Source organism: Neofelis nebulosa, chromosome 9, assembly GCF_028018385.1.
Source record: "Neofelis nebulosa isolate mNeoNeb1 chromosome 9, mNeoNeb1.pri, whole genome shotgun sequence".
NCBI classification, from domain to species: domain Eukaryota; kingdom Metazoa; phylum Chordata; class Mammalia; order Carnivora; family Felidae; genus Neofelis; species Neofelis nebulosa.
Window position 1 is genome coordinate 117,783,563 of NC_080790.1, and position 850,964 is coordinate 118,634,526.

The 850,964-nt window shown below is 44.2% G+C and overlaps 18 protein-coding genes, 4 long non-coding RNA genes, 4 other non-coding genes and 3 pseudogenes across 102 annotated transcripts; 12 read left to right on the forward strand and 17 right to left on the reverse strand.

The window, feature by feature from the left end:
• Positions 1 to 3,013: 3,013 nt before the first annotated feature.
• LOC131485678 (ubiquinol-cytochrome-c reductase complex assembly factor 1) lies at positions 3,014 to 107,370 on the reverse strand. 6 transcript variants are annotated; one of them, XM_058685394.1, is made up of 11 exons: positions 107,305 to 107,370; positions 91,946 to 92,044; positions 82,330 to 82,425; positions 80,730 to 80,837; positions 77,784 to 77,924; positions 72,435 to 72,507; positions 64,260 to 64,317; positions 48,656 to 48,764; positions 14,055 to 14,132; positions 7,458 to 7,571; positions 3,014 to 4,522 (listed from the first exon to the last, which is right to left on the reverse strand). In XM_058685394.1, exons 1-11 carry the CDS (start codon positions 107,353 to 107,355, stop codon positions 4,388 to 4,390), a joined length of 1,062 nt encoding a protein of 353 aa, XP_058541377.1. In that variant the 5' UTR covers positions 107,356 to 107,370; the 3' UTR covers positions 3,014 to 4,387. The 6 variants fall into 6 exon arrangements, with proteins under 6 accessions (XP_058541377.1, XP_058541379.1, XP_058541380.1 ...); XM_058685396.1 differs by lacking the exon at positions 107,305 to 107,370 and adding an exon at positions 107,072 to 107,226; XM_058685397.1 differs by lacking the exon at positions 77,784 to 77,924.
• Positions 42,397 to 42,465, forward strand: LOC131486497 (U4 spliceosomal RNA; annotated as a pseudogene).
• LOC131485684 (uncharacterized) lies at positions 107,304 to 122,438 on the forward strand. Of its 2 annotated transcripts, none has more exons than XR_009248964.1 (3): positions 107,304 to 107,648; positions 118,033 to 118,108; positions 122,211 to 122,438. It is a non-coding gene; the product is annotated as an uncharacterized LOC131485684 (long non-coding RNA). The 2 variants fall into 2 exon arrangements; XR_009248963.1 differs by lacking the exon at positions 122,211 to 122,438 and adding an exon at positions 121,231 to 121,320.
• Positions 121,333 to 125,888, reverse strand: GDF5 (growth differentiation factor 5). The gene is made up of 2 exons (XM_058685393.1): positions 124,810 to 125,888; positions 121,333 to 122,222 (listed from the first exon to the last, which is right to left on the reverse strand). The coding sequence occupies exons 1-2, from the start codon at positions 125,432 to 125,434 to the stop codon at positions 121,348 to 121,350; spliced, it is 1,500 nt and encodes a 499-aa protein (XP_058541376.1). The 5' UTR covers positions 125,435 to 125,888; the 3' UTR covers positions 121,333 to 121,347.
• A 12,621-nt stretch (positions 125,889 to 138,509) lies between these two features.
• Positions 138,510 to 193,909, forward strand: CEP250 (centrosomal protein 250). 9 transcript variants are annotated; one of them, XM_058685407.1, is made up of 33 exons: positions 138,510 to 138,639; positions 146,760 to 147,049; positions 148,224 to 148,280; positions 149,242 to 149,324; positions 149,556 to 149,721; positions 150,508 to 150,614; positions 150,853 to 151,104; positions 152,965 to 153,061; positions 154,966 to 155,073; positions 155,590 to 155,751; positions 159,645 to 159,823; positions 160,326 to 160,508; positions 162,252 to 162,396; positions 163,225 to 163,371; positions 164,080 to 164,310; positions 166,102 to 166,295; positions 166,518 to 166,645; positions 166,876 to 167,045; positions 173,261 to 173,428; positions 173,827 to 173,961; positions 175,555 to 175,698; positions 176,597 to 176,730; positions 178,531 to 178,669; positions 179,646 to 179,985; positions 181,187 to 181,308; positions 182,251 to 182,371; positions 183,411 to 183,532; positions 184,016 to 186,625; positions 189,130 to 189,222; positions 189,429 to 189,584; positions 190,408 to 190,494; positions 191,463 to 191,525; positions 193,385 to 193,909. In XM_058685407.1, exons 2-33 carry the CDS (start codon positions 146,864 to 146,866, stop codon positions 193,640 to 193,642), a joined length of 7,287 nt encoding a protein of 2,428 aa, XP_058541390.1. In that variant the 5' UTR covers positions 138,510 to 138,639; positions 146,760 to 146,863; the 3' UTR covers positions 193,643 to 193,909. The 9 variants fall into 9 exon arrangements, with proteins under 9 accessions (XP_058541390.1, XP_058541388.1, XP_058541391.1 ...); XM_058685405.1 differs by having other exon boundaries at positions 138,511 to 138,644; XM_058685408.1 differs by having other exon boundaries at positions 138,511 to 138,644; positions 154,966 to 155,067.
• On the reverse strand, positions 156,330 to 159,307 carry LOC131485687 (twinfilin-1). The gene has a single exon (XM_058685418.1). It carries the CDS (start codon positions 159,269 to 159,271, stop codon positions 158,219 to 158,221), a length of 1,053 nt encoding a protein of 350 aa, XP_058541401.1. The 5' UTR covers positions 159,272 to 159,307; the 3' UTR covers positions 156,330 to 158,218.
• Positions 188,657 to 189,454, reverse strand: LOC131485692 (uncharacterized). The gene is made up of 2 exons (XR_009248968.1): positions 189,365 to 189,454; positions 188,657 to 188,967 (listed from the first exon to the last, which is right to left on the reverse strand). It is a non-coding gene; the product is annotated as an uncharacterized LOC131485692 (long non-coding RNA).
• A 1,624-nt stretch (positions 193,910 to 195,533) lies between the features above and the next one.
• LOC131485689 (CMP-N-acetylneuraminate-beta-galactosamide-alpha-2,3-sialyltransferase 1-like) lies at positions 195,534 to 215,194 on the reverse strand. 5 transcript variants are annotated; one of them, XR_009248965.1, is made up of 6 exons: positions 214,189 to 215,194; positions 206,758 to 206,983; positions 202,161 to 202,355; positions 201,961 to 202,009; positions 201,741 to 201,860; positions 195,534 to 196,201 (listed from the first exon to the last, which is right to left on the reverse strand). XR_009248965.1 is itself a non-coding variant. In XM_058685421.1 (5 exons), the coding sequence occupies exons 1-5, from the start codon at positions 202,660 to 202,662 to the stop codon at positions 196,142 to 196,144; spliced, it is 645 nt and encodes a 214-aa protein (XP_058541404.1). In that variant the 5' UTR covers positions 202,663 to 203,242; the 3' UTR covers positions 195,534 to 196,141. The 5 variants fall into 5 exon arrangements, 3 of the variants coding, with proteins under 3 accessions (XP_058541404.1, XP_058541405.1, XP_058541403.1); XR_009248966.1 differs by lacking the exons at positions 206,758 to 206,983; positions 214,189 to 215,194 and adding an exon at positions 203,252 to 204,097; XM_058685421.1 differs by lacking the exons at positions 206,758 to 206,983; positions 214,189 to 215,194 and adding an exon at positions 202,442 to 203,242.
• A 3,308-nt stretch (positions 215,195 to 218,502) lies between these two features.
• On the reverse strand, positions 218,503 to 221,031 carry C9H20orf173 (chromosome 9 C20orf173 homolog). Its single transcript, XM_058685419.1, has 4 exons — positions 220,591 to 221,031; positions 219,952 to 220,130; positions 219,686 to 219,872; positions 218,503 to 218,801 (listed from the first exon to the last, which is right to left on the reverse strand). Exons 1-4 carry the CDS (start codon positions 220,987 to 220,989, stop codon positions 218,745 to 218,747), a joined length of 822 nt encoding a protein of 273 aa, XP_058541402.1. The 5' UTR covers positions 220,990 to 221,031; the 3' UTR covers positions 218,503 to 218,744.
• A 1,630-nt stretch (positions 221,032 to 222,661) lies between these two features.
• Positions 222,662 to 224,844, reverse strand: LOC131485691 (uncharacterized). Its single transcript, XR_009248967.1, has 2 exons — positions 224,366 to 224,844; positions 222,662 to 222,972 (listed from the first exon to the last, which is right to left on the reverse strand). It is a non-coding gene; the product is annotated as an uncharacterized LOC131485691 (long non-coding RNA).
• On the forward strand, positions 224,827 to 239,018 carry ERGIC3 (ERGIC and golgi 3). 2 transcript variants are annotated; one of them, XM_058685415.1, is made up of 14 exons: positions 224,827 to 224,985; positions 225,124 to 225,194; positions 225,300 to 225,387; positions 225,598 to 225,717; positions 230,679 to 230,772; positions 231,597 to 231,762; positions 231,884 to 231,941; positions 236,013 to 236,027; positions 236,651 to 236,682; positions 237,493 to 237,589; positions 237,667 to 237,731; positions 238,333 to 238,469; positions 238,550 to 238,605; positions 238,807 to 239,018. In XM_058685415.1, the coding sequence occupies exons 1-14, from the start codon at positions 224,898 to 224,900 to the stop codon at positions 238,884 to 238,886; spliced, it is 1,167 nt and encodes a 388-aa protein (XP_058541398.1). In that variant the 5' UTR covers positions 224,827 to 224,897; the 3' UTR covers positions 238,887 to 239,018. The 2 variants fall into 2 exon arrangements, with proteins under 2 accessions (XP_058541398.1, XP_058541399.1); XM_058685416.1 differs by lacking the exon at positions 236,013 to 236,027.
• A 1,608-nt stretch (positions 239,019 to 240,626) lies between these two features.
• Positions 240,627 to 274,563, reverse strand: LOC131485690 (fer-1-like protein 4). Its single transcript, XM_058685423.1, has 45 exons — positions 274,423 to 274,563; positions 274,105 to 274,160; positions 273,650 to 273,738; positions 273,450 to 273,549; positions 272,223 to 272,314; positions 271,986 to 272,027; positions 271,525 to 271,689; positions 270,960 to 271,020; positions 270,702 to 270,833; positions 270,377 to 270,439; positions 270,212 to 270,296; positions 269,841 to 270,000; positions 269,537 to 269,720; positions 269,273 to 269,459; positions 268,308 to 268,666; positions 267,890 to 267,998; positions 267,524 to 267,698; positions 267,285 to 267,405; positions 266,757 to 266,857; positions 262,136 to 262,223; positions 261,946 to 262,062; positions 261,429 to 261,581; positions 260,153 to 260,306; positions 259,903 to 260,027; positions 259,354 to 259,488; positions 259,054 to 259,227; positions 258,486 to 258,602; positions 258,205 to 258,366; positions 251,930 to 252,128; positions 251,729 to 251,787; positions 251,521 to 251,652; positions 250,876 to 250,918; positions 250,676 to 250,782; positions 250,462 to 250,599; positions 250,250 to 250,366; positions 246,041 to 246,168; positions 245,671 to 245,841; positions 245,095 to 245,249; positions 244,355 to 244,515; positions 243,710 to 243,795; positions 242,447 to 242,545; positions 241,958 to 242,199; positions 241,238 to 241,515; positions 241,041 to 241,141; positions 240,627 to 240,944 (listed from the first exon to the last, which is right to left on the reverse strand). The coding sequence occupies exons 1-45, from the start codon at positions 274,499 to 274,501 to the stop codon at positions 240,740 to 240,742; spliced, it is 6,006 nt and encodes a 2,001-aa protein (XP_058541406.1). The 5' UTR covers positions 274,502 to 274,563; the 3' UTR covers positions 240,627 to 240,739.
• A 2,644-nt stretch (positions 274,564 to 277,207) lies between these two features.
• Positions 277,208 to 282,078, forward strand: SPAG4 (sperm associated antigen 4). 7 transcript variants are annotated; one of them, XM_058685442.1, is made up of 12 exons: positions 277,214 to 278,013; positions 278,517 to 278,621; positions 278,909 to 278,975; positions 279,193 to 279,254; positions 279,468 to 279,511; positions 279,818 to 279,843; positions 279,966 to 280,074; positions 280,328 to 280,403; positions 280,575 to 280,690; positions 281,029 to 281,196; positions 281,710 to 281,799; positions 281,912 to 282,078. In XM_058685442.1, exons 1-12 carry the CDS (start codon positions 277,704 to 277,706, stop codon positions 282,059 to 282,061), a joined length of 1,323 nt encoding a protein of 440 aa, XP_058541425.1. In that variant the 5' UTR covers positions 277,214 to 277,703; the 3' UTR covers positions 282,062 to 282,078. The 7 variants fall into 7 exon arrangements, with proteins under 7 accessions (XP_058541423.1, XP_058541422.1, XP_058541425.1 ...); XM_058685445.1 differs by having other exon boundaries at positions 277,788 to 277,994; XM_058685439.1 differs by having other exon boundaries at positions 277,212 to 278,013; positions 279,193 to 279,511.
• A 1,793-nt stretch (positions 282,079 to 283,871) lies between these two features.
• LOC131485693 (RNA-binding protein 12) lies at positions 283,872 to 319,166 on the reverse strand. 14 transcript variants are annotated; one of them, XM_058685438.1, is made up of 18 exons: positions 318,926 to 319,076; positions 313,150 to 313,234; positions 307,081 to 309,922; positions 288,902 to 289,030; positions 288,623 to 288,802; positions 288,392 to 288,466; positions 288,239 to 288,310; positions 288,024 to 288,104; positions 287,765 to 287,854; positions 287,571 to 287,657; positions 287,351 to 287,437; positions 287,198 to 287,257; positions 286,985 to 287,118; positions 286,826 to 286,880; positions 286,528 to 286,579; positions 284,791 to 284,924; positions 284,402 to 284,638; positions 283,872 to 284,203 (listed from the first exon to the last, which is right to left on the reverse strand). In XM_058685438.1, the coding sequence occupies exons 3-18, from the start codon at positions 309,898 to 309,900 to the stop codon at positions 284,063 to 284,065; spliced, it is 4,434 nt and encodes a 1,477-aa protein (XP_058541421.1). In that variant the 5' UTR covers positions 309,901 to 309,922; positions 313,150 to 313,234; positions 318,926 to 319,076; the 3' UTR covers positions 283,872 to 284,062. The 14 variants fall into 14 exon arrangements, with proteins under 14 accessions (XP_058541421.1, XP_058541416.1, XP_058541420.1 ...); XM_058685433.1 differs by lacking the exon at positions 307,081 to 309,922 and having other exon boundaries at positions 318,926 to 319,075; XM_058685437.1 differs by lacking the exon at positions 307,081 to 309,922 and having other exon boundaries at positions 319,044 to 319,073.
• A 2,761-nt stretch (positions 319,167 to 321,927) lies between these two features.
• On the reverse strand, positions 321,928 to 343,782 carry NFS1 (NFS1 cysteine desulfurase). 2 transcript variants are annotated; one of them, XM_058685468.1, is made up of 13 exons: positions 343,652 to 343,782; positions 342,915 to 343,024; positions 342,073 to 342,189; positions 340,936 to 341,019; positions 335,605 to 335,757; positions 331,912 to 332,005; positions 331,105 to 331,239; positions 327,225 to 327,382; positions 326,694 to 326,799; positions 326,533 to 326,614; positions 325,821 to 325,904; positions 325,201 to 325,290; positions 321,928 to 322,593 (listed from the first exon to the last, which is right to left on the reverse strand). In XM_058685468.1, exons 1-13 carry the CDS (start codon positions 343,746 to 343,748, stop codon positions 322,530 to 322,532), a joined length of 1,374 nt encoding a protein of 457 aa, XP_058541451.1. In that variant the 5' UTR covers positions 343,749 to 343,782; the 3' UTR covers positions 321,928 to 322,529. The 2 variants fall into 2 exon arrangements, with proteins under 2 accessions (XP_058541451.1, XP_058541452.1); XM_058685469.1 differs by lacking the exon at positions 335,605 to 335,757.
• A 3-nt stretch (positions 343,783 to 343,785) lies between these two features.
• On the forward strand, positions 343,786 to 345,406 carry ROMO1 (reactive oxygen species modulator 1). The gene is made up of 3 exons (XM_058685472.1): positions 343,786 to 343,911; positions 344,099 to 344,229; positions 345,214 to 345,406. The coding sequence occupies exons 2-3, from the start codon at positions 344,099 to 344,101 to the stop codon at positions 345,320 to 345,322; spliced, it is 240 nt and encodes a 79-aa protein (XP_058541455.1). The 5' UTR covers positions 343,786 to 343,911; the 3' UTR covers positions 345,323 to 345,406.
• A 2,028-nt stretch (positions 345,407 to 347,434) lies between these two features.
• On the reverse strand, positions 347,435 to 379,352 carry RBM39 (RNA binding motif protein 39). Of its 7 annotated transcripts, XM_058685465.1 has the most exons (18): positions 379,047 to 379,352; positions 378,367 to 378,430; positions 378,069 to 378,141; positions 376,537 to 376,590; positions 371,538 to 371,729; positions 369,138 to 369,203; positions 368,988 to 369,041; positions 367,108 to 367,225; positions 365,854 to 366,006; positions 362,756 to 362,893; positions 361,584 to 361,649; positions 359,145 to 359,349; positions 357,774 to 357,851; positions 353,727 to 353,777; positions 351,326 to 351,407; positions 349,106 to 349,211; positions 348,515 to 348,593; positions 347,435 to 348,422 (listed from the first exon to the last, which is right to left on the reverse strand). In XM_058685465.1, exons 4-18 carry the CDS (start codon positions 376,557 to 376,559, stop codon positions 348,322 to 348,324), a joined length of 1,512 nt encoding a protein of 503 aa, XP_058541448.1. In that variant the 5' UTR covers positions 376,560 to 376,590; positions 378,069 to 378,141; positions 378,367 to 378,430; positions 379,047 to 379,352; the 3' UTR covers positions 347,435 to 348,321. The 7 variants fall into 7 exon arrangements, with proteins under 7 accessions (XP_058541448.1, XP_058541445.1, XP_058541444.1 ...); XM_058685462.1 differs by lacking the exon at positions 378,069 to 378,141 and having other exon boundaries at positions 353,727 to 353,759; positions 371,538 to 371,732; positions 376,541 to 376,590; XM_058685461.1 differs by lacking the exon at positions 378,069 to 378,141 and having other exon boundaries at positions 371,538 to 371,732; positions 376,541 to 376,590.
• A 151-nt stretch (positions 379,353 to 379,503) lies between these two features.
• PHF20 (PHD finger protein 20) lies at positions 379,504 to 553,239 on the forward strand. 6 transcript variants are annotated; one of them, XM_058685446.1, is made up of 18 exons: positions 379,504 to 379,607; positions 426,881 to 426,995; positions 459,105 to 459,276; positions 461,234 to 461,318; positions 470,362 to 470,441; positions 474,549 to 474,936; positions 479,110 to 479,223; positions 480,357 to 480,545; positions 481,073 to 481,252; positions 505,872 to 506,150; positions 523,211 to 523,309; positions 524,646 to 524,810; positions 525,777 to 525,955; positions 533,786 to 533,885; positions 536,791 to 536,986; positions 542,923 to 543,328; positions 545,334 to 545,517; positions 550,670 to 553,239. In XM_058685446.1, the coding sequence occupies exons 2-18, from the start codon at positions 426,913 to 426,915 to the stop codon at positions 550,810 to 550,812; spliced, it is 3,042 nt and encodes a 1,013-aa protein (XP_058541429.1). In that variant the 5' UTR covers positions 379,504 to 379,607; positions 426,881 to 426,912; the 3' UTR covers positions 550,813 to 553,239. The 6 variants fall into 6 exon arrangements, with proteins under 6 accessions (XP_058541429.1, XP_058541433.1, XP_058541432.1 ...); XM_058685449.1 differs by having other exon boundaries at positions 379,513 to 379,603; XM_058685447.1 differs by lacking the exon at positions 379,504 to 379,607 and adding an exon at positions 403,837 to 403,947.
• On the reverse strand, positions 402,330 to 402,442 carry LOC131486425 (U6 spliceosomal RNA; annotated as a pseudogene).
• LOC131486389 (U6 spliceosomal RNA) lies at positions 410,427 to 410,530 on the reverse strand. Its single transcript, XR_009249303.1, has one exon. It is a non-coding gene; the product is annotated as a U6 spliceosomal RNA (small nuclear RNA).
• On the reverse strand, positions 434,146 to 434,276 carry LOC131486468 (small Cajal body-specific RNA 20). The gene has a single exon (XR_009249368.1). It is a non-coding gene; the product is annotated as a small Cajal body-specific RNA 20 (non-coding RNA).
• Positions 472,521 to 473,876, reverse strand: LOC131486141 (transmembrane protein 256-like; annotated as a pseudogene).
• LOC131486403 (U6 spliceosomal RNA) lies at positions 534,252 to 534,358 on the reverse strand. Its single transcript, XR_009249314.1, has one exon. It is a non-coding gene; the product is annotated as a U6 spliceosomal RNA (small nuclear RNA).
• Positions 541,780 to 541,886, forward strand: LOC131486417 (U6 spliceosomal RNA). Its single transcript, XR_009249326.1, has one exon. It is a non-coding gene; the product is annotated as a U6 spliceosomal RNA (small nuclear RNA).
• Positions 553,240 to 554,217: 978 nt separating the features above from the next.
• SCAND1 (SCAN domain containing 1) lies at positions 554,218 to 555,064 on the reverse strand. Its single transcript, XM_058685470.1, has one exon. The coding sequence runs from the start codon at positions 555,010 to 555,012 to the stop codon at positions 554,473 to 554,475; it is 540 nt and encodes a 179-aa protein (XP_058541453.1). The 5' UTR covers positions 555,013 to 555,064; the 3' UTR covers positions 554,218 to 554,472.
• A 1,873-nt stretch (positions 555,065 to 556,937) lies between these two features.
• On the forward strand, positions 556,938 to 625,376 carry CNBD2 (cyclic nucleotide binding domain containing 2). 8 transcript variants are annotated; one of them, XM_058685456.1, is made up of 12 exons: positions 556,938 to 557,836; positions 573,951 to 573,992; positions 576,547 to 576,600; positions 580,783 to 580,946; positions 586,319 to 586,475; positions 586,998 to 587,149; positions 589,730 to 589,868; positions 598,526 to 598,640; positions 604,871 to 605,048; positions 607,275 to 607,395; positions 613,669 to 613,832; positions 620,279 to 625,376. In XM_058685456.1, the coding sequence occupies exons 1-12, from the start codon at positions 557,810 to 557,812 to the stop codon at positions 620,595 to 620,597; spliced, it is 1,632 nt and encodes a 543-aa protein (XP_058541439.1). In that variant the 5' UTR covers positions 556,938 to 557,809; the 3' UTR covers positions 620,598 to 625,376. The 8 variants fall into 8 exon arrangements, with proteins under 8 accessions (XP_058541439.1, XP_058541436.1, XP_058541441.1 ...); XM_058685453.1 differs by having other exon boundaries at positions 556,939 to 557,836; positions 573,951 to 574,088; XM_058685452.1 differs by lacking the exon at positions 556,938 to 557,836 and adding an exon at positions 569,255 to 570,002 and having other exon boundaries at positions 573,951 to 574,088.
• A 108,923-nt stretch (positions 625,377 to 734,299) lies between these two features.
• Positions 734,300 to 790,065, forward strand: EPB41L1 (erythrocyte membrane protein band 4.1 like 1). 16 transcript variants are annotated; one of them, XM_058685481.1, is made up of 23 exons: positions 734,300 to 734,490; positions 735,753 to 735,917; positions 737,865 to 737,969; positions 738,566 to 738,608; positions 742,142 to 742,217; positions 745,032 to 745,250; positions 747,608 to 747,695; positions 748,180 to 748,332; positions 749,712 to 749,809; positions 750,029 to 750,204; positions 752,896 to 753,044; positions 753,947 to 753,982; positions 756,418 to 756,600; positions 765,366 to 765,449; positions 765,961 to 766,068; positions 767,128 to 767,538; positions 769,372 to 769,476; positions 771,621 to 771,704; positions 777,627 to 777,713; positions 778,513 to 778,596; positions 780,605 to 780,685; positions 781,013 to 781,129; positions 786,609 to 790,065. In XM_058685481.1, the coding sequence occupies exons 1-23, from the start codon at positions 734,314 to 734,316 to the stop codon at positions 786,615 to 786,617; spliced, it is 2,838 nt and encodes a 945-aa protein (XP_058541464.1). In that variant the 5' UTR covers positions 734,300 to 734,313; the 3' UTR covers positions 786,618 to 790,065. The 16 variants fall into 16 exon arrangements, with proteins under 16 accessions (XP_058541464.1, XP_058541458.1, XP_058541459.1 ...); XM_058685475.1 differs by lacking the exon at positions 786,609 to 790,065 and adding an exon at positions 782,084 to 782,267 and having other exon boundaries at positions 777,630 to 777,713; XM_058685476.1 differs by lacking the exon at positions 786,609 to 790,065 and adding an exon at positions 782,084 to 782,262 and having other exon boundaries at positions 771,624 to 771,704; positions 777,630 to 777,713.
• A 2,554-nt stretch (positions 790,066 to 792,619) lies between these two features.
• AAR2 (AAR2 splicing factor) lies at positions 792,620 to 817,080 on the forward strand. 5 transcript variants are annotated; one of them, XM_058685492.1, is made up of 4 exons: positions 792,620 to 792,678; positions 795,419 to 796,224; positions 799,556 to 799,785; positions 809,128 to 810,483. In XM_058685492.1, the coding sequence occupies exons 2-4, from the start codon at positions 795,468 to 795,470 to the stop codon at positions 809,293 to 809,295; spliced, it is 1,155 nt and encodes a 384-aa protein (XP_058541475.1). In that variant the 5' UTR covers positions 792,620 to 792,678; positions 795,419 to 795,467; the 3' UTR covers positions 809,296 to 810,483. The 5 variants fall into 5 exon arrangements, with proteins under 5 accessions (XP_058541475.1, XP_058541477.1, XP_058541478.1 ...); XM_058685494.1 differs by lacking the exon at positions 792,620 to 792,678 and adding an exon at positions 792,697 to 792,908; XM_058685495.1 differs by lacking the exons at positions 792,620 to 792,678; positions 809,128 to 810,483 and adding exons at positions 792,940 to 793,001; positions 816,972 to 817,080.
• A 10,377-nt stretch (positions 817,081 to 827,457) lies between these two features.
• LOC131485707 (uncharacterized) lies at positions 827,458 to 849,913 on the forward strand. The gene is made up of 3 exons (XR_009248972.1): positions 827,458 to 833,412; positions 833,967 to 834,140; positions 848,750 to 849,913. It is a non-coding gene; the product is annotated as an uncharacterized LOC131485707 (long non-coding RNA).
• Positions 849,914 to 850,964: the final 1,051 nt, after the last annotated feature.

Below are 850,964 nucleotides of genomic sequence, written 5' to 3' on the forward strand. Positions count from 1 at the left end.
GTCGGTTAAGCGTCCGACTTCAGCCAGGTCATGATCTCGCGGTCAGTGAGTTCGAGCCCCGCGTCAGGCTCTGGGCTGATGGCTGGGAGCCTGGAGCCTGTTTCCGATTCTGTGTCTCCCTCTCTCTCTGCCCCTCCCCCGTTCATGCTCTGTCTCTCTCTGTCCCAAAAATAAATAAAAAACGTTGAAAAAAAAAATTAAAAAAAAAAAAAAAGAAACAGCAATTATTTATGGTTCTCAAACTTTTAGGCAAAACTCTAATCTTAAGAGGTACTATTCACAACGTTGTTCAGTGTTTCTCATTTATAACCCATACAGTATGTATGTTCTTCTCTGAAAAGAAACAATTTATTTCTTCTGATGAAGAAGTGTACTTCCTTTTATGTGACAATGGGACCTATATAACCTTGACTCCCATTTCTGCTTTTGGCTGCCAGGAATCTCAGAGCACGGTTTTATATTGTTGCAGATTTCTTCGCTAACCTGTGGGAGGCAGTGTGGGATGGAGAAAGAACAAGGACCCGAGGGTTGGAAGATGTGGACCAGGGCACCCTGGGTCCCTTCTTCCTCTGTCTGGATGAGCCTCCAGGTCTCTGTGACCCTTGGTCCCTTCACCTGTGCAAAGGGGATAAGAACGATGAGGATACCTATTTTACAGGACTGCTGTGAGAAAATGCATTAAAACCACTTCATAGGGGCGCCTGGGTGGCGCAGTCGGTTAAGCGTCCGACTTCAGCCAGGTCACGATCTCGCGGTCCGTGAGTTCGAGCCCCGCATCAGGCTCTGGGCCGATGGCTCGGAGCCTGGAGCCTGTTTCCAATTCTGTGTCTCCCTCTCTCTCTGCCCCTCCCCCGTTCATGCTCTGTCTCTCTCTGTCCCAAAAATAAATAAAAAACGTTGGGAAAAAAAAAAAAAAAAAAAAACCACTTCATAAATTACCCCAAAAATCCTATGAAAGTTGGTTATTAGCAGCACAGGTTCTTTCTTTTTTTTTTATTTAATATTTTTGAGGGGGACGGGCAGAGACAGGGAGACACAGAATCTGAAGCAGGTTCCAGGCTCTGCGCTGTCAGCACAGAGCCTGACACGGGGCTCAAACTCACAGACCGCCAGATCATGACCTGAGCCGAAGTTGGATGTCTAACCGAGTAAGCCACCCAGCCACCCCATTCTTTTTCTTTTTTTTTTTTTAACTTTTAAAATTTATTTTTTATTATTTTTATTTTTTAGATGTTTCTTTTGGAGACAGAGCATGAGCGAGGGAGAGGCAGAGAGGGAGACACAGAATCTGAAGCAGGCACCAGGCCCCAAGCTGTCAGCACAGAGCCCGATGCAGGGCTCGAACTCATGAACCACAAGATCATGACCTAAGTCAAAGTCGAACATTTAACCAACTGAGCCCCCCAGGCGCCCCATTAATTTTTATTTTAGAGAGAGAGCCAGCATTGAGTGAGGGGAGAGAGGCAGAGAGGGAGAGAGAATCTTAAACTGGCTCCACATTCAGGGTGGAGCCGGACTCAGGGGTCAATCCCCCAGCCCCAGGATCAAGGCCTGAGCCAAAATCAAGAGACTGATGCTCAACCGACTGAGCCACCCAGGTGCCCTTAGCAGCACAGGTTTTCTAACATGATTATTTCCCTTCCCCGCCTCCCAATATTTGCACCTTATCTTTTAAACTTTGTTCTAATCATTTTGCAGTTTTATTGTAACTATGTCTCTGAATTTGCTGTGATCCTTTCAGGAAATATACAGAGTACAAATAAATGACAAAATTATTTCTAGAGAGTATTCTCCCTGAGGGCAAGAAACATCCTTCATTTGTTTTGTATAATAACAATTTACAGTAGAAAAACATGTAGCTAGGGGTGCCTGGCTGGCCCAGTGCATAGAGTGTTGACTCTTGGTCTTGGGGGGTCATGAATTCGAGCCCCACATTGTAGAGATCACTTAAAAAAGAAAGAAAGAAAGAAAAACATGTAGCTACAGAAAGAACATTTAGCTCTCATTCCTATGCAAAAGCCAACAGAGGTACTTTGTACTGAATTGTTAAAATAAGCTGAACTGTGGGTCAGAGAATGATCCAGAAAGGGACTTTTTTTTTGTTGGGCTTGTACTAATAATGACTGATGATCTAGTCATTCATTCCTTCTGTCATTTAGCAAAGCTTATTCTGATGCCTACCATGAGTCAGGCACTCCTGGGACACTAGAAAATCAAAGGTGACTGACGTCACAGTGCCCATTCTGAGGGAGCTAATGGTGCAGGATGAAGGGTGTGTATGTAAAAACTAGTTTCCACCTGGGACAGACCAGGTAGGATGGGGGGTGGGTATTTGAGGACACACAGGATTTCTCTAGTCTAAAGAGGAAACAAGGATTCCAGGTAGAGGAAACATACAGGGTGGTCTCTTCAGGTAACCCCAAATGGTCCAGTTTCCTCGGAGAAGAAATGAGTTAGAGACTCAGAAACAAGCACAGGTCAAATTAAGAAGAGCCTTGCAGCCTCGAGGAGCCTCGATTTTATCTTGAAGGGGAGGGGGTCGTGTACTCGGTGAAAGATGCCGGCAGGCAGGAAGTGAGGGCTCTGGGACATCCCCAACATGACAGATCCAATTTGGCTCTTTAAAACGCAGCTCCGTATTACAAGTTGCAGTGTTTGATGATTACTCATCTTATGGAGACAGGACTTGGCTCTGCAGGCAGGACCATCTGCTGCTGGAGACATTCATAAACGGCCTGTATGAACATAGGCCAACTGGGATGCTGAGAAAGGGAGTCAAGTTCTGGACCAGGGTTGGACTAAGAGACCTCTAAAGTTTCTTCTAAATCTGCAATTCCGTGATTCTCATGCAAGCCCAGTAGCTGAACTGGTGCTGTGGGCTGGGATCTGCGGCTGGGGAGCTGCCCTGGGCAGCAAATGGGTTAAGGCTCAAGTAACTTTTATATATGAATTAATGTGTGGAGTTGGGAGCCAAAATCTGTTCCATTAATTTTTCCATCCATTCCAGGAGCAGTTAGGTACACACAGTAAAGTTTATTTTGGTGCATGGTATACTTCACTCCATTAAAAATAAATTAATCAGCAAATTCCTGCCTGGCTCAGCTCTGGTTTATGTAAATAGTGCCCAGCTGTAATGAGTTACAAGGTGTTATTATCTCACACACACAGAGGAGGCTTCACTCTAGAACTCCGCTTGCAACAAAAGCATCTTAAATAAACTCAGAGAAGGCGGTCTGATTTGTAATGTTTTCACAGAAGTGGGATATACCTCACCCATATAGAATTTCTTTATATGACTCATTTTATAGCAAGTTAAATGAAGGAAGTTTGATGGGGGAAGGAGGGGCAATATGGTTCCCCGCCCCCTTCCTTCAATGCAAAGAAAATCCCCCGAGATGACCCATAGTCAGGGAGGAGGCAACTGACCCTCAAGAGCACAGACCAAGGTGGCTCTGTAGCACACGCTCTAGAAGTTAGGAAGGAGCTAGAAAGCTGGGCATGGGGTTGGGCCCTGGGATGGTACAACTAAGCCAGAAGAAAATATTCTCTTTGCCCCAGTATCTCACATAAAGGAGTCAAGAGAGGAAAAGACAGCATGTCCCTCACCCCATTCAATAGGGAAGTGACAAAGAGGCCTATGTTCTTGGGTCTTCTTTCCAAACAACTCAGGATGTGACAAGCCCCTTGGCCATCAGAAGCCTCCTGGGTCCCAGAGGATGGAGCCTGGCAGGCTATGCCTTGGCCACAACAGTGACATCTCCATGAATTGGAGGCAAGAACAGCAGCAGAGATCCTCTTGACCCTCTCCCCATCCTGTCTCTGAGCTGGGTGATGCTCCTCAGCTTATGGCAAATGCCATCTCAGATAAGTTTCTAAAAAACCCTGGAATAAAGAGTCATTGCAGAGATATGTCTCTGTGTCTTTTAATGGCCAACTCAACCCCATGGCTCAAAACCAGAGGACAGAGCGTGGTTACCCGTCTTGACTCAGCAGCATTCCAAACTGCTCCTTTGCCATGGTGGGCCCTTGGTGGAAGTGTACCGTTTCTAACTTACCACCATCCCTCTGCAGCCTTTGGGAAAAGCTGTCAATCACATAGTTACTGGAAGGGATCAGGGGAGTGTGTGCTGGGGAGCTCTTGCTCAGGGCTTCTCTTGGGGGAGATGATATCTCAGAAGAACTAAGGGTTCTCCCAGCACTGTACCCCACCAGATCAGGCTCCTGGGCATATTAAAAGGAAAATCAACACAAATGGGGCCAGGTATTTGACAGATGCTGTTCAAAGGTCAGTTCAGGCCACTTTCTGCAGGGTTCTGGGCCAAACAAGCACCTCTCTCCTGGCAGTTCTTCAAAGCCAGCTGGCCAGCTGTTCAGAGGGACCAGTCCATCAAAGACCCTCGTCGTTATAAGTTGGGGAATGGGGCTTCAGGACACTCTGAGGATTCTTCTCCACTAGAGGGCGCCAGCTCACCTCCCCTGTCAGAAGCAGATCCTCCCCATTCATGGAGTCCAGGTACTGCATCTGCAACAGGGACAGCAAGAAACAGAGGGCAGGGACAAGGGCAGGACAGACATGAGACGGCAGAAGGAATCAGTCTTCCAATGGAGAGGACGGGGAGGGAGTTTGTGGGGGGTTCTGACCATACCAGCTCCCAGTCATTAGGTCTCTGATCTTCCAGATTATTTCCTTAGAGAGGGTTGGGAGAAACTAATCACTGGGGAAGCTCACTGGGAAGGCTTTAGAGAATTCCCCATCATACCTCTAATAACCAAAACAGACACACAAGCCCTGACTTTCTGGACTGCAAGAACTTTTCAGGGAGGATGTATTGGGGGAGACATGTCCTTGGGATGTGTGCATGTGTGTGTAAGTTTATCTGTCCATTCAGGGTAGTGATGTTACTCAAAGTGAGCCAATTCCCTTCTCTGAGGTTTAAGTCTCCTTGTGTGAAAACAGGGAATAGTAACATGTACCCCCACAGGACTCATGAAAAGATTAAATGCTTGTAACTGCTAGTCGCTGGAACTTTTTCTGGGGCCTTGACCACACGATTAGTGGGCAGCCATGCTTGCCAGTGGGCCCAGCTTCACCCACCATGACGACTGGCAGTTTCTCTGAGAGAAATGTGGAGAAGGGACACCTGTGATGGACAATGGGCGCAGCTTCAGGGAAGGTGAGGTTGGGCAGTTCCACAAGAAGCAAGTGATCTAATGAGAGGCCAAGTCTCAGGAGGTAAAAGTGGTCTCTGGGAGAATTCCCTTCGCTGCTGCTAGTAGGGAGAACAGAGGAATGAGAAATGCTTTCAAGGGAACAGGCAAAATTTACAGTGGGAGCTGGATCACATCAGGAGTGAGCATTGTATTCAGAAAGCTGAGGCTCCACTGTGGGGTGAGAAGGCATTTGGGAGAAAAGGAGAAGGGATGGAAGTCCAGAGGCCTCATCTTAGGCTTTGGATCATCCTCCTCTTCCAAGAATTCCTCCATTCCTGTTGTTTCACCATCAGGCTGCTGACCCTGAAACCTAACCTCAGTCTCTCACATATACCTCAGGTCTAGATTTCTATACATCATGCTGTCTTCCGGTGCAAGGAGAGCAACTGACCCATTATCTCCCCTAAAATACTCTCCTCTTTCCAACAACTCCATTTCTATGCCTAATGCAGCCACTCTGCCCATCTTCAGCATTGAAAATCTCAACATAACCTCTGACTGGGTCTTGGGCTACCCACCAGACGAACCAGGATCATGGCACAGGACTAATCTGTTCAGGGCCCCTCCTGGTCTTTCCCGAGCTGCTAAGTTATACTGAGTCTTGCCTGTCTTTGGCCTTTCACAGCCTTTGTTTCTACCCTGTATCACATCACAGGCTGATTTATTCCAGGGTTAGCTTGTGCCTGACTGGCTTCCTCACCAAACCATAAGTTGGCTCGCGGGTAGGACTGGGTCCTGTGAATCTCTGCTTTCTCAGGAGAGTGCCTGGCACAGCAGGTACTCAGAAGTTTTGCTGATACCACCGGGTCCCATGAAAGCTCCCTGCTTCCCTAAGTGCCCTATCACTGTTTTTCTATTGCCTGCCTCTCACTAGACAATATAGGATTTTTTCTAGAGGCACTGGTGTGGTAACTCCTTCTTTTAGGGCCCTCAGAGAGGTCCCAGCTGTGCCCTTGTTGTGGCCTCTGCCACAAGCCCACCATGGCAGATGGAAAAGCTGGGCTGGTCTCTCAAAAAACACAGCATTTGCTTTGCCAGTTGCTACTTCTGTCTGACAGTGAGTCCAGTCAACAGTGAGTCTCAAGAGTTCTGTGTGGGTGGAGCCCTCTGGCCACAGTGCCTTCTTCCAGCTCTAGCAGATTTGAAGAATGGTCAAACAGAAGTCCTGGCTTCTGGGGTTCTCTACCCTCTGGGTCTGAAAAGCCCCACTGTGTGGTTTTTCCAGCCATCAACAAGCTGTTCCTGCTGGCTTCTACCCAAGAGCCAGGGCCTGGCCTTCCCATCCCTGGCTGTTGAAGGCTTAAAGGCTATGGACACAGGTGAATAAGAGAATAACTGTGGGGTGAGGCCCCTTCAGCTCCAGAGGCCAAGCCCATGAAGCAGAGATGTGACTCATGGGACAGCCTGAGCTGATGAGCTGTCTGGAGCAGCTAAGGCTTCTAGTGGCTACATGAATCACCAGCTTGGGGTTCTAGGCCAGCTGTGCAGGCTGACTCACTGGGAGACCCTGGAAAAGCCTCTATGTTCCTCTTCCTTGCCATTCAGCTCACTCGTCTATAAAGTATGGATTTCCCATCAATACAGGATCAAGGAGCAGAGAGATCAAGAGGTGAAGTAGCCATGGTTTCAAGAAAAACTATGTAGTGAAGCAGTCCTCACTCTGGAGTTTTCTCTTAGAAGCTCTGGTGTTAGGGAGCCCTGGGGGACCAGGGGGATGGTAAATGAAGTAGGAGGACGCTGTTTGATTGTGGATAGCATTCAGTGGGCAGAGGCTTGAGGGTTTTTTATGGAATTCTGCCTGGAGCCCAGTCCTGCTAGAAATCAGGAACAGGAAACATGAACCTTGGAGCTTCAATGTGAGCACAGAGAGGGCTACAGTGGGCAACTGCACTGTACCCCATTCCCATATCCTACAGGACTATGCACACCCAGGGTCTCCCACTGCACTGGGCATACAACAGACAATCAAATGTGTAGTGAATGAACGCCTAAAAGTGTTTGAAAGCAGGAGATTACTCAGCGCCTCTTCTTCTTCTATCCCATACCCCACCCCCTGCCTAGCTCATGGCTGGATACAGAGAGGCTGTTCTCTATCAGTGCCTGGTGTGGACATGATGTGGTCAGAATTCCCTCAGACTGGCCTCTGGGAACTCAACCTCTCATGATCCTCTGAAAGTCCAGCATCTACAGACCTCAGGAAGGACCTGCTTTCCATGAGCCTCTGGAAGAGGTGTAAGGCTGCTCACCTGTTTCCTCACATACTCCACCAATAATTCAAGCTGTCGAGGATCTTCACATTTCTGGTTGAAGAAGGTTCTCCAGAGCGCAGCAGCTAGCCCATGGTCATCTGAAAGGATTCCCTGGAACACAGAAGACAACTGGTCTCCTGGGGACCATGGCAGAGCCACAATACAAAAGCTGGGACTATTGTAAACATAATGGCAAGCACCGCATTGGCTTGGAAGGACCTTACAGATACCACAAAAAGGCCTTGTGGACCTTATATACACCACAAGAACGAACAGGGCAGCTACACAATAGAACTGGAAGAGGTCTTCAGAGAGCATCTGATCCAACCCTTTCATTTCATACAGAGGAAGGACACGGAATCCAGAGGGGCCAAGTGCCTGGCTAAGATTGATGCAGAGATGGGGTTCATGTCTGGTCGCCTTCCCAGGCTATAGTTCCCTCTACTCTCCTGTACTGTACTCGACCCAGCGATACCTGTGAAGCTAAGAAGAGAAACAGTGGCACATTGCTCCCACCATCGTCCACAAGGAACAGGCACAGAGTATTCTGAGGGGGTATTTCCCCCCAGAAACAGAGGTGGGAATACACTGCACCTTCTCTCCTAGTGCATGGACACATATGCAAGGCAGCCGGCTCTCCGGGGAAGGAAACCAGGCACCATGACCTCACTGTCACCCATCTCTGGGTTGGCCATGGCTTGTCCTGCCTCTCCTCAAGTAGAGGAACAGGCTCACTGTCATGGGCCACAGAGGGCATGCTCAGACACTGTGTGCATGTGTGCCTAACATTGTCCTTCCCAGCAGACACAGGGGCTCCGTTGGGAAGTCCAAATATCAGAGACTAATCGGCACTTGGGCCATGGACTAGGGCCATTTACTAGTTTGGATCTCTAAGGGAAGGAGAGGGGAGGTTCCTGCTTCCTGGGGTGAGGGTGACTGAAGGGAAAGGCCCCAAGAAGTTGCTCTGTCCAGGTGCCAAGGTAATGTGGAACCAGACAAAGCACTGGTTGAGATTTACAAGTCATAAGGCTGGATCAAGTCCTGGCTCTGCTACTACGAAGCTCAGAGATGGTGGGCAATTCAATACACCTGAGTCTCAACTTGCTCCTCTATCATAAACAGAGATGAAAATGCTTTCCCTACATCTTTGCATTATGAAAGTGAGATCATGTAAAGGTACTCTGTTAAGTGTAGTACAGTCAGATACAAAGACCAGGAGCTTGCTTTGGCAGGCAGCTGTGGATATAGTTGAAACAACAGTGAGATCTAGGGATCAGGCCACCTAGGTTCAAACAGCAGCTCTGTCACTTGACAGTTGTGTGGCCCTTCGAAAGCCAGCCCTTCCTGAGTCTCAGCTTCTCATGAGCTGAAAAAAACACAGTAAGACCAAGCCCACAGCATTGTTGTGAGAATTTGGAGATAATGGCCATGAAAGGCTCTGTAAATGGCAAATCACTGCACAAAGACCCCAGATCGTGTATTCAATGTGATGTTGTGGACTGGTCTCTGGGACATGGCAGCATATGAGGTCTGACTTCAGGCCTGCTGCCAGGAAGGGCCAAGTCTAGGATGGGGTGCTGACAGTTTGGTGGAAAAACATTCTACCTGTTCCAAATGCTCCCTGCTAAACACCCCTACAATTCCACAGCTAAAGAGACTGTGCTGGCACAATGGCTGAGTCAGGAGAACCAGCTTCTTCTGGCAGATGGGGACAGGGCCCAAGGACAAGCTCAGGCACATCACCATTCTCCAAGTTATTTGCTAACCCAACAGCCTGCCTGTGTCCACAGTGCCCTGGGCACATGCCAGAGTGCTGCTGGAAGCGACCTACATGTGCTACATGGGAAGGAACAGGCGTGAGAACAGGTGTCGTGAGGACTTAAGAGTATGAGCACAGAGCACAGGACAGTGAAAGCCCTGGGAGCCATGGCCTGCTGCAAACAGGCACCCTTGGCAATGGGTGAGATGGTTGGGAAGGGGCAAGTCCATAATCAGTCCGAAAGAAAAAGATGACTCAGGACTCAGATTAACAGTGAAAACAACCTGACTATTCCACTCTGTCAGAGTACCTTCACATACCTGGCTCCTAATGCCTATGTACATTGAGAGGAACAGATTCTATTATCCCCATTTGAAAGATAAGTACACAGAGGCTTAGAGGTTATCTAGCTAAATGGTGGTAGACTTAGGACCAGAACACACTTGTGAAGTCAAGGGATGGTGCCTGACTAACTCTGGTTAGGACGCAGTACCTGCACAGAGTGGGAGTGCGATAAAATTGGCTGAATAAATCAATAAACCCAACTTTAGCCTTCTTTCCACCAAACCAGCGTAAGTCAGAGAGAAAGCAGGAAAGGAAAAAGGGTACTTGGCAGCCAAATATTAGTTTGCAGAGTAAACTTCCCACAATCTACTAGGGGCCTACTTATTTTGCCTCGCAACACAAAAAAGCAGCATCCTTCAGAGATTAAGAGACCTAGGCCTAGAGTAATTGAGAGGGAGCCTGTGGCTCGAAGGCCCTGGTTATGATTAAGGGTTTGGAATGGCAGTCTCACTCAGAGAAGACTGACTTGTGACACCACTATGTGCTTAGCATGATGCTGAGAACACAGAATCACAGCAAAATGGTCTCAGCCCGCAGGCAGCTTGCAATCTAGTTGAAGGGACAAAGCTAGTGCACATTAAACAGAAGCACAGGATCAAATCCTGGAGAATGAACAACTGCCAATCTGTATAGGGTGACTCCAATGTATACTCTGTACATGGTTGGCTCCTCATTATTCAGTCTTAGCTTCTAGGACACTCTATTTGAAATTAGATATTTATTTGCTTGTTTACTTGTTTACTACCTGTCTCCCCATTTGAAGGTAAGCTCCAGTGGGAAAGAACCAGACCATGTTTGTTTTATTCACCAATACATTCCCAGTGCATCCCACATGGTAGGCATTTAATATATACCTGTTAATGGATGGATGGATAGATGATATTGAAATTCAGAGTAAACAAATACAGATCTAGAGAGGTCAGGGAAAGCTTTGTGGAGAAGGAGGCCTTAGAGAATAGAGAATATTTGGAGAGCTACAGGATATTCTAAGCAAGAGAGAATATATTAATTCACTGAACATTTACAGAAAGAGTATCTACAAGGCCTGATTCAGGCCTTGAATCAGGTTCTCAGGCCCAAAGCTGACAGACTTGGCTACTGCCCTCCATACTTAGTTGTCCAGGAGAGTCTCAGTCAGGCACAGACAGTCACAGCATGTCTGTGGGGCAGTGGGGCAAATGGCCTCACTTTGGAAAGGTTACACACTAGGAAACAATGGGAGATACCAGTGGATAGGTCACACTGGGGACCACTGACAGAAGGCTTGGAAATTCCATGGAGGAATTTGAACTTAACGGAGTAGCAAACAGGAAAGTTCCAAAAGTGGCCATTGTCAGGGCACAACCCAAGCAACATTCTAGGAAAAGGTTGCTGTAGAACAGCACTGTCCAATGGAACTTTCTGTAATGATGGAAATGTTCTGTCCAGTAGAGCAGCCACCAGCCACATAAAGTTATTGAGCACCTGAAATGTAGCCAGTGGGACTGAATTTTCAATTTTATTTAAGGAATTTAAATCAAAATAGCTGCATGTGACTAGTCTTAGGACAGCTCTCGAACCCATGACTCGCAGTGTGGTGTGCAGATGGCTGCACCATGTCACCTGCGGCTTGTCTGCCACGCAGAATCTCAGGTCTCACTCCAGACTTGCTGAGTCAGAATCTGTGTTTTACCTAGGTGATTTGTATGCACATTAAAATTACCTGGGCAACTTTCACAACAGATGCCCACCTAGAGCAGTTAAATTAGAACTTTTGGGAGATAGGGCCCAAACAATGGTATTTCTAAAAAGTGTCCCAGGTAATTAGTATATTTCCCAAACTTTCCCACTCTAAACAGTCACCTGGGGTGCTTGCTAAAATACCAGGCCTCACTCCTATTGAACTGGAACCTTGAGGGAGGTGCTCAAGAATTTGATTTGAAGAGCTCCCCAGGTGACTCTTGTGATCAGGCATGTCTATAAGATGGCTCTGCCAGGATGGACTGGGATAGGAGGGACAGAAAAGAGACACAATTCAGAACACCTTTATTAATATTGGTGAAAGGAATCAACTGAGCCATATGCAATAAAGGACTCAAAAAAATGCTAACTAATAGTTCTATTTCTTCAATTCTAAGTCTCATTCTTCTATACACTGTAAGCTTTCTGAAGTCAGAATGCAATTAATTTAACAATTAACGTGTAGGGGTGCCTGGATGGCTCAGTCACTTAGGCGTCTTACTTTAGCTCAGGTCATGATCTCATAATTTGTGGGTTTGAGCCCTGTGTTGGGCTCTGTGCTGACAGCTCAGAGCCTGGAACTTGCTTCGGATTCTGTGTCTCCCTCTCTTTCTGCACCTCTCCCACTCACACACTATCTTTCTCTCTCAAAAAATAAATAAACATTAAAAAAAACAAAAACAAAAACAATGTGTAGATCTAAGCAGTTTTTCTCAACTCCCATCCCACTCCTGCAAGGCTCATGTTCAGTCAATGTTATGTGTGGTAGGCTATGGTTCAATGTGTGGTATGCAATCTAAATTGCTCTCCGATAACTGAAGATATCTGGCAGACTGAGAATCAAGATCCTAACCAAATCCCTTAATTTTTTTGTAAGCTTATCTCCTGGCTTTAATTATTATCTTCAGGCTGATGACACTTCCCCCAGCCTGAACTCCAGTTTCCTATTTTCATCCTTTATGCATTTTCTCCCTTCCTCATTCTTCCCCTACAACACGCCAAGTATCATGCTACTAGGCAGTAGAAATGCAAACACAGTAGAGACTGCCACTACCCAGAAGGAGTCCCCACCCAGCCAGGATGACAGTTAACACTAATGTAGCAAGTGAAGTCCAGGGAAGGTGGAAGGAACTGAGCCTAGGACGGTTCCAGGCCTGTTTCCCAGAAGGGGTGATGCTTGCATTCAATCTGGAGGTCACCACAAAATGAGCATAAAAGCACATGTTTTGTTAAATAGATGAGGTATGATGAATACTGGCAGTGCACGTATAGGTGTTCATTACACCATTCTTTCATCTTTTCGATGTGTTTGAAATTTCTGTAGTAACAGCTAAGGGGAAAAGATGAGACACATGCTCTAACATGGATGAAGCTTGACAACATTACACTAAGTGAAGTAAGCCAGGAGCAAAAGAATAAAACCTGTATGATTCCACTAACATGAGGTACTCAAGAGTATTCAAATTCATGGAGACAGAAAGTAGGTGGTGGTGGTTACTAGGGCCTGGGAGGAGGCTGAGGGAAGAGTAAGGGTTTTAAAGGGGACAGAGCTTCAGTTTGGGAAGATGGAAAAGTTCTGGAAACACATGGTGGTGACTGTTGCTCAACAATGTGAATGTACTTAAGGCCACTGACATGTGCACTTAAAAATGGTAAATTTGAAGGGCATCTGGGTGGCTCAGTCAGTTAAGCATCCGACTTCGGCTCAGGTCATGATCTCATAGGTTGTGGGTTCAAGCACCACATCAGGCTCTGTGCTGACAGTTCAGAGCCTAGAGCCTGCTTCGGATTCTGTGTCTCCTTCTCCCTCTCTCTCAAAAATAAATAAACATTAAAAATTTTTTTTTAAATGGTAAATTGGATGAGACAGATCTAAATGTTCTGACATGGATGGATGTCAAAGATACATTGTTCACTGAAAAAGGCAAGGTACAGGATAGTGTATGCAGTGTAACTTCCATTTGTGTAAAGAAAATAAATATCTAAGTGCTTGTGCATGCAAAGGTAACGTCTGGCAGGACACCCAGTAAACTGTTAACAAAGTTTTCCTCTGGGGCAGGGAATTGGGTAGGAGAGAAAGGGGCCTTCTATTTTCTACTTCAACCACTTATGTACAGTGTTACGAGTTTCTGATGAGTATATATTGCTTTTATTTCATTTTTAAAATTATTTAAATGTATTATTTACTTTTGAGAGACAGAAAGAACGTGAGTGGGAGTGAAAGAGAGGTAGACATAGAATCCAAAGCAGGTTCCAGGCTCTAAGCTGTCAGCACAGAGCCCGATGCAGGGCTCGAACTCATTAGCCGTGAGATCATGGCCCGAGCCAAAGTCGGTCGCTTTACTGACTGAGCCACCCAGACACCCCTACAGATTGCTTTTATAATTAAAGTTAAAAGACTGTGTGATTTGTCTGGCAGACCATGCTGTTTACACGTGTATGTCTTCCTGTCTCTGGTGGCACCCGGGGCCAAGAGAATGACTGATTTGCCTCTGTCGCTACATCCAGCACCTGACAAGGACTCAAGAAATGCTTGTAGTTGAATGATTTGACCATATTCTATAGTGCTTTCTTTCCCAAGCACTAGGCAAACTTCTGGGCAGAGTCATTCCTGTTGCCAAGTCAATGAAGATGAGGAAATAAATACCAAGCCATAATAGTGGGTAGTGAGTGATGATGTCTCCTTGAAGGTTTCCTCAGAGTTTCTCATCAAAAAAGTCTTTTGTTGGGGGAAGCCCATGTTCTGCTTAAGGCTTGGCAAATGACCTTACCTCATCATATCCCAAGATGGCTGCATAGAAATTGTTTGTCATAAGGATCATATTCTTCTTCAGGATATAAGAATTAACCTACAGAAACAAAATGACAAAAACAAAACTATGAAAAAAGGGGAAAGAAACAAAAAATATGATTTTTGCCTCTTAACTATCATAGACTCTTAGTAGAACCAAGAGAGAAGGCCCCTAACAGAGCGAACTGCTAGTCCACCCTCATTTCCCTGATCTGTCTGGATTCTCCCCCTCCCCCATTTGACAGTTTCTTTTAGATTTTGATCCTACATTACACAAATCAGTAAGTCACTTTAGTGAACTGAGCCACAGGTATGTGTCAGGCTTTTTGCTAGACCCTATGAACACAAAGTGTAAGAAATGTTTCTCAGCTGAAGGAGCAAACCATCTAGTATGGGAAAACAGGTATGTAAAAAACAATTAAACTGCAGTATGTTACCTCAAATTCTATTCCAGAAGTGGTGAGCAATAGAGGAATTTTAGTACAAACGATCTCTGCTCTGGGAGCAGGGAAAGAGTTCTCCCGGAGGTAAGACTTACGTGGACCATGAAGGAGAGAGGATATTCTAGACAGAGGGAACATGGTGTGCCAAGGTGCAGAGGCAGGGAAGAAAATATTTGGGAAGTGCCAGGGAAGGCAAATGGGAAGAAACTGGAAAGGTATGGTGGAACCAGGTTAGGAAATGTCGAAGGGCTACTGAAAGGAGCCTGTGGTGGTGAAAGACAGAAGGAAGTTGTCAGAGGTGCAAAGAGGAGGGAGAGAGGCAGGACCAGGAGACAGGAGGAGAAAGGAGAGCCCCTGAGGCTATGCAGAGGAGAAGAGAACAAGGTGGGCTGAAGCAGTAAGGCTGTTAATCTTGAGAGACTGCTTTCAAATACAATTGCAGTGAGACCACTGACACCATGGAGGAACTCCTCTCAGAGCACGGCCAGGTGGGCCCTCACCAAATGTCTTCAGTAGGGTCAAAACTCTGACCTCCAGACCTCTAGGAATATGCTTGAGCAGGGTCTGTTTCATTCCTCGCTGGGCAGAGCAGAAAGCCTGGTGTAATGTGCAATAAGCACTGAGTATTTAAACTGACAGGTTTTAGAAACAGCCAAAAGTTATATGGAACTTTACATGGAGAGTAAGATTCGTGGTTAACAATCCTGACCATTTACTGAGCAGCTGGTATGCGCCACGTGCTTTATGGACATCATCTCCTCTAACTGACACTGGAACTCAGGTGGTAGATGTGCTATAGTCACATGTTTATGGACAAAGAAAACTGGGCCTGAAGCAGGTAAAGTGACTGGCCCAAGGTGCCACAGCAAATTAATGATAAAGCTGAGATGAGTATCCAGTCAGTTTGAATCCAAAGTCCATGTGCTTATATTTCATCAGATTCCTGCCTTCAGGAAGATGATTTTATTTTGGATCAAAAATCAAAGACTGATTGATTTAATCCTGTGGTTCATAACTGGTCTCTGAAGAAGAGCAGAAAGAAGTAGTGAAAGGACCTGGATTTAGTCAGAAAACCTGGGTTGAAGTTCTAATTCCGCTATATTCACAGGATGCGATGATCTTGGGCAAATCCAATAACCTTTCTGAGTCTATTTCCTTGCCTTTCAAATGCCCTGCACACATCACTGGTTTAAATAGCAAGTGAATTAGCACGTATTCATTCATTAATTCAACAATGTATGCCGAAAGCCTCAGTAAGCTGTAAAGTGCTCTGCCAATGCAATGAATTATGAGTAATACCTTCTGGTTTGTTTACGAAAACTAAAACCAGTTCCATAGTCAGGGATAATTTTCAAAAGGAAGAGAGAATGGTGACACTCAAGACTGGAAACTGTGAGACTGGATGCAGCTGGTAGTACAATCCATGATCCTTCCCTCCTACACTCAACCCAAGCCAAACCAGACCTCCAGCCTTCATGTTCCCAGAGCTCTGTCCACACTCTTCCTCTGGATGCACAATACGGTTTAGAGTTGCTTATGTACCTGTTTCTCCCACTAGTCTGTGAGCTACTCAAGGGTCATAACAAACTCTGTCTGATTAACCTTGGCACCCTTGGCACCTAGTCCAGGGCCTGGCCCAGAGCAGGGTTTAAGACTGGCAGGTGGATGACTGCATCCTTACAAGGGTCTGAGCGCCAAGCATAGCATGTTTTGTCCAATGACACCCTTTTGTTTCCCCTTTTTTGCTGCTTGAGTACCCTGCATGTTTCTGAAATTTCAAAAATATATACTGCCTAACTTCTTTTTTTTTTTTTTTTTTTTTTTTTTTTTTTTTTTTTTAAATTTTTTTTTCAACGTTTTTTATTTATTTTTGGGACAGAGAGAGACAGAGCATGAACGGGGGAGGGGCAGAGAGAGAGAGAGGGAGACACAGAATCGGAAACAGGCTCCAGGCTCCGAGCCGTCAGCCCAGAGCCTGACGCCCAGAGCCTGACGCCCAGAGCCTGACGCCCAGAGCCTGACGCCCAGAGCCTGACGCGGGGCTCGAACTCACGGACCGCGAGATCATGACCTGAGCCGAAGTTGGACGCTTAACCGACTGCGCCACCCAGGCGCCCCAATACTGCCTAACTTCTTACACCATCTTCCAGAATGGGCTGAGGCGAAAGGAAGAGTCCAGAAACAAGCCAGAGCTAGAGTTCATTCCTACTGAAATATGAGGATGGGACTACAACCCACACCTGCTGATACCCATTTTGGAGCTCTCCCTACTCCCATACAAGTTATTCTCCTAATCGTGCAAGAAAAATCAGAGCCACCGACAGACGTCAGAGATGTCAAACACAAAGGCATCTCTCTGAGGCAAACATTCACTGAACCTGCTCAGCAGAACTGGTTTATGTGTTGCATCTAACTAGTGAGCTGTAGAGCTGGAAGGCCCTTCAGAGATCACCTAGCTCGATTCCTCTGAGGAAATAGTGAACTGGCACCCAAAAAGGGGTAGGCACTTGTCTGAGGTCACACATAAAGTTAATGTCAGAGCCAGGATGAGAACCTGATTTCTAGATGAATGCTTTACCTATTTCACCATCTGTAGGGCATTTTCAGAGATCACCAACACATTAATCTGCAAACCTCAGTTTTCAGCAAGGTCCAGTTACATACATACATACACACTTTCTCCTCTTGGGATGCACCTGCATTCTGGCTGGCTATGACCCAGGAAGAATGGACAGCGGGACAAGAATTCCCTATTAGCAAGGCTCCAGCTACCTCCAGTCCCATATTCTAACTCCAGTTGCCTCTCCCTCTCCCCTCTAACTGAGATGGCAGGCAGCCACAGCTAGGAATGGCTTTCAGATATCATCACCCAGGCTAGATTAGATCATGAAAAGGGCCCTTCCTGGAAGAGGGTGGAAGCTCGATCAGTGCAGACACATGATCTGCAGGCAACAGGTGAGGGTGAGTGAGAACAGCTTCCTGAAGTACTGGACTCATCCCAAAGGGGCCTTTCTAGCCAGTCCAGCAGCTACAGGCAGGGAGCTGGATATTCCCTCCGGTGAAACTCTGTTGGGATTTTACTTCCTCACTGAAGCTTTTGTTTGTTGGTGTGCAGGTTCTGTGTCCCCACTGCCAGATGATTCTGTACGGAGCGCCCTGCCCATGAATACACAGATGGGACACACCAAATGAGAAACTCCTCCCAGATAGCATTGGGCTGTTCTCCTAGTAAACTCTTATCCTTTTCATAATGCTTTGCTTTTCATAAAAAACCCATACATACAGTACCACCACAAGGAAAAGGTTCCTTTTATATCAGTTACTCATATTTTCCCATTTATTTAAGCTATTAAAATTCATGCAGATATTTTATAAGCCATCAGGATTTGGTGACTGGTATTACTGAATGTTTAATAATAAACTAAACAGAAGAAATCAGAGGGTTAAATGATGACTGCAATTCCTGTAATGACTTAATTAAATTTTTATTGAGTACATAAACTATGATGTCATTTCTAGCCAACCATGGGTCTGCTTTCCCAGCATGTCACAGGGTGGGAGCACTCAATAGGAGGCGAGGCTAAATGAGCAGCAAGTCTCAGATGAAATGGGGAGGGGAGCAAGGCTCATGTAACACACTCAATAAATTATCCGTTCATTTTTAAACAAAGTCCATGAGTTATAATATATTTGCCATGCACTTTTTATGACATAATAAAAATGTTACCTTAAGGATTACTTAACACATACTACAAATGTTATAGCAGAGGCAGGCACAAGGGGCAAAGAAAACAAACACGAGCAGGCCAGGGACGGGTCCTGGAGTTTACGTCCCAGGGGGAACAGCATAGTATATTAAAAAGGGAATGCCAAAAAGGGGATGGGGAGATGCAAGAGTTCAGGGTTACTAATCAGCAGATTAATGAATGAGACAACCAACAGGGAACACAAGCAAAACAATAATGAATCTTGCAAGGCACATGTTTAATTAATATCGTATTTGCAAGGAGGAATATTAGCTTTAAAGACATGCCAGTTCATTTGAGGCCAATTCGCTGCCCTCTTTCCCCTTTTTGCTGTTGCTGCTCTTAAAGACGTTTATGTGACTGCTTAACAGAGGAACCAGATTATGTGGATGGAGGGAATGACGGAGGATCAAGTTTAAACTCCTCCATGAGCTCTACAAGGTTCTTTGTGATCTGGTTCTTGGTCATCTTTCCTGCCTCACCTCCTCCCACCTCCCCACTTTCGGCTGACTCTTCAGTCAGAGTAAACTATGTGCTACTTCCACAAATACGCCTTGCTCTCTTAAGCATATTGTTGCTGGCAATCTTTCTGCCTTCGTTATCTACTGGGATGCTAACTCCTTCTTATCCTCTAAGACATAGTTTATAAATTATACCTTCTGCAAAGCCTCCTCTCTCCTCAGTTTATGGTACCACAAAAATTCCAGAAACAGGTCCCATTGCTCACTGTTTACCATGTGCCAAGAACCATGCAAAAAGCTCCAAGCATGCGAGCTCACTTAATCCTTCCCAATGACTAACTCTGTGAGACAGGTACTGTTACTATCCCCACTTTAGAGAAGAGGAAACTGACATTTGAGAAGCTAGGAAATAGTGGGTCAAAATCAGAACACAGAGCAGTCTGACTCCAATGCTATCTATGGCGAAACAAACACAATAAATAATGTGGCCACCCTTCATGTACCTACAACTTAGGTCATCTGTAGAGGCAGGACTAAGAACAGCTAATAGAGTCTTGGGTAAACACAACTCAGAGATTCCCAATTCCAATGGTGGCTAGAGATGGGTCACCCGATGGGTCATCAGTGGCCGATTACTGATATCCATCAGACATCGCTAGTAAGCTAAGCCTCACTTCTGGGAAAACTGGGCCGGGGGTGGAGGTGTAGGGGAGGGAGCAATGGTGTGACTGTGATGTGAGAGGACAGAATGGAAGAAGGCTGGTATGGACAACACAACTGATGCACATGAAAGGTAAGAAGAAGCTTTGCAGCTACTGGCTTGAGGCAAAGTTGCTAACAGTAACAAGTTAATAAGAATTAGTTGGAATCCGGGCACCTGGCTGGTGGAGCATGGCGGAGCATGTGACTCCTGATCTTGGGGGTTGTGAGTTCGAGATCCACACTGGGCGTAAAGGTTACTTAAAAAACAAAATCTTTAAAAAACAAAAACAAAGGGGCGCCTGGGTGGCGCAGTCGGTTAAGCGTCCGACTTCAGCCAGGTCACGATCTCGCGGTCCGTGAGTTCGAGCCCCGCGTCGGGCTCTGGGCCGATGGCTCGGAGCCTGGAGCCTGTTTCCGATTCTGTGTCTCCCTCTCTCTCTGCCCCTCCCCCGTTCATGCTCTGTCTCTCTCTGTCCCAAAAATAAATAAAAAACGTTGAAAAAAAAAAAAATTTAAAAAAAAAAAAAACAAAAAACAAAAACAGAATTTGTTGAAATGAACGAATGATAAAATGGGGCTAGAGTTGCTGACTAAAGCATAAGGAATATACCAAATTCATCATAAAGCTACAACACAGTACAAAAGATTGCAAGTCAGGTCTTTCTAGCAGTCAGAAATGGCATCAGCAATGCTTTCCAGCGTCAACACCATGGGCCACACTGATTGCATGGCAATAGGCTAATGTGCATTGATCATCAACCAGTCTATTAAATTTAATTTTAGAAATGAGCTCACTGTAGAATATTATGTGAAACACACAGAAACGGGTGAGAGGAGAAAGAAAGAGAGAAAGGGTATATGGAGAGACCAAACACATGGGTGCAGATAACTCACTTACTTGCATTATGACTAAATGATTTACCGAGGCTCTTTTAGCAATGACTACAAAATACAACGAATAAAATTCTGTGTGTCTGCTGTGTGTATGTGTGTGTTAGGCAGATCCAGAGAAAACTGTATTAATACCAAGAAGAAATAGAAAAATAATAAAACATGAAAAGATGGACAGTTTCAATGTCTTCCTCCCTCTTTAGAAAATGATGTGAACATCTGAGTAAAGCATATTTCAGCTGTGATGAAAAGCCAACCTAAAACAGGAGATAATCCTTACATCTCATTTTAATAAATGATTTCCAACTTTTAATGGCACAGAGAAGCTTACTACACTGAAATGCCTTTTTTCAATTATTTATTTATTGGGATACCTGGGTGGCTCAGTTGGCTGAGCAGTCGACTATTGATTTCAGCTCAGGTCATGACCCCAAAGTCATGGGATCAAGCCCCTTATTAGGATCAAGCCCTGCGTTGGGCTCCGTGCTGAGTGTGGAGCCTGCTTAAGATTCTCTCTCCCTCTCTGCCCCTTCCCCGTTCTCGCACGCTCTGTCTCCAAATACATATATACATCCATACATTATTTATTTACTTACTTATTTATTTAAAAAATCCCAGCCTTGCAGCTTGGAATCTGCATATTCAAAATTTGTATAGCCTGATCATGTCATAAAAAATGAGGTACGTGGTTTGGCAGGCATACCTGCTGAACCACTGGCTTTAATTTCTGATGGTTATAAAGTACAGGAGCCTTTTCCTCAGGCTTGGAAAACAGCAAAGCAAGAGCCAGCCATCCTTGAAAATTACAGTCATTTACCCACTTGACAAGGCATTCAAACACCTCAGTAAGTCTGTAACTATGTTGAAAAGAGCTGATGAGGGACCTTATGGTCCTGGGAAGATCAAACTACCCACACCAATTGAATTTGCTTCTATGTCAGAACATACAGATAAGAGGAGGGTAACAGCTATAATCTACTCTGATTTCTGAAATTTTTGATTGCATCCCACATGACAAGTCTCATGCATACTCCAGTTATAAGGGTTATATTAACATAGACTTCAAAGAGTCACCTTTACCAACAGCACTGACAGCACAGCACCAAATTCTAAAGGAAATAATTCTGGGGTCTCCACTGAAAATGTGTGCTGATAGTAATTACGATAGTGGTAGTGGTAATATGAACACATATCACATATCACATTTGATTTGATAATGAGTTCATATATACAATCTTATTTGTGCCTCACAATCATAACCTTGCCCTTCTAGGAGTTCACAGCCTAACTGCTACTGTTGTCCTGATTCTATAAACAAGAAAACAAAAGTTCAAAAATGTTAAATGACTTTCCCCAAAGTCACACCCTGCTTTTGACAGTGCTAGGACTTTTATCTCAGACAGCTGGACCCTAAATCTAGTGTCTTCCCTAAAATGTCATACATTTCTGCTTCTGATGAATCATATCAGAAATGGAGAAATCACACAAGCAAAAAAGTTAAAACTGCTAATTTTGGTACTTTGAAAAACAAGAGTAAAATGCAAAGAACTATGAATTATTGAAAAGTTATCCTAGAAACAAGATGAGATTCAACAAGGTCAAATACACTGTGGCATGTCTAGGCCAAAATAATAATAAATAACAGGATGAAGGAAGGGTTTGACTACAGATGTAGTTATAATAAAGTCCCAGAGCAGATCTCTGATCATGAACTGACAAATGAGAAATTTTTAAAGTAACGTGGACATATGAAAAGAAATTCCATGTACAAAGGTCAAAAACTTTTCTTTCCTCTATCACTGTAATAGTCAAGAGTCTTTGTTTTAGCTACCATACTTAAGAATAAACAAGGAGAAACCTGAGAAATTTCAATGAAGCGTATCAGACAGGTATGGTCACACTGGGTTACCATTGGTCACAAGCCAAGACATTCATGATTCTACAGATGAAAGAAACACCAAGAGGCTGTACCATGACTTGGCCTGTTTGCTTCCATCATCAGTCTCAATGGATCAGCAGATCTTGGAAGTACTACTCTAATACTGCCTGAGGTGAGTATCACTCACTCTGGGCATCCCTTCCTTAGGGCCCAGATCTACCCCTCCCCAACTTCATAAGAGTCGGCAGGCTGCTGACCCTGGAAACCTGTCCCTTCATCACAGAGATGGGCAGAGGAGTCCCAGCTAACCTAATCTGACTCTTACTTCTGAGCAGAGATAACTAAAGATAAAAGGCAGCTAAAGTTGGATCATCCCAAAGAGACTACTAAATTCCTGTCAGTTAATACTACAATCCCTGAGCTTCCTGAGGCCTGTTGTTAAACTCTCCTTTCCATTCTGTGAGCACTAGTTAGCCTCCAATAAATGCCTTTGTTTGCTTAAATTAGCTGAAGTCAGTTTCTGTTGCTTGCAATCAATGGATATATTGTCATTCATCAATTCAGTATAACCTCTCCATAATAATATAACAACAACATTAGCTAACATTCGTTGAATGCCAACCATGTGCCAGCAACTGTATTAAAAGCTTTTAATCTTAAAAGAGGGTACAATTGTCCTCATTTTACACAAGAGGCATTACCTTATTTTCTTTGAAGCCTTTCAAGTTCCCTAAAGCTTGTTGCTTTTTCATTCACGTGGTTTTTAACATTTCCACCAGGAAGGCATATTGTACTATTTTCCTAATCTGTTTATAGTTTGCCCCCCACACTCCCTCACTGCATCAGACTGTGAGCTCCTTGATGGCAAAGATGGTGCACTACTCAGCACACGTCTGCAGAATGAATCAATATAGTATTTCCTCTTAATTACCTCTTGTATTTCCTCATAATTCCTCCATAATTACACAATATGGTAATTCCTCATAATTACCTCTTGTATTAGTGACGTCCATCCACCTTTACAAATTTCAGGAAAGCTCCCTTGAATACAAAGATTGAGTACAAGGGTTTGGGGAAGGGTTGAGCAGATTTGTGTACTTGCTGCTGCTGTTTTCATGGTTTCCAAACACTACTGTAGCCTGAAGAGGCCCGACTCCCATCCTTTCAGTGTGTTCCTCACATGGCCTCTAAAACCCCACACCTCTCTCAGAGCAGTCTCTTCCACTGGAATATTTCAAGACCACCTCTAGTTCCATGACTCCCATCTGCTAGCATTCTAGACTTGAAGTCAAAATACTTATATAGAAGTTTGAAGTAAGGAGGAGAGCTTCTGATTGAACAGAGAAAGAACTTCATGATCGTCAGGGTAAGAAAACACAAAGTGGGCAATTGAGTTTTTCCTCTCTCGCTGATCATTCTTTTTTTTTTTTTTTTTTAAATGTGTATTTATTTGTGAGAGAGAGAGAGAGAGAGAGAGAGCGGGTGAGGGGCAAAGAGAGAGGGGATGAGAGGATCTGAAGCAGGCCCAGTGCTGACAGCAGAGAGCCCAATGCGGGTTCAAACTCACCAACTGTGAGATTATGACCTGAGCTGAAGTCAGACGCTTTACTGACTGAGCTACCCACGTGCCCCTCTCACTGAACATTCTAACGAGATAATAGTGTCTCTCAGGTGAACAGGCTAAACTTTACCAGACCTTTGATCCCTGCCTGCTCTATAACAAGCGCTATGGAAGACTAACTAGGAAACTTTCTAAGAAGTGCCCTTCTGCTATACTTCCAAGTTTAAGAAAGGGCTTATGCTCTGCTAACAAGTGCCAGTGCATGAAAGTTTTGATCAGACTTTGGTTTCCTGTTGTTAAATACAAGATTTGGGAAGTGAAAACAGTTTAATTTATTAATGGTCATTTATGACCCAAATCAAGGTAGAACCAATCTGTAAGACAATTACCTGAAGTATAAGCAAAGGACAATTCCATTCACACCCACTAGTATGGCTATAATTTTAAAAAAAGGAAAATACCATGTGTTAGGGAGGATGTAGAAAAACTGGAACTCTCATGCATTGCTGGTGAGAATGTAACATAGTACAGTGTTGTGAAAAATAGTTTGATGATATTTCATAAAGTTAAACACAGAATGACCCTATGACCTAGCGATTCCACTCCTAAGTATATATCCCAAAGAATCGAGGCCGAGACTGAAACAGATATTTGTACACCAATGTTCATAACGGCATAATTTACAATAGCCAAAGGGTGGAAACAACCTACGCATACATCAACAGATGAACAGATACACAAAATGTGGTATCTACATGCAATGGAATACTATTCAGCCCTAAAAAGGAATGGAATGGATATATGCTACAACATAGATGTACCTTGAAAATATTACACTTGAGGGGCGACTGGGTGGCTCAGTCGGTTAGGCGTCTGACTTCAACTCAGGTCGCGATCTCGCGGCCCATAAGTTTGAGCCCCGCGTCGGGCTCTGGGCTGATGGCTCAGAGCCTGGAGCCTGCTTCCGATTCTGTGTCTCCCTCTCTCTCTGCCCCTCCCCCGTTCATGCTCTGTCTCTCTGTCTCAAAAATAAATAAACGTTAAAAAAGAATTTTTTTAAAAAAGAAAGAAAGAAAGAAAGAAAGAAAGAAAGAAAGAAAGAAAGAAAGAAAGAAAGAAAATATTACACTTGATGAAATAACTCAGACAGAGAAGGACAAATGTTGTATGATTTCCCCTTATATGAAGTACCTAGGATAGGCAGAGAGGCTACAAGGCGTTGGCGGAAGTGGAAATGAGGGGATTTTTGTTGGGGATGATAAAAAAATTGGGATAGACAGGTGATGGCTACATAATATTGTGAATACATTTAATGCCACCAAATTGTACACTTATGAATGGTTAAAATGACAAATACTATGTCATGTATATTTTACTACAATAAGAAAAAAGAAAATTCCAATTACAAATGATTCTTCTCACACAAGAATTTCAATCTGTGACTTAACCATGTACATACATTAAAGCCTCTCTTACAATACCTATCCCATTCTGAGCAGTAGTTTCATGAAGTAACTTACATTCCTTGCTAGACTGTAAGCTGTCTGGGTGCAGAATTCTACACTGCCTTGTACATGTTCAATAAGGATATACTGAGTGCCTACTATATTCAAGGGATTACGGTATGCAGTAGACATGAAGGATGAACGAAACATAGTACCTATCCTGAAGAAGTCTGTGGTCTCATGTGAAAGAGATTCCACACACAAATGATTCTAACACCTAGCACACTGTAAAAAATGGCAAAGGTGAGTCTCAGGGCTAAGAGGCTTCAGAGATGAAGCAACATTTATTATATTAGGTATTAAAGGGTCAACAGGGATTATTACTTTTCAGACTGAAAGAATGGTATGTGCAAAGCCACAGAGAGGTGAACAAATACTGCATTTTCAGAGAAAAATCTGTAACAGAGATGCCATGAGGGGAAGAAGCAGAAGGCAGAACTGGAGAAAGGCAGTCAGTATATGTTTGACTGGAAATGGCCCTGAATGCCACATGAAGAGGTCTAAGCACAGGGAAGTTGCATCGACGGATTTGTTCCTGAAAATTAACCGTAGAAGTATAAAGTACAGACCACAAAGTTGGGGGAAAGACCAGAGGCAGGAACACCAGAAGAGATAGGGTGCCTGGGTGATTCAGTTGAGCATATGACTCTTGATTTCGGCTTCAGTCATGATCCCAGGGTTGTGGGATTGAGCCCCATGTCAGGCTCCACACTGAGCATGGAGCCTGCTGAGAGCCTGCTTGAGATTCTCTCTCCTTCTGCCCCTCTCCGCCTGCTCACGTGCACTCTCGTGCACATGCACGTGCTCTCTCTCTCTCTCTCTCTCTCAAAAAAAAGGAATACTAGAGGAGGCAGCAATGGTGTGAGAGTTGGTAAGGAACTGAATTAGCATAAATGGCAACGGGAATAAAGAGGAAGGAATGCTTTTAAGAGAAATGTCTATAGCAGGATCAGCAGTGGGTGTGGAGGGGAAAAGGTGAGGAGGCCATGACTTGCACATAATCAGACCTCACTAAATGCTAGCTGAAAAAAGAATATAACAGTTATATGTAATCATAAGCTGATGACTTTCTGACCCTGGTAGCACTAAGGGCAGACAACCAGTCATGTAGGGTTTTAGCAATCACAGTGCCCTCAATGTCTCCTGTGTTGTGGTAATGGAAAATCTTACTTGAACAAGATGTAATATGAGCAAGATGTGTACTTAGCTAGAGCCCGGCAGGCGTCTCCAGCGGAGCAGGAGTACAAAACATCAGGGCCTAGAGCTGATCCCCGTTCCCAGTAATATGTTCACTACCAGTCAAGGGATATCATCCCTCTGGGGCCTCTGCATTCTACCTGCAGTCATGAGGTCTGATTACTGTCAGCGGATGCTGACATACCTTAGGTTTCCAGAGACACTTGCGGGCTCCCAAATGCACCATGGACCTCATGACTGCACTTACGAGTGCAGAAAAGCTGCAGGCATGATGTTGCTTTTTAAATAATTTTTTTAAAAAAAGTTTTAATGTTTATTCATTTTTTTTTTAATTTTTTTTTTAACGTTTATTTATTTTTGAGACAGAGAGAGACAGAGCATGAACGGGGGAGGGGCAGAGAGAGAGGGAGACACAGAATCGGAAACAGGCTCCAGGCTCTGAGCCATCAGCCCAGAGCCTGACGCGGGGCTCAAACTCACGGACCGCGAGATCGTGACCTGAGCTGAAGTCGGACGCTTAACTGACTGAGCCACCCAGGCGCCCCTAATGTTTATTCATTTTTGAGAGAGAGAGAGAGAGAGAGAGACAAAGCATGAGTGGGGAGGGGCAAAGTTAGAGGGAGACTCAGAATCTGAAGCAGCTCCAGGCTGAGCTGAGATGCCTGCACAGAGCCCAACGTGGGGCTTGAACCCCGGACCGGACCGCGAGATCATGATCTGAGCTGAAGTCCAGACCGAGCCGCCCAGGCACCCCTAAATGACTTTTTATTAAATTTAGGCAGACTGGGGACTGTAGAACACTACAGGATGCTTGTTCCCCATCAATAACCAGCTATCTCAAAAGCACAGACTTATAAACGAAACAGATGAAAATGGATAATTAACAAATTAGTAAGTTCTTTGCTAATGGAGCCTGGGCACTGTCACTTGTCCTGTGTACTGAAGATCTAAATATCCCAGAAGACCTGGAGGCAACACTGAGCTCACTGACTCCAGCCACAATCCTTTCCCACTCAGCAATTCCAAGACAGACATCATGTTGCCTGGAAAACATTTCCTGAGGATCTATGCCCTTCCCAATCTTGAGATTTCTAGCATTTTTTACAAAACAGTCCTGTCTTCTCCTTCTCTCCAGTAATGGGGAGCAAAAGAGATGGGCCGCCCTAATCAACTGAATCACACATGTTAACTAGTGACTCCAGCTGAGGAGAGGAGGTCAGACCAAAGTCTACAGCCCCAAACAGGTCAGACCAAGTCTACATACAGCTCCAAACAGTAAGGTGGACATTTCCATTGTTCTCTACAGGTCATAAAGAATGCTGGTCTTTCACTGCTGTTTCCTTACTGTTTATTGCTCAGAACCATACAATTTCCAAAACACTGATCCTGTGGTAACCTGAGAAAGAGGCTGTTCCCTGCTGTAGAAATGCAGAAATGCATATGAGCAGGGGGAGAGAGTAGAGGGAGAGAAATGAGTCAGAAAGGTGACTTACAAATTATCACCCAGCTCATAGATGGTCAAGATGTTCAGAGAAACAATGTCATCTGATTCCTAGTCCAACATTCTTTTTGTCTTAAGGCTCAAACAGAACTGCCATCCACCTGATAGAATCCTGCTGAAGTATCCTGGGAATGGCTGAGCCTGAATTCTAGTAGAGGTACTCTTGGGCAAGTAATGAGGCGGTCAATGGTGAGACAAACAGGAACGTTCAGATTCCCAGGAAATGGAATGGACACTTGTCTCTATAGGCTAATTCTTTTTGGCTTCTTTTTTCAGTAAAAGGTTACTAAAAGGGTAAACATTTTATCCAAAGAAAAAAGAAAGCCTCAGTTGGAATGCTGTATCTGTTAAAAAGTTGCTCTCTCTAGTGATTTGTCTTCAACAAGTCCCACTCAGACCTTAGAAATGCTTTGAAATCTAAGTAAATTCTGGGCTCAGTCAGCTCCATTTTGCCACCTTGTGACTCTCAAAGACAAATCTCTGAAACTCAGTTTTTCCATCTAAATTACGCAAAACTGCCTTTATTTTTTCTTTCTACATTACCATGTGACATAAAAATACTTAACAATAAGTAACAAAATGAGTATCTGCAAACATCTGCCTAGCCCCCAGGCACTGTTCAAAAATTCCCACACGTGATAACTCTCTTAAACCTCCATAATGCTCTAAGGTGAGGTAGGTACTATAGCTATCCCTATTTTACAGAGAAAAAAAAATGGAGGCACAGAGACTAAGGACCTTACCCAAGGTCACACGGCTGGGATGGCATCTGAGCCCAGTCTGACTTTGGTGCCCGAGGGCTCTCAACCACTGTGATTCTGCCTTAGAAAGCAAGTTACAAACCCAACCCACTCCTCCACTGGAGCCAGGGCTGCCAGTCTCCATCCCTCTCTTCAGCCTCTGGGGGCTGCCTAGTTTCCAGTACCATCCCGCCATCACACTCAGCCCTGGGCTGGGCCAGCTTCTCCAGAAGGCTGCAGCAAAAATACAACAAAACAAGCAAAAAAACAGGTGAACTCAAATCTTACTTGTTTATCTATTTAGTTTAGAACCTAACCCAGGAAAAATTCAATTTCATTTCTCTTTTTGGTATAGGCTAGAGACTGTAAGCCCTGTAAGATCTCTCTGGTGCACTCTCTACCAACAGCATTTGCAGATTAGCACACAGTGAGGATGTTCCCTAAATGTTCCCTATATATGGGGCACCTGGGCGGTTCAGTCAGTTGGGCGTCCGACTTCAGCTCAGGTCGTGATCTCGCGGTTCGTGGATTCGAGCCTCGCATCAGGCTCTGTGCTGACAGCTCAGAGCCTGGAGCCTGCTTCGGATTCTGTGTCTCCCTCTTTCTCTCTGTCCCTCCCCGACTCGCGCTCTGCCTCTCTCCTCAAAAATAAACAAACATTAAAAAAAATTGAAAAAAAATGTTCCCTAAATAAGTGAATAAAAAAATCCTTAATAGAGCCATAAAATTAATAATGATGCTGAACCTGAAGGGAAAAAGAAATTCAATAGTGCCTTCATCATCAACAAATGTATATTCAGTGTTAACCATCCCCTAAACACTGTTCTAGGAGTTGAAGCTACAGCAATAAATATGAGACAATACAGGGCTGCTCGGCAGGCTCAGTCTATAGAGCGTGCAACTCTTGATCTCGGGGTTGTGAGTTCAAGCCCCACAATGGGTGTAGAGATTACTTAAAAATAAAATCTTAAGGGGCGCCTAGGTGGCTCTGTCAGCTAAGTGTCCGACTTCGGCTCAGGTCATGATCTCACGGTTTGTGGGTTCAAGCCCTGGATCGGGCTCTGTGCTAACACTGGAGCCTGGAGCCTGGAGCCTGGAGCCTGGAGCCTGCTTCGGATCTCGTGTCTCCCTTTCTCTCTGCCCCTCCCCTGCTCGCACTCTGCCTCTGTCTCTCTCTCTCAAAAATAAATAAACATTAAAAAGAAATTTTTTTTAATCTTAAGAAAAAGAGAGAGAGAGAGAGACAATACTTGAACTCCTGGAGCTTGCATTCTAGGAAGTAGAATGTACTTGCCTATTGTGAAATAGGCAATAGGCAAAATAGGCAAAATAAAATACATAGAATGTTAAATAATAATTTTAGTGCTATTGCCCTAATCCTGTCATTCAAGGCTCATAATATGAATACTGCCCAGTGCTGTGTATGGTGTCCTGATGTGGGGATAGGATGGGAGCCCACTGATTCTCATTCTGATAATGAGTTAGGAATAGACTCTGTGATTTCACTCACTCAACCACTAACACTTGATAAAGGCCTATTATGTACTAAACACTGTGCTAGACACTAGAACACTGACCTAAAGAGAAAAGGATCAAAAGAGATCTGTATCACAAGAAGGTAAATGGAGGGTATGTATGGGAGCTCCAGGGAATGGCAAGGGTAATAATATGATGTAATGAAAAGAATAGAGTTGGGGCTGACTCGGTGGCTCAGTCAGTTAAGTGTCTGACTCTAGATTTTGGCTTAGGTCATAATCTCATGGTCTATAGGTTTGAGCACTGCGTCGGGCTCTGCAGTGGCAGTGCAGAGCCTATTTGGGAATCTCTCTCCCTCTCTCTCTGCCCCTCCCTCGCTTGCAGGCTGTTTCTCTCTCTCAAAATAAATACATAAACAAGAAAAGAAAAGAAAAGAAAAGAAAAGAAAAGAAAAGAAAAGAAAAGAAAAGAAAAGAAAAGAAAAGAAAAGAAAAGAAAAGAAAAGAAAAGAAAAGAAAAGAAAAGAAAAGAAAAGAAAAGAAAAGAAAAAAGAATCAATCAGCGGTAAGTTTTAATCTCTGCCCTACTACTAATATAGGACTCCAAACAAGCCATTTTTTCTTGCCAGGACTAAGTGTCCTCAATTGAAAAGATTAAATGAGGATCATCTTTGTGCCTATCAAACTTCTAGGAGATTGCCGGCCATTGAAGTGACACAAAATATAAACTGACTGCTTTGCAATCCTGACCAGTGAGGGCTAGCCCTGAATGGGGCTTCCTGTCATCAACCAGAGCAGTCTGGACTTCCTTTACACAGTTCCTGGCCGTCACCACCAAGCGGAATTCTTCTGCCATCCATGTCTACCCATGGCTTCAGACCACAACTCCAGCATGTTACAAACCCCAAATTGGTCCCCAAATCCACTCAAGTCTCTTCTGGGCCTCTGAGCTGAGGATAATAGGAAAAGGGCCAGTTCTTTCAGGGCTAGAGCAAAAGAAGCTTACAGAATAAGTAGGAAGTCTGGTAAACTGCTGTTCCCCTACTTTGAATACTACCCTGGACTGGAAAACTCTTAACTCAGATTTTTTTCAAGTTGGAAGGGCTCTTAGAAATAATCTGGTCTAGTCTCTTCAACTTGAAGCTGCTGGTTAATGGTGGAACTAAGTTTAATTCCCTACTCTTTTGACTCCAAGACTAGTGAGTGGTTTTTCAACTCTCCCATCCTCTCCTTCCTCCAGAAGGAGGATCCTCTTTGGCAGGCAACTCAGCTTGGGACCCAAAGCACAGCAGATGATAAACACCTTCTGTCTTTGAAAGAGAAGAAGCATAGTCATAAATTATCTGTACTCAAAATACCATAGACACTAGAATTCATTTGAAATCCAAAGAATCTCAGCAAAAGGGCATAGGACAGGGATGAAAGGAGTAGTGTGGGAGACACAGAGAATGCCACGGAGTGCTTAATGGGAACCGTCTCCTACTTCCCCCATAACCAGGCACAAACCACAAGCCTGCTGATTCTTAACCCTAGCAGCTGAACTACCCAAGGCCCACAAAAGGGGCAACACACACAGTTTACACCTTTTATTATTCTGATAGAAATTTCTCTCCTGGGAGCAGAAAGAGGTCAAAAGTCCAAAACCAAAAATATATATCTTTGTAAGTCAGAGCAAAAGAAGCAGTACAGCAGACAGTTATTTAAAAAAAAAAAAAAAAAAAAAAAGCAGAGTAGGAGGTGTTAGAAAACTCACTCCAAGTAATTTATTCACTAGGAACCACAAAGGGCTTTCCCAAGAAAAGCAAAAACACCATTAATTTCCCCAGTACCCTCCTTTCAAAGGGCCCCAAACACTTCACACATATCGTTTTAAATTGTCCTCAAAGACTCCAAAATAAGGAGTTACTATTTCCCCAAGTTCAGATGGAGAAACTAAAATATTCATGCCCACCCTGCTCTGTCCAAGTCATCCTAACAGATTTAGCCAACTTCGACTGAGTGCCTGCAAGGCACATGACCTATGCCAGGCAGAATAAGCGAGACAAAGATGAAAGATATGATCTCTGTCCTCCAGAAAGTCAGAATCCAGTGAGGCATAACAGATGTATACATAAATCTTCAAATAAGGCAGCCTACGCTGGGTGCCATAGAAAGGTTCCAAACAGTGCCTATTTTATCAAGTGACTAAAATGTGCCAAGCACTGTACTAAGTCATTACTAGCATCATATTTTTTAAGTCACATGCTATGTGTGACTTATCTTATAGAGAAAGAAATGTAGACAATGAAAGGTAAAGAGAGTTGCCTAGGGTCTCAAGGTTATGGCACAGCATGGATTAGAACCCAGGTCTGTCTGGCTCCAAAGCCCATGTGATGAGAGGTAAGTGCTTGGGAAGTTACACACATACATATATGATAGCAGAGCATCCTTTTCTCAGAGCCAGATAGAACTCCTATAGGGGAAGGAGCCCCCTGCTAGAGATCCCTGGCTAGAGAAGGGCCTGGCTTGGTGATACCTCTATAGAGCTCATAGAGCTCACCTGGTGGGGGTAACCTCTGCCTCTTTTGCCAAGGCTCCACTTTGGAGGCCAAGGAAGAAAGATCTGGAGGAAGAAGAGCTTATGAGGCCACTGTTCACAGACCAGATAGGTTAGAGAGAGCATGATCAGCCTTGGGGAATCCCTGGATCTGAGCAAGGCTAGGTTAATATAAATAGCTCTATTTTAAAACCTCAGGACATGAAACAGATGGGGGAAAAGAGAAGATCCTCCAAATTCTAGGAGCAAAGTTGAGCCTGGAACTATGGATGCCCAATCACCATGCCAGTATTCTTCCCATTTAATAATGGGATCCTTCTATAATTATTTTCAAATCTTAATTTCAACCTAACAAAACAACATCAACAATAACAACAGCCCTTTGATGGAGCCAGGTACTTCTGTCTATTACTATCTCAATCAACACAACTGACTTTACTCCTATCAATGGACAGGTTAGTCATTAGTTCATTCACTTGTTCTTATATTCTACCTACTTCCAAAAAAGGTTCAAATTGGCTTATAACAAAAGGTATGTGGTATGGCCAAAAGAGCAAAAGTTTGAAAGTCAGTCAGATCTGGGCTTGTGACTTTTTGTGGTGGCCACAACCAAGTTCTTCAACTTTTCTGCCCCTCAGTTCTCCTCAGCTACAAAATGGGTACACTCACCTCTCTAACCAGGCAATTTGTGATTGAGATGGTATCTGTAAAATGTCTGCCAGAATCTGGCCCACAGTATACATCTCAACCAAAAGAAGAAAAGAAAAAAAAAGTAAGAGAAAAGGGTTAAGTAATAAACTGTCTGTGTGAGAGAGAGAGAGAGAGAGAGAGAGAGAGAGAGAGGATAATGAAAAATTATATCAAATACCTAAATAAGGGAAGCTCTGTACTTTCTGGCAGCCCTGGCAACAGGAAAAAAGGATTGTTCTACCACTCTCATTGTTAAATAAAGGTATGCATATAAGTTCATCAAGACAGAGAAAGTTCTTGTTTCTAAATGCAAAAAGGTTCATGTATACTTGAGCGAACGTGTATGTGCACACACATACACACACACGCACGCTTACACCGTTTTTCTCTCCAACAGGAACAGGGCAAATGGCTCTCCAGAGCCCTGCTGCCCCTCTGACACCACACTACTGCTGCTTGCAATGAAGTACTTCAACAGTTAAAACATTTTTGTGCCAATATTTTAAGAGTGCAGAAGGTTCCAAATTACATGTAAAATAAACAATGCCAGACTGTGAAAACTCTTGGCTGCAACGTTCTCTGATGTTAACAAGAGTTTCTTTATTACTGTAACCTTTCAGAAGTGAATAAAAATTATTTCTCTGCCCTAGTTTTGCCCTCCAGTAAAAGGGAAGAGAACAGTGACCATGGAAAGAGCTGTACAATGACCTCTCATGAAGGCTAGGAGGCTGGGAAGGGGGCAGTTTAAAACACAAAGCCTTCCATATATGTTTCTAGTCAAAGGTTAGAAATTTAGTTTGTGCTGTGCTGATCATATTGTAAAATTTTATGTTCCTAATATTTTTATGTAACTAAAACCCTCAGGGAGACCAGAGGGCATTTGCAAGAGCCCAAACTAAGCTTAAGTTAAGAAAAAACCCAAATCTTGATCAAGGCTCCTTAGCCACTTAGGGAACTTCATTACTCTGAAATTGAGTCTGAAGTGCCCTTAAAAAGGGGGGGGGAGGGGGGGAGAAATTCTATAGGTGGCCAGGACTTAGACAAAATATGTTATTTTGCAGACCTTTGAGTCAAGGAGTCTCTGAATACTGGACACCCAAAATGATCTCAAAATGGAGCTAGTCTGAATAAAGAGAGTCTGATTTCAGCACTGCAGGAAAAGGACAAAAGTCACCATACAAAGGCAAACATGCTTTGTCCTCACACAATCCTGCCTCTACCTACACTATTCCTCTGCCTGGAAGGTTCCTCTCATCTGTCACTTATCTGAAAAGATACAACCCAAATGTCATCTACTCCAAGCTTCTCTCCTCTGGGCCTTCTCAGCAATTTTTTTTTTTTTTTTTTTTTTTTTAAATTTTTTTTTTTCAATGTTTTTTATTTATTTTTGGGACAGAGAGAGACAGAGCATGAACGGGGGAGGGGCAGAGAGAGAGGGAGACACAGAATCGGAAACAGGCTCCAGGCTCCGAGCCATCAGCCCGGAGCCCGACGCGGGGCTCGAACTCACGGACCGCGAGATCGTGACCTGGCTGAAGTCGGACGCTTAACCGACTGCGCCACCCAGGCGCCCCTCTCAGCAATTTTTAAATATCACAATCTCTTAATACTGTAATCACCTGCTTATATGTTTGTCTTTTCCTACTAGACCGGGGAGCCAGGGACAGTATCTTCATCATCTGTGTATCTCCAGTGCCTAGCAGAGTACATGGAAGCTAGCAGGCCACAATAAAATGGATGGATAGATGGGTAAAACCTTGTTTGTGTCTGGGAACAGAAATCAGACAGAGAATGATGAACTGCTAAAAAAACAGAACACAAGCTCTGGGATTTAACACAAGGCTAGCTTTTCAGACTCTCACAGAGTTGCGGAATGTTAAGTCTGGAAGAGAATTTAGAAATCATCTAGCTCTCCTCCCCAGAGAGGTGAGGTGATTTGACTTACTTGAGCTCACCCAGAGAGTGGTCATGCTGGCCAGAACTCCCTCCGTTGTACCATACCGTCCATTCTCTCTACTGTAAACAGTTACAGGTATAAAAATTTTTTGGCAGTAAGATGAGAAATATGATTAAGACTACATATTATGAGGATGCTATTTGTTACAAACAAATAACAATAGATGTCACACTGAAATTCAAATAACTTGATACAAAATGCAATACCGGAGTTGCTCAAAAAGTTAAACATAGCATCACTGTATGCCCCAGCAATTCCACCCCTAAGTAATATACCCAAGAGAACTGAAAACCTATGTTCAGACAAAAACCTGTACATGAATTTCACAGTAACATTATTCATAAAAGCCAAAAAATGGAAAACTACCCAAATGTCCATCAATTGATAAATGGATAATCAAATGTGGCATATCCATACAATAGACTACCCCATAGAAAGGAATGAAGAACTGGGGCGCCCAGGTGGCTCAGTCAGTTGAGCGTCTGACTCTTGATTTCGGCTCAGGTCATGATCTCAAGGTTCGTGAGACTGAGTCCCAAGGCAGGTTCTGCACTGTCAGCTTGGGATTCTCTCTCTCCCTCTCTCTCTGCCCCTCCCCGGCTTGCCTTGTACACTCATACACGCACTCTCTCTCTCTCTCTCTCTCTCTCTCAAAATAAATAAACATTTAAAAAAAAAAAAGGAATGGCGTACTGACACACACCACAACATGGATACACCTTGAAAACATTATGCTAGGTGAAAGACAGATAGAAAAGGCCACATATTATATGGTTCCATTTATATGAAATGCCTCATTATAGGTAAATCTATGGAGACAGAAAGTAGAGTAGGGGTTGTCAGGGGCTGAGGGAAGAAAGGAATGGGGAGTGGCTGCTAATGGGCACAGAGTTTCTTTTTGAGATGATGAAAATGTTCTGGAATTAGACAGTGATGGTTGCATAACACTGTGAATTTACTTAAAAAATTAAATTAAAAAAATATATAGGGGCGCCTGGGTGGCGCAGTCGGTTAAGCGTCCGACTTCAGCCAGGTCACGATCTCGCGGTCCGTGAGTTCGAGCCCCGCGTCAGGCTCTGGGCTGATGGCTCGGAGCCTGGAGCCTGTTTCCGATTCTGTGTCTCCCTCTCTCTCTGCCCCTCCCCCGTTCATGCTCTGTCTCTCTCTGTCCCAAAAATGAATAAAAAACGTTGAAAAAAAAAATTAAAATATATATATATATATATATATATATATATACTAAAAATGGTGGATTTTATGGTAGATGAATTATAACTCCATTTTTTTAAATGGAAGAAAAAAGATACAATCTCTACCCTCTAGGAGCTAACAATTTAACTGAAGGAGTCCAGACCAACATACAGGCATACTTCAGTGTTATGTGACAAGTAATGTTATATAAGATAGAGGAAGAAGGAAACAACACTTGGGTTAAAAATCTCAATGCTTATGTTAGAGCCATAGTTCCTAGTAATGATGACCTTTTCAGGCAGTACAGGGTAGTGATTAAGAGCATGGTCTCTCGAGTCTGGCAGATTTGGGTTCCAATCCAGGCTCATATTTACTGTGTAAGACTGGTTAAGTTACCTTACTGGTAGGTGGAATAATGGTCTCCCAAGAGATCTACATTCTAATTCCTGGAACCTGGGAATGTACCTTATATGGGGGAAAAGGACTTTGTTGTTATGATTAGATTAAGGGTCTTCAGATACGGAGGTTACCCTGAATTATTCAGGTGGGCCCTGAATATAATTACATGTACCCATATAAGAGGGAGGCAGAAGTCCCCTAGACCCAGATAGCAGAGGAGAAGGCAATATGACCACAGAGGGAGTGATGTGGCCATAAGCCAAAGAATGCCAGCAGCCACCAGAAGCTGGAGAGGGCAAAGAACAGAGTCTCCCCTAAAGCCTCCAGAAGGAGCACAGCCCTGCTAATACCTTGATTTTGGCCCAGTGAAGCTGATTTCTGGCCTCCAGAACTATGGAGAATAAATTTGTGTTGTTTTAAGCCACCAAGTTTGTGGTAAGTTGTTACAGCAGCTACAGGAAACTAATAACTAACCTCTGATTCTAGTGTCTTCATCTATAAAACAAGGATAGATATATGACCTCGCAAGAAAGATTGTGGTTAATGTAAAACTCATATGGTATTTATAAAGTGCACATCAAAGAGAAAGTTCTAGGTAAACGTTAGCTACTACGTTTCTGTATTATGCTGAAATCCTCTTTCACAGGGCACCTGCCCATGCCCAGACCCTGCTCCCCTCAGCAGGGAGAACAGTAAGAGCTGGCACTCAGGAGACTTGAGTTCCTCTCTTTAGTTGATTTCTAACTTAAATTTATCCAGCTCTCCTTGAGCCAGTTTCTCCATCAGTTAAATGACAGGATGAGACTAGAGCAGTGGCCCTCTAACTGGGGAGTCTGTTAAAACAGACTGCTGGTGGGACCCCTGGGTGGCTCAGTCGTTTAAGTGTCTGACTCTTGATTTCGGCTCAGGTCATGATCTCACAATTTGTGAGATTGAGCCCTGTGTCAGGCTCAACATGACAGCGCAGAGCCTGCTTGGAATTCTCTCTCTCCCTCTTTCTCTGCCCCTCCCCTGTGTGCGTGCTCTCTGTCTCTCTCAAAATAAACGTTTAAAAAAAACCCAAAAAACAGATTGCTGGGCCCTACCACCGGAGTTTCTGATTCAGCAGATCCAGGGTGGAGCCCTAAACTTGCATTTTTAACAAGTTCCTAAATGATGTTGAGACTGCTGGTCTGAGGACCACACTTTGAAACTCTCTGGACTAGCTTATTTCAGGTTCCTTTCCAGTTTCAATAGTCTAAGACATCCAATAGATGTAGCATTCAAACAATAAACACTGCTGTATCAGACTGAAATAGTTTTACAACTAAATTCTTTTCTGATGTTAAGAAAGTGGGGGATGGGAGAGTATGAAGTACATGGTTAAAGACTAGTTTTAACTTTTGAACTAAACAGAATGAAAAATCTTAAGCAACAGTGGGAACAGGAAGAGGCTGTCCCCTTATCCAGCATGCTGGCCCCATTTTAATTTATTTTAATCCCACCTTTCTGCCTTTTCACCAGACCCCTCCCCCTCACGCCCTCCACGAGAAACACATCTAGGTGTCTCCTGAATTCATTTATTGGGTCGGCAGCGCACAGTATAATACCGCCTTTGTTAGTCTCCTAGCCCAGCTTCTCCTAGCACAGTGTTCAGTCTCCGTGTTCCTCTACTCTTAAAAAAACACAACCAAGGAGTCTCTGAAAAATAATTGTAAAATCAACTAAGGCAAATTCAGACTATGTGGAGACGTTCAGACTCTAAATGCTGGAAAAAGAAACAAATTCAGAACATTGTTAGCATTCTCACCTGTCCTTTTTTCCCCTTAATCTCTGTTAGTCCTATTGAGTAGGAAACCTCTGCCGTATTGGATTAGAAAGTCTGAATAAAAGGGGCCTCAGCCTGGGGACTGTGCTGAAGAAATGGAATGCCTCGAGATTCGAGAAAAGCTGTCCTCTTGGCCTTTGGAAGTCCTTGGTAAGAAGACCAGGGAGAAGGAAACTGCCATGAAACTGATCCCCCGCCCACACCCCCAGTGAGGGATCACAGTATAATAAACTGGATACTGGACTGGGAACTAGCATCCCCTAGTTTGGGTACTCATTCTGCTATTTTCTAGCTGCATGACCTCGGGCAAATCAATTAACTTCTCTGGGACCGCATTTTCTCACCACATAAATTAAAACAGTGGGACCAGATCTATAGTCCTCACCCTGAGATGTACATCAGAAATTTTCTGGGGAGATGTTTCAAAATTAACACATCTGAGCCCCTTCAGATTGAGAACCATTGAATGAGAGATATCTGAGGCACTCCATCTAACATCCTAAGGTTCATTTATCCCATAAAGTGAATTAGAAATATAAATGATGAGAGAGCCAAAGAACCCAGGAGGGAGGTCAGGGAGAGAAAAATGAAACTCTTTTCAGGGAGAGGGTGGTCAGAGAAATTGAATCCAGGTGTGATAAGAGACCATTCATTAAGTCAGTATTTGAAAGATAGTGCTGCCCAGTCACTAATAATAGAAGCAAGGACGTGTGTACACTCAACAGGTATCTGAGGGTTGACTGTGTCAGGCACTCTGTGTAAGACACCAGGAATCCTAGGATCCTCATCCCATCTAATGGGCATGACCTACACAAACCCACAATTACAGCAGAGCATGGTAAGCCCTCTCTCAGAAGTTTGTGCAAAGTGCTACAGCAATAGAGAGAAGGGAGTGGCCAAATATACCAATTATTATGGTGGGGGAGGGAATGCTGGGAAAAGCTGCATGTAAGAGGTACTATCCAGATGCATACTATAGCATCAGTGACAATCTGGCACGTATGTGTGCGTATAGATGCGCTTGAGCATGAACATTTGTGTATTAGAGGTTTGTTGGCAATCAGACTAAAGAGGTAGGCGGGGTCTAGAATATGAAGATTTCTTCCCCCCCCCCCGCCCCGTTTTTCACTTTGAAAATCAAACTTAAAAAATGTAAGAGTAGTAAAACAAAAATTTGTATGATTTTTAGATTCACAATTGTTAATATTTTGTAATATTTGCTTCATGTCTCTCTCTGCGCACGCGCACACACACACACACACACCCTTTTTTCTTTTGCTAAACTATGTGAAAATATCAAAACACTTCAATCCTAAATACTGTATCTTCTAAGAACATTCTCCTATATAACTATGAAGAGTTCTACATACCATTGCTAAGATGTTTGAATTTTGTTCCTCAGATTTCTAGACAGAGGAGGGATCCAATCAGATGTAGAAATTGGAAAAACCTCTGGTGGTTTATGTGGTGACAGGGTTCACTAGAGTAGAGAAAGTCCAGGAACTAGTTAGGAGGCCGTGTGCAATAAAGGAGAGATGATGAGGGTGGATATAAGCAATGGAACAGAAGGGAGGATAAAATCCAAAGATATTTTCGGCAGAAAAGTGACAGGACAATTTGGGTGCAGAGGATGAGGCAGGGGTTGAGGAAGACTAAGAATTCCAGCGGGTGGGGGGGGGGGGGTGAGGGATTGATAGAGATGACAGCAGAAGCAAGACAAGGAACCTAAGAAGAACAGGTTCATGGGGCTATTTATCCCGTCTCCTGAGGGAGATGTGTTTATTTATTTTTAATGTTTTGTTTTTCTTTTTGAGAAACAGAGAGAGAAGACCACGAGCAGGGGAGGGGCAGAGTGAGAGGGAGACACAGAATCTGAAGCAGGCTCCAGGCTCTGAGCAGTCAGCACAGAGCCCAATGCTGGGCTCGAACCCATGAACCGTGAGATCATGACCTGAATTAAAGTCAAATGCTTAACCGACTGAGCCACCCAGGAGCTCCCAGAGATTTATTTAGAAGAACCATTAACCCCTGAAAGGGAGATGTGGAAAATGGCGGGGTGCTCAGTACACACAGGTCTAAGCAGTATTAGAATCTATGGTACAAAAGATGTCAAAGGGAACTGGGCACTTAGAGAGACTGGAGGCAATAAATAAATGAATGAATGAATGAATATGTATATACACACATATATATACATATATATATACATACATATATATATCGTGTATATATATATATATCGTGTATATATATATATACATATACATATATATGTATATATATATATATATATATATATATATATATATATATATACACGATAGGTTGGAGAGGTAAACAGTTCTGAAATGATGAACTGAATTAGGAGTATGAAGAGTATTTAAGAAGTGTATCTTAGGTGTCCATGCACCAAGGCAGCCAGGGCTTTCAAAATGGTTCAAAATGGTTCACTGAATGGTTTCAAAAAGTTCACTGTCTTTCTCCTACAGAAATTCCATGAGGGAAACTGAAGATAACAAAGGGGATCATATTCACTTACCGATTTACTCAGTCAAGAAACATTTACTTAATGCCTACTGAGTATAAAGCTCCATTTTAGGTACCACAGGAATACAAAGATAAACAAATATGAATCAGACCTCAGTTAATTCACAATCTATAACTGGGATGTAAAAACAGCCATGAGAGAGATAAATGATCGTGTGCATAGATAGAATTAGATTCAATTTAAATTCAATTCAGAAAGGTTTATAACTTCTTTTTCAGGGACAATCCCTGAAATAAAGTGAGTCCAATATGCAACCCAGAAGGACAGGCCAACCAAGCCAGCAGACTAGCATTCCGAATGTGTGCTCCCAGGGATCTGATCAGTGACAAAACTGCCTAAAGCATGTACTCCAAGCACTCTTGCTACTTCTTTTTTTTATAAATTTTTTTTTCAACGTTTATTTATTTATTTTTTTTGGGACAGAGAGAGACAGAGCATGAACGGGGGAGGGGCAGAGAGAGAGGGAGACACAGAATCGGAAACAGGCTCCAGGCTCCGAGCCATCAGCCCAGAGCCTGACGCGGGGCTCTAACTCACGGACCGCGAGATCGTGACCTGGCTGAAGTCGGACGCTTAACCGACTGCGCCACCCAGGCGCCCCCACTCTTGCTACTTCTTAAGACCTGAGGTTAGGAAACTTGTGTGAAAAATGCATCTACTAAAGATACATCTCAGTTGGACCCTGCTAAAGTTTATGAGCCAATCCCAAAATGAAATTGCTCTGCCTTCTAAGAATTTAGGCTTCTCTCACCTAATAAACAAATATCCACTCCAACAGCTTAGGACATTTTTTTTTTTTTTTTTTTTGAGAGAGAGAGAGTGCGTGCACATGAGTGTCCATGCACATGTGAGCAGGAAAGGGACAGAGGGAGAGAGAGAGAATACCAAGCAGGCTCCACACCCAGCGCAGAGCCTTATGGACTCTGGGATCATGATCTGAGCAGAAATCAAGAATCCAACACCTAAAAGACTAGCCACCCAGGTATCCCCCAGCTTAGGATATTTAAAAACAAAAACAAAAACTTCCCAAAAGAAGGACTGATTTCTGAGAACATGTCTTATTTAAAAAAAAATTTTAAAAGAGAGGTTAGAAGCTTTTGCGCAGTGGCAGTATCATAGCCAATGAGGTTTATCTGAGGTACGATTATTGCTAATTAAAAGAGAGGTTAGAGTGGGAGAGAACCAAAGCATAAGAGACTCTTAAAAACTGAGAACAAACTGAGGGCTGATGGAGGGTGGGAGGGAGGGGAGGGTGGGTATGGGTATTGAAGAGGGCATCTTTTGGGATGAGCACTGGGTGTTGTATGGAAACCAATTTGACAATAAATTTCATATATTTAAATTAATTAATTAAAAATATTTTTTTTTTATTTTTTATTTAAAAAAAATTTTTTTTAACGTTTATTTATTTTTGAGACAGGGAGAGACAGAGCATGAACGGGGGAGGGTCAGAGAGAGGGAGACACAGAATCCGAAACAGGCTCCAGGCTCTGAGCTGTCAGCACAGAGCCCGACGCGGGGCTCGAACTCACGGACCACGAAATCATGACCCGAGCGAAGTCGGCCGCCCAACCGACTAAGCCACCCAGGCGCCCCTACATTTTTTTTTTTTTTTTAATGTTCATTTATTTTTGAGAGAGAGAGACAGAGCACAAGCGGGGGAGGGGCAGAGACAGAGAGTGACACAGAATCCGATGCAGGCTCCAGGCTCTGAGCTGTCAGCACAGACGCAGAGCTCGAACTCACAAACTGTGAGATCATGTCCTGAGCCAAAGTCAGACGCTTAAACAACTGAGTCACCCAGGAGCCCCAAAAATGTCTTATTTTAAAGGCCTCAAGCCCAAAGAATTGCTCTGTATTTACACTCCACTATTCATATCATTGGCAGCAAAACTATACCCTTAAAGTGGTCCTTGCCTTTTAAACAATACCTTTGGCAGCGAGTTTTAATTCCGACCTAGAGATGCAAAGGATAGCAAAATTTTTACCTCCTGGTAATAAAACAGAAGTTTGAAGATTTTTGTGGGGAGGTAGGAAGGAGAAGGGAATGGAATTACAGCAGCCTGGAAGAAAATTTCCAGAAAAACTAAAGTATGTGTAATTCTTATTTTTACCATCCTTTATAGATTTAAACTCTTTGTTAGTTTAAAAACATAAAATGCCTCATGTATAAATTGTTTTTTTAAGTCAAATCTATTAGAAGATCAGAAAGCATGGAAAAAGAAAAAAAAACAGGGTAAAGGAAACAATTTCTCATTTCTTTTTCTTCCAATATTTAAGACTAACAGAGCAAACACATATGTTCAAAATGAAAAAGGATACTTCTCCACCACACTTTTTCCAATACATCCAGTGGGCTTCCAGAATGGTCTTCTGTTATCAGTTATTTACTGGGCAAGCATTCAGCCAAGGGGCAATGACAAGCACTTTGGAGAATACAAAGGATACAACTGATGCAGCCCCCAGGCAATTCACTTGGATGATAGTCAATACACACTAGTAACAATGATACAAAATAGTAAGAGCCAGAAGAAGGGCACATATAAATTACTAAGGTACTTCCAGCTAGGGACAACTGGGATTGTCTTCTAGTATGGGGTGGAGGGATGTAAAGGAATTGGGGCTATGGTGTTTAGGCAACCTAGAGTGGTATCTCACGGGGAAAGACACAAGACAGGAAGATCAAGGCATTCAGCTTGGCTGGGGTGAAGAGTATGTGAAGCAAGGATGGAATGTGATGTTCACTGAGTGCTTCCTATGTGCCAGGCACATGTGCTAGAAGGTTTCACATATTTACAGTTCACAAAGAGCTAGAGGAAATGAGTTTGGAAAGGTAGTCTGGAGTATGATCACAGAGGACCTTGCAAAGCAAAATGCTGGTTCTAAAAAGCAAAGTAGAATTTTACAAAGGAGTCCAGTTCAGCCCACAGCTCCTCCACCTCTTTCTAGGCCCTTTGCACCACCCCATGAAGCAGCTCTGTTACAGAAGAGAACAGAAGACCTTGAGGTGATGAGAGGTTCATCCTTATTCTGGAAACGTGCTAGCAAGAAATCATCTGAAGTCCAGAGGAGACACCTGGCATGCCAGGGACCACTGATAAGGATAAACTTGGAATTTCTTACCTACTCCTTCCCACCCGTCTCCAAAGCTTGGAAAGCTTAAACCTGCTCATTGTAAGCCACAAGGTGGAGATGTCTGGCAGGGCAGAACTGAGAGGAAGTCGTTTAGCCAGCCTAAGGTTACCATTAACACTTTGAGCCACTGCCTTGAGCTAATTTTTATGTTTGTTTTTTAAGTTTGGTTGAAATGTCACAAATGGAAAAATTAACTAAAGCGCCCCGGTTAGCCACAAGACTGGACACACCTGGCTGCAAACCCAGCAAAAGAAACTTACTTCATTAGTAGGAGAGGCAGAAAGTGAAATTTACATCTGAAATGTGCCTGCACCAGGAGAAAGTGCTGAGGCCAAAGGCGCTGTCTGTTTTTACAGCTGCGTCAAGTCTTAGTTCTCTACTCTTACCAACACTCAGGAGTGAGGCAAGGGCCCAAGGAAAAATGGTCTCCAACCTCTTCAGCTGCAACTCAGCTCACAAAGGTTTTTAAGAACCAGTTAATGAAATAAAACAAGACCAGATGAGGTGATATAATGAACTTTATTTCCACAGCTAATTTATATGTTTAAATCCCAAATAATTTTTTTTTAGTTAGAACGCTCTAAATTATTGATGTGATTTTTGTAACCTCAAATTTAACACTTATATTTTATACCGACTTCACTAATGATATATGAGTCTGCCTTGTTTTTCACAATAGTTGGGCTCCTAAAAGCCGATAAAAAGCAAAAATGTTTTAAATGAAAATGTCCTCACCAAATGAGACTGCAATTCTAAGTTCAAGGGAGTTCTTGATTCAAATTTCTGATTCATCATTAATTGCAAATGGCTCCACTCAAAGTAATAGCCTCTAAGAATTCTTTGGCATGTAAAAAATCACCACTTCGTTGATCAGTCTTATGAATTCTACTTTTTATATGAGTTTTCTTAAAGATGTACACCTGGGATGGCAAATTACACAGAGAAAGATTTACAAATTACCACCTTCAAATCACAGATTTTCAAAGCACCCCAATAATCCACATGTTTTTAAAGGAAATTGAAGCACAGAGGAGGAAAGACTTGGCAGCCAGGGTCAGAACAAAGCCACACTGGCTCCCTACTACTTTCTCCAGCCACATGTTCCTAACTTTCCCATTTCTGTAGGCTGTACGCACACAGAAGCCTGGGACCCCCTCTATACATACAATCACACTCACAACAGAGAAGTAGTTAACAATTTTCTAGCCTGCATAAAGGGAGTCTGCCTGTTTATACCATGAGTTGGGCGGGGGAGGATCAAGTCAATTATAACAGAAAAGCAATAATAGTAATTTCCCAACTCTTCCAAACCTCTGTTATTTTTAAACCACCATCTTTTATTTATAGTCTTTGTAACTAAACTGGGGCTTGGCATTTCTCTTCATGCAGGTGAACTCACAAGTCTGTAACTTGTGAGAGTGTTATGGATCATCGAAAACTTTACTATTCAAAGTGTGGTTGCCCTATTCTCACCCTGCTCCACCTGTGGCACTGGCATCACTTGAAGCTCTCTAGAAATGTAGACTCTCTGTCTCTGGCTCCACCCCAACCTACAGAATCAGAATCTGTATTTTAACAAGATCCCCAGGTGGACTACAGGCACATAAAAAGTGAGACACTGATCTAACACTTCTCTGTAGGGCAACACCATATGTAGAACAATCCAGAAAGAAGAATGGTTGGATAAAATGGGAAGGGGGGTGCGGAGGAAAAACTAATTCCTGCAGGACTGCACTGATGTATATGTGGACTAGAAACAAATCAAGTATCATCTATCTGATAAGTTGGCTTTAAAATAGAATTCCAGAGGCTTAAGTTCAATTCATTCATTCAACAAGTATTTATTCATCTGATGTTTACTATGTAAGCAAAAAAGTATTAAGACAGGTCTCCTGCCTTCATTAAGCATGCAGTCAAGTAAAAGTGACATTATAAAGTAACAGAAAAAGGTTCAAAGTGTTGGAGATTGTGATGGAGATATATATGGAGGTCCAAAGGAAATTCATGGTGGAAGGGTAATAACTAAGAGGTTTCTGTAGTTCAAGAGTCAGTACCTATGGTTCATGAAGCTATTCACGTTGTAGACAGCTGTGGTCCACATAGCTCCAGCAGTCCAATGTCCAGCAGGGTTTAGTCAATAGTGATAAGAAAAACAAGCTAACTAATAGAAGAGCTACTGTGTCACTGTACGTCAGACAGCCGAGGCTTTGGCTGGCCAGGGGTGTCACTGGTTACCATTAAGTGATCTGAAACTAGCAGCACCACCCATGTCCACTGTGTGCTGCCACAGCGTTGGACAGTAAGTACTTGAGGGCATGCAGAATGCCAAGCTGCATATAGCTTAAAGGCTGACGATCCATTCTGGGCAGCAAAGACAGCAGAAAGTTTAGTCACATGAACAAGGAACCAAAGAACACAATTACAAAGACAGTCAATTCACACTATCTCCAAAACAAATGATGATGATGACGATAGCAGCTAAAACTGTGACATATGCTATCATCTTAGAATGAACATAAATACCAACATTCTATTGTCCCAGAGAAAGGCATGTAAATGTTATTGAAGACATCTAAAAACAAACCCATGTCCACTGTGCTTCCTATATATGCAGTTCCTCCAAAGACATGAGAATTTGGAAATACGCTCTCAATGGGCAACCATCATTTCCATGATTTAGTCTCAAAGACCACAATTTTACAAAGGGTAAGCACATGATACCATCAGACAATAACACAGGAGTGTGTGAAAATAATTACAATAAATAAAACATGGGGGACAACCTCCCCATGCAACATAGGTTAACTCCTATGCAACATGGAAAAACCTCCAAGACATATTGTTGAGTGAAAAAACTAAGTACATATTTATTACACATTAGCACATAGAGGATGATATCATGTATAATAAAATATATAAACACAAAACCAATACTACATATTTTCTGTAAGAAGTTACACAGAAAAAAGCCTTAAAAGATATACACTAAAATGGATCAGTAACTACTTCTTGAAAGGAGATAACTGGCCAGGAATGAGATTGAGGAGTATGGAGATTTCAATCTCAGTTAAAATATTTTGAATTTTAAAAATAATTGTAAAGTAAGAACATACCTAATATATATTAAGTTAAAAAGCCAAGATGCAAAACTGTGTGTAGTAGAATCCCATCTGTGTTGTGTTAAAAGAGTATACATTTATACATTTACATTTGTATAGAAAACAACCAGAAGGATACACATCAACTATTAACAAAGGTTACTCTGGGGGAGCTCGCCTGGGTAAGAGACACTTGTTTCTACATTAAACGCTTGTTACTCTTTGATTTTTATTCTATGAATATGTATGAGTTTTATAATACATACATAAACTTTGTTTACTCCTCAGTCCATAGGGAGAACTTTGTAATGAAAAAAAAAAAAAAAAAAAAAAACCAAAACCAAAACCAAAAAATAAATTAACCCATTTCATGACCCCTTCTGATGGTTCTGCTTTAGATGGTCCCAACTGGGAGGCAATGAAATGGGAAAAAAACAAGGATTACAATCTATTAAAATATGGTCTAGACACAAAAACACATAATATACAAAGGAAAAGATTACTCTTTGTATAACCAACTGTATTCTAATGTTTTGGTGTCATGTTTCTATTATCATTACCTTCTATGTTATATATATGCTATATATTCTCCTTTCTCAGGTTAATTATTAAATGTACTAATGTACATTTTCAGCAGATATGATGCTGAATTAGTCTAGGTTAAGCGATCAAGGACTTGTTTTTCAGTTCCTGAGGACAGTGTAGGCCCAATGCCAGGGTATTTCCATCAAAACTAATTTAGAGGAGAACTGGTTCAAACACTGAATTGGTGTCAAAGGCATAGTGTCCTAAAATTCAATTATTATCTGATTTCCTCCATTCAACCAACCCATCCCTTCCCTCCTACCACCATTATTTGGGCTTAACAATTTCATTTCCATGCACAGGATGTCCTCACATTGACAAAACATAATAATGTGTGCAAACACATAAAGTGTCCACGGCATGTCAGTCTCCACAGAAGCAGAAGCAACTCTAGCTGAATTACCACTTGACATTAGGCAGCATTACACAGAAATCTAAAAGCAAAGCCCTTCTAGCACAGATAAAACTTCAACTCAAGTCAGGCAATCCCTCATTGGAGTTGTCCAGGATCAGAATCTGATAGCATTTACTTACCCCCATGACTCTGCCACGCTGCTCAACATCCTCCCACATGAAATGAACTATGATACGACACATGTATTTCCCACTCCGGCCTTCCTGTTTCATTCGGACTAGACACATCCTGGATGGAAAAAAGACATAAAGAGTAACTGGTTGTTTGCATTTTTTATATCACACGTGTGTAATGGGTAATTTCAGCAAAGAACACAGAATCAAAAAAACTGGAAATGATCTTATTAAAAAAAACAACACTTTTATTGAGGTATAACATAGATACTGTAAAGCACACAAATCTTAAGTATATAGCTTGATGGATGTTTACATGTTATATATAGCCATGTAAGCAACCCAGATCAAGAGAGAGATTATTTACAGTACCTCAGAAGGCACTCTCATACATGAAAAGGACACACATTTAATTGTTAGAAGATAACCAAGTCAAAATCCGTCATTTTACTGAATGAAAACAGGAGTCCTAAAGATGGAAAGTAATTTGCCCAATACCATAGAGTAGTCTGTAAAGATGGGTATAATGCTGTGCTGTCCAACACAGAAGCTACTAGCTACGTGTGGCTATTAGGCACTTTAAATGTGACCGGTTCCAACTAACATGTGGTATAAGTTTAAGATTTGAAGATCTAGTTCAACAAAAAGACTACATATATCTCAAATTTTTTTATACTGCTTACATGCTTACATATTATTTCAGATATAAGTGGAGTTAAATATAACTGAGTTAAATAAAACCTTCTATTAAAATTAATTTTAGAATATTTTCTTTTTACTTTTTAAAATGGAGCTACTAGAAGTGTTTAAATTAAATATATGACTTGTGTTGTTTGTCATACACAATACATACAAGGTGTGTGTCTAGGCATGGTACCTACCTAGAACACAGATCACAGAAAGTATGATGATTTTACCTATGTAATTATCAAATCATTTCCCCCATGAGAATATAAGTTCCACTGAAGGCAAAGATGAAGCCTGAATTTTTTTTAATTTTTAACCATTCTATATCCAGGGCTTAAGTATAGTAGGCACTTAGTAATTATTTGCTAAATAAGTAAGTGAATAAAACATCTCAGGGCAAAGTTTAGGGCTTCTCCTATACCACATTGCCTCTAATTAGCCCATAAAGCTTTCTTCTTAAGACCTTCCATAAGAATATAAGAATTATATTTTATTTTATTAATTAGTAAATATAATATTATACTTAATTATATATAAGAATATAAACAGGGTCATCAACTTTCCAAACTAGTCCCTAATCTCAATGAACATCCCTATTTCTATTATCTCTTATTTAAATTAAAAAAAAATTTTTTTTAATCTTTATTTTTGAGGGAGAGAGAGAGGCAGTGCGAGCAAGGGAAGGGCAGAGAGAGAGGGAGACACAGAATCTGAAGCAGGCTCCAGGCTCTGAGCCGTCAGCACAGAGCCCAATGCAGGGCACAAACCCACAAACCGTGAGATCATGACCTGAGCCGAAGTCAGACACTAAACCAACTGAACCACCCGGGCGCCCCATATTATCTCTTATTTAAATTTTTAAGCAGCTACAACTGGGCTACTCACCAAAAGATAATTCCTGCTATAGTTATGGAATAGTCATTCTAAACTGACAATTAATCCTGCCCGTTAAAATCTACTAGCAATCGTATGGTACAATGGAATGATTCCAGCCTGGCCTGTGTCAACATCTCTGTTAACAACTAAAGATGTAGAAAAGAAAACATACTTACCAAATTTGCAGATGACAAGGGGCTGGGCAGGAAGACAAATATGCTGGATGACCCTACCATGAACCAAAAATACTCCAAGAGACCGTTTCAATGGGCTGAATCTAACAGAATGAATTCGAACAGGGATAAACCTAAGGTCCTGCCCTTGGGTCTAAACGAACTGTAGGTACAAGATAGGTGAGTCATGCCCATTTACATGTGAAAAAGCCTTATAGGCTTAAGTTGACAACTGACTTCAAAGGATGTCAAGGTAATGATGAGGTTACCCCCCAAATAAATGTGATTTTAGATACAATAATGGAAATACAGTGTCTTCGATGTGCAAAGTGACATTTTTGTTCCATTCAGCACAGGTCAGACTCTGCTTGAAATACTGTCCATAGTTTTGAATATCATTTTATATATACGTATCTATTTTTTAATATTTACTTATTTTGGGTGGGAGAGTGCAAGCAGGTAGGGGCAGAGAGAGGGGAACAGAGGATCTGAAGCAGGCTCTGCACTGATAGGCTGACAGCAGTGAGCCTGATGTGGGGCTTGAACCCATGAACTGCGAGATCATGACCTGAGCCAAAGTTGGATGCTCTACTGACTGAGCTACCTAGGTGCCCCTGAATATTACATTTTAAGAGACAAAAGGAAGAGATGAAAGATCAGAAGATCTATAACCTGGAGAAAAACAGGTGAGTTGCCTTAAATATTGTAGGAAAGCAATTAGACTATTTGTCCAAGAGTTAAGAGTCAGAATCAATGGGTAAGCCACAGGGGAAGAAAGAATCACTCAACACTGAACACTGAAAACAATAACTTTCTAGCAGAAGTTTCTGAAGATTTGAATGATGGAATGAATAAGCCCAAGACACAGAACGTGCCTACTTCTGAAGAGTGAACAAATGCTTTGTGAGAACTCAGCTATCTAACAAGTTCACTACATGATCTTTAATATCCCTTCCAACCAGGAGATTGGCTTATGCTGTGATTTTAAATTTGTAACCTCTGAACCCAGTTAGTGCCTAAGAAATAATACTTTATAACAATAAAAACAGGTCATGGAAAAAGACTTGGCTTCTTCACATGATACAGAATGTATTCCAAAGCAGCAACAAACCAGGGAAAGTTCAATAGTCCTTTTCCATAAAATTTTCTTTTTTTTTTTTTTCCATAAAATTTTCTTAATCAAATCACTCATGTCAGCCTCTCACCTGAAAAGACACTGTGTGTTTTGATGCTTAAGTGTCGTCAGAGGCTAATTCATCAACAGCAATAGTGAGGTAATGGAATTCTTCATTTATTTGAAAATTCTGTAGTTTGTTAATACACCTGCCTTCTGAGGTTTAAAAGGCACAGATTTCCTCAGACCATAAAGTATACATTATGCTATGTTCCCAAGTGTAGCTACCATCTGTCACTATCCAACCCTATTACGATACCATTTTGACTATGTTCTCTATGATGTATCCTTTATCTCCATGATTTATTCATTCCATAAACTGGAAGCCTGTATCTCCTACTCCTCCCTCAGCCATTTTGCCCATCCCCCAACCTCTCTCCCCTCTGGCAACCATCAGTTTGTTTGGTGTACTTATGAAGCTATTTCTGCTTTTTATTTGTTTATTCATTTGGTTTTTTTAGATATTCCATACATAAGTGAAGTCATATGGTATTTGTATTTTTCTGACTTATTTCACTTAGTATATACCCTCTAGGTCCATCCTTGTTGTGAAAACTGGCAAGATCTCATCCTTTTTATGGCTGAGTAATATTCCATTGCATACACACACACACACACACACACACACCACATCTTCTTTATCCATTCATCTACGAATGGACACTTCAGCTGCTTCCATATATTGGCTATTGTAGATAATACTGCAATAAACACAGAGGTGCATATATATTTTCAAATTTGTGTTTTCATTTTTTAGGTAAATACCCAATAGTGGAATTCCTGGACCATATGGGATTTCTGTTTTCAATTTTTTGAGGAACCTCCATACTGTTTTCCACAGTGGCTATACCAATTTACATTCCTGCCAACAGTACATGAGGGTTCCTTTTTCTCCACAGCCTTGCCAACACTTGTTATTTCTTGTCTTTTTGATGCTAGCCATTCTCACAGCTGTAAAGTGTTATCTCACTGCAGTTTTGATTTGCACTGCCCTGACGATGAGTGAGGCTGAACATCTTTCCATGTGTCTGTTGGCCATCTACATGTCTTTTTTGGCAAAATGTCTATTTGGGTCCTCTGCCCATTTTTAATTGGATTATTTATTTGTGGTGGAATGCTGGGTCATAGAAGTTCTTTATAGACTTTGGACATTAACCTCTTATCATATAGATTATTTGTCAATATCTTCTCCCTTCCATTCAGTAGGTTGCCTTTTTATTTTGTTAATGGTTTCCTTCACTATGCAAAAGATTTTTCTTTTGGTGTAGTCCAAGGCTGGTCTTCCTACTGTCCCGACTTTTTAAATGAGGAAACTGAGTCTTTGAGAAGTAACTTGTCCAGAGTTACAAACCACTAGATTTATAGGTGAGATCTGAACACTGATAATCTTGTCCCAGAGTTGTACTGTTTTTCTGCTGCCTCTAATGACTAGTACATATCTTAGAATCCATTTACTCTCTTTTTCTTTCATTTAATCTTCACAAGGGCAGTAATAGTTTCAAAACTAGCATCACATTAGAAATAGCCTATCAGGGGCGCCTGGGTGGCTCAGTCGGTTGGGCAGCCGACTTCGGCTCAGGTCATGATCTCGCGGTCCGTGAGTTCAAGCCCCACGTCGGGCTCTGTGCTGACAGCTCAGAGCCTGGAGCCTGTTTCGGATTCTGTGTCTCCCTCTCTCTGACCCTCCCCCATTCATGCTCTGTCTCTCTCTCTATCTCAAAAATAAATAAACGTTAAAAAAAAAAAAAAAGGGGGCGCCTGGGTGGCGCAGTCGGTTAAGCGTCCGACTTCAGCCAGGTCACGATCTCGCGGTCTGTGAGTTCGAGCCCCGCGTCAGGCTCTGGGCTGATGGCTCGGAGCCTGGAGCCTGTTTCCAATTCTGTGTCTCCCTCTCTCTCTGCCCCTCCCCCGTTCATGCTCTGTCTCTCTCTGTCCCAAAAATAAATAAAAAACGTTGAAAAAAAAAAAAAATTTATAAAAAAAAAAAAAAAGAAATAGCCTATCAGAAGAGGAAGACTGGCTAACTTGAGGCAAGAATACCTACAACAACAAAAAGTAACTATTGGCAGCCTAACAGGAAAGAAAGAAACTAAAAATATATTGAAAACAAACACACACACACACAAACAATAGCACAGTAACTGAGGTTCAACAACCCAGCGCAACTCAAAGACAGTCTGGCAAATTACAGTTAAGCATTACCAGGACCCCCCCAAATCATCCGGAAAAGGTTAAAGTACACTGGCAGGTGAAAAGACAATGAATGAAGCAAATCCAAAATGGTAAACAAACACGAAAAAGACATGATGACCCTGGTGCCCACCACAAAACAAAGCCAGCACCCGTCACAGGCTCTGACTGTACAACAGTTAAGTCTGAGTCACTAAGGAAACTACATTCCACAACAACTGAGAACACTAGGTTTAAGTAACAGAACAGGACAGCTCTATTTCAATTTCCATCATGGATACATTCCTCATAATAAATGTTTAAATTAAATGTTGAGAAGCCAAATTACATTTTACTACTGACTCAACTTCATAATTTCAGAGCTCTGTTCTAGGGAAAGTGGAGAAGAAAGTGGGGCGGGGGGGGGGGGCGGGGAAACACCTCCCTGCTAAATAAAACATAATAAAAAGTGCTCTTAAGAATGCAAAATAAACTTTAAAAAGAGATAACCTTCTGCTCAAACCTAAAACTCCTCAAAAAAGAAATTATTTTTAGGGGCAGCTGGGTGGCTGAGTTGGTTAAGCATCCAACTTCAGCTCAGGTCATGATCTCATGGCTCGTGGGTTAGAGTCCAGAGCCTCCTTCAGATTCTGTCTCTGTCTCTCTCTGCCCCTCCCCAGCTCACGAGTGCGTGCGTGCATTCTCTCTCTCTCTCTCTGAAATATAAATAAACATTAAAAAAATTAAAGAATAGATTTTTTTTATTTTTACCTTTTATAAACTTTTTTTTTTTTATGTTTCTGAAAAAGAAAGAGCTCACACACACAGGGGAGGGGGAAAGAGGGCGGGGACAGAGGATCCAAAGCAGGCTCTGCGCTGACAGCAGAGAGCCCAATGCGGGGCTCAAACTCATGTACCCATGAGATCATGAGCTGAGCCAAAGTCAGATGCTTAACCAATTCTACCACCCAGGTGACCAAAAATAGATTACTTTTAAAAATCTTTTTACAAAGAGAGACTCTAGTAATAAAAACATTCCTGTTATTAAATAAATAATTTAATCATTTATTTAACAAGTATCTACTAAGCACCTACCCTGAGTGTGGACTTAGTCTGTATATAAACTACTCTCTGTTTAGGAGCAATTCCAGTTACCCCTCCCAAGTTTGATGATGCTCTTAAACCCACAACTTATTATTGAGGTTTTGAGCTTCACAGTACATCCTTGTCGCTCAGTGATCCCAGTGGCTCATAAATAATACTGATATCTTTTACACATAAGGAAAGCAAATAACTCAGCTAGCAAAGTAAAGAAAAAAAAGAGTGGTCAAGCCCTAGTCCTGACTCCCAACTATCACTGAAAGGTAAGCACAGAGACAAGGGGAAAAGGGAAAAAGACTCACTCACTAGGAGTTTCAAAAGACAAAGGGCTAAGATAAAAATTTTACCTTAAGGCAAATAATAATAATGATTACTGTCACTGATGGCGCCCTCTAATATCAGACTTGTCACTCAAAAATGCATTTGCATTCACTCTTTAAACCTAGTTTAACTGTTCTCATTTCACAAAAAAGAACACTCATGCTCTGAGGAAAGCAGAGAAGGAAGTAAAAAGGCTTCTTCCTTGGGGTGCCTGGGTGGTTCAGTCAGTTAAGTGTTCGACTTCGGCTCAGGTCATGATCTCATGGTTTGTGGGTTCAAGCCCCACATCAGGGTCTGTGCTGACAGCTCAGAGCCTGGAGCCTGCTCCGGATTGTGTCCCCCTCTCTCTCTACTCCTCTCCTACTCGTTTTCTCTCTCTCTCTCTCTCTCTCTAAAGTGAATAAACACCAAAAAACATTTTTTAAATAAAATTTTTTTAAAAAGGCTTCTACCTCTAGACTTATAAAATGTTTCAGTGTTTCCCTATCTTAAAATAAAAAATTTTTAGAAAGTTTCCCTTCCATCCTGTTTCTCCCTTTAGTGATCACCTTTCTTAATCACTTGGAAAGTCTTAAAATGTATTTTATAATTACTTAAGTAACTTAAAAGAGCAGAGCTAGAATGCAGCCTGAACTTCTGCTTTCCCCTAAGCCACAGTGTCTCCCAGGTCAGTGTCCCTATCAGCTATTTCCCCCATTCTGTGACAGCACAGTTCCAAGAGCCTCTCCCTGCTAGATCAGACAAGGAAGAAGACAGCGACACTGCCTGCAGAGTTCGAAGGAACAACAGTCGTAGCCATGCTTTCCTCCTCTCTACCTAAATCTGGGAGGGAAGAATTCTTGTTATTCTTGACGCTGACCTCCTGCCATGTAGTGGCAGCTCCGAGTATCCTGTACCACTCGCTCTGTTTGGGCCTTCTGACAATACCAGTTGTGTTTTGGCCTTCTTTCTCCCTCATGGTAGTTTATAAGCTGCTCAGAGTGGATCTGATTTGGAATTCAATGAAGACTGGTGGGCATTCAAGACAGGTCTGTCACTCTGGCTGCTAATGAAGGAATCCCAAAGGGGACTTTCACATAGTTTGTTTCCCTTATTCTGCCATCAGCCGAGGCCAAGGAAGCAGAGCCTACATGCCCACACTCAAGCCTCAGCAGTGTGCTAATGAATGAGTTTATTTATTTGTGAGCTGGCATGCTTACCCTTTCCTGGGGCTGTGTACATGGCTATCTCCACCTGGTTTCCTAAACTCCCTCCCGATGAAGCCTAACCTTTATGTGGGGAGCATGGGGGCCACAGGACCGTCTGTGGGCAAACAGACAAGTGGGGTGAGGCACTTCCTGAAGCCATCTCACCTGACAGTGAGCCTCCTCCAAGAACTACACCCGGCCTGTGGCCTGCCTGTCGGACCCAAGAGACCAAGCTCCTGGGTAGCAGGTACCAGTGCTTTTAGTTTATGCGGTGTTGACAAAATGATGCTGCATAGGCCTCTGGTTTGGGCAAAAACTACTTGTGTGTTTGAACAGAATGACTGGCTGGGGGAGGGAGAGAAAGGATGTGCACATGGCCAGGGCTCACCATATATAGCAGATCTGAAGTTGCTGGAATCCAGCATGAGCTTGAAAGCCCTACAGCTGCATCAAAACTGCTGTGGCGATTTTGAAGAGCCCTCTTGCAAAGGCCGGGAGTGTCTGCCAAGGCAGTTCTCTGGCTGGACTGAGACTGGGACCAGTCTGTTTTCCAACCCCTTCCCACCTGCACAATTTATTTCCTTGTCTTCTTTGTCAGAGGCTTCTTCCCCCAGACTTATAAAAATGTTCCAGTATTTCCCCATCTTAAAATTAAAAAATAAAAACAGGGACACCTACGTGGCTCAGTCAGTTGAGCGTCCAACTCTTGATTTCAGCTCAGGTCATGATCTCACAGTTGAGGGATTGAGCCCCAAGTTGGGCTCCTCGCTGGGCATGGAGTCTGCTTAAAATTCTCTCTCTCTTTCTCTCTCTCTCCCTGCTCCACCATTATCCTTCCCCCACTTATGCTCTCTCTCTCTCAAACAAAATAAAAGTAAAAAACAAATAACAAAATGTTTCCCTTCTGTCCTGTTTCTGACTATCAATCAGTGATTATCAATCTTAATCACTTGGAGTATCTTAAAAAGTAGCTTACAATTACTTCTTAATCTCCTAATAACTCCTTAAGATCCCATGTCCTCTGGTTCTAGACCCCAGGAGGCCAATGCAACTGCTTGTCTTGACAATCCCCAGGCAGTCCCCCTTCCCCTGTGTTCCCATAAGATCTGTGGGCCTGCTATACACAGAGCTTATCACCCTGAACTGTTCTCAGGTCTACTTTACTTGTGGCCTCTCCCAGGACAAAGACAGGGAGTACCAAGAAACAATTTCATATCATTGGCGATCAGTGCCATGCTATTCATATTCATGGGAAGAAACCCCCATCTCCATGACCACCAAAGGGGAACACTCAAGCAGGAAGCCAAGTATTGAATGGAGAAGGAGCAGGTAGCTTCAGATTTGGATCTCAGGTCCTCCATTACAGATGAAGAGGCCTGTGAACAAATTCCTTAAAATTGCCAAAATCGTCTCCCCATTGTAATCATGAGAGGGTTGAACTGGATCTGTGGTTTTTAAACTGTGGTCTGAGTTTCCACAGAGCTACATAAGAGTCCCTTACCAGTGCATACATTGTGAAGACCTGAGTGAACAGGTCATTCTCACTTCCTCAACCCAAACAGCAATTCTTTTTTTTTTTTTTTTTTTTAATTTTTTTTTCAACGTTTTTTATTTATTTTTGGGACAGAGAGAGACAGAGCATGAACGGGGGAGGGGCAGAGAGAGAGGGAGACACAGAATCGGAAACAGGCTCCAGGCTCCGAGCCATCAGCCCAGAGCCTGACGCGGGGCTCGAACTCACGGACCGCGAGATCGTGACCTGGCTGAAGTCGGACGCTTAACCGACTGCGCCACCCAGGTGCCCCAGCAATTCTTTATCTATGCATATATGGTACTGGGTATAAAATTTCATATTTAAAAAGGGCCCAGCTGGTAAAAGGATTGAACCACTAGATCTCTTCACTTGCAATGTTTTTCATGTACCTTTTGACTTGCTAACTTCTACTCATTAGTTTAGACGTCATTTCTTCAGTGAAGCCCTCCCTGAATGACCCATCCCCCCATCTAAATTATGTACCCCTCTTCTCCCTGCCATTTCCTCTCATCATGCTATTTCAGCTGTATTCTATTAATGATTTAATATCTCTCTCCCACACTCTGGCCCTGTGAGGACAGGTTCAATTGGAGAACAGATGTAATAATTTTATGGATTTAAGATGTTTTTAATGTTTATTTATTTATTTTGAGAGAGAAAGTGCAAGCTTGTGTGATGGAGGAAGGACAGAGAGGGAGAGAGAATCCCAAGCAGGCTCCATATTGTCAGTGCAGAGCCCAACTCAGGACTTGAACTCATGAACCATGGGATCATGACCTGAGATGAAATCTAGAGTTGGACGCTTAACCAACTGAGCCACCCAGGCAGCATCCCCCTCCTCCCTTTTTAAAGTATTCTCTACACCCTATGGAGGCTAGAACCCACAACCCTGAGATCAAGAGTTGCATGCTCCAGAGACTGAGCCAGCCAGGTGCCCCTAAAATTTTATGGATTTATGTTTAATAATGAGCTGGTACTGGGGCGCCAGTCAGTTAAGCATCAAACTCTTGATTTCTCCTCAGGTCATGATCTCAAGATTCATGAATTCAAGACAGTTCGGAGCCTGCTTGGAATTCTCTCTCTCCCTGTCTTTCTGCCCCTGTCCCACTTGCTCACTCTCTCTCTAAATAAACTTTAAAAAAAAGAATAAGCAGGTACTTTAAATAATAAATAGTATTAATAAATATTAAATAGTATTAGTATCAATCAGCAATTCTTTAATTACTTTGGTAGTTTTAATTACCAATGAGGAAAGCAACTTAACACTGTTGAGTTAGCCAGATTCACACTTAGAATTTTCTCTCCACCATGTACTAACTAGTTCTTTGGACAAGTTCTTTGACTTCTCTAAACCTCTGATCCCTCACATATAAAACCTCTGATCCCTCATATAAAACAAGAATAAAGTAGTTGTAACAATGAGTGAGATAATACATGTAAATAAATAAAAGATAACATTTTTGGAAAGGGCTTGGTAATTATATTTATGACACACCTGACTTTAAAATAATTTTTTTAAGATTTTTTAAAAATGTTTATCTATATATGAGAGAGACAGAGACAGAATCTGAAGCAGGCTCCAGGCTCTGAGCTGACAGCACAGAGCCCGATGAGGGGCCCGAACTCACAAGCCGTGAGATCATGACCTGAGCTGAAGTTGGACGCTTAACTGATGAGCTACCCAGTCGCCCCTAAAATAATTTTTAAAAATCCAACTGCAGGACGCCTGGGTGGCTCAGTCGGTTAATTGTCTGACTTCAGCTCAGGTCATGATCTCATGGTTTGTGAGTTTGAGCCCCACATCGGGCTCTGTGCTGACACCTTGGAGCCTGGAGCCTGCTTTGGACTCTCCCTCTCTCTCTCTGCCCCTCGCCCACTCACACCCTCTCTCTTAAAAATAAACATTAAAAAATTTTTTTAATTTAAAAAATAAAAAATTAAAATTAAAATACAAACTGCATTTTACTCCCTCCCCATTCCATCTCCATCATAGGCATACTCTAATTTTATTTATCCCATTCCATCTTCTAAAATTAACTTCTGCATTTGGAAGGTACTAGCGTTCCATGACAAATTTTGAGAGGAGTCTCTACAAATCTATTAACACTTGTAACGCCAACATAAATTCCAGCTACATACATGTAACAACCCAGAGAAACTTAAGCAGGAGCAGAGCTTCGCCACTCTCACCCAACCAAAAGACAGTGCCAGGACCCTTCCAAATGCCGTGCGAGTCAAGTTAGATCTGAGAACATCAATTATTGATGAACACTTATTGATACAAATTAAGAGTAATACACAGAACTGTGACAAGTAATATCTCATTTTCATATCTTTCCAAAAAGATAAAAATAATTCTTGCTTTCAATAAAGTCACCATCCACAAAGAAGACTGATACAATAAAACATAAAAATGTTACGTGATGAGTGCTATGATAGAGGTCCCTAAAATACTAAGTAAACACAGAAGAGGAACTAACTCTTGCTTTCAAAGGAAAGGGAAGGTTTCAAACAGAAATGATACCTGAGTTAGATACTGAATGAAAAAACAGGAGTTTTGTCAGGTAAAGAGGAGAGAGAAGGGCTTTCTGGACAGAAGAAAACTTGGTATTTCTATTATATAATATTATATAATATTGTTTTATCTTGCAGAGGAGGGAGTGGTGGTGATAGCAGTACCTAGAATAGGACCATATGAGAGTAGCAGGGGTGGCATATTTGGTGGAATCTGAATGCCATGCTAAGAAATATACTTTGTCCTGAGAATAATGGAGAACAATTAGGGAGAGTGTGTGTGTGTGCACGTGCATGCATGCTGATTTAATTTGTATTGAGAAGATCAATGGCATGTGAAGATGGAAGTTGGAGGCCAAAGACCAGTTTTCAAGTACTGTTTCTTATAATCCAGTAAAATCAATTTAACAGGTGACATGTTAAATTTTTTCTTTAAAATGAATTCAAATGGAATAGAAAATATCAGAGATTATCTGACATTTTAAGGACAAGTTTTACAAAACCGTAGTATCAGAGACATGTGTGTTCTGGGTTGCAAAGTAAAATTCATTTGTTACTGTGGGTCATGGGCAAAAAAGTCTGAAGGGGTGACTGGTGACTGACCAGATGAGGGGGGTAAGGGAAGAGTCAGGGAGGTCTCCCCAGTTTCTGGTGTGGACACCTGAATGGATTGCAGTGCCACTGCCCAAAACAGTAAACAGAGGAGGAGGCCTGCTTTTATCAAGTACGCATTTGGATGCAGGAAAGCCTAGACAGCAACCTCTCTCAACAATTTTTCAGCAGCCACATTCAATACTAACCTTGTTCAGCAAAGACAAAGGACACACAGTCATTGCAGCTGCTACAAGTTCACGTGAATACACAACTGATAAGGCCCCTCTAGAAACTGGACATACACAGAAAAACTTGGGAACTAGAGAAGGCAGATAGGATAAGGGAATCATCAACACCTCCTCCAGGGGAACTAAAAGGATGTGAGAAATCCTGTCCCTATTCTAAAGGCCAACAGGGAGCCATCACCTTTGGGAACCCAAGCAAGCTTTCTGAAAAGTCCACTGCCAGGGTATTCTGTTTAGTAGGGGTTTTTTTCCCCCCTTTGGGGGATGGGGCAGATTCTTTCTACTTTTATGACTGCTTTCTAAGCCTCCCAACCTCTCCCTCATACTACCACCTTCAGGAGGTATTTCAACCCTATACATCTCTAGGAAGTCCACTGGGCCCTGTAATACTGGACTTGGCTATCCTTCAGTTACCCTCTTGGAGCTTCAGGCTAAGAGAACAGGGCTGGAAGAACATAGCTTCTCCACAGACTTGGGTGGAATGATTACTCCTCCTAATACCCCTATCCCTTAGAAGAGAAAGTCTCCCCAATTCTTCTTGGAGGATAACAGCACAAGTGGGCCCCAAAACAGCACAAGTTTTACAAAACTGTAGTTCAGGCAGGAAGTACAGTTGCCTATAATGGATGACGGTGAAAGAAGTGCCGTGCCCAAGGCACAAGCAGATACTCTGGAAGTACAAGGAAGTATAACTAAATCCAAATTTGGTGGTGGTTGCAGCGTGGGGGGCAGTATTGGATAAAGAGTGCTCTGTGGCAGAGATGACATTGAGATGTACCATGAAAGGTGAGGAGAATTTCTATCAGAGAAAACATGGGCATTTTAGGTTTAGGGAATATCAGGAACAACACCCAGGACATATGAGTAAAGACATGGGAGTATTTGAGGACAGCCAGTTGTCTGAAGTGTCTGGGGCAGGTTTGTAGAGGAATTCAGTGGGAAAGGTTGCCATAAAGTATACTTCCTGCCTGTTATCTGCTAGACAATGCACATCATGTCATACCCATCTCTCCAAAGCCCCACAGTCCTTAACACACAGTAGGTCCCCAATAAAAGTTTGTGGATTCAAACTGGAAAGCTACTGATTCATTCCACTGAAGACTGCAGATCGTGAGAACTAAAGAGAAAGGGTGGAGGTGAGACCAAATGTAGATTTGAAGCAGACAGCTTCCCTCCCGCTACTTAACTGGTAATAGTAGTACTCCCCATTCCTCTGAGAAATGAAACCAACCTCAGCAAGGAAGACACAGCAAGCATGTCTGGAAACGGTGGCTATCTTGAGAGAACTGTAAGTAGTTTCAAGGTTCTCCTGGCTACTATTAGGGATTGACCTTGGGATGTGGTCACAGGGATTATATATTTGATTTTGCCATCCACTCCCTCTAACACTCTGATACCTCTAGTTATATAGGCAATAAAGAGCCTTTCATACAAGCTCTGAATATTATCTTTGAGCTCCTCTGGGAATAGCCTCGCCTCTTCTGAACCCTCCCACCTTTCCAGTGAGTAATTCTACAGTGCAACTTCTGCAGTACTCTCCTCTTGAAAAAGTAGTTTTCCTCTCAGTATACCCAGCTGCCCTCCCTAAGCCTTTTCCTAACCTTCACCATTCAGACAGAAGGTAGTTTGCCTTCACAGCTATGTGACTAAAAGACATGGTACATTTCAAAGAAGAGGCAGAACTAGTAATGGTTTTGATAGTTGCAGGTTCCTCTATGATCCCATGGGCACTACTTACTCAGATTTATTACAGAACTTAGCCATTCTCCGATTTGTCACTGACTATTTTAAATATCTTCTCTCCTGAGGCTCCTGGGTGGCTCAGTCAGTTGAACATCTGACTCTTGATTTCAGCTCGGGTCATGATCTCATGGTGCATGGGATTGAGCCCCACGTCAGGCTCTGTGCTCAAAGTGCAAAGCCTGCTTGGAATTCTCTCTCTCCTTCTTTCTCTGCCCCTCCCCGTGCTTGCATGCGTGCGCGCGCTCTCTCTCTCTCTCAAAATAAATAAATAAAATTTTGAAAAAGAAAAAACTTAAATGTCTTATCTCCCTCACTCGACTGTGAGCTTCTTGAGAACCACAGCCAGTTCCCAGCAAACTGCCCGGGACATAGTGTGCACTCAATGAAGTACTCGCTTAGAAAAAAAATAACATAAAATAAATTGCCACCTTATGCCCCTTAGCCAATCTCAGTGACTATGTGAGTTCAGGAGAAATATTTCAGAGGTGATCAAAACCAAAAAGTCTTTATATAGTAGTCAGTTCTGTGATGCAAAGCTCAGCTGAAGGCAGTCTCAAACAAGGGTCCTTTTGACAGGGCAACCATTCCCCACGTTCCTCAGATACTCACTATGGTCAAAGTAGTAAACTTAATTCTCCAGAATTTACTTTCCTGAGATCTGGCAGTTCAATAAATGCATTCCCCAGCCCCCACTTCAACGTCTCTCCTATATCCTTCTGACCTTTAATACTGTGTAACATTAGATGAAAAATTGATTTTTTTGGCTACTTAATTTGCAGCTGAAGAAAAAATATACTGTTTAAGGTGTTAAATATTTTTACACGCAACAAACCTGGCACGAATCTAACCTGTATGCACATTTTAGAGGTACAGGCGTAAATGTCAGTGCTATAATTTGTTATAAGTTTCTGATGACCAGCAATGAAAATGACCACGGATTCTCACAATTCAAACCACTTTTACGTAAATGTGAACTTTCCTAAAACAGCCAAGGGAGAGAACTTTCCATCCAAGCTCATAGAGTCTCTAAGAGATACTGATAGCATTGTTCACTGGGGTAGGTGTTCTTTGAGAAAAGCCTACAAATATTAGGTTCTTTCTGGGACTATGCTTTGACCTTTAGTAAAAATGTGCTTTAAGACATTAGTTATTAAAATGAAAGGAACAGTTTTTAATGCCTGAACAACTGCCATTTCATATATTCAGCCCTGCTGAAGGCTATACCTTACAAGTCAGCAGTGTTTAAAAAAAAAAAAAAAAATTTGGTGACTTCACTTAAATTGCTCACTTACCAGACGTGAAGCAGAGTTATAAGAAACCATGAATTGAATGTATCAGGCATCTGACACCCTAGAAAATAATAATAAAGTATAAATATGTGAGGGTTCAGAGGAAAAATATCGCCTATATTTTAAATATTGGTAGGAATCTGCTCAACTAAATATATGGCAGTTATAGTGCTCTCTGATTATACTACCATAGAGAGGGCCAGTAGAACCACAGAATAAGACTACGAGTTGAAAGAGTATTGAATGCAGTCAGACAACCAGCCCTCTAGTTCCAGCCCTGTTACCACTTTGCTGTGTGGCCTTGGGCAAATCACTTTTCTTCTCAGAGGCTGTTTTCTCACTTTGTATAATGTGGCCTAGATGATCTCTATGGTTCCTTCCAACTAACATGTTATTTTCCCTTCCTGGTCTCAAATTCTTCTGGAAAGCTAGGAAGACACTACTTTGCCTACCCAAATTAAGTACAGGCTTTTTTTACTTGAGCCCTGCTAAGTCTAAGTTCTAGTTTCTTTTTCCTGTCTTCCTTAAGGTGACCCAGTGTGCTAGGAACATGGGAATGCTGAATGACTCATCCAAAATAAATGACCAGGAGAAAGAAATGGGGCTGTAGGGAGCTGTAGTTGAATAAAAAAGCAGATTATATCTAATGAAAGGCCATTCATCAACCTGTAGGAATGATAAAACTGGGCTTTAAGTTACCAAAACTCAGGTCAGTGCTTAGCCATCCAAACCTCTCAATTCTCAGATCTCTAGGAAATGCCCCTGGCTAGATGAGGGGTCCTCCACTGAATGCTGAATGTGCCCATCCTGTTACATGACAGGGAGAAAAGCAAAAGCAAGAGGACAAAGAAAATGAGTAACAGTGGGAAATGCAGGCCCTTCGGGTACAATCAGTCCTTTGGAGAAATGACTCAAGATAAAAGGGATATATACTGCCTTGCAGCAAACAATGAAGTATACAATGTACTAAATGATAACACAAAGGGGCCATTCGGAGAGAAAACACAGGGTAGGACCTCTGTGAGGGACACTAACACCGCCAGTAATAATAAAGAGCAGTAATTCCTTATAGGCTTACTACGTGTGACATTATAATTGGTGCTTACAGGCATAAGCTCAATGAATCCTACCAGGCCTATGAGGTGGGTATTAATATTACCCTCATTTGACAGGTGAGAAAATGGACTCCTAGAGAGATCATGACAACTGCCTAAGGTCACACAGCCACGAAATGAAACACCTGGGATCAAACTCAGATCTGCTTGATTCCAGGCACCATGTTCTTAATCACTAACTGCTTCTCTAACACTATAATCAGAACCTAACATTCACTAAGGGCCCATACTTCCTGCCAGGTCCACTGCTAGTCATGTCAATAATTTTCTCACTTAATCCTCACTTTAACCCTGAAGGGAGGTATTATAACACTCATTTAGAGGCTCAAAAAGGCTAAGTAACTTGAGGGCAGCCACAATATTAACAAGCTCGCGGTTGGGCAGGAGTTTAAGTCCAAGTCCGTCACAAAGTGACACCAAAATACTCTGGTGAGTGTACTGGGAGGTGCCCAGCAGTTGTCAAGTGGACTTCCTCTTGGAACCCAGCAGGAGGGAGGTGAAGGCTGGCCTGGCCAACCATACAGCTATTAAGATACATGCCATCTGAGAGTGGGCCAACCACCCTCCACCTAGAACAAGAATAGCCATGAGAAACTCTCAAGCCCAGATCTGAAGTTGGGTCTTTTTTGGATGCTAGAACAAAACATTAAAAAGAAAAGTTTTCTTGGAAGTCTGTCTTTCAATCTGGAAAATGAAATTTGGCTGCTTCTAAAGGACAATCTGTTCAATTGCTACCTCTACATCAAAGTTTCTCAGCAGCCTCCAGGAGCCTTTCCAATTTTCTCAGAGAGGGAATCAGTTCTTGGGCTGGAAAGCAAAGACAGGCCAGCAGCTGGACTTGGGTCACAATTTTCCATTCTGGGGGTCGGCTCAGGGCTGAGGATGGGAAAAGAGCTGCATATTGACTCCCTGTATCCACTGGGGTCAGAACAGAAACCCAGAGTAAAGCCCTAAAAAACAAGACCACTAAATGTCTGAGCATGAGCAACACAAAAGCACAGCAGATCTTTAGCTCAATGAACTATGTTTAAACACTTCAAAGCTAAAATCTGTTACTGTCTTCTGCCATGATCACACTCTTACAACAATATACACTCAGTGCATTATTTTCTGAGGCTATGTACTTTCTTCCTCACTACCAAGTTGGATAAAATTAAATAATTCATTGCTGTTATGGAGTGGCAGTATTAACACAGTTGTTTGTTTAATGCAGGTTTTAGGGTCAGACCTCCTGATTCAAAACCTTGACTCTACCTCTTACTTGCTATTTGACTCTGGGTAAAGTTATTTAGCCTTCTCTGTGCCTCAGCTGTCTTCTCTGTAAAAATGGGGAGAACAAGAGAACCTACCTTATAGGGATTTGTGAGGACTAAATGAGATAAGGCCTGTAAAACGTTTAGCAAAATGGTTAATAGTTAATACGTACTCAATAAATATTCACTATGGTTGTTTCTCAGTGAATTATTTAAACACTAGGGTTTAAAATATCTTAAATAGGTCACTATTTAAGACTGTGTCAATAAAATGATGAACCTCAATCACTGACTCAGAACTTACTCATTAAGGAGCCTCCTCTCCAAGGTAGTAAGTCTTTTAAGAGCTAAAAACAAAGCAGTTTTCAGGCAGTATGGAATTAAACTTTACTGATTGGCCCCCTCTGCTCCAAAGTGCTCTTCATAACAGTACTGATCTCCAGAAGACCAGTTAGCAAACCACTGTATGCTCACAGAGGGTATGCTCATTTATGTCACAAATGATAGACACCATCAGAACATCTTGAAAACAACAGGTGGCTGGCTGTTAAGGTTATCTCACCAGTCAGAATCCCCAACGTGTAGGCCTCTGGATCAAGACCTTTGAACACCTTGGCTCTGAGATGACAGAGAGTCTATAACTTGGGGCCTACCCACTAGGCTATTATAGGCCTAGTGTTTATTCACAAGCACACTGTTAGTGAACAACTCATTCTTATACCATCTTCATGAATTAACACTGGCTTCGCTTTTGTTGGAAGAGTGAGGATGATAGTGTTGAGCTACCTAAGCCTCTCTATCCTTTTAAAAAATTACTGAATGCTCAGGACTCTAAAAAGTCAAGTCCTTGGGGCGCCTGGGTGGCTCAGTCGGTTGAGTGTCCGACTTCAGCTCAGGTCACGATCTCGCGGTCCGTGGGTTCGAGCCCCGCGTCGGGCTCTGGGCTGATGGCTCAGAGCCTGGAGCCTGCTTCCGGTTCTGTGTCTCCCTCTCTCTCTGCCCCTTCCCCGTTCATGCTCTGTCTCTCTCTGTCTCAAAAATAAATAAACGTTAAAAAAAAAAAAAAAAATTTAAAAAGTCAAGTCCTTAAATACCAAAAGTCCAAGAGAGCAACAGCCATTTTAAAGGTGTAATCTTGGAGGTGGCTGGGTGGCTCAGTCCATTGAGCGTCCGACTTCGGCTCAGGTCGGGATTTCACAGTTCGTGAGTTCGAGCCCTGCATCGGGCTCTGTGCTGACAGCTCAGAGCCTGGAGCCTGTTTCAGATTCTGTGTCTCCCTCTCTGCCCCTTCCCCATTCATGCTCTGTCTCTCTGTGTCTCTCAAAAATAAATAATGTTATAAATAAATAAATAAATAAATAAATAAATAAATAATACAGGTGTAATCTTGGAACCAATATATATATTCTCTTCCTTTACCCCAAACCTATCTGGCCTACTCTTTAGAATCTTTCTTTAGAAGATGCAAGGGTGAGAGCACCTGGGTGGCTCAGTCGGTTAAGCATCCGACTTCGGCTCAGGTCATGATCTCACGGTTTGTGAGTTCGAGCCCCGCTTCAGGCTCTGTGCTGACAGCTCAGAGCCTGGAGCCTGCTTTGGATTCTGTGTCTCCCTCTCTCTCTGCCCCTCCCTGCTCGTGTTCTATCTCTCTCTCTCTCTCTCTCAAAAATAAACATTAAAAAAAATTAAAAATAGAAGATGCAAGGGGCACCTGGGTGGCTCAGTCAGTTAAGCATCTGACTTTGGCTCAGGCCATAATCTCATGGTTTGTGAGTTCGAGTCCCACATCAGGCTCTGTGCTGACAGCTTGGAGCATGGATCCTGCTTCAGATTCTGTGTCTCCGTCTCTCTCTGCCCCTCCCCTGCTGGTGCTCTATCTCTCTCACTCTCTCTCTCAAAAATAAATAAACATTAAAAAAAAAAATTTTTTTTTTTAAAAAGAAGATGCAAGAAAGTCAGTCTCATTGTTTCATAGATATTTATCTGCCTCCAAATAGATTGGATCCCTTTTTTATTCACTTGCCACAGTTTGGAACCACTATGGTTTGATTTTAAATTTTAACCTACCCATAAATTACAAAGATGGACCACAATGGAGCATAATACAAATGAACAAGCTGTAAGTCTAAAAGGCAACTCTCAGGGCACCTGGGTGGCTCAGTCTGTTAAGTGTCTGACTTCAGCTCACATCATGATCTCACAGTTCATAAGTTTGAGCCCCACATCAGGGGTTGTGCTGTGCTGTGCTGTGCTGACAGCTGGGAGCCTGGAACCTGCTTCAGATTCTGGGCCTCCCTCTCTCTCCACCCCTCACTTCCCTCCACCCTCAAAAATACATAAAACATTAAAAATAATAATGAATGGGTGCCTGGGTGGCTCAGTCAGTTTAAGTGTCCAACTTTGGCTCAGGTCCTGATCTTGCAGTCCATGAGTTTGAGCTCCACATCGGGCTTTGTTGCTGACAGCTCAGAGCCTGGAGCCTGCTTCAGATTCTGCATCTCCTGCTCCTCCCCCATTCACACTCTGTCTCTGTCTCTCACTCTCAAAAGTAAATAAACATTAAAAAAAATTTTTTTAATAATAATAATGAAAAAAAATAAAAAGCAATTCTCAAACTGAGTCCAAAAAAACCTTCAGCAAGGGGCACCTGGCTGGCTCAGTCAGTAGAACATCGGACTCTTGATCCAGGGTCATGAATTCAAGCCCCACATTGGGCAGGGAGCCTACTTAAAAAAAAAACAAAAATAAAAAATAAAACAAAAAAACCCAAAAACAAACAAACAAAAAACTTAAGTAAGTGGGGTGTCACTGAAAAAATGTACTGCCTCCCCAGGTAACATTCAAAAGGCAAAGCTAGAACAAAGCTCAATGAAGCGTTTGTCCTCTAATACATATAAACATCAGTTTACAATATTAATAGAATATCTCCTAGAGGAGTTCTCATTTAAAAACAATAAAATACAAAAATATTAAGATGGATTACAGTTTATAATTTACAATTACATTTATTCATAGGCAGTATGTTACAGGCAGTATGTTACAGTGGAAAAATTTCTGGCCTTTAACCTAGACAACACAGGATCAAGCCTTAGCTAGGCAATTTTGGGAAATCATGTAGTCTCTTTAAGTTTCAACTATTTCTGAAAAGAAAATAAAAATGAAAATAATACAAGTCTTTCCTATCCTACAAGGCTTTGTAACTTCTAAATGAGACAAATGTAAAAGTATATCATGTAAATGTGAATTATTAACATATAAACTCTTATTTTTATAGTTTACAACAGATTATAAATTGAAACATAATATGTTGCCTTAAATATCTAATAATAATCTCATTATGCAATCTATAATATTAACTCAAGGATCTTCAATAATGAAGACTGGCTAAGACAGATAGCAAGTAAACATCCCTTCAAAATAATTATAAATAATTTATGAGTTACTTATGAAATCAAATATTAAATAGATATCTGAAGATGAGGTTTTAAAAAGATCTGATGAGGGGTGTTTGGGTGGCTCAGTTGGTTCAGTGTCTGACTCTTGGTTTTGCCTCAAGTCATGTTTCACAGTTCATGGGATGAAGCCCCATGTTGGGCTCTGTGCTAACAGCATCGGGCCTGCTTGGGATTCTCTCCTTCTCTCTCTCTACCCCTCCGTTTGTGCATGCACGTTCTCTCTAAAACTAAACAGTTATAAATAAATAAATGAAAGAAAGAAAGAAAGAAAGAAAGAAAGAAAGAAAGAAAGAAAAGAAAAGAAAAGAAAAGAAAAGAAAAGAAAAGAAAAGAAAAGAAAAGAAAAGAAAAGAAAAGAAAAGAAAAGAAAAGAAAAGAAAAGAAAGAAAGAAAAAGAAAAAGATCTGATGAGTGGCGCCTGGGTGGCTGTTGGTTAACCATCCGACTTTGGCTCAGGTCATGTTCTCAGTTTGTGGGTTCTAGCTCCACGTCAGGCTCTGTGCCCTGAAGCCTGCTTCAGATTCTGTGTCTCCCTCTCTCTCTGCCCCTTTTCTGCTCAGGCTCTTGTCTCTCTGTCTCTCTCTCTCTCAAAAATAAACAAACATTAAAAAAAAAAAGATCTGGTGAAAAATAATTGGGGACAGGTATTCCAAAAACCATTTAAGAAAAATCCAGGGACACCTGGGTGTCTCAGTTGGTTAAGCATCCAACTCAGTTTTGGCTCAGGTCATGATCTCACAGTTTCGTGAGTTCAAGCCCTGTATCAGGCTCTGTGTTGACAGTGCAGAGCCTACTTGGGATTCTTTCTCTCTCCCCAACTCTCTCTGCCCCTCCCCCACTTGTACTATCTCTTTCAAAATAAATAAACTTTAAAAAAGTATTGAAAAATCCAACTTCTAATATCAACAGTTTCTTCATCAAGCAGAGAAAATATTTTCTCCTTTCAGACTAAACTCTCCCCAAATGAGAAATTTTTAGAGATTAAAAAGAAGCAGGGAAGTTTTGTCACTATAATAAATAAGAAACAGAAGGTAGACACTAAATCAGGATTACAACTCAGTAGGGTATTTTAAGTTTCTAATATTAACATCAATCTGCTGAAATTGTAAAAATCACCAAAACAACTTGCATTTGGTTTTAAAAATCCAAAATAGTTATTAAATAATCAAAACTGCATCTACCTATCTTCCTTGTTATTAACATAATTATATATGAACAATTGCTGTCTGTGAAAAATATCAAGTAGGTGTTTGTGGCTTGCAGGATAATGGTGGTTATGTACACAGCACATACACATTTCTTTCCAAAATCTGTAGGACTAGAAACAGCTTAAACTTTCCCAATTACTTTATAAGTACCTGCTTTAACTAAACTTAATAACTAAACAGTTTACAGCATCAAAATGAACACTGTATTGATATAATCAACTGCTAATGGTGGTCTAAACCAGTAAAACTCTTTGGGAAAGCAAGTTTTCTTTTTTTTTTTTTATTTTAAGAGAGAGAGTGCAAGCAGGGGAGAAGGGCAGAGGGAGAGAGAGAGAGAAAGAAAGAAAGCGAAAGAGATCGAGAGAGAGAGAGAGAGAGAGAGAGAGAGAAGAGAGAATCTCATGCAGGCTCCACACTCAGCATGGAGCCCAACACGGGGCTTGATCCCACAATCCTGGGATCATGACCTGAGCCAAAATCAAGAGTTAGATGCTTAACTGACTGAGCCACCCAGGTGCCCTGGAAAGCAATTTATCAATGGGATATAAATAATAAAATTATATGTACCTTTTGACCTAATCATCCTTCAACAGAAAGAAAAAAAAAAAATCATTAGGCATATGCCAGGATTAACCAAAACAATTAAAAACTAGAAATAAAAGAGCAATGATTGGCAGAAAGCTCATTTCATGTCAAAATGCTAAGTAAAACATCCAGAACGTAGAACAGGATTTGTTTTACTATGACTACTCATACGTAAAAAGATACATGTGTAGAAAAATGTCAAAGTAGTGGACAAATTTTTAGGTTTCTTTTTTTTCAAACTTGTTAAAATGTCTAATCTATAGGGTTCTTTTGGCCTTTGTTTATTCTATTAAAAGAGAAAAATAAACAGCTTTTATTATATACTTTATGCAGAAAAAACTGCTTCACCAATGACTCAAAACCTATTCCACGAAGATATTAACAGTCATAAAAATGAAAAGTAGAATCTTTTTTTTTTTAAAGATTTTATTTTTAAGTAATCTCTACACCCAATTTGGGGCTCATGACCAAAAGTCACATGCTCTACCAACTGAGCCAGCCAGGCACCCCATGAAAAGTAGATTCATTTTCCTTTTCAGAACTATCAAAAACAGTAACTTACTTAGAAAGAATTCCTCGAAGTCAGTTTTCTCCACACAGCTAGTATACATGCGCAGGGCCGCAATCTTAATCTTCTAGACAAAAAAAATAAAACCAAACTCAAGATATGACCAAGTGGATATTCTAATGCTATTAGATGTAGGTCACAAAATCTTATATTTGTCTAACTAGAATGATGAGTCCAAACCTGTCACTAGGCAGATTTAACAGCTTAACCAACATCAATTATTTCTTTTTCTTAAAGCCAACCATTCACAGACTTCAAACAATTTTTATATTTATGATTTAGCATCAAAATGTCAAAAAGATTTTTCCAATATTTAAATGAAATCTTTCCTTTAATTCAACTCATTTCATCACATTTGAGCCTCTATACCACTGTTCAGCATCATTCACATTAACTCTTTATAATCTGAAACCCTTTACTTTAAAAAATTACCCATTCTTCTGACCAAAATCAAACAAGCCAAACAAAAAACAAACAAAAACAAAAACAAAAACTCTTAATCTTTCAATCTTTCCTCAGAAGCACTACTATCCATTCTGTAAAAGTTTTTTTTTTTTTTATGCCTTGGGGAAGGGGTCATTTTTTTCTATATTTTCCCTAGTTTTATAGTTTGCTGATTAAGAAGACTGTGCTTACAAATAAGGGTTTTTAATGAATGTAAAATAAAATACAGTAAAAGGATCAACTGTTTACTATTCCCCAAAGCACTAAGAACTCTCTTAGTACCCTTAAAAAAATTTTTTTTTAATGTTTATTTATTTTTGAGAGACAAAGAGAGCACAAGCAGCACAAGCTGGAGAGGGGCAGAGAGAGAGAGAGGACAGAGGATCTGAAGCAAGCTCCGAGCTGACAGCAGACAGCCGGATGAAGAGCTTGACCTCACAAACCACGAGATCATGACTTGAGCTGAAATCAAGAGTCATGCTTAACCAACTCAGCTACACAGGTGCCCCAAATTCTCTTAGAATCTTGATCTGAGTGGTGGTTTTAATTTAGTCACTGACTTATATACTTAAGATTTGTATATTTTACTGTATGTACATTATGCCTTCATAAAAATAAATCTAAAAGTGAAAAATAAATTCTTTTATGAGGTGAATTGTAGGCCTGAAGACCAACTCAGTGCTCAAGTAAGGAAGTATTTCTAAGGACTGTGAATTAAATAAATTAGCCCATCCACAAAAGGCTTACAGAAGCTTATTTTTTCTTAAAATGACAGAGAATTACAAATGCAAATATGCAGACTAAAATAATCTACACAAACTGAGAATGAAATAGCAAATGAAGACAAAACAATCTAGAATTTTAGTAAAGCTATGTTTTTAAGGTTCAAAGTCACCAAAAATATACTATACCCAATACTATATAATGGTCATATTTCTCTATACAATCTAGAGTCAAAATAACAATGTCTCTGATGGGCAGAAATACCTCGAATAAATTAAAGAAGGATTATGTCTCAAATTATAATTAAGATTTTTTTTCTTTGCTAATTTGATATCTGTCATGTTTTTAAGGCTTTCAGAGTAAAGCTCAAATAGGGGGAAACAGCATAAACATATAACAACTGGAAAACAGACATACCTACATGGGGAATAAATCAGCATTAGAAGCCAATTTAAACAAACCCATGGTAAGAAACTAAAAAAGAAAAGCAAATTAAACCTAAAAGCAAGCAAAAAGAAAGATATAATAAAGATCAGAGACCAATAAAATTGGAAACAGAAAAATAGCACAGAAAATCAAAGAAGCCAAAGCTGGTTCCTTGAAAATATCAATAAAATTGACAAAACATTAGTAGAACCGATCAAGACAAGAAAAAACAGAAAAGATAAAAATTAGCAGTATCAAGAATCAGAAAGGAGGGGCACCTGGGTGGCTCAGTCGGTTAAGCGTCCAACTTCAGCTCAGGTCATGATTTCCAGGTTCCCGAGAGTTCGAGCCCCACAACAGAGCCCAGAGCCTGCTTCAGATTCTGTGTCTCCCTCTCTCTCTGCCCTCCCCTGCTTGCACTCTGTCTCTCTCTCCAAATAAATAAACATTAAAAAAAAACATTTTTTTTTTTAATTTTTTTTTCAACTTTTTTTTTTTTTTTTTTTAATTTTTGGGACAGAGAGAGACAGAGCATGAACGGGGGAGGGGCAGAGAGAGAGGGAGACACAGAATCGGAAACAGGCTCCAGGCTCCGAGCCATCAGCCCAGAGCCCGACGAGGGGCTCGAACTCACTGACCGCGAGATCGTGACCTGGCTGAAGTAGGACGCTTAACCGACTGCGCCACCCAGGCGCCCCCCAATTTTTTTTTTTTTTAAAAGAGGGGTGCCTGGGTGGCTCAGTCGGTTGGGCGTCTGACTTCGGCTCAGGTCATGATCTCACAGTTTGTGAGTTCGAGCGCCATGTCAGGCTCTGTGCTAACAGCTCACAGCCTGGAGTCTGCTTCAGATTCTGTGTCTCCCTCTCTCTCTGCCCCTCCACTGCTCACACTCTGTCTCTCTCTCTCTCTCTCAAAAATAAACATTAAAAAAAAAAAAAAGATACTAAATCTACATAAACTCTTCCAGAAAACAGGAGGGAAGAATACTTTCTAGCTCTTCTATAACGCCAAGATTACCCTGAAATCAAAACCAAAGTCATCAGAAGAAAATAAAATTATAGAAACATAGCCTTCATGAACATAGATGTAAAAATCCTTGGCAAAATATTAACAAATCAAATCCAGCAATATTTTCTTAAGATTTCTTATTTTTAAGTATCTCTACACCCAACATGGGGTTCAAACTCAACCCCAAAATCAAGAGGTGCATGCTCTACCAACTTAGCCAGCCAGGTACCCCAAATCCAGCAATATATTTTTTTGAGAGAAAGAGAGAGAGAGACAGAGAGAGAGAGAGAGAGAGAGAGAGTGAGTATGAACAGGGGAGAGGGGCAGAGGAAAAGAGAGAATCTTAAGTAGGCTCCACGTTCAATGCAGAGCCCAATGCAGGGCTCGATCCCACAACCTTGGGATCATGACCTGAGCTGAAATCTAGTATAGGACACTCAACCAGCTGAGCCACCCAGGCACCCTAATCCAGCAATATTGCAAAAGGGCAATAAATCATGACCAGCTGGGATGTATCCCTGGAATGCAAAGCTGATCCAACATTCACAAAGCAATCAATGTAATTCACCATATCAGCAGGCTAAAAAAGAAGCCTATTCACCTTTGCTAACATCTGCAGCTCTTGGGAGTATTTGACACAACACATTTTGGGAAGTACTGGTCTATACCATCATTAAACTAATGATATACTAATATGATCGTCCTAATCCTTTGGCTTTGAAGGGCCTATTTCCATTCTCAAGACAGAGCATTTAAGATATCTGTTAGCTCTTCACTTCAGTCAACAAATAATTTATTGAGTACCCAACTCAGTGCCTGACATGGATTTGGATATTGGGAATACAGCAGTGAACAAAGAAGTCAAAAACTCCTGCTTTCATGAAACTTATGGCCTACTTCGACTACAGACACATTTATAATTTTTTTTTTTTTTGCCTATAAACATAAGAGAAGACATACAACTTTACTGGTAACCAAAGGAATGCAAATTAAATTAAAATATACCATTTCACACCATCTAATTTGTAAACATTAAACAGCTTGACTGTATCAAGCGATGGAAATGGTATCGAACATTTAAATCCTACTTACAGATATATAAACTGATATAACAACTGATAAGTATAATTTAACAGCTGATAAATATAAGTTAATGGTGCACCTAGCTGGCTAAATCGGTGCAGCATGCGACTCTTGATCTTGGGGTTGTGAGTTGGGTGTACAGATTACTTAAAAATAAAATCTTAAAAAAAAAAATACTGTTAAAAATGTTCATACACTGGTACCCAATAATTCTATTTCTCTTTCTCAAGAAACTCCTGCACAATTTAAATGGTACTATTATTATGAAAAGCCTAAAACAAGTGTCTTTAGTAGAGGAATAGTTAAGCTGTAGCTTCATTATACAGGGTGAAGCTAATCAGCAGTTGAAATGACAAAAATCAGGTCTCCACTCAAAAACATGTTTACTAATAAAAACAGGTTGAAAAGATACCACTTATATAGTTTACATATGAACACAAAATAATAGTATATATGTTGTTTATGGGTAATATATGAGTGGCAAAAGAACAGCATTTTACAAGAGGATGACAAAAACCAACTTTAGAACAGTAGTTATCTCGGTGGAGAAAGAAGGGAAGAAATGGAAGGGAAGAAAGGAGAAATGGGCTGGAGTTTTTTCTGTAAAATTTTATCTTGGAAAAAACAAAACTAAGGCAAATATGGTAAAAATTAATATCTGTCAAATATGGGTACTGGTATATAAATATCAACACATTTACAATTTTAAGTAAAATTCCTAATGGTCTATTTCTTGATTTTTAACTCCGCATTTTCCTTCAGATTCTTACACAGAAAGTCCTCTAAGTTCATAATTAATTATTCTGCCTGAGGAAAGGCAGATTTGCCACCAAGACCCAAGTCATCCCTTGAGAAGGTTTTCTCACATGTTCATGAAGAAAGCCTTCATCACAAATAATGAAGACCTCAGCAGATTGGCCAGTGCATTTACACAGCGCTCATAATATGGCAATCAGGAGCATTTTATAGTTCCTCGCTTTTCCTGCAGTGAAGCCAAACCTTTATACTTGGGTGAGCCATTAGCCTGGACAAATGTCTAAAGCAAGTCCCCTAAGACCATCACAGAGGGACTGGAAATAACTTGGGGAAAGGATTTCTTCAAGATTCACACAGTAATTTAAGTTAAAGAGGTAGGTCAGACTAAATTCCATCCTGTTAATACAGATTGTTCTGGTTCTCAGATGACTTCATGTTTATTTCATTCTAACTTTGGAAGACCTCATCAGTGTACCTGATGAAAACACAAGCACCTAAGACAGCTTTAAGAAATGCAGATCAGCTCTCCCACTGACTGAGGCATCTCATACCATCTTACAAGATGAAAAATGAATGTAGTAAAAAGTTTGCACTAACAGCTGTGTGAGTTGGAGGGGCTTTGAAGTCATTTGAACCTTCTATTTCATACTGGAATTCCTTCTACAACATTCTTGATTCACAGTCAACCATCTGGGCCACTGTTAAAACAAGTCCAATGACCTTGTGAGGTTACCTATCCCCCGAAAGGACAATTCTTATTGTTAGATTTTTGTTTTGTTGAATGTAAATCTGCTTCATGAAACATTCATGAAACATCCACTGCCCACTGGAATACCTTAGTTAGATTAAGTCTCTCTCTCTAAGTCTCTCTCTCTCTCTCTCTCTCTCTCTTTTTACAAATACCTGAGAAGAACCGTCATCATGTCTTCTCTTTTCCAGGTTAAGCATTCCTATTTCTTTCAACCACTCTTCATTCAACACACTTTCTGAAGCATTCACAAAACTCACTGCCCACTTCTGAGTACATTCCAGTTTGTCAGTGTCCTTCTGAACAGAAAGAATTTTTTGGTTTTATGTTAATCTGGAAACTGCCTATTCTATGGCATGTGGCTGAACATGATAAACATTGTCCTTGTTTTATCTGATACTGCCACATAAAGATAATGGGAAAGAATGTTTATTTTAGGACAAATAGGTAAGGAAAAGCTACATTTAAATTCCTAAATATGAATCTAGAAGAAAAATGAAACTACACATGAAAATGTTACGGAAAAAAAAATGGAGGAAAGACAGTTGATATTGCTGTCAAACAGATATTTTTCTCCCTAATGAAAGACATACGAAAACACAAAACTCAAAGAATCTTTCCAGGGCAATCCAATCCAAGGGTCTAGCCATAGATTTCTGAGTCAACATTTGCTGAAAAGGGCTTGCAATCTCTCAAAATGGAAAGTTATACCTATGTTTTCCCACCTATATTTTACTAGAATGTTATACTTTGATGTTTCTATCACAAACTAAAAAAAATAAAGGTTACAGAAAGTAGATACTACCACATCACAAAAGACTTTAAAATGCAAATATTAAGCACTTTGTTGAGGTCACAAAGGAACCAACAAAAATCAAAGGCTAACTTAAACTACAACAGTGAAGAAATTTTCCTGATGATTTAGTAATCCTTCAAATGGTAGCCAACTTTCCCTCTGGAATCATAAAAAAACAGACTAGACAAAGCAATGGTAGCAACCAAGTGGAACTCAACCATCAAGAAATAAATAAAACAGTAAATTTTTCCCTTTTTTTCTTTCTTTCTGCTCTCATTTCCCTTCTCTTTTAATTAATTTCTAACTTTCAAACAAAATACACTAGCTTTTAAATCCACATGCCATAATCACAAACATTTTTTAATAAGGGAAAAGATTCTTATTAAAAACATTACCAAATATACCAATGATTATCATTTGCCAAAAAATTAAGATGTAAAAAAGATAACTTTAATGAATATAATTAATATTTCACTGATGATTAAGAAGGCACTTCATAGTCTTAGGGTCTCAAGAACATCATCATTACCTAGGATATGTGTTATCTTTTTTTCTAATTTTTTTTGATGTTTATTTATTTTTGAGGGAGACAGGGAGAGGCAAGAGCATGAGTAGGAGAGGGCAGAGAGAGGGAGACACAGAATCCGAAGCAGGCTCTGGGCTCTGAGCTGTCTGTACAGAGCCCGGTGGGGGGGGCTCAAACTCACGAACCACAAGATCATGACCTGAGCCGAGGTTGGACACTTAACCGACTGAGCTACCTAGGTGCCTGATGTGTGTTATCTTCTATACTTTTCAAAGCCCCTTAAAAACAAAATGCTTGAGGCACTGGTTGAGCATCTGACTCTTGGTTTCAGCTCAGGTCATAATCTCGTGGTTTCATGGGTTCGAGCCCCACACTGGGCTCTGCACTGGCAATGCACAGCCTGCCTGGGGTTCCCTCTTTCCCTCTCTATCTGCCCTTCCCCACCTGTGCTGTCTCTGCCTCTCTCAAAAATAAATAAATAAACTTAAAAAAAAATTTTTTTTAATATGCTTGTGGAATCACGATTTGCTTTTCAGAATTTATGTAAAAAGGAGATACAGAGAGAAGCCTGTACTTGCTGTAATGAGAACTGTTAGGAAGAGAACCAGACATTCCAAGAAGAAACTACAAGTAAAGTCTGTAATAAAATTCAAATTCTAATTTGAATTCACCCTGTTAAAATGGTATAACTGTCATTATTTGATCATTTAGGGCAAAGCTATGTTTTCTAGAAAAGCCCTCCTTACTGCTTTGCATTGATTTGCTTTTGATTAATACAGAACTTATGACTGATTAGGCTTATCCAACATTCTAACAACCTTGAAAAGCATTAAAAGGCATTCTGCTATAGAGAGAAATGCCAGCATCAGGAGATAACTGGGCTGAGAAAAACTCAATGATTAATGTTTTATTATTTTAATTAGAGGCACTGTTATAAAAACCCACGGGCAATATGCACCTGATGCAGAGAAGATATTCATTCATATATAGCAATTACTATAAAACAGATAACGTGCTAGGCCAAGGCTTGACTACGAATGATACAGCTAGCAAATAACCCTCCATAATAAGAATTACAATAAATTGCAGAATTGACTAATTTAAAACATGCTTATTAATAAAATTTTAACAAAAATCACTACAATGACCTAGTGAAAAAATGATTTATGAATATGGATTCATCAGAGAGTAATATTTTCTTAAGAATGCTGCCCTTCAGGGGCGCCTGGGTGGCGCAGTCGGTTAAGCGTCCGACTTCAGCCAGGTCACGATCTCGCGGTCTGTGAGTTTGAGCCCCCCGTCAGGCTCTGGGCTGACGGCTCGGAGCCTGGAGCCTGTTTCCGATTCTGTGTCTCCCTCTCTCTCTGCCCCTCCCCCGTTCATGCTCTGTCTCTCTCTGTCCCAAAAATAAATAAAAATAAAAAATAAAAAGTTGAAAAAAAAAAAAAAAAAAGAATGCTGCCCTTCAGAACATTTGGCCCATCTACTTCCTTAGAACTCATTTGTATGGCATATCATGTAACAAGATCCTGGAAAGCCCAGTCTTAGCTTGCACTGAGATACTTCTAAGGAATCAGGCTAAAGGAATGAGGGAGTAGTTCAGCCCCACATGTTACATAGATTTAGAATGGGAAGGTAGAGGGAGACAACACATTTTCAAGTTCTCAAAATAATATATGAATTTCACAAAAGCAAAACAGAAGCTTTAAAAAATCTTCTATGAGGAGCAGAAAGCACAAAGCCCAAAAAGAAAATGAGAAGAACTTAAAAAGACTTTACCCATTTACTGTATTTCAAAGGTCCTGTAAATCCCATGGCTTCTATTATTTTTGTGAAGGTACCAACTTTCTCCTCAACAGGCTGTGGGGAATCCTTGGTAGTAAAAAGCTATTTAATCAAAAAGAAGGGGACAAAATTAGTTGCAAAATAATTTTTTAAAAAGAATGCTTTTGTTTCTCATTAGGCCTAAGCGCATTTTTATTGCTTAGATTTTTTTTTTTCACCTAGAATTTTTAATTCTCATTTTTCTGGGCATCTTATCACTCAGTACAAACACATCTGGAATTCTATTTGATATGTGTCCTCAAAATTTCAGAGCCATCTCACTGACCATATGCCTATGAACCCATGTCTAGAAAATGATAGATTTGGGCTATCAGAATAAAAATTCTATGGAAAAGAATACTTTTAAAAGGATATCTTGACCCTCATCTCCCAAAGAATTCTGAGAAGAATGTTGTATGTTTTTGACATAACAGGAAAAGGAAAGAGAACTACTGTCTGAAAGCAGTCAAAAGTCATTCAAAATCATAGTCACCCAAAGCAAGCACTGAATAAATGTTTCTAAACTCATATTTTTTAGCATAACAAATTTTATTAATAACTATAGAAGATATGAGTCTTATAGTTTGCAAATAAACTCCAAGAAAAACTTATTCTAATGCTAAGCCTCTCCAAATGAAAGCAAGCTATATAATCAATAAGAAATTCTCCAGAGGGCACCTGGGTGGCTCGCTCAATTAGTTGAGCATCTGACTCTTGATTTCGGCTCAGGTCATAATCCCAGGGTCACGGGATTGAGCCCCTTGTCGGGCTCCACACTGAACATGAAGTCTGCTTGAAATTTTCTTTCTTCTTTCTTTCTTTTTCTTTCTTTCTTTTTCTTTCTTTCTTTCTTTTCTTTCTTTCTTTCTTTCTTTCTTTCTTTCTTTCTTTCTTTCTTTCTTTCTCTCTCTTTCTCTCTCTCTCCCTCCCTCCCCCTCTACCTTCTTCTCTGCTTGTGAACATTTGTTCTAAAAATAAATAAATTAAAATTCTAAAAAAAAAATAAGAAAGAAATTCCGCAAAAGTTAAATATTATTTTATTTTTAGCATAAAAAATCCACAACAACTTTCTTCTCTAAAGTGTTTTCCAGGGGCACCTGAGAGGCTCAGTCGGTTAAGCATCTGACTTTGGCTCAGGTCATGATCTCATGGTTTTTTGAATTTAAGCCCCACCGTGGGCTCTGGGCTGACAACTCAGAGCCTGGAGCCTGCTTTGTATTCTGTGTCTCCCTCTTTGCGCCTCTCCCACACTCTCTCTCTCTCAAAAATAAGTAAACATTTTTTAAAAATTAAAAAAATAATAGTGTTTTCCAAGCAAGACACTACAGTGGAAGAAATACAGGACACTGGATCAGAAGTCTTAGGTTCAATCAAATATTCAGTTGGTCTGTCACTTATCCTTGTGACCTTGGCAAGTCAGTTCACTTCCTTGAGCCTCACTTTCTGCATTCAATAAAATTCCTTTCCTCATCCAGCTAACAATTTTACTGAGATTCAGACAAGAACACCTGTGTGAAAACAATCTATAAATGTAGAAAGCACTAATAATTCTCACCTTATTTGTGGTATGATACTTCCTATTCCACTGTACATCTATCCCAGGAATCTGTTCTGATCCACCACACGCTAGGGACTGGCTTATCTGAGGCCACTAGGGATTAAAAAAAAAACAGATGTAAGCAACAGAGAGTATTCACTTAGTTAATCTGAGTAGAGCTACTTCAAAGTAAAGACCATAGAATCTTTCCAACCTTGTTTAACCTAGCTCCTGGTCATGTGATCACCAAACGAATCCAAGATGGGCACTAAAATGGTATCTGATACATGGTAGATATTCAATAATCATCTCCTAGATTCATGAATAAATAAAAGGATTCTGTCCTGGAAACCTGGAACTAAATAAATCTGAGTCAATTCTAGGAACCAGAATTGCAATAAATACCTATCTAAACATTAGTAGCAGTGTGGAATATGGGGGGGAAAAAGACTCTTAACAGTCCATTTTAAGTTTAAAACCTGCTTCTGCCACTTACAAGCTGGGTGGCCATGAGCAACTTACTGAACCTCAGTTGTAGGGAGGATTAAAGAAGATAACACATGTAAAGTACCTTTCACAAAATAATAAATAGTGGAAACTTCCATCATCACCATCATCACCAACATTACTGTTGTTCAGATCAGAATTGCCTCCCTTTTATGTTCACATTGCATTTGAATGCACTTTGGCAATAAAATAACCATTATTTTCAACTATCATGTGCCAGGTACTATGCTAAGCGCCTTACATGTATTACCTTATTTAATTCTCACCATAACACTATTAGGTTGGTATTAAAATCAAGACTAATAGGGGCGTCTGGGTGGCTCAGTCGGTTGAGTGGCCGCCTTCGGCTCAGGTCACAATCTCACGGCTTGTGAGTTCAAGCCCCGCGTCAGGCTCTGTGCTGACAGCTCAGAGCCTGGAGCCTGCTTCATATTCTGGGTCTCCCTCTCTCTCTCTCTGCCCTCTCCTGCTCATGCTGTCTCTCTCTGTCTCTCAAAAATAAATAAAATAAACATTAAAAAAAAATTTAAAAAAAAATCAAGACTAATAAACATAGCTTTGAAAATAAATTCCTAAGGGAAAAAATTTTCAAGTAAGAGAGCCTCACTGTAGCATTTTTCACAAGAGTGAAAAGTTGGGGGGAAAAAAGTCCAATAAGATTTCCAATAAGATGGTTAATTAAATTACAGTAAAATTATTCAATGGAAAAATCAGGTAGTCCCTGAGATTTTTTAATAGACTTTATTTTTTCAAACAGCTTTAGCTTCACAGCAAAATTGAGGAGGAAATACAGAGAGCTCCCATAAACCCCTTCTCTATACACTTATCTGCCACTATCACCATCTCCCAGCAGTGGTGCATTTGTTACAACAGATGAACCTACCCGGACACATCATTATCACCCAAAGTCCATAGTTTACATTAAAGCTCATTATTTCTGACAACATGGAAACACTTATATGTATAAAATTATAGGTAAAAACAAGAACATATATGGGCATCTCTAGAAAGAAACATACAGAAATGAAAGAGTTATGTTGTTAAATTAGAATTATGGATGAATTTAGGAATATAGTTTCCAAAATCTCAATACTATTATATTACCTTTACCAAAGAAGGGGTGAGAGGAAGCAGAAGGAGGGTCACCCCTTTAATTCTGGTTTATTCCAAGAAGAGAGGAGACACATGAAATGAAAATGATTTTTTTCTTTAATCCTAATGAGGGAAAGATGGAATTTCTAATCAAGAATTACCATTTACTTTTCTTTCCAAATAAAGATATTAAAAAACTAGTTAGGATTCTTCTGGTCAGTCCCAGGAATACTTATGCTTTAACTCATAGGTACTAAGTAGGCTTTGTAAAACAGACTAAATACAGACTACCTCCCATTACATCACATACATCAACGTAATGGTCCACCTAGAACACAAAGCACTTAAAACAGGTTCAAAGAACACAATTGACAACAATTGCAACTAGCAAGTTCTCTTCTACTAGATTACATGATCCTATATATAGATTATATAGCTCCAGGAGTAACCAATGGATTCCCTATGTGACTTCTCAACTGCTGTATTTCTGTCTGACCATTATTCATGAGCTAACATTTAACACTATTTGAACTACTGAAGTACCCAGGTACCTAACAGCAAGGACACCACCTAGTTTCCCCATACCTACACATATATATAAATACACACATTTACTTACTTGCCCCTCAAAAAAGACTCCCTTGACCTTTAAAGACATCAATTTTTTCCTTTATTTAAATTGAAAAGATACCAACAAATAACTTTTGTAGAAAAAAAAAAACAAAAAACACTACTACTCTGAAATATTCAAATGTCACTTTTTCAAAGAGGCCTTCTCTGACCATTTTATCTAAAAACAGTTTTGGTAGAAACTAGGTATATTGGGGCGCCTGGGTGGCGCAGTCGGTTAAGCGTCCGACTTCAGCCAGGTCACGATCTCGCGGTCTGTGAGTTCGAGCCCCGCGTCAGGCTCTGGGCTGATGGCTCGGAGCCTGGAGCCTGTTTCCGATTCTGTGTCTCCCTCTCTCTCTGCCCCTCCCCCGTTCATGCTCTGTCTCTCTCTGTCCCAAAAATAAAAAAAAATTTTAAAAAAAGTTGGAAAAAAAAAAAGAAACTAGGTATATTACCAGAATCAAGTATAGCATGTTAGATATGGGAAACACTCAAGCATGTGTTGAATGAACAAACTCAACCACTTACATGGTTATTTCTTATTTCCTTCTTGTCCTTATCTACATACATGCCATGCATACATGCTGCACTCACCCAACCTTTATTAAATGCACACAATATGCCAGTCTTTATGTCCAGTTTTAGAATACAGACAATCCCTATCCTCGAAGAATTCATAGTCTTGTGGAGAAAAGAAAGAAGACTCACTACACAAGAAACAGAACCAAGTATCATATTTTAAAATGGTTAAAGATCATACACAAACACACACACACACACACACACACACACACACACACACACACACACACAGAAGTGTTAGCAAAGCTGCAGAGCAACCAGAACTCTCACACACTTCTGGTGGAAGTGTAAAATGGTACAATCACTCTGAAAAATTATTTGGCTGTATCCAAAGAAGCTGAATGTATACACATTCTATAAAACTCAGCAATTCAACTTCTAAGTATACAGCCCAACAGAAATGTGTTTACAAAAAAAAACATATACAAGAATGTTCATAGCAGCACTATTAATAATAGCCCAAACTGGAAATAATCCAAGTACCCATCAATGGATAAATGGATAAATGAATCATGGTATATTTATATAATAGTATACTACACAATAATGAGAATGAATAAATTATAACTACACAGAATAATATTGATGAATTTCTAAAACAAAGTTGAATGAAAGCAGACAAACACAAGAGAGTATATACTGTATGTATAAAAGATAAAATTATTTTATGATATTCAAAGTGAAGACTGGTTAAACTTGGTTATGGGTGGTGACTGGGGGGATCAAGGAGCTTCTTGGGTTCTATGTCTTGATCTGGGTGCTGGTTAGCTCACTTTGTAATGATTAATTCAGCTGTACACTTATGATTTATGCCTTTTTCTGTATTTTTATTATACTTCAATAAAATGTACAAAAATGCTTAAAGGTATATAATGAACAGTGTTAACAACAGAAATTTGGAGGGAGAAAAGAATTACCTAGAGTCATCCAAAAAGACTTCACAAAGAAGCCTTAAGAAGTGGGCAGGATATGGGGGCACCTGAGTGGCTCAGTAGGTTGGGTGTCCAACTTCGACTCAGGTCATGATCTATGGTTTGTGGGTTTGAGCCCCGCATCGGGCTCTGTGCTGACAGCTCAGAGCCTGGAGCCTGCTTCAGATTTTGTGTCTCCCTCTCTCTCTGACCCTCCCCCACTCATGCTCACTCACCCTCTCTCTCTCTCTCTCTCTCTCTCTGTCTAAAATAAACAAACATTAAAAAGTAATTAAGAAAAAAAAAGAAGTGGGCAGGATAGAGAAGGTGAGTGAGAAGACAAAGTTGAGAAAGCACAGTATGGTAGAAGAGAAAACACTGAGTCAGAAGCCCCAGCTCTGCCTATCATAAATTTGTTTTGAGAACCAAATAAAACAATGTGAAAAAGATAAGCAAACTACAATGCATAACATAAATGCAAAGACCTGCTCCAGACAACTCCAATAATACTCTTTTGCAGACAGCCCCTCATTAAAATGAATATAAGATTTCACTTTTATTTTTTGTTTTCAAAAAATTCTAAAAGTAGAGACCTCCCTGATCTGAAAGAGGAAGGGAGGGGGGAAGGGGAAGGGGAGGAGGAGAAGGAGGGCAAGAAGGGAAGGGAAGGGGGAAAAGAAGGGAAAGAGGAAGAGAAGGGAAGGAGGAAGGGGATAGGGTAGAGGAGGGAGGGGAAGGGGAGAGAAGGAGAAAGGAAAGAAAGAAGGGAAGGGGAAAGGGGAGAGAAGGGGAAAGGTAAGAGAAGGAAAGGGGGAAAGGAAGGGGCAAGGGGAGAGAAGGGGAAAGGGAAGGGTAGGAAAGGAGGACGGGAAGGGTAGGAAAGGGGGACGGGAAGGGTAGGAAAGGGGGAAGGGAAGGGGAAAGGAGGAAAGGAAGAGGAAGGGGGAAGGGAAGAGGAAGGGGAAAAAAGAAAAAAGGAAGGAAAGGAGGGAAGGACTCAAGCAATTATTGAATATTGTGGGTGTATGTATCTGTTCTTTTAAAAAGCTCTACCAAGGCACAGTCTACCTTACACCTCTTATTTTCTGTCCCATTGCTCAATATCATTCTGGGCATAGAGTCGGCACTCAATAAAACTTAGGTAGACTTTTTTTTCTTTTTTTCTTTTTTTTTTAAACAGAAGGACAATCTGGAGAAGGTCCAGAAAATAACCACAGGAGTGATCAAAGAGATGAATAAAAGGTCCTAGTGGAAAGGTTAAAAGGAATTAAAATGAAAGGCTAAAATGTTTAGCTTGGAGAAAAAGCAACTGAAGAACTAAGGAGTAACTCAGAATAACAACACTTGAGCTGGAAGAAATCTGAGATCTAAGTCCAAACTTTTCGTTTCACAGATGAGGAAACTAAGAACTAGGGAGAGTTTGCAACTTGCTTAAGGTAGTTTTAGGACAATATTTTTGTTTGTTTGTTTCAGTATATACAGTAAGGATGAAATTTACCCAAGTAGCAATGAACATACAAATAGCAACAAAACAGCAGTTACAATTTATTGAAGATCTCCTATATGCCCAGGACGTATATGCTTGATGTTTTACTTGCATCATCTCGCAACAATTTTGCAAGGTTGGTAGTATTTTTTCCTATTTTGGAAATGAGGACACTTAAGCCCAAAGAAGTAAAGTTCATTAAGGGATTAAACATATATTCAGAGCTATCTTTTTTCCCCTACATCAAGCTGCTTTCAAAAACCTAAATAGGGGTCAATAACATATGCTCATGCACACCTAGCACAAAGATGTGGATTTCTAAACATTCCAAATATCATTCTCCAATTAAAGGAATCAGGGCTCCTTAGGAGAAACTGTTGAATCTAGGACTAAAGCAAAGAAAATACAAGATAAACCTGAAACATCTTGTGGTGCTAGGAAATAAAGAATGTTCAAAAATATAATGAAAGCATGTAGAAAAGGAACTTGAAGGAGTTCCTAACAGCCAAACCTGGGACAATCTGATCAACAAAATAAATAATAGGCATAATAAATTATAACTCATAGAAGGAAATAAATATCTATGAGCTCATACTCATATAAATAGTTGAATAAATAAATGGAGAAGTGACACCTCTTCCTTACAGTACAATTCCAAGCAATAAATATAGTAGTAATGATGGAAATAGAAAATGATCATTATACAAACACCAGAGTAATGATTACTGCAGTCAAGAACCATCAACAGAATTACTATGCAGCAATCTCACTTCTGGGTATATATCCAAAAGAATTCAAAGCAGGGTCTTGAAGAGATATTTGCACACTATATTAATACAGCATTATGCACAATAGCCCAGATGTGGAAGCAACCCAAATATCCATCAAAATGGACAAAGCAAATGTGGTATATACATATAATGAAATATTATGTAGCCTTAAAAAGGAAGGAAATCCTGTCACATACTACAACATGGATGAATCTTAAGGACATTATGCTAAGCAACATAAGTCAGAAAAGGACAAATAATATATGATTCCACCCATATGTAATATCTAAAATAGTCAAAATCATAGAAACAGAAAGTAGAATGTGGTTGCCAAGGGTAGGGTGGGGTAGAATTAGTGTGTAACAGGTATAGAATTTCAGTTCAGCAAGATGAAAAAATTCAAGAGATCTATTGTAGGACAATGTGAATATACTTCACACTACTAAACTATATACTTCAAATGGTTAACATAGTAAATTTAATGTTATGTGGGGTTTTTTAAACTACAACTTTCAAAATAATTAATTAATGTTATGTACCTTAACAACAACAAAAAAAGAACGATTGATGGATGCCTAAAAGTAGTGAGCAAAAGTATGATGAGAAACAAGATATCTGCATAGTCTCTAAGTATCTGCTCACATGGTACTTACTAATTACAAAAGGGAAAATAGTAACTTCATAGTAGGGAAACCTGACAGGCACCAATTTAATAATCAAGTGATTAAAGTCAATGTCACCAGTAATAAGACACACTGGCATTATATATCCCCGGATATTATACACTAAGAAGGGAATATCACTTTTGCCAAAAATGTATGACCTAATTATAAGAAACCCAATTGAAGAAACAAAAAAAGGACATTAGTAGAAAAGACTGGTAAAATTGGACTGAGTTGCATAGATTAGTTAATAGCATTATATCAATGTTAATTTCCTGGTTTCAATAACTACACTATAATTATATAAGACACTTAACATTAGAGAAAGCTAGACAAAGGGTATTTGGGAACCCTACTGTTTTTACAACTTTTCTGTAGGTGTAAATTATTTCAAAATAAAAAAAATTTTAAGTACACTCACCAAAATATGACAGAAATTTAAAATGTTTTTGTAAGTTTATTTATTTATTTTGAGAGAGAGAGAGAGAGAGAGAGAGAAACAACGAGGGAGGAGCAGAGAGAGAGGCAGGGGGAGAAAGGATCCAAAGTGGGCTCTGTGCTGACAGCAGCAAGCCCAATTTGGGACCCAAACTCATGAACTCCAAGATCACGACCTGAGCCAAAGTCAGACGCTTAATCAACCAAGCCACTCAGGCGCCCCAAAATATGACACAATGTTAAGTTTATGTAGGAAAGACAGACATGATGGGGTGCCTGGTGGCTCAGCTGGTTAAGTGTTGGGACTCTTGATTTCAGCTCAGATCATAATCTCACGGTTTGTGGGGTCAAGACCTGCATTGGACTCCACACTGACTCCAGCGGGGAGAGCCTGCTTAAGATTCTCTCTCTCTGTTCCTCCCTCTCTAAATAAATAAATAAATAAATAAATAAATAAATAAATACTTACTTACTTACTTAAAAAAAAAAAAAAGAGATGAGAATACAACGTCCCCTCGCTTTTTGAAAATGGTTAACAGGATTATAGCATAGGACATTATCTTAGAGATCATGTGATACTATTACTCAACAAATGAAGGTTTCTTTTATGTCATGCCCTTAGTATACACTCTTCGAACTATTGCCTGAATATTTCCAGTAACAGGAAATTTACTATGTAAAAATTTAGCCCACCCATTCCATGACACCACAATTCTAATTAACATAAAGCTCTTCTTAATTCTGAACTAAATACACCTCCTAGTCAGACATGTACCTGAGGAAAATCAGAGTTTTCCAACCAGGGGTCCTCGAAGTGGGAAGATGTGCCAATAAAGCACATGTCTAGTTTATTTACCCTGGCTAAAATTACATCCTGTCAGCATGAAATAAACCACTCTAAGTTATTTACATGGATGTTTTGCTATAATGATGTCTCAGAACCTAATATAGTACCTGATACATATTAGGTAGTCAATAAATGTTTATTGATTCAAAGAATGAGGCACAAGTCAGAGATTGACACAATGAGTTCCGCCTCCACCAACTATATACACACAAAAACAAATGACTTAGAACTCTATGATAATTCTATTAAAATTTTCCATGCACAAAAAGTAACAGAATGTTGCCCACTCTGAAAAGAAATACCTGCATGCCTACACAAAGTAGATGCCTCTTCTGTATAGGCATATTCTTCATTCATTCAACATACACTCAATGCCTACTCCGTGCCAGGGTTAGTGAGCTCAGGAAATACAGGCACAAACAATACATGTCCTCAGAAGGGCAAGGTTTACACACTAATTAGGGGGAATTACACTATATTTTAAATAGTTGTAATATATTTATATGAATAAATTATATAATATATCAAAAATAATTTTAATCACATCACATATGAAAAAGAAGTTAATGGCTACAGAAGGAATTCATATAAATTGGTAAGAGTTTATATGAATAAATTCCCATAGATAAATGTAGAAAAGATATAAGCATATATGATTTTACAAACTGGAATACAACTGGTAAACAGAAAAATGTTTAACCTTGACAGATAAAGAAATACAAAGCAAAACAAGATAACATTTTCTACCCTGTTAAAATTTTTTTTAAACACCCAATTTAGAGGAAGTTAATGAAAAACTAGTTATATATACATTGCTGATGGCAATATAAACTAAAACCACCTTTTGGAGAGAGAAACTGCCCATACTCATTGACCCAGGGTATACCCTCCTAGGAATTCATCTTTAATAAAGTAAAAATTTTTTAAACTATCAAGAAATAGTAACTACACTAAAGCCTACGACAAAAAAATTTTTTTGCAAATAATTTTAGTATCAAACAAAGTCTAAGTAAATAGAATAACAGGTAGCCATCAAAAAATATAATTATGCAATCTATCTAACATGAATAATGTCTGCTCCAATAAGTGAAAAGGCACCAGAAAATAAAATTCTGTGGATATTTGTTAAGGTATCTACGGAAAAAATTAGTATGCACACACTGGAGTCCTACATAAGGACTGGAAAAAAACCAGCAGATGTTTTCACGTTTGAGGTCATGGGTGACTTTTATTTCCTTTATTACTAAATTATTTGTATAATTAACAAAAATCAGGAGAAAAAACTCTCAAAGAGGGTCCAAAGTAATGAATCATGTGGTCAATGATAAACAAAGGCCTCAAATAATTGTTCCTTGGATTCTGTGTTCATAAAAAGAAAAAAAAAGAAAGGAAGAAACATTTCTTACCCCAAATAAAAGTGGCACAATGTGGCTACAAAAAGAAACCTGCAGTTAACTCTGAGATGAATATCTGGAAACATTCCCAACAGTAAAAATCATCAGACTGTAGCATGGTATCCTAGGCTAAGTTCCACTGCTGGGGTATTTAGAAGCAACGCCCTAGACACCATACTGTAGGAATCAGTCCTGAGCTGGCACCACAGAGACCCAGAAGTGGTCTCATGAGGTTTTTCCATCACACAATTTGTTTGGCTAATCTATAAATATATGACATTTGAAAATAAACACTAAGGTTTTCATACCAAGCAAAGGAACAACAAACCTTACCTGGAAAGTACCAGACAGAGCCCTGCCCCACTGTGCCTGTGTAGAGGACACAGGTACCAATAGGCTGCATACTGGAACCCACTGGGAAATCCGGTTTCTCTAGAGAAAGAAAAAAGGCTGTCAAGAATCTATATCCAACTCCATGAGTAGAAGTTTAGAAATTCTGCCAGAACAGGGTACATGAAAAGAGAACTTCCAAACCAGGGCCAGGAACAAGCTTCCTCCTGCTCATCTCTCCAAGGATAAAATGTACCCCTACCTATTCCTGATTCACGGACTAAAACAACTCTAGTAAAGGCTGACTCAAGCAGGGGGACAAGGGCTCCCTCTCAGGAGAGTAACAAAATAAGTAGACTTCAGGCATTTTACAATTAGATTATCATTTAAATTGAGAGTCTGCAATGCCTTTTCATAAACACTGATTTATCTGATCTTCATAGAATCCCTTTATAGTAAGCAGTGTCATCCCCAAAAGGATGAAGAAACTAGGGCTGACATTTTTAGGGTAGGAAAACACTAAGCCAATTTGATTTCCAAAACAAAAGAGAGAGATTAAATGGCTGTTAGAGTTAATGACTGAAGTTCAGTTTCCCCCTAGGGTATTAACCAACCTCAAAAGGGTCTTTGGGCCAAAGTGAAAGGCTGGGCTGGGGAAAGGAAGAGCTATCTTGCTACATGAGAAGCCTACTCTATTTTATGAACCTGAAATACATGACACTGTATAAATGGCATTAGTGTACACAGGACTGGAGATGTCTATTCTAGGAACCAACTCTGAGGGATCCAAGGGTCTCTTTCATTTGACCTATATAAAACTTATAGGGCCACAATGAGGGCTGAATATAAAATTATTTAAAAACACTTTGCCAAACATAAACTACAATACTAGGAGTCAAAGATCTGGATTCCAGTTTTAGCTCAGCTATTCTAATATGATCTTTACAAGTAATTTAACTTCTACAATGCACAGGTTCCTTATAGCAATTATTAGTAATACTTATGAGCATTTGTTCTGTGACAGGTACTTTCCTAGGTACTTTACATATATAAACTCACTTAAAACTCACAATCATCACCGAATGACCTAGGAATATTGCCTTTATCCCACTTATATGGATAAAGAAACTGAGGTATACATAGGATAAGGAATTTCCCAAGGCCACATAGTTAATACAATGGCAGGGTTAAGATCTGAACCCAGACAGCCCAACTTCAGGATCCATGCTCATTTACGGGATGAAAGGGTAAAAGGAATATCTCCAAAGTATCTTCTAACACTCTATGAACTAGTCTTGAAACAACTAAAACACAGTATAGTATTGTGGCAAGAGCCATGTACTTGGAATCAGAAAACACTGATTTGACTCTTGGCTCCAGTGAAAGCTACAAGCCTTTGTTGTCTCTTCTATAAAATAAAGGAAGGGGCGCCTGGGTGGCGTAGTCGGTTAAGCGTCCGACTTCAGCCAGGTCACGATCTCGCGGTCCGTGAGTTCGAGCCCCGCATCAGGCTCTGGGCTGATGGCTCAGAGCCTGGAGCCTGTTTCCGATTCTGTGTCTCCCTCTCTCTCTGCCCCTCCCCTGTTCATGCTCTGTCTCTCTCTGTCCCAAAAATAAATTAAAAAAAAAATAAAATAAAATAAAATAAAATAAAGGAAAAAATCCCTACTTCTCAGGACTTAAGAAAAATCAACAAATGTACCTTGTAACATGTCCAACTCAATAAATATTTAAGTTGAATCTGAATCTCCATTTCCTCATGAGTAGGCAACAAGTGATAGGGATAAAGTACATGGAGAAAGGTGCAGGAATTTTAAACGTAGAGAGGCCTTCTAAAATGTCTCACAGTTTTAAAATTGTGTAAATGTTTTTCATAGGCTACTCACAACACCTTATGTTTCAAATGAAAAGTAAAGTTTCAAAATATTTTATTTCAGCTGAGGTTCGATCTGTTGGGATAATGTTCAAATAAGAGACCATTACTGGCTTTTTGTTTACTAATGCTGAATCATTTGCCAGAATCATTCAATGTTAGATGTTCCTTTCCTAAAAATGTAAATATGGGATAAGATGAAACTTCTGCAGATTCAAGCCAAGGGAGGAGGGGGAAGTAAGAGGAAATTACAAGTAGGAACAATGCAAACTTTTGGAAGATCTTCTGAAGAATTTCATCATATTTTTCCCCACATCAACAAAATTTTTCTCTGTAATTTTGGTTCTACTTGGTTTTATGCCAATACATTAAATCAGTTCTTATTAGAAGAAAGAAGCAATCAGCTCTGTTCTTTCCTTCTCCAATCCTACAACAACAACTCTTGTTCAAACCCTTAATTGAAACTGAGCAGAAAGGGTATATAGCAGAAAGGGTATTTGAATCCCAAGATTCTTATTGAATAGCTGTGTGACCCTGAACTAGCTACTCAACATTCTGGACCTCCATTTCCCTTATGTAAAGTGGGAATAATAAAAGCTACCTCACAGGAGTGTTCCAAGGATCATATGCAAAAGCACCTTGAGAATACTAAAATATACACAAAAGCATCATTACTGTTATTAACAACTGTTACTGAATTATGTAAATAAGCTTCTCTTTCTTTTTTTTTTATTTTTCAACGTTTTTTATTTATTTTTGGGACAGAGAGAGACAGAGCATGAACGGGGGAGGGGCAGAGAGAGAGGGAGACACAGAAGCGGATACAGGCTCCAGGCTCCGAGCCATCAGCCCAGAGCCTGACGCGGGGCTCGAACTCACGGACCGCGAGATAGTGACCTGGCTGAAGTCGGACGCTTAACCGACTGCGCCACCCAGGCGCCCCAAATAAGCTTCTCTTTCACCAGCAAACTGTCATAGAAGCAAGAACTATTTTCTTAAAATATTATTTTTAACCTGGAATTCCCTTTCTCAAAAGCTTGCAGTGCCTCCAAGTGCCTCTTTAATCAAACGTCAACACCTGATCTTTACCAACTAGACCCCTCTAGACTCATCTTTATATTTACATACCCTGCCTTGTATTCTCCATTCAGCAGTTCCAAAACCTGACTCAGATTCTCTGGTTTGGGAATTACTACTCCTCTCCACACAAGCTAATTCCCTTCTAGTCAGTTCCTCTGGGACTCTCTTCTTCCCTCCTACCCAACCCATGAGTTAATTAGCTTCAAAAAGTCTCCTCAGGGGCACGTGGGTGGCTCAGAACGTTAAGCGACCAACTCTTGGTTTCAGCTCAGGTCATGATCTCAGTTTGTGAATTCAAGCCCTGCATTGGGCTCTGCTCTGACAGTGCGGAGTCTGCTTGGGATTCTCTTTCTCCCTCTCTCTCTGCCCCTTCCCACCTTGCACTCTCTCTCTCTCTCAAAATAAATCAATAATCTTTAAAAAAAAAAAAAAAAAAAAAGGTCTCCCCAGACTCCAGGTACTGGTTCTACTGACTCTACTTGGTCCATATCCCTTCCCACTTCTCCCAGTACTTCATTTATAAATATAAATCTGGGGGGGGGGGGGGGGGGGGTGCTGGGTGGCTCAGTCAGTTAAGCGTCTGACTTAGGCTCACTCAGGTCATGATCTCATAGTTTGTGGGTTCGGTCCTGTGTCGGGCTCTGTGCTAACAGCTTAAAGCCCGGAGCCTGCTTCGGATTCTGTCTCCCTCTCTCTCTGCCCCTCCCCTGCTTGCTTGCTCTCTCTCTCTCTTTCAACCTCCCTCTCAAAAATAAATTTTAAAAATTTCTAAATAAGAAAGGAAGGAAGGAAGGAAGGAAGGAAGGAAGGAAGGAAGGAAGGAAGGAAGGAAGAAAAGGAAAGAAAGAAAAGAAAAGAAAAGAAATTTTTTTTTTAATTTTTTTTTTCAACTTTTTTTTTTTTTTTTTTGGGGGGACAGAGAGAGACAGAGCATGAACGGGGGACGGTCAGAGAGAGGGAGACACAGAATCGGAAACAGGCTCCAGGCTCCGAGCCGTCAGCCCAGAGCCCGACGCGGGGCTCGAACTCACGGACCGCGAGATCGTGACCTGGCTGAAGTCGGATGCTTAACCGACTGCGCCACCCAGGCGCCCCAAGAAAAGAAATTTTTAAAAATCTGTGGAAGTACTTAGCTCCCTCTTACAGGTACTAACATATCAGGCCTATAACAATTAGCAAACCTCAACTTCCAAGTTCAGGAAAACATTTACAGCCATTTCCAATGGTTAGAATTACTGCCTTAACTTAGACTAATATACACACCATTATTAAGTGGGAAGAGGTTTTATTGTCTTTTTACCTCACCAACACTTCAAAACCAAAATCTTAAAGACAGGTTTCATGTTTTTACTTTCTGTACATATTGTTAACTGCAGGTGATTTTACATTTGTATTTCAAAATATTCTGACAGACCAGTTTTTCAACTACAGCTTTAATCAGTCCATTGACCAGCCTGTTGCTGCATGTGTTTTTTAAGATACTGTACATAGTATTTTCCTTGGCTTACTCATGAATTGGAAAAGGCTTTACAGGTAGTCCATTCTCCTACTGTCCGTAGTTTTGCTTTATAAAGTGACTATAAACACTGAGTTAGCAAATACTGAACCATTGCTCCTAGAGAAAATACAGGGTTAGGTTCCTGCAAGCCTCTGGTCACAACATTTTCATAAACCAATCAATACATAACCTTGTGTGTTTCTCTTTAAAGACATCTTATTATTTATAAATATACAATTAACTCATTAACATTGAACTCATGGACAATAGCACTGTAACTCACTCCTGAACGAAACTTATCTAACACATAAGTTTTCTCTATAAGGAATATCACAGCCTTCTTGCACTTAGTAACACTAGATAACTACATTTAGGGGCCATATTAAACAGGGAAATCACCAACAAGGCACAAAAATACAAAAACTTTAGCATTAAATAGACTGTGAAAACAATACTTATTTACAGTATAAGAGCTGAAATAAGTCAGCATATCGATCTCAGCAAGGACTTGCATGTTGCAGCTCAAATTTTTCACTCCTCTGCACATACCCGTAAATGACCATTGAAAGTGCCATGAATATTGATTTGGGAATTACAAATAAATCTTGGCAAGTATAATGAACTCAAAAATACAGAATCTTGAATAATGAAGATCAACCATAGTCACCAAATCTACTCTAAATGTTCACTGGTTCCTGTAGTCTGAATGCCATGGATACTAATTTAATTCCATAATCCAGAGGATAAACACTATTGTAGCAAACTATCCTGCAAGTTATGAAGTGGCATGCTACAAAAGGATACTTAGACATACCAGAGGAGCAGAGAATGTTCAACAATTCCTTCCATCATTACTGAATCCTCTGCCTCCTCCCACTTTGTTGGGGGTTCCAATCTGAGCTTTAAAAGATTGATTACGGGGTGCCTGGGTGGCTCAGTCAGTTGAGCATCCGACTTCGGCTCAGGTCATGATCTCACGTGAGTTCCAGCCCCGCGCCGGGCTCTGTGCTGACAGCTCGGAACCTGGAGCCTGCTTTGGATTCTGTGCCTCCCTCTCTCTCTGCCCCAACCCACTCGCATTCCATCTCTGTCTCTCTCAAAAATAAACATTAAAAAAATGTATATATAAAAAAAAAAAAAAAAAAGATTGATTACATCCGGGAAAGATTTGAGCAAATCATTAAATATATTAAGATTGGGCATATCAGTAAATATATGTATTAATTATTATGTACATTAAAATTTCTATTATAGAAAGGCAGAAAGGTACAATAAACCCCAAGGTACTAGTATGAATTTAGAGTTATTGGTATGGGTTATTAATATGTATAGACAAATACAGAAATAGATGTGTGTTTATGTAAATATATACACATACATGTGTTTCCTATTCCTGTCCCGATAGGTCCTGGAAGCAATGACCACATCCAGCATCCAGACTTGGTTTCTAAATAGTACTAGTCACTAAAAAGAACTAGTCGTCTCTGGAAAAAAGTTGACTTCAGAATGGGGTTGATGCTCCTTAAAGCCTTACTTGCAAAGAAATGGCATTATTTGATCTGTTTAGTAGCTCTTTAGAAGACTCCATCCAATGTAAAGCTCATTCAACATGAAAAAACTGAAAAAAACGTTTCTGCAGGAGCACTCGTTGAAAACAATTGTTTAACTTCATGACTGCCTGAGGCAATGGATAATACATGCAGAAAACAATAGGCTAACAAAAGAAGCTTAAAAGGAAAAGCAAGAGAATGAGCTTTGAAAAGGTATGACATATTCCTGGGAATCTGAAGGCCATGCGTATGCAAAGGGCTGTGCACAAGAACAGGAAAGACCTGAGACCTCTGGTTAACCTTGAGGCTCTGCACAAGCAGAAAGTAAAGTTTAAGGCAGAGATGTTAAATGATTGTAAGACTGTTGATGGTGTACCGCAACATGTGCACAGAGCCCCTCAGCAAAAAACAGAAGACTTACTGGTTCCAGGTATTTAAGAACTCTCCAATTGTTACCTGACCACTAAGCTAACTGAGCTGAGACCATATAACAAAGAATATAGACTTTACAGGGTTAATTCAGAAATATCACTAAACAGAAAAACAATAACAAACTCTGGGAAAGGACAGACCTGACTTCCAGAGTTGCCACATATTATTTAAAATGTCCAGTTTTCAACCAAAAAAAAAAAAAAGTATGAAACATGTAAAGAAACATAAAAGCATGGTCCATACACAGAAGGGGAAAAAAAATCTACAGAAACTGTCCCTGAAGAAGCTCACATGTTAGATAAACTAGACAAAGACTGTGAAACTATTTATTTATTTTGAGTGGAAGCACAAGCAGGAGAGGGACAGAGAATCCCAAGCAGGCTCCACGCTGTCAATGCACAGCTCGACGCAGGGCACAATCCCATGAACCATGAGATCATGACCAGAGTCAAAATCAGGAGTCAGACACTTAACCTACTGAGCCACCCAGGCACCCCTAAATATGTTTAAAATCTAGAGGAAACCATTCTAAAGAACTATAGCAAAGTATAAGAATGCTATCTCACAAAATAGAGAATATCATCAGAGAAATTATTTAAAAAAAAACAAATTCTTGTGTTGAAAAGAACAATAAATAAAATGAAAATTTCCCTAAAGGGGTTAAACCGCAGATTTGAGCAGAAGAGAAAATCAGTGACCGTGAAAATAGATCAACCAAGATTATCCAAACTAAGGAACAGAAAGAAAAAAGAATGAAAAAATTTTAACAGAGCTTCAGAGACCTACGAGATACCATCAAATGTACCAACTTATGTATAAGGGGAGTCTCAGAAGGACAAGAGGAAATCAAGGGAAACAAAAAATATTTGAAGAAATACTGGCAAAAAATATCCCAAATTTGATGAAAAACATCAATCTATAAATCCAAGAAACTCAACTAACTCCAACAGCATAAATGCAGAGAAATCTATAAATAGATATATCTTGGGTGCCTCAGTGGCTCAGTCGGTTAAGCATCCAACTTCAGCTCAGGTCATGATCTCACAGTTCGTGAGTTGAAGCCCCACATCAGGCCCTCTGCTATCAGCACAGAGACTGCTTCAGATCCTCTGTCTCCCTCTCTCTGCCCCTCCCCAGCTCACGTGGTACACACACAAGTGTTCTCTCTCAATCTCTCTCTCTCTCTCTCTCTCTCTCTCTCTCTCAAAAATAAGATAAAACAGGGGCACATCAGTGGCTCAGTTGGTTAAACGTCCAACTCTTGGTTTCAGCTCAGGTCATAATCTCACAGTTCATGAATTCAAGCCCTGCATCTGCTGTCAGCACAGAGCCTGCTTGAGATTCTGTCTCTCCCACTCTCTCTCTGCCCCTCCCTGCCTCTCCCTCTCTTGCTCTCAAAATAAATAAACTTAAAAAATTTTTTTAAATAATTATAATAAAATAAATACAGTGTTAAAAAAAAGACATCATAATCAAGCTGTTGAAAAACAAAGACACAGAATCTTGAAAGCAGCCAGAGAAGCTATTCAACATGTACAAGAGATCTTTGATAACATTAATAGCTGATTTCTCCTCAGAAACCATGGAAGACAGAAGGCAATGGGATGAAAAATTAGGACTTTCTAGATAAACAAAAACTGAGAAAACCAACAGCAGACCTGCTCTACAGCAAACACTAAAAGGAGAACTTCAGGCTGAAATGAGACCTCTGACAGTACAGTAACTCAAATCCACATGAAGAAATAAAGTACACTGATAAAAGCAACTACTTGGATAAATTAAAAAAATACAGCATAAGTATATTTTTTGTTTTTAATTATTTTTATTTAATTTTTTTTTAATGTTTTATTTATGAGAGAGAGGCAGAGTGTGAGAGGAGGAGGGGCAGAGAGGGAGGGAGACACAGAATCGGAAGCAGGCTCCAGGCTCTGAACTGTCAGCACAGAGCCCCACACAGGGCTCAAACCCACAAACAGTGAGATCATGACCTGAGATGAAGTCAGAGCTCAACCAGTTGAGCCACCCAGGCACTCCTCTATTTTTATTTTTAACTTAAAAGGCAACAGTATAAAGCAAAAATTGTAAATCTATGCTGATGGGCACACAATGTTTAAATATATAATTTGAATGACATTAATGGCACAAGGGAACCAGGAAGGAATGGAGCTAAATGGAATCACAGGGTTGTTTTTTTTTTTATGTTTATTTATTTTTTTTTTAATTTTTTTTTAACGTTTTATTTATTTTTGAGACAGAGAGAGACAGAGCATGAATGGGGGAGGGGCAGAGAGAGAGGGAGACACAGAATCGGAAGCAGGCTCCAGGCTCTGAGCCATCAGCCCAGAGCCCGATGCGGGGCTGGAACTCACGGGCCGCGAGATCGTGACCTGAGCCGAAGTCGGACGCCCAACCGACTGAGCCACCCAGGCGCCCCTATTTATTTATTTTTGAAAGAGTGTGCGCGTGCGGGTGTGTGTGCGCGCGCGCAAACATGGAGGCAAGAGGAAGGAGGGAGGGGCAGAGATAATCCCAATCAGGCTCCATCTGTGCTGTCAGCGCAGAGCCCAACGTGGGGCTTGAACCACAAGATCATGACCTGAGCTGAAGTTAGACACTTAACCAACTGAGCCACCCAGGACCCCCAAAGTTTTTTATATTACTGAAATTAAGTTGATATTAATTCAAACTGGATTGTTATAAATCAAGATGTTAATTGTAATCACCACAGCAAACACAAGGAAAATAATAAAAAATACAATAAAACCTTATACCATATACAAAAATTAATTCAAAATGGATCAAAGATCTAAACATAAGACCTAAAACTATGAAACTCCTAGAAGGAAACATAAGGGAAAAGCTTCATGACATCAGATTTGGCGATGATTTCTTGGCTATGACACCAAAGCCCAGACAACAAAAGAAAAAATAGTTAAGTTGGACTTCATCAAAATTAAAAACTTTTGTGCATCAAAGACTACTATCAACAAAGTAAAAAGATAACCCATGGAATGGGACAGAGTATTTGCAAATCATAGATGTGATAAGGCACTGATTCCAGAATATAAAAAAAAATTCCTACAGCTCAACAACAAACAACTCAATTAAAAAATGGGCAAAGGACTCAAATAGACATTTGTCCAAAGATATACAAACGGCCAATTTGCATATAAAATATGCTCAACATCATTAATCATTAGAGAAATGCAAATCAAAACTACAACGAGATATCACCTCACACCTATTAAGATGGCCACTATGAAGGAAAAAAAAGAAAGAAAGAAAATAATAAGCATTAACAAAGATGTACAGAAACTGGAGCCCTTATGCTTTCCTGGTGGGAATGTAAACTGGTGCAACCACTGTGGAAAATAAAATGGCAAATGCTCAAAAAATTAAATATAGAATTACCATATGATCCATATGATCTACTTCTGAATATATACCCAAACGAAGTAAAAACAGGGACTTGAAAAAATATAAATAGTGGCAGCACTACTTCATAATAGCCAAGAGATGGAAGCAACCCAAGTGTCTATCCTCAAAAGAATGGGTAAACAAAATGTGGTTTATACATACAATGGAATATTATTCAGCCCTAAAAAGGAAGGAAACTCTGACACATGCTACAACATGGAAGAACCTTGAAGACATTATGCTGAGTGAAATACACCAGTCACAAAAGGACAAATACCCTATGATTCCACTTATATGAGTATCTACAGTAGTCAAAATCATAAAGACAGAAAGAATGATAGCTGCTTGGGACTAAGTAGAGGGGGGCATAATGATTTATCATTTAATAGGCAGAATTTCAGTTTTGCAAGATAAAAAGAGTTCTGTGAATGACGGTGTGATGGCAGCATAACAATGTGAATACATTTAATACCATTCTGAACTGTATAGTTAAAAACTATTAAAATGGTACATTTTATATTATCTATATTTTACTACAATTTTTTTTTTAAAAAGCACAAGAGTGGGGGCACTTGGGTGGCTCAGTCAGTTGACCGACTGCTTCGGCTCAGGTCATGATCTCACGGTTTGTGAGTTCAAGCCCCGCATCAGGCCCTGTGTTGACAGCTCAGAGCCTGGAGCCTGCTTCAGATTGTGTCTCCCTCTCTCTCTGCCTCTCCCCCACTCACACTTCGTCTCTGTCTCTCAAAAATGAATAAACAGTAAAAAAAAAATTTTTTAATAATAAATAAATAAATAGCTAGCACAAGAGTGGCTTTCTGCGGTTTCTAATACTGTCAAAATAAAGCAAAAATGACCACCAATGCCCAGGACAGCTCATAAACCATAAACAAGTCCCACTGTATTACTCAAATACCCAGTTCCTCTGCTGGAGCTACTTAGCAATAGCAATGTTTTAGCTTCCTCTTCCTTCTTAAACCCATTATTGGAGAAGGGAAAAAAGAGTAAAAAATAAGGGGAAACTAATGAGAATGTTTCAGGAATATTACTTCTCTGTGGTTCAAATTTCTTATCTTAAAATGGGGGAAATAATAGTGCCTACCTTGTCAAAGGGCTAGTGTAAGGATTAAGTAAGTTCACATATATACAGTATACAAGAGTGCTTACCACATGGTAAGTGCCCTATAAATGTTAGCTATCCATATTACTCCCCAGGAAAACTCAACATCTGATTTCAACTACAACCTATATCTCTGCTTGTTTAGTCTCTCCTGAACACCAACTCACGAGCTGCTTAAAAAAAAAAAAAAAAAAAAAAAACCACTTAGGGCACCTGGATGCCTCAGTCAGTTAAGCCTCCAACTCTTGATCTGAGTTCAGGTCTTGATCTCAGGGTGGTTACTTAAAGCACCATGCTGGGTGTGAAGCCTACTTAAAAACAAACAATAAAACACCACCATCTCCAACTGGATATTCTCAGTGAAGGACACTGCTATATTAACTCAGTCATCCAAGGCAGACCTAGGACTCACTGTTAGACACCCCTCTCCCTCACCCTCAATATCTAACCTTCCACCAAACCCTGTAGACTCTGTTTCCTCAATACTTGTTGAAATCATCCCTTCCTCACACTTTCCTCCACACTTTCCCTGCCTCCTCTTAGTACAGGCCTTCTACTTCTTCCAAGATTACGTGAGTAGTTCTGGCTGGACTTTGGGACCCGAACCTCAGCCCACTCTGACTGATCCTTCCACAACTGCTACAGGGATATATTAAAGCAAAAATCTCCTAGTGGATATAAGTGTTTATATGGGGTTTTTTTTTTTTTACTTTTTTTACACTTTCAAAATGAAAATTGTAAATTTCAATTTAAAAATGATAAAAGAAACTAGGGGCAACTGGGTGGCTCAGTTGGTTAAGTGTCCAACTTTGCCTCAGGTCATGATCTCATGGTTCATGAGTTTGAGCCCTGTGTTGGGCTCTGTGCTGAAAGCTCAGAGCCTAGAGCCCGTTTCAGATTCTGTGTCTCCCTCTCTCTCTGCACTTCCCCCCTCACACTCTGCCTCTCTCTCGAAAATAAATAAATATTTTAAATTTTTTTTTAATGAAAAAAAGAAAGAAAGAAAGAAACTAAAGTGTTCCCCTCATCAGTGGTGGTGCAGGAGAGAAGAGGAGAAAAGGACTGCAAAAGAGTACAAAGAAATTTTGGAGACTGACAGATATGTTCATTATTTTTATTGTGGTGATAGCTTTTCAAGTATATACCTATGTTAACAGTTATCAGGGGTTAAGCGTCCGACTTCGGTTCAGGTTATGATCTGAGTTTGAGCCCTGCATTTGGCTCCATGCTGACAGTTCAGAGCCTGGAGCCTGCTTCGGATTCTGTGTCTCCCTCTCTCTCTGCCCCTCCCCTGCTTGCACTCTGTCTCTCTCTCTCTCTCTCAAAAATAAAATAAAACATTAAAAAAAATTTTTTAAACAGTTATCAAATTATATAATTAAATAAGTGCAACACTGTACATCAATTATTCTTTAACTTTAAAAATTTAAATGAAAAAAGAGTAAATATCAAAAAAACCCTTTAAAAACAAACTCTTTTGCATTAAAAACAGAAGCTTTGACATAGATGCCATCTACAGCATGATAGATGACACCAAGTAATATGTATACATCGCCATCAAGGACTACCTGTCTGTATCCAGCACAAGTACCAAAAGGTCAGGGAGTGCATAACCTTGTCCTAGAACCCAGTCTCCAGGGCCAGGCGCAAACTGGCAACCACAGGAAACCAGCCTAGACACTGAGCTGCTATCAGCTCAAAGCTGATGGCACTATTCAAAGCTCCTCAGTGTGCATTTGTAGTTTACCCATGATGCAACTCCTCAACCCATTTGAAGGACTCAAGGTCTCAGCCTATAGAAGTAACCCAGTGGTTTATACTATAGGCAGGAGAGAAGCTTTAAAATGAAGATTGGGTTGGTTTCAACTTGAAAATTATTTGAAAAATAAAATACAAAAATGAAAATTATTTGAAAAAAAAAAAAAACTTTAAAAATAAATCTTCCCTTGCTTAAAACATTTCAAAGGGTCCCCTGTGCCTCAGGATAAACCTCTAATCCTAACCATGAGACACAAGGCCCTGAATCCTGCCATTTCACCGTAAGTGCCCAAGTCAAGCCAAACAGAGTCACATACAGTTCTTGGTTATCTGGCATTAGTAGCATATGCTCTCTTTCCCCTTCTCTAATGCTCTCATTTAGTTCAGGCATCACTCCCTGATGGATGCTTATCCTCAAGCTGGTTTAGTATGTCTCTACTCTGCTCCTAAAGCACCTGGTACAAACTTCTATCACAGCATTTCAAGTATTGTATTAGGAGTTCTCTTTTCTGTCTCTCCTGTTAGACTATAAACTTCAGACAGAGGTCTATGATTTTCATCCTCAGTTCCTTGGATAGTTCCCAGAATGCAGTACTCTCAAAACAGGTGCTGAACTAAAAGGAAGAGAAGAAAAGCACTTAAATGTCACCTGTATCAACTGATTTTCTGATCAATCCTATCAAACTTACTGTTAAGGAAATCTGAGGCTCAGAGAAGTTAGGGGACTGGCTCCAGGTAACACATAATAAGTAATAGAGCCACACTTTCAACCAAGGCTCTTCAGACTCCTAGAAGGTAGATTCCCTATATTTGTGAATTCCTCAGCACCTAACCCAAATGCCTCTTCAGAACAGGTAATCAATAAATATCTGCTGCTTTCATGTTTACTGTCACTTTCAACTAGTATTAGGGGAGATTCCATTGCTTTGTCACACAGCACATTATAACATATAATAAGAAACTTTTAAAGATTCATAGTATAAAGTAAAAGTGACTTTTCCTTATCTAAACTTGCTTTTTATCTAAAAGGATGAACAGAAAGGAATAAATAGCAAAAAATATGACAAACAGAGGGCAGTTAGGTGGTGTCTATGGATGCTACCACCTAAGAAGAAATAAACCTGCAAGGGTCCACACACTCAGGAGCAAGAATATTTAATATATCAGGCAGGCCCTAACTTCCAAGATAAATCAAGGTGTTCATCTCAGGTATATAGCCCAATAAACTTTTCATCTTTTTCCTGACATATCCATCTTAAAAGTGTAATAATTTAGGACATCCTACTTGCCATTTCTCCTGCAGTTCTCAGATCTGAATCAATTTCTGCCCTGGCATCAACAATTACTTCACTAAGTGAATCTTTCTGTAGGTTATATGAGCTATTCTTCAAACAATTACTGAGCAGGAACAGAGAGTACCGCACTTTGCTAGGCTGACAAGAAATACAAGACATAAAATTGCAGTTCTTATAAACCATATATAAAAAGATTAGAAACATAAGTGTAAATAACTCACACGATAGCCAGAGGCAGGAATGGGCAGTGTCTGCTACGAAAAACAATGTCCTTGACCCAATTTCTGAAAGACTAACTAAAATGATAAACCCTCCCATCACTCAATGATTAGTAACTAGGTTCTGTATCATCCTAACCTTTTCCTGCTGCCACTTTCTTTCTCCTTGAATTCCCAGATGTCAGAGTATGCTAGAAGGATAGGGGCTGAATCACAAGGGCCGTAGTTTCTCACAAGAGTGCTAAGAAGTCAAGTAATTCCTTCCTCACTTCGTTAATTCCTTCAACATTTATTGAACACCTACAGTGTGCCATACACTGTGCTCGGCAGAGTATGAGCTCGGTTTGCGTGCAGCTTTCAATCTCATAACCTGAAACAGTATTCCACTTAACTGTACAGTTAAGAATCGTCTTACTGATTGGTCTCGGAAACAAACCCAGAGAATCTCGGAAACCGAAGGAACTGCAGATTAACGTCCTCATTTTTCCCGTCGGGACACTGAGACCCGAAAGTGATTTGCCCAAGGTCACACTGGGAATCAGTGACAGAACAGAAACAGGAACCCAGGCCTCCCGAAAACTCCCATCAGTGCCCCCACGTGCTGCCTCTCCTTGAGGGAGAGCGGTCGCCAAGAGGTAAGTGAGGAAAAGCAAACTTCGCCAGATTTAGGTCCGATGTCACTCTCTCCCTCCTCTAAAAACGGGGAAGCCACCACCAAACCGAGGGTAGGGGAAAGTGGGCAGCTGCCTCAGTTTCCCCGCAGAAAGGCGACCGCGCAGCCTCGCTGCCACCCAAGCTCCCCTCCTGCACTCTCCTCCAGCTTCTCCCGCCCTGCCCTTTCCGACTCCAACCCTGGGGGCGACCGCAGAAAATTACTCCCTCACTCACAAGGACTCGCACCAGCAACGCCATGTTCCTCGGCAACCACTTCCGGGTAAAGAGTGGCCTTCCGGAGTCCCCCGCTGCCCCCTCCCCTTGTTGTTGTCCTTTCGCCGGCGGTACCTGGCAACGGCAGCGCAGGCGCACAGAGGCGCCTGCGCTCAAGAGCGCGCACTTTCCCCGACCTGGCGCGCGCCTCCCGTTCTCCCGTCTTACCCCTGTGACACGTCACAGAGACTCACGTCTTCCCCGCTGCACCTGTCCTCCTTGACCAATAGCCTTGCGCTTTTCATAGCTCTCTCCTTAACCACTTACGTCTCCCTCACCCAGCCTCACTCCTCAGCGCCCCGTTGTCAGAATTCTTTCCCAGACTCTTCCCCCACGGGAATACCTCCCCTTTTCACTGGGGGGTGAAAAAAAACAGGACTTTGGGGGATCCCATTATTGAAGAGCTCCCAAAAAACGAGTCTGAGAAGTTGTTGTAGAGGAACACAGGAGAGTGTTCAGCTGAGTCCTGAAAGTCAAGAGGGCAGTCACGTGCTGACCCGAGGCCTGAAGAGGAAGGAACTTTTGGGGTTTCTGGCCGGTTGGTTGTTTAATGTGAACATCTTTGAGTTTTGATAGGAAATAATTGTGAAGGTGAAGGCACAGAAGAAGGAATCAAGGATACAAGGAGTTTCTTGAGGAGGTGGGAGAGAATCACCTTGGCTGGTGGACCTCTTCCACTGTATCCCAAGAGCAGTAGATGCTCCTGGGGTTGACTGGGAGCAGATGGGCAGGATGTTAAAAGACTTCCTCTCCATTCAGTCAACAAAGACCCAGTGAATGTTCACTATGTGCTGGTCACAAGACAGGTGTATAATGGCTTTGTGGAGCTCTAGACTGGTGAAGGGGGCACACAAAATCTAGTAAACCAAGGAAAAAATAAAATAATTAAAAATCGTGGGAAGTGCTTTGAAGGAAACAAAGAGCTAAACTTGAGAATAATATGGGAAACTACACTTTAGATAACATGGCCAGGTAAGGCCTGTCTGAGGAGGTGACATGTAAGTTGAGACCCAAAGGATGAGAAGGAGCTAGCCATGGGAAGTGACTTTGAACATGCTATTTTATCAGCAAATGTTGGGTGATGAGAGAGCGAAGAAAGATTCCAGGACAAGAGTCCCGAGATAGGAAAGAATAAGGGTTTATTTCAAGAAGCGAAAGAATTGGGTATTTACCAGAAAGAAAAACACTAATGCAAAAAGATATATGCACCCCTATGTTTATTGCAACATTATTTACAATAGTCAAGATATGGAAGCAACCTAAGTGTCTATCCACAAAGGAATAAAGAAGATGTAGGGTATATGCAATGAAATGTTACTCAGCCATAAAAAAGACTGAGATCTTACCATCTTCAACAACATGAATAAAGCTAGGGGGTATTATGTTAAGTGAAATAGTATGACAGAGAAAAACAAATACCATAGGATTTCACTTGTATGTGGAATCTAAAAACAAAACAAGTACGAAAGCAGAAACAGAGTCATAAATACAGAAAACTGGTAGCTGCCAGTGGGGGCGGGAGGATGGGTAAAATAGGTGAAGGGAATTAAGAGGTTAAAAAAATCCCAGTTATAGGCCCAGTTGAGTGTCTGACTTCGGCTCAGAACACGTACAAGCCCAGCATCGGGCTCACTGCTGTCAGGCTTGCTGCTATCAGCATAGAGCCCACTTCAAATCCTCTGTCCTCCTTTCTCTCTGCTCCTCCCTTGCTCATTCACTCTCTCTCTCTCTCTCTCTCTCTCTTTCAAAAATAAACATTTAAACAAATTCCAGGTATGAAATAAGTCACAGAGATGAAAAGTACAACATATTAATCAATAATATTGTGGGGTGCCTGGTGGCTCAGTCAGTTAAAGCACCCAACTCTTGAATTTGGCTCAGGTCATGATCTCACGGTTAGTGAGTTCAAGCCCCACGTCAGGCTCTGTACTGACAGCATGGAACCTGCTTGGGATTCTCTCTCTGCTTCGCACTCTCTCTCTCTCTCTCAAAATAAATAAACTTAAAAAAAACAATATTGTAACTTTGTATGGTGACAGATGGTGACTGCACTTACCATGGTAAGCATCGAGTAACGTGTAGAGTTGTGAAATCACTATGTTGTACATTTATGTACATTATGTTGTACATTATGTACATTAAGTACATTTATGTACATTATGTTGAAGTATATGTCAACTATACTTCAATTTTTAAAAACAGGGGTGTCTTGGTGGCTCAGTCCTGAGTGTCTGACTGTTGATTTTGGCTCAGGTCATGATCTCACAGTGAGTTTGAGCCCCACGTCAGGCTCTGCACTGACAGTCAGATCCTGCTTGAGATTCTCTATCCCTCTCCCTCTGCCCTTCTCCCCTGCTCATGCATGTGCTCTCTCTCTCTCTCTCTCTCTCTGTCTCTCTCACTCTCTCTCTAATAAAAAATATTAAAAATTTTTTTAAAAGAATCCAAAGAAGGGGCACCTGGGTGGTTCTGGCTCAGTCAGTTGAGCGTTCCACTCTTGATTTAAGCTCAGGTCATGATCCCAGGGTCATGGGATTGAGCCCCATGTTGGGCTCCAAACCAGGTATGGAACCTGCTTAAGATTCTCTCCCTCCATCTCTCTGCCCCTCCCCTGCTCTCCCTCTCTCTCTCTCTCTCAAAATAAATAAACATTTAAAAAAAGAATCCAAAGAAAATCAGTGTGGCATTAAAATTAATCTGAATTAATTTAAAGAGATAAGACAGGCAGAGACTAAATTGTGCAAGGACTTCTAGATGAAGTCTGTATTTTATTCTAAGTATAGTTGGAACCATTGGAGGATAATAAGCAGGGGAGGGCTAACTGGCTCACATTTAAGAAGCTGACATTGACTACTATATAGAGATGGATCAGAGAGGGGTAAATGTGAAAAGAGAAGATCTATTAGCAGACTAATAGTCTCCAAATACTAATAATTTTTATTTTGTAAATAAATTTAGTTTTGTTTTTATATAAAATGGAAGATTTCCCTCATCAATCTTCCATATGAAGGATTTTATAAGCCAAAATAAAGATGCTTCCTGCATTCAAATCAGTAGCTTATGTGTAGTATTACAATGGTGTAATGCTTCTACACATACATTAAGACAAGTGGCATCATATATTAAAAGGAGATAAGAGAGGGGCACCTGAGTGGCTCAGTGGGTTGAGTGTCTGACTCTTGATTTTGGCTCAGGTCATGATCTCACCATTTGTGAGATCTCTCTCTCTCTCTCTCGCTCAAAATAAATAAATAAATATTTTAAAAGGAAGAAGAACAAAAGAAAAAGGGGCCAGTGGAACATGGAGGATCTAGTGAAGTTGATAATTCTTCATTTTTTAAATTTTATTAATTAATTTTAAATTAAAAGGTGATGTATGATTACATTCTTTTCTATAAAAATTAGCCTGCTGGGGCGCCTGGGTGGCTCAGTCGGTTGAGCGTCCGACTTCGGCTCAGGTCATGATCTCGCTATCTGTGAGTTCGAGCCCCGCGTCGGGCTCTGTGCTGACAGCTCAGAGCCTGGAGCCTGCTTCGGATTCTGTGTCTCCCTCTCTCTCTGACCCTCCCCCATTCATGCTCTGTCTCTCTCTGTCTCAAAAATAAATAAACATTAAAAAAAATTTTTTTTTAATTAGCCTGCTAAAGTTCCTTATATGACCACCTTGCATCCCAATCCTTTCCACCCTCTCTAAAATTTAATTTCCTTCCAGATATTTTTTAAATTTTTTTAACATTTATTTATTTTTGAGAGACAGAGTGTGTGTGTGTTGGGGGGGGGGGGGGAGCACAGAGAAGGAGACACAGAATCTGAAACAGGCTCCAGTCTCCGAGCTGTCAGCACAGAGCCCGACACTGGGCTCAAACCCACAGACCACAAGATCATGACCTGAGCCGAAGTCAGACGCCTAGCCAACTGAGCCACCCAGGTGCTCCTCCAGATATTTTTTTAAAGTTTATTTTTATTTATTCTGAGCAAGCAGGGGAAGGGCAGAGAAAGAGCAGACAGAATCCCAAGCAGGTTCTGTGCTGCCAGAGCAGAGCCCAAGGCGGGCTCTAAATCACAAACCATTAGATCATGCTCTGAGCCAAAGTCAAGAGCTGGACACTCAACATACTGAGCTACCTAGGCACCTCACCTTCCAGATATTTTTTAATGCTTTCACATACATATATGTATTTCCTTGGAAAATATGTCACTCTGGCTGGTGTGGATTTTCTTTCTTTTTTTTTTTTTTAAACTTAACTGACAGCATTCTTATGTTTTATTTTGCTGTTTCCTTTTTTTCACTCAACAGTTGTTTTTTTATTCTATATATGTTGCTCTATATATATCCAGTTCATTTCCTTTTATTAGCTGTTCTATCATATGATACAGTTGACAGGTATTTGTTTCCTTTTTGTTGTTGTTGTTCTTATGAATGTTCTGTGAATATTCTTGTACATTTAAGAGCAAAAATTTTAATAGCACCAACCTACCTCTATGTGATTTTTCTTCAAAATCATCTGCCAGCCTGGGAATAGCAGAGGAGAGAGCTGATAGTTGGATTCAATAAAGGATTAAGGTTTTTCCAGGTCATGGAATGGATATCATCAGCACAAAGAAAATAATGATATTGTCAAGAAAAAGGTTCAGGTGATAGGCCAGGAAATCTGTATAGTGAAGGATTTATAGAGACAAAGAAGCTGTTAGGAAAGAAGAGGAGACAAATGAGTAAAAGAAAAATGTAATGAGAAAACTCAGAGAGAGGTTAAAGGATAAGAAGTTGCAGCAGTGAGATTATTTATTTATTTATTTTTAGAGAAACAGCACACGCGAGCAGGGTAGGGGACACAGAGAGAGGGAGAGAGAGTCTCAAGCTGGCTCCATGCTTAGCAGGCAGCCCATTGTGGAGCTCAGTCCCACAACTCTGGGGTCATGACCTGAACCAAAATCAAGAATCAGACACTCACTGACTGAGCCACCCAGGCACCTGGAAATTTTTTTAATTTAAAGTTTTAGGGTAAGAATTGTTCTGAGTGATGACCAAATGCAGGGGGTGACTGTGGAAGAAAGTGGCTAAAGTAAAGGAGAGGTTAAAATCCCTGGGGTGGAGGCCTGCAAAGAATCGAGGGCCTACGTTTTAGGCGTCATCCATACAGACATTGAGGTTACCTAGGATGATGCTTGGATTTGGAATGAAGAGGCATATTCTATGTCTGAAGCCAAAGTCTACGATAAACAGAGAGTGTCCATGAGTGTGGAAGTAGTGTGAACATATAGCACGAGCCATGAAGGAGCAGCAGGTAGAGGGGTAATAGATTGAAGGTAGTATTGGAAAGCAAGTGGTTGAAAACTCAACTGTCAGTCTTAACACCCACAGGGTATAGAATAATGACAAGCACCCTCCCAGAGAAGGAAAGCTACAGGGGAAATAATATTCAAAGAGGAAGGCCAAGTTTCAGTTAGGACAGAAAGTAGAAGGAACTTTCTGGGAACAGGCTGAGGGTATGGACAGGTTTATCTAACTTGGAACCCATGGAGATTGCAGGGTTCCATAAGGCCCTTCACAGCACTCCACCCCCTGCTCCTTGGTCTCAACTCCCCAGGGCTGCTTAGCTGCTTTCCACTGCCAGCGCTTGCCAGCAACTTGCATCCTAAACCCTCGGGCTGAAGCCTCGGCAATCTCCATTGTTCTGCCAAAGCTCCCTCTCCCTCTCTGTTTCATCTTCCTCTGTACTGCTTCCACCCCTCAGGATCCCCATGATTGCCCTTAGAGGCTCCACATTGAAGTTCAGACATTTGAGGCACCTCGGTGGCTCAATTGGTTAAGCATCTGACTGTTGATTTCGGCTCAGGTCATAATCTCACAGTTCTGCCGTGACAGCACTGGGCCTGTTTGGGATTCTGTCTCTCCCTCTCTCTCTGTCTCTGCTCCTCCCCCACTGGTGTGTATGTGCTCTCTCACTCACTCTCTCTCTCAAAATAAACATTTAAAAAATAATAAAAGAAAAAAGAAAAGAAAAGAGAAATAAAAACATTCATGCCACTCTCACAATTGTATTCCACAAAAAAAATTTACGCATTGGTTTTACGGACAGTGCAAAGAACTATGGGGCACCCGGGTGACTCAGTCAGTTAAGCAACCAACTCCTGATTTCAGCTCGGGTCATGATCGCATGGTTCATGAGTTCAAGACCTCAAGCCCCGCGTTGTGCTCCATGCTGACAGTGTGGAACCTGCTTGGGATTCTCTCTCTCCCTCTCTCTCTGCCCCTCCCCTACTGACATATGGGCACTGTCACACACACACACACACACTCTCTCTCTCTTTCTCTCTCAAAATAAATAGTTTAATTTTAAAAAAAAGAAAATACAAGGAACTAGAACTTGGCCCTTGCCCTCAAGGATATTATAGTTGGGGGAGGGGTGTAATACATATTTGCAATTTAATTTTTTTTTAACGTTTTATTTATTTTTGAGACAGAGAGAGACAGAGCATGAACAGGGGAGGGTGAGAGAGAGAGAGGGAGACACAGAATCCGAAACAGGCTCCAGGCTCTGAGCTGTCAGCACAGAGCCCGACGCGGGGCTCGAACTCACGGACTGCGAGATCACGACCTGAGCTGAAGTCAGACGCTTAACCGACTGAGCCACCCAGGCACCCCTACATATTTGCAATTAAAAAAAAAACAACGCAAAAGAATGAAGTTGGACTCCTATCCCACACCATATGGAAAGTTAACTCAAAATGGATCATAGACCTAAATGTAAAAGCTAAACTATAAAACTGTTAGAAAATACAACATTAAAGTAAATTTTCGTGATCTTGTGCTCAATAAAACCTTCTCAAATACAGTATCAAAAACATGGATAACAAAAGAAAAATAAATTGGACTGCATAAAAATTTTAAATTTTGTGTTACAAAATACCATCAAGAGGGGCGCCTGGGTGGCTCAGTCGGTTAAGCGTCCGACTTCGGCTCAGGTCATGATCTCACGGTCTGTGAGTTTGAGCCCCGCGTCGGGCTCTGTGCTGACAGCTCAGAGCCTGGAGCCTGTTTCGGATTCTGTGTCTCCCTCTCTCTCTCTCACCCTCCCCTGTTCATGCTCTGTCTCTGTCTCAAAAATAAATAAATGTTAAAAAAAATCACAAAAAAAAAAATATATATATATATACATATATATATATATACGTATATATACGTATACGTATATTTATATATATATAAAATACCATCAAGAAAGTAAAGGGGCACCTGGGTGGCTCAATCAGTTAAGCCTCTGACTCTTGATTTCAGCTTCAGTCATGATCTCATGAGTCGTGAATTAGAGCCCTGCTTAGGCTTCACGCTATCAGCATGGAGCCTGCTTGGGATTCTCTCTCTCTGCCCCTCCCCAACAGCCACGCTCACACACACACTCTGTCTCTGAAAATAAAAAATAAACTTTAAAAAAAAACGAAGAGGGGCACCTGGGTGGCTCTGTTGGTTAAGCGTTTGGCTCAGGTCATGATCTCCCAGTTTGTGAGTTTGAGCCCCACATTGAGCTTCTCTCAAGCTTGCTTGGGATACCCTCTCTCTCCCTCTCTCTCTCTGTCTCTCTCTGTCTCTCTCTGTCTCTCTCTTTCTCTGTCTCTGCCTCTCCCGCATTTGTGCTCTCTATCAAAATAACTTTTTTTAAAGTTTATTTATTTGAGAGAGAGAGAGAGAAAGAGAGGGAGAAAAGCAGAAAGAGAGGGAGAGAGAGACTCCCAAGCAGACTCCAAACCATCAGTACAGAGTCTGATGCGGGGCTTGAACTCATGAACCACCATGAGATCATGACCTGAGACAAAACCAAGAGTCAGACGCTTAACCAACTGAGGTGCCCCAATAAATAAACTTTAAAAAAAGAAAAAAGAAAGTAAAAAGATACAGAATGGGAGAAAATATTTACAAATCAAATATCAGATAAGGGATTTGTACCTAGAATATATAAAGAACTCTACAACTCGATAAAAAATAAATAAACACTCAATTAAAAATGGGCAAAGGATTTGAATGGACATTTCTCCAAAGAAGGTATACAAATGGTCAATAAGCTAATGAAAAGATGATCCTCAGCAGTCATTAGGGAAATATAAACAATATACATATACATACACACACACACACACACACACACACACACACACACACACATGCAATGAGATATCACTTCTCATATCGACTAGATGCCTTATAACCAAGCAGACATATAATAAAAATTGCTAGCAAGGATGTGGAAAAACTTGATCCCTCATACATTACTGATGGAAACGTAAAATGGTACAGCTGTTCTGGAAAAGTCTGGTTGGCTGTTCTTTGGAATGAAAACACAGAATTACCATATAAGCCACTAATTCAATTCCTAGGTCAAAATTAAAACATATGTCCACACAAAAACTTGTACATGAATGTTCATCACTGCATTATTCATAATAGCCAAAAACTGGAAACAACCTAAATATTCATTACCTGATGAATAGATAAATAAAATGTGGCATATTCAGAAAATGGATTGTTATTCAGCAATAAAAAGGAATGAAATACTGATAAGTGCTACAATATGGATGACCCTGGAAAACATGCTAAATGAAAAAGTCAATCACAAGAAGCTACATATTATATGATTATAGTTCCATTTTTATGAAGTGTCCAGCCACCCACTCCCATGGACAATTCCTGGACTTTATCACTGGAATCATTTTAATTCTGAAATTTTTAATTTATGCCATTCTGTGTTCTCACCATCCTATTCTTTCAGTTTTCAGTTATTACTGCTAATAAACTGTCATTTTACCCCAATGAGACCTCCAGGCTTTATCTTCTTTCTTTATAGTCTGTCAACCTTCTCCTCTCTATACTTCTATCTAGCTCAGACCCTATGGTCTATCACTTTAATTGTTCTCTTACCAATATCGACTCCCTTGCTCAAACATCCTTCTATCCTGTTCATCTAGAAAGACTCCAACCCTGTAATTGTTCATTTATTCCATGCCTGCATCCAAATTATTGACTACTATTGAAGAAAATCACGCAAAGGGCTTATTAGTACCACCAAATATGGTATCCAAACTCTGTTATGTTCAACTAGGCTTGCTATCTCCAGAACTGCTATTTATAACTATATTAGTTTCCTGGGGCTACCATGGCAACAATAACAACAACAACAACAACAACAACAACAACAACACAAACCAGGTGGTTTAAAACAATGGAAACGTATTGTTTCACAGTTCTGGAGGCTAGAAGTCCAAAATCAAGGTGTTGGCAGGACCATGCTCTATCTGAAGGCTCTAGGGGAGGATCTCTCCTTGGTTTTTCCTAGCTTCTGGCAATTGCCTGCAATCCTTGATGTTTCTTAGTTTACAGTTGCATAACTCCAATCTCTTCATCTGTCATCACATGATCTTCTCCCTATCTGTCAGTCTCTGTGTCTCTTCTCTTCTAAGAACTCCAGTCATATTGGGCCCAGCCTAACGACCTCACCTTAACTTGATTACATCTGCAAAGACCCTTTTGCCAAATAAGGTCATAGTCACAAGTATGAGGGTTAGGGCTTTAACATACCTTTTTGAACGATACAATTAAACCCATAATAGGAACCTTTTCTACATTCTACATTTTTCAAACCTTGACTCTGACCTCTCTGAACAGATGGCCTGATCTCCTATTTCACAGAGAAAATAGAAATTAGAAGCCATCAGGGGCACCTGGGTGGCTCAGTCAGTTGAGCGTCCGACTTTGGCTCAGGTCATGATCTCGTAGTCTGTGAGTTTGAGCCCCACATCGGACTCTGTGCTGACAGCCCAGAGCCTAGAGCCTGCTTCGGATTCTGTCTCTCTGCCCCTTCCCCGCTTGTGCTCTGTCTCTGTCTCTGTCTCTGTCTCTCTCTCTCTCTCAAAAATAAATAAACATTTAAAAATTAAAAAAAAAAAGAAATTAGAAGCCATCAGAATGAAACTTGACTTCCCACCACACAACCAACAAACCTGCTTTTATCCTGTGTGTGTATCCTTTCTTCCTTTTATCATTTCATGAAAGAATTCTGCTTTTCCTATTTAAAGTTAATGTCTTAAGAGTTCTTAAAACCTGACATGTCCAAAACTGACCTCATCATCTTCCTCTCAAAATCTGTTCCTCCTTCTGTGTTCTTTTTTGTTGTTGTTATATGGCACACCTTCTACCCAGTTGCCCAAGCAAAACAACCATAGGATTCATCCTTGACTTTGCTTCTCCCTTACTCTCTCCATCCCGACACTTCCCAAGTCCTGCCTCACAGAGCAGAACCAAAACTTCCTTGGGTTTGTATATTACATGTTTATTAATGAAGCCCACACTTATATTTTCATTGAAGCATCCACATTATATTCAGTTGATTCAACTCCGTTCAGAGCTACCTGTAACACTATCTCTTTCCCATCTGAAGTTGTGAAATCACATTTTTTTTTTTTACATCCTGTACTTGTATGCTGGGTTTCATGCATTCTGATGGGTAATTTTATATGTTTACATTATATATATTAATAAGTACACAAATATTAAATAATTTTAATTCTCATTTTATTTCATCTCCTTTGATTCAGCCTATTATGCTATCATCCTAGCATCCTTCAAGATCTTTATATTCTCTTTCATTCTTGCATGGAACTTGAGGACATGGTCATGGAAAGATAAGAGAATCCAGATAAAGTGCTAAGCACAGTACCTGGCACATAATAAGCCCTTGATAAACATTTACAGTTGTGGTTGTTATTATTATCCCAATGCTCAGCACAGCATCTGGGTCATAGTAGACCCTCAATAAATATTTACTCATTAAGGAATGAATGAATGGATCAAAGGTTGATGGAATGAATAAATAACCCCTCTCCCAAATCCCAAGCCCATTAAATTTGATATTATTATCCCTCTTTTACAGACAGAGAGATCAAGAGAGGGTCAGCCGGCAAGTGTTAGAACTGGAACTGAAACCCAGATCCACTCGACTCCCAAGCGTATGTGACTAAGCCTTTCTTACTCTGTTTCCTTATGTGTGTATACAGATGCAAAGAACTAGTTGTGGAGTCAAAATGAAGTCTGAGAGCCTTCCCAAAGTTGTGTGTTCCAAGCCCTAGAAAAGCAGATTCTCCTGCTTATGGGCCTGGGACATAGAGAGGTGGAAAGGACTAAGAGGTGGCATCAGAGCACTAGGAGCCTCACCTCTTTCCACCCCTATGGGCCTCTCATCTTTCCTGCCCTAACCTATATGCTTAGCTATTTCTCCCCAGAAACTAACATACCGTGTGCCTCCAAGGAGAAGCTTTTAGGAACAGGAAGGTAAGCTCTAGGCAGGTAATTTGACTACTTGCCAGGACTGGAGTCAGTGGAATTGGGGGGTCAGAGAAGTAGCAAGAATGGTACAAAGAATACTGAGACATGCAGGAGGCCTGCAGTCGCCTCTCTGGGTTTCAGCTTCCTCGTCTATAAAAATGGAGAGTAATAGTCCTTGCCCTGCTTGCTTCACAGGACTGTTGAAGGCACAATAATGATAACAGTTAATATTTATCGAGTGCTACCTCTGTGCTGGCCATTGTGTTGAGTGTCCTTCATATCCTCCCCAGTTAGCCTTATGAAATAGGCATATTGTCTACCCCTTCCCCCTCTCCCACCCTCCCCCCCCCCAACAAATGAGGAAACCAAGGTTCATGGAATTAAGTTACTTGCCCAAGGCCTCTAACTCTAAGTGACAGATCTGAAATTTGAAACTGGGCTGCCTTTTGAGCCCTTCAGAGCCGTGAGCATGTTTGTGAACCTCAGCTGAGAGCCTGTTTGTGAACCCTGAAGAATGATACAAACCTTGTGCCCTTCTGCACAGAAGTGTCCTATACAAGTATGCAACTTGTTCTGACTGGCACTGGAGGTGGATGCCTGGTGAAAATAATTGTCCAAGGAGGCAGCTGATGGGATGGCTAGCATGGAAGGGCTTATACCCCACACTGATCTGATTGGATCCCCATAGTCTGGGGAGGAAAGGGGGGGGATACACAGTCTGAGTGGCTCTTTTGTGAAAGCAAGTTCTAGAGCAGGTTGAGGTGGGAAAGGAAGCTCCTAGGTACCAAGCCAGACCACAACAGTCGATTCAGTGCCCGGGCCTTCAGCAGGAAGAACACAGAGGCTGAGATGACAGGAAGCTCTCTGACAGGGCTCAGGCAGGGTGCCACTCCAGTCTGTCAGACTTTCCAAGAAAGTAGGGACACACAGCCCAGAAAATCAGTGCGTGTAGGAGCCAGCCCCACCTGTGACCCCTCTGTCCTCTGCTTCTCTGCCCTTGGGTTTCCAGCCACCCTGCTTCTACACTGCTCTCCCTGTGTCCACAACCTATGGGTTGGCCTCCCCGGCACTGCCTCCAGGCTCACTCTCCTCTTTCACACCAGAACTCTGTCTGCTGTGGCAGCTCCTTTGTTTACTGCCAGAGCTCGAAGGCCTGCCACCAGCCAAACACAACGAAGCCTGGCCAGGGAGGGCTAAGTTCCAGGTTCAGACTGGCCCCTCAGGGACAGGTAATGGCCTCCAAGCCAGGGAGGCAGCTCAAAGGTAGGCTGCCCCCTGCACCGGGCTCTTGTTTCAGGTCCTGACAACACAGGTTTTGGGCCTAGAGGGAAGGGACACAAGATCTGCCCATAGCTGGGCAGGAATCCTTACTGTTGAAACAGCTTTGGCTAGGAGCCCTGGGAATCAAAGACCCAGCTGGAGAAAGATGGGGAAAATGTTGGGGCCCCCTGGGTGGGAAGGGGAGGCCTAGACTCCCTTCTCTTAGTCTTCCCTCTCTTTGGCCAGGCAGAGCCTGGTCCTAAGCCCTTAGAAAGAGGACTTAGGTGCCCAAATTCCCCTACCAGAGGGCTGTGTTCCCCTCCCAAGCATTCATGCCTCATGCCCCCAACTAAGAATTCTAGTGGATACAGAGAAGTGGGCATTTACTCTGGGCCAAGCCCCAAGCAGGAAACGTCAGGATGTGTCTGGCGTTGGTCTGCCTAAGGTTAGTGGGGAGGTTGCTTATCAAATGTATAATTATGTACTTGTATAATATAAAATGTAAAGGGGAAGGACTCCAGCTCTGTTTCTGGAGCTGGGGTGATGGGTAGTAAGTGATGGATGAGCGGGGAGGAGTGATAAAGGTGCTAAGCTGGAGGGTAGTGGAGCTACAGAAGATCATTCAAGAAACAGTGGTCAGTGGCAAAAAGAAGATGCCTCAACAGGGGAGGAGATCTCTGGCAGCCCAGGTTCCCCCACGGAAAGGTAGAGGGCCCTCTAAATGGTGGCCAGTGGATTCTGTGAGTATATGGGGAGGGGGGCAGGTAGTGAATGAGGTGGGGATGATGTTAGAGGAAATGAAACCCCCAATTTCCCTCCCATGTAGGGTTCCATTTAGGAGACAATAAGCTTGATTGAGGAATGTCAAAAAGAAAACCTAAGTCTGTTGCCAGACCCCAGAGAAGCAGACGGAGATCCAGACCAAAAGGCCTTTGGAAGGAACGGGAGTGGGGTTAGAGGTAGCATTGGCCCTACTCAGCTTGTACTGTCTGTCCTGATTTGCTTCAGGCAACCCACCTCCCCTCCGTGGGTCAGTCATGCTTTGAGGAGGTCACTGGGTCCCCTGGAGTAAACAAGAAATTTGCCACCGTTTTAGTAACAGTTTTGCTTTTTATCTCATCAATGTACATTTTAATCTAACAGTCTAACAGCCTCACACTCCTCACCCCTGCCCGAGCCCTCTCCCCGTCTTGCCCACCCCTGCCCAATCAGCATCTCATCTGCCCCAGGGGCAGAAAGTCGCCAGGCACAATGGTGATTCAAGGCGGGGATGGCAGGTGTGGCTTTCCCCGAGAGGAGCCCTCCCTGGAGAGTCCAGAAGCCAACAAGGCCCAAGTAAGGAGAAGTTGTGGGCTGGGTCTCAGGGGAAAACAAGATCTCCTGGGTCTCAGTCCCATTCAGTCTGTCTCCCTGGGTCTGTCCCGGCAGTCAGAGCAGCAGAAGGGCAGAAATCCTCAGACAAGGGGACTTGTGGCTAGAAAGGAATCTCTAACCCAGTCCCACTCAGAGAGTAAGAGCAAGGCTGTTGGAATCCCCTTTCGTGCAGGCTGTATAGACGTCCCGGCTGTATTTTCCCGACTTCTCTGATTCTGGGAGTGCAGGGAGGGGCTCTTGTGACCAGCATCCTGGATGTGCCAGCCAGGAAGACAGAAGGCTAGTGCTGCTACCTGCAGCCACAAGACTCCACAACCATGTCCTCATACTGCTTATAGACCACGTTGTTGGCAGAGTCAATGAAGAGGATGCTGATGGGACTCAGTCGTGTGGGCACACAGCAGGTCGGTGGCGTGGACTCAGGGTCCATGGAGTTCATCAGGGTCTGGATGACTGCATGGTTCGTGGGCTCCAGATGGGAGCGCAAGGGGAACTCACATAGCCCTTCACAGTGGAAGGCCTCATACTCAAGGGGCGCGATGATCCAGTCATCCCAGCCCATGTCCTTGAAGTTGACATGCAGTGCCTTCCGACTGCAGCGGGCCTTGGGGCTCTTGCTGGGCCGTTTGCCCTGGCCCGTGGCCAGTGGGGCCCGCCTTTTTCGCCGCTGGCTGAACAGGTACTCATACACAGTCTTATCATCCTGGCCGGAGCGGGCCTTAATCTCATTAAAGAACAGGTCCCGTTTCTTGGTGCGGCCAAACACCAGGAACAGGGCCTTCTCGTGGACCTGCCTGGCAGCCCGGTCGAAGCCCAGGCCACGGAGGTCCATGGCCCGGCCCCGTTCCCAGGCCTCCAGCTCCAGGCACAGCTGGGCTGAGTTCTTAAAGTTTCGGAAGAGCTTCCAGATGTCGAACACCTCCCAGCCAGATCCGTCCAGGCCTGGCACGGAGCGCACATCCAGCAAGGCTGCCGGCTGCCGGCCGCTGGGGCAGCTGGACAGCTTCAGCTGGGCAGCCCGCCTGATGCCGGGGGCCACTGGCTTGGCCGCGTCTGAGGGCTTCTTCCGCAAGATCCGCAGCTCGGCCCCTAGCAGCCCATCCTTCTCCAGGGCACTAATGTCAAACACGTACCTCTGCTTTCTGACCACAGGACTTCGGTCATCTAGAGAGAACACCCAGAAGTCATTCCCTGCAACCTCACCAAGGGAGCCAGTCACCTCGAGGCCTCAGGGAAGGGCCACAGCTCTCTCCCCTCTGGAGATAGCTTTCTTTGACCTCTCCCCGACTCTGACAGAGGCCAAGACCCAAACCACGAGAGGCTTTTTCAAAATAAGGGAGCTTCTGAAACAGCCTACCAAAATAAACAAGGGTTGTTCATCTGTAACTGTGGCTGTGGTGATTTGAAAGATTCTGGGTGTTTGTGTCAAAGACAGTGTGTATCAGAGATGCCTCTAGCTGTCCCTCTCCCATCTATTATTTTATATGATATCTCATTGGAGAGATAGGTGGGGTGGGTATTATAATTAGCCCTATTTTCCAGAGGAGGAACCTGAGGCTCAGAGAAATTAGGTGACTTGCCCAAGATCACCCAGCTAGGAAAAAGCAGAGCTGGAACTCTAGAACTTTTTTTTCTTAATGCTTATTTTTATTTTTGAGAGACAGAGAGACAGAGCATGAGCAGGGGAGGGCAGAGAAAGAGGGAAACACAGAATCTAAAGCAGGCTCCAGGCTCCAGTCTCTGAGCTGTCAGCACAGAGCCTGATGCAGGGCTTGAACTCATGAACTGTGAGATCATGACCTGAGCTGAAGTCGGACGCTTAACCGACTGAGCCACCCGGGTGCCCCTAGTCTAGAACTTTTTATACTGAATCCTGAACTGCTTCCACTATACCTTAAAGAAGATCTTGGTGTTCTCATTTTACAGATGAGGCACAGAGAGGGAAAAGTGACTTGTGTAAATTTGCAGGTAGGTAATGATAAAGTTACAATCCAATTTCCCTTGCTTCCTAGTCCAATGATTTTGGTGTGTACATGTCTTACCATGCTGGGTATATGAGCATGTGTGTAAGTGACAGTTTGTGCATGTGTGTGTGTGTGTGTGTGTGTGTGTGTGTGTATGATTGGGTTTATATGTGAGTATGAAAGGTAAAGTATACATGAGTGACATGTGCATGTGTGATTGTGCTTGCGTATATATGTGTATCTGTAAGAAGGTTCCGTGTGTACATGTAAGAAGGTGTGTGTTCACATGCATACATGTGTGTGTGATTCAGCATATATGTATAAACATACGGCTGTGTACGAGAAACTCTGCCGTGTGTCTGAATCAGCATACTCTCTTTCCTAAATACCAATTTGCCATTGGGAAGCATTCATACATTGCTCTAGAAGGTGACTAATTAGGCCTTTAAACTCCCCATCTCCCCCTCTGCAAGTTCCCTTAGAGCTGGGGGGCACAAGGACTTATTTTATGAGCCCCCAAGGGGTCACAGCTTTCCCCGGCTGGGCAGGCGGCCAGGCCACCTCCCCCACCCCAGCCAGACCTGCTGCCTCCTGCTTCCTCCCACCCTGTCATTCCCCCACCGGCCGGCAGGCTGGCTCTAATGAGGAGCCTCTCCCAATATCTGACCCCTCCCCCACCCTGCCAGCAAAGTCTTAAGACTCACAGAACCAGAGCATATGAACGGCAAGCAACCATGGCAATAAGTAATCCATCTCTCTTTTCACACTTAGGGAGAAACTGAGGCCCTGAGAGGGGAAGGGACTTGCTGAGATCACACAGCAAGTAGAGAGAGAAACACCAAAACAGTAATGCTAACCAAGCATAAGGAGAAGTGAAGGAACAGATACCCTCCTGGGCTGATGATAAAAATGATGTGTTTAGGACAGGACACAAAGTGTTCATATTTGAATGGCTCTCAGAAATCACCCAGTCTTGGGGTGCCTGAGTGGCTCAGACAGTTAAGCATCCAACTCTCGGTTTCAGCTCAGAGGGTCATGATCTCACGGTTTGTGAGTTCGAGCCCCACATCAGGCTCTGCACTAGCCGTGCAGAGCCTGCTTGGGATTCTCTCTCTCACCTTTTCTCTCTGCCCCTCACCCCCTGTAAATAAACTTTAAAAAAAAAAAAAAAAAAGAAAGGAAGAAATCACCCAGTCCAATACCCATATAGTTGTGCAGATGGGGAAACTGAGACACCAAAGAGAAAAGGGACTCCCTCAAGGTCACATTGTGAGTTAAGACCCTAAGTCTGTTGCACCCCCCACATCATACATTTAAATGTCGTTCCATGACTCCCAGATGCCTCATTTGCTGTCTTCACCTATCCTGCCTCCTCTGCCCCCTAGCTTGAAGGCAGATTTGCTGAACCACGGGTTTCTAGAGATTAATCTCTCTCTCTGCCATCTGAGAAAACCTACAAACCTCTGGAGCCTGGAAAGTCTGGCTAGCCCACATAGGAACAGAGCATGGCCTGGTAAGAGTCTTAGAGTGTGGTCCCCGACTCTGCCACCAACTGGCAGTTCTTGTCCCCTCTCTGGGCTTCAGTAACCCCCTCTGCACCTTGCAGGGATTGGCTCTGACTTGCCAGCAGCCTCAGACCCGGTACGTGGGGGGTCAGTTCCAGATACTACCCCAGGCCGATACATGTGCTATCTCCCACCGGTGCAGTGTCAGGGCTCTGAAAGGCCCCTCCACGCATGCAGATGCCCCTCCCTCTCAGCCGTGCCCCTGCCCCCCCACCCCCTCACCTTGCCCTTTGTCAATAAAGCTGGTGATGGTGTTGGCCAGGCCAGCCTCCAACTTCACGCTGCTGTTGCCTCCCTTTCTGTCAGCATCGGACAGCGTCCTGTACAGCGAGAGCATGTACTCGTGGGGTGTGATGGGGGGCGGGCGGAACGGCTCCTTGGGCTCTTGAGGGGGCCCAGTCTCCCTGGCCTTCTTCAGCAGGAAGGGGCTGGGGACAGATCCTGCCTTTGGGGGTGACTTACCCCCAGGAAGCTGTCCTTTTGGGGTCACAGTCCGCGTTGCAGCCTGCCTTGTCTGGGAAGGGTGTCCTGGCTTGGGTTCAGGGCCACCCGATCTGGGGGGCAGCTTTTTGGGTTCATCCTTCTTGGGCTGTGTCAGGCCTGCTGTCTGCCCGGTGCCCCCCTTTGCCCTGGCATTGGTGGCCCCCCCACCATAGCTGTGACCCCCTGGCCTAAAGATGCTCCGGGCCAGAGGGGGCCTCTCCTTGGCTTCTGCTTTGGCCAATCCTGGCCTGGCCCCCTGGGGTCTCTGGCCCAAGTCAGGGGCACCCAACACAGTGCAGATGAATTCCAGGTCCAGCCAAGCCAGGTGCCAAAGCAAGAAAGTGAGGAGTTTGGGGAGTCTCATCCTCTGGCCAGCCGCTGAATGACACCAAAGAGAACGGCGGCAGGAGCGAAGGTGCCTCTGGTTTGGCAGGAAAAACCATGAAAGGAGTGGACCCTCAAAAGCAGCGGCAGCAGCAGTAGCAGCAGAAGGAAAGGCTTTCTCCTCAGTCTGAGACTCTTTAAGTCTGCCGGGTGTGTGTTTGTATCCAATCCCATAGTGGAAATGCTCTCGTATCCAGACGTGCACCGTCTCCAGTCAGCAGCTGAAAATAACTCGTTCTTGAAAGGAGAAAGCCGACCGCCCCCTTTCTCCTGCACAACTGACTGAGGGCTTGAAGGAGGCTTGTATAAGGCTGAGGGATTTTTCCAAGAAGGAAGAATGGCGTAATGCTGCCTGTGTGCTCCAGGTTTTTTTTTTTTTTTTTAAGTTTTGAATCCTTTCCAGTGAAAATACTTCACACACACACACACACACACACACACACACACATACGCCTGCAGGTGCTCAGAAAAATCTTTTACAAACCTGAACTCAGGAATTGGAAACGGAATTCCAACCCAAACCAATTTAATTACTCTCTGATGTCATGCTGTCTAAACTCATTTAAGTGCGATATATTTATGTGAAAAAAATCACTGCTGCCCTTTCGAGGCCATGGCTCATGGGGGCTCTTGGCACAGAGCCCCGCAGCAGGGCTCTAGGCTTAGGGGGCCTCTCAGTCTGTGGAGCAGACTCAGGGGTCTTCACCTCCACCTCACGGGGCAGCCCACCCCACCTTCCTGAGGAGAGATACTGAGGAATGAGCTCAAGATCTTAAGCCCCAGAAGCATGGGGAGTGTGGGTTTTCAGTTAAGTCCTTGGGGTGTTTTAAAGCAGCTTCAACCCCTGCGTCTAGTCTGGGGCCTTATTTGTTGGGGGGGGGGCAGCACAGATGGCAGCATTTACCCACAGTTGCTTTTATTTTAATAAACTTGTGGTGACCCAGAGACAGAAAAATATCTGTACCTACTACACCCCTCCCCCCAAGTGCCATTGACAGAGCTCAGATGATTTCTTCAGGCTTCAGGGGGGACTGCTACCCCTGAGCCCACTCCTTCGATGGAAGCAGGTCCAGAGTGTACCTCACTACTACTACCCCAGCAAAGACAGACTCTGAGTTCTGTTGGAAAGAACTTGGGCAGTCGAGAGGTGGCAGCCTCAGCCTGGGGCAGCAGCGACCCCTGCAGGAGACTGGAAAAATTATTTCCCGCATGATGTTTTTTTTGGTAGCTCTGGGAGAAGTCTGAATTCCAGCCGGACTCATGGGGGAGAGCTGTTCCCTTCACCTGAAATATCAACTCCCACAACTGAAGGAGGTCCTCCTCAATCCGAAAGCTTCAGCTGAAAATTCACCTCCTCGGGGAAGCCTTCCCTGATCCCCAGACAGAGCCAACTACCCCTTCCTGTATGTTTCTCTATAACACTAACAAAGTGTTATAGTTGTTACAGTGTAAGAAGCAGTGTAGAAGTAGTAATCAGGAAAGCTTCTTTTCTTTTTAAATCACTTTGAGAGAGACAGAGAGAGAGAGAGAGAGAGAGAGAGAGAGAGAGAGAATCCCAAGCAGGCTCCGTGCTGCCGGTGTGGAACCTGACTCCTGGCTCAATCTCACAAACCGTGAGATCACTACCTGAGCTGAAATCAAGAGTCAGATGCTTAACAGACTGACCCAACCAGAGGCCCCAGGAAATCCTCCTTCTTAATCTGAGATTTTTTGAGCCTGCCTAATGGAGATCTGTTTGCACCATAAGGTCACCCAGATTGGTTTCCCAGCACCACCTGACACAGAGTAGAAGCACATGGAGTGTTTGATGAAGGAAAGATGAAACTGGGCTGGGGTGTGCAGGTGCCCGACCAGCCTTTTCATGGTGATGCTCCCAGGTCCTCTATGATCTTCAGAGCACAGCAGCATGACTTGGCCATTTCAAGCTTCATGAGGTGGTCCTGGGTCAGAACACCCAGCAGAGCTCTACCTCCCCATCTCAGAAGGCCAAGGCACCATCACCCTTTTGGGGGAGCTTTCAGGAAGAGCTGGATTCATTACTATCCCTCTAATTACCCAGATTCACAACACTTCACTCCCCCTTTGACTTGTCCCCATTTAAGCAGTTATCCTTAACACTCCTCCCTCCTCTCCATCCCCCAATTACCTCACTATCTCTGTTCTCCTCGCCGCCTGTCCTACTATAATTACCTGATAACTGGCTTCTAGGTCTCCAGGATATCTCTGTTCTAATTCTTCCCCTCTAAAACTTACCTGTTGAAAAGTGCCAGCTCATGTGCCCTCTCCTCCATGAAGCCTTCCCTCATCCACCAGAAAATACATGCTCCTGAATTGTCATCACACATTTTCTGTGCTCCTTTCTGCTTTGGTGGCTCAGAGGTTACCTATTTCTGCCTCTGTCCCCTGTCTCGAACACAACTCATTTCTTCTACTCTATTTATGTACTTTTTGCACATTTCTTAAAGTTTATTTATTTATTTTGAGAGAGATAGAGAGAGCATGAGTGGGGTGAAGGGCAGAGAGAGAGGGAGAATCCCAAGCAGGCTCCCATGGCCAGCACAGAGCCCAACACGGGGCTTGAACTCATAAAACTGTGAGATCATGACTTGAGCCAAAATCAAGAGTCAGACACTTAACTGACTGAGCTACCCAGGTGCCCATTTACTGTTTTCCTACTTTTAAAATCACAACTTAATTCCTTACAACTGTAATAACGTATTTAAATTTCTGTCTACCCCATTAGATTATGATTAGATTGTGCCATATTTATCTTTCACTTATTCCCAGTGCTGGGCGTAGTGTTCAGTACATAGCAGATTCTCAGTGTGTGTTATATAGATAAATAAATCTCCACTGGCCCTTATATACAAAAGCCATAATTTTCTACTTCCAGGTGTGATTACTTGTGGACATATCACACCTTCCCTGCTGGACTCTGAGTTCCTTAGAGGGAGGGATTCTATCTTGCTACTTATTAGGCACTTTGTAAACTTGATTGAGTGAATAAATGAACGGATGAATGAATCAAACCACTAAGATGTCCCTGTACACAGTTTGATAAAGAGTAAGGGCCCTGGAGGCAAACACACCTGGTTTAGACTTCTGGTTCTGCAAAATGGCTTAGTGTGCTGTGCGATTTTTAGAAGCTTCCAAACCTCTCTGAAACTCTAAATGAGGATCATTACAGTACTTACCTCATAGGGTTTTTGTGGGGATACGATTAAATTAATCATAAAAAGTGATTAGCTTAGCACCTGACAAATAATAATAGCTAGTATTAATTGAGCAGGTACTCAAGTAAACTAGACTCTAGGCTTTTTTTTTTTTTTTTTTAAAGTAGACTTCATGCCCAGTGCGGAGCCCAACACGGGGCTTGAACTCATGACCCTGAGATCAAGACCTGACCTGAGATCAAGAGTTGGTTGCTTAAACAACTGAGCCACCCAGGCACCCCTAGACTCTAGCCTTGGTATTTTTGCCTTGTTTATCTTCACAATAATCCTGTGATGAAGGTGCTCCTGGTAGCCACATTTTGCAGATGAAGAAATTGAAGTTCAGGAGGGTTAAATTACTTTTTAAGCCTAATTCCTGCTTTGATACATTTTGTACCCAAGAATCCTAACCTGGCCTCTAGAAACACAAGAAATAAAAAGTGTTGGGGGCAATTCTGGTATTCTTGGCTTTCAGTCAAGGTCTCATCCAATGCACTGGGACTTTGGGGACATGGGGGAGTCCCAGAGCAGGGCTGGGACTTTGGGGACATGAAGGAGTCTCAGAGCAGGGGCTATTGTTTGAGGATCAGGGAACTCCAGAAATGGGGTGGGAGCAGGAAAAGGGGACTCTGAGCTTGCTGAGAAGGCTCTCTCCAGGGAGAAACCCAGGGGACCGACCTGGCTCTCACTATAAAGGTGACTAATCACTTCAGTCCCCTCTGGTAATTACAACCAGATGCTGCTGCTGGCAATGCTTCAGTCCCAACATGTTTAATTATTGGGACGCAGAGTCCCTTGGTCCCTCATGTCCCCCTACTTCCCCCACTCCTGTCAGCAATATTAATGTCAAACTCTAGGTAGAGGATGGGAGCCTTGGGAAGCCACTGGCATGGAAATAATCTGTACAGTCCCTTCTACCATGTAAAGCCTTTAACTTTTATATGTTTCCCCATCCATTATCTCATTGGCACTCCACAAAACATCATCTTAAAGTTGGCAGGCCAGAGTATTATCCCCATTTCACAGATGAGTAAGCAGTGAACTGAGTAATAATAATAATAATAATCCTTAGCTTTTTTTTCCAGGCACTTAGCAATTTTCAAAGTGGTTTCACATTCATTATACTATCTGAACCTCCCAGCATCTCTCAGAGCCAGTCTAGCACAGCACAATGGCTAACAGCATAGCCTCCAGGACCAGACAACTCAGTTTGTTGTCTTGCCTTTGCCTCTAACCAATTGTGTGACCTTGGGGGAACCTGGGTGGCTCAGTCAGTTAAGCATCTGACTTCAGCTCAGGTCATGATCTCACAGTTCATGAGTTCGAGCCCTGCATCAGGCTCTGTGCTGACAGCTTGGAGCCTGGAGCCTGCTTCGGATTCTACGTCTCCCTCTCTCTCTGCCTCTTTCCTGTTCGTGCTTTGTCTCTCCCTCTCTCAAAAATAAATAAACATTTTTTTAAAAATTTAAAATTGTGTCACCTTGGGTATTCATTCATTTATGTACCTAATTATTCAGCAACTATATATTGGGTGCCTATCGTGTGGTGGGTCCCACACCTGAGCACTGAATATCTAGCAGTGGACAAGACAACCAAGTCTGTGCTTGCATTCTGGTGGAAGAGACAAATAAGCAAACAAACACATAATTTCAGAGAATTCTAAGTGCTGTGAAGAAAGATTAAGCAGGATTAAAGGAATGTTTATTTTAGATAGGAATATCTCTTTGAGGGGGATGAAGTTTGAGTAGAGATCTGGATGTAGTGAGAGAATGAGCCATGCAAAGGTCTGGGGGATGATCATTCCAGGTGGAAGGAACAGTGAATGCCAAGGTCCTGAGGCAGGAATGTGCTCCACAAATCTAGGAACCAAGAGAAGTTGGTGCTGCTGAAGCAGAGTGAACAAGGGGGAGAATGATAGGACATGAGGTCAGATCATGCCTGAATCACTTTGAGTATGCCCTTGCAAACCAGAGAAAAGGAAGTTAGATTTTATTTTTAGTGAGGTGAGAAACCCAGTGGAGAGTTTTATGAAGGAAAGATTGACATGTAACATGATTAAGAGCCAGGCTACCTACCTTCAATTTCTGGCTCCTCAATTCACCATCTGTGGAATCTTAGGCTAGTTTAATCTCTCCATCCCTCAGTTTCCTCCCATATAAAATGAGAATAATGTTAATATACCTACCTTATAAGAGTTGTTATCAATTGTTGTAACTTCTCAGAACAGTGTCTCATGCTGGGGCGCCTGGGTGGCTCAGCTGGCTGGGCATCTGACTTTGGCTCTGGTCATGATCTTGCAGCTTGCGGGTTTGAGCCCCGTGACGGGCTGTGTGCTGACAGCTCAGAGCCTGGAGCATGCTTCGGATTCTGTGTCTCCCTCTCTCTCTGTTCCTCCCCCATTCATGCTTTGTCTCTGTCTTTCTCAGATATAAAGCTTAAAAAGTTAAAAAAAAAAAAAAAAGAATAGTGTTTCATGCATAGTAAGTAGTACATAAATGTTACCTATCATCTATAGTTGTTTTTTTTAATTTTTTTAACGTTTATTTATTTTTGAGACAGAGAGAGACAGAGCATGAATGGGGAGGGTCAGAGAGAGGGAGACACAGAATCTGAAACAGGCTCCAGGCTCTGAGCTGTCAGCACAGACCCCGACTCGGGGCTCAAACTCACAGACCGCGAGATCATGACCTGAGCCGAAGTCGGCTGCTTAACCGACTGAGCCACCCAGGCACTCCTATCATCTATACTTTTTTAAAAAATCACTTCTCGGGGCACCTGGCTAGCTGAGTCAGCAGAGCATGTGAGTCTTGATCTTGGGGTTGTGAGTTCAAGCCCCACAATGAGGAGAGCAATTACTTAAAAATAATCACTTCTCTGAATCTGTTTCTTTATGTCTAAAATTACGATAAAAATACCTTCTTTTAAGAACTAAATTATATTTACATACATATAAAGCACCTTTCTTTCAGTGACCAGCATACAGAAGTTCCAAAAATTATAGTTTGAAAAAAAGGATTCAGTTATTAATATGCTATCTTTGTTCACAAATGAGGACATTGAGTTTCAGAAAAGTTAAGTGACCAACAGTAGGTCACATAGTTAGAAATGATAGAGGCAGGACTCAACCCATATACATGACTCTGAATCCATAGCGCGTCCCACGAGGAAGGATTGATCTTTCCTGGTATCATCACTCTGCATATTAAGGATAGTTGGGAAGAGGGCCCAAAGCCCCTGACCCTCCCCCTGTGTTTCTTCTGATTTGTGGGGCCTACGCTGTTCCCATCTAGGGTGCCCAGAGAGCCCTCCCACCCCGAAGAACACAGCCACCTAATCCTTCCTCTAAATATCATTCTGTTTTGTTTTTTTTTTCAACGTTTAGTTATTTTTGAGAGACAGAAGGAGACAGCACTAGCAGGGGAGGGGCAGAGAGAGAGGGGCAGAGAGAGAGGGACACACAGAATCTGAAGCAGGTCCCAGGCTCTGAGCTGTCAGCACAGAGCCCGACGCAGGGCCGAACTTACCAACTGTGAGATCATGACCTGAGCCAAAGTTGGATGCTCAACTGGGTGAGCCACCCAGGTGCCCTCGGTTTGTATTGTTCAGACTTCCCAAGAGCTGCCACTCCTAGGGGCTCTTCTGCAGTGAGCTCTCAATGGCTCCCCCACCTGATCTTCTCGGGAACTGCACCTTTCCATAGGGAGGGCCTAGGTCAATCCGTACCATTCCCTGAGATACTATAATCTGGAAACTGTGTGCAGGTGTATGTGTGTTTGTGTCCGTTCCAGGTGTGGGGCATGAGTAAAGTAACCATACATTTTTCACTTTTATTCTTTAAATTTTTTTTTAATATTTTTATTTTAAAAGTAACTTTGGGGCGCCTGAGTGACTCAGTCAGTTGAGTGCCAGACTTCTACTCAGGTCATGATCTCACAGTTCCAGCCGCTCTGTCAGGCTCTATGCTGACAGCTCAGAGACTGAACCCTGCTTTGGATTCTGTGTCTCTCTCTGCCCCTCGCCTGCTTGTGCACGTGCTCTCTCTCCCTCAAAAATAAATAAAACTTAAAAAAATAAAAGTAATTTAAAAACCCTTTTAAAATTATACATATTAGCGAAATAATAGAAATTTATGATAAAAAAAGTTCAAAGAGTACAAAAGAATACACAGAAAGGCCTAGTTCTTCCAGTCTTTCCCAGAAGCAAATGCTCTTATCAGTCTCCTGGATGACTTTCTATGCAATATTTTTAAAAACTTTTTATTGAAGTATGATATCCATACTGAATATATTTTTTTTAATTTTTTTTAACGTTTATTTATTTTTGAGACAGAGAGAGACAGAGCATGAACGGGGGAGGGTCAGAGAGAGGGAGACACAGAATCTGAAACAGGCTCCAGGCTCTGAGCTGTCAGCACAGAGTCCCACGCGGGGCTCGAACTCACGGACGGCGAGATCATGACCTGAGCCGAAGTCGGCCACTTAACCGACTGAGCCACCCAGGTGCCCCATACTGAATATATTTTAATTACAAAATAAAGTCATGCTCGTTGTAAAAAAAAAAAAAATCAAACAACAGCAAAGCTTTTTAATTAAAAGAGCAAGTCCCCTCCACAGTGCTCCCTAGTGTCTCTCCCTAGAGGTCATCACTGTTAATATTTGGGACCTGAAAACCTTATTGTCATTCTTTTTTTTTTTTTCTTCTTATTGTCATTCTCGAACTCAGAAAGTTCAGATTCTTGCTAGACTTCTACTCCTCCCTCCCTTCATCTAATTTTATCTCTCATTTTGCATATAAAATCCTAATGGGTGAGTATTATTACCCTTATTTTGCACTTAGGGATTTGAGGCTCAGAGATGGGAGGTTGATTGCTTAAAGACATAAAGCAGGACCAGTTCAAACCCAGGCGAGTGTGACTGCCTCCAAGCCTAATGCTCTTTTGACTATGTTCTTCCATCTGATTCCTGTTTGGAATATCTTATTTTATTATTTTATTTTATTTTATTTTATTTTATTTTATTTTATATATAGAGAGAGCCAGGGAGAAGTCCAGAGGAAGAGAGAGAATCCCAAGCAAGCTCCATGCTCAGCACAGAACCCGATGTGGGGCTCAATCCCATAACCCTAGGATCCTGACCTGAGCCGAAATCAAGAGTCAGATGCTCAACTGACTGAGCCACTCAGGCGCCCCTCCTGCCTGGAATCTTAGAGCTTAGTTGTTGTGTCACATGAGGCAGCAGATAAAGTCTCGGGTTAAAATATAACTAAGGGCTCATTTTTTGAGGAAGGAGAGGACCTGGTCCTGTGGGAGCTGTCAACAAACATCCTTTGCTGCCCAAGTCCTGAGTGGTGGTACAAAGATGCCACCCACTTCAAGAAATGTCAGGCTTGGATGAGTCAGTTACTTAGAGCTTGACTTTGTCAAGCTGAGGCAGGGTGGGGCCAGGGGGGGAAATATCCAGCAGATGAAAGGGACTGTATTATTATCTAATAATCCAGTCCAAGAAAATTCATACAATCCAACCAAGTGGTAGAATCAGCAAGAGGAGTGCCCAGAGAAAATCCCCACATTCCCCAAACATGCTATGCCCTTGCACACCATTCTGCTGTGCACATTGTTTGGAATGCCCTCCCTGCCTTTCTCTGCTCAGCAGATTTACCCTTCACAATCAGGTTGTAGTATCACCACCTCTATGAAGCCAGCAACTCCCTCTTTATAAGAGTTAGTGTGTTTGTGTGTGCAGTATGCATGTATTTGCCTGCCTCCCATGTGAGTCTGTGAACTGAAGCAGGGTCCATGTGTTTATTGTTCTTTGGGTCTCTTCCAGGGTCTAGCTCAGGATTTGGCACATAGTAGGTACTCAATCAATATTTGCTTAATGAGGAATGAATAGACTCAGATGGACAGGAGCAAGTTGCTCACAATCTACTTCAAGATACTATATTCTTTTTGTGCCTCTAGCTCTGCTTCAGACTGTTAGCTTGTAGTGAGAAAGAGGGGAATGGTCAGGATTTTTCCTCAGTTTTTTCCCCTCCTTGCTTCTGTCACTCAAGGTGTTGATATGGAGTGGGAAAAGTCTTCTTTGAACTAGTAATGTCATTGGCTTTATGCTTTCTGGGCCTGGCAGATGTTTATAGCTGTTCCTTTCCATCATCAAAGCTTCATGGGATACTTTTCCAGGCTCTTTAGGGGTTCCCTGCTGGGCCCCCTCTCCTGAATTCCCCTTAGCAAAGGCTTCTCTATTGCCAGTGGTCATTTGTCTTCTGACTTCTGGGGTCTCTTTACCCTTCTAGGAGGCCCTACTGAACAGGACCTAGGACAGGCCTAGGCAGGCTTTCTCTTACTGAGCCCACATCTGGCCTACAGAAAACATTTCTTGACAAATTCTGGGAGAGCATGCCAACCCCAACACAGCAGCACTCTCCTTAGCCTGCTACCAAAGCAGTTATCAGGCTTGTCCCTTGTTGCTAAATTTCCCAGGCAGGAGGTAGATCCAGTCACTATGTTCTCTAACTGCAATGGGGACGGATTTGGTACCTCAAACCCTCTGGAAGTCCCCTCTTCCAGTCACCTGGCTTGAGCCATTAAATCTTCTCCAAGAAGGGTGGAGACTCACAGCCAGAAATAGCTCCACAAAAATTTTCTATCCTCCACTCTCTTGACCCCATAGATAAGGGATTTAAGAACTTTAAAATAGATTTTAGGTCACTAGAAAAAAATACATATGGTGTTTTATCACCTCCCTTTGAAATTTCACATATATAATTTTAGAAAGAAAAGTCAGTCACTCCAGGCAGCCTCTTGGCATGGGGGGTGGGAGGGGAGGAAATATCTATAAATAATGAACAAGGCTGGGGTGCAGGATCCATATGATAGCCCTGGGAGAGGGTTAGGATATAAAGCATGTTCCCAGAGATGGAATTTGGAGCATAGAGGAAGAAGCCTGGAGGGGACTCATGTTGGTTTTCTTCCCACCGATTTACTGTCTTTCCCTCCAATCCAGCCTCCTTTGAGAACTTCTTCCCACTCTGGTTCATCAGACAGATTTGAACATGGCCAGACTCTAATTGTGTCTGGATTAAGTCTTTTCTCAGAGGGCACTTGGGCCTCAAGCAATTCAAGTGATGTGTATGATTACTAGTTTCTTTGTCCCAAAAGTTCCTGGCACTTTGAAGAGCACTTGAAGGCTGATGTACTTTCAAAGTCTAGAGAACAGACTCTAGGGGATAATGTTACTCCGTTCACACATCAGTTAACTCTACGTTCTGCTCTGGCCCACACAAAATACCCAGTTGTACTACTATTTTTTTTTTAATGTTTATTTATTTTTGAGAGAGAGGAAGAGACAAAGTGCAAGCAGGGGAGGGGCAGAGAGAGAGGGAGACACAGAATCTGAAGCAGGCTCCAGGCTCCTAGCTGTTAGCACAGAGCCCGACGCTGGGCTCGAACCCACAGACCACGAGATCATGACCTGAGCTGGAGTTGGATGCTTAACCAACTGATTTACCCAAGTGCCCCCCAGTTGTACTACTTTATCTTTTAACACAATTTCCAATGTATTCTGTTAATACATTGTATTAATATCCAATATGAGTACACAATAGATGTTCAGTAAATGTTTGCAGGGTGAATGAATAAACAAACGAGGGAAAGAGTGAACAAATCTCCTTTACAAAGATTGAAGATCTGTTTGGTGTTAATGCCCGTCTACTCTTTACCCTTCATAGGTAGTCTGAAAGCTATATTTGCTTCTCATGGTCTTAAAACATATTGTGTAGTTTTCTGATGGATTCTATGCTATTAACCTTCATAACACTAACGCTGACTTGATTCATTCATTGAATGGATGCTTATTTAGCACCTACAATGTATCAGGCTCTGTGCTAAATGCTGGAAATAAGTCAGATATAGTCTCCTGTCCTCATGAAACTTAAATTTTAGAGGGGGAGAAAGATAATAAGTAAACAAAAAATGTTAGTAAGTGGAAAATACTATGAAAGAGGGTACTATGATAGAAAATGATAGGATATTATTTTAATTTTTTTTATATTTATTTTTGAGACAGAGAGAAAGCACGAGTCAGGGAGGGGCAGAGGGAGGAGACAGGATTTGAAGCAGGCTCCACGCTGACAGCAGAGAGCCCAATGTGGGTGGGGCTCAAACTCACAAACTGCGAGATCATGACCTGAGTTGAAGTCAGATGCTTAGCCAACTGAGCCACCCAGGAGCCCTGATAGGATATTATTTTAGATAGCATGGTCAGGGAAGACCTACCTGAGGAAGTATCATTTAGCTGAGGACTGAAGGAGGGGAAAGTATCAGTTAAGCCTAGAGCTAGGGGAAAACAGTCTAAGTAGAAGGCCTAGTATATGCAAAGGCCCTGAGGCAAAGAAATTGTTTCTTTTCTCTTTATTCCAAATATGGTTGTATTGAACATTCTTGCACAGTACTTGTTGCAGGAGTATTTCCCTGGGGGTGGATTCCCACACCACTGATTCTTTGCATCTTTTTCTCTGTCCAGTGTCTGTGATGTTTCTTCCTTTCTCCCTAATTTGCCTTTCACTTTGGGGTCCTCTTCTCCCCCATTTACTTTCTCTTTTTCTCAAAGTAACCATTAAGAACTTTTTGTTGTTGTTCTTATAGGAGAAAAGAAACAATATAGCTCTTATCAAAGGGTTCCCTTCTCAGGTTCCTTTGGCTGCAGATTGTCTGTTTCACTCCAACTGTCCATTCATCCATCCATCTATTCACCCAGTACTTACTGAGGACCTATTTTTGTAGGCCTTGTGATGGGTGCTAGAAATACACAGTCTTATGCAATGCTTCTCAGTCACCTAAGGTATTTGCCAAAATGCAGATTCCTGGGCTCCACTCTTGGTTTACTCACTCCCTATGGGTGGAACCTAAGACTTTGCATTTTAAGAATTTCCTTTTTTTGAGAGAGAGAGAGAGAGAGCGCGCACAGAGGGAGAGGGAGAGAATTTCAAGCAGGCTCCATGCCCAGCAAAAAACTCTCATCTCACCACCTTGAGATCACGACCTGAGCCGAAATCAAGAGTCTGACGTCCAACAACTGAGCCACTCAGGCACCCGTTTTTGTTTTGCTTTTTAATCCCAACTAAATATTTAGAACCACTGAGTGGAAAAGAGGCAGGTAAATTAAATTTATAACTCTAATAAAACGTTTTGGTTGATAATGCATTGATAATTTGAGCACAAAATGCTATGGGAATAACACTTGGGCCATAGAGGTAAGAAAGAGTCCTCTAGAGGAAGTCAGGCTTACACAGAAAATTAGACCAACTGCGGTTCTCCGAATGGATATAAGACATTCAGGCAGAGATCACCTTGTGCAAAGACGTGAGTGAACACAGTGCTGCGTGTTCAAACGACACTAAGTTGTGTTGCCTGAGTCGGCTTGGAACTACGAGGTCTGAATACGAGAAACCCCACAACTCTTCACCCTACAGGTTTTATCCAGATCCAGAGGCGGGTTTCCTCTTTCCTCGTTAATTGCATTCGGATTTGTGGGTGGAGCAGTGAGCAGACGCACGTAGAACTAAGCCCCACACACATGCGCAATGTGTAACCCCGAAGCCAAAAGGGGGATTTTTGAGGGCAAGATTTTTCTGTTACCAAGACTTCCCTTGCTCGAATCTAGCAACCCTGGCTGTCCTCATTTCTGCCCAGGGAATCTTACACCTCTTAATGTAATCCCGCCTTTCCATCTGGGCCACTCCAGTAAATCGGGTGCCAGTACTCAACATGGCGGCAGGCGCCGAGGTGGCGCAATCCGCTTAGGGGCACGCTACTTGGCGTGGGGGGTGGGGGGAGGGCTCTGCCAGGGCGGGAGTCTGGGGGGCGGGGTCTGGGCCTGGGCCCGGTGCCGGGCCCCCGCCCCCCGCCGGGCCCTAGTGGCTGCATCTCCCGCTCCGGCGCTGAGGATCACGCTGGAAATCGCGGGAGCCGAGCGTGGTGAGGTGGGGCCTCAAGGGCAGGCGGGAGGTGCCTGGGTTAACGGTCTGAGGCCCAGAGACCTGCCAGCCTCGGGCGCCTTAGGGAATCCCGTTGGAGCAGCGGCCTCCCGTTTCGGGAGGAACCCGAGGCCCAGAGGGGGGCTGGGACCAGTCCCAGGGATTCGGGCCCCTTGCCTCCGCATGCGGCTGCGGCCACCACTCAGGGCTCCAATCCGTACAGAAAAGGATCTTCCCGATCCTCGTGTCCAATAACTGACGAGCCCGCTGCGCTCTGCTGCGCGTCTTGTTCCCAGTTCCCAGAATTTTGCTGCTCCCTCTGCCCTTGGGGATTTGCACGTGATTTGTCCCAAAGCCCAGTCCCACTCCCGCCCTACTCCGGAACTTTGGTTCTCCGCGACCCAACTCAAGTATCACTTCCTTGGAAACCATTCCCAACCGCTTTCTGCAGGCAATGTTAATCTCACTGCTTGGTTTTTGCACTCGTTGCACGGAGTTAGTTTTCCTGCCCTTCTTTCCACACGTGCACTTGGGCGTTTATGCCTTGCCTTTTTCATCCCTATATTCCAGAGTCTAGTGCTTGATGATAGTAATACTAATATTTTGCTAAATAGTCATAAGTGTCAAGTGCTACTAAATGCATTACATGTGAAGGCCCATTTAATCCTCAGCAATTTCATGAAGTGGATTCTGTATCTTCACATTTTATGCATGTAGAAACTGAGGCATTCGTAGATCATTTTGCGTAGTTTCACAGCTAATAAGTGAGTGGGGCTGGGAAATGAATTCTAGGCTGTCTGTCCCTAGAGCATGTGATGATTTCACTAGATTGCCTTTGGGTTTGATAAATGTCTGTTGAATTGGTCTTTACATTAACCCCATGAGTTGTGGAGGCCACCATTATGATGCACATTTGACTGAGAAGGCTTGGAAAGGAGAATTGATATTCCCAAATGTACAGAGTGAGTTCATGACAAAACCAGGGGTAGAACCTACTGCCAGCCCTCTGTTCCTTCACACTCTACCTTTCTTTGCCCCTTTTCCGTCAGAGAGCTGCAGACCTAGGACTCATCATTTCACACCCTTTAAGGTGCCCCTCACAGAACTGTGATTTACTATTTCATTATTTGGGAGGCAGCTTAATGTAATGGAGAGGGCCAAGAGTTTGGAAGCAGATTGGGGTTTCATGCTTGTCTGCTACCGATCAGTTATATCCCTTCCATTTTTTGAGCCTAGTTTTCTCGTCTGCAAAATGAAGACAATATCTTATCTCAAAGGGTTTTTTTTTTTAAGTTTATTTATTTTGAGAGAGTGTGAGACAGAGCACGTGAGTGGGGGAGGGGCAGAGAGGAGAGAGAGAATCCCAAGCAGGTCTGTCTGCGCTGTCAGCGCAGAGCCCAATGCGGGGCTCTAACTCACGAACTTCAAGATGGCGACCTGAAACCAAGAGTCGAACACTTAACTGACTGAGCCACCCAGGTGCCCCTTATCTCAAAGGTTTTTTTGTGAAGATTGCAAATAATTGTTTTGAGAGAGTAAAGTGCTATATGATCAGTTTTTTACCTTTTAGAAGGTTATAGAGCTGTCAGCGTTTTGTAAGACCATTGGTAATATGGGTCGTGTTACCTAATGCTCTCATATTCTTTCATTCATTCAGCCAAATAGTTAATGAGTACCTGCTGTATACCAAGCACTGTTTTAGGAGCTGGGTATATAATGGTCAATAAAACTGTTCTTGCACTTGGGAAATTTATATTCTGATAAGTATATTACATGTAATAATCAGATAAGGACAGATAACACATGATAAGGTAAATAGAAATACCAGTGTGTGTGGAGGAGTGGTGGCATTTTACATAGGGTTAAGGAACAATTTTAACTGAGACAGTGACACTTGAACAGAGGCCTGAAGGTGGTAAGGGTGAGCAAGCAAATCAAGAAGATACCTGGAGGAAGAGGCCAGGGGTGGGTGGGTGGCTTGGTGTGTTCCAATAAGAGAAGCAAGGAGGGCTGTGTGGCTGGAGAGGAGTAGGAAATGGAATTAAAATGATTAGAGGCTGGGATCAAATAATTAGGAGCCTGGAGGCCATGATGATGATTTTGGTTTTTACTCTGAGGAGCCACTGGAGGGTTCTGAGTTGCATAATCTGTCACTGTTTTGAAAGGATCACTCAGATTACTCTGTTGAGAAGAAACAAATTCTAGAAGCAAGGGTGGAAGCATTGCTACCGTCTAGGAAGCTTTTGCAGTAATCCAGATGTATTAATTCTCTGTCTCTGGGCAAGGAATCACTCCCAAATTTAGCAGCTTGAAATAGCAATTGTTATCTCATTCAGTTGTGGATTAGAAATCTAGGAGCAATTTAGCAGGGTGTTTTTGGTTTCCGATCTCCCAGGAGACTGCAGTCAGGCTGATGGCTGCACTGCTCCCAGGATTGTTCCTTGCTGCTGCTGGGCCTTCTCACAGGGCTGCCTGAGTGTCCTCAGGACATAGGGGAGAGAGGGAAAGAGAGGTCGTAGTGCCTTTTATGACCTTGTCTTGGCAGCCATTTCTACTTTATTCAGCTTCATTAACTTTATTGCGGTTCATACTCAAGGGGAGAGAATTAGGCTCCACCTCTTGAAAGAAGGTGAGTCAAAGAATTGGTGGGCATACCTTATTCCACCCCACTCGGGCTTCGCCCGGGATCGTGGTGGTTAGGGGTTGAAATGTGATAGGATCTAGTAGAGCCAACAGGGTTTGCCGATAGATTGGTTGCAGGGTGTGGGAGAATGGAATAAGTATGACTTTAGGCTTTTGGTTTGAGCATTCAGAATGATGGCATTGCGATGAACTGAAATGGGAAAGATTGGAGGAGCAGAAGTTCACTTTTGGACAAGTTAGCTTTGAGGTGCCTTTTAGACACTGATGTGGAGAGGTTATAAGTGTTTGGACTTAGTCTGAGAATGTGAAATCCCAGAGGGAAGTGTGGGCTGGAGATGTAACATGGCGAGTCATGCGTGTCTAGGTGCTATTTTACGTTATGAAACTGGATGAGGGTGCCTAGGAAATGAATGTAAATGGAGACGAGGCCTGAAGCCTGAGCCCTGGGACCTCCAACCTTCAGATGTTGGGGAGATGAGAAGCCAGCAAAGGAGAAAAAAGGAGAGGCCAGAGAGGTGAGGAGGAGAACAGAAAGGGGCCCCACATAGGAGATTTATGTAAGGGGGCCACATGCTAAATTTTTTTGTGTGGAATAAGAAACAGATCATTTCTGCAGACAAATGTATATAGTTTCTTCACTCAGGAAGTAGACTGTGCTCTTAAGCGGTTTTCCTTTTTTGCTTTAAGTGACAAATTCTATTTAATAAGACCAGTCCCCATCATAGTCCTTGCAGTATGTACACTTCCAAGTCTAGGTGGTAATGCTTCTGTTTGAATCTTTATTTAGGGGCACCTGGTTGGCTCAGTAGGTTAAGCATCCTCCTTTGGCCCAGGTCATGATCTTGCAGTCCATGGGTTCGAACCCTGTTCATGGGTTCGAGCCTCACATGGAGCTGTCTGCTGTCAGCACAGAGCCTGCTTTGGATCCTCTGTCCCCCTCTCTCTCTGCCCCTCCCCTGCTCCCTCTCTCTTTCTCTCTCAAAAAAAAAAAAACATTAAAATAAAAAGATTTTTGAAACTTTATTTAAGTACTGCTTTTGGAGTATTTCGAATGAGGGGAACTAAATACATAATGTAGATCACTCTTCTGTCACTCTCCACCTTAGGTTCAGAGGTCACTGCCCTTCCATTCTGGTCCTAGTAAGAGGAGGAAGTCAGCCTTGCTCATGTCTGTATCACTGGGGCAGACTGCTAGGAACTGAGCTGAAATTCATGAGCATTTATGAGATACATTAATGCATGAAAGAAGTGGGTCTTTTTCCTTTTCCTGCAGAAATGACTGTCTATTCAGTGCTTTACAATTTCCAAAGCACACTGACACCCATTATCTTATGTGAATGTAATTCAGTCTGTCACCATTTGCCAACTACTGACCTTTTCCTTTTCTGGGGGACACTGAAACCCACCTTTCTTTTGACACTGCTAGTTTCTTCTCTGACAGATCTTTCCTCTGTTCCCTCCCTCTTTTTATTCTAGTTTTAATGAATTTCAGTTTTATGGGGATTTTTTTTTGTTTTAATCATAAAACACTTCAAATCATTTTTAAAATAAACTTTTTTAGAACAATTTTAGATTTATAGAAAAATTGCACAATACAGAGAGTTCCCATATACTTTGCATTCCATTTCCCCTATTAGTAATGTCTTACATTCGTGTGGTCTATTTGCTACAATTCCAAATCATTTTTTGAGATAAATGGGGCATATAAATAAAACGAACAAAATGAAGTTACTGCCTTTCTGGAGGCCTCAGTTTCCTTATCTGTAAAATGAGAGGAGGGTTGGACTAAATTTTTAAATAGCTCTAGAGATTTTTAATTATCTGCTAAAGTAAAATAATCATATAATTCTGATATAATCCCGCTCTTTTTAAAATTATTTTTTACAGAGAGATCGAGTAGGGGAGAGGGGCAGGGGGAGAGACATGGAGAATCCCAAGTAGGCTCCACACTCAGCACAGAGCTTGACATGGGGCTCGATCTCAGGATCCTGGGATCATGACCTGAGCTGAAATCAAGTCAGATGCTCCACTGACTGAGCTGCCCAGATGCCCCTAGTTCCACTTCTTTACTGAAGTATCACTATCACCTTCCCAAATAATGTGTATGTGTTAACAGCAGCCTTAGCCTTAGCCTTATCCTAAGAGATGGTTTAGTAGGAGAATTCTGGGGAGTGTAGCAGAGCTGCTTATAGAGATAGTAGGTTGAACTATATGACATTACCATTTTTATAGGTTAAAAAATGGGCACCAAACATTGGGGGGTAGGGGTTCCCAGGAGGGAGGGGAGCCCTTGGGGCCTCTGAGACTCCTACTTCATGCAAAAGCCCAGCCCAGCCCTCACACTATTAGGGGAGAAAAGGCTCATCAGGTCCCGTGGAGCAGTTCAGAGCTACTCTTGCTGGCACTGTTGGCCCCAAGAGTGGTTTCCTGGCAGGTTTTTGCCTCCAACTAGCACAGAGAGACTGAGCCAGCATTTCACAGAGCCACGGTGAGCTGGTTGACACAGCCCTGGTATAAAGGAAAGGCAGAAAGAGAGGATGTTTGGAGTGTGAGGGAAGACTGTATTCACCCGGGTTCTAGGTTAGGAGAGGCAGCCTGGGGTATTGGTGCCACTCTATTCTTCCTGCTTTGTGCACTTTCCTTACTGTCTACTACAGGCTTTGCAAACTCTGCTATCTTCTGTTGCCCAGGAGGTGATGTGAATTAGGAAACTGAGTTTTCCGCTGTAACTCTGTTATAAAAAAAGCAACAGCACGGGGGCATCTGGGTGGCTCAGTCAGTTAAGCGTCCTACTCTTGGTTTTGGCTCAGGTCATGATCTCACGGTTCGTGAGATCAAGTCCCTGTGCTGACAGGGAGAGATTCTCTCTCTTCCTCTCTCTCTGCCTCTCTCTCTCAAAATAAATAAACATTAAAAAAAAAAAGAAAGAAAGAAAGAAAAACAACAGCACAAGTGCAAGGATAAATGGCAACTAGAATCTGCTATCAGTGTGAGGAAGAGGATAGGCTGGGGAGCGGGGTGGAGACTGGTGAGCTGGAAAGCATATGCCTTGTCTCAGGGAGTAGATACTTACTTACTTACTTATTTATTTATTTATTTATTTATTTATTTATTTATTTATTTATTTTTGAGAGTGAGCAAGAGCGTGAGTGGGGGAGGGCAGAGAAAGAGGGAGACACAGGATCCAAAGCAGGCTCCAGGCTCTGAGCTGTCAGCACAGAGCCCGATGCAGGGCTCGAACTCTTGAACTGTGAGATCATGACCTGAGCTGAAGTCGGATTTTTAACCAACTGAGCCACTCAGGTGCCCCAGACACTCTTCACTGCAGCTGGTTGTTGCCTTATAGGAATGTGAGTCCTGGGTCACTAGATATTCTGATTTTCCAAAGGAGCCAGAGGTAAGAATTTTTAAAAATTACTTAAATTATTATTATTTTTTATTTGAGAGAGAGAGCAAGGGAGGCAACAGGCAAAGGGGAGAGAGAGAGAGAGAGAAAGAAAATCCTAAGCAGGTTCCATGTCCAGCGAGGAGCCTGATGCAGGTCTTGATCCCACAACCTTGGGATCATGACCTGAGCCAAAATTAAAAGTCAGACACTCAACCGACTGAGCCACCCAGGCACCCCTAGAAATAAAATTTTTTATATGTGTTCTCCCAATGGTAAATGTTGATACCTAATTTTAACTCTTAAAAGCATGATATAGGCCACATAATGGTTGAAAAGAACCAGCAGGCCACATTTGTAACCTCTGCTAAGGGTTTAGATCTGCCTGGAGTGAGGCCCACATGCATTTCTTCAACCTACTAATGACCAAAATGAATTAGACAGCTTCTGCTTTTAAGGAATTCACAGATTAGTAGAGAAGATAGATAATAATGATAAAATGTAGTATAGACATTAGACTCTCTCTCTGTATTGTATATAGTTATATACAAATGTCTTCTGTATAACAGTGTCATATATGTGCAAGTACATATATACATATATTTATGTATATATAGCTATAAAAGTGATTAACTCTTCCTGTGTACATCTGGCCTGACATGATAAGAGGTGGCATTTGAGCCAGGATGTAGATCAACAGTTTGGTGCATGAAAGGGATTTGGGGCCCCTGAAATTCCCACTGTATATGCAAATGTTAGATTTCCATTTGCTGTATATACTACTTTCTTCAGATGTTTACACTGATGGTCTGCTGGCTAGACCAAGAGGGCAGCTCTAATATTCCGTTTTCTTGATAGGTAATTGGAAAATCAAATATTCCTTAACCCTTCTGGTGGGTGTCTCATGTCTCAGGGTTAATAAAACGAGAACTCTAACCCACCCGCCTCCTCCCACGTTATCATGTGCTTTAGAGGCCTCAGAAACTCAGAGGTCACATAGCTGGGAGCCCTAATTTTTGGATGAGGAGACTGGAAGGAAAGTAGTATGTCCAAGGTCACTGAGCCCATTAGAGGCAGAGCTTAATCCCAAACTCTTCCTGACCACTGTGCCTCTCTCTCTCCTGAATATCTCTCAAGGTCACTGGTTAGGCTGGTCCCCGTCCCTCTCAGCCAGTCTCCCCTCCTCCCCCACAGGTGGCCCATTGCCCTGTTTGGCCCAGCTCCTGGTGGGTGAGGAGGGTTTGCTATCCTACTGAGGCTGATTTTCCCTCCCTCTCTTAATGGATCCCCTGTCTGAAATGCCTGCTACTCCATTTCTTTGTCAGAGAGTCAGGCTGCTTGTATTCAAATCCCTAATCAACCAAATGCCAACTGTATGAACTTGGACAAATTGTTTAAGCTTTCTAATTTTTTAACTGAAGCTTAACCTTGTAAGCCTCAATTTTATCATCCATGTACAAAGAGTTATAACATGATCTACCCTGAAGTGTAATAGAAAGGTTTCGAGATTCTCATGGTGACAAAAATGACATAGTATGTGTAAAGCACTTAACAGTGTGACTGACCTGCAGACGTACTTAACATGTATTAACTATGATGATGTTGAGTCCCATAGCTCACAGACCCCCAGAATGGGTTAAATGCCCTTCCACTGTTTTCCCATACTATCCTATAATGTCTCTGTTATTATTACACACACTACGTTGTGTCATGATTGTGTCTTTCTCCCCTACTAGACTAGAAACACCTTCAGTGATTCATTCAACAAATGTTTATTAAGCACTGTGCCAAGCACTAGGGACGCAATGGTAAACCAGGAACTCTTGGTCTAGTGCAGAGTTCCAGAAGACATGCCAGGAAACACTGGTCCTGTGAGCTTGTCTCATGGTCCAATACATTTGGCAAATGATGCTTATCATAGCCTCCCTGCTCCTAATCCTAGAGATTAGGGCCCATGTTAGTATTTTAAAGGCGCTGATGGGTCCTATAGTAAAGGAACCCACTTATCCAGCTTTGCCGGATAAGTGAGCATTTGATGAGTAAATTTGAACCACCTAGACATTCCTTTCAACTCTGTGTGTTTTGGTCCCCAGCTCAAGAGGAGGTCCAAGTGGCACAACAATGATCAGAGACCTTACTGGGTGTGAACAGCCTCTGGCTGAATAGGGGCCTGAGGGCTTACCTGTCTGGTGCCCCCATGGAGACAGGAGGCCCTGGGTCGAACAATATGAAGCCCCAGTCACTGCAGCTGGTGCTGGAGAAGCAAGTACTGGCACTACAGCAGCAGATGGCAGAGAACCAAGCCATCTCCTGGCGGAAGCTGAAAAGCTCCCAGGAGGCCCAGCAGAGGCAAGCAGCCCTCGTGAGGAAGCTGCAGGCCAAGGTGAGGCAGCTGCCCTTCCAGGGAGGGGGAGAGAACACCTCTGAGCACTGGGTGCTGAGGTGGAACAAGGGTTACAGGAGACAGGACAGCCTCTCCCATGATGCTCACAACTTCACAAGAGATACATCCTGTCCCTTTATTTATTTATTTATTTATTTAATTAATTATTATTTTTTTTTAACGTTTATTTATTTTTGAGACAGAGAGACACAGAGCATGAACGGGGGAGGGGCAGAGAGAGAGGGAGACGCAGAATCGGAAGCAGGCTCCAGGCTCTGAGCCGTCAGCCCAGAGCCCGACGCGGGGCTCGAACTCACGGACCGCGAGATCGTGACCTGAGCTGAAGTCGGACACCCAACCGACTGAGCCACCCAGGCGCCCCCATCCTGTCCCTTTAAAAAAAATTTTTGTTTAATGTTTATTTATTTTTGAGAGAGACAGAGACAGAATGTGAGCAGGGGAGGGGCAGAGAGAGAAGGAGACACAGAATCTGAAGCAGGCTCCAGGCTCTGAGCTGTCAGCACAGAACCCGACTCGGGGCTTGAACTCAGACTGCAAGATCATGACCTGAGCTGAAGTCGAACGCTTAACCAACTGAGCCACCCAGGCGCCCCTATCCTGTCCCCTTTAAAGATGGTGGCCATTGGGGCGCCTGGGTGGCTCGATCGGTTGGGCGCCCGACTTCGGCTCAGGTCATGATCTCACGGTCCGTGGGTTCGAGCCCCGCGTCGGGCTCTGTGCTGACAGCTCAGAGCCTGGAGCCTGCTTCGGATCCTGTGTCTCCCTCTCTCTGTGACCCTCCCCCATTCATGCTCTGTCTCTCTCTGTCTCAAAAATAAATAAACATTAAAAAAATTAAAAATATATATATATTTAAAGATGGTGGCCACAAGGGCTAAATTAGTTGTCTATGTTTGCTCTCCTAGGATAGAGCTAGGACCTGAGCCTGTGTTTTCTGGTTCCAAAGTCCATAATCTTACCTCTCCAATATGAGAGGCATAGAGAAAGTATTATTAATGGACCAGATAGAAGCAACAAGATGTTCTGGCCCTACCTCACTGTTATCACTCGGACCCTGTTCACAGCAGGTTTGCCCAAGATCCTCCAGGGCCTTTGTTTTGGGCTGTTTGTACCAGGCTTGCCCATTGCCCACATCCTGCTCTGTTTGCCTCAGGTGTTACAGTACCGGACCTGGTGCCAAGAGCTGGAGAAGCGGCTGGAAGCCTCTGGGGTGAGTGAGGCTGTTTTGGGTTCCCCCTGAGCCCTCAGTGAGTATGCTTGTAAGGAAGGCCTTGTTTGCTGGCTAAGGGAGGTTGGGGTGTGATAAGGCAGTGTTTGGTGGAAGTCTCTTTCTGTGTTCAGCCCCTGAGAGCTTTATCACACAGATACTTTCATTGGACTAGCTATTCCGGGCCTGTCAGACGCCAACCTTTGGCTCTCTAAGGACAAAATGCAGCTTCGGGAGACTTAATCAGATTGGAAAGGATGTGGAATCAGAAGGAAGAAATGCATTTTTCCTCCAGAAGGTGTCAGTGTTTATCTGTCTTAGCAGTGGGCCTTTGCAGGCCTAAAAAGCATGTTTGTGGCAGAGGGATTTATTTGTGCTGTTGGCTGGGTTGACCTGGCTTTGAAAGACCCATTTGCCTTTGTTCCAGCTCTCTCTCGGCACCTTCTCACATTACTCTCAGGAAAGTTCTCTCAGAGGAGGGAAAGAACCAAAACTTACTGAGCACCATTCTATGTAGGCCAGGCACCATTCAGCATTGTCATGTTATGATGTCACTTAACCTGCAAGGCAACTTTCTGAGAGGAATGGTAACTCCTTCATTTTGTAGTGAAGACTTTGTGGCTCAGAGAAGTTGAATAACTTCCTGAGGTCCAAAATGTAGTGTTATAGAAGTCAAGGCCATTAGTGAAAGATATGTCTTATGCTTCTTAGGTTGAAAACTCTTTTCATTACCAAATGCCACCTTTGAGGAGAGGTCACTGGTTCACTTTTAGAAAAGGGGATGCAATGGATTTACCTTCAGGATGTAGCGATCGAGAAAAGAGACATATTGCTAACAGAGGAGAGAAGGAATCAAAAGAATAAAAAGAAGGAATAAAAAGGTTGTGCAGAAGGGGGCATCAGGGAATTGATCTGAGTGGTCTTCTCTTTGGAGGTAAATAAGACTTGTTTCTATCTGGCTAAGGGACCAATCTCTCCGAGGTGGGAAAGTGTGGAGGAGCCAAGCCTGGAACAGCTGCTGGTCCGATTGGAAGAGGAGCAACAGAGGTGATGAACCCCATGTTCTCTGGCTGGGGGTGATGCTGGTAGCCAGTGGGTTCTGAAGGCTGAGAGGAAACCTCTGCCCTGAGGGCCAACATGGATAAAACCATGCACCTCAGCCTTAGCCCTCCAGTTCCGGGCAGTGGAAAATTCCAATGTTTGTCATCTTACTCCAAGAGGTCCGAGGGTTGGATCAAGCCTTTATTTTGCACTTGTTCCCGCCCCTCCCCAGTGCAGGTGTGAGAGTCTAGCAGAGGTGAACACCCAGCTTCGACTGCACATGGAAAAAGCTGACATGGTGAATAAAGCACTTCGGGAAGATGTGGAAAAACTGACAGTGGACTGGAGCCGAGCCCGGGATGAGCTAATGAGGAAGGAGAGCCAGTGGCAGATGGAGCAGGAGGTAGGAGGAATAAGGGGTTGTAACCACGAGGCTGGGGGGGCTTATGCTTGGGGCACCACCATCCCCGTCAGTGCTGGGAAAGGTTAACTTAGGAACCTGGATGGAAGCTGAACTGTTGCTAAAGTCCCTGAGCCTCCTCCCTACTCGGGCCGGCCGCTTTGCCCTGCTGCGGCTCTTGGCTGACTACTGTCCTTATCTACCTAGTCGAGGTTTTACTGGCAAGTGAAATGACACTCAGGGCAGCTCTGTCCCTGCATAAGTGGCCAGCTTTGGTTTTAGACAGAGCTGAAATCTCGCTGACTCCCCTCTTCCGGAGGCGTGTATATTTAGATGCTCAAAAGGTAGCTAGTAAACGTGAATGGAGAAGAAAAAACGGATACAGACCTTGAGGAATTTTCAGATCCCAGCTAATGAAACTAATGTCTCCTAAGCCTTTGCTGCATGACAGGTATTTTGTTAGGCGATTTGCATGTGGTATGCCCTTGGATCTTTATTCTAAGTCGGTGGTAATAATGGCAATGGTTCCCGTTTGTTGAGGAACTACTGTTTATCTTTTTATGATCAGCTCAAAGGAAGGTCATATACCGTCTCAGGCCCTTTGACCTCCTGAATACCACTGATAACTTAAACTCTTAAGCGTGACCTGAATATAGGTACCCAGTCGTAAGCTGTCTCCCGTGAGTCCGTCTTTCCCTACCCCGGGGAGCCAGGAGGAGTCCTAGACTCCTGCGCTGGCAAAAGACAGACTTCTGCCCTTTGATATGACCTGGATTTCTGAATATGCAGTTCTTCAAGGGCTACCTGAAAGGGGAGCACGGTCGCCTTCTTGGTCTGTGGCGGGAGGTGGTGACCTTCCGACGCCACTTCCTGGAAATGAAGTCAGCCACTGACAGGTTAGTGTGGGGATAAGAGGGGAGGTTTGCCCCTACTGATTCTAGACTTAATGAGAGTGGGTTGCTGTAGAAGTGGGGGACAGGGGAAGGGGGGGTAGAAGAGTGGGTGGGGAGGGATGATATTGTTGGATTCAGATGACTTTCCCCAGAACCTGCTCCTCAGGCTTCCCTGGGCCTGATCTCCATGCTCCCTTCCTCGGTCCCTACTGGAGTCTGCTCTTTCCTTGCTTGTACTCAGAGATCTGACGGAGCTCAAGGCTGAGCATGTGAGGCTTTCAGGGTCCCTGTTGACCTGTTGTCTCCGCTTGACTGTGGGTGCCCGGTCTGGAGAACCTGATGGATCTGGGAGACTGGATGGGAGTGAGCCAACTCAGCTGCTGCTTCTACTAACCAAGACCCAGAAGCTGGAGAAGGAAGTCCATGAAAGGAGCCAGGAGTTAATACAGCTGAAGAGTCAAGGGGATCTGGAGAAGGCTGGGCTGCAGGATCGGTGAGATGGGCTAGGGTCCTAGGAAGGGGTTGTTGAGGGTGTTGACTCCTTTAGAGAGATAGAGATGGGTGGTGGGGGGTGGAAGGTGTGAAGAGCATTCCTCCCACAAGAAGGAAGTTGCGGAGGGAGTTTAGTTTGGAACCCGGTGCCCCAGTTGAGGCCATGTCACTGTCCTCTGCCCTCACACCATCCTGCAGCTCAGTGTCTCTCATGTTGATTTATAGAGCTAGCTACGACTGTCTTCAGTCAACACTAAACTACTCACCATTCCCAGAACAGCCAAGCTCTTCCACACCCCCCTGCCTTTGTACATGCTGACCTTAGCCTGGAAGGCCTCTTTCCCTTCTCCCTCTGCCTCATCCCTTAAGGCAAATGTCACCTCTTCTGTGAAGCTTTCCCTGACCTCAGTAGCCTGTTGAATTACTATGCCTTGGTGTGGTCTTTTGACCTGCTGGTTATAATATTGATCTCACTGTTTCTCACTGATTATTAACCTTTTTTTTGTTGTTAGGTTCTTCTGTTTTTTGGATTTTGATAAAATAGGCTTTTTAAAAATAATGTAAGAAGGGCAGAGACATAAGCAAAGAGCCCCATTTGAATTTCAGTGCAGAGTTGGGTTTATACCCCATGGCTAGGGTTGTGTCACCACCTATTGGTGATGTATGTAAATAGCAGTCTGTTTTGTTCTGGGTTGTGAAGCGCTGGGAGGCGCCAAGGACAGAGACCACGTCTTAGTACGTTTATGTCTCTAGTGCTTTGCACTTCGTCTGCCATACACTAACATTCAATGGATGTTTGTTTAAAGATACAATCATTAAATTAATGGCCATACGGTGAATAGAGGCTCTTAGAGATGATACAGAATATAATTATTAAGACTAAAAAAAAAAAAAAAAAAAAAAAGAAAGAAAGAAAAGAAATTTAACTCCCGGATAGCATTCATTCAAGAAATATTTATTTAGGGGTGCCTGGCCGGCTCAGCTAATAGAGCATACGACTCTTGATCTTGGGGTTGTGAGCTTGAGCCCCATGTTGGGTGTAGAGGTTACTTAAAAAAATAAAATCTTTTTTTTTTTTTTAGCGTTTATTTATTTTTGAGACAGAGACAAAGCATGAACGGGGGAGGGTCAGAGAGAGGGAGACACAGAATCTGAAACAGGCTCCAGGCTCTGAGCTGTCAGCACAGAGCCCGACGCGGGGCTCAAACTCACAGACCTGTGAGATCATGACCTGGGCCGAAGTCAGCCGCTTAACCGACTGAGCCACCCAGGCGCCCCAAAAAATAAAATCTTAAAAAAGAAAAAAAGAAATGTTTATTTAGCTACCCATATAATACCAGATACTGAACTCCAGGATATAGCATAAAGTAATAAAGATGTATGATGATTTCCCTGAACCTTAAGGTTAATATCACAGAGGTTGACCATAATCTTCCTGAATGGCCCCTCCTCTTTCCTTATCAGAGTCAGACCCTTGGGCTGGAGGGACCTTGGGACTGTCCAATGTGGCAATTCTGATGTTCTTATTGGCTTCAGGGTGCTTGACTTCAAGATCAAGCGGGGCCTGGAAGGGCCCGGGCCAGGGCTTTCCTTCAGCTCTCGGGCCCCTAAACACGTGTTCCAGCCTTGAGATGTGGTAAATCTCTGCATGTGTCTGAGTGGCTTTTGACTACCCCCCCAACCCCCCCAGTTCAAGACTGTAGTATCATATGGTCTTCAGGGAGTGCAGGGGCCAGGGGCACCCAAGTGACTCTGGGGAGGCTGTAGTGGGAATGTCTGGGTTGGGGCTGGGGCGTGCTGCATAGTAGCTCTGTCACCTCAGTGCACTGCCCAAATGACAGTGCTATGCTCTTCTCTTCAGGGTGACCGAGCTCTCTGTTCTACTGACCCAGGCTCAGAAGCAAAATGAAGATTATGAGAAGATGTTAAAGGCTCTGAGAGAGGCAATGGAGATCCTGGTACATGATCCTTTGTTCGGGAAAGGAGTTGGGAGTGGGCCTATAGGTTCCTTGTCCTTTATGGATAGATAATGCAAGATACCAGTTAAATGTTCCTTGACAAAATGCTAAAAAATAAATTTTGGCTGAATCTGAATACTTATTCATTCATTCATTTTTGCATTCACCAGTAAATACTGGTATATTCCTGGGGAAACTACAACGATGTATGCATGTGGTGTGTCCTCATCGGAGAGAGTGGGACATACATTAAGAGGCACCTGGCAAAGGATGGGGATGTGTGATTCAAAACCTAGTCATATGGGAAACAACTGAGGAATATAGCAATGGTTAGCTTGGAGCAAAAAGGGCTTGAGGAAGATATGATGGCTGCCATCACAAATCTGAAGGACTGACATTGGGGAAAAGAGTTGACTTGTTTGATGTTTTCCAGGCGGGCACAAGCAATGTTGATGACTAGAAGTCACAGGGTGGTAGAGTTTGTCTAACAGCTAAAGCTGCTCAGTAGGTGAACAGTCTGCCCTGTGGAAGAGTGAGGTTTGTGTCTCTGGCTTCACATTTGCCAGAGATATTATCAAAGGGACTCTCTAAAGTTGGACGTGAGAACCTCTGGCTTGATTCCACATTTCCTTTCGTTTCTAAGAATTTGATCTCTTTTATTAGGCGGGTCCTGTATGCCTATCCTCATGCAAACCCCTGGTATTATCTGAGCTGGCATCTACAGGGATTCAGAGTTGTTTATGCCTTTTTGGTTCCTTTTGATCAGGAATTTGCAAATTCAAATGTCCATAGTACCCAGATAATGCCAAAGAGTGAAGTGGGTTCCCTTGTAAGGATTTGGGTTTTCTAGCGCTATCGTAGTTAGTTTTGAGTACTACAGGGGACACTTGATTTCAATATTGAGAAAATGACGAGGCATAGTAGGGACTCCAGACCCTAAAGAATACATGTCTCATCTGGAGGAGACACCCGCTGTTCAACTTCAGGAAATTATTGCCATGTAGGAATGGGGGCTGGTCTGGCCCATCTGTTAACTTTTTATTTTTTATTTGTATTTGTATTTATTTCTTTTTTTTTTTTTAAGTAGGCTTCACACCCAGCATGGAGCCCAATTCATTGCCCAAACTCACGACCCTGAGATTAAGACCTGAGCTGAGATCAGGAGTCGGATGCTTAACCAACTGAGCCACCCAGGCGCCCCTAGCATCTGTTAACTTTTTGAGAAGAGCCAGAAAGTCAGAATTTCTCAATTCATAAAATCTCTCAATGTATAAACGATGGTTCAAATTTTGTGTAGGCCAAAGAAAACACAGCTGCAGGTCTGTGTCTTGAGGTCTTCGCTAACAATGTGATCAGAAGGAACTGAGGAAATCTTGAGTCTTCAAGTTTACTGCTAGCTCTGAGGCTTAGGGGTTTCTCTTGTCTAGCCTTAGATCTCAAGCATCTGTTTGCTGTACAGAGGCAGCTGCCATTCTCCCTCCAATGATAGCTGATATTCATTGAGCATTTCTTTTGTGCCAGGCACTATGTTGAGTAATTTATATGCATCTTTTTCATTCAAGCCTCAACAAAAATGTGTGAAGTGGTTGCTGTTAATTATTCCTATGTTAAAGAGAATGAAGCTCATAGAAGCAGTTGCCTAAGGTTACCAATCTTAGGAAGGTGATAGAGCAAGAACTCTAATCCAGGCCGTCTAATTTGGACCTCTGACTCACTCAGTCTGAACTCTTAATCACCACATCACACTGTCTTCAGAGTCCTGGGACATTAGTAGCACTCACGTGTGGTCAGAGAAAAAGTGGGGTTGACAGAAGAGACAGAATGAGATTCTGGTTGATTTGGAGGGTGGAATGATAGATGCTTCTGAGAGGTTGGCTCACAGCTCTATCTTGTTCCCTGTTCAGGAGAAAAACCATGCAGAATTAATGGACCATGAGACATCACTTAGTAGGAATGCCCAAGAGGAGAAGCTGTCTTTACAGCAGGTGATCAGGGATATAACCCAGGTACTGGTAAGCCTTCTGTTTGTGGTAACTGGGCTATGGCTCACTCCTCCCCAGGCCTCCATGTCCTCTTAGTCATGCTTAGATATTCACTCTCTGAGGTACTTGGGCTTAGGGACTTTGGGTAATGAGTTCTCTGAATGTATTTGAAGACTGGCACCCTAAGGGGTAGCTAAGCATTCATGTGCTAGCACTGCCTGCTGGAACAGGCCCTCTTAGTGCCGGCTGCAGTTCTCAGACCGGTGGCTAGATTCTGGTCTTTGTTATGTCGGTATCCCCTTTCTTCATTTCTTCATTTCTTATTACCTCAGAAAGTGCTCTTGTTGCTAGTCCTAGGTTTGGGTGACCAAAGGTGAGGAGTTGGAGAAATCAATCCTTTTTGCTCTTAGATACCCTCCTCCCACCCCCCTGGGAGAGGAGCTGAGAAGGAAAACATCAGGTTGGCCCAGCCTGTAGTATCACGTCTTCTGTGTGGACTCTAGGCCTTGGTCGGCAGGGTGGTGACTGTGCTGTGGTGGGTTTCAGGTCATGGTGGAAGAAGGGGACGGTATGACCCCAGGCTGTGGTCACGAGAGCTCCTTGGAGTTGGACCCTAGTGGCGACTCCTCCCAGTTTGATTCCCAGGACCCAGGCAAGGCTCTTACTCTGGTGCGTTCAGTGGTGACTCGAAGACGCCAGGCTGTGCAGGTGAGAGCCCCACCATTCCTCCTCAGCCACGGGACTGGGTGTCTAAATTGATTTGTGCCCCAGGCACCCTCCTGGCCTGGACTGCCCCTTTCACTATGTTGACTAGTCATGAGGTGTTTGGTCAATACCCCCAAAGTGCTCTTTAGAAGCTCTCAGTGTCTGCCCAGTTGTACTTGTGGGTAACGGGCACCATTTTCTGTGCGTTTCACTTTGCACGCAACTTTCGTATAGCATTACACAAAGGTACACAACTGGAGCCCTGGGAGACCGTGGGTAAGTGTTCTCCAGCTCTGATGGTCCCAGCCACACTAAACTATCTCCATGACTGCCCCCACTCCCCCAATTCACATGTGAAGATGATGGACTCTGAGACTCTGGGAACCACAGAAGCCCAGTAATCTTTGATCCTCTGTCTTCTCGACTGGCTAAAACTGGGCACATCTCTTTTTTCTTTTTTTATTTTTTTATTTTTTTATTTTTTTTTTTTTTTTTTTTTTTTAAAGAGAAAAAAATTTTATTGCAATATAAAATGCACTTATAAAATGTCCACAGAAGGCATGTAATTCTTTACTGCTATATAAATTTACTGGGAATATTTTATTCACCTTTGATTGTTATGATGTCACCAAAACATATTGTAAACACTGAGTTATACTCTATAACAAATGCATCACTGATTTTCAGCAATCTTGGTTTAATAATAATTAAAGACTATATAATCACATCTATATTCTGGAATGTCCATTTACTTTCATGTAGTGTAAAATTTAGACTATAATTGCACATGAATGGTACAAAAAAACATTCACTACCAAATTATTTTATACCTTCATTACAGGCTTAATGTTCTTTCTGATTGAAAATACAGCTTCAGCTATGGCCTGCAACACAACTCTAGGATTCTCAACGCAGTAATTTGTGTATATGTGTGTCTACGTGGGCACCCATGAAACAACTAAAGTGTATCTTTAGAAAACAAGTGCAACATTACTGCCAATTATTTTGCATGTTTAAATATTATAGTCTGATTAACTGTAAACAAACAAAACCCCACACAAATACTCTTAACTCTAGAAAAAAATCCTGTCAACCCATAATTATTCTAATATGCTTTACTTGAACACACATGGAATTTTTGAAAGGTGCATATAGTACCTTAGATAATAAGGTATAAAAATGTGTTTCATATTTTATACTATGAAATGTGCATTTCTAATATGTTTTATGCAGCATAAAGTTTAGATCAAGAAATTCGAAATCCTGGATCCCCATCGTTCATTTAGAAAACTCCTCCCAGTTATGGCTCTTGCAGCAGGTTTATCAGATTTAACATGACGAAGTGTTCTATCTAACTCCTTCCTTATTTCAAGTATCAAAAAAAAAAAAGGCTCAAAATTTCTAAATTTCTGTAGGTTGTAGTTGAAATGCAAAGCTTTAAAAACAGTTAAATGTGTTTTGAAATAAGATATAAATTGAAACCAGATTCTTAAGTGTTTAATTTGTGTTAGGCTGTTAAGTACTAGGACTTTCCAACAATTTTATTAAATCTGAGTATGCTTAAAAGTAATAAAGAACACAATTTGCCTATAAATATGTGGTTCTGGAGAAAAATCAGTCTTGATATTTAAAACTCTTTCAACATTGTTGACTTTTGTTTTTTTAAGGATATTAATATTCAATCTAAACATAAATGTTTGGCCTCACACTATATAAGGAAATGACTTTTGAAAAGGTAATTTTGTAAAGCATTAGAGAGAGAATTTACTAAAGCTGTTCAAATAGGTCTTCCAACGTCATCAGAAATCCTGCAGTATAGAAAATATCTGGTACCCTTAAGGTTTCAGAGTGAACTGATCTTCTGAAACTTTAATGCCATTTAAAAACAAAAAAGTCAAATAGAAAAGACTGCTGCCATGAAACAGTGTTTCTACAAGTTGCAGACGTGACCCCACAGGCTGAGTTAAGCGTTGCTTCTCAGAGTCAGCAACTTTCCACCTTTACCCAGGCACACTAAATTCTCAGTTTAGAAAATAACTAACCTGGTCCTTAACATATTCATAAGTAGTATGAATATTTTAAGGTCTTTCTTCCTTACAGAAAAAATTTGATGTCTCACTAAAGAGTAGTAAGGAGTGTATCTTACTTTGAGACATTAGACTTTCTGGAGTTGGCCCAAGTGTATAAAATTTTAAGAATTATGTGAAAGCATGGAATCGTTATTACTCTGTGAAAACAGTGTGACCAAATTAAACATCACTATGACAAACCCTCTACTACCTTTAACTCAAAAATAGAAATCATGAGTCTTCTATAACCTTAATTTTAAAAACACACAGAAGTGAAAAGTGCTATTTTTCAAAAAGTACATTTTTTCCCTACTATGTGTCAACGTGGAATGATTTCAGTTCTCCTGTACTAAAAGCTGGACTTTAAAAAAACTAGTATTCTAATGTTTAATATAGTGATTTTAATCAGCAGTGGCTTCACTTTCAGCTGGACCCCTAATAAGTCTTCGAATTCCTCTTTTTCCTGCAGGACCTTTGGGTTTTGCAAAACTTTGCTTATGTGCATGCTGCTTTGGGTGTACTTCTTCATAAAGGAAGTCTGCTGTCAACTCATCCCCATTGTCTATCTCGATCTTTCTAATGACATCCATTTGTAATTGTCTTTCTACAATTTCTAACAGAGGGCTCTTGCAGCTAGAATACAGCATCCGTTCTCTTATACTGCATGTGTATCCAGGCATTGAATAAATAAAAACTATGGACTCCAAATAGTCTCCTTCATGGGAATGTTTATACAGAAAGAAATGGTAACGTGCTGAATCCTTGGGAATCCTCTTTGGCAAATCTTTCAGTTCTGTATTTGTCGTACTGGCCAAAATTATAATTTCATTTTTTATGTCTATTTCCAATTGCACATAGTTGAGCTGTCTGTTACTTAATTTTTCCAAAGCCTGGAAAGCTTCTCGAGAAATAGGAAATGCTACTCCTTGTAGTGTTTGATGCTTAGTGTCCACACCCACGTCTGTTTGTACCTCATTAATTTTAATTTGTCGTAATTCTTCCTCAGCTGCAGTCAATGGGGCAGGAGATGACTGTGAAAGCAAGTATTTTTTATATCCATGTAATGATACATCTTCCTTTACTGTTCCAAATACTTCATCTTTAATGTGGCCACCTCCAAACTCCTTTTTCAGAGTTGCTCTTGTTGCTGCATATAGCATTTTTTGACGAACATGAGAATGATCTGGAGACCAAGCAATGAATATCCATTCATATCCCTGGGCATTCTGAGAATCTAACCTGAATAATATATAGCACGGTTGTTTGTCCTCCAATAGGGGTAAAACAAAGGTATCATAATCCTTATCCCAGGAATCTGAAGGCTGACTACATGAGCCAATCACAAGTTTCTCATTTTCAATAGATATTTTTAGAAGTCTGTATTTTCCATTTCTTGCTCTTGCAAAGATATCTTTAACATCTTCACTTGCTTGGATGCCGGTCTGATGGGACATGGCGGTGGCCGCGGGCTCCCGGCGCCGAATCTAAGTGCAGAGCTCTTTTTTCTTTTTTTAAATGTGTATTTATTTTTGAGAGTGAGAGCAGGAGCAGAGGGGGGCAGAGAGAGGGAGACAGAAAACCCAAAGCGGACTCTGTACTGACAGCAGTGAGCTTGATGCGGGGCTCGAACTCATGAACCATGAGATCATGACCTGAGCCAACCGACTGAGCCACCCAGGCGCCCCTTGACCAGCCAGATCTCTATTCTTAGCTTACCCCTGTACCACCCTCAGCCCCCTCGCCCAGCCCCACTCTCAGGCCCCTGACGCCCCTCCTTTGCTCTTTCCTCTTGCTCACCATCTCACTTCTGTCACTCTCCCTCCCCAGGACCTGAGGCAGCAGCTTTCTGGCTGTCAGGAAGCTGTGAGCTCCTTGCGGAGGCAGCATGATCAGTGGGAGGAGGAGGTCAAGGCCTTGAGACAGAGGCTGCAGAAACTCACCGGGGAACGTGACACTCTGGCAGGGCAGACCACGGACCTCCAGGGAGAGGTGGAGTCTCTCAGCAAGTAAGCAGGGGGCTGTTCATCCCGCCCCTCCCCCCGAAGTGACTCTGTGGTCACACAGTTCTGGACTGTCTTGCTTTGTGTTCTGCTTATTCCTGCTCACTCAGTTTTGGATCTTTGTGATGACAAAAACAAACAAACAACAGTTTCCCGCCTAAAAGGAAAGATGAGGGTTTTTTTTTTATGTTTATTTATTGTTGAGAGAGAGAGAGAGAGAGAGAGAGAGAATGTGAGTGAGGGAGGAGCAGAGAGAGAGGGAATCAAAGAATCCGAAGGAGGCTCCGCGCCATTAGTGCAAAGCCTGACGTGCGGCTCGAACCCACGAACCGTGATATCATGACCTGAGCCGAAGTTGGACGCTTAACTGACTGAGCCACCCAGGTGCCCTGGAAGATGAGGTTTTTAAAGGAAACAGACACCTCTGTCCTTTGACCCTGTGACATCTGCTTCCGGGAAGGATTTGAGGTTCCAAGGTTTCTGCTCATCTCTGGACTCCATGTTCTAGGGAGCGAGAGCTCCTGCAGAAGACCAGGGAGGAGCTGCAGCAGCAGCTGGAGGTACTGGAGCAGGAGGCGTGGCGACTGCGAAGGACCAACATGGAGCTTCAGCTGCAGGGGGACTCTGCTCAGGGCGAGAAGGAGGAACAGCAGGAAGAGCTGCACCTGGCTGTCCGTGAAAGGAAGCGCCTGTGAGTGACCGGTCCCCTCCTTCCTAGGGCTTGATTTTCCCTTCGGTTCCACACCCTCCTCCACCCCACCCCCATCTCTTAGGAAGTGGAGTGAATCACAGCCTGGCGTGCAGTGGGCTCACATTAGCTTCCCGCTCCTTCTTTTGCAAAAAGATGAATACAGAAAGTTCACCCAGGCTTTTCTGAGCACCCATAAGGGCTGCGGGGGATACAGAAGGAAATAAGACACAAGCACTGATCTCAAGCAGTTTGTGGTCTACTGGGGGAAAACAGACAAGTAAATAGCAAACTGTGCATGAGGCCAGATGAAGTATGAATGAGACAGAGCTTCAGGCTGCGTCCTCTGGGAGCATGGGAGTGAGAGTTAACAATTGAAAGTTTCATGGAGGAGATGGTGGCCTTTGAGCTGGGCCTTGACATGTTTTGATTGCGGAGAGGGGCGAAAGGGACAGATCAGCAAAGATGTTCAAGGTGGGCTGGGCTGGGTGAGGGGTAGGACTTAATTCTGGGAAGTCATGGGAAATGAGTTGGTCTAGGAAGGGAATTCCAGAGTCAAGAGACCAGCTAATCTGTAAATTCCCCTATATAACGTCATAGAGAAAGCAAGGACTTTCGAGCTGGCAAAAGTGTGGTTTAAATTATGGTCCTGCCACTTGGGCAGATTACTTTATTTGTAAGATGGAGATGATAGCATTTACCTTGAAGGATCACAGGGAGATTAGAATGCTGTTTTGCAAAATGCTGGCATAGAGCCTGGCATGTGGTATGTCTTCGGTAACTGGTGCCAGTTACAGGTACAGGTACAGTTACACTTTTGGCATATGTATCCCCCTCCTCTCCTGTGCCCTAGCTCCTTGCAGCCAGTAGGCACAAAAGGACTTCTGTAAGGGTCGTGACTCGTGCAAGTAATGGTCTCCCCTGTATCAAGGAGGAGAAAAGACAACCCACAAAGATGATTGTTTTTAAATTTAATGAGTGTGAATTGATAATACGTTTATCAATATTTATAACGATCTGGGGGCGCCTGGGTGGCTCAGTTGGTTAAGCAGCCAACTTCAGCTCAGGTCATGATCTCACAGTCTGTGGGTTCAAGCTCCGCGTCGGGCTCTGTGCTGACAGCTCAGAGCCTGGAGCCTGCTTTGGATTCTGTGTCTCCCTCTCTCTCTCTGCCCTTCCCCACTCATTCTTCTCTCTCTCTCTCTCTTTCAAAAATGAATAAACATTAAAAAAATTTAAAAAAATATTTATAACGATCTGAAAGTCAAAGCTACTTAAAAAGACAAACACAGAGATACACCTCTCTGCTTCATCCATCCCATTTCCCTTCCTTCCCATTTAGATTGCTCTCTTGGGGTGCCTGGGTGGCTCAGTTGGTTAAGCATCCTCTTGATTTCACCTTAAGTCATGATCTCACGGTTTGTGGGTTAGAGCCCCACATCAGGCTCTGCGCTGGGCATGGTGTCTGCTTAAGATTCTCTCTCCCTCCCCCTGTGCCCCTTCTCCCCTCAAAAAAAAAATAATTAATTGCTTTCTCTTTATCTTTCCAGCTACTTTATGCAAATATATGTATATTTTCTTATTTCTCCCAATTTCTTGCCTTTTTCACTGTATATGTCATGGAGGTCATATCAGTTTTTAGAGAGCTTCATTCTTTTGCTTGGCAAAGGTAATTACACTCCTGTTCCCTTCTGGGGTGTGACCACTCCCTGAGATGGCCCCCAGCCTCCTCTCTTTCCTTTGTAGTCAGGAGACGCTGGCAGGCCTGGAAGCCAAACAGTCTGAATCACTCAGTGAGCTGATCACACTTCGGGAAGCCTTGGAGTCCAGTCACCTGGAAAGGGAGCTGCTGAGGCAAGAGCAAACAGAAGTGACCGCGGCACTGGCCAGGGTGCGTGGGCCTCCACCCCTCACTTGCTGGGTGGTGTGGGTGGCTTGGAAAGTTATGTTTCTAGGCAAAGGCCATACGGCCTGCCTCATTCTTCACCCTTCAAGCCTCGACCCTTCATATTTCCTGCATCACTTACTAGTCTCTGCTTTTGGGTTCTGTCCCTCCCAGTGTACTCTACACTGGAGTTAGAATGCTTTTCAAAAGTATAAATCTGGTTACATCAGTCTCCTTCCTGTAACCATTCAGTGGCTTCCCAGCTGCTTGGTGCCACATTCAAAGCCCTTTGCCTTCTGGCTTCCTCCTCGGTCTATAACCTGGCCTGACTCCCCATATACCTGGAGTCCTGCCACATCTTCAGTTTCGCCATGCATTTTCATGACTCTGCTGCTTTCCACGTACTCTTCACTTCCCACGGACTGCTTCTTTCCTCTCTCTCTCACCACAAACCGCTTCTCGCCTCTCAATACCCAACTTAATCGCCAGCTCTCCTACCAAGCACTTTTGGTTCCCCCAACCTCAATGAATGCCTTTTTTTTTTTTTTTTTTGAGTTTCCAGAGCACTTTGTGCTGACATTGTGTATGAAGTCATCACAGCGATAGTTGTTTCTACATCCTGATGTCTGTGCCTCTGTACTATGAGCTCCTCTCTCACTTCTCAATGAATGAACAAAGGAGTGAATGAATGAAGGGAAAACTTGTTTCAAATATAAGGGAAGGATTGGAGCGTTAACTGATCTCTGTACAAGGACGGCAGCAATTGTTGGGGATGTGAGCTGTTCACCGTGGTGGGAAAACGTGAACACGGAAACCCTTTAACTCTGTTTTTAGGCAGAACGGTGTGTTGCGGAGCTGTCTAGTTCTGAGAACAGCCTGAAGGCAGAGGTCGCTGACCTTCGGGCTGCAGCTGCAAAGCTCAGTGCCTTAAATGAGGCTTTGGCCTTAGATAAAGTTGGACTGAACCAGCAGCTTCTCCAGGTGAGCACAGATTTCTCTGATCCACAGAGTAAGGGCTGGGCCCTGACAGAAGGCAAGCCAGTGACTGGTAAAGCTCATGCCCATGACAGGGAAGAGTCCTTAATGGATCAGTGCAAGATGGATCAGTTCCCAAATGTCCTAAAATGAGCAAAAGGAACATTGACGGAACAGAGGGCAGCAAAGACTATAAGGCCTGGGCTTAGCCATTAAAAATAGTCTGCTCCCACACCTACAGCAGAACCACCTTTGGGCTGGAGGGTAAAATCTCCAGGGCTGGGAAGAAGGCCTGTGTCCTCTGGAAGGAAGACTCAGTTTTTAATCCCATTGTGTGAGATAATAGCAATCTCGAGAAAAGGATCTGCTGAAGAGCCTGCATCTCAAAGAGTGTGTTTCTTATAGGTTGCAAAGTTAACATGTCTCTTCACTGCTCCTATTCCCTTGAGCCCTAGAAATGTTCCAGATTCCCTTTATTCTGAATTCTTTAAGAGGAGGGTTTTGCCTTTTTAATCTCCATCCCCAGCATCAACCCATCTAGTACCTGGAAAACAGGCACCAGACCAAATGAATGCATAGTCCCCCTCTCTTACAAGCCCTCCTGTGTTTCTCCTATGAGTCATAGATTCATGTCTTACTTGGACTTCCGTCTTAGCACTTGGTCTATAAACTGTAACCATTTGTCTTTGATGCCTTTCCCCTTTTGACCAGTAGTTGGAACAGGAGAACCAATCTATGTGCAGCAGAATGGAAGCAGCTGAGCAGGCAAGAAGCACTTTGCAGTTGGGCCTGGCAGAAGCCGAGAGGAGTAGGGACGCCCTGCAGGAGAAGAACACTCACCTGGAGGTTCAGCTGCAGAAAGCAGAGGAGACTGGGGCTGAGCTGCGGGCAGATCTCAGGGGCATCCAGGAAGAGAAGGAAGAAATTCAAGAGAAATTAAGCGAGGTGAGAACACAAAACTGATACATCCCATTAAGATACCACACGTACTCAATGTAGAAAATGAAAACTCGACAGAAATGATTCAGGAAGTGAAAAGGTCTTACTTCCTAAAAGTGACCAGTGTTACTGGTTTCAGGTACATCTTCCCTTTTTTTTTTTTAATCTTTTATTTTTATTACTTTTGAGAGAGAGACAGAGCATGAACAGGGGAGGGTGAGAGAGAGAGAGGGAGACACAGAATCTGAAACACGCTCCAGGCTCTGAGCTGTCAGCACAGAGCCCGATGTGGGGCTCGAACTCACGGACTGCGAGATCATGACCTGAGCCAAAGTCGGACGCTTAACCGACTGAGCCACCCAGGCGCCCCATATCTTCCCCCTTTTTTTTTTTTTTTTAATTTTTTTTTTGTAACGTTTATTTATTTTTGAGACAGAGAGAGACAGAGCATGAGCGGGGGAGGGTCAGAGAGAGGGAGACACAGAATCTGAAACAGGCTCCAGGCTCCGAGCTGTCAGCACAGAGCCCGATGCGGGGCTTGAACTCACGGACCGTGAGATCATGACCTGAGCCAAAGTCGGCCGCTTAACCGACTGAGCCACCCAGGCGCCCCATCTTCCCCTTTTTTAAAACAATTCCCAGGGGCGCCTGGGTGGCTCAGTTGGTTAGGCGACTGACTTTGGCTCAGATAGTGATCTCACAGTTCGTGAGTTCAAGCCCCGCGTCGGGCTCTGTGCTGACAGCTCGGAGCCTGGAACCTACTTCAGATTCTGTGTCTTCCCTCTCTCTACCCCTCCCCTGCTCACACTCTGTGTCTCTTTGTCTCTCAATAATAAATAAACGTTAAAAAAGATTTTTTTTTAAACAATTCCCATAAGAATCCTTCAGATTCCTTACTACTTCACACTTTCCAGTTTGAATTAGATGTCTTTTCCTGGATGCTCTAACAGTACCTCCTGCATGTTCCAGCCGCCACAGCCTCCTTACTGTATTATAATTATCCATTTACAGTCTCCAGCGTTAGACCAAAAGCTCTTTGAAGGCAAGGCTGGGTCTTAGTTGTTTTTATTCCTCCATCTTTTATTTTATTTTATTTTATTTATTTATTTATTTATTTATTTATTTATTTATTTTTTAACGTTTATTTATTTTTGAGACAGAGAGAGACAGAGCATGAACGGGGGAGGGGCAGAGAGAGAGGGAGACACAGAATCGGAAGCAGGCTCCAGGCTCCGAGCCATCAGCCCAGAGCCCGACGCGGGGCTCGAACTCACAGACCGTGAGATCATGACCTGAGTTGAAGTCGACGCCTAACCGACTGAGCCACCCAGGCGCCCCTATTCCTCCATCTTTTGGCACAATGTCCAGCACATAGCAGCGGCTCAGTAAATTTTTTCTGAACCAATGACACAGCTCAAAGATCATCTTTTGCCTCTACCAAACTTCTCACTGCCCTAAAATGATACAAATTTTCCTTCCCAGAATCCCTTTCTCAGAGACTGATTGCTTTCTTCCTGATGATATACATGTTTTAATTCTAAAGACTAAAAGCTCCTTAGAGGTAGTTCTCTTGCAGCCCTAACCCCGGGTCTTGCACAAAGGAGAACATGCTTCCTGGGCTGGGAGTTCTACAGGTTGATGAGGGAAGTAGATAAATGCCACTTATATGAGTGGGCAATGCTCAGGACTCACAGAGCTGGGTCCAGAGTCTCTGAAGGGCCAATGCCCCAACCTGGTGATAGCAGCCCCAGGGGATCCTGCCTCTGCCCTATAATCTCCCCGATTTCTCCCTCTCAGGCTCACCATCAACAGGAGGCAGCCTTCGCTCAGCTGGAGCAGCTGCATCAGGAGATGAAGCGACAGGACGAAGTGCTTGCTCGGGAAGTGCAGGAGAAGGAGGCCCTAGTACGGGAGAGAGCAGGCCTAGAGGTGCGGCTGCAGGCTGTGGAGCGAGACCGGCAGGACCTCTCTGAACAACTACTAGGGCTCAGGTAGGGCCCACACGCAGTTCAGCCAAGGACAGAGAGAGTTCTGCAAGGCAAGGAGTAGCCAACCTAAGCTCCCTGCCCAAAGTAAACGGGTCCTAAATGAGTTATGAATTTGTAATTGCCGCCTAATTTCTCTGGGTAGTCAGTACTTAGAATCCAACTCCTCTTAAGGAAGGTTAAGGGGCTGGATGGGTAAGAACTCTTCCTTATTCCTGAACCTGACAGCTCAGCCAAGGAGCAACTGGAGAGCAATCTGTTCGAGGCCCAACAACAAAATTCTCTGATAGAGGTCACCAAGGGACAGCTGGAGGTCCAGATTCAAACTGTCACTCGAGCCAAGGAAGTAATTCAAGGTGAGACCCCTCCTCTCCTCCCCCCAACCCCACCCCAGTCCCTGCAACTGGGATGGGGACTCTTCATTCCATGGAGATCTTGAAAGCCTGGAAGCAAATGGGAAGCTCAGAGGTCCTCCTCCAGCCAGGCTCAGGGCTTCCCAGATGGAAATTGTTTATGAGATCTGGGGAGAAGGGAGAGGGGAAGAGGGCAGAGGCCCAGCGAGAGATACCTGTCCCTGGCTTCTTAGGGGAAGTGAGGTGCCTGAAGCTGGAACTGGACACTGAACGGAGCCGGGCAGAGCAGGAGCGGGAGAACGCAGCCAGACAGCTGGCCCACGCTGAGCAAGAGGGGCACAGTGCCCTGCAGCAGCAGAAGTCAGCCCATGAAGAGGAGGTGAACCGGCTCCAGGAGAAATGGGTAGGTCATGGATGTGGCTGGGGACAGGAGAGGCAGATGTGGCCTCCCTTCAGTGAGTGCTCCACCCACTGACTCTTGGGACAGATATTGCTGCTTATAAGAGTGAAATCTGAGCAGGACTAGCCTGGTCCCATGGTGTAAAATCCAGCTTCTAGCTAGTAATTGAGCAATATATGAAAAACACTAAGAACAATTCCTGACATGTGTGTAGTAAGCTCTATATTTGTGTTAACTATTATTGTTGTTTGAGTATGTACAGAGAATTAAACATGGATCCTGGGATTTAGGATTGTTATACTGGCCCCAGGATTTAAAGGGAGCAGAGGAATGCCTTGGACCCCTTCTTGTCTAATTCAGAACCGTATTTCTTTTATCTTTTAATTATATAACTTAGTCTATTTGCTTTTATTGTGACTATAGGTATATTTGGATTTATTTCTACTATCTGATGCTATTTTTCCTGCCTTTTTATATCTTTTGGGGCAGGGAAGTCACCTTTCTTAACTTCTTTTAGGGAGTTCAATTGGATGATTAAGTTGTATTCTTTTCTGGGTTCTTTTTCTCTCTTTACTACTTTGGGTGGTTCTCTATTTTTAAAAAAATTTTAGTTGTTTCCTTTAATATTTAAAAATACGTACTTAATAGGGGCACCTGGGTGGGTCAGTTGGTTAAGCAGCTGACTTCGGCTCAGGTCATAATCTTGTGGTTCACGAATTCAAGCCCCACATCGGGCTCTGTGCTGACAGCTCAGAGCCTGGAGCCTACCTCAGATTCTGTGTTTCTGTCTCTCTCTCTGCCTCTCCCCTGCTCATGCTCTCTCTCTTTGTCAAAAATAAATTAAAAAACAAAAACATTAAAAAATTTTAAAAAATACATACTTAATAAAATCATAAGTTAATCAGTATGGACTGCATTCACTCCTCCCGACCTATGTACTGTTTTATTCAATGTGTTTTGTTTTAACTAGTTTGTTAACACCACAAATTATTTTGACTTGTTTTCAACCATGAATATTTGTTTAGATACACTGAAAAAATTACAAATGATTTTCACTCATCATCCCTTCTTGCATATCAGACATTCTATTTGGATTTATTTTCCTCCTTGAAATAGAATTTCTTTGGTGAGGGTCTGTTGGTAATTAATTGTCTGAAAATATTTCTATTTTACTTTTATTCTTGAAAGATAGTTTCATTGGGTATAAAATTCTAGGATGATAGTTATTTTCTGTCAGCATATGCATTATTCTATTATTTGTGTCGAGAAGACCCTGATTAGTTGTTTGTCAGACCTTCTTACTGTATTTTCCATGTATCTTGACTATTACATTTTCTACATTCATTTTTCTTTTTCTATACTGTATTGTAGATGATTTTCAGATCTGTCTTCTACTCACTAACTCCCTTTCAGCTGTGTCTAATCTGCTATGTAGTCTATTCACCAAGTTTTATATTTCACTTATTAAATTTTTTTATTTCTAGACATTCTATTCAGTTTTTTTTTTTTTTCAAATCTTCTTGGTCATATTTTAGTTTCTTTCCTTAATTTATATTTTCATCCACTCTTTTATTCTTTAAACACATGAAACATATTTTTATGCTATTTAATAACACCAATAACTAAAGTCATTTCGGGCAGGGGCTCCTGAGTGACTCATTCGGTTAAGCGCCCAACTCCTGATTTCAGCTCAGGTCATGATTTCATGGTTAGTGGGATCAAGCTCCACATCAAGTTCTGCACTGATAGTGCGGAGTCTTCTTGGGATTCTCTCTCTCTCTCTGCTCCTCCCCTGCTCATGCACTTGCTCTCTCTCTCTCAAAATTAAATAAAATAAATTAATTTAAAAAAATTAAAAATAAAATAAAAATAAAATCTTTTCGAGCCTGACTCTGCTACATGTTTTTTCCACTGGTTCTCACTCCTGTGTTTTATGATTCTTGACTCTGAGCTCACATTCTTTAGAAATTTTTCTGTGGGAATCCTTTTGGCCTAAGGTGGAAGAGTTTTTCTTCAGAGAATTTGCTTTTGCTTCTGTTAGGAATTTCCTAGCAGAAGAGGAGGACACTGTTGTTATCCCCATTTTTATAGATGAGGAAACTGAGGCACAGAAATATGATAGAAATTAACTGAGGTCACTTGTACTAATAGTGTTGGATTAAAGGTTCTATCATCCCAGAACCATCTCAAAATAAAATTTTAAAATGAAGTGAAATAAAATTTTGGTTGAAAGTATTTGGGGTCACATTCAAGCCCTATGCCCACATGAAGACCAGGTTGTGGTTGACTTCTCAATGGAGATTTTTTTTTTTTAATCCTGTGTAAAAGTTGAAGCAAATAAATGTTCTTGCTATTTCCTTCTGTGGGATTTGTTTTGTTTTGTTTTCTCTCCCCCTACTTTCTGTCCCTTTCTCTTCCCCATTTCTCTCTTTCTTTCTCTCTCTCAAGTTTATGCTTCTACTGAGAGTACTATAGCCCAGGGATAGGCAAGGTTTTTTTGTAAAGGGCCACATATTAGGTTTTGTGGACCTTATGGTCTCTGTCGTAATTATTCACCTCTGCTATTGTAGTACAAAAGTAGCCAGAGATACCATGTAAACAAATGAGCATGTCTGTGTTCAAATAAAACTTTAAGTGTGGACACTGAAATTTTAATTTCACATAATTTTCACATGTCACAAAAATCTCTCTCTCTCTTTCTCTCTTTTTTTTTTTTTTTTTTTTTTTTTGCTCCTTTTCAACCATTAAAAGTATTAAAACCACTGTTAGTTCACAGGCCATACAGCAACAGGAGTCTGGCCAGATTTTGCTCACGTGCCATAGTTTATTGACCCCTGATTAGCCCTTTGGAGGTCCAGTTTTATGTAGGAGTCTTCTACTGGACTCCCCACCCCTGTGTTCTGTTTTCTTTTTCCCATGTAGCCTTAAAATGAATTTCAGTTATTAGATATAGCAGATACCTCCAGTGGAAAGCCAGTCTGTACTCATTTACCATTTATAAAGCACAAGTCTTGCTTTGATTTTGACTCCTGTGAAATTTTCATTATTTTCCTGCTGGCTCACTTATACATTAAAACATACACTGGGGCATCTGGATGACTCAGTCAGTTAAGTGTCTGACTCTTGGTTTCAACTCGGGTCATGATGTCATGGTTTCTGAGATCAAGCCCTGCATTGGGCACTGTGCTGATGGCCAAGGCCTGCTTGGGATTCTCTCTCCCTCTCTCTCTGCCCTTTCCCTGTTTGCACTGTCTCTGTCTCTCTCAAAATAAATAAATAAACATTGCAAAAAAACCCACAACATATATTTAATATTTTATCAGTATTTTTTGCCATTTTGCAGCTGGAAGGTTCAGAAATCTTGTTTTTCAGGTCTCTGAAAATAGAAGTTGATTTGTGCTTTGTGTGTATTTGTGATTTGACTGTTATTACAAGGCAGACTTGTTGGTAAAATGGTAGCTAGAAGTTTGCTTGTTTTGAAATTATATGCCTAAAGTAAGTAATTTAATTATTCGTTGAACAGTGTCCAAAAGGGACTTTCCCCAGCAAGAATTAGGCATATCACCCCGGGAAAATCCTCCAAGTGAAAGATGCAATAAAGTTCCAAAATAATGAGTAACCACCTGACATAATCTAGGCTTCTCTGGAAGGATTGACCATCTCATGGCCATACCTGAGTCATGGGAGGGCGTGTTCCATTTTTTCCTTTCCTCGCATTCAGACAATCCCACTGAATTCTGATCATCTGACTTTATGATCTCCCTACTGATTGAAAAGGTTGACTACTCTCATAACTCTTGGGGTCTGTTAGTTTGACTGATTGATTGATTGATTGATTGATTGTAAGCTCTACACCTAATGTGGGGGGTTGAACTCACAACCCCGAGATCAAGAGTCACATGCTCTACCAACTTAGCCAGCCAGGCACCCCTGAGAGTCTGTTAGTTTTAACTATGACTGCCTTCTCCTGGAATCCTAACAATTAGAAAAACTCTTAGGGGCTCTAGTCTTCATTCTTTCACCTAGTGCATGTACCCCCTTTAATTGTAGTGATAGTGGACACTCATCAACCACTTCCCCATGCCACATGCCTTGCTAAATGCTATTTACATTATTTCAGATAGCCTACCTACTACTAGCTAGTGAGGAAATTGAGATGTAGAGAAATCACTCAAGGTCACATGGCTAATAAGCAGTAGAACAGGAATTAACCATCTCTCAACCATTTATGCTGTGGTCATTCCTGCAATATCCCTTTCATATGGTCACTTAGCTTCTGTTGTATTCCACCAATGGCTGCCCATTCATTTCTAGATAGATCTAGTTATTGAAAAATTATTCCTTATGTCAAGCCAAAATCTATTACGTGAAACAAATCACATCTTAGGTTTGCTTGAAATACCTCACCAACATGCTTGCTTTCCTCTAGACATGTTACACGTTACTCATGACCCAATGTGCAGAATATTCTGATCCACAACCTAACTGGCAACCCTAGCCTGTTACTTCCTGGACATCATGGAATTGGCTCTTTTGGTAGCTATAACACACTTCTAATCAAATTGAGTGAATAGGCCAGTTTTGTTTTTTTTTTAAACACTTACTATTAAAATTCATCTTTCTCATATTTTCACAGCTGGCTTTTTAAATCAGAGGGAATGATTTGATGTTCGTAGCTGTTTGATAACTGTGGCTTTATGGATTGCTATTCTTAGGCATCTTAACAGTCCAGCAACGGAAATGTGATTCATTCGTGCAATGTTGAGTGTTTACTGTGTGGGGGGTGTTGAGGGGACGGTGCAGAGCAAAGTAGACGTGGTTCTCCTTATGGAGCTTAAAACCTCAAAGGAGAAGACAAGTATTAAACAAGTTAATATGTGAGCGTGTAAGTTATTATGGAAGATCCATGAAGAATAAGAACTGGGTGTTATAAGAGCAACAGCAAGGGGGCAACAGCAAGAGCAATAGCAACTTATAACAGCAAGTTATAAGAGCAACAGAACTGTTTCGAGTGTGTGGTCTGGGAAGGCCTCTCCGGGGAAGCATTAGTTAAGCTGTGAGGAACAATGGTGTGGGAGGCAGGCAGGGGTGTTCTAAGGAGCAGGAAAGCATGAGGAAAGAAAGGCCTTAAAGGTATGAGAGTGTGTAGTGTGCTCAAGGTCCTGAAAGGACGTCAGTGTGGCCAATGAGGGGGAAGCTGTACAAGATGATGTTGGAAAGGGGTGAAACCCTAGAGGCATTCCCATTAAATGAATGCATAATTCGAGCAAAAATATGTAAATATTTTTATTAATTTATTTTTAGTAGGCTACATGCCCAACATGGGGCTTGAACTCACGACCCTGAGGTTGAGAGTTGCATGCTCTACCAATTGAGCCAGCCAGCACCTTGAGAGCTTGTAAATATTTTAAAGGAAAGGTGCAGGGAACTTCTCTCTTAATGCTAATGATAAAAGGTGTTAAGTAAGGTGATAAAAGGTGATAAAAGATGGCTTTCCACCATCTAAAGTGCTGTACGTGACTTATCTCAGTCCTTAAAGCAACCGAAATTGTTATGCCTATTTTTATAGATGAGGAAACTGAGTAACAGAGATGAGATTGAAATTAACCCAGGTCACTCACTAGTGGTGTTGGATTAAATAAAAACTGTAACCCAGGCAGCCTGGCTCTAGAGCCCTTCACCAACTATCCTGAGAAGCTAAGAGAGGGTGCCGGGTTAGTCTGGGGGATTGGGGAAGGCATTGGTCACTGGCTGACCTCCGGGAGGACCAGGATGCCCTGTCCTCATGTCCTTGTATAACAGGAGACATCCTAGCTAGGCACAGCCTGACTTTTTGGGAGGCTAACTCTACCACCTTGGACAGGGCAGAGTGGGCAGCAGAGAACCAATCTGCCACCTCAGTTCATTGTTACAACTGTCAACCATAAGTGGTGTGGTTGCTTGAAAATAACATATCTGTAGCCTATGTTAGGGACAATTGCACTTTAGAAAATGCTTTCTTGGGTATTTTTTCATTTGATTTTTTACAACTCTTATTTGGTTCTCATAAAATTTGGTGAGACAGATAAGCCAAGAGTTAGCAACCTCACTTTGTCGATGGGGAGACAGGCTGAGAGAGGTACCAAGGACACCCAGCTGAGACCTTCTCTGCTCCAGCCCTCCTTTTGCCTCCTGTCCTGACCCACTGGGTTCTAACCGTGAGTCCTTCACACGACCAGGAGAAAGAGCGCTCCCGGCACCAGCAGGAACTGGGAAAGGCTCTGGAGAGCCTAGAGAGGGAGAAAATGGAGCTGGAAATGAGGCTGACGGAACAGCAGGCAGAAACCGAGGCCATCCGGACACAGAGGGAGGAAGAGAGGGCGGAGGCAGAGAGCGCCCTCTGCCAGGTGGGAAGCTGGGGAGATGGGAGCTGTGATCCCCCTACCTCCGACCACTTCCTTTTCCACTCCCAGGAGTATTGCTGCAGGGGGGCTTCCAGAAGAGACGTACATGCCCACTTTGCTGCTTAGTGAGAAGGGGTGACCGGCGCTATTAGCTGTGGGGCCGACAGTATGCCACACTTCCTGAGGGAGGGCTGATGTTCACCACATCCTGTCAGCTTGCAAACCAGTGACAATCTTTGTACTTCCTGGTTCTTAACCAGTGGGTCCAGATCTTCTTTGGCCCTCAGCCCCCACCCCACATTCTGGAAGAACCCTTGAGCAGCTGGGCTGTGTCTGTGGCCTAGAGGGTGAGCATGGTCACCCCTGATGCAGCAAGCCCTTGCCCTCCTGCCTATCCACAGATGCAGCTCGAAACTGAGAAGGAGAGGGTGTCCCTCCTGGAGACACTGCTGCAGACGCAGAAGGAGCTGGCAGAAGCCAGCCAACAACTGGAACGGCTGAGGCAGGACATGAAGGTTCAGAAGTTAAAGGAGCAGGTATGGAGGGTGGTCCTGGGCAGAGAGGAAAGGCGGTATTGATGTGCTCCTTCAACATTGGCCAGTTCTCTGTTGCTTCTTTGCACCAGGTCCTGGGCTAGGTGCTGTCACATGACAAACATAAAGGTGAAGCACAGCAGTGAAATGACAGACACGGTCCCTGCCCTCAACGAGCTCGCATTCACTCGCATAGAGTGGATGAAAACAAGCAGACACAGAATAAAGGAGACAATTACAGATTATGATAAGTGCCGTAAAGGAAATGGATAGGGTGAAATCATTGAGAGTGAGTCAAAGGAGGCCACTTTGCACAAGGTGGTCGGGGTGTTCACTGAGAAAGCGACATTTGAGCTGAGACATGAAGGTTAGAAAGAGCCAACGACATGTAACAGTAGGGATGAATCCTGAAAGCATTGTGCTTCATGTAAGAAGCCAGTCACAAGAGGCCACACAGTGTATGATTCCATTTGTAGGAAGTGTCCAGGATAAGCAAGTGTACAGAGTCAGAGAGCAGATGAGTGGTTGGACGTAGGGATGGGGTTAGGGAGGGTACAGTCTTGCTTTCTGGGATGATAAAAATGTTCTAAAATGGATTGTGGTGATAGTTGTACAACTCTGTGAATATACTGAAAACCATCGAATTGCATGCTTAAATGGGTGAATTGTACGGTATATGACCTATATCTTAGTAAAGTCCTTTATTTTTTTAAATTTTTTTAACGTTTACTTATTTTTGAGAGAGAGAGAGAGAGACAGAGCATGAGCAAGCGAGGGTCAGAAAGAGAGGGAGACACAGAATCCGAAGCACGCTCCAGGCTCTGAGTTGTCAGCACAGAGCCCGACGCGGGGCTCGAACTCACAGACTGTGAGATCATGACCTGAGCAAAGTTGGGCGCTTAACCGACTGAGCCACCCAGGTGGTCCTCAGTAAAGCCCTTTAAAAAAAGAGAGAAGCCAGCTGTTTGAAAAACTGTTTAAGCAGAGGAGATAGCCACCATAAGGGCTGTGGCACAGACAGAAAAGGGCTCGGGGAAGGGCCAGGGCAGAAAGGAGGCCCTGTGGCTCCAGCTCAACAGGCTCAGGGGCCAGTGGAGAGGTAAGCGGGAGCCCTTCGTCAGCCATGGTAGGAGCTTAGAATTTGTTCTAAGGGCAGTGGGAAACTGTTGGATGGTATTTAAAAAGAAGAGTAGGACATGATTTATTATATATATTTTAAGAAATGCTTCAGCTGCTGAGTGGAGAAGTGTGTGTGTGTGTGTGTGCGTGCGCACACACATGCTCACATGTAGGGGGTGGTGGCCTGAAGTGGAAGTAGGGATATGCGACAGGAGGCCACTGCAATGGTCTGGGTGAGGGACTGCTACCAACTGAGGGGCCCTGACCAAGAAAGCCTGGGTGAGCCAGCAGGCTTTGTGGGGGAGGGGAGGGAACGGGAGGTGAGGGTTGAGGTGACATTGTGGAAACAGCGTGGATTGCGGCATCCTGCCTCAGCTTTTGCCAACCCAGTTGAAAAACCAGTGTTAATGTGACATGGGTTTCAAGACGCAGGCCCCAGCGTTTCCCTCTGCTCACCACAGTCTTCTCTTTTTGCAGGAGACCACCGAGCTGCTGCAGACCCAGCTCCGGGATGCTCGGCAGGAACTGGAGCAGGCAGCCCAACGGGACAGGGGTGACCTTGCTGGTCTCCGAGAAGAGTGCAGGGCCCTGCTGCAGGCCAAGACAGACCTGCAGGAGCAGGTGCCCCCTCCTGTCTCCCAGCCCTGCAGCCCTTCCCCAGCGTAGCCAGCCTCTCCCGTGACTCCAGTAGGAAAGGGGAACCCTGGCCTGCTGCCTGAGCTTGGGAAGGAGGGAAAACAGAGCGGGGCTGAGAGCTGCACATGTGTCCTCAGAGCCCCAGGATAGTCCTCTCTCCCTGTGTTAACCACAGAACTTAGATTTTCTCCGGTGCCCATCGGTCTTCCCACCCTCCCCAGAGATCCAGTATTTTTTTTCCAAAACTTTTTAATGTTTATTTATTTTTGAGAGACAGAATGAGAGAGAGAGAGAGAGAGAGAGACAGAGCATGAACAGAGGAGGGGCAGAGAGAGAGAGAGAGAGAGGGAGACACAGAATCCAAAGCAGGCTCCAGGCCGAGCTGTCAGCACAGAGCCCGATATTGGACTCGAACCCATGAGAACCCTGAAAGCATGACCTAGGCCAAAGTCGGATGCTTAACTGACTGAGCCACGCAGGCGCCCTGAGATACGGTATTTTTTATACCAGGTTGCTTTTCCTACTCTGATTGCTTTTCCTTCTCAGAATCCTGTATCAGCTGGTGTTCTGACTGTTTATTTTTTAAAAATACAATCACAATACACTTTCCCATCACTTTGCCTTTGGGTAGTTACATTCAGGCAAGATTTTAATTTGCACCTGCCTTTACACAGCAGGTGTGGGGCTAAGGGATGAGGGTGAGGCTGAACGGTACTGGGGGAGGGGCAGTAAGAATAGTGTGTAAGGGTTGGAGAAGCCCCAGAGCATGGGACATGGGCCAGTAACTAAGGTAAACCTTGAAGGACCCCGGAGCCCCAGGCGGAGTGAGAAGCCTCCTCCTGCTAGCCACCCGCCCTTTGTCCTCATGCCTTTATCATCCCAGGTGGAGGACTTGAAGTCTCAGCTGGCTTCCAAGGATGACTCCCAGAGGCTGGTGGAGCAGGAGATTAAGGAGAAGCTGAGAGAGGCCCAGGAGTATAGCCAAATCCAGAAGGAGCTGGAGAGCGAGAAAGCCAGGTAGGCTTGATGGGCTGTGGAGTGGGCTTTAGCCTGTCACGCTGCTGTGGTCACGTTGAGGTGGACAGTTCTTTGCTCAGGTAACCTAGCCTCTTGTGTCTCCAGCCCTGGACTATACAGGTAGCCATGTGGAGAGGATGTGGTCCCTGTCTTCAAGCTTACACTTCATTCACTTAGTATATATATGCTTGTGTGAATACCAGATGCTGTGCCAGGGGTGGGGGATGCAGGGATAAACAAGACAGCATGGTCCCTGCCCCAGTAGAATTATAGTTTTGTGGGGGAAGACATCAATAAAATAATCCCCCAGATAAATCATTCCAGATTATGTTACCTGGTATGGAGGGAAGAAATAGGATGCTGAAGTAGAAATGGGAGTTGAGGATATATATTTTAGATAAGATTTTAGGGAAGGGAAGGTCTTCCTCAAGGAGATTGCTTTTAATTTTGTTTTTTATGTTTATTTATTTATTTTTGAGAGAGACAGAGACAGTTTGAGTGGAGGAGGGGCAGAGAGAGAGAATCCCAAGCAGGCTTTGCGCCGTCAGCACAGAGCCCGATGCGGGGCTCGAACTCATGAATCTGAGATCATGACCCGAGCCAAAACCAAGAGTTGTTTAACTGACTGATACACCCAGGTGCCCCAGAGGTTGTATTAAAACTGATCACCAAGGGGGCGCCTGGGTGGCTCAGTCAGTTGGGCATCTGGCTCTCAATTTCAGCTCAGGTCATGATCTCACAGGTTATGAGATCGAGCCATGTTGGGCTCTGTGTGTTGGGTGTGGAGCCTGTTTGGGATTCTCTCTCTCTCTCTCTCTCTCTCTCTCTCTCTCTCTCTCTCTCTCTCTCTTGCTCTGCCCCTTCCCTGCTTGCACATGTGTGCATGTGCTCTCTCTCTCCCTAAATAAATAAATAAATAAACAAACAAACAAACAAACAAACAAACTGATCGCTGAAGATGAACTGGAGCCAGCCATGCAAAGGAGTGGGAGAGCTCTGTGGTGGGAGTAGAAATCTCACAATGGCCCGGAGGTGGATCAGAACTCGGGGTATTTGGTTGGGGACTCTGGAAGCACTGTATGACCAGAGCCCAGTGAATGACGAGACGGTGTGTGACCTGGAAAGTCTATGTCACTCAAGACTTATGGGCCATGGCCAGAAGTTTGCATTTTATTTTAGGTTTAGTAGTAAACCACTGAAGGGTTTTAAGCAGAGAAATGGACACGATCCAGTTTACGACATATCAGAAGGGGTAGTGATGGCAAAAAACATCAGGAGTGAGATATGGCCATTCAGGCGAAGTGCAGCGTGTCTCAGTGATGCAGAAGTTTGAAAAAGAGCAGATCCTCTTGTTGATGAAACTATAGGCAGCAAGATAGTTTAAGAGGTGGGTATGGTTGTCTGGGTGAGAGATACTAAGGCTGCACCAGGGTAGAGTAGTGGAGAAGAGGAGGGAAGGGGCTCAAGGGACGTTAAGGGAGTTGGACTCCATTATATGTTATCATAGATTGGACATAGGTGGGAGGTGCAGAGGGGATGGACAGAATTGGACACGTTGAATCTGAGGTATTGCTTAGGTATTTCCGGAATCTACCAGAGAAGAATAAACTGTGCAGCTGCAGGCAAGTATCATATGCATGAAGTATGTAGGAGTACTCAGTCGGTGCTCAATAAATGCTAGCTTTTATTGTTTCACTATAATTATTGTTAGTTTTTCTCTCTAATTATGAATGCTGTGTTTAGCACAGTCAGTTCTTCATTCCCTGAGAGAATGACCTTAGACCTCTGACCTCTCTTTAGCCTGATTCAGTCGCTGGTGGAAAAGGAGCAGAGACTCCTTGTTTTACAAGAAGCGGACTCTGTTCGACAACAAGAGCTGAGCTCCCTGCGCCAGGACTTGCAGGAGGCCCAGGGAGGGCAGAAGGAGCTCAGTGCCCAGGTACTTCCCATGCTGGTGATGGGCCCCATTCCTTGGTGGAAGCCCACTCCTGGAGTAGAGAGGGTGACTGTTTAGGATTCTCTCATAAAGAGGGCCGTTCTCTTTTTTGATATTACAGGGTGTGCTGGGACTTCAGCCACCCTGGCAGGAGAGGCAAGTCAGAACTGGGCAGGGTGGGGGCTTGGGAACCTGGCCCAGAGTTGAGAATGGCCCCTGTGAGGAATCTGACAGCCCAAAACGTGGCGCCCAAAGGAGCAGAGCCACACAGGCCCGGTTCAAGCATGGCCACGTCTAAGTGCGCTTGGTCAGCCTGGCAAGACACAGCAGTGGAATAGGTTATTATGCAGATCAAGTAGGCAGCAGCAAGAAAACTTTGGGACTTGGTCTGCTCACTGCAGGACCCCAGACCTCGGATGCCAAGGAAAGCCAGAACCGGGATGGGAAGGGTGAGCCAGGAAGAGCTAGATGGTAGACTGGGGCAGAGAAGGACCAGGTCTGGTCATTAGTGCTGGATTTGGCTCCCAGCTCTACTGCTTCCAGGTTGTGTGAGCATCAGTTTCTTCATCCATAAAACAAGGATGATAATTCTTAACTACTATAAGAATGTATAAAGTGTCAGGAACACAGTAAGCTCTCTATAAGTGGTAGCCATTATTATTGTGACTGGTCTTATTTAGGCTCAGTGTCAGGGTTTCAGGAAGAGCTCTGATGATAGCAGGGATCTGGCATCACTGCCTGGTGGACCAGGCCACAACCCATTTGCGTTGCCCAGGCCCGTGGGTCAGGAGTCAGTAGGTGGACATTGCAGGTCAGATCGAGGGTAACACTCATTCCAGAGCTCTCCTTGCCTGCTGGGGAGCTGAGCCTCCCAGCGCCAATCAAGACGTGCATAGGGATTGAGTGGGGTCAGGCCGGGAGGGTCTGACGAGAGGGTGTCCGCTCCCTGCTCAGAGTGACAACACTTCCTTCCTGGCAGGTGGAATTACTAAAGCAGGAGGTGAAGGAAAAGGAGGCTGACTTTCTGGCCCAGGAAGCACAACTGCTAGAGGAGCTGGAGGCATCTCGAGTAACAGAGCAGCAGCTGCGAGCTTCCTTGTGGGCCCTGGAAACCAAGGCGGCCCAAGTCCAGCTCCGGCTGCGCAGCACAGAGAACCAGCTGGCGGCCCTGACAGCAGAGCAGCAGCCCGGGCAGCAGGCGCAAGCCCAGCTGGCCAGCCTCTGTTCTGTCCTGCAGCAGGCCCTGGGGTCTGCTTGTGAGAACAGGCCTGAGCTGCATGGCGGGGGGGACTCTGCTTCCGTCGGGGGCCCAGAGCCAGGTAAGACCACCCAAGAACTCAGGCCTGGCTCCCTGGATAAGGAAGGGGCATGTGGTTTCTTAGGCAATGTTGCAGCAAGGCTAAGGTCACAGACTCCGGAATTAATTCGATCAGAGTTTGAATCACCACTCTGCCGTTTGATAGACATGTGTGCCTGGGCAAGTCGCCTATCCTTTGGGCTTGATTTTCTTTAAACTTTAAAATGAGGATGAGGAAAAATAATAAATAAATAAATAAATAAAATGAGGATGAGGTCACAGTGCCTGGGTAGCTCAGTCGGTTAAGTGTCCGACTTCGGCTCAGGCCACGATCTTGCAATTCATGGGTTCAAGCCTCACATCGGGCTCTGTGCTGACAGCTGGGAGCCTGCAGCCTGCTTCGGATTCTGTGTCTCCCTTTCTGCCCCTCCCCCACTCACACTCTGTCTTCCTCTCTCTCAAAAATAAACAAACATTAAAATGAGGATGGGGCATCTGGGTGGCTCAGTTGGTTGAGCACCTGACTGTTGATTTCAGCTCTGGTCATGATCTCATGGTTCGTGAGATTGTGCAGAGTCTGCTTGGGATTCTGTCTCCCTCCCTCTCTCTGCTCCTCCCCTGCTCACACTCTATCTCTCAAAATAAATAAAGTTATAAAATAAAATAAAATGAAATAAAATGAGGATGTTCAAAGTACATACCTCTGGGGATTTTTCTAAGGAGTTAATGAGATTATGTAGTAAAATAGGCATTTACTAAATGCTTACTTAACAAATGATAGCTAGCATTATCTAGTGCCTGCCATAGCTCCTGGCACATAGGAATGCAGAAAGTGGATGATGTAAGCACCTGCGTGTCTCAGTCAGTTAAGCATCTGACTCTTGGCTTTGGCTCAGGTCATGGTCTCACGGTTAGTGGGATTGAGCACAGCATGGCGCTGTGGGCTGACTTGTAGGAGAAACCTCTCTGTCTCTTCCTCTCTCAGCAGGAATTCTCTCTCCCCGCCTCTCTGCCCCTCCCCCGCTTGCACACGTGCGCGTGCTCTCTCTCTCTCTCTCTCAAAATAAATAAACTTAAAAAAAAGTGCATGATAAATGAACTGCTCAGAAGGGGTTCTTTGGGGGAAAGGAGGGATGGGGGAAGGCCAAGGCCGTACCAGGGGAGGTTTGGCCGTTTCCTTTCATAGTGCCGCCAAGTCAGGAGGTGTTTCCTCATTTTTTCAGACCAGAATGGAGCCAGGATTCTCTTTAAGAGAGGGCCCCTCCTGACAGCTCTGTCAGCTGAGGCCGTGGCATCTGCCCTCCACAAGCTTCACCAAGACCTGTGGAAGACCCAGCAGGCTCGGGTACGATTCTCTGCTCTTCTTCCTTGAACTCTTCCCTCCCGAGACTCGGTTTGAACTGTTTTATTCCCCAGATCAAGTTGCGATGAGTTCCACTTCCATCACTTACTGCCTGGCAAGCACGAGCACAGAATGTGGTTTCCTGGGCCTGGGCTTCGCTAGTTAACTGGGGCAAATCATGTCTGCTCCCCAGGGGTGTGAGGATTAAGTGAGTGAGGGATTTGAGTGGGCTCTGTGAGCTTGAAAAGCCTGCGCAGATGAGGGATATTGTTTGTATCATTTTCCTCTCAGCCATGAATTATTTATTCTTGGTGCCAAGATGTCCAAGAAAAACCCAACAAATTGGGGACTGCTGAAATTTCAGGTTGCCATTTATAGGAACATTGTGGGCCTAAGACTGAACCAAAAGTCCCGTAAATTCCACCCCTTGGTGACCCTATCATTCAATAAAAAGTGAGTATGCCAGCCACTGTGAGCTGATGGTACAGAAAGGAGAACGACCAACTCTCCACCCTCAAGGAGGCCAAGGAAGCAAACTGCATTCTAAGATAGAACTGATAGAATTGATCGGATCAATAACAGATACAAATGATGATAATGGGAGGAAGGGACAGTTCATTCCAGCTTGGAGAGGGACACAGGGAGGGAAGAAGTGACACTTGAACTGATCTTTGAAGTAGGAGTTTGGGGAAAGGAGGGGGGACCCCAGGCTAAGACATCAGCAAGTTGTATTTCAAAAGGCACACAGAGGGTCACAGGGTGATTCTAGGCTCCAGCCAGTTGGAGCAGAGTCTGTCATCACTCCCAGGAGCTATCAGGGACTAGATCCGCAGTGGCAGACCCCACAAGGGCTGAGAGGAAGGAGGGGGCAGCTTGGGTATGGGGCTGGGATAGCTTTGTGGAAGAAGAGGCACTTGGGGGTCAGCTTCGCCCTTCCTTTCCCAGGATGACCTGAGGGAGCAGGCCCAGAAGCTGGAACAGCGTCTTACTGATACAGAGGCAGAGAAAAGTCAGGTCTGCACAGAATTACAGCATCTGCAGAGAAAGCTCTCCCAGAACCAGGAAGGTGAGAAGCTCAAGGCAGGGAGATTTGGAGGGAAGAGAGAGGAAACACCAGAAGCCCAGAACAGGCAGCCACTCTTCACTGCTCGCTAACAAGTGTGAGAATAGATACCTAGAGACATCTCCAAAGGAGTGATGACCCTGTGAACTAGTTTTCTGCTTTGTTTGGCCTTTGTGGGCCATCCTAGAAGAAGGGATTCAGGGGGACAGATTGGATGAACTGAGAGAAGTTCCTGGCTAGGCTTCCACTTTCTCTGTGTGTTTAAAAACTGGCAACCTAGGGCCAGGGCTATTTGAGAACATTATAAAATTATGTATCTTTTGCCATTTATCCATATTATTTATTTTTATCATCTCCAACTGTGTCCTCAAAATTATTAAACTTTGACAACAGAAGGATTATGGGCTTGTTTGAGAGACAGCGAAGTGGGGCTATCTGGGGAGAACGTACCCCTGCCACAGCCAAGGGCTGGAAAGGGTGGGGACTACTCGGAAAGGAAAGGAAACGGAGGGTCTTGAGGGCCAAGCTCCATTGTAGAAGAGAAGAGGACAACTTAGGGAGGGAGTCTGGGTCTTGAAAGTGTCCGCAAAGGGCTTCCTGAGAGCCACACACATAGAGCTGGGTTCTGGTATCTTTTGCAGAAATGGGGGACAGCCAGCAGAGCGAGCCTAGTTTCTAGCAACCTCTCCAAACCATAGAACTGGAGACCAGCAACGATTTCCAACATCATTGAGCTCCACCCTGTTGGGAGCCCAGGGGTGGAGAGCTGTGTGTGATCAGGATGAGGTGTATTGGGAGGGCAGTCGGGCAAGTGCTCGCACTGGGCAGCAGATCCAGACGTGAGTCTGGAGGCAGCAGGGAGCCTAGACCACCAGGAGCAGCTGGAAGATGGGTGATGTCTCTATGAAACTGGATGTAATTCTCTCCTTCTTGGCCTTCTCCCCCTTTGATTCTGTGCCTCACCTTCCATCTGCCCCTATATCCCTCTTTTCCTCCACCCTCAATCATGGGCCTCGCTCTACCACCTCCCCTCTTCCCAAAGAGAAATCCAGGTGGGAAGGAAAACAGAACTCCCTTGAATGTGAGCTGACGGAACTGCATGAGACTGTGGCATCATTACAGAGTCGTCTATGGCAAGCAGAGCTGCAGGGAATAGAGGCCCAGGTGAGGCAGCCCTGGTTTGGGGTAGGGGATTTCTTTCGGGATACTCCTCGGGGGCCAGGTCTGCAGCTCCAGACTCACCTTGGCCAGTGGCCATACCTCATCCATATGTAGTGCCCAACTTCCTTAAGCAAGGCTCTGTGTTTCCCTGGCTGTCTCTGTGGCTATGAGGGCCATTATTAAGGCCCCAGTGAATCCTCCTCCAATGAGTTTTTCCAAATTAAGGTAGAAATTTTTGTCCCTTGCCCTGAAGGACCAGAGTCTGAGATGGCTCATTTGCCTCTAGCTTTCTCCTCTGGGCCTAGCAGAGCCCTGGAATGTGGTAGGGATGATCGTTTACAGTATCAGCTTAAGGGGAATGCACAGGTTCTTTTTGTCACTCCTTGACATTGCTGGTGCTGCAGAGGTAAGGCGAGGAAGGGCCTGTGCAGGGGTGACCGCATCGGGGAAGTGTAGTCTAAGGTGGTTTTGCATCTTGTTTTCTAGAATGAGCGAGAGTTACTTCAGGCAGCCAAGGAGAACCTGATGGCCCAGGTGGAAAGGCTGCAGGCATCTGTGGCAGAAGCCAGGGCTCAGGCCAGTGCTGCCGGGGCCCTGGAGGAGGACTTGAGAAATGCTCGTTCGGCCCTGAAACTCAAGAGTGAGGAAGCGGAGACCGCGCGTGAGCGAGCCCAGGCTCTGCAGGAGCAGGGTGAGCTGAAGGTGGCCCATGACAAGGCTCTGCAGGAGAATTTAGCTATCCTGGCCCAGACCCTATCCGAAAGAGAAGGGGAGGTAGAGACTTTGCGGGGAAATATCCAGGAACTGGAGAAACAACGGGAAATGCAAAAGGCTGCCTTGGAAGTCCTATCTCTGGACCTGAAGAAGAGGAACCAAGAGGTGGATGTGCAACAAGAACAGATCCAGGAGCTGGAGAAGTGCAGGTCTGTTTTAGAGCATCTGCCCATGGCCGTCCAGGAGCGGGAACAGAAGCTGGCTGTGCAGAGGGAGCAGATCAAAGAGCTCGAGAAGGATCGAGAGACACAGAGGAACATCTTGGAGCATCAGCTTCTCGAACTTGAGAAGAAGGCCCAGGTGATCGAGTCCCAGAAGGGACAGATTCAGGATCTGAAGAAGCAGCTGGTTACACTGGAATGCCTGGCCCTGGAACTAGAAGAAAACCACCACAAAATGGAGTGCCAGCAAAAGGCAATCGAGGAGCTGGAGGACCAGAGGGAGGTGCAGAGGCTGGCTCTGACCCACCTTACACTGGACCTGGAGGAAAGGAGCCAGGAGCTGCAGGCACAGAGCAGCCAGATCCACGAGCTGGAGAGCCGCAGCACCCTTCTGGCCAGAGAGCTCCAGGACAAGGACCAGGAGCTGCAGTCCCAGCAAGAACAGATCGAGGAGCTGCAGAGGCAGAAGGAGCACCTGACTCAGGACCTTGAGAGGAGGGACCAGGACATGGTGCTGCAGAGAGAGAGGATTCAGGTCCTAGAGGATCAGAGGACGCTGCAGACCAAGATCCTAGAGGAGGACCTGGGACAGATCAAACTATCCTTGAGAGAGCGGGGCCGGGAGCTGGCCTCCCAGAGGCCACTGATGCAGGAGCGGGCAGAGGAAGGGAAGGGCCAGAGTAAAGCACAGCGCGGGAGCCTGGAGCACATGAAACTGATCCTGCGTGATAAGGAGAAGGAGGTGGAATGCCAGCAGGAACGTATCCAAGAACTGAAGGAGCACAAGGGCCATCTGGAGCAGCAGCTCCAGGGCCTACACAGGAAGGTGGGTGAGACCAGCCTCCTCCTGACCCAACGGGAGCAGGAGATCGTGGTCCTGCAGCGGCACCTGCAGGAAGCCAGGGAACAGGGGCAGCTGAAAGAGCAGTCACTTCAGGGTCACCTGGAAGAGACCCAGAGAGCCCTGGCTCAGAGGGACCAGGAGCTCGAGGCCCTGCAGCAGCAGCAGCAGCAGGCACAGGGACAGGAGGAGAGCATGAAGGAAAAGGCAAGCACGCTGCAGAGAGCCCTGGAGCAAGCCCACGCAGCACTGAAAGAGCGCCAGGGGGAGCTTGAGGACCACAAGGAGCATGTGCGAAGGCTCCGGGAAGAGCTGGTGGTGGAGGGACAGAGGGTGCAGGCCCTGGAGGAGGTGCTGGGGGACCTCAGGGCTGAGTCTCGGGAACAGGAGGAGGCTCTGCTGACGCTCCGGCAGCAGTGTGCGGAGCGTGCACAGGAGCACGAGGTAGAGATCCAGAGCCTGCAGGACAGCCTGCTGCAGGCAGAGGCCATGGTCAAGGAGCGGAGCCGGGAGCTGGAGGCCGTGCAAGCAGATGGCCGGTCCTCCCAGCATCGGGAAGAGACGGCCCGGGCCCGGGCTGAGGCTCTGCAGGAGGCCCTCAGCGAGGCTCAGGCTACCCTGCAGGAGAAGGAGCAGCGTCTCCTTGGCCAGGCAGAATTGAGCCGCAACCTGGAGGCCAGCACAGCCACCTTGCAGGCTGCCCTGGACTCCTGCCAGGCACAAGCCCGGCAGCTGGAGGAGGCCCTGAGAAGGCGGGAAGGGGAGATCCGGGACCGGGATCTCCGACATCAGGAGGCTGTGCAGCAGCTCCAGCGGGCACTTGCCCGGAGGGATGATGAGCTGAGTCATCAGAAGAGACAGGGGCAGCTGCTAGAGCAGTCTCTGGCCCAGAGGGACCGAGAAGATCAAGGGAAGCAAGGTGCAGGGCGGGAGAGAGAAGAGGAAGAGATGAGGGGCCTCCGGGAAAGCCTAAGGGAATTGCAGCTGACTCTAGCCCAAAAGGAAGAGGAGATTCTGGGGCTGAGGGAGGCCCAGCAAAGGAAGAATCTGGAGGACTCACCGCACAGCCACACAGCCTCCCCAGCGCAGGAGCCCTCTACACAATTTGATGCTTTAGGGCCCCGGCTTCAGCAAGAGCTGGAGCGACTCCAGGCAGCCCTGAGGCAGACAGAGGCCAGGGAGATTGAGTGGAGGGAAAAGGCCCAGGATTTGGCACTGTCCCTGGCCCAGAGCAAGGCTAGCGTCAGCAATCTGCAGGAGGTGGCCATGCTCCTACAAGCCTCTGTTCTGGAGCGGGACTCAGAACGCCAGAGGTTGCAGGTGAGTTCCTCCCCGGCAGTAACGGCCGGTCTGACTGAGCCCAGGGGGGCTGTCTGGCACCCTGGGCTTGTGGCACCTCAGGGTGCAAGAGACCTAAGTGGGATCCAGATTATCGTGCTAGTCTGGGGGGATATGGAGAGAATAAGCCACCCACAGTTCCTGCCCTGAGTCTAGAAGATATGCAATTAGAATGCAATGTCTAGTTATATTTAGTGCCTCATTAGAGAAGTTTAGTATGCTCTGAGCACACTAGAGGGACACTCAGCCTTTCCCTAGTGGAAAGCTTTCCTGAAAGGCTTCCCAGTAAAAGTGGGGTTTAAGATTAGATCTGAAGGGACCAGTAAGGAATTAGCCAAGCACAGGTTGGGGGAGGAGCTTTTTGGGGAAGAAGAAAGAGGAAGGAGGGTGTGGAGTATCTGTGCAGGGACTTCAGGCTGACTGGGACACAGAGGGACAGTTGGCAACAGAAGACAAGGTGACAGGGGCCCCTCGTTCCATGCTTCTAAGTTATGTTAAGGACCTGGGTGACCAGCGGAACTTGGATGAAGTGTTTGGCGCGGATCAGGTGTGTGTGTGTGTGTGTGTGTGTGTGTGTGTGTGTGTGTATGTATAGGACACAATCCGATGTACAGTTCAGAGAATCGTTCAGGCTGCCATGTGGAGCAACAAATCTAAGGAGACCAATGAGGAGGCTGTCATCCAAGTCCGAAGACAGATGATGGCCTAAGATAGTAAGGGTGGATGGTGACATGAGGGTGGACCTAGGGGCTCATGGGACTTCTGGCAGTTGACTAAGAGACAGGGGAGTGAAGAGTGGGAAGAAGGAAACCAAACCCCCAGATCTCTGCTCAGAGGCAGGTTTCAGGAACGCTATGGAATGGCAGTGGAGTGAGGTGCCTGTGGGACATGCATGGGGAGATGTCCATTGGGCAGGTCTGTAAAGTGATCTGAGGTTGAAGGATGAGACTGGAGACAGAGACTCAAAGTCCTCCACAGTTAGGGATAAGTGCACTAGTCTAGGTGGAATGTTGAGTGAGAGAAGTGGACCTTAGGGTATAGCATTCAACCTCAAGGTCAGGGGCCATGTCTTTGTCCCCTTCACACCCCCAGCACTGAGCACCAGCCCTGTACAGAGTAGGCAGTCAGGAGAGCAAGGTTGACTTGGCCATAGAGAAGCATTATCTCTTTTGCCAAGAGCAACCCAGCTCATTTTTCCCAGGAAATTGACTCTACATCCTGGTGCCTTGACCAGGGCTGAGCCCCAGAGAACCCCACTCAGACACCCAACACTGCTGGGACTTGCCTTCTGGAAGCAATATGCAGAGAAGGGGATACATTTGTGAATTTTGGAGTCAAGTTCCTGGGTTTGCAATATAGTCCTGCAGTTTATGGGCTGTGTGACCCTAGATAAGTGCCTTCATTTCTCTGACTCATGGTTTTCTCTTCGATAAAATAGGGAATGACAGTAACCAGCCCTGTAGGGCCATCTTGAGTATGAAGTGAGATAATACATAGAAAGTGCATAGGAAAGAAGCATTCACCATGTAGAATTCCTTTCCTATTTCTAGGCTTATACGTATAGGCACAGAAAAAGTAAAGTGCTTAGCTGGGCAGGACGGTCACTAAGCAGTATTGTAGCTCAGGTCAGGCTCCCCCTGCACCCCCCTCCAAACACTCAAGAACATTTCTTAGATGCTGCCCTTCATTGCAGTGCTACCATTTTTTTTTATTTTAAGCATTTTCCATGCCGGGCACTGTTACTCTCACTTCCTTCCACAACAACTCTGAGAACTAGGAATTGTTAGCTTCAGTTTATAGTTCAGAGAGGCTAAGCAACTTGTCCAAGGTCATATGGCCAGTCAGTGGCAGAACTAGCTCTAAGGAGTCTGACTCTAGAACGCAGCCTGTTTACTGCTAGGCTCTTCCTGTCTCCCAGACACTCTCCACCCGCACACATACATTCATTTCCTCTTACCTGTCTCTCTTCTTGATCGTTACCATTTGTGTGACATATGGCACCTAGAAAATATCTAGCACTGGGGTCACCATTTATCAAGAGGGATTTAATGCCAAAGGCTCAATCTATGCTTCGTGGAGCATATAGTCATTTTACAAGTGAGGAAACTGGGTTTTGGAGAGTGCTTGTTTCTTGACCCAAGTCACATAGCCAGTAAGTGGTGACATAATGCCCAGCTCTACTGAGTCCATGCTCTCGTGTCTACAACACCTCAGTGCTCCAAGTTGTTGCTTAGCTTGTGGGAGATCTCAGATGAGCCAGGTTTTAGTCGTAGCCCACCATGTATCCTTGAAGAGACCCCTCTCTGCTTCTTTGCTTTGTCCATCTGTAAAATAAAGATTCTGCACTAGAATAGCTCAGAGTCTCCAGGAACAATAAGACTATAACCTGATGAGAAAATTAACTGGCTTTCATGAGGATGGAAGGTAGGGTGGGTCTGGATATGAGGTTGCCATGGTGTAATTTGCTCCACATCTTGATATCCCAGGATGAGTTGGAGCTCACCAGGCAGGCTCTAGAGAAGGAGCGACTCCTCAGCCCCAGCTCGACCAGCAGAGCAGAACGGGGGCCCAGAGAAGAGGTAGGTGTACAGCTGGAAGAGGTGAGCTGGAGGCCCAGTGGGAAGAAATGGCCAGGAGGAAGCTCCTTTACAGGGGGCTTGTCCCTCCCTCTTTTGGGAATTGGGTCCCTGAAGCTCAGACCTGTCAGATTGGTCCCTTAACCCGCTATCTATTCCCCATCTGTCTATGGGGCTGCCCAGGTGAGAGTCACAGGTCTCTCCTGCAGGTCTCTGGAGTGGAGGCTGAACCAAGTCCTGGGATGGAGGAGAAGCAGCTGTGGGGACAAAGGCTGGAACAACTCCAGCAAGCAGTGGCACAGCTAGAGATTGACCGGAGCAAGCTGCAGCGCCACAATGTCCAGCTGCGGGCCACCTTGGAGCAGGTAGGTCGTTTCTCCTGTCCTCAGCTCCCTCGTCTAGGGTCCGATGGGCAGGCATCTCCACTTCTTGTGTGGCCCCCAGAGCCGAGTGGTAAACCCTAGCCCAAGGGCCACATTCGGCTTGCTGCCCACTGCTGAGAAGAAAGTTTCATGGGAACACCACAGTAGTGGAGTTGAATAGTTGTGACAGAGATCTAAAGGCCCGCAAAGCCAAAACGCTACAGAAAATGTTTGCTAAGCCTACTCTGAAAGCCTGAGAGGCCAGCCCTACCTCCTCTGCCCCATCAGCACATCTCTGCTCTCAGGGCTGCCCTGGCATGTGCTCTCCTCAACCCAGGAGCTTACCTTCTCATGGTTGCTGTCCCTGTGCTCACACCCACCCCCACACCAGCTTTCTCTCGAAAAAGGCACTTCTGGGGCACCTGGGTGGCTCAGTCGGTTAAATGTCTCGCTCTGTTTTGTTTGTTTGTTTGTTTTTTGAGAGAGAGCACAAGTAGGGGAGGGGCAGAGAGAGAAGAGGGCTCTGCGCTGACAGCGGTGAGCCCGATGTGGGGCTTGAACTCACGAACCATGAAATCATGACCTGAGCCGAAGTTGGACACTCAACCCACTGAGCCACCCAAGGGCCCCAGGTATCTGACTCTTGATCTCAGCTCAGGTCATGATCTCAGGGTCGTGAGTTCAAGTCCTGAGTTGGTCTCCACTCTGGCAGGGGGCCTACTTAGAGAGAGAGAGAGAGAGAGAGAGAGAGAGAGAGAGAGAAAGGCAGTTCTGCTCCAGCCCCATAGCCAAGCCAAGCCCTGACTTCTCATCTGCATCTCGGCAGGTAGAGCGAGAGCGCAGGAGGCTGAAGAGGGACTCCATGCGTGCATTGCGGACGGGCATCCTGGAGGTCAGCGAAGCCACACAGCAGGTTTGCTTCTTTTTATTGACTGCAGCCTCCAGAGGATCAGAAACAGCTGCCTGCAGAGCATATCTCAGGCTACCCTCGCAAGGGGAGACGCCCACGTTAGCTGATCCAGATAGCCCCTCCTGGCTTGGTTCTGGCCAGCCTAGCACAGCTCAGTGTGTCCCGGACCCAGGAAGGGGTGGGGATGGAGTCATGGCTGGCAGCCCTGCATTATCAGAAACTCAGTAAGCCTTCACTGACGTATAACCTTCCTGCTCCCAGACCAGGGTCTCAGGCTTACCCAGGAGTGGGGCTCATCAGGCTTCTGGTCGGAATCCCTGGCATATGTGTGACGGGTGATGCTGGCCAGACCCTGAGGTGCCTTGGAAGCTTGATAGCAACTTTGTGGGCCTCTTGGATCTCCTCTCTTGTAGTACTGAATTTACAAGATTAGGGTCCATGGTACTCCCTTTTTCGGGTAAGGAATTGGGGGAAGACTCCCCAAACCAGCACTCTTTTAGCTGAGTTATGCCCATCAGTCAACAGCGCTGCAGCCTGTCAGGGAGAGACTGCTTCTGGTGGCTGAGCATCCCTCAGGCTCTCTGTCTCTCCCCCTTTATGAAAGCTTCCCAAAGGCAGGTACCCTGTCTTCCTTTCTGCATCCCTAGCTCACAGCCCAGGGCTAGCACAAACCAGATGTGTGGTGTACTTCTATAAATGAAAAGGTGACTCAAGCCAATGCCATTCAAGCCTTCTGGATGTTCAGCATCAGGTCTCCATGGGTGTCCATTAAGCTGGCTTGGGCCCTCCTGGGCTTCCTTGCCCCAGGGTCATGGTACCACCTGGAGTCCAGTCTGGGTTCAGACACTTCTGAACTGGGACCATAGCCCTTGCCTTGGTCCCCAGGACTGGGATGAGCTGGCTGAGGTTGCCTAGAGAACCCACAGGGTGGGAAGGCTTGTTCCAACAGGAATGGCATTTATCTTCCATAGGATGCAAGAGGAGGACAGAAGGGCGCCTCAGATGCCAAGCACATGGCTGAATTGCAGAAAGAGGTATGTTCTGGAAGGATCAGCTTTCTAAGTCCCCTTTCCCTCTGCTGCAGACAGGCAACAAGGCGATAGTGTCTGCTGTGTGCTTGACCCTTTGTGTGCCTCCAGCAGGGGGAGGGGAAATGGTTTCTCCCTCACAGAACTTCAGTCTATGTGGAAGGCAAGAAGGGCCCAGTCCTGACTCAACCTCCCATCTGCTTAGGGCAAGAGTGGGAAAGGAAGCATGTTCCAGACCCCAGACTTCCAGGTTCCTCCTTAGGAAGGGAAAGGAGAAGGAAGAGGGCTGAGGGGCACACAGAAGATTCTAGGAGGAAAGACAAAAGCAAACAGAAGCATCCTGGCCTCCTGTGCCCTCAAATGCACCTTTGCAGGCAGAACTGCAAAGAACTGCAGCACAGCAGGCAAAGTAGTCTGGGACCAGTGCCAAGATCCATACCTCAGCTCAAGCTGCCATGCTCAGGGAAACCAGTATTGAGTGACTTCTTGCCTCTTTGGCCTCACCTAGAGGTTCACCCTGTCTTTCAAGACCCAGGAGTAATAAGAACTGTGGAATTTTTATTTCTAAGCCTCTTTCAGGAATTAATAGTCACTACTGGCAGAACCTATCTCTACAGCTAGACTTAGCTATCACTCTGAATTCAGACAAAGCAGTCCTGAGATGGAGCCCGGACTAGGGTGAGGCAAGGGAAGCACGTTGGGTGGAGAATTTAAGGAGGTGCTCACTATCAACCTGGAGTCCCTCATTAAATTTTGTACCCCAGGAGCCTCTCTACCTCACCCTAGTCCTGGACCTGCCCTGAGCTCCCAGTAACCACTTCCTCGTAGTTTCAGTGTACTCAGAGAAATGGAAGGGTTAATTAAGCAGGGATTCTCATCCCTGGCTGCACATTAGAACCACCTGGGGAGCTTTGAAAAAAATGCTGATGCCCAGGCCTCACTGCAGTCTAAGTGAGAGTATTTTTTTTTAACTTTTTTTTTAAGGTTTATTTATTTTGAGAGACAGAGAGAGAGAGAGAGAGAGAGCATGAGCAGGGGAGGGGCAAAGAGAGAGATAGAGTGAGAATCCCAAGCAGGCTCTGCACTGTCAGCTCAGAGCCCTGCATGGGGCTTCAACTCACAAACTGCAAGATCATGACCTGAGCTGAAACCAAGAGTCGGATGCTTAACTGACTGAGCCACCCAGGTGCCCCAAGTCAGAGTATTTCTTAAAAGCTTCCAAAAGGGCACAGAAATACTTTCTGCACTGATTAAAATATTCTGTATCTTGATCAGGATGGTGGTTATACATGCGTATGTACATTATGAAACTCATCAAAATTTACACTTAAAATCTGGGCATTTTATTACATATAAATGAGCCCTCAATAAAGTTGATGAATAGTTTTGTTGCTGTTGTTTTTAAAGTCCCTATTTGAGCCCCCTGTGCAGCCACGGTTGAGAATCATTGGATTTTTCCATGATTCCCAGGGGCCCTTGCCCTAAACACTAAAGCCTGATCCTGAGATCTGTGCGTGGTAGTTGCTTCAAATGCACTGTCACAGGGGCGCCTGGGTGGCTCAGTCGGTTAAGCGTCCGACTTCAGCTCAGGTCACGATCTTGCAGTCCGTGAGTTCGAGCCCCGCGTCGGGCTCTGGGCTGATGGCTCAGGGCCTGGAGCCTGCTTCTGGTTCTGTGTCTCCCTCTCTCTCTGCCCCTCCCCCGTTCATGCTCTGTCTCTCTCTGTCTCAAAAATAAATAAACGTTAATAAAAAAAATGCGCTGTCTCAAAAGACACAGGAGCAGATCGGGAAGGCGTGGGGCAGCCTCGAGGCACTTAATTACTCTTTCCCTCTTGATTTTCCTGCCCCCCCCCCCTCCCGCAGGTGGCCCTGCTGCGCGCCCAGCTGGCCTTGGAGCGGAAGCAGAGGCAGGACTACATTGCTCGCTCGACGCAGACGAGCCGTGAGCTGGCAGGCCTGCACCACAGCCTGTCCCACTCACTTCTGGCCGTGGCCCAGACCCCTGAGGCCACTGTCCTGGAGGCTGAAACCCGCAAGCTAGATGAGTCCCTGACTCAAAGTCTGACATCCCCAGGGCCGGTCCTGCTATGCCCCAGCCCTACCCAAGCCACCTCCAGGTAGCAGCCACAGCCAGGGCAGGATACGGACACACCAGGGAACACACACACAGATGGCTGCTATGGCCCAGGAAGAGGGAAGGAAGTCTGCAAGGCTGGAAACAAGGCAAGTTACACCTGCCTGTAGCCCATGGAGTCACCCTAGAGGAGTGCTTTGCTCTGGCCAAGGGACCTTTACTGCCTCTTGTCTAGAATGTATTATCCCAGCACTTCACCCAATCTTTCTCCTCCCTGTCAACAATAAACCCCAGGTCTCTGTGTTTGTTCTCTGCTGCTGTCTCCACTTGTGTCACTGGGCGGCAACAGCATGTCAGGGTTTCTGTTAAAGAAGAATTTCCTGAAGATTCCGGTCAGATGGCATGAATTTGTTGTCTGCCTGCATTCTGATAGAGAAGACTTATAGCAGATGGAACAAGTCAAAGCCCCTGTCCATAGGGAGCTGGAGTCCAATGGACAAGAACAGATGAGCACTCGTCAATGAGTCACAGACAGTACTGTGTACTGACTAGAAGTACGTAGGGGACTGGGGACTGAGGCAAGAGGGCATGAGCTGGCCCTTGAAGGATGGAGGAGTTGGCATGCTGGTGAGATTGGTCGGCCTGTGGCAGAGTGTGCTGGGGCCAAGGTTGGATGGGGAGGGAGGGAGATTATGGAGGGCCTTGGGATCCAGATTCGAACTCATGGATAATAAGGAACTATCATATGTTCTTGACTTAAAACCACTTCTGGGGCTTCAAAAACACTGAGTTGACCTTTGGCTAAAGTCAGTCTGTAGAGTTCAGACATTCCACGGAGCCTCATTCTCCTTCTGCTCTGGGTGAATGCCCTTGGCATCCCTTCCTGGACACACCAGCTGGAACCAACTCTGGTCCTCTGCAGTCCAACCACGTGTCAAGCCAGTAAAGAGGATAGACTATGGCAGAATTCGTCACTAATAGACTCACCCTGGTGGAGGCACCCTGGACTGAACCCAGTTCACAGACTTAAGAGTTAACTGTTGGCAACTTCCTTGAAGCCTAAGAGAACAGCTTCTCTAAAATAGCAGGGCATGGCCTTTCTCTGGCCCTTCAACTGATTTCCTTCTGGAATTCCTTTTCCTAAGCCTGAGGATGGAGCTAAGGCCAGTTAAGAATGCAGGGGTTTGAGGGCAGCACCGCACTCCCCCAACCTGTTTACTCAGGGCTCAGGCCCCATCTGTTTCATCACATCACACAGTAGACAGGGTGCTGTTCACCACTGCTGAAGTTTTGTTCTAAAAATTCATGGCATGGGACTCAGCAACAGATACTTAGTAAAAAGTTACAGCGTAGAGCTCCCCAGAATTGTATCTGGAGCCCCAGAGATGCTGGCCTGGACCCTGCCTCTATTCAGATTCCCTGTGGCTCAGAATCCTCACCTGGCCTTTCCTATGCTAGGAGTTCTCAAGGACAAACAGGACCTCTCTTGGTTCCTTACTTTTTGGTCCTTCACCTCTGGTTCTCTAGCTTAGAGAAGAGTGTGAATCTTCTAGGCAGGACCCAACCTTGCCTAAAGGCATCAGGCCAGACCTTCCTTTCCTTCTCCACCCCACATGCCACAGCGAATCTGGTGGTTGGGAAATGTCTCTGACCAGCAAGGTCTCGTGGATGCACTTGAGGATGGTGACATTGGTCACCAGAATCTGGGGGGAAAGGTCAGAGCTGAGGTCAGAGGCCTCCTTTCACAAAACTTTTCTCCTCTGTTCCAGCCTCTTCTTGTCTCCTTTGCTAGAGGCTGGTACAGAACAGAAAGTCTTGAGAGTCGAAGAGGACAAGAGCTGAGTCAGAGTCTGGGCAATGTTCCTAGGGAGTGCCTGGGTCTGCCGGGTGCGGCACCCCATTCTCTCAGCCTCCATAGTTTGCATGTTACAGCAACGATCACCAGAGCACAATTCAATTACCTTGACTCATATGCTTCCCTACACGGGACTAGTAGAAGCGTGAAGGCAGAAAAGCATGAAGTAGAGAAGGAAAAACTGGTTGTAGGTTAGGGAGGTGGGGAGTATACAGTCACACACTGCAGAGTGACGACAAGATCAACATTTACACCAAAAAGCCAGGGCTGTCTGCTCCAGGCCTGGGGCCTCCACCCTCACACCACCTGGTAAAAGATGCCCTTTTCCACCTTGGCTCAAGACCACTACAGTCCACCCTATATCTGGTGGCTGCGACAACACCAGCAGTGTGTGGATATTCTCTCCAGGTCATGGGCATTCTCAGGTGCATTATGTGCAGGTAGATTCTGTTTGTTGCCTTTGTTGTTCTCTGGACCTAAAACTGGGGCCTGGTTCATTCTGCAGAGATAGGAAAGGAAGTCAGGAAGGCTTTGGGGCTCACAGGCTGGCACTGCTCACCACCCTCACCCTCTGAGCACAGGTGGTGCTCCTCAGTGGATACTCCATATTGTGAAGACTTCAGATTCCCCGAGTTCCACGTTGCATAGCACAGGACTGGCATGGGCGGGTCTCAGGGCTTCGCTGTGGGGATCAGCTGAAAAGTTCCTCCTTGGCCAGCTGGAATGGGGTTAGGTCTCCTAGCATCAGTGCCTACAAAGAAGAGCACAGACCAGTTACCACTTCACCCCCATGTTCTAACACAGAGGAGGCTGGGTCCCATCAGAGTAGAGAAAGGAGTCAGGGAGGGGATACAGCCCAGAGCCCAGGAACTCTGGAAATCGTGGTCTCCAACTCCACAAGGAGCTTCGGGGCTCATCTGGAAGCGCTGGTCAAACTAGGCAGACACTGCTGGTGGAATCAGGCCATCCAGACGAGCAACCTCAGGGCCTCTGCAGCTCTGGGGCCAGTAGTAGAACTTCCAGAAGTACCAGTGGAGGGGGGGATACCTCACCTACAAAAGCAGCAAGGCAATCTGCAGCCTAAGACTTGGCATGCAGGCCTCATCTCAGCCCATGGAACAGGTCCCTTTTCAGCCAGATGGTTGGTTAGTTGTCTGGTCTTAAGACAGATGACACCTTCAGCTGCCTGCCCCCCACCCCTGCAATACCTCACCTCCTCCCTCTGGCCCACTAAACACCTATTCACTCCCCAGGGCTGAGGATGGAGCAGCCGAGCTCTGTGCAAACACTAGGCCCTGCAGAGCGGGGGCAGTGGTGTGCGGAGGCAGGGAGCAGAAAGAAGCAGGGGCTGTCGGTGTGCTGCAAGCAGTGATCCCTCAGGCGCAGTGGGGAAGACATGCAGACTCGGCTCTGCTCACCACACTTAGAAAGTAGGCAAGGGAGGAGGAAGTCCAAGAACATGGGGTCTCAACTTGGGGCCCTAGAATTTACTCCCTCTACCCTGCTGAGACCAGGGGTTGTCCAGACCCCGATGGAGGTGAGGATGAGAAGAGAGGCTCCTCCAGAGAAAGTAGGCCTGTGCTCCCACTTCATTTACATCAGTCGCCTGTCACAGTATGCACATTTTGACCTCTTTTCTCTTGGTCCTTTGTTAACCAATGCTACCAGCTCTTTATAGCCTCCATAGGCCCTGAAACCTGACACAGCTGGGATGGCTTGGAGGTAAAAAGGTGAATGGGTCAGTGATCAAAGAGAAATGAGCCTCTCTACTAGGGCTATGCGATGTGCTCCTCAGAGTGGGTGCTCTCTGTTCCCAGCACATGGCCATATGTGTGGACGTAGGGAGGGAGAGAAGAATAAGCATTCAAATCTGGTTCTTTTTAATGTCTACAAGTCCTTGAGGTGAGGGAATCTGGGAAGGCTTATACCAGTGCCTGATAATCCACACATCTCTCCTGGACTTCCTGTCTTAGTTTCCTGTTATGTCTCCTAGATCTGAGGATTCCAGCCCTACCAGTCAGATCCAAGGGTCTAAGGCTTGTTGCTGGCCAAGAATAGCCTCACATTCGAGCTGGCCAATTCCCTTGCCTTCTGCTGTTGTATTGTGGCTCGACATGTCAGGCTGCAGCCTTTAGAAGTAACTGCCTTCCCTGTATAAGGGCCCACTTCTTGTCTGCCCAACTCCAGATACAGAATCCTTACGGATAAAATGGCTGGTTGCTGCCCCTTGCCCTGAATCCAACTGTCCATTCACTTGGAAATACTCATTAAACCTGTGTGTCATGAAGCACCGTAAAGAGGAGCTCTTCTCCAGGGGGGACAGAGTCTGCACCTAAACAAACACTTGCAGAATGACCTGGATGTCCAGAAGAGACTCACTGGCCACTCAAATGAAGCCAGAGGAAGTGTCACAGAATATCCTGGAGGCAGAGAGGCCTGGAGAGCCCTTTCAGAGTGTTTTTAAGCTGATCAGATAGATAACACTGCGTTTATGGGGTCCAGAGGTGTGCCTGTGGGTCCCAAGAGCGATAGCAGGCTCTTGGAGCTATACCAGCTAGCCTGTTCAGTTTAGATCTTTCCTACTAGAGCTGAAGCATCAGCCACAGGTGAACTTGATGTTCAGCCCACAAGCCTAAAACCCACCATTAAGGTCTCATTCTTTTCCCGTGGGGCAATGCATAGGACGAGTGGCTGGCTGACTCAGACACCAAACACTGGGAAAAGTAGGAAGCTATAGTCACAGACTTCAGCACCACATAGCCCTGGCGGCCTCCATCACAGCTCCATAGTCACCTGCTAAGCCCTACAGGGTGCTCCACTAGAGGCTGAGTGGAGGGAGGGGAGAGGCAACATTTAGTGTATCCTGTGGCCTCCTGGAGAAGGGGTTGATGCTCAATGGGGTTCTTCATGCCAGCCCAGTATCAGGACCCCACCACACAAGTCACATTGTGAATTCCTGCATGGAGGCCTTGTGGGTAACCGCCTTCACCTTGGCATTCACCTCAGGGTCCAGCTGGCAAGGGTGGGCTTGGCAATCAAGCATAATGGGGACAGGAATAAAGAGTGAGAATATGTGCCAAGACTAATGTGGTGCATCTCTTAGAGATGGACGCCATCTATTGCCAGTGTGGGGTTGTTAAGCATAAGGCAGAAAAGGTAAAGGAAGAGACTTTGGCCCCTCTTTTTAAAAAAAAAAAATTTTCTAATGTTTATTTTTGAGAGAGAGAACGAGCTGGGGAGAGGCAGAGAGAGAGAAGAAGCCAGGATCTGAAGCAGGCTCTGCACTGTCGGCGCAGAGCCCGATGCAGAGCTCAAACCCACAAACTGTGAGATCATGACCTGAACCCAAGTCGAACACTTGACTGACTGTGCCACCCAGGTGTCCCTTTTTGACCCCTCTTGAGGAAAGAATCTACAGGAAAACTTTTTGATGTGGTTAAAAGTAAATTTCTATCTAACCAAACTTTTTTTTGTTTGCTTCTTTTATTTAAAATGAAACCAATGCATGTACATGGTTATAAAATGAAGTAGAAAAGAAGGTAGCAGTTTCCCATCCAGTTTTTTTCAACCTCTCTCCAGGGGCAACCAATTTTTTAAGACTCTATTTATAGGGTGCCTGGGTGGCTCAGCCAGATGAGCATCTTTCTCTTGATTTTGGCTCAGGTCATGGTCCCAGGGTCACAGGATCAAGCCCACATTGGGCTCCACAGTGAGCTTGGAGCCTGCTTGAGATTCTCTCTCTTTCTCCCTCTGCCCCTCTCCCGAACACTCTCTCACTCTCTCTCTAAAATAAAAAAATTTTAAAGACTCTATTTTTACACTTGACCTTATCCAAAAGGCTGAGAAGCGATAAAGACTCTATTTTTAGAGTGGCCAACTTTATTCCTCTAAATACCTGTAATGTTTTATGATGTCATAATAGGTCCAGTATCCAGAATAACATGGTAATAGGTAGTAGCACTGCTCACACCTTTGGGGATTCTTGGGCTCTGGCTCCAAACTAGACATCCCATACACCTCAGTGCCCTTGGGGAGGCGGGTACGTGTGCTCTTGGCTGTATGAGGGATATTTGCATTATGTTAGTGTGTGTATGTGCTTTGGGGGCAGCCAAGGAGGTAGAACATAGTGGATATTTGCTTTGTATACCCAGCAACCAAACACCCTCATTAGCGGAGGCTGTTTGGTTACCCTGAACTACTGTTTCTATAAAAACAGCAGGATAAATGCTCCCTCTCCCCCGAGTTGATGGTTTCCTCTAACGAATTGTTTTTATTTCTGAGTATCATTATGGACTCAAGGATTCTTTGTATATTCACTGTGATTCCATCATGACAATGGCTGTTTTTAATGTTGAAATCTTCCCAACTATGATGTCTAGATTTTCCTGGTACTTTTCCTCTACAGATCTAGAATCGTTTCATGGGAAAGAAGTATTTAGAAAACAAAATCTGAGTTCCAGGATTGATCATTTCTACAGATATGTTATGGCTTTTAGACCATTCAGATAACAGAGCAGAAAATGTATTTGGAAAATCGTGAGTTTATGGTGATGTGGGTTGCACAGCAATGTGAATGTACTTAGTGCCACTGAACTATACACTTTAGAATGATAAAAATGTAAATCTTACGTATATTTTGCCACAATAAAAAATAATTTAAAAATTGAGTTTATAATATTTCCAGTTTGAATTTAATGTCACAGAGTTTTTACTATACCTGTTTGACTTTGTACTTGGTTCCTAATATTAATATAATTACTTATTTACTTTATTCCATGATACCCATTATATAGTTTCAAAAATAATACTAATATTATAATAAATCTGCTAAGTGAAGTGAAAATTTTTTTCAATGCTTACTTATTTTTGAGAGAGAGAGAGAGAGACAGAGCACGATTTGGGGAGGAGCAGAGAGAGAGGGAGACACAGAATCTGAAGCAGGCTCCAGTCTCTGAGTTGTCAGCACAGAGCCCAACATGGGGCTCGAACTCACCAGCCATGAGATCATGACCTAAGCTGAAGTTGGACACCCAACCGACTGAGCCACCCAGGTGCCCCGCTAAGTGAAGTTTAAATTTTCTTTATAGTTCTTTTTGTCTACAGAATATATCCTGTAAAGGATACATAGTGTATTGAGTTCCAAAGGAACTTGAAATAATTCTTTTCCCTGGTGCTTATATTACCAATCTGATAGGCAGTTAGGTCCATTTGATTTGTTCTCAACTTTAGGGTTTGCTTTTTCCTCTTTTTCATTTGATTATATTTTTTGGTTATACACACACACACACACACACATATACACATATAATGTGACATATGTATATAAATGTCATATGGGGACATGTTTGCTGTATACACACACACACACACACACACACATATACACACATACACACATATAATGTGACATATGCATATAAATGTCATATGGGGACATATTTGCTGTTAGAATGCAGCCTTTAATACCACCAGGAATCCATTGGGAGGAATAAGCTACAGTTTTATTTAGCAGCAGAGTGATTTATATCCAGGGTCAACTGAAACCCTAGTCCCTCTCTGATACTCCATGGTCCCCTTGACTACCTGTCAGTCTCCTGGGGCTTCCAATGGGCTGAACAGGCTGGAAAACATCTCAGTTGTAGACAACAACTTTCCCCTCACACTCCAGCTTAAAGATGACCTTTTGCTCTTCTTTGAAACTGTGCATGTTACTCTTGAACCAATATTTATCATCCCAGTAATGGGACAACCTCATGAGCTTCTCTGTCCCAAAAACCAAATAAGGATACCTGGGAAATAGGATATGACAGGAGAGGGGCACAGGGTCACAGCCTGGATCCTGTCCTGCCTCCATGCCCACCAATCATCCTTTAGCAAATATTCATTTAACATCTAGCGTGATAGTCTTCCTTTTGGACCTCGGAGGAGAACAGAGCTCACCTTCTCCAGGGAAGACACACTCTGAACACACAGTATGACCCCGGAGCCCAGTAAAGAGAGTGTCAATGAGTTGTTCCTGATTATATTGGCGGAAAAGAGGATTCCCCAGGGAAACAAGAGAAGGGCATTCCAGGCAGAGGCAGCAGTGTGTGAGAAGGCAGGAGGGATCTAGTGTGTTTGGGGAATGCCAAGAAGCACAGTGTGTGTTTAGGGAGAGAAGGCAGTGGTGGTTAGATCATGAAGGGTCTTAAAAGCCAGGCAAAGAACTTTAGACTCAACCTGAAGCCCCTGGGAAAATGGACATTTTTGGCAGAAGGATGAAGGTCAGTGAGTTGAAGAAGTTGTCTTACCTGGTCACATGTGTGCAGGGCATACAACAAACCCACGAACCCCAAGGATGGAAACCAACTGTGTTTCCCCAGCCAACAATGCTGGACATACTGGAGAAAGTTGAGGCTGATCACCAAGACCTAGAGAATATAAGGGAGAGTGCTGACCTGAAGGGCATCCGGTGGCTGCCCACAGCCACATCATCCTGCTCCTCCCCCTTTACCCTCCTGGATCCCTCACCTTGTCTTTGCTCTTGTTACTTCCACCGGGGACCTGGACTATCTGAAATCTAAAAAGGGATTGGGATGTGGGAATTTTAGAGTCATTTGACACAGAAGCCCCCAAGCTTAGGTAAGCCTTGAGGGTGCCCCAAAATTCAGCAAGGGTCCCTCTGGAGTCCCCACTGTCACCCTCTGCAATGGCTCCACTCACTGCCATACCCAGGGTTTACTGGGCTTCTGAAGCTCTGTTCCCGCAGCACTTCCATAAACCACTTTAGACCAGATGAATTCAGAGGAAGCAGCAGCAGTTGGGTGCCAGGATCCTGTGCGCTAGCCATCTCAGGGTACATAATGCGCATGGTGGTTTTGTTCCTCACATCCATCTCAAAGCCTTGGACAGGGGCCTGGTTCATCCTAGAAAGGAGAGCAGAGGGGAGATTTGGGGGAAGAAGGGGATTTGGTCTGACCTTCCTGGTCTCCACCTCCTACTCTGCACCCACCTGAGGACCATGCCATGTTGGTTAATCCTGAATCCATGGCCAGAGCCCCATAGGAACCTTGAGTTTCCAACCACTGCACAGGTCCGACAGCTGGGCCCTGCATAGCCCTGTGCATGTCTGGGAGACTTTTCTACTGGCTGCTGGTCCTGATCCTCAAACTCTTTCTTTGACTTGACATCCTGAAGTTCAGAAAAGCATAGGAGGGAGGAATAGGGGCTCATCTCAGACTCACTATCTTTGGAAGAAGATTAGAGCTTGGGACCGTGAAGGGAGAGATGGGCAGAGCATGGTGTTGGGAGCAGGGACTGGACAGAGACCAATACTGTGTACTGACCAACCACAATATCAGAGCATCAGAGGACATGGGCTCTTCTGACTTCTGCACAGGCTCAACGGCCCTTTCGAAGCATTCATCAAACCGGTCAGATCCTCCAGGTGTGTGGAGGCAGGCAGGGCACTCGAAGATCTCAGATGAACACATACACTTTCTGAAAGATCTGAAGCATTGGCCGGATTCTGGCCTTGACTGTATTCTGGCCTTTTCATGGAGGTCATTCTGGCTGAATTCCTGGCTCAGGAAGGAGGCTATCAGCCACAATGTAAGCATACAGGCAGCTACCAGACTCCGCTTCAAGTATCGAACCCTCATCTCTGGCATCCACGATGGTGCCCCAGCAGACAGTAGTTTAGCTCTGACACCTGGTACTGGGAAGGAGGAGGGGCTGGGGCCAACAGACCAGTGCCCCCTGTCCTGATGGCTTCCGTTCCTCCCCTAACCCTTCACACCACATCTCAGTCCCAACACCTCACCTCTTGCTTCCTCAGCCACCTGCTAAATGCTAAAAGGAAATCTGCTAAGGCCTGGGGTGGAGGTTGAGAAGAAGGGAGAGGTGACACCTGTGTTCTGTGGTCTCCCAGAGGAGATTGATACCCAGTGAGGTCTTTCATGCCAGCCCAGTTATAACAGGGACCTCATCACAGACACCACATTGTGACCTCCACTATGAAGGCTTATTGGCAAGTCCCCCTTCTTCACTTTGGCATTCAGCCCAGAGCCCAGCTGACAAGGGAGGCTTGGAAGTCAAGTGTCAAGGGAACAAGAGGGTGAGGAGGGAATGGATATGTGCCAAGTCTGATGTAGACGAGCAGGAGACAGAGAAGGGAAAGGAAGGGCCATTTGGAACCATCTGGGTCAGAGAAAATTTATCATATTGACGAATTCATGATAGATGAATACTTGGTCTATTTAACCCTTTTTTAAAACTTTTTAATGTTTATTTATTTTTGAGAGAGAGAGAATGAGTTGGGGAAGGGCAGAGGGAGAGAGAGACACAGAATCTAAAGCAGGCTCCAGGCTCTGAGCTGTCAGCACAGAGCCCGACGCGGAGCTCAAATTCACGAACAGTGAGATCATGACCTGAACCTAAGTCAGGTGCTTAACCGACTGAGCCACCCAGGTGCCCCTGGTCTCTTCTACTCTTAAAACCTCTCAAGCATTGAATTCATTTTCTTTTTGACAATTATCACCAAGGTAAATACCCGCAAATTATTTTTTCAAAACAAAACCAAAACAAATCACATTGTCCACAAAGGCTTTTAACATGAAGCAACTGCCCTTATTCCTCTTTACCTGAGGCCTCTCCTCAGAGGCATCTTCTTTTTTTAAAAAAATTTTTTTAATGTTTTATTTATTTTTGAGACAGAGAGAGACAGAGCGTAAGCAGGGGAGGGGCAGAGAGAAAGTGAGACACAGAATCCGAAGCAGGCTCCAGGCTCTGAGCTGTCAGCACAGAGCCAGATGCAGGGCTCGAACTCCAACTCACAGACAGTGAGATCATGACCTGAGCTGAAGTCGGACATTTAACCAACTGAGCCACCCAGGCGCCCCAGAGACATCCTCTTCTAACTGTTCTTCAACATTTGCTTCCGTATCTCTAAATGATTTAAAAAAAAAAAAAAATTGAGGGAGGGCACCTGGGTGGTTCAGTCGGTTGAGTGTCTGACTTCGGCTCAGGTCATGATCTCAAGGTTTGTGAGCTCGAGCCCTGCGTCGGGCTCTGTGCTGTCAGCTCAGAGCCTGGAGCCTGCTTGGGATTCTGTGTCACCTCCTCTCTCTGCCCCTCTCCCACTTGTGATCTGTCTCTCTCTGTCTCTCAAAAATAAATAAATGTAAAAAAAAATGATATGCTCATACCACTGTATCGTGATACTATGTGTACTCTACCTGCTATATACATCATATCATTATGTTTAGTAGTACCCTCTTGGTTACTTTGTAATTTTATATAATGGACCCTAACATCTATTTCTCATTCTGCAGCTACAAGACAAGATTTCTTGAAGCCCTTCTCTCTGAGAATGTTGTGCCATACACTTCTATTTGTCAATTATCTTCCCTTTACACGTCCCAACATTGGTATTTTGAACTTCTACATCAAGGATAATATTTACATTCTGTTGTGTCATTAAGCTTCATGTGCTTTGTCTCTAGCGGTGCTATCCCAAAGAAATATGTGAACCAATATTTAATGTCTAAATATTGTCATTTCAACATGTATGCAATATAAAAGTATTATTGAGATATTTTGCATTCTCCTTGCTTGAAACTTGTCTCCTTTTTTAAAAAATATATTTATTTTGGAGAGAGTGCAAGCAGGGCAAGAGGCAGAGAGAGGGGGACAGAGAATCCCAAGCAGGCTCTGCACTGACAGGCTGACAGCAGCGAGCCCAAAGTGAGGCTTGAATTCATGAACTGCAAGATCATGACCCGATCTGAAGTCAGACACTCAACCGACTGAGCCACCCAGGCACTCTGAAACAAAGTCTTCTAAATCCAAATTGTATTTTACACTCACGATATATCTAAATTTGAGTACTCAGTTTTCATCAAATACATGATCTATACATTTTATAAAATTTTATAATATAAAAAGATTTACATATCCAAGTTATAACAAGTATACTTAAAGGTATACTTAACTGAATTGTGTTCACTTTTAAATTCAGACTAATGAAAATTTTTATTTCTTACTTGCACTAGCTACATTTCACATGCTCATCCACCATATTGGATGGCAGAGAACTATAGTCCATAACTATATAGAACTATATAGTCCATAACTATAGATTCTAAAAGTCCAAATTCTATTATCATGTTCACATTATTGTGACTAGACAAATATTGTTTCCTATAGAGTCTAGTAGTGAACTAGGACTACTTTCCTTTTATTTATTTTTTATTTTTTTAAATGTTTTTTATTTATTTTTGAGACAGAGATAGACAGAGCATGAACAGGGGAGGGGCAGAGAGAGAGGGAGACACAGAATCTGAAGCAGGCTCCAGGCTCTGAGCTGTCAGCACAGAGCCCGACACGGGGCTCAAACTCATGAACCGTGAGATCATGACCTGAGCCGAAGTCAGACGCTTAACCGACTGAGCCACCCAGGCGCCCCAAGGACTACTTTCCTTTTACTGTTCATTATAATTTCCTAAGAAAGGCTATATAGAAGATAAACGTTTTGAATCCTTGCATGTCTAGAAAAGCCATTATTCTGCTTACAGTGGGTAGAATTGTGTCCCTGAAAAAAATATGTTCAGGTCCTGGCCCCTGGTACCTGTAAATGTGACCTTATTTGGAAATAGGGTATTTGCAAATGTAATTGAGCTAGAAAAAAATTCATGCTGGATTAGGATTGGCCTTAATCCAATGACTGGTGTCCTTATAAAATGAGGAAAATTTGGGAACCAAAGACACAGGGGAGAGTTCCATAGAACAGATTCCCCCTCAGAACCTCCAGAAGGGACCAACCTGAATTTTGGACTTCTAGCTTCCAGAACTATGAGAGAATATAAATTTCTGTTGTTTTAAGCTACCTAGGGGTGCCTGGGTGGCTCAGTCGGTTAAGCATCCGACTTCAGCTCAGGTCACGAACTCACTGTGAGTTCAAGTCCCATATAAGGCTCTGCATTGACAACTTGGAGCCTGCTTGGGATTCTTTCTCTTCCCTCTCTCTACCCCTCCCCTGATTAAGCTCACACATGCTCTCTCTCAAAATTAATTAATTAAAATAAAATAAAATAAAATAAAGGATAAAAGAGAGGATTTGTGGGGACCTAGGTGGCTCAGTCAATTAGGCATCAAGTCTTGGTTTTGGTTCAGGTCATGATCTTGCTGTTCGTGAGTTCAAGCCCCACACTGGGCTCAGTGCAGAGCCTACTTGGGATTCTCTCTCTCTTTCTCTCTCTCTCTCTCTCTTTCTCTCTTTCTTCCCCCCTACCTCTCAAAATAAATAAGTGAACTTAAAAACAAAGTTACCTATTTTGTGCTAATTTGTTATGGGAGCCCTGGAGACCACAATGTCCTTAGGTTTGATTGATAGTTTGGCTGGGTGTAAAAGATCCTAGGTTGCAAAAGTAGCTCCAGAGCCTGATGGCATGTTCCATTATCTTCCAGACTCCAGTGCTGTTGGCAGAAGTGTGATGTTTGATCCTTGCTATCTGTGTTAGTTGGAATTCTTGGTCTCAGAAACAGAAACAAACTGCTAAAAATTTAAGCAGAAAAACAACTCATTGGTTAAACATCTAACAGTTTACAGAATAGTTATGAAATCTAGAGAATCAGTCTGAGGCAAGACATAGCCAAAGACGACCCCAGGAATGACCAACCTGGAATGTCACAACTATTGCCACCACAACCAGATTCTCGATGTTGTGGGACACTATAGTAGTTTCAACATGGTGACAAATTCTTTTCAGGTCCTTCCATGAGGAAGAGGAGTCCATTTCTCCATTTCTTGAACCTGAGGTCATGTTATGACTTCATCTAACTAATACCATGCTGCAGAAGTGACATTGTGTGACTTCATAGCCTCAGCCTTAACAGGCCTTGCATCTCCTAATCTCATTCTCTGGTAATGCCTCCACCAAGAAGTCCAGGATCAAAAATTATGTTGAGAGGGAAGCCCAGCAACCTAGCAATCCCAGCCATCCCAGCTAGGGCACAGACATGCAAGTGAGGCCATCGGAGACCATGCAGCCTCAACTAAGCCACAAGCTATCAGCACCTGCATAAGGGACCACTAGAAAAACTGCCCTATTGATCCATATCATTGCAATAAATAATAATTGTTGTGTTAAGTCACTACATCTTCAGGGAAGTTTCCTATGAAATAATACATAATGGATACAGACATTCTGCCCAGTTCAGACTAGCTATAGAGAATAATCTCTTACCCTGCACTTTCACATCATGACATCAAGTTTCAAAGTTCATGAAAGAACCATATGATTGAACCCACGTAGGTCACATGCCCATGTTCTCACTTCGATGAGGCAGGAAGGGGAACTACAGGACCCATTTTGCATTCATTGGTGGGAGGCAGAACCCTGACTCCACTTATCTTGGGTTAGTCTCCAGTAGAAAGAGGCATTGTTTCTCTCTCTCTCATCATAGTGTGTGTTGGAATAGCTATCCTTCCGCCTCTAATTTTTTCTCCCCTCTTTTTGTTGATAGTATGACAAGAGTACTTTTCTGTCATGGACAGCAAGTTACAAATGGCTAAACAGAAATTTATTTCTTATTCATACAAATTCAGAATAGATAGGAATAGGGTAGTGCCTCTATTTCATGAAGTATCCAGGCACTCAATAAAACAGTAACCAAGTCTCCGTCATCTTCAACACAGTGATTCTGAGATTTTCATGGGCATCCACATACAGCTGGGTGTTAGGAGAAGAGGAAGAAAATGGTAAGTGGGAGGGAGACTATTTAGACCAGGCACAGAAGTAGCACACAAGATATATGTATGCATACACTGAACAGAAATCAATTACATTGCCATACTAAGTACAAGACAACAGGGAAAACACAGTCTTGTGTTTTCTCAGGAATAACAGATGAGTTTGCTTAACATCAAGCCTGTCTCTGCTGCATTACTATCTCTGTTTCCACATTCACCTTGCTGTATGTCTACTCTCAGCATCAGTTCTTGTTCAGAATACCAGATCAAACTTGCTACCTGGTGACTTCTGAGTGTTTCCCCAAGATTTGTTTGTTTTTTAACCTCCAGTTGAATTAGTTTCACCAAATCTAAGGTTTTGTTTTGTTTTGTTTTGTTTTAAGGCCCCAGCACAGGGGCCTGACGTGCGTCCTGACACAGGTCCCGATGCAGGGCCCAAACTCGTGACCCTGAGATCAAGACCTGAGCAGAGATCAAGAGTCAGGTGCCTAACTGAATGAACCACCCAGGAGCCCTCAAATTTAAGCTTTTGACACATGAGGATGTTGTTACATTTTTCTGAAAAATTAACCATTCTAAGGGTTGTTTTTTTCAGTCTCTGCCTGATTTTCCTTCAAAAACATTAGGCTGCTTTTTAAAATCTTAATGCTTATCTGTAAGATTAAAACTACTTTGAGGGTGCCCTGCTGGCTCAGTCAGTGGAGCATGTGACTCGATCTTGGGGGTGTGAGTTCCAGTCCTACATTGCGTGTGGAGATTAGTTAAAAAATTTAAAAATCTATAAAAAGACCCTACTCTGTATATGAAGATATTCTGCTTTTTATCTCAATGAAATTTTTTCTATTTCATCTTTTTCCAGTTTCATTGATACAATTGTCATATAACGTTGTATTAGCTTAAGGTATTCAACAAAATGATTTAATATATGTTTATGTTGTGAAATAGTTGCCACAATAAGTTTAGTTAACATCCATCACCTCACATAGTTAGAATTTTTTTTCTTGGGATGAAGACTTTCAAGATCTACTTTCTTAGATTCAAATATACAATATCATACTGTTAACTATAGTTACCATGATGTACATAACATCCCCAGAATTTATAACTGGAAGTTTGTGCCTTTTGACCACCTTTACCCATTTCCCCCACCCCCATCACTCACTTCTGATAACCACCAATCTGCTCTCTATTTCTATGAGTTTGGTGTTTTTAGTCTCCACGTATAAGTGAGATCATGTGATATTTATCTTTCTCTGTCTGAATTATTTCACTTAGGATAATGCCCTCAAAGTCTATCCATGTTGTTGCAAATGGCAGGATTTCCTTCTTTTGTGGCTAAATTTTAGATAGATAGTTATAGTTAGATATAGTTAGACAGATATAGTTAGATATAGATATACAGATATACAGATATGTACAGATATACATATATATATAATATATATATATACATATATAATATTTTCTTTATTCATCCATTGATGGACTCTTAGGTTGTCTCAATGTCTTAGCAATTGTAAATAATGCTGCAGTAAATGTGGAGGTGCAGATATCTCTTTGAGGTCCTGTTTTTCCTCTGGATATATACCCATAGTGGAATTTCTAGATTATAAGGTAGTTCTATTTTCAACTTTTGAGGAAACCCCATACTGTTTTCCACAGCAGCTGCACCAATTTACATTGCTACCAACAGTGTACAAGAGTTCTCTTTTCTCTGTAGCCTCGCCAACACTTGTTATCTTGTCTTTTTTATGATAATCATTCTCTTTAAGTCCTCCTCCCTTTCATTTAATTTTTTTTTTTTTATTTGACAGAGCGGAAGCAGGAGAGAGGAGCAGAGGGCAGAGAGTGAGGGAGAGAGAACCTCTCCATGCCCAGCATGGAGCCCAACATGAGGCTGGATCCCACGACCCTGGGATCATGACCTGAGCCAAAATCAAGAGTCAGACGCCCAACTGACTGAGCCACCAGGGCACCCCAAAGAGTTATTCTGACAGGTGTGAGGTGATATCTTGCTGTGTGTGTATTTTTTATTTAAGATTTTATTTATTTAATTTTTAAGTAGGCTCTATGCCCATCGTGGAAATCATACTCACAGCCTGAGATCAAGAGTCCCATGCTCTACTGACTGAATCAGTCAGGCACCCTGTACACTATAGTTTTGATTTGCATTTCCCTGATGATGAGTGATGCTGAGCATTTTTATGTACCTGTTGGCAATTTGTAGGTCTTTAGAAAACTGTCTATTTAGTTTCTATGCCTATTTTTCAATTGGATTGTTCATTTTTTTTGCTATTGAGTTGTAGGAGTTCTTTATATATTTTGGATATTAACTCCTTATCAGATACATGATTTGCAAATATTTTCTCCTATTCTGTAGTTTCCCTTTTCATTTTGTTGATTTCCTTTGCTGTGCAGAAGCTTTTTAGTTTGATGTGGTCCCACTTGTTTCTATTTGCCTGTATTGCCTTTGACAAAAGGCTAGTATTATAGCTAGAAAGCTATTAGCCTCGCATGCAACTTTCCTTAGGTGAGTTCATGCATATCTGAACTTGTCAGCAGTTCTTCCACACATCTAAAATTAAATTCTAATTACTGGGGCACCTGGGTGGCTCAGTTGGTTGAGCGCCCGACTTCGGCTCAGGTCATGATCTCACAGCTCGTGAGATCGAGCCCTGCGTCAGGCTTTGTGCTGACAGCTCGGAGGCTGGGGCCTGCTTCAGATTCTGTGCCTTGCTCTCTCTCTGCCCCAACCCACTCACATTCTGTCTCTGTCTCTCTCAAAAATAAACATTAAAAAAAATCTAATTACTGTAATTTTTTTGTTATGGTAAAAACTATATAACATAAAATTTACCATCTAAACCATTTTTAAGTGTGCAGTTCAGTATGTTTACATTTTGAAAGAGATCTCCAGAACTTTTTCATCTTGCAAAATTGAACAATAATTTCCCATTCCCACCTCCCCACCAGCCCCTGGAAACCACCATTATACTTTCTGTTCCTATGAATTTAACTACTCTAGATACTTCGTGTAAGAGGAATCATACAGTATTTGTCTTTTTGTGTGTGCTTTATTTCACTTAGTATGTCTTCAAATTGTATTAAAATATTAAATACATATAAAAGAATATAACAAGAAAAAATACCCATGTACCTATCTTTTTTAAAATTTTTATATTTTTTAGCGTTTTTCATTTTTGAGAGACGGAAAGAGACAGAGCATCTGGGCAAGGGGCAGAGAGGCAAAGAGGGAGACACAGAAATCTAAGCAAGCTCCAGGCCCTGAGGCCTGAGGCAGAGCTTGAACTCATAGACCCCAAGATCATGACCTGAGCTGAAGTCAGACCCTTAACCGACTAAGCTATGCCCCTCCCACGTACCTATCTTAATGAATATAACATCATAAATATCATTGAAGGCCCTTGGTGTTCCTTCTTCCTTGCCAGATGTTAACACTATGGAGAATTTTGTATTTATCATTCCCTTGGCTTTTTCTTTTTACAATATCTATGTGTATCTAAACATTATTTAATTTTGTATGTTTTTGAACATTGTATATGCAATCACACTATATGCACTTTTGTGCAACTGCTTTTTTTGTTGAGGTGAAAGTCACATAACATACAATGAACATACATAACACAATGAACCATTTAGGAGTACAATTCAGTGGCATTTAGTTATTCACAATGTTACATAGCCACCAGCTCTCTCTACTTACAAGACTTTTTCAACACCCCATACAAACACTCTGTACCCATTAAATAATCACTTACTAGTCTCTCCTGTCCCCAGCCCCTGGTTACCATTGATTTTTCTGTTTCTATGGATTTTCCTGTTCCAGATATATCATATAAAAGGGATCATACAAAATGTGATCTTTTGCGTATGGCTTCTTTCACTTAGCTCAATGTTTTTGAGGTTCTTCTAAGATGTAGCACGTATTAATACTTTACCGCTTTTTAAGTTTATTTATTTTGAAAGAGAGCGAGTGTGCGCATACACATCAGAGAGGGGCAGAGACAAAGGGAGAGAGAGAATCCCAAACTGACAGCGTGGAGTCCAACGTGGGGCTCAGTCCCATGAACCGTGAGATCATGACCTGAGCTGAAATCAAGAGTCAGACGCTTAACTGACTTAAGCCACCCAGGAGCCCCAGTACTTGGCTCCTTTTGATGGCTGAATAATATCACATTGTATGCACATACATTCGTTTATCCATTCACCCACCAATAGTCATTTGGGTTGTTTCCACCTTTTTTAACTATTTTAAATAATGCCGCTGATAAACATTTGTGTACATGTGTCTGTGTGAACATATGTTTCTGTTTCTCTTGGGTATCCGTGGAAAAGTAGAACTGCTGGTGAATATGGTAATTCTATGTTCAACTTTCTGAGGAACTGCCAAACTGTTTTCCACAGCAGGAAGGCAATGAGCTGCTGCGCAGGAGCTCGCTGGCCTTATCACATACTCACCACGCTCATGGCACTGCCGGACAGCGATGAAGACTTAGTTTGGGCTCCAGTTCTAGCAAAACATAACCTGAAAGCTCTCCTGCTACAGAAATCCAGAACTGCTGGTCAAAATACAGTATTACATTTTTTTAGTTGTATTCATTTTTTAATGTGTAAGATGGGTCTGTGGTATATAGTCCAAAAGGTACAGAAAGTAAGTGAAAGGAAAGACTCCATCCCCACCTTATTCCCCGCTTATTCTCCAGAGATAACTTCCATCCCCAGACACAACCACCATTCCTAATTAGTCTTGTGTATCGTTCCTGAATTCGTTGAAAATTTTATGAACATACATATTGTTTTAATAAAAACTTTTTTGTTTTCTAAATTTTTTATGTTTTATTTATTTTGGAGAGAGAGACAGAGACAGAGTATGAGTTGGAGAGGGGCAGAGAGAGAAGGAGATAGAAACTGAAGCAGGCTCCAAGCTCTGAGCTGTCAGCACAGAGCCAGACGCTGGGCTCAAACTCATGAACCATAAGATCATGACCTGGGCCGAAGTTGGGTGCTTAACCGACTAGGCCATCCAGATGCCCCTAGTAAAAACTATTTTAAATGCAGAGCAGAGGTCAAACAAAAAACATTTGGAAGTCTCCAGATGAAAAAAGAACTGAAAAACAGTACAGAGAGTGCTTGCGCTGCCTGAGGGGCCCAGGAATTTAGGAGGTAAATGCCTGTGTGGGCAGAGGACCTTGAGCCCAGGGGAGGCAGAGAAGGAATGGGGGCCCCTACAAAACATTGGGAGCCACATGGAGCTGAACCTTCAGCAAAAAGCTAAGCTAGAAACCACACCCCTCCCCCAACTTGGGAATGCAAGCTGGTGCAGCCACTCTGGAAAACAGTATGGAGGTTCCTCAAAAAACTAAAAATAGAGCTACCCTACGACCCAGCAATTGTACTACTAGGCATTTATCCACGGGATACAGGTGTGCTGTTTCGAAGGGACACATGCACCCCCATGTTTATGGCAGCACTATCAACAATGGCCAAAGTATGGAAAGAGCCCAAATGTTCATCGATGGATAAATGGGTAAAGAAGATGTGGTATAGAAAGAGGAGGAGCCAAGATGGCGGAACAGCATGGAAATTTTTTGTGTGTCTCACGTCCATGAAATACAGCCAGACCAACACTAAACCATCCTACACACCTAGAAAACTGATTGGAGAATTAACACAACAATCTGCACAACCTGAGCCACAGAATTCAGCAGGTATGCGGCGCGGAATGGTAAATTTGGGGAGTGAGAAGCAGCGGAGGGTAGGGAACCACTTTTGTGGGCGGAGAGACGACAGAGACTGGGGAGCAGGGTGGAGAATACGGGGAAAGCACCCCTCCCCAAAAGCAGCTGGAGACAAAGTGGAAAATTGGAAATAGCCACAGGGACTAAACAAAAAAGGGATAAAGGAGAAAGGGGAGGGTTTAAATTCCATTAAGACTGTAAACAAGGGGAGCACAAAGGCTGCAACCGCGCAGCTCCGCAGCTCGATACCTGGCGGTGCTCTGGTGGGAAGGGCGAATCCTCAGGAGAAGAGTGGGGTCCGGGAGGTTCTTGAGCCACACTGGGAAAAGTGGTTCCACTGCTGGAAGGACATTTGATAAAGACTGTTGAAGCCACCTGGTCCCAGCAGACCCCGGAAGGCGGCCACATTTGCTGGTGCTCGGGCAAGGTTGGTAAGGGTGAAGCCAGGTACCAGATGTGTGTTGTGATTTTCCATAATCCCTGAAATGCTGCTGCTACACTGTCTCACGAGCTTCTTCTGGGGTGGGCTGGCACCTGGCCTCAGTCTCCGGGCACCGGCAGCAGCAGCGTCCAGCAAGCGTTCTTGGGTGCAGCCGACATTCTGCCATTGCTCATTCGGCCATTGCTTGGTGAGACCCTCCCACAGAGGGGCGGAACGGGTCAAAGCCGCAGTCCTTCGGAAATAAGGGGCCAGGAAAAACAGCCGCATCTGAGACAAAACTCGTTAGAGAAGTACTGCCTGGGGCCTGGTCACAGTGAAAAAGCAGGGAGTGGACAAGAGCTGAATACAGAGGACGGGTGTCCAGGGCACATGGACCATTCTCCAGAATAGACCATATACTAGGACACAAAGCCCTATGTAAGTACAAAAAGATCGAGATCATACCATGCATATTTTCAGACCACAACGCTATGAAACTCGAAATCAGCCACAAGAAAATTGTGGAAAGGTAACAAATACTTGGAGACTGAAGAACATCCTACTAAAGAACGAATGGGCTAACCAAGCAGTTAAAGAGGAAATTAAAAAGTATATGGAAGTCAATGAAAATGATACCACCACCACCCAAAACCTCTGGGACGCAGCAAAGGCAGTCATAAGAGGAAAGTATATAGCAATCCAGGCCTTCCTAAAGAAGGAAGAAAGATCTCAGATATACAACCTAACCTGACACCTTGAGGAGCTGGAAAAAGAACAGCAAATAAAACCCAAAACCAGCAGAAGACAGGAAATAATAAAGATTAGAGCAGAAATTAATGCTATCAAAACCAAAAAAAAAAAAAAAAAAAAACAGTAGAAGAGATCAATGAAACCAGAAGCTGGTTCTTTGAAAGAATTAACCAAATTGATAAACCACTAGCCAGTTTGATCAAAAAGAAAAAGGAAAGAACCCAAGTAAATAAAATCAAGAATGAAAGAGGAGAGGTCACAACCAACACAACAGAAATAAAAACAATAAGAAGAGAATATTATGAGCAATTATATGCCAATAAAATGGGTAATCTGGAAGAAATGGACAAATTTCTAGAAACATATACACTACCAAAACTGAAACAGAAAGAAATAGAAAATTTGAACAGACCCATAACCAGTAAGGAAATTGAATTAGTAATCAAAAATCTGCCAAAAAACAAAAGTCCAGGGTCAGATGGCTTTCCAGGGGAATTCTACCAAACATTTAAGGAAGAGTTAACACCTATTCTCTTAAAACTGTTCCAAAAAATAGAAACAGAAGGAAAACTTCCAAACTCTTTCTATGAAGCCAGCACTACCTTGATTCCAAAACCAGACAGAGATCCCACTAAAAAGGAGAACTATACACCAATTTCCCTGATGAACATGGATGCAAAAATCCTCAACAAGATATTAGCCAACCGGATCCAACAATACATTAAAAAAAATTATTCACCACGACAAAGCGGGATTTATACCTGGGATGCAGGGCTGGTTCAATATCCACAAAACAATTAGCGTGATTCATCACATCAATAAAAGAAAGGACAAGAACTATATGATCCTCTCAATAGATGCAGAGAAAGCATTTGACAAAATACAGCATCCTTTCCTGATTAAAAAAAAAAAAACTCAAGAAAGTAGGGATAGAAGGAGCATACCTCGAGAATATAAAAGCCATATATGAACAACCCAATGCTAATATCATCCTCAATGGGGAAAAACTGAGAGCTTTCCTGCTAAGGTCAGGAACAAGACAGGGATGTCCACTTGCCACTGTTACTCAACATAGTATTGGAAGTCTTAGCCTCTGTAATCAGACAACACAAAGAAATAAAAGGCATCCAAATCAGCCAGGAGGAAGTCAAACTTTCACTCTTCGCAGGTGACATGATACTCTACATGGAAAACCCAAAAGATTCCACCAAAAAACTGCTAGAATTGATTCATGAATTCAGCAAAGTTGTAGGATATAAAATCAATGCACAGAAATCGGTTGCATTCCTATACATCAACAATGAAGCGACAGAAAGAGAAATCAAGGAATCGATCCCATTTACAGTTGCACAAAAAAACATAAAATACCTAGGAATAAATCTAACCAAAGAGGTGAAAAATCTATACACTGAAAACTATAGAAAGCTTATGAAAGAAGTTGAAGAAAAAGATGGAAAAAGATTCCATGCTTCTGGATAGGAAGAACAAATATTGTTAAAATTTTGATACTACCCAAAGCAATCTACATATTCAATGCAATCCCTATCAAAGTAACACCAGCATTCTTCACAGAGCTAGAACAAATAATCCTAAAATTTGTATGGAACCAGAAAAGACCCCGAAGAGCCAAAGCGATCTTGAAAAAGAAAACCAAAGCAGGAGGCATCACAATCCCAGACTTCAAGCCATACTACAAAGCTGTAATCATCAAGACAGTATGGTACTGGCACAAGAACAGACACTCAGATCAATGGAACAGAATAGAGAACCCAGAAATGGACCCACAAACGTAAGGCCAACTCATCTTTGACAAAGCAGGAAAGAATATCCAATGAAATAAAGACAGTCTCTTCAGCAAGTGGTGCTGGGAAAACTGGAGAGCAACATGCAGAAGAATGAACCTGGACCATTTTCTTATACCATACACAAAAATAAACTCAAAATGAATGAAAGACCTAAGTGTAATACAGGAAGCCATCAAAATCCTCGAGGAGAAAGCAGGCAAAAACCTCTTTGATCTTGGCCGCAGCAACTTACTCAACACGTCTCCGGAGGCAAGGGAAACAAAAGCAAAAACGAACTACTGAGACCTCATCAAAATAAAAAGCTTCTGCACGGTGAAGGAAACAATCAGCAACACTAAAAGGCAACCGACAGAATGGGAGAAGATATTTGCAAATGACATATCAGATAAAGGGTTAGTATCCAAAATCTATAAAGAACTTATCAAACTCAACACCCAAAAAAACAAATAATCCAGTGAAGAAATGGGCAAAAGACATGAATAGACACTTCTCCAAAGAAGACATCCAGATGGCCAACCGACACATGAAAAAATGCTCAACATCACTCATCATCAGGGAAATACAAATCAAAACCACAATGAGATACCACCTTACACCTGTCAGAATGGCTCACATTAACAACTCAGGCAACAACAGATGTTGGTGAGGATGCGGAGAAAAAGGATCTCTTTTGCATTGTTGGTGAGAATGCACGCTGGTGCAGCCACTCTGGAAAACAGTATGGAGGTTCCTCAAAAAACTAAAAATAGAACTACCCTACGACCCAGGAATTGCACTACTAGGCATTTATCCACAGGATACAGGTGTGCTGTTTCAAAGGGACACATGTACCCCCATGTTTATAGCAGCACTATCAACAATAGCCAAAGTATGGAAAGAGCCCAAATGTCCATCGATGGATGAATGGATAAAGAAGATGTGGTGTATATATATATATATATATATATATATATATATATACACACACACACACACAATGGAGTATTACTCGGCAATCAAAAAGAACGAAATCTTGCCATTTGCAACTACGTGGATGGAACTGGAGGGTATTATGCTAAGTGAAATTAGAGAAAGACAAATATCATATGACTTCACTCATATGAGGACTTTAAGAGACAAAACAGATGAACATAAGGGAAGGGAAACAAAAATAATATAAAAACAGGGAGGGGTCAAAACAGAAGAGACTCATAAATATGGTGGGTTACTGGAGGGGTTGTGGGAGGGGGGATGGGCTAAATGGGTAAGGGTCACTAAGGAATCTACTCCTGAAATCATTGTTGCACTATATGCTAACTAATTTGGATATAAATTTTAAAAAATAAAAAATAAAATTAAAAAAAAAAAAAAAGAAAAAAGAAAAAACCCACCCCCAGCATAGGATGAAACACGAAGCCTTATCTCTTCATCAGGTAGGAAAAGAGCTTCCCCCAAGAACTCAGTCTGGCCTCGCACTTTGTGTGAGCTTGGGTCTAAATGTACACCGCCTCGCATGACCTGGGATCAGACAAAAATTAATGAAAATATTGCCCCTGAGATCTGGATATCAAGATATTCTCCCCTGACATTGTCCTTGTAGGCAACAGATACGACCAGAATTTTATTCAGCACCAGACTGATCTCCATATAATTTCTTTTTACCTGTTACCCCCGCTGCTGCTGCTGTCATCCCAACAACCTGCTTTGTTGAGGTCCAAAGGACTAGGACTTGCATGAACTGTGCAGGGTGTCACGTGTGGACAGTGAGCTTGCCCAACACACTGTAGCTGACTTCCATTTCTGCTTCCATGCTCTGCATGGACAAAATCTCCTTGTAATCATTGGTCTGATTAACAGTCATTGCACCCCTTTCTTTGCTTTTCTGATCCAAATCCAAAGCAGGCATCCTGGTGAATGAGAGAGGAATGTATGTGTCAGTAAGCTGAATCCTGTCTTTGTCCCAGCTCCCCTCATTCAACATCAAGTGTGACAGACTGCCTCCTGGAGCTGGGAGAACAGAGCTCATATTCTCCAGGGAAGACACACTCTGAACACACAGAGGGGTCCCCTGAGCCCAGAAAACAGAGTATCAACTAGCTGCTCCTCATCATATTAGAGGAAGAGAGGATTCCCCAGGGACACAAGAGAAGGGTATCCCAGGAAAAGGCAGCAGTGTGTGAAAAGGCAGAAGGCAGCTGGTATTTGGGGAACACCAAGAAGCCCACTGTGTGAGCCTGGGAGAGAAGAAGGGAGGGGAGGGGTCAGATTATACACAATCTTGAAAGCCAGATAGAAATTTTTAGACTCTATGCTGAAGGTATGGAGGAGAGAAGTCTTGTGTGAGAAATGGACAAGACACTTTCCTAACCTGGTCACAGATGCGCAAGGCACAGACAGAGCCATGAGCCCCAGGAAGGCATACTAGCCCTGGTCATCCAGCCAGCTGCCTTTGTTATACCTAAGGAAGGTGGGGCTGATCACCAGGAGGTGGGGAAAAAGGGAGAGGGGGCTGATCTGGACCCCTTCCCACAGCACCCCACAGCCACATCTTACTCCCTCCCATGCCCTTACTGGGTCTTTGCTGTCTTCCATTCCACTAGGAAACTGGACCACCTTCCAAAATCTAAGAGAATTGGGAAGTGGGGGAAGGTTCAGCAGGCTGAGACCTGGGGAGATTCTGCAGATGTCCCTAATTAGCCAGCAGAGGGTGTCCCTGGAGTTCCTCTGTCCTCCCCTGCAATGACCTCCCCTCATCCCCAAACTAAGAACATCTGGGGTCCCAGACCATGACCTCCTCACTTGGAGCATCTGAAGTCCACGCCAGACCAGAAAGCTTCAGCAGCAGCAGCAGCAGCAGCAGCAGCAGCAGCAGCAGCTGTCTCCAAGAGCCCTGGCTGCTGGCATTCCCAGGATAGATGAAGCATCCTATGGTTTGGTTCCCCACCTTTTCAAGGCTCTGGACAGGGCCCTGGTTCATCCTGGAAAGAGAGCAGGAACTGCCAGAACTCTGAGGGCACCCTTGACCTTCCCATGTCCTGCCTTCTCCCCAGCACACACCCGAAGGCTAGGGTCCACTGGTTGATATTGTTGCCAAGGCCGGAGGCCCGCAGGATCTTGGAGTTCCCCACCAAAGTACGAGTCCCACAGTAGAAATGGAAATGGCTCACTGAGAGTCTGAGAATCCCCTTGAACACCTTTTTCCACATTTTGCCAAAACCACTTGCTGAGTTCATGCCCTGGAAACAGCAGAAGGGAAGAGATTGGGGGTTGGGACCTGGGTATCAGCTCTAGTGGAAGGAAAGCAGATCCAGAGGGTGAGATCCCAGACCTGGCGGTCAGGGGTTGAGGTTGTGAAGATGAGAGGTGTGGGGCATCTGGGTGGCTCAGTCGGTTAAGCGTCTGGCTCTTGATTTTGGCTCAGGTCATGATCTCATGGTTTGTAGGTTTGAGCCCCACATCAGACTCTGTACTGTCAGTGCAGAGCCTTCTTGCGATTCTTTCTCTCCTCTCTCTCTACCCCTCACCCACTCAAGCTTGTGCTCTCTCTCAAAATAAATAAATAAACTTAAAAAAAAAAAAAAAAGATTAGAGGTGCACTAAGCCAGGACTGAGGGCAGGGGTTTGGTGGGAATGTGGGATATAGGCTAGGCTTTGGAAGGACAAGGCAAGGGACCAGGCCCAGGGCTGACCACTAGCCAGCCACCAGAGCACAGCATGAGGAGTCCTGGACTCTGTTGCCCTCTTCAGGTACTCCATCATCTTCCCATAGCATTCAGCATACCAGCCCCATTCTTGAACTCTGTGGTAGCAGAGGGAGGAGTTTAGTGTTTCAGATGGGCAGCCACTCTTCCTGAATTTGAACCAAGGGCAGTTGCAATGCCCCAGTACCAAGACCTGGGGTGCCGATTCAGGTTTTGGATCCAGGCAGGGGGCCATCAGCCACAAGATGAGCACCCAGAAGCCCCACAGGACAAAAATCTGCCACAAGTGCTTCATGTTCAGCCCAGATGACGAGTCTCGTGGCAGGCAGCAGACTGACTTCTCTACCCGGGACTGAGAAGGAGGAACTGAGGCTCCAGCATCTCTCTGTTCCATTGGCCCCCGTGGCTCCTCAACCCTCCACACCACACCTCCTCCCAGTCTATCATCTCCCGCCTCCATATCCATTTGCTCACCTCCAAAGAGGACTCTGGCTGGCCCTAGGATGGCAGATGCAGGGACAGAGAGATAACTTATGGCAGGTCCCGTATCCTCCCCACAGGAGGAAGGCTTAGCTCTCCGTGGGGTTCTCCATGCCACCAGTTACTCCATAGATGTCATCACGAAGTACACATTGTGACCTCCCTCTTGTCGCCTACCTGGGCAAAGCTGCCACTCTATCCTGTCTGGAATACACCAGCGACCTACACTAAACATAAGATCTATGAGAATGGGGACTTAGAATCATTTAAAAAATATTTATGGGATACATGAATGGAGTTGAGAGGGAACTAAAATACTGAGCCACCCAGGTGACCCTGCTTTCTTTAACTCTTTCAATTTTAGCCCCTGGGAATTTCCCTTACTTTTTCATGAGTCAGCTATATGTTCAAAGAGATCATTGTTATTTAGCATTTCAAGATGTTTTTCACCAGGAAGGTTTCCAGGATTAAGTCTACATATTACTGAAACTAGAACCTTTATTTTTGCATTTTTTGAAAAATGTTTATTGATTTATTTTTAGAGAGACAGAGAACACGGGAGGGGGAGGGACAGAAAAAGAGGGAGAGGGAGGACCCCAAACAGGCTTTGCACTGTCAGTGAAGATCTCACGAACCGTGAGATCATGACCTGAGCTGAAATCAAGAGTTGGACACTTAACCAACTGTGCCAACCAGGTGCTCTGAACTAGAACCTTTATAATTAGCTTTCACACTGGTTATAAAAACACAGAATGCTGAGCCTCATCCCCACAGTCTCTCATTTGGTTTTTCTGGGGTGTGCCTGAGAATTTGCATTTCTAACAAATTCTCAGGTAATGACAATGCTGCTGGTCCAGGGACCACACTTTAAGAACCACTGTCTTAGCTTAATAGATCGATCTAGCCAGAAAAGTATTTTACAGGAAAAAAACAAACAAACCCAATTCCTTTATTAAAATGGAAGATCATTTTCTAATTATATTTTTGTTTTCTAAAGAAAAGCTTGTGTTTTCCTCCTACAACCTGCAATAGCATCCTAACTGGTATATCTGCTTCTGTTCTATCCATCCCTCACCCATTCTTCAGCTAGCAACTGACATGATCTTAAATTAATTTCCTGCTTAAATCCTTAAAATGGTATCAGAATAAAATCCATACAGAATAAAAACCAAAATTCTCACTCATCTCACAGTTTTCAGCCATTCTGGCTTTTTCTCGTTTCTACAACTTTCCAAGTTCTATCTCACCCCAGGACCTTTGCACTTGCAACTCCTCTTCCTGGAACACATTTCTCCCTCTCACTCAGTACTTCACCTGTCTGGTTTCTTCCCTTTCAAGTCTCATTTTAAATGGCATTCATCTTAGGGTTCATTCCCTGACCTCAGTATTATTAAAGTGTATAAGAACCTCTACTAATTGGACTCTGAGACCCACTGACACAGCTATATTATGATTCTTCCTTCTCAGGGTAAGTAGTGGGATTTCTACACTGTGATTATTATTTTCAATCCAGATACACCAAGGTCCCCGTATTTCTCCCAAGAGAAAATTGGTCCATTTGCACTGGGAAAGAAGAACATGTAACATCTGCAAATATATTTATTTCTTTAACAATTAGGGAAAGTTTATCAGTGTGGATATAAGGTAAAAGAAGACTGTGACAGGGCAGAAGGAACTAACGAAAGGGCCTGAAAACTTCCTCTTCTCTGGTTGGGCTTATAGGCTGTAGCTGCAAGGGACCAGTGCAGCCCCATGTGCAGTGAATGAGTCCAGTATAGGCCCCACTTGCTCCAAAGGTTGAAGGATCCCACTTGACAGAGAAGGTTGAAGCATCAGTATAAAGCCTGACATTATGAAGAGTGAAGTCTCTAGTCAGTGTCCTGGTCTCCTTGGCCACCTAAAAGAATTCCAAAAAGGGAAGGACCATCTAATTCTGGAATTCCTAAAACAGAAGGTTCCCCCACCCCTGTTGTCCCTGTTACAGTGCCCTGTTTATTTGCTTCAGAGTACAAGGCACATTATGCTTTTTAATTATTATTTACTTTTTTCCAATTGTTTATGTGGTAAAATACACATAACAAAATTTACCATCTTAATCATTTCTAAGTGGTATGTATACACATTTTTTTGTCTGCCTCTTTCTACCCCATACTGAAAGTTTCTTGAGGGAGACATGAGCCCTATCTTATTTACCATGGTATTCCCATAACCCAGGGGAGATCTGGGAAATAGGAAGAGCTCAATAAATATGTGTTGAAGAAGTGAATGAGGGTCATTAAGCCTGGAGCCCCACTGAGGAGAGAGGGTTAGGAAGTTAAACGTGGAAGAGCACCAAATGGGCACAAGCCAGAGAATAAAGGATAATTCCTGCTAACATCCTTGGTCATTCATCCAAGAATGATGCCACTCGCACTTGGTGGTGGTAACTAATGTGTGGAAAGGACCCAGACTCTGGAGCCAGAAAAAACAGGCCTTGAACCCCAGCTGTCCCGTTAACCTTAGGCAAAGTCAACTCACTTCTTGGCTTCCTCATCTATAAATGGGGTTTGAAACAGTGCCTACCTCCCAGGGTTGTTCTGAGGGTAAAACAGATTAGAGCGGTTGGCATACTGTCAGTTTCCAGTTCCCATGAGCTAGTTGTTCTTTCCCCCCTTCCCTAGAAAACTGCAGCCTGAGGGCAGAAGGCGGACTCCGACATTGCTCAGCTTCTCCTGAGTCAGGCTGCCAAAAAGCAACCAGCTCTGGTGTCCCTTCTCCTCTTCCTGGAAGCCTTCCCTAACCCAGTGCGTCAGTCAGTTTCTCCTACAGACTACCACAGTCTCCTGTGCCACCTTTTATCAAAGTTCTGGTCTTACATCACTAAAATGACCTGAGCCAAGCACCTTCATGCGCCATGTTCAGAAGCACGGAGAGGCTGTTTGAGTAAAATCAACCCAATAGGTCCTGGCTCCCAGGGTACTTCGAGGTCCAGAAGAATGGGCTGTGATATAGGGCAAGTTACTCACCTTCTCCAGGGCAGTTGCTCTTTCAGAAAATGGATATAAACATCACACCTTTCTTTTTTTTTCTTTTCTTTCTCTTTTTCTCTCTCCCTCTCTCCCTCCCTTTTTTTTCTTCCTTCCTTTCTCTCTTTTTTTTTTTTGAGAGAGAGAGAGAGAGAACAGGAGAGGAGCAGAGAGAGAGGAGAGGGAGAATCCCACGCGAGGCTGCATCTAAACTGAGAGACCATGACCTGAGCCAAAAATCAAGAGGGTTAACCAACTGAGCCACCCAGGCGCCTCCACACCTACTTTCTGTAGCGGTGATTCTCAAACTTAACTGCAGGAAATCACCTGGGAGCCACTCCTAGAGTTTCTGATTCAGCAAGTCTGTGGTGGGGCCCCATAACACGCATTTTTAACCAGTGCCCAGGTGATGAGGTTGCTGGTTGGGACGCTTTGAAAGTCACTGTTCTAGGAGGTTCCAAGTTGTTCCAAGAATCTCATGTGAGGTTCTTGGCGCAGTTCTTCGGTCAACATAAGCAAATGGGGCTCTTACTGTTTCTGCGGGGCAACCACGCCTCCAGGTACCTGGTCCACGGAAGACCGCCCACAGGGTGGGAGCGGCTCCCACTCCCCACAACTGCGTTTAGACTCCGCAGCCCTCAGCACCCGACCGCTGGAGGGGAGGGTGGGGCCTGAGTGAGAACACCGGCGAGGGGTGGGGCCAAGCGTGCGCGTTGCTGCGCCTGCGTGCGGGGAGGGGGCGTGGCTCAAAGCTCCGGGCCGGAAGCAGGAGGCTGTAGGGGCGGGCCGGCTGGTGTCCCCTTTCCGGCTGGTCCCCATGGAGGCGCTAGGGAAGCTCAAGCAGTTCGATGCCTACCCCAAGACTCTGGAGGACTTCCGGGTCAAGACCTGCGGGGGCGCCACGGGTAGGCCGCAGCGGGGCCGGGGTTGCGGGGACAGGGGTGTCGAAGAGCTTGGCCGGGCGCCTGGACCCTGCCTGGCCTATGGGGGAGCTTGAGAGAGTGGAGCAGAGGCCATTCTGACCCTCGCTCCCTTCCCCGCAGTGACCATTGTCAGTGGCCTTCTCATGCTGCTACTGTTTCTGTCCGAGCTTCAGTATTACCTCACCACTGAGGTAAGGGGGGGGGGGGGCACTACGTGGGCGGGGCTCGGTATTCTAGGGATGGGAGTGGGAAGGAGAGGTAGGGGGTCGAATCTTACTGAGGTAGTGCTGCTCCAGGTGCATCCTGAACTCTACGTGGACAAGTCACGGGGAGACAAACTGAAGATCAACATCGACGTACTTTTTCCGCACATGCCTTGTGCCTGTGAGTACCCACCAGGCGTGGGAGTTACAAGTTCTGAGGTGGGCTTCCAGATTCACACCTCCAGCCTTAGATTCTGGACGGGACCCCAGGACAACCTTCTTTCCTTAACCTCTGCAGCCCCAAGATAGTCCCAGCATCCCCTTTCCCTCCAAAACCCAGATTCCTTTGCTCCTAGGATCCAAGTACCTTACCCTGACTTCCTGCTTCCAGATCTGAGCATTGATGCCATGGATGTGGCTGGGGAGCAGCAGCTGGATGTGGAACACAACCTGTTCAAGCAACGGCTGGATAAGGATGGCATCCCCGTGAGCTCAGAGGCAGAGCGTCATGGTAACTGTGAGGAGGAGGCCAGATCTCAGATCCCTGAGCTGGACATGCCCAACCCCTTCCTTCTGACAAGTGGGATGTGGTTGGCCAAGTGACAGATGAAGCAACTAAGACCCAGAGAAGTCAAATGGCTTGCTTAGGGTCCCCCAGCTATTAAGGATCAGAGTGGACTGAAATCCAGGCTTCTAGCCTCTGTACATTGAGTAGAGTACTCTACCTGACTATCACTCTCAGAGGTCTCCAATCTCTGCCTATCACTGTTGAGTGACAGAAGTTTGAGGATGGGTCTTATGTGCTCTCGTCGTGGCAGAACTCCTCTAGATGGATCCAAGCTTCTCTAGGTGTTTTCTTCCCCATCCCGTTAGCTGAATTCAGCCCTTAATGCTCTTCCCCTTTGGAATGCAGGGTGGCTTATGGTTAAGAGTTTACGTTCTTGACTTAGATTGCCTAAATTCAGATGTAACTTTGTCTCTTGCAGTCTGTGACCTCAGCTATAAAGTGGTGATATACAGTAGTACCCACCACATGGAATTATAGGATCAAATGAAGTCATGTGTATGATGCCTGGCACAAAGTAGCTGTTCACCCTAGCTTCCTTTCCTGTCTCTAGGCAGCCTCCCAGTGCCTACATTAACTCAGTTTCCCACCATAACAAAACCCTCCTCAAAGCTGTGATTTCTCACACCTTAGGGATGGCTGTGTTGTGAGTTTTATCAGTTGTTCATTCAACAGATATATGTTGAACACCAGTAAAACGAGAGAATTTGCTGTAGGATTGGATGTAGGGTATAAGACAGCAGAGTCAAGGTTCATTCCAAGGCTTGTGGCCTGAGCAAATGAATGACTTGAAATAGGGATGACCAGGGAGGAGGAGGAGGATTTTGTGTGGGTGTGTGAGAGAGGTGGGGGAATATTCTATATCTGCTATTATGTAACAAATTACCCCCAAAATTAGTGGCTTAGAGCAAAAACATTTGTTTTTATCAGTTGCTATGGGTTAGGAATTCAAGAGTGGTGTGGTTGGCTTACAGTCTCTCAGGAGATTGCAGTCAAGCTGTTGGCTGGGTCTGCAGTCATCTGAAGGCTTGACTGGGGTTGGAGGATCTGCTTCTAAGAGGGCTCACATGTATGGCTGTTGGCAAGATGCCTCAGGGCTTTCACCACATAGGCCTCTCAGTGAATATCCTCATAGCATGGCATCTGGCTTCTCCCTGTGCATGTGATCTGGGAGAACACAAAGTAGAAATTATCACAACTTCTTTTATAACCAAACCTCAGAAGTTACACACCATCATTTCTGCAATATGCAAGTGGTTACCCAGATCAGCCTTATTCACTGTGGGAGGCGGAGGCTACATAAAGATGTGAATACCAGGAGGTGATGATTGTTGGAGACGTCTTGGGGACTGGTCCCCCAGGAAAAGATGAGGATTTGGGGGTAGATTTCAGGTTTGAGTCATGTTAAATTTGGGAAATGCTTTTTTTTTTTTTAATTTGAGAGAGAGAGCATGAGTGGGGGAAAGCAGAGGGAGAGAGAAAATCTTAAGCAGGCTCCACACTGAGCACAGAGGCCATGACCTGGGATCTCATGACCTGAGCCAAAATCAAGAGTCTCACGCTCAACTGACTGAGCCACCCAGGCACCACCTGGAATGTCCATTTTATACCCTAGTTTTATGCCAAGTTAGATATACCAGTATAGATGTTAGAGAAGGGATGGAGAAACAAATGTAGTTATCAGCATAGAGATGGCATTCAAAGCTATTGGACTAGAGGAGAAAACCTAGGGAGTAAATATAGGTAGAGGAGAGGTCTAGGGACTGTACCCTGAGCCCCACCAATATTTAGAAGTCAGAAAATGAGGATCTAGGAAGGAAGATTAAGCCATTAAAGTAGAAGAGAACCAAAGATGTTGCAAAAGCCAAGTGGAAGAAGAGTTTTAAGGAGAGTGAACAACTGTCAAAAGTCCCTGAGAGTCCAGTAAAATGTAAGATCTGACCATTGCAGTTGGCAACATGGAGGCCACTGGAGGCTTTAAAAAGAATAGTTTCGATAGTGTTGAGGATGAAAATCTGACCAAAGGACAAAAAAGGAAATAGAGACATTGACTAAAAACAACACTTTCAGGAGTTTTGTCAGAAGAGAAAGCAGAGAAGTAGGGGAGGCTGGCGGAGAATGCAGGTGACGTGGTGGATTTGGTGGTGAGATTAATCCACATGGTGGATTCTGTTGCTTCTCTGTTCTTCGTGGAAATCGAAAGCAAGGTCATTAGCTAAGAGTGAAGAAAGGGAAAGGAATTATGGAAGCCAAAGATGAGAGGCAGAAATAAATTTAGTCATCTCAGATAATGGAAAGTGAGCTGATTAGTGAAATGAGGCAGGATTGCCAGGCAGCCTTTCTTTTTTTTTTTTTTTTTTTTTAATGTTTATTTATTTTTGAGAGAGAGAGCACAAGCAAGGGAGGGGCAGAGAGAGAGAGAGGAAGACACAGAATCCGAAGCAGGCTCCTGGCTCTGAGCTGTCAGAACGAGCCAGACATGGGGTCAAACTCACGAACCGTGAGATCATGACCTGAGCCAAAGTCAGACACTTAACTGACTGAGCCACCCAGGTGCCCCTGTCAGGCGGTCTTAAAGGAGGCACAGGCAAGAAGTAGGCACAGAGAGTTGAATTTAACTAGGGTTTGGGTTTTGCGAGGCTGGTACAACAAAGAGAGAGAGGAACAGATGGGTTCTGGCTATGTGCAAGACAATAATTACAGCAGTGGACCATGGCATTTATTTCCCACCTTTGTCAAGATATAATTGAAATACATTGTGTAAAATTAGGGTGTACAGTGTGATGATTTGGTTACATATATGAGACAATTAACACAATATGGTTAGCTAATTATCCATCACTTCACATAGTTACATTTTGTGTGTGTGTGTGTGTGTGTGTGTGGTGAGAACATTTAAGATCTACTCTCTTAGCAGATTTCAAGTATACAATATAGTATTGTTAACTGTAGTCACCATTCTGTACATGAGATCCCAGAATTTATTCATCTTCTAACTGGAAGTTTGTACCCTTTGACCAACATTTCCCCATTTCTCCCACCCCAGCTTCTGGCAACCACCATTCTACTCTGTTTCTATAGTTAGGCTTTTTTAGATTGCACTTGTGAGTTCATGAAGTTGACTTTCTTTATCTGACTTACTTTACTTAGTGTAATGTCCTCAAGGTTTATCCATGTTGTTGCAAATAATAGAATTCCCTTTTAATGGCTGAATAATACTCCATTATATATATTTACCACATTTTCTTTATCCATTCCTCTGTTAACAGACACTTAGATTGTTTCCATATCTTGGCTGTTGTAAATAATGCTGCAATGAACATGGGGCTGCAGATAACTCTTCAAGATAAAATTTCTTTTTTCTTTTCTTTTCTTTCCTTTTTTTTTTTTTTTTTTTGGATATACCCAGAAGTGGGATTGCTAGAACATATGGTAGTTCTCTTTTTAATTTTTCAAGGAACTTCCATACTGTTTTCCATAGTAGTTGTACCAATTTACATTCCCGCCAACAGTGCACAAGTGTTCCCTTTTCTCCACATCTTCGTCAATACTGGTTTTTCCTTGTTTTCATTTATTTTTTATTTTTTGGATTCAAACAGGTGTGAGGTGTATCTCATGGTTTTATTCTGCCTTCCCTGATGATTAATGATGTTGAGCTCTTTTCCACGTATCTATTGGCCATTTGTATGTTTTCTTTTGAAATAATGTCTATTCAGGTTCTTTGCCCATTTTTAATTGTATTGTGTGTTTGTTTTGCTGTTGAGTTGTATGAGTTCCTTATATATTTTGAATATTAACACCTTATCAGATATATCTTTTGTGAATATTTTATTTTACTCCATTCTGTTAATTGTTTTTTCTGTGCAGATTTTTATTTTGATGTAATCCCACGTGTTTATTTTTGCTGTTGTTATCTGTACTTTTGGTATCATAACCAAAAAATTATTGCCAAAACCAGTATCAGGGAGTTCTTTACCTATTTTCTTTGAGGAGTTTTACAGTATCAAGTCTTACATTTAAGTCTTTATTTCAAGTTGATTTTTGTGAGTTGTGTAAGATAGGGGTCTAGTTTCATTTTTGGCATGTGAATATGCAGTTTTCCCAGCAGCGTTTATTAAAGACACTGTCCATTCCCCATTTGGACCATGGAATTTAGATAAGGAGGGAAGTAAGGGCATGAAGGGGTCATGGTGTTAGTGGTGTCAAAAAATTGGTGGATTCTGGGTACCAGAGATAGTGAACTGGGAAAATAAGGATAAGTAGTTGAAGATTGGGATACTTGAAATTGAATTTTGGAAGGTTTGCGGTAATTGGTCAAAACAAAGTGTAGGTATGTGTGTGGAAATGAAGTGGGATCAGGCTGAGATGAGATGACAAAATAAAAAGATTGTTGGAAGATAGGAGGTCAAGATATTAACTATTGAAATCACCAGTTATGATGAGGCAGGGAGTCAGGTGCAGGGAGAGAGGCCTGAGGAGAAGCACCACGGTGAAGTGGTTAAAGGCTTGGGAACTGGGGCTGAAGTCTACCACTTACTGTGTTGCGTTGGGCAAAGTCACTCCTCGTCTCTGAGCCTCAGCGCCTTTGCAGGTACAATGGGGATAATAACCCCCACCTTCCTGAAGTCCTTGTGGGGGTGACAAGAGACATTCTGTGTATGGCGATCTGTACTCAGCTAACATTTAGTATTTGCTGTTACTATTTTTATTACTGTTACTTTTATTTAAAGAAATACGTGTGGAAGTGTTTAGTGCCTGGCACGTAGTATGTGCCATATAAATATTAGCTATTAGTATAATTTTTATTATTCCTAAGCCACAGGTCAGAGGGCCTGTGCAGGGGTCAGGGGTGGAGATTTCATGATGTCTGCTCCCAGCTGATGCCCCTGCCTCTGCCCTTTCCGTAGAGCTTGGGAAAGTCGAGGTAAAGGTGTTTGACCCTGACTCCCTGGACCCTGATCGCTGTGAGAGCTGCTATGGTGCCGAGACTGAAGACATCAAGTGAGCTGGACCCCGGGGACCCAGGGTTGTGGGAGCTCCCACCAGGTGCTGTGTGCCGGCCATCCTCAGCCTGTGTCAGACTCCCACAGGTGGAGGAAGTGGGACCAAGAATTTAGCGGAGATGGGGTGGGTGCCTCAGTCACTCATCCTGGTGCAAGTGACTGAGGCTCTGTGGCCAGGCCCTGCCTGGGCCACAGCTGCGCACGAGGCTGAAGCGGCCCCTGCTCTGGTTCAGAAGTGGTCTCAGAATTCAACTGCCTGGGTTCCACCCTTGCATCCTTGGGCAAAGCCACATAACCTCTCTTGTGAAGGGGGGGGTGATGATAACCTTTCCCATAATAGTCACATGAAGATTAAATGTATACTGTGTGTAAAGCACTGAGGTTGAAGGCCCAACCCAGGTAATTAGGCCCTTGATACGTGGCAACTGCTGTTATATTCCTCAGGCCCTGGCCCCTGAGAAGCTGATTCAGAGGGTCTAGGGTAGGGGCTGGGAATATGTATTTAAAATTTTTTGTATTGTAAAATATATGACTTATAAAACTTACCACATTCACGTGTACAGTTCATTGGTACTAACTACATTCATAGTGTCGTGCAACCAGCATGACTTTGTTGTAAAACTTTTCATCACCCCAAACAGAATGGGAATATACATTTTTAACAGTCCTGATGCCTCTGAGGAAACATACTTTGAGAACATCAGTGGTCAAAGGATGAGGCTGGCAGAGGCTTTGTTAGTGGACAGAACTGCTTTATTTCCCAAGGTATCAGCTCTGTTTTCGTGCTTCTTTGACACTCACCCTGCACCCCCTCTCCTGCAGGTGCTGTAACACCTGTGAGGATGTTCGGGAGGCTTATCGCCGTCGGGGCTGGGCCTTCAAGAACCCAGACACTATCGAGCAGTGCCGGCGAGAAGGCTTCAGCCAGAAGATGCAGGAGCAGAAGAATGAAGGCTGCCAGGTGTATGGCTTCTTAGAGGTCAACAAGGTACAGGAGGGACTCAGGCGGGAAAGGGCCAGCCGAGCTTCGGGTTGGCCCCACTCGGGCCCTCAGGAGACCAAGAGAAGGGGGAAAATGGCTGGAGAATGAGAGGGAATATCCCCTACAGGTGGCTGGAAACTTCCACTTTGCTCCTGGGAAAAGCTTCCAGCAGTCCCATGTGCACGGTGAGTGACACCACCTCCACTGGGGAGTTTTAGACCCTGGATACCCCTGCACTTGCCTGATGTTCTGTGTCTTTGGCCCAGAAGAGACCCTCATCTCGGGCAGCAGTTTGGCACACAGTTAAGAGCACAGGCTGAGGAGCAAGACTGCCTAGGTTCAGACATCGGTCTCACACTAACGGCTGTGTGGAACTTTGAGGAACTTCCTTAACCTTTTTGAGCTTGTTTCCTACTGTATAAAATGGAGACGATAGTACTTATTTCCTAGGGTGTTTGTGCAGGTTAAAGATTGCAGCACATGGGGCTCCTGGGTGGCTCAATCAGTTAAGCATCTGACTTCAGCTCAGGTCATGATCTCTCAGTTCGTAGGTCTGGGATTCTCTCTCTCCCCCTCACTCTCTGCCCCTCTCCCTCCCTCCCTCCCTCTCTCTCTCTCAAAATAAATAAACTTAAAAAAAAAAAAAAGATTGCAGCACAGAGCCCAGCTTGTGGTAGGCACTTGTCCAAAATGTAGACCCCAATATCGGATGACCCATGTGTGAGGCTTTGGGATCAGCAGACCTGGGTTGGAACACTGGTTCTGCCACTCCTGAGTTATATCAGATTTGGGAAATACTGAGCCCTACTCAGTTTTTCCTCCTGTAAAATGGGGCTGAAGATACTGATACCACCCTCACAGGGTTGTTCACAGGGATGAATAAATGGGATTTATTTTCATTCATTTATTCACCCGTACATTCACTAGATACTTAGTAGTCACCTACCGTGTGCCCCATTGTAGTCTGGGTGCTAACAATACAGCAACGAACAAAACAAAGTCCCTGTCCTCAGAACATTATATAGTAAAGAAACACCATGAACAAGCTGTAAAATATATGGACTATCAGATGCTATTAAGTACCATGAAGCAAAGAAAGTCAGGACAAAGATGACAGAGGCGAGGGGCTCTGGTGAGATGGTGCGTGTGCGCTGCTGTGTATTGGGGGCAGAGAGACTCTAACGGGGTGGCATTTGAGTAAAGACCTGAAGAAAGTGAAGGAGCTGGCCGTAAGGATGTCTGGGCGAAGGATTTGAAGCAGAGAGAAGAGCAAATGCAAATCTCTGAGGAGAGAGTGTGCTTGGCAAGTTCAAGGTGCAGTAAGAAAGCTGGGGGCTGGAGCAGGCTGGTGTGGTTAGTGATAAGGTGAACCAGGTAACAGGGCCATGGCGGGCAGGGCGTGGAAGGACACCACAGGGACAAGGGCTCTTACTCTCCATGAGATACAAGGCCATCCGAGGGATCTGAGGAGATGCTTCATGATGTGACTTGACTTTCAGAAGTAGGCGGCACTCTGCTGTATGGATAATATGGGGAAGAGGGGCAGGACAGAACCAGAGAGGCCAATGGGAGGCCATTGCGATGGTCCATCCCAGCACAGGATGATGGGGGCCAGGCCAGGCTGGTAGTGGAGGGCCAAGCAGTAATTACTTACGTTTGAGGGTAATGCCAAGAGGAGTGGCTGATGGGTGTGAAGGGTGAGGGAAGGGAAGCAGTCAAGGATGACTCTGAAGTTTTGTGCCTGAGTAGTGAGGATGAAGCTGCCATTTAGGGGGAGGGGAAGATTCAGAGGAACAAGTTTAGATGGCTGGATGAGTAAAGTGAAATTCAGCTTTGTACGTGTTCAGAGCAGTGGGATTTGGGCATCCTTTTAGACCACCCAGATGCAAGTCAGTCAGTTGGCTGTTCAATGTGGAGGTCAGGGGAGAGGTCTGGCACAGAGATACAGATGTGGGAGTCCTCAGGCATGTAAAACCATGGAACTGGGTGAGGGCCCCCTGGAGGTGAGGGTAGGTGGAGAGGAGGACTCAAAGGACTGAGCATGGCACCTCCACTATCAGAGTGCGGGCAGGGGGAGAAGGGGGGGGAACGTGGAGAGGTGGGGTATACGGGGCGGAGGGGGGGTTGGGAGCAGGGGAAGACATGGCAAGAAGACCAGTAAGAAACACTTGTGAGGCGCCTGGGTGGCTTGGTCGGTTAATCGTCCGACTCTGGCTCAGGTCATGATCTCACGGTCCGTGAGTTCGAGCCCCGTGTCGGGCTCTGTGCTGACAGCTCAGAGCCTGGAGCCTGTTTCAGATTCTGTGTCTCCCTCTCTCTCTGCTCCTCCCCTGTTCATGCTCTGTCTCTCTCTGTCTCAAAAATAAATAAACGTTAAAAAAATATTAAAAAAAAAAAAAGAAACACTTGTGAGAGGAGAATGCCCGCCAGGAGGTGGTGTCCTGAAAGCCTGGGGATGGAGGTGTTTCCAAAACCGTATCAGATGCTTCCGGACATCAAGTACGAGTTGCCCATTGGGTGTATGACATGGTGGTAGTCATTGTGACCTTGACAGTAGTTTTTGTGGAGTGATAGGGAGCACCCATTGCGTGGGCTCTGGAGAGAATGGGAGAGGAGTTGAGCCGGTGAGTAAGGACAGCTCTTTTGGAGAGTTTGCTGTAAAGGGAGGAGAGTGTGCGGATGCTGGAGGGAAATGTGGGCTCAACGGCGTGGTTTTGCCAGAGGTGCGACATGTGACGTAGGTTAACATGCTGTGGGAAATAGTCTGCTGAATAGTTAGCAGAAGTCCTGCTCCATGGGTGGGAGGGACAGTTGTCAGAGTGAAGTCCTTGAGAAGGAAAAAGACAGAATCTAGTACCTCAGAAGTGTAGAATAAAGCCCAAATTCGGCAACAGGAGGAAAGGCAGACTACGTCTGGACAGGTAGGATGGCAGCCGGGTGATGGGGACACCATCGGGCAGTGTGACAGGGTTGTGAGGAGTGAGTTGTGGCCAGAGGCTAGAACCACTGAGAAGAGGCATGGAAGGGCTGACCTGCTGTTCTGGGTGGATCTGATAGTGATTAAAATAAGTAGGGATAGTTGGGATAGTTTGCCACGAGCTGCAAAGCTAGGAATTTTAGGGCAGCTCGAGGGTCAGTGATCTGGAAGTGGCATTAAGGAGCAAGGAGGGCCTCACTTCATGCCACAAAGGAGGATAAATGTGGGGAAGAAACTGTCGCCACTAAGAGGGCTACAGGGCGCCTTCGAGGGAGAGCCAGGCTGCGGTTGGAGCAAGAAGGTGAGTGGAATGTGTAGAGGTTGAAGATGTAGGGGTTTCGCTGATGAGTGATGGAGCCCCCTGGGAGGGATGGGAGTCGGGGTCATATTGGGGGATGTACAGAGCCACAGTGTGACAGGAGTCCAGGGGATGAGAGATGAATTGGCGGTCCTGAGATGCCTCGTCACTACGGGAAGCAGGAGTAAAGGGCCTGCTGGAGATAGCCCTGCTGGTCTTGAAAGGGTGTGGGGGGGCGGGGGGGCTGAGTGTTGGGGAGGGGCAGGAGGTGGGTCTGGAGCCCCCTCTCTATTCTGGAGGGGGTTGGGGGAAAGGTGGTCTCACTGGGATGGTGGGAAGACCACCAGTGTCGAGCTGTTGGCACAGGGTCTGGAGGCATTCAGTAGGAGGTGGTCTGGCAGGCAGCAGCCTCTCTTCTCCACCTAGGCTGCCTTAGAGTCAGGGAACCCAGGGCAAAGGGTATTCCATATCCTGGGAGGATATTTAAAACACAAAGCTGCAATTGCCTGAGGCCAGAGATCTGACCGAATTGAAGGTCAGGAAGCTAGTTTCTGACACCCTTGTTGCTTTGGGTGGGGGAGGGGGGGAAGATTATAAAGTTCACTTAGTGCTTTTCCATCTTAGATCCTACCTGGTCCTCAGGACAGCCCTTTGTAAAGATCACTGAGGTCCAGCGAGGGCAAGTGACTTGCCCAAGGTCACACAGCTAGGAAAGTGGCTTATTGGGCTCTAGGTCTTTTGTTCTTCCTAGGCCACCATATTTCTGCCCCAAGACCCCTCGTATTTTTCCTTGGCTGGGGAGGAGTTACCCTGGAGATTAGTGCAGGAGGACTTGTTAGCTAGGTCCAGACCCTACTGCCAAGGCAGGAATATTCCAGTCTTCCTTTCTACCACGTTATTTTGCTCCATGGTTCTCATTGTGAAGCTCTCAATCTTTTTTCTCTTCCTCCCTTCTCTCTCCTTCCCTCCCCCATGCTGCAGTACATGCTGTGGAGAGTAAGTGGCCCTGCCCCCCAGGGAGGCCAAGCCCCCACTTCTGGGGCAGCCTACCCTCCCAGGAAGGGGGGAGGTTTGGATGGGCCTGGAATAGGGGTCTTATTTTTCAGGTAGGGTTTCTTGAAGCAGGAGGGATCAGGGCCAGAGGGCAGGAAGTACTTGTTCTGGAATAGATGGTATGGACTACCCATGGCATTTCCTTTGGGGGCTGTAGGGGGGTAGGGGCAGGGGGGCAGGGAAAGTGCTTGGATGGCATTCTCTGGTCTCGCCTCACCTTGGGGTTCAGCAGTTGTCCATCAGCTCTATTTAGTGGGAGATAGAGTCAGTGGGGTTTGTTTCCTGAGGTGCAAGCAGGGACTTGGTGGGAATGAAAACCTGGTGTGATGCCTGTAAAGGGCTCCCTGTATATGTCAGGGAAGATATGGGGTCTGTTCTTAAGGCCCAGGAGGGTGTGTACTTGCACACAGGCTCCAGCAGAGCCAGGCTGAGGGGAATGAAGGGTCAAAGAGGAGCTGGGCAGTCGCATTCCAGAAGGAGGGGTGAGGAGGCCTGAGCAAGGATGCTGAGGGAGCCAGGAGGCCAGTCCTACTCCACCTGGTGACACCTTCTCCCTTCTCTCCTAGTCCATGACTTGCAGAGCTTTGGCCTGGACAATGTAAGTACCAGAGACCACGCAGGGCAGATGAGGGTGGGAGATGGATGCTGCCTTCATTTCTCCACAGGGATGTCCTGGGATGGGGGAGCAGATAAAAACACACCATATTCGGCCAGGGAATCAGTCTGAGGGTCAAGAACTGAGATCTGCGCAGGCTGGAGATAGGGGATGGGGTTGGACAGGAGCATCCTGGGCAGAGGGAGCCTCCAGCAAAGTCAGGAGGGAGCGGGGCACTTCTCAGCAACTGTAGGGGCTGGTGTGGCTGGAGAGGTTGGCGGGGACCAGACCACATAGGACTCAGGCAGAGCTGCAGTCTGGTCTTCCTCCTGAGAGCCTCCTGGAGGCTGTTGGCCCTTTAACCAGTGTCATGATGTAATCAAGTTTGCACGTTTTTAAAGATCCCTCTAATAGCTGAGGTTGATAAAGACCGAATCAGGACAGGAGTCGGGAGCTGGGAAATCTGGGGCCCCTCCAGCCTAGGCTTCCCTGGCTCAAGACTTGCAGGCAAATCTGGCACCTACCACAACAGGTCCATGCCCGGTCTTTATTTGCCGTATGTTTGGATGCAGCCAGAACCTCAGACTGTGGAGGTCCAGAGGCCATAGACTCTGTTCCCTGGTGGGGCATGAGGGTTCTGCCTGTCTTGATCAGATTCTCCCAGGCAGGACCCTGCCCTCCCTCCTGCCTCACCACACATCCATTCCCCAAGCCCAGGCATCCCTGTCTGCCATTGTACCGCGGAACCTTTGATGGGGTGAGGCCTGTTGGGGCCTTGAGCGCTCGAGGCTCAGGTGCTGGTATTGCTTGCAGATCAACATGACCCACTACATCCGGCACCTGTCATTCGGGGAAGACTACCCAGGCATTGTGAACCCCCTAGACCGCACCAACGTCACCGCACCCCAAGGTACCAGCCTGGGAGGTAGCCCCCAGTTAGGAGAGCCCTACCCAGCACCCATGCCCAGTGCTCTCTTCTCCCTGCAGCCTCCATGATGTTCCAGTACTTTGTGAAGGTGGTACCTACAGTGTACATGAAGGTAGACGGGGAGGTAAGTCGGCAGGAGCTCAGGTATCAGGGTCCCTCTTGGTGACAAGCAGAGGCTCAGAGAGGGTAGGTGATTTACTCTCACAGCGAGAGTGCAGGGCCCACACTGTCGGACTTCGAAGCGCTTGCACTTTCTACTTGTCCAAACTGCCTCCATCCATTCCATGGGTGCTCACTGTCCCCGGGGTCTCCCCTGGGTTGGGGGCTAACCCTTCCTGGGTCCCCTCCTCCCCTTTCTGCTGTCACCAGTGGAGCAACAGCTCGGCAGATAGGAAGTCCGGCCCGGCCTTGCCAGGAGCTCGTGATGCAGCCTTGGAGAGTTCCTTCCCATCCCTAAACCCCCACTGAGAGAATCCACCAGATGTAGCTGGGATTGGTGAACTGTAAAGAGCCAGTGACTGAGGGGCAGCTGGGGTGGTGAGGCCAAGGGAGGGTGCCTAGGTGGTCCCCGGGCCTTGCAGTGTTCATAAGTGAGCTGGGGCCTTGTTTTCTCCTCTGCATAGTCAAGGCACTACGGACAAGGGGTGGGAGCAGGGGTAGGGCTGAGGGGGATTGGGAGCCAGGTTATAGAGTCGGCCCTGGCCCAGACTCCCTTCCTGTCCCAGGTGCTGAGGACAAATCAGTTCTCTGTGACCAGACACGAGAAAGTTGCCAATGGGCTGATGGGTGACCAGGGACTTCCCGGAGTCTTTGTGCTCTATGAGCTCTCGCCCATGATGGTGAAGCTGACGGAGAAGCACAGGTGAGGGTGGGGAAAGGGAGGGGCCTGGGCCTGCAGGGAGCAGGGGTACCTGCTGATCCCCTGCCCTGTCCCTCTACTAGGTCCTTCACCCACTTCCTGACTGGTGTGTGCGCTATCATTGGGGGCATGTTCACAGGTTAGAAGCTCGAGGGCGTGTTTGGGGTTGGGGCATGGCAGGGAATGTAAAGCCCGGGCTCCCTGCGGATTTTGGGTTGGGGGGAGGAGGAGCACCTCCATGGTGAAGGGGACTTGCTGGCCTAGCCAGTCAGGTGACACGGCTCTGGGGTTCAGCCAAGGGCCCAACTAGGCCCGTGTCAGCCCTTGTCTCTGTCCCCAGTGGCTGGACTCATCGATTCACTCATCTACCACTCGGCTCGAGCCATCCAGAAGAAAATTGATCTCGGGAAAACAACGTAGCTGTCTCCTTCCCCTCCGTTGTTCCCTTTCTCTTTGGCCTTGTGGTCATTTCCCAGCCTTCTCCCCACCCCTCCGACCCCCTCAGAGCGTCGGTCTCAGCACAGGTTGATAAATCTATTGATTGTGATAGTACTTGCTGGTCTTCATGTGCTTCTTGTGTGGCCAGGGCCTGGAAACAAACCCTTTGCACAGCCATGAACTGAAGGCAATCGGAACTGACAGATCGGGCCAGATGTCCTCTGGGAGCCCCATGTGGACATCCCCTAGCTAATTGGGCTTTATTCAAACAAAACTGATATCCACCCCAATGCCCCATCCTCAGTCCCTCCTCTGCTGTGGTCTTTGGGCCTTTTGGGTTCAGCTCCAGGGTTGAGATGGACCTTTCCAGTATGAGCTTCCTGGGGCCACCATGGCCCACAGGCTCATGAGTGTCTGACCCCCGTGGTGCTAGGGCCGTGGGTGCAGGCTGGGGCTTGCCACCTCTTCAGTGATGGCTAAAGCTAGGGCTTCTCCCTGCCACCCTGGGTTCAATCACCTGATCCCTCATCCTCACTGACCATGCTCTATGCCAAGCCCCTGCTGATTCCTAGCACTAAGAGGGGTCCAGGCACGTCCTGTACAGTCTTCTAGGAGGAGGCAGAACTGAAAAATGGAGGGAAGTTAGCAGTGGCCATTCTGGAGCAAGGCTGGCTTCAGACCCCCAGCTCTGGACCTCATCAGGGCTTCCCAGTATAGCCCTTAATAAGTGTGGAGGACCAGGCCCAACACCACACCATGCTGCAGCCCAGGGAAGCAGGGACATTGACAGCTGGTCAGTTCATCCGATTGTTTCTCAGGGAGTGTGCGGGTAAGACAGTAGTAGGGGTTCGAGTAGAAAGGACAGGAAGCCAACTAGGGTGATGATAGCAAAATCTCTAGAGGCAGACCTGAGATCCAGCTCTGATGTGATCACCCACGAGCTATGTGACCTTGGACATGTCTCATTTATAAGTTGCAGATGATACTGCCGGTTGTAGTGAGCCTTGTTTTTTTTTTTTTTTTAGGTCAGCCAGAAACCATTCCTGCTTGTTAATAGTATCCTGAATTTCCTCTAGGAACCTCCCTACTTTCTCAGCATATGTGTTTGGGAGAAGGTTTGACCTCCCAGGACTAGGAAAGCTTTCTTCTAGGTGTGAACATGGGGAGATACAAGGCTGGTGCTGCCATCCTGCAGCTCCCAGGGGGAACTCTATGTGCAAATGAGCTGGCCCCAGAGGACAGCAGAGCTGAGTCCAGAGGCAGAAAACCGGTCCTATTGACATCATTTGAGCCCTGTGACAAGCTGCCAGCTAAACACTGGGAATTGCAGCTATGCAAGACACACACACACACACACACACACACACACCCCGCCCCCCGCCAAGCCCTTTTTGTTTAATCCAATAGGGTTGGGATTTCTGTTACTTGCAACCAAAAATGTTCTGGCTGATATGCCTACTCTCAGGGCTGAAGAATAAACAAGCTAATGAAGTATGTAAAGTGCTTAGCTGTCACTAAGTGACCCTGCCATTATCAGGAGCAGGAGCAACAGGTGGACTACTCGGCATGACAGCTTGGCGGCCAGGGTCCTCGGCCTGAGCCCTGAGCTTCCTGCCAGGTCCCATTCTTCCTAGTGGCAGCCACCCATCCCCAGCACCTGTTACCCAAGGGCAGCTCTGTTTTCTGCCCCTTGTATCATCATGCACAGCCTATGTTCAGGTGTCAGAGTGGAGGCACAGTCAAGTTCATTCGAAGAAAGCAGTGAACTCAAACAGTCGTGTTGGTGAGAAGGACCCCCAGAGGTTATACGGTTGGTAGGGGAAGAGTGTGCAGGGTCAGTTAGGGTCAGGGGGCTGGTGGAGGGGGCGGAAGATGACCTGGCTGATCTGGCCGGGCATGGTGTAGAAGACCAGGAGAAGGAAGATGGTGACCAATGCCAGCAGCAGCAGCAGCACCAGGATGCGCCAGTACCGGCGCCAGATGAAGAAGACAAAGGTCTTCAGCGGGTTCACAAACCAGTTGAAGGAGGTTTTAGGGCGGCTGTTGGGACAGAGGTGGTGTCAGAATGACGAGGAAGCTCCTGGGCCGCCCCCACCTACCTCGGGCTCTGGCCCAGCCTCCTGTGTCGCCCCTCACTTGGGCTTCTCCAAGGGCTCAGGCTCCTTCCGCCCCTTCCCCACTGGCCGCTTCTCTGCCTCCTCCACGGTCAGCAGCTCAAACTCTGCCTCCACCTTCCCCTAGAGAAAGGAGGGAACAGAGGCTGAGCTCTTAGGTGGTCTCAGACCCCACCTCATACCCCCACCCACCCGGGGCCCTGCCCCGGCCACACCCACCGTGAGGATGTAGACGCTGCCTCCAGGGTCTGTGAACGCTAGGTCTTCTGGCCTGCCCTTCCTCCTCTTCTTCTGCCTCTTGCCAGCTCGCACCTCCCGCTGCTCCCGATCCTCATCCTCTGGCTCCCGCAGCTTCACTACTGGCCACCAGCCCCGCAGGCGGCGGCAGCGAAACAGGTTGCACCTCGGCCCTGCCCCATCGCGGGCCAGGTGCACAGAGCAGAGCTCGGGGCCCCGGGCCCCCCGCACCATGTCTGGCAACTGCAGCTCCAAGGATCCTGCGAGTGCAGAGCTCTCTGGGTTAGGTAGGAGATCAAGGTCTGTCTGGGCCTGGGGTGGTGGGGAGCCACAGCAGGACTGTGCCTCAGGGCATCAGGAACTAAGACGTGGTGCGCCACAGCTGGGGGCCACACAAGCACAGCCACATGTCAGCAGGTTGTCAGACCCTGGTGAAACGACCAAGGATGGGACCAGACTGCCAAAGTGGGGCCATGGTTTCAGAGTCCAAAGTGACCTGAGTTCAGGTCATGTCAGAAGATTGAGTCAGGGACTTTGGGTGGGAACGGAGGTCAGTAATGAGGCCAGAAAGGTTAGTGACCTAGGGTCTGAAACCCAGGACTCAGGGTTGGGTTACAATAGGGAACCAAGGGCCAGGGGGCACTGGCAATGAGGACAGAAAGTAGGGCCAGGGTTTGAGGTAGGAGGGAGGCAAAGCCCTACCAAGGAAGTCGTTGGCAGAGATGCGGTCATAGTCCCAGACCTGCAGGACCAGCACGGCTGGCTGCCGGAACTCGGCCTCCTCCAGGGCGAAGGGTCCAGGCCGGCGCCTGACGCTCACCTCCCGTTCCGTGGGCAGGTAGTCGAAGCGGAACACAAAGCGCCAGTTAAAATTCCCCTCCCCAGTCAGAGAGTTGAAGTGAACGTCTGTCTCCTGCTTGTCATGCTCCAGTCCCTTCACCCAGCTGGAGCCAGGAGAGAGGTACAGGCGGAAGAGTAGGCTTCAGCACTGGGGCCAAACCCAGAACCCAGCTCGCCAACCACCCCCCCCCCCAACCCCTGACCACCGGAGGGAGGGGGGGGCCCTCCACCAACTTCAGGTGCCAGAGAAGGCCCAGAAGACAGGGCTGTGGCTCAGCCTGAAGCCCATGCCCCTGACTGCAGTCTCACCTTGGTTCTCAGCCATTTGCCCAGCCTAGCCCACAGGCTCACCTTTTCACGTAGATGTCACTTGACATCTCTCCAGTGAGTGGGTTCACATCATCCAGAACCACATCCTCCGTGTTCCAGATGATGACTCTGAGCTCATAGCTGGGGGAGGTATCAGAAGAGAGTTTTCAGACTCTTGGGGTCTTGAGAGGGGCTGCAGGAAGCACCTAGGCCATGGCCGTGACATTCATTGAGCACCTCCATGTGCCCAGCTGGGTGATCAGGATGTCTGTGGTACTTACATGGGCAGTCCCAGCTATCACTGACCACTCCCACCACAGCAGATGGCACCAGGAATGGTCTATTGACCAAAGCTGGGCCAAGTTTCCCCCATAAATTTTGAATCAGGATGCTGAAAGGTTGAGTAACGTCAGATGCCACCACATTTGGAGTTGGAGCCACCACGAGCCAGGGTGATGTGCAAGCTGAAGTTTTAGGGCACAGGGGAGAGAAAGCCAGTTTGCAGTGACAAGTGAGAGGGAGAGCTACAGAGTGGGGATGAGAGCATGCAGCACCTGAGTGGCAGAAGGAGGGGCAGCAGCTTTCCTGATTCTACCCCAGATAGCCATGGATTTTTCTGGGTATCTGTTGTTTTCTCTTACCCAGCATCAGTTTCCTCTCATTTGCTGACGGCACCATGATTTTGTGTTGGTGAGCACCCACTACCCTCACCCCTATGCTGTCAATCTGTGTGATTCTGGTGGGGAAGACTCACCTCTACCTGGCTCCAGAGGTGGGTACATCACCTAGGACATCACCCAGGGTTAGCCAATGAGCGGATTACAGCCCCCTACCCACAAAGGTTGGTTAAGAGACCAGGATTTGACGCATGCTGATCCAATGAGAGTCAGCCCTGATACTTCTGCTTTTACTGGCAAACAGGTGTTTGTTTTTCTGCTCAAGTAGTCTAGTTGATGAGATATAAGCCTTGTACCATTAGCAGCCATCTTGCCCCCAGACTGCAGAAGCCTCCCTGAGAGTGACACCAAGGGAAGCAGAGCCCAGAGGTGGAAAGTGTAGATTGCTGACAATATCTGAAGTACATAGAGCCTACGCAGAACTCCACTCAGACCAGCTCCAGTTGGAAGGGGGCAGACACCCAACTCACAATGGCTTAAGAAAAGAAAGGGAACTTAATAGCTCACCTAGTTGAAAAGGCTGGCTCAGCAGCCTCTGGCTGCTTCACTGGAGGCCCAGGTTTTCAGAGAGCCCTGGTGCTGGCAGTCCAAATGTGCCTGCCCCAGGGGAGACAGGGCCAGAACTCACCTGATGGGCTGCCGAGGCTTGATGTCAACTGGGGGTGGGGCAGGCACATCGCGGGGGAAGATGTCAATCCACATGTGAAGGGATCCCTGGGAACACAGGATCAGGCTGAAGGGGTTTGCTGAGGTCCCCACCTCCTGTGATAGCCTTGTGGCCAGAGGCTGTGCCTTGCCCCAGATGGAGAGGAGCTGGAGTCAAGAGGGCACAGTCAGGTAGATCCTGGAGGATGAGGTCGAAGGTGGGGTCTGAAGTGGGCGTTCCAGGTCTAAGGTTAGGTTAAGGATAAGGCCCTGGGAGTGGAAGGTTGGGATCAAAAGTAAGATCTGGTGTTCCCAAAGTCCAGAGCCTAGGGACCTGGGGTTGAGGTCAGATCGAGAGTGCCAGGTCTGACCCCTTGGTGGCCAGGGGTGGGGATCCTGCAGGACCAAAGTCAAGGTGGAGGTATGGAGTCCAGGATGGGGGTCTAAGACTGGAGTGGGGATGCTGGGAACCAGGATCAGGAGCCAGAATCAGAAGTGGGAGTGCAGTGCCCAGTTAAAGGTGTTGGGGAAGGTGCATCCTGAGGGCCCAGGGTCCAGGAGCAGGTGGGAGTCCTGGGATTCTGGGAACCCCGGGGGTTCTGGGGTTGGGTGCTGAGCCCTCCCTCACCTGCAGCAGCCCTGGGCTGCGGGGATGGTAGAGGGGCCGAGTTTCTACGTGCTCGGGCACCAGCTGGATCCCAAGCTCCGGCATCTCTTGCCAGCGCTGCAGCACCAGCAATGCCTGTACCTCCTCGGGGACCTCGCTTGCCACTTTGGGGCCCCCCCTACCTGCGAGAAGAGGTGTATGAGCTTGGGTCCCTCACAGGTCCCGAATCTCCCACTTTCCACTCCCACCCCTCAACAGAAGTGCAAAGCTGAGGCAGCTGCTTTGTTGGACAAAGCCCATGGTCCGGGAGGTCAAGTCCACAAGGCACAGAAAGTGGGGAGATGCTTCTCTAACAACTTTTGCCTGTAAAAATCCAGCAGTGGAAGGACAGTGGGATTGGAGGGGCTATGACTTTGCACAGACTCTGTTTAGAGAAAGACCGCCAGCCACTTATGAGGTGTGAGCTCAATTCTGCATCTACATTTTGTCATGTGGGACCCCTATGTGGGCCACCCTATGTTCTGGAAACTTGATTAGCTATGGCTCTGAGGGGTCCACTTTGACTCTTTGGGGATCATGCTCACCAACAAAGACCATTTTCTCCCCACCATCCAAGAATCTCATCCTTAGCCAAACTCACCACCTCTGCTTGCAGAAGGAGGCAAGTTCTTTTGGGGGACACACTAGAGTGGGCACCAGGGGGCCCCTGTACCTTAACAATCTTGCTCCCTATGGAGTGTTCGTCAGAGAGGGGCTGGTACCTGGGGGCAGGGTCTCAGGCGATGTCAGAAAGACTTTGCTGCCCACCTTGACAGCCCCGGCTCGGTATTCAGGGCCAGGGAGGCCACAGCGTTGGCACAGCCCCGCCAGGATCTGGGAAGGCTGGAGCGCATCACGCCAGGCATTGTACCCGTCCCTGCGGGCAGAAAGGGAAAATGCTTCAGTTGGAGTCAGCATATGGACACAAGGTGGGCACAGGGGCAGGGATGGGGACCCTTGAAGACATAGGATCCAGGTTCATAACTCCAGTACAAGACAGATTAGACCTTGCTTATGGTAACCAAGAAAATCAAAGATGTATTGCCCATGCTCCAATGGAGGAGATAACTGATATTATCTCCATTTTGCAGATGAGGAAACTGAGGCTCAGAGAGATCAAATGACTTATTATAGGATACCAAATCCCAAGCCCAGGTATTGACCACTATGCTATAAGGTCCTGGTCATAGGGAGGTCCCCTTCTATGAAATCAAAGGATCTGGGGACATCAACAAGAATGTGACCTTAAATGTCTTTGGTCAGACTCAGAATGGCTCCTGAGGGTCTGTGGGACTCACGTGTCATATTGGGAGGCCAGCCCACAGTTCGCCCTGTGATGGCTATAGAATCGGTTTTCCAGATCAATGTGGGTCTCCCCAATGAGGTCATCAGAACCCACAAGGTCGTGATCATACACGGCCACAGTCAGCTCTGGCTCGGCAGGAAGAGAGATGCTGAGCTCCAGCACCCTGGCCAGGAGAGAGAATGGCTGAGGACACCTCCATCCCCTAGGAGATGGTCTTGTTGGGGGACAGGGGTTCCAGGGGGCTCAGCAGCCTTTGTCCATTCCCTCACCATCACCATGCCAGCTGCCTGAATGGGATGCCTTGGGCCACAGGGTCAGATGGTAAAAGTGCTCCCACTCCCAAGCCCAGGGCCCAGCCTCACTCTCCAAAGATGGGGTTCAGCTGCTTGGGGATGTAGCGCTCCTTGGTGTCCTGCCGCTCCCGGCCAGCACTCACCACCACGTAAGGGTCTGCCTTGCCATTGGGGTCCGCAGGAGCCAGGTTGGTAGCCTAGGGGGACAATGTGGGTGGGGCTGAGAGAAGTATCACTGTCATAACCCAAGGTTACCCTTGCTGGACCAAATCTCAGGTTATGTGTAAGCAAGAAGTTACTGAGGAGGTATCTCGCACCACGAGGAATCAACTGAAAGGTTGCACAAGATGACTTTTTTCTTCTTTTAAGTTAATTATGAAATATTTAAGACATGCAAATAGGTATAATGAAAAATATAATGAGGGGAGCCTGGGTGGCTCAGTCGGTTAAACATCAGACTTAGGCTCAGGTCATGATCTTGCAGTCTGTGGGTTCAGGCCCTGCATCAGGCTCTGTGCTGACAGCTCGGAGCCTGGAGCTTGTTTGAGATTCTGTGTCTCCCTCTCTCTGCCCTTGTCCCACTCATGCTCTGTCTCACTCTGTCTCTCAAAAATAAATGTTAAAAAAAATTTTTTAATATAAAATGAAACAAAATATGTGGAAAGATGTATAGGACTTTGATGTTCAAATCATAACTTTCTATGTTCACTTTTATTTTTTACAATGATAAAGATATTTTAACTAATATAAAAAGAATAATACAATGAACATGTGTATGCCCAGCTTAATAAATAAAACACTACCAACAAATGGAAACTCCCTGAATCCCCTTACCTGATTTAATTTCCTTTTCATCACTGAAGTTGCCAGAACCCTTTACTTGAGGTTTATGACTCACACAAAAAAAGTAAAAATACTTTTACTACATATGCATGCATCCTGAAGCAATATATAGCACCATTTTGCATGTTTTTTAACTATATGTATTAAACTTACTTTTCTGTTTTGGTAACTACATAATGTAGTAAATATATAACCTATGCATAAATTATTGAAGTATAATTTATATATACGAATATATTTTTAGTGTTTTTTTACCCTCCTGTCTACAGTGAATGAGCATCCCGGTTGCTCCACATCTTTATAAACACTTGGTATTGTCAATCTTTTTTATTTTAGCCATTCTAGCATAGGCAAAACTGTAGCTCATCGTGGTTTTAATTTGCATTTCCCTGATAACTAGGCGTGTTGAGCATCTTTGGATGTGGTTATTCACCTTGTGTATAGAATTTGGTGAGGTGTCTGTTCATATCTTTCGCTCCACCACTGAGTTTTTAATTTTAAATATTAGACTTTTGGGGCGCCTAGGTGGCTCAGTCGGTTGGGCGTCCGACTTCAGCTCAGGTCATGATCTCACGGTTCATGAGTTCGAGCCCCGCATCCAGCTCTGTGCTGACAGTTCAGAGCCTGGAGCCTGCTTCAGATTCTGACTCCTTTTTTCTCTGCCCCTCCCCTGCTCATTCTTTCTCTCTCTCTCTCTCTCTCTCTCTCTCTTTCAAAAATAAATAAAAATTAAAAGAAAAATGTGTCTGGTTTTTTTTAAATTTTTTTTTTTCAACGTTTTTTATTTATTTTTGGGACAGAGAGAGACAGAGCATGAATGGGGGAGGGGCAGAGAGAGAGGGAGACACAGAATCGGAAACAGGCTCCAGGCTCCGAGCCATCAGCCCAGAGCCTGACGCGGGGCTCGAACTCATGGACCGCGAGATCGTGACCTGGCTGAAGTCGGACGCTTAACCGACTGCGCCACCCAGGTGCCCCTGGTTTTTTTTTAATTAAGAAAAAATTTTTAAGTGTTTATGTTTTGAGGGAGAGAGAGACAGAGCATAAGTGGGGGAGGGGCAGAGAGAGGGAGACACAGAATCTGTGTCCGAAGCAGGCTCCAGACTCTGAGCTGTCAGCACAGAGCCCGATGCGGGGCTTGAACTCATGAACAGATAGATCATGACCTGAGCTGAAGTTGGATGACCAACTGACGGAACCATCCTGGCGCCCCTCCCCCCCCCAATTTTTTAAATTATACTTTTAATTTCTAAAAATTCTTGGGGTGCCTGGGTGGCTCAGGTGGTTAAGCAACCAACTTGGGCTCAGGTCATGATCTCATGGTTTGTGGGTTCAAGCTCCCACATCAGGCTCTATGCTGACAGTTCAGAGCCTAGAGCCTGCTTCGGATTCTGTGTCTCCCTCTCTCTCTGCCCCTCCCCTGCTCATGCTCGCTCTCTCTCAAAAATAAATATTAAAAAATCTAATTTCTAAAAGTTCTATCTACTCCTTCAAATTGGCTGTTTATTTTTAATTTAATGTCTTGTTCCTTAGGTATTTTAATATATTCTTTATTTCTTTAAACATTCTCTATATAGTTATTTATATTTTCTATCTGGTCATTCCAATATCACTGACCCCGGGAGTCTGAATCTGTTGTTATTTTTGCTATTCTTATTCATTGTGGCTTGTTTCTTTGTATATTGGCACTTTTTACCATGACTCATGTTTGGTTTAACTCATCCTGAGGGCCCAAATTGCATGTGCTCTCTGCCAGAGACGGCTTGCTTTTGCTTCTAACAGTTTCCTGGGCAAACTACCAACCTGCAGCCACTTTATTATTTTTTTTTAATGTTTATTTATTTTGAGAGAGAGAGAGAGCACACGTGGGCACACAAGTGGGGGAGGGGCAGAGAGAAAGAGAATAAATCCCAAGCAGCCTCCATGCTCAGTGCAGAGCACATGAAGTGCTCGATCTCACAACTGAAGGATCATGACCTGAGCCAAAATCAAGAGTCGGACGCCCAACCGACTGAGTCACCCAGGTGCCCCTAATTTTATTATTTTCAAAACTTCCAGTCACTCTTGAAAGCCTCTTGTTCTCCATTTGGGAAATATATTAGATGGTTGTTTTACATTTTAATATTTGAAAATTCTAACATCCAAAACCCTTAAAAGTTTCATTCTCCTTTGTGTTGTTTTTTTTCTAGCATTTTTTTCTCATAGTTTTTTTTTTTTTCTTTTTTTCTTTTTTAATTTGGGATTTTGAGCCCAAACTTAGCTGTCTAAATCTATGAAACCAGGGGAAACTTGGGACCATTTTAAGCCAATTTCTCAGCTTTGAGTTTTCTGGAGTGAGCAGATAATATAAATTCAAGTCTTAAATCAATGTGAGAGCAAAACTCTAATTATAAATTCTCAGGGAAGACATTGTTTTCTACTTCCCCCAGTTGGAGAAGAGGCTGAAACAGACCATTTACTTAACAAGCTCCTTTTCCAGTGAGTAGAATTCCTCTTGCCCACCTTTCACTAAGCGCAGAGCCCTCACTGGATGCTGCTTCACGCAAGGGTCTTGGCTGTGGCTCCCATCTTAGACAGGCTATTAGAACCTAAGCCTCTGGGTCCAAGCCTCTGGTACCTCTTGAGAGGTAGAACCTCTCAAGACAACCTGTGTTTCAGGGCTTCCACGTGGGATTCCTTCTGCCTCTTCATCTTAGATCCACTGGGGATTCCCTTTCTTATGAGCTTAGCATTCATTTAAGATTGTTTATCTAGCATTTCTAGATGAATTACATCAGGAAGTTATTTCCAACCATCTAGTCTGTGATACTGCGAGAAGCAGAAGATCAAGATGACTCCTACTATCAAATTATGCACTAGGATGTGCCACAGAACATTTATTTGAATTATGTCTTAGTCATAATCCTTATATTTAAACCAGATAGAAACACAGAATCTATTCCGGTGCTGAGATCGAAGTAGGCAGAGAAACCCACTCATTCCTCTCATTCCCTGAGATGCCTTTTGGGAAACTTCAGGACCCTGCTGAGTGCTGTGTGAAAACCACAGCAAGGCAAGAACCTGTGTGAAGGTTTGTTTTTTATTTTGTTTTGTTTTTTTACCCCTCTCCCCTGTGTGAAGGTATTTGATGACAAGCCGTTGTGAAACTTGAGGTTAAGAGCTCTGCTCTCCCTGGAGTTATATTCCACGTTCTATAAACTAAGGGTTTAGAACTATGAATAAGGAGTCAGAAGACCTAAGCTCTAAAGTCTGGTTCTACCATGTGTGAGCTTTGTAACCCTGGGGAATCTTTTAACTTGTGCCTAAGATTTCCCACCTGAAAAATGAAGAAGGTGGACTCTAATCCCTGAGATTCCTTCCAAATCCTCAGTCTGTAGCTTTCATGTACATTACCTTCACTGGAATTGGAGGCATGCTGGGGCGACGGATGCTCACCTTTACCACATATACTCTGACCAGGAGCTTAATGGGCCGGTTCTGCGGAACCCCTCGGGAGATCTGGGGCTCAGAGAACGACACTGCCTCTGATTCAGGGTAAATAAGGAACGAGCCCTGGTTGGGGGAAGACAGAAAAGTCTCTGGGAAGAGAGTCTTCCTGCTGCCTCCCCACCTGTACTCCTTGGCCACCCTTCCTTCCCCAAACATACCTTGAACTTGCCCACAAGGTGTCCAGACCTTTCTTCCTCTGCATCTCCATCCTGGCCCCCTTGCCCTCGGTACAGGGGAAATACATTCAGCCAGTCTTCAAAGTTGTTAAACTCTTCTTCCAGGGTGCTGTTGTAGATCTGAAAGGCAAGGGCCTCAGTGATAGACCAATGTCCAGAATCCTAGCAGAATCCCCTTTCTCTGACCCCCACTCACCTTCAGGGTGGCTATCGCTTTCTTCTGGGACACAGAGCCTTTAACTTCAGCCTCACCCTGACCCTGGTCTTGGACCTCCCCATCCACAGAAATGAGGTTGACCCCATCTGGGAACAGCAGAAATGCCACAATTTGAAATACTGGTGTCACGGGAGGGAGAGAGACACACAGAGTAGGAACAAGAAAGCCAAATCTCCTACCTGACTCCCCAGGATCATCCATCTCATCCTCATCAAAGTTGGTCTGAAATCAAAGGGCAAGTCAGAGATTCTTCCCTACCTTCACCTCCTTAATCTACCCCTTTTCCAGGATAGGGAGTTGGGAAACCTTAGTCCCAGTTCAGCCATGTGAACCACTTACATTTGGCTAGCAGTTTGGCTAGTCCTGCACTGCCCAAGACAGTAACCCCAGCTCCGTGTGTCTAGTGAGCACTTGAAATTGAAAATTGAGATGTGCCGTAAGTGTAAAATACCAAATTTTAAAGACTTAGTATAAAATAAGAATGTCAAATGTTCCATTGTTTTTTATAAAGGTTACTTGTTGGAATATTTTAGATATATTAGGTTAAATAAAATATATTATTAAAGTCCATTTCACCTCTTTCCTTTTACTTTTTTTTTTTAATTTGTCCACTTTAAAAGTTAGAACTACATATGTGGTTCACATGATATTTCTGACAGCACACCTATCAGTAATTCTCAGCTTCCAGAACTGTTATGAAGGTGAGAAAAGACATGCAATGAAGAGCTCTGAAAAGCTGTGGAGCTCCACATCTGATGAGATCCTTCTTGCCATTTATACCCCTGGGCCTCCAGCTGCAGTCTGGGACCTGCCTCTGCACCCACCTGCCCCTGGAGCTCCTGCAGCGAGGCATAGTACTTGGACCACCAGTCAAGCTCTTCAGGATCTGGGATGTCTTCCTCCAGCTCGGGGCCTTGGTTCAGGAGGCTTCCCAAAGGGAGCTTCTTCAGAGGAGTCTGAGGAAGAGAGAACTGAGCGCCCCTAACCCAGCATCACCCAGTCCCTTCTCCACCCATCTCCATACCCCATCACCTTGAGAAGCCGTCTGGGCATCCCCACTTCAGCCAAGAAGGGATCCAGAGACCTCTGTTCTGGGAGAGAGGAAATGACACCAGGAGGAGGTCAGGTGAAATCAGACTCCATGCCCCATGGGAGGGTCCCCTGGAGCCATCTCAACCGGGGAACTGAGGGGCTTCTGTCTGGTGGCCCTTAAGGGGAAGGAGGGCCCCTTACCTTTTGGTCCCTTAGGCACTAGGTCCGCTGTCTCTTCCTCTTCTCCTTCCTCCTTGGGGGGATCCTCATGAGCCCGGAGTATGAATCGCAGCATGTGGGAGACAACATGGGAACCCACAAGCACGGTGCGGCCAAAGGCCCGGCGCTCGATCACCAGGATGCTGAGTGGGGGCTGTAGGTAAGGCTGCTCAGGCAGGTCCTGGGGGTGGGGAGAGAGAAACTGGGTCTCTGAAGACCTGGGGAGGAGGGAGAGGCAGCAGCACAGGCAGACAGAAGAGTGGAGCTAAAGCTGCTTTCCCAGCTCAGCTCTGCCACAGCCTCATTGTGTCATGTCTGGTAAGTCACCGAGCCTGTTTCCCTGGCCAAAAAGGGATACGATCCTGCACTCAAAAGACTGTTGTAAATATCAAAAGACATAATAGATACAAAACTACTTTGGAGCCAACAAAGTGCTATCAGAAACATGTGGTGGTGGTGGTTGTTATTATATAAAGGATCAATGCTCAGTTTGCTAATGTAGATTTAAAGCCTTAACAATATGTATGCCCTTTAATATGGGAATTCTATATCTATCAATGGATCCTAAGGGGGAGGGAAAAATTAAAATACTGTATTGTTGGGTTTATTTTATACGTATGTGACAATTATCACACAAAGGAGGGAAGAAGGAATGGCCCTATAGTACAGAAAAATTTTACTGTAATTGAATTAGTATTAATCTGAAGTAGATTGTGAAAAATCAGCACACATACTGCGATCCCTAGAGCAACTACTAAGCAAAGATCAACAAAGGAATTAAAGTAGTACGCTAATAAATATCTAATACAAAAGAAAGCAGTAAAGGAGGAACAAAAAATATATGAGACATATAGAAAACAAATACCAGGGGGGCCTAGGTGGCTCAGTCAGTTGAAAGTCTGATTCTTGGTTTAGGCTCAGGTCATGATCTCACAGTTTGTGGGATCAAGCCCCACTGTCAGGCTCTGCGCTGGCTGGCATGGAGTCTACTTGGGATTCTCTCTCTCCCTCTCTCTCTGCCCCTCCCCTGCTTGTGGAGTTATTTTTAGAGAGTGTATCGTAAGCCCCGGGAAAGTAAATGGGGTAATTGATGAAATGTCAGCAATGTTCTGGTCTCAAGGCTGTCGAATGCGATAGCACTACAAGATCCAGAGCCCCACGATCTCCCAGGAGCCAGTTAGGAAACAGACCCACTGCAATTGCCTAGCAGTCCTTGAAACTGCACATCTTCCCTGCATGCTTTCGCGTAAACACCAGATGTGTCTTTGGTCTATGTGTGGAGGCTCTTTGTGTTTTCCTCCCATGCTTTGACATTCTTTGATGTTTATATCTGGCGAACATGAAATAAAGACCAAGTGCAGTTTGCTGCTGTTTCACTGGCAGAGGCAGCCCTGCATATCTGCTCTAAGAGTCTGAGAACTTTTTCTTCAGTGTGTGGCTACACCTGCAAGTGCTCTGTATCTCTCTCTCTCTCTCTCTCAATATAAATAAACATTAAAAAAAAGAAAAAGAAAACAAATAGCAAAATGGCAGATGTAAATCCCAACCATGTCAATAATTACTTCAAATGTGACTTTGATTTGTAAAACAAAGACAAAAGAAATGCAGAAAAAAATTAAATTTCCTTTGCCTTGGCAAAGTGCTTAAGACAGGCAGGGTGACCTTTCTTCAGGAACTCAACTGCCTCTATTGCTAGAGGCAAAAGGCAACCTTAGCTTGACATTAGCCTTACCTGTAAAAATCCCTTTGGAAACTTCCTTTATTCTACCCCACCCCCCAAAGATATATGTTAGCAGTCATCCTCCAAGCAAATGGCCCACTGATATCATCTGAAGGGTCTCATGACTAAGGTTTTACCAGACAGTAGTAAATGACAGCAGCTAGCCCCTCAAGGTCCTGGAAACTTGGCTTCCAAATTCCTCAGAGATTTACACTATTCCTAACCCTCTTCCAACCTGAAGGTATATAATCAGTCACTCCTCACAACCCCAGTGCAGCTCTTTCTGCCCACAATTCCTGTCCCTGTGCTTTAATAAAACCACCTGTTTTGCACCAAAGATGTCTCAAGAATTCTTTCTTGACCATTAGCTCCAGGACCCCAACACTTCACATTAACTTTATTAAACACTTTAAGCAAAAGGCAGAGATTGTCAATGGATTTTTTTTTTAAATATGCAACTACGTGCTAAAAGATACTCTTTAAAAAGACACATATTGGTTGAAAGGAAAAGGATGGGGAAAGATACATCATGCATCCAGTAATCATAGAGAGCTGGAACGGCTTTACTATCAGACAAAATGAACTTTAAGACACAAAATTTTACTAGAGGCAAAGACAGACATTTTATGATGATAAACAGATCAACTCATAGGAAGCTATAGCAATTGTAAACATATATGTACCTAACAACAGAACCTCAAAATACAAGTAGACTGTGACAAAATTGAAGGGAAAAAAAACGATTCAACAATAATAGCTGGAGACTTCAATATCATATTCTCAATAACGGATGGAACAACTAGTTAGAAAATCACCAAGAAGGCTTTTTTTTCATTGTTTATTTATTTATTTTGAGAGAGAGAGAGAGTGAGAGAGGGAGAGGGAATGAAGCCCAAGCAGGTCCCATGCTGTCAGCGGAGTCCAACTCGCTCAGTCTCACTAACCATGAGATCATGACCTTGAGTCAAAATCAAGATCCAATGCTCAACTGACTGAGCCACTCAGGCACCCCAAGAAGGCTTTTTTTTTTAAATTTTTTTAAATGTTTGTTTATTTTTGAGAGAGAGAGTGTGTGAGCAGGGGAGGGGCAGAGAGAGGGAGCCACAGAATCTGAAGCAGGCTTCAGGCTCTCAGCTGTCAGCACAGAGCCTGATGTGGGGTTCAAACCCAAGAACTGTGAGATCATGACCTGAACTGAAGTCAGATGCTCAACTGACTGAGCCACACAGGCACCCCTAAAGAAGGCTTTTTTTAAGAAGGCTTGCATAACACTATTAACCCAGCCTGACCTAACTGACATCTATAGGTCACTCTACCTAAACAACAGAAGAATACTTAGTCATTCTTTTCAAGTGCACAATGGAGAGAGGTGGAGACAGGGATATGATTTCCTCAATTTGCGCTGTGAAATAAGAAATGAAAGGAAACACTCCCTAGAAGTTCAATGGGCAAACTGCTTCCAGCTTCACCATCTTATAGCACAATGAAGTTTCCAAACTGAAAACTCCTGCAGGTGAAACAGAGTCAAGAATGTGTTAGGGTTTTTGTTGTTTTTGTTTTTTGTTTGTTTGTTCTTGTGGGGTTTTATCCCCTTGCAGTCTGGAACCACTATGCTTTGTCCCGGTCTCCCCCTCACATAGGCACAGCACTTTTCAGTTTACAAAGCCCTTTCACCAAGATCCTTTCTCTCACTGGCTCCCTACAGCACTCCTGCAAGAAGCATTTGATATATTTCCTTCAATCTTCAATATTTCTTCAAATCAGAAATAGGTTTTTCTTTTATACAAACAAATAGGGACACCTGGGTGGCTCAATCAGTTAAGTGTCTGACTCTGGGTTTCAGCTCAGGTCATGATCTCATGGTTCATGAGTTTGAGCCCTGCATCATCAGGCTCTGCACTGTCAGCACCAAGCCTGCTTGAGATTCTCTCTCTCTTCCTCCTCTGCCTCTCCCCCACTGTGCTAGCACTCTCTCTCTCAAAATAAATAAATAAGCTTTAAAAACATCATTAAACAAACAAAGCACTAAAGCTCAACTAAGACAAGTGATTTGACAAGCTCCTAAGTGGCACTGCCAGAATTTGAATCCAAAGTCCATACTACAGAAATTACAAATTACACAAAGAATGCATTTCTTTGCCCCTGGTGTCTCAGACACTAGATAGATTCTTTGTGACCTATATTGCATGACACTTACCTAAGCCACTCATTCAACAGAGCCAAGAGAGTACCACCAGTTCATGGATTAATCCAGAGATCAGCAAACTATAACCTGTAAGCCAAATCTGGCCCACTGCCTGTTTTTATAAATAAAGTTCTATTGGAACACTGTCATACTTATTCATTTACTTGCTGTTTATGTCTGTTTTCATGCTACTATTACAGAGTTGAGTAATTGCAACTGAAACTGGCCCACAAAGCCTAAAATATTTACTATCTGTCTTTTTATAGAAAATTTGCTCCAGACTTCAAGCTGTATTACAAAGCTGTAATTATCAAGACAGTATGGTACTGGCACAAAAACAGACACATAGGGGCACCTGGGTGGCTCAGTCAGTTGAGCGTTCGGCTTCAGCTCAGGTCATGATCTCGTGGTTCTTGGGTTTAAGCTCTACATCGGGCTCTGTGCTGACAGCTTAGAGCCTGGAGCCTGCTTTGGATTCTGTGTCTCCCTCCCTCTCTGCCCCTCCTCTGCTTGTGCTCTGACTCACACTCTCTCTCTCTCTTAAAAAATAAACATTAAAAAAATTTTTTAATTAAAAAAAAAGACACATAGATCAATAGAACAGAATAGAGAACCAGAAATGGACCCATAAATGTACGGCCAACTAATCTTTGACAAACCAGGAAAGAATGCAATGGAAAAAAGACAGTCTCTTCAGCAAATGGTGTTGGGAAACCTGGACAACAACATGCAGAAGAATGAACCTGGACCACTTGCTTACACCATACACAAAAACAAACTCAAAATGGATGAAAGACCTAAATGTAAGACAAGAAGCCATCAAAATCCTAGAGGAGAAAACAGTCAACAACCTCTGTGACCTGGGCTGCAGCAACTTCTTACTTGACATGTCTCCAGAGGCAAGGGAAACAAAAGCAAAAATGAACTACTGGGACCTCATCAAAATAAAAACCTTCTGCACAGCGAAGGAAACAATCAGCAAAACTAAAAGGCAACTGACAGAATGGGAGAAGATATTTGCAAATGACATATCAGATAAAGGGTTATATCTTTATAAAGAACTGATCAAACTCAACACCCAAAAAACAAATAATCCAGTGAAGAAACGGGCAAAAGACATGAATAGATGCTTTTCCAAAGAAGACATCCAGATGGCTAACAGACACATGAAAAAATGCTCAACATCACTCATCATCAGGGAAATACAAATCCAAACCACAATGAGATACCACCTCATACCTGTCAGAATGGCAACATTAACAGCTCAGGCAACAACAGATGTTGACAAGGCTGTAGAGAAAGAGGAACCCTTTTGCACTGCTGGTGGGAATGCAAACTGGTACAGCCACTCTGGAAAATAGTATGGAGGTTCCTCAAAAAGTTAAAAATAGAACGACCCTACGACCCAGCAATTGCACTACTAAGTATTTATCCAAAGGATACAGAAGAGCTGATTCAAAGGGGCACATGCACCCCAATGCTTATAGTAGCACTATCAACAATAGTCAAAGTATGGAAAGAGCCCAGATGTCCATCGAATAATGAATGAATAAAGATGAATGATGCCTGGGTGGCTCAGTCGGTTAAGTGTCTGACTTTGGCTCAGGTCATGATCTCGCAGTTCATGAGTTTGAGCCCTGCATCAGGCTCTGTGCTGACAGCTTGGAGTCCGGAGCCTGCTTCGGATTCTGTGTCTTCCTCTCTCTCTCTGCCCCTCTCCCACTCATGTTCTGTCTCTCTCTCTCAAAAATAAGCATTAAAAAAGAAGAAGAAGATGTGGTATACATATACAGTGGAGTATTACTTGGAAATCAAAAAGAATGCAATCTTGCCATTTGCAACAACATGGATGGAACTAGAATGTATTACTCTAGCAATAAGTGAAATAAGTCAGTCAGAGAGAGACAAATATGATTTCAGTCTTATGTGGAATTTAAGATATAAAATAGATGAACGTAAGGGAAGGGAAGCAAAAACAGTATAAAAACAGGAAGGGAGACAAACCATAAGAGACTTAAATACAGAGGGCGAACTGAGGGTTGCTGGAGGGGTTTGGGGTGGGGGGATGGGCTAAATGGGCAAGGGACATTAAGGAGGACATTTGTTGGGATGAGCACTGGGTGTTATATGTAAGTGATGAATCACTAAATTCTATTCCTGAAGTTATCATTATACTATATGTTAACTAATTTGGATGTAAATTAAAAATAATAATAATTATTAATTTAAAAATAAATTTAAAAATATTTGCTGATCCCTTGATTAACCTAAGATGACTGGTTAGGAATTCACCATCCCACTGCCCTTTCACTTCTTAACCCAGCATTTCTTGCTCCCAGCGCATGTCCTCACCACTGTCAGATGCCTGACAAGCTCAGTGAAATTGGGGTTCTCACGGTAACTGGCCAGGACCTCCGACTCCACACGTCGCCCAGCCACCTCCAGCACAACCTGGGGCTGCTCCACTTCAAACAGATGCACACGGCCGAGACCCCTCAGACCCCAGAACAGCACCTGGGGTCAGGAAGTGAGAAATTCAGGGGCCTGCACTTGACAGAAGGCACCCAGGTGTGTGTGTGTGTGTGTGTGTGTGGTGTGTGGTGGGGGTGGGAGGGATGTGTGACTGACGATACCTCAACACGGAACTCCCTGAGTACTGGACGCACGTTAGGTGGCAGGGACAGGCGCCCGGAGAGGGGCTCGGCCAGTGGTGTCAGATCCTGGGGCTCTACATCACTGGGCACTGAGGGCTGCAGGGGACAAGAGATCAGAGGTCAAGGAGGAATCAGGCCAAAGGAGGGAAATGTGGGCTTGGGGAAGGGATATTGAGAGCTGCCAGTGAAATATAAATCCAGAGGAACTAAAAAGGCTGGATGGGCAGGAGGGGCATATCTCAGGAAGCAGTCACACACAGGAAGGTGGGTGTCTGAGGCATGAGGATCAAGCTGCAGCCTAGGGTCTGTCTCTAGGGTGGAAGCCCTGGCAAAAGGAACCCACGATATGTGTACTTCTAATGTTCCCTGAAGTTGGGAAGTCCAATGAGGTGACTGCAAGACAGATCTGCAGCCTGCATTTTCTGGGGGTAAAATACTTGGAGGGGTAATCCCAGGACATGCCCATGTTCCATATTCTCTGGAGGCAGACAACCTGACAGAATATAAGAGTCCACAGCCTGTGCCGGCTAGGCCAGGGTACTCTGACCTCAAACCGGCCACTGTAGTCCAGTTCAATGAGTTCAAAGGTGGCAATGAGCTCTCCAGCTGCCCGGGGCCCCTTTCTTAGGGGGAAGAACTGTAGCTCAGGGCGTTGGTAAGGGTCCTCTGTCAGCTTCACCCTCGGGGTGGCCAGTGCCCTTCCCAGGAACACAGGGGGGCCCTGCAGAGAGCAGGGCAGTTAAGACAAAACTAGAAGATGCTCCAGAGCCAGGGGAAGGGAGCATCAAGATGAGGAGTGGGGGGCACTCGGGGGTGGGAACACAGATGGGGCCCAGGCCACACTCACAAACTTATTGTGGTCAAAGACACTGACGACCACCAATGGAGGCTCCTCCTGCAGATGCTCCCTCCTCCCGTCTACAATCAGCTGATCAAACACCAAGAGCTCATCCCACAGGGGACTCAGCGTCTGCTCCAGGACCTTGGGGGCCATGCAGAGAGGGAGTCAAAGGCAGGCATCAAAGGAATCTCCAACATACATCCCACATGAGCACTCTTGCCCTGAAGTGATACTTTAAGCAGCTGTTTATCACAAAAAGAGGGAGAGTGAGGTGAAGATGAAACAGCCCGCCAGAGTGGGGTTGGAGCCTGGTCCCCCTAACTGTAAACTGCCACCCTTGGGGCTAGTCCTACAGTCAACCCTCAAAACAATTCCTCATCCGGAAGGCCCTCTAGTTCTACACCACCCTCTAAACCAGGGCGGCTCAATCCAGTATCCTGTCCTGAAAATCCAGAGCAGGAAAAGAGACTTAGGGCCCGAGGAAAAGCTCAGCCCTCACCCCACTCTGTCTCCCAGAGCCCCCCGCTTCCCACAACATCCCAGTGCAGCCCTCACCCGTGTGGTCTGGCACTGGGTAGAGATGAGGACTCGAGCAAATGGGTCCGAAAGCCCACTGTCATCTGCTGCCAACACCCCTCGGGCCTGGTACAAGTGGGCCCGGAGCTGGAAGTAGCTGAAGTCTGCGGTGGGGGCAGGAAAGAGATGTTTGTTCAGGGGACCACCGGAGTCCCTGACCCCAGACCCCTCCAAGCCCCCAGCTGAGCATCTAGCCCCACACGTGAGGCAAGCGTCGAGCTGTACTCACCATCCCGGCACAGGTGGTGGGGCAGCCCCGCAGAGGGCTCAGGCAGCAGGTCCTGGGGGAGCTCTGAGGTGCAGGCCTTGGCTTGTTTGCCCAGCCCTAGCCACAGGAAGAGCTCCAGCTTGGCACAGACTTCGCCTGGAGCTGCCCCAGGTGCCTATTGCAGGGAGGTGGCATGTTAGGGCCCACCTCTTACCACCCCCCTAGACCTGTCCCTGCACCCCCAGGGTGTGCCCATACTCTCTGTATCACTAGACCACTTCCCAGTGCCGAAGCCAGAGTACTCCCTGTACCCTATCCCTACACCCCACTCCATGCCGTCTATCCAGTACCCATTACCCTGAACACTCCCATAACCTAGTCCTCTGGCCCCAACACCGTCACTTCCTATACCAAACCCCATTCCCCCAAAATGCACTCTAAGCTCTTCACTGCCACACCCCACGCTTACCCCCTCTGTCCTCTGAGCCCCAACACATTTAGATGCCCTGTTCCCTACCCCAAAAGTCACTGCTTCTTAGCACTAGGGACCTTTGCTGGCATCTATTCCAGGGACACCTTGATTAGAAGCATTTTGCCCCCAAACCAGCTGTACTTATAAGGAACAGACTCATCACTCTCCCATTCTGGTCACCTGACGGTCTATCAGAGCCTGGTCAGCAAAAGGGCCAGGGCAGGCCCAGAGCTGACAAAACTTGGTGTTTTTCTCACATCAAAGTGGACCTAGGTAGGGGCGCCTGGGTGGCACAGTCGGTTAAGCGTCCGACTTCAGCCAGGTCACGATCTCGCGGTCCGTGAGTTCGAGCCCCGCATCAGGCTCTGGGCTGATGGCTCGGAGCCTGGAGCCTGTTTCCGATTCTGTGTCTCCCTCTCTCTCTGACCCTCCCCCGTTCATGCTCTGTCTCTCTCTGTCCCAAAAATAAATAAAAAACGTTGAAAAAAAAAATTAAAAAAAAAAAAAAAGTGGACCTAGGTAAAGGTACAATCTCCTTTTGGCTTTTAGGATAATTGAAAAGAGTTCACGTATACTTTTAAAAAGAATAATAATCTTTAAGTAAATATTAAATGTAAAAAAATTAAAAATTAAAATAAGACATTTTATAACTTAAAATTTTTTTAATTGAAAAAAAATTTTAAATAAGAAAATTTTAAGTGTTTTTAAATACAACAAAGAGTTTGGGGACACCCTGATGGGAACCACAGCCTTCCACCTCATGCCCCCTGCCCCCACCCTAGGAGCCTCACCCCACTCCAGTCTCCAGCAACCCACACCCCTCACCGAGAGCAGCAGACTCTGGATCTTCCCGCAGTCCCGGCCTCGCTCCTCCTCGACCACAGAGAACAGCACATCCTGGGCAGGGATCCGGGCCCAGGCCACTCGGCGCCGCCCACTGAGCATCCAGACTAGCACATCTGGGAGGGGTGGCTGGGGCTGCAGGCAGAGAACTGGGTCATGGATGGAGCTGAGACCACCTGTGCTGCAGCTTCCACTGGTCCGATGGACAAAGCATCCATCTTAGCCCTGACACATATCCTTAAACCCCAGATCCATATAGCCACCTGCCTCCTAGACATATCTCTCTTGGATGCCCCACAGGCAACCTCAAAGTCCAACCTGACTTCTTTTTTTTTTCCTGTTTTTTTTTAATTGTGGTAAAATACACATTGCATAAAACTTACCTCTGCAACCATTTTTAAGTGTACAGTTCAGTAGTACATTGTTGTGCATCAACCAGTGTTGTGCAACCATCACCACCAGGGTATGCAGGGTAGGGAAATAGGTGGCCAGGTGTTACCTCCTGGGCCAGGAAGCGCAGTTTGGCCAAGAGCTTCTTGGACAAGGCCACCTTCTCTTGCACGTTGCCCTGCCTCAGACCCCGTAGAAGCCGCAGTCCTTGCTTTGCCAACAGGTTCTGGAAGGGCAGGAAGAAACATGAGTGAAGGGCCCCAGCTAGGTGCCCCTGATCCCACTTCCCCAGACCGTACCAGGCTGTGCACGAGCAGTTTCCCTCGGCATCGATCCAGGGCATTGGGCCGGGTCATTGTCCTGCGCTCAGCACCGTGGCAAAACTGTCTGCAGTGAGCAGGAGCGGGCATGGCAGGTGGGAGTCAGAGGAGGGAACGCTGACCCCTAGGGGACCACCTCCCTCAGAGCAGGCCTCCCACCACCTCCCAGACTCCCTCACAGCTCCTGTCAGTCATGTTCTCAAAGACCTCCCTTTCCTAAGCCAAGGATGGCTTCTGTACATGGACCACTCCCAACTTCATAGAGGCCAGCCTCACTTTGGAGCCCCAGAAGGCACTACTGTGTAACTATCTACTGCCCTGGCTACTCAAAGCTGGCCCAGGACCAACAGCAGTGGTATCACCTAGTTAGAAATGCAGAATCTCCGCCCTGCCCCAGACCTGCTGCTAGAATCTGCATGCTGGTTCTGGTGGATTCCAATGAACATTAAAGGCTCAGATGGGCTTTATAGTCCCAACATTAACTAATGGTAGCTCAAACATTACATGCCCATACCAAGTGCATAATTTCCAATTACCGCCCCCACACACACCTCTCCCCTGCCAAAATCTGTTTTACTTTAAAACTTCAGAGACATCCTTCACTACTCTTTCTTTCATTCCTATTCCACATCAATCCACCAGCATATTGTTCAGGCTCCATCTTCAAAATATGTTCAGCATCTGACCACTTTTCTCCTTTTCCAGGACCATCCTAGTCCAAGCCTAGAACTATTGCAGCAGCTTCCTAGCTGGTCTTACTATGCTCCTTCCCTACTCTCCCCACGAATGTTCTCAATATGGCATCCAGAGAGATATTTTCAATGCTTTTCCAGACCATTTCATTCCTCTCCAGAGGTTTCTCATCTCAAACAACAGAATTTTTAAGAAAGCCCTACATAATCAGGCTCCCTTTATCTCCCCTATCCTCATCAAACATTCCTCTCCCCTCGTGCACAATCCATCCATCAATATCACACTGGCCTTTCTGCTCCTCCGTGAATACACCCAGCCCATCACCACCTCAAGGCCTTTGTATTAGCTGCTCCCTCTGCTAGAATGTTCGGTCCCTAGATCTTCGCATGGCTCGCTTCCCTTCTTCATTCAGGTCTCTACTCAAATGTTACCTCCTCTCAGATCTTCCCTGGTCATCCCTTCTAAACAGCCCCTGCCACTTTCTCCATTCTCATATTCTGCTTTATCTGTGTCTCAAAATAAAAAGTATTAGAAAGTCCCTAAGGCAGGGACTTCATTTTGATTACCACTTGTACCCCCAGGCCCTGGCACCTAATCGATGCTGAAAAAATATTTTCTGGGTAAATTAAAATGATTTTTGAGACATAATATTTTGGGCCCTTTATGACCTATGGTTATTTCTTAAGCTTTTATTATGCAAATTTTCAAAAAGATAGAAAATAAATGACTCCAAGGATTTTTCATCTAATGCTGCTTCCAGAGGTTACACTTTTGGCTTAGTAACTGCTCTTTGCCCCAAGGCTTCTATGGGTAGAAATAAGCAACATAAAATAAAACTGAATCAAATTTTCTTGATAAGATTTAGGTCCACAAGATGAGATTTAGGGAAATGGGATCTGGTAGAATAATAGCCAAAAAAGAAAACCATACTTGCCAAAACTATACATAGCAAAATATGACACAGACAAATCTTTCATTGAAATTTCCCTGCCAAAGGATAATTTCAGTAATAAAATCATTTCAGTAAAGTGAAAAGAAAAACAGTTTAATGGCACTATATAGAAAGTCAAACAAGGAATTAAACTGGATTAAGGGTGGTAGCTCTTGTGGAACAAATGTAGAGAATGTAGACAGAGAAAAGAGCTTTAGAATGAAGCGCTGGAACATAATCACATGAACCTTTAGACTATGTAGAGGTCAAGAAGAGACAAGGAGCAAGTGAAAGAGAAAGAACAGCAAGGGAAGCAGAAGGAAAACCAGGGGCATAGAAGTCAACAGCAGAGTCTTTCAAGAAGGAGTGTGGGGTCAAGTGCATCTGCTCACACTGAGAGGCTGAAATATGGGGACAGAAAAGTGACCACTTACAAGCAGTCCCTTGCCTGAGTCCTCCTCTCATCCGACCTCCACATGCTGGAGCCCTCCAGATCCTCAGTTTCTCTCTCTCTTTTTTTTTAATATATATATTTTTAAACGTTTATTTATTTTTGAGAGACAGAGAGGGAAACAGAAAACGAGCAGGGGAGGGGCAGAGAGAGAAGGAGACACAGAATCCGAAACAGGCTCCAGGCTCTGAGCTGTCAGCACAGAGCCTAACACAGGGCTGGAACCCACGAACCATGAAATCATGACCTGAGCCAAAGTTGGATGCTTAACCGACTGAGCCACTCAGGCTCCCCTCAGTTTCTCTTTTCTCTGCTTCCTAGACAGTCATATCCAGCTCCATCTATGTATTTACAGCTCCCAGTTTTTCATTTCCAGTCTAGAAGTCTTCCCAGACCTCAACTCATACAGCTAACAGCCTAACAGACACATCTGCTTATAAGTCTAATAGAAATCTCAAAGTTAACATACCCCAAAATGAGCTTCTGATATTCCCTTCGCTGCCATCAGACCTCCTCCTTCTCTTGCTTTCCATAGCTCAGTAAATAGCACCATCTACACAGTTGTGCAAGCCAAGATCTTGAGGGTCATTCATGACTCCTTCCTGTACATTTTTCCTCATCCCCTATATCTTCTATTCACAAGTACTGAGGTGTCACCTTCAAAGTCCAAATTGCTCTTGAATCCATTCATGTCATTCTATGTCCACTGCAACCACCCTAAATTAGATTCATCAATATTGGTCACCTGGATTATTACAATGTTCTATTTAGTAATCTCTTTGCTTCCTCTCTTATATCATCCCTTCCCCACTGACCTTTTTAAAGGATAAGACAGACCATATCCCTTCCCTTCTCCTTTCAAAACCTTCAGTGGCGGCTCTTCAAATAAATCGGAGAAGAAGCCACGGACAGTCATTACAATGGCGATTGAGGCTTCCACATGCCTCTCCCCACCATTATCTTCCTTTCCCCACACACACTGCAGCCTCATCTACTCTCCTCACTGTGCTAGAGTCACACCGGTTCCCTTCCTCCTCCTCAAACACACCAGGAATATTTCACCACAGTGCCTTTGCACATGCTATCCCTTCTGTCTGGAACACCCTTACAGATACAGCTTGCTCCTTCAACTTCTTCATATCAACTTCACAGTGGCCCCTCTTTGCCACCCTTTCTAAAATTGCAACACCTCTCTCTAATATTTCCTAGCTTTATTTTCTCCCTAACACTATCCTTATCATAATTCTTATATTTCTTCTTTATTGTTTATATGTTTATTACTTGTTTCTATCCAACCTCCACACTATCCCCCACCAGAATATAAGTTTCAGGAATTTTTGTGGGCAAGAATGCTTTTTCACTGGGCACCTGGGAGCTCAGTCAATTAAGCGTCTGGCTCTTGGTTTCAGATCAGGTCATGATCTCACAGTTTGTTATTTGAGCCCCGCATTGGGCTCTGTGCTGACAGCGTGGAGCCTGCTTGGGATTCTCCCCCACTTTCTCTACCCCTCCTTTGCTTGCTCTGTCTCTGTCAAAATAAATAAATAAACTTAAAAAAAAAAAAAAAGAATGCTTTTTCACTGTTATTTCTGCACCTAAAACAGTGTCTGGCATAGTAAGTGCCATAAATATTATTGAATAAATGGATTAATAACTCTTTTGAGAAGAGGATCAGAAAAACACTTATGGGGTGCCTGGGTGACTCGGTTAAGCGTCCAACTCTTGGTTTCGGCTCAGGTCATGATCTCACAGTTTGTGGGATCAAGCCCTGCGTGGGGCTCTGTGCTGACAGCATGGAGCCTACTTGGAATTCTCTCTCTCTCCCTTTCTCTCTGCCCCTCCCCAGAGCACTCGCATGATCTCTTGCTCTCTCTCTCTCTCTCTCTCTCAGAATAAATAAACATGAAAGAAAGAAGGAAAGAAAGAAAGAAAGAAAGAAAGAAAGAAAGAAAGAAAGAAAGAAAGAAAGAAGAAAAAGACCCAAGTACTTGGAGCAGGGAGCATGTTATGGAATTCAGGGCAGTGAAGGTCAAAGATGGAAGTCATTAGAACAAGTTTACATGGTTACAGTAATGACCTGGTAACTAGGGACCAGTTGATGCTGCAGGAGAGAAAGTGGACAATTGCAGAGCTAGTTCCTCCGTAGATGAGAGATGAAATCAAGATCACAGCCATGACTGTGGAAGCAGGGACCCTTCCTCCACTATAGCAAGAGGGAAGGTGAGCAGATGGGTGCAGAAGCTGGCAAGGTGGTAGACTTGCTGGAGGAAGGTGAAGCTTCTATGTTCTCCATGAAGTAGGGGGGGAGATTAGCTGGAAGGGAGTTTACTGGAGGGGAGTGGCCTAACCCCCAATAGTTTCTATGACGCTCCCTTGATGGGGATCGTCATCTCCTTATTCTCCTGTGAAGAGCGGAGCAAACGCAGCCTCCAGCCACCCTGGCTCCAAACAGCCACCACGAATTTCCCTCACCCTGGAGTTTGACGCGAAGCCCCGCAGCAGTGAGGCTGAGGCTCCCAGCTCACCTGCTCCCTGCCACCAACTCTTCCAGTGCCTGCTTGAGCCGTGTGCAGGCAACAGGCCCCGGCCTGCGCTGCAGAGTCTCAACCTCCTGCAGCCCCTGGTCCTGCGCGACAGGGCCAGAGGGTCAGAGTCAAAGGGTTGCAGACTCCCTCTTTTAGACCACATCCCCACTCCAGAGCCTCTCCCACTCACTGCCGCACTTCCATGACCAGGGCTTCTTCAGCTCCATCCAGGTCATGGTTCCATTTTTTTCTCTACCAGCTCCACGGCAGTGGGGCTGGGCCCCCAGTAGCTCTACCCATGGCCTTCACCTGGCCCCTTTCTGGGTGTATCAATTCTGAAGCCCTGTCTTCCCACAATTTCTGGTCTCCTCTGTTCCACCGGAGAGCTCTTTGGCTCTTTAGCCCTGCACCTAGGGCATGCTGGCTCCCAGGTGCTCTACCTATTAGCCTCGCTCCAGAGCTCCTTTCAAAGGCCACAGTCTTCCCGACATCCCAGCCTCTCCCTGTGGGCACCCGCCTCGCTCTCACCAGCCTCTCGGCCACTTTCCGCACACAGTTAGTGCTCTGCAGGCGCCACGTGTGATCTTCCCAGCGGCTCCACACGTGCACACATGGCTTTCGGTGACGCAGGGGCAAGCAGAAATACGGCCTGTACCAGAGGGGCGGGGGGGGGGGGGGGGAGGGTAGAAGAGCAGAGGCTGCGAGGGGCAGTCCTGGGCCACTGAAGATCTCCCAACACCCTCCTTCCAGACACCAGGAGTACTCACCCATTGCCATCCATGGGCTCAGGCCGCTGAGCAGGGGTCCCTAGCTCCTCCTCCAACACTAGCCCGGCTCCCATTTCCGTCTCCAGCAGAGGCTGTGCCTCCTCGGCCTTGCCCTCCGCTCCCTCCCCAGCCCTGGCCCTTGGGCCCAATTGCTCCTCCAGGCGGCCTGCACGACCTGCCCAGAGCAGCAAGGGTCAGGGGGAACCCAGCTTAGGGTCTGACCCTTCCTTCAAACTAACTCTGCCTCAATAAAAGCCAGAGCCCACCCCTTACTGAAGGTCAATTTCCCTTCCAGGGGCCTAAGTCTGGAACAAGAATCCCCACCCTTAAACCCATGACCCTCAGGGGTTCAGCTAGGCCACACACCGATAGATATCTCAAAGCTGATGGGCTGGGAGGCCAAGGCAGGGTCAATCATGGTGGCCTCAAAAAGCACACCGAAGAGCAGGAAATCTTGCAAGGGCGCCAGGGCATTCTGAGGAAGGAGGGTCAGACGGCAGTCAGCCCCCACCCACCCAGGTTGCAATCCGAACTTTGCTTGGCCACATGCTGATAGAAAGACTGCAACCAAGACCTAGAAATATCACTACAAGTATGCTACCTCTCAGTGCTCAGCCCCCCCGCCCCCAACATATGTATATACACAAGAGCACATGTATACACACACTGCATTCTTTATCCAGGCCCAGAAATTCAGACTCCACCCCTGTAGTTTAACGCCAGGGAGCCAGTTACTCCAGAGCTAAGAGTGACCCCCTCCCTTTGCTAAAACCCCAGCTCCCACCTCTGGCAGAGGCAGCAAGTCCTCCACCTCCACCTCCATGGCACCAGGAATCTCAGGACCATCACCATTGGGACTGGCATCCAGGTGCTGTGGGATCCCGGTTGGGGTCTGGCCCCCCCTGGCTTTCTTCTTCTTTCTCATGAGCCTGGACAATCTGGGCCCCTGTGGGGCCTGAGGAGGCTCAGGTTCAGCTCTCCCTTCCGATACTTCCATGGACACAGCAACCAGCAGGCGGCCGCGGAACCAAATGCCTTGGCCAAGTCCTTCATTGAGACTTTGAAGACCATCCCGGAGTCCCCCACTGGGGGGAGAGCCATAGAGAGGCACCCATGCCGGGCCGAAAGTGGGGTTAAACCCCGCTGTGGGGGACAAGAACAGCGTTTTGGAGGAAAGCACGGGGCAGATGGGTACTAGGTCAGTCTATGCAGCATACTCTTATCTCCTGCAAGTCCAAGGGGGCAGGGAGTCGAATTGGGCTTTGGCAGCTCTGAGAGGGAAGTCTGAGAACAGCTGCGGACCGACAGCTACGGACCAAAACCCGAGAGCACATCTAATCCACCCCAGCTCCCAAAGGCCCTTGGGACAAACAACCCGTTGCTCTACTGCGGAAGCCCGAGTTCTGGGGGTGGAGTCACGATTGGGGCGGAGCTATAGGTGATCCCGTGAGGGGCGGGGTGAACGCAAGATGTGAGTGGGTTCATTTTCTCTGCGTGCAAATCTTCAGGGAGAGCACAGCTGGCGCGGCTACTGGATATGCGGCTGTCCTTAGGTTTTTGTCAACAGAGGCAAACCGAGAGTGGGGTTTGTAGTCTGGGGACGACAGGTGAGGCCCCGAAGGGCGGGGACGGCTTGGTGCTGGGTGGAGGGGCGGAGCGGGATCGCAGGGCTGGAGTTTGCGGCCAGGGGAGGGACCCAGGGCGGGCAGGACCAGGCGGAGGCAGCAAACGCTGGCCGCAGGCGCTCACCCGTGCGGCCCGGGTGTGAGATCTGCCTCAGGTCTAGCACGTGCGTGGCGACGGCCATATCGACCAAGGGTGCGTCGTCCCGCAGCTGCAGACGGAGGCCGCGCGTCAGCGGCGGGAAGAGCTCCACGAAGCTCAGCTGCTCGTTCCACTCGGGCGCCGCCGCCTCGCCGCGCACAGACGTCTCGCCCTGGGGGCCGCGGCGGAGTGGGGTCAGCACGGCACCGGGGCCCGCGCCTCGGCCGAGTGGGGACGGGAGGGACTTACCTGCTGCCCCAGGAAAGACACCCGCACGTAGGGGTCCATGAGGACGCGCTGGTCCTGCAGGGCGCGGGCCAGACTGCCTAGCAGCCCCGGGCGCAGCGCGGGCAGCCCCTCGGCCCGGTACACGCGCACGCGCAGCCGCGCCCACGGCCTCGCGGCCGGCACCCCGCGTGGCAGGAGCAGGTTCCTAAGGGAGTGGGGCGCTGAGGCCGCGGAACGCCGCGGTGTCGGGCTTCACCACACCCCCTACGGCGTCCCGGAGGCCACGCCCGGTCTTATTCTTACCCCCACCCTCACCCCAGCTCACTTCTCGATGTCGGAACTGTGACCTGGGCCCGGGGCTGGTAGCGGAGGAGGCAGGTCCCCGCGCGCCCGCACGGACAAAGTGACTTTGACGAAGCCTTTGGTCCCAGCACGGGTGTCCCGAGGGTCGTGCAGCGGAGCCCATTTCTGGTAGAAGTGGCCATCTGGGGGCGGAGGGGCAGGCCACGGGTCAGAGGAGACCGGCGGGCTGCACTGACCCGCATTCGTGTCGGACTCGGTAGGGAGGAGAGGCAGTACATGGAAGTCCACCTTCCCAAGAGGCTTCTCTCTCCGAAGTTAGTATCTAGGGATCAGTGTCCGGAGGGTCAGTTCCCCTTGGTGCAGATGAGTCTAAAGCAGGAGAGGGTTCGCTACCTGGCTGGTCGAAGATAATGCCCAGGTCCATCCTGAAGGTGCCTATCTGGGAGGCCATAAAGGGGAGGGCCTGCGAATGGAAAGCCTGGGGGAAAATGGTGTTAGTTTTGGAGCTTCGGTATCCTCCGTTCTCTGGCGGAAACCCCTCATCCCTACCCGCCTTACCGTGATCTCCAGCAGCAAGTCTTGGAGGTGAAGCCGGGTCTCATGAAATTCGAACAAGAAGTACTAGGTTGAAGTGGGGAAACAAGAGAGGCGAAAGAACATTGGTTATATGCGAAGGGTTCACGCCAGCTGGCCCCTGCCTCTTGCAAAAAGAACGCCCTCCTTCCCCTGCTGGCGCCTCTTTGTACCCTCTCCTTCATCAAGCCCCTCTTGACCGCAGGCACTTGCTCAATTCCACCTAGGCCACGTCCCCTCCGCGGACTGAGTACATGCTGGGTCTTTCCCATTCTCTTGTCAAGCCCCATTCTTCCTTGGTCGCACACACCTCGTTGTAGAAGGGGCAATTAGTCCCGCGTTGCGTGGCGGTCACTCGGCGCTGGTCCCCCACACGCACTGCCACATAGGGGTTAATGTTGACTCCAACCAGCTTCTGGGCCTCCAGCACTGTAACCCCTACCTGAATGGTGCAGAAGGAGGAGAAAAGGAAGCCATCCCTGCCAAGTAAGGAGGAGGGCGGGGGAACCACGTGTGTGGAGAGTGAGTGGTATTCACCAAAGGCTAGGGTCTAGAGGAAGAGTGGTACCTGGAAGTCCTGAGCTCTGGACATCTGGAAAGGATCCCCTCGAGCCAGGCCCCGGGTGCGACTGCCAGAAGTACAAGGTAAGCTCTCACTTCACTTCCTCTCCCCTATCACCTACGTACTTTTGCTCAGTGCTAGGGATAAGATCTCCTCTCTTCTGGATTCTGAATCCTTCCAGTCTGTCTTGCATCCATCTCAACCCTACACCCAGAATGTGACTCATTCCTGGAGCCCTGAAACCATTCATTCATTCAACAAAGATTTGTTGGGCACCTACTATGTACCAACAAACACTATTCTAGGTCCTGGGACACTGCAGTGAACAAAAGAGACAAAATTCCCTACCCTCCTCAAGCTTCCATCCCCTACATGGGCTCCAGAAGCTCCTATGTGTGCCAGTGTAACTGTGTGTGTGAATGTGGCAGTGTCTATGCCTTAACTCCAGGACATCCACTCCTCACCCATACCCTGGGGCTGTTTGTGAGTGTGGATGAGCATGGGCCTACACGAATAAGCGCCTGAGGTTGACACACTGGTGGGTATGGGAGCAGGTGTGGGTACAAGTTACCTCCTGAGGTGGCTGAACACAACTCCAGAAAGCTCCACATCAGGCTCATCCTCCAGCTCCATCTCCAGCTCCAGCTCACCATCTTCATTGTCCTGCTGAGCTAGGCCTCGAACTAGCCTGTGGCCCAATGCCACTGCCTGCCGCTCCAGCCGGGCCTCCCCAGGCCTGATGGGAAAGGCCTTCAAGAGACATGTCTGGAACCTGTCCCTCATCTCTGGGCACCCTTGATTTCCCTGACCCTAGGACTGACCTCTGACCCTTAGGCTGACCCCACTATTTCCAGGACTGACCCCTAATCTGGGATCCCTAATTCCGGAATTGACCCCTGATTCTAGGACTGACTTCTCACCCTGGAATTGATCCAATACTGATCCCAGATGGTGGGACTGACCCCATATCACTGACTCCTAAATCCCAACCAAGACTGACTTGGTAACCCCAGACCATCCCCACATACTTACTCCAGCTCCTGGAAGCCCACGTTGGGGATGATCAGCTCTGAGCTAGAAGGAGGATAAATGAAAGGAGTGAGGGGCCAGCCTTGACTACAGAGCTGCAACCCAGGCAGCACAGGGCCAAGGGTCACCACATCCAGCAGATCCAGAGAGGAATTAGGTACCCCTTCTGCCTTCCCAAGGCCTACCTGGGCTGGGACAATCAGGCCTTGCTTAGATTGCAGGGGGCAAGAGGTGGGGTACCTGTCCCGGATGGATGCTCCAAAGTCCTCCTCTGCCCAGGCTCCAGCTGCACCCTCTGGGGGCTGATACTTCAGGTCAAGTTCCACCTGGATCTGAAAACAGACACACAATGTGCCCTAGAGCCCCCCGAACTGTCTCGGGCTAAGAGAAGTCCAAGGACAATGCCTTTTACTCCACCTATAAACAGAGACCCTCCTGGCCTGCATCCGTGGTGACTTTGTGGTTCCTCTCTGGTCATTAATAATATTGACTAACTACAACCTATGAAAAACTTAGCATGAGCAAGTTACCTCTTGAAGAGGGTAAACATGACTCCAAAATTCTCTCGTTGCTCTTGGAAATTCATTACTGTGGCCCTCATAGCTCTGCATGGTCTGACTCCTGCCAACCCTTCCAGTCCTATCTAATATGGGGTCTGCTCCTGCCCTGCACCCCAGTTATGCTCTCTCAGAGCACTGGGATTTTGCATATGCCAGTTCTTCTGCCTGAAACCTTCTCCCCTCCCACTTAGTTAACTCCTGTCATCCTTCCATTCCAAGTTCAACCAGTACTTCCTCAGGGAATTTTTGCTGACCCCCATATAGGTTACATCCCTTGGTTATACCCTTTCCCAGGGTCCTACCAGCTCTTTTGTAACACACATCTGTGACAATTTTGCATTTATTTGTGTGAATATTTGTTTAATATTTGCCTCTCTCTTTAGATACAGAACTCTAAGAGGGCAAATCCTTATCTGGTTTTGCTCACCATTCAATCCTTATTGCCCAACACAACACACACGGCACAGCTTATAATCAGAGCTCAACAAACAACAGACTGATTGAAAAGTTCAACATTTCCTATGACTCCATATAAGGTAAATGAGGAAACAGTTTGGTGAAGCTAAATAACTTGTTCAGGTTATCAGTAGGGAAATGGTGGATCTGAGATTTGAACCCAGGTCCATTCCTACCAGGTTAGATGACCCTCCATGAAACACTAGGAAAATTCAGTCAGGTTCATCTCTGCCTCCCACAAGAACGGAGTCTATACCGGGTAGGGAGCAGCACAGAATGGCTCTTGGCCCATGTGGGACTAAGGCAGGGGCTACAATGAAAGGAGCCTTGGCTGGGAGGCCTTGTTACCACTCCTGTCTGGATCTGGGTTTTCCTCTCTGAAAAATGGAACTCTCTATCTAGAAGGACACTCAAGCTTGAGGGTGGCAGGCTGAGGACTGGTGAGACTCACCGGGGATACCCGCAGATTCTCATCCACTAGGGCCTCCCGTAGCACCAAATGCCCAGTATGCTGTAGCTGCTGCAGGGAGATCACCAGGGTCCCCAGAGACCTGGGGATGTGGCATGGGGGTAAAAGAATGACCTAGGGGAATATCCCCTCTTACTATGTCCAGCCCCACCTGCATTCTTGGCTTCCCCAGGCCTACTCACCTGGGGCTGAACACACGGCTGCAGTTAACCACCTGCACAGACAGACATTCCGCAGCCAGCGGAGCCCCGTAGTGTGGCCAGTGGAACAGCTGGAGATAAGAGGAATCTTGTGACACACAATGCTGGACTTACCCTGACCCCCAATCCAGAGCCTATCCTAGCCAGGAGATAGGATCCAGCCCTCCAAAGTTGGAGCTTACATGATGACCAAAGTCCCAAACCTGGAACAACCCCTCCCCCCAACACAGGATTGACTGCAAACTAGGGCTGATCTGAGGGTAACTACCAATCAAGAACTAATCCCCCCAGTCTTGGCTTCTCAAGCCTGAGAGACTAACCCCACTTCCTGAGAGCACAGCCCCCCAAAACCAGGAATATGCCCCCCAACTCATCTGAGGAGGGACTTACATGAGCACAGATCAATGTCTCCCTATCCAGGACCCAACCCCACTCACCTCACCAATATCTGCTTCTTGACCACAGTGAATTTTCCTTGTTTTCTGGGTGAAGCCTGCTCAGAATCAAAACTAATCAGTTATCAGCCCCTTCCCACAAATCACACACATACACACCCAGCACAGGGTCCAGTCCCCCTGGGCTGGGCTTACCCATGGAGAAAGGTAGTAGATGGAGGGGAGAGAGGCAGAGAAATGGGCTAGAGGAGAGAAGAGACAGGCTGGAGAGATGCCTAGGCACTGGATTGGGGGGCCTAAGGAGGAGGACTGGGAACCCTCCAGTTGCAAAAATCCTTAGAGCACCCCTACAAGCCTCACCCCGAAAGCTGAGCCTCACTTGTCGGTCATGGCTGCCTGGCAGCCCCGTCAGTCGCCGCACACGCACAATCAGAGCCATTGTCCCAGGGCCACTGGCTCTCCCTCTGCCCGTCTGCCCTCCTGCCAACCTGCCTGTTCACCTGAATCACCTCTGACTCACTGGACTCACCCAGCAAGTTCAGCAATCCCTGCCCTTTAGTCAAACACACAGGCAGGCTTGGGGGGTCATGGGTGAAGAGAGAGCTGAAGGACTGAGAGAAGGAGGTAAGGTCGCTGTGGTCTGCTCTGTCCTCCCTGCCTCTTCCAGCTTCAGCCTCCACCCTGCATCCACCCTTGTGAAGTGGGAGCTGGGATAGGGTGGGGATGGAACCAAGGGGAAAGACAGGACCCTAGTTTGTCTCCACTAGCCAATGAGGCCTCAAGGGCACGGGTCTCATGGTGCTCCTTTTTCATCTCTCTGTCCTCAATGCCAAGCTCAGGGTCTGGTGCATGGTAGACCCTCAAAAAGCTTTTTAAATAAATGGGCGGATTGATAAATGAATCCCCGAGCCCCCAGCATTAGTACTACAGGCATTCAACACATTTGAAATAATGAGTGGTTGAATGTGTGTCCCTAGCTTGCACATAGCAGGTATTCAAAACACTTCCTAACCAGAAAACAGAGGTCCTTAACTTGGGGTCTTACATAGATAGGCTGCAGGGAGTCTGCAAACTCTTGAACTTGCCTATAAAATATTGAGTAATTGTGCATGCTGCGCATTAAGCTCCTCCCATATCCTTAAACAGATGCGCAATATTTTTACTGAATGAAGGAATGAATGTATCTGATAGTTTGAACCCATGTGTGATTGTAACTATGTGTTGAGTGTGTATCCTGGCCATCTATTTAGTTATTCTATTTAATGACACCTCCTATATGTAGGACTTGTGCTATGCTACCCTGTGGGGGAAGGGGTGCAGCCACAGCAGTGAATTGGACATGTTCTCTGTCTTCCAGTAGCTTCATGGACTCCCAACATCAAACAAGGCCTAGAAAGACTGTAATTCCCATCAGAGCAGGAAAGGGTCAGGACTCAGGAGCTCAAGAAGAGGGAGGCCAGAGGTGCTTAAAATGGGCTTTGAGGGGGCACCTGTTTGGCTCAGTCAGTACAGCATACGACTCTTGATCCAGGGTGATGAGTTCAAGCCCCATACTGGGCATGGAGCCTACTTTAAAAAAGAGATAATAAAAGAAATAAAATGGACTTTAAGGACAGGAGTTGAGCAGAGAAGGACATCCAGGCAGTGGGAAGGAATGCAGGGTGTGTTTTGGGACCTGTGATTTGTCATTTTGACCTGTGTACGAGGAATGTATTAGGTGGCAGCAGACATAAAATTTAGACCATCAGAGGAGCTAGACCATCTTGTTGTGTGGCCTTAAGCCAGACATGATGCCTCCTTGTGCTTCAGCTTCTTCAACTCAATAGTGGGGTTGGAAAGCCCTGTTCTGTGTCCCAGGTGTTAGCTGCTCAATTGAGTTTTGAGGTCTATAAAACACCAAACAGGCATAGGTTGTTCTGTTTCTAAGCAAGGTCCAGGTTAGACCTCAAGATTCCAGATGTTGGGGGAGGGCTTCCCCTCCTCCACTGATGTATGGGGGCACTGAGATCCAAAGGAGGCCAAAAGGGGGACCAGAATTCTTAGTTCACAGTGCCCTGGCCTTTCCCTCCCTTTACCCCTGAACTCTGTGACATCTAATCAAGCAAGGTATTGAAGCCACCCCTTCTGGAAACTAATGCAGGCACCTCCCCTTCTGGGCAGGAACACAACCTGGCAAGTTCTCGCTCCCCCCCCCCCCCCAAGAACTGACACTTCACTTCCTAACATTCCAAAGAAGATGGGATGTGGCAGAAAGAGTACTAGGCTCTAGGGCAGGATTTTGGAATTCTAATCTCTATCATGCACTGTGTGGTGTCTGGAAAGTCCTTTCCCCTTTCTGGACCTATTTGCCTAGCTATAAATGTGCATATGCACTGCATTACTTTCCCTCCCTCCTTCCTTCCTTCCTTCCTTCCTTCCTTCCTTCCTTCCTTCCTTCCTTCCTTCCTTCCTTCTTCCTTTCTCTCTCTTTCTTTCTGCATTGCTTTTCAAAGTGTGGTCCTTAATGAGGATCACACATGTGGTTGTTAAAAATGCACATTCCTGCACCCACTCAAGAAATGCTAAAGTAGATTCTTAAATTGTACCTGGAAACCTGAATTTCTATTCTGTTGCAGGAGTTCTGGGAACTCTGGTCTCCTGTCTGTGACTTTCTGTGATTCCTCATTGCATTTTCAGTATCTCAGATGGTTGGTTTGAGTGTGGGTATGGTGTTTGGTGCATACTGAATGAAGTCTTAGCCCACAGACCTTTGGTGAATATGGGTCTGGGAGAAGGAACCACGGATCCTAAGGTCAGAGTTTCCTAGCCTGATGACAAGGATGAAAAGAGGGGCCTGAAGGGTTTGCAGAGCAAAAGAAACTGAGTATTTTCTTAGATGTGCCCTGGGTGACATTCATTCATTAGGCCTATCTAGGTCCTGGGTATACACTAGTGAACAAAACAAAAATACCTGCCTTCATAAGTTTTTATGTTCTAGTGAGTGTGATAGGCAATGAAGAAATATATAAGTAAAATATATAGCATGTTGGTGATATGAGCTGAGGAGAAAAACAAAGCAGGAAGGGGGATAGAAATTCTTTCACGCCAAGTGCAGAAGATGGGAAGTGATGTGATGTCATCACTTGCTTTTTTTTTTTTTAATTTTTTTTTTAACGTTTATTTATTTTTGAGACAGAGAGAGACAGAGCATGAACAGGGGAGGGTCAGAGAGAGGGAGACACAGAATCTGAAACAGGCTCCAGGCTCTGAGCTGTCAGCACAGAACCCGATGCGGGACTCGAACCCACGGACTGCGAGATCATGACCTGAGCCAAAGTCGGACGCTCAACCGACTGAGCCACCCAGGCGCCCCTGTCATCACTTGCTTTAACATGGGAAAGAATGAGACTGCCAGGCTCCCAGGGACGTCACGACTAGCTCTGTGACGCATCGTCAGGGAGTTCCGTAGAGATCACGGGCTCCTTTATGACGTCAGCAGCCGGGCCCAGATAACAGAGGAGGTTAGATCCCGCCGGGGGGCCCGCCAGCTGCACGCAGGGTCCGTGAGGTCTCCGCGGCGCACATTGGCTGAAGGAGGGCCGAGAGCCTTGGCAGCTGCGGCGGCGACTTTGGTGTCCGTGACAGGGTGCCCCGGGGTCAGGATGCGGCGGAGCCCCCGCCCGGGCTCGGCGGCGTCCCCGCATAAGCGCACGCCCAACTTCTACAGCGACAACAGCAACAGCTCAGTGAGCGTCACCTCGGGGGACAGCAGCGGGCACCGGTCAGCTGGGCCGGGGCCCGGGGAGCCCGAGGGCAGAAGAGCCCGGGGCTCGAGCTGCGGTGAGCCCGTCTTGAGCGCAGGAGTGCCCGGAGGAACCACATGGGCTGGAAGCCCTCGGCAGAAGCCTGCGCCTCGGAGCTACAAAGGGCCGACCGCCTGTGGCGCGGCAACCGTGAGGGGCGGGGCCTCGGGTGCGGGCGGGGTCGAACCGGGAGAGCTGAGGGAGGGGGCAGGGCATAAGGGGCGGGGCTTGGCACGGAATGGGGATAAATATCTGGGCACCTCCTAAGGGGCGGGGCCTATGGGGTGAAGAGGGGAGACACCAAATAAAATTCTCTAAGGGGCGGGATCTAGGTGTGATGGACGGTCCTGGGAAGGGGCGGGGAAAGTTTTGATTGGACAACACTGAGAAAGCGCGGCCTTGGTGTTATAAGTGGCTACCAGAGAAATGGGGCAGCACCAACACTTGTCTGGGGGCGGGGCCTCCGTTTGGCCCGGGGACCGATGTCTTGACCGAGCATCCCAGAGGGGCGGGCTCAGAGTGCTGAGCACACCTGGGGTGTGCATGCAGTGGGACCAATGCCGGTTGGGGGGTGCTGCCCCGCTTCTGGGCTGGGGAACCTGCGGCCTGGTCCCGCGGAAAGAGTGGACCTGCCTTGCGCAAGGCCCCAATGGCGCCCTTGGGCTCCCGCAGAACCGGCTGGCTCTCCCGTAGTCTCTGAGGAGCAGTTCGACCTTCTCCCGACCCTGGATCTGAGGCAGGAGATGCCTCCACCGCGCGTGTCCAAGAGCTTCTTGAGTACGGGCCAGATCAGCCCGGAAACCCTCTGACCTTCCAGCTCCCCTCTCTGAACTCCGGTTCTCATTTCTGAGACCCTGTTCGTTTTGAGTCCTTGGCCCATGTCAGTCTCCAGCCCCTTCCCTGAGCCCGATCCACCTTCTCTGAGCCTGAACTCATTCTCCGTGCCCCCATCTAATGCTCCTAGCCCACTCCCCTCTTCATGAGCCTCTTCTGAACCTCGAACCCCACGCTTACCTAGCCCTTCTTCACCTCTTCCCCCTCTGAGGCCCCTCTCCTCTCCCCAGGCCTGCTGCTTCGGGTGCTGAGCGTGTTGTTGTCCCTGGTAGGAGACGTGCTGGTCATTGTGTACAGGTCAGAGGGAGGGAATGGGGAGCTCCAGGGACTGCTTTTTGGAGGGGATAGGGAGCAGAGCCGGGCCAGCAAAGGCTTGACCCTGACTCAGATCTGGCTGTTGAGTCTGACTCAGATCTGGCTGAGTCCTGTCGGCGGGAGCTGGGTCTAGTACCTTGGCGTGAGGGCTGTGGGGTTCACGAGGGTCTGGGTCCTCAGCTTCCCTCCGGTTCTTCAGGGAGGTCTGTTCCATCCGCTTCCTGCTCACGGCCCTGTCACTGCTGAGCCTCTTTCTGGCAGGTGAGGGGGTGGCGAATCCCCTGGGGCCCCCGCCCTGGATGCTTTGGAGCCAAACCCGGCACATTTTCTCCTGTATCCCTCAACACCCTGAGCACCTTCAACTGCTCACGGTCCCCTTCAGAGCCCCCTCAAGGCTTTTCTCTCCTCACTGTCCCTTTATGCCAAGGAAACCCTCTCCCTTGGCTCCCCCTGAGACTACCCCTCTTTCCCCAGCACTGTGGTGGGGGCTGCTGTATCTGGTCCCTCCTTTGGAGAATGTGAGTCAGGGCGTCTGTATCCTAGGGTGGGTGCGTGAACCTGGAGGTTTTGTGGGTCCCCTGGCCTGGTGGGAGGGGGACAAGTGCTGGAGGGTCTAATCCTAAGGAAGGGCTGGATATAGACAGATCCCTGAGGGATTGTGCCCAGAGGCAGCTGGGGGTCTCTGAGGGGTCCTGGCAGGTCGGGGGGTGGGGACAGTCCTCAAAAAGAAGGCCCTTTGAGTCCGGCTGCTCCCAGGCTGAAGTGGGAGAAGGGAGTGGGTGGGACTGAGCTGTGCTGTCTTTTGTGCCTCCCTCCCTCCATAGGAACCTAAGGAGATGCTGACTCTAAGGTGAAAGTGGGCACCTGGGGTGGGGAATTAGGGGGCTCAAAGGTGTTTCTGTGCGGGGCCTTACGAGAAGCGCCCAGGGGGACCGGGAGCCAACCCCACCCGTGCCGACCTCCCGCCTGCAGCGAGTATCACGAGCGCGTGCGCTCCCAGGGGCAGCAGCTGCAGCAGCTCCAGGCCCAGCTGGATAAACTACACAAGGAGGTGTCCAGCGTTCGCGCAGCCAACAGCGAGGTGAGCCCCGCAGCCCGCGGCTGTCCAGCGCACCGCCCCGTGTCTCGGCCCGCCGCTCGGTCCACCTCGGAAGCCCCCTGCGGAGCGCCGCTCCCTGGGTCGCAAGCCGTAAACCCCGCCCCGGAGTCCCTACTTTGGAGTTTCTCCCAGGACCCACAAAGTCTATAGCAGAGAACCTAGCCCCAGAACTTTGCCTCCCTGTAAACCTGCCCGCTAGCTCCGTCCCTCCAGGCCCCGTCCTCCCTCTTTTCAGAGAGTGGCCAAGCTCGTATTCCAGAGGTTGAATGAAGACTTTGTGAGGAAACCTGACTATGCGCTGAGCTCTGTGGGTAAGACCCAGAGACACTGCGAGACTGAGACTCAGAGACACGGGAAGAGACGGAGACCCTGACACAGACAGACCTACGCACATGACCGGTCCGAAGAGACCGACCTCAGAGACCCTGCCCCACCTGTCGGTCAGGCCTGGGAGCCTGAATGATTGCTTCTCCCTGCTCCAGGGGCCTCCATCGACCTAGAGAAGACATCACACGACTATGAGGATGCGAACACTGCCTACTTCTGGAATCGCTTCAGCTTCTGGAACTACGCTCGGCCGCCAACAGTTATCCTGGAGGTGGGCCTGGAACTTGGATCCCAGAACGGGGCAAGGGACGGGTTGCTGGGGAAAGGACTCAACAGCTCGCTGGAGGTGGGACCCGGCTGAGCTGGGGGCGTGGCGATGGGCGGGGCCCTGCCTGAGGGAGGATGGGCCCGGCTGGAGGCGGGGCCTGGCGCTGCGAGGGACTGGGACACCGGACAGGATCTGGCTGCATATAGACCCGGGTGGAGGACTGGGCGGGGCCGATGGAGGGGTTGAGCTGAGGGCGGGGCCTATCAGAACCAATGGCCAGGCTGGGAAGGGCCGCAGTCGCTCGGTCCGTGGGTTCTGAAGGTCTACCTGCTCGCCTGCAGCCAGATGTGTTCCCTGGGAATTGCTGGGCTTTTGAAGGCGACCAGGGTCAGGTGGTAATCCGGCTACCGGGTCGCGTGCAACTGAGTGACATCACCCTGCAGCACCCACCGCCCAGTGTGGCACACACCGAGGGAGCCAACAGCGCCCCCCGCGACTTCGCAGTCTATGTGAGTGAGGCTAGGGCTACGGGAGGTGGGGCGGATTTTGCCTAGTAAGCACCAGTCATGAAAATTGGTGTCACTGAGTCTTCGCTTGCTCATCTACATAATGGAGATACTACCACTCGCCTCTCAGGCCTACAGGTTATAAATAATTATAACCATATCCAAACTTTAGTTATGGCTTTATTGAGACCTTAGTCTGTACTGAGTACTTTACATGGATCATCTTGCACCCACTCAACAACCTATGAAGTGCCCTCATCTCCCCCATCACTGATGAGAAAAGTAATGATCAGAAAGGCAATCTTATTTGCCAAGGTCACACAGCTAACAATTGGCAAGACTAAACTTTGCAACCTGGTTTCTTGGAGCCCACATTCCACACTACACTATCCTAAAACCAAAAAATAAAGGAGAGAGTGCAGCTATTGCACACCATAGTAGGTCCTCAATAAAGTTGCTTTCTCCCTCTTCCACCTGTGCCTCACCGTTCCCCCCTGCTCACTCTTCACCTACCAGGGCCTCCAGGTTGATGATGAGACTGAAGTTTTCTTGGGGAAATTCACCTTCGATGTGGAGAAATCAGAGATTCAGACTTTCCACCTACAGGTGTGTGTCTCTGGGGGTGAGGGTGCTAAAGGAATAGGACAGTGAGGGAAGATTGGGGAGGAAGGCAGCCCTTGGGACAGCAGGCCTTGGCATGATCCATTTGTCTCCCCAGAATGACCCCCCAACTGCCTTTCCCAAGGTGAAGATCCAGATTCTAAGCAACTGGGGCCACCCCCGTTTCACATGCTTGTATCGAGTCCGAGCCCATGGCATGCGAACTTCAGAGGGAGCAGGGGACAGTGCCACGGGGGAACCCCATTAAACATGCTGATTGTTGGAGTAGAGTGCAGGTCTGTGCTGAAAGAAGCTGGAATCATACTGAGGTGTTTCTTGGGGGAAATCTGATTGCCTTTGGCCTATTGGTTGGGGGAGTCTACTTTCCAATGCGCTCTCTTATTGGAGAAGTTCAGATCAATACAGTAGCAGCAGCTCATGTTTATGGAGTACTTACCACATGCAAGAGATGGTGCTCTGGATATTTTACACATCGTCTAACTAATCCTCACAACCGTGGAAGGGGAAACCACTTGGGTCAGGGAATGCTCAAGAACATACAGTTAGTGAGGAACAGTGGCACAGGATTCAAATCTACCTTCCCCCAGAGGCCACCCTCTTTAACTCAGAGCTGCCAGTCAGCCTGAAGCCATGTTTGTACAGCTCAATTCCTACCCCCAACCTCTGGGAAAGTCCCCTCAACTCCTGCTAGGTGCAGGTGGAGAGGTTAACTACTTTTTTTAGGTTAACACTCAAAAACTAAGGAGAACTGAGAACCTCTAGGAAGCATCTGAGAGTAGATGCAGGCCTGGTACCCCTACTCAGGTTGTCTTTACTGCTAGGCACAGGCAGTCTAGTGTTCAATCTGTCCCTGCCCTCAGGGAGCCCGGTAGGGGAGAGTGTTAACCTAAAAAAAGCCTATAAACAGGCTATTCAGAAGAAATATAACCATAAACACATGAATGATATCTAGCCTTCAAAATTAAATAGATCCAAGCTAAAAATGACAAATTTTTTTTTGCCTGTCAGATTAACAGAAAAGGGGTAAAAAAATTTAAAAAATTTAAAAAAACCTGTTATGGAGAGCATTTTACAATATCTATTAAAATTTTAAATATTCTTATCCTTTGATCTAGCATTTCTACTTCCAGGAACCAATCCTTCAGAAATATTGCTGCACAGATAACTGTACAAGGATATTCATTACAGCACTTTGTAGCAGAACAAAATCGGATGGGACCCAAATCTCAATAATGGACTGGCTAAATAAGCTACAATACGCTCATACAAATAATACATAGGCATTAAAAAGAATAAGGTCACCAAAAGTTCTAATGGGCAAGACACCCAATATAACAAAAACAAGGTACAAAGAGTATGTATAATATCCTACTTAGAAAAAAAATGTCAGACTTAGGAAACACATGAACCTTCACCTCTCATTATCTATTTTTATATTTCAAATAATTTTGTAGTAACTAGCATACATTTTAAAGCATGTTAAAATAGTATACACAATATGATCCCATTTTTGTAAAATAAAAAACATGTATACATTATAAATCTGCATTATGGACTAAAAAATCTGTACCAAATACTTTATTGGCACATTGGAGTTTAGATGATAATATTTTTTGTGTATTTTTTCTCTTACAATGAATACACATATTAATTTTCTAGTGAGAAAAAAATAGCTGTTAAAAATTTCAGGCTTGTGGTCTATCTTTAGGATTAGAACCACCACTGCTCTCTCCTGCAGGAAGTCTAGCATGATCCATGCACCATCATAAAACTCCTCCCTCCCCTCGCACTTTCCACCTTGTCTTCGTTCCCAGCTCAGCTCTGTCCTAAGGCAGTGCAGGCTGGGTGTTTGGCTTACTTGATCCTTGTATTTTTTAAAAACAGAGTCAGTGTCTCTACACATCTAGCGAGGAATATCCAATTTCTTTGATTGGGGCTATGCTGTCAGAGGTATCCTTTATTCAACAACCCCTAAGGTGGACAAACTGAGGCTCAGGAGAAATAAACATGGTTAACAGCAGATTTCCACTTAAAAACACAGAGTGGTGGCAAAGCAGTGATCTTCATTGATTTTTATTGAATAAAGGACTCCAGGGGCAAGCAGGAGAGATCAAAAGCAACAATAGCAGGAACAAATATAAAAATATAAAATGTAAAGTGCAAGCACTGGGGAATGTGTGCAGGGTTGAGTTGTGTCCTTGGGGGACACAAGGCTGAGGACTAGCCACAGCCTACCCCCTAAAGGAATCTAGGTCTGAGCGGCCTGTGCAGGGCCCTTGGCTGGGGGTGGAAGTGGCTTGAATGGGGCCCAACCTTGGGCCTTGAAGTAGGAGACCAGTTGTATAGGTACCTCTGCGAGCACAGTCTGTGCCAGTGCCTCCCGAGGGGCCTGCCAGGAGAAGAAGGGCAAGGTCAGTGGTGGCCCCCTAAAAGCATCCCATAGTTTACATTTCATAGCAAAGAAAGGATACAAATCCCAACACCCAAACTTGCCCAGACTTAGATGAAAGGGTAAGTATCCCCACTCAGACAGAGGTGGAGGGGTAAGCTCCCAGATCTGATCTGCCCCCAAACTTGCCCCACTCACATTCTGGAAGCGACGGTAGGGCACAAACTGCACTATATCACGGGCAGCTGCCTCCCCGGAGCGCGTATGCAGGGGTCCACCATCAGCATCCAGCTGCTCCATGGCCTCAAAGTCAGCACCACCCACACCCACGATGATCACCGACATGGGAAGGTGTGAGGCACGCACCACAGCCTCACGTGTAGCCTCCACATCTGTCACAGCACCGTCGGTCAGCAGCAGCAGCACAAAGTATTGCTGGGGATAAGCCCATTCATAAACTGAGGCAGACCCTCCAAACACCCCAGCTACACATCCCCACATTGACAAGAAGTCCCTTGTTACATAGTCCTAAAGGGAGCCCTTGACCAAGACTGCCCACCACTACCTCTACCTCTCATGATCCTCACCGAGGCAGTCCTCTGATGTGCAGCCTGGGTTGCAAACCTGGCCACATGGTTGATAATGGGTGCAAAGTTGGTGGGGCCATAGAGGCGAACTTGGGGCAGGGCTTGGCGATAGGCATCCACAATGCCCTGGATGCCTAGAAAAGGAGGGCAAAAAAAAAAAAAACCACACTAAAATACTGAGCCTCTTCAGGGTTGAGTCAGTCCTGACATCACCCCATCCTGGCCAAGGAGATTTGAGAACCTGGGTGCATTTCGTTTGGTCACCCCTATAACCCAAGGTACTTAACCTTATCCTACAGATGGAAAAATTAAGACCAAAGAGAAAAAGAGCACTTGCCCTAAATCACAACTTGAGTTAACACTAATTAAGGGGTCTCCTAAACAAATCTAGGACAGTTGAGCATCAGATTACAACCCACTTAATAATGAATTATAATCTAATTACTAAAATAAGAATCTATAGATATTAAATAATTACCGGGAAGGAAGAAGCTCTTAATTTTTTTTTCCAACCTCCCTCCTCCCCCCATAACTCAGTCTAAGAAGCTCTTAATAAATGTAGGAGGAATTACAAAATCATTTGGCAATCTTAGAGATAACTGATTCACGCAAAGATCAATATGAGCTAAAACCAGAGAATCCTAGTTAATGAGTAACTGGATATTTATATAGCCTCAAAGTATCTTCCCAAAAGATATTTATTAATCACAAATAGTGGAGAAACCTGGTAGTAGACTCTACCTTAACCAAGTGATCAAAGTTAACATGATTGGTAGTAGGATAAATCAACATCATGGGCCTTCTGACATGGTGCACTGAGAAGAACGCCCACCACAAGTACATAATTTGGATCTATCATAAGGAAATACTAGGTAAACCCAAACTGTGAGACATTCTACAAATTACCTAGCCTATAATCTTAAAAAATTTCAGTTATCATGACAGACATGAAGAATTCTGGAAGACAAAACAAGTGAATGCATTACACGATCTGAGATTTTCTTTATGCTGTAAAAGACAACTGGCAAAACATGAATAAATTCTAGACTTGATAATAGTATTGATGTTAACTTGCTGATTTTGGGAATTGTACTGTAGTTACATAAGAGAATATCTTTGACTTTAGGAAACACACACTTAACTATTTAGGGATAAAGGGAGCAAAGTTGGTGGGGTCTCAGAGGCAAACTTGGGATAGGACTTATTCACTATAATTCTCAAAACATTTCAGGAAAAAAAATATGTGTGTGTTTATATATACAGACCACTTTAGTTTGTTGTCCATGTTGGGGGAGCCACGAGGTTTGGAACCTCTCTAGACAAAAGAGTTTGGGTAAAAGTACCCTAAAAAGAGCTGAACGAAGGCTTCCACTGATGCCCAGATAAGTACCAGTGAGCTTCCAGGCAAAGATGATAATAGAGAGCACTTGGTATTTGCCGAGGCTTACTTCTTCAAACTTGACATATATCTTCTCCTTAAATATTCAATATCTTATAGTATTTATCCTTTTTATGAAGCCAAAGCACACTGGCCCCAAGTCACATGGTTTTAGCAAGACACAAGATAAAGATCTGAGACCTAGATTTGAGTCTCTTAGAGACGTAGCTCTAAAATCCACTCCTCTGGACAACAGGATCAGATACCTGCCTCTATTACCCCACACTCCCTTGTCTGCACAGGCTTGGCCCTCTAGGTGTGGACAGATCTGCCTTATGTTGGAGGTTGGAGGAACTTACCTGTGCAGTAGGGGTTATTGGGGTTGAAGTTCAAGGCAAATTCATGGGAGACCTGAAGGCAAGAATGAAAATGAGGTTCTTTCTCTATGGTCATATTTGTGTAAAGAAACAGGACATTATGGTATATGCCAAGCATTGTATAGGAACTATTTAGTCCTGAGTACTTGTTGTGCATATGCCTATAGGGATATATCCCTGCATCTCCACATAAAGCTGGGTGCCAGACAGCAAATCTACGTCATCCCCCCAAATCAGGACCCTGACACTGAAAATAGAGGAGTTGGGGAGGAGTGCTCACCTGCCAATCAGGGGGCACCTGGGCCCCAAATCCAAATGCTGGGAAAAGCTTGTCCCTGTGGAAAGACAGTGAGTTGGAGAAGAGGCAGAGAGGGGACTGTGACCCTAGAGGCTGAAACATCTGCAGGGAGGAGGGCGGGCAAGAGAACAAGTTACTCACGAATCATAGTCCTGAATCACGCTGCCCACACTCCACAGTGCTGTCAGGTACTCGTTGACCCCTGTTGGGCTCAGGTAGTGCAGGGAGTCCGGGGAGGAAGGGTCTCCATTGGAGCCTGTGAAGTCTATACCAACCTGGGAGGAAGGGAGGAGGGGAGCTGAAGGCCACTTTGAGCTCCAGATCTGTTCTGTTGCCCCTGATAAAGCAACTTACAGTGAAGTTGATTTGACAGCCTCCCATCACATAGTCCAGGAAGGAATACTGTGTTTCTACCTGTAGATGAAACCAGGGTCACAGCTGAGGTGAAGAAATTGGGGCTATGGAGCACAGGGGTCAGAGCCTGGGTCACACGGGCTAGTGTCTCACCTGGCAAATCTTGACACAGACAGTCCCAGAGTTCTTGTAGCTTTTCTTTTTCTGCTGTTTCTCAGGGTGGATGCATTCAAAATTGGCCTGGTGAGGAAAGAAAAACTAGGGTAGGAAACTCCCAGAGCATCAGCCAGAACTAGAGCTGCTCTGCCCTCCCTCCCTGGGGCTGCAGTCCTTTAGGCCCACCTCAACACCCTTGAGCTGGGCCAGCACTCACCGGGACTGCTTGCAGCTGGGCCAAGCTGGTGTAGAAGGTACCAATGAGATCATGTGAACCATCACTGTCATAGTCTGAGCATCGCACCTGAGGCAGGGGGAGGAGGGGGAGGTGAGTATGTATATATAGTGAGAATAAATCCCTCCCCAGGCTGTCTGCCCCTGGTCGGTCCATTCAGGAGGCAAACTCCTCACCTGGATGGGTGTGCTGGGGTCTCCCCCACAGAAATGCTGAAGGGGAACAGAGAAGCGCTTCCATGTAGGGTTCAAGTTGTTCTTGATTACCTGAAGGTGGAGGGCAAGGCCTCTAGTAAGTTCTGGGCTGGCATATGGGGAGCTGTCATCCTTCCTTATCCATGTACAGTCTTGCTCTCCCTATGTTCCAAACCTTGATAATCACAAGCCCCAGGGATTCTCTCATAACCCACTCAGCCCAACACCAGGGGTCTCACACCTCAGATCTGTATACCAGGTGCCATTTCCCATCACTCTGACGGAAGAACTCCAAGAATGGATCCGATTTTCCCAGGAAGTCCTGTCAATGCCACAGAGACCCCAGTGTAAGACTAAGGGAGAGACAACTATACCAGTCCTCACCCCTGCCCCCCAACATACCATCCCTGTCCCCTTAATTCTTAAATCCCCAAGGCCGCCTCCTTCCAGACACACCTTCTTATCTAGGTTTCTGGCCTCCACCTCCATGGTCACTACACGACTATCCTTCATCTCCTGAGCTGATACCTAGGAAAGGGAGGCAGGAGACTGTATCACCTCATGAATTCCTCTTTGACGTAACCCCCTTCCCCCAGAGTTCTTCCTTACCGTGATGGTCCCCTGTCCAGCAGGTTTTCCAGGCTTCAGCATCAAGGGCAGAGTTATTATCTGGCTGGACACAATCTGGGGCAGAGCAGGGGTGGGTGAGAGAGCAAAATCTCAGACAGGGTTAGGTCTTGCTTGACCCCCACCTCCTCCATGTTCCAGACAGTCTGGGTGGTCTGTTAGGGCTCTTACTGAACATGTGTCTGAAAGATTTTAATCCCTAGCCCTACATACCTGTCCTAGGGAACACTCAGCCCCTCCTAGGAAGTCATCATCCCCCAGCTCAGGTGTCTTGTTGTCTATGTCATAGATGCCAAATCGGAGCTTCTGAACTGTTTCAAAGTGGTACTCAAGCTGCAGAGTCTTGGAGAACTCGGGGCTCGAGCAGTTCCGTACTCGCTCAGTTCGGCCAAGCTGTGGGCAGAGGCCAATTAGCGTAACAGTCATACACTCTTCAACCCCCAAAATAGTTCTAGCCTCCCTCCACAACCTTAAACCCACAGTCCTTCTCACCTCAGCCCAGTTGCCCCCTCCCACATCCTGTAAAAGGACGCAGAGTGGGTCAGACTTAGAGCCGATGTCCTTGTCAATGAGATGGTCACAGGAAATGGACAGCTGAACCAAGGTCACACAGTGGGCCATCTGGGAAGAAAGGACCTAAGTCAAGCACTGAGGGCCCTTTCCACCCTTCCCTGACTACAGGTCCCAGCTTAGGAAGGCCAGCAGGCTTCACCCAGGCAGGGCTGAGCCTGTATCCAGCTCCATGACACCCAAGGAAGAGAAGATCCTAGAGCCTCCATACTCCTCTAATTCCTTAGGTGAACTCCACGGGACAGGACATGGTGGGTACAACCAACCCTGGTATGATGGGAAGATGCAGAAAAAGTATACTGGCCTCCATCAACAACTTTGACCCCAAACTAGTCCTCACCCTAAAATCACTAAAATGCTCCTAAGACCCAGAATCCAACCCTGATCTTCTCAGAGACCAATGAATCTCACTCTGACCCTCTTACTGGCCCCAGATCAGATCCTAATCCAAGTTCCAGTCCCAACATTGTCTCAAACATGACCATGATACAGATACTACTCCCCAAAAAGTTTCTTCCTCCAATGATTTCTCACGAACTGTGGGGCCCTGCATCTTGCGATGGTGTTAGGATCCCCAACTCAATCTCCTAGCCTAAAATCAGCTGCTCATGTCCAACTCCTCACTACTCTCACTGCCGCTACCCAGTCCAAGCCATCATTTGTCACCAGGCTTATCGCATTAGCCTCTTTAACTTGTCTCCCTTATCCTATGCCATCCCCACCTCCACCTCCATCCTCACGTTAACAGACTATTCCCAATACGGCAACCAGGGTGATTCTGTTAAGTCAGGTCATGTCACACCTCTGCCCAAATCCTCTAATGATTTCCTATTATTTAGAAAACATCCAAACTCTACCATGGTCTACAAGGTCTTGAAAGATCTAGACCTCTCTAACCTAATTCCCTAACATCTCTCTTGCTCATTCCATTCTGTTCACACAGGTCTGCTTGCCTGCTATTCCTCAAATAAGCTTGTTTCTTCCCTCATATTATCCACATGACTTGTTTCCTCACTCCCTCTAGGTCTTCATTCAAAATCATCATCTCCATTATGAAGAAAAAGGCTCTCCTTTTCTAGGTACTTAAAATTTTAACCCTACTAATACTGACATTGCATACCCTTTTCCTGCTTTTTCTCTTTGGCATTTATCAGTGTCTAATATACTATATATAATGTTTTCCCAACTAGAATGGAAACTGAGGGAATATAAACATGAGGGAAGGGATATTTGTTTGTTCTGTTCACTGCTGTATCCCAAGCACCTAGATAATAAATATTTGCTGAATGAAATCCAAAAGGCTATCTCCAGCCTCAGCTCCCAGCCCAGCCACCTCCAAACTGACTGGCAATCAAGGACCAAGTTTCTCCAATCCATCCATTTCCTCAGCTGAAACATTATCTTCTTGCATGGATCACCATGACTCCCAAGGAACCCCTCCTCCTACAGTCCCCATAATAATTACCCTCAGACTTGTTACTACCTCTGTGTCCTTGCTGACCCATACACCTGCAGACCATCTGTACCAGCACTATACCCCAGGATGCCTCCAGCCTTAGCCTCCCCTAAACTGACCCTCAGTCAATTCTTCCCCCAACCTAGTTCACAGATAGTGCTGTTCCCATCTTGGTGCCCTGTGTTCTCCATCTGGAGTGCTATTATCAACTGATGTTGGAACAATTATTACACTTTAGCTTGCGTCACAAAGTGCCTGCCTATTCATATCATCTCAGTCCCTACTTGAAAGCATCCAATGATGGAAAACCCACCACTCTCCTAATCTATTTTTAAAAAATATTTTAGAGAAAGAGGCAGGGGCGGGGGGCAGGGGGAGAAAATCTTAAGTAGGCTCTAAGCTCAGTGCAGAGCCCAGTGTGGGGCTCAATCCCACGACCCTGGTATCATGACCTGAGCTGAACTCAAGACTCATATGCTCAACTGACTGAGCCACCCAGGCGCTCCTCTCTTAATCCATTTAGATAGTCCTGTTCCATAAAGTCCCACCCAAACCAACTCAAGTCTGCTGAATCCTCATTTCTACATATTTGTCCTGTATCTCCCCAGTCTAAATTTCCACAGGAAAGCCTTATTCCATCTCTCTCTGAGAACCCATCTGACCTGGAAGCAGTGAAACCCCCAGCTAATATCTGGAAAAAGAGCCCCAGTTCTTTTGAATGTTGCCCCTAGAATGTGGCTTGTAGACTCTGAGCAACCTGATCTTCCCTTTGAAAGTTCCCCAAGGAAAAGACACAGAGAACACATTCTCCCAAAGAAGTGGGACCACAACTTCCCCAAGTCACAGTCTGACTCCATGCTTCTCACTTTACATGTTCTCTGCAGAGCAGAAACAAATGAAGGATGTTCATTTCACTATTGCTGAGAATAGTAAAACACCTGAGACAGCTTAAAGGTCTATTATGTACTAAGTAAACTATGATACATTAAAACAATGGAATGTTGAGCAGCAGCGGGTAAAATATAAGGCAGAACTATATTATATTGGTATTATATGAAAAAATGGTAAGAAAAGTAGGACTCCATGTTAAACTTCAATTGTATGTGTATATACAATAGATTTGAATATGTTGATAAAATACACACACACACACACACACACACACACACACGGAAAAGTGGACAACACACCAAAGAAATGCAACTTTTAGGTGTACCTCAGAGAAGTGGGATGAAGGTAAGGATTTTACATGATCCTTACACTTCTGTAATACACTTCTGTATTGTTTCCATATTTTAGTTTATTTTGTAATTTTTAAAGGGCTTCATTATTTTTTTTCCCCAAACCACAACTCAAGTCCTCTTCACTATTCAAAGCCCAAAGCCTCTACCTCCGGTTCAACAACTTGTACCTAAATCCAGAGTTCTCTTGCCTCCTCTCTGGCTTCTCCTTAAGCACTGCCTCAGCTAGTCTTCCTTGATGTCAGCTTCCAGAGTCTCCACCTTAATTAGAAGCCTTGCATAGCTGCCCACGGCCCTTAGATTCAGAGCCAAAATTCCTAGCAAGGTCACCTTAAGGCACAACTCCAGAGGGCACATCTACACAGAATGCAGTAGTTGTAACAATATGGTGCCCCTGCATCCCTAAAAATTCAACCTTCAAACCCCTTCCCAGTCTGCTCTACCTCCTACCATTCTACCACCCAACCAAGTAGTAATCCAAAGCTATTTCTGGTTCCTCAAACACACGCACAAGCTGAAACCTCTGAGTTTCTGCCTAAAAAAATGTATTGTCATCCAAAGTTCTGCTATGACATCATTGCTTTATGAAGCCTCACCCACAATCCCAAAGTAAAATTTATCATCTCTCCTCTGGATGATTACATGGCTTCATCATCTTCCTGCAAGCAAGCAAACACACACACACACACACACACACACACACACACACACACACACACACAGTGTTTTATTAACCAAACAGAAACTAGGTCATACCACTTCTCTGCTCAAAACTCTGGAATGGCATCACAAAACACTCAAAGTCCAAAGTTCTTACAATGGTCTATAAGGCTCTCCCTGCAAGACCTGACCCTTATCTAACTAATCATCTAGCCACATAAGTATGTTCCAATCAGGTTTCACTTCTGACACACATACACATCAATCTCATTCCCTGTATCAAAGCTTTTGCATGGTCTTCATCCATATACAGAAAATAAGAAAGTAAGCTGTATTAGAGTAGGAACCACATCTGGTTTGCCTATTTCCAGTACCTACAACAGGACCTACCCTATGGTGGGTATTCAGTAAATTAAATATTAGTGATTTAACACTGAAACTGCCACCAAAATTTCGATTTTTGTCTGTCTACCCTCATAATCTATGGGCTCCTTGGAACTAGGACTGGGTATTATTTCTGTATCCCTAATATCAGTGGCTTAGTACATGGTACTTATAACCATTTGTTGAATAAATGGTAACATGCTTTTGCTCAACTCAAACTTTCAGGCCTTTTCCATTTGAACTACTGTCCAGCAGTAAATCTTCTCTATTCTTATCTTGTACAACTGAGCTTTAAAATTTAAATGCAGGACCCCTGGAACTCAAAACTAAGTGACAATTTAAAAATGGGCAAAGAATTTGATCAGATATTTCGTAAAAGAAAATATATGGATTGGAAAAATACAAAGGAAGAGTGATCGACAGCACTAGTCATCAGGGGAATGCAAATTAAAACCACAATGAGATACTATCACATATCCACCACAACAGTTAAAAGTAGAAAAACTGACAACACCAAATGTTGTCAAGGATGTGGAGATCTCATACATCGCTAGTGAAAGCATTAAATATACCACTTTGGAAACAGTTTGGCAGCTTATTAGAAAACCAAATACACATCTAGTCAAACAGCAATTCCACTCCCAGATTTTTATCCAAAAGAAAACGTTATGTCCACAAAAAGATTTATACAAGAATGTTCATAGCTGCTTTATTTATAATAGCCAAAATTTTGAAACAGCCCAAGTGTCCATCAATATGAGAATGAATAAACCTTAATATTTATACATGTAAGAGAAAACTACGCAATAACAAAAAGAAACTATTAATATCTGTAACATAGATGAATCTGAAGCATAAAATACATAGACTCCACTTACAAAGTTTTAAGGCAAGCGAAACTAATCTATAATGAAAAAATTCAGAATAGTGGTTATTCTTCCCATGTCCCCCAGGGGAGGGGCAGGTATTAACTGAAGAGAGAACTCTAGAGGGAATCGAAAAGTTCCTCATCTTGATAGGAATGTGAACCACAAATGCATTTTTCATTGCCATCTAATGATACACTTAAGATGTATACATCTTACTGTATGTAAATGTTACCACCCCCCCCAAAAAACCTATAGGAAATGATGAACTCAAGACATGTTGAAATATTTATGGATGAAGTGTGCTGATACTTGCAATTTCTTTTAAATCCACAATAAATCAATCAATCAATCAATAAATAAATAAACAAATGGTATGTTGAATGGATATGTGGTAAAACAAATATAGAAACATTTAAATTGTAGAACTTAAATAGTAGATATATGGATATTTACTGTATAATTTTTTCAACTTTTCTGTATACTCAATGTTTTCACAATAAAATGTTGAGCAAAAGTTTAAGTGGAGGACTTATAATGGAGAACTACGGGTTTATCTCTGATACTTTGTTGAGAACTACAAAGTATTAGCAGTAATTATCTGTGGTGGTGAAGTTACAGGCAACTGGAGCTGCGGCCTTTTCCCTCCCTCCAGGGCTTCTCTAAGATCCCAGAGACAAAGAGGCTTTGGGGAAGACACTTTGGCAGTGGGACAGGCGCTTCTTCTTGTGCTAGGCCTCAATTTCTGGCAGATTAGAGCATTCTTTCCTAGTCTATTACCATTTGCACCCCTTCCCCACAGCTAGTCCTATTCTATCTTTTCTTAAGTTTCTTCTCTGACCAGACTAAAACCCCAATCAGAATTCTGTGGACCTACATGTGCAAATGGGATGGGATTCCATTTCTGAGAGTCAGAGCTTCCTGTGCTACCACAGTTGTTTTTCACAAATCTGCCCCCTTGGCTTCTCGTTGGAATAAGCAAATCCTTATAATGTGCCGTTTTCTATCCTTTGAATCACATTCCCTTTACATTATCTAATGCCTGGGAGTAGTATTCTCTCCCAAATCCTGTTGATCTCCTTTAAAATCTAGCTCCAAGCCTACCTGTTTGGAAATCTTACATAATTAAAACTCCTAGTTCATGTCACTCTTCTATTCCATATCCTTTGAACAGCTACATCCTTAAGCCAGACTCCTTTACTTTTCATCTGGTGCCATTATAATTAATCCCATAGGACTTTCAGCATCCTTTATAGGACTGAAATTTTATAAAACCATATTAAATATCACATTTAAGTGAGTCAATAAAAGCCTCTAAAACTTTCTCATTTATTTTTGTAAAAGAGGTCTAATATTTGCCAATATTCTGAACCAGCATATCTTGCCTGGATGTCTATAAGAGTCTGCATTTCTTAACTGGTCTCATTTCCACTCTCAGTTCAACAAAGTCAGAGACCTTCCCTGACTCCAACCCAACAATACCCAGCTTCTCATAAACCTATCAAAATGTGTAACTTGTTTATTTACTTGCTTATTATCTATTACCTCTAGTAGACTATAAATTCAACATGGGAAGAAACCAAATCTGTCTTGTTCCTATTTTAGTGACTCACACATAGCAGGTACTTTGCAAATATCTGTTGAATTAATACTAGGAAAGGAGTGATAATCCAGGGATCCTCAGAAACGACCCAAATCTAGTCCTAGCCTACTGCTTGAAACCATCAAGAAATGAGCTTTCTAGAACACTCAACACAAGACTAGCTTATTTCTATGTGCCCCCAGCACCCCCAAGCCTTCCATTCTGTGCTAGTCAGGAACTGCAAACAGAAACAACTAAGTATATATAGCACCAATCTTTTCTTCCTTTGTCTTCTACCACTTGAAGCCTCCTTCTCTTGTGCTCTCCCCTGTAGGCTGCTTTCTTCTATTGACAGAAATAAAAAAGAACTGAGTGAGCATCTAATCCAAGTCCCTCAATTCAAGGCGGAGAGGTAAAATGTGATTTAGATAAGGCCACACACATCAGGTTCAACAAAATGAGGACCAAACTCAAATATTCTGACTTCTACATCGTCTAGAACCTTGATTTTTTTTTAACATTTATTTATTTTTGAGACAGAGTGCGAGCGGGGGAGGTGCAGAGAGGGAGACATAGAATCCGAAGCAGGCTCCAGGCTCTGAGCTGTCAGCACAGAGCCGGATGCAGGGCTCAAACCCACAGATCATGAGATCATGACATGAGCCGAAGTCGGCTGCTTAACCAACTGAGCCACCCCGGTGCTCCTCTCCTCTAGAACTTTGGACTACAGTCATATCCTTCTCTTCTGAAGAACTTTCCTTCTTGTATCCAACAGCAACATGATGTAGTGGGCAAGAGTATGGGTTCTGCAGTCAAGAGACCAGGCTCCAAATACTGGCCTTACTCCTCTCCCTGGCCACAATGAGGTACTACTAATGCACCCACCAGAACAATGTCCTACCTATGTAATTTGGGCAAAATACTCTCTAAGGCTCAGGTTCTTCGAGAGTAAAGTGGGGGTATAATCTTTTTCTAAAGCTGTATATAATGTATGCAAGGTGCTTATCACATCCTGCAACTATTATTACCAATAACTATTAGCTATTATTTATCCTTCAAGTCTACCTCTTATATGTTCTCTTTTTCACAATATTTCGATCACTCAACAACTTCTCACCCTGGACTACTATACTCAATCTACACCATAACTGTCAATGTTTCCAGCTCCTTGACTGTCCATAAAATAACAAACATCTGTAGAACAAACACTGCTTCAGCATCTCCTATTTCACACAGCACAGACCTAAGCACAGGACAGCAATTCAAAACACCTTGAGGGAGGCTTGTAGCAGTGTGCTGGAGCAGGCCTGTATGGTTTGCAAGAGATGAGTGGTACATATGACATAATTTTGTAAGTGAATTTGGTAAAGGTTTAGGTTTAAGCCACAGAGATGGGGCAAATCTTAAAAATCAGGGCTTCCCTTCCCGCAGCTAGCCAGTTTATTATTGTTCATAGGGAATCCCACTTTGCCAATAGGGAGTAACTTGTCCTTTGTTTTCTATGGCATCCCCTGCCCTGCCTTGGAGATTCTAACTCTGCCCTTCAAAATTCCAAGAACAGATCTGTTCTCCTGGATCCACCTGGATCCATTCAGTGCCAGTTGAGCACTCCTTCATGTTTAGGAACTACACTGCCCTCTTCCCTTCCCAAAGTCCTAACAAAGAAAAAAAAAACAGATTTCAATCCCATTTTCGGGCTTCGAAGAGGAGAATAGAGCACCAAAATGTATGGGTGGCAGGATCACTCCAACAAACCAAAGCCATGCTCACACTCCTGTTGCCTACCTTGGCATGCTGGAGCAGCTCAGATGCTAGATCAAGTCCTGAAAGCCAATCAGGAAATTCTCCACAGGCTCCCAATGGGCAGAACACCACGGATGGAATACTCCTTTCCCTTCAGATTAAAAAGACAAACTATGCCCACCACCACTGTTCCTTTCCTTCTCTGCCTCATCAAGAGACATGGATACAGTAGACAAGTTTTTCTTTAACCCCTGCTTCTCCTTCTGTATAACACAGAGATTTCCCAAATTTAAATTAGCAGCCCCAAAGACAGCCTCACAGGTCACAAACTGAACAAAGTATGTAAATCCTTACTTAAAAATCCTTACTATAAAACTACACAGTCTTTATTAATACATATGACCATAGGCTACTCAAATTGTGTTTAAAACTAAAATGTTAAGCAATAATTTGGTTTAGATCCATATGATACTTAGAAGTCTGGTTGCCACTGTATTTGGCAATACTATAAAGCTTAAAATGTGAATGTCACACAAAAAGTGAAAAGGGGGAAAATATGGTACAATAAACAGTCACAGGGTTTCTCCTGTGACTATATTCTGTGACAGTCAAAAAAGTTTGAAAGTCAAACTACATCAATATCCCCAAAAGACTTATCGAAAGTTGAACAAATACAACTGGTGTCCAACTCTTCAAAAAGAACCTAGCTTGAGGAGTGAATTTGATAGGGGGAAAAGAAGCAAACTGAGGAAGAACACGTAGCCTTCAAGCAAAATAGGACTGTACTGGTGGGAGTTCTGTGCCCTAGGACTCTGATGTGTTTACACAAAGCCTCCAACTGCCTACTTCAAAATAAACAGAGTATTGGAGCAAGGTCAGAGTCCCTTCCCCAGCAAGCTCAAGACCCCTGACAGAAGGGTGCTGCCAGTGGCCCTTCACATCTCCCAAAAGTAAGGGACAGGCACTAGTTAAAGGAGGAGCTCTGCCTCTGGAGTCATGCAGACAGCTTATGACTGAATATTATCTGCTTATCCTTACTATTAATGAAACTGAGCAAGTCACTTTGCTTCTTTTCCCCTGGATTTCCCCCAATTGTAAGGTGGGGATAATAACAATAGTGCCAACTTTACAGGGTTATTTTGAGGATTAAATGAGGCCAACGATGGAAAAGTATGCCCTGCCTGACACTAATACAGTAAGTGCCCAATAATGTGTTAACTGATCCTATTCTCAGTACTCATAAATGGATCCTCTTGTGGCATCATCATCAAACTTGTCGGTTCATGGGACAACCAAGAAAAATGTTGCTGGTCCACCTGCCCCAGAGGACCTAACTGGCAGGAATGAAGGCCCTCCCTACTTTTCTCTCCTAATGAAATTCTCAAGCTGCAGTGTGAGACTGCTGTCACACTCAGAAAAAGCAGCAGAGCCATCACCAGACCAAAATTTTGAGTTCCACTGGCCTTTCTTTAGTTTTAAGGTTCAAATTACCTACAAACTTCCAGAAACAGAAAGGCTGGGTACACAGGCTCACAGAAGCTTGAAACTGGGTATAATCAGATTATCTAGCTTAATCTAATTTTCTAAAACACTAAGACCAGAGAAAGGAAATGATTAGCCCTGGGACACACGATAACTAATGAACCACAACCAAACTGCCTAAAAATGTGTTCTTTTCCATCCATTTTAGCAACAGCTCACACCTTGCAATCCAGTCCAATCTGAAATCCACCTGGCCACTCCACATGAGCAGTGAGCCTCATGTGGTCTCTTCCCATGACCTGTACCAACTAGACTTATACACTGATGGAAAATAATTCTGCATCTACCACATGCTCTATTTGTCCGTCAGGGCAGGAATACAGGAACTGCTGGACTCCACGTTTATAGGACTTATCAAAGAAATAAACTTTAAATAACAAGCACAAATTCTGCAAGGTAGAACTCAGGAAAATGTGATTTATACCAAAATTTACATAGAACACCTACTAGGCCGCCAATTCTGCCCACCAGCCTGCCCTGCTGGAATCTACATTCTTTTAATCTACCTTCTTTTAACGAGACTCCTGCCTATTGCCTGCGGAGTGTAGAAGACAACAGTACTGGACCACCTTCCTGAGCAACTCCAGGAAAAGGGTATTGGTAAGAGCGAGTGCATTTCCAGTGTGCAATGTGAGGTATGGTATAAAGAAGCCAAGTGAACAGCAGCAGACCAGAGCCTTAGAAAAAGAAACCTACCTACTGTTCATAATGCAAGCACCCCTTACTGGAATAAATCCACTTGGGATACACAGGAGGTCTTAAAATGGGTTATTCTTCAGAATTTGTATGTTAGAGAAGTTGGGAAATAAAAGAGAGGACTTGAACAATAAGGAAACCACATTACAGACACACACTGATCTGCCCACTTGCCACTGTAGATGGGGTGTAGGATGGGGTGGGGTGGGGAGAAGGGAAAAGATTCTAGTTCTGCTGCTGGATTCTGATGCAGGATTAATAAGTTTATAATGTAAGACCTAGTTAGTCAGTGAAAAAGGTAACTGTAGCCCATAAAAATGTTAACTGAGGCAAATAAACTGCCTCAAAAAAACATGCCAACATAAGAGGAAGGGGAAAGGTTAGGAGGAACACAACAAAATTCAAATACTCAAAAGTAAACACACAGCTGAAAGAGGCAGCACAGCTAAGAGAAATGACAGGGGATAACTTTTCTTATATTCTAAATCTGTACTGTCCAAAAGGATGGCTTCCTACCCACAAGCGGATATTGAGCACCTGAAATATGCTTAATTCAAATCACAATATGCTATAAAATACACATTAAAAATTTGGTAAAAAAACTCAATAATTTTTAAAGAGTATATACTGAAATGGTAACATTTCAGGATATACTGAGTTAAATAAAATGTATTATTAACTTGTTTTTTTTGTTTTGTTTTACCTTTTTCGTGGCTACTAGAAAAATTTAAATAGCATAAGTGACTCTTATTTCTATTGGACAGTGTTGCCTAACATGGGGAATCTCCAAAGATCAGACATGGAAAAGCAAATTTTCTGTTGTTCTGTGAACGTAGAATTGTGCTGTTTGATACAGTAGCCACTAGCCACATGTGGCTTATTAAATTTAATACTAGCTACTACAGGGGCACCTGGGTGGCTCAGTCAGTTAAGTGGTCCAACTCTTGATTTCAGCTCAGGTCATAATCTCATGGTTGGTGGGATGGAGCCCCATGTCTGGCTCTGCACTGTCAGTGGAGCCTACTTGGAATTCACTCTCCCTCTCTCTCAAAATAAATAAACTTAAAAAAAAATAGTAGCTACTACAGTGGCTAATAATCAGCATATGAATGCAGATGAGAACATTTCCATTGGACAAAACTCTACTGGACAGTGCTGATCTGGAATAACAAGAACAAAGTAGTGGACATCTCATTCAGAAAAGCTAAAAATATCAAATCAATGTAAAACTAGAAAAGAATGAATTTCAGATAGTCAACTACATACAACTGGTTAAATTGATGGAGGAATTCACTTAATTCTGGACCATTTATGAATGTCTTATTAGGCCATTTGTTTATAAGAAGTGGTATACGGCAGCTAGTCAAAAGGTCATTAAAAAGATAAAAGATTCTATCCCTCTGCTAGGTCAGGACACTCCTAGTACCAACCCTTACCTGCCTGCCTTACTCACCATTCAGCTCAGTCACACCACTCAGGCTACACTGTTATGGAACAATTTTAAGAGCCTCCAGAACAAATACCATTTTAGGTAGTGCCACTGTGTTCCCGCACACAATCATTTCATTTTACTAAATTAATATTACGTCCCCAAGAACCTTGGTTAGAGATCATGCCTTCCCTCAGCTTACACACAAGGCTTCCATTACACTTGTTCTGTCTGACCATTTAGCAACTGGCCAGGAAACCCTTTATCCATTTCCTGTGGGACATGAGTGTACCCTGTACATGCACAAGTACAATGGAGCACTTACTTGTATAATTTAAGACCTTAGGTCTTTAAAAACAGGCATTTTATTTTGTTTCCTTTTCTACCACAGCATGGAAGTACTGGGCGCATAACACTGCTCAAAAAATTTAGTTAGCATGGGTTACTGCTAGGGCTAAGCTGATTATCCATGTGAAACGGTCTTAAAAGCTTAGAGGCAAAAGACATTTCCAATTCCAACCTGTCAATTCAATGATCATCAAAGCAAGGTAACTGGAAGCATCTACTTCAGAAAGAGCTGCATTAGTCTTTCCACTTTAGCCAGATTTATAGCAGAGGGACCCTGATGGTCCCATAGGCCCACACCACAGAAAGCGAGTTCTGTATAAAGGACATGACCATCTCTGTACAGCAACACTGTATGTGGGGGAGTGTAGTGGAGGATGGCATTAACTCACTTCCAAGTGGAACAAAAGGAAAATGAAATCAGCAACAGCACCAGTTAGTATGATTTAAGACCCCTTAATAAAGTAGCTGAATTTCTTTACCCTTAAGCCTTCCCCACTCTGCAAGGACTAACAGGTGACTTATGGTAGCACAATGTGGTTGTTATATTTGGTATGTAGCACAAATGCTTAAATGACAAATCTTATTTATGAAGAATGGTGAGTGAGGTCACATCTCCCCCCCCCCCCAGCCCCCCACCATTAAGAGTCTAGACTACAGAGATAGCAGTGAGAAACTCATGGCCCTGGTTACCAGCAGATTTAGTATTGTAAGCAGGTAAAAGGCGGGAAACAGGCAGTATCAGAATGTAGAGAGAATCAAACACTAAGGGCAGCCTGTTTGAATATAGCACAACTTACTCCTGGGAGTGTTACAATTCTTCAACATCTGACTCTGTCCATATTGAATTACGTTCCACTGCTGGTCATACCTCTATTTTCCCCAAATAGTCACCTCCTCCTTCTCTCAGCATGAAACAGCCTTTGGCTGACTGGGAAAAATGACTTGAAATATTAAGTTACTAAAATCAGAATCCAGATGTCTGGTTCAGCTGGGATGCCAATTCCAATGTCTGTTGTGTCATTTAGCCACTTCTCTACAACTTTTCTTAGTATCTATGATTTAACTATCAACATTTTCACTAGGGAAAGGTTCCTGGGCCTCTTAAAAGAATTCAAAGATAACAGCTAATGAGATTTGCCTCAGCACTATTTCCTGCCACCAGATTTCTGCCCCTGGGGCTAGAATGCTTTCATCAAGTGGCTTTATTTTTTTTTGCCCCTTCTGTACTCTTCAGTAGTAGAGCAATATGTAGAAAAGCAGTGCCACCTTAGTTGCTCATTGTTAGTTACGCTGATCCAGAAAAGGAGCCATATTCTAAGAAGCTTCTGAGATCATCTGGCATAAAGTAGCTCAAGGCAACAAGAATAAATCCAGGAAGCACAGTAAAGAATTAACATTTACATGAACAGGTACAAACAGAAGGGGTTTTCCAGAAAAGTCACTATAGCATCAAAGAATTGTGCCACCACCAGAGTATACTCTTTCCAGAACATTTTAGATAAGTCAATGCAATCTATCAGATTTTATACTAAAAAGACAAAACTGACACCAAGCAATTTTTTAATTAAAAAGCATATTCTTAGATTCGGATTCTCATATCCCATAAAAGCTCTACTTTGGGGGGGTAAGGAGAATGGTGGCGATGCACAAACTGATAAACCACTTCTTGCTGTAAAACACTGGAAAGCAGACAACAATGAGTCAAAGTGAGGGCTCTCTCCTGAACAAGAAAACGAAATGTATTATTAGCATACGGTCTATCCCTTTAAGATGGTAAGGGCCATTCTGGGTATCTGTAGGCAGCTGATTTAACCCTGTGATTTTTCAAATGCTTAGTCAAACCGTCATAATTTTAGAACAGTTCAGCAACCACCTGGAATTAAGTATGTTTAAGTCTAAACCCCTCTAAAACAACTTCAGTATTGAAACTCAAAACAGACTAAAAACTTTCGTGATAAAGGTAAAAGTTATATTATTCAAGAGCTTTGGTTAAAAGAAATAGCCCACTAGTTTATCTGCAACTCCAATCCAGATTTTTTAAAGGCCTCTGGAGTTTATGGAAACTTTTCATTTGCTAATTTTTTTTAGCAGTTGAACAAATGTGGAAGGGACAAAACCAGAGCATCAATGTCAGAAAGCAGCAGTATTTTTGATTCCTCTCCCACACCTCAAAACACCTCACATACTAATACAAGAATAAGTAAACAAAAAAGAAAAAGCTTTAGAAGTATGTGCAACTGACAATGCATTCTGAAGATTTCTTTTTCCATTTCTTAATCAGTTTTTTAAAAAGACAATTCACAGCCCCCTTTAAGACTCCCTCTGTAAAAAGATCTGGTTTCTCATACTTTCTGAGTCCACATAACGAAGTGGCTTGCTAGCAAAGCACACAAGATAAAAGTCTGAAAAGGTGGATACCACAGATTTGACCTAGAATCAAGTTTCCTCCCTGCCGTTCCAGGTATCTTCTTTCCACACTTCAGCATTAGCAGACAAGGATAAGCAACAATGGTTACCTCCAAGATCACCAAATCCATCTTTCCAAAGGCACAAAGTATTTGTAGGAGTTAAAAACAAAACAAAACAAATAAACAAAAAACCCTGATGGTATAGCTCAATAGAGTACTCTTGTGTAAAGCATTAAAAGCATCAGCCTCTTTTATTTTGTGACAAGTTTATTGAACAGTATTGAAGACTTCATCTTTATAAACAAAAACCTCTGCTGAATGATGCCAAGGCAGTATTTGCTGGCAATGTTGTGGCCATACTGGCAATGAATCGTTTTATTGTGTTTGGTTTCTAAAGCTTGGACTACTGTAGAACTGCCGGTAAAACTACTTAAATGTGGTAATTTTGCAAGAGTGGGAAAGTTTTAAAAGTGATCACTGCCAGGAATTCTTACAGAAGATTTAACTAGCAGCAACTTTACAGTTTCTTTACTCATTTTTAAATGTTCTTGAAATTGATGAGTGGATTTATTTTTAAACACTTGACCCATGCCTGTACACAATGACAGAATCCAATAAAAAGGACTTTGAGTTTCATTAAGGCTTTCATGGATCCTTATTTTATCCAAGGTATGTTTGCTTACGTACATACACGACCCTAGATTTTCATCCAGTGTGTTAAGACTGACCTAATTACGCTGAACATTACTCTCTGAAATTGTGAATAAAAAGTTTCCTAATGCAATTTTCACGGTTGATGCTTTGACAACTTGGAGCACAAAGCTAGGAACTACATTTCACTTAACAGTGTTGCGTTAAAAAAAAAAAAACAAACAAAAAACAAAAAACACCACTAATAATTATACATCCAAACTACAGTATTAAACACAGAATACACCTCCAAATTTTGCTTGTGAACTAAACGTTTCACCCGAGTTCAGAAAAAGTTTACAAAATTGCTTATTTATAAAATACATTTTGTAGATTTCTCTAATCCTTTAAACTAAAAAAACCAAAACACCCCAGCAAGGGGGTGGGGAGGGAATTAATCCTAAAGGAAAAGATTCTCTTCCGTTCATGTCACCAAAAACAGAAAAAATTTACACAGAAAATTGAAAATATCATGATAGTGTTTACAAATGCACACAACTTTAAGCAAAGCTTTACAAATCCTTCATACTATACAAAGCAAATGAGAAAGAAATTCATTTTTACCCCAAACCTAGTTATAAGAAAATTTGCAGGAAGAGAGGTATGAATAATTTCACAGAGCATATTTTCAAGAATTTTTTAAAACTCAAACTCCAATGCCCAGAACAAGATGAACAGTATGTTTAGCAGTTAGCACTATATTAATAAGTCTCAGATACACAAAAATCAAGTTCCAGAGGGCAAAGCATTTAATTACATTTCACAACGAGAAGCACTGTTGTGACTCAACCAAATATGAAACACAGTTCTCTCCAATTTCTACACAAACCACTATTTTCTTAATTTATTTAATTTGATGAACAATGAAATCAAGTTTTCCTTTTCAGCATTTATCTGAGATGTAGAAATAACAAAGTAGTTGCAATAAAGTATATGAAATATTTAATAAGATTGTACGAACATATAACCAAAATAAACTGTGGAAAAAAGATAAAAGGCTTTCTTCAAACAACCCATTTTTCTAAAATGAAAATAGTCAGCTCTCCAATGGGGAAAATAAACTGCAGTTGAAATAAGACTCCCAAGCAGCGCTGAAGTTTTCTGCACTTGGTCTTTGGAATGAGAAATGATTACTTAATAGAAAACTTAAATTGAACAGCATATATAAACATCATATTGCTTTTTTAGTTGAGGAGGCAATATCTAGTGATCTGTCAAAGCGAATATGCATTCATGAATTGTCAAAAGACCCACAACACAGCCATGTCTTCTTTGAAAGTCTAAATAATCCTCTCCCTAAACAAAAAATCCTGTACTGTCAATCCTCTAAGATTGTAGTGATGAAAAGTCTCTCCAAATCTTATCACACAAATGAAACTGTTACCACTCTTAACTCTAAATTATACGAGACTCTGTATTTCAGTGTTCCACTGACTTGCAACACCAAAAAGGCACTATTTTTTTTTTTTTAACAGGAAATACTTCTTTTAAAAGGCTGACCCCTTTGTAAGTACATTGATTTGCAAGAAATGTTGGGAATGTTTCAAACCAAGACAGAGGCCCAAGTAAGACAAAATTTGTTTTTCATGATATCTCACCAATCTCCCATTCCACATGTTTATAATATAATGTGACACATCTTTAGAGCATTTTAACTAAGAAGGAAAGTAACCATAAGTAGAGCCTTTTGTATCAGTGAGCAGGATGTTGTAAGGCAAATGTTTTCATGACAAGGACACTTACCAACCAGAACCCATGTGGTCCTCCTGCCTTAGTGTCCTGAATGCCAAAGAAAAGAGTATGAAAGGGCAAAGAGTCTCAATTCTCTCCCCTCTGGCAGCTGCACTTGTACTCTGCACTTGTACTCCTTATGAAGAATTTTTATAAATAGGCTCCTGATCAAACAACTAGACCAAAAAGCCCCCAAAGTAACAGGATTAAATGCACATCTATGGAACCACTTATGGATCTTTTATTCTATAACACTATTGCTAACAAAGCTAACAATTTCAACTTCAGTTAAAAAAAAAAACAAAACTAGATATAATAATGCTCTTTCTTATAAATGGACCCTCTTTGTTTAGTTACAGGCCAAAATTTCACACAAATTTGGGACAGAACAAAATTGCCAGAATATCAGTCCATCATGGAAAGGACTTCAAATCCAGCATCTTAAGCAATGATTATTACAAGTGGTTTCGGGTTTTTGATGCCATCCAAACAACATGAACAATTTTTAAACTGACTAAACTAAAACGTGGCGGTCAAACCAAAAAGGCTCTGGTAGGTAGAGGACTCCATATTTTATTTTTGTGGCAAAAGTACTTATTTCACACAGTTTTAAGTGTGACATTAGAAATCAAAGTTCAAGGTTATAGCACAAACCAAGTGTGGAATTTTATATTAAAACAACAACAACAGAACAGTTCTGCTCATTTACAAATGAGTCAATTAGGCAAACAAAAAAGCAGCAACTTCAGAAGCAGGACTGTCTATACAGCAAGAACCCTCAAGAAGCAATAAAGGTACATACAGTGAATCTGTATACAGAGATTTTATTCAATTTTAAAAGAAAATGAGGACTTTAGACAAAGCTTTGACCCTATAACAAAGCAAATCTGTCCAGCTTTAAACCAAATTCCAAGAGTAGCCAACTTCTATTTTTCAGCAGCTGGCAAGAGCACCCTTAATGAGCTCTATTGACATTTCTATTTTCTTCATCTCATATGATATAAAACAAAACCAATCTAGAGACTCCTTGATAAGCTTTATATGGTCATTTGTGTTTTACAAATGGTTTCTCTAATGGTATGCCAAAATCATTTTTGTGTTCTCTCCAGATAGCTTTACTGTAACATACAGCAATATTTATACTGGTAGTGAATCTTCTGTAAACAGTCAACCAATGCTCTATGTTATAGAAACCAATCTATATGCAATTGAAACAATCCACAGGTTCTAACCTGGAAATACTAGGAAAACAATCTGGATGCATTAATCACAGCACTATGAAGATCTACCCTATAAAGAATTGATGTGAACAGCTACCCTAAGACAAGTTTTACTTTCCTTGAGCCTATAGGTCTGTCATTTAAGTCAATGACAGCGGCTGTGGCTTCATCCCGAGATTCAAAGGCCACCATGGCTTCGCCTGTGGGCATACCTTTTTCATTGTATTTTAAACACACTGAGCCTGGGATCACTTGATAGCCATAAAAGAAATCTAAAATCTCATCAATAGACACAGTAAAGGGCATATTCTGCACTTTAATTACTGTTGGTCCTGGTTTTCCAGAACTAGATCCAAAGCCAGGGGGTCCACCAATGTGAATTGGGCCAGGCCCAGGCCCAGGGCCAGGCCCAAAGGCTGGCGGCCCACTCAAATGCCCAGGTGCACTTCCAAGACCAGGAGGGCCACTTCCAAAACCTGGGGGGCCACCTAAACTACCAGGGCCATTTCCAAAATTCTGAGGGCCTCCTGCAAATCCTGGCCCACTTAAATTATTTGGTCCACCTCCAAAACCTGGAACATCCAGTCCTAGACCAGGCAAACCACTATTTCCAACTGAAGGCATACCAGGCCTAGCATCACCAAAGGCCCCTCCTAATCCTGGAGGAGGGAGTGGTGGCCCAAAGGCATTCGACCCGCCAAAATTACCAGGAAAGTTAAATGGAGGCCCATTGTTGGCCTCCTTAGATCCTACAGTCAGGAAGGCATGTTCTTCACCTCCTGCACCAGGCATTCCTCCACCGGGCATTCCCGCACCAGGCATTCCGGCACCGGGCATTCCGGCACCAGGCATTCCAGCACCGGGCATTCCTGTACCAGGCATTCCCGCACCGGGCATTCCTGTACCGGGCATTCCTGTACTGGGCATTCCCGCATTGGGCATTCCCGCATTGGGCATTCCCACACTGGGCACTCCTGGAACTGCAGGATTACCTGGCACAGGTATCTTTAACCCTTTTTTTCCTTGGGCAGGGGGATTTTTCTCAATTTCTCTCATATCTTCTAGAGTAACTACATGAACAAAAGCTTCTCTCCCGTTAAGTTTTTTACGGTGTAAGCGTTCAGACTTACGTGCATCATCTTCATTTTTAAACTGAACCAATGCCTGTCCTAGACCTTGCCCATTGTTATCAACAAGAACATGTACAGCATTTTCATCCACTGGGATTCCTTCTAGGAACTGAAGAACATCCATCTTGGTAATGCTGAATGGAATATTTGTTATGTGAGCACAGACTTTGGCAGAGCTGACATCCCCCTCCGGATTTAACATCATTTCCCTCTGGTCATAGCTGAAGTTCTGCAGTCTTTTACGAATCATATCTATCTTTTCTAGCATACCTTTCTTAGTAATTGGATGAACTTGAATAAAGCGATTGCCCATGTATTGTTTATGACGACACAGAGCAGCCTTATAGTCAGCCTCATTTCTGAATTCTACGAAGCCTTCACCAGTTGCTTTCCCATTGGGTCCATAAGCGATATAAATACTATCTTCCACAATATCCAACTTTTTAAAAAAATCAATGACATGTTTGTTTTCTGCTTCAAATGGTAGCCCTTTCAAGTAAACACAAAAACCAGCCTCATGTGGTGATCTTGACCTCGACCTTTTCTGCCCACTGGGCGATTTTGACCTGGGAAGTGTCTGAGGTGGGGGATGGGTTTGTCCAGAAGGTCCTATACTTTGCTTAAAAGTGATATGGCCTCCAGCAGCTACCCACTGTCTCTCTGTGGCAGGACTAACTTCCACATAGCGTTGAATCATCAGCATTCTGTTTCTTTTCAAAGCTTCAAATGTATCTTGAGGGGAGAGAAATTTAACCAATCCGTTCCCATTATTTCGACCTACATGATCTTTCAACAAATGCACTGCATCAACACGGAGCCCATGGAAAAAATCTCTGACATCATTTTCCATTGCAGAAAAGGGCATACCATGTACACTGACATACAGATCATCGGGGTTGATGGGAAGTGGTTTCACACTGCTTTGAGAGTTCATCTGGATAGGGTTAACAGGATTCAATGGACCCAGAAACACAGGGTTCAGGTTATTGTTCAGATTCATAGGTGCTCCAGAGCCATTCATTCCAGCAGGTAGAGGGGCCACAGGTGGCGGGTTCAAGGGTGGCATGCCTGACATGGGTGGCAGTGGGGTCATGGGTGGCACAGAAGGGACTGGGGGGATTGGGGGCACAGGAGGCACAGGAGGCAATGTAGGTACCGGAGGAGGAACTGGTATTGGGGGAATGGACGGCATTGGTGGCAAAGATGGCATCGCTGGGATTGGAGGAATTGGTGGTGGTGGGACTGTGTTCATTGGAGACGCTGTGCTTGGAATGGTTGAGCTAAACGTTGGGCTCCCAAAAGAAGCCCCCATATTTGGAGGAGCCGTTCCTATGCTGGCTGTGGAAAATGTCTGTATGTTTTTGTTGCTTTCATGAACCGATGTAGCGGCAGTAACTACACTGGGTGAAGGATTATTAAAGTTAGGTACTGTTGTAGGCAAGTTTACCCTGCCACCCATTCCTGAGCTAGGTGGCGGTCCTGATCTACTAGCATTTGCTGGTGGTATATCTAAGTTGGCAGTTTCAAAACGCCTACGACTCAGTTCAATCATATTCTGCATTTCCGTTTTACTACTCAACAAAAGTGTTACTTTTGACCCTTTAATTGTACCACCTGTGCGCATCATACCAAGCCTTGCATCTTCATCAGTGGCAAAAACGATGAAAGCCTCACCCAGTTCACCCCCTACAATATGCACGCCCCCATCAGGGATGGTCAATCCAGAGAAGAAGTGGCGAATGTCCATGGTCCCCGCCACAATTGGGAGACCTTGCAAACGGATGACCACAGCCATGCTGCGCTGAAACCACACACACCTGCAGATGAGAAAAGGCAACGGCCAGGTCAGACTCCTGTTCATCACACCAAGTTTTTAGCTACAAGAATGACCAGCTACCTTATTAGGCCCTCAAACTATCTCAAGCAATGTAGGGTTTGTTTTTTTTTTAATTTGAATATTCTAAAAACTGAATATTATGTGCTATTTACAATGTAAAACCTAGACAATTTCAACTTCCAAAAGGCATTAATTCTGTAAACAGAAGTTCAGTCCTATGACTCAAAAGTTTCAGGAAAGGGGCGCCTGGGTGGCACAGTCGGTTAAGCGGCCGACTTCAGCCAGGTCACGATCTTGCCTCTGTGAGTTCGAGCCCCGCGTCGGGCTCTGTGCTGACAGCTCGGAGCCTGGAGCCTGTTTCCAATTCTGTGTCTCCCTCTCTCTCTGCCCCTCCCCCGTTCATGCTCTGTGTCTCTCTGTCCCAAAAATAAAAAACATTGAAAAAAAAAATTAAAAAAAAAAAAAAAAAAAAAAAAGTTTCAGGAAAAAAAACCACCATAATGAAAGTAAAATCACCAATTATATCACTCAGACCACTAATTATTCAGTAAGATTTAAAAGAAATGCGTAAGTCAGATCAGGACACAAAGTTTAACAGTCTGCAGGGGGAAAGCATGCAAAGGATGTATCAAAGTTAATATTTAAAAGTGACTTAGCATTTTCCTTTATAAACTTGACAACTTTGTAGAATTATCAGTGTCATTTTATATGACTCAATCTCAAAATGCAAAAGAGAAACAGAAAACTGAATACTAATGAATTACAAATAATTAACACTAAAGTAGATTCAAGTCTCAAATGAGAACTGATTCCATATTTCATCCTAAAACTCTTCAATCTGCATTACAGCTCTATTTATTAAAGAAAACTACATATGGAATTAGTTACTACAAACAAGGTTAATACATACTAAGAATCCAAAGAACTACTGAATAAAATAGCCAAAATCTTAGTTATCCATAGTCGTCACTCCAAAAAATAGAACCTAGTTACAGTGCCATTCACCAAAGCTATTTTAATTAAAACTCAGATCCAATGACTCATTCCCAAACCTACCAATACACACACACACATTCATTTTTCTCACAGAAGGCTGATAATTAAAAAAAAAAAAAAAAAAAAGGGTATTTTTTTGTTTTAAAAAGAACTAGGGTATATAAACTTTATTCAGTGATTGTTATAGTCTCCTACCCAATGTAATTACTGTGGAATTTCTGGGAGCTCACTGATCTCCTTAGATGTCTCATGTTTAACTAGTCGAAAAGAAAAGTTTCTCCCAGATTTAAGTAAAATTTCACTATTTCAGTTCTTACGGCTTTCAAGTGTAAATGCAAGGGCAGCCCTTTGTAAACTGATACAAAACAAATTCTTCGGACTAGAAAAAATATTAATTTGAAATTTATGTGGTCAATAACATAGGGTATTTTCCAATCCATCTTAAATATCAACTTTTAAATATAAAACCTATTAGAGGCACCTGGGTGGCTCTGTCAGTTGGTTAAGGGTCTGACTTTTACTCAGGTCATGATCTCACAGTTTGTAAATTTGAGCCCCATGATCAGTCTTCACGCTGACAACATGGAGCCTGTTTAGGATTCTCTCTCTCTGGTCCTCCCCGACTCTCTCTCAAAATAAATAAACTTTAAAAAACATATACATATATAACTAGCTCTGTGACCTCAGGAAAATTATAAATGACTTGAGTTTGGGGTTTTTTTTTTGTTTTTTTTTTTTAAAGGGAGGGAAGGAGAGGGAAAAACAAAAACTAAAAACAAAACAAAAACAAACCGACTTGAGTTTGGTTTTAACACTTTTCAAACAGGAACATTAAAAGACCAAAGTTTCCTGCTGCAAGCTCTAAGAATCCTGTAAACCTCATGAAAAGAGTTTTTCATGTCAAATATTATGTGAATATCAATTTGATGAAATAAAATCTGTAATTATATCTCAACCATTATGACTGCTGTACACAAAACAGAATACTGTTTGGCTTTGACAGTTTTCTCACACACATACACAAAAATAAAAGCTACTTTCAAATTTAATCCAGAAAGATGGACTGGCAAACAGAAAATGCTCTTATGAGACCATTATAAAACACTAGAAATCTGGGTGAGGAGGGAAGCCTTTCGTTTTTTGTTTGCAAGAGTCAGCAAGAAAAATTAATACTAAAAAAATTAATCACACCAACAAACTCTTTTCTCTTATTTACTACTTAGCAATCTATATGAAAGCTCATCAAGACAACTCCAAGTCATTAAATTCTCATTCCTTACTATCTCTAGCATATTAGCTATATGCAAAATTAAGACAGTATTCCCGTTCAACTTAAAAAAAAGCTTTATCATTTAATCACTATATGGGGGAAACATCATGGATAAGTATCTAGGCACCCAAAAAGACTTGAGAGAGAGAGAGATGTTAGTTTACACTGGGACAGTAAAATGGGAATTTGATATGGTCCCAAGAACAGAAAAATTAAACACAGGGCTAAAGTGACACACACAGCAACTCTTCAAAAGCCATCTGCTACTAAGAGAAGGGATGTAGTGAAAGTCTGCGCAAAGTACATACGAAAACATGACACTGAAAATCTGCCCAGATTACCAGCTAGAAAAAGGGTTGAGGATTAAACCAAAGTAGAGCATAAGACTTACTCATAAAGCCATCTAAAGTGAAAAACAGTTTCGAGGTTCCAAAAAAATATGAAGATCTGCTATTCTGCTACTAAGCGCCTGTTTGACAGGTAAGTCATTTCAACTACCTTGAGCCTACCTTTGTTATTTAACAAGAGGGTTAGATTCCAATCACTAAAGTTCCATCTAAAGTCAAAATATGTATTCTAAAACATATGACCCATTATCTATACCTATACCTCAAAGGAATATTAAAAAACCATACCAATAACAAGCACCTATATTTGTAATTAGTCTAGAATGCTACAATGAGGGAAAAAAACAGCTACTTACTGCCTAATAATCAGGAATTCAGCAGGAGAAATGCATCTAAATAAGACTGACCCCCAAAGAAAGCAACAACTGTTCAAAGCACCCAGTCCACCCCACCCCCATCCCTCAGATAAGACTGTTAAAAAAAAGCAAAAGAAAATCCCCCACAATTCAGCTGCTACACAAATTTTCATGTTACTAAATAAGCTATCTCATTTTAATTTGTATAAAAACAAACCCTCTATTCAAAATCTCTTACCTGATAAAACAAGAGATGTATTTTCTTAACAAGAAGTAGAGGCCAAGTCAATCCTGTGGGCAACCAATTAAAACCAACTTTTAGACTGCAATAGAGAATAAATGGAGGCAAAAATCAATGCAGGAAACACAAAACAACACGCACAGGCCACACTGAACTGTACATTATGAAGGCGAGTCTGAAACCACCAGAGTACTTCATTAGAATGCATATAAAAAAAAAAAAAAAAAAAAAGAAGAAAGAAAGAAACACATGTACCAAAATCCCACACATGCTTCTTACTTGGTATTGCTTTCAAATTTGAGTATCTCTCAAAACATAATATATTTACATACATTAAGAATGTGCCATAAATTAGTCCAAGAATGAATCAATTAAAAACGAAAACAATCATAAAGCTCAGATTCACAGTTGATAATTACTTTTATTACTTGATGATTAAACCAGTCCAGAAAATTCCATCAACACAAGTCCAACTACGACCTATTTCCTTAGGTCCCACCAAATGTTTGATGAAGAAGCACAAGTTTGCACAATAACAGTTCCAAGACAAATGACAGTCATCAATTCAAGTGTACTTATAGAAATTCTTGGAATTACTTTCAAAATATTTTCCTTTGCACCAAAATAGCATCAAGAACCAAGAAATATAAATGAAGAGAAAGTTCAGGCTCTAAGGACTAATTCCTATTTAAAACCAGTGGGGTTCAAAATCTTAAAAGTGCTTTTTCCTTCTAACATCAAAACTGTTCCAAGAAACTGATAAAAACAAAAAACAAACAAACAAAAAAACTAAACTAAAAATGTCTGGCATATTAAGAATACCTCCCAAAGTAAAAACGAGTCACTCATGTCTTACTGGAATTTCTCCCAAACCATGAAGTTATAAACAATTCACAAGCAACACAGAAGACCAAATGATCAATTACTTTCAAAAGATCATTTTTTAATTTAGAGAAACAGAGAAAAAAATTGTCACTGTTAAGTATTAAGATTACCAATAGAACACTACTTAGAATGATGCACATTTTTAACTATCTTTCAAGATACCACCAGTGCTTAATATTCATCACCAAAAAGTAAAACTTTAAAAACTTTTAGTGTTACTCTAAACTTTTTCTAAAGGACGAGCTAAACATCTTGTAAACAATTACTCAAATTACTTAAGAATGAGATTTTTTTTTTGCCACAAAAGCTATGCAAATGTCATTAACAATGCTTTCAAAAGCCCAGAGCACTGTACCATTCTTTTATATGTTGTACAAATCAGTTCTAATTATGTTTAAAGAGTTTTAAAACTCTTTATTTAAAAGCCACACCTAAAAGTTTATCTAACAGGTCACAAAGGGAAGCATGAAATAGAAAAAAGCCTGCTTTAGGTAAAGGCTGTGCTCAATGAGAAGAGCAAGAATTTCTGCAATATTATTTTCTAAATGTACTAGTTGGACTCTATGACCAACAGAACCAGAATAATTTTCTAGTTAAGCATTTGTGATTAACAGATGATCTCCTACTGGAGATTCCAATTCAAAATGTCTGGTATGGGGCCAGGACATGTGCCCTGAAGATAATAAGGGAAACAGGTTCCCCAGCTTCTTCCCTTCCAGACCCAACAAGGTTCCATATGTCCATCTGGAGAGGAACAAGATCAGAGTCAGCCAGTTAAGCCCAAAGGAACACACCAGGCCTACATTCAAAAAATTTCTAAAGGGTTGCCAGAAATTACTATAACAAGGAAATGTCTCATTCCACAAGAAAAAGTTGAAAGGCCCAGGTGAATTTGGCAGATGCCTCGTTCAAATTTTACATTGTTCAATTTAAATTCCAAAGTCAGGGGGGCGCCTGGGTGGCTCAGCTGATTAAGCATCCAACTCCAGCTCAGGTCACAATCTCATGGCTTGTGGGTTTCAAGGCTTGTGGGTTTGAGCCCCGTTTGGATCCTCTGTACCCCCCTCTCTCTGCCCCTCCCTTGCTTGAGCTCTCTCTCTCAAAATAAATAAACATTTAAAAATAAATAATAAAAATAAAATACAAAATCAATCTAGGCATAAATTTGTGAATCTTTTCTATTTAAGCAAAGGGGAAGGCCCATATCCATATCAATCCATACCAAGGAAAAGTATGCAGAAAAGTTCAGGCTAGAAGCTAGAAGCTCACAACTCTTGGTGTTCCACCTCTTCCTTCAAATGGACAAAGTAAATCAAAACTGAGAACTGAGTGCTTTTGTTTTCAACACCTCACTTTGTAAAGAGCACAACAATTTAAGAGGCACCACTGTTTTCCAAGAACCTACTCATCCCTGGGTTCTAAATTATCAGCTAGCAATGGAATGAAGGATCCCAACATGAAAAATCCACTCCAACCAGCTTAAGCTTTCGTGAATTTTAGAAGGGTAAGACTGAAAACAATTCTATGAAACAAAACATCTAAAGCACATATTTTTTAAACCTATTCATAAAGCATAAAGATAGGAAGGAGAAAATGGGCCCAAAGTGCCATTAAATTCACTTGTATCAGAAGATCTAAAACAAGAAGATTGCTCTAGTATATTTTTCTGCTTTATGTTAGGAATTAATCCTAACATAGTGGCTTTACTTCAGCTTTACAAATACCAGAAACATGAACAAATTACAAATACTTGCTATGAACATTTAGCATATTATGACACGACATATTTTCTTATTTACTAGCCATTTCAACCATTTGAGATTTCAGAATAAAATGACAACAATCCTCTTTATCAGGAAGTCAAGGTACAAACCAGAACTTAACCATTTCCACTCTTCATCTGGTGATAAACATCAAAAAGTGAATTTTAACTTTGTTCAGTAATCAGATACAGAAGAGCCAAAGTTCTTTAGATTCAAAAAATACAAAAAGCAGCACCCCTCAAATGTCACCTCAGACATGAGCAACAGAGAACCAATCATAATGGGTACAATGCCATAAGCCGAATAATCACAGTATGGTAGGCATTACAGAAAAAACAAACAAACAAAAAAAAAAACAACCCAACAGCTTCATCCACTTGATTGTGTTCCCAACCCCAAATGGATCACACTTCACATTCTGGAATCATTCTTAACGAAACAATTCTTCTGACACTGAGGGACATGAATCCTTTAGATAGCTCGTTACTCAACTTTCCCATTAGCCTGCAGTCAGTTATCAAAAGCAGCAAACCAAAAGACATTTCTAAATAAGAGATATATTCCTCCTGCCAAAACGACTATATTATTTTTCAATCCCCCCCCATGCCAATAAATATGTCCATCATCTTACTTGATTTAAACTTAAAAGCAACAATATTACTTCTAACCTAGCCAACCATGTAAACCCTCCCTATCGGTCTTAAGACTTGAAAGTGGCTTGAAATTTAATAAACTCTTTGCAAACCAGAAGGTATATGAGCGATGGTAGTAAAGTGTGTTAAACTATCAATTAGGTGAAGTTATTTTTCTGTTTAGCTGACCTAAAATATTTAACATTCATTTATATCATGAACATTTATTAAGCACTTGTGGCCGGGGCAGAAGATACAGAAATGGACGACAGTCTCTAGATTTTAGGGATAGATATCTAAAAAGCATTTTTTTGTGCAACCATTACTGACTCTTAGAAGTTCTTTCTACAACATCTACGGAGGGAAACATTCATTCAAGCTGAAAGATGAAGTGGCTCTCTACAAAATGGAATAAAAACAGTATGAACATGGTCACCAAATTCCAGGAACACACTGGCTGACAAAATCAAGTTTCACATCTAAAAATTGTATCAATAACCCCCAAACTCTCAATATGCAACCACTGAAACATATGGCATGTCACAAGAAAGTGAAAGAAGCCAGAAGTATACTGATATTAGCACATAACAATATGTCCCAAGTAATCACCACAATGGTTTCTCAACCTTCACATTTTTCACCTAACAGATATCATAAGAAAAATACAAATGATGCATTACAATCCATAAAATACTTAATTGAGCATATAAAGATAATATAAATGCATTCCCTGTTACGTTAAAAAAAATTTCCAGTAATAATACTGAGCACATCCTTCAACCTTTATACAAACAGGGCAAACATTTCATTTTCTTAAAAAATTACCATAAAATTATTATTAACCACCTGTAACAGTTCTTTCAACTTTTTATAATCTTGGAAGATGCCTGAACACAATTACTTCCCACAAAGTCCAGAAATCCTCCTTTCGTTCAAAACCACCAAATTTCAAAAACAAGTACAACCCAGTCTTGTATATTTCTGTAATTAAACAAACAAACACGAAACAATAAGCCTGTATGTGCAGACTTGTAGGACACTTTTCAACTGCAAACGCTCTGAAATACATTAACAATAGAAACTAGATTACAAAGTCCAAGGCAATACATGTTACTAATACTGCATTTTACAAAAATCACACCATTTTAAACCATTCAATCAAGAAGCTGTAAGAGAAATACTCCAGTCATAAGTCTCTCCTTCAACAGTCCTTCAGTTGCAATTACTTTTTCTCTCGGGTTATATTGAGCGGAATTACACTATTCTTGAATAATACAGAATGGTTCCGAACAACTACCACAATTTACATTAGGTCACCTCTGGAAACCCAGGGTTTTAGGACGGTTCTAGGGTCCAGAAACCTCTCCTACGGAGCCTGCAACACAGTATACAAAACTCCCAGCATGTTTTGTGCTGAATAACCCAAAGTAACCTTCACCGTAGCCGCTTAGATTTTTCACTATAAAGCACACATTACAGGCACACATAAAGTCCATGCATTTGCAATCTGGCAGCTAAGCCTCCTGCACTGGAATCCAACCCCAACACTAACCTGTAGATCCTCAAAGCCCCTCCCACCTATTTCACGTGGCTGCCAACTAGCACCTCCAGCTTCAGCTAGACGAACTCAACTCACTCATCAAAAGCACCCAACCTCCATTCTATTGCACCTCCTCCTCTTTCAGGGCGGGAGGCTCTCTCCCAGGGGATATGTAAAGGTGGTCCTCACTGCAGCCCCTTCCCTACTTGGGGACCAAAGATCTGGTACCTCACTACAATTCTCAGAGGCCTGGGAGGCGTACTCACCCCCACTTTTCTCGCTACAGAGGCCGGCTTCTCAAATTGCCGACACCCTCGAGGGTAAGCCCCGCCCAGCGCTGAGCCTGGGAAGCATTTCCCTGCAACCCCCTCCACCTTCAGGCCACGAAGGCGACCAGTTTTGACTTCCTTCCTAGACTCAGAGGAGTGTAACGACTACAGCTTCCTCTCCATACATGTGTCCTGACTGTAGTCCCCTTTTCCTGTTAGGCCACCGGGGCCTCCTTTCCACTTCGGAAGAAGGGAGTGTCCTCACTACGTTTATCTCCTCAGTTCGGGACACAGAGATGGAGTTACAATCTCTGTCTCTTTTGGGAGGCGCAGAAAATCTGGCTAATTCGGGATGTAGGTGTGTTTTCACTGCAATCCCCGTTAGTTCGCAGGCCGCTGGGCCACCCAGCTGTGGCCTCCTCCCTCAGACCACGGGGGCGTCCTCACTATGGCCTCGTCCCCACTTCGGTATGCAGGCTTATCCTCTCTTGCGTCCTTCCTGCATCCTCTCAGGCTTCAAAGGCGCACACGGCGCCCCAAGCCCCCCGCAGCCATGCCGCGACCCTTTTGTGTGGAGCGCTCGCTGCGGCGGGCTCGGAGGCCTCCGAAGGCCCCGCCCCGGGCCACCAAGGGGCGGCTCGAGCCCCGCACAGCCCCGCCCGTTCCGGGCTGCGGGAGTCTTACCGGGGAGAGCTGCGCGGCACCCGAACCCAGACCCGAGTTACCCCCCGCGCGAGTGCCTCCGCCCCGCGGCCGACAGCCCCAGCCCGAACGGCTTCCCGGAGCCCACAGCAGCCACCACCTCTTTCGCCGCTTCACAAAATGGCCGACAGCCCGCTCGGCAGCTCCGCGTTCCAGCAGGGGCGGGACGGAGTGGTGACATCACGGGGCGGCGCGGCGCAAGCGCCGGGACGTTCTTGAGCAATCTCCCGGAAGTTACAGGTATTTGTGGCGAGAGGAGCTTTGAGTCCGTACGCCCGACGTTTGCGCACTAGCCCCGCCTTAGGAGAAAGGCGCTGCTCGGTGAGATGGGGAAGAGTACCTGGGTGGCCCGTTCACTGCGGAACGTTGTGCATATTGCTTCACTTCTTCGAGCTCTACGAAAGGGAAGAAATAATGCCTTCTTCGCGCAGTGTGTCGAGGATGAAATGGACCACAAAGTAGTGCCCGGTTCTGTTGGCGATGCCCTAACAAAAGAACCAAAACCTAATTTTTTTTTTCCCAGTTAAAAATGTAAATCCAGGGAGCCTTACCCACTAGTGTTCATTAACGGACTGCATCTTAGTATTCAGTATTGTATTTAGTATTTAGTATTACTATATTATAGAAAAAATTATTCTCATGCTGTGCACTCCCCCTGCCTATACTCAATTATCGTGATTGAAACCATTATAGAAATGTAAAGATGGATAGAAATTAAGATGGATACATTCATGCTTCAGCAAGGCTTGACTTTGAACAATATTTTCCCTCTCTTCCTCATTCTTAAAGCTTCTGCCTACCCTCTTTTTGTTTTGTTTTTGTTTTTGTTTTTTTGTTTTGGTAGAATCATTTGTTCCAGGAACTCCGCATCAATGTTGACCTCTCGCTTACCTCAATGTATGTCTAGTAATGAGACTCAGATGGCCATTGCCAGCGCTAGTCATGAGACCACGATGAAGACCTAACCAATACGGCTCGAGTGCTACCAGGTTCCTATCCAAACCACCCAGATCCTGTATTTTCCTATAAAACTCCTTAGCCTTTTATCCAGAGCGGGTCTGCAGTTTTGAAGGCATTAAGTCTGCTGCAGCCTCCTTTGCCTGGAAGTAATAAAACTACCTTTCCTCTTTATCCCCAAACTCTGTCTTCCTGTTATTTTTAAATTTTTTTTTCAACGTTTTTTATTTATTTTTGGGACAGAGAGAGACAGAGCATGAACGGGGGAGGGGCAGAGAGAGAGGGAGACACAGAATCGGAAACAGGCTCCAGGCTCCGAGCCATCAGCCCAGAGCCTGACGCGGGGCTCGAACTCACGGACCGCGAGATCGTGACCTGGCTGAAGTCAGACGCTTAACCGACTGCGCCACCCAGGCGCCCCTGTCTTCCTGTTATATTACAGCTCTGGAGTACAGAGGCTAGTTTTCAACATGATGACTATTACCAAAATTGAACTAATCTTCCAAATCAGCAAGTGAGAAGTCAACTGAGTAAAAAAATCAGGGACTAAATTTCCACAGCTCCAACAAGCTTTTGGGAAGATTTGCGTGGCAAACTTGCCTGGTGCTAGCTCAGTATGCCAAAAACACAAATTAGAAAACCCTGTCTCACTTTTAAACCAGACCTATTCTTCATTATATATCCTCTTTGTAGCTATAATATAGTGCATTAAAAATGAAACCTACTAAATGCAATTTGGTATCCAGGATTGGTTTCTGGAATAGAAATAGGGCATTAGTGGGAAAGTTGGTGAAATCTGAATAAAATCTGAAGTTTAGTTAATACTAATGTACAGATGTTAATAATCCCTTAGTTTTGACAAATATGCCAAGTTTTATACTAGATGTTAAAATTAGAGGATATTGGGTAATGGACATCTAACTGTACTATCTTTGCAAACTTTCTCTAAATCTAAAACTATTCAAAATGGTGTCTCCTGGGTAGCTCAATCACTTAAGCACCAGACTCTTCATTTTGGCCTGGGTCAAGATCTCACAGTTTGTGAGATTGAGCCACGTGTCAGGCTTTGTGCTGACAGTGTGAAGCCTGCTTGGGATTCTCTCTCTCTCTGCCTCTCCGTTTGAGTGCTCTCTCTCAAAATAAATAAACTTTAAAGAAATTATTCATAGTGAAAAATTTATTTAAAATTTTCCTCCTCCTGTCTACCTGTATTTACCATACTTCTAGCTAGTAGCTTTCAAACTTTTTTGACCATCACTCACATAATACATTTGCAACCAGGTATACACATTCAAATATATAATACAAATAAAATACTTAAGGGTTACCAGGCTGGCTCAGTCATGAGCATGAGACTATTGATCTCCAGGTTGTATTTCTAGCCCCACATGGGTGTAGAGATTACTTAAAAATAAATAAACTTTTTTTTAAAAAGTAAAAAACAAAAAAAATACTTAAAATATGCCAATGTAATCTATTTTTTCTCTTGATTTTTTAGTGCTGGTAACTATCCACCTACAGTGTCAGACCCACAAATGGAAACTGCATTTGCCCTCTACAGGTTTCTCAAACACATCATGCTTTTTCATACCTCAGGCCCTTTGCTCTTCCAGTTGCTTCTAATTTCTCATTCATCTCTAGTTCTTTCATGGCTGGGAATCAGGTTTTTGCTTAAGTAACATTCCTTAGAAAAGGTTTCCTAGCATACCTAGCATAGTAGTTTCTCCCTGTTATTTCCTCTTACCATTATATTTCTTCTATAGCACCCATCACAATCAATAATAGCTTTATTTGTTTATTTATTTTTTGTTTCTCTACTAGAATGAAAGCTCAATGAGGGCAGGGTCTTTTGGTCCAATACTCAGAAGAATTTTGGGCTCCTGACAGCCACTCAAATAACTGATGAATGAAGAGCTATACAAGCAGACAGTCATCTATGGAAATCAAGTGGAGTGTATTCTGCTCCATGATTCCCAAGCACGGCATGGAATTTTCCCTGAGACTTTCATAAAGTCACAAATTAAATGGAGGAAGGTTATTTTATTTCTCTAATCTGCAAATTAACAATTTTTAAAAAAGAAACATAAATTATTAGAAGAGTAGATGGAGGCATATAGATATTTTTAGCTTCATTAGGTCAAAAGAAATGAAGGACAAGAACAGGAGACAAGCCTTCTAAGAAACTTGCTGTTCAGTCTACAACATGAAGAGGTGGCCTTTGGGACCAAAAAAGAAATTAAATAGTTGATTATGCTTGCTCCTGAAGGAATCAGTCTTGCTGAGCAGTAGTAAGCAACATTCAAAAGTCCACATAGATCACTGAGGCCCCTGAACAAAGAAACTTCTTCTAGTTCCTCGGGCTCTCCCCACCAAGAATATCCATTCACTGTAAGACCAGAGAAGGACTCCTGAAGAGAAATGTTGAGTGTTCTCCAACAAAGGAGCTGAGGCTCAGGAAAGATAGTTTTCTTGTTGTTTCTATCTTGGAGGTGGACAAATGCTGAAGTCAACTGGGCTACACCAATTGTGGTTTGAACATGAAGCGCCCACTGGGTGTAACAAGATACCCAGGTGAGAATGGGTTGGTGAGGCAGAAGCCAGGTCAGCACAAAGTCAGAGGCCTACTCTTCTAGTGTTGTGTCCACTTGATGCTCTTGAGGTCAATGCCATCCTGTACCATCTCCCAGAGAGGGCTGCCAAAGAAAAGAGAAACTGAGTGAGTTAGGGCTTAGATAGGAAATAGCCAACATTGGTCTCTGACCCCTGAGCCCTGACTTGTCTCCATCTCTTCTTGTCTCTCCACTTCCTTGCCCTGACAGACCCAACATAGTTAGCAAGTCTTTCCCAGCTCTCTCTAAATCCTTGTCAGCTCTAACATCTCCACAGCTGCCAGCAAATAATAACTGGGTACCCTAGGCTCAGCTCCAGTGGGGCCAAGCCAATGGCATCAGGTTGTGGTCACATTCAAGAAGCTCTCATCCCATTCATGAGAGACTATGGACACAGTCTCCCTGGTGGAACCAAGACCCTTAGGACCTGTGTAAGCAAGTTTCAGCCTCTCTATTCATCCCCACCACACATGGATCACTTTTCAATACTTCTTTCTGGGTTTTACTCTATTTCTCAGGTGGGGCTAGAGCTTAGCCTTAATTTATCTGGGTATATAGCACTCTTATCCAATTCCTACCAGCCTCATCGTCCCAGAGTTTGACTGTGATTCCAATTCAAAAGTAACTCTTGGATCTTAGACCTGAGCATTCCATCTCATACAAGAACAACTGCTGAGAAATAACTACTAAGCTCTGATTCCCTTCAGCTTGAATGCCTTAGACAATATTCCCAGACCAGATATTACTTCAATGTATTTTGACCATGGAATGTGTGGTTTGTATTTCCCCAGTTACTTTTTTTCTATGCAATTTCATTCTGTTCTTGACTTATCCCTCTCCTTTACACCATGTATTCCCAGCATGCCTTTCTATGTGTGACATTTTTCATGGCTCCTTAAAGTTAGCCACCTCCTTCCTGTCTTTTTTTTTTTTTTTTTAATGTTTATTTATTTTTGAGAGAGAGAGAGAGAGAGAGAGAGAGAGCACAAGTGGGGGAAGGGCAGAGAGAGAAGGAGACACAGAATCTGAAGCAGGCTCCAGGCTCTGAGCTGTCAGCACAGAGTCCGATGCGGGGCTTGAACTCATGAACCATGAGATCATGACCTGAGCCAAAGTCCGACGCTTAACCGACTGAGCCACCCAAATGCCCCGGTCTTTTCTTTTTAGAGGTCTCTTATTGTCATAGACTCACAAAATAAAGCTTTAGGGGTGCTTGGGTGTCTCAGCTGGTTAAGTGTCCGACTTGATTTTGGTTCAGGTCATGATCTCACAGTTGTGAGATTGAGCCCTACATAGGCTCCGCACTGAGCACAGAGCTGCTTGAGATTCTCTCCCTCTCTCCCTTTGCCCCTCTCCCCTCCTCGTGCTATCTCTAAAATAAAATAAATTAAAACAAAATAAAGCTTTAGCTGAGGGCTAATGAAACTAGGTTCAATTCAGTTTGTAAAGGTCACAAGGAATAGGGGGAAGATGCTGAAGCCACACAGATAAGAAGAATAAGGCTTTGCGGCATGGTCTAGTAGAAATGCCCTTTGAGTGTGCCAGAGTACCAAAAAATCAAGCCAAGGAGGAATCTTGAGCCTAAGAAAATTAAGGAAGCAGTAGATATTTAAGCAATACAACTAGACCCTGGGAAGGAAAATTGAGAGCCCAGAAAGGCCTCAGAAAGTTTGTCAAAGGAAGGAGAGTATATATATGAACTTTCTCACTCTCAATAACTAGACCAAGAGAATCTTGAAAGTTGAATTTAACCAGGACAGAGCTCTGAAAAAATCCAGAGGCCTCAATGTCTCCAGGAAGAAGTGGAGCTCTATGGCTACTAAGGGAAGCCCTAGTGGCAGTTGGCTGACAAAGCATCTCTTGACCTTACAAAGAACACTCTGAGTAGTAGTTCTTAATCTTTGAGAATTTGATGAAAACTATGGACTTTCTTTCAAAGAAAATGCATAACAAAACAACACTTAGCGTACAATTTCAGGGCTATCATATACCTCCTGAAGTCTAGTCGCAGAACCCAAAGTAAGAATCTCTATCTTAAAGGGAGATTTTTCTCTAGTTAGTCTACAAATCCCTAAGTTTGTATTGATATTGCTGCAATGACAACTATTAATACTGTAATAATGAAAAACATCTGAATTTATGTAGTTGTTTAGTTTTTTTTTAAATGTTTATTTATTTTGATAGAGAAAGTGCACACACAGGAGTAGGGGCAGAAAGAGAGGGAGAGAGAGAATCCCAAGGAGGCTCCACACTAATAGTGCAAAGCCTGATGCAGGGCTCGATTCTCATGAACCACAAGATCATGACCTGAGCCTCAATCAAGATTCGGATGCTTAACCAACTGAGCCATGCAGGCACCCCAGTTCTTTAGTTTTTAAAACTACTTTGTCATATTCTGAAAACAAGTAGCCAAGGAGATTCACCTTCTTGCTTTGTGGAACTTTTTTTTTTTTTTTTTTTTTAAGTAAGCTCTACACCCAACATGGGGCTTGAACTCATAACCCCAAGATCAAGAGTCACATGTTCTACCAACTGAGCCAGCCAGCAGCCCCAATTTTGTGGAACTTCTAAATCCTAAGATCCATGTGTTCTCAAAGGCTGGTTTCTGTCAGTGTGAACACATAGCCTGAGAGCAAGAGAAGGGTCAGCACTTCAATTTCTTCCACAGGGTCTCTGGGGCATAGTGCATACCTCATTTCTCGAAGACGCTTCACATGGTGAATGCACTTTTCCACTGTATAGTCTACTTCCTCCTCTGTAGTGAAACGGCCAATGCCAAACCTGAAAAAAGGCATAAGAGAAGAGCTCCACATCTGAACTCTGGCACCAGGGTAAATTCATTCAGCAAATACTCAATGAAAATCTATTCCACAAAAAACATGGGAAAAGAACATGGTCAGAGTTTCTCAGAACATGGGTTTGTGGATCACCTATATTAGAGTCACCGAGAGGTTTCCTATTTCTCTTCCAGTCCTAGTGAGTCAGAATCTCTGAGTGTGAGACTCAGAAATCTTCAACTTTCCTATATGCTAACTAACTTGGATGTAAATTAAAAAAATAAATAAAAGTCAAAAAATAAATAAATAAAAATAAATTATTACAAACTGAAATAAATAAATAAATAAATAAAATAAATCTTCAACTTGCACAAACTTCCAGAGGATACTCAATAAGGTCTGAGAATTGCTGCTCTAGGAACTTTCAAGAAGAATCAAGAAGGGATAAGAAAAACAAGTATGAGGAGACTATAACAGGAAGTGAAGAATACAAAAGAGGATGCTTTCATAAATGTTGCAGCTCAACCGACTGACCTGATAGAAGAGTGAGCTAAATCCTCATCAGTGCCAATTGCTCGAAGGACATAAGAGGGCTCCAGGGATGCAGACGTGCAGGCACTGAGAAGAAAGACAAGGAGTCTTGCTCAATTCATCATCAACATCTGCTTTTAGCCACAAATCTCTCATCTTGCTCCCACCCCAGGTCCCTGAAGTCATTATATGGAGATACAAGAGACATTCTAATCTGGTAGAGCTAAAGGGCCCAATGCTGCCTGCATTTTCTGGGATGCGACCCTAGCTCCTCTGACCCTTCAGCAAGGACACTGCCAAAGCATGACAGAGCACGATACCACATAAACTGGGACTGACAACCACAGGCAGCAGAGAACCAGGTGCTCACTCTCCTATTGTTGAACACACCATCAGTACCAGCCTAGATGGCAGCTAAACCCTTGGTGGCCTTTGGAGCATCCTTCAATTCTAGGGTTCTGCAACAGAACTGCTAGTATAACATTAGAGCAGATGCATGCATCTCCTGGGACCACAAAAGGCACAAAGTCCTACCCCAGGAAGCCCTCCTAAGATCACAAACTTCAGCGAGTGCCAAGCCAGCTAAAAAACAGGCACTTACAAGATGACCAGGAGCTCTTGTGCCTGACATCTCCACACTAGGAAGCCTAATAATGTCTTATACCACTTAGAGGCCAGGCTGATGAGCCCTTCCTGTCTATCCAGTCCAACTCACCTCCCCGAGGATAAGGCAACATCCTTGAGTGCCATCAGCAGACTCTCCCCTTCCACGTATGCAAAGGAGAGGTTGATACAGCCTGGAGAGAGAATCACTGTGAGAGGAGTTGCAAAGTCTCAGGCTCTTCCAGAATGGAGATAGAAAGGGCATGTCCATACCTGGGTAATGGTGCTCAGGGTCCCCATTCATCACCACATCGGGAAGGCTATTCATTATTTTCTTTGTCAGTCGCTCTGCTAACTTTGAGATCCACTTATGGTCATACTGAGGAGCAGGCAAGGGAGGACTAAGCATAGTGACCATTAGCAGCTCAGAAATACACAAGACAAGGAGTCCTATTCCAGTGCCCAGAAGTGACTATGCATCAGACCCACCTATCATCCTGTGTTACTCATGGAGACCACTGTATCCCCAGCACTGAGCACAGCACCTGGCATGCAAAGGTGCTCAATAACTGGACACATGGTTCCAATAAGCTACCAATAAGTGAGCCAATAATTTCTGAAAAGGCCTGGATTTTGGAGCCCATAACACCTCCCTCCGAACAAGATGTCAGCAGCACTGGGACAAGGATGGATTTCTTAAACCTCCTCTTCCGGCAGAAGTCTGACTCAGTTGTGCTGAGAACCCTCTAAGTGGAGACCCAGCACAGGGGAAGAAGTTGAGGAAGGGAACTGCTCTCCCCATACCTCCATCTCTTGCTGTGCCACCTCACATGCGGCCCCCAGCCCCACCACCAAGGGTGTGGGCACTGTCCCAGACCGCATACCCCGCTCCTGCCCCCCTCCACTCTGCAGGGCCTCCACACGTACACGGGGTCGGCGGCGAATGTAGATGGCACCAACCCCTGGGAAACAAAGTTTGTTACAAAAGAGAAAAAAAGAAAAAGGCAGATGAAACAAAATCTCACTTTCAAAAGCGGTCAAAATATTCTTTCAACTTTTCTGTAAGCTTGAAATTTTTCAAAATAAAAAAAGTTAGAGGAAAAGGAGAAATAGAAGTAAAAGCATGATATTTATCAAAATTATTTAACATCATGAGGTAACTACCAGGAGTCATGACCGAATGGTTTAAAGTAGCTTCCTATGCATGTCTGAAATAACATCATGAAATACAGCATTAGTCATAATAGCAAAATACCAGAAACAACTCACATATTCATCATCAAGGCAATGGGCAAATAAATTATGATACTGTCAACACAATGGATTACAAAGTTGGTATATAAAACAAAAAGGAAGCTCCTTTTGTATTGCCACTTTAAAATCTCCAAGATACACTGTTGGAAAACTGGTGAAATCTGAATAAAATTTGTACTTTACTTAAAAAAAGGCGGGGGTTGGTGCCTGGGTGGCTCAGTTGATTAAGCGTCTGACTCATGATTTTGGCTCAGGTCATGATCTCAGGGTTCATGAGTTCGAGCCCCATGTTGGGCTCCACACTGACAGCACAGAGCCTGCTTGGAATTCTCTCTCTCCCTCTCTCTGCCCCTCCCTAGCATGCTTGCTCGTTCGCTCTCTCACTCTCTTTCAAAACAAATAAGTAAATAAACATTTAAAAAATAATTAGGTGGAAAAAAAGGAAGAAATAGAACAATGAGTATAATAAGCTATTTTCTGAGTAAAAACAGAGGAGGAGGAGGGGGAAAAATACATATATATATATATATATATATATATATATATATATATATATATATATATATATATATATATATATATATATATCTCCTTGTAAATGCATAGAATAATCCTAGAAAAATATTCAAAAAATAGCTTCCCCAGAGGAGAACTACATGAGTGGTAGACAGAAGTGAGAGACTTTCTGGCCTTGTACTTGTTTGTAGCTTTTGAATTTAGAACTTTGTAAATATACTACCTTGTCTAAATAGAATAAAATTGTTAAAAAGCGGGTGGGGGCATGGCTGGCTCAGTCAGTGGAGCATGCGAGTCTCGATCTAGGGGATGTTCAAATTTGAGCCCACGCTGGGTATACAGAGTACTTAAAAATAAAATCTTAAAAAAAGAAAAAAAAACTTTGAGGAAAATACAGGGATAGATCAGAATAGAATTAAAAATTAGTACAATCTCCCAGTGTATCAAAGTTTAAAAATGTACGTAACTTAAGGGGCACCTGGGTAGCTCAGTTGGTTAAACACCCAACTTTGGCTCAAGTCATGATCTCCTGGTTCGTGGGTTTGAGCCCTGCATCAGGCTCTCTGCTGTCAGCATAGAGCCCACTTTGGATCTCCTGTTACCCTCTCTCTCTGCCCCTCCCCTGCGCGTGCATGCTCTCTCTCTCAAAAATAGACATTAAAAAAATGTATATAACTTAATAGCCATCAAACCCACTTACAGGAATTTCATGCCAAATATGAGCATGAATGTGCAAAGATACTCACAAAGTAGTCAAAGGTTTTAAACAGTGTGGCCACTCGGTAAAGTTCATCTTCTTCCACAAAGAACAATTCCTTAGGCAGAGATTGTAGGTACTATCAAAACTAAGGCAGTACTTCCCAAATTTATTACCAAGGACCCCAGTTTTGAAATAATTTATGTAACAAATGATACTTAATCAAGAAATATTTCATTTCCTCATCAAATTCAAATATCCTTACTATATGAATCTCTGTGGTTCCCAAGTTCAGAGAGCATATGCACAGACCCCTGTCTGCATAGCGAAGAACATAATGTTATCTAAATCAACTGAGTCCCCTTCTTTCTGAAAGCATAAGTTTGGGTAGTGAGAGACCTCTACACATTTAATTGCTGATCAGAGCTTCTGCTCAATTGGTTTTGTCAAAATAGATACATCTACAATAAAAGCCAATAAAGGCAACATTTTAATAAAAGATAGAATGCCTGTTATACTTTTTATTACTTTTTATAATGTTTATTTCTTTTTGAGAGAGAGAGAGAGAGAGAGAGTGAGTGTGCACATATGCACAAGCAGGGGAGGGGGAGAGAAAGGGGAAGTGGACACAGGGTCTGAAGCAGGCTCTGCGCTGACAGCAGTGAGCCCCATGCAGGGCTAGAACTCACAAACCGTGAAATCATGGCCTGAGCCAAAGCTGGACGCTCAACGTGCCCCAACCTGTTGTGCTTTTAAAATAATAGCTCATAAGGCGACTGGGTGGCTCAGTCGGTTGAGCGCCCAACTCTTGATTTCCTCACAAGTCATGACCTCATGAGATCATGATCTCAGGAGCCCACTAAGGCTGGGTGCTGACAGAAGGGAGCCTGCTTGGGATTCTCTATCTGCCCCTCTCCCACTCCTGTGCAAGCTCATTCACAAGCTCTCTCTCTCTCTCAAAATAAATAAACTTAATAAATAAATAAATAATAGCTCACAAGGGACGCCCGGGTGGCTCAGTTGGTTAAGTGTCCAACTTCGGCTTAGGTCATGATCTCAGTTTGTGAGTTCGAGCCCCATGTCGGGCTCTGTGCTGACAACTCAGAGCCTGGAGCCTGCTTCGGATTCTGTGTCTCCCTCTCGCTCTGCCCCTCCCCCGCTCATGCTCTCTCAAAAAATAAATAAACGTTAAAAAAAATTTTTTTTTCAATAATAGCTCACAAAAACATTCTTTATAACCTCTGGGAACCTTGAAAAGAAGGTATCTTACATACTTCCAGGAGCTATCACAGCTTTTTCTTCAGGGTGTGCAGCTCAGGGTGTACACAGAATGTGTACCAGCATTATCAACCCCCATAGGCCCTCACCCCAGAGACAGAGGAGTTGTTGTTTGTTTTTATGGCTACCTCCATAAAATAGAAAACAAAAGTCTCTTCCCAAAGACTGGAGTGACAAGACAGAATTCTAGCTAGGAAACATTCCTAGGCCAATAGGACCAAAGGAAACACACTCTTGAGAGGCTAACAGGAATAAAGACTATTAAATCTAGGAATAAACACCAAGAGGGGAGCCTGGGTGGCTCAGTCAGCTGAGTGTCCGACTTTGGCTCAGGTCATGATCTTGTGGTTTGTGAGTTTGAGCCCAGTGTCAGGCTCTGTGCTGACAGCTCAGAGCCTGGAGCCTACTTCAGATTTTGTGTCTTCCTCTCTCTCTGCCCCTCCCCGGCTCTCTCTCTCCCTCTCTCTCTTAAAAATAAACAAACATTAAAAAAAAATAAAAAATAAAAAAAGTAATAAATACTAAGAGATATAAAAGTGCAATCTTCCTCAGGCTACAGAAACACATAGGGAATAAAGGACTCAAAGAACATTGCTATCACAGTGGGGAAGACAAGACAGCTGGACTTATTTAGCTTAATTTGATATGACAAAACCCTTTGTTCCTCAACCAAATTAAACTATTTGCCTTCTAAGGATTTTCTAAAGAGACCATGCAACAATAGACTGCTATACACAGTTAGCTGCAAGAGTCTACAAATAGGCAAGCATTCTTGGTTATTGTTAAAGGACACTTGCATTAGCAATTCTGCATTCTGCAAAGCACTATGAATGTACAGCTTCCTCTGACAGCAATGGTAATTCCAAATGAGTTCAAGGAACATCTATCTAGGGTTTTAATAGGAGGTCTGAGAAAAGGAACTCAAGGAGGGGCTGGTACCTTTGGGACCATAGATTTTATGACCACTGATGCTCATGAGATCAATTTTCATGTCATTGACGTCAAGTGGGATTTTTCCAACAGCCTGGGCTGCATCGGTATGGAAATATACCCTTCTGGAACTGCAAATCTGTCCTGAGGAAACAACAAAGGGGAAATCATAGCACAATGCTGGAAAGTCACCTGGCAGTGATCCTACAATGTACCATGAGTTCTAAAGCAAAACTGCATCTGGCATTAGCCTCTAGCCATATAGTAAATAACTTCTCTCTTTCTCTTCCTCTCTTTCCCTCTCTCCCTCTCACTCTGTCATTCTCAGCTAGCTTCCTTGATTAAATAAGGGCAAATACAAATCACCAAATCAAAACATGCCTGATATCCTGATGCATAAAACTCTTCCTACCTTGTTAACACTGGTCTTTCAATACATCAAATTGACTTTTACATCCTTTTTAATTTCCAGGAAGCAAAGATTAGCAGATCTTTTCCTAATGTGTCCTAGGAGTTACAGTGAGTCTCTGACTCTAAGTGAGCACAATAACAAGATGTTCTAAAGTAACAAAGGTGAAAGAGGAAGAGAAAAAAACGGTAGTGTTTTGTTTCGGCACCAACTGCAGTTAAATGAAAAGAACATAAAGAATACTAGACCTGGATTCAAATACTGGCTATGCCATATACAATAGGTCTTTAAACAAGGAACTGAAACTCCCTTTCCCTTGATCTCCCTCCCACTCCCAGGAGACCACTCCTGCTCCTCAGATGGATCCCAGAGGTGGGCAAGCATCAAGGTCCACCCAAGATACTCACCTATTTCTGCAATGGGCTGCTTCACTCCAATCTCATTGTTCACAGTCATGACTGAGACCAGGCTGGTATCTGGCTGGATGGCAGCCTCTAGTTCCTAAGAGTATCAGGAGCAAGAAGACTATATAGTACCAACAAAATCCTCCCTAACTCAGAACACGGGCAAGCTCAGTCTTAAAACGGGGCCTTTTACTAAACACCTATCAGAGTGGTTAAAAAAAAAATAGTGACAACACAATGCTGGCAAGGATTCAAAGAAACTACATCATTGAAACACTTGGTTATTACTACTAATACAAACGTAAAATGATAAAGCCATGCCGGAAAACAGTCTGGCAGTTTTTGCATCTTATAAAACTAAACATGAGATTACCTATGATGTAGTAATTGCACTGTTGTGCATTTATCTCAGGGAAATGAAAACAGATTCACACAAAAAACCTATACATAAATGTTCATACCAGCTTTCGGCATAACAGCCAAAACCCAGAAACAACCCAGATGTCCTTCAATGGGTGACTGGCTAAACAAACTGGTGCCTCCATACCACGGAATACGACTAACTGATAGAAAGGAACAAACTACTGAGACACGTAACAAACTAAATGGCTTGCCAGACTTACCCTAAGTGAAAAAAGCCAGTCCCGAAAGGTTACATACTTTATGATTCCATTTATGTAACATTATTGAAATGACAAATTAAAGAAATGGAGATCAAATTAGTGGTTTTAACAGAACATGAAGCATCACTACAGTGAGGAAACTATAATTTGACAGTGATGGTAGTTACACAAACCTACACATGACGAGTAAGCACAAGTGAAACTGGGAAAATGAGAACAAGATTGGGAGACTCTATCCAAGTCATTACCCTGTGTGAGAAATAAGGGAGATGATTCATTTTCAGAAATACCAAATAAAAGTTCTGCTATCTAATTAACAATAGGATTACAACACACTGGAAATATACGAAACCCACCCCTCCACAATGGAGTCCCAAACCTTTAGACACTTCACTTTCTGGTTCTTCTTCCCCTCTCTGTTTCGTGGGCTTATTTTTGCGGGCTTTGCAATGAGTATGCACCAAAGAACAAAGGGAGGAGGGACTGAACGTCTCTGCGTCACCTCAGGGAATGTACATTTGTTGCAACCAGACTACTTTTTGCCTTACGTGTGCATAGGCAATGTCCAGATAAGGCAGTAACCTCTGTAGTATTCAGCCAATGAGGAACCAGGGGAGGGACTTGCATGCTACGAGATAAATTGTCTGCTGTAACTGCCCTAAGTATGACTGTCCATCAGATACCTGCTCTTGGAAGAACACTGATAAAAGCCTCACATCACTGTGCTCTGAGTCTCTGCATCCCTCCTTTGATAGAGTCGATGGGCTTATTTTTAACACCTGGTTGGATACTGGATTATACTTTTGCAAGATATTATCATGGGGGAAACTGGGTAAAGGGTACATGAGATCTCATTGTATTATTTCTTAAAACCACATGTGAATCTACAATTATTTAAAAAGTTTAGGGGCAAGACCTGTGTCCTCCCCTACCCCGGGAGTGGAGCCTGCTTAAGATTCTCTCTCTCCCTTTCCTTCTGTCATTACCTTCCACCCCTCTCTCTCTCAAAAAAAATAAAATAAAACAAATAAATAAAAACAGCCTGGGTGGCTCAGCCAGCTGAGCATCTGGCTCTGTATTTCAGCTGAGGTCATGATCCCAGAATTGTGGGATCGAGCCCCACATCAGACTCTGTGCTGAGGGTGGAACCTACTTGAGATTCTCTCTCTCCCTTTGCCCCTCTCCCCCATTTGTGCTCTCTCTCTCTAAAATAAAAAAAAATAATAAAAACTATCTTTATTAAAAATTACAAGTTTAATTAAAAAAGGGACAGCCTTTCCTATATAAGGTGATCAGAGTAAGCTGCAAACAACAAAGTAAGTAGCAAAAAACAAGGTTACTGGTAACAGCACTGAGGCAGGGACCTCATCTGACTAAAATGTTATCTTAAAGGAATTATTAATCAGCCTACCAACATCCTGCTTTCCCTGACACTGGTCTAATAGAGGTTCTCAATGTCATGTTTCTCTCAGTTTCTTGTTTGCTTCCTTCATAGCAGTTATCCCAATTTGTAATTATTTCATTTGTTTCTATGTTAACTGTCCTCTTCACTAGAATGTAAGCTCCCTGAAGGCAGGGACTGAGCTTGTCTTGTTAATCCTTGTGTCCCTAGTGCCAGACGCTAAGGCATAATAAATACTATGAGGTGGAAAAAGACACATGTGAAGTATTATGAGGAATAAAAAGGCAGAAAAAAAGTGCTCCTAGCATTCAAGAGACTTAATCTAGTGGAGAGATAGGCATAAACATACAACAGAGCACAGAAGTAAAAAGCCATTAAGGAATTTAAGGAATCTGGAAAAAAAAAACAACAAAGAAAACCCCAACGTATTTAAAGGGGTTGGAGCATCCAAAAAGACTTCAGCGAAGAAGTGAGCCTGAGCTAACTTTTTTAAAAGAGGGAGAAAATTAAGGTATGTGCAAAGAAAAGGACAACAGATCAAAGGTGAGGGGATATGTGAGACAGGCCCACAGCAGGACTGACCAGGGCATATCAAGGAGTTGTGCAGGCAGTGTGGCTGAAATGGAGGGTTGTATGAAGGGTGCAGTGGTCATCAATACTGAAACAGTAGGTTAGAACCAACATGTCTATTCTGAGACCAGTATTACCCTGATATCAAAACCAGACAAAGATACCACACAACTACAGATCAATATCCCTAATGAATATAGATATACAAAAATCTTTAACAAAATACTAGGAAACCAAATCCAGCAACCTATCAATGTATACACCATATTAATAGAGAAAAAAAACATATGACTACCTCAATAAGCACCAAAAAAAATTCATAAAACCAAAATGCTTTCATGATAACAACACCAACAATAACAAAATCAAAAAACTTGGAAGAGAACTTCTTCAGTCTAACAAAGGACATTTATGCAAGAGCAACTATGAAAAATCCAGTTAACATCATATTTATGGGGAAAGCTTTCATCCAAGATCAGGAGCAAAACAGGGTGTCTATTCTCACCACTTCTATTCAACTTTGTACTAGTAGGTTTTGCCAGGGCAACTGGGCAAGAAGAAAAAAAGGCATCCAGGTTGGCAACAAAGAAATGAAACTATCTCTACTTGCATATGACAGGACTCTGTCCACAAACTGTATCTTAGGATTTGACTAGGGATGCTGGTATCCAAAATCTGGTGGACAAGATGCATGAACTCACTACCCAAAATGTACATATAAGGATATGGGCCACAAAGGGAAATATTCTTCACAAAAACTACAGCTCTTCTTTAGAGGGATGAGAAACTAAGTACAGGGAAGGAGGAGGCCAGAGCTTTGCCATGGTGAGTGTTGAGTCCCTGGCATCCTGCACAGACACCCAGTGGTCCTCATATAAACCAGGAAGCACTGACCAAGCTGAGAAATCCTCCAGAGAAAAGGAAGACAATACACACTCAAGGGGAAACATATGCTCAGTTTCTCTCCCAGGCCTATTTCTCTAAGTTCCCCCTCACCATTAGGTCTAGTCCTTCAAGCTCTGACTGAGGCTAAAAACACAAATTTACAGGCTGAAACCAAGCCCCTCCTATGTTGCCCCTTCTGCCAGTAGCCACTCCTACCTTCAGGTCGATGATCCCACTCTTCTTCACCGGGAGGTATGTGACCTGAAAGCCCTCAGCTTCCAGTGAACGGCAGGAGTCCAAGACACATTTGTGCTCCGTCTGAGTGGTGATCAAGTGTTTTTTCCGTGACCTGTAGAACCTGGCCACCCCCTAGAGATTGGTGGTGGTGAAAGGAAGGAGAATATGCTCAGAGAGACAGCAAGCACTTCAATCCCACTTGAAAGAAAAAGTAGGCAAGGGTTCTGTGCTCCAACATTAACTCTGTGACACCAAGTATATATCCTACAATTCAACTTAATTCTGACATTAACTACCCTAAGTTAGTGCAAACCCCACAGATGAAGGGACTCATGTCCACAAGACTAACCCCACTTCAGATGTCAGCCACAAGGCCCAGGTGTCACAAGCCACTCCCCAGGACTTTTGCCTAGCTGGCTACAAATTCAGGACTTCCCACAGCCCCTTAAGGTTCAATAATTCACCAGAATGACTCCCAGAACTCACTGAAAGCACTACACTATTAGAGTTTTATTATAAAGGATATAATTCAGGAACAGACAAATGGAAGAGATGCATAGGCGAGGTCTGAGGAGGGGAAGGGCAAAGTTTCCATGCCCTGTCTTTGTAAATCCAGGCATGCCACCTGCCCAGCACATCCATGAGTTCACCAACCTGGAAGATCCTCCGAGCCTTATTGTCCAGAGTTTTTATGGGGGTTTTGTTACAGAGACATGACTGATTAAATCACTGGCCACAGGACTGAACTCAATCTCGAGTCCCCCTCTCTTGCCCTGAGGAAAGTAGAGCTGAAAGTTCCAATCCTCTAATCACATGCTTTGTCCTTCTGGAGTGGCAGCCTGTCCTTTGCAACTAAGGGGCCACCATGAGTCACTTCGTTACTATAACGTTAGATTATGGTCCAAAGGGGTTTGTAATAAATAACAAAAGACATTTCTATTATTCAGGAAACTCCAAGGATTTTTGAGGCTCTGTGCCAGGAACAGAAGAAAGACCAAATATATTTATTATACCACAGGTAGAAAATATCCCACAGGTTGGGGCACCTGGGTGGCTCAGTCAGTTAAGCGTCCAACTTCAGCTCACGTCATGATCTCATGGTCCGTGAGTTAGAGCCCCGTGTTGGGCTCTGTGCTGTCAGTTCAGAGCCTGGAGCTTGCTTGGGATTATGTGTCTCCCTCTCTCTCTGCCCCTCCCCCACTCATGCTCTATCAAAAAATGAATAAACGTCAAAAAAAATTAAAAAAAGAAAATATACCCCTGGTAGATTTCCTCGCATCCCAGGAAAAAGCCCCTCTCTTTATTTCTACTTAAATAGCAAAACATGCAAATATGTTGATACTGATACCCAAAGCTGTCAGTGTAAAAGTGAAACTCATGAACTCATTCCTTGCTAATGGCAGTATTTATGCTACAATCTTTTCAGAAAATCATTTAGAAAGATGTCTTAAAAGCTGTATTCACACTGTTTAACTGTGATTCCTCTTTTGGAAATTTACCTTAGGGGAATATTTCAAAAGACAGATCAAGCCATAAAGATGAAATATGTTCTCATATTTACAATCTTTAAAAAAATGGAAAAATTAAACACATCCAACAATAAAGTAGTGAATAGTAAACTATGATAACACAACTCCATGAAAAAGAATGTAGTTATATCAAAAATTATGGAGTTTGAAATGGAAGAACATAGAGTATGTTATCAATAGTTACAAAAGAATAGGGGTGCTTGGGAGGCTCAGTTGGTTGAGTGTCAGACTCCTGACTTTGGTTCAGGTCATGATCTCATGGTTCATTAGATGGAGCCCCACATCGGGCTCTGCACTGAGATTCTCTCTCCCTCTTTCTCTCTCTCTGCCCCTCACCCACTTGCACATGCTCACTCTCTCTCACAAAATAAATATTTTTTAAAAATGGTTACAGAAGAGGGCACCTGGGTGGCTTAGTCGGTTAAGCATCTGATTTTGGCTCAGGTCATGATCTCACAGTCCATGAGTTCACACCCCACATCAGGCTCTATGCTGACAGCTTGGGGCCTGGAGCCTGCTTCAAATTCTGCGTCTCCTTCTCTCTCTGCCCCTCCCCCACTTGCACTCTGTCTTTCAAAAATAAATAAACATTAAAAAATAAATTTTTAAAAGAGCATAAAAGCTCAATTTGTAAAAAAAAAAAAAAAAAAAAAGCTCAATTTGTTTTAAAAAAATGGTTACAGGGGCGCCTGGGTGGCTCAGTTGGTTAAGCGGCCGACTTCGGCTCAGGTCATGATCTCGCGGTCTGTGAGTTTGAGCCCCGAGTCGGGCTCTGTGCTGACAGCTCAGAGCCTGGAGCCTGTTTCAGATTCTGTGTCTCCCTCTCTCTCACCCTCCCCCGTTCATGCTCTGTCTCTCTCTATCGCAAAAATAAATAAACTTTAAAAAAAAATTTAAAAAAAAAATGGTTACAGAAGAATAAATATGGCATGCTACAGTTTGTGAAAATATTAAAATTACATATGTATGGATAATGATTAAATTATTAAATATTAAAATACAATATATGTATGTATAATTCTTTTTCTTGGAACAATACTAAACAGAATTAGTTTAGAATTAACTTTGCAGAACAGGATTCAGGGCCAGAATAAGAGGGAAAGAAGAGGAAGACTTACACTTTTTTTTAATTATTATTTCTTTTTAAATTATTTTCTAATGTTTATTTATTTTTCAGACAGAGAGAGAGAATCCTAAGCAGGCTCTGTGCTCAGCACAGAACCCAAGAGGCGCTCAATCCCAATCTAAGCTGAAATCAAGAGTTGCAGATGCTTAAGTGACTGAGCCGCCCAGGCTCTAGATACTTTATGTTAAACTTTTCTATAGGGTTAAAAAAATCTCATCACATATACACTGATTACCTTTATTTTTTTATTTTTATTTTTTTAAGATGTATTTATTTACTTATTTTACCTCCACATCCAATGTGGGGCTTGAACTCATGACCCCACAATCAAGAGTTGCATGCTCTAAGGACTGAGCCAGCCAGGAGCATCCGTGCACAGATTACCTTTAAAAGTTAAGGAGAGGCCCCTGGGTGGTTCAGTCAGTTGAGTGTCCATCTGACTTTGGCTCAGGTCATGATTTCACAGGTCATGGATTCGAGCTCTGTGTCAGGCTCTATGCTGACAGTTTGGAGCCTGGAGCCTGGAGCCTGCTTCAGATTCCGGGTCTCCCTCTCCCTCTCTCTGTCCCTCCCCAGCTTGTGCTCTCTCTCAAAAATAAATAAACAAACACTGAAAAAAAAGTGAAAGGAGGGGTGCCTAGCGGCTCAGTCGGTTAAGCGTCCGACTTTGGCTCAGGTCATGATCTCACATTTCATGAGTTCAAATCCCGCATTGGGCTCTGTGCGGACAGCCCAGAGCTGGGAGCCTGCTTTGGATTCTGTGTGTGTGTCTCTCTCTCTCTGCCTCTCCCCTGCTCGCACTCTGTCTCTCTCTCTCTCTCTCAAAAATAAATTAAAAAAACACTTAAAAATTTTAAAAAAGGAGTTAAAGGAAATAAAATGTGCCACCCCATTACCCCCACAAGCTTATAGAATACTACCTTAAAAGCAGAATATAAAACTAATTAGGCCAAAATTATAACTACATGAAAACTATGTTCTTGAGGATAAGGAACATAAAAAGGAAACATTTAAAAGTTCCCCACCTCCTTCCACTCTCTCCTATCTGTTACCCACAGTGTCAAATCCTCTGTCTAAACAGACAGACAGAATAGTCTCCTATTCAGGAGACTAAGGGGAAAACTCACAACTATTCTTAGCAATCCCTCACCTCTAGGTTTGGGAACAGCAGAGACTTTCAAAGCAAACATTTTCAAAGTTTTAAAAAATATTCCCCATTCCAGAAATCATCCCCATTTTTGGAAGGATCTCCGCTTTGGGTCTGGTTTCTGCATTCCAAAGGAAGGACACCTTCCTGCTAACAGAATCAGGCAGAGTACTGATGACTCTGGAGCCTGTCCCAGGCCTCCTACACCCAATCTAAGCTCAGAAAAACCAATACTGGCAGCACAGTTGAGAGATGAAGGTGAGAAGTGAGGGAGACAGTTGAACCTACAGTAGTCCACACTTTCTCAGAGCCTTGGTATTTACACAAGTGGTCCTGGCAACCAAGCCCAGTCCAATATGATTAAGTTATATGAAACACCAGCATGACTATTGAGAGTTGAATTTTACTTATGTTAGCACCACAAACCCAAGGATAGAGTGACTGATCTCAGAATGGGTGATGAATGAAGAGACCTCTTTTAGACAACAGGCTTGAGCAATAGAAACCTGATCCAGGCAAAAGGACCCACCATGACCACCTGGCTGAATACAGACAGGCCCATTAGGCGACCCACCTCGAAATATCCATAGGCCCTAACTAACAAAAGGGCTACTTCCAACAACGCATAGTTACCAAAAAAGGGAAAACTGCATAAGCGCCCCTAGCTCCTCACCTTCCCCCTTTAAAAACAGCCCCCACCCACTGCCTCCTTCTATCTCCTTTGTTCTGACTTGGGTGAATCCTTTCACTGCCTATGCCACCAGCTTCCATGGATTGGTTCCCCATCACCACATGTTGGGGGACCCATCTGATTGGGAGAGACACCACAATGAAGTGAATGCCTGCAGAGGCATAGCAACCAGTACTTCAAGATGGGAGCATCTAAATAAACAGGAGGGACACCTGGCTGGCTCAGTCAGTGGAGTATGCAATTTTTGATCTCAGGGTTGTAAGTTCGAGCCCCACATTGGGTGTAGAGATTATTTAAAAATAAAATCTAAGAAAGGTAGGAAGGGAGGGAGGGAAGAAAACTGTTGCAAACAGATCTCATTAGAAAAAAAAGGGAAGGCTGAGAGGAAGGCAGCCCTCAAATCACATATGTAAGGGTGTAGCTGGTAACCAGAAGCAGAGAAGCACTCCCAACTGCAAGTGGATGCTGGACTTCTCTGTGACTAAATCAGAAGGATGGGGAAAAAGTCTGAGTCACCATCATCTACTCCCCGAAATAGCTGCCATCCAAAACACCAGTGGTCAATGGCTAAAGAGCCACCTCCTTTCATGCCCAACTATCTCAATGAACTCAGTTCAACAGAAGCAAAGACTTAGATGGAGTAGATCACAAAGGGTTGAAGGAAGCAACAAATCAGAAAGAGCACATGTTTGTCTGTGTCTTTTATTCACAATAAGGTAGGCATGGGTGGCTGGGAAATACATATACGAGTCCAGATGATGGAGGGACACCATCTCCCAAGTCAGGAAAGCCCAGATATGCCCTCTGGTTCTCTTACCTTAACTGCTATGTTGTTAGATTCAGTAGCGCCACTGGTGAAAATGATCTCACGAGGATCAGCCCCAATCAGAGATGCTACTTGCTGCAAACCAAGAAACAGAGATAAATAACACCAGTTTCCCAGGCAAGAATGCAACTGCAGACACAGCTGGGACAGAGCTCTGGATCAAAAAGTATGCCACTACATTCTATCAACTGTCCAAGAAGCTCTGCACCCTCTAGGGTCAGAAAAGGGGTAGATTCGGGGCGCCTGGGTGGCTCAGTCAGTTAAGCGTCCGACTTCAGCTCAGGTCACGATCTCGCGGTCCGTGAGTTCGAGCCCCGCGTCGAGCTCTGGGCTGATGGCTCAGAGCCTGGAGCCTGCTTCCGATTCTGTCTCCTCTCTCTCTGCCCTTCCCCCATTCATGCTCTGTCTCTCTCTGTCTCAAAAATAAATAAACGTTAAAAAAAAAAAAATTTTAAAAAAAGAAAAGGGGTAGATTCAGTTACATCCCAGATCTGAGGCTCTTTTCACATCTGATAAAAAATGATAATAGGGGTGCCTGGGTGGCTTAGTGGATTAAGCTTCCAACTCTTGACTTCAGCTCAGATCCTGATCTTGTGGTTGTGGGATCAAGGCCCGAGTCGGGCTCCACACTGAGCAGGGAGCCTGCTTTGGATTCTCTCTCTCTTTCTCTGCCCCTCCTCCACTCATGCACAGGCTCTCTTTCTCTCTCTCAAAGATAAATAAATAAACTTAAAAAAAACACAAAATAATAATAATATTGATTTCTTAAAAATCACTTGTTGAGCTCCTAGTATGTATAAGCATTGTGGCATTGTGTTAATAAACACATCACCAGCAAGATCTCATTTAACCACACAATAATCCTAACAAGCAGGAACTATTACAATCTCCACTTCGACGTGAGGAAATTGAGGTTTAGAGAAATTACATAAAATTCCAAAGATCATTTAGTTAGGAAAAATAAAAACTAATAAAATGCTTTCAGAGGGACTCCAAGGCCTGCTCACTAAATCTCCTCCAGAAAGAGCCCCAAACCACTTCCACCTCCACCCAGAGTTACCAAGGAAATGCCTCCCACAGTCCACTGAACCTCTGACATCAGAATCTCTTAGAGTCTTCTATACCAACCTGGCGAGCACGTTCCATGGCTGCCTCACTCTCCCAGCCATAAGCATGTGTCCGGGAGTGTGGGTTTCCATAGTAGTTGACCAGGTAAGGGAGCATGGCATCCAACACCCGAGGGTCCTGAGCACGACAGAATATATCAGTGTCTTTGAGTCCATAGGTAACTCAAGCCCCACTCCATCCCCTCAGACTTGCCCAACCTACCTCAACACACTCCCAACCCTTCAGACACTGCTTAGACAAAGCCTCATTCTTCTATCCCCTTAGATACTAAACAAACATCAGCCTAACATACTCCCACTCTCAACCCATCTTAAATCATTCTACCAGATGATTCTTCTACCATCTCCTCAGGTAATCTACAAACATTGCCTTGTCCTGATAGATATTTCTGCATGTTTCCATTCCTGCCAGGCTATGTGATCTACAAGGGCCAGGACATGACAAGAGTCCACATGTTGATGAAACCTTCCATTAATATCGAAGTGCTTATCATGTGCCAGGCTCTGTTTAAAGGGCTGCTTTATGTCTTTTAACCCACGTAATACTTGCCCAAATTCACACAGTTATTAGTAAGTGGCAATCCAGCTAATTCCAGAGCCTATGCATTTAACTACTACCAAAGTGCCTACATTGAAGTGATCTCACCAAGGTCAACAGCTGGTAAGTAGCAGAGCCATTTTTAGTGGATTACAAATTAAGCCTCCTGACTCCTGGCTCATTGCTTTTCCCAACACACACTTCTCAGTGTCTCTCTCTTCTGCAGGATCCAGTCATTTATGTGCATTGTCACTTCTGCAACATGTTATAAATAGCCTTGGGGAAAGCTGCCCCTCTATCCTTACCAGAGGAGTTGTAGCTTGGACGTCCATATACAAAGGTCGCAGCACTGACTCCACGTCCGGAGCAGTGGCTGTATCTGAGGGAACAGCGGACTGGGGGGCATTATCTACAACTGACAAAAAAAAAAAAAAAAAAAAGGTATGAAGTGGCCAAGCGTGGAAGAACGCAACTATGGCCACAGGGTATCCAAAACAGTAAAAACAGCAGGTGAACGTTGGATGTAGGTGAGATAAGCTAAAAGGATGCTGGGGTTGAATCTCAATGGAAAAGGAAACAAAACATCAGCGAACTTAAACTGTAAAAGGAGGGAAGGGAGAGAGACCATGTTTTTGGAAGGGGATGCTGGGTCAATATTCCAATTGCCTGGTTGGGAGGGGGGAGGGTTCGAAAAGGGCAAAGCCATTTAGAAGGGGTGTGGAGACGGCGTAGCTAGGATCCCCTTCAAAGATGACTGGCTGGACGACTAGCATCTCCAAAAGTGCAGGAGAGATCTGAAGGCCGACGGAGCCTCCAAGCCTCCGAGGGCCTGTGGGGCAGAATCTGAAGGGTGACGCGGAGAAGTCAACCGTACTGAGGGCCGGCCTGAGAAAGTTTGAGGGGTGCAGCGAGGAAGCAGGGTCAGGGGGTCCGGGCAGCGGACGGAAGACGGAGACTCGGTAATATTCCGGTGCGTCGCCACGCCAAGGGGGAAGGTCCGCGCTAGTAGGGAGGGTGGCGGTGAGTGGGGCCCGGAGCGTACCGCGCAGGCGCAGCCCCCGAGCGGGCGCCTCGGACCTGGGTCCCGGAGCGGCCCGCACAGCCGCGGCCGCCCGCCTCCAAGCGGTTCGCAGCAGCATGGTCCCGCTAGCAGAGCCCCCCACCCGAAGCAGCGGCACTACTCTGCTACACGCTCCCGGAAGTTTTGCCTCGCGCCCCGGAAGCAATTCCTCAGGCCGCGGGCGTGCTCCGCCTCGCGTTTGGTGTGAGACGTAGAACTGAGCGACCGAAGCCGCGAACGAGGTGAGGTGGGGGCACAGCGGCGCGGGGACCCGAACGCTAAGAGGGTGATGGAGTCGGGTTACGCGCTTATTTTCCTCCCTGGACTTCCCCGAACCCTTGGATCCGCTCCCCACCCCGCCTCCTCCAGCCCCCGCTCGACTCGGGCTGGCGGCTAGGCCCACACTCCTTTAACCCTCGAACCCCGCAGATGCCGGTGGCCGTGGGGCCCTACGGACAGTCCCAGCCGAGCTGCTTCGACCGCGTGAAGATGGGCTTTGTGATGGGCTGCGCAGTGGGCATGGCGGCTGGGGCGCTCTTCGGCACCTTTTCCTGTCTCAGGTGAGGGGCGAGGGCGGTGATCTCTGGGCGGAACTACCGGATCTTTTCGTCCCGCGCCACTTGGCCTGCAGCCTGGATAGAACCTACTTCATTTCAGTTACCTCGCTTTTAATGAGTGAGACTGATTTCCTATCCACCTTCAGTCTGGATGGAAAGGTTGGAAGCCTTGGCGCTAGAGAATATGAGCTCTCACTCAAACTGAAAGTCTCTTTACTCCTTCTGTAACCTTAAGCAAATTGGAGTCTGGGTACCTAAGTGTAGAATGAGGTCAGTAACATCTACTTCATGGAGTTGTAAGGATCAAATCAGAGCACACTTCGCACAGAATGTAGCACATATTAAGTGCCCAATAAATGGTTGTTACTACTGTTGCTGCCATTATTTCTAGTTCTGCATAGTGAAACTTATGGAGAGCAATTTTACTGTACTGGAAACAGGATATAGATACGAAGTAGATAAACTCTACACCCTGAATGTCATTTTCACATGTAATAGAGACTATTATTTCCATTTTTCCATATTGTAAATTACCATTTACTGAGCACTGTTCTAAATGTTGAATGTGTTATCAACAATCCTATGAACCTTTTGATCCCCATCTTACAGTTGACATAGCCTGTAAATTGCAGAGCTGGGACATAAACACGTCTGACCCCACATTCATTGCTTTAATGCCAGGAAACCATCAGAGGGTCAAATGTCTTTATATATACCAGAAAAAAACTAGTTTCTCTAGGTACTTTGCCTCAGCTGCCTCCCCCAAACTGAAGTCTGGTCATAATACTATTCCTCAGAAAAGCCCAGAGACCAAGATGCATGCTTTTTTTGCTAGTCATTACCCATCTCAGGTGGAAAGAGATAACGTACTGCCAGACTTCAAGAGGGCTTGATTTACTACTCAAGTAATTTGGGAAAGGGCAGTTAATGCCATTTCTTGTATTTTTTGTTCCTGGTTTGCCGCATCTTGGTTTCCTCTTCTCTTAGGATTGGAATGCGGGGCCGGGAGCTGATGGGCGGCATCGGGAAAACCATGATGCAGAGTGGAGGCACCTTTGGCACGTTCATGGCCATTGGGATGGGCATCCGATGTTAATCAGGGCAATGGTTGTCCACTACAGCTACTCCTTCCCATCAGTGCCAGCTCATGTACTATAATAAAAGAAATCTTTGAGTAGTCTGAGTGTTTTTTCTGCCTATATTCAGCTTAGAGCTTCTAAGGTGGGCCAATGAGTAGGTTGCATGTTTTTCAAATCCTGTTAATCCAAAATTACAAAAATTTTCCATACATGAACTGTCCATAGATTCTAGTAAACTCTTGTTATTCAGCCTCATAAGGTTGATGTTACTGTCACCATTTTAAAGGTTAAAAACTAAGTCCAGATTTCCTCAAGGTCACACTGCAAAAGGTAGTGTTAACCCAAGTCTCATTTCCAAAGCTATGTTCATTCAAAAATTGTCCTTCAGGGCACCTGGGTGGCTCAGTCTGAGTGTCCTGACTTCAGCTCATGATCTCACAGCTTGTGAGTTCGAGCCCCACGTTGGGCTCTGTGCTGACAGCTCAGAGCCTGGAGCCTGCTTTCGATTCTGTGTCTCCCTCTCTCTCTGCCCCTAACCCAGTTGCATTCTGTCTCTGTCTCTCAAAAATAAACCTTAAAAAAAAAAAAAAAAAAATTGCCCTTCAAGGTTTGACTTAATGAAGAAAATAATAAATCATCCATGGGGAAACAAACTATCAGACATTTCTGTAGCTTAACAGCACAAAATTCACATAATTTCCTAACCAGCCATCTGTGAGGATACCAATTGTGTAACACTGACCCCCGCCCCCAACACTGGTAATTGGTTTCATAAGATAGGTTCCTTGTAATAAGGCCAAGTGTCCCTCACCTACTCCCGCCACATAACCCTTGACAAACTGTGCTTTAAAACTGCACTGCCCCTTGGGGCACCTGAGCGGCTCAGTAGGTTAAATGTCTTGATCTCAAGTTCAAATCCTGCATTGGGCTCAACTCTGAACATGGAACCTACTTTGAAAAAGAATCATTACCCCTCAACGAAAACGGTAAGGTTATGACAGACATATTTTGGGAATATTTGGGTGTCATAAGGACACTCCTGCAGCTGCAACCAAGACACTACACTAACCAGAGTAACTACAGCAGCTAGATTTCCCAGAGTGGGATGCTGTCTCAGGAATGGATTACCTGAAGGATCTCACTTGAATTCATTGGACTATTTTCTGTCCCTTACACTATTCCAATTACTTGTACATTTCCCTTAACATCATTTACAACATCTCATTCTGCAGCAGTGGGCAAATTTTTGCCACCTCTATCACCTATGAGGTTAATTAAATGCCTAAGTTGGCCCAGCTCCCAGAAAGGAATGATAGAACAAACCTGATAGGACATGAATCTAGAATAGAAATTATGAAGATACTAGATTTCAAATGAACATTGACAGAAGTCTGCCCCAAGGAATACTGCTGCCTAGAGTTGAAAAATAATTGAATCTTGAAAATTTCCTTTGGGTTAAGTAACTGAAGCAATCAAGGGAAGAAATTCTAAGTATCCATCAAAAGGACTGGTAGAAAATCATACCTCCAAACTGATTACTTGGATATCCAACTAAACCTATTAAAACTTGGGCCTTAACACTAACGAATCAATATAGTAGAAAGAAATAAGCAGGTGAAGAAATTGGTACTGGAAAGTAATCATTCCATTTGGGGTAACAACTGAAAGGTTCAAGGTAGATAAACCTGAAACAGTTCGGAATATAATGGTGATGGCTCATTCCAAGTTCAAATTCCTTTATAAAGTAACAAATGCAGTTAAACCGGGAAATCACTTAAATCTGTTTGAACTTACACCATTTTGTTCAGTGTTCAAATACAGAAACATTTCTCACAAAGATGCCCAGACACAAGAAAGAATTAAGACTACCCAGGTTTAAGGTGTGGGCAGATTTGTTTGGTTTTCTTGATGGAAAATCCCTAAAGTTTTGATGCATTACCCTAAGGAAGTACAGTGCTAAGATGGAGATATGGAGCAATGTAGAGACAACTTGAGGACAACAGTTTCCCCAGACTCTGCACACTAAGTATTTTCCCAAAGAAGCAAGTCTTCATTAACTACCAAAAGTCAAAGAAACTACTATGCTATTTTGAAGTTTCTATGACTTTAAAACATTTCAAAAATGAAGATTTCTTGTGGCCTTTTTAAGAGAATTTTATTTGAGTGGTTCTTACAAAGGTTGTTGCAATATGAAAGTCATTTGTTTGATAGAAATATCAAGCTGTCTTGTCAAACACACTGAAGTAACCCAAAAATATATTTCAGAGCTCACAGAGCTTAAAAAGAGCAAAGATTATATGCAACCAGACAAAACCTATTTCTGCATTTCCTATTTCTTGCTCAGACTGCTTTGCTTACCAGACTGCCACTAAACATTTTGAGGAAATGCAGGGATCATTTTGTTTGGAATCTTAAGACACACCAGAACACATAATATTTACAAAGAAACTTTTACAGATACATTAAATTGAAAAGATACCATCTGGAAATGTAATCTTGAAATCTCCTTTTCTTGCCAATTGATCATGATGCAAGATGAGATGTTAATCATACAGCCCTTTAGCTGTCTTGAATTCCCATACACTAAAAGTGTACTCCAGAAACCTCTGCCAAACCATTAGCCAAATATCAACATTAGTGAAACGTGAAATGTAACTGCTGTGTAAAAAGTTAGGCTTCTGAAACATTAAAAACATAATTACATCCCTGTCTGCCTTTTTACATTAAGCACATTTGTTCCCCCCTAGAGCTATTCCTATAGATCCTTAATGTAATTTTCTACATGTACATTTAAAAGGCAGAACAAGAGAACAGCTTTGTATACAGTGGGATTTGCTAGTTAGGGATAATGAGCACACTGCATTCCTGTTAACATTTTTATTTTTTCAAGGTAACAGGAATTGTATACAAATGACAGTAGACCCTTGCCTCTTTATTTTTATCTAAATAAAAGATAACTCAAGATGAATTCTCAAGAAAGAAAAAAAGCTATGTACATAAGGGACTATATCTTCCTTCATCGTCTACTTGGAACCAGTAGTTGCGTTGCTGTCATAGAATCAGGGAAGAGGTTGTGATAAGTTGGAAGAGGTACATATGCTGCTGTTATCATTTTACCTGTTGAAAGAAACAGATAGGGTTTAAGCATGTTCACTTAAATTACATCCTTCATCATAATAATCAAGCAGAAAAAAACACATCAAACTCACCAGCAAACCACCGGCCATGCAATGCATTGACAGCAGCAATGGCTGCAGCAATTGATGGGCACTTCACATACACATTGCCCTGAAAGACAACAAAAAAGGTTAAGGGCATGTAGGAAATAACATGAATTTGAATAGGTTTACTCAAATTGCCTGTAAAAATAACTGCTCTTCAACCAAATAATTGTTTCATTAGCTAGTATGTACACCTAGAGTTGCATTGAAATCATTTTATCCTCCAAAAGACTTGTTCTACACTTTTTCTCTATCATTTCAAAGCAATTAAAGAATGAATCAAGAGGCCAGGATTTCATGGCAAGCTTTCAACACTAACCAGCAACACAGCTATAAAATGGCCTAGTCTACTCTTCAATTATTACAAACACACCCATATTTTGAAGGGTGTATATTTAGTATGTTAAAGTTTCTTTCAGAATTAAACAAAAACTTAAGACTGGGAATATGCCCCGAGTATATGTGAAGGCTAAGTCACAAAATATTAACAACATCTTATATTTATTAAGATCAAAATACCGGAGGCACTTAAAGGGCAGATTAAACTTCTCTCGCTCTAGGGAATAAAGAAAAAAATACCTGAGCTGAATTTTTGTCAACGTAAATATGAATAACTCCTCCATGTTTATTACATTCTTCAATCACATCATCCTTAATCTCTGTATCCCATCCAACTTCTTCTTCTCTGTAAGAAATTATTAAGCTCTATCAGACACCAACCTTGTAAAATGTTACATATGTAGGCTCACCTGTATAAAAATATTTGAAATATGAATTCTTTTATTTAAAAATCATTCATATTTAGCAGTGTAGTACACTGGAGAAAATAAAAACCAAGATATAAAGAACTGTTTGCAACAAAGCTTATGAATTTAACTCTATCTTTTACATTATTTATTGATATATATCAATTTATACTTATACCAAATATATACCAAAAATAGAATATACTTATACAAAATGTCTATAATCATTTCACAGATAAAGCTAAAATAAAGAATTTGATGTTACCAAAAGAACACAAGAATGAAGGGCTCCTTCTATGGTAAACCATGATTATAAACAATGCAAACAGCATGATACAAATTACTACTGTATAAAACAATGCTTCATAAAATAGGTTATTAAATCAATTGAACAGGATATCTACATTTACCTTGGAGTGTATTATAAATGATTTATAAAACAAACAAGAGTTTGGACTGATAAATGAAATTCTAATCATTACCTAGGCATTAGGAAAGAGAAATTCCCTTTTTCTATTTCCCCGCCCCAAGATCAAGAGTCACATGCTCTACCAACTGAGCCACCAAGGCACCTCAGGAAAGAGAAATTCCTAATTTCCAGCCTGTACTTATCTTTAGGAAGAAAATTTTTGAAGATCCTCTTCTCCTATGTAAGATTAAAATTTCAAAACCAGTAACTGATAAGAGTAAACTAGCAATAGAAATAAACACAAATACACATATGAACAACCAAAAAAAAGTACAAACAGACCCATAAATACAGAGAACAAAAAGGTGATTGACAGAGGTGAGCAGGGTCCGGGGATGGGTAAAACAGATGAAGGGGAGTGGGAAGTACAGGTTTTCAGTTATGGAATAAGTCAACAGGGACGAAAAGTACAGGATAGGAAATATAGTCAACGGTACTGTAATAGAAGTGTATGTTGACAGATCTACACCTTTGGTGAACATAAGGTACAGAGCTGAAGAACTATCTTATGAGCTTGTAACTAATGTAACACATTATGTATAAACTACAATTAAAAAATAAACACTGATACAAAATATCATATAAAATTACTTAGATGTAATTGGAAAATAAAACCTACATACCTTTCAATTCAATTCCAATCTTACAAACACACCCAAAGGAGTTAGTAATATAAAAGTTAGCATTAAAATACCCCAAAAGGATCAAAATCGTTTTATTATTTCAACTATGAAATATACTGAAACATCATAAAAGTTAACTTAGGAAAACGGAATATTGGGGCGCCTTGGAAGCTCAGTTGGTTAAACATCTGACTCTTGGTTTTGGCTTAAGTCATGATCTTGGCACTTTATGATTTCGAGCCCCATGTCGGGCTCTGCGCCTACAGCCAGAAGCCTGCTTGGGATTCTCTTTCTCCTCTCTCTGCCCCTCTCCTGTGTACGCACTGTTTGGTCTCTCAAAATAAAAACTTTTTTTAAAAGCTGAATACTAAACATTTCACAGTACAGCTGACCACCGAACAACAGTTTGAACTGCATGGGTCCACTTATACATGAATTTTTCTGAGAAAATACAATACAGTACTATAAATGTAGTTTCTCTTCCTTAGGCTTTTCTCTAGCTTATTGTAAGAATGCACTATATAAGACTTATACAAAACATGTGTTATCAACTTTGGGTTACTATAAGGCTTTTAGTCAACATTAGGCTGTTAGTAAACTTTTGGCAGATTCAGAAGTTACACCTGGATTTCGACTGTGCAGGCAGTTATCAGTGCCTTCTAATCCTTGCAACTGTTGAGTTGTCAATTGTATATACCATTTTCTTTTCTTTTTTTTTTAACGTTTATTTATTTTTGAGACAGAGAGAGACAGCATGAACGGGGGAGGGGCAGAGAGAGAGGGAGACACAGAATCGGAAGCAAGCTCCAGGCTCTGAGCCATCAGCCCAGAGCCCGACGCGGGGCTCGAACTCGCGGACCGCAAGATCGTGACCTAAGCTGAAGTCGGACGCTTAACCAACTGAGCCACCCAGGCGCCCCTGTATATACCATTTTCAATTTGACCAAAGTATATTACTTACGTTTGAGGGTTAAACATGTTAGAGAGTTGAAAACACTGTGTTGCAAGAGGCTGGACAGAGGCAGCTGCAGCTAAAGCTGAAGCTAAAAAAAAAAAAAACAAAAAAAACAAAAAAAAAACAAAAAAAAAAAAAAAAAAAAAGAGAGAGAGAGAAATAAATTAGTTTCTTGGAAAATGCATGAGAATATCCCTAATGAATAAAACAAAACCAGGAAACACCAACTTTGAAACTACGATAGTCAGTCACTTCACTAATTTACTTAATAATACTATCAAAGTGTGGAACAGTACCCAATTTGAGTTGCCAAAATCGGGGGCAACCTAACATTTGAAATACCCAATCTTGAGTTGGAAAATTTTTTATTTTTAGAACGGAAACTTTACGTGTAATCAAAATCCGTTCACTTAGACAAATATCAATAGAAACCAATCCAGAAAGGTAAAGGATAATAAAACAGATTGATTCTGTAGAACTGCTGCTGGAGTTTATTCCCCAAGAAGCAGGGGATGATGAAAATGCAGCCTTTAAAATGCCAAATAAATCTATACCCTTTTGTATTCCTTAGGTTTCTGCCCATGATAATAGTTATATATTTTCTTTCAAATAAAACATTATAAAAGGATTGTTTAAAAATAAGATGCACAAAACAATCCAACCATTTAAAATCTAATATCCCAGAAATATAAACCCTATTACGAAATTAAATGAGGGTTTTAGTAGGCTCCATGCCCAATGTGGGGCTTAAACTCACAACCCTTAGCTCAAGGCCAGAGATCAAGAGTCGTACAACTTCACCAACTGAGCCACCCAGTCACCCCTCAAATGAGAATTTTTTAATGATTAGGTGTGTTATAGCACAATAAACACTAAAAGTAGCATATTACCTATAATATTCGCTATTAAAAATGAAAAACTACTGGACACTAATATCCAGGAAGAACATTTAAAACTCACACTGGTTTGAAGTTTCAAGTGAGCACTGTCAAGACAGGTGCCCCACTGCTTTTATGATATTCACAAACATTACCAGTAGCTGTTACAGAACTCACCGTAATCATTATATTTGACCAAATTTCATTCCAATATATAACAACAAACAAAGCTAAGGATAAAACAGCGCATTAGAAATTAGGGTAATTAAAACGAACAATCACCTGAGAAGTATGAGAAATTATTTCACTGAATAGAACTTAGGGCCATGCATGAAATGCATCATTAAAGATTATTATTTTTGATAATTACAAGTGCTCTTTGCTCCTTTATTACTTATTTTTCTTTCAAGAAGATTCATATTAAAATAAATAAGCTAAAACAGCTTACAAATGTCAAACTCTATTCAGAAAAGTTACAGATGTAACCATGCTTATGTGACAATGAAGATAGAAATGAGGCCCACTGTGTACCTGTACCATAAACAAATGGAAGTACTCTTGGAAATAAACACTAGGTCATTTATAAAACTGAAGAGTACTTTGTTTTCCATTTTCTCAAATGAAGTATATTATGAATACTGAAAAATATTTAGAAAATATATGATAGAAACATTCCAGCTCAATCTAGATGAATGCAAACACAATGAATTCAGCATAGAAATCTAATAGAAAAATTCACTAGTTCTACTTTTTAAAATCTGTAAACTCCTGAAACCAATATTGCACTGTATATTAAATAATATTTATTTAAAAATAGTAATAGAATCTGTTAAAAAAAAAAAAGGGTGAGTGCAAATGTCTCACTTGCTGGAAAAGAATTAAAATATACATTTAATTCCTATCAAGGAACATGGTAGACCTTTTTCCATAAAGAATCATTCTCCAAAATAACTCGTGTAAATACAACCTATTAAAGATGGATACCGATTTTGCTCAGAAGTGAAATGCTCTAACAAATAGCAGAGATTTACTTGGTAATCAAAACAAGAAAAAATACCCTACTTTAGAAATAATTTCAGCTCTTTGAAATATGCATGCAATTTAGTTCTGGGTAATTGTCTCATTGCTTGGCACTATTAATACAAATCATTAACATTAGAGTCCTTGACCTTATGTTAAGTTCAGACTCCTTAAAGATTTGTGTACTGAAACAATAAATTCTGTTTTCCAACTTTTAATTATACAAAACTAATAACAGGAACACAAAGATAAGCATATAAGGCTAAAAATAATTCTAAGCAGACTAAAGCAAAAAATAGACATTTTCATTTTCTTTATCCATGGAATTGTAATGATTCGGATTAGCCCAACTGAAATACACATTAAACAGATGGGAATTTTATGTCATTCTCTAAAAACTGAATCCAAAATACAAAATGTAACAAATGATATATTAAATATAAACAAACAACTATGTCTGGCTACTACATTAACATCTATTTCAAAGACAAATAAAAAGCTCAACTCACCTTCAGTCTGTTGAGAAAGTCTTGTTTGCAAATCTATAACAAAAGAGAATTCTACAGCTCAGTGCAGGAACAATGAAGAGCCTCAACTAACAGGGTAAATGTCAGGAAAGTATTAATAAAAGAGGACTACAGTAGCAGGGTTTATCAAAATAAACTTATAGTAAAACCTGGCAGCCAAACCTCCTTCCCCATTCCTCATTGACAAGGCTCTGGGGCCTTTTTCTTTCCTCCTATGCTGGGAAACTTACTTATGCCTCTTTCTTCCTACTCCTACACTACTCTACCAAATCTCCAATGAATTCCACTATACTACTCTTCGTATGGGAATAATGGGAAATGGGGAAAGGGAAGCACACCAGTCAGAAAATACATGAAAACCCTGATCTTGAGAATTCAATTCCAAGTACTTGGGATATTTAGCCCAGAAGGTGACAGTTTAATTATGTCTGGTTTTCTGGCTTAGTCTGCAAACTTAATGAAGCAGGAATAAATTCTAACCAAGTTTACTATCATCTATGAAATACAAGACAAATTTAATCATCTAGTCACTATTAAAAATAAACAGAATGGGGATTTTTACCAGTGTATTTTCTCATATAATCATTAAATTCTCCATTGGAAGGCAAGTTATTAGAAAGCTGCTAGACAGTAAATCTAAATTATCTAAATAACAAAGAAAATGGCATTGTGTTGTAAAGCTATCTTGAAGCTTAAAAGTTTTAATACACAACATAAGAACTGTTCAGATACAGCAACCTAATTTTCATTAACATGTGATTCAATTGCAACACTTCATCTGGGTTTCTTGCTGAGTACAGAAAAACTTAAAAATGGACAAAAATGGGTGGGGGGGTTGGGTGGCTCAGTCGGTTAAGCATCCGACTTTTGGATTCAGCTCAGATCATGATCCTGTGGTTTCAGGAGTTCAAGCCCCCAATTAGGCTCTGAACTGGCAGCAGGGAGCCTGCTTGGGATTCTCTCTCTATGCCCCTCCCCACTCGCACTCTCTCTCAAAATAGGGGGAAAAATGGGCAAAAATGGGGGGGCCTAGCTGGCTCAATCAGTGGAGTGGGTGACTCTTGAACTCAGGGTTGAGTTTGTGGCCCACACTAGGTATAATGATTACTTAGAAGTAAAAATTTAAAAAGCTGGGGCGGGGGGGGGGGGGAATGAGAAAGAATCTGCAGCCCAAGTTATACTGGGATCTTAAAAATACCTGGGTCCTAGGTGCTCAAAATTGGGACCTCAAGGAGTTTAAGTATCTGGTTTATACTGAAGGAACTTGAAGACAGGACCATAGGAACAGTGTCCAACAAAACACACAATGTCTTTTTCCCCCCTAAAATGGGAAAAAATATGTAATCACAAATCCATGCTATGGGGTGCCTGGCTGCTCTGTCAGAAGACCATGTAACTTGGGGCGCCTGGGTGGCGCAGTCGGTTAAGCGTCCGACTTCAGCCAGGTCACGATCTCGCGGTCCGTGAGTTAGAGCCCCGCGGCAGGCTCTGGGCTGATGGCTCAGAGCCTGGAGCTTGCTTCCGATTCTGTGTCTCCCTCTCTCTCTGCCCCTCCCCCGTTCATGCTCTGTCTCTCTCTGTCCCAAAAATAAATAAAAAACGTTGGAAAAAAAAAAAAAAAAAGACGACCATGTAACTCTTGATCTCTGGGACGTGAGTTCAAGGCCCACGTTGGGTATAGATTACTTAAGTATTTGAAAAAGAGGGGAGCCTGGGTGGCTCAGTTGGTTGAGCATCCGACTTCAGCTCAGGTAATGATCTCCCAGTTCATGAGTCTGACCCTGCACAGGCCTTTGTGCTGACAGCTCAGAGCCTGGAGGCTCCTTAGGATTCTGTCTCTGCCTCTCTCTCAAAAATAAGCAAAGGTTAAAAGATAAATACATACATACACACACATACACAAAGAAGCCCATGCTATTTTAAGTGTATGTAAGTAAATCCCTATCAAAGTGTCAAAAATCACTTTTAAGATCATTTGTGTTAGTAAGTTAGTAAACAAGGCATGGGTTTCATAAAGTTAAGGATTCCCATCTTAGAAACAACTAATTGTTAAACTTTCAAATAAGATCCTGGATAGAGTGCTGACTCACCCTTGGTTTCAAAGAGCAGTTCTAAAGAGCTTAGGGGAAAGGGCTTTAGACACATTAACACTCAGCAATTTATTTCATTTCAACAAGAAATGTGTAAGGTTTTAATGATGACTATCTGGAGAAAAATACCAAGTTATGTAAATAAACATTTACCTAAAACTTGAGTGTTAATTACTAATTTGGTAGCAATAGCATTTTATATGTAGTTAAAGACAGAATCAAACTTGATAATCATCTCAATCAACAAAAAGGGGGAGGGTAACAAATACAGCTAAGTGGCTTTTTTAACCAATCCATATGGACATTTATAGTTTTAATTAATCACAATCAGCCCACCTTAAAATAAAGGTGAGTAATAATAAATAATAAATAATAAAATGAGTAAGTGTGCTCATACTTCCATGTATCGAGAAATAATGGCAAAGAATAGCAATGATGTCTAACTTTTGAAAATCTTCAATTAGGTTGCAATATTATTTATGAAAAACATAGAATCAACATATTTGATACTGCATCCAGGTTATTACATAAGAATGTTTAGAAATGAATCATATGCATCAAATCCCGGAAGACAACGTATAAACCTTCACTAGCCTCTAATGAAACACTTAGAATATGGTAAACAATCAAGCATTTTCTAAATTAATAAAGAATGACCTGAACAATGAGAAGCAATATAAAAGTAGTTTTCAGATTAAATAGTAATTTTCAAACCATAGACTAGGTTACATTTCTAGAAGGGATGGGTTCTCCTTTAATGTCTCTGATTACACCAAGTGGCATGCTAGGCCTCTTTCATCACTCAAGAAATTTAAAGTCTAATACTTGTTTATAAAGTCTAAACAACTTAGTGATCCCTGAGGGAGTTAACCAGTGACTCAAAATACAGAAATGTGTTAATGGTTGTAATTTTTCTTCACGTAAGGACAACGTTGGTAGGGTTTGGTCAGAAATTTTATAGAGCACCTATCAGATTTCAAAATAAGTAACAATCTGGCAGGAGATACACAAAAGGCAGACTTTCTAAAGGTACTTCAACTTGTGAACATCTACTAAACAGGAAAACACTGAAAAATCCCTTCTCTCTTAATACCAAGTATAATAGAAAAGCAAAAATAATCCTCTCCTTTAATTAATGATCTTTTGATTTAAACGGAAATCCTGAATCAACTACATGGACTTTTAAGTGTATTTAGATGCAGTACTGTGGTCTTACTCTTACCTCTTACTTCACAGAGGAGATCAAAGGACCAATTCATAATACAAAGTGCTATACTTTCTTAGGATATAAATTTGTTCCTTTTAGATGCCCTAAGATAGCAAGGTCTTCCAACACTTCAAAATTAAATGCTATCCTAGCTCATGGATTTGGGTTAGCATCAAGGTTTATAAAAGCAAATCTGAGGTACTTAAGCCATAAAGAAAGAAAAAGAAGATTTCATAACCTGAACTCTTTGTCACATAACTGTAATAAAACCACTCTTCTTTTCCTGCCCTCTTCGGAAGCTATTACCCTAACTCATTATCTCAAAATTGTATGTATTTTTTAAAGGAAAGCAGTTTTCTTTGCACTCTTGATACTGAAATTATTTTACATACAGCTTGATTTAAAGGCCTCTGACAGTTTTCTAAACTCAAACATTACAAAGAAACTTTTTTGAAACAATATAAACTTGCTGGTGTTCAAGAAAAGTCACATTTTAAAAAGTCTAATTTCTAGGCAATTTCAAACTAAAAATTGGTAGGTAGGGTACAAAAAAATGCCCTAACAGCCTGTTATGATTACTGAATAATTCTCTCCATTTCCTTGAAATTTATAGGCTAAAAGTACTTGATGAATTGAATTCTCAGTAAGTCCTTTTAAATGCAAAAATTTGGCAAATTTTCGAATTAGGTGAAAAAAACAATGATTTCAAATTAGAAAAGATTCAATTCCTACCTGCCACAGCACCAAATGCCAAAGAGCCACTCATTTGTAGAGCCTGCTGTGCTGCTGGTGGGATCTGCAAACCTGTACCTGTGTAAAAGAACACATCTTGAAGTCCTTATGTTAAGGGAAGAAAAACACAGTTTTCCAGGTGCTCACTACTACCAAAGTCACTTCACTAAAAGTATTTAAAAGCAGGGGTAGGGGCGCCTGGGTGGCGCAGTCGGTTAAGCGTCCGACTTCAGCCAGGTCACGATCTCGCGGTCCGTGAGTTCGAGCCCCGCGTCAGGCTCTGGGCTGATGGCTCGGAGCCTGGAGCCTGTTTCCGATTCTGTGTCTCCCTCTCTCTCTGCCCCTCCCCCGTTCATGCTTTGTCTCTCTCTGTCCCAAAAATAAATAAAAAAAACGTTGAAAAAAAAAATTAAAAAAAAAAAAAAAAAAAAAAAAAATAAATAAAAGCAGGGGTAACTGGGTGGCTCAGTGGGTAAGTGACTGGACTCAATTCATGATCTCAAGGTTCTTGAGTTCAAGCCCTACATCTGACTCCACACTGGCAGTGTGCAACCCTGCTTAGGATTCTTGCTCTCTCCTCTCTCTGTCCCTTCCCTGCTCATGCTTTTTTTGCTGCTCCTTCAAAAGCAAAATTTGGAAGGGGTGAGGGGAAGCCTGGGTGGCTCAGTCGGTTAAGCGTCTAAGTTTGACTCAGTTCATGATCTCACAGCTTGGGAGTTCAAGCACTGCACTGGGCTCTGTGCTGACAGCTCAGGGCCTGGAGCCTGCCTGATTGTGTCTCCCTCTCTCTGTCTCAAAAATAAACCAACATTAAAAAATATTTTTAATTAAAAAAAAAAAAGCATTTACAAGAAAAACATAGTATGATAGCTGGCACTGCATTTATTAAGTATGAAGATATGATAATCATACGAAAGCAAAAGGATGGGGCGCCTGGGTGGCTCAGATGGTTGAACATCTGACTTCGGTTAGGTCATATCTCACAGCTTATGGGTTTGGGCCCTGTGTTGAGCTCTGTGCTGATAGCTCAGAGCCTGGAGCCTGCTTCTGATTCTGTGTCTCCCTCTCTCTCTCTGCCCTTCCCCTATGTCTACTCTCTCTCTCTCTCAAAAAAAAAAAAAAAAGCAGCAGTAAGCAAAAAAAATCATATAATGTATGCTATGGTTCTCAAAAGGCACCACCATAAAGTAGATTCCATTAGAACTTTTAAGGCAATAACTTCACCTATAAAACTATATACACCACTCAAGAATAGATAATAAGCTTGACTCCAAAATAAGAAAAATATTTTTTCACTTATCAGTCTGTGTGGGTTACCTTTTTCATTACTATCCCAACAATAAATCATTCACAACACTAGGAAAAACTTACCCTCTGCGAGTCTTGCCATTAATTGGAGACGACCAGTTGTTCCCAAGTCAATTCCAGTCCTTTCCAGTTCATCACTGTCCAAAAATGAGCTAGCACTGGAAGCATCAGTACGTTCAGTAACATGACCAACTTTCATTGGTCTCCCTGCTAGTTCAAATCCATTAAGTTGTTCCAGAGCCTTCTTAGCACATTCTGAATCGGAAAACTGTATAATTGAGAGGGGGATTAAAAAGTCCTGTATGTAAGTTCGCATATATACCAAAGGTAAAGAAATGCTTATTAAATCTAGTATATTTAATAATCACAGAACTGAATAGACAATAAAGTATAAATTTCTAACTTTAAGTAACATAATCTATATGATCAAACCACAAGCTCATGCGAATCCGTTTTGTTGATGTGATGGTTTCAACTCCAAGAAATTACCATGTAATGGCACCTATCCTTGGAAATAAGGAATCTTAGTAACAAAACGTGTGAAGTTATTTTTCAAACTTCAAATTTTAATGTGCCGAGATAAACACGGTGCTATCTTCTCTTTATAAAAAGAACTATTTAGAAAAATTAAAACATCACTCAAATGTTATTTAAAAAAAAAAAAATCCTGGGTCATTTTATTGCCAATAACATCATGAAAACTGTTAATTCCCAGGATGCAAACACAAACTGATTTGCACTCTGTATTTCACTTAATGGAAGAAAAATATACTCTCATGAATTCCATACTTAATATTTTACCAGTATGTTGCAAAATAATTTTTTTTCTCTTTTATCAAGACAGGAAGAAATAATGGAGAGTCACAAAACAGAAAATATTTACCAATACACAGCACCATATAGATTTACATAATCTAGCTTTGTACCAGATCTTAGTAAATAGCATATGTATAGTTGATAATTAAAAATTTTTTGAGGAGCACTTGGGTGGCTCAGTTGGTTAAGCATCAGACTTCAGCTCAGGTCAAGATGTCATAGCTTGAAGTTTGAGCCCTACATTGGGCTGTGTGTGGACAGCTCAGAGCCTGGAGCTGCCTCAGACTGTGTCTCCCTCTCTCTCTCTCTGCCCACCACCCCACAACTGGCATTTGGTCTCTGTCTCAAATATAAACATTAAAAAAATTTTTTTTAATAATAATAGGCCTGCATGTTTTATCTGACATTTAGTAAGATTTCTATGAAAAATGTGCCTGGCCACTAACCAAATATTCAAGCACCAAACCTATCACATAAAAAAAATATTTTAGGGAACACATGATGAAATACTCAATTTAGTAGAAGTGACACGTAAAATGTCTTGACCACACACAGAGGAAAATAACCACACTAATGTTATTAGAAGCAAAATAAAAAATTAGTTTAAAAAAAGTGACTTGGGGCGCCTGGGTGGCTAGGTCAGTTAAGCGTCCAACTTCGGCTCAGGTCATGATCTCACGGTCCGTGAGTTTGAGCCCTGAGTTGGGCTCTGTGCTGACAGCTCAGAGCCTGGAGCCTGTTTCAGATTCTGTGTTTCCCTCTCTCTCTGCCCCTCCCCTGTTCATGCTCTGTCTCAAAAATAAATAAACATTAAAAAAAAAAATTTTTTAAGTGACTTAACAGCTATAATTTATAAGTAACTTTTCTCCTTTCACTAATACATATTGAGAAAGATAAAATCCCAATTACCAATAAAACTTTATCACTAAATAACATTTAAATTTTGCTGAAATTTGAACACAATACAATTATAATTTCTTGATTAGAATTCAGACCTATTTGTATTTAAAAAATTTTTTTCAGGGTGCCTGAGTGGCTCAGTCAGTTAAGCATCCAACCTCAGCTCCGGTCTTGATCTCACTCACAGTCCATGTGTTTGAGCCCTGCATCAGGCTCTGTGCCTCCCTCTCTCTGCCTCTCCCCTGTGCTCAAGCTCTGTCTGTCTCTCTTTCAAAAACAAATAAACCTTAAAAAAACTTTTTCTTTTTTTTTTTTGCAATAGCAGCTATGGTGCCAATTCACATTTGCTCTAGAAATAGTTTCCAGAACCTCCTGAAGATATATGATGATGTAATTGAATTACATTGGGAAATACAGAAGAGAATTTACTTTTAAAGGGGCCCCTCCATTCAATTATCCCAAGTGCCACATCAAAACTCTATTCTCATCAAGGAATGGGCTATGCTGGTTAACCACAAACTCTTATAATAAAACAATTCTGACCATGGTTTTGAGGTGATGACACACAAAAAGAATTTTAAGTAAAACAGAATTTCAAGAGACTTTTCATTCAACTCACAAAAACACGTAATAAAATGTACTAAGAAACTGAAGAACTCATAATGGAATCATAAACTTCAATGACACAGAGATTTAGCTATGGAAATTAATGACCATATACAGAATAGGAAACTGGCTAAACATCAACATTTGGTAAACATGATGTTAATCATGGTAATTGCTTACCGTAATAAAACCATATCCCTTAGATCGACCTGTTTCACTATCCATCATGAGTTGGATACTTTCAATCTAAAAATGAAAATCATGATTATTTATTGAAGCAAAAAGGAGGAAACAAAAGCATTTTATTCCTTGAAACATGATTTTTTAAAAAAATCTCATCCGGGGCGCCTGGGTGGCTCAGTCGGTTAAGTGTCTGACTTCCGCTCATATCATGATCTCGCAGTTTGTGGGTTAGAGTCCCGCGTCAGGCTTTATGCCGACAGCGCAGAGCCGGGAGCCCATTTAGGATTCTGTGTCTCCCTCTCTGCCCCTCCCACACTCACGCTCTGTCTCTACTTCAAAACTAAACAAACGTTAAAAATATTCCTCTTCAATAAAAAAAACTCATCCAGGGGCGCCTGGATGGCTCATTCAGTTAATCATCCGACTCTTGGTTTCAGCTCAGATTATGACCTTACAGTTTCATGAGTTTGAGCCCATCAGGCTCTGCACTACTAGTGGAGAGCCTGCTTTGAGACTCACTCTCTCTTTCTCCTTTTCTGTCCCTCCCTCCCTCACTCTCTCAAATTAAATAAACTTAAAAAAAAAAAAAAAAAGTCATCCCCACCACGGAACTGAGGGGTTCCTGGGTGGCTCAGTCTGTTGAACAACTATTGATTTTGCCTTAGGCCGTCATCCCAGGTCAAGGGATTGAGCCCTGTGTCAGGCTCAAAGCTGGGTGCAAAGCCTGCTTAAGATTTTCTCTCTCTCCCTGTTCTGTTTGTGCTCTCTCAGATTTAGGAAAGAAAAAAAAAACTTTTTTTTGAAAATACATCACAACCCTCATTTCCAAAATATCTTCTAAAAGCCTAGAAACATCCCAAACAAGAAGTTATGCACTGTGGAACAAGGGGGAAAAAAAAAAGTATGATCTTATTCTTTTGCCTCAAAAACAAACCACTAAAAACCAAAGTTCCTTTGTAAACCTACAATCAGGTATTAGAAATAATTAACAATTTGCTTCCTTTCCACCATTATGCTAAAAACACCAAACGTTAATTCTCAGTAACAGCACACATGATAAATTGCCCAAGATGCTGGAATAACTAAACTCAACGCTGAATGTAGTTGATCACTGCACAACTGTGAATACATGAAAAGGCAATGAATTGTATGAAGATACTGGGACTTACCCTTCCAAAAGGCTCAAAGATCCCCCGAAGCATATCTTCAGTTATGTTAAAGTGTAACGAGCCCACATAAAGCCTCATAGGTCCAGCACTTCCCTTTTGTAGATTGTTTGCCATTGCTGCAGCTCTGTTTTTTTCTGCCTACAAGTTGGACAGGACAAAATGCACATCACGCAGCACTAATTCAAATCATTTCAATCAAAGTAAAATCCCATTCACTTTAGATTTGCTTAATGACAAGTGATGTCAAAGGATAGTGATGACATCATGATAAGGTGAGTCACACACAGAAGTATAAATATTGTATGATTCCACTCACCTGCCACTGTGATTAACAGCGCAGAGTTCAAATTAATTTTAAGAATATGGTTCAAATGCCCAATTTCTAAACACAAACTGCAATATTTCATTCAAGAAGTTTTAAAACAAGTTTTAAGCCCCTATACAAGACATATACAAACCAACACTATGCTGTATTTCCTATGTAAGTTGAAATCAATTCTAAAAGTACACTCTATCATCTAAATTAGATGCATGCTGACACCAAACATGCTAAATGTGGGAAATAAGACTTTCCTAGAATTTAGGTAAATACATTCATTATTCATTAAAATTGATGCACCCTCAAAATCACTGTTACTCAAAGTACAGTACACCAACTGGCTGGCTGTCATAAAGAGCATTTGTCAATATAAAATCCAATCAAGCAAACCATTCAGTTTAGCTGTCATTTTTTTTTTTTTTAACTTTTTTTTAATTTATTTTTGGGACAGAGAGAGACAGAGCATGAATGGGGGAGGGGCAGAGAGAGAGGGAGACACAGAATCGAAACAGGCTCCAGGCTCCAGGCTCCGAGCCATCAGCCCAGAGCCTGACGCGGGGCTCGAACTCACGGACCGCGAGATCGTGACCTGGCTGAAGTCGGACACTTAACCGACTGCGCCACCCAGGCGCCCCAGCTGTCACTTTTTCTAAAGGTAGTTTTTCTCAAAGGTAATGATTATCAATTTATACTCTAACACATGTTCCTTTTCTTATTAATAAACTGGGGCACCATGAGCAGTAAATATCCCAAAGGAAGCTTAAAAGTTAAATGAATTCAAAACCTCATTTAATTTGAGGATTCTCAGCCCTCTGTCTACATGCTATTAAGTTTGTCCTTCATTACGGGAAATCAAGGAATTACTTTTACCCATTTCCCAATAATTGCCTATTTTTTTAAACAGACATTCAAGTGATAAATACCCACTATCAAGTTACTTCTAAAACATTAAATAGGATAGGGGCGCCTGGGTGGCGCAGTCGGTTAAGCGTCCGACTTCAGCCAGGTCGCGATCTCGCGGTCCGTGAGTTCGAGCCCCGCGTCAGGCTCTGGGCTGATGGCTCGGAGCCTGGAGCCTGTTTCCGATTCTGTGTCTCCCTCTCTCTCTGCCCCTCCCCCGTTCATGCTCTGTCTCTCTCTGTCCCAAAAATAAAAAAAAAAAAAAAAATAAAAAAAAATGTTGAAAAAAAAAAAAATTTAAAACATTAAATAGGATATATTATTGCCTTTTAGATATGACGTAAGTGAATAACTTAGTTACAAACAACTTATTAGCAGTGAAACTGGATGGAATTTCATGTCAGATCTGGTTCCAAGGCTGGTGCCTTTTTTACTTATTTTATAAATAAAATCACTGAAGTTGATGAAGTAACTATACTATTTAGGAATTCCAGAGTATTAACTTCAGTGGTTCGAAAAGCAACCAACAGGACTTATTTTTTTTTTAACACAACTTTTATATTGCTCAAAGTATTTAATTTTTTTTCAGTGTTTATTTTTGAGAGGGACAGAGAGGGTGAGCAGGGGAGGGGCAGAGAAAGAGGGAGACAGAATCTGAAGCAGGCTCTATGTTCTGAGCTGTCAGCACAGAGCCCAACACAGGGCTCGAACTCACGAACCGTGAGATCATGACGTGAACAATCCAGATGCCCCTCAAAAATATTCTTTGAGTTCTATATTCTCCATTAAAAAGAAAAAACTGAGCTACCAGTGACAGATATGTTTCTTAATAAAAATAAGTATGGATACAGAATCCTAAAAATACTTTAACAGAATGATACATACCAATTTTTTCACCTTTACTGTATTGCTAATGCTAATTTCATTTCCCAAAGGCATTACTCACTATAAAGTACCAGCAAAAAGGAACAGAAGACATTTTAACCAGAAGACTTTCTGAAAATTAGTTTGAAACATCTTACCTTCAAGAAATGCTAATAACTGATAGTTATTCAAACTACTCTTAACATTTTATAAAACCTTATACATTATACATCGTAAGATGCATTATAAAACAATAAAAATATTAAAATTTATTAGAAGTGTCAAAATCACTCCATTTTAAAAAGCAGCGGTAAACATGCTCTTCAACGCTTCTATACTCAATGAATCACCACAAATCAATAAAATTATAGACCACGGTCTCAAGTCTTTTTCATGAAATAGATATTCAAGACTTATATTAGAACAAGATGGGGGTGCCTGGATAGCTCAGTAAGTTAAGCATCTGACTCGGCTCAGGTCATGATTTCACGGTTTGTGAGTTCAAGCCCCACATTGGGCACTATGCTGACAGAGCAGTCTGCTTGGGAATCTCTCTCTGCCCCTCTCTCAAAATTACATAAACAAAAAAAAAACACGAACAGAATATTGTTAAAATTATACTTTTATCGGGGCGCCTGGGTGGCGCAGTCGGTTAAGCGTCCGACTTCAGCCAGGTCACGATCTCGCGGTCTGTGAGTTCGAGCCCCGCGTCAGGCTCTGGGCTGATGGCTCGGAGCCTGGAGCCTGTTTCCGATTCTGTGTCTCCCTCTCTCTCTGCCCCTCCCCCGTTCATGCTCTGTCTCTCTCTGTCCCAAAAATAAATAAAAAACGTTGAAAAAAAAATTAAAAAAAAAAATTATACTTTTATCAAAGTAATGAAGACAAAAAAGAAACAAACCTGTTCTGAGAACATCTAACTCAATAATTCACGATTATATAAGGTACTACAGCATAACATTAAGAGCAGGTTTCTTGTACTATCGCTAATCAAATTCCTAACCAAGAAAAAAATTACCTGTGATGCTTGTACTATGATTGGCACTCCTAAAACACGTTGGCCAGTTAATCCTATTGCTAGAGGCACCGAGCTAACATCAACAAACTCCACATATGCAATTCCTTTGGAACGTCTTGAATTTCTATCAGAAATCATTCTCACATCTCGAACCTAAAAAGAAAACAAACACTTAATACAAGGTTCTCTTTATGCAACCATCCACTATAAACCATTATTTATTTTACTGACAATGTGGTTTTATTTGCTTACTTTTAAATAATCTCTACGCCCAATGTGGGGCAAGAATTGATGACCCTGCAATTAAGAGTCATATATCTTCTAGACTAAGTCAGCCAGGCACCCTCCCCTCCCCAACAATGGTTTAAAATAAGTAAAATTGTCAGTCCACTTCTACTTCTCATGAATGTGTGATAATGGTTATTATTTCCAATACTATTAACTTCCAAGTGAAGTAAAACAGAAATGCTGCGCAAAAAAATTCCCTAACTGAATTTCAAACAAATCAAAAGATTTGATGTTTAAATATTCTCTAGTTCAACCTAACATATTAACGTTATTATTAAAATGTTTTTTTGGGGCGCCTGGGTGGCTCAGTCGGTTAAGCGTCCGACTTCGGCTCAGGTCAGGATCTCGCGGTCCGTGGGTTCGAGCCCCGTGTCGGGCTCTGTGCTGACAGCTCGGAGCCTGTTTAGGATTCTGTGTCTCCCTCTTTCTCTGACCCTCCCCTGTTCATGCTGTCTCAAAAATAAATAAACGTTAAAAAAAAAATTTGGGGGGCGCCTGGGTGGCTCAGTTGGTTAAGCGTCCAACTTCGGCTCAGGTCATGATCTCGCAGTCCGTCATTTCAAGCCCCGCGTCGGGTTCTGTGCTGACAGCTCGGAGCCTGGAGCCTGTTTCAGATTCTGTGTCTCCCTCTCTCTCTCTGACTCTCCCCCATTCGTGCTCTCTGTCTCAATAAATAAACGTTTAAAAAAAAAATTTTTTTTTTTTAATAAATAAATAAAATTAAAAAAAAAAAATGTTTTTTTGTTGGGACACCTGGGTGGCTCAGTTGGTTGTGTCTGACTCTTGATTTTGGCTCAGGACATGATCCCAGGGTTGTGGGATCGAGCCCTGCATTGGAGATCAGAACTGAGTGTGCACCCTACGTAAGATTCTCTCTACCTCACCAGTGCTCTCTAAAGAGAAGTAATAAAAATATTGTTTGCACTTCTCACATACTTGATCTCCCTGAATAAACTAAAAACTTACCTTTCCTACTGTAGAGAAAAACTCTTCCAAATCCCTTGGGCGAATTCTTGCTGCCAGCTGCATGCAGAATACTGTCCTTGCATCTCTTTCCTCAGGAGTTAGATTATCAATAGGTTCCCTAACAGGAATAAAAATTAATTTTATAACTTACGCTCTTATTTTTACTTTTTAAAATTCATTTTCAATAAATAGAATAAACTTTAACAAAAGTAGTTTGTCACTATTCACAAAATGAATATTTCACTAAGATTTATACAAAACATCCATAAAATAATTCACTGTGACTCAATTCCTTCAACAAGACGACAGTTACTAGATGTTTCTTCTGATAATACCTCACATGGTACCAGGACAAAAGTCCATTGGCCTGGCAATTTTAGAAACAGTAATTTATACAGAATAATAAAAAAAACTATCAGAAGCCCGAGTTTAATAAGAGTCACTAAAAATAACTAACTACAAGTATCAGACTGTAGTGGAAGGAATGATTTCCCAAAACAAAATCATACAGTGAAATAGTCTGACAATCACAAATGCTGAACTCCAAGTTATGAGAACTATTTTATTCTGAAATTTTTTCCTGATTTTTTTAATTTAACAAACTGAGATAAATATATGGAATAACGAGCTGGTTGTTTATTAGATCAGTCTCGTAAGACTCTACAAATTTAGTATCCAAAAGAATGTTTCTTGACGGTTATAAAATACAGAAACAGTACGCATAAGCAAATCAAAAATGAAAAGCAGGAAATTATATAGACAAATTATCAGCAGTGGAATTCAACTTAATTATTTTTACATATAGCCTTGATAACTGACAGCATTTCTGATTATATGGAGGGAACTAAAGTGCCTGAGTTAAGTAAAAAAGCACAAGAGATGAAACTTAATTTCATGAATTTTGAGGAAGAAACACAAGCGTCTATTAACATTATTTATTAGAAAACATCACTAAGGTTAAGGTTCTAAGTGAATCCTTAGAGACAGAAGCACAAATATGCTCTTATCCGCATTCTAAGCATTGTCAGGAAGTACTTTTGAAGTATTCTACCTACAAAATTCTGGCACATTTCCTTGAGGAATCAGCTAATTTTAAACATATAAAACAGAGGTACAAAGCTAGACTGCTTCCATAAAATAAGAACTAAAGGGGATTTTCTTAGGAAAGTAAATATTAAAGAGTGAAAAGCTCCGTGTTACAAAAAAGAGCTTTTAAAAATATTAAGGTTTTCATCAAATCTTAGGATTACAATATATCAAACAAATATAACAAGTAATAACCTCTAAGTTAAAAGGTGCCCTTTAAGGGAAGCCAGAATATCAGTAAAGAATAATGCTGCCATATACCAAAGTGTTCCTTGAGCCAAAATAAATAGAAGGTGTGATAGGGAGGTCTTATATTTAAGAGGAAAATTAACTCAAAGATTCGAGAACATTAAGATTACTACTTAGAAACAAACAAACCTGGCTAAAACTTTGGAAATGGAAGTACTTTATCTCAGTAAAGACAGCCAAATGATAAAACTTGTGATAGTTACAACCACTTTCCCATGAAGCTACTTTAGTAAAATTTATTAATTCCAAAGATAAGCAAAGTCTACTTAAAATTTTCTATAGCTACCATTAAAAAAATTTACTTACAAGTGATTTAAGAACACATGTAAGATCTACAAATTACTGCTCCATTCTTAGTAATACGAAATTAAAATGAAAACTTACAAATCCACACTGATTTAACAGTATCCCAGTACTACCCACAGAAGATATAGTACAAATACTGTCCAAATTACAAAATGTTAATTAATAGTAACATACACTGTAAAAGCTTTATAAAAGCTTAAAGTGCTAAAGGAAAAAAAAAAAATAGGGACAACAGCTACCTCACAGGGCTCTTGTCTTTTCTGAATGGACTTTTGCTTCGGGAGCGTCGTCTGCTGCAAAGTTAAAAAGTTTCAGAAATTACCCAAACAAGTACACCACATCAGTTCCTTGAAAAACAATTTAAACAATTCAGAAGTATGTTTAAAAACCTTAATTTGATGCTATGAGGCAACCCAATCTTTCCTCGGATGGCACTGTTAAATTTTGGTCCGGAGCTAAAAAGGAAACACAAAATTACACTAGTTACAGGGTTAGGGTCTTGCTAAGATCGCGTTCATGCGCTCTCCAGCAAGTTTAACATTGTTCAGGCTGATTCTTTTCCACCTCAATTATGAAGAGGAAATAGAGACTTTTTCTCTTAATTATCCCAGGCAAACTGCTCTTATATTTATCCATCCTGGACCACTGAGAGGTGCCGAGACCAAAGGTTACAGCCTCAAGATTGTTAAGAATCTAAAAAATCTCACCCTCATTTTCAGTCTATAATTCTTTTTACACTATGAATACATTCCTGAGAAGAAAAAAAAAAAAAAAGCAGAAGTGAAAATAAGTCACCCTGAACTTCCCTCACACCAGAATAACTGCAGTTAACAATTTGGTGTGTATTTTTGCAGATCCTTTCTCAGGAATACATTTGTATGCACGTACATATACAATATTCATACGTGTTTTCTTGTTTGAGGAATGTTTAAAAACAAGGAACTAATTCTTTAACATCATGAAAACTTCTTTTCCATATAACAGTTAAGTCTCGGAGACTGCATGAAAGAAGTTTATGTGTCATACTTCTCTTTGTGGCAAAATATTCCATAGTAAAGATGTGAAGAAAGTTATTATTTCAAAAAATGTTTTATGAACTTGACATAATAAAAGCATGTTTTCGAAAATATCATAAAGGTAACTGTTATAACACAATTTTATTCTGAATCTTAAAAAGGCCCAATAGTTTCTGGATCTTTTATTCTGAAAGACCAAACTAACTTAAAGGGACAGGTCAGATGTCCTTTAGTGCTCATCCTACTATCCTTTTCAGGAAGGGTAACAAAACAAAACAGTGGTATGTGATCCACATTTGGACTCGTTTTCATGGACTCTATGCACACCTGCAACATCCAAGCAGTTCCAAATAAAGTTATATGTTAAATGGGTCCTTTGCCATTCAGACTAATAACCAGAATTAAGAGTATACATTTAATGGATAAATTAAAGATCACATGAAAACAAATGTGAGAACTAAATCACTTTGAAGTCAGACTAGGATTCAAGCTTTCATTACTCTAGATAAACCATATTAAGAATTTATTAAAGTAACCCTCCCCCATTTAATTCATTCTGGTAAAAATGAATATGGTAATTTTTGATAAATTGGACAAAAAAACAAAGTACTTTTTAATACAGCATCTGGAATTAAAGCAACATTGTGTCCTCTTTCAGCTCTTAAATTGTTTATGAGATAAGCAGCTAGGAAGAAAGTAGAAAACAAGGAGTTCAATCCTTTTTATTTTAAAGGTTAAAGACCCAGAATCAGGATCCAAAGTGTTAATAACTTTAATGGCTTCAAATAATACTAAAACATTTCATGAATAGCAGTTAATGTGGGTGCTTTATTTTCATTCTCTTCTCAATTCAACTCATTAAATTTATCTGTCAGTTATTACCTTCTTCCTAAAAGATGAGAAAGCTCAAGCTTGGAGTGTTAACTTGCACAAGTGAAAGAGCCAAATGTCTTATTGTGGTCTGTTTGTCTTTGAATTCCATCTCCAACCATTCAAGAGTGTTAATTTTAAAATAACTCCCAGTTTACAACAGTATGTTCATTAAGAGGAAAGAACATCTTAAAGCACTAAGAATTGCTAGCTAGAAGCAATCCTTAAGAGTTGTAGGTAGGTTCCTTCCAAACTTTATTAATATAGTTTTTAAAATGACCATAATAAAATATATTTCCAACTTGTTACATAACCACATTCAAATTTCCAGAGTAATTTCAAAGCATTTTTATCAGCGTCTTACTATTTTTAAAAACCTTAAATATAAATGTGATGAGCCCCAAGTTGATCATTATCAAGGAGCATACACCAAATTCACAAATGGTCTGTCATTTCAGCTGAAAACAGCCAGACAAGATTAACTACATATTTGACTAATTACATTTATAACTGATCTATTTGAGCTTTAAAATTTTTAATTTATGTTCCGTAAAGAAAATTTAAATAGCTCACACACCTTTAAGCTTTCAAATATTTGGTACTACAATATCAAGTTTTTTAAGCACTGCAGTGCTTTGGTCTAGTTTACATGGCATACAGTTAAAATATTTTAGATGGAGTAACAGAAAATCTGTATGCTTAGTAATACAAATGTTATATACTGGTCCACATGCTGTATTTCTACTTTGCTAGACTTTTCAATGCCAATACCTCATCTAATGCTTTTTAACTAGTCGTACTGAAAAACAAAATTTTACAATGCAAATTTTCCAGGTTAAATTGTTTTATGTACACCCAGAGAATGACTCTAAAACCAAAATCACTGTAACTATAGTTACATACTAAGGACTTCTGTAGCGGCCTCTGAATCTGCGATCTCGACTTCTTGAGCGGCTTCGTCTCCTTTCTTTGCTTCTACTTCGCTTCCTTTCACGGCTTTTACTCTTTTTCCTTTCTCTATCTCTACTTCGTTTCCGTTCCTTACTTTTGCTTCTTTTACGTTCATGACTACGACTTCTGCTCTTGCTTTTTTTCCTCCTGAGAAGAAAAAAATTACTATTATCTTGCTAGCTTAAGATTACTTCCTTTTATGGTCAGAAATCTTTTTAAAAATTTATCTTGCTATTTTTACCACTATGATACATAATCATACTTATGGAAAAGTAATTCCTAGGTAAGGTAAATAGCACCCCACCTTTGCTTTCTTTCTACTACTTAAAATCAGCAGATAGTGACAATCATTTGAGAGAGCAGGGACTATTAATGATCTCTCTTGAGTCAGTTACAGCTTTAACAAGGAAATGATTTATTGGGAGGAAGAAGATCAAAACTTGAACTCTTAAAGTGTGACCAACATAACTGGCCAACAAAGAAATTTACTGTAATCTACAAGATACAGTAATAAAATCAAATTTACAATAGAATGTTAACATTGAAGAAACAGTGGGTCATACACAAAAATTTACATAAAAATAAACTTAATTTCCCTTACATGAGCCAAATTTGACCCAATTTACATGTATGAATACGAGTATTTTATACTCTCAAAGGGCCATACAAGCATCAATATTTTGGTTTTCCTGGGAAAATTACAAGTAATGACAAAGGACGATAGAACTAATGCAATAAAACGCATTCTGATACATCTAGACTTTAATGTGATCTTTCTCAGATTTTTTTTTAAAATATAATTTATTGTCAAATTGGTTTCCATACAACACCCAATGCTCATCCCAACAAGTGCCCTCCTCCCTGTTTTTCAGATATTTTCTATTAAAAGTTATAATGAGTACACCAGAAAATGGGGAGGATGCCATTTTACACAAGCCTGTGGGGTGCAATCAAAAACAAGGATCAACACCTTTATCAGTCTTTATAAAATCTCAAACTCTGAAAGGTAAAAAAGCCAGTCAGTCATATCTGTCATTTCTGTGTTCTTCACAGTATACCAACCATTCGTTTCATAATTAAATCTTACCATCTGTACCTCTGTGTCATCACCCAAATTTTAGAGGTGCCTTCAGATATTTCAATATAAACCGAAAGACATTTCAAAATAAACTTATTCCGCTAAAATGTCAATTTGTAGTGGCTAAAAGATCATTAAAACATTTTGACAACTCTACATCATTTGGAAAATTTAATTAAACTGTTTAGGGGGCGCCTGGGTGGCGCAGTCGGTTAAGCGTCCGACTTCAGCCAGGTCACGATCTCGCGGTCCGTGAGTTCGAGCCCCGCGTCAGGCTCTGGGCTGATGGCTCAGAGCCTGGAGCCTGTTTCCGATTCTGTGTCTCCCTCTCTCTCTGCCCCTCCCCCGTTCATGCTCTGTCTCTCTCTGTCCCAAAAAAAATAAATTAAAAAAAATTAAAAAAAAAAAAGATTTTTTTTTTTTTAATTAAACTGTTTAGTCCTTATCAAAGCAAAGTTAGCACAAGAGCAATTGAAGTCTGCCTCAGAGAACCTGTAAGCAGGTCATCTTAGAGTGCATTGAAAATAGAAAATGAAGACACCCACCTTCTGGAATCTTGAAACCCACACTCCAATCACAAGGAGATGTAGAGCTTTCCAAGGAGGCAGAAACTTTGTCTAAAATTTCAAGATAATCCACCTGACTGTCAGAAATGTATATGCTAGGTAGCACATGACAGAAAATTAGGCTACACTCATTATTTATATAGAAGTCATCAAAGCAATGCCCAGAAGGGCAACAGATAACATTCCAACTCTGTTGCCTGAAACACCTGACCCTATGTCTTAGCCTTAAAAGAATTCTGTGAGATAGCTATAATCAGAAGTCCTACATATAATCCATCAGGGGACAAAGTAAAAAGTAACTCCATCCCCCACAAAAAGGACAAATAAAGTTTTGCTCTGCTCCTAGATGGCCCATAACAGAGAGGCAGCCAACCTCCCAATCTACCTTTTTTAGGCCCCAAACTTCCTCTGCCAAAGGAAAGGACTGGTAAATTGGAGAGCTAACTTCAACTAAAAGTCTTCCTAGAACTTTTTACAATGAGTTCCCACCCACATCTGAAGGCAACCCCAGACAGGTAAAAAGACAACAACATACTAAGACATTCAGAAGCACGATCCTCTTCATAAAAGCCCAGACAAAAATTTAAGAAAGCAGTATACTTCTCCATAACAAACTGCAGCTTGAAAGAACATTAAGTTAACTAAAGAAGGGTTATCATAATCCACACTAATAGTCAAATCCTGTTACAACTTAAAAGGGACTTTCCAAAGTCTTTAGTGGCAGTGGAATTTTGTACTGAACATCATTGAAGTAAATGGTCCACTGGGCTGGGCCTTTGGACTTTTTGGTTATATGGCCTCTGCTGTAAAGGTGTTTTGCTATAACTGGATTTGACCTCTTCCATGTAAGAAGATCTAAAATTTAAATGCAAAGTACTCTGGAAAATAAGAAAAAAAATAGAAAAGTCATTTATTCCAAAATTTATAGATAATCCACACACAGTAGCCAATATATTTCAACTGTGTCATTTTATTGCTATCCTTTGAGTAATTCCTAAAGAGCTTAACTGAATGGACACTGGTTCAGACTTTCCAAAAATGATTACACTAGTAATATTCCCATGAAGGCAAGCTCAGGCATACTTTGAGATCTTGCCAAACTCAGGGGTATAGTTCTTCAGAAGGTAGGCTAATTGATAACCAGTTTGTGTTAAACTTAGTTCTTTTTACTACTACCAGAATACAACTGAGTGTACAGACTGAAAATCAGAACTATTTTTTAAAACATTTACTAGTTATTAGTCAAGTCTCGATTTCTCAAAAAGTGCATTTTCTTACTACCTTAAAATTGCATCCCAATACTCAATTGCTTTTAAGACAACGAAGTTTTAGGATGAAAAATGCAACATGGCACTTTCCTTTGATTAACAGAACATAACACTAAAGCACAGAACATTGTACTTGTTCTATATCTCATCTAACCTTACATAGAAAATTTTCTAAATAACTTCCAAATTAATTTGAAAGATTAATTCCCTTTAGAAAAATGGGAGCAAAGTTTCTGATTGAACAAAAAAGCCATTTATTTAAGCAGCTTAAATGGAGACTGAGAAGTCTGACAGAAATAACTTCTACATTTAAAAAAATACTAGATGGTAGTTGGGCTATTTTAAGAAGACATTCCCTTAAATTGGCTATCCTATAGCCAATGAAAGAAAATTACCCATTCTTCTATTCAGTGTCAGAAAACTCTTTAGATAAAGGTCATAAACCATTAGTCATGGAGAGCTTAATACTAAATGTCCTGTGTAAGCTTGGTAGCCTTAATGAGCTTAGATGCAGGATAAAAATAAGTATAAACTGCAGACTGAGTTAGAAGCAAGGAGTGACAGCTGAGAATGGTTGAACAAAGAAAGTCTGTGCCCTAAAGTACATTGTTCTCATCCTGCTGGCACTCAGGATGAGATCCTTACCCACACCTAGATTAGATAATTTAAATTTACATGGATACTCCTTCCTAGTTTTCATTATGAATTGAAGAACTGTGAATTAGAGTCATTAATTAGGAAACTGACTTTAGTAAAAGGTCTAAAAGTAGGCAACATTAAACCACACAAAGGTTGGTTGATTGCCTCAAACTATAAAAATTCAAGACTAAACCCAGTATGATTAATTCCCAAAATCTGTTGTGATTAGTGAGGAACTATAACAGATCCTCCACCTAGCTTTGTACCAAAATAAAATATAAGACATTTTCCACAAATTGCATTTTAGTTCAATGCATTACTATATTACTTTAGAGGAAGTGTAAGAATAAAAAAAAAAAAAAAAAAAAAAAGAACAAAGCCTGCATAATCCAAACTAAGAATTTTCTCATCTATTTTGCGAAACTCTATCAACCTACCAAATAAGAATTGTTGTGAGGATGTTAAGGTGGTGTACTATGAAGCACTCTGAGCTCTTACTAGGATAAGAGCCAAAAAAATCAAATAAACAGCTATGTTATCACTTTTTCTTTACGTATTATCAGGTCATGTACGTTCACAAAATAGGCTACTAAAACAATTTAATGCTTGTAACATGACCAAGTGATGTTAAGAATGATTAATTTTAAAGCTGAAAGAAAACTCCAAAAACAGGATCAAACCTTATAAACTGGTTCTGCTTACAATTTTATTGAAACTTATCCTATACTATATTCTGCACTATGGAGCACTGAGTTCTTGTTATGGGTTACTCATTTAACCTAGTAACTTGTATAAACAAATAAAACTTTAAAAAAACTCCATTCTATTTAAGGCTTAAAGTTTAAAAAGCTTAAGATAACAAAAACCATGTAAGAAGCACCTAAGAAGTACTTAACTATGCTATAACGTTACTATAAAAAGGGCCTTTAAGCAGCAAGGAGCATAAATAATTCACAGCTCTGATTCCTTCAGTGGTGATTTAGAGCAAATAATATTTTCCATGGCCTGGTTATTTATTACCTTTTCTTCTTCCTAACCCATCTTCAGTAGATTGTAACAGTTTTATTGATAACACACACCAAAATATTAAGCCAAAGTTAATAAATTTAAGACAGAAGACAAGCTGTAATACAGGAACTCTTATCCAGATTGTCATGGACACATTTGGAAGGGAAGGTGTCCAAAAGGTCCCTGACACTATATCCCGAAATCTAGGGAAAGAGTCCATAGTTTCATATCCTCAAATAGTTTCTTGTCCCAGAAGGTAAAGAACAACTTTTCTAAAAGAGACAAAAGCTTTTGAAGAGAACTTTTAGTTTGATGCTATAGCCACAGGAACACAACTTAAGATCTCAATCACATAAAGGTTCCCCCCCCCACCCCAGGTCCCTTGTTATAACTTACTTTTTGCTACGTTCTTCATGGCCGTTAGCACTGCTCAACTTGTTCTCATCCTAAGCAGGGTTGATAGAAGAACATCATGAGGACGAAGTGGTAACATTTCAAGTTGTCAAAGGGTAAAGGGAATAGGAATAAGAAAATACAAAACAATTTTAAAACTAATTACTTGCTTATAATTTAACATGGAAGGCTATAAAAAAATTTAGATGGGTATGTGTTTAACCACTTTGTTGCTTACAATTAAGTCATCGTGATACAAAAATAAAAATGCATATTAACATGTTAAATTTTACTTTCTTATATAGTTAGATATTAAGTTATCCAGATTTACAGTGTTCAAGTGGTTAAATAGAATTTCTATAAAACATGAATGAAGTCCTGTTTTGAGTTTTATTCCATGTGCTATGGTCCCTTTGGTCAGTACCATGGCTCTATTTCTGCCTAAGCCCCAAGTGGCCATGCTAGCAGCCAGCCACTATCGATTTCCTGTGACCGATGCCATTCCTGAGATCTTCGCCCATTTCCGTTGGAGGGTTGGGACTGTAAGAGCTTGATGCCACCTCTGTCACACATCTCGCCCTGAAGCAAACAGGGATTCACACTGCTTTAGTAATGTTGACTCCCAAGAACCCAAGAAAGTCAATTAATAATCCACCAGTCCAGCCTAAACATTTCCTACTTCCATACCTGTTTACATGGAACTACATCCATGTTAAACTAAGACACAAGAATCTTAACATTAAAATAGAAAGTAGTTCTTCAAGAGTCTAAGCATTATACAACTACATACACCATTTAAAGTTAGAAAGAATTCATCCATATTGGTACCACATGGTCGTGCTATACAATCCAAAACAGATGTATTATTTTTAAAAGGTTTAGTGCAATGTTTATTTTCAAAGTTTGATCACATCAGTTATAGAAGTATAAGTCCTAACTTACAAAGCTTACAGTTTGTGACACCAGTGATAATGCATGCATACTGCTATTTTCACCACCAACTGGTGAAAGAATGAAAAGACACTTTACTTTTACTGTGATACTGAAATGGGTCAAAGACTATACTATTAGCCAAAATAATTCCTCTGTAGCTTTTAGTGTGAAATATTATGGCAGGGACTAATTAAAAATAAAATATGGAGAACAGTAAAAACAGTCATCAAGTGACTTTAAGTTTGTGATACTGCCTCCTTTGCTTTAAAAAAAAAATTTCTATTCAGGGATCCAAGAATTTAATAATTTTTAACTGAGCAGCAGATCATCACCTGCCTGTTTCAATATTTACTATCACCAGTCATATATATATGTATATATATAGAAGAAAATTTAAATCTCACCCATTTCTTCTTGTAAAACTTATTTAAAGATTTGCTTGCCACAGACTGGTTATGCTTTGTTATTCTTGGACCCCTGCTATTTTCCCAAACCACTACATTCACCTTTTTGCTATACCAAACTGGAGCTGGTAATTCTTAGTTGAGTCATTTTACCTAGGGGACCACGGTACAGCGATAAGTCACTCAATTACTACCTTATGATTGACAGTTCACACTGGAATCAAAGGTGAATTCATGGGAGTAGAGGTGAGATATCGTTAGGCAAGTCTACAAAGAGAGATAGATGGGCATTTATTCATCACGCTGAAGTGAAACTACTGCACAATATTATTACATCAATAGCATATATTTACTTTTGTAAGTTACACGTAATGCATCTCTGATAAGGTAAATCAAGAGGGCTCCGGGGAGGTTAGTTTACATTTCAGCAGTAGTTTCGTGATAATGCTAAATTAAGAAATAAATAAACCTCACCGACATGTTTTTTCTCACCTTCTTGTAAGGAGCCTCAAGCATTGCTTCAATATCAATATCGTCTGCCATTTTCTCTAAACGCCTAGAAAATAAAGGTAATTCAGTGAGTAAACATTTTTCAATTCTGCCCTATTTCCTTCTTACACGACCAACTCCGAAACTTCAGAAAATACTTCAAAAACCCTGGAATAACCAAAGGGGATGCACTTTACCAGTCTTGGTAACTAAATCTGAAATGCCTCCAAGACTGAACAGACAGAAATACATTAAACGTACATTCAAAAAGCAGCTTACAATTAACTCCAAAAACAACGCGCGCGACTCGAGCGAGAGCGCCTCTTTCCGCGCAAAACCCGCGCTGCCATTTTAGGGGCAAAGGGAAACTCCCTCGGTTGGGAGGGGTTGTGTGCCATGGTAGCGTTCGGCTGGCGCCATGTTGGGAGGTCGCGGCCGCCCCAGGCCTCTAAGGGACCAGTCTCTATCCGCCCTAGGCCTCTCTGGGGTCCCTGCCACCCAAAAAACCTGAAATCTACACGACCGGAAAATAAGGGCGCGGTCGCCGAAATGGAACCGATTTCTCGAGAACCTGCCCCCCCCACCAAGTCGTTAAACACCGACTAAGGAGTGCCCCTCAACCCAGACGAAAACTAAACCTCTGAAAAGCTCTGACAATACTCAGGCCCGCGACACCTCCTTACCTGTGCGGGCTTTCGGGCCCCTGGGGTGCTTGTATTCGGAAAGACGGGGGCTGCTGCTGTTGCTGCCGCCGCTGTTGCTACTGTTAAGCCGCTAGGCCCAGGCCGCGGTACCGCCCAGCCCGAATTTCGGGCTCCGAGGGCGGATAGGCCCGAGCGAATCTAAAAGAAACAATGGGATTAGAGGAGCCCGCGCGGAAGTGCAGGACGGCGGCTTCGGCAGCTCAGGATCCACCCCTGCGACAGCTTCGACAAGCTCTCTGAAATGGCGGCCGCTGCTTCCTCGTACTCACATCCACCAACACACATACACACACACAAACACACGGGGTCTCACAGAGCCCTCAGCACGGGCTCTCGCGAGAAGTTGCCCGTAGTTCCAGACCGTACCGGCCGAAATATCGCGAGATGTAAGCATGGCCCGAGCGACCATGGCCCAATCTCGCGCAATGATTGCGCCACAGATACTCCCATCCCCCACTCAGAGAGGAGCCTTTGACACCCCCTCTACATGGACGTCCGTATCTCGCGAGACCGCGCAAGTAGCTAGAGCAAAGACAGTTGGTACACTTCCTGTCAATCTTTTTAAAAATTGAACGCTAAGTGGAGCTCTGTGGTTGCCTCCTCCCGGTGGCGTCTCCTCAACAGTTATCTGAAGGTTTTTCTCTCAGAGCTGACTGCCTCTCCCCTCCCCCGGGCTTCCCACCCTGGTGTCTGTCAAGGTCGCCATAAGGCAATCTAGTCCATATGGCGATAGAATAAAACAAAAAGCGTCATGTATAGATCATCCGCCAAAGGTGAAGAAGTGAAAGGCACGTGAGAAGAAAGGCAAGAAGAGACCGTACAGGGGTAGGGGCTAGGGAGATACGGGTGTAGAATAAAAACTAGGTTTTTCCGGCATTTTGGAGTCAGTGGGCTAGACACTGCTAACAAAACACGCTTGGAAATAGTGGAGAAAGGGAATGAGGAGGTGAAAAAAAATAAACTTCCTTTGGCGGTGAATCAGCTTTCTGCTCGGGATTTTACAGTCTGGCCTTGTGTCGGGGTTGCTATTTCTTCAAAAAAAAAAAAAAATGTCCCCCATTCCCCTGGGACTCGACTCCTCGCCCCTCAAGCTCCCCAGATACCTGGCAGTTACAGTGTAAAAGCACCACTTGCTCTTTGGTCAACGCTGTGAAAAAGAAGGCAGCAGAGAGGTCGTTGGCTCTAAGGCTTCCTCCTCTAAGATAAAAATGTTTGAAAAAAATCGAGGCATTAGAAGCAAAAAATCTTACAGATAAGTCTATTAATAGCTTAATAATCGAGGGTAAGATTTGACATGAGATAATTTGGTTCGCGTAGCTGCTCCAACACTGTATGACCTTGGACTTGGACAAGTAAGTTAATCTCTTAGAGCCTATCCTCCCATCTCCTCTTGTGAAGAAGGGGGTAGTAATAATTACTAGGCTAAGCTTCTTGAGACTGCCCTAGGCTGATAATGCTCACTAACTGAATTCCCCCAGGGGGACCCTCGATAAATGAGTGCAGACCTAGTGGGGCTATAGTGAGGATTACATGAGATAATGTCTATAATGTGCCTGGCAAATATTTCATCCTCAGAAAAGTGAACTTCTGTTACTGCTAAACAATTATTTGAAGGAAATGTAGGTGTAAAGGGGCTTTACATTTCTGGTTAACCTCCCACACAGGTGTTTCTCTTAGAGGATTAGATTTTACATAGTAATATTCCCTTACTCCTTTTCCTGATAATTCATATCCTCTTAATTTTTTGTGTTGAAAATCCCAAAACACTGAATCATAATATGTTCAAGCTAACAAACAAAGTTAACTTTTGCTTTCTCTTTTCCCGTTTGGTTTTCATTATTGTGACTTGTTAATTGTGCAAATATCAAAGTATAAAGGTGGCTGGCCCCTTATTAATTTGTTTGTTCGTTTAGGAACATGACAGCACAAAATTTGACTTGAACCTCTAGACTTATTTGGGAATAGGAAGGCTGTAAGCCTTCAGTCACTTGATTATTGAATATTTCTTAAATTGTTTTCTGTTCAAGGATGACCAGAGAGAACCTGGAAATTTAGAGCACAAACACGAGCTGGAAAACTCAGTCTCTAAAACAAATATATTTTTTATGTTTTAAAAGAAGATATTCGAAACAAAATATGCTTTTCATGCATTTTGCAAAACCTTTCTCTGTATGGCTCACTGACTTTCTCTGTAAATTAATTCCCCTTTCATCATTTTTCCCCCTTTCATCATTTTATTCTTGAGTCATTTGAAGCAGAAGGTCATTGGTTTAAATCATCACCACCATCGAGAATATTATTATGTTCTGTAATGTATAGAGAGGAGTACACAATAGCCAAAAGCTTGGGATACAGGATGTAATAGATACTAATCTTAGAGAATTTTAAAATTCAAAAAATTATTTTGCTGATGTCAGATGTCAGGGTGCCTGGCTGGCTCAGTCTGTGGAGCATGCGACTCTTTTTTTTTTTTTTTTTTTAATGTTTATTTATATTTGAGAAAGAGAGAAAGAGAGACAGAGCATGAGTGGGGAAGGGGCAGAGAGCAGGAAAGAGACACAGCATTTGAAACAGGCTCCAGGCTCTTAGCTGTCAGCACACAGCCCAACTTGGGGCCCGAACTTGGGACTAGCAAAATCATGACCTGAGCCTTAGTCGGATGCTTAACCAACAGCCACCTAGGCTCCCTCGACTGACCATGCGACTCTTGATCTCAGGATTGTGAGATCAAGCCCCATATTGGATATAGAGATTACTTGAAAGTAAAATCTTTTGGGTGCGTGGGAGATAGGCTAGATGGGTGAGGGGTAACTAAAGAGAGCACTTTTTATGATGAGCACTGAGCGTTGAATATAAGGGATGAATCATTGAATTCTACTCCTGAAACCAATATTGCACTATATGTTAACCAAAATTTAAATAAATGAATACTAAAATATTTTTGTATTACATAAAATCTTTTAAAAAATATATTTTGCCTGGACACCTGGCAGTTAAGCATTTGACTCTTGGTTTCAGCTCAGGTAATGATCTCATGGTTTGTGAGTTCTAGCTCCAAGTCAGGCTCCATGATGACAGTGCAGGTGCCGCTTGGGATTCTCTCTCTCTCTCTTTCTCTGCCCCTCCCATACGCATGTGCCTGAGCAGCGCAGTCTCTCTCCCTCTCTCAAAAGTAAATAAACATTAAAAGTATATATATTTTGCCAATGTGAGTTTTTTGATGTCAGTGTATGACTTTTATGGACAGAAAATGCTATTTTTAGGGCGCCTGGGTGGCTCAGTCAGTTAAGTGTCCAACTTCAGCTCAGGGCATAATCTCACAGTTTGTGGGTGCAAGCCCCGCATCCGGCTCTGTGCTGACAACTCAGAGCCTGGAACCATGCTTCAGACTCTGTGTCTCCTTCTCTCTCTGCCCCTCCCCAACTCACACTCTGTCTTTCTCTTTCTAAAAAATAAATAAATAAATTTTAATGCTATTTTTGATATTTGCATTTTTTAAGTAAATAAAATCTTTTTTTTTTTTGTAAATAAAATCTTTTTAAAAAAAATAGCAAGTATAAGGGCGCCTGGGTGGCTCAGTCAGTTAAGCATCTGACTTTAGCTCAGATCATGATCTCAAGGTTTGTGAGTTCAAGCCCCGCATTGGGCTCTGTGATGACAGCTCAGAGCCTAGAGCCTGCTTTGGATTCTATGTCTCCTCCCCCCCCTCTCTGTTCCTCTCCCGCTTGCACTCTGTCTCTCTCTCAAAAATAAATAAAGATTAAAAAAAAATTTTTTTTGATAAGTATAGTCAGTCTTAGTTTCTTAAAATTTTCTGGCATTAGGGAATCTACACCTGAAATCATTGTTGCACTATGTTCTAACTAATTTGGATGTAAATTTAAAAAATAAGATTAAAAATAGTATCCAAGAAAATTTTCTTTTTCTTAAAATTTTCTAATGTAGTCTCCTATACCTTTCCAATTAAAATCATAAGTCTCAACTCAATTACTCAATTACACATATTTAATTAGAATCTTAAATATGCAAAATTCTCTTAAACATTACAACTTAATTATACATACAAAGTATCCTTGGGGTGCCTGGGTGGCTCAGTCTGTTCAGCATTTGATTTTGGCTCAGGTCATGATCTCACTTTTCGTGGGATCAAGCCCCATGTTGAGCCCCAAATCCGGCTCCAAGCTGAAAACACAGCCTGCTTGGGATTCTCTCTCTCCCCTCTCTGCCCCACCCCCATCCACACATACACTCTTTCTAAATAAATAAATAAACTTAAAATTTTTAAGAATGGTTCAAAATATCTCAAAACAACATAAATGTTTTAAGACATTATATATATATATATATATATATATATATATATATTTAAATTTAAACCTCTCTTTGTAAAAACACACCCATAAGAGAAGATTTTATTATCTCAAAAAACTTGAGATTGACATCCCAAAAGAATTCATACACTATCTCAGAAGACCAAGGTTCCTTTTTGGCCAGAGTTTTTGACCTGGACCAAAGACTGTGGTTGCATAACCTGCCTGATAGATTCTGGCAATATTCTTGAGCCACTGACAGGCATAATGAACCTTTTTGTTTTCTTTCCCAAGTCATTATGACATCAAGAATCTCAAGGCTCTTCATATAGATAGAAATAATTTTGCCACCCCTATGATTTTGCCTGATTTGGGTATATGAAACTATCAATCCTTCCCCTTAGTACTTTGTTATCTAATCAATTTACTGATTGAATTTGGCATTTGTTTCAAAGATTTGTCTGTCTACTGGCCATAATGTCAGGGACATTTTAGTGACATATCCTAAAGGAATGTTCATCAGCTTGAGAATGATTAGTCCTTCAAAGAAGAGATTTTTCAGGGGTACATTACTAACCATGTATTTCAGGTTGATGCCATGTACTCTCATAATAATTTTGCTTGATATCACCAACAAAGAATCCTGTTCCTCAAACTTAAGATACAGTTTCTTAAGATCCTGTGTAAACTAGATAAGGAAGCAACAATCAATGTTTTTGCCAGAGTTTAATATTTGGTCACAAAAATACAGTGTTTTAAACTCCCATAGTTAAGGAAATCAAGAACATTAAGAGGCACTCATGAATAAGATGACAATACAGCCCATCTGTCCATCCCATGGGCAACAGGATTTCCCAAAACACTATTTTACCTTGAAAATAAAAATGAAAATATTCAATACACTATACCAAAATAGAATTTAGAACATTCTTTTGGAGTTTTATCAGTGAAATATGCCATTTACTGATTGATTCAATAAATATTTAGAACTCCAGTGCCTGGGTGGCTCACTCAGTTAAGTGTCCAACTTCAGCTCAAGTCATGGTCTCACTATTGATGATTTCGAGCCCTGCATCAGGCTCTGTGCTGACACTTCAGAGCCTGGAGCCTGTTTCAGATTCTGTGTCTCCTTCCTGCTCTCTGCCCCTCCCCCACTCACACTCTGTCTCTGTCTCTGTCTCTATCTCAAAAATAAACCTTAAAAATTTTTTTTAAATATATATAGAAAATAAAAATTTAGAGGCTTCAGTATTTTCAGCACTCTGCAGGCTGATTTGTGGGTACAAAATAAAGGCACAGTCTCAAGGCATCGCTGGGTAGTTTAGTTGGTGAAACACCCAACTCTTGATTTCAGCTCAGGTCACAATCTCAGGGTCCTGAGATTGAATCTCAAATAGGCCTCCACCCTGAGCATGGAGCCTGCTTAAGATTCTGTCTCCCTGGGGCACATGGATGGCTCAGTCAGTGAAGCTTCTGACTTTGGCTCAGGTCATGATCTCATAGTTTGTGGGTTCAAGCCCTGACTTAGGCTCTCTGCTGTCAGCTTGGAGTCTGCTCTGGATCCTCTGTCCCTCCTCTCTGCCCCTCCCCGTGCTCTCCCTCTCTCTCCCTCTCTCTCTATCTCTCAAAAAAAAAAAAAAAAAGATTCTCTCCCTCTCTCTCTAAAATCAGTTTCCAGTTTAGTTAGGAAACACCTGAAGGAACAAAAATCATGTTCAACATAGTGTTTTGTATTAAAATTTTGCATGAACTCAATACCTTGAACATCATACTATAAATAATAGCATATTTAAATGACAATAGTTTGTAAACTATTTTCTATACATTATCCCATTTATTCCTCTAAATCTGTTTATTTATTTATATCAAATGAAATTAATTGATGGGATCAGACTATGATGCAAGTGGTCACAGAATCTTCTGGAAGGAGCTGATTGATGTAGATCATTATAGAGTTAAGGAGTATTTTTTCAACATTTTATTATGAAAATTATCAGTTGAGATCATTGTATATGTGCCTACCACCTATTTTCATTTTTTTAAGTTTATTTATTTATTTTGAGAGAGAGAAAAAGAGAGAGAGAACTCACACAGGGAAGGGGCAGAGAGACAGAGAGAGAGAGAGAGAGAGAGAGAGAGAAAGAGAGAATTCCAAGCAGGCTCTGTGCTGTTTGCATGAAACCCGACATAGAGCTCCTTCTTATGAACCATGAGATAATGACCTGAGCCGAAATCAAATGTTGAATGCTTAACCAACTGAGCCCTCCTGGTGCCCCCACCTATTTTACATTTAATATTTTGTAATGTTTGCTTTATCACATAACTATGTACCAACCCTCTGTCTATCCCTTCATCCAGCTTAATTTTCAATTTTTTTAATTTTTTATTTTTAAGATTTTATCTTTGGGGCACCTGGGCAGCTCAGTTGGTTAAGCATCCAACTTCAGCTGAGGTCATGATCTCAAGGTTCATGAATTTGAGCCCTGCATTGGGCTCTTCAGAACCCACTTGAAATCTTCTGTCTGCCTCTCTCTCTGCCCCTCCCTGCCTTTCAAAAATAAACACTGAAAAAAATCTTAAAAGCGACTGACTTCAGCTCAGATCATGATCACTGGGTTCGTGGGTTCCTTGGGCTCTGTGCTGACAGTTCGGAGCCTGGATCCTGCTTCAGATTCTGTGTCTCCCTCTCACTCACTCTGCCCCTCCCCCTCCTCCTCCCTCTCTCTCTCTCTCAAAAATAAATATTAAAAAATATATATTTTAAGAAAAAAAGTCTTAAAAACATTTTATCTTTAAGTGATCTCTACACCCATTGTGGAGGTCAAACTCACAACCCCGAGATCAAGAGTTGAGTACTCCACCGACTGAGCCAGCCAAGCACCCCTTTAATACTTTTTGAATAAATTATAGACATCAGTACATTTATCACTAAACACTTCAGCATTGCATATTCTTTTATTTTTTATTTTTTTAATGTTTATTATTTACTTTTGCAGAGGGGAGGGGCAGAGAGAGAGGGAGAAACATCTGAAGCAGGCTCCAGGCTCTGAGCTGTCAACACAGAGCCCGATCCTGGGCTTGAACTCACAGACTGTGAGATCATGACCTAAGCCGAAGTCGGAAACTTAACAGACTGAGCCACCCTGGCGCTCCAGCATTGCCTATTCTTAGCTAGAATTTAGTAGTTATGATTTTTTTAATGAGGTAAATTTTACAGTGATATGCACAAATCTTAACTGTACTAATAGATGAGTTTGACAAATGCATACAAATCAAGTAATATTTAAAGTGAAGGAATGGTAGAAGCAGGAATAGAGGAACCAGACAAAGCAATATGTATTTATCCTAAAATATCCTGATTTGACTACCAGAGAACTGAATAAAACATTGCAATTTAGGAGGCAGTGTATTGTTTAAAAATGTCTGCTAATGAGGCTAAAAATGGCTCAGTTGGCTGAGCATCAGACTCTTGATTTTGGCTCAGGTCATGATCTCACAATTTGTAGGTTCAAGCCCCATATCGGGCTCTGTGCTGACAGCATGGTACCTGCTTCAGATTCTCTCTCTCCCCCTCTCTCTCCCTGTTCCTCCCCATACTCTCTAAATAAATAAATAAATAAATAAGTTTAAATAAATAAACATTTTTTAAAAATGTATTTGTTAATAGGGGGGCACCTGGTAGAGCATGAAATTCTTGATCCCAGGGTTATAAAGTCGAGCCCCACATTGGGTTTAGAGATTACTTAAAAGTAATAAACAATCTTGGGACTCCGTCAGTTGAGTGACTGACTTTGGCTCAGGTTATGATCTCACAGTTCATGGGTTCAGGCCCTGCCCCGTGTCAGGCTCTGTGCTGACAGCTCAGAGCCTGGAGCCTGCTTCAGATTCTGCATCTCCTTCTCTCTTTGCCCCTCTCCTGCTCACACTCTGTCTCTCTTTCTCTCTCTCAAAAATGAAGAAACAATGATAATAATAAATCTTGAAAAAATTATCTGCTAACAGGTCACCCTGAAGGGAGGAAAGGAAAGTACAGCAGGTCAGAACCTCCCCCACAGCAGTCCTTGGGTCCAGATAACTTCTCTCCTGAACCTCACTATTTTCTGGGAAATGGGTTTGATGCTCGGATGACCCATTCATTTGGCTGGCAGACATATACGGACACTTGATGTCGGTCCTGCGGCAGAACAGGGCCTCAAGCTGCAGTCACTGTCTAGCCCCCTCCTGTCCCTCCTCTGTAGGGCCCAGTGTAAGGATGCTGTGGAGTTGAAACAGGCTCATGATGGATCCTCAATAAACAGTAGTCAAGTGGAAAAAAAAATCTGTTAACGGAAGCAAAAAGAAATGCAATCAAGCATAACACTGCAAAAGATTTGGGATTTAAGCGAATCTAGCAATAGGAGGATCCTGCTGACGAGGCATCACAAGATGGAGATATACCTTGAAAATCATGGATGAAAAACAAAAGAAGCATCAACACACAATGATTTTGAATGAAAGCATGTGATTACATGATATGAGTGAATGGTCCTGTACAATGAACAGCCCAGAAAAAAAAGGATGTATTTAGTAGGCTCATTCATTCTTTTTTGGAGCCGGAAAAAAATAAGTCCTTAGCAATTATTTTCTGGAGGAAGCCCAAAGAGACATTATACGTCTAAATATCTCTAAATAACCAAGCCCTACATCCTTATATAAGTGAAACATCTGAGTTGGAATCTATGCAGCATGAACATGACTTGTATGCAGTGGTTGCAAAAGAAAATAGAGATGTTAGCAAGAATGTGGAAAAAGTAAAACACTCAGACATCACTGGTGGAAATGTAAAATGGTGCAACTCCTGTGGAAAACAGTTTGGCAAGTTTCTCTAAAGGTGAAATACAGAATTACCACGTGACCCAGTAATTTCACTCTTAGGTATAGACCTGAGCACTGAAGATGTATTTTCAGGGGACCTGTCTGACTCAGTTGGTAGACCATGTGACTCTTGATCTTGTTTCAAAAATACTTAATATGTTTTCAAACAAATACTATACACAAATTTTCATAGCACTACTATTTGTTATAACCGAAAAAATGGACACAATCCAAATGTTTATCAACTGATGAATGCATAAACTGTGTTTATATCCAAATAATGGAATATTATTCAGCCATAAAAGGGAAGTACTGATACATGCTACAAAGTAAATGAACCTCAAAAACATTATGCTAAATGAAAGAAGCCAGACACAATGTATTATCATAGGAAATGTATTATCATAGGAAACATTCAGGGACACCTGGGTCGCTCAGTCATTTAAGCATCCAACTCTTGATTTGGGCTCAGGTCATGAACTCACAATTTGTGAGATTGAGCCCTGCATCATTTTTCGTGCTGACAACCTGCTTGGGATTCTCTCTCCCCCAACATCAACATAAATAAAAAGAAAGAAAGGGAAAAAAGAAAGGAAAAAAGAAAAGGAAAGAAACATTCAGAATACGTAATTCCATAAAGATGGAAAGCTGACCAGTGGTTGCCAGGGAGTGTGGGGAGGGAAGTATGGGGAGTGACTATTTAATGGGTATGAGATTTCCTTTTGGTATGATGAAAATGTTCTGGAACTAGCTAGTGGTTATGGTTGCATAACATTGTGAATGTACTAAATGCCAAAAATTAGACATATTAGCATGGTTAATGATTAATTTTATGTTATATGAATTTTACCTCAGTAAAAAAGAAGGGAAAAAAAGAAAAAAAAAAGAATCCTCTAGAACAATATGCTGGAGGGAGAAAATGGAAATAAAAAGGCCCCAAATCTCTGCTTTCTAATACATATATCTTATCGTGTAATGGCTTCATTCTCCATTTCCAGGATATTGAAATATTTCCTTTAACGAATATATACTGAATTTTTACTATGTGGCAGTCCCAGGCACTGGGAAAACAAAGGAGGACAAAAACAGTCATGGCCCCTGCCCTCCTGGAACTTACAATCTAGTTGGAGGAGGCAGGAGTTAATCAAAAGACTGTAACGAGTAAAAAGATGTACAACTGCGACAAATGCTACAAGAGAAGTCTAAGGTGTTATGAAAACATTTTAAAGGAAGATTTAGTGCAAGGAATAGCATTTAATAGGTAAAGAACAGTTCAGTCAAAGAATAGAATATGCAAAAGGCCTGGTAGCAGGAGGAAGTATGCTGTCTTTAAGGATCTGCCAGAAGGTTATGTGACTGTAGCAAAGAAGCTTATGAAAAGCCAGACCATGCAAAGCCTGCCTATCAGATGAGTCAGTTATTAGGTATTTTTTCAGCTCCAAATCTACCCTCTGCTTTATGATTTTGGGGTTGGGACTCTGCAAATACTTTGCCTTTGCCTACTGGCTCTCTGTTAAGCTCGTCTAATAGAGACTACTAGAAGAACACTACAAGGCTCACAAGGAACGATGGAAGCCTTCCTGCTTGCTTTCTGTTGCCCTCTGTGGCACCCAGCAAAGCTTCAATTCTAGCAGTGGCAGCTCCTTCCCATTACAGAAGCTCAATCAGTTTGCAGTTTTTACAACACTCATAGAACCAGTCTCATTATTCCCTCTTCAGAGACACTGGCACTGACTGCCCAGTGTCTTCTACTGGCCGGTCTGGGTCCGAACCCATGGGGCCCTTCCTCTGAATTCACAGACACAAGCACCTGCCAAGCAGCACCTTCTCTTCAGACATCTGAATTTCAGCTCTGTTTGACCCTTCCTTTATTTGTTTGTTTATTTATTTATTTGTTTATTTTTAAGTTTTGTGTTTTAATAATTCCAACCTCTTCCCTTTGTTTCCTAAGCCCTAGGAGTGGTAGCTGTTCCTGCAATTACTACCAATGTGATACCTTAGATTTCTCATTTTGCTTCCTCAGTTATATAGTTAACAATCCATTATATTAAATTCTCTTTGGTAAAATGTGGTTTCTGCCTCCTTAACATGAATGACATTTACCCGTATGTAAGGATCTGATATTTAGTCTTCAAGGTCCAGTTCAAATGCTACCTTCTATGTGTGTCTTTCCCCATCACCCTCAATTAAAATTATTCTTTTAGTTAATTCATTTTTCTTCCCTTCAGTTATTTTTTTTTTACTTTTTTTAATGTTTATTTATTTTTGAAAGAGAGAGAGAGCACGCGCGGGGTGGGGGGAGGGGTAGAGAGAGAGGGATAGGGGATCTGAAGTGGCTCTCTGACAGCAGAGAGCCCAATGTGGGGCTCAAACTCACAAACTGTGAAATCATGACCTGAGCTGAAAGTAGGATGCTTAACCGACTGAGCCACACCCAGGTGCCCTTCCTTCAGTTAATTCTTAATGCCTTTCTTAAGGGCTATAGGTTTTTGTTTTTCTAATCATAAGCCAAATCACACCCACATACCTAATAACATCCTTCAGTTGCCCTACAATTACATTGAAACCTCTTCACTCAAATTAACTCTGTGGATCTAAGAAATTCACCTACCAATTCAATCTAGTAGAGAAGGGTAGAGAAGAGTAGGTGTAGAGCAGACAGGAACAGGCATGGCTTCTCATCCATTCTCCTACATATTGTAATTCTGTATAATTTATTTAATCTTTTAGTTAGGTTTCACTTTTCCCAGCCTCACAGACGGCTATGAGGATTAAGTAAAATGATATGAAGAAGACTAAGTAAGATAATGTATGTGAATAACTTAGCACAGTGTTCAACTCACAGTAAACATTCAAAAACATGAGCTATATTATTCAAAAAAACCCCAAAACATTAGCTATTATTTTTGCTAAAGTTTCTGATTTATCCAGCTATGAATACCAAGATAAAATGTTTGTTTAGATAAAAAAAAAAAAAAAAAACAATGCCTATGTATATTTATCACACTCTTCCTTACAGATTCCCCTTTACTCTCTCTGTTCCAGGCAACTGGCTTCCTTGTTGTTCCTTAAATACCCAACCTACATTTGTACCTATAAGAACCTTGCATTTATGAAGTTTAGCTTAGGACATTCTTCAAGACAGATGCAAGTCTGCCTCCTTACTATTTCCTTAAAGTCACTAATCAGATGTTAACTTATTTAAAAAATTTTTTTTTTAATTTTAGAGAGAAAGTGTGAACAGGGGAAAGGGGCAGAGGGGATTGGAGAAAGAGAGAGAGACAGAGACAAAAAGAGAGACAGAATCCCAAGCAGGCTCCACACTCAGCTAGGAGCCTGCCTCTGGGCTTGATCCTATAACCCCAGGATCATGACCCAAGGAGCTGAAATCAAGAGTCAGGTGCTCAACCGGCTGAGCCACCCAAGGGCCCTTCTGTTTTAAATTCTTTTTCTCTTAGAGAGAAAGAGCATGAGTGCGGGAGAAGGGCAGAGGGAGAGAGAGAATATTCTTTTTAATATTTATTTGGAGAGAGAGAGTGCAAATGGGGAGGAGCAGAGAGAGATTTTTTAATGTTTATTTATCTGGAGAGAGAGTGCAAATGGGGAGGGGCAGAGAGACAGGGAGGCAAAGAATCTCAAGCAGTCTTTCACAAGGGTTGCTGCAGGGCTCGATCTCACAAACTGCAAGATCATGGCCTGCGTTGAAACCAAGTCAGATGCTTAACCAAGTGAGCCACCTAGGCACCTGAGAGAGAAAGACTCTTAAGCAGGCTCCATGCTCAGCACAGAGCTTAAATGTGGGGCTCGATTCCATGACCCTGGATCATGATCAAGTGTTGAAATCTCAACTGACTAAGCCATCCAAGCACGCCTAGATGTTACCTTCTCTGTGAGGCTTTCCCTGACCATCCTCTAACTCTCTCTAACTACTTATTCCCCTTTCCTGTTTATTTTTCTTCATAACATTTGTCATCATCTAACATACCTTATATTTTACTTATTTGTTCATTGCCCATCTCTTACCATTAGTCTACAAACTCCATGAAGGCAGGTACTTTTGTTCATTTTGTTCATTATTTTGTCTCCAGGGCCTTGAATAATACCCAAGACTACCAATGGTATGCTGATAAATTGTCTCTCTAAAAAAAACAAAAACAGGGGCGCCTGGGTGGCTCAGTTGGTTAAGCATCTGACTTCGGCTCAGGTCATGATCTCACAGTCTGTGAGTTTGAGCCCCGTGTCGGGCTCTGTGCTGACAGCTCAGAGCCTGGAGCCTGCTTCCGATTCTGAGTCTCCCTCTCTCTCTCTGACCCTCCCCTATTCATGCTCTGTCTCTCTCTGTCTCAAAAATAAATAAACATTAAACATTTAAAAAAAAAATTTTTTTAAATAAAAAAAACCAAAAACAAAAACAAGAAAGCCTGATGTGTAATATTTGCCATAATGTAAATATTCCCACTGTTGCCTATTTTAAGCTCCAACTGAATATTTATCAGCTCTTGCAAGCCAGTATGTCAGTAACACTGAGGGACTCATTTAACTTGTCTTAAGTCTCAGTTTTCCCATCTGTGAAATATCTGTGGGATAATAATAATACCTACTTTATCAAGTTGAGACAAAAGTTAAGTAATTTAATACAAGTAAGGCACATAAATCAGTAGCTGTAACATAGTGTTAGTTTTATTGTTTTTTATTATTTATATATTTATCACGTTTACTCTTCTCTATATGCCACCAACATTTATTTGTCATTTCCGATATTTTTTTTTTTGCTACATTTTCCAATGCTTGTATTGATTGAAACAGGGCTATCAAGTTCTATGGTGTTCTTTGATCCATCAACAGAATACCTAGTTTGCTGGCCATGGATTTGATGATAAGCAACAGGTACAAAATTTTGGCAAACATTTCTCAAGATGATGACTTATTTCTTAAAGTTTATTTTTATCTATTTTGAGAAAGAGAAAGAGAGGGTGCAAATGGGGTAGACAGAGAATCCCAAGCAGGCTCTGCACTGACAGCAGGAAGCCTCATGTGGGGCTCACACTCAGAAACCGTGAGATCATGATCTGAGCTGAAATCAAGACTTGGATGCTTAACCAACTGAGCCACCCAGGTGCCCCTCAAGATGGTGACTTATTATCATATTTCTCCTTGTGTTCATGATTTTTTAAAAAATATTTTATTAAAAAATTTTTTAAAGTTTTTATTTACTTACTGAGAGAGAGAAAGAGAGAGTAGGGGAGGGGCAGAGAGAGAGGGAGAGAGAAAATCCTTAGTAGGCTCCACACAGCATAGGGCCTGACGCAGGACTCAAACCCATAAACCATGAGATCATAACCTGTGCTGAAGTCAGACACTTAACCAACTGAGCCACCCAGGTACCCCTTTAAGATTTTGTTTTTAAGTATTTTCTACACCCAACATGAGACTTGAATCACAGCCCAGAGATCAAGAGTTGCATGCTCTACTGAATGAGCCAGCCAGGCACCCCATTTTTTAAAAGGATTTGGGGCACCTGGGTCGCTCAGTCAGTTAAGCGTCTGAATCTTAATTTTGGCTCTTGGTTTCAGCTTAGGTCATGATCTCACGGGTCGTGGGTTTGAGCCCTGCATGGGTCTCTGCATTGATAGTTCAGGAACTGCTTGGGATTCTTTCTCTCTCCCTCTCTCTCTGCCTTTCCCCTGCTTGTGCTCTCTCTCTCTTTCTCAAAATAAACTTAAAAAAAGATTTTATTTTGAAGTCCTGTGTTCATAATCTATTCATTGATTTTGATCATTTTCTTATTGGAGATTCTCCTATAATGGAGTGCAGTGGTTTCCCACTGACAGTTTGGGGAGCACAGAGGAATCCAGAATGCCCTATCATCTGTTTTACCCCACTTTTTAATCTGTTTGTAAAGTCTCAGATGGCCTGTATCTCCATGCCTAGAAAATATCTGTCCTTAAATACGTTCGTGTTTTATCCTCTAGGAAGTTGGCCATTATCCTGCCTACACTTGTTAGACTCCATCAATCTCTCATTATTGCTCTTATTGGATTGTAATCCAGCTTACACATTTGCCTTTACTACCAGATTGTGAGCTACTCTGAGAACATGGACTGCTTCTCCTTTATCTCTATCCTTCCCCTCTCCCCCAGCTCCTAGCATCCTGCCTGGAATGTACTGGTTGTTTAACAACTATTTGTTGAATTGGTTGGGGGTGCTTTGGAGATGCATCAATGTAAAGCCGGGATATAAAAAGGAAAGATGAAAGATCTTCTCAGATATAGAGCACGTTGCCCAATGACAATTAAGTATAGACAAGCAGGGCATGTTCTCACACAGACAGGAATTCTGTACAATTCGATTGCGTGGGTGAGTTGAAAAGTCAGAGACGATTTCTTTGGAAAGATACATAAGTACTAATTTGTGAAAGGTCTTCCATGCTCTGCTAGCCAGTGATGTGCTGGAGGGTTTGTTCCAGCTCATGAACCAATTATTAAATGTCCAGGAATTTGTGGAGCCAGTTGATCTCACACTGGTAGTTTGAAATCAGCCCCAGTGTGAATATTTACACTACAGATCTGCACATGCTTAAAATCGACCTGTTATTTTTTTCTCAGTTGTTCACAGGCCACTGAAAAGTTTGGGACATCACATTTAAAGAGTTGTTAAATCTTATAAGGTTGTTATAAAGATTAGGTGAGAAAATAAATGTGTAAAGAAACTTAGAATAGAGGGCATAATGGAAGTACTCCAAAAACATTGTTTGATATTGCCATCCATGAGAAATTTTAAGTACCTCTTTCATGCTAGACATTATTCCATGCACTGGGGATATAGCAGTAAACAAAACAAAGTCCTCACCCTTATCAATTTTAAATTCTGAGGATATGAAAGATTATTATTTATTCATTTATTTTTATTCGTTTATTTTAATGTTTATTTATTTTACAGAGAGAGAGAGTGCATGAGCAGGGGAGGGACAGGGAGAAAGGGCGACAGAAGATCCAAAGCCAGCTCTGCTGACAGCAGAGAGCCCAATGTGGGCCTTGAAGTCACAAACTGTGAGATCATGACCTGAGCTGGAATTGGGTGCTAAACCGACTGAACCATCCAGGCACACCTGAAACAGATCTTAAATTTTTTTTTTTAATTTTTAAAAATTTTTATTTATTTTAAAGAGAGAGAGAGAGAGAGAGAGTGCGTGAGCAGGGGAGGAACACAGAGAGGGAGACACAGAATCCTAAGCAGACTCCAGTCTCTGAGCTGTCATTGCAGAGCCTGACACTGGGCTCGAACTCAGGAACTGTGAGATCATGACCTAGGGCCGAAGTCAGACACTTAACTGACTGAGCAACCCAGCGCCCCTTAAAAAAAAAAAAAAAAAGTTTTATTTGTTTAAGTAATCTCTTCCCCCAACATGGGGCTGGAACTCAAGACCCTGAGATGAAGAGTTGCATGCTCTTCTGACTGAACCAGCCAGGCACCCTAAATACATATTAAAAAAGGGGGGAGGGTAAGATAAAGATTTGAAATACAATAGGAAGGGGAGATAGGCAAAGGTGAGTGTGTAGGAGTGAAAGAAAAAAATGGAAATCTATAGGGAATATAAATATAAATTTTATTTCCCCATCTGGCCTTTGAAAAGTCAGAGGTCCTACCCCAAGGCATCTGATGGGAGGACAGAAGCCTTCTGGGGCAGGGAGAGTTAAATGTGGGCAGGATCCAACTCTCTTGTAATTGTCAGGTTTTGTCATTTGGGTTTTTATGGCAATTTTCGTCTCTACTTTAGCCAAGTATGCAGAGGTTTTTGCCTCTATTTTACCTCTTGCAATGAAAAGCCTCCCCTGAAAATAAGAGGAGGAGGGATGATGATTTAGCAACTAGGATAAATAAACCTTTGAAAAGTATAGAGACCCAGAGGCGCCTGGCTGGCTCAGTCAGAGGAGCATGTGACTCTTGATCTTGGGATCATGAGTTTGAGCCCCACTTTGGGTGTAGAGATTGCTTAAACAAATAAGTAAACTTTAAAAAAAAGCATCAAGACCTGAAAAGGGTTTATGAAGAAGCAAGGAAAAAAAAAAGACAATGATATAGTCAAAGAGAGCAGAAAAAGTGGAATAAGGTGTGAGAGTACCTGGGACTACCTGTTGCTCCATAATTATCACCCAGTGACTTTTAGAGTGCTATTTAGAGCCTGGAATTTGGAATTAAGATTGGATGTGAGATATGGTTTTAGTCCCAAGGGAACTGTGGGCTGTGCTGGGTTGGGTGAAGTCACGGAGGTGAGATTTCAAACGCACAAGTGTGGGGCAGCAAGGTGAAGAGAGCTTTTGGGTCTTAGTGAGTCAATAAGCAGGCAAGAAGAAATCCAGTGGGATTTGGGCAGCAGAATGTCAGTTATTAACGTTCTTCACCATCACCACCATCATCATCACTTTTTTTTTAAACTTCAAATACATGTAATTACACGGATATACTCAGGATATACTCATATTCTTGGTTCACTATTTTCATTAAGCCAGCCCAACTCCACTTTTTCTCTTTTTCTCCTGTATTGAATATACAAGGCTGTTTAATGAAACATTGTTTATAACAATTGGAAACGTTATGAATGATCATCACTAAGAATTAAAAAAAATTTTTTAATGTTTTATTATTTGTTTTTGGGAGAGAGAGACAGAGACAGAGTGCGAGCAGGGGAGGGGCAGAGAGAGGGAGACACAGAGTCTGAAGTAGTCTCCAGGCTTTGAGTTGTTAGCACAGAGCCCAACTCGGGCTCAAACTCACAAGCTGTGAGATTATGACCTGAGCCAAAGTCGGAAACTTAACTGATTGAGCCACCCAGGCACCCCACTAAGAGAATTATTTGTTGCAACATTGTTTCTCTTCCCCCCTTTTTTAAAATAAAATATCTCCCCAAACCATCATTTAAATAATTTAAAATTTTTTTTTAACATTTATTTATTTTTGAGACAGAAAGAGACAGAGCATGAATGGGGGAGGGTCAGAGAGAGGGAGGGAGACACAGAATCTGAAACAGGCTCCAGGCTCTGAGTGGTCAGCACAGAGCCCTACGCGGGGCTCGAACTCACGGACCGCGAGATCATGACCTGAGCTGAAGTCGGAGGCTTAGCTGACTGAGCCATCCAGGCGCCCCTTTTTTTTTTTTTAAATAATTTTTTTTAAACGTTTATTTATTTTTGAGACAGAAAGAGACAGAGCATGAATTAATTTTTAAAAATATTTATTTATTTTTGACAGAGAGACAGAGCATGATGGGGGGAAGGGCAGAGAGAGAGGGAGACACAGAATCTGAAGCAGGTTCCAGGCTCTGAGCTGTCAGGACAGAGCCCAATGTGGGGCTCAAACCCATGAACCTCAAGATCATGATCTGAGCCAAAGTTGGACGCTCAACCGACTGACCCACCCAGGCACCCTCATCATCAATTTTTTAATCCTCCCGAGACTGGGCTTCATTTTAGCCAAAACCATGTTCTATCTTAAGTAGGTTTTCTTTTTTACCCCCTTTTCACTTTTTCTTAATGCAGCATCGTTTATGAACATTGGAAACAAAGTGAATGGCCCCTCTTTGTTTGAGTTACACTTCCTTAGCCTCCATTCTCAGTCTCATTTCCCTACATACCTGAAACTATCTGTTTATGTATGTTATATTTGTGGATAGAATAGAATTTTTAAATGTTGTTCAATATATAATATTTTCTTTAATGGCTTGTCCTTTCATGCTTAAGGATATTTTATTCTACATCAAAATCATCAAGATAATTTCTGATATATCTCTTTTAACGACACATGGGGGGGTGACATTGACATATATGATACACACAATTGTGCAGTGTGTTATACACATTTGTAAGTAGAAACTAGAACATTACTCATTTCTTTCCTTACTGGGAATGAAAGTAAATGAGACTAAGATAATGGGAATAATTTTGAAACTGCTTCTGTCGCTTAAACTATAAATAAATTGCTGGATTTTAATTATTGCAAGTAACAGATTACTTGTGACACATTTTGCAACTGTGGAGTTATATATCTTTGTGGAATCTATAGAGGGCAAATTGCAATCTCTAACAAAGTTATAAATGCATATATTGCTGTGGCTCATAGCTTCCATTTCTGAGAATTTAGAGTACAGTTTGTCTGTGCACATGTGCTTTACAATTTGTAAATGGAACATTGTTTTTAAACTGCAAAAGATTGGAAGTACCTGGGTGGCTCAGTCAGTTAAGCATCTGATTCTTGATTTCTGCTCAGGTCATGATCTCATGGTTCATGAGATTGAGCCCTGCATCAGGCTCTGCACTGACAGCTCAGAACCTGCTTGGGATTCTCTCTCTCCCTCTTTGCCCCTCTCCCACTCACACGTGCATGCTTTCTCTCTCAAAATAAATAAATAAACATTTAAAAAGAAATAAATTGCAAAAGATTGAAAGCAACCCAAATTTCCTTCAATAAGGGACTGATGAAGCAAATTATAGTACATCCACACAAGGAATACTATGCAGCAATAAAGTAAAACAAGATAATGAGGAAATTATTTTTATGCCATTGTACAAAATGTATTCTAGGGTGTCTAACCTTGCTTAGCAAAAAAAAGTAAGATGGAGGACAACATATATAAATGCTTCCTTTTGTGGGCCCCTGACTAGCTCAGTGAGTAGATCACGTGACTCTTGATCTTGGGATTGTGAGTTGAAGCCCCACATTGGTGTAGAGATTACTTAGAAAAAAAAATCTTAAAAAAATGCTTCCTTTTGAATAAAAGAGTCAGAATATATTTGAATTTATATACATATATATATAGAGAGAAATCCTGAAAGGGGGTGCCTGGGTGGCTCAGTCAGTTAAGTGTCTGACAGCCTGTTTGGGATTCTCTTTCTTCTCTCTCTGCCCTCCCCTGCTTATGCTTTCTCTCTCTCTCTCAGAATAATTAAAGAAACTTAAAAAAAAAAAAAAAAAAAAAAAAAACCTGTGTGGCATTAAAAAAAAAAAAAAAGAAATCCTTGAAGTCTTCCTAAGAAAGTAAGAATAGTGATTAACCAGTGGAAATAGGACCAATGACAGGAATTTGAGGGAACTTTGTATTGTATACCTTTTATATAGTTTCTGGCATTTGAACCATATGACAAACCATTAACTATTTAAAATTAAATTATAAGACTTTTGGGGAGTGGAGCACCAGCAGATTTAGAGACTGTTCATTTCATCAACTTTTTAAACCTCCATTCCATTCTTTTAGTCCCTAGGGCTAAACTCCTTCCCCCTTTCTCTTTATCTCTGATTGGCATGAGTTTCAACTCACAAGAAATATGCATTAAGTATGCTTAAAGTACAGGGAACAGTGCTAGGTATTGGGGTCCCCAAGGTACAGCGCTGAACAGGACATAGTCCCTTGAAGTGGTCCAGAGGAATTTTATCACTCTTTTTAGTAGCTAGGACAAGAATAAAAAAATGTTCTCTCCTTTTCCTCTTCTCCCTCCCTTCTTATAATCTTGCAAAATGCTGGAAATTCCTACTTAATTCTCCTCCCCCTCACCTGGAGAGCACTAAGGCTCAAGAACTTTCCATCAGGTCCAGACTGGAAGACCTCAGGCCAGGGCCAAGACTCAACTTGCTTCCCTTGGGCCCCTGGCGCCTTGTGAAGGTTCTTGGACCTCTCAGATGCTGCTGTGACTGTGGTTTCCGGCTTCCTGAGTTCTCACACTCAGCTGGGTGCTGCAGATATCATGCCCCAGTTCCTGCTCTGGAGACTGACAGGCTCAAGCTTGGTGATGCTCTGAGTATATGGGGTCTGTTCAGTATGAGTCACAGCTAAGGGGCTTGATTTCTATTTTAGTTTTCCCCTTTACTCTGGACAGACTCATTGTAAATACCTTGGGGTTGCATAAGGACAGAGTGTAAAGGTTTGCTAGCTAGAGGCTGAGAAAGATTAGTTTTCTCTAATTGAATATCCTATCTCACTTAAGGCCTTTAGTTCTGCTTCTCTTTAGTCAAGGACATTTCGAATACTCCAGGTGATGACGAATCTAGGAAGGAAGCAATCAGAAAATCATTTATATAGAGCTTTGCAGTTTATAATACATTTTCTCATATGCTATTTAACCTAAATGTGACAATTTAAGAAAAAAAGTAATGAAGAGTAATGAAGAGTAATGAAGAGATGCTTAGGGAGTGAGAGGACTTTCCGTGTAGCTACTGAATGCCTCTTGTGCTGCTGTATACCTTGGGTGTATGCACAATTTTGTTGTGGAGCTGTCATTTTACAGGCTGAAGCCGGGGTTCTAAATTGGTTAGATACTTAGCAGGAGAGATTCTACTCTGTGGAATTGAGGCTGCTTTACATTCATTCACTTATTCACTAATTACAACTATTAGTTGAATGCCTATTTTGTATGAAGAAAGGATGTAAGAAATAATTGGGAGGTTGAGACCAACTACTAGTGAGATGCTGAAGAGGTTGGTTCTTAAGGCCCAAAGATGGATGCTGCCAGGGAGGCAGTGGTAAGACCAGGCTTTTGATCAGAATTTGGCAAATGGAGTTCTGTGACTAGCAGCCAGTGAACATCCAGTTTAGAAGAAGCTGGCAAACCAGGTTTTGCAGGAATCAGAAAGAGTTTAACTCTCAAGATACTTTATTCATATCTGCATCAAGTTATTTTTGCCTGACCAGCATCAGTTCTCCCCTCCCTCCCCAATTTGCGGGAATATCCTTAGGGGCAGATTGCGCCTCTCCTCTTTCCCTGGCAGCTTGAACTAATTCATGTGACCTGAGATTGACCAATCAACAGCGGCTCCTGGCCAATATTTTTTTTTTTTTTTTTTTTTTTGCCTTTTAAGTGAGTGACTCAAAGACAAAAGGATGTTAGGATTGAATCCCAGCTGTGGTGTGTAGTGCTGCTGGCAGAAGCAGCTGCTTCCTGGTGAAGCTCCTTTTCTGTCTGCTGATTTTCCAAGCCTGCCCTCCTCCATGCTCTAGGCCCTCGATATCCTTTTTTTTTTTTTTTTTTTAATTAATTTATTTATTTAGAGAGAGCGAGAGCGCATGTGTGAGCAGGGGAGGGGTAGAGAGAGAATCCCAACCAGGCTCCGTGCTGTCAGTGTAGAACCCCAGGTGGGGCTCGATCTCACGATTGTGAGGTCATGACCTGAGCCAAAATCAAGAGTTCAGCTGCTTAATGTACTGAGCCACCCAGGTGCCCAGTCCTCAATATTTCTGTAATATAGTTCTCTTCTGCTTGTGTTGGCAACAGTGTCAGTGATTGTACTTGCAACAGCCAAAGAGAATTTTAACTTACAGGGGTGCCTGGGTGGCTCAGCCGGGCAAACATCCGACTTTGGCTCATATTATGATCTCACAGTTTGTGAGTTTGAGCCCTGTGTCGGACTCTGTGCTGACAGCTGGGAGCCTGGAGCCTGCTTCAGATTCTGTGTCTCCCTCTCTGCCCCTTCCCCGCTCACGCTCTGTCAATCTGTCTCTCAAAAATAAACATTAAAAAAATTTTTTTTAAGAATTTTAACTTACTAATTGTGATGATTTTTTTAAACTTTTTTTAAAGTTTATGTATTTATTTCAAGACAGAGAGAGTGAGCAGGGGAGGGCTAAGAGAGAGACAGAGAGAGAGAATCCCAAGCAGGCTCCTCACTCTCAGTGCAGAGCCTGATGTGGGGCTCAAACCCATGAACCGCGAGATCATGACCTGAGCTGAAACCGAGAGTCGGACACTCAACCGACTGAGCCACCCAGATGCCCCCAAACTGTGATGATTTCTTTTCCAGGCTTTGAGATCCTTGACAGTAGGGCCCAAATGTCATTCTGCCCTGTGTCTTTGGTGCCCAGTTCAAGCGTGGATCTCAATGCATACATGTTGAATAAGTGAAGAAACATGTTGTATTTATGCAGGAGTATTGAGTCTGGGATTCTTGACATTACTGTGGTTGTGGGACAATAAATTCTCCATATGCCACAACAGCCACTAACATTTGAATGATTTCGTGTTAAACCAAGAAGATCCTGGGAAGGTCCTTTCTTAGCTGTATTGGAGCACTTAGCTGCGTTTATGCAGGTGGTTCTGGTCCTCAGATTCCTGAAAAAAATTTGTTTACAATGGAATATTTCACTAATTTGCATGCTATCCTTGGGCAGGGGCCACACTAATCTCAGTATTGTTATAATTTTTGTATATGTGCTGCCAAAGTGAACACAACTGAAGCTTTTGTCCCTGGTTTCCCAGAACCTCTTCCTAAGAGCACTGCCCTCTGCCCCAAAGTAATGCTCTCTTCAAGCCTGATAGGCTTCTCTTTCCCTTTCATTCTTTCCACAGATACACATTGAATATCTATTATTTGTCAGGTTTGACAATTCAGTTAATATAAGACAGCCCCTAATTCTAATTTAGGAAATAGACAAATACAATCAAGAGAACAAATGAAATAATTAAAACTGTGTTAAGTGCTTTGTTGAAAATGAACAGTGATAAGGCAGAGAGTAATTGTCACGGGGCAGGCATGTGATGGAGGGAAGCTCTTCTAGATAATGTAGCCGAAGAGAGTTTCACTGAGGAGATGATAAACTGAGACCTGCATGATGAAGAGTCAGCTTTGCAAAAAGCAACAGCTTATTCAATGACCCAGGAGCTGGAAAAGAACTTAGAGCCATAGAAACTGACAGAAAGTGTGGCCAGAGGATGAGCAAGGGTGAAGGATGCAGATGAATAGACAGATTTGTTGTTTTAAGCAGTACAGTGACATAATCGGACTTACATTTTACAAAGTGCAATCTGGCTGGTTGGTCTTTCCAATGTAAAATAAAGTCCTCATTGGCTCATAAATAACAATTGTTTAGCACCTCTCCTTGGGACTTCCAAATTCCTTTGGGAAAACATATCATACCCTTTTGGTGTGGTTGCAACTCTGATCTCGCTCCCCAGAGGCAAACTACAGGTCCTCTCCACACCAGCAGTTGGAATCCTTTCCTAGGAGTTAATGAGGCGAAGTAGAGAAGGTATTAGTGCAAAGACCCCGAGGCGGCAAGCAACCTGGCTTGAGCAGAGAACGTTTGGAAAGCGGGATGTGAGAAAATGTGAGACAGGTAGGTTAGGTTCAGCCTTTGAAAAGCCTGGTTGATAGGCTACCATGAAGATTAAGATTTCAATCCGAAGAACAGTGAGCAACGGGCTTTGAGTCGGGGATGGCTGTGATTATACTTGAGTTTTGAAAAGCTTCCACCTCTGTATGTGAAGAACAGATTGTAAAGGAAAAGGGTAATGCGATGGAGGGGACCACCATCATCCAAGAGAGAGGTGGTTTAGACTGCAGTGTTGGCAATGGGATGGAGAAAAGTGGGAGGCTTCGAGACGCATTTAGGAGACATTATTCACAGGTGATGCATAGTGTCCAGTCGCAGGCTTCGTGTAACCTCAGTGGTTATGGGTGAGTGGGGACTTCGTGCTGTGGATCCGGGCGCCAGCGTGGTTCCCGCGCGTCAGGGCAGGGGGCGTGGCCCGCCGGAGCCGTCGCCACGGGGATCGGGCGGGGCGGGGCCGAGGGCGGGGCAGCTGGGGCGCTGCGTCACTCGGTGGTGGCGATGGTGCGTGTGTGTGGGGGGCGGGGGATACGCTGGGCGCGTCCCGGGCGTCACGTGGTGCGCAGCACGCAGAGTCCTTCTGTCGGTTGGTCCTGGAGCGGCGCAGCCGGAGCGGGGCTGTGAGGTGAGCTCGCGGCGAGGCGCGGCGAGGAGAAGCCGGCTGGCTGGGGCCGGGTTGGGCCGGGCCCACGCCGTGCGCGCCGTGCTAGCGGGAGCGGTGACGGCCTCCACCGCTGCTCGGGTTCCCTGCCCGGCCTCGCTCCCGTCCCGGCCCCGCTCGCCCAGCCCGGAGGGAGGCCCCGGGACCGCTGTTGAGAGCGTGGCGGGCGTGCGAGCGGCGCCCAATCCCCAGGGCTGCCCTAGGGAATGACGGCGGCCGCGGCCAATCAGCGCCGCCCGAGGGGGCTGGGCCGCGGGGTGCGGGCTTGGGGCGCGGAGCGGGCCGTGTTGGGGGTGGGGGGTAAGGGCTAGGGCTAGAACCTGTGCTGTTGTGGCCCCCGAGAGCTCCACCACCAGCCTCTGCTGTTGCCTTGTGCTTTGGGAACGCGTTTTCTTTTATTGGCTCTTTTATCCTATTCTGGGGAGCACACCCCTTTCTCAAGCCCCTGACTATGGGAGTGTCCCCTTTCTCTATAGTTTAGAAAATGTGGTGCACCCCCTTTCTTAAACTCCAGCCCTGGGGTTTTATCTTAATTTCCAAAGCCCCTCAAACTGAGGATGTACCCCATTTCCCAAGCACCCACCCCCAAACTGGGAGGACACTGCCTTTTCCGAGCCTCAATTCTGAATACGCACTCCATTTCAAATTTTGGGGTTTGCCCCATTATTGAGTCTCAGATCTGGGGTCCAATAGCCAACGTTTTGGGGATATCTATATTCCCATAAATCCAAGGAAGAATCCCGTTCTCCAGGCCCCAGATCTTGCAATATGCTTTCCAAGATTTCTTAAATTTGGGGGCCACTTCATTTCCCCAGCCCTTCAAAGGTGGGGGGGTGCACCTCATTTCCAGAGTCTGCGATCCAAATCCTGAAGTTTAAAGATAGATATTTGCAGTTGCACAAATAAAGGAATTCACTGCTTTTTCTAGTCACTGTATTCTTGGGGTTGCACCCATTTTCATGAGTTCCTCAAATTGAACTACCTTATTTCCTGGAGAGATTGGTTTTCATTCTGAAAGTGTATTTATTTCCTGTGCCTTCAAGATGTACAGAGTCCACCCTTTTTGGTTACACAGTTCTCAGGGTGCAGCCACCTTCCTGATGCTTATTAAATCTCAGAGGGCACACATTTTTTCTGTCCTCTCATTTCCCGGCCATGATCCTTGGTTCTTGAGCATGCCTCCTGTTCTTTTTAGCTTTTCTGCTATCCAAGACATTCTCATTCCTCAGTTTCCTTTCCTCTTTGGAACCCCATTTCCCTTTTAGGTGCTCTCCCTGTTGGTCAGGGCACCCATTTCCTCTTCCTTTGGTGAATGCGTATCTTTCTTCAGCACAGCACTTTCTCTGCTTCTGTGGCCTTTTTTCTGAGCACACTTCCTATAGTCACACCTCCTGAATTCCCCTCCCCTAAGGGGAAGATTCCCCCTCCTAAAGGGTGCCTGCATGTGTGTCTACTTTATCTTTTATCTTTCTGTTTTCTACTAACAGAAACTCTTCTGTCTTGGTTCGCCTTATCCCATTTTCTGCATTTTTCTGAATCCTAACTCTCTTTGGACGCCGCTCTGCTTACTGGTGTGTTTAGAGGTTTTCCCTTTTCTACTCATATGGGAGGTGTGGCCTCAGGTCCAGGACTGCCTTACCCCCCAGCATGGGTTTAAACTGGAAAGGAATCCCTTTGCATTTCTTTGGTTGTTCACAGGACTCTTTATTATCTGGGTAGTTTGCTTCCTATAAGATTCTGGTTAGATGGGTACTGTTTTCTTCTTTGCTTTTTTCCCCAGTATTGGGAAAAAAATCTGAAGAGATTCTTCTAGTCTTGCTTCCAGCTCATTAAGCTTCCTCCCTACTTTGGCTTTCTTCCTTCCTTTTATCAAGAAAAGAGGTCATTTGGAGGAATCTCTTCTTCACTCTTTTTGTTCTTGTCTCTGAGGTGCAGGTGGGGGATGGATACTTATCTCCCCCCATCATTTTCTCACATGTCTGCCAAGCCTTGTTCCCAGTCCCCACCTTAAAATCTCTAAGTATCTGGGACCTCTTGTCTCTTAAAAGCCTCTCAGTAGGTTCTTTCTTTTGTATTACCCTCTGCCTTTCCGGATCTTATTCAGGGCTTCTCTGCCTGCACCCCTAACCGGATTAATTTCTCCACAGCTGGAATCCCAAGTGCTTATGGGATAATGATACATCTGACCTTTCTCCCTTTTGGGAAGTACTTGAGTGTGCAGCTGTATGAGGCCTCAGTGGGGGAGAGAGTTTGGGCCTGAGAAGCTACACTGTCAGGCAATGAAGGTACTGCATTTTCAGGACCAGGTCCTTCTGAATCTCATTTGGAGATTGGATGTTTGCCAAGCACCTGCTTCTTAGGGATGCTGGGGGATTTAATGATACTCCCAGGAACCTGTGGAATTAATGGGGCTTGTGGAGAAGTGCTCTGAACTCAATGTTGGAACTTGAATAAAATTAACCATTATTGTATTTCAGAACAACTAAGCTGTTTCATATTTCATGTTCATGAAGGCCCTAGAGCTAAGGTGTTTTATTTCAGGAAGTGAAATGTATGCCACATTTAGATCATATGGTCGTTAGTAAGTACCAAATTGATTAAAAAACATTGGAGGTCTGTCTCAGCAGTACCCAATAAAATATGATTACAGAAAGTGAGCAGGTATTTTGTCTCTTTATATGCCTGTTTGGTACTTTGTTTTTTACTGCTATATACGGTGCATTTTTAAAGTATTCTATGTCACTGCTTCTCAAACTTGAACGTGCACATAAATTGTCTGTGGGGGGAGGGTCTTACTAACATGCTTATTTTTATCTAGTAGGTTAGGGTGGGACCTTAGTAGCTGCATTTCTAATTCCCAGGTGATGCTAATGTTACTGAACTACACTTGGAGTAGTGGGGTTCTATACACAAAGCCACGGATATCTCTGGAAACAAAAAGGTGGTGGTTAGCCTTTTGCTGGAGTATTATTTTCCACTTTCTCTTTATCCAGACACATCCCTTCAAGTTTGTACAAGGCCATGGTCCCCTTCTGAAGACTAGGGGGTTATACTTAATTACAGTTATTCTAGCATTTAGCTTTTAAAACCATGGTTAAAATTTCTTTGGGAGTTTGAATTTCTATGTATTTTGTCAAATTTAAATGCTTAAATATTTGTTTCTTAATTGTGAATATAATTCTTTTTTTTTTAAGTTTATTTATTTATTTTGAGAGAGAGAGAGAATGAGCAAGGGAGGGGCAGAGAGAGGGGTAGACACAGAATCCCAAGTAGGCTCTGCACTGTCTGTGGGGCTCGATCTTGAGAACCGTGAGATTGTGACTTAAGCCAAAATCAAGAGTCGGACGATTAGCCAACTGAGCTACCCAGCCACCTCTAATTTTTTTTTTTTTTTTAAAGTAAACTTTGTGCCCAACGTGAGGCTCAAATATACAACCCTGAGATCAAGAGGTGAGTGCTCTACTGACTGAGCCAGCCAGTCTAGTTGTCAACATCATTCTTGACATGAAGTCTTCTAGTAAATAAATACTTCAGAGCCGATATAGTAGTTAGCCATCTTGTGTCTCTAATTCCTCACTTGTCATCCTACTATGGGTTGGAAGGAAGTCTGAGATACCCCAGGTTATCAGGCTGATAGGTGTTGGAATTTCCAAGGAGTCCTTCTTGGTTTTCTAGGTTCTGGAAATTGGCCTGGGAAAGGCAGGTGCCTGGACCTTGGATAGAAGCTCCTGGCTTATCTCTGTATGAGAACTTCACAAAGGGGAATGCTGGTGGGAAGGTGACATTCTTTGATGGGGATTCTATGCTGGGGATGCTCTCTCTGTTTTTGTACCAACATCTCTATTTCTGAGTTTTAGTGGGTTTTTCCTCCCTAAATGTCTTGAGTCATCTGTACCTATTTCCCTGGCTGTCATCTGTCATGGCCTTTTCCAGCATGATCCTGTTCTGGGCCCTAATCAGGACAAACCTGAATGACTAGACTATTTTGTGTCCTGTGCCTCCCCCTCCCTCTCATCCTTCACATGAATGTCAGATCCTCTTCAGTAACGGATTTGATCTGGATTTGGCTCTAGTCCCAGCTCTTCCACTCACTGTGAGACCCGAGGCAAGTCACTTAATGCTAGTGGGCCTCATTTTCCCCGTTTGCAAAATGAGGGGCTGATTATCTCCAAGGTTTGCCCTGCTCTGAGTCTTTGTTAGTACCTTGCTTAGAAACCCAGTGTCTGTGGGAGCATGTTGTTAGATCTGATTTCCTTCACGTGCTCTGTTGGGCAGGCTGCCAATCATTCCCTCGTCCGAGTCACTCCTGCCACTGCCTCTTTTCTAGCCTAGGCAGCCAGCTTGTCCTCACACCCAACTTCAGCATACTTCTGCCTCCATGTCCTCTGCCAGTTCTATGCTTCATTCAAAATTGCCTAACCTTCTCAGTGTTCTTCAGTGTTCCTTCAACGTTAGGTACGTCCCTGAATCACTAAGAGGGAGTCTTGTAGTTTACATACAACCATGTTTGTATCTCTTATCTGATATATATTTAAAAAGTGTTTTCTTCTCCTCCCCACCCCAACTTTCTTTTTTGCTTTCAATTAGCAGGCTAGGCAGAATGAAATTTAAAAGGGAAGCAGGCAGTTTGCTTTTGGCTGGAGTATGAGGAAAGTGAGATGTAATGCTTTTAGTCCTCTTCTCCCAAAGGTCTTGCATATCAGTGGGGAATCAGCTACCTGGTACTTCTTCCGGGACTTGAAAGGTGCTCAGACTCCCTGCCTGTAATTTGAAAGTGTATCCTGAGTCCAAACACTATTTAAAAATGACTTCTAAGTGCTTTTCTTCTTAATGACACACTCAGCCATAAAACCTCAGACAAGAGTTTGCTAAGGGGGATGACAAGTAATCTAGATTTCAAATAATTTCATCAGTGAGTAAAACTAATAGTTCTTTGAGAACACCTGATTATCTTCAAAGGCAGTTGCTGACACTGCCTAGAAATCAGGGCTCAAGGTTGTCTCTAACTCCCCAGTCTCCCTTCCTTTTTAGGAGCTACTGGGGGGAAGTTTACAGTTTTCATGATAAACATTCTTTAACCAAAACGTGTGCTTAGTTAGAGCCTCCTTGGTTGGATTGTAAGCTCAGAGAAAGGGAGGATGTTCCTGTTTTATTCATCTCTCTCGGCAATTGCCCCTTATAGGTTGTTAACTGACTAACCTTAACTTAGGGTAACCTACTGAAAATTGAAACCCCAATTTATAATGCTGTGACAGCTTTGCTAGGTCTTAGGCTAGGTATCCAGCTGTTCTTTGCTTTCTTTGACCAAATAATGGAAGTAACAAGCTTGCAGAAATCCCATAAAATTTTAGGAGCCTGGTGTGAGTCACTGAGCATAAATAGGGCAGTTTGTATGAAAGGGAGGTGGTGGATCCATGGACTTTGGGGAAGGATTTAAAATGATGGTTTGTGGGTGCCTGCCTGGCTCAGTTTGTAGAGCATGTGACTCTTAACCTCGGGGTCGTGAGTTCTAGCCCCACACTAGGCATAGACCTTACATTAAAAAAGAAAAAAAATGAGGGCGCCTGGGTGGCTTAGTTAAGCGTCTGACTCTCGGTTTTGGCTTTGGTCATGATCTTGAGGCTTATGGTTTTGAGCCCTAAGTTGGGCTGTGTGCTGGCAATGCGGAGCCTGCTTGGGATTTTCTCTCTTATTCTCTCTCTCTGCCCCTTCCTTGCTCACACTATGTGTCAAAATAAATAAACTTAAAAAAAAAAAAAAAGATTTGATTTGTTGAGAACTTATCCCATGTCAGGAACATAATTCTAGGATTTTAAAGGCTGACTCCCAGGCATCTAAGGTGACAATTTCAAGCTCTTTTCGTCTTAGTAGAGACCTGATTTTAAAAAAAAAAATTTTTAACGTTTTACTTTATTTTTTAAGAGACAGAGAAGGACAGAGCATGAGCAGGGGAGGGGCAGAGGGAGAGGGAGACACAGAATCTGAAGCAGGCTCCAGGCTCTGAGCTGTCAGCACAGAGCCCGATGCAGGGCTCGAACTCGTGAACTGCGAGATCATGGCGTGAGCCGAAGTTGGACGCTCACCTGACTGAGCCACCCAGGTGCCCCAATAGAGACATGATTTTTTAAAGGTCTCTTTCCCACATGGAAAAAGTGCACAGCAAGGTGGATTGACATACCTTTGTTGCTTCTACAGGTGGACAGATGTTGGGATTTCTAGATTGTGGAAACCTGGCTTGGAAATAGGGACATTTTACAATAATAATAAACATAGTGTTTTTTTGAGCACTCTGTTGGAGCTTATTGAATCTTTACAATTTATCTATTATCCTCACCTAGTAGATGTGGAAACTGAGATTAAATAACTTGTCCAAGGTCATTTGGCTAATGGAGTCCAAGTTTCTTTGCCTGCAATCCTGGTGCTCTTTTTTTTTTTTTTTTTTTTTAAATATGGAACAGTTCACAAATTTGAGTGTCATCCTTGCACAGGGGCCATGCTAATCTCTGTATTGTTCCAATTTTCGTGTATAAGCATGATCCCAGTGCTCTTACATCCTTATTTAAATGCCTTACTTTTCTACCCAGAGGTTTGATTAAACTTTAATTATAATATCAAACAGGTGTCAGTCTGGAACCCAGAACTGAAGTACTACTGAGAGAAGAGGTGGCCTTGCCATTTCATCCCAGATTTTGTTCCTGACCATGCAAACATGCCTCAGTTGTAGAAGCCAAACTCTTCTAGCTCAGGCTGCCTTTTTTCCCTTTCTTGAGGCTCCTGGGCATGGCTGAGTTGTGCTGGTTGATTGTCCCTTGGTCCCATGGAGTGGTGAATGCTGTCCGATGTCTTTTTTTTTTTTATTTTTTATTTTTATTTTTTATTTAAAGAAAAAAAAATTTTAACGTTTATTTATTTTTGAGACAGAGACAGAGCATGAATGGGGGAGGGGCAGAGAGAGAGGGAGACACAGAATCGGAAGCAGGCTCCAGGCTCTGAGCCATCAGCCCAGAGCCCGATGCGGGGCTCGAACTCACGGACCGTGAGATTGTGACCTGAGCTGAAGTCGGACGGTTAACCAACTGAGCCACCCAGGCGCCCCTGTCTTTTTTTTTTTTTTTTTTAAAGTAGGCTCCATGCCCATCATGGAGCCCAACATGGGGCTTGAGCTCACGACCCTGAGATCAAGACCTGAACTGAGATTAAGAGTTGCCTGCTCAACCGACTGAGTCACCCTGGTGCCCCCAATGTGCTTGGATGAGTAGGACATTGGTTGTGTTGTGATCTATATAAGAATTGTACCTCTGTAATTCAGAAAGGCAAGATAGTTAAAGAGGCACCAATCTGTATGGCTGTATGGGATGTGGTGGGAAGGACCAGGATTTGGAGGCAAAATGCCCGAGTTTGAGTTCTATCACCTGCCATTATCTTGGGACTACACATAACTTGGGCATGTGGCTTAAACCTCTTGGGCTTCTCACCATGGCATGGGCAGTGGAGGCAGACTTCCAGCATAAGTAGTTACTTAACCTCCCTGGACCTCTGTTCCCTTACTCAAGTATCATCATAACTGCCTCACATTGATCATTGGAGGTATCAGTAAATGTTACCCTTTCCTTCCATTCCCTAATCTTTAAAAATGGGAGTAAGAAAACCTAATGTATAGGGTTATCAAAATTTGGTAAACTGTGAAGAGTTGAGTGTATGTTATTGTTATTCTGTTTTATTTCTCACAAATTATTTTTAAAATCTCTTCATGTTTGCTAGTTGTATTTTATCTGTAACTATATCAGTAGTATCTATAAGAGGGAAAGATACTTAATTTTTTTTTCATTTTTACACAAAACATCTTAATAGTAATCCCTTACTATCATTAGTATGCAGATATCCCAAGGCCTCATTTATTTTTATTTCCAAAGGCCTTACTATTATTATTATTATTAATTTTTTTTAATGTTTATTTATTTTTTTTCGAGAGAGACAGAGCGTGAGCAGGGGAGGGGCAGAGAGAGGGAGACACAGAATCTGAAGCAGGCTCCAGGCTCTGAGCTGTCAGCACAGACCCCTATGCAGGGCTCAAACCCACGAACCATGAGATAATGACCTGAGCTGAAGTCTGTTGCTCAACTGACTGAGCCACCCAGGCGCCCCACTATTATTATTATTTTAAGTTTATTTATTTTGAGAGAGAGTGCAAGCACATACACACACGTGTGTGCACGAGTGGGGTAGGGGCAGAGAGAGGGAGAGAGAGAATCCTAAGCAAGCTCTCTGCTGTCAGGACAGAGTCCAACGTGGGGCTTGAGCTCATGAACTGTGAGATCATGACCTGAGTTGAAATCAGGAGTTGGATGCTTAACTGACTGAGCTACCCAGGTGCCCCACCAAAGGTCTTACTTTTAGAAGTAGTATAAGTATAGGGGGTCTTAGAGGAGGTCCTGGCTCTTAAAGCCCAGCTCTTCTGCCTGGCTAGGTGACCATGGGCAAGTTATTTGCTCTAATTCTCCTATTCTTCTGTAAAATGGGATAATACTGCCAAATAATCTGCATTGTTGAGAATAAGATATTTGTCAAGGATTTAGCCTGTGAAGTAGATGTTAGCCATTTCCTGCTATGAATGAAGGCCACGGGGCACCTGGCTAGCTCAGTTGGTAGAGCATGTGACTCTTGACCTCAGGGTTGTGAGTTTGAGCCCCATATTGGGTGTGGAACTTGCTTAAAATTTTTTTAAAAAATATTATATATATGTTTATATATTCCATGAATATAAGTTAATATTTAAAGAATAAGGCTAAGTGAAGACTGACACTTAGCCGGCTGAGCCACCCAGGTGCTCCAATGATGTGTTTGTCTTTAAAACCCCATACACAGCCAAACAGTTGTAATTCAGGAAAATGTCTTTGTATCCCCCATGGAGTAATGGCTCCATATCTAAATTGTTTGCTTGGGGCACCTGAGTGGCTTAGCCGTTTAAGCGTCCAACTTTTGCTCATGTTATGATCTCCTGGTTCACGAGTTTGAGCCCCGCATCTGGCTCTGTGCTGACAGCTTGGAGCTTGGAGCCTGCTTTGGATTTTGTGTTCCCCTCTCTCTCTGCTTCTCCCCAACTCATGCTCTTTGTCTCTCTCTCAAAAATAAAAACATTAAAGAAATTAAAACAAAGTTTTATGATATAGTGATACCTCAATTAAGGAGTTATGTAAGAACAGCTTAGTTGGGTATGTTTTTAAAGACTCCCTTATCTGAAAGGAAGCCACACTAACCCACTCCACAGTTACCAACATTTATAGATAGACTGGAGCTTCCTGTCACTGAATATAACTTTTCTTAGGCCAGGGAGCAAAATTGTAGTCTTGTCTTCAGGTGCCTCATTCCCTGTGCCTTGCCTTCCTCCCCCTGCCCCTAAAGAGTGGTAATGGTTCCTACATTTGCCCGTGGAGCCTCCGAGTGATGGTTGTCTTGAATCCCTACCTCCGTCTAGGGGAATGATACTTGTCTTTTTTCTTGTTTTTGATACTATTGTGTCAGTGAGGAAGTTGACATTTAACAAGCACCTGACCACCACATAAGGACACTGCTTGTTGAATGCTGAGGGTTCCAGTGAGGGTGTTTAGGGCCTTGTGAGAGATCATTCAGAGACCTGCAGTTTCAGTGTAGCATGTTGAGTGCTCTGGCCCAGAGAGTGGGCCAGACTGCCGTGGGAGAAAACCAGAGTGGGCTGCTGGCCCAGCAAGCCCTTCAAGGAGGTGCGGAAGGACTGGGTAGAGGAATCAGCTTGTTTGAGCAAAGGTCCTGGAGGTTGGAACTACAAGGAGTCTGGCTGTGTGGCTGCAAGAGCAGTACTTTGAGAGCCAGGCTGTGTGCTAAGTAATTTCTCTCTTCCCAGCACCCGTATGAAGGCATGAAGTTGGTACTGTACTGTTCCTATTTTACAGATGAGGAGCCGGATGCTCAGAGAGAAAACTTGTGCAAGTTATCTGGAAAATGTTGGAGCTGGGATCGAAACCCAGGCTGTCCCACTCCCAAGAATTCTGACATCTAGCCATTGTGTGCTACTGCCCCTCTGTTAAGCTTGCCTACTTTCCTATGAAAAAACAGTATTTTATTTATTTATTCTTAAAAGTTTACTTATTTTGAGAGAGAGAGAGAGAGAGAGAGAGAGCACACGAAAGCATGAGCAGGGGAGGGGCAGAGAGAAGAGAAGTCCAAGCCAGCTCTGCACTGGCAACATGGAGCCCTGCTTGAGGTTCAAACTCATGAATTGTGAGATCGTGACCTGAGCCGAAATAAAGAGTTGGATCCTTAACCGATTGCCACCTAGGTGCCCTAAGAAAAATTTTAAAAAGTTTTATTTATTTAAGTAATCTCTACACGTCACATGGGACTTGAACTCACAACCCCAAGATCAAGAGTCTCAGCCTACTTTCCTATGTTTTTTAAAGCTTTTTTTAAAAAAAGTTTATATATTTTGAGGGAGGGAGAGTGTGAACCTGTGTGTGGGGGAGGGGCAGAGAGAGAGTCCCAAACAGGCTCCACGCTGTTTGCACTGTTAGTGGGGTTCAAACCCATGAACTGTGAGGTCATGGCTTGAGCCGAGATTGGGAGTCAGATGCTCAACTGATTGAGTCACCCAGATGCCCCAACAGCTTAGTTTTTTTATTTAAAAAATGAGAATTGGGGCACCTGGGTGGCCAGTCGGGTGAGTATCTGACTTTGGTTTAGGTCATGATTTCATGGTCTTTGAGTTCAAAAACCCTGCATTGGTCTCTGTGCTGACAGCTCAGAGCCTGGAGCCTGCTTCAGATTTTGTGTCTCCCTCTTTCTATACCCCTCACCTCTCACCTCTGTCTCTTTCAAAAATAAATAAAAATTTTGGGGCGCCTGGGTGGCGCAGTCGGTTAAGCGTCCGACTTCAGCCAGGTCACGATCTCGCGGTCCGTGAGTTCGAGCCCCGCGTCAGGCTCTGGGCTGATGGCTCGGAGCCTGGAGCCTGTTTCCGATTCTGTGTCTCCCTCTCTCTCTGCCCCTCCCCCGTTCATGCTCTGTCTCTCTCTGTCCCAAAAATAAATAAAAAAAAAAAAGTTGAAAAAAATAAATAAAAATTAAAAAAAATAAGAACCGAGAATCATCATCATCATCATTATAAACCTAAAAGACACTAAATGGAATGATGGTTATACACAGCACATAGAAGAGGGTCTGTAATAAAATAGGCAGTCGGAAGATGTCAGTTTATAAGACAATATTGATTTGGATCTGGGGAGGTTGTGGCTAGGGGCTTTGAGCTCCACTGAAAGAAAGCTGTTGTAGTAATTGGATTAGAACTGGTGGGGGCCAGAATTGGAAGAGACTTAGAAGTAGGTGTTACAAAGTGGTGACTGTGAGTTGGAGGCAAGGGTGATGCCTCCGTTTCTAGCTTGGCATGTTGGCCAGTCTCCGTCCTTAAACTGTGATGAAAAAAGAAGGAACTTGTGAGGGTAGGCTGGTTAGTTCAGTGAGGTTGAGTAAGGTGCCAAAGGTCATTGAACAAATATATTCTGGAGCCAGTCCTGGGCGTGAGGCTCTTTACACTGCTTCTGGGAAGATCCACTGATTTGACCAGCTCATTCTCAGTAATTTGGAATGAGTAAACTCAACTTGTGTTTGCTCTCTGAATTTTAATTGTGGAAGGAAAAGCTTGGCTTTTGGAGAAAGCATTTCTAGTATCTGTAAAGAGGGTAGAGAATTTTCGGCTTATTTCTTTTTTTCCCTTCCACCTTTCCTGATTTCCCCCTTGTCCTTTGCTTCCTTCCTTCCTCCTTCAAATAAAAGAGGTTAATTCAGCTCTTAACAGTGTGACCTGGGGAAGGGCCTGAGGAATGGAACTGGTCTTTACTTTAGACTCAGTCTTCCTTCTGTGTCCTTGAGGAAATGAGGGTAGTGGTAGAGGGGCCCTTGCCCCTACTTCAACCAACTTGTCATCTCCCCAGGCTAAAGACATACTTCTTACGTTCCTTAGTATATTGGATATTTTTTGTTAATATTCCATGATAATATTGACTGTAATCCTTTGTGTCTGATGTCCTTTTTGCTAGTACTACTATTACACAACCATAATATCACTAGTACTGGATATTTAGTGTTTACTGTGCTCAGTATTAGACGTCTATTAACTCACTTATTTCTCACAACAACCCCAGGAGGTAGGGGTTGGGTTATCAATTCCATTTTGTAGATGGGCAAGTAGAGAGAGATTCAGTGATTTTTCTCATCTTAACTCAGCCAACAATAAGTGGAGCCAGGATTGGTCAGAATGTGAGTCTGAAACCTGACTGTGCTCCCATCCTTAAGCACTCCTGACTGTCCTCCAAGACAGAACTTTGGCAAAGAGTCCCCTTGGAAACTTCCTCCTGTGAGATTGCCATGTCACTGGACCTGCTGATACTGTTTATGCTTTTATGGGACAGCACGATGGGCTGCAGGGTAGTCAGTTTCCATCTCCTAGGGCTGTGAAGGAGAGGGGAGCTCATTCCCACCCGAGGCACCTTGCCTCTAGGACTTCCCTTTGCTGAAAATTTTCCCTTGGATCTTCTCATGGTTGTCTCCTGGTCATTTAGAACTCTGCTAAGACCTCAGCTTCTCAGAGTACTTTGTAACACTTATCTAAAGTGGTCCTCCCATGTCACTGGTTCACATAATTTTGTTGGGTTTTTCCCCACAGTGCTTATCCTGACAGAAGTTATTTTCTTTGTGTAACTTGTTTATTGCCTGCCTTCTCCATTAGAGAACAGGGTTGGGGTAGTCTTCCCTTCCCAGTATCTATCTCCAGAACCTGGCACATAGGCATTTAGTAAATATTTATTGAGTGAAGGAGGCATGAAGATTTAAGCTGGTCTTTCACTTGAAGTGTCCCTCCATTGAAAGGGGGTTGAATTAAGTTTCAGAGGCACCATCACCACTAAATGGAGGTTGAATGCAGGCCTGGTGGTAAGCACTGTTGAGTTATCACAAAGCTTGTTCTATAGTTTCTGGTGATTGACATTCTTCCCTTGAGTGTCCCAGGGTTTATTTTTCCCTATATCTCAGCTGACTTGTTGAAAGGTCTTGTTCCATACCCATCTATCACTTTAATTCTTTATTACTTTAAGTCCTTGGTTCCTTCTTGAGCATAATGGGGTTGCTGAGGGCATGACCTCCATTTACCATGGCTGCAGTACTCTTTCACCTCTCCCAAAATGAAACCCAGAGTTTTTGTCAGTACAACATTAACTGTAAATGTATTCTAAGTTTGGAAAATTCTGCTGCCATTTTTTGAGTACCTACTTTGAGTTAGAGAAGTAAGGACTTTGCAGATCTTTTCTCACTTGATCCTTATAGCACCCAAGACAGAGGCCATTATTAAACCTCATTTGATGAGTGAAGAGAACTCAAAGATGTAGCTCATAAATAAGCATATGTGGTGGTTAAGAATCTGAAGCTGCAGGGTCTAAGGTTCAAATCCTGGCTCAGCCTCTTACCAAATGGGTGTCCTAGGATGTCCCTAATTTTGTTCCTGTTTTCTCATCTTTACAATGAGAATTAATGCCACCTACCTCTGCAGTTGTTTTAAAGATTACATGAGTTAATATATGTAGAGTTAATTAGCTATTGTTATTATAAATGTTTTTCAAGTAGGTCTTGTTAGTCTGCCTAAGGGTATTTTCTATCCTTTTGTAAGGTTAGCTCACATCACCATCATTTTATTTTTTAATTCATTTATTTGGCATCTGTGAGCATTAGTCCTTCCTTTCCCTAATGGAGCTTGTAGTGTAGTCCTACTACATTAGGTTAATTTAAAACTTTTTTTTAATGTTTATTTATATTTGAGAGAGAGAGACAGAGACAGAGCATGAGTGGGGGAGGGGCACAGAGCGACTGAGACTGAATCTGAAGTAGGCTCCGGGTTCTGAGCTTTCAGCACAGAGCCCCATGTGGTGCTTGAACTCAGGAGCTGTGAGATCATGACCTGAGCCAAAGTCAACGCTTAACTGACTGAGCCACCTGGGCGCTCCTACATTAGGTTTTATTTAAACATACTCTTGTTTTTAGGGGCATCTAGGTGGCTCAGTTGGTTAAGCTCCCAATGGTTTCAGCTCTGGTCATGATCTCATAGTTCATGAGTTCGAGCTCCATGTTGGTCTCCATGCTGCCAGCGTGGAGCCTGCTTGGGATTCGATCTCCCTCTCTCACTGCCCCTTCCCCCACCTCTTGTTTTTAAATTGTTTTTTAATGTTGATTTGATTTTAATGTTGATTATTTTTTTATTTTTGAGAGAGAGAGAGAGAGAGAGAGCATGAGCAGGGGAGAGGCAGAGAGAGAGGGAGACACAGAATCTAAAGCAGCTCCAGGCTCGGAGCTGTCAGCACAGAGCCCAATGTGGCGCTCGAACTCATGGACCATGAGATCATGACCTGAGCCAAAGTCAGACGCTCAACTGATTGAGCCACCCAGATGCCCCTTAAACATGTGAACTAAATCTACTTTCCCCAGAGTTTTATCTAAACAGCTATTTTTTTTTTTTCATTTTCACAAATGATTTATTTTTATCCTGGGCTGTATTCTTCACATTAAGGTTACTGAGTCCAAGTGTATAAGCAGTTTTACAGCATGTTCCTTGCTTGCAGATTGAGGTGTAAAAAGACAGCCCTGGTGAGGGCCCTAGGCAATAGTTCAGATGTTCAGTTTCCTCACAGCTGGGCCAGTCTTAGGTTTTGGCCTTTCTGAAAAATTAAATATTCTTGCTTGTTATGTAATGGTGTGATAATTCTGACACAACATCTGGAAAGCAGCCAATTACTTGATCTTCCTGCCTGTATTCAAATTGTGTTTGTATCTAAAGGCATGAATATAAGCATAGCAACAACTTTGGTAAAGGAGAGAGGAAGGCCCTTTTTCTTTTTTCTTTTTTCCTTAAATGTTTCTTTATTTTGATAGAGAGCATGTTCACAGGCAGGGGAAGGTACAGAGAGAGAGGGAGAGAGAATCCCAAGGTGACAGTGCAGAGCCTGTTGTGGGGCTCAAACTCATGAACTGTGAGATCATGACCTGAGCTAAAATCAGGAGTCGGATGCTTAACTGATTGAGCCACACAGGAGCCCCTAGAGGAATAGCCTTTGAGAAGTGGTTGGTGTATCTCTGGGAAAATCTTGTTACCTGTTGTAAGTATCTCCTGCTTTGGAGGACCTGCAAAGCTGCTGGCTGCTCTGCATCTCGGTTTTCTGTCTGTGCCACAGCACTATCACATGTAGTCTTAACTAGATCACATGGCAGTTGTGAAGGTCTGGTAAGACAGTATAAGAATGAAAGGACTTTTGTATATTTAAATGTTATGAAGAAATATGAAGAAATAACAAAGAAGGAACCCAAAATTAAAATCTTACTGACTAGATAATCCCTGTTGACAATGAAAAAAAAAGTAAATTCTTGGGACGCCTAGGTGGCTCAGTTGGTTAAGCATCCAACTCTTGATTTCAGCTTGGGTCATAATCTCATGGTTCGTGAGATTCAGCCCCTTGTCAGGCTCTGTCCTGACAGCACAGAGCCTGCTTGGGATTCTCTCTCTCCCTCTCTCTCTCTCTCTGTTCTTCCCCTGCTTATGTTCCCCCCACCCCCCATCTCTCATGTGTGCTTTTTCTTTCTCTTTCAAAAAATACATTTAAAAAATTACTTTTTATTTCTATTTATTTATTTATTTATTTATTTATTTATTAGGCTCCATACCCTGAGTGGAGCCCAATGTGAGGCTTGAACTTGTGACCCTGAGATCAAGACCTGAATTGAGGGGGCGCCTGGGTGGCGCAGTCGGTTGGGCGTCCGACTTCAGCCAGGTCACGATCTCGCGGTCCGTGAGTTCGAGCCCCGCGTCAGGCTCTGGGCTGATGGCTCAGAGCCTGGAGCCTGGTTCCGATTCTGTGTCTCCCTCTCTCTCTGCCCCTCCCCCGTTCATGCTCTGTCTCTCTCTGTCCCAAAAAAAAATAAATAAATGTTGAAAAAAAAATTAAAAAAAAAAAAAGACCTGAATTGAGATCTAGAGTTGGATGCTTGGGGTGCCTGGGTGGCTCAGTTGGTTGAACTTCTGACTCTTGACTTTGGCTCAGGTCATGATCTCACGGTTCGGTTCATGGGATCGAGCCCTGCATAGGGCTCTGTGCTGAGCATTGAGCCTTCTTAAGAGTCTTTGTCTTTATTTGCCCCTCTCCTGTGTGTTCTTTCTCATAATAAATAAATAAACATTTAAAAAAAAAAAAGTCAGATGCTTAACTGACTGAGCCATCCAGTTGCCCCTTAATTTTTTAAAGTTATTTTTCATTTTTTTACTTTGAGAGAGAGTGTGCGTGCATGTGCACACCAGCAGAGGATGTGCAGAGAGAGAATCCCAAGCAGGTTCCAAGCTGTCAGTGTGGAGTCCAGTGCTGGGCTCCATCTCACAAACCATGAGATCATGACCTGAGCTGAGATCTAATGTCCTGATGCTTAACCGACTGAGCCACCCAGGCCCCCTACCCTTGCAAATACATTCTTAAGGTTAGAAAATTCTACCAAAATAGTAAGATAAAAAATGAAAGGTTAAATTTTCATGCTCCGTTCCTCTCATTAAGGGAATGTCCTTAAATAGTTTCTTGGTTCCTTCTAAGAAATAATTTTATACATATGCTGTGATAGTTGTGTCTAGGGACGCCTGGGTGGCTCGGTTGGGTGTCCAACTTCAGCTCAGGTCATGATCTCACCATTTGTGAGTTTGAGCCCCACATTGGGCTCTGTGCTGACAGCTCGGAGCCTGGAGCTTATTTCAGATTCTGTGTCTCCCTCTCTCTCTGCCCCTCCCCCACTTGCACTCTGTCTAAAAAATAAATAAACATAAAAAAATAGTTGTGTCCATATGTCTGTTTGTTTACATTAAAGGGATAGTACCATACACATGCCTCTACATCATGTCCTTTTTACTTGACAGTAAGTCTTGCGGATGGTTCCATATCAGCATCTACAGATTGCCATTTTTCCTTTTAATGGCTATACAATATTCTGTTGTCTGGATGAACCATAATTCACTTAATGAAGCTTCTTTTGATGGATATACTAGCTGTAGAAATTTCAAAGCTATATTAATCATCGTTACAGGTAATTGGGCAGACTTTGGGGGATATATCTGTAGGGTAAGTTACTGGCAGTGGGACAGCTGGGTTGCAAGTAAATGTATTTTTGTAGATAGTGCCAAGTTGCCTTTAGAAAAGCTTTTCCAATTTATGCTTCTACCAACAGTGTATAAGCATGCTTTATTCGCCTCATCCCTGCAAATATTAGTTATCCTACCTTTACATTTTTTGCCTTAGAAGTGAAAAATTGTTATTTTGATTTGCATTTCCTTTAATAAGTTAGTTGTTTGGCATTTTTGTTCTGGTTTGTATGCAGTCTTTGTTAATATGGGAAGTTAGCTCCTTGTCACATGCTCTGCAGTTATTTTCCCCCATGTTGAGAAAGTGCCCTGTAAATAGTATTACAAGGCACACAATTAAAGCTTTCATTTTATTGATATAGGAGCATTGACTGCAAATACTGTATTTAAGGAAATAAGTCTTTCTATCTCCTTTGTGGCAGTGGGTTCCCATTGTAGGGAAATTTGAATGTAAAGGAGTAATTTGAAGTCCTGACAAGGTCTTTAAAATGGAATCCTAGGGGCATCTGGGTGGCTCAGTTGGATGCTCAACTTATGGTTCCTGAGTTTGAGCCCCACATCAGGCTCTGTGCTGACAGCTCAGGGTCTGGAGTCTGCTTCAGATTCTGTGTCTCCCTCTGTCTCTGCCCCTCCCCTGGTCACTCTCTGTGTGTGTCTCTCTCTTTCAAAAATAAATATTAAAACAATTAAAAAAGTATGGAATCCAATATAAATACAGATTGCGTTAGGTTTTTTTTCTCTCTTAGTTTTTCTCAGTGTCCTTATTGAACATATTCCCTTTAACTCTTAACTTGGAAGTTGGAGCTTTTTGGAAGAAAAAGCTAAGGGCCTGAAGAATGGATAAGTTAAAAACCTTAGAATCTTAGCCTTTTTGAAAATAATTGTGTTTGAAACTAAATGTGAGAGGTAAAAAAAAAAAAAAGACTTATGTAATTTTTTTTTTTTTAATTTCCTGCTTCTGTCTGGACTTTTTTGTTAGTAGTTGTCAAATTATTTTTTTTTTATGTTCGTTTATTTATTTATTGAGAGAGAGAGAAAGAGACAGTGTACGCATGTAGGGGAGGGGCAGAGAGAGAGAGAGAATCCCAAGCAGGCTCTGCGGTGTCAGCCCAGAGTCCAATGCTCGGCTCAATCTCTCACCTGAGATCATCACCTGAGCCAGTTTCAAGAGTTGGATGCTTAACTGACTGAGCCACCCAGGTGCCCTGTTGCCAAATTAAATTGGAATTTTGGGGTACCTGGGTGGCTCAGTCTGTAGAACATATGATTCACGATCTCAGGGTTGTGAGTTCGAGCCCCATGTTAGGCGTAGAGCTTACTTAACAACAACAACAAAATTAAATTGAGGCTTTCAGATGATTTCTTGGGTGGCACTCCCCTTGCCCTTTGTTAGAGCTTGTTCATCTCTTCCAGTGTTTGTCTTTCTGGGTGGACTGGAGCGGGGACTGAGTTGGATTTCTTACTCCTAATTTCCAGCACAATGCCTTACTGATAGTACTAACTAATCATTTATTGAATGATTTAACGTGAAATCGAAAAACAAATGCTGCCACCCCAGAACAGTGGTAGGAAGATTGGAGATGGGACACAAAAGTCAGATTAGTCCTTAGTCTTATTCTTTGTGATACCAGGGAGTGAAACCTCAAACAAGTGGGTCAGAGTCAGAAACAGGTTTTTAGTTCATTTGTAAGGAAGACCTTCTGACAATTCAGCCTCAAGAGTAATTGTTTCCTTCATTTCAGCCACTGGGAATAGTTTGCTCATCTTCATTCATTTACTGCCTCGTTCCCACACTCCTCCTGTATTTTAGTGGGAAGCCTCCTTGGGTACCTGAGGAGAATTTGTGTGGTGAAAGAATTAATTTAGAAATCAAGCAGACTTGAGCTTTTTGTTCTGGGGTTTGTCACTTGGCACCTGAACCTTAGCCAAATTATGCTAAGCCTAATTTTCTCATTTGTGATAATAGAATTATCTATTATCTAGGGGTGCCTGGCTGGCTCAGTTGGTGGAGCATGCAACTCTTGATCTTGAGGTTGTGAATTTGAGCTCCGCATTGGGAGAGATTGCTTAAAAAATAAAATCTTTGGGGTGCCTGGGTAGCTAAGTCGGTTAGGTGTCTGACTCTTTATCTCAGCTTAGGTTGTCATCTCATGGTTTGTGGGATCGAGCCCCGCATCCAGCTCTTCATTAACAGCATGGAGCCTGGTTGGGATTCTCTCTCTTCCTCTCTCTCCCTTCTTTCTCAGCTCGCACGCCTGTGTTCTGTCTTAAAGTAAATAAACGTTAAAAAAATAAAATCTTTAAAAGAAGAATTATTAATAGCTAATAACTCTTTTATAGTCCTTACTTTGTACCAGCCCTGTGCCCCTTACATGGATTATCTCATTTAATCCTCACACCTGCTGCCTGGAGATAGGTACTATTACCACCACTAACCCCTTTTAAGGAGAGGAAACAAATTCAGAGGGGTAATTTACCCAAATTCATTCAGCTAGTAAAGGATGGATCTGGGGATTCAAACCCAAGCATTTAATCCCATTACATTATGTTACATACATGGCGTCTGTAAAAGGGAGCTGTCCCCCTGCATGAAGTCTGACAAATGCTAGTAGCTCAGTGAGTGTTCAGTGCCACTCTGCCTTTCTTGTTTGGCATCACTTTTTTTTTTAATTTCTTTTATAAGTTTATTTATTTATTTATTTATTTATTTATTTATTTAGAGAGAGGGAGAGTGCGCGCTCATACTTGCACCCTGGAGTGTGTGAGGGAGGGACAGAGGAAGGAGAAAGAATCCCCAGATCAGGAGTTGCATGCTCAGGCATCTGGGTGGCTCAGTTGTTAAGCATCTGACTCTGGTTCAAGTCATGATCTCACAGTTCATGAGTTCCAGTCCCACATCAGGTGAGCTCATGGCCCTGCTTCAGGTGAGCCCCTCTTCTCTCTATCTTTCTGCCCCTCCTGGGATTTTCTCTTTGTCTGCCCCTCACTCGTGCGTATGCTCTCTCTCTCCAAAAAAAAAAAAAAAAAAAAAAAAAAGTTGTTTGCTTTACCTACTGAGCCAGCCAGTATCACATTTTCATATAATCTGGGAGGCCAAACTGTTAATCTGTATATTACCTATTGTGCATGAAGTCAGAGGTAAAAAGATAATTTGAGTGGTATTTGGGCCAAGCCAAAATGAAGACTTTTATACTGATTGGATTTACTTATATCAGATTTGATATTTTCCTGGAGAATGTTAGGTAAAGCCAGTCAAACCTCTGACTCTCCCTTTCCTAGGGTCCTTATAGTGGAAACACTCCTTAACATAACTTTCCAGTTGATTAGAATGTTTCAGCTTCCTTAAACTGTCAACCATTTCTGCCTTCATTTGACTTGGTTTGCAGCTTTCCCCAGTATCAGCTCATCAGAATTGGTTGTTTAATGCTTAACTCATCCTTCAAATTACATGTTTTGTTTTTTTCTTGGAATATTTCCGTTGTGAAAAATTTTAAATTTATGAAACTGTTTGAAAGGAAAAGAACAGGGACACCTAGTTGGTTCAGTTGGTAGAGCATATGCCTCTTGATCTCAGGGTTGTTAGTTCCAGTCCTATGTTGGGTAGAGCTTACTTAAAAAAGAAATAAAAGGAAAACAATCACCTATACCCCCCCCCCCCCTTTTTTTTTTAAAGCAGGCTCTACGCCCAGTTTGGGGCTTGAACTCATGACCCGGAGATCAAGGGTTGTATGCTCTACTGACTGAGCCAGCTAGGCTCCCCTGTACACACATGAGTTTGTTTGTTTGTTTTTTAGAGAGAGATTGTGAGTGTGGGAGAGGGCCAAAAGGAGAGAGAGAGAAAGAATAAGAATTCTAAGCAGGCTTCACGCTCAGTGCAGAGCCCAAGTGCCCCCAACATGACCCTGGGATCATGACCTGAGCAAAAATCTAGAGTTGGATGCTCAACTGACAGCCACCCAGGTGCCCGCCCCAACACACGAGTTTTAATGTGAGCTCAACGTGCTGTAATTTAGGATTCTGTCTTTTCATGTAATGTATTGCAAACAAATTCTTCCTAGGATGTGGTGGCATTACACATCAGATATGAGGATCCACTTCTGTTATTTTTCCACATTCAGTCCATGGCAGAGATTTTGCTTCTGGTATGAGGCGGATGTTGCCCTTGGCAGTACTCTTACGTTGCTTGGGCAGTGTAGGCTTTTGAGACCCAAAGTTTAGTGGGAGAAGATGTAGCGAGATATAGCTTGCTGTATGGAGGTGGCCTGCTTAAGTGCCCCGAGAACTCAGAGTGGCTACATCTCATCTCCATTAGAACCGTCATTGGCCCCTAAAGATAAATTTTATTCATACAGAAAATGACCACCAATCCATACCCAAAGGTTTGATAAAGAGTTACTTAGGAAAAATATAAATTGTCAGAATGAACTCAAGAACAGGCAGAAAATATAAATATATCAAAGAAAGTACAAATAGATCTTGTCTAGCCTTCCAGATAGGGCCAGAAGTCAATGTCTCAGCTTTTGTTTACTTCTTATGTAGTACTTAAAATTCATAGAAGTTGCAGATTGCAGTTATTCCATTAATCTATTTTTTTAATAACACTACTTTTTTTTTTTTTTTAAGTGTATTTTGAGAGAGAGCAAAAGAGAAAACGAACGTGAGCGGGGGAGGGGCAGAGAGAGAGGAGAGAAACAGAATCCCAAGCAGGCTCCACATTGACAGTGTGGAGTCCAACTCGCGGCTTGAAAATCTGAACATTTAACCAACTGAGCCAGCCAGGTGCTTCTGTTTATCTGTTTAGTGGCTATATTTTTGTCTTTCCCTAGTGGACAGAGGCTTCATGTGGGCTTATGTCCCTTTTGGTCTTGGCTGTTTTTTTTTTTTTTTTTTTTTTTTCAACGTTTTTTAATTTATTTTTGGGACAGAGAGAGACAGAGCATGAACGGGGGAGGGGCAGAGAGAGAGGGAGACACAGAATCGGAAACAGGCTCCAGGCTCCGAGCCATCAGCCCAGAGCCTGACGCGGGGCTCGAACTCACGGACCGCGAGATCGTGACCTGGCTGAAGTCGGACGCTTAACCGACTGCGCCACCCAGGTGCCCCAATTGGCTGTTTTTTTTAAATAGTCTCTCAGCAGATACTTGTTGAATGCATTAGCAAATGATTGAATTTAACCTGGAGAGTAATTGTTTTGGAGTTCTGAGAGGTGCCCCTTATAGGTGAGTCCTTGGTAAGCAGTGTTGAGTGGGGGTCTCCTCACAGTCCTAGAACTACAGGATGCTGCATAATAGAGGAGGAACCAGTGGAGGACACATCTATGTTAGAATGAGAGCAGGCATGAAAGAAGGCACTGACAGGGTTTCCTGGAGCTTTGTGTTTTGAATAATTCCTGTTTGTCTTTTTTCAACGTTTTTTAATTAATTAATTAATTAATTTTTGGGACAGAGAGAGACAGAGCATGAACGGGGGAGGGGCAGAGAGAGAGGGAGACACAGAATCGGAAAACAGGCTCCAGGCTCCGAGCCATCAGCCCAGAGCCTGACGCGGGGCTCGAACTCACAGACCGCGAGATCGTGACCTGGCTGAAGTCGGACGCTTAACTGACTGCGCCACCCAGGCGCCCCTCCTGTTTGTCTTTTATGTGTAGTGAGTGATGCTACACTCTGGGCAGACTTTCCCTAAGTTTCATAAATATTTAATTGCCTTTTTCAGGAGAATAAAGGCAGCCCCGCTGATGACTGAAAATGACAAAGCATCCACCTAACAGAAGAGGAATCAGCTTTGAAGTGGGAGCCCAGTTGGAAGCCCGGGACCGATTAAAAAACTGGTACTTTTACATTTTTCTGTTAATTAAATTCCTTCAGTAAAGGATTTTTGCTAGCACTGATAAAGAGGGCTTTTCTTAAGTGTTCTGTAGTTTTTTCCTGCTCCCTGACTCTTGGAAGGTGGAAGGAGACTTAAGCCTAGAGCCGGGGGAATGTCCTTTCTCTTTGGTGCTGGGATCCATCTGTCATGGAGAGCATCCAGTGACTATTTGTTAATATTTGTTTCCCCTTTCTGTGTGTTTGTGTGAAGGAGTTACGGGACAAAGAAGCATAGATGGCTATAAGGAAGGGACGAATTAATAGTGGCAGCTCTCTTGATCTTGGGTACCTGTCTGGAAGAAGAGAGGAGAGAAAAATCAGGGATGGAAGAATGAAGGAAAGGGATTAGCTTGGAATAACTTGTGTGTTGTGAACACCCCATCCTGTTTTCAGAGTATGTGGTATGGTTGAAATTTAACATCACTCTGAAGAGGTGATTAAATTTAGACTGAGGGCTTGTAATCCTGACTTGTCATTGGTTTATGACCTCTGACTTGTAATTAGCCTCTTTGAGCATCAGCTTTATCTATAAATGTGTGGGTACTAGTAGTATCAACCTCCAAGTTTATTTGAGAATCACGTAGTAGAATGTGGGGAAAGACCTTTCTTATCAACTATAAAATGACGGTTGTTGTTGAGGACATCCTAGAATCTGGCCATTTGTTAATGCTTAAGGGAAAGGTGGGGGTTTCAGAACTCAAACCTTTCTTAGTTGTTGTTGTTGTTGTTTTTTTAAAGTTTATTTATTTATAATCTGCACCCAAAATGGGACTCGAACTCATGACCCCGAGATCAAGAGTCACATGCTCCACCAGCTGAACCAGTCACATGCTCCCCTTTCTGAGTTTTTATAAGGAAGAGTGTAGCTCTTTTGGGGAGTTTTCTGAAAATAAGCTGACCAGTTCCTGGGGTGTAGGTAGAGAAGACAGGGGAAAGAGAAGCGAGGAAGTGGCTGGGGCAGAAATGTCTCTGCTGCTTTTTGGGGCTGGACGAATTGATATATGAATTACAAACACTTTGAACACCTAGTTGTTGTAAGCTGTTTGTATCATCTATAATTATTTCCCTTTTTGGTTTCTCTTAACACTTTTTAAGGCAGCTTAATCAAGGGAGGGAATTCTTTTTAAATGTGGAAAAAAAGTAAAATATAGAAAAAGTAAAAAGTACATCTAGCTGTAAAATAATCTGTGTACTTGTCACTCAGAATAAATATCAATAAAATACACTAATATATAAAATTTAATAATAAAATTTAACAAATTAGTAAATATCACTCAGAATAAATAAAACATTTTTATTATATTTATGTTTTAAAAGATAAAAGACATAAAACATTTCTTATATAATAGAAGTATATTTTATACCCTTACCAGTTCAGTTCCCCTTCTGTATTCCATGGAGGCAACCAGCATCCCAGACTTATCCTTATCCCAGTTGTATCCTTTCTGTCCACGTTTTTACATTTTTACTATGTATATGTATGCGTAAATAATAGAAATATTTTAGGTATTAAAAATTAATATAAGTAGTAGTATATTATTTTTTTCTTTATGTTTTTGTGATTTAGCTATACTGATACATAAGATACTTATCCTATATTTATTTATATTTAATTTTTTTGTACTTTACTAAAACATTTTTTTTAACTTTTTTTTAAATGTTTTTATTTATTTTTGAGACAGAGAGAGGCAGAGCATGAGCAGGGGAGGGGCAGAGAGAGAGAGGGAGACACAGAATCTGAAGTAGGCTCCCGGCTCTGTGCTGTCAGCACAGAGTCCGACGCGGGGCTCGAACTCACAGACTATGAGATCATGACCTGAGCCGAAGCCGGCCGCTTAACCGACTGAGCCACCCAGGCGCCCCTAAAACATTTTTTTTAATGTTTACTTTTGAGAGAGAGACAGAGTGTGAGCGGGGGAGGGGCAGAGAGAGAGGGAGACACAGAATCTGAAGCAGACCAGGCTCTGGGCTGTTAGCACAGAGCCTGATGTGGGACTCAAACTCACGAACTGGGAGACCATGACCTGAGCTGAAGTTGGACGCTTAACCAACTGAGCCACCCAGGCACCCCTCATTTTATCTTATTTTATTTTATTTTATTTTATTTTTATTTATTTATTTCAAGTAAGCTCTAGGCCCATCATGGGGCTTGAACTCATGACCCTGAGATCAAGAGTCTCACACTCTTCTGACTGAGCCAGCCAGGCACCTCAGCAGCACTGTGTTTAAAGTGAAAAACTGGATGCCTCCCTGGCTCAGTCGGTACAGCATGCAGTTCTTGACCTTGGGGCCATGAGTTTGAGCCCTACATTGGGTGTAGAGATTACTAAAAAGAATAAATAAAAAAAAAGTAAACACAGTGCTACTGTGAACATCTCTGTAAATGCCTTTTTGTGTCCATTTGCAAGAATATTTATTGGGCAGTGACTTTTCAAACTTGTTTTATGGCAATTTATAGTAAGAAATATATTTTAAATCCAGGGTAGTAACCATCCGTATACACATACAAATTTCAGGGAAGCAAAATTCTTTAGTAACCTTTCTTAACCTTAGTACATGCATTATACTTTGATGTTTTTCTTCTATGTTGTGTGTTTCCTGACCATATGCACAAATGCTGGTCTAGAATCATTAATTTCATTTTATAATTGAATGGGTCATGAACTACTGTTTGGTAAGTCCTACTCCAGTGAATTCGTTGAGTAATATACACATTTTCAGTTTTATTGGAACTTGCAAAATTTATCTCCAAAATGCTTCTACTAAATTGCTCCCACCAGTAGTACATAAAACTTCTTGTTTTTCTACATTCTTATCAATTTTTGCCTTTGACAGACTTTCTGATTTGTCAGTCTGTTGGTTATAAAACTTTTATTCTTTGTTCCCTGTACATCTGGTGAAGTTGAGCATTTTCTAATATCTGTGTTTTGTGGCTTGCTCTTGACTATTTTTCTATTGGATTGTTTGTCTTTTCTTAAGGATTATCAGTATTTTACTAATATGTTATCGATTCCAATTCTTTGTTAGTTTGTATTGCAGAAATCTTCTAGTCTGTAGCTTGTCTTTTCAGCTTACTTCTGATATCTTTCATGGGATGTAATATTCTCTGAAATTCTTCTAAAAGTTTTAAAGGTTTGCTTTTTACATTTTGATCTTTATCTACCTAGAATTAATTTTATGTATGTGATGAACTTGGTCTAATACTCGTTTTTATTCACCATATAAATAATCAGTTGCCCCAGCATCTTTTATAGGATAGTCTGTCCTTTCCCCACTGATCTGCAATACTACTTCTATATATCAAATCCCATAACATGGGTCTCTTCTTAGCTCTTTATTTTATTAATTTATATTTACTCTGGTGCTACTAGCAACACATAATCCAATAGATATTGCTTTAAAATAAATCTTTTAAAATTAATTAATTGTGAGAGAGAGAGCGAGTGAGCGAGCACGAATGGGGAAGGGGCAGAGAGAGAGGGGGAAAGAGAGAATTCCAACCAAGCTCCACATTGCCAGTGTAGAGCCCGATGCAGGGCTCAAACCTATGAACCGAACTGTGAGATTATGTCCTGAGCCAAAATCAAGAGTTGGATGTTCAACCGACTGAGCCACCCAGGCGCCCCTAAAGTAAGTCTTGATATCTGTTAAGACAGGTTTTGCCTTTTTGTGCTTTATTTTCTTTGTTGTATTCTTAGACCTTTATTCTTATTTTTTAAACAGTTGAAGTATAATTGACAGTCAGTGTTACATTAGTTTCAGGTGTAGACATTTGCTTTTAACATGAATAGCTGTATTTGTGTAGTTTCTTAAAAACTGTTGTAGTTTCACAATAAATTGCATTGGATTTATAATTAATTTGGGGGAATTAACATCTTTATGATAGAGTTTTTACTTATGAAAATATTATTTTTTTGTATTTATTCACATTTTCTTTTATGAACTTGTTTTATAACCTCCATTTTGCATATTATCTGTTAGACTTATTCCTAAGTACCTTCTAGTTTTTGTTGGTTCTGTGAATGGATCTTTTTATATTATATCTTTTCTTTGGTTATTGGTGGTGTGTAGTAATGCTGTTGAGTTTTTATTGTTGTTGACCAAATTCAGTGTGTGGACTTTACTGAGATCATAGCTCAAAAACAATTGCTTAAAAAAAGATTTATGACATTTATGATATTGTTGGATATTTGAACATTGATTAATGATATTAAAGGATCATTGTTAACTTTTGTAGGTATGGAAATGATATAGCTATGTTTTTAAAAAGTCCTCATTTTTTAGAGATTATATACTGGCATATTAATGACTACAATGAGGTGTTGTCTGGGACTTGCTTCAAAGGAAATAGGAAATGAGGAAAAGATGGAGAATGGGGAAAGCAAAAGTGGCAGTGAGTGATGGGTACGTGAGGGTTTATTGCTGTTGAGTTTTATATACTAATCTTGTATCTAGAAACCTTGCTGCATTTTCGTATTTGTCCTACTCGTTCTTTTAAATTTTATTATTATTTAAAAAATATTTATTTTGAGAGAGAGAAAGAGAGAGACATTCCCAAGCAGGTTCTGCGCTGTCAGTGCTGAGTCTGACATGGGGCTCAATCTCAGGTACCTGAGAGGTCGTGATCTTATGACCTGAGCTGAAATCAAGAGTCAGATGCTTAACCAACTGGGCCACCCAGGCGCCCCTTGACCATATGCATTTTTGTCTCTTCAGTCTGTTAGTATGGTATATGACATTAGTAGAGTTTCTAAGCTTGAACGATTCTTTTTTTTTCCTTCCAAGATTTTATTTAAATTCAAGGTAGTTAACGAATAGTGTAGTATTGGTTTTAGGAGTAGAATTTAGTGATTCATTACTTAATATAATACCCAGTGCTCATCACAAGTGCCCTCCTTAATGTCCATTGCATTTAGCCCATTCCCCCACCCACCTCCCCTCCAGCAACCCTCAGTTTGTTCTCTATAGTTAAGAGTCTGTTAGGTTTGTCTCCTTCTCTGTTTTTATCTTACTTTATTTTTCCTTCCCTTCTCATATGTTCATCTATTTTGTTTCTTAAATTCCACATATGAGTGAAATCATATATTTATCTTTCTCTGACTGACTTTTTTTGCTTAGTATGATATACTCTAGTTTCATCCATGTCGTTGCAAATGGCAAAATTTCATTCTTTTTGATGGCTGAGTAATATTCAATTGTATACATGTATGTGTGTAAATATATATACGTGTATATATTATGTGTGTGTATAATCAATATACATACACACCACATCTTCATTATCTGTTCATCAGTTGATGGACATTTGGGCTCTTTCCATAATTTGGCTATTGTTGATAGTGTAATGTTGAATAAGTCTTGACTATGTTCCTGGATAAATCCTATTAGATCGTTTATATAATAAATTATATAAACGTTTGCTAATATTTTATTTGAGATTTTCATATCCATGTTCACTAGTACTTTTGGTTTTGATCTTTTCTTGCCCTATCCTTGTCTAGTGTCAGTGTGTTATAGAAATCTTAGAAAATGAGGTAGTTTTTTATTTATTTCCTCTGGAAAAGTCTCTTGAAGCTCTGCTAAATCTTGCTAATACCCTTTTTTGCAAAAATAAAAAAAAATTTTTTTTGAGAGAGAGAGAAAGAGTGGGCAAGAGTGCAGGGAAAGGGCAGAGGGAGAGGGAGAGATCGAATCTTAAGCGGGTTCCTCGCTCAGCACGCAGCTCAATCTCATGACCTTGAGATTATGACCTGAGCCGAAATCAGGAGTCAGACACTTAACCAACTGAGTGAGCTTTACAGGTGCCCTTGAAAATAAATTTTAGACTCTCAAATCAAATACTTTAATAGTTACTGTTCTGCTGTGTTCTTTTTCTTGAGTAAATTATGTCAATTTTATTTATGCTTATGTCATATCTTTTTCAAGTATGTTAGCAATATAACACTATTTATATAATAAATAGTAAGTAACATAGGAGAAAGTTACTTGTAAATCTACCATCCTAACTACTTAGTCTTTTCTGTAATTGCTTATGTATGAAATAGGTATGACCACGGGGTGCCTGGCTGGCTTAGTTGGTAGAGCATACAACTCTTGATCTCGTGGTCATGAGTTCAAGTCCCATGGTGGGTGTAGTGATTACTTAAAAAAAATTCTGTTAAAATAAAATAGGCATGATCAGTGTGTACATAAGACTTCTGTACTTTTACTTTTTTAGTCATTATGAAAGCATAATACAGTAGATACTTGTTCTCTTAAGTGGGTAAACAATATTTCAGATTGTTATTCTACCTGTGTAGAACTTTTTGCTTCCAATTTTTTTTTCACATTTCCACAGAAAGTGGTGTATTGCCTTTAGAACAAAATAAGATACTTTCAGAACTTTTGTTAGTGGGGGCACCTGGGTGGCTTAGTCGGTTGAGTGTCCGACTTCAGCTCAGGTCATGATCTTGCGGTTTGTGAGGTTGAGCCCCGTGTCGGGCTCTGTGCTGACAGCTCACAGCCTGGAGCCTGCTTCAGATTCTGCGTCTCCCTGTCTCTCTGCCCCTCCCATGCTCATGCTCTGTCTCTCAATAATAAATAAACATTAAAAAAAAATTAAAAAAAAAAGCTTTTGTTAGTGAAGAAAAACCGTTAGAAATTGAAAACTTTTCTAAAATATTATTTGGCAGCTGATCAAGTAGGCCCTTTAACTTAGCAAACTTACTACCTGCAACTGTGTGGAGCCCAAGCTGTCCGATTAGATACAGCTAACTGCTTAGAAGTGTGGCTTGCGCTTGTGGCCAGAGTACCAGCTATCACGTCTGACCTCCTTGGCCTTGACACCAGCAGTACTTTTTCTCCAGCACCCACTCACAGCTCTTCCTCACCACCCCCTGCCTCGCAGCCCTGTCCAGGACCCTGTTGAGGTGTGTTTGTTAGGTGTTGCCTATGGGGCAGGCAGGGGGCCAGGCTACTTTGGGGGGCAACAGAGGCCAGGATCAGCTCCTGAGAGCCTGGCACTATCCAAGGAGAGCCAGAGGCCCCACTGCCAGTGCTGCCACTTCAAACCTTCGTCTGGCTGTGGGGCCACCATGCCTGGTGTAGAGCAGGTGGGGGGCTCCCAGCAACTACAGATGTCTGAGGTAGGAAAACAAGGCTGCCAGCTTGTGGCAGCCCCAACAGTGATCCTCAAGGGCTGATCTTGGCCTCCAACCCTGGCTGAGGAGAAAAGGGACCACCCATTGTCCCATAGGAGAGAGGCCCTCCATTTTTTTTTACTTATTTACTCACTTCTGTGGTAATTTAGCAAACTATCTCAGGCAGTGAATAGAATGCTGTCCTACCCACTTTTACTCTAGTTAGGGGAACAGGATCTTGTCAAGGGGATAGAGGGACCTCCTTGTGGCTAGAGTGGTCTGTTTTTAGAGTGGAATGTGGATGGGGCTAAGGGAAGGGATGTGTATAGGCCCAGGGGAGGATGAGCTATGCTCTGCCTGGGGAGTTGGGAAAGCCTTCTCGGAAAAGGTGAGAGTGGAGCCATACATAAAGCTGCAGTGAACATTTGGGCAAAAACAGAGTTTTTTCAGAGGGGTAGGATATCCGGTCATAGAATCAGTTCTAAGGATTGAATGGTTAGGTCCCTTTGAGTGCAGGTCACTGTACCAAGAAATCCAGTTGTCCTTGAGTCACATTCAGGTAAATTTGCTACCTCGAATGCCTTTTTCAAACAAATATAGCAAATCAACAGCCCAGCCTGTGAACTTAAAGTTGTAAGCATTTCTACAAATGTTTTTAAGCTCTTATCTGGTGTACTGACAAATGATTATAACTGAGGGTGAAGAGATGTGGATTAGAGTCTCATATACTCTAATTACTTGGGTTTACTCGGTCAAGTTACTTTACCTCTCCGAGTCTCAGTTTCCATGTAGGCAAAATGGGGAATTATAATTGGATTATGTGGATTAGATAGGATTATTCCTGTGGGAGCATTTTGTATTCATTACCAGGAAAATACAGCTACTAGTTTTCTTCTTAATCATGTCTACTATAAAAATGAAAACATTATGGCCAGTTTGTAAGAAGTTTTAGGACCAAAAGTATATAAACTTAACATTTATAGTCCTGTATCCACTTCATGGATTATCTAGTTTAATTTTCCAGTTAACAGTACCATGAGGTATGGGTGCTGTTATTTACCTTATTTTAAAAGTAAGACAAAGGGGGCTCAGAGAGGTAATGTTATTTGCTTAAGGTCACACAGGATTAGGACTGGGATTTGAACCCAGATAGACTGAATTCATGGCTTCTCTGAAAAACCCAAATTCTCTGGAGTGTTTAATGTTAGACTCCTAAATTCTATCTATCTATCTATTTATTCATTCATTCATTCATTCATTCAGTCTCCTGACTCCTGTTTCCATTATCAGAAACAAATTCTGATAATGTTCATTTGAATTCCTAATGCAGAGGACTGGACATTTGTTTGACTCTGAATGCTTTGAGAAATAATGGAGGAGGGACGCCTGGATGGCTCAGTGGTTAAAATGTCCAACTCTTGATTTCTGCTCAGGTCATGATCTCAGGGTTCCTGAGATTGAGCCCTGAGTTGGGCTCAGTGCTGACAGTGCAGCACCTGCTTGGATTCTCTCTCTCCCTCTCTCTCTGTCCCTCCCCTGCTCACACTGTCTCTCTTTCTCTCCAAATGAATAAATAAACCTTAAAAAAAAAAAAAATATCAGAGGATTTGTGGCCCCTGGTGGCTGGTTCAGTTGGTAGAACATGCGATTTTTCTTCATCTTGGGGTTGTTTGACCCCCATTATGGGTGTAGAGATCATTTAAAAAGAAATAAAGAGGCAGTGACTTAAAAAATAATAATGGAGGATTTGTTTTATTATCTTTATTATTTATTATCTTTGTTATTTATTTATCTTTAGAAGTGGTGGTGTTTTTACCCTGATAAATGATTTGTTTATATTACAATAAGTAGTATATCTGCAGGGCAGAGCCACATGTTGAATGTGTGTTTTTAGTACATTGGGATAAGATGCGGTAATGGGATTAGGGTCTAACTCTTCATCACTTACTTCCTTTTGATTTTTAACTTCTGAATCCTTGGATTTTTTGTTCTTATTTTGAAGAGACTAAAGTAAATGAGTGTCAGCTTTTTTATTATGAAATTTTTCAAACAATGAAAAATTGAAAGAACAGTGAGATAAGCATTATACTTTCCACTTGTATTTACTAATTGTTAACATGTAGCCAATTTGATTCATACACTTTTTATAATTTTATTAATCATGATTAGTAATAATTCCATAATATTTAGTGTCTAGACCATATTCAGATTTTCCTATTGTCCCAAGAATGTCATTTTTCAAGGTTTCTTTATTTTAGAGAAAGAGAGCATGAGTTGGGGAAAGGGGCAGGGGGGACAGAGAGAGAGAGAGAGAGAGAGAATTCCAAGCAGGCTCCACGCTCAGCTCAGAGCCTGACACAGGGCTCAATCCCACAACCCTGGAATCAGAACCTGAGCCGAAATCAAGAGTTGGATGCTCAACTGACTGAGCCACCCAGACACCAAGAATTTTTAAAAAAAATTTTTTTTAATGTTTACTTATTTTTGAGACAGAGAGAGACAGAGCGTGAACAGGGGAGGGGTAGAGAGAGAGGGAGACACAGAATCTGAAACAGGCTCCAGGCTCTGAGCTGTCAGCACAGAGCCCGACGCGGGGCTGGAACTCACAGACTGTGAGATCATGACCTGAGCTGAAGTCGGACACTTAACCGACCGAGCCACCCAGGCACCCCAAGAATGTTGTTTTTAGAAATCGAGGTTTACTCAATCAAGATTGGCACATTACATTTTTTTTAACATTTTAAAAAAAGTTTATTAATTTTAGGAGAGAGAGAGAGAGAGAGAGAGTGTGTGTGTGTGTGTGTGTGTGTGTGTGAGTGTGTGAGAGAGAGAGAGGTGGGGAGAAGCAGAGAGAGAGAGGGAGAATCCCAAGCAGGATCTGTATTGTCAGGGCAGAGCCTGATGTGGGGCTTGACCTCATGAACTGTGAGATCATGACCTGAGCTGAAGTCAAGAGTTGAACGTTTAACAGACTGAGCCATCCAGGTACCCCCATTTTTTTTTAAAGATTTTATTTTTAAGTAATCTCTGCACCCAATGTGGGGCTCAACTTACACCCTGAGATCAAGAGTTGCATGCTCTTCCGACCGAGCTAGCCAGGCACCCCTACGTTTTTGGTTTTATGTCTCTTTAGTTGCTTTTATTCCATAATAATCCTTCACCCCTTTCCTAATCCCTCCCCCACCATGGCATTATTTATTTATTTATTTATTTATTTTCCAACTTTTTTATTTATTTTATTTTTTTTATTTTTGGGACAGAGAGAGACAGAGCATGAATGGGGGAGGGGCAGAGAGAGAGGGAGACACAGAAGCGGAAACAGGCTCCAGGCTCCGAGCCATCAGCCCACAGCCTGACGCGGGGCTCGAACTCACGGACCGCGAGATCGTGACCTGGCTGAAGTCGGACGCTTAACCGACTGTGCCACCCAGGCGCCCCTATTTATTTATTTTTAAGAGACCTGAACAGTTTCGTAGAATATTCCATATGTGGGGTTGGTCACATTGTTTTCTCATGTTGAATTCAGCTTGATTCATGTATTCTCTTATACTTTCTGTAAACTGGAAGTTAGATCTAGACAAAAGAGTAAACATTTTTTTGCAGTGTTTCAGTGGTAATGATGTGTGTTTCATATTGTATCACATCAGGGGACACACAAAACTGGGTTGTCCCACTGTTCCATGTGGTGACTGCCATCCCTCACCATTTTAAAGGTACATGTTTCTCTGTGAAAGTAGTAAGCAGTTTGTGGGGATGCTTTGGTATGTTTCAATATCCTGTTACCCCACACCCTTTACCTAATGATTTCAGCATCCATTGATAATCCTTACCTGAGTAAGTTATTACACTGGCAGTGGAAGAATAATGATTTTCTACCTTTGTCATTCCCTTTATGTTTTGTGTTTTATTGGTTGACATTCTCCTGCAAGAAGAACTTTTCTTTTTTCTTTTTTCATTGTTAAGAATCACCAAGACTGAGATTATTTAGTGTGGTGTTGTAGTCAGTTACATTCATTATTCTCTTTGGTGCTAAAATTATCCCAGAGTTAGCCAGTGGGAGGCCTTTTAACTGGGTTCTTTGTACTTTCGACACACTCCTATTAGTCCTCGAAGTATTTTCTTATTTTCTGGTACTGCTAGAAGCCCCAGATTTATCTTGCACATGCCCCGATCCAGACCCTGGACTCCGCCATTTCTCCAAGGAGTCCTAATTCCTTTCAGTTGGAAGTAGTATTTAGAAATTAAGCTTTGGACATTGGTGTGTTTATTCCCGCTACAATGTTACTGCTTTTTGGCCTTTTCAGTGGATAAAGCTAAGAAATAAAATTTTTGAAAAATTGTGAGTTCATTTTGGTATTTCCAATTTAAATTTAATATTTGGTAATTTATATTTTGATTTTTCTTTTTGCCTTTTTTCTCTTACATTGAAAATTTTTATTTCTTTTTTTTTAAGGTTTTATTTTTTAAGTAATCTCTATGCCCAGTGTGGGGCTTGAACTCACAAGCCCGAGATCCGAAGTCACATGCTCATAAGGAACACCTAACGGATTCTCTTATGCTACGCTTTTGCCAGTCTATAATTATTTGATTTGATTATTTTTTATTTTTTATTTTTGTTCTTTTAAAAGTTTTTTACAAATTTATTTTGAGGAGGGGAGGGGCAGAGAGAAAGAGGGAGAGAGGGAGAATCCCAAGCAGGGTCTGTACCGTGGCCAGTGTGCAGAGCCCAACTTGGGGCTCAAACCCATGAAACCACGAGATCATGACCTGAGCTGAAATCAGAGCTGGATGCTCAACCAGTTGAGCCACCCAGGCACCCTTCTTTAAGACTTTATTTTATTTTTACTTATTTATTTAAAAAAAACTTTAATATTTATTTATTTTGAGAGAGACAGAGAAAATGTATGCACACATGTGAGTGGGTGAGTGGCAGAGAGAAAGGAGAGAGAGAATCCCAAGCATGTTCCTCACTGATAGCATGGAGCCCAGTATGGGGCTCGATCTCATGAACTGTGAGATTATGACCTGAGCCCAAACCAAGAGTTGGATGCTTAACTGGCTGAGCCACCCAGGCGCCTCAGAGAAATTATTTATTTAATTAAAAAAATCGTTTTTTTAATGTTTATTTTTGAGAGAGAGAGAGAGAGAGAGAGAGAGAGAGACTGAGCGTGAGTCGGGGAGGAGCAGAGAGAGGGAGACACAGAAGCTGAAACAGGCTCCAGGCTCTGAGCTGTCAGCACAGAGCCCGATGCAGGGCTTGAACCCACAGACCGTGAGATCATGACCTGAGCCAAAGTTGGACGCTTAACTGACTGAGCCACCCAGGTGCCCCTAATTTTTTTTATTTTTAATTAGTTTTGAGAGAGAGAGAGAGCATGAATGGGTGATGGGGGGAAAGAGAGAGGGAACCCCGGGCACCCCGAGAAATTTTTTTAATATTGTAGAATTAGATAGTTATGTGAAGGACTGACCATGCCAGGCTCTCCATATGCAGCTTCTCCATTAAATCTCAGGAAGCTATGTTGTTATGTTGTTTATTGTTTCAATTTTATAAATGAAGGAAGAAACCAAGGCTCACAGAGGTAAGTCCTTTGTTCCTAATTTCACAGCTGGTGACTGGTGGAGCTAGGATTGAACCCCTGTTGATCTGACTCCAAAGCCTGGGTATGCCTCCTAGGTGATTCCTTTCCCTAGTGATATTTTCCTGAGTGCTCTTCCATGTTTTCTGAATTTGCTGCTAGGTTGCCAAAAAACAAAAAAGACATGAAAAGGGTTAAAGTATTTTTCGAATCTCATGTGACAGTAGATGTGTAGGGAGATAGATACAAATGTGATCCAGAGTGGGTGAGAGGTCTTTCTTGATTAATGCTGTGATATTTTTAATAGGTCTGTATCTTTGATTTATTTGATCTGAAATGCTTATACAGAAGCCTAGTTTCTCTCTTGTCTACTACACATATTATACTCCTGTTAAACAACAGTAGTAATGGCAGCTAACATTTGTCAGAGATTTGCTTTGTGTCAGGTATGATGCTAATTGCCTTAATTGCTTAGGCAAGCCCATTTAGAACTGAAGCTCAGAAGTAAAATGACTTGCCCAAGATCACAGATTAATCACTGATGAATCTGAGACTTAACCTGTTTTTTTATTTTATTTTTTTTTTTTAATTTTTTTTTTTTCAACGTTTTTTATTTATTTTTGGGACAGAGAGAGACAGAGCATGAACGGGGGAGGGGCAGAGAGAGAGGGAGACACAGAATCGGAAACAGGCTCCAGGCTCCGAGCCATCAGCCCAGAGCCTGACGCGGGGCTCGAACCCACGGACCGCGAGATCGTGACCTGGCTGAAGTCGGACGCTTAACCGACTGCGCCACCCAGGCGCCCCTTAACCTGTTTTTTTAAAAAATGTTTATTTATTGGGGTGCCTGGGTGGCTCAGTTTAAGTGTCTGACTTTGGCTCAGGTCAGGATCTCACAGTCTGTGGGTTTGAGCCACATGTCCTGCTCTGTGCTGACAGCTCAGAGCCTAGAGCCTGGTTCAGATTCTGTCTCCATCTCTCTCTGCCCCTCTGCCACTTGCGCGCTCTCTCTCTCTCTCTCAAAAATAAATAAGAGAGAGAGAGAGAGAGGTAGAGTGGCAGAGAGAGGGAGAGAAAAAGAATCCCAAGCAGGCTCCACACTGTCAGCACAGAGCCGGACGCGGGGCTTGATCCCACAAACTGTGAGATTATGACCTGAGCCTAAATCAAGAGTTGGATACTCAACCTACTGAGCTACCCAAGCGCCCCTAACTTGGTTGTGTTAGACAACTGTTTTATGTATCTTACCAGAAATCATTTGTAAATCATCTAAGCCAGTTTTTCTTAAATTCTAGGGTCCCAAAGAAATCATAGATTTAGGATTTTTATTATTTAGGGAGGGGAATTTGTAAAATAAAGATTTAGATTTTCCATGGAGGTTGTTACTTCTTAAAAAAGTTTATCTCACCAAACAGGCTGTGGAGTACTGATAAGAATTCATCTTCTAATTTTGGACCTACCACTTTGGGACACACTTTCCAGATATCCATTTCCTACTCTCTGGATGGCATAATCCTGCCTGCCTCTTTACCTTGTGCAGATGAACTGACTTAAGATGTGAGAGGCTTCAGTCTCCTAGCAGTGATGTTTGGTGGATAGAACAGAAACTGCTAGTTCTGCCACCCTCCGCCTTTTTCCTATCATCTATCAGGAGCACACCATCTGCCTTGAACAGTAGGCCTCGCCTTCTCTGTTCTACCCAGAACATGGTGAAAAACTCCTTCTGTCTGTTGCTTTCCTAACTCTTTGGCATGTTTCCACTGCTTTGTTTCCATTTAAGTTGATCATGGTCTCTTTCCATTTTTTTGTACAAAGGATTTTAAAATCTGAGTTTCATTGTGTCCTTAGCTCTTGTCTCACTTTTTTTTTTAAATTATATTTAAGCACTGGGGTGCTTGGGTGGCTTACTTGGTTAAGCATCTGACTCTTGATTTTGGCTCAGGTCATGATCTTACGGTTTGTGGGATCGAGCCCCACATCAGCACAGATCCCATTTGAAATTTTCTGTCTTCCTTTCTTCTCTGCCTCTCCCCTGCTCTCTTTCAAAATAAATAAATAAAAAAGATTATATTAGAATTATTTGCACTGATCAAGTCTGAGTTTCTGGTTCTTATCTCTTCACTTCTTGTACCATCTTTTTTTTTTTTTTTTGGTACATCCTTTTTTTAAATGTTTATTAATTTTGAGAGAGAGGCACATGCAGGGGAAGGGCAGAGAGAGAGGAGAGAGAGTGAATCCCAAGCAGGCTCCACACTGTCAGCAGAAAGCCCAATGGCAGGGTTTGAACTCTGGAACCATGAGATTATGACCTGAGCCGAAATAGTCAGTTGCTTAACCAACCGAGCCACCCAGGCGTCCCATGGTAATTCTATTTTTAACTTTTTGAGGAACCTCCACACTGTTTTCCAGAGTGGCTGCACCAGTTTGCATTCCCACCAACAGTGCAAGAGGGTTCCCCTTTCTCCGCATCTTCGCCAACACCTGTTGTTTGTTGTGTTGTTAATTTTAGACAAGAGTTGTTTTAGTGGAGCACTGGGGACAAAATCCTGATGGGCATGAGTTCAAGAAAAATGGGAGAGAGAGCTGGTGTGGTGCACAAATGGAGGAATTGGCCATTTATAGGAGCAGATAGTTCATTTATTATAAAGGGAAGAGGAAGACTGGGTGTACAGATGGAAATGAAGGTTGACTTGTGGGATTGATGATGGGAGCATGTGTTTTTTCTTTTTCTTGTGTGTGTTTTCTATTTTAAAATTGAGTTATAATTTATATACTGTACAGTTATAGGAGTCTTGCCAAACTCATAGTCATGCATGCACCACCACAAAATGTAGAGCGCTTTTATTACCCCACAAAATTTCCTTGGATGCCTTTCTACTCCTTCTGCCATTTCCAGCATCTGTTACCCACTGATCCTGTCCTTGTCCATGTAGTTTTACTTTCTCCAGAATGTCATATAAATGGAATTGGACAGTGTGTAGCCTTTTAAATTTGTGTTATCATATTCACTTACCATAATGCATTTGAAATTCATCCACACCTTTGCATGAATCAGTAATTTCTTCATTTTATTGCTGAGTAGAATTCCATTATATGGATGTACCACAATTTATCCATTTACCTGTTCAAAGATATGAATTGTTTCCAGGTTTTACTAAATAGGAATACACTTTTGCTTACAGATTTTGTGAGAACATAAGTTCTCATTGTCTTGGGCAAATGCCAAGGAGTGTGATTGCTGGGTTATAGGTTAAATGTATGTTTAACTTGTTGAAAAACTGCCAGACTGTTTTCCAGTGTGGCTATTCCATGTTTGCATTTCCACTGGCAATGCGTGTGAGTCCCAGTTGCTCTATGTCTTTGCCAGCACTTGGTGGGATTCTTTTGTTTCCCTCCTTTTTTATTTTTCTAAATTGAGTTATAATTTATATACCATAAATTTACTCTTTTAAACCATACAAATCAGTGGTTTGTAGCATATTCACAAAGTTGTACAATTGTTGCTACTCTAATTTCAGAATATTTTTGTCACCCCGAAAAGAAACCCTGCATGCATTAGCAGTCATTCCTTTTTCCCCTCAGCTTGCCCCAGCCCTAGGCAATTACTAATGTACTTTCTGTCTCTATAGATTTGTCTATTCTGGGCATTTGCTCAGAAACTGAATCATACAGTGTTTTTCTTTGTGACTGGCTTCTTTCACTTAATACATATATTTTTTTAAATTAAATTTTTTTTTCAAGAATCATTTTTGTCGTAGAATATATCAACATTTTTTTTAAGTTTATTTGAGAGAGAGATAGGAGAGCAGATGGGGGAGGGGGCAGAGAGAGAGGGAGACTCTGAGGTCTGAGGTGTCAGTGCAGAGCCTTATGCAGGGCTCGAACTCACGAATTGTGAGGTCATGACCTGAGCTGAAATTAAGAGTTGGATGGTTAACACACTGAGCCACCCAGGTGCCCCAATAAACATTCTTTTTGATGGGCGAGTAACAATATTCCATTACAGGGATATACTATATTTTGTTTATCCATTTATCAGTTGATGAGTGTTTGTGTTGTTTTCACTATTTGGTTATTAGGAATAATGCTGCTATGAACATTTGTGTATGAGTTTGTATGTAGACATATATTTTCATATTTCTTGTGTATCTACCTAAGAATAGAATGGCTGGGTCATATGCTAATTATCCTGTTTAATCTTTTGAGGAATTGCCAAATTTTCCCCTACAGCAGTTGCGCTGTTTTACATTCCCACCAGCAGTGGGATTCTTTTTTTGATTGATTTTATTTTTTAAATGAAATAAGGAAATCCTCAGCTAAGGTTGAAAATCAAAAGGAGGAGGGCTTGGGTTTGAGGAAAGAAGATATTAGGTATGAAATGTCATTTAGGAGAGTGAAGAGGGATTGGATATGAGAAATGTGGTAGGATTGCTGATGCCATCAAATGCCACTAAAGTCCCACTGGAGGTTGGTGGTCATGGAGTTTTTCAGTAAGCTTTTTATGTTATTTTATTTTTTTAAGACTTTATTTTTAAGCAGTCTCCATGCCTAACATGGAGCCCACACTCAACCCTGAGATCTAGAGTTGTATGTTCCACTGACTCAGCCAGTCAGCGTCCCAGCTTTTTATTTTAGAATAGTTTTAGATTTACAGAAAAATTCCGAAGATAATACAGAGTGTTCCCATATATGACACACCCAGTATTCACCACTCTTAACTTTGTACATTAATAATACAGAAATGTAAGGTACATTTGTTACAATTTATGAACCAATATTGGTATATTATAATTGACTGAAGTCCATACTTTATTCATACTTCCTTAGTTTTCCCCTAATGTCCTTTTTCTGTTCCAAGAACTCATCCTGGATACAACATTGCATTTAGTAGTCCTGTCTCCTTAGGCTGCTTTTGGCTGTGTCAGTTTCTAGATTTTACTTGTTTTTGATGACGTTTTATTTATATCAATGTGGACTCCTACTTCTTTTACACTTTGTGTTGTAATCCAGTACTGCTTTATTTTGTTGCTCTTGTTGTATTGGGAGCTCTTTCAGTTGGCTCTTGTGTCCTTTTTTTTTTTTTTTTTTTTTTTAAGATTTTATTTTTTTTTTTTTCAACGTTTTTTTTTTTTTATTTATTTTTGGGACAGAGAGAGACAGAGCATGAACGGGGAGGGGCAGAGAGAGAGGGAGACACAGAATCGGAAACAGGCTCCAGGCTCCGAGCCATCAGCCCAGAGCCCGACGCGGGGCTCGAACTCACGGACCGCGAGATCGTGACCTGGCTGAAGTCGGACGCTCAACCGACTGCGCCACCCAGGCGCCCCTTTAAGATTTTATTTTGAAGTAATCTCTGTACCTAATGTGGAGCTTGAACTTTACAACCCTGAGATCAAGAGTGGCATGCTCTATGGACTGAGCCATCCAGGTGCCCCTCTTGTATTCTTTTGACATACTCCAATGATCACTGTGTGTGTGTGTGTGTGTGTGTGTGTGTGTGTGTGTGTAACACTTCCTTATTTCTGTCATTACAAAATATTCTAGGCTCATCTTGTATATTTCCTGTCCCAATCCTAGAATCAGCTAAGACCTCTGGTACCTTTTATTGGAAAATGGTATTAGACACAGAGATTTGGGTGCTAGGTATGCTCATTGCTACTGAGGAATTGTTGGTTCTAGTCTCTGGATTATTATTATTCTTAGAGTAAAAGACAATATCTGTATTTTTTTATTTTTGAGAGAGAGAGTTCAAGTAGGGGAGAGGGGCAGGGTGGGGGGGGGGGAGAGAGAGAGAGAGAGAGAGAGAGAGAGAGAGAGAGAATATGAGGATCTTAAGCAGGTTCCATGCTCAGTGTGGAACCCTGTATAGGGCTCGATCCCACAACCGTGAGATCAAGACTTGAGCTGAGATCGAGTTGGATGCTTAACTCACTGGGCCACCCAGATGCCCGCTCCCTTTTTTAAACGGTCAAGTTCAAACAGTTTTAAACAAGTTTTTTTTTTTTTTTAAATTTTTTTTTTTTCAACTTTTTTTTTTTTATTTATTTATTTTTGGGACAGAGAGACAGAGCATGAACGGGGGAGGGGCAGAGAGAGAGGGAGACACAGAATCGGAAACAGGCTCCAGGCTCCGAGCCATCAGCCCAGAGCCCGACGCGGGGCTCGAACTCACGGACCGCGAGATCGTGACCTGGCTGAAGTCGGACGCTCAACCGACTGCGCCACCCAGGCGCCCCTAAACAAGTTTTAAACAGCTCAACAAGCTAGAATGTCTAGAACCCCCTTGGAGTTTCCCTAACTCTTTTCTTCACCCCATCATCTACTCCATCAGCTAATCCTGTCAGATTCACCTGCAGAATCTGTCCTGACTTTTACACTGGCTGCCACCTCCACCCTCCTGCTCTGGCCTCAAGCTTCCATCATGGATCTTCTAGACCTTGGCACTAGCCACCTAACAGGTCTCTTGCATCCTTCTGTACTGAGCTTCCTCCTGAGGCTCTTTTCCACTCAACAGCCAGTGGTAGGCCCTGGATTTTTATTTTTTATTTTTTTTTCCTTCCCACTCTCTCCTTTTATTTTTACTTCTATTTTTTCTTCCCTTCAACCCTGAATTTCTATTTATTTTTATTTTTTATTTTTTTTGAGAGAGAGAGCATGAGTGAGCTAGGCACAGAGAGAGAGGGAGAAAGAGAGAGAATCCCACAAGGGGCAGAGAGAGAGGGAGAGGGAGAGGGAGAGAGAGAGAGAGAGAGAGAGAGAGAGAATGAGAACCCTGAATCCTGAAGTGGGGCTTGAGCTCACCTAGTGTGGGGCTTGCAGTCACAAACTGTGAGACCATGACCTAAGCCAAAGTCGGATGCTTAACTGACTGAGCCATCCAAGTGCCAAACTCCTGAATTAAAAAAAACAACACTTTGAAAAAAAAAACTTCTCAACGTTTATTTATTTTTGAGAGACAGAGAGAGGATAAGTGGGGGAGAGGCAGAGAGAGAGAGGGAAACACAGAATCTGAAGCAGGTTCCAGGCTCTGAGCTGTCAGCACAGAGCCTGATACGGGGCTTGAACCCACAAACAGTGAGATCATAACCTGTGCTGAAGTTGGACACTTAACTGACTGAACCACCCAGGCGCCCCCAAAAAACTTATTTGATACTAATTTTCATGGTCGTTTACAGTTGTAAGACTTTGATTGAATTAATAAAAGAGCAAAGATGCTACTCTTTTTAAAATTAAAAAAAAAAAATTTTTTTTTAAAGTAATCTCTGTACCCAACATGGGGCTCAAACTCACAACCCCGAAATCAAGAGTTGCACACTCCAGAGGCACCTGGGTGGCTTAAGTCGGTTAAGCATCTGACTCTAGATTTCAGCTCAGGATTGATCTTACAGTTTGTGCGTCCAAGCCCCGTGGTTCATGGGTTCGATCCCTGCATCAGGCTCTGCACTGTCCGCATGGAGCCTGCTTGGGATTCTCTCTCTCCCTCTCTCTGCCGCTCCCCTGTGTTCTCTCTGTCTCAAAATAAATAAATAAACATTAAAAAAAAAAAAAGAGTTGCACACTCAACTGACTAAGCCAACCAGGCACTCCATTTAAAAAAACTTTTTATTGAAGTATAATTTATATTAGAGTGCACAGATCTTAAGTGTGTAGCTTGATGAACTTTTATACATGGATACACGTGTATAACCACCACCCAGATCAAGATACAGACCTGTTGGGCACCTTAGAAGACCCTTTTTCCCTACACTGAGTCATACTGCCTGCTCCGTATCCAAGGAGACCACCTTTGGTGGTCTTGCATTTCAAATGAGACCCATTAGCATGTTGAGTACGTTCTCTAGCCCTAATCAGCTGCCTGGGTGGAGAATGTGGAGAATCTGATTTACCTAGGGTTAGGGTTTATCCAGGCAGGTCTGATGGAGGGGGAGAAGAGGCCAGGGAGTTGGAAGGAAGTGACATCAAAGGATAGGATTTCCAGGATGAGAGTGAAGGTGAGAGCAGGCAGAAGGAACGATGTGAGCAAAAGTATTCAGGGCTCAAGAAATATGTGTTCTCAGAATCTGGCCAGGGAACACATCAGGAGTGCTCGGAGATTGGGCAAAGAAAGGAAAATGTTAAGCAAGAGAGAGAGACATAGATTCTTCTTAGGAACAGAAAAATAGTGATGTTTATTCAGTTACCAAATATTTACTGAGTGTCGCTGTATCAGGCCCTTTGCCAGTGCTGATAGAGGGGCATAGGTTGCTTGGACGCACTGATTGTTCAACTGTTGCTGGTGAGGAATGATTCGGATGGAGAAGGGAGATGAATTCAAGACACTTCCGGAGTTAGAAGTGTCAGATGTTGATTAATGGAAGTGATGAAGGAGTAGGGAAAGAGTTAAGGCATCCAAAACAGTACAGTTTTTCTGCAGCTTAATAGTCAGCCTTTTGTTTTTCACTAAATACAACTTCCATTTCCATCCTCTCTCCAGCAAAGGCTGGGGATGGCTTAGAATGTTACTTTTGTGCATAGAACTCTTTTGCTTCTGGTGTCGTGCACAGAGCCAAGAATAAAGGCACACTCTGATTCTTGAAGTAAATGCGTGCTGTATATTTGCAGAAAGGGTGATTATTTATTTATTTTAATTTAATTAATTAATTTTTTTAACGTTTATTTTTGAGACAGAGAGAGACAGAGCATGAATGGGGGAGGGTCAGAGAGAGAGAGGGAGACACAGAATCTGAAACAGGCTCTAGGCTCTGAGCGGTCAGCACAGAGCCCGACGCGGGGCTCGAACTCACGGACCGCGAGATCATGACCTGAGCTGAAGTCGGCCGCTTAACTGACTGAGCCACCCAGGCACCCCAATTTTTTTTTAAATGCTTATTTATTTTTGGGAGAAAGTGCACATGCATGCCAGTGGGGGAGGGGCAGAGAGGGAGGGGGACAGAGCATATGAAGTGGGCTCTGTGCTGACAGTAGGGAGCCCTATGGGAGGCTTGAACTCACAAACCACGAGATCATGACCTGAGCCAAAGTTGGATCCTTAACTAACTGAGCCATCTAAAGCACCTCAGAAAGCTGTTTATATATATAGTAAGAATATGGAAGCAGCCTGAATGCCCAACCCCTGCAGGAAAGTTTAGGCAAATTTTGAGCTAACCATCAGGTAGATTATTGGATGGCCAAGACAAAAGACATTTTTATGGACCTGTGTCACTGCAAGGATATTTACACGTGAAGTCAAATTAAGAGAAGTCCTCACTGACTTAGTCGGAAGATCTGGATACTGATCTTGGTTACACCTCTTCCTAGTCCCTCTTTTTTTTTCCTTTTTTTAAAAGTTTACTTACTTATTTTGAAAGAGAGGGAGAGAGCGAGCGAGCGAGCAGGGGAGGGGAAGAGAGAGGGAGAGACAGAATTCCAAGCAGGCTCTGCACTGTCAGCACAGACCAACTCGGGGCTTGAACTTACAAACTGTGACATCATGACCTGAGCTGAGATCAAGAGGGGGATGCTGGGGCACCTGGGTGGCTCGGGTGGTTAAGCATCTGACCTCAGCTCAGGTCATGATCTCTCAGTTTGTGAGTTGAAGCGTCATGTTGGGCTCTGTGCTGACAGCTCAAAGCCTGGAGGCTGCCTTGGATTCTGTGTTTCCCTCTCTCTCTGCCCCTCCCCCATTCATGCGCTCTCTCTCCCTCTCTCTCTCTCTCTCTCTCTCTCTCTCTCTCAAAAATAAATAAACATTTATTGGCTTAACCAACTAAGCCACCCAGGCGCCCCTCCTAGTCACTGTTTTGAGTCTTAATTTCCATATATGTAAAATGCGTGCAGTGATAATGACAACTGCTTAAGTGCTCATGAAATTGTGGTAAAGATCCAGTGAGATACCTTATGTAATAGCAGTTATAACTCCCACAGTAAGTGACACACATCTGTTATTAATAGCCATGTTAGTGAGTGCTGACCAGTTGGAGTGGGAACTCAGAGGGAAATTTCTATCCTTTCTGGTCCTCTCCCCTACCCCCACACCCTGTAATGTTTCTTCAGTTTGTATTTCTGGTGTGTGTGTGGCGGGACCAAATAGATTCCTGCCAAGCACTGTCTAGCTGCTCTAATTTAAGCATGTGCACAGTGTGTAGGGTTGGGCAGCTTAATTTCACTCATAGGACTGAGCAGCAGGCCTTCTGGGATTTGAAGTCATTTACTGTGGACAAACCAAATATTGTCTCCCTGTGTTAGATCTGCACTGTTCTCTGCCTTTCTGGACATGTACATGGCATTATTCTCTCTCATTTGGTGTGAGCTTCACTCTCCCAGAGTCCTCTCCTTACCTTGGTGGAGCTCTAGAGTAGGTTGACTTATCTGTTAGCTTAGAGCAGTGTTTCTCAAACTCAAAAATAGGACTGGTGCCTCTGACCTGTATACTATTTATGGATCCCACTTTTGGTAGCATTGGAGCAAAATGCTACTACATTAGCTCTGATAAAGATGGAAAAGCACAGCAAAACATTCTTCATGGAGACTTTGTGGACCACTAACTCTGTTCACCAGCACCCTGTGGTCTATGGGCTGCTATTGGGAAATAGTCACTTACGGCCCAGCTGCCCGTCCTTTCAAGAGCTATGGAATCCATATGGTTCCTGTGCAGCTCTCTGCATAGTTTTCTGTTTCCTTTGTCACTTTCAGTTTTCTGCACTACTTTGTCCTCTTTTGTGCTTCCATTCCTCTGTACCTATGCTGATTTACTCATACTATACCCAGAAATACTCGCTAGCCTCACTGCCTCCTTGATCACCTGGAAAATGCCTCTTCATCTTTCAGAATTGAAATCGAGTGTCTCCTCTTCACTAGCATTGTCTTGACCTCTCTCCTTCTTCCTTGGCCTCTTAATTTCCCTCTGGTCCTAGAACTGGTCTTTTGCTCCTCTGCACCATGCTTAACCTTAAGTAGTCTTCTGTTGTTGCACTTCATTATAATTACTTCGGCGTATAGACAGGTTTATTCCCCTGAGGATACTGTAGTGACTACGAAACAGATACTTTATGGTTTTCTGTAGTCTCTTAGGGAATTAGATCATAAACATAAGCAAGTAAATGGAGAAACACATGAAATAATTATACATTGGGGTAAATGCTATGAAGGAAGCAAATGGGAAACTGACATAGACTGGAAGGAGATGGGAGCTACTTGAGATATGGTAGTTAGGGACTCCAATGCTGTAGGAATGTTAGGCTGTTGCCTAGGAAGAGTAAGTAGGCAGGGAGAAATGTTTCAAGTAAAAGGAGCACACTGGGTATGGGAAGGTATGTGGTATGTCTGAGGAAATGAAAGGCCCAGTGTGTTTTATAACATAGAATCTGTCTTCCTTTGCCAGCTGCTATGATCACACATCTTCATAGATTTGACTCTGTATTTCCAAACCCTGGCATACTTCCTGGCCCAGAGTAGGTATTCAGAAAATGTCTGTTGAATTGATGAATTTCCGTCCCCCCTTCCCCCTTTTTTTGGTCAATTTTCCTTGTCCCTTTATATTTGTTTGGCTACACTGGTGTTCTGTGGCTTGGTTGACTTAGTGAATAGTTATGTCCCTTGCCTAAAATAAAGTCACCATAGTAACCTAATTTACTATGAAACTTATGTTATCTGTCTTTTCTAAGTTGAATTCTAGGTAAGTATGAGTTTTCAGTATTTGTTTGGCTTTGGTAGAGAGCTATTTTGTAACTAATTTTGTCATGGTGATCATAGCACTTGTGCATAAATCCCCTCCAATTTGACAGTTGTTATGCTGGGGTCTGTTTGTCTTTTTGACATTTGCAACATGGATATCATTGGTTTATTTTGATGATTCACCTTGCTTTGTGTATATATTCCTTTTTTAAAAAATGTTTATTAATTTTTGAGAGAGAGACAGAGTCAGAAACAGAGAGAGACAGAGAGAGAGAGAGAGCAGGGGAAGGGAGACACAGAATCCAAAGCAGGCTCCAGGCAGAGCTGTCAACAGAGCCTGATGCAGGGCTCAAACCCACGGACTGGAAGATCATGACCTGTGCAGAAGTCGGATGTCCAACTGACTGAGTCACCCAGGTGCCCCTGTGTATATATTCCTATTGCTGTTTTGTGGCTCTAGGTATTCATGTTCAAATCTTTTTAAAAAGTACATTTGGGGGCACCTGGCTGGCTCAGTTGGTGGAGCATGTGACTTTTGATCTTGGGGCTGTGAGTTCGAGCCCTGTGTTGAGTGTGGATTGTTCAAAAATAAAATATTTTTAAAAAGTACATTTGATGAACATTTATTGAATGCATAGGCATTGGGTGTAGATTACATAAAAATAAAAAATCCTTACAAGAAAAGAAAAATAAAAAAAGAAGGGTCCACTCAGGTGCTTTAGAAGAAGGGTAGGGGAGAGCATGTAGAAACTCAGTCTCCAGCCCAGGTATGCTATAAGAAATACTGTCTTTCTTCTGTCTGGTTCTGGTTATAGGGTATAGGTATAGGTAGGCCAGATAATTCTAGGCTTATTACTACTTTACTCTTTTCCTTCCAGAGATCAAGAATATTCTTGGTCTCTTTGTAGGGAGGCAGAGGAGCCCACCATACTTCTTTTTGGGCCCTTGGCACTACAGAAGCCCTAATGCTTGGTCATCTATTTTGTATCTCCACAACCTAGCTGTTTGTCTCAGAATACAAATTTAGGAATGTATGTTGAATAATGGAATTGATAGGGCATAATTTCTGCCTTATAAAGTGCTTAGCATTTAGTGTTCGTATTTGCCATTTAAAAATCCTGTTTGTGGGGCGCCTGAGTGGCTCAGTCAGTTGAGAGTCCAACTTCGGCTCAGATCATGGTCTCATGGTTCGTGAGTTCGAGCCCCACGTCGGGCTCTGGGCTGATAGCTCAGAGCCTGGAGCCCGCTTCAGATTCTGTGTCTGCCCCTCTGCTGCTTGCACTCTGTCTCTCGCATTGTCTCAAAAGTAAATAAACATTAAAAAAAAAAAAAATTAAAAATCCTGTTTGTGACTTGAGTCTGAAATGTTTTTATTGAGCCTTCTGAGCCTTTTCTTTAAAGGAAAACTATTGAACAATTAAATTATATCCGATGATCATTTCAAACTCTCTTAGGCAAAATTAACTCAAGAAGAGGTAGAAAGCATGACTGGATTAATAATCATAGAAGTGATGGAAAAGGTCAATAAAGAATTGTCTTGTGAAAAAGTTTCAGACTAGGCAGTTTCATAGAAAATGAAATCAAGCTTTCAAGTCCTTTCTTTGAGCTTAGCATAGCCTAATCCTGAAATTGGGCAGGAAGGACATAACACAAGGAAACTTGGACAAGTCCTACTTATAAAAGAGACACAAAACTTGTCAGTAAAATACTAGAACTCCCAATAGACACTTACTAAATGAATGGCACACACAACCAAATATGATTTATTTTATAGGGTAATGATAACTTAAACTTAGGAAATTTGTTATTTCATTTTATTCATAGAGTAAAAGAGAAAAGTTGTACAATCATCTTGACAAAGACTGAGAAGTCTCAAAATTTATTCTTTTTTAAAAAATGTATTTTTTAAATTTACATCCAAGTTAGTGAGCATATAGTGCAACAGTGATTTCAGGAGTAGATTCCTTAATGCCCCTTACGCATTTAGCCCACCCCCTTCCCACAACCCCTCCAGTAACCTTCTGTTCTCCATATTTAAGAGTCTCTTATGTTTTGTCCCCCTCCCTGTTTTTATATTATTTTTGCTTCACTTCTCTTATGTTCATCTGTTTTGTATCTTAAAGTCCTCTTATGAGTGAAGTCATATGATATTTGTCTTCCTCTGACTAATTTCTCTTAGCATAATACTCTAGTTTCGTCAATGCAGTTGCAAATGGCAAGATTTCATTCTTTTTGATTGCAGAGTAATACTGCGTTTTGTGTGTGTGTGTGTGTGTGTGTGTGTATACACATACATACATACCACATCTTTATCCATTCATCCATTGATGGACATTTGGTCAAAATTTATTCTTGAATCCTTGTTAAGTAAGTATGAGGAAAACTTCACATTAAAGGCATTAATTAGAAAACTCTACAGACTTCACACTTAATGATGAAACATTGGAGATATTTTCATTAAAAGAGAAGGATGCCAACTATCTGCTAATTTTCAACATCATCTTAGAAGCACTAATCAATGTCATAATGCAAGAAAAATAAATGGTAGTATCAGTATTATACTGATAATACAAATTATTATAATCATAATTTGGATAGGATATGGTAGTCTACCTGTGAAATGCAAGGCAATTAATTGATAATCCATTAGCGAGAGTTTGAGTAGGTTCAGAAATCAAAACAGAATAAGAAAGTATACAGTGAGAGTGCTGCTTCTACTTCTTCATCCTATACCTGCTCTGTTCTCTATGGGTAACCAGTTTATTAGTTTCTGTCCATCCTACCAGTGTTTCTTTATTTAAATACACAACGTAACACAGAAAGTATTATAAGATATGCACTATTCAGTAGCTTGCCTTTTTTTTTTTTTTTTAATTTGATTTTGAGAGCCAGAGAGTGCATGTACATTTGAGCAGGAGAGGGACAGACAGAGGGGAAGAGAGAGAATCCCAAGCAGGCTCTGTGCTGCCATCAGCATGCAGGCTCTGTGGGGCTAGATCCCATGAGCCATGAAATCACGACCTGGGCTGAAATCAAGAGTTGGAGGCTTAACCGATTGAGCCACCCAGGTCCCCCTGTAGCTTGCCTTTTTTAAAGTTAATATGTCTTGGGGCGCCTGGGTGGCTCGGTCGGTTAAGCGTCCGACTTCGGCTCAGGTCATGATCTCACGGTCTGTGGGTTCGAGCCCCGCGTCGGGCTCTGTGCTGACAGCTCAGAGCCTGGAGCCTGTTTCAGATTCTGTGTCTCCCTCTCTCTGTGACCCTCCCCCGTTCACGCTCTGTCTCTCTCTGTCTCAAAAATAAATAAACGTTAAAAAAAAAAAAATTTAAAGTTAATATGTCTTGGAAATCTTTCTGTATCAATTCATAGGGTATGGTTTCTCACTTTCTGTCTTTTGTTTTATAGCTGCATCATATTCTATTTTGTGGATGTGCCAAGCAGCATACATATAAATCCAATAACCACAAAGCTGTTGGTTGATAATCTGCCCATTAAATACTCAAAACTTTTAATTTAAAGGTATTTATTTTTATATGCACAAGTATTATGTAACTAAATCTTTGTAAAAATTCAAACTACAGGCAAAAGTCTCTTGACCATTTCTAATACCTGTTCGACCTTCCCTAGAGCTAACTTTTGTTATCAGTTTAGTGTTCAATATCTGTTCCTTTCTGGCTAATATTTCCATTAGAAATGTGACTCCCAGCTGCAGTGTTACTTTGTAAACTAGAGTCTCATCAGTGACTGTTAGTTACATGTTGAAGCAGGAAATTCTTGCTCCTCTTTCCTGTCTATACACAGTCTGTTCACAACTTCTCTTTTGTTAACCTTGTCACATCTTCTCTAGCTCCCCCTGTGGTTATCCAGATATTTAGGTTGCACTAGTACAATTACTGTTTTGTAGGTAAAAAGTAGTTAATTATCAGTAATTTCATGTAGTTTCACTTAATAGTGTTAAAACTTAATTGGTTCGGGGCGCCTGGGTGGCGCAGTCGGTTAAGCGTCCGACTTCAGCCAGGTCACGATCTCGCGGTCCGTGAGTTCGAGCCCCGCGTCAGGCTCTGGGCCGATGGCTCGGAGCCTGGAGCCTGTTTCCGATTCTGTGTCTCCCTCTCTCTCTGCCCCTCCCCCGTTCATGCTCTGTCTCTCTCTGTCCCAAAAATAAATAAAAAACGTTGAAAAAAAAATTAAAAAAAAAAACAAACAAAAAAACTTAATTGGTTCATGTGTCTGATTCTCCTCAAGGACAGGAGCCAGAGCACTTATGTCTTATAATCCCTTTCAAGACCTGGAATTGACTGGGCAGGTCAAAGTCACTTAATAAAGTTCTGTTGACTGATGAAGCTGAGCTGTTTCCAAGGCAACCAGCAATTTTGATCCACCAAGTCTTCTCTGTTCTTTGAAATGCAGTTGGGTTTCCCCATTCTCAGTGAGTGCCTCTCATCCTTGTCACACTTTAGAAAAGTAGGAGAAAACTGCCTTCTCCTTAGGAAACCTTGTTGACCCCGTTGTTACTATTGATCCTCTTGGTGAGGTTTATGTAGTTTATGTACTGCAGACAGTAGGATGCCTGTGCCCTGTAAAGTTTTTTGAGCAAGGAAGGGCTTTAGAGTAGCCAAGGGCCTAGAAGACCTTCTTCAGGCTCCCGAGCAGGTGCATTGGAGTTGCTAGCCTAGGAATTTGGAGTTGATCTGTGGATCTGGACTTACCAGACTTTTAGAAGGTACTGACCAAATTCAAAATAATTTGGGATTTGTCCTGAGGTTGCACTTTTTATTTTGCCAAATAAGGATATTTAAAATAAGTATCTAGTTATATACTCTTTATAGTTGGTACATGCTCATGGTACAACATTCAAAACATACAAAAAGATATATATTGAATAAAATAAGTCTCATACTTCCTCTCCAGTTCCTTAACTATCCAGTTCCCTTCCCAAGAGGCAAACCGGGTTGCTTGATCATCCTTCCAGAGATAGCCCACGCATTTAAAAACAGGTATGAATGTATTGGCTCTCTCTCCTCTCCCAAATAAATGGTAGTGCATTCAGTACACTTTGCACCTTTAGTTGTTGGGTTTTTTCCCCACTTTTCTTAGAGATCTCTTAAAATCAGTACATAGAAGGCTGACATACTCTTTTAAATGGCTACATAATATTAGTAAGAGACCAACAGTTACCACTGTTTTAATTTAAAAAGTATATTTACACACCAAAAATTTAGAAAGAATGTGATTTTAGTATAAAGAAAAGTTCTGCAAATTAAATAAATTTAGTTCTGTGAGAAATTAATTCCATGCATTGGTCCAAAGCCTTGTGTTTGAAAACTACTGCTAGAGATAGTAAACCATTAAAGCAAGAGCTTTTGAATAGGAGTGCGTTAGGCCAGCTTGTGTTATTTTAGGGAGGCTCCCTAGTCTCTGGTAAGCTGTACAGATGAGAGGGCAAAAGGAATATGATTGAGATGCCCATGTCCTTCTCTCTGCTTTATGGAGAGGAATAGATTTAGGGAATCCTTTTGTTTTCTACAGTTGTATTTCACAGTTCATCACATTGTATAGTTAGCTAGTCTGCTGTCAAGATATCTTCTGTTTGTAGCAGCTGTATGTCAGTTGTATCAGAGTAGGGAGACTAGGTTCAGGGCTGTTTATTCTGTTAACATTTTTTGGGGAATTGATGTATGTTTAGTACCATTCAGAATTTTATCAGTCCTGTGTGAAAAATACCCACATGAAGTGATGGGAGCCTGAACTTGGAGAGTGACTGAAATTGGAATGGGTAGCTGGAGTCTGGAGCTTTGGGACTGAAGAATTGACAGGACACTTGACCTTTGGGAAGACTAGGGAGAGCAGAATTCATTTGCTGAACATTTACTGAATGCCCAGTGTCTGCAACCTACTGTGATAGGTTAACGGCAAACAAACTGCCTTAGAGGTTACTGGTGTAGGATTGAAGAGGACATAGTATTCAGACAGAAGGAAGCAGGCCTGTTTATTTAGGTAGCACATGTTTGTTAGGATAGCGGGGTACTAGGTGCTGGGTATAAGGCAGGCAGGTAGAATCTAAACTTTCTCAATCTAGAATAGCAATCTGATTAATACAAGTGTATTTAAGGAACAATATTATTTATTTTTAACCATTTATTTTTGGGTTTTTTTTTCAACGTTTTTTTTTTAAATTTTTTTTAATTTTTGGGACAGAGAGAGACAGAGCATGAACGGGGGAGGGGCAGAGAGAGAGGGAGACACAGAATCGGAAACAGGCTCCAGGCTCCGAGCCATCAGCCCAGAGCCTGACGGGGGGCTCGAACTCACGGACCGCGAGATCGTGACCTGGCTGAAGTCGGACGCTTAACCGACTGCGCCACCCAGGCGCCCCTAACCATTTATTTTTGGAATGAGCAGTATAATAATATGGTTGAAAAAAAAATATTAAAAGGCATGCTACAAAAATTCTGTCTCCCACTTTTGTCCCTCCCCTCCCCCAATACTCAGTTCCCCTGTTGTGTCAGTTAGGTTTCAGTGCTGGAAACAAAACCACTTTGGGTACTTTAACCACAAAAGGATTTAACACAAGAAATTGGGTACTTAGAAAATTGTTGGAAGGGTTGGAGGAGTGGGACTCAAGGTTGCTGCCCTTAAGTATCAATTTGAAGGACCCAGCCCGGAGCTGTGTTCTGGAGGTCAGGAAGTTACTGCTGCCACTGGCCCACTGCCACCACCACCCTCAACACTGCTGCTTGATACTTAAGAAGCTGGTAACTAGACATTAGATCCTTGCTTATGCAGACCAGTACATCAGTATCACCAGATTGTTTAAAGCTCTTAGGCCCTAACTTCATCTGCTGAATCAAAATCTACATTTCAACAGGATCCTCTGATGATTTGCATTCCATGAAAGTTTGAGAGGTCCTTCACTGGAGCCCTGGGGTTTGGCCACTACAGTTGCCTCTAAACCCATAGGTCTCCATGACCTTGACTGCCAATTGTTGGGGAGTCAGGGAAATGCAGTTGGTTTTTCCAACTCTCAGTCTAGAAGAAATGGAGATTGAAAGAGCCCATCTTTTGAAGTGACCGTACTTCTTTATGTAACCATTGTTAGTTTCTTATGTAAGATATTTTTATGCATAGTTAAACATATATGAATATACTTTTTCATCTTAAAGAAAATAAACAGTTGTTTACACAATGTCCTGCACCTTGTTCTTTTCATTTAATAGTTCATCTTGAGAGAGCTTTCCGTATCATAACATAGAATATATTTTTTTTAACAGCTGCATGGTATGCTACTATATGGATTACAAAATTCTTAAATTGAAGCTATATAATACAATCTGGGTTGCATGGTCATTCTAATTTATTGGCATATGTAAAGTGTAATCAAGTTAAATGTTTGCTTCCTGCCTCCTTTGTGTTTTGGTCTTGTGTGTATGTCAACTTGTTTAACTTGCCTTATAACCCACTGTGCTGGGTATCCTTCCTCCACTCTACATGACAGAACTCAGGTCTGAAAGGTCAGGTTAATAGTTCATAAACTAAGGAATATCCAGGTTGGGATTTGAACCCCAAGTCTGTTAGCCTCCATAATTTGTGATTTAACACAATTGCACGAGCCTTTACATGGTAGGCTTTGGTAATCTAGTCCTTTGGGAAGAGGTTTGGAAGAGTACTGTTTTGGATATTTTGGGTGGGTATTAAAGGCATTTAACTTTTTTTTCTGACTCAGGTATCCAGCTCACATAGAAGACATTGACTACGAAGAAGGAAAAGTACTCATCCATTTCAAGCGTTGGAACCATCGTTATGATGAGTGGTTCTGCTGGGACAGTCCTTATTTACGCCCTTTAGAGAAAATACAGCTGAGGAAAGAGGGCTTACATGAAGAGGAAGGATCTTCTGTGAGTATCAGATCTGTAATGAGCTGGGTCAGCCATTGGGTATTTTATGTTCCAGCCTTTGATGTTCAGTGTGAAAGTCAGTAGCAGCTGGGGACCAATCCTTATTTAGGTCTGTAGTTACAACTCTGAGATCTCCATGGCACCTGGGGTTCTTGAAGAATCCTAGTTGTCAATTGTCTCCATGATGTGATTGATGTGACAGGTCATTGAGAGAAACACTGAGGATGCATGGGGACCTTATCTCTTTCTTTTATACCACTGTATCCCTTTAGATTGATTATTTATTTATTTATAAGTATCTCTAAATTTTTTTTTAATGTTTATTTATTTTTGAGAGAGAGAGAGAGAGGGAGGGAGACACAGAATCCAAAGCAGGCTCCAGGCTCTGAGCTGTCAGCACAGAGCCCAACGCGCGGCTTGACCTCACGGACTGTGAGATCATGACCTGAGCTAAAGTTGGATGCTTAACTGACTGAGTCACCCAGATACCCTTATAAATATCTTTTATTTTTTATTTATTTTTTAAAATTATTATATTTTAATGTTTATTCATTTTTGAGAGAGAGAGAGAGAGAGCGTGTGCACCCCCCCCCACACACACATGTGCAAGTGGGGGAGGGGCAGAGAGAGAGGGAGACACAGAATCTGAAGCAGGCTCCAGGTTCTGAGCTGTTAGCACAGAGCTCGACACAGGGCTCCAACCCACGAACTGTGAGATTATGACCTCAGTTGGACGCTTAACCGACTGAGCCACCTAGGTGCCCCATAAATATCTTTTTTTAAACGTTTGTTTATTTCTAAGAGAGGTGTGAGCAGGAGAGAGGCAGAGAGGAAAGGAGAGAGAGAATCCCAAGCGGCTCCGTGCTATCAGTGCGGAGCCCAATGGGGGGCTCAGTCTCATGAAATGGAGATCATAACCTGAGCTGAAATCAAGAGTCAGATGCTTAGCCAACTGAGCCACCCAGGCGCCCCCCATTTTAGATCATTTATTAAACTGGTTTGTTGTATGACCATTTATTAAGCAATCATTCCCTGTGGAGCCTCATTTCAAGGTCTTTTAAAGGTCTTAAACACTTGGAATTGGACTATATTCCTTTTTCCTGTTATCACTATACCTGGAGCTTTTACTGATTTCAGAATGAAGGATGAAGTATTCGTTTTGAGGTTTTAATTTTTTAAATATTTATAAGAATTTTTTAAAGATTTTATTTTAGTTTTTTAAGTAATCCCTCTACCCAATATGGGGCTTGAACTCACAACCCTGAGATCAGGAGTCACATGTTCCACCGACTAAGCCAGCCAGGCGCCCTAAGTTTTGAGTTTTTTAAACAAGCATTGAGACATCTGTAGAACTCATGCTGCCTTTGGATCTGCCTCAGCCCTGGATTCTGTTTTTCATTTTAGCCCTGGCCAGGAAACTTGAACTCTTGTTTTCTGTGTGTGTTGTTCTACCACTCCTCTCCCCTCCTCCCTGCCCCTGCCATTTATTGTTTTATGTTGTTCAGTTTGCTCAATATTCATTCTATAAACTGTATTAATGCAAACTGTTTGCTGGAAAAACAGTATGAAATATTAAAGTTGAATGGGTGCTTCCTTTGGCAAAAGATCCTTTAAAAGTGTGGTTGGCATGAATGCTGCTCCCCTAAAGATGAGGTGGCTTCCCTCCTTCTAACTTGTATACTGGGTGTGTTTTTAGTGGTCCTGGGCTCAGGGACAGAGCAGGGACTATCATCAGTGCTGTGCTATGCTTGCCCAGACCTCCTAGGATAGGAAAAGTCTTGTGTCTAACCCTTTTGTTGTGACTCCCAGTGCCTCTGTCTCAGTAGCCATCTCCCCTTCCCACTATTGTCAATCCAGCTTCTCTTATGAAATCTGGTACTGTGTATGTCCTATGAAATTGGATTGGTAACAGGTTTTTTTTGTTTTTTGTTTTTTTGTCTTTTTTAATGTTTTTTAGGAGTTTCAAATAAACGAGCAGGTCCTTGCTTGCTGGTCTGATTGTCGTTTTTACCCAGCCAAAGTCACTGCTGTTAACAAGGATGGTAAGGCATTTGAGTTGTAATTATTTTTACTCATGAAGTAGGGGGGAGTTTGTAATATTAGAGTCTGATAGTATATTTTGAGTATGTATTTATTGCCTAGGAATCCTCTCTCTTCAAGTTAATCACTATGTCAGGAATTAGGAAGAAATTATAAATGGAGACAAATTTGGGTTAAAAAGAGGAATTTGATTCTTTGCCTCCTAAATTCTAGTAATTGTTTTCTAAAACAGTTATGGTTCTAAAAAAACAGTAAAATAATTATGGGTCATCCGTCCCTCTGCTGGTAAGTGTGCAGGTTCTTGTCCAGGAGTTCCTAAGAGATGAAAAATAAGCTTTAATATGCCTTTTACTTATTTGTAAATAGCCTAGAAATGAAGTGAACATTACTAAACATTTCTTAAAAATATGCTTTGTGAGGGGCACCTGGCTGGCTCAGTCAGTAGAGCATGTGACTCTTCAACTCAGTCATGAGTTCAGGCCCCACATTGGGCATGGAGCCTACTTAAAAAAAAAAATGCTTTGTGGATGCAAGGTGATTGAAGGTGGTCTGTAGCATCAAAGTTGCTAGTTGAAACTGGGGCCCTGGGATTTAGAGCACCGAGTTGGGATGCCTTTGCCAAGTTTATAACCCGTGAGGAGTCAAGACTGGGAACATGACCCAGAGAGGCTGTTTTTGCTAGTACAAAGGCGGGAGGATGGTTAAGAAAATAATATGTATGGTCAGCATCCTGACACTGAGAGAACAGACTCTGGATCTGAGTGATACATTTTTTTTTTGTAGTATTTTCTATCAGGTTGTTTGTGGTATGTCCATGACCTCTTAGTACCGCTGTTTGTGGCGGCTATGTGGCCAGATTGACTTTTTATTCAGTGAAGTTTTTCAGGTATTCATTCAGCACTCTTGTTAAATGCTGGACCTGGGGCTGATCAAGTTTTGTTTGAGAATGGGTTGAAATGGTAAAAAAACATGTATTTGCATGTAGCAGAAATTTCTGTTTCTCTTTTGCTCTATTCACTCCCTCCCCACGCTGCGCCCCCCCCCCCGTCCCCCAGCTGTTAGGCCAGTGTGGGTTAATTCTGCTACCAGATGTAGGTTATCCTAAAAGCACAGTCCTCTTGCTTCAGGCTTCCAAAACAAGGTTGTATCTTTTAAGATGTCTGAGCAGTTACTGACTACTCCAGTTCATGGTTGATTCAGCCTTTTTGAATAGTCCTTGTTTCCCTAAATTTCTTTCTTTCTTTTTTTAACGTTTATTTATTTTTGAGACAGAGCATGAACGGGGGAGGGTCAGAGAGAGGGAGACACAGAATCTGAAACAGGCTCCAGGCTCCAAGCTGTCAGCACAGAGCCTGACGCGGGGCTCGAGCCCATGGACCGTGAAATCATGACCTGTGCCGAAGTCGGCCGCTCAACCGACTGAGCCACCCGGGCGCCCCATAATTTATTCATTTTTTATAATTTACATCGAAGTTAGCGCATGGTGCAACAATGATTTCAGGAGTAGATTCCTTAAGCCCCTTACCCATTTAGCCAGTCACTCTCCCACAACCCCTCCGGCAACCCTCTGTTCTCTATATTTAAGAGTCTCTTATGTTTTGTCCCCCCCCCCTTTTTATATTACTTTTCCTTCCCTTATGTGCATCTGTTATATCCTAAAGTCCTCATATGAGTGAAGTCTTATGATATCTGTCTTCCTCTGACTAATTTCGCTTAGCATAATACCCTCTAGTTTTTCTAAATTTCTTTTATAAGTTTGTGTTCAAAATAGAATTCTCTGTTATTATTTTTCATATGTATCACTTTATTTTTTTATTTTTATTTTTTTTTATTTTTTTATTTTTTTAACATTTATTTATTTTTGAGACAGAGAGAGACAGAGCATGAACGGGGGAGGGGCAGAGAGAGAGGGAGACACAGAATCGGAAGCAGGCTCCAGGCTCTGAGCTGTCAGCCCAGAGCCCGACGCGGGGCTCGAACTCACAGACCGTGAGATCGTGACCTGAGCTGAAGTCGGACGCTCAACCGACTGAGCCACCCAGGCGCCCCTCATATGTATCACTTTAATCTAAAAATGTATTTTAAAGGAGAGCTCACATGTTATTAAACTGCTTTTTAGTAAAGGACAGTTTACTTTTTAAGTCTTATTTTCAAGATTAAAATTTTTTCTGCTCTTACTACATTTAAATCATATGATATGAAATGTAGGTGTTCTATGTGTACATAGATGTGTTCCTGAAGGTCTATTATGTTGATTTATGCTGATCAATTGAGTGTATTCCCCCTGAATGATATCCATTGGAGGTGTGCTCCCTTGGGGAAATGGCTGTCCCTTAGATCACATAAAAGTTGTGAGTAGTAACATGGGTAACTCTGTAGATAAAGGAGGTTGTAGAAAGGAAGCAACATTTGTCTTTTGATCCAGTGATGTCTCAGAGTCACATGGAGCACAGAAATGGGGCCAAGGGTGTTGGATGAGGGAGTATCAAAGGAGAAAAGGCAGATTGAAGAAGAACGGTTTGGGGAGCCCGGGAGCAGTCTTTTAGAGGGGTAGGATGGGGTCTTGGTGGAAGGAGGCTGTTTGCATCTATGCAGATCCTAGATTTGGGTATCATGGATTTAAAAAAAGAAAAAAAGAGAAAAGACCTAGTTCAAGGCTGCATGAAGTGGGTGTTGATATAGAGCAACCAGGAGGAGGCAGTACAGGAATAGAATGGTGCAGATAAATCATGAGGGGAGCGGGGAAGGACCCCTGTCTGTAGTTACTGTTGTTTTTGTTTTTGTTTTTTTATGTGTGGATGAGTGGAATATTTTGAAATAATCATTTAAGGACTAAAAATCATTTGCCACATTATTAGGCATAGTTAAGATTTTTAAATGTCTCTTAAACTTTTTTGAACTGGGGCAACCAGAGCTTTGCAGGTTGTTTTAAAAAAATATTTTCTGTTTATTTCCTCTATGTGCTAAAATTATAGGAGGGGGAGTCTTCAGATAATGATTGTCCCTAAAATAGCCATTTGCCACCCTAATAATATTGGTTCTGTAAGCTCTGAATTCTGTCCAGTAAATTTTAATTATTTGAAAGACATTGAAAATGAGTGGAGGGGCACCTGGGTGGCTCAGTTGGTTAAGTGTCCAACCTTGGCTCAGGTCATGATCTCCTGATTTGTGAGTTTGAGCCCTGAATGAGGCTCTCTGTTGTCAGCACAGTGGCTACTTTGGATCTTGTTTTGGATCCTCTGTCTCCCTCTCTCTCTGCCCTCCACTGCTGGTTCTCTCTCTCAAAATAATAAATAAACTTGAAAGAAAAAAAAATGAGTGGAGATTTCTGCCAGAATCAGTTTTCCCCAGAGTTTTTGGTCTGAAGTCCTTACTGGTTCTTGAGACTAATTGGAAGGGAGAGAAGAGGAAGGTCACGGGGCAGGGGAAATCCTGAAAGGTAGTGGAATCGGCTGGGTGGTATTATGGTCACATTGTGGATTGTGAAGGAAAGCTAGCCTTTGTGGGAGTTCAGATCTGTGCCTGATTTTGAAGAGATAATGACTCTTTGGTGCTGCCTTTGGGTTAGATTTTATCCATGGGAGCTGGTGGGCAGTTTCTAGTTCAGTGTGACTGTAGTCCTTGCAGGATGTGGGGAGGACAATGCTAGACTCTTTTTTCATTCTTTCCCTGGTATTTTCTGCTTGCTCTGCCTCATTTCCATCTGCAGCAGAGGCTATCACAGTTTCATGGCTCTGTGAGGAGGAGCTCTGCTGGCAAGGTGCCCCCTTTATTTCCTGTAAAAGTCATTTTGTCTTGTTGGTGCTGCTAGAAGCTGGGCATATAGTGAAATCACACCTTGTAGATTCATCTTTGGGAGGCTTGGTCTCATTTTCTTGCCACTCTCAACCTCCTTGGTGGTTTTCCTGAGACTGAGCATTGAGGTTGCTGGCATTGGGAGTCTGGTGTGAAACACAACTAAATGGTAACTTTAGAGTTTCTTATGGGAGTTATTTAGCACTTAGAAACTGGGGAGGGCAGTGCAATGTTATTTAGCCCTTTTCACCTGGAATAGTTCTTTGGCAGTGGTAATTAAGCATCATTTCATGTGAAGGTAGCCACACCTGGTTAGCTTTGTTAGCCCCTTTGTCTGTGTTTGGAGTAAAGGACAGGATTCTGCTTCCAGAGAATCTTTGTTCAGAAGCCATCTCTGGTGAGTTGACCTCAGCTCTTTGCTGCGGCTGCTCAGCTTCCCTTTTTCACACTGGGTATGGCAGAGCCACAAGTGTCAGGGCTATATGTCCCCATCATGGACTAAGACCACGCTGCTCTGCAAGGCATTCTCTGGGGGAAACTGAAAGTAGGTTTGCATTTACAACAAAATGAGGAATTGTTCCTTCCTGTTGATCTGTGGTTCTTTAACTTGAGTGAACAGGCAAATCAGGCCTTAAGGCCTCTTCCTTAAAATTATACGTATTCTTAGGTTATGTGTTCTCTGTTCCCTCAGTTCAGTCTTTGGTCTAGTGCCTGAAGTCTGCATTTGTAAGAGGAGATTCTTTGGAAATGCTTTTATTTCTAGAGTCTCTTGTTGAAGCAGTTACTATTTTTTGTCTTCATGCTGTAACTGATCCTATATTTGAAATGTGGGGATGTTGGGACTGTGTGAAGAGCTTTGCACAGAGATAAAAGGAAGATTTAGGCCCACACACGCAGGTGCTAGCTTGGCTCTTACCTTCTAAGTGGGGAAGGGGTTCGTGCTTCCCTTTTAAAGTGATTGGTGGATAGTAGTAATTGGAACCACTTATTGATCCCTTGCTCTGTAAGGGTTACTTTGCTAAGCAGTTTCCATATCTGATCTGATTTAGTAGTATTCAGACAGACATGGAAAGGTTGTTGCCATCAACCCTATCATTTTACAGATGAGCAGCTAAGCTAACAGCAGAAGCTGCTTGAGGTTACAGAGCAGGTACATAAATGACAGAACTGCGACCTGGATGTAGGTCTGGGGGGGCTCCAAAGTTCCTGAACTGCAGTTCCTAAAGTCCTAGACTATCTCTCTGAGGCAGAGTTTTCCTAAAATGGCAAAAGTTGTCAGGGGCAGGTGTTTATTGGGAGTGTGTACACACATGCCTGATACGATGGTAGGGTGGGTGTAGATGGTCAGTATTTTCTGGAGCATGGTGGTATCTTGAGGGCCCTGACTAGGACTCTGGATCTGGTCCCAGTCCCTGCTCCTTGATTACTGGCAGTTTACTACCCTTTCTCTGGACGCTTGTGCAGTTAGAACTCGAAGAAGGAATTGGAACAGATGAGCATTTTTAGAAATTGTTGGCTACAGAACCTAAGCCCATTATGTAAAATTGCCTAAGAAGAAATGATGGGGGAGGGGAAGATATACTTGCAAACTTGTGTGTATTTCTCTGCCCACCCCAGAAGGCACATCTGTGAGCACATCAGGACTTTGAGAATCCATGTTTGAAAACTTTGAGTTTCCTATCCTTGGCATTCTGGAAATCTCTGACTCTCGGAGAATGAGTGGGATAGAGAAAAGGCCTTCAAGTCATAGTTATGTTAGATTTCAAGAGCAACAGAAATCTATCCAGAGTCACTTGTGCCATCCCGTTTCCTTGGCCCTAGAGAAGATCAGTTTGCTATGCATCTCTAGTTTTTTTTCTTACATCCCTTCTGTACTTAACTGACTGCTATAAGGTTGTCCAGTATACTGAGTTTTTAACCCCCAGAGGCCCATGTTTATTTATTTATTTTGAGGGGGAGAGAGAGGGAGAGAGAGAGAGAGAGCTCGAGGCATGAGTGGGTAGGGGCAGAGAGAGAGAGAGGGAGAGAATCCCAAGCAGGCTCCGTACTGTCAGTGTGGCCCAGCTTGGGGCTCGAACTCACTAACCATGAGATCATGACCTGAGCCGAAATCAAGAGTTGGATGCTTAACTGACTGAGCCACCTAGGTGTCCCAGGACAGGGGCTTCTTAAAGGAGACTGAGGCAGGGGGATGCACTTATTTTTTTCTGTAATTTACATGTTATTTGTTAGATATTATTTGTGGCTGTGGGAGAACTCTATTGTCAGCCACCTGCGGGAGGATTCCAGGGGAAGACATTCTTTTAGTTGTACAGGAACCATTAAAGTAGATTTGGGGCCTCTCTCCAGAAGTGGGCCTAGGCCACTGTTGTCTATGGGATGTATTGTTATTTTCCTTCTGATTTATTGAAGCCCAGGTTAGGCTGTGTACATGATCAAGGAAACAAGTTTTGAGATGATCCCTTGTAGTTCTTTGGAAGTAAAAAGGGTCAGGGCCAGGATATTGCTGTCTAAGTAAGGATGGTGATCCATGAGTACCTTACCATAGTGCAAGTCATTTCAGAGTGGTCATTGATGCTCTGGGTCGGTATTTTGGACTAAAGGCTGAGGGACTTGGGAAATAGGCAGTTTGGGGTAGTGGAAGAAGAATTGGTCAGAGGTCAGCAGAGAGGCTTAGATGTTTGTTGTTGTTGTTGTTATTGTTTTTAGAGAGGCTTAGGTTCTAATCCTACCTCTATTTAGCTCTGTTTTAGCTCTTTTTGGAACTCAGTGCACACCTCTTCATTTAAGGCCTCCTTTTTGAATGTGCCATCAAGAGTAAGCTTCAGAATTGACCTCAAATAGCTGAAAATGTTGGACTGTTGGGTAACATTACTAAATGTTATCCTTCTGGATGTTTGAAATGTCTGTAAAAGTGAACAGTTTTCATTTTGATGTAATTGGTGCTAACTTTCTTGGTAAGATAGATGGAGGGGTGTAGGCTTGGGTGGCTTGTTGGCATACTTGATCTTTTAAGATTTCATGAGAGGTGGGTTCTTAATGCCCCTATCCCCAGGCTGGCCAGAACTGTGTCATGGTTGCTTGGAAAGGGTATGTTTAGAGTCCATAGCATTACTTAGCATTGCTTCTGGGCTTGCCAGTGCTCTCACAATAGAGGCAGGAAGACAGGATCCCAGGCCTTTGTTGTAAGAACTCATCAACCATTGGTGAGCTGTCTTATGTAGAATCCTTTAACCAACCCAGCATAACGATATATCCTTGTATCTAGTTTTCTAGCCACTTTGCTCTGTTTGGTGACACTTGTGACAAATAATCAACTTTATTTTGTAATTACTGGGAATACAGTTTAGTACGTAATTACTAATTGTCTATAGCAGTGGTTCTCAGACTTTAGTGTGTACCAGAATTACCAGAGACACTTGTTAAAATTTATTTCTGTGACGCACTCTCAGAGTTTTTGATTCAGTTTATCAGGTGTGGTGCTGGTAACTTATATTTCTAACAAGTTCTCAAGAGTTGCTGATATTCCTGGTCTGGGCACCATACTTTGAGAAGCCCTGGTCTACGGTTAACCAGGTATTGTGTGAGAGAGACTGGTGTGGGATGTGGTCCCTGGCCTTGGAGAGCCTGCCTTTGATTTGGGATCTGCCTTCTACATGAAGGTAGGCCTAAGTTGAGACTCTGCAGGCAAGGGGACAAAATGAGTCTTTGAGAAGTTCAGAGCAGGGAAAAGTCTCTCTAAGTAGGAAGTCAGGAAGCTTTTACAGAACATATTGTGGTCATATGAACTGAGCACATTCCAGGCAGAAAATACTTTCATAAAGATGTGGAGGTGAAAATATCACAAGGCAGTTTCATTGGGTGGCAAGTAGCTCATTACTTTGAGTTGGTGGTTTTTGTATGGTGGTAATGAGAAACAAAGTTTGGAAAATAATTGGGCTCAGATTGCATTGGACTTTGAACACTACAGAATGAGGCTTTCATTAGAGGTGGCTAGCCATTGACAGGGCCCTGTTTAGGACTGGAGGAGAGGTGGCGTGGGGTGGAGAGAGAATGTATAAGAAGAAAGTAACTAGCCAGAAGGTCTTAGACTTCCTTGTTGCATTCTTTTGCTCCCAGCCCTTGGGATTTTTTTCCCCCTTCCTGTTTGGTGGGAAATTGATCCTGAAAGCTGACTGATCATGTTTACGGGTAGTAAACCATTACATGATTACCAGAAGTTCACCGACAATCTTGACAAGGTTAACGGATTATTTTTTTTTTATCTCTGGGGCAAAAAAAAAGGGAGGGGGGGAGGTGGGTTCTAAGATGTAAAAGTTTGAAAATGTTGGTTTGAGTGCAACTAATGAGAAGTTTTGTATTATAGTTGGATGCCTCATTTGGGGAGAAGATTATTTGGATTTTCAGCTTCAGTCTTATAGCAGTAATTTTTGTTAGATTTTTTTTTCCTAATGGAATAACTGACAACGTAGTGGCCCCATTAAGTGTTTTGGCCAAGTCTCTATTTTTAAATATTGTAACATGAAGGTCATTCATATAGATTACGAGATTAATGTTACCTCCAAAAACATGATACGTTTAGTTAGCAGTCATGTTTCTTTTGAAGTTTAACAGTTACTACCACTCTGAAGCCTAGAACATATTGATAAAAATTAATAATTCACCAAACAATAAATAAATCTGCATTTTCCTCACATTTTTAATTGTTTTATTGCTGTTTGTTCTTGGCCTAAATTCAGTGCATTTTTTTTCTTTTAATGAAACATCATAAAAATGAGCTGTTTTTTTTTCTTAAGTTTATTTATTTTGAGAGAGAGAGAGAGAGAGAGAGAGAGAGAGAGAGAGAACATGAGCAGAGAGGGAGGGGCAGAGAGAGAATCCCTAAGCAGGCTCTGGTCAGTGTGGAGCCCAACGTGAGGCTCAAACTCACGAACTGAGAGATCATGACCTGAACCAAAACCAAGAGTCAGGATGCCCAACCAACTGAGCCACCCAGCCATCCCCAAAATGAGCTGTTTTTGATGGATTTTGATTTGTATAGATTAAGAGAAAACTTACTATGTAATGTTGACTAAGAAATGAAGGCATGCATATTAGTTATTATCTTGGACATAAATAAGACTGATTCCTAATATTGTAATTCTCATACATTTATTGTTGTGGTTGGAGCTCCCTTGTATTTATGCTTTGAAAAGTTTTGTTGCTTTCATGAAACTGCAACTTAAATCATGGTATCTCCTTGAATTTTAGGTACTTACACTGTGAAATTTTATGATGGAGTAGTTCAGACTGTCAAACATATTCATGTCAAAGCTTTTTCCAAAGATCAGGTGAGAAATGTGGTTTTGTGCTTTGTGGTATGAATAATACATTGTAATTTTGTTTCTCAAATAAAGGCATTATATTTGTTTATGATGGCAAAGTCTTTATTTCCTTTACCTGACACAATTTCACTAGAAAGCAATATGCAGGTTTTCAGAAATTGTTAATATTTTTCCCTCTCTGCCATTTCCTGTTATCTGTTTTCCTCATCTTTTCTCAAAAGTGTCTCCTTATTACTCTTTTTTTTCTCTCTCCCTGTGCCCTGTCCCCAGAGCTGTTACTCATCATAGGGAACGTGCTGAAATGCTTGAGGAAACCTAGAGTGTATTTTCTCCTCATCTAGCTCAGGATCATGACTTGGTGGTTTCAAAACTGTAGTTTGGTGTGTATTTGGCAATCATTTGTGCTACATATGCCTGGTTTGAAAATTTTGTTTCCTTTTGTGCTGGTCACCATGCACTTGTTTGCTTTAGCATGGGACAAGAGTTTTGATACTAGAAATGTGGTCCATCTAGACATGACCATCTAGAAATTGTTGCCTACTCTTTTCATTTTTTCCCCTTTAGTCTTTTTTTCATGTTTATGCCCTAATGAAATAGTTGAGGGGAAAGCAAGATCAAAATTTGGATATTAATGTTTTAACAATTCTGATCATTAATAATTGTTACTCACCTCTTTGGGTAGTTTTTGATGTGACAGTATTTGGTGATGCTGGGACCTGTCTTTTCTTATGATCAAATGCTTATCACAAGTTTTAGTAAATTCTTCTGTACCTATATTTAACATTTTCAAAGGATTATGATACTTGGTATCTTTAAAGGTAGCCTTAAGAATGTTTTTGCCTTTTGCTGGTTTTCCTTTTCAGAAAATTGAAACAGTTATAAAGCTTTAGCCTTGAGGTTTTTTCTCTTCCATCGTTTGCTGCTTAGGCATCTAAGGAAGTGCTATACAGTACACTAAAATCGAATTTTGTGTGCTGCTTGGATGGCTCAGTCAGAGCATGTGACTCTTGATCACAGGGTTGTGAATTTGAGCCCCATGTGTGGCGTAGAGTTTATTTAAAATTTAAAAAGTGATTTTGGCCTTAAATTTGACAACTTTTTTTTTTTTCAACGTTTATTTATTTATTTATTTATTTATTTATTTATTTATTTATTTTTGGGACAGAGAGAGACAGAGCATGAACGGGGGAGGGGCAGAGAGAGAGGGAGACACAGAATCGGAAACAGGCTCCAGGCTCCGAGCCATCAGCCCAGAGCCCGACACGGGGCTCGAACTCACGGACCGCGAGATCGTGACCTGGCTGAAGTCGGACGCCTAACCGACTGCGCCACCCAGGCGCCCCTAAATTTGACAACTTTTTAAAAAGTTTTTAAAAGTTTAAAAGTTTTTATTTGTTTCTTTTGAGAGAGACAGAGACAGAGTGAGTGGGGGAGGGCCAGAGAGAGAGAAAGAGAATCCCAAGCAGGCTCCATGCTGTTAGCACGGAGCCTGATGCAGGGCGCGAACTCATGAAACCGTGAGATCATGACCTGAGCTCAAAACAAGAGTTGGCTGGACTCTTAACCAACTGAGCCACTCAGGCGCCCCTTTGGCAGTTTTTGTGTTGAGTTTGTGGAGTAAGTTAATAATAGAGGACCGTATTAAGAATTTGTTCAGAATTGTCAGATTGTACCCAGAATCTCCCCAAATGGAAATGTAGGGCTCCAGATAACATTCAACTGTTTACTTTGCTGTACTGAATAAATTGATTGATAGCACTTGAGATGCTTTGGGTTGGAGATAAGCACCTTACCCACTGTGGATTTGTGGGTGCTTCATTTCCCAATTCCCAGCTGTCCCTGAGTGTCTCACTTCATCTCAGACCTGGTGGGTAGTCAGGTGCAGACCCATGGCTCCTGCTTGTATTTGTTTTTTCAACGAGGGCATCATATTTAGTTAAAAGACTTCTCAGGTCTCTTCAGCCCTAAGAATGTAGGGTTCCATAAGGCTATATACAGAGCTTAACTTTCAATTTGCCTTTCTCTTTTAATCTTCTCCCTGCTCCAACTCTCAAAAAAGTACCCAGAAATTAAATACAAGGAAGCTCAAAGAGCTAAGGCAAGCCAGCCCAAGATTATCAGGCTCCCTCCCATAGGGACCAAAGTCTGGACGCTGGGGTTTCTACTCACAACTTGGTATCAAAAGCTGGTACAGAATAAGGTGGTTTCAAAGGCTAGCAGTAACTTGGCTCCAAGGGCCTTTCTGCAGTGGAGCACACCTAACAGGGCCAGGCTGGGTAAGAAGCGGTGTTTGTTGGCCTTGTTAAAAAGCTTCTTCCCTTAGGCATCTGGAAACTGAGTGCCCTGCACCCCCATAGGAGACCAGCCCCAAGGCCCTAGCTCCAGATAAGGCACCCAAGCGTTGGAGAGCAGCCCCTGGCCTGCAGCCATGGCAGTGGATGGTTATGTACCTCCAAAGCTTAACTCATTAAAAGTATCTGTCACAGACAATTTCTAAAGGTATTTTCATATATTACTAGAATAGATTGAGGTTTTTTTCTGTATGACCATACTCTTCTAAATGTTTTGATAATTTATATATTAGGGATATTTATCTTTTTTGAAGTTATAAAAATGACACATTAACTGTAGAAAATTTGGGAACTATAGAAAAGCACAACGAAAGTAAAAATGATGTAATTCTATTATCTAAATACAATTGCTCTTAACAGATTGGCATATATCCTTCTGTGTTTTTTGTAAATATTAATATATATTTTCAAAATTGGGGTCATATGGTTATATTAGTATTCTATATCTTGCTCTTTTTTTAATATGGGGGTTATATCTTGCTCTTTTAACAAAATAGCATTTTCTTAAGTTCTTAATAGTATATGATAATATGGCTTTTCCTGGCTATTTAGTATTGTGTAATATGTATATAACTCTGCTTTGTGTAATTAATTCCCTAATGGTCATTTATAAGGATATTTGTAAATTTGAATATATAAGTCTGATTATTCTGTCAGAAAATTTAATTTCTATGAATTCATTCTAGTTCTAATTCTTTGACACAGATTGCCAACATGCTGCCCCTCCCCCTAAGGTGGTTGTCATTTATGATTCTGCCAGCAGTTACTGAGGAGTGCTTGCTCTCAAACCTGACTGCTTTCAGAAAATTTTGGGGATCTGAAAAATTTTCTTCCAGGGTCTAACCTTGTTTATTATTTATCCTTATGGGACAAATTAAACTTTCACTTACTGAATATTTAGGTACTCCTTCCAGCTTTTGTGAGAGATCTGCATGCCTAGTGCGTGCTTGGTGCTGGGAATTCCATATGCACTTGATATGGTGGTCCCTGCTGTTCTCTTGAGGTCTTGGAAGAGAGATACACATACAAATTTAATTGTAGTTTTGCAAACTCTAGAGCTTTCAGAGCTGACTTTATTAGGAGCAGTCATATTAGGACACACGATTTTTAGGATGCTTTAAAAAGTCATTTAGGAGGAAAGTAACCAAGAAGTAATACTTCTGTCCAGTGGACAAAAACTCAGTAGCTTAGGAGCACAGTAGGTGATTTATTGGCTTGGGCATAGCCTTTACCTGATTAAGGAAGCAAAGACCCTGCTTCTGGGTTAGACAGTCTTTACAGCTTTCCTGTTCAGCTTCCATTTATCAGTTTGTGTTCTTCTCTACACAGGGCATCAGCATCCACTGGCAAACTGAGCCAGGCCTCTGAAAGGCCCTGGGTCTGTGTAGTCATGCTTGGGACGAGAAGGATGTAGCTTGGAGACATTTTCTTAGAATACCTCTGTCAGAAAGATTGCTTTGCAGAAGAGGTCCCTGGGGTATTTGTCCCTTTAATTATCCAGTGACTTAATCAAAATATAGATCATTCTGTCTCAGAAGGAATTGACCACGACTTTTTTTTTTTTTTTAAATTTAGGATTGGTTCTCAAGCCTCAGAGTATGGAAGGGTATTTTCAGTGGTTCTTTCCATTTTGTGACATAGCATATGTCCTGTTTTAATTTGTTTGTCTTCATATGTTTGCAAAAAAAAAAAAAAACCCCACCTGATTTTATATTTGCAAGTAATTACAAAGTGTGTTTCATCGCTATTTTGCTCATTTTAGAATATTGTGGGTAATGCTAGGCCTAAAGAAACAGACCACAAAAGTCTTCCATCATCTCCTGATAAACGAGAGAAGTTTAAAGAACAAAGAAAAGCCACTGTCAACGTGAAGAAAGACAAAGAGGACAAAGCCTTAAAGACAGAAAAGCGACCCAAGCAGCCTGATAAAGAAGGAAAGTTAATCTGTTCTGAAAAGGGGAAGGTGTCAGAGAAAAGCCTCCCCAAGAACGAGAAGGAAGATAAGGAGAACATTTCAGAAAATGACAGGGAGTACTCTGGAGATGCTCAAGTGGATAAGAAACCTGAAAATGACATTGTGAAGAGTCCACAAGAAAACTTGAGGGAGCCAAAAAGAAAACGAGGCAGGCCTCCTTCCATAGCTCCTGCTGGTGAGTTTCCCATGTGGGGTCTGCAGTGGCAATGCCAGAGTGTTGTTCTGTGGCTCTTTGTGGTTCTCTGTCACTTCCATACTTCAATCCTTAATTTTTGTGCCTGACTTTGAATCGTTCTGTGATCTGTGGAGCAGAATTTAAGGGAGGTGTGTAGCCAGATGAATGTAAGTTGGGACACATGTCCTTTACTGAGCTTCTGGAGTGGTGTGTAACTGTCCACTAGATGCTTCAGCTTATGTGGTAAAACCTAACAAGCTAAGGCCTTTTGCCTGTGCCTATTCAACTGATCTCAATATAAGGAAGCTTAAAAGAACCTGGGATTAGGAAATAATAGTTTTCTTGAGAGACATGAAGGAGGAAAGGAGAAGTAAATACATGTGGGCATCAGATAGAGGCAGGGCCAAAGAACACTGGACCTAGGAAGGCATATGTACATTTTGAAGTTGAGCTCTCTGGAGAGTGATTATTGATTGGACATTTTCACAGTCTAAGTAAAAAGCTGAGTTGGGTACTTGGTAAGAGTTAAGGTTAAAGGTACAGATTTAGGGAAGAATGTATAGTTATTCTAAAAAGTTGAAATTTGGAATTCTTTAGAATAACCAAGAATGAAGCACATCCTGAATTTCTTCCTAGGCCAAATACTCCTTCTCTAGTCAATGCAGTGGCATGAAGAACACTTAGAATGTCTAGACTAAATGCTGGCTGTGATCATCTGGCAGTGGTCTTCAGACATTCTTGCTTGCATATTTCCTACATGAATATTGAAAAATTATGAATCCCCTAGTATGTTTTAGAGGGTATCTATTTTTATCACAAGTTTAAATAGGTGCAAATGATATATTTAAAATACAAAATAAGACACAAAATGTATTTTCATCATAACTGCACAACTATAGAGTTAGCTCATTCATTGGACAAGTTTAAATAGGTGCAAATGATATATTTAAAATATAAAATATGACATAAAATGTATTTTCATCACAACTGCGCAACTATAGAGTTAGCTTATTCATTGGTCCTGCGTGATGTGGAATGCAAAGCCAGTCCTGTTGATCCAGGCAGCTACATCAGACTTCATTTCTGTGGGAAAAAAAAGTCTGTCTGAATTTACTTCAAATAAATGTATTAATACTCATTCCCAGTAGACAACCTTTTCACATCTGAGTTCTAATTCTAAGATAGGAAATTAGATATAAAAGGATTTCTTCCCAGATGAATGAAGGCACCACGTCCTTCAGAGGATGTTTAACTGAATTTTGCTCTCAAAAGCTAAAGCATGCTGGCATTGTCCCTAGGCCTAATGATGGCCTAGACCTGTACTGTCCAGTATGGTAGCCACTGGCCACAGGTGGTTATTGAGCACTTGAAATGTGGCTAGTCTGAATTGAGATGTACTGTGAGTGTAAAATATACTCTGGAATTCAAATACTGGGTGCAAAAAAAACAAAAGGAATGTAAAATATCTCATTAATCATTTTATGTTAAAATGATGTTTTTAGATGTGTTGGGTTAAGTAAAATTATAAATTCACTTTTTTTGAACTAAAAAATTGAAAATTACACGTATAGCTTGCATTTGTGGCTCTCCTATTTCTATTAGTACTCGTATAAATTCACTACTTCCTCTGCAGGGTTCTGGGAGAGAATTAAACCCCACTGCCCAAGGCATCCGTAATGAATTGACATCTCCATGCATTGAGAATGCTACTAGTTATAAACCATCCTTGGGAGAATTGAGAAAATTATCTCTTGTGTTCTGTGTTCAGATGAGGAATCCCAGTTGAGAAAGTCTGGAGGTTTTTAAACCTCTGGGCAGTGTACCGTGTTAAGATGTAGGATGTGTGTTATGCAGGCCTTTTTATTTAAGTAGGAGAAGGGCACTTGTGCAAGAAGAGGTGGAAAATGAGAACTAGTGGAAATCTTATGTGTCCTCATCTCAGCTTAGGAAAGCATGTCTATGAGAAGTGAGTGCTCTGAAACTGATTCCCCTTCAGCTGTTCATGCTCTGGCTTATACCCTCCCGAAAGTATATACTGGGGTGGTTGCACTCAACGTTGCTGACTGCGCTTTGAAGCCACTTGGCTTCACTCAGATTAAAAATGGTGGGGAGGCATTCAGTTTATTGCTTTTATTTTGTAAGTGTAAGATCTCATATCAAATAGGATCGATTTGATAGAGAAATGGTGTTTTCCAAGTTTGCCTCAGGCATTTCTCTCCAGTCAGAATCTCTGAAATTGTTAATAGCCTTCCCAGAGGATTCTTATTGTAAGAAGAGTTTGGAAAACACTACTGTTCTATGTAGTCAGCCCTGGATTGTATGTGGTATCAAAGTAAAAATGTTTGTCAAATATGTCCTATGTAGTTCAAATCTCCTTTAAAAATTAATTAGCACAAGTTCATTGACCCAGTGAAGCATTGAGCTCTCTAAATTTTACAGACTTAATTGGAACAGGATCTGAGCTATTTAAGGAGGGTTGTTTGTAGTTGTGTTTAATTTGGAATGTTTGTGATTCCAAGTTCTAACCACTTGGAACAAAATAATGTTGGCATATTGGGAAGATTGAACACAGGAAGAGCCAAGAAGTTTAGCACACTCTTCAGGTTTGCCTCCTCAGACCTCAGCCCTGTCTCTTGTTTGGTTTTTCGCCACGGCCAATCTGAAGCTACTGGTCTTCAAGGAGTCTTCTTCTTGCGTGCGCGCCCCCCCCCCCCCCACTCCCCTTATTCCTTTTCCCTTTCTTCCTTTCTCCTTTCAGCCTTCATCAGACACCGCGCCCTGGCCTTCCCCCCCCCCCCCCCCCCCAAGCTCTATCTTCCCCACAAGCTTCCTGGTTTCATTTCTTTTTGTTTTTTCTTCTGCCTGTTTTGGATTCTCATCTTTTGTGATTGGGGAGAGCTTCTTAAGTGTTGGGTTTAAAAATAAAGAGTGGGTACTATCCAAGGGTTTAGAGTCTGCACTGCTAAATTGTGTCAGAGCTGGATTTGTTGGGGATCAGCAGCCTTGCCTGGAACACTGACTATCAAATAGTGTAGTCTCCTGAGATTTTTCTGGAATTGTTTTTAAGAGGTTATAAATGTTGACATTCTTTTTGGTCCCTCACAACTAGGACCAATGCCAACCTAACTAATTTAGCAAGTAGAGATTGAAAACAATATTCAGGCTGTAGTCCCAGGTATATATCTTAGGAATTAGCCTGCATGGTGAATTTCCTGAGTATTGGATAAATCAAGTTTTGTTTTATTTTAATGTTTATTTATTTTTGAGAGAGTGCAAGGGGGGGAGGGGCAGATAGAGGGGGACAGAGGAATCCAAAATGGGCACTGTGCTAACGGCAGCGAGCCTGATGTGGGTCTTGAACTCACGAACCATGAGATCATGACCTGAGCCAAAGTTGGATGTTCAACTGACTGAGCCATCCAGGTGCCACAGATAAGTCAAGTTTTGGTGAGGAGATTTGATGGTGGTAAAAATGACTTTTTTATTGCCCTTGCACTGTCATGTTTTTTTAAAAATTTTTTATTTTTTTAACGTTTATTTATTTTTGAGACAGAGAGGGACAGAGCATGAACAGGGGAGGGGCAGAGAGAGAGGGAGAAACAGAATCTGAAACAGTCTCCAGGCTATGAGCAGTCAGCACAGAGCCCGATGCGGGGCTCGAACTCACGGACCATGAGATCATGACCTGAGCCGAAGTCGGACGCTTAACTGACCGAGCCACCCAGGCGCCCCTGCACTGTCATGTTTTAAAGTAGTCATGTTGGGGTGTAGGGTTTTAAAGAGAGGATTTTAGGAGAGAAGTGTATGTAGAGCTGAGTCATAGGAGAAACCAAAAAAAGAGATGAAGGAAGGGGCGTTTGGCTGGCTCAGTCGGTAGAGCATGTGACTCTTGATTTCGGGGCCTTGTGTTTGAACCCCACAATGGGTGTAGAGATTACTTAAATGAAGAAATAAATCTTTAAAAAAGAGATGAAGGATGTCAGTCTACAGGTATCAGCATCTCATGTTAAGGAAGTAGTGTCTTACCCATTACACTTTTGTTTTTTTATTAGCCCTTTGAGGGTCTGTTTATTATGTGAGTGTGTGTGTGCATGTGTTTTATTTATATATAATCATGAGGACTGAGCACTAAGAAATTGCATAATTTTTTTGTGTGTTTTATATACACTGTAGCTGTGGATTCAAACTCTCAAACTTTGCAACCAATAACATTGGAATTGAGAAGACGGAAAATATCAAAAGGAAGTGACGTCCCATTAAAACGTTCTCGGCTTGACAAAAATTCATGTGAGTCTCCAGTTTGTGTATGTGCGGCTAGAACTTGATGTTGATTGGGTTAGTTTCCCCTGTACTCCTGTTGTTTCCTATTTTCAATATATAGACTCTAATGCTGTTTTTGATCATAGGAGCTGATGTGGATGATTTGGGTTGGATCAGAAGGAGTTTTGCCTGAAGAAAAATAAATCCCAAAGCACAAACTATATTAATGTTGGGCTTAGTGGTGTCATCTTCATGCCCATAAACTACATTTCCATTGGAAATTTAATGGTTTAGGAAGGGACGGATTTCATATGCTAAGTGAAACTTTAAAAATGCTATTTATGGGGCACCTGAGTGGCTCAGTTGGTTAAACATCCGACTTCGGCTCAGGTCATGATCTCGTGATTCGTGAGTTTGAGCCCCGTATTGGACTGTCTTGTCAGCATGGAGCCCACTTCAGATCCTCTGTACCCCTCTCTCTCTGCCCCTCCCCTTTGCATGCATGCTGTCTCTTTCTCTCTCAAAAATAAACATTAAAAAATCTTATTTATTGATTAAAAAGTGCTTTGGCTCTGAAAAGGATTTGTAATGGTTCTAAGGCTTTATAAACTTTATTGACTTTGAAAATTAGTACACAAACTTTTAAGTTGGGATGCCCTAAAATAGAACTTAGTTGTCAAGATAGGTGTGACCTTGGGGCACCTGGGTGGCTTAGTTGGTTAAGCATCCGACTTCAGCTCAGGTCATGATCTCACAGCTCGTGAGTTCAAGCCCTGCATCGGACTCGGTGCTGACAGCTCAGAGCCTGGAGCCTGCTTCAGATTCTGTGTCTCCCTCTCTCTCTGCCCATCCCCAGCTTGTGCTGTATCTCTTGAAAATAAATAAATGCTAAAAAAAATTTGAAAAAAAATGGATTAAAAGATAGGGCGTGATCTCAAAACAAATTTTCAAACCATGAACAAGGATAATTCTATCCTGGCAGAGAGACTGTGCCTTTACTTAAAACTACAAATTAAGAAAGGATATTTCCTTTTATTACTGGCCTAATATTCCAGAAGTCTCTTTAAGCCCTTGTAGGGGTAACCAGCCCAGAAATTTGGAATAGCAGAGTTGTTTCTTCTTCTTGGGTTCTTGACTATGACTCTCTTAATGGTTTATAGCCCAGGAAAAGTCAAAAACCTACTCGGAAACCACTGACAAAGACTTATCGAGGAGACGGTCCTCCAGGCTGTCCACTAATGGGACGCATGAAATCCTAGATCCTGAATTGGTTGTATCAGATTTGGTTGATACGGTTAATACTGATCCTTTGCAAAACACATCATCCGTTAACAAGGAATCTGAAGAAGGTGAGTCAGAATCTGTTCTGGAATTGTCTTACCAGCTTGCCTGTCTAGGAAGAACCCATCTAAATCATTGTATACTACCTTCCACAAGTTTTAGATGGTGTTGAAATCAAATTTTTGAATGAGTTGCAGTGTTTATTATACTATTCTTCACTGATGATTCAGTAGACAAACTTCCTGTACACGTTTGTGATTGGTTTTACTTGTATGTGTCTGAATGTTTCGTTGGAGGTACAGTGCTTGAAGAGTCCTGTCCCTCTGTCTGTCTTTCTGGTGCTATCTCTCTTCAGTGCTTCTGCCTTTTTGTTAACACTTCAAGAAAAATATATTCACTTTGGTCTCTTATTAGCCTTTTTCTTTGAGATGCTCAAAACTCTGGCTCTATGTGCTGGAACCTGTGAATGAATTCTTGTATGCTGCGAGGTGAATGGCTTCTTATCAAAAGTCCCTGGATTTCTTAGTCTGCTGTGGGACTTTTGGTTGATTATATAAATGTGTATGTTCCCTAGGTTTTCTTTTTTTTCTTCTAGGTCAGTTGAAATCTCCTTTGGAAGCTGACCAGGTCTCATCTGCATTGACTTGCCACTCCTTTGGTGATGGATTGGGGGCTGCAGGCTTGGAGTTGAACTGCAAGTCAATGGGAGAAAACAGCATGAAGACAGAATCGGCTTCTCCTCTTGCTGAGTTACAAGAGATTTCTACTGTGGCAGGTTCCTATTTAGTGTTAAGATAATTCTCTTCTCTATATGCTTTTGCTTCTGCTTTGTGAACTAAAAAAAAAGACAAGACGTTTCTAATGATGTTTTTTCACCTTTTATTAATAACTTTTCCTTATTTTAATGCTATATCCTTTTCATTTCTGATATTGCTAATTTGTGTTCCATCTCTTTTGATTAGTATACTTAGGGATTTATCAATTTTGTTGATAGTTTCAAAGAACCAACCTTCTATCTTAATTTTCTCTATTTGTCTTTTTAAATGGTCATTGATTTCTATTGCGATCTTATTTTCTTCCCTTACATTTTTCTAGAAACTTAGGTCATTGATTTTAGATTTTCTTTTCCAGTATTAACATTTAAAATTACAAACAAAATAAAATTACAAATTTCCCATTAAGCACTACTTTAGCTACATCCTACAGATTTTGATACGTTGTTGTATTTTCAGTTTCTTTCAATTTAAGATATCTTGTGATTTATTTGCTGATAATGGCTTACTTTGAAGCATGTTGTTTCATTTCCTAATATTGGACTTTTTAGAGATACCTTATTGGTACTGATTTCTAATGTAATTCCATTGTAGTCAGAGAACATACTTTGTAGGATTTCAGTCTTCTAATATTTGTTGGGATTTATTTTATGGCCAAGCATATGATCTGTCTTGGTGAATGTTCCATATATATTTGAAAAAAAAAAATGTGTGTGCTGCCATTTTATATCTGTTCTATCAGTTACCAAGAGAGGGGTGTTAAAAATCTCTAACCATGATTGTGGATTTGTCTATTTCTCCAAAGAATTCTGTCAGTTTTGCTTCATGTATTTTGAAGTTTTGTTATTAGGTGCATATGTATTTATAATTGTTATGTCCTCATGATGAATTGTCCTCTTTGTAATGTGAAATATCATGCTATTTTTGGTAATGATCTTTGACTTAAAGTCTACTTTACCTGCTATTAGTACAGGTACTTTTGCTTTCTGTATGCACGGTGTATCTATTTCTATCACTTTTCTTTCAACATAACAGTGTCTTTAAATTCAAATTGTGTCTTTTATAGGTGGCATATACCTATTTTGATTTTAAACTGCAGTGTGTAGTCTGTTTACATTAAATATGAGTATTGATATTATTGCTTTTAGGTTTACTACCATTTTGCTTTTTGTTTCCTGTTTATCCTGTGTTTTGTTCTTTTCCTCCCTTCCTGTTTTTTTAGGTTAATTGAGTTTTTTTCAAATTTCATTTTAATTTTTTCTATTAGCTTCTAGGTATACTTCTTAGAATTTGTTTTAGAGGTTAGTGTAGGAATTATGATATATATCCTAAGCTTTTTGCAGTTTACTTTTAATATTGAACCACTTTATCTAAAACGTGTAGTCATTGAATCCTTCCCTCTTTTGTGCTCTAGTTGCCTCTTGGAAGCTGTAAAATCCACAGAACAGTATTATAATTTTTGCTCTTAATAATTCTGTATTACAAAGGTGATGAAGACACAAGAGTCTTATTTATGCACATATTTACCATTCCCACTTCTTCATATCTTCCTGAAGATTACATTTCAGCCTGAAAACTTTCCTGTACTTTTTTCTTGGTAGCGTAGGTTTCCTGGTGACAAATTCTTTTGGTTTTTGTTTATCTGGACATGACTTTATTTAACTTTCAATCTTGAAGGATATTTTCTTCACTGGGTATAGAATTTGGGGTTTACAATTTTGTTTTGTTTTTCTTTTTAAGTACTGTAAAGGTGTTGTTCATGGTCCTCTGGCCTCTGTTGTTTGTTTTTTTTTTTTTTTTTTTTTTTTTTTTTTTTTTTTGAGACAGAGAGAGACAGAGTATGAGCAGGGGAGGGGCAGAGAGAGAGGGAGACACAGAATCTGAAGCAGGCTCCAGTCTCTGAGCTGTCAGCACAGAGCTCAACGCGGGGCTCAAATTCACAGACTGTGAGATCATGACCTGAGCTGAACTCGGACGCTTAGCCCACTGAGCCACCCAGGCGCCCCTGGCCTCTGTTGTTTCTGAAGAGAAGTTAGTAATCATTCATATCATTGTTTCTGTTTGTAATGTGTTATTTTCTTTTTGGTTTCTTTTAAGATTTCTCTCTCTGCTTTTTAGCAGTTTGACTATAATGTATTTAGCTTTTGTGTTTTTTTAAACCTACTTGAGAGTGAGTTTGAATTTGAAAATTAGTGGTTTTTGTCAAGTTTCAACCATTATTTCTGTGAATATTGTGTCCCATTCTCTCTGTCTTCTTTGGTGATTCACATTATGCTTATGTTAGACCTTTTGATATTGTGCCACAGGTCCTTGGGATTTGTTGATTTTTTCTTTTCTTTTTCACTCTTTTCCTCCTCTTTTTCCCCTCTTTTTCAGATTGAATAATTTCTGTTTTCAAATTCTTTCTTCTCTTGATTCCAATCTGCTCTTAACCCCATCCTGTGAACTTTTTTATTTTTGATGCTTTTTTAGTTCTAGAATTCCCTTTTTTCTCACTAGACTCTCTGCTGAGATATTGGGAGTCTGTATGTTCATTATGAGCGTAGTTTTTATAGTTGCATTAAAGTCCCTGATAATCTGCCACCTAGATTATCTTGAAGCTAATCTCCATTGATCTTTCTCTTGACTGTAGGTCACATTTTCCCTTTTCTTCATGTGTCTAATGTTTTGGATTGCATCCTGCACATGGTGTCTGATATGTTGTAGAGCCTGGCTTATGTTTATTTCCTCTGAAGAATGCTGATCTCTTTGTTTGAAAGGGCAATTAACTTGGCTGAACTCACATTCCAAATTCTTTTTCTCTGCAGGGGACAGTAGCTGAAACTTTTGCTCAGTTCTTTTAGCTTTAATTGGGCTGCTTGAAACTGTTCATTCAAAGATCAGCCAGAGATTTAGGCAGAGTTTATGTGTAGAAATTGAAGCCACCCTTTTGTGACTCTCTTCTTTTTTAGGACTTTCTCCCTCATTTGCCAGCTGTTGTAGTTGCACTGAAGTTTGCCTTTTGTTTCTTGAACCAGTAAGTCTAAAGATGTCTTACTTGAGTTTTAGCTGCCCAGTGTTACTGACTGGAGCCTGCCTTTAGGTGAAAAGACTTAAGAGATGGGAAAGTTACCTAGTGCCCTTCTCTTATTCCAGATATACAACTCCTGTTTCTGCCTGCTTTTTGTTGCTCTTTATTGCCTTTTCATATTTGTTTTTAAATATTTTTTCCAGTTTAAAATGGTTGCATGCAAAAGGGATGTTCTAGTATGAGCTATTCTATCATTACTGAAAGAGAAAACTTTACGTTATGGTAATAGCTTAGGAAGTTGTACACGTTTATGTCTACACAGAGATTTTTTTTTTTTTAAAGTAGTGATTGCTTGTTGCATTAATAGCTACTTGGATGTTACATTTCTATAATGTTATGTTTGTGGTAAATGTTCAGAGTCCGGGATGGTGCTGACCATGAATAAATCTTGATCTTTGCCTTTTAAAGTGAAGAACATCTAAACCACTTTTTTGTGTGTATGTGTATTTATTTTTTTTTTCCTTTTAAAAAAGCAGTAAAAAAAATAATATATACTGTTCATAAAAATGTCAATATAGAGGTATTAGGAGTTAAAGTGAGAAGTGTCTTCTATCTTGCTTCTTTTCTCCTTGGATAACCCTCTTGTTATTAGTTTGTTATTTTTCTAGATCCTTTTCTATATGTTTATAGGTAGGGAGGCAATTAAGATTTTATTATTTAATTTAAATTAAATTAAATTTAATTTAAATGTAATTGGGTTAATTCTAGGCTTATTGTTTTCTGACTTATTTTCAGTTTTCTTGAGATCTATCTTTGTAAGTACACTTGTTTCATTCTTTTTAATGATAGAGTAATGGTGTCTTGTAAGAATGTTCCATCATATATTTAGCCATTTCCCTTTTGACAGACATTTAGAGTGTTTCTGAGCAGTTGATATTTCAAACAACGATGGCAATGGTATTCCTTGAACATACATAAATATATATCTGCACTGTATATACACATATATTTTAAATTTATTTTGAGAGAGAGAGAGTGCACAAGTAGGAGAGGGGCAGAGGGAGAAGGAGAGAGAGAATACCATACAGGTTCTGCGTTGCCAGCACAGAGCCCCATCTGAGGCTCGAACTCAGGAATCATGAGAACGACCTGAGCCGAAATCAAGAGTTGGATGCCTAACCGACTGAGCCACTGAGGTGCCCCACCTTGAACATGTATTTTTGACCACTTGGTGAATAGCCCTTAAGGATAACTTGCTGTGAGTGTAATTGCTGGGTTTGAGAGAATGTACATTTTCTTTTTTTTTTTTTTTTTTTTTTTAATTTTTTTTTTCAACGTTTTTTATTTATTTATTTTTGGGACAGAGAGAGACAGAGCATGAACGGGGGAGGGGCAGAGAGAGAGGGAGACACAGAATCGGAAACAGGCTCCAGGCTCTGAGCCATCAGCCCAGAGCCTGACGCGGGGCTCGAACTCACGGACCGCGAGATCGTGACCTGGCTGAAGTCGGACGCTTAACCGACTGCGCCACCCAGGCGCCCCGAGAATGTACATTTTCAATTGCATTAACAAATTACCCTCCAAAGACCATTCTACTTAATATTTTGACCAAGAGTATGATAGAGTACATTTTCCCTTACATCTTTGCTTTCTATGGATATTATACATCTTTTAAATTTTCTTTATGTTAATATTGGAAATAAGACTTTGTCTTTTAAGCTCTGTGTTTTTTTTAAATGGGAGTAAACAGTTTTTCATGGGTTTATTGAATATTTTAATCTTTTTCTGCAAATTGTCTTTATTGCATTTTATTTGCCCATTTCCTGTTGTGTTGTTTGTTTTTATTATGGATTTGCCAGGTTTCCTTTGTATAGTTTTGATGTTGATATTTTGTCTTTTCTATACATTATACTTTAATTTCTCTTGGTCATTTGTCTTTTATATATTGTAACTTACAACACTGAAATTAAAAAAAAAATTAAATGTTTATTTATTTTGAAAGAGAGAACGTGTGTGTGAGCAGGGGAAGGGCAGAGAGACAGGGGGAGAGAGAATCGCAACCAGGCTCTGTGCTGTCAGCGCAGAGCTGGATGTGGGGCTCAGTTTCCTGAACCATGAGATCATGACCTGAGCCAAAATCAAGAGTCAAATGCTTAACCTACTAAGCGACCCAGGTGCCCCTAAAATTAAAATTTTAAATGTACTGTATTTTCCTTCAGTATTTAGAAAAAATAGTTATGATCATAATATGTGTATAATAAATATTATTACATATGTATTTTATCATATTAAAAAAAAATCACTGGAGCACCTGGGTGGTTCAGTCGGTTAAGCGTCCTACTCTTTTTTTTTTTTTTTTTTAATGTTTATTTATTTTTTGAAGGAGATAGGAGGGGCAGTGAGAGAGGGAGACAGAATCCGAAGCAGGCTCCAGGCTCTGAGCTGTGAGCACAGAGCCCGATGTGGGGGACTCAAACCCACGGACTGTGAGATCATGACCTGAGCTGAAGTTGGATTCTGAACCTACTGAGCCACCCAGGTGCCCCTACTCTTTTTTTTTTTTTTTTTTTTTTAACATTTATTTTAAAAAATTTTTAATGTTTGTTTATTTTTGACAGAGACAGCACGAGTGGGGTAGGGGCAGAGAGAGAGGGAGACACAGAATCCAGAGCAGGCTCCAGGCTCTGAGCTGTCAGCACAGAGCCCGATGCGGGGCTCGAACCCATAGACTGCGAGATCATGACCTGAGCTGAAGGAGGATGCTCAACCTACTGAGCCACCCAGGCGCCCCTTATTTATTTATTTTTGAGAGAGAGAGAGAAAGCACAAGCTGAGGTGGGGCAGAGAGAGAGGGAGACGCAGAATCCGAAGCAGGCTCCAGGCTCTGACCTGTCAGCACAGAGCCGGACACGGGGCTTGAACTCATAAACTGTGAGATCATGATCTGAGCTGAAGTCGGATGTTTAACCATCTGAGCCACCAGGTGCCCCAAATACCCTACTCTTTTTTTTTTTTTAATTTTTTTAATGTTTATTTATTTTTGAGAGAGACCTGAGCCACCAGGTGCCCCAAATACCCTACTCTTTTTTTTTTTTTAATTTTTTTAATGTTTATTTATTTTTGAGAGAGACCTGAGCCACCAGGTGCCCCAAATACCCTACTCTTTTTTCTTTTTTCTTTTTTTTAAATTTTTTTAATGTTTGTTTATTTTTGAGAGACAGTGAGAGAGAGTGTGAGTGGAGGAGGGGCAGAGAGAGAGGGAGATACAGAATCTGAAGCAGGCTCCAGGGTCTGAACTGTCAGCACAGAGCCCGACACGGGGTTCGAACTCACAAACCGCAAGATCATGACCTGAGCTGGAGTCGGAAGCTTAACTGACTGAGCCACCCAGGTGCCCCCCAAGCATCTTACTCTTGATCTTGGCTTAGGATCAAACCCTGTGTTAAGCTCTCTGCTGACAGGATGAAGCTTGCTTGTGATTCTCTTTTCCCCTCTCTCTCTGCCCCTTCCCTGCTTGTGCTCTCTCTCTCAAGGTAAATGAATAAAGACATTAAAAAGGTCACTTTAATTATTGTATAAGTCACCATTTAAAAATTTTTATGAAATAAATTTTTCCTACCCATAGCTCATACCCCAAAGTTCTTGATCAGCATTCATCTTTAAAACATTCTTCTCTAACCTCTTTTTTTTTTTTTCTTCCCCTCCCGCATGGACTTCTGTTAAGTTTCTCAAAAAAAAGAAGTTAGAGAGGGAGGGAGCCAAAGCATAAGAGACTCTTAAAAACTGAGAACAACCTGAGGGTTGATGAGGGGTGGGAGGGTGGGGAAGGTGGGTGATGGGTATTGAAGAGGGCATCTTTTGGGATGAGCACTGGGTGTTGTATGGAAACCAGTTTGACAATAAATTTCATATTAAAAAAAAATTCTTTATTTTGGGGGCGCATGTTGGTTAAGTGTCCAGCTTCGGCGCAGGTCATGATCTCCTGGTTTCTGGGTTTGAGTCCTGCGTTTGGCTCTGTGCTGACAGTGTGGAGCCTGCTTGGGATTCTCTCTTGCTCTCTTTCTGCCCCTGTCCGTTCTCTCCCTCCCCTCCATTCTCTTTCTCTCTAAATAAATAAATTTTAAAAATTTGTTTATTTTGTAAAATTTGACTTACCATGAATTGAAATGGGTAGAGTAAGGGAGAAGGGAATTAAGTGTAGGTAAAATTTGGCATTTCCTAGATGTCTGTGAAGGTCTAAGTACTTATGGGGTAGCTCTCTTCTAGACTCAACTGTATCCTGAACTAGCGCAGACTTAATGAGGGGAAGACATGGCCCTTTGGTGAATTTAGCCAGAAATGAGCTGTGGAATCAAATCTCATGAGTTTTTATTGATGACATGGTTCTGGACCTGAAAAGTGTTCTTTTGGCAAATATAGATGGTCTGTAACCTTCTCCCTTTCCACTGTGTGGAGAGTATGGGCTCTATAGTTCCCAGAGCAGAGCTTATGTATGTATGAGCCCAGAGAAAGAATGAAGAAGCTTGTGGAGGTTTGTGGATTGCCCATTGTTCCTTGGAGAAGAATATGCTGAGAAGTTCTTTTAGTGAGAGCCTTGGGGAAATGGTAAATGTTAAATGAAGTGGTCTTCCTGCACTTAGGGCAGAAAAGGTGAGAAGAGATTCTGCAGACATGGGTGTGGAAGCTCCGGTTGCACATCTTTTCTTGCCCAGTTGGAATATCCTGTGAACCTGCTAGATACCATGCACTGTGCTGAAATAAGTAACACTGACACAAGATTAGTATGACTTAGTGCCTGCCTGAAGACCATCTCAACCTGGGAGATATTACATTTAAGCTGAATCTCGATGGGTAAATAGTACTGTCCTGTGAGAAATAGATGGGGGCTAGGTATTCCAGCAGAGTAAACAGTATGAGCAAAGGTGTAGCCCATTTCCTAGTGTGTTATTTTACTGGAGAGAAGGAGGGTAGTTGAATATTTGGTGATTCTGTATTTTGACGCTACATACTTGTGACTTCATTTAGTTTTAGCTGTCATGAAATCTGCACATCTGTACCCTCATTTGTGTTACACTAAATACGTCTATAATTTATATGTTTAACAATGAATATAAGATTTGAAATTCTTTGCTTTTCTTTAGAAGGGCATATTCCAAATATTAGGAGTAGTATAAATTACAAATAGAAAAATTTTACTTTGTTAAAAGGTGAGTGACATTTAAATAGTTTTGTTTTTAATGGGGTCGTTTATAAAACTGACACCACAATGACTGTATGTCTTCAGAATTGCATACTTTTATTTGGATAATTTCAATTGGGGTGGGTCTTGCTGTATTGTACAGGGGTCTTGATAGCATGCCGTGTGGTTAACATAAATGCTATAGCAGAGGAGCTTTCTGAAAATAGTAAAGTGAGAGTACTCACATATTCACTCCTGGCTCATCCGTGGTGCCTTTAGGTTGGTCTTTTGTCCTGCTGGGTCCAGAGTGTTATGCTTCAGCCTTGTGGGCTCTTGGGTGTAAGCGATCTCCCTTTTCTGGCTGAGCCTTCTGTCAGTGGCAGGGCTTCTCTCCTCCCAAGCTACTTTTCTGTCATGTGGGGGAAAGGGACTTGATGTACAAATGAGGTGGAAATTTAATCTCAGAACTTGGTGTGGAGAGCTCTAGGTGACAGCCATGTTCCTTATAATTCAGCAGACTAAGCTATTATATTGTCTTGAAGGTGGGGTTATATTAGACATCAGTGGAAATTAGTAATGAATTGTTCCTACATCACCAAGAAATATGCTGTGCAGAGGAGAGGAGTGAGGAGGTTAGGTTAGAGGCTAAATTCAATGCCTGTTTTAAGGTTAATTCATTTTGTGGGGCTTGGGGCTCTTTCCAAAACACACACGTGTACAGTTTCTGTTGTGTCAGTTAATTTAGCTGTGTTTCTGGTTTGTGGGGGATGGAAATAAGATCAAGTGAGAGTAGGACAGATGAGCTTTGGGAATCGATGATGGTAAGATTTGATGTCTTCTTCTGCCTCAGGTTGCACAGGGCATTTTCTGGGGAATAATTTTGCAACCAGTGTAAATAACTGAAGCACTTGCCCATTTTCTAAGCGTTTATAGTAATGGTAGAGGTCAGATTACCTTGAGTTTGAGCTAGGAGGAATAAGTGCTCTGAGCTATTTGCTTTGATGACTTAGAAGTCAGAGGAAAATGCAGTTGAAATTCTGCTACTTGGGTAGGCATTTGTTTAAGTTGTAAAATAGAATAGATGCCCTTCGAAGTTCAGAGATCTCAGATTATTCTCTAAATCTGGGCTTAGCCTGTTTGGTCATACTCAGGTTACCAGGGCCTTTTGAAAATGGGCTGCGGTCCATTCGTTTTAGTCAAGAGTATTTATTGTCTATGAAGTGCCAGACTATTCTAAGCTCTCTCATTTGTGAATATTCTACATGAACCACAAAGTAAATAGGGGAGAAGACCTAATAGAAGTTATAGGCTTATTCAGCTTTTTTTTTTTTTTTAAACTATGTACCTGTTAGAAATGGGATATTTGCTGCATGGTTTAGGTCAGTGATTCTAACCCCCGGAGTCTTGATATGTTGTCAGTTATAAAGTGAGTAGGAAGTTATTTGTCACTAAAATACTGAATGTTTACAAATGATTTACTTGTAAGTTAACCAGGTAAGTTTTAGAGTAATGCCTGTAGTAGTTTTTGCAGATGATTTATTTTTAAATTAACCAGGTTTAATTTAGTTAATGCCTACAATAGTTTAGCTTTTGTGCACTTGTGTTCTCTTATGTTTTCTTGAGTAAAAGAGTCATAGGGTAATAGCCATTGTAGTTTGGAAAGTTGTGTCTGTGGTTTGCCATCAGGCATGTTTTGGTGGAGAATTGGTTGAGAATTCATTGTTTTGAGGTTAGAGAAATGAATGAGACATCTGGTCAGTGCCCTAGGTCTTTCTGTGCAGGGGCATTGATAAGGCTCCAGGTGCCTGTAATACAGGAAGTAAGGTGGCATCATAAGAAATACCTAAAACTATGGGAGAGAAGACTGGCAGTAATAATGTGTGCTTGCCACATGAAAATTGAACTCAGGACTCAACTTGAGTCCTTACTGTATGCCCAAGGAGCTCTGCTAACTGTTGAGTATACAGAGATGAATGGGGCACTTGTGGTCTTAGTGTTCATTAAATGTTATTTGGATCTGACTCTGGGGGAGAGGTGAAATTTAGGTTGGTGGTTTGGGGGCAGGGGTGGAAGAAGGTGGTACTTTCACAGGGCCTTGAAGGATGAGTAGCAATTAGGCATTTGGAGATGGAGGCAGAGCAACATCAACAGTGTAATCATAGAGCCTTTTCTGAAACTGTTAGGTGTGCTTTCTGACTTAATTGCAGGCTTCCTGAACTGGGTTAAGGCTGAGCTGATTAGTTGCTGCTAAAGTGAGGTCAGTTGCTTTGAGGAGTTGATGGAACTACTGACAGTGCCTTGTTCTGAGAGAGGGGGCTAGCCCTCAAGTGTTCACCTGGATCTCTGTATTGGTAAGGTTGCTTTCCTCCTACTTAGCTAGTATTCTTTGGCCTTATCTTATTTCCAAGTATTTTTTCTGAATTGTTTTAAAATAAGTTGCAGAATTCTGCTCCTAAATACTTTGGTGTGTATTTATTACAATACCATGATACAATTCTCAAAATCAGGACCTTATTCGAACTTCACCAAGGATTTTGTTGGTATCTTTTACCTTATTTATGGAAGTGATCTTGTCTTCATTCAGTATACTCTTTTTGGGAACTTGGTTTTTTTATATTCATAAATTAGAAAAGAAATCCAGAAGAGAATAAGAATAATAAAGCTAGCACTCATGTCTTGCACTGTCCAGAAATGTTGGTATTTGTTCATGCATGCCACAAGTCCTTACATTGGCCTGTAGTGACCCTGCTTCTTCTGGTCACCTGTTACCTCTCTTCACTCTCTCCTTTCTGCTGACTTTGCTGCAGCCACATGGCCTTCTTGCTGTCCTGCAAGCACAGCAGGTATGCTCTTATCTGTCGGCTTTCGTTTTGCACACTTTTAGTGAACATCTTTTTTTTTTTTTAATTTTTTTAAATGTTTGTTTATTTTTGAGAGGGAGACAGAGACAGAGCGCAAACTGGGGGAGGGGCAGAGAGAGAAGGAGACACAGAATCCAAAGCAGGCTCTGTGCTGACAGAAGAGAGCCAGATGCAGGGCTCGAACCCCAACCGTGAGATCATGACCTGGGCTGAAACCAAGATTTGGATGCTTAACCGACTGAGCCACCTAGGCACCCCTCACTTTTGTTTTCTTTTACTTGGTTTTAATTTCTCCTGGCATGTATTATTTTTGAAATTTATGGGGGGAAAATCTGCAAAATGACTCTTTATAAAATAATTTTTTATTAAAAAAATTTTTATTTTAGAGAGTAAGAGCACGCACACGTGGGGGAGAGAGACAGAGGGAAGGAGAGGAGGTGGGGAGACAGAGGGATATAGAGAGAGAAGGAGAGAGAGAAGGAGAGAGGAAGAGAGAGAGAGAGAGAGAGGGAGAGAGAGAGAGAGGGAGAGAGAGAGAGAGAGGGAGAGAGAGAGGGAGAGAGAGGGAGAGAGAGGGAGAGAGAGAGAGAATATATCCCAAGCAGGCTCCACGCTAAGCGTGGTGCCCGACATGGGGCTCGATCCCATGACCCTGGGGTCCCTACCTGAGCCAAGATCAAGAGTTAGACACTCAACCGACTGAGTCACCCAGGCACCCCTAAAATAATTTTTTAAAAGAGTCCCAGCTGCCTTAATTCAGAGTAGTTATAAAAATTCATCAAGAACTAATACTCATAAAGAATTAGTGTTCTGATTGTAAGAAATCACATTTCATTTTAAAAATCAACATTAAGAAAAACTTGCTGTCTCCTCATTACTCAAAAGTGATGGTTATACTAAGTCCACACAGTCTGGGATGACCTTTTGTTCTTGCTATGTTATGTTTTTCAATGAAAAAAATTAATAAATAACTGAAGTGATTTAGTTAAATACATTAGAAAACAAAATAAAATGCCTTTTCAACGTTTTTTTTTTTTTTTTTTTAATTTATTTTTGGGACAGAGAGAGACAGAGCATGAACGGGGGAGGGGCAGAGAGAGAGGGAGACACAGAATCGGAAACAGGCTCCAGGCTCCGAGCCATCGGCCCAGAGCCTGACGCGGGGCTCGAACTCACGGACCGCGAGATCGTGACCTGGCTGAAGTCGGACGCTTAACCGACTGCGCCACCCAGGCGCCCCTAAAATGCCTTTTCACATTAATTTTCAAAACAGATTCTTTCTCTGTTCATATATGTTGATTTTTTTCATCCCCGTATCCAACAGGAATCTTTAAAAAAAAAGAACCACTACATCAAAAATTAGGACTTACTTGGGGCATTTGGGTGACCCAGTCAGTTAAGCATTCAATTTCTGTTCAGTAATGATCTCGCAGTTCGTGAGTTTGAGCCCCGCATCGGGCTCTCTGCTGTCAGCACAGAGCCTGCTTCAGGCTCTCTCTCCCTGCCCCTCCCCCACTCATGTGCACAAGAGAAAAGAATCTTTAAAAAAAAAAGGAGTTACTTGAAATTTTGTTTTGAAAAAGAGTTTTCAACATTATGGCAGATCTAGAAATATTTAAGCTGGGCAGTCAATCAATAATGCTATTCATCATTTATCAACTGGGAGTATCGAGGACAATCCATTCCTAGAAGTGCCTCCCTGAGGTCAAAGAAATCTGTTATGTAACTTTCTGTGTTTTCCTAACCTCCTGCAGCTTTCCTTTCTTCCTCTCAAAGTTTTGGTACCTAAGAAATGCTCAAGTAATTGACTTGAATTACTTGAGGTAATGGAATGAATGATCCAATTAATTAAATATTACTACTTAACTGAAGAAATAAGTCTTCCAATGGATCTGTTTGCTCTGGTCAAGTATAAAAGGTATTCAGTAGGGGCACCTGGGTGGCTCAGTTGGTTGGGTGTCCAACTTTGGCTCAGGTCATGATCTCACGGCTTGTGAGTTCAAGCCCTGCATCGGGCTCTGTGCTGACAGAAGAGATCCTCTGTCTCCTCCCCCTGCTTTCCCACCCCCCCCCCCTCCAAAAAAAAAAGAAAAAGAAAAGAAAACAAGTGAAATGTCCTCCTTTATATGGATAGCATTCTCACTCTTGAAGGAGCCATGGTACAATTTGGTGTATGGCCGGCCTTCCATCCTTCCAGACATGGTTCTGGTGCATATACAAACATACATGTATAGGGATAAGTTTTAAAAAACACAATAATGGAATCATATTCTTATACTATTTGATGGCTTGCCATTTTCATTTATGGTATTTTTCCACATCAGTTCTTATCTCCTTTCACAATTACATATAATTTATTTTATTGTATGGGTATTCCATGATTTATTTAACTATCCCCTCCTGAAAAATATTTAAACTCTTTCTAATTTTTCACTACTAATTCTGTTTTATGGGCAAAGAGCCTAATAGTTGGCAAAAGGAGTGACTTAGCCACAGTTGCACATTTTCTACTTGCTGGTGATACAGTCTGTGACTCCCATTTTCCAACTGAGTGCCTAAAGCCCTCTGATGAAATGCTGGGTGCTATATAAATTGAGAAGTGAACATAGTCCCTGTCTTTAGAGAAGTTGCATAGTATGTGACACAAGATTCCCACAGCTCTTGAAGGTACTTGTTAAAAGTAGTGTGTATACTTTTTTTTTTTTTTTAAATATTTTTTTAACGTTTATTTATTTTTGAGACAGAGAGAGACAGAGCATGAACGGGGGAGGGGCAGAGAGAGAGGGAGACACAGAATCGGAAGCAGGCTCCAGGCTCTGAGCCATCAGCCCAGAGCCCGACGCGGGGCTCGAACTCACGGACTGCGAGATCGTGACCTGAGCTGAAGTCGGACGCTTAACTGACTGCGCCACCCAGGCGCCCCAAAAGTAGTGTGTATACTTTAAGAGGCGTAGTAGGGTGGCCAGGTTTGAAGAGTGTGTGGTACAAGTGATGACAGTACTCCAGACAGGACGGTGCTTTTGGAATTCTTTAATTTGAGGGAGGAAGATGTGTTGATCTGGAAATGGAATGATGTTTCTGGTGTTTCTTTTGGAACATGGACTTAGTGGTGAGTACAGGATGATCTAGAAGATGGCTGGGAGAGAGAGTTTTGTTGAGGACTCATTCATCAGGAATGTATTATGTAAGTAAGCAGGAAGGAGGGCGGTATCATCGTCAGAAACATCCAACAGGGTCCCTTGAGGTCAGGATGCTGTCACATTAGTCACTATTTAGTGATCGTGTCCTGAGCTGGTGCCAGTGTTAGAATTTCTAGCCTGGGACGGAGTCACAATCTAGGAAATCTGTGTGAAGGAAGCTCTTGAACAGCAGGAGGAGGAGCCAAGGAAGGCAGCACACCTCTAGTCCAGAGAGGCATTATCAGCTCCAAACACAGCTCTGGCATTTGGGGCAACTCTGCCATCTTGTGGAATAAATGCTCAGTGATTTTTGTGAGCACTGAGTGCAGAGGTTTGCACCTAGGGGATAGCCTTGGTGGGGTGGTTTTCCTCCCACACTTAGCTATTCTGTGGCCTCAGAGTAGTTTTCCTGTGTATATAGATTTTTTTCTGCATATATTATTATTTTTTTAATTAAATAAACTCTGTCTCTAACATGGGGCTTGAACTCACAACTCCAAGATCGAGAGTTCCAACTGAGCCAGCCAGGTGCCCATCTGTAGGTATATATTTGTTTATTTTTGAGAGAGAATGAGAAACAGAGCAAGTGGGAGAGGAACAGAGAGAGAGAGAGGGAGAAGGAAGATCCAAAGCAGGCTTTTTTGTGCTGACGGCAGAGAGCCCAATATGGGGCTCGAACTGATGAACTGTGAAGTTATGACCTGAGCTGAAGTTGGACGCTTAACTGACCGAGCCACTCAGGCGCCCCTCTGCATATATTTTTAGCAAGTTTTTACTTTGAAATAATTTCAAATTATTTCAACTTGTAAAAAAGTTGGAGGGGCACCTGGGTGGTTCAGTTGGTTAAGCGTCCAACTCTTGATTTCGGCTCAAGTCATGATCTCACTGTTCGTGGGGTTGAGCCCCGTATCAGGCTCTTCACTGACAGCGGTGAGCCTGCTTGGGATTCTCTCTCTCTCCTTCTCTCTGTCCCTCCCCAACTCTCTCTCTCAAAATAAATAAAGAAACTTAAAAAAAAAGTTGGAAAATTAGTACAAAAAATTCCTATATGTCTTCAGCCTGATTCCCCACTAGTTAGCAATTTGCTGTGTTTGCTTTATTATTTTTTAAAAGTATTTTTTTCTGAGTTGTCTTGCCATAAGTTGCAGAATTTTACCCCTAAATACTCCAGTGCATATTTCCTAAAAACAAGGACATTCTCCTGTATTACTGCAGTGTGATTATCAAAATAAGGACCTTATTCAGACTTCCTCAGTTCCAATAATGTCCATTATGGCAAAAGTGGGAAAACCTTTTTTCTGACCAGGATCCAATCCAGGATGATACATTGGATTTCATCATCATGTTTCTTTAGTCCCCTTTCATCTGAAATAATTCTTCAGCCTTTCTTCTTCTTATTTTTTTCTAATGTTTATTTATTTTTGAGAGAGACAGAGACAGGATGCGAGTGGGTTAGGGGCAGAGAGAGAGGGAGACACAGAATTGAATCAGGCTCCAGGCTCCGAGCTGTCCGCACAGAGCCCAATGTGGGGCTCGAACTCAATGAGCTGTGAGATCATGACCTGAGCCCAATTCTTCAGTCTTTCTTTGTCTTTCATGAACTTGACATTTCTAAAGGATATGATGTCCCTTAATTTGGTGTTTTCTGCTCTATCCTCAGGATTAGCTTTAGGTTATTGACTTTTAGAAGAAATACCATGTAAGTGATATGTTCTTTTTAAGTGCATTCTATCAAGAGGCACATGATACCTGTTTGTCCCATTTATTGGTGATGTCAACTTTGATCACTTGGCTAGGGTTTTATCTGTTCTGTAAAGCTATTATTTTTCCCTTTATAATTAATAAATTTCTTGTGAGAGGTTATTTTGAGGCTATATAAATATTTTGTTTCTCCATGAAACATTCACCTATTATTTTAGCATCTGTTAGTATTTTTTATTTTCTTAATTTTTTTTAAATGTTTTTTTTTTTTTTTTTTTTTTTTTTTTAATTTTTGAGAGAGAGAGAGAGAGAGAGACAGAGTACAAGCAGGGGAGGGGCAGAGAGAGAGGGAGATACAGAATCTGAAGCAGGCTCCAGGCTCCGAGCTGTCAGCACAAAGCCTGATGCAGAGCTTGAACTCATGGACTGCAAGATCATGACCTGAAGTCAGATGCTTAACCTACTGAGCTACCCAGGCATCCTGGTATTTCTTGTCTGAAACAAATGAAAAAAAAATTTTTTTATAATGTTTATTTATTTTTGGAGAGAGAGACAGAGACAGAGACAGAGACAGAGTGTGAGTGGGGGAGGGGCAGAGACAGACAGAATCTGAAGCAGGCCCCAGGCTCCGAGCTGTTAGCACAGAACCTGATGTGGGGCTGGAACCCACGAACCATGAGATCATGACTTGAGCCACCCAGGTGCCCCTGTCTGAAATAATTTTTACTGTAATGGCTGCCAACTGGTGATTTCTAACTTTAATAATTTCTTCTACATTTTATTGGTTGTATTTTTTATTATGAAGAGCTTTTCCCTCTTTCCTTATTTGTATCTACATGGACTCATGGATTCTTTCTTCTGTGGGTTATAATCTGTGTGTCATTATTTTAATACCCACCACTGTTCCAGATTTGGACAGTGGGAGCCTTTTAAACTGGGTCCTGTATCTTTTTCATTCTGTGAGCACTTTTTAAAAAATGTTTATTTTTTTAAAATATTTTATTTTTAAGTAATCTCTATACCCCATGTGGGGCTCAAACTCAGAACCTTGATATCAAGAGTTGCATGCTCCCCCGATTGAGCCAGCCAGGCAACCCCCTGCATTTTTATATATGCATTTTTATAATATCTTTTTTCCCCACTTGTCACCATACGTAGGGTCATACACTATGGTATGGACTGGGCAACTTTTTTTTTTTTTAATCCTTAGGGATAAGTTGTTTTGTTTTTTTTTTTAAATGTTTAGTTTTGAGAGAGACAGAGTGTGAGTGGGGGAGGGACAAAGAAAGACAGAGACACAGAATCTGAAGCAGGCTTCAGGCTCTGAGCTATCAGCACAGAGCCTGATGCAGGGCTCAAATTCATGAGCTATGAGATTATGACCTGAGCCAAATCAGACCCTTAACTGACTGAGCCACCCAGGTGCCCCTGGACTAGGCAACTTTCTGTTTTCACTTAGTATATCTTGAAATTATCTATATCAGTAAATACAGAGCTGCCTCATTCTTTTAAATTTTTTTTTTTTTCAACGTTTTTTATTTATTTTTGGGACAGAGAGAGACAAAGCATGAACGGGGCAGGGGCAGAGAGAGAGGGAGACACAGAATCGGAAACAGGCTCCAGGCTCCGAGCCATCAGCCCAGAGCCTGACGCGGGGCTCGAACTCACGGACCGCGAGATCGTGACCTGGCTGAAGTCGGACGCTTAACCGACTGCGCCACCCAGGCGCCCCTGCCTCATTCTTTTAAATAGCTGATTAGAATTACATAATGCAGACTTCCCATAATTTATTTAACTGTTTTTCTAATTAAGGACATTTTTGTTTTTTTATTTGATGCATTTGACTGGACTTGCTGTGAATATTTAAATCTGTTCATGTTTCTTTTTGATTGCCTTTTGTTGCTTCAGAGCTGATAAAATTGTTCCTTCACAGACCTGAAAAATGTTTTACCTATTATAGTATTTGAAGTACATGTCAAAAAATTATTAAACTATTGGGATCACATGGTGTCATTGCTAGTAAAAATACCAACTGTATTGGGGCATGGTGCTGAGGGTACATATACAAGACAATGAGAAATGGCCCTTATTCTTTGGCTGGAGAAGTCATAAAGGATAGGATATAGGAACAGATCTGAAGTGCCAAAGATGGGGTGCATCAGGTAGTCATTTGTGCCAGGAGTTGATGGCATGTGGTCCCTGAGAGCCAGGGCCATCTGGACACCTTCCTGCTCATGGAGTGAGCTGAGTTTGGATAGAATTGAGTACTCGGCCAAGCCTGCGAGGGATGGCAGGGAGAGGGCAAAGCCTGAGTGGAGGTATGAGCCATGAGAGCATGAAGCAGTTGTTGGGGCCAGCAGTTGGCTGGGCAGCTACTAAGGCCTCATGGTGGATTATTAATGGGAGATGAATTTGGAAAGCAAGATGGTATTTAGATTGACATGGGCTTGGAATGCCAGATTGAGTATGGTCAACAAGACTAAATATCACCATCATAATCTTCTAAATGTGAGGATTGAGGAACTAGCAATGGGGGTGTTTAAAAAAGGGTCAAACAGGATATTATTTCTAAGCCATGTTTCAGAAAACATAGTTTAAAAACTTTTTTAAGTTTAAGATTAATGTATGCTTATCATAAAAGGGAAAGTATAAAGCTTTACTCAAGTATATAGAAAATGAGAGGGCTTCTGATCCTATTCTGGATTATCTGTCACTGTGTAACCGTGTTACCACATACATAGTGGTTTAAAACAACACATTTATTTTCTCATAGTTTCTGTGGATGAGGAGTCCAGGCAGAATTTACCTGTGTCCTCTGCAAGACTGCAGTCAAGGGGTTGACCAGGGCTGCATTCTCATCTGAAAACTCTACTGGAGAAAGATTTGCTTCCAGGCTTACATGGTTGTTGGCAGCATTCAATTCGTTGTGGGCTGTCATTGTGGGCTGTCATTCAAGGCCACGTTCTTGCTGGCACTCTCAGTTACAAGTTACTTGTCTTCTCTGGAGAGTAGCTCACAACATAGCAGCTTGTTTCATCAGGACTTCAAAGGAGAATACCTGCTAGTAAAGTACATGTTAAATATTACATAATATAATCACAAAAGTGACTTTGCTTATTCTATTAGAGGCAAGTTACAGGTTCTGCCCACACTCAAGGGAAAAGGATTACACTTGGATGTGAATACTTGGAGGCAGGGATTATTAGGATAAATTTTGTAATTTATTTTCCTCCCAAAAGTAAAGGAAATAGTCCTTAAGAGTTACCATTCTTAAAAGCAAATTCAAATTCTGTGGACCATTTTTCTCTGCATAGCAATGTATAGAAGTAATTTTGAAAGAGGCAAGAGCCAAGAGTGACTCTTGAGATTTTTGAGGCTGGGAGCCCAGGGGAGAGTTCTGTGCTTTGCCTTGATTTCTTCAAACAGAAATCTATTAAACATGAGGAAGAGCACAGACCATTTAAACGATAATACCGGTAACTACTTGGAAATACTGATTTCCATACCATTTCCTTAAAAAACTGGAGTAACTTGGTTCCAGTGATTTACCCACTACCCAGAGGGTAGCTTTTGAATCCGGCTCCCTGGAGGATTTAATTTACATATTTTCTGCTTTTTGTCTCCTGGTAACTGCTCCCAATGTTGACAAAAAACTCTAGTTTCCCAGAGTGGATGATGTCACTTAGCTGGCTGGTGCCATCAGTGACATATGTTACAGATAAAGTCCTATTGGGACCCAAGTTACACACCTGTGTGAGACGTGGGATCCGTGCAGATTGTGGCCCAGTGGGCCCTTAGGGCAGCCAGCTGCTCTCCTGGTTCTTGACCATGCTTCCAGCACCATGTTTCTTTGGTTATAGGAACACTGTTCTGGGGAGTAGTATAATACAGAAATATGAAAACATTGTGTTATTCTTTCTATTGTGAGGACAGTAATGGCTATTATACCTTATTAGCAAGCATGGAAAAGTAGACAACAGTTCTTTTTACTTGAAGTCTCATAAGCAAAAGGTTGCCATTACTTATATTATTATATTGTATATCATATTTCTGTGCATAATGTTTTGGTTTTTTTTTTTTTTAATTTTTTTTTTTAATGTTTATTTATTTTTGAGACAGAGAGAGACAGAGCATGAATGGGGGAGGGTCAGAGAGAGGGAGACACAGAATCTGAAACAGGCTCCGGGCTCTGAGCTGTCAGCACAGAGCCCAATGCGGGGCTCGAACTCACGGACCGCGAGATCGTGACCTGAGCCGAAGTCGGCGCTCAACCGACTGAGCCACCCAGGCGCCCCCATAATGTTTTGTTTTGATCGTATTTCTCTTGTGGGTTTTCTTTAACATAGTCATACTGTGCATATTCTAATATTAAATTCTTTGAAAATGTAAAACATTTTGCTGGGTGTATCATTTTACTATCTCTTTTGTGCTTTTATTAGCATTAACACTTCAGTGTTTGATTAATAAAGGGCAGTTGGATGTTAAAATTTCTCAGGTTGTGCCACTGATACATGGCTTCCTGGCTGGGATCCTTGTGTACACACCACCGGTAACTTTGGTTGTTTTAAACAGACAGCTATAAGGTCAGTGTTAACCATGATGACAACTAATGTTCAAGTAACTTGCTGTAGTTAATAATGGGTTTTCAGGGAAACATGTAGGGGCCTTGTGAAATAAGTATTTTTCTTCCCATTTGGTGAGGAAATGGTCTTAAAAGAGGCCAGCTCTCTTGTTTAATGTTGTGATACACTAAGGTAAGTATCATAGGAGAAGTAAAGAATGGGACCTGTCCCCCATTTCAACATTTTAGAATAAAGAAGGCAGAACCACCTGTAATAGAGATAGAAAGGGATAGATACCACAAGATTTATTTTCCATAAAGTACTTACGGGAATTCAGAGAAAGCAGGATAAAATCTTTTCTTCTGAGAGGCCAAGGCAAAAGCTTTATGTAAGTAGGTGGCAATTGAAGGATGAGCAGGGCTTGGTTTGCATGGGAGAGAGGTGTGCCAAACAGAGAACCATGTGACCTATCCTGGCTGAACTGGCAACTTTCATTGTGCATACAGAGGGCTTGTGTTGCCTGTCCTATGCAAAAACTAGGATATAGCACCTGGATCGTTCAGTCAGTTGAGCATCTGACTCCTGACTTTTGCTCAGGTCATGATCCTGGGGTAGTGAGATTGAGCCCCATGTTGGACTCCATTCTGAGCCTGGAGCCTGCGTAAGATACTGTCTCTCTCTCCCTCTGCCCCTCACTTCCACTCATGCTCGCTCGCTCTCTCTCTTTCTTAAAAACAAAATTAAAGACCTAAATGTATAGAATTACAGCATCAAGAGTTACAAAATTCTTGGATTAAAATAACCTGATGGAGTTTGTTCGGGATAAGTGTGTAACTTCCAACATGTAGTTTGACAAAACTATTTGAGGAAAATGGAAATCCACTTCAATTAGTGTTTTAAAAAGGCAGACAAAACAGGGATGCCTGATAGGTCAGTTGGTTAAGTGGCTGACTCTTCGTCTCGGCTCAGGTCATGATTTCATGGTTCGTGGGATTGAGCCCCATGTTGGGCTTTGTGCTGGCAGTGGAGCCTGGTTGGGATTCTCGCTCTCCCTCTCTCTCTCTGCCCCTTCCCCACTAGTGTACTCTTTCTCTCTCAAAATAAACTTAAAAAAAAAAAAAAAAAAAGGCAGACAGCACATAGTTCAGGATTTTGGTGGACTAAGCTGGCACTTTCCAGCACCATGTAATGTGACTATTTAAAAAAACAAAACCAAAAACCTTTTGTCTATGTTTGTAAAAGTAAGATGTTCTGAAAGGTGGGGGTAATAATCCTACTGAGTGGCCAGACTAGGAATCTTGTGGTTCATTTGGATTTCACATTTGTAGAAGGATGCAGAAAAATGGGAGTGCTTACAGAGTGATATGTCCTCAGCCAGAGCTTATGAGGGCTGTTTTCACTTTGGTTGATAATTATAATTGCTGTCTCTAGCCTCATTCCATAAATGACATAAGTCTGTTTACCAAGATGTATTTAATATTTGAAATGAACTGCTTTGTGCCAAGCACATATATATATATGTTATAGCCTTCTCTCATCTCTTTGAAATAGGTGGTATATATTCCCTTTCATAGATGAGAAACCAAATCCGAAATAGTTTGAAAAGTATCTACAATTTATTTATACAGCTAATGAAAGAGCTGGAATTTAAAGTTGAACTGATTCCATTATGCCATATTGCCGCTAGCATGAGTGTTCAGTGAGGCTGAGAATGGTGTGGACTTCTATCCTGCTTATGAGCAGGTTAATTCCTGAAAAGCTGTTCATAAGTCCCATTTGTAAACAATGGGACTATAAGTCTAAAATTATACTATATAATAGTAAGGACCAATATTTATTGAGCACTTAGTATATGCCAGACATTTTTCTAGGATCTTTGCATGTAATTCATTTAAGTCTCACAGCTCTGTGAAGGAGTTACCCTTAATCTCGCCACCCTGCACTAGAAGAAGCAGAGGCAGGAGGAGTAAGTAAAGGAGTCAGGATTTGAACCAGGCTGTCCAGCTGCAGAGCCCACACTTTTAGCCACTGTCCTGTCTTTTCCTTATGCAAATGTCCAGTGGTGTGTACACAAAGGTCCAGTGTGTTTGAATAGAGAGAATGGTAATTTTTCATGGAATTGGTTTGGAGTTCTCATTATTTTCAACCCTTAATATTTTTTTTTTTTAACTCAAAGATGTTTGTATTTTGGCATTGTTCTTTTCCATTATAAGTCAACTTATCACAATAACCACAGCTTACAAACACAAGCCAAAGGATGCATGAGTTTACTATAGCTGAGCTTGACTGCTGTAGTTCTCAGATGGCAGGTGGTGTTGATGCTCTCTGATGTTGGACCTTACCTTATTCATATGATGGTTAGTGGGGTTGTCTGCAGTGATTTTGGAGACCGTCAAAATGGAAAAGGAATTATTAGGTTGAACCATATGAAATAGCCAATATTTAACTTTATTAATCTATAAAAATGGCAAATTCATATGGTTCAGCCTAATAGGCTCAAAAGGAGGAAATTCCAGAGAAACCACTTGTAATTTAAGAAATAATTTTAGGATGTATTGGAGGTTTGAGGTGGTTTTTGTTGTTGTTGTTGTTTTTAGAATGAGTGTGTGTGAGCGGTGGGAGGGGCAGAGGGAGAGGGAGAGAGAATCTTAGGCTCCTTGCTTAGTGTGGAGCCCAATGTGGGGCTCAATCTCACCACCCTGAGATCATGACCTGAGCTGAAATCAAGAGTCAGACGCTTAACCAACTGAGCTACTCAGGTGCCCCTGGAGGTTTGAGTTTTGAATTTCTCCACTGACACGCTTTTTCAGTACACCCATGTTTCTAAGTATGTATTCCATTTGGTTTCATGTTAGTTTTCTTCTCTTAACTGCATCTTATTGATTTGAACCTCTTTCTTTTATCTCTTGTCATAGATAGAAAGTGATTTTAAGGCATTCTGCTTTAGGATGTGTGTGTGTATGTGTATTTTTTTTTTTTAACTTGTTTAAAATGCCCATATAGTGGCATCCATCAGATCATCAAACGTACCAGTTTTGTAATCTTACCCTAGTGCTGATTTGGAAATGTTGACTTGATTTAGATTGAGTTTAAGAATTTTATTTCTTCTGATTGTGGAATGGTATTTGAAAATGTAATCCTAATATTTACCAAAGGTTCAGTATGCTATCTGCTTCTAATGGAAATTGTATCATTGTATTTGGGAAATACTTGATTCACCCAAGAAAAGTCTTTTTAGGATATTCTTGGGTGACCTAATCAAGAGTGTAGGAAAATTTGAATTTAAGGGGATTACTCTCATTGGGGTGAGGGCATTATGAAAGGAGTCTTCAATAAACTGTTTCCAACACACATGAATTTCTTGTTACAGCTTTATTTTTTGTCATTGATACATGGCAAATTGTTGCCTTCTGTTTGTTTTTTGGGGCAGAGGGCGCATTTCAAACTGTTTTTGCCTCTTTAAATTTGATCATGGAGTCCTCCTGAGTTCTCCTCATGCCTTTCAGCTCCACTCATTTGGTTATCTTTTTTTTTTCTTACTGAGTCCTTTGTTCAAACAAAGTACATAGTAGCAAAATATCAAAAACTTTTGTAACAGTTACACTCTCTTTGTACAAAAATCATTGTGAGATCCCTTTGGTTTTATAAAAAGATCCCCCCAGAATATTCCCTAGTTTGGGCCACACACACAAGTATTAGGATCGTAGTAAGTTTGAATCTGTTCTAAGTCAAGAGTATTAAGTACTGGGTTGGGTTTCTGATTTTTTTTTTTTTTTTTAAGGATTTTTCCTGTTCTTTCCCTATAGTCTACAACCTTGAGAAGTTGTGTGGCTGCCTAATAAGCAAACACTTGATCTTAGCCAAAAGGCCGAGAAGCGATCTAATAAGCAAACAAAAACATGTTGATCTTCTCATTCAGAAGATGAATCTTGGTTGAGTGTCTGTTATTTATCCTGAAGTTGTATCCTTTCTTTCCAAACAGTAATCTGGGGAGGTGATGGCTGCCTGATGTCTCTGTCTCCATATGCTTTCTGCTCTTTCACTTTTTGTTGCCGTGTGTAATGCATGTATTGTCATAAGTAGGATAAGCACGAGGAATCTTTGTTTTTGTTTCTGTTCTGTTTTTCAGTAACAAATACTTTTAAGAAAACAGATGATTTTGTGACATGTAAAGCCCCAGCTGTCGACCTAGATCACAAGTTCAGGTGCAAGGTTGTGGATTGTTTAAAATTTTTCCGCAAGGCCAAACTGTTGCACTATCACATGAAGTATTTCCACGGGATGGAGAAGTCACCAGAGCCAGATGAGAACCCAGGAAAGAGGCAGGTCCAAACGAGGGGCTCTTCAGCTTCAGACAAGGCCAGCCAGGAGAGCCTGACCAGGAAGCGGGTCTCTGCCAGTTCCCCAAGTAAGTATTTTGGTTCTATGTTGTATCTATATTATAGAGTACTCTCTGTTGCTCAGGTCACACTGCTTGCATTTCTGACACAGAAGAAGGTGTTAAGTTGGTTTGGTCCAATTGAATCTTAAAAGATGAAAACGGACAAGTGATCCTCAGGAATTACATCGAAGGGCTGTGACCCTCCTGGAGGAACGAGAACTACAGTAGTGGGGGCACCTGGGGGCTCGGTCATCGAGCACCTGACTTGGACTCAGGTCATGATCTCACGGTTCGTGAGTTTGAGTCCCACATTGGGTGAGCTTGTGCCCGCTTCAGGTGAGGCCCTCTTCTCTCTCTCTCTGCCCCTTGTGGGATTCTATCTCTCTCTCTCTCTCTCTCTCTGCCCCTCGCTCACTTGCACGTGTGTGCTCTCTCTTTCTCAAAAAAAACAACAACAAAAAACCCAAAACAAAAAAATTGTAATGGAGGTAGTAAGGATTACCACAAAGTCTCGTCTTCATGTCTTAGTACAAAGAACCTTTTTGGTGGCCTTTCCTTCCTTCCTGCCTTCCTCCCTTCTTCCCTTCCTTCCTTTCCTTCCTTCCTCCTTCCTTCCTCACTCCCTCCCTCCTTCCTTTCCCTCCCTCCTTTCCTTCCTTCCTTCCTTCCTTCCTTCCTTCCTTCCTTCCTTCCCTTCCTTCCCTTCCTTCCCTTCCTTTCCTTCCTTTCTTTCCTTCCTCCTCCCTCTCTCCCTCCCTCCTCTCTTTCCCTCCCTCCTTTCCCTTCCTTCCTTCCTTCCTTCCTTCCTTCCTTCCTTCCTTCCTTCCTTCCTTCCTTCCTTCCTTCCTTCCTTCCCTTTCATCTAAGTAATCTCTAGCCAGTATGGGTTTCAAACTCACAACCCTGAGATTGACAGTTGCATGCTCCACCATATGCCAACCAGGTGCCCCTGGAGATTTTTTTCTAAAACTTAAGAGATTGAAAAATTACAAATTTCTGGGGGAATTTCAGAAGACTTTTTAAAATTTTAAAATTTTGTTTAATGTTTATTTTTGAGAGACAGAGTGTGAGTGGGGACGGGGGGGTTGGGGGGGGCAGAGAGAGAGGGAGACACAGAATCCGAAGCAGGCTCCAGGCTCTGAGCTGTCAGCGCAGAGCCCGATGCGGGGCTCGGACTCACCGCGAGGTCATGACCTGAGCCTAAGTCGGACGGTTAACTGACTGAGCCAGCCAGCACCACCCCCCTCACCTTTTATTTCTTAAAAAAATTTTTTTTAATGTTTTTTATTTATTTTTGAGAGAGAGAGGAGGTGGGGAGGGGCAGAGAGAGAGGGAGACACAGAATCCAAAGCAGGTTCCAGGCTCTGAGCTGTCAGCACAGAGCCCGATGTGGGGCTCGAACTCACAAACTGCAAGATCATGACCTGAGCCGAAGTCAGATGCTTAACCGGCTGAGCCACCCAGATGCCCCATTTTTTTTTAAAGTAATCTCTTGGGGCGCCTGGGTGGCTCAGTTGGTTAAGCGTCTGACTTCAGCTCAGGTCATGATCTCGCGGTCCGCGAGTTTGAGCCCCGCATTGGGCTCTGGGCTGATGGCTCAGAGCCTGAAGCCTGCTTCCGATTCTGTGTCTCCCTCTCTCTCTGCCCCTCCCCCGTTCATGCTGTGTCTCTCTCTGTCTCAAAAATAAACGTTAAAAAAAAAAGAAATTAAAGTAATCTCTATGCCCAACGTGGGGCTCAAACTCATGCCCCTAGATCAATAGTCACATGCTCTACTGACTGAGCCACATGCCTGCAGAAGCCTTTTTAATGAATTTCCAGTAAATTCTACAAGCCCTCCAGCTTCTTTTTACCTGAAATTGTAACATCATTATATATTACTGGCTGATATAATACCTAGGTATTAAATGATATGTGGAACTCCTAGGACATGTGACAGTATTCCCAAGAAAGTATGAAATCAGGTTTCAGGACAATGGGGCAGGGCTGTGTCAACTAAGGTGATCTCTGACCCTGTGAGAGATCAGTCCTCGGCCATGTTTTGAAGATTTAGTGAATGAAGGTCAAGGTAGAATCTTTTAGTCATATATGATGCATTATTTATTAAAAGTATAATGTGAACCACATGTAACTTTTTCTAATAGCCACATTTTATTTTATTATTTAATTTTTAATTTTTATTTTTTTAAATGTTTATTTTTGAGAGAGAGCGTGAGCATGGGGGAGGGGCAGAGAGACAGGGGGACAGAGGATCTGAAATGGGCTCCACACTGACAGCAATGAGCCCATTGTGGGGCTCAAACTCTCAGACTGCAAGATCAAATGCTCAACTGACTGAGCCACCCAGGTGCTCCTAATAGCCACATTTTAAAATGTCAAAGGAAACAGATGAAATCATTCTTAATGTATTTTATTAATTTACTATATCCAAAATGCTATCGTTTCAGCATTAAGTTGGTATAGAAATGTCTTTTTTTTGAAGTTTATTTATTTATTTTTTTAATTTCTTTATTTGAGGTGGGGAGGGGCAGCGAGAGAAGGAGAGAGAATCCCAAGCAGGCTCTGCAGTCTCACCACAGAGTCTGCTGTGGGGATCGATCTCATGAACCATGAGATCATGACCTGAGCCCAAATCAAGAGTTAGAGGCTTAACTGACTGAGGCATCCCAGTATAAAAGTTTCTAGTGAGCTGTTTTATATTCTTTTTCTTAGTGTTTAGTGTGTATTTTATGTTTACTGTTTAGTGTGTATTTTAAATGAATGAATACAGTTACAGTTTAGTGTGTATTTTATGTTTACTGAACATTTCACTTCAGACTAGCCACATTTCAGGTGCTCAGTAGCTGCATATGGCTAGTAGCCTCTGTATTGGGCTCTATTACCCTCTGTTGTAGGTAGTCTAGCTGTGCACTTGGCGAGCCTGAGCATTGAGCTAACAGGAGCTGCCTGAGGAAGGCCAGCTGGCCAGTAGTCACCCAGGAGGAGACTCCCCATGAGGGCCGCAGGGCATGGCAGCACTCACCACCTTAGTGACTTCACCAGAGTGTTGCTCGGGTACCCATCAGTGGTTAGATGTCTCTCAGAGCAGGCTCGTATGAACCAAATGGCAGTAGACTGATGCTCAAGGCCACGTGCCAGTTATTTATTTGAGACGAAGCCCACAGCTGTCAAAACTCCTTTCCTGTGTAGGAACAGTTTGCTTATTGAGCATTGGATCAGAGCACTGGAGTTAGAAGTGCTTCATACTAAAATAGATTGACTTGTCCATTCAGTACCTCTTTATTGAGTGCTTATTAAGTGCCAGGCTCTGTTCTGGGCATTTCAGAAGAGACCTGAGTCCTGTTTTGCTTGAGATCTTGGTTGTGAGTATTCCTGGCACAAGGAAGAAAAGACTGGCTCAGTCCTCAGACCAGAGCATTCTCTTGCCTGGGCATTGCTTGTTTCATTTAGGGCCAAACATTGATTCCTTAGGGATGTTAATGTCTATTCCTGGCCAGTCCTACTGGCTTTGGTGGCCACTCTGTATCTTTCAGGTGAGTATATCTCTCTGTCATTGAATACATGGTTAATTATGGGGGCAAGCTTATTTCCTAGGACATAAGATACCTGTCACTGAGATCTTCTGCTTCCCCAAAATGCCACCTGGCCCACGTCTCACCTAGAGCAGTGGCTAACTAACCCAGCTGCCTGGGAGTCACACTTGGTGACTTGTTAAAATATGGATTTATTGGGCCCTGCTTTCCAGACACATTCCAATTCAGTGGTTCTAAGTTTAGAATCTGTAACATTTTTACAACCCATCCCCAAGTACAAAAGTGACATATGATTGCTGTATAAATCAGTACAACAGAGTTAAGGGAAAAGGTATCCCTCCCCTTGGCATTCCCACCCTCTTTGCAAATGTCACTATTTTTATTTAACAAACTCTTTTCAGATATTTTCTGTGCATATCCAAACACGTCTACATAGAAAATATCTTTTACACAGTATCACCTGTCACTTGTTTTTTTTTTTTTTTTCATTAAAGATATCTTGGACATCATTTCATATCAGTGTTGATATGTGGTTCTACCAATTTTGACAGTTGTCATTTTTCATTGTATGAGTGTACTGTACTATAAACATTCTTCCTATAAAAAGTTTATATTTTGCCATTTTTTTCACTCTATCAAGTGCTAAAATAAAGTAAACCTCCCAAAGATTAATTTCCCCTTGTGTACAAATAAACCCATGGGATAAATTCCTGGAGGTGGTTGCCTTCAGCAAAGGGTATGTGCATATCTAAACTTCTGATAGATGATACCAAATCACCTTTTGAAAACTTTGTTTCAGTTTATAATCTCTCTCCAACTAGTCATGTGTGTCAGTTTTTTAATATTATCAATATTACCAAATTTTAAATTATTGTGAGTCTGATAGGTAAACATATTTCAGTGATTTTAGTATTTTATTTTTAAATTTCTGAAGTATTTTTGGGGCGCCTGGGTGGCTCAGTCGGTTAAGCGTCTGACTTTGGCTCGGATCATGATATCACTGCTTGTGAGTTTGAGCCACAAGTTGGGCTCTATGCTAACAGCTCAGAGCCTGGATCCTGTTTTGCATTCTGTGTCTCCCTCTGTGCCCCTCCCCTGCTCACACTCTGTGTGTGTGTCTCTCTCTCAAAAATAAACATTAAAAAAATTAAAATTCTGAAATATTTAAAATATACAGTTCATAACTTATGCCCATTTTTAAATTGGATTATTTGGGGTTTTTTTGAGTTTTGAGGTTTAGAAGTTCTTTACATATTTTGGATACTAACCCTTTATCGGATCCCTCCCCTGTCATTTGCATGTCATTTGCAAATACTTTCTCCCATTCAATAGGTTACTTTTTAGTTCTGTTGATTGTTTCCTTTGCTGCTCAGAAGCTTTTTATTTTGATCTAGTCTCAATAGTTTATTTTTCTTTTATTTACCTTGCCTGAGGAGATATGTGTAGAAAAATGTTGCTATGGCTGATGTCAGAGATACTACTTCCTGTTCTTTATTCTAGGATTTTTATGGTTTCAGGTCTCACATTTAGGCCTGTAATCCATTTTGAGTTTTTTTTTAGGGGGGGGGTGGTGTGAGGAGAGTGCATGCAAATGGGACAGGCATGGGGGAGAGTGAGAGAATCCCAAGCAGGCTCCAAGCCCATCTTGTAGCATGATGTAGGGCTTGAATTCTTGACCTGGGAGATCATGACCTTAGCTGAAATCAGCAGTCAGATCAGACTCTTAGCCAGCTGAGCCACCCAGGCGCCCCTGAGTTTATTTTTGTGTATGGTGAAAGAAAGTGGTCCTTTTTCATTCTTTTACATGTTGCTGTCCAGTTTTCCCAGTACCATTTATTGAAGAGCCTTTTTCCCATTGCATATTCTTGCCTCCTTTGCTGAAGATTAATTGACCATATAATTGTGGGTGTATTTCTGAGTTATCTGTTCTGTTCCATTGACCTATGTGTCTATTCAAACTTTTTTCAATATTATTGTATCTGTTATGGTGATGTGTGATCAGTGATTATGACTCACTGAAAACTCAGATGATGGTTAGCATTTTTTTTTACCCATAAAATATTAAAAAACTTTTTTTACAATATTCATTTATTTTTGAGACAGCGTGAGTGTGGGAGGGGCACACAGAGAGGGGGGTACAGAGGCTCCAGTGTGGGCTCTGTGCTGACAGCAGAGAGTTCAGTGTGGGGCTCGAACTCACAAACCATGAGCTCATGACCTGAGCCTAATTTGGAGGCTCCAATAAAGTGTTTCTTGTTTGAATGTTTATTTATTTTCAGAGAGAGAGCAGAGGAGGGGCAGAGAGAGAGGAGGTAGAGAATCCCAAGCAGGCTCTGAGTGGCCAGCACAGAGCCTAATATGGGGCTTGAACTTACAAACTGTGACATCATGACCTGAACTGAAATTAAGAGTCCGACACTTAACAGACCGAGCCACCCAGGTGCCCCCAATTGAGTATTTTTTAATTTAGGTGTGTACTTTGTTTTTTTTTTTTAAAGACATAATGCGATTGCATACTTAGTAGACTATAGTATAGTGTAAACATAACTTTTATATGCGCTGGGAAACCAAAAAATACATTCAACTCACTTTATTGCGACCTTTGTTTTGTTGTGGTAATCTGGAACCACGCCTGCAGTATCTCTGAGGTATATCTGTAAATGTGTGAATAGAGTAAATAAATTGTGATATCTTGATCCAGTGGAATACCACACAGCAGTGAGTGGACCACAGCCCTCCCACCAACTTTGGTACATGTCACAAATACAGTGTTGAGCTAGTGTAAACTCATAACCTATGTGATACGGTTTTATATAAAGTTCAAAACCAGATAAAAATGAATCTGTGCTGTTTGAGGGTATGACAGTGGTTAGTTACCCTTGTGGGGTGGTAGGTGGATGAATGAATGGTGGGGGCAGGAGGGAGACTTTTGGCCTGCTTGTATCAATCATACATTTATTATGTGTGTAGTTTTCTCTGTATGTTTTAGGCCTCAATAAAAGGCCTACATAAAACAGACACTTCGAAAATATTAAAATTGCTATAAGAATGCAAGAAAATAAAGTACAAGGAGATGCTGAGATAAAAGATCAGTCTTTTCACTTGAAATAATGGTAACTGAGGAGCTTTTAATTTTTTGTTTATTTACATCTGCTTTATCCCCAAATGGATCCCTTTTTTCTCTGTCCCCCAGCAGTAATCCAGGTTTTCCTGTCTTGCCTTGATTGTTGTAATAGTTTCTCAACCAGTTTTCTTCTCTCCGTCCTTTACTCACTATGGTTTATCTTTTATTTTGCTGTAAGGGAACTTGGAGAATACAAACCTGATCATATCACTCATCTGCTAAGAAATATTTAAGGATGGAATGATGGTTTTTGCAGAGCATAATGTTGGTGCTGGGCATGTGGGTTGTGAATCCTATCCAATTCTTATAACTGTTGTTGGACTTTTTGTAGGTTTCCCCACTTCTCTGTCTCTGTGTAAACTGGATGAGTTCTTGGGATGAGTCTGTGAGCTAATGTATTGAGCCTGTTTTATAGGGTCCCATATGTGGGAGGTGCATTTCCTTCTTCCCCTTGACTATGATTTTATTTGTCTCATCCAGCCATGTATGACTGAAGTTAGTGCATTGATATGAGCTTTTCAGCTGGACTGTAACTACTGTTGGAGAGGAATGAATGTTGTTGCTGCAGTATCCCGTGGGCTCTGCTCAGAGCTGTGAACACGGCCGGCGCTCAGGGATTGGTGATTGTGCATATTGATGTGTTGGGACCTAGTAGAAATGGATCCGGTGATGGAGTGACATCTGGGCAGGCAGAACTAGGGAGCAACTGGAGGTGGATTTAGCCTATCACAGTGACACAGAGTGTCTAGAACCAAGTTATTCCAGAGGCTGAGTCTTGACAGACAGGAGGCCATAAGGGGACTGAGGAAAGATGTGTTTGCTTGGCTACCATGGTGTGTGCCCTCTGAGCTAGGCATAGTTCTCCTTGTCCCTGGTCATGGTAATTGTCTGAGGAGGGACCTTGCCCAGTGTAACACACCTGAGTTCAGGATGGGCATTCTTGGCCATGTGTAGATTGCTTGTCTGGTTTGGCGATTCCTGATTAACTATACTTGAGGTTTGTGATTTGTGTTGAGTAATATGTGCAGGCTCAGAGTCAGCCCATCTGAATTTGAACCCCCTCCCCCCCCCAAACTTCCCTACTTGCTTTGCTATGTGACTTTGGGCAAAGAACTTGCTGAACTTCAGTTTTCTCATCTGTGAAATGGAAATAATACTACTACTTACCTTGGAGCTTTGTTACATTAAATATAATGTAATGTAAAATGCTTAACACAATATCTGGCCTACAGTAAACTCTTAATAAGCAGTAGCTCTTTGTTTCAGTGAAAACATTATCCCAGGTAGTCAGAGATCTAGTTCTAAATTCAGCTGACCACTAATGAGCTGCAAAATCAATAGGTTGTTGCCATTTTGGTATAAGAAACCTCAGTGATTGATTTTCTACTTTTGTGTACTGCTTTTGGATCTCATACCAATATAGCCACCTGGGATTTGATTCTCTCTCTTAACTAAAAGATCCATTTCATTGTGATTTGGAAATTTGATGAACTTGGGAATTTTTGCCTGCCAGTTTTCTTTTTAATAACATGATCTGCTGAGGTGCCTGGGTGGCTCAGTCTGTTAAACCATCTGATTCTTGATCTCAGGTCAGGTCTTGATCTCAGGGTCATGAGTTCAAGCCTTGCATTGGGCTCTGCGATGGGCATGAATACTACTTAAACAAACAGGGGTGTCTGGGTGGCTCAGTCAGTTAAGGGTCCAACTTGATTTCGTGGGATTGAGCTCTGTGTCAGGCTCTGCACTGAGAGTGCAGAGCCTGCTTGGGATTCTCTCTCTCCCTCTCTCTTTACCCCTTTCCCACTTGTGCACGTGTACTCTCTCTCTCACAAAATAAATAAACATTTAGAAAACAAAAAACAAAAAAACACAAGACTGACAGGGGTGGACGATATAAAATGCTTTAGGGGGTGCCTGGCCGGCACCATTGGGAGAGTGTGCAACTCTTGGTCTTAGGGTCATGAGTCTGAGCCCTATGTTGGGTGTAGAGGTTACTAAAAATAAAATAAATAAGATAATAAAAAATAAAAATAAAATAAAAGCTTTAGGGTGAACAGATGGGTGTTTTAAATCACTATGCTTTATCTTGTTGCTCCCCTGCTGGTCCTTTGTAAAACTGGTCAGTTTGGTGGCAGAATGGGCCACATAGGCCACTCACCCACTGTCTGGGGTATAGCCTGGTCATTCCCGTACCCTCTTAGATGGTAGAGCGGTTTTGCGCAGCCAGGAAGGAACACATAACTCTGTCCTCCTGTCAAGTGGACACAGACCTCATGGATGATTTCACAATTCTCATGTGCGTGGTTGCTGAGATGGCCAGCAGTTATCAGGCTGAAAGAAACCAGCTGGTTTACCTTGCTATATTCTAGGTGGGAAATGAAAACCCTGGCCCCTAGTCCTGCCTGTGCCAGTAACCAGAAGGACCCTAAGTTATCATCATCAGTGAACTGGGGTCAGGAAACATGTTCATCCTTTACCATGACGCTGGCTGTCAATGAGAGCAAACATAGGAGGGTATTTAGAAGATTCCATAGACCTCCAGAGGGCACCCCCTGTTCCAGGCCTCCAGAGGGCACCCCCTGTTCCAGGCATCTCCCCTCACTGTCTCCCGTCAAAGTCTCCTTCTGTTTCCTCATGGTTTTGCTGGTTACTTGACTAATCCAGTAACTAAATTTCTCAAGATTTGAAAGATTAAAACCAGCATATGTCACCTATTCTCAACATACCTAGGTTTCACTCAGACTTCTAAGAAATTCTGGTATTCAGGGGTGGCATTTCAGATGGGGTGGGTTCAGGTGGAGAGATGTTTCAAGGTGAGACTCTGACACCAGGCAACCTGTGTCCTAGTTCATAGGCATTGCGAACTTGACATTATGCATAAGTGAAAAACACATATAATATTACAGAAATTATGCTGTTTGGTGAAAATTATTGTAAAGAAGTACTCTCTTTATGCTGAGTGCTCTGGTTGTGGCAAATGGAACCTTGAGATCTAATGGAGTTCTCACGTGGAGATTCCTGGTGCTTCTGTTCCATGAGAACCAGAAAATGCTCTGCAGAGATTATTTTTCAATCCTCTCAATTTCCCTGTTGGGTTGGTTGACCAGAAGAAACAGTTCTGGTCTGAGAGTCCATAGACTGAATCTTAGTAGCAGTCTTGCTACTGTTCACTTGTGATCTGAGCTCTTTACAGATGTGATTTCCTCATTTTTAAAGTGATGATGTACGATCAGGTATGAATGAGACAAGGCCCTTTCACGTGAGGAGAAAAGCCCATAATCAGATGCAGGGAAAAGAGCTAAGTTTTATATTAGGAACATATAAAGTGCTGTGGAAACAAAGATTCAGATTTTGTTTGTAGAGCAGGAGCTGGGACGTTAAGAGGACAAGGTGACATTCGAGTTAAACCTTAAAGTGTGAGGGTAGAGGGTTTGGACCAAGGCCAGGGGATAGGAAAGGTATTCCCATGCTGGGACCAAGCAGGGTAGAGGTTCAAAGGCATCGAGGAGAATAAATGGCTATGATCGTTTGTCCCTGAGATGCCTCTTCTGACTCTGGTCTCCAGATGTTTCCCTTTCCCTCAGCCAGGCCTTTCATCACATAAGTGAATTTGGAAGGTCAGTTTAGGTTTGCATTTCCAAATTAGGTTTCTCAGAATACCAGAATCCATTTAATGAATTCTCTTCCAGTGGCAAGTTCAGGCTTCTTTGGTATCTGGATTTGTTTCTTCATAAATGAGTTCAGTTGTGAGTAGCGGTTCGTACCAGAAAGAATACTCTAGAATCAAAGGGGACCTCACTTGTGCTTACTACCTGTTGTTACATCCATTTGGTTCTCACTCTGGGTAACCCTTGTCTGTAGGCCGAAGTGAGTCTTGGGGCACTGGAGTGGGCCCTTCTTTGTTGCCATCTATACCTTGTGGCTTTAGACTGGCCTTCTTACAAGGGCATGCTCTCTCTCTCCTTAAAGGGAAGAGAGCCCTCTGAGCTTAATTAGATTATGGTGTCTGAAAGAGAGAACCAAGGTGGCCTGCTTCAACAAGACAGAGGTTTATTTCCCTCTCAGGTCAAACTGGAAGCAGTTGTCTGATGTCCTTCTGCTCTCATAGCTTAGTGATGATCTGGTGGAGAAATAGGGAGCAGGCTGTTCAGAGGGAAAAAAGAAGGGCTGTAGTACTTTTTTTTTTGGTGGAAGATGCGGGCATCAAGTGCTCTAATACTTATGGACACGTGCAGCCTGAGGAGACGACAAGTGGCCGTCCTAGAAGAGCCTCACCCTCCTCAGGTGACAAGCTGCTCTCTGATCCAGAGCCTTGCAGGAAGTTGCTCTTTGTGCAGCCAAGCCTGAGCATTTGGGAAGTAGCTCTGTAGTCAGGCCATACTGTGTGGCTCATGGAACAATTGGCCAAGCTGTCTAAGAGAGCTCAACAGCAGACCACCATCACCCTCCAGGGAGAGAGTATCGCAAGCAAGATAACAACAGCTAACATGTGAGAACTTGCCATGTGCTAGGCACTGTTCCAAGTTCTTTCTTGTATTGTTTTATTTAATCCTCAGAACAAATCCTATGAGGTGGGGGTACTGTTGTGCCCAGTTGATTATAAACTGGGTTGCAGGTGAGATGAATTAACTTGAACTGATACCTATACATCTAGCAGGTGGTGGAGCCACAATTTGAATCTAGTTGCAGAGCCTATACCCTCACTCTAGGCTCTGTGTCTGCTGTCTTTTAGGATTCCAGGGAAGGATGCCCTGCTTCTGGGTCCTGGAGTGGGCAGTGGGAGTGCCTCTCTACAGGAGACCTCTGTGCACATGGGTAATCTGAATTAGTTCGGCCTCTGGTCTCCTTGACGGCCCCTTTACCTCAGGGAATCACCAGCATTAGCTTAGTACCTGCTGGACAGTTCTCTCTGTGAGCTCTGCCATTTTAGGCCACATTTGACTTCCCAGTTTTCAGCTGGAAGTCAGCGTGAGCCTCTGAAGGCTTTCTCTCTTCCCCCTGCTCTCAGAGAACACGGGCCTCTTTATAGAACAACTTCCTACGGTATCTCTTCTTTGTATCTTCATTGTTTACCCCTCTAATTGAAGCCTCAGGAAGAACTCTTTAAAGCTTAAAGTGACCATATTTCTGACCAGCTGCAACACTTGGGATCCTTTTAGTTACAAGTAACAGGAAACTCTATTTCAATTGACTCTACAATAAAGAGGGTGTGTTGGTTCACATAGTGGGGAAGTCCAGGGGATGTATGGCTCTGGGACTATCTTATCATGTTGCCTGTCAGTGCTATTTTCAGGTTGGATACCCTTGTATCATTTGGATAGCCAAGTATCATTTAAGCCTCCATACTGCTTCATTCAAATCTAACGAGAATAAGAGTATATATCCTTTTTATGAATGTTGGGCCAGAGTCCTACAGTTGGGTCACATCAGTCCATTCCGATCCCTGCCTTGAACCAACTGGTCAGGCTCAGGTTATCTAAGCCTAAGACTGCAACCAGGGAATTACTGGTTAACTGAATGTGGAGTTAGTCCTGTTCAAAGCCCTTACATGCTGCACAGTGAAGGAGGGATAGAAGAAACTCTGGGAGATACCCACAATGTCTCCTACGTGCAGCAGATACAAAGTGAGAAAAGAAAACAGCATAACCTGGGAGCGAGTGAGTGGTGGTGCTGTTGAACTGCAGAGCAGATCTGTGCCTTGGGCTGGTTTCCTATTTCAAGGACAATGCTCAGTACCCAAGACTTGGAGGCCCAAGTCCTCTCACAGGTTTGAGTTCACCCTTTCTGTTTAGTAATGTATGTGATCTTGTAGCTTCTCTGAATTTCACTTCCTCCTCTGTTGAAGGGTAATGTTATTAAGGTATAGCTACATTTTATGCACAATTACCAGTTTGAAGTTATATGATAGAAAATCTTATACGCAAAATTTGAATTAAAGCAAATCCTAAAAAGTTGGGAAAATTCATTAATCACGTGATGTCACAGTTGGTAGGCCAGTGAGAGTGTTCATTATGTCTTCATTTTTTGGGAATGTTAGTCATGAATTAACCTGAGTTTGAGTAACGTGGGAACTTCAGGAATCCCTGGTATGGAATGAAGTCCCCCATCCTTCTCTTATTGCTTATTGGGTTCCCTAGAGGATGTGATTCTGTTTTATGAAATGTGAAATGAGAAACTACTGTTGTTAGAGAAGCCCAAAGGAACTCCCATACTTAGATGATAACCGGGTATGCCCTGGCATTTTGCAGTTTATACCCTATATTCAGATCTTTCTCGAGGATGCAGGACCAAGGTGGTCTCCTCTTCAGTTGCTTCTGCTACTGATGGGATTAATGCTGTTAGCTTTCCAATAAATTAATGGCTATAGTTACTTTAGTTTGGAGGTCATTAAAACTTGAATTTACAAATAAAAAACTGGATTGGGCAACAGTTTCTATATGTGTGTGGGTGAAGATACATCAGCTTAAATCACACCTTTGCTCAGATGTTTCCAGTGGCCAACTTTTTTATAAGGCCTTATACGATCTGCTTCTAGCCACATCATCTTCTCTCCCTCAACCTAATTCTAATTTCACTTACAGCGAAGACATACAAGCTTCCTTGCTATTTATTGACTTCAAATTCCAATTGTTCATTGCTAACATATGAGAAAGCAGTGGGCTTTTGTATATTAACCTGGTTTCTTTACGACCTTGCTATAATCACTATTAGTTCCAGCGTTTTTGTTTTTTGTTCTTGGTCAGTTCTTTGAGATTTTCTACATAGTCATGTCTATGCAAACAAAGATAGTTTTATTTCTTCTTTTCCAACCTGTGTAATATTTTCTTCTCTTATTGTACTACTTAGGATGTCTAGCACAATGGTGAATGGAAATGTTGAGAGAGGACATCCTTGCCTTGTTTCTGATCTTAAGGAGAAAGCATTCAGTTCTTACCATTAAACATAAACTTAGCCATAGACTTTTGTAGATGTCCTTTGTTAAGGAAGATTCCCTCTTCTTAATTTTCTGAGGGTTTTTATCATGAGGAGTGTTGGATTTTGTCAAATGCTTTTTTTGCATCTTTGTCACAGGATTTTTCTTCTTTGGCCTGGTATAGTGGATTACATTAATTGATTTTTGAATGTTGAGCCAGCCTTGTGTACCTGGAATAAATCCCACTTGGTCGTAGTATATCATTTTTTCATACATTGGTGGGTTCAGTTTGCCAATATTTTTGCACCTGGGTTCATGAGAGATACTGATCTGCAGTTTTCCTTTCTCGTAATGTCTTTGTCTGATTAGAGTAATGCTGGCTGCATAAAAAGACTTAGGAAGTAGTCCCTGTGCCTGTTTCTTCAACACCAAAAGCCAACCCTTTGAGTCATCCACTTGCTGGCCCCCTGCCTGGAAAAGTCTTCTCCCCAGATTTCCATATGTTTCATGCTCTCCTTTCAAGTCTGTGCTCAGATATCCTTTTCTCAGTGAGGTGATCTCTGATTACATACTATTAAAATTGCAAATCTCCTCTTCTCTCATCTCTACTATTCCCCTTCCCTCCTTTATTTTTTCCATAGCACTGATCATCTTCTAAAATACTATATAACTTACTTGTTTTCTGCTGCCACCTACTAAGTATAGCTCTGTGAGGGTAGAGGTTTTGTCTTTTTTGTTGTTGTTGTTCATTGTTGTATTCTTCCTCCCTAGAATACCGCCTGGAACATAGTAGATGCTCAAATATTTGTTGAGTAAATGGATTTAAGCCATGACTAATAATGTAGTTATAGCCAAGAGGATCTGCAAAAATGAGTTATGTGTTTATATCTGAGGAGGAATGTTCCCAGGATCAGAGGAAAGTAAATATTGTTGATAGCTTTTATAAAATTTGGGAGGCATTTGACTACGTTTTGCTAATGAACTGTATCAACTTGGCCAAGTCAACTTATTTCTCTGGGCTTTGGTTTCTTCTTTTATTTTTTATTTATTTACTTTTATTTATTTAAAAAATTTTTTGTTTTTAAGTTTATTTTTGAGACAGAGAGAGACAAAGCATGAATGGGGGAGGGTCAGAGAGAGGGAGACACAGAATCTGAAACAGGCTCCAGGCTCTGAGCTGTCAGCACAGAGCCCGACGCGGGGCTTGAACTGACAGACCGCGAGATCATGACCTGGGCCGAAGTTGGCCGCTTAACCGACTGAGCCACCCAGGCGCCCCTATTTTTTATTTTTTAAATGTTTATTTATTTTTTTTCAACGTTTTTTATTTATTTTTGGGACAGAGAGAGACAGAGCATGAACGGGGGAGGGGCAGAGAGAGAGGGAGACACAGAAGCGGAAACAGGCTCCAGGCTCTGAGCCATCAGCCCAGAGCCCGACGCGGGGCTCGAACTCACGGACCGTGAGATCGTGACCTGGCTGAAGTCGGACGCTTAACCGACTGCGCCACCCAGGCGCCCCTAAATGTTTATTTATTTTTGAGAAAGAGACAGAGCATGAGTGGGGGAGGAGCAGAGACTGAGGGAGACACAGAATTCGAAGCAGGCTCCAGGCTCTGAGCTGTCAGCACAGAGCCCGATACAGGGCTCAAACTCACAAACCAAACTCAGAAACTGTGAGATCATGACCTGAGCTGAAGTCGGACGCTTAACCAACTGAGCCATCCAGGCGCCCCTGGGCCTTGGTTTCTTAATCTTAAATTGTATTTTTGTAAATTAGATTTAAGGTCTTTTCTAAAGTTCTTGTTTGTTGAACTTAGTTTCTCAGTTGCAGAGTATTTTAACAAGGAGGGAACTTAGAGACCCTTAATTCCTGTGTTCTTTAGCCAGCAGATTAACTTCTGCCTGGAGAGCCCAGGCTTAACAGCTAGTATGGCAGCCCGATATCCTCTCTGATGGTTCTTGGGTGCCCCTTTGGGAGAGAGGCCTGGGTTGCGGTGCTGACATGGTGCTGAAGAGCTAGATGAACCTGCTGATAAGTATTCCATTGTATGGACACAGCACAAATGATTCATTCACCTGCTGATGGAGGTTTGGGTAGTTTCCACTTTGGGGGATTACAACTACAGCTTCAGTGGGCTTTCATGTACAAGTCTTAGTATGGACACATTATCCCTTCTCTTGAGTAAATATCTAGGGGTAGAGTGGTTAGGTCACAGAATATGTTTGCTTAAACACTTCTTAATATCTACAGAGTAAGGCGTGATCAATTATTAGCTTATACATTGAATAAGCTAAACAACTGGATTTTTGCAATAGTAAGGCTGTTGTTAACTTTGAAAACTGAAAACAGTCTCAGTAGAGTGGTAGGTGGGAAGTTTTTAGAATGGAATTAGGAAAAATTGTGAAGTGAGAAGTTTGGACAAGGGAGTGTTGATGACTTGAGTTTACTTACTGTGAAGATTAGCAGAGAATGAAGTTGTGGTATTTGGAAGGTGCAAATTGTTCATTTTTTTCCTAAGATTTAAAAAAATGTTTATTTTTGAGAGAGCAAGTTCACACAAGCAGGGGAGAGGGATAGGGTGGGGGACAGAGGATGTGAAGCGGGTTCTGAACTGACAGCTGCGAGCCCCATGTGGAGCTTGAACTCACAAACCCATGAGATCATTACCTGAGCTGAAGTTGGACGCTTAACTGACTGAGCCACCCAGGTGCCCTGTGAATTGTTTATTTTTAAATGGGTTATTTCATGTTATGTGAATTGTACTGCAATTATTAAAAAAAAAAAAAAAAAAAAAAGAAAGAAAGAACAAATTCCTGACACGCTGGTCACGCCTCAAGCCAATTAAATCTGAATCTCTGGGGGTGGGACCTGGACTTTCACTTTTTTTTTTTTTTTTTAAGTTTGTTTATCCTGAGAGAGGGAAAGTGCACATGCATGAGTGCGAGCAGGGGAGGGGCAGAGAGAGAGAATCCCCACTTGGAGCTCAAACCCATGAACCGTGAGATCATGACCTAAACTGAAATCAAGAGTTGGATGCTTAACCAACTGAGCCACCCTGGCATTCATTTTTTAAAAACCTCCCCCGGTGATTGCATATGTAGCCACTGAGGATCCGTGATCTAAGTAGGGTTGGCAAACTTAATCTGTAAAGGGCCAGATAAATATTTTCAGCATTGAGAGCCATAAAGTCTCCATCTTCACTCTTTACCTCTGCTGTTGAAGCATGAAAGCACCCATCATCAACAAATGCTCATCAACAAATGAGCATAGTGTGTTTCAATAAAACTTAAAATAACAGGCAATAGGCCAGAGTTTGCCCACCATGGATCTAAAGGCTAGATGATGGGAGAAGGGTTTCTAGAGCCTTGAGGGGTTGGAAGGTGACCTAGGCAGAACCAGATCCAGAACTCTGTTTTGTTGCCAATTTTAATTCTTCACATTGGACATACACTTGAGAATAAACATCTCAGTGTTAAAAACAAAATGTTAAGCCAATACTTGTATTTAATTCCAGCTGCAAAAGACAAGGAAAAGAATAAAGAGAAGAAATTCAAAGAATTTGTGAGAGTGAAGCCAAAGAAAAAAAAGAAAAAGAAAAAGAAAACCAAACCTGGTAATTTTCCCCTTCACTTGGGTTTCCTACCATGGGATTAGGAGGGGTTACTTTCTCCCCATTCCTGGCCTCTGAGCCTGCACTGAGGAGAGGAGGGGCCAGTGGGCCTTTACTGGAGTTTGTGGGATCAGCTTAGCATGAACCCTGGCAGGGCAGGAGTCTGCTCAACCTGGGTGTTACAAGGCCACATTGACATTTAGGAAGGCCTTCTTTCTTGGCTGCGTTGGCCACCATGCCCTGTCATAGGATAGTGCACATGAAAGCATTATAATAGGAGAGGATATGCAGATTAATGGCTATTTGCATACACAACTCCTTTTTGTTGTTTATTTTAAAGATTTTATTTTATTTTATTTTTATTTTTTAAGTAGGCTTCATGCCCAATGCAGGGCATGAACTCATGACCCTGAGATCAAGATTTGCATGCTTCACCAACTGAGCCAGCCATGCACCCTTAAAGATTTTATTTATTTTTATTTATTTTTTAATGTTTATTTATTTTTGAGAAAGAGAGAGCCCAAGTCAGGGAAGGGCAGAGAAAGGGAGACACAGAATCCAAAGCGGGCTCCAGGCTCTGACCTGTCAGCACAGAGCCCTACTCAGGGCTTGAACTCACAAGCCGTGAGATCATGACCTGAGCCGAAGTTGGACACTTAACCAATTGAATCAACTAGGTGCCCATAAAGATTTTGTTTTTAAGTAATCTACACCTAACATGGGGCTTGAACTCATGATTCTGAGATTGAGTCGCATGCTCCACTGACTCAACCAGCCAGGCTCCCCTTTTAAAATTTGTTTTGTTTTGTTTTTGTTTTTGTTTTTGTTTAAATAATCTCTATACCCAGCACAACATGGGGCTTGAACTCACAACCCCGAGATCAAGAATCACAGGTTCTAGCGACTAAGCCAGGCAGGCACCCCTTACATACACAATTCTTAAACACATACCTCTAAATCTTTCAAGAAAGGATTACTTCTTGAAAATTGTGTGTCTAGCTCCCACAAAAATGTTGATTAAGAAAATCAGGGTTCCAACCTTGGGAGCTAAAGGGATGCCATGTTTTATTTTCAGTGTTATCTTCTGGCTTAGAAAACCAGTCTTACCAGGAAAAGAGGGAGAAGGGTGATGGTGAGGAGGAAGCTTTTGGTTTTCAGGTTTTTCAAGGTAGCTGGAAGTATTAATCCCTAAATCTGTCCTCCACACCCCTTTGTCGTTGACTTGCTCCTCAGACTTTGAGTTGTTTGAACAGCAGTGCTGTTGGTTGGATGGGATTGATTCTGGAATGCCTTGATGATGTATTGGGGTACTAATTCCTTCCTCATCCTGTTCTTTCAGAATGCCCTTGCAGTGAGGAAATCAGTGATACATCTCAGGAACCTTCTCCACCCAAGGCATTTGCTGTCACCAGGTGTGGGTCCTCACATAAGCCTGGGGTCCATATGAGCCCGCAGCTCCATAGCTCAGAATCTGGAAACCATAAAGGGAAAGTGAAAGTAACTGGTAAGGAGGCTGTCTGCTGGCTTCATCATTTGAATAGGACCACAGTCTGAGAAGGCTGGATTTATATTGACACTGTAACTTACTTCCCAGGTCCTCTGCAAGTACAGTGGGTTATATTTTCAAAATAAAAAACTACATCAAATAAAAGAAAGGCTATTAGCTGTGCCTTTCCTAAACTTCCCTTTTCTCTAACTTTGGTCTATTTTGGTCTTGGTTGAATGCCATTCCAGTGTGTCTATAACCAAATCCATTATACCCCATCCTCTTGCACACTTGCCCTTCTCAAGCCTTCATTTCTTATTGATGGACTCTGCATTTAACCTGGTTGCTTGTGGAAATCTGAGTCAACCTTGAAACCTCCTCTTCTGTAGCAATTTAGAGGGTGATTGTGAGTTTGGAAGGGATTAATAAGTATATGGAAACTACTTCGAACGGTATCTGGTACAAAATAAGTGGTCAGTAAAGGTTAGCTGTAATTATAACTTATGAGGCACCAAGATCTAGTGATTCTAGTTCTGATTATCCCTGGAATCTACCCACTTCATTTCCCACTGTCTACAGAGTTTTTAAGGTGGATCTGGATATAGACTTGATGGTAAGTCAGTTCCTGGCTGGAGGGGATGAGATGGAGGAACATATTTGAGTCATTAGGATGATCTGTGTAGTTGATGGGGAGTTGGACCTTCTCTGCTGTTGTGCTCTGTGACCTTGAGTAGCCACTTACCTCTGGCCTCACTCAGTAAAATGAGGAAATGGAGTTCAGTTCATTGCCAGGTAGCATACATCATTTAGGCTGTCATTAGATGACAGGCCCAAGGAGTAGATTGGAGTTCCCATTTCTGAGTTCTGTGAAAGTTCATAGAGGAGTGGGGCTGTAAGGTCATTTCCACTCTTGACATCCTAGGTTTTTAGAAAGATTATAACTATAATTTAAAATAGTGACTGTTGTTTTCCTTTTCCTCTCAGAGGAGGATAATCTGAGTGAGTCCTCTTCTGAGAGCTTTCTTTGGAGTGATGAGGAGTATGGCCAAGATGTTGATGTGACTACCAACCCAGACGAGGAACTCGATGGGGACGACCGCTATGATTTTGAAGTGGTCCGCTGCATCTGTGAGGTTCAGGAAGAAAATGACTTCATGATTCAGGTAGGTAGAGCTTCCAGGAGACAGACGTTGAGAAACACAAACTAGTCCTTAGAGGGAATTTTGAGCAACTGCAGTTTGAGGCCAATAAACACAATAGGTCATGTTAGAAGCCTCAGCCAGATAGGCAGTAATAGTAGAAGCACTTGAGCTTTACTTTGTAGTGCAGCTTCCTCTGAATCTCAGACTGGTGTAAGTAGCCCATTAGTAGAGTAAGAGAAGACTTGAGATACCACCGAGTCTGAAAGTCTCCTGCTCTGCTTGGGGCAGCTGGGACCCACCAATGGAAGAGGCTTGCCTGTGGTCACACAGTAAGGAGTTGAATAACAGGGATCCAAATCTCTGGAGTGGCAGCTGAATCTTCCTATGGTCCCTTACTTTCTCTCTGATATAAAATTTCTGTATGGCCTAAAGAAATGGAGGCCAGTTTTATAACTTGTCTGTTTCTTATTATTTTCCTAACATTTGTATCTGTCATCTCCATCCCTGGATTTGCCTATGGGGTAGGCCTCCTCCGCTGCTTGGGGAGACCGTCACTGGCCAGAGCCTGCTTGCCTCTGGCCCTTCTCTTGCTCTTAATGACAGTTCTGGTGAAGGTGGCTGCTGTCTGGCTGACTCTAAAGGCTGTTGTAAATACCCTGCGTGTCTTGGCAGCTGCCTGGACTGTCCAAGGAACCTGAGTTTTTAAAGTAAGTCATGGTTATATTGGTTAGGATTCTTTGGGTATTTGTTTTTGAATAGCCTTCATGGTAATCTCTGGGAATTCAGAGTACATGAATGGTTTCAAATAGTACCTTGTATTTATGACCTTTAGTAAGCCTCAGGTCACTGGTTTTCAGACCTTTTCAACATCAGAACCACTTTTCCTATGAATTCTTTCATAGAATCACAAAATGTCTAACAAGTTAAATGCAGTAGTTTTGAAAATTCAGAATAAGTCGTCTTCACTTTTGAGTTCAGAAATGTGAATGTTATGCTTTTCCTTTTTTTTTTTTTTAATGGCATGCTTTTCCCTATGAAGTCTCATATGCCATCAGGGTTCTGAGTGACAGTTGCCAACTTGGAGCATTTCAGTGATTCAGTAGGTTTTCTCTTTTTGTGACATGGCCATTTGTATAGGTGACTCTTCCTAAACAGCAGGCTGTGTGGTCATTTTGGTTAAACAGAGATGGGAGGGAAAGCTTTGTTCCGAGTATAGTACAATAGTGAGCAAGCCTAGCAGTACAGAATTATATGTACTGGTGGGTTGTGTTGTCTTAGTCTTGACTGCAAGTTTGGAATACATTTGAATGTGCATTTTTTGTTTTAGTTTTGAAAAATAGACCTATTTTTAAAAAGACACCCATTTGCAGAAGCTCAGTAGACTAGAACTTGAAAACTAATACAACATGGAAACTATTGTTTTAGTAGAATATTTTTTTAAGTTTGGTTTTTAAAAGGATGTCGAGGGGTGCCTGGGTGGCTTGGTCGGTTAAGTGTCCGACTTTGGCTCAGGTCATGATCTCACGGTCTGTGAGTTCAAGCCCCGCGTCGGGCTCTGTGCTGACAGCTCAGAGCCTGGAGCCTGTTTCAGATTCTGTGTCTCCCTCTCTCTCTGCCCCTCCCCTGTTCATGCTCTGTCTCAAAAATAAATAAACGTTAAAAAAAATAATAAATTAAAAAAATAATAATAAAAGGATGTTGATTGGGAAATGTGGGTGGCTCAGTTGGTTAAGCGTCTGACTTCGGCTCAGGTCATGATCTCACCAGCTCATGAGTTCAAGCCCCACGTCGAGCTCTGTGCTGACAGCTCAGAGCCTGGAGCCCACTTTGGATTCTGTGTCTCCCCCTCTCTCTGCTCCTCCCCCACTCATGCTCTGTCTCTCTCACTCACTCTCTCCTTCAAAAATAAACAAACATTAAAAAAAATTAAAAAAAAAAAAAGGATGTTGATTGTTAGTTTTTATCTTTACTCTGTGGGCGTGTGCTCAGTTCTGGGCTTTGGAAGCCTGGTTTGGTCTTCATTTGTCCATAGGAATCTTTAGTGGGTGAGTAATGAAGGGTCTTCCTGGCAAGACTATTCTAGTTAATTAGTATAAGAGACCTGCTTCTGATTCACTGTACTTTTTCCATTGATTTTCCTATAAGTAGCAAGGATTAGAGGGGGTTTGGGCAGGGGGAGAACTTTGTGTGTCATTATGTGCTAAATGAAGAAACTTACTTAGGTTTGGAGCTGTTGAGGCCATACCAGCTGTTACAAGGCAGAGCCTGGAAGTGACTTCCATCTCCAACTTCCTAGGCTCTACATGGTCATCTCCTAGCTCAGCTCAGCTCAGCTCAATGCTTGTGACTTCCTGTCTGGTATTGTGGTGATGATGAGCTCACTTCGGAACACCTTGGATTTTGCTGTGGAAGACTTTTCTGTGCTGTCTGCTTGCTGTCCAGCTGGTTTTATGGCATAGAAGGACAGTTTTGACTTCCTGTCATGAGCAATATACCTTTTCCACTCAGTAACTTTAGCAAAAGGCATACATTTGGAGGGAGCTAACTGGAACAAATATAATTTAAACTTCATAAATGTATTCATTTACATGTGTTCATCACCTAGGAAGATGCAATAATTATTTTTTAAATAAATTTTTAACTGACATTGATAATTTGCACCACCCTAGAATACATTTAGAGTTAGTTATGTAGAAGAGGCATACCTTACTTTAAAGGAATAATTTTCTCTAATCATTTTAATTACTTTATTGGTATTAGATTTTATTTGCCAGTGCTAATAATTTATATCATTGGGAGGTTAATAATCATGAATATTTGATAAATCTTTGTGCCGCATAAAAAATGAACATCAGGAAATCCATTTGATACTCAAATTATTTTAATTGCTTTAGGGCAGGTTTGGGCAAACTTTTTCTTAAAGGGCTAGGTGATAAATTTTGTAGGCTTTGAGGGCCATGTGGTCTTTGTTGCAACTACTCAGCTCTGCCTCAATCATGTGTAGGCATTATGTAATGAATGAACATGGCTGTGTTCATATGAGACTTTATTTACAAAAACAGGACTTGAACTGAATTTAGCCTCTGGGCAGTAGTTTGCCCTAGACTAATAATATTTGTTAGGTTATGTGCCAAACCCAGTAAAAATTGTGTAGCAGTTTTAAACAGAAGCCCATTTTAAAAGCTTTGTTTGTTTTAAAATTTATATTGTTTATTTGTTGCTGGCTAATGCATTCACATAGTTCAAAGTCCAAAAGGTATATACATAGATATACAGGGGAAATCTGACCCCCCACTTCTCCTTCCCTCAAAGCAGCCCTTATCAACTTCTCATGTAGCATTCTGGAAACACTCTGTGACTAATCAAGCAATAACAAATATATTCTCTACATTTTTTTCCTTTTTTTTTGGTGTAAAATAACAAAATTTACCATTTTAAACCATTTTTAAGTGTATGTGGCATTAGGTGAATTGACATTGAGTACATTCACATTGCTGTGCAACTATCTTTTTTTTTTTTAAACACAAATGTTGTTTTATATGTAGTATTTTCAGTATCTTCTCATTTAACAATAGTTGAAGACTATTCCATTTTCAAACATAAAAAAGCTTTTTCATTTTTTTTAATGTTTTATTTTTTGAGAGAGAGTACAGGTGGGGGAGGGGCACAGAGAGAGAGGAGGACAGAGGATCCGAAGCAGGTTCTGCACTGACAGGCTTACAGCAGCGAGCCCAATGCAGGGCTCAAACCCATGAACTGTGAGATCATGGCCTGAGCCGAAGTTGGATGCTTAACTGACTGAGCCACCCAGGAGCCCCTTCATTTTTTTTTTTTTTTTTTTTTAATGGCTGCATAATGAATGGATAGATCATCATTTATTTAACCCTTCCCCTGTTGATGACATATAGATTGTTTCTAACCTTAACAGTAATGTAATGAATAATTTTGTGTAGGTGTATCTATGAGACCAAGTTTTGGAAGTAGAATTCCTGGGCCACAGGTTATGTGCATGTCTAAATTTGACAAATGTTATTTTTTCTCATAGCAATATTATATAAACCCTCCCTGAAGGTTGTACCAAAGAACAGTCTTAGGAGCACCTTGTTCAGTACAGAGTATTATCAGACTTTATCTTTGCTTTTCAGATAAGTGAAAAAATAGTCTTATTGGTATAACCATTTTGTAATTTATTTTTAAATACACTTAAAAAAAAGTTTCGTACTTGTAGCATTTGGAAAATGCAGAAAATCACGAAGAAGAAAACAATCACCCGTATTATTTTTACCCCAGGGATAACTGCTGTTAATATTTTGGAACACACATATACATGTGTATATAAATGAAAATTATGCTCTATAAATAGTTTTTTATGAGACTAACACATTTATGAAAGTAGCAAATGTTTATTATAAAAACTTCAGACAGTGCATAAATGTATAAAGAATTAGTTGATATTTATAGGGGCATCTGACTGGCTCAGTCAGTAGAGCATTTGACTCTTGATCTTGGGGTCATCAGTTTGAGCCCCATGTTGGGTATAGATATCACTGAAATAAACTAAAAAAAAAAAGGATTACTTGATATTTTTATGTAATCCCCAAACCTAGAAATGCTAATGTGTATTGCATATTATTAGTTGGGTTTATTTGAACATCTTTTTATTTAAGAATTAGATTTTTTTTTAAATATTCATTTAGTTTTGAGAGAGAGAGTACAAGTGGGGCAGGGGCACAGAGGTAGGCAGAAGATCTGAAGATAGCTGTTCACAGACAGCAGACAGCCCAATGTGGGGCTCAAACCCACGAGCCACGAGATTATGATTTAAGCCAAAGTCAGACACTTAACCGAATGAGCCACCCAGGTGCCCCCAAAGAATCTAATTCTTGGGGCGCCTGGGTAGCTCAGTTGGTTGAGCATCTGACTTCAGCTCAGGTCATGATCTTACCACTTGTGTGTTCATACCCTGCATCGGGCTTTGTGCTGACAGCTCAGAGCCTAGAGTCTGCTTTGGATTCTGTGTCTCCCTCTCTCTCTGTCCCTCCCCCACTCGCACATTGTCTTTCTCTCTCTCTCAAAAATAAATAGACATTTTAAGAAAAAGATTTTTTTCCTTTGACTTGTCTGTTCATGTCCTTTATCCATCTTTCTGTGTATGGTTGGTTGTTTTCCTACTTGTTTGTATAGCCTTTTTGTAGACACATTCTTGTATCAGTTGTGAGAAGAGTTAAAAATATTTGAATATTTGTATCTGCTTTGTCATCTTTTGACTTCCAGATTTTTTTTTTTTAATTTTTTTTTTCAACGTTTTTTATTTATTTTTGGGACAGAGAGAGACAGAGCATGAACGGGGGAGGGGCAGAGAGAGAGGCAGACACAGAATCGGAAACAGGCTCCAGGCTCCGAGCCATCAGCCCAGAGCCTGACGTGGGGCTCGAACTCACGGACCGCGAGATCGTGACCTGGCTGAAGTCGGACGCTTAACCGACTGCGCCACCCAGGCGCCCCTGACTTCCAGATTTTTTGAATCAACTATATCAAACTTTTCTTTGATGGCTTCTGAGATTTGAATAACAATTGTTTCCTCATTAGAAGTTCATAAAAATTTATAACAATTCTCTCATGGTTGATTCTGATACTTTTGAAGTTTCACTTATTTTTCCTAAAGCTGTATAAATATTTGAACCACCTGGAATTTTTCTTGGTATAAGGTGTGAGAGCTATGGCTACCCAGTTGTCCCAACACATGCCTCATTATTGAGATGTTACCTTTTCTTACTTTATTTCCATATGTATTTTGGATTGCTTTTTTGGATTCTCCTTTTCCATTGATCCATCTGTTTATATATTGCTTGGACAATTCTATTTTATTTTATCTTTGTAATATTTTTTAAATATCTGATAGGGCTAGTACCCCCTTTTATTCTTTTTTTAACAAATTTCCTGGCTGTTAATTTTAGGATCAGCTTCTATCCAGTTCCACAGCTATTCATTTATTGCTTATTTTTATTATTTTTTAAATTTTTGTTATTTTCATAAATTTAACCTAAGGACAAAAGACATCATTATGATGACTCTTGCTATCCAGGAATAAGATATACCTTACCGTTGAATTAAATCTTTGTGTCCTTTAAATAGTATTTTAGAATTTTCTTCATGAGGTTTTGCATGTTTTATTCTTAGATATTCTTGGATATCTTATCTTAGATATTCTGTTCTTAGATAGTCTTAGGTTTATTCTTAGATATTTTACCCTTTCTGTTATTATTCTTGTTCATTTCTAAATTTAAACTTCTAAAAATGAATGCCAAAGCCATATGTAAAAAGTTATTTTAAAGTTTTCAACTTAGCTATATTTGATTGAATTTTAGTGAACCCTAGTTCTCAAGACACTTAAAAACTCATTGGTGAGACAGACTTTCATTCTTAATTCTCTTTTCTGCTACTAACTCCCTGTGTTATTGTGCACTCTTTACTTTCCCTCTCAGCCCTAGTTCCCTCATCTGTCAGTTGAAGAATTTGGATCGGTTCTGCATCTGTCTTCCAGCTTTTCTTCCAGCTATTGATTCTGATGCAGTTAGCCTTCTAGAGGATTCATATTTGCCCACGAAAGCCCTCTTGATGCCAGGGCCTGTCTGACTCCAAATAGATGAGGACTTTAGTTCCTTGTGGCTAGGCTGGTGGCCCACCCTCAAGGCCATGCTGGGAAGGAAGGAAGCTCATTGTCCACCTTCCAGAGCTGTCCACTTGGTTGGGTAGTTAAAGGCTTAGGGTCCTGATTTGAGATTGTATGAAGTGTCCTAGTATCTGATTTGGTATCACTTTTCCTTTCCAGTCCCTCCTCTGGACCCTTAGCCCTCAGGCTTACTATCCTCAGGCCATCCACACAACTCCCAGTGCTGCCCTCATTCATTGTCGTCTTCTTTCTTTCCCCCTTTGGCTCCTCCCCCTTCTTCTCCCCACTTTCCCTATAGCCCCTTACCCAAATAAGGCAGTGGAGCCTCAGGGAAAAAGAACTAGCTTTGCCATGAGCCAGGCCTGTGTTCTGACAGGCTTCTCTTCACCATTGCTTCTCTTCAGCTGTGTGACCTTTGGTAAGATTTAGAGAGAATAAACTTGAAGTGCTAACATGTGATTACTCCAGGAGCTAGCAGAGTAAATTAGGTTGTCCATTAGTAGTAGTAATAGGTGCCTAATACATAAAGGCTATGTGCTGGACTCTGTGATGGGAACTTTTATATATATGACTGGTGGTTCCTCACAAACAGCCCCACATGGTCAGTAGGAATAGTACCCGATTTTGTAAATGGAGAAAACTGAAGCCCCAGGAGGAGAAGTGACCTATGCAAGGTCATACAGCTAATGAATGTCTGAGCTAGAATTCAAACTTGGGTTTTGTCATTCCAAGTTAAATCTTCCTCTGAGGACTTGAACAGTTTTTCCTCTGTTCTCATAAAGCAATCAGAAAAGTGAAGCCTCTAGAAATGGAGAGAAAACAGTCATTTTTGTAAGATCACACTATTTTATACATCTAAAAATGATCTTCATCTGTGCTGTCCGGTGCAAAAGCCACCAACCTCATGTGGCTGTTGAGCACTTAGGATGTGGCTAATAGGACCAAGGAACTGAATTTTAACTTAATTTGTTAAATGTAAAGAGCCACAGGTGGCCAGTGGCTGCCATAGTGGCAGGCACAGTTGTAGATGAGGGATTGCAGCTCAGCTCCTGAGTAGGTCAATTGGGAGTGCTCTCCCTCCCTGATCCTTCTCCTGCCCCTCCCCTTATAGTGGGTCTTATTTTTGGACAGAGGATACCTTCTGAGTTTAATTTTTATTGCTTCTTTAATTCTAACAGTGTGAAGAGTGCCAGTGCTGGCAGCATGGGGTCTGCATGGGATTACTGGAAGAAAATGTGCCAGAGAAATACACCTGTTATGTTTGCCAAGACCCTCCAGGTAGAGATTTCTGGAGTCAGGGATGTTAACAAATGTAGCCTTTTCCACAGCTGGCCGTGAAGCAGCCTGTCTGTGGTCTTGAGACTAATTTCTTCGACATTGGCTAGACTGACTCCTCCTTGCCCCTGCTGCTAGCTCACTTGGCCTGCTGTCCTGAACTTAGCAGTGAGAGAGTATGTGTAAAGCCTGTGGAAGGCCTGGCCTGGAGCTAGAATTATTTTTTTATTGTTATGAAAATGGTATAAGATAAGATCTATCCTCTTAACAAATTTTTAAGTATACAATACACTATTGTTTATAAACTGTGAACACAGCATTGTACAGCAGGTCTCTAGAACTTTTTCATCTTGCATGACTGAAACTCTAAAAACTGTGTAATGCCTTACAGATATGTGTGTCATCCTTGCTTAGGGGCCATGCCAGTCTTGTCTGTATTGTGCCAGTTTTAGAATATGTGCTGCTGGAGCAAGCACCTTTTCCTTTTATTGAGGGTTCATGAAGAAGTGGGCTCTGTCTTTGGCTTTTTGGGGCTGTTGGAGGTTAGGAATATGCCTCTGCTCCCTCTGGTGGCACCTGCCCTCCCTTGCATCACCTGGAAGAGAGATCTGCCCTTGAGGAGAAGGGGAAAGGTATATATAGTTGGTAGAGCTTGACTGCTACCCAAAGCAGTGAATTAATTCCTTAGCAGAATCAGTTAAGTTTCATTGTTCATGGCCTCATGGCTGGCCTGTGGCTCTTAGGTGCCCCTTTCCAGAAGTCTTAAATCTGTGGTTCTTGTCTTGCTGTCAGTGGAGTGGTTACATCTTCTCCCTTCACCACCGGTAAAGTTTCTCCCCTTGGCTCCAGTCCCATGATCCCCTTACAAGGCTAGACAGTGTTCAAGAGCCTCTACTTCTGTTGATTCTTTTAGTCCTATGAGGTGGGTCTGGTAGGAGCTCCTATTCCTGTTTTTACTTATGAGGAAGAAATTGGTGCCTAGGGACATGAATGACTTTCCCAATCTCATAAAGAAAATTGGAATTAGAACTGGCTTGTGGGGCCAAATCTTGATTTTGTTGGTTGTGTAGGGAGGGTCTAGTCACCATAGTTTGTTTTCTAGCAAGTGTGTCCCTTTGGGACCTGATGACCTCAGTCATGGTACTGTATCTCCTTGTGCTGGATGAGTCTATAGATGGAGAGGAATCTGACCACTTGCTGCTTTTTCCCGAGGAAAGAATATGGTCAGAAGATTAGTCTGTGAATCATAGAATACTATCCATGGGCAGGATCTCAGAGACCACTCAGTTTAGCCCTGATATTTGATAGGTGAGCAAATATAGGCCCAGAAGGAACATGAAGGGGCCAAGGTCAGTCAGCCAGATAATGCTAGATAGGAGAGGAGAACCACTGCCTTGACCTTTGTCTTGTAAAACAGGTGTTACTGCTCTGAATCCTGCTGCTCAGGCCTTTCCTGCAGCAGCTGCCTCTGAGAGGCCACACATAATCCCTGGGGCGCCTTGGCACTGTTTACAAATCTGTTTATTATCTCTCACTCCTTCCCTCCATTTCCCCCTTTTTACAAATCATACACACCATCTTCATCAACTCCTCTGCACTCCTTTGAACTTTTACAACTCTAATTGCCAACACTGCAAATAGACTCCTCCTTGAATTGAGTGCTGTCTTTTACATTTAAAGGCAGTGTTTGACTCTGCAGTGTCTTGGGCCAGGAGTTTAACCTAACACTTATTCTTTAAAGGTTACTTATAGATGTTTTTAACAGAATCGAGGTGCATCCCTACCATGTGTTTTAGTGAAGCCAGAAAGAGCCCAAGAACCTTGATAGATATTACATGGGTTATTTAAGGGTTTTTGTAGATAGTGGGAGGTAAAAATGCCTGTCTGGTTGAAATCTGTTCTCTAGGCTTTTGGAGCAGGAAACACCACCAAGTCATGTATGGTTGTGTTTTCAGTTCTTCCTAAGGATCCCTGTAATGAGTAAGATCACTGAAACCATCCAATTCATATGTCACTTTAACAGATGGGAAATGGAGGTTCAGAGAAGGGAGAGTGCCTGACTATTTAGTAAGGTGGTATGTGACAGTTGGAAGGAGGACTTGGACCTTGTTTTCATTTGATAAATCCATTTCAGATGTATTTTGCTAAATGCTGGGGTTACAACTATGAATAAGGTGCTTCCTATTATTCTTGCTCTTAGTGGAGTTGGCGCCAGAAACAGATGTCAGAATAAGTAAAATAAGCAAGAAGATGTTAGGGATGAATGCTTTGGGGTGGGGGGGGGGGGCGGGGGGTGGGGAGGAGGAAGCAACCAGATAGGGAATGAGTAGGAGACTTTTGAAGAGGCTTTCTTACTTTGGAAGATAACAAAAGGCCTCTCTGAGGAGGTGGAAAGATGCCAGTTCTGTGGCTTGGGGAATGGTACTCCAGACAGAGAGGATGTTAGGATAGAGATCCTAAGACTGAAAAGTGGGATATGTTCCAGAAACTGAAAGGAGGCCACTGTAAGGGTAAGGCAAGGAGGGCAGGAAGGAGCTGGGTGCTGTTGGCCTCATTAGGCCAGTGTTAGGGCTTTGGCTTTTCTTTTGTATGTAGTAGGAAGTCACTGAAGGTTTTAAATAGGAGAGGTAATGATGTGATTTAAATTTAAAGAGGTACCCAGGTTCCCACTCCACCTCTGGCCAGTTCTAGGAGTTCAGGAAATTTACATCTTACTGCTTTATCCCCAACCCCTATTAGGGAGCCCGGCATGTAGTAAATGTATATTGGTGCCAAGTAAATGTATATTGGATGAATGAATAAAATGAACACACCAATCCATCCTTCCAATAATTTATGTGATGATTGTACAATGATGCAGTGGTTTCCATCAGGCCATGTATTAACTCTCTTATTGTCACTGCTTTAGGTCAGAGGCCTGGCTTCAAGTACTGGTATGACAAGGAGTGGTTGAGCAGGGGACATATGCGTGGCCTGGCATTCTTAGAAGAGAACTACTCCCACCAGAATGCCAAGAAGATTGTGGCCACCCACCAGCTTCTTGGAGATGTACAGAGAGTGATCGAGGTTCTGCATGGCCTGCAGCTCAAGATGAGCATCTTACAGTAAGTGCGGCACCTACAGCTTTGGGGAGGAGTCACATCTGACATCGTGGTGGGGGAGGGCAGGATAAATTTGAAAAATTGGAAAGACACAAAATCAGTGATAAGACAAATGAGTTTGAGACCTTTACTAAAAATTCTCAGTTACACGATAAACATTTTTTTGAAAAAAAAATCAACCATATACAGGTATAATTTACATATAATTAAGTTTGCTAATCTTAAAGGTTCATTCAGGGTTCTTTTTTTAATTATGTTTTGATGTTTGTTTATTTTTGAGAGAAAGAGACAGAGTGGGAACAGGGGAGGGGCAGAGAGAGAGAGGGAGACACAGAATCTGAAGCAGGCTCTAGGCTCTGAACCGTCAGCACAGAGCCAGACACAGGGCTCAAACCCACAAACTGTGGGATCATGACCTGAGCTGAAGTTGGATGCTTAACCAACTGAGCCACCCAGGCAGCCCTAGGGTTTTTTTTTTAATGTTTATTCATTTTTGAGAGAGAGAGAGAGAGAGAGAGAGAGAGAGTGAGTGCATGCATGCCTGTGGGGCAGGGGCAGGGAGAGAGGGGGACAGAGGATCCAAAGTGGGCTATGTGCTGACAGCAGAGAGCCCAAGTCAGACTTGAACTCATGAACCATGAGATTGTGACCTGAGCCGAAGTAACCGATTGAGCCACTCAGGCACCCCAAGGGTTCATTGAGTTTTGACAAATGTATAGACCCTTGTAACCACCACCATTATCAAAATATGGTGTATATATATATAGTTTAGTTTGTTTACTATTTTGCTGTACAGTTCTGAATTTTCTTTTTTAGTTTTTTTTTTTTTGTTTTGTTTTGTTTTTAATGTTTGTTTTTGAGAGAGAGAGAGAGCATGAGCAGGAGAGGGGCAGAGAGAGAGGGAGACACAGAATCTGAAGCAGGCTCCGGCTCGGAGCTGTCAGCACAGAGCCTGATGTGGGGCTTGAACTCATGAACTGCGAGATCATGACCTGAGCTGAAGTTGAACGCTCAACCAACTGAGCCACCAGGCGCCCCCTGAATTTTTTTTATTGTGGTAAAATATACATAATATAAAATTTACCATCTTAACTTTTTAATATACCGTTCAGTAGTGTTAAGTACATTCACCTGTTGAAACCAATCTCTATAACTCTTCATTTTGCAAAAATGAAACTTTGTATCTGTTAAACAACTTCTTATGCATTTTCCCTCCTCCCAGCCCCTGATGACTGTCATTCTACTTTGTGTGTCTCTGAATATGACTAGGTACTTCATATAAATAGGATCCTATAGTATTTGTCCTTTGTGAGTAGCTCACTTCACTTTGCACAGTGTCTTCAAAAGTTCATCTGGGGGTGCTTGGGTGGCTCAGTTAGGTGTCCGACTTTAGTTCAGGTCATGATCTCGCGGTTTGTGAGTTCGAGCCCCACATTGGGTTCTGTGCTGACAGCTCAGAGCCTGGAGCCTCCTTCAGATTCTGTGTCTCCCTCTCTCTGCCCTCCCCCACTCGTACTCTGTCTTTCTCTTTCTCTCTCTCAAAAATAAATAAACATTAAAAAAAATTTTAAAAAGAAAAGTTCATCTGTATTACAGCCTGTATCAGAATTTCCTTCCTTTTTAAAGGCTGAATGATATTCTATTGTATGTAATACTGCATTTTGTTTATCCAGTCATCCTAAACACCCTTGACTGGTAAACAAAGTAAAATTGAAAGCTGCTGGAAAAGACCATGTTGGCAGGCCTGCTCTCCAGCATAGTGGTTGCTCAGTAAGTATTTTCTCTTCATGGTTTGCTCATGCAAAGAAGTTTTAGGTGTTCTGGTACTACGCTTCTGGCTTTTAGTAGCCAGAAGTTTGAGGAGCTAAACTAAGTGTGAATTCCCTTCTGTGGTTGCACTCTATGTGTTAGATGACCCAAGTTCATGTAAGCTCTGAGAAAGACCTATCACTCTTACTCGGTCTGTTGGCTTTTATAACTTACCCCCACTTTACCAAATAGGACATCTGGGGCCTTGCATGGCACAGCTGCTCTCCCATGACTTCCAGGGGTAGAGTCCCGTCTAGAACTCCAGGCCTAGCTCCTGTCAAGTACTTGTCCTAACCTTTCTAACTGTCTCTCAGTGGTTTCATGCATTTTCTTCTAGTATCAGCACAGTCTGTGTAAGGGATTGGTTCTCTTGTCAAGAACTTTCTCAGGTTCTCCCATGAGCCTTTCCACAGGGGACCATCAACAATGACAAGCTAGTGCCATGAGTTAGACATGACAGGCCACTCCCCAACAAGGTTTCCTTTGTGCAGATTAGTCCTAGAGGCCCTCAGCATCAGGCAGAGTGTCAGAGCCCTGGGATGGTAGAACTTTCTCTTGTATTCTGGTGATTCTGGTGCACAGAGGCCTAGCTTCAAGAACTGGAATGACAGACGAGCTGTTGAACAAGGGCACATTCAGACCTGATATATGTTGATTTATTAAAGCAAAGGTTCTATAACAGGAATCCCCCAAATAGAGGCTAAAACAAAATGGAATCTTCTTTTTCCATAATGAACGGTCCAAGAGTAGGCAAGGTTCCAGATCAGGTAGATGGCCTTTTTCCAGGATTCCATCTGTGGCCCTGGGGACTTGGGTTCCTTCTGTCTTATTGCTCTGGCATTCCATTGGGGTTCTTCTCATCTGCATGTTTGAAACAGCCTCACCTGTACCTCAACTGTTCCAGCCCCCAGGGGAAAAGAAAGACAGGAGAGAGCAGGCAGTTTTCATGGATGCACCTAACTGTGGGGAAGGCTAGCTATGTGCTCTGTTTGAACCCTGGGGTGAGGATGGAGGTGGGGTTAAGAGAATGGGGAGGTAGTTGCTGGAGGAAGTTAGCTGTCCCTGTAATAGTATCTGTTGAGGTGAACTGAATCAAGTAACAGCCCTGGATTAAGATGTCAGCGACAAGCTTTTCCCTCACATTTTATAAAACCAGAAAGCTTTACCCCATATATACCAAATTAATTTCTTCTTAATGAGATGCCAGAAATCGAGGCAGGTAGAAGGTGGTCCATGTGCGGTCCTGGAAAGCCTCAGGTTATGTTCATGATTATAAACTTTGTTGTATTTCTTTTCATTTGAGGTTTCAATCAGATGGTGTTCTCTTTTTTCTTACTAAATGCCATTGCTCCGTACCCTAACCCATATTCCGGAACTTTCTCTCTTCCGAATCTCTGATCCCTGAATCATCTTTTAAAAAAAATTTTTTTAAGTAACCTCTATACACAACATGGGGTTTGAACTCACCCCTGAGATAAGGAGTCGCGTGTTCCACTGACTGAACCAGCCAGGCGCCCCCTAGATCCTTCATCTTTATAGCAGTGACTTTGTACTGGAATTAAATCTGACTTCTCCTAGCAATTCAGAAGAGGGTATAGGGTGATCTTGTTCATCATTATGTGTGGAGAAAAGATCCTGGGGGCGGGGAGGGAGGTGATCCCAGTATGTGTACACATGGATAGTCTCTGTTGTCACAAGCTCTAGGTCTTCATTCTCAGAAATACTGTTCCTAAGTGGCCTGGCAAGTTTATTATTTTCAAATGCAAAACTCAGTAACTTCAGAGCATTTGTTGTCATTTAAAAAGTGACATGTGGCTATACGTACCATCTTCATGATTGACAGGGTGCACAAAGAAAGGCCAGGGTTATCTTTGTGTGGAGTAGTAGCTGGGGTTTTAGGTCTTACCTGGGAGGGCAAAAATTCTAGGGAGGAGGAAGCAAAGACTTGTGATTTTCATGCAAGAGAAGGTCTATATTGTGGCTTACATGCTCCAGTTAACAGATTTCAGACTAAGTACACCTGAAAGTTAACAGTGATCCTCATTTTTCCTGATGCAGTTAGGATTTCAGAGGTGTGTCTGGTATCTTGGATTCCTGGTACAGGCTGTGATACCCCCTTGGGGGCGATCCAGGGACCTAGGCTGCCTTGATACTCTCGTCATTTCCTCTCCTTCCCCAGTGGATAGAAGGGGTGTTGGTGATTGCTGGAGTGGGAGAAGTGAGAGAGGTTAGTTGTAGCTCCTTGGGAACAGAATGTTAGGTTCTGTAAGATCACTCTGGTCTATTCCATTTGTGCAGGAAGGCTTCAGTCAAGTAGGTGTGGAGGGGTACCCATATATGGAGTTGCTGATGAGTTAAGTTTGTGATTTTCTGCTGATCTGGTTTCAGTGTTTTTCAGTTGGGGGCTGGGAAGACACTGTTGACTATATCGTGGGATGATTCTTCTTTATCCCAATCATGTAGGATTGTTCGAAGCATTATAGAATGTTAGGCATTCTCGGATTCAGTGAACTAAATGTCAGTAGTACCTGTCAGTCATTGTGGCAATTAGAAAGGTCACTTCACATATCTGTCCACCTCTGAACCAAATAGGAGTAGGTAGCACCTGTCTGTGTCTTTGTTTCCAAACGCTCCCTAGAGGGCACTGCCTTCCCAGCCAGGAACTCTGGGAACTGATGGGTCTTATTCAAGAAATCCACTGTTGTGTTTTCCTTCTCTCCCTCCCTCCCTTCCTTTTTTCCTTCTTTTCATTTAATGATCAAAGGTAATTATAGAAGTTTGGGGTAGTAAAGAAGAGGTAAAAGGTGAAGTTTATCTAGGGTAGTGGCTTTTAAACTTAAAATGTGTATCCCGCAGTAAGAAATACATTTTAAATTACTCACATGTATAAAATTGAAACTAAAATTTCACAGGACAGTGACTCTTTCTTAGAATGGTACACTCTGATATTTTATATTCTGTTTTTCTTTTTTCTACGATTGATTATGATGCTCACTTCGGCAGTATGTAGACTAAAATTGGAACCATATGGAGAAGATTAGTCTGGCCCCTACACAAGGATAATGCATAAATTCGTGAAGCGCTGCAACTGATTATGATCCAATAGATTAATTTAATGACCCTCTATTGGGTCAAAACTAAAACAGTGAATGATTCTGGAAGACTAAAGTGATAACACAGAATTTTAGGTGCGCATACATGTAGGCAGGGCTTTCAACAGATTCTCACAGGGACGTGTGGTTCAAAAAAGGATCAGAATCCCCTGTTCGTTTGTTCTTTCTTTCTTACTTTTTTAAAACATTTACTTATTTTTGAGAGAGAGACAGAGTGCGAGTGGGGGAGGGGTTAGAGAGAGAGGGAGACACAGAATCCGAAGCAGCCTCCAGGCTCTGAGCTGTCAGCACAGAGCCTGATGTAGGGCTTGAACCCATGAACTGCGAGATCATGACCTGAGCTGAAGTTGGACGCTTAACCGACTGAGCCACCCAGGCACCCCAGAATCTCTGTTCTTTAACAATAAAGTTTGCTCCTTGGAATGGTGAGAATAAAAGATTTTAGAAAAATTTAAAAAAAATTATTAGCAGCTTTTATGTAGATGACTTTGATTCCTACCCCCTTGCCCCGTCATCAGTGCATTTTTGTAACCGAGTGCTATTGCACACCAGGGTTATCATGCCTACTTATTAATAAGTTAAGGTTATTTTTAGTAACTCATATTTGAAGAATACTTTGCTGCTAACAGAGTACTTTTATTTGAATTAATTCACTTAATCTGTATTAAATTCAGTGGCTAATGGCAGATAGAGGGTTAGTCTAGTTCTGCAGAGGAAGGAATGGGAATGAGTCTGGCTGAGTGACTCATCCCAGCTGCACTGCTAATCAGTGGTTGAACTGAAATCTAGTCAGGTCTTCTGACTCCAAGTCCAGTCTTACTCACTGTGAGTGAGTCCACAGTGGGAGCTTGCCTGCAAGTGGTCTCCTCAGAGACCATGGATTTATGTTCCTTTTTGCTTGGCAAATGGTGGCTTGTGGCCAAATGGCCCAAGTGGGAACTCCTGGGCCATTACAGGAGAAACCCCTGTAATGGTCCCAGGTACTCTAGAGCCCTTTCTATGTTTCCCTCCCAACAGAAGCAGACAGCATCCTGATCTGCAGCTGTGGTGTCAGCCTTGGAAACAGCACTCAGGGGAGGGGAGACCTCATTCCAAACACATCCACGTTACTGAAGCCAGGAGCAAGGAGGAAGTCCCAAGCTATAGAACTTTGAATGGGGCAGTGGAGAAGCCCTTGCCCCTGCCCCTACCCCGGTCTGTGGAGGAGTCCTATATCACCAGTGAGCACTGCTATCAGAAGCCCCGCGCCTATTACCCTGCTGTGGAGCAGAAGCTGGTGGTGGAAACACGGGGCTCTGCCCTCGACGATGCAGTCAACCCCCTCCGTGAGAACGGTGATGATTCTCTTTCTCCGCGTCTGGGCTGGCCTCTAGACCAAGACAGGAGTAGGGGGGACAGTGACTCCAAATCTAGCTCCCTAAAGGTATGTGGTTCACATGTATTTGTTCTTTTTTTTTTTTTTTTTTTTTTAATGTTTATTTATTTTTGAGAGAGACAGAGACAGAATGTGAATGGATTAGGGACGGAGAGAGAGGGAGACACAGAATCTGAAGCAGGCTCCAGGCTCCAAGCTGTCAGCACAGAGCCCGACGCGGGGCTCAAACTCACAAGCGATGAGATCATGATCTGAGCCGAAGTTGGACATTTAACCGACTGAGCCACCCAGGCGCCCCCACATGTATTATTTGTTCTTAATTTAGTGTATGAATGCTTGAGTTCCCCTCCTAGGGTTCTTTGGGAGATGTTTGTTGTAAAATTGTTTTTAGTCTAAGATTGTATTTAAATGTGCTTATCGTAGGTATGTTTTTGGTCTGTAAAAATGGGTGCAAAGGCAGGAGAGACCAGGTAAACCAGAGACCATTGATTGCAGGAAATGTCCACAAAACCACATAATCACTAGGGTTTGGGGGTGGAGGTGGGAAGAAGCAAGGAGAAAACGGTTGATTGGCACTTGATAAATGGAAGTAAGTTAGGAAAATGAGTTTTTTCCTTAACAGGGTTTACATTGTAATTCCACCTTGCTGCTGATTCTTAGCATGAGCAAAGGATGAGCCAAGTGTTTTGTTAAAAATAAGGTTTTCAGTACAATTTTGTGATAGCTTTACTTTGACATTTAACTTTGTAGCCTTGACATAAGAACAGTCCATTTCATCAGAATATTTGCTGCTTTCATCACCTTTCCCAAGAATACCTGTCAATTTTTTGTTACTTAAGTCATGCTCTTCTAGAGCCTTTTTGTGTTGTTGTCCTGCTTGTGTTATCATCTTTAACTATTCACTGGTGTTATTCTGCCCTGTCCTCAGTTGGTCAGTAGGGCTTTGTGTAATTGGAGAGCTTCTCCATCCTTGTTATCCTTCCTTTCACACTTTACCCTGTGGTTGGCATCACCAGCTTTAGATGTGTTAGTACATACTGCCAAGTGGGGCATCCTAGATTATAAGCCCCTCAAAGGCGGGCATTGTACCTCATTCAGCCTGTGCCCTTGCCAGTGTCTAAACAGTGCTGGGCAAGGCTCGTGAGACCCAGTTTCAAGTCTGAGCTTAGACACGTACTGTGTGATACATGAGCAGGTCACTTTACCTCCTTGGATATGTCTCTTCACCTACCTGTGGGAGAGGCCAGTGACTGTGTCCTCTCCATTATTGTGCAGTGTATCTGTGAAAAGCTCTCAGCACAAAGCTTTGCATAGTCAGCTCTAAATAAATATTAGCTAGGCCGTATTTCATTTCAAATGAATGAATGTATGAATGAATGAATGAATGAATGAACGGTTGAGATCACAAACCCCAGAGAAAGTTTGTGATCCTGAAGACTAGACAGATTTCCTAGAGATAGCTGCCCCATAATAAAAAAATGAGAAAATACTGGACCTAAGCAAGACAACTATGATTAAAAATCTCTTTCGTTGATGGCAAGCTGACCTTAAGCCAGCACTGTGTTTTATAAACCTTATCCTGTTTCATTCTCATGAACTTTTAAAATAGGTTTTACTATTTCCATCTTTCCTGTAAGGTAACAGAGGCTCAGAGAGGCAGAAGAACTAATCCAGGCTCACACATTCAGCAGGACATGGAACGAGGACTTAACACTGCTTTGATTCCTGCCAACTAACATACTAACCCCTGTCTGCACCCACCCTGCTCTACTCTAACCTCAGGGCTCTAGAGCCATTCCGTGAGTCCTGTTTCAGACTGGGGCATTGGGCCAGTCACTGGGAAGCAGCTATGAGGCCTTGAGGCCCGTGCTGCCTTATGGTGTTTGCAATTGGTACATGCTTCTGCCTGGTGTGCAAGACAGGAGGAGAAGGAGATAGAGGTTTGGAATATTCAAGCTGCAACTGGTTTTTCAGATGGTTGCAAACACTGGCTGTTTGAGAAGGGACTGGGAACTGTCTCCACTCAGTAACTTAAATGCCATTGCATTCCTAGGTGAGGGAATATGTCTCCAAAAAGGTCCTACCTGAGGAAGCCCCGGCTCGGAAGCTGCTGGACAGAGGAGGAGAGGGGCTGCTGAGCTCCCAGCACCAGTGGCAGTTTAACTTGCTGACCCATGTGGAATCTCTTCAGGATGAAGTCACACATAGGATGGACTCCATCGAGAAGGAGCTGGATGGTAGGACTCCTCTGGCTCTCCACAGATAGCTGTATTCTTGCCTCCTTTCTTTTCGGTCTCATCCACCCCCATCCTTCTCTCAAGATGGGCAAGCTTTACTTTTAGTATTTACCAGGCACTGCTAAGGTCTGTGTGATATCAGGAGGCCTCCTTCACTTACCCAGTGCCTTCCTCAAAGCAGAGTGGGAAAGAGTGCCTGGACTCTCTGCAGGCCGTGTGCGATCTGAGCAAACCTTTGCCAACCAAGTTCTGTGAGGAATTTCAACTTTGACTTAGTAGAGGTTTTGGATGTCTTTGAGGATTAATCTGAAGAAACCTTTTATTTCAGCCTTTCATAAAATCTAAAATGAGGCCTTTCTTCTTTATCAGTAGAGATTTAAGAACTTGACTGAGTCATTTGGGTAGCCCCTGGGTATTTCTCCCAGGTGTTAGTGGTAACAGATGGGCCTTGTCATGATAAACTTGATCAAGTTCAGACTTTTGATCCCTAGAATGTCACCAGCTTGGTTTTTGAAGATAGAATTCCTTCTTGATAGTTCACTTATTTCTTAATTTTTTTGTTTCAATCTTAAAATGGAGCCAAATTTAAAAATAAATATTCCGTTTGAGGATTCTGAATATATTGTCTACTGTTACTATATTGGGGACATAAAACTACTTTCATGAAATAACTCAGAAAAATACCATATGTTATGTGAGCTAGAGTCATGAGGGCCCATAGGTCAGGGCACGGGTATGGCTGAGGCCCTGCCAAAGAAGTGTGTGAGGGGAAACAGGAAGGCTTTCTGGAAGTCTTGGGTGTGAAGTGGAGCCTTGAAGAGAGTGAGGTTTTCTGCTGGAGAGGGGGTGACTCAGTGGGTGATGAAAGGACTGGCTTGACTGGGAAAGGGTTCCCCTGTTGGAGGAAAGTGAGAACTCTATGCCTTTATGCTTCTTTCCTGCCTCTGAGGCACTCCTGAGGAACTAGGAATGGGAGACTAATTCAGGGTCCCTTCTGAGGGCATTTCTGAAAGGGGAGTGTTTCTGTCTCTTTTACTCCTAAAAGGTTTTCTTGGGTTCCTTAGAATTGTAACTGATGCCACTGTCTGAAAACCTTGCTATTTGCTAGTTAAAAGAGGATTAAATGCCAGACTAGAAATTATGGGTTTTGAGAGAATGGCAGTAGGAGTGGTCTGGGTCCCTGGATTAGCACTGTGGAAACAGGGAGAATGTTCTGTTGCCAGAGGAGCCTGGCCTTAGAGCAGACATCAGAGTTTACCCACTTCTTTTTTAAAAAAATTTTTTAAGATTTGTTTATTTTTGAGAGAGAGTGTGATCAGGGATGGGGAGAGAGAGAGGGAGACACAGAATCCAAAGCAGGCTCCAGGCTCTGAGCTGTCAACACAGAGCCTGATGTGGGGCTCCAACCCATGAGCAGCAAGATGACCTGATCTAAAGTCGGACGCTCAACTGACAGAGCCACCCAGGTGTCCCAGATTTTACCCACTTCTTACTCACTGACTTGCTGCTCCCACCCAGTCTCATGGCCACTGTGGTGAGGAGGATAAGCCTGGACTCCCTTCTCTGACCTGCTTGAGGGCCTCTTGTGTGTCCTGCTGATCTGGGGTCACATACTCTGTTCTTGTTCTGAAACTCCAGGCTCTGAAGTGTGAAAATCAATTATAATTCTTAAAGACTTTATTCAGACAGACTTTTCTATTGTATTTTTATCAGAATCCTATTTTATTTCAGCTACAGTAGAGACAACTCTTCAGTTCATCCAAATACCATTAAGATAAACTGAGCTTTTATAAGAATTTGGATACAGTATTCCTTTTAAGAAGTAGCCTTGTAAGCTATTATATTGACTAATTTATACTTTAAAAAAGTTATTGGGGCGCCTGGGTGGCTCATAAGCGTCCGACTTCAGCTCAGGTCATGATCTCACAGTCCGTGAGTGTGAGCCCCGCGTCCGGGCTCTGTGCTGACACCTCAGAGCCTGGAGGCTGCTTCAGATTCTGTGTTTTGCTGTCTCTCTGCCCCTCCCCTGCTCATGCTGTGTCTCTCTCTGTCTCAAAAATAAATAAAAACATTAAAAAAAAAAAGTTACTGTTTCAGTATTAACCATAGCTTAATAATTTAGTAGTGTAAACAGTTGTAAACAAAAGATTTTTAATGATCATGAAAATATTGAATCTTTTAGGATGAGCAATACTTTTATTTTTTATTTTTTTTTAATGTTTATTTCTGAGAGAGAGACAGAACATGAGTGGGGGAGGGGCAGAGAGAGAGGGAGACCCAGAATCCAAAGCAGGCTCCAGGCTCCAAGCTGTCAGCACGGAGCCTGATGCGGGGCACGAACCCACGAACCACGAAATCATGACCTGAGCCGGAGTAGGACGCTCAACTGACCGAGCCACCCAGGCACCCCAGGATGAGCAATACTATTTTAAGAAAAAAATGTTACCTTAAGGGGCATTGGCCTCTATCTAGATGGTCTGAGAGAGTGTATTTGAAATGAAACTTTACCTGTGTGACCTCCTGCATTGCTTAGAATCATTACATTGCTGAGAAGCTGTTGAGCTTCCTTAAAAGAGAAATGGGGTGATGGTCCAGAACACAGTACAGAAAGAAGACTGGCCTGCTGGATGTTGGGCTCCAGAGAAGATACTAGTGGCTACTAATACATACAGTTCTGGGTCTGGTCTTCAGTCCTGCAGATCTAGAGAGAAGGCTTCCACCTTAGGGTCTCTAAACCCTCCTCTTCACTAAGCTCAGAGAATACTGAGTAGCCTAGACTCTTCTAGTCTGGTGTTCTTTCTCCCTGTGCATGCCTCCCAGGTCACCATAGTGTTGGGGTATGTCTTTGGTGAACCTGGTACCAGATCTGAAGTAGTTACAAGACCATAAGAGGGGTCTCTCAGCAGTTGTAGGATCATCTTGTCAAGGACAGATGGACTGACTGACATTCTGTCGGAATTGATGCAGCGAATCCTGACTGCCTTTTTTCTACACTCATCTAGATGGGCTCTTCTGGCATTGACTTTTGGCCTCTTTCTCCATTTATTCTGTTTATTCTCATGCCCTTTTGCTAAGCAGTCCCCTGTCTCCTAGTTTTTTGTTTGTTTGTTTGTTGTTGTTGTTGTTGTTTATGTTTGAGGGATGCAGAGAGAGAGCACAAGCAAGGGAGGTGCAGGGAGAACAGAGGATCCGAAGCAGGCTCAGATGCTGACAGCAAATAAGCCCAGTGTGGGTTTTGAACCCACAAACCATAATATCATGATCTGAGCTGAAGTTGGACACTCAACTGACTGAGCCATCCAGGTGCCCCCTTCTAGTTTTTTTCCTTAAAGACTTACTGATGTATTGAAATTGGTCACCATGGAGTTTTTCTTGCTCAGCAGGTCACTAGTACTCTCACATGACTTTGATCCTTTACTCATGGCTTTCAAGTTCATGTCTGAGAAGGCAGTCTTATTTTTCTTATTTTCAAGTCCTTGTACTTGTTGGGATGAAGGGAAGGGACCGTTTCTCCTTCTTGGAATCCCCAAATACCAACAAGAAATCAGAGGGTGGTAGGTGAGCTCTGTGAAGCCCAAGCAGTCAGTGGGGCGCTTTGCTAGGCCGTTCCCACTGCCTTTGTTGAGTGCCTACTATGTTTCAGGCATAATTGAGTGTTAGGGATATCGTGGTGAGCAAGGCAGACTTGGCCTCTGCCCTCATGGAGCTTGATCTTGTGGTAGAGGTAGGTATTAATTAAATTATCCCATTACATATAATTATAAACCATGGTAAGTACTCCAGAGGAGGAGAACATGTGATCGCACAGCGTTCTTAACCCAGCGACCAGATTTAGGGGGTAGAGTTGGGGAAGATTTCTTTGAGAAGTAACTTATAGGGAACAAAGAATTTTGAAAGGTGGGAAGAAAGGAGGAGGGCCAAATCTGAGGATGGAAAAGGATTATGTGTGAGGCTGTAAGCTACATGAGGAACAGGCACTGGGTGCATCTTGCTCTTTCTGTACCTTTGGCTCAAGGGTCCAGAAAATGCTCAGTACAGGTTGATTTATGAACTAGAAAGGCTCCAGGCAAGCTAGGGTGAGCACAGGGCCTCCCTGGAGGGGCTGGCTTCATGTCAAAGATGTATGGTTCCAATGTGGTCTCTCCCCCAAATGCCTGAGCTTCAGGGAATGGCTTGGGGAAGAATAAACGTCTTCTATAGAGGAATCCCTGCTCTCAGAGGCAAGGCAGCTTTTTAGGTATTGAACCAATACAATCAAGATCATTAGTAATTGGACATCTTACATTAAATACTTAGAAAATAAAACCAGAGTATTCTGTGCTACTGATGATAAGAATATGAAGCAAATCAGAGCTTATAGTGATAAAAATAGACCTTTTCAAATCCCTTTAGATCTTCATTTTTCTTTTTTCTTTAAATTTTCTTTTAAAGTTTATGTATTTAGAGAGAGAGCACATGTGCTAGTACACACAAGCAGAGGAGGGACAGAGAGAGAGGGAGAGAGGATCCCAAGGAGGCTCCATGTTGTCTAGCACAGAACCTGATGCGGGGCTTGATCTCCCAAACCTTAAGATCGTGACCTGAGCCAAAACCAAGTAGGATGCTTAACTAAGCCACCCAGGCGTCCCCTAGATTCTTATTTTTCTTAACGGGAACATTAGGCTCTAAAACATTAGGCTCTCTGATGTCCAATGAAGGAAAGCCTTATAAAGAATGGGGAGTAACACTGAGAAAGGTGGGTGCTTTAAAACCTTCTAGACTCCAGAGCTACACTAATACAGTAGTCACTAGCTATATGTGGCTATTGAATTAATTAAAATTGAATAAAATTTGAAGTTAGTTACACAGTTGTACCAGCCAGGTTTTAAGTGCTCAGTTAGCTACATGTGGCTAGTGGTTACTGTATAGACAACACAGACATCAACCATTTCCACTGCAGAAAGTTCTATTAGACTGTGCTGCTCTGAAGCATTTGAACCTTGTCCTAGGGGTAATACTTTGTAGAGAGGGTGTAGAGTCAGTGTCACCTGAGTGGTCCTCCCTCCTTGCCCCCTATGAGTAGTAGATGGGAGAGGGTGCTGAGATTCTTGCTGATGTTCTTACAGATGAAGTGTTGGGAACTCACTGGGTCTTCTCTCTCTTCTGCCTACAGTGTTGGAGAGCTGGCTGGACTACACTGGGGAATTGGAGCCCCCAGAGCCGCTGGCCAGGCTTCCGCAGCTCAAACATTGCATCAAGCAGCTGCTGATGGACCTGGGCAAGGTGCAGCAGATCGCACTCTGCTGCTCAACATGAAACTGGGCACCCAGAACTAGTGGGGGCACAGTCCTGGGGCACCTGCAGGAGGAGCTTTGCATATTTAAATAAATAAACCTAGCATGCCGAATGCACGTGACACCGACTGACTTCAGGGATCTGGGCAGGGGTGTGATGGACATTGGACAAAGGGGCCATTTTGGCTGCTGGAGGGCAGGGCACTCTGATCTTGAAGCCTACCAAGAAGGTGGCAAATAGACTCTTGGGATTCCCTTCTGTGCACATCGTTGAATGGAGAGTGAGTGAGTCTTTTTGCACAAACTTCACTTGAAATCGTGCCACTGATAAATGGAATGAGAGCCAAAAAAGTTTAGTCGGAAACAGTTGTAAATTCAACTTGCAGCTTATTTAATTGACTTTTTTGTCAGGGTGGGGCACATGCCAAACCTTCTGGTTTCTACCTGGCATGGATTTAGGCAGCAGGCATCATTTACATTGTTCCAGCTTCATGAGAATGTCGTGACTTCACATTCTGTGGAGGTTGGGAGGGAGTGGAGGCCTTGGCTGCCCTGCCTTCTCCTTAGGACTCTTCTTCACTTTTTTCACCACATGTCTTGCATGACTTCATGGTACCGGGGACAAGTTTTGTATGCTTTTACCCCAGAGTTGGCTGGGTTGTGTCTTTTGTATCAGAGCCCATACAGCCTGTGGAGGAACTAGAATCTCGCTGTAATAATCTAGGAGGAATTCCAAACTGAAGCAGGCAGGGTCTGGAACCCGAAGGACAGTGTTTTCTACCCACTTCTTAATATTGACAGCTTCCCAGTTCTATTTAATGTCCAAAAAATGGTTCCCAAAATTTTGAACACTTTTCACTGTAAAGATTTGTTACAAAGGATGTGGTTTGGGGAATTACCTTATTTTATATTGTTGTAAACAAACTTCAGATTCTACATGTGCCGATTTTCTCCTTCCCAGAAGGGTGTATGTTCAGTAGTTGACGTTTTCAGAATTGTTTTAATATACTTTAACACTTTAGATTTCCTGTTTATATTTTTTTGTGAGGTCAAGGTGATTATGCTGCTTAAGGTCCAGGTACAGTTTGTACCTTTTGAGACAATATTTGTTAGTCTTGCAGGTTACTGTTCCACCTGTAATTGCTATATTGTTTTGTTTTTCCTTGCTAGACAAAGTTAAAGAAAACGTTCCATGCTTTGAGGAAATGACCCCTTTCACCATTTAGTTTACTTATCACTAAAGGCAAAAATCAAAGCACAGTTGTCCATTAACACTCACAAGTTAATTATGGGTTTATGAATCTGTAATGTTATATGCTGCAAATATTTACTATGTAAACGTGAAGTAGCCATTATCTCTATAGCAATGACAGTATCTCCAGCGACCTTCGGAATGATTAGGCCTTTAAGGCACATAGGTCATTGTGGTCTTGAAGGCCTCTGTACCAAAATCTGTTTCAGGGAATGCTCTGTCCAGTGATTTCTTCACCATTTGATATAAAATGAATTTAGGACCAGTTGACCTGCTGTAGCTTATCCATCAGAGGGAATACGTGTGGCTGTGACATCTGTAGTAAAGCTGACGTGATTCCTCTACAAGAGGCTCTTTCCCATTGCTAACATTGGCGTTTCTGGTGGGGGAAGAAATGTTCAAGGAGTGTGCATGACATCTATATTTTGCATAATTTATCAGACAGCCACATTATAGAATTGTGTGTCTGAAAAGGGATGAAACAGGATGATTTTCTGTAGCCACAACTGTGAGGTATGAGGACTGTTGTATTATTAGATTACTGATTTTTGTTTTCTGAAAATACATTTGAGCATCACATCTGGAGAAGCTACAACTTTAAGGGAGTCAATCTCATGTCCTTCTCAAAAGTGGAAGCAGAAACTGAATTACCCTAATTTTGCCAAGTGGCTGTTACTGGGTCTATTGTTTAAATTTTGTAAAGGAAATAATCCCATTTCACTCATCATGACTTTTGTCCTTAGGAAAGCAGGGATGACTCCCAAGTTCTGATAACCTCAATGTGCTTCTCTAACTTAAAGCCATGTTGAGGGGCTCCATCCCCAATTCCTGGGTCAAGTTGAATTAACCCCAAGTTGGAGCACTGGAAACTGTTATTTGCAAAGATTACTGTTACCGTTTAGAAATATGTACACTACCTAAGTTTTCTTTTGAGAAAAACTATCCACCTATAAAAAATTGCCTTGACAAAAACAGTTCTGGTTTGATTAATCATTTTGTTTCTTTAAATGGTGTTATGCAAGGTGGACCCTTGATGAGCCAACATTGCACTGTGGATACATATCTATGTTTACGCGCTATTAGAACAGAAGGCGCTGTATATAGAAATGTTGCTTTGAAGCAATATTTGCAAAACATGCAAACTTCTGTATCTGTATTTGGAAAAAAATAAAACAGGTTTTTGTTGCTATGTTCCAATCATGTTACTATAAAGTTCTGTACCCTTTTAATGTGCATTACATAATTTTCTATAAACCTTACTTTTTAAAGGAAGTCTGCTTTTACACTGTAAACAGATTTATCTTCTGCAGGAAGGCAAATGCAAGCTTAAGATCCTAAATTCCAAGAAAGCATGCAAAAGAATTTTGAATTCATCTAAGGGTCTTTAATAATTTCATAAGTAAAATGCCCCTACACCAGCCTCTAACCCAGTCTGGCTCATGCTTTGTGGTGTGAGCTGCAGGCTTATTAAATTACAATTGTTGAGAGCAGTGAAGGGAAGATAGGTCTGGCCTTCCTCATATTAAGAGATGGCACCCATTGCAATTGGGACCTTTCTGAGGCCAATCCAAACTGCCTACAGACCCCAATTAGTTCCTTCCTGGGTGGGCACAAGACTTAAGGAAGAGGAGGCTTTAAGATTTCACAACAGAGCTTGTGAATTACAATGTTGCCAAATTCTTCTCTAAGCAATTGCTCATTTAAAAAAAAATAAAGGGAGGCAGTTGGAGAGACATTAAAATGAGTAGAACCGGCAATAAAATAATTCGTTAGTTCACACCAGTTGTTAAATCTTAGGGGCCTAAAATATGGCAGGAATCACTTTGGAGACTTAAACCAAAGCTCGCAAGGAGCTCTCCAAAAGGACCTGCATTAAACACTAAAATAGCCCTCTGGCTTGGGTCTTTTGGGAAGCCCGTGCCCCAAGGGCAGGTTGATGGCCGAATTGCTATTTGCCTGCCACAACCACTTTCCACTACCTTTTTAGGTAGGAAAACAAATTTCATATTCTAGTGAGACATCCGGGCGAATACGGAACCCAGAATTCCGTAGACTCCCAACTAAACAAAGGAATCCCAAGTGGGGTCCTGTGAGGCGAGGAGAAAAATTTTCCAGATGCGGAGGCCCAGGCCTAGCCAACACGTTAATGATCCCACAAAACGAGCAAATGCCAAGTGGACAGAAAACAAAGGCTTTATTCTCATGGGCTCCCAACTTGGCCTCGCCACCAGCCAAAAAGGAGGTCGCAAGTAAATAGGCTCGGGAAAACAAACCTAGTAAAGGACGAACGAAAGGGACATATCTGACGACTGGAGCTGCCCAAAAGTCATTTCTCAGGAACGCGTAACGGAGAGCCAGGTTCAGCCCCCGGACTCGATAGTGGCCCCAGTCCAGAGAACTCCCGAGCCCGGCCGCCCGAAGCTCCGCCGCTCAGCCCGTGATGCGCACATCGGAGCGGCGGCGAAGCCGCCGAGCCCGCGCCGCCTCGGGCAGGATGGCGAGCAGCTGCTCCTGCACCAGCATCTCCACGATCTGCTCCTTCGTGCGAATGTCGGGTCGCAGCCATTGGCGCGAGAGCTCCCGCAGCTGCCGGAACGCCTCCCGCGGGCCTGCGGCATCCTGGTAGCGGAACTGCCGGAAACGCTGGCGGAACGTCTCGGGGCCGGGTCGGGAGCCGCCAGGCTGTGGAGGGGAGCGCGGAGCGGCTTCGGCAAGCGGCGGGGAGTCCAAGGCTGCGGGCCTCAGAGGCAGCTCGAGGGCCGCGGAGGCAGCCGCGGGAGGCGTAGGAATCCCTTCAGACACCTTGGCGCTGGGACTGGAGGGTTCGGGGGCAGACGGTAGGGCCTTAGGGCTCGACGAGGAGGCCGCAAAGTTACGCTCCGGACCTGAGCTCAGGCCGGCTCCTTCTTCCTCCTCTGGCGGCGACTTGAGGCCCGCAGCAGCCGCCAAGCTCGGCTCCGTCGCAGCCATGACTCCTAACTCCGGACCTCACCCTTTGTTCCGCAGGCGTGGGCTCAGCACTGCGTCTGCGCGGGAGCTGGCTGAGGAGGGAGACGTTTCGCGCGTCAAGGCCCATCCCACAAGGCCTCCAGGCAGGCGGGCGGGGGAGGGCCGACAGCGCGCCCAGCTCACCAACTCCCCAAAAAGACTCGAGGCTGCCGGAAGCGGAAGTCTCCATTAGCTTCTAGGATGAGTTCGGCGCCAGAGGGCCCGGAAGCCGAGTCCCAGCTCCCGGAAGCGGCGCCCCCTAGCGTTAGCGAGTCGAGTCAGGAGGTGGATGTGACGGGGGAGTGGCGGCGTTCCCAACTAGGCGTGCGCTGGGCTTCTCTTCACGAGGGCTCCTCCCAGCACCAGTTAAAGGAGTCGGAGTCTGAGGAGGAGAGGGTGGAAGACGAGCTGGAGGAGGAGGAGGAGCTCCGAGGGGTCTTGAGCCCGCAGGTGATCCGCACCTACCGCTGCTTGCACGCCTCCTTACTTGACCCTGACTAGGATGATAGCGAGCCACGGTTTCGCTGGGGCCGGCGTCCGACCGGTGGCGGGAGCGGGATGGCGGGACGGAGGTCGGGCACTAGGGAAGGTCTCGACCCGGGGAAGTCCTCTCTCCCTCAAAAGAGGAGGGTAGTGGCACTTGCCTTATTGACAGGATGACAAAATACAAGGGTGTGTGAAGATCCCCAACACACATAGTAAGACTTGCCCCTGCCATGGCACAAAATGTATGCTCAAGAACTGTGCCATAATTATTTTTTGCGTGTCCTTTGAAACCAGGGGACAAGTGCCTCTGTTCTGCTTTTAACATTAAGATTAGTAAATAGACTGTAGATGCCTTGCCCCATATGGTGGCCACTAGCCGCATGGGCTTACTGAGTCCTTGAAATGTGGCTAGTCGGAATTGAGATGTGTTGTAATGTAAAATACACACAAGAAGATATAGTACCAAAAAAAAAAAGGTAAAATATCTCAGTATTTTTTACATTGATAACATGTTAGGTTGATAATATTTTGCGTATGTTGGGTCAAATAAAGTATATTATTAAAATTAACCTGTGTCATTTTACTTTTTAAATGTGACTACTAGAAAATTTTAAATTATGTGTATGGTTTGCACTGCGGCTGCCTTGGTGGTGTCCCCCATTTCAGACTTGTTGAGAGGATTAAATCATTAAAGCCCTTGGAAAGAAAGGGCTTTTTAAATGTTTGTTACCGACTTCATTAGGTAGATTGCTATTTCTGAGCTACAGTTCTTTTATCTGTAAAATGTGGAGGTAAGAAAATTTACCTCAGAAATCATGAGAATTCAGCGAGACAGTGCATATAAAAGCATCTAGCTCTGACAACCCTTCAGTAAGTGATATATTCTATTTGACAGCTGACTCACAATTATGTTTTGTATTGCCATTTCACAGGGAGGGAAACTAAGGCCCAGAGACAGAAGCCTCATGTGAAGGGTTTTGTATCTGCTTTGTGCAGAAGGAGTGGGCCTGTTTACTGTAACTTGCAATACACCAGCAGCCCTGATAGAAAATTTGCCTCCCCCATAGGATGTGCTCTCTTGGATAGGTAGAAGTGGATCCTCACAGAACAGTTTTCACAGCCTAAACACCTTGAAAGTCATGTAGTGGGTCTTGAATATTTTTTAGTTATTGACGTTTAAAATTGGGAGATTTCACATGCAAATCTGATCTCTGGCTTTTGTGAGAAAGTGGATGAGCTGAACACATTGGTCCCACCCACATTCCTGCCAATCAACAATTACTTAGAGCTGAGTAGCATTCTTTTAGACAAAGATGCTCAGTCCTGTCCTGAGGATGGCCTCAATCCCCACCACTCCTTTTTGTCTCTGAAACAGAATGCTGTTTATATTTACTATTGCTTTCATGTTGTTTTCCTTAAAGGTGATATTTTTCTTTATTTCCAGAGGTGGGAAAACAGAGGCGTAGAGTTTGTTAGGCCTACTAGCTTCAAACCTTTACTTCTGCCTCGTCCCTTGGCATTTTGATTCACTGCCCTGAGTGAACCAACCAACAGTCCTATTCCCTGGGTGGTAACAGGCAGTCAGTATCCAGGGCTAAGAGAGCACATCAAACCTTGCTGCAAGGATGAAGAGTCATGGAAGACTTTACTGGGGAGGAGAACTTTAAATTGAGATTCAAGAAAAAGGGTGGATTTAGGGGCATTCTAAGTAGAAGGCATTGCCAGTGCTGAGGCACAGAGTGAATGGGAGCAAAACTTTGTGGAAACTTTAGACTACAGGAGGGAGTGGCCAGGGTCTGGGAAAGGGATAAAAGCTGAGGTTGGAAGGTCATTTGGAAGTTAAATCATAGAGAGCCTAGAGTTCCATGTTGAAAAATTGAATCCTTGAACTCTCAGGAAAGGGAGTGAACTCTGTGGTCCGTGAAATCACAGAATGTTAGATCTCTAGTCCATTCCTTGCATCCCTATTAGAATAATGAAATATTAGAAATGGAGAGATCTTGGAGATCTGCTAGAATTATGGAATGTTAGAATGGAAAGGACCTTAGACATCAAATCCAAAAATTAGATTCAGTTATTCTGAACTGTATGGGTGAGTAAGCCCCCAGAATCTGAAAAAAAAAAAAAAGTTACAGTATCTCTTCTGGAATTTTCGTACATCTGCATATAATTTCAGGTGGTTTCCAGATATCCTTGAACCCACCCACAGGGCCCAGGTTAAGTTTAAAATATATTTATATGTGTTCCATTCTCCTGAATTTTCCAGGTTAAGAAGTCAGTGCACCACAAGGAAATGGATTGGTCCAAACTAAAAAAACTAGTAAGTGTTTCCATGAGAACAGAATTCTTTTGACTTGTAGTACAATGTTCTTACCATATTAGGCCTTTTCATTAGCACTAGTTTGGAAGCTCACTTGGGAAGGGATCCTAAATGATGCATCTCCTATCACTTAGCTTTCAACACAAGGCCGAATTCCCAGTTGACTCAGGAAATGTTGAATCAAGGAAAGAGGCAAGCAGTTGGTTTCATCTCTGCAGGGGAGCTCTAATATGACTCCCATACTCTTTCAGACACTGGTGTCTTTTGATGGTGTACTGTTGACGGTTGTGGTATAGAAGCCTGGATACATTCTTTTTATATGGAAATAACCATAGATTCATAGAAAGTTGCAAAAATAGAACAGAGAGGTCTCATGCACACTTCACCCAATTTCCCCCAGTGGTAATGCCCTACATAACCATAATACAATGTCAAAGCCAGGAAATTGACAATGATAGAAGCCACAGAGTTTATTCAGATTTCACCAATTTTATAAGTACTCATTTGTATATGTATGCAGGCTTATGCAGTTTTATCATGCAGCTGTACCACAATCAATATCTAGAAACATTTGATGAGCACTAAGATCCTGTAACCAAACTAACATGAGTTTGATTTTTAATGAATCACAGAGACCACACCACGTAGAGTAGTCTCACAAAGTAAACTTTATTTGCAGCAACTAAGGAGATCATGGGTAATAACTTCTGAAGCTGTGACTCCCTAAGCAAAGATGAATGGATTCCTTTTATTTGGGGTTAAGATGAATATTTAGATAAGGAGGGCCTTGTCATCACATGTTAGAGGTGGGCATAAGATTGTGCATGCACCTTAAGGATCCACGCCTATACATGCAGTGTATATTATGTAAATGAGGCTTGTGCTCCTCCTTGAGTGGAGATTTTAGTATTATCATGTTTGTTTGTTTATTTATTTTTTTAAATTTTACTTTTTTAAAATTTCATTCAAATTAGCATATAGTGCAACAATGATTTCAAGAGTAGATTCCTTAGTGCCCCTTACCCATTTAGCCCATCCCCCTTCCCACAACCCCTCCAGTAACCCTCAGTTTGTTCTCCATATTTATGAGTCTCTTCTGTTTTGTCCCCTCCCTGTTTTTATATTATTTTTGTTTCCCTTCCCTTATGTTCATCTGTTTTGTCTCTTAAAGTCCTCATATGAGTGAAGTCATACGATTTTTGTCTTTCTCTGATTGACTAATTTCACTTAGCACAATACCCTCCAATTCCATCCATGTAGTTGCAGATGGCAAGATTTCATTCTTTTTGATTGCTGAGTAATACCCCATTGTATATATATACCACATCTTCTTTATCCATTCATCCATTGATGGACATTTGGGCCCTTTCCATACTTTGGCTATTGTTGATAGTGCTGCTATAAACATGGGGTTGCATGTGTCCCTTCGAAACAACACACCTGTATCCCGTGGATAAATGCCTAGTAGTGCAATTGCTGGGTCGTAGGGTAGTTCTATTTTTAGTCTTTTGAGGAACCTCCATACTGTTTTCCAGACTGGCTGCACCAGCTGGCATTCCCACCAACAATGCAAAAGAGATCCTCTTTTTCCGCATCCTTGCCAACATCTGTTGTTGCCTGAGTTGTTAATGTTAGCCATTCTGACAGGTGTAAGGTAGTATCTCATTGTGGTTTTGATTTGTATTTCCCTGATGATGAGTGATGTTAAGCATTTTTTTCATGTGTCATTTGGCCATCTGCATGTCTTCTTTGGAGAAGTGTCTATTCATGTCTTTTGCCCATTTCTTCACTGGATTATTTGTTTTTTGGGTGTGGAGTTTAGTAAGTTCTTTATAGATTTTGGATACTAACCCTTTATCTGATATGTCATTTGCAAATATCTTCTCCCATTATGTCGGCTTGCCTTTAGTTTTGCTGATTGTTTCCTGTTTATTTATTTTTTGAGAGAGAGAGACACAGAGTGCGAGCTGGGGAGGAGCAGAGAGAGAGAGGGAGATAGAGAATCTGAAGCAGGCTCCAGGCTCTGCACTGTCAGCACAGAGCTTCACGCGGGGCTCGAACTTATGAACTGTGAGGTCATGATTTGAGCCAACATCAGACGCTTAACCAGCTGAGCCATCCAGGTGCCCCAAGATTTTAGTATTATAGTGAGGTGAAGGTAACAGTTGGTCACCCCATGGTCCATCTGCACAGGTGTGAGTCAGGATTGTGTTCAGACTGGTCTGGGTGATCTGGGCCTGCTGCAACTCTTTGTCCAGGAAGTTGTTATTGCTTGAGGGTTAGTTTTTGTTCCCACCACAGGGATGTTATGCCCCTTGGGGTCTTTTGCCTGAATTAAAGATAAGCTGGAAAGAAGAACTTAAGGAAAAATGTGGGACAGAGGTTGGTGAGTACAAGCAGGTAGGCAGTAAAAGTCGGGTCTTCGGGTCTGGCTCTGACAATCCCTTTATAATTGCTACCACTTTATAGTTACACCCATTCCTCTCCGCTAACAGCCCCCCTATCCTTAGCTGCAGGCAACCACTAATCTGTTCTCCATCTCTATGATTTTGTTACTTCAAAAAATGTTATGTAAATGGAATCACACAGTAAGTAGCCATTTGGTACTGGCTTTTTTCATTCAGAATAAATCCCTGGAGATTCATCTAATTCATCTAGGTTGTTTCGTATGTCAGTAGTTTGTTCATTTTTATTGCTGAGTAATAATCCATAGTGGGGATGTACACCATGGCTTGCTTATCCTGGCACTGGTTGAAAGACATTTGCATTATTTCCAATTTGGGGCTATTCCAAATAAAGCTGCTATGAATTATTTTATAATATGGCTCAGATAAATCAGACTCTTTCTGAGCTTGGAAGTAGTAACTACCTCACAGAATGGCTCTGAAGAATCAATGAGGAAATATATGCAAAGGAACTGGTACCAGGTTTGGTATTATTTAGGTGTTCTTTAATTTCTTACATCAATGTTTCATTGTTTTCATCATACAGAATCTGCACATTTTATGTTATATTTATACCTAAGTATTTTGTGTTTTTAGTGCTACTACAAGTGGTATTGTTTAAAAATTTTTAGTTTCTAATTGTTTGATAGTATATAAAAATACAATTGATTTTTGTCTAGTTACTTATATCCTGTTACTTCATTAAACCTGGAAACTCACCCCCAATGGGATTTGTTTGTTTGTTTGTTTGTTTGTTTTTGTTTGTTTTGTTTTTTAAAATTTATTTTTGAGAGAGAGAGAGTGCAAGCAAGGGAGGGGCAGAGAGAGGGGGACAGGAGATCCGAAGCAGGCTCTGTGCTGGCAGTAGCGAGCCCAATATGGGGCTCAAACCCTCGAACTGTGAGATCATGACCTGAGCCGAAGTTGGACTTTCAACCAACTAAGCCACCCAGGAGCCCCTGTTTCTTCTTTTTTACTACCAACCCCCCAGTACAATTGCCATTATTTACTTGTAAGAGTCCCAAGTTAGTTGCTGTTTGTGTTTTGTCCAAAGTTTTTAGTTGTAAGAGACGAGGGAGAGAGGCTGTAATGGGATTACTGCATCTTGCTTACCACTGGAATTCATTATTCATTCTGATGCTCAAATTATCCTGGATTTGACCAGTGGGAACCTGCTCATGTCCTTTTGTATCCTTTTGACATATGCCATCATTTTTTGAAATTTTCCTTAGTTTTAAGCACATTGTACCTTCCCCATCCCAGCCTGGAATCAGCCATTTCTCCAAGAAACCTTTATTCTTTTAGTGGAGAATGGTGTTTAGAAACCAGGATTTGGACACTGGGTTTGTTCGTTGCTGTTGGAATAATTGCTGCTCCCAGGCTCCCTCAGGAACAAAGCTAGGGTGTGTGTATGTATGCATGCATGCGTATATGTATGACTCCCTCATGAACAGAGCTAGGGTGTATGTATGTGTATATGAAAGCATGCATGTATATACCCCGAAAGTTAGTAAAGGAAACCTCAACTGAAATTGGAGTTGGAAAGGCCAGTAGGGGGAGCTCTCACCCAACCACTTGTGGCCAGTTACCCCAAACTGGAGGACAAGTATCTTCCATCTCCCAATGGAAAGGTGTTACTACTTCACTACCTGGGCAAAAGGAAAGGAGATAATTCTGGCCCAGCAACAAACCCAGCCAATGGGAAGTGCTGTGGCTCAGCCAATGAGAAGCGATCATCTTGAACTCTTACTTTCCTCCCAGGAACTCTCACCTTTCTTTTGCTAATGACTTCCGTGCCCCACCTCTTCTCTGTGAAACCCTTCCATTTTGCATAACTCTTCAAAGCATCTCTGTTTGCTAGAGGAGGTACTGCATGATTTATGAATTGTTTGATAAAGCCAATTAGATCTTCAAATTTACTCAGTTGAATTTTTGTGTTTTTACCAGTGTATGTATATATATATATATATATATATATATATATATATATATATATACACACGTATATTTATATCTCTGTTTCTGCATCTGTCTCTCTCTCTCTAGAAATCCATGAGTTCACACCAACAACTTTACCTCAAGTTTAACGCCAGGGGGTTTATTCCAGTTTTCTCCCTTTCCATACACTTAATTCCCTTCTTCAACAGAGAGAAACTTGGCTCTCAAGGTCTTCTTTGACCTATCCTCTTACAAGTAGCTAGTCTTCTGTAGTTGCTTCCATTCCCCCAACCCTGCCCAAGGCTTCAGTGCTACTTGCTATCCCACCACAGCCTCCCTTCACCCCCCAGGCAGATGCCCACCATGGCTGGCCCCACCTATGGCTTCTAGACAATCATTTAGGAATGGAGAGAAAAGGGGAACATTATTATTTTTAACTTAAAGAAAAATTGTGGTATAATCTGCAAAACAAAATTTACCATTTTAACTATCTTTAAGTGTATAGTTCAGTGGCATTAAGTACATTCACATTGTCATGTAGCCATCACTACCATCTGTCTTCAGCAAATTTTCATCTTCCCCAGCTGAAATTCTATACCCATTAAATAATAACTCCCCATTCACCCCTCCTAGCCCCCGAGACCACCATTCTATTTTCTGTCTCTGTGAATTTGACTCTTGTAGGAACCTCATATAAATGAAATCCTACAATATTTGTCCTTTTGTGTCTGGCTTCTTAGCATAATATTTTCAAGGTTCATCAAAGTTATAGCATGTATCAGAATTTCCTTCCTTTTTTTAAAAAAAAAATTTTTTTTTAACGTTTTATTTATTTTTGAGACAGAGACAGAGCATGAATGGGGGAGGGGCAGAGAGAGAGGGAGACACAGAATCGGAAGCAGGCTCCAGTCTCTGAGCCATCAGCCCAGAGCTGGACTCGGGGCTCGAACTCACGGACCGCGAGATCGTGACCTGAGCTGAAGTCGGCCGCTTAACCGACTGAGCCACCCAGGCGCCCCAGAATTTCCTTCCTTTTTAAGGAATATTCCATTATATGTATGTTGTGCATTTTGCTATTCATTTGTCAACGGACATTGGGTTTTTCTACCTTTTCACTATTGTAAATAATGCTGCCATGAACATTGGTATGCAGATATCTTTTTGAGTTTCTGCTGTTAATTCCTCTGAGTATATACCCAGAAGTAGAATTGTTGAATCATGGTAATGCTATGGTTAATTTTGAGCAGCTGCCGTACTGTTTTCCACAGTGGCTCTACCGTTGTACATTCCCACCATCAGTGCACTTTGGTTCTAGTTTTTCCCCATCCTTGCCAACAGTTGTTATTTTGCATTATTTTCTTAATGTGAGGTGTTAAATAGAAATTTTTAAGGTAAGTTACAAGTAGACAGGACATTCATATTTTCAAAAGATTTAGTAATCTAATCATTTCATTTACACTCACCACACACTACATACATCATTTCAGAAGGCCAACTGTGATCATGGTGAAGAGAAAGCAGGTTCAGCTAATGAGGTGGTTTGGATAAAAGGCCCCCAGGATGTTCCTGTGTGTATGTGTGTGTGTTTTATTTTTTATTATGAAGTCTAGGAAGCTTGCCCTAATCTCTCTACTGACTTTATTAATTTCTTTTTGATAACCTTTTTTATCAAATGTGTTTGATCTTCGGGTAAAGATCTTTTGATGTTTTGATGAACTGGAGGTAACTGGTCTAGGGTGCTTAATCTGGCTGGATTATGTTTGCAGTTAACTCAGTTATTAGTAATTATTGTTTGTGATAAACCAATGTAAATTGAGAAGCCTGGATACTTTATAATCCTTTCCCTATCTTCTCCTTTCATTTATTTTTATTCAATTGCAACCCTCCCAGTTTCTAGTTTTCACTGAACCTGTTTATAGTGTGGTGCTTTACTAGGAGCTGTGTTGTACTGCATTGATTTTGTTTTATTACTTAAAAATTGATATATTCACAGGTGCCTGGCTGGCTCAGTCAGTAGAGCATGCGACTCTTGATCTTGGGGCCATGAGTTCCAGCCCCATATTGGGGCTAGAGTTTACTTAATAAAAAAATTTGAGGGGGGGAAGCCTGGGTGTCTCAGTTAAGCATCAGATTCTTGGTTTCAGCTCAGGTCATGATCTTACAGTTCATGGGTTCAAGCCTCACACTGGGCTCTGCGCGGACAGCATGGAGCCTGCTTGGGATTCTTTCTCCTTCTCTCTCTGTCTCTGTCTCTGTCTCTCTCTCTCAAAATAAATAAATTAAAAAATTTTTAAATTGATGCATTCATTTTAATAGGTGAGATATATATACACCCAGTATAAAATTCAAGTCACAAAAGAATAATTGTTATACTTCTTTTTCTCATTCTTTCCCATCCACTTTTAATTATTGTTGTTAGTTCCCTTTATATCTTTAAATATGCTTATACATCTGTTTCGTGGTTTATCAGGTTTAAAAGGCATCTTAAGATTTACAGCTATAGGGGGGCCTGGCTGGCTCAGTCGGTGCACTCTTGATCTCGAGGTTGTAGGTTTGAGCCTCATGTTGGCATATAGAGATTACTTAAAATCTTAAAAAACAGAGATTTACAGCTATAAAAGTAGAAGAAACCCATGTACTTAACCCTTCCACTCTCTCTGTGTATCTCCATACCTGTTAGCTCTGCTATTTCTTGGTTCCATTTTAATTGTTCATTGACAACTCCTTCACTTGCTTTATGCAATCCTGACCTCTGCAAGGCTAGCGTCCTTTTTTGATGTTTCTGAAATTATCTTCAATTCTGAGGTGGGTTTTTTTAAAAAACAAAACAAAACAACACTTCTTTTCTGACCTTTGCCAATGCCATCTCCTCCAGTAGCTTCATCATCTCTTTGAAGTCTCTGCACCTTTGCTTTAAACTCTTGTTTTTAAAATGTATTAAGCCCTTTGAGTTCTTTGTTGTTCATGATTATCATCTGTTTCATGTTAATTTTTTTTCTGATGCATGCCTTTTATCTGCCATTTGTTTTTCTTGCTCCCTGCCTCCTTCTCCCACTTTTCTGTAATATATAGGTCTGGTGCTATTTATTTATTTTAATTATAAATCCCCTTTAAATGAAGTGAGTTCTTTCTGAACCAGCCATTTGCTGGAGGTAAGCGTGGAGAAGGGACTGAAGTAGAATTCCAGACTGGCAGAAAGTGTCTTAGGGTCATTAGCAAAGCTCCTTCTGACAGAGGTTTTGTGTGAGTGAATGGGTTTAGTTCTTTCCTCTTCCGGCAGATAGAGCTTGGCAGCTGCAGGGCTGCAAAATGGCCTGTGTGCATTTCCCTGTCAGCCCACATGCCCTGCTCTCCTTGCCACATGCCAGTGGCACCAGGGAAGCTCGCAGAGCCCAGCTCTCACCATACCAGCGTTCTACAGAAGATGCTGTTGGGTCTGTCTTCAAGTGTTCTGACCTTTTTGGGAGAATTTGGAACTCTGCCAGCTCTCCCAGGGGCCTGCAGCCCCAGGCATTTTCTGTTGGCTCTAACCCCCTGACTTGCCATTTTTGCACAGGCCAACAAGATAGCTTTCTACTCTAAGCAGCTTCGCTGAGGGTTTTCTCTGGCCATGGGTTGCTCGGTCCAGAAAAGCTAGCGAGTGAATGCCACCAGGGTAGCCCTTAACCAATGGGACAGCTCTGAAGCATGCTCTGTGCAGTTTTACTAAGGTCCTGGCACATTGGAGCCCTATTTGTCTACAAGAGTGACCTGTTCATTAGTGTGGCCCTCTCAAAAATTAAAAAAAAATTTTTTTTTTAAGTTTGTTTAAGTAATCTCTACACCCAGTGTGGGGCTCAAACTCACCACCCTGAGATCAAGAGTCCCATACTTTTCCCACTGAGCCAGCCAGGCACCCCAAAATTCTTTATTTTTTAAAAAAATATTTTTTCTTTTATTTTTAAGTAATCTCTACAGCCAACAATGGGGCTTGAACTCCGAGATTAAGAGTTGCAGACTCCACCCACTGAGCCAGTCAGACACCTCTTCAAAAAGTTTTTAAATATATGAAGAAGATAAGATGATTTTTCTCCTTAGCCACGTTAACAGATTATGGATTCTCTATTGACCATCTTTGCATTTCTGAATGATGTTATTTTTAGTAATCTCTACACCCAATCTGGGGCTTGAACTCATGACCTTGAGATCAAGAGTTGCATGTTCTACTGACAGAGCCAGCCAGGCACCCAAACTAATTCAAAATTTTTCAAAACTATCAAAACAAGCCAGCAGGCTAGTTATGGCCTGTGGACCACAATTTTGCAACCACTGGTTATATAGTCAAAGGACTTTAGGCCTGAAAGAGGCCGTATAGATCCTATATTAGGGGTTGCAAATAGGTAACGTGCCTGGCAGTTAACACGATTTTGTGAGGTGAGGACTTTGGTGAATTAGAGAGCCCATTCCCCAACTAAAGATAACCAAGTTAAGTTTTAATGATATTTTAACCAGAATACCATGTGAGTCAAATAAAGCAGTCTGCAAGCCCAATTTGGCCCATGGGTGGCTGGTTTGTGACCTCTGCCTGCTCAGCCTTACTTCCTGCCAGGACTCTGGGGCATCTCACATTCCAGCTACATCTCATGCTCCCTGATCAGGCCCTGCCCTTTCTTCAATTTATCTTTATAGCTTTATTGTAGTCCAGCTTTCTCTTATGGCTTTCTCTTATGGTTTCCATTTCCACCATATTGTGAACTCCTTGTGAACAGAGACCATGTCTTATTCACCTTTTCACGCTTTGTATGTAGTTGGAGCTCTATAAATGTTTGTTGCATAATTCTTACAATTAGCAAAACAAGGACCTTAAAAAGAAATTATTTGTAGAACTGACTCTAACTCAGTTTTTGAAAAATTTTTTTAAATGTTTATTTATTTTTGAGAGAGAGACAGAGTACAAATGGGAGAAGGGAAGAGAGAGACACAGAATCCAAAGCAGGCTCCAGGCTCTGAGCTGTCAGCACAGAACCCGACGTGGGGCTCAAACTCATGAGCTGTGAGATCATGACCTGAGCCAAAGTTGGGCACTTAACCAACTGAGCCACCCAGGGGGCCCTCTGACTCAGTTTTAAAAGGAGGATGGGGTGCCTGGGTGTCTCAGTCTGTCAAGCGCCGGACTCTTGGTTTCGGCTCAGGTCACGATCTCATGGTTTGTGAGTTCAAGTGCCACATCAGGCTCTGTGCTGACAGTGCAGAACCTGCTTGGGATTCTCTCTCCCTTCTCTCTCTGCCCCTACCCCACTTGCATGTGTGTTCTCTCTCTCAAAATAAATAAACTTACAAAAAAATTTTTTAAATAAACGGAGGAAAGTGAGGCCCAATGTGGTTAAGTGATTTACCCAAGATCACAGTAGAATAGGACCAATGCCCTTTCTGACATTCTATTCTGCAACAGTTCAATTATAAGATTAGAAACTTGGACAAAAATGACACTTTTTTTAATTTCTAGAGCTGACTTTAATGTCTGAGTCTCCAGCCTGCCTCCTTATAGACAACTTAATTTAGATGTCTTCAGGTAAATTGAGATCCAGTCCAGTAATTTTGAGGGAATGTAATTTCATGCTGATTGATTCATCTTAGGCCAGTTCAAGGTTCTCCAAACTTCCTGCCTCTTTCTCCCCAGTACTGATCCAATTCCCAGGGAAATTATACAACCACTGCTGGCAAGAGGTGAAGTAGGGAATGTCTACTTTCAGGGTCTCATCAGGTTCTTGGTCCTACTTACCAGTATCCTCCAATGCCCCCTTTGTGAGTCTGTCCTCGCCACATCACTTGCCTGTCAGGCAGCTCCCAGGACCCATCAGATACCTCCCTGTCCAGAGCCACCTCCCACCATTTCTCTTGCCTTCCCCATCCCCAGTGGTTTGTTTGAGAAATCCCCTAAACTTTTGTATTTCCTTTCTTAAGACCAGGTCTGTGGAAGGGGAGGCAAAAGCCCCACACTGCTCTTCTCTCTTTTTGTCTGAAACTTTCACGTACTCTGTTTTCCCTGAGTACTTTGCATCTTTTCTCCAGGTAAGGGGGAAAAAAACCAATTTGATCTCTTCTCATCTTTGTAAGTGGTTAGTGGCTCACCCTAGGAGTGGTGACCTTTGAATTGAGTAATTCAGAGCTTGGGTCTTATTCACCATCAGACTGTCTTCACCATGTTGTGTCCTTCCATTTGGCAGTCAGTGGGTAGAGGGTTGGCAGATAGGTGTAGCTGGTTAGGAATGGCAAATCATGCAGTACTTGAAGTCATCAGGGTTTTTTGTTCGTTTTGTTTCAAGTTTATGTATTTATTGAGAGAGAGAGAGAGAGAGAGGACAGGGAAGGGGCAGAGAGAGAGGGATAGAGAGAATCCCAAGCAGGCTCCATGCTGTCAGTGTGAAGCTCGACACTGGACTTAAACCCATGAACTGCAAGATCATGACCTGAGCCGAAATCAAGAGTCAGATGCTTAACTGCCACGCAGCACCCAGAGTCGTCGTTTTTTATTGAAGATTCTTGTATGAGAGCAAATTGGGATGATCAACTGCCATCTTTAATCTAGTAGATGGCAGTACTTTAGATCCTATATTCTTCTCTACCTTTGGAAGGACCTCAGAGTCATTGAGTTCTAGCCACCAAATTCCTTTCAACATTTTAACCTCATTTAGCCAAGGACTTCTGATTTTTTTTCTTTTTAATGTTTATTTATTTATTTATTTATTTATTTATTTATTTTAATTTTTTTTTTCAACGTTTTTTATTTATTTTTGGGACAGAGAGAGACAGAGCATGAACGGGGGAGGGGCAGAGAGAGAGGGAGACACAGAATCGGAAACAGGCTCCAGGCTCCGAGCCATCAGCCCTGAGCCCGATGCGGGGCTTGAACCCACGGACCGCGAGATCGTGACCTGGCTGAAGTCGGACGCTTAACCGACTGCGCCACCCAGGGACCCCAATGTTTATTTATTTTTGAGAGAGAAAGAGACAGAGTGTGAGTGGGGGAGGGGCAGAGAGAGATAAGGAGACACAGAATCTGAAGCAGGCTCCAGGCTCTGAGCTGTCAGCACAGAGCCCGATGTGGGGCTCAAACTCATGAAACATGAGATCATGACCTGAACTGGTCAGACGTTTAACCGACTGAGCCACCTAGGCGTCTCTGGAGGACTTCTGATTTTCTGAGTGTTCCTGATTTGCTGATTTAACAAGATTTGTAGGACAGTGCCATACAACAACACTTCAGGGTCTGCCAAGTTCTAAGCCTCGGAGTGCCCCCTAGGCTGAGGTGTTGGGTGCTCCTCCTCCCAGCCCAGAAACCTCCTACTTCCTTTAAGATGGCCCCATGATTGGCAGTCAGTTAGCTACTTGGAGCCTCAGTCTTATGTAGGGACTGGGTAGGAGGCCCCTCACCTTGTGGTTGTTGTGAGGATAAATAAGATAATGCCTGTTGGTGCTCAATAAATATTAGACTCCCAGATTCCAATTCCTTCCCACTGCCTTCTCTTCCAGAACCCTCCATTGTGACGTAAGGAGATTCTGAGAATGAGATTTTCTCAGAACTCAAGGCTTTCAGAAGCTGTTGGTAGGGTATGAGGAGTGGAGAGGAGCTTCTACCTTGCCACTGCAGGAAGCTATTTGTTTCTAATATAAGTGGATTCTTTGGGAAGGATTTGTGGTCCTACCCTTGAAAGGCAAAGGGGCTCGTTATGCCATTTGCCAGCTCAGGAACCATGAGGAGATATAGAGTGTCTTATTCATGGCAGATCCTGAAGAAGGAACTGGTGAGGAGTGTCAGGGGTCCTGGGAGGGGAGAGTGGGAGGTTGCACAGACAGGTATTTTGAGGAAAGGAGAGGCAGGTGTAGGAGGGGGCCCACCCTGCACCTTTTTGGGGTTACAGCGTGGCACAAAGGGTAGACTTCCATGTTAGGCTTCAGAAAGACTGAATCCTGACCCCTTCCTTTCCTCTTGACAATGGGCTTACCACAGGCTACACTCCAAGCCCCTAAGAACGGCTCTGTATCCACCTTTCCTGCTATTGTGAAATCCAGAGAGAATAAGGCCTGGCAGCAGGACAGAGTGATAGGTTAAATTTATGGACCCTGGAGCCAGACTGCTGTGTTCAAATCCCTATCACCTGTTAGTCCTATGACTAATATTAGTATTAGGCAAGTTACTTGATTTGCTGTGCCTGTTTTTGCCTCTGTAAAGGTGATGATAGTATCTACTGAATTGATTTATTGTTGAGGGCTAAATGAGCCAATACATATAGAGGGCTTAGAATAGTGCCTGACAATGGAAAATTGGTATGTGATGAGTATTAATTTTATTTATAAAAACTTTCTCCATATTTCCTGCAGATATGTATTTTTCAAAGAAAACATTACAATTACAGGTGAACCTTCTTACCATCCCATTCTGTTCCTCCTCACTGGTGACCACTTTCCTGAGGATGTGTACCCTTCCTATCTAGATTTAAAAATTTTATTACATTTGTATGTATTTGTAAGCAACATAGCATGTAGCACATTTTTTTAAGTGGTATCAAAAATGGCATCATTTTTCAACCTTTTTTTCACTCAAAATTTTGTGTGAGCTTTACCCACATAGACATACATGTACAAACAACTCTAGTGCTATGTTCACTCCTCTTACTGTCTTATAATGTGTTGATACATTCAGTTGTTTTCAGCTTTTCCCATGGGAAATGCCTTCCATTCCCCAAATCTGGTAAGCATAAAATGGTATCATTGTCACTTTAACTTACTTTCTGTTATCTCTAGTAATGTTCCTCCCCTCCCCTTCCCACCCCCTTCCTTCCCTCCCCCCATTCCTTCCTTCCTTCCTTCCTTCCTTCCTTCCTTCCTTCCTTCCTTCCTTCCTTCCTTCCTTCCTTCCTTTCTAATTTAAGGTTTTATTTTTAAGTACTCTCTACACTCAACATAGGGCTCAAACTCACAACCCTGAGATCAAGATTTGCATGCTCCACTGACTGAGCCAGTCAGGTGCCCCCAGAATCTTTCCTTCTTTCCTTTTTTTTTTTTTTTTTAATTTTTAAGTGTATTTATTTTGAGGTGGGGGGCAGGGAGAGAAGGAGACAGAGAAACCCAATGTGGGGCTCGAACTTACAAATGGTGAGATCATGACCTGAGCTGAAGTCAGATGCTTAACCAGCTGAGCCATTCAGGCACCCCTTTCCTTCCCTCCCTCCTTCCTTGCTTCCTTCCTTGCTTCTTTCCTTCCTTCCCCTCTTTCCCTCCCTCTCTCTCTCTCTGCTTCCCTCCCTCCCTTACTTCTTTCCTTCCTTCCTTCCTTCCTTCCTTCCTTCCTTCCTTCCTTCCTTCCTTCCATGTACATTTTTTTAAAGTTTATTTATTTTTAGAGAGAGAGAGAGAGTGAGCAAGCATGAGAGGGGCAGAGAGAGAGGGAGAGAGAATCCCAAGCAAGCTTCACACTTTGAGCATGGAGCCCAATGTGGGGCTCAATCTCATGAACTTGAGCCAAAATCAAGAGTTGGATGCTTAACTGATTGAGCCATCCAGGCACCTGTTTCTTACCGCCCCCCGCCCCCACAGCCCTCCTTCCCTTCTTCCCTCCTTTCTTTCTTCTTCTTCATCTTCTTTTTTTAAAATTTTTATCTAAGTAATCTCCACACCCAATGTGGGGCTCAAATTCACAGTCTCGAGATTAAGACTAGCATGCTGCTCCGACTGAACCTGCCAGGTGCCCCTCTTTTCTTTAAAAAAAAATTTTTTTAATGTATATTTATTTTTGAAAGAGAGAGAGAGAGAGACAGAGCATGAAGCAGGGGAGGGGGAGAGAGAGAGGGAGACAGAATCTAAAGCAGGCTCCAGGTCCCAAGCTGTCAGCACAGAGCCTGACGCAGGGCCCACAAGCAGCGAGATCATGACCTGAGCCGAAGTGAGATGCTTAACCAACTGAGCCACCCAGGCACCCCCGGTGCCCCCTATTTTCATTACTTACAGGTAATCTGAGTTTTACTTTTGCATTACCTATTCATATCCTTTGTTCATTTTTCTTTTGGGTTATATGTATTTTTCCTTTGATTTATAGAATTCTTTAAAATTAAAAAACAGTTTGGGATAGTAATTTTTTGTAATAGCTATTCTTTGTAATTTTGGATAATAATCCTTTTTTGATTATGTGCATGGCCAATATATTCCAGTCTTCAGTTTGTCTTTTCATTTTATTTATTATGTCCTTATTAACAGAAGTTAATAAAAGTTTTTAGCTTTTGAATTTGTTTAATTATAGAAATTTTCAAGCACAGAAGTTGCAGTATATGTAATGATCACCCCTTAGATATAACAGTCAGCATTTTGCTACATTGACTGTACATATTTGTGTTTGTGTTTGTGCATAGGTGTGTGTTTGCTCAATCATTTGAGAGGAAGATGCATTTTTTATGACACTTCTTAAAAATAAAGACATAATTACAATGTCACTATAATATTAAGAAAATTAACACTAATTCCCTAATATCATCTAATCTCTCGTCATATTCAATTTCCTTATTTGTCCCTAAATAATGGCTTTTACAGCTTGTTATTATGAATCAGGGTCCAATCAAGGTTCATGCTTTACATTTATTTGTATGTCTCTTAAGAAACTGGGTTAGTTGACTTGTAGATTGCCTCACATTCTAGATTTGTCTCTGTGGTGTTGAACTTGTTTCCCTATGCCCTGTATTTTTACTTGGCAGGCAGAGGGTGACTGCCCTTACTCCCAAATTCATACTGGGATAAAGAGTCTGATTTGTTCTCAGTTCCAATTCCAAATTCCCAGGTTCAAGGAATGCGTGGAATCGATGGCCCAGCTTGGATGAGTGATTATATTAGTTTCCTATCACTTCTGTTAACTAAAATATCACACAATTTAGGGGTGCCTGGGCGTCTCCATCAGTTAAACGTCCAACTCTTGGTTTTGGGTCACATCATGATCTCGCGGTTTCATGAGTTTGAACCCTGAGTTGGGCTCTATACCAGCAGCACAAAGCCTGCTTGGGATTCTCTCTCTTTCCCTCTCTCTCTGCCCCTCCTCCACTTGGGCTGTCTTTGTCTTTTTCAAAATAAATAAATAAACTTAAAAAAAAACATATCGCACCGTTTAGTGGCTTAATACAGATTATATTATCTTACATTGGCTGGAAGTCTGGCATGGGTCTCCCTGGGCTAAAATCCATGTATCAACAGGGATGCATTCCTTTCTTGAGAGTCTAGGGAAGAATGCATTTCCTGGACTTTCTAGCTTCTAGAGACTACTTACATCCCTTGGCTCACGGCCCCCTTCCTCTGTCTTCAAAGCCAGCAGTGTTGCATCTGCTTGACTGTTCTTTCCTCAGATCCATCTAATTCCAAAATACAAGCTCTTTGTATCACTGTACCCTACTGTTATTTGTGCTGTTTTCTGGACCAAAGTGAAGGACTTGGTATATAACTAGAGCTGGGTTGGTGAATATTTTACATGACCAGCTCTTGGGGAGGGAGGTGCTCCCATTTGTAGTAGTTATCTGTTTCTGCGGCATAAATACTCCCCGCTGTGGTCATTTTTGGGCTACCAACATGATTTGAACAGGCTTGAAAACTTTCCGAAAACATAACCATGGCTCTGGCACACCACTCTTCCATCTCACCTTGTTAGCAATGTCCAGCATGCTGGTGGCTGTTAAAAACAAATGGTTTCTACGATCTTGTTTGTTTTGTTTCCACAGGGGCTGTACCGGCTCACCAAGGATATCATTGTGATGATCCGAGTGTGTAAAATGTTCCGCCAAGGCCTTGGGGGATTTCGGGAATATCAGATCATTGAGACTCCTCACAGAAAGCACCCTATCTTTTCCTTCTGGGATGTAAGCAGCTGGCCTTGGCAGGATTATGAGGGCTTAAGGCGGGGGGGGTCCAATAAATAGCACCCCACTTCCTAGTCCATATTCTGAACCAACAGAAGACAAAGGGAAAAACAGATAGGAGACCCATCTGTCACTTTTGTTAACAATGGGACTTCTATTGGAGAAGTGACTTATATCATCAAGTGAGAGGATGACCTAGAACTACATCCCCAAATTAGACAACCTTATGTGCCCAGAGACAGCGCTGGACCAAGGCAGGCCTCCACTGTGGACCAGGACTTCCTGCCCCACATTCACGACAGAGGAGGACAGAGAAGAATGTGGGCTCAGAGGGACAGAGAAGGAATGATCACACCCAGTTTTTCTTTCCAAAATTCACCAAGGAGTTTAAGTCGCTCCTTCTCAATGTGCAAGAAAGGGGCCGGTAGTGTTCTACCAGTGCAACTACCTCCATGTAGAAAGAAACATCCGGAGTGGGGAAGAGGCTATTTCCATATCAGTGGGAATCAAAGGAGCCAGAGAAATCCAGAAGTCTCATTAGAGTCCGGGTTTTCTGAATGCCTACCACTGTTCATCTTCTCTATCTTCTTTCCTGTCCCCCCCATTTAAACAAGGGAACACATGCATGGCCCTGCTCACTCTGGAGACCATGCTGTCTAGATTTTCTAGAAGGTTGCAGTTTATGCCAGTGATAGCTCATGTGCCCTTTTTAGCTCAGAAAAGTTGATCACCTTCTGTTAACCTGTTCTGGATCCCCAAAGGTGTCTTCATTACCATCCAGGACTCCAAAGTTTTTCCCAATCCCTGGATGAACTCTGCCCATTTTCCTTTTGTGCCTAGAGTGACTAGATTCAGCCCTGCTTCCTAACTCCACCCAGTGATTCAGTCCAAGAATTTGCCCCAAATGGTTTCTGAAGGAGAGGGATATGGGCAGTGCTGATGAGTGAAAGAAAGGCAGTCTTAGATTGGTCTTGAAGGGGCCAGCAGGTATGTGGGGCTGAGTTTAAGATGTAGCAGGGAGTTGGGGCCTCTGGGTCTGCAGAAAGGAAGAGAATGCCGTATCTAAAGACATTCAAATACATATATTAAATTTTTTTTAATATTTATTTTTGAGGGCGGGGAGGGGAGGGACAACCCACAAACTGTGAGATCATGACCTGAACTGGAGTTGGAAGCTCAACCAACTGAGCCACTCAGGTGCCCCTCAAATTCATATATTTTAAAGACATTATTCTGGCCAAACCAACTGAGTCTGCAGCCAGATTCTGCCCTGTGGTTGGGCCATAAGTTGGGAGGGGATGAAGTGGAAGAATTGGAACCTGAGAGACTGAGGTTTGCTGTCAGCAAGGACATTCTGACTCAGGGTGTCATCATGCAGTGGTAACGGGAGTCTTTGTTTACCAGAAGACTTGAGCTGGTGCCTGGGCATTTGGAAGTTGAAGACCCAAATCAGTCTTGTCATTGGGGAAGTGTGAGGCCAAACAACATTGCCTAGGCAGGGTGGCCTTGGGCAGAGCAGAAGCCTCTCAACGGCAGCCTATGGGAGTCATATGTGCAATGGGCAGAGAGCTGGGGGGCCGGAGTGTGGGGTTGGGTAGAGAGACCAGTTTTCATCAGAGCATGTGAATTCATATCTTTCTGAGTACCACTGCTTTCCTTCACTGGCCTTCTTGAGAAGCACCATACAGGTACACAAGCTATATATGGGGCAGTTGGGTGGGGAGGACCTGAGGTATGCCTACCTAGACAGATGGGTGGGGGTCCTGGTTTGGCTCAGATGGTGGTCAGGGCCTTGTTTGTCCCTTTCCTTCTCCCCAGCTGCTCCTAACATATCCTCCCCCTTCTCTCTGCCTCTTCCTCTACCTTTCCACAACTCCCCTGCATCCATTAGGAGATAGAGTTGGGTTGGTTCATGCCTAAGATCTCTTACACCTCCTCCTCCTGGCCATATTCTAGAAGACTGTATACTCAGTGTGTGATCCTTGGGAAGGTTCCTTCACTCACCTCGAGTTCAAAATGGAGCTCAGTAATACCTGCTTTGTCCTGATGATGAAATGGAATAAATAAGGAAGAAGCATATGCTTGGCTCCTTATAGGCACTTGGTGAAGATTGGCTTCATCGGTGCCTCCATTTTATCCCTTTTTGTCCCTCTCCACTTTCCCATTTGCTTCTTTCCCCCTCTTTCTTTTCTCTTTCCATCCTTCCTCTCTTTATCCTCCCCCAGCCCATATTTACAATGACACATTGTCAATTCTGGGCCTAAGTCTGGGTCTGAATTTGGGCCTTTGAGGTAGACATGAGAGGGCCAGCTGGTAGAAGGGTTTCTGTGGCTTCCTGACCACCATGGGGATGGGGACGCCGGAGGGTTTAAGTGCAAGATTTTAGGAGCACTCTTGCTGATTCTCTTTCTTCTTCCTCATTCCTTTCCCCCTCCCCCCCCCCCCCCCCCCCCCCCAGAAAAGGAAGCAAGGCCGAATCACATTTGATACCATGGACTTTGTTGCAGAGGAGGTATGTATAACTCTGACCTTGCTGGCTGGGAATTTTCTTTCTGCATGATGGCCTGGAAGTAGCATTGGGCTGAGTATCAGGACAGCTGGGTTTAGTCCAGGTTCTGCCACCAAGCCAGTGTGTCATCCTGAGCTAGCCTCTTAGTTTCCTCATCTATAAACTAGCTGATCTCAGTGATCCCAAGATCCCAGTCCTGACTTTCCAAGGCTGTGAACCCTGCCCCTCCCCTGAACCTGTTGTTGCCTTAGAAGCTGAGCAGAACCAGCAGGGAAGAGCTCCTGTACTTGGACCTGTGGACACACAGCCAAAGGCAAAGCAGAGGCTGTGAGAGCTCCAGGCAGAGGAGAAATAATCAGGGTGGTGGGAAAAGCCCAGGCTTATGTGTGAATTCTGACTCTTTCAAGTTTTCTGAGAGACACTGGGTACACCTGTCTCCCACATGGGTATCAGATGGCCATTCTGGGGAGTGAATGACTCATATCTGGGTGAGGCTTTGGACATGTGACTTGTTCTCTGAATTTCAAGAATTGTTATCTTCCCAGTTTCTTCCCACCAAATCTTGGATATTAAATTAAAAATTTAAATTTAATTTAAATTTTAAAGGGGTCTACCTATTTATAGGAAGGATTTGAAGTTCTTACCAGTGAGACCTGACTTGACCCTGGCCTGGGGTAGCCATGTTGGTGTTTCTCTCAGGGATGGGAGGACAATAGTTTTGTAACTGGTATCAGGACCACCTGGGCCACTCTCTCCCCCTCTCCCTCCTTGGAGCCAGGGTACGGCTTCTGTTGCCTGTTTCTCCTGGGCATGATCTACTTTCTCATGCCCCATGATGTTAAGTCAACCGAATCCTGGGTTTGTTTGTTTTTTTCCAACTTTCCAGACTGGCCGGTGTCTGACACTGGACATTGATGGTTATCCAAGCTTTACTCTTGAGGCAGGAGAAACTCTGAGAGCCACAAAATTCCAAAGATGGAGGCAGTTCTGTGCAGGGCAGTAGAGAGAGAGAAGAGGGCACAAAGGAAAACATCCATTGTATAGGCAGGGCCTCTCAGCTTCCTCTAGGAGTTATCTAACTCTGGCTCTGATTACATAAACCTGCCCTTTGAGTGACTGACTGCTAATGGGCACTTGTTTTCTTTATGGAGTGATGAACTGGTTCTGAAATCAATTGCGGTGATGGTTACATAACTCATAGAGCCTTAAAATCACAGACTTGTTTGTTATAGCAGTTGTGAGACATTGGAAACAATGGGTACATTTCAAAAACATAGTGAAAAAAATTGGGGGAAAAAGCAAGTTGCAGAAACCATATCTGAAGTCTGACATTTATGTAAATAAAAAATAAAGCAACCCTCTATACTGTAACCCTCTATACTGTGGCTGTATGTATATGCATAAGTATATATTAATACATAAGAAGGGCAAACCCTGGTGGTGGAGAGCAGATTTGGATTGGAGGTGGTACGGTAAAAGGAGATTGTAAGCATGTATATTGTTCTGATTTTTAATGGAAAACTAGTGTTATTTTCAAAATTTTTATTTATATATAAGAAAAAGGCCAGAAATGAGTATGCCAGATGTTAATGGCTAAATCTGGGTGGTAGGATTATGGGCAGTCCCTCTTTTTTTTCCTTAATCCTTCCTGTATGCTAGAGGAACACAATGAGGTGTAGCTGGCCTGAAGCAAGGGAGGCTGTGAACCCCTAGAAGCAGGTAGGACCCAAGTCTCCCCAGCCCTGTTTGAATTATACTCCCTTTTCCCCAGACTTTTTTTCTTCCTTCTCTTCTCTTTTCTTTTCTTCTCTTTTCTTTTCTTTTCTGTGCTTTTCTTTTCTTTTTTTTCTTTTTTCTTTTTTCTTTTTGTTTGAGGTCTAAGCTTAGATCTTAGATCTGTGTTTGGTTGTGGGGATACTAGGCGGTGTAACATCCCCACCGATCCTCAAGGAGCTAAGTAGAAATTAAGGTGAGGTAACTTACCTGGCAAGTTAAATAACAGAATAAGTTTTATAGGAATCCAGAGAAGGGAGTCTCTGAAGACTGGGTGTGGCAAGAGAGATTTCCTAAAAGAATTAGGGCCCCTCGTGGGCCCAAAGAATCAGTTCTGTTCATAGAAAGCAGAGGGATCTGTGTTTTGTCATAAATCAACCCTGTAGAGAAATCTCAGTGGGTTATTGATAGCAAGAGAGGGTTAGGAAGGAAGAAGATTGGATTCAGACCTTAAAAATGGCCAACACTTCCATAGTCCTCACTGGGAGCTGGGCCTATTGTAAGCCCTTTACATGTATTAGCTCTGCTATTTATACAGTTAGGTTCTGCTGTTCTCAGGGAAGGCTCAGAGAGAAGTGACTTGTCCCAGGACACACAGCTAGGAAGGAGCAGGCCAAGGTTCAAACCCAGGTACCTGGCACCAGAGCCTGTGCATTATTAATCACTGAGAAACACTGCCCTTGTGTGTGAACATGCAAGGCTTCAGATCTATGGTCCAGAACTCATCATGTCCCACTTTCTTTTGGCTTCTGTGACAACTATGTTTATGTAAGTCTTCTTACATTCATTCTTTCCATAAATTTTTATTTTTATTTTGTTGAGTGCCTACTACCTGTGAGGCATTATTCTAGAGTGGGGTAAATAAGATAGATGAAGCCACTATCGTGTTTATATTGGGGCTTGTATTCTAGAACACCTATATCCAATGGAACTTTCTGAGATAATGGAAGCATTCAGTTGTCTGTGTTGTCCTGTATAGTAGCTAGCAGACACATATAGCCCTTGTGGCTAGTGTGACTGAGGAACTTTTTTTTTTTTAAGTTTATTTTTTTTTAAGTTTATTTTTAGAGAGACAGAGACAATGTGAGTGGAGGCGGGGCAGAGAGAGACGGAGATAGAGAATCCCAAGCAGGCTCTGTGCTGCTAGTGCAGAGCTCAACATGGGGCTTGAACCCACTAAACCACAAGACCATGACCTGAGCTGAAACCAAGAGTTGGACAGTTAATAAACTGAGCCATTCAGGTGTCCCCTGAGGAACTTATTTTTTTAATCTAATTTAGTTTAAATTTAAATAGCCACACATGTGGCTAATGGCCACCATATTGGATAGTGCAGTTCTAGAGTGAGTGAGGCAGGGTGTGTGTGTGTGTGTGTAGGAAGGGGAAATGACAGATAATAAACACATTAACAAAAAGGAATAAGGTCATTTCACAAAGTATTAATTGCTTTGAAAGAAATGATTCAGAGACTACAGACTGCTGGGAAGGGGGCCTACTATTCTAGGTCAAATGATCCATTAGGGACTCCCTGAGGATGTGGTAACATAGGAGCTGAGAACTGAATAAAAAGGAGGAAGCAGCCATGTGAAAATCCAGGAGAAGGACATTCCAGACAGAGGAAACAACCCAAGCAAGGACCACAGGACAGAAGTGAGCTTGGCACCTGCAGGAGATGGGTAGAAAGCTAGAGACTGGAGAACACAGGAGAGAGGCAGGAGAACACAGGAGAGAGGCAGGAGGTGAGTTTGTGAGGAGTAGGGAGGGTAGGGAGTCAGACCATGTGGGGCCCCTTGGCTAGGGTATGGAGTTAAAATTTTATGCTAAGTGCAATGGACAACCAGAAGGGGTGTTAACAATTCAAGTACCACTTTCCCAGCAGGTGGGAGTGGTGGGTGAATGGGTAGATCTGTCCGCCCTCTGGTCCATGAGTCCTGGTTCACCAGGGTTAGTTTCTGTGGGTTCTCTTTGTTCCTTAGTCTCCTATAGCATGCTAGGATATAGGCTGAGGCGAGGGAGGTCTCCCCTGACTGCAGTATGCATATGCTAGAGGCCTCTGGAGCCCAGGAGCCCCATATTGACTCGGAGTGGTCACTGAACGGCACAGGCAGTATAGTTGGAGTTGCAGATACGGGCATGGGCATGTAGCAGATCTAGCTTATGATCCTGCCCGAGTGTCTTTATCTGTCAAATGGGAATAGTAATTGTGCCTCATTTCTTGGGCTGGGCAAAGGTGCAGTTAGATGGTGCATGTAAGATGCATACCCTGATGCTGGGCACACAAAGCACTCATTACGTGTCAGCCACTATTGTATCGGGGGTGGGAAAGCATAGAAAGCAGGAGTGTGGGGAGTTGCCCACTGGCCCCTGGGGCATTCTGCTAGGTCGTGTGTCACTCTGGCCCTCTCTTCCCAGGGTCACCTTCCTCCAAGGGCCATTCAGATCATGCAGAAGCTGCCTTCCTGGAGGACAGAGCCTGAGATCCAGGCCCTCTATAACCTCCTGCAGGTTCTGAACAGCTACCGCAACTACTCAGAGCCCCTGCAGCTGCTCCTGGCCAGAGTCATGCGCTTTGAACGGTTAGTGAGGGGCACACCCCTTGGCACCTGTGCCGGGCTGGGCAGGAAGAGCCTTCCTGAGAAGGCCATGGCAGGTCTCTTAGCGTCTCTATGGTATTTCAGCTGTGTCTGTCAGTTGTGCTGTCAGTTCACCTTAGTGCTCCTTGGTACTCTTGTGGCACAGTTGATCTCCTTCATTTACTGAGAGTCTACCAGAATTAAGGAGCCACTGAATCTGGCAAGGCTTTGATAGGAACCTCAGAAAGGATCTGGTCCAATTCCCTCCTTTTTCAGATGAGGAAACAGGTTCAGGTAGTAAGAATGACTCATGCTCTGTCACCCACGTATTAGGGAGTAGAGCTGAGACTCAAATCCAAGCCCTAAAAGCCACAATGGATCACAGGTGATTGTCCTATGTCCAGATAGGAACCTAGGGTAAGAGTGTGTGAACTTGGATAAGAAAAAAACTTGTATCTGTTTTCATTAATCCCTAACTAAAATGTATCATTTCCTTCAGTCATGGATGTATGTAATGAACCACTACAGTATTACCTATTCCCATGACTTTTTCTCCAAAAGAAATCACCAATATTACACATTCATGTTGCTGCAGGTTTCTCAAAAAATAATTTATATTCCTCACCTCTTTGAAATTACGGTAGTAATTAGATCTGCTGCTAGATCTGGTTATTCAGTGCCTTAATATGGCACTGAATATGTGGAATGGTTGCTATACCATTCCACAATTTGGACTTTAAAAGGTAATTTTTAATTGTAATTCTGCTGTATTTTATTTTATATATTTAAAACATTATTCTGTGAAGGCTTCGCCAGATTGTCAAAGGATGCATGGCACAAAAAAGCACCATGTAAATATCTGGTACTAGAAAAGTCTAAGAGGTGTGTGTGTGGAAACGTTGTCTTTCTCAGGCATTTCAATGGCTTAACAGGGGAAGCACAGCAGAATATTTGAGGTAAGGCCTGTCTTAAAAATCTAGGATGTGAAGACACTTGAGGTCTTTGCCCTGGTATCTTCCTTCGTGGAGGTCACAGGTCACATAATCACATGTGACTATGACCCACGCAGGATTTGTTTCACAGGTAATAAGCCCAGGAGAGGAGGGAAAGCTCCAGCTGGCTTGACCAAAGCAGATTCAGAGAAGAGGTGTCATTTGAGTAGGTATATTTGACAAGTAGAGGTGTAAGACAAGAACGTTCAGGCAGAAGGAACCATCTGCTTTGTTCTAGCTCAGTGAAGAAGAGCAAGTCACCACTGTCTTAAAGTAAGATTCCATAGCAGGCAGAACATGTCATGCAAAGAAAAAGAATCATGGAGGTGGAGGTAGAAGCTCTGTAATTTAATGCTGCAGCTGCCACTCTGAGGTGCGACCTCAGGCGAGCTGCTTAACCTTTCCGAGCCTCAGTATCCTCATCAGTGCAATGATCAGTGCAATGTTAAAGTCGTCTTTGGCTACTTGATATTTTCTTTTCTTTTCTTATTTTTTTTTATTCTCAAGTTAGTTAACATACAGTGTAGTCTTAGCTTCAGGAGTAGAACCCAGTGATTCATCTCTTACATATGACACCCAGTGCTCATCCTGAAAAGTGCCCTCCTTAATGCCCGTCAACCATTTAACCCCCCCAGTCAACCCTCATTTTGTTCTCTGTATTTGTCTCTTACGGTTTGCCTCCCTCTCTGTTTTTATCTTATTTTTCCTTCCCTTCCCCTATGTTCATCTGTTAAGTTTCTCAAATTCCACATATGAGTGAAATCAATTGGCAAAGAAGATGTCAAACTTTCACTCTTTGCAGATGACGTGACACCCCACATGGAAACCCGAAAGACTCCATCAAAAAACTGCTAGAGCTGATACATGAATTCATAGGAGATAAAATCAATGCACAGAAACTGGCTGCATTTCTATATACCAATAATTGAAGCAACAGAGAGAGATATCAAGGAATCAATCCCATTTACAATTGCACCAAAAACTATAAAATACCTAGGAGTAAACCTAACCAACAAGGTAAAAGACCTATACACTGAAAACTATAGAAAGCTTAGGAAATAAATTGAAGAAGACACAAAGAAATGGAAAAATATTCCATGCTCATAGATTGGAGGAAGAAATATCATTAAAATGTCAATACTACCCAAAGCAATCGACACATTCAGTGCAATCCATTTCAAAATAACACCAGCATTTTTCACAGAGCTAGAAAAAACAATACTAAAATTTGTATGGAACCATGAAAGATCCCAAATAGCCAAAGTGATGTTGAAAAAGAAAAACAAAACTTGGGCATCACAGTCCCGGACTTTAGCCTATATTACAAAACTGTAATCATCAAGACAGTATGGTATTGGCACAAAAACAGACACACAGATCAATGGAACAGAATAGAGAACGCAGAAATGGACCCACAAATATATATGGCCAACTAATCTTCAACAAAGCAGGAAAGAGTATCCAATGGAAAAAACACAGTCTCTTTAGCAAATGGTGCTGGGAGAACTGGAACATGAGAAGAATGAAACTGGACCACTTTCTTATACCATACACAAAAATAAATTCAAAATGGATGAAAGACATAGATATAAGACAGGAAGCCATCAAAATCCTACAGGAGAAAACAGGCAGCAACCTCTTTGACCTCGGCCACAGCAACTTCTTACTTGATATGTCTCTGGAGGCAAGGGAAATAAAAAATGAACTATTGGGACCTCATCAAGATAAAAAGCTGCTGCACAGCAGAGGAAACAATCAACAAAACTAAAAGGGAACCAACAGAATGGGAGAAGATATTTTCAAATGGCATGTTAGATAAAGGGTTAGTATCCAAAATCTATAAGAACTTACCAAACTCAACACCCAGAAAACAAATAATCCAGTAAAGAAATGGGGAGAAGACATGAATAGACACTTTTCCAGAGAAGACATCCAGATGGCCAACTGATACATGAAATGATGCTCAACATCACTCATCATCAGGGAAATATGAATCAAAACCAATGAGATACCACCTCACACCTGTCAGAATGGCTAAAATTAACAACTCAGGAAACAACAGATGTTGGCAAGGATGTGAAGGGGGAACCCCACTGCATTGTTGGTGGGAATGCAAACTCGTGCAGCCACTCTGGAAAACAGTGTGGAGGTTCCTCAAAAAATCAAAAATAGAACTACCTTATGACCCAGCAATTGCACTACTGGGAATTTATTCAAAGGATACAAAAATGCTGATTCGAAGGGGCACATGCACCCCAATGATTATTTTCAGGACTGGAAATTAGCAGATCAGACAGAATTCTTTCAGTTGCAAGTCACAGAAAACCCAGCCCTAGGGAATGCATCAGTGACTCATGTATCTGAAAAGTGCTGGGATAGCTCTCTAGCTTCCGACTCAGCTGAATCCAGGGGCCTAGTGTCACCAGGACCCAGTGTCTGTCTATCTCTCTCCACCTCACATAGTGCTTTATTCTCATAAAGCACTTTCTCAGCTAGACTCTCCTTTACAGCAGCAAGATGGCTGCTATTACCATGGCTCCAAATTTTCCTCTTTCCAGTCTCAGTCCTTTGGGAAAGAGAATATTTCTTCCTGGTCTTTCAAGTCACAGCCTTGGGGTTTGTTCATTCATTCTTTCTTTTTTTTAAGTTTATTTATTTATTTTGAGGGAGGGAGGGAAGGAATGAGAGAGAGAGAGACAGGAAAAGGATGAGTGGGGGAGGGGCAGAGAGAAGGAGAGAGAAAATCTCAAACAGGTTCTGCACTATCGAAGAGCCTGATATAGGGCTTGAACTCATGAACCATGAGATCATGACCCGAGCCAAGATCAAGAGTTGGACGCTTAACCGACTGAGCCACCCAGATGCCCTGATTTGTTCTTTCTGAACCAGATTGGCTACATTTGAATCATCCATGGGTCAGACACTCTGATTGTCCAAGAGTCAAGAAGAAGTTTCCCCCAAAATAAAATCAGGGTACAGTTGGGGGAAAAGGTGACCTGATGCTTGGCTGCAAAAGCAATAGATGTCTGCTTCTGGAGACTTGGGTTCTAGCGCTGACTCAAGTGTGACTCACTGTGTGCCTTCAGCAAGCCTGGGGTTCCTTGGGCCCCACTTCCCTCATCCGCATAATGTAGGTTGAGCTAGACAGTTTCTGAGGGTTTTTCTGCTCCGGCTCCAGGAGTCTGTTCTTGGAAGAACACTGGCCATGCTCTCTCATCCCCAAAGTCATTTCCTAGCTGAATGTGCCTGCCTTCTCCCATCTAGTCTTTGTTGTCTGGGCCACCTCCTCTTTAATGTTCCCCATTACCTTCTGGGTAAAATCCAAAGTTAGCCTAATTTTTGTGCTCTCATATGATTGGACCCAGCCAAATTTCTCTCCCACTATTCCCCTGACCTCCCTGTTTTCCACTGTCCTTTCTAATGGAGCTTACTGTTATTCCTTTGAACACGCCTTGCTTCCAGCCACCTCTGTGCCTTTGGACATGGTCGTCCCTCTGCCTGGAACACTCTCTCATCTCTCTGTCTACCTGGAAGACTCTAGACACTGTCCTGGAGCCTGCCATGGCTTTCCTAAGCTGGGTTAAATGCCCTTTCTCCATGCTTCTGAATTAGTCTGTGCTTACCTCTCTTAAAGCATTTTTAAACTTTAGTCCCTGTGCGTGACCATAATTTTCAGAACAAAATCTGTTATTTTTCGCTGTGCCTGATAGACACAGTTGGTATTTATTTAATTTATTGAATGAAGGAAATGAATGAATCTTGAAAGAAGTGAAATTTGAACTTACATTTGAAATACAGAAAATTTCCTCCTCTAAGCTTAGGAGCAAACTACCAGTTTGCTCTGGACCTGGGCACCTCTACCCTAATGGTTTCCAATTGTGTAGTGAGCTCTTAGGGGTTATAACAAGACCCATCTGTCTATCCTTTTCTAGGTATGTTCAGCTGTATTTTACAGACGAGAACCTGAGGCTCAGAGAGAGAATATGAATGCCCAGTGTCACACAGTTAGTGGCAGAATCAGGACTTGGATCCAGGTCTGACCTGAAAGCCATTGCTCTTCAGCATTTAGCTACTCACTCATTACTTTCAGTATTTGCTCATTTATTCATTCAACTGCTGTTCACTGAGCATTTACTGTATGTCTAAGCAGTCTGACAAAGGCTCTGCTCTCAGGAAGCTGTGGTCTGATGGAGGCAGGTGACTAGGTGAGCATTAGTGAAGAGGTCAAGGTTGATGGGGCTGGGCCTGGGCTGCTATGAGGTCCCTTCTAGTCCAGTCTGTGCCTTCATGCTCCAAAGCAAAGAGCACAAGCAGGCCAGAGCTCCTCCCAGGGGGCCAGGCTCCCTGCTGCTACTAGATCTACTGGCTTTGGGCTTTTCTCAGGTTTGGTCGCAGACGTGTGATGGTCAAGAAGGGGCAGAGGGGCAACAGCTTTTATTTCATCTACATGGGCACAGTCGCAGTGACTGAGGATGAGGATGGCAGCAGTGCCTTCCTGGACCCCCACCCAACGTTGTTGCACAAGGGCGACTGTTTTGGGGTGAGTACAGGGAAAGGTCTGTTTTCCTGGGGCAGGGTTGGGGGCTTGACGGGACTCTTGGTAGAACAGCCAGGCCCAGTCCTGCCCTCTCCTCTGTGTGAGTCATGCCCTGTTGTGGGTCCAAGTGCCCTTAACCTGTTACCTGCCCATTGACTAGACCAGGTGATGTCCAAGCCTGGCTCCTTCGCCTGTGATGGTTAAAAAGAAATATGTTTCCTGTATAACAACACAGGGATGCAGTGACCCCTTAGTCAGGCTCCTCCAGCTTCCTCTCTCTGGTCTGGTCAAGCCTGTTGCCTCTTTTTCCATAGGCAGCATATTAAGAGGGAGGGGATGGGCCTCTAGAGGTGGGAAGTGAGCACCTAGAGGTGGGAAGTGAGGTGGGAAGGGCCAGCCAGGAATCTGCAGTCTGGGGAATAGAGATTTCTGGGGGCTGATGGAAGCAGGAAAGCGGTGGGCAAGGCTGTGAGTAGAAAGCCAGAGGTAGCCTCTCAGTTGCCTTTGCCTGTGTTCACCCAACAGGAATTGGGCCTTATGAGTCCTTCAGTAAGGAGGGCCACCGTGGTCTGTATGGAAGAAACAGAGTTCCTGGTTGTCGACAGAGAAGATTTCTTTGCTAATAAGCTGGATCAGGAATTCCAAAAGGATGCTCAGCATCGGTTTGAATTTTTTAGGTACTCCCATCATCAGCCAACATCTTCCCCCTGGGTGTTTATTAGGTGCCTGACTTTGCCCTAGGCCCAGTGGGAAATAGTGGGTGCTTTTCTTTGTGTCTGGAATGCTCTTGAGACGGGAGACACCTCCCACCCAACTTCTCCATCTAGCAAACTGCTACTATACCTTCAGGTCTCAGCTCAAACATCCCTTCCTTGTGGGATGGTACTAATAGAATAGCTAACGTACGGAGCACTTGCTCGGCCAGGCAGGGTGCTAAGCCCTTTGTATCAAGGCTTTTTACCTGTGACATTGTTTCTCTTGTTCTCTCTGGTTTATAGCTAAGAAAACCAAGTCTTGGGATGTTCAATTCACAAGTCCCTGGGCTTCACTGCCCCTGCCCCACCTCACTAACCAACCCCATCTACACTCACCCAAGAATAGAGAGAGTGCCCCACAGTGCTTCTATCACACCCTGTGTTTCTTTAAAGCCCCAGCCAAACTGTAATTCTTTTTTTTTTTTTAGAGAGAGAGCTCGTGCAAGCGAGCACACTTGGGGGGAGGGGCAGAGAGAAGGAGAGAGAGAATCTCAAACAGGTTCTGCACTATCGCAGATCCTGATGCAGGGCTTGAACTCATGAACCATGAGATCATGACCTGAGCCAAGATCAAGAGTTGGACGCTTAACTGACTGAGTTACCCAGGGGCCCTGATTTGTTCTTTCTGAACCAGATTGTCTTCATTTGAATCATCCGTGGGTCAGTGACATTCTGATTGTCTGAGAGTCAAGAAGAAGTTTCCCCCAAAATAAAATCAGGGTACAGTTGGGGGAAAGGGTGACCTGATGCTTGGGTGCAAAAGCAATAGATGTCTGCTTCTGGAGACTTGGGTTCTAGCGCTGACTCAAGTGTGACTCACTGTGTGCTTTCAGCAAGGCTGAGGTTCCTTGGGGTTCCTTCATGCTTAGCGCAGAGCCCAACATGGAGCGCAATCTCACAACCGATAGTGAGACCATGACCTGAGCCCAAATCAAGAGTCAGACGCTTAACCGACTGAGCAACCCAGGAGCCCTCAAACTGTATTTCTTTATAATCTTTTAAAAATGTTTATTATTTTTGAGAGAGAGAGAGAGAAGAGCACAAATGGGGGAAGGGCAGAGAGAGAGGGAGACACAGAATCCAAAGTAGGCTCCAGGCTTTGAGCTGTCCACATGGAGCCTGATGTGAGGCTCAAACTCATGAACCGTGCGATCATGACCTGAGCTGAAGTTAGATGCCTAACCGACTGAGCCACCCAGGCACCCTCAAACTGTACTTCTTGATCATATAGTACCACCTTTACAGTTTATATACCCCTCAGGAAGCACTATGGCAGTGAGGGCAGATTGGCACCTTTACCATGGTAACCCTCGTGTTGTCATTGCGCCAAGCACAGGCAGGTGCTCACTTAATCATTTCTAGTTACTTGTCTTTAGGAGAAGACTGAAAATCAAATGAAGTATCTGCACTGGCCCTGAAAATACAGTCTGTAGGGTTGTGCGCCTCTAGAGCAGTGTGGTGAGCAGAGGGCTGCCCCGTGGGGTGGAGTGGAGTGGAGTGGGAGAGCAGGGGCTGTAAGAGGGGCTGGGGCCTGCGAAGGGAGGACTTGGTCCTGCAGAGAGGAACATTTCCTGTCTTCACACAGTTGAAGAATAGGGCTGAGTGTCAGTCTCAGCTCTTGGGCTTATTAACCATGTAACCCAAGATGGGTCACTTCCCTTCTCTGAGTTTAGTCTCCTGCTCTGCAAAGTGAGGATAATGATTCATCTCTGCCACATCATCGTAAGGATTGAATGAGATGATTATGGAAAGTGTGTGGCCCCATAGGTGTTCCCTCTGTGGTGACCCTGCTTTCCTTCCTGTGTCTCCAGACCCTTCCTCTTTGGACATGGCACCGTCCCTGTTCCCCCTTGGTGTTGTGGATGGAACTCAGTGCCCTTGATGAGGCCTGAGTCATCCGAGTTCTGGCCTCATAATTTGTTGGAGCTGAGAAAATATGAGATGATTGTTAGCAGCCCCTGTGGTGCTGCGTGTGAGGGAAGGCAAGCCCCTGACTGGTGGTGTAGGAGCTCAGGGGAAGGCGGGGCACTGTGGAGTGGGCCTTCAGTCATAGAAAAAAAAAAAAAAAAGAGGGGAGTCCAGAAGTTTCCCATTCACTGGCCACAGCCTGGAATATTTGAAGCTAATAGGCTGGAGGAAGCTGGAGTGAGCTGCCCAAACCAAAGGTAAGGTCAGGACTGCTGGGCTGGGGGCAGAATAGTAGGTGAGCTGGAGTGAGGAACTCTCAGTTGCTTGGAATGAGACTAGCCTAGTGAGTACAAGGTTAGGCGATGGAGCCAGGAAGAAGCCCCTGGAGGGAAGAGTGGAAGGAAGAGAAGCAGAGCAGAGGAGAGAACCCCAGGGCGCTGCCACAGGCCAGGGGAGGCAACAGGAGGGCAAGTAAAATCCTCCACCTCGGGCACTTGCAAGAGCAAGACAATGTGTTCCCTTTCTGGAAACTGCTGAGAGCAGGGCACATTCTGTGATGAGGGCCAATGAATTCTAACAGGATTTTCCCCTCAGGAAGATGGATCTGTTTGAGTCGTGGTCTGATGAAAAGCTCTGGAAGCTCGTAACCCTGGGGAAGGTGGAGAAGTTCTCGTATGGCCAGCTGGTCTTAAAAGACTTCATAGAATCACCCTCCATCATGTTTGTCTGCAAGGTGAGAGGTCTAGGATGGGGGAGGGGTGGAAGCTGGGAAGGCATGCCTAGTATAATGTCCTGTGGCCACACAGGCAGGGTCTGACCCCTGTTCTGCAACACCTCCTTCTCTGAGCTTCTATGTGTTAGCTGCAAAAGGCATACCACACCGTTTGGCCTCCCTCCTACCGAGGGTTGCTGTGAACTTTGGGACACACAGCTGTTATATTAGAAAGAGGGCCACAGGGGTACCTGCTCCTTAAGTTCATATACATGCTTATTTATATACAGATACATACTTAAATTATGCATTTTGGCCCTTGAATCTTAGTGATGCCAGGCGAGTTTTAAAAATTATAATTTTTACTGATTTGAAGGGGCACATGTACCCCAATGTTTATAGCAGTGCTATCAACAATAGCTAAATTATGGAAAGAGCCCAGCTGTCCATCCACTGATGAATGGATAAAGAATATGTGGTATATATACGCAATGGAATACTACTCAGCAATGAAAAAGAATGAAATCTTGCCATTTGCAACAATGTGAATGAAATTGGAGGGTATTTTGCTAAGCGAAATTAGAGAAAGACAAATACACGATTTCACTGATGTGGATTTTGAGAAACTTAACAGATGAACATAGGGGAAGGGAAGGAAAAATAAGATAAAAACAGAGAGGGAGGTAAACCATAAGAGACTCTTAAATACAGACAACAAACTGAGGATTGCTGGGGGTGAGGGGGTGGGTTAAATGGGTGACAGGCATTAAGCAGGGCACTCTTTGGGATGACCACTAGGTGTCATATGTAAGAGATGAATTACTGGGTTCTACTCCTGAAGCCAAGACTACACTGTATGTTGACTAACTTGAGAATAAAAAAATAAATACATAAAATCATAATTTTTAAATTATAGAAGTGATATGACCACAGCATAAAACAGAGTTCTGGAAAGAGGGAAGAAATCACGCATGAGCTCATCACCTCAGAGTAGATTTTCAGAAGCAGAATTGCATGGTATCATCATTTTTATGAATCTTGGAACAAGTTACTCTCCAAAAAGATCCACTTTATCTAACTTCCAGCTGTGCACACCTTTGCCAGTGCCACACACCTCTGCCAAACTTGCCAGGCATTCTTTCAAAAGTCTTTTTTTTTTTTTTTAAAGTGTGCCCAGCGTGGAGCCCAGTGTGGAACTTGAACTCACGACTCTGAGATCAAGACCTGGGCCTAGATCAAGAGTTGGACACTTAAATGACTGAGCCACCCAGGTGCCCCTCAACAATTTTCTTTTACATTTTTTTTAACGTTTTATTTATTTTTGAGAGAGACAGAGACAGAGTGCGAGCGGGGGAGGGGCAGAGAGCGAGGGAGTCACAGAATCTGAAGCAGGTTCCAGGCTCCAAGCTGTCGGCACAGAGCCCAATGCAGGGCTCGAACTCACGAACCGAACCATGAGATCATGACCTGAGCCAAAGTTGGACGCTTAACCGACAGAGCCACCTACGCGCCCCATCAATTTTATAATGCCACCTTATTGAGGATTTAATTTACATTTTTCCTGATTCCTAGTGAGATTACTCATGTTTGTTTACTGTCTGAATTTTGTCTTTTGTGAATTGCTTTTTGTCTTGTGCCAACTTCTGTGTTGGTTGATAATAAAAAGAAAATCTAACATTTATTGAGTGCATACTATGTCCCAGGTTGTGTGCTTCGAATGCTTTATTTCATTTTGGCCTCACAGCAGCCCAATGGAGGTTGGTAGTGTTGCTATTCCCATCGTACAGAGGTGGAAACTGAGGCATAGGAAGGTGAAGTGGCTCCTCCAAGATCACATAGTTGATGAGGGGCAGAAGCCAGGTTCAATACAGATCTGTCTGACTATCCAAAGCTCTTCTCAGGAGCTGGGATTTGCAATTTGAGTCGATCTTTCTGTCAGTTGTTGACTCTGCTCAACCCCTCAGTAGTTTTCATGATCACCATGAGAACTACCATTTTTTTGAGGCCCTTTGCTCCTGTGCCACGGGTTCTACTAGTATTGTTAATTTTTGTTGTTTGTTTATTTTGGAACAGGTAATACATGCATATGGTTTGAAATTCAAAAGGTTTAAAAGAGTAATGTTTCCCTCTCACCTCTTTCCCCCTGCCACCTAGTATTCCTCCCCAGAGACAGTCATTGTCACTGCTTTCTCATGTGTCTGTCCTGCATCTATTCTTTGTGTATAGAGGCAAATGCATGTGTATATTTTTTCCTTGTTTTCATAAATGACGTCGTATTATGCATGCTGTTCTTCACTTTGCTGTTTCAAGAGTGTTTCTGTAGATTGTTCCATATCAGTACATAAAGAACCCACTTGTTCTTTTTTACCACTTGTGCAGGGTTTCACTGTATGCTTGTACTTGAATTTATCTAACCAGTTCCTTATTGATGGATATTTAGGTTGCCCCAATCTTTTGCTATTTCAAACAGTGTTTTGATGAATAACTGTGTACATAGTACCATTTCACTATAGCTCTATCAGGAAGATATTTATTATAATAATAATTATTATTATTAATTTGGGAGAGAGAGTCCACAAGTAGGGGAGAGGGGCAGAGAGAGAGAGAGGGAGGATGTTAAGTGGGTCCATGCTCAGTGTGGAGCCCAATGTAGGGCTTGATTCCACGACCCTGGGATCATGGCCTGAGTCAAAATCAAGAGTTGGATGCTCAATTGACTGAGCCACCCAGGCGCTCCTGAGGAAGATATTATTATTCCAAGTTTACAAATGAGGAAGTTGAGGTTAAGATACCTTAAGAAAGGCCATCCAAACTTTTAGTATCTCCCATATATCTGTTGCTCATATTAAGCTAGCAGACATTTGTTGAGTTTGTGCAAAGGTTGATTCATGCTCTGGAGGGATATGAAGATGGAAAAGACTGTTTCTCTCTGTTTATATGTCTCTTCCATTAGGTTCTGAGCAGAGACAAAATTGTCTATGCCAACTACCAAGTGATTAGCACAAACTTTTTGAGTTCTAGGGACTCAAGAGGGGGGATCTCTCTTAAGGCTGGAGGTTGTAAGGAAGGCTTCCTGAAGGAGGTGAGGCAGGAGTTGAGCCTTGAAGTATTGGGCAGTTAAACAAAAGAAGGGGGCAAGATTGGTTGTGTGCTGGAGCTGGCTCTTACTGGGCTGTGAGAGCTGATTAAGTTTTCAGGAATTTTCCAAGATAATAAATACAATAGTTATTAAAAATGAAATTACATAGGGGTGCCTGGGTGGTTTAGTCAGTTAAGCATCTGACTCTTAGTTTCGGCTGAGGTCATGATCTTACGGTTTGTGAGAGTGAGCCCCACGGTGGGCTCTGCACAGACAGTGTGGAGCCTACATGGGATTCTCTCCTTCCCTATCTCTACCCTCCTCTGCTCACACACACACTCTCTCTCTCAGAATAAATAAATAAACTTTAAAAAGTTAAAATAAACTATTCATCATAGATTCATCAGAGAAGTTACATTGTTGATGAACAAGCAACATTCTGGTATGTGTAGCACTAAAACTAAAGAAGGTTTCCATTTAATGAACATAATTTACACAAAGGTGAGAAGTAGTTTGCCAGTAGATTACAAACTATTCTTAATAATATTAAATATATTGGGGGGCTGGTTCAGTTGGTTAAGCATCTGACTTCTGCTCAGGTCATGATCTTGTGGTTTGTGCGTTCCAGCCCTGCTGTGCTGACAGCTCAGAGCCTGGAGCCTGCTTCGGATTCTGTGTCTCCCTCTCTCTCTGTGCCCCTCCCCCACTTGCACTCTGTCTCTCTCTGTCTCTTAAAAATAGACACTAAAAAAGACTTTTTAAAAATTATTGGGAGAAGTGTGGATTGGATGCAACTTAATTTGTCAAATCACAGTTGACTTGTGACTATAGATTGGCCCTGATTACAAGAATTCAGCCAGAGCCCACAACAGTCTTCTGTGAGAATCCATTGGCTATATGCAACCTCTTTAAAAAATTTTTATTTTAAGCAGGCTCCACACCCAATGTGGGGCTCGAACTCAGGACCCTGAGATCTAGAGCCGCATGCTCTACCAACTGAGCCAGTCAGGCACCCTTATATATAGGAACTTTCAATAAGAGTACAGTATATTTTATTATTTCTAAATTGTGTCTAACACACCCTTTATAAGAGTAAGATTTATAGACATGCATACATTTTCCCAGAGAGCCGATCATTAAACTTATCACTAGGGGTGTGTTTGTGTTGTTAATTTTGGGTTCAGTCCCAGAGTAGGGAGTCAAGACTAGCTTAACATAAGCAGAAGGGGAGTTATTGCAGGATGTTGAATGGCTAACAGATTTACTGGTGAGGGGGAGGCCTGAAGGAACAGAACTTCAACTGAACATGACCCCCACGTGACCCCAAGTCAGAGTCCAGAACTGGACAGTCACAGGTGCTGCTGCTCCTGCCACATTCAGGAAGCCACGTCTGTAGCCACTGCCTCCACAAACACAGTAGATATCCTGCAGTCCAAAACCAAGCCTTGCCCAAGTGCATCTGGGCAGTGGAACCCAAATCACTTCTTAGGTGCGAGGGGGCTTCGGAGATGTTTGGGAGTGTTTGGCTTGCAGCCTCTACACTATAAGGGATTGGATGCACAGGATCTGACCCAAAGGATGGTCATATGAGGAGAGCAGGGAGAACCTAGAAGAGAGAATGGTAGTGCCAGACCCTGAAGGCCAGCCTGAATATTTTGCAATTCCTCCTCCTCCCTGACATCTGCAAGACTTGCTCTAATCAAATGATTACATCTTGACCGGCAGAAAGTTCTTAGTCTGTGTTAGCCTCCATTTCTTTGTCCATAAGACAGAATGAACTACTTACCTCATAAAGTCTGTTATAAGGATGAGAGTTAGTCTAGCCCACATTTACTCGGTTCACATTCATCCTCGAGTTCAGTGGTTCTAAGTATTGTCACTGAATCAGCAGCATCTGTATCACCTGGGAAGTTACTAACAATGCAGATTCTCAGGACTACCCAAGAGCTGTTCAATCCAAAACTCAGAGGTGGTGTCTCAGAAATCTGTCTTGACAAGCCTTCCAGGTGATTCTGATGCACATTAAACGTGGAGAACTCTGACTTAAGGAAAGAGTTTTTCCAGATTTGAGTAAGCATGAAGAACACTTAGGGGGCTTCCTAAAAAGGCAAATTTCTGCCAGACCCCAGAGATTCTTATTCATTAACCTGGCCATCTGCATTTGAATAAGCGTAGAGGGTGAATCTAATGCAGGCGCTCTTGAACTTCATTCTGAGAAAAATAATGCAGATGTTACAAAGTGACAGCGAGGAGGGAGCATCTTGGCTGGTAGGTGGGTTTGATCTGTCCTTTACAGTGTTTTATTGAAAGCTGATTTAAGCGTTATTGTGAAGATTGTAAATAAAATTTCGGATTTCTGGCTTCTTTTGAATATTCAGAAGATCAGGCAACACCAGGCTGTATTGTGATGTGGCCCCCTCTGGCTGGAGTTGAAAAGCACCTGCCCTTTCTAAAGGGACTGCTCTTTTGTCCCATTTTCATTTCCTGCCAGGCCAGCTGCTAGAACATTCATTCATCTGAGACTGGGAGGTCCCGACCCCTGTAGTTCACGAATATGGCCACTGGAGGGTGATAGCAGGGAGGGGCCTGGGTGTCCTGGGGACCTGGGAAAGTTAGGGAAGGTGATTTCCTATTGGCTTAGAAAACATAGTTAATGCCCATAACCAATTCATTTGGAACAATTTATCATTTGGGGACACATGGTGAAATTGTTTTCTACACAGGTACAGATGGGGTTAAACACCCACGAGAGCCTGAGAAGAAAATGTTCACCTGTGTTTCTCTGGCACCTGTAGTCCTTGTTGATAAATGTTGAGTAAATGTTCACTAAGCCTCCAAGACCAACACCTGGCATATCATAAGGGCTTAATAAATGTCTTATCCCTTCTCTTTCCTCTTCAACAGTAGTTGAGCTTGAACCTTAAGTATAATGTGTCTCTTACAGTTCCTACTAAAAAAAGGTAATGTTTTATAAAGATATGAAATAAAAAAGAAAATGACATATCTTTTCTACCAGATTAGAAAAAATAAAAAAGATTGTGAAAACCCAGCTTTCAATGTAATACAAAGACACAACAGGCTCTGTTATACACTGTTGGAGACAGTGTAAACTAACATTTCTGCAAGGCAGTTTGGCAATGTGTGTCAACATTTAAAACATACATGCTTGTAGGAAACAATCCCAAAGGATAATCAAACATGCACATTATATTAGGATAAACAAGGTTATGTTGCAATTCTAAGCAATCCTCAAATCTCAGTGGATTAACTAACAAAGATTCATTCCTTCGTCCCCACTGCTTGATCAGCAGGAGGTCTTGCTTTCTATGGTCACTCAGGGACCCAGGCCACTGGAGACTGTCTTCACCTATGCTTCCATGGTCCATAGGACAGGGGAAGGTAATGTTGAGAATCAAGCATGGGCTGTTAACGTTTCCACTCACATTATCAGAGTCACTTTGCTTAGGAAAGTGGCCAATGCAAGAAAGAAGGCCATATCTGATTAAAAGAAAAAAAACAATCCTGACTTATGCTTAGGGGGAGAACTTGAGATTTGTGAACTAAATGACCACTCTAGGCATTAAGATGTGTGTACAAGATTATCAGTTAAAGTTGCTGTCACAGAAACCCAACTGCAGTGGCTTAGTGAATAGTAATTTCCTTTTGTCTTGCAGTAGAGAGGCTAGAATTAAGCAATCCAGGGCTAGAACAGCTGTTTGGGGGAAATCTTCAAGACCCCAGTTCCCTTCTAGCATCTCCCCTCATCGTCCACAGTATATAGCTTTCATCCTAATGGTCACGATGTGACTATTTCACCTCCAGCCATCACATATGAGTTTTATGCAGAGGTAAGGGGGAAGGACAACCACAGGTTTCCAGGGAGTTTTATCCATCAGCCTTCCACTTATATGTCAGTAGCCAGAATGGGGTCACTGCTACCCCCAGTGCAGGAGAGTTTGGAAAGGCGGTGAGTTTTGTAAACTGGAGATTTTACTGTCCTGAACAAGATCAGAATTATATATATAATACTGACAGAAAGAACTGAATATTAATCTTCAAAAATATTTCCTTGAGGTGTAACATGTGTGCGATAAAGAAATCTAAACTTTACAGCTTAGTGAATTGTTATATATGTATATATCTGTGTAAGCATCACCCAAATCAAGATAGAGATCATTTCTAGTACCCTAGAAAGCTCCCTTGTACACTTTCCCAGGCAAACTCCCACCCCCCAACCAAAGATAACCACAAAGTCAGAAGATTACCTTTGACTGTTCTTTTTTAAAAAAAATTTTTAACATTTATTTATTTTTGAGAGACAGAGACAGAGCATGAGCAGGGGAGGGGCAGAGAGAGAGAGGCACAGAATCTAAAGCAGGCTCCAGGCTCTGAGCTGTCAGCACAGAGCCCAACGCGGGGCTCAAACCCACGAACTGTAAGATCATGACCTGAGCTGAAGTCGGACACTTAACTGACTAAGCCACCCAGGCGCCCTTTTACCTATTCTTGAACTTCATATAAATGAAATCATACAGAATGTGTTCTTTGTGTCTGACTTCTTTTGCTCAACTAGTTCCTATTTTAAATTGTATGTAAGTTATGGCATACATAGAATAATATGCAATCACTAAAAATAATAATGTTACCATATTACTTGGCATGAAATGATGTCCTTGATATATTATTGAGTTCTTAAAAAAGGTTACAATGATCTATTTACATAAAGAGACTCATTTATGAAAAAAAATACTAATGTATTATGTTTACAGAGAAAAGTTTGAAACAATATTCACCAAAATGCTACTTGTTATTTCTGGGTGTTAGGATGAAAATAGTTTTGACTTTCTTTATGCTCTTCTGTTTGGTTTGAATATTTTTAAAACTTAATTTTGGAATGGTTTTAAATTTATAGAAAATTTGCAGGAACAGTGCAAAGAATTCCTGTATAAACTTCATCCAGATTCACCAATTGCTAACATTTTGCCACATTTGCTTCTCTCTCTCTCTCTCTCTCTCTATTTCTCTGCCTGAATCATTTGAGAGTTAAATATCATTTGTTATACTCACTTACCCCTATATACTTAAGGGATTATTTTCTTTAAAAAATTTTTTTAATGTTTATTTATTTTTGAGAGAGAGTGACAGAGCATGAGTGGGAGAGGGTCAGAGAGAGGGGGACACAGAATCGAAAACAGGCTCCAGGCTCTGAGCTGTCAGCACAGAGCCTGACATGGGGCTCAAAATCACAAACTATGAGATCATGACCTGAGCCGAAGTCGGACACTCAACCGACTGAACCACCCCTTAAGTGATTATTTTCACCCAATTGTCCCAATCATATTCTCTATGGTGATTTTTCTCCCAATGCCAACATTTATTTAGTTCTTATGCCTATTTAGCTATTTGAACTTGTGATGAGTACATAACATTTTCATTAAAAAAAAGAAGGAAAGAAAAAAAGAAAAAGGAACCCGAAACCACTTGCATTAAGCCAAGTAAACTGGGGGTAAGATGCAATAGAGAGAGCTTATCTTCAAAGCCTGGCCTGCCTGGAGCCTCAGGAGTTAGCCCCATTGTTAGTGTCCCTTGATGTTTCCAGGGCAGCTGTGAAGTCCTGCGTCTGATAGACCTTGGGACCTCGCCTTTCTACTACAAGTGGATCTGGCAGCATCTGGAGCTGATAGACGACACATCTCTGAAGACCCACCTCAATGGTAACTGGCAGCTGCGCACAGCAGGGGGCGCCTGGGCCCTTCTGCTTCCAGTTCTCAGCCCATAGAATCTTAGACCTCTAGAGCTAGAAAGGCCCTGCAGGATGTCTGGTTTGATCCCCTCTTCTCCCAGCTGTGCAAACGTGGCCCACATGGCCCTGCCAGGAGAGGCTCCTGCCCCCCCCTCCAGCTCCTCCTTTTTAGGCTTTCCCTTTGAGGGAGAGGGGTGGAAAGGAGCCTGGAGCTTGACTGAGCTGGGTTTGAATCTCACTGATTAGCTGAGTGACTCTGATGAGTACTTAAAGGGTCTAGGCCTGGTTTCTTCATATCTGTCATGGTAGTGTCATGGTTAGGAGCATAGACCCGGGAGCCAAACTGCTTGTGTTTGAATCCAGGGTCCTCCTCTTATGGGCTGTGTGATACTGGGCAAGTGACTGTGTCCCTGTGGATCAGTTCCCTCAGACTCTATAAAACAAGTTCATAGGCTTGTTATGAAATTAAGCAAATGGATATATAAAGCTCTTAGAACACTGCCTGTGTTAGTGTATAGTAGATGTTTGTTATCTTTATCACAGGGGTTACTAGGGAAGCTGAATCAGATTGTGTATGGACAGGGCCTGTTAGTGCTCAGGAAATGTCATTTCTCTTCTCATGCCAGTTTTTTCCCCTCTCTTTTCCACTGCCAATCCACCAGAGAAAAAGCTGCATCCCATAACATTTTTTACCCAAAATTTATTTTTTGTGGCAAAATACACATAGCATAAAATTTTCTGAACCATTTTTAAACATACAATTCAATGGTATTGAATATCTTCATAATATTGTACAGCCACCACCACCATCCATTTCTTTAACTTTTTTCATTTTGTAAAACTGAAACTATACCTACTAAACACTAACTGATCATTTCCTCCTCCCCCTAGCCTCTGGCAACCACCATTCTACTGTCTATCTTTATGCTTTCGACTACTCTAAGTGCCTCATATAAGTGGAAGCATACAGTTTTTGTCTTTTTGTGATTAGCTTATTTCACTTAGCATAATGCCCTCAAGCTTCATCTATATTGTAGTGTGTCAGAATTTCCTTCCTTTTTAAGCCTGAATAATATTCCATTGTATATATATATATATCACATTTTGTTTATCCATTCATCCATCGATGGACACTTGAGTTACGTCCACATTTTAGTGAATAGTGAATAATGAGCATGAGTGTACAGTTATCTGAGACCGTTTTCTTTTGAATATACATCCGGAAGTGGAATTGCTGGATCATATGGTAATTCCATTTTTAATCTTTTTAAGGAATCTCCATTCTGTGTTCCATAGTGGCTGCACCATTTTACATTCCTGCCAACAATGCACAAGGGTTCCAATTTCTCCACATCTTCAGCAGCACTTGTTATTTTCTGGGTTTTTTTAATGTTTATTTTTGAGAGAGAGAGAGAGAGAGAGAGAGAGAGAGAGAGAGAGCGCACATGCATGCACACAGGGAAGGGGCAGAGAAAGAAGGAGAGCGAGAATTCCAAGCAGGCTCTGTACTGTCAGCACAGAGCCCTACACAGGGCTGGAACTCACAAACCGTGAGATCATGACCTGAACTGAAATCGAGAGTTGAATGCTTAACCAACTGAGCCACCCAGGTGCCCCTCTTTGTTGTTGTTGTTTTTTTAAATGATATTGATCCTAATGGATATGAGATAGTATCTTGTAGTTTTGATTTATATTTCCCTACAAATTATTATTATCATTTTTTATCTGTTTATTGTCCATTCATATATCTTCTTTGTAGAAAAGTCTATGCAAGTTCTCTGCCCATTTTAAAATCTGCTTGTCTGTTTTTTTGGTAAGTTTTAGGAATTTCCTGTATATTCTGGATATCAATCCCTTATCAGTTATGTGGTTTACAAATATTTTATCTCATTCCATGGACTGCCTTTTTACTCTGCTGATATTGTCTTTTGCACAAATTTTTTACATTTTCATAAAGTCCAATTTGTCCATTTTTTTCTTTTATTGCCAGTGCTTTTAGTATGTATCCAAGAAATCACTGCCAAATCCAATGTTGTGATGCTTTTGCCCTATGTTTTCTTTTGAGAGTTTTATAGTTTTAGGCCTTACATTTAGGTTTTTGATCCATTTTGAGTTAATTTTTATATGTGGTATGAGGTAAGCGTCTAAATTCATTCTTGTGCATGTGGATATTCAATTTTCCCAGCACCATTTATTGAAAAGACTGTTCCTTCCCCCATTGAATAGTCTTGGCACCCTTGGCTAAAATCATTTGACCATATATCTGAGGGTTTATCTCCGGGCCTTTATTTCATTCTTTTGGCTTATATGTCTGTCTTTATGCCAATACTACACTGCTTTGATTACTGTAGTTTTGTAGTAAGTTTTGAAATCAGGAAGTGTGAGCCCTTCTGCTTTGTTCTTTTTCAAAATTGTTTTGGCTATCTGGGGTCCCTTGAGATTTCATATGAATTTTAGGATGAGTTTTTTATTTCTGCAAAAAAAGTCATTGGGATTTTTTAAAAAAATATTGAGAGAGAGAGAGAGAGAAAGCACAAGCAGGAGAGGTGCAGAGAAAAAGGGGGACAGAGGATCTGAAGTGGGCTCTGTGCTGACAGCAGAAAGCCTGATGCAGGGCTTGAACTCATGAACCATGAGATCATGACCTGAACCAAAGTTGGATGCTTAACCGACTGAGCCACCCAGGTGCCCTTTCATTTGAGTCATTGGCGTTTTAATAGGGATTGCATTGAATCTGTACCTCTATCTGAGTGGTATTGAAATCTTAACAGTACTCAGTCTTCCAATCCATAAACATGCATTGTGTTTCCATTTAATATACCTTGATCTTCAGAGTTCTTTCTTTGTGCATCTCTGTGCTCTCTGGTACTCTGCTTTGTGAACTCTTGCTGTCTTGTCCTCCCTAGATTCTCAGTTCTGTCTCATCAATTCAGGGAAACTTATGGGATCCACCTGGGTTCCCCCTCCCTGCAACATGGCCCAGAAAACCTCCAAAAGCTCTAGGCAGTAAGCTAGGGCAATAGTAGGGCTCACCCCATTTGTTTTCTATCTTACAGGGATGATTGTTCTTCATGGCCTGATGCCCAATATCTTGAAAGCCATTTTTTTCATACATTTATGCTGGTTTTTTAAAGTAGTTTCAGGTGGGAGAGTAAGTCTAGTCCTTGTTAATTCATTTGGCTGGAAGCAGAAGTCTAGATCTGTGTTTCCTTCTTTCTCTTTTTTTTTTTTTTTTTTTTAGATCTGTGTTTCTTAATAGCTGAGTTTTATCCTACTGTATGTATATACCACAATTATTAAAGCAATGACCTTTTGCAGATATTTTGAGTTATTTCCAATTTTTCACTATTACCCTAATGTGGTGAATTTCATCGTGTATTTATCTTTGCATATGTGTACAAGGCAACATTGTATAAAATCTTAGAATTACTGAATCGAGTAATTGATCCAGTGCATGCTGGCCATGCACACTTAAAATATTGATAGATATTGACAAAAAAGCCTTGTGAAAAGGTTTATTCAGGGCTTTTTGTATGTTCTCTGCTAATCTAGGCCTATTCTTTATAGATTTTGGAATTATTTCTATTAACATTAATTTTAATAGTTGACTCTAACACTGAAGATCTGTTTTTATTTTGTTATTAAAATTTTTTAAAATGTTTATTTACTTTTGAGAGAGCACGCATTCGAGAGCATACAGAGAAGGAGACAGAGGATCTGAAGTGGGCTCTGTACTGACAGCAGAGAGCCCCATGCCGGGGGTTGAACCCATAAACCAACCGTGAGATCATGACCTGAGCTGAAAGTCAGCTGCTTAACTGACTGAGCCACCTAGGCACCCTTAATATATATATATATATATATATATATGTTTTTGTTTTTTTGTTTTTTTTTTTAAATTTTTTTTTCAACGTTTTTTATTTATTTTTGGGACAGAGAGAGACAGAGCACGAACGGTGGAGGGGCAGAGAGAGAGGGAGACACAGAATCGGAAACAGGCTCCAGGCTCCGAGCCATCGGCCCAGAGCCTGACGCGGGGCTCGAACTCACGGACCGCGAGATCGTGACCTGGCTGAAGTCGGACGCTTAACCGACTGCGCCACCCAGGCGCCCCTATATATATATATGTTTATTTAAAAAGTTTTTAATGTTTATTTTTATTTTATTTTTCAGAGAGAGAGAGAGAGAGAGAGAGAGGTGGGGGGGGAGGGGCAGAGCCCAAGCAGGGGAGGGGCAGAGAGAGAGGGAGGGAGATACAGAATCCAAAGCAGGCTCCAGACTCTGAGCTGTCACCAGAGACCCTGACGTGGGGCTTGAACTCACAGACTGCGAGATCATGACCTAAGCTCAAGTCAGATGCTTAACCAACTGAGCCACCCAGGCGCTCCTCATGTTTATTTGTTTTTGAGAGAGGGATAGAGAGCACACACATGCGAGTGCACATGTGTGCAAGTTGGGGAGGGCAGGGAGAGAGGGGGACAGAGGATCCCAAGCGGGCTTCATGCTGACAGCGGAGAACCTGATGTGGGACTTGAACTCACCAGCTGTGAGATTATGACCTGATCCAAAGTCAGAGGCTTAATCGACTGAGCCACTCAGGTGCCCCAGGAGATCTATCTTTAAAATCAAAGTTACAGATATTTAATTTTCAAACAATAAAATGCACACATTTTAAATGTGTAGTTCAATGAATTTTGACAAATTTATATCTGTGGTAATTGCGACAGTCAAGTTACAGAACATTTCCATCCCCCCAGAATTTCCCTTGTGTCCTTTCCCAGTAAATTCCTACCCTTCATCTCGACCCTAGGTGACCACTGATCTGCTTTCTATTGCAATAGGTTAGATCTGTCTTTCCTAGGGTTTCATATAAATGGAACCATACAATATGTACTCTTTTGTGCCTAGCTTCTTTTCATTCAGCATTGTGTTCTGAGTAGTTGGTTTCCTCCTTTTTATTTCTGAGTAGTATTCTCTTGGTGATCTTGTTAACTCTCATAGAGGGGATATTAAGTGCACTGTGCAGGGTGTAGCACATACTTTAATTCTTTTTTTTTTTTAATTGTTTTAAATGTTTATTTTTGAGAGCGAGAGAGACAGAGTGTGAGTGGGGAGGGGCAGAGAGACAGAGACAGAATCTGAAGCAGGCTCCAGGCTCTGATTTGTCAGCACAGAGCCTGACGTTGGGCTTGAATCACATGACCATAAGACCATGACCTGAGCTGAAGTCGGATGCTTCACCGACTGAGCCACCCAGGCGCTCCTATCTGTAATTCTTATAATAATCCTATGAGGGTGCTGGAAAATTACCTCATCCAAGATTCTATGGCTCGTCATTTATTTATCTTTTATTGCTGCCTCTGTCCCCAGTCCCAGATAAATACGATCATATGATCTGTTAGTGGAAAGACAGAAGCTGTTCTTTTTTTTTTTTTTTTTTTAAGAGAAAGAGAGCACAAGTGAGCAAGGGGAAGAGAGAATCAGTCCCACAAGAGGCAGAGTGGGAGAGAGAAAGAGAAGAAGAAGGGCTTGCATTTACCCAATGTGGAACTCATGTTCACCTGATGTGGAGCTCCAACTCTTGAACCATGAGATCATGACCTCAGCCAAAGTCAGATGCTTAATGGACCGAGCCACCCAGGCCCCCTTGTAAAGACATGAGATTTAAATCAGGTAGATTTGAGTTCAGTTCTAAGCTTCAGCCCTTTCCTGGGTGACCTCAACTCTCTGCTGTTCATTTTTTTTAAAGTTCATTTATTTATTTTTGAGAGAAAGTGTGCACGTGTATGAGTGAGCAGGTCAGGAGCAGAGAGAGGGCAAGAATCCCAAGCAAGCTCTGCTGATTGCATGGAGCCAGACGTGGAGCTCGATCCCATGAAGTGTGAGATCATGACCTGAGCCAAAAATCACGAGTCAGATGCTCAACCGACTGAGCCACCCAGGTGCCCCATCTCTGCTGATAATTTTATTTCTTAAATGGAGCCAGTGACAGTTGTCTGGATGTAATGTATGTGCAGGCTCTGCTAAGGGCCTGGCACAAAGGGACAATACATGGAGACCACAGTATTTTCTATTTTCCTTAATTTCCCCATGCACCAGGCGAGCCAGGCAGGTGAGGATGGTATACCTTTCACCATCATCAGCAAAGCCCTCCTATATGCAAAGACCCATTAATGTGTTTTTCTGTGCTTTCTCTAACAGAACCTTCTCCTGTGGAGAGATTTAAGGAATTCCAGATAAAATCATATCCTGTACAGGACTTTAGTACTCTGAAACTTAAGCACCTCCAGAAAGCCTGGGAGCAACAGGGGTCCAGCTTCAGTAGGAGGATTAAAACCTCAAGAAATACTCTTCCAAAGACCTTGGGCCCGAAGATCAAGTAAGCTTAGCGCTTGGCAGATAGAAGGACCCAGATTCTGGTTGCAAAGGAAGATAGAACTTGAAAGGACAGAATGTCAGGGATACTGAAGAGGGGCTGGCGGTAGCAGGCATAGCTCGAGCACAAAGATTGGGGTATATACAGAAGGAAGCCTATAGAAGTGCTTGATTGGAGACCCAGGAGCTGCATTCTCTGCCTGTAACCCATAGGGCCATTTTAGGTGGTCAGCTACTTCCTTTCTCAGGGAACCTATTTGAGGAAGAAGGGGCAGGACAGATCTGGCTCTGATATTCTGTCTGCGTGTCACTGGATCTTTTTGTTTTATTGTGTTTTTGTTTGGTTTGGTTTTGTTGTTGAGAGAGAGAACGCTCCAGAGTGAGTGTGGGCATGTGCACGCAAGATGGGGAGGGAGAGAGGGAGAGAGAGAATCCCAAGCAGGCTCTGCACTGACAGCCTGACTCAGGGCTCAATCTCACAAACTGTGAGATCATGACCTGAACCGATATCAAGAGTTGGATGCTTAACCAACTGAGCCAACCAGGCACCCCTTATTGGCTCTTTTTGACTCTGAGCCTCTTCAGAAAATTCTACCCATCTAAGGGAGGCAGTAGATAAGAGCCTGGGCTTTGGAGTCAGTTCAACCCAGGCTCAAGTCCTGGCTTGGCCACTTATTTTATCTCTGTGTACTTGGGCAAGGGACTTGACCTCTCTAAGCCATAGTTTCCTTTTCTGTAGATAATAGGATTCAAGTCTTGGCATTGTTGTAAGCCAGCAATTAAATGAAATAATGATAATTATAGCTGACACTCGTAGAATACTCTGTGCCTGGTACTGGATTATCTAATTTAATCCTGACAATAGTTCTATGAATTAAGTGCTGTTATCCATCTCATTTGTCAGGTGAGAAAACCAAGCTACAGGGAGAGATTAAGCTACTTGGTTTGAGGTCATACAGGTAGGAAGTGGCAGAGCCAGGATTCAAACCTGAGCAGCTTATTAGTGCTCAGCCTTGTTTTTTGGTACAACTATCATGGCTGGAATGAGGATGCACGATGAGGGCTGCACTTATGCCTTAACCCAGAGAGGCTGAGGAACAGGAAAGGACACTCAGTGGTACCTGCCTAGAAGCAGCTCAGTGCTGGACCCAGAGCAATATCATACCTCTTCTCCTTCATTAAATATAAAATTAAACCATCACAATTATACTAATAGGAACATCACAACCTCCATGTTGTCCCAAGTACCACTTCACTCAAGTCCTTTGCCTATTAGCATTTCCAGCCCATCTGTCTCCATAAGGAGCATCCCATGACTTCTGAGTTGTTATTCCCTCTGATGGATATTCTTTCTGAGGGAGTCCCAATCCTAATTCTTCGGAAAGTAGGGATTGAACGACCCAGTTCCTCTGCTGTAAATCAGTAAGGGAGAACAGACAGGTTGGACCCAGAAGTGAAAAATAAAGGGCATGCTGGGCATGTGCTACTCATGTATGCATCCTGGGGTGTGAGAACTGTAGGCTGCCTTGTTTATGTGTTGGGTGAGTTTATGAGTTGGGTGACTATATCGGCTATATTCTCAGCCGATAAATAATTATTTTTCCCTGCCTCTAATCCAGATAGCATAGCCTGTCTCTTCCTTCTACCTTGCCCAAGACCAAAGAAAGCACAACAGGATTGCCTGTGTAAAATTAATTCCAGCATGAACAAAATACAGTATCTACAGGCTCCCCAAGGAAACCTGTTAAATAAACAAACAAACAAAGCCATCTCTTTTTGCTTTTCTGCCAAGAAGGACAGCCCCAACCTGTGCTGTGTCCCCAGGGACATAGAGCTTACCCTGTGTCAAAGCAGTCTATTCTATATTGGACACCTCTGACTTAGAAATTTCTTCCTCATGTTGAGCACACGTCAGCCAGCCTGTTAATTCTCACCCATCAGGTCTGGCTCAGCTGTGTAAGATCAGCAGCCCCTTCTTCCACATAACAGCTTTCAAGTGTTTAAAGGGGTTCTATTTCTTCATCTAAGTCTCCCCACTATTCAGCTTCTCCGGTTCTTGACATAAACTCTTCCAGGGCTTGATTTTGAGTTTTCTCACTTTCTGAGGTGGTGTGAATTCTCCAGGAAGGGGAGGTTCTTAAAATGCAGCAGAGTGGGAGCTCACTGTCCAGGACCTCATAAACTGGCTGTGTTACAAATGAATCCTCTTTAACAAGTTGTTAAATTTCAGATCTAGGCATCCACATTCCCTCAAATGTCCCATGATCAATACTGAGTATGGTGAACTCCCTGAGGAGGCTGCAGTGGGCGCCTACATCAAGATCCACACTGTAGAGGAAGGAGAAACTGTGGTAAGTGTTCAGAGAGCCTCATTCATGTGGGCTGGAGTGTTAAGTAATATCAGTAAAGGTTTAAAAACATTCCACTCTATATTTGGTGATGTTAAGGAGTATTTTTGACTTTTTTAGAGATGATAATGGTATTATGGTTATGTTTTTTTAAGACTCCTTGTTTTTAGGAGATATGTACCAAAATACTTACAGATAAAATGATATGACATCTGTGACTTGTTTTAAAATAATCCAGGAACAAGGCAAGTAGTACTCTCTTACCACTCCTGTTCAGCATTGTACTGGAAGTTCTAGCTAGAGCATTAAGACAAGAAAAGGAAATCAAACATATTTGGGGAGGAAGAAATAAAACTGTCTTTGTTTGCAGGTGTTTGATTGTCTATGTAGACAATTCCAAAGAATCAAAAAACAAAATGAAAAAGTCCTCCTGAAGTGAATAAATGATTATAGCAAGATCACAAGGTATAAGTCAATGAACATTGAAATTTGAAATTAAAAACACAATACCATTTATAGTAACACCAAAAATGAAATACTTAGGTATAAATCTAACAAAATATGTTCAGGGTCCATATGCAAAAAAAAAAAACCTTTATTGATTATAATGAAAAAATTCAAAGAAGATTTAAATAAATGGAGGAATATTCTATGTTCATGGATTGGAAGATTCTATTGTTAACATGTTAGTTCTTCCCAACTTGATGTATAGATTCAATACAATCCAGGCCAAAACCACAGCAAGTTATTTTGTGGACGTTGACAAACTCATTATAAAATTTGTATGTTAATATACAAGTTAATATAAGCAAACTGGTAGGTCCATACAATGAAATATTGTTCATAGATAAAAATAAATGAACTATCAAGCTATGAAAAGACATGGAGGAAATCTAAATGGCTATTTTAAGTGAAATAAGCCTGTATGAAAAGATTAAGTATTCTATATTCCAATTGTATGACATGCTGGAAAAGGGATAACTATAGAGATAGTGATCAGTGGTTGCCAGAGGTTTGGAGTTCAGGGAGAGGGATGAATAGGTAAAGCACAGAGGATTGTTAGGACAGTAAAATTATTCTGTATGAAACCATAATGCTGGGTACAAAACCTTAAGCATTTGACAAGATCCATAGAACTTTACAGCACAGAGAGTGAACCTTAATGTATACAGTTTGTGAAAACAACAGCAAAAAAGTTATTTAGGAGGCAGAGGATCCCATGAGGGAATGCAGACTATGACCAGAGAATCTAATGGTATTGCAAACATGTGAAAAAACCTCAGGAAGAGGGTGGGAGAAAAAGGTGCTGACCTATGTAACGTTGGAGGTGACTGGGTTCTGTGAGATGGAAAGCTGAAGAAATTGCACATGAGCACTGTACTCTAGTTGTTAAAGTTATTACCCATGGGTGGATGCTTAACAGTTCTGATACTGTGTACTGAAATGGATCAATTCAGTAAGTGAATGGCAGATCATGGCAGCCAGATTTCTCACCACTGGAGTAGAAATTTACAGATAAACAAGGAGGAGACTAGAATGATCCATGTGGTAATGGATTAGTTGAAGACATTAGTATGAACCCCTATGTAGCTTAATATAAATACAGATGGTTACATGTGGAAATATTTATAGATATGTGTATCAATATGTATCTTTTGGTCTGTCAGCTGACAGGGCTTAAAAGAAAAGAAATGACACTCCAGGGGCGCCTGGGTGGCGCAGTCGGTTAAGCGTCCGACTTCAGCCAGGTCACGATCTCGCGGTCCGTGAGTTCGAGCCCCGCGTCAGGCTCTGGGCTGATGGCTCGGAGCCTGGAGCCTGTTTCCGATTCTGTGTCTCCCTCTCTCTCTGCCCCTCCCCCGTTCATGCTCTGTCTCTCTCTGTCCCAAAATAAATAAAAAAAAAAAAAGAAAAAAAAAAAGAAATGACACTCCAGTAGCCGTGAGTACTCCTAGCACCCTGATCTTGGTTTCTAATACCATTCTTTATTAAGAGGAACAAAGTTTTGGGGCACCTGGGTGACTCAGTCAGTTAAGCATCTGACTTTGGCTCAGGTCATGATCTCATGGTTTGAGGATTTGAGCCCAGCATAGGGCAATAGTGCAGAGCCTGCTTTGGATTCTGTGTCTCCCTCCCTCCCCAACACCCCACCCCACCCAACCCCCTCTCTCTCTTAAAAAAAATTATAAGTAAATAAATAGATAAATAAAAAAGTGGAACAAGGCTTCTTGGAAAATGATTGATTCTAGGACTAGGGCAGGAAATAGACTAGATGGGCCTGGAGCATTTTGTAGTGCCAGGGAGTAAGGAAGTATTGGGCAAAAACACTACATTGATTGTGGCAGGCCTATCAAAGGGACACAGGTATCAACTGAAAGAGCTCCCAGTGGTCAAAGCTGGAACGATTTGAGCAACAAAATAAAATAGTATTGGGTTATAACCCAAAGTATACAGTAAATATCCCTGAGTACATACTGGTATAATGAATAAATTAATAAAGACTTAACTTAGACTTTAGACTTAGAAGAATTGAGAATACAGAGTTCCCATATGCCCTCTACCCAGTTTCCTCTATTATTAATGTCTTACACTAGTAAAATATCTTTGTTATAGTTAATGAACAAATATCGCTGCATTATTATTATTAACTCAAGTCAAGGAGTTATTTGGATTTCCTTTTTTTACCCAATCTCCCATTCAGAAGAATTCCAAATGATTTACATAGATACTTGGCTGTAAAGCAGAGGATGGATAACTCCCGTTCCTTGGGTGTGGGCTGCACATAGAGACTTCCTTCTAAGGAGTACAGTATGGAAAGGGAGAGGGAGAAGAGTAACTTTACAGTGGAGGAACCTGAGAAACACAACCTTAGCCAACCTCCACAGTTAAATTGTGTTGATAGTATGTCCCTTAATATGATGAAACGGGAATGTGATGTGATGAGGATGGCACTTTATGTCCATGGTCCTCTTCCCAACAAGCGGCAATCCCCATCTAATAATGGGAACTAATCAGACAAATTCAAAAAGCTGGGTATCATACAAAATACTTGACCGGTACTCCTCAATAGCTGTCAAGGTCATCATAAATCAGACAAGTCTGAGAAACTGCCCCAGCCAAGAGGAACCTAAGGAGAAGAGAATAAATGGAGTATGTGTCTTGCATAGGATCCTGGAACAGGAAAAGGATTGGGTAAAAAAATGAAATCCAAATAACTCCTTGACCTGAGTTAATAATAATGCAGCGATATTGGTTCATTAACCATAACAAAGGTATTTTACTAATGTAAGACATTAATAATAGAGGAAACTGGGTAGAGGGTATATGGGAACTCTGTACTATCTTCTCAATTCTTCTAAGTCTAAATTGTTCTAAAAAATAAAGTCTATTAAAAATATAACTATCCAATAGTTGAGGGAGTGGGGAGCATATGGATGAAACACGTTTGGCCACGAGTTAATCATTGTGGGAGCTGGGCAGCAGGTGAACAGCCAAGAGAGGGCACGAGGGCTTTCTGGTGAGTAGTAATGGGCCTCCGTGTGCTGGGGGAGGGGCTGTCTTCTGAAGCCCCATGTGTGGTCATCATCCTGTGTGTGGTCATCATAGTCTAGAGAGCTGCTCTCTCGACATGCCCTTACTGCTGTTCCTCAGTTAACAGTATCTCCAGGGTCCTCTTCATGCCCTTGTCACCCCATGTTGTAGTAGGCCTTAATGCTCCTGCCCACTGGACTGTGAGTCTTTGGATGCAGGAAGGCCAGCCACTGCTGGGTGGGAGCCTAGTCCCTAACATGGCCCTCCCTCAAGGCTGATGGAATATTTCCAAGCTCCTCCTTTTGTTCTGCAAAACTCTGCCTTGTGCAGTGTTTAACTAGCTCCTCCCCCAACCTTTCCCCACCCCCCGCAACCCCAAGAACAAACAGAAGAAATCAGCTTCCTTGCCACATGATGTACCCTTAGATATTTAAAGAATGCCATTTTGTTTTTCATTCAACATTTCTGGAGCCAGGCACAGTACCAATGCCCCATTAATTATTTTCTTATTCAGTCAAAACATCCTCCATCCCTTCAGACAGTTTTCATGTGATGTGGTTTCCAGCCCTCTTGTGGTTTACTACACTGCGGTGCATTCACGTTTCTGAATAAGGCACTGAGGACTGAACACCGGGCTCCTGAGGCCAGCAACTGGCCTGTGAGTGCAGCCTTGCATATCTCCAGGCAGAGCAGCTGGGGATGCTGGTCACCCTGAGCCTAATGGAGGCACCAAAGGGCACAAAGGGGGTGCCCGGTTGGGTAGATGGTGACAGCAGTGGAGGCTATGTAAGATGGAACAAGAAGGGCATGGTCTGTGTTGTCAAGGGCCTGCAATCCTGTAATAGGGACCTTGGCTTTGATTCTCTTGGAAGTCCTAGAAGGCTTTGGGTGGGACTCCGAGCAAAGACCCAACACAGGGCTCAGCACATAGAAGCCTCCCCACATATGTGTTACATGACTTTTGTGGTGAAAATGCCTGATGTGTCTTCGGTAAGACTCTGTTCTCCCTGCTTTCAAGGCCCTGGCTTCATTTGTAGGAGAATGAATAGTGATAGCTGTGCCTGTGTATTCACCTAGGAGATCACGTTTGTCTAAGCTGGGAAGCAGGAATATAAAGCTGGTTCAGTCCTGGAAACAGTGGAAGTTGGGGCCTACTCTGTTTTGAGCCAAGAGGTGTAGGGGAGCCAGATTCTCCAGAACAGACAGACTGAGGCCTCAGATTGGGCAGAAAGGATATGCCAGATTGGGGTGAAGGGCAGGGGGTCCTTATCTTCATTTTGCTTCTAATTAGCCAGCTTGAGCAAATCACTTTACCTCTCTGAATGTGTGTCCTCATCAGAAAATGAGGAAACTCACCTGGGTGAGCTGCTAACTGAAATGTTCTGTGACCCCATTTGAGCATTAATTCAGCAGATAGTTCTTAAGCATCTACCGTACACTAACCATGGCCCAAAGTGCTGGTGTGGGCAAGTAAACTGACATCCTTCCTGCCCTCATGGGGCTCATGATCTAGTCTGGGGACAGACAATAAACAGATAAATTAGCAAACAGAAAATGTTGTAAATTGCTGCTAGGAATGGAATAGAAAGTTGGGCTGGGGGGCGGTGGGTGGGTTTCTTAAATGGAGCGATCAAGGAAGCCCACTCTGAGGAAGTGATGTGTAAGCTGAGACCTGAATGGTGAAAAGGACAAGCTGTAGACAGCCTGGGGTAAGAATGTTCCAGAATGAGAATAGTAAGCTCAAAGCCTGAGGCCAGAAGGAGTTTGGTGTCTCAAGGGGACCAGAAGGGAGGGCAGCACAGCTGGAACAGAATAAACAAGGCAGGGTGGCATGAGGCCAAGCTGGAGAGTGGGGCAAGGGTGAGATAGGCCAGGTCTTGGGGGTCACAATGAGGAGTTTTACTTTATCCTGGGTGCCCTGGGAAGATATTTGAAAGGTGTAGGCAGAAAAGAAACCTAACTGGCTGGTGTGTGTGGGATGGGTTGAGGGTGGATGAGAGTACTCGCTGACAATGCTGCCTTCAGTAGGTCCCTGAACAGATCACTGGGTTCAAATCCTGCCTCCACGTCTTTCTGTCCTTGGGCAAGTTACTTAGCCTCTTTGTGCCTCAGTTTCCTCAGAGTATAGTGGTTAGAAGCATGGACTCTGAAGACGGACCCCTTGAGTTCCAATCCTAGCTTTATTGCCTCCATGCTGTGGGATGTTGGACATGTTTCATAACCTCACAGCATCCTCTGTAAAATGAGGATAACAATAGGACCCACCTCATGGGGTGATTGTGAGAGTTTCATATGAGTTACTACACACGGAGGCCTGCAGAAAAGACAGGGGAGGGTGTGGTGGCTGCAAAAGGGAAGATTTAGAAGGGGAAGACTTGCTGTTTGAATTCTGTCATTGTCCCAAGGAAGAGAAAATGCCTTCACTTGACACAAGAGTTGAGATTGGACATTGGGGAAACCTTGTGAAATGCTATGCCCTGAAGAGGGACTGCCTGAGTGTGATTCTTAGAAAGACTGCATGGAGGTAGGACACTGACAAAGCGCCTACAGACTCTTCTAACCTGATCAGCCAGCAGACTTTGATGTCATGTAGCAAAAGGAACCCTGGACTTTCCCTATCACTTGCAGAATGGTCCCCAGATGGATTCGTCTGCTTTGTGGGGCCTCGTTTTTCCCATCTAGAAAATCTGCTGGTAGAAGTGGACGGTCTCTGAGGTTGAGCTTTCTGGGACTTCTGTTCTCCAGGGCCTTCACCAGATCCTCCTGCCGGAGAACCAGCGTGACATGCGGCCCCTGGTCCTTGTGAGCCTGGGAGCCGAGGTGATACGGATAAGGAGAGAAAAATTTTGGGAACTGAGTGACAGCGAGGTAAAAGAGAAGTTGTACAGATTCCAGATCAAGTACCCCAGGTCAGTGCTGGAAATGTGCATACATCCCATTAGATTGAATAAACAAGTTTTTGCCTATTATTTTAGTAAAAGTAAGAAAAAAGTGCTAATATCTAGTGCTGAAAAGGGGGGAACGAGACTGGTAGTTATTAGTACCCCCTAAATTGTCTCAATCCTTTTGATAATAATTTTAGCATTATGTTTCCAGGACCATACCCTTTGAAGTAAAGGTCTACCTGTGAATTTATCTTCATATAATTAAATTATGTGAAAAGCTACCTGTGCTAACATGTTTATGGCAGCCATATTCATAATAGAAAAACCACTACCACCACCACACATGTCATACTATGGGGATAGTTTAGAAATTGTGGTACATTTCTTTTATAGAGCATAACCATTTTATTGAAAAAATTGTTAAGTTTAGGGGCACCTAAGTGGCTCAGCCAATTTAGTGTCAGACTTCAGCTCAGGTCATGATCTCATGGTTTGTGGATTCGAGCCTTGCGTTGGGCTCTGTGCTGACAGCTGGGAGCCTGGAGCCTGCTTCAGATTCTGTGTTTCCCTCTCTCTCTGACCCTTCCCTGCTCATGCTCTGTCTCTCTCTGTCTCTCAAAAATAAATAAATGCTTAGAAATTTTTTTTTAAATGTAAGTTTAGGTTGCCTGGGTGGCTCAGTCAGTTGAGTATCTAACTTCGGCTCAGGTCATGATCTTGTGATTCGTGGGTTCAAGCCCTACATTGGGCTCACTGCTGTCAGCCCAGAACCCACTTTGGATCCTCAGTCCCCCTCTCTCTGCCCCTCCCCCCCTTGTGCTCTCTCAAAAATAAATAAACTTTAAAAAAATGTTTTTATTTGTAAATTTAATGGCTCTGTAGCAGGAAGGTAAATAGATGATATAATGATACATGAAAAGGACAAGGTGCAAACTTGTATATATACTATGGCTATGTCTTTGTAAAACACAAGAGAAAAATCTAGAAGTAAATAGCAAAAATGGTAACCTCTGTAATATTGCCACATTTGTAAGAGTCATTCTGTCTGGAAGGTGAGACTAAAAGGTACTTCCTAGTTATTGTTACATATTCTTCTCATATTTGTTTTTGCAATGCATATGCATTGCTTTTATAATGAGGGAAGAAAAGAAATATTTTTTAAAAGTTGCTGTCAGGATACTGGCATTCCAAGTGAGGTTTTTCTCTTTATTCTCCAAATGTTTGGTAATGATGATATATTACTTTTAAAATTAAAAAAATTAATATCTATCTTGAAAGATTTGATAAAAAGATTTATTTTTTACTTTTCCCTTGTTTTCAAATTTTCCAGAGTGAACACTTATATAACACGAAAAAAAAACCTTTATTTTTTTATGTAAAAATTAACTGGACCAGTAGTTGCAAAACTATTTTGAATTTTTTTTTTTAACGTTTATTTATTTTTGAGACAGAGAGAGACAGAGCATGAACAGGGGAGGGGCAGAGAGAGAGGGAGACACAGAATCTGAAACAGGCTCCAGGCTCTGAGCTGTCAGCACAGAGCCCGACGCGGGGCTCGAATTCACAGACCGTGAGATCATGACCTGAGCCAAAGTCGGACACTTAACTGACCAAGCCACCCAGGCGCCCTGCAAAACTATTTTGATCTCACACTGTTATTACTAAAAAGTGTTTGAGTATATACCCCCTAGAACATATATGTGAATATGAATAACATGTATTAATTATTGTTATATACATATATTGCTGTACTAATATATACATTATTGACATACCGAAATAGATCTTTAAGAAATAAGACAAAAGTAAATATGAATGAGGTCCTACTATTTTTTTCACACAACCCAGTGGATCTTGTTCACCTCCCTGGGTGACATGCTCTGTATCCCCACTTTGGGGCCCCCAGCTTAGACTCCTGGTCTTACCACTGGGCCCCCTCCCTCCACCTCCTCCCCACTAGATCCTTTCTGCATACTGTGCTCTTGCGAAAACCCAAATCTGGCCATGTTAAACTCCTTAAGACCTTTCAGTGGCATCTCACTGCTTATGGATAAAATGCAGACTCAGTGCTGGGTATGTGACCCTTCATGGTGTGACCCTTCACCTCCCCTGCAGCACTTCTGGCCACCTGTAACCCACTCTGGCAGCTCAGGTAGATTGCCTCCTGGACCCTGTATATATTTGACTTTGCCAATGCTGCCCCTTCTGCCTGAAATGCCATCCCCTAGTCTTGCCACTCTTTTTTTTTTTTTTTTCTGATAAATTCCTGCTCATTCTTTAAGATTCATCTCCTCCAGGAAGGCTTCCCTGACTAACCCAGGTTGGCGTAAATACCCCTTCCTGATACTCTCTACAGGGCTCTGCCATTGACCATTGTATTGAACTATAACTGTTTAGAGCTGGGTAGTTTGTACAGTTCTTTCCCCATCACTTGATTAATTGCTTCATGAAGGCGTGGACTGGGCTTTCCCTGCCCTTCATGTCTGACTTCTACCTATGCAGTACCCAGTACAGGGTAGGTATACAATAAATGAATGAATGAATGAATGAATGAGTGTATGAATAAAGCATTCTCACTGCAGAAAACTGGAAAATGCTGAGTGTTTTAAAAAGTGAAAACTAGAACCATTTGCATTCCTCCAACAACCCCATGTTAGCATTTTGTGTATTTCCTTTTACTGTATGTATTTTTTTTTTTTTTTGCTACATGGATATGTGCCAAATATGCATTTATCATTCAGGTGCACAAAGTTTCATAATGGAGATTATACCGATTATGCAATTTCGCATCCTCCCCCTTTTCTCTTTTCTTGCGGTCAGACATGGTTTTGCTGACAGGTGTGGAAGCAGGTGGTTCCTAGTGGTAAGGAAAAAGGAGGTGTGAAGGCAAGCAGATCTGTAGAGTTACTGCAGCCATGCCCAATAAGCATGTGAAAGAATTCGATGTGGGATCTGTATGACTTTGGATAGGTCATTTCTCCTCTCCTCAGAGTCAGACTTCATTCTGCAAAACAAGAAAATGAGACTAGACCAGTGTCTCTTCCCAAGTATGGAACGTATGCACAGAAGATTTACAAGATGATTTTAGCTGGTATACTAATTGACATTTTTAGCTTTCACAGCTATGTACTTATTCTAGTATGAATTAGAAAAACAACATGATGGGTCACCTGGGTGGCTCAGCTGGTTGGGTGTCCAACTCTTGATTTCGGCTCAGGTCATGACCTCGCAATTTCATGGGTTCAAGCTCCATGTCGGGCTCCTTACTGATGGTATGGAGCTTGCTTGGGATTCTCTGTCTCCCTCTCTGTCTGTCCCTCCCCAACTTGTACTGTGTCTCTCTCAAAATAAATAAATAAACAAAAATTTTTTAAAAAGAAAAACAACATGACTAGTTCACTAAACTCATGGTTTGACAGATCTTGTTGCTGAGAATAAGGCCAAAGTAAATATTTAAGTAAAAGAAACATGGCAGATTTAAGAAAAGTTATTAATAAATTAAAGAACAGGTGATATGTAGATATGGCCCAAATTGGGGCAGTTTTGTGCGAAAAACAAGTTGAGAAGCACTGGTTGTCCCTTGCAGTTCAAAGATGCCACAATTCTCCAATTCCTGTGTACAACCAATAGTTAGAGCCACCTACTCAAAAAAAAAAGGATTTAAGGAGAACTAGATCCTCAAGTGATGCCTGGCATATGATGGGTATCAGTTAATGCCTATAGAATTGAAATTCAGAAAAGGTTTCCGTGGACTTGAGAGGGTGGCAGATGTTTGAGCACTCAGCATCTGTGCTGTCCAGTCAGCACTCCGCTGCAGTGATCCGCAATGCTGACAGACGGAATTCTGGCTTATTCATTCAGTGTTTGAACTCCTGGTTTCTAGACTGCTAAAGCAGGCAGAAAACATATCCATTATCTAGCTCAAATCCTCCATGTTGTAATTGAGGACTGTGAAGCCCCGGAAAGGGGACGTGACATCCTGAAGGTGACAGTCAGTGCCCGTGGGATACCTGTCCTGTGAATGCCACAAGCTAGATAACCTGACACATCTCCCCCTGCAAGGCGTAGGGAGGGCTGTGGGGAATGTAATGAGTATATAGCTGAGTTCCCAAGACAGAAGGGAAATCTCCAAGGGCCAAAAGGAAGTAGAGCCTAAAAGCCACAGCACAGAGTGTGTGATCTAGTGTGGGATTGCCTGGCGGGAGTGGGCTGGACTCGGGGTTAAGGGCATCAGGGGCTGGAATTTTACACCTGCAGGGACACATGAAACTAAATCCCCTGCACAAAGCTGAGGCTTTTAGAAGAGCTACCCTGTTTTGTGAAAAACTAAACTAGAAATCAACATGGCCCATCAGCATCAAGGAATCTTGTCTGTCTTAACTTGGACTCTGGGTCCCCCCCCCCCCCGCAAAAAAAGAGACCCCTCCCCCTAAGAATCTATAATCACATGCTTGCCCCTCATAGGTTTTGGTGAGTCCTGTAGCATCTTTGAACCCCAGTTTCCATGTTTCTGAAATGTGGTGGTTGTGAGGATTACACGAGTTAGCGAGTAAAGTGCTTGGCCTGTGAGACGTGCTAAGTCAGAGTTGGACATTGTTGTTTTTATTATGGAAGAAATCAGGAGTTAGTGGAACTTTTTAAGTGGAGACTATCCAGTGCTGTGCTGGTGAATGTTTAACAACTGACTCTCTGGGAGGTGGGTGGGAAGTAAGCCTGATTTGAAGTGTTTACTGATTTCTGTGGTGTGTATACTCCCACTATGGCCAATTTTGAGCTCCTAACCCTGTGTCACTGAACATGGGCTTGAGGAGAGATGCATGTCATTAGCACTCTGAGCTGAGAGGGGCTGACTTTGGCACACCACTGAGACCAGCAGACCTAGCTAGTAGCCCATTCTGACCTCTGGGTTTTTTATTGAGTTGGTGTCTATGGATCAAAGTTGACTCTCTTCTGGTCAATATAATGTAGCTGGAAGAATGTTCTAATTTGTTAGTGACTTATTAGGCTTGCTTCCTAGGTGAGAGTGTAGGCAAGTCAACAGAAATAGAACATGCCCTTGCCTTGCTGTGGTCTCAGAAGGAAATAAACCAATGAGTGCTGAGCCCACTCCCCTTCCCCCACTCTTTTCCCCCTCCCATGCTATGAGGGAAGGGGATGGAGTAGAGCCAGGGCACCAAGACCAGTCCAAGGCAGCTACCAACCTACTTTCTGTCTCTATAGATTTGCCTGTTCAGGACATTTTGTGTAAATGGGATCGTTCAATGTATGGTCTTTTGTAACTAGCTTCTTAGCATTATGTTTTCAGGTTTCATCCATGTTGTAGCATATACTGTTAATTATCATTCCTTTTTGTTGTCAAATAATATTCCATAGCATGTACCTATCACACTTTATCCACTCCTCAGTGGATGGATGTTGGGTTGTTTCCACTTTTTGGCCATGATGAATAATGCTGCTGTGAACATTCTTGTGCAAGGTTTTACATGGACAAAGGTTTTCATTTTTCTTGGGTTTATACCAGAAGTGAAATTGCTGGGTAAGTTAACTCTGTTTAACCTTTGAGGAACTGCCAGACTCTTTTCCAAAGTGGCTGCACGAGTTTACCTTCCCATCAGCAATGTACCAGAACCCTTGTTTTGATATCTCTACCTTATTACACATTTTTATCTATTTTTTAACTTTATTTATTTTGAGAGAGAGATAGAGTATATATGCATGTGTATGCATGCATGCAAGAGCAGGAGAGGGACTGAGAGAGAGGGAGAGAGAGAATCCCAAGCAGGCTCCACACTGTCAGTGCAGAGACCAGTGTGGGGCTCCATCTCATGAACTGAGAGATCGTGACAAGAGCCAAAATCAAGAGTTGGATGCTTAACTGACTGGGCCACCCAGGCACCCCTATCCAGTTTTTGTTTGTTTGTTTGTTTGTTTTGTTTTTTAAATTATAGCCATCCTAGTGGGCATAAGTGGTATCTCATTGTGGCTTTGATTTACATTTCTTTGATGGAAAATGGTTACCTATATAACTTAAATTTTTAGTAGCCACTTTATAAGAAGTGTAATTAACTTTTAAGATATATTTTATTGAATTCAGTGTATCTCAAATATTACCATTTCAACACGTAATCAACATAAACATTTTTAATGAGATTCTCTACATTTGTTTTTGTTCTAAGTCTTTGAAATCTGGTGTGTAGTTTACACTCCAACACATCCCTCATTCAGATTGGCCACATATCACATACTTAGTAGCCACATGTGGCTCATGGCCACTGCACAGGACAGTGCAGGTCTAGGGGAAGAAAGTGTGGAAAGGTAGAGAAGGCAGAGAGGAGTCTGGAAGAGGCACACAGGTGGGATGGAGCACACTGTGTTTAGGAATTGAAAGAATGGCAGGAGGCAAGGCTGGAGGGGCAGGGGGGACAGGAGGAGCAGGTGTGGGAATGTCAGCATCTGTGTCTTACCTTCAGTGATGAAGATATGTGCCAGAAGTTCCTCCAGGAGAACAGCTGGAATATCTTTCGGAAGGACCTGATGCGGCTGCTGCTGAAGCCTCGCCAGCGTCCACCATTCATTCCAATCCGGCCCAAGAAGAAAGGGATCTACAACCCCAAGAGTTTGGTGCTGGATTTGTGTAGCCTCGACAAGGAGACTAAACCTTGTTATCCCATTTTTATGGCACCCCAGAAATACCTCCCCCCATTGAGGATTGTCCAAGCCATCACAGCCCCCCGGTACAAAATCCAAGAACTCCTGCCTCAGTATAAGAATGCAGGAGTCCTTGTTTAGACCCAATAAAAGATGGGTTGGTCACCATGTTTCCTGAGTGACCACCACGGGGCTTGTGGGGCTTAGAGTGGGGGGCTCCTGGGGGCTGTGGGTCCAGAGAGATGTGTGGGGGCAGCAGCTCAGGCACTGTCTCCCTTGACACTTTTGGGACTTAGTGGATGGTCAGGAGGCTGGGTGTGGATGGGGTAAGCACTGGGGATGGTCTCAGGGTGGGAGGGTCTTACTGGGTGAGATGGACGGGAGGCACAGAGGGGCTCAGATCAAAGTGAGCAAGACCAGACCATTTGCAAACTCAAATGCCTTGCAGAGGCCACACAGGTCATCTAAAGGAGCGCAGCAGAAGGACTGAGCAGGCAACAGGCAGTGGTGGGGACTGGTGTGCACATTCCCCAACCAGATGGAACAGCTGCTCCCTCTCCTCAATTGATGCCATGCCAGGAAATAATGCAGGCCCCTGACTGACAGTCCTTAGATTTTTTAAGAGAACCAAGAAACCCAATATTTTAGATGATTCCTACTGGTTTTTAAATGTGAGCAACTAATTCAAATTGTTTTTGAAATACCATGTTAGGCAAACAAAACACGTACGTGGGCTGTGTTGGACCTACAAGCTGCTGGTTTGCCAGTGCTCATCAAGCCCCTCTGACAGGGCGTTGCCAGAGACTGGAGGAGGCGTGACTGGGGGTGGGGTGGGGTGGGAGGTATAAGGAGCGAGAGACACAGATGGGCAGCATGACAAGAGCAGGCATTCTGGGTGTTGAGGATGGGGAGCCAGCAGCCTGAGAGAGAAGAGGCAGCCAGAGATAAGAAGGTGGTAGGTCGGACTTACAGAGGGCTCCTTGGCCCCTCTGAGGGGTCCCAAACCTGTGGCTACCTGTTAGTGACCTGGGCCGGCTCTCTTTTTTGGTAACACTGGGTCAAATCACCTCTCTCCCTTGGGAAGCTCCATAGTTTAGCTGTGAGAGCACTGGGGGCCTGGTAGAGGTCACGGCAGCACATGAGCCTGACCTGGGGCCACAGGGAGAGACAGGAACCCTCTTCCACCCATCCCTCCCCACCCCACACACTCACCTACTCCACGTGGCAAGGAGCAGGTTAGGAAGAACACCTGAGAACAGAGCCTGGCTCTGTTTCTATGTCACTGGACCCCTTTGAGCACCTTGAGTCCTTCACCTGCACCTGTTTCCCCAGTGGCAAAGTGAGCGAGTTGGACAAGATCAATGATTTTCACAAGAGGTGAGTATAGTTTGAAAAGCATATTCAACATTATAATTTTGTTTGTTGTATTTAAAAGAAAACTTCTCATGTTGCATAGCAAAGAAGGGGTATGGCATTTTTCTTTCAGAAGAGGGTGTGGATGTAAAAGAATAGAGAAGTAGTGGACTCATCATCTCTGGCTTCTCTGATAGCTTCAGATGGTCAAGGAGACTGTGATGCCTGCAAGCATTTCTGAAAAGGCTGTCTGTGACCTACAAGGATGAGGTGGCACTGTTTGGGGACCAGGTAAATTGGGGTGTCTGACTATATTTAGGGCTGTCTTTGCATTTAGGGCTGTGGCTCCAAGATGTAGGTATGGACATCTTATTCATTCATTTGAAGTTTATTTACTTTTGTTTATACTTGCTTTGTTATACTATACTTTGTATACTATACAAATATATAGTATACTATACTATACTTTGTTTATATAGCAGATCCAAAAGAGATTAAGAGGCAGTCTCTGTCCTCTCTTATTCTCTAGGCTAGGAGTCAGCAAGCTCTATAAAGGGCTAAATAATAACTATTTTAGATTTTTAGGCCATACAGTTTCTTTAGTGTTCCAATAAAACTTTATTTATAAAAATAAATGGCCTGCGGGCCATAGTTTGCTGATCCCTATGGCCCTTGAAGGTTCTTGAGCAGACATGACATGACATGACCAGAGAAGGAGTGAGAAACTTATTATTGAGTGCTTATTCTGTGACAGCCATCTTGCTAAGCATCTGACTACAGAGTCTGATGACCTTGGGTTAAGATCCCAGCTCTGCCATTTAATGGCTGTTGAGGATTAAAAGAAGTGGTGCATGAACTAGACAAATGGTTAAAAAAAAAGAAGAAGAAAAAGAAAAAAGAGGTGGTACATGTGTAGCAAGATGTAGGATTTTATTCACCCAGACCCCAGGGCCCTGCTTCCTGGGAAGTGAGAGAAAAAACTTGCAGAATAGGAGGTAGAACATGTTTTCCAGGGGAGTGGCGGGTGAGAAAATGGACTAGAAGGGCAACCCTGGAGTGAGGGTGCTGGAGGGAGAACATGGGGGCTGGGCTTCATGCAATCTTGAGGGGAGCAGAGCAAAAGCAGAGCTTTTTGTGAAGCCATCATTTAGCAGACAGAAGAGTTTGAGAATGAGAAATGTCTAAAGAGGTTTTCAAAGACCTTTTCTGTGCATTGAGAATATGTTTCTCCTTTGGTATTTTCTTTAAGAAGCCAAGTAAACATTTGCGTAGCTCTTAATTATGGTTTTATGTGGTACTGCTGTTTCTTTGAATTCAGTAACCAAGCAGAGAATGGGTCTCCAGTTATTTTTGGGTTACACTTGTGAAGTCCCTGGTACACAGTAAGTGATCAATACGTGTTAGATGTTATTAGCACCTTTTTGACCGAGATCAATTTGGCCATCCAGAGACTCTCTTTCCCTTAGAGTGAAATATGAAACCGAATCTTTGGAAGTCTAAGTCTTCATAATCAGTGCAAAAGGCCATCCTGAGTGATGTGCGTTGGGGGGGGGGGGGGCGGGGGGGGCATCCTGGTTGACATCCTGCCCAAACTCTACACTCTTCTGAAATGGTTAATGTCAACATGTAAGGGCAGGTTGGAGGGAGAGAGCAGAGCAGGTCAACAAAAGCACTAACATGTGCTGTGGGTGAGGGTGCTGTTTGGAAGAATGAGTGGGGGCAGTATGGGGAGGCTTGTGGCTGCTTCTAAGTGTGTGAAAGCCTCCCAGCTTCTAGGCCGTGAGCTTCAGAATGAGCAGTGGTTCTTAAGGCTGCCTCACATACACTCTGCAACATGGAACAGGGATCAGAATTAGGCAGGGGAGGACAAATTATGATTTTGGAGAGAAGCTCGTGCAAAAGGAGCAAACATGACACCCCTTGGTATAGCGTTAGCAACAAACTGCTTTCAGTGCCACAGAGGTCCTTACTGCCCACCTGGGCCCAGATCCAAGGTTCAGGAAACCCGCAGTGACCTGCCACCAGGTAGAAGGGCCTGGGCCCAGGTATTGAGCACCCGCTGTGTGCCAGGCACTGCATGAGGCACACTAGAGAGGCTATGGCTTGTCCTGAAAGCATTTCCTGGCATTATCCTCATTTGACAGATGAGGAGCCTGAGGCCTAGAGTGGCAAAAGCCTTGTCAAACCTCACTCAGCTACCAGGTGATTGTTCCAGGAAATGCATGTACTCTCTCTGCACCCAGTGCCCTTCCAGGCAGAGTTGCAGCGTGTGCTGCCACACCATCGTTACTCATCTATACCAAATGAGCCACCTGTTTTCACCATTCAGTACACACAACCCTGCAACTGTGTCTGAGAGAATATAATCACCCTCTGGAATGATTTTCCATATGTAAATAAGCATAGTCATACTTGGAGAGGCACACCCAGGCCACTTGAGCCAAAAATATAGCCCTAGCATGAACAGCTTCCACTGTTTGGGGGAAAATGAAAAAAACCCATTTGAAAAATAAACACAAGGAGATATTGCCAGAGTTTGTTATAGGAAGTGTTTAAGACCACATCTTGGGATTGGAAGCAAAAACATTCTTTAAATTCTTCATTCCTTTTATACAACTCCTGGAAAAATTGTACCTTCCAGTTGTGGAAAGTCTCAGGGGTGAGACAGGTCACTTGACAACTCCCATGATACCACCAGAGGCCGTTTTGCCACGAGACCTTTTTATTTGGGGATTTAAGGGGCTTAACCACAGGGGTGCTGAGTTGCAGAATTTGTAACCACTGGTTCAGAGCTGACAATGAGGGTGATAGTTTCTAGGTGGTTGGGAAGCAGCATCAAAGCTAGAACAAGGGTTTTTCATGGCTGCTGGAGACTGTGGGCTTTAGCCCTGTGGACATAGCTGTGGAAAAGTGGTGCATCTGGACGTGTGGTGTGTAGCCTTCAGCCAGGCTCCTCCTCTTTCTGGAGCTTCACTGCTATCATTTGTAAAATTGTTGGGGTCTGGTGTGTGTTCTTCACACACTATTGTCTTGCCCTACCTATCCTTCAACTTCTAAAACCCCCCCACCCCCAAGAGAAAATTCAGAATCAAGAAGAAAATGGATTATTAAGACACTTTGGAAGATTATATAGACCAGTTACTTTATAGAATGTCTTCTGATTTGGGTTGGCTTTATATTTTCTCATGATTAGATCTAGGTTATACATCTTTGGCAGGAACCACAGAAGTGGCTCTGTCTCCTTTTCATCGGATGCTATCAAGTGGTGTGAGATTTCAGTGTGTCCCATTACTGGTGATAACTTTGATTATTGGATTGAAATGATGTCTCTACTGTAAAATCACTTTTGATACATATTCCCTTTGTATTTCAAAAATCATATATACTGTATATGTATGTATGTTGTGGTAAAAAAAAAAAAGTAAAATTTACCATCTTGTTTTTAGGTGAGTAGTTCAGTAGTGTTAAGCATATTTACATTGTTGTGAAACAGATCTTCAGATCCATATCATCTTGCAAATTTGAACTGAATACCCATTAAACTATTCCTCTTGCCACTTCCCACCATTCTACTTTCTGTCTCTGAATCTATTTAGATATACCCCATATGAGTGGAATTGTACAGTATTTGTCATTTTGCAACTGCCTTATTTCACTTAGCACAATGTCCTCAAGGCTCATCCATATTGTGATAAGATTTCCTTCTCTTTTAAGGCTGAAAAACATTCATAGCATGCATATTCCACATTTTACTTATCCATTCATCTATTCATGGAAATTTGAGTTGCTTTCACCTCTTGACTTTTGTGAATAATGCAGCTATGAACATGAGTGTGCAGATAGCTCTTTAAGATCTTGCTCTCAATGTTCTCGGATATATACCCAGAAGTGGGATTGCTGGACTCACGTGGTGGTCCTAGTTTTGATTTTTTGAGACACTGTCATCCTGTCTTGCATAGCAGCTGCACCATTTCACAGTTCCACCAATAGTACACAAGGGCTCCAATTTCTGCACGTCAATGTTTGTTACTGTTTTTTTGTTAGTAGCCATCCTAATGGCTGTGAGGTGATATCTCATTGTGGTTTTGATTTGCATTTCCCTAATGATAAATGAAGCTGAGCATTTTTCATGTGCCTTTTGTACATCATCTTTGGAAAAATGTCTATTCAAGTCCTTTGTCCATTTTTAAAAATGTTTTTTTTTTAATTATTTTTGAGAGAGAGAGAGCACGAGCTGGGGAGGGGCAGAGAGATGGGGGGACAGAGGGCCTGAAGCAGGCTCTGCAGTGACAGCAGTGAGCTCATGTGGGGCTTGATCTCAAGAACCATGAGATCATGACCTGAGCTGAAGTTGGATGCTCAACCGACTGAGCCACCCAGGTGCTCCCCCTTTGTCCATTTTTTTTTTAATTTTTAATGTTTTATTTATTTTTGACAGCGAGAGAGATAGAACATGAGTGGGGGAGGGGCAGAGAGAGAGAGCCACAGAATCTGAAGCAGGCTCCAGGCTCTGAGCTGTCGGCACAGAGCCCAACGCGGGGCTCGAACTCACGAACTGTGAGATCATTGACCTGTGCTGAAGTCAGTCGCTCAACCAACTGAGCCACCCAGGCGCCCCCCTTTGTTCATTTTTTAATTGGGTTGATTTTTTGTTGTTAGAGTTTCTGATATATTCTAGATATTAACCCCTTTTCAGATACATGATTTGCAAATATGTTCTTCATTCCACAGATTGCCTTTTCATTCTGTTGATTATGTCATATTGTTGTGATAGGGATTTTGTGAGGACATATGGAACTATGTAAATATCCCCTTCCTTATTATACTTTTCATTTATTCACTCATTTATTTATATCAGTATTGGACTCATGGCTTCCTATATTATGCAATGTGTTAAAACCTGTTACTATATCATTCTGTTTTGATACAATCTTTTTGACACATTCTCTGAACACTTATTTTTGCCACAATAGGATATTCCAGGATGATCTTGTACTTCCCTCAATGTAATCCTGGAATTAGCCATTTCTCTAAGGACCCTGGTTCCTTTTAGTAGAGAATAGTATTTGGTAGAGAATGGCCCTGACTCTGGCACTGAATAAATCTATGGTTTTGAAAGGCCCAGTAATTGATCTGGAGAGGCATACCTCCTCAACCAGCCAGAACCCTCATTTACAGATGAGGAGACTGAGACCTAAATGGGATCAACTGGCCAGTATCCCCCAGTTAGTGAGAGAGCTTGGAAAAGAACAGAGGCCTCTGACTCCCTATGTAGTGCTCCTCCCTTGGCAATACATATTGCTAACTATGAGGTGTGAGTGGGGCTTGTCCCCTCTGGACTTTCCTTTTTCTGTCCACTGAGGGTCGCTTCACCCTGGAGGTTCAGGACTGCCTGAGACCTAACCTCATCTCAGCTTTTTATGAGCCTTCCCTCTCTGGAAACCTTTATGGGTGAATCCACATTAAATGGCAGAGGAAAGCCACAGCTTTTAGCGTTAGCTCTGGTGGATTTGGGGCTGGCAGACTTGGATTAGTCCAAGTGCACCTGGGTCTCCTAGGCCAGGCCAGGCATTTGAGACATGTGTCTTCCTGAATCCCATCTCAGTCAGCTAACACCTGTCTCACAGGGACATCAACAGAGGATGGGGTCCGGGCCTGATCCTGAGAAAGCAGCAGGAAGGGTCTCCTCTACCTGCCTCCTTCTGGTTCCAAGCCCACTTGGGTTATACCAACAAGGAAACACTAGAAACACTCCTTCCCACATTTGGAGACCCATCTCTTGAGCCCCACTTCAAAGTTGGGAGTAAGATTCCTTCGGGTATTCCATTAGGAATGTTTTCTGTGCCTGATTTGGGGGTGGTGCTACATCTGACCAGCACTGTCCGGTTTGGTCAGCTATGGCCTGGGGAGGCCCGACTACTCAACCAGTGCCTATTAGCAGGACACCACGCTAGTCTGAAAAGCTGAGCTTTGGTCCCCTTTATATTCAGCAGTCATTTCCTAAGCCCCCACCATGTGTCAGGCATTACGTAAGCTCAATCCAGTGGACTTTCATGTAACAGTGAAGGTACAAGTGGGTTCCACATATGAGGCACAAGTAACGGCTGCAAGGGCAATGGCCTAACTTCTGACATTTGGTTCCGGCACTTTAATTCTGGGGTGTCAGGTCCTTGTAGAAAGACTGAGCATATAAATTAAAAATTGAGTTTGGGGGCCCAACTCAATTGGCTGGCTCAGTTGGTTGAGCGTCTGACTCTTGATATTGGCACAGGTCATGATCCCAGGGTCATGGGATCAAGCCCAGCATCAGGCTCCGCGTTGAGCATGAAGCCTGCTTAAGATTTTCTCTCTCCCTCTGTCCCTCTCCTCCACTCACACACTCTAAAATAATTGCTTAGTTGTTAAAAAATATTGGGTTGGGCAATGAATGATTTTGCTAAGTGAAAAATGTGGAAAGGGTACTTACTACAGGCAGAATAAACAGTTTGAGCAAAGTTGGAACCACCGAAGTGTGAGGTTACCTGGAAGAACAGCAGGGCACCGAGGTGGGCTACTGTCTGAGTGATGGAGGAAGTTGTCATAAGACATGAAACTTCAGTTACCTCAGAGCCTAGGCCTGAAAGGTGCAAACACTGTACCCTCCGGCAGTGTGCTGACTTTACAAGCAATGGAGACTCCATGTAGGTTTTAAAAACTTTTATTTTTTTAAAGTTAACATGTGCATAAAAGGAAACTGAATAACACAAGAAGCAAAGAACAAAGTCATCCATAATCACAAGCAGTTTACAGTTTGACTTCTAGGTCCCATGTATCTACACAACTAAGCATTTTAATGTAATTAAGATCGTAGTTATGTATCATGCTTTTTTTACACACCACGAATTTTACCATTTCAAAGTCCCAAAACTATGAGTATTTTGATAACCAAGAATACACTACACCAACACCATCTGAAAGAAAAAAATGTAATCCTGCCTTTCTTGGCGACAAAAATGTTAACAGGCCTCTAGATAAAGATATTGGCAGAGCTACAATTAAAATACTGCATTCCCTTAATGTTCAATTAAAAATGAGACATAAAGTAACAGAGTACACAAAGTATAATGCTTCTAAAAGAATTCATTATCCAATCTATACTATTCAAATACTAGCAAGGAGGTATGTTTCCACTGAATCACTTAATGTATTCCTATAGTACAGCCAAAGAGATGCACACACATTAACAGTTATCACTAGAATATAGATATGAACACATCCACATGCATCTCTCCCACTATACTTCCTTCTGCCCCTCTGCTGCCAGTCTAATGAGTAAGTCCTGACATACATTTCTCAGAGACAGCCTAACACTTCCATGCCCAAGATGCTTCCTTCCTATCAATTACAACAACAAAAACTTAGAAATTGGCTAATTCAGTAGCTGTACATTGTATCATACATTGTCATCTCAGGACATCCAAAAAGCTTAGATGTTACAAAATAATGAACTTGTCCACAACAAACACAGGTACTTTATAAAAATGCACATATAGACTTATGTTTATAACCTAAAACTGTCTTCTAGATGTGGAGATACTAGCAAAAAGCCCTTCCCTTCACCCCTCCTCTGCTCCCTCCACCATTTCAATGACTAAGTATAGGACTACATCTAGCTCCAAGAGTTAGATTAACAGACACTCCCAGAACAGTCCTTCCTAAAAACTAACAAAAGGGCACTTATAAAGGGACTATTTTACTACTTCTACTTTTAATACACTTTGGGCATTAGGACTTGTTTTATCCTTTAACACACAGCAATATTAACTAAAATGCACATACAGAATAATGGTTAGACAATCTTAATTTGTCTTAAAGACTCGTGGGCACAGAACCCTTCTCTCATTTCCCCCCACCCCCCCACTCCCCACAGTGAATACTCTCCAAGACATCAAGTTTAACACTTCCATTCCCCAAATACAACAATTCCTGTAAATTAACAGAACTTAAAGGGTGTTGTTACTTTAATTCTCTACTTCTAACATATTGTTCACTTTCAAACATCTAGAAGACTAGATGTTTCAAAATTTGCCCACTACATACATAGTAGGACTGAAGGAACATTCTGGCCTAGACCTTCCTCTTTTCACCTCTTATCAACCCAGTGGAAAGTATAAGCATCTGTAATGCTTAGAGGGGATTTTAACAATTTCACTTCCTCTAGTTGTTTTCAGAAGTCTTTCCTACTAATTTAAACACAAAGTGTATACAATGTATTTGTTTACTAACTACTTTTGTCATACACTGGCAACCTCTTTTAACATCTAGAAGACTAGATGTTGTAAATTAGGACTCCTTTGTCCTTTATATACACTATATACATAGCTAAGTAAAACCCAATGCGAATGCAGACATAGGGGACAATGGTTTAATCCTGCCTAACTATAAACATACTGGTATACAGCCCTTTGCGCTTTCTTCTTCCTCCCTGAACCAGCACAACTATTATATAATGTGTACTGCTGAGAGGTGGTTTGATCATTTTGATCATTCCATTTTCAAAAAGACAATATTTCACATGAATTTTAACAAAAGGATATCTACAAAATGTGTTATTTTTCTACCTCTACTTTTAACATACTTTGTGCACTTCTAAACATCTAGAAAGGCTAGATGTTTCAAATAAGGACTTAAGTTTGTCCACTATATACACAGTAGTGTTGAATAAACTACACACATGTAACAATGGGTTATATCTGAAGGTGTCTTCTGCGTAGGAACATTCTAGTCTAGAACCCTTTATTTCTCACAGCTCCTCTCCACCACCAACCCACTGGATGGGTACAGATAGGCACATGTGTCACTTAGATGTGACTACAATGTCATCTCTAAAAGTTCTTTTCAGAAGACAGCCTTTCAATGAATTTTAACACAAAGTGTACAAAATGTGTTAGTTTACTAACTCTACTTTTGTCATACATTGGCAACCTCTTTAATATCTAGAGACTAGATATTATAAATTAGGACCCATTTGTCCAGTATATTTACAATATATACAGTCAAGTTAAATGCACATAACATATAGGGCAATGGATAAGCTGAAATTTCCTAGCACACACTAGCAAAACATCTTTTGCAATTTCTTCCCTCCCACCTCCCACAAACCAATGAACAAGTAAGCATACTGTTCAGAGAGGTGAGTTAGCAATTCCATTTCCAAAAATAGTATTTCCCATCAGTTTTTAAAAGCTATTTACAAGAAGCATTACTCTACTTCTACTTTTAAGTACATCAAGCATTTCTAAATATCTAGAAAGACTAGATATTTCATATAAGGACTTAGTTGTTGACTATGTACAAAGCACTGTTAAATAAAATTGCACACACCTAACAATGGGTATAATCTGAGGTATCTTCTAAATCTGACCATTCTGGCCTAAACTATTCCCTCCCTCACTTCCTTCTCTCCACCACTAATCCAGTGGACAAGTATAGGCATGTGTAATGCTTAGAGGTGGTTGAACAAATTCATATTCAAAAATCATTTACAGAAGAAAAGCTTTCCTTTGAGTTTCAACACGTGTACAAAATGTGCTAATTCTACTACTTTGTCATACACTAGCAACTTCTTTAACATCTGGAGACTAGAAGTTGCAAAACTAGGACTCATTTGTCCATTATATACACTATATACACAGCAAAACAAAATGCATGTTAACATACAAAAAAATGATTTTGTCTGAAAATGTCCAAGTATTAACACACCAGCATATTACCTTTTGCATTTCTTTCCCTTCCACCTCCTCCAACCACTGAAGAGTGCTCAGAAGTGGTTTAACAATTCCATTCCCAAGACAATCTCCTATGAATTTTAGCAAAAAGATATTTACAAAGTGACATTTTACTACCTCTACATTTAACATACGTTGGGCACTTCTAAACATCTAGACAGGACTAGATGTTTCAAATAAGGACTTAATTTGTCCACTATATACATAGCAGTCTTGAATAAACTGCATACATGTAACAGTTATAATGTGAAAGTGTCTTCAAAATAGGAACATTCTAGCCGAAGACAAACCCTTCTCTTCTCTCCCTCCATCAACTCAATGGGCTATAATGCTCAAATTTGCAGAAGACAATCTTTCTAGGAATTTTAACACAAAATATACAAAATGTATTAGTTTACTAACTCTATTTTTGTCATACACTGGCAACCTCTTTAACATCTAGAAAGACTAGATGCGGAAAATCAGGACTCACTTGTCCAGTATATACACTATATACACTTAAGTAATACAAAATGCAGGAACACAAAGGACAATGGTGAATCTTGCCTCACTATGAACTCACTGGCAGAGCTCTTGGTACTTCCTTCTCCTCTCTCCTCCTCTGAACCAGTGCACAAACACAATGCCTACTGCTCAATGAGGTGGTTTGGCCATTCCCCAAAATTAAACAGTATTTCATTATGAATTTTAACAAAAAGGTATTTACAGAATGTCTTTTTACTACCTCTATTTTTAACATACCAGGCACTTAAGAACATCTAGAAAGACTAGAGATTTCAAAAAAGTACTTAGTATTGTTAACTATACAGTAGCTGAGGAATAAAAAGCACACACAAAAAATGGTTATAATATGAAAATGTCTTCTAAATATGACCAGTCTGGCACAGAACCTTCTTTTCTTCCTCAAGGTCTTCTACTTCATGTCCTCTTACCCACTGAACAGACGTGGACGTGTGTCGCTCGCTCCTGATGTCGCTTCTAGAGGTGGTCTGACAATTCCATTTCAAAAAAGTCATTTCCAAAAGATATTTCTTTTCTATGATTTTTAAAAAACCAAATAGGCATTTACAAGACATGTGATTTTCTACCTCTACTTTATCATATGTCGGCAACCTCTTTACATGTAGAAAGCCCAGACTTAGCAACAGTTTTCTTTTGAAAGGTTGGGGGGTAAGTTGAGAGCAGCTTTTTCATATTATATACACAGGCCTTCTATAAACGGCCAGTAAAATCTTCCCAAAGGGTGGCCTTCCTATTGGTCAAATGCGGTGCGGAATTCTCCCATTTCTATCTTCCAATATCAACGTCTGGTAGAACGAAGATCAATCGCCTTAGGGCCAGTTAACCGTTCCACCCGTCGTGGACTGGGGCTTCGCTCACCTTCCGGGCCCGTTAGGGCCTCTGTCCACTGTCCGGCGGTGAGGTTTCGTCCAACTGGGACGAAGCGGTCATCCCACGGCCCACATCTGTGGGGCTCCAAGGCCCAAGGGTGGCAGAGCTCGCGTCCACGTAGACCCGCCTTCTCGGGCCCTCGAAGGCCCCAACGGCCCTCCCGCGCGGCATCCGAGTGGCCTCCATTCTTCTCGCCCCGCCACGCCCAACGTCCAAAGGCGCCGCGTCCCCGCTGGCTGGGCGGGTGTTTCGCGTAGGCCCCGCAGAGTTGGGCCAGGAAAGTGGGCGGCCGGCGAGGTCTGGGCTCCTCCAAGAGGCCGCCGCCATCGGCGCCGAAGTGGGGGTGGGGGTGGGGAGAGGTTCGCGGCTGCTTCAAGGCCTGGGCCCAGCCAGTGGACAGCCGCGGCGACGGCGCTGGGTCTCTTCAGATCAGAGACAGCGACCTGTCCCTGGGCCCCCCAGTTCACCTGCCGGCCCGAGGCCGGAGGGCCTGGAGGGCCCCGGGACAGACGGCCTCGCTACGTTTCTCACCTCGCTCTCTGCCGGAACTGACTTGGCAGTTCTCTTCACTGGCGAGAGAAGAGCGGCACCGGAAGTGCCCTCGCGCCGGGACCCGCGCGAACCGAGGTTCCGGGACTGAAACGTTCCGGTGTGGGGAAGGGCGAGGAAGGCGTCACGTGGGGTCGGGCCGCCCTCCTGGCTTACCTTCGGCAAACGGTAACGGTTACCCGCCTCAGAATTCTGTGGGCTAGCGAGCATGCGTATTTCTCGATTCCCTCATATCCCCACTGTTGGGTAAGGAGGCTCTTTACGATTTTTCAGTCATTTGCCATCTATTTATTGAGCACCTACTGTGTGTCACATAAACACTGGGAATGCTGCAGTGAAGGAAAAAAACCACGAAAATGTCTGCCCTCTTGAAATGTGCATTCTAGTAGGGGAAACAGATAATCCTTAAAATGCGTGAAAAAGATAACGAAAGTGCTGTGGAGAAATAAAAAGGTGAGAAGGGGCATATGAAATGTGAGTGTGGAATGTTTTTGGTGGTGGTCAGGTGACTTTTGAGAGAGGTGAAGGAATGAGCCATACACGGGGAAGCTCTTTCCTGGCAGCGGGGGCAGGGGTGCACAGTCAGTGCGCAGCCATTGTCCGCGCAGCCATTGCACGGACAGAGGTTAGGCCAAGTCGTGTATTGTGAAGGAGGCAAAAAGTAATTTGGTGCTTTCTTTCTGAATGAAATGGGAGCCATTGGGGGGTTTGAACTGCAGCATGGGGGAGAGCTGAAGTGGAGCCAGAGGTAGAAGCAGGGAGTCCTAGCAGGCTATTGCCGTCAACCACGTGAAATAGGCTAGTGCTTGTCCCAGGATGATGGCAGCAAAGGTGGTAAAGAAAAAAAAAAAGCGTTGAATTTAAGATAAATATAATTGAACCTGCAGGATTTGCTGATAGACCAGATAAGAAGTATGAAAGAGAGGAATTAAGGAAGACTCCAAAACTTTTGGCCTGAGCAAATGAAGGAAGGAAATGCCATTAGTTGTGATGGGAGAGGCCATAGGAGGAGCAAGTTTTGGGGAGAATTTCAGGAATTCACATTTAGACATGGCAAATTTGAGATGCCTGTTTGACATTCAAGTGGAGATGTCAGGTGGAAAGTTGGATTTTTGAGTCTGGCATTTAGGGGAGAGTCTGGGCTGGACATATGCATTTGGGAGTTATCAGTATATAGATGTCTTTAAAGATATGAGGCTGCATGAGAGAAAGAAAGAAGCCACTGGGCTCAATATCTGGGGAGAAGAGGGAGGAGGAGGAGGAGCTAGAGATCACATAGGGGTTTCAAACTCTAGGGAAGTCTGGCTAGGTGGATGGTTGACACATTGACCAAGACAAGGTGAAGGAAATTCTCAGTGTAGAGTTCCTAGCCCTCTTTCTGAGCTCCCTACCTCCTAAGTAGCCAACAGGCTAGTATCCCTGGAACCTAAAGATGATGATGATGATGATGATGATGATGATGATGACGACGACAGCAAACATTTGTACATCCTGCTTTCTACTTGATATCTCCTCTTGAATGTTCCAACAGTAGTTCCAACAAATTCCTCTTGTGCAAAACAAAACTCTTGACATCTCCCCAGAGCCTTCTCTTCCCCAAATCAGTAAATGGTAGTTCCACCCAGTTCCCAAATAGTACTGTAGGGCATCTTCCTTAATTCAACTCTTTCTTTCACTCTCCATCCCCCAACCATCACAAGTCCTTTCTTGCTCCTAAATATATTTAACATACTGTTCATTTCCTGTACTATCCAATATGGTAGCCACCAGCTGCACAAGGCTATGTATATTTTAATTAAAATAACATGAAATTAAAAGTTCAGTTCCTCAGCTGCACTAGCCACATTCCAAGAGCCATAGGTTGTTAGTGGCTACTGTATGAGCATAGATGTAGAACATTTCCATCATCCCAGGAAGTCACAGGACACTGCTGATATATAACCTAGTTCAAAGCAGCAGCATCTCTGGTCTGGATGACTCTCACAGCCTCTTAATTGTTGTTCTGACTGTTTCTCCTACTCTTCCCTTTTCATCTATTCTCTCTACAGAAGCCAGAGTTAACTTTTAATCAGAAATCAGATTTTGTTACTGTCTTGTTTAAGCTCTCAGTGGCTTTTCATTACACTGAATAAAATCCTAACTTCTGAGCATAGCCTACTGCCCTGTCATTATGCCCTACCCACACTGGCCTCCTTGCTTTTCCTTCTACTCTCCAAGCTCTTCTCAAGCTCAGGGTCTTTATACAAGCTGTTCCTGCTAACTGGAAGGGTCTGCAGCTGACTCTTGGAAAGACTGAGTATCTGTTCATCTCATAAGTCTCAGTTCCAATATCATTTCTTTAGAGGACCTTTCCTGACCTACCTGTCTCAGGGGCTTTCTTTCAGTTATTGTTACATTACCCTACTTATTTCCTTTACTCATTCATCATAATATATCATTATTTTATGATTAATAATGAACATTTCGGGGTGCCTGGGTGGCTCAGTCAGTTAAGCATCCAACTCTTTATCTCAGGGTTGTGAGTTCAAGTCCCACATTGGGCTCTGCGCTGGGTGAAGCCTATTTAAAAAATAATAATAATTATGAACATTTCTCTGTACTTCTTATGTGCAAGTACTGTACAAAGGACTAGGCTTTATATACTTCACCTTATTTATTTTCTAGTTTCTTTTTTTCTTGTTTTCCCTGATGTCCCTGGCACCCAGTACAGTGCCTGGCATACAGTAGACATTAATAATTGTTAAACAAATGAACAAGTTAATTGAGCACTTACTCTGGGCCAGGCACTGTGCTAAAGCACTTTACATACATTGTCTCATTTAATTTGCATTAATTAAGTCTGTGACATAGGGGTACTATTACGATCTTCCTTTTATAGATGAGAGGCTATGCCACTTGTCTGTTATCAGGAAGAATTAGGATTCTAACCCACTTCATCTGACTTTAGAGCTCCCTGGGAAGGCACTATAGAGGATTTAGAGGCCTGAGCACACACCAGCCTTCAGCCACCCACAGTTTAGACTAGAAGGTGGGAAATGAAAAGACTTCTTTTTTGAAGGGCTTCCTATTTCAGATCAGACCAGAGTTTCTAGGTTTTCACTGCTCAGCCAGGTGGCAGATTCAGGGCATGGGTCAGGACTCAGGATTATGCAGAGTGGGGCAAGCCAAATGCTCCAATTTCATTCTGAGCATCCTCGGTGGGGCCGGGGGACTGGCCCGGAGACCCCAGACAAGACTCTGAGCTAGACCGCATTCTGACCGCTGACTCCATCATGTCTTTCTACCTGTCTCAAATCAAGGATGAGACAAGGAGAAAAAGTAAAAATAATGAGCCTTCCTGGCACTTCTCCTTGGGAAACATCACATGTCAGGCCTGTGACACAGAACATGTTTGTTAGGCCAAAGGCTCCAAGCTCATTAGTGGGGAATGGTGCTGAGCAGCAAGCCACCCACACAACTCGCTCAGGAAACAAACACAGTGCAGTACCCATCCCTCCCGGGCCTGGGCATGCACAGTTCCACCATTATCAACATCAGCACACATCTGCACTGAAGGTCGGGTTGGCCGCAGGGCCCCAGGAAATGGATTGTGTGTAGGTGTGTCCCAGAGAGGCTGCTCATAATCCTCATAGTTACCATCCTTTACTTGCATTTGAGGTTTGCTTCTGCCCTAGTACAGAGTTCTCTAACTTGAGTCATCCCCTAATCAGCTTAACAACTTCCTCCATACCCCTGTACCATCAATACCAGTTTTGACTTAATACCTCTCTGTGAATTGACGCACTTAATACAATCATCACTACATTAGCCTTGTCCTCAGTGCTATTTGTGAAATCACCAATTTGACATGCTGGTTATATGTTTTCCGAAGTCTGATAATGTAAACATACAACTCTTCAAAAAACGTTCATCTGGGTTCCACTTGAAATCATCTCGGTACAACCAAGATGCAAGACAATTAGTTTCAAAGAGACTCAAGAGACAACCTGAAAGAGCCCCCAATGGCCAAAGCTAGAACAATTTGAGGAAGAAAAGAAATAACATAGTACTGGATTATAGCCCAAAATATAAACTAAATATCCACGAGTCCATACTGATGTAAATAAATGACTGAATAAATAAATAAATTGGGGAGAATAGATAAATCTTCCTTATAGAAGAATTCCAAATAATTTATCCCTTCCAGGCTGTGGACCTTAATTCCTCCCTTGAGTGTGGGCTGCACTTAGTGACTTGCTCCCAAAGAGTAGAAAGAGAGGAAAACCAAGTAACTTCACAAGGGAGAAATTTGCTAAACACTACCTTGGCCAGGTACTAAAGGTGATCAAGTCATGTTGACAGCATGTATCCCTCACATGTCACGAGAAGTACATTACCTCGGTGGTATCCTTCACCAAAACCTATAACCCCAGGTGAACCAGAGAAGTCCAAATTGAGGGGAACTCTATAAAACACCTCACCAGTACTCCTCTGACAAAACTGACAAGGTCATCAAAAAGAAGGAAAGTCTGAGAAGCTGTTCTAGGTCAGAGAAGACCCAGAAGACATATCGACTAAATGTAGTATCTTGGATGGGACCCTGGAACAAACATGGATGTTAGTGGAAAAGCTAGTGACATCCAAGGAAAGTGTAGAGTTTAGTTCATAGGAAGGTACCAAGGTTGGTTTCTTAGCTGTGACAAATGCACCACAGTCATTTAAGATGTTAACAATATGGGAGACTGAGGGAGGGGTATATGGAAACTCTGTGCTCTGGGAAATCTCTGTAGTCTGTAAATCAAAGATTTACATTTATTTTCTGTAAATATAAAGGTTTGTTTAAAATAATAAGTTTCTTTAACAAAAGAGATGGGTGAACTAGTTTGGAGCATGAATTTTAAGTCATGCAGATCTGTGTATTTTTTTTTTTAATTTTTTTTTCAACGTTTTTTATTTATTTTTGGGACAGAGAGAGACAGAGCATGAACGGGGGAGGGGCAGAGAGAGAGGGAGACACAGAATCGGAAACAGGCTCCAGGCTCCGAGCCATCAGCCCAGAGCCTGACGCGGGGCTCGAACCCACGGACCGCGAGATCGTGACCTGGCTGAAGTCGGACGCTTAACCGACTGCGCCACCCAGGCGCCCCAGATCTGTGTATTTTTTTTCCTGTGTCTGCTAGAACTAATTTCACCAAGCAAGTAGCTTAAAACAATAGAAATGTATTCTCTCATCATTCTAGAGGCCAGAAGTTCAACATTAGTCTTACTGGGCTAAAATTAAGGCGTTGAGAGGGCCATGCTCCCTCCATAGGCTCTTCTACCTTCTGGTGGCTGTATCACTTCAGTCTCTGCCTCCACAGTTGCACTGGCTTGTCATGTTCTCTGTGTGTCTGTCTAATCTCCTTCTGCTATTTGTGATGGTATCTTCTGCTATTTGTGATGGTATCCTAGTATCCACTAGGATAATCTTGGATGACCTCCTCATCTCAACATCCTTAATCACATCTGCAAAGATCCTTGTCCCAAATAAGGTAACATCTATAGGTTCTAGGGATTAGGTCCCTATATCTTTGGGTGGCCATTATTCAGCCTACTACAGCCTGGCTGTGTGAGATTTAGAACTTCTGTAGTATCAATAAGCCTCCTCAAAAATGTAAAATAACAAACTATATAATTATTTTTAAAATGTTCATCTGGGATCCACCTGAAATCATCTTAGTGATGGTTGGCTTGGGACCCAAGCCACACTTTGTCAAATTGGCGCAAGAGACTGGTCTCAGAAGTCAGAGAGACCTAAATTCTAAATCTGGCTCCATCATGTACAAGCTTGTGACCTCGGCTAAGTCAGCACACTCCTTGAAGGGCATTCTCATCTCCTGTACAAGAGGGATGCTAAGCCCTGCCTCAGAGGAAAGCTGTCAGAATTCATAGATCATGGAGCAGATGTACATTAGATGTTCAGTCAACCTCCTGTTTGTTCTCCCTCCACCTTATAACGTTACAGCTCACAAAATACTTTCTACATACGTGTTTGATCTCCACAAAATTTCACCCTGTGAAATAAAGCCAAAATTTCCTTCCTGTTATACAGATGGAGAAACTGAGATTTGATGTGAAATGACTTAGCCAATGGCACCCAACTAGAAGACTAGAGACAGCAGGTGTCTGAGAACACAAAGGGCACGAGCCAAGAGGCAGTGCCTCTTTTAGATGGGGCTGATTTGCCAACTTGTTCACTTGACTTGTTTTCATGACTTTCATTACCTTTCTAGCCCTGGTATGCATTTGAATTTATGACCCATGATGTGTTTCTAACTCCTGGCCCACGCTGCTGGAATTTGATAAAATCTATGGACTTGAAGCTTTGAAGCGATGCTCACAGCCCCTTGGTCTGGACTTCTCTGACTAAAAGGCTTTCTCTTCTCAGGACTGGATGAGACAGACTCATAGTTTGTCCCCTGGTTTGGCCAGGTTCCTGGTTTTGATAGCTCCTTATTCTGAGTCCTTGAAGCAGAGACTCAAGCAGGACCTTCATGCTGCAGGGCCCAGCATAGGGTTGGGTGTCCTGTAGGGGACCAGGGGGGGCTGCTGAAGGGAACTTATGCTCTGCCATGCGAGATCACACAGAGGGGGCCAGAGGATGTGTTGAGGGTCTAGGAGCTAAGATCCTGGGTTTCTATCCTGGTTCCCCCACCTGGTTCCGCCACAGCCTGCTTACCCTGGTCACCAAACGCACTCGCTGCCCCCAACCGGCCTGGGAGCTCCACCTCAGGGGCACAGGGGCTCCAGGGGCTGGGGCAGAGAGCCGCATCTTGTCCACGGCTGCCATGGCAACGCCTGGAGGCTGAGAGGTGGAGGAGGGGCGGGTCCACGGCCCGGGCCGGGAACGAGGCCCCGCCCCCACCCTGAACAGGGCTCGGGGCCTCGGGTCCGGTGATTCCGCGGCAGTTGTGGCGTTCTGGTTGGTTCCAACAGCCTGACAAGCCTCATTGGACTGACCGACTGTGTCACACTAACCACAGACGCCATCACTGCCTGATAATCCGTCTGTCTGGCTGTGTCTGACTGAACGCAGATTCCGTGGGTGCCTGACGGACCGAGGCCGTGTGATCTGTCCGCCTGACCACAGCTGACTGACTGACTGCCCCTACCTGGCTGATGGCATCTGGGCCCGACAGGGCGTGTCTCACTGAGTCCATCTAACTGCGTTTGGCTGCCCAGCCCCCATCTGTGCTCGACAAGCTGTATCTGACTGACCCGCTTTCCGACTGATCTGTCTGCCGGGTGGTTTGACCACATCTCTGCTAAGCCTCCTGAGAGCGGCCGGCCGAGTGTGACTAGGCCTGGGCCTGACGCTCCTGCCGGGACCCCTTCCCTGGCTGGCTGCAGGAGACTCGCTGATCACCCTGACCGAGTGGGGCCTCACTACAGCCTGTGTGTGGCGGAGCCCGCCTGGCTGGGCACCGGGAAGGTTGGTTCAGTCCGCCTGATGTGTGGGCTGACCGCATCTGTCAGGCTGTGCGGCTGAGTTTGCATGGCTGGCTGGCTGGCTCTGGCTGACCGTCTGTGCCTCAGGGGCTGGGGCTCTGGGTGACGGAGTCTGCCAGACTGTCCCTCCCTGTCCGTCTGTCTGACTTGGCTTGACTGAGAGCGGCTGTGTCTGACTCCACCTGCCCGCTGCCGGGCTGGCTGATCTCCCTGGCATTCAACAGGAGTTGAGTTACATGGCCTGCCCGCTGTGCAACTGACCAGCCCACTCTGACTGCCTTGGCCCCTGAGATGCTCTCCCTAATGGCCACCTTCACTCCAGCTGTCCAATCAGTGGCTTCGGTCGTGTTGCTTGTCCAGGGGCCTGGGACCTAGACATTTTCAGCCACAAGTCTGGGCTTTGGGGATGGGTGGGAAGGTCTAAAGCAGGGGCATTGCTGGGGGGTTGGATCCCAGGACAGAGGCCCGGTGGGGGAGCCAGGCAGCAGAAGCAGGACTCAAGGCCAGGTAGAGAGGCAGGTGGAAGAAACTATGGGGGTCCTCAAGGCCCCTGAGCTCAGGCATCTAATTCTGTAACAGAGTCAGCACCTTGAGGAGTCCTTCTGGTGTTTGGGTGTCTCCGGGCAACAACACGTGACCCTGAAAACTTTGTCTATGTTTGTGAGGTATCTCTGTCTGTGCTTCACTGCTCTGCAGAAGGGGACTCTCGCAGACCTTAGACTTCCTCCTGACTTTAAATCTTTCTCATAGTGTGTGTGTGTGTGTGTGTGTGTGTGTATGGACCAGCCACATCAACCACATGGGATGGAAAGAGAGGCTGTGTACCAGAATAAAGGGGAAGGAAACATAGGGGATTAGATTAGAGGGAATGATATATTTTTTTAAAAAAGTAAGCATGTCAATTGCATGGGTGTGCTATGATTTATAGTTATTGTTATTAATAATAACAAATGAGAGCATTGGGCTAGCTTATCTTGATGGAGCTCTAGCATTCTAAGATGCTGCCTTTCCATTAATAACAAAGGCCTGGCTGCCTCATTGATTTCATTATAAGCAAAATGAGGAATGGGAGGAAATAAATGGCACCATTCCCAAGGGCTCTGTCTTAGTCAGCTTGGGCTGCTATAGCAAAATGCCATAGACTGGGGGGTTAAAAAACTTTTATTTCTCAAAGTTTTGGAAGCTGGAAAGTCCAAGATCAAGGTACAGGCTGACTTTGCTCCTGGTGAGGCCCTTTTCCTGGCCTGCAGACAGCCGTCTTTTTGCATTGTCATCACATAGTAGAGAAAAAGAGAGCTATGGTCTCTTCTGTGTGAATTCTCTTCTTCTTATAAGGACACCAATCCTATCATGGGGGGGCTCCACCCTCATAACGTCCTTCAAACCTAATTACCTCCCAAAGGCTCCACCTCCAAATACCGGCACCTTGCTAGTTAGGTCATCTAGAGGACTGGGGCTCTGTGTAGGGACTCTTTCATAATACCATAGGCCTAAGCTTTCTGATATTCTGCTTTCACCCCATCCCTGCTCTGCTCAGAAAATGTCATGACTTCTCAACCTGGCTGTTAAGACTCATTGTGGTTTAGCTTTCAACCAAACTTCCTGACTTTATTTCCCACCTTCTCCTATGTGAATTCTCTACCCTTGCTGGATAGGTCTCTTCATTGACCCCAATATATGAATTTGGGGAGGACATTCAGTTCCTTGCAGACTCTCACAACATGAAGTTGGCTCTCAGCCAGTGTGGGCAGTGGGGCTTCCCCAGGCAGGGGCTGCAACAAGTGGCATGGAGCATTTGTACGTCATTTATTTACTCGTTCATTTGACAAGTATTTATTGAGTACAAGTGAGTGCCAGACATTGTGCTGGGCTCTCACCCTCCTCTCATGGAACTTAGATTTATGCCTCTCAACTCTGATCCTGTCAAGGCCAAGTGCTGGGTTCCAACTGCTTTCTTTTTGGACAACCTGAACAGCTGAAGGTGAGAGAGCTGGTATAGTGTGGTGGTTCTTAAAGAGTGATCCCCCTGGAACTTGTTAGAAATGCAAATTCCTGGGTCCCACCATAGATGAACTGAATCAGAAACTCTCATGGTGAGGTACAGTGATCTGTGATCTATGTTTTAGCAAACCCCCAGGTGATGGTAATGTGTGATAAAGTTTGAGAAGCACTAATGGAACAATTGAGTTTATTGGCTCTGGTGTCAAACTGACCATGTTGGAATCTCAATTCTCCTGCATAAGAGCTGTGTGATTTTGAGCAAGTCAATGAATCTTTCTGTGCCTCACTTTTCTCATTTGCATGATCAATATAATTATAATTGCTTTAAATTATTGTTGTGAGTATAAAGTCATATAAAGAGCTTAGCACATAATGTATGTTCAGGATATTCACTGATGCATTGTTTAGAATAGAAAAGAAACACATATCCATAGGGGGCTAATTTAGTAAATCATGATCTGCCATACAAAGAATGAGGCAGCTCTTTATATACTCGTATGAAAAGATCTTCAGAATTTCCAAGTTAAAAAAAACAAGGTACAGAAGTATGTCCAGTATGCTCCCATCTGTGTAAAAAAAAAAAGAATCTTCACAGGATCTTTATCTATGTATAGATTATTTCTGAAAGAAGACTCAGGAAACTGGTGACAGTGGGAAAAGAGATGGATGGCTGAAAATAGGGGAAGGAGGGAAATTTATTTTTACTATGCATGTATCTTTTTATGACTTAAAATTTGCAATATGTATATGCACGTCCTATTCACAAAAATGAAGTTTAAAAAAGAGTGGGGTGTACTCAGCATAGTGCCTGGCAGCGGCGGTAGTGATGATGGCCATTCCACAGCTCTGTGCAGATGATTCATTGCGGAAATGCAGCCCAGAGATAGCTGGCATGTGGCCACAGCCTCTCCTCTCCTCTCCTCTCCTCCTTTAATTGTATGTAGCCCCTGTCGCCCTGTCAGGGAATCTTTGCATTTAGAGATGCAAAGCGTCTTCAGGATTCTCTGGTGTAACCCTTTTATTTTAAGATGAGGAAACCAAGGCCCAGAGAGAGGCCATAACCAGCCCAAGGTCATCTAGAGGACTGGAGCTCGATGTAGGGACTCTTTCATAATACCATAAGCCTAAGCTTTCTGATACTCTGCTTTCACCCCATCCCTGCTCTGCTCAGAAACTTCCATGACTCCTCACCTGGCTGTTAAGATTCATCATGGTTTAACTTTCAACCAAACTTTCCGACTTTATTTCCCACCTTCTCCTATGTGAATTCTCTCCCCTTGCTGGATAGGTCTCTTCATAGACCCCAAATGCTCCTGATTTTCAGACACCACAACTTGTCAGTGCTGTGCTGCCTGCCTGAAATGCATTTCTCCTTCCCGTTTGTGGAGATCCTACCTATGCATGAAGGCAGAATCCCACCTAAATTGCACTTCCTTTAGGAAGTCTTCCCTGATTACCCAAGCTCAAAGAGCTCTCACCTTCTCCTGGACTAATTTAAAAATTTCTCATAAAACTTGTGCTTCTTTTTTTTTTTATTAAAAAAAATTCAATGTATATTTATTTTTGAGAGAGGGAGAGAGAGAGAGAGAGAGAGAGAGAGAAAGAGAAAGAGACCAAGTGTGAATGGGAGAGGGGCGGAGAGAGAGGGAGACACAGAATCCAAAGCAGGCTCCAGGCTCTGAGCTGTCAGCACAGAGCCTGATGTGGGGCTTGAACCCACAAACCTTGAGATCATGACCCGAGCCGAAAATGGAGATTTAACTGACTGAGCCACCCAGGCGCCCCAAACTTGGGCTTCTTAAGAGGGGGAATAAGATGCTCCTTGAGCAATGGGAAGTGGACTAGGATAGAGCCAGTTTCTCATCCTGACTCTCCATTTCTGGAGAAAATTGGGCAAATGACCTTGACCCTCGTTGTCTCAGGGAAACACTGGGTGAGGACACCACTGAGCCCTCATGAAACCAGAATCCTGTCTGCAGGAATGAACTGCTAGGCCTGTTTCTACCCTGATGTTTACTTGGCCTAGAGGCCCAGCATGATGAAACACGGCCCTGTTGCTGAGCACCTTGGGAGGCCTTCCCTCCAGGGTCCCTCTGTGCTCAGACAGTGGCCCTTTGTGGAGCAGAGGAGCAGGACTGAAAGTGGAGCCTCTGCAACACACCCTCCCCATCCCCCCACCTCCAGCCACCTCCACTGGCAGCCATGGACCATCCTGTGTCTGGGTGGCCTCTGTTTGAAATCCATGGCTGGTGGCTGGCAGAGTGAGGTAGAGTCTCTAGGAGGCCAGCTAGGCTGGGAGGGTGAGAAAGGGTCTTGTCTAAGGGAACATCTCTTAACTCACTAGAGGCTGCTTATAATGGAGCTCCCCAAAGAGGAGACTGGTCACACTACAGGCCAGATTGACACTTTCAGCATCCTGCCACCGCCAAATATGCTCCTAGTAGAATTAGGGCTGGACCCTCTGATGTGGTCTGTTAGGGGTCTCTGGTTGGGGGCAGAGTGGGAAGGAGAGATTGGGAATCCTTAGATGTAATCCCAAACCTGGTGGGGTAGAGATGGGTGGGAGGGACTAGTGACTACAGGGAGGAAGGTAGTGTAGTATGTGTGAAAGGGTCCCCACCATTCTGGGGGTGTGGGATGGGAGGCCTAGGACTCCAGTTCCTGCTGAGCCACTAACTTGTTGGATGAAATTGGCTAGTGCTTCCCTTTTCTGTGCCTCTGTTTCCCTAGCTGTGCCTCATTTTCCCAGCTGCAAAAATTATGGAGGCAGAGTAGATGGATGTCAAGAGTTTTTGTAGTTCTGACTTTTCATAATTCTGTAATCACAGGGAGGAAAGGGAAGATCTGGGGGTGGGTTGGAGGTGGGTAACTGACACAATGCTCTCCATTGATTCACCAGCAGTCGCTAGGCAGTCTTTTCTCTGCCTCCAGGAACCCCTCCACCCTGTTTCCCCTCTCTCCTTTCCACCTGACTTTGAGGCCTTCTTGTAATGAGATCTAGAAACTGTTTGATTTAAATTTGTCTTGTTCCATCTTATCCCCAGAGGAGGGGACTGTGCACAGAGCAGAAAGGGGGTCAGGAAACAAAAGGGAGAGGAGAATTAAGAGGTAAGAGTAGGGGGTACCTGAGTGGCTCAGTTGATTGAGTGTCCAATTCTTGATCTCAGCTCTGGTCTTGATTTCAGATTCGTGAGTTCAAGCCCATGTTGCACGCCACGCTGGGTGTGAAGCCTACTTGAAAAAAAAAAAAAAAGGTAAGAGTGGGATGGAGGGAAGTATCAGAAGAGAGCTCAGCAATTGCTGAGTGGAAGAAAAAGGGAAGGGAGAGATGGTGAAAGAGGGGGAGTAGAAAGGAAAGAGATAAAAGAGAGAGAAAAAGGAGGCTGATGTGAGATGGGGAAAGGGAAGGTATGAATGGAAGAGAAAAACAGGAAGAGACCATGAGAGAAGGCCACAGCCTGGGCCAACACACACACATGGCGACATCTCCGGACAACAAACAGTTCAGTCTGGCTGGAGCTAAGAGTGTGTGGGTAGCAGGGGTACAACATTAGAACTGGATTGAGAAGGTCTTGAATGCCAGGCTAATGACTTTGGTCTTTATATTTACTATTTTCTGTTGCCCAAATCCCCTGTGATAGACTAGGTGAGGCCCAAGGATGTTTTTCATTCATCCGTCCATTCAATAAGGGACGATGTCTTATCCAGCTCTATATCCCCAGAGCATAGAACTATGTCTGCATAGAAGAGGTAGTCAGGGAATGCCTGTTAAAATTGAGCACTTGAAAAGAAGTGGAGCACTTGGAGAAAGTGGGGCTGAGGCAATCTTGCAGAGAATATAAGAATAACCATAGTACAAGCTAGAAAGTGCTAGGCAGCCCAGAAGAGTTCAGATAAGAGTTATGACAGATCAGAGGAGAGTGAGACAGCCTGCCTGCTATCCACAGCAAAAGAATCCCAGAGAAGATTGTTTGGGGGCTCAGCTTTGGTCACATACCTAGCCTGGAATTAATCCATGTGGTCAGGTAGATAGATTCTATTGGAGGATACAGGGTTCTATGAATGAGGGGAAAAGCAGAATTCTCCAAAGGAAGGTGGGCGGAGGGGGTGGGGGGAGGGGAGTGATTATTACCCGATGAAAGGAATTTAGAACTGGGCACAGCTGCCACAGTCCGATGTTGTGGGGAAAGGTGAGTCATGAACAGGGAGCAGTGAGTAGGGTAAAGTTTGCCGTAAGATTGGCAGGAGCTGGAAGTAGAAATAGAGGCATACCACGGAGGGCCTCAGATACCAAGCTGAGGAGTTTGGACTTGTCTCTTGAGCTGGAGAGGGCCCTTGCTGGAACTGTGCTTTGGGAGAATTAACCAGACCACTGAGGTATAGAATGGACTGGAGGCCAGGAGAACAGCCACTAATGGGAAATTATTACAGTACATTCTCTGATAAAACCCATGTGCAAGATCCTTCACTCACATTGGTGTGCTATACATTGTAACTTGGTTTCAGGTTTTTGTTCTGCCCATTTTAAGTCAGAGAGCTGCAAAAGCCAGAAGTCATACCTCTGCCAAAAGGGACTGTCCTTTCCTTCTCCCAGGGCCGCAACCAGTTCACCTGGGGGAAAGATGCTCCAGAGATTTACAAAGACAGGTGAACATTTGTAACGTGTTCAATCTTTGCAAATCGGTGGACAGTTTCTAGCCAGATTTCTGTAGTATGGTGGGACCTGTAGCCCCTGTCTTCGGACCTGGCATTTGATGAGAGTAGCACCTCCAAGCAATCTTAACAAGTGGCTTCATGCTCCTGTTTTTGAGCTGGGGGTGGCCCATGCCTGTAGCCCAGAGTGAAATATCTTTCCCAAGTATCTCTACAAAAGAGGATGCCATAACATGGCCTAGTGTGGAGCATATGACTTTGGAGTCAGGCATCCTTGGCCTTGGGTCTCGGCTGTGCCACGTCTTAGCTCTAGAACTTTGAGTGAATTATGTAAGTGACCTGGACCCTTCTTTCCTTGTATGTAAAATGGGGGTAGTAATACCACCCATACAGAGTCACTAAAAAAGTACTTGGCACAATGCCATACAAGCCACACGCACTGGGCAAGTGTGAATTCCTGTTCATTTTTTTAGTAACAGAGCTAGGTACTGTTAGAGCTGGAGGGGTCTCAGAAATTACTGGTCCCATCCTCTTACCTCACAGTGGTGAGAGAATTCCTGATTTTTTTTTTAAATTTATTTATTTATTTTTGGGACAGAGAGAGACAGAGCATGAACGGGGGAGGGGCAGAGAGAGAGGGAGACACAGAATCGGAAACAGGCTCCAGGCTCTGAGCCATCAGCCCAGAGCCTGACGCGGGGCTCGAACTCACGGACTGCGAGATCGTGACCTGGCTGAAGTCGGACGCTTAACCGACTGTGCCACCCAGGCGCCCCGAGAATTCCTGATTTTTAATCTAGGTCTGTCCTGTTGCAATGTCTGCTGATTCTGTCTTCATTAGAAGCAGGAACTGACATCCCTCCCTGCCCTTCACTACATAAATCCTTTATGAGTTCTATACCTGCCCATAAAATGATATTTTGACTCCTGCATTTTTTTCCAAGAACATTTACCCATCGTTTGCTTCTTGATCTGCCAAAGGTATGATCAATTAGTGTACCATACTCAAAGTGATAGAAATATGTGGGAGGATTATATTAGCAACACAGTAGGCAAATCCTAAACGAATCCAGCAATCCTGGAATATCTGAAGAAAATTGATCATAATTGTTACTGGATAAGTTAAAAAAATAAATACAGTTATCCATATTTTTTTACTCTGCTTTTTATTATTTTCTTGGAATACAGATTGTTATTTTTATTGTGACAAAATATATGGACCCTAAAATTTACTATTTTAACTGATTTAGGACACTGTTCTGTGACATTTAAGTACATTCACAATGTTGTATAACCATCACCACTATTTCCAGTACTTTTTCATCAACCCAAACAGAAATTCTGTACCCATTAAATAATAACTACTTCCCTCTCAGTCCCTGGTAACCTCTATTATACTTTTTGTCTCTGTTAATTTGCCCATTCTAGATATTTCATATAAGTGGAATCACGTAATATTTATCCTGTTGTACGTATCTGGCTTCTTTCTCTTAGCACAATGTTTTCTGGGGTCATCCATGTTGTAACATGTATCAGAATTTCATTCTTTTTAATGGCTGAATAATAATCCCTTGTATGGATACACTGCATGTTGTTTGTCCATTTGTCTATTGATGGTCACTTGGGTTGTTTCCACCTTTTGCCTACTGTGAGTAATGCTGCAAGAACATTAGCTTACAAGTAACTATCCATGGGGTGCCTTGGTGGCTCAGTTGGTTAAGTGCCTGACTCTGGATTTCAGCTCAGGTCATGATCTCACAGTTCGTGAGTTCAAGCCCTGCATTGGGCTCTGTAATGACGGTGCAGAGCCTGCTTGGGATTCTCTCTTTCCCTTTCTCTCTGCCCCTCCCTTCTTGTGCTGTCTCTCTCTTCTCTATAAATGAATAAATAAATAAATAAATAAATAAATAAATAAATAAACCCACGAGTAACTATTAGTATTTTATCCAATCTATAATGAATGGAACTGTAGTAGGCTGGATAATGCCCCCCCCCCCCCCCAAGTCTCCTCCCTCCAAGATATCAGCTTCTAATCTCTGGAACCTGTTTATTTACATGGCAAAGATTTTGCAGATGTGATTAAGTTAAGGGTCTTGAGATGGGGAGATTGTCCTGAATTATGAGGGTGGGCCCTGAATGAAATCCTTGTAAGAGATAGACACAGGGAGACTTGACTGTCACTGCAAAGGAAAAGGAAATGTGACCACAGAGGCAGAGTTTTCAATGATGCAGTCACAAGCCAAGGAGTGCTCACAGCCACCAGGAACTGGCAGAGGCAGGGACAGATCCTCCTCTGTATCCTCTGATGGAGCTGGGCCCAATGCTACTGATTTAGGATTTCAGGCTTCCAGAAATGTGGGAGAATAAATATGTGTTGTTTTAAGCCACTAAGATTGTGGTGATTTGTTACAATAGCCATAGGAAACTGATACAAGAACTGATAGAAATAATGGGTATATACTAAAATATCACAAGGCTAAAAATTGTCAGAAGAATCAAACGTTTTTTGGACAGAATTTAGATCTGTGGGATCTAACCTGAGAAAATTAGACTCTCAAAGTGGCAGAAACCATAACCAAGAAATATTTCATATGGATGAAGATTTGACCAATTTACCTCTCTAGTCAAGTTTTGATGGAAAATAAATGATCTCAGTGAAAATAATTTCATTAAAATAAAAATGGGAAAATGTTGGAAACAGTTTGTGCCACAATCGGTCAAGGAATTAAATTGGCTTAATGGAATTTACCTCAGGAGAACAAAATTGCCTTGAACATTCATTGATGTTGATATAATCCTAAATACAATGTTTGTATTCATAAATAGAGTCAAACATCCTTGGGGTCAAAACATTTTATGTTCCTTTTCCTCATATCTCTGAGCTTGACTGATTTTCAGAAAATAAAAGCCAGAATATTTCTTCTATGTAAGATGGGCCTATGGTTATAGAATCTAGCATGTCCTAGAGGCGAGAAACTCTAGAGATGGCTCTTGAGTAGAATCATTTCACATCCTAGGAAACGTAGGTCAGAAAAACAAAGGACGGTCTAAAATCATGTAGCAAATAAAATTTTCCCTTCAACTATCAAGCTCCTCCCTCCAATGTCAATTTCTGACAGCTTCTCAATAGCAATTTGGCTTTTGTGTGAGGGAGAAGATTTGGAAGTCCACTGAAAACCTTCCATATTTCAGAGCTGCTTTGGGCTGACACCATGAACTGATTGAGTCCACTCTGAGATTTGTGTTGGCCTCTAAGTGGGACCTGAGCCTGTCCTCCATGACCTCTGCCATGACCCTCTAAGACAGGTCTAATCTTTCCGGGAAACATCTGCAGCACACCCCTACTGGTCTTCTGTTTCGTATATGTGCTGCCGAAGCGAGCACTACTGGTCTTCTGTTTCTACTCCTACCAGTCCATCCTCCACACAAGGCATTAAATGGTCTTTCTTTATTAAATACTAAATTTAACAACTGTTACAAAATAATTCGGATACACCAAAAAGCATGGTGCATATCGTTTCATACCCATTAAGTTGGCTATAATAAAAAAGAAAGACAATAACAAGTGTCGGTGAGGATGTGGAGAAATTGAACCTTCAAATATTGCTGGTAGGTTGTAAAATCATGAAGCTGCTTTGGAAGTTCTTCAATAAGTTAAGTATAGTTACCACATGACCCAGCAATTGCACTCCCAGCTATATATCCAAGAGAAATGAAAGCGTAAGTTCATACACAAACTTGCACATAAAAGTTCATAGTATCATTATTCATAACAGCCAAGTGGAAACAACCCAAATGTACATCACCTGATAAATCAATAAACAAAAATGTAGTATCTACATACAATGGACTATAATTCAGCCATAAAAGGAATAACATACTGGTTCATGCTACAACATGGGTAAATCTTGAAAACATTATGCTAAGTGAAAGAAGCCAGCCACAAAAGACCACATGCTGAATGATCCATTTATATGAATGCATAAAAAGAGAAAGTGGATTAGTAGTTGCCAGGCTAGTAGGAGGGGGGAATGGGGAGTGACTGCTAATGGACATGAGGTTTCTTTGGAGTGATGAAAATGTACTGGAATTACAGGAGTGATTGTTGCATAATTTTGTGAATAAACAAAAACCCAGTAAATTATACACTTAAAAATGATGAATTTTATGGTATGTTAATTATATCTTGAGACAAATTATAGTGCATAGTAGTGTACACTCATGTGCATACTACCCAGCTTAAGAAATGAACTGTTACAGACAAAATTGCAGCTTCCTGTGTACCTCTCCTAGAGCCCATTCCCTCCCTTTCTACCCAGAGGTATCCACTATCCTACAGTTTATCCTGGTGTTTATCATGGTAATAAACACCTTTATTTAAAAAAATTTTTTTTTAATGTTTATTTCTGAGACAGAGAGAGACAGAGCACGAGTGGGGGAAGGGCAGAGAGAGAGGAAGACACAGAATCCGACACAGACTCCAGGCTCCGAGCTGTCAGCACAGAGTCGGGCACGGGGCTTGAACTCACAAAGTGTGAGCTCGTGACCTAAGCTGAAGTCGGTCGCTCAACCAACTGAGCCACACAGGTGCCCCAATAAATGTCTTTAAAAGTTTTACTACAAGTATCCCTAAACAATATATATCATTGCTTTGTATATTTTAAAGCTTTGTATAAGTTGTATCCTTTACAATATGCTTTTTTTTTCTACCAACATTATGTTTTTGAGAATTATCCATATTAATTTTATGTGTCAATTTGACTGGGCCACAGAATGCCCAGATATTTAGTTAAATATTATTCTAGGTGTGTCTATGAGAATGTTTCTGGATGAGATTAACATTTGAATCAGTAGACTGAGTAAAGCAGATTGCCCTCCCCAGTGTGAGCAGACTTCATCCAGTCCATTGAAGACCTGAATGGAACAAAAAGGCAGAGTAAGGGAGAATTTGTTCTCTCTGCCTGGATGTCTTCTGGCTGGGACACTGTTCTTCTCCAGACTGGAACTTAACACCACTGGCTCTCGTGGGTTTCCAGCTTGCCACCTGCAGATCTTGGGACTTCTCAGCCCAACCACGTAAGCCAATTTCTTATTATCTATCTATCTATCTATCTATCTATCTATCTATCTATCTATCCCCTATTGGTTCTGTTTCTGTGAGAACACAGACTAATATAATTTGTGGTTTTTGTGTCTTGTTTAAGAAAGCCTTCCCCACCCTGAGGTCCTAAGAATGGTCTTTTGTTACTTCTAAAGATTTAAAAGTTTTGCTTTTCAAATTTAGGTCTTTAATCCAACAGATAGTTATTTTTGTGTATGCCATGAGGTAGGAATCCAATTTTATTTTTTTCCAAACGAATAACCAATTGTTCAGTATCATTTTAAAAAAAAATTTTTTTTTAACGTTTATTTATTTTTGAGACAGAGAGAGACAGAGCATGAATTGGGGAGGGGCAGAGAGAGAGGGAGACACAGAATCAGAAGCAGGCTCCAGGCTCTGAGCCATCAGCACAGAGCCCGACGCGGGGCTCGAACTCACAGACCGCGAGATCGTGACCTGAGCTGAAGTCGGTTGCTTAACCGACTGCGCCACCCAGGCGCCCCGTGTTCAGTATCATTTTTAAAGTAATCCATCTGTATTAGTTTCCTAGGGCTGTCATAACAAATTACCACAAACCGGTGGCTTAAAACAACAGGAATTTATTCTCTCGCAGTTTGGGAGGCTGGAGTCCAAATCAAGATGTCAGCAGGGTGGGCATCCATCTTTCTGCTGGAGACTTTAAGGGAGCAAACACCCCATGCCTTTATCCTAGCTTCTGGCGATTGCCTGAAGTCCTCGGAGGTTCTCTGACTCATAGACATATCACTGTATTCTCTGCGTCCACCTGCACGTTGCCACCTCCTCTGTGCGTCTGTATATCTTCTCTTCTTATAAGGACACCAGTCATTGGATTTGGGGCCCATTATAAATCCAGGATGAGTTAATCTTTAGATCCCTAACTAATCACATCTACAGCTACCCTATATCCAAAAAAAAAAAAAAAAAAAAGGTCATATTCTGAGGTTCTGGGTGCATGAATTTGGGGAGGGGGAACACTTTTCAACCCACCACAACATCCTCTGCTCTTCTTTTGTAAATGTCATGTCTGTCCTCTATCAAATTTCTATATCTGTGTGGGCGGAGTGATCATTTTATAATGCCATTTCAAGTCCTTGATGAAATGGTTATACACTTTGCCTGAAATAATCCTCACAATAGTCCACAAGGTAGATACTACTAAAATCACCCATGTTGTAGGGAGCGTACTAGGTAGCATTTGCTACATCATGCTGTGATAGCAAACAGTCCCCAAATCTCAGTGTCTTACACAACAAAGTTTCTTCCCTCGCATTAAACATCAGTAGCTGTAGTGTGGCTGTAAGGTGGTTGGAACTTTGTCCTGTGGGTCTTTTCACTTTCAAATTTGGGCTGAGGGCACAGACCCTATCCAGGACATGCCATTCCAATGGCAGAGATAAAATAGTATGATTTTTGAATGAAACATCCAATGGCTCTTCAAATTTCTACTTAGAACTGGCATATAATCTCTCCCACCCATATTTCACTGGCCAAAGTAGGTCATGTGGTCAAGCCTGGCATGGAAATGTACTCCTTCCTCTGGAGGGTACTCAAGTCACAAAGCAACTGGCTAGAATGCATAATCTTACAAGAAGGGGGAAAGCAAATAATGGGAATAATAATATCTCTACCAAAGGTATTAAGTAAACTTGTCCAAGGTCAAACAGCTGAGAAGGGACAAAGGCAGATTCAAACTCAGACTGTCTTTCTCCAAAGCCATAGTGCACTCTGTGGCTCCCTATTGCCTGCTAGATGGAGTCCAAATGTATCTAAGCATTAGGGCTTCTGCATATGCATTCCTGCAGCCTAGAGTTCCCCTCTGCCACTTCTGCATGTTCAACTCACTCTTTAAGACTCCACTCTAACCTCAACTCCTTTGCTAGTTTCTCTCCTTGGAATTAATCACCATGTGCCCCCATCACTCTTTATAAGTATATATTACTTTGTACTCACATTTGTACTCACTCTGAAGCATGGGGATGCACTCTTATTTGTCCTGTGTCCCCTCTGCCCCCTCTGCCCCCTGGGGGCAGAGCCTTACCCCCTCTGCCCCCTGGGGCTTGTGTGGTGTTTCCTAAATGTTTGCAGCATTCAGAGAGGAGATGAGTTGGGGGCATAGCCTGCAACTGGGCTGTCCTCCTGGGGATGAGAGCACTTGGCCTACTTTTCCACCCCTGTAAACTAAGCTTAGCACCTGGTGCTCCGGTGACTGGCAATTCAGCTCCGTGTGACTCACCCTGTAAGCCTTCACCCTGTCACCTCAAGGCCCTGGGCTGGGGTGTGTGTGCTGGTGGTGTGTGTGTGGAGGGAGGAGGTGGAATTAACTTTTGCCTTTCAAAAATGCTTCCCTTTCCCTGCCCCAGAAAAAGGACCAGTAAAAGTCCTTCTCTTAAGTGGGCTGGGCAAGTCCCTACCCATCAGACCTAGGAAGATTGGGGAGGCCCTGCAAGGTACAGAAGAAGGAGGGAAGTGCTGCTGGGTCAGAGGAGAGGAACAGAGAAGTGGAAAGAACATTGAACTGCACATTGAAAGATTTTACTAACTTGTCAGAGTGATTTAACTTAACCTCTCTGAGCTTCAGTTTTCCCTGCCCTAAACTGGAGACCATACTGATTTTGCCCTCCTCCCCAGGTTGTTACAAAATTATATAGTAAAATGCTGGAAGCTTTTGAGAACGCAGCCTTGGATGCACACACTTGTATTGGAATCCTCCTCATAAGCTGTGCGACTGTGGGGAAATCATTTCTTTCCACGAGCCATAGTATCCCTGCCTATAAAATGGGAATAATAATTATAGCTTCCTTCCAAGGTGAGAAAATTCTGTAACATGCTCGGCATATAGTGCCCAATATTACTGGCTGTTTTCATAAGAGATGATTTAAGGAAAAGACCACATCAGGTGTTTGCAAACATTAAAAGAAGGGAGACAGAGTGTAACTTTTCCTAGAACTGGCTGCTTCCTTTAGCCAAGTATGGGGTGTGGCTCAAAGGAATGAGGAAATAGTTCATAAGGTGACAACACAGAGACCTGTTTGTCTTCACAGAACTTAGGGGAGGGGTAGAGTTGTTAGCTGGCCCTCCCCAAAGACTGGAGGACCTTGTCTCCAACTCCCACCCCTACAGATGCAGGCCTTTGACTTCTTGTCCTCTCCTACCAATCTCTTCACTGGGGAAGCTGCCTTTGTAATAATAATAACAATAGTAATGAGAACAATGGTATTGTTACTTTGAAGCTTGTAAAGGCTGATACATTATCCCAGTTATCTTTCGTAATCTCTCTCCCATAAAAAGAATCCAGAATTAGAAGGGACTTGGGGATTTTTCTGCATTTCAGAGATAGGAAAACAAATCCAGAGAAGGGAAGGGATTTACCCCAGAGCACACAATAAGTTAAAGGCAGAGGGAGGACTAGAACCTGCAGTGCCTGACTCCCAGTAGAGGGTCAATGCTCCTTTTGTGACATAGCTGTACTTGGTTTTCCGTTCTGACAGCCCCCTTGTCTCCTCTCGTATCTCCTGGACCACTGCAGTGGTTCCTAACTGGTCCTCCCAGCCTCTGGTCCCTCCATGTTGGTTTGTTCTGTACATACAGCCCAATAACTGTCTAGAAGCACAGCCTTGATCTTGTTTTTTCCCTCCTAATAGAACTTGCCCATTTTTCAGCTTGAGTGGTCGGTCACCTGGTTCCTAGTTCAGCTTCCAAATGAAGACCCAGTCTCTTTTCTGACAGAAAGTAAATAAATTTTTGCTGATTGAGAATGAGGGCTGGCTTTGCTACTTACATTATGTGTTGGCATTTTCTCTTCTTTTCCAAAAAGTTTTTATTTAGGGGTGCCTGGGTGGCTCAGTCAGTTAAGCATCTGATTCTGGATTTCAGCTTAGGTCATGGTCTCAAGATTATGAGATGGAACCCCGAATCAGGTTCCACGCTGAGTGTAAAGTCTGCTTTGGATTCTCTCTCTCCCTCTCTCTCTGCCCCTTCTCCTGGTCATGCTTGCCTGCTCTCTCTCTCTCTCTTTCAAAATAAATAAACATTAAACAAAATACACAGATCTCTCTTTTTTTTTTTTTAATTTTTTTTTTCAACATTTATTTATTTTTGGGACAGAGAGAGACAGAGCATGAACGGGGGAGGGGCAGAGAGAGAGGGAGACACAGAACCGGAAACAGGCTCCAGGCTCTGAGCCATCAGCCCAGAGCCTGACGCGGGGCTCGAACCCAGGGACCGCGAGATCGTGACCTGGCTGAAGTCGGACGCCCAACCGACTGCGCCACCCAGGCGCCCCACAGATCTCTTTTTAAAAAAGTTTTTATTTATGGGGCACCTGGGTGGCTCAGTCGGTTAAGCATCTGACTTCGGCTCAGGTCATCATGGTCTCGGGGTTCATGGGTTTGAGCCCCGTGTCGGGCTCTGTACTGACAGCTCAGAGCCTAGAGCCTGCTTCGGGTTCTGTGTCTCCCTCTCGCTCTCTGCCCCTCCCCCACTTGCGCTCTGTCTCCCTCTTTCTCTCTCTTTCTCAAAAATAAACATTAAAGGGGTGCCTGGGTGGCGCAGTCGGTTAAGCGTCCGACTTCAGCCAGGTCACGATCTCGCGGTCCGTGAGTTCGAGCCCCGCGTCAGGCTCTGGGCTGATGGCTCAGAGCCTGGAGCCTGTTTCCGATTCTGTGTCTCCCTCTGTCTCTGCCCCTCCCCCGTTCGTGCTCTGTCTCTCTCTGTCCCAAAAATAAATTAAAAGCGTTGAAAAAAAAAATTAAAAAAAAAAACATTAAAAAAAATTTCAAAAAAGTATTTAAATTCCAGTTGGTTAGCATACTGTATAATATTAGGTTCAGGTGTACAATATAGTAATTCAACACCTCTGTACATCACCTGGTGCTCATCACAAGTGCACTCCTTAATCACCATCACCTGTTTTACTCATCCCTTCACTCACCTCCCCTCTGGTAACCATTACTTTTTGTTCTCTATAGTTATGAGTCTGTTTCTTGTTTTGCTTCTCTCTCCCTCTCTTTTTTCCCCTTTGCTCGTTTATTTTGTTTCTTAAATTCCACCTATGAGTGAAATCACATGGTATTTATCTTTCTCTGACTGAGTTATTTCTCTTAGTGTAATACTGTCTGTAGCTCCATCTGTGTCGTTGCAGATGACAAGATTTCATTCATTTTTATGGCTGAGTAATATTCCATTGTGTATATATGCCACATCTTCTATCCATTCATTCTATTGATGGCACTTGGGCTGCTTCCATAATTTGGCTATTGTAGGTAGTGCGGCTATAAACATTGGGGTGCATGTATCTTTCAAACTAGTATTTTTGTATTCTTTGGGTAAATACCTAGTTGTGTGATTTCTGGCTCATGGGGGTAGTTTTATTTTTAACTTTTTGAGGAAACTCCATACTGTTTTTCACAGTGGCTGCACCAGTTTGCATTCCCACCAACAGTGCAAGAAAGAGGACTCCCTTTTCTCCACATCCTAGCCAGCACCTGCTGTTTTTTGTGTCATTGATTTTAACCATTCTGACAGCTGTGAGGTGATAGCTCATTGTACTTTTGATTTGCCTTTCCCTGATAAGTGATATTGAGCATCTTTTCATGTGTCTGTTGGCCACGTGGATGTGAAGACCCAATCTCTTTTAATACATTTATTGTTAGGGAGTCAATAAATGACTTCCAAGGTCATTGGGTCCCAGTGACTCCCAAGGTCATTGTTTCATTCTCGGATAGCTGTGATGGTTAGTGCATTCTTTATAGTGAGCTGAAATTGTCCTCCCTGATGTCTACCCACTAGAGCTGAGTGGGATTCTTTCACATCCATTCAGTCAGCAAATTTGTAGTCAGTGTGTAATATGGGCCAGGTTCTCGGTAGACTGGATGCCCAGAGGAACAGAAAGAGAAATTAGACATAGATCCTTCCCTCAGATAATGTGGCCTAGGGTTTGCAGAATTTTTTTTGTTTATTAGACCTGAATAATAGGAAATTATTATTCCCCTTTCTGTGTGACAACCCTTCAGAGGCTTGGAGATAGCCACTATATCCACCCTATGCTTTCCCTTCTCAAGGCTATTGTAAGTCAGTCATCACACAACATGGGATCCAGGTCCTCAGCATTCTTGTCTCCTCCTCTAGACATGTTCTCATGTGACAGTGTTGCCCTCAGAATGTGGGTCCCAGAGCTGAGCCCCATGGCCCAGACGTGATCTGCCCAGGGCAGCACCTGGCTGGTCTGACCTCTGGTTTCTGTTGATACAGTATTATCATGTTCACTTTCCCCCTCTTCCTTCTTTTCTTCCCTCCTTCTCTCCCTCCCTCCCTTCCTTTCTTTTTTACAGCTATATTGCACTGTTGAACTTGAGGTCAACTCAAACCTTTAAGTCATTTTCACTGGAACTCTTCTTTTGTTTTTTTAATGTTTATTTATTTTGAGAGAGAGAGAGACAGAGAGAGGGGGGAGAGAGCACAGAGTGGGGGAGGGCAGAGATAGAGGGAGAGAGAGATTTTCAAGCAGGCTTTGAGCTCTCAGAGCAGAGCCCTATGTGAGGCTCAGTCTCACAAACTGAGATCATGCCCTGAGTTGAAATCAAGAGTCGGTCTCTCCACTGACTGAACCACCCAGGTGCTACTCACTGGAACTCTTCTTAATCTAGATTCTTTATACCTTGTACTTTGGGCACTTGATCATTTGGAACTGTACAGTCCAATATGGCAGTCACTAACCCCATGTGGCTAGTTAAATTTTAAGTACTAAAAATTAAATATTAAAATTTCAGTTTCTCAGTTGTACTAGCCATATTTCAAGTGCTCTACAGCCACTGGTAGCTACAGATTTAGGACATTTCCATCATCGCAGAAAGTTCTGTGGGACTGCTTTGGCTTGAACCAAAGGGCAGGAATTTACATTTGTTCTGTGCGGCACCTCATCTTGTTGGTTCCAGCACAGCCCCAAGGCTGCTGAGATCTTCTGGAAACTAATTTTGGTTTACAGAGTGTTTGCCCTTCCAGCTTCATGCCAGCAGCAGATCTGATAAGCATTTCATCCCTTCCTTTGCTTCATCTGAAGCCACTGATAAAAATGCCAGCAGAGCAGAGAGGGCTGCAAGTGAGCCCCGCACGTGGCACTCAGCACTCTGGCCCCATGTGGCAGTCGTGCAGTAGTTTAACAGATGAGGCCTCCATACCAGGCTTTGCGTGCTGTGCCCTGAGTACACACAGGGAGACGGACGGCAGCAAGTTAAAGAGGGTTCTGCTGTGGTGGGCGCTCTAGTAGTTCACATGCCTTTGTCTCACAACTGGGACTGCTTCTGTCTGGTGTACGGTGGTTAAAAACGCAGGCTTGGGAATCAGCTTCCTGGATTTGAATCCTGGCTCTGCCACTTCATCAAACTATGTACTGTCTTTGTGTTTCAGTTTCCTACTGTAGAAAGAGGGGATAAGAAGAGCCTCTTTCTCACAGTGTTATTGCGTGATTAAATGAGTTAGTGCAAGCAAAGCTCTTAAAACAGTGCCTGGAACGTAGTAAGTGCTCCAAACATGCCGGTTATCATTAGTTCTTATTATTAATTATAATTTTCTCCTCCTGGACAAGACGTGCTTGGTCTTGCTTTGGGGCCTTGGCTCCCTCAGTTCTGCTCTTAGTTTGTGGAAATTCTTTGGAGTGCAAACTAAGCCCCCCTCCTTGATTTTTTAGGTTCTCAGCTGCTTGTTTGGCATTTAGTTTCCTATGCTGGAGGAAAGGACCATAGTGAAGAACTTGAATAATGGTTGGGCTTTATCTTAGCTGTGCTGCCTGGTGGAGAGACCTAGGACAGGCCGCTCATCTGCAAAATGGGGATAATCACAGCTGCCACATAGGACTATAGGCTAAGGGAGACAAAGGAGGTGAAAGCTTCTGCACATAATAGGCCTTTACCTTCGTTTTGACTTTCAGTAAAACCCACGAAATACATAACACTTGCTTCTTTCCCCTGGCTCTGCTTTATTTAGTATCTAACAAAGGAGGACAGGCTCATTACTCCTTGTACTTCTGGAGGGCCTGGCCTTGTCCCAGAAGCCCTCAGTTTCTTCATCTGTGGAATGGACCCCCATCTCCTCCCCGCTGCTATCTTGCTGAACTTGCGTTAATTCCTCCCTCCCCAAACCTCAGTCTATACTCCAAGTAGGACCTGAAGGAGCGCCTATAAGGGCTAGAGGTTATAATCCTAATTTAGAAAAGCTCCTTACTCTGGTCGTGCCAGAGCCTGTGGAGGGTGAGCGTTGGGGTCAGGGGCCAGTTCTTGGGAGGGCCCCAGAGAGTCCAGAGGTAATGCCACCTGGGAGAGGGCTGGAAGGCGCTGCGCGATCTTCCGCAAGCTTCGGCGGCGGGAACAATGGACGGGTGGTGGGGAGGCTGGTGGGCGTCGGCCAGGTCCCGGCTGGAGGTAGAGGAGGCCGGCGAGCGGGACGCCGGGCCGTGGGGTTAGCCCGGGGCACCGGGCCGGGAGCCGAGGCGTCTTAGCTACGGAAAACCCAGGCCGGCGCTGCCGAGGCCCAGGGAGGAGGTGGGGGCGGGACGCGAGCCCACCGGGCCGGGACGGGGAGGGCGAAGAGGCCCGGGTGGGGTCGGTCTCCTCTCCGTCGCCCCGCCGCGCCGCTCGGCCCTGGCCTCTGAGCTCCGCGGCGGCTCAGGTAGACGCCGGGCGCAGGGCCCACGTGGGGAAGCGGGCGGCGGGCTACGGACGCCAGGAGGGCTCGCGGGGCTCAGCCCCCTCCCCTCCCCTCCCCTCCCCGGGGGCCGGCGCGGCTCCTCCCGACGCGCGGCCCCGGCTCCGGCGGCTCCGGCGGCTGCGGCGCTCCCCGGCTGCTCGCCGTTCGGCGCCGCTGCTCGCTAGCTCGTGGGCGGCTGCTGGGGAGGCCGGGATCGCCGCCGCCGCCTCCTCGGGGGCAGCCGGCCGGGGCGGGGCGGAGGGGGAGCCGGGGTGTGGGGGGAGGGCGGGGAGGGGGCTGGGCGCCGTGGGAGGGAGAGAGCGAGCGAGCGAGCGAGCGAGCGAGCGGGGCATTTCTGCGTAGCTCGAGTGCGCCTCGGAGCCCGCCCGGGCGGCCGCCGGACGCACGGACTGAGGACAGACAGCGCCCGGAAGCCGCGCCGCCCCTGCCAGGTTAGCCGCCCGTGCCACCGTCGTCCGGGCCCCGGGGACCCCGCCGCGTCTGCTCTCGTGTGTGTCTGTGTGTGGAGAGGGCTCCGGGCTCGGTCTCCCGTCCTCGAGCACTGACAGGCCGGCCCCCGGGGGGTGGACACCCGCGGGGCGGAGGGCGGGCGTCCCAGCCAGGAGCCCCGGGCCTTGGTCCGTGAGTCTCAGTACTGGCGCCGGTATGTGTGGCGGGGTCCACATCTCCGGGTGCTGGGTGTGAGCGCGCGTGTGCCCGTGGGTCTGGGCAAGTGGTTGCTGTGTGTGTGCGCGCGTGCGTGTGCTCGGGGTGTGCATCTGCGTGGGAGGGGGGGTGTGCGCTGTATGTCTCCGCGTGTCTGGACTGGATGGCGTGTGTGTATCTGGGTGAGGGTGTGTGTGTCTGCGTGTGTCCGTGAATGTGTCTATTAGAGGGTGTGTCCCAATATGTAGCTGAGTGTGTGTACATCTGGATGAGGGTGTGTGCCAGTGGCCTCGCTTGTGGCTGGACCCCGTGGGTGTGTGTGTGTGTGTGTGTGTCGCCGTGTGAGCGCTAGTGTGACTCCCCGGGTGTGCGCGTGTGAGGGCGGGTGTGCACCCGCGTAGCCCCCGTGTGCGTGTGCGCGGCTTTGTCTCCGCACTGCCGGGAGGAAGGGGTGGGGGGGGGGGCGGCGGCCGACGCGCTCTAGTCCCCGGGAGCCAGCCACTTGGCCGGGGCGGTGGGTGGCGGCGGCGGCGGGAGTGTCCCCGCCGGGCGGAGACTCTCTGCCGGCAGGTGGGCGGCCACACCCCAGGGTCCAGAAAGAGCTGGGCTGACGGCGGAGCCCGCGCACCCGGGCGAGCTGGAGCGGAGGGCGTGTCCTGCCTGAAGCCCGGGTGTGTGTTTGTGTGTGCGCGCGCGTGTGCGTGTGTGTGTGCGTATGTGTGTGTGTGGAGGGGTGGGCGTGTGTGCGTGTCGGTGTGTGTGGGGGGGGTGGTGGCAGCAACAGCGGTCCTCAGGCTGGTGACCAAGTCGGTTCAAGGATCCATTTCCTGTGGCGGCCTGGGGACAGTGGCCCAGACCGGGCCTAATCGGGTCAGCCACACTCCCACCCTCACCCTTACAGCTCTCAGGGGTAGAGCTGCACCTTAGGTGCCCTGAAAGGAGGGAAAACCGCTCTCTTAAAGGGCCAGAGCCCATATGGGAATACGACCCCCCACCCCTCAGGAGACCTCTACTCTGAGAGTGGTCTCTGGGTGTGTCTGTACCCCTTTCCCCACGTACTGGTGTAGCGCATGCATGTCTAGATTTGTAGTCTGTCTGCATGTGTGTCTCTCTGTGTTTTTCTTCTGCATTTGGGTGCCAAGGTATGTTTTATCAGTGAACAATGAATACTGTATCTTTATGTACATGTATATGTGTTTTTATAAGTTCTGGTATATTTGTTTTTATGTACATGTATAGCTGTTTGTATATTAAGTGAGTCTATGTGTGTGGGTTTGCAAGAGACATGCCATTTTGCTGCCAGCTAGGATAGGATAGAAAAATTCTGTCCAGGGCCATTCTAATATAGAAAAACTGGGTGAAAAGCTGGTTTAGAAATTTAAAACCCCTGGTTTTGCGGGTTTCAGATGCTGGTACTGAAATGTGGGTAGATTGGGGGTAGCCTGGATACAAGGATAGAGGGAAGCTGAGACTCTTAAGGAAGAAAGGATTTGTTCCGGAGGAAGGACATCCAAGTGCAAGAATTCTTCCTCCACTTCCAGTTTTTCTTCCCCGTTACTTCACCTCCCCTCTCCGCTGCTCTGCTTGCCAGGATAAAGTGCACAGGATTTGGAGTGTGAAAGGGAGGGAGCTGAGAGTGTAAAAGGAAGGAGGGTGGATGGGTGATAGGATTGGGGGCCAAGAGCAGATTTCTGCAATTCTTAAAATGTTTGTGGCAGCAGAATCTGGGGAAAGCTGAGCTTGCTGTCCCCTTTCCTGAATCCCTTTCCTGGGACAGGAAAGACTCTGGCTTGGAGCTCAGGAGCCCTGGAGTCTGGTCCAGGGGTCTTCTTTGGACTTTGGTCAAACCCTTTTGTGTTTATCTGTTCACTCAGCACATTTGTATTGCACTTCTCTTAACGTAAGAGTCTAAACCCCCTAAGCCTCAGTTTCCCTGGCTGAGCAGGTAGTAAGATAAATTCTGGGACTCAGAGCTCCCTTAGGTGTCTCAGAGTGATGGAGTTTGTCTCATTGCTACCCAGATTTAGAAATCTACCTTTCTAGCCCCCAAGGATCCTGGCTGTGGTCCCCACTCACTATGCCCCCATATCCTTTGCCCCCGTATCCTTTAGAGCAGTAGCTCTCAAAGTATGGTCACTCCACTAGCAGCAGCAGGGTCACCTGGGATCTTGTTAGAAATGCAAATCTGAGGGGCTCCCATCGGACAAACTGAATAACTCATGGAGCCCAGCAGTCTATGTTTTCACAAACACAGGTGATTGTCTTGCCCTAGAACTTAAGAGAGGTACAGAGAGGCAACTGGAACCTCCTATAGGTTGAAACACCGGGAAAGCATCCCTTGTCTTCTCCCACATACGTACTGAAGTGGCCCTGCAGCCCTAGCCTGGCAGGTGGGGGTTCTGGTTTCAAGTCCCAGGTCTTCCCTGAGATCTTGGACAAATTACCCCTTCACCGAATAATGTAATAACTCGTTGTCTGCTCTGGGCTTGGCTTTGAACAAGGGGTGTCATTGCTCTGCTCAGTTCTCTGCTCCTTACCTTGACCTCTAAGACCTTCAGGATCAAGTCCCTGCCCACCTCTCTGGAAACCAGCTACTCTAGCCTTCTTTTAGTTCATCTAGGCACCATGAACTCTCTGGCCTCTGGGATTTTGCACATTCTGTTCCTTCTGTCTAGCATACTCTTCCCTTGATTCTTACCTTGTTTAACTCCCATTCTTCAGATTTCAGCCCAAGAGTGATTTTCTCAGGGGGGCTTCTGCCAACTCCCTGGAATCAGTTTTTCTTGTTACACGTTCTTAGAGCTCCCTGTAGTTCATAGTGTTCATGAGAGTTTGTAATTATACATAAACTTGCTAGTTGTTTGTCTCCCCTCACTAAGGTACAAATGTCACCTGGGTAGAAATTTGCTTGTCATTCTTCCCAGTGTCCCCACACAGTGCCCAGCTTATGATTGGTATTTGATAAATTTGTTGAAGTGGATGACTTTATATAATGGGTGATGGTACTAAGTGATTCCCAAAGTGTCCCCTCAAGCCCTGACATTGTAATATCTAAGCAGGCCTCAGACTTCTTAGAGGTAGATTTATCTGTCTTTTTTACTACTATATCTCCTGGCCATAGATGGACGCCAGCTACGTGCTTGGGCCCATCCATGCTGGACTCTGCTCTAGGGGAGGCAGGAGAAAGCTCTCCAGGAAATACAGCCTTGCTAGTGTCTGTGTCCTCCTGGAATAGGGTTCTGTAGAATGAGAAGAGGAAGAGCATTGGATAAGGAATCTAAAGATCTGGGTCCATGCCTTGTATGCGGGCAAGTTGCTTTTCCTTTTTTGTTTCCTTTTCTGTAAAATGACGGTATTAGGATGGATGGTGTACCTAATACTGGTTACAAGCACTGGCTTGAGAGTCATTCAGGCTTGGCCACATACCAGTTGGGTAGACTTGGGCAAGGCACTTCATTTCTTCCTTCATTTCCTAAAACAGAACCAATAATAGTATCTGTTCCATACGGTTGTGTGGTAACGTACATGGGATGCTGTACATAGTTCTGAGCTGGTAGTAAACACTTGGTAAGTATTAGCAATTGTTACTGTTCAATTCAACACTTTTTAAAAATGTTTTTATTTATTTTTGAGAGAGAGAGAGAGAGAGAGAGAGCGAGAGCGAGCACGAGCTGGGGAGGGGCAGATAGAGAGGGAGACACAGAATCTGAAGCATGTTCCAGGCTCTGAGCTGTCAGCACAGAGCCCGACGCGGGGCTCGAACTTGTGAACCATGAATCGTGACCACGTGAAATGGACGCTCAACTGACTGAGCCACCCAGGCGCCCCAGTTCAACATTCTTGAATGCCTTTGTGCTGGGCCCTAGGGCTCCAGGAACGGAGATGAATCCAGCAGTCCTCACAGGCGGGGTAAACGGGCAGACGTGTAAAGATGTACAGTGTACAAGGTATCAGGGTGAGGTTGTTCACTAAGGAAAAGTCTTCACAAAGAAGAGAGGTGGTGTTTGGGCTGGATTTATCTTCCAAGTAGTTAGAGCAGCATGTGCAAAGGCACCAGGGCTTGTTAGGGGGAACTCCAAATAGTTCCATCTGTTGGAGCAGATGGTGGTGAGTGGTGGGGACAGGTGGGGCACGACTGGCCTGGAGTAAGGCCGGAAAGGAAGTCTGGGGTCCGATCTGGCTCAGGCTGAAGAGCTGGAGTTCTACAGGTGGTAGGGAGCTAGGGAAGAGGATTAAGCTAGCCTCTGAAAGAATCAGATTTGCATTTCAAAAACACAGCTCTCCAGGTGGTGGTAGAGGGTGGGCCAGATAGAGAGCCAGGTGGGGGCAGGAGTGCTGTTGACCTGGAGACTGGTCTCAGAGGATGCTTGTTTGTGTGATAGAAGGTCCCTGTGGGGTGGATAGAGACTAGGATGGGAAGGAGCACAGGTGGTGGACTTCAGGCCAGCTTGGGTCAGGGAGGTGAAGGAGAGGCAAGACTGACCTCTCACAGGCCTTCACACCCCTTAACCTCCAAGGCTGCCTAGTGAGTAGGAATCTGAAAATAAGAGTCCCAGGTCTGCTGCTCAGTGGATTCACAATATATTAATTTCCTAGGGCTGCTCAATGGAGTACCACAATCTGGGTGGCTTAAAAAAGCAGACATTTATTCTCTCACAGTCCTGGAGACGGAAGTCAGAAATCAAGGTGTCAGCAAGGTTCCTTCTGAAGATTCCGTGGGGGGAGTCTCTCTCGAGCCTCTCTCCTAGCTTCTGGTGGTTGCCTTGGTGTTCCTTGGCCCTCAACTCCCTCTGCCTCTGTTGTCACATGGTTTTCTCCCCTTTCTCCCTGTGTCTGTGTCACCTTCTCTTTTTAAAAGGACACCAGTCATATTGGATTTAGAATCCACCCTAATCCAGTATGACCTCATTTTATTTTAACTAATTACATCTGCAAAGACTATTTCCAAATAAGGTCACATTCTGAAGTTCTGGGTAGACATGAACCTGGGGGACACTATTCAACCCAGTACATACAGGAAGATGGAAAAGAGTGCAAATCCTGGAGCCCCACAAACCTGGGTGCAAATCCAAGCTTTGCAAGGGAGCATGAGCTTTTGAGCAAATCAATTACTTTTCCTCAGCCGCAGTTTCGTCTCCTGTGAAATGGAGACGGTAGCCCCTGCAGTGGCATGCTGTGCTGTGGAGGTCAGCCCTGGTCTGCATAGCGGGTGTGAGTAAGCCTGGTGAGGTGGCACACAGTAGGAGCCCGGTAATGATTACTTTCTCTTTGGCACCCCCTGCTCCGCACTTAGTAGCTGGGACGCATCACTTAAATCTTGCTGCACTTCCTCATCTGCCTAATATGAATTAGCATCATCCAGCTCTACTTACCTCACCAGATTGTGAATCCCAGGGGAAAATGAGAAAGCTCTTTGTAAATTGCTTAAGAGTCTGCTGCTGGGATTTTCAATTATAATCATCATCATCATAATAACCCTCGGCCATCGCCACTTCCACTGCATTCTCAGCGGGCCCCTGCCCAGCCCACTCCTCTCCTGAGGCAAGTCTTCTTTGCCCCTGTGTGCCCCGAGATCTCCTACAAAGCATAGCCACCATCAGTTAGGAGAACCTTAGAGATGGTCCTTACCCTCCATTGCCCTCATTAGCCAGAGAAGGGAAACACACTCTGCGAGAAAGTGACATCCCGAAGGTCACACAGCTGGTCAGTGGCAATTGGAACACCTTGTCTGTGGCTTCTTTTGAAGGTCTGAACAGTGGTTTTCCCCTATTGCAATGTTGGCCAAGGAGCAGGATCGTGGGGCCGGTGGAAGCCTTCAGAGGGTACTGTGCAGCACAGAGATGGGGAGCCAACGGGAAGAGTGCTGCTGAACCAGGGTCAGAATCCCAAGCAAGGGGGTCCCTGAGTCCCTTGAGTGAGCAGGCAGTGCCTGTGCAGGCTGAATGGGCAGGTTGTTTGTTCTCAGCCTGGCTTGGCCACCTCTGCCTGCTCCAGCTGGAAGAAGCCACCACAGGCGGGCAGTGGCAACGTGGGGAGCCAGAACCTGGAGGTAACCCAAGGCTTCAATGTCCCTATTGACACCCAAGGTTGTGCTTCTCAGCAGGCTGTGTCACTCTAAGCCTTGCCTTGGCGGGGCGTAGGGAAGGCTCTGGAAAGGTGAGAAGGCTTATCCTGCCTTGACAATTGCCCTGAAGTCCTCTTCCTTTTCCCTCAGCTGGAGGAGCCAGACCCCTCTTCACCCCTTGATTTTCCTTACCTACCTCCCTCCTCTTAGTTTTCTCTTCACTCCCTTGTCCTGCCTTCCCCTCTTCATCTCCCCATCTTCTCTCCAGATTGGAAATCTAAAGATAAAGTCTCCAGACCCAGTTCGAGTGGGTGGTTCTGGGGTTGCTTGGGGCCACTTATGAATCAGAAAGCCTAGAGTCTTCCTCGTCAGAGGCCCACTCTGGTGACTGATAAACAGCTGCTTACGTTATTGGCTTACCATGTGCCAGGCCCCATGCTAAGCGCTTTACATGCCTTATGTCTTTTAATCCTTGCAGCTACCCAGCAAGGCAGAGATTAGATCCCCATTTTATTAAAGGAGGCTAAATAACTTACCCAAGCCCTACTCAGCCCTCCACCAGCAAGTGGCACACTGGGATTTAAACATAGATCTATCGAAAGCCCATGGGTACTCTTGAATCTTTCCTATACTGCCCTGGATGGGACATTCAAGAGTGTTCAGGGGTTCACAGAGGGATGTGCACTCACTCAAATTCAGAGAGCAGATTCTCAGCTCAGAGAGCGGGGTCTCCAATCCAGTTCACCTGCTTCCCAGCCTGTGCTGTCACCTCACTCAGGGATTGGCCTTCCTACAGTGTTGGCCCCAGGGCTGGCCACAGCTCTGAGCCCATCTGAGTCTAGGCAGCAGCCCACCTGCATCACGGACAGGTGACAGGGCAGGTCTGAGGGTATTTGGCTTTTTCCCTAGATATTGTTTGGTCATTGGTCACCTTAGTTTTTCACAGATTATCCTGAGTCTTCTAGTTAAATAAGCTTGTCATTTACAAAGCATGATAGCTTTATCTCTTTGGGAGGGCACTTGGGGGCTTGGAGATCTTCTATCAGGCTCAGTGATGGGGAGGGGAGGGAAACAGGGGAGCAGAGGCTAGAACCAGGGAACTCACGTTTAGGAGGACACTCATGCCAGAAAGGAAAAGGAAGGAAGCCAGAGCTGGCTAAGGGCCAGAGAAAGTCCACAGAGAAGAAAGGAATCTGCAGGCTGGAGCTGATAGGGAACCTGTCACTCCAAGTTCAACCCTGGAGTTCAGACTCCCTCACAGGCAGGGCTGCTAATCTCAGAATGTCACTTCTAAATCTGGGGAGCTTCTTCAGTCAGCTTGCTGGGACTCCTTCCACCCCCATCGAGACCATGACCATGGTCAGCTTGAGCAGGTGATTCAACCAGAAGGAACTTTGATTAATGAGCAGTGGCTTTAAGCCTTCAAGACACAGAACCCTCTCTTCATAGGCAAGGAAACAGAAGTGCAATATGTGACATAGCTAAAAGGAGAGTGGTTCAGCATCTCACCCCTTACTCCCTCCTCTGAGGGTTCTTTAAGGCAGGCTGCCTCAAAATTTGCTCCTCCAAGAGTAGCAAAGGGGAACTTGCTAAAAATAGACTCTTTTCTAAGACTCATCTAGAGATTCAAACTCAGCTGCCTCCTGGGAGGGTGGGATCCATGGTGGGGCCTTGGAATCAGCCTGTTTTGACAGATTCCTTGTCAAGGTGATTGTGACACCAAGGGTTCTCAGATCACCCTTGGAGAATGTTGATATCAAATGTTCATGAACTTCTGAAATGGCATGAATAATTTTGAGAGTGTGCCTTGTTCTTGGGAAAGGATCCATAGGATCCATAGGATCAGAGTCTTTGAATCACGACCCATCTTTAGGGTTGTTTTGTAAGAGTGGGAGCCTAATGACTGGAAAAGGGTCACTGGGGAGCTAACAGCAGAATCATGCATTGAAGGCAGATCTCTCCTGACTCTCAGCACATTGCTGGTTTTAAGTGAAGATGCTGAGGGACTGTAGGCCAGTTCCTTCCCCTACCTGGGCCTCAGTGTTTCCAGCTATAAAATGGGGGTTGGACAGGATAAGCCCAAATTCCCATGTAACTTTGCTCAGTGGCTCTAGAAGCCAGGTTTCCTGCTGCCCAGTTCACATTCTTTGCCCTTTTCCTTGCTGTCTCCTCAGCTTCCCCCACTTTGAAGGCAGTGCCCCTCCCTTTAGCATCTCTCATCTTCAAAGATTCCATCCAGAGCCTGGATTCTAATCCCTTGAGTCCCTCCAGTCAAACCACATGCCCAGGTGCCCAGCTATTTCTCTCTTTCTGTGCCCATTCACAGTAAGTGATCCAGATGCCTGTGAGTCTAGGGATGCTCAAGGTGGCACCTCTTTAGGGCTGGACACTGGGGCCAGTGTCAGGGAGAGGGGCTTGGAGAATGTGTTTCCTTTGGCTCCTGGGACATGCCCAGCCCCTACCTGCATCTTTGTGCCAGGTCCCTGGGTTCTTCCTGCCAAGAATGCCATCCCCCCTTCTTTAATCACTGTTGAAATCCTGTCTACCTTTTTAAGGCTCAGCTCAGATGCGAACCTCTCTCTCACAAAGCCTGTGGACCCTCCCACCCTTACTCCTATAATGAAAATCTGTCTTTGCTCTGCATTCTCTTAGCGCCTTGTCTGTTCCCCTCTGGGGACGACTTCTCCCTGGTCTTAGCTTTACTGTGGGACATGGGCTTGCCTCTCTTGCAGGATTGTGAGCACTAGGATGTCTCATGTATCATTCTTTGCTCCCCAGCACCTAGCATAAGGCTTTGCACAGAGCAGGTGCTTAATAGAAGGTTATTGAGTTTTATTTGCAAAATCTGCCTCTGACCTTGGGCTGGGCTGGGTTCTCTAGAGGCCCCATGGCCCCATCCCTGGTACAACTTCACACACGTCCCCTTTTTTCTTTGTGGATTGGAGGGAGGCCAAGTAGGGCAGTGGGTAAGAACTTCAACTCCAGTCTTGACTCTGCCATTTCTTGGCTGTGTGACCTTGGATAAGTCACTTCACCTCTCTAAGCCTCAGTTTTCTCAGCTTAAACCAAAGGGCTAAAGATAACAAGTCTGTTGGGGGTTTGGGAGGATTAACTGAAATGATATGTGTAAAATGCTGAGATCTGAGCATTGTACAGAATAAATGGTCAATATGTGATTATAATTCATTATTTCTCAGTTAATGGTTATTATCATTGTTGTTTTGGCAGACACCTATCATGGTTGGAGTATCATATACTGGGGGGAGAGAGTGAGACACAGAAAAATCATTCCAAGAGCCTCTTGGTCTCCATGGTTCTAAGGTCAAGTAGGGGCAGTAAGAGTCTTCTATAAGGAGTAGCATCTGGAAGAAATATGGCAGACTGAGCTGAAGAGGGAGAGATCAGGGTGGACTCCATAATCGGCATAGACAGGTATTCCCTGTGGAGATAAAGGAGAGGAGCTCCAGGCTGGAGATGAGAAAATGGGGGCACACACTTGAAGAGTTGCCCAAAGGACACAGGAAAGAACAGAGTGGAAGCAGAGGCAGCCCCAGAATCTCCACATAGAAGGGGCTTAGGGAGGGGCGGCATCAAGCTTTGTTTTGCCAAGAAGAATTTGGGGGCTTGATGGCTCACAATGCCACTATGGAGAACGAGAGAGAAAAGACTAGAAGAGTAGGGCTTTGTTGTGGGGGTATTGGCGGGGGGAGCTTTGTCTATCTGGGCTTGAGCTGAGAATGGTCAGGGGTGGGCTGTGGTCCCAGGCCTCTGCAGGCCTGCCTTGGAGTCTGTCTCGTAATAACAGGGCCGGCTGTCTACCTGGTTGAGGTAGAGATCCAAACTCTGGTCTATCTGAAGGTAAAGCACAAACTGATCCCAGAAGTGTCAGAATCTCTGACAATCAGAGCTGGCTAGCAGGAGAAGCCATCTCTTGATCCACCCTCCTCATCCCCACATACACAGATGGGAAGCAGAGGCCCAGAAGGGGGAGCCCCCACCCAAGAACTGGCCAGTTCACTGGCCACGGTGAGTTCAGTGCTAGCCCCAGGTGGGCTGTGGACCTAGGCCTGCTCTGGGGGTGGGGGAAGAGGGTGAGGAGGGAGACAAAGAACCCGAGGAAGGGTGTAAATGACAAGCAAATGCCATATTGGTAACAATCTGTTGCCAGGGTGTATGTGTGATCCTAGGCGAGTGGGATGTGAGTGGGCTGGAGCGTCATTATTCTGGGCTTTCCTTCCCGGGAAGGAAAAAGGACCACATAGGTGGGAGTCAGGGGAATATTGGGGGGTGGAGGAATTCAGGGGGTGGTCTAAGAAGAGAAAAGGCTGTTGCCAAGCAGCAGGAGACACTATTGTATTACAGTGGCACAGAGCACCCCATCATCTGTGGGCATGGCCCTGTATAGCCCTATATGTGATACTCTGCCAGTATCACTCCCATTTTATGGGGGAAGAAGTGAGGCCTCCAAAGGTCACAGGTAGGAAGAACAGGGCCAAGGATGGGGGACATTCCTTCAAAGCCACACCCGTGGCATGCCCTAGGTGGCTGTGGTCCCAGTCCTCAGACCTGGGTCTCAGTGAGGACCTGGGGTCAAAGGGGTCAGGGAGGTGCCAGCCCAGGGCAAGCCACTTTTTGTCTCCTGTATTTCTCCATCAGTCTGCCCATCTATCTGGCCTGTTTTAGTCTAGTTCACCCTGCTCCTTTGCTTGTTAATTGAAAATATTTAGTGAGCACCTACTATATACCAGATCACTGCCCCTGACCCTATGGAACTTCTGCCTTGGTGTGAAGGCTGTCCCACATTGGTAGGATGGGATGGGAAGGAGGAAGTGAGGGGGGTCACTAACCACTCCTTTCTCCCTTCACGCCTACCCCTTCCTCTTCTCTCCCCTTCCAAGTCTCATTAGCCCCCGAAGGGACTTTTTTGCCTGATCTGCCCCCTGCTGAAATGGAAAAGAATCAAAGTTAATGGTTAAACGTAATAATAGCCACTGAGACTTTCACCCTGTGGGGCCGGTGGGAGGGGGCTGAACGTTAGCTGTGTGCTCCTGGAGAGGGGTGGAGACCACCAGGGTTTTCTGGCCTGTACCTGCCACCTTTTTCCCTGACTCTGGAATCTGCCTCCAGGGTCTGTTCCTCCCTCCCCTCCTTCCAGGGGGCAGGCTGCTTCTTGGACCCTTTCCCTGGACTCCAGCTGAGGTGACCCTGGGCGGTGAGTAATGGCTCTGGCCAGGATCCTAGAGCCTCTGAGCGAGTGCTCTTGGGGGAGGTGCAAGACAGGGCATGGCGCCTACCTCTGGGGACCTACCCAGAGAGCTGGCAGCCAGTGGACCTTTGCTGATTTTGCCTCCTGCCTTGTAGGGGTGGGAGGTGGTAGGGATGGCGTCACAAGTGGCCTAAGGTCTGTGTACAGGATTGCTACCTAAGGCAGGCCATGCCATGCCTTTCTCCTGCTCTCCTTCCCTTTTATCCTCTTCATCGGGTGTCCTGTTCTGGGTTATGCTCTGCTGCTGGACTAGGGAATAGGGTTCATGAGAATAGTGGCAAAGGCTTATTTCTTTCTCTAGAAGACTGAACCCCAGACCTGTCCCCTGTCAAGTTTTAGGGACAGAGCTCAGGCTTCCAAGTCAGACAGGCCTGGGGTCTAAGCTGGGTGACCTTGGGAGGTGGCCCACCTCTCTGAGCCACACTGTCATTCTCTGAACAGTTGGTACTCTGATCTCTTTTTCACTATCACTGTGAAGGTAACAGGCACCGGAGGTGGATATTAATATTAGGCTCCGTAGGCGTTCACTGAATGAGTAGACACCATTCTCTTCAGATTCAACTGACTTTGGGAGGCCTAGCTCTGGCTGCGGGCCATGGAGGCCACCATCCCTGCCGTCTAGGACGTGATTGTCTAGAGATACAGTACATACAGTGGCCACTTGGTCACATGTGGCTATAGAGCACTTGAAATGTGGCTAGTGCTACTGAGGAACTGAATTTTTAATCTTATTTGGTTTGAATTACTTTAAAATTAAAAAAAAATCTTTTTAATGTTTATTTATTTTTGAGAGAGAGAGAGAACAAGTAGGGGAGGGGCAGAGAAAGAGGGAGACACAGAATCAAAGCAGGCTCCAAGCTCAGAGCTGTCAGCACAGAGCCTGACGTGGGGCTTGAACCCATGAGCCGTGAGATTATGACCTGAGCCGAAGTCAGATGTTTAACCGACTAAGCCACCCAGGCACCCCTGAATTAATTTAAAATGTAAAAAGCATACTCCAGGGCACCTGGGTGGCTCAGCTGGTTAAACCTCTGACTCTTGATTTTGGCCCAGGTCATGATCTCATGGGTCTTGAAATCAAGCCCTGTGTCAGGCTCTGTGCTGCTTGGGATTCTCTCCCTCTCTCTCTGCCTCTTTCCCTCCATGCAGTCTCTCTCTCAAAATAAATACATAAACATTAAAAAAAAGTTCTCATCACAAGAAAAAAGAAATAAAAAAAAAACAAATAAAAAAAATTAAAAAAAAACAAAATAGAAAAAAACAGTTATCAAAAAACTTCTACAAAAATTAGATTATTAGATTTGTGAATTTACTTTCAGTTGTAAAGGCTAAGGGAATCTAAGTATCCTCTGAAAATTTAGCATCAGAATTGGGATGTGCTCTAAATGTAAGATACATGCCAGTTTTGGAAGCCTTAGTATGAAAAAAAGAATGTAAAATATCTCAATATTTTGTATATTGATTACATGTTGAAATGGATATATTGGGCTAAAGAAATATACTGTTAAAATTAATTTCACCCATTATTTGGTACTTCTTAAAATGCAGCTCCTGAAGATTTTTTTTTTTTTAACATTTATTTACTTTTGAGAGAGACCATGAGAGAGCGTGTGTGTGTGTGTACATGAGCGAGGTAGGGGTAGAGAGAAAGGGAGACAGAGGATCCGAAGTGGGCTCTGTGCCGAGAGCAGAGCCCGATGTGGGGCTTGAACTCATGAGGAACTTGAACTCATGAACCATGAGATCATGACCTGAGCCAGAATCAGATGCTCAACTGACTGAGCCACCTAGGTGCCCCAGCTTCTGAAAATTAAAAAAAATTTTTTTTTTAATATTTATTTTTGAGAGAGAGAGAGAGAGAGAGAGAGAGAGAGACAGCAATAGAGATAGAGACACAGATAGAGCACGAGCAGGGGAGAAGCAGAGAGATACACACACAGAATCCAAAGCAGGCTCCAGGCTCTGAGCTGTCAGCATAGACCCCAACACGGGGCTCAAACCCACAAACTGTGAGATCATGGCCTGAGCTGAAGTCGGATGCTTAACTGACTGAGCCACCCAGGTGCCCCTGAAAATTTTAAATTACATATATAGCTTGCATTATATTGGTATCGGACAGTGCTGTTCTAGCCAGAGTTGAGTTGAACATATTTGAATAAAAATAATACAAGACTATAAAGACTAGTTATTTGGGGTAGCTGTGTTGGGGGGTGAAGATCAGATATTACCTCCCCCACCCCCACTGCCTATATCTGGGCCATGCCCGGTGGTGGAATGTTACCCTGGATAACCCCAAAGCCTCAATGATAAGATTAAGACTTCTGAGGTCAAATGAAAAGCCTGCATCTATCTGGGTGGCCACACCATTCACTTGCTCTGGGTATGACCTTGGGCAAGTCACTTGACTGCTGAAATTTAGTCTGTCATCTGTCAATCTAGATTAACAGTGGGCTTCACCTCATTGAGAGGATTACCTGAGATATAATCCAAGTGTAGGATTTAGCACTGTGCCTGGCATGTGTCAGTAGTCTGGTATCAGCTGTGGTTGTGGTTACTCGTTGTGGGGGTTGTTGATACTGCTGTGGTATCCATCAGCTTGAATTCTCTTGTTCTGTTTTTCTGAAGGGGACATGGGCCAGAGGGAAAGGAGAAGTTAAAAGACCTTGACAGTGGATTTGGGTTGAGGACTGGGGTGAGGGTTGCTTTGTTGGTTACCTCAGGGAATTTCTTGCCTCTGAGGTAGCTCCTTGGATCTTCCCATTCTGTAAGTGATCAGGCAAAGATGTGTGTTCATTTTTATTTTATTTTTTTTAATTAAAAAAATTTTTTTAATGTTTATTTATTTTTGAGAGAGAGAGAGAGAGCACAAACGAGTGAGAATAAGCAGGGGAAGGAGCAAAGAGAGAGGGAGACACAGAATCCAAAGCAGTCTCAGGATCTGAGCTATCAGCACAGAGCTCCACATGGGGCTCGAACTCAACAAACCTTGAGGTCGTGACCTGAGCCAAAGTCAGACGTTTAACCAACTGAGCCACCCAGGTGCCCCCTATGTTCATTTTAAATGTTTATTTATTTATTTTGAGAGAGAGAGAGCAAGCAGGGGAGGGGCAGAGAGAAGGGGAGAGAGAATCCCAAGCAGGCTCCGTGCTGTCAGTGGGGCTCAATCTCATGAACTGTGAGACCATGACCTAAGCCGAAATCAAGAGTCAGATGCTTAACCAACTGGGCCACGCAGACACCCCAATATATGCTCATTTTTACAGATGAGGATGCCGAAGCCTGTTGAAGGGAAATGACCTGGCTAACTGGCCAGAGCCCAAATGCAGGACTTCTCAACCCTATTGTGCTAATAGTGGAGCCAGAGTTAAGAGGCCACCTTTTGGGGTTTAGGAGCAGGGACTGATCTGGAGTCTGGAGCTTATGAGGAATGGTTATTATTAGTCTCTTATAAGTGGGGATCTCCATGCCATTCAGTACAACCACCTCATTTTGAGTTGAAGGAACAGAGAACTGAGTGTGTGTAGATGTGTGTGTGACCTGCCTAGGATCACACAGCAGGTTGGTAGCCAAGCTGGATCTGTTTCTGTTTGTTTAGATCCAGCCCTCAGCTCAGCCTTGGCAGGATGATGGCCCTGCTTGTCAGCCCCCTCCTCTCCTTGCCCAGTCCCCAGAGAGGGCTTCTGAGAAAGAGGCTTTTGTTTTACCAGCTCCTTCTGGTTTCCTCTCAAGGTAGCTTCCCCACCCCCATCCCCCTCCTTCTGCCCAGATTAGCATTTGTCCCTGTTCCAGGTTTAAAGGGCTCTGAAATCTGAAGCTTCTCTATACACATCTACTCTCTAGATATCCACAGGGAAGGACATGGGCTTTTTCATCAAGGAGGCCTGAGTTCACATACCTCTTCTACTGTTAATTTTCTCTGTGGCCTTGGTCAAGTCACTTGTAATATTTTAGTCTCAACCTTCTCATCTGAGAAGCAGGAATCAAAATGGTGCACACACGACCCAGTGGTTCAGAACGCGGGCTCTGGGTCTCACCCCTGCACTGGTTCACTGTAGGGTCTTCAGTGAATCATTCCACCTTTCTGGGTCTCAGCTTCCACATCTGTAAGTGGAGGCTGCTACCTCCGTGATCCTTGTGATACGGCACTGTGCTGAGCTTTTCACACATCTCACTGAACCCTCCTGTTAGCCCTGGAAGCAGACACTATCTTGTTTCCCGAATGAGGAAACCAAGACTCAGAGAAGTGAAGCGACTGGCCCCAGGCCTCAGAACCAGAGAGAGGTGGAGCTGGAGTTCAAACCAGGTCTGTGTGACTGCAGAGCCCCGAGCTTCTACCCACTGTACTGCACTTTTCCCCAGGCACCCTTGCTACCTGGCCTCCTGTAGTTCACCCCAGTGAGTAGGAAAGCGGGTTGTCAGCTGCTGGGAGACTGATGTCACACCTGGAGTGAATGGTGTCCTGAGCCCCATGCTGGCCTCCAGAGCTGGATCAGAGAGCAGACAGTAGGGATCACAGCTTTTGTTCCTGTTGGTCCACCCTCAACCTTCCTAGTCACCTGATTTTCGTGTTCTGTGCGAAGTGGAGCTATCTCATCCCACCTGGAGATTTACTGTTTTGAATCCAGTCCCTCCAACATTCCTGCCCCATTGGGTATGAGGCCGGGCCTGCAGTTGAGCCTTAAATAGTCTGTGAGCAAATTAGACCAGAACAGAATATTAATGCTAAAAGGAATGTAGGGACCATTGAGTCAAACCATATTTATTTTACAGCTGAGGAGACTGAGGCACGGAGAGGCCAGGTTGAGAGAGCAATGGATATATTTTTTTCCTGGGTGCTGGAGACCATCAAGACTGACATAGAAGGAAGTGTCTGAGGGGTAGGCAGGCCTTTGCTCTCCCTTATCTCCCATGTCCAGTCCATCACCAAATTCTTTGGGTACCATCTCTTTTACTATTTTTTAATTAAAAAACTTTTTCAATGTTTATATATTTTTGAGAGACAGAGCACGAGTTGGGGAGGGGCAGAGAGAGGGGGAGATACAGAATCCAAAACAGGCTTTAGGCTCCCAGCTGTCAGCATAGAGCCTGACGTGGGGCTCAAACTCCCAAATCATGAGATCATGACCTGAGTGGAAGTCGGATACTTAACCGACTGAGCCACCCAGGCTCCCCTTTTTATTTATTTATTTATTTATTTATTTATTTATTTATTTATTTTATTAAAAAAAATTTTTTTTTTTAACATTTATTTATTTTTGAGACAGAGAGAAACAGAGTGTGAATGCGGGAGGGTCAGAGAGAGAGGGAGACACAGAATCTGAAACAGGTTCCAGGCTCTGAGCTGTCAGCACAGAGCCCGACGCGGGGCTCGAACTCACGGACCGCGAGATCATGACCTGAGCCGAAGTCGGCCGCTTAGCCGACTGAGCCACCCAGGCGCCCCAAGGCTCCCCTTTTTAAAAATTGTTTAATGTTCATTTATTTTTGAGAGAGAGAGAGAGAGAGAGCACACAGCAGGCAAAGGGCAGAGGGAGAGAGGGAGACACAGAATCTGAAGTAGGCTCTAGGTTCTGAGCTCTCAACACAGAGCCTGATGCGGGGCTAGAACTCATGAACTGCAAGATCATGACCTGGGCCGCAGTTGGATGCTCAACTGACTGAGCTACCCGGACACCCCTGGGTAGCACCTCTTAAGGATCTCTTGAATCCATCTACTTCTTTCTAGCTCTACTGTGACCACCCCAGTCTGGGCCCTTGTCATAAGCTCCCTGGACAACCACAAGAACCCCTAATGCGTACACTGAGAGCTGCTCTTGCCTGTTTCCAGTCTGTTCTGTACCCTATGAATCAGTGATTTCCCACTGCTGTTACAATTAAGACTGAACTCTTTACCTCAGCCTCGGAGGCCCTTCATGGCCAGGCCCCTGCTGGCCGCTTCCACTTCAAAAGTGTTACTTTCCCTTTAGCTCTGCTGTGTAGTCACACAGGCCTTTCTGTTTAACAGGTTCAGCAACTTCCCTAAGGTTCCTCAGAGAGCTAAATGACAGCCTCTCAGTTTCCAGCTCCTTGCTGGGTCTATGAACTTCGTTCGATTTCGGAGGAGCTAACGCTGTTTCCTCCTTCCAGGTGCCTGACTGACATCCTTCCCCTGGGGGAGCTTGTGTGGACGGAGGAGGGGTGAGTGTTACAAAGGCACAGCCTAATTCTCCTTCTTGCATTTAGGTTGGACAGATTGGACTTCCAGGGCCTCAAGCTCTCTATTTTGATATGTTTAACTGCTGGTTTGTCATGAAGGTTTGTTTAGGCCACAGATTTTTGGTGGGTTTAAAAAGTGGGGCGGTGCTGTGGGTCCTCTGGTTTTGGCTTATTTTGAGGTAGGGACTAAAATGCATACTCATCAAACACCTCTGTGTTAGACAGTGTGTTTTGCCTATAGTGCCTATTTGCCTATATCTGTGATGGATGGCCTTGGACCTGGAAGTTGGATCTCCTGACCCTGCAGCCCTTGCTTTCTTTTGCATAACCACTCCCAGGTGTATACTAGATTCAGGACAGGTTGTTTTCATTCTGGTTATGCCACTGACTACTGAGTGACCGTGGGCAGCTACCTTTCTTTGTGTTGGCCTCAGGATCATATATATACTGTCAGGACATGGAGTGGAGGAAAACAACAAATGAGTTGTTTTCAAACTGTCCAGTAGGAACATCCTTTTTCAAATGAACCCCAAAGACTCTCAATGTGCAAAATAGCCAGAGGGGTTGTGGCGTGGTTGAAGTGGGGGTAGGTGTGGGGGACTCTAATTGGCTGATTCCTCAGCCCCCAGCAGCCTCCAGATAATGACAGGGAACCCTTCCTTGGCGCTGCACGAGATGCTTTGCAAACCGCTGGTATGGGGTGTGTCGAAACCCCTTTCCAGCTCAGAGGTTCTGTGGCTCTGGCAGGGTGAGGGCATAGAGAGGGAGCTGAGCCAATGAAGTTATACTGACTGGGAAATTGTGAAGTAATATGCAAATGTCATTGTGGGTTATTAGTAAGGCACATCTGCCAGCTCTGTGATGTTGTCATTCCAGAATCGTCTGGTTTTTGTTTTCGACTAGATCGGAGGCACTTCTGTACCCCTAGGGGACTCTCCACATGAGCGCGTTTGTGTGTGTGTGTGTGTGTGTGTGTGTGTGTGTGTGTGTGTGTGTCTAGGGAGCAAGGGCTATGGGGACAAGGTGGGACTGAGCCAGCTGAGGCAGGTAGAATAAATGCCAAGCAGAGCTGGGAGCATGTTGCTCTGGGGGGTGGCGGGGGTGAGGGGTGGCTTTAGCTCTAGCTAAAAGGAGTGATTTGGCTCTTTCCTGCCAGCACATGGGCCCCACGGAGATTTCTGGGCAGGAAGCACTGGGAACAAGGAATCCTCTGTCCACAGTCATAGCACAGCCAGGACAGAGGAGGTGGATTAGGAGTTCCCAGGAGGGGGCCTGCTGGTCTTTCCTGGACATTTGGGCAAATGGGTAGGGAGAGGGGTAACTAAGGTATGTGTGTCGCGGGAAGTGTGGGCTTGGTAAAAGGAGATAGCAGTTGGTTCATACATTTATTCTACAAGTTCCTGGAGCTTCCTGTAAGCCCTCTGAGGAGCCAGACTCAGAAGCAGGCAACCCTGTAGGGGTTAGAGCCAAGAAAGATGACACTCTAGGTATTAACCATCATCAGTTTACTGGAGGAGACAGGAAATGTGAGAAATGATAGATTTTCACAGGGAGTCTGATGCATTGGAAATCATTTGGCCTGCAATCTGGAACTGGGCCTCAGTTTTCTTTTCTGTTAGAATGCGGATGGACACATCCGCCCTGGCTACTTATTAATGCTCTTCTGGGAATCAGAAGAGGGTATTTCAAACCTTTTGGGGCAGCAGAATCCCAGCATGTAAGCTTTTGTAGCAGAGCTGCTGAGGTTGGCTTGGCAGCAGTTTATCCAGAATCTTGCTGCCCTCCTTACTGCCCTTTGTTCCCTGGGTGTTTGGGAAGGTGCAGTTTCCCTTTGCAGATTCCTAAGGCTCTAGGATGCAATGTCTAAAGACCCCTGGGTCAGGATGATTCTTGAGAACAAGCTTTGTAGACCGTCCCTTGCAGCCCAAATGATAGAGATTGTGCCAGGACGCACAGGAACAGTTGCAGTACTGCCTTATGCCTTGCCCTGCCCATGGCCAGCATAGACCTTATCTAGGTTATGGCCTGTATAATTGGGCATGGCTTTTTCATAAATAAAGTGACAAAACTCAACTTAAAGTGGTTTGAACCAGAGAAGGACTTTAATGGATCCTGGGGTTGTCCATAGAATTGAAAGATGAGGAATCGAGTGGACTCTCCATCTGTATCCTATCACTGCTATCTCTCCTCTTTGCCCTCATTAGGAACTATCCATCCACTACCCCAGCTTTGCAACCCAAACAGAAAAAAAGAACTATTTTTCTTCTAGGGTCTATATATTGATCCAAGGGAAGGACTCTGATTGGGTCAGTCCTTGTTGTGGGGGGATAGGGACATTCTCAGTGCCCAGGCCTTTGTCATATGGCTACCCATGTAGCTAATGGAGAAGCAGGGCCGTAACTAGAAGGGAGTGAAGCCTGCAGGACAGACAGAGCTGTGAGAGTGCTGTAGGATGTTAGTGGAGTCCCAGGTTATAGGAGAGCAAACAGTTTGTAGGCCTACAAGGGGTTCTAACTCTTCTCTTCAGTGATAATAATACAAATACCAATAATGATAATAATAGGTAATGTTTGTTGAATTTTTCTCCCTGTGCTGAGCATGTTTTATTGCTTTATGGGTATTATTTCTTTTTTTAAAAAAATTTTTAATGTTTATTTATTTGAGGGAGACAGAGCATGAGCAAGGGAGGGGCAGACAGAGAGGGAGACACAGAATCCCAAGCAGGCTTCAGGCTCCGAGCTGTCAGCACAGAGCCTGATGCGGGGCTTGAACTCACAGACCGCAAATTCATGACCTGAGCTGAAGTCAGACGCTTAACTCACTGAACCACCCAGATGCCCCAGTATTATTTCATTTAATCCTCACAATAGTCTTTTGGGTAGGTACTGTTACTATCCCCATTTTATAGATGGGGAACTGAGTCACAGTTAGTGAAGGTCACACATTGAGTAGGAGGCGGCCAGGAGTCTGGCTTCAGAGCCCATCTCCATTACCACATCTGTTGCCTCTCATTGGTAGTTCAAGTGGCTGGCCGTCCTATGTCTGCTGCTCTGTGACACAGAGCTCATGACATGTAGAGGCAGCCCCTCCCCAGGTTACACTGCTCTGCCTGTGGGAAAGGGCTTCCTTGTGTTGCATGCAGACTTGCCTTTATATAAACCCATCCATCCAATGTGTGGCTCTGTGGCAGATGGAAAGAAGAATCATCTATGAAGCTCCTAAAAGGTCACCTTAACAAATAAGTCGCATTAACCGAGTTCTTGCCTTGTGCCAGGCTCTGTGCTGAATACTTAGTGTGCATTATCTCATGTAATTGCAACAACAACCTTATGGAGTAGGTACTGTTATTGCACCCATTTTCCAGAGGAAACTGAGGCTCGGAGAGGTTAGCGACTTTCCTATGATCAGATGGCTCATAAATGATAGAGCTGGTGCTTGAGTTCAAGTCTGCCTAGCTCCGAAGTCTGTCCTAGGGACCACTACAGTCATCTGTCCCCCAGAGGGGAAATAAATGTGTGTAGGTGTGGCTGTGACACAGTCCATGGTGCACATTGCCATGGGAGAGGGATAGGAACAGTACAACTGAGGCTCAGAGGAGAGAACTCAGGGAAAGGGGAACAGCAAGGGCACAGCAGTCAAAATGTGCTTCCTGGAGGAGGGGACATTTTTGTCTGGGCTCCTCAAAGGGGCTGGATTTGGAGGGGAAGGCTCTCCAGGAGGAGGGAGCTGCCTGGGGAGAGGCATGGAGGGGAAACACCGGAGCAGTTCAGTTTGGCCAGAATTAATGAGTGGAGGGAGGAGGGTGGCCAGCTGTCTCTCAGGCTTCTCAGAGGGAGCCCCTCCTTCCATATTTTTCTCTTCAGTCGTGTGAAGAGGTTTGATTGCCTCCAGCTGCACACAGGTGCCCTGTTCCTTCACCTTTTCTTCCAGATATAAGGAGGGCAGGCCCCAGGTGGATGGTGGGTGCCAACAGGGGTCAGTCCTTTATTCACTTCCTCCCAGTGGTGAATGGTGGGAAAAACGCCCCCTTGTGGTCCACACCCTCCCCCCCCACCCCCCTCCCGCCCCCCAGGAGTCAGCATTTCCTCCAAACAACACAAAGCTCACAGAAGCAGGATGGTTTCTAACAGCTTTGGCAAGTGGTGGGGTTTCCCATCCCCTCCCCAGGAAGCAGGCTGAAGCATGTACCTCTAAGCCGCGGAGAGGCCCCCTTCTCTTCCTCACTTCCCCCTGCCCCTCCTTGCACAGCTAATCTCATGCACCTTGTCAGAAGATGGACAGTGCCCTCAGAGCCAGGGCTCTGTCCTGGAAGTGCCTTCAGATTTTTCTTCAAACAACTCCAAATTGGGGGAAGAGAGTAATGTTAGCCCTGGAAGCCTCCTTGGTTTCAAAGGATGGAAGGATGGCAGTAATATTTATTGAACTGGACTCAGTGTATCAGAGGCTTTATCAACCCATTTTACAGATGAGGAAGCCGAGGCTCAGAGAAGGAAAATTACGTAGGTGCAGTTGTCACACGAAGGTGCCTGTGTCATTATCTCTTGCAGGAGGGACGAAAGCGTGGGTCACTCAACAAGGAGAATGCCCCCTCCCCCCTCCCCTCCCCCTCCTTCCTCTTGCCTACCCACTCCTCCTCCCATAGCAGGGCTCTGAAATGCTGACTCTGGTTCCCCTGGCTGCTCCTCAGACTCTCCCCGACGTGGGTACAGATCATTCCCCCATGGCTTGCTGCCTGTCTGAGAGCTGGAGTGGGCTGTCTCTGGTGGGGGGTGGGCAGGCTTAACGAATGTCATCCAGACAGGGCCCAGATGTCCAGCATTCCTTCTGTGACCCCTGTTTTCTCTGAGATCTCTGGATTTTTCCAACCCTTCTTGGAGGGATTCCAGCATTTCTATAGCAGGAAAAGAGGTACGGAAGGGCAGAGGAGTTCTTTCACTGGAGCGTGTTTTATCCCCATGGCCCCTATCATCTGGCTCACACCTGGACTAGAATCAAAGCCCCTTGTATTTTTCCTGCGAAGCACTTTTCTATTTATCATCCCATCGGATTTTCACCATAATCCTGAGAGGTAAAGCAGGGAAAGTATAATTATTCCACTTTTGTGGGTGGGTTAATGGAGGCTCAGAGAAGATAAGTGACTTCTCCAAGCCCACATAGCTAATGAGTAGCAGAGCAGTCGTAGAAGGGAGAAGCCAATGTCCAGGAAGCCTGATTCTTCATTGCCCAGTGCTAATGGCTATATGGACAGCCCCTGAGACTCCCTCTTTGATTCAGCCGGGTATGTGGGGGTTATGTCCCCAGTTCAAACCTTCCCAAGCTTCCTAAGGCCTGTGGAATGAGGTGTCACCAGTTCTGAATCTGAGAGTTCCCCAGCCAGTCTCAACCTCCTGCTCTGGCCAGTCTTGACTGACCTAACAGGCTGGACTTTTTCTTCCCACAAGGTGGATGAGATTAACCATTTGTTGGGGAGGACCCCTCTGTGGGACATTGGAAACATGTGTTTCAGCCTGTTGCCCAGGGAGTGGATGGGGAAACTGAGGCCAGGGTCAGCATAATGGTTGCATTCAGGACAGCTAGAGTGGCAAGATGGGGGTGAGGGGCAGGCTTGCACTGGGTGGGTGTTTTACACCCCTTTCCCAGAAAATCCACACCTTTGTTTCACTAAGTGGAACACAGTGTCCACTGAATGTTTACGTATTGCTCCATTTCTGCCCCAGAGAAATTTTTGTTAGGGGCACTCTGGGCTTTCCTAGAAAAGTGAAATCTGGCCCAAAGCAGGGAGAGCCCTGGGTTCCTAAGGAACTGAGCTTCAGCTCAGTATTTGGTAAGGATAACTGGGATTCTGGACTTGGGTAGTGGTGATAGTTGCACAACTCTGTGAATATAGTGCTAGCACGTTCTTTACCTCTAGACCTCCCAGGAGTTGGGGACAGCAGAGAGTAAAGGCTCTGAGACTGGCCTCCTGGGCCTTATGGAAGTGGTGATGGCCTCCAGAACTTGTTGCTGGTTAGTTTCTCCTTTCCTGCTTGGGGAGGCCAAGACTCAGACTAGGAAAGTAATTGGCATCAGTTGCCAGTTGCGGCCAGCCCTGGATGCACACAGGGGGAGCTAGCAGCGGAGTAGGGGCAGCATTGTAAAACTAGAAGAGCAGGGGCGCCTGGGTGGCTCATTTGGTCCAACTTCAGTTCAGGTCATGATCTCGTGGTGTGTGAATTTGAGCCCTGCGTTGGGCTCTGTGCTAACAGCTCGGAGCCTGGAGCCTGCTTGGGATTCTGTGTCTCCCTCTCTCTCTGCCCCTCCCCTGTTCACACTCTGTCTCTCTCTGTCTCTCAAAAATAAATACACGTTAACAAATTAAAAAAAAACAAAACTAGAATAGCAGACACTGCCTTCTTCATATGTGCGTTCCTGAGAAGGACTCAGGAAAGGTCTGAACAAATGACCTAGGAAGGTCCCTTTCCCTCTCTGGGCCTCAGTTTCCCCATCTGGATCCACTCTCTCCAGTCCTTTGTGTCCTGTTATTCTGTGATCAAGGAGTTGAGTCAGTGGTTGCAGAGTTTTCCTGGGGGCTCAGCTGCCTCATTTGTCAAACAAGGACGATGAAATTAGCCAGTCCTATCCACCTCAGGCTTACTACTACAAAGGTCAGTGAGGTGACCACATCACTTCAGGGCCATCACAGGCTTTGGCAGATGGGGAGTCGCTTTAACAAGGTGACGTGCTCCCACATAGGCAGCCAGACGAAACTGAGAAGGGCTCGAGCTCCAGACCCAGACGCACTTGAGGATATATCCCTGCTCTGCCCCGTCCTGTGTGAATTTGAGTGAGATGATTCACTTGTCTATGCCTTAGTTTTACCACCTATACAATGGAGACGGCAACAGCACTTACGTAGGAGGTAATGGAGCCCAAATGAGAGAATGCAGGCCATGTGGGTACACTGTGCCTGGACACAGTCGAGCACTCCAGAGCTGTGTTGTTGATGACTATAGCGGTGATGGTAATTGATATTTGGAGACTGGGGCTCTGTGGGGCCAGCTAGGCTAGGGATGGCAGTATTACTGTTACCAATAACCTCTTCTATCTTTTTTGGCACTTTACAGTTTGCAAAGCGTGTTCACCTCCATGACTGTATGCCATCTTTAGAGTACTCTTTAACAGAGGCAGGAAGGCAGTCACCGTCTCCACTTTACAAACGCAGCTGTGGGTCTTAGGGGAGGCAAGTGACTTGCCACGATTTCAGCCTGGGTCTTCAGGAAGCTCTGCTCTGGGCCAGAGGTGCAGCGGGGATCAGCCTCTGGCTTTAGCAGCATGGACAGGGCAGTGGATGATTGTTACTCACCCTGATTGTCACTCCATAACTTTTGGAGAGTACGTGAGTGACTGAATAAATGACAGAGTGACTGGTTCAGTGGCCTCGTCAAGTCATAGAAACACACACACACAGGTCTTGAAGTACATTTGGTGTGATTGGGTGCAACCTGTTTCACACCGCTGGGCCCAGGATTTCTAGAGCTCTGTGCCAACGGTGCCCCTGCCGTTTCCATACAGCCTGTATGCATCCTGAGCCCCGAAAAGCCAGATGCGTATTTTCTCTCTGCCGTTTCGTGCTCCCCCCAGCCCCCACCCCAGTGACTTGGGCCTAGAGGTGGATTTTGCCTCCAGTCGCTCCTCCAGTGAGTCTTGATTTAGTCAACCAATATTCACTGAGTTCCTGCCATTCATTCGCTAGGCACTGTCTCACGTGCCAGGATGCAGAGATGAACACAGCAGGCAAACACACGATCCGTGCTGAACAGCAGACTTCTTGCCAGTCTCTGGCAGTTCCCAAGGGGTGATGAGGATGTGGGATGCATGCTTTTGAATCTGGAAAAATGTCTGTGCTGTGGGGGGTGGCGTGTGCTGGGAGGCTTGGGGGCGGGGTGAGGCCTGGGCTGTTGTTCACCTCTGCAGCGCCTTGCTGAGTGACCTCAGGGCAGTTCCTGCCTCTCCCTGGGGCTCCTCCTTGTCTACCAAAGGAGGGGATTGGTTGAGATATGAGGATAGTCCCTAATGTTTGTGGAGCACCTGTCTGGCCCACGTGTCCTGTGCTCACAGCCTCACTAGGCTGATGCCACCGTTCCTGCCTGCCCAGCAATTGGCTCCTGGGGCTTGCAGGCCTTGGGAATGGTTTCTGAATGGGGATCTGGGCACCAGGAAAATGTTGGTAGGATCATCATCTCCCACATAGTCTGACCCGAGAATTTGCCCGCTGGCCCATGGGCCCAGCTTCCCCAGGCTGGCCCTAGGGCTGACAGAACATGTTCCAGCAAGGCAGCCCCTGACACAGAGGCCAGCCCCGTCTAGCAGGGGCTGTCCATGCTGGTGGCTGTAAACTCTTATGCTTTCCTTTGGGCAGGAGGTGTCGAGAGATGGGGTGGAGATGGGGTGAGAACAAAACTTCGAGACTTTCTGAAACTACGGAGCTGACCTAGCCCTTCCACAGAAAGGCTAGTGAAACTGAAACCTGAAAAGGGCAGGCTTTCCCAAGTCTACACTGAGTGTCATCGAGCTGTGTGAGAACTGATCCCCTCCCCCAACTATCGCATCTTGTGCTCAAATGTTTCCTCCTGGGCCTTGGTCATTGTGGTTGGGGGAAGACAAAGGGTACAGCATGTGTATACCTAGCAAGTCATAGGGTGGTGGGACCTCATACTGGTGGCTGTGGTTGGGAAGGGAGGAGTGTCTACGTGTCATTTCTGTCACATTTCCCTGCCTCCTGCTGTGTTTCTCATTTAAGTCCTGGATCTCTTGCCATAGTGGCACTGACAACTGACATGTTGAGTTTCCAGAGGAGGAAGGGAAGCAGAGGGCAGGGCCTTGTGCCAGACGGGGACAGGAGACCTGGTGAGTCCTGGCTGTGCCTGATTCCAGGTGATGGAGTGGTTCAGCTGTGAGCACCCATGCTGGCCCCAGGGCAGTGCTCATGTGGTCTGGCTGGCAGGCTGGGGAGGAGCCTGTCTGTGTCCTCCCTGCCCCCCAGCTGCCTGTCTCTGCAGCCTACCCACCAGCCTGCAGCTCTGGGCTGTGACGCTTGGCCCAGGCATGGGGACTGGTTTGGCAGGTTTCGCCACACCCTTGAGCTGTGGGAAGGCTGGGAGCCAGGGCGGGGCAGGCCTGAGGAGACAGTGCTGCCCTGTCCTTGACACCCCCCCCCCCCCCCCCCCCAGTTCCAGCCTCCCTTCTGCCCTCTCTCCCACCTTTCTCAGGGAAGCTGCATGGGGAGCTGGAAAGCAGAAGCCTTGGAACTCCTAGTCAGCATGTGACCATGGGCAAATCCTTTATTGGACCTCAGTGTCGTCATCTGTATGATGGGGCTTTGGGCTCTGTAATCCTCAAGCAGCCACATACTATGATTCTAGTTATAGCTTTGCCTTTTTTTTTTTTAGTTTTTAAAAAAAATGTTTATTTTAATTTTTGAGAAAGAGAGAGAGACAGAGCACAAGTGAGGGAAGGCAGAGAGAGGGAGTCACAGAATCTGAAGCAGGCTCCAGGCTGTGAGTTGTCAGCATAGAGCCTGATGTGGGGCTGGAAGTCATGGACTGCGAGATCATGACCTGACCGAAATCAGAAGCTTAACCAACTGAGCCACCCAGGCGCTCCTGACCTCTGCCATTTTCTCTTCATCCCTGGGCAAGTTTTTTTTTAAATTGTTATTTATATTTACTTTTTGAGAGAGAGAGAGCACAAGCTGGAGAGAGAGAGCAAGCTGAAGGGGCAGAGAGAGAGAGAGAGAGAGAGAATCCCAAGCAGGCTCCACACTTGGAGCTGCATGCGCTGAAAGCACAGATCCTGATGTGGGGCTTGAACTCATGAACTGTGAGATCATGACTTGAGCCAAAACCAAGAGTCGGACGCTTAACTGACTGAGCCAGCCAGGCGCCCCATCCATCCCTGGGCAAGTTATAGCACACCAGTTACCTTAGGTTCTGAATGGGAAAATGAGGGTCACGACCCTTGCTTGTTTCCTGGGGGTGGTGGGGGGATCAGCTAATATCCTGGCAAGTATCCAGTCTCCATTAGAAGGGTTTTCTGTCTATATTCTGGCCTGCCCTTATCTGGGTCAAGCAGAAAGAGTGTGCCTAGAGGTGGCGCTTACTCTAGTTCCCTCCCCCTTATCCTGAGCATGGAATTACCTGAGAAGCAGGCTTTCTGAGCTTCTCCATGATAAAGCGGGGAGAACAAGAATCCAGGGGTAAGCCTCAACATTTGCTGCCTCCACTTCCTCCTGACCTTCCGATCCACCCAGGGTCTAGTTCAGGAGAAAGAGGGAAGGCACTCTGCCTTCTGCTGCCACAGCCCCACGGTATGACCCCCGGGCAAATTGTATCCTCTCGCTGGACCACATCTAACAGTTAAGAGTATACAGATCATTTTTCCGCAGAAAATTCAAATTCTGACAATGTATAGATCAGGGGAAGGAACAGGAGCTAATGAGCACATTCCCAGCCTTGGATAGGGGTAGAGAGAGAAGGAAAGGGAATTAACATTTATTGAGCCAGCGCGATGCCAGTTACTTTGCATAAATTACATACATTGTCTGTATTCCCAAGTTTCCTTTCCAAGTGGCAGCCAAAGTGATGTTCATAAAACACAAATCAGATCTTGTCACTCTGTGTCTTTCCTCCGCCCTTACCATGGCCTGCAGGGCCCTCAATGAGCTGGTCCCTGTCTCCCCCTCTACTCATGTAGCTCCCCACTGGTCATTTGGTTCAGCTGTAGGAATCTTCTCTCTGCTTAACAAATTCTTCCCTACCATAGGTCATCTACACCTGCTGTTCCCTATTCTTAGAATTCTCTTTTCCTGGCTCTTGGCAGCCTTGGGTCCTTCTTCTCCTTTACAACTCAGCTTTCTTAGACACTTCCTTCCCCTGCATCACTGCACTGCTTTCTGCCTTTGCCTCTTGGATCCCCATAACACTTATCACAATTTATAACCATTTGTCTTTTATTTTTAATGTCATGTTCATTCTTGACTCCGCATTACATAACACATAGCAGGTATTCAAGAAGGATTTGTTGGATGAATGAATGAATGAGTTGTAGAGACACGAGAGTGCTAGTTGAGTGCCTGGCTTAGGGCATGGCCCTTAATAGGTGCTCAATAAATAGCAGCTTTTAGTGAGAACCAACGTGGATGGTGAATACTCACCAATGTGTTGTGGCTAGAGCATGTGTGTGTGGGGCAAGGGATACAGTGGGCGAGGTTGAGAAGGTGAACTGAACTGGTACTGGATTCTGGAAGCTCCTGATGTTAGGGCAAGAGTTTAGACTTCCTGAAAGACGTCGCCTGGAGTCCTTGCTGGGCCACTGATTGTAACTATAGAGCTGTACTTCTGCCATGTGAGCTCAGACACTGTGTGCGCTTGCAGAGCTCATGCTGTGTAGCTGCAGGGAGTGCGGGTTGGGGACACACTTGGGGACACAGGAATAGGCTAGGGCCTCTCTGGAGGCATTATGTGAGGCAGATTATTCCTAAAGGCCCATAAAGAGGCAGTGCTGTTGGGAACATGCTGTCTTTTGATTCCACATTGCCTGCCACTGCCCTGTCCCTTGGGGGCAAAGGATCAGGCCACCTCAGGGTCAGATGCTTAGATTGCTATCCTGGCTCCTCCCCTTATCAACCATGTGACTTCTGCCTTGCCCATTCACGTGTTTAATTCTGTTTCTTAGGCTGTAAACAGGCTGCATTGAGTGCCTGTCTCATAGGGTCTTGATGACAATAAAGTAGGGAATGCAAAGGGCTTTGCAAAGGCCTGGCACCTACTCAGCACTCAGTGAGGGGAGCTGTTATCTTCATCCTATAGTCTAGGCTTCAGAAAGGGCATTCGAGGCAGTGGGAGTCACAAGTGCAAAAGAAAAGGTTCAGAGGCATGAAACGGGAGGGTGTCCTGGAGTGGCCAGAGTTTGCTGTCCATTTTGGGACAGCAGGAAAGGAAAGTGGAGGCCAGGCAGGCCCAGCTCCTCAGCACCTGTGTATTGGGCCAGGAGCTGGAACGTTATCAGGGGGATGATGAGGGCCACTGCAGGGTGTTAGGTTGAGAATGAGGTGATCTGATTTCTGGCAGTGGGAGGATGGGTTGGAGGGGCAAGGCTGGAGGCCCGGAAACCCAATGGGCAGGCTGTAGGTATGGAGATGGTGAGAAGTGAGGGGCCTAAACTCTGGCAGGTCGGCATGTTGAGGTGAAGAGGGACCAGATCAGGATGTGGGGGATGAGGAGTGTGGGAGGGGAGGGAAGCCGGCAGCATCCTGATGGCTGCAGGCTTTCTCCACAGGGTGGCTGGGGGATTACAGAGCTGAAAGCATGGCGAATGCACGTGGGTTTTGATGTCAGTAGTTTGACTTTTCTGGGAATTGAGAAGCTTCCTGAGAAACTACTTTTTTGGTTCTGACTCTCTGTGTGGAAAATCCTTCTGAAATCTCTGAGTGATTGACTTCTCCCCTAGTGATGAGAGAGCTCACCAGGGAAGCTGTGCACATCTCCTGCCTGTGCACACTTCCTATCTGCGGGGCTAGGGACTGGGTGAGGGAAGGGGCGGCTGGGCCTGTGGGCGGCTGAAGCTGGGGGTGTTGTTTGGAAGCTGTTTTCCAGGGTCCATCAGTTCTCCTGTGATTTTCTTCCTTTTCCTCAAAGTGTGTGGAAAGAGGCAATTACAGTTAGTGGAATGTATCGTGTATTCCAAGGCTCTTGGCAGGGGGCTAGGCAGCCTTTCAAAAGGTAAGCTCCTATTCGTCCCCTCTACCTATTATTTTTTGATGAGTGTGGACAGGGGGCTGTTGTTCCAGAGAACCCTAGGTCTTAGATCTTGTACTTTCATAGATGGGGAAAATGAGACCCATGGGAAAGCAGATGAGACTTGCTGGGGTCCAGTTGTGATTTAATGCCAGAGCTGGGCCTGGGTCAAGGGACCTGCCCTTCTGCTCCAGGCTCTTCTGTGCTTCTTCAGCTGGCACTGCCTCTCAGAGGAGTGTGGGGGTGATGACCTGACGAACATTCACAAAGGCCCCCGTCCCAGCTCAGGTCACACACCTGGTGACAGAAGGTACTCACAGACTGTGCAGGACTTGACTTCTGCCTTAAGCCCCTAACTCTGAAGCCCATGCACACCCCTCCTTCCAATCTGAGATAGGCCCATAGTGTAGCTGGAGGTTGGGAACGAAAACCAGAAGGATTGGGTCCATTCCTTCCTTATGAGGAAAGGAGAGGAGAACCCTATCTGGTTGGGGTGGAAGGCAGTCTACATCCCTACTTCAGCTGATTGCTGTGCTGAGGAGAGGCCTTTGTCTGCGTTGCCAGGGGAACCAAAGTTTCTGCCTTCTTCCAGGGCTGTGATTGGCTCCTGGTGGAGCTTCAGCTTTGGTGAATGGAAGGGCTTTCCTCCTGCCTGCATCTTTCATGGGGTGAGAAACCAGAGGGAGACTGGGGTCCCCATGGAAGCACCACATAGGTTTCTGTGCTCCACCCCCTCAGCTGTAGAGGTGATGGGTCCCCTTGTTTATTCACTCATTCATTTATCCCAGGCAACATCTGCTCCAGGCCCTTCATTCTTTAGGTCTGGGAAAGGTAGCCTAAGAGTCAGAAGACCTGCATTTGAATCCTAGCACAGCCACACACTCACTCTTGGCCTTGGATGGGTCCCTACCCCTCCTTGGGCCTCAGTTTCCCACCTGTAAAATCAAAGTCATTGGGCTGAACTCTCTGGCCCTTCCAGCTCTGAATTCCCTGACCACACAGCCCACATCCTGCTCTTTTTGACCTTCTGTACTCCTCTAGCCTTTGACCATGTCTCTTGTAGGTGCCCAGGTTAAATGCATGGCAGAATAGGGAGTTGTGAACAGCTCTTAGCATTATTTTGTTTCATTTTTTTTTTTCCCTAGGAAATTTGTGTTCTCTAAAGTTTCTCCTAGAAACCCCAAATCCTGCAGCCCCTCTTATGTCATCCCTTCTACCTGGACTCAGGCTCAGGGTAACAGGTCAAGTATAGCCAGTGATGGATGCCCCAACTTGGGGTGGGGCTGGGCAGTGTGCAGAACAGGGCATGCTGGGGTGGGTGGAGCTATTGGGAGAGCCCTGGAGCTCAGTAATCCTGAGTTCCAGGCCTAACTCAGCCACGTGCCAGCTGGGTGACCTTGGCAGGGCCGCCGAGCCTCATTTTTGGCATCTGTGACACAGGAATCATAATGCCACCTCAGGGGGTTGTTACAGAGGTTGAAGAAAATGACATGTCTGCCATACAGGAAGCACCGAATCCCCTTCACCGATCTCTCCCAGGAAAATGGCAGAGAGCTGGGGCAGGCCTGGATTGGAGGGCTTGAAGTGGCAAGACCTGTGGTGCCATGTGGCGGACTGTAGAAGCTGTTCGTTCCTGGCAGTGCCAAAAAGCAGGAGAGAAAAGTGTTGCCTGGGGCGGGTGATGTCTGAGTGGGGGAGGCCATGTGTCAGAGCTAATGTTTGAATAACACTTTTAAGATCCTCCAGAGACCTCAAATGAGGGTTTTTCAGATGAGCCGAAATTGGAGCAAAGTAAAGAGGCTGAGCTCACTGGCAGGAAAGGGGGTGGCCTAATTGATACTGGCCTCGTCTTGGCCCAGCCACGCTCATTACCACAGGCTGACTGGAAGGATGGCCCATACATTTGGGCTGTGGGCTGAAGGAAGGGACGCCAGTTTCCTTAGAATGGGGGAGTAACGGGGGACATCTGGTAGTGACTCAGCTCTGCTTCTTGTTGGCTCACTAGATTGAGAGAGTCAGAGGTGGCTTCTTAGGTCATTGGCCTTCAGATCCTGGTTTAGCTTTTAGCTCTGTGCCCCAGCCTCCCTCCACCTTGGCCACTGTCTGCTATGAGTGTGGTGGTAGATAGGGATGGGACAGTGATGTCGGGCATGAATTGCTGGGGGAACTTCCCTCCTGTGCTCAAGTTGGCCTGAGGTCTGTGATGAAGTGAGTGGAGAGAGGGAGGAAGGGGGCTTTCTGGAGAAGAAAGCAGGCTGATGGGTTGTGTGTGTGTGTGTGTGTGGGGGGAATATGTGTGAACAGGTATGTATGTAGGCATGCTTGTGCATCTGCTTGTACCCAGGAGGCACAGGCTCTAAGGGACATGTCTCAAAGAGGCTGAGAAAGGGCCTAAGGAGTGAGTGTGTGTGTGTGTGTGTGTGTGTGTGTGTGTGTATGCATGTGTGCATGTGTGGACTGTGGGTCCCTGTGGAAACACTGGTGGTAGAATTAGTGAGGGGTTATGGACCAGGAAAATCCTGACCAGGTTCTTCTACATGAGGCCTTGGGCTGGGATGGGAGTGGATGGCCATGGGTGCTGTGCACCAATTGCTTCTCTTGGTGCTTGGTTTGCCTTGGAATTGCTGTTCCTGGGGACATTGGTCACGGTGGGAGCACTCTGAGACTCCTCAGTGGAGAACATGAGGGAGTCAGTGACAAGAGCCTTCTTGGCACCTGGCTTGCCTTGTGAATGTGGTTGGGGCTTAGGGACAAGCATTGGGCACCAGAGCCTCACAGGCCATACTGACCCCAGGGATCTCCTCTTCCTTCTCTTTCCTTGGTCTCCACAACACCTTGGTCTTGATCTTTCCTTGGTCTCCACAACACCACACCCTTCTTTCCAGCTTTCCCACTACGTCTCTGGCCACCCTCATCTGCCTGTTTCCCCTTCTCTCCTCGACTTCTCAGTTTGTGGGTTCCTCGGGGCTTCGTTGCAGTTACTGTTGTTTTTTAAAATAAAACTTTCTTTTTTTAATTATGTAAGTAACAACACAGTCCAAGATTTTAATTTTTTTTTTTTTTAACATTTTTTATTTATTTTTGGGACAGAGAGAGACAGAGCATGAACGGGGGAGGGGCAGAGAGAGAGGGAGACACAGAATCGGAAACAGGCTCCAGGCTCCGAGCCATCAGCCCAGAGCCTGACACGGGGCTCGAACTCACGGACCGCGAGATCGTGACCTGGCTGAAGTCGGACGCTTAACCGACTGCGCCACCCAGGCGCCCCGACACAGTACAAGATTTTAAAAAACAAGGAGAGGGAAAAAGTGATTCCTTAGTATTATTGGGGATTTGGTGTGTTTCAATTTTTCCCCTTTGCCCTTTTCTTGTGTAAGTATAGTCCTCTCTGGTGCATCTCTAAGGCTCTCCTGCATGTTTCGCTTAATGGTGTATTCAAAGCTGCCTTCTGTGTCGTTACAGAGAATTCCATTAAATACGTGATCAATTCACCCCTTTTCCTGTTGATGGACATTCAGGTTGTTTCCAGTCTTTGCTCTTATGAACAACACAGCAATGAACATCACATAAAGTGCTTTTTCTGTCTTTTAGATGATGTCTGTTAGGGTGGGGTACCAGGAGGGGAATTCTAGGTCAAGGGCTGTGGTTACCTTTTAGACTGTCAGTAAATCTTGCCCAACTGCTGTGCCACTTTAAAGCCCAGCATCCAGAGTGGAAGGGCAGGCTGTTTTTGACCCCTCTCAGGTCTGTAGAGCCTGTTCCTTATATGTAGGGGCTTCTTCAGCCTCTTCAGCCTCATTCATGCTAAGAGGGGGCTAAGGTAGGGCTGTGGAGTAAGGCTGCCTAGGTTCAAACTAGGCTTTCCTCTCCACTGGCTTGAGTCCATTTCTTCAGCTGTAAAATGGGCATGATGAGAGTGATCACCTCACAAGGCATGGTGACAATGCTGAGGCCCATAAGGAGGAAGCCACCTGGGATTTGGGCCAAGCTGGGGCAAGAACCCAGGCTTCTGGCCTTCTGGGTAGTCTCTTTCCCTGATGCCCACCTACTCCTGGGAATGGTCTGGTTTATGGAGGCCAGTGTCCCTATGTTGGAGAGTGTGTCAGAGAGGCCAAGTCCCTGGAGTGGAGCTGTAAAATGGGGCCTCTCCCTTTCCTTCCAGAACTATCCCCCTTTCTCCATTTTGGGGGTGCCATTTCCCCCAAAGATATCCCTCTGGGTTAGAGTTTGAGCCTCCTGTACAAGCCTAATCCCTAGAGGTGTATTCATGGTACATACTGGCCCCAGGAACCCCCCTGGCTGGCCCTTGGGGAGAGAGTTTTGTCAGGGGCTTCAATCCTGGAGGGAAAGGTGGGCTCCCAGGATCCCTCCTTAGGTGGCTGTATTAGTTTCTTTCCTACTGCTCTTGTAACAAATTAACACATACTTCATGGGTTAAAATAGCCCAAATGTATTATTTTATAGTCCTAGAGGTCAGAAGTCTGGAACTGGGCCTTATGGAGCCAAAATCAAGGTGTTTACAGGGCTGCATTCCTTCTAGAGACTCCAGGGGAAACTGTACCTTGAACTTTCCCACTTCTAGAGGCCCCACATTCCTTGGCTCATGGTCCCTTCCATCAATGGCATCACTCCAAACTCTGGCTCCATCGTCACACCTCCTTCTGTGACTTTCAGTGTCCTGCTTCCCTCTTTCACTTATAAGGACCTTATGACTGATTACATCGGGACCACTTGGATAATTCAGGAGAATCTCCTCATCTCAAAATTCTTAACCTAATCACACATGCAAAGTCCCTTCTGCCATTCGAGGTAACATACTCACAGATTCTAGGGATTAGAACATGGACATCATTGGGGAGCCATTATTCTGCCTAACACAGTGGCCAGTACCAGGGGTCTCACTGGATTGGTGGTCCCCCAGATACTGTGGTAACTGTACCACCAGCCTCTCTACGATGGAGGGAGGGCCAGGGGAGCCCAGATCTAATTATACCATGGTTGGGAGAGGCATAAGGGACCAGATTCTCTGGGATGGGGGCTCTGAGAGGAGGCAGTGTACCCTGTGACAGCGTGACAAAAGTGTTCCATGAAGCACACACATCAGAGAGTGTAGTCCCCGGCCGTCAGGGTTAGGACTGGTAGGTGAGGCACTGCCACAGGAAGCCAAGCAGTCCTGTTCATCTGCTGCCATCACCGCTATGTGTGTATGTGTTTGTGTGTATGTTCACTCATCTGCACCTCTACAGCAATACTCTTGGGAGGGGCTGAGGAACAACTCTTTAAAAAGGCCCTTTCTCTTCTTGTTCTGAGCGAAATAATTACACAAGTGACTAATTTTATCCCTAATCCCATAATTACTTTATTATGTAGCTGATGAGCGGGTCCCGAGCTGTGCCTATAGTACCACTTTGGCAGCTGGCCCAGCTGGCCTGGTCTGCCAGCATGGAGCCCCACCCTACTTCTGACTTGGGTCTGCCATGATGGCAAGGTTGATTAATTTCATTCTCGCTGAAGCCAGCTACACTTTGGTATTAGGGGTCTCTTCCCCCCAAATCTACATGCAAGCACAGCTGCCTGGACAGTAAGAGCTCATGCTTGTAGAATTAAGTCAGTAGGAGTCCAGAGATCTGGGTTCTGGTTCAACTCTCTTATTAACTTGCTCCATGACCTTGACCAAGTCATTTACCTCTGGGTCTCAATTCTATTGTCTGTAAAATGGTGCCCTTGCCAGCTTTAACACCTCATAATTCCATGAGAGGAGCTGAGAGAGCTAGAGCCGTCAGACTGAGGTATCTTTTGATGGCATGATGGCAGCATGCTCCAATCTTGGCGTTAGAGATAATAGTACTAAGAGTAGACATCATTTATTGAGTGCTTACTCCATAGCAAGCACTGTGCCTGGTCCTTTATTTATATTTTTCTCATTTGTGCTCATGACCACACGAGGCCGGCTTTATAGAAGAGGACCCTGAAGTAGTGATTGGTAGAAGGACTTGCCTGCCAGGAAGAGGCAGAGCTAGCTATCCTACCCTCTTCACTGCTGCCCTCCAGTGTCTTCTAATATATAAATAATTGAAGGGCCATTCAGCCATGAAGTGGTGGAGGTGGAGCTAGGATTTGAATCCAGGCCTCTGTCCCCAAAGATCTTGCCTTTCCCGTAAGGCCAACCTCCCAGAGTTAAGTTTATAGGGGTGACTAAACCTCTTGAAATTTGAATATGTAAACTTCAATCTGACACAATAAAATGTAGGAATGTCAAAATAAATTGGAAAAACCAGTGAGTTAGGTGGCCCAGGGTTGTGTTCTAGTTTTGCCATTGGCTCACAATGTGACCTTAAGTAGCTTCCCACTTATCTCCAGGCCTCGGTGTTTGATCTGTATGGTGAGGGGTGGAATTAGATGGTCTCTGAAGGTCTTCCTGGTGTTGATGCTCTGTGATTGTAGGCCACCTCATCCCAGAAGGTGTCGAGGGGCAAGGGTCAGCCCATGGTGGAGGCCAACAGGAAGGTAACTTGGCAGCCTAGCCTGTTTCTATTATGTTCACCCCATGAGAATGGAGACTACTTAGATCACATCCCACTGAGCATCTGCAGAACAACTAAGGCCACAGAGTCAAGAGCAGAGAGTGGAGGAGGTCATTTCCAGGATGTTCCTGCTGCTCCTGAGAGGTCATTATCTAATCGTGCTGTTAATGGTCTCAGGGATCTGGGTCTGGCCTCTGCCTTGCTCTAAAGATTGCACTGGTCTCATCCAGGGACAAGCAATGGTGGCAGGTCTGTCTGCGGGGGTCTGTGGCGGCGGGGGTGGGTGGGGGGAGGTTTCCTAGGGGCCTAGGCATAATGAATTATAAAAGAGACTTTCTGTTTCTCAGCATCACCACATGCAGTGCACTCTTCCTGCAATATTATTCATCGAATTCTCTTAAAACCATATGATGAAGGTGCTACGGTCATTCCCACTCTTCAGATAAGGAAACTGACACCCAGAAGGAAGTAATTTTCTCTAGATCATACAGCTAGTGAGGGGATAGCATGGGATTTGGGATTCTGAGTCCAGAGCCCATGGTCTTGGCCTTTTGCACGGATATCCCGTAGGCAGAAGAAATAAGCACAAGGTTAGGAGTCAGCTGGTTTTTGAATCCCTACTCTCTGCTTACCATTTGGTTTTCCTGGGACAAGTTATTTTATCTGTCTGAATTTTCATCTTTCTCCATAAAGTGGGTACATGAACTCCTGCCTCTTAGGATTACTAAAATGAAGATGTGGGGCGGTGTCCGGCGTGTGGTAGGCGGTCAGTAAAGGCCTTTCACATTTGCCCCCCACCCCATTCCTGCTTCCCTTGATAAACCTGAGCCTCCTGCCACCCTGGAGTGCTCCCCACACGTGGTTCATAGCTCAGGCCCTTTTCACATGCTGCTCTGCCACCTAGCACTTGCTGTCTCTACCTGTTATTCCTTCCTTCACTTTCTTCTGGTCCTCCATCCTTCCCTCTTTCCCTGAGGATTCCAGGAAGATGGAGAAGAGTGAGGCTACAGGCCTACGCTTTGTTGATTGTCAGAACATCCCCTGAGTGGGGGCAGAATTCAGGGTAGAAAGCAGGCCCTGAGTATCCTGGAAGTGCAAATCCTTGCTGGAAAGTCCTCCATTTGTGTTCCATGGCTTTGAAAGGGTGTGCATGTGAAGTGTGTTTCTCTTCTTCTTTTTAAAAATATTTTTATATAGGGGCACCCGAGTGGCTTAGTTGGCTGGTGTCCAACTCTTGATTTCCGCAAAGGTCATGGTCTCGCGGTTCGTGAGTTCAAGCCCTACAAGGGCTCTGTGTCGACAGTGCGGAGCCTACTTGGGATTTGCTCTCTCCCTCTCTCTCTGCCCCTCTCCCACTTGCTCTCTCTCTTTCAAAATAAATAAAATTAAACTTTAAAAGATAAAAATAAAAAATAAAAATGTTTATTTATTTTGAGAGAGAGAGAGAGAGAGAGAGAGAGAGAGAGAGAATATGAATAAATGAATGAATCCCAAGCAGGTTCCATGCTGTCAGTGCAGACCCTGACATGGGGCTTGATCCCATGAAGCGTGAGATCATGACCTGAGCTGAAATCAAGAGTTAGACGCTTAATCCACTGAGCCACCCAGGCATCCCTGTTTCTCCTCTTTGGATCACCCCATTTCTGCATACTTTTCCAGTTCTTCCTATTTCCTTAGCTTTGTCTCTTAGTCTTTTACTCAGTTTTTTGTTTTCTGCCTGGTAATTTCTTTTTTATTAACTTTTTTTTTTATTGTGGTAAAATACACATAGCATAAATTTATTATCTTAACCATTTTTAAGAGTACAGTTCAACAGTGTTGAGTACATTCACACTGCTGTGTAATCATCACCACATCCATCTCCAGAACTTCTTTCTTGCAAAACTGAAACTCCGTACCCACTAAACAATAACTCTCCATTCCTTTCTCCCCCTAGCACCTGGCAACCACCACTTTGCTTTCTGTCTCTGTGAATTTGACTACTGTATATACTTCATACAAATGGAATCAAACAGTATTTGTCTTTTTGTGTCTGGCTTATTTCACTTAGCATAATGTCTCCAAGGTCTGCCCGGGTTCTACCATGTGTCAGAATTTCCTTCCTTTTTAAGACTGAAAAATATTTCATTGTATGTATATAACACATTTTGTTTACCCCTTCATCTGTTGTTGGATTCTTGTGTTGCTTCTACTTCTTGGTGGTTTTGAATAATGCTGTTATGAACACAGATGTACAAATATCTCTTCAAGAACATGCTTTCAAGTCTTTTGTGTATCCTTGGAATTGCTGGATCATGTGGTTAGCACTTTTTTAAGCCACTATTTATTGTGTACCAGGAACTGGGTTAAACACTTGACCTATATTGCCTCATTTAATCCCTATGTCTAGTCTGTATCATAGGTAGAATGATCCCCCATTTGCAGCTGAGAAAAATGAAGGCTCAGAGAGGTGAAGTCTTGTACTCGAAGTCTCCCAGCTCCGAAGCCTTGGAGCCGCGGATTAGGTGCCGACCTGCTGCCAGAGTCCTTGACCATTATGCTGTACTGCCTCCCAGTGGCCTCTCTCTCTCCACCTGCCACATTTTCTGCTTCTGTTATGTAGTTCCTCTCATTCATAATCACACTGTCAGTCTCCCGCCTTGGATGTGTTCGCCCTCTCCGGAGACTTTGGGCAACCTGACTGAATAAAAGCCCTCCGACTGCTAGGAAGTTTTTGTGAGTTGGGGACCTGCAGAGAGAGGCCTGTAATTTGCTTTCTAATCATAGTTCTCTGGACTTATACTTGCCTCTCTCCCAGTGGTGGACAGGGTCTCAGTCTGCATCACGTGGCTTGTGGACCCACGGAGAACTGCCCAGTGGATAGGGTCAGGTCTGGGGGCAGGGGCATTGTACTCCACCCCTACCTGAGGGACAGTGTGGGAGGGGAGAGGGCACAGCCAGCCAGACTGGGATTCTCCTGGCTCACCAGTTTCCTAGCAACAACACAGAGGCAGACAATTGTATAGAAAGATGGAGACAGAGAGGCTTCTAAGTGGGTTCCAGTATGCTTGATTTTCCTGACCTTCAAAACTGTCAGAGCAAAATATTTCTAAGTTTGGGTGGTTTTACTGGTTTTCTAAGTTCAAGCCAGACTTAGAATTTGCATGCTCATGAGCCATCTTTCTGTTATCCTTTTTTCTTTAACTTTTTTTATTATGGAAAATTTCAAACATGCAGAAAAGTCTGGAGAATAGTATAATGAACCTCCACGAACCCACTGCTCAGTTTTGACAATTACAGTCATAACCCAACTATCCACGAACGTGGAAGCTGAAACTTTTCGTCATTCACAGCACTAGCTCAGTGCATCATACATAGTAGTTGCTCAGTAAATAAATAGATGTTCTGGCTGATTACAAATCCTTTTCCCTCTCTGGGTCTCAGATTCCTCTTCTCCATGGTAAAGGGGTAAAGGGGTCGGACCAGGTGATTTATTCCTAAGAGATGCAGTGTGGTGCAGGGGTCAGGGTATACATTTTGGTGTCAGACACACTTGTGCAAATCCTTATGCTGCCATTCCTTAGCTAGGTGTCTTTAGGCAAGTTACATCTCAGTTTCCCCATCTGTAAAATGGGGATACTAGGTCCTGCTTCTCAGGGGTGGTTTTGATCACTGGATGAAGATAAAATAGCTGTTTTGTTGCTGGTACTTTTTTGATTGCTATTTTTTATATTCTGGTGGGAAGATTCCATGTACACACTTCAAAAGTACCAAAGTAAATTGGAATTGACTAGAATTCAAGGCCTAGGATGCAGCTTCTTCTTCTTCTTCTTCTTTTTTTTTTTTTTTTTTTGTCCCAGTCAGCAGATAGTCAGAAGCTTTAGAAAAGGACAGTGCAGCCAAAGCCAGTGCCCCAAATGTGGAGCCGGAGCAGGCCTAGAGTGGGCACCATGCAGCCTGATTCCATCAGCCACACAGGGGGTGCCAAAACCCCTGCGAGAGGAGCCTGCCAGCTGCCACCATCCTCAATGAAACGGGCCTGAGCTGAGAGGCCAGAGGTGGAGAGAGTGCGTGACAGGATATCTTGTTGCTAGGAGACCTGAGGAGGCAGCAAGGACCCACTGCCAGAGCTGGGAGGGAGCGAAGGGCTGGTGTGGAGATGCAGGACATGTGGCTCTAGATAGGGTTTTGTGGGGTCCTGGGCAGGGGATGGTGGTGCAGCAACTATGGGCTTGGCTGGAAGGAAGGGCTCTGTAGAATATGGCTCCTTAGAATTCAGACTCAGGATATCCTGTTTAATTCTTCCATTTTACTCCTTCTATGTGGAAGCCAGACCTGTGTCTGAATCCTAACTCACCATGTGACCTTTGGTAAGTGTTGTGCTGCTATACTTGCTGGGCCTCAGTTTCCTCATCTGTGTAATGGGTGTAGTAACACCCACCTTGTAAGCCATCATGGGGGCTAAGTGAAATGTGTATAATAAAGTGCTCTGTAAAAAGGAAAACAAAATATAGTGAATGTTCACTATCACTCTTTAAATTTTTTTTTAATTCAAGTATAGTCGACACACAATGTTACATTAGTTTCAGGTATACAACATAGCCATTCAACTTCTCTATACCTTATGCTATGCTCACCACAAGTGGAACTAGCATCTGTCACCATAGGCTATTACAGTATCATTGACTGTATCCCCTATGCTGTGCCTTTTATTCCTGTGACTTAATTCATTCCATAACTGGAAATCTATATCTCCCACTGGCCTTCACACATTTTGCACATCTCCCTCCCCTCTGGTGACTGTCAGTTTGTTCTCGTGTTTATAGGTGTGATTCTCCTTTTTGTTTGTTTATTCATTTTTTTTTTAGGTTCCACATTTGAGTGAAATCATATGATATTTGTCTTTCTCAGTCTGACTTATTTCACTTAGCATGATGCCCTGTAGATCCATCCGTATCGTTACAAACAGCACAATTTCATCCCTTTTTATGGCTGTGTAATATTCCATACATCCCACATCTTTTTTGGTTCATCTGTTGATGGACACTTAGGTTGCTTCCATATCTTGGGTTTTGTAAATCATGCTGAAATAAATGTAGGGATGCATGTATATTTTTGAATTAGTGTTTTCATTTTCAGTGGGTAAATACCCTGCAGTGGAATTACTGCATCATATGGTATTTCCATTTTTAACTTTTTGAAGAAATTTCTATGCTGTTTTCCACAGTGGCTGCAGCAGTGTATGTTTCCACTAACAGATTCACTACCACTCTTATCTTTATTGTAATACTTATTTCCCTATTGTAAAATGAGATGCGCTCTGTCTGGATGATATTCATGGACAGGGGTTCCTGGAGGAGGAGACTTTCACTTGTGGAGGCCTATGTCAGGACACCGTGGGGGATGGCTGGATGGGGCCCTCAATTAGTGACACTCCAGGGGCCAAATGGGGAGGGCATGGAAATTCAAAGCCAGAGGGAACCCATATGAGTGGTGGCTAAAGCGGTGGGGGCTCTACCGAGATTCAAGAAAGGGCTGTAAATGGTTCAGGCCAGAACCTGTGAGTCAGGTGAGGGTAACAGGCCTTTCTCATTACATTTCTTATATAAATAATATATGTTCTCTCTCTCTCTCTCTCTCTCTCTCTCTCTCTCTCTCTCTCTCTCTCTCTCTCTCACACACACACACACACACACACACACCCCAGAAAATAAGCAAGGAAGTAAAACAAAACCCAAATAAGCACAAAAGAAATAATTCCACTGTCATAAAACAACATCTGGGAACATTATTCTTTGTATGTTTCCTTCCAGTTTTTTTTCTATGCACACACATTTTATAGAAATTGGATCATATATTACACACTATTTTGTACCTGCTTGTTAAAATTTTGTATTATGTTATGAATGTTTTGAATGTTATTACATACAATCATATAGATCCATGACCTTGTGTTTTTTTTTTTTTTTTTTTTTTAATTTATTTTTGGGACAGAGAGAGACAGAGCATGAACGGGGGAGGGTCAGAGAGAGGGAGACACAGAATCGGAAACAGGCTCCAGGCTCCGAGCCATCAGCCCAGAGCCTGATGCGGGGCTCGAACTCACGGACCGCGAGATCGTGACCTGGCTGAAGTCGGACGCTTAACCGACTGCGCCACCCAGGCGCCCCATGACCTTGTGTTTTAACAACTGCATGGTATTTCAGGATAAGTATGTATCACTGTTTATATAAGGTAGCCACTCTTTTTGGACATTTCTTTTTTTTTATTTTTTTAATGTTTATTTTTGAGAGAAAGAGACAGAGACAGAGTGTGAGCAGGGGAGGGGCAGAGAGAGAGGAAAACACAGAATCTGAAGCAGTCTCCAGGCTCTGAGCTGTCAGCACAGAGCCTGATGTGGGGCTTGAACTCATGAACTGCAAGATCATGACCTGAGCTGAAGTTGTATGCTTAAACAACTGAGCCACCCAGGTGCCCCTTTGGGCATTTCTATTAATTAGAATTCCTTCATTACTCTGGTATATAAGACAAGACTCTTGTGTACATAAAACATACATAAAAAATATACATAAAACCAGAAGCCAAAACCAAAAAATATACATAAATATAAATATACATAAAAACATACATAAAACATACATTAAAAAATATATACATATATATATATAAAATGTTTTTATAGCTACATTTTCGTGTATATCCATTGTTCCCACAAGATAAATTTGTAGAAGGGGAATTTCTGGCTTAAAGTTATGTGCATTTTTAAAAATGTTATGTACACTTTTCAGGCTTATCATGCACTTTCCCAAAGTGTCCTCTAGAAACCGGTCGACAGCTGCATTGATACTGTTCAAGTCTGTCTGATTTACTGGGTGCTCATTGCCTTAATACCCCGACTGCAGTGGTGTGGGAGGTGGGAGGCTCACTCAGATGGACTGAGGAAGGGGAGAGGTATCAGTTGGCACTCTGAAGGGACTTTTACAGAGAGAGGCACCTTCATGGCCTCTTGGCCTGGTGCAGGCTGTCTGGTGCAGACTATGTTGGTCAGGGGAGGCTGTGCTGGTCTGGGTTATTGGTCTGGCTCAGCTGCACTGGCTCAGGCTGGGCAGTCTTACCCCTGGTGTGATCCTGGGCTCAGCCTGGTGTGATCAGCGTGGTCACCAATCCAAGACATTCATCTAGAAGCTGGCGCAGCCTCTCTGGCCATGCTGACAGCCGTGTTACATTCACATAGTGGGTAGTGATTCGTCAGAGGCGGTGGTGGCAGCAGTAGCTCTGACAGAGTGGAACTGCTCTCACCCATCCTGTCACTTGGCCTCTAAAAATAACTCTTGCCTGTTCTGAGTGGAGTGACCGCACCAACGAGTGTCTGGAGGTGCAGCCACTTGGCTGTGGCTATGTGAGGGAGGGTACATGCATGCGTGTGTGTGTGTGTGTGTGTGTGTGTGTGTGTGTGTGTGTGTGTGTTGGGGGTGGGGGTGGCATCTGGGAGCCTCTTTAGTGGTTGGCATCTGAGCTGCGAGTTTGGGGTCGGGGAACGAGAGGCAGACGAGGCTCCTCCTTGTCTACCTTCTCCAGGCTAAGGACAATCTGTCTACTCTTTGGGAAGTGGCAGAGACAGCGGTGGGGGCAGGGGTTGTCTCTCAGGACTGTGTGCTCATTCCCTGCTGAATGGGGGGAGCAGGAAGGGGAAGGAGACTGGAGGCAATATGACGGGGTGTGGGGGAGGCAGGCTCTGGGAGGGATGCATAGCATTTAGCCCATCAACAATTGAATCCTATGAGATCCCATTTCAAATTTCATCATGTTGGTGAAGTTTTTTAACATAAGATTCCTTTAAATTAGATGCAAATACAGCTGACTTCTTATCATGGATGATTAGAGACCATCTAGCCAACATTTCTTAATCAAGTATCCATGAATACAGGGGGTAAATCAAGTATCCATGAATACAGGGGGTAATCAATGCATGGGCTTCATGAGGTCCCTTGATGCCTGAAGTAATAATTGTGTGCGTGTGTGTGTGTGATGCGTGTTCATGTGCATGTGTGTGTGTGTTTAGATGTGTATCCATGTGCATTTTTCTGGGGAGAAGCTCTACAATATTCATTGCATTTTCAAAGAAAACCATGACCCATAAAAGGTTAAGAACCATGATAGGCTGACCACCACCCGCGCCCCCCCCCCCATTATAGGTGAAGAAATTGAATCTAGAGAGGAAAATGGCTGCCTGAGATTCACTGCCAAGATCAGAATCCAGGTTTGTTGACATCATCTACACCTGGCTGGTTCCCTGAGTTAGGATTCAGCTACCTGCAGTAGGCAGAACCCCAGGTACTGTTTCCCATGCCCTTTTGGCTGCACTGCACTGGATCAACTGAACAGGCTTGAAGCTTTCAGTGGCAGTGGGCAGCTGGGCGCTCACCTCCAGACATTCCTACTCCAGGTAGTCTTGGAGGAGGGGAAGACTCACGGAGCATCTTCTGACTTGCTCCCTTCTACGGCGTCTTGGCTCAAGACGTTAAATCTTCCTCTTATGCCTTGACACAGGCAGGGCTTTTGCCTTCTGAGAGAGGAATTGACACTTTTGGCCTGGAGAAAAGTAACTGGTGCTATGGGGGAGTGGGCCTAGTAATATTATATGACAGACAGGCAGGAGGTCATAGCTCATGGTAGGAAACAGATGCTGTTCCATTGTATATGGGAAGAATTCAACTTTGTGCTATAGGAGTTTAGATGAAGTGGCACATGAGGATTAAAAATGATAATTAACATTCATTGACCACTTACTATGTGCCAATCACGCTTCTAAGAAATGTGCATGTATTAACTTCTTTGATCTTTGTAAAAACCGCATAGGGTTACTATAAGTAAACTGAGGCCAGAGAGATAAAGCACAGCTAGTAAATGTCCAAGATAGGACATGGAGTCACATCTTCTGACTCCAGAGTGTAGAGTCACTTTGGAACCAGCATGGGCCCCTAGCCTCTTTTCTGGCAGATCTGACACCTGAGTGTACATCAGAACCATAAAGGGATGGTCAAAATGCAGGTTGCTGCTCTGAGACCCCCAAGTTTCTGACTCAGGGGTGGGGCCTGAGGATTTGCACACTAAGGAATTCTCAGATGATGATGCTATTCCAGAGACCATGCTTTGAGGACCACTGCTCTCTGCTTTCCTGACTACTGAGAGGAAGAGGTGCATAGAGGGAAGGGAAGTGGTCATTGATCTTGCCCCTTAGCCCACCACCAGACCCAGGCCTCTCCTACTCTCCAGTCACCTACTCCTACTCCTCACCTAGGACAAATTTATCTCCCTAAAGCCCAGCTCTGATCATGTCATGCCTCCACTCAAAGTCTTCTGGATTCTTCTCTGCCATGTGTACCGTCACCATCCAGTAGAACTATCTACAGGGGTGGAAATGGTCTACATCTGCATTGTCCAATATGGTAACCACTAACCACATGTGGCTATGAATTTTATATTTTTTCCATTTTAATTAATTTAAATTTAAATAGTCACATGTAGCTAGTTGCTGGACAGTTCAGGAACCCACTTAGTATGTCATTCAAGGCTTTCACTGGTACCACATGCCTTTCCAGCCCCAGCCTCAGCCTTCAACATCCCCAGCTCAGGGCCATTCGAGGCCCGTTTCTTGGGTCTATCCTGTACTCCCCAGCCCCATGCCTTGTTTTATGCTATCTTCTCTGTTTAGACTGCCCTTATGCCCTGCTTTTAATGCTCAGCCCAAATGCTACCTTTGCCTTGAAACCTTTTTTAAAAAATGTTTATTTATTTATGTATTTTTGAGAGACAGAGACAGAGACAGAGACACAGAGAGAGAACGAGCATGGGAGGGGCAGAGAGAGAGAGAGAGAGGAGAGAGAGAATCCCAAGCAGGCTCCGCACTATTAGCGCAGATCCCAACATGGGACTCAGACTTATAAACCTTGAGATCATGACCTGACCTGAGCTGAAATCAAGAGGTGGACACTTAAGGGGCTTCTGGGTGGCTAAGTTGGTTAAACGTCCGACTTCGGCTCAGGTCATGATCTCACTGTTCATGAGTTCTAGCCCCACGTCAGGCTCTGTGCTGACAGCTCAGAGCCTGGAGCCGGCTTCGGATTCTGTGTCTCCCTCTCTCTCTGTCCTTTCCCCACTCATACTGTCTCTCTCTGCCTCTCAAAAAATGAATAAATGCTAAAAAAAAAAATCTTAAAAAAAAAAAGAGTTGGACATTTAACCAACTGAGCCAGTCAGGTGCCCCTGCCTCGAAACCTTTGACACTGCCCATCCCCCAATCTCTTTCTCCTCTTAACTCCAAACACTTCATCCTTTTCCTGCAGCCCTTAGTACTTTTTGCCTTCTATCACATTTGGCTGGTGTAGGTGTTTTCTGTCTCTTTTGAAACCATGAGTTTTCCGAGAGCATGACTGTTTGCTAGTGAGCTCTCATTGCCTAGCTCAGATACCTCTAGGCACAGAGAGGAGCTCACTAAATCCCACAAACCTTTGTCCTGGTGCACTGGGGAAACAGAGATGGATAACGTGCCCTTCCTGTCCTCCAGCTGCTCATAGGCTCTCACGAGAATCTGATTCATGCCCAGAGAACCATTGAAGCCAATGGTTATTTTGGGCAGGAAGATAAAAGCCACAGAGGGCCGAGTTGGCGAGGGGAGTCCGGCAGGAGCCACCTAAGCAGAAGGCTGTGTTTATACACACAGAAGGCTTCTCTGCCTAGCCTGGACTGGTACAAGGAGATGGGAACATCCAAACATCATTGCCTGGCTGCCTTATGAAGCTGGGGATTAACCAGTGATGCAGTGTGACTGGTGTAGTTGTCTGATCCCTGCATATGGGTGGATGAGGAGAAGATGGCAAAGACTACAGAGCAGTGCCAACCAGCTTCTCGAAGTACAATGGTGGCTGGGTGGCACCTGGGCCAGGAATATGAGCACAAGAAGATGTCCATTGTGGTCTGAGCAATGGGTGGCAGGTGAAATTCTGCTTGGCCTGGTGTGGTGGTTTAGAGATCTTCAGAAGAGTCCCAGTTGAAATCAAAAGATGGTTGAAAATTAAGAAGAGAGAGAGAGAGAGAGAGAGAGAGAGAGAGAATCTTTCTAGCTTCAGAATCTAGTACTAAGAGTATTCTACATCCTGAAAATCTCTAGCATATATTCATCTCTGTGACAAAAACCTTTCTTTTTTTTAGTTTATTTATTTATTTTGAGAGGGAGAGCACAAGCAAGGGAGGGGCAGAAAGAGAGGGAGAGAACCCCAAGTAGGCTCTGCACTGTCAGGGCCTGACGTGGGGCTCAAACTCACTAACTGTGAGATCATGACCTAAGCAAGCTGAAACCATGAGTCCAACGCTTAACCGACTGAGCCACCCAGGTGCCCGGACAAAAACCTTTTTTTATTTTTATTTTTTATTTTATTTTATTTTATTTTATTTTATTTTATTTTAATTTTTTAAAATGTTTATCTATTTTTGAGAGAGGGTGAGACAGAGAGACAGAGCGCAAGCAGGGAAGAGTCAGAGAGAGAGGGAGATACAGAATCTGAAGCAGGGCTCCAGGCTCTGATCTGTCAGCACAAAGCCCAATGTGGGGCTCAAACCCATGGACCGTGAGATCATGACCTGAGCCGAAGTCGGACCCCCTGCCCAGGCGCCCCAGGACAAAAACCTTTTTTAAGAGTAAAACTTTATTGAAGTTATAATATAAATGCAGAAAAGTACACCGATTGTAAGTTTACACATACTTGTGTAACTATAGTCTAGACAAGAACTAAAATATGGCCAGCATCTCCACAGTGAATTTGTGATAAACCAAATGTATGCAGGATTAGTGATGGAAAAACACAGGCTTTGGAGTCAGGCATGCCTGGGATTGAATCCTGCCCCCCGCCCCCTACGCACTAGCAGTGTGACCTTGGTTCAGTGACTTCATTGCTCTGAGCTTCAGTTTCCTCCCCCTGTAAAATCAAGGAGCATATATAACCTCTGCCTTACAGGGCAGTAGGAGATTAAAAACTGAAAATGTACCCAAATTGCTAGGCACAGTGCCAGTAAGTAGTGGGGACTCAGCTGCTCTCCATGATGATGATGTTGATTGATGGTGTCACTGCAGCATCTTCTGGCACATGGGACCGCAGACACATTTTCACTTTCCTCGCTTTGCCTCTCTCTGTTCCCAGCCTCTGTACGATACTCTCCAAGGTCTCTTCTGACTGTGAGGAATCTGTGATGCTCTGATGATGCAAACCTCAGCTGACACCTCAGGCACCTGATGGGAGGCTGGGTGGACAGATATCTATATCCAGTGGGACCATAGCCAGATCTTTCATGTTTAGGCCCCTGGAGTGTGGCTTTCAGACTCCTGGTCAAAGGCTGATTTCCCAGAGGTGGTTGGAGTCTGGGGCTCCATTAATGGAGCTGAGGTGGCATTGGGGTCAGCAGAACTCAGCTTCAAGAGTGTCTGTCCTGGCATCCTGGTGAATTCTTACTCCTAGCCTCTGGCTCTGGGAGTGAGGATGGCCCAAAGGACACACAGCATACACATATTAAGAGCTGGGCCCTCATGGGATGAAGGTTGAAAGTGACCCTGCCACCAGGTTCAATGGCAGTTGCAGGGACCCCTGCAGACAGGCATTAAGACCCTTCACTTTGTGAGACCAAGGGCTGGAGGCAGAGTGTGGGAGGGAGCAGCCCAGAAGTTCCTTCCAGCTGGAAGGGGTTGTTGCCAAGAGGAGGCAACCAGGAAGGACTTCCTGGAGGATGCCTGGATGAATGACCATGGGAAAAGGAGGAAGGGTCTCCCTGGTGGAGGAAAGAACGTGTGCAGAAGCAGAGAGGCAGGGCTGGCTGCCATGCCCTGGGAGCCTGGGACCATTCATTTTGACAGCTCCCGAGGATGAGGCTGAAGAGCCAGGTGAGATCAGGCTGTGAACAGTCTGGAGAGCCAGACTGGGGTGTTTGACTTGCTTTATCAGAGAATGGGGGACCACCGAAGTTTCCTCCATTGAGGAAGCAGAGCAGGACAGCTCCTAGAGATTTGCTCGGTGGAGACTAGCATGTGCACATTTGTCCAGACCTGCATTGTTTTGGGCCAATGGTGGCAGCCAAATGTCCAAGCCACTTGAGTGGGCTATGAGGGCCCCTAGGATGCCCAGACCTGTGCAGAGGCCTGGCTGTGGGTTCAGAAGAGGGAGAGGAGGGGAAAAGGAGGAGAAGGCAGAGGGGGAAAGGGAGAGGTAAGACTCCCACCTTTGCCAAACTGCAGTCTTGTTGGAGAAGCCAGAAAGCCTCATGGCAACTGAGCTCTGAATTCAGAAGTGGAGACAAGAGATGTGGGGTCTAGCAGACCAGAGGAGGAGCAGGCTGGGTAGAGCACAGGTGGAGGAAGCAGGCAGGGTGAACTTCCTGGAGGGGAGGCAACCTTTGGAGGCTTTGGAGAGACTGAGGGTACCGCAGGGCACGCTCAGCCCTTTGTGGGTATTCTCTCATGTCTTCCTAGGAGCTCTAAGAGGTGGTACCAGTATTATCTCCATTCTACAGAGGTGGGAACTAAGGCTCAGGGAGATTAAGGCCTTGCTCAGGGCCACACAGCTCCTGTACAAATTAATGAACCTCCCCCATCCCTGTCTCTGGGCCCCTCCCCAAAGGTAGCTATTGCCCTCACACTCTTCAGCAACACCACACTAGGTATAGAAAAATGCTTTGTACTGTGTGACCCCCCCCCCCCCCCCCCGCCCCCCGAAGCAGCTTGGTCATCGTTCCACGCTAGAGTATGTCCTAATGTGGGAGTGTGAGACTCCCACGGTCTGGGCTGGGAAGTTCCAGGGGAGGGGATCCCTAGGGACTGCAGTGCTTCTGGAGACTTCCTGGAGGAGACTGAAGGGGCATCTGGGAGGGAGAAGTCCCTGCCAGGTGAGTGCTGCTGCCTGTCCACGCTGCCTGTTCTCTACACCCAGATGCAGCCACCCCTCAGTGCCTTCCAGAGAGTTCTAAGGACCAGTGAGAACAGCCTTCTCGGGGAGATTGTCCCAGGCCTGTGGGTCATGCTGCTCTGGGAAGTTTGGCTCTGGTAGCTTCCTCCTGAGACCAAGACCAGCCTAGCTCTCAACTGCCTGGGGCTGCAGCTCAGCCTACCCAGGCCCTCCAGCTCTCTGGGACCAAAGCCAGATGCCCTGCAGCATTCTTGCCCTGGAATACCCTCCTAGCCAGGACCTTGCCCTTAACCTCTCTCAGTTTAGGCATCCCCTTCTCCAGGAAGCCTTTTCTGAGCCCCACAGGCTGGGTTAGGACTTCAGATTATCTATACCCTTGCTGACTAAAGGAAATGTAATGTGAGCCACATGGGATTTACAATTTCCTACTGGCCACATGGAAAAAAAAAAGCAAAAAGAAACCAATGAAATATTCAAATAATATATTTCATTAACTCAATACATCTAAGATATCATCACTTCCATACAGAAATTATGAGATATATTACACTCTTTTTAAATTAAATTTTCGGTGTCCAGTATGTACTTTACAACACATCTCAATCTGGTATCAGTCACATTTCAAGTACTCAAGAGCCACATGTGGCTAGTGGCTACCATAGTGGCCAACACAGTTGTAGAGGCGGGGAAAGGGCATAAGGAGTGACACTCAGGGTTTGGCATCAGACAGACGTGGCTCTGCCATTTATTAGCTGGGTGAGCTTTGGAAAGTCATTAACCCCTTTGGGCCTCACTTTAGCTGTGAAAGGAGTTAATAGTTTTGATGTTGGAGAATTATTGGGAGCATTAAATAAATGAATGTATGTCTGGTGTCAGGGACAGAGTAAGTGCTCAGAAAATGGTCGTGATTCATCTTACAGTACCCTCTGATGTACGGGCTTATGTGCCATTCTCTGCCACTGGACTGACTGTAAAGCCAAGGACAGAGCCTACCCAATTCCTCTAGCCTGCCCTGAGCCCAAGGCCCGGCTCATTATGAACAGCACTGCTTGCTGAGTGAAAGATTAAATCCTTGGGCAAGGAGTCCTCACCATCCACCCTGCCCACCCAGGAACCAAGGGGCCCCCGGTGGCTGGGAATCACAAGACCATGGACTGCCTGGGGTGACCTTGGCAGAGGCCACTGAAGATAAAAGAGGGAGTGGGAGGGGCCCTGCTTGAAGGGTTTTGTTTCTTCTCTGCCCCACCAGTGGCCTTGGGGGGCTGTGGCTGACCCGTGTGCTTTGCCTTCTCAGCCAATGGAGCCAGTCACTTCTATCCTTCTCCTGGATTTCCTGTATCCTGGCACTTTTACATCAAGTTCCCCTGAGTTAAAATTTAAGAGAAAAGAATTTCTTCTGCCTTCTAGGCAGACCAGAGAGGGGTTGAGTGGTCCTTCTTTCTCTTCTGCCAGCATTTGCTGATCTCCCGTCACAGCAACCCAGTAACAGAGATAGGACAGGAATAATCCCTCCCATTTTACAGATGAGAAAACAAGCTCAGAGAGGTCAAATAATCTCCCCAAGTGGTAGATAGTGGTAGAATCAGGGCTGGAAGCAGAATTCAGAGCTATGGGAACTGAAAAGACTCTCTTCACTGAGTGGATTCCTTTTTATCCACTTAGGCTCCTAGCATTTCTCTATGGGTGCTTTCATGAGATGTAGTCATGTTGGGTCCTGTTCCTGTGCCTCAGTTTCCCTGCCTAGGGAATGAAGGCAGCAAAGTAACTGAAGTATTAATTTCAACTGATGCCTGTAAAGGGCCATGTGTTCTTCAGAATGCCCCCAGCCCACCCTCCAGCCAGATTTCTCTGGAAAATGCTATTATGGGTAGAGTGAAAAGTGGTCTAGAGAGCTAGTATGACTGAGCAACTATAACCTTGGACAGGTCGCTCACCACTCTGGACCTCAGCCTGCCTATTTATAAAATGGGGATGATATTATCTCACAAGATGTTGTGAAGATTGCACACAAAAGTACTTTGCAAACTGGAATGTCCTAATAGAAATGTCAGTCAACAATAATAATAGAAGTAGAAATAATGATAATAATGAAGATGCGCACCTTTCTGTGTGGTCCCACTGACCTGGAAGGAATTGGGCCTTTTGGGTATAAATCCAGAATGATGTCTGGGAATGGCCTGTCTTGGCCTTTGGAATGTAGCTTGGATTCTTCTGGGAAAGTGAGAAGCTCCCATCTAGCTGAGGAGGGTGGGAAAGTGGCTCTGACCCAGGGGGGAGGGGGTGGGGAGGAAGGGAGGGGAGGAGGGGGGTCCCGAGAAGGAGAGTGAACTAGGAGGCTCTGTGCTCTGTCCTGCCCACAGGGGCCCAGGGTTGGGAAGGTCAGTGAACAGAAGAGGCTCAGAGTCAATCCAGAACGAAAGTACTAGCCTGCAGGAGCCAAGGATCTTTAGCAGATGTGCCTAAAAAACAGTACGTTCATCTGGTGTAATTCCTAAGTTTTACTGATCCTCTCACTCATTCATTTGAATAAATGCATAGTGAACTGAACTGAAACAAAGCATCCCCAGTGGCAAAGTAACTTGCCCAAGGCCATGCCCCTGAAGCCCAGGGGAGTTCCTGGGAGGAATTTGGGAAGCTGGGGGAATGAAAAGTCCAAAGGCAAAAGAGGACATCTGAAAGGAAGTCTGCTCAGTGGGGCTCCGGTCCTTCTGTGAATTGGCCCTGGCCTGATTTGTCCATCTTCCCGGCGCCTGTCTAGAGCAGGGGCACGTTCTCTAGGACTGGGAGGAACTGGCTTCCTTCTGTCTGCTCTCTGCCCACTCCTAAGCCTAGTGGGCAGCAGGGAGAGCGAAGGGACAGGAAGCTGTGTCTTGGGAATATCTAGTGAAGGAGTTTGTCATGTTTAAAGTTTGTTTTTGGTGTTTTTTTTTTTAACATTTATTTTTGAGAGACAGAGACTGAGTGTGAGCGGGGGAGGGGGCAGAGTGAGAGGGAGACAGAGAATCTGAAGCAGGCTCCAGGCTCTGAGCTGTCAGCACAGAGCCTGATGTGGGGCTCGAACTCATGAACTCCGAGATCATGACCTGAGCTGAAGTCGGACACTTAACCGACTGAGCCACCTAGGCGCCCCAGGAGTTTGTCATGTTTAAGTTGGAGAAGAAAAGACTTGGTGTGGGGGTAGAAAAAAAGGGACACAATTGCTATCTTGAGTTCTCTGACAGGTGCTGGGCAGAAGGCATGGCTTCATTCTGTGGAGGCCCTAGGGGTGATTAGGACCTAGGGTGGAAGGTCACCATGATGGAGCAGCCACTTCTGGTGGAAGAAGTGGAAGGAGGAAGTTGCTTGTCCCTGAGTGTGCAAGTAGAGGCTGATGCTGGTGAGTTGACACTGGAGGACACAATCCACTGTTGAAGCTGACACTGAGGGAACTGCAGCTTAGGGGGACAGATGGCTTGGCTGCATGTCTGGGCTGTCTCCCAGCTTTGGGCCTCTGTAGTTTCCAGTGTGATGGAGTCTGGGGTGACTAGAATACTGGCTGGCACACACTAGGCACTCAGGAATTATTTGAAGAAGGAAAAATAGATATGTATGCCTGGGGGGCGGTTAGGGAGTAGGAGTCATGTGGGCTGCAAATGTGGACCATGGGCAGAAGTCTTTGGAGATCATGTTGGGAATCACCCACCATCTTCCCTGGGGCTTCCCCCATGAGATGGGACCCTAGAGATGAGTACTTCCACCTTTCTTTGATTGTTTGCAAACTGGGGCCCAGAGTGGGAGAACAACTTGCCCAAAACTACTGGTCAAGACAGTGGCAGAGTGACCTCCCTCTGCCATTTGAGGTCCTGGCCTATGGACCAAAGGAGTTGGGGGGTGTGGTAGTTGGGACCAGCTTTTTGAGTGAGTGCTGCTGGAGAGGAGGAACAGGGTTTCACTTGGTTTTGAGTTATCTCAGTGCCACAGACCCCTTGGCCACCCTCACCACTTTCCTGGAGCCTCACACAAATCCAGAAAAAAAAAACCCCACATTTTTACACGGGCCCAGCCCCCAGTTATACTTAGGGTCACTGCCACCAAACCACATATGGACAAATGCACACATACACACACTCAGAGACACACAGGATCCCAGGAAACTGCACATACCTCCTCCCGGATGGGGGAGGAGCCCTGTGTCCCACGGAGGTTGTGCTGCTGGGGAGGTGAGGGTATCCGGCTCTGCTTGGTGGGCTGGGAGGCCCACTGAGGCTGAGTCACCCCTTCTGAGTCAGGGATCCTCCCTCCTTCTCCCCTCCCCCTCCCTCTGTCCCTGCTAGGCTCCCAAGAGGGGTTGGCCCAGAGAGGAGGGCCCAGGCTGGTGGGGGGAGGGGGGGGGCGGGGACGCAAGAGTTGGCTCCGTGGCTCCACCGCGGTCCCGCAGTGGTCTGGGAACTGCCGGTGGCAGCGCCAGAGAGGAGGTGGCCTGGGAGCCTGAGAGAGAGACAGAAGGGAGAAGGAGAAGGAGGCTGGCAGAGAGGAGGCGGAGGCAGGGGCAGGGCCGCCGGAGGGAGCAGGCAGGCGCGCGCGGCGGCCGCCCCTGGACTGGGCGCGGAGGCCGGGCGGGGGCGGGGGCTGGCCGCGCGTCGGGCGCCAGGCCCGGGGCTGTGGGCACAGTGCCCAGCCCCCGGCGCACGCCGAGCCGCCGCCGCCGCCGCCGCCGCCGCTGCTGCAGTCGGCATCCATCAGCGGGCGGGGGTGTCGCGGAACAGGCTGCTCCGCAGAGCCCGCCGTGGCCCCGCGCGCCCGCCCCGCCCCGCGGCCTGCCGTCCCCGCAGGAGCCGACGGGGCGCCCCCCGCCCAGCCTGCTCGAGATGGGGACCCCTGGGCTCAGGTAGGCATGAGGGGGGATCAGGTGGCACGGCAGGCTGGGGACTCAGTGCATGTAGGCCCAGCCTGCAGCCCTAGGGAGGACTGGGGGCGAGACCGGGAGGAACTGAGTTTGCAGGCTGTTGGCCCCCTGGCCAGTGTGGGGGAGGTTCTTGCTGTTCCTCCTTACCTCCGGGTCTGCAGCCTCCCGAAGGCCTGGAGAGAGAGGTGGGCAGGCTGTGGGTTGGTGGTTACTGTTGGGATGCAGGGCTGGTGGGTGCTAGGCTCCCTAGCTGGGCCACTCTGTTCTCGGAGACCATTCTTGCCGCTTCTGTGGAGGCCCTGGGTCTACTGGGTCTCTGTGTCCCAGCCTCAGATGCTGCAGGCCAGTCTCTTGGTTGGAGGCTGAGGTACTGGGCAGCTGCTGCCCTCTTCCTCACCTTCTGGGCTCCACTCTGGGCTCACTTCCCACCCCATCTCCCCTCCAAGTCTCCCAAAACTGGGCAGATGGATCTTAGTCCTGGACCTCTGTGGTTCTGGCTTGGTATTGTTCTGGCCAGAGTCTGCCCCCACCAATTAGAGGGAGAGGACTTGTGGGTCCCAGTTGTGTCTTGCACCTTTGTGCTTAGGAATGTCCAAGGGCCTAAGAAACCAGGGTCTTGGGGACAGGTATGAGGTGGGGGTGGGGGGGGGGGAGGATGAGTGACTACAACCGCCAGGGTACTTACCAGGTGCTGAGGCCACTGCTTGGCAGAGCTATGGCCCCAGGATGGTCCTTGGGGACCTTGAGGGGCTGGACAAGGACTAGGAAGGAGTTCTGAAGATACTGGTCTCCTTGCCAGCTGCGGGCCTTGGTCCTTGCTCCCTCCCCCCAGCTCTGAGATGGCATTGGTGGGGGAGAGGCACTACCACGTGTTCCCGCCTTCACTTCTGGATCTGCATATCATCTCCACTGCAAAGGTGGGAGTGTAAGAGGGCTGGATTTAGGGCCTCTCTGGGGCTGTGTGGGGTCTGGCGGCTCCAATTCTCCCCCACCTCCCAGCATTAGGAGTTTTCCAGAATCAGGGGCCAGGTTGAGAGTTGGGGACAGGAACCATGCCCCCAGAAGCTCCTGGAAGACAGTGCTGCCTGACCTGGGCAAGGGTGAGGAGAATAGAGGCGGCTATGTGCCCGCCTGCCCACCCATTCCTCCAGATGGAGCCTGCGGCAGAGGCAGCCTGTGCCAGCCTCCTCTCTGAGCCACCGTGGCCCAGGGAGGCGCTGCCAGCTCCGTGCAGCGATGAAGCTGGCTTCTGCTGGCCAGCCTGAGGTCATGCCTGCCCGGCAACCCAATGTACAGCCTTTGTGGTGTACAGAACGTGGTCCCTTGGGGGGCACCTCAAGGCGGTCCTGGAAATCAGTGCAGGGGGTGTTGTTCCTATTAAAACCCTTCCTGGGCCACACAGCAGTTCCCTGGGCTCAGCTCTGTGAGCTTCATGGAGCTTTCATAGAACCTGCATAAGAATGATGCTTGTCCATGTAGTCCTCACTTAGTAAATACTGAAAGCTTGAATGAGGCCTAGAGACAAAGAATGACTTGTCCAAGGTCATGTAGCAGCTGAGTGGGAGGGATAGCACTAATGTATCCAGGTCTTCTAGCTCTTGGTTTGAGCTTCTTGCAGCCCAATCTGCTTCCCTTTTGCCATGGCTGTTCCATACACAGGGCTCTGGCACGGGCTGGACATTATAACCTGGAGCCTGAGGCTACCCCTTAGGAGGGGTCTTGCGTTAGCCTCCCAGCCAGTGTCCCCAGAAGGTGAAGAGGAAAGGTCAGGCTGCCTCACAGATAATGGGTCAGGGCTGAGGCAACGGGCAGCTGGTAGCCCTTGACCTTCCTGGTTATAAATGGAGACAAGAGGATGTTGGATGCCCAGGGATGTTCTGGGCCTGAGCCTCCAGAGGCAGTAGATGGGTCTCCTGACTGGACTGGCTGAGGTGGGAAATACCTCTGTGTTAGCTCCAACATGGATTTCTCTGTGGGCCTCTCTGGGCTTCTGTGTCCCCATTTATTAAAAGGTGATAATAATCTCTATCTGTAGTAGTAACAGTGATTATACAATCGGGGTGATGGCATTTATTTTTATTTTTATTTTTAAAATTTATTTATTTATTTTGTGTGTGTGTGTGAGAGAGAGAGAGGAAGAGAGAATCTCAAGCAGGCTCTGCACTGTCAGCACAGGGCCCGATGCGGAGCTCGAAACCCACGAACCATGAGATCATGATCTGAGCTGAAGTCGGACACTTAACTGACTGAGCCTCCCAGGCACCCCAGGGTGATGGGATTTATTGAGCACCTACTGTGTGCCAGTGCTTTGCATATCTCACAGCAATCCTGTCAGGTATTATCCACTTTTTACAAATGAGAAACTGAGGCTCAGAGAGGTTGTGTCACCTGCCTGAGGCTACACAGCTGGAAAGTGTGGGACTGTGTGTGTCCAGAGCCCCTCTCTCTTACCATGACATTATACCTGGGGCAGTGTCTGGGAGTACCAGGTTGGTGTCTAGCAGAGCCAGATGACTGATTTGCCAGGGCCAGTCCAGGTAGAGAGGTCTGTGTTGGGTGAGGCAAAGGTGGTTCTGTGGCCCAAGTGCTCCAGAGGGGTAGAGGTAGAGGCAGAGAGGCACTAGCTAGGAGCCCTGAGAGAGGGCTCACCTCGGCCTTTTGCTTCCTGGCCAGGATCCCCTAGAAGTGGGGCTGCTCGCTGCCCCCACTGGCTGTCAGGGAAGTCTAGTTAGCCCCCACACTCATCCACCCCCACCCCCACCCCCACCCCCACCTCATTCGATAGGACCCTAAGGACCTGAAAACACAGGATGAGAATGCAGGGGAATCAGCTGGGACTGTGACGAAGAGGCCCTATAGGGAGAGGACGTGCATCTGGGTGGATGAGTAAGGTGGGAGAAGGCTGGCACTGCTTCCTTTGTGGGTAGGAGGCTTGTGGATAAGAATAGTAACAGCCGGCATTTATTGAGCACCTATTACATGCGGGCATTGTTTTAAGGGCTTACGTGTACAACTCAAATAATCTTCACAAACCCCTGTGAGGTAGGATTCTTCTCATTTCACAGATTGAGGGAGCTGAGGCTTGCAGGCGGGGGAAAGACAGTTGCTCAGGGTCCCATGGCTAGCTCATAGGGGATCCCTGATCTAAATCCAGGTGGTGTGGACCAGAGCCGTGTTCCTCATGGCATGTCATCAGCCTGCAGTTTCTTCTCAGAGGTCATATTCAGTTTTGTTCAATTTGAAGAATATTCTCTGAGTACCTCCTGCAGGCCCCGTGTCGCCTCTGAGGAGCTCACAGTCTAGCCAGAGAGGCACAGACGGGACACAGGGAAGGTAAAGGGCAGTGTGTTCCATATGCTAAGCATGGATTCCTATTTTGGTGATCAGGAGCTTTTGTGCTGGGCATGAAAGGTCAAGTGGAATTTCAGTAGCTGTGAGGGAAGGGCACCCTCAGGTCAGAGGGGAAGGAAGTAGGGACGCCTTTGATGAAGAGTGGGTGGTCTGCTATGCATGGGGCAGCTGGCACAGGGGGCTGGGGGCACTGGGAGGTGACAAAGTCAGCTCGGGTTTGGGTGTTCGCCAAGGCTCTGGAATCCACCAGACCTGAGCTCTCGTCACAGCTCCACTGTGTACCAGCCACGTACCCTCGGGCACATCACTTAGCTGGCCTGAGCCTCAGTTTCCTCATCTGTAAAATATGGATAAACACACCTATCGTGTAGAGCCCACGTGTGGTTGCTGTTATATAAAGGACCTAGCTTGCACATCCCAGGGACTCACTAAACATTACTTCTCTCTCCCTTCAGTCCCTCTTGAACATCAAGCTAAGGTGTTTCCGCTTGACAAGAGCCTGGAGGCTCTTTGGTCTGCATGGGGCATGCGTGCACTGAGGCATGACAGAACTGTTTGGGAAGGTCCCTTTGTTGACTGTAAGAACCACAGGAGGGGATGGACTGCAGCCTTGCCTGAGAAGCATCAGCCCTGTGGACTTGGAGGGCTGGGGGAGGGAGGACGTCTACCACGTGGTGGGTGGCTTAGCTGGTTGGGGTGGGGAAGACCACAGGGGCCATTAATTCGGTTTGAGGCCTTGTGAGTTTAGGATGAAGAACTGTCTCCCTTCAGTCATTCTGAAGGTTGCATGGCATCTTTGTGCATCTGGGTTTTTTTTTTCCCCCCCTTTTGAATAATTTCCTTTGGATGAATCCCCATCAGAGCTTCCTGTATAATAGCAGCAAATTGGGACTAAGTGCCCAACAATAGGAAGATGATTGAGAACGTTTTGGAACATCCAGTGGATAAAGTAATATACAGCCATGAACAGCCACAGAAATACTTATTTTTGCAGCGTAGGGAGTTGTGTACTTGCAAAGCTCCTTTGCATCCTTTATTCATTTCATGTTCCCTGTGACAGAGGTGGGACAGGGGTTAGATTCCTCTGGGGCCCTGAAGAGATGCAAGTTGGGTTCTCATCCCCTTAGGGGCAGGGCTCATGTTTTATTCATTGCTCTCTCCTCAGCTTGTAGCTCAGTGGTTTGCAAATGCTTGTCTGGTTGAAAGAATTGATTGAAAGAACAAAGCAGAGGGGAATTGACTTGTCCAAGGTCATCCAAGCTATAAGACCCAGGACCTGGTCTCCTCATCCTTACCTGCCACATTCTTACCACTGAGTAGCTGTGCAGAGGAGTAGGATGGAGGGGTTCCCAGCCAAGAACTTGGGATGCACACAGACCAGGGCTTAAGTCTACTTTCTGTCCTTATGAGCTGCCACGCTTTGGCAAATTGATCTTTTAAGCTTCGCTTTCCCTATGTGTAATGTAGACAGTCCAAGTACCTGCTTTTAGGGTAGTTGTCAAGATTAAGTGATGTAAGGCATGTAAAACTCTTAGCTTGGTAACCAGCACATAGTAAAGTACCCATGAATATGAACTGTGATGATAATGATACAATAATGTGGAAATATATCTGATACAATTAATGTTCAATGGAAAAAAAAACCCCATTAACTTATAAGCACTCAGATTATATTGGTGTAAAATTAGATATGACCATGGATAACATTGGAAGAGAACAGGCAGAAAGGGAGCTACAGCAGGTGCGATAGGAGGTCAATAAGACTGATCAGAACAACTCTTTTATTTATTTATTTATTTATTTATTTATTTATTTATTTATTTATTTATTTAATATATGAAATTTATTGTCAAATTGGTTTCCATACAACACCCAGTGCTCATCCCAGAAGATGCCCTTTTCAATGCCCATCACCTACCCTCCACTCCCTCCCACCCCCCATCAACCCTCAGTTTGCTCTCAGTAGAACAACTCTTTTAAAAAAGACTTGATTTCTGGAGCGCCTGGGTGACTCAGTTGGTTAAGCATCCGACTTCAGCTCAGGTCATGATCTCACTGTCCATGAGTTCGATTCCCGTATCAGGCTCTGTGCTGGCAACTCAAAGCCTGGAGCCTGCTTCAGATTCTGTGTCTCCCTCTCTCTCTGCCCTTCCCCTGCTTGCACTCTGTCTCTCTTACTCTCAAAAATGAATAAATGTTAAAAAAAAATTAAAAATACTTTATTTCTTCTTTAGTTTTAATTTAAAAAGACATATATGAAAATCTTAATAATTCGGATGTGTATTCTCCCCTTGTCTCCCTAACCAAAATCCTCTCCAGAAGTAGCCAATGATAATAATATGTTTGTTGTGGGTCCTGCCAGGGTATTTTCTTTTTTTTTTTTTTTTAAGTTTATTTATTTAGTTTGAGAGAGAGAGAGAGTGTGCACATAAGCAGGGGAAGGACAGAGAGAGAAAGGGAGAGAGAGAGAATCAGGCTCTGTGCTGTCAGCGTGGAACCCAACATGGGGCTTGATCCCACCAACCATAAGATCATGACCTGTGCCAAAATCAAGAGTCAGACACTTAACCACCCAGGTGCCCCCTGCCAGGGTATTTTCTATGCCTACATAAGCATACAAACCAGAATGGGACCATAAATTATATCATTGTTTTACAATTTGCATTTTTTTCATTTACATTTTGACATCTTTTTATGTCGGTATAAAATCCATCGCAAAATTTTTCACAAGTACGTAACACTTTTGTAACTCATTTAAAGACATTTTTTTTTTTACATTTATTCATTTTTGAGAGACAGAGAGAGACAGAGCACAAGTGGGGGAGGGGCAGAGAGAGGGAGACACAGCATCCGAAGCAGGCTCCAGGCTCCGAGCTGTCAGCACAGAGCTCGACACGGGGCTTGAACCCATGAGCTGTGAGATCATGACCTGAGCCGAAGTCGGATGCCTAACCGACTAAGCCACCCAGGTGCCCCTGTAACTCATTTTTTAAAAATGGGTGTATCCTAGTTACTTTGGCCAGTGCCCTGTTGATGGACATTTAAAGTTATTCCCAATTTTACTCTATTCTAAATAATGCTGACAATGAACTCTAAGAGTATTTGAACAATTAAAGAAAATGAAGTGAAAGAAGGAGTCAGAAACTGTGAGGCCATGAGGGCTGCCTGGGGAGGTCTACAGGTCTGCCCCCACCCCACCACCCCTGCTTCTCAGCAGAGCCTGGGGGACAAGGATACTGAGGACTGGCCTGCTCAAAGGGTGGGGATATCCCAGGGAAACCCCTTTCTGTCACTGACCCACTATGAAGCTCACTTGTGGAACTTCCAAATTCTCTTTGGATGCTACAAGCTGCTGCCTGGGTCATGCTGTCACTCACACCTTGAGTGTCCTTGGACAAGTTCTTTGCCTTCTTTGGACCTCACTTTGCCCATCGATGTGGTAGTGACAACCTTACTGATGAGAGCCACTGTTGCCACTTACTGAGTGCTGTGTGACAACATGGTGCCAGGGCGAGCTTCATATGCATTCTCTCATTTCTTTCACACTAAATGCTTTTGAGGCATCGGGGGTGTTATTCTCATTTTGCATGCTCAAACTGGCTCTCAGTGAGGTTAAGTAACTTGCCCAAGGTCCTCAAGCCAGGATTCAAACTCTGGTCCAAAGCCTGCTCATAACTGCTGTTCCATGTTCCCTCTCACCAGCTGCTGATCGGTGAGGTCCAAGTGAAATGATGATTATAAAGGGATTCTTTAAATTGTAAACCACCCCACGTGTGGGAGGGGTTGGTACTGCTGTTATTATTTCTACATCCAGAGCAACGGTAGCTTTGGTTACATGGTTGACAGTAAGTTGGAGGTTGTGGGATGTGGCAGGATTGAGGGGGAAGAGCATGGGACCGTCAGCCAGCAGATCTGGGTCCTAGTGCTGGCTCTACTTGAACTGACTAGCTTTGTAACCTTGGCCGGCCAACGCAGCCTGGGGAATGAGCCCATCTGCCCTGTGTGGCCCTTGTGCAGCTCAAAATGAGACAAAGCCTGGAAGGCGGCCAGCTCATCGCCTGGCTTTCAGAGGAAGACCCGCTACGGGGAGGTCTCTTTCTGCCTCTGCAGTCATCAGTGTGGTCCAGGCAGGAGGCATTTCTCTTTTCTGATGCCGTTACTCTGCAGTCCTGGGCATATCATGCGGTCCCCAGCCCACAACTGCACATTCAGCCTGTGTCTCCGCGGTGGCACATGAACCCTTTGGGCAAGAAGCCAGTGCTGACGGGTGGCAGCCTCTTCACGTTGCTTGGTTTTGTTTAATGTGGTGCCCACGGGCACCGCAAGCCTCTGACAGACTGCCATCTCCCCGCTACCGAATGAACGACTGCAGGCCCAGCTCCTGTTTTAACCCCACAGCCTCTGTCGGGGGCTCCTGAGCCTTGGCCGGGAGGCTACACAGGGCCCCAGAGGCAGCTGTCTCAGCCTGCGCCCTCCTCCCTCGCGGCAGGGAGGCATTTCATTCATGTCCACCCAGAGGTTGTCACTCTGGGAAGTGAATGCTCTGTGCTGGGGAAATCCCTGTAGGAAGGAACATCATCTCTAGAGGGGAAAGAGTAAGTCTTAATAGGCTCGTACTCCTTGTCTCTTTTCTTTTAATTCTTTTCTTTTTCTCTTCTGACTCCAAAAGTAATACATGTTCATAGGGGAAAAATTGTGAGACCCAGAAAAACCCCTAAAAAGCCGAAAGAGAGAAGTGTGTAATTCCTTCTCTAAGGGAGTGCTATTGTTCACACTTTAGCCTTCTGGATTAATGCTCAAGGTGAGAATATCTACTATTTCTTGAGTACTAACTGTGGGTTTTGGCATGTGTTGAGTGCTTTATGGGCATGATCTGGTTCAATTTTCATAGTAACCGTGTGAAATAGGCATCATCATGAATTTTACAGATGAAGACACTGAGGCACAGAGAGGTTAAGAGACCTGTTTAGGTTCTCCTTGTCTCCCATTTTATCCCTGACCACTAGATGATTCTGCCTTTTCCCGATTTCTCCTCCCCTCCCTCTCTAATTCATGTGTTTGTTTAGTGTCAGGAAGTGTTGTCAGTCAGATTCTGGCAGAAAACAGAATTCCACTCAGATGCTTACACTAAGGAGTTGTGAATAAAGGTGTGGGCAGGGTTAAGGGAATCCACAAGGGTACCCACAAAATAACAGTGGCAGAAGCTGTTTTCACCATTCTGCCTGAATGAGCAGAGGAAGGGAACAGTATTACCAGAAATCAGTGATGGCTGGACCTGTACAAGTTGCTGACACAGAGGGCTCAGCCACTGCCAGAACCACAGGGAGGGAAATTGGGAAGATGTTCCCCAACTTCCCATTGGCCTTTAACTCATGCCTCCCATTGGCCAAACCCAACCAGAAGTCAGCAGGCAAGGAAGCTCAGTCCTAGGTGTCAGCCTCCTGCTTCTTTGAGCAAGGCATAGACCTGGAGGTGCAACAGCTCAGGAGACATGGTTGGAAGGGGATGGGAGAGATGTGCCCCCTGAGTTCCCCAAAAGAAAGAAGTTATCTCGGTAACTGTGATTTTTGAAAACATCATTCAAAACAGAAGTCTCACTTGCTGCCTGGCATTCTCTTGATGTTTTGGTGTCTTTCACACCCTGTCCATCTCTCTCTCTTTCTCTTTCTTCTTTCTCCTTCCTTCCATTAGTTCCTACCTGGTTCGGAATTCCCAAGAATGCCTGGGCAAAAGTCACAGGTGTGCAAGATTTAGAAGAGAGCCTTACTGGCTAGGGAGTAATTGTCGTGACCATAGACACACATGGCTGTATGTACCCTCATGATGTTCCACTGCTGTGCACATGCACGCAAAGGCATCCTTCTGGTATATATCATCAGCATCTATAATATACTCTTCCTAAAATATATGACTTTAACTTTTGTATCTGAAAGTCCTTGGTTGTCTGTGATGTCCTTTGTCTACATGGCTGTACTCTGAAGTGCGGGGACAGGGGTTCTCATCCCTGTTTGGCAGATGAGGAAGCTGATGTTTACAAGGGGGAAGTGACTTGCCCAAGACCCTTCAGATAGGAAGTGGCAGAACTGAAGCAAGACACAGTGGTCCTGACTCTGAACTCAGCTCTTCCCAGTGTATTTGTCTTTCACTCTTGGGAAGTTTTTCCTTAGCCAGCCTCACCCTTTGGAGAAATTAGTACAGGCCTCCTGAGGCTGCTAAAATGCCATGGAGTGGGAGGGACTTGGGAGTCAGAGAGACTTGGCACAATCCTATGACCTTGGGCAAATCAGCATACCTCTTTGGGTCTGTGTGTCCTCATCAGTAAAATAAGGATGATAGTATCAGGAGTTTGGATGGAAAAGTCAGGTGCTTAACGTCTGATAAGTCATCAGGACAGGCTGGCTGGCTGGTAGCCACAAAGACTCCCGAGGTGAATGCAACCCAGGTCTCTGTCCTCAGTTGAGTAGACTTAAAACTTGTCTTGTTGGTGTTTTACCCACCCATCACCCACTTGTCCATCTACCCATCCTTCTGACACCAGACCCCCTGGGTTTCACTTCTGGTACTGTCATGCACTAGTGTATGATCTTGGGCAAGTTTCTTAACTTCTCAGTGCTCCGGTTTCTTCTTTTATAAAATAGAGATAATAAAAGTACCTATTATAGGTTATTGTGAAGGTTAAAAGAGTTCAATTGATATAAAGTGTTTAGGCTGGTGCCTGGCAAATGGCAAACTCTGTAAATGTTAGCTTTGTTGGTATTTACCAAGAATTACACTCAGTCCTGGGGATAATGGTAAATGAGTCAGATAAAGTTTTGTTTTTATGGAGTTGATGTTCTAGAGGAATAGAAACAAGTAAAAAGAAATACGTTTCATTTGTGATAGTTGCTGTGGAAAAAAAAATACCAAAACCACCCAACTGGCATGGTTGCTTAATCAGCCCAGCGTTTCTGTTTGGGGTAATGAAAAATTTTGGAAACAGATAGTGGCAATTGATTGTTGCACAAGGTTGTGACTAATTCACATCATGGAATAGTTACACTTAAAAATGGTAAAAATGGCAAAACCAACATAAAATAAAACCAAGCCCCATATCCAGCATGCTCTCACCAAAAAAAAAAAAAAAAAAAAAAGGGGTGGGGGGAAAGACCTACTTAGAGAGGTCAAGAGGTGCATGGATTGAGGTCTTAAGGATGAGAGCTGCCATGCCAAGAGATGGGACAAGCCCACTGTCTGTGTGGGCAAAGCCCCACAGCAGGGGCTAGCCTCTTGTGGTTGAGGAGCAGACAGAAAGTATGACAGGCTCATAGCGATGGTGGAGCTGATGCAGCGGCCATAAGCAGGGACCTTTAACTTTGATAAGAAGCTTGTATTTTATTTTGATAGTAACTCATTGAAGGTTTTAAGGAGGGTCTCCAAGAAAATGGACAGCATAGGAAATACAGTCAATGGTGTCTTAATAGTGTTGTATGATGCCTGATGGTAGCTACACCTGTGGGGAGCATAGTGACATATAGTTGTCCATTCACTATATTGGGAAATGAAGGTAATGTGGTGTGTCAACTATAACTTGAATTTTTAAAAAATGAGGACGCCATCCAGATGGAGTTTACAAAAGATCCCTGTGGCTGTTCTGAAGAGAATAAACCCTAGAGGGGCCCAAGTGGCCACAGAGAGTCCGTGAAGGAGGCTAGGCAGCCATGGGTTGCCAGTGGCTTGGGCCTGTGCTATGCCTGTGGGGATTGGAAAAAAAGAACAAATCCAAGTTACTGGATTCAAAGATGCTGATTCACTCTAACCTTGGCTGTAGGGTCTGATGTATAAACTGGCTGGTTCATTTTTAATGAGTTGGTACAATTACAGGCCAAGTGGATATTGCCTTGCCTGGGCTAGGATGTCCTCTCCCAGCAGGCCACCCAGATGGAAAGCCATAGTGCCCCTGGAGGGGGAGCCAGGGGAGCCAGCCATTGGCAGCAACGTTAAAGAGTATCAAATGCTGCCAGCCTTCTGGACTTGCCTCAGATTGGGCTGTGCCCCTTTCCTCCAGACGGGACTGGTGTAGGTACCATCAGCATTTACTTCTCTGGCTGGCCTTTCTCCCTTCGAATGCTGTGCATTGATTGGGTTTTCATATGTTAGTGCCATCAGTCTGGCCTTTCTTTCTTTCTTTCTTTCTTTTTTTCTTTTCTTCCTTCCTTCCTTCCTTCCTTCCTTCCTTCCTTCCTTCCTTCCTTCCTTCCTTCCTTCCTTCCTTCCTTCCTTCCTTTCTTTCTTTCTTTCTTTCTTTCTTTCTTTCTTTCTTTCTTTCTTTCTTTCATGTTTATTTAATTTTGAGAGAGAGAGAGAGGCACAGAATCCAAAGCAGGCTCCAGGCTCTGAGCTGTCAGCACAGAGCCCGATGCGGGGCTCCATCCCACGAGCCGTGAGGTCATGACCTGAACCGAAGTGGAATGCTTAGCTGACTGAGCCACCCAGGCGCACCTGTTCTCTGTTTCTTACAACATATCTTTCTCTATCCGTTCTGGGGTGGCACTTCTTTCTCTCTCTTTTTTTTTTTAATGTTTGTTTATTTTTGAGAGAAATAGCATGAGTGGGGAAGGGGCAGAAAGAGAGGGAGACACAGAATCCGAAGCCGGCTCCAGGCTCGGAGCTGTCAGCACAGAGCCAGACGTGGGGCTCAAACCCATGGACTGTAAGATCATGAACTGAGCCTAAGTCGGACCCTTAACCGACTGAACCACCCAGGTGCCCCTGGGCTGGTACTTCTGAACTCCTGGTTCTCAGACTACTCCCTGTTTCTCATTACTGTTGGTGATTATAGACCCTCTCAGGGTTGTTTTATTGGGGACACACCATGCTCATTGCTCTGTCTTGGTTAGTTTCCTGAATCTCTACCACCACTCTCAGAGGGAGGGAGGAGTATCTCCATTTTACGGATGAGGCGACTGAGGCTCAGAGCATTGAAGTCACTTGCCCATGGTCACAGAGTGAGCCAGTGGTGGAGCCAGGCTTCAGGTCTGATCTAAGTCTGCCCCCTGCGCTGGTATCCTGTGAGGTGTCCATGAGATGATGGTGTGTTGAATCCCTAACCCTGGGCCTGGCCTGCAGCGGTGCTTAGTGATGGGAGTCTTTTTTTTTTTAATTTTTTTTTTCAACGTTTTTTTATTTTTTTATTTTTTTTTTATTTTTGGGACAGAGAGAGACAGAGCATGAATGGGGGAGGGGCAGAGAGAGAGGGAGACACAGAATCGGAAACAGGCTCCAGGCGCCGAGCCATCAGCCCAGAGCCTGACGCGGGGCTTGAACTCACGGACCGGACCGCGAGATCGTGACCTGGCTGAAGTCAGACGCTTAACCCACTGTGCCACCCAGAAGTCTTGCCCTTTCCATCAGAGTAATGCTTACGACTCTTGCAAGACTGCCTGCTGCACCCCCCAGTTCCCTCACTTCTCCCCATCTCCAACCTGTTCCACCTGCCAGGCTGTTTGGAGCTCACCTTTTGTAGGCTTCTTGTTCTGAGGTGTCAGGATGTCAAAGCCTCCTCTCTGTCCTCCGCACAGCCCTCCTTGTTCCCCATCTCTGGACATTTGCCCACTTGGTGACTCAGCCCAAGTGCCCTCCCTGCCATACCCATAGTTCTCCCTTTTTGCAAAACCTAACTCCACTCCCTACCCTGTAAGCCTTTTTTTGGGTACTCTAGGTCATACTCCCAATTGCCAACTCCCCAGAATCTTCTAGAGGCTGACACATACACCAATAAATCTAAATCACATCCTGCCTGGGTGTTTAGCCATTTTCTGGGTGAGCATCACACTCCTGTGTTGCAGTGAGATCCAAGGAACCAGCACGTGCTTCCCCTGGGGCCCCCCGCAGTGCCCAGAGGGCTCCCGTAGTCTCTGCTGGCCTGGGTCTGGACAGAACTGTGCACACGTGACTGGCCCTGACAGAAGCCAAGGCCAGGTTCCTGGCTTGCTTTCTGTGGCCTAGTGAGAGAACCATGCTGTTATCCTTGGACTTGTCCAATAAAGAAGGATCTCATCATAGGCTTAAATAATAATAATAATAATGTTACTTTTCTTTTAAATTCATAAAAATTTTAAGTTTAAGCAGACTTTGTCTTCTTCTCATCTTGTCATACCAAGCCCCATGCATTGGAATATTTTATTTTTTAACCTCTAATTTTTTTTTAAATCAAGAAATCTCCAAGTGTAATAGAAAAATTGAGAATCACAGTTAAACAGAAAGAAGGAAAAATAATCTGTATTCCTGGCATCTAGAAACAACTATAATTAATACTTTGTTGAATATTCTGCATCTATATAGATGTATTCATCAAAATAGGGTCAATCTGTACAAGCTGCTGTGGATCAAGCTTGTCATTCAGACATTTCCATGATCTTTTACATTATCTTTTTTTTACTCTGTAGAAAGCATGAGCCATCATTTATCTAACCAGGCCTAGGCTGTGGGGTTGTTGGTGGGGCTCATGCCACCTGTTTGGCTCCCAGCCTGGGCTAGAGTGCTTTCTCCTTCCAGTTGATTCTGTTCAAGTTTGCTTGAGGCAGCAGAGTGAGGTGGGAAGAATAATGGCCGCAGCGCTCGGATCTGGAGAGACAGGAGGCTGGATGGGAAGGAGAGTGGGTGGGAGGGACCAGGGAAGATCTGTCTGCCTGTCAGTCATTCAAGTCTCTTTTGCTGTCTGAGTCTCACCTGGAAAAGAAGAGATTGAAAGACTTCCTCCTCCTCTCATGTGTGGTGCTGTTAGCACCAGGCATTCCCAGCCAGCAGGTCGTGCTGGAGAGCTGGGCAGGGGAAGAGCTCAGATATTTATCTAAGACTGCTGTCCTGGCTGTTTGATGCAGGTCCTGAGAAGGTTCAGGGAGTACAGTCTGAAACCAGACTGAAGTGGAGGGGAGGAGTAGATGCACCAGAGCCTCTGGGCTGCCTGGGCCTATGAAGGTCATGTGGAATCTGCTTCTCACAGCAGAAAGCCTACAGCTTAGTCTGTAGATTTTTTAAAAATCTTTACTTACTTTTGAGAGAGAGAGAGAGAGAGAGGCGGAGTGCCGGTGGGAGAGGAACAGAGAGAGAAGGAGACACAGAGTCCGAAGCAGGCTCCAGGCTTTGAGCTGTCAGCACAGAGCCTGACACAGGGCTCGAACTCTTGAACTGTGGGATCATGACCTGAGCCAAAGTCAGACACTTGACTGACTGAGCCACCCAGGCACCCTTGTAGATTTTTTTTAATGCAAAATTAAGTAGTAAATTTATTTTAAGGGTTCTTCTTACAGACCTTACCTAGCATAATGGCTGATATCCTCAAGTGCAGGTCTAGAAGAGATCTAGACCCAAGCAGACAAGTCTTATTCTGACCCTATGATGCCATGAGCTCTCCTGGAGCTGCTTCTATTACTTTGTGTCCTGACACAGAGTTGACACTCGGTGTCACATAAGTGACAGAGAGCCTTTATTTAACTGTGGCTTTAAGGTGAGCCACAAAGCCCAGGGTAATGACATGAGTGGAAAGCATTTCTGGGTGGGGATGAGACAGTGTGACCAAGGCCTTCCCTTCCTCCTCATCTTACTTCTTAATAGCAGCATCAGTAACAACAAACCCTTTCATTTGTGCTACTAGTTATAGCTTATAAAGTGTGACCTGTTCAGGGCCCTAGAGCTCTTGTCTGGCCTAGTGGGGCACGCAGGGCCCCTGGCTTTCTGTCCAATACCCTTTGCCTTGGGCTGGGCTGATGCTTTCTGAATGTTGGGAGAGAAGCTGAAGGAGAAGAAGGGAGTGTGGGGTAAGGGCTTAGAGCATGTGCATAGCACAAGGTAGGGCCAATGTCCGTCTGTCTCTCTGCTCATTGGAGCCCTCCCATGGTGGATGGGTTTGGGAAGAGACCTGCCAGGTGTAATCTGAATCTTTCTCATTTAATATAATGGAATTAGAGGGAGGCTCTAGACTCAAGGGTGAGGGTTACTGCCCATTTCTCTGTTCCTCGGGTTTTGGCTCAAACTTTTTTTTTTTTTTGAGGATCCACTCTGATTGGGGTCAGGAATAGGTGCTTTTGCCACATTTAAAAAAAACCCAATTTGTGAGTTAAAAATATATGTATGTTTAAAATTATACAAGAATTCCAAAGCACATAAAGTAAAGAATGAAGTTCTCTTTTTTATCCCACCCTGTGGAACTCCCACTTTTTCCTTTATCCATTTCTCAATTATTAACCTGTCTTAACATTTTGGTCAGTATCCTTTCAGATCTTTCACTACATGTATATAAACAAAAAGAGGTATTGTTGAGGTTATTGTTTGTTTTTTTTTTTAATATAAAAATGGGACCATGCCGTTCTTTCTCTTTTCCTCTCCTTGCAGTTTGCTTTTTCTAACAGAATAGCTGGGCAATAGGTCCCTGATTCTCTGAAATCTCATTTCCTGCTCCAAGGGGAAAAGGATAAGAGTAGCCTTGCCTCAGAGATAATTTCTTTAAGTCCTTTGCTTTTTGGGTGAGTCCTAGTAAGATGAAGTGACTGCCCCGTTTGTGGCAGACCTGGGGCCTGTGCTCAGTTCTCCTGACTTTTACATCATCAGGGCTATGTGTTTTTGTAATAGTGCCCTCCTATCTTATCCTTGAGATCCATTCTGTCAACATCCCTGTGGAGAGAGTGGTGTAGGAATTATTGAGGCTTGGGGCATGAAGAGCCTTGCTCAGAGTCCGTGCTGGAAGGGCCTGGAGCCCAGGGCTCTTTTGGTTGAGTTCAGTTTATCCACCGTTTATTGAGAGGCTACTGTGTGCCAGGTGCTCCCGTTGGAGAGACAGCCTGACCGAGGGCCTGCCTGGAGGGGGTCACTGACTAGCCTTTGTGCTCTTGGCAGAGCGGGGTTCCCTGGAGAGACTCTTCATTGCCCTGAAGAAGGGCCCCCTTCCAGAACTGGGCCAAGAGGCAGGAGGAGTCCCTGAGGAGCTATATGGTTGCTAGAGTGGGAGGGGGTCTGTGACCTCAGCTGCGGCCAGTAACCCCTGACTTCTGCTCTCTTCCCATCCCCACTTCCTCTGTCTCTTCCTGCCTCCCTCCTTCCTTCTCTCTGTGGCTCTTTGTCCATTTGTCTCCATCTGTCTTTCTCTGCATGTGGTTCCTGTCCCCCTCTCTCTATTCTGTCACACCATCGCTGCCCCTTTCCCCTGTCATGTGCTCTCCTTCATGCAAATGCAGGTGTGCTGGTCACCATGACAACAGAGACAGGCCCGGATTCTGAGGTGAAGAAGGCTCAGGAGGAGACCCCACAGCAGCCTGAGGCAGCCGCTGCGGCGACCACCCCTGTGACCCCTGCAGGCCACGGCCACCCCGAGGCCAACTCCAATGAGAAGCACCCGCCCCAGCAGGACACTCGGCCTGCTGAACAGGTGTGTGCCTGAGAGCATGGGTATCCCTCTTCCTGCCCAACAGGAATCCAGAGCCAGTTCTTAGTGGGGAGGGAAGAAGGAAACTGAGATTTATTACTGACCCGCTACGTTCCAAGCACTGTGCTAGGGGCATCGTGTTCACTTTTATATTTAATTCTCCCAAACCTACAGAGAGTGTATGTGTGTATATATGTATACATATATATATATATATGTATATATATACACACACATATACATATACATATACATACACACACACACATATACATATATATATTCACATATATGTATATATATATATATACACGCACACAGATATATATATATACACACAAATACATATACATATATATACATACATATATATATACACACATACATATATACACACACACATATAATACATATATTTTAATTAAGTTAGCACTACACCCAACATGGGGCTTGAACTCATGACTCTGAGATCAAGAGTCATATGCTCTACCGATTGAGCCAGCCAGACACCCCTAAGAGAATAATATTAATTGCCATATTTTACACTTGGGGAAATGGTGGTTCAGCAGATGATGTGAGTTACTCAAGGTCATGTTGCTGGGTGACGGGTGGACGTAAAACCTAGATCTGATTTCCAAAACTTGTGTTCTTTCAACCTTATTTTCCTATTCTCTGGACCTGTCCATTCTAGCCTGGCAAGCCCAGTATAACCCCAGAGCAAAATCCATTACCCTGAAGGGACAGGGGACCTACTGAATCACCTAGCTGTCGAATTCACACCCCCCTTCATTCACAACAGGCCAAGAGGGTAGGAACTTGGCCAAGGTCACTGAGGGCATTGGTGGCAGTTAGGCCTGGCTGGCAGGCCCTTCCCTCCATTAGGTCAGTCCACAAGCTCTCAGCCTCATGCTAGACCAGTGACAGTCTGATAAGGAGGAGACCAGATGGTTGCTCTGATAACTCACATGCTATTTTAGGGAGATAGGGCAGCCCTGGTCACCGGCTTTGGTTCTGTGGGATGCCTCCCTCTACCCGAAGAAGTGGACCCTTTCCATGAGCCTACTCTGTTGCATATAGTAGCTCTGGCTCTCCTCCTGCGTATACCTGCCATAGCTACTGGCCACCCTGGGGGTCTTGGAGGGCAGTAGCTCTCATTTTGGGGGCCATCTTAGCCCCAGCTGCTGCATTGTTATTGTGTCTCTTTTGGATGAAAGGCTGTGGTCTCGAGCTCACTGACCAGACTTTTCCCCTGGTTGGACCTACAGAGCCTAGACATGGAGGAGAAGGGCTATGGGGAGGCTGATGGCCTGTCAGAGAGGACCACGCCCAGCAGAGCCCAGAAATCACCCCAGAAGATTGCCAAGAAGTACAAGAGTGCCATCTGCCGAGTCACCCTGCTTGATGCCTCTGAGTACGAGTGTGAGGTGGAGGTAGGGAGCACACACCACATGCCCTACCCCAGCCGACTGGCCCCAGAGCCAGGGTGAGCTTCTGTGTGCCCTCAGCCTGGGCCAAGCCACAGAGCATCCATTCTTCATGGAGTCCTGGACCGACTGCAGCATCCTGGAGAGATGACCTGGCCAGCCCTCCTTTGTACAGATGGTGGCACCGAGGCCCAGAGAGGGCCGTTACAATTGCAAATAGAATTAGACGAGGCACAGGGCTGGCGCCAGAAAACAGCTCTGTGGGTGGCGGGGAGGGGCTGTACTTTGGCAAGGAGTCCCCATCCAAGGGCCAGTAGGCCTGTGGACTGGGCTCTTCAGTCTCACCTAGCAGACACTGGTGTTTCAACTAGAGTCATTTTTATGTTTTTATTGGGTGGAGGGAGGGGTCTTCCTTTGTGAATGCCCCTCTCCAGGGCACCAGGACAGACTGGTCACTTGAAGGTTCCATGGTATAGGTGTCCCCCAGACATGGAGAGGCTGCCCATAGAAGGACTTCCTCACCTAGGCCATGTAGAAACTGTGTGGCATGATCCTGTCCCACAGTGGGTGGGTGGGGCAGACACCTCCTGTCTGGGATCAGCCTTCCTGGCCCCACATTTGTCATCTCCCTTTCCTGTATAGGCTAGGACTCCCATCCTAATTCTGAGCTCTCACTCATCCCCTTAGAGGGTCCACCCCAGTCTGGGCACCATTCCTGGCTCTCTCCATGTGTATGAAAGAGTCCAGAGAGTGGCCTTACTGCTGAGAGTTACAGGAACCACCTCCCTTTCTGTCCAGTGCCCCCGGTCTTAAGGGACATGGCTTATTTCTGGGCCCTGGTAGACTGGGTCCCTTTTCTCTGCAGGGTTGTTTTGTATTTATTTGTTTGTTTGTTTAATGTTTATTTCTTCTATAGAAGGATTACAAGGTGAACATCTTGCCTATTCCTGGGCAAAAGAAAGGGATATATTCCGCCTGTTCTCTCCTACCCACACTGGCCCAAGATGCAGTTTCAGCTTGTCCCAGGAGGGCATGGAGGGTTTGGCTGAGGCCAGGTCCATTCTATCCGAAGGACTCTTCCAGACTCAGGAATCCCTTAGCTTCCCCAAACTACTCTCCAGAGTTAGGCCCAGTCCCAGTCCCCTGGTGACCTAGCCAGACAGTTCAGGGACCTCACCCTCTCTCTGGAGTCCCCTCCCTCTTTGAATAGTGACTGATTCATGTTCTCCCAGCCTGTAATCCTTTTACTGGTGCTCATCTGTGGGTTTGGAGTACCCAGTCAGGTTCTGGGCTTTGTCCTGCTGAATCCTCAGGCCCAGACAGTGGTTCAGCGAGGTACTGAGCCTGGCTGTGTGGGAGTGCGGGAGAAGGTGGCTCTAATCTTGCTGCTCCCAGCTGAGGCTTCTGTAGGCCCCAGGAGCCCCTATAAAAACCTTACTTGCTGCCTGGGTGGAGGGTGGCATTCCAGGCTGGGCTGCCCTGGATGTCACTCAGACTTAGTGTAAGGGGAGGGTCAGGGAAGGAGAGTCACACTGTGACCCTGAGTCCTAGACCCTTCCCTTCTCCCCTGCCTGTGTCCCTTGTATTTCAGGTGGTTTTTCTCTTCCTCTTACAACCACAGCTTGGACTTTTGGCTTTTCTGTTCCTTGGGTCAAAGTTAGCCTCCTTCTCTTAATCTCAAAGGAAGAGGAATCAGTCACCCCCACCCCCACTCCCCAAAGCCAGCCTAAGGTCTAGGAGAAACCCAGCAGGGCTTGGAAGAAGGCAGTTGGTGAGCTGGGCATTAGTGTCACAGGATCCAGTAGGACTCGGGGAGCAGAGTCAAATGGGTGGTGGGAGTGCTGAGATCGTCTTCAGATGCCGGAAGGCTCTTGGGGTTTCCAAGCCTGCCCTGGTGGGACCCCCCCCTTGAGGTGTGTCCTGGCCTCGTGGCGACTCTGCTCTCTTCTTCAGAAACATGGCCGGGGCCAGGTGCTGTTTGACCTGGTCTGTGAGCACCTCAACCTCCTGGAGAAGGACTACTTCGGCCTGACCTTCTGTGATGCTGATAGCCAGAAGGTACCTGTGCTGGCAAGCAGGGTGCTGTGCGGGGGTGGGGGTGGGGACCTCTTCTTTTAGGCCCCCATAGTCCTGCCTGCATCCCACTCCTTCCATCAGTCCTTAGCTTCTCATTAAGTGCCTTCCATTTGCATGCACCCAAGGTTCAGCCAGCCCTTTCTGCCTCAGTTCTCTGTCTCTACCCCTCCCACCAAGTCCTTTCTTGGGGACCTGCAAGTGACCCCCCAGATGCATACCTGGAGAGCCATGGCCTGGCTTCCTGGGGGACCTGAGACACTTACCCCGGCACCTCTTCCCCACCTTGGGAGGCTCCTATCTGAGTTTTCTTCCTTTCCACCTGTCCCACTGCAGCTGCAGGGACCTGCCCACCCTGCTGCCTCAGAGCAACGCCAGCCATGGATCCAGGGTCCCAAGCCCGGTGGTGAATGGAGATCTCGTTCCCTCACTTTCCAGCTCCAAAGGGCCCAGACTGCTCAGTCCGGGAAGGGTGTTCCCCACCAGGGTGCTAACAGGCTATTTCGGGATGTCTCTGTCTCCTAGCCCTGTCTGGCCCTCTCCCCCATCTTCTCTCTAAAGAACCCTATCTTCTCTTTCAGAACTGGCTGGACCCCTCCAAGGAAATCAAAAAGCAGATTCGGAGTGAGTGGCTTATCATGGTTGGGGATGTTGTGGAAGGGCGGGTGGGGTCTCCAGGCAGCAGGGACTCCAGCTGTGCTGCTCTCTCCTACTTGGGGAAAAGGATCCGGAACCATGAGTTCATTTGTGCTGCACAGCACATCTTGGGAAGGCCCGGCATTGCCTTATAAATGAAAACCCGAGGCAGGCACAAGAGAAATGACCATCTAGAGTTGCACAGCAGGTTAGCAGAGGAATCATAGATGCATTCAGGGTGATAGGCCTAGAAGGGACCTGCAGAATCATCTAGGATAAGGGGACACATTGATGGCCTGAAAACAGCTTCCCTCCTGTCCAAGGCTGGTGTAAACTTCTATGATTGGTGACCCTTGACTCAGCTCAGAATCCTCAATCCTCATCCACACAACACTGCAGACCACGGCCAACTGATGGGAGTTAACATGTTAGGGAAAAGCTAGGCCTGCCCTGGTCTGGGCCATCTTCTGTATTTAATGATAGATGGCTGAGGCCCAGAGAGAGGCAGTTGCTTACCTAAGGTCGCAGAGTGAACTATTGGCCAATCCAGGTCTTTAGCCCTGGCCTCCCAACACCATCCTGCTCTCTTTTCAAGGCCTGGGGCGAAGAGACAACCTGTCCTTTCTGGCTCAGAGAGGAAGGGCATATTGGGAGGGGTGGAGCAACCTTCTAATGGCAGAAGGGAGGAAGTAGGTGCTCAGCCAGGGGGCACGCAGTAGGTGGAGACCTGGAGCCTAGAAGCAGAGATGCCTCCACTGGGAGCTCCTCCCCCTTGGCTGTGCTTGGACTCCCTGGTCCCCGGGGCTGGAAAGCAGAGCCTGTTGCCATGACAGCAGGCAGCTGGGCCCAGGGATGCCAGCTGACTCTCCGGGAGGGGCTGGAGGGATTCTTCCTGTAGGCTCCTGTCAGTTGAAGACAAAGACGCAGGCACACAGACGAAGCATGCTCCTCTGGGGCTGACAGGGTCCTAGGCCTGGGCTTCGGGCTGTCCCTAGGAGTCCCAACCCAGCTGGGAGGCCTGCCTCTCATGCCTGCAAGAATTGGAACATGTACATGCAGCCAAGTGTGCAGTGTTTGAGGAGGACCGGGAGCTTGGAAAGGAGAGGCAGAAGACAGAATCGTTGGAGCTCAGCATCTTTCCCCAGAGCAGGGAGTCAGTCGGTCCCCTGTCTCTGCAGCCCTGGCCAGCACGGCCCAGGCCTCGTGAATGGCTGCTGCTTGTGACCATCTCAGGTCATGGAGGAGCAGTTCTGCCTCCTTCAGTAGAGCCAGAGTCTCCATCCCTACCCCTGGGACTTCTACCCATTCATCTTTGTTCTGCCTTCTGGGGCCCTCATAGAACAATTTTTTTTTTAAGATTTTTAAGTAATCCCTACACCCAATGTGGGATTTGAACCCACAAACCTGAGATTGAGAGTCTCATGTTCCACTGACCGAGCCAGTGAGGCGCCCCACCATTTTCTTGCTCAGCCCCTCAGCCTCCTGAAGGCAGCACCGTGGGTCCTTGTGTCTTGGGCTTCAGAGCTGGGTATATTTCCTCCTAAAATCTCTCTGGGTACCTCTCTGGGCTTCTGTCTCTCCTTGGCAAGTGGATTAGGGTTCATGCCTCACAAGGCGAGGTGTCGGTTACATGTGGACAGCACCTGGCACATAGTAGGTGCTTCCCTGAGGTAGTTTGGTGTGATGGTTGAAAGACAGACACTGGAAGCCAGACTGACTGGATTTGAATCCTGACTTCAACGCTACTTCTTGTGTTATTCAGTTGTTCTGTGCCTCAGTCTCCTCACTTGTAAAGCGGGGATAATGATAGGACTTATCTTTAGGGTTGTTGTGCAGGGTAAATGAGCTATCATGTGTACAACACCTGGAATGGTGCCTGCACCTAGAAGCATCTAGTACATATTATCTGTCGTTATTACTATTATTACTACTACTGCTACTACTATTATTCCTGAGACGGGGATTGTTCTCCTTGAGGCCGCTTTAGCTGTGGGTTCCAGGGTCAGGTGACTAGAGCTTACATCCCAGTTCTGTACCACTGACTAGCTCAGTGACCCTAGGAGAGTGACTTACTCTCTTAGAATCTTCATCTATAAAAACAAAAGTTTAGGGCGCCTGGGTGGCTCAGTCGGTTAAGCGTCCGACTTTGGTTCAGGTCACGATCTCACGGTTCATGGGTTAGAGCCCTGCATCAGGCTCTGTGCTGACAGCTCAGAGCCTGGAGCCTGGCTCAGATTCTGTATCTCTCTCTTTCTGCTCTTCCCCCCGTCCCCCTTTCTGCCCCTCCTCCCTCCCCCTCCATTTGTCTCTTTCTTTCAAAAATAAATAAAACATTAAAAAATTAAAAAAAAAATTTACCTCAGGATCATTATGAAGCTCGAACTCCTATATGTGCATGGACAAGCAAGCAAAGTGACCGGCACTTAGTAAGCGCTGGAGACATTACAGCTTTTTGGGGAAGATGGTGAGGATCACAGGGACAAGGATGGTGGTAATGGCATGGCCTCCAGTCCTTTGTGACCATGGTCCTACCTTGGATGGGCCTTGCTTTCTCACATTGTCCCAGGAGTGAGCTGCCCATTGTTCTAGATAGTAGCCTTCCTCCAAGGCCTCCTCTCTCTTAAGTGGTCATCCCTTTTCCTGGCTTGGGGAGCTTGTTTCCAGCTAAAACCTCAGCCTTTATTTCTCTCTCTGCCTATTTGTGTACCACTGATTGGTTGTATCTCAGTGTGGAGTTTAACATTTATCCCGTGAAAAGCCCTTTGCTACTTTCTGCTCGTTCTGCTTGCCTTTTAGGTCTTGCTAACGACCCCGTTCTGCCATCCGATGTGGAGCCAACCTGGCACAGGGCAGTCTTATGAAGGGGGTTCCTAGGAACAGTAATATGGCAGGATGCCCTATGAGAAATGGACACAGCAGGTCAAATAAGTTTGGGAAACCCCTAAATGCATGTCCTCTTGAGGGGTGCAATTGACAACAGCAGAGTGAGGGCTCTGAGAAGTCCACAGTGAGGGAACCCATTTGATATGATTTGTTTTCTTCCCATTAACATCCAATGGTATAGACTTTGATGTGGAGGAGGGAGCATGGGCTCTGGAGCTAGGAGGATTGGGTCTGAGCCCTAGCATTTCTGTTTCTTAGCTGAGTGACCTTGGGCTGGCCACTTTACTGACTGGGCCTCAGTGTCCTCATTTGCAAAATGGAGATAATCATAAGACTTTCTCATAGGAGTTGCTGCAAGGTTTCCTGAAGTGATGTTTGTGATTCCCAGTAGGATTGACATGCACCACTGCTCTTCTTTCTTTCTACCTTCCTTCCCATTGCTGTTTCACGAGTCTTTCAACCTGAGCTTCAGTCTCCTCATCTTTCAAGTGGGAATAATATTCCAGTCTTCCTGATTAGATTGTCCTGAAGTTATAGATATGAGAAAATTTTGAGAAATTGCCCATAGTGTGATGCATCTGGGGCACCCACTGGGGTGATGGGGCCTCTCTGATTGTTCCCCTATCTTCTCCTCTTAGGCAGCCCCTGGAGTTTTGCCTTCACGGTCAAGTTCTACCCCCCTGATCCTGCCCAGCTGACAGAAGACATCACAAGGTGAGGGCAGCAGAGAGGGGGTGGGTGTGCTGGCCATGTGATTAGGAACAAAGGCACCCGGCCCTGGTAGACATGGGGCAGTGATGATGTGGCAGTTGCAAACTGAGATGCCTGTAGCAAGTCCAGGCAGACAGCATCAACAAAAGAAGCTGACTCAGTGCAAGAAAAAGTGATGCAAACACAGTAGGCAGTGGTAGCGCACCCTCAGCTTTAGAGAGGGAAGCATCCCAAGCAGCATTGGGACCCATTTCACTGACTGAAATTGAAATTCAAGAGGGCACACACCATCTAAAACAATTGCTGTTAGCCCCAGAAATCAGTGCCATGTGGGAACTGTTGAAGTGAAGCTAGAGATTTGAGAGTGAAAATCCACAAATTTCAAATGTTAGCAGCTAATTCAAACTTCTAAAAATCATGATAGAGGCCATCTCTGGATGGGACAAGCCAAACACATCTGAAGGCTGATGTTCTGGGTGGACCACCATTTTTGACTTTGGAGATAAGGCAGGAGTAGAGCACAGGTGCCTTTGCCCATAGGGATTTGGTCCCATGTGCTGCCCTGTGCGCATGTCAGGCATGTAGGGGTCAAATGAGACATGATCCCCCTGCCCCATGGAGGCAAGCCTGGGCTGCTGGAGTGAACATGGATTGTATGTACAATCTCATTGTGCCTCAGGGCCAGTAGATCACGTGGCTTAAAGATTAGAAGTGGGGTACAAAGCATTTTTCAGAATGAGAACTTCTATGGGGGTTCATCCCACCTCTGGAATCAGAACAGGTAGAGACCCTTCTCTTTATCTAAGCCCTTTCCAAAGAGGAACTCATGATATCTCACTTCATGATATCCTGGGGTTGTGTTATCCATGTGCTGGGCCCCATACTCCCAACAATAATAAGATGATGGCTTGGAGTTATTCTTAGAGCAGAGAGGAGGGGCTACTAAGCCAGCCTCTCTCTCCCATTGGGTCTCTTCTTAATATTGGCTGCCTGTTTGCCAAGTAATGGGCCACAGGCACAATGCCAACTGTGGCCTTGGGAGATAATACAGATGTCCCTGGGATAGATCAGACCTGAAGTCTTGGCCTCATTAGCCCTGCTCTAAGCCCTGAGGTCATCTTGGGACCAAGATTCAGCAACAAGGTCTCAATTCCATTTCCAAGAGGGCTGAGGGTTGTAGACCAGCTTAGTCCCCATTCCTCTGGTCTTACCCGCTAATATCTCTCCTCTTTGTGCCAGACCCGGGGCATTGGGCTTCTAGGGACACCAGGAGAGAAACTAGCCCTGCTTGGCATGGAAGACCTCAGGGAATGGGATAGTAGTAGCAGCTGGTTTAGTAAAAAATATTCCGGCTCAAAATAAACTGGTCAGAATGACAAAATGAAATGAAATATTGGTCAGAGTGGCAGTGATTTTCTAATTTTTAGACTTGAACAAAAATGCCTTTAGGCCCACACTTGGTGCCCGTGATGTTTGAGCTACTACTGATTCTGAGCCTATGCCTTGGCCCTGAGTGCACACTGAGGCCGCACATACTTTGTGTCAGAGCTTCAGTTCAGACTGCAAAATAATGTCATGGAGCAGTAAAAATTATACGAGTAAAAGCCACTTAAAAGGAAAAGCAATAGATGATTGCAAACAATGGTGAAACATGGCAAAATGGGCAAGGAGGCATCACTGCCTGAGAATGAACTGAAACATTTTTTTAATGCAATAACTGAAAAAGCAATAAAAAAATTGTTTAAAATGGACCTAAAAACTGTAAAATCATCCAAGTGTGCATAAAGTTATAAAAAACCATAGCCTTATGGTTGGAAATGTTTCTTTTAAAACAATTTGTTTTTAGACAATTCACTTACAGCTGGAGGCAAAATAAAAAGTTTTGAGAAAACATTGGCAGACAGGTTTGTCCTGGCTGTGGAATGCGGTGCAGAAGTTGAAATGAATGAGGTCAGGTCGTTTGTGCTGATCTGGGAAGGGCCCTGGGCACGTAGTTGGGTTTGAAAAAGCAAGCTGTAGAATTAGATGTATCATTTGATACCATGTACATGTTAAAAAGACCCATGAATCAAAACACGCGGATTTCTGTATGTCCACGGAGGAAGAAAATCTAGAGCACCACACAGATAATAGGGGTGATCTCTGGGGGAGGGGATTAGGGCTGAGAATAGACATCAAGAAGAAATTTAGAATTATCTTGAAAGTGTACATCTGCAGGGGCACCTGGGTGGCTCAGTCGGTTAAGCATCTGACTCTCGGTTTTGGCTCAGGTCATGATCTCACGGTTTGTGAGATCACACCCCGTGCTGGGCTCAGTGGTGGCAGCATGGAGCCTGCTTGAGATTCTCTCTCCCCTGGATCTCTGCCCCTCCCCCCACTTGCACACACACGTGCATTCTCTCCCCTCTCTCAAAATAAATTTAAAAAAAACATTGACAAAACAAGAAAGTTTACATCTGTTCCACAATAAGAATATATTAATTGCAGGATTAAAAATAGATAAAATTTAAAAAATGGTCAACCAGCAGAGTATTTAGCTTCAAAATAAGTTAGAAATTTAATGTTCCCACAGTAGGGAAAAGTCCCTCGAAGTTAGAAATTAACAAAATATTTAAAGGCACGCAAAATGGTACAAAACCATCCTTTTAGGACACACCCAAAGTATCAGCGCCTGAAATGCCAGTGTCTAGGAGCATCCCTTTTCTGCTGAACCGAGTGTTGATCAGTTTGGTTCTGATGGGCAGATGGGCCTCTGTGCTGGGGGTGTCTAGGGAGGGGGTGGGGCCCATGCCCATGGCCACTCTCCCCTATCTCCAGATACTACCTGTGCCTGCAGCTGCGGGCGGACATCATCACGGGCCGGCTGCCCTGCTCCTTCGTCACACATGCCCTGCTGGGCTCCTACGCTGTGCAGGCTGAGCTGGGTGACTATGATGCTGAGGAGCACGTAGGCAACTATGTCAGTGAGCTCCGTTTTGCCCCCAACCAGACCCGGGAGCTGGAGGAGAGGATCATGGAGCTGCACAAGACGTACAGGTGAGGGGTCTCCCCTGGCTCCTCAGCTGTTAGCTAGGGCCCCAGATGCTGCGCTGTAAGTACCCCGCCTGGCTCTGCCCCTGACTCAAGGTGTATCCGAGAGCAAATCATCTCATCCCACTGGGACTTTATCAAATGGGAATGGTAGGAACTAGCAGTGTGACCATAAATGACCTCTTGGGACCTCAAGTTCATAAGCTTTTCTTGTGGGTATGATAATTCCCTGTCTGTGGCCTCGGAGGATCAGTCTCTTTATCTTCCAGCTGGAGATAAGCAAAACTTTCCTGTGTCCTGATGTCTCAGTCTTGGTGTAAAGTTCAAAAGTTTGCACTCCGAAGCTGGACTGCCTGGGTTCATGTTCTCGCTGTGCCACTTTCTAGCCAGGGGATCTAGACAGGTCACTTCACTTCCCTATGCTTTAGTTTCCTCATCTGTTCAGTTTGAGTGCTAATAGAAGCTGCCTTGTGGTGTTGTTGGGGGACTAAATGGCACACATTACAGACATGCCACATACTTAACTGTTGCTCTCTGTGATTTTAGGGGTTGAATAGTTGTGCAATGGAAAGCACCTTGTTCTAGGAGTTAGATGATGGTTAACTAGATGGGTCATTGTGCAGCTGGCTGTTTAACTTAGCAGCCCCATCTTTCACTTGCACATGTATGGATTTAGATTATCTGTGTGTCTCAACTGTTGGTATTTGGGGCAGGAGAATTCATTGTGCAGGATGTTTGGCATCCCTGGGCTACAGGCATCAAATGCCCATAACACCTTCTTAGTCATCTAACAACCAAATGCCCCCTCCCCCATTTCCAAATGCTGCTGTGAGGTTGGTACCACCCCTGGGGGGAATCACCTAGAACTAAATGGCCTCTAGGGTCCTTTAAGCTGGAAGTGCTTTGAGCTCCAAGTCCAGGGTTGTTATGGGAACCTAATTTGATAAATGATGTGAAGCGCATTGTAAGCCATGAAGTGCTGTGTATGTGTGTGTGTGGGGGGGGGGGCAGGGTATGGTGATATTACCTTATTGCTAAGGAGGATGGGAGGAATCAGGTGAATTGTCTCCAGGGGGCTGCATCTGGAGAGGAGGCCTAGGACCGGATGTGGAGGGAATGTGTACAGGGGGAGGAAAGGCCATTGGAGTGTGATGGAGTGCTAGGTCCAGAGTGGCAAGTGCGTCTCTCAGAGACTTGCACACCAACTCTGGGTAGTAGTGGCTGCTACTGTATTATGTTCAGCAGGATACTGAAACCGCATTGGTTAGCGGTGTCTGCCTGGGCTCAGGAATAGGGAGCGACGGACGGCCTGCCTGCCCCCACCGTCTGTCATTCCTGTCATAGGTAACAAGATGTGTTAGGGATTTGTGAAAGTCCTAATGATTCAGAGAAAGAAGCTCAAATATAGGCTGGAGAAATGCTAATAGCCACCCCTTCAGCTTTTACAGCTCTTTTGACTTAAAGCACCTGGACATCTAGTGTCCAGGCATCTCACACAGCAGTTCACTGAGGTAGACAGAGCAGAGGAAACTGAGGCCCAGGGGATAGGAGACAGATGTAAGTGAAGGATTCGGAAGGAGCACAGACTCTGGAGCCACATTGTCTGGACTCAGATCCTGACTTTGCTGCTTAATAGTTTGTGTGGCCTGAGGCGAGTTATTTGAGTTCTCTGTGCTGGGTTCTCTATAAATATAGTGGGAATAATGGTAAGACATACCTTACAGAATTGTTACGAGGGTTCAGTGAGTTCATACACGTGAAGCGTTTGGAACATTAACCAGCATGTAGTGCTCAATAAATGTTAGCCGTGACTAAATAGAAAATGTAGTTTCCTGGCAGCCAAAGCAAAGAAGGAACTTGATGGATTACATAACTTTCTTTTCCGAAAGGAGAACGTGCACCTGCTTCTCAGGGGAGATGAAGTGGTTGCTGATACAAAGTTCAGAGAGAAATATCTTATGGGGGTGATAATTTAGGAGCCCCTGGGTGATTATAATGAACACTGTCTTCCACAATGGCTCTTCAGTCAAGGAGAAGCAGAATTTATGGCTCACATTTAACTCAGTGGCAGATTAAAGCAGAAATCCCGACTCCCACCTCATCCCTTGAATACTTCCCAGAGGAGACAAGACCAGACCTGAGCTTTGGCAACAGGAAGGGATTGGGTGGCTGAAGCCGGGGCTGGGGGTGCACCATCTTGCACTGAGAGCAGAGGGGAGGGACTGGGCGAGGCCTAGTCATATGCCCACTCCAGTACATTTGTCTTCCTAGAATCACAGGTTCTGATCACAGCCACCTTCAGCCAGCAGGACTTAGGCCTGGGCCTTTTCCATGGCTGTCTGTGATCATGTTCTTTCTCTTAGGGGCATGACTCCAGGAGAAGCAGAAATCCACTTCTTAGAGAACGCCAAGAAGCTTTCCATGTATGGAGTAGACCTGCACCATGCCAAGGTACTGCTGGGTCCCAGGGTCCGCCTAGCATCTGGGGGGTGTGTGTATGTGTGTTGGTGTCCCTGGTGCTTCCAGAGGGCTTGGTGTGCCAGACCCTGTGTTCCCTCCAACCTGAATCCTTTTATATTCTTATTTCTCATTCCTCAAAGTTCCATAATCCTTTCTCATATTATATTTACTTATGAACCTGTTTGTACCACGTAGAGCTTGGCCTGGTACCACATATGTATCACTCCATGTTTTCTGGTGAATGAATGATTAAGTAAGTGACAGAGAGAATGATCAAAAAAGCAACTGGGTGTATAAATGACAGAATGAATGAATGAATGGAGTGAATGACTGTGTGGGGTGGGTCAGGGGCTCCAGCATGTAGGCTCTAACCCTGGTCCCGGAGTCTCTTAGAAGCAGAGCTCAGGAAGGGGTTTCAGGCCGGATGGCAGGTGTGGACTCCAGGCCTGCCATTTGATGGTGTCTACTCACGCAGGACTCCGAGGGCATTGACATCATGTTGGGAGTCTGTGCCAATGGCCTGCTTATCTACCGGGACCGGCTGAGAATCAACCGCTTCGCCTGGCCCAAGATTCTCAAGATCTCCTATAAAAGGAGTAACTTCTATATCAAGATCCGGCCTGGGGAGGTGAGCCTGCCTTGGGAACCCCTTCTTCTCACTGGAATTGGCTAGAATGGAGAGAAGACCCTGACATCTGAGCCTGGGTTTTTCCTACTTAGTATACATGGGTCCTGAGTAAGGAAAGAACACTCTTCTTCTGGGATTCTCTACATAGACTTCATACCTTGGGTGGCTCAGTCAGTAGAGCATCCGATTCTTGATCTCAGGGTCGAGAGTTCAAGTCCCATATTGGGCATGAAGCCTACTTTAAACAAAAGACTTCATGCCTTATGTATGTGCCTACATGCAAACATCATTTACACACAGACATAACACACAAACACGGGAGCACACATAAAGATAACCACATATATTCAAGTTACACAGATCAATGAGTACCTGGCCATCCATATCCATGTATTTGCTTACATGAAATATTCAAGTATGTACACATACCAAAATACGTGACCACACACACACACACACACATACACACACACAAACGTGTATATGTTCAACCTCTATACCTCACCCATCAAAAAAGTCCATTTGTTTCTACCTCTCAAGTAAATGCAAACCCATCTGCTTCTGTCTTTCTCCACTGTACCAGTCACCAACAGCCACCATCTCTCACCTACATTTCTACAAGGTACTTCTCACTGGTCCCCCTGCCTCCATTGTGCCTTCAGGCCATTTTTCTCATAACTGCCAAAAAGAGCTCAAAAGTCCCTTTCATCAGGTCATGTCTGATGCAATGAGATTACTACTACCCCCCTCCCTCCCCGCTCACTCTCCCACCTTAAATCTTTCAAGAGCTCTCTGGCTCATGGGCTACTTTCTGAACTCCAGGTGTGGCCACTTACCTCTCCCATGTATCTCTGTCCCATGTGCACTGTGCTCCAGCCCCTTTGGCCTTACCTGACATCCTGGAATGAGCCAAGATCTTTCCTGCCTCCAGTCTTTTGCTTTTGATGTTCTCTCTACCTGAAATTCTCTCTCACATAGTGGGTTCCTTTCCCATCCTTCAGATGTCTGCTCAAAGATCGCTTGTTTAGAGGGCATTCCCAGATCACCCTTTCTAGGACAGATCCTGATCCCCACACCTGCCCAGGTATTCTGTCACATCACACATCTCTGTTCATTCCCTCATCAGCGTCTAAAGTGGTTTTGTTTACTAATTTGTTACCAGAGCATCCCCCTTCCCTGTCCCCAAGAATCTTCTGTCTTGGTCACCATGCTGTCTCTGTTGCTTAGGACTTGTCACAGAGTAAGGGTTCAGTCCACTTTATTGAGTAAATGAATGAACAGGCTAGAGTCACACATGCCTGAGAAGAGGTTCAGAAAGCACGGACCAGCAGCACGAGAGCCCAGGCCTTGCTTCTAACCCACTCTCTTTGGTTTCGTAGTATGAGCAGTTTGAGAGCACAATTGGCTTTAAACTCCCAAACCACCGGTCAGCCAAGAGGCTGTGGAAGGTCTGCATCGAGCACCACACATTCTTCCGGTGAGCCTGACCCTGGGGTCGTATGCTCTGTGAGGGGGGGCGGGAAGCAGGAGAAGGAACTAGGAGGGACTCCGTGAAAGCCCCTTTACCCAAGTCTCTCCTGTTATGGACCACCTTGACTTGTAGCTTGTGGGACAGTGGGATGAAAGGCCAGCTGTGGTCTAGCCTTGGGCCTGACAGCGTAGGTCTGATCCCCCTCCTCACCTCACTCCACTGCAGGCTGGTGTCACCTGAGCCCCCACCCAAGGGCTTCCTGGTGATGGGCTCCAAGTTCCGGTATAGTGGGAGGACCCAGGCACAGACCCGCCAGGCCAGCGCCCTCATTGATCGGCCCGCGCCCTTCTTTGAGCGTTCCTCCAGCAAACGGTACACCATGTCCCGCAGCCTTGATGGAGGTATGCCCCAAATGGGAGATGGGAGAGGGGTGGCATTTAGTGGGAAGTGAGGCCACACCGGCTTTTGCAGAATGAGCAGTGATAGTGGTGGACACCTCACACATTGATTTGCAGCAGGCCTGGTGGCCCGAGACCCTGCTGCATGCACCTGGGCAGCTCCTGGTGGTTTCGCCTAGGCTACAGCATCACTCTCACTGGAATATGATGTTGCCACTCTCTGGACTTCCCGCAACTTCCCGGAGTCGTGGCCTTTTGGGGATGCAGGTTCAGCCATATGGTTTTCTGGCCCCCCACCCATGATGCTTAGTGATTCACAGACTGTCAGCCGAGGAGAATGGTATATTGTGACTGCAATGTGCAATGTGACTGGTGATGCCTTACCTGAGGGAGGCTGAGGGGTTGGTTGTTCTCGGTCATTCTTTTCGTTCCAGTGAACTGATCGACATCTAACCACATGGTGCTCTCCACTGCCCTATTCCTGTTGGGCTGACAGGTGCCCTTAATATCAGTGAGAATTGGCCCTACATTGTCCTGTATCCAGCCGACCAGGGCTTCTCAAAACATGGCCCACAGACCACCTGCAAGAGAATCACCTGTAAGCTGGTTAAACATGAAGATTCCTGGGCCTTGGCCAAGGACTCTCCCCAGGATATGCACACTGAAGTTTGTAGGAGAGGTTCAGAGGCCACATGGGCATTGGGGAGATTCAGTTAGGCAGACCTGAGTTCAAATCTCAGCCTTCGTACTCACCAGCTGCTCTGCAGGCCAGGAAGTGGTCATAAATATCCATATATGAATGGCTGGAAGGTCTAGAGCAACTTAACTGCCCTGTGCCTATTTCCTCTTCTTCAAAATAAGTAATACATACTTAGTTGTGTTATAGAGAGAACTAAATATGGTCATGCCTCTACAACCCCTCAAAAAGTTCCTGGCACATAGAAGGACCTAATAAATTATACCCAATAATGGTTTATTGTTTGTTGTAGCAATAATAAATTATTATTGCTTTTAGGTTTGCAGAGGATAGGTTACGGTAAGGGGTGGGGACTTGCCTGGGGGAACAGTGGTTATTCCCAGGACACACTGGGGTAGTTAGTTCTGCTCTAGGCAAGCCAGTTCTGCTCAACAAATATTTTGCAAGTATTAGAATAAGTATGACCCTTTCCTTGGAGGAGCCCATAGAATGCTAGGTTTGTAAGCATATAATGTGATTCAAGCCATGGGAGAAGTATATACAGAATACAGAGCACAAAACAGAATATAGGAGAGAGGGATTAATTCTGTCTAGGAGGGGCAGAAAGGGCTTTGCAGGGAGGGTGACAACTGGGCAGGGTTTTGAAGGATACCTAGGAGTTTTCCAGGTGATCAGGAGAGTCTGATACTTTTCCTGCAGTATGAAGTGAGACCTTTCCCAGGACTCCCTGACCATGTTCAGAGGACATGAAGTTTTTCAAAGGTCCATTTGAGGCTGAGGAAGCTCCTTCTTCTCCTTGAGTGGGAGGAGAGCTAAGGGTTGAGAGCTAACATTTATGCAAAGGGAAAGTACAGTCCCTTTATTTTCCCCTGCAGCTTCCTACATGAAGCCCAGATTGTGCAGGGCAGCAAAGATTGGTCTAGATCTGGTGAGGCTCATCCTCTCCTACATCCCTCTGGAGGTCCAGAAGGCTGAACTCTAAACCAGGAGACCTAGGTCTTTGTCCTGATTCACTGAAAGGTCACCAGTGGGAACTTTCCCCTCTCAGAGTCTCAATTTATCTTTTGTAAAATGAGGAAAGTGATTCCCATTCTAGCCATCAACACAGAGGATTGTGCAGATCAGATGAGATGGTGTGCATAAAAGGGCACTTTGCGAAGTGAGTATATATGAATAGAAAGAATAATTATTCTCTTTAATTTAGGCCAGCCCCAAGGATAATCGGTGCCATGGGCATTTCAATTCAGTGTTTTCCAGGCATTGTTTCCCACCAAGACATAATCCATGGGCATAGTCTGGATTATGTCCAGTGCCTAGTGTAAAGCCTCTAATTCCATCCCTTTCTTTCCTGTTCAGAAAAGTACTTTGGAATGCCAGTGAGTGAGAAAGATGTTATTGCAGGGATCCCTCTGAACTTTCCCTAATTTATAAAGAGGCTAAATTATTTGCAAATCTCAGGACTTTAGCTTTCAGTAGTAAAAGCTAATCTCACAATATCTATGTATTGCCAAATAATGGTCAAGTGAGTATTCTGTCACAACCGCCACAACAAAAACATCAACATTTGTGGTCCAACATTGGTTGAATTGGCTCACTCTGTGCCAGTCTGTCTTCTAAGTATTTACACACATTAGTTTATTCATTCCTCCCCTCAGCTGTCTGAAATAAGTATTGTTTATAGATGAGGAAACTGAGGCCCAGAGAGGTTGTATAACTTACCCAAGGTCACACAGCCAAGAAGAGATGGATTTGAGAATTAAACCTGGGCTCTAGTGCCATAGAAGTCAGGAGGGGGTCTGGGGCTGGGAGGCAGCTCTGCTTCGTACCATCCTCATGACTGGACAAGGCTACCTCCCTGTACTTATCCCTGACCTGTTGGAGATGTGGATGTCTGTGCTCCACTCCAACCATGGTTGGGCGGTTGGCAGGGCTGGCTCCCTGTCCGTCCCCCTGGGAGAGGTCTCACAAGGCCACCTGGCCATCTCTGCCCATTTTAGCGGAGTTCTCCCGCCCAGCCTCGGTTAGTGAGAACCATGACGCAGGACCCGATGGTGACAAGCAAGAGGAGGATGGCGAGTCTGGGGGTAGGCGGTCAGAGGCCGAGGAGGGAGAGGTCAGGACTCCCACCAAGATCAAGGAGCTAAAGGTAGGAGCCTGACTTTCTCATACCCTCTGACCTGGGGATCAGGAGGCTGATTCTGGGTCTAGCCTCGGTCTTGGCCTTGAGGTATTTCCAGCTGTGGCCGAGCACCCTCATTATGGGATGCACCATGGACAGGGCCTTGCCCAATACCTTGACATCCCCTGGTGTTGGGTGGTAGGCACGCTGCCCCCTTCCCCTCCTTTTGTCCTGCTTCCCCACAGGGGCACTCTGTCCCCTAGAGGACTTCAGCCTCCCCTTGCCCACTCCTAATTTGCCCCTTTGACTGTGATTTGGGTTTGCATGGCCCCTTCCTCCCCAGAGCATGATGGGGTGTCCCTGTAGGCCTTCACAAGGATGAGGTTCAATTATGTCCCCTCCTGCTGCCCCATGCATTTCCCACACACTTGTGCACACACTCCTGCAGGCACGCATGGCCTCCGGTGGGCATGCATTCACTCACAGTTTTTTACCCCTCTCACAGTAGGGTCATGCACCCAGACATGCAAGAAGCATGCACACGGGCATGTGCACACATGGGTATAGCGTATTTCCGTCATGCAGTTGTAGCTTGGAGCACAGGCCCCTGAACATACATGCTGATGGCAAGAAGCATGAATGCCCAGAGCCCTCATGTCCTGTTTACTGAGTGTGACTGCCTGCTTTGTCCCCAGTCCTCCCACCCCCTTCTTCACCTCCCCGGGCCAGCACCCTGCCTCACACCCCACACCTTTGGCTACCTTGCTGCCCCTTGGGTGGCCCACCAGCTTCCCTGGCCCCTGCTCCTCAGGAAAGAACCCTCTGGGCTACCTGCTGCACCAGACCTGGCCAGGGGCCATTGCGGTGCCTCTAATCCATTTGCTTTACTGACCCTGCCGGTTCCTTCTCCTTCTCCCGCCTCTCGCTAGCCGGAGCAGGAAACCACGCCAAGACACAAGCAGGAGGTACTGCATGGGACCTGTCACCACTCACCCAGCCATTCGTATCCCCAGCTCATTTGTCACCATCCCATAGTCCACCCCAGGCTTATGTCCTGGTACCATCGCAGCTTCAGCTTTGCCTCTGTTCCTCGGCCATACTCCTCCCCCCACTACAGCTCCTCCCTCCTCCTGCCCCCTCTCCCTCCCCAACCACCCTTCCTTCTCTCCCTCCACAATCCAGCTCCTTGCTCAGACTACCCCCTAACCAACTGCTTCCCCCTCCCTCCTACCTAGCCTCACACTCTGCCTCTTCCTACCACCCCATGCTTGCTTTCCAACTGCTGATCATCCGGCCTGTGTCCGCCAGCTCTTCCAGTCCATTCCATGCTTTTGTTGGTCTCATCTCCCCCACCCCCACCCGAACCCTTCCTTAGACTCATCTCCTCCATACCACTGTTTGGTCATGCCTCCACCTCCTCTGTGTCCTCTGTGTCCTCCCCCCAAGCTTCTTTTTGTATCTGTTGACAACCAGATGTGGGAATGTGGGTGGGGTGGGGAGGGAGGAGCCTCAGGATGCTTCTGGCCTTCTCACACTCCAGCTTCCCTCCCTCTGGGTGGAGCTTGCTGCTCCAGCTCTATGGAGAGCCTCTTCTTTTCTCTTCTCTCTCCTCTTCCTTCTCCCTTCCGTTGCTTCTTTGGACTTACTCCTCTGTGTTAAGGACTTCACCTTTCCTTTCACACAATCCCCAACTCTTCATCTGAAACTGTACTATTCTAGAAGCCAGTCTGTTGTAGGCCCTGAGGGAGAGGACAGGGGCTGGGGTGTAAGAGACTGGCCTTGGTGTCCCACAAACTGGGTTTCATCCTGACTCTCTGAGGGTCATGGGTAAGCCGCTGGAGGCCCCAGTCCCCCATCTGCACAGCAAGACATGTGGACTAGGTTTCCCCAAAGCCCTTAACCCTAATCAAGGATCGCAGGGTTCCACTGCTCCCTCTCTCTCGTCTTCAGGAATGCTATGTGCCCACAGAGCCAGTGTGGCAGGTTCAGGATAGGTCACAAGCCACATCTTGGGTCCATTGCAGCTCATAGCCCACTGCTTTGTGCAAACCCTGTCGGGTTTGACTTCTCAAACATTGTTCTGAGACAGTTCAGCTCAGGAAGGGATAGTACAGACAGAGGGTTCTTTCCTTACAGACAGATGTCTGGAGGGAAAACAGAAGCCTCAGTGGCATCAATTTCCTTCCTGAGATAACTCATGAGTCAATCATAGTGGATCCTTGGATGCCAGAGATAAGCCCAGGGGAAGATTTTAGCCTTGTCCAAGGGCAAGCTTGCCTTCCAGGTAATTCTTTCAGAATCAGCTGATCTGACTTTATAATAAGCTGAGATTGTTCATCTCTTGTCCTGAATTGAGTTGACATGAATCCTAAAACAGCCTTGCAGATAAAGATGCTTGAGCTAACAGCCCACCCCTAAAAGTAGGCCTACTGGCTCCTGTGCAAAGGCTGATCCTCACTTGACCTTGAGGTGGATTACTCTATCATGCTGCACTGGCTTGAGCTCAAACTTGGCAGTTTAATGGGGGACACGTCTAAAACTCCAGCTATACCCAGATCAGTTCTTGTGCCCAGCCTTACCTCTCTTCTTCCTGGTCTCCATTTCTCCTAATCTCTTGAATACCCACAGCACCCTACTTTGTCTATCTAGCCATATCTTACCCTGTCTGCTCTTGAGGAGTTGGTATCCACCAGGTATCCAGAAAATCCTGGGTGATTAGGAAAAGTAGTGGCTCACAGTAGAGAATGCTGAACACAATCTTTTCCTGGCTCCTGTGGCTCATTTTTTCTGGGTATCTCTGGCTTAAGGAGTATCTGCATGCTAAGCCCCCTAGGGCCTGAGGAACTCACCTGTTGGGCTAAGAGGGGCCTAGACTGAGGGTCCTGCTAAGCACAATGGTCCAAGTCTTGGCCGGAAGGGACCAGGTGCCCCAGAGGCCAGGGAGTGGACCAGAGCAGCCCAGTGAACGGGGTTGGCCAGTTCTCACTGTGCCTTGGTTGTAACCAGAAGAAAGTCACCTCCATGCCCAGTTGAGACTTGGTGCACAGCACCAGTGGAAACTCACCCCATCTTATGGGATTTGAGTTACCTTGCTGGTTCTGAGGCCAGGAACCAGGCAAAGGGAAAGAAAAGGTGGTGCTTGGCCAGAAGCCTCCTCTTCTTAATCTTAAGTGCCTTTTGATCCTCTTTTTAATCTTAAGTGCTTTGTGCACCTGTCAGGGCTAATCATGTCTGCCCCGCTTGGTTCATGGGGTTCAGTGAGGGTGAGACGGAGTTCTGGATGGGAATCACCTTGCTGATGTAGGGCAGCGACCACCATGGTTACCATTTGCACCGTGCCCTGCATCCCCTGCTTGGAGTTATTCCTCTAACACCCACTGCCCTCTCCATCCACCCCTAGTTCTTAGACAAGCCAGAAGATGTCTTGCTCAAGCACCAGGCCAGCATAAACGAGCTCAAGAGGACCCTGAAGGAACCCAACAGCAAACTGATCCACCGGGATCGAGACTGGGAACGGGAGCGCAGGCTGCCCTCCTCGCCCGCCTCCCCCTCCCCCAAGGGCACTCCTGAGAAAGCCAATGAGGTAGGTCTCACGCTGAACCCCTCAACAGGGGCTTTGGGTAAAGAGGGTTGGGAAGGTTGCTCTGCACTGACTTACACTCATCCTTCTCACCTGTATGCCTCCTCGAGTTGCTGCACAAGGTGCTGATGGGGATGGGGGTGGGGGTAGGCTGGGAAAGACAAATTCACTATATCTTGGAATCCTTGGGCCCCAGGGACGACCTTGAAAAACTCAGAAGACGCTGTGGCTTGGTGTATTCCCCTTCCATCAGCTGGAGTACAATGGAGAGGGGTGTTTATTAGGAATGTAGGTTCTGGGGCTCCATGTCAGACCGACAGAATCAGAATATTTGGAGATAGAGCCTTGGAATCAGCACTTTAAACAAGTGCCCCAGGTGATTTTCATGCACACTAAACTTTGAGAATCCCAGTAGTTGTATCCAGTAACCAGATCCTTTAGCGCCTGTTGTGAAAACACAGATGGGCTGTGTGTGTGTGGGGTGTGTGTGTATGTGTGGGGGGGGTGTTCCCTCCTGGAAGGATCCTTGGAGCCCACTAGAGGGAACGAATCCTCCAAAAAAATCAGACCTGCGCCTCTTGCTTCAGAAAAGGATCCCACACCCACCTGTCTTTCAGAGTGGAAAACATGGGATGTTTTCTCAAATAAAAAAGAGATAAAGATAGGACCTTGAGAATTCCTGTATTTATAATCCCAGCTATTATTTTTAGCACTGCAAAATCTTGGCAATATTTAACCCCCATTTATACTTAGGTGTTTTCTCTCTAGCACTGCTGCTTACTTGTCTCAAACCCAAGAGATCTAGACTTACACCACCTGGGTTTGAATTCTGACTCTGATTTCCTGCTAGCTAGATGACTCTGGGCTTGTTACTTAACCTCTCTGAGCTTCCATTAGGTAGAGATAATAAAAGTACCTACTTCAGAGGAATGTTGTGAGGAGCCAGGAAAATCAACCATGGAGGTACTGGTAGAGTCCCTAGATGCTCAGTAGGAGTTACTTACTATTTCATTTCGAGAGTCCTGGGGCTAATTTCAAATCAGAACCCCTTTTAAAGTTGGAAGGACTCTCAACCTACTTGCGGTCATCTCTTTACAGATGGGGCACTGAGGCCCAGAATGGAAGTACTTGTTCAGTGTCATAGCTGATAGAAGAGGGACCAGACCCTGATTTTCTTGTGTCTCAGGCCATTGTATCTGCTATTAAATCAAAGCTGCCTGAGAGCAAGACCAAATCTTGTGAAGACCAGGATAGAGTCCACTGTGAATGTACTGCTCTCTAATGCTTTGAAAATTGGTGATGCAGTCATGATCTAATAAGTAAACATTTGATTGAATTAGCACTCCCCATATGGCCTTGACATGCCAGATAACAGAGGGCCTCGTCCAGTGAGGCTGCTGGCCTGTAGTTTCATGGCTGGTGATTCACAATATTAGGGATGCTTTGAGGGTCTTTAAGTTCAGTGCCATGGAAGGAGGGCAAATCTGCATCTACTGAGGACCTCTGTGATCATCCCTGGCACAAATGAGACCCTGAAGACTCTGGCCTGGGCCACGGGAGCTGGTCTGGTGATCCAGTTACATGCCCCACTCCTCTTGCCCTGAGAGACTTGACCAGAGTGGCCTGGCTGTGGGTGAGGATAGATGGCTTTGAAAGGGTGGGACTCCAGCAGAGGAGGGCCTCTTGAACCCTGGGGATCTGGGCTATGGAGCTTCCAAGTGCCTCAGAGCAGCCTGGCTTGGGAGTGTGCCCCACCTGCTGGTAATAGCTGGAACTGCTAGAGATGGGTCTTCCTAAAAGGTGGCATCTGTTCCAACCCTTGCCCCTCACTGTTGCTCCAAGAAGTGTAGTCCACCTGCTGGAAGGGATTCTGTTCCAGGAGCTCAGCTTGGAGCTATGAACCATTTAGCAGGCCCCACTGGCATTTAGAGGCCCTGGAAGATTTGGGACATGGGGAGAAGCTGTAGGCAAGGACCGGACTGGGTTGTTGGGTGGGTGACAATACCTCTCTGAGCCTCACAGCCTAGTCAGCCCATCTAAAGTGGGACCAAAATTGCCATTCCATAGGGTTGCTAGGAAAGCTGAGTGAAATAGTGGGTATAAAAGCACTTTAGAAACTGCAAAGTGCTGTATGGTTATGGGGCCATTGCTGATGGTGACTGGAATCCCTGATCCAAATACAGACTTTGTGGGGGCTCTCCTTCAGGAGTGTGTCATCAGAGAGGTCCTAGTGGCTTCCTCATATGTTGTTGGGCCTCATCTGGACCAAGGGGAAGACAGGGGGAACTTAAATCAAAATAGGGGCTCCAAATTTTAAGAAGAGTTCCCATTTCCCAAACCCAGGTTTTCATTTCAAAGATAACTTTATGAAGGGCTAAGACCCAAACTGCAGGATTGAACCATTGCTTAAGCCAAAGACACCCGGGGCAGATTTGGGATCAGAGTCTGAGCGGTATGGCTCCCCAGCCTCTCGATTAAGAGTCTCTGGAGTGAGAGTGGTATGGTTCCACATCCTCTTGAATGAGAGCAGTGAGAAAAAGGCCCAAAGCCAAGGTGCTGGCTGGCCGCTGACTGTGGGCCTTCCTCCCTTAAAGGGCCACAAGGGGCAGCTCCTCTCTCTCCTGCCCCACTGGCTCCTTCCTGATCTAAGCCACAAACCCTGAGGGTGTAGGATTTACAAAGCTGGGCTGTTTACAGGCTCTGTGTGTGTGTCTCTCCTGCTTCCTCTCTCTCCCACTTTTCCTATCTCTGTCTCTCCTTCCCTTCCTCCCTCTTTCCCTTTCCTCCGGCCCTGGGCCTCCCCTGCAGTCCCGGAGGACCCAGGACACCTCTCCGCAGGACTTGGCACCTGAGCCTGGGACGGCCACAGGCTGGGAAGTGTTCACTCAGAAAAGCCTCGCAGCGTCTCCTGAGGTTACTGTCGGCACTTCCCCGCCCACACACAGCCACTCTAATGGTCTCAAGAAAACCCTTTCTCTGGGGTGAGGGGGGTGGACCAGGCTCTGCCATGCAGGTGGAAGCAATGGGTAGCCCTTGTATTCCCATGCTGTGACAAGTGATTGTCCCCATCCCAGGGATCCATAAAGGGCCAGCCCCTCCCTCATCCATTGTTTTTTCAGGAATCAGGACTGAGACCATATTCTGAGAAGACAGGACAGTCTGAGTCTGGCTCTGGCTTCAAAGGAGAGGCTGAAATGATCTCCTTCTCTTGGGCCCTCCTGACTTTACAGGCAGGCTCTGATGTCTAAGCTTGGGATCAGGGGTCATGGCACCTAAATGCCTTCTGCCCTGAAGTCTTTCCTCTGTTCAGAAGCCCGAGTAAGGTCTAACAGTGGCTGTTTAGGGGATGGCTTCTCATTCATCCTCCGCCTTCGTCTTCTCTAAACTCGTGGCAGGCGGACAAAAGTGGGCATCTGGCTCCAAGGAGATTCCTTGGGGTTGAAGAGATGTTGGCCAGGCAAGTGTTCTAATGAGGAGAGCATCACTTCTGTGCCCAGGATGGCAGCGGGGCGGGGGGGGGGGGGGGTTGGGAGGGCACCTAAGTCCCGCTAGGCATGGCATCCAGGCCCAGGGAGTGGGGGGTGGCACTGTATCTTCCTCCCTGCCAAGAGCCCATAGACCATGAGGATTGGGAGGTACTGACCAATCATCTGGGTGGAACTTCCTTCTCCCTGATATCTGGCCCTCCCCTTTTGGCATCTCCCAAAAAGTACGTATGAGGGCATCTCCCTTTTTAAATTCCCATGGAAAAAATTTCTAGCTGCTGAAAAATGTGCTGAAACTCTAAAAGAGACAGAAGTCAGCACATAGGTGGTAAAACAGAAATCACAGTTCCTATCTGAAGTTTTCTTCAATGTGAAACTAAAACAACTACCAGAAGTTGGACAGGAGTCAGTAGCATCCCAAGGTTAGGGAAAAAGCGATGCCCTGGAGCACAGAGCTGCTCCTAGAGCCAAGGACAGGTGCCCATACTCCGGAGCAGGGGTGGTGGGCAACATGCGTCCTTCATCAGCATCCCTGCAAATCATCCATTCCAGCTCCTTCCACAGAGGGGGCTCTTATCATTCCGACCATACCATATCATATCAGCAGACCATTTTGTCTTCAGTCATCTATTGAGAAGTGTTCATGTTGAATTAAAATCTGCCCTTCTGCATTACCTGTCTGTGGGCCTTGCTCTGCCCCTGCTGCCCCTAGATCTGCTCTGCATCCTCCTCCAGGACAGTCCTTCAGAGTTAAGTACCCCTCTCCCCCTGAACACTCCTCCTTTCTTCAAAGGTTTCTCCCAGGTTGTGATTTCTAGAGGGCTTCTTGTCCTGCATCCCCTCTTCTGGGTGTCTTCTGTAAAGAGCAGGGCCCAGAATGTGACCCAAAGCCCCAGGTGGGGACTCAACAGCCCAGAGACCACAGAACTGCCTGGTGGGAGATTTTCTCCCTGTCATGGCTTGGGTGGGAACAGAACGGGCTCCGTTTCCTTCTACAGCTTCAGCTCCTTGCCGCAGTACTCCCAGCTGATAGCAGGGGGTGCTCTGAACAGGCACTGCAAGTCCCCTGGCTCTGTGGAAAGAATGGCGACAGGGCTACCAGACGTCCCATCTATCTTGTGTAGTAGGGTCAGAACAGCTTTCAGACAGGTGCAGTCCTACCGGTGCCTTCATGCCAGTGAACTTCTCTCTTTTTTGCTCTCAAGTCTTTTTTTTTCTTTTCAGGATTTTCACTTGTTAAAAGCAGAGCCTCTTTTTCCCTCACTGCTCACTCTATGATCTGTGTAAGTCACTTGCCCTCTGGGGAACCTCAGTTTCCCCTTCTGAAATAAGGGTAACAGTATCTGCTTTCCACATCACCATTTGGATTAAATTTAATCTGACATTGCCTGGCACAGATTAACTAAATATAAGTATGTGTTTCCTTTTTCCTTTCTGCAGAATTTTTCTTTCTATACTGTGCTAGTTCCCACCCCGCTCAGCTTAATTTCTAGGCTTCTAGTTTCTAGAAACTAGTTTTTGGTTAGACTTGGGGCAAGAATGTTCCAGAAGGGGTCGCATTGACCACCTGTGGCCGCCATTGCCAGGCTGATGATGTCACTACACGCTGAAATGGGGGCCACTGAGGGTGCCTCCTTCCTCAGTAGAAGAAAAAAGAGAGCTGGCTTCTATAGGCTCTTGAAGCACTTTTCTTTGGGATGGTTCACATGGTATTGTCCTGAGACTTAGCAACCTGCAGTAAAATCCCAGAAATCTACACATGGGCCTTCTACCTTCCGCTTGTCTCTCTTACCTGTTGGCAGGATCCACAGATGGGACAGGACTCTTTCAATGAAGTTTCATTCCCTGAGAACCATGGAGATTTTGCTAGCATGGATTGAGGGAGTGGAGGTGAGAGTTTACAGCGCTCCCTGATCTTTCAGAATCCTTCAGATCTAATGGGGTCTGACAGACTCCTCACCAGGCCATAACCTGAGTCAGAGCCCAGTCATATAAATCTCCCCCCTCCTGTTGGGAGCAGCTTCTGGCACATCTCACCATGGAGGCACTTCCCAGAACTTGGAGTCAGAGACTGGATTCTAGGCCTGCCTTTTCCCCTAGCTCACTCTCTGACCTTGGACATGGTACTTACCTTTTCTAGGCCTCAGTTTCCACATCTGTACCATAAGAGGCTTGAGTCAGAGCAGTGGTTTCAAAGGAGGGTGATACCTTGACACTAGGGCAGCCGAGGCCTCCCCCTTAAACATGGCAGCCTGTATTTGGGTTACATATTGGACTTCCATTGAGATTTTATGTGAAGAACGTATTCTTTGGCTGCAACATTAGAATTCCAGGCCTTCTTGCTTTTTTTAATGATTCTGAAGTCCATCATTCCCTCCTAAGTATTGTTTGAAGGACTGTAGGAAGGATGTTGAAAGCTGTTTTGTCGACAGTTTGACAGTGCTACCCTCTTGTTGGTGCTTTTGACAGGTGATTGATACTTGGGTCTTTAGATCTTTTCCTTCCATGATGTCTTCTGTTCAGCCCTTTTCTACTCTTTCTGTGGATTTTGTGTAGAATTCTCCAAGAATAGGCTTTGGTATTCTTTTCCCTGGAAATGAACCCTACAAAATTCAAGCTGTTCAAGCCATTGTGGTGGCTGGCACTGACTTGAGCTGTGCATTTGGCATTTTCCATTCTAATCTCTTTCCTTCCCAGGAACTCTTGCAGAAAAGTCAGATTTTAGGCTGTAGCTGTGGAACTTAATTCAGTGCTTTCCCTCTTGACATTAGATCACAACTGGGATCTGTATTCTGTAGGTTGTGAGATAAGTCAGCAAGGATCTTAGGAATCAAAAATCAGGCACTCTTTTCTTGACTCTACCATGAACTAAATGTGACCTTGAGTAAGTCACTGACATTCTCTAGGCCTCAGTTTACACATTTGCACAATGAGGAAATTGGACTAGAAGATTTCTTAGGAGTTCTTTTTGTTCTAACCTTCAAAGACTCCATGTGATGTAAGTTACTTTCTCCTCTGACAGTGGCAATTGTATTATTAAAAAAGGAAGAGGAAGAGTCCTGGCCCATCTGTGGATCTCCATTGTCCCATGATTAGACATGGGGAGGGCATGAGACCCCATCCCATTTTACCAAGTTGGGGTAGTGGTTGAGGGGAGTTGGTAAATAATTTGTTGGGTGCCTTGACGGGAAGGGTAACCTTAATGAGGCTGACTAGCATTGTCACGCCTTTCTCCCCCCAGCCAGTTCTGGGGACATGTTAACTTTTGGTGGTAGGTTGGTCCCTTCTTGCACAGGAAACAGTGACCTGTTTTTCATGTGCCTATATTTCATGTTAACTCTTCTTGCTCCAATTGAAACACAGGGTTCAGAGCATTGGGTATTTATAGAAAGAGAGTACACTAGGCCAGAAGAACTCAGTCTCCTAAAAGCGGCCACCACGCAGCAGGAAGAAAGTAAGGCAGGCCTCACAAATATCCTTGCTGATGGCAGACTCTCCAAGGTAAACATCCTGGTGGACAAGTTCAAAGTTGAAGTGGCCACAGAAGAAATGGTGGGAGTCAGAAGAGCAAAGACCCAGCAACAAGGAAGGATGATTGCAAGCCCTGAAGACTTCGAGTCAGTGTGGGAGGAAGGCCCCTGGGTCAGGGAAGGCCCAGGAGGGCCTTCTCTGGCTGCAGGCTGCACACTGGCAGAAAATCTCCTTGAGGGCTCCCAGTTGAGGGTGGGCACTGGGGAGGCGACCATCAAGAAGCGCTGGATCTCAGGTGGTCAGCTGGAGGGCCAGATGGAACTGAGGAAGGAGCTGGAGGAGATCCCGATTTGTGGAAGACCTGCTGCGTCAGGGGCCAGGCCAGCAGAGGCCGAGATCCCCTCTCCAGCCTCCGACAAGGGAGGACTCCAGTCGTTTCTACTGGACCCAGCCCAGTCAGAAGCCAGAGCCGACTCGAGTGATGAAACCGAACCTTCCTTTGCAGAGCGGAGCTTCTACTTAAACTATGGAGGGAAAGATTCTGAAGACCAAGTCCTCCCTCCACCTCTGGATGCCCTTCCTGTTGGCGAGACCAGGATAGAGCTCCCAGAGAAGCTCCTAGAGAGCTCTGAGTGGAATTCCTCAGGCCTACAGGGCTTTGCTGCAGCTTCCAGCAAGAATAAGGATGAAGAGAGTGAAGCCCACACAGCCTCCTTAGAGGAAGGGGCAGGGATCCCTGGGAGCTACAGAAGACCAGATGGCCTGGAGGTCTTTGTTGAGCAGCTTGGTAAGGGACCTTCTCCAGGGCAGACATTTGCTGAGGACTGGGAAGAAGCTGGGTGGGGGGTGGAAAGAGAATTTAGCCACCCAGCATCCAACATAAGCACAGAGGAAGAGACCCCCAAGAGTGGAGATTTGACGGAAGAGGCTGAGAAAAATATCCCAGCAGGATGGAAGAACCACTCACCTCACAGAGGAGGAGGCATGCGCCCAGACCTCCCAGCCTGCATCGTTCCGTGGTCCGTCCCTCCTAATGATGTCAGGAAGCCAGCCAAACTGGACAGAGGCAGCTTCCTGCCCCAAGACAGGGGACTGGTTCACACACAAACAGGAGACCCTGCGACGGAGGACAGCAAGGCCTCAGCGTTTCTTCAGATGGAGGTGATCACCCCCATCCCAGCCTTCCCTGGTCCCTTTCAGGCTCAGGCAGCTCCAGAGGAAACTTCTCCAAGCCCAGTCCCTCGTGAATCAGGGGAGCCTCCACACCTTGGGGATCCTTTTGGAGAACAGTCCCCTGCTTTTCTCAAACATGCCCATCCTTTTAAAGAGAGCCCGGAGCCTAAGGACCACGTAGGACTGTTCGTGACCCTGGACAGAGGAGAGCGCAGGGCACCTCCCGTTGCCAGCAGAAAGCCCAGAGTTGTCTCTGAAGAAGCTGAGGGAGCTGTACCCCTGGCGTTGGTGTTCCCTCCAGGGAAGCAAAGGGAGATGACCTCTTTCCAGGCTGGGGGCCGAGAGGGCTCCCTGGAAGATATTAGCAAGACCTCAGTGGCCAATAAAATTCGGATCTTTGAGACCCATGGAGCTGAAACTCGCCGAGCGAGTCAAGGCGAAACCAGGGCCCTAATAAACGAGTTGTCTCCAGAGACCTCCATGAGTCAGGTAGAGCAACAGCGGAATAAGCTTTTGGATCTGGGCTTCGTCCAACTCCAGCCCCCAGGGGACTTTGCTGGCCCCAAAGCCAGCCATTCCTCAGTGATGCCACTGGCTGCCAGACACTTCAGGGAGGGCATTTCTACCACATCCCAGCAGGAAGGATGCACAGAACTCGAGCTCGTGTCCCCTGATTCAGGCTGTGAAACTGCGCTGGAGGTAGCCACTGGGGGAACTGGCCACGTGAGCCCCTGCCCCCACCACTGCCCCCGAGCTGGGGGAGTAGACCGCATGCTGCGTAGCTCCGTAGTAGCATGTTTCAGTGGCCCCTCATCATTACTGCGATCAGAGGCTGCTTGTCCATTCCTATGAGTTCTTTCCCCTAAACCAGCCTGAGGGTAGCCCAGGCGGAATGATGGGTTCATCTGATTGGCCTGTGTTAGCTTAGCCACAGAGACCCTCGGCTTGTGGTGTGACCTGGTGCCCAGAGGGTCACACAGCCCCAGTGGAGAAGGTTGGCACCACCGCCAGCAAACTACACACTTGCTTTGCCTTGCTGCCCCCACCTGCTGGGCTCCTACCTGTTTTGCTTGGCTTGTCCAACGATCTTCCTTCACCCTTTCCCTTCCCTGGCTCTCCTGCCTTGGGGAAGCTGACAGTCCAGAGGTTTCTATCCTTCGCTTCTGGTTCCCTCTTGGTCCCACTGCCAAGTTCCTTTCTGCCTCCTTAAGACTAACTATCTTCTCTAATCCAGAACACATCCGGAGATGCGGTCAGGGAAGAGAAGCACATCACCAGCTTAGCAGCAAACCCCCCTGGAAAAGGGGGGCGCCTGAGATTCGCCAGCCCCTCGGGCCCTCAGGTCTCTGCAGCCCCTTGGTGCCCTGATGACCCAGTCATCTTCACCTGGCCGGGGTGCATCGCTGCCTTAGATTCCCACCTGCTCGGGCAGTGCCTCTTGTGGCAGCTCAACTCTCGCTTGTCTGGAATGTGTCCTCACACCTCTCAACCTTCCAGAAACTAAAATGGAAGTTAAGTTTAGCAAGTGAATCTCTAAGTGCACTGAATCTCTAGAACCTGAAGCCAACTACTTTAAAAAATATTTGGTGGGTGTTAGATTGGGCTTTAAAAAGAACGTCATGAAACAGCCAAAAATGTGAATGTGGTGTTTAATCCCTGACAGGCCAGTTGAGAGGTATGTATGTCGGACAAGAGTTGCTGGTTCCCCTCCAGCGTTTCCTTGGCCTGCTGTTGTCAATTACACTGATGGGACTAGAACCTCCACTCCATGGCCTGCCCACTGGCCCCTCATGGAGCTCAGGGTTGAACTGATGCAGCACCCAGCTCCCAGGAATTAACCCCTGTTGTTCCTCCCCCCTAGACGATGCTGACCCTTCCCACAGAGACTCAGTGGAATTGACAAACCATGTTGGCTTCCTCTTTGTTTCTCAAAGCTCTTGGCTCCAGCCTCCCTGCCTCCCCGTCCCGGGTTTCCCTAAATCCCTGGGTCTCCCTCCTTGGTTTCTGTCTCTTGATGTCCACCTGCACGGATGGGCCTGGATCCAGGCTCCCATCCCTGCCTTGCGCACAATGCCGCTTCTAATCAGCTCCCAGATCCAGACCCTGGATGGGGCTTCCTGTCCAGAACGAACTGGCAGGATGTTTGCTTTGTACTCGCTTTGGCCATCAGCGGGAGACCCTCGGAAAGGAGCGTTCCCCACTCTTGAGAACTTTGCGGTTTTTTAAAGCTTGTTGTCATGCCAAGGAATCTTTCTGGGAACGTTTTTCGTTTCCTGACCTGCTCTTCTATTTGAGACGTTGAAATGGCCCCAGGGTTTCTTCTGTCATTCACCATCTTGATTTCTCTCTCTCTTTCTTCCCACCCCACACCCCTGTTCCTTTGATTTTTATCTGGCCATAGAGAGCAGGGCTAAGGGAGGGCTCAGAGGAGAAGGTCAAACCGCCCCGTCCCAAGGCCCCAGAGAGTGACACGGGAGACGAGGACCAGGACCAGGAGAGGGACGCGGTGTTCCTGAAAGACAACCACCTGGCCATTGAGCGTAAGTGCTCCAGCATCACGGTCAGCTCCACATCCAGCCTGGAGGCTGAGGTTGACTTCACGGTCATTGGTGACTACCACGGCAGCGCCTTTGAAGACTTCTCCCGCAGCCTGCCTGAGCTCGACCGAGACAAAAGCGACTCCGAAACTGAGGGCCTGGTGTTCTCCCGGGATCTCAGCAAGGGGGGCCCCAGCCAGGAAGACGAGTCTGGGGGCATCGAGGATAGCCCAGATCGAGGGGCCTGCGCCACCCCAGATATGCCCCAGTTTGAGGTACAGTGGAGCATCCTGGAGACCTGGGCCTGGCGGGCACTGCATGTTCGGAGGGCCCCGGGCCATCTGTGAGAAGACTGAGCCACCAGCCTGCAGCCCAGAGCCCCTCAGCCTGAAGCTCTGTCTCGTGTTGCATGACTGTCCCTCCGCAGAACAGCATGGTTCTGTGCTCGCATGTTTGCCATCTTGGTTCACCCCTAACGTGCACTCCTTGGCGTTTTAACCCTGTGACCCCATTGCTTGCCTGAGGTCAAGCGATGCCAGACAGTCTGGTCTTACTCGACTCCTCCTCTCCCTGCCTGTGTTGCATGGCACCTGCAGAGAGCATGGGCTTGTGGACTCGCGGGGCTCCTGCAGCCTGGTTTGGAAGTTGGTGGCTTTTCCTGATCCTGGCCCAGGCTCCTCTCCCTGGGGCCTGGGCTTCCTGGGGAAGGGGCAGCAGTTTAAATTCATCTGGCCCTGGGGTCTTGGGGTAGCAGTGGAAACTCCTAGAGAAGAGGAAATGTCCGCATGGACGGGGACACGGGGATAGACTGTGTCTGGGTCTCTCTGCTTTGTGTCCTTCCTTCAGAGGATCTTTGTCACGTGATTCCTCTGCCCCCTCATCTCTTACAGTCCCAGTCTACCTCCTACCACACTCTCCTCTCCCCCGTGTTCCAGGCATTGAAATATGAGCTCATCTACTCTGGACTTTCACTCCATGGTGTACTCTCTGGGTAGAAGGTTTTCCCTCCCTTTCTCTGCCTTGCAAACCTGTCACGTTCCAGGACCAAGTTCAGATATCACTTCCCTAGCAAATGCTTTCCTAACCACCCTGGGCAGAAGTGTTGGACCTGCTGCAGCCCCCTTGCTCTGTAATGTTTCTGTTCCCGGCATTGTCCCAGATAGTCAGGTTAGTGGCAGCCAGGTCTGCTTTCCTACTGGGTGGCAGCTGCTCTAAGCCTGCCTATAGCAGGCACTGATAGATGACTAACTGGATAAATGGCTAGATCTCAGGGTGACAGTAATCTGTGAGAATCCTCTCACTGCCTTCCCAGCCAGATGACAAGCTATTTCATTCATTCGTTCAGCTCACATATGTTAATATGCTAATAGTCATGTGAACTAGCCTGGATGGAGGACTCTGAAGAAACTGATCATTTAACTGAAGCCTTTTAGAGTAGAGGTTGAAAACTGGTGGCTCCAGGCCAGATCTGGCTAGCAGATGTGTTTTCTTGGACCTTGATTTAAAAATAAGGATGTTGAATATAAAATCCACAGTGTTTTTTTTTTTTTTTTAATATCATTAAGAAAATCCGATGATCCAGTCACTCAGAGGCCATGGCCACAGTTGGTCCCTACATGTTCTCCAGTTCACTCCAGTCCTTCGTAAGCCCACTTCACCCATTTCCATCTCCTGCCTGGCCTCTGTAGGCATCCAGTTGTATGACTCCTGCTCTCAAGAACAGTTCAGATGAAGCAGCTGGGAGGTGATGGCATAATCATCGAAGTCATTCAGGATGTATATAAGGAAAATACTTAGTGTGGGGCCTGACACAGAACATATTAATTGAATAGTAGATGTTCTTTTAATGGTAGCCTAAAACGCAACTTATGGCCACCATGAGGTTATGTGGCTGCAGGGCCATGAGCAGGCCTGTCTGGGTACTGCTGATAGTTCTGGCTCTCCCCTTGGCTATTTGTCTATGACATCTCACCGTGCCTCTTTGCCCTGACCTGCGTGCCCTTCCAGAGACTTGGCTGGCTGCAGGGATGGGGGCTACACTGCATTTGGCTGTGAGCAGGAGCCATGCAGGGGCTTGGGTTATGGAGTTCTCTCCTATCTCCTTACAGCCTGTGAAAACAGAAACCATGACTGTCAGCAGCCTGGCCATCAGAAAGAAGATTGAGCCAGAGGCTGTACTGCAGACCAGAGTCACCACTGTGGACAGCACCCAGGTAACCCGTGCCTTTCATTGCACCCTGATCATAAGCATTGGACATTTAAGGGTGGGGTCCCCACCAAGGCCAAGCCCCTTGGCCAACCCTTGCCACATTGTTTTCCCAGAGCCCCCATTTTAACCCCGATGCTCTTCTAAGCTTCATTGTCCTCCCTGAGCTCTAGAATTGGGTAGTGGAATGATTTTCTGTCCTGGACAGACCATGCCTCTTAAAAGCCTCAATTTCCCATCTCTCAAATGGGAATGAGCATGTCTCCCTTGTCTTTCTGGGAGGGCTGTAAGGGCTAGTGGCTAGTGGACTAGACTGTGGCTTTCAGATTGTTTGAAGGAGTTCGAGAGGTTTCTTGACGTATCCCTGGGAGAGAAGAGGGAGACATCTCAATCCAGCTTTTGTTAGAATGGCTCACATTGGGGGCGCCTGGGTGGCGCAGTCGGTTAAGCGTCCGACTTCAGCCAGGTCACGATCTCGCGGTCCGTGAGTTCAAGCCCCGCGTCAGGCTCTGGGCTGATGGCTCGGAGCCTGGAGCCTGTTTCCGATTCTGTGTCTCCCTCTCTCTCTGTCCCTCCCCCGTTCATGCTCTGTCTCTCTCTGTCCCAAAAATAAATAAATAAACGTTGAAAAAAAAAAATTAAAAAAAAAAAAAAAAAGAATGGCTCACATTGGATCATTTTTTGACGTATGCGGATTCTATATCAGATTGGTAATGTGAACAAAGTGAGAAAAAGATAGATCATTTGTCTTAGCAAGATGAAATGTACTTGGTCCCCTGGAGAAAGTGGTCCTAAATAGACACAGGTGAACTGCAGGTGTACAGGTGCATGGTACATTTCCTAAGTTTCTTTTGTGGTTTTTAAACTTCGAAACTTGAGATTGTAGGTCTGATACCCTCTAGGTTCCTTGCAGCCAGAGGGGCTACAGTGCAGGGAGAGGAGACTAGTCTGTGTTTTAAGAACTAAAGTAAGGTGTAAACCAACACAATGTGGGCAACTCTGTCATTTCCAGAATACCCCCCCCCCCCCCCACTTTTTATCACTTGCATGATGGTCTACATGGTAGCTAGTGCAATGGTCAAGATGCTCAAGTTCTGACGAGCTGTGTGATTGCAGGCAATGTGCTCCCTCTCTGTCCTATTTTGTTTCAGTAACACACGTTTTATTTTGCTTTCGTATAGAGAAATATAAATAAAACTAAAAAAGTCCCCAAATTCAACAGCCCAGTAATTCTCACTGACATCAAAACAACAGCATGGGGTGCCTGGGTGGCTCAGTCGGTTGAGCATCCGACTTCGGCTCAGGTCATGATCTCACGGTTCGTGGGTTCAAGCCTCGCATCGGGCTCTGTGCTGACAGCTCAGAGCCTGGAGCCTGCTTCGGATCCTGTGTCTCCTTCTCTCTCTGCCCTTCCTCCATTCGTGCTCTGTCTTGCTGTCTCTCAAAAATGAATAAATGTTAAGAAAATTTTAAAAAACCAGCAAAGTGCTCCATTATGAAATTCAAATAGAACAAATTGAAATTTGTCTTGTGATTCTTCCTAGGAAAAAAATATGCATATTCCAACCTATACACTCACATCTCTGGATATTTTAGAATTTTGCACGAAAGAGATGCTCTTTTACACCTGACCTTTTTTTCTTGATAACTGTCTTGGAGATCACTCCTCATTTGCCATATGTGGGCCCACCTTGCTCTTCTCAGTCCCACTTGGGAGTGAGTCCTGACTTATTCTCCCATCAGTGGACTTGTGGCTGTTTGTGTCCTTGGCAGTTAATGGTGAATGCTTCAGTGAACTTTTTTGTCATACTTCTTGGCAAAGTTTTCAAAGTTTACATGCAAAGGATGAATTCCCAGCAATGGAATCAAAGAACACATGTGTTAAAATTTGCCTAGACTTGTCAGGCTATCTGATTTGTTGTCCTTTGTCAAATAAGATGGTTCAAATGATCAGGAGGACTTGTGAGCATCCCCCTCCCACCTGTGATTCACTCCCCGTGTAGACAGATTCCCCTCCCCACCAGTGCATGTTCACTCACACAGCCCATCACTCTGTAACTGGGAATGCCACCCACCCAAGTAACAGAAGCTTCAGGTGCATCTGGTGTGCTTTCTCTCTCTCTCTCTCTCTCTCATGACTCTTCTGGCCAGCAGGTTGATGGGACTGCCCCAGGGGGAAAGGAGTCCATAACAACTGCTCCCTCCATCACCACGGAGACCATATCAACCACCATGGTAAGTAGGACCTGAGAGATTTCCCTCTCTGACCAGCCCCCTTGCACTAAAACAGCCAGGTAACAATATCACAGCCTTGGCCATCTGGGGAAGTCCTCATCTGCCCTCACTGCAGCAGGCATGGGATGTAGAATCTGGGACCATTATTACCACAGGACATCCAGTTTTCCAAATTGAATAATGCGAGAGGTGGAATCCCTGAGTGTCAGTTATCTGGACCATCTCAGCCACAGCAGGGGTAAAGGGAGGATGGTACCATTTGGTTATTTGATTATTGGCAACACATGAAGATCCCTGGCAGCTAGCTCCTGGCAGCTGTGCATTTTCTCACGTCTCGGGCCACTTCCTTACCTTGGTCAGTAGATGGCATGCAGTGAACGTAAATTGGAAGCTCAGGACTCTGGTTCTGCTACCTATTTGTGGTCTGACATGTGAAGGAAGGTCCTTGGCCTCAGGTGTCTTCATCTGTAAAGTGGGAATAGTTCCCATTCTGCCTTGTTCACAGGTTCTTAAGAGAGTCCAGTAACGTCAGATCCTTTAATGGTGACACAGACCAGATAGCATTAGGCACCCAGGCTGTGTTCCCATGCAAAGTGCCAAGAACCATGAATGGGTGATCTCACTGAGTCCTCACAAAAACTAAAGGGGATTCTCTGTTTTCTCCACCTTTTACAGATGAGGAATCTGAAGTACAGAGAGGTTAAGTGACTTCCTAAGGTCACACACCCAGTAAGTGGTAGAACCAGGTCAAACTCAGGCATTCTGACCCCAGAAGCCTCACTATACACATCACCGACTCTGCACCCTCATCCCGACCATTGTGAACCGTGGCTGCTGGGGCCGGGGCTGGGGCTGGGGCTGACGCTAATGTCTGGGCTGGATCTGTCTTGAGTCAGTGGAAAGTTGTTTTCAAATGCTTTCTCTTGCTGAAACCCTGATATACACATAGGAAGAGAATTGCCTTTAGACTACCCAGCAGGTAGGTTTTGAGCAAAGACAAATAAATCCCAACCAGTTACCAGTGCGCACCCTCTTTCCTGGTCACTCAGTTCCTCTTCTCCCTTAGTTCTCTCCATGTGGCATCAGGATGCTTATAGGGCTAAATTTAAGTTCATACCATAGTGAGTAGGGAGCTACATTGTTCATTTACCCACCCACCCACCCATCCATCCATTTATTTGTTCCAAAAACATTTATTATTCTCTATTGTCTGCCTGGTACAGAATACAGAGTTGAAGAAAATATGCTACCTGCTAGAAGTCATTTATTCAAATAATGATCACAGGTACATATAATTGTTTAGGTCCTGGGCACACAGTGGTGAACAAGGCCCAGCTCTCCCACTTCCTGGCAGGATGACCCTGAGCAAGTTATCTGAGCCTCTCCAAGCCTCAGTTTCCACTTCTATAAAATGGGGTGATGGGGGCAATAATAGTACATCCCTCAAAGGGTTGACCTGAGGATGGACCAAGGTAATCTGTGCAGAGGCTTGCCTGGCACCTGGGAAGGGGTCTGTAATTGTGAACTGCTGTTATTTTCTCCTGCCTTCATGGAACAGTGCAATAATGCTTTCCTGGGGCGGGGCAGGGGTGGGGGGGCTCAGGGAGGATAGGTATGGGGTGATACCCCTACCAGGAAGAGTGAGAAGGCTTTACCTAGGCATTGACATTTGAGCTATACGTAAAGGATAAGTGAAGGGTCAGCCCCAGCAGAAGGCATTGTAGGCAGTGGGAGTATAGCAGGTGCAAAAACAAGGATGGGAAGGAATATCACATTTGGGGAAAGGCAGGTGGTCCGTAAAGCAAGATGTCAGGTGTGTGGAAGAGGAGTGGGGTAGGAAGGGAAAAGATCTGGAAAGGTAGGCTGGGCCAGGGCTTGAAGGGCCTCAAATGTCATATAGGAGGCTCACACTTTATCCTGGAGATAGTGGGGCATCACTCCCAACTTTTGAAGTAGGGGCATGATGTCATCAAGTATGTGTTTCTCTGTGTTTTAGAAAGATTACTCTAGCAACCGTGTGGAACATCACAAGAGGGAAAATTCCCTGATGTCCTCCCTTTCTCCTTCCACCCTTCCTTTGGCAAATATTTGTTGAACACCCACACTATGTGATGCACTGTGCCAGGCGCTGTGAATCTAGCACTGAGGGAGACAGACAGCATCCCGAGACCACATTGGGAGACCAGACATTGGGAGAAACCAAAAGAGAAGGCAGAGAGCTAGTCTGGGGACTGGGGCAGGGCCCGTGTGCGAGGAGGGGGGTGTAAAGAAGGGGAGCGGGGTTAAGGGATAACTGGAGAGAGGAAAACGCAGGATTTGGTCATTGACAGAATGTTCAGTTAACAGAGGGAAAGTGGGCTGGTGACTTTGCACACTAACCCAGACATTCCTCCCCCTTCCCCCAATGTTTATTTATTTATTTTGAGAGAAAGCATGCACAAGCATGGGAGGGGCAGAAAGAGAGGGAGAGAGAGAGAATCCTAAACAGGCTCCACACTATCAGCATGGGGCCTGATGTAGGGCTTGAACTCACAAACCGTGAGTTCATGACCTGAGCCAAAACCAATAGTTAGATGCTTAACTGACTGAGCCACCCAGGTGTCCCTAACCTAGCCACTCCTCCTCCTCCTCCTCCTCCTCCTCCTCCTCCTCCTCCTCTTCTTCTTCTTCTTCTTCTTCTTCTTCTTTAATGTTTATTTATTTTTGAGAGAAAGAGAGCACAAGTGGGGGTGGGACAGGGAGATAGAGACACAGAGTCTGAAGCAGGCTCCAGGCTCCAAGCTGTCAGTGCAGAGCCTGACACAGGGCTCGAACTTGTGAACCTGAGCCAAAGTCAGATGCTTAACCGACTGAGCCACCCAGGTACCCCTAACCTAGCCATTCTTGAAGTGCAGTCCTGGGAACCTTTAGAAAGGCAAATCTTTGGGCCCCACCCCAGACCTATTGACTCAGAAAACTTGGGGCAGGGCCCAGAAGTCTGTGGCACCCCTCAAGTCTGAGAAGCACTGATGTAAACAGAGAGCACTCGAGGGGATTACTCTTTAGTGGTAGGCATGTGTCAGGGGCAGGGAGGCAGTGAATTCGAGGTTGGATCTGATGAGTGCTAGGAACCTGTGGGACATTTCCAGGGGAAAATGTCTAGGAAACAATTGATTTTAAAGGTCTAAGTTTCAAGAAAGATCTGGGCTATAGATAAAGAGATATGAGACAGTGGCCTTGTGAGAAGGCCTTGAGTGGCTGAGGCAGTGCAGACAGGGTGGTGAGGAGGAGAACCCTCAGTCTGAGGGAGGAAGGGTCCAGAACCAAGATGGTGGCATTGCCCTGGCCAGGGAGAGGAAGGAGCCGCACCTCTTTGAGGCAGGAGAAAACAGTGGCTGAAGATAAAGGAGAGACAGAACAGATGGTGCCTTGTTTTGAATGACCTGTGTCCCCATTAGTGAGTGGCCTCTATTTTCAATGTGTCAGTGGAGGTGAAGCCTTATCCAGGAAAGAGGGAGCAGTGGGCAAAGAAGAGGCTTTAGGGGAGAATTTCCCGGAGTGACGGTAGGATTCAAAGGGGCTAGTGACTATTTCCTAAGCTGACGGAAAGGAAGCATTGAACCCAGAAGGCTGCCCCCACCCTTTTTTTTAACTGAAGTATAGTTGACACACAATGTTACAATGGTTTCAGGTGTGCAACATAGTGATTTGACAAGTCCGTACGTTATGTTATGCTCACCATAAGCGTAGCTACCATCTGTCACTGTGCAGCACTATTACAATACTGCTGACTATATTCTCTATGCTTTTATCCCCCCAAACTCTTCACTCTGTAACTGGAAGCCTGTATCTCCCGCTCCCCTTCACCCCTGGTTGTCCATCCTCCACCCCCACCCCTCCAACTGCCAGTTATCTGTATTTGTGGATATGTTTCTACTTTTTTCTCTGGTTTGTTTGTTTTGTTTTTTAGATTCCACATAGAAGTGAAATCATATTGTATTTGTCTGGCTTATTTCATTTACCATTATACCCACTAGGTGCATCTATGTTGTTGCAAATTGTAAGATCCCATTTTTTTTTATGGCAAAGTAACATTTCATTATATACATACATACACACACACACCACATCTTCCTTATCCATTCCTCTATCGATGGACTTGGGCTGCTTCCATAGCTTGACTATTGTAAATAATACTGCTGTAAACATAGGGGTGCATATGTCTTTTCATTTAATGTTTTTGTCTTCTTTGGGTAAATACCCAGTAGTGGAATTACTGGATCATATGGTATTTCTATTTTTAATTTTTTTGAGGAACTTCCACACTCTTTTCCACAGTGCCTGAACCAACTTACATTCCCACCAATAGTGCAGGAGGGTTTCCTTTTCTCCACATTCTTGCCAACACTTGTTATTTCTTGTCTATTTGATGCTAGCCTTTCTGACAGGTGGAAGGTGATATCTCATTGTGGTTTTGATTTGCATTTGATGATTAGTGAGGCTGAGCATCTTTTCATGTCTGTTGGCAAGGCTGCCCTTTTAAAGGCTTGCTGCTGGGCCACGTTCTGGGAATCCATCTGAAAAGGTTGCTCATTGGTGGCGTGCCAGGTAACCAGGTCACTGTCTCAGCTGGAGGCAGGCATGGGGTGGGAGGTAGGCAGGGCAAAGGCAGATGGCTTCTGTCCTCACCTGTCCCCTGGCAGGCAGAGATCCAGATCTAGTACCATGCACAGACAAGGACAAAGGTTCAGCCTGCTCGGCAGCTGCAGAACAGACACAGCTCTGGGCTGCGGGATGGAGGGGACTGAGCCCGAGATGGCATAGAAAGTGGGAGGTGAAGGCAGGCGGCCGGACCCGCTGCCAGATGTGGGGCAGTACATCCAGCCAATCCAGGAGTATCTAGCAGTTAGAATCCACCACAGGACCAGAAGAGCTGCTCCAGGGTAACAGTTCCGAGGGCAGAGTAGTGTTACCGAAGGAGCATGTTGGACTTGGAGACTGACAAACATGGGTCTAAATCCAGGCTCCGTCACTAACTTGCTGGTGGACTTGAACAAGCCTCTTGACATTCTCTGGCCTTCTAATTTCTCAACTGTGAAACGGGAATATTAAAATAATTTCCTGTGGTTGTTCTGAGGATTAAATGAGATAGTGCATCCTTAGCATAATACCCAGCACAATACAAGTACTCAGCAAATATTGGTTATCATTATGTTGTTAGGAGCCAGCCTGTATTCCTATGTTTGTCCTAAAACTGGCATTTGCAAAGCCCTTTCTCCTCTGCTAGCCTCATAATGTCTCTGTGAGAGTTGGGCAGGGATGTCTTTTTTAAAAACTAACTTTAAGACTTCATATTTTCAGAGCAGTTTCAAGAGCAGCTTATGTATTAGAACAGTTGTATAGCAAAGTTGAGAGGAAGGTACCCGCATGCCCCATGTATAGAAATATGTAGGTTTCCCATATACCCCTTGCCCTCACACATGCATTGTCTCCCCCATTATCAACATTCCCTACCAAAGTGAGACATTTGTTACCATTGATGAACCTACATTGCAGGACTCCCATTTTATAGGTAAATCCATGAGACCCATAGAACGGAAGTGGCTCTGCCCCAGCCCATGTGGCTGGAACATGGCAGGGCCAGGACAGAAACCTGAATGTCTCTGCTCCTTTGTCAGTGCTTCCCGAGAGCAATGCCGTGTCTTGTTCACCAATGTCCCTAACCCCAGGCACTCTTAATGTTGAATGAGTGAGCAAGTGTCTAAGTGTGTGAGTGAGTAAGAGAGTAAGTGTGAGAGCAGGCCCATGTGTGAGCACGCGAATGCATGACAAAAGTCATTCCTCAACCTCGTGGCCATGAGAGCTACATGGCTACATACTCTGGCCATCCTGGGGGCCCGCCCACGTGAGATCTGGCCATCTGAGCACTATTGTTTCCCCCAGGAGAACAGTCTCAAGTCCGGGAAGGGGGCAGCTGCCATGATCCCAGGCCCACAGACGGTGGCCACGGAAATCCGTTCTCTTTCTCCGGTAAGTGGCTAGGGCCAGCTCAGGCTAGGGTACTCTGTGCTGAGAACGTGGACACAGGTCCCCAGGTGGCCCACAGCAAGTACAGCATAGAGCCCAGTAGGCTGCCCTCTTAAGTACAGCGCCAGGAAACTGGCTCCTTTTCAGGTGCCCACAGGGCTCCCTTGTATCCACCGGAGTCTCATCTGTTGCCTCCACCCCCCCCCCCCCACATATGCACACCAGAGGGCACTGCAGCGTGAGGGTGAAGCAGCCCCTCTCCTTGGTGGCGCCTGTGATGTGACCGCTCTTTTGCATCTGCTCTCCTTACTGGCCAGGGGAAAGAGGGACTAGGAGCGCAGAGGCTTGCACTCTGGATGTGGCTGCCAGTGACTGAGTCTGTCACCATGAGGTCTCTCGCATCTCCTGCATTCTCAAGTCTGTCCTTCTCATTGTCTAGCCCCTGAGACTGCGTGTTCCTGGCTGTGACAGGGTGGGAGCTTGGGAGGGCTCTGTCTCCAGCCTGGATCCCCCGTTCATTCTTTTAAGATACCAGGATTCTTGAATTCTGGGGTCTTGTTAGGATTCTGGGCCTCAGGAATCTCAGGTTCTGGGAATCTGAGATTCAGTGGTTGCGAGTTTCATGGATCTAGCATTCTAAAGATTCCAGTGTTCCTGAATTCTTAAAGTCAGTGGTTTGAAGCATCTTGGCTTCCAAACTTCACCTTTGTGGGGCCCCCTTGATTCACTCCCCCCACCCCCACCCTGCAGAGCCCAGTATCCTTACCTGAACCCTGGGGTGGGGGGTGGTTATATTCTGCAGATCATCGGGAAAGATGTCCTCACCAGCACCTACGGCGCCACCGCGGAAACCCTCTCCACCTCCACCACCACCCATGTTACCAAAGTGAGTAGCAGCAGGGTGCCATATGCCCCCAGCCTGGCTGTGGGGCTGGGGAAGGTCATTGCCATTGCTGTGCCTTGTAATGTGGACAGAGAAGACCTGTAGCGTTCCTAGTTTCTGGAATGCTCTGTGCTTTTTTCTGTACTATGGGTTGTCCTAGGCACAGACCCTGCCCTTCAACATCGACAGCCAGGCTGGGTTGGGGGGCAAGACCATCTCACTGGAAGTAATTCTGAGCCATGGCATTTGCACCTTATAGAACTTAAGTGCTGGCAGGATTTAGAAGAGGCGACGTAAGGAAGCCTCAAAGAGTGAAGAGGAGTCTTCTGGAAAGAGTAGGGTTTGTGCAGGGTCTTAGAAGGCCAGGTAGGACTTGTGAGGGAGGAGAAGACAGATGCAGACATTCTAAACAGTGCAGAAAATGGGAGCAGAGACTGCGCATTTGCTTATTTGTTCACTGAGCAGATGTTAGTGAGCATTATCTGTACACCAGCCTCTTGCTAGGGTGCAAGTGGTGCACGACTGTGGGAACAGCGGAAGTGATCTCTATCAGGGAGTAGTAGCACGTAGGGGGCATCACTGTGAGGAACTGGGGTGGGGGGGGACTCGAAGCAGGTGAAGCACAATGGAGACAAATGAGACAAATCCCAGGACAAATGTGACTGTGAAGGGTCTGAGGCTAAGAGCCATTGGAACACTGTCAAGGTTTTTTAACTGGGGAGTGACCCAGGGCAAAGGGGTTTAAGGGGAGGAGATTAGATCCAGCAGGATGTATAGGTAGACAAGGGAGAGAAGAGAGAGAGGCATGGAGAGACTAGGGATGGGGAGCCTGGACCAGGGTATGAGTTGCAATGGGGAAAGGAAGAGGCAAGGGCCACAGGAGGGAGTCATTCCCCATGTGTCAGCTGTGACTCAGCCACCGAGCTGAGGCTGAAGACAGGCAGGCCAGCATATCTGTGCCCAAATAGCCGGGAGGAAGGTAGGAGGGGGCCCGGGCCAGAGATGGAGGCCTGGAGGAGAGAGGCCAGGGAGCCAGGTTGAGGTGGAGGTTCTGCTGAGTCATCCAAAGGAGAAGTCTGGTGGGTCCCACTGGCCCTCCTGCACACACACTGTCCCGGCCCTGCTTGCTCCTGTGCAGGAAGGACTCAGCACTTTTGCATGTTCCCCAGAAAATATCCACTCTCACTGAGAGCATTTGTGAGCGATGTTGACTTTCCCTGAAAGTTTTGTGGGAAGGTTTTCCGTCACCTACCCCACTGCATACTGCTCAGAAAACTCTTCTTCCTCAAGTTCCTCCTGGCCCTGCCAGTTAGGGAGCCCCCTTCTTTCTGTCTGCTCCTGGCTCTTGCTGGGATTTCCCTCCACTACCACCCTCTTTAATATGCCAGGCAATTTTGTCCTTCCCCATCTTCTACTTCAAAACTTGCACCCAAACCCCGCCCTTTCAGGAAACAGTGGAGGTTGTAAGTATCACCCACACAGTTTTCTCTTGGAGTACTGTTCGAAGTCATTCAAGATAGAACCTTGTCACCATTCACATTTCATTCATGTGTTCATTCAACCAGTCTGCATTTAGCACCTGCCTTGGTCAGATTGGACAGGGGAGTGGGGGAGGAGGGGACACAGAATTGAACAAAATACAGCCCCTGCCCTCAAGGCCAGGTCACACACACAAGGTCACCCCAAGGTAGAGAGCCCCAGAACCACAAGAGAGATACAGACTTGGTGCTCAGGGAGTACCAAGGTGGGAGGGTGGCAGGGTCACCAGCAAGGGTCAGGGAGACGGCACTTGAGCTGGGCTTGGAAGACCTAGAGAGGGAGGTTTGGTAGTTAGGGGAGTGTGGTGGCAGGGGGCAAGACGTGCAGCCTAAAGTCCCAAAACCAGAAGAGGGAGCCAGGAGAGAAGGTGACTGCTGGTTCCAGCCTTGCCCTTGAGGGATGCCTTGGATGGGCCTCCTGTCATGCCCAGCAGGCCCCAGGGCTGACCTTGCCACCCTCTCCCACTCTGCAGACTGTGAAAGGGGGGTTTTCTGAGACGAGGATCGAGAAGCGAATCATCATCACTGGGGATGAAGATGTTGATCAAGACCAGGTATGGGGACGGGGGACATTGTTCCCAGTGGCTCTGCCCAGCGCCCAGTCCCTCCCATATTGGGTTACCCACGGGCAGCTGCCCTTGTGGGCAGAGATGATGTCCACTTCGGGCTGACCCTATTCAGACAAGAAGCCCTAAAGGAATGGATGTAGAATGAGGGCCAGAAGGAGCCAGAAGACCTGAGCTCTGGTCTCTAACTATTCAACCACTGCCCTCCCTGAGCCTCCATTTCCATGACTGTACACTAAGGGGCTTGTTGGTCTTCATGGTCTGTCTCGTATTCGATATCCTATGGTTCCTCACTTTGTTGCTCTTTTCTCCCAGGCCCTGGCTTTGGCCATCAAGGAGGCCAAACTGCAGCATCCTGACATGCTGGTAACCAAAGCTGTCGTATACAGAGAAACAGACCCGTCCCCGGAGGAGAGGGACAGGAAGCCACAGGTAAGCCTTCTGAGGCTCCGCAGCCATGAGAGGGAGGAGGAAACAATGTCCAGATCTTCTGAGGGTCATTTCCATCTGAGAGCCCATCAGGTGGCTTGGTCCCTAACACAGCTTTCATGCCCCATGTTCCTGGTCTGTGGCTCAAAGGAGAGACGTGGCTCCCCCAAATACCACAAATCAGTGGGGGACAAGGGGGGGGGGAATGCTGGTTCCTTGGTTTCTTAGGTGTTTCAGGCCCCCGACCCAGAAAAGTAAATCCAGAAGCAGTAAAAACAGGGAGATGGGGGTTGATGGCAGGTACTGAGGTGGGACAGCTGGAAGCAAGCATAGCCTCACTGGCCATTACCTAGAAATTTGAAGCCAGAAAAAGTCCCCTCAGGCCCAGTACCGCCGCCTTGTCCCTGAGTCTCTGCGTCCATCACAGGTCACTGGATGTTGCTAAGGGGGATATAATGACCAGAGTCCTCGATCCCATCTGTTTTGCTCGATTGCAAACCCCTGACTTCTCAGGCCACCTTGGGCCAGAAATTTACTTTTCTGTTTCCTTATGGGCGGACCTTCATCAGTGCCTTGCTGAACAAGAGAAATGTACTTTTCTGTTTCTTTATGGACGGACCTTCACCAGTGCCTTGCTGAACAAGAGGAAGGAGATGGGCACTGCAGCAGATAGGGCTTTTATCAGCCTACATTGGGTTGGGGGAGGGGGGTTCAGGTCCCACTGGAAATCCACTGAATGTTATCAGACCCATAAAACAAAATCTCACAGACATTGAGTTGAGTGGTATGTAATATGATTCTATTCACAAGAAGTCCAGAAGTGATAAAAAATCAGAATAGTGGTCAGTTCTGGGACTGACAGTTCTGGTATTGACAGGGAGGAGTCACAAGGGAATCTTTGGGGGTGCTAGAAATGTCAGCACCCTCTTTCCTGATGAATGAAACTGTGTTTTCTAGAGAAATACAAGAATGTGGATCACCACCCCCTTCATGCCAGAAGAAAAAGCACTGAAACATTTTCCTGCCACTTTGAAAGGCTGCCAGACCATGGTCTAGACTGTGCTGTCCAACAGAACTCTCTGCAATGATGGATATGTTTTCCTTGTACTATTCAACACACATGGCTGTGAGCACTTGAAATTGGCTAATCTGAAATCAGATGTGCTTTAAGGGTAAAATGCATATAGGATTTTGAAGATTTAATGAGAAAAAAATGCAGAATAGCTCAATAATGTTTATATTGATTACCTGTTCAAATGATAATGTTTGGATATATTGGGTTAAGTAAAATATATTATGAAAATTAATTCCCCCTGTTTCTTTTCCTCTTTTTAGGGTAATTTAAAATTTAGAATTTTAGAATTTTAATTTAGAAATTAAAAAATTTCTATCTAGAAGATTTTAGGAAACTAGAAACATCTAGAAAATTTAGAAACTATCGTCTAGAAAATTTTAAATTCCATTCAGGGCTCTCATTCTATTTCTATTGGACAGCACTGCTCTAGAAGTGTAAGCTGGTCATGGGCGGAGCCTACCTCCCAGCCTTCCTCAGACTTTCATGCAAATTGTCACTCTTATCCCCTTGGTTGTCCAATTATTCTTGCTCTGCATCCCCCACATCTCAGGGTGGTAGCGTAGGACACTTGCCACGCTGGTCCTGAGCTGACAGCGTCACCTGGGGAATACAGGTGCTAGAGAACTGTTGTCTCGGTACCTGGGTGGCTCAGTCAGTTAAGGCGTCTGACTCTTGATCTCAGCTCAGGTCTTGATCTCAGGGTCGTGACTTCAAGCCCCATGTTGGGCTCCATGCTGGACATGGAACCTGCTTAAAAAAGAAAAGAGAAGAGAAGAGAAAAGAAAAAAAGAACTGTTGCCATAAAGTCTGATTTAGAAGGGCTGGACCGGACCTGGGAATCTTTATTTATACCCTGGTCTTTAGGAAGTCCATGAGCAGCCTAATGCAAAGAATTCTGTGCTGGGAATCCGGAGACCTGGCTCCAATCCCAGCCATCCCCTCGTGGGCACTCACTTTCCTCACTTGCAAAATGAAGAGATGGGGCTAGCCCTTTCCCATCAGGGTCTTCTGCTGGTTTGTATGCTTTCCTAGAGTATCTGTCGTGCGTTTCTCATACTTTTTCCTTTCCCTGTCTGTTCCTTCCCATCTTTCCCGGCGCCTTTCCAGCGGGTCCCCCAGGCTCCTGCCTTCCCATTTGCCTGGGCCACTCAGAGCTCTGGTCCCTGCCTCCATGTCCTGACCACCTCCCGCCCCCCCTCCACCCCACTATGGAGCTTTTGATGTCTGCCCACTTGGCGGTCTCGTTTGTCCTCCTCACCTCTCTTGTAGTTCTTCCTTTGATGCCATTGTCCATGCACCACCATTCTCTGTCTCTCCTTCTGTCTCTCTCCCCGCTTTTCTCTCCTTTCACTCTCTTCCTCTCTCTCTCCCTCTCTCTCTCCTCCTTTTTCTTCCTCTCTCTCCCTCCCTCTGTCCCCCCCAAACCTTCTCTCACCTCTCCTTCTTGGATCCTTCTGTAAAGGTCACCTTGTTCATGTTGCTCTGAAGGAGACAGAAGTTTCTCCCTTGTCTTTTCGCCCACATGCTTTACCACTAGTTACTGCCAAGTAGGAACCACCTTTGACCCCTAATATAGTCAGACTCATTCTGGGGGAGAGGTCTTCTCTGAATTTGAAAACTCTTTTTAAGGTGTTTGAACTATATTGGTTTGATGGATGGATGCATCTTGGTATCCAAGGAAAGATCTGGAATCCTGCAAACCTGGATTCAGATCTCAGCCCTGCCTGGTATTAGCCATTTGACTTTCAGCAAATTATTTATCTCAGCAGTTCCCTCATCATCTAGTTGTCAGCAACAATAAGCACAATAATAACAGTTGCTAAAATTTATGGAGCGCTTGTGCTGTTCTAGGCACCAGGTTATGCCCCTGATATAAGTATTGTCAGCTGCTCATTCATCTCACAAATGAGAAAATGGAGGCTCTCAGATGTTAGGTGACCTGCTCACAGCCATGGGGCATGATTACAGAGTCAAACTTCGTCTGTAAGACTCCAGAGCCCCCTGTGGTCTTAACCTCCTTAACCTCCTTCTCAGGGTATCTGTCTCATAGGGTTAGTGACATCATACATATACATTAGTTAGCACCATGCCTGGCACATAGTAAGTGCTCAGGAAAAGCTAATTATGACTATTATTACTATTAACTCAAAGTAAGCCAACAAAATGCTGTATATTTGGATTCTGATGTAATAAACCGAGAAGAATAAATTATAATATCACATTGTTCAGATGTCCCTGCCACTTCTGAAGTGTCTGGGCTTTTGAAGACATCTCACATCGTGTTTACACTGAGCTGTGGGACTTAAATCGCAGCCTACCACTATAAAAAATAAAAATTTCCTCAGGTAGTTAGCAGAATTGAGTAGAAAGAACATACCCAGGCTTTGGAGGCAGAAACTCCTGGCTAGCAGTGGTTCCAGAGGAACCTCCCTGGTGTCCCTCCCTCAGTTTCGTTATCTACAAAATGAAGTTAATCTATAAATTGGAGCTGCTGTAATAATTAAACAACATCTGTGAGTGTCTTAGTTCAGGCTGCTGTAACACAATACCATATACTGGGTGGCTTAAACAAAACAATACACATTTATTTCTCCCAATTATGGGGGCTGGGAAGCCCAAGGTCAAGGTGCTGGCCACTTCAGTTCCTGGGGCGAACGCTTTTCCTGGTTTACAGATGGCTATCTTCTCTATATACCTTCACATGGTGGAGAGCAGAGAGAGAGGGAGAGAGGATCTCTCGTGTGCATCTTTTTATAAGATAACATGTGAGGTTTCCACCCTTATGACCTGATTACCTCCCAGAGACCTCCACTTCCAAATCCTTACACTGAAAAGTAAGGCTTCAACATCTGAATTTTGGTGGGGGGAGGACACACAAATATTCAGTCCATAGCAGTGACACACAAGGACAGTGTCTCACACACAGAAGGTGCTCAGCAGTGTGAACCTGCATCCTTATATTTTGCCACATTCAGGGATTGATGAGCCCCGAGAAAGTCAGACCATAAGCTTTTGCTAGCAGCCTGGTGCACAAGGCCCTATCTCCACACAGGCATCCATCTTGCTGGTCTTCAGCCTCTCTTCCCTCCCTGAACCCTCCAGAAACATTTGTTCAGACTCCAGTGGACTCTTGGCCTTCCTGTTCCTCCTCTTTAAAGTTCTTGCTGTGAGTGTGGAAAGCACACCCGTCTCACACAGGGTCTTTTCTCTCCCTGCAATTCACAGTCCTGATGTGAGGCTTCTGCTCCATCTTCTACTGGCCCACCTCCTTCAGACAGGGCCTGTCTCCTCAACACTGCCAGCAAGAGGGCAGCCTCCACCCAGCGTCCTTACCTTTAAGATTTTGATTAAATGGGAGAAAAAAATTGACCTATTTCAAAGCAGGAGTCTTGTGTTCTAGTCTCATTTCTGCCACCAACTCACTAAGACATTGAACCCTCTGGGTCTCAGTTTTCCCATATGTCACATAAGCCGCGAAGGATTTTGTTTATATGGCTGCATTAGCACGTGACCATACATGAGTGGCGAAGGGCAGGAATGATACTCCACCTGTTAAACGGTTTTGGGTAGTTGCTGTGTGCCACGCACAGTGCTGAGCATTGAAAGACAAAGATAAGTAAAAGGCAGCCATTGCCCTCAAGGAGATCAAAATAGAGTGTGGCTAAGTTAGCAACAACAATAGAAATAATAAGAACAGTCAGTGTTTGTTCAGCACTTCCTATTTGCTAACGCTTGTTTCGAATCCTCCCTATAACTGCATGAGGAAGCACCCGTTTTGCAGGGGAGCACCTGAGGCCTAAAGAAGTTAAGAAACTCACCCAAGATTGCAGAGCTCATAGGCCATGGAATGGGATTTGAACTCAGGCAGTCTGATTGCAGAGCCCACGCCCTTCACCACAAAATTTTGGAGTCAAACTTGAGTTGGAATCCAGACTCCAATTTCTTTATTTAAATACTTCTCCCTGGGGTTTAATCCTCAGGACACACAGGCCCATGGAGACCAGAGAGGAAAACCAAAGAACATCTACAATCGCAACTAAATGTTTCTTAGAATGGGAGAAGGTAGGAAGAAAAGGTGAATCGCGTGTGATCTGAGCTTCTTAGTGTTAAAGGAAACTTGGACAGATTTCCAGACGGAAGAGAAAGATACCACCTTCCCAGAAACAAACAAGCAAACACACATGGGCTCCGGAGTCAGACAGATGTGGGTGCAGGTCTCAGCTGCCACTTACAAGCTGTGTGGCCTTGGACAAGTCACTGTATCTTCCTGAGCCATAATAAAGGGCATACAGGAAAGGCAGCTGAAACAACCCCTTGCCACATATCTAAAGATGAGTGACCAAAAGTTACTAATATTTTTTTATCCTCCTCCTCTGTGTCCCTTTCCCTCCCTCCCTCTGGCTGTAGGAATCCTGACCTCTGTGAAGAGATGCTGGCGTTTCTGGTCCAACCCAAGCCAGAGAACCGTCAAGAAGGGGCCTTCATTCTGGATTCTCCGACTCAACACCGAAGTCCCAGCTGTGACGTGCTGTCACCGAAGAGGGACTGGGAAAGGAAAAGCATATATATATAGATATATATAGATATAGATATATATACAGGAAACACCGCGTCCTTGCACTGCTGCTGGGGCTGGCCGAGCAGTCGGCCAACAGCAACAACCAACATCTGAACGCCTACATTTCCTTTGCAGACACATTGAAGAATTGGTGGGACTTTTCAGGAAAAAAAAAAAAATTATGACAATAATCTCTTGCTCCCCCTGTCAAAGCCCCATGGAACGCCAGAAGCAAGCCAGACCACAATGATTGTAGGAGTCCAACACGACCCTGGTTCTGCACGTTACACTGAGCAGACAAGCATTCCATTTGTCCTGCGGCGTGTTGCCCACTCCAATGCAAAGGAAACACTTCTGCAGCAAAGCAAGAGAAGTCGCAGCAGCAAGACAGCCACCGTCAACCATTTGCCGAGAAAGAAAGAAACCCACCCCCCCCACACAACCCCCACTCGGAAAGGAGGAAGAACACTGGATTGTTATTTTTTGGGTCTTGACACTGGGCTGCAAAATCCACCTTCCTTTCTTCCACCTTCCCTCCCCCTGACTCACGCGTCTTATGGTCATTTCTGTCTCGGCTGTCTCCTCCCCCTCCCCCCCACTGCGTCCCCGCCCTCCCCCCCCCCCCCCCCACCTCCCTCTGTCTCCTGGTCCTGCTAAGGGCCACTGCAGATGACTCTGGTTTGAAACAAGAAAAAGAAAAGAAAGCAAGAACAGAAAACCCAGCCACAGGAAGGGGAAGTAGACATTTTATGTTTATGGGTTCTCATTGAAGGTGCAGCTTGTAGGAAATGTGTATGGATGTGCTTTTAAGTTATGTATATTACATATAACAGGAAACAAATATTAAAATAAACAGTGCTGGTAAGTATGAAGCTGACATTTTAAAATTATAATTATCCGACTGTGATTGATGTATCCCAAGGTTCTTAGATCTCCCTGAACCGGCCCAGCCAAGGAGACCAGGACTCTGGCTGTGGGTTGCTCACAGTAGGAGCTGACGGTTCGGTGTAGTAATACAGTGTGTGGTATTTGTAATTGGTTGATTGGTGGGGAGGGGTGGGGTCCCCAGATGGAGGGGCAGGGGTTTGGCAAGAAGGAAGAAACACAGATGTAGTCCAAGATGCCTTCTCCCCTCGGGCAGTAGCCACCAGGGCCTGGTCTATGCTCAGGTGTGGGGTCCAGAGTTAGGATTCTGCTACCTCCCTAGGGAAATTGCTTCAGTTTTCAGTCTTCTCTCTCTTTTTTTTTTTTTTGGCCACATGTCTTTTCCCTGACCACATTGTGACATCTGACTCCCCATCCAGAGGGAGGTGATGCCCCTGGCCGCTGCAGAGGATGGTGGCTTTAATTTGGCTGTCTGGAGAGTCTCAGCTCACTCGTATCCTCTGCCATTCCACATTCATTCTCTTCCTTCTGGGCCAAAGCAGCCATAGAGACCATGAACACAGGGCAGGCCCTGATAGGTCAAAACTGCATTTCCAAAGGCTTTGCTTGCCCCTGAATAAGCTGAGGGTGAAAGGTGTTGTTGCTCAAAGGCTCCATCCATGTATAAGACGCTGGCTTCAGAAACCTCCCCTTCAGCCAGCATCTGAGCTCTGAGCCTGTATCCTCGGAGTCCCCCAAATTGCCTCCAGATCACAGAAGCTCTTGGAGAAAGTCCCATCAAAAGCTTGGCATTGACCTCTGGCACACATGGTCTTTCCCAGGCTTGCCTGCCATGAGCTGCTTCTCTGAGTCACGGAGTCTTCTTTGGAGGAAATGTGTCCCCACTACACTTTAATTTCTCAGTCCCATCTTATCTCCTCAGTCCCACCACTAAAGCAGTCATTAAATTCATTCAACAAATATTTTATTTATTGAGTACCTACATGTGCCAGGCAGTATCCTTGGGCTGAAGGAGAGAATATGGGGGAGGGGAGGGACCCGGAAGTCCTCTGAGCCAGCCTTACATCTTCAATCATGGCTTGCCCCTCTGAGATTCCCACATTCTCTCCGAGTATTGGCCATTGCCCAGCGATACCCCCCAGAGGGCCCAGGCTTACTTACCAGTTACCCCAGTGACTTATGTGCTTAGTTTGCTAAGCTGGTGCTGACCTGAGGCAGGACAGGAAACCAGAACAGCGTTTGTCTCTGTGGGCAAAAATGGGACAGAGAGCAGGCAGGGAGAGTCCTGCACCTGGGGCTCAGCTGGCAGATTCAGCCACATCCTGCCAGGAGCAAGGCTGGTGGCCCGCTCCAACTTCCCCTGAGTGCGACAGCTCACTTTCCACGCACGAGGTTCTTTTTACCATCCTGGTGGAGAAGCCACAGAACCTTCCCTCCCCGCACCGCCACCCGCCCCCCCCACACACACACCTTGAGAGCTCCCATTCTTTCTGGGCCATGAGCCAGAGTGGCTCCACCCTCCCTGGGCCACCTGGAATTTGGCTCAGGCACCCCTGCCAGGCGTCATGACCACACTGGTCACACCATGGAGGGAGAATATTGTTCTGGGTTCTACACCTCATTATAAGCCCCTGAATGTGTGGTTTCAGGGCAGGGATGAAGTGACCAGATTTAGCTTGTGGGCCGGCCAGGGTTTGTGGAGATCTCCATCCCATGGATGATGTGACCTTCCTTCCATGGAGAGGCAGGCAGTGCCACCAGGGAGGAGGGGAGCTGCAAAGCTAAAATCTAGGGCACTGTTTCCTCCCCATCCTCCTCTTCATAGGGAATATAGATGTTTGTCTTGTCTGCCTTCAACCTACTTTTCTTTTTTTCCTTTTTACATTTCTCATCGTTTCTGTGCTGCCTTTCCACCCAGGAGACCATGTAGCAGAGTGGAAAATGTCCTGGAGGGTATCCTGGCTCAGCCATGTGACATTGGACTAGTCCCATCCCACCCCCATCCCCTTTTGGGCCTCAGTTTCCCCACTTACAAATGAGCAGGATAAACCAGAGGCTCTCCAGGGGCTTTTCCCAGTCTGCTGTCATACAGATCTTCATTTTCTCTTATTTTGCTTTCTCGGGATCTTTTCCATCTGAGGGTACAGGAAGTGCCAGGACCTGTTTTCAGTTTTTGAATCCTGCAAGCACATTCCAAGACTGGCCTGCAATTGCATGAGCAACATCACTCTAAATAATTTTTTTTTTCAAAAGCACCTTACCAACCAACTGCGATGCTGTCCTGTTCCTTTTTACTCACACCCCTCCCTCCCCTCTCGTCCCGCGCTCCCCCACCTCAGTGCTCTGTGCTGTATGCGTGTGCTCTCTGTTCTTGTATACTCAATAAAAGTGAAATAAATGTGTTTGATGCTGAACCACAAACTGTCTTGGCATCTCTCTCTCCCTCTCTCTCTCTTCCTCTCTCTCTCTCTCTCTTTCTGTCTCTGACCTTGGCTACAGGTACAAGTTGGCATTGTGGGAAGGGCTAAAACTAGGATGGAGAAATCCCAACCTTGAACACTTTCATTCAACACATTTGCCGTTTCCAGTGTGGCCCATGTCTTGGGTTAAGCTCTGCAGGCACAACAGCAAATAAGACAACATTCCTGGCCTCCAGGAACGCTCATGCTAGTAGAGTGCAGGAAACAGATAACACAACAGTCAAGCAGTCAGAGACAATTCCAGAGTGATTAGCACCGGGAAGGAAATGCACAGAGGAAGGAGATGGTTGCTGAGGGAGACCACTTTAAGTAAGGTGGCCAGTTATGGCCCCCCTGCAGAAGAGCTGCATGAAGAGAAACGTCCAGTAAGGTGAGGACCTTGGGCGAGAACATGCTAGGCAGAAGGAAAAAGCACGTGGGCCCCAGGATGAAGAGGGGCTTGGTGTGTGGAGGAACAGCATGACCCATCCTCTTTTGAAAGAAGACCACCTGCATTGGGATCTCTTCCTATAATCCTTCTCCGTGGGAGCCTAGCAGATAACATATACACCAGTCCCGAGCTTCAGCCTTTGCCCACCGCCATACATGTTGCCATATCCCTATATGTGCCACCATCCCATTATCGACTTCTTTCTTTAAACTGACTCTATAAATGTGTATGTAAAGGAAATGATATTACTTCATAAATGGAAAACTAGCATCACTTGCCAAAGAAATGAGGTCTTCATAAAAATAAATGCAAAAATATAAAATTAAAAACCCATAATTTATGTAAAACTTAAACTCACTCCTTGGACTGCCTGAGTTGCATGTACCACACTTTCCTTTTTACTCTACTAGGTGACTCACCCCAGACCACCTTTCTTTATTGCCCAAAATCTTACAAGTGAGAACCACTGATAATAATTGGATGCATTTTGCATGGTGCCATTTTGCCCCCACCCCCACCCCAGGGAACATTTAGCAATGTCTGAAGACATTTCTGGTTGACACAACTGAGGGGGGTTACTGGCATCTAGTGGGTAGAGAATAGGGATGCTCTTAAACATCCTACAATGCACAGGACAGCTCCCACAACAAAGAATTATCTGGTCTGAAATGTCAATAGTACCAAAGATGAAAACCCTGATTTGGATGGAGATGTGACCCACAAGGTGGGATTCCAGGGCCACCATCTGTAGCTTCCATGCCCATAATTCAGTGCCCTGGAGTGTCTGAGAAAACAGTGAGCTCAGCTGGAATGGGGAGCTCTGAGACCAGACTGTGGAGCTCAGCACCTAACACTGGGAATAAGGAAGCTTAGAGAGGGAGCTGAGCTTCTTCGTGCAGGAAATGGAACTGACACAACAGGCTGAGATTGACATGCATGACTGTGACTGATGAAGGCCATCTCTGGTTAATCCTGTAGCATCTTACTGTGATTAACCATGACCTCAAGGCCCAGTCTAGTCTGTAACCCACTAAGAGATGAGTTTCGACTGAGACAGATTGGCATGTCCAGCTGTCACTGAGGAAGCATGACAGGCTAGCTAAGCAGCAGCAGTACAGGGACAAGAATAGCCAGTCAGACCTTGGTTTGCATCCTAGCTCTGCCACTCTCCAGCTGTGTAACCTCTCTGAGCCTCAGTTTTCTCTTCTGTAAGTTGGGAATACTAATACCTACTTACTAGGGTTAATGTAAGGCTTAGAAGTCACATAAGAATGGCCTGCCCTATGGATTTTGGACTACCTAGCCAGCCCGCACAAGCATATAAGCCAATTCTTTGCAATCAATCTCTTAATATATATCTCCTATTGGTTCTGCCTCTTTGGTTGAACCCTGATACAACCACGCAGCACAGAGCTAGGCCCCCAAATAGAATCCATTTATTAATACTATAGTTAATTAAACTTGATCTATATCTACATCTTCATCTGTATGTATATCTAGTTACATATCCAGCTGAGACTTTGTGCCTGGCGCTTCCTACTCCGTTCCAGGGAAACAACAGAGACTAAGACTGTCGTTGCCTGCACCGCCTGAGGATACTGGGCGATTATGGCTGGAGGGATCCATGTGGTGGCTACTGTGGCTGAGACTGGTTCCTCTTCACGCTGGGGGCTGGATTTCTGACAATCTGACAATCTCCTCTAGGGCCGAGTGTGGTTGGAAGCTGAAACTGGGTGATAATGGGCCAGAGGTGATACTCAGGTAGATACTGGCTGACCTGGACCACTCCTGAGCATCAGATTGTGGCTACTAGGCAGTCATAATCTTGACCCCAGCTTCAGCAACAATGACTGAGACCAAAGGACCAGTGCTGGTGGATGTGTTTCTGGAGCAGGATATGCATAGTTTGGTGAAAGTTGTTACCCATGGCTCAGGAGCTGAAACGTGTAACTGAAAGTGGCAAAAGACGACATTTGATGGGGCGGAACCTGCAGCCGCGGACCGTTCTTCCCGAGACCAAGAGCTCTGCCGGGCCGCTTTCCCCGTCGCTCCCGTCCCGCGCCAAAGCGCGAGAACTTCCGGTGAGTTTCCCCGGTGTCTCAGAGTGGGGAGAGTCCGAAGCTGGTGAGTGCGGCGTCCTGGCCTGTTTTAACTCCTCTGCTTTCGTTGTCTGTGTGGCCCGGGCTCCCTCATCCCGGCTCCGGATCGCGGAGTGCCCTGAAGTGGGATACCTCGCCGGGACGTACGCGTCCTGGTCTCTGGCCGGTGGTGGGACCCTGGTGGCTCTGCAGGCCTTTCTCCCTAGGAAACCGTCACCAGAGACACCGTCGCCACTACTTCCTGGGGCACTCGGGGTAACTTCGCGCTTTTTTCCCCTAACTTTAGAAATTGGGGGCCGGAGACTGTGGCCGCGTCCGACATGGTTATGTCCGACTCTGTAATTTTGGGTAAGGTATTTGCCCAAACCATCCCTTCGTTTCTCATCTACAAAATGGATATCATGTTTTCATTAAATAAATGCTTATCAAGCATCTTTTATGTGCTCGAGGTACAAAAAGGCTCAAGTCTCACGGAGCTGACAGCCGTCTATTAAACATAGGCAAATTTGCAGCTTGATAAATGAAATGGAAAGGTACAAGGTGCCTTGAGAGTGTATCACTGGATACCTGATCTAGCCCCGGGACATGGACTCAAGGAAGCTGGACTGAGGAAATGACAGTTGTGCTGAGATCAGAAAAATGATTTGAAGAATAGGGGAGGGAAGAGTTTTCTATGCAGAGCAGACTCCTGCTTGAGGGTCTAAAAGAGGCCAGTGTGGCTGATACAGAGAGCTTGCAGGGGTGGGGTGCGTGGTGTGAAACAGTCTGGAGGAGTTGCCAGGGACCAGGCAGCACAGACCTTGTAGGGTTTGTAGGTCACGGTAGGAATTCTGGTTTTCCAGGAGCCACATGAGAAGCCACTCAGATGGCATTAAGTGTGGGTGGTGACATGCTTAGATTGGCACTTCAAAAAGTTCATTCTGGCTGTTGGATGGAGAACGGATTGGAGGGGCAGGCACTCTTTGGGTGAGGGACAGGTAACTTGGAGTAAGGATGCGGTAGAGAGAAGCAGATGGATGTGACTTTCTGCATTCCAGGGCATTTTCTCTGTGCCAGGCCACGTGCCAGCTGCTGACGATACAGTGAGGAGAATTATGGGCTGGTGGAATTGGAATAAAGGAATGTCATTATGAAGGAGGAGCACACAGATGCCCCAAGGGAAAATGGCTAATTGATGAACAATTATTCTGAATGCAGTAGCTCTTAATTTAGCAAGTATTTATTAAGTACCTTCTGAATTCAGGGTTAGGAATAAGAAGGTGATGATGCAAATTAGTTAGCAGTGGCTTTCAGACTTTTGACTGTGACCTACAGTAACAAATGCATTTTACCTTATGACCAAAAGTACATACAAACACAAAAAAAACCTTCAGAAAACAGTTATTATCTTTGTTACTCATGATGCACTCTGATGTTTTTTTTTTTATTCTGTTCCTTTCATTTAAAAAAAATTAATGTTGGTTGAAACTCTACATTGCTTTCTTGACCCATTAATGAGTTGTGATTTGCAGTTTGAGAAAAAAGTGCTGATTCAGAGTGAGAGTCCTTTGTAGTGGTTTTGGGTTAAGATGATAAAATATGCCCTTAACATTTTTGGAAACTGGTTGGTCTTCCTTTCCTCCCAGTTTAGTTTTAACATAAGAGTAAGAAAAATTAAACAGGCAGCTGGTTCTTCTGTTTGTGAAATTTGGGGGTCTTGTTTGTATATCTGGCTGGGTTAGAAGTGCCTAGAGGGCAGTGACTGTCCTACTCTGTGGATGTTTCACAGATTATTGTTTCAGACAAAGATCCTGGCATAGTGCAGGCGCTCGGTGATTACTTGCTGAATTGAATAGGTAAGTATCTTGGGACTAGAAGGTTAGGTAATTGTTTGGATTAAATTAGTTCATGTTGAAACCATTCCTTATAAATACCACCCAGTCAGTATCTGCCTGCATACATGGTTTATCAGTATGGCCTCATGGATAGTTCAGAGGTGGGTAAAATAAGTATTCTAAGCTCTTTCTCTTCTAAATACTGATCTTGGGCCAGCCACGCCACCTGAATCCATTCTGGGCAAGTGGTCCAGAGTTTCTGCTGACTGTGCACCCTTTGGGAAGTTGTTTAACTCCTTGGACATTAGCGTTTTTATGTGTAAAATGGGAAGGGGAGGTTTGTGGCTGAAAAGCTCTCCACTTCCCAAACCTTTTGTGAATTTTAGATACTGAGCACTCACTTTCCACCTTTTGTCCATATCTGGGCCTTCCTTGTGGCTTATGAGAAATTGGGTATATCCTTCTCAAGTCCTTGGGACTCTTTAGCAATCGAGTTTAGGCAGAGGTGTAGTGTAAGACAATTTAGGCACAGTTATAGTTTCGAATAGACCACCCAGGCTTTCCCCACCTTCAGCCTCTGTTGTGTGTGTGTGTGTGTGTGTGTGTGTGTGTGTGTGAGAGAGAGAGAGAGAGAGAGAGAGAGAGATGTGAGAGCAGATCCTTAGTGGACAGTGGGAAGAATGCTGGCCTGGAGGACAGGGTACCTAAGTTCTAATTTGTGAGACCTTGAGCATGTCACTTCTGCTTGATGTCTTTCTAGCTGTGAAGTGAGTGTTCTTGCTCATTAAAACACAAAATCCTTTCTCTGTGAGTCTTATTTTCCTCATTGGTAAAACTGATTAAGGTTTGTGGTGAAGATTAAAGGAGATAATTATGTCAAGGGTCTGATTCAATCTGGCACATGGAGAATCCTCAGCAAATGATGAACTCTGATTTCTTTCTTTTTTTCAGTTCTGTAAGACAAGAAGGGTTGTTCTTTTGGTCACGTACCACTGGTCTCATGGCTGCCATGCAGATGGATCCTGAGCTTGCCAAGCGCCTCTTCTTTGAAGGGGCCACCGTGGTCATCCTGAATATGCCCAAGGGGACAGAGTTTGGCATCGACTACAACTCCTGGGAGGTGGGGCCCAAGTTCCGGGGCGTGAAGATGATCCCACCAGGCATCCACTTCCTCCACTATAGCTCTGTGGACAAGGCCAATCCCAGGGAGGTGGGGCCTCGTATGGGCTTTTTCCTTAGCCTGCAGCAGCGGGGGCTGATGGTCCTGCGCTGGAATGCAATTCGAGAAGAGGTAGACCTGTCCCCAGCCCCAGAGGCTGAGGTGGAGGCCATGAGGGCCAACCTCCAGGAGCTGGACCAATTCCTGGGACCTTACCCATATGCCACACTCAAGAAGTGGATCTCACTCACCAACTTCATCAGTGAGGCCACAATGGAGAAGCTGCAGCCTGAGAGCCGGCAGATCTGTGCCTTCTCAGAGGTGCTTCCTGTGCTGTCCATGAAGCACACTAAGGACCGGATAAAGCAGAATCTACCTCGCTGCGGCACTGAGTGCAAAAGCTACCAGGAGGGCCTGGCCCGGCTGCCAGAGATGAAGCCCAGAGCCGGCACGGAGATCCGCTTCTCAGAGCTGCCCACACAGACATACCCGGCAGGTGCCACGCCAGCAGAGATAACCAGGCACAGCATGGACTTGAGTTATGCCTTGGAGACTGTGCTCAGCAAGCAATTCCCCAGCAGCCCCCAGGATGTGCTCGGTGAGGAGGGATGAGACTCTTTGGGAGTGGGCCAGGGGACAAGTGTATGGTAGAGGGCTTTAGAGTAAGGGCTGCATCTTGGACTATCTAGTCCAGTGGTTCCTAAACTTGGCTAAGGAAGCAGTCTCACCCAGTCCCGCTGGGGGACTGATTCAAGAGATCTGGAGTGGAGCAATACCTGTCTGTCTGTCTGTCTATATAGTAAGCAAGCACCATAGGTGAACCTGATGCAGCCAATCCTGTGTTTGGGAGCCACTGATGTGGCCCAGCCTCTCATTTTACAGATTGAGGTTCACAGATAGAAAGGATTTGGCCAACTATGTGGTTGAAATGAGACCAGAGCCCAGGGCTCTGGGTTCCCATCTGCCTCCTCAGTTGGCTCCTGATTCTCTCAAGGTGTTGGTCTCTCCACTGGCTTAGACCAGGATGGCGATTTAAAAAAAAAATTTTTTTTAATTTTTGAGACAGAGAGAGATAGAGTGTGAGTGGGGAAGGGGCAGAGAGAGGGGGAGACACAGAATCTGAAGGAGGCTCCAGGCTCCAGGCTCCAAGCTGTCAGCACAGAGCCCGACGTGGGGCTTGAACTCACGAACTGTGAGATCATGACCTGAGCCGAAGCCGGGCACCCAACCGACTGAGCCACCCAGGGGCCCCCAGGATGGCGATTTTTAAAAAATTTTCATTGCTTTTCTCCCTTAGTGCAAAAATAACATATGGTCATCAGAGAAGCAAAACAAAAATTCACTCCCAATTCCCACCATCTAGAAATAACCTTTTTTACATTTTGGTGTATTAACATTTTGTCTTTTATATATGTATGTGTCTATGTGCAGTATTTCATTTGAGTCTCTGTATATTTCTATGAATTTCCTTTTAGTTTTTTTTTTCTTCTACTTAATTATATGTGTTTGTGTGTATATATGATTTTTTACAAAAACAAGATTACAGTATTTTATTTTGTTATTTTATAATCTGCTTTAATATAAACATTTTTCTATGTCATTGAAACAGTCCCTCTAATGTGGCTGCTTATGTGCCATAGTTATTGAACTAACCCTCTGTTGATGGACCTTTAAGATGTCCCTATTTTCTCTGTTGTGTCATCTAGTGAACATCCTTGTGTGTACTTAGACATACATTTAGGGTTGAAATTGTTCAAAAAACTTTCTTTAACGGTTATTTTTGAGAGAGAGAGAGAGCGAGCGAGCATAAGTGGGGAAGAGGCAGAGAAAGAGGGAGACACAGAATCTGAAGCAGTCTCCAGGCTCCGAGCTGTCAGCAGAGCCCAACACGGGGCTCAAGCTCACGAACCATGAGCCAAAGTCGGATTCGCAACTGACTGAGCCACCCAGGCACCCCCAGGGCTGAAAATTGTTGATCAGAGGGAGCATGTTGCCAGCTGGGGTGAGGCTGTTGTGTATCACCTCTGAAATGGCAATTTAGCAAAGACTGCATGGTTGGAGAATGATGTCTTGTTTCAATTTATATTTCTTTGATTGCTAGTGACAACAAACATTTGTCACACCTTTAACAGCTATTTATATTTTTTCTTTTACAAATTGTCCAGGTATTTGCCTATTTTTCTGTTGGAAGATCAATGAGAAATTTGAATATAGGGCCCTCTATATCATTGGCTCGCTGATGAAAGGGCATGTTTTAATGGGTGCATCTTAATGCATTACACAGTATTATTGTTTAATAAGTAACAGTTGAAATTCTGGCTTAGAAATGAACAGAAATCCTGTTTTCTACCTCTTAAACATTTTAGTTCTTCAAAGTAATCTTGTGAAAGGTCTGTTGCAGGGATAACTTTATATCTTCCTGACAGCTCCTTGAAATTATTTCTGATCTCATAATTTAATTTTAGACTAGGCCAGAAATGCATGAATTCAAGTAAGTGCCCTAAATTCAGAGAATAAGCTCCTATTTCCACAACTAACCAGGTAAATCCAACTGTAAAATTAACCTCAATGGTACAAAGAAAATTTGTGTCTTGAAAATATCAGTCAACATCTAATATCTGGACCAGGCAGCTAGTCAAACTTAGTTCCACGAGCCTAGGAATAGGGTACTAGTTTTTCAGGTCTCTGGAGGGAACAGAGATCAAACAGCATGCATTTAAAGAGGTACTTGGTGTTGAGTGCATCTGTTCTTTTTATGACCCACATGTAGGTATAACACCACAGAAGCCCTCATTAAATTTGAAGCCAGAGAGAATGTCTCTCATCAGCAACAGTATATCTTGGCAACGAGAGACCCAGTTGCTTGCCCAAGGACAGTGGCTTCTGGATCATCAGGTCTCTTTGTTTGAGACAGGCATCTGGTGGAAATGTGGGAATAATAATAACTGATATTTCTTGAGTGCTCCTTTGTGCCAGGCATTATTCTAAATGCTTTACATGTACTATACTGATTCATTTAATCTTCACCACAGCCTTCAATTAAGGAAATTGAGGTATAAACAGATTGAGTAACTTGCCCAAGGTCAGACAGCTGTGAAGGGTAGAGCTGAGATTTGAACTCAGGTAGTTTGGTTCCAGAGCTGGTGCTATTTAGCCACAAAGCTGTTCATAGAGATCCAATTACAGAGCCCTGTGGGTAAGCAAATGCAAGTGATTTCGGCTGGCAGGCTAAGCCTGGAACAAATACTCACGAATTTTCCTCTTCTGGGGGGCTCTGGAACTGTTGTCACCTGATAGGAAATCTGTTTTTCTGTTGTTCCCACTGGCAAGCATTGGATGTGTGACCTTGGGCAAGTCCCTTGACTTCATCTGCAAAATGAGACAAGTACCACTTTCCCTGAACACCTTCTGGAGTTGCACTGAGGATTACATGGTGTAGTACAGCATTTCCCCGGTGCTGGAACAGACCATCTGCATCAGAATCACCCAGGGAGCTTTTTCGAGCTACAGATAGTGATGCTTCATCATCTCTCCTCAACCAGGATCTCCGTGGGTGCAGCTTGGGCAGCTTCATCTTTAATCAGCTCTCCTAGTAATTCTGCTGGGCAGTCAAGTTTGGGATCTGCCTGGCATAATATGCATGAACACATTTGGTAAACTTCTTAAGTGCCAGGCAAATATTAGGTGTACTTCTTTTGTAGTCTGATTTTACAAAACCACAGTTTGGTTTTTCGTGGCTTGAGTTTATAGCAGTTCAGTAAACTTTTACTGAGCATCTGCTCAGTGCAAAACCCCGCCTAGTAGGAGTGCTCTGCAGGGGTGCCAGGATACAAGGCCACCACCCATGGCTGAGGTCCAGTAGACTTGGCGGCCTTGTACAGTCAGCCGGCACTCCACCGTCTCAGGATCATTCTCTGTGTGCCTTTCAGGTGAACTCCAGTTTGCATTTGTATGCTTCCTCTTGGGGAATGTGTATGAGGCATTTGAGCACTGGAAGCGGCTCCTGAATCTCCTGTGCCGGTCCGAAGAAGCCATGGTGAAGCACCACACCCTCTACATCAACCTCATCTCCATCCTGTACCACCAGCTCGGCGAGATCCCCGCTGACTTCTTTGTGGACATTGTCTCCCAGAACAACTTCCTCACCAGCACCTTACAGGTGAGCCATCTTTTGGCTGACACCCATGGGGGTCAGAATTAAGGCTAGGATGGGTGAAAGCACCCTGGGAAGGTTACTCTTTTGTTTCAGTTACCTAACCTCGGGCTGTTTCCTGGTTCTCTCCTCTACTCAGTTGTGAGTTCCTTGATGCCAGAGACCCTCTCTCTGTACCACTATTTCCCTGACTTGCTCCTAGAGTGCCACGCAGTGGGGTACTTGGCATTTGAATAACTTCCACCTCTATGAGTTATTCAGCTCAAAACTGTAGCCATAAGTTGGTACAACCCAGTAGGACAGAGTTTTGAAGCTTGTTATTTCCAGGGAAACATCTGCAGCTCCTTAGATCTCATTTAAGCATTAAAGTAACTTTGATTTCCTGTTCAAACAAAACGTGCCAGTTTCTGCAGAGATTCTCTGACCGAAAAAGTGAAATTTGCTTTTAACTTGGCAATTAAATTTTCATTATGAGTGATAATTGGGGAAGAAGCTTCAAACAACTTACAATCTTCATCCTGTGCTATTTCCTCCCTTTGCAAATAGATTAGCTTCCTTTATGTTCTTGGGACAGCCTCTGTCACTCACATTTTGTAAGTTTCTCAAGGGTAGAAGATGCAGAAGCTGTCAATTTCCATACTTTTGTTCCCTGAGCTGCTTTTTTCTCCCTGTGTGTGATACCACTATGAGGCCCACTCCTTACAAGGTGGCTATTCACTAACCTCCCACACCCACCCAGGGTGAGAGAAGGAATGAACTTTCAGGGAATGCCTGTTGAGTATCAGGCATCATGGTTATCATGCTTCTTGGATTCCCTCATTTAATCTCTCCGAAGCCCTTCAAGGAAGGGAGGATTATTTCCTGTTTACAAATGAGAACATTGAGACTAGAAAGATTAAGTCATTTATATAAGGTCACAGAGCTGGTAAGTGGCAGAGTCGGGATACTGCATATGATGTAGGTACTGCATATGACGTAGATCCCCCCAGTAAGGATTCTTGATTGACATTAGTGGAAATACCACCAGGGGCTTGTTTCTCAGGTAGTGGACACTTTTCGAGAAAAAAACATACTGTTGGAAGAATCCCTGTGAGCAGGCAGCTGACAAAACTCTGGCGGTTGGAAGACTTGTGCAGACGATGGGGACAAGTTGGTCAAGCTGATGGTTTGAGCCTGGCGTATTCTACTTCAGAAGAGTTCTAAAACTGCTCTTTTACTGGCTATTGATATAACAGAGGAATTAAATCCCTTCATCTTTCCTCCTAAGGGGAAATTCCGCCCCCCCCACCACCAAAGTTATTGGGTTGTGTGAGCCAGTAACTGATGAGGGGTGAGAGGGGGCATCCGCTTGCTAACTTGCCTCTGGCAGTGGCCCATGGGAATGACGTGCTACCCTTGTGATGTGCGTTAATGCTGTCACAGAAACATAGGAAGGCCACACTGTGTCATTGGCTGTCCTGACCATTGTCAGCACAACCGACAGCTGAGCTCTAATGACTGACGCTGTGTTGCCAACAATGATTTATGAAGCAGAGAGGATCCAGATGGGTTGCTAGATGCCCAAGTGGAGTGTGCAAAGCTGATGGAAGAATTCTGTCTTTGGACTTTTCACCAAGAACATTTGATGTCATTTTTTAGAAAAATCCAGGACAGATGCCTTTAAAAAAATATATCAACACATATTTTTGAGCATCCTGCCTTTATATACAACACTCTGCTGAAGGTGTTGAGGGTTACATATATTAGTTAGTCAGGGTTCCTGCCCTTGAGGGATTTATTCATTGATTTAGCAGGTATTTGCTGAGCATGTGCTGTATTCAAGGCCCTGTTGTAGAACTGGGACTAGAACTTTGAACAAGACAGAGTCCCTGACGTGGGAAAGTAAACAAATGAATTGACTCAAGTCCCTCCAGACAGCATTGTTTAGAAGGCTGTCATGCCCTAGTACCATTTTCCTGAGGCAGGCCTTGAGACCTGTGTGGTCTCATCTAGACTGCATCAGTCTGTCAGCTCCCATGCCAACCCTGGTCAGTCCACCCATGTCTCATGCTGCATCCTGAGTTGCTTCTCTGACATGCGGACATGATCCTACTTCTCTGCATCTCCTTGTTTCCTAGAAAGTTCAAAGCCCAAGCATAGGTCACAAGGCCCATTCTGATCTGGCTCCTGACCTGTTCTCCAGCTTCTCCTTCCTCTCCCTACTTCCCCCATGTCAACTCTAGCAATAGTGGTCTTCCTGCACATTCCCACATATGCCATGCTATTTCAGGCCTTTTTTTTTCCCCCGATGGCACAAAACACATAACATGAGATCTACCCTTTTAACACATTTTTAAGTTTACAGTACAGTATTGGTAACTATAAGCACAGCAGATCTCTAGAACTTTTTCATTTGGCACGACTGAAACTTTATGCCCATGTTTCATGCCTTCTTAACTGAACATGATTTTTGTTCTACCCGATGTGGACTTGTTCATCCTACAAGATGCCCTCAAGGCATTTCTCTGTGAAGCCATCCCCGATCTCTCTCCTTTACATATTATTAGCCTACTTTGGACGTGTTGCTATTATATTGCACAGGCCGTGCATGCTGAAATGTGTACGTTGTCCGCCTGACTTCCCCACTAAGCTGTGAACTTTTATCCAAAGCCTGTTTGTTGTTCATCTCGTTATTTTCAACACCTAGTCAAGGCCTAGCATTTCTCTCACTTTGTGTAATTGGATGTTTTTAGATGGATGGAATGCATCGATCATGTGGTAGTGTAAATAGATGCCTCTAATATGATGAGTATAAACAGTGCAGTGGGATCAAAGGGCATTATAAGCATCATAAAGGAATTGGTTGATTAAGACTGGGGTTGCAATATGAGGAGGTAGAGGATCAGCAGTGGCTGTTTGTGAAAGGAGGCATTTAACCATGTATTGGAAGGATGAGTGAGATTTCAACAGGCACGCTGTAGAAAAGGATATTATAATACCTTTTTTTTTTTTTTTTTAAATTTTTAACGTTTATTTATTTTTGAGACAGAGAGAGACAGAGCATGAATGGGGGAGGGTCAGAGAGAGAGGGAGACACAGAATCCGAAGCAGGCTCCAGGCTCTGAGCGGTCAGCACAGAGCCCGACGCGGGGCTCGAACCCACAAACCATGAGATCATGACCTGAGCTGAAGTCGGATGCTTAACCGACTGAGCCACCCAGGCGCCCCCCCCCCCTTTTTTTTTTAAATGGAGAGTTAACGTTGGTACCATCTTGGCAGTGAGAATCTAGTCCCCCCACACAGACGCACTCACTCAGGGTGTGTATGAGTGAATGAATCAGTCCATGAAAGCCTTCCTCAGCCAGCTGCCTGCTCTGCTCCCAGGTACTCAAGTAAGTGGAACTGGCTTTCTTACTTAGGAACTTAAATGCTACTACCCACAGAGAGGGACTGGTGTTTGTATGTGTAAGCACTTAAAGGCTGCCACATTAGCTGGTATAAAATTAGCCACGTAATGGCCTCTGTCATTAGAGGCCCTTTTGAATAGATGCCACTGATTTTTATAAATCCCATGGATTTAGCTTGAATAAAAATTATTTGTTTTACAAAAATAGATGCAGTTTTTTTCTTTTATTAAAAGCAACTTGAGTCACCATAATTTGTTTAAAACCAATGAAAGGATAATCTGAATTTAATAGTGTGTTAGAAAGGGAGTTATGTACAAAATAAGGATTCTCGTTGCTGATTGCATAGCATTTGGGCATATAGTCACGTAACCTGTTTTTTAAAATACTTTTAGTCACAGTAGGCCACCTATGCTTTCCAGCTTCATTTCTTGCCAATATTCTAAATGCCAGTGTCCATCTTTAACTCTTGATGGAAAACACTGGCTCTGACAATGATGTCTATAGTATTTTTATCACAGCACCAGCCATGATCAATTTCATCTACCTGCTCATACACCTCCTGCCACCAGCTATCCCTTTGTCACATTTATTGTGTGCATTATCTCATTTAGCCTTCACAACAATGTTCAGAGTTAAGTGTATCATTTCACTTTATGGTGAGGAAACGGGATCAGAGAGGTCACATCATCTTGCCCAAGATCACCAGAGCTAGTGGATAGCAAGGCTGCATTTTGATTCTGAAGCCTGTGGTGGGTTCCCATTTATTAGCCCCAGATGAAACATCCCAAAGTCTTTAAAGTGACGTCAGAAGACATGATTCCTGCTGCTTTTTACTCCTGGTAATCATTGTGAAATGATTGATAGTTTTGCTTTTAAGACCACTCTCTTCTTCTGCAGGTGGAAAGAGAATGTTCTACCTCTGGCTAGTTTCATTCTAAGTTGAATAGTCATTTGGGAATTGAAAAAATTAGGAAATTTCATCTTTTTTGTCTGTCCAAAAAATAGGATAAGATAGTGACTCAGCTACCCACCTTGATATTTTGAATTTCTCAAGGTGACCTGACTGAACTCAATTTATTTAACTTGGGTTTAAAAGGAGGCTCTCACATTTCTGATTAAAGTTATTTACCATTTTAGAATATATAGACTTAATGATGAAAATATGAATACCTTTTTCTATATTTAAAGAAAAATACCCAAGGGCTGTGCTTTTATTGTATTTTATTTTATTTTTTTTGGGGTTTGCTTTTAGTTTTAGATAAATGCAGTTTTTTGTCAAGTGTTATTATCCTTTTTCAGAAATATTTTTTAAATATCCAGGATTAATCTTCCGATATTAAGATGATTCATTTCTCAGTGATGTTAAGTGTTTATTTGATTTCACTTTAATTAAAGTAAAACAAATAGATCATTATTAAATTTTCTGAAGAAACCATAAAATTAATCTAAAAACAAGAGAATCAAAGTAAATTCTTACTTGAAAACTAGGTACTGTCTATACATCTCCTTTTCTGAATCATGGGTTTTTTAAATATTAAGTTTGTTAACTACATGGGCAAAAATAGACCATTGGATGCCAGGGGCTTGGGTAGGGGGAGGGTTTGACCACTAAAGAGCAGCACAAGGGAGTTCCTTGGAGTGACAAGACTATTCAGTATTCTGATTATGATGGTGTGTGGGCCTCAGACTCGTAACACTAAATACCGAAAGAGAAAAACTAATACTTACCTTGATTATATTATACAGTGGTTGCATGGGTGTACACATTTGTCAAAACTAATTGAACACTTAAAATGGGTGAATTTAGTTGTATGTAAATTATACCTCAGTAAAGTTGCTTTTTAAAAAAAGTCCCTAGGGGCGCCTGGGTGGCGCAGTCGGTTAAGCGTCCGACTTCAGCCAGGTCACGATCTCACGGTCCGTGAGTTTGAGCCCCGCGTCAGGCTCTGGGCTGATGGCTCGGAGCCTGGAGCCTGTTTCCGATTCTGTGTCTCCCTTGCTCTCTGTCCCTCCCCCATTCATGCTCTGTCTCTCTCTGTCCCAAAAAATAAAATAAACGTTGAAAAAAAAAAAAAAAAAAAAAAAAAAAAAAAAAGTCCCTGGCTCCCCATAGGGCAGTGCTGAAAATACTACTAATATATTAAGTCTGTGTCGAGACAAAAAGAAGGTCTCGGTAGGGAGAAAGGATTGAGGTTTCTCTACTTGGATTGGATTTCGCTCAACATTTATTAACTTGCTCAGTGTTTATCACCATTCTCATCTGTACAGTGGGAATAACAATTTCCTGGCCTCCTACCTCCCAGGTTTGTAGTGTCCAGGCTTGTAAAGATTAAATTGACAAGTTCTTTAAAAAGGACAAAGCACTTTTTAAATTAGAAGCCTTATTTTTCAGACAGAAGCCTTCTCTTATACCTGCCTCTGGTTGATTTTACTCCCCGGCATCGTTTGAGAGATGGTTGGGAAGGATGAATGATGAGTATGAGCCCAGACTGTTTGGACCTGTCCCTCTTGGCCATTGCCAAATGCAGGGCAGCCCCTGCATCTCATTCATATCTGTTCAGTGAACATCCTGTGGGCCCTAACTCTATGCCAGGCCCTGGGCGATACGCTGTGTGGAACACATTGAGAATAAAGACTCATCCTCTACCCGTAAGGAGCACAGATCACTGTGATACAAGCACAGTTTGAGAAATGCTATAAGGAAGGCTCAGGCCCAGTGTGAGGGGAACAGAAGCTGGAGCAGTTCATTTCAGCTTGGGCTTTTATAAGAGGCATGTCACAAGGAGGTAGCTTGTGAGCTGGTGGCATTCAGGGGCCACTTCCTCCCCAGGACGAGTCCTTTATGTTGTGCAGCACCATCACATAATTATTGAGCAATTAGTTGGTGCCAAGGACTGCAAAAGTGAACCAAAAATGGATTTTCATAGAACCTGTGGTCTTCATTTTTTTGCTCATTAAACACCGTTATGTCAGACTCTGTGCCAGGAGTGTGGTATGCAGTAGCCGAGAGTCACTGCTTTGGAGTGGCTCCTTGTCTCTTGGGAGAGCTCAACAGCAAATGGACTGTTACCTAACTGAAATTGAGGCTATGTTCGTGGTAACCCTGGGCCCTGGAGGAGCATAAAGGAGCACCTGTTCCATCCTTGGTCTGGGAAGACATACTAAAGGAGGTGATGTCTGAGCTGAACCTGAGTCACTAGTGGAAATTAGTAGGTGAAGAAGGTGAAAGTTGGGATGGAAGGGTAGTCTAAGCAGAGAAAAAAGCATGTGTGTGTAGAGAGGCACAGAAGAGGCAATAGAGCATGTTTGGCAGCTGCTCAATGTGGCTGGAGAGGCAGGGCTGTGTGGAGAGGGGTACAGTTTACTGTGTAAGAAGAGGAACAGGAAGAGGCTTTAGCAAATTCAGCCAGCAGCCTCCCCAGGACCTTGGGGCACACCCAAGGGTATGCAGGGCCTCCAGAGCTAATGCTGCTTGAAATGAGGCTTCTCTGCTTCCCGTACAGGGGCCCCTCCCCAGAGTTCAGCCGGGCTCCACATTCAGCACTCCAGGGCAAGCTCCATTAGCTGCCTATAGACAGGCGGCCGGTTTCCCTGCTGCCCTCCCACCACCAAGCTCACACAACCCCTCTAATTAGTTATTGATCTGTTTTGTTGTGGCTTTGCTTCCCGCTCCTGTATTTAGTCGATTCCCAAGTTAATGAAACCAAATTCTGTAACCCCCACGCATACTTCTGCACATACTCCCCTCCGCCCTAACCTCAGTCACTTCTGTCCTTGCTACCACTTCAACAAAATGGATCCAAACAGAGACCACTAAAATGAGCTTCACTCCTGCTAATAGGCAGTGGAGAAGCAGGTGTCCCTGGAATCAGCTGTATAGTACACCTGTTAATTTTATCAGGTCAAGGCTCCTGGAGATGAGATTCCTTCCATGGTGGAATGTGGGCTGGCCACAGCACTAGACTGATGTGGAACAAAGAGCTTCTCCCACCTTCATGCTCCTGTGTCTGTAGGGTAGTCTGGAAAAAACTACCCTTTCCCTTCTGCGTGGTTTTTATCCAGTCATTTAACTCCTCTTTGCTTCCATTTCCATAAAATAGGCATTCTGGTGTGTCTTTCCAGGGCATTGTGAGGGTCTGTTGGGATATTCTGAAACTTCTTTGAAAACAGTAAAATAATATGAGAAAGAGTAATGAGTTTGCTGTTACTCTTAGAAGTAATTGGGATCCAGGAAAATCACATGTAGAGAAAATTACTGTTCTGCCCCCTGCCCATGGTTATATCAGATGAAAGCGAATTAAAAAGAACATCAAAACAAGGGATTAATATCCAGAATATATAAAGAACTACAGTAACTCAACAATAACAAAAACCTGACTAAAACTGGACAAAGGACTTAAGTAGACATTTCTCCAAAGAAGACATACAGATGGCCAGTACATCTACATGAAAAGGTGCTTAACATCACTGCCCATTAGGGAAATGCAGATCAAGACCGCAGTGAGATAGCACTTCATACCCATTACGGTGGCTATTACTAAAAAATAATGGGGGCACTTGGGTGGCTCAGTCGGTTGAGTGCCCGACTTGGGCTCAGGTCATGATCTCACAGCTCATGAGTTCGAGCCCCGCGTCGGGCTCTGTGCTGACAGCTCAGAACCTGGAGCCTGCTTCAGATTCTGTGTCTCGCTCTCTCTCTGCCCCTCTCCCACTCTGTCTCTCTTTCAAAATAAATAAAAATTTTTTTTAATAAATAAGAAAAAATAACAGATCTTGGCAATGACGTGAAGAAATTAGAACCCTTGTTCATTGCTAATGGTAATGTGAACCGGTGCAGCCCCTGTAGAAAACATATGGTGGTTCTTCAAAACATTAAGCAGAATTACCTCATGATCCAGAAATTCCACTTCTAGGTTTAAACCCCCCAAAATTAAAAGCAGGGACTCCTGTCATGTCACAGCAGCATTATTTATAATAGCCAGAAAGTAGAAACAACCCACATGGTCATTGACAGGTGAATGGGAAACATAATGTATATGCATACAATGGAGTATCAGCCTTATAAAGGGAGAAAATTCGGATGCGTGCTACAACATGAAAGAACTTTGAGGACATTTCATGCTAAGTGAAATAAGCCAGGCACAAGAGGACAAGTACTGTATGATTCCACTTGTACAAGGTACCTAGAGCAGACAAGTTCATGGAGACAGAAGGCAAAGGGTGATTTCCAGGGGCTGGGGGAGGAGCAATGGGGAGTTAGTGTTTAATGGGTACAGAGTATCATTTGAGGGAGGGATGAACAAATTCTGAAGATGGATGGTGGTGATGGTTATATAGCAATGTGAACGTAGTTAATGCCACTAAATTGTACACTTAAAAATGGTCAAAATGGTAAATATCATGTGTATTAGTTTTTCAAATGATAATGTAAAAACTGGTTAAATTGGTAGGTTTTGTGTTACGTGTGTGTTACCACAGTTTCAAGAGAAGAACCTCAAAGACAACTTTCAAAGGGAATAGAAACCTCAGTCTGGCAGCCTGTGGCCCATGTAGATTAGAGCAGCGGTTCCACCTAGTTGGCGTAGGGCCTGTGACTTTATGGGACACAGGGGCTTGCTTATAAGCCCTTCAAGCCTTTCTTGATACCAGCTGGTGTAGTTATTGCCCAGGTGCCCAGGAGAGCACCTCAGGGGACCAGGCCTGGGTGATGGCCCCACTGGCCTTACTCTCAATGGGGCATCTCTGCCCAAGATAGTAATTTTCCATTCTAGTCCTGCCCCAGCTTCTCAGCTGGGTTTGGACCTTCTTTCTTGGTTTGGGGGGAGCACAGCAGGTGGCCTGGGCCTGTGCCAGCAGCAGCTGATCCACCCGCCCCAGAGAGCTGAACACCATGAGGAAATTTCCACAGCTTTCTCGGCCCCCACTGTGTTCTCAGGAGTGACTTATCCTCTGTTCTCTGTAGGTTTTCTTTTCCTCCGCCTGCAGCGTTGCCGTGGATGCCACCCTGAGGCAGAAAGCTGAAAAGTTCCAAGCTCACCTGACCAAGAAGTTTCGGTGGGACTTTGAGGCAGAGCCAGAGGACTGTGCCCCAGTGGTGGTGGAGCTCCCCGAGGGTGTGGAGACTGGCTAACTGGGAATACTGTCAGCCAGGGGAGGCCCCTTCCCACACAGCTGCAGTCCTGGCCTCTCCATTCATCCCTTCCTACCGGGACCTGTAGGGGTAGTGGCCCCACCAGGTTCTACAAAGTTAGAGCCAGAATTCCCTCTTTTACCAGTAAATAAGTTTCTTCAGTACCAAAGAGGCTATGTGCATCCTGAGGGCACATTCATGGGCTCCCATCAGCCTGGCCATGGGACTAACCTAACTGAATTCTAAATGGGCTCTTATAGAAGCTCTCGGGAGAGACCTGCCTCAGCAGCACCCTACTTCATTCTGAATGAGAAGAATGTGAGCCAAAAACCCAAGAGAACTGATAGCTCATTCCATAGGATGGTTAGAAAACAAGACACCCTGGACTGCACAGGGTCTGAGATATCCGTTGGTGACTTTAAAAGTTAACTAGAAGTTCCTAAGGAAATGAGCTAGAATTTCTGTCTGTCCCTTGTTGAATGGGAACACATCACAGAAAACACAGGCCTGTGACCACTCAGGAGCTCCAGATTGGGAAGGGGGAACCCAGAAGACAGGTGGGTTGAGTCTGACGAGTGGTCAGCTTTTGCTTTCTCCGTCAACATCCCTTCCTCCTGTCCAGGGGTCCCAGTGGGTAATCATCCAAGACTGTTGTGGCCCCTGACCTCAGGGGCCTTGCTGATGCCACGTTCCTCTCATCCATTCCACTCTGAGGCCTCAGTCCCAGAAGTGGGACTTGGCAGCCCCTCTGTACATCCCTATTCCTCACCAGAGCCACCATGACTATTTCTGATGACCTGGAGATTCATCAACAAAGAGGAAGGTTCTTGCTCAGAATAGGCTTCTTTGGCCCTGCTGAAGTTCTCTGTCTGTGTTCAGAGTTCTGGAGATGACCTGACCCACCTGGATCTTCCCAGTCCTGCTGTGGAGCTGTCAGCCACAGGAGTAATGATGCTCCCATTCCCTTGGAGTCCTGAGGGTGTACCCACATACATGGGTCCTGCCACCCTGACCTCAAACCGTTGTACTACGATCAGAATCCCTGCGCCATTCTTTTCCAAGGCTGCGGCTCATACCAGGTTTCTGAATGAGAATCCGTGCTGGTTAAGACTTTTGTTTCCATTTGTTTCCTTGGAGATGTTTTTCCAAGAGCATAACATACATTAAAGTCTTTGAGTTGAGATTAAATCCCCTTGTGTGAGTCTCTCTTGCAGTTAATTTGCCCAGTTCTCAGCTGCCAGGCCACTGTCCATAGACCCACATCTCCCTACTGAGCACCAGGAGACTCTGCCCAACATCTTCAGTCTCTGGAGGAGGCAAGCAGCCAGATTTGCCTGCTGTGACCAGTGGGGCTTCCGAGATAGGCATACCTGAAAGGATCGAGGCCCTGTAGCTTTATAATAACCAGAAGTTCCTCCTTGTGTGAATTTGCTATTCTCTTCCACCCAAAGCCCACTCATCAGAACTACCTGGGGAGCTTGTTAAAAGTACGCATTCCAAAGGAATGAATTACTAGTCCATGCTACAACATGGATGAACCCTGAAAACATTGTGCTGAATGAACAGAGCCAGACAAAGGCCACCCATTACATGACGGCATTCATATGAGTTGTCCAGGATAGATCCACAGAGAGAGAAGTTAGTGGTTGCCAGGGACTGGGAGAGTGGGGAAGGGGGTTGACTGTCAATAGCTCTGGGGTTTCTTAGGTGATAGAAAGGTTCTGGAATTAGCGAGTGGTGATGGCTGTACCACCTTATGAATATACCCCAAAAAAAAACCCCACTGGAAGTGCATACCTAAAAATGGTGAATTTTATGCCATGTAAATTATATCTCAATAATAACTTTTTAAAGTACATATTTCCAAGTCCCACCCCACAGGGATTCAGAGGCTGTGAATCTGGATATGGCCTGGGTCCTGTGGCACACTCAGTTTTGAGTAACTACCCGGAAGTAACAGCATTGCAATTTAGTACTTAGAGTTCCATTGGGACAGAATTTGTGTCCTCCTGGCATTGTTGGAGCAGCATCTGGAAGTTGGGTCATGTGACTATGTTCTTCAAGCTGTTGGTCTGCTATCTACACAGACCCACTACCCCCTACAACCCACACAAACAGGGATTAAGAAAAAGTAACCACTATTTGCTAAGTGTTCTGTTAGTTCACTTAATCCTCACAAAAATATGGGCTAGGTGCTACTATTATCCTCATTTTACTGTAAGAAAATGGGCTCAGAGAGCTTCAGTCATTCTGCCGGCGTCCCACAGCTAGTAAGGATTGGGCACAAGAGTCAAGCCCGAGCCCCTTGGTGGCCAGAGCCCACACTCAGCTGCTGTGTTCACTGCTGTGATGTACTCTCTCCCTGCCCTTGCAGGTCTAGGACAGCCTTCCCTTCTCCCTGCTTCCCGGATCTAGGCCTGGCCCTGTTGCCAGCCAGCTGTGTGAACTCGGACAAGTCACTTCCTTGGGCCTCGGTCTACTTACATATAAAGTAAGAGAGTTTGCTTAGATTTGGGGTTTCTGATGTAGATTCTCCAGGCTCCCTCAAGAATTTAAAAGTGGACCATTGTGTTATTTTAAATGTTTTCAAAAGGGAAACTACATTTGCACAGGATGATGTGTCCGGACTGACAAAAAACCAATAGGTCTCTTGTTTGGGGCCGGAGTGACATCGACTCTGTCTCCTGCTGGTCCCAGCTGGCAGTCCTCTATGTGTCTTTGATGAATAAAAAATGTGAAAACAAATTAATTATTACTTAATACTTGCAATATTTCTGGAAGGCAGAAACCTTGCAAATGGAGAGCCAGTGGCCTTGCTGATCTGTAAGCTCCTTCCACTTCTAACACATCTAAAAGTGAAGCTGTTGGCAGGACCTGGCCTGATTTCCAAATCCCCTCAAATGCAGGCCTCCTGAGGCCTGGCTCTTATTTGCAAGGCTGCTTTATCCTATTAACAGAATCAGCAGAGGTAGCAAGTCTCCAACCACTCCCGCTGTCCCCACGACAACCCTCGCTGATCTGAGCCCATCCGTCTAATTTGTCACTGCTTGAGCGGTGGGGGAGTTCCCCGCCGCTGACTGCCTCTCACCATCGATAATTACTTTCCCAACGTCATCCCCTTGTAAATATTATTTAATATTCTCAGGGCACCGTGACATGTCAGTTTCTCCAACTAATCAGACTCTGGCTTGGCCAAAATGCCCTGCTGCAACGGGGGCTGGAAATGCACGGTGAATGTCTGGGCAAAGCCGTCACTGAGTCACGTCCCCGTGACATCCACCAGATCCAAAGCAAAATGGAGTGGGACGCTCACCTGAGCTACCTGCTGATAACTGGGGGCGGTGTGGTCCTGTGATTCCGCAGGTCCGCTCCTCTCCTCGGTCCCCAATAGACCAGGGCACCTCTATGCCTCAGAGTCCCATACATCTGGCCCAGGCAGGCTTTGTTTTCACTAGAACATTCTACCTCTGGAATATCCAGGGTCTCCTTGCTGGCTCATGCTGGCTCATTCTCCCCCAACGCTGGGCTCCTGCCCTGAACTGGCCTCCCTGCTGAGATGGGGGCTGGGGGTGATGAGAGCCAGAAATAGTGTCGGCTGTTCCCTGCTGGGGGGAGGGATGTGTCCCCAACCTGCCAGGCCTTCTGTCCTGCGTCCTCAATCTGGTGCTCACTGGGATAACAGGGTTATCTCCAGGTTTCTCTGGAGAACAGGAATCTTGGGGGTTATTGGTTAAAATGCTTGGTGGGAAGAAGGTAGGAGAAGTAGGGGGCTTCTCAGATGGCCTGTGTGAAAGAAACTCCACAGGTCTTTCCTCGTTGGTTCTTTGTCTATCTTCTCCCCTCCCCAGATTTCTCTATTTTTCCTGTGTCTCCTCCAGACATTTTTACCTGGCTCAGGTCAGGACTCTACTTCTAAAGGGATCCTGACAGATAGGTTACATTTTGGGGAGAGGGGGCTCTTACGTGAGAAGCAGTTGGAGAAACATGTGGGGCCTCACCCATGAGCAGAGAGGCTGGGGGAGCTATCTTGACGGAGGAGGTCTCTGCGTCCTTCAGAGTGCAGAGATGGGAACCATGGGAGAAGTTACAGGGAGGCTGCCGTGGGCTCTGTTCCTTCTTCATCCAAACAGTACTTTCTGAGTGCCTGCCCCGGTGAGCTTACGCTCATTTGGAGGGGAGGGGCAGACAACAAGCATAAGAAGTAGGTTACAGAGATTGTTAGTTGTAAGAAATGCTCTGGCAAAAACTAGAGCAGGATAAGGGACATTGAGAGTGCTGGGAGGGTAAGAGGAGATGTTGCAATTTAAATGGGGTGACATTTGAGCACAGATTTGAAGGTGAGCAAGGAGCCATGTGGCCATCTATGGGGAGAGTGTTCCAGGCAGAATGAACAGGGAATGCAAAAGCCCTGGAGCAGGAGCATGCCTGGTGGGTTACAGGAACACCGGGGGTCAATATGGTGAGAGCACAGGGAATAGCTGGAGAGGAAATCTGGGCAGCCACAAGGGATCAAATTATCCAGGGCTTACGGGCTGTAAGCATTTCACTCAGTGAAATGGGGACCCATTAGAGGGTTTTTAGCAGAAGAGTGACATGGTCTGACTTTTGTTTTAACAGGATCACAAGCTGCTGCATTGGCCGCAGACTGCCAGGGGAGAGGGGTGGGAGTGGGGACAGCGGTAAGGAAGCTAGAGTGGTAACCCAGGTGACAGAGGGTACTGACTTGGGCCAGATTGCTGTCAGGTGTACATATTGGACTGCATTCCTGCCTCAGATAAAGGATGCACTAGAGGCCTTTCGAGGACTCTTCTAGCCTGATAAGCCCTTACTTCTCTGCAGTCTCAGAATCTAGGCACAATACTGACTCGTGGGGTCCCCAACCCCACACAAATGCCCTCTCTCCTGTCCCATCAGGGATCTGTCAGCCCTTCCCATTCCCATATGTCTGTGGTATATCTGGGCAGGTGGGGCATGAGGAAGGATTGGGGGGAGGGGGTAGCTGCCACAGGAATTCTGAGCCAGGGAGTGGAGGCAGGGGACTGGAAATGGCTCTGTTGAGAAGCAGTGAATCAGGGGGTGTGATAGGCTGTGGTGGCTCTGCGTCCCCCCCCCCCCCCACCGTGGGTGTTCTTGCTGCCAGTGGGCAGTGAGGAGGGTCTGCTTGCTGTTAGGGTTCTCTTGTGGCTAACAGAGAACTGGGGGTGTGTGCAGCCACTGTTGGTACTGATTTGTCCTGCTCAAGAATCACCCCTGCACCCACTCCCACCCACAACATTTCCGTGGGCTTCATGATTAATATGACCTAGCGTGTGGTGGGGGCCTCCTCCCAGCTGCTGGGCACTGAGCTGGGTCCTTACCTTATTTGGGCGGAGCACCAGCTCTTCAAGGAAGTCCTTATTCCTCATCATGCAGACAAGGAAACCAAGGCATCGAGAGGTGAGGCTCAGGCCAGCGAGTCTCAGAGCCAGAATTCTAGCCCACCTGTATAAATGCAGCAGTGTTGGCCACCTCCAAGCCCTCCTCAGGAAAGACAGTTACATCATCTGTGAGAGTTACCCGTGGATCCAAGGTTGCCAGCCCGACAACTTACTGGCCCCTCGGTTTGCAACAGCTGCCTCATGTTTCCACGCAGAACTTCTGTGTCATATCTGGCCTGTGGGCACACTGGACCGACCCGGCTCCGGGGAGGTGGAGAGGAGCAACATCTGGTCCAGAAGGAGGCTGCTTCTGCCCCTTACAGACCACTGGGGCTGCTGAGGGGCTGCTTAGTCTGGGTTGCACTTGAGCCTGAGAGCAGAGGCCCCTCTCACTCGGTCCTACCAGAGTTGCAGTGGAGTCTGCAAAAGACATTTGCTTTAGAGAAAGACGCTGCCAGATGTGGGGCCTCTGAGAGGCTGGTTTCATGCCCAGGCATCTGCGCAGGTATTTTCCCCTGCTATCCCCTCTGTGGATCAATAAACTGTTTAATTTGGAGCCTGGCAGCCTGAAGGTAGAGAGTGGGATGTGAGAGGTTGGGGGGTCTTCGTGGTACATTTCGAATGAAGAAACCTACACCATTAGGCATTTCCCTTTTGGAAAGTGTTTATGTCCTCTGCTCATTTTCTGTCGGATCTTCTTTTTTTAAAAAATATGCATTTATCTTATCGTAATGTACCTAAATGTTAGAAATATTTCCCCCGATTTGCCTTTCGATTTTATGTTTTGAACTGTATGCTTTACTCTTTTACATGTCAAATACGTCAAGCTTGTTCTTTTTGATTTGATTTTTCCCACTGCTTTAATGCTTAAAAGTCTATTCATCCATCAGGATGAAGTATATATGGGCCCATATTTTGTTCTAGTTTTTCCCAGTGTTATGCTTTTTTATTTTGTATTTTGCAACAGTCAAAACCATGTTTCCTCAGCCCCACTTAATCCATCCCCACTCCTACCTTTCGTGATTCACGTCTACTCTGATTTTCCCTGTCCAGATTTGAAGTCCTAACGCCCTGACTCACGCCTCCACCCTTGTCCTTTCCTCAGCCACCAAGGGCTTCTCGCAAGCCTTCCTGACCCCCTCATGGCATTTACAGCCAGAGCCGCATACATAGCTGGCCCTTGCTATCACAGTCTGGTGATGTGCGGTAGTTTCTTGTGGCTTTTCAGGGCTAGAATCATCTGTTCATGATTCTGTGACGCCTTGCTCCAAGCATGGGGCTAAGTGCGTAAATGCTCCCTCTCTGAGAAGGCTCTGTCCCTGCACTAAAGGGGCCCCTAGAATGGCCAGTAGATTGTACAACTCATTTCTATTCACCTCTCTTCTAGCGTCAAGCCTCCTTTGCTTTGAGGAAAACTTTATGTATTCTGTCATCCTTGGGAGGAGTGCCAATTACAATAATTCAGCCATCCTTCCATCTGCAGGAATAGACACAACTTTAGCTAGGCCACTTGGCCTAGCATCCCTGGGATGCTTCTCATAGGCGCAGAAGGGTGCCTTCTATTTTTGGAGTTCTGGAGTAGAGGATTCTCAGTTGGACCTAATAGGGCTTATTATACCCAAAAGCCCTTGCGCCAGAAATGAGGATGAGGCCAACACAGAAGGAAGCTAAGCTGAGAGATGAGAAAGAGCTGATAAATCACCGCAGCACCTGGATCAATCCCTACCTGTAGCACACAATCCTCAGGCTTCCAACTTCATGAGCGAATACAATACCTTTTTATTGACTAATTTTATTTGATTGTGGTAAGAACCTTTAACATGTGATCTACCCTCTTAACAAATTTTTAAGTGCACAAAACAGTATTGTTGACTGTAGGTGCAATGTAATACAGCAGATCTCTAGAACTTACTCATCTTGCTTAACTAGAACTTTATATCCATTGGCTTGCAACTCCTCATTTCCCCATCGTTCCAGCTCCTGGCAACCACCATTCCATTCTTTGATTCTATGAATCTGACTGTTTTAGATAACTCACAATAGCCAAGATGTGGAAATAACCTAAATGTCCATCAACAGATAAATGGATAATGAAAATGTGATATATACATGCAATGGAATATTATTTGGCCTTAATAAAGAAGGAAATTCTGCAATATGTGACAACGTGGAGACAAGCCCTGAGGACATTCTGTTGTGGGAAATAAGCCATCACAGAAAGACAGATACAATATCTTTTTCTTACGCCCCTTTTGATAGGTTTCTGCTCTTGCAGCCAAAGAATCCTGACTAATTCATTCCTGCATCATGAGGCTTTGGCCTGCCTATCTGCCAGACTCCCAAGATGTTACAGTTCAAAGGCCACCGCTCATGCTGCCGTTGGTGAAACCAGGGTCCCAGGAGGGAAAAAGAACTCGTCCAAGGTCACTTGGTGAGTTGTTTCCTGCCCAAAGGGAAGAAGAGTTTGGGCTCGCTGGCCAGCAGCATGGAGGGTGCCATGGGCCTCAGCGATGGCACTGGAGCACTAAGTGGCTGCTGACCTGCTGATTGGGGATGTACCTCCCAGACAGGATTGCCGCTGCCCCACCAGCATGTGTGCTGGTAAGGGGGCGCTCCAGGATGGTCCAGAGCCCGGCTGGGGAGGGCATCAAGCGCTGCTGTTGCTGCTGCTCCTGACCTCCCTGCCCTTGTCCAGAGAGGGTGGTGGTGGTCAAGACCATGACTGCCATTTACCAAGTGTTCACTATGTGCCCGGCAGCAGGTGAAACCCCAGCAGTAGCTTTATATACATTCACTCTTTGCAGCCTGGCAGCCTCCATATGAAGGAAGTACTATAAGGACTCCCCATTTTGCCAGCATGGAAGCTGGCCTCCTGAGAAGTTAGGGAGCTCTCTGATAGTCAACTGCGATTGAACCCCGCGCTTGGACAAACCCAGGCCGGCCTGAATCCAGAGCCTGAGCTCCTAGCCCTTGCATCATGGGACACAAACTTGGGGATACCAACAGGGGTCGGGCAGGCCACAGGACACAGAGCATGCCTCTGCTCCCCAGTTCCAGCCCCTCCGGGCCAATTCAAGGCAGACTTGTCAAAGCTTCCAGTTTTTTAAGAGAAGACGGAAATCTGGATTTTTAAGTGCAACTTCTCTATTTTTAAGTGTTGGCAGCAAATCCAGATTTAAAAAAAATACTGCACAAGCCAACCAAAATCAAATTCGCAAGCCCGTGGATTGCAACTTTTCTGCTTTACTATCCTCTTGTGTGGCTGCAGGACCATGTTCTAATCCATGGAGGGCTCTGTCCATCCCCTGGCAGGAGAACTGACCCATCTGGATTAGAGGCGCGGTGTTGTTAGATCCTGACCCTGCCCTGCCCTCGTTCTGGGGAGACACCAGAAGCAGGGGCAGGGGGTGAAGGGATGCCAAGACAGCAGAGACTTGCTGCTCAGTTTTACAGGTGAGGACATTGAGAGCAAGTGAGGCGATGTAAATGGTCAAGATCCTGCAGAAGCTCAATGAAGATGCTGGTTGGGGCTAGACCTGGGGTCGTTCTGAGCCCCAGTTGTGGTGTTCTTCTCATCACTGGCCGGCTGGTGGCCACTTGGTTAGGAAGAGGAAACACCTGGATTCTGGAGCATGCCAGAATCCCAGCCTTGCCCATGATCACGATAATACTAGGGAAGTCACTGAACCTTTCTGAGACTCAGTTTCCTCCTCTGTAAAATGGGGGTAGTAACCACCTCTCAGGATAAGCGTGAAGGCCGTAGGTCACATCGTAGGTCAGCAATGCCTTCTTTTCCTTCCCCATCTATCCAGGATGAGGCCAAGCACCAGGAGGGCAGCAGGGAAAGGCCTTGCTCATGCACTTCACTCAGACTCTTTCTTCGTATTCGGTCCACACTGGCTTGATTGTCTGTTGGGCGTTGATGAGAGGGGGAGGGAGGACAGGGAGCTAGTCAGGCCACAGGGCTGTGTAGCTATGAAGCCAGGTCAAGATCTCAAGCCAGCTGGGCTTGGTGGTCTGTGAGGACAGCACTGGACACAGCACACAATGCCCTGGGTGCTCCTTAGAAAGAGTCTCAACATGTTTCTTGCCTCCCATGGGGCACGGTGGACCCCGAGGAAGCTCTCAGGCTCTTGGGCACACGGGACACCGGTGCCAGGGGAGAGATGGGAGTAGTGTCCTAGCAATTCTCCGATCCAGGCAGGGCGTGTCCCGGCACACATAGTGCCACTCCAGTCCCTCACCCACAAGAGATGTGATGAAGTGATCGTGACACCCTTTCCTTCTCAATGCGGTGCCCCAGGTAGCCTCAGCCAACTGCAGGAAGCTGGCACATGAGAGAAACCTGTTTCACTTTCCTGATGTAGTTCAAGTGCCCTCTTCTTAGAGTAGCGGGGAGGGAGGCCCAGAGAAGGCAAGGGCTTTATCTCGGCCACCTAGCATGCTGTGTCAGGGCCGGTGTCCAAGCTACCCTGTGTCCAGCCTGGAGTGTGGGCTCTGCAGAGATGAGGCTACTCCATTGGGGAGGTGTCCCTGGGGTCTCATCCACCTGCCCCAAGCTCAAGAACTGTGTGCTGGGCCTAAATACCCCACCAGACAGCTGCAGCTCTTTGAGTATATCGGGAGCCTTGACACTGCTATAACCCTTGGACAAGTCCTTTAGCTGCTCTGGAACTCAAGTTTTCTCCTCTGTAAAACAGCTGTATTGGCCCTACCTATATGGGCCCTCCTGTGGAAGCACAGTACCTAGTTCCTGAAGCGCAGGGGGCTGTGTGCTCCCCATCTCCAAGAGCAAGGGACCAAGCCAAAGATACTTGTAGCCCCCTCTGTGAGCTGCATCTGGAGCCAGGACCTGGGTGCTGGGCATGCACCCAGTTAGTTACAATGACATGCCAGAGCTGCATCTGCCCCCCTGTTCCTGATCATCCCCCAGGCTAGGGGGTAGGGCTGTGCCTGTTTCATCTTCGGCCCTCTGGGCTTGGCCCAGAGGAGGAGAGTAAATGAATGAACGGCTGGGTGGATGAATAATAGCCTAAAAGCAGTACTTGTCCAGCCCCCCATGTGCCAAGCTCCCTGCACATGTCATCATTCATCCTGGCAGCAGTCTTGTGCTGTGGAGGGAGCCACACCCCCTCCCTGTCATCTGTTCACTATGCATGCACACCCTTCTCTCCAGGCTGTGGTTCCCAGATCTCCCCAGATCCCAAAGCTGTTTCTGAGATCCTGACCCAGGTCCAGCCAGGGCAGCTATCCCCAAGCTCTCTTCGGGCATTCTGGACCTCACCCTGTATCCGTGGCTTGGCAGGACTGGACTCTCGTTGGCTTCAGAGGGCAGGGCTGAGACCAGTGGAGTGAAGTTATGGGAGGCAGATCTAAAACCTCAGTATGAGGCAGAGCTCATAGTCAAAGCTGCCCAGAATGGAGTGGGCTCTTTTGAAGTAGTGAGCTCTCCATTCTCAGGAGCATTCAAGTAAAACCTAGGAAGCTTAATGGGGCTAACACAGACATCTACCAGGAGAGTAGTTTTACTAGGTGGCTGTGAAGTTTCCTTCCAGTTCTGAGACCACACATCATTTTTCTAGGACTCTATCCCAAAGTCACTTGGTATTAGCAGACTTGATTCAGGGCAGAGGAAAGGGGAGACTGAAGGCAAGTTGTTTGTGAACACACAGCTGGGCTCAGGACCAGGGACCCTGGAACCCAGCTGCCTTTTTGCATGAGTTTCACTGGTCCTCCGTGGATCAAGGCCAAGGTTAATCTAGCCCAAGAGGTTCCCACAATGGTGCTGGGTGGTGGGTCCAGTCACCAGGTGGGTGTAGGAGCCAACAAAAGCAATGGTGTAGCATCTGGGGCTCCAACCTCAAATTGGCAAAATGCAGAGATACCCAGGGGACAAGCAGCTTTTCAGGGTCCCAAGGTCATGGAACTCTGAAGGCCTTTACACTCAGCCCTCTGAGGAAGGCAGAACTCTCCCGCACTGCTTCCCTCTCATGGGCTCGACAGAGCTCGCACTCATCTGTTTCTAACACGCTCTAGGATAGACACAGCAGCCCCCACATCCAAACTGCTCACACACATCAGATGGGCGCACACATTGTGCACAGGGACACCCACACAGAGACACAGAGACACTCTCCTGGAGCCACACAGACACCCACATGCATGCAAGCTGAACACGTGCCCCGCTCATTTGTGAAACATTGCCCCCCCACCCACCTCCACACACACCTCAGCCACCCTGGCTGCGGAGGGTGGGCAGGGCCAGGTGTATGTTCTGGGTCCTTGTCTTAGAAGCCTGATTGTGTGGAAGTCATTTGCTGTCTCTCCCCATGGCTGACTGCCCACTGGGGGTCAGCAGGGCTGGTGTCTGCAGGGAGGCAGCAGAGCAGTTCAGCGGGGTTCTCGAGTCAGCTAATATGGGTTCAGGTTTAGCTCTGCCACCTTCCAGTTCTGTGACCCTGGCAAGTCTTTAGACCTGTGTGAGCTTCAGCGTCCTCATCTGGAAAGTGGGCATAAATGTAGTGTCTCTCAGATCCAGTAATTTCTGTAGCCCCCAGACCTGGCACGCGGTGGGTGTTGAATAAACAGAGACAATAACTGTTGGCTCAGGGCAGAGGCTCAGCTGACAAACGGCCAATCCCTCATTGCAGCCTGGCACACGGTGAGGGCATCGTATTCCCGAACTACCATTTCCATGTCTACTTCAGGAGGCTACCTGGGGTCTGAAGCCATGTGTCTTGCTTGCAGGGACCCAAGACTGCGGGTGTCTCTGCCCAGGCTGGGGAAGGCGGCCCCCGATGCTCAGGCGAAGGCCAGGCTCAGTCTGGTGGGAGTGAGGGTGAGACATCCCCAGATACAGTCCTCAATACGGAACAGGGAGCAGCGCCTTGGCTAGAACCTAGACTTAGAGTCTTAGCAATTTAATACCGTTACGTTCTAGAATCATGGACTGCAAAATCCAGCTCTTGCCAGCATATTTTAGACTCTCAGGGATCTCAAAGCACAAAGCTCAGATTCTCTGAGCTGTACAGAGTCTCTGGAGACATCAGGTCCAGAAGCCTCTCTTCTGAGATGGAAGCATGGACCTGAAGAGTGGGAGGAGAACGTTGAGTCCCTTCCAGTGCAATGCGATAGAAAAGGAAACTGAGGCCCTGGGAGGATGAGCAAGGTTGCACAGGGAGTTAGTGGAAGCATTGGTCCCCACTTTAGGCTTAGATTTGGCCCCTATATGGAGGCCTGGGGGGAAATGGAAGAGGAGGAAGCATTTCGACCAAAGCAAGGATTTTCCAGAGAATTGTTTTTGAAAAATCAGACCAAAAAGAAAAATAGGAAAGGGCACCGGCTTCCCTTTGTTTTCTGTCTTGTCTTCCTCTGGGCACTCACTCTCCGCAGCTCTCAGCCGGCCTCCAGCTCTGCTCACAAGCTGCTTCCAACCGCCCACGGGCTTCCTAAAACGGTCTCTGCAAGCTAATTCCAGAGGGTGAATGGCAGAGAGCAGGCCTGGGACGAGGGGGCGGGGGGTGGGGGGGGGCGGTGAGCTTCCTCAGCTGGCGCAGGCGCAGGGCGTCTCCTGGGGCCGGCGCAGAGCGGGCGGCCCCCAATCCTAGCCCTCTCAGCAGGTGCTGTGGCTCCTCCCAGTCCCTCCCTGTGGGACGATGGGGTCCCGCTCCCAATGCTCGCCGCCTCCCTCTCACTACGTGACTTCTCAGAATAGATTATTTTTTCCTTCTTTAAAAAATTAGTTCTTAAAATGATACAATAAAACATATTGATAAAATAATCAGGAAAGTGTAACGAAGAAAATTAAGATCACCTGTAATCAACCCGTCTAAATGAAACACCATTCACATCTACACATACATCCTTCCAGACTTTGGACCAAGCACACATTATAGAAAGAGGGGCTGATTCAGTACATACTGTTCTAAAACCTGGGTTTTTTTCCCTTCCAATCATCTATTCACAAACATCTGTCCCAGTCAACAACTGCCCTTCTGCCACATGGTTTTTAGTGGCCGCGTGGCTCACGCTCCTGCATGTGAGCGCACCACATCGCGCTGTATTCAACCCACCAATCCCTGCAGAAAACTTTAGTTTGTGTCTATCTTTCCCCCCACGAGAAGCAAGTCATTTATTTCTGTAGTTAAATCTTTGTGCTTATCCTAATGACTGATTTCTTTAGGAAACTAACTGGAATTAGAATTACTGGTCAAAGGGTTTACACTTGTTAAAAAAAGATAAATGCACAATGATAACTATACTCTTTCTACAATGAACACGTAATAAAGAAAAGTGAGAAAATACAGATAAGGGAAAACAACTCCTTAAGTTCCCCTAATTCTTTTTTTAAGTGAAGTTAACCTACAGTGTCATGTTAGTTTCAGGTGTACAATGTAGTGATTTGACAATTCTATACATTCCTCAGTGCTCACCATGGTATGTGCCCTCCTAATCCCCCTACCCACCTCCCCTCTCGCAACCACCAGTTCCATGTATTTTAGGGGTCCAGTTTTTTGTCCCCTTTTTTCTTCATTTGTTTGTTTTATTTCTTAAATTCTATGCATGAGTGAAACCATATAGCATTTGTCTTTCTCTGACTGACCTATTTCACTTAACATAATACTCTCTAGCTCCATCCAGGTTGTTGCAAATGGCAAGATTTCATTCTTTTTTATGGCTGAGTAATATTCCATTGTACGTAGATACCACGTCTTCTCATCCATTCATCTATCAGTGGATACAGGTTACTTCCACATCATGGTTACTGTAAATAGTATATATTTATAATATTATTGTAAGTAATATATATAATATCTTTTCAAATTAGTGTTTTTGTTTTCTTTGGGTTAAAACCCAGTAGTGGAAATACTGGATCATAAGTTCCCCTAATTCTTACTGCTGAGTTGCAGTTAAGAATTTTTCTACAAAGCACCTAGGTTTTCTCATGTATACATTTGTGTGTGTGTATATATACACACATACACATACAATGGGATTCCACTGACATGCTATTTTGTAAAGTTTATTTGTTAAGGTTTTTAACTTTAGTTCCAGTATGGTTAACATCCAGTGTTATATTAGTTTCAGGGGTACAATGTAGTGGTTCAACAATTCTAATATTACTCAGTGCTCATCATAAGTGCACGGTTTAATCCCCATCACCTATTTCTCTCGTCCTCCACCCACCTCCCCTCTAGTAACGATCAGTTTGTTCTCTATAGTTAAGAGTCTGTTTCTTGGTTTCTCTCTTGCCCTCTCTCTCTCTCACTCATGTAAGGTCATGTCAGCATATTTACCTCCACAACCTCACTTTTATCAGCCACCCAGTGTTTCACTGTCCGTATGTACCTGGGCGTAACCACTCTCCACTGTTGGGGAACAGATTTCTGATTTTGCTCAAGTAGGAACACTTCTGCAGTGAACCTGCTTGGAGAAGCACCTTTGCTTAGGCTTGATAGCAATGGAATTGCTGGGTCAGAGTGCTTTCTGTTGTTCAAACTGCATCACTTCTGATAGTAAGTCTAAACACCAGGCTGACACAGAGGCTCAACCTCGCTCTGGTGGTATCTACAGGGAAAGAGCCAAGATCTGCAGAAGTAGGCAGAGTACTCGTGCTGTGTCTCCTGCTCTTCGAGCTGATTGCTTAGAGAAAGGCCTAGGCCCAGGTAGCCTCACCTGTGCTTGTAGCTCCTCCCAGGAAGCGAGGCTCAAAACTGTGCTCTCAGAGTCCTAAGCTCACAAGCCAGCTGTTGCTGGCTCGCCCCACAGCCCTCTTCCTGAATACCCTGGACACAGTATGCCCTCTCTGTGCCTCGAAATCCCCACTGGTCTGAGACCATGGACAGCTGGAGAACGAATGTGACACGTCACCAAAGTCTTCATTGCTCTGAGGAGAGGAAAGCAGTCAAGATACTGCCAGGTCAGCATGCGTAGGGACTGCTGGGCCTGGAGAGCCTTGGCTGCTGGCCTGAGGTGCACGAAGGGGGCTGAGCTCCAAAGCAGCTGAATGGTCAGCCTGGGCAGAGGAGAGAATGGGGGCAGCCAATGCAGAAGAGGGGTGATATCGCATAACTGAGGTGCTCAGAGCAGGAAGGGCCGGGAGCCCACACTGGACAACAGGGAGAACAAGCAGAGATGGGATGGGGCTTCTTCCAGGAGCTTCCTAGGTGCTGGTGGCCAGGCCAGCTCGGGACCGTCTCTCTGTGTCCAGTGTCTCTCCATCCATCAAGGCACTGCTCTGTTCTCCAGGGTCTTGCTCCACTCTGACTCAGGAGATGAAAAAAACATGTGAGAGAAAGGCAAGCTTGAACTCACCAGAAAGGGAGAGAGAAAGAGAGAGAAGAAGGGGAGGAAGACAGGAGATGCAGCCACCCAAGAGACGAGGCCATGCCATCCAGTCCTCTTGAATGGCCAGCATAAGGGTTTACACAAAGCCCTCCCGGAGGTCAACTTGGAAGCAGCTGTCAGAACTTCAAGCTGGGAGATCGAGTCTTCAGGCAGCTCCAAATCATCCCTCTGGATTATACAGCCCTTTACAATTTTCCAAGTGCCCTCTCGTTCCTGTTTTCAAAGCTCAGCTCCCTGAGCAGAGAGAGATCAGGGACAACCCCGACTCTTAAAAGGCATGGCGGGTGCATTTGACAATGCAGAAGCCAAGCAGATCGGGACACCAGCTAGAGACGAGGCTCCTGAGTTAGGCTCACGCATTTCTGTTTCTTTTAACTCTTGCTCCTCATTGTATTCCTGGGTTTAGGAATTCCTTCTAGAACGCGATGGAGCCAGTCTGTGTTGTGCAACACATTACTGCTGCGCTATAAGACCACAGTGAAAGGCAGGAGATCAGCAATGTGCCCAACGCCCTGGGAGCCGCTGGCCAGGGAGACGTTTCTTTGAGCAGAGATACTCTGCTCGATGTCCCTGCCCAGTCAGGTCCCTTTTTGCCACATGATTCAGGTAGGTCCACCTCTCAGTAGCCTCCTTCCTTCTCTGGCTTTGTGCCGGGACTGTTGGGAGCAGAGAGTGGGCAATGGTGTGTTTCTCTCACAAACACCCACCTGTGCTCAGGCCAAGTGGGCAATGACCTGTGAGCCTGTCAGCCACCCCTCTTCCACCCAGGGAGCCAGCTCCCAGGAGACTAAAGTGAGAGGGGCTTAGAGAAAGGACAGAAGCACACCTTTAGCTTGGGGGGACATGGGAGAGCAGGCTCTTGCCTGAATGGTCTAATAACAAAAAACATCAAGAGCTAACATTTGAGAGCACTCAGTATGCCTGGCACCATCCTAAGTGTTTAAATGTGGTACCTCGCCAGGCACAACAGGTAAGTCCCATTATCATCCCCATTTTATAGGTGGAGAAAGTGAGGAACAGAGAGGGTAAGTAACTGGCCCAAGATCTCATAGCCAGCAGGTGGCAGAGCTGGATTTAGAGCCTGCATTTGTTACACAGAGCCAACCAAACACGAACCTGGCTTTATATCATCTGAGCTCTGTGAAGCCCTCAAGTCTAGCCTAGACCTTGGACCCCAGCCCTTGTGTGGGCCAGAGTGTGGAAGTCTGTAAGCCACCCATCTCTGTCCAATAAAGTACACTTCCTGAAGGCAGCAGCTCTGTCTGGCCTGCTCCCTGCTGCATCCCCAGTGCCTAGAATAAGTGCTTAAAACAGAGTAGCTGCTCAATGAATCTTCGCTGAATGAATGATTTACCCTGTGAAGGAGGTGCTGTTACAATGGAATGGTGCCACAGCAGGCATGCAGTGCAGTGAAGAGAGATTCCTGGTGCCAGGCTGCCTGGCCCATTCCCACCTGTGGGACGTGGGACAAGTCGCTTTACACTTCTGAGCTTCCCTTTCCCCACCTGTAAGAGAGATGTCACAGGCCTTCCTCTCATTGTGGGGCAAGGCACAAATGCCCTGTGGCTGTTCAGCTGCTGTTATGATTATGTTATTACCCAAAGGCACCACCCGTGCTTGGCCCTGATTTGGCCAAAAGTGCTTCTCTCACGACACTGCATCTCTGGATGCTGCCAAGGGGCCTTTGGGGGTGCTGGGCTAGACCAGGCCCTTCTGGAACTTCACCCCATGTCAGGAAAGAGACTGTCCACCCCTGTCCCCAGTCCCAGCTGCTATTCTGAGTCCCTCCCCATATCGCTCATAGCTAGGCATTTCCCCTCCTAAATGCTCTGCTTTGCGTTTCCATAGGAACCAGGGGAGGGTAGAAATAGGGGGAGGGTCCTCCCCCACGGAAGGGAACTTCATCTGGGGCTGTACGGGAGCGGGAGCGGCTGGCAGCACCTGGCCTTCTCCTGCTGCTCCTTTCCCACCTCCCCAGACCCCTCCCTGAACAGCATGTTCCTCTGACCGTGATTTTTAATGCATTTATCCTGCCGCTTCATTTATCCCACATTGTGATCAGATTTAGCCCAGAGCGCTGAGCACAAGGGGCCTGCCTGCATGTTCCTGAGGTGGTTCATTCATGACACCCCAGAGGATGCCAGCCGCAGTAGGTACCAGCCTAGGCCCACAGATCCCACCACGCAAGGGTGACCCAGGGTCAGGGGTCAAGGGCCCCAGCTGGCATAGGGTACAGCATGTGTGGGGTGTCACTGGGCTAAACTTACTAATGAAGTTGCTCCGTTTCTAGTTTACCCATCTGCCAAAGGGGCCAAGAAGGGCCACTGCCCTGAGTCACTTAAATGAGGTAATGTACATAATGATCATGGGGTGGGGGGTGGGGGTGTTGTAAGGGATCAACACATTTCTCTGTCCTCACTACAGTCACTGCTGAGCAGTGGGTCTTCTGGTCTGGTTCATGGGGAAGACATAAGGCAGCCGGATGGTCATAGGTCTGTTCTGGCAGAGGGGCAAGGACTCGGGGCTTAGTTCTCTCTGGCCTGTGCCATCTGTGGATACGAGCTCCCCATAAGTGAGCTTCAGGAGGCCAGTCCCCAGGCAGGTGGGAGAAGCCCAAGGAGGCCGTCTAACCTCTGAGAAGGGCCACAGGGATCACCTGGATGTGTGAGCCCTACCAGGCAGGCACAGCAGTCCTCGGGGAGACTGGGAGACTGGAAGAAGGCTGGGCTCTTGACTCTAGGTTCTTTGGGCCCATGGGAATTTCTGTGTAGATTTACTCCATTCATTATTCAGTCAGTTTACCGATGCCAACCCCAGGCTGGGCGCTAGGGACACACTTGTCTTCAAGGAGATACTATCCCAGGAGGGAGGTGAGCTCAGAGTGGGTAGTGGTCAGGGCCTCCGGATGAAGCCAGGTCAACCTCTCTGGAAGTTCAGAAGGGGAAGAAGTCATCCAACCTGGGGGCATCAGGGAAGGCTTCCTGTGGAAGGTGATATTTAGGCTGAGCCTTGAAAACATGACTGTGAAGAGATAGGATGGGATAAAAAGGGCATTCGGTATCTAAGGAACAGCAAAGGCCTGGTCATGGGAACTCAGCTTGGGAGGTGTTGGTCAGAGGCAGGCAGAGGGGTCTGGACTCACTGTAGCTATCCCCTGAGCCAGGGAGCCACCTCTGTCCCTCACATGCATGTGCACATGTAGGGGTCACGTTCCAGCTTGCTGGGGACAAGAGGAGAGCTCCTGCCCTGGCTCTCCTGATTAATCTATAATTAAATCAGCACAGACACCACAGAACTGTGCTGTCATTAGAGAGTTCGTAAGGGCAAACAGTGATTTCTCCACTAACCAAGAGCCCTGCCAGGGGGCTGCAGCTCTGGTCATGCACGGACAGCCATCAGGGGCAAGATGCAAGCACAGGAGGCCAGAGCTTCAGGCAGGAATAAGAAAACCAGCAGCTCACACTTTGGCCATTTATACAGTGTTCCCATCACTGCCTTGGTTAAGCCTGACAATGACACGATGGCCATGGGTGGGACTTGGGGGGACTATTATTTATTTGCTCCCATTTTACAGATACAGAAACTGAGGTGCAGAAAGCATAAGGGTGAAACAGCCTGGTTGGTTTCAGAATTGCCAGATGTGCCTCTTGCCAGCTGTGTGGTCTCAAGCAGATTGCTTACCCTCTCTGTCCCTCAGTTTCTTGGTCTGTGTAATGAGGCCAAAACGCTGTCACTTCAAAATATTGGTTGTAAGGACTGAATGAAGCAATCCATGCAAAGAATTTAGCAGCGTTTGATGCTTATCAAATGCTACTACTTATGATCATGCTTTGTTATAATTGCTTGTTTCTTGTCCACCTTTCCCACGAGAATGCAGGCTCCATGAGGATAGGGACTGTGTCCATCTTGTTCATTGCTGTGAGTCCAGCAATTGTCGCTTGGTAGTGTTCAGTAAGTTGTTAGTATCCGAGGCAGCATTTATGTGATAAGCCCACAAAATGCTAAAGAAATATGAGGTACCATTTTCTCCATGTTCTGCCTGTCTCTAAAAAGGATTCAAGGGACAAGTACAGATCTGCCTTGACTCACGATGGAGTTAATGTCCTGATAAGTGGAAAATACAGTAAGTCGAAAATTTAATACACCTAACCTACCAAACATCTGAGCTCAGCCCAGCCTATCTTCAGTGTGCTCGTAACACTTACATTAGCCTGCCCTGGGCAAAGTCATCTCCCACGAGTCACGTTTTATAACAAAGTACTGAATATCTCACTTTAGGAGTTGACTGAATACTGTACTGGAAGGGACAAACAGAAGGGCTGTTTGGGTGCAGAGCGGTTGCCAAGTGTATCAGCTGTTTACTCCCGTACCCTAGGAGCCCTGCTCGCTGCCGCTGCCGCTGCCCCAGCACCACGGGAAAGCATCCTCCTGTGCGTGCCTAGCCCTGGAAAAGATCAAAATGCAAATTGGGAGGTGTGGTTTCTACTGAATGTGTATCGTTTTCACACCATTGTAAAGTCAAAAACTCTAAGTCAAACCATGGGAAGTTGGGGGCCACCTATACCATCATCATTATTATTGTTGCTGCTGTTGCTGTTGTCTTTGTTATGATCACTGTTGTGTCCCAAGTCTGCTATTCAGAGCTGGTCCTTCCTGAAATGGGTTCAGGAAAAGTCTAGAAATAAGCAGGAAGCCTCAATTCACCTGCTAAGAGGTAAGGAGCAGACTGGAGGTGACCGGCTTCCGAAGGGATGTCTGGGCAGAGGTGCAGAAAACTTTGGGGGCCCTGGAAGAGTCCCTTCCTCTTGTCATCTAGGGTCTTCGGACCTGCAGAGAGGTCAGAGGGGCTGGAGTCTGCAGCCCACTGGACACAGAAGGGATCAGAGGGAATCTGCCTGTGGCAGTTCAGAGGATCGTTACTGTCTCTGTGCTGCAGTTTCCAGCCTCTCCACTGGGATCTGAGGTTTGTCACACAAATAACTTAAAGTCCTAGATTCTCCAAATGATTTACTTTAAATATGATCAATTTGAGTGGATTCAGAGTTATCCCTGTAATGGTGTCACCCGCACTCACTTGCATTCTTGAGTGGCAGGTAAAGGGACAGACTTAACCCAGAACTCCTAGAACTAAGAGCCTCTCACCTTCACCTCCAGCCGTGAGTGACTGCTGTATGTTAAGTCACTCCCCTGTGACACAAATGCTCACGTGAATACTGTGCTGTGTTCCCAGAGGTGTCTGCTCATGGTCTCTCTGTTCTCTGCTGAGGGAGCACACTCAACCAAAAGTTCTGGGGGGGGGGAGCTTAATACCCCAGGAGCCACTCTTGACCAAGGGGATGAGGGGGTGTGGAGAAAGACTTCCTCGCCCCTCAGTGCAACGATCGCCCACGACAATAACTTGAGTATCAGCACCCATCTTGGCTTCCCTCCCTTTCCTGACTCATTCCCTGCATCCCAACTAAACTACTGCACCCTGATCCTCATCCAGGATTTGCATTTGGGGCACCTAGCCTAACACACCCTCCAGAATTGTGCAGCTTTTCTGACCTACAAAAATTGTTGAGAGGTGTCTAAGGCCTGCATACAGCCTTGGGAGTGCATCTACTGTGTGGGCTGTGATGACCAAAATACAGAGGGCTGAGGCTCTAGGTAGGGAAGCACTGGTCAGCAGACGGTTCTGGTAAGTAGAGGCTGATGGTAGATGGAAACCAGGTGGCAGAGACCTCTGCCTTGTGGCAGCTTCACCTCAACCCTCGTCAGGAACCCGATGCAAATCCTGACCTGAGGACTCTGCTGAACCAAGGGGGCACTTATTTGTTTTAGTAGTCACTGACTAAGCACCTGCTGTATGCTGAGGAGGCAAAAGGATAAAGAAAGGTGAATAAGAGTGGGTGTCCTTGCCCTTGCCCTAAGGGGGTCAGTGTCTATTGGGAAAGAGAAATGTGTCAACGTGTGGGTAGAGGTTAGAGATGAGCCGAGAAATTCATCCATTCATTTAGGATATATTTATTGAGCACTTTGGGTATACAAGCCTCTGTGTTACGCCTGGTGGATGAAAGAGAGCCACACTCCCCTCAGAAATGAGGAAAGGCAACTGGCATTTATTGGGCTCCTGCTGTGTGCCAGGCACTGAGTAGGGCGCTCCCGTAGTTCAGCTCATCTCCTCTCATAACAAACCCGGGAGGTGGCAGCTGTTCTTATCCCCACTACACAGACAATGCCCAGAAAGGTGATGTAATTTACCGGACCACACGGCTGGCAAGTGGCAGAGCTGGGGTTCAGCCTAGGTCTGTCAGATTCCCAGACCCCAATACTATTTTTTCCCCTTAAATCAGACCAAGGTCTGTGGTTTTTGTCTTAAATACCCACTGAGTGAACCAGTTTTTAAAAGAACAAAACCTGGAAGCAAACCAGGCCAGGCTCAGATGGAGCCAGAACAAGCTTTTGCTGGGGTCAAGCTCCTGCGCCGAGGCCCTGCCTCATCAGCAGGGGCCCCAGCCTGGTCTTGACCCCTGTCTGCAGGGAATCCGGGACACCTGGAAGCTGACCTCATTCCACCCTGAAGAGTCGGGGGAGGAGAGCTTGGTAGAGGCCTGCTCCCTGTGCCCACAGGCCTCGGAGGCAGCTGACACAGGATTCAGTTGCAGCCAGGGGCTCAGGTGCCGCCCCCCGCCCCCACCTTCCCTAGGAATGTCAAGGCAGGGCCTGGCTGGTGCAGGGAGGGGGAGGATGTTCAGGTTACTATTACTGCAAAACAAACCACCCCAGAACTTAGTGGCACTAACCATTTTATTTTGCTCACAGTCTGTAGGTCAAGAATATAAACAGGGCACAGTGGGTATGCCAGCTTTGTGATGTCTAGGGTCTTCACCTCCGTAACTAGAGGTGACTCAACAGCCGGCGGCTGGAATCATCTGGAGTGTCTTCACTCACATGTCTGGCAGTTGATGCTGGCTATCAGCTGGGACCTCAGTGGGGCTCTCAGCCAGAACAACTACACGTGGCTTTTCTGTGCCCTCTCTCCCTGCACTAGATTGGGCTTCCTCACAGCATGGTGGCTGGGTTCTGAGAGCAAGCATCCCAGGAGGGCCAGGTGGATGTTGTGTCACCCTTTATGACCTACCCTTGGAAATTAGCCTTGCCTCACTTCTGCAATAGTCCCAAGCCCACCCAGGTTCAAGGGGAAGGAACACAGACCTCACCTCTCGATGGGAAAGCATGGGGAATTGCAGACCCTGTTGTGGCCATCTTTGCCACATAATCTGCTCTATGTATAATCTGCTCCTGAAAGGAGTAGATGGGTTTGGCTGTCTAAACTAGTAGACCATTGGGTGAGAGGCTGTGCTAAGTGGAGGCAAAGGCAGCATTGTGAATGCAGGATGGGGGGTCGTAGTCTGAGGGGGTCAGAGAACAAAGAGCTTAGATTGAGGTTGACCTTTGAGGTCCAGGCACCAAGGCTGGAGATAACAAGGCAGGGCTCAATCTGGCACAAAAGAACAGGTATTATTTTATTTGTTTGTCTACTACCCTTCCATCAGTCCAGCCACCTTACACATCCATCCATCCATCCATCCATCCACCTCTATATCTCATTCACTTTCACTATGACTCAATTTCCTCACCTGTAAAATTGGGGTGATAGTATAAACTTCATAGGGTTGTTTGAAGATTCAATGGATCAATAAACATAAAGTGTCTAGGGGAGTGCCCAGCACATATTAAGTGCACGATAAATATCACCTATTATGATTAGCATTAGTGCTATTGTTATTGTTATTCAGCCATGCACTCACAAATTGACCCCCCTACCCCCTCTTTCATCTGTCTGTCCTTTCATTTATTCAGCTGTGTAGGTGAATTATGTGCACATTTATCTTACATGAATTCAACCATATTCTGAGCAAGATAGAGGGAGAGAAAACTAATTTTAAAAGCACAGTTGACTCTACCTGCCATTCCAGGCAGTGGGTGTGTGTCCCTCAGGGAGTGTGAGCTGAGCCATGTGACTTTCCAAATCATTCTATAGGAACATGTTACTAAATAGGTTGGTGAATGCAAAACCACGAATGCTGCATTTCAGGGACAATTTATTGGATCTCGTGGGGCAATTGTTTTTTGAGGGAGAGAATGAGAGCAGGGGGCTGGGGGTATAGGGGCAGCGAGAGGGAGACGTTGAATCCCAATCAGGCTCTGTGCTGTCAGCATAGAGCCAGACTCTGAGTTCGAACTCACGAATCATAGGTCAGGTTTAACTATGCATGTTTCACCTTTCATGCTCACTTTCCTACCTTCTGCATGGGATGGGATCCACCCCACTATGAGGCCCTGGCAGATTCCTGGTGACACAGATATGGTAAGACCTGGTCCCTGACCTCAATATGCTCACAGCGTATGGCAAGTGCAACAGGACAGACACGTAAACAACAGATCATTACAGTGTAATATGAAAAATACCATGACTTTATTAAAATAAAATTCAGTAATAAAAATATTTTATTCTATTAAAATAAAATAAAATTGCAGAAGCATCCCACTGGTGTTGGGATAGGAAGAACATCAGGGAGGCCTTTGTGACTGTATGACATTTAAACAAAATCTAAAAGGATGAGCTTAAAATTTCAAGACACTCAAGAGGGAGAGGGGCCTGCCAGGCAGAGGGAAGAAACAGCACATTATTCAGAGATATTAAAGAACACAGGGCCTTGAGAAAAGGCAGAGTAGGGTGGGTAGGCAGAAGTGGAGGGAGATAGATGAGTCTAGAAACTTCATCAGGGCTGGATCCTAAGGGCCTCGACTGCCAGTTAAGGAAGCTTGGACTTCATTCTGCAGGTGCAGGGTGTTGGGGGAGGTGGGTGTGCATTGAAGAAAGGCAAACAAGTGTAAGAATCAGAGTTGTGTTTTGAATAGATCACTCTGGCCCCTACATGAAGAATGGACAGGAAAGGAAGAGTCTAGAAGCACGGAGACGAGTGGGAAGGCTGAGTGCCACTCAGCTTCCAGTGATTTCTAGAAGGTGTGGCTGCCAAGGAAAAGTCTTTATAGAAAATAGCCCTGGAGAGAGTGAACACCTTTCCCCACGAGGTGAGGGCCCAGTTATTGGGCACATTTCCACTTTGGGTTTGAAATCTATTGTTCGGTTTGAGGTATATTGCCTCACAAAGGCTCTAAGTCAAAGTGACAAATGACCCCTCTCAGGTGTTAGCTGGAAGGGTAGCTTCTGGGTCCTATGAAGCATACCTGGTACTGGAAAGGTCTCCTCATTGGACACATAGTTGTTAAGATCTTCTCTTTGTCATAGGTGGCTGCAGTTGGACTATGGGACATCTAGGCTGGTTTTTTGTGTGTTTGTGTTTCTATCCATCCTGGACTTATCATGACTCCTAAATCTGAAGACTCATGCCTTTCATCAGGCCTGGAAAATTCTTCAAATAATTTTCCTCCCTCCCTTCTTCTATTTTCTCTTCTTGGAACTCTATTCATTTGTTATACCTTCTCAGTGTGTCCTCTGTGCCTCATATTTTCCCTCTTCCCTCTGCCTCTCTCTCTCCTCTCTCTGCTATATTCTGGATAATTTCTTCAGGTTCTAGGTCATATTTTTTTTTCTCTTCATCTGAGGCTAAACTGCTATTGAAACTTTCCAAAAATTTTTGAATTTCAATTTTATTACATTTTCATTTCTGGAAGTTTGACTTCATTGTCTTTCAAATCTACCTGTTCTTTTTGGAGAGTCTCTTGTTCCTTATTTGTGTTTTCAACTTCCTCTGTATTTCTCTAAACATCAGAAGTGTATTTATTTTATATTTTCAATCTGATAATACAAATATTTGAAATCTTTGGGGATCTGATTCTGTTATCTGATGTTTCTTCTGTCTTGCTCAAGGTGGCATGTTTTTTGAATGCTTTGAAATTTTTTAGTTGTCAGTTGGACTATATCCGTGAGAATTCACTGATGGCTAGAATAAGAATGTTTTCTTCCAAGGAGGATTTGGTTTTGCTTCTGTTGAGCATCCGGAGTACCACAGAATTTATTTTGTATTTTTTATACTTTCAAAAATTGAACTATTTCCTATGAAAAGTAAAGTCTACAACACTTTTGAGGGAAACAATATTCTGATTAGTTGTGAGACTTTATACAGTGGAATAATGCAGGACTCCTTATCTGGATGTAACATGTGATTCATTTATGTTATTGTATATGGTGATAATTTGTATAGTATTCCATTATATTAATATACCACAATTCATTTATCCATTCTCCTATTTATGGACATTTGGGTTTTTTCCAGTTTGGTGCCATTATGAGTGAAGCTATGAACATTCTTGTATATTACTTTTGCTAAGCATAAACACTTATTTTTATTGGGTAAATATCCAGGAGTAAAATTCTCAGGTGATGGAGTATGTGGATGTTTAGCTTTAGGAGATACTAAATTTACCAATTTACTCTCCCACAAGCCAGATATGAGAGTTCCAGATGCTGTACACCCTCACCAGCACTTAGCATTGTGTGTGGGGTTTTTTTTTGCTATTTTTGCTATTTTGGTGGGGATGTAGTGGTGTTTCATTGTGCCTTAATTTGTATTTTCATGATGATTAATGATGTAGAACACCTATTATGTTTACTGGCTATCTTGATATCCTGTTTGGTCCATGTTCACATCTGTTGCCCCCCTTTTTTGGAACTTAGAATTAATTGGAATTTACTGGAAAAATAAAGTGGTATGTACTCCACATTATGTAACACCTCCTGCAGAGTGTAGGGCAGTGGTGCTCTGGTAAACTGATGCTCAGAAAGTTTTTCTAAGCCTGATTTGTGGCATTTTCTGATTTCCATGGTGTAAATACTCCAGCCACATCTCATTTCAAGCTACCAACTGGATGGCTTACAAAATTCCCAAATATTTAACAAACAGCTCCCATGAATCAGTATGTACCAACTCTGGGACACTACTGAGTCTGGAGTAGTATCTCTAATGAAACTAATTGATATATCTGCAGCAAAATATGTAAATAATCACACTTATTGGTATACAACAGCCTCACGTCAGTTGAGGTCAGATTTTTGCCTGCAAATGAGCCAACCAGCAATTAACCGTGAAAGAACTTTCAGTTTACAGAGCTCTTTGGATCCTCACATTCCACTTAAATGATGTGCATCTGTATCTGCTTCTAGTCCACTATTTGCAGATACGTTGATGCTGTTGGGGGGACATCAGGAAATCCTCTTGAACTTGTGTGCACAGCAGTAAACAGTGGTTTGAGCTAACTGACCCCCAAGATCTCTTTTAGTCCTGGGAGTCTGCAGCTCAAAATTCAAGAAATTTCCCACTACTTGTCCACTTTCCTTTATTTTTATTTTAGCACTGCTATGGAATAGAATCTTTGAAAGTTTTTTTTTTTTTTAACATTTATTTATTTTTGAGACAGAGAGAGACAGAGCATGAGCAGGGGAGGGGCAGAGAGAGAGGGAGACACAGAGTCCGAAGCAAGCTCCAGGCTCTCAGCTGTCAGCACAGAGCCCGATGCAGGCTCGAACTCACGAACCGTGAGATCACGATCTGAGCCGGTCAGATGCTTAACCAACTGAGCCACCCAGGTGCCCCAGGAAATAGAATCTTTCAAAGCATGACTTCTAGAGTTAGTGAACTCAGAGATCACATAGTTCATTCCATAGAAGGCTCTGGAGTCAGGTTGCTTAGATTAGATTCTTGGCTCTGCCACTTACTTTCTCTTCGATTTGGGACAAGTCATCTTAAATCCCTCTGTGCTTCAGTTTCCTCATAAGATCATGAAAACTGAGGTTACAAACAATGGAATTCCTGGGAATTGTCTCTGAAGTGCTGGAACCCCCAATTGCATCAAGTGTCTGGGATCAGTCAGTGTTGGTGGGTGTAGGGCAGACAGTCTGTAGTGTCAACAAGAGGAACTAACATTGCCCACACTTGGTTCCCAGGGGGGGTTCTCTCATCTTTCCACCTTGATAGTCTGTGCCCACAGTGGCTGGTTAGGGCAGCTGCTTGGCCAGTGGTGCTCAGGCCCAAGATCAATCCCCTCCTTCAGGAAATCCTGCACCTTCCTGAGAAATATCCAATCCCAGACCTCCCCCAATCCTGACAATAATTTGAAATCCACCACTGTGAGCTATCTCAGACCCAGTTTCTTCAGTCTTTTTTCCTCTAGAGCCTGTTTGGAGCACCATGATTTAAATCCATTTTCTCTTGCTGAGGGCAGGGGAAGCTGTGATGGAGCTCAGGCCCTGTGCTGCCCAGAACCAAGGGGAGTCCTCCTGCCCAGGGGGCTTGGGGTCCTGGGTGAGCCTTTGAGGTGTGAACAGGCCAGTGGCCCCTCTTGCGAGGCCTTCATCATTCAACTGTTCTGATATGTTTTATTTTTTAACTTGGGGTGTCTATTTCTTATTGATTCTTAGGAACTCTTTGTATGTTCTGGATATGAACCCTTAGTTGTATGCATATATTCAAAATGTACCTTCTCCCAATCTGAGGCCTACCTTTCACATCTCCTAAATGAAGAATGCCCCCCCCCTTTTTTTAGAGAGAGAGAGAGAAGGTATGCATGAGCAGGGGAGGTGCAGAAGGAGAGGGAGAGAGAGAATCCCAAGTAGGCTCCACACTTAGTGCAGAGCCTGACATGGGACTTGATCTCACCACCCTGGGATCAGGATCTTACGACCTGAGCTGGAATCAAGAGTTGGGTGCTCAACAGACTGAACCACCCAGGCTCCCTGAAGAGTTCACTTTTAATGAAATCTAATTTATCATTCTTCTAAGAAGTTTTTAAGAAATGAACATATTTATTAATATTTTCTTTAGAACTTTTATTGTTTTTAGTTTCCATGTACAGATATATGATCTTCTATCTTGAATTAATTTTTGTGAATGATGTGAGATAAGGATCAACATTCTTTTTCTTCATGTGGATATCCAGTTTTGACTGCACTATTTATTGAAAATAGAAAAATACAAAATAAATACCTTTTTAATACACTTTTTATTTAAAACTACAAAAATATGTATTCTTTCCCTGAATTTCAAGAGCTATCATTAGCTAGGTGATCAAATATGCATAGATCTGTTTTTGGATTCTCTGTTCTGTACTCCTGATCTATTTGTTTATCAGTGCACTGATCCCACACTGTCTCAATTATTATTTTTTAGGGGCGCCTGGGTGGCTCAGTTGGTTAAGCTTCTGACTGCAGCTCAGGTAATGATCTCACGATTTGTGGGTTTAAGCCCTGAGTCAGGCACTGTTCTTCACAGCTCAGAGCCTGGATCCTGCTTCGGAGTCTGTGTCTCCCTCTCTTGCTGCCCCTTCCCCACTTGCACTCTGTCTCTCAAAAGAATGAATAAACATTAAAATTTTTTTAATTACTATTTTTTAAATTAGCTGATTCTATTAATTAAGGTTTTTTAATTCACCCTTTAATTGAGATATAATCATATTAGTTTCAGGTGTACAACATAATGATTTGACATTTGTGTGTACTGTGAAGTAATTAAACTTTTAATTTTAAGATAATTGTAGATTCCCATACAGTTGTAAGAAATAACAGAGAGCCCATGTGCTCTTTACCCTGTTTTTCCCAATGATAACATCTTGCAAAACTAGAGTGCAATATCACAACCAGGATATTGATATAGATACAATCTACCAATCTTATTTAGAATTCCCCAGTTTTACTTGTACTCATTTGTGTGTATGTGCGTGCGTGTGTGTGTGTGTGTGTGTGTTTAGTTCTGTTCAGTTTTGTCACACAGGTAGGTTCATGTATCCACCACGAGTCAAGATACAGAACAGTTTCATTACCACAAGAATCCCCTGTGTTTCCCTTTTGTAGCCATACCCACCTCCATCCCACATTTTCTCCCCCACCACGTGGATCATCCCTAACCCCTGGCTAATCTGTCCTCCATGTCTGTAATTTCGTCATTTCGAAAAAAATTATATAACAGAATTGCATACTATGTAACTTTTTAGGATTGGCTTCTTTCTTTCTGCATAAATTCCCTTGAGATTCACCCAAGTTGCCATGATATCAATATTTCCTTCCTTCTTATTACTGAGGTGTATATTCCATAGTGTGGATGTACATAGTTTGTTTGACAATCTACCCAGTGAAGATCTGAGTTGCTTCCAGCATTCAGCTACTATTGGCACAGTTGCTGTGGACATTCATGTATAAGTTTTTGTGTGAACTTAAGTTTTTGTATTTCTTGGATAAATGACCAAGAGTGCAATTTCTGGATTATATGGTAATAGTGTGTTTAGATTTGTTTTAAGTAAAGACTTTAGTTTTTAGAGCAGTTTTAGATTCACAGCAAGATTGAGTGAAAAGTACAGAGAGTTTCTATATACCTGCTGCCCCAACATTTGGACAGCCTTCCCTACTATCAAAATTCTCCAGCAGAGTGGTGTAATTATACAGAATGGCTTGTTAAAATCTATGAATCTGTCTTGACACATCATCATTGCCCAAAGCCCATAGTTTACATTAGGATTTACTCCTGGTGTTGTACGTTCTGTGGGTTTGGACAGATGTATGGCATGCACCCACCATTATAGCATCATGCAGAATGGCTTAACTGCTGTAAAAACCCTTTCTACTCCGCCTGTTCATCTCTTCCTCCCCCCAACCCCTGGCAACCACTGATCCTTTTTACTGTCTCCCTAGTTTTGCCTTTTCCAGAATGTCACCAGTTGGAATTATACACTATGAAGTCCTTTTAGATTGGCTTCTATCACTTAGTAATATTCACTTAAGTTTCAATCGTGCCTTTTCATGGCTTGACAGCTCATTTCCTTTTTGCACTGAATAATATTCCACTGCCTGAAGGACCACCGTTTATCTATCCATTCACCTACTGAAGGACATCTTGGTTGTTTCCCAGTTTGGGCAATTATGAATAAAGCTGCCATGAACATCCATATACAAGTGTTTGTGTGGACCTAAGTTTTCAGTTTATTTAAGTAAATGCCAAGGAGCATAATTGCTGGATCATACAGTTTAAGAGTATGCTTAGTTTAGTAAGAAACTGTCTTCCAAAGTGGCTGTACCATTTTGCATTCCCGCTAGCAATGAAACGAGAAGTGCCCGTTGCCCTGTGTTCTCACCAGCGTTTGGTGATTTCCATGTTTGGGGTTGTGGCCATTTTAATCAGTGGGTAGAGATACCTTGTTCTAATTAGCAATTCCCTAGTGACAAATGATGCTGAACATCTTTTCAAATGCTTACTTTCTATCTGTCTATCTTCTTTGGTCTTTTGACCATTTTTTAATTAGGCTGTTCATTTTCATACTGTTGAGTTTTAAGAGTTTTTGTATATTTTAGATAATAGTCCTTCATCATATGTGTCTTTTGAAAGTTAATTTTTGTGAAAGGTTTAAGGACCATGCCTAGATTCTTTTTTTTTTTTTTTTGCATATGGATGTGCAGTTGTTCCAGCACCATTTGTTGAAAATGCTATCTTCGCTTCATTGTATTGCCTTTGCTCCTTTTTCAAAAATTAGTTGACTCTATTTTTGTGGGTTTATTTCTGATTGAATATTTTTTGCTGTTGAGTTTTGAGAGTTCTTTGTACATTCTAGGTCCTAGTCCTCTGAGCTATAGTTTTCAATATACCCTAAAATCTAGTATTGTTAGTCCTACAGCTTTATTTTTAAATATTTATTTGTTTGTTTATTCATTCATTCATTCATTCATTCATTCATTTTTTTTTGTGAGAGAGAGACTGCGAGCATAAGCAGGGGAGAGGGACAGAGGGAGAAAAAGAGAATCTTAAGCAGGCTGCATGCTCAGTGCAGAGCCCAATGAGGGGCTTGATCCCACAACCCTGGAACCATAACCTGAGCTTGAAATCAAGAGTCAGATACTCAACCCACTGAGCCACCCAGGCACCCCAGTGCTACATCTTTATTATCCTTTAATATAACCTCGACAATTGAAAGTCCTTTGAATTTTCATGTAAGTTTCAGAATGAGATTATCAAATTGTCCAGAGGATTTTGATTGGGATTGGGATCTATAGATCTACGTGGGGAGAACTGACACCTCTCAAATAGTGAGTCTTCCAATCTAAGAACATAGTATATCTCTCCATTTGTTAAGGTCTAATTTAATTTTTGTCTACAAGGTTTTGTCGTTTTCAGTGTAGAAGACTTGCCCATTTTGTTAAATGTTTTTATTTATTTTTGAGACAGAGCATGAGCAGGGGAGGGGCAGAGAGAGGGGGAGACACGGAATCCAAAGCAGGCTCCAGGCTCTGAGCTGTCAGCACACAGCCTGATGCGGGACTTGAACTCTTGGACTGTGAGATCATGACCTGAGCTGAAGTCCTACACTTAACCGACTGAGCTACCCAGGTGCCCCACCCATTTTTTATTAGAGTTATTCCTCAGTATTTAATGAGTTTTGGTGTTATTGCAATGGTATTATTAAATTTTTATTTTATTTTATTTATTTTTTAAATGTTTGTTTATTTTTGAGAGAGAGAGAGAGAGACAGACAGACAGACAGACCCCAAGTGGGGAAGGGACAGAGAAAGAGGGAAACACGGAATCTGAAGTCTGAGCTGTCAGCACAGAGCCCAACATGGGGCTCAAACTTACAACTGTGAGATCATGACCTGAGCCAAAGTTGGACGCTTAACCGACTGAGCCACCTGGGCACCCCATTAAAATTTTATTTTTAATTGTTGCTCATATATGCAAATATAATTAATTTTTGAACATTGATTTTGTATATACAGACCTTGCTAAATTCACTTATTAATTCTAATAGTTTGTAGATTCTTTTGGATTTTCTACATGTACAATATGTCTTCTGTAAATAATGACATTTTTACTTTTCTGTTTCAATTTCGTACATTTTCCCCTTGCCTTGTAGCTCTGGCTAGCTTGTGATGTTGAATAAACAATAATGATAGTGGACAGTTAATCTAAATAAGAAAGCATTCAAATTTTCACCGGTAAGTATGATGTTAGCTATGGTGCTTTCCAGATGCCCTTGATAAGATTAATGAAGATATCCTCTATTCCTAGTTGACCGAGAGTTTTTATTATGAATGGTTGTTGACTTTGAAATATATTTCCCACATCTTTTGAGATGATCATTTTTTAAAAACCTGTTAAAGAGAGTTATATTGATAGATTTTTGAATCAAACCAACTTTGTGTTTGTATAATAAGTTGCATTGGGTCATGATGTTCTATGCTATATACCACCAGGTAGTATTTAGTATTAATATTATAGCATTTAGTATTATTATTACAGTATTTAGTATTTTTACATTCATGGAGGTATTGGCTTACAACTTTCCTTCTTAGAATTTGGTAACAGGTTTAGGCTGAAATCACAAGTTGGGACATATTCCCTCCTTTCCTAATTTCTAGAATAATTTGTAGGATTGATGTTTTTATTCTCTAAACATTTAAAAGGATTCACCAGTGAAATCACTTGGGCTTAGAGTTTCCTTTATGGGAAGGTTTTAAGTTACAGATTAAATTTCTTTAATATATATAGGATTATTCAAAACTTTTATTTCTTCTTGTATCTGTTTTGATAAGTAATGTTTTTCAAGGAATTTGTCCATTTCAATGAAATTATCCAATTTTTGACATGGAAGTGTTATATTCTCTTGTTACCTTTTTTTTTTTCTTTAATTTTTTTTTCAACGTTTTTTATTTATTTTTGGACAGAGAGAGACAGAGCATGAACGGGGGAGGGGCAGAGAGAGAGGGAGACACAGAATCGGAAACAGGCTCCAGGCTCCGAGCCATCAGCCCAGAGCCTGACGCGGGGCTCGAACTCACGGACCGCGAGATCGTGACCTGGCTGAAGTCGGACGCTTAACCGACTGCGCCACCCAGGCGCCCCTTCTCTTGTTACCTTTTAAATGTCTGTAGCATCTGTCCTTTATTCCTTTATTCACTCCTGATGTTGGTAACTTGTGTTATCTGCTTCGTGTTACCTTTCTATTTCTCTTCTTGATCTTTTTTCAGAGAACTAACTTTTGGATTTGTTAATTTTGGAATCCACTTTTTAAAAAATTTATATTTATTTATTTATGTAAATGTTTTATTTATTTATTTGAGAGAGAGAGAGAGAGAGCACATGCAAGCGGGGGAGGGGTAGAGAGAGATAGGGACAGAAGATCCAAAGCAGGATCTGCACTGACAGTGGTGAGCCCAATGTGGGGCTCAAAGTCACAAACTGTGAGATCATGACTTGAGCTGAAGTCTGGTGCTCAGCTGACTGAGCCACCCAGGTTCCACCCAGGGTCCACTTTAATTTTTATTAAAAAAATTTTTTTTAATGTTTATTTATTTTTGAGAGAGAGAGAGAGAGAGAACAAGTGGAGAAAGGGCAGAAAGAGAGGGAGACACAGAATCTGAAACAGGCTCCAGGCTCTGAGCTGTCAGCATAGAGCCTGACGCAGGGCTTGAACCCACGAACCACGAGATCATGACCTGAGCTGAAGTCCAATGCTTAACCGACTGAGCCATCCAGGTGCCCTTCTTGGAGTCCACCTTAAATTGAAGTTCTCAGCTTGAATTTTTTCGGTACCTCATCAATACTTACAATTCAGGCCTAAAACCCATGTGGGGGCCGGTCAATGACCATACCTTCTCAGGGGAGATTTTTCTGTAAAATGCCAGGCTGAAACAGACAATTTTCTTTGCTGCCTGCTTCTATGAAGTAGGATTTTTTTTTTAATTCACCCTTTTTTTCAGTGTTATAGCCCTTCCCAAATCTATAATTTTTGCAGAATGACCCCTGCCTGTTTTGGCTCTCAGTCTTACATGGGTCATAGACTGTGTTACCTGAGCTGTATGTGTCCGCACAGCACCCACAGCTTCCGGGCAGGTTTATCTCCTTGCTTTCACATTCTTAATTTGTTTCTGGCCTGTAAGACTTGTCCATTTCCATGTATATATTTTTAATCCAACATTTTTGGATGTTTTATAGTGGGAACATCTTAGCGTCTCTCACGTTAGAACCTTTGCACTGGCTGCTCCCTCCGCTGGAATGCTTTCCCCCAGGTATCTGCAGGGGTGTCATGTCTCCTTCACTCTCTTCCTCATATATTACCTTCTCGGTGCTATCTGGCTGCCCTATTTTAAAATTAATAATCTGGGGTGCCTAGGTGGCTCAGTTGGTTAAGCGTCTGACTTTGGCACAAGTCATGATCTCACAGTTTGTGGGTTCGAGCCCCGTGTCAGGCTCAGTGCTGACAGCTCAGAGCCTGGAGCCTGCTTCAGATTCTCTCTCTCTCTCTCTCTCTCTCTCTCTCTCTGCCTCTCCCCTGCTCACCCCCTCTCTCTCTTTCTCTCAAAAATAAATAAACATTAAAAGACTTTAAAATTGATAATCTGCACCAACTTTAGCAACCCCCTACTCTTCTTACCCTGATCTACCTTTTCCCTTTTTTTCATAGAACTTATAACCACCTAACGAATTGTGTCATTTACTTTTTTATTGTGTGTAAGGGTTTTTTTTGTTGTTGTTTTTTGGTTAATTGACCAGTTCCCTTTGCTAGCTGAAAGCTCTTGGAGGGCTGGATCTTTATCTATGTTGTTTACTGAAGTCTCCCAAATTCCTAGAACGTGTCTGGCACATAGCAGTTTCTCAGTAAATATTTCTTCAACTAATAGAATGGATAAAGGAATGCTTCCAGAGCTGGAAACCTCTTATTGGACAGGGGGAGAAACAGGGGTCTAGAGAGGGAAAGGAATTTGTCCAAGGTCACCTGGAGGAGATGGTGGCAGAGTCAGGACCAGAACAATTACCCTTGGCCTGTGTCCAGTGCTCGACAGCTTCGAAGTGCCTTCATTGTCTCCTTGGAGCCTTGCCATAGGCCCCGGGTACGAGCAGCTCAGGAAAAACAGTCATTTCCTAACACTGTTGGCCACATTTTTCTTCTGGAAGCATGGTCTTCCCCAGCTCTGCCGCCTGCACCCTCTCGGTTTTCCTTCTGTTTCTCTGCTTACATCCTTTTAGACTCAACTCTCGAAGCCTGCTGATTCTTGAGGTTCTGCTCAGGTGATTGTCCCATCTCCCAATGTCCTCTCTATGAACGACCTTGTCTACTCCCTGCCTTTAATCGTTCTGTCTCCGGCTTCAGCCTCTCTCCTGGTTGCCCATTTTCCTGGACGTCTTCTTACAAGCCTCCGTGTGACTAGGAGTCTCCTTGAGTGCATGAGAAGAGTGTTGGTCTTGAAGAAAACCTAGCTCCGTCCCTCACTCCGTGAGCCCTTGGATCAGTCACCGTCAGTCTCTGAGCCTTGAACCTGCACTCTGAGAATAATGGTGTTGACCTCACAGGATCGTTCAGAGGTTCAGTGGAGTCTGTGGATGGACACCTCTGAAAACTGTGGGCCATGGAGCCCACATGAGGGGCAGCACCATGTGTCCTGTAGATACCTCATATGACTCAAATCCCCAGGCGGGCCCTCCTCTCCTTTGTCCTTTGCCCAGATCTGCCATCACAAGGGTGGCCCTACCAGCCACCCACACTAGAAACCAGAGTCTCATTTTTCCTTTTCCCCTTACCTTGCCCCCATCCAGATCAGTTATCAACTCCTGTGTCTGCCTCTTTGACTTCTCTCCCAACTATCCCCTTCCTCTCCCTTTCCATATCTCCAGCCTAGCCCAGGCTCATCATCTCTCCTCTGGACAGTGGCAGTGGCCTCCTCCCATCTCACACCCCCTTGAAAGCCATCTTCCACACTGGCCACCATGAAACAATACACAATCACATCTTCCCTGTGTTCTAAACCCTGTGATAGCACCGCTCTGCCTCCCAGATGAAGGCTGAGCTGTTCACCTGCCACTCAAGGTCTTTCCTGATTGGACCCCTGCTCCAGACTCTGCTCTGCTGCTGTCCCCATGCACCTGCACTCAGCTGTTTGCTTTTCTCTGAAGCCCCTGTGTTCCCTTCATTTTGTTCATGCAGGTCCCTCTACCTGGAATTCCCTCTTTCTCTGTCTGCTGCGGGGTTGCCACAGTCCCTGAAGAAAGACCTGCACTGCAGAGTGGAAAATGAGAGGCAGGGTGTAATCTGTGTAGCACGTAGCACACAGGCGTTGTGTTGATGGTGATCCCACACTTCTGCCCGAAATCTTTGGAAATATGCTCTCCTGTTCTAGGCTTAGCCATGAGATGTGAAAGTTGCCTCTACACCCAAGATTTGGACTAGTGTAGTCAGCCAGACGGGCTACTTGGGTAGGGGACACAAGTGCTTGGGGTTGACCAGATGCCCACTGGATGAGGCATGTTTGTGAGATGCTTTGAGTGGGATTCACTAGATATTAAAGCAGGTGGGGTTTGTCTCTCTGCTTGGGCTGGCGGTATCCAGAAACCCTGGTAGTATCAGCCTCAGAGCTGGCTCAAGAAGGCTGAGGCCAAAAAGAGGCTGAGACCCATGAGTCCACATCCTTCTGTTTTCTCCTCTTCACTTGAGGGTCCTTGGGATCCCAGCCATCACACCCTTCCATATCCCACAGCAGCGCTCTGTCTAGGTCTGTGGGGGCAGTTCCAGCAAGTTATCTTCTGTGTCTGGGACTTTATCCTGGTTCCACCGCTTGCTCCCTATGTATCCTGAGAGAAGTGAATTTGCTTCTTTGGGCCTCAATTTCCTCTCTGAAAATGGGGCTCTTAAACCATACAAGCTGGAGTATTTGGAGGATCCACTGAAATGGTCCCTCTGGAGTCTTTGGTGTATGCACAGGAAATAAGTAGGCAAGTGGTCATTTTTTGGGGTCCTTCTGCCCCTCGCATTTCCCCCACACTCTGTGTCAAGGGAAAAGAGTTTTTCCTGTTTGCATCTGAGACACTCTTTCAGCCCCATGTCTGGCCTGAGGCCTAACATACAACAGGTATCCATAAGCGTTTTCTAAATTGATCAATAAGGGAGGATGACTTGGGGGGATGGGCAGTGTCCTGGACACTTGGACATGGGGCAAGGGCCATACGAAATGCACCTCTCCCTCACGTCACACAGGCTTTAGCTTTTGGGCCCTACAGGGCCAGGTTCGAATCCTGACTCAGCTCTTACTCCCTCTGAGATCTAGGGCACGTGATGTCATGTCTCCAAGCCTCAGTACCTCACCCAAAAAGGGAAGAAGGGATCCCCATGTCAAAGGAGTGGGATGAGGGTCAGGCCTGACACACAGTAGGTACTCAGGAAATGGGACCCAACCTGTCCTCCTCCCTTCCTCCCTCTCTCCCTTCCTTTCTTCCATGTGAGAGATGTCTCCAAGGAAACAAGAAGAATTATTTTAAGAAAAGAGCTGAGGGCTCGGGTGGGAGCAGATGGTGGCTCGGGCATCTGGGAGGCAGAGGCAGGCGGTTCTGGCCCTTCACGGAGACAATGGAACCCACACACCTCCCCATCCCAGGAAGCACCAGGGCAGGGCCTGGAGGCACATCCATATTGCGGGCCAGAGAAAAGACATTTCTGGCATCACAGAGCAAGGACAGAGCACTGGACCTGTCTGTGCAGTTAACTCACTTCATGACCCTAGAACTAGTCCCAGCCCTCTAGTCTGTTGGCCTGTGGGTGAATAGGAGGCCCTACTGCAAGGGGCAGGGCAGGGAAACGGTAGGATTAGAGGGTGGGGGGCATTTCCAAGTTGTCCTGTGCTTGGGAAGAACAAGCTCTTGTGACTTCAGAAAAGACAGAAAAGACGGTCCCTCACCCGTGTCTGGGAGCTGTCCACCAGTTTAGGATAGCGTGAGTGAAGGTACCAGGATGCTCCTGATCCTGGCAGAAACTTATTTATTCATTCACTCACTCATTCATTCATTTAGTTCATATCCACTGAACACCTTCCACTGCCAGGCAACGAGCATACTTCAAGTCCTCCTCAGAGCATCCCTATTGTGGTATTTATGTGCCCATTGTACAGCTGAGGACACTGGAGCTCTGAGAGGCAAAATGAATTGTCCTGGTTCACAAAGAAAGTCAAAGATTCTTTCCCACTCTTGTCTTCATTTTCCATAGATCCCCATCACCTTAAACTGAAAAGCTTGACGCCTCAGAGGACTTCAAGGTCACGATGATCCAGCACCTGCTGACCTTTCTGGCTTTACCTTTGAACTCTCGAGGCTTTAGCTCCAGTGAGCTGCACATAGTGGCTTGTGTGGGCCCAGTCTGGCCTTCAGACCTTGGTGCACTGTCCCCTCATGCTGGAATGCCCCTTCTGTCTTCCCCTTGCTCATCAGGTTAAGTCCTGCACAGCTCGGGCATTACCTCTCCCCAGAAGCCTTCCCATACTTCCTCGATACTCAGTCAGCAACCCCCCAAGCCCCCAGAATGGTGGGTTTTCTTGGATCTCCCCTGAAGACAGCAAGTCACCTGAGGCCAGAGATGTTCTTTCTGCAACTGGGCACCCTCGGTGCCCAGCACAGGGCTTGGCCCAAGTGGGTCCTGAACACTGAATGAATGAACAAGCAAATGAATGGGATAAGGAACACCCTGGGGTTTCCACTACCAGCTTCACTCATTTTGTTCTCCAAACATTTTCCAGGCACCTCCTCCAGGCCAGGCCTGATGCCAGCCCCAGGGATGACAATAACTCGGGCTCTCAATTCACTGTGCAGTTTACAAAAAGCTTCCATCACAGAAGTCACAACCATTTTGCAAAGTAGGTATTCATTCTTGTGTCCATTTTCCAGATGTGGAAACTGAGGCCCCGTGAGGTTGGGTGGCTTTCCCAGTCACAGCCAGTGTGTAACAGAGCCAAGATCTGAACCCACGCCTGCTCACTCTGGAGCCCACACTCCTTCCACACTGTGAAGGAATACATGAACACTCAAAAAATTTGGAAAACACAGGAAAGAAGGAAGAGGGAAAAGTCCTACATAGCTCCCTCTCCCCAACCTTGGGATATATCTCATTAACAGCCTGGGAATCTCCTACTTCTTTTGGCTGAGCCTGTGGGTACAAGCGAGTGACTGACCTGGCCAAGGTCATACAGATCAGCACAGTCAGGATTTGAATTCAGACTGTTGGACGCCAGAATTTGAGGTGAACTCAATGTGGCTCAGGCCTCAGGGAGCCATTTCCAGTCTTATGGGAGAAATGGAAGCAAACAGGTGTGGCTTAGTTTGGCCTCCCCCAGAAGCAGACCTCGAGACAGTGAGGAGCACAGGGGGTTTCTTTGGGAGGTGATCCCAGTAAGTAGGAGGCAGAGCAGGTGGAGAGTGAGACGGGGCAGGAGGGAATGTCAATAAAATGTGCATTAGTGAGCGGCTACTAGAACTCATCCTGCTGGGGACCTTCTGAGAAATGGTGGAGAGGACACTTCAGAACCCTCTCCCTGAAGGAGGCTGGGCATTCACCTATTGGTTCCCGACCACCATGACCGAAGGTTGCTCCTGGGGGCATTCACTCTTCTGCCTTTCCAAGTTGTCCTGTGCTTGGGCAGAGCAAACTCTTGTGGCTTCAGAAAATGCCATCGTCAGGCAGAAAAGTGGAGGGACCGGTGTCTGGGAGCTGACCGGTGTCCATGGCTGAAGCTGGAGTCCCAGGTGGACACCAACAACAGTTGCTATGAGGTGTTTGAGACATAGAGTGTTTTGGTCACCATAAAGCACTTGGGGAGTCTAGAGTTAACAAACTGTATTGCATACTTGAAATTTGCGAAGAGAGTAAACCTTCAGTGTTCTCACTACAAGAAAAAAAGGGAACTATGTGGGGGTGATGGACATGTTAATAAACTTGATTGCGGTGATCATTCCACAACGTATACATATATCAAAACACCAGGATGTACCCTGTACATGTATATAATTTTTGTTTGTCGATTATACCTTAATAAAGCTGATGGAAAAAATAAACAAATAAATGCTTGGTAATACTAAAGGGAAACAAATTAAGTATTTGGAAGTGACAAACTGGGAACGGAGAGTAGGGTGCAGAAGTCAGGGAAGGTTTCCCCAGAGTGAGTGACATCGAGCTGGATTTAGAGAGGTGAGCAGTGGGGGAAGAGGCATCCCAGGTAGTAGGGCCTGCACACAGCTTGTCCTCCAGAGAGACTGCAGAGCCTGGACCTGAGACCTGGGGTCTGACCAGAATTGAATTAGGAAATGGTGCAAAGACCAAACGGTGAAGGGTTTTAAAGACCAGGCTGAGGGGTTCAAACTTCCTTCCCGAGTGTTAGGGAGCCCATGCAGGGTTCTGAGCACAGGGGTGACACCAGATCCGTGTTCTAGAAAGATCTGTCTTTCTAGACAGACAGGGCTGGGGTGGAGGGTGGTTTGGGAGGGGGTAGACTGGAGCAGGAGCCATGGAAAGAGGCTGGAGTAGCAGTGGAGTCAGGAGATGTGGAGGCTGAGCCAGCTGAGATGGAGCAATGGGGAAGAGGCATCAGACCTCAAGGCTGTTTAGGAGAAGGTTTGGGATGTAGGGTGGGGTGAGGAGGAGGCCAACCCTCCCTGGCTTCAGGGGCCCTGGGAGGCTCGTCCCTTTCCCTTTCCCCTAAGGGGCTGTCCAGATGCCCGACTGCCTTGGAGAATGGCGCTAGGGCCAGGCCTCCCCAGATCTGGTCGTGATGGATCTGGACATTATCTGCTTTGGTCACAAGCCGAGTCTTATCATTAGCTAGCTGTGGTCCCTGTCTGGATCTAGTCATTACCAGAGCTGGTCATTACCCAGGGCTGGAGGTTACCTGCTGCCAAATGGACTCTATTTGGTTTGAGTCATTCCATCCTCTTCCAGGGTCCTTCCCGAAGCCCCGGCTCTCTGCCTGAGGACACTAATATTCTGAATTCTGAGGATATATTTTCCCAGTTTCTTTGTTCTCACTTTATTACATGTACAAATGCTTACACAATGTATTTTTTAACTTATCAACTTTACTTTAAAATAAGAACAGCATCTAGCCTTTTT

Excerpts from the sequence above, each read along its gene's own strand:
- LOC131485678 (XM_058685394.1), bottom strand. The coding sequence starts at position 107,355 with ATGAAAAGCGCAAGGCTATTGGTCAAGGAGGACAGGTGCAGCGGGGAA. Across the intron at positions 80,838-82,329 it reads AGTATCATACCACAAATAAG|CTTTTTACTACCAAGGATTC; the intron begins GTGAGAATTATT and ends TTGATTAAATAG. Across the intron at positions 48,765-64,259 it reads ATAACTCTGCTTCACGTCTG|GATGTGTCTAGTCCGAATGA; the intron begins GTAAGTGAGCAA and ends TTTTCCATCCAG.
- GDF5 (XM_058685393.1), bottom strand. The coding sequence starts at position 125,434 with ATGAGACTCCCCAAACTCCTCACTTTCTTGCTTTGGCACCTGGCTTGG. Across the intron at positions 122,223-124,809 it reads CTTTATTGACAAAGGGCAAG|ATGACCGAAGTCCTGTGGTC; the intron begins GTGAGGGGGTGG and ends TGTTCTCTCTAG.
- CEP250 (XM_058685407.1), top strand. The coding sequence starts at position 146,864 with ATGGAGACAGGAGGCCCTGGGTCGAACAATATGAAGCCCCAGTCACTG. Across the intron at positions 166,296-166,517 it reads GAACAACTACTAGGGCTCAG|CTCAGCCAAGGAGCAACTGG; the intron begins GTAGGGCCCACA and ends TGAACCTGACAG. Across the intron at positions 183,533-184,015 it reads TGCAGGGAATAGAGGCCCAG|AATGAGCGAGAGTTACTTCA; the intron begins GTGAGGCAGCCC and ends CTTGTTTTCTAG.
- LOC131485687 (XM_058685418.1), bottom strand. The coding sequence starts at position 159,271 with ATGTCCCATCAGACCGGCATCCAAGCAAGTGAAGATGTTAAAGATATC.
- LOC131485689 (XM_058685420.1), bottom strand. The coding sequence starts at position 202,662 with ATGAGCCCCTATTCCTCCCTCCTATGCTTTTCTGAACTTCAGGATGTC. Across the intron at positions 202,356-202,441 it reads CAACATGGCATGGTCCTCAG|GATGAACCAGGCCCCTGTCC; the intron begins GTGGGTGCAGAG and ends TCTCCTTTCTAG. Across the intron at positions 201,861-201,960 it reads GTAACAAGAGCAAAGACAAG|GTCTTGGTGATCAGCCTCAA; the intron begins GTGAGGGATCCA and ends TATATTCTCTAG.
- C9H20orf173 (XM_058685419.1), bottom strand. The coding sequence starts at position 220,989 with ATGGAACAGAGAGATGCTGGAGCCTCAGTTCCTCCTTCTCAGTCCCGG. Across the intron at positions 220,131-220,590 it reads ATGCTGTGCTCTGGTGGCTG|GGCATGAACTCAGCAAGTGG; the intron begins GCTAGTGGTCAG and ends TGCTGTTTCCAG. Across the intron at positions 218,802-219,685 it reads CAGATGCTCCAAGTGAGGAG|GATGCCTGCTTTGGATTTGG; the intron begins GTCATGGTCTGG and ends CTCATTCACCAG.
- ERGIC3 (XM_058685415.1), top strand. The coding sequence starts at position 224,898 with ATGGAGGCGCTAGGGAAGCTCAAGCAGTTCGATGCCTACCCCAAGACT. Across the intron at positions 224,986-225,123 it reads GACCTGCGGGGGCGCCACGG|TGACCATTGTCAGTGGCCTT; the intron begins GTAGGCCGCAGC and ends CCTTCCCCGCAG. Across the intron at positions 230,773-231,596 it reads GCCGAGACTGAAGACATCAA|GTGCTGTAACACCTGTGAGG; the intron begins GTGAGCTGGACC and ends CCTCTCCTGCAG.
- LOC131485690 (XM_058685423.1), bottom strand. The coding sequence starts at position 274,501 with ATGGCTCTGATTGTGCGTGTGCGGCGACTGACGGGGCTGCCAGGCAGC. Across the intron at positions 269,460-269,536 it reads TGTCTTTCCTGGGGCAGCAG|GGCGAGACGTCTGTGCGCGG; the intron begins GTAAGTCCCTCC and ends CGCGGCCCCCAG. Across the intron at positions 240,945-241,040 it reads GAGCCCTTGGAGAAGCCCAA|CCGCCCTAAAACCTCCTTCA; the intron begins GTGAGGGGCGAC and ends CTGTCCCAACAG.
- SPAG4 (XM_058685439.1), top strand. The coding sequence starts at position 277,704 with ATGCGGCGGAGCCCCCGCCCGGGCTCGGCGGCGTCCCCGCATAAGCGC. Across the intron at positions 279,844-279,965 it reads AAGGAGATGCTGACTCTAAG|CGAGTATCACGAGCGCGTGC; the intron begins GTGAAAGTGGGC and ends TCCCGCCTGCAG. Across the intron at positions 281,197-281,709 it reads CCCGCGACTTCGCAGTCTAT|GGCCTCCAGGTTGATGATGA; the intron begins GTGAGTGAGGCT and ends TTCACCTACCAG.
- LOC131485693 (XM_058685438.1), bottom strand. The coding sequence starts at position 309,900 with ATGGCTGTGGTCATCCGTTTGCAAGGTCTCCCAATTGTGGCGGGGACC. Across the intron at positions 288,467-288,622 it reads CTGAGTGTTCCCTAGGACAG|ATTGTGTCCAGCCAGATAAT; the intron begins GTATGTAGGGCT and ends GCTCTGCCCCAG. Across the intron at positions 288,105-288,238 it reads CCAGAAACCTAGATAAGAAG|GACTTCCTGGGAAAATCGGA; the intron begins GTGTGTCTGGAA and ends TGGCATTGACAG.
- NFS1 (XM_058685468.1), bottom strand. The coding sequence starts at position 343,748 with ATGCTGCTGCGAACCGCTTGGAGGCGGGCGGCCGCGGCTGTGCGGGCC. Across the intron at positions 335,758-340,935 it reads CTAACAACATAGCAGTTAAG|GGGGTGGCCAGGTTCTACAG; the intron begins GTAAGAGAACCA and ends ACCAATCTCTAG. Across the intron at positions 326,615-326,693 it reads CCCTGAGCACCATTACCCAG|GCTGTATCAACCTCTCCTTT; the intron begins GTATGGACATGC and ends TTCTCTCTCCAG.
- ROMO1 (XM_058685472.1), top strand. The coding sequence starts at position 344,099 with ATGCCGGTGGCCGTGGGGCCCTACGGACAGTCCCAGCCGAGCTGCTTC. Across the intron at positions 344,230-345,213 it reads GGCACCTTTTCCTGTCTCAG|GATTGGAATGCGGGGCCGGG; the intron begins GTGAGGGGCGAG and ends CTCTTCTCTTAG.
- RBM39 (XM_058685461.1), bottom strand. The coding sequence starts at position 378,417 with ATGGCAGACGATATTGATATTGAAGCAATGCTTGAGGCTCCTTACAAG. Across the intron at positions 362,894-365,853 it reads TCATAGTACAAGCATCACAG|GCAGAAAAAAACAGAGCTGC; the intron begins GTAATTTTTTTC and ends TCCAACTTGTAG. Across the intron at positions 348,423-348,514 it reads GCATGGCCGGTGGTTTGCTG|GTAAAATGATAACAGCAGCA; the intron begins GTGAGTTTGATG and ends TTCTTTCAACAG.
- PHF20 (XM_058685446.1), top strand. The coding sequence starts at position 426,913 with ATGACAAAGCATCCACCTAACAGAAGAGGAATCAGCTTTGAAGTGGGA. Across the intron at positions 461,319-470,361 it reads CACTGCTGTTAACAAGGATG|GTACTTACACTGTGAAATTT; the intron begins GTAAGGCATTTG and ends CTTGAATTTTAG. Across the intron at positions 474,937-479,109 it reads TCCTTCCATAGCTCCTGCTG|CTGTGGATTCAAACTCTCAA; the intron begins GTGAGTTTCCCA and ends TATACACTGTAG.
- SCAND1 (XM_058685470.1), bottom strand. The coding sequence starts at position 555,012 with ATGGCTGCGACGGAGCCGAGCTTGGCGGCTGCTGCGGGCCTCAAGTCG.
- CNBD2 (XM_058685452.1), top strand. The coding sequence starts at position 569,928 with ATGCCATTTGCCAGCTCAGGAACCATGAGGAGATATAGAGTGTCTTAT. Across the intron at positions 598,641-604,870 it reads TCTGAAGACCCACCTCAATG|AACCTTCTCCTGTGGAGAGA; the intron begins GTAACTGGCAGC and ends TTTCTCTAACAG. Across the intron at positions 607,396-613,668 it reads TAGAGGAAGGAGAAACTGTG|GGCCTTCACCAGATCCTCCT; the intron begins GTAAGTGTTCAG and ends TCTGTTCTCCAG.
- EPB41L1 (XM_058685473.1), top strand. The coding sequence starts at position 734,314 with ATGACAACAGAGACAGGCCCGGATTCTGAGGTGAAGAAGGCTCAGGAG. Across the intron at positions 738,609-742,141 it reads AATCAAAAAGCAGATTCGGA|GCAGCCCCTGGAGTTTTGCC; the intron begins GTGAGTGGCTTA and ends TTCTCCTCTTAG. Across the intron at positions 765,450-765,960 it reads CCACTGGGGGAACTGGCCAC|AACACATCCGGAGATGCGGT; the intron begins GTGAGCCCCTGC and ends TCTCTAATCCAG.
- AAR2 (XM_058685492.1), top strand. The coding sequence starts at position 795,468 with ATGGCTGCCATGCAGATGGATCCTGAGCTTGCCAAGCGCCTCTTCTTT. Across the intron at positions 796,225-799,555 it reads CAGCCCCCAGGATGTGCTCG|GTGAACTCCAGTTTGCATTT; the intron begins GTGAGGAGGGAT and ends TGTGCCTTTCAG. Across the intron at positions 799,786-809,127 it reads TCCTCACCAGCACCTTACAG|GTTTTCTTTTCCTCCGCCTG; the intron begins GTGAGCCATCTT and ends TGTTCTCTGTAG.